The 1,086,974-nt window shown below is 41.9% G+C and overlaps 19 protein-coding genes, 3 long non-coding RNA genes and 3 other non-coding genes across 59 annotated transcripts; 11 read left to right on the top strand and 14 right to left on the bottom strand.

Annotated features, from left to right (window-relative positions):
- Positions 1-3,315: 3,315 nt before the first annotated feature.
- lyn (LYN proto-oncogene, Src family tyrosine kinase) lies at positions 3,316-21,503 on the bottom strand. Its single transcript, XM_061839753.1, has 13 exons — positions 21,370-21,503; positions 18,469-18,542; positions 18,360-18,402; positions 16,793-16,898; positions 16,588-16,686; positions 11,552-11,655; positions 11,249-11,398; positions 10,633-10,785; positions 8,978-9,160; positions 7,425-7,501; positions 7,046-7,199; positions 6,640-6,771; positions 3,316-6,237 (listed from the first exon to the last, which is right to left on the bottom strand). The coding sequence occupies exons 2-13, from the start codon at positions 18,538-18,540 to the stop codon at positions 6,035-6,037; spliced, it is 1,476 nt and encodes a 491-aa protein (XP_061695737.1). The 5' UTR covers positions 18,541-18,542; positions 21,370-21,503; the 3' UTR covers positions 3,316-6,034.
- Positions 21,504-28,236: 6,733 nt separating this feature from the next.
- pkia (cAMP-dependent protein kinase inhibitor alpha) lies at positions 28,237-34,304 on the bottom strand. Its single transcript, XM_061839539.1, has 3 exons — positions 34,017-34,304; positions 31,955-32,145; positions 28,237-29,493 (listed from the first exon to the last, which is right to left on the bottom strand). The coding sequence occupies exons 2-3, from the start codon at positions 32,115-32,117 to the stop codon at positions 29,420-29,422; spliced, it is 237 nt and encodes a 78-aa protein (XP_061695523.1). The 5' UTR covers positions 32,118-32,145; positions 34,017-34,304; the 3' UTR covers positions 28,237-29,419.
- A 2,921-nt stretch (positions 34,305-37,225) lies between these two features.
- On the bottom strand, positions 37,226-37,298 carry trnai-gau (transfer RNA isoleucine (anticodon GAU)). Its single transcript has one exon. It is a non-coding gene; the product is annotated as a tRNA-Ile (tRNA).
- Positions 37,299-91,693: 54,395 nt separating this feature from the next.
- ctnnd2b (catenin (cadherin-associated protein), delta 2b) lies at positions 91,694-249,171 on the top strand. 6 transcript variants are annotated; one of them, XM_061839245.1, is made up of 24 exons: positions 91,694-91,849; positions 109,015-109,127; positions 145,791-145,825; positions 149,415-149,531; positions 168,634-168,785; positions 168,871-169,044; positions 176,177-176,322; positions 176,788-177,032; positions 178,970-179,101; positions 184,931-185,171; positions 188,077-188,133; positions 201,872-202,004; positions 205,204-205,417; positions 216,640-216,826; positions 224,016-224,133; positions 225,332-225,514; positions 234,593-234,766; positions 235,644-235,794; positions 237,063-237,321; positions 239,027-239,120; positions 239,224-239,350; positions 244,638-244,766; positions 245,193-245,269; positions 245,948-249,171. In XM_061839245.1, exons 1-24 carry the CDS (start codon positions 91,694-91,696, stop codon positions 246,209-246,211), a joined length of 3,678 nt encoding a protein of 1,225 aa, XP_061695229.1. In that variant the 3' UTR covers positions 246,212-249,171. The 6 variants fall into 6 exon arrangements, with proteins under 6 accessions (XP_061695229.1, XP_061695233.1, XP_061695230.1 ...); XM_061839249.1 differs by having other exon boundaries at positions 239,036-239,120; XM_061839248.1 differs by lacking the exon at positions 91,694-91,849 and adding an exon at positions 105,572-105,819 and having other exon boundaries at positions 149,412-149,531.
- A 12,285-nt stretch (positions 249,172-261,456) lies between these two features.
- Positions 261,457-275,418, bottom strand: LOC133511049 (ankyrin repeat domain-containing protein 33B-like). The gene is made up of 5 exons (XM_061839636.1): positions 275,002-275,418; positions 270,949-271,078; positions 266,967-267,107; positions 266,703-266,866; positions 261,457-262,570 (listed from the first exon to the last, which is right to left on the bottom strand). The coding sequence occupies exons 1-5, from the start codon at positions 275,416-275,418 to the stop codon at positions 261,923-261,925; spliced, it is 1,500 nt and encodes a 499-aa protein (XP_061695620.1). The 3' UTR covers positions 261,457-261,922.
- Positions 275,419-290,621: 15,203 nt separating this feature from the next.
- atpsckmt (fATP synthase c subunit lysine N-methyltransferase) lies at positions 290,622-292,334 on the bottom strand. The gene is made up of 4 exons (XM_061839295.1): positions 291,838-292,334; positions 291,237-291,374; positions 291,049-291,099; positions 290,622-290,904 (listed from the first exon to the last, which is right to left on the bottom strand). Exons 1-4 carry the CDS (start codon positions 292,108-292,110, stop codon positions 290,683-290,685), a joined length of 684 nt encoding a protein of 227 aa, XP_061695279.1. The 5' UTR covers positions 292,111-292,334; the 3' UTR covers positions 290,622-290,682.
- A 334-nt stretch (positions 292,335-292,668) lies between these two features.
- On the bottom strand, positions 292,669-311,503 carry LOC133511050 (neuropilin and tolloid-like protein 1). Its single transcript, XM_061839638.1, has 8 exons — positions 311,359-311,503; positions 311,050-311,298; positions 298,038-298,079; positions 297,668-297,795; positions 294,730-294,958; positions 293,774-293,887; positions 293,534-293,678; positions 292,669-293,373 (listed from the first exon to the last, which is right to left on the bottom strand). The coding sequence occupies exons 1-8, from the start codon at positions 311,501-311,503 to the stop codon at positions 292,842-292,844; spliced, it is 1,584 nt and encodes a 527-aa protein (XP_061695622.1). The 3' UTR covers positions 292,669-292,841.
- A 1,793-nt stretch (positions 311,504-313,296) lies between these two features.
- LOC133511459 (cysteine-rich secretory protein LCCL domain-containing 1-like) lies at positions 313,297-365,222 on the top strand. The gene is made up of 15 exons (XM_061840396.1): positions 313,297-313,462; positions 315,062-315,375; positions 324,726-324,844; positions 338,465-338,597; positions 339,295-339,410; positions 339,904-340,004; positions 340,987-341,151; positions 341,249-341,309; positions 346,542-346,608; positions 346,728-346,858; positions 346,933-346,976; positions 347,054-347,126; positions 347,247-347,316; positions 357,368-357,501; positions 360,057-365,222. The coding sequence occupies exons 2-15, from the start codon at positions 315,109-315,111 to the stop codon at positions 360,106-360,108; spliced, it is 1,533 nt and encodes a 510-aa protein (XP_061696380.1). The 5' UTR covers positions 313,297-313,462; positions 315,062-315,108; the 3' UTR covers positions 360,109-365,222.
- On the top strand, positions 348,446-424,802 carry LOC133511458 (solute carrier family 12 member 7-like). Of its 2 annotated transcripts, XM_061840394.1 has the most exons (28): positions 348,446-348,827; positions 357,368-357,501; positions 381,926-382,090; positions 390,337-390,425; positions 391,707-391,832; positions 397,072-397,218; positions 402,651-402,705; positions 404,133-404,263; positions 404,348-404,484; positions 404,565-404,669; positions 406,659-406,870; positions 406,958-407,125; positions 407,201-407,299; positions 408,101-408,158; positions 408,304-408,478; positions 408,644-408,762; positions 410,959-411,057; positions 411,185-411,304; positions 411,605-411,709; positions 415,307-415,475; positions 417,038-417,233; positions 417,307-417,476; positions 419,301-419,432; positions 419,524-419,631; positions 419,735-419,904; positions 421,001-421,015; positions 422,020-422,153; positions 424,296-424,802. In XM_061840394.1, the coding sequence occupies exons 2-28, from the start codon at positions 357,483-357,485 to the stop codon at positions 424,385-424,387; spliced, it is 3,315 nt and encodes a 1,104-aa protein (XP_061696378.1). In that variant the 5' UTR covers positions 348,446-348,827; positions 357,368-357,482; the 3' UTR covers positions 424,388-424,802. The 2 variants fall into 2 exon arrangements, with proteins under 2 accessions (XP_061696378.1, XP_061696379.1); XM_061840395.1 differs by lacking the exons at positions 348,446-348,827; positions 357,368-357,501; positions 381,926-382,090; ... (1 more) ...; positions 391,707-391,832; positions 397,072-397,218 and adding an exon at positions 398,884-398,902.
- LOC133511460 (uncharacterized) lies at positions 378,509-398,286 on the bottom strand. Its single transcript, XR_009797911.1, has 4 exons — positions 397,883-398,286; positions 397,155-397,234; positions 381,860-382,003; positions 378,509-378,694 (listed from the first exon to the last, which is right to left on the bottom strand). It is a non-coding gene; the product is annotated as an uncharacterized LOC133511460 (long non-coding RNA).
- A 5,338-nt stretch (positions 424,803-430,140) lies between the features above and the next one.
- Positions 430,141-542,690, top strand: col15a1b (collagen, type XV, alpha 1b). Of its 8 annotated transcripts, XR_009797910.1 has the most exons (45): positions 436,760-436,935; positions 437,149-437,213; positions 464,169-464,356; positions 464,917-465,126; positions 465,522-465,593; positions 470,089-470,241; positions 478,577-478,651; positions 484,572-484,670; positions 487,748-487,850; positions 487,998-488,038; positions 488,110-488,274; positions 488,379-488,405; positions 488,485-488,547; positions 499,280-499,357; positions 499,531-499,593; positions 499,673-499,825; positions 504,168-504,221; positions 504,356-504,391; positions 504,524-504,661; positions 504,726-504,785; positions 504,861-504,896; positions 505,007-505,048; positions 505,233-505,295; positions 510,147-510,182; positions 510,295-510,378; positions 513,196-513,261; positions 513,384-513,419; positions 513,668-513,730; positions 513,881-513,970; positions 525,685-525,720; positions 525,924-525,977; positions 526,043-526,099; positions 526,192-526,242; positions 528,166-528,247; positions 528,361-528,386; positions 528,534-528,632; positions 529,506-529,650; positions 529,753-529,808; positions 529,887-530,018; positions 530,162-530,260; positions 530,472-530,546; positions 534,459-534,656; positions 534,775-534,890; positions 535,844-536,058; positions 536,137-536,411. XR_009797910.1 is itself a non-coding variant. In XM_061840375.1 (44 exons), exons 1-44 carry the CDS (start codon positions 436,925-436,927, stop codon positions 540,724-540,726), a joined length of 3,819 nt encoding a protein of 1,272 aa, XP_061696359.1. In that variant the 5' UTR covers positions 436,760-436,924; the 3' UTR covers positions 540,727-542,690. The 8 variants fall into 8 exon arrangements, 7 of the variants coding, with proteins under 7 accessions (XP_061696363.1, XP_061696359.1, XP_061696361.1 ...); XM_061840375.1 differs by lacking the exons at positions 535,844-536,058; positions 536,137-536,411 and adding an exon at positions 540,504-542,690; XM_061840377.1 differs by having other exon boundaries at positions 535,844-536,411.
- LOC133511452 (proline-rich protein 36-like) lies at positions 438,260-449,729 on the top strand. Of its 2 annotated transcripts, none has more exons than XM_061840384.1 (2): positions 438,260-446,595; positions 447,934-449,729. In XM_061840384.1, the coding sequence occupies exon 1, from the start codon at positions 441,942-441,944 to the stop codon at positions 444,222-444,224; it is 2,283 nt and encodes a 760-aa protein (XP_061696368.1). In that variant the 5' UTR covers positions 438,260-441,941; the 3' UTR covers positions 444,225-446,595; positions 447,934-449,729. The 2 variants fall into 2 exon arrangements, with proteins under 2 accessions (XP_061696368.1, XP_061696367.1); XM_061840383.1 differs by lacking the exon at positions 447,934-449,729 and adding an exon at positions 447,719-447,741 and having other exon boundaries at positions 438,260-446,879.
- Positions 542,691-542,802: 112 nt separating the features above from the next.
- Positions 542,803-553,275, bottom strand: dusp12 (dual specificity phosphatase 12). Of its 2 annotated transcripts, none has more exons than XM_061840388.1 (8): positions 553,117-553,275; positions 552,229-552,511; positions 550,431-550,544; positions 550,182-550,300; positions 549,975-550,062; positions 544,293-544,384; positions 543,990-544,066; positions 542,803-543,873 (listed from the first exon to the last, which is right to left on the bottom strand). In XM_061840388.1, the coding sequence occupies exons 2-8, from the start codon at positions 552,489-552,491 to the stop codon at positions 543,730-543,732; spliced, it is 897 nt and encodes a 298-aa protein (XP_061696372.1). In that variant the 5' UTR covers positions 552,492-552,511; positions 553,117-553,275; the 3' UTR covers positions 542,803-543,729. The 2 variants fall into 2 exon arrangements, with proteins under 2 accessions (XP_061696372.1, XP_061696371.1); XM_061840387.1 differs by having other exon boundaries at positions 542,805-543,873; positions 543,990-544,069.
- A 193-nt stretch (positions 553,276-553,468) lies between these two features.
- LOC133511453 (uncharacterized) lies at positions 553,469-559,597 on the top strand. Of its 2 annotated transcripts, XM_061840386.1 has the most exons (3): positions 553,469-553,678; positions 553,888-554,070; positions 557,573-559,597. In XM_061840386.1, exons 2-3 carry the CDS (start codon positions 553,905-553,907, stop codon positions 558,820-558,822), a joined length of 1,416 nt encoding a protein of 471 aa, XP_061696370.1. In that variant the 5' UTR covers positions 553,469-553,678; positions 553,888-553,904; the 3' UTR covers positions 558,823-559,597. The 2 variants fall into 2 exon arrangements, with proteins under 2 accessions (XP_061696370.1, XP_061696369.1); XM_061840385.1 differs by lacking the exons at positions 553,469-553,678; positions 553,888-554,070 and adding an exon at positions 556,149-556,508.
- Positions 559,598-560,668: 1,071 nt separating this feature from the next.
- Positions 560,669-649,032, bottom strand: LOC133510551 (nucleoprotein TPR-like). Its single transcript, XM_061838589.1, has 55 exons — positions 648,785-649,032; positions 648,265-648,369; positions 648,037-648,101; positions 647,869-647,959; positions 644,797-644,900; positions 644,270-644,434; positions 631,942-632,034; positions 630,736-630,816; positions 626,664-626,751; positions 625,821-625,958; positions 624,587-624,681; positions 623,181-623,378; positions 622,966-623,073; positions 622,607-622,824; positions 613,663-613,826; positions 613,212-613,330; positions 612,976-613,124; positions 612,701-612,863; positions 612,310-612,444; positions 604,937-605,077; positions 604,657-604,840; positions 602,993-603,180; positions 602,766-602,906; positions 599,468-599,584; positions 595,930-596,133; positions 595,655-595,830; positions 595,377-595,524; positions 588,634-588,771; positions 587,637-587,768; positions 586,580-586,710; positions 586,180-586,390; positions 585,980-586,111; positions 585,179-585,292; positions 584,830-584,913; positions 584,493-584,684; positions 584,320-584,358; positions 584,055-584,240; positions 582,767-582,878; positions 582,497-582,681; positions 579,826-579,896; positions 579,309-579,508; positions 578,984-579,178; positions 578,735-578,850; positions 574,412-574,483; positions 572,559-572,771; positions 572,295-572,478; positions 571,103-571,302; positions 568,716-568,787; positions 567,423-567,514; positions 567,163-567,275; positions 565,579-565,677; positions 565,356-565,494; positions 561,453-561,580; positions 561,101-561,214; positions 560,669-560,989 (listed from the first exon to the last, which is right to left on the bottom strand). The coding sequence occupies exons 1-55, from the start codon at positions 648,933-648,935 to the stop codon at positions 560,940-560,942; spliced, it is 7,443 nt and encodes a 2,480-aa protein (XP_061694573.1). The 5' UTR covers positions 648,936-649,032; the 3' UTR covers positions 560,669-560,939.
- Positions 649,033-649,236: 204 nt separating this feature from the next.
- On the top strand, positions 649,237-662,364 carry odr4 (odr-4 GPCR localization factor homolog). 3 transcript variants are annotated; one of them, XM_061840161.1, is made up of 14 exons: positions 649,237-649,345; positions 649,744-649,847; positions 650,184-650,300; positions 651,956-652,048; positions 653,771-653,877; positions 653,956-653,992; positions 654,532-654,675; positions 654,748-654,843; positions 655,450-655,497; positions 655,683-655,805; positions 655,883-655,997; positions 658,663-658,866; positions 661,994-662,047; positions 662,258-662,364. In XM_061840161.1, exons 1-14 carry the CDS (start codon positions 649,288-649,290, stop codon positions 662,326-662,328), a joined length of 1,371 nt encoding a protein of 456 aa, XP_061696145.1. In that variant the 5' UTR covers positions 649,237-649,287; the 3' UTR covers positions 662,329-662,364. The 3 variants fall into 3 exon arrangements, with proteins under 3 accessions (XP_061696145.1, XP_061696146.1, XP_061696147.1); XM_061840162.1 differs by having other exon boundaries at positions 653,962-653,992; XM_061840163.1 differs by lacking the exon at positions 649,237-649,345 and adding an exon at positions 649,352-649,517.
- Positions 662,365-665,641: 3,277 nt separating this feature from the next.
- dpydb (dihydropyrimidine dehydrogenase b) lies at positions 665,642-692,319 on the top strand. Of its 4 annotated transcripts, none has more exons than XM_061839346.1 (25): positions 665,642-665,775; positions 668,028-668,138; positions 669,171-669,253; positions 669,800-669,887; positions 673,830-673,991; positions 675,113-675,309; positions 675,708-675,789; positions 676,290-676,377; positions 677,326-677,433; positions 677,505-677,674; positions 677,759-677,969; positions 678,073-678,257; positions 680,549-680,764; positions 680,891-681,055; positions 681,156-681,224; positions 681,395-681,478; positions 684,539-684,659; positions 684,821-684,940; positions 685,315-685,457; positions 685,663-685,717; positions 685,795-685,916; positions 687,997-688,146; positions 688,313-688,375; positions 688,921-688,998; positions 691,670-692,319. In XM_061839346.1, the coding sequence occupies exons 1-25, from the start codon at positions 665,710-665,712 to the stop codon at positions 691,832-691,834; spliced, it is 3,102 nt and encodes a 1,033-aa protein (XP_061695330.1). In that variant the 5' UTR covers positions 665,642-665,709; the 3' UTR covers positions 691,835-692,319. The 4 variants fall into 4 exon arrangements, with proteins under 4 accessions (XP_061695330.1, XP_061695332.1, XP_061695333.1 ...); XM_061839348.1 differs by having other exon boundaries at positions 680,549-680,632; XM_061839347.1 differs by having other exon boundaries at positions 665,696-665,775; positions 668,083-668,138.
- A 2,764-nt stretch (positions 692,320-695,083) lies between these two features.
- On the top strand, positions 695,084-767,062 carry LOC133510611 (polypyrimidine tract-binding protein 2-like). Of its 3 annotated transcripts, none has more exons than XM_061838700.1 (17): positions 695,084-695,215; positions 695,844-695,865; positions 696,058-696,109; positions 696,290-696,453; positions 696,539-696,610; positions 696,723-696,794; positions 696,875-697,033; positions 702,716-702,826; positions 705,294-705,459; positions 707,137-707,208; positions 709,592-709,704; positions 720,567-720,600; positions 728,423-728,515; positions 735,566-735,682; positions 735,789-735,888; positions 759,255-759,332; positions 766,242-767,062. In XM_061838700.1, exons 1-17 carry the CDS (start codon positions 695,208-695,210, stop codon positions 766,369-766,371), a joined length of 1,563 nt encoding a protein of 520 aa, XP_061694684.1. In that variant the 5' UTR covers positions 695,084-695,207; the 3' UTR covers positions 766,372-767,062. The 3 variants fall into 3 exon arrangements, with proteins under 3 accessions (XP_061694684.1, XP_061694683.1, XP_061694685.1); XM_061838699.1 differs by having other exon boundaries at positions 695,085-695,215; positions 707,137-707,214; XM_061838701.1 differs by lacking the exon at positions 695,084-695,215 and adding an exon at positions 695,253-695,548 and having other exon boundaries at positions 707,137-707,214.
- On the bottom strand, positions 745,315-750,348 carry LOC133511143 (uncharacterized). The gene is made up of 4 exons (XR_009797805.1): positions 749,908-750,348; positions 749,483-749,617; positions 748,047-748,743; positions 745,315-745,591 (listed from the first exon to the last, which is right to left on the bottom strand). It is a non-coding gene; the product is annotated as an uncharacterized LOC133511143 (long non-coding RNA).
- Positions 767,063-804,942: 37,880 nt separating the features above from the next.
- On the bottom strand, positions 804,943-936,360 carry chd7 (chromodomain helicase DNA binding protein 7). 3 transcript variants are annotated; one of them, XM_061839886.1, is made up of 41 exons: positions 935,930-936,360; positions 893,139-894,661; positions 892,664-892,989; positions 873,088-873,548; positions 854,475-854,616; positions 853,844-853,975; positions 853,624-853,689; positions 851,149-851,207; positions 849,002-849,116; positions 848,305-848,388; positions 848,068-848,205; positions 845,285-845,406; positions 844,052-844,295; positions 839,950-840,126; positions 838,949-839,092; positions 837,400-837,498; positions 837,114-837,288; positions 836,823-837,036; positions 836,535-836,730; positions 836,222-836,389; positions 835,713-835,892; positions 835,518-835,628; positions 834,323-834,534; positions 833,145-833,344; positions 827,810-827,969; positions 826,536-826,625; positions 824,830-824,933; positions 821,138-821,267; positions 820,806-820,912; positions 819,449-819,866; positions 819,081-819,289; positions 817,993-818,946; positions 817,462-817,628; positions 816,944-817,198; positions 816,612-816,782; positions 816,290-816,523; positions 815,985-816,200; positions 815,773-815,913; positions 813,658-813,762; positions 810,596-810,776; positions 804,943-807,612 (listed from the first exon to the last, which is right to left on the bottom strand). In XM_061839886.1, exons 2-41 carry the CDS (start codon positions 894,559-894,561, stop codon positions 806,621-806,623), a joined length of 9,822 nt encoding a protein of 3,273 aa, XP_061695870.1. In that variant the 5' UTR covers positions 894,562-894,661; positions 935,930-936,360; the 3' UTR covers positions 804,943-806,620. The 3 variants fall into 3 exon arrangements, with proteins under 3 accessions (XP_061695870.1, XP_061695868.1, XP_061695869.1); XM_061839884.1 differs by having other exon boundaries at positions 854,475-854,619; XM_061839885.1 differs by lacking the exon at positions 935,930-936,360 and adding an exon at positions 934,714-935,441 and having other exon boundaries at positions 854,475-854,619.
- Positions 820,271-820,343, bottom strand: trnat-ggu (transfer RNA threonine (anticodon GGU)). The gene has a single exon. It is a non-coding gene; the product is annotated as a tRNA-Thr (tRNA).
- Positions 936,361-937,277: 917 nt separating the features above from the next.
- Positions 937,278-977,043, bottom strand: rab2a (RAB2A, member RAS oncogene family). The gene is made up of 8 exons (XM_061839887.1): positions 976,786-977,043; positions 958,257-958,328; positions 957,202-957,269; positions 955,473-955,555; positions 953,541-953,633; positions 952,533-952,644; positions 941,676-941,744; positions 937,278-939,486 (listed from the first exon to the last, which is right to left on the bottom strand). Exons 1-8 carry the CDS (start codon positions 976,829-976,831, stop codon positions 939,391-939,393), a joined length of 639 nt encoding a protein of 212 aa, XP_061695871.1. The 5' UTR covers positions 976,832-977,043; the 3' UTR covers positions 937,278-939,390.
- Positions 977,044-980,251: 3,208 nt separating this feature from the next.
- LOC133510712 (uncharacterized) lies at positions 980,252-984,256 on the top strand. The gene is made up of 3 exons (XR_009797692.1): positions 980,252-980,425; positions 980,618-980,698; positions 980,782-984,256. It is a non-coding gene; the product is annotated as an uncharacterized LOC133510712 (long non-coding RNA).
- A 2,345-nt stretch (positions 984,257-986,601) lies between these two features.
- On the top strand, positions 986,602-1,012,436 carry ca8 (carbonic anhydrase VIII). Of its 10 annotated transcripts, none has more exons than XM_061838961.1 (10): positions 986,602-989,256; positions 997,797-997,988; positions 998,082-998,206; positions 1,000,175-1,000,270; positions 1,003,307-1,003,369; positions 1,003,600-1,003,648; positions 1,005,044-1,005,114; positions 1,005,243-1,005,342; positions 1,005,836-1,005,948; positions 1,008,057-1,012,436. In XM_061838961.1, exons 1-10 carry the CDS (start codon positions 989,184-989,186, stop codon positions 1,008,189-1,008,191), a joined length of 1,017 nt encoding a protein of 338 aa, XP_061694945.1. In that variant the 5' UTR covers positions 986,602-989,183; the 3' UTR covers positions 1,008,192-1,012,436. The 10 variants fall into 10 exon arrangements, 9 of the variants coding, with proteins under 9 accessions (XP_061694945.1, XP_061694942.1, XP_061694943.1 ...); XM_061838958.1 differs by having other exon boundaries at positions 986,602-987,636; positions 989,162-989,256; positions 997,797-998,206; XM_061838959.1 differs by having other exon boundaries at positions 986,602-987,417; positions 987,531-987,636; positions 997,797-998,206.
- On the bottom strand, positions 992,668-992,740 carry trnas-gga (transfer RNA serine (anticodon GGA)). The gene has a single exon. It is a non-coding gene; the product is annotated as a tRNA-Ser (tRNA).
- Positions 1,012,437-1,086,974: the final 74,538 nt, after the last annotated feature.

Genomic DNA, 1,086,974 nt, shown 5'->3' on the forward strand with positions numbered 1-1,086,974 from the left:
CCAGTAAACAGAACCATCCACCCCATTTACATTTGTATTTTAAGCATTTAGTGCCCAAACAAAACCAAAAGTTACCGGTTTGCAGCTTTCAGTATAAAGTTTTGTGGTTTTGCTCGTGACATCTTGGGAAAATTGTTACTTAAATGGGGTTTGGAAGGGTATGGGTACTGACTGGTTATGGCATCTTTTTATCATGTAAAATTATATTTATTTTTTATTTAAGCAAGATATCACCAGCTATTGCTCTCAAATTAACGTGGCAAAATTTTAAACAGATTTTGTTCAATAAAATCCTTATTTGTAAAAATATACCAACTTAGACTGTGGACTACGTTATCATCTATTTTGTGTTTTGGTGCAATAATAAATGAGCCTTGTATACGCAAACTAGTGACGCACATCGTACTGCATATACATACAAACACAGGCAGATCCATCTCGCTGTACAATGAATGGACGGGTGGTTGTATACCTAGTCGGAACGTGACGTCAGACTGGTGACATCATGGCGGCCATTGGAATACATTGTAAGACCATAAATTTTCCGAAATTTCGAGCAATGAACACTATTTTGAAGGGTCCAATGAACACAGTGAAGATTATGAGCTTTATAAAGGCGTTAAAGGTTATCAATTTGAGGCAGTTAGACAGCATACACACACGTTTGAATGCAGACGAAATAGCTGGCCATGAAGAAGGTGGCCAGCATGCAGGGAGCAAGATATGCCTCGTGTTAGAAACAAAGACTGGTAAGCATTTGTGAAGTTCTTGTTTGGTTTAATTTGTCATGAACTGAGAAATTGTAAAGGCTTCGATATCCTGTGTGTAAATACGAAGTTTTTGGTCCTGTTTTAAAATCACGCAAACGCCGTATATTTAGTCTTTCCGCATCTTTTCCAGCAAATCCTGCTATGTGAGATCATTTTTTCCCGATAATCGAAAAATAACGGATTTCAGATTCGAATCCTGCATTAAAAAAACTGTATAACATTGGCAAAAAGGTGCATTGAGGACCTTCCATACCCTTTAATATTTCTTTATTCATGCATACTTAAGGCTCTGATGAGGTGCTTTGGAAAATTCAATTAAGTGATGGCACACTACGGGGTATCAAGTCGACTTCCTTTCATCATCAAGTGTTTCGCTGATAGGCACACACTACTCTTGAGAGGGTTAAGCAGTGAATCCCAGCATCCCAGGTTCACCCCTGAGGTGCCACCAGTTCTCTTGAAAGACCAAGTGAGGTCCTTTCTCTTTATCCACAGCCACTGGTTGGCCTTTTCCATCACCTTGGAGAGTGGACCTCCCCTCGAGCTCATTTCTCTCTGAGTAGCCTGGATGTTGAGAAAGCTATAAAACCTTGGCAGCCTACTTACACCACGTGTTCCTCTGGTCTCCAGCCTTGCTGTTGGACTGGGATCACAAGTCCTGCATATCTCAGCCTTTTCCGCTTGTACTGCTCCTCGACTTCCCATTCTCAGGACACTGTGAGCTTGATGATAATTGATTATTTTTCCCTCTGGCAATTAAGTCATTAAATTCTTGATCAGCAAACCTACTCTTTTTCTGCCTTGTTCCATGTTAGGAAACTCACTCACATCCTGGTGGTCCAAGCAGTATTAGTATTAGTAATATATCCATCCATCAATCCCTTTTCTTAGCCGGTTATCCTCACGAGGGTCGCGGGAGTGATGGAGCCGATCCCAGCTGTCAATGGGCAGGAGGCAGGATACACCCTGAATTGGTTGCCAACCAATCGCAGGGCACATTGAGACAAATAGCCACAGTCACCATCAAAGACATGTGCCACTAATCAGATGATTGAAACAGTGAGTCGGAAGTAGAAAAGCATAAAAGTGTGTTTATTCTTTTCTAATATCCTCCAATCGAGTGAATGTGAACCGCAGGGTGGCATCATCAACAGAATAAGGAAGCACTTAAATTATTTTATGAAAAGTAGTGAATGATTCTATAAATCTTTTTAAGGAACCGATTTGAGTGATTCATCCATCCATCCATTTTCTGAGCTGCTTATCCTCACAATGGTCGCGGGAGTACTGGACCCTATCGTAGCTCTTATTGGGCAGGAGGCAGAGTAAACCCTGAACTGGTTGCCAGCCAATCGCATGGAGCTGGACAACAGTCGCACTCACAATCTCACCTAGAGGCAATTTAGAGTGTCCAATTAATGCTACATGTTTATGGAATGTGGGAGGAAACCCACGCAGGCACGGGGAGAACATTCAAACTCCACATTGGCGGGTCTAGGATTGAACCTAGGACCTCAGAACTGTGAGGCCAACACTTCCCAGTTGCTCCAGCGTGCCGCCCTTAGTAATATACATATATGTATCCATCCATCCATCCATCCATCCATCCATCTTCTTTGCCGTTTATCCTCACGAGGGTCCCGGGGAGTGCTGGAGCCTATCCCAGCTGTCTACAGGTAGGAGGCAGGGTACACCTTGAACTGGTGCCAGCCAATCAGTGGGCACATCGAGACAAACAGCTGCACTCACAATCACATCTATCGGCAATTTAGAGTGTCCAATTAGTGTTGCATGTTCTGGGATGTGAGAGGAAACCGGAGTGGCCAGAGAAAACCCACGCAGGCACGGGAAGGACATGCAAACTCCACACAGGCAGGTTCCGGATTGAACCAGGGACCTCAGATATATATATATATATATATATATATATATATATATATATATATATATATATATATTTATTATTTTACATTTTGTAGACCGCACTATTCGTCACTTTAAACTGCCCCCTTTGCACAATTACATTACATTGGTCTATAACGGGACCTGCAAATGGGTAAAGGCACTCTGTAAAAGCTTAACACAATGTGGGATGTTAACACACTTATCTCTTATCTATTCTAAATGAAGAAGATTTTGTATCTTACGCGACTCCTATAAGGAATAATTCCTATAAACAGAAATGTCTTGTTCTTTGTTCTTGTTGCTTTGTTGTTTTTTGTCCTTTGTTTTTAATGTCCGACTGTCGGAGAAAAATTCCTTGTGTGTTTTTACACACATGTCCAATAAAGCTGATTCTGATGATGTAGACAAGCTTCAGAGAGGCAGACCAAAGCACATCTGGTCATAGGGTGGTAGCTTCAATCACAGCTGGAAAGTAGAGCTTCTTGTCCAGCTCTGCCAGCAGTTTCTATTCTTGTGCAATGCCCAGCTATACGGTGTCTGGTGGCTTGTTGATGTGGCTAGTTTGACTCTCCCCCTCCCGAACAAACAGCCTTGTTTGACAGTTGGCTGACAAGAGTGGAAGGGCATTCACCCTCATCTGCTGGTTCTCCAGAACAGCACCAAGACACTTCAGCACTTGGATGTGCCGCCAGGTGTAACGGCCTTCAGTAAGGCTGGTCTTGCATCCAACGAGGATGTGCTTCAGTGTTGAGGGACTTGGGTATTACAGACACTAGGGGTCTTCAGCACACCACTGGTTTAAGTTTATTGGAGAAGGTAAGATATCATATACAGCTCCGATGGTAAAGCTTGCCCTGAATGCCTCAATCTCCCACAATTCTTTCCAGGTGATCTTTGCCTCCACTCAGGTCAACCACTGCCCTTGCTTGGCCTGTGACACACCTTGGACACACCATACATTTATAATTTATTACAGCACAGTACCTCAAAAAAATTAACGAGCTTAATCAGAGATACTGGTCAGGCACAAAAATGCAAATTAACAAGTCTTTGTGAGGAATTAAAAACAGGAATGGACAACTGGACAATTATTCATACTTATGTCATTTTGCATTTTAATCATTTTTAATGGTATAATCCACCCACAAATGGAGTTTTGAGATTTTCCTTGCCCAGGTGGGGAATTTAGATCAGGGGATAAGCGCTGATTGAAAGTGCACAGATTGATTATCTAAATCATATTTATGAAATACAGAAAATATCACCATGATATATACAGTAAAGAAAATACGTATTTGAACACCCTGCTATATTGCAAGTTCTCCCACTTAGAAATCATGGAGGGGTCTGAAATTTTCATCATAGGTCCGTGTCCACTGTGAGAGATAATCTAAATAGAAAAATCCAGAAATCACAATGTATGATTTTTAAATGATTTATTTGTGTGATACAGCTGCAAATAAGTATTTGAACACCTGAGAAAACCAATGTTAATATTTGGTACAGTAGCCTTTGTTTGCAATTACAGAGGTCAAACGTTTCCTGTAGTTGTTCACCAGGTTTGCTCGGACTGCAGGAGGGATTTTGGCCCATTCCTCCACACAGATCTTCTCTAGATCTGACTGGTTTCTGGGCTGTCACTGAGAAACACAGACTTTCAGCTCCCTCCAAATATTTTCTATTGGGTTTAGGTCTGGAGACTGGGTAGGCCACACGAGAACCTTGATATGCTTCTTACGGAGCCTCTCCTTGGTTTTCCTGGCTGGTGAGCTTCGGGCCATTGTCATGTTGAAAGACCCAGCCATGACCCATCTTCAATTCTCTGACTGAGGGAAAGATGTTGTTCCCCAAAATCTCACAATACATGGCCGCGATCATCCTATCCTTAATGCAGTCCAGTCATCCTGTCCCATGTGCAGAAAAACACCCTCAAAGCATGATGCTACCACCCCCATGCTTCACAGTAGGGATGGTGTTCTTGGGATGGAACTCATCATTTGTCTTCCTCCAAACACGGTTAGTGGAATTATGAGCAAAAAGTTCCATTTTGGTCTCATCTGACAACAAAACTTTCTCCTATGACTCCTCTGTATCATCCAAATTGTCATTGGCAAACTTAAGACGGGCCTTGACATGTGCTGGTTTAAGCAGGGGAATCTTCCGTGCCATGCATAATTTCAAAGCATGACGTCTTTGTGCATTACCAACAGTCACCTCGGAAACGGTGACCTCAGCTCTTTGCAGGTCATTGACCAAGTCCTGTCGTGTAGTCCTTGGCTGATTCCTGACCTTTCTAAGAATCATTGAGACCCCACGAGGTGATATCTTCCATGGGGCTCCAATCCGATTGAGATTGACCGTCATATTGAGCTTCTTCCATTTTCTAATGATTGCTTTAACAGGGAACCTTTTTCACCAAGTTGCTTGGCAATTTCTCCGTAGCCCTTTCCAGCCGTGTGTAGCTGTACAGTTTTTTCTCTGGTGTCTTTGGACAGCTCTTTGGTCTTGGCCATGTTACAAGTTTGAGACGAACTGATTGTGTGGACAGGTGTCTTTATCCAGCTAACGACCTCCCACAGTTGCATCTGATTCAGGATAATACGTGGAGTGGAGCTGGACTTTTAAAGGTGGACTAACATGTCTTTGAGGGTCAGAATTCTATCTGATAGACAGTGTTCAAATACTTATTTGCACCTGTATCATACAAATAAATCGTTAAAAAAATGCTCCATTGTGACATCTTCATTTTTTCTTTTAGATTATCTCTCTCACAGTGGACATGCACCTACGATGAAAATTTCAGACCCCTCCATGATTTCTAAGTGGGAGAACTTGCAGTATAGCAGGGTGGTGAAATACACATTTTCTTCACTGTACATATTACATAATAGCAGAGGATATAAATAACCACACAAGAAATTATATACATATATATATTTTTTTCAACAGTTTTGGTGCCTCTTTTGGTGAAGTTTAGATTTAACTTTTAAGCTAAAGCATCTACACTTGGGTGAGAGTGATATTAGAGCAACAAGATTTTACCGGCTTAAAAAAAGGAAGTTCAAGTACTTCAATATGAAGCAGGTGCTACACTTGAATGGTCACTGACCTGAAAATCTGTTTTGAAGAAAATGTTGGCATTTGTATTGTCATGACTTTTGCAGGTTGAGATGCAGTCAGATTGTAGCTGTCAGATTTGCTCCTGACAGCTAGAGAAAATTAAATAATGGAGCAGTACAATGGTGTCAAAAAGCCATTTTCACGCGTAACTTTCATAAATACATCACCATGAGCAGCTCCATTCACAATGTAGAGCAAAAACAACTTCTGTGCTAAAAAGCCTCTCCAACAATCTGCCTCTATGGTTGTTGCTGATACTGTCCCTCGGTGGAAGTGTAATAGTCATCCAGGACACTCTGCATGTACTCAAAAGTGGGCCTATCATCAGGCGCACTATTCCAGCAGGACATCATGATGGTGTACAGTTCAGCAGGACAGTTGTCAGGGCAGGGCATCCGGTAGCCACGTTGCACCGAAGACATCACTTCAGCTTTTGTCATACCTTAACAACATACACAAGAGATGGGGTGTTGGTCGAGGTAAAGTGTAACTTCGTTTCAAGCGACATGGGTTTACTATATAAATAAACATTGCTAAAGGCGGACTACATCCTAAATTGTTCACCAGTCAGTCACAGGGCAGATATTGACACCATCACTGAGCGGGAATCGATCCCACGCTCGCTGGACCAAAGGCAGGTGTGTGTACCACTACACCATAAGTGACTCTTGCATTTGAGGTTAGACACTACATTTTGTTTGAGAATGCCAGTGGTAGTAAAGTACAAAGTACACTTGACCGTATAGTGCTTGCATATTGAAAAGGGCAAATTATTCTGTCTGATGTTGTCACAGGAGTTGAATGATCAGGTTTCCTGGTCTAATATACATTACTTAATGTTCACCTGGATAAGGCATTTTCCCAAGTGTAATAAGCTCATACAGCAGAACTCCAAAGGACCACATGTCCGACTTGATAGTGAAAGAGCTGTAGTTTATGGCCTCAGGTGCAGTCCACTTGATAGGAAACTTAGTTCCTGGGGAAGACAAACACAACACAATACATTCTTGTAGGCAAGATGAAAATAATTTTTTGTCGTAACGGAATTATTATCAGGATTTCATGTGGCAGTAATATCTGTTGTCTTTCTACTGTTAAATGCTATACAGCAAACACACCATTTAGGACTATACTAGGCACAATCAAAGAGCATCAGTACATCTGTCTTACTATGAAAAGTGTGTGTAAAAACCAAGCAAAGGTGAAACAATACTAAAGTCATACGCACGCGTGCGCGCGTCAACACACACCCTCTTTGGCAGTGTACTCATCATCACTTATGACTCTTGCCAGTCCAAAATCGGCAATTTTACAGAGCAGGCTCTCAGACACAAGAACATTTGCTGCTCTCAGGTCTCTGTGGATGTATTTCTTCCTCTCTATGTATGCCATGCCTTCCGCAATCTGCAATGGATTGAGGAGAAAAAACAAGTTTTACAGGCTTATGTACTGTCTGCATACAGGAAATGCATAATTTTAACATATATGAGGAAAGAAATGTTATTCAGAAACCCAGAAGTGAAATCAACACACTGTACATAATCCATAATTCAGGTGGAACTAAATGGAAATACAGCAAATGAGAGAATAGAGCAAATGATGAGGTACTCAGATTTATGTGAGGATTACCTGTGCTGCAAAATCCGTGAGTTTGGGCAATTGCAGTTTACAGCCTGCATCACTCTTGAGGAAGTCAAGTAGGCTCCCTAATGTCCAGAGAAGAGGAAAAAAACATTTGGAATTTCACATTCAGGGATAAATGTGTGACAATACTGAAAATGATGAGTCAAATTAAATATCGATCTATCAATTTTCTATTTGCTTTATCCTCTTTAGGATCCTGGGTGAGATGAAGACGATCTTTGCTGACCAACTGGTCACAAGTCCATCACAGGGCACATATGGTGTAGAGAAACAATCATTCTTACTCATATTCAGATCTATGGACAGTTTAGTCATCAATTAACTTAACAAGAATGATTTGAGAATGTAGGAACCCTTGCAAGGGGAGAACGAGGAGAACAAGCAAACACAGCAAAACCATGGTTGAAATTTAAACTGTACGATGGCATTGCTAATGCCTCATCCAATGCGCTGCCCAAATTGTATATTATGAAATACTCCCAATTTAAATTTGAGGGTTTCCAGACAGGTTACTAAGAGAGATAAAATTTAATTAATTGAAGTTGGAACATAGTGTAAAATATAACAACAAAAAAATACATACATCCATGGATATTCTGATCTTCTTATCCTCAATAGATTGCAAGTCAATTGTACTCAATTGACTAGACTACAGAGACAAGTTATCTAATGTTCAAACTGATAAAAGTTCTCGTTTTTTTGTGTGTGCAAATGTTTTTTCATTTTAAATTTGATAGCTCCAACACATTCGGTAAAAGACGGGACAGAGGCTAAAAAAAAAAGACTGGGGATGTTGAGGAATACTAAAATAAAACACCCATTTGGAACTTAAAACAGGTGAACCGGTTAACTGGAAACAAGCGTCATGATTGGGTAAAAGGAGCATCCCAGAAAGGCTGAGCTGTTCAATAGCAAATATGGGTGTGGTTCACCATACATGAGGAAATAGTCCAACAGTTTAAGAACTTTTCTCACCATGCAACTGCAAGGAATTTAAGGATCTCATCATTTACAGACCATAATACCATCAAAAACTTCTGAGAATCTGGAAAAATGTCGACACACAAGTGACAAGGCCAAAAACCAACATTGAATGTCCTTTTGCGCCTCAGGATATAGTTAGGAACACTAGAAAATCACTGTTAGTTCAATGCAGTTCGTTGCCACATTTACAAATGCAACCTTGAACCCTACCATGGAAAGCAGAAGCCATATATCAACAACGCTCACAAATGCCGCCAGTTTCTCTGAGCCTGAGCTCTACTTTGCCAGACTGAGCCAAAATGGGAAAGTGTACTATGGTATGATGAGTTGAAGAAAATGATCATCCGGATTGTTATGAGCGAAAAGTTTAAAAAGACAGCATTTATGAGGGTATAAAGGTCTAAGCTCAAGGCATGGGTAACTTACACATCTGTGAAGGCAGTATTAATGCTGAAAGGTACATAAACAAACACTAACATCCTTTATGCTGCCATCCAAGCAACATAAATATTGATAAATAAATAATGTTGACTTTCATTTGCAATGTATTTTACCATTTGCCATGAATTCCGTGATGATGTATATCGGCTGCGTCTTTGTCACAACGGCATAGAGACGTACAAGTCTTTCATGCTGTAGCGTTTTCATGATGTTTGCTTCTTCCAGGAAGGCTTCCACAGTCATGGTGCCTGGCTTCAGAGTCTTCACTGCTACTTTGGTTGTGTTGTTGTAGTATGCTAATGAAAAAGGCAGCCAAAAATGAGGAGGTTATGAAAAATGAAATGTTCAAAATGTTGTGTGAAGAGATGCAATGAGCAAAACCCCACAAATTCAGAGTTCCTTGCTATTTTTGATTTTTTTCAAGTCGTGGCATGAGGCAGGATCTACAACCCACAGAATTTGCTTACAGTAGGTATTGCAACGCCTCAAAGACAGTGAAAGACTCACGGCCTGATCGTTTGCTATATATATATCAGCATAGAGCTAAGAAGGTGAGAACCTACCAGTCTCAAAGGGACTAGAACAAAGAAAGAGGGGGAGACCGTAAGAAGGCAACAACACAATAGGACCCAATCTGCACCTTTTTTGCAAGAGAGACCAGGATGAAGATCTGGCAATAAAGTCTACAGAAATGTACAGATTTTTTTGTAGCATTGCGCTATGTCGTACAACTACTTGCTATCCTAATTGGTGCTCAAATATGACAAGTATGTTATCAGTGTTTAGATTTGTTCTACAGTAAATCCTAGATGAGAAAACAACAGCGGCCATTATTTCATAATTTTGTTTTTGTTGATTTTGGTATTGTTTTATTTCATGTTGTCGTGTTTTCCTGTGTCCCCTTTTCTTGTCTTCCCCATCTGCTTGCAGCTGTATCTGTCCCCACCTCTTTTCATCAGCCCTGCTCTTTGTGTCTACCAATCAGCTCCATCTAGCCTCGTGTGTCATGTCTAGTGTTGGTCATTCTCTCGCCAGCCACTTTTTATTTAGTTTAGTTTTCTTTCATTCTCAGTTCATAGTCCTTTCCTGTGTCATGCTGTCCTGTCCTCTGAGGTGGTGAGGCTCTTGAATGTCTTACATCTTGCTTCTTGGACTTGATTTATTATTTTTTTACCCCCTCCTGTCACTGTATGTTTGTTACAGATTTTTTGAATTTTTTGGGGGGTGATTTTGTACTTCTCCCTTTCCTTCTTTCCTGCACATGGGTTCACCTGTCTATTTGTATGTACTCTACCATAATGAATCCCTCCTCAAACGTTACTTATGCTAATTACTAATTGAAGGACGTTTAAATAGGACAGTTTCCTTCAATGGCACTTACGTCACTTTGTAAGGCTTAGACTTCTGTTTTGCAAATGATTAATCTGATATTTTAAGTTTATGAACAGGTTTCCTATATTCGGATATGAAACATGCTATAATGAAAAGTGCAAAATATCTTTAGCATAAAATTGTTATACGAGCAACCTTTTTGCCCTTTGGATGCAAGTCTTTTTTCCTGAAAATAAATAATCTTTATGATTTAAGTTCTATGACGTGCTTTTGTTTTTCTTCCAAATCCAAAATAGCAGAAGTGAAACTTTTTGCTTTTTTCAAGGCCCCAGAAAAGTACAGTATCTCTCAAAGGCAATAGATCTCCTTCTGTGGTATTTGCAGTCCAATTCGCCATTATTGTCATATCTTTGGTAGTTCCTCTCCTCATACACACCCATCCAGACTTCTCCAAACTGTCCCGCTCCGAGTTTCTTCACCATCGTAATGGACTCCTTGGAAATTTCCCAAGCATCTTTATCCCACGGCTTCTGAGCTTTAGGCTTTACACATGGACGGTCCAGTTTACGACAGAGACCATCTGCTTTGTCTGAAAAGTACACAGACATTTAAACAGAAATGCATTTACAGGTATTTTTAAACTCATATTCATGACAAACTATAAAACTGATTTTAGGTGGGAGCATCACACCCCCCAAAAATTTCACAATAAAAGAAAACAAAACAAAAATCAGTGGAAAACAGCAAGGGAAAGCACTTATGGTTTAAACTATGAGAGCACTGGAAATAAGGTGTGAAGTATTTGTACCTCACAGTCATTGCTTTTGTTCGGTGATGTAATGAAAAGATACTTCCAAAAGGATTTTGAGAAGACGGCTGGCTCATCATTGTATACTTCAGTACTGTCATTCAAAATCAATAGCTTTCTCGAGTTCATTCTTCTTCATGTGAAATGCAATTTTCATCAGCAATACAAATCAGACATTTATGCATGTGGTAAGATAACTAATAACAGGAAAGTGAGATTCTCCTTTTTTCAAAGTCTTACTCACTGTGGTAGTGTTTGATCATGGAGCTGATGTCAGGGAAGGAGATCTTCGGTGAGATGTAGAAACCACCATTATCCAACATTCTGATCTTATAGTGTTTGACTGATTCTGTTGCCTGGTTGTCAACATCTCGTATTGACAATGAAAAGCTACCTTGGGACAGAAAAAATGAATAGAGGTTTTCAGATGGGAGTGAAAAGTCAGAAACGGCAAATGGTCTCAGTGAAGGAGGAATGCTGGCAAGACACAGTGTGAAATTGCCAATAATTATGGAGGTGGCCTTCAGTCCCATTGTGATTTTCTGACCTTTTGAAGTTTCACTTTCCCTGATAAGGAAAGCCCCAGGTCTGTTTGCAGGCGCAAGTAGCTGCCTCTCTGCATCTTTTCTGGTAATGTCCATGAAAAACCACCTAAAAAAGATGATCATTAACTCTATTGTTGGGGTATGGAGTTTTTCGTGCTAAAGAATTTAATTAATAGGAATCTCAGCTCAGGTCCTCTTGTGTCAAGTTCTCTAATGGGTATTCTGGCAATTCCAGAATATTTAGAAAATGTTAATTGATTTATCACATTATCTATTCTTCTTCTTTTTCCTTTGGCTTGTCCTGTTAGGGGTCGCCACAGCGTGTCATCTTTTTCCATCCAAGCCTATCTCATGCATCCTCCTCTCTAACACACACTGTCCTCATGTCATCCCTAACAACATCCATCCGCCTTTTCTTTGGTCTTCCTGTCGCTCTTTTGCCTGGCAGCTCCATCCTCAGCACCCTTCTACCAATATACTTACTATCTCGCCTCTGAACATGTCCAAACCATCAAAGTTTGGTCTCTCTAACCTTGTCTCCAAAACATCTAATTTTGGCTGTCCCTCTAATTAACTCATTTCTAACCCTATCCAACTTGTTCACTCCAAGTGAGAACCTCAGCATTTTCATTTCTGCTACCTCCAGTTCTGCTTCCTGTTGTTTCTTCAGAGCCACTGTCTCTAATACGTACATCGTGGCTGGCCTCAACACTGTTTTATAAATTTAACCTTTCATCCTAGCGGATACTCTTCTGTCACATAGAACACCAGACACGTTCCGCCAACTGTTCCAACCCGCTTGGACCCGTTTCTTCACTTCCTTACCACACTCACCATTGCTCTGTATTGTTGACCCCAAGTATTTGAAGTCATCCACCCTCGCTATCTCTTCTCCCTGGAGCTTACTCTTGCTCCTCCACCCTTCTCATTCATGCACATATATTCTGTTTTACTTTGGCTAATCTTCATTCCTCTCCTTTCCAGTGCATACCTCCATCTTTGTAGTTGTTCCTCCACCTGTTCCTTGCCTTCACTGCAGATCACAATATTATCTGCGAACATCATGGTCCAAGGGGATTCCAGTCTAACTTCATTCGTCAGCCTATCTATTACTACCGTAAACAGGAAGGGGCTCAGCGTGGAACCCTGATGCAGTCCCACCGCCACCTTAAATTCTTCTGACACACCTCACCGCTGTTTTGCTGCCCTCATCCATGTCCTGAACTATTCTAACATATTTCTCCACCAGACTTGCGCATGCAGTACCACAGTTTCTCTCTTGGTACTCTGTCATAGGCTTTCTCTAGGTCTACAAAGGCACAACGTAGCTCGTTCTGACCTTCTTTGTACTTTTCCACAAGCATCCTCAAGGCAAATAATGCATCTGTGGTACTCTTTCTAGGCATGAAACCATACTGTTGCTTGCAGATACTTACTTCCGTCCTGAGTCTAGCCTCCACTACTCTTTCCCATAACTTCATTGTGTGGCTCATCATCGTTATTGTTCTGTAGTTTCCACAGGTCTGAACATTGCCTTTGTTCTTAAAAATGGGGACGATCACACTTTTCCTCCATTCTTCTGGCATCGTCTCTCCCGCTAGTATTCTATTGAATAAGTTGATCAAAAACTCCACGGCGACCTCACCAAATTGCTTCCATACCTCCACTGGTATGTCATCGGGACCAACTGTCTTTCTAGTTTTCATTCTGTTCAGTGCCTTTTTAACTTTCCCCTTACTAATCATAGCCACTTCCCAGTCATTCACGCTTGCCTCTTCTACGTTCACTCCCATTTTCTCCATTCATTAACTTGTCAAAGTACACTTTCCATCTACTTAGCACACTATTGGCACCAGTCAACATATTTCCATCGCTATCCTTAATCACCTTTACTTGCTGCACATCCTTCCCATCTCTATCCCTCTGTCTGGCCAACCTGTTGAGCTCCTTTTCTGCTTCTTTCATATCCAACCTGGAGTACATGTCATCATATGCCTCTTGTTTAGCCTTTGCCACCTCTACCTTTTCCCTACAAGGTGCTCAATGAATTCCTTATACCTCTCCTCAGTCCTCTCCGTGTCCGACTTCTTCTTCGCTCATCTCTTTCCTTGGAGGACTTCCTGAATTTTGGGGTTCCACCACCAAGTCTCCTTCTCCCCTTTCCTACCAGAAGACACCCCAAGTACTCTCTTGCCTGCCTCTCTGAATAACTTGGCAGTAGTATTCCACTCTTCTGGGACATCTTCCTGACCATACAGAGCCCGTCTCACCTCTTTTCAAAAGGCCACACAACATTCTTCCACCACCTGATTGTCTCCTCTACCTTTGTCTTCTTAAACTTCCTACCTGCTACCAGAGTCATCCTACACACCACCACCCTATGCTACCGAGCCACACTCTCCCCCACCACCACCTTACAGTCGGTAACCTCCTTCAGATTACATCATCTGGACAAAATATAATCCACCTGCGTGCCTCTACCTCCGTTCTTGTAGGTCACTCTATATTCCTGTCTCTTCTGGAAATAAGTGTTCACGACAACCAATTCCATCCTTTTTGCAAGGTCCACCACTATCTGCCCCTCAAAGTTCCTTTGCTGAATGGCGTACTTACCCGTCACTTCTTCATCACCCCTGTTTCCTTCACAAACGTGTCCATTGCAATATGCACCAATCACAACTCTTTCTCTGTCTGGGATGCTCAGGACTACTTCGTCTAGTTTCTTCCAGAATTTCTCTTTCACCTCGCGGTCACATCCTACCTGTGGGTCATAGCCTCTAACCACATTATACATAACACCCTCAATTTCAAGTTTCATCATCATCACTCGATCTGATACTCTTTTCACCTCCAGGACATTTGTAGCCTCCAGCTTTTCCTTTAAAATAACCCCTGCTCCATTTCTCTTCCCCTCTGCTCCATGATAAAATAATTTTAACCCTGCACCTAAACTTGTTGCCTTATTCCCTTTCCACTTGCTCTCTTGGATGCACAATACATCAACCTTTCTCATAATCATCCTGTCAACCAACTCCTGAGCTTCTCCTATCATGGTCCCAACATACAAGGTCCCTACACTCAGTTGTATGTTCTGTGCCTTTCGCTTTTTCTAACCATAACCCCAAGCCGCTTTCCTCCTCTTTCCTCCCCTAACCCTTGTCTTTGACCTACATTATCGGAATTTCTACCTATGCCTTGCAGATTAACATTTCCAGGTGTGGGTGTAGGAAGCCCGGGCCACAAGCTAACTGTTAAGGAATTCGTATGACGAACGCTCATATTTGCTTGGCACAGTTCTACACCGGATGCCCTTCCTGACGCAACCCTCTACATTTATCTCGGCTTGGGACTGGCCAACAGGTAGCACAATAGTATGCTTCCCCATGGGCTTCAGATAATCAAAAAGAAGAAGCAATCAAATAAACAAAGTCAGCACATGAGATACAAAATTCACATACTACCTAATCTATGTTAAAATTAAGGTCAAATGAAAATTATCACAATAAACAGTCAGCACATAATGTATACAAATGACATACTACCTGTGTTAAAAATATAACAGATATGGCGATTTAAAGGATATGTGGATGAAAGGAATTCAAACCATAATGGTCCTCGCTCTAGTAGTTGAAGGTTGAATCTATGATTGACGTTTGGACCTCGTTGTATACCCTACATAAGTAATGTTGTTAGCGCGCAAAGCTAACTTGGGGCGCACAGCTTTAACATGAACGATACGCCACCAATTTGGGTACTAATATGTCCTAAGGCAAGACCATGTTAAATTTCCTATAAGTTATGAAGTTACTCACGTTCAATGTTTCTTCAACATCCATTAACATTGTCCATGAATTCCCAATATTTTGGAAATCTCACCATATGACCTATTGAGATAACTAACCAAACTCTAATCATAACCCAGAGCTCTCATTATGATGCAGTATTGTTTTGTACCACTACAAAATAGAAACATATTGTAAATATACTGTATGTGAATGTCAATCAAAACTGTTAGGTTATCATCCCTGAGTTTGATGAATGAAAGTTCATGAAGTAGTTCATATTATGTGGGAACATTAACTGAATTTACATCATGTCTTCCTGATTAGAATAATTAGGAACATCTTCATTCTGGCGTCAAATAAAGGTTTTCGAACAAAAGTTCATATTTATTCAAGAGTGCCAGATTTAGTTAGGGACTTCCACACCCGTCTGAACACAGGACAAAGGAGCCTTCACATGTCGGCAGATGAGGGCTGTATTTGGCAAATGATTGAGTGTGGCCACAGCCACCATTTATGGCAGTCATGTCAGAGCGGTGTGAGAACGAGAGGTGCAGAAAGGGACACTTTTTAAATGGAAGTGAATGTGTTTTTTTGGTGGATCTTTTGTCAAACCGTTCAAATTATAAAAATGGATTATAAGGGAAATTATTTGTATCAGAATTCTTTTGTTAAAACTGTACAATCGTGCTATGGACTGTTTCATTTTGCAGTATAAGAAAACATACAATAAATATTTTAGTCAGCCAGAGATGCAAGGAATGTAGTTATCGATGTCCTTTCATTGCCGTTCCTGTCATACAGTGTTTTTTGTTTGCACATCAAGGACAAAAATTTATTTTTTGCTTTTAAGTCCTCATTTTAAAAAAGACATCTCAAGCAACTAATTTTTCCTCATGTTTTGTAGGGTGAAAACTGCAGCTGGCTATGAATGTAAATTGAATAGGTGGTGACAATGAGAAAAACAAACCCAAAATTGCAGTATGCTGGTACTAATTAATTTTTGGAATGGTGAGCTTAGTTCAAAATTGCAATTTATCAACCAAACTAGTTAGTTTTTTGATTGGTGGAATTAACTTTGAAAACCGCTCATTCCTTATAAAAATGTGTGAAAAGGGACTGGTATTGAGCCTCACAAAGGATCTTCTTACAGACTTGTAGAAATTCTTCTCACATGTATGGCTACTGTTAAGTTGTTGTAATGGAAGCAAAAACTCCACTTATGTACAGTATACAGTATATACAGACAGACTCACTGCTCTGTTTCCATGCTGTCTGCTTGGGCAACATAATTGGATGGGATGAAACCCTGTTTGTCAGATCTCAGCGATTTGGCTTTCCACCACTCACCATGCCTGTAAAGAGTGTTAAAGCACATTTGTTGTATATTTTCATCAATGAGTCATAATCATATGCTAAATATTGGAATTTTTTTCCTGTGCTTCTAGTTCAGACACTTACTCCTCAAGAATTGTCATCTTTTCTCCTTTTGTGAAACCAAGGTCGTCAGGATGTACAGCTTCATATGAGTAAAGGCCAACCACAACCTTGCCAACCTTGTGCTGGTCTGAAGAAAGATACAGTGTTAGTTAATTTTTACAATTTGTCCTAACTGAGTGAAAACATCCACTATCCATTGTCTTATTCAAGGTCAGCTTGTGGGCACATAAACTTTAGCAGGGAAGGACAAACTTCCCTCTCTCCAGCCATCTCCTCCAGCTCTTCCAAAGGGATCCCGAGGCTTTACTAGGCCAGCCGAGAGACATATTCTCTCTAACATACCCTGGGACTCCTCCTTGTGAAACATGCCTGGAACACCTCACCAGGGAGACTTCCAGGAGGCATCCTAAAAAGATACCTGAGCCCCCTTATCTGGATGTGGTCAATGTGGAGGAGAAGTGGCTCGACTCTGAGCCCCTCATGGATGACAAAGCTTCTCACCCTATCTCTAACAGAGAGCCCAGACACCCTGTGGAGGAAACTCATTTCGATCGCCTTTATCCAGGATTTTGTTCTGTGGGACATGGGCATGTTCAGGGAGGTCACATTCCACGTCCTTAGGGCCAGTTTCTATACCTAGAGATCTGATCACTAAGGCCTCCTCCTTCGGCCACCCCTCAGTTCAGATTACGTCCGACCCATATCATCCCTCCAACAAGTGGTGAGCTCATGGTAAGGAGTTCGCACTTCATCTTTTCAGGCTGTTCTGAACCAGGCTCCATGGTTGGAGCCCTGGCCACCAAGAGCTCGTCTTCAAGCAGCTCCTCTGGGCCTAGCTCCAGAGGGGTGCCTCCGGTGACCTGCATCCAGGGAAGGGGAACGTATATCCATTTGTTTAATTCGTCATTAGGGTTTTTGGAGCCATGCTCTGTCTGGTCCCTCACCTCAGACTTGTTTGGGATGGGTGAACCTGCCAGGGGTGTGAAGCCTTAGACAACATAGCTCTAGGGATCATTGAGATACACAACCCCCTCCACAATTGTAAGGTGATTGCTCAAGGAGAGATGAGTGAAAATATCTAATCTATCTCATCCGAATGTTCCGGTAGCTGGGATGGAACAGTGAGACGTGCGTCGCAGATCTGCCGTACAGTTAAAGGTAAATGGGTTCGAATCCCGCTCGCCGCTTTCTGTTAGGTCCTTTTCATGTTCTCCCTGTGCTTGTGTTGTTTTTATTCAATTAATCGGATTTCTCTCTCAATTCCAATAACATCATGATATGTTATTTGAAGACTGAATTGTCCATAGATGTTAATGTCAGTGGAAATGATTGCTCGTTTCTCTGCCTCATCATGTACTATGAAAGTTAGGACACAGTTTTTTTTTACAATAATTCTTTTTAATCTTCTGTAACAAATAATAATAATAAAAACAGCAGTTACTGTAAGTGCACATGGCAGAAAAACAACCCAAAAAAATGGGTCAGCCATATTTACTATTGGAATATGTTTTAACCAATATTTTCCCCAAAAATAAAAAAATAAAAAAAATTCACACAGATAAGGATAAAAAAACAAAACATGACATACCCTCCATCCTTTGAAATACCTGGCCAGGCAACATGACGTGATTCTGAAACAGCAGACAGACATGTTCAATTGTCTGTCTTCCTCAACTCATATTAAATTCAGGACATACTGTCTGCTGACTGATCTTGTCCTCGGTGTTCTCACGCAGCCTGGTGTTCAGTGTGGACTTGATACAGCCCATGTCTAAATGGAGAAGTGAAAAAAGAAAGGTTGACCAGATTGTTACCATGTTTTTTTTTTATGACAAAAACAATTACAAAAAGAAAAGAAAAAGTCCCTGTCTGAGCTCACAAGCTCGATTTTCAATGTAATACAATTTATTTTCTTCAACAGAGTAACTTTATTTTTTAAAGAAAGGTGAATATGGCAAAAAATGTGTTTGCCTCAAATTTCTCTCTATGTATTTGTACTTTAGTCTACCACAGACTGTGGATGTATCTTCCGCTTATACACAATATGAACTATGTGTGAAAAACCTGTCCATTTCACCTCAGATGCCAAACTTTAATTTTTGGTAAGATTGGGGGAGAAAGAAAAAAATATATATATACAGTGAATATATATATATATATATATATATATATATATATATATATATATATATATATATATATATATATGGTGGTGGCTGGCCCTCTTTGAAGTCCCCGTTTAGGAAAATATTCTTCAAAATTTCAGTTTGTGTTGACTGTGTTGACCTACCTTAATCGACGATGCTTTTTGCACTAGTGCTAACTAATTCTAGGAATGAAAAGGGAAATCTCCAAGAAAGCTCAAACACCATTGTCCAAAATGCAGAGAGGATGAAGATTTAAAAAGAAGGAGTAAAATTAAAAGGAATTGCTTGGTTTAATAACTGATTAATAACTTACTTACCTTAGCTTTAGGATAAATAAAGATGGATTCCTTGAATTGTAGAGATTTTGTAATTATCCCTTATCCGCCAATGGCTTATGAAATTAACTAGTCTATGAGTAATTGGAACCTGTAGCACTGATATTTTCTATCATGGAAAATATGGGTCAGAATGGAGTTCGAAGCAAAATGATTTGAAGTGATGAAACTGGAAGTCTTTGTGGAAGAAAAATAACATGATGGGACCAATAACTTGGAGGAAGCTAGCAAAAAAACCAAAAAGTCATGCTTTGTTTAGCAGAGTGGTTTTCAAACTTTTTTTCCAGTGCATTCCGTTTTTGGAGAAGAACTTTTTCTGCAACCCACCGCTTGAAAGTTTCTCCGAGGTGGGGGGGTGGATGTGAGCACTGAAAATTGTAAAAGCTGTGGCGGGTTATAGCCATGACAATTAGAAACTGGGGGCTGGGGGTGGAAGAAACATTAAGTGCCCCCTCTACCACCCGCCCACGAGTCATGACAGGCCCCCCAGTTTACCATTACTTGGGGGAAAATAAAAAGCATTTAAAACCTGGGACGGAATGCAGAGAGAGAAAACAAGCTCTAGGAAAGGTTTGCATCATACAGTTGTCACAGTGCACTAAAATGAGCTAGACGCATGCACTGTAGAAACGAGCTTTGTCATTGGTGATGTGGTATGACTCCAAAATATAATTTTTGACTAGACAATATGTCACAATAATTTTTTTTATGGTTTTTTATTTTTATAAAAGATTTATACAAACAGATTTCCTTGTTCCCTGGTGCTCGTCCTGGTTATCCTCATGAATGTGGTTTACATCTGCTCTTTAAATGCATCTGAAGACGCAAACTTAGCCTCAATGTTAAGGAATAAGAGTGTATTGTGTTGTGAATGCCATGTTTTTGTAAAAATTTTAAAGCAAATATTTGGCATGCCAATCACATTTGTCCCCCCCCCCCCTCAAATTCATCATAGTAGTACATTGATGCAACAGCGTGCACACTCTGTCATTGTCCAAATCCTGGCCCCTGTAATGTTTTAGTGTTGTAGGTCATTCCAGTGATACACAACATTGATGGTTGATTTCCTTGACAGTATTGCAGTGACAGACATCAATAAATACAACCTACACCGAACTCAGAGGCTGTTGTAGGAGATTTACTCAAGTACAAGGTTTTGAGTAAACGTTGCGATATTTTAGGTGTGGCTTGTGTGGGTGATTCGTTCCCATGTAAATGGTGCTCTGCTTTTACTGAGGTTGTAAATATTTTTTTTCATATGGCTTTAGGACATAAATGTTTATGCTACACGAATGTCACCTCACAAGGAACTTTAATCCTGTGACATGACATGGAAAAACAATTCCAAGCAATTCTGCATTGTTCCAACTGCTATCAAGCTAGGATAATGTTTATACTGTACTGTATATCTTCTAGTAATGTTTGTAAATTAAAGTGAGTGCGCTACATTTCTGTTTTTGGGACATTTTGAAGAAAAACACATAAAGTGACCAATTTAGTGTACCATTTCTTTGGTTTATCAAAGTTGTTGTTTCTCTGCTAAACATTTCAGATAAAATATCACAGGTTAACTACTGACTACAAAGTAGTCATTTGATCTACTGAGGAAGAAAGTATACATAAAAAGGGTGAAACAAGGCACTCCACAGCCCAATAATGGGTTGTGTTGTGCTTTGTTGGGTCACTGCCTCAGGTTGTATTTTTAACTTGACAGTCAGCAAACAGCCGGAAACCTAGGATCTAAACAGATAAAGAGGCTGTGCACATGCACACGACACACAAGACAATGAGCAACAACAAAAAACCTTCCTCCTTTAATAATGGATCATGTCAAAGCCCATATTGAAAATGAAAGGAAACAGGAAGAGTCTGGAACTTAAATATTATTACTAGTTTCATTTATAGAACAAGCTTCATCTAAAGAACATATCTCATAGGAAAAAAAATCTTTTAGGGACAAAGGTGAATTTAATTGAAAAGTAGCCCTCCAAAATAGGACAGAGATAACATCCTTACAATGCTTACAATACTTGCCCCCTAATAAGTCACACATGATAGCACCCAATGACTACACGCTGGGTTGTTTTTCCTCACGGGTCATCCATATTGTTCTTACCTCTTGAGGTGTGAGCAAACCGTTAATCCACTGTGAGCATGTGCCTTGGTCCTCAAATTCGCTGTGAGCTTTTCCACCTGGCTGGCCTGCTCACTCACTAAACTGCTGGTGTTGTTCTCGGCAGCCAGATCCGCCCCCAGAATGAGGAACTTCACAAAAACTCGTTGGTTTTTTTTCTTCCTCATTGAAACTTCCTGCTACAATTGTCCAATCATTATTTGCATAATCATCAACACACACATATAGATATACATGCACGGATACAGAGTACAGATGTTTTTTTTAGAAGCTTACTATACATCTTCTGGCCCCAACATTAAGAATGCTTTGTAAATGTATGGAATTTAAAGGTTTCTAATTGCCCATCATCCCTTCCAAAGGCTGCCATCTTGTGTGTCATACAGGTCAGAGAACATAGGTGATAGAGGAAGCGTGAAGTTTTTTTCTATCGTTAATGATTAATCTGATTGGTCTAAGAGTTATGATGTCGTAGAAAAAGGGAATCCTGGGACTGTGGTGACGTAATCAGAAACCTATCCATACATGCGTCAAAAATTGTGCCTTTGATAGGCACCATTATATATATATATATATATATATATATATCCATCCATCCATCCATTTTGTTTTGCCGCTTATCCTCTCGAGTGTTGTGGGGAGTGCTGGAGCCTATCCTAGGTGTCAGTGGGCAGGAGGCGGGGTACATCCTCAACTTTTTGCCTGCCAATCGCAGGGCACATGGAGACAAACAGCCGCACTCACAATCACACCTAGGGGCAATTTAGAGTGTCCAATTAATGTTGCATACTTTTAGGATGTGGGAAGAAACCGGAGTACCCGGAGGATACCCACGCAGGCACGGGGAGAACATGCAAACTCCACACGGGATTGAACTCGGGACCTCGGAACTGTGAGGCCGCCCAGTATATATATCGATCCATCCATTTTCTTCGCCGCTTATCCTAACAAGGGTCGCGGGGAGTGCTGGAGCCTATCCCAGCTGTCTTCTTCTTTTCCTTTCGGCTTGTCCCGTTAGGGGTCGCCACAGCGTGTCATCTCATATATATATATATACATATATACACTCGCATAATTTGCATATACTGGTAGTTGGCTAAATATGCCAAAGTCCTACTTCTTATTTATGAAAAATCTTCCCTTACTTCAACATAGTTCTTTGGCACAAAGATGGACTAGGCACTTCTCTTCATTTAAACAGGGATCTGGCGCCATCTTGTGAGATTGTAGGGTGTATTCAGAATGAGAACAAACAGCAGATAGGCGAGATTTTTGAAAACAAATAACTGATAGGTAAAAACTAAATCAGCAAATAAAAATGGGTAAATTTGTGGGCAACAAATTGCGGCTAGGCAGGGGGATACTATTTCACTGTTTTTCATGTGTGTTTTAGTTTATTTTCATCTTAAAAAGGTTTGGAATGACTGATATTAACTTTATAATATATAGTATCTCATGAACAGGCGATAAAATGAGAAAAAACACAAATAAAATTTAAAATTAATTCATGACAATTAATCACATTTACCTCTTTTTATTAACTTATTTGAGTAAAGAAGGCCATAAAAGGGACTGTCAGTAAAAGAAGATGAATAAATTTACACTTTTTGTAAAAGAAAATATTAGAAACCATTCACAGTATTATGCAGTCCAGGGGGAAAATGTTTGAGAGTTATTATATTAATCTTAGATATTGAATGTGACAGATTTACTTTGTGATTGTCATGATCCTGCCGTTCCAGCCCGGACTGTGCGGGTGCCCGCGCGGTTGCGCTGATTGGGAGGCGCACACCTGCGCCTCATGTAGGGCTGATTATCCTGTGCATTTATATGACCCCGATGACGACTGGCCCGCGCCAGATCGTTGAGCTTCATGCCCCGTTCGAGTACTTCCGTATCCCTGATCGTCATCCCGTGTGTACCGACCTCCGCCTGTTCTCCGACCGACCCTTTAATCCTGACTCCCTTGACACTTCTGCCTTCCTTGATCGATCTCCCGTGTACCGCCTCCTGCCTGCCCGCTCACCTGTTCTCTTCGCCCGACGTCCCATCTACCGCTGCTGCACCTGACTGGATGCCCGATCCTCGACCACGGAATAATAAATGTTTCTCCCCGAACTACCTTGCATCTTCCAAGCCTTGCATTTGGGTCCTACTCCCGTTCCAATGGGTCGTGACAGAATGATCTGGCCAAAACAGGACCCAGCAGGAAAGACCCGGCGTCGCCGGGACCAACGCAAGATAGACCGTCTGCCGGAGGACCAAGCCTGTCCGATCCGGGTAGGCTCCTTGACGTCCTCTGCTTCCATGTCTTATGCTCCACCAGCGAGCTATGAATACATCCCGACCACGACCCGTCCGGCTCCTCATATTCTTCTAGACTCTGACTTTTCGGAATATGAGGAGGACCTTGATTTGTATGACCGGCTGCCTGAGTACGACTCCGATGATTTTGATTATGAATCTCTTTGCCCGGTCTTTCATCCCAGTCAGTTTGTTTCACCTCTCCGCATTTCCAGCACCTGAGCGTCTTCGGCCGGTAGGTCCGAGTACACTAACCCATTTGTGGGAACCCGGTTGGCCATCTACCGGGGACCTCCGCATTGGCGGCCAGAGGAGACTCCCCGGCCGGGCGCTCCCTTGTGCCTCCCACTGCGCGCAGACTAAGACACCGTCCTCCCACTTCTCGCCGGCAACGGCGAAACCGGCAGACCCACAGCTGGTGGCGAAGCGGCCAGCCCAGAGGCAGGAGGAGCCGCCAAATCACAAGGTGTTCTGCCGCGAAATGCGGGCACAGATAGAGCGGCAGAGCGCCGAATTGGCGGCTGTCACGGCCCAGGTCCGGCAAGGACTGGCGAACAAGCCGAGCTACGCTGATGTGGCGACGAACTCGCTGCTGACGCAGATTCACGCTGCAGTGGGAACGGATCCGCCACCTCGCCAAGTGCACGTTGCAGTGGGAACAGACCCGCCACCTCGCCAAGCGCACGGAGCTCTGGAAACGGATCCGCCTCCTCGCCATTCCCACATCGAGGTTTTGGTTGTTCCGAGCAGAGCTCACGCGGCAGTTGGAACTCACCCGCTCCCGAGACACGCCCACGTGTCAGTTTCGACTGACTGGGGGGGCGTGCCCTCCTCCGGACCCCCCTTCCGCCCACCCCTGCCTGTGTTAATTGTCTGTTTCTTTCGTTTAGGCACGTCTGGGAGCCGTGCCTTTGAGCTGGGGTACTGTCATGGTCCTGCCACTCCAGCCCGGGCTGTGCGGGTGCCCACGCGGTTGCGCTGATTGGGAGGCGCACACCTGCGCCTCAGGCGGGCTGATTATCCTGTGTATTTATATGACCCCGATGGCGACTGGTCCACGCCAGATCATTGAGCTTCATGCCCCGTTCGAGTACTTCCGTATCCCTGATCGTCAACCCATGTGTACCGACCTCCGCCTGTTCGCTCACCTGTACTCTTCGCCCGACGTCCCATCTACCGCTGCTGCACCTGACTGCCTGCCCGATCCCCAACCAAGGAATAATAAACGTTTCTCCCCGAATTACCTTGCATCTTCCGAGCCTTGCATTTGGGTCCTACTTACGTTCCGATGGGTCGTAACAGTGATTACTGAATCCCAAATTCAATTCCCTGCAAATATGAAATGAGCATTCAACATCTCTGTTTTAGCATTAATATTTATTTTACCCCAGCCCAAGGGCTCACCACCTGTGGGAGGGGCCAAGGTGGTTGCGTGCTGTGTAAGTTAGGCGATCAGCTCTCTACCAGGGAAACAGCCCAAGATGGTGTGTGAGGTTAAGAAATTCCAACTGAGCATACTGTATTTGGGCTGACCTCTACATCCATTAGGGGCTCAAAAACCAATGTTCTCAAGAGGGGTTGGACTCTCTTCCATTCTGGAGTTGCCCACGGTGAGAGGTGTCGAAAGGTTGTGGGCATACTGATTACTTGCCCCTTGGTACAGGTAGCTTGGGGGTCACTGCTGTAGAAGAATAGGTAGCTTCCCTGCGTCTTTGTGGGACTCCAGAGGGAGTTGATGGGTGCAGGCTGGCAGAGTGAAATGCAGCTTTGGTGGTTACTGAAAGAAAAACCCCATTATGGAAGGAGTAGAATGAGCCCATAGAAAATGACATCTGGATGGCTTTGATGAAATTCTGGTGCACCATTCGGAGGGGGAAGCAGTGTACTATTAACATAGTGTGTAGTGGGGATGGGGCACTGGTGATCTCAACTTGGGACATTGTAAATCTGTGGGCCGAATAGTTCAAAGACCTTCTCAAAACACCTTCCCTGGAGGAAGCATAGTCTGGGGACTGAGTCCTGGGACCCTGAGGGCTCAAGGGTGGACTGGCTGCTCTCTCTGCAGCATCCATGAGGGTGCATGGAAGTTTAGAAAATAATAAGTCTACATGTGTTTTGTGGACTCTGAGGAGACGTTTGACCATATACCTCGGGAAATCCTGTGGAGGGAGGTTCGGAGGTAGAAGATTATGCGATCCAGATGGCTTCATCAAGCCACTATCTTCGCCTCTCACAATCATAGGTTGTACCCGGTCTTTCTTTGAGATAGGGCGAGAAGTTTGGTCAGCCAGGAGGCTCTAAGAATCGAGCCGCTGGTTTGCTGCATAAGGAGGAGCCAGATGAGGTGGCTCAGGCATTTGGTTAGGATGTGCCGTGGATGCCTCCCCGGTTAGGTGGTCTGGGTACACGCAACCAGGACGGGGCCTGGTTGGACTGGGAACGTCCCAGGAGCCCTCCGAAAGACGTGGACAAAGTGGCTGGGGAGAGGGAAGTCTGGGCTTCCCTGTTTTGGCTGCTGCCCCCGACCTGACCTCGGATAACTGGCAGTTAATGGATGGATCAATGGGGATGGGAATAAAGCAGCACTGCCAAATCTCACTGCCATTAGTCATTTATTTTACCTTGACCAACATAAGGTGTAGAAAATAGGTTACAACCAATATACAATTAAGACATTTATCAAACACATGCACCTCACATTCCGAAAAGGTGATTTATAAATAGCTGAGTTTACACAGTGTCGTCACAATGGTCACATGGTAGTCGTGTACAAATAACCTGATTGGAGGAGTGCCATACCAACCTATTACTATTCACATGACGAGGAAAGTATAGTTTGTAAAACTGGACAGTAAATACACTCACTCTTAAATGTATACATTTTCAAAACTACATGCACGATGCTTCTTTGTGGAAGTCAATTATTGGATGTATCCGTTACCACGCATTGTATCAGGAATATAATATAGTATGCCTTTGTGAAAGAACTAATAGACACTTTCACACAAACATGGCACACCTACTGGAAGCTCCACACAATATTGCATAATTATCTACGTTCAAGGAATGTGGTTCATGTTTTGAGGAATGCACTTCTTTCGTTTGCAAACATTACAAGAGTAAATTGGTACTGTTCTCAGTGGCAAATAACCAAGACGACAACAATTTGTTCAGCAAAAGGACAGTATTTAACTAAGCAGAATGGATGTATGGATGGAGAATGAAAATAGAGGAAACTGGAGCCCAGTTATGGCAAGAGCACAAACCTGTCATTATCTGTTAACTTCACTAATTCATACATGCATGATTGTAATTTTATGCAAAATGAATAAAAGTATTAAGTATAGCATGGGTCGTACAGTATAATAACTATTTCATGCCCCACAACTGCTCATTTTGTCTTGTATATGTTCGATGTGTAACACAAAAATAAATACACAGTATAAAAAACATCAAATCTTTGGTGAGACACGGTGTAAATTTGTACTTGACAAAGCTAAACTGCGTGTATATATAATTATTATAAATAACAATAAATGAGTTTGAGAGTTCCCATAGCTCAGTGGTTAGGCATTGGTTTGGTAAACCAAGGGGTCGTGGGTTCATATCTCACTGGGGCCTTTACTCCCCAAGAGGGGTTGCGTCAGGAAGGGCATCGGGCGTAAAAACTGTGCCATCTGAGATGTTACGATGAGGCGATCCCTAACGGGACAAGCCGAAAGAAACTCACCTAATAATAAACTAGTTGTTTGGTTGTTGGACTTAAATCCACATCACCCTGACAGACCTCTTTTAAGGTTGTGTGTACTAGCAGTGAAATCATCACATTGTCAGGCCAAGTGTGTAAGTTCAGTGGCATGTGATCCAACAAAGCATTAAGTGACGCTGAACCACCAAGATTTCAGTAATGATTAATACTGTACAGGAACTAAAAAAGCTAATGTCGTGCTGTTTTTAAGCTGCTCCCTCCCTGTGTTTACCTGACTGAGCACAATAACTGAATTTTTGTGGGGTTTTTTTCTTGAATGACAGACACTTATTTTGATTCCCATATGTCTTCATATAATGGCAAGGCGTGGATAGAAACTAAACTGCAGAAAATAAGGGTGTCAACAAGGCTAAGGCTTAAATTTGTATGAATGCATTCTTGTAATGTTATTTTTAATAGTCTTACGGTGGACAAGTGGTTAGCCTCACAGCTCTATTGTTGGGGGTTCAAATTCACACTCCAGCCATGTAGTTTAATAATAAGCTATCAAATGTAAAAGAATAGATAATTAATGATTGACTATAAAGACCTTGGGAGTGTATGTGAGTCCGAATAGTTTTTGTTAAAATGTTCCCTACGTTTGGCCTCCAATCAGTATGGAGTGAACCCCGCCTCTCAACCAAAGAGATAGGCTGGGATAGGCTCATCAGTGACACCAATGAGGATAAGCAGCACAGCCAATGGATGGATAAATGAGAAGTCTCATTTTCAATTGGTTTCTTTTCTTTCATTGCTGTTTGAACAATACCAAGCTTTCTCGATAGCATGTGCGTTGTCAAGGATGTGCCTACTTTGATAAAGTATAGGCTAGGTGCACCCAAACTAGTAAAGTATTCGAGGTTTAGTGCGTATTTGCCTAATGTTACAACCCCACTGGAAATAATTTCCACACAGGTACTTTTTGAATGAATTCAGGATACTTAATTTCGTACACTTGCTCACGAATCGAGTTGCCCAACGTCTTGGTAAATTGAATAATTAAGACTAAAATTGTATCCATGGTAACTCAGACGAGTGGGGGATAAATTGAAGTCAAAGTTGCATGATCGATCCGTAAAGCATTGTTCACAGTTTTGCTTGATCGTATTTGGATGTTGTGTTTGAAATGCTCAAAACAACAATGGCCTACAATTCTGAGTAAGTTATCATATTTTTCCATGTAATAATTGTAAATAATTCATTGTACACCGAGCAAAAAAAGAAATTAAACAAACGAGTCATTGTAACATTTTTATAAATGATAGCTTGGCTTTTGTTTTTGATGTGATATGTTTCACAAGTGATTATTTGTATTTTAAATGGTTTGGGTTTTAATTACATGATTTGAACTCGATCTATCACAAAAAAAAGAGTGTATGACAGTCCAATTTAGTCACAGAACAGTGGACAAGTTTGTATGTGTTTCCAGCCCTGCTTACATATGCTCCAATTTTCTGAACAGTATTGTCAATTTCAAGGAAGCACACGCCATTAACTAGCAATTTAATCCCTATCAGCATCACTACCTCTACACACATGCTAGCTCCACTGCGACCCATTACATTAACACATCTCAGTGGGCTCACAAATTGCTTGCACAACTACAAAAGCAACAGAGGCTCTCTTTTTCATTCACCCCAATCAGTATTTTAGCACTGCACTTTAATCCACTAAATGAAGAAAATTACAATGTCCTCTCATTTCACTTGAACTCTAAAGCACTTGCTGTAAAGTCTGTTGTTGTCGTGCACAGAAGGCGTGAGAGCAAAGTGCATATTCCAGTTTGTTGCCTCCACACTGGACTTTAGCTTTTAGAGAGACTTGCTACTAACTAGTCTCATCAGTAGTATTGATAATGCAAATGCTTCAATATTCCGTTAGCCTCCAGCGACCTGACAGGTGTGAAGAGAGGGTTTGGACCCAACAAGGCCAGGAATCAATGCACCAATGTTCTGTTCACCAGGGAGTGACTGTGGAAGGTTAGCTGTTCTTCTGCGCTGCCTCTCTTTGAGCCGAGGAGGATGAGCTTTGGGTGTCATCGGCGTCGTTTGCATCTGTGAGCAAGAAAAAGATATTCGATAACCATCACAGTCTAAATTGTGGCATCCTTTCAAAACAGCAGCAGTTTAGCTAGAATTGGAACAGCTGACGTATTTTTCCAGTTTTTAAAAATATGAGGACTGTATTGGCAATTCCAAAGCTCGACTGGGAACATATAACGTAGGGGTGTCCAAGATACAGCCCATGGTCCTGAACCAGTACATGGGGACAGAACAATATTAACTACAATTTTCAACAAAAGAAACTGTTGTTGCTAATTTTGTCGATCAGAGGGCATCCTGACGACCACTTAAATGACCACATACCACTCGAAAGGTGGGTGGGTTGAAATAAAAGGTCCTCTGTCCTGATATGTGTACACCATAAAATGAAAGCTGGAATTCTGAACTTTTTTCTGCTATTCATCTTTTGATTTGAAACCCAAATGTCTTCAGTGTAAAACAAAAACAAAGGAATTGAGTTTTGCCACTGGAATTCTTTTGGAGTCGCTTGTTCTGAATTTGGCTGCCACTAAGCATTTCATACCCGATAATGTTCTTGTGAGGGCTCAAAAACTCCAACCTTCAGGAGCAAAGGAAGCACATTTGATATCAAATGCTATACTAACTTAGCACTACATTTCTGGGAGAATAAATGCCTCCTGGAGAAGTACTTTTAAGACAGTGAAAATTGCAAAATATAATTCAACAGCTTTTATTCAAAAGAGGTTGGTTAGATGGAACTTTTCTATGATATAATTTAATAAAAAACAAAATTATATATTGCCTCCTGCCCATTGACAGCTGGGATAGGCTCCAACACTCCCCGCGACCCTCGTGAGGATAAGCGTCGAAGAAAATGGATGGATATATATATATATATATATATATATATTATCCGGGCACTCCGGTTTCCTCCAACATCCCAAAAACATGCAACATTAATTGGACACTCTAAATTGCCTCTAAGTGTGACTGTGAGTGTGAGTGGTTGTTCGTCTGTATGTGCCCTGCGATTGCGATTGGCTGGTGTACCCTGCCTCCTGCCCGTTGACAGCTGGGATAGCTCCAGCACTCCCCGCGACCCTCGTGAGGATAAGCGGCTAAGAAAATGGATGGATATATAAAAACACACACAGAGCCCTGAAAAAGTATTCGTCCCCTTCCTGACTTACTTTTTCACAGGGTGTCAGAAAGGTTTGGATTTTTTTTTTCTGCCATAAGAAATTGAACTGTCATTTGAAAACTGCATTTTGTATTTCCTTGGGTTGGTAGAATGATATGAAACCTTTGTATAGATATACAAAAAAAAAAAAAATGAAATCAGAAGTGGGGCAAATACTTTTTTACAGCACTGTATATCTGCATAAATATACACACACACATTTACAAGGTAGTGAGACAACTGCGGCACGCTCTTTTTGGAAAGTTCCCATTGTATCATTTGTTGAAATCTGGATTTTGTGTGTTTTATGAGCTGGAAGACCAAATTATGTTAACAAAACAAATAAATACTTTTAAATTAGTTAAATTGTGGGCCCTGACTAAATAATCTATGAAAGTTGAATTTTTTGGAATGGAATTATGAAAATAAGATTTTCTAAAATATTCATATTTTTAGAAAGGGTCTGCCGATCTACAGTACTATAATCTGTAAATTGCACATTAAATGAAAACACTGATTCGTAATATTGTTGAAATTGCTGATTTCTATTGAAATTCCCTTTGCTATTATTATTTGGGGCGGCACGGTGAAGCAATTGGAAACCATTGGGCTCACAGTTTCTGAGGTCCCGGGTACAATCCCGGGCCTGCCCATGTAGAGTTTGCATGTCCCTGTGCCTGTTTCCTCCCACACCTCAAAAACATGCAACACTAATTGGACACTCTAAATTGCCCCTAGGTGTGATTGTGACAAGATAGTACTCATTAAATGTGAATATTTTCCACATATCTACTCCCTCCACCCCAAAATTGTAACAGTCCCTTTTTCTATCTTATATTAGGGCACAAATGTGCTGGTCCGTCCAGCCCACTTGAGATTAAGAAGTGCGACATCCATAACATCATGTGGAAAATCATCTTACTGTGGAAGACTTCAGAAAATGTTACTCATAACATTAAAATAACCAATTTTGTGATGGTCCTAGAAGCAAATATTTCCAATTGATTACTGGGGGAAAAACAGTTTAAAAAGCTGCACAAATCAGAGGTCAACCAACATTCCACTGCGTAATTATGCTTGAGTTTTAAATATTTTTTGTTCATACAAATTATTAAAATTTAAATTTACTCTAAAGATACTCCTCAATTACTCATCACTTAAGTCCTTTTTTCACTTAATTAATTTAACTTATTATTTGGAGGATTACTTTTTACTTTGACTTAAGTAACACTACTCTTACTTGAATAGAATTTTGGGCTTCTTTCTACGCATCTTCAAATGCAAAAGATAATGCCAATTTGACAAGTTTACCTCCCCCTCCTGCATTGATGTGAAGTTGGGATAGGGACAGGGTAAGGGTAAGATCTTGGCCTTCAGGGCCCGTAGGACTCTGCAGGATGTCGTGAAGGGCATTCCTACGCCCTGTCCTGCCAGAAGCGATGAAGTCGGCGTACGTGATCTCAACATCAGACATCGCTTAATCATCGTTCAGACAGCAACACCTACAAGAAAAGCAGATGTGCATTTTTCCATACTTATAATCATTGGTAAATTTTACTGCTGCCAAACCAGAAGAAAGAAAGTTCAATATCATATGATAGTGTACTACACTTGATACATTTCATGAATACTGTATGTTCAGTATGATGTTACAACATGATAAAATTTCATGTTTTAATGTGATGAACTTCACTTTAAAACGTGATAAACGTCTCCTTCATATGTGCTAAGTTTCATGCTTTAATGTGATGAGTTATCAAGTTATAATGTGATACTTTTCACTTTGTTTTGTGAATTCCTGAAAAATGAAGCAATTCCTTCAGGCTTAATTCACTGGTGTTTCTTCTGAATCAGAATTACTAGTTGTGCACCTACCCTGCGCTACTACACTACTGTAACAATAATAAATAAATCAACAAGGTCAGGTGTTTAAAAACATTTAATAATGAAAAAGACAAACATAACTCCATAGTAACCTGAACTGAAAGAAAGTTGCTTCATTCTGATAAGCCGAATACCAAAGTCAATACTTAGGTTACACGCGTTAAAATGTGGAAATTTATAATCTTTAAATGTGAAATCTATCCTTCATCTGAGCCACTTATCCTCACAGGGGTCGGGAAGTGCTGGAGCCTATCTCAGATATCTTCGAGGTGGAGTCGGGGACTGAACCCTGCACTGGTTTAGAGCCAATTGCAGGGCACACAGAAACAAAGAAGCATTTGAACACACATACACACAAGTTAGCGTCTTCAATTAACCTACAATACATGTTTTGGGGATGTGAGAGGAAACTGGAGTACCTGTAGAAAAGCCACGCAGGCACAGGAAGAACATGCAAACTCCATGCAGGCAGGGCCAGGATTTGAACCCCAGTACTCAGAAATACGAAGATGTGCTAACCAGTCATTCACTGTGATTCTTTTATCACATTAAAATGTGAAATGTTTCACTTTACAACATGAAACTGAATTATACTTTTTTTTTCTCCTGGTGTTGGCAGCTCTATACTTCCGTAAAATTCACGAGATGCCTCAAATGATTTACCAGTATTGCACATTTAAAATGCAATGGCTTGTCGGTGTGACTTGTAGACTTCTTTAACATACATCTTCTTTTAAACAAATATAACATTAAAGATAACGTAAAACAGTGATTTCCAACCAAGGCGATTCAATTTTACAATTGAAAAATCCCACGGCACACCAACAAAAATAATTGTCACCAAAAATAGATCGGTTAATTACTGTATGTACTTCCTGCCATCTAATAGAAGAGGATTTTTTTTTTTTTTTGTTCTGTCTGTCATTCTGCCTCACTGGCATAAATAGATGAATAAAGATACATTATTTCTTGGAATACATTTTATTTTAGCAATTACATAAAATTGGATAACTTCCAATTTTGCTATACAAGTGTTGTATAGCACAACTATAGCATTGTATAGCATTAGTGTGGCGTTGCACACCTGAAAAGCGCTCACGGCACACTAATGTACCCCGGCACACTGTTTGGGAATCACTGCTTTAGAGTCCAATAATGGTTCCACTGTGTAGAATGAACTTTTAAAGAATGAACATGCACTTCAAACCGACGAGTCTTTGCTCCAAGTTGAGTTAATTAGCCACTGTTACCATGCCAAAATGCGAAAAACTAAGGGATTGGGTGGATGACAAAAAATGGGAAGCCACATTTTCATGAAATATAAGTTAATACAAAGTAAATCAACGATTGAAATGGTGAATGATCAGATTTTTATTATGCTCCGAAGAGTGAGTTCATTCCAGATTTTTTTTTTTTTTGGATTTCGCGATAATACTGCCCAATTCATAATGACGTCATCTTATTGTGTCCCATGGAAGCTCCCACTTACCGTCGGACTCGTAACAGCTCAGCTGCACGGTGAGAGGCTGAATTCAGCGGCTGCACAGCAAAACGGGCCCGACATCATATTCTACCGTCATTCAAGCACAAAATGGGCAAAACAAAAAACACAATATTCAAAGAACATTCAATGAAAAAAAATATGTAGCAGTAACTCTGACTATATTAACGCTATAACTAAAATAACGAAATAATAATGTCATTAGCCACAGAACAGATTGCCAGCAAAGTATCCAGTTCCCCGTCTTCACGTCTTCCTCCTTCCCAGCCAATGAGCTGTCAGTACGCCGAGACAGAGCGCTAATTGGATGAAAGGCACAAAGGATGAGAGGAAACTGGAAGCAGAGACTGATGCTGCATTCACAGTCACCTGGTGATTAAATTTTTTTAAAAAAACAAGGCAAGATTAATCATGAGAGAAACCAGAGATGACGGAGGTTTATATGCTTGCATGACAAAAGTAATAAATTGAAGACGAACAAATAAAAAAAATCATAATCTATGGGAATATTATACAATATGTTTCAAAACCACAAAATGAGTCTGTTGCAACCACAAATGATCATGACGACTAAAAAAACTGGAAATCATTTAAAAAAAAAATTGAAAGCTGAAACATCTTCCATCAATTCATTTTCAATATGGCTTCATGGTGGTGGGGTGCGAAGCCTGTACCAGCTGACTTCGGGGAAAAGGCGATCAACACCCTGAATTACTTGTTTGGAACATCTGGTACCAAAATCTCGTATTAGTGACATGACCAAGCTACTGAAGAGTAGATACAAGCTTCTCATTTAAGACTCAACAAGATAATTATGCACAGTAAAACTAGTATGCAAGTAAGTATTCGTTACTTTGATACTTTCGCGAAAAGCTGATATTAGTAATTAACCCATGTGCCCCCCCCAAAAAAAACAACAACAACAGAACAAAACATTTATCACTCAGTAAAATAACCTGCATGTCTTCACCATATGATCTAGTATGTGAAATATCGTTGACAAGCAATACCTTGGTAAATGCATGCAATTGTGTTTTCAGTAGATGAGCAATATACAACATAGTGGAGAAATGATCTGTTTTGATCTGTGAAACGCCATATTTACATCACCAACAACGAACAGAATGTGTATCTTAGCGTGTTGCGTGTTGTAATGTTGCTGTGGAAACGCCTAAAGAAAGAAAGAAAGAAAGAAAGAAAGAAAGAAAGAAAGAAGAAAGAAAGAAAGAAAGAAAGAAAGAAAGAAAGAAAGAAAGAAAGAAAGAAAGAAAATGTAATCTTTAGATGGCCGGCGTGTCCCTCAGCGGTCCCTCAGCGGTCAGACAGTGCTACACTCCCTAAGGCCTGTGCTGCATGTTTGCGATTGAAACACCCTTGAGTTCTGTGGAACGCCACGGGGAATCGCTGACAAGTCTCTCTGTCTCTCTCTCTCTCTGTCTCTCTCTCTCTCTCTCTCTCTCTCTCTCTCTCTCTCTCTCTCTCACACACACACACACACACACACACACCACACACACACACGCACACACACACACGCACATTCACAGCGACACACACTCCTCGAACATTTATTGTGAAAACTGAGTCTTGGCGTTCCTTGGAACTCTCCGTGGTCCTGCAAAACACTCCGCATGCATCAGATAGTTGTAATTCAATAGTCTTATACATCACAATCTTGTGATTCCAACAAAACCATTAAATCGATTGCTTTTAAAATGACTGTCAAGATTGACACAAAGTCACCGAGTCCAGGTAAAAACGGGGGAACTATCCCTATGGCAGCCGGCCGTAAAGGCTGACATCCCCTTTGTACTACGTACACCGTACCTTTGTTTGTAGCCTTCTCGTTCGACCAACTTGCCGAAGACTGGCTCAGTCCGGGCACCCCCCTTCTCCTACCACTTGGTGACCAGGACGCATTGGACCCGTACCTGGAGGCATCCGCCCAGTGTGCGGCTTGTGGTTGCCTGAGCTAAATCCATGGGGAAGAAAGCGGGGACCACACGTCCGCTCCAAACATATTCTAACAGCAACATATGGGCTCCAGCCATCCTGTCTGGGAGTTTTCATTTTTCCTGCTCTTGTTTTTTTCCCTTCTTCCTTTTCCAAGAAATCCACCAGTTCCCCCGTGTGGACCAGACCTGCCAATCATTCGGGAGCTCAACTGGCTTATTGCTGAAAGTCTGTTCCACACACATAAATCCAAGTAAAAAAAAAAATAATAAAAATACATCTTAGTGCATATTTGGGTTTAAATGAGTGAGAACAGGAACCCACATTCCCCCCTTATACCAGAAGTCAGTCTCCTTTGCCAATGTTCGCCATTCATTTGTTTTTGTTCTGTTTTTCTTGAATTATTTCCTTTATAGGTTTCAATGTTAAAACTTATAAAATTTTCTGTAAAAATTCACTACTTCATTCGGTAGTATGTTTGGATTTGAAAAATGATCTCTGTTATCAATAATTCTTATCTCATTCATGTAGGACCCTTCAAATAACAAGAAAGCAAAGTTTGTCGTCACGTTGTCCTGAAGTTTCATAGATCAAAAGAGATGTGGTGCCCCTTTACAAGACAAAATAGCTTGATTTATAACACTAAAACTTAAAATTGCGCTCAAGTAGTTGTGGTAATATTGGTCTGGTTACGCTATTTTCAATTATTTGGATGAATGATTTAGGTCACTGTGATGCTAAAAGATGGGATGACTTCATTTTCAGCCATTTTAACAAGTTATTGGTAGTTTTGTGTGGGGAAAAAAAGTTACTTCTGTTCCAGAGTAAGAAGTCCAAATTGGTAGCTGGAAAACAAATCCAGCCAGTCAATACTTCACTGTTGGTGTAGTGTTCTTCCAGTGATATGTGGTGTGGTTTCATTGACATAAATATGATAATGTCACTATGATTTCAGAGTAAAAAAAAAAAAATATATATATATATATAATATTGAAAATAAATAACTGATACGCTGAAAGAAATCTACTACGATGTATGACATTTATTACATTTGAATTGTACATGTACCTAGAAAAAACTAATTTTATCTCAAAATTTTTACCATGACTACCGACAATAGTAAGTTTCTTTCAGCTTGTCCCTTTCGGGGTCGCCACAGCGTGTCATCTCAGATGAACGCACATATGTTTGGCACAATTTTTACGCCGGATGCCCTTCCTGACGCAACCCTTCTCAGGGAGTGGAGGCCCCAGTGGGATACGAACCCACAACCCCTGGTTTATCAAACCAGTGCTCTAACCACTGAGCTACGGGGCCTCTTTTCTTTTCCATGACTACCGACAATACTTTTCAAAATTGCTATTTCATCCAACACCTCCATTCTGTATGGAGAATGAATGCAATAACCGTGCTTGTGTCAGCTATTTCCCCACGGTGTCCGAAAAGAGGTACTAAATATTAGAGAATCTAAATTTCCCAAGGGGCTGGATGTGAGTGTGAATATAAGTGCCTTATGATTGATAGACAACCAGTCCAGAGCGTATGCAGCCACAGGAGCCTTCCAGTGCTTGTGTCAGGAAGTGCATCCATTAGACAAAAAATGGGGCCAAACAAATCACACGAATGACTCGTTGTGATGGGAGAAGCCGGAAGCCACCGTATAAGAATAAATGCTTCCACTTGGCCACTTTTGTACACTGAAAGTGACATTTTAACAAGAGGGTATAGACTGTAAAACCATGTTCCTTTTGCATTGAGCGTGTTCAGCCACCTTTTTACATCATGTTAAACATATTAGCTATTACACCCTTCAAGCTGCTTCACAGGAAAACCTCATATCTTCCATACGGACTCTCCACTGCTCCACTGGTGCATGCGAGTGTCTTGCTTAAGGCGTCTTCAATTTTTAGATTAGCTGGGATGAAAGTTTAATGATCCCAGTGGAGATGTCAGGTCATTAGGCAGCAATGGATAGGCTGGTGAACAGAATACATCAAGAGGAGGCTTCAGTAAGTGTGTCACCATTCTCAGGCTGAGATAGTACATATTTGTCAGTGGTGGAAGAAATCATACAAAATATGAGTGAGATGACAACATTTTCTTTGGTGATATCAGCATGGTGATGGAGGTCCAGCAAAGCAAGAGCATACATAATCAGAACACCCAAAGAGGTTTTCTTGTTTACCGAAGCAAACAGCACACGTGAGAACAATGGATGCAAGATTTAGTTTGCCACTGAAGCCAATGACTGTGGCATTTGGAAATGGATTACACATGACTGAACAAAGAAATGTTAGACACAGATGAAAAAACTGAAAGGCAGACAAATATAGGGATAGAACAAAGTCTACATACAGAGCTGAACCAAGTTACTGACTTTTTCCAATTGTTTTTTGTCTTCTAAATCCATCTGATGAATATTTGTCCTCACTTGGCCAGGGCATTTATCTATTAACATTTGAACATTGTATGCCATTATAACAGGAAAACTGTTTGTGGAGATAATTACTACGACTACACGAGTACTAAGATGATGTTATGTTTGATATTTTTTAAGTTCAAATTAACCTTTGTGTATTTCAAGGAAATTCTCACCCAAAACAAATGACCGTCCCTTCTATGTTTTTAAGGTTTGACAAAGAAAATATATTGAATGTGCGCATTTATCCGGGGACACTGTGAGGAATATACAGCATATGACATTGAGCGATCAAATGGTTTTACGGTCAAATTATATATGTACATAAATAAATTAATTAATACATAAATAAATAGCAACAAGCAAGTTAAAAGTGTGGATTAGCAAATAGCTATATAATTTTGCAGCAGTTAGTCTCTATGTAATGAAAAAAAAAAAGAATTATTTCAGCAAAATAATATATACTTGACTGATGGTTTTGGAATAGGCTGGTGAGCTGATAAAGCCTTGGTAATAGAGATAGTTCAAATTTTACATGAGAAAATGTGGTCACATATTACCAAGTCATGCTTTGTCAATTTGACGGACTTCGACCCCAAAAAAAGGAACCAATTCTATATTCACACACTAAGAGTCTTCTGGATGTCTACTAGTTGCAGTACAATGCCCACCAGTGGTTTTACCTCACAAGTACCACGTAGTTGTCCGACTAGTCTGCCAACGTGGTCCTACTAATATGTAGAAATGTCACGTAGTAGTCAAAAAAGAAATTAAATAGTGAGACCCAGTCTTTCTACTTGTGCGCCATAGCTATTCTACTAGTGGGCTAAATTATTTAACTAATGAGATCAATGTGTGTCCTACAGGGACCTTGAACTGGATGAGACTATCCAGTCTAAGGCCCTTCAACGAGTATTTCTTTGTCCTCATTCATAAAATAAATACATTAAAAAATCAGCCATACTAATCCATAATTAGTCACAATTACAAGTTACCCTCCTGAAAAAGTGTAGGAATTAAACACTTTCAATTACGTTCCTAAAGTAATACAGTATAGCTAATCACTTTTGATTACCTTTTGATTACTTTTGTTCAGTTTAAATGAATATGTCGACCCATGGATATTTCCTCCAAAAAGTGGGTTTAAACCAAAGATGATTTTAGAATTAGTCACATGCAGTATTTGTTCTTCACACAAATGATAAACCATATACAAAACATGCTGAAATGTAAAATGTGTTTTTTGCATGGTATGTGTACAGTATTGACACCAGTGTACAGTATTTGGAAAAACACCATACCATACCGGATTGATGTAATAACAAACGTGCACAATATAGACAATATAATTTCATATGACAACCCAGATAAGTAAATGGTCCTTAAAAAGTCAAAAATTTATGATTCAACTGTTCAAAAGTCACTGGACCTCATTCACTAATCGTGCGCATGCTGAGATTTGTGCTTAAATTCTACATACAGATGTTCGAAACATCCTTTATTTTATCAAAATGTTCGAACTTGATTTTTGATGTTTGTACTCTGTGAACAAATTTAGAACACTCTGACCATCCATACACTCAAATAAAGCAGGCTGAACCTTTGAAAGAAAAAGTTGAATGCACACTTTTACCCAAGATGCACAAGGTATTGATACAGTCATTTATAGAAAACAATAATTTTTATGATACTTTTAAATTAGGAACTTGTTAATGAGTTGACTAACCTTCATTAGGACACTTCATCAAGTTTATCCTCATTCTGTTCAAGTGCTTGTATGTGCTTTATGTATCGATGTGTGTGTACACTTTTGGTTGTATGTTGGCAGTTGTCAGACAGCAAGCAGATTTTGCCCGGGTTCATGCTTTGAAGGTACACCGGAAAGTCCATCAAACTGCCACACTGATCCAAGGCGTCAGAGTTTTCATGTCGATCAAGTCGCCTACACATGCATGCTACACATCTTAATTATCTCCCGAACTTTAAAGTAGACTACTGACAGTCAAAAAGAACGTGACACGTTGCCACTGGCTTGCAAGATTTTCCATGAATTCTAATGCTAATTTAACGAAATTGAGCAAATAGAAATGCCTCTCTGTTGTGTTAGACACTATGTATTTGTTACTATGTAAGGTATGCACAATTCAGTTCCTATGGGAGGCATTATTAGGATTCCCACATAGTTTCTCAGTAGAACAGGGCTCAAAGCAAAATGATTGGGTCCTGTGTCTCGGGGAAGGCAGGCAGATGGAACAAGATGACCAGCCCAAACATGAGCTACATTTGTTCAAAATAAAAACCATGAAGTTTATTACTGAGGCTCAAGGGGGTTTAGGATGGGTTAATGTTAGGATTAGTGTTAAAGTTGGAAGCACAAAATGTCATACTGCCAAAAGTACTCATGCACTTGCCTTGACTCACATAAGAAATTAAGTGACATCCCATTCATAATCCATAGGATTCAATATGATGTTTGTCCACCCTTTGCAGCAATGACAACTTCAACTCTTCTGGGAAGGCTGTCCACAATGTTTAGGAGTGTGTTTATGGGGATTTCTTTTCTCGTTCTTCCAGAAGTGCATGCATTTCTGCGGGTCACACAGTGATGTTGGACAAGCAGGCCAGGCTTTCACTCTCCCCTGTAATTCATTCAAAAGATGGTCTTGTGGGTTGAGATCATGGCTTTGTGCAGGCTAGTCAAGTTCATCCACACCATACTCTGTCATCCACATCTTTATGGACCTTGCTTTGTGCACTGGTGCACAGTCATGTTGGAAGAGGAAGGGGCCACCTACAAATGGTTCGCACAAAGTTGGGAACATGGACTTCTCCAAAATCTCCCTTTCATTGGAATTAAGGGACCAAGCCCAATCCTAGGTAACCTCACACCTTAATTCCCGTCCAACAAGCTTGACATTCGGCACAATGCAGTCAGACGAGTGTTGTTCTCCTGCCAACTGCCAAACCTAGACTTGTCCGTCAGATTACCAGTTGGAGACACGTGATTCATCATTGCACAGAACACCTCTTTACTGTTCTAGAGTCCAGTGGGGCCATGCTTTACACCACTGTGTCCGACGCTTGGATGCACTGGTTGGCCATTGAAACAGGTTCCCTGAAGCTCCCTGTGCACTGTTCTTGAGTTAAACTGAAGGCCACATGAAGTTGGAGGCCTTGTAACGATTGACTCAGCAGAAAGTTGTGGACCTATGGAGCTGACCCCACTCTGTGAGTTTATGTAGTCTACCACGTCCTGGCTGAGCTGCTGTCTTCTAGTCTGATTCCAGTTGGAATACACAGCTTCATGTAAACCAGGCTTATGAGTCTAACCTTTTCAAAATGTCAGAAAAGATGCCGCTTTGAGGTCACATTTGGAAAAAAATGTTATGTTTGAGACTGCTGCTGAATGGTACATGACTAGGGGGAGACAATCACAAGAAGAAGATATACCAAAAATCTGAGCTTTTGGAGATATTTTTCAAGTCAAACAGAAGTTGTAATCATGGAAATTGCCAAAAGCAACTGTAAATTATTGACACATTTTATCCCAGTGAGAGAACTGATTTGTCTTCCTCGTGAAGCTGAAGAACGGATTCAGAATCTAGCACCCCTTAAGATGGAAATATACTCAAACCGCTTTGTAAATGAGCGTGTATCCACGAGTACCACCCAAAATAGCAGCTGCGCCTTGGCGTTGTTCACCAAGCAGACGCTACAGAATGTTCCTTTCATTCCCAGTGGGTGGCGCTGTTACCACTGCTACAGAAACTCCGTCAGTCTGTCTCGCTGGGATGAAGGGGCGCTGTTTTGTGAACCACACACAAGGAAAGAGAGAGAGAGAGAGAGGAGAGAGAGAGAGAGAGAAAGAGAGAAAGAGAGAGAGAGCGAGAGAGAGAGAGAGAGAGAAGCGGGTATCTCTCGCCTTCCCTCCTGTGCGCAGTGCCCCGGCCCGGCCGCTCCTTCCTTCCTTCCTTCCTCCCCACAGCTGGCTCGCTCCCTCTCGGATGCTGGGAGCCTTCATCTTTCGCACTTTGGCTGGACCCAAAATCCCTCTGAGGCTGGGACGACCCACAGCCCGTTTTGCATGGTGTGAATTTCGGATTCCCACGCCGGAAAGGAGGAAAGTCGGGAGGCGAGAAAGAGGCTCTCCATCCCCCGAGGGAATTGATCTTACAGTAAGGAAGCGCAATGTCATTCCAATTTTCTTGGCCCCCATTTCCTCATTTCACGAGTTCCACACGTGTAAAAAAAAAAAGGCTAAAAAACATAGATTGTGACTTGCAGATGTGAATGTGTGTATTTTGACGAAAAGTGTGCTTTTTCCTGGCCAGATGTTGTTCTTTGACCACAGTCGGACACAGTGGATTTAGGTCTTTTTACGCGTTTATGGGCTGCGGCGCGCTCGCATTGATCGTGGGCAGAAGACGGAACCCCCCTTTTCAGATGGACTCGCCATCCCTCCATCCATGCATCCGGGTCAAAGGATGGGCTTTCCAATGCGAAATCTATATTACTTTTAGATTGACCTCGATTTGAGCGCTAATGTAAGACTGTGACGCGTGCCAGTGGTTTATCGTGCCCATCCCCGCTGACGTCGCGTTGCCATTTGCCACCGCGATGGAAGTGTTGTTGTGTGCTTCATCCATGAGCCTTGCGAGGGGGATGCAAACGTAACTTGCAATCAGCTTGTAGCTCCAGCCGCGGCCTGCCTCCCTTCCTGTCCATGTGCAAAACACCACTGTGTGTTGATCATCACGACGGACTGTTTGTCTTCCCCACGATGGAGTAATTAATTGCATTCATGACTGGGTTACACAGGGAGCATTTTAGTGGTGCTCACGTTTTTGTAGTGGACTTGTGATGTGAGATCTGGCGGAAATGTGGGTCTGTAAGTTGCTGTTGAGAAACCTCTGTGATTTTGGATCTGTTTTTGTTCCCAATGTATTGGACTGTGGTGATTGTGCATTAAAGGCACAAGTGTCAAACTTGGGTTCCGGGGAACAAAGCCAGCCTGACACAACATTTTATGCTGTTGGTGAAAGCAAACCATGTCCGTCAATTTCCATGGTTTTGCTACAAATATGTGACTGCAGTGAATTGTATATTGACATATAGAGTATAATAAATAATGTTGAGCTATTGTAAGCTTTTTTGGGGTTGTTTCCAAACCCCTCCGTATAGCAAATTGGACAATATTGAAAATAATTTTCTTGACTTGTGATTTGAAATTTGGAAATTAATCAGTTTTTTTTGTATGTTTGATAAGAGGAAAATACTGTATCCATTCGTTTGGTTGCACAGCTAGAATCGCTGTCTTAGGGAAACCGTAACAAATATGGCATGCCATGTCCGAATCAAGTGGACATTGTCTTCCCCTAAAAACGTTGAGGTATTGTAAGGATGGCAGAACAAGAAATGGCTTATTACCACATCTGCCTCACAGTTCTGAGGACCTGGGTTCAAATCTGGCCTCGCTTCTGTGGAGTTTGCATGCTCTCCCCGTGCTGGTGTGGGTTTTTTCCAAGTGCTCTGTTTGCCTCCAACATCCCGAAAACACATGCACGTGGTTAATTGAAAAGTCTTTATCAACTGTGGGTGCAAATGTTTGCTTGTTCATATGTACACTGTGATTGGCTGGCAATAATTTCTGGCTGTACACCACCTCTCGGACAGAATCAGGTGGGACAGGGTCCAGCCAGCCTGTGACCCTGGTAGGTCAGGAAATGGATGGATATTTCAAGCAATTTCTATCTTACCAAATTCATTTCTTAAAATGAAAGGATGAAACAACAGATGATTTAGGATTTCAAAACTAGTTATCCATGAATTTGTTTTCTATATAATATTACAGGCAGCACGATGGAGCAGCTGTAAAGTGTTGGCCTCACGTTTCTGAGGACCCGGGTTCAATCTCGGCTCCGCCTGTGTGGAGTTTGCATGTTCTCCCCTTGCTTGTGTGGGTTTTCCCCGGTCAGTCCAGTTTCCTCCCACATCCCAAAAACATGCAACATTAATTGGAGACTCTAAATTGCCCCGAGGTGTGATCGTGAGTGTAATTAATGTCTGTCTCCATGTGCCCTGCGATTGCCTCGCAACCAGTTCAGGGTGTAGCCTGCCTCCTGCCTGTTGACAGCTGGGATAGGCTCCAGCACTCCTGCGGCCCTTGTGAGGATAAGCGGCTAACAAAATGGATGGATGGATGGATACAATATTACAATGAGGCGATTTTATGTTTAAATGGTCATCATGGCCCTCTGAGGGGGCCTATAATGTGGCTTGTGACAAAAAAGTTTGACATCACTACATTAAGGGAAACTTGGTACAGCAGATGGCATTGTGAGGAAAAAAAAAAGGTGGTTACCTTTCCTCAAAATGTAAAGTTATTATACAAATGTGTATAAATAATATCTTCTCATAATCCTTATGGTGGCTTCGTAGATATTACTGCAACTCTCTCCCTGTCCTCTCCATATTTCTCAGCTATGTTGGCCATAAGAGCATTCTGCCCCCGATTGCCTTGGAAAGCTCTGATTGAGTGTGGTTGGCAATGTTTCTGATTATTTTCTCTTGCCGGTTTTATTTTTGGGTAATGTTATGTTTGTGGGTTTGTTTAATGCTTTGTGATTGCAAGCTAGAAAGCAAAACCCGTTTTAATGGGTAATCTATTTTGCTAAGCAATTTAATTCCGGGACATTGTGGTAATATGATAATAAATGAGCATCTGTGGGCAAGCAAACTCCTATTTTCGAAGAATTTCATTTGTATGCTAAACTATGAACAGAAAACATTGAAAGTGTGTCCAGGCTGGTCCAACATTATAATATACTAACAAAGACATTCATTTTCATACAAGTCAGTGTATCATCAAAAACAATTTTAAAGCTGATATTAGCGCGACAAAATCACGTGAAATTGCATATTGCTTTAAATTATCAAGGTTTATAATGTTAAACCAGAAGAGTCACTGATGGTCTAGTGGTACACACGCCTGCCTTTGGTGCGGGCAGCGTGGGATTGATTCCTACTCAGTGATGCTGTCGATATCTGCCCTGTGACTGACTGGTGACTAGTTCAGGGTGTAGTTTGCCCGAAGCTACCTCGGATAGGGTCTGGCTCTCCCGTGACCCTTTGATCAAACCAAAGACAATGTTCTGCTTGTCTGAAGGAAATTTTTACAAAAGCACATTCGTAGCAAAGCTTTCTTTTATGCAGGGCCATAAATAAGACAATCTCTGTGTAAGCTCAACAAAGTCTTTATGCTTAAATAGTTAAGATCACAACTCATTGTGCTTTCTGACTGTTCAACGTGTCTCTCTGTAAAAAGTTTGGATTTTAATTCAACATTGATCATGCAAAGCTGTTTTCAAAGTAGTAACTTGTCACAGGTTGCATGTTATTGTTAGTCAGATATTAAGCAGTGCTTATAAAGTTGAGCACAATCTGCTGGTCAACCTAGGATTTGCTCAAAATAGTGATGATCTCTTTTAGGGATTGATTTTAATGTCCCTAGAGGGGTGAAGCCTAGTTCAGATAACAATCCTCAGATGTCCTGTCATTTGCAAACATGTTATGAAACCCCATGATTACAAACAGTTGTCATCATCAGTGTGGAAATGCAGCCTCCTGTCTCATGTTGGAGCCTTGACATGAAGAACTCCTCATCCAGAAAAGATTCATTTGGTCTAGAAGAAAGCACAGAACTGCTTTATTTTTAGTGATGGCTACTAGCAATCATGAGCAGATTCCCAACGTTCTTGACGTCCAAGTCACACAGGATCAACCGCTAGCCGCTGCTCTTATTCGACAAATGATCAGACACATTTTCACACAAAACATTGCTGCTGCTCTTCTGTAACACTGAGCAGCACTGCAGTGAGCCTCACTTCCAGAAAGAAAACTGTGGCCCCACCTCCTAGACCCTGCTTTTCCCATCAAAGCTTAATTGGAGGAGATTCATGGTAGATGGTGGTGTGAACATACGTACAGCCAAGTCCCTGGTGAAAAGCCGAGGAAGGTATACATAAGACCAGAGCTCAGAGTATTTTTAAAAGGATGTTATTGTGCTTTTTCATTCTCCATGGTTGAGCTGCTGCAGCCTCAACAGACTTCATAAAGTTTAAGATTTAGAAGATGATGATGTAAAATTCCCTTCAAGGCTTGGCCAAAAGTACTGTATGAACATAAATTGCTGACTTCTGTGTAAATGTCTCTCCATAGTAATGGTCACACAGCTTGCCATACCTTAGTTCTTAGTACAAGTCCACTGCAGGTTCTTGTCTTATTTTGCATGCTTTTGTTATGCTCATTAGGTTATTAAATACAAACGAACAATTGTGAAATCAAGATAAAAAAAGACTAAGGTGTATTTTAAGATGGATTGATCCTTGAATATGAGAAATGTATTTACAAACATGAATGATTATGAACTTCTCCATCAGTACAAGTTAAAGTAAAACACTTTAGATTTGTTTAATCAGCCTTCGACCTTTAGAGTACAAGAAAAGAGAAAGGGAAACTCCTATCAACCAGACAGAAAAAGTGTTGGACTGGTTGCTTGCACTCACTTTGTTTCACAGTCCAATACATCCAGTCGTCACGTCCAATGGAAGCATATGTTGTTATGGCAACGGCCTTGTGAGTGTAAGAGCTGAGGTCATGTGCGAACTGTTTAAATACGCTTGAAATGTGCCCACCTCTCGAACTCTCACTGGTAGAAAACTGCCAAACTTTGACACAAAAAGACAAGACTAAAAATAAGTCAGATTTACCACTCATCAAATTGCAAAGAGAAACTATTACATTTTGTTGACAGCGCTTGTTCAGGAAGTTCCTCTCAAAATCACGCAATATTTCTTGTGACGTTGCTTAACCAAGTTACGCACCCCTTGCGATAATGAGCATTGATGTCATGATGGTTTGAACCAATTTGTTCAAAGTTATCACAATGATAAAAACTCCAACTAAAGATTTGTTCAATTTATCCTCAATGGGAAGCAGGTATCCTACACAAATGTGTGATGCAACGTGCTGAAGCTTTTTTGCATGTCGTCGTTGTTTGATGACCATTTTGAGGTTTCGCCATGAAAAGCGGATGGGAGAGCTTATTCAGCATTGCTTCTATCTTTAATTTCTTTTATACTCTGAATGAAACACGCGGTCACAATTACCCCCTCATGCAATTCACCACCGGTGAGGGTTTATTGTGTTTTAGACAAATTGTAACTCACAACAAGAAACAAAGCCTTGCTTTATGTATTCTTGGGAACTAATGGCTTGGTAAAAAAAAAACAACAACAAAAAAAAAAACAGCAACTGAGGATTCAGATGTTTTCATTTTTCATATTGCAGGTGCTTTTGGGTGTTTCTCATATATTTGCTGTGATGTTGCACATATTTTTTCTCCACAATAGTTGCTGCCTGTTGACACGGACAGCCAAAATTGTCTTTTTTTCAGTCACATGGCCGGTATACTGCTTACTTGCTTATTTTAGTGACACAGGGTTGAACTAATTGGTATCCTAATGTGTGAACTCATGGGAGACAGAAGCCTCATTGTGATGGACGCCTTACCATGTTAATTGATAGGTCTGTGACCCCTGCTCTATTGGGTTGAGATGAGGTGATGGCTTGGTCATGGCAAACAATTTAATCTCTCTATCTTCTAAAGGTCTGGTTGCATATTCAGCATATTTGCAGTTATATTCAAGTGTTTCTTATCCATTTGCCTTGATACAAATATACGATATATCCATTCCCACATCAGAATGGATCTTATTACTTTCAGTGAGTCAGTAAATGTATTTAATTCCATCAGAGGTAGTTGTGATTACTTGATAGGGACTAGTGTTGAATTACAGACTGCAATTTCATGGATACTTGCAAAATATTGTCTACGGTAAGAATAACATTTTGACACTGCAAACTGCAAACCAGTTAGCATTTGTGGTACAGCTCGTGAAGAATTCATGTGGCTTTGTAACCAACGTACTGTAGATATGCTCTGAGGTACTACGATTATTTATTGAGTAGAGATTGAATTGAATCATGTAGAGACATTTCACTGATTACTTTGGATGAGCCATCCATTGTACTTGTGATCATTTCTGTTGATAACCTTGAGAGACAGGTGGAATAATGTTTTGCAACCATGTTGTTAAAGTCCAGTCATGACATCACCTCATTCTTACATCAGTGCCCATGATTCTGATAAGAGAAGATGGGAGTAGATACAATAGTTGACTGGGTCAAAATCTCAGTACCCCAAACTACTCAAAGATACAAGTACGAGATTCACATCCCAAAATAACCTAAAATTTACGGAAAAACATGGGAAGAAGACAGGGGGACAAATTTGACCATAGATATTTGGTAATTGGGACAGATGGGCACTTATCTGCTTGGTTGTATCATTTTGTATCTGGTTTGTTTCTTCGTCAACAATTAGGCAAACATTTTTCCAGGAAAGTTTGTGGAGGAGCGGCACATGTGAATCAAGAAACCATTATATTTTGGTAAAAATCAGGTTGAATGTTGGATATATATATAAAACACATCTAAAATCTCATTTGCCATGAGGCAGAAGGTGTCCTGTTGTAGGAAATCCATAGAGAAAAACGTTTTCCCACTTTCATTAAAAAGTAGACAAAATGTTTTTTCCTTTTTGAAATTTGAGTTACAACAAATCTTATTCAGCCAGTTCCAGTGCTGCTTGTATTTTTTCAAATGGTATAAATTATATTGTACCAAGAATAAACGGGCTTTTGGCAAGACAAAGATTCTGTCTCTGTCAGAGCCCATTTGCCATCTATATGGTAAAGAAAATTTGAGAACCACACGATTAATACACATCATACATAATACTTGAAGAGGTAAAAATTGTTGAAAGCTAATTTAAGAATAAAGTGAGGTTACCTACATGCTTTCATTATGATGTACTGTAGTGCTCTTAAAAATGTACAAAAAGTTTAAAGCTATATGCGCAGCATCCCATACTCAGTGAGCCTTAAGGTTTTTTTTTTAGACTATATGTTAGCATCCATGCAACTTGAAAATTAGGTACTTAGGGGACATATTTATCAACTGTATATAGTAACACATGCAATGATATGCAGGTGAGAGACTGACACCCATCATTTCCTCTCCATCCACTCACCACTCATGTGCCGGATGGGTGATGGAAAAATAACAGCTGCACTTTGCCTACTTGTTTGAAGCCCTGAGTGGTAATCTGTCCTCTCCTCATCCCTTAAAGGGGGCAAGAGCGAACGGGAACTATAAAGAGGTGATGTGATTCTTTGTCGCACGTCATTTCTTTCTCTTGCGATAGAGCATTCACTTCACAGAAAAAAAATTGTCCTTTGCTTTTGAAATTGCTTTGTACTTATGTTGTTTGGGTCTTTGTGTATCTGCAAACCATTTGGTTGTGGCAGGCATATAAATGATTGAATGTATTACTTATTTACCAAAAATACATGGAACAAACAATACAGCTTTGACGACAGGCTGGATTGTGATTATAGCAACAAATGATGAAGATGTTGCTCCATCTTTTATCCCATTGCCAAGCCAAGCACAGGCCAAGGTTAACATTATTGTTTCGGTGACTCATCCTTCTGGTGAGGGGCAAAGACCCTGGGTGAATCTGAACTCATTATTTGCAAGCTTCTCAGTCTTCATCCCCCCTCCTCCGTTTATGTGTTAGCTCCTCCCACTGGGGGATTCTGCTGAGGAATCAGCGAAATCACAGAAGGAGAGAGAGCAAAGGAGGGAAACATGTTTGGAGTAATGAGATGTTCTTTCCTCCGAGACACCAATCCAATGTGATGTGTGTCATAGATGAATTCTCTTTGCAGCTGTCCTATTACTAAAGCGGCAACATACAATGTGTCTTTTGTGATTTGTGTGAAATCACGTATGCATGCATAACACACTGTTACTTTTATGAATTATGTACAATATGTTGACAGTTAGAGCTGAGTGTCACTGGGCTTCCTCCCGAGATCAACTACTGGGTCACGGATGAGGATTCAAGGAAATAGGAGCGACCAGGATTTACAAATAAGACATCTCTTTACTCCCGTTAACCCATGTCTCACTAAATTGCTCAACCAATCAATCCCCTGTGGAGTTGCCAAGTTGTGGTTGATATGGCAACTGGGTGTTGTGATGTAAAACCAGGTGCGGTCCTGCAGTTTGGGCCAAAATTTAACAAGGAAAGCCTTTGTTAAGGATTTGTTATGTGCAAGACGCTGCTGTCATGACAAAGTTGTTCTTAAATACTGAGTAGATCTGAGGGGCATGCAGTGTATCGAGAAAGCGGGAGGGTGTAGGTAGGTGTAGAGCACCCACATTATTCCTGCATTGATTTATAATTTGTGGTTGTAATTTGACAAGCCCGGAGTAATAGGAAGATTCCGCTTTCCAATCCAAGCGAAGCAGTAGCTGTTATTAAGGGCATGTCTAGAACAAGATGGGTCCTTGCTTCATGATGGTACTGACATATGACATTTTGAGGTTATGAAGGCCCTGCAATGAGCTAGTTCACACAGGGGTGGAAAAATATGCCGTCGCACAACACAGGAAGACACACTCAGACTAGTTACTGCCATAGTTTTTTTTACTTGATTGTTGACATGGAAGTCTATTTTTATACAAATACTTACAATGACTGAATCTGTGTTGCACAGATTAACGATAGACGACTGCATGATCCAGTTTATGTACAAACTCAGTCCCATTGCCACAGTAAGAACGAAATGCTGCTAAGTGTGAGGACCCCCTCTAACGGGAAGACAAAGTCAAAGCAGGCTTTATTTAAGGATCATACGGCGCACTGACTGCCTGTGTCTAAATAATAGAGGCTGTTTTGGAGTGACCTTTTAAAGTTATGAAAATCTTCTTTGATCAAAAACAGCACAATTGCTCACAGTTCTCAAGACAGCAACAAGTCTTTTGTTGATTGTAAAAAAATAAAAATAAAAAAAAAGTGACTAAACCATCTTTGGTGTACATAGTTATGTCACCCATATCTTGGCTTTCGGTTCAGCACTTAGAAACCTACGTTGAGTGGTGTGTACTGAATGGTGGAAAATGTTATAAAGTCTGCAGTCAAGAGCCTAGTCGGATGATACGAACATAACAACATAATCTACAACAAAATAAACGTAGTAAGCAAAGGTGGTATTTGAAATGAGCAAGGCGGCATTCTGTGAGGGACGGCACTCCCCCTTCAGTTGACGGCCGGCCAAGGGTGCGCAACTGATACACAAGGTATCAGTCAGTCCAGGACCCCCTCTGGTAGTTGATGTAGTTGTAATGCGGTACAGTACTGACTTGGTGCATGTGACTTATGAGGCACTACAGGTTTAATGGCTTGGTGGTACAAACACTTGCCCTAGGGGATTGAAAACCTATGCTATTGTACGGGTCAGAGTATCAACATAACTTGTCATAAAACCTCATACAGATTATAATGGAGTATATCAACAAATTCTCAGAGACAGCTTCTTTTAACATTTTTTTCTTTTAACAGTTCTTTGATATCCAGTAGTATAAGATGTAAATAGAATAGAGTATCCACTACACTTAAAAGTGTTTGACTATTTTTGAAGATGGATGCAAGTGTCATCTTGATTGGGTGGGAATTGGAGGATTAGCTAGAGTCTAACAGCCTACTTTGTGGGCCTTGCATAATTTCATATGAGTCAGGGGCGTGGCCGGGCAGCAGCTCTTCGCCTGCACCTCATTGCTATTACTTATGTCAGGCTTTTAAGCCTCACGTGTTGTGTTACTAGTTGCCAGTATGTTGTATGTGTGTGAGTCTAGGGTGTGTTACATGCTTCTTGTGAGTATTTACATCGTTGCCACGTCCCAACATTCCTGTGATACCATAGCCAAGCATAGTTAATTCTTGTTATTGCCTAGTAGTTATCCAACCTCGTTTTCGTGTTTGTGGACCTTGCCATTAGCTACGTGTTTTTGGTGCCTTTGCCTTTTTTAGACTGCTTACCTGTGTATGACTGCTGCCTGGAACAAAACGACCCTCAAAATCATGTTTAGTCCATGACTCGGCAGTGCTTGACCCGCAGCCGCCTCATGCTTATGCCTCAAAGGTGCCTGACCCCCAATCTCCTCATGCTTATGCCTCAGCAGTGCTTAACCCATAGCCACCTCAAACCTATCCCTCAGCCACCTCTTGGTTATGCCTCGGCAGTCCCTGACCATGAGCCGCCTCTCTCTCATGTCATAGCGGTACATGACCTCGAGCCACCTCTTGCTCAGTCCTTGGCTGTGTCTGACCCACAGCAGCTATTTGCTCAGTTCTTGGCCCACAGTCAGCCTCGTGCTCAGGTCTTCGTGGTGCCTGACCTGCAGCAGCCTCTTGCTCAAGCCTTGGTGGTGCCTGACCCCGAGCTGCCTCTCGTCCACGTCTCGGTGGTGATTCACCCACATCTTCCACCTGTTCCTGTTTGGATCCTCCTTTGCCATTGGGACACTCCTCGTGGACGTCTGCCTGAGTGGACCCATGGGGACCTTGGTGCTTGGCGTCTGAGTTGACCTCCTGAACTGCTCAGCAAAGCTTCTCCCTTTGGGTGGCCTGAATGGTCACCCCAGTCTGTCGGGTTGGGGTCTGCATTTGGGTCCTACCCCTTGTTCCATTTTTGTGACAAAATGCTCTTGTCCACGTTTCTATGTAGTGAGAATAAGCAACATTGCACATTTAAACTTATGAATGTATTAAGGTTTTGTATTTATTTTGTGATGTTAGTGTTCATTCAAGAAGAACAATAATCCATTACATTTTTTATTCATAAATAGCATGTGTGCCATGCTTCAATCAAAATATCTCAAGAGTTAGTGAACAATGTGCACACCCTTGTCTTGCTAATTTTAGCTCATTTTGAGGTGATAGCCAAGACGAATTCAAATGTTACTACCATTCGCCCCATACACTGCTGTGCCAATGGCAAGTACTGATATCGGGCAACTTGGATGGGGTTAAGGGTTTGAACAGGACAATTGTTTCTACTTGCGGAAGTGGAGCCGAGATTTTGGAAAAAGGAAAAAGGACAATAAAAATATTTTCAGTTGTGGAGTCAGCACTTCATACATGCATCCTTATCCTCACAACATTCGTGGGAGTGCTAGAGCCTATCCCAACTGGCATCGGGTAAGAGGCAGGGTATATCCTGAACTGGTTAGCCAGCTAATCGCAGGGTACATGGAGACAGACCACAGTCGTACTCACAATCACACCTACAGGCAATTTAGAGTATCCAATAAATCCATGTTTTGGGGATCTGGGAGGAAACTGGAGTGCCTGAAAAAACCCACGCAGGCACGGGGAGAACATGCAATCCCCACACTGGTGGGGCGGGATTTGAAGCCCATTCCTCTGAACTGTGAGGCCAATGCTCCATAGCTGCTCCACCATCCCATACATTTACACCATACATTATCTCATTACAATTAATATACCAGTACTCATACCATACTTTTTGTGCAGATCGGTGTATGTGGTGCATGCGGCCAAACACAAATAAATATGACTTTGTTCACATTAGAGGATGATGACTGTAACAAAACATTTACTATGATGTTTAATATGAAACTTTACAGGTGGGCAGGCACTCCAGAGACACAAATAGTCAACCAGTTAATGTCATTATCCTCAATCCTTAAATTAAATAAATGACAAAGGTTGCATCAGGAAGGGCATCCGGCATAAAAATTGTGCCAAACATATATGTGCGTTCATCAGAGATGACACGCTGTGGCAACCCCGAAAGAGACAAGCCGAAAGAAACCAACCACTTGAGATGCAACAAGTGCTTCTTTCTTTGATTCCTCTCTGACTGTAATTATTTTCAAACTTTTAAAGCACATTTTTTTTAATCACAAGCCCTCATTCTTTTCTAACCCTTTGCATGTGTGGGCATGTGTGTACAATTGAGTATGTGCAGTGGAGGAAGTGGCTTTGGGCCAGTGTAGCACTGCATTGTCTGGGTTTTAAGCTTCTTCATTCACTATACTACCAATGAACCAGCCGCCTGACAGCTACTAATCTGCTCATTGTTTCAAAGGTTTGTTCAGCATTTTGGTGTCCCATTCAGCCGTGCAAGATATCGCTCTTGGCACTGTAGGTGCTTTGCTTTGTGCATTTGTTACTTTGCATTTTCAATGGGTGTAATAAAATTGATAATATTAATAAAAAAATCAAGTTTCACATTTTATAAATAATGAATTGGCAAAGAGGAGCATTGAATCCATGATTGGTAGGTTATCATTTTGTTGTGTAAGTGTACTAAATCTTTCAGGAACTGTGGTAAATATAGCCTGGGACTTGACACAGGTAAAAGTTTAGCAAGCAGGGGCAAGGTCAGGAGATACATAAATCAAGCCAATGAAGCCTAAAATTATTCATACTCTGGTTAAATCTGTATTCAAGGAGAACTCATTTTCAATATTGTAGTTTTAGCTGGAAATGACAAGGAAATATGGAACTTGGATGCATTTAATGTTTGAAATTGCACTTGATTGTAATGTTAAACATGGTGGTTCCAGTTCCTTTAAAATGGTGCATAGAATGGTTGTGTTTCCTCAAACTTTTGCCATACGAGCAGAGACCTTAACATATTTGAAAATGTAAACTAATGAACTGAAATTAAAATTTTAAAACACATTTTACGAACATAAGTTCCTACAGTGATTTCCCCCTTTCTTTTTCCATTTCAAGCGAGAAGATACCAATTTTAATTTTTTTTTTTTTTGGGGGGGGGGCAAACAAAATTTAGCTTATATAGTATTAGCTTACAGTATATGATTTAATACTATTTTACATAGTATTAAAATATTAACGTAAGAATGAGATAAAGAACCTCTATCATCAGGGTTGTCATCCAGCCTTGTAGTTGACAGTAAAATTAATGGTTGTCTTATGAGTCATGATAAAACTACTTATTGTATTAAGCCGATTCATTTGAACACAACACTTCTTGTAACTGGGTTGAATAAGCAACACATGATTTTCACGCTTCTGAGAGAAAATGTCATATTCTTAGGTTCTGAACACTGCTCAAAGGAAATATACTTTTTTATTAGAGCTTTTAACTTTGCTTAATAAGGATTTATCAGACTGAGCTGTTCCTGGGTTATGACTAAGCATTGTGTCTTCCTGAGAATTGCAGAAACTCTGCTCAACTCCATCACAGTGTTGGTCCAGGTTTTGGAATTCTTCACAATTGATATGGTAAAACAAAATCATAGCCCACCCCTACTCATTTTAGCCTTCAGGCTTGATTCATGTAATGGATTGATTTCACTCCTCACATTCAAGGTGATTGAAAAGATCCATCCCTCCTTTACTCTGCCTTGTCCCTAATACTTAATCAGATGTGCCTTCTGTTAAAAAATAGTGTTACCGACTTTTAAAATCTGAATGATGGAGTGACCATTTTCCTTCACTTGTGAGTATGTAAAGAATATTTCTGAACTAATAAAAAACTGTCTGATCAAAGCAAATATATGAACTCCTGTATGGCATGAAGCTCTAGTCCCCATTTTTAAGAACAAAGGCGATGTTCAGAACTGTGGAAACTACAGAGGAATAAAGATGATGAGCCACACAATGAAGTTTTGGGAAAGAGTAGTGGAAGCTAGACTCAAGACTGAAGTAAGTATCTGCAAGCAACAGTATGGTTTCATGCCTAGAAAGAGTACCACAGATTTGCACTATTTGCCTTGAATCCTCAATTGCTCGTGGAAAAGGAAGGTCAGAAGGAGCTACATTGTATCTTTGTAGACCTAGAGAAAGCCTATGACAGAGTACCAAGAGAGAAACTATTGTACTGTATGTGCAAGTCTGGTGTGGTGGAGAGATATGTTAGAATAGTACAGGACATGTATGAGGGTAGCAGAACAGCGGTGAGATGTGCCGTTTGTGTGTCAGAAGAATTTAAGGTAGTGGTGGGACTGCATCAGGGTTCCGCGCTGAGCCCCTTCCTGTTTGCGGTAGTATTGGATAGGCTCACAGACGAGGTTAGACTGTATTCCCCTTGGACCATGATGTTCGCAGATGATATTGTGATCTGCAGTGAAAGCAGGGAGCATGCAGAGGAACAATTAGAAAGATGGAGACATGCACTGGAAAGGAGAGGAATGAAGATTATCCGAAGTAAAACAGAATATATGTGCGCGAATGAGAAAAGTGGAGGGGGAAGAGTGAGGCTACAGGGAGAAGAGACAGCGAGGGTGGACGACTTCATATATTTAGGGTTAACAATCCAGAGCAATGGTGAGTGTGGTAAGGAAGTGAAGAAACGGGTCCAATCAGGGTGGAACCGTTTGCGGAAGGTGTTTGGTGTTCTATGTGACAGAAGAGTATCCGCCAGGATGAAGGGCAAAATTTATAAAACTGTGGTGAGGCTGGCCATGATGTACGGATTAGAGACGGTGGCTCTGAAGAAACAACAGGAAGCAGATCTTGAGGTAGCAGAAATAAAGATACTGAGGTTCCCGCTTGATATGAACAGGTTGGATAGGATTAGAAATGAGCTCATTAGAGGGACAGCCAAATTTGGATGTTTTGGTGATAAGGTGAGAGAGAGCAGACTTCGATGGTTTGGACATGTTCAGAGGTGAGAGAGTGAGTATATTTGTAGAAGGGTGCTGAGGATGGAGCTGCCAGGCAAAAGAGTGAGAGGAAGACCTAATGGAATGTGGAGGATTACACAACAGGAGATTGGCTCAAATATAACATACTCAAAACTACATTTAATACATCTATTTGACAGTATCTGAAAATCTAAGTGTTATAGACTTTGTAGTCATCATAAAAATCATAAAGCATCTAACTTGAATCTTGAGAAATCCAGTCAACTAAAACAAAGTCTGAAATCATATTTGTAGCTTGTGTGAGTGTATGGCCTGAAGGCCAGAGCTCGAAATACATTTATGTCCTAATTGCATTACAGGGTTATAAAACATGTTTTTTGGGGGGAGCGAGGGAACAAAATAAAAATAAACAAAATACTGCATTTCTTTCTGTGTACGAAACCTGATGTTGGCGGCACAGTGACACAGCTGTAAAGCATTGGCCTCACAGTTCTGAGGTCCAGGGATCAATCCCGGCCCCACCTGTGTGGAGCTTGCATATCCTCCCTGTGCCTGTGTGGGTTTTCTTTGGGGACTCCAGTTTTCTCCCACATCCCAGGAACATGCAACATTAATTGTACAGTCTAAATATCCCCTAGGTGTGATTGTGAGTGCGACTGTTGTCTGTCTCCATGTGCCCTGCAATTGGCAGGCAACCAATTCATGGTTTACCCCACCTCCTGCCCAATGACAGCTAGGGTAGGCTCCAGCACTCCCGTGATCCTTTGAGGATAAGTGGCAAAGAAAATGGATGGGTAAACCTGATGTTGTAATTTTACAGCGGTGGGTCTTACGAGTTAATTATTCAGGAAGAAGTGTTGGTTACACTATGTGGGGTTGCGCTCATTGTTACAATGTGTTTTTGTGCAAAATTGTAACGTTGAATGCAAGTTTTCTCATGAAGACTTAAAACAAGCCTCTTGCAAGGATAACAGAGGATTGAGTGGGAGAAGTATGGGGGGGAGAAACAGCACATTTAAAGGCACAGCATGCAAATGTACTGGAATGTGTGTATTTACACGCATTTGAGACTTTTGGGTTGATTACACTTCATCCATCCATCCATTTTCCAAGCAGCTTCATAAAACCTGTTTTTGCCTTGACAATCTCTTCTATCATGTTTTTCAGATTATATTTTGTGATATAACCAGTTCAGGGTGTACCTGCCCGATGACAGCTTGGGTAGGCTGCAGAACTCCCCGCGACCCTCGTTAGGATAAGCGCCAAAGAAAATTGATGGATGGATATTTTATATATTTTTATTTCTTAAAAATTGAAATTTTAAATATACCAGTACCCCTTTAAACATGTTTTGAAAACAAATCTCTGGACTGGAATTAACATTTATTCAAGAAATTGCAAATGACAAATTATTTTGGTTTCTCTGTGATTCCATTCCAGCTAAGTGAATAACTACATTTTCCAATTGCACTGAATGGGATATAAAATGAAAGTATGGATGACATCAACAGATTATTTTACTTGTGTGTGACTATTTGCTCATTACCAGCGAGTGTGGCTACAGGTTTCATCATGAAGTGATTTGCTTTTTTGTTTTGTTTTTGTTGCTACAATGAAATAAACAGATGCCTAAAGGCAAAAGTTACTCACCCACCAAACATAGATCATCCAGACAGACCTTCAGAGCAAGGTTTCATCAATTTATTCTGTCCATGTCAACAAACAGGTTAACATTTTGGCCTTGGGGCCTTTTTCAGTGAATGAGCCTTGTGGTCGGAAGGGTCGCCCTTCTTCAGCCAGAGTATTGGAATAGTAGCAAAATTATAATTTTAAATACAAAACACCATGTTGAAGAAATCTAGATTTGATACATCAGGGGATAGTCAGGGGAGACAACGCCTATATAAATACTGCACATCAGTTGTAGTGTTTTAAAGGGTATTATTTTGTATTGCTTTTACTCTTTAATCAGGTACACGCCAAAAAAATGTCCAGAATGAAAGGGAGAAGTATGAAAAAGAGAAGTATAAAAGTATGAAACAATTTATTCACAAGTTATTACATATAAAAACTACAGAACTTGGGGGAATCAATGAATAATTCGTGATAGTAAGCAATAACATTGTGCAAATACCGTCATTGAGGAGTTACTGCGGGGATGGATTCTGATATGGAGAGTATGAGCAGCCACCCAGGGTGAAATTTTATGTTTTCTGACCATCAGCAGGGTTGTGCCATTGACGTGCAATCGATGCACAGGAGGTATACATTTTGAACCGCTCTGTAATGGACCTTTCCGATGGCAATCTCAAACTCTGCCCACTTAGCCATGTCAGGTCAGTGATACACTAACAAAGTGAAAGTTGTTCTCCTGCAATGTATAAAGCACTGATAATAATTCAATCAAACTCAGAGAAGATACTTCTCCCTCACTTACCTTCGAGCATACAGCCTTGTGTTGATATTGTTCACATTTAGTTGTACGTGCGCTCTTCTGCAAGCCTTAATCCATCGTAGACACTTTGTCAACTGTGTTTTAGGCTTTAGAAAATGAATCAACCAGGCCCCTTGTAACCTAGCAGAAGATCTTTCATCAGAATTGCACGTTCCCCAAGCGCATCTGAGGACCATTTTCTTCGTAACATTAACTTTTCCAAGCGCACGTCACTGATAACTAGCATTGCTTGTGGGACATGCCGACAAGAGGGGCAGGTCATTGCAGGGGTTAAAACTTTGCGGCTATCGGATTGGCTATTATTGTATAATACTCTTACAAACACTTTCTATACCTTTAAAACATTACTGAAATATACAGCAATGTACAGTTGTATTGTGCACTCTGAAAATGTCAGTCCTTTTAATGCACTGAATCCGATCTAGGTGAATCTCTCTAGAAACAATTCTCTGTAGTATTTTCAGTGCTTGTGATGGTATACACAAATGGATTCAGGTTTCCCTTGCCTTCACGCGGGTTACTGGGGCCCCCCTCTGGAGCCAGGCCTGGAGGTGGGGCTCGAAGGCGAGCCCCAGGTTGCTGGGCCTGCATCTATGGGGCTTGGCACAGCCTGAAAGGGTAACATGGGTCCCGCTTTCCATGGGCTCACCACCTGTGAGAGGGGCCAAAGGGGTCAAGTGCAATGTGAGCTGGGCGGTAGCCGAAGGTGGGTACCTTGGCGATCCGATTCCCAGCTACATAAACTGGCTCCAGGGACATGGAATGTCAGCTCTCTGGTAGGAAAGAAACCCGAGCTGGTGAGTGAGGTCGCGAAGTTTCGACTAAATATAGTCTGACTCACCTCTACATATTGCTTGGACTCTGGTACCAGTCCACTTGAGAGGGGTTGGACTCTGGAGTTGCCCACGAGCAGGTGGGGGTATATTTATTTCACTCCGGCTCGACGACAGTATGTTGAGGATCAGCCTGGTGTATGAAAGGGTAGGCTCCCTCTGCCTATGGGTGAGGGGATGGGTCCTGATTCTGGTTTGCGCCTATGCACCAAAAAACAGTTTAGAGTACCCACCTTTTTTGGAGTCCTTAGAGGGAGTGCTGGAGAACACGTGCAAGTGAGAGTCGGCCAAGGCTGCCCTTCATCACTGATTTTGTTTAAAACTTTTATGGACAGAATCTCTAGGTGCAGCTGAGCCATACAAGGGGTCTGGTTTAGTGTGCCGTATTGCATCTCTGTTCTTTGCAGATTATGTCATTTTGTCTGCTTCATCAAGCCGTGATGTCGAATGTTCACTGAAGCGCTTTGGTGCCGAGTGTGAAGCAGTTGGGAAGAGGGAGCTAAGTCGAAAAAGGTAAGCTCTCAATTTACCAATCAATCTACATTTCTACCCTCACCTATGATCACAAGCTGTTGGTCATGACCGAAAGAAGTAGATCCTGGACACGAATGGCTGAAATTAGTTTTGTGTCTGGGTTCTCTCCCTTAGAGATAGGGTGAGAAGCTCGGTAATCCGGGAGGGGTTCAATGTCGAGCCGCTACTCCTCTGCATTGAATAAAACCAGATGAGGTAGCTGAGGCATCTGATTCGGATGCTTCTCGGACTCCTCCCTGGTGAGGTATTCTGGGGACGTCCCACCAGAAGAAAACCCTGGGGATGACCCAGGAGACGCTGGAGAGACTCCATCTCTCCGGTGGCCTGGGAAGGCCTTGGGATCCCTCCAGAAGAACTGGATGAAGTGGCTGGGGAAAGGGAAATCTGGGTATCCCTAATAAAGCTACTGCGCCTAAAGCAGTAGAGGATAGATGGATGGATGGATGGATAGATGTGCCACCAGTTGCGACATTTCTATATACAATTTCGAGTAGAAAATAGTTCTAAAAAATGGCAAAAAGATTTGATTTTTTTAATCATTTGGAGACAGCCTAAAGTCATCTTCCACTTGATACCATCTTTTTGAGCCTTTCCACTTGAAACATCGCCTTTAGGTATGGCTTTAAGGTTGCAACATCAAACGGAGAGAAGATCAGACGACAGAAAGCACAGTGAGGAAAGTGAATGCAGTAAACGCTCTTCAAGAGTCACTGACACATGAAATATGAGAGACAGCACCACTTTTCACTATATATAGCAAAAGGGACAGAAACAGAGTAGCCACATCATAAAACACTTCACATCGACTCATGGCATCATTTTTTCATTCGCTTAAGAGCAATCACAGCTACATTTAAAAATGTACATACTGTATGTAACAAAAGTGGCATGTGAAATTTGTGCCACTTCTACAGCAGATTCACCCCTAAATAAAGCTTTTTCAGTATCTTAATCATGAGTTTATTGTTTAACTGTGAAACAATAACTTAGGTTGGGTTTTGTTTCAAACCAACTTAAAGAACATTAATGACTAAACTGCTGAATTTATCATTATTATTATAATTATTGTACTATAATCTGTAAATTGCACATCTAAAAACTTAAAACACTGATTCGTCATATTGTTGAAATTGTTGATCTCTATTGAAATTCACTTTGCTATTATTACAGCGAAGAAAATAAGTATTTGAACACCCTGCTATATTGCAAGTTCTCCCACTCAGAAATCATGGAAGGGTCTGAAATTTTCATCGTAAGTGCATGCTCACTGTGAGAGAGATAATCTAAAAAGAGAAATCCAGAAATCACAATGTATGATTTTTCAACAATTTATTTGTGTGATACAGCTGGAAATAAGTATTTGAACACCTGTCTATCAGCTACAATTCTGACCGTCAAAGACCTGTTAGTCTGCCTTTAAAAGTCCACCTCCACTCCATGTATAATCCTGAATCAGATGCCACTGTGTGAGGTTGTGAGCTGCATAAAGACACCTGTCCACCCCATACATTCATTAAGACTCAAACTTGTAACATGGCCAAAGCCAAAGAGCTGTCCAAAGACACCAGAGACAACATTTCCACATGGCTGGAAAGGGCTATGGAGAAATTGCCTAGCAGCTTGGTGAAAAAAGGTCCACTGTTGGAGCAATCATTAGAAAATGGAAGAAGCTAAACATGACGGTCTATCTCAATAGGAGTGGAGCCCCATACAAGATATCACCTCGTGGGGTCTCAATGATCCTTAGAAAGGTGAGGAATCAGCCCAGAACTACACGACAGGACTTGATCAATGACCTGAAAAGAGCTGGGACCACCGTTTCCAAGGTGACTGTTGGTAATACACTAAGATGTCATGGTTTGAAATCATGCATGGCACTGAACATTCCCCTGCTTAAACCAGCACATGTCAATGACCATTTGGATGATACAGACGAGTCCTGGGAGAAGGTTTTGTGGTCAGATGAGACCAAAATGGAACTTTTTGGTCATAATTCCACTAACTGTGTTTGGAGGAAGACAAATGAGGAGTTCCATCCCAAGAACACCATCCCTACTGTGAAGCATGGGTGTGGCAGCATCATCCTTTGGTGGTGTTTTTCTGCACATGGGACAGGATGATGGCACTGTATTAGGATAGGATGACTGTGGCCATGTATTGTGATGTTTTGGGAAACAACCTCTTACCCTCAGTCAGAGCATTGAAGATGGGTCGTGACTGGGTCTTCAACATGTCAATGACCCGGAGCACATAGCCAGGAAAACCAAGGAGTGGCTCCACAAAAAGCATATCAAGGTTCTGGCGTGGCATTAGCCAGTCTCCAGACCGAAACCAAATAGAAGATCTTTGGAGGGAGCTGAAACTCTGTGTTTCTCAGTGACAGCCCAGAAAACTGTCTGATCTAGAGAAGATCTGTGTGGAGGACTAAGCCAAAATCGCTCCTGCAGTGTGTGCAAGCCTGGGGAACAACTACAGGAAACATTTGACCTCTGTAATTGCAAACAAAGGCTACTGTACTAAATATTAACATTGGTTTTCTTAGGTGTTCAAATACTTGTTTTGAGTTGTATCACACAAATAAATCGTTACAAAATCATACATTGTGATTTCTGGATTTTTCTTTTTTATATTATCTCTTTCACAGTGGACATGCACCTACGATGAAAATTTCAGACCCCTCCATGATCTGAGTGGGACAGTTTGTGATATAACAGGGTGTTCAAATACTTATTTTCTTCACTGTATTTGGGGCAACACAGTGGTTCAGCTGGACGCGTTGGTCTCACAGTTCTGAGGTGCCGGGTTCAATCCCAGACCCGCCTGTGTGGAGTTTGCATGTTCTCCCCATTCCTGCGTGGGTTTTCTCCGGGCACTCCGGTTTCCTCTCACATCCCAAAAACATGCAACATTAATTGGACACTCTAAATTGCCCCAGGTGTGATTATGAGTGTGGCTGTTTGTCTCTATGTGCCCTGCAATTGGCTGACAACCACTTCAGGGTGTACCCCGCCTCCTGCCCATTGAGAGCTGGGATAGGCTCCAGCACTTCCTGCAAGCCTTGTGAGGATAAGCGGCAAAGAAAATGGATTGATGGATTATTACTGTAGTACTCATTCTACACAAGAGGCCTTAGCACAGCTTTAAGCACTACCTTATCGTCAGGTCATTTCAGTGTTGATCATGTCTTAACTTGTCTCATCTTCAAGTCTGTGCCAGTCATCTCAGCTGGTTGATGCTGCTGTTCTCATGCTAAACTTGGACTTTTGGCATGGTCTGAAGCAAACGCAAAGGCTATTTGGCTGTCTTTGATGTTGCCTTCCCCAAGCAATTTCTTCCATGATGTCATTACTTCTGAGAAAAGCCCTTCAAAGCTGGCCCGATGTATTATGCATGGCACTCCTATGGCTAGCAACGGTGCTCGCAGAGCCCTCAGGTAGTAATGGTGATCCTCACAGTGAGGAGAATAGGAATGGGAAGGTTTTGAACTGAATACTTTATCTCAGATTTTATTAGTTGTATTTTTTCTTTTTTGGTCCACTTCTCACTGGATATTTTAAAACTTCTTCTTCTTTTCCATTCGGCTTGTCCTGTTAGGGGTCGCCACAGCGTGTCATCTTTTGCCATCTTAGCCTATCTCCTGCATCTTCCTCTCTAACCCCAACTGCCCTCATGTCTTCCCTCACCACATCCATAAACCTTCTCTTTGGTCTTCCTCTCGCTCTTTTGCCTGGGAGCTCCATCCTCAGCATCCTTCTACCAATATACTCACTCTCTCGCCTCTGGACATGTCCAAACCATCGAAGTCTGCTCTCTCGAATCTTGTCTCCAAAACATCCAGCTTTGGCTGTCCCTCTAATGAGCTCATTTCTAATCCTATCCAACCTGGTCACTCCAAGCGAGAACCTCAACATCTTCATTTCTGCCACCTCCAGTTCAGCTTCCTGTTGTTTCTTCAGTGCCACCGTCTCTAATCCGTACATCATGGCCGGCCTCACCACTGTTTTGTAAACTTTGCCCTTCATCCTAGCAGACACTCTTCTGTCACATAACACACCAGACACCTTTCGCCAGCTGTTCCAACCTGCTTGGACCCGTTTCTTCACTTCCTGACCACACTCTCCATTGCTCTGTATTGTTGACCCCAAGTATTTGAAGTCGTCCACCCTCGCTATCTCTTCTCCCTGTAGCCTCACTCTTCCCCCTCTACTTTTCTCATTCACGCACATATATTTTGTTTTACTTCGGCTAATCTTCATTCCTCTCCTTTCCAGTGCATGTCTCCATCTTTCCAATTGTTCCTCTGCATGCTCCCTGCTTTCACTGCATATGACAATATCATCTGCGAACATCATGGTCCAAGGGGATTCCAGTCTAACCTCATCTGTCAGCCTATCCATTACCACTGCAAACAGGAAGGGGCTCAGAGCTGATCCCTGATGCAGTCCCACCTCCACCTTAAATTCCTCTGTCACATCTAAGGCACACCTCACCATTGTTCTGCTGCCATCATACATGTCCTGTACTATTTTAACATACTTCTCTGCCACACCAGACTTACGCATGCAGTACCACAGTTCCTCTCTTGGTACTCTGTCATAGGCTTTCTCTAGATCCACAAAGACGCAATGTAGCTCCTTCTGACCTTCTCTGTACTTTTCCACGAGCATCCTCAAGGCAAATAATGCATCTGTGGATCTCTTTCTAGGCATGAAACCATACTGTTCCTCGCAGATACTTACTTCTGTCCTGAGTCTAGCCTCCACTACTCTTTCCCATAACTTCATTGTGTGGCTCATCAACTTTATTCCTCTATAGTTCCCACAGCTCTGAACATCCCCTTTGTTCTTAAAAATGGGAACTAGAACACTTTTCCTCCATTCTTCAGGCATCTTTTCGCCCGCTAGTATTCTGTTGAATAAGTTGGTCAAAAACTCCACAGCCATCTCTCCAAATTGCTTCCATACCTCTACCGGTATGTCATCAGGACCAACTGCCTTTCCAGTTTTCATCCTTTGTAGTGCCTTTCTGACTTCCCCCTTAGTAATCATTTCCACTTCCTGGTCCTTCACTCTTGCCTCTTCAACTCTTCCTTCTCTCTCATTTTCTTCATTCATCAACTTCTCAAAGTATTCTTTCCATCTATTTAGTACACTACCGGCACCAGTCAACACATTTCCATCTCTATCCTTAATCACCCTGACCTGCTGCACATCCTTCCCATCTCTATCCCTCTGTCTGGCCAACCTGTAGAGATCCTTTTCTCCTTCTTTCGTGTCCAACCTGGTGTACATGTCTTCATATGCCTCTTGTTTAGCCTTTGCCACCTCTACCTTTGCCCTACGTCGCATCTCGATGTACTCCTTTCGCCTCTCCTCAGTCCTCTCAGTATCCCACTTCTTCTTCGCTAATCTCTTTCCTTGTATGACTCCCTGTATTTTGGGGTTCCACCACCAAGTCTCCTTCTCCCCTTTCCTACCAGATGACACACCAAGTACTCTCCTGCCTGTCTCTCTGATCACCTTGGCTGTCGTCGTCCAGTCTTCCGGGAGCTTCGGTTGTCCATCGAGAGCCTGTCTCACCTCTTTCCAGAAGGCTGCACAACATTCTTCCTTTTTCAGCTTCCACCACATGGTTCTCTGCTCTACCTTTGTCTTCTTAATCTTCCTACCCACCACCAGAATCATCCTACATACTACAATCCTATGCTGTCGAGCTTCACTCTCCCCTACCACTACTTTACAGTCAGTAACCTCCTTCAGATTACATCGTCTGCACAAAATATAATCTACCTGCGTGGTTCTACCTCCGCTCTTGTAGGTCACTATATGTTCCTCCCTCTTCTGGAAATAAGTGTTCACTACAGCCATCTCCATCCTTTTTGCAAAGTCCACCACCATCTGCCCTTCAAAGTTCCTTTCCTGGATGGCGTACTTACCCATCACTTCTTCATCGACCCTGTTTCCTTTCCCAATATGTCCATTACAATCTGCACCAATCACAACTCTCTCGCTGTCTGGGATGCTCAGAACTACTTCATCTAGTTCCTTCCAGAATTTCTCTTTCAACTCTAGGTCACATCCTACCTGTGGTGCATAGCCGCTAACCACATTATACATAACACCCTCAATTTCAAATTTTAGTCTCATCACTCGATCTGATACTCTTTTCACCTCCAAGACATTCTTAGCCAGCTCTTCCTTTAAAATAACCCCTACTCCATTTCTCTTCCCATCTACTCCGTGGTAGAATAATTTAAACCCTGCTCCCAAACTTCTAGCCTTACTACCTTTCCACCTGCTCTCTTGGATGCACAGAATATCAACCTTTCTCCTAATCATCATGTCAACCAACTCCTGAGCTTTTCCTGTCATAGTCCCAACATTCAAAGTCCCTACACTCAGTTGTAGGCTCTGTGCATTCCTCTTTTTCTTCTGACGCTGGATCCGGTTTCCTCCTCTTCTTTGTCTTCGACCCACAGTAGCTGAATTTCCACCGACGCCCTGCAGGTTAGCAGTGCCGGGGGCGGGCGTTGTTAACCCGGGCCACGACCGATCCGGTATGGGATTCTTTAGATGAACGCTCATATTTGTTTGGCACAGTTTTTACGCCGGATGCCCTTCCTGACGCAACCCTCTGCATTTATCCGGGCTTGGGACCGGCCTACAGATTGCACTGGTTTGTGCCCCCATAGGGCTGCATTCACTGGATATTTTAAAACGTGTGGATGAAATTAAGTACAACATACTATTTACTGCGGCTACATGCCAGGACATTTTGTTGGGGCAGACCTATGCTGATGTTAAGCATGAATTATGAACTGGAACACAAACTGGGCCTGCCCCAATGATTCCAGAGGCAAGTAGCCACCGTCATCTACTTGACCCATGCATCACAGCTGTGGGAGACAAAATTAGACCGCTACTATAACTGTCACTAAAACATAATTAATGAAGTTGGAACCTTTGGACAAAACATTGCAGGAAAACAAAAACAGGGGATTTGTTTCTTATATTGCTGGGGCAGCTTGATCACCCATCCATTCTTTTGTGAATTGTCATAGTGGCAGTTTATTCATCCATCCATTTTCCAAGCCGCACATCCTCACGAGGGTCACAGGAGTGCTGGAGCCTATCCAAGTTATCCACAGGAAGGAGGCGGGGTACACCCTAAACTGGTTGCCAGCCAATTGGAGGGTGCATGTAGACAGACAACAGTCACACTCACAATCACACCTAGGGGGAAATTAGAGTCTGCAATTAATGAATTAATTAATGTTTTTGGGATGTGGGAGGAAGCCAGAGAAAATCCATGCAGGCATGGGGAAAACATGCAAACTCCACACAGGCGGGGCACGATTTGAACCCCAGTTCTTGGAACCAGTTGTTCCACCTTGCCGCCGTAGTGGCAGTTTTATAGGACTTTTATTGTCTCATGATTTGCTTCAAGAAAAAGTTAGGATGATGCAACCTGTTCTTCAAATATTATGAATTACAGTATGTTATGCCTTTGGATAGGTTAGTTTTGTCTTTGTGGTGGTCGTGCCATTTCCGTGCAGGTTGTTTTGGTTCAATTCCCACTCTGTGGTGATGCGAAAGGTTACCCGTCTTCATAAGTGCCCTATGATTGATTGGCGATCAATCCAGGGTCTTGTTTGCCTCTTCACGCAAAGGCAGAGCTATTGGCGAGACTCCAGCTTTCTGTGACTCTGAACTGTTTAAGCTGTATAGAAAATGAAAATGTGAATTGTTGGATTGTTTTGGTTAATAATAATTGTGATAGTGAGATGAAAAATACAAAGCGTTTCTGGAGTGGTTTATCTCAGCAATTGTACTTCTGGATTTATGAAACTAACAATGAAAGATTTTTTTTAAATCTATCGAATTAACACAGCTCAGGAAAGTGTACATTTACAAAGAATTAAGTCACACAGACTTCATAATGTTTAATACCTGAGATTTGCAAAGCCTCCGTACCTTAGTCTGGGCCTTTTGGGATTAGTATCAGTATCAAGATTTGTAATTAAATATGTTCATCCCACTTAAACTTGTTGTCTCCATGATTTTTCAGATACAGTCCCCTAAATCGAGCCGATGCTGGGATAGATTCCTCTTTGGAGACATGCGCAGCCTTGCATTACACTTATTAGTCGGCTTAGAGGTGACATTCCATCTGTCTGGCCAAATTTTCATCCTCTCTAAATCCAAAATACATTAGCTGGCTGGTAATGTATTACTGTCCCATGCTCACATGTGATAATGTGGAGTCATCAGTATAGAATTCCTGTAAAGTAGATTAGAATAGAAGTGAGAGAATTACTACATCAGGAAGGGCATCCGGTGTAAAAACTGTGCCAAACAAATAAGTGCGTTCATCTGAGATGTCACACTGTGGCAACCCCTAACCGGACAAGCCGAAAGAAACGTATTCACTTACAGTAAGTGTTAATAGCCTCATTTCGCACTGCCCACCAGGCCAAGCTTTTCCCTAAGTTTCTGCCCTGAGCGAGGGGTCAAATTTACTACTTTTTTCCTTTAGAAACAGAAAACCCCACCTGTGGGTAGAAGAATATTGGAATGTTGAGACCAGTGCCATTCAATTAGCTAGTGATGACACTATCTGCTTATAAGAAACCACATTAGCTGGACGATTGTGCACACAGACACACGAATGTCCTGCTTTGGTGGATTCTGGCTGAACATAAATTCCAAATCTACTGTTACACTGTGTCTGATGTGCCAATTTTGGCAGCAAGAAAGGGGATAATGAGGTGTAAATACTAGGCCCTGGGGTACACGTTGTTTGATTAAGTATTAGATGTCTTGGCAGAAAAGACAATGATTGGTCCATCAACTTCAGCTATTATGTCTGTTATGTACATTCCTAATTAAATCCATCCATCCATTTTCAGAGTTGCTTATAGAGCTCGTGCATATGACGTCACCATATTCATGGCGCCATTTGCCGGTCAAAAAGAGCTGCCTGACGGTGTGGGGGACATTGAACTGGAGCAGAATATTCACAATGCCTGAGACTTGTTGTGCTGTTGGTTGTTACAACAGACAAGACAGCTATTCAAAGAGATCGTTCTATGGAATACCAGCTGAAAAGAGAAGAAAAGATCAACCAAATACACACGACTGTAAAGCGATTACTTCAGGTTGGAATTATTCTTCTAAATCTGAAATTCCAAAGAAGTATTTCTAATGCCAAGTTGGCTCATTTGAGAACAATACGTATTGAAAAAAAAAAAAATCTCCAACATACACAGAAGTGTGTTGCGGCCAAACTCCCCCCAACAGATGTTTTTTTTTTTTTTTTATGCTTTGTTCTCAAAAGAGTCCAATGTGTATTTAAAAAAAGAAAATAAACCATTGGTCACACAGAGGTTTACGTGGGTTAACGTGTGGCCGCAACATGCTTTGTGTATGGAGGAGCTGACTCCGTCTTATTTTTTTTAATGCATTGTTTTCAAATGAGCCAACTTGGCATTATAAGTACTTGTTGGGAAACGCAATGGAGGAGCAGACTCCCTTGTCCTCTTTTTTTTTTCCCAATCATAGTTAATGAATGCGAGTTTGTGTAAAACCAGGAGTCATTCATTTCAATATTGGTATTTGTATTGAATACGAGCTTAAAAGATCGATGGATTTCGGCAAAGGTTAATGTGTAGCCGAACACCCTTCCACGTTCACGAGCCGTGTCCCTGTTGAGAACAGATCCAGCAACAAAGTATTTGTACGTGTCCAGACTTTTTTACGCTTTCAAACTCTTCCGTGTCAATCTCGGCGACTTACTCGTTACTTACCAAATACATGTGTAGATCCAGTAGTCCAAGACAAGCACAAGTGGGGTAATAATCCAATTTCTTATCGGCAAAAACATCGACTTCAGCATTAAATATGGGTCCTCTACACCAAGTGTCTCTCATTTTTCCACGTACCTTCTTTTTTTTATCACCTTCTAAATGTTTAACGGTATCGGACAAAACTCTGGGTGTCGTACCATAAGACATATTTTCGTTTCGTCTCCAATTGACTTAGCATTGAAGAATGCATTGCTTGACCGACACTTCCAGCCAGTGACGTGATTTGATGACGTAGATGCATGAGCTGTATACTCACAAGGGTCACAGGAGTGCTGGAGAGTATCCCAGGTGTCTTGTCTTTCAAAAGGTCTTTGTTAAAACTTTTACAAAGCTATATATGTCTCATTCACATACTAATGCTGGATATTTGAGCACTGAATATTTATTTCAGTTTAAGTTGTTCACATGTTTTATTGTGCTAAGATAATTACGAATATCATTTAGAATGATCAATTTAGTTGATGCAAACTCATGATGCCAAACATCATACAAATCAATCCCAATGACCTCATACGGTTTTCCCAATCACATACTTGCAGTCAATAATAAATTACTGTTTTCGACTTTATCATAACGATTGGAAATGCCATATACGTGCAAAAAAATAGTAGTACAATTTTTCAGTGACTTCCTGGCAGACGGTGTTCATCGCATTCTGCGTGATATGAATTTTAACAGAGACTTAAAGTTTACATGATGTAACTGACTGTTTTATTGTTTTGTGTTTGTGTTTCTTTATTTGCATATTGCCTTTGCATTTTACCAGCCCCCGCCTCTCTTGTTGCAATATTAGCCTTAGCATGGATAGACCTTGCCTCTTGCCCAAAGTCAACTGAAATAGGTTCTATCTTTGTGAAACCCTGCACAGGATGTGCTGTATAAATAATGGATAGTTGACTTAATACACTTCATTTCATTGGTTCAGGGTCTGTCACATTATCTAACCCGTGTTTTATAAATATACATTGTAATAAGTAATCTGAGAACGATGGGATGTTTAAAAGTTCCATTTTATTTAAATACTCTTCTGTAGGCGGTACGGTGGGACAGCTGTACGCATTAGCCTCACAGTTCTGAGGTCCAGGGTTCGATCCCAGCCCCACCTCTTTGGAGTTTGCATATTCTTCTCGTGCCTACATGGGTTTTCTCCGGGCACACACATGCAACATCAATTGGACACACAAAATTGCTTGTTGGTGTGATTGTGAATGGGGGGTTTTGTCTTGATGTGGCCAGCGATTGGCTGGCAACCAATTGAGGGTTTACCCTGATTCCTGCCCGTTGACAGCTGGGATAGGCTCCAGCACTCCCACGACCCTTGTGAGGATAAGCGGCTAAGAAAATGGATGCATACTCTTCTGTATACTCTGAGAGGCAAAGATAGAGAGAGAGAGTATTTAATATTTTTTAAAGTGTAATCTTTAAACAGTAGAGTAGTAGAGCATAGTAAGTATGAATGATTATTATTTACATGTCCCGGGTGACCACGCTTATCAGCCAAAATGAACCAAAATGGGCTAGTTAGCTGCAACCCAAATGAGTGGTGTAGAAAATGGATAGCTGGATGGATGTGTTGCCTGCTTTAAAAAAAAAAAAAAAAAAAAACTTTCTTCATTGTGTTGCTGCAGAAACTAAAATTTGTATGGGGGTTAGGGATATGTCATGAGCGATGAATCGTTCAGGGAAGGGCCAGCACATCATACATTGAACGTACTCATGAGTGATTTTCACCATGCATCCTCACAGGAATAGCCTTCACTCGCATCCGTTTCTGCAAGCTAACGGCTAATGTTTAGTCCGTCACGGAAAAAAAAATCAATACAAATTAATTATTTTATATATGAGATCTTATATTGTCCCCTCTGTGTCTGTAATGAGATTATTAAAGGTTTTTAATTTAATATTAATAATAACAATAACAGCACTTCTCAAGACACTCAAAGAGACTTTACACCAATTAGATGACAATAACAGTATGATGGGTGAGCGGGAAGCACGGATAGTGGTGTGAGCAATGCTGTCCACTGTGATGTAATGCAGACGAGTCTCACCAGCTGGCAGGAGCCTAACTGGATGTGAGAGGATGCAGAAGGATACGTTCAATAGCTGAGCTAGCCCAGTGCATCTTTCACGGGTCCCAAACGAATTTACTCACTCACTTGTTGAGAGAGACAGAGAGAAAGACAGGTCGGTGATAACTTCGTTTTCCATTTTTTTCTTTTTAATCTTTTACTATCTTGCAATCCGTGACAAGAACTATGCAAAGTCCTTCGGTAAACGCGATGAGAGAACGTGAACCTCAGGGATGAATCGGTCAGCCAATCAGTGAGGACATGACAGATTCTGTGATGAAGTTCTGAATGATTGCGTGAATAAATCTTTTGAACAAATCTTTTCAGTGACCTGATTTTAGTGATTAAGTAGATTCTAAAGAACTGCCGTGCTCATCACTATCACATTCTGAGTTACTCGAGACATCTTGACCAACACATCATTTCTTTGTGGAGCTTCAGTTGCTATATCCTGAGGATCACAAGCAGCTTTGTCACCCGTGTGTTTGTGACGTTAATGTGAGTTTTTAATTTGTTGCAGCGCAGTGGGTGTGACCGCTGCTGTAACCTCGGCAATTATAGCATGTGGCGAATATGCTTGTCAACATAGCCCACCTAGTGGATTTAAAGAAAATATGTATACATAATTCATAATGTTAATGTCATATTTTTAGCCACACAAGCCTGTTTGGGGGCTCACATCTAACATTAAACAAGAGCTATTTTGAAGTGAAGATGACAATTCTTTTTTCCTACTGCTGTCCATCCATCAATTTTCTTAGCCGCTTATCCTCACAAGGGTTGTGGGAGTGCTGGAGCCTGTCCCAGCAGTGATGAGGCAGGAAGGAGGGTAGACCCTGAATCGGTTGTCAGCCAATCGCAGGGCACATGGAGACAGACAACAGTCGCACTCACAATCATACTTATGAGAAATTTAGAGTGTCCAAATGATGCATGTTTTGGGGATGTGGGAAGAAACCAGAGTGCCTGGAGAAAACCCACACGGGCATGGGGAGAACGCAGGTGGAGCCGGGATTTGAACACCAGTCCTCAGAACTGTGAGGCCAACGCTTTACAGCTTCCCCACCGTGCTCTTACTGCTGTCCATTTGGGAGTTATTGCTAAATACTTTAGAGCTTTGGAGTGCCCCCACCCCCCTCATTTTCCAACATCTTGATTTAAAATAAACCTGATCAACAATGGGGTAAATGCTTCCTCTATATAGTTTTCACTTCATTCATCATTTAATCTTTCCACTCTAAATTGCCCCAAGGTGTGATTGTGAGTGCGGCTGTTTGCCCCTATGTGCCCTGTGATTGCCTGGCAATCAGTTCATTGTGTAGCCCGCCTCCTGCCCGATGACAGCTGGGATTGGGTCCACCACTCCCGTGACCCTTGTGAGGATAAGCGGCTAAGAAATGGATGGATGGATTTAATCTTTGAAATGGCATTGAAATGAATCAATGTTTTTTTTTTTTTTTTTGCAGTTATTCCAGTGAGTACTATTGCACTGCATGAAAATGTAATGTCTCAAGCTCAGAGTTTCCCAGTTCACTTGAGTGGCATAATTTAAATGGGAAACCTAGAAGGGTGCACTTTTCCTCGAAATTGGCTGGCTTCTTGGTTTTTGAGCCAGGAGAAGTGTATCTGTATAAAAGTGACTCATGAGTCTGGACTTGCACTGAACAGAACCTGCTTCTCTCTCTCTCTCTCTCTCTCTCTCTCTCTCTCTCTCTCTCTCTCTCTCTCTCTCTCTCTCGCTCTCTGTCTCATGCATTCACTTCAACATACGAGGCTCACGGGAGTGCTGGAGCCTATCCCAGCTGTCAATGGGGAGGAAGCGGGGTAGACCATGAACTGGTTGCCAGCCAATCGCAGGGCACATCGAGACAAACAGTTACACTCACAATCACACCTTGGGGCAATTAAGAGTTTCCAATTAATGTTGCATGTTTTTGGGATGTGGGAGGAAACTGTAGTACCTGGAGAAAACCCACGCAGACATGGGGAGAACATGCAAACTCCACACAGGCGGGTCCGGGATTGAACCCGGGACCTCAGAACTGTGAGGCCAATGGTTTCCAATTGCTTCATTGTGCCACAATTATTTATTAATCATAAATATATTTTTGTTCATATATCTATGTGTAGTCCGCTTTTCACTTCTTTTCAGGTCAGCTGGGATGGGCACTCCTGTGACCCTTGTGGGGACAAGCGGCTTGAAAAATGGATTGATGGCTATATATGTCAGTGATACATTGTGACAGGCAAAACCATTACATGTTCTTCCACTAGATGGCAGAAGCTACAGTAAACCGGTGTGTATCCAATTAATTCCACGCACACAAGACTAAGTCGAGTATATCTGTTTTGTGTTCAATTAAGACAGGCCAGGTTTTATAGTGAAAATTTATGAGTGAATTGACATGAGATAATTGTTATTTCAGTATTCATACTTTTTTGGAGATATTTTTGTTTGGTGGTGTGCCCTGAGAATTTCCCATCAATCATTTTTCTCATTCTTTTAACCCAAACATGGGTTGATGGACTTCTTGTCCTTTCATCTTATCTTGTGAGGGTCGCCACAGCATCACACCATTTTGCGTGTAAGCCTCTCTTTTGCAGGCTCCTCTTTAACACGAACTCCCCTCATGTCTTCCTTCAGAACATCCATCAACCTTCCCTTTGGTCTTCCTTTTAAATTCCTTTACTTGGCAGCTCCATCCTCATCATCCTTCTACCAATGTACTCACACTCTCTCCTCTGGTCATGATCAAACCATCGAACTTTCCGCTCTCTAACTTTGTCTCCAAAACAGCTATTATTGGCGTCCTAAAAAAAACCTGATGTGACATCTATACCCATACCAGAGTCAGGATAATGTTTGGAAAGGGGAAGAGGGAATAACCAAATCTGTGTAACATCTCTAAATATTCAAAATTCTGAATTCATTAATGAATCTTAAGCCTCCCCTGGAGAGGTCGTGTCTGTGTATGTGTGTATCAGTGTGGGTATGTACTGTATGTGTGCATGCGTGCGTACGTGTGTGTGCACATGTGTGTGTGTGTAACAAGGACAGAGAAAAAGATTAAGGGAAATGTGGGGGAAGAGCTGAAGCGGAAATTAACTTGAGGATTTATTTCTGCTTTAGTTCCATGTAGTTGAAGCAAATAATTGTTTGTGTTGCTTACAGAAAAATCTTTGTGCCTTAAAATAGCATCTCTGTCACAGGGAACAGACTATTTACTGTAAAGGTCTACTATTGAGCATTTTTCGAGATATGAGTGGACAACAAGCAAGAGCTGCAAAAAATCAGGTTGCAAAACTTGACTTTGCCATGTTTTAGCCATCAAAAAATTATATTCATACAAGGTGTTTGCATGCTTGACACCCAAAGTCTGGTTCAATTTGACCTGCTCCGATTTGAGCTGTACTACCCTGATCCCTTCACAGCTGGAAGCTGTGAGATTAGGAGCTCAACATAGACATGGTAAAATCAAAGTTATCGCTCCTTTAGCAAGTGTTTAATGCTAACCATCCTTTTTGTAACCCAAGCCCAAAGAACAGATGTAACTAAAAACAGACGTATCACATAGTTGATGGGATTAGTAGGGCCTACCCAATTTATTGGTCATCTGATTTTATCAACTGATATTCACCATTCTCAAAATAATCATAATCATCCGGAGTTTTGCAGATTAAAAAATGTGAATGCTGTACCTTGTTGGACTCACAGAGAATTGAGTCCTTGTCCTGTTTGTCCACTAGCTAGAGCTCTCACTCCATTCAGTCCAAGAAGCATCTTTCCCGAGACAATGTCCAAGGATGTAGTTTACCAGAAATCACATGGCCGTATATGAAGACAGCCAACACGTGCAGACTACTAGGATTTTTGCCCTGCAGAAGCTCCTGAGCATTATATTGCTTTTACAGCAAAATCTTCTACTTCTCAGTAACAAATTGATATGCTCTTAATCCACTGAAAATCCTGTAACAGGAGTAAGGTTTTGTTAAATTTCAGCATTTGTGTGATTGTAGACGGATTTTTTTCGTTAGAAACTTGTGTTGGCCTCACAGTTCTGAGGACCAGGGTCCAAATCCTCGCCCCTCCTGTGTGGAGTTTCCATGTTCTCCTCTGTGCCTGCCTGGGTTTTCTCCAGCACTCCGGTTTCCTCCCATATCCCCAAAACCCTGCATTAAGTGGAGACTCTAAATTACCCTTAGGTGTGATTGTGAGTGCGACTGTTGTTTGTCTCTATGTGCCCTGCCAATGGCTGGCAACCGATTGAGGGTGTACCCTGCCTCCTGCCCGTTAACAGCTGGGATAGGCTCCAGCCCTCCTGTGACCCTTGTGATGATAAGCGGCTCCAAAAATGAATGGATGGATATTTTGATCTCATCTTAATTGTTTTTTTCCCTGTTTTAAATCTTCTATTTCTTTGTATTCAAATGCTTTTTTTTTAATTCATGTAAAGCCCATTGAGTTACACTTCCCATAAATAAATTAGCTTTGCTTTGCTTGAATCCAAATGAGTGCAGCATAGTGTGAGCATGAGTCAGTGAGGATATACTGTACCTATCACTTGTTTAATACCAGACAGAAACCTGTCCCTGTTGGCCTGCACTCTCATTACGTTAGCTCATGTCATGATACAATGATGCCCTTCTCACCTTGTGGGTTATATTGAGTAATATTTGGGTACATTTCTCATACTCCATGCAAAATGTGAGTTAGTATTAACTGGTAGAGAGAAGAACAACATTCCTCATAAGTGCTGGAGCCAGGGAGGTCTACTATGTACATCACTAGTTAAACAAACCATGCATTAGGGACCAAAAGAGCTTCGGCATGCTGCGGTATGTCTAGCACTTTATTTGACAAAGCAGAACACAGTCTTCTGGAAACTATTTGGATATAGAGGGACATACTGTCAACCTTTCTTTTATAGGCTCTATTAGATTTAGCAATATTTGGATCTGTGGTGCGTGTGTATTTGTGTCTGTGTGTAGATATGCGTGTGTGTGTATGTACTGTATGTGCATGTGGGTGATTTTCCTGGCAACACTAATTAAAACAACAGAGAAGAACACAGTTAATTGAATCCCACCATTAGATATTTATTTTCATCTTTGCAAAGTTCAACTTTCAAACAATTAAACCAGGGATTTTCAACTGTGAAATGATGAAATTATATTACAGATTTCCCATGTACAACTGCTTAGCACGTTGAGTCGGTGAATTATGTTACATTCAAATTCTTTTCAGGGTTTCACATGCATATGAATCGTACATTAGAAAACATTAATTTATGAGAATTGTTAATGAATGAGGTCCATTTCCAGCACTTGCATCATGGTCACCAGAGGTGGTTAGACCATCCAAATATTGCACCCAAATAAGAGTACTGTGACTTTTGAACAATATGACCCAAGTAAAAGTAAAATGCTGTCCTCAAAATTATTACTTGCGTAACAGTAAGAAAGTACTCAGGTACTGACTAGCTGAGTATCTTCAGATTTATTTGTTTATCTATTCTAAATCAGAGCATGGACATCAAATGAAATAAAATAACTTTATAAAATAACAAATTATGGCAAATTTGTTTCTCAGAAATGGTTTCATATATTTTTTTTTCCCTTGTCAAAAAGCACAATAGGGTCACCAGCCAGATATTACAAAAACCTGAATAAGTCTGCAGTGGATACAAAAAGTTTGTGCACCCTTGCTCAAATGCGTGTTTGATCAAAATAAATCACTTTAAAACCCTTTCCACCATTAATTTGACCTAATATTTCTACCATTGGATTATTTTTTTAATCTTTTTGAGGGTGAAGGCAAAAATAAACAACTGAAATATTCTTGAATATGATTGATTTGGATTTGGAATAAAATTTGCTCTCTTCTTGCTTATTGGTCACCATTGCAAAAGAGATGTAATGTCTCAACTGGTCTTTTACCTGGTTGATTAAAATAAATAAAAATAAATCTGTTTGCACAAAGGTGCACTTAACCTTGTAGGAGTAATCAAACACATTAAAACTCATATTAAATGGGAGTCCACACACACCTACTACCATTTTCATTTTCAAGCCCCCCATGCAAAGGGCCTTACAGTAACATCATTTGCTTTACTAACTACAGGAGATTTGCTCAATGAAGAAGCTTTTTGTTGACCAGGTTTAAGGATAAAATTGGAGCTTTTTACTAGATGTGTTTTGTTGTACTTGTACATCAACTGCTGCGTGTGCATGTGTGAGAGAGTCAGCTCGGGAGAGCGAGCCTTAGAAAGCAACCCCGAGAAAGCAAGCGAGACATTATACCACGGCAAAGATGCATTATACAGTTCCTCATTAGTACTCTTCGCAAAAGTAGATGGAAAGTCACAAGAAAAATTATATATTTATCCATCCATCCATTTTCTTAGCCGCTTATCCTCACAAGGGTCACAGGAGTGCTGGAGCCTACCCCAGCTGTCAGGAGGCACGGTGCACCCTGAACTGGTTGCCAGCCAATCGCAGGGCACATAGAGACAAACAGCCACACTCACAATCACACCTAGGGGCAATTTAGAGTTTCCAATCAATGTCGCATATTTTTGTGATGTGGGAAGAAATGGGACCGCCTGGAGAAAACCTGCGCAGGCATGGGGAGAACATACAAACTCCACACAGGGAGGACTGGGATTGAACCAGGTCCTCAGAACTGTGAGGCCAACGCTTTCCAGCTGCTCCAACGTGCCACCCTGATATATTTATTTAATCTTGAATTTCAATTATCTGTTCATCATTAAATATTATTTTGAGTATTTTTTAAATTGAATAATAGATAATTCTAGGATCAGTCTAATCTTAATGGTTTGTCATCAGAAGTTGTCTCCTTAAATGTGTTCAAAGCGCCACTGTCATGAAATGCATAATTTTTAGTATGTTATTAATGAAAAAACGGCAGGCGACATGGACCCATGCATTTTTTCACCACAAAACATGATTTTGACGTATACGGGTTTTTGTAACTCCTGCCATGAAAATCCTCTCGGGGGATTTGTTTTCAGAAGAAGCAGAAAGTGACGTACTTGGCAGGACTGCCCTCAAGTGGACTCATTTGTTTCTATTTGTTTTGCCTCGGGGAAGGTAGCTCTTTGTTCCTTCGTGTTAGCCAAAATGCAGGCTTGTTGCGTTCCTGGACATTGCTTGAACACTCGGGAGGGTGGATTTACCTTTCATAAGTTTGCTAGAGACCTGGTTGTCGTGAAAAATTGATTGTACAGGTGCAATGAACGAGAGCTTCGTGGGTTCCAAATGACACGTAGGTGTGTATACAGCTTCCAAAAAAAATAATAGTCTGGGGCAGACCACGTAATCGGTCTCTCATAACCTAACAAAAGATCCGCGTACATATCACAGGCATACTAAATGTGTTGATGTGAGCATCGGACGGCGTCGGGCTCGTTGTGTCGCCTCGCCAGCGAAGGCTCCGCGTCGGGCTCACGGATGGCGGTGGCTATGAACAACGCCGCGAAGCGGCCCGGCTCAGCGCCATGATAAGCCACCTCGGCGCCGAAAATGAGCCAACCCGGTGTCTTGTCGCGGCGCCGGGCCACGATGGCTCATCTCGACTGCGGAAATGGATCGAACGGGGAGGCGGTTTGGCCGCATATCATCTGAACATGGCTCGAAACAATAGGGTAATATTGCCCCAGTAACTTCACTCGGTTGTGTGATGTTCTCTTCTTCAAAAAGAGCTTCCGTGTCAGAAGGGGCGTGTTCGTCTCCCATAGTAGGGTCCACCGCTTGTTTTCAATGACGATTGTCCGGGTGATGTCACGAACAGGGGATGCAGCCAATATGGCGACCACTTGGATGTTGTCGAATGACACTTCCGCAACTTTTCGCATGGATGACGCACTCTCCGCTCATATTTATTTTTTCGTATAGACATTGAACTGAATATTGTTATATTTATTTTTCATTACAATATCTATTTTAGAATGTTTATAGGGATGACACTTGACCTTTAAAAGGTTTGGCGTATCTCAATGCCTGTTAGCAACTAGCGCTTTACCAGGCAAAGGTTTGTTTACAAGATTCAGAGGGCATTTTTCATTCTTTACTTTACACCAAAAGATGACTACTGTCATATCTCACCATTTGAAACCTCATGCAGTTCACCCAATTTAATTTAATTTTCATGTTTGTGATGAGTATCATGAAGCGGCACAGTACTCGGCTGATTACACATCTGCTTAACCGTTCTGAAGACCCGGATTCAAATCCGGCCTCACCTGTTTGGAGTTTGTATGTTCATCACATGCCTGAACAGGTTTTCGCCGAGTACCTGGATTGCATTTTCCCCCCACGTTCCTAAAACATGCATTAACTACCAACTCTGAATTGCCAGTAGGTGTAAATGTGAGTGCAAATGGTTGTTTCAATGCTCCCTGTGATTGGCTGGTGACCAGTCCAGGGTGTACCCTGCCTCTTGTCCAAAGGTAGCAAGGAAGGCTGGAGCGTAGTCACAACCCTAGTGAAGATAAGCGGTACGTCAAATGGATGGATGGATGGATGGATAATGAGTCAATGAATCATTTATCCACTTTTTCTTATGTCTTCCCAAGCAATTTCCTGGAATTAGGTTATATTTGTGATTGCTACATATAATCTATTAATGTTATCAAATCACACAACATCTCAATACTGTGACAACTGTTTCTAAGAAAATCATTGCAGCATTTTTATATAACTAGTTGTCAAGCTAGACTAAGGTTCTGGATTTCAAGTTGTTGGATGGTTGACAGAGAATAGCCACTACACAGTATATTTCACTGGAGTGCAGTATCTCTGTGACTCTCGTTAGTTGTAAATAAATACTGAGCTACAAACAGCATTAATTATGTTATAAATATACCAAAATGTTAAATTGCTCTTAAGTTGAAAGCCGAGTGTTGTGTACAGGCAGTCGTGGAAGGGACAGATGACTGATGAAGCCAAAAGACACTGCAGCAGTTTTAATGAGGTAGCGGGGGAATCTGGGAGAAACACAAAAGAAACTCATCACAGAAGGAATGCACACATTCAGACATAGAAATGTGCTACGTATTCATGCATAGCAGAAGACACGCACTGCTGCAAGATAACATGCCCACTTGGATTTTTAGATGATTTGTTTATGGTCTGTGATGAATTCTGATTTTGCCAAAACAACCCTGTCTCAGACCGTGCTGATAAGCTTAAATGGTCAAAAGATTAAGCCCGGAATGCTTCATATCAGTCATGTCAATCCTTGCCTAGTCTGATGTTTTTACAATGTTGTAGCAGTACGGGAGATCACCCCTTTTAATGCAGTTTTAAATACCCCTATATTATGGGGCAGGAATAAAAAAAAATCTGCACACAACAAACACACACACATATGCGCGTACGCACACAGACAAGCTTATAGCACAATAAAATAAAGCCGTTAGGCATAATCCATATTCAAAGTCTTGTGTCTAGCTGGCATGTTGGCATCCATAACCTAGTTGTGATGGTTCTCATTGGGGAAAGCTGCTTTGAACTGGTCAATTGTAGAAAGGGTTTTTCTATGGTTGGGTGTGTTGACCTATATTCAGCTGCCTTCCCTGTCTCTGTGGTTAATATCCTAACCTCAATCGTTTTTTTTCCTCTAATGAAAACTGAACCGAATATTCAGACGCAACCTTGATTTTACTGCGATTTGATGAAATTATTCATCCATATCTGACACACATTTGTTATTGTTATTATTATTATCCATCCATACATCCATTTTCTGAGCCTACTTGGTAAAAGGAAAATTTAGGGATAATCATACTCATATGGACCTCCCCTTGGTTTGGTGCATTGGTATAAAATAAAGTGCACCCACAAGATGTGGAGTTCTTCGTCGCCTTTTCTACAGCAAAACTGCACTGGATTCACAAAATACAAACTGAGAGAAAAGTAAAAATGACAGAATAGAATGTACTTGAAGCAAAAGTGCTGTATTTTTATACAAATAAATTGGGTTTACGATAAGCAGTACAGTGTTGTTATGAAACACAAGTTTAATTTATTCCATCCCTATGCTCTTATCGCAAAAGACATATATTAAAACATATTACCACATTAAAATAATGGAAATGCAATTAATGCCTTCCCATCTTACAAGAAACACTTAAATTTATAAAAATGTTTTTAAAAAGTAACACTACAGTGTAAAATATAATCATAAAAACATAAAAGAAGACAATGTAAACATAGTAACTGTGATCAAGACAACACAAAAGTCTCACACATGCACTAAAGTTTCATTTGCTTGTTTGTGCCTTAAATCAGTGATTCTCAAACACCTCTTCAGATGTACGATGGGAAATTATCAAATTTTACTTAATTGCTCAAAGAATTATATATTTCCAAGAAATAATGTATCTTGATGCATCTATTTATGCTAGTGGGGCATAGTGACAAACAGAACAAATTAAGGCTCTGCTATTACAAGGCAGGAAGTACATACTGTGACTCATGTAGCTACATTTTTGACATTTTTGTTTTTGTATACTGGGGGATTTTTCATTTGTAAAATAAGCACATTGGCTGCATAAAGATTGGAACTCATTGCTTTATGTGCTCTCTTTTGCTCTCCCCCCCCCCCAACCTTGGGCACGGCAGTTCTTTTGAATCGACTGAAGCATTTGAATAAGTTCCTTAAAAAGATTTCTTCAAAAGATTATTTTACAGAAGCATTTGGTTGTTTTTCCATAAAATAATTTAAGTGCTTCCTCATTCCCTTAATGATTCATACCTGAGGTTCACGTTCACACAACGTTCACCGAAGCACTATATGCGTTGTAAAGTAGGAAACGGATCCATCCATTCATTTTCCTTGCCACTTATCCTCACAAGGGTCCCGGGAGTGCTGGAGCCAGTCATCAGCTGTCATCAGGCAGTGGGTAAGGTAAACCCTTAACTGGTTGGTAGCCAATTGCAGGACACATGGAGACAGACAACAGTTGCACTGACATTCACACTCAGGGGCAATTTAGAGTGTCAAATTAATGTTGCATTTTTTGGGGAGATGGGAGGTAACCAGAGTACCCGGAGAAAACCCATGCAGGCACGGGGGGAACATGCAAACTCCACACAGGCGTGGCCAGGATTGAACCTGGTCCTCAGAACTGTGAGGCCAAGGCTTTACAGCAGGAACGGCAGGGAGATTTAAAAAAAAATAATAATAATCTTTGCGTGCAGCGAGTTCGGCTCTCGCCAGCTGGTGTGACTTTTTTCCATTCCGCTGACGGCAGCATCTGCCAGTTGGGCTTCCTGCTCACTCACCTTACTTTTATTGTCATCTGATCAGTGGAAAGTGTCCAAGTGTTGAGAAACGCTAAAGTATTATTATTAATATTATTATTATTATTATTAGGAAATTAAAAAAGGCTCTAATATTCACATTAGGGGCAGAGGGAATAATATGTGTATGTATATTCATTTAATATTTATTTAAATTTTTTTTTAAACATGTGTACTTGCTTTCATGTGGCTCACCAATATCTGCCAATATCCAATATCTGTCTCACAGTTAGGTCTGGGGTTCAAATGCCAGCCCCGCTTGTGTGGAGATTACAATTTCTCCCCGGGCCTGGTTTCCTTCTCCATTTTGCAAACATCCATTAATTGAAGACTCTAAAGTGGTCGTAGGTGTGATTGTGAATGTGAATGATTGCTTGTTTCTGTTTCCTGTGATTGGCTGGTAACCAGTTCAGGGTGTTATCTGCCTCTTGCCCGAAGATAGTTGTGTAGCGCAACCTCTAGTATAAAATACTTCGATGAGGTAGCCACCTGAGTTCTATTCTTACTCCAAAGTACGAACTAATAAATTAACTCAATGTTAATTACTCTAAATGTCTATTACAATTTTACTCTTTACTTGTGCATTTAATTCTCTATCAAAAGTCTCTGAAATAATATTTCCCCTTATGAGTTAATATTATCCTAAATTAAATAATATATCTACCAAATAAACTCACCACTATTCTAACTGTCTTGCAGGTAGTCAAATAATAAACCTGCTTATGTTACAAAAAGTGGGAACATTTAATAACAAAATAAAGGATGGAAAATCAAACATGTATACACAACAGTCAAATAAACAAAGTCAATTTAACAGGTACACAATGCTCACATGCTAAGGGCCCAAACAAATATGAATATAGCTGGCAAGCAAACAAAATTCCAACCCCAATGTGACTGTGGTGCTTCCCAAGGCAGGAGTGAAGAAAGGTGAAGGTGGATTTTCCTCTGTCTGGCGTCCTCACGGTCCTCGTCCCTTTTTCTTCCTTGAAGTCCAAACACAGCCTCGCAAGCCGCGTTAGCTCGACGCTAGCCCCCTTGTCCTCTCCTTCGTGGTCCAACACACAGGCCTTGCTCGCTAGCGTTAGATTGTTGCTAGCGTGCAAGCCAAGTCCCATGCACACTCTTAGCCCCTGTGGTAGCGACTAACTCCATCACGTTATGGCGTGATCTGAGTAGTCCACTCAAACGACACACTATCCCAGTTGAACTTTCAACAATCCTTGTCGAACACGTCGATCAACTTTTGATAAATGTCCACCGTTCACTTTCTTTGTCCTTTCATTGCCCTCCAACAACCACTCGTCCCTTGCACTCCGTCTAGCCTCATTTCTCTCCTTCCCGTGTCTCTTCAGCACGTCACTTCCTGTCCTTCTTAAACAATGGTTTCAACAATAAAATGACAAAAGTATTTCTTTTTCACAAATGAATCAAACACATTTAAATACAAAACCTTCCAAAAGAAAAGAAAATCAGCACACACAGTTTAACAGATATTCCACCACATTGCATAAAGACAACCTATAACCTAATTGCTACTCTATTATACTGAAATTTTACCTGTACCAACTTTTAACCGGGTTACAGTTGGTATTGGCTTCATAACTCCAGCAACCCTTGTAAGGATAAGCGGATCAGAAAATGGATGGACAGATGTTTTCATGTCCTTGACTGACTCAAAATTAGTCATTTGCTTGAAGAAGCGGCTGCCAGTGAAAACCATCCCACGAGGATTAAAGACACTCATGAATACATTCACTGCGTAGTATGTCGTTCTTCTGGCGAATGAATCACTCATCATACTAGTATATCATGCCTTAGCAGATAGTGAATGAACAAATCACTCTTCAGTTCCTTAGCCCACTGGTTCAGTGAAAGAATCACTCAGTTCACTTAAATCACTTCCCTGCCTGCGTGACACTGTTTTATGCTGGCTGCTCATTGGTCATTAGCGCTGGTGAGTCAGAAATCAGTCCCACCCCCACAGGGATCTGAAAAACACTGAATGATTATGCGGAATTTCACAAGGGTAGACATACGGGGATTAAAATACATTGAAAAGCAAAACTTCCAAATACCGATCTTTTCATTTGCTGAGCTGCACTTGTTGGAAAAGGAGCAGGCTCGACAAACTCTGTGCTCGCCGACCTTTCGTCACCACAACGTGGTGGCGGCGGACTGGGTGCTGAGAGGTCTGTTACCACCATGGGCTACTGCTGCAGGACTGCTGTCCCGCTATAAGGTGTGGAGGTTTGAACCCAAGTGGGCATGTGTCTTTCTTGGCCAGGCCAGAAAGAGACGTGCGACTGTCTGGCAGGAGTGCTCTGATGATTGATAGTTTAGATTAGATAAAATTAGATTAGATGAGATTCTATTAGATAGAGAGAGAGAGAGAGAGAGAGAAGAGAGAGAGAGAGAGAGAGAGAGAGAGAGAGAGAGATAGAGAGAGAGAGAGAGAGAGCGAGAGAGAGAGAGAGATAGAGAGAGAGAGAGAGGAGAGAGAGAGATAGATAGATAGATAGATAGATAGATAGATAGATAGATAGATAGATAGATAGATAGATAGATATAGATAGATAGAAGATAGATAGATAGATAGATAGATAGATAGATATAGATAGATAGATAGATAGATAGATAGATAGATAGATAGATAGATGTGCCAGCAACTGGAATATTGTACTATGTTACCACTTTGGAACATATTATACCAATCCCCACTGCTATTTATTGGAGAATTAGATTTGCAGTGGGCATTTTTTGGAGGTTGGTAAGCATTTCACTGAAGCTGAACACATTTCTAGCAATAAAACAGGAGAAAAGAATTGAATAACCCTGTGCATAGATAGTAGGCGTAGCGGGTAAGGCAAGGAAAACCTAGCAGAAGGACTGGTGAAGAATACAAAACATGAAGTCATCATGCCCAGAAGTGAGCAGCCAAGCATTTATTTGAAGCAGAGGAAGAGTCTAGAAGGGCTCAGGTGCACTGTAGCGTTGCAGATTCAAATGTAACCTTCAACCTTTCAGGCCATCCTCCTTCTGTCACCGTCCACTGGACGCTATTAAATAAAGCAGAAATGCACTGAAAAGGCGAGGAGACAGTGAAAATAGGTCAAGTGTAGAGAAGCAGGCAAGAGAGATAGTGAGGGAAAGAAGAGAATGGATAGTGTTAGAAAGGCAGCACGGCGGAGGAAAAGGACACTATAGAGACAGAATACATGATGTGGAAAAGAGGGCAAGGCAGCAAGGTGGATGCTAATGAAATATGGAAATGTGAAGATAATAAATTGAAGACATGTCAACCATATTGAAACACTCTTTGACAAGAGATTGTTGATTTATAGCATACAAGATCAGTTTTGCCCTCTTCGTGTTTGCCTCCTTTGTGGATACCACTCTTCACCTTTCCACTTGTCCCCCTTTTACTGCTCTCGGTTGTCTTTCTTTTGTGGTTAGGCCTTAGGCTACCGCTGTCTCATGCCAACACCCAGCCATGCGTCTGCACAAATGTGTGTGTTTGCATGTGTGTTTGTGTGTGCATGTGTCAAGTCCTCATGACAAGTCTTTCATCAGCGTGAAAAGCTGGCTGATGCAGCCGTTACGCCACTTCCGTGCTGCATCGGGATTACAAGGTGCATATGATGTCTGTGTCCTCCCACCCATGGTCTAATACAGGATGGCACATGGCTTCCTTCTCTGTGTATGTATTTTTGCAAGACTCTCTGAGGCCATGCATTAAGTTTCTAATAGCTGGACAGACTGTATGGAAATAAAACTCCTTTGTTAATAGATTAGGATTATCTCATGACAGAGGGTGTGTTGCTAATCATGTTTATTCCACTCAAGCATTCCAGCTAAATATCTTGTCATTAGGTTAATGTGTCCAACCGGGCCTAATTTTCAAAGCTTTTTCTCCCCGCATGATTTTCAAATGATGCCTAAAATACTTACCACGTTACACAAACAATTTCAGCACCGATGGGCAGTTATGTGACACTCAAGTCTATCCATCCATCCATCCGTTTTCTGTACTGCTTATCCACACCAGGGTCATGGGCGAGCCAGCTATCTTTGGGCGAGTAGCGGGGTACACCCTGAACCCTAATGGCCTATTTAGAAACAACCAACCATTTGTACTTGCATTCAGATCTACAAGCAGTATAGAGTCTTCAGATAACCTACCACACATGTATTGGAGGTTTGGGAGGAAACCAGAGAAAACCACGCATTCAGGCACGGGGAAAACATGTAAAGTCCACACAGGTGGAGCTGAGATTTAAACCACAGTCCTCAGAACTGTGAGGCAGATATTCAAACGAGTCATCCACTGTGCTGCAACAGTCAAGTCAAAATTTATGTATTTTACAGCTCACTGATGTGCTAGTTTGGAGTCTTAGCCAGTGCGTTGTCTAACCATCTACTTTCATGGTCTCGATTATGGTTGCTAGTAAAGTAATGTATAATACACAAGGTGTGTGAGAAAAATTATAGGACAAGATCCTGCTGGGTTCATTCAGAGACGAGAGTTGTGGTAGGGCAACTTGTGAATTCACCATGACAATAAACCAGCTCACAATGCCCTGAGCACCCAAGAGTTCCTGGCTGACAAAAACAAGGTGGAGCAACCTCCCTACTCACCAAATCTGGCTTTCTGGGATTTTTTTCTGGGATCTTGCTCAAGTTCAAGTGGGTTGTGGAGGATCATACGGAGGGGCCCCGCTGGGTTAGGCCACTCTTCTGGCCGAAAAACAGCTGACCAGTAGCGATTGCTTAGAGGGTTCGATGATTGTTGGCCAGGCCGAGTTGGCCTGGGACAGTTCTGGCGCGTTGAGCTCTTCGTCCAGAGAACCGCCTCTTAAAATATCTTAAAGATATCTTTAATATATATATATATATATATATATATATATATCCTATATCTTTAAGATATATATATTTAAGATATTTAAGATATATAGAGATATAAGATATTTTAAGTATTTCATAAGTATTCCCAAGTAAATAGCAGTTAAAGGAGGACTTTGTCCAAAATTCATACGTTCAATCAACCCTCCAATCTGAAGTAATATTATTCCATCATCCCTTTTCTTTGCCGCTTATCCTCACGAGGGTCGAGGGAAGTGCTGGAGCCTATCCCAGCTGTCAACGGGGAGAAGGCGAGGTACACCCTGAACTGGTTGCCAGCCAATTGCAGGGCACATGGAGACAAACAGCCGCACTCAAGATCACACCTAGGGGCAATTTACACTATAATAATAATATTATTACATATATTTTGGACATTAATTAAAAAAAAAAGAAAATAAAGAACATTTATGAAACCCACATAGTATTTGGATATGTGCCAACTTTCACAGCCAGACCTGGAAGAAATGTCCTTGACTCTGCCCCGTGATGTTGCCGGTTCTTAGCATTACTAGCATTCGTTGTAGCTAGGCCAAGATGCCGACGTGTTGTGCACCAAACTGCAACAAAACTGAGAAAACGCACCAAAATTTGTCATTCTGGGGTCAACCTGACAGGATAAAGCTGTTGCTGTCACAGTTGAGGCTCATTCATCAGTCGGGGAAATTTGCTGGTTATTATCCGCCTAGCTATAGCCTCTCGTGCTGGTACTGTATAAGCAACAAGATACTATATGAGACGGCACCGTGGCGCAGCTACAAGACGTTGGCCTCACAGTGTTAAATCCTGAACCTCCCTGTGTGGAGTTTGCGTGTTCTCTGCATGGGTGTACCCTGCCACCTGCCTGTTGACAGCTGGGATAGGCTCCAGCACTCCCGCGACCCTCGTGTGGATAAGCGGCTAAGAAAATGGATGGACATATACATGTGTAATCACTTGAGGGAAGTCCCTTTTTTTTTTTTTTTGCATTTTATGTTCCAGATATAACTAAACCATTAGATAGCCCAACACCATACTCAGAAAATAAGCTGATAAAGATAAACTTTGGACATAGCCCATATCCTTCATATAGCTAACATAGCATTCACATAGGATTCCAAGACCGTTAAAAATGTGTACTCACCGATTTTCCAATTGATGTACAAGTGGTCCTTTCATCAAACTATCATGCAACATAAGTAGATTATGTAATACGTCTTCGTCCAGACATACAACTTTGTACAGTATCTATCGGAGGAACTTATGCAGACATGTTTATCGTGATCCAGGTTCATTCCGATACGCTCCATTTTTTGTTCGACCTTTTCAAACTCACAACATCCCTGGCATTCCACCACAGTTGGTATTAGGTCACAAGGCAACACAACATCAGTCTTTCGAAACGAGCCTGTCTGGAAGATCTCCAAGGTCCATATTATGTGATTGTTGTGCTCCTTTGTCAGCGTCATGCCCCCTCTCCAACACGTCAATTTCCGCCTGTGTGTATTCTGGCTCAAACGCATAGGCTTGAACATTGTACATTATGTTGTTTTTGTTTTGTTTGTTTGTAAAGATTTTTCCAAAAATAGGCCACAAAATGCCAGATCGTGGACGTTCTCTGTTCGGTGAAACGTATGCCTGAGCAATGGGGGCTCAGAACAGGAAACACTGCAGGCATGGCAAACGGTGATTGGCTGTCAGTTTTCCAGCTGGGGTTATTGGAATGTCTGAGTGAGAGGAATTTCGATAATACTTTTCCAATTTAAAGATGTTTCTAGGTTAAATTTCTGGATAATTTTGGCATGAAAACGAAACACTGAACCCTGATCTTCAAACTTTCAATGTGTGCTCTCATTCCTATTTTTTTTCAACAAAGTCCTCCTTTCACGGAACAGTATATACATTACAAATGATTGTGTGCTTAAACAAATCACATCTTTTTCTTCTGCTGTTAAATGGCTTAAAAGTGAACTATGCTTAAGGGCAAGCCTGGGACCTCATAAATGGAGTATTTCTTTAAAAGCAATAAATATTCATTCAAACATGTTATACGTATATATAAAAAAAGATTCAACGTAATCTGGAATAATGTAGTTATTTCAGGTGGCATTTTTGTTGGAATTAGAAACAGAATAAAACTGGATGGCACTTTTTTTTTAAATCTTGACCTCAAAACATGAATTAGCTCCATTACCATGAATCATTAAAAAAATCATAAATCATTTCCTTTCACTGATTATAAGGTAGAACGGTGCATGGCTGCCAAAGAACACTACTAAACGGGTAACTGATACTGCAGAGATAGATTTGATGTGCAATTTTCATGGAAAAATCTAGCAGGTAAAAACTTACTATACATAGTGAGTCACTCCGAGCTGATTTACTGACAGATTTATGCTAGAGATTGTGTCTTGCATACGTGGACAGTACATTGCCCATGCTCTACTTTACATTTCAACAAGAAGAGCTATTTTCAAAAATGTAGTATTTTAGGGTTGTATTTTCAAGCATCTTTCACTGAAATCCAACATTTGTGTTTGGAAACCATGTGCTGCACGTATCAAAGGGCTTTCCTGACACATTTATAATTTCTACCTTTAACATCCATCATTATTGACATCAGTGTCTAGATGTCTATGACTTTCAGATAGTGTGACTGTCCTTTAGACCATTCCATGGCATATTAGTTGTGAAATAATAGTCAAATAGTGGCATGTTCTCTTGTTTCCTAGGAGTGATGCCTGTGCCAGAGGTGTTGACTGACACTGCCAGCGCTGCCACCATGATGAGCCCCGTCCTCAATAACTCCAATGGTGATGGATCAGAGTCGGAAACCACCTCCGCCATCCTGGCCTCTGTCAAGGAACAGGTATGAACTGTGTGTCCGTGCAACATCAAAATAAGCTCAATTAAACAAACTACAGGCCTCAACATGCATGCATGCGGTTAGAAATGCGACTAATTGTTGATGACCCAGTCTCACAAATATCATGGAGTTTGAAGAAACCCTTGGCTTTCAGCCGAAAAATGCCATAATTTGGTTGGATTCATCATTTTTTTTCTATGCATAGAGCTCAAACTGGTGTTTTGTCTTTATTTTATTTCCAGTTTTGCATTTGGTTGTTTTATGTCACAGAATATAAAATAACATATGTGAAGCATTTGACCCCTCCTCGAGACGTCACCTTATCATGGCGGAGGGGTTTGTGTGTCCCGATGATCCTAGGAGCTAAGTTGTCCTGGGCTTCATGCCCCTGGTAAGGTCACCCATGGCAAAAAGGTCCTAGGTGAGGGACCAGACAAACCCAACTCCAAAATCCCTATGACAAGTAGAAAAATTGGATCTTGGTTTCCCTTGCCTGAATGCGGGTCACTGGGGCTCCCCTCTGGAGCCTTGCCTGGAGGTGGGGCTCGAACATGAGCGTTTGGTGGCCAGGCACTGCTTGAAAGGGTAACATGAGTCCCACTTCCCATGGGCTCCCCAGCTGTGACAGGGGCCATAGGGGTCGGGTGCGATGTGACCTGGGTAGTTGCCAAAGGTGGGGACCTTGGTGATTCGATCCCCGGCTACAGAAACTAGCTGTATTGGATATGGAATGTCACCTCTTTGGCAGGGAAGGAGGCCGTTGGTGCATGAGGTTGAGAAGTTCCGACTGGGTATAGTCGGACTCGCCTCTACTTACCGCTTGAACTCTGGCACCACTCCTCTTGAGAGGGTTTGGACTCTGTTCCGCTCTGGAGTTGCCCATAATGAGAGATGCCGAGCAGGTGTGGGTATACTTATTACCCCGACTCGAGGCCTGTACGTTAGATGAGAGGGTAGCCTCCCGGCGCCTTCATGTAGGAGGACAGGTCCTGATTGTTGTTTGTGCTTATACACTAAGCAGCAGGTCAGAGTGCCCACCCTTTTTGGAGTCCTTAGAGGGAGTGCTGAAGAGCGCCTCCTCTGGGGACGCCATCATTCTGCCGGGGGACTTCAATGCCCCGTGGGCAATGACAGTGAGACCTGCAAGGGCGTGATTGGGAAGAACCGCCCCCATGATCAAAACCTGAGTGGTGTTCTTTTACTGGACTTCTTTGGTCATCACGGATTGTCCTTAACGAACACCATGTTCAGGCATAAGGGTGTCCACATGAAGAGAGGGGGGGAGCTGTCAACTGATCACCACCTGATGGGGAGTTGGCTCCGATAGTGGGGGAAGATGCTGGACTGACGTGGCAGGCCCAAACGTACTGTGAGGGTCTGCTGGGGATGGCTGGCAGGTTCCCTGTCATAAGGAATTTCAACACCCACCTCCGAAAGAACTTTTCTCTTGTCTCAGAGTCCAAGTGGCCGTAAGGTGGTCGGTGCCTGTCGTGGCGGCAACCCGTGAACACGTTGGTGGACACCAACATTGAGGGATGCTGTCAAGCTGAAGAAGGAGTCATATTGGACATTTTTGGTCTGTGGGACTCCTGAGGCAGCTGATCGGTACTGGCTGGCCAAGCGGAATGCAGCTTTGGTGGTCAATGAGGCAAAAACCCGGGCTTGGGAGGAGTTCGATGAGGCCATGGGGAACGACTTCAAGGTGGCTTTGAGGAAATTCTGGTCCACCATCTGGCGTATCAGGAGGGGGAAGCAGTGCACCGTCCACACTGTGTATCGTGGGGATGGGGCAATGTTGACCTCAACTCGGGATGTTGTGAGTCGATGGGGAGAATACTTCGAAGACATCCTCAATTCCATCAACATGCCTTCCCATGAGTAAGCTGAGTCTGGGTGCTCTGAGGCGGGCTCTTCAATCTTTGGGGTTGAGGTCACTGAGGTGGTTTAAAAGCTCCTTGCTGACAGGGCCCCAGGGGCGGATGAGATTCGCCCTGAGTTCCTAAAGACTCTAGTTGTTCTGGGGCTCTCCTAGTTGAGACCCTTCTGCAACATTGCGTGGACATCGGGGACAGTGCCTCTTGATTGGGAGACTGGGATGGTGGTCCCCCTTTTTAAGAAGGGTGACCGGAGGTTGTGTTCCAACTATAGGGGGATCACATTCCTCAGCCTCCCTGGTAAGGTCTATTCAAGGGTACTGGAGAGGAAGGTCTGTCGGGAAGTTGAATCTCAGATTCAGGAGGACCAATGTGTTTTTCGTCCTGGCCGTGGAACTGTGGACCAGTTCTCCACCCTCAGCAGAATCCTCGAGGGTGCATGGGAGCTCGCCCAACCAGTCTACATGTGTTTTGTGGACTTGGAGAAGGATAGGCTTAGATGGAAAAAGATGACAAGCTGTGGCGACCCCTAACGGGACAAGCCAAAAGAAGAAAAAGGAGAAGGCATTTGACTGTGTCCCTTGGGGAGTCCTGTTGGGGGTTCTTCGGGAGTATGGGGTACCGACCCCCCTGATACGAGCTGTTCAGTCCCTCTACAACCATTGTCAGAGTTTGGTCCGGATTGCCGGCAATAAGTCAGACTCGTTTCGTTTCCGACTCCGCCAAGGCTGTCCTTTGTCACCAGTTTTGTTCACAACTTTTATGGACAGAATCTCTAAGTGCAACCGAGGCATAGAGTGTGTCCGGTTTGGTGGCCTCAGCCTCGCATCTCAGCTATATGTAGATGATGTGGTTCTGATGGCTTCATCAAGGCATGATCTCCAACTCTCACTAGAGAGGTTTGCATTTGAGTGTGAAGCACCTGAGATAAGCACCTCCAAATCTGAGACCATGGTGCTCATTGGGAATAGGGTGGCTTGCCCTTTCTGGGTTGGAGATGAGATCCTTCCCCAAGTGGAGAAGTTCAAGTATCTTGGGGTCAGATTGATTGGTGCAGCATCTGCAGTGATGCGGACTTTGTATCGGTCCATTGAGAGAAAGAGGGAACTAAGTCGTAAGGCAAAGCTCTCAATGTACCAGTCTACCTACGTTTCCTACCCTTACCTGTGGGCACGAGCTGTGGGTTGTGACCAAGAGAGCAAGATCCCGGATACAAGTGGCCGAAATGAGTTTCCTTCGCAGGGTGTCCAAGCTCTCCCTAAGAGATAGGGTGAGAAGCTTGGTCATCCGGGAGGGGCTCAGTCTCGAGCCGCTGTTCCTCCGTTTTGAGAGGAGCCACATGAGCATCTGATTCGGATGCCTCCCGGACTCCTCCCTGGTAATATGTCCAGGCATGTCCCACCGGTGCCCTGGTACCTGTTCCATAAGCACTTTCACTGTCAAGGTTACATAAAAACATGCTGAAACTAGCCATATCACATAATTTTGGAAGCATTTATGGAGAAGAATACATTCACTATAATTTTTAATGTATATTTTATCATACACTTTGTCCATTAATTTATTTGTTCATATATTTTAGGTAGTACATTGTCATTCCCAGGAGCCAAAACAGAATTCATTGCATCACACATGAAACTAAAGCTGCCTGTAATTACAAACAAGGCTGGCAGGGGGCACCATGTGTATATGAAGCTTAAAAAAATGAACCCTTTCTTGAACCAATTGGCTGAAACTTCTAAACTTCACGAGGCTTCATTTCACCATCACTACCGCTGAGTCTTCCAGTATGCAGTTTAAAGTGACTAGAAGTGCGATAGTCTGTGACAATGTCAATCTTGTAAATATTCTGGATGCTACTCCAGGCACATGAGTGGATAGTACTGGTCAACAGCAAATATGAAAATTGTGCAACGTGGCGAGATTAAAGTGAGTGCATGAGTAATGAGTGCATGCGTAATGTATAATTGGCCCGACAGAAACGTGACAACAAATTCAAGACAAAATATTTGGAGCATGTTGCAAATAAATTGTAAATTAATTGTTTAAGAGTTGGAATGTCTGTTTGTTTTAGTTTGTATTGGTCGGTACCGCCTACCTGAGGGAAGAAGCTAGAAGAGGTGGTGAACTGGATGTGGAGTTTCTAAGAGGATTTTGCATGCTCTTGTCTTAGTTTTGGCAGTTTGCAAATCCTCAAGGGTCCAGGAATTATATCCTCTGCTGGGCCTTTTTGAGGATGAAGTTGATGTTGATCTATCATTTCAGGTCCTTAGAGACTGTAATTACCAAGAACCTGAAGGTCTCGACAGTTCACACAGCGCCGTAGGACAGCGTGAGGGGCAGCTGTGGTAAAGGTTGCCTCCTGAAGTCCATAATCATCTCTACAGTCTGTTCATCTTCTGCTTGTGTCAGACGCAGTACAACTCCAGCTGATCGACTTCCCGTCAATACACAAACTCATCATTGTCTGATGAAGTAGATTACTGTGGTGTTGTCTGCAAACTTCAGGAATTTGAAATACAGCTGAGTTGAGGAGCAGTCATTTGTGCGGAGAGAAAGGAACAGCAGAGAGACGAGGCAACCCTGGAGTGCCCCAGTGCTGGTGGTGTGTGTGGAGGTGGTGGTGTCCCCAAGCCTCACCTCCTATGACCTGCCCATCAGAAAGTTGTAAATCCACTGGCAGATGGCATGGCTTAGCTGGAGCAGCTTGAATTAGACGAGTTTAATGGTGTTGAATGGAGAGCTGAAGTCCACGAACAGGATCTTCACATAGATCCATGTGCCCTTGAGATGTTTTAGGAAAAAGTACAGTCCCAAGTTAACTGCATCATCCACAGACCTGTTTGATCTGTAATCAAACTGTAAGAGGTCCAGCAGGAGATGTGTAACTTTCTTGAGGTGGTCCACCACGAGATGTTCAAAGGACTTTATGATCACAGATGTCAGGGCGACACGCTTGTAGTCATTCAGACCTGAGATTATATGTTTCATGGGGACTGGGATGATGGTGGAGCGTTTGAAACACGATGGCACTTCACACACCTCCAGAGACCTATTGAACAGAACAGTATAGTCTCGAGTTTTGAACAACTCGGTTGAAAAAAAAATTTTTTTCTATTTGACATTTTGAAGAACTTTGCCCTCAGTTCTCTCATTGTGTTTTGGTTCATGAACACTCACATTATCAATAAAGAACATTCAGTTAAGTTTTCTCTCACATCGTGTGAAATATTGTCTTGTTTTTCTTTGTTTCTGCTGCAAATTAGTTCAGAGTATACCTGCCTTTATGAAAAAGTAGAGCTATTTAAAATAATAACCATCCCCACTGCAATTTTTTTTTTCAATTACATGGTCATGCTGAGAGTAAAAACCCCATGGTGACAATGCAGTACTGATAAGAGTTAGCTTCAAAGACCAAGAGATGTTTATAACTGGCTCTAAGTCTGTCCTTCCCTGAAAGCTAAAAGCTTCCCCTTCAAGAGTCGAGAGAATTTAGTTGCTTCACCTCTACTCCATTAACAACCTGGCAATAGCCATCATTCTTCCAGGTGACAGGCTTTTACACTCACTTCGTTTCGTTGCACAAGCTACTGAGCACGTACATCAGTTACAGCTTGATTTTTCTTTTTTCTTTTTTCAAGGCAACTTACTGGAGTGCCCTCCATTTTGGCAGCCTGCACATTCCTCTCCTGTTAGCCATGCAACAGCTTGTCTTTCACTCTCAGCCAATATGACTTGCTGAAATAACGTCAAAGCACATTGGCACTAAATTCAAATGTGTATCTGCAATCTTAGAAACAAGCAGCCAGTTACATTGAGATGCTTTGTGCTGTTTTACTCCATTTCATTCAAAACGTGCATAATTTGTGATTCTATACAATACGTCTTACTTTTTTTTCGTTTCTGTCATGTTATCGTTCATCATTTTTATTCCAAAGCTATCTGTTATGAACGCAGTGCTGTGTGTAGTCTGCTGGCCTTGAGAGATGCGGCATTTTTATACATTTTCTTTTTGATGTCAGATAAAATGAAAACTCCCATGGGTGTTGATAGACTAATGTTCACTTGCTGTTTGTAAATCTTCATTTTAGGCTTTATATAGTGTATGTGTTGATAAAAAAATCACCAATGTGGTTTAAAGTATATAAACTATATCATGCATAAAATCCGCAGGGCATTGTGGAAATTGTTTCAGGTAGCAAAATCCATCCATACATTTTCTTAGCCGTTTATGCTCACAAGGGTCGCGGGAGTGCTGGAGGATATCCCAGGTGTCACTGGGCAGGAGGGTGGGTAAACCCTGAACTGGTTGCCAGGCAATCGCAGGGCACGTGGAGACAGACAAGATTCACACTCACAATCACACATCCGGGAAATGTAGAGTCTCCAAATAACATATGTTTTTGGGATGTGGGAGGAAACTGGAGTGCCCAGAAATAACCTACGCAGGTATTGGGATCACATACAAACTTCACACAGGTGGTGTCAGCATTGAACCCGGTTCTCAGAACTGTGAGGCCAACCCTTTACAGCTGTGCCACTGGGCCGCCGTCAAACTGTCATATTTCACTATGTATTTAATAAGCGAGTTATGTTTACTTGAGCACAAGTATGAATTTTCAACAATAGTTATTTTTCTTTGGCTTTGGTTGCTCCTATTGGTGATTTTCTCAAGGAGTTGGGAAAGGGTGACATGTTCACCATAAAGTAATGTACCAGTGTCATTTAAGCTTCTTTTTTTGCTGTGTAAAAACAGTGACCATTGAAGTCACAACTCATGAAAGTACGGTAAATTACAGTATTATTAGTGTGGCATTACCTATATTTAATCTCTAAGGGTGTCTGCCATCTACCATTTATGACCGAGTTACTTTGGGAATTTGTACCTAAGTGAAAATGTGTGTGTGCGTGATGTCTATCACTAAAACTAACACATAGCAGTAGTAGAGCCATCCATCCATCTTCTTAATCGCTTATCCTCACAAGGGTCACGGGGAGTGCTGGAGCCTATTCCAGCTGTCAATGGGCAGGAGGCGGAGTACACTCTGAACTGGTTGCCAGCCAATCACAGGGCACATCGAGACAAACAGCCGCACTCACAATCACACCTAGGGGCAATTTTGAGTGTCCAATTAATGTTACATGTTTTTGGGATGTGGGAGGAAACCGGAGTGCCCGGAGAAAACCCACGCAGGCACGGGGAGAACATGCAAACTCCACACAGGGAGGGCTGGGATTGAACCCTGTTCCTCAGAACTGTGAGGCCAACACTTTCCAGCTGCTCCACCGTTCCATAGTAGAGTCATGGCTGCGGAAACTGCGAAAACTGATTGTGCCATATGACGATTTATTCTGTGGTCAATGTCGTTTATGACCTCAAAATGTCAAATGTCGGGACCATAGTAAACCTATGATCCCTGTCCTAGCAAAATTCTGCTGTATCGCTGATACTTATCTAACTTAAAATGTAACCAAAAGCATGATGGGGTTGGAAAGTATAGTGCATATAAAAAAAAAACAACTGGCTTTTGTTGAAAAATAGAATGAATTAGAAACCTACAACCTGCAAAAGTCATTAAAAAAATTAAACAATCTTTTTACAAGCCAATACAGTAAAACACAATTAAAAATAATGTGTGCTTTACACAAGATAAAAAGCCTTGCAAAGGACTTCACACAAAGAAATTTTTACAATCTTAACAAAGAACTGCTGCAGGTTTATACTGCGTATTAAGTCAGAGGTGTTCAGAGTGGTACAACAGTATTATGGGCCATTTTGAAGTTATTTTGCTTTCAAATTATGCAACATACACTTTTGCTTTCATGTGATTATAACTGAAATGCTATTTTTCAGTAGAATGGGATTCTGACTGGTTAGTGTGTCTGCCTCACAATTCTGTGGACCATCTTTCCTTTTCAAAAATCTCTCCATCTCTGTCATCGTATAGCTTTGCTATCAACAATGCCACTGTCACCATCACCTGACGCATCACTAATCAAATTAATTAGCTATCTGTTACCACCTATTGATAGAGAAGCGTATTCCATGATTATGCTGATGATTACACATTGGACAGCACGAACAGTCAGCAACGGCACATTAGCTACGATTCATTTTCAGCAATTAGGTGAAATTGAATGATTTCTCACGACACACCAGACACTATGCGACGCCATAATAGAGTCCCGCAGCACAGTGGTTGAAAAACACTGTTCTATAATATAGGACCAGTTTTTTTTTTTCATTGGACGTCTGAGTAGCAATGCAGCAATGCAGATTTGTTACAATGAAGTGAGTAACTTGAAAATTTTCATCCACACGTTCTATTATTTCTGTTCTGGGGAAGTAAGTTAAGCTCATGGTATAATAATTGCATTATCCTCATGCTGAAAATTGAATCCAACACTCCAGGCTTGACTTCAAGAGTCAAGTGATTTGCAGTACACCAGACAGTTGACGCTGCAAAGAAAAAGATATCTTCCTTTATATTTCATGAGTCCTCGTCTAATGGAAGATGATGATTATTTCATTTGAGGCAATGAAGAAAGGGAATGATGCAGTAATACAGCCCTCAACCAGGATTCAAATATTATAACATTGCTTCCTCGGAATCATAACTATTTCATGAAACTATGTCTCAAGATGACTGAAATTTAAATGATGGATAAATTTGGATTTTTTAACTTTGTAATCTAGCACATCACACTTTGTTGTATTCATTGTCTTACAGCATATGTGAGAGAACCTATGTCTTTGGGGAGACTGGCTAATTCCAGGTTCACAAAGCCAATATTACCATGGATGATAGATTAGCCTCTCAATCTTTAATTGTAACCCAGTTCCAGATGACCGTTAAAGATAATTATATACCCTCACTGCATATTTTAGTTTTTACATTGTCGTTACAATCTTGACATGGTTGTACAAGTGTGTGTGTTTGTGGGGGGCGTTAAGGGGTCAATGGTAATACAGACTGTTAAAAAGAAGGAATGAAAACATTGCTTTACTAGCGCAGTCCTCTGAAAACAAGACAAATCTGCCTGGTTGGGATGAAAATTTAAGTAGCTCTGGGATCAACAGAACACTAAATCTCCTTGAATTTGTCCTTCCCCCTTGCTGCTCACAAGTTTTCCTCTGCTTATATTCAATGTCGGTCCAATATCACTCCCTGCGTGCGATCACGGCCCACCTTCTCCTGTTAGCTTGTTTCCTTTTGCCTTGGGGACAACTTTGTCATTGAGTCGATGTACCAAATAATTTTACAGCCCAAAACAGTGGCTTGAACAGCATCAATCTCAGCTACATACCCAGTGTGACATTTTTTTATTTATTTTTTTTTTCCCCCATCAAACCGACGCCCCCTCTTTCCTAAACAACTAAATGCTAGGCAGACACCACAGGGCACAATTACATTTTTATGTAAGCAGAGGGAGGGACAGATACAGCTTAGATGCACTTGAACAGCACCTTTCCTCTGCGTGCAGCCTCACCCGGTCGAACAGCCATTTCGTTTATTTTGCTAATTGCTGTAATGGTGGAGAGGCTGTTCCTGCAAGCTGGTGGCTGTAACTCTCCTTGTCTTCCTTCAATAATAAAGTCGGTCTGCAGCACCGTAATAAGTAATGCAGTCACTTGACAAGCTCTAGATTGTAGAACCTGTTCATTAACACATTTTAATGATGTCCCTGCTTTACTTGCTTAATTGCTTACCAGGCTGTGATCCCAATCAGATATGTACAGCAAAGCACTTACGATCTTACTGTTGAGTGACATGAAGATCATACTGTTAAACCTCTAGAATGGCTAAAACCCATCCATCCATGCATCCATCCTTCCATCCATTTTCTTAATCGCTTATCCTCACAAGGGTCACAGGGAGTGCTGGAGCCTATCCCAGTTGTCAAGGGGCAGGAGGCAGGGTACACCCTGAAGTAGTTGCCAGCCAATTGCAGGGCACATCGAGACAAACAGCCGCACTCACAATCACACCTCCTCAGAACTGTGAAGCCAACTCTTTCCAGCTCTACCGCCGTGCCACCTAACTAAAACGCATTCATCCATTTTCTGAGCCACTTATCCTCACAAGGGTTTCTTGGTGTGCTGGATCCTATCCCAGTTATCATTGGGCAGGAGGCGGGGTACAACCTAAAATGCCTGCCAGCCAATAACAGGGCACATATAGTCAGACAACAATCACAATCACACATGGGGCACAGGGAGAACATGCAAACTCCACAAAGCCACAGCAGGGATGTAAACCCCGGTTCCCAGAACTCAGAGCCAGATGCTCTAACCAGCTGCACCATGGTGCCTGACTCAAACCATAACCATTATGGTAGTGCAGAGAGTAGAATTTTTCCTCCAATGCGTACTACAATTTACATGATCACTGGTGAGTTTCTCAAAACAGGATCTGTTCTTGACTAACCAGGAATCAGAAATTCCTGCATCTATCACAAGTGAAGATCTATGTATTCACAGGGCTGCACTGGAATTCGGCATATACCAAAGTTGAATTCACATTCTTTGGATGCTTCGGCAAGTGATAAAGCTTTTCCTGAAGTGATTTAAGGCCGTTCAAAGGCTTCAAGTGGAATATGAAACGCAGCTGTCAGTAGCCTGAAAGGGTGAGGGATGGGTAATTTACAAACCTCGTCCACCCTAGCAACGGTCAAACAGAAGTGCAGGAACCTTCGGTTGTAGACAGATTGTTAGAAAAAAAAAACGGATAATTTAAGATTTACTTGCTTAATTTAATGCTACTTGTATCAATATTAAAGACAATTTTACGTAAAGTTTTCTGCAAATTAAATATACTGTACAAGATGGAAATGGTGGAAGACTGGTTTGAGCGTCTGCGCCACAGTTCTGAGGAACGGGGTTAAAATCCTGGCCCCACCTCTGTGGAGCTTGTATGTTCTCCCCGTGCCTGCGTGGATCTTCTCTGGGCACTCCAGTATAACCAAAACATGAATTATTTGGAGACTTTAAATTCCCCTTGGGTATGATTGTGAGTGTGACTGATTGTTTGTTTCTATGTGTCCTGCGATTAGCTGGCAAACAGCACTGCCGCGACCCTTGTGAGGATAAGTGGCACAGATAATGGATGGATGGATAGATGTACTACCAAGTCACCGTGCTGTGAAAATGCATGCTGTTTTATCTCTATCATCGTCATCTGATTAAAATTACATTTTGAGCTATATTTGATATTCTACAAAATAAACTGCATTTGTTAAACACAATCTGACATGTTGCAGTCCAATGCACTTGAGCTTGACCTCTTATTAGTAGAATAGTTAGTTAGTGTTTTTTTTCATATATCCAAACAGCACAAAAGCTGCCAAATACGAATTTGAATAAATGTATGAATACAGGCATGCCCACACTTTGCATGTGCCTCATGTATCTGCTGCTGAGAGATGATTGGTTGATTTGGTGTGGGTGAAGAGGTGAACAGGACACGTCACACAAACAAGCTCAAAAAGAAGCTAGTATTTTTAATCAGACTCAGTAGGAGATGCAGCAATCTTCTTAGAAGCAGCTGACCCCTGTTGGGCAGGCAATGGGTTCTAATTATCAGGCTTACTGCATCATGGTAAGGGATTTTTTTTTCGTTTTGTTTTGTAACCCTTTTACTTGAAGCTCAGTTTTCATTTTATTCACATTCCTCTTCATTACTTTGGCACGCATACTTTGAGCCTTCTTTTATTTTCATTTTGGGCAAAGAAAATATTTTGAACTCGCTGGTAAAATTGTTGCATGTAGAATTATCCACATGTTTTGGCTTCCCACCTGTAGCCAGTTAGGGCAGAGAGTCAACACAGGGTGCATCTTGCTTTGTGGAAAAAAAATACACGTACTGTAATATCATTTATTGGAGGAATCTAAACCCTTTCAACATTTAAAAATGAAGGACATGAGACAAGTGTTCAATCTCACTGCTACACTGAAGTGTTTTTTGCTTATGAAAAGCAGTTCTGCTCACACATGAGCTTTTTATTTAAAAGATAACTGCCAATTTCTGGCCTGGCATGTACAGTATATTATATCATCTCTGTAGATCAGTGTAAATCAAGAATCATTTTCACAGCATTGTCTTTTGTAGGACTGTTTTAACAACCCAGTCGTAGGTATGGTAAATCTTACAAAAATGCAAAGAAAAACTTGTTCCTCGTCCATTCCATACTTAAATGGAGACGATGCAGATTTCAAACTGCCAGCAAAATTTCAATGTAGCACTACCATCAACACCCCCACCCCGCCAACTTGCATCTCTGCAGAAAGAAATGTCCCCAGCACACTTAACTTGTTGCAAAAAAAAACCAGAAAGGTGCAGTGCGTCACTTTTATTAGGCTGCTTAAAATGCATCTGAGTTGATCACCAGTGTGTGACATTTTGCCAAACACAAAATATTACAATCAATTACAAATATGGAAAAGGTGATCAATCAACTTACCTTACAAACTGTTGAGAATGCTGACAATCTGTAGTTTTCCAAATCAATGCAGCCAAATAGCTGTCCGCATAAAGGATATACGACCATTTTATATTTTTATACCCTTAAATGTCTCAGAGATAGGTGTTAATGTCCTTTTTAAGTTTTGTTTCTCACCAGAGTTATACAGTAAAAGAAAGAAACTACAATAGTCTCCTTTGTGGGAGTCTGCAATGTCTCCTGACAAAGCTCCCCGTGTATCATCTTGAGTGCACGGTAAATGTGAGTGCTTTAGATTTCTAGCCAGAGGTCATGCCTCTTGTCTCTACTGTCTCTGATTGGCTATTCTTGTTACAATGTGCCCACTTGTAAAGCAATATTAATTATTAAATTAGAGGCATAAAAAGAGCCCAGAAAGGTGGATTTATTTTCATTTAATTTGAATAATATTCTATTGTCAGGACATGGCAACATTTTTCATACACTGTACAGTATATATATATATATTTTTTTTTTTTTTATTATTTTTTTTTTTTAACTGTACACTCTCCCTTAAAGTCAGAAAAATAAGACTGTGACTTGGACTTCTTGGTTGAATTTACAGTATACATTTTCAGAATAGTCTAGCTATTTTAGTTCATATCGTATCTGTTTTATCCATTTATCAATTTTCTGAACCGCTTAGCCTCACAAGGGTCGCGGGTGTGCTGGAGCATATCCCAGCTATCTTCAGGGCAGGAGGAGGGATACACCCTGAACTGTCCATCCATCCATCCATTCATCCATCCATCCAACTGGTTGCCAGTCAATCGCAGGGCACATTGCGACAGCCGCACTCACAATAACACTTCCAGGCAATTTAGAGTCTTCAATTAATGTTGCATGTTTTGGGGATATAGGAGGAAACCAGAGAGCCTGGAGAAAACCCACGCAGGCACTGGGAGAATATGCAACACTTATATGCAACACACATACGGGGCCGGGATTTTAACCCACGTCCTCAGAACTGCGAGGTAGATATTCTAACCAGTCATGTACGGTGCAGCATTATATTATTATGCCTTTTTTTTTTAGTAGAAAAAAAAAATTGAAAACGGCATTAGAATCTAGGGTGTGTAGTTTGCAGGTTCCATCTGGCTTCACCTTCTTCGTCAAGCCCCTCCTTACAGATCAGTGGAAGTGTAGTGTATGTGTTTGCTTGTGTGTTTGAGAGAGGGAGAGAGAGAGAGAAGTGACTGGTGAGCAGTGAGGTTTTTTTTGTAGGCTGGACTAGTGGGAGGGCCCATTGTGATGCAACGTTGCATGAATAATGCCACTGGCCTTCTAAATGCTCTGTTGCCATGGGGACCATTGTGCCTCGCTGAACACTGTGCATGCGTGTGTGTGTGTGTGTGTGTGTGTGTGTGTGTGTCCATGGCCCCCATGGAGGGAGTGATAAAGAGACATGTAGAAAGCCAAAAGAAGGCTCAAGTGACACTTGTAGTCTGTCTCTTTCCCTCTCTCTATCTCATTTTGGCTCTCTGCCTCCTTCTTTCTGGCTGTGTCTCGACCCAAGACAGATGAAGGTTTGGCGGTAGCAGAGGAAATGCTTTTGGCCAGAGGGTAGCAAAGAGAAAAGTGATTTTGAAACCTGCTCTGTGAAGTATGGTCCATGTGAAGGTATGTGGACTCATGTACTACCCTTCTGCCTCATGACTTTACTTTATAACTTTCCTTAATTTCCCCTTGAAATCTTCGTGATGTTCCTCAGCCTGCAGTAACAGGTGGCTGCATGTTGGGCCTATATTGGGAGGCAGAGATGATTGGAGAGGAAGGGAGGAAAGGAGGGTGCAAGTGCCTTTTGTTTGGGGTTTTCACAAAGCCTTCCAACAGGATTCTCACCATCCACGCAGTTTCTCATCTCGCTTGAACCTTTCGGTAGCCCGCTGCTCTGCACTGTAGCTGCACTAAACAAGCCAAAACCTTTCATCTTTTCCTTCATCAGCCATGGTGTTGTTTGAATGAAGTAGGTGCTTTTTTTGTTGTTTTTTTCCATCTCCTAATGAGGATGGTGATGAGTGTGAGATCACAGGGGAAGCTGTTTTCTTTCTTGCACTAGTTTGTAAGATGTAAATAGGGCACAAGATGGGGATTGTGAGCTTAAACCGCATGTGATGGAATGTCATATAATGTTCATGCAGATCTTGAATTTGTGGTGGTTTAATCTTTGCACTTGCTTAAAAGCTACTCTTTAACTCTGCCTTTTAGAAAAAAAACGTGATGATTACAGCATTACAATTGATTTTCTAAATTGGATGTCACCAGATTTTTATGCTTATCTCTTTTTTTTAATCAATACATATTTTGCAGGATGATTACGTTTTGCTGTTTTGTGTCGTCATGTTAAATTTATTAAAAGGGAAGAGGCTACTTGTTGCCCTTGCTGGTGAACAATGTTTGCGTCTGAGCACTCCAGCAGCATGTGTATGCACGTCTGTGTGTGTGTGTGTGTGTGTGTGCGCACGTGTGCATGGTAACTGTTTATATATGGTATGAATGCTAATGTGTCTTTTAAATGAGTATGTATGCTAACACGTGTAGTTGCTACTAAAAATAACAAGATGGACAATTACAGAAGAAGTGGGCCATGGATGTGTGGCATTATTTACGCCAGTGATATTGTATCAATATGGAAGAGAGTCTCAAGATCCCTCAGGTGTGTTAGCATCAATAGATTAAGATTCATCTCTCCCAACAACGTTCTCTGATGAAGGAGCAAAGTTATAATACCTGGCCAACGTGCACTATTTTGTTATTTTAGCCAAATCACATACAGTAGTGTTCAAAATAATATCAGTGCAATGTGACTTAACAGATTAATCCAGGTTGTCAGTGTATTTTCTATTGCTAAATGTCAAACATGTTCGTAATAGGTTGAGTACATTTTGAGAAAACCAAAAAGACCCAGCATTCATGATATACACGCTCTTTAGGCTATGCTAGTGGGCAATTTGTTGAAAGAAATGTGTCGTAAAAATAGCAGTCTGCCATTGATTTTACAAACTCAAAACTACTTTGTACAAACTGTGTTGTTTCTAGAATTTACCAATCTTTTGAATCACAAAACTACTATTTAGTTGTATAACCACAGTTTTCTTTTCATGACTTCACATCTGTGTGGCATGGAGTCAACCAACTTGTGGCATCTTTCAGCTGTTATTCCACTCCAAAATTCCTTAACAACATTCCACATTTCATTTACATTTCTTAGTTTTGCTTCGGAAACAGCATTTTATATCACCCCACAAGATCTCGATTGGTCCCCTATGCTTCACAGTGGGGATGGTGTTCTTGGGATGGAACTCATCATTCGTCTTCCTCCAAACACGGTTAGTGGAATTATGACCAAAAAGTTCCATTTTGGTCTCATCTGACCAAAAAACTTTCACCCATGACTTCTCTGTATCATCCAACTGGTCATTGGCAAACGTATGACTTGACATGTGCTGGTTTAAGCAGGGGAACCTTCCGTGCCATGCATGATTTCAAACTATGACGTCTTAGTGTATTATCAACACTCACCTTGGAAACTGTGGTCCCAGACCTTTTCAGGTTATTGACCAAGTCCCTTCGTGTAGTCCTGGGCTTATTCCTCACCTTTCTAAGGATCATTGAGACCCCACGAGATGATATCTTGCATGGGGCTCCACTCCGATTGAGATTGACTGTCATGTTTAGCTTCTTCCATTTTCTAATGATTGCTCCAACAGTGGACTTTTTTTCAACAGGCCCCTTGGCAATTTCTCCATAGCCCTTTCCAGCCGTGTGGAGTTGTACAATTTTGTCTCCGGTGTCTTTGGACAGCTCTTTGGTCATGGCCATGTTACAAGTTTGAGTCTTACTGAATGTATGGGGTGGACAGGTGTCTTTATACAGCTAACGACCTCACACAGGTGCATCTGATTCAGGATTATACATGGAGTGGAGGTGGACTTTTAAAGGCAGACTAACAGGTCTTTGAGGGTCAAAATTGTAGCTGATAGGTGTTAAAATACTTATTTGCAGCTGTATCACACAAATCGTTAAAAAAAAATCATACATTTCTGGATTTTTCTTTTTAGATTCTCTCTCTCACCTTGGACATGGACCTACGATGAAAATTTCAGAACTCTCCATGATTTCTAAGCGGGAGAACTTGCAATATGGCAGGGTGTTAAAATACCAGTACTTGTTTTCTTTACTGAAAATAGTACCAACACCATAGTAGGAGAAACTTGACCAACTCATGATGCATGCACCACCACACTTTACTGTGTTCACTGTGTACTGGGGCTGGAATTCAGAGCTTTGGGGTCATCTCACAAACTGGCTGTGGCCCCTGGACCCAAAAAGAACAATTTTACTCTCATCAGTCCACAAAATGTTCCTCCATTTCTCTTAAGGCAAGTTGATGTGCTCTTAAGAAAATTGTAGCCTCTTCTGCACATGCCTTTTTTTTCTTTTAAAAAGAGGGACTTTGTGGGGGTTATAAATTAGCTTCACACAGACGTCTTCTCACTATTACAGTACTTAGAGGTAACTCCAGACTGTCTTTAATCATTCTGGAGCTGATCATTGGCTGAATCTTTGCCATTTTGCTTACTCTGCGATCCATTTTGATTGTTGTCTTCCGTTCTCAGCCACGTGTCTCCACTTTTGCTCTCCATTTTAAGGCATTAAAGATTATTTTAGCTGAACCGCCCATCATTTTTTGCACCCCTCTGTAAGGTTTCCCATCTCCAATCAAACTTTTAATCAAAGTGCGCTGTTCTTCTGATATATTCATATACTATGGCACAATTTTGACTCTCTCCTCGTCTCTCTCTTTTACTTCAGGAGTTGCAGTTTGAACGTCTCACAAGGGAACTGGAAGCCGAACGACAGATTGTTGCAAGTCAGTTGGAGAGATGCAAGCTTGGCTCTGAGGCTGGAAGCATGACAAGCATCAGGTGAGTGCGCAGTGTGCTTGTGTATGTGTGTCAAATCCATCGGATTCTCTTTATGAACACGCTTGTGTATTAGCTGTCCTCCTGCAGGTGACAATCTCCTGCGGGTGACATTAAAGCAACCCTGTTTGATTCATGCGCAGAATTAATTTCTCTCTCTTGTCATGGTAATATGGTAGCAACTTTACAATTCGCCAAGTCACACATCACAAAGTTTGACATGAATAAATGCCAATGAAGAAACACGATGTTTGTGGCTTTTCCTGCGTTTCAAAAACTGATTTATGTATATTATATAGGCAACAAACAAGTTTTTTTTTTTTACCAGTTTTCCAATTGTGATTAATTTCCTGAATTTGAATTAGAGAGAAGACCACGTCACGTGGCAGCCTATTCTCATCTAGCTTTTCTGATTATTACTATATGAATTTAATGACAACATGCTCAGAAAATACTTAACCACTTTGAATGAATTTCAGAATATGTTTTTATATGTCACTGCTGGTGTCATTACTTGCCTGGCCTCAGTGCAGAAAGTGTCGATTCAGTTTCCACTCAGTGACATTGTGAAAGGTTGCCCATTTTGAAATGTGATGTTAGTTTTGGATTAGGCTGCAACTCACTTAAATTCGGAATATTTCATGTTGAAATGGATGGAAGCTTTTCTATGACAAAATTTGCGCTTATCTTTCCATGCAATTCTATTCTAAAATTATTTAATTTTAGATGTGGAATACTGCATCATGTTGTTTTAATTGTACCTTTTTCAAATGTTTTAATTTATATGTTTAAATGATTTTGATCATGTAAAGCGCATTGAGTTACCTTGTGTATAAAATGCGCTATACCAATAAATTTACTTTGCATCATCTATATTTTTTCTTGTCACAGATAAACAGATGGGGCCATTACACAGTAAATTATTTCAAGCCGGTAGTGTAAATGAAAGGAACCACTGTGCTGCAACTCTATCGCATAACTAACCTTTATTCTTTCTTTCTTTCTTTTTTTTTTAATGGTGGGCATAACTACGAAACCTTTAAAATCTTGTATTATCCCATAAGATATTTAAGTTTGAATAAATGAATCCGTCTGCCATGCATGCTCATCTTAATCGAAATTAATGATGATTACAATGATGTATTTTACTTAAAAGCTGCCGCTCAAAGTGCACATGGACACTGTTCCACCAAACAAATGATAAAATTAGATTGGAAAACTGTTTAAAAGTGCTAAAAACATAAACTGATCACACACACAACACAAGAAGATGTTGTTGATGGCAACGTAGTCAGCAGAAAGCTATGGGTACCCAAGATTTTTTGTGCTAATGTTTTAAACTACAGAACTGCTGTTGTATAAAATCATAGTCACTGTTGCTCATGCTGGATTTGTTCCTGGCGTTATTATGAGTGTGTACATTTAGGTATTTATCGGGCTAAGGTTGGTATTTGTAAATTCTTCCAGTTGTGTCATTCGTACCCTCAACCAATTGGGTTATTTGCCAAATACATGCATTACAAGTATTAAATAAGGTTTCCTTTTCTGCTAAGAACAAGAGCCCAACTGACCTTCTGTGAGTCATTGCTGCCACATTTAAATCATTTAGTCTATAAAGCAGACTATATCAGAGATGTGTGGGCGAGTAAATGCACTACACAGACCTTTGAAATATATATCTGTGATGCACTGGATGAAATGAACCACACATACACTGGGTTCTCCGGTTTTCTCCCACATCTCAACAATGTGCAACATTAATTGGACACCCTAAATTTCCCCGAGGTGTGATTCTGAGTGTGACTGTTGTCTATCTCCCTGTGCCCTGTGAGTGGCTGGCAACCAGTTAAAGGTGTACCCTGCCTCCTGTCTGATGACAGCTTGAATAGGATCCAGTGCTCCCGCGACCTTCGTCAGGTTAAGCGGTTTGGAAAATGGATGGACATGTGTCAGGGTGAGCGACTGGTTAGCACATCTGCCTAACAGATCTGAGGGTTTGCAAATAAGACCAAAGAAAGAATAAACCGCTTTGATCTAACCAGTAGCGGTGCTGTGGATTCAGTTTTGTGGAAGCGAGACACTGAACATCCACCGTTCCACCTCCAATCGAAATACTTGTCAAAAAAGTAAAGTTTGAAACTAAAATGTAAGTACCATGTTGGGTTTGTTCAATTGAATGGAGTCAGTGTGTCATGATCCTGCCGCTCCAGCCCGGGCTGTGCGGGTGCCCGCGCCGTTGCGCTGATTAGGAGGCGCACACCTGTGCCTCATGCGGGCTGATTATCCTGTGTATTACATGACCCCGATGACGACTGGCCAGATCGATGAGCTTCATGTCCCGTTCGAGTACTCCCGTATCCCTTATCGACAACCCATGTGTACCGACCTTCGCCTGTTCTCCGACCAACCCCGTAAGCCTGACTCCTTTGATACTTCTGCCTGCTTTGATCGTTCTCTTGTGTACGGACTCCTGCCTGCCCGCTCACCTGCTCTCTTCGCCCGACGTCCCAACTACCGCTGCTGCACCTGACTGCCTGCCCGATCCCCGACCACGGAATAATAAACGTTTCTCCCCAAACTACCTTGCATCGTCCAAGTCCTGCATTTGGGTCCTACTCCCGTTCCGATGGGCCGTGACACCTATAAATAAATAATCCACACACATTTTCTTTCTTAAATGCGCCACTCTCTTTAGCAATCTGCCTCTTCCTTGAATATTAATCTATTTTTTTTTTGGTAGAGAACGATGATAAAGTACATTATACACTCTATAGAGCACTGACTGCCTATATGAGTTATCTGTTCAGGGGATCCATACATCCAATTTCTTCATGTGGTGGATCGTGTCGGCAACTCTTGTTTTTGTTCAACGGACCCGTCCAATCCCTTGATCGTAACATGTGAAAAGTGAATGGTTTACCCAAATTATCACGGGATCTCGCAAAATAAGCATACATAATACAGAGATCTGTATTACTTTAAAACTGTTTTTTTTTGCTGGACTGACTGCTGCTACTAGTCTGTATTTAAGTGTAACCAAGCTATTTTTCATATGTAATTCTAAGTAATAACAATAATAATAATATCCTTGAAGTGCTTAAAAACATGCAAAGACAGAGAACATTATTGTACTGAATAGTTAAAATTTTCCATATTTTTTGGGCACAGGTGAAAACTGGGGCATATACCCCATATATAAAAACTGACACCTTTTTTTCCATGTAGTGGCCATTTGTTAGAATTGTGCTTCCTTGTTCATTAAAGGGGAAATCCAATGGTTTGCATTAACAATGTATCCAATAGGTCATGTAATATGTACTCTATCTTAACAATGTGATGTTAAATCCTGTCTTATTCAATAGTGTTTTGAGAAGATTTTTATCGACAATTACGAATTATCATGGGCGCTGCCATTTTCGCGAGTCACATGACCTACGTGAGCGTATGTGACGTGTTAGGTGCCATTCCAAATGCTCGATTACATGGGAAACCATTATGCCAGTGCTGATTTCTCGGATTTATCCTCGTCTGATGAAGAAATAGCAGTATCGGTTGATTGGGAAGACAAAGGAATAATTCCATACACATCCGTGAGTAGCACAGCCGTGAGCGGCTTTCCGCCGCTCCGTTGATTGGGAAGATGGAGGAATACTTTCATACAGATTTGAACCTGTGGCTGTACACACCGCCCGCCTGTGAGCTGAGCTCTGCTGAGCGATGAAGCCGTGACCTCACTCCCCCGTCCGGCTGTAAATAATGTTGAATATTCGGATGGCTCTTCAGGCGGAATGACATGGAGTCTGACGAGCTCACTCCGCCAAGCGGCAGAGCCGTGAGCTCGCTCCACAGCTGAGCAAGCTCCTGGCTTGGCTCATGGCTCCGCTGCTCAACGGAGTGAGCTCCCCGGCCGAGCAAACTCACAGCTCCGCTGCTCTGTATCGAAGTATTCCTCTATCTTCCCGATCAACCGATACTGCTATTTCTTCATCAGATGAGGATAAATCCAAGAAATCAGCGCTGGGCATAATGACGTCCCATGTAATCGAGCGTTTGGAACAGCACATAACACGTCACATATGCCCATGTAGATCATGTGACTCACAAAAATGGCAGCGCCCCTGAAAATTCGTACTTGTCGATAAAAATCTTCAACACACTATCAAATGAGAGAGGATTTAAGATCACATATTCAAGATGGAGTACATATTACATGACCGATTGGATTCATTGTTAATGCAAATCACTGGATTTCCCTTTTACTAACTTCACCCAGTACTACCAACATAGGGTGTAATTGGCGTGAAACTATGCAAAAACCTTGAAAAAAATACATCAGTCCTGAAGTGTAATGTGTTTTGTGTTTATTGAGCATTGTTTTGTTTATTTGTAATGTAATGACTTAAATTGCCAGAGGGGGAAAAAACTGTTCGAATGCCTCCTACTTTTGACTTTCATTGATCTGTAGCGGTTTCCCGACTGAAGAAGCTGGAAAAGCTGGTGGCCAGGATGTGGAGGATCCAAAAGGATCCTGCCTGCTCTGGACCAAGTTTGCGTTGCGTGCAAGTCCTCAATAGTAGGTAGCACTGTGCCAACAATCCGTTCAGCGGTTTTGATTGTCCGTTGCAGTCTCAGTTTGTCCTTTTTTGTGCCGTCCCCAAACCAGACTGTGATGGATGTGGACAGTACTGATTGGAATACTGGTGTGTAGAACTGTCTCAGCAGTTCTTGTGACAGGCCATGCTTCCTCAGAACCTGCAAGAAGTACATAATTTACTGGGCTTTTTTGAGGATGGAGTTGATGTGCATCCCCACTTCGGGTCCTCTGAGACCTGAGAACATGCAAACTCCACATTGCCGAGGGCGGATTTGAACCTGGGTCCTCAAAACTGTGAGAATGTGCTAACCAGGCGTTAGCGTTGTGGCTCCTTTATGTAACTACCTTTTCACAAATGATTTGTAGTGGATGAATTAACATCTGTTTAATGTTTTGCTTAGTCTACAATGGAAAAACGGTGCAGACAGAATCAAAACAATCACACTATTGCTATTCCTATACACATAATGTGACCACTTCGGGAGAAAATGTGTGAATGCTAGCAATGATACTAATTGAACATAAGAATATAGTCTACAAAGTCCATTACCGCCGCAATGAAGAGCTTTTACCTCCCCATTAGGCTTTCAGACAGCATGAGTTAATCAGCCTCTTTGCAGCTTTCACTAGAGATCATTGTGTTCATTCAAGGCTTTCTTGTTTTGATGAGGGCAGGTAAACTGTGCATGATGTGAAATGCTGTTTTATTACATGCTTTGGATCTGGACCTTCACTCCACAGGGAATATTCCGCAGATTCCAGGTGTTTCTGAGAATAGTCCTTAGCCTTCCTCTGAACACAATGTAAAAATTCTTTGGCATTGTCTCTTTCAATCGCAAACATATACTGCCTGAAATAAGTCTTTAACGATCATTTTTGTCATAAAAGGGGAGTCTGATTATTGAATGAACAGTGTATCAGATAGGTCATGTCATATTTACTGTACCTTGAAAATTTGAGGTTAATGTGATAACATTTAACGGTGTTTTGAGAAGATTATTGGCAATTACGAATTTTCATGGGCGCCGCCATTTTGGTGAGTCACTTGAACGACGTGCACGGATGTGACGTATTACATGCCCAAACAAAAGTTTGGTTACGCAGTGACACAAGAATGGCCAGCACTGATTTCTCGGGTTTATCCTCATCTGATAAAGAAATAGCAGTATCCGTTGATCGGGAAGAAGGGGGAATACTTCCAAATAAGTTGCTCAATACTGAAATATTTTATGCCTTCACCTATAATTTAGAGAGTAAATTTTATACAGCAAATTGTAGCCGGTTGAATTTCAGAAAGTGAATTGCAATCAGTTGAATCTCAGGAGACTGAAAATATTGCGTTTGAATTTTAAATGTTGAATTTTTTTAGATATATACAGTGAAGAAAATAAGTATTTGAGCACCCTGCTATATTGCAAGTTCTCACACTTAGAAATCATGGAGGCGTCTGAAATTTTCATCGTAGGTGCATGTCCACTGTGAGAGAGATAATCTAAAAAAAAAAAAAATCCAGAAATCACAATGTATGATTTTTTTAACAATTTATTTGTGTGATACAGCTGCAAATAAGAATTTGAACACCTGTCTATCAGCTAGAATTCTGTCCCTCAAAGAACTGTTAGTCTGTCTTTAAAAGTCCACCTCCACTCCCGGTATTATCCTGAGTCAGATGGACCTGTTTGAGGTTGTTAGCTGCATAAAGACACCTGTCCACCCCATACAATCAGTAAAACCCAAACTTGTAACATGACCAAGCTTGGTGAAAAAAAGTCCACTGTTGGAGCAGTAATTGGAAAATGGAAGCAGTTAAACATGACGGTCAATGTCAATCTGAGTGGAGCCCCATGCAACATATCACCTTGTGGAGTCTCATTGATCCTTAGAAAGGTGAGCAATCAGCCTAGGACTACATGAGAGGACTTGGTCAATGACCTAAAAAGAGCTGGGACCACCGTTTCCAAGGTGACTGTTGGTAATACACTAAGACGTCATGGTTTGAAATCATGCATGGCACGGAAGGTTCCCCCTGCTTAAACCAACACACATCAAGGCCTATCTTAAGTTTGCCAGTGACTATTTTGATGATACAGAGGAGTCATGGGAGAAGGTTTTGTGGTCCGATGAGACCAAAATGGAACATTTTGGTCATAATTCCACTAACCGTGTTTGGAGGAAGACAAATGTTGAGTTTCATCCCAAGAACACCATCCTTACTGTGAAGCATGGGGGTGGTAGCATCGCGCTTTGGGGGTGTTTTTCTGCACATGGGACAGGATGACTGCACTGTATTAAGGAGAGGATGACCGCGGCCATGTATTGTGAGATTTTGGGGAACCACCTCTTTCCCTCAGTCAGAGCATTGAATATGAGTCATGGCTGGGTCTTTCAACATGACAATGACCCGAAGCAAATAGCCAAGAAAACAAGGAATGCCTCCGTAAGAAGCATATCAAGGTTCTAGCATGGCCTAGCCAGTCTCCAAACCTTGACCCAATAGAAAATCTTTGGAGGGAGCTGAAACCCCATGTGTGCAAACCTGGTGAACAACTACAGGAAACGTTTGACCTCTGTAATTGCAAACAAAGGCTACTGTACCCAACATTAACATTGGTTGTCTCAGGTGTTCAAATACTTATTTGCGGCTGTATTACACAAATAAATTGTTAAAAAAAAATCCTGCATTGTGATTTCTGGATTTTTCTTTTTAGATTATCTCTCTCACAGTGGACATGCACCTACAATGAAAATTTAAAATTTCATATAGCAGGGTGTTCAAATACTAATTTTCTTCAAAGTACAACCTTTCCGACCTAACCGAGATGGGTTGCGTCAGGAAGGGCATGTGGCGTGACAAGAGTGCCAAACAAATTTGAGCGTTCATCTGAGATGACACTCTGTGGCCACCCCTCACGGGACAAGCCAAAAGAATGTATAAACTACCTTTCCACCGTATTAAAAGGCACATCCTCAGATGCTGGTGCAATTCCAGTGTTTAACACACGTACAAAGCGCACTGTATTATTAGGAGCAGGCAGGGTGGCGCTCGCGAGACAGTGAGGCACAATTGCACCATGAGTCAACACACCATCTTCACCCACAGTTTCACACCAAAACAAACTCTTTACACCACAGCAAACAGAACAGCACAACCAGCAGACAACAAAATGATGAGCGAAGAATTAATTGACACAAACCATGCACTTCAAAAATGTTATTTACATACATATTTAGCACCACAAAGGATATAGCTATATAGCAACATTAGCTTATAGCACACGGGAGCATCCATGCACGCTATTTAAAAGGGTACCGGATAGGAAACCAAGTTCAGTGGTACATACTTTAATGACATCGTTAACAGTGTAAATCGTGAGTTGAGTTGTACATAAAGTTTTAAACTATGTAGCTATACAATCTAGCTGTATAGAGATACTAGCCGAAACTATATGGTAGTGTGTATGCACACTTTTTAAATACTTCAATAAAGTACAACCAAATTCACTGTTTACAAGGTTAAATACTTCATTAAAGTACAACCGAACTCAAGTTTTCCTTCCGGGTGCCTTTTTAAATCGCGTGCATGCATGTACCGTATGCTTTAAGCTAGTATATACTAGTAGTAAATTCGTTAATAAAGTACAACCACGCACTGCATATATGGTATATCCTACGCCGCTCGCAACTTCACTTTGCTTACCCTGTTCATGTCAATATCCAGTGAATGTTGTTGTTTATCTTTCATGGCGATTGTTTGTTCTTTGTTAAGTAATCCATTGCTCGTGTTGTTCTTTCAACTTGGGCCACTTCATCTTGCTTCCACATAAATTCAGCTTGGTCTTCCCGACTTGGCAAAGCTTGTTTTCCTACTTCCTCAAGTGGAAGCAGACACGTTAGCCCAAGCATCCACAATCCTTTCAGAAATTATGGGGTAACTCACCCCTGGCTGTCTCTTAATAACGTGTTCACCATTTGTCATCCATCGCTCCCAACTTCACTTTTATTTTGTTCACGGCGATGCCCAGCGAATGAAGTTGCTTCGTTGATTTTTTTTTTTTTTTCATGGCGATCGTTTGTTCTTTGTTAATTAATCCATTGCGTTGTGTTGTTCTCCCAACCTGGGCCAACTCACCTTATAGGCTCCCCGTATAACAGCAAGCTCCGAGATCAATAGCTGCGCTTGTTTATTCACGGCCGTTGTTTGTTCTTTGTAAGCATATCTCTTTGTTGGTATCGTTTTTGCGGGACCTTAGCCAAAGCTATGTCGTTTAGCACAAAACACATACAGGCATTATGTACCTTCTGGGGGGCGTGCCTTTAGCATCCTCTGCATGCCCACACTTTCTCATCTTCCACATGCTGTCCTCTCACAGGTCAGTTTTTCCTTTATATAACTCGTGTGTCAGCAGGAAATGCTTCCAGTCCGTTACAAATTTTGGACAACGGATCACGTATAAGGCGGTCCACATTATAAGGCGCCCTGTCTGGTTTGGAGATAATTCAAGACGCTTAAGTGTGCCTTATAGCCGTGAAAATATGGTACCTTTCACTGATGGGTTCTACCAGAGTTGCCTTTTTCACATCCTTTGCAGATAACACACAGTTATATACATAGCTGTGTCTCCGGATGACTATAGTTCCATTGAGTCAGTTCAGTTCTGTCACTGTCAAAAGCAGATAAATAACTGGATGAACCAACGTTTCCTTCGATTAAACCACAACAAAAACAAGACAATTGTTTTTGGTAATAAAGAAAAAAAGGATTGCTGTTCGTAAATATCTGGAGTCCCTATCTTTAAAAAGCAAAGACCAGGTCCGAAACCTTGGTGACATAACCTTCAACAGTCATATCAAATGAATTACTAAAACTGCCTGATACCATCTAAAGAACATACTGTAACTAGATTGAATGTGCAACATGTCAAACAGACCAGGAGAAGCTCATCCATGCATTTATCTCAAGTAGACTTGACTATTGTAATTGTCTTCTGTCTGGGCTTCCCAAAATGAGCATTAAACAGCTGCAGCTCATTCAGAATGCTGCAGCTTGTGACCAGAACAATCATGTAAAGCAGATTGAGGTAGCTTGTGTATGGCTTTGCTATCCATGAGTGGGTACTCCATCTATTTCTGATTGAGAATCATCCCCTGAAATGTGGATCTACTGACTTTCATCTCAGGTGCTTCACGCTCAGCTGTGTATTGTTCCAGCAAGAGTTGAAGATCATGATGATGGCTGATGAAGCCAACAGAAGCACATCATCAGCAAAAGGAAGTGATAATATACAGTGCCTTGTGAAATTATTCAGCCCCCTTGAACTTTTCAACCTTTCACCACATTTCAGGCTTCAAACATAATGATATAAAATTAATTTCTTTTTGTCAAGAATCAACAAGTGGGACACAATCGTGAAGTGAATCGGAATTTATTGGATATTTTATACTTTTTTAACAAATTAAAACCTGAAAAGTGGGGCGTGTAATATTATTCAGCCCCTTTACTTTCAGTGCAGCAAAGTCACTCCAGAAGTTCAGTGAGGATCTCTGAATGATCCAATGTTTACTGATGATGATAAAAAGAAGCCACCTGTGTGTAATCAAGTCTCCGTATAAATGCACCTGCTCTGTGATAGTATCAGGGTTCTGTTTAAAGTGCACAGAGCATCATGAAGACCAAGGAACACACCAGGCAGGTCAGAGATGTTGTGGAGAAGTGTAAAGCCAGATTGGAAAGACTGATCAGAGATGTAGCCAAGAGGCCCATGGTCACTCTGGATGAACTGATGAGATCTACAGCTGAGGTGGAAGCGTCTGTCCATAGGACAACAATCAGTCATACACTGCACAAATCTGGTCTTTACGGAAGAATGGTAAGAAGAAAGCCATTTTTCAAAGATATCCATTAAAAGGTCTTGTTTAATGTTTGCCACAAGCCACCTGGGAGACACACCAAACATGGAAGAAGGTGCTCTGGTCAGATGAAACCAAAGTCGATCTTTTTGGCCACAATGCAAAATGATATGTTGGGCGTAAAAGCAACACAGCTCATCACCCTGAACACACCACCCCCACTGTCAAACATGGTGGTGGCAGCCTCATGGTTTGGGCCTGCTTTTCTTCAGCAGGGACAGGGAAGATGGTTAAAATGGATGGGAAGATGAATGGAGCCAAATACAGGACCATTCTGGAAGAAAACCTGTTGGAGTCTCCAAAAGACCCGAGACTAGGACAGAGATTTATCTTCCAACAGGACAATGATCCAAAACATAAAGCCAAATCTACAATGGAATGGTTCACAAATAAACGTATCCAGGTGTTAGAATGGCCAAGTCAAAGTCCAGATCTGAATCGAATTGAGGATCTGTGGGCATAACTGAAGACTGCTGTTCAGAAACACTCTCCATCCAACCTCACTGAGCTCAAGCTGTTTTGCAAGGAAGAATTGGCAAGAATTTCAGGCTCTTGATGTGCAAAACTGATAGAGACATAGCCCAAGTGACTTCCAGCTGTAATTGCAGCAATAGGTGGCGCTACAAAGTATTAATGCAATGGGGGTGAATAATATTGCACGGCCCACTTTTCAGGTTTTTATTTGTTAAAAAAAGTATAAAATATCCAATAAATGTTGTTCCACTTCACGATTGTGTCCTACTTGTTGATTCTTGAAAAAAAAAAAAGCATATTTTCTATCGTTATGTTTAAAGCCTGAAATGTGGCGAAAGGTTGAAAAATTCAACGTGGCCGAATACTTTCACAAGGCACTGTATATGTCACATACAGTGAAGAAAATAACTATTTGAACCTGCTATATTGCAAGTTCTCCCACTTAGAAATCATGGAGGGGTCTTAAATTTTCATCGTAGGTGCAAGTCCATTGTGAGAGAGATAGTCTAAAGAAAAATCCAGAAATTACAAAGTATAATTTTTTAACGATTTATTTGTGTGATACAGCTGCAAATAAATATTTGAACACCTACATTTACCAATGTTAATATTTGGTCCAGTAGCCTTTGTGTAAAATTATAGAGGTCAAATGTTTCCTGCAGCTGTTCACCAGATTTGCACACACTGCAGGAGGGATTCTGGCCCACCCCTCCACACAGATCATCTCTAGATCAGACAGGTTTCTGGGCTGTTGCTGAGAAACATGGAGTTTTAGCTACCTCCAAAGATTTTCTATTGGGTTTAGGTCTGGAGACTAGCTAGGCCACGCCAGAACCTTGATATGTTTCTTACGGAGCCACTCCTTGGTTTTCCTGGCTGTGTGCTTCGGGTCATTGTCATGTTGAAAGACCCAGCCACGACCGATCTTCAATGCTCTGACTGAGAGAAAGAGGTTATTCCCCAAAATCACACAATACATGGCCGCAGTCATCCTCTCCCTTAATACAGTGCAGTTGTCCTGTCCCATGTGCAGAAAAACACCCCCAAAGCATGATGCTACCACCCCCATCATCAGTAGGGATGGTGTTCTTGGAATGGAACTCATCATTCGTCTTCCTCCAAAAACAGTTAGTGGAATTATAACCAAAAAGTTCAGTTTTGGTCTCATCTGACCACAAAACCTTTTCTCATGGCTCCTGTGTATTATCCAAATGGTCATTGGCAAACTTAAGACGGGTCTTGACATGTGCTGGTTGAACTAGGGGAACCTTCTGTGCCATGCATGATTTCAAACCATGACGTCTTAGTATATTACCAACAGTCACCTTGGAAATGGTGGTCCCAGTTCTTTCCATGTCATTGACACTGTGCACATCCTTGTGCAAGATACGGAATCCTTTGTTGCTGTTTAATTAGTGTGTCAATTCCTAGCCATCAATAGTGAGTTTCTTTCAGCTTGTCCCGTTAGGGGGCGCCACAGCTTGACATCACAGATGAACGCTCACATTTGTTTGGCACAGTTTTTACGCTGGATGCCCTTCCTGATGCAACCCCTCTTGGGGAGTAGAAGCCCCAGTGAGGTACGAACTCACGACCCCTGGTTTATCAAACCAGTGCTCTAACCACTCAGCTATGGGGCCTCTTATCCATCAGTCATCCATCAATTTTCTGTACTACTGATCCTTAGGAGGCTCCCGGCTAACCCTGTGCTCGAGCCTATCCCAGGAATCTTGGCGCAAGAGTTCGGCTACACCCTGAAAAGCCAGTCAGAGTGTACATTCCTATCAGGAATACACTGTACAGTGCTCCGTCGGTACAATGCGGTTCAATTCATGTGGCCTCGGTAATTACACAGATTATGTTTTTTGTGTGTAATTTTTTGCAGTGCAGGAGACTTTTTTATAGCGTATGAACATGCATTCTGTTCTGTATCCTGACTCTTAAATTGTCCGTATTTGTGAATGAGTGAGTGTAAATGCTTCCATTTTAATCTGCATCCTAAGGCTGCCAAATGAATCTCTGTAGCACTCTCTCAAAAGCTGAATCTTAACTATTAGTAAATATGTATGACATGCAAAGCAAAATAAAACACCATATTCTTTTTCAGAAGCAATTCTCCCAAGAAGTTCCTCTTGTTTATTAATGCAAGCATGTGTGTTATATCATACTGAAATGGAAAAACTTGACTAAAGGCAATATCGCCAGGAAACTAAAGAGATGTGTCCATACGGTCCAGTCAAACTAAAAAAGTTGCCAACTGCCACCCACCTACTCATATATAAATGAATCAAAATAATCAATGTGAATGTCACGATACAGTACAGTAAAGCTGAGTGATTCTAGACACAGCGTGGTTTTTCCATGATCAGAAAGCCTCATCACATTAACTTAAAAATGTCATTAAAGCAGTTACTTTCTTTCTCAGGTTAGATTGGTTCATTAGGTAATATTATAAGATTTTTGTGGAGAGTGTTGTAATATCTGGCGGCACGGTGGCGCAGCTGGAAAGCGTTGGTCTCACAGTTCGGAGGTCCCGTTTTCAATCCCGGACGTGCCCGTTCTCCCCGTGCCACAGCGGTTTTTCTCCGGGCACTCCGGTTCCCTCCCACATCCCAAAAACATGCAACATTAATTGAACACTCTAGATTGCCCCTGGGTGTGATTGTGGGTGCGGCTGCTTGTCTCTATGTGGCCTGTGCTTAGCTGGTAACCAGTTTGGATTGTTCCCTCCCTCCTCCCCTTTGACAGCTGAGATAGGGTTCAGCACTCTCCACGACCCTTGTGAGGATAAGCGACTAAGAAAATGGATAGATGGATTGTAATATCAGTAATTATGTGTGTACCCCTTTAAGAGCAGAGGTGGACCTGTGTAAGTGAGACTTGGGGGAGTGGCAAAAAAGCTCGTTCTTGTCAGTGAGTGAGCTCTTGGTGTGTACTGCAGGATTTCCACAAATTAAAAACGCACTTAAAAAAAACCCAGTGGTAACTCCATTTACCTCATTCCCTTTCCTGAGGCCATTACAGGATAAAAAATAATTTTTTTTAAACAAAATTGTATAACAATCAGAAAAATAATCCTTCCATTTGAACTACCACTTTGAGACATGCATGGCTGTCATTAAAAAGTTTGGTCAATATTTTAGCTTCCAGTTTGACATAGATCATTTAGTTTGACATATTACCATTTCCAGAGGTGACAAATCCAATGGAATGAAAGGTAAAAAGATCAATAAGATAAAACGATAAACTTTCTTGAATGATCAGACATGACTATACCACGTAGTTCATATCTCTAAAGACTCAACATTCCTTATGAAAGAAATGCACTCTTTTAGACAATTAAGGAGTTTATCATTATCATGAGTGTCTTATCAAGTGTATACTGTGTCCCCTTATCCTTCTGACTCACACAGTTGCTCTGGAAAAGATCAGTGATTGATTACTTCTTTGCTCTGCAAGAAAAAATGAGCAAAATAACTCTTTTACAGTGATTGCAAAACATCTTCTCCGTGAGCTGTCACCTAATCATGGTGGAATTCAGCAGGACTGATATGCCAACTTTAAGGGAGCCGTTCAACCTTCTCAAATCACCACACCCCTGTCGTGTGATTGAATAACGTAGACGTGAGTCCAACTGTACAGGTGAGAGGACGGGCACTGTCTTCCGAAGTCTCCTTGCCATGAGAATTCTCCAAAGAGGTATTCCTGTAAGCGAGTAAGGCCAGATAGGGGTTGTCTGCTTTCTTCAAGAGACCTTTAACAGTCTGAACCGCACATTCAGCCTTAAACTCTCTGGTGGGATCATACATGGCCAGCACCGATGTGGACGTCAGTGCCTCCTTCAAGTCTTGAAAGGCGCGCACCTGGTCGATTCCCCTCACCCTACAATTCTTTTTTTTGACAGGAGGTCCTGCAGATGCTTGTACCTCTCAGCCAGTTGCAATACGAACCTCCCAAGTTGGTTCAGCATTCCAAGAAAACTCCACATTTTAGTTACAGTCGTCGGCTCCTTCATTTTCAAGATGGTTTCAGTCTTACATAGATTAGGATTTATCCCATTGGTGGAGACCACATGGCCCAGAAGGGTCACCTCCATCTTCAACAGGTTGCACTTGTCGACGTTTAGAGTGATGAATCGCTGAATCTTCTCCAGTGTTGCATGTAGGCGGGAGTCATGTTATTTCTGTGTCCAGCCCCACACCAGAACATCATCCATGCGGCAGACAACACCCTCCAGTCCGAAAGTCATCTCCGTCACTACGTGGTTCTCAAAGTGAACATCGCCCTTGTTCTTAAAAATGGGAACTAGCATACTTTTCCTCCATTCTTCTGACATCTTCTCGTCTGCTAGTATTCTATTGAATAAGTTGGTCAGAAACACCACAGCCACCTCTCCAAAGACCAATTCCACCTACCAGATCTATGTTGTGATTTGGAGCTTCTGGTATGGTATACATTTCATCTTGTGGTTGGTGAGCTTTCTATGAAGTTTCTGCTGTGGAGTTTGATTATATTTGATTTCTCCAGACCTGGTGAGTTGTGGGATCCTGGCACTAATCCCAGTCATCTGGGCCAAATGGGGCTCTTCTTGTTGAAGTAATTTGTGTTTCGTAGTGGCCTCCTTGTCTCTACTCGACCTGTTCAGAACCATTAGTCTGCCATACAAGTCACTGGTCTCCCTTATGTCCCCACTTTTCATTCTGAGTTTCATCTCCATTCAAGATCTGTTACTAGTCAGAGCTCGACTGTTTCCATGATTCATCACATTGTGAACTTTGTGACTTTGAGGAGAAAACTGAGTTTCATGTTTGAGTATGGGTGCCTTGATCTTGTTGATAATGTTGTAGTCTGCAAGGTCATGATGACTTCTTTGTTTTGTCACGTTGCAATTCAAATTCTCATCTGTGAGAATGATTGATAGCGCCCTTTTGACCAATCAGCGAGCGTTATTTTCTGAACGCCACCCATGCTGTCCACAGCTGGGTTCTTTTACTCACAAACAAAGAGAGCGTGTGGTCACTTTAAGGCACTGAATTGTGACTGGATACTCCTGCTTACATCCGATTTAGAAATATGATGCTTCACTCTGGCTGGGGAATGTGTAATGGAGACGAGCACTACAGAGAGATTACTGGGAGGATATATGGTGCGCTTTCCCACCCCAAAGCGTAAATTAGATAAATGCAAACAGTGGATTAAGGCTTGTGGCTGACCTCACGACCAGCTGCACTTTTCGAAGCACAAAGCTGTCTGTTCCAAGGTAAGTTATTCAATTAGTCAGTGTAACAGCTATAAAGTACAATGATGATGAACATCTCATGGAATGTGACAAGACGCTTGCACTACAAATTGACAAAGACCATCCCATTATTTTCACCATTATTCATTATTTTTTTCATTATTTTAACCTGTAGTTCATATCAGTCTGACAAAGTATCAGTTTTCTTTTCCTCTTTCTGTTGGTCGAGCTACACTACTTCACTCATCCGCACTGGTTTGATTTTGGATTGGTTTGGACTGGTTTTATTCCACTGCTGTGGCAGAGACGTGCAGGTTTGCTCACATGGCACGTGAGAAAAGTTCTGGAGTTTGAGCCTTTGTAGAGTTTTAATCAAACCAATGGAGCACACCAACACACACACACCAGCCAACACATTGCAGAAACCTTAGATGGCGTTCCCATTTGGAAAACCTTGACATTGTGAATATATCCCTGTTGAAAGTAATTCAGGCCTTCCTGAACACTCTGTGTCAATATTTCTGAAACCATGGGCAGAAAGGAAACAGGGAATTCCCTGTAATGAATCGCTCATAACATGCTTCGGCTGCACTGCGTCAGCCATTTTGATTGGTAGCTTGGGGTGCTTAACAACAGTATCAAAGTAGGCGTGGCTTAGCCGCCCTGCGCGGATCCATCCATTGTGCACCGCTGATGCAGTCTCTTCGCAGATATTCTGTATTGCGTGCAAAAAAATAATAAATAATTATAAAAAGTATAACATACAGCTACTCACTTTGTGGAATTTTCCAATGTGATTCAATGAGTGACGGATGACTGGTTGTTACATCCAATGGCACAATTCACATATCTATGGTAAGAAACTGAAAAGAAGAAGCCACTGGTTTCTTTTAGCCAGCACACGGAACTCCCTCTACTTTCGCTAACAACAACCTCTGCTCTGCCACACTCTTTTACGTAGTTTACTTTGAACCCCCCAGCTTTTAAAGACATACACCCATAATTACAAATGTTACAGTACTTATGCAGCCCATCAATGTGTTTTATTATGACTGCGTCCCCCACCGCTGCTTTTGTTAGCAACACAGTCTGGGCAACGTAGAGCAAAGAAAAGCTCGACATGCTGCTTATGTTTACTTTCGATATTAATGGAGAAAGTTAAAAGAGAAATGCTGTTGTTTTAAAGGTCAAGTGTCATCCCTGTAAACATTCTAAAACAGATATTGAAATGAAAAATACATATATCATTATTCACTTCAATGTCCATATGAAAAAATAAATATGAGCGGAGAGCGTGTCATCCATGTGCAAAGTTCCGAAAGTTTCATTCGACAGCTAAGTGGTCGCCATATTGGCTGCATCTCCTTCTCCTGCCGTGTTGGTCCCCACAATGTAGCAAAGACAAACACCCCCACACACACCCCCCCCCACACACACGCCCCCCCCCACACACACCCTCCTGTGGCAGTCTGCTTCTTTTGGCTGAGTATATATGTAACATTTGTCTAGTAATTGCTGGCACAGTGAGACTGCATGCTTGTCTGACTGCTGAGCGGCGTGTGTGCTTGCAAATGTGTTTGTGCAAGCAATGGCTGTAAATGCAGCATTCGTCTGGTGAGAACATGTGACCCATCTTGCGAGGCCATTACCCAGAAGGTGTCAGTGAACTGGACTTGCAGTTTACACTGAGCAATGTGGGTTTCCTTTTGAGTTTACTGGATACATATGTACAAAGAACAGTGTTGGACCCAAATTTACTACTCCAGTGCACAAAGGACAATTCCAAAATGGCAGTTTGATCAACAGGCTAGGTTGTTACACATGAGGGTAGTCATTGGAGGCAACTATATTCAAAAAGTGTGAGACAGAAGGAATGCCCAGTTAACAGCAACTGGATCAAGGATTAATGTGAGCCAGGAATGTGGAACTAGGAATGGTGTAACGTCACGACAAGGTATGACAAACTGGCAAACAGATAAAATGAGACATAAGGTTAAATTGGGTAATTAGGGTAAATGAGGTGGAGGTGTGGAAGAGGCCTGTCTGTCTGGTGGCCGCCCAAAGAGTGGACATCCTCGAAGAGGAACCCAAAGGCTTAGCAGGAACCCGACGGGAGCAGGTGATGGCTCCAGATGAAGACCTCCCAGGACGTGGTCGCGAGCCAGTGCCTGCCACGGGTCGGTTGATGCTGATACGTGAACCTGAGAAGCCGTAGATAGGTTGCCGCTGAGGCGTAATCGTCCAGCGACCGATCCTCGTCCGAGGCGCGGTCGTGGTCATCGGGCTCCCAAGGATCAGTCGCCGCTGAATTGTGGACATGGTCATAGAGCAGCTGAGCATGGGGCGCTGATGAGGCATGGACGTGGTCATCGGGCGGCTGAGGATCAGTCGCCACTGAGGCGTGGACGTGGTCATCAAGCGGCCGAGCATCGGTCTCCTATGAGGCTTGGACGTGGTCATCGGGTGGCCGAGAATCGGTCACTGTCGAGGCATGGACGTGGTCATTGGGCGGCTGAGGATCGGTCACCACTGAGGCGTGGATGTGGTCATCAAGCGGCCGAGTATCGTCTCCTATGAGGCTTGGACGTGGTCATCGGGTGGCCGAGAATCGGTCACTGTCGAGGCATAGACGTAGTCATTGGGCGGCTGAGGATCGGTCGCCACTGAGGCGTGGACGTGGTCATCAAGCGCCCGAGCATTGGTCTCCTATGAGGCTTGGACGTGGTCCTCGGGTGGCCAAGAATCGGTCACTGTCGAGGCATGGACGTGGTCATTGGGCGGCTGAGGATCGGTCGTCGTTGAGGCATGAATGGGGTCATTGGACGGCCGAGGATGGGCGTGGCTCGGCAGCCACCACGACGGGAGCGTGGCTCGACAACGGGTTGTTCTCCACCGAGGCGTGGACGTGGCTCGGCAGCGGGTCGGTTGCCACCGCGACATGGAAGTGTGTCGTCTGTGGCTTGGTCAAAGAGCAGCGGGATGTACAAGGGGGCATGCTACATCTGTGTTCCATCTAGCTGCTGCGGTGAGGACCTGGATAAATGACCCCAGAAAGGATTGGAGGACTTGAATGCATAGAGCGAAGGTCACAGGGGGAAGCATGGGGTGGCAAAACAAAATGACCGGGACTGATCACTGGGAGAGAAAAATCAAAGCCATTATCTGTGTCAAAATCAGGCAGCCGGTCATATAAATTCAGGTCTTCCTCGTATTCTAAAAAATCTGAGTCTAGCAAAATATGTGGTGGAGAGCGGGTCACAGTCGGAACATAATCAGGGCACAAGGGTGGTGCAGATGGCGCGATAAGCGAGGGCAACGAGATGGTACCCACCCGGAGAAGAGAGGCTTGGTCCTCGGGCTGGGAGCGGTGGGAGGCAGGCAAGCGGTGTGCCCGACGCCGTGGTCGGTGACGCCATATCTTCCCTGCTGGGTCCTGTTCTGGCTAGTTCATTCTGTCATAAACCAGCGGCACGGGGGTGGACCAAAATGCAAGACTTCCAACCAAAGTCATAATGTTCAGAGTGGTTTTATTCCAAAAACCAGTCAATACCAAAAGGCAGTCCAAAGCAAGGCAGAGGAACCAAAACGCTAGGCGAGGCAAGATCCAAAAAAACGTGAAACAAAGTCCGATGATTATGAGGCAAACCAAGAAGCATAACAAGACATGATGAAACTAAAATGGCACAGACTCACTGTGACAAAGGATTGCTCTACACTAACTTAAGCACAGTAGCGGAGTAACCCAGGATGTAGGGAAACATGCGCAACGAACTGGCAAATGTTGATGGCACATTTACCAGTTAAGTACTTAGTTCATTAGTGTCCCAAATTTGACACAGCTGTGACAGTTGTCTGAGGTGGCACTGTGGCATTGGCCAGACCATGCCGGTAACTTGACGTTAATGTTGGTCAGTGTCTTTTCTGTAGAGTTTTCCTATTTCAGTTTAAGTAAACAGAAGCAGACTAAAGTTGATTTGGAAGCTCTTTCTTCAAGTGGTATTGGGCAACATGATTATGCACAACAGGGTTCGCATAATAGCATTCCAACTTGACCATTAACCTACACAAGCAAAGCAATGAATGGCACTGTAGTTCATGTTAACCCAATTGAAGACGATTAGCGTAAACGCAGCCAAAATAAAAATAAAAGATATTTTCAGAGCCTGTTCATGTACTGTTTCTTGCTTTGTTATTGAAACCAAAAATACACAAAAATACTCTTTATCCTCCATATCTTTTCTGAAATAAGTTGACTGTTAAGGTCTGTCATTTCTCCCACAAAAGATCAAGAATATCTAATAAATTGAAGGTATAATTGGTGTGTGTGTGTTCATGTTGACTGTGTTCTTGTTGTTTAGAAAGAATAGAGATTCGTTGATAGATTATTCCCTCCACCTTCAGAACAAGGGTAAAATGATGCTTTTTAATTTTTTTTTATAAAATTAGTCATATTTGCCCAATATGTATTAGAATCTTTAAGTATGTAATGAGTGGATAAGTTTGTTATTAAGTTTGACTTTTCTTGACTGTTCCCATCTCTTCATGTGTTTGAAAGGGCAACGTCATCTGGAGTCACATCGCATCCTTCTCTTTAAATGCCATTGTTCTGAATGGATGTAACATTTGCTGTGTCTGGTCAACACAGATTTTGTTAAAAGGGCACAACCTCATTTGGTCCATAGAAATGTAATGCTGAATACTTTTCTAAAATCGAAATTGTCTTCTGAAAATGTTAATTAATGCCCTAAAAACAACATAAAAATTAACCTTTGCTTTGAACCTGACATTGGATATGAACAGCATTTTGTAGATTACTTAAAATTATGCTTGATTTGCTAAAGAGGAGGCTTGCAGGAGATATAATGGTGTCTTGAGGAAATTACTCTCGTAATTGGACTATGTGAACATTGTTTAAAAAAGAAAAAAGAATAAAAAACAATCCATGACTGTTCAAATTAGAACCATAAATTTTCGATAGATTGTCCATAATTGGAGCTGAAGATGGTCCCAGTTGAAGTATGAACACAAGGGAGGGTTCACCCTGGACGAACACAAGGGAGTGTACACCCTGGACTGGCCGCTAGACAATCACAGGGCACACATGTTGACAAGCAAACCTTTATCTACTCATACACCAATGTGGGTTTTGGGATGTGGTAGGCAGCCGAAGACATGAAGTAAAGTTGCACAGGCACGGGTCTACGCCATGTACCCTGGCTCCATTTCGGCACAGGCCCACCTGTGTGGGGTTTAACACAGGCCAAGATTCAACCCCAAACAACAATGTGCAGTGTCACAAAAATATCCATCCATTCTTGTCCGAACCACTTGTCCTCACAAGGGTCGCGGGCATGATAAAGCCTATCCCAGCTATCTCTGGCGGTGAAGCCAGATCCACCCTGAACTGGTCGCTGGCCAATCGCAGGCCACATGTAAACAAACAACCATTTGCACTTACTTTCACACCTACGGGGAAATGAAAATCTTCAATTGACTTACTGTGCATGTTTATGGGATTTGTGACAAAACCGTAGTACTCAGAGTCAATCCACACAGGCACAGGAGAACATGCAAACCCCACACAAGTGAGGCCGGATTTGAACCAACGATCTCCAAAATGTGAGGGCCAACCCCAAAGGCTGGGTAATGTCCAGGTGCGCGGGTTTGACCCTGTCCACGGAAACAATCTCAGGTCTACCGCCAATGTCCACGAGCAGGCTCTTATCCCTGCGCTCCACGACCCTGAACGGGCCGTCGTATGGGGGGCACAGGGGTCCACGGTGGGCATCATGTTGAATGAACACAAAATCCGCAGAGGGCAGGCAATGGGGCAGCCGGGCAGCTGGGGTGCCACGTTGCGACATGGGAACTGGCACGAACCCTTTGGTGGCCTCCAGCAGGGAGGACCGTTGCCTGGCTGCAGACCAAGGTGCAGTGGTCGGGGGACCCGGAGCGACTGGCCGTAAACGAGCTCAGCGGACGAGAACATCAGGTCCTCCTTGCGCACCTGAGGTCGAGCATGACCCACGGGAGCTCATGCTGGGGGTGATAGGCGGTAGTGCGGTGCAGCTTGACCCCCAAACTCTCAGCGACTGCGTTCCAGAGTTCAGAGGTAAACTGAGGGCCACGGTCAGAGGAACGGTCGGATGGGGTCCCGAAGCGTGCAACCCACGTGCCGATGAACGCCCGGGCCACGTCCGACGACATCGCCGAGGAGAGGCGAACGGCTTCGGGAGTAGTTCAAGTAGGTGAAACCGTGCGAGCGAGGAAGCGGACCCAGCAAGTCGACTTTGACGTGGTCGAACCCCCTCTCGGGGACAGCAAAGGGCTTAAGGGGGCTTTTGTGTGCCGATGCACCCTAGCACGGTGACAGGCCACGCACGAGTCGACCCATGCATGCACATCCTTCTTAAGCCCGCTGTAACACTTCCATGATTCCCCACGACATTTTAGGCAGAAAAAAACTTAATTGAGTAACGCTTAAGGTCTTCATTTTTGAAAGTGCTAATAAAACCCACATGCATCCATTTAAAGTCTGCCATGCATAAATCCAATGTGCTGTTTCCGAGTATCTACTTTATCTATACAATCAATTGCTTATCCTTTCAAACTATTTGTATATTTACATTAGGACCGCTAACTTGCCGAGCTGAGCTTGATCCTGTTGGATTGTTGGAATATATCTTGATATATCGCTAAAAATGAATGAATCGTTACACCTCTATTATTAAAATGATATACTGTAATAGTAGCCCATCAAAGATCACACTAAAATAAGAAAGATCTTCTCCATTGCATATTATACACAAGTACCTATCCAATTATTTATCGCCAAAATAAATTTCGAGTTCAAGTGACATTAGTGACTTTTTTATTTTATGTATTGTTGTCTTTAAAATGGAGATGGCACAATATAAGAATATCCTAAAAGAATAGGATGTCAAGCTGTATTCTAATTAATTCAGTCTTATTCCATTTAGTCATATTTTTGTAGCATATCGATCATAAGCTTTTTCACTCACAAACAAAAACAAAACTTTTACTATGCATTTTTAAGTGGCTTATTTTTTTGAAGTACAGCTCAGTGTTATTTAACATTGAAGCCTGATTAGCTTCTTTTTCTTCTTCTTCTTTTCCTTTCGGCTTGTCCTGTTAGGGGTCGCTACAGCATGTCATCTTTTTCCATCTTAGCCCATCTCCTGCATCTTCCTCTCTAACCCATGTCTTTCCTCACCACATCCATAAACCTTTTCTTTGGTCTTCCTCTCACTCTTTTGCCGAGCAGCTCCATCCTCAGCACCCTTTGACCAATATATTCACTCTCTCGCCTCTGGACATGTCCAAACCATCGAAGTCTGCTCTCGAACCTTGTCTCCAAAACATCCAATTTTGGCTGTTCCTCTAATGAGCTCATTTCTAAACCTATCCAACTTGTTCACACCAAGCGGGAACCTCACCATCTTAATTTCTGCTACCTCCAGTTCTGCTTCCTGTTGTTTCTTCAGAGCCGTCTCTAATCTGTACATCATGGCTGGCCTCATCAGTGTTTTGTAAAATTTGCCCTTCCAATAACAACAATACATTGCAAAAATAAATATTTCCCCTTTTTTTTTTATCAACATTACTGCATTACTGAATTTTAATGTTGGTCAGCATTGTGGTACTAGGACGGCAAAGTATTTTTAGGTGGTAATTTGTGTAAAAATTTTGGGAAGGACTGCTCTAGACTTTGCTATTATTTGCTATCAGAATTGTCTGATAACATCAGGTTTGGGAGTAATTGAAAAAATAACAAATTATGAAAAATGAAGAATAATTGTACTTTTGATGAATTAATTTTAAACAACTTCTTGTTTTCTATGGACACATTCTTGTGATGTTTCCAGCCGGAAGATACACATTGGACAAAGAATCAAAATGAAGTCAAAATTTAGACGACATAGAAATAATTTGGGCCAAGACATGACTGTTTTATGCATTCTTTTCTTTTGCCCATCTCCAGCTAGATCTTGAAGCAAACTTTTGGGCAATGATATAATTCCAATATTGGATGCCAACTCACTTGGATATCTGTTTCAGAGCAAATGAGAAAACCATGCACCACTCAAGTTGAATGTGAATAGGAAAATAATATGGCATTTAATTATGTTAATACTATTGTGCTCAATTGAAAGCTGGGCACACCTGTGTGTCAGCTGCAGCAAGCATTGACAGGTGGACATGTTGGCTCGAAAATTATGTTTTCTTTAATTTAGCTCTGGAAGTCTGCCATGTTTTTGGAACAGCTTGGCTGGACCCAATCAATAGCGATAAGGCGACCTGGCACGCGGCCCCGGTGTGTGGTGCAAAATGCGCAAGGATGTGGCATAAGCTTAAAGACCCTTATTGAGGTAGTCACAAATTCAATGTGAATGTTGAAATACCCGACCTGCAGAGTTTGACTCTTTCTTTGCAAAGAAAATTCTCCACGGGAAAACATTTGTAGATATTAAGTGTATGCCCGAACAAAACACAATCTTATAACCCCGAAATCATAGTACTCTTAGCAATGCAATACCTGTGAAAGTCATTTAAAGACACGAAATTTAATAACGATTCAGAACTAAATATTAAATAGGTCTATCGCAGCTGCAACTCTAGTGAGCATAAGCAGTACAGCAGTTAAAGAGATGGAAAATAAATTAACCGACAATAGGTTATTGAACATACAGGGGCAAGAAATGCTGTCTCTAAGTCCACCCAAGTATCTTCGGGTCACTAAATGTCTTTGGGCCATCCACTGAGTGGTTTTGTTTCCTGCAGAGAACCAAGATGTCCTCCTTGCATCTCATTTAACTTCTGGCTTCAAGTCAAAATGACTGCCTCCCACTGATCAATTTTGTGGGTCACAGGAGATTCCGCTTCTCTCTCTCCAAGTCTTTGTCTCATCCTCTGTGAGAACATTTGTTCTGATGATATAAGCGGGTTCACCACTTCTTCTCAAGATGTGGGAGGTTTCACAGCTTTTCAGCCCCAAAATATAAAATAATCAAATGAAAAACTTAAAAAGAAATCAATTCCTCACTTTGACTTCTCTGTGGTTCGCTTCCTCATTGGAAGAGGATCAAATGATGAGCAATGACATCCAGAATAATTACAATGCCACATGCACCGTGTTCATACAGTACGTTGAAACAAGCAATTCTAATAATATCCGTAGCTTGTGTCAATGGGATGTCGTGAAACTGAGCATCTCTGAAGGCTACAGTCACAAAGGAAAGCCTTTAATACATACTGTAACTACAGGCACTATATTCAAGAACAAAATGACAATTTCATCGATGGGCAATGGTTGCTCAGAAAATGGAGATTATACTGAAAAGTATTGTCGCTATCAAATCCCACATTTAATGCTTCATTTCTATGCATATCTTGACTTTCTTTAGCAATGAATAAAGTGAGGGGAAATATGAGCTCATTACTTTTTGACCGCCTCTTGTACATTTCTCAAACCACATTTACATGAAAATATATATTGCTGATATCAGGCCAAAATCTCCTATGTCCAAATTTGCTCAAGTTCACATTTTTTTCCACAAAATTGATACCACTGGTCACTCATTACATGATAATGCTATTTTTACAAATTATTCAGTGTTGAAAATGGCTTGCTCTCTTTGATGGTGTACTCTTACTGTTTAATGAAAATATTTTTTTAGGGGAGGTTATTGAATAATAATTTTAGAGATATGAAACTTCTGCCCGATGTCAGCAATATGTAAAAAAATGTATTCTTTGTATTGTAAGAAAGGTATTTTCATTGTGTAATTACACAGCAGCTACAGTAAACAAATGCTGCCATGGTCACGTTTTGCCTGCCAAATCTTTCTAATGAACCTCAAAGTGTGACTTGTCTCAATTTGAGACGACCTCAAATAAAATTCCACCAAGAATGAGAAATGAGCTCATCGACACTTTGCTCAATTTGCTCAATTGACTTTGCTCGGGCTAGCCCGAGAAGATCCTAGAAAGCATTTTTCCTCTTCCTATTCCCATTTGAGCAAGTTCAGCACTCTTCCAAGGATGTTGTCATTTTTCACCGATTTAATGATCTCATATTCAGTACACGGGATACACCAAGGCTACACATTTAGTGGCATCCACAGTTAGTTATTATTCCAACAGAATGGATAATTAGCTGAAGTTGAGGTGGGGGTAAAATAGAACTTAGAACTAGTACCTGGCATTCCAGCTTTGGGTGTTTAAAGATCGAATTAACTTCCTCCGCTTTTCTCTTGCTCTAGCATTAAACTACCCTCTTCAGACATTGTCTTTCTTACTTAGATGTACTGAGATCCTTGGGATGCCCACCACATGGAGTGGCATTATAGGTACTGTCATTTTAATTATCCTCTATGCCAGGGCTGCTACTACTGCTGACATTCCCATCTATCATGGATTCTTTACTACTCAGACTCTCTGCACTTAGTTGAGTTTTGTTCTTTATATACCGTGACGGGTCGCCATTCCCAAGCTCGCCAGAGTGAACATGATGTACTTCAGGGCCATGAAGTGGAAATGGGATGTGACAGAATTTTCACAGTTCACCCCATCTTACAGCATCTAAAGTGGTAGCAGGAGAGTTGTCGAGTGAGAGGCATTACCTCTGTCACCACAATTGCATAGCCTGAGTATGTGTCGCTATGGTCAGTTTGCAGCCTTTGTCGGCTTTAGACAGGGGATACTGTGTGGTGACAGGGAAGGATTACATTGCAGTGAAGTTTGCTGGTACTGACACATACTTGAATTACGTTATCATTGTCTAATGCATGAGAGCCTAAATTTGTTTTGAAACTATGGTTTAATCAACATAGTTTTCTTGACAAATAGGTTTTAATTTAAAATACTGTACTGCATTTTTAGTGCAGATTTTGTATGAGTATGTTAGAGTATCTCAACTGTCTTCAGGATACAACAAAAACTTGGAGGGGACTGTAAATACACCAACTTTGCGCAGGACCCTGCAATGTGACTAGTGCGCGCACAAACACTGTGATGATGACGCTCAAAAGATACTGCATGGTGTATTATGCATTTCTAGTACCATCAATCTTATTTGGAGGATTTAGGAATTTTTTTTTTTTTTTTTTGGTAATTTCGTGTGTTCTGAAAAATGTTACAAAAATAAAAAAGTTAATTTTCATGATGACACCATCCATTATCTGAGGCACTTATCCTCACAAGGGCCGCGGGAGTGCTGGAGCCTATCCCATCTATCTTCGGACAGGAGGCGGGTACACCCTGAACTGGTTCCCAGCCCATCACAGGTCTCATACTCTATACCACTCGCACTCACATTCACACCTAAGTATAATTTAAATTACCCAATGAATGCATGTTTTGAGAATGTGGAAGGAAACCAGAGTATCCAGATTAAACCAACGCAGGCACCGGGAGAACATGCAAACTCCACATAGGAAGAGCCACAATTTGGACCCCAGTCCTCAAATCCACACACCAGATACTCTTAACTACTGATGTTACCGGTGTCAGACAAATATGACCTCCCTGTGAATAGATGTAAATCAGTCTGCTTGACTCACCACTGTCAGTGGCAACAGTTCAATCTACATGCTTATTTTGCCACATGGGAAAAAGAAAAGTCCAACACAAGATCTTGAAAGCACACTGATTGTATAAGTGACATCTCTCGACAATAGGTGCGATAGCAATGCCACAGTGTTAACTGTTAATTATTTTGACAAATGACTTTTAACATTTAGATTAACATAACTAAATTTCAGTCACTGATGTTGTAGTGGTATACTCACCTGACTTTTGTGCGGGCAGTGTAGGTTGGTGTCTATATGTGCCTTGCAATGGACTGGTGACCAGTTCATGGTGTGGCCCATTTTTTGCTCAAAGTCAGCTAGGATAGTCTCCAGCGACACAATGATCCCAACTTGGATAAGCGGTATTTAAAATGGATGGGTAGAACAACATTATACCTTTTTAAAAGATCCTTCTGCAAAATGTGTGTGCTTTGAGACTCCACTCAAATTCATTCATCCAGTTTCTGTTCATCTTATATTCGCTTGGTGCTCGTGCATACTGGAGCCTATACCAGCTATCTTTGGGCAGTAGGTGTGGTACAACCACAATTGGTCACCAGCCAATCACAGGGCACAAAGAAACACAAAAAAAACAGTCACACTCACATTCATATTTAGGGGCAATTTAAAGTCTCTTTAAAATCTTGTCCAGTATTGTGTTGCTTAAATGCTTAAATGTTTGATCTTGGGTTCCTTTGTATGTATAAACCAGTAAATGAACCACAATGAGACAAATCCAAGTGGTGACATAGTCAATGGCAAAATTTTTGCTGATATCTTCTTAGATCAGTCTGGATCTTTTCTTTCCTTTCTGTTTGCTATCAGCTCAATTGGTGGCACCATAATCTCACCACTGTGTTGACCTGAGGAGTGGCCATTGTGGTCAGCACTGATAAGAAATACTATGTGGGCACAGTAATAAATGGATTATACACCACAGACTGCGTTCAGTCTGTGTATATTGGGTGGGTAAAATAACAGGATTTTTATTGCTATATCTGGCATTTGCTCATTTTAGCCTCATTGGATTTAGCAGGGTTGTCTTTGTTTCGCTGCATTTTCTCATTTTCTGTTAGCTGTTCCTCTTTCTTTTATGCTGCCTCGGTCCATCTCACTGTCGCCATCTTTTTTTTTTTTACTCAATATTTTTTTTTACTTCAAAGCCTTTTTAAATAGAATCTCTGACTAGATAATGGTATTTCACCCATTTCATCCTGTAATAATATCAAATAGCAATAAAAAAAAGACCGTGCACATTAAGATTTGTTTGTTATTCACCTTGTTAAATTCTTACTAATTGTAATTTTACCAAGGTGTTTTTGCTCCCCGCAAAGAAAAAAAAACTATGGCAATACATTTGTTAGTCTGGAAAATCATTATCCATAAATGACTGGCAAAACCTTCATATTGTCACGACCCATCGGAACGGGAGTAGGACCCAAATGCAAGGCTCGGAAGATGCAAGGTAGTTCGGGGAGAAACGTTTATTATTCCGTGGTCGGGGATCGGGCAAGCAGTCAAGTGCAGCAGCGGTAGTTGGGACGTCGAGCGAAGAGAGCGGGTGAGCGGGCAGGCAGGAGTCGGTACACAGGAGATCGATCAAGGAAGGCAGAAGTGTCAAGGGAGTCAGGCTTACAGGGTCGGTCGGAGAACAGGCGGAGGTCGGTACACACGGGATGACGATCAGGGATACGGAAGTACTCGAACGGGGCATGAAGCTCAACGATCTGGCGCAGACCAGTTGTCATCGGGGTCATGTAAATACACAGGATAATCAGCCCGCATGAGGCGCAGGTGTGCGCCTCCCAATCAGCGCAACCACGCGGGCACCTGCACAGCCCGGGCTGGAGCGGCAGGATCATGACAAATATTTCAATATCTGATCACACTTTTAGACATTTGTGTATATTCTACAGTTATTTACCACATACCTTATACTAAAATACTATGAAGTGATTTTACAGTGATTAACTACAGCATCCACTCCATCAGGGGGATTTTGGTTGATGTCACACAGATCATTACTGTAATTTGCATGCATCAGAATTGTGAATCTGTGTGCTCCCTGCATCCATTGCAACGTAAAATGTTGAATTTTTGCTTGTTTATGAAGACTAAGAATAAATGTAACATTGATCATGTGTGTTTAGGTTACGGATCCCTGATGGTGTAGTAGTACCCACGCCTGACTTTGGTGGAAGCAGTGTGGTGTCGATTCCCACTCAATGATGGTGTTGTAGCGATTACCAGACTAAATAAATTATAATTCATTTAGAATGGATAGACTCACTGGGAGCTACCCCTGTGTTAATTCTGGTTTGATGTAAATTTTAGATTATGCATTGTAAACCTCGTTTTTAAATTATGGGGCACTATGTCACTTGTTTTCGGTGCCTCACACTTAGGAAAAATGATGAGAAATCTTTTTCTTTGTTATTACTTGTTGATCAGTCTCCCTTGAATATGCACCAATCTGCACTTTTAGGACGCTACAACGTTGCACTTAGAATCGTTAACCAAGATCGAGGCAGGTGGGTCAAACTTTCGGGTTCAGCCCAAGGGAATAGATGCTCATAGGAGGTTCGGAGCAGGCACGGTGTGCCTGTTTCTGTCTTTAGGCAGGTATGCTCTTTGGCGTTTCTGGGTCACCTTGGTGAGGGTGAAACCATATAGCTCGATCAGGAACCTTGGGGCAGACCTGAAAATGCAGAGCACTGGCCAGGAAGAGCGTCAAGAGGTCCAAAAGAGTGAAGTGTGAGAGAGAGTGAGCCAAGCGTGGCTTTGGCCTTTTCTATCACTGGAGAAGGGACAATTGGGTGTTTTCATACCCGAGCTCGAACCGAGGGCAGCCAGACCATGCCTCGTCGATTCTTGTTTTTCATTTTAAGATTAATTTGATTTAAACCAGTGGATTTGTATAAAGTATCAATATCCAGATGAGAAGATTTTTTCTCGAGCGTTGAATTGTCCCACAGTCAAAAGTTCATATATTATAATGACTATGATAGATATTGTAGCGATTATCTCACTATTTTCAATAACATTCGTGTGTTTCTTTGCATTTCCTTTGTTGGCACAATGAACACAGATTCCACATCAGTCATTCAAGTTTACTGTCGTTACATCAGAGTGGCACAACAAATGTCCCGTCTCCTCATCCTTCCATTCCTGTGGCAACATGGGGCGGGTGCCCCAAACTGCAGGGTGTCATCTTCATCTCGTCAATATGTGCCCTGCGACTGACTGGTGACCAATTCAGGGTGTCATCTGCCTTTGTATTTTCCCTGAAGTTAGTTGGGATCGGCTCCAGCAGTCTCTTAACCCTTGTGAGGATAACTGGCTTGAAAAATAGATGGATATATGTTCATGTTACCTATGCTTTGTTGAATGTCTGGCTTATTTAACTCTCATATTACATGTTGTACTTTTTTCATGAAACACGATTAGAGTTGGGGATCGTTTGAATGTTAGCAATTCTGAATCCAGTTTCCCATTTTTGTTCTAGTTCAATTACACTTCTTTTAGGGGGTTGGGTCACAAAAGGTTGCGTGGTTTAAATAAAAGATGTCCAAATAATTTCCATTTCCTTTCAGCTAAAAGTTAAATATAGCTTTGATAAAATTGTAATGACGGCACGGTGGGGCAGCTAGTAAAGCGTTGGCCTAACAGTTCTGAGGTCCCGGGTTCAATCTGCGACCAACCTGTGTGGAGTTTGGATATTCTCCCTGTGCCTGTGTGGATTTTGTCCGGGCACTCAGGTTTCCTACCACATCCCAAAAACATGCAGCATTAATTGGACACTCTAAATTGCCCCTAGGTGTTATTGTGAGTGCGCCTGTTTGTCTGAATGTGCCCTGTGATTGGCTGGCAACCAGTTCAGGATGTACCCTGCTTCCCGACCATTGACAGCTGGAATAGGCTCCGGCACGGACCGCGACCCTTGTGAGGAGAAGCGGCTAAGTACATAAATGGATGTATAAAATTGTTATACTATACTTCCATCTTTCAAACAAAAAAGCCTTGTTGCTACCTTTTTCAGTTCTTTAATAATTAGTTTAAGAACATAGGTAGATTATACCAAAATTGTAAACTCTGTGATATGTGACTATGTGACAGTGGCACAGCTGTAAAGCGTTGGTCTCACGGTTCTGAGGACCTGGGTTCAATTCCAGCCCTCCCTGTGTGGAGTTTGCATGTTTTCCCCGTGCCTGCATGGGTTTTCTCCGGGCACTCTTATGTCCCCCCACATCCCAAAGACATACAACATTAATTGGACAATCTAAATTTGTCACAACCAAAACACGGGGTTGGACCCAAATGCACGGGCGGCGTAGAGGCAGTCCAGGAAACGTATTTATTCAGTCCAGTGTCAGGAATCAGGCAGACAGTCGACGGGAGCAGCAGCAACAAGTACGTCAGCCGTAGGAGGCAGGTCAGTGGGCAGGCTGGGGTCGGTACACGGGAGATCAGGAATGGGATTACGAGAGTGTGGGAATGAGGCATGAAGCAACGATCTGGCAAATGCCAGACCGTACATGTGGTTATATATAACTGGGATGTAATTACTAGAGATGAGGCGCAGGTGTGCGCCTCCGCTGATTTCGGCAGGTGCATGCCACATCGGGGACCGGTACGGTCAGGAAAGGGACCGGCAGGGCCATGACAAAATTGTCTGTGAGTGTGATTGTGAGTGCGACTAATTGTCTCTACGTGCCAAGCGATTAGCTGGAAACCAGTTCAGGGTGTACCCCGCCTCCTGCCCATTGACAGCTGCGATAGGCTCCAGCACCCCCACAATCCTTGTGAGGATAAGCGGCTATAAAATGTATGGATGGATGTGATGCACTTCAGCCATCTAGTGTACGTTTTTATGGGCATTAAAATCCAAAATCCTTTGGTGAGGAATGATGTCAGATCCCTCTGTAGCCTATGATGCAAAAAAAAAAAAAAAAGATGCAAAATTATATCTTTGGGATAGGTTGATCAATTTTCAAAAGACGTAAATCGTTTTTTTTTTAAATGAATGGAACCAAATGCTATAAAATGCGAATCATTGTCCCCACCTACCGATGAGGTACAAGGTTTGTCTTTGTGATAGTGTGAGACAATGTTTATGTTAATTTTGTTGCAATTTATTGTGATCTAAAGTTGCATCAGTGACCCTATAGCCCAATTTTAAATCGGTGCTTATGTTGGTTTGAACACTAAAATAAACACTAAAACCATCAGTGGAAAAGTGCAAACAACCCTGTAGCCTTGTTAGCATCTCATTGTAGGCATGAACGTATTTTACTGTTTCACACACCCAGTTGGCAGAGAGTTGACTTCACTCAAGTGTAAGATGAGGCATTTAGATGCAACACATCATAAAAGCCTTGTCTGCTGCATATAACCTAATTCGAAGTGTTGCACTGAGGCAACTGGTCATTCATTTTTACAAAGTTAAGACACACTTTTGTTCGTCCCAGCCACAGTTGGATACGAGCACATCGTCATGCGCTTTCTTCTTTTTTGGTTTAAGCTTCTTCATTGTTGTTCGCCATTTCTTTTTCAAAGCTGCAAGACAAGGCAATGAAACCTGGAATGGACATGTTTAATTTTTAACGATTCTGGGAGAACCTGAATGTTAGTCCTGGTTCCACTAAGTTCTCGATACCACAACCAAACCCTAACTGTGGGTTGTGTGCAATTGAGACACATTCTGATCTGCTCTACTGTGTCCAAGCTAAAGGCTAAAAGAGCTCCTGTTTATCTTGTATAACTCATTAGTACCATAATATGTCTAAATATTTATTTGATGCAGTTGTTGATAAGTTACACAAAGTAAACTTTCCCACATTTACTTGCAACAGCGTTGCCAATAAGTTACTGTAAAAACTCAAACAATGCACACCTTTGGCTTTTAATCAAAACATTTGATGACCCAACTATGGAACTTTTTGGTGAGCAATGATAGAGCAGTGAAATTAGCTTATAAAGAGACATAAAGATTTTTTTTTTTTTTAATGATGCTCGTTAACTTTTATTACTGCTATACTAATCCAAATAATTGTAGAATATGAGGTAACCTTTCAGTTTTAAGGTTATGGACAGTTTACGATTTATTTTCATCTTCATTAGGAAACAACAATTACATGCACTACTTTATTGTGCTTTTAATATCCACACCACTTGTAAAATCACCCACTATATCCAAAGTTGTTGCTTCTGTCAACTTCTTCTTCTCATGACCTGTGTCATTTTATAATAAGTACAATTTTGACAACACGCTCAGAATCTCATCTTTACTAACTGCTGCTTGATTCATGACCACTTCTTCTTCCAAAATTCTTGTGGTCATTTTTAGTAGCCCGGACAAAAACAATCTAGCATTACTCTTCAGCCAAAGCCTAGTAATAAACACTCCACTGTTCAAATAAAATAGAGAGCTGGATCACACAAGTAAATACAAATGGAATGGGCTGATGCTCTGCGCACTCTGAGCACATATACAGTACACAAAGCAATATACATTAAATATATTATTAGTGGTGTATGCAATGCTGCAGTGAATTTGATCAATGTATCAGTTATTTTTCTCCTAGCTTGGTAGATATAATGGGACGTAGCACTTGTTGTGTTCTGTTGGTTGATTGGTCAATTAAATGTTTCAGAATGATTTCACTATCCAGAAGAAGAAATATATTAATCCAGCTATCAATTTTCAAAACCACTTATCCTAAGGAGAAGACATAACTTTGGAGTCCTAGAAAGGACACACACACACACACACACACACACACCACACACACACACACACACACACAATGGAATATATTTTTAATGTAGAGTTTAGGCAGGAAATACCACCTCAGCAATGGAGGCATGGAACATTGCCCATTCGGACTTAATGTCCCCCGTCTCTCCCCGGAACTTGAACGAAGTTCTGCCGAGGGTGGAAGTCGAATCTCCTTCTGACAGATATTCTGCCAGCCATTCCCAGCAGACCCTCATAATATGTTTGGGCCTGCCATGTTGGAACACCATCTTCGTCCACCATCCGAGCCAACTCATCACCAGGTGGTAATCAGTTCACAGCTCCACCCACTCTTCACCAGAGTGTCCAAGACATGCGGCCACAAGTCCGATGACACGACCACAAAGTCTATTGTCAAACTCCGGCCCTTGGTGCCCTGGTGCCAAGTGCACACGTGGACACCCTAATGCTTGAACCTGGTGTTCGTTAAGGACAGTCCATGATTAGCATAGAAGTCCAATAGTAGAATACTGGTTGGGTTCTTATTGGGGGTGTCTTTCCTCCCAGTCACACCTTTCTAGGTTCACTGTCACTGCCAGTGTGAGCATTGAAGCCCCACCTCCAGGCCTGGCTCCAGAGTGAGGTCCCGGTGACCAGCAAGGAAACTTTAATCCATTTATATTACTCATCAGAGGGGTCTTTATTTTTGCCTTGTTTTGTCTGGTCCCTCACCTAGGACCTGTTTGTCATGGGTGACCCTAGCAGGGGCATGAAGCCCCTGACAACTTAGCTCCCATGATGATTGGGATTGACAAACCCCTCCACCACGATAAGGCTTTAAGTGGATAACGCTGAAGGAGTTCAGCTACATACACATACATGGATAAACAAGGCTGTTCACCATGGTTAATGTGTCCCTGTTCATTTTTGTACGTCTAAGATGTGAGATGCACATCAATCAATAAAAAACCTTTTTTTTTTCCCTTTAGATGTGTTCTGCACTAAGGAACCTTCCATCGGGCACCTTTCTCATAAAGAACCTCCCAGTGGATGGCCATAGTGATGGTTGACTTTCTGGGACAGTGGTTCCCAAAGTCAACCTGGGCCCGGACCCCCAGTGAGTCATTCAAAAAGCTCCCAGACCCCCAACCTCAACTTTCACCAATAATGTAGTCCTGGATACAGCTGTGCCATTCTGGTACAAAGAAAAACTCAATTTTAGTGGCTCACGTGCTCTTGCTTTTTATTTTTGCACAATAAATCAAAACGTGGTTCAACACTTTAAAGGGCAAGTCTCACATCATGATTAGCTTCCAGATGATTTCGTTTTTTCGTCTTCACATCACGGACCCCCTGGGGGTCCTTGGACCCCACTTTGGGAATCACTGTTCTAGAACCTTCGTCCATTTCACAACTGCTTCTCTGGAGCTCAGCTCAGTGATATTTGGGTTGTTTACCTCTCTTGCAAACTCTTTTCTCCACCAATTGCTCAGTTTGGCCAGATGGCCAGCTCTAGGAAGGGTTCTGGTAATCCCAAACATCTTCCATTTAAGGATTATGAAGGCCATTATTCTCTTAGGAACCTTAAGTGCAGTAGAATTTTTTTTGTAACCTTAGTAATAGAGTTCAGTTCATGAATAATTTGGTGGTGTAAAGTACCTTAGTTTGATTGGTACTTACTCCCTAAAATACATTTAGCCATTTGAGATGTTATGGTGTGAATGGTAGAGTCCAGCCTTGAATCAAAATGGCTGTTCTCATCCACTGTGAACCAAAAAGTATCATTGAATAGCAATAATGACTGGACATACATAAAAATACTCTTAAGTAGTTTCTAAAGTAATCACAGGTAAAAACAGCCTTTGTGTTTTATTGACAATTATTGGTTCCCGATGAAATAGAATCAAGATGGTCTCTCTCATTGTTTTAGCTGAATTGTAAACCATAACTCTAAGAACTAATTATTTACTATTTATGATATTTTATACAACATGGCGCTGGTGACTTTATTGTTCTAGTGTTTTGTAAACGAGGCCAGCAGAGACAACAACATGTATGTTGTTTATTTGATCTTCTATGCAAATGGTTCTAACCTTGTTTGGTTTCTGTCATTTGTCTCTTGCAGCTCAGCAGAGGAGAAATTTCGCTGGAACAACCAAGGTAGTAAATCCTTCCACTAAAATCTCATCATGAATTTAATCTAGTGGACTATTGTTTGAATTCTGCCACTGCTCTGTGCTGACTGTGCACACTGCATCGTGCATCCATCCATTGTTCAGATTCAATTCTTTTCAAGAAACATGATGGCTGCTGTAGAAAAGGACTCCTGGGCAAAGCAAATTCTGAGCATAGACAGAACAATAATTCATCTCACTAATAGTCTTGCATTTCTGACTAAATGTTGAGTAAAAACCACATAAACTACTTTCTCATCATTATCTTGTGACTCTAAGCTTGTATTTGTTTTCTTCCAAAAATTCAGTAGTTCATGCTTGCCGCACTTTATTTTTCAGTCTGATTTGACCTTTGACTAGTGATTAATATTTGTGCAAAGGTAATGACTTAAATGAGGGGTGTTTTTTTTTTTTCATTTTTTTTAACATTTTAATCTTGTCTTTTAAAGTTACAGCTTTGTCCTGTAGAGTAAAAAAAAAAATCAAAACAGTTGTCAGAAATGTTAGACACGCTTTGGCATGGAAAAAAGAAACAATTTCTCATTACACTTAGTCTTTTAGATCTTGTCATAACTCTTGTACCCTGAAGAACTCATAATCTCTGAAAAAAATTGGTTTAGAAATTATTATGAATTTTGGCCGGGGTCATCATAATAGTAAGACCAGCATGTAACCAGTGGAGACTTTCCTGGAATTGGTTTCTCCCAGTGTCATTTCTGTGCAATAGCATCAACTAAAATCAATAACACTGTCCTCCGAAATCCACTCACTAAAACCTTTACTATTACCATTTGTCGCCGTCTCACTCAGTAAGAGCAGCTGCTCATCGGACTCGCTTCGATGGATTTGTCCACGTGTCTGCCAAACCAAGCTTGGGACGTAGGGCTGCAGTATCGTAAACATTGTCACGTCAGTGCCACAAGATGTGTTGCAGGGTTATTAATTAGATTTACCTCTTAACTCAGGCTCCGCACCCAGGGTCTGATTTAAAAAGATCCCAAATAGTGGGTGCTAAATTATGTTTTCTCACTCAAAAACTGCACGTGCTATTTGTAGGTATGTTGTCATTTACAAAGATTGAAATCTTTTATTGCGATCCCAAATAGCCTGCACAAACTAATGCTAAAAACTAAATATTTTGCGGGTGAAGCATTTTTTAATTATCTGAGACGCTTATCCTCACAAGGGTCGCGGGAGTGCTGGAGCTTATCCCAGATATCTTTAGGCAGGATGCAGGGTACACCCTGAACTGGTTGCCAGTATATAGATAATAACAAGCATTCACACTCACATTCACACCTAAGTGCAATTTAAATTATGAATGAATGCATGTTTTTGGGATGTGGAAGGAAACCAGAGGGCCCAGAGAAAACCCACGCAGGCACAGGGAGAACATGCAAACTCTAAACAAGCGGAGACGGAATTTGAACCCCATTCGGCAGGACTTTGAGGCAAATGCTCTGACCAGTCATTCAACCATGCCGCCGTACAGGAAACAGTCATATTTAGTTTACGGTACAGTATTAAGCTTCATGTAGCGCTGATGGTTTTGACCATGGAACATTTGAGAGAGCACCAGTGGTGCAAGATGAAATTGAAATTCATGGCATTGGAAGTGTTGATGGAAGATAAACCAGACAAATAAAAATATTACTGTGACAGAAAAAAATAATCTGTGGCTATCATATGGTGGAGCCATGAACTGCATTAAAGCCATGTTTTGTTTGATTTCACTCATCCTGAGGGCTGTTCAGAGATAAGATTGCATTTAAAATTTGGTTTAAATACTGCTACAGGAGAGGCCACCAGCAGACAATTGTCAGACTGTGCTGGAATGAACCGGGCGCAAGCAAATGCGAGTTTCAACACTAATTATATCGCAGGACTCCTTGTGACTTTCTCTACGTCAGCCCTTTAGATCATTACAAAGCTCACAAAATCCATTTCTCAAAAAGGATGTACATAGAGCTGTGAACAAAAATAAAAATTGGCATTCACTTTAAACTCCATGCTGAATAGGTAGAGATACACACGCATGCAAATTCTATGGCTATGCATCAGGGAGAAATACACTAATTGCTCTTAAAAGTATTCGATAAATCTAAATAACAAGGTTAAATGCGACATGTCTATACTGTCCAACCCAAGTCCTTGCAGACTAAGGTATTTCCATCCACAGATTATGCAATTTTGGGCCATGCCTTGTGCACTATGGCACATTCATGCTTGGAAAGTATAGAGCCGTCCTTGAATATACATTCCACTGATTTGCATTAACAATGTATCCAATAGGTCATGTAATATGTACTCTATCTTGACAATGTGATGTTAAATCCTCTCTCATTTAATAGTGTTTTGAGATTTTTATCGACAATTACGAATTTTCAGGGGCACGGCCATTTTCACGGGTCACTTGACCTACGTGGACGGATGTGACGTGTTACGTGTTGTTCCAAACGCTCGATTACATGGGACACCGTTATGCCCAGTGCTGATTTCTCAGATTTATCCTCCTCTGATGAAGAAATAGCAGTATCGGTTGAGCAGGAAGACAGAGGAATACTTCCATACAGATTTTAACCTGTGGCTGTAAATAATGTTGAATATTCAGATGGTTTTCCGGACGGAAATGATGCAGAGTCTGACGAGCAAGCTCCGCCCCCAAAGCTTGGCTAATGGCCTCCGCCGCCGCTGCCGAAGCTCGGCTCGCGGCCCAGTGCTGGAGCTCGCTCGTGAGACTCTGCCTCATTCCCGTCCAAAGAAACATCTGTGGTTGCCAGCTGCCGGCCCGGAGCTACGGGGGCTTTTGATTACGCACTTATGTCCTGCGCGTAGGCCTCCGAATAGTCAGTCTCCGCGTCATTCCCATCTGAAGAACCATCCGTATATTCAACATCATTGACAGCCACAGGTTCAAATCGGAGTCGTGAGCTGAGTTTTGCTGAGCGGCGAAGCTGTGAGCTCGCTTCCCCCCGAGCAAGCTCTACCGCTCGGCTGTAAATAATGTTGAATAATCGGATGGTTCTTCGGGCGGAATGATGCAGAGTCTGGCGAGCTTCTTCCCTGGCAGAGCGAGCCCCGGGGGTTGGCGGGGAGAGACTTCACAGCTCCGCCACTCTCTGTGGAAGTATTCCTCCGTCTTCCTGATCAACCGATACTGCTATTTCTTCATCAGATGAGGATAAATCTGAGAAATCAGCGGTGGGCATAATGGTGTCCCATGTAATCGAGCATTTGGAACGGCACGTAACACGCCACATCCGCCCATGTAGGTCATGTGACTCGTAAAAATGGCAGCGACCCTGAAAATTCGTAATTCTGAATAAAAATCTTCTCAAAACACTATTAAATGAGAGAGGATTTAACATCACATTGTCAAGATAGAGTACATATTACATGACCTATTGGATACATTGTTAATGCAAACCAATTGAATTCCCCTTTAAGGAAGAGATTTGCCTTAATCAGCACTCCTTGTATAGTAAGATATTGCTGTACACATCAATGGACAACCTTGATATATGAGATAATGATGCAACGATGTAATGTGTTCTTTTTGGTTTTTTCACAAGCAGATGGACAGAAGGACATAGAGGAGGAGCTGACAACAGGCCTGGAGTTGGTGGACTCCTGTATAAGATCGCTACAGGAATCAGGCATTTTGGACTCACAGGACACTTCTACCGGAGATCGTAAGACCATTGTTATGATTATTATTGTATGACTTAATTAATAAAGACACAACTTTCTTCATTCTTTGCTGAAATTGGAAACATGACTTCTTGAAATATAATACCATGGGATCTTCCACATCAATAGGGAAGAGAATTAAAGTGTTAATATATTTCCCTTGATTTTTTTTTTAGAAGAAGCAATCTTAATTTGTCCTGCAAAGAAAAATTCCCTTTGTTTCCCCCCCCTCCGCAAAATATATGCATACAGTACACTACAAAAGTTTGAGCTCAAACAGATAATCTCAAGTTTTTCTCTAAAAACACCATTTGGTGGTAATTTACAGGACAAATGTCATATCTCCATCCATTCCTTTTTCCCGTTTATCCGAGGCCAGGTCGCGGAGGACTTAATTTTCGCAGGGAAGCTCAAACTTCTCTCTCCTCAGCTGCTTCATCTAGCTCTTCCTGGAGGATCCAGAGGCATTCCCAAGCCTGCCAAAAGACATAATCTGTCCATCGTGTCCTGCAGACACTGCACAAATCCGCTTGTCAATCTCATCTTCCATTCTTCCCTCCCTTGTAAATACGAAAGCATGATATATGAACTCCTCATTCCTCCTTTCCTTGGGGAAGGATCTCATCCCTGACCCGGAGAATGCAGTCCAACCTTTTCTGACTGAGTACCACGGTCTTAGATTTAGAGGTAGTGATTCTCATGCCAGCCACTTCACACTCTGGTGCGAACTGCTCCAGTGAGCATTGGAGATCACGGCTCAATGAAGCCAACAGAACCACATTATCTGAAGAAAGCAGAGATGCAATACTGAGGCCATCAAACCGGAATCTTTCTACACCTTGGCTGTGCCTAGAAATTCTGTCCATAAAAGTTATGAACGACATTAGTGACAACGGACAATTGTGGCAGAGACCAACCCTCACCAGAAAGGAATCCGACATACTCCCTGCAATGTGGACCAAACTCTGACCCCGGTCGTACAGGGAACCTTCTTAGGGGCTTTGGTACCACATACTCCGGAAGCACCCCTCCTGTCCCCAGGGGACACAGTAAAATGCTTTCTCCAAGTCCACAAAGAACATTTACACTTGTTGGGCTGAGCCACTGTTTCATGGTCAGAATGAAAATCACACTACTCCTCCTGAAGCTGAGATTCGATTTCCCGACGGACCCTCATCTCCAGTACACATGTGAATAAACCTTACCAGGGAGGCTGAGAAGTGCAATCCCCCTGTAATTGGAACACACCCTCTGATCCCCTTTTCAAAAAACGGACTACCCCCCACGCTGCTAATTCAGAGGTCCTATCACCAATGTCCACACAATGTTGCAGAACTGTGTCAACCACGACAGCTCCAAGAAATCCATGCATAGCTTTGTCGAACTCTGGACGAAACTATTCCACTCTCGGGGCCTTGCCACCAAGAACCCATCCTTCCACCCTGAAGCGTTTACCCTCTACTTACGAGCAACCACTATTGCTCCATGACTGTTCCTGCAACGTTTTCATGTTTCAAAAGAATGTAGTCTATATTAATTAGGTTGCAACTTAGCAACGGTAGAAAAATGTGGTTCTCTGGGTGACAGTAGTTGAGAACCACTGGTCTAGAACATGCCGGCTGGCCAATTTGGGTGGGACAACCATTTTTACAACCACATGCCCTCTGCATGCCAGTCTACATGTCATCCTTCTGATCAGCCTGAAATCAGGAAAGAAGTCAAATGTCTCTGCCTTTTCCCTGATCAAATAATCCACTGCTGAATGGGGGTACTAACATTCTGGACAGGATCATCTTCAGACTACAAAAATGATTAGTAAATTAGTAAAAAAGGATTAAAATTGTTCTAAAAAAATAAAGATCTCAGTATTTGGTATGCTATTCCTAGTGTTGAAGAAAGCTGTTAGATGTTGTGTTAGACTTTGTCCCCACTTTATTTGTAATTATGTCTTGTGGACCAGACGAGCACAACGGCATATTAGCACGCCAATGAAATACCCGGTTCTTTATGCTGACCATCCACTGGCTATTACTTCTGGTCTTGCAAAGTAATGCGTACTGATAATAGCAGGAAAATCAAGTCCAAAAAAGTCTTTGCATATCATGTCACAGCTGTTTGTGGTTCTTTGCTTATCTCATTCTAAAGAATGAAAATACTGCAATTTCTCCATAATGAACGTCACAGGTAAGTGCTATCATAGATATGAAAAGATTTGGGACCAGTTCATTGTGTCATCACACGTTTGATTGTATATTATAATGTTTGTAAATTAATATGCTTTTTAAAAAAATATTGTCTGTTTCTTTATTCCATGGTGAAAAAATACAGAATGTGGCTTGCCTTTAATGCCCATGTTGGACCAGTCAAGGTCAATGTTTAATGTTTTTTTTGTGCACAGTTCTCTGGTTTACAAAATGCAATAGTGTACTTGCGTGGGCTTACCTGTGATATGAAGTCAACACAGATATTGGCACAATGTAGTATGGTGAGACATACTAGGTTGACGTTGAAAAATAATCTCATATAATGAAGAATTGTATGGGTGTCACAAAATGTATTCTGTTATGCTAAAGGTGCTGGTATTGGTATTAGTATTTTGGCTATTTCAACCTCCATAGAGTGACTCCCCAACACGAGCGCAGTATAAAAGTGTCAATTTAGTTAAAACAAAAACACCTTGGCTTTGTCGTACGAGTGTCAAGAAAAAGCCCTGCAGACATCTACTTATGTTTGACCCGCTTTTTCCGTATTTGGCTCAGACCGTTCCTTTTCCTCTGATAAGTTGCCTCCGTGTAGACCCACTGGTGAGACCACATGTGTTTGGGCCCGGAAGTGGAAAGTAAAACTAATATTTCACATTTACTATATACCATAGAGGCAACTTTGCATCCTAAGGAATAGAAAAAGTTGTTTGGGCAAAATGCAGGACCTTTAATTGCAAGACTAGTGATTCAAAGTATTGCATTTTTTGATAATATTACATTTTGATGGTTATCCATTTTGGATTCATCAATTTACAGAATGGTTTGCTGTTGCAGGTGTTATGGATCAGCCTTTTTGTTTGTCTCTTTTGTGCGTGTGTGTGTATGAGTGTGTCTTTATTTTTTTTTTAAATAAAATACACTATATTCATTCATAATGGCTATTCAGTCCGTGTACAACTGACGTCAGAGTTTAATCTGCATTGCTGTCTGTAAATTGGACTTGTTTCCGCCGAGGGTTGGACTCCACCAAGGATGCATAATGTCACCTATTCTGTTCATTACTTTTACGGATAGAATTTCTAGGTGCAGTCGAGGTGTAGAGGGGGTCCAGATTGGTGACCTCAATACTCCATCTCTGCTTTTTGAAGATGATGTGGTTCTGCTGGTTTCCCAACAGACCTTATCTGCAACGCTCACTTGAGCAGTTCTCAACTGAGTCTGAGGCGGTTTAGATGAGAATCAGCACCTCCAAATTTGAGACAATGGTCCTCAGTCGGAAAAGGATGGCACGCTGGAGCATATCTTAGCTATCTCTGAGCAGGAGGCAGGACACACCCTGATCTGGTTGCCAGCCACTCAGAGGGCACATAGAAACAACCAATCGTACACACAATTACACCTACAGGTTATTTAAAGACCCCAATTAATGCATGTTTTTGTAATGTGGGAGGAAACTAGAGGGCTCGGAGTGACATGCCAACTCCAGTTGGAGCTGGGATTTGAACCCCGCTCCTCAGAATTGTGAGGCAGATCCTCTCACCAGTCAGTTAGCGTGATTTCTTATTTTCATTTATGTATATTATAATATATGGGAGCACTGGGACCAGAGTACATGAGAGATGTGGTTCAAAAGATTCATCATCAAAACAATGACCAAAAATGTGCCAGAATGAAGTGGTGGGCTGACTTTGTAATTTTTGTATTTGCTGGATGTTAGGGGCTTGACTGAGGGTGCTGCGCTGACACTGCTTCTCAAACTCAAGCTGCTCATAGATTTCGTTTGATCCAGCCTGGAATAGTCAACATATTGTATGATGGACTTCTTGTGTTCCATGTCTCCAAAATTACTCAGTGTTGTCCTTCCATTTAGCTGAGAATCTGAAAACCATGTCTATTGGGCCACATAGGAGAAAAGTAGATTGCTCATTGCTTTTCTAGCTATCCCTAGGACACCTTAGCTATCCTTCCACAAGGCATTTCATAAGATTGGAAGAAACCACTTTAAATCTTTCCAAATCACATCTGAATCAGTTGTCTCAATGGTATTCCAAAGTCTATAGAAACATTGAAAGTTGCATCATTGTAATCCCGCTCCCTGTGAGATCCAGAGGAACTCCCGATCGCCTCTGTGCTCCACTCTACACTCCTCTACCTCCCCTTCAGTCACAGATATCTTACCCATATCTTGGCTCATGGGACTGAGGTGGCTGTGGGGAGACACGCCGAGTTGTTCCAAGAGTTTGATATGCTAATCCTTCCTTGCTGAAGTGTCAGATGGCCTGCTGGTCACAGTACACAGAGGTACATGTGCATTGACTCACAAACATATGCACATGCACAAACACACACATGATTTTCAGTGAGTATACAGCTATACATAGATAGCGCAAACTGCTTATATGGCTACACACACACATACACCGCTACATACAGTGCAAGTAGAACTTAGGTACACATTTCCTGCAAAATGAGAGATTGTATATTGTATTCCAAGGACAAAAAAATTGTAATAACCATGAAATTGAGAGATAAATGAAATAAGAGACAGCTGTGAGGTTGTTGGGAGAGGTTCAAAGTTGTCTAATGCAATAGTGCATCAACTAAACACATTGTAAAATAATGTAGAATTGCACACCACGGACCTTGTTATGTGCCAAAAATATCATTTTTCGCTCTACTAATATGCCATCGATGCTGTCAGATTTGAACAATATTTGTGTTTGTATTTCTTCTATTCACTCCCACATTTTGGGAGAAATGAGGAAAAACAGAAGGATTTTGTATTATCTAAGAGCTCTTTTTTATTAATCCCAAAAGAGTTTGAAGACATTGCTTTTTTGGGGGGGCTTCCTATCCACACTACAAGTCATGACATATGACCATCATGAGCCGTCATACTCTAGGTAGAATCATCATGGATCATACCATTTATAATCAATGGCTTTTATACGGGGTGGCACGGTGGATCAGCTGGTAAAGCGTTGGCCTCACAGTTCTGAGGTCCCAGGTTCAATCCCCGACCTGCCTGTGTGGAGTTTGCATGTTCTCCACGTGCCTGCGTGGGTTTCCTCCAAGAGCATTCTTCATTGCAGGCAGAGACAGTAACTGAATTGGAGCAGAGCAAAGCATTTCTTCATTGCAGGCAGAAACAGTAACTGAATTGGAGCAGAGCAAGGCATTTCTTCATTTCAGGCAGAGCAGTAACTGAATTGGAGCAGAGCAAAGTATTTCTTCATTGCAGTCAGAAGCAGTTACTTAATACTATTTAGAATGATTTCTGCATTAACCTCCTGTTTATCCTACATTTGCTCAAATCCTTAAATCATCTAATTGATCACCCTTTCGGCTTATTACTCGGAGGAAAATATAGCACTAATTACTTGTAATCTTCTGGATCGGAGAACAGGTCTGGAAGAGAAGTCATAACATCATCATCGTGGTCAACAATATCACTGTCATTACCCAGTTATGCCAATGGTGGATATATTTCTGCCAATTTTGAATTTGTCGGGGCAATAGCAGTGGTTATAAGTTGGTTAAGTGATGCCTTTATGCAGGGAATACAACAACATCCACACAATGCAAGAATAGCTCCAAACAGCAATAGAAACTAGGACAGAGAACACCAACTTTTTAGATTTGCCAAACTTTTTTTTTTTTTTTTTCCCCAACCACTCAGACCTGGGTGATGTGTTTACACCAGAGTGCTCCATCATCTTGTGGTTCAGGGTGCGGAGGCCTTGAATGGCCCTTGTGCGTGACCCATCAAGTGCTGTGATATTTTGAATAAACAACACTGGTCACCGAACATTGAGCAGTCGCCACCCTTCTCGGCCGGGAGCATGTCGACCGCTATGCGGTTCTGGAATGTCATGAGTGAGGTTGCAACTGGTTGTTCCCTTATGGCAATAAATCCTGCTTCCGTATAATTACCTAGTTTCTGTACATTGCAATGTATGTAGTTGATTCTGTCAACTTTTTTATTCAGAGTTATCCATAACAAGATGGATTCTCATCCTGCAGCAATCTCGTTAACCAATTTATACTCATCTGGTATGCAGTTGGGATGCCATTTGCATCAATGTATGTCAGATCTCCATCTTTCCTAGATGACCTTCGCCTTCGGGAAAACCCAAGAGGAGGTCCAAAGATGGATGCGGCCAATTGTATATCCTCTGCTTCGGATGGAAACACAGTCACAGATAAGAGCAGTGATACCAGTGTACACGTTCCTGCTGCATTTATCAGTACGTCATACAACTTTTGACCAACACACCACCACAACAAATCGCTGCATGGGAGCAGTTTGTAGATGGATATCATGACACCATGTTTTGTTGAAACTTCCCACCTTAAAATCTGTCCCTGTAAAGCTAACACAGGAGAAATTAGACAATGCAACATTAGTAGAAAATACCAGTTTATCATTTACTGCCTTAGTTGTTGGATAAACACTTTTCCATTTCGGACAAGTGGTGTTAGGAGTTGTTTTAGTCATTACCTCCAGGGTACATTGTATTGGGATTTCTGTTGTAATGACACGCATTAGTGGCCTAGGGCCCATGCATGTGATGTAACTAAAGTTTACCTTGTTAGCTGCATTCTACATTAATAACAACTAGTTTTGTTTCCTATTTGTAAAAAAAAAAAGATAATAACAATAATGAAAAAATGTTCCTCGGGCTTTTTCGGTTAAAATACTCCCTCCATAGTATACGTACTCTTTTGTATGGCATTCGGGTTTAAGGTAGCATTAAATTGGCAAATGGTGAGAAGAAAGTGGGGGTTTCATTTAGCTTAAGCCCAAAGATGGAATCCCGAGCAATTAGACTCTGCCAAGGAATTGAAAAAGTGCTGAACTGATTCAGTGGGAGGCACACATGGAGTCCTCCTCTCATGCCTCATGCCTCCCGCATAGTTGTTTACCAAAGTTATTTGAAATGAGGTTGCGCCTCTTTATCTTATGTGTGGTAGGCATAGTTGACTGAGTATAATTATTGGTTCTGTTGTTATGTATTTTTGTCAGCTTTACAGGTGTCCAAAAGTAGCATATGAACAAAAATATCATTACGGCTGTCAATGATGCAGCCCAACATACTATCATATTATTTAGCCATTTTGAAGTCATGTCGACCAAGTCACCCCTAAATGAGTCAAGTGTCTTTTAAATCTTCACCAGCCATCAGGTATTTTCAGATACTATAAATTTGCACCCACCGTATGCTGGTCTTTGTTCACCTTTCCCCTTGGCTGACTCAGCTGAGATGACCTTTTGCAGTGTGTAAGGTGTATCCACGTGTTTCTTTCTGCTATTTTGTCCATGTCATTCAGCTCTTGCTCAGTCTATGCCAGTGTTCGGATAAAACTGCATGTACAGTAGATGTTAATTCATAAACAGACATGGGATGAATAAACAAATGCCAGTAAGAAGGTTATTAAAGCACAGTAACTTGTTACATTTTTTTTTTTTTTTTTAGTAGTGCAGGGATGTCAAACTCATTTCTCTTGCAGGCCACGTTGTAGTTCGGGTTTGCTTCAGAGGGACATTTCGAGTGAAGGCAGCGTGGGATCGATTCCCGCTCAGTGATGGTGTCGACATCTGCACTGCGACTGGCTGGTGACCAGTTCGGCGTGTAGTCTGCCGCTGCCCGAAGTTAGCTGGGATTGGCTCCAGCTCTCTCTCCGAATAAATGCAGAAGTGTTGCGTCAGGAAAGGCATCTGGCATAAAAAAAAAAAAAAATCAAAAAGACAGTTACTGCCGCACCACCATGACAGTGGCACAAAAATGGCTTCACACATCAATGCTGATAAAATTCCCAATTTGTTTTTAATCCTATCAAATTGATGCATGTGAAATTTCCTAGTGACACCCCATTGGAAAACAATGTTTTTTTAGTTTTTCAGAAGAAGTTAATGGATACACAGAATCCCCCAATTTTTTTTTTTTTTGCATTCGTTATCAATTAATAGCATTGGTATTATCTCTGGATCTGTGCAAACACTACAATCTTTTGGACATGTTTTTTGTATGTAGTTATCCAATTTGTTTTGTTTTTATTTTATTTTAATTTTTGGGGGTGTGACCTTGAGTGGTTCCCACAGGTACCACTCGAACAGAAAAATGAAAATAACGAATAGCGTTTTCATCCAAATTAGTTTTGTTTGTGTTAACAATGGTTTCAAAGGCAATAACTTTCCTACAATCAACAAATGAATTCAAGTACACCTTTTTGCAATTTTTTTAAGATGTTTGGGGTTCTTAATAACTCCTGAAAGGGACCCACTTGTGTGTGTTTTTTTTTTCCTTCATCATTCGTCTATCTCTCATTGTGTGGAAATTATTGGTAATTTGTATGGTCTCCCAAACAGTGTTTTGAATGGAATGAGACCCTTACATGCTTGTAATGTATGTATAGTTAGACTAAATCTATCATTGTGTCCAAATTGCCCCTACGTGTGATTGTGAGTGCGGCTGTTTGTCTCCATGTGACCTGCAATTGGCTGGCAACAAGGTCAGGGTGTACCTTGCCTCCTGCCCGTTGACAGCTGGGATAGGCTCCAGCCCTCCACACGACCCTTGTGAGGATAAGCGGCTAAGAAAATGGATGGAGGGATGAATGGATGTGTAGCTTGAAGAAACTGACCACATTTTGTATACACATTCCCTTGTGGATTATGTCGCACGCAGATTAAACAAACCCTACAAAAAAAACTTTTTTGCATAAATCCATGGATCATGTAATGCCTTTGTACCAGGGCTACCATTCCCCCTGTTGAGACCTGAGACTTCCCGTGGCTCAAGATTGCCGCCCACTTAAAAAATGTTTTTGGTAGAATTGTTTTGTATCTGTGCAGACATAATTCCCATTTTGTCATGTAGTACTTTATTTTTTCCACATTTTTAGTTCTGCTGGTAAGCTTTGTTGTTGCATTTTGTTTAACACATTATCTCAAAGTATGTCTTCATTTGTTACATGGTCAGCTAATCCTATAAAGGTTTTGCTGCTTCTTTTGCTGTTTTATCTCTAAATCCATTTCCTAATGATTCTTTGTCTGTATTCGATGTGTGTACTGCACATTTACATATGGCTATTTCTTTTGGTAATTGAACTACTATGAGCAAATTTTGTAGTAGCTCTGCATGTGTCACTGTGTTCGCCGTAGTTGTCACTATTCCTCTATTTTTGCAGTATTGTCTGTGTAGATTGTGATACCACCGTGAATACAGCAGCATCTGGTCTCAGATTGTGTAAGACTGTCCAATAATATATTGTCTGTACAGTTCAGTCGTCCCAATCCAAATCTGGTTCTTTTTCTGTCCAATCAGGAACATTTCGTACTACCAAAACAAATTGTCCCAAACTCTCCCACTCCTGTTGTAATGACGTGTGTAGTGGTGTCCATTCCTTGTGTAGTGCATTTAGTTTGTCAGTCAGTCTTGTTCCTGTCACCATGACTGATATACCATCTGAGTACAGATAATCATGATTTTGTCTGGTGTGGGCTGTTATAAGTTTATCTTATACTACAATGTAACATGCAATGAGTTACTTCCTACGTCATTTTGTGGTTGTTCAATCACAACTTGAGCTGTTTGCAGCAAGAAATCTCCTGTTCTTGTGGGAGGTTTGTTTGGAATATGTAAGGTGTAATAATAGAGCGCTGGATTCCTATTTTGTAAGATATTTAACTGTCCCCACAGTAATTCCTTTTTTTTTCTTTTCCCTGTCAGAGAGGGAATTAAGTGCAGTCCTAGTTTCAGCAAGCCATCTCTTCCCAAAAAACGTATGGGACAAATTAAAAAGTTGGATTTTGGGAGCATTAGTTGTGACATTTTTGATGGGGAGATGGCTGCTCTCTTCCTCATCTGCGGCCACAATTATTAAATGTTTCGCATAAAGCTCAATTTTTTTAAAACCCACAATGATATCCCCGTCTGTTTTTCTTGATGTAAAACTCTATTATTGGTTGCAGAATATCTTTCGCAATGCATGTTGAAAGCTGAAAGGTGCTCCCAAACAGTTTTAAGGTTAATATTATGTTGGCTCCTATATTTCAAATACAGAATTAGCATTTTGTGCACTGTATCGTCTGTGCTTTCATCCTCATTCAGGCTGTGCCAAGGTGGAATTTTAACATTATACACCAACTCATCCTGTACTTTCTACTTTGACTTCAGACCAGACCATTTTTACTCAAAAAGAGAAAATCTCATCCAATTTCATCACTTTTTCTTCTATTGTTCACATACCCCGGTGTTTGTAATTATGAGTGTACCCCTTTAAAATGGAGGGGAGCAGTGTCAGGTGGCCAAGCAGCAGCTTTTTGTGAGAGGCAATCTGCTGCGTGTTTAAAAAAAAAAAAAAACACGTCAGGCTGTAGCTGACTGTGCTGGATCTGTTTTCCTCTGCACTGAGAGTGTGCGACGTGCGCAAATGCGCAGTTGCGCATATTAGAGGGAACATTGATCATGGGTAAAGATTAACATCCCTCATAGCCAATGGAATGCCAAGAAGATTCTACGGCGATAGCCAATGGGAGAGCAACTCTATAGCCCCACACAAATCAAAATACAGGATGTTTATGTTTGGTGGAATTTGGGGGCTTCGAATTCAGCGCCTATATTTTCTTTTTGTATCCTGAATTTTCCTTCGAAAATAGAGTCAGTGGTTTTTCTGAGGAGGCCTTTTGTAACCTGAATTTTTTGTTACTATTATTGGCAGCGGTGCCCCATAGCCCAGTGGTTAGAGCATTGGTTTGGTAAACCAGGGGTCGTGAGTTCGTATCTCACTGGGGCCTCCACTCCCACTGAGGGGTTGTGTCAGGAAGGCCATCCAGCATAAAAACTGTGCCAAACAAATATGAGTATTTAATCTGAGATGTCATGCTGTGGCAACCCCTAATCGGGCAAGCCAAAAGAAACTTACTTACTTATTGGCAGCATGGTGGCGCAGCCATAGAGTATTGATCTCACATTTCTGAGGACTTTGGTTCAAATCTTGCCCCCGCCTATGTGGAATTTGCATGTTCTTCCCATGCCTGTGTTTTCTCCAGGCACTCCAGTTTCCTCCCACATCCCAAAAATGTGTCTTTATTGGAGACTCTAAATTGCTGATAGGTGTGATTGTGAGTGTGTCTGTTGTTTGACCCTACGTGCCCTGCGATTGGTTGACAACCAGTTCAGGGTGTACCCTGCCTCCTGCACCATGATAGCTGGGAAAGGCTCTAGCTCTCCCGCTACCCTTGTCAGGATGAGTAGCTCAGAAAATTAATGGATGGACTCAAATTATTTTCTTGCGTTTTACTTAGTCCTATTTAAAGATTTAAGAGATCTATTTGTGTAATCCTATTTAATGTTGGTTCAGGTAGACTGTGGCTTCTCTGTTAGATTGTATGGCTCGGCAAACAGCAGGAGGCATATTGTTCTCTTTCGAGTAATGATTTAAAAACTAACATTTTTTTGTGATTTTTTTTTCCAACTACTGTTTTCTGAATGTCTGTCTTCAGTTCATCCTTTCTGTTTTCATGACATATTAGTCTTGTTTCTATGTGCTGTGCCATTGGCTGGGACCGTTTCAGGGCCTACCAAACCTCCGATCTGAAGATAGCTGGGATAGGCCCCAGCCTTCCTGAGACCCTTGTGAGGATAAGAGGCTCAGATAATGGATGGATGGATGACATATTTGAACAAAGGCCAATAAAGACACTTCTTCTTTGTTTTTTTTAAATATACACACATCCCGTTCAACCCATACAGTAAGAAATGACAGTGAAAGCAGAACTCTACTCTGAAATTCTGGCTGTTAAAGTGCAGCAACACAGCAGAGTAAACTTGGTCTTCATGCTTTATGCTCACTCTGCAGTGTGCATGCTAATTTGTGTGAGTTGGTCCTATATAGGGTTTTTTGTGCCTTAGCATGCAGTGGTGTCTGCATGTTTTTGTCTGTTTGCTCTTGAATGCATGTTCCTCTAAAGGTTTTCTGAAAATAGACAATTTATGAAATATTAAAATGTGCCAATAGAGAATGTTTGCCATGATGTGAAAGGAAAGACACTTTGCTTTTGTTTGTGTATACGTGCTCCGATTAAAAAAAGGGAAGAAGAAATCAGTGCTGTCCACACCCACGCTTGCAGATGTACTGTGTGTCCAGGTTAATGATCAGCGTTCTTGGAAGGAGTAGCTGAAGTGGGTATTTGTGGTTCCATCCAAATCTTAAAATGTACAATAACTATTTTATTACACTTTTTGAAGAGCCCCACTAAAATGTCTTTTTCCAAAAACTCTCCTGGTTCTTACAATTTCTCCCACTCACGTAATGTGAATTCAGTAGAGCCTTCAGTGTTTTCCATCTCAGCGATAATATATTTATGAGACTCCCTGAAGGATTCACTACCATATGAAATACACCCAAAGTGGCATACAAAAAGATTCCCTGGCTCTGTACACGGTAATCCGGTTTGAGTTCACGTGTGTGTATGAATTCAGCAGCGGCACCAAGTCTTTCATTGCATGAATTTCATTAGTGGCTGTTGAGCCAATATGAATCTATATATTGGACAGGAAGGCCTTGACCTAGTAAACTCAGCCAGCTCCCTTTGCTTAATACTTTGTTTTAAATAATGGATCACCACTCACTCGTACAGGAGCCTTTCACTGTATTTATCGTGACTTTTCAGTTAGCCGAAGCTGGACGTCGCCAAAATACATTTCAAGAGTGACTCCATTTACGTTAGCTTCTAGTGATGTCCCATAAAATTAGCCCTTTCTTTCATGTATCCCTTCCAGGATGCTAGTTGATTTTCAAAATGTTTGGATTTACAGGTCCAGTACATTGTCTTGGTATTTTGTAATTGACAATGGTTTGCGCTCTAGATTTTGTTTCAACTTTGAGGCTTTAGCACACCGAGCAACGTGGGTGAAGATGACTGAGTTGTCTTTTATGAATGACTAATCAGTCAACCACTGGTTTTTCCTCGATTCAAAATATGAAGTACCACTGCACGCTGTGGTGACATTGCAGATTTCAGTCACTAAAAATGCACATAAGCTTCCACACATGCTCAAAGTACATTTCTGGGTTTTAAGCGAACTACTGAAAGAACAACCACTGTGCGGCCCCTAAGCCATACAAATACATTTAAGTTCAAGTGTCATCCTAATAAACATTCTAAAATAGATATTGAAATGAAAAATACATATAACATTATTCACTTAAATGTCTATACGAAAAAATAAATAAAGCGTGTCATCCTTGCATCGACATCCAAGTGGTCACCATATTGGCTGTATTGACTGTCCGTGACATCACCATGGACATTCGCCATTAAAAACACTCTGTGGCATGGAATATTTAGATGATAGGCAGATTACGACCAAACCACCTCCCCGCCCGATCCACTTCCACAGTGGAGATGAGCCACCGCAGCCCAGCACCATGACAAGCCACCCTGGCCGACAAGGCTGGCAGCCAGCTCAGCCTTGTCGACAAGGCCGGTGGCAGTTCACAAGGCCTGCGGAGGCCGTCCTTCAGCGGCTGCTGCACGGAAGCCTTCCAATGTGCACATCGACACATTTAGCACCCCTGATTTACGGATTATCCCCTCCCCCCAACGATTGTTTTTTTTTTAGTTGCTGTATACACACCTACCTGCCATTTGGAACCCACGAAGCTCTCGTCCTTTGCACCTGTGCAATCCATTTTTCATGACGAACCGGATCTTTTGGATAAGTATGAAGAGCGAATCCATCCTCCCGAATGTTCGAGCAATATCCAGCAATGCAAAGAGTCGGCATTTTGGCTAACACGAAGGAACAACAAGCTATCTTCCCGCAGGTAAAACTAATAGAAAAAAACGAGGCCGTTTGAGCGCGCAACTGCCTCCAACGGCACTTCTTGCTTCTTGTCGAAAACAAATCCCTCAAGAGGTTTTTCATGACGGGAGTTACAACAAGCCAAATACGTCAAAAATCATGATTTTAAGTGAAAAAACGCATGGGTCCTTACTGGTTGCTGTTTTTTCATTAATAACATACTGAAAGTCATCCATTTCATGACACTTGACCTTTAAATACAAGTTCCAAATATTGTGTTCTATAACAACAGTATACCTAATTGGAATTGGCAGTGGTGAACACTTATTTCCAGAAGAAAATGATTCATAGAGTGACCTACAAGAGAAGAGGTAGAAGTGCGCAGGTGGATTATATTTTGAGCAGACGGTGTAATCTGAAGGAGGTTACCGACTGTAAAGTTATGGTGGGGGAAAGTGTAGCTCGACAGGATAGGATGGTGGTGTGTAAGATGACTCTGGTAGTGGGTAGGAAGACTAAGGAGACCAAGGTAGAGCAGAGAATCAGGTGGTGGAAGTTGAGAAAGGAAGAATATTGTGTGGCCTTCCGGAAAGAGGTGAGACAGGTTCTAGATGGACAGGAAGAGCTCCCAGAAGACTGGAATACTACTGCTAAGGTGTTCAGAGAGGCTGGTAGGAAAGGGGAGAAGGAAACCTGGTGGTGGAACCCCAAAATACAAGAAGTCATCCAAGGTAAAAGATTAGCGAAGAAGAAGTGGGACACGGAGAGGACTGAGGAGAGGCGTAAGGAATACATTTAGATGCGTTGTAGGGCAAAGGTAGAGGTGGCAAAGGCTAAACAAGAGGCATATGACGACATGGACTCCAGGTTGGATATGAAAGAAGGAGAAAAGGAGCTCTACAGGTTGGCCAGACAGAGGGATAGAGATGGGAAGGATGTGCAGCAAGTAAAGGTGATTAAGGATACCGATGGAAATATGTTGACTGGTGCCAGTAATGTGCTAAGTAGATGGGAAGACTACTTTGAGAAGTTAATGAATGAAGAAAATGAGAGAGAAAGTAAAGTAGAAGAGGCAAGCGTGAATGACCGGGAAGTGGCTTTGGTTTGTAAGGGAGAAGTTAGAAAGGCACTGAACAGAATGAAAAATGGAAAGACAGTTGGTCCTGATGACATACCTTTGGAGGTATGGAAGCAATTTGGAGAGGCGGCTGTGGAGTTTTTGACCAACTTATTCAATAGAATACTAGTGGGAGAGAAGATCCCAGAAGAATGGAGGAAAAGTGTGATAGTCCCCATTTTTAAGAACAAAAACAATGTTCAGTGCTATGGAAACTATAGCGGAATAAAGATGATGAGCCACACAATGAAGTTATGGGAAGGAGTAGTGGAGCCTAGACTCAGGACAGAAGTAAGTATCTGCGAGCAACTGTATGGTTTCATGCCGAGAAAAAGTACCACAGATGCACTATTTGCCTTGAGGATGCTCGTGGAAAAGTACAGAGAAGGTCAGAAGGAGGTACATTGTATCTTTGTAGACCTAGAGAAAGCCTATGACAGAGCACCAAGAGAGGAACTGTGGTACTGCATGAGCAAGTCTGGTGTGGTGAAGAAATATGTTAAAATAGTACAGAACATTTATGAGTTTCAGCAGAACAGCGGTGAGATGTGCCGTTGGTTTGCCAGAAGAATTTAAGGTGGAGGTGGGACTGCATCAGTGATCAGCACTGAGTCCCTTCCTGTTTGCGGTAGTAATGGATAGTAAAGGATAGGCTGACAGACGAGGTTAGACTGGATTCCCCTTGGACCATGATGTTTGTAGATGATATTGTGATCTGCAGTGAGAGCAGAGAACAGGCGGCGGAACAATTAGAAAGATGGAGGTATGCACTGGAAAGGAGAGGAATGAAGATTAGCGGAAGTAAAACAGAATATATGTGCGTGAATGAGAGGGGAGGAGGAGGAAGAGTGAAGCTCCAGGGAGAAGAGATAAAGAAGGTGGACAACTTCAAATACTTGCGGTCAACAATACAGAGCAATGGAAAGTGTGGTAAGGAAGTGAAGAAACGGGTCCAAGCGGGGTGGAACAGTTGGCGCAAGGTGTCTGGTGTTCTATGTTATTGAAGAGTATCCGCCAGGATGAAGTGGCGAAGTTCATAAAACAGTGGTGAGGCCGGCCATGATGTACAGATTAGAGATGGTGGCCCTGAAGAAACAACAGGAAGGAGAACTTGAGGTAGCTGAAATGAAGATGCTGAGGTTCTCGCTTGGTGTGAACAGTTTGGATAGGTTTAGAAATGAGCTAATTAGACGGACAGCCAAAGTTAGATATTTTGGAGACAAGGTTGAAGAGAGCAGACTTCGATGGTTTGGACATGTTCAGAGGCAAAAGAGTGACTATGTTGTTAAAAGGGTGCTGAGGATGGAGCTGCCAAGCAAAAGAGCGAGAGGAGACCAAAGAAGAGGTTGATGGATGTTGTGAGGGAGGACATGAGGACAGTGGGTGTTAGAGAGGAGGATGCACGAGATAGGCTAAGATGGAAGAAGCTCACACCCTGTGGCGACCCCTACCGGGACAAGCCGAAAGAAAAAGAAGATAAAAACAGTATACCTAACTATATTCATAATTTACAAGGTAGGTGTGGATGAAAATATGAGCTCAGGCTATAAACTACGTGAGTAATATGTAACACGCCGGTTACATACAAGTGAATAAGAGTGAGTGGGCAGGTTTTTCTTCTTGACCACATCGTCTTTCTGTAGCAACCCGCTTTTCCTTAAGTCTTTTTATGGTTTGAGTTTGATAAAGTACAATATACTGTATCTAGGATCACGGTGCAGGGTGCATATATCTCGTCCCTTAATGTGCCGGTGTAAGTTGCCAACTGTTTTTTGTGCGATAGTAATTAGTGTCATCTTTATCAGGTTTTACCACATCACGCAGTGTGCAGCGATCTTAAAAGCCTGTGTTTCCCAAAATTTGGGGCAAGTCCAAATTGTGCTAAGTCTTTGGCTTTTCCTGCTGCAGATTTTATGTCCGCTGTGTCTATTATAATGTGGCAGTGGGGTCGAAAAAAGAGGGTTTTGATTCTCATCCATGATTTCAAAAGATGATAAAGTAAACATTCTTTACATTTTATTGTGGTGGATTATATTATTAGAATGAGACATACAGATCTCATAGTACATGCTTTGTAAATTTCTTTTTACAACACTGTGCAGTATGTTAAAAAAAGAGTAACATGTCTATAATTAAAACCCCTTGATGGGTAACATCAGTACTATCACCCCTGTAAGTGAATTAATCAAGAAAACGTGAACATTTTAACAGCTAATAAGAGTAATGGGAGAGCTTCAGCTCTTGCACAACCTGCACCTTTTCTGATCTGATGATTCATTTGAGTTAATTTTAAATTTTATAATGCATTTAAGGAAATATATCCTTTACATCCAGAAGAACTGTATACAAGTTTTATTTTATGGTTTACTAAAGCTTTGTTTTTTTGGTAGTCTTTTATCCATCGAAAGAATGAATGAGGCTATGCATAAAAAAGAAACCCTTTGAGGCAGCTTGTCACTGTACTTTGCCGGTGTGAATGTGTGCACGCTGCACAAGGGACGTACAGTGTATAAAATGTCAGGGGATTCATGAACGTTTGCGAGTGTAATGAGAAACCATCAAGAACATAACATAAATTAAATCCACCCGACTTGTACAGAAGAGGTTAATGCAATAGCACTGAGACATGCTTAAAGGGAATCTGATAGTTGTAGAAAATAATAGTTCATTTAACTTTTCAGAGGGGCATATAAATTGATTGCAAATGATACTGATGCTTCCTTGGAGATGTTTGAATTTCATTCTTTATTATGATAGTGAAATCTGTGCTTGTTTGGTTGAACGCAATATTATCCTGTTGTTTGGATGGCGACTGGGGGATATACAGTTCTATAGTAACTTCTGTCATTTAAAGGAAGCGCATTTAATTGTTCTGCCTGTCACTGTACATCAGTGATATAGCTAGATGAACAAAAATATATTTGGAATCAATAAAGAATATTTGTCACTCACAATGGTAACTCACCAGACAATTCAACAAAGAAAACCAATAACATAAATGTCTTGAAATACACTCTGTCTGCATTTTTAAAACAGTACTTTGGTTTTCCTTAGTGTCTCCAAAAAGGTTGCTTCTTAGTGCTCAAATGGTAATATGAACTTAATAGTGAAACATAAACTGAAGTTATTATAATGCTCATGTAAACAGAGAGAATTCAGCATGTTAATAATTGTTGGGAGCCAGATGATATTGCATCGCATTTACCGGTATTACCACAATTTTAATGAAATGCAAAGTAAAAAATAACATTTCACAAAATGTTATACTATTCTCATACATTAATACATGTTAAAATGCATACCTGGTTCATTGGAATTCGCAGTGATTTGGAGCAGAAAGAACCAAGAGTAGGCAAGAGCATGCGGGGCACATTCAACTAAGGCAGATGCGGAGAGTGAAAAGTGAAACTAGAAAAAGAATGTTTTCAAAGGAGATCGGGAACCTTTTAGGGTCGGGGAATATTAAGAGCCAAGAATAACACAGTAGATAAAAGGCAAATGGCTGCCTGAAGAAAAAAGTGGATGCCTAATTGTTTTATTTCATACTGGCTTTCAATCTTTTGCTTGTTACAAACCGTTGCTATTGCATCTGCTATAGTCACTCTTTTACTATTTCAAAAGAAATTCATTGGAATGATACGTGGGACATAAACTGGGTTGCAAAACACCTTGAAGGCCATGAACAATAAATCTTTGCTCTCAGTTTTGAAATTTTAAAAAAAAGCCTGGAACACATGAAATGCATAAAAGCAACATGCCAGGAAATAGACTCCACTTAAGTGGATATTTACAATGATTAAAAGTTTCTTTCAACTCATCACTCTTTAGGTATGAAATCACATAAAATCTGTCTCACTCAACTGTCCCTTTTCTCTGACTAGACATAACTTTAATATCTAGTCATGATGTTTTTATTCAAAGATACTGTCCTGATGTTATTCACCTTTATCTTTTGTCTTTCCCCCTTCAGGACAAGGACTTCTCTCACATAGCGCTCTGCAGCTCAACAACCAGGATGCCTATGCAGCTGCCGGTTACCATAGTAACCAAGCCATGGCGCTTGGTGAAGTGGTCACGGGTCGCAGCGGACATGTCGGTGGGGCTGTTCACAGCTACAACCAGGTACATAAAACACTACAATCCCTTTTTCCCCCATCTCCCCTTTATTACCCAAGCTAGAGTCAAGTCACGTTTCTCCACACTCCAGGTGACTTCCAGCCGGGCAGCTGCCCAATTGATGGGGACAGACTCTCCCTCCCAATCCCATAGAGATTCATTTGCCCAGCAGGCCATTGGAAGCGCTTTCCACATGCCAAGTGAGGGTGGACCTGCGCCTTCTGGACCATCCATGTATTACTCCTGTGCCACCTTGCCTGCACAGGTACAGAAATCTCTCCATCAATGCTTTACTTGATACATTTGTTTTTCACAACCCCTCACCATAACACAATCCATAAAGACCATGTAGTGAGCTCCTTCAGTACAACTGGTTCAATAAAAACACCAAGAGTCTTTGTACACTCACCACTATTGGCTTTTCCAACCATCCATCCATCTATCCATCCATCCATCAATCCATCCATTTTGTGTAGAGCTTCTACTCACTCGGATGATGGCAGCGCACAGACAAAACAGCATGTGGCTCTCCCTATAGTGCTGCTTTTCGTAGTTTTATTTTGGGCACTTTGCCTATGTACGCCTCACCACAACACTGCTACACCGTCCCGGAAATTTGGAACCTCAGAGACTGGCACAAAATAGCAGTCTCGAGCGAGTTTCACCACAAACAGTACATTGCAGAAGAGCTACTGAGACCGCTGAGCTTGTTGTGGATTGTTGTCTGGCTAGCGAAACGGCACAGACCGAAGAGGGAGAGGAAGCAGAAGCTGGGCTGTCGGTCTGGCTGCCTGCTCAAGCTAAAGAACTACCCACACAGACGACCTCTTCCAAGCCTGTACCTCACCATTGCCAGATCCATTGCCAACAAAATGGATAAGGTGGAATTAAAACTTGAAGATAACTGCAGTTTTCATGGCTTTACCCAAACATTCCTTATGCTAGTGTGTAGGCCCCACCCTGCACCACTGGGATCCGACTGAAAGCTCCAGCAAAACCAGAGCTAGGGGGCTCTGTGTGTACGTACTCTCACACCTGTCATCATGACGTGCTTTAAGAGGCTGGATCTCAAGCACACCAAGACCGTCTCCCCCCCGAACCTCAACTCCCATCAGTTCTCATAACAGGCAAATAGATCAACAGAGGTTATCATCGCCATAGGTCTACACGCTGTATTAAGCCACGTGGAATAACCGCAGACCTATGCTAGGATGCTCTTTGAGGATTGCAGCCAAGCATTTAACATGATTATACCAGACATTCTGATGAGTACATGAGACATCCTGGACCTTTTCCTCTCATATACTCCTGGATCAAAGACTTTTTGACCAACCGACCCCAGACTGTGAAATTCAGCTCCCACCTTTCCTCTACCCACAAACTGAGCACAGGCTCTCCACAGAGCTGATTGCTGAGCCCTCGCCTAATTGTCTGTCTGTAGATCTTTGAGTGCAGCTCAGTCTATAACAATACTATCATCATCAAGTTCACTCACGACACAATAGTAGTTGGGCTGATCTCGAAGGGAGACAAGGCAGCATACAGAGAGGAGGTCCAGAAGCTCACAACCTCTTACATAGACAATAATCTGACACTGAACTGTAAAAAAAAAAAACATAAAAACAAAAGAGATCATTGTGGACTTTAGGAGGAAGAGAACTGAACCGGCTCCACTCTTTGTTAACAGCAAGTATGTGGAGAGAGTCCGCACATTCAGGTTTCCTTGGTGTCCTGATCTCTGAGGACCTTCTTGAGAGTCCTCAGGAAAAACAACCAGCAGCCAGCCCTCTAACTCTCACCCATTCAGAGCTTGAGTCTGGTGCGGGAGCTGCACAGAGACAGACAGAGCAAGGCTTCAGAGGACAATCAAACCAGCATAGAAGATCATTGGGTGCCCTCTCCCCTTCATTGCAGACATTTACTCCTCTCATTGCCTCAGCGGAGCTTGAAATATTAAGGACAATACAGTACACACCCTGGTTTTCAACTGTTTGAGCTCCTGCTATCTAGATGATGGTACAGATGCGCAAAGACCACCAGAGTGACGTATGGTTTCTTTCCAAGAGACATGATTTCTCATTTTTAGCTGCGCTATTAATGTGGAGGCACGCTGATTTCAATATCTTGTGCAATCAATTTTATGCATTGTTTTACGCATTTTAATTTATTTTTATTTATTTTATTGGTCACTGATGGTGTCGCGGTACACACACCTGCCTTTGGTACGGGCAGCGTGGGTTTGATTCCCGCTCAGTGATGGTGTCGATATTTACCCTGCAACCAACTGGTGATTAGTTCACGGCGGAGTCCGCCTTTCGCCCGAAGCGAAATGGGATGGGCTCCAGCTTTCCCTTGACCCTTGTGACGATAAGCGGCTTGGATAATGACATGACACTTATTTTATTGTTATTTTTTTATTTCTTTTTATCTTGCTTTTGTGTGAGAAGTTCTCCTTTCTCATTGTACAGTGATATAATGGTAAATAAATGGCATACAAAAATAAAGAATAGGGTCGCAAGGACATTGGCGCCTATCCCAGCTAATTCCAGCCGAGAGGAGGAGTACACCCTTAATTGGTCGCCAGCCGATTTCAGGGCACATATAAAGAAATAACCATTCACACTCACATTCACACCTGTGGGCAATTTTGCCTTCACTTAGCATACAATGTATGGTCTTGGGATATGGAAGGAAATTAGAGTACTTGGAAAAAAAAAACACGCAGGCATGGGGATGATATGCAAACTCCACACAGGCAAGGCTTGGATTTGAGAGCCAGTTCCCAGAACTGTGTGGTAGATGTGCTAACCAGTGCCATCCTTTCACAGCCAGTGGGTGTTAAAGTGAATTTCTCTCTCATATGTGGCTCTGCAATTGCATTCATTCTTTTTCTGTCGCACATAAGAAGCTGGACTCCATCTCATCTGATTTTTTTGACAAGAGGTGAGTCAGTCAGTCATACAGCTGCCACACAGAGACAAAAATCACAAAAAAGGGCAGTACATACTTTAATTATAGACTGTGGGAGGAAGCAATGGTGACTTTATGCTCACAGATTTGTACCGTGCTTCAACATGAATACTCCTTTCCTGGACCCAACTGGCCCACACTCACAGTCACAGTGTCTGTACATCACTTCTGTATATCACATCATGATGCAAAACCGCATTGCTGCAATTTTCCTTTTCATCATGAAAGGCAGGAGATATGATTAATAATTGATCAAATTCTAATTGATCTCACAGCACATTAACATTAGGTCTCCAACTTCGTCATGGTGAAGGATCGCATTTATTGCGGGGTTGGCAAAACGCTGCTACAAGTCTAAAAACAATTTTAAGCATCAAGTGTGGTCACTATGAATTTCTAGCGTGACTTTTCCCCGAGAACCACATGACAATGGTTCTTTTACTTTGTTTTGTCTGGCAACGAAACCTGTGTTTTCCTTCATCATCAAGCCTCTAGGATCACATATTGCTCACACAAGGTGACTGGGAGGCAGTGAACTGAAGCAATGTTTGATAATTCTCATAGTAGCGTGAGAGCGTTAGTCAATATTTGATGAGCCAGGCATTACTCTGTTTTCCTAATCTAAACCAAGATTCAAAATCATGATTAGCTGTGACTTGACTCTAGCTGTGTTTTTATGTCATGATTGAATATGTTCCAAATTACCATATGACCATATATGAACAATCACAAACTAACTCATGAACAAGGGCAAAAATGTCCTCTCCAAACACCAAAGGTGTGCTACGGAGCTCGTGCACCTACGTCATAAAATCACGTGACTTTAGCTTATGTTGCCATATTGCCGGTCTAACAAAGTATTGTTCAATGCTAAATCCGTTGAGACAAAACGAAAATATGTCTTATAGCACGATGCCCAGAGTTTTGTCCAATACCGTTAAACATTTAGAAGGTGATAATAAACGAAGGTACTTGGAAAAATGAGAGACACTTGGCATAGAGGACTCATATTTAATGCCATAGTCGATGTTTTCGGCGATAAGAAATCGGACTGTTGATTCACTTCTGCTTGTCTTGGACAACTGGATATACACATGTATCTGATGAGTAAGTCGTCGAAAATTTACACAAAAAAGTTTTAAACCGTAATAAAAGTCTGGACGCATACAAATACTTCGTTGGAACAAATCGGACATAGTGATGGGTTGACGGCTTGTGAATGTGGAAGCGTGTTCGTCTTGTTGCAGGTTTCCTGGAAGTAGGTGTGTGTTTTTTGTGGGTGAGACAGACTGTGCATGCATTTTTGGTCGGAAGAGAGTCTGAGAGGAAAAAGAAAGTTGATTCACGGCGACCGGGAACTGTTGTGTTCAAAAAGAAAATAAAGCAAGTATAACAGCAAGTTGATGCTCCGTGATTTTACTATTCCCGCCATTGAGCTTCGGAGTTGCGACGCGAGAAGGGAGTTAACCCCGAGGAGGGGAACCTCGGCCCCGGAGAAGACGTCAACTCCTGCGTCTTCCGACCACGGTCAGGCCACCGGAGCAAGAACTGTTAACACTGGCGACCACGAAGGGACTTTCTCATGTTGTCTAAAGAGTGGTGAGCATCATCTCTTTTCACCAAAATTGGTAAAGTACTTGCTTTATTCACCGGAGTTAAGCTAACAAGTGATGGCTTCTGCAACAGGCTACCCTTTTAACCTTTGCCAGAACCCATCAATATTTTCAGCTAGTATTCAATACAAATACTAATATTTAAATAAATGACCCCTGGTTTTACAAAAGCCACATACATTAACTCTGATTGGGAAAAAAAAGGAAGGGGAGTCGGCCCCTCCACACGGAAGTGTATTGCGGCCACACAGACACACACACACACACCTCTAAACCTTTATGCGACAGACGTTTGTCTTTTTTTTAAATACGCATCGTTCTCAAATGAGTCAATTTGTCATTATAAATACTTCGTAATTTGAGATTAAGAATTATTCCTACCAGAAATTAAGTGATCGCTACAATAGCCATGTGTATTTGGTTGGGCACCAGCCATCACGTTTAATTGCCGAAATCCATCGATCTTTTCTGGTCTTTTCAGCTGGTATTCCATAGAATGATCTCTTTGAATAGCTGTCTCATCTGTTTGACAACCAACAGTACAACAAGTCTTGGGTATTGTAAATATTCTCCTCCGGTTCAATGTCTTCCACAGTGTCAAGCAGCTCTGTTTGACTGGCAGTATGGCGCCATGAAAACGGTGACATCACGTGCACGAGCTCTATACAAACTTCATGTTACAATAAAGTTAGATTTTGAAATCCATTTCAGTATATAGTAGGTTAAAACGGCATTCATTTTTCATTTATGTTTTACACAATGTCCCAATTTTTTTAGAATGTGAGGTTTGTATAACGTACCAGTTCAGTTAACCACTCATCAATCAAACAGCATTGCATATTTTAAACTGCTTAACTTGTTTAATTTTCTTGCTGTATGCTTATCTAGATTGTGACTCCTACCCAACCTATTTGATGCCAAAAAAGAAAATCACTGAACCCAAACAGAAAAACGTAAACTGGTGTCGGGTGTAAAAGGTTATAGAAAATAATATGGTGTGCATGGTGTGAGTCTGAGTTAATTGCCATTAGAGGTGAAGATGTGAGGTCGGTGCTGAGTATTTGGAGAAGGGGATGCAGCTGCTCTGACTGAAGCACATACAGCTGCAGTCCCTCTCTCTCTCTTGCACACACATGCACACACACACACGCACACACACCCAAAAAAAAAAAAAAACGCACACACACAGACAGAAAGTGAGATGATGTCATGATATCAATGTAATCTAAATTTGTTCATAACATGATTGCACACAATTCTTGGATAGATCTTATCGAGGTTAACATCTGCCCTCATGGTCAACTGGGCCACTTGGATAGCTACAGTGCAGCTAACCTGTCAAAGACAATATACAAGTGGAACATCTACTCCATAGATGGCAAACTCAAGGTCCAGGAGCCACATCCGGCCCCACTAAAGCAAATCATGTAATTCCTTTTTCTTGCGCTTTTATATAATGTTGTGTAATGTTGAGATATTACGAGCACTTTTTGTTGCTGATGTTATTTTCAGAATGAAATAAAATATATTAAAATATGTTGTATACAGTGGACTCGCACCATTTGCGAAGGATGAGGCCTGGGCCTGACTGAAAACCCCACACAAATGAGCACGGGATTAGGTTAAAAAAAAATGCGGGATTGGTAAAAAATACAGCAACTATGCTGGTATCTGCTAATAACTTGGCATAGGTTGCCCAAAATGATTCAGCGGATGGATGAATTTGCATATGCCAATCCATAATTTTGCGGGGTCTACTACAGTGTAATGTAATAATATGATGAGGCATTTGAACATTTATATGGTTTTTAGAGTCATATGCCTCTCTGAAGTATAACCATAAATTGCCCTACAAACACATTGAATTTTTTCTGATCTTCAATTTTAAAGATTGTAACATTCATACAAATGTGAAAAGAAATTAATAGTAAAATGTGTAGACAAAGTTTATCCTCACCTGAGACTTTAATGCTTAGGCCTGTGATAATAATTTTTGTAAGATGATATATTGTCCCAAAACTCTCACTATAAAGGATCATATTTTTGTTTTAATGCCTATGAAAGGATTAAAAAGTAAGTCCTACCTTCATAATGCTTACTTCATTTTATTTTTTCTCTTAAATCAGTAGTTCTTACTATTCTTATTATTTTTATTATCATTCATCCATCCTTTTTATGAGCCACTTATCCTAACAAGTAAAATGTGCTGATTTTTCGAAAATGGGAGGAAAACAGAAACATCACAAACCACGCAAGCACAAGGAGAACATTGAACTCAATGCAGGACGGTCCAAGCCGAGATTCAAACCCAGAACCATTCAGTCAAATCAACCGCATAACTTTTTCTCAGTTTCTTTAAATTCCCGTAGACCACAGATTCCAGTTTAATACTGTGGTTGTTTCTTGTGCTGTCCTTGGTGCATTTCAGCAATTCAGTATGTGGAGCGACATACATAACTGACGACATCTTGACTTTCCACACACTCAAATCAGAGGGATTTTTTTCTAACCACTTTTTGTTTAATTTATTTTAAACACTTTAATTCAAATTAAGCTCTACACCATTCATTCTTGGAAAATTTCCTGAAACCTTTGTAGCATAAAACGTTGTCTCACTCATTCTATACAATCATATGTAAGTCCATTTTTTCTGAGAGCTCATTCATAAAGCCTCAATGGCACATGGCTCAATGCACCTCCACTTGTCAGTCCCCAGCACAGCTCATCACTGTGAATATAATGACTACACGGTTTAGATTAATATTTAAACTGACTGACATTCCCTCTGAATTAAGTACAACCTCTCTGTTTCAGCGTGTAAGCTCCCCGCTGCAGGTGATGGGTTCTCCTACCAAGTTGCAGCGCTTGGGTTCAGCCTCGTCTGACATGCCCAGCTACGCCACACTACAGCGGGTGTCATCACCCAAACAGTCCCCAAGTCGACTTGCCAAGTCATACAGGTTGCTTCACGTTCATTCTTCCAAGCTAATTTCAATAAACTGCACAGAATGAAGCACTGTACACACCCCATTGCGCAATAAAAGCATTACACTGCTACATTACACTACAACAATAGATGTGCCTGTTCATTGTAACGAGCCAGAAATAATAATGTTAGTTATTGGACACAGCATAATAACTAAATGGACTAACCAAAACATGACCAACACCTGTGATGCATGATGCAGTGCCGAGTAGTTCAATGAATACTTCTCTGACAATATCAAGCTGGTTTAATTATGACCATATTATCTTCATATAGGCAACATATGAATATGAGTCAGACAAAACGGAATTTTTAATGCAGCTCCTGTATTGGAACTCATCCGATCATGTAGTGTTATCTCAAAACCTTTGTCACAATCGCTGAACGAATCAATTTTGACTACTTGCTCAAAATGTTTCTAAACGTACATTCCTTGCAGCACCTCATCACCCATCAACATGGTGCCACCGGGTGCCGGTGTCCCCTCTTCCCCACTTTCCATGGCAGCCCCGTCAGGAGGAAATCACAACTCGTCGCCTATCCACCAACTTGGCTCAGTAGTGGGCAGCTACGCCACCTTGTCACCCACAAAGCGCATGCTGCATCACATCGGAGGAGAAACATATAAGATTTCCCATGAGCTGTACGCAAATGCAACCCTGAAAAGGCCTGGGAGTCTGGCAGGTAGAGATCCAGAAGATTTTCACTACCTTTCTCATATTTCTGTGTGAAGTGTTGCCATGACACACTGTATTATTTGGGAATGAGAAACGCTGGGACAACAGCTACTGTAGTTTCATTTGAGGAGTATTAGAATTGCACTGAAAAAAAGAAAGTTTTGCAAAGTGTGACTTAAATATGGAGAAATGTGTAATTTGAGTATTGATATACAGTATTTCAACTGTTGAATCTACTGCAGTCAGAAAAAAATGCCGGCATATCTGCTCATCCACATCATTTCTAGAGCTATCCAGCATGCCGACCCACTTCCCAGCAGCAGATACACGAAGTTGCTTTTTCAGTAAAAAAACAACATGTTGGTTTGCTACACAAACAAATAAAATCAATAGACATTCAGAAATTAGATTTTTGAAATATAAAATATAAAGATTGCTTTATCACATAACATCAACCACATCATAATTTCACCGATAACATGAATAAATAATTATTTACTTGCATTACTACTCAAAAAACAAAAACGTTCCAGTGGTTGAATGTAGTGCTCGTGTAATGCTCGATTATTTTTCACTTCTCAGAGAATCCTTTTTCAGTTAACTCAAATTTTGGTCTAAAAATGTAAATTGAGTGCGTTCCGCTCGCTATTCATGATTCCTGTTCGAAATGGTAAAACGTTGAGAGCTCACTGAAAGGGAAGATGAGCACTCGCTTGAGGGCCTCTTTTTTCTGACAGGTGGTTTATAACACGTGTTAAGCACAATATATTTCATTTGTACCCTGAATAATGTGTGACAGCAGCACTATAAAATGTTTAAACCTGCCTATGTCTAACTCAAAATCGACTTGGCACTTCCATTGGACCCATCAAATTTCAGTTTGTGGAGGCAAAGTCCTTACTATTATCACTTTAATTTGTGAGATGCTGATTACTTTTTCCACAGTGATTGCTTCTAAGTGCTTACATAGGAATGGAGTAATCTATGCAAAATACACACATGAATTTAAGGAATATACAGTCATATATCTACCATGTACGTTTAGGACAATCACAATTGTAGAATAGATTAAAAGAGATAGTCTATATTTTCGGCAGACCGATGCCACGACTAATTCAAGTGTTAGCCTAATTTAGTTTAATTTAATTTAGTTCTGAGGACCGGGGTTCAAATCCCGGCCTCGCCTGTGTGGAGTTTGCATGTTCTCCCGTGTCTATGTGGGTTTTCTCCGGACACTCCGGTTTCCTCCGACATTCCAAAAACATCCCTTAATTGAAGACTCTGAATTGCCCTTAGTTGTGATTGTGAGTGTGAATGCTTGTTTGTTTCCATGTGCTCTCCGATTGGCTAGCAACCACGTACCCACCTTCTGCCCATTTACAGCTAGGATTGGCTACAGCACTCCCATGACCCTCTTAAGGAGAAATGGGTCAGAAAATGGCTGGATGGATGGCTGAATGGATGGATGGATGAGTGCTATATTTTGTAGTTACTTTTCAACCGGATGTTTTTTTCAAAATCTTGTATAGTGCAGTTTTACACGGTGAAATAAATTGTATCAGAAATATGAAAAAAAAAATCATTTGCCCAACACGGTGTGAATAGCCTCACACTTGTAAACAGTGACAAGACATGTACACCCTCTTTGAAAATGTTATTTTGCAAAAATAACCTTTTGTATATAGCATAAGCACCAATGTGTTTTTTCATGGTTATTATTTTCAAACAACAACAGAGTATTTAGGGACCCAGAAGAAAAAATATTGATTGTTTCCTTATGCTAGTGCACATGATAAACACACATGAAAAAAAATAAATCAAATGGGTGTACCACAATTTTACCTGCATCTTGTTGTCCCATTGGTCAATTTTACCTTAATGTCCTCAGTTCATGTGAATCGTTCTGATTTTGATTGTAACCTTCCTCCTTGCTTTGTGCCACAGGCTCCAGAGGTTCCTACAGCAGCCAGCACAGCCACCTGGGCTCCGAGTTGCGAGCACTGCAGTCTCCTGAGCACCACATCGATCCCATCTACGAAGACAGAGTCTACACCAAACCCAACCTAAGAGGACAAGGTGAGCTAAAATGAGGGGTTGGTGGATGTGAAATGCACGCACAAAGTACGCAGAGAATATTTATTCAACATGTTGAGTAAATATTTACAAACGCATTCTAAAGAATTGTGAAGCAGAGGAAATAGCGATCACAAAATAAACAGATGAAGGCCAGATGACACCTTTTGTCTGAAGTCTGAATCCAACTAGAGTAGCGGTACTCGAGGAAAGGTGGCACATACTGGAAATGATCCCTTTCATTAAACATCAGTTTTCAACTATAACAAAACAGTATGTTGTAGCAGTAAAACCGTTTCTAAAGTTGAGTTATAAGACAGTCGAAGTGAACAGAGAAAACAAATGGGGCCATCAAAATATCTAATAAGACACATAAGAAAGATTTAAATAACCCAGAGCTATAAATAGCTACATCAGGCTGGGAACCTTCTAAATTTAGAAAGTATTGAGATAAAGACATGACATGACACGATATTGAGTGGAGAATGAAAGAAACAGAATACAGAGGGATGCAGCATGCCCCCATTCACTGAGTTTTGGGGTTTTATTAATAAGAATGATTGAGTGAAGAAATATTCACAAATTCATCTGATTGCATCGTACTATTTACCAGATCAGATAGGCAAATCTAATTGGGTTCTTAATGGCAATTTTCCCAAAGTCACAGTGTGGTAGATAATTAGTTATAAGGCTGACAATTAATCAGAATTAATCCTCTTGGTGAATTGGCTTGGGTGTTTTGTAAAAGTAAATCACCCTTGTCCTAAAATGTTTGCAATGAAGTGTTGGCTAGGTCCCGCTAGAGGAGTCACCCAACTATTTATTGCAGCAAATAGAGAATGACCATACAGCTATCCATCCATTTTCTGAACTGCTTATCCTCATGAGAGTCACGGGAGTGTTGGAGCCTATCCCAGCTATCTTCGGGCAGGAACCGGGGTGAAACCCTGAACTGGTTACCATCCAATCACAGGGCACATGGAGACAGACAACAGTCGCACTAACTGTCACACTTTGAGGCAATTTAGAGTCTCCCATTAATGCAAGTTTTTGGGATATGGGAGGAAAAAGGAGTGCACATGCCAATGCAGCCACAGGGAGAACATGCAAACTGCACACAGGTGGGGCCAGGATTTGAACCCTAGTCGACAGGTCTTTGAAGCCAAAGCTGTACAGCTGCTCCACTGTTCCGCCTTTCCAGAATGACCAATTGTAAGATGTTATAATATTATTTAGAGGAACACCGGCTTGTTGCTCACTCACACATAGACTCATCTTACCCAACAACACATTTGGGTCACTTTTTTATCATATTTCAAGCTGCGGCAAACCTGGAAGTTTTTATGTCCCTCAGAAATGGGAAAGGTTTATATCAATGGGTTTTACACCCATCTGACACTCCCTATTATAACCTCGCTCATTCTAGAGCTGTATCTGGAAAGCTGTTAGTGAGATAATAATTCTCACTTTTGATTCATATCATCCAAAGGATATGAATTTAATTAGTGGATTTTTATTGTATGGGTGTAAAAAAATAATTATTTGGAGTGAATTGCTGCACCAGAGGTTTTCCAGTACTCTGGTTGAAACTCACTCCATCAAAACAGTTGTTAATGATGTAGAATTAATCTATTAAGTAAAATTGCTAAGTGTATATCAGACATGAAACCAAAATGTATTGTGCATGCAACCACTCTTAATAGTACAACATAAAAACTATGAATAAAAGGTAAAGCTTATATTTCAAGAATTATAGAAATAATAATAATGGTTTCTAAGGTTTTCTCCCACATCCAAAAAACATGTAGGGTAGTTTAATTGAATACTCGAAAGGTGTGAATGTGACTGCGAATGCTTGTTTGTATCTATGTGACGTGCGACTGGCTGGGAACCAATTCATGGTCTACCCTGCCTCCTCCCCGAAGATAACAGGGATAGGTTACAGAACTTCTGCAACCCTTGTGAGAATAAACGATTCAGATAACGAATGGATAATAATAATCTTCTTCTTTTCCTTTTAGTTTGTCCTGTTAGGGGTCGTCACAGCGCATCATTTCCTACATCTTCCCCCTCACAACATCCATCAACCTTTTCTTTGGTCTTCCTCTCGGTCTTTTCCCTGACAGCTCTATTATCAGCACCCTTCTACCAATATATTTATTATCTCGCCTCTGGACATGTCCAAATTATCAAAGTCTGTTCTCTTAAACCTTGCCTCCAAAACATCTGACTTTGGCTGTCCCTCGCTCATTTGTAATCCTATCCATCCTGCTCACTCCTCGTGAGAACCTCGGCATCTTCATTTCTACTACCTCCAGTTCTGCTTCCTGTTGTTTCTTCAGTGCCACCGTCTCTAATCCGTACATCCTGGCCGGCCTCACCACTGTTTTATAAACATTCATCCTAGCAGAGACTCTTCTGTCAGATAACACACCAGACACCTTCCACCAGCTGTTCCAACCTGCTTGGACCCATTTCTTCACTTTATTACCACACTCACCATTGCTCTGGATTTTTTAACCCAAGTATGTGAAGTCATCCACCGTCGACATCTCTTGTCTCTGGAGTCTCACTCTTCCACCTCCACCCGTCTCATTCATGCACATTTTTTTTGTTTTTTTCTTTGGCTAATCTTAATTCCTCTCCTTTACTGTGGACATATCCACCGTTATAACTGTTCCTCCACTTGCTCCCTGCTTATACTCCAGATGTTATCCCCAAACATCCTGGTCCAAGGGGATTCCGGTCTAACCTCATCTGTCACCGTTTCCATTACCGCTGCAAACAGGAAGGGGCTCAGAACCCAACCGTGATGCAGTCCCACCTCCACCTTAAATTCTTCAGTCACACCTATGACATACCTCCCCACTGTTCTGCTGCCCTCAAATATGTCCTGTACTATTATACAACACTTCTCTGCCACACCAGACTTAGCCATGCAGTTCCACAGTTGCTCTCTTGGTACTCCGTCATAGGCTTTCTCTAGATCCACAAAGACACAACGTTGCATCTTCTGACCTTCTCTGTACTTTTCTATTTGCATCCTCAAGGCAAATAATGCATCTGTGGTACTCTTTCTAGGTATGAAACCATACTGTTACTCGCAAATACTTTTGTCCCGAGTCTAGCCTCCACAACTCTTTACCATAACTTCATTGTGTGGCTCATCGACTTGATTCCTCTATAGTTCCCACAGCTCTGTAGATCACCTTAGTTCTTAAAAACAGGAACTAGTACACTTTTCATCTTTTCGCCTGCTAGTATTCTTTTGAATAAGTTGGTCAAAAACTCCACAGCCATCTCTCCAAATTGCTTCCATACCTCGACAGGTATGCCATCAAGACCAACTGCTTTTTCATTTTTCATCCTTTGTAGTGGCTTTCTAACTTCCCCCTTACTTATCATTGCCACTTCCTGGTCCTTCACACTTGCCTCTTCTTCTCTTCCTTCACTCTCATTTTCTTCATTCATCAACTTCTCAAAGTATTCTTTTCATCAATTTAGCACACTACTGGCACCAGCCAACACATTTCCATATTGATCCTTAATCACCCTAACCTGCTACACCCTTTCCCATCTGTATAAGCTTTGTCTGGCCAACCTGGAGATATGCTCTTCTCCTTCTTTGGTATCCAACCTGGTGTATATATCCTCATATGCCCATTGTTTAGTCTTTCCTATCTCTACCTTTGCCCTATGTCACATCTCAATGTATTCTTTCTCCTCTCCTCTTACCGTATTCCTTTCTCTTCTCTTCAGTCCTCTCAGTATCCAACTTCTTCTCGTCTAACCTCTTTGTATGACTTCCTGTACTCTGAGGTTCCACCACCAAGTCTCCTTCTCCCCTTTCCTACCAGAAGATACACCAAGTACTGTCCTGCCTGTTTCTCACCTTGGCTGCATTAGTCCAATCTTCCAGGAGCTACTCCTGTCCACAGAGGGGCTGTCTCAACTCCTTCCAAAAGGCTGCACAACACTCTTCCCTTCCCAGCTTCCATCACAAGGTTCTCTGATCCACCTTTTTCTTCTTAATATCCCGCCTTTACCAGAGTCATCACAGAGTCAAACCATCATGCTACGCTGTCGAGCCACGTTCTCCTAACACTACCTTAAAGTCAGTAACCTCCTTCAAATTACGTTGTCTGAACAAAGTGCTTCTACTTCGGCTCTTGTAGGTCACCCTCTGTTCCTGCCTGTTCTGAAAGAAATGTTCACTGCTACCATTTCCATCCTTTTTGCAAAGTCTACCACCATCTGTCCTTCAAAGTTCCTTTTTTGGATGCTGTACTTACCCATTACTTCTTCATCACCCCTCTTTCATTCAACAACATCTGCATCTTCACCATTACAATCTGCACCAAACACCTCTCTCTGTCTGTCTGGGATGCTCAGAACTTCTTCATCTAGTTCCTCACATAATTTTTCTTTCACCTCCAAGTCACATTCTACCTGTGGGGCACAGCCACTAATCACATTATATATAACACCCTCAATTTCAGTTTCAAGTTTCAGCTTCATCACTCGATCTGATCCTCTTTTCACCGCCAAGACATTGTTAGCTAACTCTTCCTTTAAAATAACCCTATTCCATTTGTCTTCCCATCTACTCCATGGTAAAATAATTTAAACCCTATCCCTACACTTCTTTCCTTACTGCCTTTCCATCTGCTCTCTTGGCTGCACAATATATCAACCATTCTCCTAATCATTATGTCAACCAACTCCTGAGCTTTTCCTGTCATAGTCCCAAAATTCAAAGTCCTCACACTCAGTTGTAGGCTCTGTGCGTTCCTCTTCTCTTTCAGGTGAACAATAACATTAATAATAATATCAATAATAATAACAACACCAATAATCACAATAATAATAATAAGTATAATTATTACTATCGTTGTTGTTATTATTACTATTGTTGTTGCTATTGTTATTATGCTATAATAACAGTTAGAATAGTAATGTTGTGAAATAGTTAAAACGGGGATACGAATGTCAAGGAAAACACAAAAACTTTAAAATAAGGACCTGATAGTTTCAATCAGTGTTGTGTCACACTGAGCCAGTTTTATTGCATGCGATTAGAGCAAGATCCCGCCACCACCCCTATTCCCCTGATGACTCACACTCGCACTTCTCTGCAACAGTTTTTGTTTCAGCACATACGTACAATGTGCCATCACTTTGTAATATATATATATTACAATGACTTTATTCTCTTACTATTGGAATATTGTTCAGAATTAATAATTATTTATTGTATGCCTTTACTCATGTTTATTACTATGTTTAATTTTTACCATTATGTCTTGGTTACAAAGGAGCACTTGCATGTGCTTGTGCATGTGTGACTGTAATTTTCCATTTATTTTTAAATTACTTTTATTATGCAAGGTGCCCATGGTGTAGTTTTCAGTTTTGAAAGAGTTTTGCCACATGGTTTTGGCAGAAATGAAGAGCATGTTTGTCTCATTTGTAAGATCTTGTCTGGTTTATGTTTTCTGATATTCTTCTGTAATTATAGCTTTTGTTTAAATCAAAACTTTGGTGAGTTAGCATTCAATCTGAAGCCATCCATCTGTTCATAACATTCACCTCCCTCATTTACATATGGTGTTTTTACAACTGCTCTTTTATTTTTTGCTTCTTCCCTTTCCACATATTTTCTTCTGTGCTGTTTCTACCATTTGTCCTGGTGATGTTGCATGTGTGTACAACCTGGTTTTGACACTTCGGTACACCTTCCTCTTCTTCCACTCTTTTCCTCTTAAACTACATTAGTGGTGAACCAACTGTACCAAGAGGTCCTCAACTATCTGCTCTGTCCCTATACCCTAGCCCCACATTCCCCCAGTGTCGACCCAATCCCCTTGCAGCGAACGGGAAGCCAGAGTGCCGCCTCCACTTTCCAAAGAGGAAGCTTCGCTACAGGAGGTGGACCTGACTACAGCAATCCGTACCGCACGTTGCAGTTTTGCCCGTCCACCGAGTCGCCTTACAGCAAGTCAGGCCCGGCCCTCCCTCCCGAAGTGACCCTGGGTCGCTCTCCATCTGTGGACAGTATCCAGAAGGACCCAAGGTGAAGTATTTTCACTTTGAATCAACTCTGGCTTATTGGCCAAACACTTTGTTCTATTCCCTTACCAATCTCACTCACTTAACCTACTGAGGTCCAGATTCACCAAATTAAAAGCATCAATACCAGTGTCCTTGAAAATATGAAACTATTTTTACATCGCACCTTTTGGTCTACTTCTATCAAACACTCATTCGTTTCCCCCCTTGTTGCATTTCGTGTGGTCAGGTGTGAGTACAGTACTGGAACTGCCATATCGAAGTGGTGCTGCCTCTCAAACAAAGTCTTTGCAGTTCTTCTGTTTTGATCCAAACTTGATCTACTCCCAGAGTTGGCACTCAGTTATGAAACTTCTTAGTCAATGTGGCTGAACAGTATAAAACTGTAGCCACTATTGTGTCTAGTTAGCCACAATAACACGTGTGTTGATGTGGCTAGACGTGTACTCACACTTCACTAGTCCTTGTCACAGGGAAGCTGTAAGATTTTTATGATGTGGGCCCAATTGAAATGACCGAGGTATCAATCAGGACTGGGAAACTACTCTATTTGTGAGTTTGCATGTGATTTTTCCTGGGAAAATGTATCGTCAGCATTATTCACTAAACACGAGAATAACATTTTTCAATAGTATGAGCAACACAACACTGGATACTGCCAAGAAATTAACAACACTTTTCTGTAGACTAGCTCTAAGTCTCATGATGACTTGGTATAAATAACAAATCTTTATTTTACTATTGAATTGTAAAAAGAAAGCTTCCTTCACAGTAAAGTATTGACCAATTGATATAACTTCATACCCTGTAAAAATGTAATACTACATAATGATGGGCTTGTCAGGAGCTGTAGCACTCCTGTCAGTATCAGCACAGTATTGAAATAGAGGGTGACAAACAAGCAACACTTTTCATCACTATGATCTCAGTGTGACAACACTTGAAATGGTAAACTATTTAAAATGCTAATTAAGGTTCTTATCAATTACAGTAGTTTCTTTCGGCTTGTCCCTTTCGGGGTCACCACAGTGTGTCATCTCAGATGAACGCACATATATGTTTGGCACAATTTTTAAGTAAAACTTGAAATTATGAATTTTAAGGTTCTTATCAATTAGAGTAAAAGTCGAGATTATCAATTTATTTAATAATCCTTAGAATAGATTTTAAGGACTTTATCAAGCTCAGAAAATGAGAATTTTCTCAAATTGGAACTTTTTTGTCAAACATTCATAGTGTATTCTTTGGAGGTAAACATTCGTTGGCATTGGATCTTGTCTTCCCTGATGCGCCTCTCTGCAGCCGAGAAAGCTCCAAAGCCTGGCTGCTTAGCCAGATAGGCTGGACGACAGACTGAAGCATTTTGTGAAGCAGGGGAAAAAATAAACCACTAACACCAATCATACGCGGAAGAATGAGCACACTCCCTTTAACTTCTATACTGAAGAGCTTTTGACACAGGCTCAAATCCTAACTCCAAATGACAAGCAAATCAATCGGGTTTGACCCTAAATGACAAGATGTAACAGTAACCCCAACTGATTTTGACCTTGACAATCAATCAATCAATCAATCAATCAATCAATCAATCAATCAATCAATCAATCAATCAATCAATCAAAAGCCTTTAATGTAATTGTATGCTGTGCATACAACAAAATGACGAGTGCTTCTCCACAACGTGCATACGTGAATAAAATAGAACAAATTAGTTTGTGACATTGTGCCTTGAGAGTACTTCAAGATACATTTTCGAAGCACCTCAACAATTAATTGTCAGAATTTTGGGGTTGAATGTAATCGAATCAGGCCTTTAGTATGATGCACACATCACACCACTCACTGTCCTTTCCAGTTTGTTTCACATTACGGATCACCTGCACACACAAGAATTTCCAATTTAAAAGTTTAATCACTGACTATACTGGATGCATGAGGAAGACAGTTAATGAGGAAAGAGCATCGGGGATTGGTTTTAGACATTGAGAGTGTGAAACTAAGCCAAGGCAAGAGGAGATAATTCATGCAGAAACAAGTCCAAGACAAAGATTTAGTTTGTGGGCTTCTTATCTTCTTCCTTCAACTAATGACTGTGCAAATAAGCTGTCAAATGGAGACACAAGCCAATGAAGTTGTTTCTCTTTGTGCAATGTTAGCCAAGGTCCCACAGCTATTTTTTATTTTTTTTTTTTGTACCATTGTACTCATTCTAATAAGAGGTTATCTCTCGAAGGGTGTTCATGTTTTTGCCATTGCTCTTTCCTCCTGCCATCATTGTTTCTCTGGACTCTCCTGCACATTGCACCCACATTGTCTGTTGGATCACTCTTGTTAAACTTCAGCATCGTTGTTGTGCCACGTCTGGCAACCACTTGTTTGCACTGATGTGACACATTTCAAGTACAGACTTTGGTGCACGCTGTATTTTCATAACATTGAACAGTCATCATCAGCCATATGCAATTGCCCAAGCTGTGGTAACAACATAGTCAGACCTGATTGAATTAAAACAGGAACATACTCACAACATAACGTACACATTTAATGAAATGAAACTGACCCATTATTGGTGTAGTGTCTGAAATGTTAATAATTAAACAATTTACAATTAATAAAATTCCTTCAGGCAATATGCAAGTTCATAACTGTAATTAAATGCATTGGTAGTACTTAGATGTACAATATCATTCAAGTGTTGATGTGGAGACAAAATATATTGTGTCATCCTCTACCATCTGCTCTGTGTGCATGTACTCCACCTCCTCCACCACTGCCTGATAACCAAATGCTGAGGAAAAAGTCAAGTCGAGTCGCTTTACTAATCATCACTATTCTGACAGTTACTGATCACAGTTTTCTTGCCAGACAGCCAACATATACCTCTCTCTTGTTTCTCTCTACCTCGATAGGTACGACCCTGAATTCCTTGTGTGGAATCAAAATCAAGCCGAGCAAAGAATGACAAAGTAATCCAACTATTTATTTCTATATTTTTATATCTACATTCTGTTCATCAACCTTACCTTTGTCTCATTCACTGAATCTGTCCATCTTCGTCTTATGACACAAACAAAGGTGTTAATGGTATATTTCATTTGTATTATCACTCATCTACATTTTGCTTAGCAGTATATCAAAGAGGAATCACCTCCAATGAGCCCAGATTCCGGTTCATGAACAGATGCTGTCTTTTTAGAGTTCTCGGCACTAAATTGTGGCAGTACATAACACTGGGATAATTTCTTCAGCCTAAAGTTACTCATCATTAAGACTGGATTTTTAGTAAACCTAAAATCAAAAACCTCCAATTACCATAAATTATGGGATTAGATAAATACTGTAATTAACTAGACCATATGAAAGTCTGAAAAACATTTGACAGAGCAGAAGCTCTGTTGAGATAAATATTCATCAGTCTCTCGTTTGGCTGTCCTGCGAGCCCCAATCCTTTCATCCATGTGTTTTTAGTTTATTGATTTACTCAAACATTTTTTTACCATCGTATGTTCTGGTCATTTAAGTATAATTTGTGATTGATACATGGGGACACAGCTGTAGAGTGTTGGTCTTACAGTTCTGAGGACCCGGGTTCAAATCGTGGCCTCACCCGTGTGGAGTTTGCATGTTCTACCCATGCCTGCATGGGTTTTCTCCGGGCACTCTGGTTTCGTCCCACACCCCAAAAACATGAATTGGAGACTCTAAATTGCCCCTAGTTGTGACCGTGAGTGCGACTGTTATCTGTCTTCATGTGGCCTGAGATTAGCTGGCAACCAGTTCGAGGTGTACACTGCTTCCTGTCCGATAACAGCTGTGACTGGCTCCAACAATCCCATGAACCTTGTGAGGATAAGCTGCTCAGAAAATGGATGGATGGATAGATATTCACATTATCTTGTTGAATAACCATTTTAGCTTCTGGATTAAAGTTTACATCAAAGCAAAATTGATTGTGTGCTGTTGAAGTTTGTCTTGTGTATATTATCTTGTCATAGTTACTATTTATTGCATAAATGACAATTATTGCTTTTATACATTTTAGTGGATGATAGGAGGCTGGATCATGAGTGTGTGGATAGGTGGGTTGGTCTGCTGATTGATTGATTGATTGATTGATTGATTGATTGATTGATTGATTGTTCTGGCAACGCCCTTTGGTGCTACAATAGCATCTGACTCGCTATAAATGCATTGTTGCTTAATATAATGAAAGATTTGTTGTTGGACTTGACCTTACCTAAGACAAAGGTTCTCTTGTCTTTCGTGCAAATATGTTTCTATTTATTTGTGTGATTGTTAAAATCTGCGGAAAAATCTGCATTTTTAAGCTTCAGTGTGTCTTGATGTCCCTGCATGTCAGTCAAGCATGCTGTTATTCAGTATACCTAGCACACATTTGTTCTTCTCATTTCCTAGTTTGACACAAACATGTGACACTATATTATTGTTTCAAGTTGGATCGTTCCCAAAAAAATATTCTGTGAACATATGCTGGATACCAAACATACTGTGAAATGAGCAAAGGATGATGCTTAAAAGCAATGAATCTTGATTAAGTCAAACTCTACATAGCGATTGGAACTTTGACTTTTTTTTTTTAAAACTTTTGAATACATTACAGAGTCACTGATGGTGTAGTGGTACACACGCCTACCTTTGCCGCAGGCAGCGTAGGATCGTTTCTCGCTCAGTGATGGTGTCGATATCTGCCCTGTGACTGAATGGCGACCAGTTCAAGGGTGTGGTCCGCCTTTCACCCAAAGCTAGCTAGGATAGGCTCCAGCTTTCCTGCAACCCTTGTGAGGATAAGCGGCTTGGATAATGACGTGACATGAATACATTACTTCAAAGAACTAAACAAAACTAAAACAGGAATGATCCTTATTTATTCCTTGTACGAGCTGGACCAGCAGCAGTGCACCTAGACTTGACATTGAAATGATAAAAAATATCTAAGCCATACAGTATGCAATATTATAGTGTATAAAAACAGTTGATGTTAAGGTTAAAACACAATCAAATCAGACCTCTCAAAGAACAGGTGCCCAAGGTTCAAAGAAGGAACTGTGTGTATAGCTACAATATGAGCTCTTCATTGCTAAAAGTAGGAAGGGTTCCATCCTGATCCATACTGTACCTGAGGGAACAAATTTTGGTGAGGGCTTACATTTGATCTGTGCGTCCAAAACAGTAGGAATGGGATGTCCCATATTAAATTGAAATTTGCCTGCAAATTCAATCTGAATCAGGTCCAGTCAGAATTTGGTTTGAAATTAAAGTTTATTGCCCTGTATAATATAAGTAAATGTTTAAATTCCCACCACTGTAGAGAAAAATGTTGTAAAATATTCAAAATTAATTCTGTCTCTCTCTCTCTCTCTCTCTCTCTCCCCCCTCTCTCAACCCCCCTCTCTATACGGTGGTCAACTGGTTTGCATATCTGCCTCACAATTCTGCATGTTCTCCCTGTCTCTCTTTAGGTTTTCTCCTCCCAGATCCCAAAACAGGGTACACCCTGAATTGGTTGCCAGCCAATTGCAGGGCACATTGAGACAAACAGTGGGACTCACTACGGGCAATTTTTGAGTGTCCAGTTAATGGCACATGTTTTTGGAATGTGGGAGGGAACCGGAGTGCCCAGAGAAAACTCACGCAGGCACGGGGAGAACATGCATACTCCACACAGGGAGGGCTGGAATTGAACCTGGATCCTCAGAACTGTGAGGCCAATGCTCTACGGCTGTGTGTGTGTGTGTACGTGTGTGTGTGCGTGTGTGTGTGCGTGTGTATATTTACACACATATATATATATATATATATATATATAATATATATATATATATACTTATTTATTTATTTATATATGTGTGTGTGTGTGTGTGTGTGTGGTGTGTGTGTGTGTGTGTGTACAATGTATTGAAAAACGTAAACACTTGAACATAGTAGGTACATAAGTATTCACAGCCTTTGCTATGACGCTCAAACTTAAGCTTAGGTGCATCTCATTTCCACTGATCGTCCTTGAAATGCTTCTCTATTTTGAATGGAGTGCACATCTGATAATTCAGTCAATTGAACATCATTTGGAATGGGACGCAACAGTTTATATCAGGTCTCATAGTTGGCAGTGCATATCATAGCAGAAACCAAGCAATGAAGTCTAATAAAATGTCTGCAGACCTCTGAGATCGAATTGTGTGAAGGCACAAATATGGGAAAAAACACGAAAAAAATTTCAGCAGCATTGAAGGACCTGAAAGGAGTCTCTATTATTCAGAAATGGAAGAAGTTTGGATCCACCAGCACCGTTCCTGGATGTGGCCATCAGACCAACCTGACTAACTGGGGAAGAAGAGAGCTTCAGTAAGAGAGGTTAACAAGAACCTAATGGTCAATATGGCTCCGCTCCATTGTTCCCTTGCGGAGATCGAACTATCAAAATGGTCAACCATTGCCAACGCACTCCACCAATCAGGCCTTTATGGTAGAGTGGCCTGATGGAAGCCACTTCTCATTAAACGCATCTGGCAGCCTGCTTGGAGTTTGCCAAAAGGCCCCTTAAGGATTTTCAGAACTGCAGAAACATAATTCTTTGGTCTAATGAAACAAAAATAGTACTTTTTGACATGGATTGCAAACACCATATTCAGAGAAGAAGAGGCACTCTTCATCAGCTGGTTAACACCATCCCTACTGTGAAGCGTAGTGGTGGCAGCATTCTGCTGTGAAAGCTGCCAAATACAGACAAATTCTTCAAGAGAACCTGTCACAGTGCTCTGGAACTTAGAGCATCCGTGAATCTATGTAGTGACCCAAATCACACAGCCAAGATAAGTGACTTCTAGACCAGTCTGTGAGTGTCCTTGAGTGGCTCAGCTGGAGCCCGGACTTGAATCCAAATGAATATCTCTGGAATGACGTAAAAATGGCTGTCCAATCCAACCTGACTGAGGAGGGGAGGATCTGCAGAGAAGAATGGGAGAAAATGCCCCCAAGACAGGTGGGCCAAACTTATAGAGAAATACCCAAAAAGACTTGAGGCTGTAATTGATGCCAAAGGTGCTTCAACAAAATATTAAGCCGAGGCTGTAAGTATTTATGTACATATTATGCTTAAATGTTTGCATTTTGAATAAATTTGAACAACTGTCTGAAAATTTGTTTTTACTTTCTCTTTATGGGACATTTTCCATTGAGTTTTTTAACAAGATGACTAAACTCCCATAAGCAACCTGTACTATTCCAAAATGTGGAAAAAGTAAAGTGGTGTTTATATGTGTTGGTGGCACTGTATTTACATTGTACTACCATTTAACTCCCCATCCTGGGTCTGTCAAAAACCCATCCGTTTTTAATCCAAAGATCCACCCATGCATTTTCTGTACCCCGTTTCTTCACTGGTGTCGCTGGCATGCTGGAGCCTATCCCAGCTACTGTGTCCTTGGGCGAGAGCTGGGGTCGATAATGCAGGGGTCATGTCTAGTACTTCCCACCCCACCTCCACCCCAAAGGCCTCAGTGACAGACACACACATAAATGCTCACACATCACAGTGTGCTTACATGCCTCCCTACTGTAACTTTCCCTTTTTCCACTAAGTGTCTAACCCTGATTTGGGTGTCCTGCATTCTGATATAGTGCACTGTGGTGTAAACACACAAACACACACATCCACGCACGCAGACAAACAAACCCAGTTGAGAAAGATAACCCACCTGGTTGCTTGGAAAAAAAAACATTAATTGACAATCGGTCACTGCTTTGTCCCAGCCCACTAAATTGTCAAATGAAATATTACATTCTCTTTGGTGAAACACACAGGCGCGCGCACACAGACACACACAGACACACACACACACACACACTCATTAATTATGTACATATTTTTCCAAGAGGTAAACACTGAAACTGTGTTAGTGTATTCCACTTTTCTTTTTCCAGACCTCCTCTCCTTCATCTCAACTGTATTCTGCTCATCCCTCCAACTTGTTAAGATTAAAGAAATAGACAGGCAAGGCGGTAGGGGTGTGGTTCAGCGAAAACAGTCTTATTTATAGTACACACTATTTAGTAGTAGGTGATAATTATTTCATTGTTATTTTTGATAGTTGTTGTTATAATTGCTATTTGTTAATAGTAGTTGATAGAAAAGGAAAGATAAGAACAAACCAAAACAGATCACTTGGCGATTTGCTTGATATCCCTTGAAGAGAAAACATTGGGGATGAGGTCATTAATATTGCCATCAAAGCTTCAAAAGTTATGTGCAGTCATTTGAGCAGATTTATTCTGTTTAATTTCTAAAAAAAAAAAAAAAAAAAAAAAAAAAGTAACACTGTCAGAGCGATCTGCTTCACCATAAGTGAAGTATTTAATCAGGTGGCTGTAAAATTTGGAAATAAATTCAGAGGCCTGCCATGCATGGACAATATATTTAATTTCGTTTGGTGAAGATCGCTGGGCCTATGCAGCCTGATCTCAAGCGACTACCTATCATAAATTAATAAACGTACATTTATTTTTGTCCTTTTGTCCATTGTTCTACATGTATTTTATTTGAATTTACAGTGCCATTAAAGTTACCGTATCTGCCCCCTAATTCTTTGGCCTAGTTTCCAACCTTGAATGTTTAAGAGAATCCAATAAATCTAAAAAGCAGACAAAGATAAAATACAAGAGATTTTCATTATAAAGGAAAAAAAATATTTTACTTGGCCCTTTCTGGAAAGTTTTTGGCAAAAACGGGTGACAATTACTTTTTCACACAGTATTGTGTTTAGTTGGACAAGGACAATAGAATGCTTACTCACTGTAGCCCAATAGTATCAAATAAAATAAGAATAAACGAAGCAACGAATAAATACACAACAATAAATGCAGTCATAAAAATAGTACCAAAAGTAATGCAGGTCCTGCAGAACGGAGAAGAGCTGATGTGGTGGGAGATTGATGTTTCTGATAATGCAGTTGGCCTTTTTTCGACACCTTGTGGGTCTCCACTATGGTTGTCAGTGTGGACCCTCGGATTTTACTGCTGTTGTTACGATCCTCTGAAAGGCCTTTTTGTCCTTTGCAGGGTGTTGCCATACCACTAAGAGATACTGTTCGTCAGTTCACGCTACAGTGCCTTGCTAGAAGTCCATGAACATTCGTGTGCTTTGTCTCATGACCTGGGGCACTGTACAGTATAGGTGTCAAATTGAAGGCCCGCCCTGGGGCCATACCTCGCCAACCACATCATTTTATGTAGCTGATGAAAGGCAATCTCGTGCACATCTTCGACGATTCCTGCTAAAAGTGTGTCCCAAAAAATTCAACGATGCAACAAATCAGTAATGTAATGAATGTTCAACTGTTGTAACATTTTCCTTAAAAATCCTCTTTTGTCCAGTAAACAAACAACCAATTCAACTCGACTTGTGATTTCAAAATTGGGCATCCATTAATTTCTTGTGTAAATGCAATGATATGAATGGACTGACCATTTACAGTGTGCCCTCACTACAAAGCAGTTAAATTTACGTGCTCTAGCTATTTCTTGGCCTCTTTTGAGTGTAATTTTTTTACTGTGTAGCAGGCTTCTTTTTTTTTTTTTTTTACAACATATGAATGCAGATTGTGTTCTATATCCTGATTCGCTGAGGAAAAACTTGCATCATGATCTGTGTCTTGATTGGCTAAATGATTGTAGACCATTGTCAGTCTCCCCCATGCCAAGTGTCCCCTTTAGTAGTGCAGTATGCATTCAGGTTGTCATAATTGTTCGATCCTAGCAATGTGACTATTTAGTCCTGAAGAGGAAGAAGTGGACACACGTGTTGAGAAAGACGAGGAGGATGGACTCACACTTGATTACTTCCCCACCATGGCCAATAAAGCTCAGTGAACTTGGACATAATCGAAGGTGACATGAATGTTTATAAGAATATTCTTGCCCAGAAGAAAAAAGAGCGGCAACAAAGACCAATAGCTATGTTTTTCTCTCTCAAAAAGACATCTGCATCAAGGTGCTTCTGCAGAAAAAGCTGCTATAGCAGAGTTGCGCCAGGAGGAAGAGCCACAGCCAAAGCAACTGTAAAATACGCTCGAGTCACTAGTTGTAATTTCTTGTGTGTCCAACGTAATGATCACGAAAATTAACTTTATTTCTAAAAACTATAATATTGTTCTTTTTATAGGAAAACAATTATACCCAGTTCTCGAGAAAGAAGAAGAAAATGGATGGAGGGTTTTGCTCTTTCGTTTGATTCTAGAGTATAGTAGTGTACTTCTTTTTGTTTTAATCTACAAAGGTCCGGGGTTTTTAGGCTTAAAATATATATAAGAAATTAAGAAAAAAAAACAAATGAAAGAAATCAATTTCTTCTTCACGCATTTCACTTAACATGGGTATTTTTTGGAATGTAACCCCCACATTAAATGAGAGAACACTATATTGTATATGGTTCACAGTTACAATGGGCCCTGATTGAAATCATTAATACAACTTGGCCCGCGTCAAAATTGAGTTTGATATCACCGCTGGCGTTGAGGAGTCCCATAGAGGCACTGGTGGGTCTGCTTGAGCTTGGCCTCTATGTTGTGGGACTAGCTCAGGTTGTCTGTGATCCGTAGACCCCAAAAAAATGGAAACATTTAATGAGTTCCACTAATGTCCCATCCAGACTGATGGGGAAGTGGTTGGTTCTTTGTTTCCTAAAGTCCATGATGAGCTCTTTAGTCTATAGTATCGTGGTCAGTGCAAGGCTCTTGCACCAAGGCATCACCTGACTATTTCATCTTTGCACTATCTCATCGTTATTACTAATTAGTTGAATGATTGTGGTGTCGTCAACAAACTTGATAATGAGGCCATTGGTATGAGTGGCTGTAGAATCATGTGTGAACAGAAAGTACAGTGGGTGGCTAAGGCCACATCCTTGGGGTACACCGCAGTTACATGTGTTTGATGATTTTAAACATTCAAGATGCACTATGCGCTCAAATAAGAATTTGAAAAGGGAGCACATACATTTTTAAGACACTGTAAGCTAACATTTTTACTAACAAACACTCAGCACTTAACTCCACAAATTTGGGTGGAAATTTGTTGAGTCGAATCCTGCTATCTTGCCTTCATGCTTCAAGTTCTGTAAAAGTCATGGATGTGCTCATACGTTTTCTAGCCTAATTTATGACCAGAGTTTTGGCGAATTATGATGTTCTACCTACTAAAAAAGCAACCCAAAATTCTCACAGTGAACTTCCTGTTGCTCGATGTTCACAGATGGCTTCGTTGTATTTGCTTACCCTTCTGTGATATTGCTATTGAGTGTTTCGGGCTGGGAGCATATCCCCGAGTGTTGTCTTTTCTCTGGAACACACGTTCTCTGCAAGAGAGACAGAGCAGTAATACAGCTCCAGGCTGACATTCATAGAGAATGAATGAAGCAGTTATTATAGGCAGGACATAAGGACGAAAAGAAAAAAAAACTCTTTAGATTCACTCTTGAATCTAATTTCACTAACTTCTGGTAATTTGGTCCTAGAATTGCAACAATGTGCCATATATTTGTGTGTCCAACATATATGTTGTATGTGTGTCTGTCTGAAAAAAGATCATCGCCTTAGGATTTTGGGCTTTGAGTTTGAACCACTGTGACATGCCACTTTTCACTGGGGTGTTTGCTGTTCCAGGCTATGGTTCTGTCATTTTGCTTCACATGTTTTTTGCATTTTGTTTACTCACCAAATACTCACGCTCTTTTTGGCCCATAACATGTGCACAGTGTTTTCTCCTGGTCTTGTTTTCTCAGAAAAACGTTACGTGACTTAGTGGGAAGTTTGTGAGGGAATCACATTGTCTGTTTGCACTGTGCTAACTCGATCAGTGTCCCTTTATTTACTGTAAGTGTTTGCTGCACACTCCCTGTCATGCATGAAGCACTATTGTTATCGTTTGCTTTGTTGACAGTCCCAACCACAGAGACAACATGAAGGAAATATTGCAGTGGTTTGAAGCGTAATGGATTGAGACACCTTTTTGACACAACCCAATATTGTGAGTACTTTTGAGCTCATGCAGAAAAGAAAACACAGTATGAAATGCAATAAAAGAGACCAGAGCTTGTATGGACAGTGCAGGGGGCAGTGGATCATCATATTTGGGTTGGTCTGCCCATGAGTTAGTTAACAGGCTTCCTCCTGGTTGATACATATTGTATGTATGGACTGTTCTAGTCATGGCATAGCCACCCTACCCCCCAAAAAAGGCATGTGCCATGCTCCAGCTTTTAGCCATTTTGGAAATGAGAATTGTGGAATGCCTATCAGAAGCGGAGCACTGTGATTAAATCTCTTGCTTTGGAAGAGGTACAACAATGAAGAATCTTCAAAAGGATGCAATATGTGTATTGGGAACCTGCAATAGGTTACAGCTCAGTTGAAAGTGGGTGTCCAGGACAAAAAGCGACAAACAAGAGCCTGTTTTCAGTGACCTCTGTGACCAGTAAAGGATTTTATGAAGTCTTTATTTCTTTGGACTACATAACCCTAACCTATTCTCCTTTCTCACCCAGTCTGGCACCAGTACCTTTAAGGACCGTTAAAAGAGGGAGTTAGGGGTCAGCACTTCTCTCATGTTAATCAAGTTAGGCAAGCTCTTAAAAATCATAAAATAAAATAAAAGAAATGGTTAATAGTGCAATTTACTTAATTGAGGCCAATGTTTGTCAATGGATAGTCGATCATTTTCAGTTAAAAACAAAAAGTGGCCTTGAAATCTTCACATTTAGCACTTTTCAATCAATGATTTTCTATTGCAATGAATAAAGCAAGAGAAAAATTGGCTTTTTACATTTTGAATGGCACTTGTAATCATGTTCAAAAATATATTTTTATTACTTATATTACTTAGAATGTGGACTTGTTAGAAGGCATTTAACATCTCGCCATACAATGTTTTTTTCAGTCCCGACAGATGGCGGAAAGGGTGAAGCTCTTTCCCAGTTGGTCCTTCAACTCGAAAGTGACAAAAGCAGTTAATGGTCATTAGAACCACCTAAGATCCTTTGTTAAGGCCGAATGAATATCAACAAGTCAGATGAATTTTTAAGGGCAATCCCTTACAGCAGTAGATGGGAGCTTGAACAGAATTCTACCTTTTGTTATGATCATTATGCATCCACATTAATTGCTGCATTGCTCACATTTTAAATTTTTTTCATGCTTTCTATTTTGTTCATTGCAAATAAAATCACCATATTACATTTGTTAAATTAAATTGAGCATTTACTGATTGATAGTCCCATCCTTCATCCAGAAGTCTTTGATGCTACTGCATGTTCCGCTTTCTACTGAAATGAACACAAACAAACATGCCTCCTCATTGCTTAGCTTGAACACTTGAAAACTTATTGGACAATTAACCCACAAGGTGACCTGCACTTGGATATATCAGCTCTGATTATATTGACTGAAGTCCAAGCCACTGCAGCGTTTACACCGTGTTAATGTTATGGCTGTCCACTTGTGTATTTTTATTTAATGATCCTGAAGTAAAGTGGGGGAAGTATAAACATCCATCCATCCCTTTTCTGAGGTGCCTATCCTCACGAGGGTCACGGAAGTGCTAGAGCCTATCCCAAATATGATCGGTCAGGAGATGGAGTACACCCTGAACTGGTTGCCAGCCAATCACAGGGCACATGGAGACAGACAAACAGCCAGACTCACAATCATGGCTAAGTGTAATTTAGAGTCTCTAATGCATGTTTTGGGGATGTGGGAGGGAACCGGAGTGCCCGGAGAAAACCCACGCAGGCACGGGGAAACATACATCCTCAGAACTGTGAGACCAATGCCCTACAACTTTTCCACCGTGTCGCGAAATGTAAACAAAAACAAACCAAAATTTAAAAAAAAGAGCCACAATTGCGTTGCATTGGCTGGTCTGCATTACAGAGTATATGTTCATATTTTCCAATCTGAGCATGTCCATTGGGATTTCTCTGATGCCGCATTCAGAATAAAATGCAAGCAAAATGGTATTTAAACTGACGAATAAAAATTTATTTTCTTTATATCTGCAACCAAAACGTTAAAACTCTCAGTAACATTTAACTCAGACTGTTGAAGTAACTCAAACTCCTACAATGTGGATTATTAAAAGTTAAACTATGACAAGTGGAGAGAAAATCATAACAAAATCATTCTTCTTACAAGCCTTCTGGTGTGCAATTTACAATGCGAAATCACATTGACTTGAACATAAAAGAAACGAGTCAGTGTCAGTTGGTCCCAAGAAACAGGACGCTTTTATCTATTTAGATTATTGATAAGACTCCCGAAAGAAGGAAGCTTGTCAATATCTGATAAGCCTAGTTCGCCTTCTTCAACTCCACTCTCTGATCTCTTTATTCTCTCTTGTCACATCATGCTCACATTAATTATTTGTTTTTCTTTCATCACACACCCTTTTCCATATTTATAGGGTTAGTGCACTTGCCTATGGGTGCACGTGTATAAGTGTGTGTGCGTGTGTGAGTGAGTGTGTATGCATCGTAATTGTGCCCGTGAGCAAGTGCAAAAAATAAGCCTTTGGTAGACTAAAAGCAAAGTAAATGTGGCTGATGGAGGAAAAGTCCCATTTACACCTGAAAGGGCCTGTTAATGTGGAAATGTGGAATTCTGGTTTGTGGAATTTGTTTTTGGGTTTGCAGAATTGACGAGCCACGTGACCAGTGATTGACTTGCAACCAGTCCAAAGTGTACCTTGTTTGCCCAAAGTCAGCTGGGATAGGTTCCAGCTCACCTGCGACTGATGTAGACATGCAGTATACTGTATATCAGTGTGCCAGGGTACATTAGTGTGCGGTGAGCACTCTTCAGGTGTGCCGTGGGAAGTTATCGAATTTTATGTAATTGCTAAAAAAAAAATTTATTCCAAGAAATAATGTATCTTTATTCATTTATTTATGCCAGTGAGGCACAATGAGAGACAGAACAAAAAAAAATCATCTTCTATTAGATGCCAGGAAGTACATACAGTAATTAATCGATCCATTTTTGGTGACGTTTACTTTTGTTGGTGCGCTGTGCGATTTTTCAATTGCAAATTATGTGCCTTGGCTCTATAAAGGTTGGAAATTACTGCTGTATACAGTCACATGGATGGATGGATGGACAACCTACATGTATAAAATCTGTCATGAAAATATGTCATGTACACGTCAGTGTGAAAAAAAAAGACTACTAGACATAATGTTGGTATTAGGAACGGTTTGAGGATGGCCATTTTCTGTTGCAGCAAGGACGGCTTAAAGGCATGTTTGAATGAGTTTGGTGTAGATAACTGGGAGCCATGCATTCCAGCCCATTCAACAGCTGATGAACTAGAACAGTGATGGCAACACTTGTTCGTGCTCCAGCCGCACAGTCACAATATGCTGGATCCAATTATTGGCTCGTGCCTTTCTGCCTCGCATTTGTATGTTCTTTTTGATTTTTGTTTTTTCTTCATGCACGGACAGTTATTTGAAGATTTAGAAAATTTGAATTCTAGAATGTTTAAAGGAAGGTACTGATGTTGGAGTATCGAACGCCAAATGTCTACTTGTCTAAATGTACTATTCTACGTGTCCATAGGTTGGCAGGTTTGTGTAAGATAAACATTTTTTCCAACTTGTGTGAATTTCCTAAAGTTGGCTAAGAAGTAACATTGTATTCAGAGAAAATCTGACAATATGTAAATACAGAAGAAACCTATTTGATTGACCCCTGATTTCAGGACCAAACTCACCGTTGTGCTTATTTCTTATGAGCAACCTCTGCGAGACATGGTGACCTACTGGTTAGAAGAAATGCCTCACAGTTCTGAGGACCCGGGTATAAATCCAGCCATGCCTATGTTCTTCCTGTGTCTGCATGGGTTTTTGCCGGGCATTTCAGTTTCCTCACACATCTCAAAAACATGCACGATAAGTTAATTGTAGACCCAATAGCTCGTAGGTGTGAATGTGAGTGTGATTGGTTATTTACTTATATGTGCCCTGCGATAGGCTGGCGACCAATTGAGGGTGTACCCCACCTCTCGCCTGAAGATACCAAACACCTGCAACCCTAGTGAGGCCAGCGAGCTTTGGAGTTAACCCTGAAATGATCGCCAGCCAATCACATGGCACATATAAGTAAACCATTCACAGTCACATTCACACCTATGGGAAGGTTTGAGTCTTCAATCAACCTACCATACATGTTTTTTACCATGTGGAAGGAAACCGGAGTACCCAGAGAAAACCCACCCAGGCATGGGGAGGACATGCAAACTCCACACAGGCAATGTACCCCTTGCTCCCTTCAAGAATAATTCCTTTTTTTTAAATTTCTTACATTGAACGCCTTTGGAATAAATCTTACTATTACGAGGGGGGACATGAGGACAGTGGATGTTAGAGAGGAGGATGCACGAGATGGGCATAGATGGAAAAAGATGACACGCTGTGGCGACCCCTAACGGGACAAGCCGAAAGAAAAAGAAGAAGACACGTGTACTGTACACGACTGTTTCCTTCATTTGACTCATCCTTCACCAATCCTGCATGCATGCCTGAACATTTCAAGTCAGGGGCAAGATCCTTTGGAACAGATTTAACACACTCACACTCTCAAAAACGGAGAAAAATGCCCACACATGTAGTGCAATCTTTTCTTTTTGCCTCCCTGCAGAGAGTTTGGTTGGAGGGATCCAGAGCTGCCTGAGGTGATCCAAATGTTACAGCATCAGTTCCCATCAGTCCAGTCTAACGCTGCCGCCTACCTCCAACACCTTTGCTTTGGAGACAACAAGATCAAGTGTGAGGTAATGACTCACAGGACGGAAACTTGTCATCCGCTCTAGGAGTTATACAGTCGGTTTGGCATAACTTGTCTTTTTGCAGGATTTTACGAGTAGTTAACCATTCAGTATTCCTCCAAAAAAAAACAACCACACAGCAGAGTTCCTGTGTATTACACTGTATGTAGAGAGGATTGATCCATGCACGCACGCCAGCTGCAAATGCTTAATCACACAGGGATGCCGGCGTGCATGCAAGATTGAGGATTTGGGAATGACTCCATTCGACAGGCTTTACTCATGATGAGCCCTTTGTGCCTTTGGGTCGCAATGTATGTCTAAATGGCGTCTCCATAATCTCAAAATGTCAAACCAGAAACCAGACTCATACACACACACACACACACACACACACACACACGGTAGAGCATGCCCTTTGCAAAAGCTGATTTGTCAGCAATTTCGCTTTTCCAATGCAGAAAAAAAAGATTTCACTGATAACTTGAGATTTTGTACTGTAATCCTCTAATCTAGTTTTAAAATACACCAGACCTTAAGTTTAGTAGAGCATGTCAAGGAGAAAATGACAGACTGTCATGTGACATCAGGTTGCTTTAAACACTGACAATAAAAATAAACAGAAAGTAATGTGCAATTAATGAAAGTTGGATTTGCTATACTTGGTCCTAAACATGTTAGAAACGTGTTCATCTATTCTATCAATTCATTTGTATTCATCTCCCTGTAGTCCACAGCAGGAAATTACAGAAATTAATCTTTCATCAAGCAGAGTAATGTCACTTAGATGCAAAGGGATGTCATTTATATTTAATGGAACAATTAGTCCTTAAATAAACCTTACATTACACCATATATGACATCACAGGAGTCAAGCCTGAAGTGACGAAAAACATACAGGTCAGCTGCACAGAGCGAGGTCCAAGATATGAGATGCCTTTCCAAATGTGCAATTGTCAGAGCTCTCATAAAGCGTATCATGTTGGATGCCATCAGTGTCTCATTACACCCTCTTAACACAACTCTGAATGTAGTGCTGCTCCTCCTATTTGATCTTGTCCTTAAGAGCTCTCGTCAGTCATGATTCCTTCAAAAGCATCTGTCTCTAATGCCGACTCATTCAGCTTTATTTAGCATTATCAACCCTGCCCATGAATATAAGGGATTGATTTGGGACAAGCATTGTGCTTCAAACAGCAAACCGCCAGCATGCGTGAAATAATGAAGTGAGAAGGCCAAGGACTCGCTGGTGCTGAGATTTTGTTCTGTGTATTCCTCGCTCTCGAAACCGAGCTGTGTTTTGTTGACGGATTTCCGTGCTCATCACGGATCGTCCGTAATGGACATTAAAGCCCCACTGTCATGCCTACAAACATTCTAAAATAGATATTGTAATGAAAAATACATATAACATTATTCACTTCAATGTCTATACGAAAAAATAAATATGAGTGGAGAGCGTGTCATCCATGCGCAAAGTTGCGGAAATCTCATTCGACATCCAAGTGGTAGCCATATTCCCTGCAATGTCATCAGCAGATGTTACACCGGGACATTCACCATTGAAAACACGTAGTGCCACTTGCCATAGGACACGGATGCTCTTTTCGAAGAAGAGAACATCTCACAATCGAGTGAAGTGACTGGGGCAATATTACCCCATCGTTTTGAGCCATATTTAGATGTGTGGATCACTTCTAACTAACAACAGACTCCCAGACAGTAAGTATAAGCCACTCGGGCAGCGCCGTAACTCAGGGGTGCTAAATGTGTCAATGGGTACATCGACACATTTAGCACTCCTGACTTACGTACACGGATCTTTTGTCACGTTCTGAGAGGATTACGTCCCGCCTTGCCACAACTATTGTTTTTTTTATATGTATACACACCTACCTGTCATTTGGAACTCACGAAGCTCTCATCCATTGCACCTGTGCAATCCATTTTTCATGACGAACCGGGTCTTTTTGAAAACTATGAAGAGTAAATTCATCCTCCCAAGTGTTCGAACAATATCCAGGAACACAACGAGCTGGGATTTTGGCTCACATGATAGAACAAAGAGCTACCTTCCAGCAAGTAAAACTAGTATAAACACACAAGCCCGCCTGAGTGCGCTGCTGCTGTTAATGTCACTTCCGGCTTCTTCTCCAAAACAAATCCCTCAAAAGGATTTTCATGGCGGGAGTTACATAAAGCCAGATATGTTAAAATCATGTCTGCCTTTTTTTAAAATTAAAGACATACTAAAAATCATGCATTTCATGACAGTGGGGCTTTAAGGTCACGGATACATACACTCGGCCAAGGTCGAAATGAACATATGACCAAGTTTGACACCTATGCGATATGTTAATTGAATGCTGGGGAAGTCCAGAACATAGAAACAGATTATAACATAATAAAAAGCCTAAAATGGAATGAATTTGCTCTTTTTACAGCATAGTACACCCATATTGTAAACGCTGAGCAATAACATAATAGAACTCCTCAACCTATAACATAATGAATTTTGACCAGAAGCCTAATAACTTATAACATTATTGGCTGGTTATTGCATTGTTGGCCTGGTATATTAAAATTATTTTCAAATATAGTAACTGAGTCCACAATGTAATAACATCCTGTCATGTAATAAAGTTGCCGTGTTTGAAATGTAATCAGGCCATCATGTAATAACTGGCCAATAATAAAAGTAATGAAAAATCTGAGACCATAACCTTATAAATTTTGTCCAATAACATAATTGATTACGTTATTGGATGGTTCTTCCATTATGGCATATTACTTTTTTAACCAGGGCAAACGTATTACATTATGGGATGTTCCTAGCTTATGGACACACATGTTACATTTGCAAATAATTTTTGTTTATCAGCCCAAAAAATATAATTTCCTTCCTTCATTCCTTCCTTCCTTCCTTCCTGTATTTAAAATTTAACACTTATTTTATATTCTGAAGAACAAGACGCTGTGTTCTTTATCTACAGTACAGCTGCTTCGGAACAATGTGTCTTTTGTTTTTAATGAGAAAATGTACACTAGACAAAAAGGCAAGGATGCACACATGCATTAAACGCATTACTGAGTTGCCACCAAGTGGAAGTTAGTTATGTCTGGATATTGTTTGACATATTCCCACTAGAGATTCAAGAAAGCAAGACATTTTTCAAAAACATACGGCCACTTTCCTGTACCTCAGATCCGGAGACAGGGGGGCATTCAGCTTCTGGTAGATTTGCTGGACCACCGAATGACCGATGTGCACCGCAGCGCCTGTGGAGCTCTTCGGAACCTGGTCTACGGGAAGGCTAATGACGACAACAAGATTGCACTAAAAAACTGTGGAGGAATACCAGCTCTGGTCCGACTTCTCCGGAAGACCACAGACGTAGAGATCCGAGAGCTCCTTACAGGTAAAGCACATGTGTTTTACAAGGAATTAGTAATATTGCAACTAACATGGCCACTGTCTGACAATGTTTCCATCACAGTGAATAAAGCCTCTTTTTATGGCTTAACCTTTATAATCAAAATAGGTCATACATACCAATAAAATAAGTCCTAAATCGCCACTGATGATTGTGGCTTCCATCCAGAATATTTAAAAAAGTTGGTACAGAATTGGATAAAATGTAGAATATAATTTAAAGATCCATTAAAGTGCATGTGTCACTTAATACATAACAGGATTCTCTTTTCATGTTTGTCTTATGTCTGAGATGCACAAAATGAGTAGGGACGGATCAGACAAAATCAGTATGGATCCGTGGAGGTAATGCTAGTAATTTGTATTCAGGCATGATACTGGAAAACCATTGTTCTAAGTTTTTGACAAGACTAGATTCTAGCTAAAAAAGACTATGGACAACTGTACTCCCAGCCATTTGATGAAGAAAAAAAGACACTCATCTAGCCTCAATATGACAAAACCATTTAAAAAAAAACTTTCTATCCAATTTCTTCATCTTGGAAAAAAAAACACAGTTGGACATTTTCCATTTCCTGTTAGCATGCAATTACTAAACCGTTTGCCCAAACAATGCAAATACTAGCATGACAGCATGTATGGTGGATGGCTGCTCAGATTATATACAGTAAAGCGTTATTGTGAGAGTGAGATGTAGCCGTTGAACAAAAAATTATTTATTGTTGTTGTATATTGTAAAGTCAATCTTCAATATATTATCTGAGTTAATTGTTGTTAAAAGGATTCCCTTAAATTATCATATTTTTAATATAATTATCAGTGGCATGAAAACATCGATGATATATCATCCTTAAAAAACAAGAATAAAAAAACTAAACATGATATATTGAGAGAGCGCAACGGACAACATAAAAATCTTATACAAACAGTATAAAAAATTGAGTAACAATTGTAATAAAAATCTGCACTATAGCAGGACAGCAAAGCAATAACTGTGCTTTCATGTAGCATTTCTGTATCTTTATTCTGTGATGGTAAGTGGCCGGGGCTCATTGTTTCCAGATATGTGAATCCTAGGACTCACATAGCTTCAAGTGTGAAAGGAATTATGCATTGTACACATTTGAAGATACAGTAACTGCTGAAAATGTGCAAAAACTGAAAATTATGGAGTACTCTGTTGGAGATATAGAGTTCAACTGTTTTTCTCCATCACATTTTAGACCTTGCTAAAATGGTGTCATTCAAAACACTACTGTATGTAGTTATCTGTCGGCATAAGAACGATGCTAGACAAAGTAGCATCCATTTTTGCAAGACTAGTAGTGGTATTAGATTGACAGTTGACAGTTGACTGGGATCTGTCATTAGGTGAACATGCCCACAGGCGAACAGAGTGGATTTTTCATGACTTAAAGCCTTTGTTTGCATGCATACTATGTAGTTCTTTTTGTCATTCAAATTGGGCAGGGCTGATAATAATCATAATCATACAAATATTAATATATTACAAATATATAGTGTAGGATAGACAAAAACACTTTACAATTACACGCGTGTTGCCCTTGGGCAGTCTGACAGAAACAAGGCTGCCATTCTGCCTCCACCACACCTCCGATCACCACTAAAAATCCAATCGTATTCATTCATGGCCAATGTGTATTAAGTGTCTAGACCAGGGATATTGTGATGACCAGTGCTGGGGAAGTTCATTTTGTACATAAACTTAGAGTTCAGTTCGTCATTAGAAAAAGGAACTAGTTCATGGTTCTTTTTTGTACCAATATGTTGCTGATGGGCTGTATAGTTGAACGACTGGTTAGAGCCCCTAGCTCACAGTTCTGAGGACCAGGGTTGAAATCCCAACCCTGCCTGTGTGGAGTTTGCATGTTTTCCAGTGGGTTTTTTCTCCAGGCACTCCGGTTTTCTCCCACATCCCGCATTTATTGAAATTGCCTGTAGATGTGTTTGTGAATGGGCATGGTTGGTTATATCTGTGTGCCCTGCAATTGGCTAGCAAAAATTTCATGGTGTAAACCTTACCTCCTGGCCGAAGTTAGGTGGGATGGGCTCCAGCACCCCTGCAGCCCTTTTAAGGATAAGCGGCTCAGAAAATGCATGAATGGATGTTGCTGATGGGCTATTTCCCTCAAAATAAAACATTTAATTTCCTCACTGTTGCCACCCATTCACACTGTTGCTTCAGTACTGGGTACAGTACAGGGTGGTGGGGAGGGGGGCGGGGTGTTGCGGGTGCATGGGGAGATGAGGAAATAAAACACAACCAGAACATAGTGCGCGACAAAAACGCAAACAAAAAAGCGATAGTGTGACAGGAATGATGGTGAGGTCTGACTGACTATATTGAGAAAATATTTTATCTTTGTTTATATCTATATATTCTTGTAATTTAAAAATACCGATTAAATATCATGACAGTAGGAACATACTGTTTTTTAGTTAATTTAACTGCTAATAGTTGGAATCATTTTCCTGGTAATCAAATCAAGTTGAATAGAATTATGTACCAAAGAACACATTTGTTCCCATTTCTTCCGTGTCCCTGATTGAAATGGAAAAATGAATGGCAGCCACAGACTGACCAAATGATGCTCAATACTTACTAAATGCATTGTTTTCCCCTGACATATGAAAGCTCGTATGCTGTACAATGTATTCAGTTGGACTTTGACCTGAAAAGCCTGAACCTCAGTTCGAAAACTGTTCTCAATAATGTTCATCAGACATAAATGAACTAAGTTCACATTTCCCCAAAATTTAACTAGCTCATGAACATTCATTCAATGACTTCGTTAGGATGAAGGGCAAAGTCAATAAAACAGTGGTGAGGCCGCCATGATGTACGGATTAGAGACGATGTCACTGAAGAAACAACAGGAAGAAGAACTTGAGGTAGCAGAAATGAAGATCTTGAGGTTCTCGCTTGGAGACAGCAGGTTGGATAGGATTAGAAATGAGCTCATTAGATGGACAGCCAAAGTTCGATGTTTTGGCGACAAGGTTAGGGAGAGCAGACTTCAATGGTTTGGACATGTCCAGAGGCAAGAGAGTGAGTATATTGGTAGAAGGGTGCTGAGGATGGAGCTGCCAGGCAAAAGAGGAAGACCAAAAAAAAGGTTGATGGATTTTGTGAGGGAGGACATGAAGACTGGGTGTTAGAGAGGAAGATGCAAGAGATATCTTAGATGAAAAAAGATGACATGCTGTGGCGACCCCTTACAGGAAAGCCGAAAGGAAAAGAAGTACTCTCTTTCAGTGCTGCTTCACCCACAATGGGCTTCAGCACTCATGTTTCAGGTCAACCCGCAATATTTAAGTTGTCAATCTAAATCTGCTGCGATCTCGACTGATCCAGAACTGCAAAATTATTAAATGATTGTCAGCAGTGTTTCCAGTTCTCGCTATTCCCAGAACCCGTTAACATAAAAAAGATTAATCACAAGGACCTTGATACAAAGACAGTGATGCTGTAAATAATTTACAACTTTTGACTGAACCACATCCAGAAATCTTTGGGGTTTATTCCAATCTAGGAATGAAATAGAAAAAAAAATATATTACACTGAGATCGCAAATGTCATATAAGGAGAGTATATTTTGCAGGCTTTGTGTTTCTCAACCCAGTCTTGTTTCAAGCAGCATATATCTATACTTGCTTCATCAGGTTTACTAGTTATTTTTGATTTACGACAAATGACTCAATGATCATCTGGAGGCCACACTGGAAATACTGTATGTTCAGTTTTAACCTGATCAACTGAATACTAGTCTGAATCAATCAATAGTCCTCATACTAATGGAAGATTAGCAAAAAAAAAAAAATCATAACAGTGAAGAAAATAAGTATTTGAACACCTTGCTATATTGCAAGTTCTCACACTTAGATATCATGGAGTGGTCTGCAATTTTGGGTGCATGTCCACTGTGAGAGAGATAATCTGAAAAGAAACATCCAGAAATCACAATGTATATGATTTTTTTTAACGATTTACTTGTGCGATATAGCTGCAAATAAGTGTTTGAACACCTCAGAAAATCAATGCTATTATTTGGTATAGTAGACTTTGTTTGCAATTACAGAGGTCAAACGTCTCCTGTATTTGTTCACCAGGCTTGCACACACTGCAGGAGGGATTTTGGCCCACTACTCCACACAGATCTTCACTAGATCAGACAGGTTTCTGGGCTGTTGCTGAGAAACACGAAGTTTCAGCTCCCTCCAAAGATTTTCTATTGGGTTTAGGTCTGGAGACTGGCCAGAACCTTGATATGCTTCTTACGGAGCCACTCCTTGGTTTTCATGGCTGTGTGCTTTGGGTCATTGTTATGTTGAAAGACCCAGCAACAACCCATCTTCAATGCTCTGACTGAGGGAAAGAGGTTGTTCCCCAAAATCTCCCAATACATGGGCGCAGTCATCCTCTCCTTAATACAGTGCATTCATCCTGTCTCATATGGGGAAATACACCCCCAAGGCATGATGCTACCATCCCCATGCTTCACAGTAGGGATGGTGTTCTTGGGATGGAACTCATCATTCGTCTTCCTCCAAGCACTGTTAGTGGAATTATGACCAAAAAGTTCCCTTTTGGTCTCATTTGACCACAAAACTTTCTCCCATGACTCCTCTGTATCATCAAAATGGTCAGCGGCAAACTTAAGACTTGCCTTGACGTGCTGGTTTGAGCAGGGGATCCTTCTGTGCCAATGCATAATTTCAAACCATGACGTCTTAGTGTATTACCAACAGTCACCTTCGAAACGGTGGTCCCAGCTCTATTCAGGTCATTGACCAAGTCCTGTCGTGTAGTCCTGGGCTGATTCCTCACTTTTCTAAGGTTCATTGAGACCCCATGGGGTGATATCCTGCATGAGGCTCCACTTCGATTGAGATTAACTGTCATGTTTAGCTTCTTCCATTTTCTAATGATTGCTCCAACAGTGGACCTTTTTTCACCAAACTGGTTGGCAGTTTCTCCGTAGCCCTTTCCAGCTGTGTGGAGTTATACAATTTTGTCTCTGGTGTCTTTGGACAGCTCTTTGGTCATGGCCATGTTATTGGTTTGAGTCATGTATGGGGTGGACAGGTGTCTTTATGCAGCTTATGACCTCACACAGGTCCATCTGATTCAGGATAATACATGGAGCGGAGGTGGACTTTCAAAGGCGGACTAACAGGTCTTTGAGGGTCAGAATTCTAGCTGATAGACAAGTGTACAAATACTTATTTGCAGCTGTATCACACAAATAAATCGTTAAAAAATCATACATTGTGATTTCTGGATTATTTCTGTCGCAGTGGACATGCACCTACGATGAAAATTTCAGACCCCTCCATGATTTCTAAGTGGGAGAACTTGCAACATAGTGGGATGTTCAAATACTTATTTTCTTCAATGTAGTATTGTTGAGAATAAAATTAAAAAAACACCCTCAAAAATATGAATGTTTAGTTCCTTTCATGTTTAAGTATCAAGTATGAAGTAATAAAGCACATAAAGTATCAAGTCATATCCAGTTCTAGTAATAATTAATTGTCATTATCCCCAAGTGGCATTTTGGGTCACCATAATTGCAGTTCATTTTTGGCATCTTCTTTACAGCAAAAGAAGACCCCAACTAAATTGATCTGATGCGATTATCCTAACATTTTCCTCTGTATTTGCGGTTCTGCGCAAATGCCATAATTTATATTAAACATTGAATAGGTCAACAGAATGATTTAATTGCTGAAATACATTATCTGGCAAAGGTTACACATTTCAATATTATCAACTCAGTGACTTGTACTGCAATTGTAAATTCGACTTCTTATCTGGAATTGCAAATGTCTGCGGCAAGATCTCCAATTTAAGGAGACAACAGAATTACCACCAATTCATTTCGATAACTTCCTTGTTTTTCCTAATAGATCTTGACAAGGAAAGACAAGAAAATGATTGACTTTGTGTCGTGAAGCTGCAGCAGAATACTAAGAATATCAGACTTTGGTGAGAAAAGTCATTCTTGGTACTCTCCCAAAACATAATCTATTAATTTAAACATATACTTGGACAACCTTCACCTGGAACCCACTCGCTGTCATGGATAAGGAGCAGATATAACCAGTCAGATGAAATCGTGGGTAATCCTGTCTCCTTTCTCTGTATGCAAGACAAATCCTTATTGTACTACTTAAAACAATATTTTATGACCTTCATGTTTGATGAATAACCTTCAACAGTATGTATATACTTTGCCGTGACCCTTTCACTCTGCACACGACTTTTCCATGCCACTAGACGAGATGATGATGATGATAAGATTACTGTATAAATTAGAGCAGCAATTCAAATCATAGAGCACAAAAATCTAACATGTAGTAAATTAATCCGATCAACAACTGAGAATACAGAAGATCCAACTCCTCCTGTCCTTTCTCCTCTTGTCTCCAGACGCTAACACCTCCTTCAAAGGTTAATTTAAAAAAAAAAAATTTAATTGCCCTGAACCTTCTCATCCTGTGTATCGTGTATCTACCTTTCTTCAGTATCATCTCCTCCTCATGTGGGCATTTTGAAAGAGGATGACAGTGGGTAGGAAAACTGCCTGACTTATACAAACTGTACACATCTGAGATAAAAAAAAAAAAAAATAAACCCACATACACACACACACATATAAGGCCATTGGAGGGGAGGGGACTGTCCAACTGGGAAAATGATCTTTGCTTGCCAATCTCTTGTCCACCACTGCAGCTGTGTTCCCTGTTCTAAATGTAATGTGATTTTTTTTTTTTTTTTTTTTTGGATGGGGTGGTTAAAGACAGTTGAAAATCTCTCTTCCCAGCGGATTATTTGCTGCATACAGCAGGGTGTGTAGAATATTTATGGGTGTTCTTGGGAAACACGCAACGACGTTGGAGTGAAAAAAAAGACAATTTCTTCCAATCCCACAGTGGGTAAATTTAACTGATGACACAGCACTGGGATCCCATGGGGACTCTGTAATTTCCAAAAGAATATTTGAGCTGGTCATGGGATTAAAATGCATAACTCAATGTTGTACATAAAGATCTGTGATATGTTTTTGAGAGTGCTCATTTATAGAATTTTACCTGTGATATACAGTTTAAGGAAGGTAATCAATAATAATACTATAGCTACTCAGCCTTTGTGCTTGGTAAAGGAGATGTGTGGCTCTTCTTCACAATGCCACATTCAATTACAGTTCTCTGACTGTTGGACTTCCATCAATTCATCAAAATTTCATCAAGCCAGCCTTAGTGAATAATTACTTTGGTATTCTACCACCATCAAAGAAATGTCAAACTGAAATGTAAGAATGTCAACAGCACCACACGGATGATGAATGCACAGCAAAAAAAGCTTTCTTTGAGGAAGAAAAATACATGTTAGCCTTTACAATAAAGCCCTTATTTCCCTCTTATAAATATATTTATTCGTTATCTCACCCAGAATTTGAATTGTATGACAAAGAATCTTTTCTATTCCAGGATGACTTTACACTAGTGCACAAAGCAAGGTCCATCGAGGCATGCTTGAATGGGTTTAGTGTGGAAGAGCGACCTCAGGGCCTTGACCTCAAGCCCATCAAGTACATTTTTTGATAAAATAGAGCAAAGACAGTGGGAAATCCAGCAGCTTGTCATGTTCAACACCAGTGATCAATGTTTTGGATAAATGGACCCCCCCCCCCCAAAAAAAAAAGAAAAAAAAGTGAAGTGACAGCTTGTTTATTGTGTTGGCTCAATAACCACATCTGCAGCAGATGGGAATGAGGATGAGATGGGGATATGATGAGGTAAGACTCATCTTCCCAGTGGTAGTTGTTAGTCGTGAGTCAGAATAGGAAAATAATGATAGCGATGATTAGTCTGCCCCACAGTTCTGAAATTTTGGGTTTTGGTCTCAGCTCTGGACTTCATGCAATGAGTTTGCATGTTCTCCCTGTGCTTTCATGGGTTTTCTCCTCTAATATGACAAGCACTATAAAATATGAATGGATTGATTGTGAGCTACACTCATAAATGCATTTGCATAGCTACAGGACCATGCTGGCATTGCATAGCTCTAAAACCACACTGGTGCATATTTTGATTCTCATATGAGAATATATATTTTTTTTACCATGTTGTCATGGGTATACGATGTTTGGAGCCTCATGAGGTAAACACATGCCACATAGCACAACTTGAAATGGCCAAATCTACAATTGATTGAATGTGCACACTATGTGATGAGTTGAATCTTGGCTTCGACCGAGTGAATTTCAGGCTCTAAATGCACCATCATTGTAATGACAGCGAGAGGCAGACAATTTTAACATAGTGAGTTGCAACTCTGAGCTCTACTTTCATCATCTGTGGCGCATGACAAATACTTGCTTTGCCTGTGGTTTGCCTTTTTGGCAGAGCACCCTGTGCCAACCTGCGAGAGTGTGGCCTTGGAAATGCGCCTGGCGGAGTGACAATTTGGTGGCATAGAGTGGGTCTAAACTTACACCTCGTCAACCAAGTCTAACTGCTGTCACAGCTAGTCTGATCTAATTTTGTTGAATTTGACCTGAGCAGAAGCAGACAGACATACTGCATGTAAGTCACCAGCCCTCATCACCAGTTCCTTCTGTATTTGACAGCGGTACCTGTTCACATTGTCTTTTGTCCAGAGCAGTGACAATGCGCTACTCAGGCTCCAATAACATCATCCTCTTCCACAGACAGATATCTCAGTTGAGATTGTCACTGCACTAAATTTAAAGGGAAAGAGAAGAGCCGCTTTGACTGGCAGCAAATCATGTCAGCTATAAACACATCCACAGTGGCGCAGCCCCTTTACTGTTCAGGTCACCAGGCTGCAACCCCGGTCTAACCCTTCCCATGTTGCCCGCTACTTCGGATTTAGACCAGTCACAAAAATAAGGCCTTGTATCTTCTTAAGCTTTCCGTTTTTGTAGGTACAGTGATCCTGTGGCCAAACACTCATGTCTATATAGTGCATTTGGTAAACATAAGGATACCACACAAGCAGTATAGAAAACACACAGAATAATGTGAATATCTGGGTCAAAATGACAAATGATGGTACCAAATGTCCGAAATACAAAATGTGTGCCAAGAAAATTTAAATATCAATAAGCAGATAAAGACATGCAACGCAGTGATGCAGGAGGGGGAAATTAGATAGTGGAATGAATGACAGCCTAAATGAGAGCTGCGGTATATGGCATCAGAGACAAAGAAAGCCAGCCAACATGTTCATTTCCCCTCTCTCAATACAACAATGAATTTCTAACCTCCTGCAGTCACTCATGATGTAAGGCTGAGGCAATTAACCTCCTTCATCTTTCTGTGTGTGAGTGTGTGTGCGTGAGTTTATGGGTGCCAATGTGTTAGATCAAAGATAAAGACCCACTCTGCCTTTCTCCTCAGACGGATGATGTCATACTGCACAGTTGAAAAGAAGCTGGCAAACAGATTTTACTCTGAACAATATTTAAGTCTCTATAATACACCCATACAAGTATGATTGTCACAAGGGTGCTTAACATTTGACAAACTGAATGTAGGGTCAGATGAAAAAGTGTCGAAGAGTTCTAAAAATGCAAATTAAGAAAAATAACTGTGTGCAGGAACCTGTTTTCAACAAAGGGCAATTATTTTCGGATATATTTATTATTTATTGTCCAAGCAAAAACTTTCTTAATAATTGTGCGCTTGTGATCGACAAATAAAAGAACAGAGCAATCTTATGTTTTGTTGTCATGCAGGTATGAAAGCAATTTGTTTCATGTACAAGTACTTCATACATTCTAGAGTATCTTTTTTTGTAGTTTAAAAAATAACATAATTTTAACGTGCAAGAAATTCTCAAAGATATTGATAAATTGAATGTGGGGAGCCATGAGTGATTGCAATTGTTATTAATGTCCAGCAATGGACTAAAAAATAAATAAAACAAAAATAAATTTAAATTTTCAAATTTATTAGAGCCCCTGCCATACAATTTGGCGACCGTCCAGCATCAAGTTGTTCTTTAATGTAAACTATTTTAATGTTAGTGAGCTCTTCACATTAACTACTATAACATGTTTTATTCTACATAGGAATGCAATTGAATAACTTTAATTTGACATTTTCATAAAAAAATAATGAGCTTTACTATATTTTCAGGTTTTTTGTACACTTCAACACCTATGAGTGGACATTATACCAATAATTTTGCATTCAAATTGAATTTGAATGTCAATATATACATACAGTACAGGTACCCACTGCAGAAACAAAATAGTTAATGCACTTAATTTAAGGTTTTGCCATGAACCTTATATTAAGGGGTGGTCTTATACAGCACATTTGTTCAACATTGTGTTTTGTTGGCATGACTAGATAAAATACGTTTACTTTGAATCAAATAAGCAGCACACTTAATCACTTACTATCCTCCTGGAGAACAGACATTGACCAAAGCCTTTGAAAGCAAACAAACTGTTATTTTTGTTGAGTAGCATTCCGCCTCTTTGGCCTTCTTAAGCTGGAGATGAGGTGAGAGCAAGAGAAGATGTGACGGTCCCATTTAATTGATGTTATGGAGAAGAGAGCGAGTCATTTACAACTTCCTTCTGACCACACACCCACCGGTCTCTTACATTGATCTTTGAGAGTTGTAATTACAGCCATGGAGAAGGATAGATTGATGCAGATGTGAGCAGGGATAGACACATTCAAGCATCCAATTATACGGGCCGATATTTAACAAAGTGAAGGTCAACAAGAGTTACTACAGTAGATGTTATTAGAATCAGCAGCATAAATGAAATGACAATAATAACGGAATGTTCATTGACCCAAGGAGAAGCCCCTGAAGGATATGGCTAGTCTTTTTTTTTTCATGAAGAATGGATGAATGTGATTTAGAGCTAATGACAAAACGTGTACATCAACAGTAAAATGGATTGTATTAAATTTCACCCACAGTTCGAATGTTTAATACATGATGTGATGCAATATGGCTTCCGGCCTTCTCATACCTTATTGAAACAACTGGAATATGCGCTCAAAAAAAAGTCACAATGATCAAACACATCCCTCCTGGCCACGGTAGTGATTGTAAGTCTTGTGTCAGGCTGTGTTGTAAGCTCAAGTATTGTGCATGCGGTAAAAACCTACTTTGTTTCCTTCTTCTGTAGGTGTCTTATGGAACCTCTCATCATGTGACGCTCTGAAAATGCCTATCATCCAGGATGCCCTTGCTGTTCTTACCAATGCTGTGATCATCCCTCACTCGGGCTGGGACACCTCCCCTCACACGCAAGAAGACCGCAAATTGCATCTCCACTCCTCCCAGGTTCTCCGCAATGCCACCGGCTGCCTCCGGTCAGTATCTCTCAGGACAGTCTCTTTGGTGTGCGACTTGTGTTTTGCTGTGACAAAACATCATAAGTATTCAAATTTAACTTTATCTTCCACACCATTGTTTTGTTTTTGTGTGTGTGTGTGTGTGTGTGTGTGTGTGTGTTTTCAGGGCAAACCCATGTCTCATATAGAATTAGTATTCCTTTGGTATTTACCTTCATTTAGAAAGGCCATAACCTTGTCAAATAGAAAAGAAGTGCTATGTAATCTTGTGGTATCTATCAGCAATTTACGTTTACTTTCGGGTGGGTGTCGATTACCAATTGCAACTTTGTTCTTCACAAATAGCGAGGATAATCTGTATTTCAAAGGCAGTTAACAAGGTCTCCGTACTGGGCTCCGTAGAACTGCAAGGAGGATCCGGCGCGCGAGTCATCAATATGTACCTATTATCCCCACCTCCGACTGACCACAAAGAATTAAAAAAAAATAATATTAAATTCTTTCCAACAAAATAAAGTATGTGTAATGTGCAGAGGAATTTCTTTTGACATAAAGGCAAACGTACCTAATTCCTCAACTTTTTTGTCCCTCAGAACCATCTAGGTTGTCCATCTTTCTTCTTAATAGTCACTAATAAGATGATTAAGTATATGGTGTGCTGTGTTGGGCCATCCCCAACGCCTCAGACTTTAAGAACAGTAAAAACATTTATTTTTGTAATGTGTGTGTGGGCTTACATTTTTAAAATTGGTCAAGATTAAAAAAAAAAAGTACATAGCATAATTCAGCCTAACCACTCTGCACTGCCGATGTAATCCATTTTTGTTTTTACACTGTTAAATAAAAGATATCTGTTAGGTGAAAAAATATCAATATCCTTGAAAAATAAAATCTGAAATTCCAGCAAATTTGGAGACAGATCACTGAAATCCAAATCCAGCATACTAAACACTACACGTGAATTATAGAATGCAGTGAAACACCGGGGCACTTTCTCATACAGGACATCCTCGGTTTACGACGGAGATGGAGATCGGAACACGTGGTCTCTATCGCGAACCTGCAGTCAGATCAACCTTTGAATTTATGAGAGCAGCCCGTCATTGAGGAAGGCTCGGTTGGAGAAGGGATTATGCATATTTATCCTCTGAGTTGCCTGTTTCCCGTCACAGTCACGGCTAAACACATCTACTCAAATTCAAAGCAAGCTGCACTGCATGTGTGAGGCTATATTTAGAAAAATGATGGACTTAGTAGCTACTATCAAGATGACTCACTATTTGGCTTTAGTGTTGGTGTTTGTTTACTCATTTGGAACTCACCATTTGGAATTACAGCATCACAGATACGAAGTGTGGTTTTGGATCTGCACTCATCGCATTTAAATACTACATTTTTAATTTGTCTCTATAAAAAGATGATCAATGCAAAACATTTCCATACAACTTTATGTGGTTAACTTAAGGTCTTTATATAGGGTTTGGGTTACGGCTGGTAAATTGTGACATTGTCTGCCACTGCAAAATGGTGTACACCATTTCTGTTAGCTGGGTGGATATTATATCTAACCCTAATGCATAATTGCCTAATTTTGTGTGAGTTATTAATTTCAAAAGTGCTGCATCCTCTCAAAAAAGCTACAGGTAGGGTTTTCTTGCCAAGGCTTCACTTGTAATGTATTGGATTTGAGCCCGGTGGTCTGTCTGCGTTAGTGTGTTGTGTTGTAGAGCAAGGCTTAGCGTGGATCAGCTGCCTAAATGCGAGCTCCCAATTCATCTTTCTCATGCCTCGTTAGGGAATGCTGGGACTCTGATTAAAGATGGAAAATTTCATGGCAGGTTTGGTATATCACTGGCCACCTGCTTCCCGTTCTTCTCCCTCTTTTATGGTTTTCACTTTCTGCTTTTCTTCCCTTTTGTTCTCATCTAGTCTTTCCATTCGGCGCGTACTGTTTCAGTCAGCCTGTTAACAATTGTTCCTTGCCCTCCCTCAGGTTCACTGTGTCTTTCTTTGGGGAAAAAAAATCATATCACATGCCATAAAAGCCTTCCTGTCAACTAATAGCTGTGGTGCCTGCAAGCAAAATATTGAAAAAAAATCTGTAGAAAAGGATGGAAGGAGAAAAAAAACCTTCCTTTTAATTTTACTTTTATTTTTACCCAGATGATCACTATTTTTACAAATCAGTTTTCTATCATATTAAGTGTAATCCAAGGAGACGTTTTACCCTTTTTGAGCTGATTCTCTTTTTATTCTTCAGTGAATGGGTAGGTATGTGTCATTTAGATAACACATACATACATACATATTAATGATCATGATAAAGTATGCAATTTTAAGCAATATCATATCAGCTGGGCGGGGCCAGGCAATCAGCACTCACACACCTGCGCCTCATGATCCCTAATGACACTCAGTGTATATATAGGACCCGAGGGACGACTAGTCCTCCACCAGATCGTTGCCTTTGATCCCTCATTCCCGCACTCCCGTTTGCCTGACTTCTGCCTTCTGTGTACCGACCCTCGCCTGTCCCCTGACTACCATTGTAAGCCTGTCACTACTAGTACTTCTGTTCGTTTGGACTGACTTGCTGGTAACTGACCTAGGAACAAATAAAGACCTCCTTTGTACTGCCTGCCTGCCTCTTGAGTCGTGCATTTGTGTCCGCTCATGAGCCTCGTTCGTGACAGAATGATCTGGCCACAATATGGACCCAGTCGACTCAAAAGCCATCTGCCATTCACTACAAGTCCAAGGCAGACTCCTGGTTGAGCAGGAGGCTGCTCTCCAGGTAACCAATCAGAAGCTGCATGAGATCTGTGCCCAGCTGGATCCGTGGTTAGCCTCCCAGGCTAGTGCGGCTGCCACGCCGGCGGTGGCCACTCCAGCTGTAGAATCAGCTCCACCCGTACCACTCGCCACGGAGCTTCCCCGTGCCTGTATAACCCCGCTCTCCCGACCGGAACAATTCTCAGGCCACTCAGGGAACGTCAAGCCTTTCTTCGCCCAGTGCGACCTCCATTTCGAGTTGCAGGCGTCCACCTTCTCCACGGACCGCTCCAGAATCGCCTTCGTCATTTCCCACATGACGGGAAGGGCTGAGGCATGGGCCACGGCGGAATGGAGTTGCAACTCAGAGACCTGCCGTTCCTGGACGTCATTCGTCTGCGCACTCACCCAGGTGTTCCAGTATGCGGCGGCAGAAGGTAGGGCGGCGGCTTCACCCATGACGCTACGCCAGGGTCGTCGTCGCGTCTCAGAATACGCCATCAAGTTCCGGATCCACGCCGCCAAGAGTCGTTGAAACGAGGAGGCCCTGCACGACGCCTTTCTCTCTCCGCAGATCCGCGGTCTTCTCATCGCCGTGGATCTCCCTCCTTCGCTGAACGCTCTCATAGCGTTGGCCCTCAAGTTTGACCAGCGATTGGTCATGCATGGGCAAATAGACGCTATGCCCGAGGGGGAGACAGAGGTGTCCAGTCCGGTTGCTGCCCGGCCGTCCACGCTGCCTTCCACGGTCGAACCCATGCAGGTGGAGGTTCTCGGGGGACCAGCGGAGGAGCGCCTGCGCCGTCGACAGGAGGGGTGCTGTTTCTGCTGCGGTCATCTGGGACACTTGATTGCACTCTGCCTGGTTTGTCCAAAGCACTCCGACATCAAGATCTCCACTCCCGTGAGTGTGCGGTATACCGCGGCAGAGTCAGGACGGTCGCTTCTGTACCTCACCTTGAGAACGGACTCTCGTTCATGTACTGTGACTGTGTTCGTCGACTCCGGGTCAGATGCTAACCTGATAAATCCCCGTGTGGTCAAGGCGTTGGCTGCAGCGACCTTACCTACCCAGCAGCTTTGTAACGCCTACGCCGCTAATGGCAAGTTCCTCTGCCGGGTAACGCACTGCACTCAGACTTTTCGTATGGTCTTTCCGGACGCTCACGCAAAGCACATTAGCTTCCACATTATCGACTCACGTAGCAGCGATGTTATTTTGGGGAGCTCGTGGGACAAGGAGCACAATCCACACATAGATTGGGCCATGGGTCAGATCAAGGCATGGGGCGAGGACTGTTGTAAACTGCTGTTTGCTGTTCAGGAAGACGGGGGAGTTCAAGTCGCGCCGGTACAACTTGAGGAATCGAGTACCACTTCGGCGCTAACCGCGGTGCCCACCTGCTATCACGACCTAAAGGAGGTGTTTTCAGTGACTAAAGCGAAATGTCTGCCTACGCATCGGCCGTATGACTGTGCCATTGAACTCCTACCCAGCACCTCACCTCCTCGAGGGAAATTATTTTCCTTAATAGGACCAGAGCACCAGGCCATGAGGGAATACGTGGAGGAGTCGCTGGCCGCCGGCTCATCCATCCGTCGTCCTCACCAGCCGGTACAGGGTTTTTCTTCGTGAAGAAGAAGGACACTACGCTACGACCCTGCATCGACTACCGAGGACTCAACGAGGTAACAGTAAAGAACAGGTATCCTTGCCGCTGATCGCCACGGCCTTTGAACATCTCCAGGAAGCCCGGATCTTCACCAAGTTGGACCTGCGCAGTCCCTACCACCTGGTGCGGATCTGGGAGGAGGACGAATGGAAGACGGCGTTCAACACCCTGATGGGACACTATGAATACTTGGTGATGCCGTTCGGGCTGACAAATGCCCCGGCAGTTTTTCAGAACTTCATTAACGATATTCTCCGGGAATTTCTGAATAAGAATGTTTTTGTGTATTTGGATGACATTCTGATTTTCTCGTCAGACCCAGCCTCCCACGTCTGACAGGTCAGAGTGGTGCTCCAGCGCTTGTTACAACATCAACTGTTTTTAAAAATGGAGAAATGTGAATTTCACCGAGCATCCGTGTCCTTCCTGGGCTTCATTGTGGCGGAGGAGGAGATATGTATGGACCCCGGGAAGGTCGATCCAGTGCTGCGGTGGCCCACTCCCACCTGTAGGAAGGACGTGCAGAGGTTCAGCAGCTTTGCAAACTTTTACTGGAAGTTTATACGAAACTTTAGTTCCATTGCCGCCCCTCTGCACACTCTTACGTCCCCGCACAGCACCTTTGAGTGGTCCAGGACCTGCCAGGAGGCTTTAGACAGACTCAAGTCTAGTTTCACCACCGCACCCATCCTCATCGTGCTGGACCCAGAGTGCCAGTTCGTGGTGGAGGTCGACGCGTCAGACTCGGGGATTGGAGCCATCCTTTCACAGAGGAGTCCCAAGGATGGAAGGATCCACCCGTGCGCCTTCTTGTCAAAGAAGTTGTCTCCAGCCGAACGAAACTACGACATTGGAGACCAAGAGGTGTTGGCGGTCAAGATGGCAATGGAGGAGTGCCATCACTGGCTGGAGGGCTCGCAAGTCCTGTACGTGGTCCTCACCTACCACAAGAACCTTGAGTACCTGACCGCCCGCCTGGCCAGGTGGGCCTTATTCTTCACCCGCTTCCATATCACTCTGTCCTTCCACCCAGGCTCCAAGAACGGAAAGCCGGACGCCCTCTCACGGATCCACGAGGGGGAGCACGCAGAATCGGCAGCTGCCTCTATCCTACCAGAGACGTGCTTCGTGTCCGGCTGCACCTGGGCGGTCGAGTCGTGGGTGAAGGAGGCCCTGAGGTAGACGCCTTTCTCCCGCGGGTTGTCCGTCTGACCGTCTCTTCATCGCACCGTTGCTGCGGTGGGACGTCATCACCTGAGCCCATACCAACAAGACGGTCTGCCACCCGGGCATGGCAAAGACTCGTTCGGTAGTGGAACAGAGATTCTGGTGGCCCAACCTTAGTAAGGACGTGAGGGAATTCATCAACGCCTGCCCGATGTGTGCGGCCAATAAGACGTCTCGCCTATAGCCGGTTGGAGAGTTGCGGCCTCTGTCCATCCCGTCCCGCCTGTGGTCGCACATAGCACTGGACTTCGTCACCGGCCTACCACCCTCACAAGGGAACACTGTTGTGCTGTCTATAGTGGATCGGTTCTCTAAGATGGTCCACTTCGTGCCAGTCCCGAACATCCCTTCGGCCAAGCAGACAGCCCAACTGTTATTAGACGAGGTGGTTCGCTACCACGGGTTCCTCCAGGACATCGTCTCGGACAGAGGTCCTCAATTCGTTGCCCGTTTTTGGAACTAATTCTGCACCCTCATTGGCGCCTCGTCAAGTCTAACATCGGGCCATCACCCGGAGTCCAACGGCCAGATGGAGAGGGTCAATCAAGACTTGGAAACCGGACTTCGATGCTTGGCATCCAGGGACCAGAGCACGTGGAGCCAGCACCTCAAATGGGTACACCCACAATTCTCTACCCTCCGCTTCGACAGGTATGGCTCCACTCCACATCGAACACGAATACCCTCACTCTCTGTTCCCTTCATTGGCCATGGACTCCGCGGTGCCGTCGGCCCTGGTGGTGGTACGATGCTGCAAACGAATCTGGGAGGCAGCTCGGAGGACGCTGCTGCGCATGGGCAGCGTCTACAAGTCCACAGCGGACCGCAAGAGGAGTGTTGTACCAGAACTCAAGGTGCGACAGCGGGTGTGGCTCTCCACCAAGGACCTGCCACTGCGGATGGAATCGCGCAAACTCGCTCCCAGGATCGTTGGCCCGTTTCCGATCACCAAGATTATGAATTTTGTTGCCGTGTCGCTCAAATTACCTAGGTTGATGAGGGTGCACCCGACTTTCCACATCAGCAGACTGCGTCCAACCCGTCCATCTCCACTGGTTCCTCCAGCCAAGCCCCCCCCCCCCCCCCCCCCACATGGTGGACGGTGGCCCGATGTATACGATGTGCCGGTTGCTGTCCTCTCGCCGTAGAGGAAGGGGGGTCCAGTATCTAGTGGACTGGGAGGGATATGGACCGGAGGAGCGCTCCTGGATCCCCTCTCGTTTCATCATGGACCCCTCTCTCAACATGGACTTTCACACAGCCCACAAAACACAGCATCCGGTAGCAAGAAGCTTAATAATAATAAAACAAAAAAACTATGGTTAGTGAATAATGACAGTGTAATAAATTTACATTTAAAAAAAAGCATAATACATAGCAGCTCCTCACAAATCACAGAGTTCTTAATTAATTTATGCTTAATTGTTTTACATTTGAAGTCCCCACTCTTGTTATTGGTGTTATTGTGTTGTAAGTAAATGTATTCAGATTTTAACACTGGTGTGTGTGTGTATGTGTGTGTGTGTGGGTGTCAGCAATGTGAGTTCTGCAGGTGAGGAAGCCCGCAGGAGGATGAGAGAGTGTGAGGGTCTGACAGATGCTTTGCTGTATGTCATCCAGACTGCACTGGGGAGCAGTGAGATTGACAGCAAGGTAGCACACACTGCACACGCTCACACAGCACAAAAACACACACACACACACATTAAACATGCAAGCATACCGGGAGTGTACAGCAGTGTTGTGTTTCTGCCAAACATACCTCTTGAAATTATGGCCAGAAGAACCATTCTTGGTTTCCTGGGAGCATAACACATTTTCCTACATGCATTTTGAAGAAATCAACTGTGTTTTTGCAAAATGTAGTTTGTTGGGCTTCTTTGCCGTTCCTTTGTATGCTAAGATTTCCTTCCAGCTTCCCACCCTAATCCACTGCCCTATAATATGTAGAAAATGTCACACGTACAAACCTGCCGGTACGGTACATGCCAGAAATTCCTGCAGCTCCTTTTGATATTGCTACCTCCCTCACGAGTTTTCATCTTGTCTTCATCAATTTTGGAGGGACAACCAGTTATTGTTAGTGTCATGGTTGTGCCATATTATTTCCACTTGATGAAGTCTTCACCATGTTCCACAGTATATTTAAATCCTTGTAAGTTCGTTTGTACTATTCTGCTGACTGATACCATTGAACAATGAGATCTGCCTGATAGATACTGTGGAAACTCTTGGATGCGCATGCTCTGATGTAAAAATGTCAGGAAAAGCTTTCTAGAACATGTAAACTCTAAGCACTTTAAATGGTTTCCATGTGTGTGCTGATTCCGATTTAACTTAGGTTTGAATGTACTAATTAGGTCATTCTGAACACAGCCACATCCCCAGTTGTACTGTAAGAGGGTGTGAATACTTGTGCAACCATATTATCTCTTTTTTTTTCATTTTCCCTGATAATAGTGGAAAAAGATTTTAAACTATTTCCTAAATCACAAAAATCCTGAATCAGGAGATGTGTGTAGATTTTGTATCAATTGTGTGTGCTGTACTGTACATACTAAAGTAGGTTCTGCACTCAAGTCTGCATGCATTCATTTTTGGTTGTACTGCATGTACAAAAGGTTTGTGTAAGACAGTTTAATGGGTCTTCATCAACTTTCTTAGCTGGTAAGCGTAATTGAAGCTCGGATAATTTTGGCGCGAGTTTCGTAAATCTGAAAAAAAATGCCTATGCCTCGTTTTGAAAACAAACCCTTCCATTGTACCTGATTACTATTGGTCTTCCTACTTTGTGTTACACTTCTCTTTCAATAATCACCTCTCTCTTCTCATCTCGTCTATTCCATGTCAGACCGTTGAGAACTGTGTGTGCATCCTGAGGAACTTGTCGTACCGTCTGGCTGCAGAGACATCTCACAATCAACAAGGGGGTTCTGAGGAGCTTGACGGTCTGTTATGTGACACTGGTGGGAAAGACGCAGAGAGTTCGGGATGCTGGGGCAAGAAGAAGAAGAAAAAGAAGGGACATGACCAGGTCAGGAATAAGATTCTGGTTTTGGGGTTCTTGTGGTCCAAAAACAATAAAACCATAATGATAATAATAATATATGCACATTGCTGCAACACTGCTATGAGTACATATCGAGAATCTGCTGACGGTTGACTTGTGCGTCCAGTGTTACATTCCTATTCCTAGTCCAAATGCAGGACTCCGGAGACGCAGAGGCATTTTGGGAAAAGTGTTTATTCGTTCCAAGGTCGGGGATCAGGTAGACAGTCAAGTGCAGCAGCGGTAGTCAGGACGTCGGGCGTATACAGCAGGTCTGCTGGGAGGCAGGAGTCGGTACACGGGAGATCGATCAAAGAAGGCAGAGTGTCAAATGAGTCAGGCTTACGGGGTCGGTCGGAGAACAGACGGAGGTCGGTACACACGGGTTTACGATCAGAAATGCGGGAGTGCAGGAAGAGGGCATGAGTTGCGACGATCAGGACAAGCCAGACCGTCCACTGGGTTCTATCTATACACCGGGGTAATCACTCAGCATGAGGCGCAGGTGTGCGCCTCCCAATCAGCCTCCCAACCCGCACAGCCAGGGCTGGACCGGCAGGACCATGACATACCATGCATTGATCAGAATCAGTGGTGACCGCAACGTGCACTTACTTGCAGTGGAGCTGTTGGCGCCGCGACATGGGAATGGCGTTGCGGTGGGTCCCTTGCCACAGCGACGTGAACCTTGCTCGGTAGCGGGTCCATTGCCACTGCAGCGTGAACGAGAGTACGCAGAGAGTCAGTTGAAACCGCAACGTGGGCGTGTCTCGGGAGCGGGTAAGTTGCAGCCGCCACGTGAGCGTGAGTCAGCAACGAGTCAGTTGAAACCGCGACATGGGCGTGTCTCGGGAGCGGGTTCGTTGCAACCGCGACGTCCGCGTAGCTTGGCTGAGACTCTAATCCCTGTCGAACCTGGGCTGTGAGGACCGCCAGTTTGTCGCTCTGCCGATCTATCTCACCCATATTTCGCAGCAGAACCCCTCGTGATTTGGCGACCCCTCCTCCCTCTGGGCTGGAAGCTTTGCCACCGGCTGTGGGTCTGCTTGTTTGACCGTTGCCGGTGAGGAGTGGGTGGACGAGGACGGTGTCTTTGTTGCCACACAGCGGAAGGCACAAGGGTGTCTCCTCTGGCCGCCACGCGGGGGAATCGGGTAGATGCCCAAGCGGGTTCCCCAAAAAGAATTGGAGGACAAGCACTTGGACCTACCGGGCGAAGACACTCAGGAGCAGGAAACGCGGGGAGGTGAAACAAACTAACTGGGCTCAAAGATAGGGAGAGAAAATTCATAGTCAAAATCCGAATCGTAGTCAGGCAGCAGGTCATATAAATCAAGATCCTCCTCATAGTCTGAAAAATCAGAGTCCAAAAGAATATGAGGTGCTGAGGGGGTCGTGGTTGGGACGTATTCATGGCACGCACGCGGTCTGTGTGACACGGAAGAAGGGGACAACATCATGGAGCCGACCCAGATAGGACAGGCTTGGTCCTTCGGCAGTCGGTCTACCTCGCATCGGTTCCTGCTGGGTCCTGTGTTGGCCAGATCGTTCTGTCACGACCCATCGAGACGGAGGACGACCCAAATGCAGGACTCCGGAGACACAGAGGCATTTTGGCAAAAGTGTTTATTTGTTCTAAGGTCGGGGATCAGGTAGACAGTCAAATGCAGCAGCGATAGTCAGGACGTCAGGCGTAGACAGCAGGTCTGCGGGCAGGCAGGATTCGGTACACGGGAGATCGATCAAAGAAGGCAGGAGTGTCAAAGGAGTCAGGGCTTAAGGGGTCGGTCGGAGAACAGGCAGAGGTCGGTACACACGGGTTTACAATCACAGATACGGGAGTGCAGGAACGGAGCATGAGTTGCGACGATCATGCCAAGCCAGACCGTCCACTGGGTTCTATATATACACCGGGGTAATCACTCAGCATGAGGCACAGGTGTGCGCTTCCCAATCAGCGCGGCCGCGCGGGAACCCACACAGCCAGGGCTGGACCGGCAGGACCATGACATACCATGCATTTTTGGGATGTTGGAAGAAACCAGAGTACCAGAAGAAAACAGGCGAGGCCAGATTTAAACCAAAGTCTCCAGAACTGTGAGGCAGTTGTGCTAACCGAGGGTGTCAAACACATTCTTGTTGCAAGCCACATTGTAGTTACGGTTTGCCTCAGAAATGTTTATAGGCTAATGATATTACCTATACATGGATAACTACTTTTTTAATTGAGATGTCAAGGATATTGGCACAGATTTTATCAATCATCAAAAAGGTTGATGAACATGATTTGCTTTTGAGGGCCACATAAATCAAAATCAGAATATGAATACAAGTCCGTATGTTGATACATGCCCTGCAACTGACCAGCGATCAGTTCAGAGTGTAGTTCGCTCAAAGTTGGCCAGGATAGGCTCCAGCACTCTCCTGAACTTTGTGAGGATTTGCGGCTTTGAAAATGGATGGATGGATGTTGTTCAAAAGTATTATTTAAGAATACTCCTACAAGATTTCTTTCAGCAAAATCATTGGAGTTATGTAGCACATTAAAGAAACCTAAATTATATGCTCCTTATTATGTCTTTGACACAAGTTTTAAATATATGCTAATTAGTTTTTGTTTACACATACCAAGAGAATCTCACAATATGAGGCTTTGCCACCTCAAAACATCATCTTATCTTTAATAGTTTTACAAATCTCACATTGTTGGTACCTGTTCTTATTCATCAAACTGTTCATTTAATATTCTTTTTTTTCCCTTAACTATTACCTTATCTATTGGCATCAAGGCACACTATCAACCCCATTTGGTATAAAATAGAGCTATTTTTTTTAATTCCATCACAACTTGACATGCTTATAATGGGCAATCACATGCACATTCTGATTGAGTGCCAGACATCTTTTACATTTGGAGAAGATTTGGAATGGAGAGCCCAACATATCCGGTGTGTGAATCACCAATTAGTCGTGATTTTCTCGAAGCGAAGACAGAATAAGATTTTGAAATGGTAATATTGAGGCAGCCATTTTAACCTCCATTTGTCAAGTTGTAACGTGTTTTTTTTTTTTTTTCCCAAGTAAAGGGTTAAGAAATCTTACACACTTTGATCAGATTCAAAAGGATGAATAGAATGTCATTGCTTAAATAATGGATAACATCCCTTCTATCTTCTATGTGTGTGTCGCCACTCCATTGCAGCTGTACCCGATTACCATGACGTAGCAAATAGAGCTCTTGTTGGAGGGATCCTTTCCTTCTTTCCAATTAACTGAGGGTAATTACAAAAACATAAAAGGACAGGAGAGAAATCACTCAGATGCAATATATTAGAGGACGTTCAGGAGATGATCATCCATACATTTTGTAGACCACATGTTTTTGTCACAGTCACAGGATGGTGTTCATTCTGGACATCATCCATCCATCCACCCATCCGTCCATTTTCTGAGACACTTATCCTCAAAAGGTTCGCGGGAGTGCTAGAGTCTGTCCCAAATATGATCGGTCAGGCGGTGGGGTACACCCTGAACTGGTTGCCAGCCAATCGCAGGGCACAGGACAGACAACAGTCGCACTCACAATCACACGTAAAGCCAATTTAGAGTCTACATTTATGTTGGATGTTTTTGGCGATGTGGGAGGAAACCGGAGTGCCCGGAGACAACCCATGCCGACAAGGGGAGAATATGCAAACTCCACACAGAGGGGGCTGGGATTTGAACCCCAGTCCTCAGAACTGTGAGGCCAATGCTTTAACCATTTGCTTCACTGGGGCACCCACTCTGGACATTATTAAAATAATAATGGCGGCCCACAACAATGTTGAGCAGTTAGTTTTGCAAATGCTTCTGCAACAAAAAGTATTTTAAATAGATATCCAGTAGAGTCACATTACAATTAAATATCAAAGATTACACTCACATTTTCACCGACATACAAGCGCAATTCACAAACATCAGCATGCAGATTGAATCTGAGAGCCACTTTTGGCTGTAAGATGCTAGCATTTTATGAATAATGTGGATCGTTTTCGCACGCAAAACTTCTGAACCAGAAAAAGTTGCCGATTGTACTCCACAGATGTTGTGTTAATCCATTCATAGTCAAACATTCACATAAACCACAGCATCCAATATTTGGTAGGTATCGGGATCCTAATATTTAAAGGCACCTTTTATAACCTTTATAATTAATTATCAAGATAGTCAACTTTTATAATGAATAGCTGGCTAACTGGAAGTGAGAGCACCTCCTGTCATGATCCTGCCGCTCCAGCACGAGCTGTGCGGGTGCCCGCGCAGGTGCACTGATTGGGAGGTGCACACCTGCGCCTCATGCAGCCTGATTATGCTGTGGATTTATATGACCGCGATGACAACTGGCCGGCGCCAGTTTGTTGATTTTCCTGTCCCGTTCGTGTGCTCCGGTATCCCTGATCGAACCTGTGTGTACCGACCTTCGCCCGTTCTCCGACCACCCTTGTAAGCCTGACTCCTTTGATACTTCTGCCAGCGTTGATTGTTCTCCTGTGTACCGACTCCTGCCTGCCCGCTCACCTGCTCTCTTCGCCCGACGTCCCAACTACTGCTGCTGCACCGGACCGCCTGCTCGATCCCCTACCTCTGCATATAATAAACGTTTCTCCTTGAACTACCTTGTATCTTCCGAGTCCTGCATTTGGGTCCTACTCTCGTTCCAATGGGACGTGACAGAACGAACTCGCCAACACAGGACCCAGCAGGAAAGACCCGGCGTCGCCGGGACCGACGCAAGGTAGACCGGCTGCCGGAGGACCAAGTCTGTCCGATCTGGGTAGGCTCCCTGATGTCCTCCGCTTCCGTGTCCTACGCTCCGCCAGCGAGGTATGAATATGTCCCGAACACGACCCGTCCGGCTCCTCATATTCTTCTGGACTCTGACTTTTCGGAATATGAGGAGGACCGTGATTTGTATGACCGGCTGGCAGAGTACGACTCCGATTATTCTGATTATGAATCTGCTCGTCCGATCTTTCATCCCAGTCAGTTTGTTTCTCCTCCCCGCGTTTCCAGCACCTGAGCGTCTTCGCCCGGTAGGTTTAAGTACACCAATCCGTATGAGGGAACACGCTTGGCCATCTACCCGGGACCTCCGCGTGGCAGCCAGAGGTGACGCCCCGGCCGGGCGCTCCCCGGTGCCTCCCGCTGCGCGGCAACTAAGACATCGTCCTCCCACTCCTCGCCGGCAACGGCTAAACCGGCAGACACGCAGCTGGTGGCGAAGCTTCCAGCCCAGAGGGAGGAGGAGCCGCCAAATCACGAGGCATTCTGCCGCGAAATGCGGGTGCAGATAGAGCGGCAGAGCGCCGAATTGGCGGCTCTCACGGCCCAGGTCCGGCAAGGATTGGGGAACCAGCCGAGCTACGCTGACGTCACAACTGCGACGGACTCGCTGCTGATGCAGGTTCACGTGGCAGTTGGAACTGACCCGCTCCCGAGACACGCCCACGTGTCAGTTTCGACTGACTCTCTGCCTACTCTCGTTCACGTGGCCGTGGAAACCGACCCGCCCCCTCGCCAAGGGCACGCCGCAGTGGGAACGGACTCGCCACCTCGCCAAGTGCACACCGCAGTGGGAACGGACTCGCCACCTCGCCAAGTGCACGTCGCAGTGGGTATGGACTTGCCACCTCGCCAAGTGCACGTTGCAGTGGGTACGGACTCGCCACCTCGCCAAGTGCACGTCGCAGTGGGTACGGACTCTCCACCTCGCCAAGCGCACGTAGCTGTGGAAACTGACCCGCCTCCTCGCCATTCCCACGTCGAGGTTTTGGCTGTTCCGAGCAGAGTTCACGCGGCAGTTGGAACTGACCCGCTCCCGAGACACGCCCACGTGTCAGTTTCGACTGACTCTCTGCCAACTCTCGTTCACGTTGCCCTGGAAACGGATTCGCCACCACGCCACGCCCACGTTGCTGTTTCAACGGATGCACTGCAAGCTCACGTGGCAGTGGGGACGGACCCGATGCCACCTCACGTTGCTGTCCAGGAGGTGGTGATGTCTCCTCAGCCGCTTCTCGTCCGTGCTCTGGAGTACCAGTGGCGATCGGCCCGCGGACGCTCCACACTCCTGCTTTGTCGGCGACCGGCCCGCGGTCGCTCCCCGTTCCTGCTCTGTCGGCGACCGGCCAGCGGTCGCTCCCCGTTCCTGCTCTGTCGGCGACGGGCACGCCCATACGTTCCCGTCCAAGAGGTGGGGGAGGATGACACTGACGCTGCCTTCTCAGGTTCCTGTCCAGGAGGCGGTGACGGTTCCCCAGCCGCCTCACGTTCCCGCCCAGGAGGAGATGGAGTTGGTGATGCTGCCTCCGCCTTCACACGTTCCTGTCCAGGAGGTGGCGACAGTTCCCCAGCCGCCTCACGCTCCCGTCCAGGAGGAGGTGGTGTTGGTGATGCTGCCTCCGCCTTCTCACGTTCCTGTCCAGGAGGTGGCGATGGTGTCGCCGCCTTCTCACGTTCCTGTCCAGGAGTACCAGCGGCGACTGGTCCGCGGCTGTCTCACGCCCTTGTCTCGACGCCGACAAGAGCTGGGGAGTTCTGATGAGCCACCCCGGAGCTGGAGAGACTACTGACCAAGCCTCGGTGGCGACCGATCCCTGGTCGTCTGGCAACTATGGCGTGGGAGGTTCTCGTCAGGAGCAGTGGCCTGCCTCGTTCTGGTGGCTGCTTCGCCGTTTGGTTCCTCACAGAGGTCGTCCGCCTGAATTGCTCCGTGGGGACCCTGGTGCTTGGCGTCCGGGTCGTCCTCCTGACCTGTCCACCCGGACACCTTGCGTTTGGTGGCCTGGATGGCCACCAGACTGGGGTTCAGGGGGGGGGGGGGGATGCCCTCCTCCGGACTTCCTTCTGCCCACCCCTGCCTGTGTTAATTATTGTCTGTTTTTTCGTTTAGGCACGTCTGGGAGCCGTGCCTTTGAGGGGGGGGGGTACTCTCATGATCCTGCTGCTCCAGCACGAGCTGTGCGGGTGCCCGCGCAGGTGCGCTGATTGGGAGGTGCACACCTGCGCCTCATGCAGCCCGATTATGCTGTGGATTTATATGACTGCGATGACAACTGGCCGGCGCCAGTTCGTTGATCTTCCTGTCCCGTTCGTGTGCTTTGGTATTCCTGATCGAACCTGTGTGTACCGACCTTCGCCCGTTCTCCGACCACCCTTGTAAGCCTGACTCCTTTGATACTTCTGCCAGCTTTGATTGTTCTCCTGTGTACCGACTCCTGCCTGCCCGCTCACCTGCTGTCTTCGCCCGACGTCCCAACTACCGCTGCTGCACCGGACTGCCTGCTCGATACCCTACCTCTGCATATAATAAACGTTTCTCCTTGAACTACCTTGCATCTTCCGAGTCCTGCATTTGGGTCCTACTCTCGTTCCGATGGGACGTGACACCTCCTTTGAAGTTTTTTCACTGATATTTCACGATATACCTGAATTTCTGCATAAATTGTTCATAATGTGATCTGGTCTTTGTCTATCGTAAGTCATAATAAAAAACAGTTTTCTGAAACTCATGCCACACAAACATATTTTATGAAATAAGAACATGTTAACTTCTCCGGTTGGTATTTTCCAAGCTCTTTTGTGCATGATATGGCCAATTTCATCACAGTGATTTGACTCTCGGTTGTCTGATTCTTTACACAGATGAGCTCTTTGAGAAGTTAACACCCTGCAGTCTCTTATTCTTTTTTTTTACCCAGCACTGTGAATGTTTACATGGTTTATCCATCCATCCATTATCTGAGCCCCTTATCCTCACAAGTGTCCCAGCTGTCAACGGGCAGGAGGCAGGGTCCACCCTGAACTTGTTGCCAGCCAATCACAGGGCACATAAAGACAAACAACCAGTCACACTCACAATCACACCTAAGGGTAATTTAGAATTTTCATTTAATGTATGTTTTGGGGATATGGAAGGAAACCGGAGTGGCGATAGGAAACTTACACAGGCATTGGGGGAACCTGCAAACCCCACACAGGTGGGTCTGAGATTTGAATCCTGGTCCTCAGAACTCTGAGGCAGACACTCTAATCTTAAACTAATCTTCACCGTGCCGCAAACATGGTTTATAAGGTATTACCTTAAGCAGACGTTTGTCTATTGTTATGACTTGAGCAGGATCAGACCACATTTAATAAACAATTTATGCTGAAATACATTTAATTCCAAAGGTTTCGTACAGTTTTATACCAAACCTGTAGAAATAGGGAGGGTAGTAGTCAGGAAGGGGATCTGTCAGTAATGCCTGAATAAAAATGATCCTCAAAGTAACTGAGGAAAAAAGTACAGTATACCCTTGCCCATTTTGGTGTTCACTGTTTACAACCCTACATATTTGAAGATTTTGCTCTTGAATTTATTTTTCCCCCATAATGTACCATATTTTCATAACAATAACTTGCACTTAAAAGTCTTACTTTTCCTCTCAAAGAGACCGGGCACCTAATAACGTGTGTCTTGTGTCCACACCAAGTTCCAAATCCTGTAAATGTTTTAAATGTTGACTACTCCAATGAAGTACAACCCAACAAATGGACATCACACTGTTAGCATGCATCCTAGCATATGTTTTGGCATGGATTAGGCAGTGAGGAACAATTGCAATTTTCCTTTTTTTTAACAAAAGAAGCTTACATTCCCTCACACACTGACAGTGTAAACAAGTCATTTGTCAAGATGTTGTTCACATCCAAACAAAAATTATCACACCACAGCAAACAGAATAGCAACAGTGTGACCACTGTAACTGGTACTTTACTTATTCATACTGATCCAATGTTAATTTTGTTAGTCTTCTCTTTGTCTTTTTCTTAAACTTCCATCACTGAGGTGTGTATTATTCAATGCCTTTGTCTTTCGGCAAAAACAATCATCTTTATGAAAAAATTGCAGAAAACAGCCAATGCTTTCCACTGAAGTCCTACTAATTATTGCCTTGTCAATATAAACCAGAACATTAGATTAACAATTGAAAGTCCACTGGGGATTGTCTCTTTTTAACTATATTTCATTTTTTACAGTGGGATGGTGTAGGTCCATTTCCAGACTTGGCAGAACCCCCAAAAGGCATTCAAATGTTATGGCATCCCAGTATTGTCAAGCCCTACCTTACCTTGCTGTCTGAATGCTCCAACCCAGACACCCTGGAGGGAGCAGCTGGTGCTCTGCAAAACCTTGCTGCTGGGAGCTGGAAGGTATAATCTCAAAAAACTGTGTATCGAAATCCACAGAGAGCCAGAAAGATCAGTTGAAGAGCACACTCGTGCGCTGGGGAGAATACTGTTCTAGAAACTCTGTATGATACAAAAATCTTTTTTTTTCTCTGCAAAAAACACTCACATGCTACCATTAAGTGCATGAATCAGGCCTTTTTTTTAGATTCTGTCCATCTATCCTTCAGTGTTACAATGGGATTAGAAGCAAATTGGTGATATAGGCTGGGTAAACCCTGAATGGATTGCGTAAATCACAAGAAAGAATACAATTCATCCAAGCCGGTGATTGTCACACTTTAATTCGCTTTTTTTTTTTTTAATCATTATTGGACAGAAAACTTGAGCAATCACAGTCTCACAGTACCCCAATGAAATTCATTTTGAGTAGCGAAAAAAAAATTATGATTCTGTAATTTTCTTTCAGTAATTGATTGGCAACGGGTAATTTTCTAATAGTAGGCATCTAACCATTCTTAGAAGTACTCATCAAAAGTATTAGAAATGTCTAATGAAATGCATCCTCTGACCTTTAAAGTACAGTCATACTTTCTCTACTTGACAACAACCATTAACTGAATTACAAAATCATTTTTCAAAGCAACGGAATGATACTATGAGCTAAGCAAGGCCAACAATGTTCAGTCTGACCTTGTCTTGTTAATGTAAGAATGGATTAGAACTGAGGTTCAGTGTTCTTCAGCATTTTGTACATTTACAATATTGACAATAAGATTAGATTTTGAAGACAACAGAAAAATAGTTATTGATGCATTATGAAGAAGGCAGTAGTGTATCATGTAAATTAAATCGCTGTGTACACATTTGACCGTCTTCCTCTCTTTGTGTCAATGTCCAGTGGTCAGTCTATATCCGGGCTGCAGTGCGTAAAGAGAAAGGCCTTCCTATCCTTGTGGAGTTACTGAGAATAGACAATGACAGAGTGGTCTGTGCCATTGCCACTGCATTGAGGAACATGGCTCTGGACATTAGAAACAAGGAGCTTATCGGTAAGTAACTGGCCAAAACGATTTAAAAAGTGTTCTCAGTGACAGCTTCACTTGTAAGAAGGATGATGCAGGTTGGGGATGCCTTGGTGGAAGCAATCATTCAAGAAAAATGCACAGATCAGCCTTTCACAGTTCCACTCCTTACCCTGTTGGGGCGACAGGCAAACCGCAGCCGAATCCAGCTGCCATGTGGGTGACGGCGACGTTCACCCAAGAATGGTCACCAATCTATTAGTGCAAAACAGCCATTCACACTCCCATTCACACCTTCACAGTCGGTCCCCAAGAGAACATCCAAACGCCTCACAACATCCCACAACCTTTCACTGTGAGGCAGACGTGCTAGCCAAGTAGGCACCCTGAAACCAATAATAACCGGCGATGATGAGTTTTCATGTGTTTTTCTCAATATTCTTTGCATTTGTCAGCTGAAGGGAGGTTTCCAATTCTTGAAGATGGCTTTATAATGTAGCACAGTCTTCTTCTTCTTATTCTTCTTCTGCCACTGTCTCTAATCCGTACATTATGGGCGGCCTCACCACTGTTTTATAAAGTTAGCCCTTCATACCTAGCAGAAACTCTTCTGCCACATAATACACCAGATACCCTCCGCCAGCTGTTCCAACGTGGCTGGATCATTTCTTCACTTCCTTACCACACTCACCATTGCTCTGGATTGTTGACCCTAAATATTTGAAATCGTCCACCCTTGCTATCTCTTCTCCCTGGAGCCTTACTCTTCCCCCTTCACCCCTCTCATTCATGCACATATATTCTGTTTTACTTCGGCTAATCTTCATTTCTCTCCTTTCCAGTGCATGTCTCCATCTTTCTAATTGTTCCTCTGCATGCTCCCTGCTTTCACTGCATATCACAATATCATCTGCGAACATCATGGTCCAAGGGGATTCCAGTCTAACCTCATCTGTCAGCCTATTCATTACCACTGCAAACAGGAAGGGGCTCAGAGCTGATCCCTGATGCAGTCCCACCTCCACCTTAAATTCCTCTGTCACACCTAAGACACACCTCACCATTGTTCTGCTGCCATCATACATGTCCTGTACTATTTTAACATACTTCTCTGCCACACCAGACTTACGCATGCAGTACCACAGTTCCTCTCTTGGTACTCTGTCATAGGCTTTCTCTAGCTCCACAAAGACACAATGTAGTTCCTTCTGACATTCTCTGTACTTTATAATGTTGTTCAGTTCTGTATGTAAATTCAGTTATGTGGTTTCTAAATTGACCCACTGTAACACCAGGTAAATATGCCATGAGGGACCTGGTGCACCGATTACCTGGTGGCAGTACCAACAACAACAGCAGTAGTGGTGGAGGAAGTGGCAGTGGGGGTACCAACAGTTGTGCTCTAGTGGGAAAGACCATGTCGGACGACACGATCACAGCTATCTGCTGTGCTCTACATGAGGTCATCACAAAAAATATGGAGAACACCAAAGCCCTGAGGGATGCCGGGGGCATAGAGAAGCTCATTGGTGTCGCCAGAAGCAAAGGAGACAAGTAAGTGGAATGTTATTTACAAGACATAGCGCAAGTATTTTATTTAAATGGCAGAAAGAGAAGAGTCAATAGCTCCTTGTTGATTATCACATTGTCACACATTTTATCCGATTTGTATACACTCTATAGGAATGAGGGTAGGATACAAGTACAAGTGCACAGCCAATAAAATGCTCTTTGCATGGAGCCTGAGGTGCCAACATGGGCTTATGCATGTGTACATTATTGGAAAATACATCATGATGTTTACTGGTGATAAGTGGCAATGTGTCATCAATACATGTACAGCTGGTTGTAAATGTGCATTTTTTGTCATAAACCTGCAACCTAACAAACAAAAAACATCTAAAAAATTAGCTAAAAAATACAATAAACAACAAATCAACACCTCAATAATCTCCCGGTGCATTACTCTTTAACAACCCCTATATACACATGGCTACTGCATTTGACTTTTGCTTAAAAATACCATACTATATATTTTACTTTTACTTTATATATTTTACTTCTGTGTTTGTCATGCAAGTTTTGATATGAAGAAAATACAAGTATAATATAATGTGTTTTGTTAATTTGAAAACGAGAAAATAGACTAGCATGTACAATGTGCTCTTACCCATTGACGGTTCACTGTTTGCGGCCCTGCATATTCACGGATTCTACTGTCCAAGTTTTTTTTTTTTTTTTTTTTTTATAGCATATTTTCACGATTGTATGTCACGACCAGAACTCAAATGCACGACTCTGGAGATGTAGAGGCAGTTCGGGAAACGTATTTATTCAGTCCACTGTCGGGGATCGGGCAGGCAGTCAACGGGAGCAGCAGTAACAAGAGCGTCAGGCGTAGGAAGCAGGTCAGTGGGCTAGCAGGCAGGAGTCGGTAAACGGGAGATCAGGAACGGGACTACGAGAGTGCGGGAACGAGGTATGAAGCAACGATATGGCAAAGGCCAGACCGTACCTATGGTTCTATATAACTGGGACATAATTACTAGAGATGAGGCACAGGTGCGCCTTTGCCGATTGCTGCAGGTGCGTGCCGCTTCGGGGACCGGGGACCTCGAGGACCGGTACGGCCAGGACAGGGACCGGCAGGGCCACGACCTCATAGAGGTCTTAAATTCTCGTCTAAATAGACATTAGACATCGTGCCTTACAATGCGGTGCACCTCATATGCACACAGGGTTCCAACATTTCCAAATGTGTGACTTGACCGACAAAGTACACTTAACCCTCTGTTGACATCTGTTGCATTTTTGCACATGCTACATTTGGGCCCCTTTTCCAGTTTACCGACTTGGCTGAAAAAAGATGGTCATAATTTCAGATAACCTGGAACCCTGCTCGGTTAACAGAGGATTAAACGCACACCGATCACACTTTTAGCGTCACAAAAGTGCAGCTGTAGAGCGGTGGCCTTACATTCCTGAGGTCTGGGGTTCAGTCCCAGCCATCCCTGTGTGGAGTTTGCATGTTCTCCCCGTGCCTGCATGGGTTTTCTTCGGCCACTCTTGTTTCCTCCCACATCCCAAAAACATACATTCATTGGAGACTCTAAATTGCTTTATTGGTGTAATTTCTTAATGAGGCGAGGAAGGCTAACTGGATGAACAGTGTGAATAAGAATTTCACAAGAATAACCCCTTTTGCTCATAACAGAAGGCATACTGGCTTTATTCTTTTTTCTCGTTCTCCTGTTTATTGAATTCCCAGACATAGTCCGAAAGTAGTGAAAGCTGCTTCTCAAGTTCTGAACAGCATGTGGCAATACCGTGACCTGCGCAGCCTTTACAAAAAGGTATATACACTAGTCAACTTTTCTGAATACACTCTGGATGCACAAGAACTACAGAACTTTCAGTCATTATCTGCTAATTTCCTTGTCTCATCCTTCTTTCCAGGACGGCTATTCTCAATACCACTTTATCGGCTCCTCTTCCACAATAGAAAGGGACAGGCAGCGGCCTTATTCCTCTTCTCGTACGCCGTCTATCTCTCCTGTAAGGACCTCGCCAAACAATCGATCAGGTGACTGTGGATTCTTTTTGTCTTTGTAACGACATTTTGTTTGCATTCAATGTAGCCAAGAGTTTTTTTTTTTTTTTTTTTTTTTACATTCAATTACTTCATAAAACAATTCTGCTGTCAAACTGTGACATTGCACAGTACATTTTTCGCTAAATCATATACCGTGCAGAGAGAGTCTACCCTTGAATAGCTCAAAGCATCTTAGGAGCATCGGGCAGAATTACATTTTTAATATCTGACTAAGGAATTTTTCAGTTACTCGGTTTGGATTTGATTAGATTGTTAAAACTTTTACCATTTTTTCATCTTTTGTCAGCCATCAAACATCCAGTGAGGAAAAGAAATATTTGAACACCCTGGAATTTTGCAAATTTTCCCACTTTGAAATCATTGAGGGATCTGAAATTTTTATCTTGGGTGCATGTCCACTGTGAGAAATGCTCTAAAAAATAAAAATAATTTATTTGTATGTTATTGCTGCAAATAATTATTTGAACATGTGAAAATCAATGTCAATATTTGTTACACTACCCTCTGTTTGCAATTACTGAGGTCACTGGATTCGCATGCACTGAAGCAGGGATTTTGGCCCTTTCCTCCACATAGATCTTCTTTAGATTTGAGGTCCCTCTAAAGATTTTTCATTGGGATGGAGACTGGGGAGCCCGCACCAGAACCTTAATATGCTTTTTATGGAGCTTTTTCTTGGTTACCTTGGCTGTGCACTTTGAGTCACTGTCATGTTGGAAGACCAAGGCACGACCCATCTTCAATCTTCTAACTGAGGGGAGGAGCTTGTTCCCCAAAATCTCACAATACGTGGCCCCTGTCATCCTCTCCTTAACAGAATCATTCTGTTCCATGTGCAGAAAAACACCCCCAAAGCATGATGCTGCCACCACTATGTTTCAATGTAGGGATAGCATTCCTCATTCTTCTTCTTTTCCTTTCGGCTTGTCCCGTTAGGGGTCGCCACAGCGTGTCATCTTTTGCCATCTTAGCCTATCTCCTGCATCTTCCTCTCTAACCCCAACTGCCCTCATGTCTTCCCTCACCACATCCATAAACCTTCTCTTTGGTCTTCCTCACGCTCTTTTGCCTGGCAGCTCCATCCTCAGCATCCTTCTACCAATATACTCACTTTCTCGCCTCTGAACATGTCCAAACCATCGAAGTCTGCTCTCTCGAATCTTGTCTCCAAAACATACAGCTTTGGCTGTCCCTCTAATGAGCTCATTTCTAATCCTATCCAACCTGGTCACTCCGAGCGAGAACCTCAACATCTTCATTTCTGCCACCTCCAGTTCAGCTTCCTGTTGTTTCTTCAGTGCCACCGTCTCTAATCCGTACATCATGGCCGGCCTCACCACTGTTTTATAAACTTTGCCCTTCATCCTAGCAGACACTCTTCTGTCACATAACACACAAGACACCTTTCGCCAGCTGTTCCAACCTGCTTCGACCCGTTTCTTCACTTCCTGACCACATTCTTCATTGCTCTGTATTGTTGACCCCAAGTATTTGAAGTCGTCCACCCTCGCTATCTCTTCTCCCTGTAGCCTCACTCTTCCCCCTCTACTTTTCTCATTCACGCACATATATTTTGTTTTACTTCGGCTAATCTTCATTCCTCTCCTTTCCAGTGCATGTCTCCATCTTTCCAATTTTTCCTCTGCATGCTCCCTGCTTTCACTGCATATGACAATATCATCTGCGAACATCATGGTCCAAGGGGATTCCAGTCTAACCTCATCTGTCAGCCTATCCATTACCACTGCAAACAGGAAGGGGCTCAAAGCTGATCCCTGATGCAGTCCCACCTCCACCTTAAATTCCTCCGTCACACCTAAGGCACACCTCACCATTGTTCTGCTGCCATCATATATGTCCTGTACTATTTTAACATACTTCTCTGCCACACCAGACTTACGCATGCAGTACCACAGTTCCTCTCTTGGTACTCTGTCATAGGCTTTCTCTAGATCCACAAAGACACAATGTAGCTCCTTCTGACCTTCTCTGTACTTTTCCACGAGCATCCTGAAGGCAAATAATGCATCTGTGGTACTCTTTCTAGGCATGAAACCATACTGTTGCTCGCAGATACTTACTTCTGTCCTGAGTCTAGCCTCCACTACTCTTTCCCATAACTTCATTGTGTGGCTCATCAACTTTATTCCTCTATAGTTCCCACAGCTCTGAACATCCCCTTTGTTCTTAAAAATGGGAACTAGAACACTTTTCCTCCATTCTTCAGGCATTTTTTCGCCCACTAGTATTCTGTTGAATAAGTTGGTCAAAAACTCCACAGCCATCTCTCCAAATTGCTTCCATACCTCTACCGGTATGTCATCAGGACCAACTGCCTTTCCATTTTTCATCCTTTGTAGTGCCTTTCTGACTTCCCCCTTAGTAATCATTTCCACTTCCTGGTCCTTCACTCTTGCCTCTTCAACTCTTCCTTCTCTCTCATTTTCTTCATTCATCAACTTCTCAAAGTATTCTTTCCATCTATTTAGTACACTACCGGCACCAGTCAACACATTTCCATCTCTATCCTTAATCACCCTGACCTGCTGCACATCCTTCCCATCTCTATCCCTCTGTCTGGCCAACCTGTAGAGATCCTTTTCTCCTTCTTTCGTGTCCAACCTGGTGTACATGTCTTCATATGCCTCTTGTTTAGCCTTTGCCACCTCTACCTTTGCCCTACGTCGCATCTCGATGTACTCCTTTCGCCTTTCCTCAGTCCTCTCAGTATCCCACTTCTTCTTCGCTAATCTTTTACCTTGGATGACTTCTTGTATTTTGGGGTTCCACCACCAGGTTTCCTTCTCCCCTTTCCTGCCTGCCTCTTTGAATACCTTGGCAGTAGTATTCCAGTCTTCTGGGAGCTCTTCCTGACCATCTAGAGCCTGTCTCACCTCTTTCCGGAAGGCCGCACAACATTCTTCCTTTCTCAGCTTCCACCACATGGTTCTCTGCTCTACCTTTGTCTTCTTAATCTTCCTACCCACCACCAGAATCATCCTACATACTACCATCCTATGCTGTCGAGCTACACTCTCCCCTACCACTACTTTACAGTCAGTAACCTCCTTCAGATTACATCGTCTGCACAAAATATAATCTACCTGCGTGGTTCTACCTCCGCTCTTGTAGGTCACTATATGTTCCTCCCTCTTCTGGAAATAAGTGTTCACTACAGCCATCTCCATCCTTTTTGCAAAGTCCACCACCATCTGCCCTTCAAAGTTCCTTTCCTGGATGCCGTACTTACCCATCGCTTCTTCATCGCCCCTGTTTCCTTTACCAATATGTCCATTACAATCTGCACCAATCACAACTCTCTCGCTGTCTGGGATGCTCAGAACTACTTCATCTAGTTCCTTCCAGAATTTCTCTTTCAACTCTAGGTCACATCCTACCTGTGGTGCATAGCCGCTAACCACATTATACATAACACCCTCAATTTCAAATTTTAGTCTCATCACTCGATCTGATACTCTTTTCACCTCCAAGACATTCTTAGCCAGCTCTTCCTTTAAAATAACCCCTACTCCATTTCTCTTCCCATCTACTCCATGGTACAATAATTTAAACCCTGCTCCCAAACTTCTAGCCTTACTACCTTTCCACCTGCTCTCTTGGATGCACAGAATATCAACCTTTCTCCTAATCATCATGTCAACCAACTCCTGTGCTTTTCCTGTCATAGTCCCAACATTCAAAGTCCCTACACTCAGTTGTAGGCTCTGTGCATTCCTCTTTTTCTTCTGACGCTGGATCCGGTTTCCTCCTCTTCTTTGTCTTCGACCCACAGTAGCTGAATTTCCACCGAGGCCCTGCAGGTTAGCAGTGCCGGGGGCGGGCGTTGTTAACCCGGGCCACGACCGATCCGGTATGGGATTCTTTAGATGAACGCTCATATTTGTTTGGCACAGTTTTTACGCCGGATGCCCTTCCTGACGCAACCCTCTGCATTTATCCGGGCTTGGGACCGGCCTACAGATTGCACTGGTTTGTGCCCCCATAGGGCTGCATTATAGCATTCCTCATTCTCCCACCCCCAAACACGGCGTGTGGATTAAGACCAAAAAGTTCAATTTTGGTCTCATCTGACTAGATAACTCTCTCCCATAAGTCTTCTGGATCATCCAAACGGTCATGGGCAAATTTAAGACGGGTCTGGACGTGTACTGATCCAAACTGGGGAACCTCAAAATGCATGATTTTAAACCATGACCTCTAAGTCTATTACCCACAGTAACATTGGAAAGCAGTGGTGCCAAGTCATTGACCAGCTCCTTCCATGTAATTCTGGGGTGACTGCTCACATTTCTCAGGATCAATGATACGCCACGAGGGTTGATCTTGCTTGGAGTTGTTTAGCTTCTTCCATTTTCTAATAATTACTCCAACTGTTGATCTGTTTTCACCAAAGCAAATGGCAATTGTCTTGTTTCCCTTTCCAAGCCTTGTGGAGCTCCAAAATTTTGTCTCTAGTGTTTTTGGACACCTCTTTGGTCTGAGGCATGCTAATTGTTGAAGTCTTACTGATTTTTCTGGGGTTGTCAGGTGTCTTTATGTAGCTAACGATCTCAAACAGGCGTTTCTAATATGGTTTTATTAACAACGAGATACAATTCAAATTCATTGGATATGTACATTAATATCATAATAATGTTAGACTCAATCTCATATTAATATAATGAGTATATTTTATTAAAGTTAAATAGTACCATTTTGAGATTGTCACAAACAAAACGTTTTTTTAATGTACTTAAAAATGAAGAAAAATGTAAAAATGTGAAATCTATTTTGAAGAGCATCCTCGTAAGGAAGACATTGAATCAATTCAACGTTCCCAGATGGGAAGTGAAAGCATTCAAATAGGATGGTGTGCGCTTTATGGAGAGGGCCTTGTCATCACCTCCTCCATTTAGCAGATTTCCCATGTTCTCCTGCAGTCTCTGCGGGTTCTCTCCTCCTGCTCCGGCCTCCTCCCACAAGCCACAGATTCTCGGTAGCATGCGAGTGTGAATGTGAGTGTGAACGGTTGTGTCTCTATGTGGAAACCCTCTGATTGCTTACGACAAGTGTTAGATGAGCCTCAGTACATTAGGGCTTCTTGGCAAAGTTTTGTGTGATTGTTAAAGAGAAAATAAAACTGACCCATTAAAGGCACCGAATGTTAGTAGTTCTCCTATGAAGAACATGACCCTCAAACAAAGAATCATTGGTAGAATGATGTTAAACATATTCCTTCTGTGTAACTTTTTTACAGCAAGTGCGCCAGCATCACCGAGGGATATGTTGGCGTTGAAGGAGAGGAAGGCCGACTACGAATTGAGCGGCAACGCCACCTACCGCGGCAACAAGGGTGAACACACATCTCGCAAGGATGCCACGATGGGTAGGGAAAATTATGCTCTCACAATCGTATATATTTTCAATTTCTGTGGTAACTGTTGGATTTCCCCCAGAGATTTCAATCCCAATGGGGAAAAAATGGTCCCTTCCTGTCAAGCTCACGATGCTATTTTATACTGTCCACTGACTGTCAGTCATTAGTACATGGGCACGTGAATTCCCCCAGTAGTCAGTGTGTTTTCATTTGTGTCACACAATACGTAAACAAAATTGCTGTGCGATCATCTGTGATAAGGATGTTTTTGTACTTGGCAACTTTTGCTCTGATGCTAAAATCTCAGTGTCAAATGAACTATAACAAAATAAGCGATACAAAACAAATTATTTGGTCTGAGATTTTAGAAAATATAAACAAATAAATGCATAACAATGTGTCACACCTTTTACACTTTTATTTCGATCTCCACAGGTCAACACTCCAGCGGGTCTTCAACTCTCCACAGAGGAGCGTATGTGTCACCAACTGAAGACCTGAAGTATAATCAGGTGAAAAACCCTATTAGTGGGAGAACCAATTTGATTTCCACGAAAATACACATCCTCCATATTCAGTATTGTCTAAAAGTCTGAGCCATCAATTGTTTTATTTTTTTGCAAAGCTGAAAAACTAATTCAAAAGAGCCCAGATCCAAAAATAAATAGCTTCGTTGGTGAGTGCTTCTCTGTAGGCTTTACAGCTATTAAGAGTTAAAAACCCAATCACTTTGCATCTTGTGTGAAAGTAAACTTTCTGTCACAATAAACATGAGCTAAAAAGTCGACAGACACTGGCTCAAATGCCAGGTTTTGTGATGTTAAAAAAAATGAGATCAAGATAAATCATTTCAAAACACTTTCCACCATTAATGTGGCCTGAAACCTGCACAATATATTGTTTTAGAAATCTTTTTGAGAGGGGAAGTAAAAATAAACAAACGAATCAAAAATATGGTTGCACGTGCACACGCACTAATAACTGGAATGTGGCTGTGTTCACAATTAACAAATGACATTAAAATAAATCAGTCTCTTTTAGTTGAGATTTTTTAAATAATTAAGTAAAATTATGTTAGTGATGTGATTGCTCCCCTGTGCACCAAATTCGTTCTACTCCCTTGGCAAATGAGGTTGCTGTGCTTTTTTAATCTGTTCTATTAAGATATCTTTCATTTCTTCTATCTCCAGGTCTCATCTCAAGGATTGCCTTCAGAGCCCTACCCGCCTTTCCAAAATCCTCCCCCAAATGACAGCAGTAACTACGAGGACCAGGCCTTCTACGAGAGCCAGGTTCACGCAGGGGGACGGCCCCCGCAAGGTGAACTCAACATGCACTTGCAGGGCCTGAAGTCCACCGGAAACTATGTAGACTTCTACTCTGCCTCTCGGCCCTATAGCGAGCTCAACTATGAGACGAGCCACTATCCAGCCTCACCAGACTCCTGGGTCTGAGGGGAGCGGAGATGAGTGGGGAGCAGACAAGGAGGTTGACTAGTTTAAAACATAAAGTAGGAATGATAACCTACCTCCCTGTTCTTTAGTTCCTAAGTAGCATCATAGGTAGCAGGACATCCACTTGCAAGTTGGTGACCAAGAGAGGATGAAGAAAACTGAACGGACACAAAACTCCTTCAAGAGACTTTAAGGGGAGGAGGATCAGGAGGAGGCAAAGAAGGATCAGAGGGGGGCAGAAAAGAGGCCTTGCATGTGCATGCACACCACCAACAAAACTGACAGACATTTCTTTCTGTGTTTAGTTTGTGACCAAACCACAAGAAAGCCTGGCGGATTGAAAGCTAAAGACGTGCTGCACTTGAAGGCAACACGTGGATACAGAATGTGCGGGGTGAAGACCTGAATATTCACAATTCATTCACAAGAACAATCGGTGGAAAACATATTGAGGGGGAATTTGAATGAGGAAAGAGGGAAAGATTCCTGAAAGCATATGGAAGGTGTCACGGGTACCTGAAGAAATGTTTGTAAATATGTAATATACTGTAGTAACATGGCTTTTGGTAATGTGAAGCACAAGGGGCAAAGCTGTAGGACATGTGGGACATCTGATACACAAACTTTGTTTCTCTCTGTGACTTCAGCGTGATGGTGTATCCTCCTCCGGGAAAAGATTGCTTTTGGACGTTGTCATTTGTAACAGTATCTTTTTTTTCCCTCTTTTTTTTTGATGTGTGTTTCTACTTTATAAATTCTTGGTTGTATAGTATTTGATGTACACTGTACATTTCCTGGCGATGCATTGTGTATTTGTACATTGCACTACTACCTGTGTCAGGCCTGCACCACTTGGGCCCAGCTCACCTCTTCACTAACTATCCTGTCACTATACCCTACACACACACACACACACGAGATACGGACACAGTATCAATTGTACAAGACACAGTAAAAATGCCTATCAAAGCATAAATTACAGTGGGTCGCAGTGCTCCACTTACTGCCTTACATGTATATCCAGTACCGGTGGATCTACTCAACATGCATACATTCATATGGTGGTTTGTTTTTTTCAGGTAAATAAAATATTACTGCGACATATTGTTAACTGTACAAAAATAGCTCAGCCAGATACTGGATTAAAGTGAAAGGACTAAGGTTTTCATGTTAATACGATTGACTTTTTACATTCATTTAAGTGCTTTTCTGGATTGTTATAAAGTTGAACACGATTACTCGCAATTGTCATATTTTTCATTGTTAGATTTTGTTACTTTCTTGTGTCATTTCATGATAACAGGTTCAACAAATTCAACATTTCCACAGTCCATTCACTTTAACTCAAAATATGGCCAGGCTACGAATAATAAAGGACTGAACTGTATGTCATCAAGATAGAGACATGCTATAGTTGTCAATGTCAAATCTACCATGGAATTCATATTTTAGCTGCTGCCAATTCGTTTTGTCTTTAAATGATAACATTAATGTAGCTTTAATAAAGCCTCACCAAGAGTTACTGATAACATGCAAGTAAATCATAATTATTATATATAGATTTAGATGCATTATGTAAGCCATATTCAATTATGATGACAAACATTTTATGATGAGTTTGCAAAACGGTGCAATGTTAGATGCAAAACTAGATACTCTTTATAAATATACTACTGATTCCATGAGGGTAATTAAGGAACACGTCAAACTGGATAACTTAACAAAACAACCAAGCTGGGCATGCAAAAAAAAAAAAAAATCTCAATTGTAAGCAGATCTAAGAATCCCATCAAAGCATAGCAGCCTCGTGTTTGTATAGTTTTTATTTTATTTTCAAAAAATATTCATCAACAGCACAACACCCCTTTTAGAGCCAGTGAGCTCTTTCGTCATTTTCGAGCTCAGTGTGTACATAATAGTGCCAAACAAGGTTTCTGCCACCCCACCCCCAACTCCGGAGGGCAGGGAACACATTGGATTCTTTAGTTGGGACATCTTTGTGGTTTTAACTTTACCAGTTTATAATAGTTTAGTTTTTCTGTTTCCATTTTTTAAAAAGTACTGCTTACGGTACTTACTGCAAGTACTGTACTATTGACATGAAAGTTGTGTAACTGCACTGGGACCAGAGGGAATTACATTAAAAAAAATAAAAATAAAATTAAATGAAACGATTGTATTAAAGCAAAGAAAAGAGAATTGTACAAAAATTGTTTATTTCTGTGTTATAAAATAATCACTTGTTTGAAGTACAACAAACCTTTTATGAGAAATGTGTTACAATGACTTCCTGGTAGACTATTACTAATAGAGTATGAATATATATTATATAAATATATAGTTGTGGATGTCACAGCAGCAACATTCTGAAAAAACGACTATGTAGGATGTTCACTTTTTACTTGCCTGGTCAACACACTGAATTTTGTCGACTTTTCTGTGGTAACGTTGCTATGTGGAGTAGATTAGCTCAAGGCTTGCGGATCCAAACAAAAATCATTCCAAAAGTTCTTGAAACTGGAACATCAGACGTGAGCCTACACAAATGAAATCATTACAAATTTGAATTTGTTCCCTCCCTCAAAACACAATCTGGTTGATCGGTGGCATTAACCTAAACTGAGTGCATGGAAATTTCGTCTCAAATGAAGCTGAAACCAAATTGTGATGTTCATTTCTTTTTATCTGGGACAATTATACAATGTGACAAAGCTCGGTTTCTCCTTGTTAGCTGTTTTTGGAACGCCGATAGCCCTGGGAAAAGTTGCATTGTATTTGTTGACAGATTCTTGATAACGTTGTGTATGTTATTGTGACCCTGTGGAAGTAAAACCAACAGTAAGGACTTTGTAGAGATATGACATTGGTGGTTTCCAAAACAAATATGTTTTAAAATGAGAATTGTGAATCTTTATATGCCTCAAACTGATTGCAACTGCTCCAAAATACAAATGGTCCATTGAAGAGGAAATTGGGAGTTGTTTGTTTTATTTCCAATTCTGATTTCAGTGTTGCGCTTCGAAATGACAAATTTAGGACTATTGTACATATATATATATATATATATATATATATATATATATATATATATATATATGGAAGAAAAAGGAAAACCTTTTGCAGTTAGAATCACATTTGCCACGCACAAGAAACTTGTCTCCACTAGATGACGCTGTTCTAGTATGACAACAATTTAGTTACTATTCCTTCACCATTAAGAACTATAGTGTACAAATACAATACAAACTACCACATCTACTTTTAGAGCATGCAGTTGAAAATTAGTAAAGCATACCTGAAACAAAATCTAACAATTTTCAGATCAGAGCATTGTAAGGGGTTGGTGGGGATGGTTTGTCTCCCCAATGTAGATATTACATTACACATTGTTACTCTGTAGTCCAACAACTTCAAAGTAGATCTAATTCATGTTTTTAACCTTTGTAGATAACCCTACTTAACTGTTTTCAACTGGCACTAAGGTTGTACATTTAGAATGCAGTTAAATAATAAGTCCATATAGTATATATTAAGTACAAAAGTACATTGTTTGAGACATATTTAGGGGCAGCATAGGGACCGAGAAATTCGCAGGTCTACGTTATATGTCTAAGGTTTGGGATTGGAACCTGGGTTCTGGTGTGGAGTTTGTATGTTCTTCTTATGCTTGCATGGGTTTGCTCCAAGTACTTCATGAATGAAAATGGAAACATGTTCGTGTATAGTGAATGTAAGTGATTGGTTGTTTGTGATTGGCTGACGGCCAGTCTAAAGTGCAGCCCAACTGCGTGGACACCCTTGTCAGATGTCTTGACCACTAGATGGCAATGTCCCATCATGGACATCCCAGACTTGACCTAAATACATACTTTTCTTAAACATGTTACGTCATGAGTTGCTCTTGACCCACTGGGACAAGTCAGAAAGATTCACTGTGCCAATGGAAGAGGAGTTAATCCTGGCACAATGGTATCCTAAATCTCTCCTGCCTCGCTGCCCTCCGGTAAATTGATAACTTGATTTTGTCTTGTCACTTTATAGTGCAGCATGGTGAAAGAGTAGTTACCACATCGGCCTCACAGTTGTGAGGTTGGGGGTTCAAATGTGGTTAGCCCCTTCTGCTTTGGTGTATGTTTTCTTCAGGATTCCCAAAACGTTCACATTAGGTGAATTGAAGACATAGGTGTGAATGTGCATGGTTGTTTGCCTATATGGTGGATATAAAAAATCTTCACCCTGCTTTTAAATGATTTATTTTCTGATATAAAAAAACTGAGACCAATATAAATAATGCACACATTGTGTAAATATGTTATGACAAACGAATTCCTTGAATCCTTGAAAATTTGCTAATGAAAAAATGGGAAAAATATTTTTTTTTACCAAGTGAGACATATGACCTTTACATCCATCTGTCCATTTTCTGAGCCACTTATCCTCACGAGGGTCACGGGAGTGCTGGAATCAATCCCAACTATCAATGGAGAGGAGGTGGGATACACCCTGAACCGGTTGCCAGCCAATCGCAGGGCACATGGAGACAGACAACAGTCTCACTCAGAATTTCATCTAGGGGTTATTTAGTCTTTGGTGAGGAAACCGGAGTGCCCAGAGAAAACCCACACAGGCATGGGGATGAACATCCAAACTCCATACAGGTCAGGCTGGGATTTGAATCTCAGTCCTCAAAACTGTGAGGCCAATTCTCTACGGGTGCACCACCGTGCTGCTGAATCAACTAATCACATTGAAATTCATTTAAAATTGGAGTCACCAAACATCTGCCACCATGTAAAATGCATCTTATCAGATATTCCAGTAAATTATTTTTCGTCATTTCTAGCAGAAGCCTGAAGGTGTTTGGGATAAGAGAGCTTTTTGGAACTGTTCTTAATTCAGGCATCTGAAAAAAGCACCCCAATAGCACGCCGCTGCCATTGGCATGGTTCACTGGAAGTGTGGTGTTCTTTTAGTGATGGTCAGTATTCAATTTGGACCAAATATAGAGCTCGTGCACCTACGACATAAAATCACGTGACTTTTGTTTACATCGCCATATTGCCGGTCGGTCTAACAAAGCATTGTTCATTGCTCAGTCGGATGGAGACGACACGAAAATATCTCTTATAGCATGGCGCCCAGAGTTTTGTCCGATACTGTTAAACATTTAGTAGGTGTTAAACGAAGGTACGTGGGAAAATGAGAGACACTTGGCATAGAGGACCCATATTTAATGCCGAAGTCGATGTTTTCACCAATAAGAAATTGGACTATTGATTCGCTTGCGCTTGTCTTGGACAACTGGATATACACATGTATCTGATGAGTAAGTCGTCGAGATTTACACAGAAAAGTTTGAAAGCATATAAAAGTCTGTACGCATACAAATACTTGGTTGGAATAAATCTGACATAGTGACAGGTTGACAGGTAGTGAACACAGAAGCGTATTCGGCTTGTTGCGGGTTTCATGTTGGTGGGTGTGTGTGTTGTTTGGGTGAGAAGGACTGAGCATGCATTTTTGGTCAGATGTAAGTGTGAGAGGAAAAGAAAAGTTGATTCACGGCGACCGGGAACCGTTGTGTGCAAAAAGAAAATAAAGCGAGTATAACAGCAAGTCAATGTTCCGTGATTTTACTATTCCCGCCATTGAGCTTCGGAGTTACGACGCGAGAAGGGAGTTAACCCTAAGGAGAGCAACCTCGGCCTCTGAGAAGACGTCAACCCGTGTCTCCCGACCACGGTCAGGCCACCAGAGCAGGAACAGTTAACACTGTCGACCACAAAGGGACTTTCTCACGTTGTCTAAAGAGTGGTGAGGATCATCTCTTTTCACCAAAATTGGTAAAGTACTTGCTTTATTCACCGGAGTTAAGCTAACAAGTGATGGCTTCTGCAACAGGCTACCCTTTTAACCTTTGCCGGAACCCATCAATATTTTCAGCTAGTCTTCAATACAAATACCAATATTTAAATAAATGACCCCTGGTTTTACAAAAGCCGCATACATTAACTCTGATTGGGAAAAAAAAGAGGAAGGGGAGTCGGCCCCTCCACACGGAAGTGTATTGTGGCCACACAGACACACACACACACCTCTAAACCTTTATGCGACAGACGTTTTTCTTTTTTTTAAATACGCATTGCTCTCAAATGAGTCAATTTGGCATTATAAATACTTCTTAATTTGAGATTAAGAATAATTCCTACCTGAAATGAAGTGATCGCTACATACCCATGTGTATTTGGTTGGGCACCAGCCATCACGTTTAACTGCCGAATTCCATCGATCTTTTCTAGTCTTTTCAGCTGATATTCCATAGAATGATCTCTTTCAATATCTGTCTCAACTGTTGTGACAACCTATAGCACAACAGGTCTCGGGTTTTGTAAATATTCCCCTCCAGTTGAATGTATCCCAAAATGTCAAGCAGCTCTGTTTGACTGCCAATATGGCGCCGTAAAAACGGTGATGTCACATGCACGAGCTCTATACATCCACCCATTTTCAAAACCACTTATCCTAACTGGGGTCACAGGCATGCTGGAACCTATTTCAGCTATTTTTGGGCAAGTGGTGGGCTACACGTACAGTGGCGCATCTGTAAAGCATTGGTCTCACAGTTCTGATAACCAGGGTTCAATCCCGGCCCCGCCTGTGTGGAGTTCACATGTTCTCCCCATACCTCCGGGCACTTCGGTTTCCTCCCACATCCCCAAAACATGCGGCATTAATTTGACTCTCTAAATTGCCCCTAGATGTGATTGTGAGTATGGCTGTTTGTCTCTATGTTCCCTGTGATTGGCTGGCAACCAGTTTGGGTCCAGTACTCCCACGACCATAGTGAGGATAAGCAGCTCTGAAAATGGATGAATGGATGGATGCTCCAGGTCACTTGTGGCCACATATGAGGACAATAGATTTTCAGTTGTCTAGGCCACAATCCTATAGTTTGCTCAACAAGGGCCTAATATCCACTTATGAGGATATTAAACTTCTACTTAGCAGAGGACGAAGGGTATAGCACATTCAAGGTTGGATTCAAGATTGTTGACAACGTACCTGAAACTTGTAGCGCACATTCCCGATCCAAAAGTCGACCAAGCAAGAAATTCCATTAAATTTTATGGCTGATTCTTTTTCAAATATGCATGTGTTCATTGTTCATTAGTGCAGTTGAATTTTACAATGGTTAATAGCAAACGATTTATTATGTCGTTGTAGATAATGTACACATTTATGGGCAAGAAGGACTTATTTCTGTTGAACATTGTCTACTATTGTGGACAATGGGAGTTAGTCCCCCCAGGGTGCTATTCTGTAATAGATCCAGGAGTTGCTGGGGGTAGTTGGTGCTGACAAACCAGAGATGATTATGGAAGATGGAAGATTAGTGATGGATATGAAGGATATAAGGATCATCGTGTTGATGATGCACTCCCAGATGTCCCAAATCATGCACTCCCAGATGTCACTCTCGGCCAATGAAGCTGAAGTCTCAAGCCTCCCCCGAAAGAGTGTAATGACAAAATATAGCCGATATTCTTTATTGAATTATCCCATAGTTTACTTAAATCGTTCTTTGTTCTTGTGTGACTTTCTAATTTATCTAGTAACTTAATTGTCTTTTCCTCCCTTCTCAGTGGCTCTACTTGCCTCTCTTTTCTCTTGAGGACAAGATAAATGTGTGAATAGGTCTTTTCTTCTTTCCTCATTCCATTTTACTTTAACTGTGTATTTGTTCTGTGTTCCGGCAGTGAGGCAAAGCCACTGTAACCTCTCATCACTTATCCTCACAAGGGTCACAGGAGGGCTCGAGCCTATCCCAGCTATCAATGGGCAGGAGGCAAGGTACACCCCTAACTGGTTGCCAGCCAATCACAGGGCACAAAAAAACAACCATTCACACTCACATTCATACCTATGGGCAATTTAGAGTCTCCAATGAATGCATGTTTTTGGGATGTGGGAGGAAACCGGAGTGCCCAGTGAAAACCCACGCAGGCACGGGGCGAACGTGCAAACTCCAGACATGTGGGGCCGGGAGTTGAATCTTGGTCTTCAGAACTGTGAAGCCAACGCTCTGAACTTTGGGTTTTTTATTTTTTTTAATTAAGGTGCACATGCACTTCATGAGCAGGTTGAAGAACTAGGGAATCTGAGTTTGGGAGACTTGGCTTGTCTGTCTCAAAACTTGTGTCCTAATACAAAAGAGTATCATGATCTTTTTTTCACATCCATTCAAAGTGTGCAACACATGAAGAAAAAAGTGTACTTAACTCATACAGTTATGAAGAATCGGGTGGCTGCAGCAGTGCCGACGTTACTCACTGACAAAAAAAATTAAAAGCAGACAGAAGTGGTACGTCACCACAAGTTACCAGTGAGGATGGAAACATTTGCATGGTGAAGTTGTATTAATATCAACCGGTATTGATGATGTCTGCTGTTCATGCTACAGAGCCAGAAGACCTGCCAGAGATGAAATGATAAGTGACCATCTTATGACCAAGTATTATCCATGAATACAACTCCACGATTGGTGGATTGACCTTGTCAATCGAATGATGAGTTACTATCACATGAAAGGCCGTACAAAGAAACTGTAATTCCTTGAATTTCAAATGGAAGTGGCCATGACCGTCTTGGGTCAATATGACAATGAGATCTCTGACTTTTTAGAGCAGGCAAATGAATCAGATGTTTCGGTCAGTGACACCAATGCCTCGTGTTTTTCCCCATAGGACGGTGAATGCACACCTTTCACAGAGGGTGAACTTGAAAATGTAGTGTGTTGCAGAGCAGTGTATTACAAGCAATGTGTTCCCCTGCTTACAGGCAGATCGTAATGGTGACATTGCTTTTCACACATAGGTGTAAAGATATTTTCCACGGGGAAAAAAAGTTTGAAATCAGAGGCTAGGAGTGTAAGTGCAATGTTTTGTTTTGTGACATGTTCAGAACAATGCTGTTGTGTTCGGACAGCAAAAAATGTTGCACATGAATGTGGGAAGCCTTTTTCACGTAAACTTTACAATGTAAAAAGACCTTTCTTTGTTTTTAACTTATCGGGCCCCAACCAGTCCAAATAGCCAAAAGAAATGAAAAATGCATTCCATGCGAGAGTTGTGGTTTTAGGTTAAGAGGCACAGAAAAAAAGGGGGCCTCACTATCTCGCCAGTCACAGTATTCTTCCAAAACATAATGTGATGGAAGCAAATTAGAAACTCACCAGGTGGGTTGTTGACTTTTTTCCAAGATATAACATTGACATTGTTTTGTTAGTTGCTCTGCCAAATTAGGTGCTGTATTAATTTTGGAAAAGATGAAGGTTCAGGTTTAGCCTCAGAGACACAGGAAGCTGGCAGCAGTCCCGGGTGAAAGAGGCCGCGTTAACGCTGGGTCACCTTTGGGGGATTTATGGGCTCCAGTAAACTTGGATGTTCCGGTCTGTGAAGAGATTTAATTTCAGGACACTCTTGCTGTGAATATTTTGCAGGTATTTTGATGAAACATAAAACCTTAACATAAAATCCTTCAGTGTCACCAGTTAAGTTTACCACTCATGATTATAGAATATTGATCAAGCTTTAGATCATACTGTATCATAGTACTGAGATAGCAACAGTAAAGGTGGCTTGTGATTGATGGGGATCAAATTTTATTGTTGTAAACTCATGTACCCTTTAGTTTCTCTGGATTTTACCCATCAGTTGTTGTTGTGGACAAAGCAAACATGTACTATTAGTAGCACACTGTGTTAGAAATTGATGTTTTATACTTATCAAATATTAGTCTACCTTCAACTTTCACATGCTTTATTTCTGTTTCTTGCTCTGTTCTTCACACTTGTCCCTTGACAACCTTCAGATGCTTTATTGTTATGTTGTTATGGTGTTCTACTGGCTCCATATGCGTAATAGTTGTTACAGCTGGACGAAGATAATTGTTTTGTTTTGTCTTTGTCTCGCTCACTTGAATATAACAAAGGGAGTTTTAGTCTGAACTTCAGCAAGGGATAACAACTCGAAAGGCTTGTACCTGTTCCTCTCTTTGCAGACTATCCTTTATTTTTTTTCAATAAGGGTGGAGGGGAGAGGGGCTGCCAGGGCTCTGGATGTCAGCTACCACCTCAGGATCAAAAATTCTTCATTACGGTAATGAAAATTTGAATTTCTTGAAAATCAGAGATTTTCATATGTTGTGTTGCATTTGAAACAATCTTGCCCTTGTATTAAGTGGCACTGCCATTGTCTCTCCCCACATTCTATTGGTAATGTTTAAGTCGTTACTTGAGGTTCCAGGTTCGAGTCTGGAAATTAGGCGTTGGAGTCCCCATTATAAAGAGTGCAAGCTTGAAGACGCCCAACAGCACAATGCCGTTCTGTGACCACAGTACGGCCCTCCACATGATGGGCTGCTGCGGTCCCCCATCTTTTCACTACAACTGCTGCAGTGACATGAGAACTGTCGCCTCCCCCCTCCAGGCAGTGCCATATCATGGACAACAAAGCACCGCTGAGCTAAATTTGAGTTTGAGCTACTAACCTCCGAGGCTGAATAACTACCTCTTAGACAACAGATTCATTTTAAGCATCCATTTTTTGCCACAATTGGTGCTGGCAACTGATTGCAAGTTCACTGGTCACAGAAGAGCAGAAATAGGTCAAAAAGGCCGAGTACCGACGGGTCATCTGACTGAACTGCCATGCACATACACACACATGGACGCCCTTGTGTTAACTCGCCGGAAGAAAAAGCAACAACGCTGACATCTTCCGGGGATTTCCTTGATGGTTTGCCATTAATTGCCATGATTGTTCTAACTGAACTGTGCATTGATCCTCCAACTTGGCCCGATTCTGTACTAGATGACACTTGACAATCATGAGCTTTTTGGGTTACATCGATTTTCCTCTACTTCTTCTTTTCCTTTTGGCTTGTCCCGTTAGGGGTCGCCACAGCGTGTCATCTTTTGATCAAATCCTGGCCTGGCTGCATGGAGTTTGCATGTTCTCCCCGTGCCTGTATGATGTTTCTCCGGGCACTCCAGTTTTCTCCTACATCCCAAAAACATGCAACATTCATTGGACACTCTAAATTGCCCTTAAGTGTGATTGTGAATGCGACTGTTGTCTGTCTCTATGTGCACTGCGATTGGCTGGCAACCAGTTCAGGATGCCAACCTACCCCTGCAAACTCACATGTTGTACCTTCTCCACAACCTAATGCGTCATCACTTCCTCATATCTTGGCTTCTTTTGTTAGTCCATTTCCATTTTGTAAGCGCATATTTTTCTTTTCGAAGAACTCCCACGGCCGGAGCTTATTCCCGGTAAATTCAGGCGAAGTTAATCAGATAACACTCAGAACTGGTCGGCAGTCACTCGCAGGGAACATAGCGACACTATCACTGAACGGGAATCGATCCCACGCTGCCCGCATCAAAGTCAGGCGAGTCTATTAAAGTCAGGCGAGTCTAGCACTACAACATCTGTGACCTTTTGTTCATCCAATATACCTTAATCAAAAAGTGTTTGCTGAAACAGGTTCTCTTCTCTACATCAATGTGAGAAAAAAAATATGGTTTTAAACCCACCAGTGATTCAGGGTGTCTTTATTTGGCCCAATTTACATTTGTCCCGGAGTCAAATGTTGCTGTTTTGCTATGGACAAACTCTTATTTTGCCAGCGTTTGTATGTTGGGAAGTTACCAAAATCTATCTATCCTAATCAATCTATATCTGCACAATGCACAATCCTTGTCTCTAATTCCTCCTTCCTTTCTGACACTGCCCCTCTTCCCAAAACTGTATGTCAGCACCTGACATGTTGGGCGCATGGCCTTTTGAGAGTGTCTACTGATAAAGTGTCCACTTGAGACTCGTTCACGATTGGTCAGGTCAGTGCGCTCCTATTGCTCTGACAGAATACTCATGCATAAGCTCTGCCAAATCTAGTTTCCGTTGTCATAGACGGGCCCAGTTTAAGGAACACAACCCATCTTGGGGCACAGATGTGACCATTGATCTCAAGGTTTGGAGTACAGGTACCAAGGTATTATGGTAAATAGGTATTATGCTCATTAGTTCATCAAATTGAGGTGGAAGTTTTGATATTATGTTATGAAACTAAGTTATAATTTTTCTGGCTTTCTTGGCACTACCCTAACCATCTTGATGCTCCATGAGTGGAAATTCATGCTGGTTTGTTTTCTGTCTCTCACTTAAATAGAACAAAAGGACTTTTCAATCTGAACTTCAGTATGAGGTGACAACTCGTAACACTTGTACATTTTCCTCTTTGCAAAGATTTGTCTTTCTTTTTTTGTAATAGAAACCCACAAAGACAAGACCTCAATTCATCTTAAAGTTAGTTATAGCATTTATGTACCTTTTTTTTTTCTCTCATCCCCATTTTTGTAGTGTGCCAGTTTATCCTTCTGTCTTACGCTGTGGTAAGCAATACACTTGATAATGAAATGTTCTGTACCTCCAATATTACTCAGATTGTCAAACCTCCAACCTGTTTTGCCATTGACATACATATAATGAACAGGTTTGTTGACACATCAACTGTTTATATAAAAATCTGTCCATTCACATGTACAATCACATTAAAAAGTGAAAACTTTTTGTTGGCTGATTCTGATTGACACACACATGCACACACCTCCCCCCGCCCCACACACACACACACACATAGACCATTTGCTTGCTTAATACATGTGGCATTTCCCTGTTCATCTGCTCATTCAAATATGATGTGACCAGAGTTGTCTACAACAAATATATAGTTTCCTGGTATAAAAAAAAAGCAAAAAAAAAAAAAAAACTAAGCCGTCTTATGAAAGCCCCTCTCTTTATTCAGTCAACATGCTATTATTTTAGAAGCATGGTATCAAAATGATGGATGTACCGTTAATATCGTCCAGGTTAGGAAGCCTCATTTCTTGGCATCATTATCATGTGGTAACACTTGTTGAGAACTCCTGAGAAGGGTGTCAATAGGCTGTGTGCAGGACCCGCTGCTGTACCAGTAAGCCATGATTCTCATTTGCAGTCAGGTCAATATATACATTTTTCATCCAAACTCTTAAAGTCCAAATACAGATTCATATTATGTCCATAGCACAGCATTGAACGCATTGTAATACTTGATGTCATGAAATATTCATTTTTTAATGTGGGAGGTGGGTAGATGCAACATTGGGGTTTTTTTTTTGTTTACTTTTCTCCATTTACGTTTAAGTTTGCCTCATATTCTTTCAAAATCTCAAAGTGGTCCAGCATGAAAGAGTGGATATTTTCCAACTGTTTCTCAGTTTCATTCAAAGCCACTCCCTGCTTATCGCACACCTTCCCACCAATCATTTCATAGAGGCTGAGAATGGACATCTTAATCTGTGCCAGCAGGTTCAATTTCCGTGATGCAGTTTCTTCGATGCGTTTCCATTCTTTGAACCAGAATTCCACCTTGATTTTGGATTCAAACAATTCGGGCATGAGCTGTGTTAGCTCCATATCAAGCTCTTGTCGTTCCAGCTCGTACTGTTTTTGCAAAGCTATCTGTGTTTTCCTCTGCTGGTTGGTCTGTTCATAAGCTTCACCCTCCCTCTGAGAGAGCTGGTCTTCAACGTTGTGAAGACTCTCAATGTGATCTGTTAGAGCCTCCTCATCTTCAAATGAAGTCATGCCGACCAGTTTCTGCATGAACTGCTGATATATAATGTGTTCGTGCATGACGTTCAACCGTTCCTGTTTCGTCTCCCTCAGCTCCGCACATTCTATTGTCAAATTCTTGATCTCAGTCTCCTTTTCGAGGGCCTCTTTTTCTTCATTATCTGCTTTGGCTGAGGCTTGATCAACAATTTCGTCTGCAAGAAAAGGATCCCTGCTTAAGAATAGCTCCTCCACTTCACTTATTTCCTGGAGTAACTCTTTTTCACGAGTTTTCAAACTCTCCAAGTTCTCTTGGAGTTGCTCAGACTGCGCCTCAAGATCTTTCTCCTCCCGCCGTATCAGTATCTCAGTGTAAATATTATCCCACTCGTTTGAGCTTTTACTCTTTGGCGTCTGCGTAATCTGTTGATTATTTGCCAGAGAGGGCTGCGCTTTCACCTTGGAGCTCTTTTGAGACATACTGAGTATTCCACAATATATACCAGTAGGGGATATTATTTTTGTATACGCTAGAATAGTATATCATTATACTGTATAATACTATGTGAATTAAGAGATATGAGATACATACCAATACTACATCATCCTTTTTTCCCCCCCACTGCTGATGTTTTCGCACAGGATTTGGCACTCCCCTGAATAATCACACCTTATTACACCATAATGATGACTCAAAGATGTGACGTCAAAACTGTTTGTAGGATGAGTGACATCATAGGCAGTTATGAAGTTTACTCCAGCATTCACACAAGACACACAGTCAAGTAAACGGGAGACATGCTAGTACATTAAAAAGCATATTGCCAGCTGCCACTATCTTAGTGAGAGGTACCTCAAAGACTGTCATATTTATGGGGGGGGGAAAAAGCAATTACATTGGTATTTATTTAATGTTCACCATTATATGCAGACAGATCAAATTCTTATTTTTTTAAATCAAAGCACAACATAACAACCTTGCTATTAAAGTGAAGTACTTGTTTAAGTGATGGAAATATCTTTTCGGGTCAAATTGAAGCAAAGTTAATTTTTAAATGAAAATAATCAGTGAATAATTATTATTTCATTGTTATGGCTGATTGTTGTCTTGATTCGTTTATTAACAATGGTAAAGTTTAATCAAATCAGGTTACATGTAAAAAAAAAAAAAATCTTACGCTTGGTGAAAACAGTTTTCAACTCATAATATACTGGAAATTACCATGATCCTGGTAAATACATTTCCAAAAGTGAAAAAAAGAGGAAAATATAATTTGTGTATCCACATATCACCCATACTTTGTCTTTTGCCACCTTTCAGGTTAAAACAAAAAAAAGAAAAAAATCAATAAAAAACTCAAAATTGGGCATGAATAATTTGGGTTTCATGTCTGCAATTTACTAAGTCAGCATAGTATATAAGATGGAGTAAGAAGCATTTTATTTCCATTAAGTGCACAATGGCCACATTCAATATCAGACCACAGTAACCTGTGAAATATCATTCAGCAATCAAGAACATGGTGTTTGGAGTTTAATACATATGTATGTCCTGATTCATCACAGTAAGTGAGGCAGAAAAAGTATTGTGAATATGTTGAGTGAACAAAATAAGTAGAAACAAGGCAATGAATCCAACAGTGTCGGCCATCCGAGGAAGCAGAAGAGAAATACTCACTTAGACATGTCAACTGTCTAGTTTTCCCACAGTGTTAGGACTTCAAATGTGTTTATAGTACTTGTGGTTGGGATTCCATTCATCCATCTATTTTACAAACCAGTTTTCTTGTTTGGGTTAGGGGTTGAGCTGGAGCCTATTGCAACTGACTTTGGGGAAAGGCAGACTACATCCTTGACCGGTACACAGTCAGTCTCAGTGCACATGTAGTACATAAACAACCATTCCTCCTCAGGTTCACCCTCCCTTTTAGTAGAAATTCAACCCAAGCTACTGCACAAAGGTGAAGCGAATGAACCACACCCCCATCAATGTTTGTGGCTATTTGTAATTTGCACCAAGTGATATCAGATAATGAGATTTACCGCTGTCTCATATTCGCCTTGTCGGTAGTAACAGCCTTTCCTCTTTTTTTCTCTCCACCCTCTTCATCTTGTAATCCCACTTCGGGATTTGGAGCTGATCATAATTGTTACTCCATCTGAGTTTTTCTGGTTTGAAACTAGGATCTGGGGCCTTGCACAGCCTCACTTTTGGTATCACAATGCCTGGTCGGACACTGCTCCTCCTCAGCAAATGAAGCGGGAGAAGACTCGCTCGCCTTATGGCCACCGTGGATGCTACAGCCATGTCATTCAGGAGCTGAGGCTGGAGGCTGGCTCGCCGATCTCTTGCCTTGGGGATGAGGAGGACCCGTGAGTTCTGGAAAAATCTCTTGTAGTGATTCAGCCTGTCCGGGCCAAGGTGCTTTAGCTCAGCCAACCGTTGTCTCCTGAGAATTTCCTGCACTGCGTAGCGTCGTTTCCCAATGCATGGTGGGCTTCCTGGGCACACAGTTCGACAGGCTGTAGCAATAAATGGACTGCTCAGACTAGTAGTGATCCGGACCATGTGCTCCAAAACACCGTCATCCACTGGGTTCACCTTATTATTAAGGTAAAATCTGTAAGGGCAACAGGACAGGAGGTCGATCATACGCTTCCAGCAGGACTTGGGCTCTTCAGCCTGGGCAACCAGATCCTAAAGGTGATGAAGAATGCAAAAAAATAGATATTGTTTACAGGAAGAACTACTTTTTTTTTCATCCTTACACAAATGTCCTCTTGGGAGATAAAAAGAAATTAGGTCATCCTGATATAACATACTTTTATTGAACGAGAACATTTTTTAGGTTTAAATTCCACGAAGTTAAGATACTACTTGTATATGAATCTGGAAAACTTCGGAAAATGCTCGGCTCCGTCGTTCGTGTGTAAGGTTTGCATGTTTTCCCATCTGTCCCCTCTTGTGTGGGATTTGTCTCAGTGCTGCGGCTTCCTCACACATTTAAAAAAATATATCCGGTTTCGGTTAAGGGAAGACTAAATTGTCCTATAAATGTGAATGTAAACAAATGTTTGTCTGCATGTGCCTGATGACTGACTGGCAACCAATCCAGGATGTACATCTCTCACCAAAAGTCGATTGGGTTACGCCAGTGGTTTTCAAACTGGGGGTGCACCCACTAAGGGGAGCATGGCGTTATGACGGGGGTGCTGCGGGGATACCATGAACACTTTTCATTATTAAATCACAACCAGCAGATGGACCTAATTCCACAACCGAGTACACAAGCCCAGACCAGCCACTGAAATGACTGGAGGAAATGAGAATGTTAAATTTTAGCAGATATTTGTTAATTTTTGGTGGCTTGATAAACTCGGTAGTGTAATTTTCAACTTTAAAAGTGAACACTGCACTCATTATTGAGTATTGTAAACAAAGCCTATGCATATTTATCGAAAAAAATGTGTGTGTGTGTGTGTGTGTGTGTGTGTGTGTGTGTGTGTGAGTGCATGTGCGTGTGGGTGTGTGCGTGCGTGCGTGTGCGTGTGTGTGTGTGTTTCCAAAAAGGGAGCATTGCAAAAAAAGTTTGGGACCTACTAGGTTAGGCTCAGTTGACCTGTGACCTCACTGAGTATGAGCGGCATGCAAAACAGACGTATGACTCCACACATTTCAAGTTAAGTACGGACAGACTTAGCAAAATTAAAATTAAAAAGTTTCATATTGGGTTCACTCCACAAATGAACTGCATTTGCTGTGTCTACAATTGCTCAACAATCCAGAAAAATATCATCCCTTTCATGGGCCTTTGTGTTTGTACATTTCATTTTATTTTTGATAGCCTCTATGTGAAATAATAAAGCAATAATGGATACTTGATACAATACAATTTTATAATGATTACTAATGAATTTTATAAATTTGAATGATGAAAAAAATCCCAACTATATAAGAGGAGAACTCAAAATCAGAACAGTTTGAAACTTTTTGGCCCTGGCCACTGAACGTGCATAAATACGGAAAAGCATTCAGACAATTAAATTTTTCATTGTTAAGTTGCAACCATTGCTAAACTCATTTAAAAATGAAAATAAAAATAATTTAAGTTCACTATTAAATGTTTATAAATTTTTGACCTTAAAGAAAATAATATAACATTTTCTAATAAATGGCGGCACAGAGTATCAGCTGGTAAAGCGTTGGCCTCACAATCCTGAGGTCCCGGGTTCAATCCCGGACCCGCCTGTGTGGAGTTTATATATTCTCCCTGTGCCTGCTTGGGTTTCCTCTGGGCACTCCGGTTTCCTTCCACATTCCACAAACATGCAACATTAATTGAACACTCTAAATTGCCCCGAGGTGTGATTGTGAGTGTAGCTGTTTGTCTCGATGTGCCCTGCAATTGGCTGGCAACCAGTTCAGGATGTACCCTGCCTCCCGACCGTTGACAGCTGGAATAGGCTCCGGCACTCCCCGCGACCCTCGTAAGGATAAGCGGCAAAGAAAAAGGATGGATGGATTTTATACTTTTTTAACAAATAAAAAACTAAAAAGTGGGGCGTCAAATATTATTCGACCCCTTTACTTCCAGTGCAGCACTCCAGAAGTTCAGTGAGGATCTCTCAATGATCCAATGTTGACTGATGATGATAAATAGAATCCGCCTGTGTGTAATGAAGTCTCCATATAAATGCACCTGCTCTGTGATAATGTCAGGGTTTGGTTTAAAGTGCAGAGAGCAACATGAAGACCAAGGAACACACCAGGCAGGTGCGAGATACTGTTGTGGAGAGGTTTAAAGCTGAATTTGGATACAAAAGTATTTCCCAAGCTTTAAACAACTCAAGGAGCACTGTGCAATCAAATCAATTCTAATGGAAGCAGTATGAGACGACTGCAAATCTACCAAGACCCGGCCATTCCTCTAAACTTTAACCACATACAAGGAGAAGACTGATCAGAGATGGAGCCAAGAGGCCCATGATCACTCTGGATGAACTGCAGAGATCTACAGCTGAGGTGGAAGAGTCTGTCCATAGGACAACAGTCATACACAGCACAAATCGGGCTTTTATGGAAGAGTGGAAAGAAGAAAGGCATTTCATAAAAAGTCTCGTTTAAAGTTTGCCATAAGCCACCTGGGAGACACACCAAACACGTGGAAGAAGGTGCTCTAGTCAGATGAAACCAAAATCAAACTTTTTGGCCACAATGCAAAATGAGATATTGGTGTAAAAGCAACACAGTTCATCACCCTGAACACACCATCCCCACTGTCAAACATGGTGGTGGCAGCCTCATGGTTTGGGTCTGCTTTTCTTCAGCAGGGACAGGGAAGATGGTTAAAATGGATGGGAAGATGAATGGAGCCAAATACAGGACCATTCTGGAAGAAAACCTGTTGGAGTCTGCAAAAGACCTGAGACTAGGATGGAGATTTATCTTCCAACAGGACAATGATCCAAAACATGAAGCCAAATCTACAATGGAATGGTTCACAAATAAACGTATCCAGGTGTTAGAATGGCCAAGTCAAAGTCCAGACCTGAATCCAATCGAGAATTAGTCGGCAGAGCTGAAGACGGCTGTTCACGCTCTCCATCCAAACTCACTGAGTTCGAGCTATTTTGTAAGGAAGAATGGGGAAGAATTTCAGTCTCTCGATGTGCAAAACTGGCAGAGACATAACCCAAGCTACTTGCACCTGTAATTGCAGCAAAAGGTGGCACTACAAAGTATTAATGCAAGGGGAGCATATATTATTGCACGCCTCAGTTTTCAGGTTATTTATTAAAAAGGTTTAAAATATCAAATCAATTTCATTCCACTTCACAATTGTGTCCCACTTATTGTTGATTCTTGACAAAAAAATAGATCTTTATGTTTGAAGCCTGAACTGTGGCAAAAGTTGAAAGTTCAAGGGGGCCGAATACTTTCACAAGGCACTGTACATAAATCTCCCAATCCCAGCTGTCATCAGGCAAGGTACAGGCTACACCATGAACTGTTTGCCAGCCAATCACAGGACACACGGAGACAGACGATAGTGGCACTCACAACTACACCTAAGAGCACTTTAGAGTCCCCAACTAATAAATGTTTTTTAGATGTAGGTGGAACTGAACTGGAACTGGAGGTAGCATAAATGAAGATGCTGAGGTTCTCGCATGGTGTGAACAGGTTGGATAGAATTAGAAATGAGGTCATCAGGGAGGGACAGCCAAAGTTGGATGTTTTGGAGACAAGGTTAGAGAGAGCAGACTTCAACGGTCTGGACATGTTCAGAGGCGAGAGCGTGGGTATATAGTTAGAAGGGTGCTGAGGATGGAGCCGCCTGGCAAAAGAGCGAGAGGAAGACCACAGAAAAGGTTTATGGATGTAGTGAGGGAGGACATGAGGACAGTGGGTGTTACAGAGGAGGATGCACGAGATGGGCTTAGATGGAAAAAGACGCCACGCTGTGGTGACCCCTAATTGCGACAAGCCAAAAGAAAAAGATGAAGAGGAAGAAGGAAGAAACCATAATGCTTGTGAAAAAAACACAGGGGCAGCCACACAGGCGGGTACCGCGAACCGCGGTCCCCAGAAATGTGTTGCCACATACACATATACATACATAAACAGTTAACATGAATAAACACAAAATATTGGGGCAATCGTTCTGATATTTTCCGAGGTCGAAGTGGACATTGAGTTTTTTGACTGTAGTGAGCATTCAGTGGAGTCCGATGTCCAATGAAATCCACCCATTCAGTAATGGGCCTCGCCTGACTGAAACTGTGATATATATTGTATCTGGACCTAAAACCAAAAAAACAATACACACCTCAAGCAAGGGCCACTCTGGATTGAAGGAGTCACAGAACTGCTCAGCACAGGGCTTCAACATTACTTGATGCATCAGGTAAGCAGTCTCATAGCGACCAGTGAAGAGAGCCCACTCCCGTGGGGTCATCCTGCGACCATTGTCCCTGGCTTGCACGTCACCTCCTGGAAATATGACGGATGAAATTGCATATTGCCTGCATTGATTCTGCATGCATCTTAAAAAGAGGCATGTTTTTACATTGTAGTAGTACTTGTAGTTTACCAGCCAGCATGAGTGCTCTACAAGTGTCGGCTCGACCCTGCATTGCAGCCTTCATTAAAGCTGTGAAACCGTGACAGTTCCGCCTTTCAAGATCCAGCCCAGGGAAGTAGTTTAGCAGGTAGTGAGAGATGAACACGTGACCTGCACACAAGAGAAAAACACTATTCGTTAGAGGGACAGAAATATTACAAGTACAGTTGTATGTGTTAATAACTCCCACTATAATCACCATCGTTGCCTTGTGACAGAGATGCTATATTAATGCAATTTATGTTTCCTCTTACCCCTTCCTCTCTTTCAATTCACAAGTAATTAATTGACAGTAGTAGTTAATTGACAATCTGAACTGTGCTAAAATAAATGATTTAGTTCTAAACCTGTGTGGAGACATTTCACCATCAGTGATGAGTAACAAAGTATTCTTTTTTTTTTTTTTTTTACTCAACTCACCTATGGCCTTGCTTTTTTTCATGAATGGGAATCAATAACTGTTTTAATGAAGCAGAAAATAAGTAAGTCGCAGAGCACAGCAAGTCATTCATCACTGCGAGCAGATGAGAGGCCAAGGTAGAAGGTTTGATGTGCAGACTGCATCATTATGGAATCTCTTGCTTTGGTAAATATGATTATTGAAATGCAAGCACTACACAACACATCATGTCACATTCTTAAAACTGGGCATATTTAAAAGCCTCAGTAAAGTGCTCCACTATAAATAATGCATGAGCAAAGGAAGGAAAATAATCATCTCAGAGATGAATGCACATGGAGTAATACCTTCCTGGATTGAGAATGCTGAGACGATCCCTGATGACATTTTTAAATTCTAAAAGTCCTTTTAAAATTTGTATCATGTATTCTAATGATAAATTACTCTTTCAAAAGATATGATTGATAATCCTCACAAAAGCCATTTTGGAATATCAAATGGGAATTACACTATGCCTAATAGTCCCCTAAAAAGTACTGTACACTGTATAACGCATACATAGAATATACTGTACTGCATACTCTTCAGACACCAACAGCACTCTTTCTCTAAATGGTCTGAAGGATGTTTGTAAAGAATATTGTTTTCATCTCAGAATTAAAATAAAAACCACTAGTGGTCAACTATGAAGTGTAATTTAAAAAAATTGAGTAAATTAGGGGAGGTTCGAGCAGCACGTGCGCCTACGTCAGACAAACAATGAGCAAAAAGGGCGGCGCAGCAAAAAAAGAATAGAGCAAAACTGTCCGATTTACCGGCTGATTTCTCACTCGCATTCTTAGGTAACAGTGAAATATCGTTGAAAAGCAGACAGCAGCCCTTCAAGTATTTCAGCGAGGGGTATTTCAATGGTATTTATTGCTTACATGCATATCGACAGAGAAACCATTGATATCAGCGCGATATCTTTCCAGAGTCAGAGGAAGACCGAGAAGCCACATAATATAATATATTATAACCCAAAGATGAATTCGTCATTGACAGTTTCCTATTTTCGTGTTACATATCACACTTGTGTGCAGAATCTGTATATGTATCTGTATAGCCGTTTGTGAACCGCCGTATGAAGAAAAAGAAGAGGCTTGATTTACAAGTTGTTTCTCTCGTTTTCTTCGTGTAACGTCACGGGCTCCCCTCAATAATTATTCTTGAATTAGTGCCGAACCTACGTAAGTCCCGACCGAGTACGACAATCACTACTTTAGTGTCCTCAAACATCCTTCCTTCAGTCTTCGTGTCTAGGTGCACGTCGAAGGCTTTTAGGACTGCTAGTCCGGTTTAGCTTAGCTAATTAGCCGCAATCAAAGGGACACGTTTGTGCAGTCAGATCATCGCAAAATATCGCTCAACACAGATCAAGTGTGTCAATCATTCACACTTAGCTATGTTATGCAAGCGAAGAACTGCTAATTCATTTATATGAGACATGTATTGAAAATCAAATATACGGCATACCTTCGTGCAAACACAGTCCGGTTTACCGTAGCCGCATAACCGCGAACAAAGGGACACGCTTGTGCTGTCAGATCATCGCAAAATATCGCTCAACACAGATCAAGTGTGTCAATCATTCACACTTAGCTATGTTATGCAAGCGAAGAACTGCTAATTCATTTATATGAGACATCTATTGAAAATCAAATTTAGGGCTTACCTTCGTGCAAACATATCTGTTCCGGTTGATGGATTCAGTTGATCATGCGGTCTTCCACAAAATTTTATCCATCAAAGACATTTTTCGTACTCGGTCTTCTGTTCCGGTTGATTTTAGATGGATTCAGTTGATGATGCGGACTTCCACAAAGTTTGATCCATCAAAGACATTTTTCGTACTGGGTCTTCGGTTTTGGAAAGGGTACGAATTGAACTCCACCAACTAGCTTTTCAGGATACCTGTCGTCACTATTATAAAGTCCGTGACTACACCTCTTAACCATATCTATTGTTAAAGAACCCAAATACGCGATAAAACGCCAACAGAAGCTATACTGGACCATCCAGCCAGCGTTGTCTGAGATTTGAGTCCGAGATTATGCAGATCTCTGGCCTCTGATTAGTCAGTGACGCAGATTGCGCAACATCCACGGAGGGGTCAACTACCTCATTATCTATGGTGTATATCAGCCTACCTGTTCCCTGAAATGCTCGCTGAAGTATTGCAGACCCTCCTAGCGGTAGCAAGGCCACATATTCTGTAAAACACTCAACTCCTCATTCCCTTGGTAATGTCTTCTTTACTCCAAGTTCTCTCCTGTGTTTTGGATCCATGAAATATCTGCCACCAAGCTATCCACCTGTTCAGTTCTCTGTCTGCCAACTATCGGTATCCTAAGATATCCAGGAATCCCGTCATTACCTTTTACATCTCACATCTGCCTCAGTTTTCTCTTGGGTCCAGCATCACAGCCAACGGGATGCCAGGAACACCCAACGGCAATAGCCATTGGGAGAGCTCTATCACGCCACCCAAACCAAAATACATTATATTTATGTTTGGCAGAATTTGGGGAATCCAGCGTCATTTTTTCCTTTTCGTATCCTGAATTTCCTTTGGAATTAGAGACAATGTTTTTCCAAGGAGACATTTCATAACCCTGAATTTTTCATGACTAGAGATGTTCGTAAGTAGAGGTACCATTGTATAAAACCGGGCAGTTAAACTGTTCATTCAGTGTCACTAAAACTAATTTGTTGTCTGAATAGTGGTAAAGACATCTATCTCACACTTTAAAACTCAAAATTCAAATCTCTGCATCATGTTTGCAGTTTGCATGTTCTCTCAGTGTTTACCTGACTTTTATCCTAGTACTCTACCTTCCACATTCCAAAAAAAATTTTCATCAACAAAATGTGATGAAATGCCCTCCTGGGTGGCACAGTGGATCAGATGAAAAGCGTTGGCCTCACAGTTCTGAGATCACAGGTTCAATCCCAGACCTGCCTCTGTGGAGTGTACATGTTCTCCCCGTGCCTACGTGCGTTATCTCCGGGCACTCCGGCTTCCTCCCACATCCCCAAAACATGCAACATTAATTGGACACTCTAAATTGCCCCTAGGTGTGACTGTTTGTCTCGATGATCCCTGCGATTGGCTGGTAACCAATTCAGGGAGTACCCGGCCTCCTGCCTGTTGACAGCTGGAATAGGCTCCAGCACTCCCGCGGCCCTCGTGAGGATAAGTATCTAAGAAAATTGCTGGATGGATGCCATCCTCCCTCTGGACTCTACCATTTGCAATGTGTCTGTGACAACATTTCCTCTCTGATTGTAATGACAAAGAGGAAAATTAATACCTTTATCCATATTTTCATGCTGATTTGTACCCTAGAATTAAGGGGTTTTGCTTAGCATGTTTCACTCATACACTAAGTTTCCTGGAAATCCCATGTGTAGTTTGTGTATACTCTGATCAATCTTTCCTGATTCATTAATGATCATAGTCTTATCTTATTTTTCAATTCTTTTTTGGTGATTTTGAAGAGCTCTATTTACCTGCTTGTGCTGCAGTAATAAGAGCGGTGTTTCCCTCATTATCCTGCCAGTTGACATCAATATAAGGACATTGAGCTAGGGCGATGACCACATCCACATAGCCATAGTAACACGCCACAATTAGTCCAGACTGAAAAAGAAAGATGAGTTAACAACATTGCAACATTTGCAAGTAAATGTTGAGCATTCTGCAGCCACGATTGGGGGGGGGGGGGTTTAAGGACAATAAACACCTTATAAAGACATTTGAAAAGTTTCAAAAGCAACTCATACTAAAATAATCTAGAAAGGAGTTTGTGACAAATGACATTTTTAGATTACAAACAGTGCATAAGAATTAGCTTGCGCAAAAGCGTAAGAATACATAGTTTACACAGTGCGATCACTTAATGTCATACTCACTGTTTTATATTCATGGCTTTAAAATGTTTTCATACGAATATTGACTGTAATTTCGAAATCACGACTTCATTGTGGTTGATGAGGGATTATGTATTCCATGGAATTAAAATTATATTGCTTCCTGCAGGGTCAGAATCAAAACACAACTCAATGTATCAGGCAATAGGATTTGTTACTGTGGTGCTGATAATTGTAAATCATTGAGAATGCAATTTGCATTGTAAGTGCACACTTTCTCATGCTACTAGAAGAAATGGACTGTTAGTGTTTACTATTTTTTTAAAAAAGCATAATTGATCTTTGTTAACTGGTCAGAGAGGACCGTACTTAGCTACTATTACACTGATGATCGATAAGAAGGCCTGGGAGTCACAGTCAACTCAAAATCACCCCAAAAGTGTTGTGTCACGTAGTGGGGTAGGCCTCTGTGCAAACCAATCAAGTTCAGCCATACCAAATTCCCTCATCAATGTCTTTGTGGATCTTGCTTTGTAGACTGGTGCCCAGACATGTTAGAACAGGAAAGTGTAAGACAAACTGTTTGACTGTCCAAAATCTATTGGTATGCTGAAGCATTAAGAATTCCTTTACTTTAGCTCAAGGACAATTGTTTCCAACTTTGTGGAAACGGTTTGGAGATGACCCCATCCTGTTCCAACATGAGTGTGCAGCAGTGCACATCAAGGTTCCTAAATAGATTTATGAGAGAGTTTGATGTGGTTGAACTTGACTGGCCTGACAATCCCGACATTAACCTAATAAAACGTTCTTGGATGAATCAGAGTGAAGACTGAGAGCCGGCCTTATGATCCAACATCAGTGTGTAACCTCACAAATATGCTTCTGGAAAAATTGTTATAAATCTCCAATAATACACTCCTGAACCTTGTGGAAAAGCTTCTGCGAAGAGTTTGTTATAACTACAGAGAATGGAATGATGTCGTATTCACCACTATGGATTAAGAATGGTATGCCACTTAAATTGATATCCGAGTTGAGGCAGGTGAGCGAATACTTTTGGTAACATAGTGTATTTAGCTTACTCTTCTTCCCGAGGCCTCCTCACCTGTGGTAGGGACCCTAGTAGTCAGGTGTAGTGTGAGCCGGGCGGTGGCCGAAGATGACTTTGGCAATCCAAATCCTGGCTATAGAAACTGGCTCTAGGGATGTTGAGTGTCACCTCTCTGGCAGAGAAGGAGCATGAGCTGGTGCATGAGGTTGAGAAATTCCAACTAGATATTGTCAGGTGGGCAGCACGGTGGAGCAGCTGGTAAAGTGTTGGCCTCACAGTTCTGAGAACCCGGGTTCGATCCTGGCCCCACCTGTGTGGAGTTTGCATGTTCTCCCTGTGCCTGCGTGGGTTTTCTATGGGCACTCCGGTTTCCTCCCACATCCTATAAACATGCAACATTAATTGGACATTCGAAATTGCCCGTATGTGTGATTTTGAGTGCGACTGTTTATCTCTATGTGCCCTGCGATTGGCTGGCAACCAGTTCAGGGTGTACCCTGCCTCCTGCTCGTTGACAGCTAGGATAGGCTCCAACACTCCCAGCGACCCTCGTAAGGATAAGGGGCAAAGAAAATGGATGGGTGGATGGATATTGTAAGGTCCACCTCCTCATGTGGCTTGGGTACTGGTAACAGTCCTCTTTAGAGGAAGGTTGGATTCCCTTTCACTCAGGAGTTTCCCTCGGTGAGAGGTGCTGAGCAGTTGTGGGTAGATTTATAGCTCCTTGGCTCTATGCCTGTACATTAGGGTTCACCCCAGAGGGAAAGAGGGTATCTTACCTCCGAATATGGATGGAGGGATGAGTCCTGACTGTTCCTATGCACCAAACAGCAGTTCAGAGTACCCACTCTTTTTATAGTCCTGGAGGAGGTGCTGAGGACTCTTTCATTTTCCTGGAGGACTTCAATGCTCACATGGGCAATAAAAGTGACACCTGAAGGGAGGGATTGGGAGGAATGCCCCTCCCAATCAGAATCCAAGTGGTGTTTTGTTATTGGACTTCTGTGATCACCACAAAATCCCTAAGGAACACCACATTTAAGTATAAGGGTCCTCACAAACGTACTTGGCACATGGATACGCTAGGTTCCAGTTCAATGATCGACTTTGTGGTCATGTCATTGGACTTGTGGTTGCATGTGATGGACATTCGGATGAAGAGAGGAGGGGCACTGCTGACCTCACCACCCCACCTTTAAATATCTTTAGGTCATGTTCATGAGTGAGGGAAAAATGCAACGGGAGCTCGAGAGGCTGATCGGTGTAGTGAGGCTGACTTTGTATCCATTGTGGTAAAGGAGCTAAGTCGAAAGGCGAAGCTCTCTATTTGACAGTCAATCTACGTTCCTATTCCCTCTTATGGTAACAAGCTGTGGGTTGGTCCAGAGAGAACAAGATCCCGGATCCGCAATTTATCCAGGTTCTCACTTAGAGATAGTGTGAGAAACTGTCATCTGGGATGGGCTCAGAATAGAGCTGCTGCTTCTCTGCTTTGAAAAGTGCAAGACGAGGTGGCTCAAGATGTATTTAGGATGCGCCCTGTATCCCTCCCTGGTGAGTTGTTCTGGACACTTTAAACTGGGAGGAGACCCTGGGGATGATCTATGACACACTGGAAATACAATGGTAGATTTGGGATCCCCTTAAAAGAGCTGGAGGAATTGGTTAGGGAGTTAGAATTCTGGGCTTCCCTGTTACAGCTAATGTCCCCACGACCCGACGGGACACTTTAAACTGGGAGGAGACCCTGGGGATGACCCACAACACACTGGAGAAACAATGGGAGATTCGGGATCCCCTTAAAAGAGCTGGAGGAATTGGTTGGGGAGTTAGAATTCTGGGCTTCCCTGCTACAGCTACTCTCCCCACGACCCGACTGGAGCGGAAGCTGAAGAGAATGGATGGATGGATGGATAAACAGATGGCTTTCAACTAAATATTGGGTTTACATACACTATGAAAGATGGGCTATATTAGATTTGGTTAAGGTCTGAAAAGCACAAATGTCAATCTTGAGAAATCTTTCAAGACTGTAAATGTGAAGAAAGAATGTAAAGATGACATGAAGATAAGACCTCGGCATTTTACTATCCAACATGAGAATTGACTGTTTTATAAATATTTATTAACCTATTGTTTACATTTGTGTAATTGTTAAATTACCTTGAACAGTTATTGAACAGGAGTTAGTTCGACTCTGAATCATGGCATTGTTTTCCATTACGTCTGATGGGAAAAAAAGTCCATCCTAAAGTTGATTATGGTCGACCTTAGAAGTTCTACTCAACTTTGGAATAATTAATAAAACTACATTTACTAATGATGCCACCTGTCAATTTCAATTATACAAATGATACTATTTTTTTTATAAATCCTTCCATTTTTTATTTTGTTATTATAGGCCAGAGATCTCACCACTATATCAGTATGTTACCTTAACTCAGGGATCAGATCAATGACTTAGCAAGCCTTTTAAAAGCTGACTCCAATGCCAATCTGCTGTTTGTGTGTCAGTTCGCAGTGGACACTCCCCATCTGTTACTTGGGGGATTAACCTAATGCCATGACACACATTTCAATTAGATATTTCCATTTTGGAATGTCTCAACATCCAAACACAATACGCAGGCCACTCTTACTCTTCGGTTCCGGTCTGTCTCTTGCACTTCCTCCTCAGTCACTCCTTGTCTGATCATGATCTTGACGATGATGGTGTTGTTATTGCAGCAGGCTTTAAAGAAGGATATTGGCTCTGGGCTCCCACGACATGGCGGGTGTAGACCACCAGATTCCTCTGAAGTGTCAAGCGGGTAGAAAGAATCATCAGATGCAATGCTCCTTGTGTCCAAGTTATCAGACAAAGCCTCAAAATCCAGTTCCTCAAACTCCTGGTAGATATCATCCTCATCCTCCCAGTAATTTCGTGTGTAGTCAGCCTCGTCATATTGTTCTGATTCCTTATCATCTTCACTGTCCTTGTCGACCTCAGTGAAGGACATGACAGGTGTGTCCAAAGCTGTTTTGTTTGGCTCAAGCTCAAATTTGGCTGGTCCCATTCTTCTAGCAAGTCCATTCTCCTTCATCTTCTTTACCCGTTATTAAAACCATTTAATCCCACACTACACCCCACTCACTTGTTTGAATTACACTGGGATGCCGGGACATATCCAAGAGCACTTACAGTTTGTGTTTGTTAGCCTTAACACAGAATCAAGTCAAAAACATCATGATGTGAGGCCACTGCACTTGCGAGCGATATACTGTCAATGTCTTAAATGTCTCCAAGTTGCAATGGAGGTTGTAACACTTGCATAAGGTTGCTGCACTCCACACTTTTAAACATCAGCATAGTTAAAAATTCCCAAAAATTAGTTCCTAAAAGTTGAAAGGTTGCCATCAATGTCTACTTTGGAAAAACACAAACCGTTCTGTCACTGCATCAGTTAACGTCCATGTAAACTCCCAGTCTTGTCAAGAAGTAAGAAAAGATGATGCCGTCTTTTTGTAAATGGAGGGTCCAATCATCTCGGTAAGATAAATTCTAATTGGCCAACAACAGCTCTTATTTAGTCCTTCCTTATGGAGAAACACTGGTCTTATTTTGAGTTGTCAGTAGCAGGAAGAGAGATGCCCTCCCCAACTGACGCACCATAATCTCTTTAGTTGCTCTATCACTTTAGCCTTTCACCCAGTCAGTTGGGGTTCTTTGCATAAGTACAATTCAACCATCTGAAATGAGTGGTGTGATATTTGCCAAAAAAATATTTCAATGCTGGATATTATTTCCCCCCCTTAAAGTAACAGTGCGGACACTGCCCCACCTTCCCCAAATTCTTGTAAGAGAAGCTGTACCTAACACTGGCATTAAATTGGATTTTCCAACCCTGTGACTTATTTGTATGTTGGTAACAGGAGAAGGAATGGGATCACACTTGTTTGTGTGGTGGGTCAAGACGGTATGGCGGTCAAGACTGTATGGCAGCTTCTCCTGAAATGCACTCTTTTAGCTGTATTGATATTTCATCATGGTTACACATACATCCACACGCACACACACACACAGATATATATACAGTGAAGAAAATAAGTATTTGAACACCCTGCTATATTCCAAGTTCTCCCACTTAGAAATCATGGAGGGGTCTGAAATTTGCATTGTAAGTGCATGTCCACTGTGAGAGAGATAATCCAAAAAGAAAAATCCAGAAATCACAATTTAACGATTTAATGATTTATTTGTGTGATACAGCTGAAAATAAGTATTTGATCACCTTCTGGGTACAATTCTGACCCTCAAAGACCTGTTAGTCCATCTTTAAAAGTCCACCTCCACTGCATGTATTATCCTGAATCAGATGCACCTGTGTAATGCAGCCCTATGGGGGCACAAACCAGTGCAATCTGTAGGCCGGTCCCAAGCCCGGATAAATGCAGAGGGTTGCGTCAGGAAGGGCATCCGGCGTAAAAACTGTGCCAAACAAATATGAGCGTTCATCTAAAGAATCCCATACCGGATCGGTCGTGGCCCGGGTTAACAACGCCCGCCCCCGGCACTGCTAACCTGCAGGGCGTCGGTGGAAATTCAGCTACTGTGGGTCGAAGACAAAGAAGAGGAGGAAACCGGATCCAGCGTCAGAAGAAAAAGAGGAATGCACAGAGCCTACAACTGAGTGTAGGGACTTTGAATGTTGGGACTATGACAGGAAAAGCACAGGAGTTGGTTGACATGATGATTAGGAGAAAGGTTGATATTCTGTGCATCCAAGAGAGCAGGTGGAAAGGTAGTAAGGCTAGAAGTTTGGGAGCAGGGTTTAAATTATTCTACCACGGAGTAGATGGGAAGAGAAATGGAGTAGGGGTTATTTTAAAGGAAGAGCTGGCTAAGAATGTCTTGGAGGTGAAAAGAGTATCAGATCGAGTGATGAGACTAAAATTTGAAATTGAGGGTGTTATGTATAATGTGGTTAGCGGCTATGCACCACAGGTAGGATGTGACCAAGAGTTGAAAGAGAAATTCTGGAAGGAACTAGATGAAGTAGTTCTGAGCATCCCAGACAGCGAGAGAGTTGTGATTGGTGCAGATTGTAATGGACATATTGGTAAAGGAAACAGGGGCGATGAAGAAGTGATGGGTAAGTACGGCATCCAGGAAAGGAACTTTGAAGGGCAGATGGTGGTGGACTTTGCAAAAAGGATGGAGATGGCTGTAGTGAACACTTATTTCCAGAAGAGGGAGGAACATATAGTGACCTACAAGAGCGGAGGTAGAACCACGCAGGTAGATTATATTTTGTGCAGACGATGTAATCTGAAGGAGGTTACTGACTGTAAAGTAGTGGTAGGGGAGAGTGTAGCTCGACAGCATAGGATGGTAGTATGTAGGATGATTCTGGTGGTGGGTAGGAAGATTAAGAAGACAAAGGTAGAGCAGAGAACCATGTGGTGGAAGCTGAAAAAGGAAGAATGTTGTGCAGCCTTCCGGAAAGAGGTGAGACAGGCTCTCGATGGACAACCGAAGCTCCCGGAAGACTGGACGACGACAGCCAAGGTGATCAGAGAGACAGGCAGGAGAGTACTTGGTGTGTCATCTGGTAGGAAAGGGGAGAAGGAGACTTGGTGGTGGAACCCCAAAATACAGGGAGTCATACAAGGAAAGAGATTAGCGAAGAAGAAGTGGGATACTGAGAGGACTGAGGAGAGGCGAAAGGAGTACATCGAGATGCGACGTAGGGCAAAGGTAGAGGTGGCAAAGGCTAAACAAGAGGCATATGAAGACATGTACACCAGGTTGGACATGAAAGAAGGAGAAAAGGATCTCTACAGGTTGGCCAGACAGAGGGATAGAGATGGGAAGGATGTGCAGCAGGTCAGGGTGATTAAGGATAGAGATGGAAATGTGTTGACTGGTGCCGGTAGTGTACTAAATAGATGGAAAGAATACTTTGAGAAGTTGATGAATGAAGAAAATGAGAGAGAAGGAAGAGTTGAAGAGGCAAGAGTGAAGGACCGGGAAGTGGAAATGATTACTAAGGGGGAAGTCAGAAAGGCACTACAAAGGATGAAAACTGGAAAGGCAGTTGGTCCTGATGACATACCGGTAGAGGTATGGAAGCAATTTGGAGAGATGGCTGTGGAGTTTTTGACCAACTTATTCAACAGAATACTCGCGGGCGAAAAGATGCCTGAAGAATGGAGGAAAAGTGTTCTAGTTGCCATTTTTAAGAACAAAGGGGATGTTCAGAGCTGTGGGAACTATAGAGGAATAAAGTTGATGAGCCACACAATGAAGTTATGGGAAAGAGTAGTGGAGGCTAGACTCAGGACAGAAGTAAGTATCTGCGAGCAACAGTATGGTTTCATGCCTAGAAAGAGTACCACAGATGCATTATTTGCCTTGAGGATGCTCGTGGAAAAGTACAGAGAAGGTCAGCAGGAACTACATTGTGTCTTTGTGGATCTAGAGAAAGCCTATGACAGAGTACCAAGAGAGGAACTGTGGTACTGCATGCGTAAGTCTGGTGTGGCAGAGAAGTATGTTAAAATAGTACAGGACATGTATGATGGCAGCAGAACAATGGTGAGGTGTGCCTTAGGTGTGACAGAGGAATTTAAGATGGAGGTGGGACTGCATCAGGGATCAGCTCTGAGCCCCTTCCTGTTTGCAGTGGTAATGGATAGGCTGACAGATGAGGTTAGACTGGAATCCCCTTGGACCATGATGTTCGCAGATGATATTGTCATATGCAGTGAAAGCAGGGAGCACGCAGAGGAACAATTGGAAAGATGGAGACATGCACTGGAAAGGAGAGGAATGAAGATTAGCCGAAGTAAAACAGAATATATGTGCGTGAATGAGAAAAGTGGAGGGGGAAGAGTGAGACTACAGGGAGAAGAGATAGCGAGGGTCGACGACTTCAAATACTTGGGGTCAACAATACAGAGCAATGGAAGTGAAGAAACGGGTCCAACCAGGTTGGAACAGCTGGCGAAAGGTGTCTGGTGTGTTATGTGACAGAAGAGTGTCTGCTAGGATGAAGGGCAAAGTTTACAAAACAGTGGTGAGGCCGGCCATGATGTACGGATTAGAGACAGTGGCACTGAAGAAACAACAGGAATCTGAACTGGAGGTGGCAGAAATGAAGATGTTGAGGTTCTCGCTCGGAGTGACCAGGTTGGATAGGATTAGAAATGAGCTCATTAGAGGGACAGCCAAAGCTGGATGTTTTGGAGACAAGATTCGAGAGAGCAGACTTCGATGGTTTGGACATGTTCAGAGGCGAGAGAGTGAGTATATTGGTAGAAGGATGCTGAGGATGGAGCTCCCAGGCAAAAGAGCGAGAGGAAGACCAAAGAGAAGGTTTATGGATGTGGTGAGGGAAGACATGAGGGCAGTTGGGGTTAGAGAGGAAGATGCAGGAGATAGGCTAAGATGGCAAAAGATGACACGCTGTGGCGACCCCTAACGGGACAAGCCGAAAGGAAAAGAAGAAGAAGAAGATGCACCTGTGTGAGGTTGTTAGCTGCATAAAGACCCCATACAATGAGTACGACTCAAACTTGTAACATGGCCAAGACCAAAGAGCTGTCCAAAGACACCAGAGACAAAATTATACAACTCCACATGGCTGGAAATGGCTCCAGAGAAATTGACAAGCATCTTGGTGAAAAAGTTGGAGCAATCATTAGAAAATGGAAGAAGCTAAACATGACGGTCAATCTCAATCGGAGTGGAGCCCCATGCAAGATATCACCTCGTAGGGTCTCAATGATCCTTAGAAAGATGAGGAATCAGCCCAGGACTACACGACATGACTTCATCAATGACCTGAAAAGAGTTGGGACCACCGTTTCCAAGGTGACTGTTGGTAATACACTAAGACGTGATGATTTGAAATCATGCATGGCACGGAAGGTTCCCCTGCTTAAACCAGCACATGTCAAGGCCTGTCTTAAATTTTCCAATGACCATTTGGATTATACAGAGGAGTCATGGGTGAAAGTTTTGTGGTCAGATGAGACCAAAATTGAAATTTTTGGTCATAATTCCACAAACCGTGTTTGGAGGAAAACGAATGATGAGTTCCATCCCAAGAACACCATTACTACTGTGAAGCATGCGGGTGGTAGCATCATGCTTTGGGGGTGTTTATCTGCACATGGGACAGGCCGACTGCATTTTATTAAAGAGAGGATGACTGCGACCTTGTATTGTGAGATTTTGAGGAACAACCTCTTTCCCTCAGTCAAAGCATTGAAGATGGGTTGTGGCTGAGTCCTTCTACATGACAATGCCTCGAAGCACACAGCCAGGAAAACCAAGGAGTGGCTCCGTAAGAAACATATCAAGGTTCTGGCGTGGCCTAGCCAGTCTACAGATTTAAATCCAATAGAAAATCTTTTGAGGGAGCTGAACTTCCATGTTTCTCAGCGACAGCACAGAAACCTGTCAGTGGAGGATTGGGGCAAAATCCCTCCTGCAGTGTGTGCAAACCTGGTGAACATCTACAGGAAACATTTGACCTCTGTAATTGCAAACAAAGGTTACTGTACCAAATATTAAAATTGGTTTTCTCAGGTGTTCCAATACTTATTTGCAGCTTTATCACACAAATAAATCGTTAAAAAATATTACATTGTGATGTCTGCATTTTTCTTTTTAGAATATCTCTCTCGCAGTGGAGATGCACCTACGATGACAATTTCAGACCCCTCCATGATTTCTAAGTGGGAGAACGTGCAATATTGTAGGGTGTTCAAATACTTATTTTCTTCACTTTATATATATATAGACAGCATGGTGGCACAGCTGGAGAGTGTTGGTCTTCCAGTTCTGAGGACTGGGCTTCAAATCCCGGCGCCGCCTGTGGAGTTTGCATGTTCTACCTGTGCCTGCGTGGGTTTTCTCTATGCACTGCAGTTTCCCCCACATCCCAAAAACATGCAACATTAATTGGACACTCTAAATTGTCCCCATATGTGAATGTGAGTGGGACTGTTGTCTGTCTCCATGTGGCCTGCGATTACCTGGCAACTAGTTCAGGGTGTACCCTTCATCCTGCCCGATGACAGCTGGGATTGGGGCTAGCACTCCCGTGACTCTTGTGAGGCTAAACAGCTAAGAAAATGGATGGATTAAATTAATTAAAAATTAAGTAAAAAAGGTATTAGCCCAAAGTGGAAAAATGGCCCCATTCACAATGCGGGTTTCCCAGGGCAAGGTTTTTTTGTTCTGTTTTTTTTTTTTTTTTTTTGACGTGACGTGGAAAAGCATCACACATGTCACTGACAATGATGCTCAGTACAGTAGTGGTAATGGTAAATAGATTATAATGTTCACCAGAGTGGGCTGTGAGAAAGCTCCAGCATAACTGCTTGCTTTGGATCTGTCTATCTGTTTGATGTCCAAGCTATTTTTTCCACACACAGGTCCAAAAAAAATAATAAATTTAAAGAAGAAGAGGATTCACTTCACCTTGTTTTATAAAACATGAAAAAAAATTAAATATGCTTTGGTCAGGGAACATACTCCAAGCAGTTTAAAACTCCATTCCATTCCATTTTCCATTATGCTTATCCTCACAAGTGTTGGAGCCTATTCACGGTAACATCAGAAATAATTTCATACTTCATTTTTCTAACTAAATATATTCCCAAATCTGTATTAGAGATTAAAAATTCAACAGATGTTGGGAACAACCCAAATAATCCATACATACAAAGAAAGTTGAACAAATGAGATCAGAAATTAAGGTGTGTAATAATGCGTACAATACATGAAGAAAGGTAGTTGCAAAAATGCATGGAAGGACAAGACAACACCTAAAATCTATCAACAAACACCAATCAATCAATCCCCTTCTACGTACAAATGAATAACAGATAGTAAAATACTAATTGATGGCCTACAAAAAGGTCTCCTTGCCAAGGTGTGACTCAAGACACATCTCATGATGGGTAATAGCAAAGAGATGTCTGAAGACCATTGCTGCAGACTACTCATTGTAACATAATGATGGCTTTGGTTACTGTTGCAGATTAAGCTTCTGAACGTTCCAGTAAAGATGGTTGGAGCCATGATAGCTAAGAGGAAAGCCAATCACCATAAATTTACCTCAGTCGGGTAGTCCTCGCAAGTTATCTGACAGAAGAGTGCAAAGAAAATTCAGAAGATTTGTATAAGAGCCATAAAACACCTGCGGATAGCTTCAAAAAGACCTGGAATAGCAGCTATTGTTGTCACAATGAAAACAGTAAAGAATGCACTCCGCCACTATGACTTGTATGCAAGCTCAACACATAAGACCGCATTCCTGGAAAAAAAATAGCATGTCAAAGGTTTAAAATTTGCTAAAAAATATTGGACAAGCCAGCTAAATACTGGGAAAATATAGTCTCAAATACTTTTAGAATATAGTCTGGTCTGATGAGAGCAAATTTGAACTGTTTAGATGACATAATTCAGACCACATTTGGAGGAAAAATGGCACTGCACATCAAGCTGAAAACACCATACCAAGAGGATGGTTCAGAGGTGGTAACATGGATGGTGTGGGGGTGCTTCACAGCAAATGGTGGTGGTAAACTTTATATTGTTGCCTATCCCAGCTATCTTTGGGAGGGAGGCGGGGTACACCCTGAACTGGTCTGCACCAAATGCAGTGTTGTTTTTGTTAACATGATAATTTTAGAGTTGTGTTGCACTATCGACAGTATGAGGGGTTTTGATAAGATTGGTCCAAAGAGCTCTCACCACATACCAAAGAAACCTGAAGCTCATCGAAAGTTTTGAATCGTAGCAATTAAGCTTAACAAGTGGAACTGACTGACAACAACCATGTTAAGAATTGAGACTTTATATACCGGAAGACAAATAACTTTTGTTTTGCAATTTACTATGATATTAGACATATTGGTCTTAATGCAGTTCTAGGGGGGCACAAGCCAGTGCAATCTGTAGGCCTCATCCAAACCCGGATAAATGCAGAGGGTTGCATCAGGAAGGGCATCTGGCATAAAGCTGTGCCAAACAAATATGAACATTCATACCCATATCGGATCGGTCATGGCCTGGGTTAACAACGCCCGCCCCGGCACCGCTAACCTGCGGGCCGTCAGTAGAAATTCAGCTACTGTGGGTTGAAGACAAAGAAGAGGAGGAAATCGGATTGGGACTATGACAGGAAAACTCAGGAGTTGGTTAATTTTAATACTAACATTATCTTTGTCTATGTGGAGGGTGACTAGCAAATTAAGAATTTCATTGTTTTCACTATGGAGATGACATCTTGAATCTTTAAGATTTTTCACACTAGACACACACAGTGATGGCAAAAGCAGTCTTGACTCCACTACATATGGAAATATGCATTTATTGATCCATATTCTGTATCACTTATACTCACCAGGGTCGCAGACACACACATATATATATATATATATATATATATAGAGAGAGAGAGAGAGAGAGAGAGAGTTGTTATTTGTATTATTTTTTCGCATTTTATCTCTTTGTAGTCAAATCCTTTTAATCGTGTAAAGAACACTGAATTACCTTGTGTATGAAATGCGCTATACAAATAAATTTGCTTTGCTTATATGTGGTGAAATGGCGGACAATTGGTTAAGACAGCTGATGCACAGTTCTAAGGACTTGGGTTCAAATCCTCCACTGAGTGGAGTTTGCATGTTGTCATTTTGCTTGTGTGGATTTCCTTGAGGAACTCGGGTTTCCTCCCACATCCCAAAAAACGTGCACGGTAGGTTTACTGAATAGTTAAGCGTGCGTCAACGCCCCACATTGTCATGAGCATGCGGCACGAGTGGGGACCCAAATGCAGGACTCGGAGGCAAGGGCATGATCTTAAGAGTGATTTTATTCCAGAAGGAGGTCAAACACAAAAAGGCAGTCCAAAACAAGTGGAAGCACAAAAACGTTGGGCAACCATGCAAGATCCAAAAACGTTGACAATGTCCAGTGGACAGTGGACAGGCCATGCCCCTGACAGACAATTCGACTCTGGCTTGGCTGTCAGCAAGGCACGTGCGACAGTCTGCAGAGGCTCGGTCGCCGAGTGGTGATGCTTTAGGTGGGTGCTCACAGACACCGCAGTTCTGAGCAACACAGTCGAGGCGCCTTAGCCGGCCGGTGTAGCTGAGTTTCGGAGCTGTGGTATATCAGGAGGAGGTGGAGCCGAGCTATGCTGCTTTTAGGGGTATGTTCAAAGTCGCCGCAGTACGCAATGAACACTATCGAGACAAGGCTGAGTGAGACATTGTTGGCTGGGCGACGCGCACATCGACAGATTTCATACACGGATCTTTTGTTACGTTATGAGAGAGATCGATTATGTGGTCCGCCCCAAACTATTATTTTTTTTAGTTGCTGTATGCGCACATCAACACATTTCATACGCGGATCTTTTGCTACTTTATGAGAGTGAACGATTACGTGGTTCGCCCCAAACTATTTTTTTTTTTAGTAGATGTATACACACCTACCTGTAATTTGGAACCCACGAAGCGGTCATCCTCTGCACCCGTGCAATCCATTTTTCCACAACAAACAGGGTCTCTTTCAAACTTATGAAGGGTAATTCCATTCTCCCGAGTGTTGAAGCAATGTCAAGCAATGCAATTTTTCTGTTTATGGTATTAAAGCATAATACTCCTTTTCCTATCCTTTTCTTGATAATTAACTTTTAATTCTATAGAATATTGGACATTGACATTGATTTTGGAAAATAAATATCTGAGATAACTTAAAAATGTGAATAAAATGCGCAAAAATTGCACTTAAAATAAATACCAGCATTTGGCACAGAAGAGCATTAACCCATTCAAAAGAGGCCAAAAAATTTATTATAAATTTTAAAAACCACAAATGTATATTAATTCATTCAACTGCCATTAACAGACTTAGAAAAACTTCTAAATTTGAATGAATTGGAAAGAAAAAAAATCACCATGTATGTAAAATAATGCTCTGAAATTATGATATATGAATACCACCCACCCTCGAGCTGCCGGACTGTGTAGGCATATTCGCTGACGGTGCTGGAGATGAGCATCTCACCTGTAAATCAAAAGCCTTCACTGTAGTCAACTAATGGCTGAAAAACAGGTTCTGCTTTCTACTGCAATTACAGTTAACTGTTTTGTAGGCGCGCGTGTGTGGGTGTGTGTACGCGTGCATGTATCTGTCATGTGTGGGGACTTAAACAACAACTGCAAACACCTGCTGAGGTTTTAAACAACCTCACTGCAGTTAAGCTACCTGTTTACCTCCTGAGCTCGCAAGCTGGTGGAAGAACAACAATAATCACCAATTAATGTTGAATGTGTCTGTTGTGTGGCTCTTTGCGCGGCACATGGAACAAAGCTGTGGCGTATATGACATAGTTAACACTGGTTGGTTGATGATCCACTAGCCTACTAGAGGCTAATATGTATAAGCCTCGCTGCTTATAGCGGGCCGCTTGGTCGTGGAGGCGTTCAACTCGCCGTCGGATGCTGTCACCCCAACAATTACAATTTATTCAGTTAGGAAAACACTATCATGTCCATTTTAAGTGGAGAAGCCACAAATTTCTTCTCTTCAGCAATTCCGTCCCAAGCCAACCGGGAGACAGTGTGTCCTGGGTTTTCCCTGGTGCTTCCTCCCATTGGGACGTGCCTAGACCTCCTCACCAGGGAGGTGTAAAGTGGGCACTCTTACACAGATGCCCGAGACATCTAATCTGGCTCCTCTCATGGGAGCAGCAGCTTGACACTGAAGCCCTCGCGGGTGACTGAGCTTTTCACCCTATCTCTTAAGGGAGAGCCAAGACACCCCACAGAGGAAACTAATTTCGGCCTCTAGTCGCCACAATCTTGTTCTTCTGGTCACAATCCACAGTTCGTTACCATGGATGACTAGTAATGTGGTTTGACTAGTACATAAAGAGTTTTGCATTTTTATGGACGATGGACCGATACAGGGTTCACATTACTGCAGACCCTGCATCAATGCGCCGGTCGATCTTCTACTCCATTCTTCCCTCACTCATGAACAAGACCACGAGATACACTATATTGCCAAGGGTGTTCACCCACCTGCCCTGACTCGTATCTGATCCGAAGTGACATCCTCTTCCTCATTAGTTTAATGTGACATCGGTCCAACCTTTACTACTCTAACAGATTTAATTCTTTTGAAACGGCTTACAAGTGTGTGTACTTTTGAACATTTCTTTCTGTCAGGAAGACAGGACCAGAAATAATTGCCTGGTGACCATTTCAGGGTGTTCCCCCGTCTGTCGCCCAGAGGTATTTGAGATGGGTTCCAGCACCTTTGCAACCCTATTGAGGATAAGCTGCACGCAAACTGGATGGATAGCTCAGGCCACATAATAGCATTATGTTATTATGCTTGCTCTAACATTCATATGTAAACAAAAAGTTGTCATTTATATGTCATATTACACAGGAGATTCCTGTAAAAATCAAACAAATCCCCGGCCCTGCCCGTGTGAAGTTTGGATGTTTCCCCCTTGCCTCCGTGGGTTTTCTTCAGACTCTCCGGTTTCTCCCCACATCCCAAAAACATCCAACATTAATTGGACACTCTAAATTGTCCCTAGGTGTGATTGTGAGAGCGACTGTTGTCTGTCTCTATGTGAATTTTTGGCTGCATTTGCATTCTGCATTTGGCTGGCAATCAGTTCGGGGTGTACCCTGGCTCCTGTCTGATGACACCAGGGATTGGCTACAGCACTCTCGTGACCCTTGTGAGGATAAGCAGATCAGAAAATAGATGAATGGATAAAACATTTATGGCATTTCAGCCTACTAGAAATAAATGTGTTGAAAGTTTAATTTTGTTTTAGTCTATTTGCTTCAATTCTAGATAAAGATCCCACTTCCCATATTGATTCAACCATTTGATCCATCCATCCATCTTCTAGCACTTTTTCAGTCAAACTAGCTTCAGCAGGGATGCCCAGACTTCGCTGTAGAGCACTGGCCTCACAGTTCAGAGGACTGGGGTTCAAATCCTGGCCCTTCCTTTGTGGAGTTTGCACATTCTCTCCAAGCACGCCGCTTTCCTCCCACATCTGAAAAACATGCAATAATTCGGGTCTCTAAATTTGACTGTGAGTGCAACTGTTTTCTGTTTCCATGTGGCCTGCGATTGGCTGACAACCAGTTCAGGGTGTATCCCGCCCCTTGTCCGATGACACCTGGTCGTGCGACCCTCATAAGGATAAGCGGCTCAGAAAATGAAAATGATGGATGGATGGATGGACAGCAAGTGGCACTCTGAGCAGTATAAATGCTACTTTTTAACATCATAGCTATTAGTGGTTTGCACACTGGCTATTGGCTTATCACATGGCCATTTAGTTCTAACAGCTACATTCCTCTGTGGTGTCAATCTTGACTGCGTGTTTGTTCCACGCCTTCAGTCTGTCACCAATAACTACTTACTTATCTGACCACCAACATTTGACGGTGTCGCTTAGTTGGAACGTATTTTGACTCGGGGTGACGAAAGCTTTAGATTTTACAACACAGCAGGCAACATTTTTACATGTTAAACCCGCCAGCGGCGAGGACGTACTCCAATGCAGCAAATGACTACTCCGTCTTGTCACCACTAGATGGTAGCACAGTGTAGTTAATTCGCTGTGTAGTTAGTTGGATGGCCAATTCCAAGTCCTTCAAGGCCAATCAAGTCACGCATATGGAATACCGTTTGAGAATGTATTCAGTAAAGTTTATGCACTAGTAAACTTTTTGTTCTCCCTAGTAAGACCACCCTAATCTGTAGAAGAGCCACAAGTGTACGAATAAAACGACTGTCTCACTGCTCAAGAGTTTATCACCACTAATGCCAATTTTGAGTGGTAATGGATAGGCTGACAGATGAGGTTAGACTGGTATCCCCTTGGACCATGATGTTCGCAGATGATAGTGATATGTAGTGAAAGCAGGGAGCATGCAGAGGAACAATTAGAAAGATGGCAACATGCACTGGAAAGGAGAGGAATGAAGATTAGTCGAAGTAAAACAGAATATATGTGCATGAATGAGAGAGGTGGAGCAGGAGGAGTGAGGCTACAGGGAGAAGAGATAGCGAGAGTGGAGGACTTCAAATATTTAGGGTCAACAATCCAGCGCAATGGTGAGTGTGGTAAGGAAGTGAAGAAACGGCTCCAATCAGGGTGGAACAGTTTGCGGAAGGTGTTTGGTGTTCTATGTGACAGAAGAGTATCTGCCAGGATGAAGGGCAAAATTCATAAAACAGTGGTGAGGCTGGCCATGATGTACGGATTAGACGGTGGCACTGAAGAAACAACAGGAAGCAGAACTGGAGGTAGCAGAAATGAAGATGTTGAGGTTCTCACTCGGAGTGAGCAGGTTGGATAGAATTAGAAATGAGCTCATACAAGGGACAGCCAAAGTTGGATGTTTTGGAGATAAGATTCGAGAGAGCAGACTTCGATGGTTTGGACATGTTCTGAGGTGAGAGAGTGAGTATATTGGTGGAAGGGTTCTGAGGATGGAGCTTCCAGGCAAAAGAGCGAGAGGAAGACCAAAAAGAAGGTTTATGGATGTGGTGAGGGAAGACATCAGTGCAGTTGGGGTTAGAGAGGAAGATGCAGAAGATAGGCTAAGATGAAGATGGAAAAAGATGACACAATGTGGCAACCCCTAACGGGACAAGCCGAAAGGAAAAGAAGTAGAAGTACCACCTTAAGATGGGTATCCAGTCCGTGTAGGTACAGTACTACTTACTGCCCATTACTAGTGGGGCAAACACAGTTGCACTATTTGGCAGATGTATGCCACTAGTACAGCTAGTGACAAAATTCTAAGTTAACATCTAATGCTTCACAAACAGTATGAGCATGCATGTCAACGACTTAAGTTTTGACTCACAAGTGACAGGAAGTTGTCTAATGTACACAAATGTCAGTGTGTATAGTGAAATGTTAACAGTAAGAGAGCCATTCCACTTGTATGCTAGATTTTCTGAATGCATGAACTTGAACACTTTTTTTTTTTTCCTTTCGGCTTTTCCCTTTCGGGGTTTCCACAGTGTGTTATCTCAGATGAAACGCACATATATGTTTGGCATCATTTTTACGCCGGATGCCCTTCCTGACGCAACCCTTCTCAGGGAGTGGAGGCCCCAGGGGGATACGAACCCACAACCCCTGGTTTACCAAACCAGTGCTCTAACCACTGAGTTACAGGGCCTCTCACTTGAACACACAATGCAGCTGTAAATTCTCGTCATCCATTTTCTTAGCTACTTGTCATCACAAGGGTCGTGGGAGTGGTGGAGCCTATCCCATCTGTCAACGGACAGGAGTCAGGGTACACCTTGAACTGGATGTCAGCCAATCGCAGGACACAGAGACAAAGTCGCACTCACAACACACCTAGGGGCAATTTAAAGTGTATAATTAATGTTGCGGGTTTTGGGAAGTGGAAACCAGAGTGCCCGGAGAAAACCCACACAGGGAGAACATACAAACTTCACACAGGTGGGTCCGAGATTGAACCCAGATACTCAGAACTGTGAGTCCAACACTTTCCAGCTGCTCCACCATGCCGCCCTCTAAATTACATATTCATAAAAATAAACTATGCACTTTCCCAAAAATAAATTCTTTAGTATGATTATTACTACTTATCCTCATGATGGGGCGAGAGACGTGTACACTAGGCTGGTTGTCTGAGGGTAAATATGAACAAATAACCATTCACAATTACAGACAATTTAGTTTTATAACGTGAATTATTTTGAAATGTTTTACTTCTCCAACAAGGAAACAGATTTCACAAAAAGGATTATTTCATGTGGACGGACGTTGCCCTAGTGATTAGCATGTCTGCCTCAGTTTTGAGATTTGAATCATGATGGATTGTTGTAGTTTCCACGTTTTTCCTATCTTTGCATTGTTTTTTTTTCTGGTGACCTGGCTTCCCCCAAAACCATGCAGGCTAGGTTAACTGAAAACTCTGAAATGTCCAAAAGTCCCATTCAATTGACTGGCAGCCTGTGACTTGTGATTTGATGATGTCAAGCACTTTTAAAGCGACTCACCCAGCATATTCAACAATTTCAAGCACCTGTGGAAAACAGCATGTCAATGGCAAGTCAAATGTTAAAAACTGAGCACTCGTTTTTTTTTTGGACTTTCAAATACCATACTCCCACTCCAGTGAAATAATAAAAAATAAAAAATTATAAAATTATGATTTATCCCAATACAAGAGTGTAGGTGTGTTTTATTTTTCAATAGTTGCTGACCAGGTCCCAGCATTTCCTTTCAAGTATGTGATTCTACAATGTCACTGTGATCTGATGTTGTCTTCTCCGCCATGCTAGGGTCCATGAGTGATTTAAATGATTCAGCGTTGTACACCCACACAGTGTCAACGCCCTCTCCAGTGGTATGTTCAGGAACCCAGTTGGGAAAAGGGAATCTGCACGCGACCACCTTAGCAGAGCTTGACAACTCGTTTGCCAGCTTCAGCTCCAATTGGGACATCTGCAACCATAACCGTATTTGGGTGATTTGGGCATTTAAAATGAAATAAAATGAATTTTGTGCAATGGTGCTCATATTTTAGTGGTATGTTTCTTATGTTACATTTTACATTAAAAACAGTATGTACACTAAATCAGAACTTACCATTTGAGGGACACCAAAAATGACAACATTGTTGTATTGTGCAAAGCTGACCTAGAAAATAATAAATAAATTAAAAAAAATCTTGTCACCAAGTTCTTCTGACTGGAAAGAATATTCTAATTAACAATTACAGATGTTTACATCTTTAGAATGTAGACTTCCTCCACAACTTCAGATGACACACTGACCTTCCATAAATCGGAGATGTGGAAGGAGGCGGAGCGGTGGAGTCCCTCTTTCCATGCTTTGTAGCGGGAATACCACACCAGCCATGGGTTCAGCTCAAAGCCTGATGCCAGAAATCCTTGCCTTGCTGCAGCTATCACCTACACAAGAAGTCTATACAATGCATTCAAGTATTCCACATAAACTGTCCAAAAACGTAATTAATTGTTAATTTGGTACATACTTTAAGTGAAATTATAAATGACGTAATCATGTCTTAATTAGGCAAAAAAATGGAGGGCAATACTTAGAGAAACTGTGAATTTAGTATCAACTATGCCAGTTAATGGCTACGTTCACCCAGGGGCAAATCTTTGCTGCACGAGCTCAGAACATTCAGAAAGATTGTCTTCCATTCGATTCAAAATCGTTAAATCATTCATATATCTGTTTGTGTATAGAGTCACTCAAGTCATTTTGTCAGGTGAGGCTCAATCATTGGATAAAACTGTATGTCTTGTTAGTATGACATTCAAACTACACTTTTGCAATAGATTACAAGTGACAGCGTGTGCATCAGTGCATTTGCTACTGTTTAAATACACAACACAATGCAATACTTACTATTCTCCCATCTCCACTTCCAATGTCCACCAGGGTCCCGGATCTGGCTCGCAGTACAGTGAAGACGTTCTCCACCTGTGTGGTGGTTGCGGGGACAAACGGGAGGCAGATTTTCCTCAACGCGGGGGCCACAAACGGCGTAGCCACAGCGTAGAGGGCAACAAGCGAGCCTCCAACCAAACCCGTTACGACGAGACCAAGCCGGCTTCTGCTTTTACTCTCATTTGTGATCGATTGTCCCACCGACTTCGTAAAAAACTCCTCTTTAGACATCACGGGTGTTCGATCAATGCATGACAGCGAATCAAAATGCAATACATAAACCACTGTAAGAAACTGTTAAAATACACGGAATATAGTAATTCTCGTTCCAACATAGATATTAAATTATCGGAAAGTAAGTATAACTTCATTAGGATATCAGGAATAATATACAGCACGTTGACGTTTGCAGCGCTATAAAAAGTCCGACTGGATAGTCCGTCTTGCCTGCTGAAGGTTCCACCATGTACTTTTCGCATTGGAACACACTTGACAAAACATACTCTACAGATACACGTGCTCATAAATATGTACCTATGTATGTATGTATTATTTATTGGTATGAAATACATAGAGGATGAACATCGTTCAAAGAAAAAGGATGCACTGTTGAACAAATGGTACTAGTCACAAGCATAAATTACAATAATAAATACTTGAATTCACAGGAGTGGAGTTGATTCACACAAAAGACTTGAATATTATAAACATCAATATTTTGTTTTTAACTCCAGCATTAAAATATTAACATTTTGTGTCATTAAACACGGTGTTTCTTATGTCTTATTAACAACTTACTCATAAATAATTAATGTGAGGACGGTATTTCAAAATGTGAAACAAAATCCATCATTATATAATCAAACCTAAACTAGTTTGGGAAAAATGTCTATTGAAGCATCATTACAAGTTGGGGTTTTACTCTCTGCAGTATTCATTTCGTTTGACGTCGTTCTGGCATATTAGAAGTCATTTGACAATGTACGGTGAACAGCATGGTCCAACCCTGGAATGCCATGATGGGTCTGATGGTGGTGAATGTGGTGCCTGCTGGTAGTTGGACCATCATCTATCATCAAATCATCATCCTCTCTGTACCCAGCTCCCCCATCTTGAGAATAGCTGTGTTTCATCACTAAAATGTTCCTATGACCGCCCAGACTTGTGTGGTGGGAGAGCCGTGGTGACTGCTGACTCACCATCCCTGGATGGAGGTGTGGCACAAGTGCCCCACCATCAGGATCAACCATAGTCTCTCTCATGCTCAGGTTGCTCCGGCTACCTTGGACACTGCCGTGCACGCTTCCTTGTTGTGATCCACAGTGGTGGTCACGAATGCATTTGGATGAGGATCGATGCAGCTTGTGGGACTTCTCAAATTCCTCGCCCATTGCGGCATCAGTCAGGTCACCTGAGGGAACGTGTCGTAAAGTGCAGAGCTCATAGTGAGGGGGCTCAAGCCCTGGATGGAGGAGAGCAGGGTCAAAGTCATCTCTGTGGATGCAACAAACAAACAAAGAAGAGATTTCCATCAAGAACAAAACTCTGAACAAAAATGAATGCCATACTTGGTTCCAGTGTTTTATGTATCGTGTTTTTCAAAATAATATGATAGCCCATATGTCATTATAAGATCATGGAGAAATTAATTAACCTGCGGATGATGTACTTCTTACGAGGCTGTTTGACCTGGATGATGACAGAGATGATGAGCAAAATAACAACCAGGCCACACGTCACAGCAATAATAGTGATGTTTGTGTTGTCCAGAGAGTCCAAAATGCTGGGTTTCCTTTTCTCTAGTGTGACAGGAAACACGGGAGTATACCGGTAGTTCTCTTGTCTCAGTCACACACATGCAGTGAAAATACAGAGGCTGGTAATGGTTCACTACCTTGACAGTGATTCTCATCCCACGGATACACGCAGTTTTGAATGCCATTGCAAACCAGGGTGTGATTGATGCACATGTTGCTATGGCAAAAGAAAGTGTCTCCTTCACATGGAGCTGGAAACAAAAGGTCACATGCACAAAAGGTTACATTACTGTTGATGTCATCAATCTCACAATCTGTCTGTCCCTCACATGTCAAGAAGACCCACAGGAGACGTAATGCTCTCTACATGAGACTGGACGTTACTGTGAACCACGGTCATAGTTTGATGATGACGTCAAGACCACCTAATCTGCAAATTGCAGAAATGAGATCCAAAGGCCACCAAAGTGGACACCTTCCATTCTTTGGCTACACCTAGCAATTCTGTCCACAATGATGGTGAACAGAACCGGTGATTAAGTGCAGCTTTGGCCCCGTGATATTTGAAAGTTAAGCCAGATATATAATAGTGCATGGTTTATCTCGGTGTGCACAGTGGAAGAGTACATTCTCAGCGGACTGTTATGTTTCTCAAGTCCTGTTGTGACTGGTTCATTGCCCTGAGAATGAAATGACCTGGATGAATGACAATATTGACGGGCGTCTAAGTGAGCAAGCACTAAAAGTAGGAGGGATTCTACATTCAGATTTTAGTTATCACTGTCAACTTTAAATGTTTTACCTCTGCTTATGTTGTTGGTCCTCAGTCTAAAAACGTATGATGGGTCATTTTGTGATAACATGCAGTCTCTATCAGCTCTCACAATACAGAGAGTACCTTCCATCTCACCCTAATTGAGCTTGTGGACATCTCCTCCTTGACCATTATCAACAAACCACAAGATTAGGACTGCTCGACATCGCCTTATACAGAATACACATTATACAGTAGTATATGTACTGTATTTCATTTGTATTTTGAACATGGCTCACCAAATGTCAGACACATTGCAACAGAGGTGCAGTCACTCACGGTCAAGAAAGGTTGTAAAGAGGATCTTGAATTTGCTTTTCCTGCTTCCCTCATCTGCCCACAGCCGTACTACACCCAAAGAGGATGTTAGCATGACGTCGTTGGCAACTGTGGAGCAGAACTTGTTTTTCAGGTGCTCAACTGAACTGCTGCCATCATAAATGGCAACAAAATTACGCTTGCACTCATTGGAATTGTGCATCTCATACTCCAGAAAGCGCAGGTAGATCTGTGAATGGGAGAATGAGATTATGAGCTCACCCTTGATCTATTTAATATTGCGACATACAAACCCAATTCCAATGAGATTGGGAATTTGTGTTAGGCATAAATAAAACCGAATACAATGATTTACAAATTATCTTCAACCTAGAATTAATTGAATACACTACAAAGACAAGATATTTAATGTTCGAACTGATGAATTTTATTGTCTTTAACAAAAAAATCATCCATCGATCCATTTTCTGAGTCGCTTATCCTCAGAGGGTCGCGGGCGTGCTGGAACCAATCCTAAATGTCATCGGGCGGGATGCAGGGTGCACCCTGAACTGGTTGAGTCTTCAATTAATGCATGTTTTTGGGATTTGGGAGGAAACCGAGCACCCAGAGAAAACCCATGTAGGCACAGGTTAGAACATACAAACTCCACACAGGCGGGACCAGGATTTGAACCTCGGTGCTCAGAACTGTGAGGCCAATGCTCAAGAGCTGGGTGTGATTCGGAAGAACGGCCCCCCTGATCAGAACCCGAGTGGTGTTCTGTTACTGGACTTCTGTGCTCATCACTGGTTGTCCATAACAAACACTGTGTTCAGGCAAAAGGGTGTCCACATGTGGGCTTGGCACCAGGACACCCGAGGTCGCAGTTTGATGATGATGATGATTTGTGGTAGTGTCATTGGATTTACAGCCGCATGTTCTGGACACTCGAGTGAAGAAAGGGCCGGGGCTGTCAACTGATCACCACTTGGTGGTGAGTTGGCTCCAATGGCAGGGGAATATGCCAGTCCATCGTGGCAGGACCAAACATATTGTGAGGGTCTACTGGGAACGGCTGGAAGATTTCCATCAGAAGGAATTTCGACTCCTATCTCCGAATGAACTTTGCTCATATTCCAGGGGAGGCAGGGGACTTTTAGTCAGAGTGGACGATCTTTCATGCTTCCATTGCTGAGGTGGCCGAGCGGAGCTGTGGCCATAAGGTGGTCAGAACATGTCGTGGCGGCAACCCCGAACACATTGATGGACACCAACAGTGGGGGAATTAGTGCACCATCAACACCATGTATAGTGAGGATGGAGCACTGCTGATCTCAACTCGGGAGATTGTGAGTCAGTGGGGAGAATACTTAGAAGACCACCTCAATTCCACCGACACGACTTCCCATGAGGAAGCAGAGTCTGGGTTCTCTGAGGCAGGCTCTTTTATCTATGGGGTTGAGGTCACTGAGGTGGTTAAAACAACTCCTCAGTGGCAAAGCCACGAGGGTGGATGACATTCGCACAGAATTCTTAAAGGCTTTGGATATCGTGGGGCTGTGCTGGTTGACCCACCTCTGCAACATCATGTGGACATCAGGGACAGTGACTCTGAATTGGCAGACTGAGGTGGTTGTCCCCCTTTTTAAGAAGGAGGATGTTTCAACATCAGGGGGTTCACACTCCTCAGCCTCCCTGCCAATGTCTATTCAGGTTTGCTGGAGAGGAGGGTTAAGGAGGAGCAATGTGGTTTTCGTCCTGGCCGTGGAACAGTGGACCAGCTCTGAATCCTCAGCAGGATCCTCGAAGTTCCATGGGAGTTTGCCCAACCAGTCTAAATGTGTTTAGTGGACTTGAGGAAAGCGTTCGACCCTGTACCTCAGGGAGTCCTGTGGGGGGTTCTTCAGGAGTCTGAAGTACCAAAGTACCATACAGGCTGTTTGGTCCCTGCATGCTTGGTGTCAGAGTTTGGTCTCCATTGCCAGCAATAAGTCGGACTCGTTTCTGGTGAGAGTTCGACTCGCCAAGGCTGCCATTAGTCACCGATTTTGCTCATAACTTCTATTGACAGAATTTCTAGGGACAGCCGAGACGCAGAGGGTGTCTGGTTTGGTGGCCTCATCATTGCATCCCTGCTCTTTCCAGAGGATGTGGTTCTGTTGACCTACAACACTTACTGCAGCGGTTTGCAGCTGAGTGTGAAGTGGCTGGGATGAGAATAAGATCCTCCAAATATGAGACTATGGTCCTCAATCGGAAAAGGGTGGGGTCCCCTCACCGGGTTGGGATGGGATCCTGCCCCAAGTGGAGGAAGCTCGGTCATCCAGGAGGGGCTCAGTGTTGACCTGCTGCTCCTCTGCATTGAGAGGAGCCAGATTAGGTGGTTAGGGGATATTATCCAGATGCCTCCCCGAGGAGGTATTCCAGGTACGTCCTACCAGAAAGAGACCCTGGGGACAACACAGGACATGCTGGAAAGACTATCTCCCGACTGGGCTTGGAACGCTTCGATATCCTTTCGGAAGTGCTGGATGAAGTGGCTGGGGAAAGGGAAGTTTTTGTATCCCTGTTAAAGCTACTGCCCCTGCGACCTGGAAAAGCGGTAGAAGATGGATAGGTTCAGCAAGGAATTATAACAAGGGAGAATAGCTGAACCGATGGACAAGAGTAAATAAATAATGAAATATACATCCTTCCATTTTTTTCGTGTTTATTCTCACTAGGGTCACGGCCATGTATTTGGTAGAATTGTTGCACATATAGAATATATATACGGATTTCACACAATGAAAGTGACCCAGTGTGGCAACCCCATGACGGGGCATGTCAAAACTTGCAACAACAACAAGAACATAGAAGTTTTGGTTTCCTGTAACTCTTGCCATCCTCCCACAAAAATAGGAGCATCACAGTAATCATCTTAACCAAAACCAGCCAGATTATAACATATACAGACCTTAGCTTTCGGTGGGGCCCGGACAAACCACCTGCAGTCCACAGCTTCTGTCGACAGTGCTCGCTTCTCCCTGGTTATCTGAGTAGATTCCACAAAGCCTTCTGGACCAGTCAGCTCGAACTCACAAACTGCAGTGAGTAGAATTTGTTTTGTTGTTGTTTCCAAATAATGTCGAGACAATAAAATCCACTGACTTAGGTATTGGAGGCAGGTCATATTTCTCCTCATTACTAGAGTTTTGACCAATGCTGTTTAACTAATGGACACATTTAAAGAATTCTTGGGTAATGCATGCTCAAAGAAGTGCACACAGCATTTTATTGCCAATTTTTGGGGAAAAAAGTTATTCCCAATTTAGTGTAATACCCACATGGTAATGCTGGCAATTCACCCAGACCTTTGAACTCAGGATCTAAAAGCAGTAAGAAAAAAACACGGAAAATATGTTACACATTTAGAAGATGAAACTCAGTCACATGAATATTAAATCACTTCCCTATAAAGCTTTGCTAGTGAATGAGCTAATTTGAGAAGAACATCTTAATAGGTGTGTTTTTTGCAAGACTTGGTTGAAATATCAAGTTTCTATATCATGAGGTGTCTCCCCAAAACCTTGAGTTCACATGCTATGAATCCATTTAATAAGGATGTGTGGATTGCCCTTATCTTAGAACGCAATAACAGCCAATGCCCAGTTGCTCACCCTTCTCATGTGATGGCTTCGTGCATTTCTTGACTAAAAAAGTTTGGAGGAGCTCATTATGAATGTGATTAAGGACACGTTGCCTCAAGCCTTGCTGAATTATTCAATCAGTGAGATTAATATATCCACTAAGGCTGTCTGACTACCCTCCTTTATTTTGAAGAAGTATCCTTTGACAGATTCCCAAAACTCACTGTTTTTAATATTAGGACCTCCCATTTTTTATATTGCAATTCATCTCTCTCCTCTGAAACTGTACCTTGTGGCTTCCAAGAAAGCCAGTCTTCCTTCCACAAAAGACTCACTCTCGAACCTGAGAGTGTTTGCAAATACAGGCCTATCTCAAATCCTTGATATTTTTCAAAAATTGTTGAAAAACTTGTAGCGCAACATTTTTCTAATCACAATTAGCGATCTACTAGAACTTTTTCAGTAAAGATTCAGGGCACAGACCACCCTACTGAAACGGACTTTGCAAAACTGACAAATTATCTTTCATTAGCTATGGATTGTGGCACCTCATCAATACAATTATTACTCAACTTCAGTGCTGCCTTTAATACCTTCGCTCACAATATACTACTAGATCACCTCGAAGTGTGTAGCAGTATTACAGGTTCAGCACTTTCTTGTTTTCGCTCAGAGAGGAAGGACCGTGCAATGCTTGGTAATCTGACCTCTTATGTATGGTAATGTTACTTGCAGAGCCTGGAGGGGATCATTTTGTCTGGTACTTGCCCCTTTTTGTTCAGTATTTACAGGACCCTCCACAAGTATTGGGACAGCAAGGACAATTCCTTTGGTTTTGGTGTACACTGAAGACATTTGGGTTTGAGATCAAAAGATGAATATGAAGCAGAAGTTCAAAATTACATCTTTTATTTAATGGTATTTATATCTACTGTAGTTAAAAAAAAAAAACCCAGGACAGAGCATATTTTGTTTGAAGTCACCTATTTTTTGAGTTAGGGAAAAGTAATGGAATATGTGACAGATGGGTTAACCCAAGTTGCTCAGATGTTGGGTTTTAGATTGAATGGTTAAACATTATATCGTGGTTGTTCTGGAGGAATCTCGTCCCACTCTTTTTTTGGAGAATTGTTTCAACTCCCCCATATTGGACGCTTTTCAAACATGAACAACCCGTTAAAGATCATACTACATGATCTCAATTGGATTTAAATCCCGACTTTGACCTGACCACTCCAAAACCTTAATTTATGTTTTTTTTAAATCATTCATGGGTGGACTTTCTGGTGTGTTTCGGATTTTTGTCCTGCTGCATGATCCAAGAGTGCTTGAGTTTGCGGACACAAACTGATGGGCGGACGTTCTCCTTCAGGATTTTCTGGTACACAGCAGAATTCATTGTTCCATCAATCACATTTAATTGTCCTTGTCCTGAGTTAGCAAAGCAGCCCCAGACCATCAAACTGCCACAATCATGCTTTAATGTTGGCAGCATGTTCTTTTTATCAAAGCAGTGCCATTTTCATGCCAGATGTAATGGGCCATATACACCTTCCAAAAAGTTAATTATCTTCAACACTGAACTTAACAGAGGCCTGCAAGTTTTTAGATGTTGTTCGAGGTTCTTTTGTGATCTCTTTGATGAATCGTTGTTGCACTCTTGGTGTAATTTCACTCTTGGGAAGGTTTGCCACTGTTTCTAGCTCTGACAGTGGTTCGCTGGAGGGCCAAAGCCTTGGAAATATTTTTGTAACCTTTTCCAGACTGAAGGAGTTCAATCGCTTTTTCCTCATTTCTTCTTGAATTTCTTTGGATCATGGCATGATGCATTGGTTCTTGAGCTCTCATAGCCGCCTGCACGTTCTCTGACAGATTCGATTTAACTGATTTCTTGATTCAACAAGTATGGTGGTAATAAGGTTTGTGTGTACCTTGTGAAATTGAACTCACCTTTTCCAAATTTGTGGTTAGGGTTTCCTCCCACATCCCAAAAACATGCAACATTAATTGGGTGTGAATGTGAGTGTGACTGTTTGTCTCGATGTGCTCTGCAATTGGCTGGCAACCAGTGCAGGCTGCACCCCAGCTCTTGCCCGATGACACCTCAGATTGGCTCCAGCACTCCCCGTGACGCATGTGAGGTTAAGCGGCTCAAAAACTGGATGGACGGACTTGAAAATTTGTGTGTGATAGATATGCAAAAATAAAAACATCAGGAGTGAGCCAATGCTTTTTCATGGCACTGCATCTTTAGCAGTTGAACACTGAAACGCTGTGATTGCAACATCACTGACAACTTCCACAGGGCAGGGGGGGAAGTATCACAATCCACCATTTGAAGAACACTTCTAGAGAAGAAATATAAAGGTCATACCACAAGACGCAAACCACTCATCAGCTAAAACAATTGGAAGGCCAAATTGGATTTTGCAAAGTAGCAGCGAGATGAGCCCCAAAAAATTGGAACAAAGAGTTACGAACTTATGAGAGCACGAGCAACCTCTACTAAAGTGATGGAAAGGCCAAAGTTTGGAAAAAGGAAGGATCCACTTGTCATCTAAAACATGTAATCTGATCCGTGAAGCATCGTGGAGGTAATGCCATGGATTGGGTTTGCATGACTAATTCTTGAACAGCCTTACTTATCTTTATTGATGACATAAATTATGATAGTAGCAGCAAAATTAATTCTTAAGTCAATAAAACCATTTCATCTGTCAATTTACTGAAAAATACATCCAAAGTAATTACGAGAAGCTTCGTCATGCATCAAGACAATAGGCCAAAACATTGCCAAGATATCAAAGGACTTCATTAGTGGAAGGTCTTAGACTGACCAAGTCAGTAACCTGACCTTAAACTTACAGAGCATGCCTTTTACCCCCTGAAGTGGAGACTAAGGGAGAGACCCCCAGAAACAAACAAGAACTGAAAGAGACTCGAGTGAAGGCCTGGAAAAGCATTTCGTGTGAAGAATGCAGCAGTCTGATGAAATTAATGTGTTGCAGGCTTGATGCAGATATTGCAAGTAAGCCACCAAGTATTAAAAACCACTATTCACTTTAAGCTAATTTAATAATGTCTGTTCCAATACTTTAACTCACTTGAAAAGTGGGGGTCTTAAAAAAGGTGCTCTGCTTGGAGTTGTTTGAAATATCCAGATGTAAAAATACCAAGAAATAAAAGCTGGAATTCAGAATTTTTGTCATCTTTTGCTCTAAAACTCAAATGTCATCAGTTTGTAACAAAATAAAGCAATTGACTTTGCCATTTAAATTAATTGCTCGGTACTATATAAACAGTCACTTGGCAATAACATACACAACCATAAGATTAGCTTTCACTCTTATCCTGACAATAACCAACTATGTTGTACATGTCACAAAGACAAACTAACACATGTGAATGATGTAATTTAGAAGCAAGTGTCATTGGCATTAGACACTCATTGTCCTTTTTGATTCTTAACCCTGAGAAAACTCATCGGTTGATTATTGGGGCTGCTAAATATGCTCACTTTTTTAAAGACACCATTCTGAGGTTTGGCAAATTAGCCAATGTGATTTAGAAAAAAAATATTGGCATTTGATTCAACTCTCTCCTTTTCAAGTTCAATTACCAAAACAGCTTTTTTTCATCACCACAATATTTCTAAAATACAGCCCATTTTATCTGGTAGGGATGCAGAACTCAAGTCCATGCACTTGTTACGGCTCACCTCAAATATTGTAAAATGCTTGTTTCTGAACTTCCCGTGTCTGACATTAAAACCCTGACGTTAGTACAAAATGTTGCAAGAATTTTGAAGAGAATGAGAAAAATTGATTACATGACTCACACACTGACCAATTTGCATTGGCTCCCAGTCCAATTTAGGTGCAATTTTTAATGTTTTGTTACTTACTCTTAAAATATTACGTGTCTTTAAACCCTTTGATCTCGCTGGCTTAGTGATACCATATGTTCCTTCCGAAACCCTGCATTCACGACACACGGATATTTTCGTGCCTCTGAGAGCCAGAAAGATGTCCTGAGGCTTTTGACCATTTCTATTCAGGCTCCAGTACTCTAGAATGCCCTACTCACTAATATTGGAGTTGGTACCTCGGTCGAAATGTTTAAATTCTTAAATGAGTTATTTTCACATTTTGACATTAATTTTATGTACATTTATGTCTGTTTTATTGATGCTTTGTGGTCCGTTCTCAAGGTTTCTATAGATCAGGAAATGTTGTCAATCTTTGTCAACTGTGTTCCTGTGAACCCCTTTGAGACTCTTGTAATTGAGGGCTATACAAATAAAATTGACTAGAAAAATGATCACTTGCTGTTTATCAACCAAAAGGCCTGCAGAACCTTTGATTTCAACTTACCACATCACCCCTACTGTCATAAAAACTGACCTCACACTACCTCTAAATCTCCAGAGTCTTGTTTTACCACAGTTTTAGGAATGGGTCCACTTTCCGCAGAACAACAACGTTAAGGTGAATATTGCGTGAACAGGTTGACTAGGTTTTGCACTCCATCGCAATGTCACTGAGTGGAACCCAAAATCCTCTCACTTCCTCTTTGTGCACTGGCTTTTGGCACTTTCACTTAAAAAAAAAAAAAGGGGGGGACTCTTATGTTACGTACCTACTGGAAGCATTTTGGGCGTCTCATGTGGCATGATTACATAGAAAGTCAATACATTTCCCACGGCGCCAATGAAGTGGCGGGGATAACGCAGGCACATGCAAATTTGCCTCCTTTGCCCGAATGCTCAAAGCTGGGATGAGCCGAACTTGTTCGGGAAGCAATGTTGCCAGCGCCTCGAAGAGGGGAAAACTCTTGTCAAGTTTACAGCACACGCACTTTCAATTTTGTCCAAATTTGTCACGCGAGTAAACTCAAGCGAAGGTCGCAAGGCGAAGCGATCTTTCGCATCCGGTGGGCACGCATTATGTAGCATTATCCAGCATTATGCAGGGTACGTAGCATTCCTTACTGTCCATACATGCCACACAATAAATATACGCTTTTGCAAGGCCCTTGACAGTCTTGGGTCTGTCTTTTCTTATGTGGAATTAGCTTCTTTTTATGGCAACATCCCAATCTTAATTTGTCCATATAGTCCTAAAAGAACCAGCGATCATGTGATCAATCACCAGTTGACTATCTTGTGGCACATCTCCACTACTTGTCCTGCTGCAAATTGTGTAATCCGTTTTAAAGCCACAGTCAATGAATTGCATACCTACATTATCCAATTATTGTAATAAATGTTTTAAAATGGGGTGCCACCATTATTCATTTTTTTCCTACTAGCAATTCAATGCATGCAATGTAGTTGCGAGACACACATGACAACAGCTCATCATCTGAGACATACTTAAACGGACTTAAAATGTAGAATCATAAACACAGCGAGGTATATGCAGACCGTATAACATAACAAAACTATCATAACCTCAGGATGCCCTCATTTAAAGTTTCCTGAAATCCTGACAACACATGCCCATGTATTGTTTCCTAAACCCTTGTGTAGATGAATCTACTTGCTAGGTGGATTATAAATCGTGATTTAACATCTTAGTTCTTATTAATCCTCTTGTGTTTCTTACCCATTTCTGTTACATGCTTGGACAGATTATTGTATTCACATTCATTCTAATCTATGGAAGTGTGTGTGTGTGTGTGTGTGTGTGTGTGTGTGTGTGTGTGTGTGTGTGTGTGTGTGTGTGTGTGTGTGTGTGTGTGTGTGGAGGGGGGTCAGAACAACATTGCCTTCCCAGTGGTTTGCATCCAATATAAAGATTACACACGCAGTCTATGTATCTAAAGCTTGGCCTTCTGTTTTTCAAACTGAAAGTATTTCAAATATACAAGGTTTTTCAAATGATACAATACTGAAGGTGAACCACCAAAAGAGTCTACCTTGCAGTGCCATTTCTCTTTAAATGGACTCTTAAAGGTCAAGTGCTGTCAAATGGATTATTTTTTATATATTATTAATGAAAAACCCACAGCCAATATGGTTCCATGTGTTTTTTCACCACAAAACATGATTTTTACGTATACAGACTTTTGTAACTCCCGCCATGAAAATACTCTCAGGGATTTGTTTTCGAGAAGAAGCAGGAAGTGACGTAAAGGACAAAGGCGCCCCCTCGTGGACTCGTTTGTTTCCATTAGTTTTACCTCCGGGAAGGTAGCTCGTTGTTCCTTCGTGTTAGCCAAAATGCCGGCTCATTGCATTGCTGGACATTGCTTGAACACTCGGGAGAATGGAATTACCCTTCATAAGTTTGAAAGAGACCCTGTTTGTTGTGGAAAAATGGATTGCACGGGTGCAGAGGATGAGAGCTTCGTGGGTTCCAAATAACAGGTAGGTGTGTATACAGCTCCAAAAAAAAAATAATAGTTTGGGGCGGACCACTAATCAGTCTCTCTCATTACGTAGCAAAAGATCTGCACATGAAATGTGTTGATGTGCGCATACAGCTACTAAAAAAAATAATAGTTTGGGGCGGACCACGTAATCGGTCTCTCTCATAACGTAATAAAACATCTGCTTATGAAATGTGTCGATGTGTGCGTCGCCCAGCTAACAATGTCTTGATGATGTTTATCGTGTACTGCGGCGACTTTGAACATACCCCTAAAAGCAACATAGCTTGGGTCCACCTCCTCCTTATATGCCATCATGGGCTCCGAAATTCAGCCACACCGGCTGAGGCACCGCGTTCAGCGGTCACAGCTTCTGCAAAAGATGTGCCTCGGGCTTTGCGACGGGGCGGCTCTGAAGAACCCAGCTGAGAATGCGTTACTCAGTCGCGTGCGCGAATAAAGTGCCCCGGCTCAACTCCGAGCACGCCCCTAAAGCAGCACCGCTCAGCTTTGTCATAGCCACACCGGCCGGCTGCTCATTGCAGCCACGGGAGTGGATCGGACGGGATGCAGTTTGGCCGTGATCGGATAACATCTGAATATGGCTCGAAACAATCGTGTAATATTGCCCTGAGGGCTCGAAACAATAGTGTAATATTGCCCCGGTAACTTCACTCGGTTGTGTGGTGTTGTCCTTTTCGAAAAGAGCTTCGGTGTCAGAAGGGCCTTTGGAAAAATGCGAATATCTCAGATTTTTCGGCTTCCATAGTAGCAGGCACTGCGCGGCGGAAGTGACGATGACGTCAAGCACAGAGGACGTGACTAATATGGCGACCACTTGGATGTCGAGGGACACTCAATTGCGCAACTTTGTGCATGGATGACGCGCTCTCCACTCACTTTTTTTTTCATATAGACATTGAAGTGAATACTGTTATATGTATTTTTCATTACAATATCTATTTTAGAATGTTTATTGGGATGTCATTCCCACTTTAATGATGGTTGTACAGCACCTTTCCATTATAATTAACAATATACTGCACCAGACTATGTGATAAATGTTGTCCACTCGATATCCATTGCAGCTTGGTCAATCCTAGAAAAAGAACCTCCACCCCAGCCCCCGTGGTCCCTTCTCAAGGTTTCTTTTTTTACCTAAATGGGTTTTTTAGTTTTTCCTCTCACGATTTGTGAGGGTGGAGTTATATTGGGAGATGTCATTTTTCATTTCCAACTCAGGGATTTTTGTGATTAAGAGCTGTACAAATAAAGTTGACTTGACTTGTTCATCAGAGCCAGAGAACATTTTTGAGTCTGTCACTGGACATGTCACTATGGATTTCGGAGAAGTAGCAAAAAAGACTCAAACATTTATGGAAAATTCTTCAAAAGAAAGAAGTAAGCTCAAGTATATGTTCACTCCCATCCAAAATGCTTTGAAACAGTTTTAAGTCAAAATATGTATGTATGTTGAGCAAAGAAATCAACAGATCAGTTTTTATTCCTAGATATGTATGTCTTAACTGGAGAAGACAGCATTACTTGTAATTAAAGACTTACTTTAGTTCCAACTCCTTTGCGTGCATAAACCATATTCGCTGTGACTAAGAAAATGTGTCCATTAATTTCCTTTCCCTTTATTCTGATACAAGTTGACCTTGGTTTGATATGCGCAAAGAATCAGATTTCCATACAGTGGTTGTAGGCAGTTTTACTATTATTATTATCGTTGTATAAAAAAGTATTCCAAAAGTATTTTAATTTTCACTTTCTGCTTATTTTCTACATAATTCTATGAAACCGATTGAACGTGACTTCAAAGTGTAGATACCAGTAGATATGCCCCTAAATACTGCATACTGCAACTCAATACACGCATTCATCTATTTTCTGTGCCATTTGTCCTTACTCGTGATACAGGTACCATATTTTCCGCACTATAAGGCGCACTGCATTTTAAGGCGCACCTTCAAGCAATGGCCTGTTTTTTAATTTTTTTCCTATATAAGGCGCACCGCATAATAAGGTAGATAGAATAGACGCTAGAGTCGAGGCGGGAGTAGCCATCTCGTTTTGTTCCCTCAGAAACCCTGTTTAGTCTTCTTTACATGGCGCAGATCATCTTGTTGCTTCCTCCACTTCCGCACCATTGATTCGTTAATGTTAAATTCTCTCGCTGCTGGTCTATTCCCGTGCTGTACTGCGTGACTGATTGCCTTGAGTTTAAACTCTGCATCGTAAGCGTGTCTCTTAATAGGAGTCACTTTGGGCCTTTACACAAAGACACAAATGGAAATGAAAGAGCTCGCTTTACGCAGTCATCTATCCCAGCATTCACCGTGTACTATTTCTTCTACACGGGAAAATGGAGTCGACGGCTGCTTAACCTAATTGCGAGACCTGTTGTGGCTCAATATTGATCCATATATTAAAGCGCACCAGATTATAAGACGCACTTTTGGCTTTTGAGAAAATTAAAGGCTCTTAGGTGCACCTTATTTTGCGTGAAATATGGTAATTGAGTACATACTACCTGGCGATAGGTAGGGTACACCCGAGACTGGTTCACAGGGAACCAAAGACAAGCCAATGAAATTAAATATTTCAAGGCCAATTCAGTGGGCTGATATCAACAAATAGCACATGAATTTGGCAACTATAGACAAAACTAGGCGGTACGGTGGAGAAACCGGTTAGAGCATTGGCCTTACTGTTCTGAGGACCGTGATTCATATCCCGGCCCTGCCTGTGTGTAGTTTGCATGTTCTCCCAGTGCCTGCGCGGGGTTTCTCCAGGCACTCCGGTTTCCTCCCACAACCCCAAAACATGCATTAATTAGTGCCACTAAATAGTCCCGAGGTGTGGTTGTGAGTGTAACTGTTGTCTGTCTCCATGTACCCTGTGATTGGCTGGCAACCAGTTCAGGGTTTACCCTGCTTCCTGCCCGATGACAGCTGACTCCCACGACTCTTGTGAGGATAAGCAGCTCAGAAAATGGAGGGATAGAACTAAACATAGCTCATTGATAATCAAAGTTAAACTTTAAATATCATCATACACCAGAATAGTCACATGGATTTACACATTCTCTCTAGGATTTGCTGCAGGGAAAAAAACAATATTTACAGTAATCATAAATGCACATCATGCGATTTGGATAGTAGTAAATTAGAAACAGCATGTGTTGCCTTCATTGTAAGTTTTTTTTTTTTTAAAGGCTTTTAACTATTTTGTCCCAGATAGAATGGCTTTTTGTTTTTTGTTTTTTTCTCCAATATAGCCACATTGGAGAAAAAAACAAAAAACATTTTGGGTTGGCGACCCCTGTTCTCAACATATCTCAACTTCAAAGTTGCGTGGACAGTTAAATATAAAATATAAGATTATCATTTCATCTAAGGTTATATATAAATACAAAAGAGGTTCTAAAACCTGTTTTTTTGCCATTTGGGGACAAATTCATTATCTCCTTTCTCCAATGAGTAGTACAAGACTGATAAGCATTTGGCGTGCAAGATGTGTTACATTTCTCCAAACAGATGGGATACCAAATCTCCTTATCTGTCAATAAGGACAAGTATCTTCTTAAAGGGGAAGTTTCTCCTTAAGTCTATTGCAGCTTGAGGTTTTTAAGTGCATGGTTCACTGATTGCAATGCAAAATCTTCAAACAAGGTAGGGTTACTTTCAACAGAAACACAAAAAAGTCGGACAAACAGAAGGAAGCAGATTAATGCTTGATTGTCGTCATTGTTGGTGGCCTATAAAATCTGCTATTAATAAAGCTTCAGCCTCTGTCCGGTTTAAGCTGCTGCTTCGGCTCAGTGGTGACAAGCTGTATTCCCCTGAAGACAAGCTTTCATTAACTACTGTGGTTCTGTGTGTGTGTGTGTGTGTGTGTGTGGTGTGTGTGTGTGTGTGTGTGTGTGTGTGTGTGTGTGTGTGTGTGTGTGTGTGTGTGCTAGTTGGTGCATGTGTGAGCGTGGATGTGTGTGCATTCGTGTGTCCCACATCATTATCATTTCCTGCAACATGCGATGTTTAAAGGGGATTCTTAATGATTGCAGGAAACTGAAAAAAAAACCCTCACTCACATCCTTTTACATTTTTGCCATTATTTGAAAGTACTGAGAATTACTGAAATGCCATTAAAAAAAAAATCACAGGCCAAAAATGCACTAACTAAATCATAGGTGGCAAAAACTGCAAGGAGGGAGTGGCATTGAGGGGTATGTGCTCACCCACTTTTTACCCCTGCGATGTGCCAATTTTCAGGATTGGAACATTTCAGTCAGTACCCTCATCAACGATCGGTTTTCAATGGTAAAAAAGTGAAATCTAATGTACTGACACACCCTCTCCTTTTTTAATATAACAAATATGGCAGGGATCATTTTATCACATCAATTATGACTATATTTTTAGGGAGTATTTTTACATAAATGTCATTGTAAACAACATTTTTAACAACCGTACGTTGCTGTCAATGACAATTTCAGGTCTGGAATATGTAGACTTCCTCCATTGACATGCTCTGCAAAGTGTGCCTACTTTTAGTTTTGCTTTCCTTTCATTAAGTGAAATGCAATGTCTGTTAGGGTAAGACACCTCTTAATTAAGTCCTTTTAAGTTCCAAAGAAAGGTATGTTTTCGATTCGAAGGTTCCACTTAAAAGCTTATTTATAAAATGGAGGGGGGGGATTGCAAAAATTAATGTCTCCTGTACATTTTTACACATTACATGATACTGTAAAAATGAAATGATTCATTTGTTGAGTCACCTGGAACAACCGCAGAGCTACACTACGATGCTTTTTGTGGATTATTGCTCAGCCTTTAACACAATCATTCCGTACATTCTGATGATTAAAGTGGACACTGTGGGACCTCCCTCCTCTCACATACACCTGGATTAAGAACTTCTTGACCAACAGATCGACTTCCACCTTTTGTCCACCTGTACCGTCTCTACACCTTCGACTGCAGCCCAATCCACAAAAATAACATCATCGTCATATTCACTGATGACACAACCGTGATCAGTCTGATCTCAAAGGGAGAAGAAGCACCCTATAGAGAGGAGTTCCAGAAGCTCACAAACTGGTGCATGGACAACAATCTGGCTCTGAACACTATAAAAAGAGAGTCTGCACATTCAGGTTCCTGGGAGTCCTGATTTCTGAGGACCTTTCCTGGACAGACAGCATCTCAGCAGTCATCAAGAAGGTTCACCAGTGTCTCCACTTCCTGAGAATTCCCAGGAAAAAGAACCTGGACACAAAGTTGCTGCGCTTATCCATCAAGAGCCTACATACAGTGTCTCCATCTGGTACAGGAGCTTCACAGAGACAGACAGAGCAAGACTTCAGAGGACAAAGTAGCACAAAAGATCATTGGCTGCTCTCTCCCCTCCATGGCAGACATCTATGCCTCTCGGTGCCTCAGCAAAGCTCGGAACATTATTAAGGACACTACACATCCCAGTTATAAACTGTTTGAGCTGCTGCTATCTGGAAGGTGGTACAGATGCAAAGAAGTAAGGACCAAAGGACGAAGGAACATTTTTTTTTCCCCGAGAACCGTCAACACCCAAAACCCTCATCTTTCCTCTAGCCGTGCTATTGATGCAAAGGCATGCTGATTTCAATATCTTGAGCATTACTTTTTATGCTTTCCATTTTACACATGTATTTTGTTCATTTGTATTTATTTTTATGCTGTATTTATTTTACTTTTATGTATGTACTGACGCAGTAGAGAATTTCATTGTATAGTTTCGTATGATGACAATAAATGTCATTCATTCATTCATTTATAACGTCAATGATTGAGTGAATTCAAAATGTGGTGGGAAACTAAAAGCTTTCTCCTTGATTGGATGTACAGTATGTATGGAGAAATCTGAAGCTGTTCTCATGTGTAACTACTGTTTATACACAGTACCTAACCTCCAACTGAAATTCTTTCCAAATGATTAAATTGAGCGGCATGGTGGAGCAACTGTTTAAACTGTTAGCCTCACAGTTCTGAAGACCGGGGTTCACATCCCAGCTCTGGCTGTCTGAGTTTGCATCATCTCCCCATGACCATGTGGGTTTTCTCAGGGCACTCCAGTTTTCTCCAACATCCCAAAACATGTATTCATTGGAGACTCTAAATTGCCCTGAGCTGTGATTGTGAGCGTGACTGTTGTCTGTCTCCATGTGCCCTGTGATTGGCTCGCAACCAGTTCAGGGTTGACGGCTGGGATAGGCTCCAACACTCCTGTGACCCTCGTGAGGATAAGCATCTCAGAAAATGGATGGATGGATGGACGATTAAATTGAATCTGTTACCTTGTGTGAAGTTGTACCGGGCAGAGAAACCAATGGCCTCAAGCTCTCCATCAGCCACAAACTTGATGTACAAGTACCTCCCACTGGAGCGAACATACATGGGACTTTCCTGACCGCAGTAGCGTCCGATGATGGGTGAGAAACCAAACGGTCCATCACGCACCTCGATATGGTCAAACTTACACTCCCACGATGGTTCGATGGAATACTTTTCATCAAAAAACAAGTCAATGCACTGGCGGGGAGAAGCTGGAGGAGAACGAGAAATTTACCAACAACTCATTAAAGAATGTATTGATAAAGCCTCACCTTCTATAATGTACACACATTCCCTCTCGGGTGGGTATTTCTCTGGGTAGTTGGGTGAGGTAAAATAACCTCCCTCGGGCTCCTTTACCCAGGCCCCACACTGCCCAGATGGTGTCACACCTGAGTTGTTGGTCACTGGTAACATCACAATGGTGCACAGTGTTAACGCTACCAACAATTTCAGTTTACTGTATAGAGAAGTCCCATTTCATCATTGCCATTACATGTTGTATTTAGCAACATTCAAGTACACTTAAACTACATAAACTCATACTGCATCCACATATGACAGTAATGTACATGCAATTTCCAAGTTTGTCAATTGTACTTTGTTCATTATCGAACTGACTGATTAATGGTGAAAATATTATGATTAATTATATCGTTTTGGGATTTAAAAAAACACCTTTGGCTGAATAATCAGTTTCTGCAACCTGACATTTTGTGAAATTTTTCATGATTTTATTTAACTACTGAAACTACAAAACAACATTTCCAAAAGTGATGTAGCAAATGAAAATATGGAAATTATCTTTGAGCAATACTTTGATTGTGATGAAAAGTAGCTCCAGAAAAGACATACCTTGCGTTTTAGTTTTGGTAGCTGTTGCACCTGACAACTCAGGTGCAATCAGATTTGTTGCAAATGCTGAGGGAAAATAGAGGCTTTACTGAAACGATAACTGTACTGTATTTTTAAGAGGTGAGAAATTAATTATTTTTGCTGAATTAAAAAAAAACTGTATAAGAGATGGAACAGAAAATAGGACACAGTAAGTATACAACAACATTGTAAAAAGAATATACATAATTTAAGTCAGTGCATTGGAACATGTAAAAGATACTCACCAACGTACAGCAGAAGTTGGAACATTTTCTTTCCCCTGGACTTTGAACTTTCGTTGAGTATATCCAACAAATGTCATATCATGTTATAAAACATACTCCCCTGAAGTCGCTGTAAATTGTTATTCAAATGGGCAAAATCCAACTACAATATAGCTTACCATTTCCATCAGTGGTCCCAGAGCTCAAGGATTAAACCCTCGGCAATTACTGACCTTCCTATGTTTTTGCTCCACCGTTATATTATAAATCCTCTTAGAGGGAAGTGCCATTGACGGAACTGGGAATCTATCTATCTATCTATCTATCTATCTATCTATCTATCTATCTATCTATCTATCTATCTATCTATCTATCTATCTATCTATCTATCTATCTATCTATCTATCTATCTATCTATCTATCTATCTATCTATCTATCTATCTATCTATCTATCTATCTATCTATCTATCTATCTAATCTATCTATCTATCTATCTATCTATCTATCTATCTATCTATCAATTGACTAACCTCTACTGCCACATGCAAAAGAACTTTTTATTTTACCCCCCCCCCCATGCTAACCATGACATCTGAACCAGTTCAAGATCATTGGGAAAAAAAAAAATGTTGAGAACAACCCAATTTTGAAATTGTCATCCAGTAATGTCAAGCGCAGATAGTCAGAATGTCCTGAAGGTGGCGCCAAAGGATGTGCGCAACATGTGAGTGAATGACTTAGAAATGTGTTCAAGTTTCACTTGTTTCAGGATAATTCATGGTAATTTTGAAAGCAAGTACTAAATTTCCATGTAGAAATCTTGGAAGTTTTTTTTTCATAAAAATCGAATATGTCAAAGTTATGACCTTAGTTACAAGACGACACCACGTTGTGATTTATGTACATGTTCAGATTAGGTCTCCCTAACCCTGAGGGTATGTGCGAGAGTTGTGGGTGGTCACGCGCGCTGGGCTCGAGGCCAAGGGAGTTTTTTGGGGGGGAGTGGCCCACTGTGATGAGCATTGCAAAGGGCAAACTTGGTATGTAAGTGCAAAATGAGCAGTGGTCTCGTGCAGCCTGCTGTATACTGTGCGGCCTGAGGAATTCAACAGGTACCTATAGATATTTCTGAATCTCCAAGACTGGAGGTGGCGTGCAATGTGAAAAACACAACCGGCTCTTTTGAGATGGATCATTCACTGGATTGCCGAACATAGTCCATCAGCATTTGGAAGCTGTGAGGTATTGGAAATTGACCTTTGACTGATTTGAAAGGTAAACATGCACTTCAATTTGTACCTATGCATTATTGATAAGGTCTTCGCCTTTGTGTCATTTACTGGGGAGGATGGTGGTACCTGTGTAATTAGTTATAGTTTCAAATTGATTTTTTCCAAAAGTCTGTGGATGTCAACTGTGTGCCCATGCAATACAGTAAGTTGTTCATATTTAATAGAACGTGTGAGTACTTACAGTGGTCCTACTGTGAGTAGTGATGCTGTGACCTGTTGATGCACTCAAAGCCCTTCAGAGCTGTAATAGCCTCACAGTTTGAAGTGAACTTTGCTGTAATTACTGGGATACTAGCTACCTGAGGAAAAAAATTCAAGGTGAGCAGATACTACTGGCAAACCTGGCAATTGTAAGTGATATTTTTAAACAACAATGGAAACGCATGGGGCAAATGCCACTTCCTCAATAGTCTTTGCACAAGTGAACCCATCAACCTTTGCACTCTAGTGAGATCCAGTTCAAAACCGGAATTAGTTCTTCCTCAAGAAAGATGATAACTTTTGATTGGTACTGTAAGATGCATGGTGTGAAAAAGGTAAATTCCCTTTGACAATTTTTTTTACAATTGTTGCAGCTGTTGAATTGGATGCCGTAAACTTAAGGTGCTTCATTTTTAGCCGATATTTGCAGCACAAAGACATATTTTTTTAAGATCCTGTGTTAGATCTCACTCGATGATGCATGAGTCACTGGTGGTGTAGCGGTTCACTTCCCTGACTTTGGCATGAGCAGTGTGGGTTGAATTCCCACTCATGTGATGGTGTAAATTATTGTCTATTTCTACGTGCCCTGCGATTCAGTGGCAACAACTCTAGGATGTGGTCTTAATTTTTAGCAAAGTCATTTGGGACAGGGTCCAGCTCCCAACAAATGGGAGCAGGCAAAGTGTATGTACGGATGGATTCTGCATGTGTATCGAACGTTTGGCATCTCAGTCTATGAAAAATCTGTATAAAAATGTCATGTGCACAAGTCTGATTGCCTACAAGCCACCCGTCCACACATCCATGTTCTACATTGTTTGTAATTTTAGTTTGAGAGCGTGGGTACAACATTAATAGTCACATCGTTTGGCAATGTCATGTCTTCAATTCGCCTAAAAGGACAAGGAGGAATCCACTAATAAATAATTTTATTTCCCTAGAAATATTCAGGGTTTGGAGTTTAAATGCTCTGAAGCCTCTCCTCTTCCTTTATGGAAATTACTTAATTGCTGGAGGCCCATCACAAGCAGAACTTCAAATTGAATTTCTTGCTTTTCAAGGGTAATCACTTCAAAATATTTTTAAAAGGTAGCATAATGTGTATGAAGTACTGTAGCTGTAAAAGATTATAACTGTCAAAACGTAGGGGTTGAGGATCCATCATCGATGGATAGTTGGTTTTGAAGAAAATTGAGATTTTATTGAAAATTTGTGAGATAATCCTTGCGTTTTTGGCTTCAGTGTATATTGCTTTTCAATTTCAACTAATAGAGATAGAGGAAAATTGGGCTCATTACTTTTGACTGCGCCTCATACCTTTTTGCATTGCCTCATGTCACAATTCCCTCTTAATCCATTCTCTATTCTCTTTTTACAGACAATCAAGAGTACTGTACTTCATTCAGCACCAGTATTTTCTGCAACATGAAGCAGATTTTTCCTTTTCCAAGCTGGTTTAGGGCAACAAGTCTGTGCTTATGTTTGGCCCATACTGTCACAGCTGCGGTCCTGAGCAACTCCACAGGACTGGAGGCCATCCTGGACAAGTACAGTGACAAAGATAAAGTGTGGTGGAAGGGCAGAGCAAGAGGGAAGAGGGCCATCAGCGAGGGAGACATGCACCTCATCCTGGATCTACACAACAAGTTGCGTGGCCAGGTCCACCCTCCAGCCTCCAACATGGAGTACATGGTAGGTAGTCTTTATGACGTAAATTACTTCCAATTACTATGTGAGATGGGGCATGTTCCGTCAAACAAATGCCGTGCCCCCTCAAATCAATCTGTGCACTCTGTCCACTCCGCTTGACGCAGTGCCAACTGTCTCTTTGGTCAGCCATTTGCAGTGAGACTGTTGAAACTGCCACAATTTTAATATACAAGAAAATACTGCATGTTAATCTTTATAAAATGAACATGTATTCATTAGGTATGCAGTTGAATAATGTTGTTTGAGGAATATAATTAATGTGATTTGCCTTAAGTGGGCTCAGTCTATTACCTGGAAATGGTGTGATTTTGAATTTCACAATGCGAGCGAACCTGAAGTGCCACATTGGTTACTTCAATGTTGCTGGCTTAACATCGTCCAGATATAATGTGCTGTATTTACTTTGCAAATAACTTACAAGTAAAAATATCTTCTTCTTTCTTCTCTGGTCTACTCATAGATCCCATGTTATGTGACTTTTTCTAGTTGTACGTGTACTCTGTCATGGGCATGGTCTGGCCACTGCCGTGGGGGGCGCTTCCTGTGAAGGGGCGGCCAAGCCACTGCTCTGGGCAGCGCTACCTCAGACAGCTGTCACAGCTGTACAGAGCTCGTGCACGTGACGTCACGATTTTCACGGCACCATAATGCCAGTCAAAAAGAGCTGCTCGGCAGTGTGGGGGACATTTAACCAGAGCAGAATATTCACAATGCCCGAGACTTGTTGTGCTGTTGTTTGTTACAACAGACGAGACAGATATTCAAAGAGGTCATTCTATAGAATACCAACTGAAAAGACCAGAAAAGATCGATGGATTTCAGCAATTTAACGTGATGAATGGTCCTCAACCAAATACACACGACTGTGTAGCGATCACTTCATTTCAGGTAGGAATTATACTTTTCTCAATCTCAAATTTCCAAGAAGTATTTATGTCAAATTGGCTCATTTGAGAACAATGCATAAAAAAAAAAAAGACAGAGTCGTCTCCAACATACACAGAAGCATGTTGTGGCCACACGTTAAACTTCAGTAAACTTCTCCCAGACAGATGTTTTTTTTTTTTTTAATAATATGCATTGTTCTCAAATGAGTCCAATGCTTATTTTAAAAAAGAAAACAAACCATCTGTCGCAAGAGGTTTACATAGGTTAATGTGTGGCCGCAACATGCTTCCGTGTATGTTGTACGGGGCCGAAGCCTATCCTAGCGGTTTATTTTCTTTTTTTGAATACGCATTGGACTCATTTGTGAACAATGCATATTTTAAAAAAAAACGTCTGTCAAGGAAATGTTTACCGAAGTTTAATGTGTGGCCACAACACGCTTCCGTGCACGGAGGAGCAGACTCTCTCTCCTCTTTTTTTTTTCCCCCAAATCATAGTTAATGAATGCGAGTTTGTGTAAAACTAGGGGTCATTTATTTAAATATTGGTACATTATTTGTAAAAAAAATGAGATGAAAAGATGAATGAGATGAAAAGATCGATGGATTTCGGCAAAGGTTAATGTGTAGACGAATATGCATCTGCGTTCACAAGCCGTCTCCCCTTTGAGAACAGATGAAGCAGCGAAGTATTTGTATGCATCCAGACTTTTATACACTTTCAAACTCTTCCGTGTCAATCTCGGCGACTTACTCGTTACTTACCAAATACATGTGTATATCCAGTTGTCCAAGACAAGCGGAAGCAAATTAACAGTTCAATTTCTTATGGGCGAAAACATCGACTTCAGCATTAAATATGGGTCCTCTATGCCAAGTGTCATTCATTTTTCCACGTACCTTCGTTTATTATCACCTTCTGTTTAACGGTATCAGACAAAACTCTGGACGTCATGTTGTAAGACATATTTTCGTTTCGTCTTAATGAACTTAGCATTGAACAATGCTTTGTTTGACCGGCAGTATGGCCGGTCACGTGATTTCAGTGACGTAGGTGCATGAGCTCTATACGTAGCTGTACTGTTTGAGTATCGAAAGTCTGTTGCTATGCTGAAGCATTCAGAGTTCCTTTCGCTTGAGGTCAGGAGATAATAATGTGGACATTTTCAACTTTGTGGGAGCACTTTGGACAGATTGTATAATAATGTATAATATATTGTATAATTAAGCGGCACGGTGGATCGGCTGGTAAAGTGTTGACCTCAATGTTCTGAGATCCCGGGTTCGATCGTGGAATTTGCATGTTCTTCCCGTGCCTGCGTGGGTTTTCTCCGGGCACTCTGGTTTCCTCCCACACCCCAAAAACATGAAACATTAACTGGACACCCTCAATTTCCCCAGGTGTGATTGTGAGTGCGACTGTTGGTCTCCATGTGCCCTGCGATTGGCTGGCAACCACTTCAGGGTGTACCCTGGCTCCTGCCCAATGACAGTTGAGATAGGCTCCAGCACTGCCCGCAACCCTTGTGAGGATAAGCAGCTAAGAAAATCCATGGATGGATTGTATAATTAATAATTTGATTACTATAAGTTGTATTCGTAGAATAGTGGTTTTGGGCATCAGAGAAGGCTCTGAAGGCCCCCAAGGTGCACCACTGATGAACAGTATTGTGACTGATTGTACAGAAATTTTTTTGCATAATATTGTCCCTTCTTTCACTTCCTCTCTACAGTCACTGACCTTTTCTCTTTTCCCTGCATTGTGCTTTTTGATCTGAAGCTCCCAAGTGTTCTTCTATCAGTCTATCCTCCACCATCATCGACTTTCACACTCGTCACCCCTGTCTCCATCCACCCCAGCCCACTCTGAAGCCTTCGAGGCCAATGTTATCTTTCATTTGATCCCCCATGCATCTCATTTGGGGTACCGCAGCGGTGATTCCATTTCAAGTCGGTCAGACCTGGTCGTTTGAAATGCAGGCAATGTTAATGTAAATGTATGTTATGTACACTCATCCAGTGTTTGTTTAGTGCGGGATACTATTTCAGATGATAATGATGCGGTTGGGAAAGTAACTGATGAGGTGCAATTCTGGGTTTTCATGCTGCAGGATTTTGAGACTAAAGAACTCTTAATAAACATCATCAATACTGTATGTCTAAAGCAGCTATGCACATGCCCTTAAGGCACTGTTTCAGCCACTTTAAAGAAAATAGCTTTTTTAAAAATGTTTCCTCTAATCCCACCCTTTCTTCTCTATAAATTACTATAATATTGGCACGGGACTCTCCATACACTTGGTCTTGTTTTCTTCAACATTATTCTTTACAAAGCCACCTCAATAGTACTAAATCGTCTTCTTAAACAGCCTTGATAGCAGTTGCAGTCCTGGGTGGGGTGTAGAAATACACTTATCTATTGAAAATTTTAAAAAATATGGAATCTATCCCTCCATTCACTTTCTATACCCTGTCCTCAAAATGTTATCTTCACCAAAACCCAGCAGTGCACAACCTGGTTGGTTCCCAGTCAATCACGGGGCTGCGTTTTTGATTGCAAAAGAATATTGGTGGTTGTTGTCATCTTTCCCTTTGTGCATCTTTTGGATGATGTGGTTACCTCTATAATTACAAAAGCAGAATTTGTTGCAGTTTGTTCCTTAGTAAAAAACTGCAAATTTCTTTCAAAGTATTAAATTATTCATAAATATATATAAATTGAATACAAACTTACAAAGAGACAGATAAGCAAAAAAAAAATGCAGCCCATGTTTTTCACTTCGGTCAGATGAATTTGCTTCCAGTTTTACCGTCTGAGTCACAATGGAATTACATCACCCTCTGCGAAGTATTGTTAATTAGATGCCCAAATAAGAAACAGGAGAAAACCCACCCAGTAGAGGGTGGGATTTGAACTGTGAGCCACATGTACTAACCAGTCGTCGTGCATGCTGCCCCCACCAAACATATGGAACAGATTTGCAGCTTTAAATCCAGGCACTATCCAGTTAGTTTAGCCATGTGATAGCTGAAACGCAACCACATACTGTGCTCAACACGGAATACTACACCTGTTTACTCAGATGCCTGTAAATTGCATTCACCTGAACCACAACGGCTCAATTTCTCAGGAGCATATACAGGGGAAGGTTTGCCTCCTTCAAAGTAAAAGTAAGTGAATACATTTCGGGTATTTTGACTCAAGTTAAATTTGATTTTGTCAGGGTCGGGGCTATAATAGTTTTACATTGCATAACATTCTAAGTTTTTTTGTTGTTTCTTTTGTTTTCTTTCTCAACTTGATTTAATTTTAATTTGTTTTTGGAGCAGGTCATTTTTAATACTTTTTTATAATCATTTTAAATTAGTTTTCAGGAGTTTCAGTCTTCGATATTTTGATTCTAGGTGTATGTTAAGTGCAAAATATTATATATATATATATATATATATATATATATATATATATATAGAGAGAGAGAGAGAGAGGAGAGAGAGAGAGAGGAGAGAGAGAGAGAGAGAAGAGAGAGAGAGAGAGAGAGAGAGAGAGAGGAGAGAGAGAGAGAGAGTCTTAGGCAGCACGGTGATTCAGCTTTAAAGGCCTCACAGTTCTGAGGTCCCGGGTTCAATCCCGAACCCGTCCGTCTGTGTGGAGTTTGTATGTTCTCCCCGTGCCTGTGTGGGTTTCCTCCGGGTATTCCAGTTTCCTTCCAGATCCCAAAAACATGCAACATTAATTGGACACTCTAAATTGCCCCTAGGTGTGATTGTGAGTGCGACTGTTCTCAGTCTCCATGTGTCCTGCGATTGGCTGGCAACCAATTCAAGGTGTACCCTGCCTCCTGCCCGTTGACCGCTGGAAGAGGGTCCAGCACTCCAGCGACCCTCATGAGGATAAGCGGGTACGAAAATGGATGGATGGATAAGGTATTATGCAACAAAACCTGAGCAAAAAATAGAATTTAAAAAGGTATTTACTTTCTAAGAGGTGAACAACTATCCACAAATCAAATAGAGGTACAGTATAACATTCCCCAGAATTTGCAGTGCAATATGTGCAGAGCATAGTACATCAAAACATTCAGTAAAACCATTCATGAGACACATTGTATTATGGTCATTAAATTTATTTATTACATAATATATAATTAGTTTAACTTACAAAAACCTGTTGCTCAAGTGGACTGTCAGATTTGTGACTGTTTAGGAAAATGGGGCGGCATGGTGTATTAGCTGTAAAAAGTGTTGGCCTCACAGTTCTGATCCCGAGTTCATTCAAAGACCCGCCTATGTGGAGTTTGCATGTTCTCCCTGTGCCTGCGTGGGTTTTCTCCGGGCACTCCGGTTTCCTCCCACATTCCAAAAACATGCAACATTAAATGGAAACTCTAAATTGCCCCTAGGTGTGATTGTGAGTGCGGCTGTTTGTCTCCATGTGCCCTGCAATTGGCTGGCAACCAGTTCAGGGTGTATGCTGCCTCCTGCCCGTTGACAACTGGGATAGGCTCCAGCACTTCCCATGACCCTCATGATTAGCGGCAAAGAAAATGGATGGATAGAAAAATGGGTTATTGTGACAAAGCTTTTCAAGCTTTCTGGCTGTTGTTGAAGTAATCATATAAAATGTCTTGTTGTTGCACTAGGTTAGGAGGTCAATGGCCTTTTGTGTCAGTGAGACACCTCCTTGTCTGCTTTCTTTGGTTGATGGGAAATAGCGCCATTTTGAGACTCTCAGAACTCTTCTGTTTCTCAGAGTTTTTTGGCCAAAATAGTTACAAACGACATGACAGTTCCATGAAAGCGCTAACTAGTGAGTAGCCGTCTTGGCTGTGTCCTAGGAGAGCCATTAGCGGACAGTAGGGGTGGCCCTTGAGACCCCCCAGTGGCGTCCTCCGCAGTGGCAGTCAGGACGCTCCTCTGGGCGCCGGTGTCGCAAAGGAATTTGCTCCTGGAAAGGGTGTCCTTGACGAACAGCAGCCGGCTCTTGACGCCCACACTCACGACCGCTGCGGAGCGCGGGCTTTGGCGTTTCCCGACGGATCGTAGTTGCAAGGGGCGTGGCACCTCTTCGCTTTCGCGCCGAAACGGGCGTGGAAGTAGCACAAGCCTGTGCCAGCGCGGCCGTCTGTGGCGATGGGGCCCTTGCTGGATGCCACTCCCGCGCCCAGGGGCGAGTAACTGCGCGCCGGGGCCAGCATCTCAGGGGAGAAGCGCTGGGTGGCCAGGAAGAAACGGTCGGCATCCTCGGCCAGGGCCCGGGGCTCAGTGATTGTACTGTTAGCGAGCGCCGTCTGAACATGCGGTGGCATGTGCCTGAGAAACAGTTCCATGAAAATGAAATTGAGCTCCTCTGTGCCCATATTTATATCGGGCCGGAGGAGATGTGATGCAATTGACCCCTCCATAGAAATTGCACAATCCGCGTCAGTGACCAATCAGAGGCCAGAGATTTGCATAAACCACGCCCGTTTTTTGGACCCGCAGTTTTCTCAGACAACGCTGCATGGTCCAATATAGCTTCTGTTGGCGTTTTATCGCGTATTTGGGTTCTTTAACAATAGATATGGTTAAGAGGTGTAGTCACTGACTTTATAATAGTGATGACAGGTATCCTGAAAGGCTAGTTGGTGGAGTTCAATTCGTACCCTTTCCAAAACCAAAGACCCAGTACGAAAAATGTCTTCGATGGATCAAACTTTGTGGAAGACCGCATCATCAACTGAATCCATCTAAAATCAACCGGAACAGAAGACCGAGTACGAAAAATGTCTTCGATGGATCAAACTTTGTGTAAAACCGCATGATCAACTGAATTCATCAACCGGAACAGATATGTTTGCACGAAGGTAAGCCCTATATTTCATTTTCAATACATGTCTCATATAAATGAATTAGCAGTTCTTCGCTTGCATAACATAGCTAAGTGTGAATGATTGACACACTTGATCTGTGTTGAGCGATATTTTGCGATGATCTGACTGCACAAACGTGTCCCTTTGTTCGCGGCTACGGTAAACCAGACTGTGTTTGCACGAAGGTATGCCATATATTTGATTTTCAATACATGTCTCATATAAATAAATTAGCAGTTCTTCTCTTGCATAACATAGCTAAGTGTGAATGATTGACACACTTGATCTGTGTTGAGCGATATTTTGCGATGATCTGACTGCACAAACGTGTCCCTTTGATTGCGGCTAATTAGCTAAGCTAAACCGGACTAGCAGTCCTAAAAGCCTTCGACGTGCACCTAGACACGAAGACTGAAGGAAGGATGTTTGAGGACACTAAAGTAGTGATTGTCGTACTCGGTCGGGACTTACGTAGGTTTGGCACTAATTCAAGAATAATTATTGAGGGAGCGCGTGATGTTACACGAAGAAAACGAGAGAAACAACTCGTAAATCAAGCCTCGCCTTCTTTTCCTTCATACGGCGGTTCACAAACGGCTATACAGATACATATACAGATTCTGCACACAAGTGCGATATGTAACACGAAAATAGGAAACTGTCAATGACGAATTCATCTTTGGGTTATTATATATTATATTATGTGGCTTCTCGGTCTTCCTCTGACTCTGGAAAGATCTCGAGCTAATATCAATGGTTTCTCCTTCGATATGCATGTAAATACCATTGAAATACCCCTCGCTGCAATACTTGAAGCCCTGCTGTCTGCTTTTCAACGATATTTCACTGTTGCCTAAGAATGCGAGTGAGAAATCAGCCGGTAAATCGGACAGTTTTGCTCTATTCTTTTTTTGGTGCGCCACCCTTTTTGCTCATTGTTTGTCTGACATAGGCGCATGTGGCGTGACGTCACTTCAGGAGGCGTGGTTAAGTGCCCTGTACGGAGGGGTCAATTCACTGCTCTGGCCGCCGTTGAGCTCCCGAGGTCTGGGACAACGTGGTAATAACGCACGGAATCATCCGAGATCCCGCGGAGGGGGAACTGAGCCTCCCTCTGCGCGAACCACGCAGCCGCGGACGTCTCCCAAAACTCCGTCAATTTGAGGATGGCGGTTGCCATCTTCGGTTCAGTCTCGAAAATGCCGGTACTGACATCGGGGTCACCAGTGTAGCGCCGGAGAAAAGGAGTCGGAGGCGGAGTGTCGAACACAGGAACAAACTTTGTTTTATTCACAGACATCAACCGACTTCTCGCATAACGTCGGGAACTCGCTGACCTCCCTCCCTGGAAGAGCAACAACAAAAACAGTTCGTGCGGAACCCCCGCAACTCAACTCGAGGTCCCGGGAGTGATTATGTAAACACCACAGTAGTAACAAAAACAGCTTGGACGTGAAAGTTAGCTTCAAGGCAAAACTTCCAATTGGGTTAGCAACAATGACGGAATAAAAACTGGACTGCGCCCTCTGCATCCATCATTGATTCCGCCATGGTCAACAGGCTCTGGATGGCAAACATACAGACATTGTTATGGAAAACGATGAGAAAAATACATAATAATTAATTAGAAGGTTAAGCTAGGTTAATTATTAAGGTTAAGCTTATTTCTTTGCAACCGCCTGCATGGTTTTGACAGCCACCAGCGCAACAAAAAAGGTAAACCTAATCTATTTCAGTTAAATTCGATGTTTTTATGTTTCACAATGTACATTTGTAAGGATGTCAAAGGACGTCAACTTTCACATGAAATAGTACCCAAAGCAATGTTTTGCATTGACCGAGAGTTGACAACGTGAAAGGGGCCTGTGCACAGTCCAGTTTTTATTTTACATCATTGATTACCGCACTGTCAATACGTCTGTCTGATAATGTCACTTCTAGGCAACACAGTAAGTGAACTACAATTCCCCAAGGGTTGTTCAACATTCCGTCCATGTCCATACTTCATGTATGCATTTATCTGGAATAAATACATTGAAAATCAATGCCGAAAACTCATATAGGAAATGAATTTGTCAAGACAAAAATGATTTTCACTACAATTGTAATAGGTTTTAGCCAAGTATTCAAATTTAAAATGTTGTTGTCGCTAGTTAACATTTATTAAACATTGGTTTTTATCTGTTCATTTTTAAAAATGCTCTTTGTATTTTTCACTTTAAGTGATTTGATTCATATTCATTCAACAATGACCAAGCTCAGAATTCAGCGCAACAGATTACAGATAGAATCTAAAACCAAGACTACCTTATTCCACATTTCTCCTAATTTCTTCCATTTCTGACAAAAAACTTAAATTATATCTTTGAATGCAAACTGATGAATTTGGGACACTTCTGTACCTTTCCTTATAAAATAACTTCAGTTGGAATTTTCATTTCACAGATTGATGTAGTAGTAGTCTTTTAGTTCTTTGAGCATGTATTGCTGCTTAACAGGTCTGACTTACTGACTGAATCTAGCCTTCGCCTTAAACTGTTTGGTATATCTACCATTGCATTCACACTAATATGTCTTTGGTGTTTGTGTTCACCAGGTGTGGGATTACGAGTTAGAGAGAAGCGCTGAGCAATGGGCTCATACCTGCCGGTGGGAACATGGACCAAGCTACATGTTGACTCAAATAGGCCAGAACCTTGGTGCCCACTGGGGGAGGTGTGTATGTAAGAGAGGATGAGAGCACTCCATCCCCCATTTTTTTAAAATATAGATATGAGTAGGAGAGTCGGAGTGCAGGCAAAATGCAACATATTAGAAAATATTTGATTAGGTACTTTAACTTTTCTTGAAAGGTCCTAACTTTTAGAGGAAAGAATGGTTAGGTTTAAGAGAGCCAGACAGTGGCAGTTTTAGAACAACATCATATTTGTCCCCTACCTCCCCCCTTCCATACCTCAAGGACCACCTCATCCAAAGGTAAGAGTGGCGCAAAGACTTGTTATACCAAAATTTAAAGGGCCACTGTCATGAAATACATGACTTATAGTATGTTATTAATGAAAAAAGGGCAGCCGACATGGACCCATGCCTTTTTTCACCACAAAACGTGATTTTGACGTATACAGCTTTTTGTAACTCCCGCCATGGAAATCCTCTCAAGGGATTTGTTTTCGAGAATAAGCAGGAAGTGACGTACATGGCAGGACCACCCTCAAGTGGACTTGGATTGCTGGACATTGCTTGAACACTCGGAAGAATGGATTTACCCTTCAAAAATTTGCAAGAGGCCCAGTTCATTGTGAAAAATGGATTGGACGGGTGCAAAGGACGAGAGCTTCGTGTGTTCCAAATGACAGGTAGGTGTGTATATGGCTACTAAAAAAAAAATAATAGTTTGGGGCAGACCACGTGATCGGTCTCTCATAACATAAAAAATCTGCGTACGTATGACAGGGAATGTATCAATGTGCGCGTCAGACAGCGTCGGGCTCGCCGGCAAAGGCTGCTGCGTCGCCTCGCCAGCAAAGGAAGAACGCTGCCGACAATGCTGCACTCAGCCGCGTGCGACGACAATGCCATAAAGCACCCGGGCTCGACTGTGTTGTTCATCGCATACTGTGGCGGCTAAGAACAACGCCCTTAAAGCAGCCCGGCTCTGCTCCGTGATAAGCCACCTCGGCGCCGAAAATGAGCCACACCGGCCAGCTGCGATCAGCCGCAATGGCTCATCTCTGCCGCGGAAGTGGATCGGACGGGGAGGCGGTTTGGCCTTGATCGCAAATCATCTGAATACTGCCCCGGTAACTTCACTCGGTTGTTTGATCTTCTCTTCTTCAAAAAGAGCTTCCGTGTCAGAAGGGGCGTGTTCATCTCCCATAGTAGCGTCCACCGCATGTTTTCATTGGAGAATGTCCGGGGTGATGTCATGGACAGGGGATCCAGCCAGTATGACGACCACTTGGATGTCGTAGAATGACACTTCTGCAACTATGCGCATGGATGATGTGCTCTCCGCTCATATTTATTTTTTCATATAGACATTGAAGTGAATAATGTTATATGTATTTTTCATTACAATATCTATTTTAGAATGTTTAAAGGGATGACACTTGACCTTTAAGTGAACCTCTGATTGGTATCAAGGATGGTCATTGCACTAACCACATTTGGCAACAACAATAACAGCCCCCATTGTTGATCACCCCAAGGGAACATACCCTCTGAGGAATAAATGGGAGGGATCCACACCAAATATTTACCACATACTTGAAGAACGGTGAAATGTTTTCAACAAACAAGAACAGTAAAGCTGATGCGATTAATTTTTTGCGGACATGAAATATTGTACTGAATTAAAACAAACACGGATAATGTAATAAATACAATAAATAAATAGCATGAATAAATGAAGTGAAGGGACTGAAAAGATTGTACAGTGCACCTGCATATTTGCTGCTCTGCACCTGCTGATTTTCCCCCTCATTTTTTTTCTAAATCTTTTTTAGATATTTTCTTACTTTTTTTTCTTTTTTGTTTGTTTCTTTGTTTGGTGGGTGGGAACCAACAATGAAAACACTTATTGGCGGTATCTTCTTCTTTTCCTTTCGGCTTGTCCCATTAAGGCTCCTTTTCTATGCCAGCCTATCTCCTGCATCCTCCTCTCTCATACCAACTACCCTGGAGAGGAGTTCTAGGATGATGGTGTTGAATGCAGAGCTGGAGTCCATGAATATGATCCTCACACAGGTCTCTGTGGTGTCAAGGTGGTCAGGGATGAAGTGCAGTACCAGTTCAGTCCCAGATCCGCAGCACATAGCTGAAGCATCCACACAGATACAGTGCCATGAAAAAGTATTTGGCCCCCCTCCTGATTTCTGTTTATTTTTGTGTGTATCTATCCCACACAAAAGTTTGAAATCATCAAACCAATTTTAATATCACCCAGAGACAACCCAAGGATGTCATGGTCCTGCCAGTCCCAGCCCTGGCCGTGAAGGTCCCCTACACACCTGCATTGATTAGGAGGCATACACCTGCACCTCATCTGTGAAAATGAACCCCAGTACTTATAGGACCCAGCGGGTGGTCTGGCTTTGCCAGATCATTGCCATCCATCCCTCGTTCCAGCACCTCTTTGTATCTGATCCTGAATCCCTGTGTATCGACCTTTGCCTGTCCTCCAACCAACCCAGTAAGCTTAACGTCCTTGATACTGCTGCTCTCGCTGACTGACCTGCCGGCTTACGACCTTGGAACAAATAAAGACTTTCTTTTAACTGCCTTCCTGATTACCGAATCATGCATTTGGGTCCACACTAGAGTTCTGGTTATGACAGAACGATCTGACCACAACATGGACTCAGCCGACTCAGCAGGTATCCACCACTCTCTATAGATCCTAGGGCAGACGCGTGGCCGAGCAGCTCTGCTCTTCATGTTACCAACCAAAGACCTCTCGAGATCTGTGCCTGATTAGAGCCATGGCTAGCATCTCAGGCTAGCGCCGCTAACACCACTTTGACAGCGCCCGCCACCGTTGCTACCCCAGTCCCGGTTGCTCCTGCCACCCCACCGGTCATGGAGTTTCAGCAGTTCGGGTACACCCCTCTCTCCAAGCCCCAACGCTTCTCCGGTGACACTAGGAACGTCAATCCCCTTCCTCGCACACGGTGACCTTCACTTCATCCGCCTTCCCAACGGACCGCGCACAGATTGCCTTCATCATATCCCACCTGACGGGGAGAGCGGAGTCGTGGGTTACAGCAGATTGGAGTGGAGCAGAGTGGACCTCCTTCGTATGTGCCAAGTCTTCCAGTATGCCTCACCGGAACGCGAGGCAACAGATATGTTGATCACTCTTCGACAGGGGCAACGTTGTGTGGCAGATTATGGCATCGAGTTTCACATCAGAGCAGCTGAGAGTCAATGGAACGAAGAAGCACTTCTCGACGCCTTTTTCCAAGGATTTTCATCGCAGATCCATAGTTACCTCATTGCGGTGGAATTGCCTACCTACCTGGATTCGCTCATCACCCTATCTCTCAGGATTGACCAGAGGCTAGCGATCCAGGGACAGGTGGACCCACTACTAGAGGGAGAGCAAGGCGCTTCCGCACCACCGGTCTCTCTTTTCCTGATGCCCATAACAGTGACGGACCCTATGCAGGTTGAGGGGCTCGATGGCCCATCAGAGGAATGACTGCGACGCCGGCGAGAGGGCCAATGCTTTTACTGTAGAAGGCCGAGGCACCTAATGTCCCAGTGTCCGGTCAGGCCCAAGCGTCCCGCCAACTCCGGTGAGTGTGAATTACACTACAGCACTATCAAATCGAGCACTACTTCATGTCACCTTGAGCACAGCAGGTCGTACCTATTCAGCTACAGCCTTTATTGACTCGGGATTGGACGTAAATCCATGGGTAGTCGAGTTTTTGAGTGCAGAGGTTTTCCAGACGCAACAGTTCTGTTACACATACGCGGCCAATGGCAAATTCTTCTGCCGAATAACTCACCGTACGCAATCTCTGAGGATGACATTTCCAGATGCACACACCGAGCCAATAAGCTTCCACGTATTTAACTCCCGGAACAGTGATGTCACCCTGGGCAGCCCCTGGTTTAAGAAACACAACCGGCACATTGACTGGACCACCGGGCAAATCAGGGCATGGGGTGCCTAATGCAGCAAGACATGTCTTGGGGCTTTAAAAGAGTGGAACCTGCAGATCACCCTTAGGAATGTGTTATCGAGTTGTTGCCCGGTACCTCACCCCCTCGAGGCAGGCTCTTTTCATTGATTATCAGGGACTAAATGACATCACCATCAAGAACAGGTACCCTCTTCCCCTAATCTCCACCGCATTCAAGTTGCTACAGGGTGCCCAGATCTTCACCAAGTTGGATCTACAAAATGCGTACCATCTGGTATGCATCAGAGAGGGGGACGTGTGGAAGACTGCCTTTAATACACCAACAGGCCACTCCGAGTACCTGGTGATGCCGTTTGGTCTGACTAATGTGCCAGCGATTTTTCAGAATTTTATTAATGATGTGCTACGGGAGAGACTTAACAAGAATGTGTTCGTCTACCTTGACGACAGTTTGATCTTTTCTTCAGACGAGGCTTCCTACATCGAGTACGTCAGGGAGGTGCTGCAACAGCTACTACGACACAACCTGTATATCAAGATGGAGACGTGCGAGTTTCACCAGTCTTCCGTCACGTTCCTGGGCTTCATCTTGCCCAAGGGAGAGATTTGCATGGATCCCAGTAAGATCGACTCCATTCTTCAATGGCCTACCCCCACCAATCGCAGGGAGGTTCAAAGGTTCATTGGTTTCGCTAATTTCTACCGCAAGTTCATCGGGAACTTCAGCTCCATAGCCGCCCCCTTGCACGCCCTCACTTCACCCCCCAAGTCATTTGAGTGGGATGAGACCTGCCAGAAGGTCTTCAACAGACTTAGGTCGAGTTTCACCACAGGTCCAGTCCTCATGCCAGATCCAGTCCTCATGCCAGATCCAGAGACACAGTTTGTGTTGGAAGTGGATGCATCGAACTCAGGAATGGGAGCAGTACTCTCCCAGAGGTGTGCAAGGGATGGGAGACTTCACCCGTGTGCCTTCCTATCTAAGAGACTGGCTCCGGCTGAACACAACTATGACGTGGGGAATCGTGAATTATTGGCAGATAAGACGGCGCTGGAAGAGTGGAGGCACTGGCTGGAGGGATCGCAAGTGCCGTTCCTGGTCCTTATTGGTTACAAGAACTTGGAGTACCTGAGGAAGACCAAGAGATTGAATGCTCATCAGGCCAGGTGGTCACTCTTCTTGGACGCACTATCCCGGATCCATGAAGGGGAGCGAATGGAAGCCATGAGTGTCCCCATACTTCCGGAGGTCTGCTTCGTGTCCGGGTTCACTTGGGAGACCGAGACACGGGTAAAGAGTGCCCTAAGGGTCTCCCCCGGCCCAGTCGAATGTCCTTCTGGTCGTCTGTTCGTGGTACCCTCACTGCAGGGAGACGTCATCGATTGGGCCCACATGAACACGACTGTCTGATATCCCGGCATGGTAAAGACCTGCTCAGTAATCGAACAACAGTTTTGGTGGCCAAACCTGGGAAGGGACATGAAGGAGTATGTTAACGTGTGCCCGATCTGCATGGTTAATAAGTACTCTCACCTGTGACCAATGGGTGAGCTGTGCCAATTCCCTCTCGCCCCTGGTCACACATCTCTCTAGACTTCATTCCAGGTCTACCCTGTTCCCAGAGGAACACAGTGGTACTCTCAGTTATCGCTCGGTTTTCCAAGATGGTTCACTTCGTACCAGTTCAAGATTCCGTCTGCCAAGCAGACTGTTAACTGCTGCTCGATAAATTTATTCGCTATCATGGTCTGCCAATGGACGTAGTGTCGGACATAGGACCACAATTCGTGTCTCGGAAGGAGTTCTGCACCCTCATCGGGGCAAAAGTAAGCCTTACGTGAGGCCGTGTTTTTCCCCTGTTGGAGTCAGTGGTTCACCTAGGGTGACGATACTGACTTCCCCCTGAACAGGGTGACAATTACGTTCTGTTTGAGGTAATTCTGAAGCTTCTACCACAAGTGGCGGAGAATTCTTACCTCTGCATCCTCAAACAGTTGTCACTCAATTTCCTGTTCAAATGAGGTAGCCAACCTCCACTCACACTTTTACACATGCACACGTTTCACGGAGCTCACGTACAGGACACACCTTGCCCTTTTCTCAGTTTTATAGACTAATTAGTCTACTCGATAGGGACTAGTATTCTCGAGGTTTGGTTCTGTCGGAGTCACCCAGACGCGCATTCACTCATTCCTCATGAGTGTGGGAGTTTCCTACTCACCAGAGATGCCTTTACTTCCTTCGGCTTCTCGTCAACCCTCAGCCTCCAGATGCAAAGTCGAAGCCCAGTCCCGGAAAGGGTCTCAAGTGCCATGGCCACGGTCTTTGCCTGGATGTCAACTCAGCCCCTGGAAACCTCAGGTATCTTGAGATCCGGCTCGAAGGACCAAGTAAATGTCCAGTGGTCAGTCCAATGGTCAACCTGAAAGAATAAATCAGGATCTGGAGACCAGTCTACGCTGTCTGGCATCACATGATCACAGCACTTGGAGCCAGCACCTCGGATGGGTGGAATATGAACGCAACTCACTAAGTTCCACATCGTTCATGGGTATCCCCCCTCTCTGTTTCTATCTGTAGCTGCCGACTCCTCTGTGCCATCCGCGTTGGCAGTCCTAAGACACTGCAAGCGGACCTGGGAACTAGCCAGGAAGTCGCTGCTATGCACGGGCAGCTCCTACAAGTCTGCGGCAGATCTTAAGAGAAGAAGGGCATCAACGTTCAAAGTGGGACAACGTGTATGGTTGTCCACAAAGGATCTTCCGCTGTGGACGGAGTAACGCAAGCTAGCTCCCAGGTTCATGGGTCCTTTTCCTATCACCAAGATCATTAACCCTGACACTATATCCTTAAAGCTTCCCAGATTGATGAGGGTTCATCCCACGTTCCATGTGAGCCGGCTCCGTCCAACCCGTCCATCGCCATTAGTCCCTCCAGCCAAGCCCCCCCACATGATTGATGGAGGTCCAGTGTACTCGGTACGTCGGCTTCTGTCATCCCGCCGTAGAGGGAGGGGGGTCCAATACCTGGTGGACTGGGAGGCCCTGGAGAACGTTCGTTGATCCCTTCCCATTTTATTGTGGACCCCAGACTTACAGAAACTTCCACGCATCCCATCCTGGGGCTCCTGTGCCGTCTGGAGCCAGCCGTTGAGGGGCGGGTACTGTCATAGTCCTGCCGGTCCCAGCCCTGGCGGTGCAGGTCCCCTACACCCCTGCATTGATTAGGAGGCACACATCTGCGATAATAAACCCCAGTACTTATAGGACCCAGCGCACGGTCTGGCTTTGCCAGATCACTGCCATCCATGCCTCGTTCCAGCACTTCCTTTTTTCTGATCCTGAATCCCGGTGTATCGACCTCTGCCTGACCTCCGACCAACCCAGTAAGCTTAACGTCCTTGACACTGGTGCTCTCTCTGCTGACCTCCCGGCTTACGACCTTGGAACGAATAAAGACCTTCTTTTAACTGCCTCCCTGCTTACCGAGTCGAGCATTTGGGTCCACACTAGATTTCTGGTTATGACAAAGGAATCACAAAATCCAGTTTTCAAAGGACAATTAAATTTATTAAGGCATAAAAAAACGCAATCCCACCCCCTTTCCCACCACCCCACCGCCCACCTCCTTGTTCGATCTCAAAGTCACGATGACTAACCATAAATTTGGGAAAGGTGACTTCAATTTCACAAGCGACACACAAATCTGATTACCACCATACTTGTTAAATCAATAAATCACTTAAATACAATCTGTCAGAGAAAGTGAAGTAGGCTATAATATCTCAAGAAACAATGCATCATGCCATGATCCAAAGAAATTCAAGAAGAAAGGAAAAAAAGTCGTTAAACTCCTTCAGTCTGGAAAGGGTTAGAGGATAAAGGTTAAGTTAGGTCAGAAGTAGTATCAGTAGTAGCAGTATCTGCTAGGATGAAAGGCAAAGATTATAAAACAGTGATGAGGAGGGCCATGATGTATGGATTAGAGACAGTGGCACTGAAGAAACAACAGGAAGCAGAACTTGAGGTAGCAGAAATGAAGATGCTGAGGTTCTCGCTTGGAGTGAACAGGTTGGATAGGATTAGAAATTAGCTCATTAGAGGGACAGCCAAAATTGGATGTTTTGGAGACGAGGTTAGAGAGAGCAGACTTAGGTGGTTTGGACATGTTCAAAGACGAGAGAGTGAGTATCTTGGTACAAGGGTGCTGAGGATGGACCTGCCAGGCAAAAGAGTGAGAGGAAAACCAAAGAAAAGGTTGATGGATGTTGTGAGGGAGGACATGAGGACAGTGGGTGTTAAAGAAGAAGATGCACGAGATAGGCTTAGATGGAAAAAGATGACACCCTGTGGTGACCCCTAACGGGACCAGCCGAAAGGAAAATAGAAGATAGAAGAAGTCTGGAAAAGGTTACAAAGCAATTTCCAAGGCTTTGGGGCTCCAGTGAATTACTGTCAGAGCCATTCTCTCCCTATTGAGAAAACTAGAAACAGTGGCAACTCTTCCCAAGATTGGACGGCCAGCTAAAATTACTCCAAGAGTGCGACAACGAATCATTAAAGAGGTCACAAAAGAACCTTAAACAACATCTAAAAATCAGGCTTTGCTGGCCTCAGTTAAGGTCAGTGTTCAAGATAATTAACTTTTTGGAACGTGTATGGCCCATTACATCTGGCATGATAATGGCACTGTATTTGATAAAAGAACATTATGACAACATTGCTGCCTCAGAACCAGGACAACTTGCTGTGATTGATAGAACAATGCATTCTGCTCTGCACCGGAAAGTCCTAAAGGAGAACATCCACCCATAAATTTGTGCCCTCAATGTCACAACCCATTCAGACAGAGGTAGGACCCAAATGCAGGAGTACACAGGAGACTCAGAGGTAATTCGGGAAAAACGTTTATTGTTCCAAGGTCGGGGATCGGGCAGGCAGTCAGGTGGAGCAGCAGTAGTGAGGACATTGGGCGTAGAGAGCAGGTCTGCGGGCAGGCAGGAGTCGCTACACGGGAGCTCGATCAAGGAAGGCAGAAGTGTCAAAGGAGTCAGTCTTACGGGGTCGGTCGGAGAACAGGCAGAGGTCGGTACACACAGGAATACGATCAGCGATACAGGGGTGCTGGAACGGGGCATGAACCTCAACGATCTGGCGCCAGACCAGTCGTCCCCCTGGACCTATATACACCGGGACCAATCAGCCCGCATGAGGTGCAGGTGTGTGCCTCCCAATTAGCCCAACCGCGGGGGCACCCGCACAGCCCGGGCTGGAGCGGCAGGATCATTACAGTACACCCCCCACAAGGCACGACTCCCAGACGTGCCTAAAGGAAAGAAACACACAAACTAGAATTAACACATCCAGGGGTGGGCGGAAGGTGGTCCAGACTCCAGGCCACCAAACGCGAGGCGTCCGGGTGGACAGGTCAGAAGGGCGACCCAGACGCCAAGCACCAGGATCCCCACAGGGCGATTCGGGTGGACGACCTCAGTGAGGAACCAAACGGCGAAGCAGGAATCAAACCAAGGCATGCCACTGCTCCGGACGAGGACCTCCCTCGACATGGTTGCGAGACGACCAGGGATTAGTCGCCACCGAGTCTTGGTCAGGAAGCAGCCGTGGATTGGTCACCAACGAGGCCAGGTCATAAAGCGGCTGGGTGTCATCAGGAGCGAAGAGGATGATGGAGAGAAGGACCAGAGCCTTGACCGCCACAATCATCGTCACAACCATCCCGAGGACACCTTCGGGGGGGCTCATCAGAACTCCCCAGCTCCTGTCGCTGTCGAGACAGGGGCGTGGGACGGCCGCGGACCGGTCGGCGCCGGTACTCCTGGACAGGAACCTGAGGCGGCTGGGGAACCGTCACCACCTCCTGGACAGCAGCATGAGGTGGCTGGGGTACCGTTGCCACCTCCTGGACAGCAACGTAAGGCGGCTGGGGAATTGGCGCCACCTCCTCCAGAGTTGAAACCTGTGGCAACCCCTCATGGGTTAAGCCAAAAAAAAAGAATAAGACTCCGGTTTCCTCACACATCCCCAAAACATGCATTAATTGGACTCTAAATTGCCCGAAGGTGTGACTGTGAGTGTGACTGTTGTCTATATGCCTTACGAATGGATGGCAGCCTATTTAAGCTGTACCTCGCATTCTGCCTGATGATAGCTGGGATAGGCTCTGGAACTCCCGTAACCTTTGTGAGGATAAGTGGCTCAGAAAATGGATGGATGTTCCTGTTACAGGTTTGATTGGTTTCATGTAATTGTAAGGTTACTGAACATTTGTGTTTCATTAGAAGCATGCTATCACTTCAAGGAGATATGGGGGAGCAGACGCAGTCTTTCAGGAGCACTAGTTACCCAACCTCCCCAGAGCTGGCACTGGGGCCTGTCTCACATTATTCATTTTAATTTCTACCAAAGTATTTTGATGGCGTTGCGATGAGGTCTCTCAAGTTCTTCCACACCAGTTCTACCAATTTTACTCCCAAATTAACCTTACTTTACCACAGTCTACAGGCCATTACTCAAATGGGCAAAAAGGCCTGCGACGGGAATTTGTGAAAGGTCAACATGAATCTCTGTAGTATATTGGAAGGGATCATAGGCACCATTACAAAGAAGCTGGAAAATATGGGTGAGCTCATCTGTACGTATGAGGCGGACTAATTTGGAGTGGTTGAAGGCAAACAGGCTGCGCTAGTTATTTCCAAAAAGAGGAGCCATCTGAAGAAGCTGGGGAGGAAGGCCATAGAGGAGGAGAAGGATGGCATAAACCTGTTTGAGGGAAAAAATCCAGAATGGGCTTGCAGCTCTGAGGAGAGCTGCAAACCTTTGGAAAATAGCAGAAGGAAGGAGCATACAAGATCACATTTCGATAAAGATCCCTTCAGATTTCTGAAGAGTCTCTTTGCAAATGAGAAGAGCAGAAGTCTCTCGGTGACGAAGACCAACCTTGAAGAACACCTGAAAAATTCCTGCACACATGAACCATATCATGAAGAAGTTACATCCCACACTGATAAGCCACCAATCGATTCGCCAAATCAATTGGGATGAGGTAATCCATATTTTGCGGAGAGCAAGGGCTGCATCAGCACCTGGTCCCAAAAGGCTTCCATACAGGCTATACAAAAACACACCGGATATCCTGCAATTCCTCTGGAAACTGATGAGTGTTGTGTAGCAGACGAGGGAGATACCAACTGCCTGATGTAGTGCTGGAGGAATTTTTATCCCCAAGGATAAGGACTCATCAGAGATTGGGCAGTTTCAACATATCAACCTTCTAAATGTTGAGGGGAAGATTTTCTTCAGCATGTTTGTTTAAAAACTTCTAGAATATCTGCCAGGTAACAACCTGATTGACACGTCAATCCAGAAAGCAGAAATCTCTGGCTTCTTCGGATGCATAGAACACGCAAGCATCATCTGGCATCAGATCCAGGTTGCCAAAAAGGAGGGAAGATACCCTTATGTGGTGTTTCCTGGACCTAGCATACTCCTTTGACTCAGTCCCTCAAAATCTGTGGACAGCGCTCGACTATTTCAAGGTCCCAGCGGCGTTCACAAAACGGGTCAGAGCCTCCTTCAAGAATGTCCAGCTCTGTGTTACAACAGCAGGGAACACCGCTGCATGGCAGCACCTAGAAGTGGGAATCATGGCTAGGTGTACAATCTCCTCACTGCTATTCACCCTGGGTGGTTGGTGGGCAGCGAATAAGACCTGGGATGAGGCTGCCTCCAGTCAGAGCCTACATGGATGACCTCACCATGCATACCACAACCAAGGCCTGCACTGCACGATTGTTAAAAAAGCTCGAAACATTGACCTGTCTCGCATGAAGATCAGCATCTCCATCATCAATGGAAACTTGTCAACCCACCACTTTCAGAATGGGGAGGAACTAATTCCAACGGTCTTCAAGAAGCCTGTGAAGAGCTTAGGGCCAGTGGTACAATGCCTCTCTTAAGGATGAAAAGAAAGTAGAGCAACTCAGAATGGAGGTGGCCAGTGGCGTGGGAAGCATCAACAGAACCCTGCTTCTTGGGAAGTTGAAGCTCTGGTGCTTTCAGTATTTGTTATTTCCTTAACAACTTTGTCTACTAACCCTGGATGTGATCCCGCTCTCAAAGGTGGAAAAGCTGGAGAGACTGGTCAGCTCATTTGTGAAGTGCCTTGGCCTTCCCAGGTGCCTCAGCAGCATTGGGCTCTATGGCAAAGGGATGTTACACTTGCCCTTTTCCAGCTTTGCAGAGGAGTACAAGTGTGCCAAAGTCAGACTGGAAATGATGCTACTGGATTCCAGTGATTCGCTTGTAGCCAAGACTGCCCCCATCCTGGCCAATGGGACGAAGTGAACTCCACTGGCTGCAACTGAACAGGCAAAGACAGCACTCAGGCACGAGGATGTAGTTGGCCGAGTGTAGGAGGGGTGGAGTGACATTGGGGTTAGGTCGGGCAGACTTGTATGGAGCAAAGCCAGTGTTGCTGAGAGGCGCAACTTGGTGGTTCTGGAAGTACGTCAGGAAGTGGAAGCAAAAAGGTGTGCCCAAGTTGTGTCACAGACCAAGCAAGGGCAGTGGTTGGCTTGGGAAGCAGTGGAGGCATGGAAGATCACCTGGAAAGAGCTGTGGGGGATGGAGGCATTCAGATCAAGCTTTACCATCGGAGCTGTATATGATATCTTGACTTCTCCCCCAAACATAAACCAGTGTTATCCCGAACACCTCAAGTGCCTGTTATGCCCAAGTCCTGCAACAGTGAAGTACATTCTGGTTGGACGCAAGACCAGCCTTACTCAAGGCCCTTAAATTTGACGGCAAAACCAAGTGTCTCACTGGTGTTCTGGAGAACCAGCGGATGAGGGTGAAAGCCCTTACACCCTTGTCACCCAACTAGCAACCAAGGCTGTTTGTACGGGAGGAGGAAGAGTCAAAACAGCCACACCAATGAGCCACCAGACAGCGGAGAGCTGGGCAGTGAATGAGACTGTTAGCTGCTGGCAGACCTGGACAAGAAGCTTTGCTTTCCAGTTCCGATTGCAGCAACCACCCTGACCAGATCTTGTGCTTTGGTCTGTGTCTCTCAAAATTGTCTCTTGAGCTCATGGTGCCCTGGGAGGGGGCAGTCAAAGAGGCTGAGGTATGCAGGAGTTCCGACCAAAGTCCAACAGCAAGGCTGGAAAGCAGAGGTGCACCTGGTGGATCTCTCCAAGGTGGCGGAAAAGGCCAGCCAGTGGCTGTGGATATAGAAAAAAGACCCCACTTGGGCCTTCGAGAGAATTGATGTCACCTAGGGGTTGAAACTGGGACGCTGTGATTTATTGCTGAACCCTTTAAGAGTGTCATGGGCCTATCAGTTGAAACACTTGATGACGGAAGAAAACCCACTTGATAACCCGTTGGGGTGGCATCACTTAATTGAACATTCCACACAGCCGCATCAGAGCCTAAAGCCCGAAATTCAATATATTATTTAAAATTGAGTAACTCTGTTGCCATAGTTTAATTTTCATTCAGTCATCACAAGAAAAAAAAAGGCAAACCCAAATGCCTTTGGCACAATTTAAGTTTCTCCTCTCTCACTGTAAATGTGCAACTGATTTCCATTTACACTATATTTTATGTGATGTACAGGTATAGGCCTAATGCAAAAATGAGACTCTCTCCATCTCCTCAGGGATCGCCCTCCCACCTACCACGTGCAGGCCTGGTATGATGAAGTGAGGTACTACAGCTATCCTTACTCCCAGGAATGTAACCCAGACTGCCCTTTCAGATGTTCAGGACCTGTTTGCACTCACTACACTCAGGTAACAGCTGTCACATTTACATGTCACACTAAATCATGTCCTCACCACAATCCTTTTGGAATAATGTGTACGGTTTTGGGATTCAATCTAGTTTGAAAACTGGTCATACCGGGTGTGGGTGACTCCTGTGGTTTTTGTTTCACACTATGAATCCCAACATGACACAAATGCTAAATTAAATTAATAAATATATCGAAAACATTTACAATCATTATTCATTTAAGCTAGCTTTGGCTGGGTTTGTGTGAGGTCTTGTGTGCTTGCTTCCATTTTTCTCTGTTCTCAAATTCCCCAGCCTCCTCTTGACCAGTGATTGTGTGTGTGTGTGGGGGGGGGGGTGAGATAAAAAAAAGGGAAGCGGTTGGATTCACTGCGTAGCTACTCTAGGGCTTTTATTTATTTTGGCTGACTAAACGTCTTTTCAGTTTCAATGCTGGTGGAGCTACACCGGGAGTCGAAACAAAACAGGAGACTGTGCCACTTTAATGTTCCAGAAATGCTGGATATGACATTTTCCGAAATTAGACCCATATGTGATGAAATCCACGTGATGTACTTGTGTTGTATATCTGATCAGTATCCCAAGAGTAACATCAGACAATTTAACAATATCATTGGATAATTGATACAAGGCTTCATTCACTGAAGCTAAACACTACATGTAGGCATTTACTTTATATATGTTTACATTTTCTAGTTGGTGTGGGCCACAAGCAATCGTATTGGGTGTGCCATCAACGTGTGTTACAACATGAACGTGTGGGGAATGATCTGGGCTAAAGCTGTCTATCTGGTCTGCAATTACTCACCACCGTAGGTTTTTTTTTTCTTCTGAAGAAAAGATTTTTGTGAAATTAATTCTTAGTAGTGTCACAGTGGCTCAGCAGTGTTGGCCTCACAGTTCTGAGGACCAGGGTTCAATCCCGGCCCCGAGTGTGTGGAGTTTGCATGTTCTCCCCGTGCCTGCGTGGGTTTTCTCCGGGCACTCCGGTTTCCTCCCACATCCCAAAAACATCCAACATTAATTGGACTTTCTAATTTGCCCCCAAGTGTGATTGTGAGTGCGGCTGTTGTCTGTCTCCATGTGCCCTGCAATTGACTGGCAACCAGTTCAGGGTGTACCCTGCCTCCTGCCCGTTGACAGCTGGGATAGGCTCCAGCACTCACGCGGCCCTCGTGAGGATACGCGACAAAGAAAATGGATGGATGGATGGATAATTCTTAGTGATTATTATACATACTTTTATTTGTATATTTACAAAAAAAATGTAACACTAATTTTTTTGTCTATGTTTGATTTTTTCAGGGGAAACTGGTGGGGTCATGCTCCATACAAGTATGGTGCGCCATGCTCTGCTTGTCCAGCTAGTTATGCTGGAGGATGCAGGGACAATCTATGTTACAAAGGTGGGCTGCAAGGGGTTTGAATTTTCCAATAGAACCCTATGCGTTCCATGAGGACTTTTAAAATTATAGTTTGCATCTTTTCCCCATGCCAGCAGGTTTCCTCCCCCATCTCATGACTCCAAATTGTCCGTAGCTGTGAATATAACCATGAATGGTTGTTTGTTTATATGTGCCCAGTGATTGGCTATTAATTAGTTCAGGGCGTACCCTGGCTCTCCCCTGAAGTTGGGATAAAGTAAAGCATGCCTCCAACCCCAGTTTGGATGAAGGGTACAGATAACACATGGATGGATATTACATGGCACCAAAAATGTGAATGAGGGAGGGAAAACTGGAGCAGTAAAATCAGGTAAAATTATCAATCTGGTTGTTGTTGTGGTGATAAGGCAAAATGTTTTTTTAACCACATTTTTTACCAATGTAATAATTTATGCTGGAATTTTGAACATTTATAGTTCATTAAAATTGACTTATCCATTCCCGTGTGTACTTAACCCTGATGATCTAGACGTTTCCTAATTTGATAATGGGAGTTTACACCATGCCTCACATTTCTGAGGACCTGGGTTTGAATCTCGGCCCAGCCTGTTTGACGTTTGCATGCCCTCCCCGTCCCTCTGTGGATTTTCTCCAGGCTCTCTCATTTCCTCCCACATCCCCAAAAACATGCATTAATTGGACACTCTAAATTGCCCTTAGGTGTGATTGCGAGTATGACTGTTGTCTGTCTCTACGTGCCCTGCAATTGGCTGCCAAGCAGTCCAGGATGTAACCCGTCTCCTGCCAGAAGATAGTCAGGATAAGCTCCAGCACTCCCCCTGACCCTTGTGAGGATAAATGGTTCAGATAACGGACGGATGAATTTTACACCACTTATACTTAAAGTCAACTGGGTGGCTGTACTTTATGATTTACCAAGTAATATACTAAGACTATAATAATATATCCATACACAAGTTCCACATAAAATACACATTTTCAGATGGGGGTACTGACATGCGTCTGGTTCCTGAGACCGAGGAGATCAACTACATTGAACCCGAATCGGATGCAGTGAGAGAACCCCAACCCAGAGCCCAAACACCAAACACCTCACAACGTTCTGAGAACATAGACCAAAACCAGGTCATAAGCACCGAGCAGATGTGTAAGCAATAATTCATGTGACTGAAAAACAAAGTTACAAAATTATTCCAGCAGGTGTTACAGTATAATTGTAACACACAGCCAACTCATTCTTACAGGTCAACAGATGTACTGTGACACAAAGCTGAGAGATCGATGCAAAGGAACAACATGCAACAGGTAAGGGCATATCAATCTGCAATTAATTCTGTGTGGGGCCTTTAAGGACATACTGTCATTCAGGATTACCTCTCACACACCACTCACTGCAAACAACTGCAATGGTCTCACACAACTGAAACCAATGAAACCATCTCATACTGACTACTTAAACACTCAATGCTACTGAAACAACACACTATTAAAACGCTCTCACAATCACTACTGAAATGCTCTCATACAAACTATTGGAACACTCTCATACACAACATTGAAATGTTCTTATAGACAATTGTAATGCATATTTCAGTATATTTTATGTGTACAAGTGCAATTCCAATGAAGTTGGGACGTTGTGTTAAAACAAATAAAAACAGAATACAAACAAAACAAAAAATCAATATTTAGATGACTACACTACAAGTACAATATCTTGTCAATGTGACTATGTGTAATGTCTAAAATTAGAATGTTTATTGTTTTTAACAAATAATCATGAACTTGGAATTGTATTTGCTACAATAAGTACAGTACCAAATAAGATGGGACAGGGTGCTCTTTACCACTGTGTTATATCACCTTTTCTTTTAACTTAATTCAATAAATATTTGGGAAGTGAGGACACGAATTGTTAAAGACGTGAAGGCGGGATTATTTCCCATTCTTGGTTGATGTACACTGTATAATGCAGCCCTATGGGGGCACAAACCAGTGCGATCTGTAGGCCGGTCCCAAGCCCGGATAAATGCAGAGGGTTGCATCACGAAAAGCATTCGGCGTAAAAACTGTGCCAAACAAATATGAGCGTTCATCTAAAGAATCCCATACCGGATCGGTCGTGGCCCGGGTTAACAACGCCCGCCCCCGGCACTGCTAACCTGCAGGGCGTCGGTGGAAATTCAGCTACTGTGGGTCGAAGACAAAGAAGAGGAGGAAACCGGATCCATCGTCAGAAGAAAAAGAGGAATGCACAGAGCCTACAACTGAGTGTAGGGACTTTGAATGTTGGGACTATGACAGGAAAAGCTCAGGAGTTGGTTGACATGATGATTAGGAGAAAGGTTGATATTCTGTGCATCCAAGAGAGCAGGTGGAAAGGAAGTAAGGGTAGAAGTTTAGGTGCAGGGTTTAAATTATTCTACAACGGAGTAGATGGGAAGAGAAATGGAGTAGGGGTTATTTTAAAGGAAGAGCTGGCTAAGAATGTCTTGGAGGTGAAAAGAGTATCAGATCGAGTGATGAGACTAAAATTTGAAATTGAGGGTGTTATGTATAATGTGGTTAGCGGCTATGCCCCACAGGTAGGATGTGACCTAGAGTTGAAAGAGAAATTCTGGAAGGAACTAGATTAAGTAGTTCTGAGCATCCCAGACAGCGAGAGAGTTGTGATTGGTGCAGATTGTAATGGACATATTGGTAAAGGAAACAGGGGCGATGAAGAAGTGATGGGTAAGTACGGCATCCAGGAAAGGAACTTTGGGGGACAGATGGTGGTGGACTCTGCAAAAAGGATGGAGATGGCTATAGTGAACACTTATTTCCAGAAGAGGGAGGAACATATAGTGACCTACAAGAGCGGAGGTAGAAGCACGCAGGTGGATTACATTTTGTGCAGACGATGTAATCTGAAGGAGGTTACTGACTGTAAAATAGTGGTAGGGGAGAGTGTAGCTCGACAGCATAGGATGGTAGTGTGTAGGATGACTCTGGTGGTGGGTAGGAAGATTAAGAAGACAAAGGTAGAGCAAAGAACCATGTGGTGGAAGCTGAGAAAGGAAGAATGTTGTGCGGCCTTTCGGAAAGAGGTAAGACAGGCTCTCGATGGAAAGCAGAAGCTCCCGGAAGACTGGACAACGACAGCCAAGGTAATCAGAGAGACAGGCAGGAGAGTACTTGGTGTGTCTTTTGGTAGGAAAGGGGAGAAGGAGACTTGGTGGTGGAACCCCAAAATACAAGGAGTCATACAAGGAAAGAGATTGGCGAAGAAGAAGTGGGATACTGAGAGAACTGAGGAAAGGCGAAAGGAGTACATCGAGATGTGACATAGGGCAAAGGTAGAGGTGGCAAAGGCTAAACAAGAGGCATATGAAGACATGTACACCAGGTTGGACACGAAAGAAGGAGAAAAGGATCTCTACAGGTTGGCCAGACAGAGGGATAGAGATGGGAAGGATGTGCAGCAGGTAAGGGTGATTAAGGATAGAGATGGAAATGTGTTGACTGGTGGCGGTAGTGTGCTAAATAGATGGAAAGAATACTTTGAGAAGTTGATGAATGAAGAAAATGAGAGAGAAGGAAGAGTTGAAGAGGCAAGAGTGATGGACCAGGAAGTGGCAATGATTACCAAGGGGGAAGTCAGAAAGGCACTACAAAGGATGAAAAATGGAAAGGCAGTTGGTCCTGATGACATACCGGTAGAGGTATGGAAGCAATTTGGAGAGATGGCTGTGGAGTTTTTGACCAACTTATTCAACAGAATACTAGCAGACGAAAAGATGCCTGAAGAATGGAGGAAATGTGTTCTAGTTCCCATTTTTAAGAACAAAGGGGATGTTCAGAGTTGTGGGAACTATCGAGGAATAAAGTTGATGACCCACACAATGAAGTTATGGGAAAGAGTAGTGGAGGCTAGACTCAGGACAGAAGTAAGTATCTGCGAGCAACAGTATGGTTTCATGCCTAGAAAGAGTACCACAGATGCATTATTTGCCTTGAGGATGCTAGTGGAAAAGTACAGAGGTCAGAAGGAGCTACATTGTGTCTTTGTGGATCTAGAGAAGGCCTATGACAGAGTACCAAGAGAGGAACTGTGGTACTGCATGCGTAAGTCTGGTGTGGCAGAGAAGTATGCTAAAATAGTACAGGACATGTATGATGGCAGCAGAACAATGGTGAGGTGTGCCTTAGGTGTGACAGAGGAATTTAAGGTGGAGGTGGGACTGCATCAGGGATCAGCTCTGAGCCCCTTCCTGTTTGCAGTGGTAATGGATAGGCTGACAGATGAGGTTAGACTGGAATCCCCTTGGACCATGATGTTCGCAGATGATATTGTGATATGCAGTGAAAGCAGGGAGCATGCAGAGGAATAATTAGAAAGATGGAGACATGCACTGGAAAGGAGAGGAATGAAGATTAGCCGAAGTAAAACAGAATATATGTGCGTGAATGAGAAAAGTGGAGGGGGAAGAGTGAGGCTACAGGGAGAAGAGATAGCGAGGGTGGACGACTTCAAATATCTAGGGTCAACAATCCAGAGCAATGGTGAGTGTGCTAAGGAAGTGAAGAAATGGGTCCAAGCAGGTTGGAACAGCTGGCGAAAGGTGTCTGGTGTGTTATGTGACAGAAGAGTCTCTGCTAGGATGAAGGGCAAAGTTTACAAAACAGTGGTGAGGGCGGCCATGATGTACGGATTAGAGACCGTGGCACTGAAGAAACAACAGGAAGCAGAACTGGAGGTGGCAGAAATGAAGATGCTGAGGTTCACGCTCGGAGTGACCAGGTTGGATAGGATTAGAAATGAGCTCATTAGAGGGACAGCCAAAGTTGGATGTTTTGGAGACAAGATTCGAGAGAGCAGACTTCAATGGTTTGGACATGTTCAGAGGCGAGTGAGTGAGTATATTGGCAGAAGGATGCTGAGGATGGAGCTGTCAGGCAAAAGAGCGAGAGGAAGACCAAAGAGAAGGTTTATGGATGTGGTGAGGGAAGGCATGAGGGCAGTTGGGGTTAGAGAGGAAGATGCAGGAGATAGGCTAAGATGGCAAAAGATGACACGCTGTGGCTACCCCTAACGGGACAAGCCGAAAGGAAAAGAAGAAGAGGTTGATGTACACTGTACATTGTACAGCTTCAGGTGTTCAACAATTCCAGGTATCCGTTGTCCTATTTTACACTTCATAATGCGCCATACATTTTCAATGGGAGACAGGTCTTGACTGTCAACAAAGGGTGAAATCAATTTAGAATGGTTGGAATCACGTGGACTCCAACATCAAGCAAAGTTACAGATCTACACCCCTCCCCCATACTGGTGTGTCAGACTACATCTCTCTGCTACTCATCCCTTCATACATACCCTGCAAACGCAAATCCAGGCCCACCACAAAGACTGCACTCTGTGAACTTCAGAACTGCTTCCAACACACAAATTGGGACTGGTTTGAACACCAGGACCTGGACAGATACAGAGGGGCTCTACTGGACTCTATGAAGCTCTGTATGTAAACTGTGTATATGAAGAAAAGCATCAGGGTTTTTCCAAATCAGAAACCCTGGATGACAAGCCAGGTCCACTTCACTCCTCAGGACCTGTGACACTGCCTTCAGGACAGGTGACAGAGCTCTTTACGGCACTGATCGACGTGAACTGAAAAAAATGTATCAAAAACGCCAGAAAGAAGTAAAAGAGGAGGGTAGAGTCTCGTCTTGCCAGCAAGAGACCTTGGGAGGTGTGGTAAAGGCTAAAAAAACATCAAATGCTGTGATGTGACACCAGGAGACACAAGCGAGTCTTTGGCAAAGGATCTCAACAGCTTCTTCGCTCTCCTTGATTCACCCCAGTGACAATCATCAGCTTCTCCAGTACTCCCCCCTCACCCCCACCAGGCTCCAGTAACTCTCCACTTCCTGTACAGGAGTACCATGTGAGTGGTGTGCTTCTGGCTGTGAAGACGAGAAAGGTTGCTGGCCCGGACGGAGTTCCAGGCAAAGTGCTCGGAGCATGTGCCCACCAGCTGTCCCATGTCATCTTTCAGTCAGTTCTCTATCAGTTTGAACATTAAATATCTTGTGTTTGTAGTATATTTAATCAAATACAGGATGAACATGATTTGCAAATCCTTGTATTGTGTTTTTATTTATGTTTATCACCAAGTCCCAACTTCATTGGACTTGGGATAGTTTTTCAGTATGATGTGTGAGACCATTTCAATATCCACGTGGTAGTTGTGCGCCTCTGATAATGTTTCAGTAGTGTACAGTGTAGGAGCGGAAAAATGCGTCAGTAGTACATATGAGAGCATTTCGATAGTGTATGAAAGTGTTTTGTTTGGTAATTTGAGAGAATTTCAGTTGTGTTTCAGTGTTTCAGTCATCAATGTAACTGAAAAAAAGTCAATAATATATGTGAGAGCTTTTTAGTAGTGTGCATGAATGTAATCCATAATTATGTTCCAGAGGGTCCCTTACATAAATCACCATTGTTTACAATCACCAGTAGAAAATATTATTGATACTGTTTGTTGCTACCCACAGATACGAGTGTCCACCCGGTTGCTTTGACAGACACGGAAAAGTAGTCGGGACTGCCTCTTATGACATGGTAAATCATCATCACCGATGGCGTAATAAATGTATGGAAAACGTGCCATGTGCTTTTGTGGTGTGAAGTCATTGATAATGTATCGGTGTTTGTTGCTTGTTTTTTTGTAAACAACCCAGCAATCCAGTGTGTGTGGAGCTGCATTGCACGCTGGCGTTATTGACAATGATGGAGGATGGTTAGATGTGACTAGACTGGGTCGAAAACAACAATTCAGCAAATCATACAAGAATGGCATTCAATCGATAGGGTATGCTTTGGAATTACTCATTAAAACAAATGTGACAGTCCATTCCTTCCTTGACATTTTCTTTAATGTCGCAGGAAGAACAAAAGTGCAAATTCCTTTAAAGTACAGTCTGTGCCAGGTAGGAACCACTTAATCACGTCTTGTAGACAAGACTGTTTCTAAAGCAATTTGTGCCTTACATTTGTTTTCTCCCAGTCAAGGCAGTAGCATGTGACACTACTGTGGCGCTGTTCTGTCCCTATAAGAAACCTGTTCGACACTGTCCGAGGTAACCAACTTATTCTTCTGTTTACTTTGTAGTTTTCACAATGAAAATGATGGTCTATTCTAATTATGCCTATTCTAAAAAGCTGGTATTTTATATTAATTACTGTCCTTTTTTTTTTAGGTTGTATTGTCCCAAGAACTGTCTGCGTGAGAGTCAGGCCAGAGTCATTGGCAGTAAATATTACGCTGATGTAAGTTTTTTTTCATGGTATTGGCTGGGGCTATATTTTAAAAGTCACCTGTGCACTGGAACATCCAAGGTCAAACGCAATCTGATGCTGGTCAAGGTTTTACTTGTTTAAATTTCAAAATCTTGTTTTCCCAACAGAATGGAAATGGAAATAATGCATTGTGTAGTCAGACTGTGAGAAAACTCACAAGCATGGGGAGCACTGAGTAAACCATGCAGGCACCTCTGTATCATCAGTTTGGTTACTCTTCCTGTTTCTGTGGGATTTCAAAGGTACAATTATATAAAACAGTATGGTGAAAAAAAAAAGTATTTAGTAGTAGATCTGAATATATTTTAGGAGGCATGGTGATGCACCTGGTTGGAACATTGGCCTCACAGTTCTGAGAACTGGGGTTCAAATCCCAGCCCCGCCTGTGTGGAGTTTGCACGTTCTCCCCGTGCCTGTGTGGGTTTTCTCTAGGGACTTCGGTTTCCTCCCACATCCCAAAAACATGCATTCATTGGAGACTCTAAATTCCCTGTAAGTGTTATTGGTTATTGTGATTGTTGTCTGTCTCTATGTGGCCTGCGATTGGCTGGCAACCAGTTCAGGGTGTACCCTCCCTCCTGCTTGTTGACAGCTGGGATTGACTATAGCACTCCCGCGACCCTTATGCGGCTAAATAGATCAAAAAATGGATGGATTTTGTGTAGGCTATAGTACTGTTTTGGCACTGGGAAAGGTGCAAACATTTACCTTGAAGTCCAGTAATTAGTCCATTGAGTGCATTTGTGTTGACTGTACCCAGCAGCTACAGTAGCTGCAGTCAACCCGTTATTTCTGACAAGCAGGACCTGTGGCCAAACAAGCACAGTGGCCAAACAAGCACAGTCTATAAATATCTGAAATACGTACATAACTCATAATAAATGTGTGCCATATGTAACCCAGTTGAAAAATTGCTAGAGTTAAAAGTTAAAATAAATATATTTGTTAAAGTGTGTGCTGAATTTATTTTTATCTTTTGGAGGGATTTGTATTTAAATGTGTTTTTTTTTTTATTTTTTAAAAGAAATTATTTTGTTTGTCATTTTATTATTGTAACCTCTGTTTGAGTAAGTGACGTGTTGAGGAGAGCGTGAAAGAAAGAAGCAGGGAGAAGGACTGGTTTGAAGAAGACAAAAGTTAAGGGCAGACATTTGTCAACATTGATCAACGTGTTTGACAATGACTGTTGACAGTTCAGTTGTGATATTGTGGTGTTTGAGTGGACTACTCAAATCACATCGTAACGTGGTGGAGTTAGCCGGTAATACAGAGGATAAGTGGATGCATAGAACTTTGCTAGGACGCTAACGACAAGCTAATCCAAGCTAGCGAGGCCTGTGTTGGACCACAAGGAAGAAGAAGACAACGAGGACGAAAGATTTGCAATGGATTGGACTGTGAGGACTTGGATGAGGCTGGACAAGTGGACACAACCCCGACTTTCTTCACTCCTGCCATTTGAAACACTGCAGGGACATTGGGTTAGAATTTCTTTTGTTTTGCTGGCTATATTCATATTTGTTTTGGCACTTAGCTTAGGTTTACCTAGCTTAGGTCATGTGTACCTGTTATGTGGACTTTATTTATTGGAATGAGTGTTTGTTTTGTATACATATTTGATTTTCCAACCTTTATTTTGTTATTAAATGTTCACACTTTTTTTACATAACCAGGTCTATTATTAGACTATCTCCAAAACAGTTAAAAAAGTGGGGAGTTTATATGGTAGCTTGGTTGTTTAAATTAGGATAACCTTAACTCATAAGGGGAAATATTGTTTTAGAGACCTTTTGGGGGAGAATAAGTGCACAAGTAAAGAATAAAGCTGTAATAGAAGTTTAGAGCAATTACCATTAAGTTAATTGAGTAGTTTGTAATTTTGATTGAAGAAAGAACTCAGGTTAGTCACCTCTCATCAAAGTGTTATACACCAGAAAGGTGCTACATAAATTGGAGGCACTGCTAGGATTCTTGCGAAATGTATTTGTGCATTTATTTTGTTACATTTTCTGACGGTAAATTTTGATAGGTTTAGTTCTAAAATGGATACACAGACTGAGTTGTTAAAACAATTAAAAGAATGGTGCCAACGGGAGTATTTAGATCAGGCTCATGCTGTCTTGATGCTCATGCATGAAGCGGTAAGTCCTGATGCCATACAAGAGACGACGGAAACAATGAAGAGTCTTGGACTTTTGCGTGTCAGAAGGTGAACTTCCAGTCCGCAGCAGAACCAGTACCTCATCTTGTGAATATAAATGTAATGAATGGTTCCCTTTGATGTGTACCCCATTGATGGTGGTGGACTGTGGTCTGATGTCACAGTAGATAGAGGCCTGGAGACCAGTGCAGCAAGTTAGAGGTTATCTGGACAACAGCAAGCGAATGGCACATACAGAAATGAGACACCTGCATCATCTTCACCGGAAGAGGATGTGACCAAATCTGCAGCAGCCCTACTACACGTAGTAAGGACATTACTCAGCAAGACCAAACCTTTTAGTGATAACGGAAGCTACCGCCGATTGAGAATATTTTCTGGATTGCTGCGCACTCCACCTGCAGAGGAACCTTTTGATCACTGGTTAGGTCAATCTCGGATCATGGTGGAAGAGTGTGAATGCTCTCCAAAAGAGAAAAGGCGTCGATTGATGGAGAGTTTAAGAGGACCAGCACTTGATATTGTGCAAGCAGCCTGATCCAGCGATCCTTCTGTCAGACCAGAAGTTTTCTTAGAAGCACTTGAGCATGCTTTTGGGACAGCTGAATCAGAAGAGGAGTTGTATTTTGCATTTCGTTTGTTGCAACAACAGACAGCAGAGAAGCTCTCTGACTTCCTCAGGGGTGTAAAACAGTTGTCGAATAAGGTGGTTCAGAGAGGTGGTATTCCTGTTGAGTTGGCTGACAAAGTAAGCTTAGAGCAGCTCTTGAGTGGTGCTCTTGGGTCTGACATGATGCTAGTTAATCTTCCTCTTAAAGAGCGCAAAGAAAACCCACCTACGTTCCTCCAGCTGTTAAAGAAGATAAGCAGCGGAGAAGAATATGAATCGTCGAGACAAAAGATGGATGCTGTCGTACAAAGTGCATATGTTCAACAAGAAATGGAAGCATAACGGTCAGAATTCCAACATTTAAAGTCTGAGATAAAGGAGTTGAAGTCCTTGGTAGCCACTGTGGTGTCTATCCCCGCTACAGATGCTTCGCACGATACTGTGAAAATTCCCCTCAGTGCAGAATCTCATGACAGCAGTTCTGATCGAGAAATAGCTCTTTTGAAGAAAGAGTTAAAACGAGTGCAACAGAAACTCATGCATAAAGTGGCTGAACCACAAGCTGCAGTGTCGGCCATTAAGATGGCAAAGTCAGTCAAAAGACTGATTCAAGCCCTGAAGCAGGCAAAGTGCAATCAATCATCAGGGATGTCTCATGAAGCGAAGTTAACTGCTCAGTCAAAAGGAGTGTAGTTGATGTGCGAGAGACTACAGGCTTTCCTTAATGGACTTAATGGGTCACAAGTGACAATAATATTTGAGCCCTGGTATAAAGAGTACTCATCTGATATTCCAATTCATTCCATATCTGGTCTATCTCTCTGAGGAATAAGTGAAAGAGTGGTTAGTTACCCTTAGCTTGCGTATGCAGTAGTTGACCGTGAATATCCCGCTGAGTTGCTGGGGGAGAACATACATGAGAATGTATGATAAGACTTCTATCATTGTGGGCACAAATGCTAGCCATATCCGACGGTTGTTGAACCAGTGTAGGGACAAAGCAGAGGTCGGGAATGCAATCAGTCTGAGAGTTAATGGGAGAGAAGATCAGATTAGGGCCGAAAATATTGATTCCCCAGTTGAGAAAGACGATGACTCTGGTCGTGTCTGATGGATGTGACCAGGTCTCTTGTTCTTAGCAGCAGAGGGTGCCACACAGGTAATGTGCAAAGTTGACTTAAAACATCCAGTTGAGCAAGAAATTTTGAGGATGGAGTACTCAACAGCAGTCACCTTACCTGCTGATGTTTATTCATCCAATGGTTGTGCCTAGTGGGGCATTGGAAATCAACAGTTTCCGAGTACTGGTCAAAAATGAATCCAATAGGGAGGTTTCCCTGCCAGTGGGAACAGTGACTGGAAGCATCTTTCATATTTATTCAGTTGCTACCATCCCACCCAAAGAGAAAACCTCCTCTGGCTTTGATGCCATTATCATCAACTTTGGCGATTCCCCAATATCTGCACAGTGGAAGAACCAATTACGACAGAAACTAGCCCAAAAGTCTCGTGTCTTCTCCTTGAATGAGTGGGATGTGGGATTGGCAAAGGGGATGGCGCACAGGATTCGTCTGTCAGACGGTAGGCCTTTCAGGCAACGGTCATGTCAGTTGCCTCCTGCAGACATTGAAGATGTGATGGCCCCGTCACACCATGATGTTCTGGTCAACGTTCTCTGAACATTTCAATCATTCTATTTTTCAGCATTCTAAAATGAGGATGACACATCTGGCGTGTGATTAACTAACGCATGACGAAAGCGTGTCTAACGCACGAGAAGCGTGTAACAGCGACCAAATAAGATACCCCTAAAAACTATTAGCGTGTACTAACGTGTCACTGGCGCGCGACGAACGATTTGTCAACGTTAGACGAGCGTGTTGAGCATGTGACTAAACGGGTGAATAACCACAGAATAGCGTTTTGCTGGCGTGTAATTTTTAAAGTGGAACGGGAACGAAAACGTTGGAAATTTCATACTCACTTCAGTTGTTCTCGTGAGTTTGAACAGTCAGCATCATGCCGCCTAGACGAAAAAAAGGTGGGGTGCGGACTTCACCAACTAGCACTGCAAGTAAGAATGCAAAGCATCGGTTTATAAACCCATATGCATGGACGTTCGGGAAACGCTCGAATGACGCTCAATGGACACCAAAGGACGTTCGTTTGACATTAGTTACACGGTGTGTGCGCTAGGGGATTGTTCAGTGGTCGTTGACAGGTCGACAGTGAGTCGTTCACTGCAAAGCAAACGATTAAGTAAAAACCAATTAACGCTAGAGTAATGACTGACTAACGATACCCAAACGCGTGCAACGCTTGACGAACGTTAGTAAAACGTTCCACGAACGTTCTTGAACCTTCTGCAGCGTTTCAAATTAAACGTTGATGAACGCTGGTCTCGGTGAGAACTTGTGTGCATGTTCAAAACATTTTTTCCGGACCGACGTTCTCTGCCGATTCCCAGCGATCATTGACGTTCACTAGCGTTCAAACAACACTCTTCTGGCGCTATCCCGGCGACCATGGGCGACTTCCAACGTTTCCTCAAACAGTATAGAACGCTGACAAGAACATCATGGTGTGACGGGGCCAGACAAGAACTGCTACCAGCCAGAATAATCATAGATTCACATAGCTCATATGCTTCACCTTCAGTCATCGTCAGGAAGATGTAGAGGGCTGTGAGGATGTGCATAGAATACCGAATATTGAACAGCCGAACAATATCTAATCAGTTTTCAACACTGTGCATTGACAATGCTCTGAATGCTCCGAGTGGGAGTTAGTGGTTCTCTGTGCTTAATCTGCGTTCAGGTTACAATCAGATTACTATGCATGAAGAGGACAAGTAGAAAATGGCATTCCTTTGCCCATTGGGATTCTTCCAATTTGAGAGGATGCTACAGGGCATTACAGGCGCTCCAGCCACCTTTCAGAGATTAATGGAAAAGGCTGTTAGAGACATGAACCTTCGACAATTGCTAGTGTACCTTGACGACATCATTGTGTTTGGAAAAACCCTTGAAGAACACAAAGAAAGGCTACTCAAAGTCCTAGGTTGTCATGGAGAGGTTGGATTCAAACCTTTGATGGATAAATGTCAGATCTGTCTCCCGAGGGTCAAATACCTGGGGCACATAGTATCAGTAGATTGTGTCACCCCAGACCCAGACAAAATAAAAGCTGTCAACACCTGGCCAATGCCCACAAATTTGAAAATGCTGCAGTCATTTTGAGATTTTTGTGGTTATTACAGAGGTTCATCCAGAACTATTCCGCAATAGTAAGGCCATTGAAAGGGCTTACCAAGGGCTATACTCCCACTTCAAAGAAGAAGAAGCCAAGCCTAGATGCCAACGAACGTCTCTATGAAAGAGTCAGAGCCATATGGAGAAAGATTGGACATGTCCTGCACCGATGCGTTCCACAAGATTAAGTATTGCCTGACTCATACGCCCGTGTTGGTTTTTGCCAATTCACAAAAGCTATATATCCTGTATGTTGACGTAAGCTTGAAGGGGCTAGGGGCAGTACTGTACCAAGAGCACCCTGAAGGTATGCGCCCAGTTGCCTTTGCAAGCAGTAAGTTAAGTACAGCTGAAAGAAATTACCCTTTACATCAGTTGGAGTTTTTGTCTCTCAAGTGGGCTGTGGTGGACAAATTCCATGACTATTTGTTTGGAGCCAGATTCACAGCGCGTACAGATAACAACCTTTTGATGTATGTGTTATTGCTGCCAAACCCAATGCGGTGGGCATCGTTGGCTCTTTCCCCCGTATGAATTTGACATACAGTACAGACCAGGTCGACACAACATCGATGCTGACCTGTTGTCTAGACAATTGACTAATGTTGAGGATGAAGGCTTGGTCACCATGCCACAGTCTGGGGTCAAGACGACCTGCCAGCGGGTCTGCATTCCAAAATGTGCTTATACCACAGTGGTATATATCACTTAATTAGGTGCTTCCTCAGAGTGCATTCCAGACCTGTATGTGCACCTCACACATGTTGAGTTCAAGTCACTTGAACGGATGTCCAAACAAAGTCTTGGAAGAGTTCAAGTGAACGACGAAGCAATTGGACCAGCTGTCAAGGCCTTAACACATGGACACTGGCGCGAAGCACCGAATAATGCAGAATTAGTAAGATTAAAAAGAGATGTAGGACAGTTGACCATGAAAAATATACTGTTATACAACGTCAGTAAAAAGCCCTCCAAGAGAGGTCGTTAGTCAGCTCATCCTTCCCAAGGAGTTCTGTCAGATAGTCATCCAGGCAGTGCATGATGATCTTTGATACTTTGGACAGAAAAGCACTGTCAACATGCTCCAGACCAGATTTTTTTGGCCCAAAATGTCATTGGAAGTGGAAGAATACATCTGAAACTGTGGTGTGTGCGCCACTCACAAGACTCCTGCACAGAGGGTTGCTCCATTGCACCAGATTGTGAGCCATGGACCCATGTACCTAGTGTGCATGGACTTCCTTTGCATGGAACAAGACTCAAAGGGAATTAGCAATGTCTTAATGGTCACAGATCATTTTACAAGATATGCACAGGCTTTTCCCACCAAAAGCCAAAAGGCTCGAGTTGTGGCAAAGGTCCTCATGGAAAAATATTTTGTACATTATGGACTTCGTGCAAGAATTCATTCAGACCAAGGAAGAGATTTCGAGAGCCAACTGATCAAAGAAATGTTGAACTTTATGGGGATATATGGGGATACGAAAGTTGCGAACCACCCCGTATCATCCACAAGGGGACCCACAGCCAGAGAGGTTCAACAGAACTCTAATCTCCATGCTCAGAACGGTGAGCCAAGAAAAGAAGCGTAACTCAAGTCAACATGTGCCATATCTAGTTCACGCATACAACAGCACAAAGTGCGATTCCACTGGATACTCTCCATACCATCTAATATTCAGTAGGGAGGCAAGACTTCCTGTTGATCTGGGTTTTGGAAAATTGCCCCATGGGATAGAAGATGCATGTGACACTCGCTATGTGTCCAAACTTAAAGCAGATTTGAAACAATCATACAAATTAGCCTGTGATGCTGCTGACAAAAGGCACCAGAGAAACAAACACGTATATGATCGAAGAGTATTTTTTCAGTCTGTAGAGGTGGGCGACAGAGTTCTTCTTCGGAACTTGGGCCTGAGAGGAAAGCACAAGTTAGAAAGCAAGTGGGGTCCTGAACCCTATGTTGTCATTGGTAGACTGCCAAACCTGCCTGTGTTTAAACTCAAATGGGAAGATGTTATAGCAGGGATAAAGACAATCCACAGGGTTCATATTTAGCTGATTGGACAGTTTGTCAGAATGCCACCAGTTAGCCGGAGCCAAGATCCACCTGTCAGACCTAAGACCCGAGCAGACGTCTGTAAGAAACAGAAAAACCTAAATTCAGAGCTCCAGGAGCTCTCTGATTGATCCTTGGATATGGAGTATTTTATCACTCATAGAGCTACCTCGTCACCATCTGCTCAGAGAGTGTTGAATGCTGCTAGGCCAATGGAAAATCATCGGGAATGGCCCTGAATTAGCCAGTGTTCATGCACTTGACCCAGAAATTGTGGAAGTACTTGAGTCAGACGTTGTTAGCAACAATGAAGGAAATACAGATGCTCATCTACCAGAGAATAGACCCTGTCTTTAGATCAGTGGACGAGAATAAAGTGGAATGTGAAGAGGACGCTGAAGTTTCCGATGAGGTAGAAGAATCTAGTTCTGAAGGCTGGGAAGACAGTATGAACACCAGAGCTGAACCTCAACCTAAACGAGCCATTAAGCCAATCATTAAACTCTCATGTGATGAGCCTCGTAGGTCCAGTGACAGACCTTTAACTAAAGTGCATAGGGGTATCGTCATCGAAATCAGAAAACAAAACTCTAGATTTATGCCTTAGAACCATTATGTTAGTGCCACAGACATAGACAATTTAGAGGGGAGGGTGTAACCCGGTTAAAAAATTGCCACAGTCAAAAGTTCAAATAAATAGAGTAGCAATTAAATTATTGATTTTCTTTATATAAGGTCGGGGAATATTTGTTAAAGTGAGTGCTGAATTTGTTTTCTTTTGGAGGGATTTGGATTTAAATGTGTTTTGGTAATTTGGAAAAAGAAATACATTTGTTTGTCATTTTATTGTTTTAACCTGTTTAAGAAGGACAGAAAGTGACATTTTGAGGAGGGGTTGAAGAGACAGCAAAAGAAAGAAGCGGGGAGGAGTGCGAAGGACGACTGGCTAGTTTGAAGAAGAGAAATGTTATCATTTATCAACATTGATCAACGTGTTCTACAAGGACTGTTGACAGTTCAATTGTGATGTGTCGTTTGAGTGGACTACTCAAATCACGTCATAACGTGGTGGAGTTAGCCGCTAATACACAGGCTAAGTGGATGCATAGACTTTGCTAGAACGCTAGCAACAAGCTAACACAATCTAGTGAGGCCTGTGTTGGACCACGAGGAAGACGACAACAACGAGGACGAAAGCTTCGCAATGGATCGGACTGTGAGGGTTTGGATGAGGCTGGACAAATGGACACAACCCTCGACTTTCTTCACTCCTGCCGTTTGAAACACTGCAGGGACATTGGGGTTTGAATTTCTTTTGTTTTGCCGCCTATATTCACATTTGTTTGGGCCCTGAGGTTAGCCGAGCTTAGGTCATGTGTGCATTGTGTACCTACCTGTTATGTGGACTTTGTTTACTTGAATGAGTGTTTGTTTTGTGTACATGTTTGATTTTCCAACCTTTATTTTGTCATTGAATGTTTACATTTTATGTTACATAACCAGGTATTTTTTGACTATCTGCAAGACAGTTATAAAAGTGGGGAGTTTATATGGTAGCTTGTTTTTTTTTAATTAGGATAACGTTAACTCATAAGGGGAAATATTATTTTTGAGAACTTTTGAGCGAAAATAAGTGCACAAGTCAAGAGTAAAGTTGAAATCGAACCTTAGAGTAATTAGCATTAAGTTACTTGATTAGTTTGTAATTTTGTTTGAGGAAAGAACTCAGGTATGTATCCTCCAATCAAAGTATTATACACGAGAGAGGCGCTACACATATACAATGTGGAGCTCTGAGTTGGATGGAACAAAACTTGAAATCAAAAATATTTTATCCAATAAATGAAGATTTTGAAATATATATTTTTGCTAATCACACTGCATAAGGGCCATAAGGGATAAGATCAAATAGCCTTTGTTTTAAACACATTTCTCTTTAGAAATCAAGTATCTGTCGAGCAGCCCTTCATGCTGGAGTAATCCAGAATGAATCTGGAGGTTACCTTGATGTAATGCCAATGGACCGCAGGAAGCAGTACAGAGGCAGTTACCAAAATGGCATCAATTCAGAAAGGTATGAACTGAAGTACCCAACTAAACAGAACTGTACTGTTTTTCTTTCTATATAAAGTGTATTTTATATTCAGTAGAGATCAGTGATTTCATTGCAGAGTAACTATCGATAATTGTTAATTGAATTGATAATTCACTTTTGTGTGAGTCTCTCTGACATTGTTTTCCTGGGCACTGGCAGCCAAATGGAACAGAATTTTTTTCATTACAGTATGGAGTAGTGAGGATAAGTGAAAGAATTTCATAACAATAGATGATATTTATGTTTGGCAACAAAATGATAATAATATCTAAAATATACACTGTGTAATTAAAGGAGGAAAAACCTCTTGTATATATGTTCAGTATGTTCATTTGATAAAAAGAAGCCCTTTTTCTCATTATATTTACATGTTTACATTTTTATGTAAAAATATATATATTGTAGATGTGGAACAATTAATCAATCATTTCAAAAGTGATAAATTAATTGACAACTATTTTGATAATCTATAAATACTTTCAGTGATATCAGTCATCTGCCTCACAGTTCTGAGAATTGGGGTTCAAATTCCGGCTCCGCCAGCATGGGTTTTCTCCGGACACTGCGGATTCTTCCCACATCCCCAAAATATGCACCAATTGGAGACTCTAAATTGCCCCTGGGAATGATTCTGAGTGTGGCTGTTGTCTGTCTCCATGTGCCCTGCGATTGGCTGGCAACCAGTTCAGGGTGTACCCTCGGCTCCTGCCTAATGGCAGCTAGGGTTCGCTCCAGCACTCTTGCGACCTTATGTGGATAAGCAACCTAGAAAATGGATGGATGGTTGGTTTTTAAAGAAAGCGTATGCATGTTTTTGAAACATTAGCAATATTTGAATCCAGCCTAATTTCTGCACCTGCACGTCTGCACAAAAAAACAGCCCCACCTCACTCAACAAAAAGGATGCACTGTGAGCGTACAGGGCAAGATAGGCACCCGTTTTTTTTTTAATATGAGATTTTTTTTTTTTCCCACCTCATGTGCGACCACGGAGATCAAACATTTTTCAAGCATTAATTTGAAATATATTCAACTGCTGGGTCATAGAGACAGTTTTAGTATATGCTCCATGATATATATAAAAAAAAAAAAAATATATATATATATATATATATATATATAATATATATATATATATATATATTTTTTTTTTTTTTTAATGCCGTACTCCTGCTTTAAGTTTACAACAAACTCAAATTGATTTGTCTATGATACTTGTAACTTATGTATACTATACTGTAAAGCTCCAGTATTTTGGGTATTGAGACCTCCATAGAGTAACTCCCTAAAATGAGCTTGGTATAAAACACTGATTTAATTTAAAAAAAAAAAAAAAAACATGTTTTTGTCTTATGAGTGTCTACAAAAAGCCCCTTTGACAGATATTTGTTTAACAGTGTTGTTAATGGTTTCTCTGTATTTGGCTAAGACCACACATTTTCCTCTGATTGGTTGCCTTGTGATTGGTTGCCTCTGTGTGGGGGACCCATTTGTGAAAGCACGTGTTTGTTATTTTGACAACGCAGGTTTGGGAGGGGAGAGGGACTTGAAGATCCTTGCTGGTGATGTAGATAAGCTCAGGAATTTTTAGTGACCTGATTTCAGGCTTCTCGGCAGGAAAACATCCGGAATGCAGGGACTATTTTTATTCATATTTAACATGTTTGCTCATGCACCACAGAGCGAATATTACAGGTATGTTCAAATACTAGAATTTTTTTTTTCTAAAATGTGGCACCTTTTAGTCGTAGTACATCCATCCATCCAATTTCTGTACTGCTTATCCTCACTAGAGTCATGGATGTGCTGGAAGCTATCCCAGCTACAGTGCTGTTCAAAATAATAGCGGTCCAATGTGACTAACCAGATCAATCCACATTTTCAGATTTTTTTTTTTATTGTTACATGTCAAACAAGTTACCAGTAGGTGCTGTAGATTCTCAGAAAACCAACAAGACCCAGCATTCATAATCTACACACTCTTAAGGCTTTGGAATTGGGCAATTTGTTTAAAAGGGGGGTGTTCAAAAAATAGCAGTCTGCCCTTGACTTTACCAACTCAAAACAATTTTGTACCAATTTTTTTGTTTCTAGGAACCATACCTTTGAATCACTAAACTGATATTCAGTTGTATTTTTTTTAATAACAGCTTCACATTTGTGTGGCATGGAGTCAACAAACTTGTGACAACTTTCAGCTGTTACTCTACTCTAAGACTCCTTAACGACATTCCATAATTAATTTACAATTCTTGGTTTTGCTTCACAAACACCATTTTTTAAATAAGTAAATAAATAATAATAATAATAAATATTTATAAATTAAAAATCTATAAATTAAATTATTATTATTACTTACATGTAATTAGTTACTACACTGGTATTTACCCACTATTATTTGTCAGTTAAAATTTTCAATGTCCTCCCATTATGCTCAAATTGATTTGAAAACGGTTAAATATACAATGTCAGGTACAATATTGGGTTTCAAAACACAGTTGTCTAATTTCTATGGTTTTTGCATGCTTTTACAGCTTGCTTAACCCCACGGGAGGAAAAGCCTTCAGAGTGTTTGCTGTCATCTGAAATACAACCGTCAAAAGTATCGAAGGACAACCTCATCACTCAACCTATCCAGCTTTATCTATCATTAACACCTTGGCATAAGATGTTCATGAATGACTGTGAATACTTAGGAGAGGACAAGCAAAACATACTAACACAACACAGAAACCCACCGCTAGGTTTGCATCCAGAAACTTCATGATGTGAGCTAACAGCACAGAATACTGCCTCACTATGTTGCCAGCACAGTTCTTTAAAATGTAATTTATTCACAAAAGGCTAAAAGTGACTACACACATTTTAACTTTGTTCAAAATCCACCATTTCAAAGACCTGCTGTATTTCTAGCTACAATGAAAGTTAATTGTGATTGGAAAATTTATTGAAAGGAGGAAAACCTCCCAATAAGGCGTACTGTATTAGAGACAGAGCTTTTTAAACTATACGGTACATCTGAATTAATTAAGTTTGTCAAACCAGCTTTTTATATTTATTGCACATCAAGTTAAATTGTATATTGAGGATGTCCTCAAAAACACACCAATTCAAAACAAATAAGAGGTATAACTTTACTGGAATATTTTTCACACCTTGTAGAGGTGTGACCAAACAAACGATCTAGTATGTGAATTCAAGCTTCAAAATGGTCAAGAATTGAAATATTCTTTTATCTTTAAGACATTGCGGGAGTGTCACTAAATTCTCTTCAAATTCAGTTTCCCCTGAACTTTCACTAGTCAATTAGATAATTGCCAACTCAAATTAGGGAGAGAATTCAAACGGCCCACATTATGCTGGCTCAAACTGGCTACAGAGATGGAATCTTTCAACTGGCATAACAACCAGTAACCCAGCTCCTTTGAAATCCAGCAGGTCAACGCGCTTCTGTGGCTGCTTAAGATTGCGCCATAACAGGCCGCAGCCGTGTGACAGGGACAGGTCTACCATGATGATTTTTTTTTCCTACGCGGCCAGCATCTGTGAGGCTGACTGCTCTCATGCTATTGGGCTGGAACTCAGGTGAGTACTCTCACCGCTGTCAACCTGGCAAGGGGCCGTGGGGCGGCAAATCTCATCCAGTTCACCGCTGGCTCGCAACGGAGACTGGAGCGAGATTGTGACCCAAATAGCACAAAACACATTAGGGAATATGTACTTCTTCCAGTTGTGACCATAGTTCAATGGCCATTTGCGAGCAGCACAGGTTGCAATGCAATCAGGTTTAAAGGAAGGAAGAATGGGCAATTCCGTGTGTATATACTGTTCTGTTATGTTTATAAAGAAGGGGAGGGGCTCCTTCAACAAAGTCTTCACGCCAGTCTGCTAGTTTTTCAGCCACCCCTTAACTCAGGCCAACTGATATCTTTATTGTTTTTAAGGGAGGGGTCTTCAATGAGTCCATTACGACCAGTTGATTAAGACGGTAGTGTTGGTCTATCGCATGATCGTTTGATAAAAACAGAATAAATAAAATTAATAAATGATTTGACCCTATCATCCATCCCGTGGCTTGATTCAAGTGTGTCCAATACGTCGATTACATCGCACCGATTGACTTACAGTCGATTTGACCTATCCTGACCTTTTGTGACATCATTACATGTGCTCGTAATGGCAGGCTCTAGTGAGCTAGTGAGTTGGCCTCCAACTTATATGTCTTCTAAACTTAAGGGAATAAAAATAAGTATGGGAGCTGGACCAAGTAAAGAGACCAAAACGTACTAAATGAGCTATCAAGAACTAGCGTTAGATGACCCAGTGAAGCTGTCATGCTAGATTTGACAAAGCAACTTTGAAAGGACATCAAGGACTGCAAGTGCTCGTCACTGCAGCTGGATGAGTATCCAGACGGGTGTGAAACTGCCCAGTTGTGTATTTTTATTGAATTCTGATCTCTGTCCTTGAAAACGATAAATAATATCCCGTTTCGGTAGATCAGATCTTAGGGCAAAGGAAAAAAATTGGGGACCCCTGTTTTAAGCTATTTCTCAACAGTTCGGTCCTTAATTATTCACAGTCTTTCCAGCATTTACCTTTACACATGTTTAATGTACTCAGAAAAATACAAAACATTGAGTTTAGTTCAATTTTAAATACAGCTTAGATTGGTACAGCACAGTGATTCTTCTTTGCAGCAGATTTCTCAGCTTATCCAGGTTTGCAGGAAGAGCAGGTACATACTGTATAGCTTGCTCTGTATGAAGTCACAAGTAGTTAGGGGTAGTGACCTTGCAGTTCATTGAATACTGATCGTTTGATCCAGCACGGCCAATCAATCTGGTTAGCAAGTGCTCATTGAGAAATTTCCTGAGAGCGCAAATGTGCGCTAACTTGCTGAATAATCCATCAGCAAGGTAAGTGTATTATATTAAGGTATGAAAAGCCAGAAAAATGAAAAGAAAATAGTGTGGGTAGAAATCTATTGACTCCATCTTCTTAAATATACCTGTATATGTGTATCTGAATTGGTTGATTTTATATCAGGTCTTTAAATAAGGGTGTGTTTTTGTGGAAATTCTGGATATAAATACTGCATGTGTCAATAAACTATTAGCTATTGAAGGGAAGAGACAATACATTCATTTGAATCATTCATTTCTGTTGACAATATCCCAGTTACAAAACCTTAAGTATTAAATATCTGTATACGTTTGTACGTAATGCATTGTTTACTGCATCAAAATATTGTAAATAGTAATGATACATTAACCCAATGGGGTATGAGTGATTGCTTTTGCATTCATCATTCGTTCTTTTAAAATGTTGCCATTTAGATACAGTAACCATTACATTTGGAGAAAACCATACATACACATGGAATGAGTACTTCTGTTTTTGGCTTCATAATATACATTGTTGATACCTTCTTTGCATAGTAACTATATTTGTATTGCTTTTTATAGCTTTTATTTCACACACACACACACTGTGATTTTGCAAATTCTCCCACTTTGAAATCATGGAGGGGTCTGAGATTTTAATTTTGGGTGAATGTCCACTGTGGGACATAATTTAAAAAAAAAAATCTGGAAATCAGTTTTTAAATAATTTATTTGTATGCTACTGATGCAAATATGTATTTGAATAGTGGAGCAGCTGTAAAGTGTTCCGAGGTCCTGGGTTCAATCCCGGACCAGTCTGTATGGAGTTTGCATGTTCTCCCCGTGCCTGCTTGGGTTTTCTCCAGGCACTCCAGTTTCCTCCCACATCCTAAAAACATGCAACATTAATTGGACACTCTAAATTGCCTATAGGTGTGATTGTGAGTCTGGCTGTTTGTCTTTATGTACCCTGTGATTGGCTGGCAACCAGTTGATGGTGTACCCTGGCTCCTGCCCGTTGACAGCTGGGATAGGCTCCAGCACTCCCTGTGACCCTTGTGAGGACAAGCGGCTAAGAAAATGGATGGATGGATGGATGGATGGATGAAAATCAATGTTAATGGTACAGTCTTTGTTTGAAATTCTCTCTTATTATGTGACGTCACATGACTAAGAAAGCGTAACCGCAATTGGCTCGGTGTTTGTTTCTGACCTGAAGTAACCCTGCCTGGTGGCACGGACAGTGAATTTTAGACAGCAAATTGTAGCCAGTTGAATTTCAGACAGCGAATTGTAGGCGCTTAGCAACTGCCCTGTTGCCCTTTCCAAGCCTTGTGGAATGCTATAATTTTGTCTCTTGTGTCTTTGGACAGCTCTTTGGTCTGAGCAATCCTCAAAATGTTGAAGACTGACTGATTTTCTGTGGTTGTCAGGTGTCTTTATGCAGCTAACGATCTCAAACAGGTGCATCTAATTTAGAATCATAAGTGGAGTACAGCTTCACTAATTGCAGGCAGACTAACGAATTTTTGCTGATTGGCAGGTGTTCAAATACTCATTTGCAGCAGTAACATCCAAATATATATTTTTTAAATTATACATTCTGATTTCCGTATTTGTTTTTTTTTAGATTGTTTCTCACTGTCAACATGCACCTAAGGTGAAAATTTCATCACCCTCCATGATTTCAAAGTGGGAGAACTTGCAAAATCGCACAGTGTTCAATTACTTGCATGATAGAACTGCAGTAAAATAAAATTAAAAACTAAAAGCTGGTGTTTTTCCTCTGCAGCAAAGTTGTTCAGATGTGGTTCTGTGGACCTCAACCCAGGTCATATGTTTATGTTTGTTTGTGGGGGAAATTGTAGAAGACAAACAATTTTTTTAATAATAATAATTAACAAATGTAAATGGTACAAATGTAAATATATTCATTGTACTAAGTGTATACACACCTGTGGAAATAGAGTGGATTGCAAAATGATCAGTTTCTGAGATTTCAGATGTTTGTGTAAAATCAATATTTTTGATTTCTCTAAACCACTGACAACATGACTCCCAAATTCTAAATACAAACCTTTTCATTTCAGGCAGGGGTGTCAAACATCAAGCCCTCGGGTAAAAACTGGCCTGTCGGGTGGTAAAATCTAGGCAGTATCAATTTGAGTGAAAAAAACAAGATATTGTGGTGGTGGGGTCGAAGATTAATTTGTAGAATTTTTATGCTCATTTAGAAAATGCAGTGGTAATGCTTCACAGGTCTTCAGAAATTGATTTCATTTTAAAATGCAAGATTGTGGTTTTCAGATTCAAATACCTTTGATCTAGTTTTGTGTTTTAAAATATCATTGCATCTCAACATTTTGTAAAAACTCTTAAAACGTTTAATTAACTCCTGAAAAGATTATATTTATTAGATTGTATCCATACAAACCATGCCCTGACAAAGGTTCTGTATTGTTTGGAACGCAAAATGTGACTAAAAATATTTTTGAAGTAATTTATTTATTTGTGATGAACTAATTGTAATTAATAAATTATATAATAGTATGATCCCAAATATATACATCAGGGAATTTTCACCGACAATGTTAACACTGGAAAAAAATTGAAATTGGAAATGACCCTTTACCTAAATGTTCCATAACATAAGCAATCCTGGAATTTAGGTGATACCAAGAGGGCTTGGGCCAGCTCTCCTGCAGAAGAATGGCAAGCATTGCAGTGTCAAAATTCACAGGGGTATGTTGCAAAGGTGGTCATTGGTACAAGACTCCTGAAAACAGCTCTGCTCGTTTCTGGGCAACAGCCAGCCTTTCAGACATGAAACAGTCAGTCAGAAATGAACATGCAGCTATTGAGAGAGACCTGGTTTATCTATTCATTTTTCAGATTTGTATTTTCTGACTATTCTGTAATGGAGGGAAAGCTTGTAAACTGAAAGCCCCTAATTTATATTACAATAAACAACTTCAAAGTTCACACCGCTGTCCTGGATGATATTAAGAGAGACATGAAGATATTGCCTGCGATTGGCTGGCAACCAGTTGAGGGTCTATGCTGGCTCCTGCCCGAAGAAAGCTAGGATAGGGTACGGCATTCCCGCGACCCTTGTGAGGATAAGTGCAAAGGACGATGAAAATATTGCATGTGGCTCGACAAATCAAGTAGGACATCAATTATGCAAAAAAGTATAAAATATGTACATTAGTTGTTTTTTATAGTGTTGTTTTTGGTAAATAATTTCAAATGATGTAATTCTGCCGGCACGGTGGAGAAATTGTTGAGAGATGTTGGCCTCACAGTTGTGAGGACCAGGGTTCAAATCCCAGCCCCACCTGTGTTGTGTTTTCACGTTCTGCCTGTGCCTGTGTGGGTTTTTGTCCAGGGACTCCGGTTTCCTCCCACATCCCAAAAACATGCATTCATTAGAGACACTAAATTGAGTCAGAAATATATTGTTTATGATGAAGGGAGGGTTTTTTGTATAGGCTTAAACAGAAATGTGATACATTTCATCTTGTGGTCAACTTAAACATGTTGACCAGCACATACACTGAAATAGTTGTTTGTAACCTATTGATTGAAAATGCCAAACAACGTCTGCAGGAATATATTTTCAGGAACCTAGGTCCCCTGCTTGGATTTCTGGGAATCTTGACAAAGAACTCAACTCCTTGACCTTCATTTATTTGAACTTAAAACAACATAACCTGACATATTTGAAGGGGCCCCAAATGAGTTTGTGAGCCACACTACTCGGCAACCCACTACATGATTTGACTACGTCAGTAAATCTATGTCAGGACTAAAGCCTTCAAATACTTGACCTCAAACCAAAAGTAACTATATTTTATAATCATAGCCTAACCTGTCAACTCACGATCTCTTAAACATTGGTTGTTACAGGCCTGGAGCACTCAACCCACAAGATAAAAATGCATTGAAATCTAAGGCGTCTTTTCATAGCCTTTGCGTGTATAGTCCTGCCTGTTATTTTTTGTGAGTTTAACAACATACTCCTGTGTTTCCAGTTATAGCTTTAAAACTTTTTTGATTGTGTGTGTGTGTGTGGTGTGTGTGTGTGTGTGTGTGTGTGTGTGTGTGTGTCAAAGCAAAATAGCAATTACAGTTGTGTGGGGATATGTTTGAAATTTGAGCACAGCTGGACATGCCTGACACACACCAAAAGGGTGTGTGTGTGTGTGGGTGCACTTTATTGTGGACAAATGTGTAGTTCTGAATGTGTCTGGTATGTGTAACTTTGAGGCACTGTCTAAATATGAATTGTACAATCCTTCTCACACTTCATAACTGGGTCCAAAAGTGGTTAACTCCTGGGTGGACACACACCATGCATGTGAATTTTCTGTGGAGGAGTATTTTTTGTGTCTGTATCTGTTTACACACACATATCCATTCATCTAGTTGAGCATGTGGTTAAACAACCTCTCCTCAGGCTTACACCACTCAGAGATTTAGACAAGGTTTTTTGTTGTTGTTTTTTTTTTTTTTTTTACATAGTTAGCAGCTGTGTTTTGGTTGTGAAACATGGTAATCATTCCCCACTGCTGGGTTTTCTATGAGAGGAAATCTATTCTTAACCATTTCAGTTTGCTTTCTGATGGCATGAATAAGTGCAACCCCACTAACCCTACTCAAATGTCATAAAATGCTCTTCAAACTCTCCAAGGTCCATTTGACTGCTTTCTTTACCACGTTAGACTGTTGGTTTTTTTCAGTTTACGACAGAGTTGTGTTTCTGTTGTGCATGTCAGGGCAGTCAAAAACTGAGGACCTGTATCCTAAATAATACAATGTTCTTCAAAGTTTCATTCAAGAATCTTTTAATCATCCATCCATTATCTACAAGGTTTATCTTCACTAGGGTCACAGGCATACTAGAGCCTATCTCAGTTAACTGCGGGCGAGAGGCAGAAGAAACCCTGAATTGATTCGCAGGTCACATATAAACCAACCATTCATACTCCCATTCGCACCTAATGGCAATTTAGTCTTCAATTAACTGCACATTATTGTTTTGCAGTGTGGGAGACAACTGGAGAACCAAGCGATAACCCACAGGGGCACAGGGAGAACATAAAATGCCACACTGGAAAGGTTGAAATTCAACCCAGATCTGCAGAACTTCGAGGCAGATGTCTTAACCTGTTGCAGACTGTACTGCCATCTTTTAATAAAAACTACTGAACTAATAGATTAGTGCAATAGCAATTTAAATCATATTTTAAAAGCAGCGATCAATAACATACCGCTGCTATAACTCAAATGGGATGGACTGGAAGATGTTTCCTTTCATTCATTCTAAAGCCCTCAAAAGCCAGAAAAACTTTGATTTGCTTTGTCCTCACTTTCCATTTCCTTCTACTTAGCAGTGGCAGATAAGATTAGAAATAATCTTTCCTCTAACAATATACATGAATGTTTTTAACTCAAAGGTGTTTTGAATACACCGTCTTTTGAAGCTTCATCAAAACTTTATAACTCCTGTGTTTTAAAGACACACTAACACTGATCCAAACTTCAAGTCATGGGCTTGGCAAGTCTGGCGTAATCCTGTTTTGTTGGTAACAACATACAGAACACCGGTGCCAGGAGAGTGTGGGAGAGGATAACTACAACCCACAGACTCACAAAATTCACAAACTGTCCTTACCCTCCCACAGTCTCCCTGTCCTCTTGTCCTACTCATTACAGATTTGCCATCAAAATTTTCCACATTTTCTAAAAATAGTAACCAGACAACTGGCCAAGCAGCCCTGGTGTACTTCTCCCGCTTACAGTACACTAAATATAGACACCAATTAGGGGACTATTTTTCATATTAATGTCAGTACACTGTAGAAAACGGTATGATTTTGTGTATTAATTCATTGATTGATTAACCCTGTAATGTATTTTTGTAGAAAGGAGAGAAAGATTTGACAGAAAAATAAATTCACCAGAAAAACATCATACATATCATATAAAATTAAGATTGATTAAGGATAGAGATGGAAATGTGTTGACTGGTGCCGGTAGTGTACTAAATAGATGGAAAGAATACTTTGAGAAGTTGATGAATGAAGAAAATGAGAGAGAAGGAAGAGTTGAAGAGGCAAGAGTGAAGGACCAGGAAGTGGAAATGATTACTAAGGGGGAAGTCAGAAAGGCACTACAAAGGATGAAAAATGGGAAGGCAGTTGGTCCTGATGACATACCGGCAGAGGTATGGAAGCAATTTGGAGAGATGGCTGTGGAGTTTTTGACCAACTTATTCAACAGAATACTAGCGGGCGAAAAGATGCCTGAAGAATGGAGGAAAAGTGTTCTAGTTCCCATTTTTAAGAACAAAGGGGATGTTCAGAGCTGTGGGAACTATAGAGGAATAAAGTTGATGAGCCACACAATGAAGTTATGGGAAAGAGTAGTGGAGGCTAGACTCAAGACAGAAGTAAGTATCTGCGAGCAACAGTATGGTTTCATGCCTAGAAAGAGTACCACAGATGCATTATTTGCCTCGAGGATGCTCGTGGAAAAGTACAGAGAAGGTCAGAAGGAGATACATTCTGTCTTTGTGGATCTAGAGAAAGCCTATGACAGAGTATCAAGAGAGGAACTGTGGTACTGCATGCGTAAGTCTGGTGTGGCAGAGAAGTATGTTAAAATAGTACAGGACATGTATGATGGCAGCAGAACAATGGTGAGGTGTGCCTTAGGTGTGACAGAGGAATTTAAGGTGGAGGTGGGACTGCATCAGGGATCAGCTCTGAGCCCCTTCCTGTTTGCAGTGGTAATGGATAGGCTGACAGATGAGGTTAGACTGGAATCCCCTTGGACCATGATGTTCGCAGATGATATTGTGATATGCAGTGAAAGCAGGGAGCATGCAGAGGAACAATTAGAAAGATGGAGACATGCACTGGAAAGGAGAGGAATGAAGATTAGCCGAAGTAAAACAGAATATATGTGCGTGAATGAGAGAAGTGGAGGGGGAAGAGTGAGGCTACAGGGAGAAGAGATAGCGAGGGTGGACGACTTCAAATACTTGGGGTCAACAATCCAGAGCAATGGAGAGTGTGGTCAGGAAGTGAAGAAACGGGTCCAAGCAGGTTGGAACAGCTGGCGAAAGGTGTCTGGTGTGTTATGTGACAGAAGAGTGTCTGCTAGGATGAAGGGCAAAGTTTACAAAACAGTGGTGAGGCCGGCCATGATGTACGGATTAGAGACGGTGGCACTGAAGAAACAACAGGAAGCAGAACTGGAGGTGGCAGAAATGAAGATGTTGAGGTTCTCGCTCGGAGTGACCAGGTTGGATAGGATTAGAAATGAGCTCATTAGAGGGACAGCCAAAGCTGGATGTTTTGGAGACAAGATTCGAGAGAGCAGACTTCGATGGTTTGGACATGTTCAGAGGCGAGAGAGTGAGTATATTGGTAGAAGGATGCTGAGGATGGAGCTCCCAGGCAAAAGAGCGAGAGGAAGACCAAAGAGAAGGTTTATGGATGTGGTGAGGGAAGACATGAGGGCAGTTGGGGTTAGAGAGGAAGATGCAGGAGATAGGCTAAGATGGCAAAAGATGACACGCTGTGGAGACCCCTAACGGGACAAGCCGAAAGGAAAAGAAGAAGAAGAAGATCATATAAAAAAAATCATTAAGTGATTGATTTAATCTAATAAACTTTATCAACTGACTTGTTGTGTGACATTTGTTTTGATGGTTTGTACTTTCTTCCCATGGGCTCACCCCCTGTGGGATGATCCAAGAGGGTCGGCTATAGTCTAAACTGGGAGGTAGCCGAAGTCGGGAAATTTGGCAGTCCAATCCCCAGCTACATAAGATTGCTTTTGGGATTTGAAATGTCACTTCTTTGGGAGGGAAAGAGCCTGGACTGATGTGCAAGGTCTAGAAATTCCAACTGGTCATAGTTGGACTTGCCTCGACAGACAGCCTGGGCTCTGGTACCAGTCTTCTCCGGTTGCACTAATTTCCACTCTGGAGTGGGCCACGGTGAAAGGCACTGAAAAAGTGTGGCTGTGATTGGTCCAAGTCTTGTTGCTTGTACATTGGGGTTCCCCCTAGTAGAGAGGTGAGTAGAATCCTTTACCTTCAATTGGTGGGACGTCTAACTGTTGGCTGCACCGCTGCACCAAACAGCAGCTTAGTGTACCGACCCTTCTTGGAGTTCTTGGAGGGATTACTGGAGATCGTGCCTGGTGAGGACTCCCTTGTTCTGCTGGGGTACTTCAACACTCAATTGGGCAATAACAGATAAAACATGAAATGGGGTGATTGCGAAGAACAGTTCCCCCCTCCCCCAGTCAGAACCCAAGTGGTGTTCTGTTATTGGAATTCTGTGATCATCACGCATTGTCCAGATCAGACTTAAAGGTTATGTATGTGTACTTGGACCTAGGAGACCCTAGGATGCAGCACAATGATCAACTTTGTGGTCGTGTCATCGGACTTGTGGCCATCTTGGACAGTCTGGTTAAAAGATGGGTGGAGCTCTCAACCAATCACCACCTGGTGATGAGTTTGCTACAATCGTGAGAGAAGATGCCAATCCAATCTAGCAGATCCACACATTATGAGGGTTTGCAAGGAACGTCCGGCAGAGTCCCCTGTCAGAGGGAATTTCAGCTCCCACCTCCTGCAGAACTTCACCCACATTCAAGTACTATTTTCCAACCCTCTGGTCTACTGGTGAGCAATGAAAACTGTAGCAGTAAAGTTGTTGGTGCCTGTCATTGCGGCTATCCCCAAACCTGTTGGTGGACACCAATGGTAAGGGATGCTGTGAAGCCAAAAAAGGAGTCCGATCAGGATCTTTTGGCCCGGGGGATACTAGAGGCACGTAATGGGTGACAGTTAGACAAGCAAAATATTTCTTTTGTGGTCGCTGAAGTATAAACCCAGGAATGGGAGCTTTTCAGTGAGGCCATGGGAAACTACTTCCAGGTTTCAAGGAAATTCTGGTCCACCATCTTGCATCTCAGGAGGGGTAAGCAGTGTACCATAAACAATGAGTACAGGATGGGGTGTTGCTGCCCGAGCTTGGGATGTTGTGAGTCGGTGGGCCGAATACTTGAAAGACTTCAATTGCTTACACACCTTCCAAAGAGGCACCAGAGTCTGGGGACTGTGAAGCAGGCTCCCCGGGTTTGAGGTCACCAATGTAGCAGTAGCAGAGTCCGTGGGGTGGATGAGGTCCGCCTGGAATTTTTCAAAAAAGGTTGTGGGGCTCTCCTGGCTGTCACGCCTCTACGAACATCACATGGAGATCAAAGACACTGACTCTAGCTTGGCTGACAAGGGTGGTGTTCCCCCCATTTAAGAACGAGTAACAGAGGGTGTGGTGCAGCTACAGAGGGATCAGCCTCCCCATTTCAGATTCAGGAGGAGCAGTGAAGTTTACATCCTGGCTGTTGAACAGTTGAACAACCTCAAATGTGTTTGGGAGTGCAAGGCTCTGATGGCTTAAATCAAGCCAAGTGAAGGCCCAGGTTAGGTAGCTCAGGGATCTGGTTAGAATGTCACCCAGACACCTCCCTGGTGAGGTGTTCCGGGCACGTCCCACAGGTAGAAGAGAGACTACATCTTTCAGCTGGCCTGGGAATGCCCCGGCCTCCCCCAAGAAGAACTGGACCAAGTGACAGGGGAGAGGGACATCTGAGCTTCCCTGCTTAAGCTACTGCCCAAGCTACCCAATCTTGGAGAAGCAGACGTAAATCCATGGATGGATGAATGGATACTGTTCCCATTGCAAATAATTAATTGCAGAACTAACCCATCCATCATTTCCATTTATTAGGGTCAGAGTTTTTCCCAAGGTACAGTGAAGAAAGTAAGTATTTCAACACCCTGCTAAATTGCAAGTTCTCCCACTTAGAAATCATGGAGGTGTCTGAAATTTTCATCGTAGGTGCATGTCCACTGTGAGAGAGATAAAAAGAAAAATCCAGAAATCACAACATGTGATTTTTTAAAAATTTATTTGTGTGATACGGCTGCAAATAAGTATTTGAACACCTGTCTATCAGCTAGAATTCTGACCATCAAAGACCTGTTAGCCCGCCTTTAAAAGTCCACCTCTACTCCATGTATTATCCTGAATTAGATGCACCTGTGTGAGGTTGTTAGCGCCATAAAGAGACTTGTCCACCCCATACAATCAGAAAGACTAAAACTTGTGACATTGCCAAGACCAAAGAGCTGTCCAAAGACACCAGAGACAAAATTGTACAACTCCACACGACTGGAAAGGGCTACGGAGAAATTACCGAGCAGCTTGGTGAAAAAAGGTCCACAAAAATCATTAGAAAATGGAAGAAGCTAAACATGACCGTCATTCTCAACCGGAGTGGAGCCCCATGCAAGATATCACCTCGTGGGGTCTCAATGATCCTTAGAAAGATGAGAAATCAGCCCAAGACTACACGACAGGGCTTGGTCAATGACCTGGAAAGAGCTGGGACCACCGTCTTCAAGGTGACTGTTGGTAGTACACTAAGACGTGATGGTTTGAAATCATGCATGGCACAGAAGGTTCCCCTACTTAAACCAGAACATGTCAAAGCCCATCTTAAGTTTGCCAATGACCATTTGGATGATACAGAGGAGTCATGGGAGAAGGTTTTGTGGTCAGATGAGACAAAAAGGGAACTTTTTGGTCATAATTCCACGAACAGTATTTGGAGGAAGACGAATGATGAGTTCCATCCCAAGAACACCATCCCTAATGTGAAGGATGGGGGTGGTAGCGTCATGCTTTGGGGGTGTTTTTCTGCACATTGGACAGGACGACTGGACTGTATTAAAGAGATGACCACAGCCATGTATTGTGAGATTTTGGGGAACAACCTCTTTCCCTCAGTCAGAGCATTGAAGGTCGGTCGTGGCTGGGTCTTTCAACATGACAATGACCCGAAGCACACAGCCAGGAAAGCCAAGGAGTGGGTCCACAAGAAGCATATCAAGATTCTGGCATGGCCTAGCCAGTCTCCAGACCTAAACCCAATAGAAAATATTTGGCAGGAGCTGAAACTCCGTGTTTCTCAGTGACAACCCAGAAACCTGTCTGATCTAGAGAAGATCTGCGTGGAGGAGTGGACCAAAATCCCTCCTACAGTGTGTGCAAACCTAGTGCACACAACTATAGGGAATGTTTGACCTCTGTAATTGCAAACAAAGGCGACTGTACCAAATATTGTTTTTCTCAGGTGTTTAAATGCTTATTTGCAGCTGTATCGCACAAATCATTTAAAAAAAAATAAATAAATCATACCTTGTGATTTCTGGAATTTTCATTTTAGATTATTTCTCACACTGGACATGCATCTACGATGGAAATTTCAGACCCCTCCATGATTTCTAAGTGGGAGAAGTTGTAATATAGCAGGGTGTTCAAATGCTTATTTTCTTCACTGTAACTTTGAGCAAGAGATGAGGTAAATACACCCTAAACTGGTTGCCAGTCAATTGTAGGGCACATATCCAAATCACCATTCACACTCACATATACACGTATTGGCCATTTATAGTCTTCAGTTAAATTAAGATGATTGTTTTTGTAATGCGGGAGAACACGCAAACTCCACATGGGAAAGTCTGAGCTGCGATCTGAGCAACCAACCTCAGAGCAGTGAGGCAGATATGCTAAACTCTATTATGCTGCCTTAAACATAACCTTATCAATGTAGTAGTTAGTACTACGACCACGAAATGGCAAGTGTCAAAGGTGAACCTATGACATATAAAAATGTAGATGTAAATGCTATGTATGAAACCTTGTAAAATATTTGATTTTTAATTGCGGTTTACCTTGTTTATTTCAAATGAAAACATATTTGGGACATATCAAGAGAGAACCCTGCGACACCAGGACAAATCCCTTTTTCCAATAATTACAAACATATCACTCATTCACTCCACTGACAGACGTGAACGTGCCCCCAACTTGACATAATATTGTGGTGGCACAGCACCGTGCAAGCAGTTGTAATTTATCCTGTTTGATGACACAAGAGGTTGGCCAAACCGAACCCCACAGTGTGTTTGCGCAGCTACCTGGTTTGGGAGAGGAGTCTGTAAACGGCTAAGAAGTCTACAAATAGAATTCGGCTTCTAAACAAGATGGTCTAGAGGGAAGGCAATCTGTTCCCAGCGTGCGTCAGCACTGACCTTTCTTATGTTTGCTGAAGGGATTTTCATTTTACCTTCTTCTAATTTTCTCTTCCGATGCTTGAGTGACACTGTCTTTGTAGCTCTATTCATAGATTAATTCCAAATGTTTTTATTGCAACGTTTTTATACTATGGTCAAGTACAACAAACGGGCATGCAGACTTGTTCAGTCTGTAACCCTCTGAATTCAGTTGACAGTAATCCCATTGGTTGACACTTCTACCAGATCTGATACAGTATTATTTGAAACATTATTGACTTGGAATTGTTATTACTGTCCAAAACCTTCCCCCTTTCATTCAAATAACCTTTCTTCCTGTGTGTGAGCGCACGGATGCATCAGTTTTCATTCATGTCACATCCCTGACGCACCAACAGCACCATCTACTGACAGTGCATAGGAGGAATGAAGTATATTTTAATCATATCCAGTACCAATAATTAAATATTTAATCGAGTCTAAAATCTAAAGAGGAATTAAATCTGAAACAGTTTTAACAAATGTAATTTTTCCAAAAAGTAGTTCCTTTTTATGCTACATTCCAACCAAAGCTGAGTAAACGCATTTCCATTTTCTGAGCCGCTTATCCTCACAAGGGTCTCTCCCTTAGAAATAGGGTGAGAAGCTCAGTCATCCAATGGTGGAGTTGCTGCTTGTCTGCATTGAGGTGGCTCAGACATCTGATTAGGATCCCCTTCAGGATGCTTCCCTGGTTAGGTGCTCTGGGCACGTCCACCCAGGATGAGACTCCAGGAGACAACCCAGGACCTGCTCCTTAGATGGCTTGAGAATGCCTTTAAATGTCCCGCCTGTGTGGAGTTTGCATGTTCTCCCCTGTGCCTCTGTGAGTTTTCTCCGGACACTCCAGTTTCCTTCCACATCTCAAACCATGCATTAATTGGGGACTCTAAATTGTCCCCATGTGTGATTATTAGTCTGACAGTTGTCTGTCTCCATATGCCCTGCGATTGGCTGGCAACCAGTTCAGGGTGTATCTGGGCTCCTGCCTGTTGATAGGTGAAATAGGCTCCACCACTCCCATGACCGTCGTAAGGATAAACGGCTCGGAAGATGGATGGATGGTTTTCTGAAGGGTTCCTGAGCCCAAGCGGTGATATGCTCTCCACATTGATGTTGGTTTTTGATGCACTGCCACCTGATAGATCACAGGTCATGGGCATTCAATGTTTGTTTTCGGCTTTGCTGCTTACACACTGAATACTCGAGATTCTCTGAACCTTTTGATTATATTATGGACCACAGATGATGAAATCCCTAAATTCCTTGTAATTGTACATTGAGGAATATTGTCCTGAAACAGTTTGACTATTTTCTTATGCACTTGTTAATAAACAGGTAAACTTCGCCCCATCTTTGTATGTGAATGACAGCAATTGAAAGAAACTACTTTTATACCCAATCATGGCACCCACCTGTTCCCAATTTGGGTATTCCCCTGTGGAATGTTCCAAACAGGTGTAAGATGAGCATTCCTCAACTTTCTTTCTTTTTTTTCCACCTGTCCCAGCTATTTGTGAACGCGTTATTGTCACGAGCAGGGGACAAGGGGGAGAACCCAAATGCAGGACTCCGAAACATGGACATGGTTTATGAGGGTGGTTTAATTCCGGGCAGAGGTCATACACAGGTTAGCAGTCCACACAAGCGACAGCACAAAGAAACGTGGCAAAAAGGCAAAGTCCAAAAATCATGAAACAAGTTCAGATAGCTACAGGGCAACAACTTGGAACATTAACAAAACAAGACTTGACTATGGTGGCACAGGAACGCTGGGACGCGGTAACAAGAAAAATCACTCACAAGAAGCTCGTAGATACACGGAACAAACTGGCAACTAATAACATGAAATATGAGGCCTAAATACATGACATTATTAAAAGTGAGGCGCAGGTGAGGGGCTGCAGCCAGGAGCAGCCGCACACAAGGCAGTAGCATGGCCACGCCTATGACAGTTATAGGCATACAATTCAATTTTTTTTTTTTGCTAAAACAAACTTTATCAATCTAAACATTAAATATCGTGTCTTTGTAGTGTCTTCAATTAAATATTGGTTGAACATGATTTGCAAATCAACTCTATTCTGTATTCATTTGTTTAACACAGCATTGGAATTAGGTTAGCCAAATTGAGTCAAAGTGTTAAAAAAATAAAATAAAAACATTTTGGGAGGACACGTGCAAAGAGTTGTGTAAACAGTTGATCTTTTACAGTATGTACTGTACTCAACCCCCATGAACAAAAGTTGCTGTAAACCTCATGATGATCTGTGAATCTGTAACAGATGCCAATGAAGTTTTGCAGCACCCCAAAAAAAAAGTACAAAGTTCTGCACTTTCTACCACCATCCCAACACTTTTCATCAACCAAAAATAGTAGGGTTTTTTTTTTTTTTTTTTTGGTACTGTTAAGCAGTTAGGTCTACTAGATTGGATGATCTGTATTCCTTTTATGTCGGAACAGGTTTACTGTGGTCACATTAGAAGTTTTAGGATGCTGCTCTGGTTTCTTAGTATTATATTGGATATTAATTGAAAGTCAGTTGATCAGGGAAACAGACCAAAGTTTTCTGGAGGGGAGTGAGAAAAGAAGACAACAAAAGACAAAGCACGAACTGTATACAAGATGAGAAAAGCAAAGTAAGTCCTTAAATGTCTAGAACGACAAATTAGATATATCTAACATTGATTCGATATAAACATTTATAGGACCAGAGTGTGAGTGAGGGGATACCCAAGCTAATCACATATTCCTCTTGATTTGATTCATTTGCCACATTATGTTACCCAATAAGTCATAATAAGTGAGTAGCCCAACACCGAGTGAAAAAGTCCCAGGTCTGTGTGCCTGCGGACACACACAAGTGAATTGACACTGTTTTGCATGCACAATGACTGGCAGAAATGGCCTGTACTTACTGTGCCTGCACTGCAATGGCTGAGGACCCCACCCAGTCAATAGATCAGGCCCAAGAGTTCACCCGAGATTGGAGAGCACTTGGAGACAGACAACAGCCACACTCACAGTCACACCTAGGGACAATTTAGGGTCTCCAATGAATGCATGTTTTGGGGATCTATTAGGAAACCGGAGTGCCCAGAGAAAACCCACGCAGGCACAAGAAGAACATGCAAACTCCCCACATGGGGGGCTGGAATTTGAACCCCGGGCCCCAAAACTGTGACGGCAACACTCTACAGGTGTTCCACCATTCCCCCAACAAATAAAAAAAAGTTTTTACTATATTTCAACATCATTGAAAGTGAAGTCAATTTGCAATTTTGGCATTTCAGGAAGAAGTATGAATTCAGAGACCTTGTGGCACCTCCAGAAATTGTTTGGTGGGGTGGGCGAAGCAAAACTTTGACATTGGTTGGAGAAGTTGGAACCAATCTGTTGACAGGGGGTGTTGGGGTTTGCTCTTTGAAACACTCCGAGGGACACTTTTCTAAAATGCCACCTGTATAACAAACATTGCCAATTTCAGCTCACGATTATGCCACGACAACTCCAATTAGCACAACCTTCACACATTGTTTGGTCATTGGGCTATTCATGAAGCTTTAGCTGACTTGAAAAGAGAAAAATCAAGAGGAAACCTGATAATACTGATGAAGAGGAAATGGATAGGAAAGTAATTTTTGATGAACAAAGTTAGATGTGAAAGGCCCCAGCGCTCCTGTGACCATTGTGAGGAGAAGCGGCTTTGAAAATGGATGGATGGCGGTCTCTTGTGGTCGGTAAAAGAAACCTCTGTTGGTTTTTGAGGCTATTGAAATCCTGAGTAGCTGGTAAATCTGGGAAATCACTAGTTACAATGTGTGATGACCAAAAAAAAATTGTTAGGGTTTGTGATGCAAGGGAGGACCAAATAGCAGAGGCAAGAACAACAAGTAAATGTATTCAGCATTTATTTACAAGCAACAGGCAGAAAAGGAAAGGACGTGTCAACCAGGTAGAGGTAGTTGAATCGTGGGTGCAGAGACTTTGCTCAACAAGGGAATCCATGGGCATATAGATATGAAGGCAAGGAAACAGGTGGCGAGGCCTTCAGCAGGCGAGGAAGCAGGTGGAGAGATTCTGGAAAGTAAAGGAAAGTGCTAATCAGGCTCTTTCTGTTTTGTTTGAAGGACTACACAAACTACATGCCTTCACTGCTAAGGCAGCCGACCAGAGACCTGTGGCTGTAAGGTTGTCGCTGCCTGTCGTGGCGGCAATCCCTTAACCCTTTGGTGCACACTAGCGTTGAGGGATGCCGTCAAGCTGAAGAAGGAATCCTATGAGGCCTTTCTGACCTATGGGATTCCTGAGGCAGCTCATGACTACCGACCGGAAGATATGTTTATTGGTCGCAGAGACAAAACTCTCGACATGGGAGGAGTTTGGCGAATGGCTTTGAGGAAATACTTGTTAAACCGTCTGGCATCTCTGGAAGAGCAAAGTAGTGCACCGTCAACATTATGTATAGTGGCGATGTGGTGTTGGTGACCTCGAGGAGATGTTGTGAGTCGTTGGTGTGAATACTTTGAAGACCTCTTAAATTCCACCAAGACGCTTTCCCCAAGGGGAAGCAGAGTCTGGGGTCTCTGGGGTTCAGGTCTCCGACGTGGTTCAAGAGCTCCTTGGTAACATAGATGAAGTGGATGAGATGCACCCGGAGTCCCTAAAAGCTCTGGATGTTGTAGGGCTGTCTGGGTTGAAAGGCTTCTATAACATTGTGTGGACATCGAGGAAATTGCCTCTGGATTGGCAGACTGGGGGTGTTGGATGGAGGGTGTGTATCAACTACAGATGGACTACACTCTGCATCCTCCCTCGTAAAGTCTATTCAGGGGAACTGCAGAAGAGGATCCATTGGGAAGTCAAATCTTAGATTCAAAAGTTACAGTTGGGTTTTGTCCTGGGCATGGATGAGTGGAACAGCTTTTCATCCTCAGCAGGGTCCTCGAGGGTGCATGTGAACTTTGAGAAGGTGTTCAACTATGTGCTTCAGGAAATTCTGTGGAACTTGGGGAGTATGGCGTACCAAACCCCTTGATGTGGGCTGTTGAGTCCCTGTACGACTGGTGTCAGAGTTTGCTCCACATTGCCAGCAATAAATCAGACTTCTTTCGCGTGAGGGTTGGACTCCCCCATGCTGACCTTTGTCACCATCATTTTCTGAGCCGCTTATCCTGATGAGGTTCGTGGGAGTGCTGGAGCCAATCCCAGCTGTCATCGTGCAAGAGGCAGGGTACACCCTGAACTGGTCACCAGTCAATCGAAGGGCACATAACGACAGACAACAGTCATACTTACAATCACACATGGGGGCAATTAAGAGTGTTCAATTAATTTATGAGATTGATAGGCAGATCGGTGTAGTGTCTGCAGCGATGCTTACTTTTTATCAGTCTATTTTGGTGAAGAAGGAACTAAGCCGAAAGGCAAATCTTTTCATTTTGGTTGATCTATGTTCCTTCCCTCACAGACCGTCACGAGCTGTGGGTTGTGTCTGAAAGAACAAGATCCCGGATACAAGCGGCGGAAATGAGTTTCTTCCACAAGGTGTACCGGGCTCTCCCTAAGAGATTGGCTGAGAACCACAGTCATTCGGGAGAGGTTTATCTGCATTAAAAAGAGCCACTAAGATGGCTCAGGCATTTGTTTAGTGCGCCTCCTGGACATATCCTTGGTGAGGTTTTCCAGGGAAGAGACCGTTGGGATGACCCAGGACACCCAGGAGAGACTATGTCTTTTTGCTTGCCTGTGAATGCCTAGGGATTCTCTTGAAAGAACTGGAGGAACTGGCTGGAGAAAGGGAAGTCTGAGCTTCCCTGCTTAAGCTACCATACCCGTGACCCGACTCTGCAAAAGTTAGCAGATAAGCGGAAGAAAATGGATAGATGAATCGGCGACCCACGATTGGTACCATGCCTTCTGCCAGTTGGAATACGCCTGAGCTCATCTGAATAAAAAGACATGCAATATAGAAAATGGAAGGCTAGACAATTTTCTTTCCTTGAAAACATGCACCACACACAACAATGTGTCATTAAGAGTGATCAGGTCATTTGATATTATATTGTGTAACATTTCAATCGAAAGGTGGAGCTTGTATAACTGATCTCACTGACAGGAAGCAATAGAAGTAGGAAAAAAGACTATTATGGTTAATATAAAATGATCTATTTTTAACCAGTGTACTTCCACAAGCAGTCCGTAACCTCTCATAACATTGAAAGCAACACAAAATCATACAACTTGAATAACCTCAAGTCACTAACATGTTGAAAAGTAATGACTGTTCTTTCCACATTGCTATTCAGCCCAGATATCCTCTTTGAAAGGATTGTTTAAAAAAGAATAATTGATTCCTACTGCGATTGCTTCTTCCTCTTTGGCTGCCTTTTGTATTCTGAATTCATTGTTTAAAGTCCAAGGTTTTTATTAAGTCTATTAAATGTATCCTGTCAAAGTGCAAGTGTTATACCACTATACACTGAACTTCAACACCTCAGCTCTACCCATAATGCACTGTGGGAAAGGTAACACCCATTTTGTTGACAAGTAGGAAATCCAAGGCAGACACTCCCAGCCTGAAGAGAAGTGGAAGCATAACCCAAAGCCACAAGAAAAGATTTTACTTTGGGATTATATTTTCATCCATTTATGCGAGTCCTATTTGAGTTATTATGGTCTTCAAAATGGAACTTTCCTTGGCTGTGTTTTACATGTGAATTTTTTCTCTACCTTTTGGAATTCCAACCAAGGTGAGAGAGCGAGAAATATGACAGAGGGTGGGGGTGGAGCTGCATGTTGGCACTCAATTCTGTTCATATGTTAAACAGAGTGTCACATGTGGCAATTGGAGGGAAAACAACAAGAGGGGAGAGAGAGAGAGAGAGAGAGAGAGAGAGAGAGAGAGAGACGAGGAAGCAATTGGGGGGAGAGAGAGACGGAGGAAGCGAGTGGGGGGGGGAGAGCGAGAGAGAGAGAGAGAGAGAGAGAGAGAGAGGAGAGAGAGAGAGAGAGAGAGAGAGAGAGGAGAGAGAGAGAGAGAGAGAGAGAGGAGAGAGAGAGAGAAGAGAGAGAGAGAGAGAGAGAGAGAGAGAGAGAGAGAAGAGAGAGAGAGAGAGAGAGAGAGAGAGACGTAGAAAGTAAGGGGGGGGCGAGAAAGACAAAGAGAAAAAATACACTGGCCTTTCTCACGTGCAGGAAGACATTCACCCATACAAGCATAGACAAAAGATCATACTCAACAACCTCTCTGGATGTGTGGACTCTCTTATTCCTTCAGGTTTCCATAACGAAAATCCACACATTCCACAGGCAGCTCTGGGGTCAAGATGCCCACCAACTTCACTGTGGTCCCAGTGAATGATGCAGATGGCAACAGGAACAATACAACTGCAAATGGAAGTGACAAACCTCTTGGTCTCAACAACATTTTTAGGGATGAAGATAAAGAAGATAACTCAGATGGATCACAATCAGGTACGAACTGTGAGAGAATATTAATGGCTGGAAATCTTGGCTTGTAGATACACGATCATGTGCTCACAGACACAGGCTCTCATTTCTGTTTTTTTCCATCAACATAGGAGAGGTTGGAGAAAGTTGGATTAAAGATCAGTACATATTTTGAATATGGAAAAGTCAGGGTTAAGGGTTAGGGTTAGGTTAACAAACAACCAACACATGCTGTAGCAGGCAAGCTAGAGACTTGCATGTGTCATTGTTCAACTTGCTTGAACCTGCTAGCCATTAAATATACTAAAATGATTCTCAACTTGTGGGTTGAAGTGCCATTTTGGGTTGTTTGCAGAAAAGTAACAAAAGTTTAACAGCTTGATTCGGAAAGTTAAAATGTCACACTTGCTTTGTCTGGAACCTTCATTTCCTTAAAAGATGACAAACTATGTTGCACTTTCCTCAAATGAAGAGATCCGTACCAAGATATAAAATATTGTACTTGGAATTAGGTTCATCCTCAGTTTCTAAATAAGGTGCACATTAAGGAATTGCATTACTTACTATTGTGATAGCTGTAGCCATTGAACATGTTTACAAAGACTGCACACTTTTGAAAAGTACCGTATTTTTCACACTGTAAGGCGCACGTAAAAGCCTTTAATTTTCTCAAAAGCCGACGGTGCGCCTTATAATCCGGTGTGCTTATATACAGCTCAATATTGAGCCTTTAGTGCAGCTCCATCTAATGGATGCCTAACATAACCCCAGCCTCTACTGTAGCGTCTATTCTATGTATCTTATAATCCGGTGCGCCTTATATATGATTTTTTTTTTTTTTTTTTTATAAATAGGACATTCAATGAACGTGCGCCTTATAAATGCGGTGGGCCTTAGAGTGCACAAAATACGGTAGTACAAATGTCAAATCAAAACAGGTTGCTTGTATCAACATATTGTAGCCCCTGCGGCAATCGCCCACCGTAAGTTTCGGGGGCACCACGCACAAAAGGGCGTGGCTTCAGTTCTCAGTCATAAGTTAGCATGTCTTCTGATAAGAATATTCTCGCCCAGAAGAAGGTGGATCAGAATTTCCTTAAACCCATCATGAAGTCATTTTCCATGGCCTCACTGAATTCCTCTCATGCCTGGGATTTTGCCTCAGCGACTACCAAACCTGCATTCGACCTGGCCAGCCGGTACCCATCCACCGCTTTGGAAGTCCCAGTGGTCAAAAAGGTCAGAGAGGACTCCTTCATCTTGATGGCCTCCCTCACTGTTGGTGTTCACAATGTGTTTGGGGGTTGCCACCACGACAGGCACCAACCACCTTACAGCCACAGCTATAGATTGCTGCCTAAGCAATGGAGGTGCAAAAGATCGTCCACTTGGAGTTAATATCCCTTGCCTTCCCCAGAACATGAGCAAAGTTCTTTTGAAACTCCTGACAGGGAAATCTTGTAGCCGTTCGCAACAGACACCCACAATATGTTTGGGCCTGCCACGTCGGACTGGCATCTTGCCCTACCATCGAAGCCAACTCACCACTAGGTGGTGGTCAGTTGACAGTTCCGCCGCTCTCTTCACTGGAGTCTCCAAGAAATCTGGCCACGACTCCGATGACATGACCACAAAGTCTATCATCGCACTGCAACCTTGGATGTCCTGGTGTCAAGTCCATGTGGACACCCTTATGCCTGAACATGGTGTTCGTTATGGACAGAAGTTCTGGAAAAGAATATCACTCGGGTTCTGATTTTGGTGCCATGCTTCCCAATCACGCCTTTCCAGGTTGCACTATCATTGACCACGTGACCATTTAAGTCCCACAGAAGAACAATGAAGTCCTCAGAAGGAACGCTCTCCAGCACTCCCTCCAAGGACTTCAAAAAGGGTGGGTACTCTGAACTGCTGTTTAATGCATAGGCACAAACAACAGTCAGGACCTGTTTCCCCACCCAAGGTGGAGGGAGGTTATTCTCTCATCCACAGGGGTGAACCCCAACGTATAGGCACTGAGCCGGGGAGCAATAAGTATACCTAAACCTGCTCTGCGGCTCTCACCATGGGCAACTCAGAGTGGAACGGAGTCCAATCCCACTCAAGAGGACTGATGCCAGAGCCCAAGCGGTGTGTAGATGTGAGTCAGACTATATCTAGTCAGAACTTCTCGACCTCACACACCAGCTTGGACTCTGGCATTTCCATGTCCCAAGAGCCAGTTTTTATATACAGTATATAGTAGTCGATGACTGGAATATGGTTACTGTGCACAACCCATTTAGAGTAAATATCTAATCACATTCATAGTGCTTATGAGATAGTTTTGTTTCTCTTTCCTTTTGTTTAAATACTCTGTACAAAAATAAACTAGAAGTTTGATGTACTGTATATTAAAATCTACCTATGGGGGAGCTCTTACATCCATCTATTTTATGAGCTGCTTATCCTCAAGAGCGTCACAGCTTACAGGAGTGCTCTAGTGCATATTCTAGCTATCATCACATGAAAGGCAGACTACACCCTGAACTGGTCGCCAGTCAGTCCCAGGGCAGATAAACACCATCACTGAGCAGGAATCAGTTCCACGCTGCCTGCATCAAAGTCGGGGTTGTGCACCACTACACCACCACTAAGTCTCGCTATCTTACACGTTTTATTTAGACCTTAAAAAGCAGCAAATATATTGGCTAGAAGCTAGATAAGATGAGCTATTCATCCATTTATCTTGGATAGTGCTTATCTTCATTCGGGTCGCAGGGTTGCTGGAGCCTTTCCCAGCTATCTCTTGGTGAGCTGATTTGGTCACCAGCCAATCACAGAGCACATTATAACAAAGAACCACTCACATTCACACCTAGAGGCAATTTAAAGTCTTCAAATAACCTACCATGCATAATTATTTGAATGGTAGGAAGAAACCGGATGTACCCGGAGAAAGCCCAAATTTGAACCTGGGTCCTCAGAACTATGAACTTGAATAAATATTGAGATTGAATTGAGTTGTGATATTCTAATTATATGTGTTTTGGGCTTATGTTTTTTTTTTCCCTTAACCAACATGTGGTCAGATTTCCTTGCATCATTTGATTTGATGCAAGGCTGCTTAATTGATGTAAATCACCACAATCATGAGTGCCATTGTGTCAAAAATATAGTACGATACACATTTAAAACCAAAACAACCCAAACTGTCAGATGAATGCTGACAGGTGCATTAGTCACCTGTAGCCCTCATGACCTTATGATAAGCACATTTAGCACAACAGTGAACAGAAGAACTGAAACTCATAATGCTGATTAGACAGGATGTCATAACTATGTATAAACAACAATATATCTGCATTTTCTAGTAGTTTTTCCAGCTTCTTGCAAGGTTATTCCATTCCATTACATTACAATGTACATGCAGCACTTTGCAATAGTCTTAGACTGCCTCAAGCTTAGATTTTTTTTTTCCTTCTTCTTTTTTTAATTTTAATAAACCTGTCCTGTTCAGCTACATGGCCTTACAGAATGATATACAGTATCTGTATGCCATGTGCTGGAACAGTTTTGGTGTGCAGCAGGAAAGTTTGGAATCCTCCCACAGTCCATTTATTTATAAATTTATTACGATGTTATTGAAAATGCAGCCGGACAGAAAACAGTTACAAAGGAGGAGAGAGAGAGTGAGAGAGAGCGAGAGAGAGAGAGAGAAAACAAGGGCACTAGGGGTGAGAACTCACAGCAAGACAAGAGTGAGATCGTCAACATATGTGAACAGAATATGACAACATTCTTTTGTAGATGGGGGAGGCACACGGTGAGGATATGCAGTAACTAACCAAGCGAACAAGATAAGAGATGACAAAAAAAAGGGTAGGACAGGATTTGGGAAAATGAGCAAGGCATTTTTATTGATGAGTAATGTGTTGCAGTGGGATTTTTTTCACCCAAACACCTGTAAGAACCTGTTGGTTATGCTGGAATAACGTGTAGTATTAATTGTGATCTCAGCACAAATAATTAAAGTCTATAGTGTCTGCCTCTTATTTGTGAATGAACAGAATATCACATTCATGTTAGTCGAGCCATGCATGGATTTTCTAAGCCTTTTTTAATTTCATTGTTTTAAATAATTTCTTTGTCATTTTAATGGTTCTTTTCACAGCAGTCATTGTGGCACAATAAAAATGTAAATAGTTGAACATGCAAAAGTTACAAAACTGACATCTGGAAACTTTGTAAGCAATTGGAAAACAAAAGGCGTAAGCTTTTGATACAATTGACCTTTCATTGGTAAAGGAAATTCAATTACAGTGTATTCCATTCTACAATAGAACCTGCCCTGATTAAATCATTATGAAATATAGTTTAAGAAACATTTTAACACTCTTAGCTGTCATACAAATGTAAGACAAAAAAAAGCTAACTACTGTATGAAATGAGTAAAAGAAAAATAAAACTAGGATTAAAATTACTCTGTGAATATGAAGTTGAATATTTTCCACCACTCAACAATGGTCAAAAAACAACATTATACCAAAGAACTTTTAGACATCTCACACCAGCTTGGGCTCCTTCCCTGCCAGAGAGGTGACATTCCACATCCCTAGACCTAGCTTCTGTAACCGCGGATCGGATCGCCAAGGCCCCTGCCTTTGGCCACCATCCAGCTTGCACTCAACCCAAACCCTATGGCACCTCCCACAGGTGGTATTCATTAGTATTCAAAGTATTCACAAAAATCAATGTATGTTACTGTCTTTTAGATGTTGTCCATTGTACTGAATTTCGTATCAAAGTCCCCAAAATGAGTCCAAACACCTTTTTTTGGTTTTGTTTTGTTTTTTACTCCCTGGTTTGCTCCTGAAAAAAGTGTTTACTGGTAATGTGTATGTAGAGTGCTGGTGTATCAATAATGAGCTCTCTTAACACAGAAATGAATTGGGTTTTGTTTCTTTTAAAAATCAAATCCATTCTTCTTTTACTCTAGCTCAACATTTAAATAACCCTTAAACAGATGTTCCTAAATCATGTTGTGCTTCTCATTCAGAGAAATTGTGCTGAAATGGACAAAAGAGTTGGATACGTCTTTCGGTCGTCACATAGCTCAGTACCCCTAAATCTCCCATTGTAGAATTGCGGCTTTTGTACACAATTCATAACCTTGAAAGGATCATACGTCAAGGACCCCTGACCCGTTGTACCAGTCAAATGTTTGGACACACCTTCTCCTTCAATGCAGTACCACGAAAACATGTCCAAATACTGACTGGCGCTGTTTGTCCCGTTGGGAATGTTGACGTAACCCTACAGGGTCATGGATGACACCAGAGAAGTCTGAGTGTATGGCTCCAACAAATACTGTCATAAGGAAACAAATATTAAGTACTCTTAAAATAATCACATTTAATACCACACTTTGTGATTAAAAAACACAAATATACATACAGTGTGTGTGTGTGTGTGTGTGAGTGTATATATCCATCCATCCATTTCCTTAGCCGCTTCTCCTCACAAGGGTCGCGGGGAGTGCTGGAGCCTATCCCAGCTGTCAACGGGCTGGAGGCGAGGTACACCCTGAACTGGTTGCCAGCCAATCGCAGGGCACATGGAGACAAACAGCCACACTCACAATCACACCGAGAGGCAATTTAGAGTGTCCAAATAATGTTGCATGTTTTTGGGATGTGGAAGGAAACCGGAGTGCCCGGAGAAAACGCAGGCACGGGGAGGACATGCAGACTCCACACAGGTGGGTCTGGGTTTGAATCCGGGACCTCAGAACTGTGAGGCCAACCTGCCACTGTATGTATGCGTGTATATTTATATATATATATATATATATAAATTTAAAAAAAATTGTCAAGGATCAACAACAAGTGGGAAGGGGACAAAATTTATAGGATATTTATATATTATTTTTTAACAAATAAAAACCTGCAAAGTGGGGCGTGCAATATTCTTCAGCCCCCTTACATTATTATTTTGTATCGGCACCTTTTGCTGCAATTACAGCTGCAAGTCATTTGGGGTGTGTCTCTATCATTTTTGCACATCGAGAGACTGAAATTCTTGCCCATTCATCCTTCCAAAACAGCTCAAGCTCAGTGAGGTTAGATGCAGCGCATTTGTGAACTGCAGTCTTCAGCTCTGGCCACATATTCTCGATTGGATTCAGGTCTGGACTTTGACTTGGCCATTCTAACACTGGATCATTGACTTGTTGGAAGATATATCTCCGTCACAGTCTCAGGTCTTTTGCAGACTCCAAGAGGTTTTCTTTCAGAATGGTCCTGTATTTCTCTCCATTCATCTTCCCATCAATTTTAACCATCTTCCCAGTCCCTGCTGAAGAAAAGCAGGCCCAAATCATGAGGCTGCCACCACCATGTTGGACAGTGGGGTTGGTGTGTTCAAGGCAATGAGCTGTGTTGCTTTTATGCCAAGCATATCGTTTTGCATTGTGGGTTTGGCTTCATCTGACTAGAGCACCTTCTTCCACATGTTTGGTGTGTCTCCCAGGTGGCTTATGGCAAACTTTAAACAAGACTTTTTATGAAATGCCTTTCTTCTTGCCACTCTTCCATAAAAGCCAGATTTGTGCAGTGTGCGACTGATTTTTGTCCTATGGACTGACTCTCCCACCTCACCTCTAGATCTCTGCAGTTCATGCAGAGTGATCATGGGCCCCTTGGCTGAATCTCTGATCAGTTTTCTCCTTGCTCGAGATGAAAGTTTAGACGGACAGCCAGGTCTTGGTAGATTTGCAGTGGTCTGATACTCCTTCTGATTCCATGTGATTGCTTGCACAGTGGTCCTTCAGATGTTTAAAGCTTGGGAAATCATTATGTATAAAAATCCGCTTTAAAGTTTTCCATCACAGTATCTTAGAACTGCCTGGTGTGTTCATTGGTCTTCATGATGCTTTTTGCACTTTAATCGGATCCCTGAGACTATCACACTGCAGGCGCATTTATACGGAGACTTGATTACACACAGGTCGATTCTATTTATCATCAGTCAACATACGATCATTCAAAGATCCTCACTGAACTTCTAGAGTGAATTTGCTGTACTGAAAGTAAAGGGGCCGAATAATATTGGACACCCCACTTTTCAGGTTTTTATTTGTTAAAAAAAAGTTTAAAATATCCAAATCAATTTTGTTTCACTACACAATTGTCTCCCACTTGTTGTTGATTCTTGACAAAAATGTTTTATTTCATATCTTTATGTTTGAAGCCTGAAATGTGGCAAAAGGCTGAGAAGTTCAAGGGAGCCGCTTTCACAAGGCATTGTATATATATATATAGACACACACACACAAATTATTGTTTTTGTAAATACACACAATTGAGAAAAGTGAACTCTGACAATGGAATGGCCCAAAACAATATCCAATGCAAGAGTTGTACCATAAATTGTGGCATCACAAAAAGATTTGACTTTGAAGTGATACTACCAAAGAGGTATTACTGGTCTCAGGGGCATGGTTTTGCCACTGCTGTGTGCGTGCCTGGTAATGGCTCTTCACCTGCGCTTCATTGATACTAAATATGCCATGTATTTAAGCCTCATGTGTGGCGTGAACTCATTGCCAGTTTGTTGTATGAGTCTTGCATGAGTATACAAGCTTCTTGTCGGCGTGTTTATCTTGATACCACGTTTTGGTGTTCCTGTGCCACCACAGCCAAGTGTAATCAAGTCTTGTTTTTCTGTTTTCACCTTGCTTTTTCGGTTATCTATTTTAGGAGCAAGAGTCAAAATGTGTACTAAACTACATAAAGAATACAGTAATGCTTCATTCATTTGCTACTTTTCAAGTACACTACTTCCTTGAGATACAAGAGTTGTCACTCAGCCAATTTTTTGTCTTGAGATATGAGCAAAAATTTGAGTTATGAATATGCTTCAGACCCCCAAATTTAGACGGTGGCGGCCAGCCTCTTCAAATCAGGCCACCATCAAGTCACATTGGATTCAGTGCAGTGTAAGTACAATGGCAGTAACACACCCCCATTAAGATGGTTTGTCAAACTCCAGTAGAACCCACAGTAAAAGAGCAAGGAAGAATTATGGTATTGGATGTTTAATGCTCACATTGACCATTATTACTGTCTTTTTATACAAACTAATACAGTACTCTTATAACAAGAATGGTCATGGAACAAATCCAATTTAGATCTGAAGGCACCACTGTATTTTTTTTTATCTGTTCATACTGTAGTGTCAGTAATTTGCGTCTGTGGTGTAACACGAGTGTTGCTTATGAATACTTCTAGGAGATGACGTTCAAAGGGAGTCACATCCATTCATTGGCTCAGACCATGACATAGAACAGTATGATGGCAAGAATATGGCCTTGTTTGAGGTAAGACAAACTTGTTCTCTCATTTTGTCAGTCAAATAAGTGTTGCAAATTCTTACATGACTTCTGGCAAAAGATGACTTTGTAAATCTTGTGTTGTAAGTTAAACCACAGGCATGCACAAGAATTCAGAGCTGTAAAGAATAAATGTCCAGTGTTTTTTTGTAGAGATGGCGGTCTGCTTCCTGCTTCGATCAAGGTCTGCGCTTAGGGCCACTGACACGCTAACCCATAGCTGAAGGTGCACCGTTTGTGCACCCCATCATCTAGATATCACTTGCACTGTTTGTCTGATACACCGGTCGAATTAAGCATTTAACACATCATTTTCTCACTAGATGTAGTTCCAATGTGCTATTGACGAGAAAATTTCACCAGATGTTGGGCACAACCTAAATAATCCATCCATACAAATAAATTACAACAAATAAGATCACAAAATAGATTGTGTGTAATAATGTGAAATGAAACAGGGAAAAGTATTGAACACGTCAACTAGTATTTTTTCAATACTGCACTTTGTAGAAAAGTCTCTGTTTACAATGAGGAGACACATTCCGTCAGGAGAAATTAGTCACATGATTTTGGCTCATTTCTCCGCACTAGCATGCCATGGCTTGTATTATGGACCTTGAGTTTCATTTCTTTCCATCTACCTTTTTTCTTTGAAACTAATTGAGAGTTTCCTTGGCAGTATGTTTTGGATCATTATTCTACAGATATGCCTACCCTTGTTTCATTTTCATCATCCTCATAGATGGTTGCAGATTTTTGTCGAGAAAGTCTTAGTAAATTTGTCTATTCATCCTTCCTTCAATAATTTGGAGTTCATCAGTACCAATTGCTTGAAAGCAGCCCCACACCATCATCTTCCTACATCCAAACTTCACTGTTGGATGGTGTTTTCATCATAATGCGCAGTGCCATTTCTCCTCCAAACGTGTTGTGCGTTATGGTTTCCAAGCATTCTTCATTTAGAGCAGTTAGAATGCGTCAACCACCCACATTATGTTAAGCTTACACAGAGTGCCCTTACCCATTCGTGGTTGCTGTTATAGACCAGTGCAATGGCAATTGTGCAAATTTAGACACAAATCACAAAAATTAATTTTCAGGTTCTTTTAGGGGTCATATTCAATACAACACAATAAAACAATTAATGGTAATGATAGTGTTATTATGCTTCCACCAAGTCTGATGTAGGTTCCATGTATATGAAACAAAGAAGGGAAAGAACAGGAAAATGGGTTCTAATATGTTTTTTTATTCTACTGTCCTTTAAAGGAAGAAATGGACAGCCACCCTATGGTGTCGTCTCTTCTAAACAAGCTAGCAAACTACACTAACCTGACCCAAGGCGTTCGGGAACACGAGGAGGCTGAAGATGGCGTCAGAAGGATTGCCATCACGGTATGGGCTTTTAATACAAACACTTCATTTGGTAAATGTTACCTCTTGAGTTGGGTTTGACAGTTTAATGAACGGATAATGGAAATTAAAAAACAACCACCGGGCCTGTTACTCAAAACACCTTTTAGTTTCTGTACGTTTTTTTTCCTCTGTAAATTGGGTTTGTCACTCTACATAACATTCAAAAACTTGCTTTGAAGATTTTATCTGTCAGTTACAGCCCTTGTTTGTATTTGATAGTATCATGTCTGTCTCCGAAGCGGCGTGCACCTGCGTCTCCGATGTGGCGCGCACCTCCGTCTCGTCGTAGTGATTACAGTCCATGTATACATTGCCACCCGTGCAGTCTGATCCTTGCCAGATCGTTGTACTACTATGTCACCTTCTCAACCCTTTGTCTATGTCCTTGCTACTCTGTGTACCGAACCCTGCCTTGTTAACGACCTTGCCTTCTCGCCTGCTTATTTTGGTACTTCTGCGTCTTTGGACTGCCTGCCTGTGTTTCGACCTTGGACGGAATAGAGACGCTTCCCGAACTGTACCTGCTCTTGTGAGTTGTGCATTTTGGGTTCAGCCTCATTGCTAGCAATCAAGACAGCCATGTCGGATTGGAGACATTGGGTAGGGGGTACGCAGATCCCGTTCTTGGTATTAACAAACCACAAAAATTTTGAAATATACTAGGTCAGTCAAAAAGCTTAACGCCAGGCAAGCCAGGTTGGCACTCTTTACACGGTTTCGCTTTGTGATGACTTATCGGCCGGGGACAAAGAACGGGAAACCTGATGCGCCTTCCGAACATACTCCTGCCCTCCCCGACGCTTGTTTCATCTCATTCTTCACCTGGGAAATTGAAACCCAAGTCAAAGACAAACTGAAGGACTCTCTCAGTCCTGAAGGTTGCCCCAATGATAGGCTATATGTTGTTCCCCCGCTAAGGGGGAAGAGGAATTGAATGGGCCCACACCAATCACACTGTCTGGGTGGCGCACTGTCACCCGGGCATGGCCAAAACACAGCCTGTAATGGAGCAACAATTCTGGTGGCCAAATATTAAAAAAAATAATAATAATCAAAAAAAAAAAAAAAAAACACATCAGGGAGTAAGTCAACGCGTGTCCAGTTTGCGCAGCAAACAAACCCTCCTGGCAACGCCCCTGAGGGGAGTTACGCTCTCTGCCCGTTCCTCAACATCCATGGTCACTCATCTCTCTGGACTTCATGACCGGGCTTCTGCCTTCGCGAGGTCACACCGCTGTCCTTTCAGTGGTGGACCGCTTCTCCAAAATGCTTAATTTCATTCCAGTACCTAAAGTCCCCTCTGCAAAGCAGACAGCCGAGCTAATGCTGAGCAACATATTCAGGTTTCATGGCTTGCCCACCAACGTGGTGTCCAACAGGGGCCCCCAATTCGTCTCCCGTTTCTGAATGTAATTTTATTCACTCATAGGGACCACCATGAGTCTTTCCTCAGGGCATCATCCAGAATCCAATGGCCAGACAGAAGATGTAAACCAGGACTTAGAAATATGGCTCCAATGCCTGGCTTCTCACGACCCAAGCTCATGAAGTCAACAGTTAAGTTAGGTCGAATACTCTCATAACTCCCATCCCTCTGCATCCACCATGACATGGACGGCTTCCCACCCTCTCTTTTCCCATCTGTAGACTCCGACTCATCTGTGCCAACAGCTTTTGCCGTGATGAGACCCTGTAGACGGACCTGAGAGTGAGCCTGTAAGATGCTTCTGTGGAAGGGACTCTCCTATAAGGCCACTGTAAGAGGGTGATGGTACCGGATTACAAAGTGGATCAGCGTGTCTGGCTGTCAGCGAAGGGCCTCCCATTCCGGGTGGAATCACGGAAGCTTGTTCCCAGGTTCGTTGGCCCGTTCCCAATTGCGAAGGTGATCAACCCGGTCTCCATGAAATTAAAACTCCCGAAATTGATGCATATCCATCCGGCTTTTCACGTCAGCCTGCTCAAAGCAGCTTGAGTCCCCTCCTCCCTCCCGCATTGTAAACGGGGGTCCTGTCTACGCTGTACGTAGACTCCTGTCGTTATGCCGTCAGGGGAGGGGAGTGCAGTACCTGGTGGTCTGGGAAGGCTCGTCGTGGATCCCTTCCCGGTTCGTGGTCAAACCCTCCCTCATTAGCGACCTCCATGCATCGCATCCTGAGGCTCCTGGGCTGTCCAGGGCTGGCTGTTTGGGGGGGTGGGGGTACTGTCATGGGTGTGTCTGTCCCCGATATGGCCCGCACCTGCATCTCATCGTAGTGATTACAGTCCATGTATATATTGCCACACATGTGGTCTGGTTCTTGCGAGATCATTGTACTACTATGTCACGTTCCCGCAACCCTTTGTCTATGTCCTTGCGACTCTGTGTACTGAACCCTCTCTTGTTAACGACCCTGCCTTCTTGCCTACTGATTTTGGTAGTGCTGCTTCTTTGGACTTCTCGCCTGTGTTTCGACCTTGGACTGAATAAAGATGCTTCCCGAACTGTACTTGGTCTCGTGAGTTGTGGATTTTGGATTCAGCTTCGTGTTCTGGTCATGACAACTTTGTCAGAAAAGAACAGCGCCACATATTGTACATTATTTTAAAAAGAAAAGGTCCAAAAAGTTTTGGGAGCAGGGTGGAGACACTCGAAAATTAGATATTTTTCAGTGAACTTCAACAAATTACTTTGCACAGGAAAATTCTCTTTTCCTTTTTAATCTAACAGCGCCACTTTATTCAGTTTCATATCTTTTTATTCAGTAAACTATATGTACCATGACTAAGTGCAGGTTGAGGGTCATAGAGGATTAGTGGAAATCAACCTTTGTGTTGTGTAGATGACTGTCCAATACCAGTCTCATCTTTAGCTCATAAAATCACCTATTAGGAAATGTATCCTTCCAATGGAAGGTATAACATAAGAGTGTGACGTGTTTAATTACATTTTCATGAACAACCTCTGTGACGATTATATGAAGTGGCTGAAAAAAAAAAAAAAAAAAGACCATAGAACTATGAAGAGCTGCTTTGTTAAGCGGCCTAGCTGATGTCTTCCTAAATCCCGCCTCCCAAATGATAGCATTGCTCTTTTTTTGGTAGTCTTGAGAACTTGGGCTTGATAATCAAAAACAAGACAGTGCAATGCAGTGCAGCGCAAGCTGACCCAAGGGAAGGACGTAAACAAAGAGATCAACCACAAAACAGGAGATGTGGGACATTTGGATGTCTACATCAAGGCCCTTTCAGCATGTTGACAAGCAACTGAAAGCCATGGAGAAAGTGCAGAACAGCATTATGACTACTCAAAAAATGGTATGTACATATCGGTTTTGGCTTGGCTTTATACTGAGTTACACAATGCTTCTGCAGGGTCAGGTAAAGGGACATTTTTGTAGAGCAATTTAAAAAAAATGGGCAGTTTTAAAAAGCTTACCCCAATGTCCCTCCATTTATTTGAGTTGTATCATGTTGCAATGTAAAAATTGGAAATGACTGAGAATACATTTCATAAATACCAATATATGATGATTGTCGTTATACAAAAAAATTGCACTGTCATTGCTAGATTCCTAGTAACCTTTTATTGCTCAGTAATTGTTCTCGCAATGTCTGTGTGTCAAATGTTTTCTCAGTCAATTGAGTCATCATACTAGAGCAGCTTTAACTATTGGAGACAAATTCCTTCTGCGTAGTTGACATATTTGGCAAAACAAAGATGATGCTGATCATATTCATTAATGATCAGAGATTAGTTTTAGTGGTTCAATGCTTGTCAGAATGAAAAAAAAAAAAGTAGAGTTCAGTTTGCTTTTAATAGGGTAAAACAAATGAGTAAACTGAAAATGGGTCAACAATAATGTAGATCTTTATCATTTGTTAATTTTCTTGCTGCCATCATGATGCAGCAATGAACACCAGTGAGATGAAGTCATGACCTAATCTCCCTTGTGTTTCACAGTTGAAGCTCTATTCTATCCACCAATTTTCAAAGATTATTTGGCTCATCAGTTCATAAATCATGTCCCAAATCATTTTGGGTTCACCTTTGTGCAAAGTCGATCTTGGTTTTTATCTTTTATCGTTGCATTGTTTGTTTTTTTTTTTTTTTTTTTTAATTTTCAGTACATGACCTTCATTAAGACCTCCGGGGGTGGTTGTTAATTCACTTGCACAAGTTTTTTTTTTTCCTTTTCCCCTTTCAAAGCATTTGTGATTTCGGGGTTGCTGTTTTGCCCCATGCGCATTCAATGACAGTCACGAAGTACAGATTTCTTTCTTATTCCTAACATTCCAAATAATTGTGTTGGATATGCCCAATGCTTATGCAAGTCGCTAATTTAATTAAATCCATTTTCTCTCAGCTTCACAACTGCTTGATTTTGCCCAGAGTTTGTTCTTGCTGTTGTATACAACTAACTAGAATAAAGTTCTCTTCATGGGAAGAACACAAATCTAAAACTGAAAGTAGAGATTCAGTGTTGTTCATAGTTTGAATAATCAATTTCATGGAGAGCACCTGAGCAACAAGATACTCTATCAGTCACATTTTCTAATAGATTTGTTCACATGACAAATAGGTGACTTCAAGCAAAGTATCTTCTTGTTTGTACAAGCCCACAGTTTGCAAAGAAGGATGGCATCCCCTAATCAAAACCTTCCTGTCGGGATAAATTCAAAACCCTATTTGGGGAAAACAAACCTTGAGAAGGGACCCCAAATAAGAATTCTTCCCATATGTCATGTCATTGTCCAAGCCGCTTATCCTCACAATGGTTGTGGGAAAGCAGGAGCCTATCCCAGCTAGCATCTGGCAAAAGGCGTACTACACCCTGAACTGGTTCTTCCAATATGTTCTGATAAAATAGAGACAATAATTCCTCAGAGGGGTTAGGTTCTGGAGCACCCCCTGAAAAAGGTGAAAGCTATGAAGTCCCTCACATATTTCTGGGAGATTATTCATACGCGTTTTAAGATGTATGACCCCTCCCACACGGTTGTGTTCACTGCTACCATACTCTTATAAACACATTTTAAACTCTTCAACCTATTGTAATGCACGGTAGTATTACACATTATGTACATTTTATTCCTTGTAATGTGTTTTTTCTCCCCCCCCCCCACGCTTTGTATATAGTATAGGACATTCATCATATGGCGAATATGGAACAAAAATGTGGAGTTCATAAAACTGCAAAATAAACAATATTTACCAGTTTGTCTCTTGTTTCTCAAGGTCCCCCAAATGGGAACATTTATTGGGGTGTATCTACCCTGCCTGCAAAACATTCTGGGAGTCATCCTTTTTTTGCGTCTCACCTGGATTGTCGGAACAGCAGGAATCCTCGGATCCTTCGCCATTGTGTCCATGTGCTGCATTTGTGTGAGTAATTGAAAACCTCAAACAGATGAAAGTATTTAATTGGTAGAAAAAGTGTTTAGAAATAAAATGATACAATACTTTCACTGATTTCCAATCTCTGAGCCTGAGCTTTGAGGGGGGGGGATAAAAACAAAAATTTACTTCAGTAAGTATGTCACTAGCAAATTCGACAGAGGGATAATTGTTTCCCCACCACTCATGTGATGTGGACAATCTGCACTCCACAAACCACACACCAGCGATTATCTACTCAGATGCTTTTAGCCATACGATGGGATAAAAAAAACACGTCAATGCATTGCTTTGAATTTATTGGTATGGATCTTTGAGTCAGCTGTTACATCCTTTTTTTTTTATGTAAACAAAGCCCACTACAGAATCAAATCATTCTAAAATGTGGTGATAATGAAAGGATAGCTGTTTTGACCTGCTTTGAAGAGCTTCTCTGAGGAAGAAGTAATCAAAAGATTTGTAGTCCACCTTGTCAAAAGAGTCACACTCCCATCACAACAAATGGTATTATTGTTCACTGGATTATGCATAAATGATCAAACTAACAAGTATAAGTGCAAGACATTTCAATACTTCAGGAACTACAGCTCTGCCGCCATTTTTTTTTATGTGCATACTTTTGCAGTACAACCATATGAAACAAAAATAGTACCTTGGACAAATAAAATAACTGCATCTGGATGGTACAGCAGCTGAATGGTTTCCACATCTGCCTCTAAGGTCCATCCATTCATCCATTGAACAGCTTTATCCTGGTTAGGTTCACGGCTCCCTGGAGCCTATCCTCGCTGATTGAAGCAAAAGGCAGACGACATTTTATGGTCGCGGTTAGTGAAGGGCAAGGAAGGCATGGTAAGATTTGGAGGACCCAAATGCAGGGAAGCAAGCTAGCGGTACAAAAAGCTTTAGGTCCAATAACAACTTAAAGTATATACCAAAAATACTCAGTGACAAAGTATGACTCAAACCTATACTAGAAACTTGACATGACTTTCAAAAACACAATGAACACCCAATCACCCAGGAAAAAGGAAAGTAGACCAACAAGAACTGAAAGAAAATGAGTTACATACACAAAGACCAACGAGACAACGGAAAACACCTGGACAGGAGAGGAGTGGCTGGAGGGAGCTAGTTGGTCAACACAAGGGAGGAGGGCAAACACCAACAGGTGGACACCACCGACAAAATCAGCACACAAGACATGCAACTCAGGAAGAACAAAATCAACCCAACCAAATCTGAGACCATGACACTCCGTCCTGAACTGGCCATCAGTCCGTCTCAGGGCACATAGAAATGCAAACAACCATTCAGACTCACATTCACGCCGTCACTGAGTGGGAACTGAACCCACCTTCCCTGGACCAAATTCAAGCGGGTTTACCAATACACCATCAGTGACCACATCGGAGGTCCTGGCTTGAAATCCTGGAGTTTGCATCTTCTCTCCCAATCAGTGTGGTAACTCCAGTTTCTTCCCCCATTCCCAAAGCATGCTTTGCAGGTTGATATAAGACTTAATTGTCCGTAGGCAGAAGTGAGTGTGACTGGTTGATTATCACTATGTCCCTGCGACTTGGTGGGGACCAGTTCAGTGTTCAGTGTATGCTGCCTTTCACCCGAAGTTAGCTGAGATTGGCAGGAGTACGCCTGATACACACCAGAAAATGTATGTATGATAAATCCTTCTGTGCCTTACTGACTGGCAACCCGTCCAGGATGTTGTCCCTTTTCCCCCGTTAGTCAGGTGGGATAGGTTCCAGCTCCCCATGACCCTCTTCCGGAATAGTGGAATAAAAGATGAACACATGGATAAATTCATTTAATAAATCTCCCCTCTTCTGCATCCTTAGCAGTAGCATATAATTTAAAAAGAAATAACGCCCTAAATATACTGTATATTGAAAAAAAAAGTGATATTGGGAGTAATAATTTTATACTTTTCAAACATTCCAACAACAAAGCATCAATCAAATGCAGTACTTTTTTGGGGGGTCACTGATGCCATATTTTCTCTTCGTGGCAGAATATAAAACTAACGGATCCAAATCGTAACATGAAAATAATTTTAGAACCACTGCGCTATGGTGTAAAATTTCCACGAAAATGAAAAAGAAAAAAATAGGCGGCATGGTGGATCAACTGGAAAGCGTTGGCCTCACATTTCTGAGGTCCCGGGTTAAATGCCGGACCCGCCTGTGTGGAGTCTGCATGTTCTCCCCGTAGCTCCGTGGGTTTTTTCCGGGCACTCCAGTTTCCTTCCACATCCTAAAAGCATGCAACATTAATCGGACACTCTAAATTGCCGCTAGGTGTGATTATGAGTGTGGATGTTTGTCTCCATGTGCCCTGCAATTGGGTGGCAACCGGTTCAGGGTATACCCTGCCTCCTGCCCGTTGACAGCTGGGATATGCTCCAGCACTCCCTCAACCCTCTTGAGGATAAGCGGCTAAGAAAATGGATGGATGAAAAACTATATCAAATAAACAGTTAATCATATCTGGTGCTGACACATTCTCTGCTGCACAGTTTTGACTGTGACGTTTGTAACACCCACCCTTCTTGTTTTTGTGTGGTTTCACTTGTTCTCATATGAGGGTGATGACATTTTTCGCCATGTTTGTTGTATTTCCACCGACAAACCCTTGTACTTTTGTCCTCGATTCACTTGCCACTGTGGTCATACCTAATATAAAAACTAAAATCATTCCAAAAGCCAGACCTAAAGCATGATGGAGGAGCTTTGATTTCAGCTTTATTTAAAGTGGGACTGACATCCCTATAAACATTCTAAAATAGATATTGTCATGAAAAATACATATAACAGTATTCACTTCAATGTCTATACGAAAAAAAAAGTGAGCGGAGAGCGCGTAATCCATGCACAAAGTTGCGCAATTGAGTGTCCCTCGACATCCAAGTGGTCGCCATATTAGTCGCGTCCTCTTTCCTTGACGTCATCGTCACTTCCGCCGTTGAAAACGCACAGTCCCTGCTGCTATGGAAGCCAAACAGAGATATTTCACGACGCCCCTTCTGACACCGAAGCTCTATTCGAAAAGGACAACACCACACAACCGAGTGAAGTTACCGGGGCAATATTACACTATTGTTTCGAGCCCTAGGGGCAATATTACACTATTGTTTCGAGCCATATTCAGATGATAACCGAACACGGTCAAACCGCATCCCGTCCGATCCACTCCCGCGGCGGAGATGAGCCATCACGGCTCATCGCAGCCGGCCGGTGTGGCTTATGACAGAGCCGAGCGGTGGTGCTTTAGTCACAGTCGAGCCGGGGTGCTTTATCCGCACATGCAAATGAGTAACACATTCTCGGCTGGGTTCTTCAGAGCCGCCTCCGTCGCAAAGCCCGACGCGCAGCCTTTGCAGAAGCTGTGACCGCTGAACGTGGTGCCTCAGCAGGTGTGGCTGAGTTTCGGAGCCAATGATGGCATATAAGGAGGAGGTGGAGCCGAGCTATGTTGCTTTTAGGGGTATGTTCAAAGTCACCATCGATGAACACTATCGAGACATTGTTGGCTGGGCTACGCGCACATCAACAAATTTCATACGCGGATGTTTTGTTACGTTATGAGAGAGACCGATTACGTGGTCCGCCCCAAACTATTATTTTTTTTTAGTAGCTGTATGCGCACATCAACACATTTCATACGCGGATCTTTTACTACGTTATGAGAGAGGCCGATTACATGGTCCGCCCCAAACTATTTTTTTTTTTGAGCTGTATACACACCTACCTGTTATGTGGAACCCATGAAGCTCTCGTCCTCTGCACCCGTGCAATCCTTTTTTCCACAACAAACAGGGTCTCTTTCAAACTTATGAAGGGTAATTCCATTCTCCCGAGTGTTCAAGCAATGTCGAGCAACGCAATGAGCTGGCATTTTGGCTAACACGAAGGAACAACGAGCTACCTTCCTGGAGGTAAAACTAATGGAAACAAATGACTCCACTAGGGGGTTTTCTGTTACAGACAATTGTCTGTTTATAAAAGCACTTCTTTTTGTTGTTTATACAGGCATATTACTGTACAGCACAAAATTAGTCTTGTGTTTTTTTCATTGCCTAAAATGCCCATCCATTTTCTGGGCCGCTTATCTTTTCAAAGGTCACAAGAGTGCTGGAGCCTATCCCAGCTATCTTCGGGTGGGAGGCAGGGTACACCCTGAACTGGTTGCCACCCAATCGCAGGGCACATAATGACAAACAACAGTTGCACTCACAATCACACCTTAGGGCAATTTAGAGTATTCAGTTAATGCATGGTTTTGGGATGTGGGAGGAAACCGGAATGCCCGGAAAAACCCAAGCAGGCACAGTAGAACATGCAAACCCGACACAGGCAGAGTCGGGTTTTGAACCCCGGCTCTCAGAACTGTGAGGCCAATGCTCAAAATCAGTTACCCCACATGCCACCCAAAAATGCACAATACACTATAAAGCTATTGTAAATAAAAATAGAAAAGCTTGAAAATGATGGAAAGATTTTACATTTCATCTAAATTTACCAAGCATCTGTGCTTGACATTGATATTTGGGTTGGTCACATTTTTGACATCTTCGTAGACGAGGCAAGCCAGCTCACTTTCATGAGCCATGAAGAATTAATGTGCTTCCTATTTCCAGAGCCATTGCTATGGACAAACAGTTTGACTAACAAAATGTTACTGTACCAAATATAGCATGTTCCGGACTATTGATTAGGGGTGCCCAATGTGACACTTGCAATCCACCACTCGATTTCTGAGGCAGTTAATTGCAATTGTGTTTCACTTTATTTTTCCATCAGTATTAATAATTGATTATTTAAATGGACTGTATTCTTTGTTTCAGAGTTGTTTCAATATGTATTTCCATGCATCCATCCATTTTCTGAAACCCTTGGCTTGACTAAGGTCACAAGCGTGGTTAATCTATCCCAGCTGCCGTTGGCCGAGAGGCTTGGTACACGCTGAAGTGGGCCCTGCCAATCACCAGGCACATATAAGCAAGAAACCATTGTCACTCACATTGACAGCCTTCAGTTAACTTACCATACATGTTTTGAAGAACAACCAGAATTTCTGCTGTATACGACTTATGCTTTGTTCTGGTAAAAAATACAAAAACACGCTAAAGCAAATTTTTAATACAGTGTAATATCAAAGATTGAATGTACTCTATTTATCCATCCATCAACCTCAGTTTATTATTTTTTTTTTCAGATTCAAAACAGCCATCTAGATAGGACATAGAAATTATCCGTTCCAGAAGCACATACTTTTGCTCCCTTCTACCTGGGGCTTACTGGAACTGGGGGGCCTGGGATGTATAGTGGATCACATAGCTGACTTTTATGCAGCTAGCATAGGAATGATTCTCAGTCACTGTAACCTTTTTTTTTTCCTTGCAGACATTGCTCACAGCCATATCGATGAGCGCCATAGCAACAAATGGAGTTGTCCCAGGTACTAATGGTATTTTTTCCCCCAGTTATTACAGAAACCTACTTAAAATCCAGTAACACAGCGAAAATGGTTGCAGTTTTTCCTTATATAATATCAACTAAATGACAATACATACTGTCTTGATCTAAATGTATGCTGATAATATAGTAAAGTAGATAACAGAAGTGGGTTTTTTTTAACACATTTCCTCAAATCGAAGCATCCTTTCCTATGAACGCTCAGCCTTATATATGTCAAGTTTCAACTTAAAACATCTAATAACTGACTCTCTGCTAAATATAAACTTTGTTTTTTTATTTTATTTTTTTCTTAACTCTAAGGGCTCTGTTTTGTGACTGGTAGAAATCCGGCAAAGAAATCACTACAGGCATAATTTTACAGATGCGTGCAACCTGGCATATGTAAAAAAAAAAAAAAAAAGGATGGTCTGTGTCATTGTAGGGATGAACGCAGCCTACTTAATTCACCGGCAATTAAATCAGCTCCTCTCATTCCCTTCAAATCTGGTGTAGTAGTCGAGCACAGAAATGTCTCCATGCAGAAGAGGATACAGCAATCTGTGCGTGATTGGAGCATTGCTACTGTTCTTAGTCCGTGTGGCAACAGACAACTTGAGCGGGTACCCTATCAGTAATGGAATTTCTTTGTCTGAAAAAAGAGGAGTGAGTTTTATTTCTGCCATTTGAGATCTGATTAATCTGATTTATTCAACTTGCTTTTTGTTCTTGGTGTTGTCACGAGGATTAAAGACAGAATGAACAAAAACCAAATGATCTGGTCTGTTAAAAACTACCTGGAAAATAATCCATACATCCATCCATTTTCTGTACCACTTATCTTCACAAGGGTCGCGGGTGTGCTGGAGTCTTCCCAGCTATCTTCATGTGAGAGGTGGTGTCTGATTTAGACCAGACTTCGATATGGTCTGAGCAGGTATACATTAGGACACACATTTAACCACCAAATTGTGACATGCACCTGGTGCATGTCAGAGGACAGATCCTCATTGTGCCTCTACGCCCAGATTGTCTCAGATCATTTTGCCAAATTGGCAAACACATGCAGCAAGCCTTGTTCTTGCATCAAAACCAAGATAAGCCAGTTTTTGAGGTTCACCCCATATCCAACAAAAATAGTGTCCTAAGAGTCCATTTAACATTTTTGGTAACTTCTTTGGGAACTCAAACAGCTGCATGTGCCATAACACACGAACTGTATCGCAAATGAAAGAAAAGGAGACAGACAACAGTCGCACTCACAATCACACCTAGGGCCAATTTAGATTTCAAAAAACACCCTCAACATCTGTTTGAGGAAATGTTGTATGTACTAACACTCAAGTCCTTCCCATAAGCGTGAAGTACTTAATAGCATCTCTTATACAATAATTCATCTACAATAAGAATTTATTTACTGTTTCTCTAAAGCGGGCGGTTCCTACTACATGATCTCCAGATCACTCGGACCAGAGTTTGGTGGAGCAGTTGGTCTCTGTTTCTACCTGGGAACCACCTTTGCTGGATCCTTGTATATACTGGGCACCATTGAGATCCTGCTGGTATGTGGCCACAGTGACAGTTGACAAACAAGATTTGGACTGTTTAACTCAAACGCTCTCCTCCTGCTTTCTCTCCATTGGCAGACATACATAGTCCCAACAGCAACTGTGTTTGAGGCTAAAAGTATAGAAGGTGAAGGAACGGCCGCCCTCAACAATATGCGTGTCTACGGAACATGTTGCCTGCTTCTGATGGCACTTATTGTCTTTGTTGGGGTAAAGTATGTATCCACAGTAACACGTGCATACACTAACACACATCAACATATTCCAATCATGTATTTTGCCCCCTTATGAGCAGATATGTGAACAAGCTGGCCTTAGTGTTTCTGGCCTGTGTCATGCTTTCCATCATGGCCACCTATGCAGGAGTCATCAAGACGGTCATTGAACCACCAGAATTTACGTGAGTAATCTCCCAAATAATCTTGCCTCGTTCCATATTCATCAACACAGTTTCTTATACAGTGTTGCCTTAACATACATGTAACATGGCTGACGGGTTTCTTCAGATGCCAGCTGTCAAGGCAGATTTTTTTTTTCCTTTGACCTGCAAGAAAATAATTGGGATACATTTGCAGTAAACTCCACTCACTTCACAACATGCACTAGCTTGGGAGATAGTGAACAAATCTTCAAAAAGAGGCTTAAAGCTGTTTTTAAGTGCACCTAGTTGAAGTTTAATGTGGAACTCAACACAAAACAAAGAATTGGACATTTAAAACACCTCCACAACTTTAATACAAACTTAGTTTGCAAGCCTATACATGGGAAATACCACTGACATGCTAGCAGATAGAATCAGCATCACTGTATAATTTGCATATTTGAACAATAACGGCGCCGCAACACATCTAGACAGATAAAATAATGATACTCACAGACGTATTTTTTATACTCTGCAAAGAACAACTAAATTGCACACTGCACATTGTGGTCCAACCTAATTGGACCAGACTATTGCAAAAAAATTATAGTTGCCAATTCACCCCTCGCCCATTGAGCAATTGGATTTATGATTCCCTGAACAGCGAGCCTGTATATGCTTTTGATGGTGCACATACATTATAGTGCACTTTATCACATTTGTTCAACAGAAAAGAAATGAGATTAATAATATTTTTAACAAAATGCTGCTAAAGAAAGAAGATGTGGGTGAGCATTAAAGCAAGAGTGTGGATATTTTAAAAGCGTCTCACTCACTCCCATTTGCTACAATGCAACCAGTGGGGTCGAGGACTGCTGGTGCACATTTTATTCCATAGGAAGATAAGAAAATATAAATATAGTTAAGCATTGTCGCTCAATATTTGATACAGTATGTGCTGTGTTAGGATTATATGGGCGCAGCGGGGCAGACATTCTTTTTCCCGCTGTCTTAAAACCCGCAAATGTATTTTTGCATATTTTATCTTATGTGCATTTTGATTGCTGCAATCTAAAAAAAATTTAATTGTGGCAAAACCAGTTGCCAACTAATAAACCTCTCGTGAAAATAGCTGTGGAACACTGCACACTATGAGTGAATGCTCAGTCTGGTTTGCATCACTCATTGTGCAATAGCCTTAATATAACCGCATCTTACCGGGGGAGCTGAGACATGGTCAATATACAATTTATCCTTATGACGGTACTATACTGCCTCCCGGTAGCCAAGGCATGCACAACACAAACACAACACATCCATCCATTTTCTGAGCTGCTTATCCAAATGAGGGTCCCAGGAGGGCTGGAGGCAATCCCAGATGTCATCAGGCAGGAAATGGGGCAAAGCCTGAACTGGTCGTCAGCAAATCACAGACAAAAGTTACACTCAAAATCACACCTACATGCAAAGTATGCATCAAAGTCTGCATCACTGTAAACACTGCACTGTCGATCTCCTGCTCCACTCTTCCCGCATTGAACAAAATCCCAAGATAATGAACTGCTCCACTTGGGGCAGGATCTCATCCCCGACCCGGAGAGGGCATGCCACCCTTTTCCGACTGAGGACCACGGTCTCAGATTTGGAGTTGCTGATTCTCAACCCAGCCGCTTCACACTCAGCTGCGAATTAAACATACTATATATCATTTATTCAATCACAGAAAATCAAATAGTTGCTTAGGCTGATTAAATTGAAATAATAAAAATAATGCTTTCTCTAATTAAAAACTGCCAGTGTAGTTTTGCCAGAATGTGCAAGTCAGCATCAAGAAATAACCATGGTTGAATTATTCAATTTTTTATGTCAGATTATTAATGTGCATCTACATTTTTGGAACAAATTAAACTTTTGAATAGTATGATAAAAACCGCTATGATTAGCAGAACTCATGTATGTTGTTTATTGTGTGAATCTACCTCTCAGTGTCAATGTCCAATGTCTAACTAGTAGGTGGTGTTTTAATAGTGTGTGTCTTCTGGGCAACCGTTCTCTGAAGAATGACAAGTTTCAAGTCTGCGCAAAGACTGAGACAGTCAATAACCAAACTTTGACCACGGATCTATGGAAACTTTTCTGTACCAGTGAACATCTCAACGCCACCTGTGATGACTATTTCAATCTAAATAATGTGACAGAGATACCGGCCATCCCGGGGCTCCTCAGTGGAGTTCTGAAAGGTGAGAATTATGGAATTTAAAATGGTAAATTCACAATGGATTTCCACTAATGGTCAATTGTTATGTTCTTGTCTTATTGTGAATCAGACAATTTATGGGGTGACTATGGTCCAGCTCATACAATAATAGAAAAGAAAAATCAGGATTCAGTACCAGCTCAAGATACATCCGGTGATATTTATAAACCGTACGTCTTCAATGACATCGCCACCTATTTCACGCTGCTGGTGGGAATATATTTCCCCTCAGTTACAGGTGAAACCCTTTACATAGAATATGTACCTTTGATTTTATAACTGAACCTTGGTATTTTGGTTTTGTTAAGTACAGGTATCATGGCTGGCTCAAACAGGTCTGGCGATCTAAGAGATGCCCAGAGGTCAATCCCAATTGGAACTATAATGGCTATTCTCACCACATCTTTCTTCTGTATCTTCCATGGACTTGTCACTCAATTTAACACGGGAAAAGTCATCATTTCAACTCTAGACATTGATTGAAGTAGCTATTTTCTTAGTGTGTCATTATAATCAATCAATATTATATATATATATATATATATATATATATATATATATATATATTTTTTTTAGAGAGAGAGAGAGAGAGAGAGAGAGAGATCTATTTTTTTAGATATTTAGAGAGTGAGAGAGGCTTACGGCCATGCTACCCTGAGAACGGCCGATCTCGTCAGATCTCGGGAGACCACCTGGGAATACCGGGTGCTATAAGCTTCTCTCCCCGGCTAAAATACAGAGGGGTTGCATCAGGAAGGGCATCCGGTGTAAAACTGTGCCAAACAAATGTGCGTTATCTGTGATGACACGCTGTGGCGACCCCTAACGGGACAAGCCGAAAGGAAAAAAAGAAGAAAGCTAGATAGAGAGAGAGAGAGAGAGAGAGAGAGAGAGAGAGAGAGAGAGAGAGAGAGAGAGAGAGAAGAGAGAGAGAGAGAGAGAGAGAGGAGAGAGAGAGAGAGCAGCAGCACGGTCGCTTAGCTGGAAAGCGTTGGCCTCATAGTTCTGAGGTCCCGGGTTCAATCCTGGGCCCGCCTGTGTGGAGTTTCCATGTTCTCCCCAGGTTGGTAAGGCAAGAGACCAAAAGACTAACATGAGTTTTCCATTTTTCATTTCATATTTTTATGTCACAGTTGTGTCCTTCTGAACAGGATCAACATTATATGTACTATACATAGTATTGCAAGGAATTTCATCTTAATTGCAATATCAGACATCTCCTGTGTGCTATTGTTTGGAGCATGTATAGAGGGAGTGGTGCTACGAGACAAGTAAGTGATTCCTTATGATTTTTTTCAACAGTCGGGCAGAGAAAATGTATGTTTGAAACTATAAGTACATAGATTGTAAATGATCTGGATTAATATTTGTGCTTTGTGAACAAATTAAGCATAACCTTAGTTGTGGTTTTTCCAGATTTGGGGACTCCGTCATGAAAAACCCAGTAATTGGTATTCTGGCCTGGCCATCACCTTGGGTTATTGTGATTGGATCGTTCTTTTCCTGTTGTGGGGCCGGGCTTCAAAGCCTGACTGGCGCCCCCCGGCTACTACAGGCCATCGCTCGTGATGGGATCATTCCATTCCTTCAGGTCAGTGCATATGCAGAACACAAAATTGAAACAGCTCCCTGTAATGCACACTTTTGTGAGTTTTGAAAAAAAACTCAGTATGTGATTTGATTCATCTGAGTGATTCTTCTTTTATGGAGATGTGTATCTAATGAACATTCTCTCTCCTTTGCTTGTCTTTGTTAGATTTTTGGCCATGGCAAAGCCAATGGCGAGCCCACCTGGGCTCTTTTGCTGACAGTTGGTATCTGTGAAATAGGAATACTCATTGCTTCTTTGGATGCCGTAGCTCCCATTCTCTCCATGTAAGTACTGTATGACCACTTGTATCATCGAATAAATTCCAAATACATGAACTGTATCAAATATTTATCAACATAATCATGCTAAAGTGCTAAATAAATACCTCAGATAGTGTCAATCAAAATCAAGCCTTATTACAGTTAATTGATCAAAGAAGTGATTCAAGTTGAAACTTATAGCTTCAATTTGAGAGGTTCTGCAAACATCTTAATTTAAGATTTACAGACAGGCCACTGACAGTTGTTCACTTGATTGACTGCCGACTCTTGCAGGGTGTAGTCTGCCTTTCACCTTCAGTCAAGTCGTACAGTATAAAAAATGAATGCATGGATTCTACTTCTTTTCTCCCTTTCTGCTTGTTCTGGGATCTTACTGCTTTCACATCAATCATCAGTAATTGCAGAGCATAGTCTTCAATAATACAGTATGTCTGTGAAGCATACTGTGTAGTATTACCTTTAATGAGACCAGCTTAACACGTTTCAGTCTTCTGTCAACTGTCATCTCTAAACACCAGTGACCCGGTTGAATAACATGACACATGATCTATTATCCTTTGGATCATATATATTCCTTCTCCATAATTTTCTCTTTCCATTATTGTGATATAAATAGACCTTTATTTTGATTCTATGCGTGTATCCTCTACAGCAGGGGTGCTCAGTGCGTCAATGGCAAGGCAGTCTTGGTGGATCGCAGGACGGTGTGCCAAAAAAAAAAAAAAAAAAACGTCAGCCAATGTTCCCTCTAAACTGCGCGTGTGCGCAATTGTGCACCACTGATGCAGTCTATTCACAAATATTCTGCACTGCGCGCCAAAAAAAAACTATCCAGCTATTCAGTTTGTGGCATTTTGTAATGTGATTCAATGAGTGAGGGATGACTCGTTCCATCCAATGGCACAATTCACATAAGTACTGTAATAAATGAAAAGAAGAAGCAACTAGTTTCTTTTAGGCAGCACATGGAACTTTTCCTAGTTTACATTACACTCGCCCCCCACCCCACCCTCCCCTGCGCTCTTAAAGACGTACACACTTAATTACAAATGTTACAGTACTTACGCAGCCCATCAATGTGCTTTATAATGACACCGTCCACAGTCTGGGCAACGTAGAGCAAAGACGAGCTAGACATACTGCTTATGTTTACTTTCAATATTAATGGAGAGAGTTAAAAATGAAATGCTGTTCTTTTAAGATGCAATGACTGTCGGAGTATGTGAATAATCGAAGAAAAAGTGGTTAAACTGGATGAGATTTTCTCTTTTCCGCATGGGAAAGGTCTGGTCTGAAGCCAAATTAGAAGGTGCATAGATGAGATGGTGTGTAATTTTAAAAGTCCACCTTGGCACAGCCTGATCCTGGATGAAAGCACAGACAATACAGTGCACAAAAAGCTATGCTGTATTTTAAATATAGGAGGCAACGTAACATTAACCTTAAAACGGGTTGGGAGCATCATCCCCACCCCACGCCCCCACGGTAGCTCGCGAGAGGCTGGCTGCTTGAAAAGTAGATCTTGGGATAAAAAAGTCTGGGCACCCCTGCTCTACAGTATTATTGACTTTTTCCATCCATCCATTTTCTGAGCTGCTTACAGAAGTGTTGGAGCCAATCCCAGCTGTCATCAAGCAGGAGGCAGGGTACACCCTTAACTGATTGCCAGCCAATCGCAGGGCACATGGAGACAGACAACAGTCGCAATCACACCAAAGGCAATTTAGCGTGTCCAATTAATGTTTCATGTTTTTAGCCGGCAGCACCGTGCTGTCCTTATTGACTTACAAAAAATAAAAAACATTTCACCAACCAAACCAAAGCATTCTGCCGTTAACCACTTGTCGTACTGTGCGTTATTGCACAATTCAAATCGAATCAAGACTGAAGGCAATAATAATGTGTATTTTTTTGTGTTATATATCATGTGTTACGAAGACATTGTTTTAAATGTGAAGAAATTGGTTAAATGAAGTTCCTTTAAATTAAGGCAGAGCATTTATCCTTCGAGTGCATGTTGATAGTTTTATGGTAAATCTCTCGGGGTGGTTTGGGGCAAACTCATGAGAAAGACATTTAGACTGAACTGTACTGGATTGAACAAACTGTATTGTATATTTGGTATGGGTACATACTGTAGCTCAAACAAAACAATAAATGTCAGTGAGCCATTGCTAATGTGTCACTCCATATTCACAGGTTTTTTCTCATGTGCTACCTGTTTGTAAATCTGGCCTGTGCTGTCCAGACTTTGCTTCGAACTCCCAATTGGAGACCTCGCTTTAAATTCTATCACTGGTGAGGAGATTTTTTTGCTTCTCATGTGCATCCTTACGATTCCCAAAACGTAAGAATATAGCTTTACAATCTTTGAATATGTTTTTTAAAATGCATAATTAGCTTTGGTTTTTCTTTTGCCTCCTAGGACTCTGTCTTTCTTAGGGATGAGTCTGTGTTTGTCTCTCATGTTTATCTCCTCCTGGTACTATGCCCTGGTTGCCATGGTGATAGCTGGCTGTATCTACAAGTACATTGAATACAGAGGGTGAGTTCAAGAGCTTTGGTCGAATTGACCCTTGTTTTAAAGTTAGTGCATTTTTTTGTCACAAGTGAACCTCCTGCCATACAAATATGAAGCTATTTCTTTGAAGCAACAGGCATTTATGCAACATTTTAAAGGCCACCAAAATAGATTATAAATAAATTGGTATACAATACAAGAAAAATGATGTAACTGTATTTAAAGACTTCAACTCACCCGAAAACTACATTTTCCCACAGTGGAGGAACCAACATCTTGAGTCAGTAGGAAACAAAGTCTCGAAATTGAACAATTTGTGCACAGGGCAGAGAAGGAGTGGGGAGATGGTCTCCGCGGTCTGTCTTTAAATGCAGCACGTTACGCTTTAATCCGTCTTGAAGAAGCACCACCACACACCAAAAACTGGAGGTAAGTTTTTGCTACTCAGTGCTAACCATGCATTTGGACCGTCAGTACTAGACACTTAGCCCATTTTATCAACTCTCATCATCGTTGTAGAAACCATCATATACTGTACATACATAAATGCAACTGGCCACCTCGTCTGTGGTATCTGTGTCTCGGGAGACATTGGGTTTGCACGCTAGAGTTGAAGACATCGTCTGGTGTGGCTGGTCAGGCCGCTACAAGAATGACATTTTCTCCCAGACCCAGGACAGATGAGTGGAGTTGCTCTACTGTCTGCCTGGGTTGAAGCCTTTCTTCCTTATCTTTTTCCAGTCGAGCAAGGATCCCCTCAAAGTTTTACAGCACTTCTTTCACTGCTCATCTCCATACCACTCCGTCAGAGTCAGTAGCCTCCTGGGTGTCCACATTAATCTGAAGGGCTTTCATGTCCCTCTTGTAGACACTCTTAAAACGGAGTTTGGGTCTGCCTATGGGACAGGTTCCTTGTTGTTGTCCTCAGTTCTCCATTTGGAATCCTTCCATCCTCCATGCGCATTACATGGCCAAGCCAGCGCAGAGGCCTGTGCTTAAGCAAACACATGCTGGGAACCAGGGGTCTGTCCATAATGTTGGTGTTTGTCACCTTATCCTCCCAGTTGAGAACCAGGATCTGGCGTAGACAGCGCATGTGGAAGGCACTAAGCTTGTGCTCCTGTTTGGCTCTCATTGGCCATGCCTCACTTCCATAGAGGAGATTGGTTACAACACTGGCCATACACACTTGGACTTTCGTGTGCTATTCAACTTGACGTTTGTCCAAACTCTCTTGTTGTGTGTACCCAGTGTAGTAGTGGCATTGTCAATGCATCTGTGTAGCTCTGTGTCTAAAGAGAGAGCGTCATCGATGGTAGACCCCAGGTACTCAAAGTCGTGAACAACTTCCAGTGCTTAGTCAGAGAGTCTGATGTTGGGTGGCGAGCCTGTATCCTGCCCCATTACTTGTGTTTTCTTATGGCTGTTTATCAACGCAAAGGTCTCGCATGTCTGGCTGAGGCAGTCCATGAGCAATTGAAGCTCCTCTGCTGTATGGGTCGTGATTTCTGCGTTGTCCAGGAAAAGGAGACACAGCCCTGTTTCCCACCACTCTTGATCTTGAAACTCTCTGAGATTGAGCCATCGAAGAGGATGGTGCCGGTAATGCTGTTGTGGAAGGATGTGATGATGTTCAGCAGCCTGGGCAGGTGCCCTATTTTTGGCAGGATCTTGAAGAGGCCATCCCTGATCACTGTATCGAAGGCTTTCGTCAGATCTATGAAGGCTACAAAGAACAGCAGTCTTTACTTTCTGCATTTCTCCTGCACCTGTCTGAGGGATAAGACCATGTCAATGATGGTCTTGTTGGCATGGAAGCCACACTGAATTCGGAGTAAATTCTCTCTGCAAGCACCTGGAGTCACTTCAGTGCAACTTTAACAGCTTCCCAACAATGCTCAAGAGAGAGATGCCCCGGTAGTTATTACAGTCATACCTGTCACCTTTGTTCATGTATAAGGTGACGATGTTGGCATCCTTCGTGTCTTGTGGTACTTCACCGTTCCTCCAGCACCAGCAGAGGGTATGGTAGAGCTCTTCAGCCAGAACATTTTTTCATCACTTCAGGACCTTCGCCAGGATTGCTGGTATTTATGGGGTGTCTGCCAGCTTTCTTTAAGTGACAAAATTCTGGTCTGGAATTTCACCTTGCTACACACCCGCTAGTGTGCCGTATCGCAATCAGCGCCATGGTAGCTGCGGGAGAACTTGACACATAGTAAGCTGTGACAGCTGATGAGAACCAGATCAAGTTGGTGCCAGTGCTTGGAACTGGGGTGTATCCAGGACACTCGGTTTTGCAGCTTGGTGTTGAAAAAGGTGTTCATGATGCAGAGGTCATGAAGGAAGCAGAGTTGGAGCAGTCGCTGTCCGTTTTCATTCATGCGTCCAACACCAAAGTGACCAAGACAGGAGGGCCAAGTCATTAGGTTGCCGCCCACTCCGGTGTTGAAATCTCCAAGGATGAATAGTGAGTGAGTGTATGTCGGGAACGTTTCTGATGGCAAAGCTGAGGTTGTCATAGCATTTGTCTCTTCCATCTGTGAAGGAAGTGAGGGTTAGGACATAAGCACTCGTTACAGGTATTAGTCCGGCTGCTTTATGGACCTGTAGGAACAGGATTCTCTTTGTTCCCTTTGTCAGTAGGACGATGGATCCCAGCAGGCTGTTTGATCACAGTAAAGCCAACACCATGTTCCCTGATTAGGACTGGTCAGGACTGGTGACTTGCCAGGGAGTCTGGTTTCTTGGAGCGCAACAATGTCCATCTGCAGTCTGCTTAGCTCCCAGTCAAAGACAGCTGTTTTGCGGGTGTCACTAATTTATTGGAGATTGTCTGAGAAAGCTGCTGTCATTGTTCGAATGTTTCATGTTCCCAGTTTCAGGGCCGCAAACTTCTTTCCCTAAACTCCATGCACCCAGTGAGATTAACGGACGTGGCAAGGCAGCACTTTACTGACTGGGGGCTGTCAAGCTTGAGGCAGGCGGTAGCTACCCAATGATGCGTGATGGCCTCTCCTATCGTCAGAAGCAGTCCCTGGCATTCAAAACTACGCCAATCGAGAAGAGAACTTATAACCGGTAGACTGCTTCTTCCAATGTTTGGTCAATGCTATACAATGAAGCTGGAGTGTCCTCTCCAGTGTGCAATTGTCTTGGTAAAAGTGTATGAAGAACAGATTGTTACCCACTCAATAGGTCTCCCCTCTCCAGGTCGCCAAACTGATCGATTGGAAAGGCAGATCCCAGTATACATGGTTCCTGCAACGTTGCAGGAGTTGCTGGAACAAGCTGCGTACAGCGTCGAACAGTCTTAAGGACTCTGACTCTGGATTTTCTGTCAGGGTTTACTCCCTTAACCTTCCTCTCTCCTGAGATTCCTGCAGGCAATAGCGCTATTTGGCCATAGCTGGGTGTTTGGATCGTGAGGCACCAGGGCGTATCTACATGCCGGTAGACCCCGCATGCAACACGTTTGGGGCCAAACCTCATCCAAGTCCCTCCCAGTTCTGAATGAATCCGCGAGGTACTCAGTTTCCCAGGTGACAGTGCGGTGGAGCCACTGAAGCATAGGTCTTGTGGTGGAGAGGTTATTTACTGGCAGAGGAAAACTTACTCACTCGGCTCCCCTTTTCACATAAATGCTAGCCAGCGGTGTTAGTTGGAAGTGAGCAGTGATGAGCACTACTCTACAACAACCACACTAGGCACATCACACCACCTTTACCAACCCGCCTGGCCACCTACACCCACTCGTTTGCTCATTGTGCTCCATGAACCTAGAAGTAGCCTGCATAAAATATATGGACAAACAAACATGAATACTGCATACACATTTTGATGGTCATTGAAGAAATTTTTTCGTAGTAGCCTTATGTAAAGAATGAAACACTATACTGTACACAAAACCATCATCTGTGCTCTGACAAACACTGTCCACAGTGTACTATTAAAATATGCAGAAAATGGTAGCATTAATTTGTTGTGTATAAACTCAAACTCACTCGGGTTTTTTCATGCCCTCAGACCCCAGTTATTAGTATTATGTAAGCTGGACTCCGAGCTGGCGGTGAAACATCCACGACTACTGTCCTTCACTACACAGCTAAAAGCAGGAAAGGGGCTGACCATCGTCTGTTCTGTACTGGAGGGAACCTACATGACACAAGGGGCTGATGCCAAGATCGGAGAGCAGGTTTGGCTATTTCAGCTTTCACCTCACTTAAAAGTCCTTTTGAAAGGCTACAGTACAGAAAATGGTAGACATTGTTACTTAATTCACAGATGTGCAGTGATACACATCTTAAATCAATGAGCCCATGTAGACAAAACATAAAAGATGGTTCTGGTTCACTTGTACCCGTCATTCTGACTCATATTCAGTCTGTCTACTGTTGGCGTCTACCTGCTGCCATCTATCTCAAAAGTGAATTTGAGCAAATCTAGAGGCCTTGTGTGTTATCATATTTAACCTGTTTTTTTTGGGGGGGGGCATGGTGGAAGAGCTGGAAAGCGTTGGTCTCACAGTTCTAAGGACCGGGGTTCAATCCCAGCCCTCCCTGGGTGGAGTTTGCATGTTCTCCCCGTGCCTGCGTGAGTTTTTTCCGGGCATTCTGGTTTCCTCCTCCATCCTAAAAACATGCAACATTAATTGGACACTCTAAATTTTCCCTAACTGTGATTGTTAGTGTGGCTGTTTGTCTCTATGTGCCCTAATTGGCTGGCAACCATTTCAGGGTGTACCCCGCCTCCTGCCTGTTGACAGCTAGGATAGGCCCCAGCACTCCCGTGACAGCTGTGAGGATAAGCGGCTAAGAAAATTGATAGATAGATAGATAGATAGATAGATAGATAGATAGATAGATAGATAGATAGATAGATAGATATAGATAGATAGATAGATAGATAGATAGATAGATAGATAGATAGATAGATAGATAGATAGATAGATAGATAGATAGATAGATAGATAGATAGATAGATAGATAGATAGATGATTTGAGGGCATCGTCCAGACATATGAATAATGTACAAGTTTAAAATTTACAATTGTTTGAATATTCCATTGTTTTGAACCCAGTACCATTGCCACAAGGTACAACAGATTAAAATGAACAAAGTAATTCTTCCTCCTCATAAAACAATTTCTATGGGTTTAGAACGAGCACTGGAGGAACAAGAAACACCGTGGGATGTTTTGAAAAAGGAGAGCAGCATTGTGAGCCCTTATATTTTAGTGGCCTTGAATGTTCAAGTGACATGACATTAGTACTGATTTTAGTAGGGCAATCAAAATTACATAAAGTCTCTTTCATAAATATGAAATTTATTAATACTAAATAAACTAATTGAGTAATTACAGTGTAGTGCATGCATGTAGGAAACACACCAATACAAATGATCAAAAGAAAGTTGTGATTAAAATGCATTAATATTATTTGGAACAGTAACACATTACAGTAAAAGTATGGTACCGTTGTTTCTTTGTGGGTTTCAATTTGAAATCTTGCAAGAATAAATATGTTTGCATGTTGGTAGCCATATTTGTCCACTCATGACAAGACTATTAAAAATTTGAAAATATCATTTTGTCATACATTTAGAACAAATACATTATGTGCAGCTCCTCTCAGATTACTCATAAATTAACTGTGGAAATTGGATCGATCGATCGATCTTGATTTTAAAAAATGTAATTGATTGACATTCCAATTTTTTCTTTGCCACATCTCCCTTTGGATAACATGGGACCTACAGAACTTGAAAGCAGCGATGGCCGCAGAACGGACCAAAGGTTTCTCTCATGTAGTCGTGTCCTCCAACCTGCGAGATGGTTTCTCTCTACTCATCCAGTCAGCAGGACTGGGAGGGATGAAGCACAATGCAGTCTTGATAGCTTGGCCAGCAGGCTGGAAACAGGCCAGAGAACCCTCCCCAAGGAGGAATTTTATAGGTACATTTAACAGGATCATATGGTAAAATATCTGCTCATTCTTTTAAACTCAAATATCTCTCTTTACCTTCAGAGACCGTGAGGGAGACAACAGAGGCCCACCAGGCTCTGCTGGTTGCTAAGAACATCGACCACTTTCCAAGAAATCAGGAGCGGCTAAAGGAAGGCACCATCGATGTGTGGTGGATTGTCCATGATGGCGGATTGCTGATGCTGCTGCCATTTTTAATCAGTCAACACAAGGTTTGCATAATTTATTCGTATTTTAAGTTTCTCTTTTTTGTGTCTTTAGACTTCTTTTGAAAGCTAAAAAGAGATGGTCATGACACTTGTGGGGAATAAGCTGAGAAAAAATTGATGGATATATGGTTTATTCATTTCAACTATAGCAACCACAAACCAATTTTTCTGGAATAATAGTAGAGAAGTACAATAGTACAGTTGTAGTATAGTACTACCCCCTACCCCCCACCCCCCACTACCGTTTTCAGTCTACTGAGGACTGGGGGTTAATGACCCACCCACCACCCCCACTTTTGGCTACCCCTTCCTGTCCCCTCTCTTGGCACCCTCGCCCAACCTTCCTCATGACGTGTGCTTGACGTTCTCTGGGGGAGGTGGAGGCGGTGGCAGTGGGGTGGGGGGCCCTTTGGAAATGGTTGGGGTGCCTCGGTCTATTTCTTAGGGTCAGTGGTATCCCTCTGGTTGTTTCCTCTACTGCACAGGTTCGCTGACTCGCCCCCTCCATCACCCACAACTCTTCTTTGATTTGCCGGCTCAGCAAATGCATATGCCAGTTGCTGTTCATTCACTAACAGGTTCTTACAGGTGCACCCTGTTGGATATTATTTTTAGATCAATACAAAAGTCCGTTAATCATCTGACTCCAAATTGTGACCTTACCCGACCACCACTCATCCAACAATTTGCGCGCTCGTTCTGCAAAGAAAGGACCAGGAAGCTGGCGTTTTTACACTCGAGTGGATTTATTCCTTCAACAAACACCTGGGTCTTGAGTCCCTCTCAATACAACCCTGTACGTCTCTGTTCCCTCCAGCCGACGTACTCCACATCCGAGTTGCCCAGGACAATTTAAAAGTACAATCTACTAATTTACTATTGGTTATGTGTCTCCTGCAGTTATCCTTGGCGCTCTCTCATTGGTCTTCTTTGGTCCGCAGGATGGTGGCCCTACTCCTCCCGCCTGCGGTTGTTGACGTTTTGTTGCTCCCGTCTCCCTCTAGGTCAAGCGTCGTCGCCTGGGTCAAGCGTCGCGTCGCGTCACACCTGCTGATTGTGGTCATCACCACCCAACCGTCGAGAACATTCCATTCTAGCACGCTATCTGCTGTAATCACTTTCTTGCCACATTCTCACACTGCAACTTTTCATCCACAGACTTTTACACATTAAGCAGTATTGCAAATACATCGCCTTGTTGATTAACTTTTATACATTTCATTTCCTTTAACCTTAAAAATGAATCCCTCCGCCACATGGCAACAGCACTGCCTTGCTTATTTTCCGAAATCCTGTCCTGCCCTTTTCTGTTCTGTTCTCTTGGTTAGTTATTGCGTGCCCCCCCCCCCTCCCCTTTTTCCATTTACAAGTGGGTTATACAGTTACTTGTGTTCAAATATCTAAACAGTTTTGGGTATTGATCTATTTTTCTGCTGGATAAAACTCACTTTCGGATTCATTACATATTCTTCTGTGAGTAGTCTCCAATTCACATTCTAATTTTTGTTCTTGTTTTTTTCCTGTAGGATGAGTAAGCCCTGACCAATTCTAAATGTTTCTTCCTTGGGTTGTGTCTCCAAGCTCTTTTGCATTTTGTAGAATTGATAGATCCATGTTGATTTATACTGATGTCACATAAATTAGTTACTTTGAAGTACTGTACTTTACTACTGAAGCATCACACAAACAAGGTTGTAATCATTTGCACATTTAAAATTGTGTTATAGGGCAATGGACTCAATATTTTTTCTGTTCATTTAAAAAAAAAAACAATGCTAGTACAATGCATAGTGAAATGTGAAATTAACCACAATGTCTCTTGTGAAGGTATGGAGGAAGTGTAAAATGCGTATCTTCACGGTGGCACAGATGGATGACAATTCCATCCAGATGAAGAAAGATCTCCAGATGTTTCTGTACCATTTGCGTCTGGACGCAGTAGTGGAGGTGGTTGAGATGGTGAATGATTTTTTTTTTTCCCATTTTGAACAAATGATGTGATATTAATTTATATAGAGATTCCGCAATAAAAATAAATGTATCGCCCCAGCATGATAGTGACATCTCAGCTTTCACCTATGAGAAGACACTGGTGATGGAGCAGAGATCACAAATGCTCAAACAAATGCAATTATCCCGCACAGAACGGGAGAGAGAGGTACAATGACCCAATTGAACATAAAATAAAATAATAATAAAATAAAAATAAAAGGCAGATAACGGCATAATTGCTACATGTGCACTTGTGTCTTTTTTTCTAGGCGCAACTGATCCATGATCGAAATACAGCGTCTCATTCCACAAAGGAGGACAACGCTTCAGCGGACAAACCTGAACGTGTCCACATGACCTGGACCAAAGACAAACTCATCAATGAGAGAAATAAACACAAGGAAGGAATGGGTGTAAAAGACTTGTTTAACATGAAGCCGTGAGTACAATGTCATTACATATTGAACTACTATGTTAATATTTAGCAATATGGAAATTACTGTTCACATTTAACATTTTGATTAGATTGTTTTCTTCATTATTATCATTCAGAAATGATGGAATAATGGAGGCATGTATTTTACACTGTACAAGTAAAACCCCTTGCTCAATAGTGAAAAGTTAATCCAAAACATGTATTGATTTTTCATCCATATGAAGAAGTGGGATTCCTTTGTTATTCAGTATAATTATTTCACAAATGTGTGACTGTAGGCTAAGACATCTAAACCTCAAAGAAAGCAGCTCACTATCTTCTTGTTCTTCTTTTCCTTTCGGCTTGTCCCGTTAGGGGTCGCCACAGCGTGTCATCTTTTGCCATCTTAGCCTATCTCCTGCAGCTTCCTCTCTAACCCCAACTGCCCTCATGTCTTCCCTCACCACATCCATAAACCTTCTCTTTGGTCTTCCTCTCGCTCTTTTGCCTGGGAGCTCCATCCTCAGCATCCTTCTACCAATATACTCACTCTCTCGCCTCTGAACATGTCCAAACCATCGAAGTCTGCTCTCTCAAATCTTGTCTCCAAAACATCCAGCTTTGGCTGTCCCTCTAATGAGCTCATTTCTAATCCTATCCAACCTGGTCACTCCGAGCGAGAACCTCAACATCTTCATTTCTGCCACCTCCAGTTCAGATTCCTGTTGTTTCTTCAGTGCCACTGTCTCTAATCCGTACATCATGGCCGGCCTCACCACTGTTTTGTAAACTTTGCCCTTCATCCTAGCAGACACTCTTCTGTCACATAACACACCAGACACCTTTCGCCAGCTGTTCCAACCTGCTTGGACCCGTTTCTTCACTTCCTGACCACACTCTCCATTGCTCTGTATTGTTGACCCCAAGTATTTGAAGTCATCCACCCTCGCTATCTCTTCTCCCTGTAGCCTCACTCTTCCCCCTCTACTTTTCTCATTCACGCACATATATTCTGTTTTACTTCGGCTAAAGAAAGCAGCTCACTATCTGATAGTTAAAAGGAACCAAATTATTGCATTACTCCATTAATGTTGTTCTTTTTTCTCCCCCCCCCCTTTAGTGAGTGGGAGAATCTGTAAGTGGTTTTGGATTTCACTTTGCTTCTCTTACATGAGCATGATCTCTGTATGCATGTGCATGATAATCAATGATAAAGAAATTTTGAGATATGTGCTGAATACACTCAATGGCCACTGCATAAAGTACATATCTGTGGTTTAAGTAAGATCAAATACAACATCCACATCACAAAAGTATACTTTAAAAATGAGGACAATAAAAAAAAAGAACTCAAATGTAGTGCGTCCAATGAAAGCACATTATTAGGCATATCATTCGCTCAAGCTCACCTGGAACCACAATGACTGAAGAAATTCATATTGTATAAGAATACAGCAGTATTTTGTTAAATGTCAGTGTGAGAGAGGTATTCATTTTAAAATATTCTTATCGTTGTAGTTGTAGTTTTTCTGACAGCTGTATCTATATTTTGCTTCCCTTTTTGCATGACAGGTGCAAATATGAGCATTTGTGTTGTAGGCACATTAATAAACATCTGTATGACAAAAAAGTCAACACACCTGGGTTGGAAAAAAAGTGGTACTTCACTTGAGTTAAAAAAAACACAAAAAAAAACAAATGAGAAACTTGTAGTCTTTGCTTACAGCAACAGGTGTTTAACCCTACACTATACACTACAAGTGTTTAACACTTCTCACTCAGAGTCAGCTCGGATAGGCTCCAGCACAAGGGTGACCCTGGTGAGAATAAGTGCTAGAAAATGAGTGAATTAATGAAAACATTTAAAAATGTCAAAATAGATGAAAAAAAGATAATAAAAATAAGTTTGACAACATTACATAAAAATATGACATTGAAAACTGGACCCACATTGTTGCTAGCCCCCTTATACTATTCATGGAACGTCATTTTATTGAGATAATTTGCATGAAGCTAATTGTGTCTCCAGTGATGGGACCTGACTTATGTCTAGATATAAAATAAGGTTCCACGGATATTATCACATGTACCAATGGCAATGTATACTCTTCTGATATTTTTCACGCTCATTTGTTGTAGCAACCAGTCCAACGTGAGAAGAATGCATACAGCTGTCAAACTGAATGAGGTGGTGGTCAAGAAGTCCCAGAATTCACAGCTGGTGTTGCTCAACATGCCAGGCCCACCCAAGAACAAAGAAGGGGATGAGAACTGTATCCTTTTCCATCATGTTCATGTTTTATTTTTAATTACACAGTATTGTAAGTTATAAGGGAAACATCATACAAGGAAAGAGATTAGTGAAGAAGAAGTGGGACACTAAGAGGACTGAGGAGAGGCGAAAGGAATACATTGAGATGCAACGCAGGGCAAAGGTAAAGGTGGCAAAGGCTAAATAAGAGGCATATGACGACATGTACACCAGGTTAGACACGAAAGAAGGAGAAAAGGATCTCTACAGGTTGACCAGACAGATGGGAAGGATGTGCAGCAGGAAAGAATTATTAAGGATGGAGATGGAAATCTGTTGACTGGTGCTCGTAATGTGCTAAATAGATGTAAAGAATACTTTGAGAAGTTGATGAATGAAGAAAATGAGAGACAAGTGTGAAGAACCAGGAAGTGGCAGTGATTCGTAAAGGGGACGTTATAGAGGCACTAAAGAGGATGAAAAATGGAAAGGCAGCTGGTCCTGATGACATTGGAAGCAATTTGGAGAGGTGGCTGGGGAGTTTTTGACCAACTTATCCAACAGAATACTAGCGGGCGAGAAGATGCCTGAAGAATGAAGGAAAAGTCTGCTAGTTCCCATTTTTAAGGACAAAGACGACTTGCAGAGCTGTGGCAACTATAGAGGAATAAAGTTGATGAGCCACACAATGAAGTTATGGGAAAGAGTAGTGGAGGCTAGACTCAGGACAGAAGTAAGTATCTGCGAGCAACAGTATGGTTTCATGCCTAGAAGAACTACCACAGATGCATTACTTGCCTTGAGGATGCTAGTGGAAAAGTACATCTAAAGTCAGAAGGAGCTACATTGTGTCTTTGTGGATCTAGAGAAAGCCTATGACATGGTATCAAGGGAGGAACTGTGGGACTGCATGTGTAAGTCTGGTGTGGCGGAGAAATATGTTAGAATACTACTGGAAAAGAAGATAGTAAGTTATCAGGGAAAAAGAAAAAAAATAGCAGATCAAAACACACTCATTCTTTGTACTTTTACAAATATTACTCAATTGTTATCAGATGTACTGTATCATGATCGATTATAACTATTTACAGTTGATTTCATGTGCCTCAAAAAATTATGCCTTACACAGCTAAATTGGCAAATTAAATAAATATATTAAAATACATTGATGTAGTATTTTACATCCTTGTAAATTACAACCAACCAAACCCAACCCTCCAAGTGGCGCATAGACTTTCACCTTTGACGAAAAGTACAAAAAAGTAAGATATAAGATATAGATAGAAGCATACATGAAGATATTTTATTATTGATAGTTGGTTATTTCACCCCAATACTGTAGATGGCGCCAATGTCCATTATAAATCTAACTAACTGAAGTTTGTTTTCGTTTTTTGTTTTTTCACACGTCTCTGTCTGGATGTGATGTGTTATTGCCCAACTTGCAAACAGACTGTAATTGTGGGAATTGAAAATGAATGTTGGTTAGGAAAATTAAGTTTTCCACTATTATTTGAAAAGATTATTGTACTTTTGTGCCATCCAAGACTGAGAATTTATTTGATAACAGTCTTTGTACTGAACCTCATTACACTGGGCACATTGAACTAATGATGTGATCCATATCATAATTTGTGCTTGCAGTCTGAGGCAAATAAGTGAAATCCTTGCTTATCTCCTATTAATGTACTGTATAGCCAATATAATCAAATAATTAAGCTTCAATAACATGCTTTAATGTTGACAGCGTAGTTCAGGGGTCACCAACACTGTACCCATGTCCGCATGCTTGCCCGCGCAGAGCACTTAAAGCGCCTGTGAGGCAAGCTCTAAAAATAGCACAGGTCACAAATTGTTATTTATTTATGCTTTAAATTTTGAATCTGACTTGCTTACATTCATGATTTTTTAAAATAATGTATAATGTAAAGTATTGGTGTATTTGTAAAGTGTAAAGAGTTTGCTGCTTTGTAAGTTTGCTGCAAACAGGTCATGTAGCCCTTCATATGATCGGTGGTCATAAAGTAACCCTCAGTCTCAAAAAGCTTGACCCCTGATGTAATTTTTCAGGGCTTCAGGGTCATACGTTCCCCCATACTAAAGAATATTTTGGATTGTGCATCATTATATATACTGTTGGATTCCTTAAGAGATTGTCCAAAAGATATGGAATTTCTCGAGGTTCTAATGGAAGGACTCGACCGCGTCTTGTTGGTTCGTGGAGGAGGTCGGGAGGTCGTCACCATCTACTCTTAGTGCGAAGTGGTTCCTAATGTTGAGAGCATTGGAACGAAAACCACGGTGAACAATGTACCCTGTTGTTTGACTTCACAAGTCTTATAAACATCAGAGACTGAAAAATGAGACATCTGACAAAGTGAGGTCAATGCATCATCTTGATGCAAATGATGTAAATGCAAGTATACTGTAGACCACCCAGTGATTCCCAACCAGGTGTCGTGGCACATTAGTGTGTCGTGAGTGCTTTTCAGGTGTGCCATGGAAAATTATTAATGACTTAATTGCTCAAAAAATATTTATTGAAAAAAGAATGTATATTTGTTAATCTATTTATCCCAGCTAGGCATCATGACAGGCGGAACAAATGAATGCCCTTCTAGTAGATTGCAAGAAGTACATATAGTCATTAAAACATCCACTTTTTGTGATATTTTTGTTTGTTGGTGTCCTGTGACATTTGTGTGTGCATGTGTCTTTGTGTGTGTAAAATATGGGCCTTGGGGTGGCACAGTGGAGCAACATGTTAGATCGTTGGCCTCACAGTTCAGAGGATTGTGGTTCAAATCTTAGTCCCACCTGTGTGGAGTTTGTATGTCCTCCCCGTGCCGGTATGGGTTTTCTCCAGGCACTCCGGTTTCCTCCCACGTCCTAAAAACATGGGTTAATTAGGGACTCCGAATACCCCTTAGGTGTGATTGTGTGTATGACTGTTGTTTGTCTCTATGTGTCCTGAGATTGACTGGTAACCATTTCAAGGTGTCCCCGCCTCCTGCCCGATGATACCTGGGAAAGGCTACGGCACTCCCACGACACTGATGAGGATAAGCAGCTCAGAAAATGGATGGATGTGCCTTGGCTCCATGAAGTTTGGAAATCACTGTTTTTAATGCTCTTTACCAATCATGTCATGTATCCATGTTCAAAATACATTGACATTTTCACTTTTCAAGTGACAAAATCTTTTGTTTTCATTTGAAATGGACTGGTCGTAGCAGCTATCTCTCACGAGTGATTGGCTTTGGTCTGTGGTCATGGTATGACAATATTGTAAATTGAGACTATGATTGAATGTCTTTATTGTATGTATGTGTTGAGAAATATCTACTAAGGGAAATATGTGCTGTGTAACGTTGGTTCACAAGACTTGAGCTTAGTAAATGTGTGATTATTAATTTTTTATTACTATTAGTTGGGATGGAAGCGGCATTGTGGACGACTGGTGAGCACATCTGCCTCACAGTTCCGAGCACCCGGCTGCATATCTGGTACTGCCTCTGTTATCACCATCCCTGCGTGGGTTTTCCCTGGGTACTCCACTTTCCTCTCACACCACAAACGCATGCATGGTAGGTTAATTGAAGACTGTAAATTGCCCGTGGGTGTGAATGGGAGTGTAAATGGTTCTTTGTCCATGTGTGTGCTGCGATTCTCGGTGTCCCCCCCTCCCACGCCACCCCCTCATCCCGAGTCATTTCGGAAAGGCTTGATGGCTGAACGGATCTTGTGTTGCATGTTGAATTTGTAATAGACTTCAAATGGCTGTGCAGTTTGCGTGGCTTTCAAACTCTCCATATGCGTTATTGTATGTTATCTGTTTGCGGATTGATGAAATATCACTCATAAATAGTCAGGAATTGATCTATATTGTTTAAAAATAGCATGTTTTGAATAATTTATGGCAAGTAGACCCTTTTTATTATTTTTATTATAATGAGGCTTGGCAATATTTCTTACAAATAAGTTCGGGGCATATGTAGCAACAACTTCATTTCACTTTGTCTTGTACTTGTGACACAAGAAAAGTGCCTTCACCATCATAAACTTCAAAAATTAATGGAAAGCTTAAAACACATATCTTTACATAAATGTCAGTGAATTAAATATTGCAGTTAAAATGTTTGATTACATCATGTAATTTGTTGAGAATAAAATAGCGTAAGAACAATAAATGGAACCCCAACTGAGGAATTGAATGAGAGTTGTTCTCAAAGGAAATAACATTATGCACTGCCTACAAATAAAATTTAATATTGTTTGAAATTTATGCACTAGAAGATTTTTTTTCATGCTTGGGGATTTTGCAAGCAGCAGAACATCTTCTACTGCTTCTCTGACCCTCTCATTTCTGTCATATTTGGTCAATTTGTATATTTAATTTCATTACATATGAGGAAGAGGAGACATATTTAGATAAAAACATTAAATATAAATGAAAAGGAGCAGAGGGAAGAAAAATCTTGGATTTGACTAATGCCGGCAGAGCTCAAAGAATGAATCATTTCATAAACAAATTCAGTTCAGCACATTTAGTGAAAAGATGGGTTCTTTTGAATGACTTTTGCTTCCGGTCCCCTAACTGGTACCAGCTTAAACAGGAGGCTCTGGCAAGCCCGATCGTAATTCAATAAATCCTGCTGAATTTGGACTGAATGTTGTGAATACTCGACGTGGGACGCCCCTGGTGACGACTACAGTGGACTAAATTCATCATCTGTGCAATCTTAGTACCCAAATTGGAGCCGTATCATTTGCGTTGAAGCCTAAATTAGCCTAGCCTAGATCGCTAACACCAAGCAGGTCTGCATTCTAATATTTACTGAGGAGGAAAACAACAAACGTTAGTACCTACACGTCTTGCAAAACCTATGTATCGTATACATAGACGTGAGTACTCAGAAGAAGTTGGGCAAGTGGAAACGTCAATTTAAAGTTGCTTGTCGGCTTAGTAATCATTAGTTTAGCTTGCTAACAACGAGACGCGTTTGTGATCAAATCTTTGATGTTGAAGAAACATCGAATGTAGACTCAACCTTCAACTACAAGAGGGAGAGCCATTGTGGTCTGAATCTCTTCCTTCTCCATATTCTTTAAATCGCCATATCCTGATTTGTGTACCTTATGTGCTGACTGTGTTTATGTGGTTGCTTTCATTTGATCTTAAAGCCCAAGTGTCATCCCTATAAACATTCTAAAATAGATATTGTCATGAAAAATACATATAACATTATTCACTAGAGATTTCTAAACGAACAAAATAAATGTGAGCGGAGGGCGCGTCATCCATGCGCAAAGTTGCAGAAGTGTCATTCTACGATATCCAAGTGGTCGCCATATTAGCTGCGTCCTCCGTCCCTGACGTCACCCGGACATTCGCCAATGAAAACATGCAGTGCACCCTAACTATGAGAGACAAACACGCCCCTTCCGACACAGAAGCTATTTTCGAAAAGGAGAACACCACACAACGGAGTGACGTTACCGGGGCAATATTACACTATTGTTTCGAGCCCTCGGGGCAATATTACACTATTGTTTCGAGCCCTCGGGGCAATATTACACTATTGTTTCGAGCCATATTCAGATGATATGCGATCACAGCCAAACCGCATCCCCGTCCGATCCACTTCACGGAGATGAGCTATCGTGGATGAGCCGGCCGGTGTGGCTTATGACAGAGCCAAGCCGTCCTGCTTTAGGGGGTGTTCACAGACGCCGCAGTACTGAGCAACACAGTCGAGCCTGGGTGCTTTATGCGCGCACGTGGCTGAGTGATGCATTCTCGGCTGGGTTCTTCAGAGCCGCCTCCGTCGCCAAAGCCCGACGTGCAGCCTTCGCAGAAGCAGTGACCGCCGAATGCGGCGCCTCAGCCGGTGTGGCTGATTTTCTGCGCTGTGGTGGCATATAATGGAGCCGAGCCGTGCTGCTTTTAGGATATGTTCAAAGCCGCCGCAGTAGTTGTTGAACACCGTACAATAGTAGGATAGAGATGGGAAGGATGTGCAGCAAGTAAAAGTGATTAAGGATAGCAATGGAATATGTTGACTGGTGCCAGTAGTAGATGGAAAGAGTACTTTAAGGAGTTAATGAATGAAGAAAATGGGACAGAAGGTAGAGTAGAAGAGGTAAGCGTGAATGACCAGGAAGTGCCAATGATTAGTAAGGGGGAAGTTAAAAATGCACTGAACAGAATTAAAAATGGAAAGGCAGTTGGTCCTGATGACATACCTTTGGAGGTATGGAAGCAAGTTGGAGAGGTGGCTGTGGAGTTTTTGACCAACTTATTCAACAGAATACTAGCGGGCGAGAATGGAGGAAAAGTGTACTAATCCCCATTTTTAAGAACAAAGGCGATGTTTAGAACTGTGTAAACTACAGAGGTACTGCATGCGCAGGTCCGGTGGAGAAATATGTTAGAATAGTACAGGACATGTATGAGGGCAGCAGAACAGCGGTGAGATGTGCTGTAGGTGTGTCAGAAGAATTTAAGGTGGAGGTGGGACTGCATCAGGGATCCACGCTGAGCCCCTTCCTGTTTACGGTAGTAATAGATAGGCTGACGGATGAAGTTAGACTGGAATCCCCTTGGACCATGATGTACGCAGATATTGTGAACTGCAGTGAAAGCAGGGAGCAGGCGGAGGAACACTTAGAAAGATGGAGGTATGCACTGGAAAGGAGAGGAATGAAGATTAGCCGAAGTAAAAAAGAATATATGTACATGAATGTGAGGGGTGGAGGGGGAAGTGTGAGGCTACAGGGAAGAGAGATAGCGAGCGTGGATGACTTCAAATACTTGGGGTCAACAATAAAGAGCAATGGAGAGTGTGGTAAGGAAGTGAAGAAATAGGTCCAAGCGGGATGGAACAGTTCGCGGAAGGTGTCTGGTGTTCTTTGTGACAGAGTCTCTAGCAGGTGAGAAGATGTCTCAAGAATGGAGTAAAGTGGTGCTAGTGCCCATTTTTAGGAATAATGGCAATTGTGCAGATTGTGAGATTCTGATCATGCATTTAAGAGACAGCAGGAAGCACAACTGGAGGGAGATGAAATGAAGATGCTGAGGTTTTCGCTTGGTGTGAACAGGTTGGATAGGATTAGAAATGAGCTCATAAGACGAATAGGCAAAGTTGGATGTTTTGGAAATAAGATTCGAGAGAGCAGACTTCGATGGTTTGGACATCTTCTGAGGTGAGAGAGTGAGTATATTGGTGGAAGGGTTCTGAGGATGGAGCTTCCAGGCAAAAGAGCGAGAGGAAAACCAAAGAAAAAGTTGATGGATGTTGTGAGGGAGGACATGAGGACAGTGGGTGTTAGAAAGGAGGATGCATGAGATAGGCTTAAATGGAAAAAGGTGACACGCTGTGGCGACCCCGAACAGGACAAGCCAAAAGAAAAAGAATAAGATTAGTTCTTTTGAACAAAATGTTCGCAAACGAAACAACACAATATCAGGAGTCCAACTTAAATTTTGGTTTATTGCAAGTTATCTCGGACGCACCAAGTCCGGTCCAATATAGTCGTAAGTTTCTGCTCCCGGTCCCATCTGTGTGGAGTTTGCCTCTTCTCCATGTGCCTGCGTGGGTTTCCTCCCACATCCCAAAAACATGCAACGTTAATTGGTGGGATCGTGAGTGCGGCAGTTGTCTGTCTCCATGTGCCCTGCGATTGACTGGCAACCAATTCAGGGTGTCCCCTGCCTGTTGACAGCTGGGATAGGCTCCAGCACTCCCCACAACCCTTGTGAGGATAGTGTCCAATTAACGTTGCATGTTTTTGGAATGTGGGAGGAAACCGTAGTGCCCGGGGGAAATCCACGCAGGCATGGGGAGAACATGAAAACTCCACACAGGCGGGTCTGCGCGGGTCAGAACTGTGAGGCCAACGCTTTACCAGCTGAGCCACCATGCAGCCTGTGTGTGTGTGTGTGTGGTGTGTGTGTGTGTGTGTGTGTGTGTGTGTGTGTGTGTGGTGTGTGTGTGTGTGTGTGTGTGTGTGTGTGTGTGTGTGTATTGGACTTGCCTGTGAGCATATTCCCCATTTAACGCACTCGCGCCACCCTCATGATGTCTTTTTCTGACAATTTCGCCAGAGGTATGTGCGCGGATGAACTGCTGGAAGTACAATTTTTTACAGGCTCTGGTAGTGCTGCTCTTCTTTCCCAAAGAGAAGGATTACTGTCATGCTGCTGGGTCGTTTCCCTCTAATGGTCCCCAGCATCTCTCTTCTACTGGCCTGACCTCTGAAGATTCTCTCCTCGGAGACATTTTGGAGCAAAGCTATTACAGTATTAGTAGATAATGGAATGAAAATCTGCACTACCTGCAGATATGCCTTATCCTACCACTAATGGGTGGAAAATTTAAAAAGTTGCCAAGTGTCAGACAAGAAGGATGAGGTGAGGCCATAGAACGCCATGGAAGTTACGGTAATTATAAACCTTCCTACACCCGCTGCAAAACGTATTAACGTCCCATCATAAAATACTCATTAAGTCGGGCTTGTTCAAAACCACCAAATGCTGGTGAATTTCAGCAGTGGCGGACAACACCAATAATTGATCGGGGAAGAGTTTTGTTAAATCAAAAGTCCTGCCTGCATAACAAAATATTGGGGATGGATCTAAAATTAATATTTCCTTGTTAAATAACTTTGTGGATGCCCCAGTCAAATCCTTGACTGAGTAAAGCATCCGCGACACAGGAATGTTGCATGAATGACTTTGTGGTGTTACTGTGACACCAGCAAAGCATGTACTACTTTCATAGGATATTGTAATACTTGGAAGGCCAAAGTTTCCAAAATTAAATGTTTTGAATGAGTTATTTTTCTATGTATTACATGTTGCACTTTTGACAATGGAAACATCAAAATTGTAAACCACGCCATTTTTGACCGCCCAGTCACATAAACTGACTGAACTACACACTGATTATCATTTGACAAACCTAACATACATACATAAAATTGTGAGGACTAAATAGCCCTTTTACAATTTAAATCTCATCATATTGTATGTGGCAAATTGACAGCAATCAAGTTTTGTGACACTGCGAATAAACTTGAACAACAGCTGCACTACGTTCCCTTTATTTTTCTAAAATTGTTAATAGTGATTTTGCACCACTGGATTTAAAACTGTAATTTGAAAGTGAAGGTCTTCCAACTTTCATTCACTGTTATCAACCTTAAATAAGTTTGAAAAATAAACAAGGATTTAGTTGGTAAAGCGTTGGCTACAAATGCATTCTTTTTAAGTTGTGTTTCAAATCAGACCATGATCTTTACACTATTGAGGCTCAAGGAAGCACTAAGTTGGGAGCATGTTACAAGTACTTCGTTAACTTTGTCATGGTTTGGATTTTTCCTCCCATCGATCCATCCATCCATCCATCATCTTAGCCGCTTATCCTCACATGGATCGCGGGAGTGATGGAGCCTATCCTAGCTGTCATCGGGCTGGAGGCGGCGTACACCCTGAACTGGTTGCCACCCAATCGCAGGGCACATGGAGACAGACAACAGTCACACTCACAATCACACCCTGCTCTACAGTATTATTGACTTTTTCCATCCATCCATTTTCTGAGCTGCTTACAGAAGTGTTGGAGCCAATCCCAGCTGTCATCAAGCAGGAGGCAGGGTACACCCTTAACTGTTTGCAAGCCAATCGCAGGGCACATGGAGACAGATAACAGTTGCAATCACACATAGGGGCAATTTAGAGTCCCCCAAAAAATGCATGTTTTTGGGATGTGTGAGGAAACCAGAGTGCCTGGAAAAAACCCACACAGACAACATAAAAACTCCACACAGGCAGGGCTGGGATTTCAACCCTAGTCATCACAACTGTGAGGCCAATACTCCACAGCTGTGCCACCGTGCGGTCTCATGTTATGTAGTGTGAAAGTAATAATAGCTCCTGACACAATTATCTTCTGAGCCAAGGGTTTATATTCATTATAAAATCCAAAATTGTTTTTTAAATGCTTAATGTTTCATCTAAGTAACTTTCCTTCAATTTTTGATTGTGCATGGATTGAGAATGAGACATTGAAACAAAAGGCAGGAAAAGGACAAACAGGAAGTGTGTACTCAAAGGAATGGATCTAAATAATGATTGGACATTGTAAGGGCAACAAGTTGTTTGTTTTTTCAACATTGATTCCCCTTCCCGTTTCTTTGATGCACAATGGTTTGTATTGAATAATTGATGAGCTTCTTGATAGTTCTACCTTTCTAATATTCTCTGACAATCATTTTCATTTCTTACCCTAGAGACCAATGCAAATATTGTTTCCCCAAATCAATTATTCCCCAAAATCCTTCCTGTCAGTGCAGGGAAATTTGGCTGTCTATGAATGGCTTCTTGTTAGTGACACTCATTGGTTTGCTGGGTCAGCATGCATAGATGGGGGGCAATGTCACAGTCATCGTGTGTCGCAGAATTATGAGCTATTTTGTCCTCATCTCCACCTGTCCTTTTTTCTCTCTCTCTCTCTCTCTCTCTCTCTTACTTTAAATTGTTTAAATTGATCTTTTGGGGGATTCAGCTTGTGGCTTTGAACCACATCAAACTGAACATTTACAGATCCATATATATGCAAGGTTGCAGTCTGTTTTTAACCTACATTTTCTTGCTCATTTGTCAGAATCAAAGTGTATCTTAATGTATAGTATATAATTAACACGCAGAGTTTTGTGTTTTTAATACAGGCAGGGGTACATTTACGAGTCCAAACATTTATCTAAAAGACACAAAATTACAGATGGATACAAACACACTCGACCTCTGCCTACAAAACAGGAGTTCAAATGGTCGAAACATAGCGATACAAATGAACAACTGCCACATTTTGACTCCAAAGTATCAGTTTGGCTCAGCCCAGGTCTACTCAGTTCCTCTTGACTTGGCTTAGGGTGGTCATGCTTCCACTTCAAAATAGCACCAAGGGAATCTGGGAAAAACAAGAAAATCAGTTAAAACGAGACTTGCTAACAATAATGACAGTGAAAAAGACGTATTTGAGGTACTCATATGAGAGATGACTGGTGTCAATAAGACAATGGACCACTGCAACAATGTAGAAATGTAACATCAAGAGAAAGGTACAGAACCCAGTTTTGCTGACATTAGTGTGTGTTTTTTAAGCCCAAGAAAGCCATGCATATTGAAAAGTTGCACTGACACAGCAATGACGATTCTGCTTATTCAATGAGTTACCAGCAGTGGTTAACATCATCCTTGTCTATCAGTTGGCATATTTTCATGTAATAGAAAAAGTACTACTATGGCAGTAATATGTCAGTTAGCTTTCCTGCCCTATTCATTTGGTGTCCGTTTTGCAATCCAGCTCAGTTTCCAAAAGCATCCATAATGTTGATGTACAGTTAGGTTCATGAGTGTCAAAATAGTGACCAAGTTGAGAGAGAGAAGCAAATATTGAAATACTTTGGAGACGCTGACAACGTACACATCCAACTCACAATGTCTGTAACTGCTGAATTGCAAATGCCTCACTTTTGTGAAACATTTCAAATTCATTGTGGTGGCATATGATCATAACATTTTTCAGTGGTTCCCTCTTGTCAGAATTATATAATGTTGTACTTTTTGGATATCATTATTGACGGTCTTAAGTTTACTATTTTGTTGTCCAGTTAATGCGCTCAGGGAAAGGGAAATAATTCCCCAGCATACCAAGATGGAGGGGGTTTCTTTGTCTTGATTGTTTTCTACTTTTGGCTAAGTACCATTTTCCTTGAGGGAGATTGTTTATCTGACAGCTCCATCTTGGAGAAGAGCTCGAGAGGTCAAAGAAAAGTAGCCTGCCTGAAGAGGGAATCTTTTCCACAAAGAGGAAGAGAGCCAGAGGATGAGGAAATGGAGGGCATATTTTAGTTTCTCCAGGGCCATTATCATTCCTGCTTCTGCTAATAATGGGGTGTTAACGTCACAATTTGGGGCTTTCTCCGAGCGACACCCTCTGAATGTGTTGGGTGCTTTGGCTTTGTCTGACACTATTTGGCCAATTAATCAAGAAGTGGACAGGTTTTTAAGATCACATACAATTTTCTTGCATTTGTTAGTCTGGTAGCCATTATTTTATGTTTTTATGATATATAATGACAATTTTTTTTTTAAATATTAGATTTTCTTAAAGTCTGATTCTATAATACTTCATGAAGACTTAGTTTATCTAAACTTAGATACCAAAAACATAAAACTGCAAAAAATGTGTACTTTGAAAACAAAAATTATTCTACTTTGAGGGGAAACTCAATTTGTACTCTGTTACATACTTTTGATGCACACTGCACGGAGACCCAGAGAACACATATGCAGGTATGCAAGAAGTGATAGGTGATTTTCAGGTGGCTATGGAGCCTTGCTCAAGGGCACCTTGAAAGCAGTCAGGAATCTGGAGAAAACAATCACTCCAAAAACTTGGTGTTTGAAGTACCTTCGTGCATTATCTTGTGTGAGATAATGCCAAAGCAATAGGACTCCCACCAATGTCAACGATCAATATTAGGGCTGTTGTAACATTTCATAATGGATGCCTTCTTTTATATTTGTGTCACAATTAAGCACATTAGCATTTTAATTCCTTATTGAAACTAAAACGTGAGCATTTAATATTTTGGTACTTTACCAATAGCAGTTGTTAATTCTCAAGACTTTCATGACAGTTACAATTATTGAATTCTTTTTTTAAAATTACCTGTCCCTATAGTTAAATGTTTTGTAAAGGTTATGTTAAAATCAGATTATTTCTCTTCATTTTGTTTTTAATAATATAAGAAATTGTTTCATAATCCAGTCAAACCCAAGGTTATCATCATTCCTGAATGAAGTGTCTCTGATCTTTTTATTTCAGATTATCTTGTACTTTCCATATCACTTTATTGTGGCAGCCATTATGTCTTTAAGTATGTGTCATAACTATCGAAGTGCAGCAGAGATGATATGTACTCGTATGCATATGTATGATATCACGCTTTCTTTTAGAGTTGATGTTTAGCACACTCAAAAAGGTTGGGTCAAAAACAATCCAAAATGGGTTATTTTGGTAACCCAATGAGTGCCTAAAGTCCCACCAAGCAGGTGGTTATTTTAGACCAGTAGGTCTGGTTTAGGGTGTTCGACCCTGTGTGTTGGGCTGAGGCTGATAATTCGAAGGCGACCTTGCAGTTGGGTCACACACGACAGTGTCGTTGTTTCGAAAGTGAACTTTCCATTGGACTGGTCAAAGGTGAAACAAAAAGTAATCTGAAAATAAAATAATAAATCATTGTTTTTGGCTCGATGTTGATGTTGCTTCATTATACAGAACCTGCTCAAACTGTTTCTTTTAGAGAAATATGTTCTAGTTAGCTTTACTGACCTCCAACCATCTAGCCATCCACCCTCTGAACCGTTGATTCTCACTGTTTCAGGTATGCTGGAGCGTACCTCAAATGAGTTTGAGGAAGAGAAGGACTGCACCCTGAATTGGTAGCCAGTCATTTGCATTGAGCTTCTCCACAAATAATAAATATACACACACTATTGTCTAAGATTATTGTAAAGGCTGGAGTAACTATACTCTTGTACTTACTATTCCCCTTCGCCTTAAAGGAAGCAGTCAACAGGTGGCTCCAACTCGAAGCTGAATGACATAAATGCAATCAAACAAAAATAGTGACTTCGAAAAGACAGGTATTCTTCAACCAATAGCGGTGTACCTGTAATCCAATGTAGTGGATCATCTTGCACTAATTGCTGTGTTGTGAGACCAATGATATTTCTTTTGTGTTGTGGACAGGGCATCTTTTACCCAACAGCTCCAATTTTATTAATGGTTAATGGTAACTATTATTGTAATGTATGTAATGTAATAGAAATGGTAATGGCTGGTTCAAATTCAGCAAACCTCTGACCAAACCAGAAGTTGAGTTACAAGTTTCACCCAGCATTTTTTAGTGTTTACATGATTCAGTTAGTTTGAAGGATTGGCTAGATTACTACAATGGTCATCTTTCAACCCCTTAACTGATGTTTTTTTTTCCTCTCTGTTGCATTGTAACCATTCAGGTTGAAAGGCTAACAAAGTTGCTTAATGTGCCTTTATTATTGCTGTTCTTGTTGCAATATTAACATAGTATAGCTTAGAATGTCAACTACCGTTTGTATGTTAAAAGTAGTCAACAATTTGGAGTCCACTGTAAATATCCAGGAAAAATACAGACCAAAATTGTAGTAGCACAAAATCCTAAGGTTGGACATTTCTTATTTTGTAAGGTTCTGAAGTTCAGATGGAAGCCCTCTCAGTTTAACTGGTTATCTGGATCATAACTATTCTCATATTTGTACGTAGATGTATCGACCATTGAATCATACATTGTCATTAGCTTCACTTAAGTTATAACATTGCTCAAATGGAACCGGGATAAATGTAACGGATTCAAGTTAAAGGTGAGAAGTTTGTTTTACAAAGACATCATACTAAAAAATCAATAAAATCAAACTGACTCAAGCATTAACCTAGTGAGGGGTGGGAGGGCTTGGGCGGGGGGGGGTCAATTGAGTGGGTTCAGGGTGGGGTTTCTCACCGAGGGAATCACATTTCCCAGCTCTGTGGGGCTGAAGACTCAGCTCAGAACTGAGAGAGCTTTTGTACTGCAGAGAGGGCGAGAGTGAGCTGTGAGACAGGGGGACCACAAATTCTGCCAGAATTTCATCGCACACATGAGCTTGGATTTGTCTTGTGGATTTGTAAATCCTTTCCTCCCAAAATGCTGAAAGGGTAAGACATTTGCAGCTTTGATTCCATGGAGTCAGATTTCTTCCCAAAGGCAATCAGTCATACATCAGTGTACTTTTAGGAATCTCTAAATTAAAAAAAAAAAACTTTCTCACAATTCGGAGCTACTTATTGAACAAATGTAATGCTTTTCATTTCAAACTAAAATCTTAACGTAAAACAAAATAGAGGTATTGGCTGATTGTGTCTCCTCAGGTGGCCTCTTGTTCTGCATTTCATCCTCCTGTGCTGTCGTACTGCTGCTTCACAGGTTCTGGAAGGTAACATTCATGCTGCTTCTGATGCTGTCAATTCATGTAGCTCTTGACAATGTGATTATTTTAGTCCATATTTATCCAGACAGGTAGCGCCTTACAAATTTAAATCTATTGTGTGCTTGCCCACAGGCACTGTACATTATCCTATGACTTTCATTTTCTGTAAAAGCAGCAAATGTTCAGAATTCAAATTTTAAGTCCAACTGCAAAAAGACATCCTACACACTCTTACGACAGAGAAGTTGTTGTAATTCATTGATCAGAAGTTGGGCTGGAAACATTGTTTCCCCCCTTTATCCTAATTCTTCCTTTGTCCAAAACATTTAGGGAAATACACATTTTTGACTTTGCAGAAACAATTTGAGGAAGACCTGTAACTCTTCCAGCGTGACTGTGTCCCAGCCCACAAGATAAATACAGCATGAGTTTTGTGTGGAAAAATTTACGTCCTCTGAGCTCAAGCAGAAAAACTACAAGAGAGATTGTGAGCCATCAGGTCATCTCTGATGAGCAACCTCAGTGACCTCTTACCTCACAAATGTCATCTGGGTGAAGGGACAGAAATTCACCCAGACCCTAATATATTGGGGAAAATCTAGAGTGGAGGGTTTATAACAACATGTGGATTGGCTAAATATATTTTATTCCATTTTGAATTTCTCATTTGCTGAGTATCCAAATACTGTACCTACTCACTTATTTACTCCAGTCTGCAGCTACACTTGGAAGATTTTTTTGTTTTTGTTTTCGTCACACTCTTGAGTAATTTTATTTGGTCGTCCATTCCTGGGAACGTTTGCCACTGTTCCCAGTTTTCTTTATTTGTGGGTAATGGCCTGCCAGTGGTTCGCTGGAGCCCCAAAGCCTTGGAAATGGCTTTGTAATCTTTTCCAGACCCACATTTCCCAAATTTGTGGTGAGTCACAGTGACTTTATGATTTCAAAAGTGGGGGCAATTACGTTTTCACAGAGGGTCAGAAATGCTTGGATTTTTTTTTTTTTTTTGTGCCTTAATAAAATGAAATGTCATTTGAAAACTACATTTTGTATTTCCGTGGGTTGTTGATGGTGCATGCAGATTTCTCAAGCGTGTAGTGACCAGTAGTAATCAGCAATAGATAAATATGCAGAAAGCATAGTAGTCAATACAGTAATAATGTTGTAGTGTCCTAATTGAAATGTGGAAAATTGACAGCATATCACAATGGCATTCTACAGTGTTTCAACTGTTGAAGTTATTGGAAATAGGGAAGAAGCTTTCAGAATTTCTGCTTGTGTTAGTTTGCATTTTTTGAGAGCACCGACCTGAGGGAAGAAGCTGGAAAAGGATTGACCAGGTGGTGAGCATTTTACCTGCCTTTGTATTTGTTTTAGCATTGTGTAAGTTCTCAAGAGTGGGAAGGGGATACTTTTTTTTTTTGTCTGTTGCAGGGTGAACGGGGATGCTGGTTCATATCACTATCCAAGTGTATATAGTTGTTGTGTTTGCCACGCTTCTATAAGACTGCCCCAGGCTAGCCATGGCTACACTAGTAGCTTACCACCACCAGGGTGTGACTGTGAAGTGAATGAATAATGCATGCTATTATAAAGCATCTTTGAGTATCATGAAAAGTGCGATATAAATGTAATTTCACAGTCAGGGCTTGAGAACGGGAGGAAGGCAAAACAAAAACATGGAGGACCGAAGTACAGGGAAGCAGGGAGACAAGGCAGGATTCCAGAAATCTCCAAAACGATATTTAATTAAAAAACAGCAGAGTCCAACAACCAATCATGAAAGTAATAAAGAAAACATTAAATAAACTGAAACTGTAAACCTGATAAGAAGTGGCACAGAGATGATCGCATGGGCAGGGACTAACATGATATCCACAAACAACACAATGGACCAACAAGAACTGAAAGAAACCAGAGAGTTAACTACACAGTTTGGTGGAGACAATGAGAAACACCTAGACAAGACATGAGTGGCTGGAGAGAGCTGATTTGTCAGCACAAGGGAAGAGATTAAACGCAAAGAAATGGACACAGCTAACAAAGTGAGCACACGAGGCATGGAAAACATGAAACGAAACCAAGCCAACCAAAACTTAGACCATGACACTATACACACACACGCACATGCACACACACACACACACGCATACACACTCGCAAGAGTACACACACACACACACACACACACCCTTTCAAGGAACGGAGTCCAGACATACCAAAACAAAACAAGTCACCAAACCAGGGCAGGTCGAACGGAGGAAGGCACAGAGTCATCTATCAGGGTCAGGCTGGTGGCCACACAAGCCCCCCCAAAAAGGTGCTTGGCTGGGCAGTTCAGGAGGTTAGCCAGGATACCAAGAACCGGGGTCCTTATGGGGCCATTGAGGTGGACATCATTGATGACAAACCTATTGGCAAAGCAGGAGTCAGGCAACGGGGACAGGTGGCAGCCACTGGTCAATACATGGGATAGGCTTCTGCACTCCTGTGACCCTTGTTAGGATAAGCGGCGCAGAAAATGGATGGATGGTCATTTCAATTCATAACAATAAAAACATAAATTACCCCTCCTGGAAGCCGTCACCTTTCTGTGGTGGAGGGGTTCATGTGTCCCAGTGATCCTAGGAGTTAAGTTGTCTGGGGCTTTAGGCACCCATGCCAAACAGATCCTATGTGAGTGACCAGACAAGCATGGTGGAAAGACCCTATGATGAAAAATTTGAATGGATTGATGTCTTTCTTGCCCGGATGCGGTGACCTGGGTCCCCCTCTTGGGCCAGGCCTAGAGGTTAGGCTTGAGGCCGGCACCCTATGTGGGCCGAAAGGGTAATGTGGATCCCCCATCCCATGGGCTCACTACCTGTGGGAGTGACCCTAGGGATCAGGTGCCGTGTGAGCTGGGCAGTGGCTGAAGGGAAGGACCTATGCAATCCAATCCTCAGCTACAGAAGGGTAGGTGGAGGACATTGTGTCTTAGACCAGTGATTCCCAACCAGTGTGCCTTGGAACATTATTGTGCCGTTTTTCTGGTGTGCGACAGGAATTTATCAAATTTCACTTAATTGGTCCAAATATTATTTATTTACAACAAATAATGTATCTTTCTTCATCAATCTATAAAGACTTTATTTATAAAGACAGACAGAACACATAAATGTTCTTCTATTAGATGTCAGAAAATGTATAATTGACTTGTGTATCTACTTTTTCTGACATTTTTGTTTGATGGTGTGCCTTGAGATTTTTCAAATGTAAGATATGTGACTTAGCGCAATGAAGGTTGGGAATCAGTCTTAGACGACCATGTTCCTGCCTCCCTAGTTGAGGTGGCTGACCACTTTTATGAAAATAATTTTTAACCATAGCCAAGGTTTCAAGGGGTTCCGGTTTGGTGTCCTTGGTATGATATATTTTCTTTTTGCTGGTGATGTGGTTTGGTTAGCGTCATCAAACCGTGATGTCCAACTTTCACTGGAGTGGTTGACAGCCGAGTCTGAAGCACCTCGGATGAAAATCAGCGCCTCCAAATCTGACACCATGGTCCTAAGTCGGAAAAGGGTGGTGTGTCTTCTCCCTGTTGGGGATGTGAAGGAATTTAAGTACCTTGTGGACTTGTTCACGAATAACGGAAGAATGGAACGAGAGCTTGACAGGCAGATAAGCGTAGTGTATTTCAGTGATGTGGAATTTGTATCAGTTCATTGCGGATGGAGCTAAGTTGAAAGGCAAAGCTCTTAATTTATATTTTGAGAGACTATGTCTCTTGGCTGGCCTGGGAATGCCTCGGGATACCCCAGGAAAAGCTGGATGAATTGGCTAGGTAAAGCAAAGTCTGGGCATCCCTTTGAAATGTACTGCCCCCGCGACCCAATCTCGAATAAGTGGTGGAAAATGGACGAATGAATGAAATATTAATTATTATTTCATTGTTAAATTGACTAATTTTCATTTTTTTAACTATACTTGGGTGGCATGGTGACACAGCTGGAAAGCGTTGACCTCACAGTTCTGAGGTCAATCCCAACCCTCCTTGTGTGGAGTTTGCATGTTCTCCTCGTGCCTGCATGGGTTTACTTGGGTTTCCTTCCACATCCTTCCACATCCCAAAAACATGCAAAATAAATTGGACACTCTAAATTGCCCCTAGGTGTGATTGTGAGTGCGGCTGTTTGTTTCGTTGTGCCATGTGATGGGCTGGCAACTGGTTCAGGGTGTACCCCGCCTCCTGCCCGTTGACAGCTGGGATAGGTTCCAGCTCTCCCACGACCCTTGGAAGATATGTGTCATGATCCTGCCGCTTCAGCACGAGCTGTGCGGGTGTCCGCGCAGGTGCGATGATTAGAAGGTGCACACCTGCGCCTCATGCAGCCTGATTGTGCTATGGATTTATATGACCGCGATGACAACTGGCCGGCTCCAGTTCGAATGATCTTCATGTCCCATTCGTGTGCTCCGGTGTCCCTGATTGAACCTGTGTGTACCGACCTTCGTCCGTTCTCCGACCAACCCCGTAAGCCTGACTCCTTCGATACTTCTGCCTGCGTTGATTGTTCTCCCGTGTACCGACTCCTGCCTGTCCGCTCATCTGCTCTCTTCGCCCGACGTCCGAACTACCGCTGCTGCACCGGACTGCCTGCTCGATCCCCTCCCTCTGCATACAATAAACGTGTCTCTTCTTGAACTACCTTGCGTCCTCCGAGTTCCTGCATTTGGGTCCTACTCTCGTTTCCGATGGGACGTGACAGAACGAACTGGCCAATACAGGACCCAGCAGGAAAGACCCGGCGTCGCCGGGACCGACGCAAGGTAGACCGTCTGCCGGAGGACCAAGCCTCTCCAATCCGGGTAGGCTCCCTGACGTCCTCAGCTCCCGTGTCTTACGCTCCGCCAGCGAGGTATGAATACGGCCCGAACACGACCCGTCCGGCTCCTCATATTCTTCTGGACTCTGACTTTTCGGAATATGAGGAGGACCGTGATTTGTATGACCGGCTGCCTGAGTACGACTCCGATGATTTTGATTTCGAATCTCTTTGCCCGGCTTTGCATCCCAGTCAGTTTGTTTTACCTCCCCGCGTTTCCAGCACCCGAGCGACTTCGCCCTGTAGGTCCAAGTACACCAATCTGTACGAGGGAACCCGCTTGGCCATCTACCTGGGACCTCCGCGTGGCGGCCAGAGGAGACGCCCCGGCCGGGCGCTCCCTTGTGCCTCCCGCTGCGCGGCAACTAAGACACAGTCCACCCACTCCTCGCCGGCGAAACCCGCAGACCCGCAGCTGGTGGCGAAGCTTCCAGCCCAGAGGGAGGAGGAGTCGCCAAATCACGAGGCGTTCCACCGCGAAATGCGGGCGGAGATAGAGCGGCAGAGCGCAGAATTGGCGGCTCTCACGGCCCAGGTCCGGCAAGGATTGGCGAACCAGCCGAGCTACGCTGACGTCGCAACGGCGACGGACTCGCTGCTGACGCAGGTTCACGTGGCAGTTGAAACTGACCCGCTCCCGAGACACGCCCACGTGTCAGTTTCGACTGACTCTCCGCCTACTCAGGTTCACGTTGCCGTGGAAACCGACCCGCCCTCTTGCCAAGTGCACGCCGCAGTGGGAACAGACTCGCCACCTCGCCAAGTGCACGTAGCTGTGGAGACTGACCCGCCTCCTCGCCATTCCCACGTCGAGGTTTTGGCGGTTCCGAGCAGAGCTCACGCGGCAGTTGGAACTGACCCGCTCCCGAGACACGCCCACGTGTCAGTTTCGACTGACTCCCCGCCTACTCAGGTTCACGTTGCCCTGGAAACGGATTCGCCACCGCGCCACGCCCACATTGCTGTTTCAACGGATGCACTGCAAGCTCACGTGGCAGTGGGGACCGACCCGATGCCGCCTCACGTTGCTGTCCAGGAGGTGGCGACGTCTCCACAGCCGCTTCTCGTCCGTGCTCTGGAGTGGCAGTGGCGACCGGCCCGCGGACGCTCCACACTCCTGCTCTGTCGGCGACCGGCCCGCGGTCGCTCCCCGTTCCTGCTCTGTCGGCGACGGGCTCGCCCGTACGTTCCTGTCCAGGAGGTGGCAACGGTGACACTGACGCTGCCTTCTCACGTTCCTGTCCAGGAGGTGGCGACAGTTCCCCAGCCGCCTCACGCTCGCGTTCAGGAGGAGGTGGAGGTGGAGTTGGTGATGCTGCCTCCGCCTTCTCACGTTCCTGTCCAGGAGGTGGCGACAGTTCCCCAGCCGCCTCACGCTCCTGTCCAGGAGGTGGCGATGACGATGGGGTCGCCGCCTTCTCACATTGCTGTCCAGGAGGGGGCGGTACTGGCGCCGCCTTCTCACGTTGCTGTCCAGGAGGGGGCGGTACTGGCGCCGCCGCCTTCTCACGTTGCTGTCCAGGAGGGGGCGATGGCGTCGCCGCCTTCTCACGTTGCTGTCCAGGAGGGGGCGATGGCGTCGCCGCCTTCTCACGTTGCTGTCCAGGAGGGGGCGGTACTGGCGCCGCCGCCTTCTCACGTTCCTGTCCAGGAGGTAGCGATGGGGTCGCCGCCTTCTCACGTTCCTGTCCAGGAGGGGGCGAAGGGGTCGCCGCCTTCTCACGTTCCTGTCCAGGAGGAGCTGGGGAGTTCTGTGGAGCCATCCTGGAGCTGGAGAGACTACGGGATGGTGGTGGTCATTGCTCTGGTCCTTCTCTCCATCATCCTATTCGCTCCAGATGGCTCCCAGCCGCTTAATGACCTGGCCTCGTTGGCCACCAATCCCTGGTCGTCTTGCAACGACGGCGTGGGAGGTTCTTGTCCGGAGCAGTGGCCTGCCTCGTTCTGGTTCCTGCTTCGCCGTTTGGTTCCTCACAGAGGTCGTCCGCCCGAATCGCCCCATGGGGACCCTGGTGCTTGGCGTCCGGGTCGTACTCCTGACCGGTCCACCCAGACGCCTCGTGTTTGGTGGCCTGGATGGCAACCAGTCTGGGGTTCAGGGGGGGGTGTACCCTCCTCCGGACCCCCTTCCGCCCACCCCTGCCTGTGTTAATTGTCTGTTTTTTCGTTTAGGCACGTCTGGGAGCCGTGCCTTTGAGGGGGGGGGCACTGTCATGATCCTGCCGCTTCAGCACGAGCTGTGCGGGTGTCCGCGCAGGTGCGCTGATTGGAAGGTGCACACCTGCACCTAATGCAGCCTGATTGTGCTATGGATTTATATGACCGCGATGACATTTGGCCGGCTCCAGTTCGAATGATCTTCATGTCCCATTCGTGTGCTCCGGTGTCCCTGATTGAACCTGTGTGTACCGACCTTCGTCCGTTCTCCAACCAACCCCGTAAGCCTGACTCCTTCAATACTTCTGCCTGCGTTGATTGTTCTCCCGTGTACCGACTCCTGCCTGTCCGCTCATCTGCTCTCTTCGCCCGTCGTCTGAACTACCGCTGCTGCACCGGACCGCCTGCTCGATCCCCTACCTCTGCATATCATAAACGTGTCTCTTCTTGAACTACCTTGCGTCTTCCGAGTTCCTGCATTTGGGTCCTACTCTCGTTCCGATGGGACGTGACAATATGTGGCTAAGAAAATTTATGTATGGATGGATGGTTATCCAAAATAAATCCAGTAAACAATGTCGTCATGACAATAAAGTAAATAATGTACTACAGTGAAGAAAATAAGTATTTGAACACCGTGCTATATTGCAAGTTATTTCAGCAACTGCCAAGGAACAGGAATATCACTTATCCACATGTTATAAGATGATGTCATCAATATGAATCAATAACTTAAACACCTACATTTTCTACCTCCTGTCTGGTAAGCATGGTAATTAGTAGTTGGTGGTTCGAATCTCAGCTCTGACCTTCTGTGTGGGTATTTTCCAGGTACAATTTCCTCACAAAAGGTGTTTTTGGGGTTATTGTCAATAGGTGTGAATCAAAGTGTGAATGGTTGTTTATCTTTATTTCCCCTCCGATTGGAAGGTCAGGAACCTAAATGAGAACAAGCCGCATCGAAAATGGATGGATAGGTAGATGGTGTCATGATCCTGCCGCTCCAGCCCGGGCTGTGCAGGTGCCTGCGCCGTTGCGCTGACTGGGAGGCGCATACCTGCGCCTCATGCAGGCTGATTATCCTGGTTATTTATATGACCCCGATGACGACTGGTCCGGGCCAGTTCGTTGAGCTTCATGTCCCGTTTCAGCACTCTCGTATCCCTGATCGTCAACCTGTGTGTACCGACCTTCGCCTGTTCTCCGGCCAACCCCGTAAGACTGACTCCTTTGATACTTCTGCCTGCTTTGATCGTTCTCCTGTGTACCGACTCCTGCCTGCCCGCTCCCCTGCTCTCTTCGCCCGACGTCCCAACTACCGCTGCTGCACCTGACTGCCTGCCCGATCCCCGACCACGGAATAATAAACGTTTCTCCCCGAACTACCTTGCATCGTCCGAGTCCTGTATTTGGGTCCTACTCCCGTTCCGATGGGCCGTGACAGATGGGTATTTTCTACTCACTGGCTCATTCACCTCCTTCCACAATTAGCTCCTATTTTTACCCCATCCACATCCTTAGTTTATTACAGTTACTGCTGCAGTTGAATTTAAAACCAAATTCATATTTGGTTATTACAGTACAGCCACTTGAAATTTGAATCCTAATTCATGTTCTCTTTGGGAAAAATGCATAACGTTTTTATATGTGTGTTCTCTACCTTGATTAAGTCTTTCACAGTGCACCCGTAGTCTGCTTTTTCAAGCAGTTTCCACCCATGACATAATTTGTTGCCAGCTTCGTTAAGCATTTAGTGAGACAGAGACCTGATGTGTGAACATGGCACTGTCACGTATGAGATGAGAGAGGCTCCTCCTAAATGTCGTTTGTCAGTTTATTAGGATTGGACAGACTTGGCAGTGTGTGGAATGTGTTCATTGTGCAAAATTGACTTTGATTGGAAAATGGTTTGGCACAAAGGAACTACTGTAAAGGGTAATGGTGTAACAGTCAACGCTTTGGGGTGTTATGGGAATGAATATCATGAACTGGAAACTTTAATGCGTAAAGATTGGACTGAAAAAAAATTTTTTCCACAATGGGATGTGACAAAATGGAGCCATAGTTCCCACCAATGTGTTCAGAATAATAAGGAGTGGGGGAAAAAATTTCAAATATTACATTCAAAAGGTTTTAGCCTCTTTTGTTTTTAGATTTTGTTGATGAATGTTGTTCATTCAGTCTACTGTACAAAAGTGAGTGGCAGCTGATGTTTGTATCTTCATTTCCATGGTTACTTTTGAAAGGTTAACCATGAATCGTCATCATTGTGTATGTTACACAAGCTATGCTTTGGGCCACAAAGACTACAAAGAGTGTCTGTCTACTAATTGAAGGACTCCATGTAACCTCATATAGAAACAAGGGTTTGTTTTTGCGTCCCTGTAATTTTTACATTACCATCACCATGATATGTATGTATTGTATGACTGCTTAATACAGTATATGTATCTAGAATAATACTGAAGGTGTTGACTTGTTGGCAAATCAAATCCAAACACTTAAAATATTGATCTGTTGTGATTAGCACCTTGAGCTCTGTTTTGTAGATCATCTGCTCCAGTGCGCAAATGTCAGCGGATTGAGATTTAGATCGAAGCACAAAGTTTGCTGTGCGTTTGCCAATTTGGGCGACGGGCCATCGCAGTGAGTGAGTGTTTGCAGAAAATCGGTCTAAACTCATGGCTGCCCAGACCATGTCTCAATCTTGGCGCAAGGTCGGCTGCTGGTCTCACACAATTTGGGTAAATATGATCAGGGCACAGGCAAACAGATACTGAGTTCCAGGGACATATTTTCAGTAAGCCACAAGCAGTTGTCCCTACTTGATTCTGTATTTAATAAGGCACCTGCTCACATAGTCTGTTGCCACAGGCCAAGAGCAGTGACAACGCTCCACTCACGCATGGATCACTGCTACTACGCATCATTAGTTTCTGCAATGCCCTCTGGGAGAGATGTCTCCGTCGAAACTGTCATTGCGCGACATTTAAAGGCTTTGATTGGCAGCGAGTGAAGCCAGCTGTTAACATACCTGGATCTGCAGCACTGGTCTAAGAAATTATCAACACCAGTCTGATCTGCCCCTGGCACACAGTTCCCCTGCCCACCATGCTAGATTTCAAGTAGTCTTGAAAATAGGACCTATGCATGTTAGCATAAAACTTATACATTCCATCAAATCATGTTTTGTCCTCTAAAATAAGTTGTGTTTTTATACACAATGAGACCTAAAACTCATAAGAAGTTACAGTTAGTAAGAAGCTGAATTAGACCCAACAGAACATTAGGGCAAGTGACGATAAGTGTTATATGGAATTCATTTCTGATAGCAAATAACGTTATCATTGTGATTAAACATCATACTCAAGTTGGAGCAAACACATTAGCTGGAAAAAACATAGCCAAACAAATCGTTTGTTTACCATTGTGCTTTAAAGTATGAGGGGTTTCATTTGCCACAATGGATCAGGTACCCTCTCGTAACAGTGACTAACCTGCCAGGATATGAAAGCTGCTCTGAAGTTGGTTGTCTCTGAAGGATTTACGGAGGGACTGTTGGCTGTTACCTTTTCTGTCACTAAGCAATAAGTATTGTCAAGTCAGGAAACTTCTGCCAGCAACAGCGTGCAGCAAATATGAGATAATATTTTCCTGGTCATTTTTTTTCTGAAGGTTGAAGATTTCGCCAATTTCTTTTGAAGGTGTCATGATCCTGCCGCTCCAGCACGAGCTTGTGCGGGTGCCCGCGCAGGTGCGCTGATTGGGAGGTGCACACCTGCGGCTCATGCAGCCTGATTATGCTGTGGATTTATATGACCGCAATGACAACTGGCCGGCGCCAGTTCGCTGATCTTCATGTCCCGTTCGTGTGCTCCGGTATCCCTGATTGAACCTGTGTGTACCAACCTTCGTCCGTTCTCCGACCAACCTTGTAAGCCTGACTCCTTCTTTGATTGTTCTCCTGTGTACCGACTCCTGCCTGTCCGCTCACCTGCTCTCTTCGCCCGACGTCCCAACTACCGGTGCTGCACCAGACTGCCTGCTCGATCCCCTACCTCTGCATATAATAAACGTGTCTCCTTGAACTACCTTGCATCTTCCGAGTCCTGCATTTGGGTCCTACTCTCGTTCCGATGGGACGTGACAGAAGGCACATCGCCGGATGACTTCTTTGTGCGCTTTAGGGGGTGAAATTCGGGTGAGAGGTCGGATGATCGGAGATTTGGGAAGTGGGATGGGGTAAGTCAGACACACTTAGTGTCATGGGAAAAAGCCCACTGCAGATGTTCACCTCTGATCTCAAACGCCCAAACAATGCATTTCTTTATCTGAAGCTTGCTGTAGGCCTTACAATGTGGTGTTGAGAAATCAAATGTCATCCAAGTTCATCTTAACCATCTTAATAACCTGTCGCTCTCGATGTGTATCATCTGCTTCCATCTATGGTTTTATTTTTCAAGATTCGGTTGGTATTGTGGGTTCTAAATGCACATATACAAATGATGAGTTACTGGATACCTTGAAAATTTGCAAATCTAATGATGAAGTGAAATCGATTGTCGATTATGTCTTGTCTAGTGAAGCACTTGAGGATAAATTACGGACAAAAGCACAAAGCTAACTTGAGACCAGATAATCAGATCAGATCATTCTTAAAACAACTTTTTGTTAAAACAAAAAAAAAAACAGTTATTGAAACAGTGAATGAGGAAAACCTGCCCTTGCCTGAAGATAGCTGAGATAGGCTCCAACACACCCACAACCCTTGTGAGGATAAGGGGAGCAGAAGATGAATGAATGAATGAAATAGTTAATTGGTTAATTAATTAATTAATTCGTTCATTAGTTAATTAATTAATTAATTGGTTCGTTTATTAATTAATTAAAACACGTGTCGTTTAGACTAATATTTGAAAAATAGTTAATTTGTTGTTAATTTTCCACATGGCAAATCAAAGAAAGTTTGCATCATACCTATCTCTTTACATGTACGAAAGTATTATTTTCCTTTCAAATTAATCCATCCATTTTCCAAGCTGCTTATCTTCACAAGGGCCACAGGAGTGGTGGAGCCTATCCCAGCCAACTTCAGGCAATAGGCAGACTACACCCTGAACTGGTTGCCAGCCAATCGCAGGGCACATTGAGACACAATCACACCTAGGGGCAATTTAGACTGTCCAATGAATGCATGTTTTTGGAATGTGGGAGGAAACCGGAATGCCCGGAAGAAACCCACTCAGGCACTGGGAGAACAGGTAAACCCCACATAGTTCCGGGATTGAACTCAGGACCTCAGAACTGTGAGGCCAACGCTTTACCAGCTGATCCAACTGTGCCGCCCAAAATATACATATAGACAAATATAACAACCTTATCTGAAAGCAAATGAGCATAAAATGATTCAGTAATAAATAAAGTTATATTCTGCAAATAATAAAGCCTTTAAAAATGTGCAAAGCAAATTTATTTGCAATGAATTGTACAAAGAACATAAATAAACAACGGTAAACAGTAATTCATTGTGTGGCCTCCTATGTTATTTTGTTTGTATTTTCATCGATTTACTCAAGATTATCTTACATAAATGAAAAAAAAACATTTGTTGGACTTTGCTACCATCTGCATTGGGCAGCCTGCTGGGTGGGGTATGCCACCAAGCATTCTCGTGTTAACCAGTCTCCTGCCACCATGTCAGCTCTCTTGTACCCTCCCACCTATGAACAGAAAATAAATTGCAGGACACGTACACATTGTTGCCTTAAAGTTTTGGGGATTTAGCTCCCCTTGAATGTCGAACCCTGCTTACTTGTATGTGTTTTGAAGCCAACGACGACGTGATTCAACATCATTCAACACCAAGCAATCGAAATCCTGTTCATATATCTATGCTCATGCGGCTCAGGATGAACTCAACCTGCACTCAAATATGTGGCAATGTTGGCGGAAGGGGAATTGTAAGGTTAAAAGAAAAGGCACTGGATCAGCCCTCAGCATTGTATGCAGGGTCAAATGTTTGGGTTAATCCTCCCTTCAGAGCAGCCGCTTCCTCTGACAACCTCCTTGACTCCCACTGGTCTCCTAATTTTGCCTTTCATGTTATTTTTGTCTCTCTTTGTGCCCTGCTTTAAAGATCTGGTATATTGTCACACTGATTTCCCACAATTTAAACTGATTTTAAAAAATACTTTAGAACCTCCAAGTACTAAAAATCTTAAAATCCACCCATTTCTCAAGCCTCACAGGGAGAACCAGTACAACAAGTGGCTCATTTCATTGTACCCACGAGATGTTCAAGTCTTTGTTTATGAATTTAGTTTATCATAATTATCTGTGTACTTTTTAGTTTTGAGTATTACTCCTTATATTTACAAAAATGTCACTCTTGGGTATGTATTTATTATGGTTACATTGTCTTGCGTTTTTGTACACCTTTCCTATTCCTAAAGTTTAGTTGGTGATCCCTGCTGACATCAGACAAAAGGCTGACTAGTCTGAAGTGGTCGCCAGTCAATTTCAGGCCACATGGAGACAACCATTCGCAATCACATTCGCACTGTCAATCAATTCCAATTGAACCCACACCACCTGCACTTTCCGAAATTAAAGTTTTTTCAAATAATTTTGTTGTGTGAAAGGTCACCTTAAGATAGCAGAGCGTCAGGGAGGCTTTCCAGAAGCATTTGAATTCATTCAACAAAGCCGAAAAAAACATTTACGTAGTCTTTATTTTCTCTTGGGTTCATATTAAGAGCGTCATGCCAGTTTTAGTTATTCCTGTTCAATTCTTTCCATGCACATATTTTCTTCTAACTCCTGACTCTCTGCACTGGACCTTCCAAAAAGAGCTGTTCTTTTTAAGTGCACATAGTCTAGATATATGAAATGAAAACACATCGGAGGAGGTGGAGTGGAAGAGTGAGAGGAAACTGGGGGAAGTGCATGAGAAAAGCAGTTTCAACACTCGGGTCATTGATTTGTGGCTACAGTGTGTTTCGGGGGTGCGTGTGTAAGTCTAAGTCTAAAAGTGAGGGGGGGTGTATACCATAACCTGGGAACAAGTCTTCTCTGTTTGACCTTTGTACCCTTCCTCCCTATTTCTGGTATATACTATAGTTGAGCTGTTTTTATTGGATGCATTTTTATTCTTTTCAGTATTTCAGTTAGCATGTGCCTCACAGTTCATACGTCTGGGGTTTGAATCTCAGTTCCAACCTTCCTCTGTAGAGTTTCCATGCTTCCTGCCACATGTCGACAACACACGTTACATGACATAAGGCACATTGAATTGTCCATTGGTCAGTTGGTTAAGTGATACAGAAAATTGATATATTAATGCTCTCCTGATACAGAGCTGTCTTAGGATGTTCTTGAGCTTTATTTTACTTTATTTTTAAAGTATGATCTAGTATGCCATGAATACCATCTTACAGTCATAGACTCGTAATAATGTCAGTGTCAGTCAGTGTCAGTCAAATTTGTCAAACTGTTTACGTCCTAACAAAATGTACCCGCTCTTCAAACAGAACATTTGAGGCAATTTGACAAACATCACACAATAATGTAACCTTAACAAACAAAGCAACAAACATAAAACAACCATATCAACATACATGAAAGACAAAACTGCGCATGAATGTATACACGTAGTGGCGTACGATATTTTCTGAACACAGTACCAATATACTACTGAATACTCTCACGTTGAATTTTTGCTTGCATTGTGTTTGATGACCACTAGAGGGTAACACAACAACAAGGTATGTTCTCTCGGCAACACTTCTAGCAGTAGTGCAGTGTATTTGTCATGCCATAGAAAAACAAAAGCCATAACACTCTTACAGTTCTAACAATTTAGATTAAGATCTCAAATCTTGTCTGAATACACCATTGGTTATACTTTTCACTTGTGCCAATGGTACTCTCAGCCTTTAAAGGCAATCTTTGGGCCTCAAAGATGTTTGTAGTTATTAATACATTTATAGTGACGACTGTGATTGGTTGTGACAGTAAACCAATTAGAGTTTATTGTCAGGACTGTTGGATAGAGCGGAAAGTGAGAGGGAGATGAAGGGGTTACTTTCCCTGGAATTCGGAGGCCCTAAATGGGGTCACATGCATAGACAGTGGGGATGGGTCAACATGTAAATACCGTTACCTGAGAACAGTACATGTTCATGATGAACCTCCAACTGCAACTCCAAAAGATGTGTGATTTGAATATTATCTCTTCTGTGTAGATGAATAAATAATGGTAAGGGTTCATAGATGACACGTTTTTCAGAATGAACCAGAAAAATAGGCCTCCGCACTATACCTCATTGCACTACAAATCCCTGATGTGACCATTAGAGCCTACCAGACCACCCCAGACCTTTCTACCCCTCCTCTCAAACTAATCCACAAGGATTCAAGATAAAGGCCAGTTTTCTCAGTCACACTAGGCCCTCATCTGCTTTATTAGAGGTATCAAACCATTCTTCCCATCATCAACAGTGAAGAAAATAAGTATTTGAACACCCTGCTATGTTGCAAGTTCTCCCACTTAGAAATCATGGAGGGGTATGAAATTTTAATCCTAGGTGCATGTCCACTGTGAGAGAGATGTTTCTAAAAAGAAAAATCAAGAAATCACAATGTGTGATTTTTTTTTAACTATTTATTTGTGTGATACAGCTCCAAATTGGTATTTGAACACTTGAGAAAACCATTCTTATGATTTGGTACAGTAGCCTTTGTTTGCAATTACAGAGGTCAAACCTTTCCTGTAGTTGTTCATCGGGTTTGCACACACTGCAGGAGGGATTTTGCCCCAATCCTCGACACTGATCTCTAGATCAGACAGGTTTCTGGGCTGTGGCTGAGAAACACGGAGTTTCAGATCCCTCCGAAGATTTTCTTTTGGGTTTAGGTCTGGAGACTGACATGGCCACGCCAGAACCTTGATATGCTTCTTACGGAGCCACTAACTTGGTTTTCATGGTTGTGTGCTTTGGGTCATTGTCATGTTGAAAGACTCAGCCACGACCCATCTTCAATGATCTGACTGAGGGAAAGAGGTTGTTCCCCAAAATCTCACATTACATGGCCACGGTCATCGTCTCCTTAATACAGTGCAGTCGTCCTGTCCCATGTGCAGAAAAACACCCCAGAGCACGATGCTACTACCCCCATGCTTCATAGGAGGGATGGTGTTCTTGGGAAGGAACTCATCATTTGTCATCTTCCAACACGGTTAGTGGAATTATGACCAAAAAGTTCCATTTTGATCTCATCTGACCACAAAACTTTCTCCCACGACTCCTCTGCATCATCCAAATGGTCATTGGCAAACTTAAGACCGGCCTTGACATGTGCCGGTTTAAGCAGGGGAATCTTCCGTACCATGCATGAATTCAAACCATGACGTCTTATTGTGTTACCAACAGTCACCTTGGAAACGGTGGTCCCAGCTCTTTTCAGATCATTGACCAAGTCCTGTCGTGTAATCCTGGCCTGATTCCTCAGCTTTCTAAGGATCATTAAGACCCCACGAGGTGATATCTTACATGGGGCTACACTCGATTGAGATTGACCGTCATGTTTAGCTTCTTCCATTTTCTAATGATTGATCCAACAGTGAACCTTTTTCACCAAGCTGCTTGGCAATTTCTCCATAGCCCTTTCCAGCTGTGTGGCGTTGTACAATTTTATCTCTGGTGTCTTTGGACAGCTCTTTGGTCTGGCCATGTTACAAGTTCGAGTCTTACTCATTGTATGGGGTGGACAGGTGACTTTATGCAGCTAATGACCTCACACAGGTGCATCTGATTCAGGATAAGACATGGAGCAGAGGTAGACTTTCAAAGGCGGACTAACAGGTCTTTGAGGGTCAGAATTCTAGCTGATAGACAGGTGTTAAGATACTTATTTACAGCTGTAATACACAAATAAATTGTTAAAAAATTATACATTGTGATTTCTGAATTTTTCTTTTTACATTATCTCTCACAGTGGACATGCACCTATGATGAAAATTTCAGACCCCTCCATGATATTTAAGTGGGAGAACTTGCAATATAGCAGGGTGTTCAAATACTTATTTTCTTCATTGTATTTGTGTACTCCAACAGCAACGGCGCCCTGGTTTCACCTTTCAGACAATTATTTTGAATATTCTAGAAAGTGATACTGCACCTTACATATTGAAAACTACACTCAAGATTGTATCACAGTAACTTGAACACACACCATTTTCCACACAGCATAGTAGACTAATGGTTAGCACATCTGCCTCACACTTCCGAGGTTCGGGGTTCACACATGGATATTTTTTTAATCTCCCCTGGGACTGGCTGAGAACCAGTTCAGGGTGCACCTTCTTGTCCAAAGTCAGCTGCTATAGCCCCCACCGACCTATTCTTTATGAGGAAGCAGTTTAGAAAATCAGTGGGTAGAGGTTGTTTTTCAGTATTGTATAAACGTTTCATTTGAGTATCACACGTTTCAGTCTGCTCAATTTTTGTTTTTTGTTTTTTTTTCAACCAAAAAAAATCACATTGTTTAGCAATTGTTGGTTTGTTGTTTAGCAATACAAACTGAAGAAGGAGTCCTATCGAGCATTTTTGGTCTGTGGGACTCCTTAGGCAGCTGATATGTACCGGCTGGCCCAGCTGAATGCTGCTTCGGTGGTCACTGAGGCAAAAACCTGGGCGTGGGAGGAGTTCAGTGAGGCCATGGAGAACAACTTCAAGATGGCTTCAAGGAAATTCTGGTCGACCGTCCCGCGTCTCAGGGGATAGAAGCAGTGCATCGTCAACAGTGTGTATAGTGGGGATGGGGCACTGGTAACCTCAACACGGGATATTGTGAGTCGGTGAGGAGAATACTTCAAAGATCTCCACTGACACGCCTTCCCATGAGGAAGCTGAGTCTGGGTTCTCTGAGGCGGGTTCTTCTATCTCTGGGGTTGAGGTCATTGAGGTGGTTAAAAAGCTTCAGGGCTTCAGGGGTGGATGAGATTCGCCCAGAGTTCCTAAAGGCTCTGGATGATGTGGGGCTGTCCTGGTTGACACGCCTCTGCAACATCCCATGGGCCAGTGTCGAGGTGCTGCTCTTCCGCTCTCTTCCTCTTGAGAGGAGACAGATGATATGGCTGGGACATATGATCCGGATGCCTCCCAGACGCCTCCCTGGTGAGGTGTTGTCCCACCAGAAAGAGCCCCTGGGGACGACCCAGGACACGCTGGAGAGACTATGTTACTTGGCTGGCCTAGGAACGTCTCGAGATCCCTCCTGAAGAGCTGGAAGAAGTGGCTGGGTAAAAGAAAGTCCGGGTGTTCCTGCTAAAGCTATTTGCCCCGCAACCCGACCCAGAGAACCAGAAGAAAATGAATGGATGGACGTTTAGCAATTGTGCAACCACCTTATCCAACGCAAGATTGCACAAACAAATCATGCTGGTGACTGTGTGTGGGGATAATTCAGATGGTACCCTGACAATTCTGGCACGTGGGGACTGCAGGCCTCCGCATACCAAGCGACGCAGAAGCAAGTGAGTGAAGTAGACCAGCACAAAAATTAAGTTTTGAGACACTTAGCCACCCACCAATTTATGGAGCCCTGCACATTGACTGATAGACTGCAACGAAAAAGCTACAACCCTCTATCTGGTGTTGAAGCTCCACGGGGAGAAGGAATAAACAACTGGCCACAAAGAAAAAGAAACAGATGAGAAATAAAAGATGAGATGTAGCTATTTTGAGAGGCTATTGGCAATGATCTGTCATCCCATTCATTAACTGCATTCGCCAACCGGGACTATGCACATTGCTTTCAAGCTGCAGGTACATATCCATCCATCCATCCAGTTTTGCAGAGGGAGAGTTATAGCTCAACTTGTATAGATAATTTTTCAGAGTGAGACAGCTGATGAAATGGAACGAGTAATGAGCATACTCTAAAATCTGCCTGTCAATGTAAGTGAAGGGACAAGGGAGAGAAAATCATCTCTGCTGTGTTGTCGAGGGCCAGAGAAGGGGGAGGCACTAATTACAGAGAGAGGCAGGGAGGGAGAGAGGCAATTGAGAGAGGGAGGTTAAAGAGCATAAGAAGGGATGGAGCAAGGCCAGTGAGAGGGAACAGAATTGTTCACTTTTCTTAATCTGTCGGATCACTTGTTATGAACTCTGATTATTGGTGTCGTACATCAACGCTACACTTCGCAGGATCCATCTTTTCTTCTTTCCACACATAGAGGAGAATGGGAATTATTTGCATCTCTCTTCCTCTTTTCCTGGTCTTGTGCATGCCTGTCCGAGCTCAGTGGTGGAGTTACATCTGGCCGAGGTCAAACAGCAGCCCTAACCCCTCTCCTCCATCCGTAACTTCACCAGGCCCTTCGTACATGCCAGGGACAACAGCATGCTTGAGACATGAGGACGAGACAACAGGGACGACCCTCACTAGTGTGATCCAAACTGGGATGTCTACTCTTAGCACAGCAGGGTACATGTCTTCCCATGGAACGCTACCTCAAGATGTTCCTCCAGTTGCGATGATCAGTAATGCCAGATCTCATTTCAAACCACTGAAACACTGGCAGAGGGGTGAGTGTACAAACTGGAGGGTATGAGACAGCAGTTTAACGCTTTTAATTATTGTTGATCATGATTATTGATGCATTATGAAAGGTGGTGTATGTGGAGTTTTAGCATGCTTTCGGTTTTGAACAAGGTTCCTGAATATCCTGGTTGTTTTGTTTTATTGTTTTGGTCATTATTGCGACTGTAACATTTTTCAGATGCATGGAATGGCGAACGACAGGTTAGGATATCTGCCTCATGGTTCTGTGGATCCGGGTTAAGGATTAGCTACCCATTTATCATATTAAATTCATGTCATAAAATGGCATTTGATAGTCTCCTGGACAAATGTAAATTGTTGAAGCAGGTTGTTGGCAGGATTCAGTACAGAGATATCACTTTCTTAAAGCCCTTGCTTTTGCTCCAGTAGCATGCTGGTATGTTAATTAGCCCTACCCTGATGTACATTGCACTAAATCTTTGGGGCCTGAGAAATGTCCGGGAGTGGGCCAAACAGCGGGATGCTTTTGTGTGTCACAACAGGGTCGAAGTGGATTTAAAAGGTTATGTGCGGCAATGGGGAGGGGCTGGGTTTTATAATTCTCGCCAAGCTGATCAAGCATTCATGTGGCCAACATAATGAGGATTATGTGGACTTTGAGAGACTTTGGGAAGTAATTGTGGCACAAAGTTAGCTTCATGGCTGACAGATTTACTGTATAAAAAGATGCCAGTTCTGATTGAAGTGGGATTTGTTGATGAATCAAGAGCCAACCACCAAATGACCAAGCGGTATCGTTGATGTGTGGTTTAACACTGAAAGGACAAGTTAAGTATCGATCCTTGGTCAGAAATAATGCATACTGAATTGGTAAATGGACATACACAGATCTTTATGAAAGTTTTGTAATACAATTTGTGACTTCTGACTAATTCAAAGATTAGTTTTAGGACTTTGCATTTCACTTTTGCATTGTATTATCCTCACAAGGGTCACGGGAGTGCTGGAGCCTATCCCAGCTGTCAACGGGCAGGTTGCCACCCGATCGCAGGTCAAACGTTGCACTCAGAATCACACCTAGGGGCAATTTAGGGCCTCCAATTAATGTTGCATGTTTTGGGGATGTGGGAGGAAAGCACAGTGCCCGGTGAAAACCCACGCAAGCACAGGGAGAACATGGAAACTCCACACAGGTGGGGCTGGGATTGACCCCTTGACCTCAAAAGTGCGAGAACCGTGCCACTTGCATATGTAGTGTTAAATTGAACTATTTACTGAAGGACAGAGTTTAGTTTCAGATTCTTTCAGATGAGGCATCAAATCACTTTGAGCACTGTGATGGTGAGTGTAAGGGGTTAATGTTCAGATTTGGATTCAGAATTTTGTAGTTTTGGTAGTTGAGGTTGTGGGGGGGAATCGTAGCTGATGAGTATGACTTTTGGAGCCAGGCGACTACGGTTCCGGTCTGGAAAAATTTTAAACTTTTAAATTTTCAAATTTTAAACTGGAGATTAGTTGTTGGAAAGATGCTAGTCTGCTCCCCAGACATCGATGGAAATGCCTTCATAAATCAAGTTTGACTGATTGATATGAAATGGAATTTAAAAGGTAAGGTAAAAAGATTTTTGCTTTTCATGGTTGAGCGTAGTAAAAAAATGGACAATTGGACCAAAGTGCTCCAAGCAACAGCCAAGTCAGAGTCAGACATCGATTGTACTTTCACTGGTCGATGCAGCATTTCCTAACCATGAATTACATCTGTTAAGTAGTGTTGTGGATGTATGCATGTGATAGATAAAGAGGACACATTGTGAAACTGCATCTGTGGTTGAAATTGCTGGATTTTCACACAGCCTAGCCAACAAGTCATGGGCGAAGACTCTCAGTGTAGGAGTGATGTTATGTATAGAAGACACACAGGGACAGGAGGAGAAATTGTTTAAAGTGATACCAGGCTCATTTTCTCATTTTGTTGCTTAAACATTACATTTTAATTATTGAGATATGGCTTAAAATTCTCTTTTGACCTCCTGATTTCACATAGGCAGCACGGTGGAAGAGCTGAGAAGCGTTGGCCTGGCTCACAGTTCTGAGAACAGGAGTTCAAATCCCGTCCTCACCTGTGTAGTGTTTTCATGTTCTCCCCTTGCCTCCGTGGGTTTTCACTGGGCACTCCGGTTTCCTCCCACATCCCAAAAACATGCAACATTAATCGGATAGTCTAAATTGCCCAGAGGTGTGATTGTGACTGTTGTCTCTCTCTATGTGGCCTGTGATTGGCTGGCAACCAATTCAGGGTGTACCCTGCCACCTGCCCAATGACAGCTGGAATAGGCTCGAGCACTCCCGTGACCCTTGTGAGGATAAGAAGCTAAGACAATGGTTGGATGGATGAATTTGTCACTTAGTCCACCCATCCATCCATCCATCCATCCATCCATCCATCCATCCATATTCTACCGCTTTTCTGGGTCCAGTCGCGGGGGAAATAGCTTCAGTAGGGATACCCAGACTTCCCTTTCCCGAGCCACTTCTGCCAGCTCTTCTGGAGGGATCCCAAGGCGTTCCCAAGCCACCCGAGAGACATACTCTTTCCAGCGTGTCCTGGGTTGTCCTCAAGGTCTCTTTCCGGTGGGACATGCCCGGAACACTTCACCAGGGAGGCGTCCAGGTAGCATCCGAATCAAATGCCCCAGCCACCTCATCTGGCTCCTCTCAATGCGGAGGAGTAGCGTCTTGACACTGAGCTCTTCTTAGATGACCGAGCTTCTCACCCTATCTCTTAAGGGAGAGCCCGGACACCCTGAGGAGGAAACTCATTTCGGCCACTTGTATCCGGGATCTTATTCTTTTGGTCACGACCCACAGCTCGTGCCCATAGGTGAGGGTAGGAGTGTAGATCGACTGGTAAACTGAGAGCTTTGCCTTTTGACTTAGCTCCCTCTTTACCACAACGGACCGATACAAAGTCCGCATCATTGCAGACGCTGCACTGATCCGTCTGCCGCATCATTCTTCCCTCACTCGTGAACAAGACCCCAAGATACTTGAACTCCTCCAACCGGGGAAGGATCTCATCCCCGACCTGGAGAGGGCAGGCCATCCTTTTTTGACTGAGGGCCATAGTCTCAGATTTGGAGGTGCTGATTCTCATCCCAGCCGCTTCACACTTGGCTGCGAAACGCTCCAGTGAGAGCTGTAGATCATGGCTTGATGAAGTCAACAGAACCACATCATCTGCAAAGAGCAGAGATTTGATGCTGAGGCCAATAAACCGGACACCCTCTACACTGCGGCTGCGCCTACAAATTCTGTCCATAAACGTTATGAACAAAATCGTGACAAAGGGCAGCCTTGGCAAAGTCCAACTCTCACCGGAAACGAGTCCGACTCATTGCCGGTAATGCGGACTAAATTCTGACAGCGGTCATACAGAGAGCGAACATTTAATATCAGGGGGTTCAGTACCCCATACTCCCAAAGAACCTCTCACAGGACTCCCCAAGGGACACGGTTAAATGCCTTCTCCAAGTCTAAAAAACACATGTATACTGATTGGGCGAACTCCCATGCCCCCTCGAACATCCTGCCGAGGGTGTAGAGCTGGTCCACTGTTCCACAGCCAGGACGAAAACCACATTGCTCCTCCTGAATCAGAGACTCGACTTCCGACGGACCCTCCTCTCTAGTACACCTGAGTAGACCTTACCAGGGAGGCTGAGGAGTGTGATCCCTCTGTAGTTGACACACCCTCTGGTGCCCAAGGAGCTTTTTAACCACCTCAGTGACTTCAACCCCAGAGATGGAAGAGCCTGCCTCAGAGCACCCAGACTCAGCTTCCTCGTGGGAAGGCGTATTGGTGGAATTGAGGAGGTCTTCAAAGTATAATCCCCACCATCTCACAACATCGCAAGCTGATGTTAGAGGCACCCAGTCCCCACGATACACAGTTTTGACGGTGCACTGCTTCCCATTCCTGAGACGGTGGACCAGAATTTCCTCAAAGCCATCTTGAAGTCGTTCTCCATAGCCTCACCGAACTCCTCCCACGCCCCGGTTTTTGCCTCAGCAACTACTGAAGCTGCATTCCGCTTGGCCAGCCGGTACCTATCAGCTGCCTCGGGAGTCCCACAGGCCAGAAATGCCCGATAGGACACCTTCTTCAGCTTGACAGCATCCCTCACTGTTGGTAAACACCCCTATGCCTGAACGTTGTTTGTTGTAGACAAACCGTGATGAGCACACAAGTCCAGTAATAGAACACCACTCGAATTCTGATTCTTCCCAATCACGCTCTTCCAGGCCTCACTGTCATTGCCCACATGGGTATTGAAGTCCCCCAGCAGAACGATGGAGTCGTCAGAGGGTTCACTCTCCAGCACTCCCTCTAAGGACTCCAAAAAGGGTGGGTACTCTGCACTGCTGTTTGCTGCAAAAGCACAAACAACAGCACGCGGAGGGAGGTTACCCTCTCATCCACCGGGGTAAACCCCAACGTATAGACCCTGAGTCGGGGGGCAATGAGTATACCCACACCTGCTCTGTGTCTCTCCCTGTGGGCAACTCCAGAGTGGAACAGAGTCCAACCCCTTTCAAGAGGTGCATAAAATGAGTCTGCCTATATCTAGTTGAAACTTCTTGACCTCCTTCCCTGCCAAAGAGGTGACATTCCATGTCCCTAGAGATCGGATCGCCAAGGTCCCTGCCTTTGGCCACCGCCCAACTCACATTGCACCCGACCCCGATGGCCCCTCTCACATGTGGTGAGCCCATGAGAAGGGGGACCCATGTTACCCTTTCGGGCTGTGCCCGGCCGAGCCCCATGGGTCCAGGCCTGGCCACCAGGTGCTCGCTCAAGAGCCTCACCTCCAGGTGTCACGACCCATTGGTACGGAGGGAGGACCCAAATGCAGGACTCCGGAGACGCAAAGGTAGTTCAGGAAAAGTGTTTATTCGTTTCCAAGTCGGGGAGCAGGCAGACAGTCAAGTGGAGCAGCGGTAGTTAGGATGTTGGGCGTAGAGAGCAGGTCCACGGGTTAGGTCCAACCCTAGTCTCTCTGGTGGCCATCGATACAGGGGCGTGGGACGGCCGCGGATTGGTCTCCGTCGGAGCAGAAGCGTGGGGCGGCCGCGGGCCTGTCGCCACTGAGACAGGGGCGAGGGATGGCCGCGGACCGGTCGCCGACGAAGCAGGAGCGTGGGGCGATAAAAATGTTTATGCCCGATTTTTATGTAGTTTGAGTATGTCATTTTTAAACATATTTGCGGAGAACCACACATCTTCAAAACGTTCTTCGACACAATCGACAAGTGAACACCTCTAACAGAGACACATCTTGCTTTCCCTTCATTCTTGTTCTGTATTTTTTAAACACCTGTTCTCTCTTCAAATCACGACTGGTTCTGATTTCAAACATCTTTTGAGTACTGTGGCAAAGTAAGTTATTTTGTATTTCGTGCATCATTTGTACACTTTTAAAATTCAAGTCCCCGATTGTAAGCATATTTAAATTCCTAAAAAGCACATTACCTGATTTTATGTACTTTTATTGATAACTCATTCTTATAAATAATCAAAAACAGTATAAATATGATAGTAAACGTAATCATATAATTAAGAATGAATATACATCTATCTACGGAGCCCCAGACATGCCCCGGGGGGATTGGTTCATCATTCTCTTTTCCCTACACGCACACACACACACACCACACACACACACACACACACACACACACAATGAAGCCTCTAATCACATATGTTTCCAGTTGGTCAGGCAATTAAATCAGAGAGCCCAGAATGTTTGGAGTGTCTGGCGTAATCTGTAGCTTTTGTTCATATAGGTGAAAAGTGTGTGTGGGCCCCTGTCTTGCACCGTGACTTGAAATGACTTAAATGAGTTTGGGTTAACATTGGCCTCATTGCGATTGTTCATTTGTGATGCTCAAGTTTCAGGGGAAAGATTAGGAGATATTTTGTGTCAATAGTCCACGTCCTGACTTGGAGAGCAGCACAAGAAAGTGTGTGCCTGATGATGGGTAGGAATATTGTAGCGGTGGAAATGTTGGCTGGAATGCTGAGGTGACAGTTGGTCACTATTGGGAGACAGGTTCAATAGCAGAGATAAAATAAATATAAATAACAATAATGAAAATAAAAGGAATACAATAGATGCATTGGGCCATGTATACATACACAAATGCACAAAGTAGTATAATTGCCAAAAACATTGGGAAGTAGTGTTTCGGAGGATTATGGCCTTGCGAAGCAAAGCAGCGAAGCGTTAATGGTGTCCGGATCAAATCAGGTCAAATAAAAATCAGGATGATTCACAACAAGCACTTCTTGTCATGTCACTAATCTGCTCAATGAACCTGCAGAAACAGTCGTAGTAGACTTGAAGATTACAATGTTCATTCAGACGTCTGCTAGAACAAGCATACTTTGACAAGGCAGGAAAATATTAATGGTTCACACCATGTTGTTATCGTAACAGATTAATTCATGCTCTATAGCAGTGATTTTCAACCTTTATTGGGCCAAGGCACATATATATTATATTATATTCCATACATATATTTTACAAATCTGACGGCACACCTACAATCTAAAATGCTACAAAAAGGGATACATCTGTCAATTATGTATTTTTTGCCATTTAATAGAAGAACATTTATTTATTCTGTCCGTCTGTCTGTCTACCTCAGTGGTATGGATAGATGAACAAAAATCCATCACGTTTCATAAATGAGAATTTTCTAACCTGAAGGGAATTTTGATAATTTCCCACAGCACACCTGAAGCAAAGAGTTTGGAATCACTGCTCTACAGTAATTACATTGATAAACGTTATATATGTGTAGTGGTGGCACGGTGGTACAGCTGGAATGCGTTGGCCTTACAGTTCTGAGGTCCGGGTTCAATCCTGGACCAGCCTGTGTGGAGTTTTCATGTTCTCCTCGTGCCTGCGTGGCTTTTCCCGGGTCAGTCTGGTTTACTCCCACATCCCAAAAACATGCATCATTAACTGGACACTCTAAATTGCCCCCCTAGGCCTGATTGTGAGTGCGGTTGTTTGTCTCGATGTGCCCTGGATTGCCTGGCAACCAGTTCAGGGTGTACCCCACCTCCTGCCTGTTGACAGCTGGGATAGGCTCCAGCGGCTAAAAAAATGGATGGATGGATGGATGGATGGATGGATGGATGGATGGATACGTGTAGTTGAACTGAATGCTTAAAGGGAGGCATTGTATGCTTGGCACAAATCTGTACCACCTCTTTGTGTGCATTTCATGAAAGACAATCTAAAATGTATTTTTTATGCATCTATCCTCCCCATTTCTAAAGTTTTCCATTATCTGTCTCTGTCAGAGCAAAGCTCCAGAGGTCATCTGGATTTGAGAGAGATAATTGGCGTCCCACTCCCTCCTTCTGTCTCCTTCATTCCTGGCTTTGAGGGCTTTCCAGCGTACAACTTTGGGCCTGACGCCAACATAGGCCGCCTCACCAAGACCTTTGTGCCAGGCTCATTTTTCATCGACTTTGCCATTATTGTCACGGTAACGCTTTAAACACATGCGTTTGGGGGGAAAAAAACAACAGCATAAGTATGTATGACATTTAAGATTTTCACTATCAACTTCAATTTCAAGAACACAGAAATTATGCCCCTAACCATAGACTCCCTCTTTCATTTTGCACATTTCTTGTTAGTTTGTGTCTTTATTATCTTCAATTTTGGTTTTCCCAGCTTGGCTCCAGTTTACTTTGGCCAAAGGTTTGATTGGTTAGATACAGGTACAGGAAGCTCATAGAAATTAATGACCATTCTCATTCAAGTTCAAATAACTTTATTGTCAGATGTGTTATCGATACGTGACATACAACATACTTGAAATAGCACTCTTCTCAGACCTGTGGTGCGATAATAGACTAAAGAGTTCAAAGGAAATGAGTAAATACAAATGAACTGGTCTGTCTATTGATCCTTGCAACGTGCAATATGACAATTAACACTTTGGATTTGTAGCATAATAACGTATGCGGCTTCTATCAATACTTGCAACTTCTATTTTATAGTAACTGGCTTAAGTTGGATTTTATGTTTCATTATCCTCAGATCCGCCCAGCTAGCCAGAGAGGAGGCATGCTCTTCGCCATCACAGATGCCCGTCAAAAGGTGGTGGAGTTGGGCTTGGCCCTCACTCCGGTCCATGGCGGTTTCCAGAATATCTTATTATACTACACTGACAGCGAGAAGGCATCCCATAGCCAGAAAGCTGCTGCCTTCAGTGTTCCAGAGATGACAGACCAGTGGACACGCTTCACTGTGAGTTGTACAATCTGCTATTCTTTGAGAAATTATATTGTAGTATATCTCGCATGTAATGTACCTATACACTCATTTTTATTTTGACAACTACATGCAAACTAATGTTTCACAGATATATTACTATGGCTATCCTTAAGATGATCTAAATGAGTACTGGATCAACAAAACAAAATGTTATTTGATTATTATCCATACATCCATTTTCTTCATCCCTTATCCTCACGAGGGTTGTGGGAAGTCCTGGATCCTATCCCAGCTGTCAACGGGCAGGAGGCGGGGTACACCCTGAAATGGTTGCCAGCCAATCGCAGGGCTCATAGAGACAAACATTCACACTCAGAATCACAGCTAGGGAAAATTTACTGTGTCCAATTAATGTTGCATGTTTTTAGGATGTGGGAGGAAACCGAAGTGCCCGGAGGAAACCCAGGCAGGCACGAGGAGAACATGCAAACTCCACACAGGTGGATTGAACCCGGGACCTCAGAACTGTGAGGCCAACGCTTTAACAGCTGATTAACCGTGCTACCATTTGATTATTATATTGTTTTTATATACATAAATATAAATACAATACAATACAACTCATAAAGTATTGAGTATTTATTGGGTATCATTTATCGTGATTAGAGGTTTGGTTTATTTGGTTGAAAATGAAAAGTATGATCACTGCAGTTGTTTCAATATTTTCATCAGAGAATTCCAAAGTGCAGCGCAAATTTCAGCATTTGTCATGGTCCTACCGGTCTGGCCCTGGCTGTGGAGGTCCCATGCACACCTGCGCTAATTAGGAAGCACACACCTGCGCCTCATCAGCTATAATGAACCCTAGTATATATAGGACCCAGCGGACGGTCTGGCTTAGCCAGATGGTTGCCATGCATGCCTCTTTCCCGCACTTCCGCATTCCTGATTCTGAATCCCTCTGTACCGACCTCCGCCTGTCCTCCGACCAACCCCATGAGCTTGACGCTCCTGATACTACTGCTTGCTCTGACTGACTCTCCGGCATTCGACCTTGGAACAAATAATGATCTACCTTTAACTGCCTTCCTGTCTACCAAGTCGTGGATTTGGGTCCGCCCTAGCGTTCTGGTTATGACAGAATGATCTGGCCATGACATGGACCCAGCCGACTCAGAAGCCATCCGCCACTCATTGCAAATCCAAGGCAGACGCTTTTCAGGTGACTAACCAGAGACTTGACAAGATGCGTGCCCGATTAGAGCCATGGCTAGCTTCCCAGGCTAGAACCGCTAACACCACACCGACGGCGGCCGCCACGGTTCCTACCTCAGTCCAGGTCGCTCCGACTACCCCGCCAGTCGCGGAGTTTCAGCGGTTCGGAGGCACACCTCTCTCCCGGCCCGAATGCTTTTCCGGCGACTCAGGGAACGTCAAACCCTTTCTCGCCCAGTGCGATCTTCACTTTGAGCTACAGGCCTCCGCCTTCCCGATGGACTGCGCTCGAATTGCCTTTGTCATATCCCACATGACGGGAAGAGCAGAGACGTGGGCCACGGCAGAGTGGAGTCGTAACTCCGTAACATGTCACTCCTGGACATTCTTTATTATGCAGGTATTCCAGTATGCCTCGCCGGAACGCGAAGCAGCAGTGACATTGATCATGTTACGACAGGAACAGCGTCACATGGCTGATTATGCTATTGAGTTTTGAATCAGAGCAGCCGAAAGTCAATGGAATTAGCATGTGCTTCTCGATGCCTTCTTCCAAGGGCTCTCACCGCAAATCCGCAGCCACCTCATTGCCGTGGACCTGCCTACTTCCCTGGATTCACTCATCACCCTCGCTCTCAAGATCGAGAAGAGGCTAGCAATCCAGGGACAAGTGGACGCGCTACTTGAAGGAGAACAGGGTGCCTCCGCCCCGCCGGTTTCCCTGCTGCCAACCCCCATACCCGCAACAGAGCCGATGCAGGTTGAGGGACTCGATGGTCCAGCAGAGGAACGACTGCGACGTCGGCGAGAGGGCCGATGCTTCTACACTGGACGCCTGGGCCACTTAGTAGCCCACTGCCCGGTCAGGCCCAAGCGCTACGCCCTCAAGATCACGACTCCGGTGAGCGTGAATTACACTGCGGCGGGATCAAGTCGAGCACTGCTTTGAGTCACCTTGACCACGTAGGGGTCGTACTTATTCCGCCACAGCCTTTTTTGACTCGGAATCAGACACGAACCCGATTAATCCATGGGTAGTCGAGGCCTTAGGCGCTGTGACTTTTAAGACCCAGCTTGTCGCAACGCGTTTATGGCCAATGGTAAATTCCTTTGCCGAGTAACTCAACGTACGCAATCTCTAAGGATGATATATCCGGACTCTCACACCGAGAAAATATGTTTCCATATTTTCAACTCGCGGAGCAGCGATGTCATCTTAGGCAGTCCCTGGCTTAAAAGACACAACCCACACATCGACTGGACCACCGGTCAAATCAGGACATGGGGCGAAGAATGTAGTAAGGTGTGTTTTGGGACTCTAAAAGAGAGGAATTTACAGGTCGCGCCCATCGACTTACAGGAATTGAGGTCCGTACCGGAGTTACCAGCAGTGCCGTCCTGTTATCGGGACCTCAAGGAAGTTTTCTCAGAGGCAAAGGCCAAATCCCTTCCGCCGCACCGCCCATACGAATGTGCTATCGAGTTGTTGCCCGGCACCTCAGCCCCTCGAGGGAGGCTCTTTTCATTAACAGGACCAGAACACCAAGCCATGAAGAAGTACGTGGAGAAGTCACTAGCGGCAGGACTCATCCGACCATCATCATCACCGGCTGGAGCAGGATTCTTCTTTATCAAGAAGAAGGACACCTCGTTACGGCCCTGTATTGATTACAGAGGACTCAATTACATCACCATCAAGAACAAGTACCCTTTCCCCTAATTGCTAACGCATTCGAACTGCTTCAAGGGGCCTGGATCTTCACCACACTGGATTTACAAAATGTGTACCATCTGGTTCGAATCAGAGAGGGGACGAGTGGAAGACAGCCTTTAATACACCAACAGGCCTCTACGAGTACCTAGTGATGCCATTTGGCCTGACGAACGCGCCAGCGGTGTTTCAGAATTTTATCAATGATGTGCTACGGGAGAGACTGAACAAGAATGTGTTCGTCTACCTCGACGAAATTCTGATCTTTTCCACGGACGAAGCTTCCCACATCGTGCACGTCAGGGCGGTGCTGCAGCACTGCTACGACATAATCAATATGTCAAGTTGGAAAAGTGCGAGTTCCACCGACAGATTCGCATGGATCCCAGTAAGGTCGACTCTGTTCTCCAATGGCCCACTCCCACCAATCGCAGGGAGGTGCAGAGGTTCATCGGATTCGCCAACTTCGACCGCAAGTTCATCAGGAACTTCAGTTCCATTGCTGCCCCATTGCACGCCCTCACTTCACCCCGCAACTCATTCGAGTGGCATGGGACCTACCAGGAGGCCTTTGATAGACTTAGGTCGAGTTTCACCACAGCTCCTATCCTCATCATGCCAGATCCAGAGAGGCAGTTTGTGGTGGAGCTGGATGCATCGGACTCAGGAATGGGAGCAGTACTCGCTCAGAGGTGCGCAAAAGATGGAAGAATTCAGCCGTGCGCCTTCCTGTCCAAAAGACTGACTCCGGCAGAGCGGAATTATGATGTGGGCGTTTGTGAATTACTGGCGGTCAAAACAGCGCTGGAGGAATGGGGACACTGGCTGGAGGAATAACAAGTGCCATTTCTGGTTCTTACGGACCATAAGAACTTGGAGTACCTGAGGACCCCCAAGAGACTGAATGCTCGCCAGGCCAGGTGGGCACTCTTTTTGGCTCGCTTTTGGTTCACTCTGTCCTTTCGTCCAGGCTCAAAGAATGGCAAACCAGACACACTATCTTGGATCCATGAAGGGAAGCGAACGGAGCCCATGAGTGTTCCGATACTTCCAGAGGGCTGCTTCGTGTCCGGGTTCACCTGGGAGATCGAGATACTGGTAAAGGAGGCTTTGAGGAACTCTCAGGACCCAGCCAAATGTCCTCCTGGGCATCTGTTCGTGGTTCCTTCACTACGAGGAGACTTCATTGATTGGGCCCACACAAACAAGACCATCTGTCACCCTGGCATCATCGATGGTCCATTTTGTGCCAGCTCCTAAGATTCCGACCGCCAAGCAGACGGCGCATCTACTACTAGAGATTTCAGGCCTTCACCCGAAGTCCAATGGCCAAACAGAAAGAATAAATCAGGATCTGGAGACCGGTCTACGCTGTCTGGTAGCGCATGATCACAGCACTTGGGGCCAGCACCTCGGTTGGGTGGAGTATGCCCACAATTCTCTGCCTTCCACCTCCACTGTTATGGCTCCATTCCACATCGTTCATGGTTACTCTCCCTCTCTGTTTCCATCTGTAGCCACCGACTCTGCGGTGCCATCCGCATTGGCAGTGGTGAGACACTGCAAGCGGACCTGGGATATACCCCAAAAGACACTAATACACATGGGCAGCTCCTACAAATCCACCTCAAGAGAAGAAGGGCACCGTCGTTCAAGGTGGGACACGCGTATGGTTGTCCACAAAGGATCTTACACTGTGGACGGAGTCACACAAGCTCGCTCCCAGGTTCGTCGGTCCCTTTCCTATCACTAAGATCATTAACCCTGGGGCTGTCTGTTTGAAACTCCCCAGATCGACGAAAGTTCACCCCACGTTCCATCTAAGCTGGGTTCCACTAACTCGTCCATCACCATGAGTCCCCCCAGTCAACTACTGCTATTGCTACTACTGCTCGCTCTGACTGACTCTCTGGCATTCGACCTTGGAACAAATAAAGATCTTCCTTTAACTGCCTTCCTGTCTACCGAGTCGTCCATTTGGATCCGCCCTAGCGTTCTGGTTATGATAGTATTTCATGTCAACATTATTGCTCTTTTTAAATCATGAATACATCTCTGTGACATGATAGGTTGTGGTGGAACACAATGAGGTGCGGCTCTACATGGATTGCGGCGAAGCCGAGAGGACGACTTTCCACCGGAGGCCAGAAAGGCTCACTTTCTCACACAATTCTGGCATTTTTGTTGCGAATGCAGGAAGCACAGGCCTGGAGAAGTTTGTGGTAAGTGGAAAATGTAATGGACACATTTAATGCACTATTATCAGTGTGTGTGTGTGTGTGTGTGTGTGTGTGTGTGTGTGTGTGGTGTGTGTGTGTGTGTGTGTGTGTGTGCGCGTGTGTGTGCGTGTGTTGGGGGGGTGGGTTGTGGATGTAGGCCAGTGACGTAGAATAAACACTAGACTGCACACTTTTCATCCATTATGGACGCCGCGATGATCAATAGGGTCTGACTTCCAGTCAGGGTGAAAAGCATGGTAAATATACACACACTTTTTTGGAAAATGATAAATCTAAATACTTGGAATGTTTTGGATCCCATGAGACATGAATATAATCTAAACATTTGCAGCGTGCCCAGGAAGGTTTAGAAGATACATTGACACATACATACTGTATTTAATGGGAGGTACAGATCTTCATAATATTCCTCATGCCAAACATGTCAACTGCCACGCCCACCTCTCATCTTAGTGTAGCAGGCATTTCAATTGATATATTCCACAAATTACAAAGAATCTTCAGACACTTTTTGAACAAGAGGATCAACAATCTCGGAAACTTCCCACACATAAACACACTGTTAAGTGTTCCTGCTCCGGTCGCCTGACCGTGGTTGCGAGATGCAGGGGAGACGTCTTCTCCTGGGCCGAGGTTGTCTTCCTCAGGGTTAACTCCCTTCTCGCTTCACACCTCCGAAGGTCAATGGGGGGAATAGTAATAAGACAGAGCATCGATTTGCTGTGAGAGCCACTTTATTGGCTCTTACCACACAACCCGCATGAGCAGTCCATCTCACATACGCATCAATACACATCCCCACCAGCACCGAGTCCACCGTCCCAACATATATATTCATATTCAGTTGATACCCTTTAGTAGAGATTATTCTCTATGAACTTGAAATGTAACCTTTAGTGTAGACTTCTACTCTTCTACATCATTTCTATTCAACATTATACAACCTGCGATACATAATAATTGTGATAAACTGTGATTCTGAAATATGTATCAGTGACTGTGATATACAAAAATGGTTAGCAGGCTGTGATATACAGTGAAGAAAATGAGTATTTGAACACACTGCTATATTGCAAGTTCTCCCACTTAAATATCATGGAGGAGTCTGAAATTTTCGTCATAGGTGCATGTCCACTGTGAGAGAGAGAGAAAGGTTGATATATTGTGCATCCAAGAGAGTAGGTTGAAAGGCAGTGAGTCTAGACGTTTAGGAGCAGGATTTAAATTATTTTACCACCTCTCCTCCACCTGGCTCACCACAGGGCTGCATGCTATGTACCCGCCTCTAATGTCTCTCCATCTTTGACTGCAGCCCAGGCCACATAAATAATATCTTCTTCAAATGACCTGACGACACAATAGTGGTTGGGGTCATCTCAAAAGGAGATAAGTCACCCGACAGAGAGAATGTCCAGAAGCTCACAACCTGGTGGACAGATAACAATCTGGCACTGAACACTATAAAAATGAATTCCATTGTGGACTTTAGGAGAAACACAACTGAACTGGCTCCGCTCTTCATCAACGGAGAGTGTGTGGAGAGAGTCCGCATATTCAGTTTCCTGAGAGTCCGGATTTCTGAGGACCTCTCTTAGACAGGCAGCATCTCAGCAGGACCAGAATTTCCTTGAAGCCATCTTGAAGTTGTTCTCCATGGCCTCACTGAACTCCTCCCACGCCCAGGTTTTTGCCTCAGTGACCACCGAAGCAGCATTCAGCTGGGCCAGCCGGTACATATCAGCCGTCTTAGGAGTCCCACAGACCAAAAATGCTCGATAGGACTCCTTCTTCAGTTTGTATTGCTAAACAACAAACCAACAATTGCTATACAATGTGATTTTTTTTGGTTGAAAAAAAACAAAAAACAAAAATTGAGCAGACTGAAACGTGTGATACTCAAATGAAACGTTTATACAATACTGAAAAACAACCTCTACCCACTGATTTTCTAAACTGCTTCCTCATAAAGAATAGGTCGGTGGGGGCTATAGCAGCTGACTTTGGACAAGAAGGTGCACCCTGAACTGGTTCTCAGCCAGTCCCAGGGGAGATTAAAAAAATATCCATGTGTGAACCCCGAACCTCAGAAGTGTGAGGCAGATGTGCTAACCATTAGTCTACTATGCTATGTGGAAAATGGTGTGTGTTCAAGTTACTGTGATACAATCTTGAGTGTAGTTTTCAATATGTAAGGTGCAGTATCACTTTCTAGAATATTCAAAATAATTGTCTGAAAGGTGAAACCAGGGCGCCGTTGCTGTTGGAGTACACAAATACAATGAAGAAAATGAGTATTTGAACACCCTGCTATATTGCAAGTTCTCCCACTTAAATATCATGGAGGGTTCTGAAAGTTTCATCATAGGTTCATGTCCACTGTGAGAGATAATGTAAAAAGAAAAATCCAGAAATCACAATGTATAATTTTTTAACAATTTATTTGTGTATTACAGCTGTAAATAAGTATCTTAACACCTGTCTATCAGCTAGAATTTTGACCCTCAATGACCTGTTAATCCGCCTTTGAAAGTCTACCTCTGCTCCATGTCTTATCCTGAATCAGATGCACCTGTGTGAGGTCATTAGCTGCATAAAGTCACCTGTCCACTCCAAACAATCAGTAAGACTCGAACTTGCAATATGGCCAAGACCAAAGAGCTGTCCAAAGACACCAGAGACAAAATTCTACAACTCCACACGGCTGGAAAGGGCTACCGAGAAATTGCCAAGCAACTTGGTGAAAAAGGTTCACTGTTGGAGCAATCATTAGAAAATGGAAGAAGCTAAACATGACGGTCAATCTCAATTGAGTGTAGCCCCATGTAAGATATCACCTCGTGGGGTCTCAATGATCCTTAGAAAGCTGAGGAATCATCCTAGGACTACACGACAGGGCTTGGTCAATGACCTGAAAAGAGCTGGGACCACCGTTTCCAAGGTGACTGATGGTAACACACTAAGACGTCATGGTTTGAATTCATGCACGGCATGGAGGATTCCCGTGCTTAAACCAGCACATGTCAAGGCCCGTCTTAAGTTTGCCAATGGCTATTTGGATGATATAGAGGAGTCATAGGAGTACGTTTTGTGGTCAGATGAGACCAAAATTGAAATTTTTGGTCATAATTTCAATAACCATGTTTGGAGGAAGACAAATGATGAGTTCCATCCCAAGAACACCATCCCTACTGTGAAGCAAGGGGGTGGTAGCATTATGCTTTGGGGGTGTTTTTCCACACATGGACAGGACGACTGCACTGTATTAAGAAGAGGATGACCGCGGGCATGTATTGTGAGATTTTGGGGAACGTCGTCTTTCCCTCAGTCAGAGCATTGATCATGGGTCATGGCTGGGTCTTTCAACATGACAATGACCCAAAGCACACAGCCAGGAAAACCAAGTTAGTGACTCCATAAGAAGCATATTAATGTTCCGGCATGGCCTAACCAGTCTCCAGACCTAAACCCAATAGAAAATCTTTGGAGGGAGCTGAAACTCGGTGTTTCTCAGCAACATCCCAGAAACTTCTCTGTTCTAGAGAAAATCTGTGTGGAGGAGTCGGCCAAAATCCCTCCTGCAGTGTGTGCAAACCTGGTGAACAACTACAGGAAACGTTTGACCTCTGTAATTGACCCCTCCGTAGAAATTGCGCAATCCGCGTCACTGACCAATCAGAGCCCAGAATCTGCATAAACCACGCCCCTTTTATGGACCCGCAGTTCCCTCAGACAACGTTGCATGGTCCAGTATAACTTTTGTTAGTGTTTTATCGCGTATTTGTGTTCTTTAACAATAAATATGGTTAAGAGGTGTAGTCACGGACTTTATAATAGTGACGACAGGTATCCTGAAAGGCTAGTTGGTGGAGTTCAATTCGTACCCTTTCCAAAACCGAAGACCCAGTACGAAAAATGTCTTCGATGGATCAAACTTTGTGGAAGACCGCATCATCAACTGAATCCATCAACCGGAACAGATATGTTTGCACGAAGGTAAGCCGTATATTTAATTTTCAATACATGTCTCATATAAATGAATTAGCAGTTCTTCGCTTCCATAACTTAGCTAAGTGTGAATGATTGACACACTTGATCTGTGTTGAGCGATATTTTGCGATGATCTGACTGCACAAACGTGTCCCTTTGTTCGCGGCTACACTAAACCGGACTGTTGGCACGAAGGTATGCTGTATATTTGATTTTCAATACATGTCTCATATAAATGAATTAGCAGTTCTTCGCTTGCATAACATAGCTAAGTGTGAATGATTGACACACTTTATCTATGTTGAGCGATATTTTGCGATGATTTGACTGCACAAAAGTGTCCCTTTGTTCGCGGCTAATTAGCTAAGCTAAACCAGACTAGCAGTCCTAAAAGCCTTCGAAGTGCACTAAGACACCAAGACTGAAGGAAGGATGTTAGAGGACACTAAAGTAGTGATTGTCGTACTCGGTTGGGACTTACGTAGGTTCGGCACTAATTCAAGAATAATTATTGAGGGGAGCGCGTGACGTTACACAAAGAAAACGAGAGAAACAACTCGTAAATCAAGCCTCGCCTTCTTTTCCTTCATCGGGCAGTTCACAGACAGCTATGCAGATACACACACAGATTCTGCACACAAGTGTGATATGTAACACGAAAATAGGAAACTGTCAATGTCGAATTTGTCTTTGGGTTATAATATATTATATTAAGTGGCTTCTCAGTCTTTCTCTGACTCTTGAAAGATCTCGAGCTAATATCAATGGTTTCTCCGTCGATATGCATGTAAATACCATTGGAATATCCCTCGCTGAAATACTTGAAGCCCTGCTGTCTGCTTTTCAACGATATTTCACTGTTAGCTAAGAATGCGAGTGAGAAATCAGCCGGTAAATCGGACAGTTTCGCTCTACTCTTTTCTTGATGCGCCGCCCTTTTTGCTAATTGTTTGTCTGACGTAGGCACACGTAGCGTGACGTCACTTCGGAAGGCATGGTTAAGTGCCCTGTAGGAGGGGTCAATTGCAAACAAAGGCTACCAAATTTTTTCTATGATGATGATGATTTCTAAGTGGGAGAACTTGCAATATAGCAGGGTGTTCAAGAACTTATTTTCTTCATTCTATCAGTGACTGTGTTACAAAATAATTGTGATGAAACTGTGATATACGCCTGTGATATTGAAAGTGATATTGATAGTGATAGAAGTCTCTTGTACACCTAGATGTGATACTCGAAACACATTAATCTCCACTGTAATGATATATTTTACAAATTCATAATTATAATAATTAAATATGAAGCCTAAACTGAAACACACATACCGATGAAAAGTTACTTCTTTGTGACTGCCTGCACGGTTTTGACAGCCAACAGCGCAAGAAGAATTAACCATATTGACACCACAAAAGCTAAACCTAACGTATTCCAATTAATTTCGATCTTATTATGTTTCACAACGTACAATTATAAAGATGTCAAAGGATGTCAACTTTCACGTGAAATAGTACCCAAAGCATATTTTTGCCCTGACCGGAAGTTGAACGCGAATTACCACTGTGCGTAGTCTAGTTTTTAGTACTACGTCATTGATGTAGGCATATGCACACATAGCTACTAGCATGTTCCCTATTGTCCGGAAACCAAAACAGTTCCCTTTTTGCTGCAGACATTTTTTCATTCATCAATGTAAAAAAAAAAAAGAAAAAATCTGAACATTAATACAAAACAACACAATCTATCACCAATTTAAGCCAAAGTGTTTTGAAATTTGACAGGCCTTTCATTTGAACAAGGGTATGTTGACTTTTATGTCCAACAATCTTTTTTAGTAGTTGCATTATTGAGTGTGTTGATTGTGTTTACAGAAAAAAATAGACAACTAAAATACACGTGTTTATTTTTAATCGTATGAATAATTTTCCCAGTAAGGAGCTTGTTTTGACACAAAGTACCTGTCCCCAAAAAAGTCTGTGTATCTGCATGCATGCGTGTGTTTATGATTTTGACATACAGTATTGGGTCGTGGATGTTGGCGAGAGAGGCAAATATGGAAAACATGAGCTGGCATGGGCGGGAAACAATGAAATACTGTTTGTAATAATAATAGTAATAATAATTACAATAGGGCGGCACGGTGGTACAGCTGGAAAGCATTGGCCTCACAGTTCTGAGGACCTGGGTTCAATCCCGAACCCGTCTCTGTGGAGTTTGTGTGTTCTCCCTGTGCCTGCGTGGGTTTTCTCTGGGCACTCTGGTTTCCTCCCACATCCCAAAAACATGCATCATTAATCGGACACTCTAAATTGCCCTTAGTTGTGATTGTGAGTGCGACTGCTGTCTGTCTGTCGGGTCCTGCGATTAGTTGGCAACCAGTTCAGGGTGTACCCAGCCTCCTGCCCGTTGACAGCTGACCCTTATGAGGATAAGGATGGATGGATGAATGGATGATAATAATGCACAAAATAAAGTCCCACCACATTGGACAAAATCAGATAAACTCAATACATGTGGTGTATACTTGTAAACAAGTGAGCATGACATAGAAGGGAGGATCTTATTGGGTGGGAAATAAGGGAGCATGTCAGATGAGGAAAATCTAACAAACAACACTAATAACGACACAGGCCACAGAGACACAAAGGGACATTAAAAGTCTTACAGTCCAAGAGAAGGACAGAAACAACAAATCAAAGCAATCCGAACACGTTGAGATCCTTCCTAATGTTTGGACATGTGTAGCCAAGCACCTTATTAATATATACATAAACCAAAGTAGTTCTGAGCAACAGGTCGGTAGTTAAGGTCAAATGTTCAAGACGAACTAAAAGTTCTTGAGAGTGCTTATCAGTTGGATAGGATATTCAACAAATGTCTATTGAAGCTCTGGACCAAAAACATGTCATGACCACCGAGGAGCATCAGGAATGCAAATGTCTACTGCGTAGATTTGTTTATCTTTTCGAGCCTCAAACAGAGAGCGGATGTAAGGGGGAGTAGATTGTGTTCGGATGTGGAAACGGGGAGCGAATGGGGGAGGAGGATGTTAGCGAATAAGGAAGTCTGACAGGCAATTAGGACTTATTTTCAGTCAGACCAAAGGCATGGCTTGTGCTGTGTATCGCCATTCCAAATTTGTATACATACGCACAAAAGTTGAAGGCACTTTGCGCTTCCAGCATGATTGTGGCCCAAATGCAGGATGAAAGGTCTATAAAGATATGTTTGGATGAATTATCCATCCAACCTTATCCTCACAAGGGTCGCACGAGTGCTGAAGCCAATCCCAGCTGTCAACGTGCAGGAAAGGGTACACCCTGAACTAGTTGCCAGCCAATCGCAGGGCACATGGAGACAGACAACAGTTGCACTCACAATCACACCTAGGGTCAATTTAGAGTCTCCAATTGATGCATGTTTTGGGGATGTGGAAGGAAACCGGATTGCCCAGAGAAAACCCACGCAGGCACAGGAAGAAAATGCAAACTCCACAAGGGGGAGGACAGGATTTGAACCAAATGTTGGCCATCCCCTTCTGTGCAATAGTTATATGTTTATGATGGTGAAAGGTCAACACCTGAAGCAAAATGTTTCCCATACTGCTTTACTTTTAAAATCTTAAAAGTTTGAATGTTTACGAGCCTCCAGGAATGGATTCTACTGGTTAATTTTCAAATTATAATTATATCAATATTATATTTATCATTAAATATATCAATTTATTATTATATCAATTATAATTATATTATATCAAACAATTATATCAAATATAGATACTGTTACACTTTTCCAATGTTTGAAGAAATAAACATTTATGTATGAGGTCTTGCAGAGTTCATCCAAATTTCTGTGACTCTCAAGTTTAACACCATACTAAACACAAACAGTAATACATGTTTAGAACGCACTCGTTTAAATGACATCCTCTATTCAACATCAATTTCTGATTGCATCAGATGCTTCATACTTACAGCACTCCAAAACAATCGGGAGCAGCAACACGCCTAAAAAAATATATAGAGTACCACATTGCGTAGTGCGAGCTGGTATCCTCTGAATACACAAGCTTGTGACCCAGTCCATAAGCCCATTAAAGACCGTTGAAGTCAGTTTTGGATGTCGGTCTTCTAATCACCTGGATACATTCAGTACCTGCACCTACGCCAACTGCAACATTTGATTGAGTGCTGCGAAGCTGCTGCTCCTTGTGATCATTGTTGCTTAACAAGTGAGAAAATGTATTGTTATAGAATCCTTTAGAACTGTCTGTTGAGCAATTTTCTTCTTTTATACTGTAAGCAATGTTACAGTTAATGTTGTTTTTCTATAGGGGACCATTCAACAGCTGGTTATCAAAGATGATCCCAGGGCAGCTGAGGAGCAGTGTGAAGACGACGATCCCGACGTGAGAAACCTATGCTGGAAAATACATATTTATATGCAGTCGTTCTGGAAAAAAATATTATGTATAAATATACATTGACTCCTAAGAAAAATAGGAACATATTTTAAATAGTGATATCATACCATTCCGGATCGATCGTGGTCCGAGTTAACAAGGTCCGCCCCAAGCACGGTTAACCTGCGGGCATCAGTGGAAATTCAGCTACTGTGAGTTGAAGATGAAGGAGAGGTGGAAACTGGGTTCTTGGGCAGAAAGAGAAGAGGAATGCACCAGCCTACAACTGAGTGTGAGGACTTTGAATGTTGGAGTGATGGCAGGAAAATCTTGGGATTTGGTTGACATGATGATTAGGAGAAAGGTTGATATATTGTGCTTCCAAGAGAGTAGGTTGAAAGGCAATAAGTCTAGACGTTTAGGAGCAGGATTTAAATTATTTTACCATGGTTTCGATGGAATAAGAACTGTAATAGGGGTTATTTTAAAGGAAGAAATAGCTCATAATATCTTGGAGGTAAAAGAGTATCAGATCGAGTGATGAGGCTGAAACATGAAATTGAGAGTGTTATGCATCCCAGACACAGAGAGTGCTGTGATTGGTGCAGATTGTAATAGACATGTTGGTGAAGGAAACAGCAGTGATGAAGAAGTGATGGTTAAGTACGGCATCCAGGAAAGGAACTTTGAGGGACAGATGGTGGGCAATTTGCAAAAAAGATGGAAATGGCAGTAGTGAACACTTTCTTCCAGAAGAGGCAGGAACCTAGGGTGACCTATAAGAGCGGCAGTAGAAGATGCCTCCCCTCCAACTTCGACTCCCACCAGTTCAGATACCGGGCAAATATACCAACAGAGGACACCATCGGCACAGGTCTGCATGCTATGTTAGGTCAGTTGGAACAACCACAGAGCGACACTAGGATGCTCTTTGTGATTTATAGCTCGGCCTTTAACACTATCATGCTGGATATTCGGATGACTAAATTAGACATCCAGTACATCCTTCCTTTCACATGCACCTGGATCAAGGACTTCTTGACCAACAGAATCTGGACTATGAGAATCAGATCCCACCTCTCTTCCACCTGGCTCACCACTGTCATGATCCTGCCGCTCCAGCACGAGCTGTGCGGTTGCCTGCGCGGGTGCGCTGATTGAGACGCACACCTGCGTCTCATGCGGGCTGATTAGTCTGAGTATTTATATCACCCCAATGACAATTGGTCCCCGCCAGTTCATTGAGCTTCATGTCCCGTTCCAGCACACTCGTATCCCTGATCGACAACCTGTGTGTACCGACCTTCACCTGTTCTCCGACCACCCTTGTAAGCCTGACTCCTTCGTTACTTCTGCCAGCGTTGATTGTTCTCCTGTGTACCGACTCCTGCCTGCCCGCTCACCTGCTCTCTTCGCCCGACGTCCCAACTACCGCTGCTGCACCGGACTGCCTGCTCGATCCCCGACCTCGGCATATAATAAATGTTTCTCCTTAAACTACCTTGCATCTTCCGAGTCCTGCATTTGGGTCCTACTCCCGATCCGATGGGACGTGACAGAACGAACTGGCCAACACAGGACCCAGCACCGCTAAGAGTAGTCCACCAGTCTTCAAAGCACTGCAAGGTTTCTTTTCTTTCATTTCCTTTGTGACTCATCAGCACCCCAATAAATCAAAACGGGACGGACGGAAGGTAGACCGTCTGTCGGAGGACCAAGCCTGTCCAATCCGGGTAGGCTCCCTGACGTCCCCCGCTTCCGTGTCTTACGCTCCGCCAGCGAGGTATGAATACGTCCCGAACACGACCCGTCCGGCTCCTCATATTCTTCTGGACTCTGACTTTTCGGAATATGAGGAGGACCGTGATTTGTATGACCGGCTCCCTGAGTACGACTCCGATGACTTTGATTTTGAATCTCTTTGCCCCGGCTTTTCATCTCCACCTCCCCGCGTTCCCAGCACTCGAACGCGTGGCGGCCAGAGACGCCCCAGCCGGGCGCTCCCTGGTGTCTCCCGCTGCGCGGAAACGAAGACACCTCCCACTCTTCGCCGGCAACGGTGAGACCGGCAGATCCGCAGCTGGTGGCGAAGCTTCCAGTCCCGATGGAGGAGGAGCCGCCAAATCGCGATGCGTTCTACCGTGAAATGCGGCCGGAGATAGAACGGCAGAGCGCCGAATTGGCGGCTCTCGCGGCCCAGGTCCGGCAAGGATTGGCGAACCAGCCGAGCTACGCTGACGTCACAACTGCGACGGACTCGCTACTGACGTGGGTTCACGTGGCAGTTGGAACTGACCCGCTCCCGAGACACGCCCACGTGTCAGTTTCGACTGACTCTCTGCCTACTCTCGTTCACGTTGCCGTGGAAACCGACCCGCCCCCTCGCCAAGCGCACGCTGCAGTGCCAACGGACTCGCCACCTGGCCAAGTGCACGTCGCAGTGGGAACGGACTCGCCACCTCGCCAAGTGCACGTCGCAGTGGGAACGGACTCGCCACCTCGCCAAGCGCACGTAGCTGTGGAAACTGACCCGCCTCCTCGCCATTCCCACGTCAAGGTTTTGGCTGTTCCAAGCAGAGTTCACGCGGCAGTTGGAACTGACCCGCTCCCGAGACACACCCACGTGTCAGTTTCGACTGACTCTCTGCCGACTCTCGCTGGAAACGGATTCGCCACCGCGCCACGGCCACGTTGCTGTTTCAACGGATGCACTGCAAGCTCATGTGGCAGTGGGGACCGACCCGATGCCGCCTCACATTGCTGTCCAGGAGCCGCTTCTCGTCCGTGCTCTGGAGTACCAGTGGCGACCGGCCCGCGGTCGCTCCCCGTTCCTGCTCTGTCGGCAACCGGCCCGCGGTCGCTCCCCGTTCCTGCTCTGTCGGCGACGGGCACGCCCATACGTTCCCGTCCAGGAGGTGGCGACGGTGACACTGACGCTGCCTTCTCACGTTCCTGTCCAGGAGGTGGCGACAGTTCCCCAGCCGCCTCACGTTCCCGTCCAGGAGGAGGTGGAGTTGGTGATGCTGCCTCCGCCTTCTCACGTTCCTGTCCAGGAGGACGTGGCACTGGCGCCGCCTTCTGACGTTGCTGTCCAGGAGGTGGCGATGGCGATGGTGTTGCCGCCTTCTCACGTTTCTGTCCAGGAGGTGGCGATGGTGATGGTGTCGCCGCCTTCTCACGTTGCTGTCCAGGAGGTGGCGATGGTGTCGCCGCCTTCTCACGTTCCTGTCCAGGAGGAGCTGGGGAGTTCTGTGGAGCCACCCTGGAGCTGGAGAGACGTCGGGGTGATGGTGGCGGTCATGGCTCTGGTCCTGCACTCCATCATCCTCTTCGCTCCTGAGGGCGCCCAGCCGCTTCAGGACCTGGCCTCGTTGGTGACCAATCCACGGCTGCCTCCTGACCAAGCCTTGGTGGCGACCAATCCCTGGTCATCTCGCAATCACGGCGTGGGAGGTTCTCATCCAGAGCAGTGGCCTGCCTTGGCCTGGTTCCTGCTTCGTTGTTTGGTTCCTCACAGAGGTCGTCTGCCCGAATCGCTCCGTGGGGACCCTGGTGCTTGGCGTCCGGGTCGTCCTCCTGACCTGTCCACCTGGATGCCTTGCGTTTGGTGGCCTGGATGGCCACCAGACTGGGGTTGGGGGTGGGGTTCCCACCTCCGGACCCCCCTTCCGCCCACCCCTGCCTGTGTTAATTATTGTCTGTTTTTTCGTTTAGGCACGCCTGAGAGCCGTGCCTTTGAGGGGGGGTACTGTCATGATCCTGCCGCTCCAGCACGAGCTTTGCGGGTGCCTGCGCGGGTGCGCTGATTGAGGCGCACACCTGCATCTCATCCGGGCTGATTAGTCTGACAACCACAGGGCTGCGTGCTATTTACCCGCCTCTCCTGTCTCTCCATCTTTGACTGCAGCCCAGGCCACATAAATAATGAGCCACATAAATTCAAATGAGCTGATGACACAATGGTGGTTGGGGTCATCTCAAAAGGAGATAAGTCACCCGGCAGAGAGTATGTCCAGAAGCTCACAACCTGGTGCACAGACAACAATCTGGCACTGAACAATATAAAAATGAATTTCATTGTGGACTTCAGGAGAAACACAACTGAACTGGCTCCGCTCTTCCATCAACGGAGAGCGTGTGGAGAGAGTCCGCATATTCAGTTTCCTGAGAGTCCTGATTTCTGAGGACCTCTCCTGGACAGGCAGCATCTCAGCAGTCATCAAGAACGTTCACCAGCATGTCCAGTTCCCAAGAGTCCTCAAGAAAATCAACCTGGAGACAATGTTGTGGCTAGCCTTCTCCTGTTCATCTTTCAGAAGCTTGGTGACATAGTGTGTCTCCATCTGGTACGGGAGCTCCACAGGGGTAGGCAGAGCAAAGTTTCAGAGTACAATCAAACCAGCACAGAAGATCATTGACTGCCCTGTCCCCTCTGTGGCAGACAATTACACCTCTGGGAACCTCCGCAAAGCTCGGAACATTATTAAGGACACTACACCATGGGTATCAACTGTTTGAGGTTCTGCCATAGAGGTGGCGGTACAGATGAGCAAAACCAAGGACTAACAGACAGAGGAACTGTTTTTTTCCAAGAGACTTTACAACCCTGAACTGTCATCTTTCCTCTAGCCGTGCTATTATTGCAAAGTCACGCTGATCTTCTTGTGCAATGCTTTTTATGTATTCCATTTTACACGTATTTGGCTCTCCAATTTCATTGTACAATTTAGTATGATGACAATAAATGGTATTCATTAATTCATTCAACCAATCAATCAATCATAAGGTCATAGAAAAATGGATTACTCCAGCCGAGAATATCAGAGAGATAGGTAGGAGAGTACTTGGTGTATGTCCTGGTAGGAAAGGGTAGAAAGGGTCTTGGTGGTGGAACGTAAAAATACAGGAAGTCATGCATGGAAAGACATTAGCGAAGAAAGAATAGGACACCAAGAGGACCGAGGAGAGGAAAAGGGAATACATTGAGATACAACATACGGAAAAGGTAGAGGTGGCGAAGGCTAAACAAAACACATCTGAGGACATGTACGTCAGGCTGAGTACGAAACGAGAAAAGGATCCCCAGAAGTAAAAATGGTAAGACAGTCGGTCCCCATGACATACTTGTGGGAGGTATGGAAGCATTTTGTAGGGGTGGCTGCAGAGTTTTTGACTAACTTGTTCAACAAAATTCTACTGGGTGAGAAGTCTCAAGAATGGAGGAAAGTGGTGCTAATGCCAATTTTTAAAAATAATGGCGATTGTGCAGATTGTGAGATTGTGATCACGCATTTAAGAGACAACAGGAAGCAGAGCTGGAGGTGGTGGAAATGAAGATGTTGAGGTTCTCTCTAGGAGTGGGTAGGTTGAATAGGATTAGAAATTAGCTCATTATAGGGACAGCCAAAGTTGAATGACGTGGAGACAAGGTTCAAGAGAGCAGACTTCGATGGTTTGGACATGTACAAAGGTGAGAGAGTGAGTGTATTGGCAGAAGGGTGCTGAGGATGGAGCTGCCAGGCAAAAGAGTGAGAGGAAGACCAAAGACTGGCTGTTATGTGGGAAGACATGAGGGGCAGTGGGTGTTAGAGAGCAAGATTCAGGAATTGGGTTTACATGGAAAAATATATCGCAACCATGTACACAGACTACTTTTGAACTACACATTGAATGTTTCAATACTTTTGTTCAATTCCACAAGGCCTTAATTGACTCCTTTGTAAAGAGTTTTATGTTAATGTTATCACTCCATAACACTGTGTGAGGTTCCATAAGGCCTTCATACCATTCTTAATTTTTGTTCTGGTTTTCTTCAATAACTGTTTCCTTCCTACTTACTGTACTGCACTAATTTCACTGGATCTGAATCATTTGCTTGTGTTTTCTTTCCCCACGTATGAACTGTAATTCCTTTACACTGTTGAAGGCTTCCGGATATGCTAGTGGTGGTGATGGTCTGGACGACAGAGAAACAGAAGAAGAAAAGAGCAAGAAAATAGAAGGAAGGAAACATGGGGCGACACAGGTATTTGAAAAAAAATTGTATTGTGAAAGAAACTGGAAGATACTAACATTTACCTAAAACTACAAAGTTGGACATTTCATACAGTTTTCAGTGCAACTAATTGACGACACTTTTGTCAGTAACTACAAAGTAGAATTTATAGTTCCTCACTGGAGTAAGGCGACACTCTGCAAAATCAGCAATTGGCTCCTCCCACTTGACGTCCACAATGAACATCTTCCATTGAAAACTGCTACAATTAATCCCACATGTATATAATAGAAGCATGCCAAAAGCAGAATGCTTTTGTGCGACAGTGTCACATTGGTAGTGTTCAGTATTTCTTCACAGTAGATTTTCATGATCATTCTTTTTCTTGTGTTCTCATATTTTATGGCACGTCTCATTATATAGCATTTTATTTGCGCTGAAATGCTGTAACACTGTGGAGTCATGAATATTACATTGCATGTTGGGAAGTTACATTCTAATGAACTCAAATTTTGCTATAAATTGTACACTGCTGCAAAAAAGTATTTCCACCCCTCCTGATTTCATTTTTTTTATATTTATCACACACCAATGTTTCAAATCATCAAACCAATTTTAATATCAACCAGAGACAAACCAAGGAATTACAAACGCAGTTTTCAAATGACAATTCAATTTATTAAGGCCCCAAAAACATTCTTACCCTCTGTGAAAAGGTAATTGCACCTACATGTTAAATCACAGTTACTGTGACTAACCATAAATTGGCACTGTAGATGCATTATTTACCACATGCCATGCAATACAATACTGTTAAGAGATTATACAGCGATTGAATAGTGTCCACTACATCGTAGGATTTTGCTTGATGTCACACCCCATTAACACAGGGTTACTGTATGTTATCTTTAAATCAAAGTTTTGATTTATTGGGGTGCTGATGAGTCACAAAGGAAAATAGGTGGTCTTTTGGCTTGCAAAATACAGAGACTTGAGTAACTGAGTAACCTCAAGCCAATTCACACTTGTCTCCAATGCAGTTGATAAATCCCCAGCTAACAGTTATTTTAGCTTCACTGAATCTGCGGCTGAATTACTAGGGTCTCACTCTAACACACATAATGCACAGTCGGGATTTCATGAAAAAAGTGCAATATGAATGTAAAGAGTGAGTTAAATAACACACACTTGCTATGAACTAGAGGTAACAGGTACAGATTTTTCATATTACAACGATCCTGTGAACACTGAGGATTAACTTCTTTATTACGGCAACAGTTCAACATTTCGTGGTGCAGTTCATGCTGGGACCTACTTCGCTTCTGTTACAAATACAAGTAACTTCAACCAAAATCCCATGATGCAGTGGAAATTTTAGTTAATTACTGTATAATCACTTTAAAGTATTTTATTGAATGGAATGTGGTAAATATGTGTAGAAATTACAGTAATGTCCAACAGTGTATCTTGTCCACAAATTTGTGGACCAGGTTCATTTGTTTGAATGTAGTCCTTTCCATTATTCCTCATTACTACAGTGTGCCCACAGCACATTTTTAAAACGTAAATTTAACACCCTTGGCGTGTTAACTACGAAGTGTAAAATATTCACATCATATAGGATGAGTTTTTATTAAGGCTGTGAAAGTGTTATTTAACAACGCTTGTAGTATATAATATTGACACCATAAGGAAAAGTCTACCAGTGACTAATACTATGAAAGCATATACATATCCATCCATCCATTTTTTTATACCAGGGTCACAGGATGGTGGAGCCTAGCAGACTACACCCTGAACTGGTCACCACTCACTTGAAGGGCACATACAGAATTAATAAATTATTATTTTTACAGATTAGAGAAAGCCTTTGACAGAGTACCAAGAGAGGAACTGTGGTACTGCATGCGCAAATCCGGTCTGGCAGAGAAATAGTACAGGACATGTATGAGGGCAGTGGTGAGATGTGCTGTAGATGTGTCAGAAGAATTTAAGGTGGAGTGAGCAAATTAGAGGGACAGCCAAAGTTGGATGTTTTGGAGACAAGGTTCGAGAGGGCGGACTTCGATGGTTTGGACATGTCCAGAGGTGAGAGAGTGAGTATGTTGGTAGAAGTGTACTGAGGATGGAACTGCCAGGCAAAAGAGCGAGAGGAAGACCAAAGAAAAGGTAGATGGATGTTGTGAGGAAGGACATGAAGACTGTGGGTGTTAGTAAGGAAGATGCACGAGATAGGCTTAGATGGAAAAAGATGACACGCTGTGGCGACCCCTGATCGTGACGAGCCGAAAGGAAAAGAAGAAGAATAGAATTTCCATTTCATTCAGTGGGGAAAAATTATTTTTGATACAAGTGACTTGAGTTACGAGTGTGGTCACAGAAAAGATTCAAGTTATATCTCAAGGCCCCAGTGTATCATTCATTTTCAGACCATGATATGTAATATTTTCTTCATTCTGTAAAAATGGGTGGAATGGAGTGTGGCTGGGTTGAAGAAACTTATCCTGAGTCAATCACATGTTTTGTTTGCTTAGAGTGATTTAGTCTTTTAAGAAACATCAGTACTAATCAAAAAGTTTAGTGCAGGGGTTGGCAACCTGCAGCTCCACAGCTGCATGTGGCTCTTTCATCCTTAGGTTGAGGCTGTGTATGGCTTGGGAAAATAAATTACAAGTGTCCAATTGAAGTGTATGGTATTTGTCTCAAAAACGTCTATCGTTTCTTCTTATTAAGTCAAAGTTTTTAACTTTTTGCTTCTAACCTAGTGCAGTTTCCGTGATCACCATTCAGCTTCTTCAGAGACATTGTGTCAGCAGACAGATTTGACACCTGGCATGGGCAGAAAGCCCAGCGACATCAAAACTGCAAAATATCGGACCAAAGTATTTTATTTATGTTTGTTCGTTTGTTTAATAACTTGTAAGATTATTGTCATCTTGAAACATTAAAATAAAATTATAGTATAGTAATATACAGTATTATTTTTCATCACTCATCACACAAATATGCATCACACTCTCCGAGACACCGCCACGCCTCACAGATGGCATCTTACAGTCCTGCAAAGAGAAGTATTTTTATGTGAAACTGTTAATCTTTGATTTTAGGAAAATTCTGTTCCAATTAAAAAGCCACCCACAGAGGCACCAAAGTTGGAGAGTGACAGACATTCAAGTCACCAGACTGCGATGGAAGAAGTCTTGCTGAGAGGTCAAATAAATGAATGTCACATCTTGGACTTTTTGTTTTTGTTGTTCCGAATACAAGTGTTTCCTTTAAGGAATCTTATTTGTCACAACTTTTATTGGAATAAGTTTGACTTATTGTCATCATCATTTTGTAAATTGTTGTTTTTAGGGCCTCAGCAGACGGATGGGCCAGGGGACGCATCGGAAAATGTAAGATCTTTAAATTTAAATTTTATTGTGTCTTTATCGGGATGAAAAATATGTAAACACTATAATTCTAGGCTGTTGTCAAGCACACTTTAAAAGGAGAGCCAGGGGATCCTGGACCACCAGGCTCACCAGGCTCCCCAGGGCCCACTCTTCTACCGAACCAAACTCACCCTGGGCCAAGAGGTCCACAAGGACCACCAGGAATCCCTGGGAAGCCAGGGAGAGATGGACAGCAGGTTTGTGTATTAGAGACAGTGTTTGGAGATCTTCCGTCGCATGAATAAATCCCCTACAGATGTGTTCATGTACATTTCACTAACTTCTTGCAACTATTTTACAGGGAATGAAGGGGGATATCGGTGATCCAGTACGATTTCTATTGCTTCTTTTTATCATTGACATGCTTTACGATGTAATTCGGAATGAAACCGTGACTGTACTTCTAGGGTCAGAGAGGACCTCAAGGATTTCCAGGTTTGGATGGAGATCCTGGACTCAAAGGAGATAAGGTATAGCTAATTGATCATCATTTATCTATTTTCCATACCACATCTCATCACTGGGATCACAGACATGTTGAAACCTTTCCCAGTTGACTCTGAACGCTAGTCAGTGTCCACCCTGAAAAGGTTGCCAGACAATCGCAGCGCACATATAAACAAACCATTTGCACTCATATTCATACCTATCGGCAATTTAGAGTCTTCAATTAACCTATCATGCATGTTTTTTAAATCTGTGAGGAAACCGACGTACCTGGAGAAAACCCACATGGGCACGGGGAGAACATGCAAACTCCACACAGGCGAGGCCTGGATTTGAACCTCGGTCCTCAGAACTCTGAGGCTCCAACCATTCGCCCACAATTCTGAAAGATTCAAATTATTTAAAGGAAATGTTATAATGCTTCAAATCATTTTTGAAGCAATCCACAGTCTGGAAAAAAGGGAACCGTTGTTTATGGTCAGCGTTACATTCCATAAAACTCCGCAGTCAATGAAAACCACCAAGTAGCAACACATTTAATATATGAATATGCAAAAGTTTCATATTTGCATTCAAATTCCAATTTGCAAAACTGTGCAGGTGCAGCTCCTCTATTAGTCCATTGGAGGTCACCAACCACTCACCCACCAAAGCACATGCTTGATAGCATGCCCTGCTTGTGTGACGTCATCAGCCCATGCAGGCATGGTATGAGCAGGTGATTTTCTGAGTTAATCATTATACACCATTTACCACACACCAGAGGTAGGAGTAAATAAACTCACAGGCAAGTCTCAAGTCATAACCTTAAAGCTCAACCGACGTGCATTTACATATACATTACATGCATATACATTTTAAAATCAATATGGTTATGAAAATTACATATAATATTATTTACTTCAATGTCTATTTGAAAAAATAAATATGAGCGGCGAGCGTGTCATTCATGCGCAATGTTGAGGAAGTCTCACTTGACAGCCAAGTGGTAGCCATATTGCCTGCTACGTCATTTACAGCTGTCACACTGGGACAGTTGCCATTGCTGTGCCACCTGCTATGGGAGGCAAACAAGAGAGATTTTTTCCGACGCCCCTTCTGACACAAAAACTCTTTTTGAAGAAGAGAACATCTCCCAATCAAGTGAAGTGACCGGTGCAATATTACCCTATCATTTCAAGCCATATTTTGATCATATGCGGATCACTTCTAACTAACAACAGACTCCCCGGGTCAACGCCGTGGCCGAGTTATTGATAATAGTTGGTGGGGGGCGTAATCTTTCTTTCAGCGAGCAACTGCATCATCCCCCTCAACTATTTTTTTTAATAGCTCTATACACACCTACCTGTGATTTGGAACCCACAAAGCTCTCGTCCTTTGCACCTGTGCAATCCATTTTTCACAACGAACCAAGTCTTTTGGAAAAGTCTGAAGAGTAAATCAATCCACCTGAGCGTTCGAGCAATATCCAGCAATACAACGAGACAGCATTTTGGCTAACAGGCAGGAAAAACAGTTACTTTCACGCTGGTAAAACAGGTATAAACACACAAAACTGCCAGTGTGGGCTTCTTGAAAAAAAGTCACTTCCTGGTTCATCTCCATCACAAATGCCTCGAGAGGATTTTCATGGCAGGCGATACAAAAATCTATATACGACAACATCATAGCGTGTGGTGAAAAAATGAATGGATCCATTCCGGCTGCCCTTTTTCATTAAAAACGTACTAAAAAATCATCCTTTAGGTGTCAGTAGCCCTTTAAAGTTTCAAGCAACTCGGCAATCACAGTGGGAAAAATCAAGCAAGTCAAGTCGAGTCGCCACTAAATTTCATGTAAGTCGAGTCAAATCATTACTTGGTTTAAGCAAGGCGCAAATCAAGCCATAAAATCTTGCTCTGGTCAAAGCATTTATGTTTTTTTTTTTTCATAGTAAATGATATCACTCAAAAAAGTATTCACACCCTCTAAAAGTTTAATAAACAACTGAGATTATGAATTGTTTTGAAGTTCTATTCAAACTCAGTTGAACTGAACTTTATTTCTCAACAAACTGTGCTGTGTACTTTGTGATGACAGCCTTGTAACTTCTAGGGTTCTTAAGAGAACCCAGTTGTAATATATTTGGCCACCGTTACTAATGAGGAATATGCACAAAATCTGCCTTCCTTCTATGTCCTCTTCTTTAATTAAATCACACAGTTGGATTTGTTTATTTTTTTAGAAGCTCTGACTCTAAAACCATTGACAACTGTCATTAAATTAAAAGTTGTTTCATATGATGTGGTCTCAATTTAAAAAACATAGCGCAGACACCTTGATCAAAGAGCCAACACAACAGATGGCATTTTAAGAATGACACGTCATAAAAAGTCTTCTGGAAATTATATTCACGCATAGCTACTCAGAATTTGTACTGTACTTAGTAGTAGTAGTAGTAGTAATAGCAGTAGTAGTCGTAGTTAAAGTCAAAATCAGGTCAAGTCTCTTGGCTACTTAGTCAAAGTCAAGTCTTTCTGCAGTGAGGGCAAGCAAGTTTTGATTGTCCGTTGTAGTTGGAGTTTGTACTTTTTTTCTAGCAACACCAAACCAGACTATTCTGAAGGGGCATAGCACTGATTTGATGACCGCTGTGTAGAACTGTCTCAGCAGCTCTCATGGCAGGCCGTGCTTCCTCAGAAGCCGCAAGTACAAGTACATCCTCTGCTAAGCTTTCTTTAGAATGGAGTTGATGTTAGTCTCCCACTTCAGGTCCTGAGAAACTGTAATTCCCAGGAACTTGAAAGTCTAGAGTCGGTTGACAGTAGTGTCATCTGCGAACTTCAGGAGTTTGACTCTCAGATGCATTGAGGTGCAATCTTGGGAGAGAGCAGGGAGAAGACACAATCATGGGGTTTATTTGCTGTGTGTCCCTATGCCTCACTGTCATAAATAGAGGAACAAAGAAATTATTTATTGTAAATAAATTTTAAAAAGTATTCTAATTTTTCACCTGAAAAGCACTCACGGTCCCTTGTGTCTGGGTAGCAGGTGGAGGAAGCAACCTCGGAGACTGAAGTTTGGGCTCATTTTTTATTAAGAGATGTCACAGCTACAAGCTACAGGTCTGATCATGCGTTGTGTTCGAGAGACAGAAAAAAGATCCCCCCTCAACCTTTGCGTAAAATCCTCCTGCTCCCTTGGGTGTGGAAGGAGGTCAACCTCTCATGTTTCTCCCACGGGGACCCTCCCTTATCCCCTCACCGATGGAACGTACCCCCTTTCTGGCTCCAGGTAGTCTGTGGGCATTGAACACTCTGGTGCAATGAACCATTAAATGCAGATTTGTTACAAGGACCCCTTCGAATAACCTCAGGTGGTCACCCGAGAGGTGGCGAACTGTAAAAGGCCTTAATGCCCACAGTATTCCTCTGAAGTAGACCTTAGAGTTCCTTGAAAGTAGAACTACCCAGTGAGTAATCTAACTTACTTTCTAACTTAAACCTTAATTCATATCCCTCGGGTGCTATCTAATGCAATGCTATGCTAAAATACACATTTTCTTCTTCTTTTTGGCTTGTCCCGTTAAGGGTCGCCAGAGCTTGTCATCTTTTTCCATCTAAGCCTATCTCCTGCATCTTCCTCTCTCACACCAACTGCTCTCATGTCTTCCCTCACAACATCCATCAACTTTTTCTTTGGTCTTCCTCTCACTCTTTTGAGTGCCAGCTCCATTTTCAGCACACTTCTACCAATATACTGATTCCCTTGCCTCTGGACATGTCCAAAACCACCAGTCTGCTCTCTATAACATCGTCTCCAAAACGTCTAACTTTGGCTGTCCCTCTAATGAGCTCATTTCTAATTCCTATGCCAACCTGCTCACTCCTAGGAAGAACCTTAAAATCTTAATTTCTGCCACCTACAGGTCTTCTTCCCGTTGTCTCCTCAGTGCCACCGTCTCCAATCCGTACACCATGACTGGCCTCACCACTGTTTTACAAACTTTGCTCTTCATGCTAGCAGAAACTGTTCTGTTACATAACACACCAGACACATTCTGCCAGCTGCTTCAACCTGCTTGAACCTGTTTCTTTACTTCCTTACCACACTCAGCATTGGTCTGGATTGTTGACCCCAAGTATTTGAAGTCGTCCACCCTCGCTATCTCTTTTCCCTGGAGCTCTTTCCCCTCCAACCATCTCATTCACACATATATTCTGTTTTATTTCAGCTAATCTTCATTCCTTTCCAGTGGATGCCTTCGTCTTTCTAATTGTTCCTCTACCTGCTTCCTGCTTTCACTGCAGATCACAATGTCATCTACAAGCATCATGTTCGAAGGGGATTCCAATCTAACCTCATCTGTCAGCCTATCCATTACCACTGCAAACAGGAAGGGGCTCAGAGCTGATCCCTGATGCAGTCCCACCACCTTAAATTCTTCTGTCACACTTATGGCACATCTCACCACTGTTCTACTGCCCTTGTTCATGTCCGGTACTATTCTAACATATTTCTCTGCCACACCAGACATATGCATACTATACCGCAGTCTTTCTCTAGATCCACAAAGACACAATGTGGCTCCTTATGACCTTCTCTGTACTTTTCCACTCGCATCCCTAAAGCAAATAATGCATCTGTGGTACTCTTTCTAGGCGTGAAACCATATTATTGCTCATAGATACCTACTTCTGTCCTGAGTCTAGCCTCCACTACTCTTTCCCATAACTTCATTGTGTGGCTCATCAACTTTATTCCTCTATAATACCCACAGCTCTGCAAATCGCCTTTGTTCTTAAAAATTGGAACTAGCACACTTTTCCTCCATTCTTCAGGCATCTTCTCGCCTGCTAGTATTCTGTTCAATAAATTGGTCAAAAACTCCACAGCCACATCTCCAAATTGCTTCCATACCTCCATGTCATCAGAACCAACTGTCTTTCCATCTTTCATTGACTTTCTTGTCTTTCTAACTTCCCCCTTACCAAATCATCGCCTTTTCCTGGTCCATCACACTTGCCTCTTCTACTCTTCCTTCTCTCTCATTTTCTTCATCAACATCTCAAAGTATTCTTTCCATTTATTTAGCACAGTACTAACAGCAGTGAACACATTTCCATCACTATCTTAATCACCCTTACCTGCTGTACATCCTTCCCATCTCTATCCCTCTGTCCGGCCAATCTGTACCACTCCTTTTCTGCTTCGTTTGTGTCCAAGCTGGTGTACATGTCATCATATGCTTCTTGTTTAGCTTTCGCCTCTCCTCAGTCCTCTAAGTGTGACACTTTTTCTTCACTAATCTCTTTCCTTGTATGACTTCCTGTATATTGGAGTTCACCACCAAGTCTCCTTCTCCCCTTTCCCACCAGAAGACACACCAAGTACTCTGCTGCCCGTCTCTCCGATCACCTTGGTTGTAGTAGTCCAGTCTTCCAGGAGTTGCTCCTGTCCATCGAGAGCCTGTCTCACCTCTTTCCAAAAGGCCGCACAACATTCTTCCTTTCTCAAATTCCACCAGATGGTGCTCTGCTCGACTTGTGTCTTCTTGATCTTGCTCCCCACCACCAGTCATCCCACACGCCACCATCCTATGCTGTCAATCTACGCTCTCCACTACCACTACCTTACAGTCAATAAACTGCTTCAGTTTACATCGTCTGCACAAAATGTAATCCACCTGCGTGCTTCTTCTCCACTCTTGTAGGTCACCCTATGTTTCTGCCTCTTCTGGGAAAAAAAGTCAAAAGTACAGGCATTTCCATCCTTTTTTGCAAAGTCCACCATCATCTGTCCCTCAAAGTTCCTTTCCCAGATTCCGTACTTACCCATCACTTCTTCATTGCCCCTGTTGCCTTCACCAATATGTCCATTATAATCTGCACCAATCACAACTCTCTATCTGGGATGTTCAGAACTACTTCATCTAGTTCCTTCCAGAATTCAACTGTGGGTCACTTCCTACCTGCGGGGCATAGCCGCAAATGACATTATACATAACACTCTCAATTTCAACTTTCATCCTCATCAGTTGATTTGATACTCTTTTCACCTCCAGGACATTCTTAGCCAGATTTTCCCTTAAAATAACCTTACTCCATTTCTCTTCCCGAGTCACTAATGGTGTAGTGGTACACACGCCTACCTTTTGGTGCAGGCAGCGCGGGATTGATTCCCGCTCAGTGATGGTGTCGATATCCTCCCTGTGACTGACTGGCAACCATAGCTAGCTGGGATAGGCGCCAGCTTTCCCACAACCCTTCTGATAAGTGGCTTGGATAATGACATGACGTGACATTTCTCTTCCCATGTACTCCATGTTAAAATAATTTAGACCCTGCCCCTAAACTTCTAGCCTTACTACCTTTTCCAATGTTCTCTTGAATGCATAATACATCAACCTTTCTCTTAATCATCATGTCAACCAACCACTGAGCTTTTCCCGTCATAGTCCCAACATTCAAAGTACCTACACTCAGTTGTAGGCTCTGTGCATTCCTCTTCTTAACCCGGTCCACAACCGATCCAGTATGGGATTCATTAGATGAACACTTGTGTTTTTTTGACAAAGTTTTAAGACGGATGCCATTCTTAATGCAACTATCTGCATTTATCTGGCCTTGGGACCGGCCTCCAGATTGCACTGGATTGTACCCCTATTGGGCTGGATTTTTTTAAACTATTCAGGAAAAAAAAATCCCTTCTCATAAAGATCAACAATAGTATTAAGTACAAACCCAATTGACCTCTCCGTACAGGGCACTTAACCACGCCTCCAGATGTGATGTCACGCCACGCGCGCTAACGTCAGACAAACAATTAGCAAAAAGGGCGAAACTGTCCGATTTACCGGTTGATTTCTCACTCGCATTCTTAGCTAACAGTGAAATATCGGTGAAAAGCAGACAGCAGGGCTTCAAGTATTTCAGCGAGGGGTATTTCAATGGTATTTACATACATATCGGCGGAGAAACCATTGATATTAGCGCGAGATCTTTCCGGAGTCAGAGGAAGACCGAGAAGCCACATAATATAATATATTATAACCCAAAGACGAATTCGTCATTGACAGTTTCCTATTTTCGTGTTACCTATCACACTTGTGTGCAGAATCTGTATGTGTATCTGAATAGCTGTTTGTGAACCGCCGTATGAAGGAAAAGAAGGCGAGGTTTGATATACGAGTTGTTTCTCTCGTTTTCTTTGTGTAACGTCACGCGCTCCCCTCAATAATTATTCTTGAATTAGTGCCGAACCTACGTAAGTCCCGACTGAGTACGACAATCACTACTTTAGTGTCCTCTAACATCCTTCCTTCAGTCTTGGTGTCTCAGTGCACGTCGAAAGCTTTTAGGACTGCTAGTCCGGTTTAGCTTAGCTCATTAGCCGCGAACAAAGGGACACATTTGTGCAGTCAGATCATCGCAAAATATCGCTCAACACGGATCAAGTCTGTCAATCTTTCACAGGTAGCTATGTTATGCAAGCGAAGAACTGCTAATTCATTTATATGAGACATGTATTGAAAATCAAATATAGGGCATACCTTCGTGCAAACAAACAAAGTCTGGTTTAGCTTAGCTCTTAGCCGCGAACAAAGGGACACGTTTGTGCAGTCAGATCATCGCAAAATATCGGTCAACACAGATCAAGTGTGTCAATCATTCACACTTAGCTATGTTATGCAAGCGAAGAACTGCTAATTCATTTATATGAGACATGTATTGAAAATCAAATATAGGGCTTACCTTCGTTCAAGCATATCTTTTCCGGTTGATGGATTCAGTTGATCATGCGGTCTTCCACAAAGTTTGATCCATCGAAGACATTTTTCGTACTCGGTCTTCTGTTCCGGTTGATATTAGATGGATTCAGTTGATGATGCGGTCTTCCACAAAGTTTGATCCATCGAAGACATTTTTCGTACTGGGTCTTCGGTTTTGGAAAGGGTACGAATTGAACTCCACCAACTAGCCTTTCAGGATACCTGTCGTCACTATTATAAAGTCCGTGACTACACCTCTTAACCATATTTATTGTTAAAGAACACAAATACGTGATAAAAAGCTAACAAAAGCTATACTGGACCATGCAACGTTGTCTGAGGGAACTGCGGGTCCATAAAAGGGGCGTGGTTTATGCAGATCTCTGGCCTCTGATTGGTCAGTGACGTGGATGACGCAATTTCTACGGAGGGGTCAATTCCAATGAAGTTGGGACATTTTGTTATTCAAATAAGAACAGAATACAGTAATCCCTCTCTACTTCGCGGCTCACCTATCGCGGATTCAGTGCATTATGGATTTTCTGAGACCCACCCCCGCCCCCATCCAAAAAAAATGCTGAATCGGTACATACCATCCCCAGCACGACAACAAGGACCAATGAAGCAAAAACTGAATAAATAAAAAAAGTAAATTAAAAAAAATGCCAGCATACATTAGTACAGTGCTGCAGTGGGAAGCCGCATTGTTAGAGTATAATGCGGCATCCCCGGCAAGATGATATGGACTAATGAAGCAAAAAAAAAAACAGCATACATTAGTACAGTACTGTACTGTATATTACGGGTGAAGGCAATGCGCCACCCCCCCCACCCCCCCAAAAAAAAAAAAAGATCCACTACTTTGCAGTTTTTCACTTTTCACAGGTGGGTCTGGTACCAAATAACCACGAAAAATGAGGGATTACTGTATAATGATTTGAAAATCCTCTTCAAACTGTATTTAATTAAAAAGACTACAAAGACAAGAAGCACAATGGCACTAGTTAGAGCGTGTGCCTCACAGTTCCTTTCAGTTCAAATCTCAGCTCCACCTGTGTGGAATTTGCATAATCTCCCCGTGCCTGTTTGGGTTTTCTTTGGGCACTCAGGTTTCCTCCCACATCCCAAAAACATACAGTAATTCCGGGAATCTAAATTGCCCTTAGGTGTGATTGTGAGTGTGAACGGTTGTTTCTTTGTGCCCTGTGACTGAGCTGGCAACAAGTTCAGGGTGTACCTCACCTCCTGCCTGAAGTTAGCTGGGATAGGCCCCAGCACTGCCGCGACCTATGTGAGGATGAGCGGCTCAGAAAATAGATTGATGAACAAAGATAAAATATTTAATTTTCAAACTGATGCACATTGTTTTTAGCAAATTAATCATTAACTTGGAGTTTTATGGGACAACACTTCCCTAAAAAGCTGGGAAATGGTCATGTTTACGATTGTGTTACGTCACAACAACATTCAATAAAGAAACTAAGGAATGTAATTGTTGAAGGTAGAATTATTTCCCGTTTTTTCTTGATGTCCAGCTTTAGCTGTTCAACAGTCCGTGTCACATTCCAGCGGTGTGGAAGCTGACCTAAATGCAGGACTCCCAGGCAAAGGCATAATGTTCAGTGGGTTTTATTCTTAACTAAAGAGATGCACAATTACACAGTCGAAGACAGCAGGATCCAAACAACGCGAAACAAGGTTTGATGACTATGAAGGAGGAGGAACCCAGAGGCGAACCAGGAACCACACCGGGGAGGCGACGGCTTCGGATGTAGACCTTTCAGGACATAGTTGTGAGGCGGCCGGAGATCGGTCGCCACCGAGGCTTGGTCGTGAGGTGGCGGTGGATCAGTCGCCATCGGAGCAGGAGCGGAAGGCGGCTGCCGTCGGGACAGGTGTATGAGGAGGCTGCGCGGGTGGGGGGGGGGGTGGTCGGCATTGAGACGGAGGCGTGAGGCGGCCGCAGACGCTTCATGTGAATCTGCTCAAGCCCGTGCGGTCATCCCTGTTGGTCCCTCCGGCTGAACCCCCTCCACCCCCCTAGATGGTTGATGGAGGCCTAGTTTACTCGGGGCACTGGCTCCTGTCACCATGCCACCGGGGGAGGGGTATCCAGTGTCTGGTGGACTTGGGGGGTTATGGTCCTGAGGAACGTTCATGTAACCCGTCCCGGTTCGTGGTCGATCCCAACCTCATCAGGGACTTTCACGCCTCCCACCCTGAGGTGCCTGGGACATCTGGGGCCGGCTGTTTTACTGTCATGGTCCTGCCGGTCCCTGTCCTAGCTGTGTCGGGGACCGGCACAGCTGCAGCAATGAGTGAGGCGCACACCTGCACCTCGATCCCTGTAATTAGGACAGATACAAATAGGACTCCTCGTACGGTCTGGCCTTTGCCAGATCATTGTCTCATGCCTTGTTCCCGCACTCTTGTGGTTCCGTTCCTGATCTCCCGTGTACCAACCCCAGCCTGCCCACTGACTTGCCTCCTACGCCTGACGTCCTTGTTACTGCTGCTACCACTGACTGCCTGCCTGATCCCTGACACTGGACTGAATAAATTTGTTTCCCGAACTGTCTCTACGTCTCCCGAGTTGTGCATTTGGGTCCAGCCCCATGTTTTGGTCGTGACAGTCCGAGGCCATTGTCATATTTTAATATTCTGGAAACCACGCAGGCCAGTCTAATACCAACACTGCTAATATGACACCACACTGTTGTAACACAGGGAGGATTTAGTTTTGCATTATCTTGCTGAAATAAGCAAGGACTTCCATGAAGTAGGCGTTGCTTGGATAGCATTTTGAAATATATTACATGTTTCAAAGTTGAACATTTGGCTTTTAGTGCTTGGGCTCAGAAAGGAGAGATAAATTTAATCTCTGTTGAGCCAACTCAGTTATTGAGTTTTTTTGAGAGGATGCTTACCATCACACCTTGAAAGCACCTGTTCCAAAAGATTGCTCACTTTTTTAATTTTCTTCTTCACATGACTATCTTCAGGGAGATCCTGGAGTTGGTTTGCCCGGCCCACAGGGCCTTCCTGGGCCCCCTGGACCACCCAGATCACACAGTGTATCTGTAAGTATTATTGACAGGTTTATAAGGTAGTAACGTAATCAAATCGGATTTTGTGCTCAACGTGTTTTGGATGCAACCCTTGGAAAATTGATGTATGATGAAACAACAAACAACTGGCCACTGTATCTGTCTGTGTGCATGTGTGTGTTCTTTATTTGTCTCTTTTTCTCTAGTATGGAGAAGATGCCCTCGGGTCTGGCTTTGTGGACTTGGACACTGATACTGAGCTCATTAGGGTAAAGGTAGCGCTGTAAAATACAGTGCACATGGTTGATCACCAACAAAATTAAAGATATATCCAACTGTGTTCTTCAGGGTCCTCCTGGACCACCTGGGCCACCAGGACCACCCGGTCCCCCTGGGACTAACCCTTCATCATCTGACATTGTTAAGGGGCACACTTACACATATGCTGGACCACATGGTGCCCCTGGTAAAGATGGACTCCAAGGTCAACCAGGAATCCCAGTAAGTCTCCTAATATACTGTGTATGTGTGTGTGTGTGTGTGTGTGTGGTGTGTGTGTGTGTGTGGTGTGTGTGTGTGTGTGTGTGGTGTGTGTGTGTGTGTGTGTGTGTGTGTGAGTTTGGGTGTGTGCTGTATTTATTTTAAAAAAAGACCACACAAATATTGTCGTATATCATCTTTTCTACCACAATTTATTTAGTATTTTATGTTTTTTTTTTTTAAGAACCCATTTTGAAACTATCATCCGATTAATTAGCTGGATAATTCAGTAAATATTAAAGTGTAATAAAGAACTGCAGTAGTGGGTCATGTCTCCCCAAATTGCTATGGAAGATGTAGCTTCCACCTTAGGACAACATGAAAACATCAATTAAAAGCTCTGTTAATACTTTCTAGCAATGCTTTAATCGTTTTACAGTTAAATTGCTCACTAGTCCTTTCTTCATTTCCCACCACCAATATTTCCCCTCTTCATTCTCATTGTCCACATTCTATATCAAACAATTGCTCATCCTCTCCACTCTGTTGCAGATTTTAAAGGATTGGTTGAGGGGTTCTGGGTCTGGTGGTTCAGGTTTGAGCACAAGGTTGTATTCTGACCTCGGCTCTGGTTTCAGTTCTGATTCTGAGTCCAGTTTTGCCTCTGGAACTGGACTTGACTTCGGCTCTGCTTGGGTATCGGGCGAGGTATATATTTCTTAGTTTGTTTGGTAAACCAGCAAACCACAATGCAGTTGGGCAGTCAAAAGCCAGTACACTGAGTCACCTTTTTTTTTTTTTTAATGCATGCTAGTTTGAAACAGTAAAGGTGACCATTTTGTTCATGAATAAATATTGGCATGAGGAATAAAGCAGTCCTTGTATCAGTACTGTGGCTAATGGCTGTGCCTACAATGGCATACTGTATTGAGTGTTTGGCCTGAAGTGGTCTGCACCCACGCAGATGTGTGGAAACCACCATCACTTCCCTTCACTGTGATGATCAGACTGGTTTGACATTATCTGCTTCATGACTTCCATCACTTAATATGGAGCTGAACACAAACGAGCATGCTATCACAGCTTGAGGTTGTTTGTCTTATTTAACATTTACACATGTCTTTTTTTTATGTTTTCACTGAACACATTGTTCTAAGGCATACTGAAAAGAAAACAATACTACCTAATTAAATATTTAAGTGTGCCTTGGAATGCAGTGTTTCTGGAAACAGAGGAATGAGAGGAATCATTATTGATGACTTGTCAGCTTTCCACTAAGGATGAAAAAATGATGCACTGCTTCATGTTACAGTTCATCTGTCAAGACAGCAGAGAGGGTATGTGGTCTGGATTTTAAATGCTTAGACACAAGGATTAAGCTCGTCATAAAATCTATGATGACCAATAATACAAATACAACACTGGCTATGCTCTCAATCATTTCAAACTGTTTCCAATTCCTCCCAAATATTGTTTAATTTTTTTTTTCTAAATCTATGTTAGTGAGCACATCACCTTTGTTAGGATACAGCCAGCCAACCACATCAAAGATGTGGCATATCATGATGCTGGCCTCCCCAAATGACCATTTTAAAATGTGTAGTTGTATCACAGAGTAAAATGCCACAGCCATCAGAAGTTTTGACTGAGTGTGCAATTGACATGTTGACTGCAGGAACGTCTGACACATCTTTTGTCCAGTAATTGAAAGTTCATTTCTCTACCATAAACCATCCCCAATGGTGTTACAGAGAATTAAACACTATATCCAATCCGGAGGTGGCATGGTGACGCAGCTGTAGAGCTTTGGCCTCACAGTTCTGAGGACCGGCATGGATCGCCCCGCATGTGTGTTTTTTGCATGTTCTCCGTGTCTCTCTCTGTGTGGGTTTTCCCCGGGCACTCAAATTTCCTCCCACATCCCAAAAACATGCATTAATTGGAGACTCTAAATTGGCCATCAGGTGTGATCGTGAGCACAACTGTTGTCTGTCTCCATGTGCCCTGTGATTGTCTGGCAATCGATTCAGGGTATACCCTGCCTCCTGCCCAATGACAGCTGGGATTGGCTCCAGCACTCCCCCGACCCTCGTGAGTAAAGCAGCTCAGAAAATGGATGGATGGATGGAGGATGGATGGATGGTGGATGGATGGATGGATGGATGGAGGATGGATGGATGGATGGATGGATGGATGGATGGATGGATGGATGGATGGATGGATGGATGGATGGATGGATGGATGGATGGATGGATGGAGTCTGCAACCTCAGACCATGAGTAACCACGCCAACCCATCTTAAGTATCTTCAACTCCATGATCGTCCAGACAAGCCACCCACACAGGTTATGCGACAATCGTTCAGTACAACTAAAGAGTTTCTGCCTAAAGTGTCGGTAAAGATCTCAGGGAAGCTCTTCTTCATGACACACTTTAGGGTCTTGACCGTCAAATGACAGTTTATCATTGTAAATGACTTGAGTGGCTAAAGTTCACATTTGATGGCATCTGGCACTTAGGAGAGGTATTCTCTTTGTGGATGAATCCTGGTATTCACTGTACAGGGCCGATGGAAGACTGAATTTATCCGATCGTTTGGGTGAGCGAAAAAATAAAACTGTAGATTTCTAAGTCTAAACTCAAGCACAACTCTTTGGTAATCATGCTGTGAAATCTGGATCTCGGTATGCTGATTTGAGATATAATAATAATAATATAGGGTATGATGTGGATCGATTATCTTGGGAAAAGACAAATAATCAACTGAACAATATTTGAGAGAAATGGGCATTTGTGTACATAGATAAAGGCTGAGATCTTAGAGTTCATCTTGTGAAAAATAGGAGAAAAAATGCATTCCAGTTACATTTTTGTTCAATGTGATAACTAACCATAGTTTCTCGTGTAAAATGCACATTTTCTTCCCCCAACAAAATTTTCAAGTCAATAGTGAGCCTTATACATACCATAACAGTGAAATGAAGTTTATGAGTAAAAATTCATTTTAAATCATTTATGAATTTAAAAGATATTTAGATTCACATTTAAAATGCCATTGTGATTATGTCAACAATGATGTCATAGTAAAAACATCAACTCGTAATCACAAGATTTCCCAGTGTGCCTAGCACCATTGTGTGGTTGTTAAAATGCTGTTTTAAAAGGCAGTTAGTCTTATATACATAAATATTTTAATAATGTGGAAGTTAATAGAGCTTGTGTATGTTTATCCGCTTTCTGTTTTTTTTTTTTGTTGTTATGTCTTAACTATTTTTTTATGATCTGGCACAAGGAGTAAACATCTTATCTGGTCACATGACTGCCCTAGCTTTCCAAGGTGGTGGGCAAGCTGGTGCTGATGGCCGCGTGAGTGGTGGAAAATAGCTCAGTAAAGCCATAGTGTTAAAACATTTGGATGTGCCACAGCAAAACATACATCACTAAAGAACAAGGAAACCTTAGCGTTACAAATAAAACCAATCAGACTAAATTTGAAAAACAAATAAGGAGAGGGTAATACTGCTAACAACTCTTGCCTATATTACATCTCAAACTCAATTTGCCTCTGGGCCCCCAGAGGCAGAACCTGGCTGCCCTGGGCCACAGGTGGACGTGCACGTGCGCACAGTTTAAATTGGAATTTTTTTGAAAATCTAATCTTCTCAAATGTATTTCTTTTTTTTTTTTTTAAATAAGATAAGCAAGGATGATGGTGTAATCAGGTTGTGTGCAAAAGTACTAATAAAACTTTCCATGGTAGCGCTGCAGTAAATTTCCTCAATGAAAAATGTTTCGCTGCTTGTTTCGAAGTCACAACCCTGAGAGCCATGATGGTTATGTTCGTCAGCTCCGCACACAACACTGTGGAAGTGCCATTCATAAAAAAAACTCAAGGGCCGCACAAACATTCAACTTTCCTGTTAAGGTGGGGGTCATGAAATATCATCTCAAATGGCCCCCAGGATGCTAATTTGAGTCCCCAGGCATATAAATATATAATATGATTGAAATATAGAAATCATGGTTGTGCATTAAACATAGGAAGAAGGGTTTTCCTAATTTGAGTCAATTTTGGGGGTGTGGGTAGACTCGAGAGTGTAGTATACAGCATTACTGTATGACGATAAACTCCACTGTCTTTGTTCAAGTGTTTCATGAAACAGCTCGTTTCTGGTGGGCAATGTTGATAAGCATCATGTCATCCCCGGGAAGCTGAGTATTCCTTTAAACAGTCACGTTTGGATTTGGCCCCATATGCGAATGGCAAACAGGGTTTGCTAAACTGCTTAATAGCATGTCACGCTCTTTCTAATTTCATTTTGTCTTTTTTGCTGCCCATTTCAGTCTGTGTTTGTTTGATTAGGGTCTAGCAGGAAAAGATGGGGCCCCGGGACTCCCTGGAGCTGTGGGAGAAAAGGTACAAAAAAAAAATTCGTAGTTCGTAAACTGCCTTAATAAAGCCCCCAGCCACCCAGTATGCATTTCTGATAGTTTTGGGACATTTATGCAACTACTGTATACTTTTTTTGCCCTTTTCCATTAAATCTATAGGGTGACAGAGGTTTACCTGGGTCACCTGGACCAAAGGTAATCATGCTTATTCCATGTACCGTAGTAAAGCTGTAGACCATTTTTGAGTTTAAATTTCAGTTTAAAAAGTGACAAGTTATTGTTAAGTTGGCAGGTAAAGCATGTTTGCATTCTTCTTTAACTCCACAGGGTGAATGTGGATCTACAGGCAATGCAGGGTCTCAGGGACCTCAAGGCCCTAGTGGTCCACCAGGAAAAAGAGGCCCACCGGGTCCACCAGGACCCCCTGGTCCCCCCAGTCCTGCAGGAACCAAATTCTTTGTTGAGGTGATGACCTCCCTTTTTTTTTTTCAATTTCACTGTGTTACAAAACATCTGACTTTATTTTCAGTATATGGAGGGATCTGGCAAGAGTGACGTGCTCAGTGGCACGAGAGTCCCAGGCCCACCGGTCAGTGTCATTTTCTAGTCTAGTCTAGTAAAGTTTGTGCTGTGTTTTGTTATGAATGTCCATTCCATTGTTTAGGGTGCACCTGGTCTTCCTGGTCCAGAAGGCCCCAAGGTTGTATGATTCACATACAGTATTACTGTATTATGTATTTGCAGGTGTCAAGCAGTTATGAGCTGGCATCGTGGTATAAATATTTCTGTTCTCTGTAACGTCTTTTCTAGGGTGATGATGGAGCCCCAGGTCCACCGGGGCTCTCCATCAAGGTACAATTCTTTCCTCACAATCCCTCACATTATGACTGTTTTTCTTATTTCCCAAATTAGTAATAAGAACATATTTATATATTTGTTTTACCAATATTCATGCTGGTATATTGAACTGAAGGTAGTGATAGCCTTTTTTATGATTACAGTTATTCATTCGGTTCCCTCCATTATTTTATTGTAGGGTGAAAGAGGTGACCCAGGAACAGTCGGTTTGCAGGGCCCCGCTGGACGACCGGGTCCCAGGGTAATTATATAGGAGACAACAATTAAAATCATCTGTTAGTACAATGGAACCTCCAAAGTCAAACTATGTTTATTGTTGTTTGTATTTAAGATAGATTGAATAATAATAGCCTTCATTCCACAATCAAAGACAAGATACACATTAAAGGAAGACTCTCCCGAAAATTAACATGTACAATAAACCCTCCAATGTGAAGTGATATTATTATTACATATATTTTGTATATTAATTGAAAAAAAATTGAAACTAAAGAGCATTTTTGAAATCCAAGCAAAATCTGGCTTTGTGCCAGCTTTCACAGCCAAACACGGAAGACACATCTTTGACCTTGCCCCTTGACATTGCCGGTGGTTAGCATTACAGACCATTCGTTGTAGCTAAGCCAAGATGGCGATGTGTTGTGCAACAAAACTGAGAAAACACACCCAAATTCCTCCTTCTGTAACCTCCCGTGGGGTTAACCTGACAGGATAAAGCTGTGGCTGTCACAGTTGAGGCTCGTTCTTCTGCCAGGTAAATTTGCACGCATCTAACAATTGACCCCGCCGTAGAAATTGCGTCATACGCGTCACTGACCAATCAGAGGCAAGTGATCTGCATAAACCACGCCCCTTTTTGCACCCGCCATTCCCTCAGACAACGTTGCATGGTTCAGTATAGCTTTTGTAGCGTTTTATCGCGTATTTGGGTTCTTTAACAATAGATATGTTTAAGAGGTGTAGTCACGGACTTTGTAATAGTGACGACAGGTATCCTGAAAGGCTAGTTGGTGGAGTTCAATTCGTACCCTTTCCAAAATCGAAGACCCAGTACGAAAAATGTCTGGATCAAACTTTGTGGAAGACCGCATCATCAACTGAATCCATCTAATATCAACCGGAACAGAAGACCGAGTACGAAAAATGTCTTTGATGGATCAAACTTCGTGGAAGATCGTATGATCAACTGAATCCATCTAAAATCAACCGGAACAGATATGTTTGCACAAAGGTATGCCGTATATTTGATTTTCAATACATGTCTCATATAAATGAATTAGCAGTTCTTCGCTTCCATAACAGAGCTACGTGTGAATGATTGACAGACACTTGATCTGTGTTGAGCGATATTTTGCGATGATCTGACTGCACAAACGTGTCTCTGTTCGGCGGCTCCCGAGCTAAGCTAAACCGGACTAGCGAGTCTTAAAAGCCTTCGACGTGCACCGAGACACCAAGACTGAAGGAAGGATGTTTGAGGACACTATAAAATAGTGATTGTCGTACTCGGTCGGGACTTACGTAGGTTCGGCACTAATTCAAGAATAATTATTGAGGGGAGCGCGTGACGTTACACAAAGAAAACGAGAGAAACAACTCGTAAATCAAGCCTCGCCTTCTTTTCCTTCATACGGCGGTTCACAAACGGCTATACAGATACACATACAGATTCTGCACACAAGTGTGATATGTAACACGAAAATAGGAAACTGTCAATGACGAATTCGTCTTTGGGTTATAATATATTATATTATGTGGCTTCTCGGTCTTCCTCTGTCTCCGGAAAGATCTCGTGCTAATATCAATGGTTTCTCCGCCGATATATCGATATGCATGTAAATACCATTGAAATACCCCTCGCTGAAATACTTGAAGCCCTGCTGTCTGCTTTTCAACGATATTTCACTGTTAGCTAAGAATGGGAGTGAGAAATCAGGTGGTAAATCGGACAGTTTCGCTCTAGTCTTTTCTTGCTGCGTCGCCATTTTTGCTCGTTTGTCTGAAGTTAGCAGACGTGGGGTGACGTAACTTCAGGAGGCGTGGTTAAGTGCCCTGTACGGAGGGGTCAATTACTGGCTCTTAGCCCCTTAGCTATAGCCTCTCGTGCAGGTAAATTTGCACGCATCTAACAATTACTGGCTATAGCCTCTTGTGCCGGTACTGTATAAGCAACAACATACTTTATGAGGCGGCACGGTGGCGCAGCTGTTCAATCCCAGATCTCCCTGTCTGGAGTTTGCAAGTTCTCCCCGTGTCTGCGTGTGTGTAAACGTGGCTCCTTCCCGTCGAGAGCTGGGATTGGCTGCAGCATTCCTGCAACCACCATGCGGCTAAGAAAATGGATGGATGGATATATATGTGTAAGCACACAACACTTCCTGGTTACTATTTACGGCAATGCGTGCATACAACGCTGATTGGCTGTCAGTTTTCCAGCCCGGCTCATATGAATGTCTGAGTGAGAGAGGAATTTCGATAATACTTTTCCAATTTAGAGATGTTTCTGTTCGTGCTCCCATTCCTATTAGTTTCGACAAAGTCTTCCTTTAAGAATGCAGGCAATCATTTATGCAACATTTGTTAAGAACTCATATATACAAGTGTAAAAGGTAGTATAAAGAAACTGAAAACAAGAAGCTGTTTCACTCTTGACACAGTGGATATAAAAAGTGTACACACCCCTGTTCAAATGCCAGCATTTTGTGATGTATAATAATGTAAATAATTTTTTTTCTCTCATAATGTAATATGTATCCTGAACAAGTCACTGGAAGAAAATCTTATAAAGCAGCCAAAATAAACAAATAAATAGATAAATAAAAGTAAATATCCACACCCTTCACTAATACTTTGTTGTAGCACCGATGGCTTACACTACTACGCGATTCAGTTAGTCTGGGACATCTGTATCTCTGTATGTATCATGTTCCATGGAATATACAATACTTACTTGTATATGAAGTTTTGTTTTTGTACCCTTCCCTGACTGACAGTTTTAAACAACAAGATCTCTCTAATGCAGTGGTCGGGAACCTATGGCCCGCGAGCCACACCTGGCTCTTTTGGTGCTTGCATATGGCTCGGAGAGTCCTCATAACAACATACTGTACATGTGATTTCTGTCGTGCAGAGAAGGTTTGTCCTAGTAGGGTTGCCATAGTTTGGGGTGGCAGGCAACGCAAATGAAGCAAAGACAGTTTTTCCTAGTGGGGTTGCCATAGTTTAGTGTGGCCGTCGATGTCCATAGGTTTCGGGTCGAACGCCGATCGTGTCCGAACAACTACGTAATTATGGAAATGCTTTTGACAAAGGTCGCTCAAAGAAAAAATTATGAGTACCACCGAAGTTTTCAAGAGGACAGCCTTTGTGGAGAGGGAGGGTTCTGCTGTGTGTCTACATTCACAGATGGGGAGAATGCCAAAGCTTGATGTTGCCAATAAACATTTTGCAAACTTCGCATGAAAACAAGATAATCAAACAAATAAACTACATGCCTTTGTCGGCAAGAACCGTTCACCATTGTACCATCATGACGGCAAATCACATTGAATTATGTTCACGATAAGCGGATGGAAGTCTCAACGTATGCATGAAGCTTAATCTCACGACATATGAAGCACCACAAGTCGCACTAATTATCAGTACTTTTGTCATCATTGGTTAGCTGCATCATCATATCATAATGTTATTTAAAAGAATTCAGAGACTTATTGTACTCTAAAAGTGTTAGTCTTACATAAATGCCAAATTCTCCTGTACATAGTTTTTAAAATACTGTATGGCTTTTTCAAAATTACATTTTAAAATATTTGGCCTTTATGGCTCTCTCAGTCTAAAAGGTTCCCGATGCCAGCTCTAATACCACTCGCACTCACAATCAGGTTACCAACCAGTTCAGGGTGTACCCTGCCTGAAGATAGCTGGGATAGGCTGCAGCACGCCCGTGACCTTTGTGAGGATATATATAGGTGGCACGTTGGTGCAGCTGTAGGGCGTTGGCCTCACAGTTCTGAGAACAGGGTTCAAATCCGGGCCCACCTGTGTGGAGTTTGCATGTTCTCCCAGTGCCTGCGTGGGTTTTCTTCGGGCACTCCGGTTTCCTCCCACATCCCAAAAACATGCATTCAATGAAGACTCTCAATTGCCCGTAGGTGTGATTGTGAGTCTGGTTGGGATTGGCTCGACCACTCCCGCGACCCTTGTGGGATAAGTGGTTCAGAAAATGGATGGATAGATGGATTTTGGATGGAAAAAAAAAAAATTCTTGCTTATGAAGGGATAAACTGCCAATCTGTATTTTTGGGGTTGCCCCCCCCCCCCCAAAAAAAAAAAAAGTTTAATCAAAAACAAAAGAAAAAAAAAATCAAAACAAATTTGGAAAACAACTTAGGGTGGACAAAAATGCATAGATGGGTGAATCCACGAGTGTGCATAAGTCCACTGTATTGAGAGTTAGTCGTATGTGATATCATGCATGGAAATTCAACATTTAAAGTTTTATCTGACTTTAGATGCATACTGTACATATTCTAGAGGTTCCACTATATTGTGACTACATGTACTGTAATTAAATCTATCTTGGAAGTATTTGGTAACTGGTAAATGGACTGCACTTCCAGTATCTAGTACTTTATTCACACCATCACAGGGTCCAAAGCACTTGACAAAACCTCACAATGACCCATTCATGCAAAAATGAGCAACTGCTCCCATGCAAGTCAATGCCAGGACCACTGGTCGCAAATTAGGGTTCAGTCTCTTGCCCAAGGACACTTCGACATGCAGGTAGTCGTAGCCGGGATTTGAAAGGTCAGTGGACAACCCACTCTACCTATTGAGCCACAGCTTGCTCAAAACTTGTTGTTTGTCAATTAGGTTTGTCAAAGCTGACAATAGCTCACATTAATGAAGACTTCACCACTCCTTTGACATGATTCTTATAATGGCAATTATCAGTTGCTCTTTTTCACTTTGGATTCATGGTATTGATCTCAGTTAGCTAACCTAGCCATGTTCATCTAAATACGCAATTTATTCTACCACAATTGTTCATTCTGGAACAAGTTGTACTAACTCTTTTCTTTTTACACAGGGGGTGAAAGGAGAAAAGGGTAGACCAGGAGAAAAGGTATGATTCATCACTTGGGTGCCTTATTTCCGACTACAAAATTGCATTTCATTTTTTTCTGACCTAACCAGTCTATACACCTAAATAAACAGTAGTCTCTGCGTCCTGCAAGGGTGATCGTGGTGCTGATGGTCTTCACATCGCAGGACCACCTGGGCCTCCCGGACCTCCTGGACCCGTCATTAATCTCACAGATGTATGCACATGTTTCTCCATCCATATTCTTTTTATTCCACCTATCGTAGATGAGGAAAGAGACTGTATATCGTAGAGGGATCACAAATAAGAGGTAGGACCCATAAAGGCAGAGAAGCATGCTCAGGCAATTCAGAATCTTCTACAGTATTAATCAGACACATGTTTTTCAACTACGGGAGGAAGCTGGAGTATTACTATGAGGCCGATTCACATCCTCTCATTTGCTAGTACAATTCATTGCTCAATTCAAATACTGTATCCGATATTTTATTGACCACCTAAGAACAGTGTTCCCTGTCAGAAGATGACATACTTGTAATTTGAAACACCAACATATGAATAACTACATATTTGAGCCAAACTAAATGGCTTCTGTTGAAAAATAAAACATTTGTTTATCAAAATTGATCACCTACTTTTCAGTCCAGTGACCAATGACCATGTCTGGGCCAATCTGCATCCAATTAAATGGAATTAAATAACTTTTCTTCTTCTTCTTTTTCGTTTCCTGTCAGCTTGTCCCGTTAGGGGTCATCACAGCATGTCATCTTTTTCCATCAAAACCTATCTCGTGCATCTTCCTCTCTAACACCCACTGTTCTCATGTCCTCTCTCATCCATCAACCTTTTCTTTGGTCTTCCTCTTGCTCTTTTGCCTGGCAGATCCATCCTTAGAGGATGGACCTCAACACCCTTCTACCAATATACTCACTCTTTCGCCTCTGAACACACTCCATCTAGAGCCTGTCTCACCTCTTTCCGAAAGGCCACACAACAGTCTTCCTTTCTCAACTTCCACCACCTGATTCTCTGTCTACCTTTGTCTTGTTAATTTTTCTGGCCGCTACCTGAGTCATCCTACACACTAACATCCTATGTTGTCGAGCTACACTCTACTCCACCAGTACCTTACAATCAGTTACCTCCTTCAGATGACATCGTCTGCAGAAAATGTAATCCACCTACGTGCTTCTACCTCCATTCTTGTAGGTCACGCTTTGGTTCTGCCTCTTCTTGAAAAAAAGTGTTCACTACAGCTTTTCCATCCTTTTTGCAAAGTCCACCACCATTTGACCCTCAAAGTTTCTTGGCTGAATGCCGTACTTACCTATATCACTTCTTCATCGCCCCAGTTTCCTTCGTCAACATGTCCATTGAAATCTGCACCAATCACAACTCTCTCTGTGTCTGGGATGCTCAGGACAACTTCATCTAGTTCCTTCCAGAATTTCTCTTTAAACTCGAGGTCATATCCTACCTGTGGGGCATAGCCGCTAATCACATTATACACAACACCCTCAATTTCAAGTTTCAGCCTCATCACTCGATCTGATACTCTTTTCACCGCCAAGACATTCTTAGCTAACTCTTCCTTTAAAATAACCCCTACTCCATTTCTCTTCACATCTACTTCATGGTAAAATAATTTAAACCCTGCTCCTAAGCTTCTAGCCTTACTCCCTTTCCACTTGCTCTCTTGGATGCACAATATATCAACCTTTCTCCTAATCATCATTGTCAACTAACTGCTGAAATTTTCCTGTCAAAGTCCCAACATTCAAAGTCTCTACACACAAGTGTAGGTTCTGTGCATACCTCTTCTTCTTCTGCTGACCAAGTAGCTTTCCACCTTTTTTTTGCCTTTGATCTACATTATCTTAATTTCTACCTACGCCTTGCAGATTAAGAGGCAGACGTAGTTAGCCTGGGCCACGGCCTATCCCTTATGGAGTTTGTTTGATGAGCACTCATATATGTTTGGCACAGTTTTACGCCGGATGCCCTTCCTGCCGCAACCCTCTGCATTTATCTGCGCTTGGGACCGGCCTGCAGGACGCACAGTAATTGTGCCCCCCTTCAAGCTGCAGATAGTTAAAACAAGCAATCAAATAAACAAAGTCAGCACATAACATACATAATTCACATACTACCTAATCTATATTAAAGTTAAAGTTGGATAAAAGCAATCAAATAAACACAGTCAGCACATCAGGTACACAAATCACATACTATCTGTGAAAAATATAAAGGATATGGCAATTTAAAGGATATGTGGATGGAAGAAATTCAAACCACAATGGCCCTAACTCTAGTAGTTGAAGGTTGAGTCCACATTCAATGTTTGGTCCTTGTTGTATACTCTACATAGGTAATGTTGTTATCGCGCTAGGTTAACTTTGGCCGAGCACCTTCAATGGGAACGATACGGCAGGAATTTGGATACTAAGATGTACTAAGATAAGACTTGTTAAATTTCCTATAAATCCTCACGGTCCTCGTCGTACAAGTTATGAAGTTACTCACGTTCGATGTTTCTTCAACAGCACGGTTTGATTGCAAATATGTCTCGTTGTTAGCCAGCTAAGCTAAGATGGTCTGGGCCTATAAGTAAGTTTACGTTGACGTTTCCACTTGCCCAACCTCCTACTAAGTACTCACGGTCCCGGTTGTAAACGAAACATAGGTTTTGCCGGGCGTGTAAGTACTAACGTTTGATGTTAAATATTAGTTCAGCTCAGTTAAATATTAGAATACAGACGCGTTTTGTTTTTAGCGACATGGGCTAATCTAATTTAGGCCGAGCGACTTCAATGCAAACGATACGACTCCAATTTGGGTACTAAGATTACACGGATGATTTTAGTCCACTGAAGTCGTCCCCAGGATTGTCCCACGTCGAGTATTCACAACATTCAGTCAAAATTCAGCAGGATTTATTGAATTACAATCAGGCTGGCCAGAGCCTTCTGTTTAAGTTGCTTTGGGGACCTGAAGCAAAATAACTTTTCTTGTGTGTACTATATTCTGTCTGCAGTTGCTCCTCAATGTCACAGAGAATATATTCAATTTCACAGAGATCAGAGGACCACCAGGGCCCATGGTAAGTTGTAAATACATGCAATATATAAATGCAAAGGGAATACATTTCTTGTTTCATGCTTACTTCTCCAAACTGATGCATGCAATTGTGGTTGTTTGTGTGTGTTATATTGCATGCAACAGGGACCCGAGGGCTTGCCTGGTAAAGCTGGATTTCCTGTAAGATATTTTTCAGAGACATGTTCACTTTATTGTAGGAAGAAAAATGTGCATCATATTTATGGATTGCTACAGTATATTATATAAAAAAAAAAAAACAATTGTTTGTGCTGTCATTGACCTTCTAGAACAGGTCAAATTCACCAATAGCTGTGAATATTATCTTCGTCTCTGCTTCATAGCTGTAGGATATTATCCTAATACTTTGAAACAATGAAAGATTACTTCTTCTCAAATTTCATCTCCAGGGCCCCAGAGGACCAAAAGGAGATGTGGGCCCTCCAGGAATCCAGGGTCCATCAGGGCTCAAGGTGAGAGAACAGACTGTGTATTGCAATAACAAAATATATTGCTACATGCAAAATGAATAAATACATAAAATACTTCAAAGGTGTGTAATCGTATTGACAACGAGAATTTAAGAATGGGACAAATATGGTGTCTATTTTCTCTCTTAACAGGGAGCAAAGGGAGAGCCAGGTGTGACTATTGCTGCAGATGGATCACATTTAGCTGCACCAAGAGGCCCCCATGGGCCCAGAGGCGTCAAGGTTGTCCTTCAACCCTTTACAGTATATATACATATATATATATATATATATATATATATATGTGTGGGTGTGGGTGTTTTCACAAAATCTGGATATTGAACAGTTTTGTGTATACTTTTTATATGTATTGAAGCCTTGTACCTGTTTTTAGTAATCTGCTTGGTTAGTTTACAGCATTGTGCTGTTTAACAAGTAGAAACAATATATCCATCCAGCCACGATCTGAGCTGCTTATCCTCACAAGAGTCGTGGGAGTGCTGGAGCCTATCCCAGCTAACTTTGCGCAGGAGGCGGGGTCCACCATGAACTGGTTGCCATCAATAGCACTCGGAACAATATAGAACAGGAGGGTCATTTCTTGGAGCTGAATTTGCCTTAATTTGTTATTTTACAAAGATTTTATTTTATGATTTGTATTCAGTTTTAATTAAGAGATATTGTTCACCAATACTCTGATTTAAAAAAAAAAAGGGGGGGGGGCCATAGCTCAGTGGTTAGAGCATTGGTTTTGTAAACCATGGGTTGTGAGTTCATTTCTCACTGGGGCCTCCACTCTCCAAGTGGGATTGCATCAGGAAGAGCATCTGGTGTAAAAACTGTGCCAAACTAAAATGAGCGTTCATCTGAGATGACACGCTGTGGCAACCCCTAACGGGACAAGCCAAAAGCAAGTACAACACTCTGATTTAAAAAAAAAAATCAGAAGTAACTCACGAGTTACTCAGTGCTTGAGTACTTTTTTCACTGGATTCTTTCTTACTCTTATTCAAGTAATTAGAGGCTGAGGGAAGAGATCCTTATTAGATCTTGCTAACATATCATGATACATTTGGACTAACGAAAACCAAAATGTTTCGGTAGCACTTCACACTGTACACGTTGCCGCAAAGGTGAGACGGCTGGCCTCTATTTCTTTGTTGATCATGTTGCAGTGGCGGCTGGTCAATAGAGGGCACTAGGGCACCAACCCACTGCTGCCGAGCCATTTCAAAAAAGGAGAAAAGTGACATGATGAAAATGAGAATAAAATATCATTATACAAATATTCTAAAATACATGTACAGCAGCTGTATCAGCCAATCATACGACCATAAATTTTCCATGACCAGGTGCTCCTCGCAAAATTTCTGACAGAGGGTAACGAATGATTACAACAGTTGTCCAAGAGCCATTGAGCACCTATGGAGATCTTAAAAATACTGCTCAAAAAAGCATATAAAAGCTCGTTTAAAGTTTGCTGAACTTCATTTGGACAAGCTAGTTAAATATTGGAATAATATAGTCTGATTAGATGAAAGCAAAATTTAACTATTTGGATGCCATTATGCACTCCACATTTGGATGGCACGACACGTCACCTCACCCTAAAAACACCATACCAACAGTTCGGAGGTGGGAATATGACGGTGTGGGACTGCTTTACAGCAAATGGTAAGCAAGGCAAAGCAAATTCTTTTGCACTGTATAGCACATTTCATAGAAAAGGTAACTCAATGTCCTTTACATGATTAAAAGCATTGGAATACAAAGAAATAAAACATTTAAAACAGAAATGAAAAATAAAACAATTAAAAACAGCAAAACTGCAATACCACCTCCTTTTTTCCCGATTCAACACTTGTTCATAAAATAAAAATGTACTGGTGTTGCCTCATATAAAATTTCATTTAATAATAAATCCACATCGTAGGTAGCAATGATGTCATTAATCAACTTTGATTTGTTACCCAGTGACCTGATATTAAAAAGAGCTAGCCTCGCAGAGATAGCTGAAGACAATAATTTGGAAGATTCACATTTTATCCTCGCTAACTTTGTAGTTCTACTGTTTTTTTGTGCCATATCTCTGACAAACTTTCTGTCCCATATAATTCCAGGGTTGAAAATGCCTGATCATCACAGGGGTCTGAATTATTTTGGTAAAGACTCAGCAGATATCAGTCAGATTTGCAGATGAGATTTTTCAAGGGTGTAGGAGGGGCCATTCGCATTTTAGTGGACGGTGGTTTCAGCCGAGGGGGGATGGGAGGAAGATCTTGGTACGGTATGGGCTGGACTGCAACATTGACAATAGTCTTCACCCTATCCCTCAGACCTATCATTGCATTCAGGCTAGTAGAGATTGGGTTTTGTGTTGGGCTTGGCTCCAATGTGGCAGGGAGAGGTGTGGGAGATTGAAAGTGATGGCTCATCTCATTTGTCATTGCTCCTCCGATTGTTTTGATGACCCAAATGAGTCTATCTGGACTTTGTGTTGCCTTATCTCTTGTTCCTCCGATTGTTTGGGAACAACTGCATCCTTTTGTCCTTGAGTTTTGTTAGCCTTTCCACTATTTTCTTTTTGGGCTGGTGAATGACACACACAGTTAAAAATGTTGGCAGTCAATAACTTAACCCCTTGTCTATACAGACGGAAACAGTCTACCTTGTAAAGTTGCACGCGCTCCCAAAAAAGGCAGTAATTGTCAATGAAACTGACTGATACTGAAGTACGCACTTGGCTTTACCAATCATTAAATTGACGGAGCCTTGAGAAACATTCATCTCCAAATGATACAAGTGGGAGAGGTCCGCTGATACAGTGAAGAAAATAAGTACTTGAACACTCTGCTATATTGCAAGTACTCTCACTTAGAAATCATGGAGGCGTCTGAAATTTTCATCGTAGGTGCATGTCCACTGTGAGAGTCTTCTTTTCCTTTCGGCTTGTCCCGTTAGGGGTCGCCACAGCGTGTCATCTTTTGCCATCTTAGCCTATCTCCTGCATCTTCCTCTCTAACCCCAACTGCCCTCATGTCTTCCCTAAACCACATCCATAAACCTTCTCTTTGGTCTTCCTCTCGCTCTTTTGCCTGGCAGCTCCATCCGCAACACCCTTCCACCAATATACTCACTCTCTCGCCTCTGAACATGTCCAAACCATCGAAGTCTGCTCTCTCGAACCTTGTCAGCAAAACATCCAACTTTGGCTGTCCGTCTAATGAGCTCATTTCTAATCCTATCCACCCTGCTCACTCCGAGCGAGAACCTCAACATCTTCATTTCTGCTACCTCCAGTTCTGCTTCCTGTTGTTGCTTCAGTGCCACCGTCTCTAATCCGTACATCATGGCCGGCCTCACCACTGTTTTGTAAACTTTGCCCTTCATCCTAGCAGACACTCTTCTGTCACATAACACACCAGACACCTTTCGCCAGCTGTTCCAACCTGCTTGGACCCGTTTCTTCACTTCCTGACCACACTCTCCATTGCTCTGTATTGTTGACCCCAAGTATTTGAAGTCGTCCACCCTCGCTATCTCTTCTCCCTGTAGCCTCACTCTTCCCCCTCCACTTTTCTCATTCACGCACATATATTGTGTTTTACTTCGGCTAATCTTCATTCCTCTCCTTTCCAGTGCATGTCTCCATCTTTCTAATTGTTCCTCTGCATGCTCCCTGCTTTCACTGCATATCACAATATCATCTGCGAACATCATGGTCCAAGGGGATTCCAGTCTAACCTCATCTGTCAGCCTATCCATTACCACTGCAAACAGGAAGGGGCTCAGAGCTGATCCCTGATGCAGTCCCACCTCCACCTTAAATTCCTCTGTCACACCTAAGGCACACCTCACCATTGTTCTGCTACCATCATACATGTCCTGTACTATTTTAACATACTTCTCTGCCACACCAGACTTACGCATGCAGTACCACAGTTCCTCTCTTGGTACTCTGTCATAGGCTTTCTCTAGATCCACAAAGACACAATATAGCTCCTTCTGACCTTCTCTGTACTTTTCCACGAGCATCCTCAAGGCAAATAATGCATCTGTGGTACTCTTTCTAGGCATGAAACCATACTGTTGCTCGCAGATACTTACTTCTGTCCTGAGTCTAGCCTCCACTACTCTTTCCCATAACTTCATTGTGTGGCTCATCAACTTTATTCCTCTATAGTTCCCACAGCTCTGAACATCCCCTTTGTTCTTAAAAATGGGAACTAGAACACTTTTCCTCCATTCTTCAGGCATCTTTTCGCCCGCTAGTATTCTGTTGAATAAGTTGGTCAAAAACTCCACAGCCATCTCTCCAAATTGCTTCCATACCTCTATCGGTATGTCATCAGGACCAACTGCTTTTCCATTTTTCATCCTTAGTAGTGCCTTTCTGACTTCCCCCTTAGTAATCATTTCCACTTCCTGGTCCATCACTCTTGCCTCTTCAACTCTTCCTTCTCTCTCATTTTCTTCATTCATCAACTTCTCAAAGTATTCTTTCCATCTATTTAGCACACTACCGGCACCAGTCAACACATTTCCATCTCTATCCTTAATCACCCTAACCTTCTGCACATCCTTCCCATCTCTATCCCTCTGTCTGGCCAACCTGAAGAGATCCTTTTCTCCTTCTTTTGTGTCCAACCTGGTGTACATGTCTTCATATGCCTCTTGTTTAGCCTTTGCCACCTCTACCTTTGCCCTACGTCGCATCTCGATGTACTCCTTTCGCCTCTCCTCAGTCCTCTCAGTATCCCACTTCTTCTTCGCTAATCTCTTTCCTTGTATGACTCCCTGTATTATGGGGTTCCACCACCAAGTCTCCTTCTCCCCTTTCCTACCAGATGACACACCAAGTACTCTCCTGCCTGTCTCTCTGATCACCTTGGCTGTCGTCGTCCAGTCTTCCGGGAGCTTCGGTTGTCCATCGAGAGCCTGTCTCACCTCTTTCCGGAAGGCCGCACAACATTCTTCCTTTCTCAGCTTCCACCACATGGTTCTCTGCTCTACCTTTGTCTTCTTAATCTTCCTACCCACCACCAGAATCATCCTACATACTACCATCCTATGCTGTTGAGCTACACTCTCCCCTACCACTACTTTACAGTCAGTAACCTCCTTCAGATTACATCGTCTGCCACAAAATATAATCTACCTGCGTGGTTCTACCTCCGCTCTTGTAGGTCACTATATGTTCCTCCCTCTTCTGGAAATAAGTGTTCACTACAGCCATCTCCATCCTTTTTGCAAAGTCCACCACCATCTGCCCTTCAAAGTTCCTTTCCTGGATGCCGTACTTACCCATCACTTCTTCATCGCCCCTGTTTCCTTTACCAATATGTCCATTACAATCTGCACCAATCACAACTCTCTCGCCGTCTGGGATGCTCAGAACTACTTCATCTAGTTCCTTCCAGAATTTCTTTTTCAACTCTAGGTCACATCCTACCTGTGGTGCATAGCCGCTAACCACATTATACATAACACCCTCAATTTCAAATTTTAGTCTCATCACTCGATCTGATACTCTTTTCACCTCCAAGACATTCTTAGCCAGCTCTTCCTTTAAAATAACCCCTACTCCATTTCTCTTCCCATCTACTCCGTGGTAGAATAACTTAAACCCTGCTCCCAAACTTCTAGTCTTACTACCTTTCCACCTGCTCTCTTGGATGCACAGAATATCAACCTTTCTCCTAATCATCATGTCAACCAACTCCTGAGCTTTTCCTGTCATAGTCCCAACATTCAAAGTCCCTACACTCAGTTGTAGGCTCTGTGGATTCCTCTTTTTATTCTGACGCTGGATCCGGTTTCCTCCTCTTCTTTGTCTTCGACCCATGTCCACTGTGAGAGTGATAATCTAAAAAGAAAAATCCAGAAATCACAATGTATGATTTTTTAAATGATTTATTTGTGTGATACAGCTGCAAATAAGTATTTGAACACCTGTCGATCAGCTAGAATTCTGACCCTCAAAGACCTGTTAGTCCGCCTTTAAACGTCCACCTCCACTCCATGTATTATCCTGAATCAGATGCACCTGTGTGAGGTCGTTAGCTACATGAAGATACCTGTCCACCCCATACAATCAGTAAGACTCAAACTTGTAACATTGCCAGACCAAAGAGCTGTCCAAAGACACCAGAGACAAAATTCTACAACTCCACACGGCTGGAAAGGGCTACCGAGAAATTGCCAAGCAACTTGGTGAAAAAAGGTCCACTGTTGGAGCAATCATTAGAAAATGGAAGAAGCTCAACATGACGGTCAATCTCAATCAGAGTGGAGCCTCATGTAAGATATCATCTCACGGGGTCTCAATGATCCTTAGAAAGGTGAGGAATCAGCCTAGGACTACATGACAGGACTTGATCAATGACCTGAAAAGAGCTGGGACCACCGTTTCCAAGGTGACTGTTGGTAATGCACTAAAACGTCATGGTTTGAAATCATGCATAGCACGGAAGGTTCCCCTGCTTAAACCAGCACATGACAAGGCCCTTCTTAAATTTGCCAATGACCATTTGGATGATACAGAGGAGTCATGGGAGAAGGTTTTGTGGTCAGATGAGACAAAAAGGGAACTTTTTGGTCATAATTCCACGAACAGTATTTGGAGGAAGACGAATGCTGAGTTCCATCCCAAGAACACCATCCCTAATGTGAAGGATGGGGGTGGTAACGTCATGCTTTGGGGGTGTTTTTTCGCATTATGGGACAGGATGACTGCGGCCATATATTGTGAGATTTTGGGGAACAACCTCTTTCCCTCAGTCAGAGCATTGAAGATGAGTCGTGGCTGGGTCTTTCAACATGACAATGACCTGAAGCACACAGCCAAGAAAACCAAGGAGTGGCTCTGTAAGAAGCATATCAAGGTTCTGGCGTGGCCTAGCCAGTCTCCAGACCTAAACTCAATAGAAAATCGTTGGAGGGAGGTGAAACTCCATGTGAAACTCCAGCCCAGAAATCTGTCTGATCTATAGAGGATCTGTGTGGAGGATTGGGCCAAAATCCCTCCTGCGGTATGTGCAAACCTGGTGAAAAACTACAGGAAACGTTTGACCTCTGTAATTGCAAATTTGCAAATTTGTTCAATTGCCTATTTGCAGCTGTATCACGCAAATAAATTGTTAAAAAAAATTACATTGTGATTTTTGGATTTTTCTTTTTAGATTATCTCTCTCACAGTGAGCATGCACTTACGATGAAAATTTCAGACCCCTTCATGATTTTAAAGTAGGAAAACTTGCAACATAGCAGGGTGTTCAAACGTTTGTTTTCTTCACTGTAGAAACTTCAGAATCCAAACATTGCACTTTTGTTAGGAGATTAATGAAAGCTCGCTTCAGTACCTCTGATTGATGCTTGAGAACATCCAGGGCCCATGTGTGTATATTGACAAATTTTACAGTTAGGTGCTGATTAGTTATCTCCACAATTTTTTGAACGATATCAGACACCATGTCATTAATAAAACACAGTATTTGGGTGTTCTACTCACTGTAAAAGCGTTTCACAGCCTTGATGGCTCCATCACCAACTATCATTATTTGGGGTCTCAATTTTTTCATACCTTTCAGTGATAGTGGGGATGAACATTCTTGGCCAGGGTCTCGTAAAAGTGGCTCAAATCAATTTTTAAGTCTGATGTTAATGCTTTGCATTGACTCACATTCTTTTTTCTTGCTCTTTGCTGTGATGACCCTCCATGGCCGCTCACTCAGGGTTGAGGCAGCCCACAATGCAGCCCAGCCGCATTCCATGATAATCTCCTGGTGTTGCATCCTCCTTTTTAAATGTCTCAAATCTTTGGGTTTTCCTCCCAGTAAATTTCAGGAATAGTGCTGGATGATCCATTACTGTTTCCACAGTCCACATCTGTCCTCATTGTTGAGCTAAGTGCCTATCTCTTTGCCCACTTCTGATTAACATTTTGAGACATCCGTAGATTTGTTTCATCCCCCGACTGTCCATTAACATCCACATACAACTCAAGACGGTGGATTTTCATTTGCAGTATTGATATCCTAGGCAGTAGTCCGCGATGGTCATCAGTGGAAAAGGAAGGCATCTCAACAGCTGGTCTCCTTCCTAACACCAGGCAATGTGCTTATTAGCAGGCCATGCTCACATAGGATGAGAGGGAATCCGAAAATATTGGAATATGGCAACAAGTTATCTTCAAAAAAGGGGAAAAAAGTACAGTCCCACGGGTTTAAAAAGTATTCAGCAGTAGGTGCTTCTAATTTTTTTTAGAAGAAATAAAACTAGGTTATCAGCAAGAAAAAGAAATAAAACGAGCTTATCATCAAGAAAAACATCAAGATGGAGGCAAAGCAAGAAAAAAAGCGTCCGCAATCTACACGAGTGAGAGGTAGACTGGTACTGTTAAAGTACTTTATTAAGGAGGGGCAGAGACATTTTTGAGAACAATTTCCTGCCATCTAGTGGGATGATGATGAATGAAATGATGGTGGACATTTCAGCAGGATAATGATCCAAAATATACTGCCAAGGAAATTCTCAATTGGTTTCAAAGAAAAAAATAAAGCTGCTAGAATGGCTCATCCAATTGAATCCAATTCCAAATATATGGAAAGATGAAACTTCTTTTTTTTTTCAGCTTGTCCCGTGTCATCTTTTTCCATCTAAGCTTATCTCGTGCTTCCTCCTCTCTAAAACCCACCCAGGTCCTCCCTCACAATATCCATCAACCTTTTCTTTGGTCTTCCTTTCGTTCTTTTGCCTGGCAGCTCCGGCATCGAAGTCTGCTCTCTCTAACATTGTCTACAAAACATCCAACTTTGGCTGTCCCTCTAATGAGCTAATTTCTAATCCTATCCATCCTGTTCACACCAAGCGAGAACCTCAGCATCTTCATTTCTGCTACCTCCAGTTCTGCTTCCTGTTGTTTTTTCAGTGTCACTGTCTCTAATCCGTATCTCATGGCCGGCCTCACCACTGTCTTATAAACTTTGGCCTTCATTCTAGCAGAGACTCTTCTGTCACATAGAACACCAGACACCTTCCGCCAACTGTTCCATCCCGCTTGGACCCGTTTCTTCACTTCCTTACCATACTCAACATTGCTCTCTATTGTTGACCCCAAGTATTTGAAGTCATCCACCTTTGCTATCTCTTCTCCCTGGAGCTTCACTCTTCCCTCACCACCCCTTTCATTCACGCACATATTCTGTTTTACTTCGGCTAATCTTCATTCCTCTCCTTTCCAATGCGTACCTCCACTTTTCTAATTGTTGCTCTGCCTAGTCCCTGGTTTCACTGCAGATCACAATATCATCTGCGAACATCATGGTCCAAGGGGATTCCAGTCTAACCTCATCTGTCAGCCTATCCATTATGACTGCAAACAGGAAGGGGCTCAGCGCGGCTCCCTGATGCAGTCCCACCTCCACCTTAATTTCTTCTGACACATCTACGGCACATCTCACCGCTGTTCTGCTGCCCTCATACATATCCTGTACTATTCTAACATATTTCTCTGCCACACCAGACTTGCGCATGCAGTACCACAGTTTCTCTCTCGGTAGTCTGTCATAGGTTTTCTCTAGGTCCACAAAGACACAATGTAGCTCCTTCTGACCTTCTCTGTACCTTTCCACGAGCATCCTCAAGGCAAATAATGCATCTGTGGTACTCTTTCGAGGCATCAAACCATAATGTTGGTCAGAGATACGTACTTCTGTCCTGAGTCTAACCTCCACTACTCTTTCACATAACTTCATTGTGTGGATCATCATCTTTATTCCGCTATCGTTTCCATAGCACTGAACATTGTTTTTGTTCTTAAAAATGGGGACTATCACACGTCTCCTCCATTCTTCTGGGATCTTCTCTCCCACTAGTATTCTATTGAATAAGTTGGTCAAAAACTCCACAGCCACCTCTCCAAATTGCTTCCATACCTACAAAGGTATGTCATCAGGACCAAATGTCTTTCCATTTTTCATTCTGTTCAATGCCTTTCTAACTTCCCCCTTACTAATCATTGCCATTTCCCGGTCATTCACGCTTGCCTCTTCAACTCTACCTTCTTTCCCATTCTCTTTATTCATTAACTTCTCAAAGTACTCTTTCCATCTATTTAGCACATTACTGGCACCAGTCAGCATATTTCCATCGCTATCCTTAATCACCTTTACTTGCTGTACATCCTTCCCATCACTATTTCTCTGTCTTGCCAACCTGTAGAGATCCTTTTTTCCCTCTTTCGTATCCAACCTGGTGTACATGTCGTCATATGCCTCTTGTTTAGCCTTTGCCACCTCTACCTTTGCCCTACGTCGCATCTCGATGTACTCCTTTCGCCTCTCCTCAGTCCTCTCAGTATCCCACTTCTTCTTCGCTAATCTCTTTCCTTGTATGACTCCCTGTATTATGGGGTTCCACCACCAAGTCTCCTTCTCCCCTTTCCTACCAGATGACACACCAAGTACTCTCCTGCCTGTCTCTCTGATCACCTTGGCTGTCGTCGTCCAGTCTTCCGGGAGCTTCGGTTGTCCATCGAGAGCCTGTCTCACCTCTTTCCGGAAGGCCGCACAATATTCTTCCTTTCTCAACTTCCACCATATCATTCTGTGCTCTACCTTTGTCTTCTTAATCTTCCTACTCGCTACCAGAGTCATCCTACGCACCACCATCCTATGCTGTCGAGCTACACTCGCCCACCACTCCCTTCCAGTCAGTAACCTCCTTCAGATTACATTGTCTGCATAAAATATAATCCACCTGCAAGCTTCTACCTCCGCTCTTGTAGGTCACTCTATGTTCCTGTCTCTTCTGGAAATAAGTGTTCACCACTGCTAATTCCATCCTTTTTGCAAAGTCCACCACCATCTGCCCATCAAAGTTCCTTTGCTGAATGCCGAATGGAAAGATGAAACTCCAGGTCGATAAACCCCACGGAACCTTAAAGATATCAAAACTTGTGTGGAGGAAAGGGCCAAAATCACATCAAAGCTGTGCGTATGACTAGTTACGCCACATATGAGTTGCCTTATTAGTTTCTCAGCTTTTTTGTTGTACTGTCTTTGCCTGTACTCTATGTATGGAATACATCAACATCTGTTGAAATTTTCACGTCAATGGCAGCATCAAAGCTTACAGACACGTTTTGGAGACATGGCAATCACAGAATCTTTAGCGTAAAGATGTTCAGCCAATTTGCAAGTAAGAGATCGGTGATGGTGTAAACCTAATTTTCTGCTTAGTGTTTATTTTAGTTTTACATAAATCTTTAATTATTAATTCTTGATTAATCCTTATAACTAATTTCCAAACACTTTTCCTCTCTGCACCATTTTTTTTATATCGTTGTCCTCAAAGGAATAGCCTTTCTTTATAAGATGTAAACAAAATTGCTGACTCAGGCCCCCAAGAGCGACCCTCTGATGTTTTTTATTCTTATGTATTTGTGTACCTGTCGCTTGGTCTTGCTCCTCCAAAGGTCCTCTGTGCTGCCTAAAAACATTGCTTACGTTGCTTCTAAGGATTTTGTGCTCAACAACCAAGATCCATCCATCCATGAGCCAAACTGCTCATCCTCACAAGCATCAAGGGAAAGCTGGAGCCTATCCCAGCTAGCTTCATGCAAAACACCCTGAACTGGTCCCCAGTCAGTCATCGACACCATCACTGAGCAGGAATGGAGCCCACGCTGCTCGCACCCAAGTCAGGCGTGTGTACCACTACACCATCAGTGACTTATCAACCAAGAGACCATTTGCCTCATGACCTCAATAAAAGAGAGAGCAGATACTGTACTCATGGAATATATTATCATTTAGTGTTACACGGCCCCACTCAGTAAAGTGACCCCTCTCTTTAATTGTAAAAGGATGTATGTATTGATCTCACAAATAATGAAAGAATGTGAGAGCCAAATAAATGTGTTTTTTCCACAATATAGTATATTTTCTTTTTGATAGGGTGCTCGTGGATTGCCTGGACCTGCAGGACCCATTGTAAGTTAATCATAATTGACACAATTAGTATTAAATTAAAAAAAAATTGTCATCTTGGAAATTTGGGCCCATATGCTCGACAGTATGCATTTATTTTGTTTCAAGACACCACGAAAACCTCTTGATTGGATCGGTCGATTTCTCAAGAGAAGATACAAAGACATCTCCTGTTCGTTTAGTGTTTCTCCATTTGTTTTTTTTAGGGCCCGCACGGACCCCCTGGACAAAAAGGAGAATATGGATTCCCTGGACGTTCTGTAAGTTATCTATGCCTAATGTGTGTTGAATTTTGAAACCCAAAAACATTTTGCTCCTCTGACAGGGACGACCTGGAATGCCTGGTAGGAAAGGGGAAAGAGGAGATTCTGTTGGCCGACCAGTAAGATTAAAAAAAAAAAGTTTTTATGTTCATCGTTACAAAATATTAGTTGTATAAAAGTTCAAATGAATGTGCCAATGTCATATTCTCAGGGACCACCTGGTCCACCTGGTCCTCCAGGAAGAATTCTTGGATTGAATGTAGTAAGTGTTGATTTTGAAATTGTTCTTTATTGTCCTTGACTGGACTGTAAAGATAAAAAGGCAAGACATTTTGAAACCAGTGTTAACCTAGTCATTTACAGTTATTTCATGAACAGTGTGACCAGTTCAATGGGGGGGGCAGACTCAAAGCACAGAATCTTTTTAACGTTTCACACTTAATGCTCATGATTGAATTGGTGACTATTCACAACTATTTACTGCTCAATACGAGTTAAGTGTTCTTGGGTAATAATACGAATTAATTATTTATTTAATATTAATGATTTATTATTAATCATTAATACCTATCTGAATTGTAACCATATCTATTCTGAACACTGCAAACCCTCTCCCAATGAAGTCCCTATATTGACAAATATTTACCGTAGAACTGCTGGTCTTGAGCCCAGTCTGTTCTATCCATTTACTTCACAGCTTTGAGCAAATTGAAAATGTTCTTTTTTTTATCTTTACATCTTAATGAATTGTGACCTTTATCAACTCTCACTGATCCACCTTCATTATGTGATTATAGTTGATCCTTTCCACTTGAATTTTTCGTGGAACCATGTCAAGCGATGATTCCATTTTCAAAGCTGATAACGTGCTCTTTTTTTAAAGACAGTGTTCCAAGTGCGCCCCAGACCGCACTGCAAAAAGGGAAGAGTAAGTCTGAGTCAGACCATCGGATTGGTCCATTTCGGTTTGAAATAGGTGACCATCCGATCGGTCTGTTGGGGAGTGGATAGAGCAGCATGGCAGCTCTTTGGCCTCCCCATGTTGTCACCCCCACCTCCGTCCTTTCTTTACCTCATCTTCCTTATTGCATTTATGAGACTCCTTTTTATTGTGGTGTTGGGTGTGTGGGAAAGATTCCCCTAACTATTCTCTGTGGTCCTGATTAAAAATAATAATCTTTGGTGAATTCCAATCAACTAAATTGGATTATTAGGAAGAGTTTGTTAAAATATTCTGGAAAATTTCTGATTGGTATTCAACCTTTATTGACTTTGCTGTCTGGGGTTTGGTGCAAGGTCTCCTCTTCATATGTATCTAACCTTTTATTACCATGATGACGTGTGGCGGAGGTACTCTAGAGTATGTGATGAAGCAAGACAGCTCATTTTTTGGCAACGTGGTGACTTTGTCTGCCCCTGTCGTCCAAGTCAGAATAGTGCTAATACTGCAGCTGTGCTTACATTTTATCTTCTCCATGATAATGCCTCTGTGGAGTCTGACATAGGACTCACTTGATGACTTCACAAAGGGTGACGAAACCTTGATGCCCAATCATGGACAGAGAATTCTGACGGTAACAGTGGGGCCAAAGTGAAGAGTAGCTCTCTCACAGACACATTTTAGGAAATGGTCACATACCAAAATACAAAAAAAAAACAACAATTCAACTCAATAATATGTAAAATCCATTGGTTAATCAGAACATCTGCTCATTGTGTCAGATAGATCACAGAATCTTCCCAAAACAATAATGAAAGAGTAAAATCGCCGTTGTACCCAGTGATTATATGGAAAAAATACTGCAGGTTGCTTTAAGGACAGACATTTATTGGCCAACTGTAGTACATTTATGCATATGCCACCACATGCTACAGCCTTCAGCCAAAATTGGTAACTGCCGAACAACAAAAAAGCTTTAATTAAACTTTTATACCAAAGTCATACTAAATCGCCACCCAAAATACACACTGTGACTTGATAAGACCCGTGATAACAAAGCGGTGTCCTCACCTTTTGTATGCAATTGATGTGTGAAACAGGAGAAACAATGTTTATAGTGTGCAATGTTTAACAATACAGGGTGCTCCATTTATGTGTGCGTATGTGTGTGTGTGCATGTATGCACGTAAACATGGTCACAATTACTGTATTTGAATGCTGATGATTGTTTAACATTTTTTGTAGGATTCAAATAATGGGGTCAATATTGTTAAAGCTAAAGGAGAAAAGGGAGAGGTTGGAATACCTGGAGAGCCAGGGACACCTGGTAAGATTTAATACGTCTCTAATGAGACATTTTTCAATTTTTTATGAATGATATTTTATTTTATTTGTGCAATGATGTCAACTTTTCATCTATGTAATGTTTTCATTGGTCAGCCCCTGGGTTTCCAAATAGAATTGTGGTGAGTATACATCAATCTGAAAATTAATGTAGGCAACAGAAGAAAGAGTTTGAAATGCCCAAAGCTTTTTGGCTAGGCTGTTAGGCATATCTCTGTTTTTGTTTAATAATGTTGTTTGTCTGCGTCTTTTCTTTGTGAATCACTCAGGGTGCCAAAGGTGAGCAGGGATCCAAAGGTCAGAAAGGAGAAAAGGGTGTCTCAGGTGCTCCTGGTCCTCCAGGATTACCAGGACGGGCAGGACCTGTGGTGAGTTCTTATGAAGAACCACACTATTATCCATCCATTTTTTGTACCGCTTATCCTCACTCGGGTCACAGGCAAGCTGGAGCCTGTCCCAGCTGATTCTGGGCAAGAAGGTGTACCCTACACCTTGAACTGCTCGCCAGCCAATCACACAACCATACTATTATTTTCTTCTTTCTTGTGAGCTTCCCGAGTGATATCAAAGTTTCCTGTCACATCTGATTGCATTGTGGATGACAGCCTGGCCTACCTCTCCTCCAAACCCAACACTTAACTTATTACCTCCTGGTTATCAGAACTATACCTTCTCATATATACCTTACACAGTATATGAAAAGGGATTTGAAATTTACCTTCAAATCCTGGCCCTGTCTGTGTGGAGTTTGCGTGTTCTCCCCGTGCCTACGTGGGTTTTCTCCGGGCACTCTGGTTTCCTCCCATAACCCAAAAACATGCATTCATTAGAGACTCTAAATTGCCCCTAGGTGTGATTGTGAGTGGAACTGTTGTCTGTCTCCATGTGTCCAGTGATTGGCTGGCAACCAGTTCGGGGTCTACCCGCTTCCTGCCTGAAGATAGCTGAAATAGGCTCCAGCACTCCTGTGACCCTTGAGAGGATATGGATGGATGGATGGATGGATGGATGGATGTTATTACACTATGATTAGTACAATACAACACAGTGCACTGGCGTATTGGAGAGTACTATTTTGCCTTATTAAAAACTTTTTTAATTTGGGTGAGGCTGGAACTGATGAATGCCATTTTCATTCATTTCAATGGAGAAAGATGACTTGAATATTTTCAGTTATGACTGTGGTCACGGAACGAATAAAACCCAGATCGAAAGGAACCATTGTATTTATCTTCATTCAGGGTCCTAAAGGCGATTCAGTCATTGGCCCTCCAGGGTCTCCCGGTTCTCCGGGGCAACGTGGATCACCTGGGTTTGGGCGTCCAGGTCCCAGAGGGCCACCTGGCCCTGCGGGACCCCCGGGGCCACTTCCTGCTTTTGGAGCAGGTATGTCGAGGCATAGAGGAAAAAATAAAAGTTCAAAATATAATAAAAAGCAAGTGAAGGTTTGTGTTAATGTTGTCTTATGAGTGCATATATTGTCAATAGGTGTCAGTGTCCCAGGCCCTCCCGGTCCTCCTGGCCCTCCAGGAATTTCAAACCTGGTAAGAAACATGGCAAGAATTTTCCATATAAATGTGTACAATTCCTCTCACACTGATGTGTGTCATGTGTGTGCTCAGGTGACCACCTACAAGACAATTCCTGCTCTGACCGAAGAGACCCACCGCGCTCCTGAAGGGACGCTGGCGTATGTGTCTGAGAGCGGCGGAGAGCTTTATATCAGATCCCTCAGCGGATGGCGCAAAGTTCAAGTGTGTATTTTACCCATGTGTGAATGGTTTGGTAGATCCCCCTGACAGCCCTAAACGTCTAACAAACCCTACTTTCTCCCTGGATGCTGCACTAATGTGTAAAATGTTTACAACAGTAAATGTGTGTGCGTGTGTCCTTACAGCTTGGAGATTTGATCCCATCTGAACCGTTATCCTCTTCAGCACCACAGGCCCACATTAAATCTGGAGAATGGAGCCGACCACACAGGAGCCACAGCCAGGTACACATATAAATACACGATAAATAACGCTTTTGAATAGAAAAAAATATATAAGATTAGCAGGGAACCAGTTCAGTGTTACCCTCCCTCTCACCCAGAGTCAGCTGTGATAGGCCTCACAGAACTACAACCCTAGTGAGGATAAGCAATATGGAAAAAGGTTGGATGGATGGATATAAGAAAGAAATACCATGTTGTGTTTGTCCAACAGGAGCTGCATGAAGGCATTAGGGCATATCAGCCCAGTTTTAACAAATTGCCACAGACCTTCAGCGCTGTCGCTGGGGTGAGTGTTAATTTTTACAGACCAATATGACATTGTGCAATTTTATTTCTTAGTTGTTGGGAATCACAATGTAGGTGAACACTTTCTGGACAACAAAGCACACAAGTTATGATTAAACACAGCTATATTAATGCTGTGTTCATGTGCAATTAATTTTCAAACAAGGATCTTCTTCTTTGTTTCCTTTTGGCTTGTCCCGTTAGGGGTCGCCACAACGTGTTATTTTAGATGAACGCATATTTGTTTGGCATAGTCTTTACGCTGGATGCCCTTCCTAACGCAAGCCAGCTCAACTGACATTTATATATGCATTTTAAAATAGATATTGTTATGAAAACTACATACAATATTACTCACTTCAATGTCTATATGGAAAAAAATTAACGGAAAGCGTGTCATTCATGCGCAAAGTAACAGAAGTCTCACTTAACATGCCAGTGGCGGCCATTTTGATTGGAACGTCATTTGCAGATGTCACACTAGGACAGTGGCCATTGAGAAGACACTGTTCCACCTGCTATGGGAGACGAACAACAGATTTTCAGATTTTTCAGGCGCCCCTTCTGACACGGAAGCTCTTTTCGAAGAAGAGAACATCTAACAATGGAGAGAAGTGACCGGGACCATATTACCCTATTGTATTAAAGCCATAAGATGATATGCGGATCACTTCTAACTAACAACAGACTCCCCAACAGAGCTACGAGGAACCTGATGAAATATTCAAAATGACGGGCCTATAATTGTTCGATTTCCTAACTCTTTTACAAGTCTGTTGTACATAGCGTACACAGGAGGACCCATGTGGAGTGAAGTAACTACTTCAGGGGTGCTCAGACACCGGTGGCCGGTGAGTGGGGGAACTCCTTTCTTCTCCCCGGCCGATCCACCTCCACGTCAAGGATAATGCCACGGGCGCCGGCGAGCAACAACAACGGCGCAGACCGGCAAACAACAACAATGCCGCGCACATCGACACATTTAGCACCCATGACTTACATACTTTATGAAGTTATTATGACGCAGATCTTTTGTTACAATCTGAAAGAAGGACTACGTCGTCTGACCCCTTTTTATTATTGCTGCTTTTGAAGAAGTTGTTCGAGTTTGGTGACGATATGTCTAGTTAGCGAGTTAGCTCGTGTTACACGCTACTAAACTGACTTTGTACTTCTATTTTATTGTTTGTGTTGTATTTTATTTGTGTGATCAAATTGTCTTAAACACAATAGAAGTGCTTTGTTATATGTTGCTGGTTTGACCAAGGGGATTTATTCTAAATTCACACATAACATCTGCTATAAACTGTGAGACAAATTAGTCCCCCACAACTATTATTATAGTTATAATAATATCCAGCAATACGACAAGCCGGCATTTTGGCTAACATGATGAAAAAAACAAGTAATTTTTTGCCGGTACAATAGGTATAAACCGATATAAACACTTGACCCCGCTACTGTAAAAAAACGTCACTTCCTGGTTCTTCTCCAAACAAATGCCTCGAGAGAATTTTCATGACGGGAGATGGAAAAATCCATATACGACAACATCCTGACGTGGGGATAGGTCCATTCTGGCTGCCTTTTTTTTTTTTAATTAATTAAAAACATACTAAAAATCGTGCTTTTATGTGTCAGTAGACCTTTAATCATCCCTAAATAGTAAGTTTCATAAGAGTGATTACAAATACGCTTTTTGTTGATTCAATAGCAAGTCTAAATAATTATAGTTTGGTGGATGACCATTTAGGGTGTACCCCGCCTCCCACCCAGAGTTCGCTTTCAACAAGATAAACATGAAATACCACACCCGCACTTGTGACCCCAGTGAGGATAAAGCATATGGAAAATGGATGGATGGACAATTTTGTGATGCATACCACAAAGGGAACCAAACCCCCCCAATTGGTTTTGGAAGGCATTAAAATGTCTTAGGAGCAACTAAAACTACCTTAGAAGGACAGGTAGACCGGGGATGGGCACCATAAATCATGGTGAGGGCCACAATTTATTGTCTGCTCTACCAGGGGGCCAGAAGGGACCGCAATTTTATTGGTTAAATTTTCTCTGACAGCAACTTTTCACCATTGCACCATTGCGCTCTTCATACTGATTTTCATCACACTGTCACCACCACTTTTTTTTTTGTGATGTTGAAGATCTTGCATTATAATAAGCAATGTCTGCTAATTTAAAACTGCTCTGTTACAGTCGAGGAGGTCACTGATGGCGTAGTTGTTCACATGCCTGCCTTTGGTGCAGGCAGCATGGGATCGATTCCCGTCCAGTGATGGCGTCGATATCTGCCTTGCGATTGGCCAGTTCGGGGTGTGGTCTGCCTTCGCCCGAAGTTAGCTGGGATAGGCTCCAGCTCTCTCCCTAGATAAATGCAGAAGAAGTTGTGTCAGGAAGGGCATCCGGCGTAAAAACTGTGCCAAACAAATATGAGTGTTCATCTGAGATGACACGTTGTGACGACCCCTAACAGGACAATGAGAAAGAAATACATACATACTGTTACAGTAGAGGAAACAGTTATAAATTTTTAAAACTTATCTACTGGCCACTCCATTATTGGTCTAACACATATTTAAGATGTCTAAAAAACAAAAGAAAATAATGTTTTTTTTTCATTTCTAAAATTAACTGAGGGGCCATTCCAAGCACATGGCTCCCAGATCACCAGTTGCCCAACCATCCATCCATCCATCCACCCATTTTCTTTGCCGCTAATCCTCACAAGAGTTGCAGGGCGTGCTGTAGCCTATCCCAGCTGTCAATGGGCAATACACCCTGGACTGATTGTCAGCCAATTGCATGGCACATGGAGACAAACAGCCGCACTCACAATCACACCTCGGGGCAATTTAGAGTGTCCAATTAATGTTGGATGTGGGAGGAAACCGGAGTGCTCAGATGAAACCCACACAGGCACGGGGAGAACATGCAAACTCCACAAAGGCGGGTCCAGGATTGAACCCAGGACCTCAGAACTGTGACGCCAACGCTTTCCAGCTGAGGCACCGTGGCGCCCAGTTGCCTATCGATTAGAATATAAGTCATTCTGCCACCCCAGAGCATGAATACGTATTTTCTTTTTTATGGCAGAAAAAAGAGAATTTTCAAAACAGCCTTTACATTAGATCTTAGTGGTTGTCATAAGAATGGGAAATTCAAATGATGAGGGGGCCACAATTTTTCATCAGTGCTTCCAACGGGCCACACTTCCAATCCAGTTGCAAGAGAAAATTGGTGTTCTGGCTATGGTCAAAATATTTCCAGATGACTATTTGTTATTGAACCAATGTACATCATTGTATCCTGTATCTTAATTAACTGGTGGTTTATGTTTACGTTGCACTGTTTGCATGAAATCCTGACTGTGAATTGTGTGTGATAGACGACTCTTACAACCTTCCGTTCCAAGCATAGCGAAGCTGACCTGAGCATTACAGGGCTTTTTAACAAATATAGATGGAAGTATGCTTTTCTTGGTAATACATGACAAAGCCTCCTTCACTGAGGTAAAAGAGCCTCTTTTTGTTTGTGATGACTCATCAGTGGCACATAATCATGGCTGACGATGTTACTAGGCAATGTAGGTAACATTGGATTGCTTTTAAATGTTATATATATATATTACAACTGATCAGGTAGTGTACCTAAACATTGTATATATAATAGATTATTTCAAAAGCTTTATTCGTAGAGCACATTTCAGACATGGATTTATTAATGTGTATGAAATGGTGCACATTTTTATAAAAAGAAGTGCAAACCAGCACAACAGAAATGAAGAATTGCATTGAGAATGGATAGATGGAGAGAAAGTAGAGCAGATAGCACAAAGTTCATTTATGGATGAAAATTAGACAAAAATATATTCTAACAGTATTTTGTCTCTGTTTAGCTCCATCTAGTGGCTCTAAACACCCCATTGAAAGGGGATACGCGAGGGATCCGTGGGGCTGACTTCCAGTGCTACCAGCAGGCGCGGGCCATGGGGCTGACGACCACATACAGGGCCTTCCTGTCCTCACACCTCCAAGATCTGCCCACCATTGTGAGGAAGGCAGACCGGGGTGGCATGCCTGTAGTTAATCTCAGGGTGGGCAAGACTATACATGTTTCATATTTTCACTTCACAAAATATGTTAGTTAACAGGAAAACTTGGGAATGAATCACAAAATGCCGTTATTTGTTTTTGGTTGTCTAATCCTTTCAGGGTCAGATGCTGTTCAAGAACTGGCTGTCAATCTTCTCTGGAAATGGTGGCACATTTGACCCCTCAATCCCCATTTACTCCTTCGATGGACGCAATGTAATGACCGACTCGGGATGGTTAGTGACTGTGACTGAAAGTGGGGATGAATGATTTGGCAAATGCATCTTCAGCTTTATTCCAGAAGACTACATAGTCATGATCATGAGAGGATGGATAATCAACATTTCCATTTTTTTTTCATCTTGTTAAAGCACCCATACCTTAGCCAATCATCATTGCTGAGGCGATTATCTCACCCTCCCCTCCTTTGTCACTCTGCAACACTCACGCACACACAACAAGACACACACTTGCGCCTGAGTCCTGTGCCTGTATAGATGTTGTCGGGCTGTCCTGGTTGACACGCCACTGCAACATTGCGTGGACATTGGGGACAGTGCCTCTGGATTTAGAGACCAGGTTGGTGAACCCCTTTTTAAGAAGGGCGACAGGAGGGTGTGTTTCAACTACAGGGGTATTACACTCCTCAGCCTCCCTGGTAAAGTCTCTTCAGGGGTGGTCGAGAAGAAGGTCTGTAGGGATGTCAAATCTCAGATTCACAGGAGCAGCATTGTGGTTTTTGTCCTGGCCGTGTAACAGTGGACCAGCTCTACACCGTAGGCAAGGTCCTCGAAGGTGTTCGCCCAAACAGTCTGCATGTGTTTTGTGGACTTGGAGAAGGCATTTTACCATGTCCCTTTGGGAGTCCTGTTGCTGTTGCTTGGGGAGGATGGGGTACCGAACCTCCTGTTGTGGACTGTTTGGTCCCTGTATAACCAGCCTCAGAATTTGGTTCACATTGCCAGCAGAAATTCAGACTCATTTTTGGTGAGAGTTGGACTCCGACAAGGCTGCCCTTTGTCACCTGTTCATAATGTTTATAGACATAATTTCTTGGTCCAGCTGGGGCATTGAGGGAGTCCGGTTTGATATCCTCATTATTGCATCTGTATCTTTTTCAGATGATGTGGTTCTGTTGGCTTTATCAAGCTGTGATGTCGAACTCTGACTGCAGCGATTTGCATTCCAGTGTGAAGCGGCCAGCTGGGATGAGAATCAGTGACTCCAAATCAGTCAGAAAAGGGTGGCATGCCCTCTCCAGGTCACGGATGAGATCCTGGACCAAGAGAAGGAGTTCGGTATCTTGGGGTCTTGTTCCCGAATGAGGGAAGAATGGCGTGGGAGATCGACAGGCGAATCGGTCCAGCATCTGCAGTCATGTGGACTTTGTATTTGGTCGTTGTGGTAAGGAAGGAGCTAAGTCGAAATGCGAAGTGGTCAATTTACTTTTCGATCTTGTCATGTCCCTGGTATCCTCCCCAGGCTGGACGTGGTCAGCCAATTAGTCGGTACACACCTGCACCCCTTTTCGGCTGCTTACACCCAGTACTTATAGGACACAGGGGACAACTAGTCCTCCGCCAGATCGTTGATTCCCATGCCTCGTTCCCGCAATCCTGTATACCTGACCTACCGTGTACTGACCCTCGCCTGTTCCCTGACCATCCTAGTAAGCCTGCCTCTTCTGATACTGCTGCTTTTCCTGACTGACTCACTGATCATTGACCACGGACCGAATAAAGGCTTTCTGTACACTACCTGCTTGACTCTGGAGTCGTGCATTTTGGTCCGCCCTCGAGCCTTGTTCGTGACAGATCTACGTTCCTACCTTCACCTATGGTCACAAGCTATGGGTCATAACCAAAAAACAAGATCCTGGATACAAGTGGCTGAAATTGGTTTCCACAGGGTGTCTGGGCTCTCCCTTGTCGATAAGGTGAGAAGCTCGGTCATCCGGCTAAGAGTCCAGCCCCTGTTCCTCTGAATTGAGAAGAGCCAGATGAGGTGGCTAGGGGATCGGATGCCTCCCGGATGCCTCCCTGGCGAAGTGTTCCAAGCACATCCCACAAAAATGAAAACCCAGGTACGACCCAGGTCACGATGGAGAGACTACGTCTCTCAGCTGGCCAGGGAACGCCTTGGGATCTCCCAGAATAGCTGAAGTGGTTGGGTAACGGGAAGTCTGAGCACCACTGTTGAAGCTACTGCCCCCACGAGCTGACACGGATGAATGAATGAATGAATGAATGAATGGTTAAGGGTTTAGTTGGCTGTAGCATACATCTGTGATTCACTTTCTAGGACACCTCATCAGTGATATACCTGGGGTTAGGGGTTTTCGGGTCTTTCAACTTCAGACCACCATATCTAGACGATCAGTTATTGGCCAGTGTCCAATCAGCATTTGCCCATGGTTTGTCCTTCCTTATTCATAGCCAATGTGGGGCTTCCTCACCAGCCTCTGGAGCTACGTTGATGACTTCCCTCTTGCATGACCATGTTATTCCCAGAAGGGCAAAGCCTTTGGAGAATGACTTCCCTGAAGAGGCACTTCCTCCTACTTCCATCGGAAAGCACTGTGCATACTGTTGGAGGACGCTTTTTCCTCCGCGTGTTCATTTAATTTCAGGTAGTGAGAATGTTGGTTATCCAAATACAGGCTGGAGATGATGAACAGTTTCTTTGAAGCTTTTACGTACAGAATATTCCGGGCAAAAATGAGTGACAGACAATGGCTGTAGCAGATCACAAGTGCAAAGATACAGAGGACTTGCAGCATTCTTATACTATCAGAAGGATCCGCATCACAAAAGTATGATGGGAAAATAAAGAGCATCACAAAATATCTGCATTATAATGACTAAACCAAATCTATCTGGTAATAACAGGCACATTCCTACGTCCTGGTCTCTAGTAAACATTACAGCAAGGTTCACTTAAGGTTAAGTGATGAGTTGGCATGCTTCAAACATGAGTACACACTCATAACTAAATATAAGCAGAAGACACACTTCAATACACTCGGTCATAGCTCCGGCGATAGCAACTACTGCGGATATGCTCCAGGAATCCTCTTCCATTGCACAGGGTACAGCTGTAGTTTAAAATTTCCTCTAGTAAAAGAGCTTGGCTGGACTAACTAGGGTGTCACATATGACTGGGAAACTTGATATGGTGCAGTTCAGGTCCGGACAGCTCTGCCCATAAGATCTTCCTCGCCATGGTATCTTCCCGTCTGACCCATGCATCCTGTTACCTCGTTCCGAACATCTGGAACACAGATGATGATCCTCAACCCTCACCCTCACTTCTTTTTGGATCAGGTCGCACCTCTCTTGGCCTTCAGTCTGCTGTAATGGGCAGTTGGAATGTTTCAAATCTATCTTCAGCACCAGTTCCAGTGAAGTAAAAAATGAAATTTTGCCTGGTCAACTGCCTCAGGTGACCTCAATTCGAGATACCTCTAGGTCCTTGGACTCCATATAATGAAGCACCCCACCCCACCACCCACGGCTCTGGTGACCACGAACTGCTCATGGATGCTGTGGAACGGTAACATGAGCTTGTTCTTATTGCCGAAGAGGTTGATGCTGCTCAGACTTCTCAGGAAGCCTAACCGCCAACAAAGATAAATGGTAACCCTTTTGTCAAGTCCTCCCAGGGGCCACAGAATCTGGGGTAGCCTGTCATGTTGATATCACGAGGCTTTGAATTTAGTTAGAAGGTCCATTAGGGCAATAGTCCAGCAATGACCATCATGCAAAGGGTGTCAAGACTGAAGGAATTTATGCAGTTTAAAGTGACTAGGTGTGCGATAATGTGGGCCAACATCTATTATGCAAATGTAGATACTCCTCAGTCAATTGTGCAAGTGGTGCAGATGCCACTCAGGTATGAGAGGTTAGTATTGGTTGATAATAGATGTGGTGGTGTGGCATAGTGAAAAACACAGGGTGACAGATTGTCAGTTTTTACCGGTCTTAAGTAGAAGATGAAGGTCGTCTATTTTGTTGGGAAGGGAACGAAGATTTGTGAAGTGAATTGATGGGAGCACTAATTTCTGTCCTGTCTTGCGTAGTCTTCCTTGAACTTTGCCATGCTTCTCCCTGTGCTGTTGCCTCCATGCTCTGTAGACCGCAGTCGCTGCTCCACTGAGTAACTCGAGTACAAAACTCAGTGAATTCATGAGAGTTATTAAAAGAAATTCCAAGGAAGACTCGCTATTGGCTAGTAAGTATTCCCTTGTGTACATGAGTCCAGAGACAACCAAAAAACACAAACGCTTAGACAATACTAGCAAGCACCATACTGAGGTGACCACTCAGGTACGTGCAAATGCTCTTCACAGGCTTCTCTGTGACTGATGGAACTGGTGTTGTTCAAAGGGAAAAATGGAACTAGTCCATTACCATTATGGGTCTCTTCAGGGACTTGGATTTTTTTTTCTAGCCCAGCTGATTGCTTTCTACAAGTGCTGGAAGATCCATCTGCAACCTGAGACTAGGACTGTTTTTACTGTTAGATCATCCTTGAACAGTGTGATGGGTGGTTGATGGATTCCAGATGTGATTTTGGGGGCTGTCCACACTGGGTCCAAAGATTTGACCAGCATTTCCATGGCCAGAAAAAACAGGATCACTGAATTGGTACATACTGGAATGATCACTTTATCCAGAAGGTGTCAGTCAAATGCAAATTTGCCTGATGTGAACCTCAGGTTAAATATTTTTTTAAGTGTTCATGAACAGGGTCTTGATCCTGCTTGAGACATGATGTCTCCACTAGTTTGTGGGGAAGGGAGCCGTACACATTGGCAAAGTCCAGCCGCAGTGCAACATTTGTGAGCTTCTCTAATCAACTGTCACCAGCCTACAGTGTTCAAAGCACTTTAGTACTGCTGAGATCCCTCCCTTTTCCACAGAGAGGTCAATGCACCGGTAGTGCAGGAGGAAGCTTGACAACCGTTGGGAAAGTACAGTAAACTTTCTTTCGGCTTGTCCCGTTAGGGGTCACCACAACGTGTCATCTCAGATGAACGCTCATATTTGTTTTGCACAGTTTTTATGCCTTCCTGACGCAACCCTTCTTGGGCAGTGGAGGCACCAGTGAGAAGCGAACTCACGACCTCTGGTTTACCAAACCAATGCTGTACCACTGACCTATGGAGCCTCCATTGGGAAAGTACAGTACACTGAAAAATGTAAAAGATTGTCCTAAACTGATAGTGGTTAAACTCTAAGGTGGGCAGTCTTCTCTTCCTTATAGTTCTTGGAGTACTGGTTTTTCACTTCTCTGCTAAGCCAAACCTTTTGGTGCAGATTCTGAGGATTATTGTTGTCATTGTTAGCAGTTTCCTCTTTACCCCTCCTCCACCAAATGAATACTTTTTGTGGGGGGAATTTAATTTCTGTAGAGAATTTTAAAACCCAGAACTATAAAATACTGTAAGTGCCAATGTTTGGAGCATTAGAGCGGACTTTTTATGATAAATGTGATGTTTCAGATGTATTCTTCTTTTTAAAATATAGTGAAATGTGAAAATAAAAACACAAAACAACACTTGGTGCTCCAATTGCTTGAATGGTTTCTTCTGACATTCTTCATGTCTCCCAAAAAAAGAAAAGAAAAATGTGAAGAATTGCAGTGTTAAGACATAACACTCATGATTTGACTTTAGGGGTCAAGGGGAGTATAGAGCCTTTCATTTGTGATTTGCACAACTTCATCTTCTCACTGATGTTGTGGTTCCTTCCCCTGACCGGCGACATGGGACCAATTCCCACTCACTAACAAACTGGCACTCACCTCAAGGTGCAGTTTGCTGACTCCTCTCTTTCCATCCTTTCCAGGCCAGATAAGCTGATTTGGCATGGTTCTAGCACTGTGGGAATCCGCACAACGATGAACTACTGCGAAGCATGGAGGACTGCAGATATGGCAGTGACAGGTCAGGCTGCATTGCTTCAGACAGGACGCCTGTTAGGACAGCAGACCCGCTCGTGCGCCAACAACTACATCGTGCTGTGCGTAGAAAACACATATGTCGGAACCAACCATCAACGGAGGACCTGAAGACAGCGCAGAAGCTGGCACGATTCAAATGTGTAGCGTAGAACAGGTTAAATAGTATGTTTGAACAGCAACAACATTCTGGTCCTCATCCACTATTTTCACATTTTAATTGGCATCCAGGCTGGATTTGGCTACAACTACATAGATTGAAGGTTGCATCCAAGTGTAGTTCAGATTATTTATTCTTCACTTATCTAGCTACATCACAGAGAAAATGAACATCAAGTGTATTAGTTGCAAAAGAAGCTTTTAGAGATAACACAACAAAAATGAAAATGTTTCTATTTGGGTTATTGTCTTTACCCTTTAGTAGAGAAAAAAATTATTTTATGCCTCTTTTCATTACTATTCCTGTTGCATGATAGAAGTGTGCAAGACAGTTTGACTGTTTTAAAAAAATAATAATAATAAATTCAAACTACACTTGAATAGAAAATGTACATGTATAGACATTGAGGGAAAATCTATTGTGATTAGAGTAAAAATTTACATGATGTAAAGAACACCCATGCTTTGTAAGTGAATACCACTATACAAAAATGTCAATTGCAGAGATAGAATATAAATCGGACATGCATGGTAACATGACATGCCAAAGTTACAAACATTGACAAAAAACTCAAGACTGTAAACTTTCACACAAATGTTCCCCTACTTGAGGTTTTTTTACATGACAAATTGTTCCTATAAATCAAATGTATTACAGGAGGTTAAGTGTCCATCAACAGATCAACCTCAACATGTCTACTTTTTGTTTTAGCTTTCACATTAAGATGCTGTTGGGATTTGTAATAATTTATACTGTACCAACATATACAATGGAAATTTAGTGTGATCACTTATACATTTTGATGAAAAAAAATTATAGATATGTGCGTTTATCTTCCTGTATGTGTACATATTTTTTTAATACTCAGTAGTCATTTTTGTTTGTGCACTAGGCGATTGATTCTTTTTCTCCTACTGAGTAGTAGTGGTGTACTTTAAGTATCTCTGTACCATGGTAGGCTCACACTAACAAAGAAAATTTGCTACATCTGAAAATTTTGTCCATCATGCCTGATTTTGCTGTTCAAACAAGACTTGAGCCTCTGAGGTCATGAGAGCATTTGTACTGACTGATAGATTGTCACTGAATAAATATCTAATTATAGTTGTTGTTTAATTTATTAAACCTTCATTTAACTAGGTAAGGCCATTGAGAACAGATTCTCAATCACAATAACTACCTGGCTGCAGACAGCAGGGTACAATACAAAATAGAAACAGACATCTACTGTAGACCAAATTCTACAATGTGATGGACACACTGTACAAAACATAAAACTTACAAAAAACACAACGCATACACACGAAAGACTGATACACCATAGCCACCTTCATCAAAGGCTTAACTCTTAATGTTTGAGAGGGATTAATCAATCTCCTTTGACCAGTGGGAAGGCTCTGGGATCAAAGATTTTCTTTTCTCCAAGTATGACTGTAAAAACTCGGATTTTTTGTGTGTGACCATCACTTTGAGTTAAAGAAGCAAATAATGGAACAGGACAAAAAAGCATTTCTGCCAGCTGCTCATCTCAGACATACAAAGCAATAGAGGTAATGCAGATGTCCAGGTTGACAGTTGTGGTAACCATTATTGGCACCCCTTTATTTTTTGCATAATCTGTATATCTTCAGAAATAAATGGAAATTTAAAAGATATATAGTGTTGGGATCTTTTTATTGGAGGTACAAAGTAAAGACATTTTTTTCAACTTAGATTTTGTAATTTCTGAGAAAAAAAATAGCATGTGCTGCAATACTGGTACCCTTTTTTAATATTTGGCTAGACACCCTTTGGCAGTGATGACAGTCTCCAAACTTCTCTTTTATCAATCTCTGTCTTTTATTTCTCAGATGGTATTTTCACCCTCTGTTCCTTTACTCTTTGCTCAAACACTTGAACATTTCCAGGGGAATTTCTATTCCCCACAAAGATTCTTGGGAGATTGTACTTTGGAAAATTTTACATATATATATATATATATATATATATATATATATATATATCCATCCATTTTGTGGACCGTTTATCCTCAGAGCCAACACACCAGCAGGTGATCAGTTGACAGCTCCGTTCCTCTCTTCACTCGAGTGTCCAAAAGATGCAGCCGCAAGTCCAAAGACAGGACCACAAACTCCATCACCGAACTGCACCCTAAGGTGTGCTGATCCATGTGCACGTTAACACCCTTAAGCTTGAACATGGTCTTCGTTATGGACGATCCGTGATGAGCACAGAAGTCCAACAACAGAAGATCACTCAGGGACTGATTCCTCCCAAACACCCCTTTTCAGGTCTCACTGTCATTGCATTGAAGTCCCTCAGAAGAACAATGGAGACCCCACTGGGAGCATTCTCCAGCACTCCTTCTAAGGACTCCACATAGGGTGGGTATTCTGAACTGGTGTTTTGGTGCATACACCCGCACCTACCCTCTGCCTCTCACTGTGAGAACTCCAGAGTGGATTGAAAGTCCAACCCCTCTCAAGAGGACTGGTACCAGAGCCCAAGAAGTGTATGGAAGTGAGCCTGACTATATCTGGTCAGAAGTTCTCAACCTCTCACACCAGCTCAGGTTACTTTCTCTGCCAGAAAGGTGACATTTCACGTTGCTAGAGTGAGCTTCTGTAGCTGGGGAGTGGATCGCCAATGTTCCTGCTTTCGGCTACAGCCTAGATCACACTGCACCCAGGTGGTGAGCCCAAGGAAAGGGGGACCATTGTTATCCTTTTGGGGTGAAGCCTACCAGTACATTTTGTACAATTTGAACATTTCATTCTGTGATTCCTTCACATTCGAGCACATGTGAGCCTGCGTAGAGGTATTAATATGACATTTTGCAGATAGTATATGGGTATACGAGGTCGCGAGAGGTAGAGAGAGAATACCGTTTTGACAAGACTACTTTTTATTCAAAGGGATTATTATATTAATTACATTGCGTAGACCGTCGTCCATTATCTCTGTATGTTAATGAGCCGGATCTCATCCACTCTGTTTCGGTGCAGCTGAAAGGAAGGCGTGATCCAGCGGCCGCACGAACACTGATCTCCACACCAACTGAAGGAGCCCAGCTTGGATTGGCATTTAGGACACAGTAGCTGCAAACAAAAGGGAAAATAAGTGAGATGGCTAACAGCCACACCTAAAAACACCATGTACAGTTGACGAAGTTTTAAAGAACAGGTGTGCATATGTGTGTCAGTGTATGCCGTACCTGTCCTTCCATTACACCAAGCAAAGCTTGTTCCATCCACTGCACTGGTTCAATGAAGTATGATGTACACTGGACTACTTCTATACAAAGAAGATATTGAATTTCTACTCGTGGCGCAGCAGCTTCACATTAGCGAGGCCATGTTAATGGCAGACTCCGATTAAATGTTGTGATCATCGCTCAAGAAAATATCAAGTAAATTTAAATTATACACATTGACAGCTATATGGTCTGTGACAGAAGGCCTACGGTTTGTTTTGGTTGACCGTTCATAGTTGTGATGAAGTAACTGTGCCCTCTTACCTGTCAGGTTGGTGTTTTTTTTGTGGTCGAATGCTGTCGCTCCTTCTCCCACTGGGTGACTGAGAAGACTGGAACTCCGGAACAGAGTTCTTCTGCAAGAAAGAGGAAAAGGTGGAGCTTGGTTAAGTACCCAATTCTGATTGAATGCATAGCCAATTGTTTTTTTTAAATTTCCATGTTCATTTCAAGTGAGGCATATTTAATATGGATGTGTTTACACTGACAGAAAACCTGATATGATGCAGATGCCAGGTAAATTACCTCCATTTAGCTGGCTTGAATTGAATGAGATTAAACCCCGCGTAGTCTTCAACTGCTATCTCCAATTTTTTGGCTTGTTTAGTTATAACATTTTGGGAAAAAATTTCTTTGCATTTATAAAAAATTATTTAGTCTTTTCTGTTACTTAAAACATAAAATAAATTCTGCTGTAATGTGAGGATAAGAAAAATCACCTTGTCCCTGTGTTTTCCTCTCATTTGGATATGTAGTATCACAATGCTGAGACGAAGCAAGATGACTGGGGTTTTGGGGGCAGGGACACTAGTTGCAGCAAGGCAGAAGATGTCTGTAATTCGCGACCCTCGTGAGGATAAGCAGCTAAGAAAATGGATGGTTGGATGCGTATCTCATTTTAAAGTGTTTGTCATGTCTATTAAGGCTTCGCAGTTTTCCCGTGACATCAACCCATCTCTAATGTGCCACATTTGTCTACACTTTTGCTGTAGTTAAGCTTCAAAGCATTTTAAGAGCATGTTTATGTAAATGTGAGTGTGTATACATCATTAGGGTATATCCAATCTGCCTGCTGCACTCACATTAGGAGATGTGCAATAGAATAGAAAGATTTCAGACCGCGATAAGTGTTAGGTGTGTTAACATGTCCTGAAAGATTGTAGATGTTATAGCTGAACCCTTTCCGGGCAGGGGTTGCAAATTTGCAACAGGTTTAATATAATCGAAAACTTTTAAGTCCCGAGTATCATTTTCTGAAAGTATCAGATTTTTCTCTCTGCAAAAAAATTCATTTGTTCCACAAATCAGTCTTTTTTTGGTCAGCTAAATTATTTACAGTGAAAAAAATAAGTATTTGAACACCCTGCTATATTACAAGTTCTCCCGCTTAGAAATCATGGAGGGGTCTGAAATTTTTATCGTAAATGCATGTCCACTGTGAGAGAGATAATCTTAAAAGAAAAAAATCCAGAAATCACAATGTATAATTTTTTTTTTTAAACAATTTATTTGTGTGATAGAGCTGCAAAAAGGTATTTGAACACCTGTCTATCCGCTAGAATTCTGACAGGGTTCATACTCAGTCTGACCAAAAAAATTTAAGGGCTTTTTAGGGCCATTCTTAGGGGCTGACACGAAAAATTTAGGGCGATCGTGGGAAATCAAGGGTAAGGAAAAAAGACTCACCCAATGCTGCCATCAACCGTTCTTGGTTCATCAAATGTTCCAGTATCTCAGTAACTGTGACAGTGATCACCTGTCGTGCCTTGTGGTATTTGTCATTGATATGACCATTGTCAACGTCTTCACATAACAGTATACAGAAAAACAGATTCTAACTACAATTGCAACTATATACACAAATGTCTTCTACTGATGTCTGTTTCAGCACCCCTACTCTAGCTCCTTGAGCCTATCCAGTGCCTCCTCTATTTGTTGCTGCAGAGGTGCCAAAGTGGCTCTCTTGTCCTTTGCTCTGCCTCTGAGTGCATTGGCCTCCGTGATAAACCTCAGATTCCTCTTTTCTTCTTCCTCCTCACACAGCCTGTCAGCCTTCTCAATAAGCGTTGATATGTCAGTCTCTATTCTGGCTTTTTTGGCTTTGAGGCAGTAGAGATGAAAAGTGGGCAGCGATGCCAAATGTAGCCAGGTACGAACTCTTCCTTTCCCCACAGTGGTAGTTTTTAGCAATGTCACTGTCTGGGAACATGACTGCAAACACTTTCGAATTATTTTCACAAGATTTGTAACTGTAATGGCTGCAGATAACTTTTAAAGTCCACACGATCTCTGCTTTTAACGAGTCCGTCTTCGTGTATTGAACTACGTTCATAAAGCCTGACTTCTGGCTGGTTGAAGTCGATGGCTCGACAACTGTCAGTGCACATTAGGGATCGCAACCGGTTACAAATAACCGGTTATAACCGGTTTTCGGGTTTTTAAAACCGAAACCGGACTTTCGAAATCGGTTAAAATTTCCAATCATTTCTTCCGGTTCTGGTACTCCACATTGCGCTATTTTTTCAACATCGTTTCCACTTTTTTCATGTTTCGCTGTTAGAGTAAAGTTGGACTCAAAAGAACATTCAGTTAAATCAAGGAAACAAACATGGCATCGAGGAATCGCTCGGTATACTTTCATGCCCTTTCTGAAAGTCCGAAAGAAGAATGTCAACATTAAAACATTTAAAAAAAATAAATAAAAATTTAACTTACACGAGTGCCTTGTTGAAAGCCACATTCAACAAGCTTGTTTGTCAATATTGTATACAAACTACCCCATTACTGCGGAGTAAATTAATGATCGATGGTGTAGCGCCGGAGAAAAGGAGTCGGAGGCGGAGTGTCGGACACAGGAACAAAACTTGTTTTATTGGCAGACATCAAAACACTACTCGCATAATGGAGGGAACTCTGTGAACTCGTCACTCCGGAAGAGCAACAACAAAAACAGTCCGTGCGGAATACTGCACCCCAACTCGAGGTCCCGCGGGTGAATTATGTAAACACCACTATGGTACTGGTTTTAAAACCGGTTAATCATTTTTTTTGCTACAACTGTTCGGTTAAAACAGGTTATGAAAGTAAGCATTTTTTTGCGATCCCTAGTGCGCATGCACTGCTAGTACCACTGCCTGAAGTTGATGCTTCACTATCTTGATATTTTAGAAACAGATTCATACCAACGGAAGATGAGAGAATCTTCGCCAAATCAGCGTGTCTCCTGTTTTTCCGGTGCTTCGACGCCCATCTTTTCAAGCTGTTAACTCTGCTTCCACAGATGGCAGTAAAACGTGCCGATCTTTTGGATCTCGACGAACCCAGCTCCCAAACTCCTTACTTTCAACCCAAGCTTCTTGAAAAATGCACTTCCCCGTGATACAAGTTGGATCAATGAAAGAACTACGCTACGTCGTAACGAAGACGAAGTGAAATGCCTACTCACGGAAACAAACAATGGAATATCGACAAGATGGCGACTAGTTGTCAACACGGTGACTTCCGTTGACAATTTCCGGCTGATTTGGATGCCAGATGGATCGCTATTTTTTTATATAAAAGATTAATTAATTTTTTAGGGAGAATTTTGGCGGTAGAGGTTCTCTCTTTGATATTTTTTTAATTTAAGTACTTTTTAGGGGCTTGACCGGTTTTCGCGGATTTTCAGGACTTTTAGGAGCCCCTAAATGCACCTTTGAAAATTTAGGGATTTTTAGGGACTTTTAGGGCCGCGTGCGAACCCTGTCTGACCCTCAAAGACCTGTTAGTCCGCCTTTAAAAGTCCACTTCCACTCCATGTATTATCCTAAATCAGATGGACCTGTGTGAGGTTGTTAGCTGCATAAAGACACCTGTCCACCCCATAAAATCAGTAAAACTCAAACTTGTAACATGGCCAGAGCAAAGAGCTGTCCAAAGACACCAGAGACAAAATTGTACAACTCCACACTGCTGGAAAGGGGTACGGAGAAGTTGCCAAGCAGGTTGGTGAAAAAAAGTCCACTGTTGGAGCAATCGTTAGAAAATGGAAGAAGCTAAACATGACAATCTCAATCGGAGTGGAGCCCCATGCAAGATATCACCACATGGGGTCTCAATGAACCTTAGAAAAGTGAGGAATCAGCCCAGGACTACACGACAGGACTTGGTCAATGACCTGAAAAGAGCTGACCACCATTTCCAAGGTGACTGTTGGTAATGCACTAAGACATCATGGTTTGAAATCATGCATGCCACGGAAGGTTCCCTTGCTTAAACCAGCACATGTCATCCCCGTCTTAAGTTTGCCAATGACCATTTGGATGATACAGAGGAGTCATGGGAGAAGGTTTTGTGGTCAGATGAGACTAAAATTAAACTTTTTGGTCATAATTCCACTAACCGTGTTTGGAGGAAGACCAATGATGAGTTCCATCCCAAGAACACCATTCCTGCTGTGAAGCATCGGGGTGGTAGCATTATGCCTTGGGGGTGTTTTTCCCGCACACGGGACAGGATGACAGCACTGTATTAAGGGGAGGATGACTGCGGCCATGTATTGTGAAATTTTGGGAAACAACCCCTTTCCCTCAGTCAGAGCATTGGAGATTGGTCGTGGCTGGGTCTTCCAACATGACAATGACCCGAAGCACACAGCCAGGAAAGCCAAGGAGTGGCTCCGGAAGAAGCATGTCAAGATTCTGGCGAAGATTCTAAACCCAATAGAAAACCTTTGGAGGGAGGTGAAACCCCATGTTTCTCAGCGACAGCCCAGAAACCTGTCTGATCTAGAGAAGATCTGTGTGGAGGAGTGAGCCAAAATCCCTCTTGTAGTGTGTACAAACCTGGTGAACAACTACAGGAAACATTTGACTTCTGTAAATGCAAAACAAAGGCTACGAAATATTAACATTGGTTTTCTCAGGCGTTCAAATACTCATTTGCAGCTGTATCACACAAATAAATCGTTAAAAAAAAAATCATACATTGTCTGGTCCCTCACCTAGGACCTGTTTGCTATGAGTGACCCTACCAAGGGCAGGAAGCACCACACAATTTAGCACTTAGGATTACACACAAACCCCTCCACCATGATAACGTGACATCGACGAGAGGGGGTCATTTCAAGCACACAGTATTTCCACTGTACGTGAACATGCAACATTAATTGGACACGCTGAATTGCCCCTAACTGTGATTGTGAGTGCGGCTGCTTGTCTCGATGTGCCCAGCGATTGGCTGGCAACCAGTTCAGGGTGTACCCTGCCGCCTGCCCGTTGACAGCTGGGATAGGAGCCAGCACTCCCTGCGACCTTTGTGAGGATAAGCAGCTAAGAAAATGGAAGGATTGATGTTCAAAAATAGCCACAAGGTTGTGCTGAAGCACTTCTTCTTTTCCTTTATTCAATATTCTTCACCAATATTTAAAAATTAATATCAACGCTGTCATCAATTCTATCAAAAGTGTTTTGAAATCTGATGCCTTCCCCTTGTCCCCTCATTCTCCTTCCCAAAATCTGTCTTTGGAACAGTGTTGTGGTGACTTTTTATTTTTACTGCAACTGTCCTTTAGCTTCTTTGTTAATAGTCTTATTGATTGTGTTAACAAAAAATAAATACACCTGTTAAATAGACAACTGATGCTTCTTAATTGCATGAATCATCTTAGCTGTGGGTGCTCAATTTTGGGCTACAACACCTGTCCCCCAAAATGTACATGTGCTTAAATAAGGTACATACTAAGATTTACCTGGAGGCCCTTAACTCAGTGGTTAGAGCACGGGTTTGGTAAACCAGGGGTTGTGGGTTCGTATCCCACTGGGGCCTCCACTCCCTGAGAAGGGTTGCGTCAGGAAGGGCATCCGGTGTAAAAATTGTGCCAAACATATATATGCATTCATCTGAGATGATACGCTGTGGCGACCCCGAAAGGGACAAGCCGAAAGGAAAACAACAACTAAGATTTACCTGCACTTCCTGCAACGATAGGAGGCTTCAGATGATTTGTACTGAGCAGGGTCAGCTGCAAACACTTCCCTGGGAACCTGCGGCAACTCTGGTCACGCACGCACGCACGCACGCACGCACAAAGAACATCATGTATGAATAAATAAAATGAGGAATTAAAAAAAGAATAAGATGACTCATCCTGTAAGCACTTGTGTGGGTGCTTACCAGGGTATTTCTGAGTAATCTTGGTCAGTCTGTATTGCTTATACAGAGGGTTGCTGGTATCCACTTGACACTGCAAAGCCTCATACAGACACAATTGCTCCTCAAAACCAGTGTTGACCCTGAAATACACAACCAACTCACCCATCACATACTCTGTCTTGCCCAAAAACAGCAGACAATGGCAAAATGAAAAATTACAGTCCTCAAAACTTACTCAGACTTGGCATCAGGCAGTGATGGGACACTTACTCTACATCCTGCTTGACACTCTTCAGTCTATGATAAGCCTCAGCGAAGCCCAGCTTGTATCGCTTCATGAGAAACGCAGTCACAACAGTGGCGCTCCGACTACGTCCGGCCTGACTGCAGCACACACACACATTACTGTCTCACTTATCTTTCCCTTTCTGTTCCCATTAGTGTGCCTGTTATATTATTGTAACCAAATAGTTTGATTCTTTTTTGCATTGTTGATTACGGTTTCCAAAATTACTAGAGCACAACTTATAGTTTGAATTAGTGAAAGGTAAAAATGTAAGAATTATTGATTGTATTTGTGGACAATTCATTTAAAAGAAAGTGATATACATCTTTTTTTAAATCTAAGTCATACATATATAATATTTTGTATAAAATATATAATTGTTGTGAAATCCCATGAATTCATTAATTATACTTCGCGTTCTTATTAGGTTCATCGATGAGATGCAGTCTATCCCACCTTGCATTTGGAAATGAGACAACCCTTGAGTGGTCACCAGGCAATTCCAGGCCACATGTAAATAAGCAAGCATGCACACTTTACATTTACACATACAGCTGTGATAATTTTTTACATGGAATGTGGGAGGAATCCCTGAGTACCGCATAACTGTGAGGCAGATGTCTTCACCATTAGTCAACATGATTTCCATATATCATTCACCCACCCATTTTCACCACCGCTTATCCTGGTTAGTGTCACAGGGCACTGGAGCCTATCCCATCTTCGGGCGAAAAGCGGATTACACCCTGAACTGGTTGCCAGCCAATCACAGGGGACACATAGATATACACAACCGTATACACTTAAATTCTCACAGTCACTGAGAGGGATCTGAACCCACATTACTTGGACCAACATCAGGCGCGTGTACCACTACAGTGGAGTGTAATTTTGTCGTGGGCCACATTGTCTTTCAGGTTTCTCTCAGAGGGCCTAAATGACTATGAAACCCTGAAAATCTTTCACCACATCATATTTACACATTAAATTTAGGAACTAGTTTTGGAATCAGAAATGAAGGATGATGGTTTTTCAACTATTGTTCATGCTTGATAACACAAAAATGCTTGCAATATCTCGTTATCATTTACAATGTGACAATGAAATCTTGGACAGATTTTAACAAAAATCATGGAAGCTGTGGCGACCCCTAATGGGACAAGCCGAAAGAAACTTACTTATGGAAGTTGATACACATGATTTGCCATTGCGGGCCACATAAAATAATGCGGCAGGCCGGATCTGACCCCCAGACCTTGAGTGTGACATATGTGCACCACACCATTAATGTCCATCCATAAATCATATACTGTATTACTAAATTTAAAATTTCACATCCCAGGACATTTTTGCTCATTGCTTGGTAGGGAAATTTTAAAGGTTTTCTGCGGAAACTATGTGAATGACCTATTAATACTGAGCAATATACAACATACACACAGTATCATATTCACTCGGGATGGACGAGTACTAATGGATAGGTTTCCAATTACGCCATCTTGTGTGTCACAGAGGTCAGAGAACAAAGGTGATAGGTGAAGCGTGAAGTTTTTTTTCTATCGTTAATTTATCCAATTGGTCTCAGGGAATCCTGGGACTGTGGTGATTTCTTTGGAAACCTATCCATATCAAGTATGGGGCCCATATTGGCCTTATTTCAACGTATCGGGTACTAAAGAAAGCTGCTGATAGTTAGTCACACGGAACACTATTTTGACATTATCAATTTAGATTTCATTACTCATTTTTTTTTTCTGTAATATCAATTACCTTCACCCTTACCAGTGGACAAGCGCCATGCCGCCTCCATCCACAGCCTCCTGAATAAACTGGTAGCAGTCGTCGAAGTGGCTCAAGAGATCGGCTGTCACCTCATCCAGGACATTGATCCATTTCTTGCAATAGCTAGCGTTCATAGGAACTAGAAACCCCGGGTCAACAGAGTCCACAGATACTATATGAGTTATGGAGGCTTCTGCCAACCCCTCATTATCATTAAGGTCGGCTGCAGTTCCAATGAACACACCAGCATCCACCAGGAGCATGACTCTCACACAGATGGAATCTAGAGATGGCAATACAAAAGAGTCCCCTTACAAATTTACAGATGTTACAAAATGCTTCTTCCACAATTTTCTGTTCTCTAATAAGTACTTAACGGTCAAAGTCCCAATAAAGACTCATTCACGTCTATCTCTTTCTCTCACTGCATTTTTTTTTAGCTGGTGACATTCAAAATTCGGTGTCCATTTCACCCTGAGATCACCCTGAAGCCTCCAATGGCAAGCTAGGTACTGGACAACTGTTAGGAGTAGTCTTGTCCATGATGCCTAAATGTCGACAGTATGACGATAAGGACTAGTTTTCAACTTTAATCAAACCAGAAAAATAATTAATAAAATTAATTGTTAAAGCGATTTATGGATTATAAACCTGTTGTGAATTTTGCCGTTCAGCTCCTTGTTCGAGAAGAGCACGTTGTGTAAATAATGAAACAAACCTTTGGAGATATGCTCGAAAAATCTTAAAAGAAAAATAAATTCATGTCATCTAGAAATTATACTTAAAGGCCTAATGCTGAACTTTTGGTTGCAAAGTTATATGAAATTTTGTTAGGACGTCACATACATTTGAAATAAATTGAGAAAATAAACGCTCAAATGAACTCACTTTGCACGTTGAACTTTCTTAGGCGTCATTTACTTGTCATGTTACGACTGTCATCCGATAGTAAGCTTATTCATACCAATTATTATACGAAGGAAGAGCGGAAACAGCATGCAGTTGTTGAGTCCGTCCTTAACAGATATCCGGGTAAAACATACACGCTATATTTTTCCGACTGCGAAATTTTCTCATAAAATGCGGACATCTCGAGAGAGATTTCACGTGACTCGCGAACCCGGAAGTCGGACATGACGGGTGAATAGTTTTTGTAAACAATTAGCATTTCTTCACGAAAAATCTGCCTTTAGTTAATATTTCATCGTATTACGACAATTTTCCGGCCGGAAAATGGTAAAGGTTTCTCAAGTGATAGAATGTACCAACAAGCAGAGCGTTAATAGCGACCTGCAGTTCTACAGACTGCCGAAAATCATCAAAAATCAAGGCGATAAAATAAAAAAAAACTGTCTGAAGAACGACGTAGGCTTTGGCTTGCCAACCTAAGCCAGGATCTCACGGGGAAAATGAGACAACGTACGGATTTGCTCATCACATTTCCTATCGGGTAAGCACCAACTCAGCTGTTACTGTAGAGATCTTCAAAGTAGATAAATCCATTGAAATTTTAAAACTTAAAATTTCTGGTGTGTTTTTACATTTCAACTTCATTCTCAACGTTGAGTGAATATCAATAGTATTGCCATGATTTGACTCAGATCTTCAAGATTGGATCAATGCTTAAACTATAATATAACTTCATCTTTTTTGTTTCAGGGAAGAAAGCTGACCTGATGGACTGTAATGAACTTGTTTGTGCACCCACCAACAACATGGTTCCCAAGACCAAGACAGCAGAAAAGACACAGAAAGCTGCTAAATTGTATGAAGGATACCAGAGAAGAACAGTTGAGAGGACAGCATTTTTGGAAGAAGCATCCTCTTCTCATGCAGATGAAGGTAGTTTTCAGGTGGACTTTGGAGCGAGGAATATGTGTTGTGCTGAAACACAAACAAAGCTGACATTTGCAGCGATTTGTGCAATGGAAACTGAGGTACAAAATTTGAGGACAGATATTGAACTTCAAGGACAGTCGAAATCCTTGTCTCTTTACACTGAGAGTAGTTTTGAGGCGCAAGATGACAAGGCTTTGTTTTTCACTGGTTTGCCTACCTTCACTGTTCTGATGACATTATTTGACTACTTTCTTCCCCACCTTCCATCACGCAAATCTTTGTCAAAATTTCAAATGTTCATTATGACATTGACTTGGCTCCAAATGAATGTTTTCTCAGCTTTTTGGGCATGCACATTTGGGGCATTATCTGCCACTTCTTCTTCTTCTTCTTTCGGCTTGTCGCCACAGCGTGTCATCTCAGATGAACGCACATATATGTTTGGCACAATTTTTACGCCACTGCTTCACGCATATTCACAGATTACATCAAGATAATGCCTGTTCGTCTGAGTCCCTTGATTGTTTGACCAGATAGGGAGGTACGACAAAAAACAACGCCAATGCAGTTTCGAAGGAAATTTGGGGAAAAAATGTGCAGTGATAACATGCTGTTTTGAAGTTTTCATCGAAACGCCCTTCAAACCTTACTGCCCGTGCTGAGACCTGTTCTTCCTACAAACACCACAATACTGTAAAATTTCAAATTGGAATAACTCCCCAGGGTTCTGTACCATTCATTTCTAATGCCTAGTGAGGTTGAGTTAGTGATAAACAACTAACTGAAAATTGGTTTTTTTTTTTTTTTTTTTTTTTAAATAACATCCTACTAGGGGATATTGTGTTGACTGACCGAGGTTTTGATATTAATGCAACCCTTGGTGGGATGATGGCCTATGTTGGGATACCAGCTTTCACTAAAGGTAAATGTCAGCTATCTCCGCTAGACAGAGACTACCAGGAAAATTGCCAGTGTCAGAATCCATGTGGAAAGAGTGATAGGCTGCGTAAGACAGAAATACTTAATTCTTGGGTCACTCTTCTAGTTGATTTTTTTTTTTCTAATTTCTAAGGACAACAATGGTCTTTGTACTATTGACAAGATTGTAAAAGATGTGCCCTTGTTAATCTCTGTCCACCTGTTGGAATTGACTGATTGATTGTCAAGACCTGTAAATTATATCTGCTTATGGAAAGCTTAATTTTGTTTTATTGTTAATCTGACATGACTGATTAAAAACTCAAAATGTGTTTTGCTTACTTCTAAATAACTATTATGGGACATGTGACGTGGCTGAATTAAATGAACAATATAACATTTCAACTCCTCTGCAGTGTAGCCCAGTGATTCCCAAACAGTGTGCCGGGGTACTTTAGTGTGTCGTGAGTGCACTTCAGGTGTGCCGTGGGAAGTTATCCAATTTTATGTAATTGCTTGAAAAAACATTTATTCCAAGAAATAATGTATCTTTAGTCATCCATCTATGCCATTGAGGCACAATGACAGACAGAACAAAAAAATCCTGTTCTATTAGATGGCAGTACATACAGTAATTCATTGATCCATTTTTGGTGACATTTACTTTTGTTGGTGTGCCGTGGGATTTTTCAATTGTAAAATATGTGCCTCGGCTCCATAAAGGTCGGAAATCACTGGTGTAGCCACTTGATGTAAACACCAAATAATTAACTATATCTGGATATTGAAAGGCTGGAAGAAGGTTAGGATCATTGATCAAGCCACCGACATCGAGACCACCAATTAGATCCAAATTTTCACGATATTTGTTGTCTTGTTATCTTATGTAATAAATAGACGAGACATATTTCAAGGATTCCAACATTTGCTCACAAATTGGCGACCATGTATAGTTAAGGGGGTAACGGCCACTTCCGTATCCTCTGTATACTCTATATTCGGCTACTGAGCATGTTGGGTAATGTAGTTATTCTATCTAAACTATCAAACCACATTGGCGTCTCTCAACATCACCCAAAGCCTTATAAATTTTTCACTGTAACTAAGCACTTTTTAACTCCACTGGAAGCTTTCTTTGTCGCTTAAAGCGGAAAAAAAAATCACAACTTTAAAGAGAAAATGACAAAGGCGGCGTTCCCCCGTCATTGCCGACTTCCGCGTTACAATGACTTCCCTGAAATCCCTCATAGAGATCGTGCGCGGAACGCCACCGTTTCCACAGCGCCATAATGTCGGTCAAACAAAGGCGCTCGGCACCGCGGGACTCGTTGAAACGGACTAGACAATGCCGGAGACCTGTTGTGCTGTTGGTTGCCACAATAGACGAAACAGTTCTTCAAAGATATCGTTCTATAGAATACCAGCTGAAAAGAACAGAAAAGATCGATGGATTTCAGCAATTAAACGGGATGGATGGTGCCCATCGAAATACACACGCCTATGTAGCGATCATTTCATTTCAGGTAGGAATTATTCTTCTCAATCTCAATCATCAAGAAGTATTTTTAACGCCAAATTGACTCATTTGAGAACAAAGCCACAGTTAATGGATGCGAGTTTGTGTAAAACCAGGGGTCATTTATTTAAATATTGGTATTTGTATTGAACGAATCTGAGTGGGTCCATCACAATGTGGAATTTATTCCTGATTGAGAACAGATCAACGGAGATTGTATATTTTGATTGGGACTGTATCTAGCCTCTGGGCAGAGTGATCATTCAGCCAATTCCAGTTTCTATTGATTATATTGAATGACTCCAATTACGATGCTATTGTATCTATGTGGATCTATGGAGTTTTCATCTGACGTCACATAACTTCCGGTTTACAAAACGGTCGCCATTTTGGATGGATCAATTCAAGTTCTCGCTAAGTCCCACGCACCATTACTTGGCTAACTAACAAGTTACACTGCGATTTCTGAGGACCGAGAACATGTACATGTCAATGGTGAAACTCGATTAACCACAAATTAATTAGCAAATTAGAACTGCATATGATAGTCGTGCTTGTGCTAGCACTAAGCTGAACTTGCAGCTCACCACCGAGAGGCAGGTGCACGATACCCTACCCCTGAAATTTTCTCAACGGATTTGCGCTTATCTCGAGAATGGTCATTTTGGTCTGGAAAAAGTCGGAAATCCGCTGATCGGCGGAAAATCTCATCCCTGACCATTCGAAATTCTTGCTCCATTTGTGTATGTTCGAGGCATATGGGTCGATATTATCGATGAAAGCACATTTCTTGTCGTAATGATTTCTTGAAACAACATCTAAAGAGCCCCAATACCTTTCCGGACTCTTTTTAGCCATCATGCGTCACTTTTACCAGTCGTACGAACATTTGTGTAACTCAGGTCTGTATGCAAAAGCGATAGAGTAAACCCATCCAACATTTCGGCGATTGTAAGCAGTCCCCGGATGAGGTCACGAGACGAAAACTGTCTATATGTGTATGGATCATTTGTATATTTTGATAAAATTACATTGTTTTCAAACTGAAGTCCGATTCTTTTCATTTTGCAGGGTCGAAAAGTGATGACCCCTTGTCACCTGACTTCATACCAAGTGTTTTCAAACACACAAAAAGTCCTCGGAAAAGAAAAGCTATATCAGCCGTAGAAACTTTCCAGAGGAGGAATAATACAAAGGAGAGGCATGCAAGGGAGAGATCAAGGCAAGAGGCAGCTGTTTCGCTTCTAAATCTGAATGCCAGTGTTTCCTCCGAGAACAATCCATTCAATTTTCCTGATGACGAAGAAACGGGAACTGAGACACAGACTGATTTAACCTCTCATTCTATTGATGCAATGATCACAGAATGTCAACAACTCCGATCTGAGAACATGAAGCTAAAATCTGCTCAACAGAAGTATTTATTTGACATTGCATCTTTGCAAGGTAGTGATAAAAAAGTCAAGCAATATACAGGAATAGCTTCTTACACAGTCTTAATGGAGGTATTCCAAATAACAGAACCTTTTTTAAAAGACAAAAGTTTATCAAAGTCTCAACAATTCATGATGACTCTATTGAGGTTGCGATTCAATTTGAGCTATGTTCTTTTGAGCTATATCTATGGACCGGATGCATTGACTCTCTCCATAATTTTCCTGGATGTAATTAATGTGATGAACTGTAAGTTAGTTCCAGCACTAGTTTTCTGGCCAGACAAAGATCAGGTTCATCTTTCTATGCCAATGTGTTTTAGACTGGCCAATTACTCAAAGTGTATTTCAATAATTGATTGGTTCGAGATATGCCTTGAAAGACCCAGTGACCTGAAAGCAAGAGCCCAGAGCCCCTACTCCAATTCTAAATCTCATAATACAGTGAAATATTTGATAAGCATCACCGCACAAGGGTTCATCTCATTTGTCAGTAAGGGCTGGGGTGGTAGAACATCAGATAAATATGTAACAGAACAAAGTGGGTTTCTTAATTTTCTCCTCCCAGGAGATGTTGTCCTTGCAGACAGGGGCTTTGATATAAAGGATTCATTGGCTGCCCATGGTGCTACGCTTGATATTCCAGCTTTCACAAAAGGCAAAACCCAGCTTGACCCCTCAGAACTAGGAAAAAATAGGGAAATTGACAATGTGCGAATACACGTCGAGCGTGTCATTGGGATGCTGAAACAGAAATATTCCATTTTGGAATCTACCATACCCATAGAATATATGAAAAAATTTGGATGTCACACAACACTGGATAGGATAGTTAGAGTAGCGAGTGCTCTTTGTAATGTTTCGACACCCATTGTACCATCAGACTGAGATTTTGCTGTAAGCAGGAGTCAATAAAGTGCTATGAACGTAATTACCAGCAACATTTTCTCACTGATCTGACTGCTTTCTTTGAATAAGTATGAATCATGATGATATAATATATAAGTTATGGCATTTGGGGTGAGGAATACCTGCAGTATGAAAATCTATTTTTCCACACAATCACAGTAAGGTGAACGAATACAAAACAGAAAAGAACTCAATCTTAGTTATACAGCACTAACTGATATATTGGCAAATATTTACATCATTTAGAATGATTTAGATACTAAAAAATTTAAAATCACTTACAAAAACATTTTCTCTCTTTGTGTCATTGTTGTTCTGTTGGGATAACCTCTCATAGAAAGATTCACCACTGTTCCATGTTTTCTCCATGTGAGGATAATGGCGCTCCCAATGGTTTGCTGGAATGTTAACTTTTAGAAATGGCCTTTGTAACTCTTTCAAGACTCATGTCAATTATTTCTCAACTGTACGGGAACTTTTTTGGTATAGTGTCATTTTGTTGTAGTTGATTTAGCTCTTCTGTCTGACATGTCTTTGTCGGAACAAATCACATTTAAGTGATTTGTAGATTGAATTAATTAATTAATGATTTAACCAGGGAGGTAGTTACTTTTCACTCACAGGGCCACAACCTTATTTCCCTTAATGAATTAAATCATATAAAAGCAGAATTTAACTTAATTTCGGTTACATTTATCTATTTATGTACATTTGTTTGATAATCTTAAAAGTGGAGTCATGCAAAAATATAATTCAAAAAGGGTCAAATACTTTTTCACAGAACTGTATGTAGACCTAAGTAGCTGGTGTCCAACTTCACAGGTCCCTCATGATCCTTTTGTCCTGTCAAAGAGAAAATGCAGTGGTTCACATGCCCGCCATCACTCTTATATACAGGCAGCATGAAACCCAGATTTCATGGCCAGGCTGGTAATATACATCTAGCTGGTGTTAGAAAAGTAACATTTGTTGTTTTAAAGGAGGATAATATTATGGAGTAATTCTATGTACAGTAAAAAAATCTGGCAAAATATTTTTTTTTTTATTTACTAGAGGAACTTCCCACCCCAGTCACATCAGCTCTGCGAGTTGGCACAAGCGCTACATCTTTTCTGAGTCTAAAATCATTCCACAGTCCATTAAGTTTATTGCTGAAAAAAAAAAAAAAAAAAAAATCAATAAAATCCTATAGCATTCTTTTCTCTTGATCCTTAAATTATTGACATCTGTATGTATACATCAGGCGGCACAGTGGATCAGCTGGAATGCGTTGGCCTCACAGTTCTGAGGACCCTGGTTCATTCCCAGCCCTCCCTGTGTGGAGTTTGCATGCTCTCCCCATGTCTGTGTGGGTTTTCTCTGGGCACTGCGGTTTCCTCCCACATCCCAAAAACATGCAACATTAATTGGACACTCTAAATTGCCCCTAAGTGTGATTGTGAGTGTGACTAGTGTCTGTCTCTCTGTGCCCTGGGATTGGCTGGCAACCAGTTCAGGATGTACCCTGCCTCCTGCCCATTGACACCTGGGATAGGCTCCAGCACACCCTGTGACCCTCGTGAGGATAAGCGGCTAAGAAAATGGATGGATGTATCATGCAGAGTCCAGATCTGTTTTTTTTTCCAGGTGCTGTCTCCTGCTCGTGGACCATCAGCCCCTTCACTGGGTCATCAGCAAGTAAACTCGAACAATTTGGTTGAGATATTCTGAGTAAATATCCAGAAGAGACTGCACTGGAGAGAACTGCTTCCTAACCAAGATGGCTTTAATAACGCCCCTTATCTGTACCTTAAAAGCGAAACATGACTCAGTTCAAAAACAGTGCTTCTTGTTATAAATTTTATTAGGAGATCATGGTATTTTTTTATAAAATAGGACTAATAAAATTATAACAACTGCAAAGCATTAAACAATGCACACAAAAAAAACACTGGCTCTGATGCCAAAATCACAAGACCACTGAATATACAATAAAGATCACATATGATCTCACAAATTTGTCAATAGCGTGACAAACTCAAGAATACATTGATCCTCATAATGTATTTGTCTTGATTCTTCATTGGATGGCAGGTGTGGTTTGAGTGAACTGATATTTAGTTGGCACTCCCTCTCCCTGATCCTCCTCTTGAGCGACCAATTGTCCCTGACACAAAGACAACAAACAAAGGTTTTAAAGCATTCAAGCAATATAAGATTATTAGTAAGGTTTAGCCCATCTCTAAAGTTGCCCACTTCACTTCATTCAGTTTCTTACCTCTGCGGCTGATCAGCATGCGTCCTTCGCCCCTTCCTCTGGATCCTCTGCTGAGTGGGGTGCTCATCACAGGTTGACTGGTCACTGTGCGCCTCTGAGTGACACCACTAGTGTCTGCAAATAGCAGATGGGGAGACAGGAAGACAATGACAACACTTTCCTAATGTCACAGTCACTGGGTTGCAGACTTCCTGTGATGTTGATGTATGTCATACTAGGGTGGTACCCATTACGGAGGATAAATTTCTTGTGTGTTCTTACATATTTGGCCAATGGGACTGATTCTTAACTTGTAAGGAGTGCTTTCAGTAATGAGAACGTTTTTCAAATTGCGTCTTGTCAAACATCTTACTGCTCAATGTGTTGAAAATTGTGGAGGAATCTGGGTCTTGACTGGTGGATGGAAGTGATGCATCTTCACTCTGCTGTCCTCCTGTTTCCATGTCAGCGTGGCTGTCTAAAGAAACTTCAGCAGTAGGACTACGAGACAAAAATGAAGCTATAAAGCATTGATGTATGACATTTTTTATAAAATTTCATCAATACATAAAACACAAAACACGCAAAAAAACAATGTGTTTTTTTTTTGTTTTTTTTTTTTTAAAGGTTGGTGCCCGTCCTGGTTTTATATGGGTATTGATGATTTAAAATGTTAGTAATTCAGCGTGAGAGGCATCTGTTACTGACAGAGCAAATTGTTGTATCCCCCTGAAATACTTGTTATAACCGTAAGGACAAAAGTGCATTACACTAAAGACAAAGCTACATAAAAATCTCGTAAATTACAATCATTACTCAGTAAACCCATTACACGCTCCTCTTTGTACAGTCATAAGAGTAAAAGTGTGCAATAGATATGACATTTTCACAAATTCATTCATAGGTCAGAAACAACCATACGTATATTTTGGTGTCTGCTGTTGTGTGAATGCAAAATGGGTACTTCATCCTTGCACTTAAAGGTCAAGTGTCATCCCTATAAACATTCTAAAATAGATATTGTAATGAAAAATAAATAACATTATTCACTTCCATGTCTATACGAAAAAATAAATGTGAGCTGTCATTGTACGACATCCAAGTGGTCGCTATATTGGCTGCATCCTCTGTCCGTGACGTCACCCGTACATTCGCCAATGAAAATGCGGTGCACCCTACTATGGGAGTCAAACACGCCCCTTCTGACACGAAGCTCTTTTCGAAAAGAACACCACACAACCGAGTGAAGTTACAGGAGGAATATTACACTATTGTTTCGAGCCATATTCAGATGATATGCGATCACGGCCAAACCGCATCGCCGCCCGATCCACTTCCACGGCGGAGATGAGCCCTCGCAGCTCATCGCAGCTGGCCAGTGTGGCTCATTTTCAGCGCCGAAGTGGCTTATCACAGAGCCGAGCCGGGCTGCTCTAGGGGGTTGTTCACAGCCGCCGCAGTCTGCAGTGAACAATACTGTCGTGCCGGGGCGCTTTACTGCGTTGTCATCTCATGCGGCTGAGTGCTGCATTGTGGCGGCGTTCGTCAGAGCCGCCGCCATCTGTGAGCGCGACGCGCAGCCTTCGCTGGCGAACCGATGCAGCAGCCTGATGCTGTCCGATACACACATCGACACATTTTGTACACGGATCTTTTGTTATGTTATGAGAAACCGATTACATGGTCCGCCTCAAACTATTTTTTTAAAGTAGCTGTATACAAACCTACCTGTCATTTGGAACCTATGAAGCTCTCTTCCTCTGCACCAGTGCAATCCATTTTTCATGACGAGCCGGGTCTCTTGCAAACTTATGAAGGGTAAATCCATTCTCCCGAGTGTTCAAGCAATGTCCAGCAATGCAACAAGGCGGCATTTTGGCTAACACGAAGGAACAACGAGCTACCTTCCTGGAGGTAAAACTAATGGAAACAAACAAGTCGACTTGGGGGCGCTTTTGTCCTTTACATGACTTTCTGCTTCTTCTCGAAAACAAATCCTTCAAGAGGATTTTCATGGCGGGAGTTACAAAAAGCTGTATACGTCAAAATCATGTTTTGTGGTGAAAAAACATGTGGGCCCATATTGGCTGCAGTTTTTCATTAATAACATACTAAAAATCATCCATTTCATGACAGTGGCCCTTAAGTGCACATATCACTGGTGTATTGCAAAATTATAAGGCTGTCTCCAGTGAAGTAAGAGAAAATCCATATCGTAAAACTTCATTTCACACACTTTTCACACTGCACTTAGCTCTGTGAGGAAGCCTCCTGTGTCAAAGCACGACAACGACAGAAATGGGGAGCGGCCATCCCGTATTTGGAAATGGTAAACCAACAACCTTGAATGAAGTCTGGAGGATTTGCCCAGTGTGGACTGCAACTTTGTAATATTTATTTACTATTGTTGGAAACCGGATGACCGAGCTTCTCACCCTATGTCTAAGGGAGAACCCAGACAACCTGCTGAGGAAACTCATTTCGGTCGCTTGTATCCGGGATCTTGTCCTTTCGGTCACAACCCACAGCTCGTGCCCATAGGTGAGGATAGGAACGTAGATAGACTGATAAATTGAGAGGTTTGCCTTTCGACTTAGCTCTCGCTTTACCACAATGGACTAATAGAAAGTCCGCATCAGTGCAGATGCTGCACCAATCTGTCTGTCGATCTCTTGGTCCATTCTTCCCTCACTTGGGAACAAGACACCACTTGAACTCCTCCACTTGGGGAAGGATCTCATCCCCAACCCGGAGAGGGCACCCCACCCTTTTCCGACAAAGGACCATGGTCTCAGATTTGGAGGTACTGTTTCTCATCCCAGCCGCTTCACACTCTGCTGTGAACCGCTCCAGTGAGCTTTGGAGATTACGGCTTGATGAGGCCAACAGAACCACATCATCTGCAAAGGGCAGAGATGCGATACTGAGGCCACCAAATCGGGCACACACCTCTGCTTCACCTAGAGATTCTGTCCATAAAATCTATTAACAAAATTGGTGACAAAGGGCAGCCTTAGCGGAGTCTAACTCTCACTTGAAACAAGTCCAACTTATTGCCGGCAATGCAAACCAAACTCTGACAGCAGTCGTACAGGGACCAAACAGCCCGTATCAGGGGGTTCAGTGCCCCATACTCCTGAAGAACCCCCCACAAACAAGACTCCCAAAGGGACACGGTCGAACGCCTTCTCCATGTCCACAAAACACATGTAGACTGGACGAACTCCCATGCACCCTTGATGATCTTGCCAAGGGTGTAGAGCTGGTCCACTGTTCCACGGCCAGCACGAAAACAACATTGCTTCTCCTGAATCAGAGATTCGACTTCCCGACGGCGCCTCCTCTCCAGCACCCCTGAATAGGTATTACCAGGGAGGCTCAGGAGTGTGATCCCCCTTTAGTTGAAACACACCCTCCGCTCCCCCTTCTTAAAAAGTTCAAGGGGGCTGAATACTTTCACAAGGCACCACAGCTCCCAGCTGCAGAGATGTCCCAGTATATTATTTTTCTTTTGGCAAAAGTTCAGAATGGTGGAACACCACAATTAGAAGAAAATCATGGTTATTTTAAGAAGTATGCATGGATGCACAAAAATTATTTTTCTCTGCATTTTATCCAGCATAGTAAACACACACTTTTTTTTTAACTCACTACAGAAAGGAGCAGCTGAAGCACCCCTAGAGCAATTGAGGGTATTAGTATTTTGCTCAAGGACACCACAGCCTTGATTACCAGGGATAGTCACCGAGGTGCCCCACGGTGGTGGGCGATGATGTTAAACCTTAACCATAAAGTACAAATCTGCCAAAATTGTACTCAGAAATCACTCCACCATGCCTTTTTGACATAACGACGTCTAAGCTCCACAATACCGCACAATACCGGGCTTCAGACGCCCCCTACTTCAAGTGTAAATGCGCTGACACCCCCCTCAGCACATATACAACAAAAGAGAAATTCAAGGCCGTCAGACGCCTTGCCAAGTGCAAGTGTGAAAATCCCTTAATTGGAAAGACATTTTGGCATTTGAAGTTTGAAAATATTACTTCTGACTATTTTTTGCAAACATTTTTGATGTTTTGATGGGCAATAACTGCCAATAATTGGAATACTTATATACAGTTACAATACTGGAACTTAAAAAGGAAATTCAGTAGGGCATGTCTTTCCCATTATTGATCTAATTTTATGAAAATGACCAATACAGTACATAGATATGAAGCACAATCGCAGGGGGAGTAAGTCATCATCAATACACTTTCCAAAAGTAGCTCACCCTTCTTCTTGTTCAATGAAGACCTCATCAACATCCTCACCAGGCGCAGACATCCCCGTCGAGGCAGTTACCATGGGAACAGATTGGGATGCCATGTTGTCCACGCTGTCTGAGGGCAGAGACTCTGTAAAGACGGTCACTGCCATATAAAGTGAAGGTACACAGTCAATGATTCTTCTTTGATACATACTGGTGTGTGTTTGTGTACATGCGTGTCACTCACCAGGTGCAGCCACCTGCAAAGGTGTTGTGGGGACACTTCTTCCTCCTCCATCCTCCTCATGAGCAGCAAGGAACAGTGGAGACTCATACATGCCCAGACCTAAACACACAATGGAAGGTGAGACCTTGTGAACACTGATAACTTTGTTTTCTCTGCCACTAAGCGAGCTCCCACAAACCAGCCAGCCAGTTGGCCTGCTAGTGAGCTAACTTGCTCGCTGAGTGGCAGCAGTGCCGAGCAATTTGTCACGACCCCACTTCGTATGCTGCACATGGGTTCACACATCAGAGACACTTCAAAGAAAGTTAACTATTTATTAAACACAGGGGCACACATTATTCAGCCTGTGGATCAAGCAACAGATACTGTATGAGCCACAGGAACGTATATGACAAAGAGGTGAAGAGAAGGCACATTTTCAGGACATTCAACACACAAGCCTACATCATCCGAGAGCTCTAGAGCTCGAGCTATTTTTCAGAATTTTGGAACCTCATTTTATACTTCTTTTCCTTTCGGGTTGTCCCATTAGGGGTCGACATAGCGTGTCATCTTTTTCCATCCAAGTCTATCTCGTGCATCTTCTTCTCGAACACCCATTGTCCTCATGTCCTCCCTTACAACATCCATCAACCTTTTCTTTGGTCTTCCTCTCGCGCTTTTGCCTGGCAGCTTCATCCTCAGCAACCTTCTACCAATATACCCACTCTCTTGTCTCTGAACATGTCCAAACCATCCAAGTCTGCTCTCTCTAACGTTGTCTCCAAAACATCCAACTTTGACTGTCCCTCTAATGACCTAATTTCTAATCCAATCCAACCTGTTCACTCCAAGTGAGAACCTTAGCATCTTCATTTCTGCCCCCTCCAGTTCTCCTTCCTGTTGTTTGTTTAGTGCCACAGTCTCTAATCATTACATCATGGCCGGCCTCCTTTTATATAATTAACCCATTTTTACATAATTAACCATTTTTTGGATGCAAGCTTTCCATAGAGAATATCTTTCAATATTCTTCTATCTACCATCTGATAGACGTATCCCATCAGGCAGAGACAACACTCACAGAGAAGGGTGAATAGGCTTGGTAAATTTGCGCAGGAGAGTACCTCATTCTTTCTGATACAGTCACTCCATGCGGAGATGAAAGGCGTTGAGCCATTGCTCTTGTGAGGCATATAGACACCACGTCTCACTGTCGTATAGCAAGGTAGTGAGGATGCGTGTCTTGTATACAGCGATCTTCGTGTGTCTTGATAGTTTTTGGTTTAACCATAACTTCTGTGATCATTTTCCAAAGGTCGCTGCAGCAAAATCGATTCTTCTTAAGAGGTTGTCAGATGACATTCAAACAGTACATATGCTGAATGCAATCTGAGTCAACAGGCTCATGTGTTTGCTACTTGTTACATCACTACCAGTATGTTGTTTAAGGTGAAACCTGATGGGTTCATTTGCCAGTTGGCTCGGATAACTTTCTCAGAGTTGATTTACTCCACTCCAAAGTTACATTACTGTTTTCAGACAAGATCAAATCAACTGACAGGTGCCAAATTGTATTAAACTGTAATTTGTTGTGCATCACACCTCCTTGAGAGGCCAGTTGTCCCAGGTCTGAGTGTGATGCTGAGGTCTGAGGCAGCAGATCTTCAGGAGGTCCAAATCTAAACCTTGTGGACAGACCTGCAACCTGAGGAGAGCTGAGGTGACAAGAGAGACATGGGCGGTGAAATTTGGCTCTAGGAGGATAAATTCAGTAAAACTTAATAAATAAAATCTATGCCCTGGTATAAAACTGTTACTGCGGTCAGAAATACTATGTAGAAATATTGCTGAGTTCTCATTACTGTATAGCTTCAGCAAAGCCATCAGTACGGTGAGGGACAACCAAGGTAGGAGTGCTTGGAACCATCCTGTCATCATCGTCAAAGAAATGTTGCTGCAAAACAAAAACAAAAAAAATGCACTTTTAGGTATTGTTGCTAATAGTACTACATAATATTTAAGAATTCAGTAACAATTTAAGTACTGTAGTTATTATTTCCAACAACAACAAACTCTTTACATCTTCTTTTACTTTCGGCTATTCCGTTACGGGTTGCCATTGTGTGTCATCTTTTTCCATCTAAATCCATCTCCTGCATCTTCCTCTCTAACACCAAGTGCCCTCATGTCTTCCCTCACATCTATCAACCTTCTCTTTGGTCTTCCTCTCGCTCTTTTGGCTGGCAGCTCCATCCTCAGCACCCTTCTACAAATATACTCACTCTCTGGTCTTTGGACATATCCAAACCATCGAAGTCTGCTCTCTCAAACTTTGTCTCCAAAAAATCTAACTTTGGCTGTCCCTCTAATGAACTAATTTCTAATCCTATCCAACCTACTCACTTCTGAGAGAACCTTGAAATCTTCATTTCTGCCACCTCCAGTTCTGTTTCCTGTCATCTCTTCAGCGCCACCATCTCTAATCCAAATATCAAGACTGGTCTCACCACCGTTTAATAAACTTTGTCCTTCATCCAAGCAGAGACTCTTCTGTCATTCACCCTCGCTATCTCTTCTCCTTGGAGCTTCACTCTTCCTCCTCTGCCTCTCTCATTCATGCACATATATTCTGTTTTACTTTGGCTAATCTTCATTCCTCTCCTTTCCAGTGCGTACCTCCATCTTTCTAATTGTTCCTCCACCAGCTCCCTGCTTTCAATGCAGAGACAATATCATCTGCGAACATCATGGTCTAAGGGGATTCCAGTCTAACCTCGTCTGTCAGCCTATCCATTACTACCGCAAACAGGAAGGGGCTCAGCGTGGAACCCTGATGCAGTCCCACCTCAACTTTAAATTCTTCTGACACAACAACGGCACATCTCACTGCTGTTCTGCTGGCAGAAAAACATGTCCTGTACTATTCTAACATATTCCTCTTCAGTTCCCACAGCTCTGCAAATTGCTTTTGTTCTTAAAAATGGGAACTAGCACACTTTTCCTCCTTTTCAGGCATCTTAATATTTGTTAAATTCATCACATATACAGTATGCTGGAAGCTGAGTAACATAGTACATTACATCATACATTACAAAGAATACAGACATCACCTCAAAAAGGTTCTACACTGGACTGCAACAACGGCAAAACCTTACCATACTGCCTATTCCGGGAGTCAGCTGTGGTCCTCGGCCAACTGATTGTCGTCGAAGTTGAGATGACTGTCTCTGAATGACACAAAGAGACGCAAAATAAATTCACAATTTTATCGAAGAAACATAATGGACAGTACGTGGAACCATATATGAATGCTATGTGCCCAAAAGACCAAAGCCGGATGCAATCGAGACAATGTGCAAACATTTTAGATTCAAGCCAGATCAACATGGCCATCCCACTATATAATATAAACAAGCTGAAATGTCAAATTTGTATGAACTCGCAACAAAGAAAACAGTATCCATTTGAAACACAATCCTCCCGTACAATTTCTTCATGTGAAATTCTGGGAAACATGGTGGGATATTTAGTTTTCCATCAACTTGCAATTATGAAACCCTTTTCCCAACAAAGTAAATAGAAACATAGCCTATAGACCTCGTGCACGTGACGTCATTGTTTACGATGCCATATTGCCAGTCAAACAAAGCTGCTCAGCAGTGGGTGAACAATAAAATTTATAGTCGCTGAACCTAACCATATTTTTCACAATGCCTGAGACCAGTTGTGCAAATCATTGTAAAAAGGGTATATCTTGTAACATTAATCTGGGGTCAAGTTTTAACACAAAATGGGATATGGATGATTATATTATTTCAAAAACACCAACATCAATCTAAGAATACTTTGTTCGTTACAGATGTAATAAAGTCTGATCTTAAGACACTCCAGTTAGATTTGTTGTCACTTTTAAAAAATCTTAAGGCCTTCTATATCGGCAATAACTTAGTCCAAAGTCATAGCTAGATCAAATGCCATGGTTTATGCAAGTTATGCATTACAAGATCTAGTATTGCAAGTTTCAACTTACCTTTGCCATCACAAGATAATAATTACTTTGTTCAATTCTACAGGACACGACAGATCTGACCCATCCAGCAACGAAGTATTTGTATGCGTCTTGACTTTTATACGCTTTTAAACTCTTCTGTGTAAATCTCGACAACTTATTCACCAGATACCAGTTGTCCAAGACAGGGAAGCGAATTAATCGTCAAATTTCTTATTGGCGAAAAGAAGCAGAGAAGGGAAAATATGCACAATCAGTCAATTTTCAAGTATGACCTGTGACTTTGTCCCAATTCTTAATTCTGGCTCACCATGAATTTCAGTTGGATACCTCTGCATTAGGCAATACAAAAAATAAACTTTTGATGTTGCTCAGTGCTGTGGGATGGCTCCGGGTGACACGGAGTCATTCTTATCTATTCTTATTATCTAATTTCTTATTAGTGAAAACATCGAGTTTGGCATTAAATATGGGTCCAGTATGCCAAGTGCCTCTAATTTTTCCACCTAACTTCATTTATTATCACCTTCTAAATATTTAATACTATCGGACAAAACTCCGGGTGTTGTGCTATCAGAAATTTTCATTTTGTCTCAACAGAAATAACTTTCAACAATGCTTTATTTGACCGACAGTATGGCGGCGTAAATAAAAATGACGTGAAATGTATGACTCTCCTTTAGCAAAAGGGTGAGAAGCACGGTCATTTTGGAGGATCTCAATGTAGAGGCCATATGAGGCGGCTGGTGCATCTGATTCAGATGCCTCCTGGAAGTCTCTCTGATGAGGTGATCCGGGTATGTCCCACCAGGGTGAGACTCCAAGGACAACCCAGGACACACTGGAGGGGATTCTCTCGGATGGCCTGGGAACGCATCTCCAGAACAGCTGGATGAAGTGGCTGTGGACTGGCAAGTTTGTGCACCCCTGCCAAACCTACACCCCACGTGACCCGATTTACAAATAAGTGGTAGCAAAAGGATGGATGGATTTTGGGTGTGCATTATACCAGAGTGCATAATACACAAGAAATTACAGTATTATTCATGGCCTAGAAATGTTTTCCTTACAAATATTTACTCGAAATACATGACAACTATGTTCTGTACAGAACTCAATATCCTCGTAAATAATTTTCTCTTGGCAAAGATTGCCCTACCCATGACTGCACTCATTTATTTAGCAATGGAGATGTTTTAAGTACAGCACACCCTGTCCTGTATATAAATTCTGACTTTGCGGTTGGCTGAATTTCGCATGATACCCGGAAACATTTGTTTTTGTTGCAAAAACATTTAATACAATATGGTATTTCTGATGGACTGTTAGGTCGTTGACCTGCAATTCGAATTTTGGAATGGAATAAAACTTGTGGCTGACCGTCAGCCACTCATGAAAACTAGTTGCAGAACTCCGCGTGCCAGTTTTGAGGTATTCGGTCTCATCAACAGGCCTGCATATTGCCATTTCCTATGATCATCAGGATGTTACATGTTATTTCTGCTTTACATCCACCTAAAGGGATATATTTACCTGCATGTGGGGGGGTCCTAGCTCTGAAGATGGGGGTTGGATGTACAGTCGCGGTGGAAGAGAGTGTGGGGGCCTTCGAGGTTGGGGTAGGCGAAGTGTGAGAGAAGAAGAGGAAGGGCAAGGTGTTGAAGGGGAAGGGGTCGGGGGGATGTGGACAGCTTCTCTTTGGGATTCCGACTCGGCGTTGCTGCTCACTTCACCTGGACGAGATGACAGATTCATTTAGACATATAGTATATGTCAAACTCAGAATCGTGGGCAGAGACCATATCAGATGTGTATGTGTATTAGAACCGGCCTGCCAGTATAGAGATCGTGCACGTAACGTCACCATTTTTACGGCGCCGTATTGCCGGTCAAACAAAGCTGCCCGGCAGTACAGAAGTCATTGAACCGGAGCAGATTTTTCACAATGCCCGAGACCTGTTGTGCTGCTGGTTGTCACAGTAGACGAGACAGTTCTTCAAATAGATCATTCTATAGAATACCAGCGAAAAGACCAGAAAAGATCGATGGATTTCGGTAATTAAACGCGATAGATGGTGCCCAACGAAATACACACGCCTATCATTTAATTGCAGGTAGGAATTATCAAGAAGCATTTATAATGCCAAGTTTACTCATTCCAGAACAATGCCTATTTAAAAAAAAATAAGAAACCATCTGTCAAGAGAGGTTTAGGGAGGTAAGCGTGTGGGAGCAATGCGCTTCAGTGTAAAGAGGAGACAACTCCCTGTCCTAATTTTTTTTTCCCCAATCATAGTCGATGAATACAAGTTTGTGTAAAACCAGGGGTCATTTATTTTAATATTGGTATTTGTATTGAAAAAAAATCTGAATGGGTCCATCACTATGTGGGATTTATTCCTGATTGAGAACAGATCCAGCAACGAGGTATTTGTATGGATCCAGACTTTTATACGCTTTCAAACTCTTCTGTGTAAATATCGACAATTTATTCACCAGAAACATGTATATCCACGTGTCCAAGATAGGGTAGCGAATTAATAGTAAATTTTTTTATTGGCGAAAAGAAGGACAGAAGGGAAAATATGCACAGTCAGTCATTTTTCAATAAATATCGCAAATGACCTGTGACTTTGTCCCAATTCTTAATTCTGGCTCACCATGAATTTCAGTTGGACACCTCTGCATTAGGAGATACAAAAAATTAACTTTTGATGTTGCTCACTGCTGTGGGATGGTTCAGGGGGACACTGGGAGTCATTCTCCTCAGCAATGGTGGGAACTGATGGCTCTTGTCCTTCTGCAACCCCATCTTCCTCATTGCTTTCCTCTCCTTCCTTCAAAGCAAGGTTACTTGCATCTTCCTCCTCCTCATCGTCGTCATCTTCCTCTGCCTCGTCCAGTTTATTCTAAGAGTAAAGTAGTACTTTAAGAAAAGACCGTCCATTGGACACGGAGATATGATGGCAGTAAGAAAACAGGGGTGCACCTCTCCCTCTTCTTCACCCTCTTCTTCCTCTTCACCTGTGGTTTCTGGTTTCTCACCCGTGTTCTCAGGGCTTTCGCTGTCAGTTTTAATAACTTCACGGGTTAGACCCGAGTCGTGAGGGGATGCCCGATCTGAAGGGACTGACTGGGACATGTCTTCCTCTTGTACGTCGTCATCTTCAGGGATAACAGGAAAACTATCTTCTGGAAGCTCCTATACATAAAATAAGATGATGTATTGTAAACATTGTAGTTCCCCAGCGTCACATTAAACCAGCAAATTAAAGGAAAATTCCGGTGGTTTGGATTAACAATGTATCCAATAGGTCATATGTACTGTACTTTGACAATGTGATGTTAATCCTCTCTCATTTAACATCTTTTTTTGTAGATTTTTAACGGCAATTACGAATTTTTATGGGCGCCGCGATTTTGGCGGGTCACATGACCTACGTGCGCGGATGTGATATAATAGGCGTGGCACCAAAGGCTCGCTTACGTTGGGAAACAATTGTGGCCAGCTCTAATTTCTCGGATTTATCCTTATCTGATGCCGAAATAGCAGTATCGGTTGATCAGGAAGACGGAGGAATACTTCCATATGGATTTAAACCTGTGGCTGTAAATGTAGAATTTTCGGATGGTTCTCCAGATGGGAAGAACACGAAGTCTAAGTAGTTGGCCGACGCTCGGGACATTAAGTGCTCGCTTACATTCCTACACAATCATGGACAGCGCTTATTTCTTTGATTTATCCTCATATGATGAAGAACGCGCGTCCACCGATGGGATTTTGGAGTGCGTTTAGGCCAGCCAGCGAAGGACTGCAATGAGGACAGCACTCGTGGCCATGAAGGATGGTAGAACCCATCAGTGAAAGGCAGGCCTTATATTGTGGGAAAGGTCGTTTTCACCAAAAGGATGGCCGGGGGCCCAAGTGATAATGAAATTATCTTTGGCTTGGTGGAAGTTAATACTGCCTCCACCATGGCGGCATGGTAGCTCAGTTGGTAAAGCGTTGGCCTGACAGTTCTGAGGACCTGTTTTTTTTTTTTTTTTTTTTTTTTTTTTTTTTTTTGGGTGGAGTTTTGTGCCTGTGCGTGTGTGGAGAATTGTGGCGTTTGCATGTTCTCCCCATGCCTGTGTAGGTTTTCTCCAGCCAGTCCTGTTACCAGTCCTTAAATTATTTTTCTTCTTACTGGGCAGAATAAGCCACCGAGCATTTTGCGGATTATTTCTAACCGAATTATGGCAAAGTTTTGCGGTACAGTAAAGCATTTTACCGTGTCTGATCGTGGTGATAACGCATGTGAAGACGCTCCAAACAGCGAGGACTTTTGTTGCGCGCCTATTACGTCACATCCGCACATGTAGGTCATGTGACTTGCCAAAATGGCCCATGAAAACTCGTAGTTGCCGATAAAAATCTTCTCACAACACCATTAAATAGGAGAGGATTAACATCACATTGTCAAGGTACTATACATATGACATGACCTATTGGATACACTGTTAATCCAAACTACCGTAATTTCCCTTTAAATAATTCACAAATATTGTATTTAAACAAGAAAACATCGTTTGGGCAAAGGCATCTATATATTGTATGTGTAAGGGGGCGGAAGCAGGGAATGACCAAAAGTACAGTTAATAAGACAATTTCAGGGTAGAAATTTTTGACTGTTACTGCAACAGAATGTCATTCCGATAGAGCAGCCAACAAAGGTAGGAACAATAATTAGAAATGTGTTGATTCACAAAGTTTCTACATACATTAGGGAACTCGATCTCCCAAGGAATGCTCGCAGCTTGCACATAATCACAGATTTTTAATTGAAAAACCTATATACTGACCTGACTATTATCAGGCGAATCTTGCATTTCACCTTCATCCCTTAGATCTTCTATCTCCTCATCATCTTCCATCTGTAACACAATTTCTGTTACAGTGCATAATGTAAAATGATGTAAAATGCAAATCATGTGTGCATCTGCAACAGTCCTAGTTTGACTCTTATTTTTAGTTCCTTCAAGTTCTCAAAGTAGTGTCAGATTTGTACCGCATTCATTGTCAAATTTATATCAACATATTATACACCCGTAACTATTTATAGGCTATACTACAGTGAAAAAACAAGTATTTTAATACCCTGCTATATTGCAAGTTCTCCTTGTTATAAATCATGGAGGGGTCTGAAATTTTCATCGAAGGCGCAAGTCCACAGTGAGAGAGAAAATCTAAAAAGAAAAAAAAAAAATAAATTGTGATTTCTGGATTTAATTATTTATTTGTGTGATACAGTTACAAATAAATATTTGAACACCCGAGAAACCCAAGCCTTTGTTTGCAATTACAGAGATCAAACGTTTCCTGTAGTTGTTCACAAGGTTTGCACACACTGCAGGAGGGATTTTGGCACAGTACTCCACACAGATGTTCTCTGGATCAGACAGGTTTCTGGGCTGTCGTTGAGAAACACGGAGTTTCAGTTCCCTCCAAGGATTTTCTATTCTGGTCTGGAGACTGGCTAGGCCACGCCAGAACCTAGAGATGCTTCTTACCAAGCCATTCCTTGGTTTTCCTGGCTGTGTGCTTTGGGTCATTGTCATGTTGAAAGACCCAGCGACAACCCATCATCAGGGATGGTGTTCTAGGGATGGAATTCCTCATTTGTCGTCCTCCAAACACGATTAGTGGAATTATGACCAAATGTTCCATTTTTCCTCTTATCTGACCACAAAACTTTCTCCTCTGAATCATCCAAATGGTCATTGGCAAACTTAAAACAGGCCTTGATGTGCTGCTTTAAGCAGGTGAACCTTCCGTGCCATGCATGATTTCAAACCATGACGTCTTAGTGTACTACCAACAGTCACCTTGGAAACGGTGGTCCCAGCTCTTTTCAGGTAATTGACCAAGTCCTGTCATGTAGTCCTGAGCTGATTCCTCACAAGGATCATTGAGACCCCATGAGGTGATATCTTGCATGAGGCTCCACTATGATTGAGATTGACAGTCATGTTTAGCTTCTTCCATTTTCTAATGATTGCTCCAAAAGTGGACCTTTTTTCACCAGTGTGGAGTTGCACAATTTTGTCTCTGGTGTCTTTGGACAGCTCTTTGGTCTTGGCCATGTTACAAGTTTGAGTCTTACTGATTGTATAGGGTGGACAGGTGTCCTTATGCTGCTAATGACCTCACACAGGTGCATTTGATTGAAACATAGAGAGAGGTGGACTTTTAAAAGCGGACTAACAGGTCTTTGAGGGTCAGAATTGTACCTGATAGACAGGTGTTCAAATACTTATTTGCAGGTGTATCACACAAATAAATTGTTACAAAAAAAAAAAAAAAAAAAAAAATCATACATTGAGATTTCTGGATTTTTATTTTTAGATTCTCTCATGCACCTACAATGAAAATTTCAGACCCCTCCATAATTTCTAAGTGGGAGAACTTGCAATATAGCAGGGTGTTCAAATACTTATTTTCTTCATTGTAAAAGATGAAGCTGACCAAAAAAAGACTGATTTAATTTTGTGCTATAATATCTACAGTCTATCAGGACATGTTAACACACCTCTAACACTTATCCCGGTTTGAAACCATGTTTTTGTTTTTTCACCTGAAACATATTAGGAATGTTTGGTTTCAAAGTTTGTTTTTTTAGTGTTTGGTGCTCAAAAGACACTTTTTACATGCATCAATTAAATGTGAGGAACAATGTAATTTAATGTTTTCAAATTTCTAAAACAATTCAATGTTTGTGGAAGACAAACTAAGGCAATGCAAAACTAGGGCTCCTCCAGCTTAAAGAAAGTGAAATTTAAGAAATTTGACTTAACACTTTGGAATTAGATTTAAGAAAAAAAAAATCACAATAAACAACTTCAAGAAAACAGTCATGTGAGCAATGCTGCGGAAAATGGGATAGCTGACTGGCTGTGAATGCAATGCTAATGAGGATAACAAGGGTTGATATTACGTGACTGAAACTGAACTTGCAAGAATTTACTGGTAGTTCTGTTTATATATATATTTTTACAACTCATATACAGTGGAAAACTATTCATAATTCCTTAAATTTGTTACTATTATATTGCAGCCATTTGCTAAAGTCACTTAAGTTCATTTTTTTCTGCTGAATGTAAACACAATACCCCATATTGACGGAAATAAAAAAAAAAAAAACTGTTGAAATTCTGTAAAAGAAAACTGAAATATACAGCCATAAGTATTCATAACCTTTGCTCAGTATTTAGTATAAACACTCTTTTGAACGAATACAGCCATTAGTCGTTTGGGGAATGATGCAACAAGTTTTTCACACTTAGATTTGGGGATCCTCTGCCTTTCTTCCTTGCAGATCTTGTCAGTTTGGATGGTGAACATTGATGGACAGCAATTTTCAGGTCTCTCCATAGATGCTCAATTCACTTTAAGTCAGGGTTCTGGCTGGACCAATCAAGAGCAGTCACAGAGGTGTTCTGAAGCCACTCCTTCGTCATTTTAGGTGTGCGCTTCGGGATCATTGTCTTGTTGGAAGGTGAACCTTCAGCCATGTCTAATGTCGTGAGCACTCTGGAGATGTTTTTTGTCCAGCATATCACTGTATTTTACCGCAATCATCTTGCCTTCGATTGCAACCAGCAGTCCTGTCCCTGAAGCTGAAAAAAAAACCGTACAGCAAGATGTGCCTGCACCATGCTTCACTTTGTGACTGAATTGGACAGGTGATGAGCAGTGCCTGATTTTTGGCATACATCGCTTAGAATTAAAGTCAAAAAGTTCTATCATGGTTTCATCACACTAGTGAATCTTATTTCTCACCCTCTTGTGCATCAGTTTTTTTTTTTTAAGCAAAATCCATGTGAGCTTTCATTGGTTTTGCACTGAAGAGAGGCTTCTGTCGGGCCATTCTGTCATAACATCCTGACTGTTGGAAGGCTGCAGTGATGGTTGTCTTTGTAGAACTTTGTCCCATCTTCAAAAAGGATTCCTGGAACTCAGCCACTGTGATCTTTGGGTTTTTCTCTCTCCCTCACCAAAGCTCTTCTACCAGAATTTTGAAGTTTGGATGATCAGCTCTAGGAATGATTGTGGTTGTCCAAATGCCTTCCATTTAAGGATTATGGAGGCCACTGTGTTCTTAGGAACCCAGCAGCAGAGATTTTCTTGTAACCTTGTCCAGATACGAGCCTTGCCACAATTCTGTCTCTGAGCTCTTCAGGAAGTTTCTTTGACCTCATGCCTCTCATTTGCTCTGAGATGCACTGTGAGCTGTAAGGTCTTATATAGAGAGGTGTTTGGCTTTCTTAATCAAGGTGAAGATGGCAAATCATCACAAGGATGATCAAAAGAAATTGACAATACCTGAGTTAAACATAGTCAGTCAGAGAAGGGTCTGATTACCTTTGGCCTTATGATATTTCATCTTATCTTTTTTAGTAAATCTGAAAAAAATTCCACAGCCACAGTATTCAGAGACCACAGTACCCCTGCTTTCAGAGTGTAGGCATTCATCAAAACATTGCCTGGAGACGCAGTGCTATGGTCCTGGGTGTTAGCAGGAGTGGAGGTATGATGGAGATGAGAGTATCATAAAACTTGGAATTGTGCATTTGGTGCCATCTTGATTTTGAGGATTTGTGTTTCGTGCTGTACATGTGACTCCACTGTCTTGACTCCCATTATGACGAGTTTGAAACATTACTTGCACAAACACATTGTGGCTCATACAGCTTTCAGCCATTTAGAAAAAAATAGCTTGGACAGCCAATTTTTGCTGATTACACACATTCTTATGTTACCAGTTTCTACATGACGCATATCTGCTCTTCACGTGACAAGATCACTTTTTTGTTCTACAATCACGATTACATTGTTACAAAGAGTCATTTGGTTGTTAATTTTTTTTTTTCTTTTTTGAGATGACACTATTGACAATCATGAAATTGTAATTATGTGGAAATATTTTAAAGACTATCCACATTTAAATACAAATTAAGGCCAAATTTTTATAGTCATGAATGCCTTTGATGAGTTTTATTTATGACTGGATCCACAGGAACTCTGTAAACTTTGTGTTACATTGTATTTTCTGACTTTTGGAGAGCAAATAATTTCATAGGAACTAAACAAGGAGATTCTAAGCCATTGTTTTTTCTTGCATTTACCGGCAGTGTCACAGTTTGTCTCACTCTCAGCTTTTTTGCAGTTGTCGAGGTGAAGGAACTCTCTGGTCTGATATCCTCTTCCTCCACATCATCCTCTCTACTTCTCTTTGAACTTGCTGAAGTAAAAACAGACAAATACACATTTATACAATTGCTGTGCTTTAATGCGATGGTGCAACAGCATGATGCTTTGCAGATGCAGAGGTTTCATGACAAGGTAATGCTCAAAGACAGCACATTGCTGCTCACATGCTCCAACCACGGAGGCGGATGTAGATGGCCGCTCTGTGTCTATACTGCTGCCTACATCCTGAGAAGAGGCCTGCTGCTGCTGAGTGGGCTGGACAAATGCTGTAGTCTGTGTGCTGTTTGGTTGCGTGACAGATGAGGGTGTGTTAAGACTGGTGATGACAGTAGGACCAGTCGCTCCTGCAGGCATCAACACTACAAAGACAACCATTTATTAGCTGACAACTCTTTGTTCCATCTGCCCCTCAGTGTATGTTGTCTTTAAATCAGCTGTTACAGGTTAAAAAAATGGGTCCTGCTAATAGTAGTATCTTGTTTTTTTTACCCTCTTGGCTCTCAGTCTGTGTGGTTGGCATTACAGTGGCAGTGGGTGTTGGGATGGGGACAGTTGGTGGGGTGACCATAGGTCGGATGCTGGCACGGGGTGTTGACTTGCTCCCAGGGGATGGGGTTGGTTTGTTGCTAGTAGACTGAGTACTTGGAGTGGGGCGGATATTGGCAGTGGGCGTTTCAGACAAGCTAGAGCTGTTGGGATAAATTTTGAAATGTTGTTCAAATGTATAAGAACAAGTTTTTCTTTTAATTATAAAGTGATAAGTAGTAGTACTAACACAAATTAGTAATACATTCATTGCTAACTTTGGGCATGTGAAGCCCTTTGAGACTCTTGAAGAGTGATTAAAGGGAAATTCCGGTGGTTTCGATTAACAATGTATCCAATAGGTCATGTAATATGTACTCTATATTGATAATGTGATAAACCATTATATAAGTGCAGTCCATTTACTAAAATGAAACAAATTACTAGTTTCTATTGTGGCATGAATCAGTGAGTCACCTACCTGCTCCTGTCCTGGGCTGCACTCTTCAGAGAGATCTGTCTTTGGTCTACAGACCTGTTCTGATCACCCACCTTAGTACATAATCAGGTTAAATAATGGAAAATGAATCAAAAGTAGATCAAGCAAATGTGATTATGGGTAATTTTTTCCATTTAAGGACACATCCATGTATTTCATACTTCTCAGTGGGATTACAACACTGAACACAAAATTTGAACATGTACTGTTCATCGGCTACAAATGAAATTTGTGAAAGTAACATTATTTATTGATTGTTGAGAAAGTCGAGAAACCTAAAGGAGTTTACCACATTGTCCAACTGAAAAATAAGTACCGTAATTTCTCAAGTGTAATGTGCACCCCCAAAGTTGACCTTTAAAAAAAAAAAAAAAAAAAAAAAAATCAGGAAAACCCTTCTACCATTGTACGATGCGCACCGCCAATTTGCTGCTTTCCATAAACTCAAAATATTAGGAATTATCTGTATTTCTATTTTACTAGGTTTGTACTTTTATTGTTTATATTTCTATTGTTTTTCAAAAAAACCCTGTACAACAATCATGAATAATAATCTTTGTGCACATACTAATGCAGCGGTAATAATCTCGGGACAGGACACGCTTCTCCTGGTCCCTGCAATTGTCAGAACAGAATCCCTCAACCAACTCAAATAAATGCTAAACGCTGGCATAACATTTTATCAATACTGTTGACACATATTGCAGTCTTAAATAAACTAACACTGTTTAACTTGTTTTTTTTTAATTAAATTTATGCATAAACGTTTGTGCTTAGTGCAGTTTATCCACTACATTCCACAACCTTCGCCAAGACTTGAAAATAATCTCACTCATCCCCATTCTGAAAAATATCCATTGTAGCTACCTTTGCTGCATCACTGTCAAACTCATCATTGATGAATTGGTTCAGTTCGGGTGCCTCCTGGATTCATCAGACGTGATATGACTGAATGAAAAAAAGACTGAAAAATAGCCAGGGGTCTGGGGGCTGCAAGCATGATCAAAGGATGATCACCAATTTTACGTGCATGTTTTATGAATGAAATATCTAGATGTACTAGATATATGTACTAGATATAAATAAATGCTACACAATACAAATTCAACTAAATAAACTACTAAATTTAATTCAGATTTGCATCATGGTTTGCAAGGCTGCCTTCATAGCGGGTATATCGTATCTATTCAAAACGTTTTAATTTCTTGTTTTTGTAAATGACTATAACGCATGAATTTGACAACAGTTATTAACGTCATGTTTCGTTATCAGTAAACAGACATTTTTAGGAGTAATTGCTTCTGAACTCTCACCTCGTAATTGATTATCCTGTCTGCAACTGGGGTTGGTTGTTGGCCTTGGGTTGACATCCGAATGTACCAGCTATGGACAAGTTTGTTTTTGTTGCTTGCAGTTGTTAGACGTGTTTTTGTCATGTCGCGTGAACTTCCAATGCCTTGAAACCTCTTGATCCATAGTTAATAGTATGCTGACCCCATGTGCACAATACTTTACCAGGTCGATTGATTTTGCAAATGAAGTCGCTTAACAGAGTGGCAACTTCCTTCTTTCCAACTGTATCGACGATTTCTCGGTCCATCCAACGCCATCGGAACTTATTTTTGACATCAATTTCTTGACATCCTCTTGAGCAGTGCCCTCGTGTTGACTTGAAAATGGCCCCATGAACCGTCTCGTATAAAACAAGCGTTTTCATTGGTCAGAAGGAACACTTTTGACCAATCAACTAACGCGTAGCTAATCTTCAACCTCACTTTCAAAAGTCGGCCCCGTAAAATTAATGAGTGTGGATTGTGGCACAGGTTACGGTGGGAAAATTGCAGAAAAACTGAGAATATGTATATTTTATCAACGCAATTTAAAAAGACGGAATTCCGCCTATAAACGGAAAAATCACTGGTCCATGAACAGTGATCCCATCTTGCTCCCAAAGCATGTCATCCTCTGTGCCAGCCATGGAGTTTGTGAGGAAAAATTTTTTTGAATCCCAAGAGTCTTGGCTCCCTTTATTTCTCATTGTCAGCACTTTGAGGGGAAGGTCCACCGTGGTAATAGCGCAGCCTCTTTACCCCGTTCGGCTACAATCTGTAGCAGCTCTTATAACGTCAGGTCGCGATCAAAACGAAAGCTCAAACTATATAGAAATGAGCATAATGGGCACTTTTAAAAGAAGCGAGCATTTACATTGTGTGCGCTATCCCCACCTTTTTTTTAATGATCGTAGTAGTTTCAGTTCACGTTGTTTTTCTTCCGGTTTGGCTGTGTCATTGGCCGGAGTGGTGAAACATTTCTTTAAAAAGTGGCTGCACAACTAGCCCTTGTAGTCGACATTTTTGTCTTCGTTTAAGTTAAAACAAACTCAGGGGCAGTCGTTTCTGATATTACCGTAATATATATAAACCTGTGACATGAGACATTGAATATCATATCGAAATTTATATGTATACCTTTTTTTACCACTCTATGTACCTATGTACGATTATATATTGTGATTGTATTTTTTATTTTTCATCCGTACCTAAATATAATGCACTCTATTGACTTTTTCAAAATATTTTGGGAAAAAATTGCGCATTATTTTTGAGAAATTACGTTACTTCTTTTATACAATTGCTAAGACTATCAGACTCACCTTAGATCCACTTTGGTCCTGGGTTTCGTCTCTGCACTCAGTGTGAGTTTGAGTCTCCCTCAGTTCCCGATCAAGGCGAAGAAGTCTTCCTTCATACTGGGACTTTAGGGCGTTCATTCTTACCTCTAGTTCCTCCTTACTCTGTTTGAGGTGTTCCACCTCCTTGCTCAGATTCTCTTTTGCAGCTGAATTAAAAACCCCATCAATTTAAAAAAAATCTGTAAATTATATCGCATTATGTTTGTGTGTACAGTCACATATGAAACCTACAATTAAGCTGGTTTATTTTGGTCTTGGCTCCAACAAAGGCCTTCTTAGTCTTCTCTTCTTTATCAGCTATCTGCTGTTTGAGCTGTTCCTCCTTGTGCTTGCTCTCAGACAGCTGGAAGAAAGCATTACAATTACATTAAAGGGGAAATCCAATGCTTTGCATGAACAATGTACCAATATTTCATGTAATATGTACTGTTTTGACAATGTGATGTTAAATCCTCTCTCATTTAATAGTGTTTTGAGAAGGATTTTTTTTTTCGACAATTACGAATTTTCAGGGGCGCCACCATTTTTGTGAGGCACATGACTTAACTGCGCGGATGTGACGTGTAAGGTGCCGTATCAAAGGCTTGATTACATTGTGCCAGTGCCGATTTCTTGGATTTATCCTCATCTGATGAAGAAATAGCAGTATCGGTTGATCGAGAAGACTGAGGAATACTTCCATAAATATTTGAATCTTTGGCTGTAAATAATGTTGACTATTCGGATGGCGGAATGATGCCGGGGTCTGACCGCTCGGGACGTAAGTGCGTAAACAACGGCCCCCGGCACTCCGGGCCGGCAGCCGCGGCTGGTTCTTCGAACGGGAATGACGCGGAGTGTGACGAGCGAGCGCCGGCGGCCTCCACAGAACGCCGAAGCTCGGCTCGCTCGTCAGACTCCGCGTCATACCCAGCCGAAGAACCATCCGCGGCTGCCGGCCCGGAGCTCCGGGACCTTTGTTTACGCACTTACGTCTCGCGCGTGGGCCTCCAAGTAGTCAGACTCTGGCGTCATTCCGCTCAAACAACCATCTGAATATTCAACATTGACAGCCACAGGTTCAAATATGTATGGAAGTATTCCTCAGTCTTCTCGATCAACCGATACTGCTATTTCTTCATCAGATGAGGATAAATTAGCGCTGGGCATAACGGTGTCCCATGCAATCGAGCCTTTGGTGCGGCACATTACACGTCACATCCGTGCACATAAGTCATGTGACTCGCAAAAATGGCAGCGCCCCTGAAAATTCGTAATTGTCGATAAAACTCTTCTCAAAACACTATTAAATGAGAGCGGATTTAACATCACCGTCAAAAGAGAGTACATATTACATGACCTATTGCATACATTGTTCATGCAAAGCACTGGATTTCTCCTTTAAATAATCCAAAATAAAATGGATATTTTCTAATTTTTAGCACATCAAAAACATACAAGTCATTGGTCTCAACGATTTAATGACATTTCTCTGGTAAAGATTGAGTCAACAGCTCTCAAATACCTTAAAAAAATTTACCTCCTCTCTGAGTTTTGTAAGCTCCTCTTGTAAGGACAGATTTGTATCAGTTGTAGTATTGTCATTACTGGCCTGGATAGACAGGTTCTGGTTTGTCTGTGCAACTCTGAGAGTTTCATTGGCTTGTTTTACTTCTTTTAGCTGTTCTTGAAGGTGTTTATTTTCTGTTTCTTGACCAGAAATCATCTGGAAAAAAACAATTGTTTTTTTCTTTTTATAATTTCCCTATTCTATGCAGTACACATTTACTTAAAATATTTCGTACTTTATGCAGCGTGTCCACCTGGCCCTGGAGCTCAGACACCTATGACGCACCATTCGGACAGAAAATGTATTTAGTTTTCAAAACAATGCACAAAAGATTTTATTTACTTGCAGTTTGTTTATTCTATTAAAGTGCTACTGAATGATAACAACCACAAGCACCTAGTAACTCACCTGACTCTCTGCTTGGCTCAAAGACATTTTAAGATTGTTAAGGTCCTCTTGGTGGGTTTCTTGCAGTTTTTTATGAGTGGTCAGGTTTTGCTGGTGGGAATCTTTAGCCTGCTGGAGCTCTTTCTGCATCCGTTGAATCTGGTTTTGACGGGCCTGAGCCTGACACTGAGATGATCTCAGTTGGTTTTGTATCTGTAATGTAGACAGACAGTTCAGGATGATGACTGTACATTTATTCTAAGTGTTGGGACAGGTTCGGGGAAAAAGGCGTGTTAACTTTTAAAACTACCATTTTCAAGGAAATATGCAAACCAATATAACAGCAAACACTGTTTACCTGCTGTGTGTGAGTCTTGGCTTGTTGGAGCTCTTTCTGACTCTGTTGCAACTGTGCCTGTGTCTGGGCCAATTGCGATTGAACCTACAGAAACAAACGTAAACATGGTAAAAGTGAATAATAGAGAAAAAGAAAAAGGTACATGCCAGGAGGTTGGGGACTTGTTTGGATTGGTCCCATTTTGACAGAACAATGTTTGTTTGGTTTACCTGACAAACGTGTTTAATTTTATGTTAGAAATAAACACACCCTAAAAATGTGTTAAAACAACATTCAATCACTGCATTTTTCTGAAACACAGGGAATGCACCTGCTGCTCAGAAAAAAAATACGGTTGTGATAACAATACCTGTGTAAGATGAATTTGGTTCTGTGTTAATTGGTTTTGGATTTCCTGAAACTTTTCCTTGGTCTGCTGGTTTTCCTCCTGTGCATTCTGAAGCTCCTGCTGAGAGTTTCTGGCCTGTAGAAAGTAAACCCATATTACTCCCACCTCCACACACTAGCTTCATCAGTATATTAAATGACCAGTTGTAAAAGATGCTTTATGTCCCTTACAGGAACCCCTACCATTTTCTAGGGAAATGGACTGAACCCAACTAATTGAGGGCCCCCCTAAAAATATTCACAATTTAGGAATCTTGTTTGAAGTACATTCCACATCTGGAACGGATTAGGCTATTTACATGTAAAATGCGTTTCTTCTTACTAAAGTTTCACATTAAAAAATGACTTCCAGAGCGGATTAATTTCTTAAGGAGAGCCACAACTGTATTCTATAAATTTCTTGCATTAATTGCACAGTTGCCTTCATATCAGTATCACCCCACCAGTGGTACACTTTCCTTGCTCAATGACTCTCCACACTTGTGTTAATTATTTTCCAAGTGTATATTGCTTCGTATGGCTGTCGGTACACTAGAGTGTTCCCAATTACTGGAGAGAAATTCCTTGTGCGTCTTGTAACTTACTTGGCTAATTAAAAACTCATTCAGATGTATTAAACTTTGTATTTTATTAATATATATTCTATACTTTGACTTTTTGCTGTGTACTGTGCATATGTAGTACGTTGTTATTTAGAAGTCCTATATATTAGTTCAGAGTTTCCTGGTGCTCTATGTTTATAAGGGTTAAAAATTCTGCTTACTTCCTGCATGGCCTCCTTTAAAGCATTGAGCTCCGCTTTGACCTTGTTTAGCTCCTCTTGGCTTTTCATGACATCCTGCTGCTCTACCTGACTTGCTTCACCTTGATTTTTAGCTGTAGTTTCTTCCAAAAGCTGGAAAACAGAAGAGCTTAGCAAGGCGGTTTATAACATGAGAACCAATCCTACAACTGCAGACCCACCTTATCATGCAGGGCTTTAAGCTCTTCATACTGGGTCTTGTACCGGCGTCCTATCTTCTTCACCTGTGTGATGGTCTTATTCTTCTCTAAAATATCACTGTTTTTTGTTCCGATTTCTTTTTTCAGTGTCTCTTTCTCTGCTGTTAAGCGGGTCAAAGATTCTCTGAGGCTTTTCACCTGAGACTGGGCTGAGTTTGTGGTGGTGCTGGATCTGGGATGATTTAGGACATGTAAATGATTTTTTTTTTTTCTTATATCAAACTAAGCTGCACATCACAAAAATAATTTACAGGTAAATTCAACCTGGTTCACCTAATCTTGTGGCACATAGTAAATGTTCACAGCATTATACTTATATGGATTATGGGGTTCAGCATTTTTATATTTATTTTATTTTTACCTGGCTAGCTCAGTCTTCAGCTTGGCTGTCTCTTCAACAAGCTGGGAGATTCGCCTCTGCTGTGCCTCCCTCTCGGAAGTGAGTTTTTGTTTTTCCTCAACATCACCATCTTTCTGCAGACTAATAAGTTGCTGTGGGGATGTGTTGGGGGGAGAGGGTAAATGCAGATTTACACACGCTGTTCTGTGCAACATCAAAAACACTTTCATTCAACAGCTATGAATAGCAGTAGAGCTTTAGTGGAGCAAGAATGATCCATCCATCCATTTTCTCATCCGCTTATCCTCACAAGGGTCGCGGGGGTCCCGGAGCCTACTCCAGCTAACTTTGGCCAGGAGGTGGGGTACACCCTGAACTGGTTGCCAGCCAATAACAGGGCACATATAAACACAAAAAAAAATATCATATCACTCACATTCACGCCTATTGGCAATATAAAGCCTTCAATTAACCTAACATGCATGTTTTTGTGAGGTTCAGGGGTGTGTGCCTGTGGACAGATGCAAGTGAATCGACACTGTTTAGCAGCCACAAAGATTGACAGACGTGTCCTGTAATTGCTGTAGAGGGAACCGCAAACCGCTGCAGAAGGAACTGCAAACATTGTGACAAATATACAGTGCGTAGGCAAGTATTCAGACCCCATTCATTGCATTGCTCATTGCAGCCATTTGTAAACTCATTTGAGTTTATTTTTAGTCAATGACAGCACCCCATACTGAAGGAAAAAAATTAGTTGAATATATGAGTGTCACAGCAAAGGGTCGAAATACTCATGCCTGTGTGATGTTCCATTTTTTTTTAATTTGCAAAAACTTGAATAATGGTATTAATTAATTAATTGTATAATAATGGTATACCCACTGTAATTATTGGGTGCTATCACTTTCTTCTGATAATCTGCCAGTGATTGAGTTTTATGTGACAAAAACAATGAGTAAATGTAAGAGGTATCTTAAAGAGGTTCAAGGTGAGGACATTTAGTTTACACTACAGGATAAAGCACATCGTTCACTGAAACAGCCAAAGCCAAATACAAACTGGACAAAAGACCTACCTGTATTTTGGCTTTCAAGTGTTTGATATCTTCTTCTAACAACCTTTTATCAGCTTGCAGAGAGCCATTTCGGTCAGAAAGCTGAGACAATGACTCATGCAGTGGGCTGATGTTGGATTCCAGTTTCTTTATCTGATTGAAAGAAAAATAAAGGGCCAACATGACTTAAATCTACTGTACAGTGAGTCAGAATGCAAATGAATTGAAGACTGCAATGCTTAACACTAAAATTATCGACTGAAAAGTGTTTGTCCTTGCATGAAACTCCTAGTAAACTACAGCTTCTATTTGCAATAACCAAATAATTGCCCGATTTATTATCTTCATGTCCTATAAAATTAATGTTTTCCACTCCATACAGTGATTAACCAATTAATTACAGCATCTGCTCTAAAAACAATATCCAGCATAATGTAGTGCTTTAATGTGGAATCAATTTTACAGATCGACATTTTACAGTTTTGAGGTGAAATGAGACCCGAATACAGTTTTTCATACACAAGTTTGAGTCAGCTCAATGCCATTCTCAGAGACGTCAAAATTGAATAAAGGCTAACATTTAACCACAAAAACTAAGTTTTCATTTAAGAAATACAGTAGTTAACTTAACTTTTAGGATGCTTTGCTTTTTAACACCAAATTAAAAAAATTAATGGATACCAATGATAACATTTCAGAACAATGGATAAAAATATTGTACAAACAGTATGAAAAAAGAACTACATATATATATAGACACATACACACAGACCTACACGCGCACACACTTGCACGCACTCATTCACATCCCCCTCCCCATCAACACACACAGTAATACTGTATAAAAGTTGGTTTAGGACTACTACCTTACTGGTGTAATGTCAATGACAGAAATATAAAATATGCTCATTAATAAGCAATTCTGTTCAGTAAAAGTAAAATTGGCACAAACCTTACACTGGGTTTTAGTCTAATCTATTTGCTAAGCAACGTATACATTACAAAATAATAATCTTACCTTTGCCTGTGCTTGTTGTAACTCCTGTTCCAGTTTGTCCCTCTCCATTTTCAGCATCTTGTTGGTCTCTTGGATAGTGCTGATATTTCCCATGTTTTTCAGCTGCGCCTCTTTATGACCAAGGGTCTTCAATGTGGTCTGAGAGCGAGACGTAATATCTGTGCTTCTGTCTTTTATTTTTTTTAAAGATTTGAAGTATTGTAATGTACCGTAATAGCCGGCCTACTGAGCGCACCTGGTTATAAGACTCACCCAGTACACTGAGAAAGGAAATACCATTCGCTACATACCGTAATTTCTCAAAAATAATGCGCAATTTTTTCCAAAAATATTTTCAAGAAGTCAATAGAGCGCATTATATTTAGGTATGGATGAAAAATAAAAATATAATCACATTCTATAGCCGTATATAGGTATATAGCGGGGTAAAAAAGGTATACATAGAAATTTTGATATCATATTCGATGTCTCATTTGACATATTTATTACAGAAAATCTGCGCCACCAACCTGAACTCTGACCTCCTCGGGTGGGGGGAGGAGCTTTGCATTTAACGATCGTTAGCGTACCATATATGTTGCAACTGTACCAAACATCAGAAACGACTGTCCGTGAGTTTGTTTTAACTTAATCGAAGACAAAAAAAATGTCAACTACAAGGTCTAGTTGTGAAGACATTTTTAAAATAAATGTTTCATCACTCCAGCCGATGATGCGGGCAAACCGGAAGCAAAACAATGTGAGCTAAAACAAAGTAGTACGATTGTACGATGATTTCAAAAAAAGGAATAGCGCACAATTGAAATGCTTGCTTTTTTAAAAGTGCCCATTACGCTCATTTCTACGTAGTTTGAGCTTTCGTTTTGATCGCGATCTGGTGCTATGAAGAGCTGCGACAAAATTCAGCCGAACGGGGGAAATAGGCTCCGCTGTTAGCACGGTGGACCTTCACATCAACGTGCTGACAATAATGAGAAATAAAGGGAACCAAGACTCTTGGGATTCAAAAAAATGTTTCCTCTCAAACGCAGTTAGTGGAAGGTGTCTGGTGTTCTACGTGACAGAAGAGTCTCCGCTAGGATGAAGGGCAACGTTTATAACACAATTGTGAGGCCGACCATGATGTACAGATTAGACTCTGTGGCTCTGAGGAAACAGGCAGCAGAACTAGAGGTAGCAGAAATGAAGATGTTGAGGTTCTAGCTCGGAGTGAGCAGATTGGATAGGATTAGAAATGAGCTCATGAGAGGGACAGCCAAAGTTGGATGTTTGGAGACAAGGTTAGAGAGACCAGACTTACAGTGAACCATTGACAGTGAAGAAAATAAGTATTTCAACACCCTGCTATAATGCAAGCTATCCTACTTATAAATCATGGAGGAGTCTGAAATTTTCATCGTAGGTGCATGAGAGATAATCTACGAAGAAAAATCCAGAAATCACAATGTATGATTTTTTAACGATTTATTTGTGTGATACAGCTGCACACCTGAGAAAACCAATGTTAATATTTGGTACAGTAGCCTTTGCTTGCGATTACAGAGGTCAAACGTTTCCTATAGTTGTTCACCAGGTTTGCACACACTGCAGGAGGGATTTTGGCCCACTCCTCCACACAGATCTTCAGGAGATCAGACAGGTTTCCAAGCTGTCGCTGAGAAACAATGAGTTTAAGCTCCATCCAAAGATTTTCTATTGCGTTTAGGTCTGGAGACTGGCTAGGCCACGCCAGAACTTTGATATGCTTCTAACAGAGCAACTCCTTGGTTTTCCTGGCTGTGTGCTTTGGGTCATTCTCATGTTGGAAGAGACAGCCATGACACATCTCCAATGCTCTGACTGAGGGAAAGAGGTTGTTCCCCAAAATCACACAATACATGGCCGCGGTCATCGTCTCCTTGATACAGTGCAGTTGTACCATCCCATGTAAAGAAAAACACCCCCAAAGCATGATGCTACCACCCCCATGCTTCACAGTAGGGATGGTGTTCTTGGGATGGAACTCATCATTCGTCTTCCTCCAAACACGGTTAGTGGAATTATGACCAAAAAGTTCAATTTTGGTCTCAATTTGATCACAAAACTTTCTCCCATGACCCTGTGTATCATCCAAATGGTCATTGGCAAACTTAAGACGCGCCTTGACGTGCTGTTTTAAGCAGGGTAACCTTCTGTGCCATGCATGACTTCAAACCATGATGTCCTACGGTGGTCCCAGCTCTTTTCAGGTCATTGACCAAGTCCTGTAATGTATTCCTGGGCTGATTCCTCACCTTTCTAAGGATCATTGAGACCCCACGAGGTGATATCTTGAATGGGGCTCCACTCCAATTGAGATTGGCCGTCATGTTTAGCTTTTCCATTTTCTAATGATTGCTCCAACAGTGGACCTTTTTTTCCCCCACCAAGCTGCTTGGCAATTTCTCCGTAGCCCTTTCCAGCCTTGTGGAGTTGTCCAATTTTGTCTCTGTTGTCTTCGGACAGCTCTTTGGTCTTGGCCATGTTGCAAGTTTCAGTCTTACTGATTGCATGGGGTGGACAGGTGTCTTTATGCAGCTGACGACCTCACACAGGTGCATCTGATTCAGCATAATACATGGAGCGCAGGTGGACTTTTAAAGGCTGATTAACGGGTCTTTGAGGGTCAGAATTCTCGTTGATAGGTGTTCAGATACTTATATGCAGCTCTATTACACATATAAATCATTGAAAAAAAAAAAAAATCATACATTGTGATTTTGGGATTTTTCTTTTTAGATTATCTCTCTCACAGTGGACAGACACCTACGATGAAAATTTCAGACCCCTCCATGATTTTCAAGTTGGAGAACTTGCAATATAGCAGGGTGTTCAAATACTTAATTTCTTCACTGTCAATGGTTTGGACATGTTCAAAGGCGAGAGAGAGTATATTGGTAGAAGGGTGATGAGGACAGAACTGCCAGGCAAAAGAGTGAGAGGAAGACCAAAAGAAAGGTTGATGGATGTTGTGAGGGAGGACATTAGGACAGTGGGCGTTAGAGAAGAGAATGCACGAGATAGGCTTGGATGGAAAAAGATCACACGCTGTGGCGACCCCAAACTGGACAAGCTGAAAGAAAAAGAAGGTTGAGGGATTCTGTTCTGACAATTGCAGGGACGTGATCAAGCGTGTCCTGTGCCCTGTCCCAAAATATATAGTACCACTGCATCAGTACATGCGCAAAAATTATTATTATTAACGATTTTTTGAAAACCAATACAAGGACAAATAATAAAAGTATAAACCTCGCAAAATACAAATACAGATAATTGCTAATATTTTGAGCATATGGATGGAATGCAGCCCTATGGGGGCACAAACCAGTGCAATCTGTAGGCCGGTCCCAAGCCCGGATAAATGCAGAGGGTTGTGTCAGGAAGGGCATCCGGCGTAAAAACTGTGCTAAACAAATATGAGCGTTCATCTAAAGAATCCCATACCAGATCGGCCGTGGCCCGGGTTAACAACACCCGCCCCTCAGCACTGCTAACCTGCAGGGCGTCGGTGGAAATTCAGCTACTGTGGGTCGAAGACAAAGAAGAGGAGGAAACCGGATCTGTCGTCATAAGAAAAAGAGGAATGCACAGAGCCTACAACTGAGTGGAGGGACTTTGAATGTTGGGACGATGACAGGAAAAGCTCAGGAGTTGGTTGACATGATGATTAGGAGAAAGGTTGATACACTGTGCATCCAAGAGAGCAGGTGCAAAGGTAGTAAGGCTAGAAATTTAGTAGCAGGGTTTAAATTATTCTGCCACGGAGTCGATGGGAAGAGAAATGGAGTAGGGGTTATTTTAAAGGAAGAGCTGGCTAAGAATGTCTTGGAGGTGAAAAGAATATCAGATCGAGTGATGAGACTAAAATTTGAAATGGAGGGTGTTATGTATAAAGCGGTTAGCGGCTATGCCCCACAGGTAGGATGTGACCTAGAGTTGAAAGAGAAATTCTGGAAGGAACCAGATGAAGTAGTTCTGAGCATCCCAGACAGCGAGAGAGTTGTGATTGGTGCAGATTGTAATGGACATATTGGTAAAGGAAACAGGGGCGATTAAGAATTTTTGGTTAAGTACGAAAACAAAGGTAGAGCAGAGAACTGTGTGGTGGAAGCTGGGGAAAGGAAGAATGTTGTGCGGCCTTTCGGAAATAGGTAAGACTGGCTCTCAATGGACAGTAGAAGCTCCCGGAAGACTGGACTACGACAGCCAAGGTAATCAGAGAGACAGGCAGGAGAGTACTTGGTGTGTCTTCTGGTAGGAAAGGGGAGAAGGAGACTTGGTGGTGGAACCCCAAAATACAGGGAGTCATACATGGAAAGAGATTAGCGAAGAAGAAGTGGGACACAGAGGACTGAGGAGAGGCGAAAGGAGTACATCGAGATGCGACATAGGGCAAAGGTAGAGGTGGCAAAGACTAAACAAGAGGCATATGAAGACATGTACACCAGGTTGGACACGAAAGAAGGAGAAAATGATCTCTACAGGTTGGCCAGACAGAGGGATAGAGATGGGAAGGATATGCAGCAGGTAAGGGTGATTAAGGATAGAGATGGAAATGTGTTGACTGGTGCCAGTAGTGTGCTAAATAGATGGAAAGAGTACTTTGAGAAGTTAATGAATGAAGAAAATGAAAGAAGGAAGAGCTGAAGAGGCAAGTGTGAAGGACCAAGAAGTGGCAATGATTACTAAGGGGGAAGTTAGAAAGGCACCGCAAAAGATAAAAAAATGGAAAGGCAGTTGGTCCTGATTACATTCCGGTGGAGGTATGGAAGCAATTTTGAGAGATGGCTGTGGAGTTTTTGACCAACTTATTCAACAGAATACTAGCAGGCGAAAATATGCCTGAAGAATGGAGGAAAAGTGTTCTAGTTCCCATTTTTTAGAACAAAGGCAATGTTCAGATCTGTGGGAATTATAGAGGAATAAAGTTGATGAGCCACACAACGGATGTTATGGGAAAGAGTAGTGGAGGCGAGACTCAGGATAGAAGTAAGTATCTGCGAGCAACAGTATGATTTCATGCCTAGAAAGAGTACCACAGATGCATTATTTGCCTTGAGGATGCTCGAGAAAAGTACAGAGAGGGTCAGAAGGAGCTACATTGTGTCTTTGTAGATCTAGAGAAAGCCTATGACAGAGTACAGAGAGGAACTGTGGTACTGCATGCGTACGTCTGGTGTGGCAGAGAAGTATGTTAAAATAGTACAGGACATGTATGATGGCAGAAGAACAATGGTGAGGTGTGCCTTAGGTGTGACAGAAGAATTTAAGGTGGATGTGGGACTGCATCAGGGATCAGCTCTGAGCCCCTTCCGGTTTGCAGTGGTAATGGATAGGCTGACAGATGAGGTTAGACTGGAATCCCCTTGGACCATGATGTTCACAGATAGTGATATGCAGTGAAAGTAGGGAGCATGCAGAGGAACAATTAGAAAGATGGAGACATGCACTGGAAAGGAGAGGAATGAAGATTAGCCGAAGTAAAACAGAATATATGTGCGAGAATGAGAAAGGTGGAGGGGGAAGAGTGAGGCTACAGGGAGAAGAGATAGCGAGGGTGGAGGACTTCAACTATTTAGGGTCAACAATCCAGAGCAATGGTGAGTGTGGTAAGGAAATGAAGAAACGGGTCCAAGCAGGTTGGAACAGCTGGTGGAAGGTGTCTGGTGTGTTATGTGACAGAAGAGTCTCTGCTAGGACGAAGGGCAAAGTTTACAAAACAGTGGGGAGGCCGGCCATGATGTACGGATTAGAGACGGTGGCACTGAAGAAACAACAGGAAGCAGAACTGGAGGTAGCAGAAATGAAGATGTTGAGGTTCTTGCTCGGAGTGAGGAGGTTGGATAGGATTAGAAATGACCTCATTAGAGGGATAGCCAAAGTTGGATGTTTTGGAGACAGGGTTAGAGAGAGCAGACTTAGATGGTTTGGACATGTTCAGAGGCGAGAGAGTGAGTATATTGGTGGAAGGGTGTTGCGGATGGAGCTGCCAGCCAAAAGAGTGAGAGGAAGACCAAAGAGGTTTTTGGATGTGGTGAGGGAAGACATGAGGGCAGTTGGGGTTAGAGAGGAAGATGCAGGAGATACGCTAAAATGGAAAAAGATGACACGCTGTGGCGACCCCTAACGGGACAAGCCAAAGAAAAAGATTTTGAGCATAAGGATGCTGCGGATTATACTAAAGTAAGCTACAGAGGCCGCAGCTGTGTAAAAGCAGCAAGTGGCCACATTGAAACAAGATATTTACAAAGAAAGACGGTAGACAGAGTTTAACATTTGTCCTGTCCACGCAAAAGCTAGTGCCGCGCGCGTGCTAACGCCGTCTCGCTAACGCTGGCACCGCCGCGCTAACAGAACCAGTTAAAAAAAAAAAAAACACACTGGTAAAAATCACTGAAAAACGGCAGTAACATGCTCGCGCAGCGCTAACAGGGCTGGACCGGTAAAAGTCACTTCCTCGGCACATATCACACACTCTTACCTTTTCCGCTCAAGTGCCCCCTTGCGGCCGTGAGAAAAAAAACGCACAAATTAGCCGCATCCCTGCATAAACCGCAGTGTTGAAAGCATGTGAAAAAAGTTGCGGTTTATAGGCCGTAAATAATGGTGTTTGCCTTCTCTACTACGTTCAGTTTTCTATAAATACCTCAAATTAACTGGATGCTTTGATCACAGACTGGATGTTCGGAAAAGTGTGTTCATCTCTCAAATTATTCATTTCCTACCTGCAGCTTCTCTCTCTCAGCATTAAGAGATTCCTGAAGCTCTTTAAGTTCCTGGTTTTGATGTTCTATTCGCTGTTTGCAGCGGATAGCTTCTCCTTCAGAGGCCTCACATCTGGCGACAGCAATCTCCTTCTCTTTCCGCACAAACCTTCATTATTATTTTTCAAATTCAGTTAGTTGCTACAGGAAAAAAAATTACATTTGATTTACACATGAAAACCGGTCAATTTCAATCCCTCTTTTGCCTATCTTTTGCCAGGTCGGTTAGGCTAATATACCTGAGTATTTCTTGTATCTGCTCAAGCGTCTTCCCTTCCTCAGTTAATGAGAGGTCAAACTCCTGCTGTGGTTGCTGTTGACGAGTCCTTGCCGCCATTTCATCCATCTGTTGGTGCAGCAGAGTGTTCTGAATCCCCAGCTCTTCATAGCGATGATTCTGACAAGCCAATTGATCCTTAAAGAGTCAAAGTACATGCAAATCAGCATTTTCAACATTTCCATTAAATAAATTCAGTGGTAGTTTGTGTAAAAGGGTTCGACCCTTTCCTCCCACCTTCAGTTGCTTCTCCAAAATGGTCCAGCTTTCAGTTTTCTCTTGTAACAGTGAGTTGACCTTGTTGAGTTGCTCCTCCCTCTCTCTCTTCAGTGTTGTCTCTTGTTGCAATGTTTTCTTTAACTCCTTGAGGACTTCCACATCTGCAGCATGAAGCATCAGCTCTCGCTCGTATTTAGCTTGAGCCTCCACAGCTTGCTTAGTCTAAGACAGAAAAGAACTATTTTTTTTAATTGCTAAAACTAGCACATCAACAAGTAAAACTCCAATTTGTTAAGAATAGGTGAGCATTTTATCCTCCCTAGGCTGTCACCTTATTGTGGTAGAGGGGTTTGTGTGTCCCAGTGATCCTAGCAACTAAATTGCCTGGGGCTTCAGCTCTGCCCACAGATTCTCGATTGGATTCAGGTCTGGACTTTGACTTGGCCATTCTAACACCTGGATATGTTTATTTGTGAACCATTCCATTGTAGATTTGGCTTTATGTTTTGGATCGGTGTCCTGTTGGAAGATAAATCGCCAGCCCAGTCTCAGGTCTTTTGCAGACTAATGGGTTTTCTTCCAGAATGGTCCTGTATTTTGCTCCTTTCATCTTCCCATCAATTGTAACCATCGTCCCTGTCCCTGCTGAAGAAAAGCAGGCCCAAACCATGAGGCTGCCACCACCATGTTGGACAGTGGGGTTGGTGTGTTCAAGGCAATGAGCTGTGTTGCTTTTATGCCAAGAATATCGTTTTGCATTTTGGCCAAAAATTTCGATTTTGGTTTCATCTGACCAGAGCACCTTGTACACCCCCAGGTGGCTTGTGGCAAACTTTGAAAGAGACTTTCTATGGATATCTTTGAGAAATGGCTTTCTTCTTCTTTCTTCACTCTTCCATAAAGGCCAGATTTGTGCAGTGTACGACTGATTGTTGTCCTATGGACAGACTCTCCCGCCTCAGTTGGAGATCTCTGCAGTTCATCCGGAGCGATCATGGGCCTCTTAGCTGAATCTCTGATCAGTCTTCTCCTTGTTTGAGGTGAAAGTTTAGAGGGACGGTGGGTCTTGGTAGATTTGCAGTGGTCTGATACTCCTTCCATTTCAATATGATTGCTTGCACAGTGATCATTGAGATGTTTAAAGCTTGGGAAATCTTTCTGTATCGAAATCCATCTTTAAACCTCTCCACAACAGTATCTTGGATCTGCCTGGTGTGTTCCTTGGTCTTCATGATGCTCTCTGCACTTTAAACAGAACCCTGAGACTATCACAGAGCAGGTACATTTATACGGAGACTTGATTACACAAAGGTGGATTCTATTTATCAGCATCAGCCAACATCGGATCCTCACTGAATTTCTGGAGTGAGTTTGCTGCACTGAAAGTAAAGGGCCCGAATAATATTACACGCCCCACTTTTCAGGTTTTTATTTGTTAAAACAAGTATAAAATATCTAATAAAATTCATTTCACTTCATGATTGTGTACCACTTGTTGATTTTGACAAAAAAAGTAATATTACATCTTTATGTTTGAAGCCTGAAATGTGGGGAAAAGTTGAAAAGTTCGAGGGGGCCGAATACTTTCACAAGGCACTGTATATAACTAGTCTATAGGAAAAATGCTCTCGTTTTGAGAAACCCCAAAATTTCTACTTTATGTAAATTCATTGTTTTAGATCGGTGCCACGGTGGCACAGCAATAGAGCATAGGCCTCACAGTTCTGATGACCGGGGTTCAATCCCGACCCTGTCTGTGTGGAGTTTGCATGTTCTCCCCGTGCCTACGTAGGTTTTCTCCGGGCATTCTCTGCAAAGAGTGGTCAACAGCGCCCAGAAGATCACTGGCTGCTCTCCGCCCTCCCTAGAGGACACTGCCAACTCCTGCTATCACTGCAGAGCAACTAACATTGTAAGACTCTTGATATCCTGGTAATCACCTGTTTAACCTGTTGACCTCTGGCCGGCGGTACAGGTCCCACAAAACATAGACAACTAGATTCAAGGACAGCTTTTTCCCCAGAGCCATCAACTCCTTGAACTCAAACCACTGACCATAACAATGTAATGTAATATTTTGCAACTGCACTTCTGTGCATTTATTTTAGCCAACAACTGTGACTTGATGTTAAATCTATTATTTTTTACCTAAGATGTTCTTCATTTTTTGTCTGCTATTTTATTGCACCTTGTGGAAGCACTCATTTCATTGAATGCACACCATGTAATGACAATAAAGGCTTTTGATTGATTTGATGTTGTGTGGCTGTCCTGCTTGACATGCCTTTGTACCATCACATGGACATTAGGCACAGTGCCTCTGGATTGGCAGATTGGGGTGGTGGTTCCCTTTTTTTTGTTTGCTCCAACTACAGGGGGACACTCTTCAGCCTCCCTGGTAAGGTCTATTCAGGAGTGCTGGAGAGGAGTGTCTGTTCGGTAAGTCGAATCTCAGATTCAGGAGGAGCAATGTGGTTTTCACCCTGGCTGTGGAACAGCAGACCCGCTCAACAACCTTGAGGGTGCATGGGAGTTCACCCAACCAGTCTATATGTGTTTTGTGGACTTGGAGAAGGTATTCCACAGTGTCTCTTGGGAGTATGGGGTACTGAACTCTATGATACGGGCTACTCTGTCCCTGTACAACCGGTTTGGGCCACATTGCCGGCAGTAAATTCGACCCATTTCCAGTCCAAGTTGGACTCTGTCAAGGCTGCCCTTCTTCACCGATTCGTTTCATAACTTTTATGGACAGAATTTCTCAGCACAGTCGAGGCATAGACGAAGTCTATTTTGCTGGCCTCAGCATTGCATCTCTGTTTTTTGCAGATGATATGGTTCTGTTGGCTTCATCAAGCAGTGACCTTAAACAGTCACTGGAGCGGCTCACTGCAGAGTGTGAAGTGGCCCGGATGGAAATTATAAACTCCAAATCAGAGATCATGGTCCTCAGTTGGAAAAGGGTGACGTGCCCTCTCCGGGTCAGGGATGAGATCCTGCCTCAAGTGGAGGAGTTCAAGTATATTGGGGTCTTGTTAACGAGTGAGGGGGAAAAAGGGAACACGAACGACAGGTGGATTGGTGCAGCGTCTGCAGTGATGTGGACTTAGTATTGGTTTGTTGTGTTAAAAAAGGGATCCCCCCCTGGAAGAGCTAGATGAAGTGGATGTGGAAAAGGAAGTCTGGGTGTCCCTGCTAAAGCTACTGCTCTTACGACCTTACCTGGGATAAGCAGTAAAGATGGATGGATGAGCATTTTTTAAGTTAAACTGTAACTACCACCGAATACAAAGATATGCAAAGGAACTAATCTTTGTTCAATTTTGTGCTAAGGTGCGATATTGAAAATGACAACACAAAACATTAGAAACATTATCTGTAAAAGAGAATTCTGCATGTTGACAATCACTATTGAGCAGTCCTATCACACCATTCTTCAGTATGATTGCCCCTCCTCGCCCGATGCTGGGAGCAGGGAAATTATGTAGAGTGCATGAGACCTCAGGGTAAATTGAAATTAAATCCTTAACTGAGTGTATGCATGTATACTAATGACCTGCAGCAGGCTCTCTTGTATGGCCTTCTGCTCAAGAGTGACAGCTTTCGTAGCTCTTGCCAGTGCCTCCTGCTGCTCAGCTTGACTGGCTTTCAGACTACGTTGCAGGTCACTCACCTGGAACAGATGAGAGAAGAAAGGAGAGCTTTATACTACATTTCTACTTCACCATACCTGTGCCTAAAGAGGCCTTGCACATCGGATCAGGTCATCACAAAACAGTGCTGTGAAAAAGTAGTAGTAGTAGTAATGATTTTTTTTTTTTTTTTGCACATCTATCACACACACAAGTTTCAAATCATCAAACAATTTCACATCATTTTACAATTTCACTCTGACAACTCAAGGAAACACGAAATACAGTTTTTAAATGATAAATTTATTAGGGCACAAAACCACCCCCAAACCATATGACCCTCTGTGAAAAAGTAATTAACTCTTGAAACTCATGATGGGTTGTACTAACCTTGGCAGCAACAACTGAAATCAAGCATTCGCGATAACTGGTGGTGAGTCTTTCAGATGCTCTGGAGGAATTTGGTCCCACTGTTCTTTGCGTAATTGTTTCAACTCTGCCATTTGAGGTTTTAGAGCATGAACTCGCCGGTTATGGTCACACCACAGCATCTCAATTTGATTTAAATCAGGAGTATGACTTAGCCACTCTAAAAACTTTTTTTTTTTTAAATTTTTAAACCATTCAGAAGTGGATTGATGGTGTGTTTCGGATCGTTGCCCAGCTGCATGATCTAAGAGGGCTTGAGTTTGAGGGCACGAACTGACAGCTGGACATTCTTAAGGATTTTCTGGTACACAGCAAAATTCTTGTTCCGTCAATTACAGCAAGTTGTCCTGTACCTGAGACAGCAAAGCAGCCCCAGACTATCACACTACTTCTACTGGTCTATAAATCTGGAAATGGTTTAAGTCCTGAATACATGAAAAAATGCTTATGGAATACACAGTTGGCATAATGTTCTTTTTGTCAAATGCTATGCCATTTTTTAATGCAGCTTTAACAGGCTGCACACGTTTCAAAAACTTCAATGTCAACTTCAACTTTAATGTTTCTCCAAAAGTCTTAAGGATCATCAGGATGTTTTTGGGCAAATGTGAGATGAGCCATTGTGTTCTTTGCTGACAACAGGAGTTTTTGTCTGGGAACCCTCCCATGGATGCCATTTTTGACCAGTGTCTTATGGTAGAGTCAAGAACACTGACCTTAACTGAGGCCATCAAGGGCTGCAGGTCTTTAGATAATGTTCGAGGTTCTTTTGTGACCTCCTGGATGAGTCGTCATCACACGCTTGAGTAATTTTAGTTGGTCGTCCACTCCTGGGAAGGTTTGCCAGTATTCCCAGTTTTCTCAATTTGTGGATAATAGCTCCGACAGTGGTTCGCTGGAGCTCCAAAGCCTTAAAAATGGCCTGTAAACTTCTCCAGACTGAAAGATTTCAATCAATTTTTTTTTCCCTCATTTCTTCGGATTGTGGCATTGGCATTAATTCTTCAGATCTTGAAGCCTACCTCACATTCTCTGACAGATTCTATTTAAGGGATTTCTTGATTCAACAAGTATGGTGGTAATCAGGTTTGGGTGCGGCTTGTGAAATTGAACTCACCTTTCCCAAATTTGTGGTTAGTTGTGACTTTGTGATTGAAGAAGGGGGGTGCAAGAGAAAAGTAATATTCTTGGGATTCATTTTAATTTACTGGAATGTTTGGGTGCGAGCTGAATAAAGTACATGGAACACAGGTTGATCAAGATTAATATTGATGGTAAAATTAAGACTAACCAATAGCAACATAACTGACTGGGATGCAGTAGTTGTGGTTCATTGAATGTTCAAATCAGTTGGTAAAATTATTACAGGCACACCCAAACTCCGTCCCACAGACCGCAGTTTTTGATTGCCCGCAGCAAATTTTGAATATATAACTGAATATGGCCCCCACAAGAAGCTTGAAATGAACTCTGTTGCACCTATTAGTTTCAACACCAACATTTCCTTAGGCTGTCAATGACCCTCAGTAAATATGATACACGTAGTTCCTGATGCATTGAATGATCTCAAGTAAAAACGTTTCCTCCCAGTCAGCAGAAATGGCAGCAACAAAGAAACACGAGGTGGCATGTGAATGTAAATTGTTTCAAACAAGTTGTGAACATGAATATTTCTTCAAAGAAGTCAACAGAATGTGTATCTGATTTACAATGAAGATGTTGTGGTGAATATAATGTACCTCGGCACTAGGAGACCAAACATCAGACCTACACATTGTACACTGGCGCCAAAAGAACACAAAGTCAAGAAAATGCCAGCTAGCCTGTAAGTTCAACAGCAGTTTTTTTGTGCTAACAAATCACAGGAAAATGGCACAACACCAAGCTATGAAGTGGCTAAACATATCACAACACAGCAAAATCAGACGGCGGTTTCATAGAGCGATGCCTCATTAAAATCACAGAAATAATGTGCCAGGAAAAATTTCGGGATTTAAATAATGTGAGCTTATCCAGCAATACAGTGGTGAGAAGATTGGAGGACCTTGATGCTAACTTGACCCTTCACCTGAGAGACAAAGCTTGTGCTTTTGATTTTTACTACATAGCCTGTGATGAGAGCACAGACACTACACAGCTTTTAATTTTTTTGCGGGGAGTGGATCATTTTTGCTGTATGGAGGAGGTGCTTGACATGACAAGCCTAAAAGGCACAATGAATGAGAGAGGTATTTTTGCAGCGGTGTCAGAGGAAGATGAAATAATGGGGCTTAAATGGGACAAACTCTGTGGACGAAGCCCCAGCTGTGATGGGTGAGCGCAAAGCAATGACATTTATGGTGCGCGCTAACGTAAATGAGAGTCCCAACCGCCAAACTTTCTCCTGACATGTCAGTGATCCTTCAAATCAAAGATCACCACTGCCCCCATGGAGTGCAATGTCACATTATAGGAGAGTTAGAAATACACAGTAACAAAGCGCCAGTAATGACACACAATGTCTGGTGGATATCCTTTGGTGCTGTTTGCTTATTTAAGTGTGTTACATCACTTGTCATGTAAGTTCATATTTGTACAGTGTCCCGTCAACATGAGCCACAACGTTCAGAGCAGCACCTCAGGCAGAGCACATTTATGATGCACAGCAGAAATTCTTTGTTTACATTTTGGCCTTCTTTGAAGTTTAGGGTTTGGTGAAAATAATTTATGTGGTTTAAATACATTGATTCATCCATTCATTAACTGAGCTGCTTATCCTCACAAGGGTAATGAAAAATACAAGTTTAGACCTACTTGTTTCTCAACTGTGTCCAAAGCCTTCTTCCTCTCCTCTTGCGCTTGCTGATTCTTTTTCTCCACCTCCAATATTCTATTTTCCAGCTGCTTCTGGATGTCTTCTGACTCCTTGAGTCGCATTTCAAGGGGAGAGCGTTGCTGAGGGAGGACATGTAAAAAAAAATAATAATGAAAAAAAAAAGGCGCATGTGTGTGTTTATCAAAAGATATTTCATCAACTCTACCTCTCTCTCATTCTTCAGACTGTCCTCCAAAGTCAGAACCACAGCTCTGTACTGCTCAACATTTGCATTAGCATTTTTTAGCTGCTCCGCTAGTTTGTGTTTCTGTTCCTCTGCAGCATTTAGATTAGCTTTGACTTCAGCCAGTTCGGTCAGGCCAGGATGCTGAGTACTTTGAACTGGAGAGCGCACTGAGAATAGAAAAATGTTTAACAGACGTATACAGTAGGTATGAAAACTATTCAACCCTCCTGAAATGTATTGTTATATTATATTGCAGCCATTTGCAAAAATCATTGACGTCCAATTTTTCCTCAATGTACTCACAGCACCCCATGTTGACAAAAAAAAATGTTGAAATTAAGATTGATTAAAAAAGAAAAACTGAAATATCATACAGCCACAAATATTCTGAACACTTGATCTGGAGACACCTGAAAATGGCTGTCAAACAATGTTCACCATCCAAACTGACAGTAAAATGCAAATCAAAGCGAGTTTACTGGGAGAGTGCATTTCATAAAGAAGGTAACTTAAGGTGCTTTACATGATTAAAAGCATTTCAATACAAAAATAAAATTCAAAATGAGAAAAAAGGTACAATTAAAATAGCGTACAGTACAAGAAATATAATTGAAAAGTGCATGGGAAAAACAAGTTTTTATCCTCCATTTGAAAACATTCACACTTGGGGTTGACGTCACCTGTTGGCAATTTATTCCCTTTGTGTGCAGCTAATAGCTAAATGCTGCTTTCACCCTTTTTGCTTTGGACTCTGCATCACAATTTGACCGGTGTCTGTCGATCTCAGAGCCCTACTGGGTTTCTATTCCATAAAGCTTTCTTTCATGTATTCAGGACCGAAACCATTAAGTGTTTTATAGACCAGTAGGAGTACTTTAAAATCTATCTTAAAGCTGACTCAAAGCCAATGTAAAGACTTTAAAATTGGAGTTATATGCTCTGACCTCTTTGTTCTGGTCCCAACCCGAGCTGCAGTATTCTGAATGAGCTGGGGCTGTTTACTGCTCTTTATGGGGAGTCCAGTCAAAAGACCATTACAATAGTATTATTATATAGTATTCCTATACAGAATATAGAGGCCCTGTAGCTCAGTGGTTTAGAGCACTGGTTTGGTAAACCAGGGGTTGTGGGTTCGTATCCCACTGGGGCCTCCATTCCCTGAGAAGGGTTGCGTCAGGAAGGGCATCCGGCGTAAAAATTGTGCCAAACATATATATGCGTTCATCTGAGATGACACGCTGTGGCGACCCCGAAAGGGACAAGCCGAAAGAAACTTGCTATTCCTATACAGAATATACCCATGTATAGCATTTGTATTAGTGTAGACAACTGTATTATAGTATTATTTAGAATTATTCCTAAAAAAAACTTGTGGCTGTAATAGCACAAAAGGGTGCTTCTACTAAATACTAAGCAAAGAGCCTGAATACTTATATTTCAGTCTCCTTTTTTAATAAAAGCAAAAATTACAACAACCCATTTTTTCTGTTAATATGGGCTTCTCTATGTACATTAATGAAGAAAAAAGCGAAAAATTATCTCAGCAAATAGCTGCAGTTCGAGCGAAACCTTTAAGGGTTCTGAATACTTTAACACTACCCAATTCTCACTGTAGCATAAACTACGATGCAAAAAATTGTTACCTCTGACAGGTGTTCTTAGAGTTGCCGCTCTGGTTGCTGGAGTGCTCACACCCTCAGATGAGACAGAAGCCAGTTGAGCCTTCAGCGCAGTCACTTGCTGTTCAGAGTTCTTCAATAAATCTCTAGTCTTCTGCTGCAACGTGTTCTGTGTCTCAAGTTGTTTTTTAGCTTCAACCAACTGAGCCTAGATGAGGAAAGTGAAATGGATGCAGACAAAATTATTGTACCACCCACAATCCTAGTTCAACTATATATACTAAAATGCATATAGGTTACATACATCCATATTACGTCCAAGGGTATGCCTCTGAGCTACTTCCTGCTCCAGCCGAGTCTTCATTGAGGCCAATTCTGTTTCCAAATTCTCAATTTTACTGTTTAGTTGTTGACGAATGTCTGTGTCTGTACGCTCCATAGTTAACTGAACAATTAGAAAAAAGGTCAAAACAGGGTTACTATAACTGAAGGCAAGTCAAATTTATGAATTCAAGACTTTTTCTTTTTCTTTTTACATACAATTTCAAACACTGCTACATGCTGAAGTGACCAATGCTAAAAATGAGATTGATGACTTCCTGTGAATGCTAAACAAACAAGCATAACGAGGATTGTTGACATGATTATTTGAAGCTGAACTTATTCCAGCTATTCTTTTTATGGTGGTGTTTTCAAAACAAAAGTTAAATATATGAATATAATTTCCTGATAGAAATATACAGTGGCTTGTGCAAGTATTAGGGCCCCTTGAACTTTTCAACCTTTCGCCACATTTCATGCTTCAAACAAAGATATAAAATTAAATTTTTTTGTGAAGGATCAACAACAAGTGGGACACAATCGTGAAGTGGAATGAAATCTACTGGATGTTTTATACTTTTTTAACAAGTAAAAAACTTAAAAGTGGGGCGTGCAAAATTATTCGGCCCTTTTACTTTCAGTGCAGCAGACTCACTCAAGAAGTTCAGGAGGATCTCTGAATGATCCAATGCTGACTGACGATGATAAATAGTATCCGCCTGTGTGTACTAAAGTCTCTGTCCAAATGCACCTGCTCTGTGATAGTGTCAGGATTCTGTTTCAAGTGCAGAGAGGATCATGAAGACCAAGGAACACACCAGGCAGGTCCGAGATACTGCTGTGGAGAAGTTTAAAGCCAGATTTGGAGACAAAAAGATATCCCGAGCTTTAAACGTCTCAAGGAGCACTGTCCAAGAAATTATATTGAAATGGAAGGAGTACCAGACAACTGCAAATCTACCAAGACGCGGCCGTCCCTATAAACTTTCACATCGAGCAAGGAGAAGACTGATCAGAGATTCAGCCAAGAGGCACATGATCACTCTCGTCTAGATGGACTGCAGAGATGCACAGCTGAGGTGTGAGAGTTTGTCCAGAGGACAACAATCAGTCGTACACTGCACAAATCTGGCCTTTATGGAAGAGTGGCAAAAGAAAGCCATTTCCCAAAGATATCCATAAAAAGTCTCTTTCAAAGTTTGCCACAAGGCACCTGAGACACACACCAAACTTGGGGAAGAAGGTCCTCTGGTCAAATGAAACCAAAATCTAACTTTCTGGCCACAATGCAAAACAATATGTTTGGCGTAAAAGCAACACAGCTCATCACCCTGAACACACCATCCCCACTGTCAAACATGGTGGTGGCAGCCTTACAGTTTGGGCCGTCTTTTTTTCCAGCAGGGACAAGGAAGATGGTTAAAATTGATGGGAAGATGAATGGACCCAAATACAGGACCTGTTGGAGTCTGCAAAAGACCTGAGACTGGGACAGACATTCATTTTCCAACAGGACAATGATCCACAATATGAAACCAAATCTACAATCCAATGGTTCACAAATAAACATATCCAGGTGCTAGAATGGCCAAGTCAGAGTCCAGACCTGAATCCAATGGAGAATCTGTGGACAGAGCTGAAGACTGCTGTTCACAAAAGTTCCTCATCCAACCGAACTGAGTTCGAGCTGTTTTGCAAGGACGAATGGGCAAGAATTTCAGTCTCGCGATGTGCAAAACTGATACATAACCCAAGCAACTTGCAAGGTGTAATTGCAGCATCAGGTGGCACTACAAAATATTAATGCAACAGGGCCAAATAATACTTTTTAGGTTTTTATTTGTGAAAAAAAGATTAAAATATACAATAAATTTCATTCCACTTCACGATTGTGTCTCTCTTGTTGTTGATTATTGACAAAAAATATATATATATTATGTTTGAAGCCTGAAATGTGGCTAAAGGTTGAAAAGTTCAAGGGGGCACGAATACTTTCACAAGGCACTGTGTGTAATATACAGTGCTGCTTGAAAGTTGTGAACTCTCCTCCTACAAATAAATAAATAAACCTTAACCATATATCCAAAAGCCGTTTTATATAACATATCTTCCAAATAGCAGACAAACGAGAAATATTTTCATTATTTGATCCAACAAAATTTTGTTTCACACAAACTTGATATTTGTACATTGAGGAGGTTTTCAAAGTACTCTCCCCACCAACTCACAACGTCCCGAACCGTGGTCAACAGCGCCCCATCACACGAAACAGACTGTTGACGATGCACTGCTTCCCCCTTCTGAGACCCCGGATGATAGACCAAATTTTCCTCGAAGCCGTCCAGACGTTTTTCCTCAGTGGCCTCACTGAACTCCTCCTATCGCAGAGTTTTTCCTTCAGCTAAGCTGCATTCCACTTCCGCCTCAGGAGTCTCAGAGGCCAAAAAGGCCCGCTAGGACTATTCCTTCAGCTTGACAGAATCCCTCACCGTTGGTGCCCAACAACAGGTTCGGGGATTGCCGCCATGAAGGGCACTCATCAATTTACGGCCACAACTCCAGTCGGTCAACTCAACAAAGGAGGCGCAGAACATCCTCTTCTTCTTTTCCTTTTGGCTTGTCCCATCAGGGGTTCCCACAGAGGATCATATTTTTCCATCTTAGCCTATCACCTGCATCTTCCTCTCTAACACCAAGTGCCTCACGTCTTCCCTCACAACATCCATCATCCTTCTCTTTGGTCTTCTTCTCACTCTCTTCCCTGGCAGCTCCATTCTGAGCACCCTTCTACTATTATACTCACTCTCTCGCCTCTGAACATGTCCAAACCATCTAAGTCTGCTCTCTCTAACCTTGTCTCCAAAACATCCAACTTTGGCTGTTCCTCTAATGAGCTCATTTCTAATCCTATCCAACCTGCTCACTCCGAGAAAGAACCTCAACATCTTCATTTCTGCCACGTCCAGTTCTGCTTCCTGTTGTTTCTTCAGTGCCACAATCTATAATCCATACATCATGGCCGGCCTCACCTCTGTTTTATAAACTTTTCCCTTCATCCTAGCAGAGACTCTTCTGTCACATAACACACCAGACACTTTCCCCCAACTGTTCTAACGTGCATGGACTCATTTCTTCACCTCTTTACCACACTCACCATTGGTCTGGATTGTTGACCCCAGGTGTTTGAAATCATCCACCTTCGCTATCTCTTCTACTTGGAGCCTCACTCTTCCCCCTCCATCCCTCTCATTCACGCACATATATTCTGTTTTACTTTGACTCATCTTCATTCCTCTCCTTTCCAGTGCATGCCTCCATTATTCTACTTGTTCCTCCACCTGCTCCTTACTTTCACGATATGATCTGCGAACATCATAGTCCAAGGGGATTCCATTCTAACATCATCCGTCACCTATCCATTACCAAAGCAAACAGGAAGGGGCTGATCCCTGATGCAGTACCACCTCCACCTTAAATTCTTCTGCCACATCCACAGCACACCTCACCACTGTTCTGCAGCCCTAATAAACGTCCTGTACTATTATAATATTTTTCCACCACACCAGACTTACGTATGCAGTACCGCAGTTCCTCCCTTGGTATTCTGTCATAGGGTTTCTTTAGATCCACAAAGACACAATGTAGCTCCTTCTGACCATATCTGTACTTTTTTTACTAGCATCCTCAAGGCAAATAATGCTTCAGTGGTATTCTTTCTAGGCAAGAAACCATAAAGTTGGTCGTAGACACTTCTGTCCTGAGACTAGCCTTCACTACTCTTTCCCATAACTTTATTTTGTGGTCCATCAACTTTATTCCTCCATAGTTCCCACAGCTCTGCACATCGCCTTTGTTCTTAAAAATGGGAACTAGCACACTTATCCTCCATTCTTCAGCCATCAGCCATCTTCAGCTAGTCTTCTGTTAAACAAGTTGGTCAAACACTCCACAGCCACCTTTCCAAATTTTTCCATACCTCTACAGGTATGTTATCAGGACCAACTGACTTTCCATGTCCTCTTTCATGCCTTTATAACTTCCCACTGACTAATCACTGCCACTTCCTGGTCCTTCACATTTGCCTCTTCTACTCTTCCTTTTCTCTCATTTTCTTCATTCATCAACTTCTCAAAGTATTCTTTCCATCTATTTAGCACACTACTAGCACCAGTCAACACATTTTCATCTCTATCCTTAATCACCCTGACCTGCTGCACATCCGTCCCATCTCTATACCTCTGTCTGGCCAACCTGTAGAGATCCTTTTCTCCTTCTTTTGTGTCTAACCTGGTGTACACGTCATCATATGCCTCTTATTTAGTCTTCGTCAGCTTTATCTTTGCCCTACGCCGCATCTCAATGTATTCCTTTCGCCTCTCCTCAGTCCTCTCAGTGTCCCACTTCTTCTTCGCTAATCTCTTTCTTTGTATGACTTCCTGTATTTTGGGGTTCCACCACCAGGTCTCCTTCCCCCCTTTCCTACCAGAAGTCACACCAAGTATTCTCCTGCCTGTCTCTCTGATAACCTTGGCTGTAGTTGTCCAGTCTTCCGGGAGCTCCTCCTGTCCATTGAAAGCCTGTCTCATCTCTTTCTGAAAGGACGCACAATATTCTTTCTTTCTCAGCTTCCACCACATGGTTCTCTGCTCTACCTTTGTTTTCTTATTCTTTCTCCCCACCACCAGAGTCATCCTACACACCACCATCCTATGCTGTTGAGCTACACTCTCCTCTACCACTACCTTACAGTCAGTAACCTCCTTCAGATTGCATCGTCTGCACAAAATATAATCCACCTGCGTGCTTCTACCTCCGCTCTTGTAGGTCACTCTATGTTCCACTCTCTTCTGGAAATAAGTGTTCTCCACTGCCAATTCCATCTTTTTTGCGAAGTCCACCACCATCTGACCTTCAAAGTTCCTTTGCTGAATGCCGTACTTACCCATCACTTCTTCATCGCCCCTGTTTCCTTCGCCAACATGTCCATTGAAATCTGCACCAATCACAACTCTCTCTCCCTCTCTCGGGGATGCTCAGGACTACTTCGTCTAGTTCCTTCAAGAATTTCTCTTTCAACTCAAGGACATATCCTACCTGTGGGCATAGTCGCTTATCACATTATACATAACACCCTCAATTTCAAATTTCAGGATCATTACTCTATTTGATACTCTTCACCTCCAAGACATTCTTAGTCAGCTCTTCCTTTAAAGTAACGCCTACCCCATTTCTCTTCCAACCTACCCGATGGTAAAATAATTTAATCCCTGCTCCTAAACTTCTAGCCTTACTACCTTTCCAAGAGCTCTCTTGGTTGCGTAATATATCAACCTTTATCCTAATCATCATGTCAACCAACTCGGCTGTAGAGGTATGGAAGCAATTTGGAGCGGTGGCTGTGGAGTGTTCAACCAACTTGTTTAACAGAATACTAGTGGGTGAGAAGATCCCTGAAGAATGGAGGATAAGTGTGATAGTTCCCTTTTTTAAGGTTGAAAGTGATTTGCAGACCTGTGGGAACTATAGAGTAATAAATTTAATGCACTACACAATTATGTTAGGGGAAAGAATAGTGGAGGTTAGACTCAAGATAGAAGCATATATCTGTATGCAACTATATGATTTCACGCCTAGAAATAGTACCAAAGATGCATTATTTACCTTGATGATGCGAGTGGAAAAGTACAGACTGAAAGGAGGAGATACATTGTGTCTTCGTGGATTTAGAGAAAGCTGTTGACACAGTGCCAAGAGAGGAACAGTGGTACTACATGCCTATGCTTGGTGTGGCAGAGAAATCCCTTAGAATAGTATAGGACATGTATGATGGCAGCAGAATAGTGATGAAGTGTGAGAAGAATTTAAGGTGGAGGTGGGACTGCATCAGGGATCACCTTTGAGCCCCTTCCAGTTTGCAGTGGTAATGAATAGGCTGACAGATGAGGTTAGACTGGAATCCATTTGGACCCTGATCTTTGCACATGACGTGATCTGCAGTGAAAGCAGGGAGTAGGTGTAGGAACAATGAGAAAAATGGAGGCATGTACTGGGAAGGAGAAGAATGAAGAAAAGCTAAAGTAAAACAAGAAAAAATGTGCATGAATGAGAGGGGTGGGGGCTAAGAGTGAGGCTCCGGGGAAAAGCTATAGCGAGGGTTGACTACTTCAAATCCTTGGGGTCAACAGTCTCGAGCAATGGTGAGTGTGGTAAGGAATTGAAGAGACTGGTCCAAGCAGGTTGGAACAGCTGCCGGAGGCCCTCTTCTGTGTTTTGTGACAGAAGAGGAAAGTTTATATAATAGTGGTGAGGCCAGCGGTGGCACTTAAGAGCCAACAGGAAGCAGAGCTGGAGGTGGCAGAAATGAAGATGTTGAGGTTCTCGGACTGAGCTGGTTGGATTATAAATGAGCTCATTAGAGGCACAGCCAACATTAGATGTTTTAGAGATAAGGTAAGAGAGAGCAGACGTTGATGGTTTGCACATGTCATGAGGTGAAAGAGTGAGTATATTGGTAGAAGGGTGTTGAGGATGGATTTGCCATGCTAAAGAATGAGAGGAAGGCTTAAGAGAAGGTTGATTGATGTTGTGAGGGAAGACACGAGGGCAACTGGTGTTAGAGAAAGATGCAGGAGATACGCTTACATGGAAAAAGATGACGCTCCGTGGCGACCCCTAACGGGACAAGCCGAAAAGAAAAAAATCAGCGCCAACTCACCATGAAGTGGTGATCAGTTACAGTTCTGCCCCTCTTGACACAAGTATCAAAGACATGTAGCCGCAAGTCTGATGACACGACCACAAAGTCTATGATTGATCTGCGACCTAGGATGTCCTGGTGCCAAGTGCACATGTGACACCCTTCTGCTTAAACATGGTGTTTGTTATGGGCAATCTGTGATGAGCACAGAAGTCCAACAACAGAAAACTTCTCAGCCTCTGATTGGGGACAGGGGGGCAGTTCCTCTCAATCATGCCATTCCAGGTGTCACTGGCATTGCCCATTTGAGCACTGAAGTCCCACAGCAGAATAATGGAGTTCCCAGTGGGACCCCTCACTTGCACCTCCTCTAAAGAATTAAAAAAAGGTGGGTACTCTGAACTGATGTTTGTTGCATGCACACAAACAACAATCAGGATAGAGATGGATGAAGGATACACTCTCGTCCACTGGGGTGAACCCCACCTTACAGGCGCCAACCCAGGAGGGAACAAGTATACCCACCCACACCTGCTCAGCACCTCTCACCGTGAGCAACTCCAGAGTTGAAGAAGTTCCAACCCCTCTCGAGAGGACTGGTACTTTCATCCACAAACAAATGGAAATATGATGTCATGAGAACAGAAAGATCATACTACCTGTATGGTCTTGAGATTGGTGAGTAGTAGGTTTTGGTTACGTTGCTCTGCCAGCATGGCCTCTTTCTCTCGATTAAATCGACTCTCTGCTTGTTTTAACATGTCTCTCTCTTTAGTCAAGTTCTCAACGCGTACCTACAGACAAAGATACATTTATAAGTACAATACCAGTTGAGAGGTGGACATAAACTAGGTAAATAAGTACAGCGCTCTCATTGTGGAATACATCTGAGCAAATTGTTTGTAGAATGTTCAATGACTAAAAGTTGCGAAAAAAGGAGTGAGCAACTGTATGAAAAAAAACACCACTGTTTTTTTATTAATTAGTGTCATATTTCATTTTGTTGTTTTTAAGGGCTCAAAATAGTAGGTCCAGAATGTCCTTCCTCACCTCCTCAAGTGCCAGTTTTTCATTAGCTTGCCGCAGATCCTGGCTCATAGAGTGGATGATGTGCTCATGCCTTTGCACCATCGCAGCCATTTTTTGGTTCCTGTCCTGGAGGGCTGACGTCTCTCTTCGAAATGCTGTGACAGTCTCCTGGAGCATCTCATACCTAACAATAACATAAATACAGCACAAAATTAAATTTGTGAAAGCCCAACAAAAAACATGTTTCCTATATTTCTAATGAGGTACATTTATCACCACCGTCATTTTGCCCTCACCTCTTGTTGCTAAACTCCAATTGGGAAATCAATTTTGCATTTGTGGAGCGAACCTCAGTCAGCTGCCTCTCCAGTCTATCATGAGAGTCATTCAACATTCTGTCGTTCTCTGCCTTTTCTTTCTTATACAGGGTGAAGGCGTCATTTAGCTGGAAAAGCACAGACCCACACAGTGTTAACTAGGGGCATAATTTAAATTCCTCTAATCAGAGCATCCCAGAGGATTCACAAAGTACCTGTTTTAATGCAGTTTTAGCCTGAACAGTTTGCACAGCTTCAGCAGCACCAGCTGCTCTTTGAGGCGAAGAGCGAGTTACTGGGAGTGATGGCCGAACAGGTGGCGGATAGGAAAAATCTGGACCAACGGAAAAACGTTAAAAACAAAAATATTTAATCCCTTTTGGAGCTAGGGATTTTTCCTAAAGGTTATTTGTCATTGATTCATTCTCTGATTTGTTTTCTAGTGCGTGGATGATGACAAGTAACAATATCACCCGGTGGGTGTTGCATTCAAAGTGCAAGTCAATTGTACTTGGGCATTTAGAAAAAAAATATTCACATTAAGACCTGTAATGTGTTATTCAATGAATCCCATGAGTAGCAGCATTCCCTTACCTACTACATGTTATAAGATGCATGAACTACAACTTATTAATTTAATGTCTAAAATGGGGTTCAAGCTGTCACCTTGAGATAGCAGATTGAAGCCAGTGCTCTGGGTTAACAGGGCTTTGTACATGTCTCTTTGTCTAGCATTGGAGTCAGCAAGTTGCTTTTGTTGGTTCCTCTGCTCTCTCAGCTGCTCCACCTCCTTCTGAAGTTTATCTACACTGGTCTCCAACTCTGACACACTGCAAGGAAAAACATTTAATGAGTATTTCATTTTGGTTAAAACTTATTGGATATTAGCCAGAGATCATTCAAACATTAAGCAAGTTTCTTTCGGCTTGTCCCTTTCGGGGTCGCCACAGCGTGTCATCTCAGATGAACGCATATATATGTTTGGCACTCTTTTATAAAATGATTATGGGGCTTCACCGTCTTTGATGTATGGAGTACAGTTTATATTCAATTGCCGCGCCGCCACCCTCCAAAAAAAAGTGAGAAAGAAAAATACAACAGCTTTTGATGACTCAACTAAAAAAAAATAATACCAAGCAAGAATGGGAAAGGGTTTTTTAATTTCAAAAACCTTAAGGTGAACGTAACATTTGATGTGTCCATGAGACTCAAGAGCATAATAATCTTTTCAAAGCCTGAATTTTTAATACAGCTGATTGAAATAAATCTCAGATTGACAAACTGTTCTTAGTATTGAGACTAACTAGTTGAACACTTAAAATGTTGTTCAGACAAGTATATGCTGTCACAGTTTTTTGATGTTCACTAGAATTAATCTGAACGATTATGCAGTGGCTACGGAAAGTATTCAGACTCCCTTAAATTTTTCATTCTTTCAGGGTTCGTAAAGGGTTCGGAAGCTTTGTTTGTTTCATCGAGCTCAGGTGCGCACTACCTACATGCTTGGATGAACTGAACAAAATTACATCACTTTGAGAAATTTCGAGAAACCGGAAATGCGCGGTCTTTGCTTGACAGGTTTATTGTTTTAAATAAAACACATGATAAACAATATTTTGAGCTGCAACAACAAAATCCCATGACATTCCCTGACCCAAGCCAAATATTTTTTATTTACCGGACGTTCCAAGACCTGGAAAAGGCAGTGTTTCATCCAATGACAATCCAGAAATTCCCTGACCTGTACGAACCCTGCCCTTTGTTATATTGCCCCCATTGACTTAAACCATTTAAGTTAATTTTCCCCTCTCATTAATGCACATACAACACCCCAATTTGGCCAAAGAAAGCTGAATTGTAGAAATCTTTGCAGACTAATTAAAAAATGTAGTATTTAATAGGAAACACTCTTTTGAGCAGCCATGAGTTTTTTTGGTAATGATGCAACAAGTTTTTTTTTCACACCTAGATCTAGGGATCCTCAGCCATTCCTCCTTGCAGATCCTCTCCAAAAAAAAAAAAAAATATATATATATATATATATATATATTTTTTTTTTTTTTTAATATATATATATATTTTTTTTTTCCTGTCACTATTATAGTGTTGTGTGTACATTCATAACGAAAAACAATGCTAAATATTTTTAGCAAATGGCTGGAAAATAAGGTGAAACATTTAAAGCCCAAGTGTCATACCTATAAACATTCTAAAATAGAATTGTAGAATTGTAATGAAAACTACATTTAACATTATTCACTTCAATGTCTATACAAAAAAATAAGTGAGCGGAGAGCGCGTCATCCATGCGCAAAGTTGCGGAAGTCTCATTTGATATTCAAGCGGAAGCCATATTGGCTGCATCTTCTGTCCGTGACGTCACACTGAGACATTCGCAATTGAAAACATGCTGTACCACCTACTATGGGAGACGAACACACCCCTTCTGACACGGAAGCTCTTTTCGAAGAAGAGAACATCTCACGGCCGAGTGAAGAGACCGAGGCAATATTACCCTATCGTTTCGAGCCATATTTAGATGATATGCGGATCACGGCCCAACCACATGCGGTCAAACCACCTCCCCTCCGCAACGGCAATGAACAATGGCACCTGCGGCCGCAATCAATGACGACGTCGTGGTCAAACCACCTTCCCATCTGATCCACCTTTATGGTGGAGATGAGCCACCGCAGCCCAGCGCCACGACAAGCTACCCAGGCCGAAGCAGTGTTCAAAAGGCCGGTGGCGATCCACAAGGCCGACTCGGCCTTGTCTACAAGGCCAATGGTGATCCACAAGGCCTGCGGAGGCCATCCTTCAGCGGCTGCTGTACCGAAGCCTTCCAATGCCCACATCGACACATTTAGCACCCCTGATTTACGGATTACGACGTTTTTTTTTTTTTTAGTAGCTGTATACACACCTACCTGTCATTTGGAACCCACGAAGCTCTCGTCTTTTGCACCTGTGCAATCCATTTTTCACGATGGTCTTTTGGAAAAGTATGAAGACTGAATCCATCCTCCCGAGTGTTCAAGCAATATCCGGCATTTTGGTTAACAAGAAGGAACAACAAGCTACCTTCCAGCAGGTACTGATTGACTGATGATGATAAAGAGAATCCACCTGTGTGTAATCAAGTCTCCGTATAAATGCACATTCTCTGTGATAGTCTCTGGGTTCTGTTTAAAATGCAGAGAGCATCATGAATACCAAGGAACACACCGGGCAGGTCCGAGATACTGTTGTGGAGAAGTTTAAAGCCGTATTTGGATACAAAAGGATTTCCCGAGCTTTAAACATCTTAAGGAGCACTTTCCAAGCAATCGTATTGAAATGGAAGGAGTATCAGACCACTGCAAATCGACAAAGATCCAGCCATCTCTCTAAACTTTCACCTCGAACAAGGAGAAGACTGATTAGAGATGCAGCCAAAAGGCACATGATCACTCTGGATGAACTGCACAGATCTACAGCTGAGGTGGAAGAGTAAGTCCATAGGACAACACTCAGTCATACACTGTACAAATCTGGCCTTTACGAAAGAGTGGCAAGAAGAAAGCCATTTCTCAAAGATATCCATAAAAAGTCTTGTTTAAAGTTCGCCACAAGCCACCTGGGAGACACACCAAACATCTGGAAGAAGGTGATCTGGTCAGATGAAACCAAAATCAAACTTTTAAGCCACAATGCAAAAAGATATGTTTGGCCTAAAAGCAACACAGCTCATCACCCTGAATACACCAACCGCACTGTCAAACGTGGTGGCAACCTCATGGTTTGGGCCTGCTTTTTTTTTTTTTTTTTTTCAGCATGGACGGGGAAGATGGTTAAAATTGATGGGAAGATGAATGGAGCGAAATACAGGACAATTCTGGAAGAAACATGTTTTGAGTCTGCAGAACACCTGAGACTGGGACGGAGAGTTATCTTAAAACAGGACAGTGATCCAAAGCATAAAGCCAAATTTACAATGGAATGGTTCAGAAATAAACATATCCAGGTGCTAGAATGGCCAAGTCAGAGTCCAGACCTAAATCCAATTGAGAATTTGTGGGCAGAGCTGAAGACTGCTGTTCACAAAAGTTCTCCATTCAAACTAACTGAGCTCGAGCTGTTTTGCAAGAAAGAACTGGGCAAGAATTTCAGTCTCTCGATGTGCAAAACTGATACATATCCCAAGCGACTTACAGCTGTAATTGCAGCAAAAGGTGCCGCTACAAAGTATTAATGCAAGGAAGCTGAATAATATTGCACGGCCCACTCTTCAGGTTTTTATTTGTTAAAAAAAAGTTCAAATCAAATTTTGTTCCACTTCAGGATTGTGTACCACTTGTTGATTATTGACAAAAAAACAATAATTATATGTATGTTGTATATAATTGTATATTTGTTTGAAGCCTCAAATGTGGTGAAAGGTTGAAAAGTTGACAAGGCACTATACAACTATGACAACTGCAATAATTGTGAATACGTCTCGGTTTTGTAAATTATAGTTGTAGGTGCAGTTCTCAATTTAGAAAGCTGAATGCTTTTGTGTTATACCCGACATTCTACCCATCCACATGTTTTACTTTAGTCTTCTACCATGGACATTTCAGAAATCATCAGTCGCTCCATTTTGTTTTAGTAAAAGGTTGCCGCCTGCCCTGGTCCCCCTGATTACAAAGATTCTCAACTCATCTCTTCCTAGAGTATTCAAAACTACAGACATAAGCCCTACACTGAAAAAAAGGAAAAAAAACCTCAAGATCCAAATAATTTCACTAACTTTCATACCATATTCTTTCCATTTCTCTCAAAAATCATCACTCCCCAGCTCCACTCTCACCTCACTTCCAATAATCTCTACGAACAACTCTCGCCCCCTCCACTAAACTGAAACAAGGACCATCCTCACAACGTATAAGGCCATAGAAAGATCAATCCTGAACTACGCGGCGCCCGTCTGGACTCCCAACCTGAAGCCAACTCACTGGGACTCCCTCTAGGCAGCTCAACAACAACACTGGCCTTCGAACCGTCACGGGCTGCCACAAAATGGCTTCAATCGATCACCTACACGCAGAGTCAAAACTCCTTCCGGTACGCGATCACAAAGTGATGCTCATGAAACGATACGCGCCTCGCCGAACATCCTAATCACGAGATGACAAGGCAAGAACCGTGCCCCAGAGTGTTGCGCAAAACCATCCGAGATATCGAGCCATTGATTGAGCAGTACATTAATCGGTCGTCCGTCGATGCAGAGGACTACAGACGCGGCCACTCGGCAATCCATCGAACCGCCGTAACAGACGGGAATCGCCGGCTACAAACCCAACATTGTGTTGGGTGTCTACCCCACTCCAGTAGCCGAATCCGAAAGACAACTCCCGCGGCCTGTGGTATTCACCCTATCGCAACTCCGTTCGGGCTGGTGTCTCAACAACTATTAGCATTGACTCAACAAAAACATTGTGGATAAATGCACTTTGTGTGAGGTCGTCCCCCACGATACGCATCATCTCTTCAACTGTGCTCAAAAACTGACCATGCTGATGGTGGAATACCCGTGCAGCGCCCCGGCCGATGTGGCTCACTTTCTGGACCTTGATATGGAATAACGACCATCGTACTTTGCTACAACAACAACAACTACACTGAAACAACACAAACTCAGCAGCAACCTCCTCTTTGTTTCTGACTTTGGACTGCTCACCATCTTCATTGATTTTGATCTGAATTCCTACACCTTCTCTTTCAACAGACGAATACATTGGCATGACAAACACAAGCACTCAGTGGTTCAGTTCATACCTCTCATGTTACACCCAGTTTGCTCTTATGAAATCAAATCATTCCTATCTGTCCTAAGTTAATTCGTGGTGTCCCCTGGGGTTTGCCACCTCCCCTTTAACACCTAAATTCCAGCTCTTGGCAATATTTTGTGTAAATCCAACTGGGACTTCCACTGTTACACAGATGATTTCTCCCTTACTGACTGCTTCTCTGACAGGGTTCATACTCAGTCTGACCAAAAAAATTTAAGGGCTTTTTAGGGGCATTCTTAGGGGCTGACACGAAAAATTTAGGGCAGACACGGAAAAAATTTAGGGCCGACACGAAAAATTTAGGGCCATCATGGGAAATCAAGAGTAAGGAAAAAAGACTCACCAATGGTGCCATCAACCATTCTTGGTTCATCAAATGTTCCAGTATCTCAGTACCTGTGACAGTGATCACCTGTCGCCCCTTGTGGTAGTTCTCATTGATATGACCATTGTCAACGTCTTTACATGACAGTATACAGAAAAACAGATTCTAACTACAATTGGAACTATATACACAAATGTCTTCTACTGATGTCTGTTTCAGCACCCCTACTGTAGCTCCTTGAGCCTACCCAGTGCCTTCTCTATTTGTTACTGCAGAGGTGCCAAAGTGGCTCTCTTGTCCTTTGCTCTGCCTCTGAGTGCATTGGCCTCAGTGATAAACCTCAGATTCCTCTTTTCTTCTGCCTCCTCACACAGCCTGTCAGCCTTCTCAATAAGCGTAGTTATGTCAGTCTCTATTCTGGCTTTTTTGGCTTTGAGGCAGTAAAGATGAAAAGTGGGCAGCGATGCCAAACGTAGCCAGGTACGAAGTCTTCCTTTCCCCACAGTGGTAGTTTTTAGCAATGTCACTGTCTGGAAACATGACTGCAAACATTTTAGAATTATTTTCACAAGATTTGTAACTGTAATAGCTGCAGATCACTTTTAAAGTCCACATGATCTCTGCCTTTAACGAGTCTGTCTTCGTGTATTGAACTACGTTCATAAAGCCTGACTTCTGGGTGGACAACTGTAGGTCCGCATTAGAGATCGCAACCGGTTACAAATAACCGGTTATAACCTGTTTTCGTTGGGTTTTTTTTCAAGCTGAAACCGTAATCGGACTTTCGAAATCGGTTATCCGGTACTCCACATTGCGCTATTTTTTCAACATAATTTCCACTTTTTTCAAGTTTCGCTGTTAGTGTAAAGTTGGACTCAAAAGAACATTCAGTTAATTCAAAGAAACATCAAACATGGCATAGAGGAAACGCTCGGTATACTTTCGTGCCCTTTCTGAAAGTCCGAAAGAAGAATGTCAACAAAACATTTTTCAAAAAAAAAAAAAAAAAATTAACTTATACAAGTGCGTTGTTGAAAGCGACATTCAACAAGCTTGTTTGTCAATATTGTATACAAACTACCCCATTACCGCGGAGTAAATTAACGATCGATGGTGTCGCGCCGGAGTGTCGGACACAGGAACAAAACTTGTTTTATTGGCAGAAATCAAAACACTACTCGCATAACGGGGTAACTCTGTGAACTCGTCACTCCGGAAGAGCAACAACAAAAACAGTCTGTGCGGAACCCCGCACCCTAACTCGAGGTCCCACAGGTGAATTATGTAAACACCACTATGGTACCGGTTTTAAAACCGGTTAATCGTTTTTTTTTGCTACAGCTGTTCGGTTAAAACCGGTTATGAAAGTAAAGGTTTTTTTTTGCGATCACTAGTGCGCATGCACTGCTAGTACCACTGCCTGAAGTTGATGCTTCACTATCTTGATATTTTAGAAACAGATTCATACCAACGGAAGATGAGAGAGTCTTCGCCAAATCACCGTGTCTCCTGTTTTTCCCGGTGTGACTCCAGCGCTTTGACGCCCATCTTTTCAAGCTGGTAACTCTGCTTGCACAGATGGCAATAAAACATGTGCCGACCTTTTGGATCTCGACGAACCCAGCTCCCAAACTCCTTACTTCCAACCCAAGCTTCTTGAAAAATGCACTTCCCGTGATACAAGTTGGATCGATGAAAGAACTACGCTACGTCGTAACGAAGACAAAGTGAAATGCCTACTCACGGAAACAAACAATGGAATATCGACAAGATGGCTACTAGTTGTCAACACGGTGACTTCCGTTGACAATTTCCAGCTGATTTGGACGGATCGCTATTTTTTTTTTTTTTTAAATAAAAGATTAATTTATTTTTTTTTTAGGGAGAATTTTGGGGGTAGAGGTCCTCCCCTTGATTTTTTTTTTTTTTTTTTTTTATTTAAGGCCTTTTTAGGGGCTTGACCGGTTTTCACGGATTTTAAGGACTTTTAGGAGCCCCTAAATGCACCTTCGAAAATTTTTGGGTTTTTAGGGACTTTTAGGGCCGCGTGCGAACCCTGTCTGAACTCAAAACACTGATTCTCATCCAACTTTATACAAGAGTGAAATAATTGAAATGGTAATCTTGGGTACCAAAGTCCATGCTAGCCAAAAGTGACAGTTTTTCCATACTATTGATAATTCCCAATGTTTCTCCTTCCCCTCAGGTTAAGCATTTGGATGTTGTCTTCGACAGCACATAACGTCATCTGGTCTGGATACTTTCACTTACGAAACAACCGCTTCCATCCATTCATCATTAGCCACACTGTTGCTGTCCCAGTTCATAGCATAGTCACTTCCCACTTGGATTATTGCAAATCTCTGCTGTTTCGTCAGTCCAGAAACTACAGCTTCTCCAGAACTCAGCAGCCAGTATTATCACAAGAACTCCCTTTTTTTACCACATCACTCCAGACTTGTAACTACCGCAATTCCGAGCCTACAGAGCGCACCTGGTTACAAGCCTCACCGAGTACCTTTGTAAAGGAAGTACTATTTGGTACATACATATCCCGCAGCTGTGTAAAAGCCGCAAGTGCCTACATTGAAACACGACATATTTACAAAGGCGGTTCACAGAAAGAGTTTAACGCTAGCGCTAACAGGGCCGGTTAAAATAAAACCTAGTGGTAAATATCACTGAGACACGCCAGGAACACAGCAGCAATAGACTAGCACAGCGCCAACAGGGCCGGTAAAAGTCACTTCTTCGGCACATACATTCCACTAGTCTCATTCTTACCTTTTCCGCTCGAGTGTCCCCCTTGCGGCCGTTAGAAAAAATGCACAAATGAGCCCCATCACCGCATAAATCGGAGGTTGAAAGCATGTGAAAAAAGTCGCAGCTTGATGGCCGGAAATTACGGTACTCCAATGGCTACATGTACAGTACAGCATTCACTCTAAAATACTGATCTGCACCTTCAAAGCCATCAATAACCTGATCTTGCAATATCTTGCTGACCTTTCTCAAATTTCCATACCCGCCCGCTGTCAGAGCTTCATCCTGCATCTACCTCACAGCCCCGTCTGTCCACTGTGCAGAACAGAGCCACCGTTGCTCTGTCTCCCATATTTAGACCTCAGTACCACCTGACCTCCAAAATACTGACTCATTAACCCTCTTAAAATCCAAACGCAAGAAACATCTATTCCAGACTACCAACTTAATGACATTTGTCACATCATTCGCCATTTTAATTGAGGCTTTATGTTCTGTTATTTGTATTGTATTCTTTGAATTATTTTAGATGCTTGTACAGTGTCCATTTGTAGCCTGAAAGGTGCCTTTAAATAAAATAATCATTATCATCGTCAGTATTAACCCTGTCTTAAAACTTGGTCCAGTGAAATTTAGACTGTTTACACACTACTATCCATCCGTAATGGCATTTCAAGCTCTGCATCAAGAGTGAAAAAAAAATTACCGTTCTGATGTTGTATGGGTTTGCTGCCTTGTGTTCTCTTCTTCTTGTTTCCTCAGCCTTTCCAGCAGGTTTCTGTTTTGTGTCTGGAGCTCCTCTACACTACTGAAGGAAATCTGGTACGGCCTGACAACCTGGCCTGGTGTATTAGAGGAACCGCCATAGTCTTTGCTCACTTGATGACCACGCGCTTCCTCGAGTTCTACCAGCAATGCACACACCTAGAATGAATTAAAAGTAATACCACAGTAAGGAAATGGTTTTACCAAAGCAAATGGTGGAAAATGTTGCTTATTACAATACTTGTCTCTTTTAAAAAACTATTGCCTGTATGTGGCAATGGTATGTGGTATGTGAAGTACTTGTGTAGAGGTATCATCCAACAGTCCCTCTGTCCTCAACTTGTCCTTTTCCAAGCCGTCACATTGTTGCCTGGCCTCTTCTTTCTCTTTCTGTAAAGTGTATATATCCTAATAATGACACAAAGGTTGTATGTAAGAAAACATGGAAAGTGATTCACCATTATTTTCATATGTAATGAAATTATGGACGTATAGAAAATCAACGTGTCTCAGACCGCTTGAGCGTGCTCCAGTTTGTTCCATAGGGAGGCCACTGAACTCTGCATGGTCTCATACTCCTCCCTCTGACGTCTGAGAATAGGTGCTTTGGACTCCACCTCTTGGATAACCTCATTCAACACTTTGCTCACCCTTCTGGTCTCCTGCTTCTCAAGCTGCAGCTGAGTCTGACACTCAGAATATGCATTATAAAGCTGACAACACAAAGACAAAAGAAAGGACATCAATCAAGGCAATGTGGTTACTTTGTAGGGAAAAAACAACATCTAAAGCAGTGCTTTTCAAACTGGGGTTATGAGGGGAGGATGGGGGCTACCATGAACACTTCATGATTAAGTTCCAACCAGGTGTCTCTCATTTTTGTTGATTCCCAAGGAATAATATGAGTGAAGGGGGAATGGGGGGGTGAATGACAGTACAATAGAATTTGTTGGTCAAACCGACATCCTAAAACAGTTACAGCGCAAAACCATAACTAAGAATATTATAAGGTCTATGTCAAACAAGAATTCAGACTCCACATAATGGTGGGATGACTGTGTATCACTAAAGGTATCGATCAAAAGAGAATGTTGACAAACCAATTTATTGAATTTAGGTTTTATTCCAATCAGCAGTTACTTGTATAATGCTAGAATGGCACTATAGGGAGTCCTTGGGTTAAGACTGTCTCGACCTAAGACGTTTTGATTTTACAACGCCCGTCTCCCGTTCGCCATTTTGTCTGGCTAATGCTTGTCCATGTTTTCTGCACAGGGAGTATCTTCACATTTTTCGCCCTCCTTTTTAGACTATCACCCCAAAGATGAAAGCTGTGTCTTTTAGCAATGCTTCTGCAGCCAAAAGAAAATCCATTATCATGGAAACGAAGCTCTAGATCATAAAAAGATTGGAGAAAGGAGAGACACCAACACCACCAAGGGTTCAGTCGATCGACCATGGTGACAATTATTAATTACTTATTCAAACAAGGTTCTTTGATACTTGTCGAGATGGAGAGGATTGAGGACCGGGTTCCTTCACAATAGCTCAGGACAGACCCCCCTTGTTCTTTTCCATCCCCCTCTCAGCAGTAATGCTAAGTACATAAGTACATCAATTTATTTCAATGTATTTGTTTTTTTTATATTCAAAATATTTTGATGTAAATTCTGAATTTAATGGTGGAATCCAACTCCCTGTGGGTGTGTGTTTATATATATATATATATATATATATCAAAATATTTAAACCCTAAACCCTAAAACATATTACAGTACTGTAATTTCCCTCCAATTATTGTCAATAATTACCAGCAGTAATTTATGAATTAATTCAACCATAACACAAGTGATCTAAATGTAGGTTCTTAATATATTATAATGAAACGGCAGTCAGTACAGGTTTGTATTGTGCAACTCACATCGAAGAACTTCATGCCAGGCTTGACAATTCCAGAAATGGCGGCTGCAGACGGACACATCGATTCCAGTTGCTCCTCAGTCAGTGAGAGTGCACCTGAAGAAAAACATTCAACACATTTTGTAACAATTATTCAGAGTACACTGACTGGACGTGTTCATGAAATAATAGTGCATAATTTTCCCAATGAATACTTTAATCTTGATCTAGCTCTGGCTAAATTATAACCGGATAAAAGGTCACCAAAGTAACAAAGATTTTAAATAAATATGCAGTAGTGTTCAAAATAATAGCAGTCCAATGTGACTAATCAGATTCATTCACATTTTCAGTATATTTTTGAATGCTGTATCAAATTACGAGTAGGTGCAGTATATTCTCAGAAAAACAACAAGACCTCAACATCCATGATATTCACACTCTTAAGGCTGTGCAATTGGATAATTTGTTGAAAGACGTCTGTTCAAAAAATAGACTACAAATTCAAAACTATTTTGTATAAACTTTTTTGTTTTGAGGATTTACCAATGCTTTTAATCACTAAACAATTAGTTGTATGACCACAGTTTCTTATAACTGCTTCACATCTGTGTGGCATGGAGTGAACCAAGTTGTGGCACCTTCCAGCTGTTATTCCTCTCCAATATTCCTTAACGACGTTCCACAATTCATTTACATATCTTGGTATTGCTTCAGAAATAGCATTTTTGATGTCACCCCAACAAGTTCTCGGTTGGATTAAGGTCCGGGGATTGGGCTGGCCACTCCATGACATTAACTTTTGTTTGTTTTGAACCAAGACTTTCCATGTTTACCAGTGTGTTTGGGGTCATTGCCTTGTTGAAACACGCATTTCAAGGACTTGGCCTCTTCCGCATAAGGCAACATGACTTAAATTATTTTGACATATGCAAACCGAACCATGCGATCTGGTATGCAATAAATGGTCCCAAGAACACGGGAAGAGAAACATGCCCATAACATGATGCTTGCACCACCAAGCTTCACTGTCTTCACTGTGTATTGTGGCTTGAATTCAGAGTTTGGTGGTCATCTCACAAGCTGTCTGCAGCTTCTGGACCCAAAAAGAACAATTCTACTCTGATTCGTCCAGATCATTTTTAGCATTAGTTTTTCTTTTTAACAAGATCTAAAGAAAAAAAACATGGGATCTTTTTCAGACAAACAAATCTTTACACAGAACACTAAAATATAAGAGGTCATTCTTATCTTACAGCAATATTTTCCAGATGCCTTCATCTGAGAGTTTTCCAGCTCCTTCTCCATTTTCTTGATCTTTTCTCCAAGTTCTGCCTCTAACTGTTTTTTCTGCTCCTCTGCATCAGCCAGCTTCTTTTCCAGCATGTTGTTAGCTACCAGTGCAAAATTAAGACATGACAGAGGGATTTGGAGACAAACATACAAGTCTGGCTGCACAATTCTGTTTACATTTTTCCTACTATGTATTGTATTGCCAAAAAACATTCGCCCAAATTTACAGTCTCCGTGGACACATCCCCATACCCTCACGCAGCTGTCCGTGATTACCTACAGCCGTGACATTCAGAAGAGCAAAATAAGAAATACAGCAGCTATGCTTTGTATTTTTGCCTACTCTTTTATCACACAAGGATAAGTATAAAACACACTGCGTTACTCTGTTGTTTAAAAGGTTACATTTGATTGTAAACATGCGTGCTTAGCTTAATACCATGTCTACACAGGTCTCTCTGCTGGTCACTTTTAATATTACAGTTGATGCACTGTATATTACTGCAACATCTAACATCGCAGCAGACCCCTGCAATGTGACTACTGCGCACAGATCCTGATGATGATGCCTGAGCAATATATTGTGCAGCCCTACATACGAGCTTTTTATATTGTAAAGCTGCTGATGTACAAATGTCTTAAAGTGGACATGATCATTTAATCTCGGAACAGACAAAAGGTTTAGAAAACGGTTGTTTAGCAATCACAGCCATATATATACTGACCAGATCTGTGATTAAGATCCGATAGGTTTATGGATTTGAAACTGGAACGAATAATCAGAATCCAAAACAATTAACTCAAACCTTCTGCAGTGTTTTTAACCAATTTGCTCAGTTCCTCCACTGCTCTGTTCAGTTCTTGATTGTTAGTTTCCATGTCTGCCGCTACTCCCTGCAAATTGATAGATAAAAAAAACTGTTACATATTAAGATAAAAACTACAATGAAGGATAATCCCTGATACATTTTGAACCAGCATCAAATGTAATCAAATTAGGAAACTTGACCTTGTTTTGAAAAGCAAAGAGCACACCCCTATTTTCATGGACCTTGTTACTCAGCAAAATACTCCCCGGCTAAATGCAATTCTTTCTTTATATAGTTCTGACTTCTTCTTTTCCTTTCGGCTTGTCCCGTTAGGGGTCGCCACAGCGAGTCATCTTTTTCCATCGAAGCCTATCTCGTGCATCTTCTTTAACACCCACTATCCTCATGTCCTCCCTCACAACATCCATCAACCTTTTCTTTGGTCTTCCTCTCGCTCTTTTGCCTGGCAGCTCCATCCTCAGCACCCTTCTACCAATATACTCACTCATCTATGAACATGTCCAAACCATCTAAGTCTGCTCTCTTTAACCTTGTCTCCAAAATATCCAACTTTGGCTGTCCCTCTAATGAGCTCGTTTCTAATCCTAGCCAACCTGTTCACTCCAAGTGAGAACCTCACCATCTACATTTATGCTACCTCAAATTCTGTTTCCTGTCGTTTCTTCAGTGCCACCGTCTCTAATCCGTACATCATGGCCGCCCTCACAACAGTTATATAAACTTTGCCCTTCATCCTAGCGGAGACTCTTCTGTGGCATAGAACACCAGACACCTTCAGCCAACACTTCTTTACCACACTCCCCATTGCTCTATATTGTTGACCCCAAGTATTTGAAGTCATTCACCCTTGCTCTCTCTTCTCCCTGAATCTTCACTCCTCCTGCTCCACCTCTCACATTCATAAACATATATTCTGTTTTACTTTGGCTAATCTTCATTCCTCTCCTTTCCAGTGCGCGTCTCCATCTTTCTAATTGTTCCTATGCCTTCTCCCTGCTTTCACTGCAGATCACAATGTCCTCTGCGAACATCATAGTCCAAGGGGATTCCAGTCTAACCTCATCTCTCACCCTATCCATTAACATTGCAAACAGGAAGGGGCTCAAAGCTGAACCCTGATGCAGTCCGCACCTCACCATTGTTCTGCTGTCATCATACATGCTCTGTAATATTCCAATTTACTTTTCCGCCACACCAGACTTACGCATGAATTACCACATTACAACAGCTCTTGGTGCTATGTCATAGGCTTTCTCTAGATCGACAAAGACACAATGGAGCTCCTTCTGACCTTCTCTGTACTTTTCCACAAGCATCCTCAAGGCAAATAATGCAATAGCGGTACTCTTCCTCAGCATGAAACCATACTGTTGCTCGCAGATACTTACTTCTGTCCTGAGTCTAGCCTCCACTACTCTTTGCCATAACTTCATTGTGTGGCTCATCATCTTTATTCCTCTATAGTTTCCACAGCTCTGAACATCACCCTTGTTCTTAAAAATGGGAAATAGAACACCTTTCTGCCATTCTTCTGGCGTCTACTCTCCTGCTAGTATTCTATTGAATAAGTTGGTCAAAAACTCCACAGCCACCTCTCCAAATTGCTTCCATACCTCCACTGGTATGCCATCAAGACCAACTGTCTTTCCGTTTTTCATTCTGTTCAGTGCCTTTCTAACTTCCCCCTTACTAATCATTGCCACTTCCTGGTCATTCACACTTGCCTCTTCGATTCTACCTTCTCTCTCATTCTCTTCATTCAATAACTTCCCAAACTACTCTTTCCATCTACTTAGCACATTACTGGCACGAGTCAGCATATTTCCATCGCTATCCTTAATCACCTTTACTTGCTGTACATCCTTCCCATCTCTATTTCTCTCTCTGGCCAACCTGTAGAGATCCTTTTTTCCCTCTTTCGTATCCAACATGGTGTACATGTCGTCATATGCCTCTTGTTTAGCCTTCGCCACCCCTACTTTTGCCCTACATCGCATCTCTATGTATTCCTTCCGCCTCTCCTCCGTCCTCTCCATGTCCCACTTTTTTTTTTTTTTTTCGCTAATCTCTTTCCTTGGATGACTTCTTGTATTTTGGGGTTCCACCACCAAGTCTCCCCTTTCCTACCAGAAGGCACCAAAAAGTACTTTCCTGCCTGCCTCTCCGAGTACCTTGGCAGTAGTATTCCAGTCTTCCGGGAACTCTTGTCCATCTTGAGCCGGTCTCACCTCTTTCCGAAAGGCCGCACAGCATTCTTCCTTCCTCAACTTCCACCACCTGATTCTCTGCTTCACCTTTGTCTTCTTAATCTTTCTACCCACTACCAGTCATCCTACACGCCACCATCCTATGCTGTCGAGCTAGACTCTCTCCCACCACAACCTTGCAATCAGTAACGTCCTTCAGATTACATCATCTGCACAAAATATAATCCACCTGCATGCTCCTACCTCTGCTCTTGTAGGTCACTCGATGTTCCTGTCTCTAATAAGTGTTCACCACTGCCAATTCCATCCTTTTTGCAAATTCCACCACCATCTGACCTTTAAAGTTCATTTGCTTAATGCCGTACTTACCCATCACTTCTTCATCGCCCCCGTTTCCTTCGCCAACATGCCCATTGCAATCTGCAATCACAACTTTCTCTCTTTCTCTCTGGGATGCTCAGGACCACTTCATCTAGTTCCTTCCAGAATTTGTCTTTCAACTCAAGGTCACATCCTACTTGTGGGGCATAGCCGCTAATCACATTATACACAATACCCTCTATTTCAAATTTCAGCCGCAACATTCGATCTGATACGTTTTTCACCTCCAAGATATTCTTAGCCAGCTCTTCTTTTAAAACAACCCCTACTACATTTTTCTTCCCATCTACTCCATGGTAAAAGAATTTAAACCCTCCTCCTAAGCTTCTAGCCTTACTCCCTTTCCACTTGCTCTCTTGGTGCACAATACATCAACCTTTCTCCTAATCATCATGTCAACTAACTCGTGAGCTTTTCCTGTCATCGTCCCAACATTCAAAGTCCCAACACACAGTTGTAGGGACTGTGCATGCCTCTTCTTCTTCTGCCAACCAAGTCGCTTTCCTTCTCTTTTTTGTCTTCGACCTACATTACCTGAATTTCTACCAACGCCTTGCAAATTAGCAGTGCCAAGGGCAGGCATAGTTAGCCTGGGCCACGATCTATCAGTTATGGAAGTCATTTGATGAACGCTCATATATGTTTGGCAGTTTTACGTTGGATGCCCGTCCTGCCGCAACCCTCTGCATTTATCCGATCTATTCTAAATATAGTTCTGACACATTTTACAAATTGGTTTTGAGTATCAGCTGCCCAATTGGAATAATGTTATGTGTGTGTGTGTGTGGGGGGGGCTCATGCATGCACTTCCTGAGCAATAAAACCAAGCAGACTCTAAATAATAACAAAATACATATTGGCCTTGGGCGGCAAAGTGGGCTCACAGTTCTGGGGTCCAGGGTTCAATCCCGGCACTCCCTCTGTGGAGTTTGCATGTTCTCCCAGTGTCTACGTGGGTTTTCCCCAGGCATTCCAGTTTCCTCCCACATCCCAAAAACATGCAACATTAATTGGACACTAAATTGCCCAGAGGTGTTATTGTGAGTGCGACTTGTCAGTCTCTATGTGCCCTGGCAACAAGTTCCGCCTGTTGACAGCTGGGATAGGCTCCAGGACTCCCGTGACCCTTGTGAGGAAAAGAGGCGAAGAAAATGGATCAATGAATGGATATCGGCCTTGTTTGTGACAGTTTGCAAATTTGAATCTCCCAAAGGACATGGGAGTATGCATATTCTTTCGGTGCTTGCTTGGATTTCTCCTGGGTACTTCAGTTTTCTCCCACATTTCAAAAACAGCTAAATTAGGTCAACTGAAGACTCTGCAACCAGTCCAGGGTATACTCCGCCTCTCACCACAAGCCTGCTGGGTGGGCTCTAACCCCCCCATGAAACCAATGAGGATAATCCTATTGAAAATGGATGTGCAAATCGTAGATATTTGTTGATTTTACAAAGTCTCACCTTGTAGAGAGAAGACAACTTGACATGAGCATTAAGCTCATTCTGGTATTTCTCATCCATGGTACTCAGTTCATCTTTAGCCTAATAGAATTAAACAGAGAATTAAAAGAAAAAAAGGTTACACTCTATATCCTAATATTTTTTAAATTTATAAAGTACTGAGCACTTCATTTTTTCCACATTTTATTATCATATTCCAAAATGGAATTAATTAAGGTAGTAATGTCCAAGCATTTTGGCTGGAAACCTGCTTCTGATCACCTCTAACCTCAGGTTCAAGCAACAGTTCATGTTGAAGAGAATGATCCCAAGTACCCATCCAGGATATCAAAGTAGCTTGCTTCAGGACAACTATGTAAATATCCTTGTGTGGGCTCGTTAAAGTCAAGATTTGAATCGGATTTAATATCCCTGGAGAGATCTGAAAATGGCTGCATTAGCGCTCCACAAACAACAGATGCCACTGAAGTATTGCAAAATGGAAATGATATACAATGTGCCCTACCCATTCACAGTTTACCGGTCGCACCCTGCATATTTGGTATTTTGGTTTCCAAGTTCTTGTTTTTTTTTAATTAACCGTATTTTCATGTATTTTAATGATCATTAGAGGTCTTAAATTCTCTTCCAAATAGACAAGACGCCACATTAGACATAGCACCTTACAATGTGGTGCACCTTATATGCTCTGTTTAAATGTTCCCAGCATGCTTTGCAGCATTAAGGACCTCCTTAGTGCTGCAAAGCATGCCCCTGTCAGCCAGAACTTCCGTTGTAAAAAATTAAAAGATGAACTTGCTCCTTGCTTGCATTTGTTCCTGTCAATATAATGAATGTGTGCATTAGCTATTAATCAACCTGAGGCTGGTATTAATGAATTTATTTAAATTTGAGAGCAAAGAACATTTGCCCATTTGACAATTATCTATTATTATTATTATATTATTATTTGAAAATTATCTGGGATCCACAATAAATGAACCGTGATAAAGCAAGGCATTACTGTATATCAAAGGAGATCAGATGTCATGATTTTGTGTTGATCCTTTCCTATTGAAGGAATTGCAAAATCAAATTCTAAGGGTGTGATAACAACAGTGAATGGTCAAAGCTTTCCCCACAGCCCTTTCATACAAACAGTAACAACCCAGAGTACAGTATACTTTACAGAGTTCAAGGACAACGCTGATGTATTCTTTTATCTACCCGTTTCAGTTTGTTGTTGAGGTCTTCAGCTCGTTTATGCTGGTTTTCACTGGACTGCTTCAAACAACTGAGTTGACTTTCGAGTTGGTTCACCTGTTAAAAAAGAAAAAAAGATCAATAGTATAAATACAGGACCATGTTTCGAAATCTCTTTTTATTAAACAAAATTTTTAAATGACATTTTTAGAGACATTTGCAACAAGAATTTAAGGGTTAAAAAAAAAATTAGGACACTAAAAGATGTGGATGTTTTGATTTAAATAAAATAAGAAATCCAAGAGATTTACTAAGAAAGAAGATTATGTCACAATTCACAAAATATTTTAACATTGAGGGCTACTATAAACTACCACTAATCATCTGGAAAACTACTTGACATAAGCTTTAATAATTATACCAAGGTTCAAAATGGTTTTTTTCCCCTTTGAAAACTACATTTCTTAATTTCTTTAGTTGCAACATTCAAATTTTGAGAAGCAATATTTTGCAGGTTTGTTGGACAGGGACCAGATGCAGAGTTTTATTAAACAATTAAAACTTGACCGTATAATGGGGAAATTTAATGTAGGGATACACCTATCTAATATTATAGTGCTTGAGTAACCACATAAATCTTCTAATGCACTTAACCCACCATTCCTCTGAATAGATTTGCCATGTTTTTCCACATACATGACTAAGAGTGTACCCACTTGCAGATAAGATGATCATATGGCCTGATGTCATGCAGTCACGACACTGAGCAAAACTCATTAAGCACCCAGCGTGTCAGAGGCAGGTGGTGCATTTGGGACATTTAAATGCCCAATCCAGCCCTGAATACCTTATACATTGTAATAATATTAGGAAATCGTGATATTTAACTTAAATTAAAAAATAAAAAAAACATTTAATTTGCAACATAACCATTTTTTAACTTAAACATAAGCATATTAAACAATTGAATATATTATGTAAAAATTAATTTTGAAAAAACGTGACAAAAAAATAAAAATCTCAAATCAAAAACACAAATCATACTTTTAAAGTGCAAAAAAACAAATTGAAGTTCAATTCTTTATGAGTATATGGTGGGAAACATCATTTGCTTTACCCACATGTGTTGCAACACACTAACTCCTTTATGCAACTCATGTTCATTTTATTGAAAATTAGCTGTTACTGCTGTGCACACCTTGGCCTCCGAGGTACAGTATGATACACAATGAGGTATACTTGAAATAAAAAAAAAATAGATTGTCACAATTAAATTTTATTGTCACTCACATTTCAAAGATTGGATATATTCCAGAGTATTGCTATATATTGCCTGTTTGTTCCTATATTAATTATTTTGAGAGCTATAAGTATCACAAGTTCAATGCTAATTTTTGTTAGTTCATCAACTGTTTATAATTAACTGTGTATGAGCTTTGAGACATTTTTTTGTGGAAAAAAGGAGAAAGAAACAAAGGCTGTGATGCATTTCAACATTCAATAACTGTATTTTCCGGATGACGACGCAACTTTTTTCCAGGCGCCTTGAACCTTGTGGTCTTTTTTCTGATGCGGTTACAACATTGGGTTTTTTTCTGCTCATGGCTATGAGTTTAAGAGTACAAAAAAAAACTTACCCAAATTCAATGGTTTAAACATGCCCTAACCAGACAATGCACTCGGGTTTGGGCATGCGGAGAGGCTTGAAATGTGTAGAAACAAAGCTAAGAAAATGTATTTATATCACAAATTTCATACACACGGTAACTCAATGTGCTTTACATGTTTAAAAGCATTTGAATACAAATAAAACATTTAAAATCGAAAAAAAATAAAAATAAAGAAAACAGTACAATTAAAAAGCGTACAGTGTAAAAAAAAATTAATTAAAAAGGGGAAATACTATAAAAAAAACTAAACCTAAAAAAGCAGTTTTCAACCTGGATTTAAAAACATTCACACTTAGGGATGACGTTCCCTCTGTTGCTAACTTAAAGGGCTACTGTCATGAAATGGATGATTTTTAGTATGTTATTGATGAAAAAAACGTCAGCCAATACGGGCCCATGTGTTTTTTTAAACCACAAAACATGATTTTGACGTATACAGCTTTTTATAACTCCTGCCATGAAAATCCTCTCGAGGGATTTGTTTAAGAAAAAGCAGGAAGTGACGTAAAGGACAGTGGCGCCCCCAAGTGGACTCGTTTGTTTCCATTAGTTTTACCTCCGGGAAGGTAGCTTGTTGTTCCTTCGTGTTAGCAAAAATGCCAGCTCATTGCATTGCTGAACATTGCTTGAACACTCAGGAGAATGGATTTACCCTTTATAAGTTTGCAAGAGACCCGGTTCGTTGTGAAAAATGGATTGCACGGGTGCAGAGGACGACAGCTTCGTGGGTTCCAAATAACAGGTAGGTGTGTATACAGCTGGGGCGGACCACGTAATCGGTCTCTCTTAACATAATAAAAGATCCACCAAAGAAATGTGTGTGATGTGCGCGTCGGACGGCGTCGGGCTGCTGCGCAGATGGCGGCGAATCTGAAGAAACTAGTCAAGAATGCCTCACTCAGTCGCGAGCGCGCAGTAATGCGCCGCGCTCGACGGTGTTCATCGAGTACTGAGGCGGCTATGAACATTCCCCTAAAAGCAGCACAGCTTGGCTCCATTATATGCCACCACGGCACCGAAATTCAGCCACACTGGCTGAGGCGCCGCGTTTGCCGGTCACAGCTTACAGCTGCGAAGGCTGCGTGTCAGGCTTTGCGGACGGGTCGGCTCTGAAGAACCCAGCCGAGAATGCCTCACTCACCCTCGTGCGCGCAGTAAAGTGCTCCAGCTCGATTGTGTTGCTCACCGTGTACTGCGGCGTCTGTGAACAACCCCCTAAAGCAGCACGCCTCGGCTTCGTCATAAGCCACACCAGCCGGCTGCGATGGGCCGCAATCGCTCATCTCCGCCGCGGAAGTGGATCGGACAAAGATGCGGTTTGGCCTGGATCGCATATCATCTGAATAAGGCTTGAAACAATAGTGTAATGTTGCCCCGAGCGCTCGAAACAATAGTGGAATATTGCCCCGGTAACTTGACTTGGCTGTGTGGTGTTCTCCTTTTCAAAAAGAGCTTCCGTGTCAGAAGGGGCGCGTTTGTCTCCCATAGTTAGGGTGCACCGCATGTTTTCATTGGCGAATGTCCAGGTGACGTCACGGACGGAGGATGCAGCCAATATGATATCGTAGAATGACACTTTTGCAAATTTGCGCATGGATGACGCGCTCTCCGCTCACATTTATTTTTTCGTATAGACATTGAAGTGAATAATGTTATATGTATTTTTCATTACAATATCTATTTTAGAATGTTTATAGGGATGGCACTTGGGTTTTGATCCATTTGTGGGCACTATAATAGTGAAATGCTGCTTCACCATGTATGCTTTGGACACTGGTCTCCACTATTTGACTTGAATCAGTCGATCTCAGAGCTCGACTGGTTTTGCTTTCCGTAAGTATTTCTTTCATGTATTCAGGATCTACACCATTTCGTGACTTATAGACCAGTAGCAGAACTTTAAAATCTATTCTAAAGGTGACTGGAAGCCAGTGTAGGAACTTTAGAATTGGAGTTATATGCTCGGACCTCTTTGTTTTGGTCAGAACCCGAGCTGCAGCTGTTCAATGCTCTTTTTGGGTAGTCCAGTCAGAAGACCATTTCAATACGCCAGTCTACTTGAGATAAAAGCATTAATGACCTTTTTCTGGTCTGCTTGACACATACAAGCCTTCTTTGTGGATATGTTCTTCAGACGGTAAAAAGGTAGTTTCTGTGATTGATTTGATATGACTGTTGAAATTCAGGTCAGAAACTATCAAACACTAAGGTTTGGACTTGGTCTTTGTTTTTTTTAAATATAGAGAGTCCAGATATTTAGTAACAGCAACTCCCTTTTCTTTATTTGCAGAAATAATTGTCTCAGTTTTGTTGTGGTTTAGTTGAAGAACATTTGGGCTCAATGAGTGAATCTGCTTTAGACAGTGGATTGATGCCTCAATTGAACTGTAGTCATCGGAGGACACTGCTAAATACAGTGAAGGAAATAAGTATTTGAACACCCTGCTATAATGCAAGTTCTCCCACTTAGAAATCATGGAGGGGTCTGAAATTTTCATCATAGGTGATGTCCACTGTGAAAGAGATCCAGAAATCACAATTAATTATTTTTTAACGATTTATTTGCGTTATATAGCCGCAAATAAGTATTTGAACACCTGAGCAAACCAACGTTAATATTTGGTGCAGTAGCCTATGTTTCCAATTACAGAGGTCAAACATTCCCTATAGTTGTGTGCACCAGGTTTGCACACACTGTAGGAGGGATTTTGGCCCACTCCTCCACACAGATCTTCTCCAGAACAGACAGGTTTCTTGGCTTTCGCTGAGAAACAGAGAGTTTCAGCTCCCTCCAAAGATTTTCGATTAGATTAAGTCTGGAGACTGGCTAGGCCACGCCAGAAACTTAATATGCTTCTTACGGAGCCACTCCTTGGTTTTCCTGGCTGTGTGGATCTGTCATGTTGAAAGACTCCGCCACAACCCATGTTCAATGCTCTGACTGAAGGAAAGAGGTTGTGCCCCTAAATCTCACAATACATGTCCATGGTCATGCACTCCTGAATACAGAGCAGTCGTCCTGTCCCATGTGCAGAAAAACACCCCCAAAAGCACGATGCTACCATCTTCATGCTTCACAGAAGGGATGGTGTTCTTGGGATGGAACTCATCATTCGTCTTCCTCCAAACATGGTTAGTGGAATTATGACCAAAAAGTTCCATTTTGGTCTCAATTTGACCACAAAACTTTCTCCCATGACTCCTGTGTATCATCCAAATGGTCATTGGCAAACTTAAGACAGGCCTTGACATGTATGTACTGGTTTAAGCAGGGGAACCTTCCGTGCCATGCATGACTTCAAACCATGATGTCTTAGTGTATTACCAACAGTAACCTTGGAAACAGTGGTCCCAGCTCTTTTCAGGTCATTGACCAAGTCCTGTCATGTAGTCCTGGGTTGATTCCTCATCTTTCTAAGGATCATTGAGACCCCACGAGGTGATACTGTATCTTGCATGGGGCTCCACTCCGATTGAGATTGACCGTCATGTTTAGCTTCTTCCATTTTCTAATGATTGCTCCAACAGTGGACTTTTTTTCCCCACCAAGTTACTTGGCAATTTCTCTATAGCACTTTCTAGCCATGTGGGGTTGTACAATTTTGTCTCTGGTGTCTTTGGACAGCTTTTTGGTCTTGGCCATGTTACAAGTTTGAGTCTTACTGGTTGTAATATCCCTGCTTCTGTCTTTTATTTTTTTTAAAGATTTGAAGTATTGTCATGTGCCGTAATTGCCGGCCTACTGAGCGCACCTGGTTATAAGACTCACCCAGTACATTTGTAAAGGAAATACCATTTGCTACATACCATAATTTCTCAAAAATAATGCGCAATTTTTTCCAAAAATATTTTCAAAAAGTCAGTAGAACGCATTATATTTAAGTATGGATGAAAAAATAAAAAACACGATCACATTCTATAGTCGAATAAAGGTATGTAGAGTGGTAAAAAAGGTGTACATATAAATTTTGATATCATATTCGATGTCTCATTTGACATTTACTACAGTAATGCGCGCTACCAACCTGAAATCTGATCTCCTCGGTGGGGCGGGGTGGGGGAAGCTTTGCATTTAATGATCGTTAACGTAGCATATTTGTTTCTACTGTACCAAACATCAGAAACAACTGTCCGTGAGTTTGTTTTAACTTAATCGAAGGCAAAAAATGTCAACTACAAGGGCTAGTTGTGCAGACGCTTTTAAAATAAATGTTTCATCACTCCAGGCGATGACGCGGGCAAACTGGAAGCAAAACAATGTGAGCTGAAACAACGTAGTACGATCGTACGATTAAAAAAAAGGAGTAGCACACACAATTGAAATGCTTGCTTTTTTAAAAGTTCCCATTATGCTCAGTTCTACGTAGTTTTAGCTTTCGTTTTGATCGCGAACTGGTGCTATGAAGAGCTGCAACAAATTGCAGCCGAACGGTGGACCTTCACATCAAAGTGCTGAGAATAATGAGAAATAAAGAGAACCCAGACTCTTGGGATTCAAAAAATCTTTCCTCACAAACGCCATGGATGGCATAGAGGATGACAAGATGGGATCACTGTTCATGAATGCAAGCAGCATCAGAACTAGACCAATTCATCAATGATGAGTTTGAGAGTGATGCATCAAAGGTAGCTACGATGGATATTTTTCAGATTGGAGATGAGTCCGATGCTTCTTTTGAAGTCTTGGCCAAGGACATGTAATTTGGTGAATAAACTGCACTATGCACAAATATTTTACCCACAAATATTTAATGCAAAAATATTTAAGTTAAGCAGTGTTAAATAGTTTAGTTAAGACCCTAATATGTGTTATCAATAGTATTAATAAAATGCTATGCCATTATTGAGCATTTACTCTCGTTGGTTGAGGGATTCTGTCTTATTCAGAGAGGCATTAGAGTAATTGGGGTGTCCTCTGGTTGGGAAGAGGAGAAGGAGACTTGGTGGTGGAACCTCAAAATAAAGGAAGACATCCAAGGAAAGAGATTAGTGAAGAAGTAGTGGTACACGGAGAGGGCTGAGGAGAGGCGAAAGGAATACGTTGAGATGCGTCGTAGGGCAAAGGTAGATGTGGCAAAAGTTAAACAAGAGGCATATGACGACATGTATACCAGGTTAGATACAAAAGATGGAGAAAAGGATCTCTACAGGTTGGCCAGACAGAGGGATAGAGATGCAAAGGATGTGCAGCAAGTAAAGGTGATAAAGGGTAGCGATGGAAATATGTTGACTGTTGTCAGTAGCATGGTAAAAGTAGATGGAAAGAGTAGTTTGAGAAGTTATTGAACAAAGAGAATGGGAGCGAAGGTAGAGTCGAAGAGGCAAGGGTGAATGACCAGGAAGTGGCAATAATTAGTAAGGGGGAAGTTAGAAAGGCACTGAACAGAATGAAAAATGGAAAGACAGTTGGTCCTGATGACATATCAGTGGATGTATGGAAGTAATTTAGAGAGGTGGCTGTGGAGTTTTTGACCAACACTAGCAGGAGAGAAGATGCCAGAAGAATGGAGGAAAAGTGTGCTTGTTACCATTTTTAAAAACAAAGGTTATATTCAGAACTGCAGAAACTACAGAGGAATAGAAATGAGCCACACAATGACGTTAAGGGAAAGAGTAGTGGAGGCTAGACTCAGGACAGAAGTAAGTATCTGCGAGCAACAGTATGGTTTCATGCCTAGAAAGAGTACCACAGATGCATTATTTGCCTTGAGGAGGCTTATGGAAAAGTACAGAGAAGGTCAGAAGGAGCTCCATTGTGTCTTTGTGGATCTAGAGAAAGCCTATGACAGAGCACCAAGAGAGGAACTGTGGTACTGCATGCGCAAGTCTGGTGTGGCGGAGAAATGTGTTAGAATAGTACAGGACATATATGAGGGGAGCAGAACAGCGGTGAGATGTGCCGTAGATGTGTCAGAAGAATTTAAGGTGGAGGTGGGACTGCATCAGGGATCCGCCCTGAGCCCCTTCCTGTTTGTGATAGAAATGGATAGGCTCACAGATGAGGTTAGACTGGAATCCCCTTGGACCATGATGTTCGCAGAGGATATTATGATCTGCAGTGAAAGCAGGGAGCAGGTGGAGGAACAATTAGAAAGATGGAGGAATGCACTGGAATGAAAGGAATGAGGATTAGCTGAAGTAATACAGAATATATGTGCGTGAATGAGAGGGGCGGAGAAGGAAGAGTGAAGCTCCAGGGAGAAGAGAGAGCGAGGGTGGATGACTTCAAATACTTGGGGTCAACAATACAGAGCAATGGGGAGTGTGGGAAGGAAGAAGAAACGGGTACAAGCGGGATGGAACAGTTAGTGGAATGTGTCTGGTGTTCTACGTGATAGAAGAGTCTCCGCTAGGATGAAGGGCAAAGTTTATAACAATCGTGAGGCCTACCATGATGTATGGATGAGAGACTGTGGCTCTGAAGAAACAGGCAGCAGAACTAGAGGTAGCAGAAATGAAGATGTTGAGGTTATCGCTCGGATTGAGCAGGTTGGATAGCATTAGAAATGAGCTCATTAGAGGAACAGCCAAAGTTGGATGTTTGGAGACGAGGTTGGAGAGAGCAGGTTTACAGTGAATAAAATAAGTATTTGAACACCCTGCTATAATGCAAGTTATCCTACTTAGAAATCATGGAGGGGTTTTAAATTTTCATCGTCAGACCATGAGAGATAATCTAAGAAGGAAAATCCAGAAATCACAATGTATGATTTTTATTTGTGCGATACAGCTACACACCTGAGAAAACCAAAGTTAAGATTTGGTACAGTAGCCTTTGTTTGCGATTACAGAGGTCAAACGTTTCCTGTAGTTGTTCACCACGTTTTCACACATTGCAAGAAGGATTTTGACCCACTCCTCCGCACAGATCTCTAGATCAGACAGGTTTCCGGGGTGTCGCTGAGGAACAGGGAGTTTCAGCTCTCTCCAAAGATTTTCTATTGGGTTTAGGTCTGGAGACTGGCGAGGCCCCGCCAGAATCTTAATATTCTTCTAACAGAGCAATTCCTTGATTTTCCTGCCTGTGTGCTTCGGGTCATTGTCATGTTGAAAGACCCAGCCACAACCCATCTTCAATGCTCTGACTGAGAGAAAGAGGTTGTTCCTCAAAATCTCACAATACATGGCCGCAGTCATTATCTCCTTAATACACTGCGGTTGTCCTGTCCCATGTACAGAAAAACAACCCCAAAGCATGATGCTACCACCCTCCATGCTTCACAGTAGGGATGGTGTTCTTGGGATGGAACTCATCATTCGTCTTCCTCCAAACAGGGTTAGCGGAATTATAACCAAAAGTTCCATTTTGGTCTCAATTTGACCACAAAACTTTCCCCCATGACTCCTGTGTATCATCTAAATGGTTATTGGCAAACTTAAGACGGGTCTTGACATGTACTGGTTTAAGCAGGGGAACCTTCCCTGCCATGCATGATTTCAGACCATGACGTCTTAGTGTATTAGGCTGATTCCTCACCTTTCTAAGGATCATTGAGACCCCACGAGGTGATAGCTTGCATGGGGCTCCACTCCGATTGAGATTGACCATCATGTTTAGCTTCTTCAATTTTCTAATGATTGTTCCAACCGTGGACCTTTTTTCACCAAGGCGCTTGTCAATTTCTCCGTAGCCCTTTCCAGCTGTGTATAGTTGTACAATTTTGTCACTGGTGTCTTTGGACAGCTCTTTGGTCTTGGCCACGTTACAAGTTTGAGTCTTACCGATTGTCTAGGGTGAACAGGTGTCTTTATGCACCTAACGACCTCACACAGGTGCATCTGATCCAGGATAATAAATGGAGTGGAGGTGGACTTTTAAAGGCGGACTCACAGGTCTTTTAGGGTCAGAATTTTAGCTGATAAGACAGGTGTACAAATACTTGTTTTCAGCTGTGTCACAAAAAAAAAAAAAAAAAAAAAAAAAATCATACATTGTGATTTCTGGATTTTTGTTTTTGGATTCTCTCTCTCTCTCTCTCTCTCTCTCACAGTGGACATGCACCTACGATGAAAATTTCAGACCCCTCCATGATTTCCAAGTGGGAGAACTTGAAATATAGGGTCTTCAAATACTTATTTTTTATGTATAACACTGTATATCATCTGCATAGCTATGAGAGTCAAACGTTTTGAAAAATTTGACACAAGGGTAGCATATAGAGGCTACACAGAAGGGGTCTAAGAACTAACCATTGAGGGACCCCATACGTCATTGCCATTTGTTGAGATTAAGCCCTTCCATTCGTTATAAAAGTTTTTTTTTTTTTCCTTCAGATAGGACCTAAACCATTTTAGGACTGTTCCATTAATTTCTACCCACGTTTCCAACCTGTTCAGCAGTATATTATTATCTACCGTATCAAAAGCCGCAGTGATGTCCAACAAGACCAAAATCGACACCTTTCTTGAGACGGTATTTAACCTTATATCAATTAGCCCTTCGATTAGAGCAAATTCGGTACTGTGAAGTCCACAAACCTGGTTGATTTGTTGAAAATATCATTTAAATTCAGGAAATTGCTGAGTGGATTAAAAATAACTTTCAACAATCTTGGCTATGAAAGGGAGATTTGCGATGGAAGGGGGGGGGTGTCGATAGTAGGAGTGTCAAACGTACGGCTTGTGTGCAGAATCCGGCCCGCAAAGCGGTTTAATCCAGCCCGCAAGATGATTTTTGTAAAGTATAAAATGATGAAATGGATACAAAATGAGCAGAATCTTTCAATAAAGGCAACAGCTATTCTGATTACATCCACTGGATGGTGCAATAACAATCGTGTCCAGTAAGCAAACCGTTTATACTAGGGCAGAGTAACTGGATCAAACGTGCAGTCTGGATAAGCTGTTATGTGCACTGACTGTGCTATTTATTACATCTTTTATGGTATGGTACTTTTAATGTGTGCTTTGGCACCCTTGTTGCATCAATATGTCTGTCAAAAAATAGAAAACTGGATTCAGAGTGGAACATGTTCCAAGAAAATATATGCATAAGTTAGTGCGAATCGAAGAAAAAGCAGAGAAACTGGAAAAGATTTTATCTTTTTCGAACGAGAACCATCTTGTTACAGGTATTGCGACAATAAGCTCAGTGTGTGTGGACGTGTGCATCATATGTGGCTGGGATGGGACTGCCTAGGGGTGTGCAGCGAAAAAAGTGGGAAGGGGAAAACAAGTGCATGCAGTTGCAAGTGAGTAGAGTAAAAGTTTTGTGACTGCACCCAGGGAAGAGTCGTATTCAAAAGGAGCGAATAAAGCCTATCGAGCAGCAAACCGATGCTTTGTGCAATTATTGTTCCCGCCACCGAGTTTCAACTGTGCAACAAGAAAAGTTGGAGAACGTCAAAGACAGAGAGAAAAGGAATGAGCTGACACTGGTTAACAAATGAAACCCAGAGCAATTTCAAATTCTCAGACAATATTCTTCTTGCCATCAACAGAAATCCATCTATGCTGTCAGTTCAACAGATTCACAATCACATGGCAAAGTTCCTGAGTCTACCAGAAAGGTGACGTACCAAAAGTTATGCCTTTTAATTTCTTTTAATTCAATCGAACAAATGGTGCAGGATGAGCTGGTGTGTAATGTTAAAAGACAAAATTGGCAAACCCTCATCAAGGATAAAAGCACAGACAATACAGAAGATACAAAAGCTAGTAATTAATAACATTCACCGTAAAACTGTTTGGGAGCATCCTTTAGCTGTCACCATGTCAATGCTAAAATCTGATGCATTTTACGTGCGCACTGATTCCAACTTTTGAAAATGTTGTGTGACTTGTCCAACAAAGTACACTTAAACACAGTGGTTACACTGTAAGCATGCATGCCAGCACGTGCATTAGTGCATATGTAAGATACCATATGCTGGCACTCAAAAGGGAGAGAGGAACAATTGCATTTCACATGTGTAACCAGGTTACATTGTCCCGCACATTGCCAGTGTAGGCACGTCATTAACTGACGATGTTGTACACACTCACCATGTCACATCGAAACTAAAATTATCACACCACAGCATACACAAGAGCATAACTAGCAAATAATAAAACAAATGAATGACTCACGATATAATTGACTCTAAACATGCACTTTAAACGCTATTTACATACTATCAGCATGCTTTGTCATTATTCACTGGGTTATAAGGAACGTAACCCCAGGGAATAACGGAGGAACACTGTACCTTGTTTGAGTGCCATAGAATCACGGTACTTGTTTGGGCAGCAAACTCCCCTGACTTGAACCCATAAAAAATTATGGGGTATTGTCAAAAGGAAGAAGGGGTAACAGAAAGCCCAATATGCAGAAGATCTGAAGCTCAATATCAAAGCAACATGGGCTACACTAACACCTGACCTGTGCCAAAAGCGGATCACCTCCGTGCTAAGCCGCTTTGATAATTGAATACAAAAGGACACCCAACAAAGTACTGTGGACATATTACTTTAATGGACTTTCCAGAAAGCAAATATTTTTTTCTTTCGGATCTTTTTTGAGGGTCAGATGAAGTATTATATTTTTTACATGCAAATACAAATTTGAAAATGTTCACTGTGTGTCTGGTAAACTAATATGAAATGCGTTTCACTTTTAGAAACAATTTATTGAAAGGGTCTTTTTGCCAATATCCGTAAGCTCAGTTTCACCATTTAAATTCATTTTTCTTCTAATACATTACCTGCTCGGTCTTGCTTTTCACATTACCCTGGAGCTCCAGAATCTTTTTGCCTGTTTCTCTGTTAGTGCTCAGCAGCTCCTCAGTTTTGCTCTTGAGTTCCGCAGATAACCACTCGTTTTTTTTATCCAGCAGCTCCTTTTCCTGCTGTATACGCTTCTCTCGGTGCTACAAGAACATGTGCAACCATGAAATATTTTAGTAATAGGACAGTATGCTTAGCTGGGATAAAAAACAGATAATGTGTGGTGAGTTTCCACTCTTACTATTATATGGCTATTATAGTTAAATGATACATAAATTGGACAGAAAGGGATGACTGACTGTAAATGATTTAGTGCTGTGCACCCGAGGATATGCAATAAAGACAGTTTGTGATCATTGCCAGTCATCTTTTAGTCTTATTCCTGTCTTTTCCACATATTCAAGAGGGCTTTCGTAGGCAGTTATGGTGACCAGAGTAAGAGTATCATAAAGCAGTTCATTCTACATTTACTTCCACTCAGACCAATCATTGTTTCATTGTATACCTGCAAAGAGGTCTCAGAGGACTGGACCTCATCCAGTTTAAACTGCAAGTCCACTTTGGCTTTGTTTGTCTCCATCAGTTTTTCATTCAGCCGCTTTGTATCTTCTAAAATGCACAAAGTTAAAAAGAAAAAAAAAATTCTGAATTATAATTATTTGCCAAGTATGTATGAACTTGTCTGCAGGGTTCATACTCAGTCTGACCAAAAAATTTTAAGGGCTTTTTAGGGGCATTCTTAGGGGCTGAAACGAAAAATTTTGGGCTGACACGGAAAAAATTTAGGGCCGACACGAAAAATTTTGGGCCATCGTGGGAAATCAAGAGTAAGGAAAAAAGACTCACCCAATGGTGCCATCAACCGTTCTTGGTTAATCAAATGTTCCAGTATCTCAGTACCTGTGACAGTGATCACCTGTCGCCCCTTGTGGTAGTTCTCATTGATATGACCATTGTCAACGTCTTCACATAACAGTATACAGAAAAACAGATTCTAACTACAATTGCAACTATATACACAAATGTCTTCTACTGATGTCTGTTTCAGCACCCCTACTCTAGCTCCTTGAGCCTATCCAGTGCCTCCTCTATTTGTTGCTGCAGAGGTGCCAAAGTGGCTCTCTTGTCCTTTGCTCTGCCTTTGAGTGCATTGGCCTCCGTGATAAACCTCAGGTTCCTCTTTTCTTCTGCCTCCTAACACAGCCTGTCAGCCTTCTCAATAAGCGTAGTTATGTCAGTCTCTATTCTGGCTTTGAGGCAAGAGAGATGAAAAGTGGGCAGCGATGCCAAATGTAGCCAGGTACGAAGTCTTCCTTTCCCCACAGTGGTAGTTTTTAGCAATGTCATTGTCTGGGAACATGACTGCAAACACTTTCAAATTATTTTCACAAGATTTGTAACTGTAATGGCTGCAAATCACTTTTAAAGTCCACACGATCTCTGCCTTTAACGAGTCCGTCTTCGTGTATTGAACTACGTTCATAAAGCCTGACTTCTGGCTGGTTGAAGTCGATGGCTCGACAACTGTCGGTGCGCATTAGGGATCGCAACCGGTTACAAATAACCGGTTATAACCGGTTTTCGGGTTTTTAAAACCGAAACCGTAATCGGACTTTCGAAATCGGTTAAAATTTCCAATCATTTCTTCCGGTTCTGGTACTCCACATTGCGCTATTTTTTTCAACATCGTTTCTACTTTTTTCATGTTTCGCTGTTAGAGTAAAGTTGGACTCAAAAGAACATTCAGTTAATTCAAAGAAACATCAAACATGGCATCGAGGAATCGCTCGGTATACTTTCATGCCCTTTCTGAATGTCCGAAAGAAGAATGTCAACATTAAAACATTTTTACAAAAAAAATGAAAATTTAACTTACACGAGTGCGTTGTTGAAAGCCACATTCAACAAGCTTGTTTGCCAATATTGTATACAAACTACCCCATTACCGCGGAGTAAACTAACGATCGATGGTGTAGCGCCGGAGAAAAGGACTCGGAGGCGGAGTGTCAGACACAGGAACAAAACTTGTTTTATTGGCAGACATCAAAACACTACTCGCATAACGGGGGGAACTCTGTGAACTCGTCACTCCGGAAGAGCAACAACAAAAACAGTCCGTGCGGAACCCCGCACCCCAACTCGAGGTCTGGCGGGTAAATTATGTAAACACCACCATGGTACCGGTTTTAAAACCGGTTAGTCGTTTTTTTGCTCCAACTGTTTGGTTAAAACCAGTTATGAAAGTAAGCGTTTTTTTGCGATGCCTAGTGCGCATGCACTGCTAGTACCACTGCGTGAAGTTGATGCTTCACTATCTTGATATTTTAGAAACAGATTCATACCAACGGAAGATGAGAGAGTCTTCGCCAAATCAGCGTGTCTCCTGTTTTTCCCGGTGTGACTCTAGCGCTTTGACGCCCATCTTTTCAAGCTGGTAACTCTGCTTGCACAGATGGCAGTAAAACATGTGCTGATCTTTCAGATCTCGACGAACCCAGCTCCCAAAATCCTTACTTTCAACCCAAGCTTCTTGAAAAATGCACTTCCCCGTGATACAAGTTGGATCGATGAAAGAACTTCGCTACGTCGTAACGAAGACGAAGTGAAATGCCTACTCACGGAAACAAACAATGGAATATCGACAAGATGGAGACTAGTTGTCAACACGGTGACTTCCGTTGACAATTTCCGGCTGATTTGGACGCCAGACGGATCGCTATTTTTTTTTTTTACATCAAAGATTCATTTATATTTTAGGGAGAATTTTGGCAGTAGAGGTCCTCCCTTTGATATTTTTTTTAATTTAAGGCCTTTTTTGGGGCTTGACCGGCTTTCGCGGATTTTAAGGAGTTTTAGGAGCTCCTAAATGCACCTTTGAAAATTTAGGTTTTTTTTTTTTTTTTTTTTAGGGACTTTTAGGGCCGCGTGCGAACCCTGGTCTGTGGTTCTTGGAGCTGCTCTTGTACGACAACAGATAATTGACAGAGGATGCATTTGAGATATAAAAACAAAAACACCTTCATTCATTTTCCAAGCCACTTCTCCTCTCAAGGGTCACGGGAATGCTGGAGCCTATCCCAACTATCAACGGGCAGGGGGTGGGCTACACCCTGAACAAGTTGCCGGCCAATTGCAGGGTAAATACAGAGAGACAACAGTTGCACTCAAAATTACACCTAAGGGCAATTTAGAGTCTCCAATTAAAGCATGTTTTTTGGGATGTCGGAGGAAACCAGAGGCCGCCCGGAGAAAACCCATCCAGTCAAAGGGAGAAAACGCAAACTCGACACAGGTGGGGCTGGGATTTAAACCCCGGATCACAAAACTTTGAGGCCAGTGTTATAACCATGCAGGCCATAAAAAGACAGTCACTGGGGAAAAACCTTACCAAGGTTGTGATAATGCTGATACATGATTATTATATATGTTTAGACAAATCTTCAAAATGATGCACATTCTTCCAATTTAGATGTTTGAAATGACTAATACAACAAGTCTCATGCACTGACCATTGACTTCAATATATTTATACTGTTTACCCATACAGTGAATAAGTTTATTATGTTTGCAATCATACCAGTCAAGTTCTCCACCTCTTGAGTTCTTTTCTCCAGCAGCCGTGCCAGTTCTCTTTTTTCTGCCTCAAGCTCATACTTGGATTTGGGCTGCTGCATTTCAGGAGACAATTTTTGTTACTGCTCCACAATTTAAACAATACATTAAGAAACCTAGAGGTAATACAAACCTGTTGCTGGGTTTTATCTTCAGGAATGTCCCCTTCAATTCCCTTTAGAGCATTCAGCTCTTCATCTATATGATAACAAAGGCACAACAAGATTTCAACAAAATTTACAAAATGTAGACAACATTTAGAGTCTTGTTGTGATCAGGGACACAAAAGACAGAGTTGACAAAACTATGACTGTTGAACAAACAAAAAAAAACACGTTAAGGAGCATGAATGCAAACTCACTTAGCTTTTTATTTTCCTCCTTAATTGTCTGCAGCTCTCTAGTGACAGACAGGATCTGTTCCTGACTTTCCCCAAATTTTTTCTCAATGTCAAAGTACTGCTGTTCTGTAGGCGAGAAGACGTTGAACAGGAAATCAAAAGTATAACACAAATATCAGTGGCACAAAATATTCGTTTACGTATATTTCTTAACATGGCAAACACTTTTTTCGAAAAGTTGTAGTTATACTATTTGTTGTCATATACGCAAGGTTAACACAATGCTGTCCCGAATTGTACCATCAAACAAAGCTATCCTCTACCAAAGTTAGCAGAGTAGCTATACCGTCCAATAACGCTTTCCTCCGCTAAAGTTAGCAGCGGAGCTATGTTAGCCGGTGATCGTAGCGTGTTCAACAGAATACAATTTCAAATTCAACATAAGACATTTGGAATACTGTACACAGTTAGTTTTATTTAATGTTTCCACAGTGATTTACATACTTAAAGAAATCTATTTGAACTCGATGTAGCTACGCACCACTGTCTGTTTTGAATCGCTCCTGTTGAGTTAGGAGCGCCTCGTTAGCGTTCTGTAGCTCCGTTACAAACTTCTCCAACTTGTTTTGGACACCCTTGGGGAGTTTGTTCAACTCCGCCCGCTCCAGAGCCTGCAACAGGACGGCCGCCATCTCCAGCTATCTTTCCAAAATGTTAATATCTACGTGAGTTCGGATTAAGTAGCATGCCGTATCTATTCTTGAAAAGCACGGTCAAGTTTACCAGTTTAGTTTTCTAACATAGAACACTGGAAGTAAATTTTACACTTCAAAATAAATGCAATGCCAGCTTCCGAGAATCGAAGGCAACCTGTATTGTTTTGTTTGTATATTTGCTGTCTATAACATAATATATATAATTTGTAAGTATCTTTACCTTATTATTTTTGTATACGGTGGGAAATATGGGAAATATTTTACGTGTGATGGTATCTTTTATTATGAAGACTCAACGACAATTGAACGATTACAGTAGGACAACTTGATGAAAAACTGTTACGACAGAGATATGCGACGGAAATCTCACCTGGGAAAGCATTGTGGTAAATGAGGTTTTTATTCCTGTGGTGGTCCACCTACACTGTCAAAAATTGAGTCAGAGCCTTACTTTTGAATTGATATTTCTGCGACTGTTTTGCTTCTTCCAAATAACTTCCACATGCTACGCTGATAATTATTGAATATTTACGTCAGTGCGATAACCGCTAACTTCAGGTGACAACTAATCGTTAGCTAATATTACTTTATTTTTATCTACTTGCTAATGTTAGAAATACAGTAGCATAACATTTTTAATGTATGTATGTATGCATGCATTTTGTGCCTCGACCCATTCAAGTGTTTTAAAGTTTGTTTTCTATGCCACGTCTACGTTACCCGTTCCATGCCTGCCTCTCAACTAAAATAACAATACTGTATCGATATATTTGTTATTATTCAGGAAAGATGGGCCGTGGTTACATAGTAGACGATACAGTGGAGGTATATCTGTCCAAACTATGTGAGCAGCAATCTGATAATGTCACAGGCCTTGTCATTGGACAGGTACGTTAACATCTATTATGGAGTTGCTTTGTGAAACTGCAGTTGTTTGTGTCAGACCGCCAATAAACAACAGTATAAGTAAAAGGCTGGCACCTCTGCATTAACCCTAACTCTAGAGAAGAAATGCCTAGCTCAGATATTAAAACTTTCTAAAAAGACTGACAAGGTAGAAAACAGATAATGTATCTATAATGTAGTATGTATTGGGTTTGTCCTGATTTTATGGACTGCACCAGGATGTTTTACAAAATAAGATGAGAAGAGTCCGTGTAAATGTTTATATTGTGTTAGCACCATTGTCAAACCAAGAGTGATGTCATTTACTCCACATTTCAGAGCTCAACTCAGAGAGATATTGTAGTTATGGTATGTCGAACACCCCCAAGAGATGAGCCCCTTGTTGGTACAGGAAAGTGTCTGGACAAGGAATGGATCAGTGAGCATGCTCGACAGGTAGGAATCATAAAATAACAATGTTGTCTGGCTAGCTTTAGATCAGGTGTGTCCAAACCTTTTGCTGCGTGGGTACTTTCAGGAAAATCGAAGGATAAAAGGGTCACTTTGAAGTTCTTCCACTTTTAATTGATTAAACGGGCTAAAACAACATTATTCAACTTACTTAAATACAGGACTGCTGAAGACTTAAAACATGGGCTTTAGTTTTAATCAGAACTTAAAAGAAAACATTTCCTGAATATATAATTGACAAACCATCCATCGATTTTCTGTATCGCTTATCCTCACAAACCCTCCTTCAAAAATATCTAGATGATTAATGTGTGTAAAATTGATATGATAATCTGTATTGTATTGTGTTCTACGCTACCAAATGTGATGTAAATGGGGTCAACTGGCAAAGTTATTTTTTAATCCATGGTCCACCAGGTCCCTTGTGATGGTACTCTATCTCGCCATGATGGATCATATTTTCCAGCACTTCCAACACTAATTTGGTAAATTTAATTAACTTCAAATGGCTCATTACTTAATATTTATTCCTTCCTGTGTGTTTTATAAAATAATATGGAGTGTTTGTTCAGTCTCACCTCCTAATTAGTTTTTTCTTTGCATGTTTGTGTCCCAAATTAAACCACACATTACCTGACCGCCATCTGCAAACTGAGTTTGGCTCGTGAAACTTTCTTTGTAAACTTGGGCCTTTAGCTTTCTGTAGTTAATAAAACTTCATTATATTTAACAATTATATTTAACATGTTTTCCAATGATGCCATCTTTTTGAGAATATTATTCGATATATATAATATTTAAAAGTTAGATTTAGCAAAAAAAAAAAAAAAAGGGCCGTGTTCAATGTTATTTTTAGTATATGCCATGGGCTACCAAAATATAGACAGCAGGTGCCAAATGGTCCTTGGGGTGTAGTTAATAAAATGAGTTGGACATTAAACTATAGAAAATTTCCATGTGTAGAAGTAACAAATGGTGTAGTGCAGGGGTGCTCAATCCGTCGGTCGCGATCGATCACTCGATCACCAAGGCAGTTTTTGTCGATCATGAGATCGCATGACAAAAAAAACAAAAGAAAAGATGTAATCTTATTATCCATCTTGTCACTTGATTCAGGTGTGCGCAATACTCAATTGACTAACAGTCCATTTGACCAATCCTGACCGCTTCTGACATGTCTAGCAAACTGGCCTCTCGCAGTTGTGGTGATGCCCCCCCCCCCTTCCCCAAATGTGACAGGATTACTCTCTGCTCCCCAACCCCCCAGTCAGTAGATGGTGAGAGGTTGATTGGTTGGTTGGTTGGATGGTTGGTTGAAAAGTAGATCCTGGAACAAAACAAGTGTGGGCACCCCTGGTGTAGTGATCCATTCATCTGAATTTGGCGCAGGCAGCGGGGATTTAGTTCCCACTCAGTGACAGTGTGAATGTGAGTGCAAATGATTTTCGCTCTCTATACATGTCCTGCAGCTGACTGGTGTCCAGTTCAGGGTGTAGTCCATCTTTTGGCTAAAGTCAGCTGGGATGTGGTCCAGCATCTCGTGATGGTGAACAGGATAAGCAGTTCTGAGAATAGATGGAAGGATGTCAGTGTGTAGCGCTACGTTTTCACCAGTGTATATTCTGTATTCCTTTGTGCAGGTTTCCAGAATGTTACCCGGTGGGTTGTTTGTGCTTGGAGTTTTTGTCATCATTGATGCTGATAATAAGGACACACTTGCCTCACTTCGTCAGGTGATGTTCATTTATGCACTCAAATATGCAGAGCCTAGATTTGACAACAAACACCCTTGTACTGGATGAATCAACAACATAAAATCATGTAATCTGACAAATGTAGATGTATATTTAAAAAAATGCACATCTGCTGTATTACATTTTTTTTTAGTCAAACCCCAAGTTCAATGTGTCAATGTCATGTGAAAATCAATATTTTCCGTAGTATGTACAGTATTTTACTGTTTAGTGAAGTGTGTAGTACATTATACTAATACCACGTTATGTAGAGGCATCATGGTAAAAATCATATAATTTAAATTAAAATGTCTTTCTACAGCATACATAGCATGAGTTCTAACTGTACCAGTACAGTACTCACATTATTAGTACATCATTTAAATGGGTTAATCGTGTCAAACCACTCTCATATAAAAGATACTTAAGTAAAGCAATTGTATTTATATAGTGCATTACATTCTAAAGTTAACTGCGCATTACATTATTAAAAGCTTTAAAAACAAAGAAAAAACAGCATATACATTTTCCAACTGAAGGGAAAAAACTACAAAATATCCTTTTTAAAAGTGGATATGCTCCAAAAAACATTAGAAGAGAGAAGAGTTTTTTACTTGGACATAAAAACATTTACACTTGGGGCTAATGTCACTTCTGTTGGCAATTTATTCAATTTGTGTGGAGCATAACATTTAAGAAGAATTCCACATGTGAAGACTTGTGTGCGTTCTCGTGTAACACATTTGATTGGGAAATTAAGATAATAGATGTTGTAACATAATCTCTCCAGCGTGTCCTGGGTCGTCCCTGGGGTCTCTTTCCTGTGGGACATGCCCAGAACACCTCACCAGGGAGGCGTCCGTGGGGCATCCGAATCAGATGTTCCAGCCACCTGATCTGGGTCCTCTCAATGTGGAGGAGCAGTGGCTCGACACTGAGCCCCTCCCAGATGACCAAGCTTCTTACTCTATCTCTAAGGGAGAGCCCGGTAATCCCTGTGGAGGAAACTCACTTCGGCCGTCTGTATCCGGGATCTTGTTCTTTCAGTCACGACCCACAGCTCATGCCCATAGGTGAGGGTATTAACTCCCTCTTTACCACAACGGACCGATACAAAGTCGGCATCATTGCAAACGCTTCACCAATCAGTCTGTCGATCTCCTGCTCCATTCTTCCCTCACTCGTGAACAAGACCCCAAGATACTTGGGGCAGGATCTCATCCCTGACCCGGAGTGGGCACGTCACCCTTTTCCGACTGAGTACCATGGTCTCAGATTTGGAGGTGCTGATTCTCATGCCAGCCGCTTCACACTCAGCTGTGAACCGCTCCAGCGGGATTCGGAGATCACGGCTCAATCAACCCAACACAAGCACATCATCTGCAAAGAGCAAAGATGCAATGCTGAGGCCACCAAACCAGACACACTCTACGCCTCGGCTGCGCCTAGAAATTCTGTCCATAAAAATTATGAACAAAATTGGTGACAAATGGCAGCCTTGGCGGAGTCGAACTCTCTCTTATCGGAAACGAGTCTGACTTATTGCCGGCAATAACCTGTAAGATTCAATTAATATAATCAAAATTCTATGTAGATTTATCTGTTTTACCTGAAATTCTTCAATGGTCCTCTTTAATTTGCACTACCTCATCTTTAAATGATTATTTATTCAATGATGTTTAATTCAAACCCAAATTCTTGTGTCTGTGTGTTTGTATGAAGCTTGCATTTGCAGTGCAGTGTCTGATAGTTTCTGAACGTTTGTGGAACTCTGAAGATGATGAAGTCATAGACTGGCTCACATTACACATCAACCCCAAATCCAGAAAGTATCCTTTGACACACGTCTTCACTGTTTTGTGCTAAATGGTTGAGGAACTTGTTGAATCTTTAATCCTTCACATCAGACTTAGCTGCAGAACATTTAATATAAAAGATCCCAAGGTGAGTCCTTAGCCACGCTTTCCCTATGCAACTTTTAAAAGCCTTTAGTAAGTTTAGGCTATACAGTGGAGGGAAGAATTAACACTTGAGAGTTGCTCTCCATTGTTTCCCTTTTTTTATTGTGGCATAGTCATCATGAAATTGAAGTAATTGTTAAACCCACCTCATGCATGTCATTTGCATGATGGTTGCGAACCATGAGAACCATTTTACCCTCTGATGTGCCTTTATTGGATAATTTATCTAACAAGAATTTACTTAATCACAGTGGCAATAATTTGTTGGCTAAATATGTCATAGGGAACTTTAGAAATGAAATTAACAGTTGCAGCAGTGTAGACCAGCAGAATTGCTTGGATTTTTAGTCGTGTTCTTGTTGCAACGCGAAATGTGTCATCTACCCTTCATGTAGAGTTGCCATAGTTTTGGTACCTAATTATGGCATCCAGCTTATATATTCTGTCAAATGAAAATGTGTCTTAAATGTCATGCAGAGTATCGTTCAATGGCACTTGAGGATTTTTGTGAACCTTTTCCAGAGTTTGGCCAAGCCTGCTGATTGGAAGTATCAGTCAGGGGTATGTTCCTCCTGGTCTACGATAACGTGCAGTTTAAATGTGGACTTACTGGTTGCGTTACGAGACAACAGAGCCTGTTCAAAGACCATGGAAAACTGTTTGAAGGTATGTATACCGACACTAAATCAATCTTCACAAACATTGATGGGCTTTTTCATAGTCCTTCCTATGTTTCAGGAAGGACTGAAAGTGTGGGCACGGCAGATTGAGAATGCAGTCTGTCTTATTGAAGGCATACCGCTGCCAGATGATGCAGAACTCACAGCAGGACAGGTTGTATAAACATCAACAGAAATTGTATAACTTGTAACAACAGTAATGTTACACTACTATATTCAAAAATATGTTCGGTGGAATATTTCTTAATCTACATAGAATTAGTCATTAAGGAAGTTCTAAACTGCTTTCAAATGCCATTGCTGAAAAATCGGCATATGCACGGTGTAACAGTAGAGCTAGCATTTATTTTGCTGCTCCTTTCAAACAGAAAAGTTTAAAAAGTGAGACTGCGTGTACAACGGTTGTTGCCTCCCACATTAAGATACAGAGAAAGCGACAAAGTTAACCCTTGCACCCTGCATACAGGAAAATGAGTCAGTAAAAATGATCGGTCGGATGGCTGCTGTGTAAGTGGTCATCCTTTCTCAATAGATTTGGCAAAAAAACATAAGATCATTTTGTCTGAAACTGTCCCGAGATCCTCAGTTCACATAAAGGATGTCTTCTATTTTGTGAAGTTATTCAGATACATCTTTTGGGTCTCAGTGCTTTATGCAATATTATTTATCTCTATGTCAAGACACATGTACTGCAGTGTATAATGCTAGGACTGTTATCAAACCCTGAGTTCTAATATATTGTTTGATACAAATTTTGCAGAAAAGGAATATGAGACAGATGCTTACTGCTCAGCTGCTAGTTGCTCCGGTAAGATACAATTATGATTAACTTTTACACATTATGCAATGACTAAGACATGAGTAAAACGTTATTTTGTCCCCTACTTGGTCTTAATAACGATGTGACATACTGTATGACAGCTATGAAAGTGTAATGTGCTCCTCCACAGTTTGGTAGACTAAATATAAAGAGATGATGTTTCTGTATGGCAGGAACAACAGCACCGATTAAGAGATGTGGTCCAGCAGTGTGGAGGCAGCTTGTCTGTCAGAGGATCCATCCACAGCCGAGCTTACCTACACAACAACAAACCAAAGGCCAAACTGGCTGAGAGGGTAGGGTTCAATACAGTAGCCATTTTCCAACACAAAAATCCCTTCATTTTGTCATGAAACAATCAATATTTATGCAGTTGCTTAAGAGGGATGTGATCTCTACGATGGTCACAAGAGTTCAGATGCTGCTTGATGAGTTTCTGCCTGTCGAAAATGAGGGCAAAGGGGTCAGAAAAAAGAAACAAGGAACAGGTATTTCTGCACACCTTTAGTATGATTAGCTTTGTATGATGTTTGATCATCAACCAGAACTGTTTTTAATATTGGGGATAACGTTGTATATTAGCTAATGAATGTTAGACAGGTCTCTTGAAAGAGCTGGAATCTCACCGAATCAGGCTGGCACTGTCACAAACTATCACGAGCTAATGCACATTACAAAAGCACAACTTTTTTGCTCGTGTTTTTTGCAAGTTTGTTCATCTTTCTTCACCATAGGCCCCAAGAAACATTAGTTGAATTAAGTTGTGTGCATACGTTCGTATGTATATTTTCTCTCGGCTGTCAAAGTTTGCCACAACCTCTGTCTCCCACAATGCCTTTTGCTTGTCACTTACCGTTCTCTTCACATAGTCGCCCAACACCAAAAATAAATGAACACAACATTTTTTTTTAGTATTCTTTACATTATGTACTTTGAATGCTTATTTTTGGCAGTGTGTGTGAAGCAGGTTAGACTATTTACATGTAAAATGCGCTTATACTTAAAAAAACTCACATTACGAAACGACTTCGGGAACGGATTAATTTCGTAAGTAGAGGTACCACTGTGTACTGATTGGCTGGGAACCAGGCGTACCCTGCCTCCTGCTTAAAGATAGCTGGGATAGGCTCCAGCGGAACCTCTGTGATGATAAGCGGCTCAGTAAATGTATAGATATTATTGTGTACTATTGTGTTGATTGTTGAAAGGGTCTATTGATTGTTTGATGTTTTATTATTCTTTATCATTTTTTTTCCATCAGTGTTTCTGGTGGGTCGGTACAGTGGCGCAGCTGTAAAGCGTTAGCGTCACAGTTCTGAGGACCAGAGTTCAATCCTGGGCCTGCCTGTGTGGAGTTTGCATGTTCTCCCAATGCCTGCGTGGGTTTTCTCCGGGAACTCCTGTTTCCTCCCACATCCCAAAAACTTGCATTCATTGGAGACTCTAAATTGCCCCAAGGTGTGATTGTGAGTGCGTCTGTTGTCTGTCTCTCAGAGTCCTACGATTAGCTGGCAACCAGTTCAAGGTGTACCCTGCCTCCTGCCCATTGACAGCTGGAATAGGTGTCATGGTCCTGGCGGTCCAGCCCTTGCTGGGCGGGTCCCAGCACACTGGCTCTGATTAGGAGGCGCACACCTGCGCCTCATCGGCAGTGATTACCCCGGTGTATATATAGAACCCATTGGACGGTCTGGCTTGGGCAGATTGTCGCAACTCATGCCCCGTTCCTGCACCTCCGTACTCTTGATCGTCAACCCTAGTGTACCGACCTCCCCCTGTCCTCCGACCGACCCTGTAAGCTTGACATCTTTGATACTCCTGCCTTCTCTGATCGATCTTCCGTGTACCGACCCCTGCCTGCCCGCAGACCTGCTCTCTACGCCCGACGTCCTGACTGCCGCTGCTCCACTTGACTGTCTGCCTGATCCCCAACTTTGAACGAATAAACACTTTTTCCCGAATTACCTTTGCATCTCCGGAATCCTGCATTTGGGTCCTCCCTCCATACTGATGGGTCGTGACAATAGGCTCCAGCACTCCTGCAACCCTTGTGAGGATAAGTGACTAAAAAAATGGATGGATGGATGGATGGAGGATGGATGGATGGATGGATGGATGGATGGATGGAGGTTTGTGGTGGTACATTACATGATATATTATTTTAAGATTGCATCCAACCAAGGAAACATATCTGATCTTTAGACCAGATTTCCTCAGTTAACTGTGACAGTGGTTAAATTTGTTGACAAAATATATAAAGTTAACCAATTTACTCACTTTGACTTCTGTTTGCTACAGTCATTATCACATTACATTACAATTTAACATCATAGTTAGACCATTATTTAACACATTAAAAGAAAGTGCTATACGCAGATAATGTTTTGCAAGCTGACATTTAATTCATAGAGCGCTTGGGATTTAAGTAATGTATGGCATGTATGGTGTATGTAAATTGTTAATGCACTAACATCAGTGTTCTATCATTTGGCAATTATATTTCTCGTCTATACCTTATTTTATCCATCCATCCATTTTCTTATCCTCACGAGGGTCATGGAAGTGCTGGAGTCTATCCCAGCTGTCAACGGGCAGGAGGTGGGGTACACCCTGAACTGGTTGCCAGCCAATCACAAGGCACATCGAGACATACAACGCTCGCATTCACAATTACACCTAGGGGCAAATTGGAGTGTCCAATTAATGTTGCATGTTTTTGGGATGTGGGAGGAAACCGGAGTGCCTGGAGAAAACCCACGCAGGCACGGGGGAGAACATACATACTCCACACAAGCAGGTCCGGGATTGAACCCGGGACCTCTGAAGTATGAGGCCAACACTTTCCAGCTGATCGATCCACGCCGCCTACTTTTTTTAAATTGTTGTTAACCTCTTGTAAATGTTGTTCCTTTGACTCAGCAGGATCTTCCATCTCTGTTGTGTCAAGGACATGTTCTTTGCTTACACAAAACTGCTCAGCAGTTTTAAGTAAATAACATTTAAAATTTTCAACTAAACCTGTTTTCTTTACACAAATCTGACATTTTATGCCAGGACTTAGATATTGAAAGCTCGTTTTACACACTAAAATTCACGAGAACCATTCCAGGCCACCATTTATTCTGATTAATCATAATTAATAATGTCTTTCAGAGCAATTCTGCCTCCCTCACCGTGTCTTTTGTCCTGCAAAAGTGAGTGGGACTCTATGTGTGTGTGACCACCAGTTCAATGACGAGGATCCATCGGAAGTAATTGACAGGCTGAAAGAAATGCTAGACATCGATACAGAGGATCAAGACTTGGATACCAAGCAGGAGATTGTTGCTGAGATCATAGGAAGTGGACAACCACCAGGTGGGAACTGATTCTTTATTGCCATGTTGCTATGATTTTAGATGGAGAAATGCAAAGAATTGTCTTCGTTGGCCTGTTTATAGGCCTGCCAAGTCTGAATGACATCTATGTGGTTTGTCAATTGAATGCAGAAGACAATAAATGACATATGGCTTGTAAAAACAACCGGAACAGGTTTCCCTTTAACAGTGACGTAGATAAGTTACTGATTTATTGAAGGACCTGCCCACTTCATGTTCTGTACTCTTACTATCTCGGTCGTCAGAATCTGATTCAGCTTTATTGGCTAAGTGTGTAAAAACACACACTCCGGCAGTCGGTGCTGCCTTGGTATGACATAAAGAACAAAGAACAACAAAGCAACAAGTCCAAAGAACAAGAGACATTTCTATTTATGGGAACTATTCCTTGTAAGAGTCGTGCAAGATGTAAAATCTTCCTTTAGAACAGTTAAGAGATCAGGATGTCAACGTCCCAGATTGTGTAAAGCTTGTACACAGTCCCTTTACCCGTTCGCGGTTCCCGTTGTAGACCAGTGCAATGACAATTGTGCAAAGGGAGCAGGTTAAATTAACGAATTGTGCGGTAGTCAACAAAATATATTACTAATACTAATATCGATTAGACCAGCAGGATGTGAGTGAGTCTAATAATGCCTGGGACAAACAGCCTGCATCTTGTGGAAAGCTTAAACTTTACATTGCCTGCATAGTTCAGAGGAGTTGAAGAGTAAATGGTTTTAATTTATTCTTGGATAAATTCCTGTGCATTTCGGAATCGCAGTTGTACTTTAATTGTTTAGCCACATTTCATGGAGGAAAACGTCATAAACATGTGCTTTCATGCAGGCTAAAAACACACTTTCTGACTTGAAAGATACCAAGCCCTGCCAGCTGCATTCAAGCTATATAAATACAGCATACAAAAAATAGTATACATGTATTAACAACAGTACCATATATCATCTAATCGTGGATAAAATAGTAAGGCTTGCTGTCATTGTCGCCAAAGTGTGTGACCAAACATGTCTAGTGCCTATTACATTCAAGTGAATGAGAGCGAGGAAAAGCCTAACTTCAAAATAAGCCCTCTTTTTATTTTCACCAACCTCCCTTGTAATAATCCGCTACTTCCTTGATTTTTCATCTATCACTCGCTATCTTTATAATGCAGTCCTATGGGGGCACAAGCCAGTGCAATTTGTAGGCTGGTCCCAAGCCCAGATAAATGCAGAGGGGTGCGTCATGGCCCGGGTTAACAATGCCCGCCCTAGGCACCGTTAACCTGTAGGGCGTCGGTGGAAATTCAGCTACTGTGGGTCGAAGACAAAGAAGAGGAGGAGACCGGATTTGTTAGCAGAAGAAGAAGAGGAATGTACGGAGCCTACAACTGAGTGTAGGGACTTTGAATGTCGTGACTATGACAGGAAAAGCTAAGGAGTTGGTTGACATGATGACGAGGAGAAAGGTTGAAATATTGTGCATCAAAGAGAGCAGGTGGAAAAGGAGTAAGGCTAGAAGTTTAAGAGCAGGGTTTAGATTATTTTACCATGGATTAGATGGGAAGAGAAATGGAGCAGGGGTTATTTTAAAGGAAGAGCTGCCTTAGAATGTCTTGGAGGTGAAAAGAGTATCAGATCATGTGATCAGGCTGAAATTTGAAATGGAGTGTTATATATAATGTGATTAGCGGCTATGCCCCACAGGTAGGATGTGACCTAGAGTTGAAAGAGAAAATTTGAAAGGAACTAGATGAAGTAATACTGAGCATCCCAGACAGAGAGAGATTTATGATTGGTGCAAATTGTAATGGACATGTCCGTGAAGGAAACAGGGACAACAAAGTAGTGATGGGTAAGTACGGCACCCAGGAAAGGAACTTTGAGGGAGAGATGGTGGACAGCTTTGGAGACAAGGTTCGAGAGAGCAGACTTCGATGGTTTGGAGATGTCCAGAGGCGATAGAGTGAGTATATTGGTAGAAGTGTGCTGAAGATGGAGCTCTCAGGCAAAAGCGCAAAAGGAAGACCAAAGAAAAGGTTGATCGATGTTGTGAGGGAAGACATCAGGGCAGTTGGTGTTAGAGAGGAAGATGCAGGAGATAGGCTTACATGGGAAAAGATGACACGCTGTGGTGACCCCTAACGGGACAAGCCAAAAGGAAAAGAAGAACATCAAACAGTGTGAGTGGATTCACATTGTGTGCACTACCTTATTACAGATGATTGTAATAAAGGAAGAAAAGGAAAAGAAGACTCGCTATCTTTATGGTTTAGTCAACTGATAAAGTACAACACTGTATCGTGTATGTGCAACCTCTAAAGCACAGGTGTCAAACTGGTGACCTAGGGACCAGATCAGACCCACCACATTATTTTCTGTTGACATGCTTCTTTTCTCACAAAATAACAAAATTGGTAGTTATTTTGCATTGTAATAAGTTACAACGTTCAGATATTGGAAGTATTTGATATTGCCAGTCCCCTTTTGAAAAGAAGTGTTATAGTTGAAAAAAAGTTTTTACAGACTTCTGATTTCAGAATTAGTTATCCATCAAATTCTTGTGTTCCACTACAACATGCTTCCAGTTTGACTTGTTGTCATTCTCTGCTGGGCCAATCAGTATTACTGTGGTATTAAAGTATATACGATATACCATCACATGACTCCTCACTTTTAACTGGATATACTCCTTGAACCTTGACACCCTTTGCAGAATCGTCATTGCACTGGACTATCGCTTTGATGAGCACTTTAACTGCTCTAAATGCTCGAAGACTGCATCCTTGCACAACTTGGAACAACTGTGAGTTCTTAGAAGGAAAAAAAAGTTCCTTGTCAATTGATTGTCTACTATCCGTTCTCAGCGATATTGTACTGCGGCAGGACCAACTACCAGAGACAAATTCTTTGTGTTGTGACATACTTGAGCAGTAAAGCTGATTTGGATTCTGATTTTGGTAGATTTTTTAGGTAAAAATGTTGTTTGGGGAAGCAAGTTACAGCAGTCAAATTTAGCAGTTGAACGGTATTTTGTAAATGTTATTGTTTCATTTGACCACATTGCACTAGGATGGCATTAAAGTTACAGTATGGTAAACAGTGTTTTAACGAATGTCATTTTTCCAGAGGCCACTGCAGAAAATGTTGAAGAGCAAAAACCCAAGAGAAGCAACTATATAGGTAAAACACAGCTTCCATCTGTGTTTGTTGTCAAAGATGCTCTTGCATTAACTATTCGCTGTGTCTTGGAGAATTTTCTCTTTTTTGTCACAATATCAACTGAGGAACAGTCATTCCATGACATGTTCTGCTTTTTACTGTCACCCATTCTTCAGGAATATGATATTAGTTAACACATGCTCTGTTCTGATTCTTCTTTTTTGTGTCCAGGTGTTGCCATGGGCACTGCCGCTGCCCTACTTGCTACCGCTGTTTCAATGTTTTATCTCAATGACATTTGACACGTCCACACCAAAATAAAACATTTGAAATTCTGACTAAGTTATTCAAATCAGTTCTGTATTGTACCATTGCGGGGGGAAAAAAAAACTTTACTTTTCAACACACACCCAAACTAATGGATAAAAATTACACTCCTCCACATCTTTTATCTTTAAAAATTGTGTAATTGGGTCCTCATTAAAGGTCAAGTGTCAGGCCTATAAACATTCTAAAATACATATTGTAATGAGAAATCCACATAACATTATTCACTTCAATGTCTATACGAAAAAAGAAATATGATCGAAGACCGCGTCATCCATGCGCAAAGTTGCGGAAGTCTCATTCGACATTCAAGTGGTCGCCATATGCATCATCTGTCACAGTGGGACATTCGCTATTGAAAACACGGTGTGCTATCTACTATGGGAGACGAACAACAGAGATATTCTGATTTTTGCGACGCCCCTTCTGACACGGAAGTTCTTTTGAAAGAAGCGAACATCTCACAACAGAGTTAAGTGACGGGGGCAATATTACCCTATCACTTTGAGCCATATTTAAATGAAATGCGGATCACGGCCAAACTGGATGCAGCCAAACCACCTCTCCGCCCGATTCACCTCTGCGGTGGTGCTAAACAACGCCACCCACAAGCGACGACGATGCCGCGACCAAACTGCCTCACCGTCCGATCCACTTCCGCGCCGGTGATAACGCTGGCCCGCGAGCGACGACGATGGTGCAGACAAACCGCCTCCCTGTCCAATCCATCTCCACGGCGGAGATGAGCCACCGCAGTCCGGCGCCGCACACAGAAGCCTTTCAATGCCCACATCGACACATTTAGCACTCCTGACTTACGGATTGCATCCACCCCCAACTATTATTTCTTTTAGTAGCTGTATACACACCTACCTGTCATTTGGAACCCACGAAGCTATCATACATTGCACCTGTGCAATCCATTTTTCACGGCGAACCGGGTATTTTGGAAAAGTATGAAGAGCGAATCCATCCTACCAAGTGTTCAAGCAATATCCAGAAATACAACAAGCCGGCATTTTGACTAACACTGTCATGGCCCTGCCAGTCCCTGTCCTGGCCGTACCGGTCCCCAAGGCAGCACGCACCTGCTGCAATCGGAGGTGTCGCACACCTGCGCCTCATCGCTAGTAATTACATCCCAGTGATATATAACCACACACATTTGCGAGATCGTTGCTTCATGCTCATTCCCGCACTCTCGTAATCCCGTTCCTGGTCTCCCGTGTACCGACTCCTACCTGCCCACTGACCTGCCTCCTATGCCTGACGTTCTTGTTACTGCTGCTCCCGTTGACTGCCTGCCTGATCCCCCGACACTGGACTGAATAAACACTTTTCCCGAACTGCCTCTATGTCTCCTGAGTCGTGCATTTGGGTCCAACCCCGTGTTCTGGTCATGACAAACACGAAGGAACAAAGAGCTACCTTCCCACAAGTAAAACGAATAGAAACATACAAGCAAGCATTTCACACACCTGCATGATACCACTGTTCATTTAGATTAGACCTGTGAGTTATAGCACACAGGCTTTCTCCAGCCCCTTCACAATCAATTAAATTATGAAATAAAAAAAAAAAAAAGTAGAGTGTGTGCAGCACTTTTATGCTGAAGGTGTCCACAGGGTCATGCGAGGGTTGTTTTGTATGTTTGCATATGTGCATGCAAGCAAGAGCAGTGTGTCCATCTGAAAGAAATTACCTGTATCCCCATGTTTGCAAAGATTCAGATTCTCATTTCTTGCACAGTGGAAGGAAAAGGGGAATTTACTGTGATAAGGATTAGATTTAGTCAGTGTTGATTAAATAGTGATATAATGTTAATATGTATGTATACTATTTTGCAATTTTAATATGATGTCTTGTATACTTAATTCTGTTTTTATGTTATTGTAATAATATACACATAGGAAGCCTTGTGAACACTATTTAAAAAGTCTACACTGATTTCTGAAATGGCATGGTTTTGTAGTATAAAAATAGAGAAGTTCAATCATTTCTATGATTAGTGGCGTAGAAAACTCGGGCAACTCAACTAAAAAAAAGAAGGCTACATGCATGTGTTGCAATGTGCACTCCCTCTTATAATTTGAAAGTGGCTGTTTATAGAATTAACTAACCACATTTAAACTTGTTAAATGGGGGTCAGCACACAGCTGCTACCATTCATTCATCTTCCATAAGCTCACGAGGGTTGTGGGCATGCTTGAGCCTATCCCAGATGACGACGAGATATGGGGTACACCTTTCAGTGGTCACCAGCCAATCGCCGGGCACAGATGAACAAGCAACCATTCGCACTCACATTCGTAACTGTGGGCAATCTATGAGTCTTCAACAAACCTACCAGGCCCCTTTTTGGGATACGGGAGGATTTGAACCGGGTCCTCTGAACTGCAAGGTGGATGTTCTCACCGTTCCTCTAAAGCTGTCACTATTCATTCATTCATCTTCCATCCCCCTTATCCTCATTAGGATACATACACTACTCTGCTCAACATTTAGTATATGGACAGGTCTCAATACGTATGGCTGTGTGATATTTCAGTATTTCTTTTTTAATAAATCTGCCAAAAAATTAATTCAACTTTATATATTTCAAGAAGAACTTAATTAAAATAAATTGTTGCAATATTACACAGAGTAAGATTTTATTTCCCATACCCATTCAATGGGAATTTCGCAGAGGTCCACCACCAATATTGCGTTTTGTCATTGTTCCATGTACAGTAATAATTGTTCTTCTCAGACTGTGTTTTTGGGAAATCCCTTTACTGCCTTGTTTTTTAAATTGTTCAATTCAGTGCTGCTCCTGTTCCAATGTCATATTTTCAACTAATAAAACTAGCATCTGAGGAATTTCTACCAATGAGTCAAGGTTTCACTCACAACTTTCATAAAGATTTACAATGATTTCTGGGCAGAAATGTTTGGCAAGTTTTCAGTATAAAAAAATTTCATCAATCTTTTCTAATTCCTACAAACTGGTATTCGTCTATTTTGATTTAAAATGAAAAAAGCTATACTGTGTTATTCTGTTTAATTTGTTGTTTCTTATGTTTAAGAGTCAGGAAAAAATATAGATCTCAATGGAGGTGGAGTTTGTAACTGGCACTCTTCTATGGTTATTGTTTAATCTATGCAGACCACTGGTGCACTGCACATTTTAATCTGACCACTGGTCAGTACAGCTAAACTTTGAGCCTTGGTGAGTCCAATAAGCTCCACCCTGTAGTTCACTTTGCCAACTTTAGTAGCGAAAAGACATCAAATGGCTGTTGTATAATAGGTGGCTGATAAGGTTGAGGAGCGCTCCAATTTACAAAATCTTCAGGAGAGGTTTGAAAGTACAAGAAATGTTTGGTGCTGCTGAAACAGAGAAAGGAGGTGTCATGCTAAGTAAAGAGCTTCCAGATATTGAGGTAACTTCTCGAGTTTTCTCTTTCTCTGCTATGCTGACTTTAATAAACCACTATCCATAGCCTGGTACAATTAACATTGTACTCGAACTACTAAAATGTGTGAATTCAATTTTCTCATGCAGATGGGAAATCAATTTCATAGAAACATAACTGCCCATAATCTACTGAGGTGATGTGAGGTGGTCAACAGATTCTTAATACTTATATGTTATAAGTTTAAAAAACTTGAACAATGTAGTACAGTATATTCATACTGTATATGGTGGATATTTTAGGGGACCACATGTTTTTTTTTTAAATTCATGTTAAATTGCAGTCATACTTTAAATATGAACACGTCACATCACATTACCAGCAACTGTTGTATGAAACCTAATGATGAGAATTGCACTGGGTATATTAGTTTGATAAACAGTATATCTTTCCCTGACCCTTCTTGAAGTTGCAACCACATTCTCTTTGATTAAAACAAAGTGCACGTGTGCGGATAATCTATCCATCCATTTTCCGAGCCATTTATCCTCACAAGGGTCACAGGAGTACTGGAGCCTTTCCCAGCTATCTTCGGGCAGAAGGCGGGGTACACCCTGAACTGGTTGACAGCCAATCGCAGGGCACAGTCATCCACTGTGGAGCCTGTGCACATAATATACTCAGCAATTATTAATTGAAAGACCCGTTTCTTTCCAGAACTGTTTTAAATGATTGATAAAAAATACAGAAAACACAACCCCAAATGGAAAATGATTAAACTATATTTTATATTATTATTAATTATTATATTAATATTTTAAATATTTTGTGTTTATTTAAGTTGACACAACGTTAATTGTTGTCCAAAATTAGAAAACAATAATGTCTGCAAAATGTATGACAAATTGCAGAATAATTTATAGGTGCAGATCCTAAATTGATGGGAAGCCCAGCAAATGTAAGTTTAAATTGGTAATTTTTGTTTATTCTACTCAATTTATTTAACTTTTTTTATTTATTTAACCACATCAAAGGGATTCATTTTCTTGCAGGCAATTGTGGTGTACAAATGAATACTTTTGTGTGTATGTGTGTGTAACAGCAGTTCACACAACGTCAGTGCAGTGACCTGACAGCTCTTCAATATCTTATCTAATCGACCCCAGCCATTCAAACAAGCAAACGTCTCAGAATGTTCCATAATAGCAGTGCTTTGCCATAAAGTAAGATAACATAGATGGTAGTGGAAGATGTAATACAGCAATAAAATGTTACATTTTTAAAAACACCAGGTGGAATGGGGGAAAGTGTACGTTTGTGTATGCGTTTGTGACCAACAACATATACGTCTCATATTTTTTATTTTTTTAACCTTTATTTATCCATGTAAGGCAACTGAGAAAAAAATCTCATTTGTAATCCCGACCTGGGTGCAGAAACCATGTTAAAACAAAGAAATAAAAAAACAAAGGAAAATTATGTGTTGGAATATGCTCAAACCTAATCAAATAAAGAGTGCAGCATGCATTTTCAAGTAAATGTAAAAGAATATACTAACCACAATTCAAATTTGGACATGGCACACCAAAAAAAAAAAAAATCACACCAAACCTGTCTGTGTAGGGCTGTAGCCTTTGGTGGAAGCTGGACTATCACCTTAACGTGTCATATCACAGACGTGCGCATATTGGTCGTGTGTGACTCCGTGAAATTGATTATGAAAATGTATATTACTTGAATATATTTGATGGAAAAAAAATTTCATTTTCCAACATTAAGCCTGTTTAAGTACATTTTCCTTGGACATGGAGTTACTCAGATCGAAACCAACAAAAAAAAAAAAAAAAAGAAAAAATTTAAATGCTTGGATTTTGACATCAGGAAGAGCAGAAAACAGGATGATCTACCAAGGCAGTGGTTCCCAAAAATTTTTGCAGCATCCTCCATTTGGAGATGATTTTTTTTTTTTTTGGGGTATATTTATGTGCTAAATAAATATGTGCTTTACTTTGCTTTGCTCTAAATCCATCTGTGTGAGCAGATCATATCCAAACTGCAGCACACATAGCACAAGAATATTAGGTGTGCCTGATGTGGACATCGTGAACTAACGATTTTGGAGTTACCCCACCTTTTATCATCTTTCCGTGTCAAAATGTTTGCAATACAGTATGTTCTTAGTCTTTGAGCTATATTGTACTGCAATTGCGTCAATGTATGTACATTTGTCTTGAGATGAATGATTGTTTGCTTTTTACTGATTGACATGTATTTCTTAGAGCATCTTGACTCTGAATCCAAGGGTCAAGACTCATGCTCAGATCATGTCCACAGCATACAAGAAGATGGAAAAGCAACATTGGAAGCGAAATCCTGACAGGAGTTGTGATGTATGTATATCTCTGATTGACTTTTTGGGCACCGTTTTTCTGGACTCCACAAGCTGCTAAAATGGTCATATCTTGATTTCATGCAAGCACAACGCATGCTGACTGTTGTCGAATTTGGCAGGCCATTCTGCATTAAGTTGGTCTAAAACTCCAATGAGGGTGTTTTCTTTGACATGTGCCCGGCATGTGACAAGATGGTCCTTGAAAGTCAGTCTGAACTTGCGCCTGCTCGGACGCCTAAGTCCGATACAGGAGGAAGACCACTGGTGCAGTGGGTAGACCACTAATCCAATGCAATTTTGTGGCATTTTATCGGGGCATAGGCAAACAGATAAGTGACCTCTGCTGATGTGGAGTGGATGACAGATTGTGTATTTCATTACGAAATACCGTATATTAACAGCATCCTCTGAAACATTGTAGAAATTAATTAATTGAGGGAATTCTTGTTAATATATTTTTTTAAATTACCACACGGGCTGGCACGCAGCTATGTGAAGAAGGGCACACAAACAATTGAGGTTGTAGTACATACATAAGTACTGTGGACATACAGTAAGTCAACAGGTGTTGTCACCATCTCACACTGCTCATGTTGTCTGTTGCTAGACTGGCCAAGACCAATGACAATGCTCCAGTTATAGATAGAACACTGTTTCTACGGAGATACTGTATCTCCATGCAAGACTATCATTGTGTAACTTTTAAAGTGAATGAAAGAAGCTGCTTCCATTGGTGGTGGTGAATTAAGGCAGTTTCGTTAACTTCGACAAGGGCGCAGACTGCCCTTTTTAAATATGCTGACTTGTGCATGGCATGTCTGAAATGATGAAAACCCGATTTAACCCACCTCCATGCAAGTTTACGTCACCTGCTGCGGTGGATTTACACCAGTCATGAAAACAGTGCCCGATGTAATGCTGCTACAATGATGAATCAGCTGTGAATATATTAACCTACATTTGAAACGGCTTTGATCATGTGTCAGGTTATCTTTATTTCCCTTGTGTAATTTTAGCTTTTTTTTTCTAGTCTTGTGTAAAGTTAGAGAACAACTTTGATGATATCAAGCACACAACCTTGAGTGAGCGCGGAGCCCTTCGAGAAGCTCTGAGGTGAGAATAAAATGAGTTCTAACATCGACAGTGAAATAAAAATAAGATGGAATAATCAGCATGGGTGTCAAACTCATTTTCATTCGTGGGCCACATTGTGGTTTTGGTTTCTCTCAAAGGGCCGTAATGACTGCGAAACCATAAAAATATTTCATCACCTCATCATATTACACATGAAATTCATGAACTAGTTTTGGAATCAGAAATCAAGGACAGTGGGTTTTTCAACCATTGTTCATTTTTGGTAACACAAAAATGATAGTTTTCAATTTTTGTCCAGATTTTCACAAGAATCATGGTATTTGACAAATAATTTGCCTTAGCAGGCTTTATAAAATCATGTGGTGAATTGGACCTTGAATTTGACACCCGTGAAAATACGTAACCAATAACAGTTCACTGCCTATCTCTTCCTTTCATCCAATATGGAAAGTGCTGCAGTGAAAACACATTTGACTAATTCAATACTTTAATGGGCCCTACTATACAATATGATAAGCACCAACTGACTATGCTGAGTGTCCACTGTGTCAATTCTGTGATTAGGTGTCTCAAATGTGTGGATGCTCCCTGCCAGAAGAGCTGTCCCACTAACTTGGACATCAAATCATTTATTACAAGCATCTCTAATAAGGTACTCCACACACTTAATGTGACTCTACTCACACTGTTTGATCTTCTTCTTTTCCTTTCGGCTTGTCCTGTTAGGGGTCACCACAGCATTATTTTCCATCTGAGCCTATCGCCTGCATCTTCCTCTCTAACCCCAACTACCCTCATGTCTTCCCTCACAACATCCATCAAACTTCTCTTTGGTCTTCCTCTCGGTCTTTTGCGTGACAGCTCCATCCTCGGCACCCTTCTACCAATATACTCACTCTCTTACCTCTGAAAATGTCCAAACCATCGAAGTCTGCACTCTCGAACCTTGTCTCCAAAACATCCAACCTTGGGTTGTCTCTCTAACGAGCTAATTTCTAATACGATCCATTCAGCTCACTCATAGAAAGAACCTCAACATCTTCATTTCTGCCACCTCCAGTTCTGCTTCCTGTTGTCTTTTCAGTGCCATCGTCTGTAATCCGTACATCGTGGCTGGCCTCACCTCTGTTTTATAAAATTTTCCCTTCATCCTAGAAGAGACTCTTCTGTTACATAACACACCAGACACCTTCCACCAGCTGTTCCAACCTGCTTGAACCCGTTTCTTCTTCCTTACCAAAGTCACCATTGTTCTGGATTGTACCCCAAGTATTTTAAGTCGTCCATCCTCGCTATCTTTTCTCTCTTATTTTCACTAGAACTATTTCCATCCTTTTTGCAGAGTCCACCACCATCTGTCCCTCAAAGTTCCTTTCCTGGATGCCGTACTTACCCATCACTTCTTCGTCGCCCCTGTTTCCTTCACTAACATGTCCATTACAATCTGCACCAATCACAACTCTCTCTTTGTTTGGGATGCTCAGAACTAATTTATCTAGTTCCTTCTGAAATTTCTCTTTTAACTCTAGGTCGCATCCTACCTGTGGGGCATAGCCGCTAATCACATTATATATAACACCCTCAATTTCAAATTTCAGCCTGATCACTCGATCTGATACTCTTTTCACCTCCTCTGGATTGTTGACCCTAAGTATTTGAAGTCCTCCATCTTCGCTATCTCTTCTCCCTGGAGCCTAACACTTCCCCCTCCACCCCTCTCATTCATGCACATATATTCTGTTTTACTTCGGCTAATCTTCATTCCTCTCCTTTCCAGTGCATACGTCCATCTTTCTAATTATTCCTCTGCCTGCTTCCTCCTTTCACTGCAGCTCACAATATCATCTGCGAACATCATAGTCCAAGGGGATTCCAGTCTAACCTCATCTGTCAGCTTATCCATTACCACGGCAAACAGGAAGGGGTTCAGAGCTGATCCCTGATGCAGTCCCACCTCCATCATAAATTCTTCTGTCACATGTATGGCACACCGCACCATTGTTCTGCTGCCATCATGGATGTCCTGTACTACTCTAACATATTTCTCTGCCACACCAGTCTTACGCGTGCAGTACCACAGTTCCTCTCTTGGCACTCTGTCATAGGCTTTAGATCCACAAAGACACAATGTAGCTCCTTCTGACCTCTGTACTTTTCCACTAGCATCCTCAAGGCAAATAATGCATCTGTGGTACTCTTTCTAGGCATGAAACCATACTGTTGCTAGCAGATACTTCTGTCCTGAGTCTAGCCCCCACTACTCTTCAACTTTATTCATCTATAGTTCCCACAGCTCTGAACATCGCCTTTGTTCTTAAAAATGGGAACGAGCACACTTTTCCTCCATTCTTCAGGCACCTTCTCGCCTGCTAGAATACTGTTCAATAAATTGGCCGAAAACTCCACAGCCGCCTCTTCAAATTGCTTCCATACCTCCACAGCTATGTCATCAAGACATGCATTTCCCCTTTTCCCCCCTAACTAATCATTGCCACATCCTGGTCCATCACACTTGCCTCTTCTACGAGCATCCTCAAGTCAAATAATGCATCTGTGGTACTCTTTCTAGGCATGAACACATACTATTGCTCGCAGATACTTACTTCTGTCCTGAGTCTCTCCTCCACTACTCTTTCCCATTACATCCGTTGTGTGGCTCATCAACTTTATTCCTCTATAATTCCCACAGATCTGAACATTGCCTTTGTTCTAAAAAATTGGAACTACAACACTTTTCCTCCATTCTTCAGGCATCTTTTCGCCCGCTAGTATTCTGTTGAATAAGTTGGTCAAAAACTCCACAGCCATCTCTCCAAATTGCTTCCATACCTCCACCGGAATGTAATCAGGACCAACTACCTTTCCATTTTTTCTCCTTTGTAGTGCCTTTCTAACTTCCCCCTTAGTAATCATTGCCACTTCTTGGTCCTTCACACTTGCCTCTTCAACTCTTCCTTCTTTCATTTTCTTCATTCATCAACTTCTCAAAGTATTCTTTCCATCTATTTAGCACACTGCTGGCACCAGTCAACACATTAGCATCTCTATCCTTAATCACCGTTACCTGCTGCACATCCTTCCCATCTCTATCCCTGTCCAAACTGGTGTACATGTCGTCATATGCCTCTTGTTTTGCCTTCACCACCTCTACCTTTTCCCAACGTCGCATCTCAATGCGATCAATGTTGCCTCTCCTCAGTCCTCTCAGTGTCCCACTTCTTCTTTGCTAATCCCCTTCCTTGTATGAGTTCCTGTATTTTGGGGTTCCACCATCAAGTCTGCTTCTCCCCTTTTCTACCAGAAGGCACACCAAGTACTCTCCTGCCTGTCTCTCTGATCACCTTGGCTGTAGTAGTCCAGTCTTCCAGGAGCTCCTCCTGCCCATCGAGAGCCTGCCTCAACTCTTTCCGGAAGGCCGTATCATATTCTTCCTTTCTCAGCTTCCACCACATGGTTCTTTGGTCTACCTTTGTCTTCTTAATCTACCTCCCCATCACCAGAGTCATCCTACACACCACCATCCTATGCTGTCGAGCTCCACTCTCCCCAACAATTTACAGTCAGTAGCCTCCATCAGATTACATCGTCTTTACAAAATATAATCCACCTGAGTGTTTCTACTTCCATTCTTGTAGGTCCCTCTGTGGTTCTGCCTCTTCTTAAAAAAAAAATGTTCACTACAGCCATTTCCATCCTTTTTGCAAAGTCCAACACCATCTGTCCCTCAGAGTTTCTGTCCAGGACGCTGTACTTACCAATTGCTTCTTCATCACCCCTGTTTCCTTCACCAACATGTCTACTACAATCTGCACCAATCACAACTCACTCTGTGTCTGGGATGCTCCAAACTACTTCCTCTAGTTCCTTTCAGAATTTTTCTTTCACCTCTAGGTTACATCCTACCTGTGAGACATAGCCACTAAGGACATGATACATAACACCCTCAATTTCAAATTTCAGCCTCATCACTCGATCTGATCCTCTTTTCACCTCCAAGACATTCTTAGCCAGCTCTTCCTTTAAAATAACCCCTACTCCATTTCTCTTCCCATCTACTCAATGGTAAAATAATTTAAACCCTGCTCCTAAACTTCTAGCCTTACTGCCTTTCCAACTGCTCTCTTCTGCCAACGAATCCGGTTGTCCGAAATGTAGCCAGTTGAATCTCAGGAGACTGAAAATATTTAGTTTGAATTTTAAAGGTTGAATTTTTTTTTATGGTGAATTTGTTAACATTGAAAAGTTCAACTGAAATACAGCTCATGAAAATGTGATCACTTTGAAATAACAATGTGAATTTACAACATGAAATTTTCATTGGCATTTTTAATTCAAATCCTGGTGGCCCATATTTACTTCCATACTTGTTATGCAAAATACATTTCTAGTTGGTAATTTGTATTTACTTTGTAAGGACTTTTACTGATAAAGACTTCCTTCCTTTTACAAACACAAGTGTATGTGATTAGGGTTTGGTTTTTTTAGAAATTTTTGTCAGTGGTCAAACTTGGAATATCCCCAAACTAGAAACAAGACTCGGACATCTGTGACAGATGTATCACAATATAGCTATTTATGTGTTTCATTTTGTCAGAACTACTATGGAGCAGCACGTGCCATCCTGTCTGACAACCCTCTTGGTCTGACCTGTGGAATGGTGTGTCCTACATCAGAGCTGTGTGTTGGGGGGTGCAATCTATATGCCTCTGAGGAGGGTCCCATTAACATTGGAGGGTTGCAGCAATTTGCTACTGAGGTACAACCAACCCAAAGCTGTAAAGAATACAAAACCATCTCCAGTCAAGAGAGCTAGAATATACGAAATTCTCTGTTTCTGGTTTATTTACAGTAGCAACAAGTGTGCAATATGGTTTTAATGACTTTGAAACAATATAAAAAAATGTGAATTATTCCTCACTGGCAGGCGGCACGGTGGCCCACCTGGTAAAGCATTGGCCTCAAAGTTTTGAGGTCCCAGGTTCAATCCCACACCCGCCTGCGTTGGTTTCCTCCAGGCACTCCGGTTTCCTCCCACATCCCAAAAACATGCAACAATAATTGGACATTCTGTATTGCATCTAGGTGTGATTGTGAGTGTGGCTGTTTGTCTCTATGTGCCCTGCGATTGGATGGCAACCAGTTCAGGGTGTACCCCGCCTCCTGCCTGTTGACAGCTGGGATAGGCTCCAGCACTCCCCGCGACCCTCGTGGGGATAAGCGGCAAAGAAAATGGATGGATGGATGGATGGATGGATGCTCACTGACATTGGATCTTTCTCCCATTAAACAGCTGCAGCTCATTCAAAATGCTGCAGCTCAGGTTCTGACCAGAACAAAGAGGTCAGAGCATATCCCTCCAGTTGTAAAGTCTGATTTGATTTATTGATATCCAAGGAGACCACCACAATTTATCCAAGATTATTCTCCAACAATGGCATAAAAACAAGAGTTCAGAATATTTTGAGATTAAAATTTATCAAAGACTGGTTTAATTTCCCCAGGGACAGAGGAATTTAGTTCAATACACCCATCCATTTTCCATACAGGTTATCCTAACTAGGGTCTGTCTCCGATGACTCTGGGCAAGATGTAGGGTCGACTTTGAACTGGGTGCCATTCACAGGGAATTAAATGATAATCATTAATGATCCATCCAAATTAACACATTTTACACACAGTTGTTTTTTTTATCCAGACATTGGTTGAAGTTAAGTGTCTCAGTTTAGGATTTATTGAGTTGTTTTAAGTGATCTGTTTCTCCTACACCTCAAAATATTTATCAAAGTTTTTTTTTTTTTTTACTTGCTGTTGTGTATTGAGAATTTCAATGGAGATTTGAGATTTGAAATGAGATGTACTTTATGTGTATCTTCCCAGGTGTTTAGTAAGATGGGCATCCCTCAGATCCGAAATCCTGAGCTACCACCACCTGATGAGATGCCACAGTCTTACCATGCACCTATTGCTCTGATTGGCTGTGGCCCTGCTTCCATTAGCTGCGCCTCTTTTCTTGGTCGCCTTGGATATGATAACATTACCATATTTGAGAAACAGAAATATACTGGAGGATTAAGGTATCATCATTCATTTTGTAGAGATCCTCTCTTTTACGATGTAATGTTGTATCCTGCTATTGAACAATGAACAGTAAGGTGGTGTGAGATGTATTGCACTCAGAGTATTTACAGAGGGAGCATATAGTACACACTATGGTACCGGCTCTTCAAGAGCAAGTCATGCACCTTAAATACTGGAGAAAACAACAGTATCTCAATTAAATTTCCTCTAAAGATTTCGTTTTTCTATTCAGGCTGCTTTTCATATTTCCATGAATATGAAGAATACTTGTCAAAACAAAGCACAGGTTTTCAAGAAAACATCCTTATCTTATGTATTTGCCCAATTAGATTACAGGAAACATAGTGGATCAACAATGTCATGGAAAATAATCACGTTTTGTGCTTTCATGCAGTACAGCAGAAATCCCCCAGTTCCGCCTTCCTTTTGAAGTTGTCCAGTTTGAAATAGACTTGATGAAGGACCTAGGAGTCAAGGTATGAGGGCTACTATTGTATGTACTCAGGTCATGAGCATTTTCGGTAAAGACCTTTTAGATTAATGCACCCCTCCACCACACCAAAACTTGATACTGCAAAATTAAATTACATCTTGGATAAAAAAAACAAAAATAATCAAGATCTTGTTTTAGATCAAGTACCTTATTAAGCATGTGTACATGCTAAATGAGATTTTACATCTTAAATCAAATCGCTATTGTTAAAACGACATGTTGAGTAATGTTCAGTGACTATGTTAAGGGTTTTTTTTGAGTACACAAATGGCATATAGTATCATTTTTGATGGAAACACACAAAAGAGAAACAGTAAATAAGTTATAAGGCTTAAAATTTACTGTATATAAACTACCGTTTTTCTCATAGTACCTTTAAATTTTGACTTTTTCTGTCTTTTCCACTCACTATAAAAATGAGCTTTCATTTCTAAAGAAATTGTGCTTTTGCTGTATTTGTATACTGTATGTGCACTATATCAGGTGGTGTGTGAGAAGGGGCTTGGAATGGACGGAATGACTCTGAATTCTCTGAGAGAAGACGGATTCAAGGCTATCTTCATTGGAATTGGTCAGTATGCTTTAATTCAAATAAAGATTTTCTCCATAAAAAAAAGAAGAGCCAGGTCTTCAAGCAACCTGAAATTATGGCGAGAAATTAAGTTGAATTACTTTAAGGCAGCCTTCATAATACAGAGCATGGTCAGAATCAGAATAATCTTTATTTGCTAAGTAAGGCAGAAACATACAAGGAATTTGTCTCCAGGAGTTGAAGCCGCTCATACACGATGAAGCTGAGATATATAATATAATGTAATTTCAATTTGAAATAAACGGGGGGGAATTAAGAGAGATTACTGTAAATCAATTAAAAGAAAAGTTCTGTCAAGCATATTATTCTGGTTCATGTACTTATCAAAATTCAGAAAATAATTATAAAGATGGACAGCATGGTGGAGCAGCTGTAGAGCATTGGCCTCACAGTTCTGTGGACCGGGGTTCAAATCCCGGCCTCGCCTGTGTGGAGTTTGCATGTTCTCCTCGTGTCTGTGTGGGTTTTCTCCAGGCACTCCAGTTTCCTCCCGCATCCCCAAAACATGCATTAATTGGACACTCTAAATTGCTCATAGGTGTGATTGTGAGTGTGACTGTTGTCTGTCTCCATGTGTCCTGAGGTTGTCTGGCGTTTAGGGTGTACCCCCATGACTGAGCGTTGATAGCTGGGAATGGCTCCAGCACTCCCCACGACCCTCGTGATGATAAGCGGCTCAGAAAATGGATGGATGGATCGAATTTTAGTGCAGTGCATGTAGACGGCTAACCAGTCACACTCACATTCACACTCACATTCACACCGTCACTGAGTGACAACTTAAGGCACACCACCCACACCAAAATCACGCAAGTGTACCTTTGCACCATCAGTAATGGTGAGATTAGTGAGATTAGTAACATGCCGTATCTTTTTTATACTACCTTAATCATTTGTAAAATAAATAATTTTGCTGTGTAACTTCAGGTCTCCCCCAGGCAAACAGAGCAGAAATCTTCAACGGTTTATCTATGGATCAAGGCTTTTTTACTTCCAAAGATTTTCTGCCCATGGTGGCCACAGCCAGCAAGAAAGGTTTTGCACTACACACTCGTGTACATACCCACTGTGCCCAGTGTTCCATCGTCCCACTTCCCTCCCTCCAGGGATGTGCCAGTGTCGCTCCTCCCTCCCTCAATTACGAGGAGTGGTGATTGTCCTGGGTGCTGGCGACACTGCCTTCGACTGTGCAACGTCTGCCCTCCGTTGTGGAGCCAAGAAAGTGTTTGTCTGCTTCAGGAAGGGATTCACCAACATTAGAGCTGTCCCTGAGGAGGTACGGATGTCCACCCAGGAATGGACATGTAGATAGGGAGAGAGACACAGAGATAGATGGATTCTCTTTTTTTGTTTTGGTCAGATGGAGTTGGCAAAGGAAGAGCAGTGTGAGTTCCTCCCCTTCCTTTCTCCCCGAGAGGTCATCATGAAGAATGGGCGCATCGCCGGATTACAGTTTTGTCGCACTGAGCAGACAGAGGAAGGACATTGGTTGGAAGATGAGGACCAAGTTGTAAGGTTGAAGGCAGACTACATTATCAGCGCTTTTGGTTCCATGCTCCGTGAGCCAACCGGTAATCAAACTCTCATGCCTTCTCAACGGTATTTTGCTAATTCTACATATTTTTTGTTTATGTACACTTACTTGTATTTGATGCATGTTTATCCTGCATACAGTGAGGCAAGCAATGTATCCAGTCAAGCTGAGCCGTTGGGGCACTCCTGAGGTCAACACAGAAACCATGCAGACCAGTGAGCCTTGGGTGTTTGCAGGTGGAGACGTTGCTGGGCTGGCAAACACTACGGTGGAATCAGTGAATGACGGCAAACAGGCCTCATGGCATATTCATAGATACATACAGGTACTGGTCATGTGAACCATTACTACATTACATCTTTTTTACACGAGAGAAATCATTGAATAATGACTGAACAAAAAGGACATTTTTTGTAGCCCTATCACGTAACACTTTCACTGAAATATAGCTAACTCATAGGACTTGCGTATTTTACCGAATGTTACAATATAATATGAACTGCTTTTGAAAGGCCTGCAAGAATACCTTAGATTTGGAATTACACATATGTACTATTCCTTGTAATTGGACCACATTTAGGGTCTACAATAGTGATAACAACTGTAGCGTATAATTGTTTGGTATGAAAATGTAATTAATTTTGAAAAGAATACAACAAAAAGCAAATGCCTGCGTTCACTTCTTTTTTAGCTCAACGTACCTTCAATGTCACAATCAAATTATCTTTGTTCTGTAAAGGGGTAGCATGTCTCTTTTTTATGTGTGTAAACTTTAGGAAAAATGACCAAAAAAACCCTCTGTTAATTTATGTTAACGAGACGGGGAATACATTTATGAAATGAGAATTCTCGATTACAGTGTTTTTCTGTTTATACGAAAACACAACAGGAAGTGAAATTTAATTTTAATTAAGTCTAAAAGGGAAACCTACAGGAAACCAATGCAGATGTATTTTACTTGAAATAAAGTAACAAAAATGAAAACAGAAAAATATTGGCTTACATAGAGGAAAATAGGACATTGTGGGTGGCTGAAGGTGAAGTGAGCGTGACTAGGTCACAGTGTGTTGAGCTAGTGCAAAGTTGAAAGAGTGTGCGGCTGCTAATTTACTCAATATTATCTGTCACTAATTCTGTACATTCTGATAATGATTGTCATTTTCCATCCAAGAAGAATTGAGAAAATATTAATGAAAATCCTTCAGTCTCGAAAACGTTACAAAGCCATTTCTAAGGCTTTGGTGCTTCAGTGAACCACTGTCACAGCCATTATACACAATTGGAAAAAAATGGAAGTAGTGACAAACCAGGAGTGGACGACGAACTAAAATTACTCCAAGAGTGCGATGACGACTCATTCAGGAGGTCACAAAAGAATGTCAAACAACATCTAAAGACCTCCAGGGCTTGCTGCCCTCAATTGAGGTCATGACTCTACCATAAGAAAAACACAACCAAAAAATGGGATCCATGGGAGAGTTCCCTGGTGAAAACCCCTGCTGTCAGCATAGAATACAAAGTCTTAGCTAAAATTTGGAAAAAAAACATTTTGATAATCCTCAAAACTTTTGCAGAAACTTTCTCTGGACTGACGAAAACAAAAATTTTACATTTTGGAATCTGTGAGGCCCATTGCATCTGGGGTAAAAATTGCGCAGCATTTGATAAAAAGAACATTATGGCAACAGTGAAACATGGTGTTGGCAGTGTGATAGTCTGGGGCTGCTTTGATGCCTCAGGACCTAGGCATCTTGCTGTGATTGATGGAACAATGAATTCTGGAATTCTGCACTTCGGCCATCAGTTCGTACCCTCAAACACAAGCTCTCTTGGATCCTGCAGCAAGACAGTAATCAGAAACACACCAGCAAGTCCAACTCTGAATGGCTAAAAAAAAAAAAAAAGATGCTTCGGAGTGGCCTAAAGTGTGGGTTTAAATCCAATTGAGATGCTGTAGTGTGACCTAACCATGCTAGAAAACTCTCCAATATAGAGGAGTTGAAACAATCATACAAAGAAGAGTAGGACAATTTCTCACCAAGACTCATCATGAATTATTACAAATGCTTGATTTCATTATTACTGCCAATAGTGGCACAACAGTCCAGTCCAAGTCCAGTCAGAAGACCATTATAATGCTTCTCCTGGTCTGCTTGGCACATAAAATCATTCACTCTGGATAAGTTCTTCAGATGGTAGAAGGTAGTTTTAGTCATTGATTTGATATATATTATATCATCATATTCCGTTGTTCAACAGTAATTAATCACTCCCCTTCAACCATACTGTGCCAGTCATGATATTTATATCATATCATATTTGCAACCAGTTTTATAACATCAGATGATACAAATCAGGTTTCCCGAGTCTCCTGAGAACAATCTGGCAGGTTGAGGTTCAGGAAGAAGGAATGCAGCAGTTTATCAGTTCTTGGGGTTTTTCCTGGCGCTCTGCTAGCCAGTCATCCCCCGTGCTGCCAGTTTGAAGTCATAGTTATACGAAAATTTCAACCCCCGGGGAAAAATAATTCAAAGAGCAAGTCAAAAGCCATGGGTAAATGTAACAAGATACTTTTAAATGTTTTTTTAAAAGATCCAATTTCTTTTCATTCTACAGTCCCTCCATGGCCAAACATTGGATACTGTTCCAAAGATGCCACTGTTCTACAGTGCTATTGATCAAGTGGACATCAGTGTTGAGGTTTGTGGAATAAAGTTTCCCAACCCATTTGGCCTGGCCTCTGCCCCTCCCACCACCAGTGCAGCTATGATCCGAAGAGCCTTCGAACAAGGATGGGGTTTTGCGTTGACCAAAACATTTGGACTGGATAAAGTAATTACATACTTGCTTCCCAATGATGAATTATGACAGCAGTATATTTATTGTGCAGAATAATCCTGTGGTGAGCTGTGTATGTACTGTAACCAAAATAACCAGATTCTTTTCCTGTCTCTGCAGGACCTGGTTACTAATGTGTCTCCTCGCATTGTGCGTGGTACCACCTCTGGTCATGTGTATGGACCAGGTCAGGGATCATTCCTCAACATTGAGCTGATCAGTGAAAAGAGAGCATCCTACTGGTGTCAGTCAGTTGCTGAACTTAAGAAAGACTTTCCCAGCAATGTAAGTTTTTATTACTGATCATTACATTCCAGTTTTAAGCTCTCTGGTATTCTCTTGTGACAGATTTTTTTAAAACATGTTTTATTTGTCTGCCAATCAGGTTGTGATCTCCAGCATCATGTGCGGTTACAGCAAGGAAGACTGGACACAATTGGCTCATATGGCTGTGGTAAGCTAACCCAAGTGTGTTCACCTGATATACAGTACAGTACAGTACATGCTACAGATATGTTACAGATACAATGCAGATTTAAAATTACCCTATTGTGGGAATAATAAAGGTTATATTAGCATGTGTTCTTTTTGGTTGTGAAATTGATGCACTGTTTGTCTCATTAGGAATCAGGTGCTGATGCTTTGGAGCTGAATCTTTCCTGTCCTCATGGGATGGGAGAGAGAGGCATGGGCCTGGCCTGTGGTCAGGTACACTCATAACTTGACTCAGACCACGGTCAGGTGACCGTAGCAAGAAAACTTAACACACAATTTGCGCAAAACTGGCAGGCATATTGAATGAAAATAGCTCAAAGTTTCCCATTTGAATAATGATCTTTGGAGAAAATAATTTGTTAATTTTCGATCTCAAAATGGCTGGAAAAAATGCACAGTTCAATGAAAATATGTGGATGTTTTTACCAGAGCAGGAGAGCTCATATTTTTTTGTTGAGCGCAACAGCAAGCCACTCTGCCTTTTGTGTCAGATGTCTAGCTCGCATTTCACAGCTTCAAATCCTCACTTCAACTCACTCCACACTAGCATTGACTTAGAATTTCAAAAAGGCACTGAAATTTGTAGTCAGACGTTTGTGACTTTGAAAAATCACACAAAAAGCAGATGCATTTTATAAAATGAAAAATTGAATCATCCAGAGACGAATGCTTGCATTGTGTCAACTGGCTTGGAACATTTTAAGGGGCAAAATGCTATATAATGAATGAATATGTGCCGTAGCACAGTAAAAAATATAGCTCTTGATCTCTGACTGGTTGGCCACCCCTGGAACATTAACTGAATGCAAAGGGTATATGAGAAGCTAGTTGATTGACAAAACTAAAGATGTTTGGTTCCTATTCAGATATTTTTCCTTGGGTTCAAGTTATTCCACACTCATAGCCAAAGATTTATTTGAGTTTAATAAACAGAAAAATGGAAACTTGTTTGCCATGATTGACTAGCATTTTAGTCCTCAGGGACATTTCTAGTTGTATTAACATAGGGCAGCACGGTGATCAGCTGTAAAGTGTTGGCTTCACAGTTCTGAGGTCCAGGGTTTGATCCCTCACCCCCCTGTGTGGAGTTTGCACATTCTCCCCGTACCTGCGTGGGTTTTCTCCAGGGACGCTGGTTTCTTCCCACATCAACATCAACAATATGCAGCATTAATTGGACACTCTAAATTACCCCTGGATGTGATTGTGAGTGCGGCTGTTTGTCTCCATGTGCCCTGCAATAGGCTGGCAACCAGTTCAGCATGTACCCTGGCTCCTGCCTGTTGACAGCTAGGATACGCCCCAGCACTCCCACAACCCTCGTGAGGATAAGCGGCTCAGAAAATGGATGAATGGATGCATTACATAGAACCTTAAAAGACACATAATTGCCATGCGAACTTTTCTAAAATGGGGGACATTGAACCAGAGCACAATATTCACACTGCCCGAGACTTGTTGTGCTGTCGGTTGTTACAACAGACAATACTGATATTCAAAGAGGTCATTCTATAGAATACCAACTGAAAAGACCAGAAAAGATCAATGGATTTCGGCAATTAAACGTGATGGATTGTGTTCAACCAAATACACACGAGTGTGTAGCGATCATTTCAGGTGGAATTATTCTTCTCAATCTCAAATTCCCAAGAAGTAATTATAATGCCAGTTTGGCTCATTTGAGAACAATGCATTAAAAAAAAAAATGACACGGAGTCGTCTCCAACGTACACGGAACCGTGTTGCGGCCACATGTTAAACTTCGGTAAACCTCTCCCTGACAGACCTTTTTTTTTTAAATATGCATTGTTCTCAAATGAGTCCAATGCGTATTTAAAAAGAAAATAAACCGTCGGTCACACAGAGGTTTATATAGGTGAACGTGTGGCCGCGACACGCTTCCGTGTACAGAGGCTGAAGCCTATCCCAGCGGTTTATTTTCTGTTTTTAAATACGCATTGGACTAATTTGAGAACAATGCATATTTAAAAAAAAAAAAAGTCTGTCACAGAGAGGTTGACCGAAGTTTAACGTGTGGCCGCAACATGCTTCCGTGTATGGAGGAGCCGGCTCACTGTCTTTTTTTTTTTTCCAATCATAGTTGATGAATGTGAGTTTGTGTAAAACCAGGGGTCATTTATTTAAATATTATATTGAAAACATCTGAGTGGCTCCATCACAATGTGGGATGTATTCTTGATTGAGAACAAATGTAGCAACAGAGTATTTGTATGTGTCCAGATTTTCTATGCTTTCAAACTCTTCCGTGTAATTCTTGGCGACTAACTCATTAGATACATGTGTAGATCCAGTTGTCCAAGACAAGCAGAAGTTAGTTAATAGTCCAATTTTTTGTTGGCAAAAACATCCACTTCGGCATTAAATATGGGTCCTCTATGCCAAGTGTCTCTCATTTTTCCACGTACCTTCGTTTATTATCACCTTCTAAATGTTTAACAGTATTGGACAAAACTCTCGGAGACGTATTTTCGTGTCGTCCCAACCGAATTAGCATTGAACAATGCTTTGTTTGACCGATAATATGGCCAGTCACTGATTTCGGTGACGTAGGTGCACAAGCTCCATTGGCTTGGTGATGCCCTGCGAAAGGTGAAATATGATTTAAAAGCATACATATTCTGAGTTCCAAATGTTTTTTTTTCTGACGAAAGTCCTGAAATCAAATAATTCAAATTCATCATGCTTACTGTATCTACGTCACTAAAAAAAGAGGTCTGCTTTCCCTTTCCCCTCCCGACTCAACCCATTGATGTCAACATAGCAAATACCTGAGCTCCACTAGTGAGTCATCTATACGTAGGCAACTAATCAGAGGAAAACCCGGCGGTCTTAGCCAAATACACTGTAATGGATACAAAACTGGGTCAAACAGAAGTAGATGTCAGTGGGACTTTTTCTGGACAAAATCAATGTGTTTGTTAAAAATGGAATTGATACGTTTATACTAAATCTATTTTAGAGAGTCATTCCATGGAGGTCTAAATAGCCAAAATATGGGAGCTTCAGTTAAATGTAATGGGTATATTATAAGCTAGTTTGTTAACCTAACTTAAGATGTTAAGTTCACGTTTTTCCCCTTTTGGCTAAATTTTTATCTTACTTATAGAAATTCTCTCTTTCTCTCTCTCTCTCTCTCTCCCTCTATCTCTTGCTCCCCTCTCACACACACACAAACAAATGTAGACATATAACTTATAAGTTAAGAGTCACTTTTTGGGAAGGTTGGTCATTTCAGTGTGTTTTTAACATTAGGACCCCGTGCTCGTCCGTAACATCTGTCGCTGGGTCCGAGCTGCTTCTTCCATCCCATTCTTTGCCAAATTGACACCAAATGTTACCAACATTGTCGATATTGCCAAGGCTGCTTATGAAGGTGAACACATATTTTCATATTCATGTATTCTAATGTTATATTGATAAGAATAATCATTGTTATATACTTCTTTGGCGACCACTATATACTACATTGAAGCATTATTTTATACTCCACAACAAATATACTATTTTGCATGTATACAAAAAAATGTATTACAGGTGGAGCAGATGGGGTTACAGCCACAAACACAGTTTCGGGTATGATGGGACTGAAGGCGGATGGCTCACCTTGGCCAGGTGTCGGCGCTGGCAAGCGCACCACATATGGGGGGGTCTCAGGTAAAGACTCACAGTATACAAATCAACCAACTGGTCAATTGTTTTAGTTTCCAATTGCTGTTTCAGGCAACTGACATTTTTAAAAATACAATACCCATTTTCAATACATGAACCAAGCTAAAGTTGTAACAGCAGATATCCTTTGAGAATTAAAATTTATTAAAGTTTACAAAAATGGTTGTTGGAAATTAGGGATGAGCTTCCAAATTCGAGCTCCATCTCATAATTGAAACCAAATTCTTTATTGGGCTATGATGATGCCGAACACCAACTTTTGAATATTTTCTTAATTTTGGGGGATGTTGCAGACTATCAAACACAACTAGAAATAACTATATTATTGCCACATCTTTTGTTGTCAAATATTTGTGCAGGTAATGCCATCAGACCAATCTCTCTCAGAGCTGTATCTGCAATTGCCAGAGCACTTCCTGGGTTCCCAATTTTGGCCACTGGGGGAATTGACTCAGCAGAAACCGGTTTACAGTTTCTTCATGCTGGTGCCTCAGTGCTGCAGGTGACAATGTCACTGAAACAATGTTTGTGCTAATGTACTTTTCTTTCATGGAATTGAACTTTTCCAGTATTATCATGCAAATACTTGTGCTGGAATAAGTCAGGTGGTTTTATTGCCTGTAAGGCATATTTTGTGCATTTGAATTTGAAAAGCAGCTATATGGTGTATACTGGTCCCAATGCGTGTCTGTGTCTCATAACAAAAGGTGTGCAGCGCTGTTCAGAACCAAGACTTCACATTGATTGAGGACTACTGTGTTGGTATGTAACTATGCACTGCTTTAACATGTTTTGTAAGATTTGAAATCCTTCTTAGTGTTTGACCTGTGTATCTATAGGTTTGAAGACCTTGCTGTACTTAAAGAGCCTTGACATGAAGGACTGGGATGGGCAGTCTCCTCCAACAGAAAGACATCAGAAGGGAAAACCCATTCCAAGATTGGAAGAACTGGTTGGACAGGTATATTGAAATATGGTAATGATAATCAACTGTAAAACCCCTATTACTGTATATCCTAAAATAGTGACCTATAGACCAATTCTTAATTAATAGTCTGTCCTCAAATTGACCCCTCCCCTCAGAAAAAAATAATGCAGGTTCTACAAGAGCTGTAATCTCCTTTCTTATGCCACGACACCCTGATTTGTGATTGTTTAAGCCGGCTGCAGATACAGAAGGTCCAAAAACAGGGTGACAACCGCATGGGACTTTCCAGTGAATTCAACAGAGATAAAATGCAATGCGGAGAGTGCTGTATGGAGTTTGGATGTTCTCCCTATGCTTGCGTGGGTTTTCAACGGATATTGCGTTTTCCTCCTACAGGCCAAACACACGCATGGTAGGTTGATTGAAGATTTTAAATCAGGGGTGCTCAATGCATCGATCGCCATCGACTGGTCGATCATGAGGCAGTCTTGGTCGATCGCGGGAGAGCGTGCCGAAAAAAAAAGACGTCAGCCAATGTTCCCTCAAAACTGCACGTGTGCGCAATTTTGCAGCGCTGATGCAGTCTCGTCGCAGATATTCTGCGTTGCGCGCAAAAAAAAAATAATCTAATGCAAATTGAAAGTATAACATACAGCTATTCAGTTTGTGGTATTTTGCAATGTGATTCAATGAGTGAGGGATGACTGGTTGTTACATCCAATGGCACAATTCACATATGTAGTGTAAAAAAAGAAGCCACTGGTTTCTTTTAGGCAGCACACAGAACTTTCTCTAACAATGACCGCTGCTCCGCCACACTCTCTTTTCCTTGTTCACCTTACCCCCCTAAAGACGTACACTCATAATTACAAATGTTACAGTACTTACACAGGCCATCAATTTGTTTTATAATGACAGCGTCCACAGTCTGGGCATCGTAGAACAAAGACGAGCTAGACATGCTGCTTATGTTTACTTTCAATATTAATGGAGAATGTTAAAAAATAAATGCTGTTGTTTTAAGATGCAATAACTGTCGGAGTATGTGAATAATCAAAGAAAATGTGGTTAAACTGGACGAGATTTTCTCTTTTCCAAGTGGGAAAGGTCTGGTCTGAAGCCAAAGTAGAAAGTGCTGGATGAGATGATGTTTAATTTTAAAATTCCCCCTTGGCACAGCCTGATCCAGGATGAAATCACACACAATACAGTGCACAAAAAAGCAAATTCTGTATTTTAAATATCGGAGGCAACATAAAATAACCCCCCCCACCCCACGGCCCCACCATCCATCGGTAGCTGGCGAGACGGTGGCTGCTTGAAAAGTAGATCTTGGGGTAAACAAGACTGAGCACCACTGCTCTAAATTGTCCCTTTGTGTGAGTGCGAATGGTTGTTTAAATGTGCTCTGTGGGTGACTTGTAACCAGTTCAGTTCAGTGTGTACCCTGCCTCCTGCCCGAAAATAAATGGCTTAGCCTCCAGCACTCTCACACCCCTTGTGAGGATAATCGGCACAGAAAATGGATGGGGTGATGAATAAATTGTAGGATAAATAAAATACACATTTGCATGGCATTACAGGCATGCCACGAGTATTACGTTAAAGAGAACAACTTTTCTTAATGTAACATGAAAATACATGTGATGAGAATACATCATAATGTAATAATACATCTAAAAATAATTCATAATGCTTGATACATTAAGACACACTTCATATATTCTTATCTATTAACAAAAATATTCTCTGTACACTATGGAATATTAGATACTTACAGAATTGGTGTAAGATGTTTGAATTGTTTAATGTCATACTTAATTTCTGACTTCAGAGGCCAGTGAGCCTAAAATTTGGGTATTAAAAGATGAATTCTGTTAAAAATTCCTCATTGCCATTGTAAATTTTTAAATGTCAAAGGCTCAATATAATGAAAAAATAGTCATGCTGTGAATGGTATCTTACCATTTTTATGACAGGTGGTCAAATAAAACTTTTCAGCACTGAGTGTGTGTGTGTGTGTGCGCGTGTGTGTGTGTGTGTGTTGTGTGTGTGTGTGTGTGTGTGTGTGTGTGGTGTGTGTGTGTGTGTGTGTGTGTGTGTGTGTGTATAGAGTCTCCCGAGTTTTGGACCATACCTCCAGAAGAGGACAGAGGCCATTGCACGCTATAAGAAACAGCTCAAAGATGGTGGTGGTGTAGATGTGACGGAAGCCAATGTTACTGAAATGAACACACCTAAAAAAACAGTTCCTGCTGTCAAGGTATGGTGCACGCATTCACACACACACACACACCACACACACACACACAATAGACAAGCTGTTGTCTGTTTTGTTCTTTTACAAATATGAATCAAAATAAAGCATGATGTACGCTTGTATAAATTAACAGTTTTGTATGTGTGTATACTTGTGATCGTGTTTGCAGGATGTGATAGCAAGAGCGTTGCACCACATTGGCGCCTACAACGAACTTAACAATATGGAACAGGTATTAAATGATTCATGATTGTCTTCCCGAGTATATGAAAGTAATGCGAGTGGAATATAAACCCAGAAGGGTTCTGAGATTGACAGACTCAGGTCAAGAGGTGATGCACAAAGTCCAAAGCAAACATGGTGAAGCAGTACTTAGCTATTATGCTGCTCACAAATCAAATAAGTGGCTAACAGAAGTGAAATCAGTCCCAAGTGTGAACGTTATTAAGTCCAGGTTAAAAAAACCTTTTCTTGTTTTTTTGTCATGCTTTTTAGAACAATTCAACTTTTAAATTATGTTTTTTTCCACTTTACACAGTTTTAATTGTACTTTTCTCCCCATTTTGTTTTAAATATTTATAAGCACTTTTTTCTTTGTTTTTAAATGCTTTACATCATGTAAGCACATTGAATTACCTTATGTATGAAATGCACTATATAAGTATATTTGGTTTACTTTGCTAAATGTAGTAAGAGTTAGTTTGAAATGTAAAGGAAAAATTAATGCATTTTCTTTATAATTTTAGTCCATGATATTTGATTTCTCCTACCTGTCAGGTTCAGGCTCTGATTGATGAGGAGATGTGTATCAACTGTGGGAAATGTTACATGACATGCAACGACTCAGGCTATCAGGTATATCAGAGCTTTTACTGTACTTTAATGCTTGCATTGTCATTCAAGGTCAACTACTGTTTATACCATATCTTTAGTACTTGTTTACCTACAGATTTTCTGAATCAAATTTTTGAATTAGAAGAGCTGTAGAAGAGTGATTAGCATATGTGCCTTACAGCTCTTGGGTTAAGGGTTTGAGTCTCAGCTTTTGCTTTCAGCTCCCGTGTGCCATTTCTATGGTTCTCTCTTTGCTTGCGTAGGTTTTCTTCAGACACTCCGGCATCCTCTGACATTCCAAAAACGTGCTTCTTTGGTCAATTGAAGATTTTAAATTGTTCATATGTTTGAATGACCATGTGAGAGTCTGTTTATCTATATGTTTGTTGTGATTGAGTGATGACCAGTCCACGCTTTTCCCCCAAAATCAGCTGAGATAGGCTGTAGATCAAGTTCAACATTGGTGAGGATAAGTACTATAGAAAATGGATAGATTTAATTTTATATATATATATATATATATATATATATATATATATTATATATATATATATATATATATATATATTTCTGCTTGGGCGGTACGGTGGATCAACTGGTTAGATTAGAACATTGGCCTCACAGTTCTGTGGACTGGAGTTCAAATCCCAGCCCCGCATGTGTGGAGTTTGCATCTTCTCCCCATGCCATGACCCATGTGAGAATAATCCGCTCAGAAAATGGATGGAGGATTTTTCTGCTTTCCCTTGAATTTCCCCATAGCCCAGGGGTTACCAACCTTTTTGAAACTGTTATCAGTTCATCCACACTTCTGAAATAACAAATGTGGTCAAATTGCCTTAAATTTTTCATCCATCCATTTCCTACCTCTTTTCTTGGCCAGGTCGCGGGGCAGATTTAAAAACAAAAAAAAACAAAAAACATTTATTTTGTTTATTATTTTTTTCTGAAGTAACAGTGGTAACTTAATGTCCTCTGGCAGCATTGAAAATTGGCTGTCTACAGACTTATCACAACTGCAAAATGGAGTATGACTCTTACAGTGAAGAAAATAAGTATTTGAACACCCTCCTATATTGCAAGTTCTTCCACTTAGAAATCATGGAGGGGTCTGAAATTTTCATCGTAGGTGCATATCCACTGTGAGAGAGATAATCTAAAAAGAAAAATCCAGAAATCACAATGATTTTTTAAATTATTTATTTGTGTGATACAGATGCAAATAAGTATTTGAACACCTGAGAAAAGCAATGTTAATATTTAGTACAATAGCCTTTCTTTGCAATTACAGAGGTCAAACGTTTCCTATAGTTGTTCACCTGGTTTGCACACACTTCAGGAAGGATTTTGACCCACTCTTCCACACAGAAAGATCAGACAGGTTTCTGGGCTGTCTCTGAGAAACAGAGTTTCAGCTCCCTCCAATGATTTTCTACTGAGTTTAGGTTTTGAGACTGGTTAGGCCCTTGATATACTTCTTACGGAGCCACTCCTTGGTTTTCCTGACCGGGTCATTGTCATGTTGAAAGACCCAATGCGCAATGATCTGACTGAGTCAAAGAGGTTGTTCCCCAAAATCTCACAATACATGGCCGCAGTCATACTTTTCTTAATATAGTGCAGTTGTCCTGTCCCATGTGCAGGAAAACACCCCCAAAGCATGATGCTACCACCCCCATGGTTCACAGTAGGGATGGTGTTCTTGTGATGGAACTCATCATTCGTCTTCCTCCAAACACGGTCGGTGGAATTATGACCAAAAAGTTCCATTTTTGTCTCATCTGACCACAAAACCTTCTCCCAGGACTCCTCTGTATCATCCAAATGGTCATTGACATGTGCTGGTTTAAGCAGGGGAATGTTCAGTGCCATGCATGATTTCAAACCATGACATCTTAGTGTATTACCAACAGTCACCTTGGAAACGGTGGTCCCGGCTCTTTTCAGGTCATAGATCAAGTCCTGTCGTGTAGTTCTGGGGTGATTCCTCACCTTTCTAAGGATCATTGAGACCCCACGAGGTGATATCTTGCATGGGGCTCCACTCCGATTGAGATTGACCGTCATGTTTAGTTTCTTCCATTTTCTAATGATTGCTCCAACAGTGGACCTTTTTTCACCAAACCGCATGGCAATTTCACAGTAGCCCCTTCCAGCCGTGTGGATTTGTACAATTTTGTCTCTGGTTGTCTTTGGACAGCTCTTTGGGCTTGGCCATGTTACAGGTTTGAGTCTTACTGATTGTTTGGGATGGACAGGTGTCTTTATGCAGCTAACGACCTCACACAAGTGCATCAGATTTAGGATATTACATGGAGTGGAGGTGGACTTTTAATGATGGACAAACAGACCTTTGAGGGTCAGAATTGTAGCTGATAGACAGGTGTTCAAATACTTATTTGCAGCTGTATCACACAAATACCTCGTTAAAAAAATCATACATTGTGATTTCTGAATTTTTCTTTTTATATTATCTCTCTCACAGTGGACATGCACCTATGATGAAAATTTCAGACCCTTCCATGATTTCTAAGTGTGAGAACTTGCAATATAGCAGAGTGTTCAAATACTTATCTTATTCACTGTAGTATGTTGATTCTTAGTGTCACCGTCCTGTTATCGTGTGTATTTTCACAAATCACATTTAAGATACACTCTTTGTCTCAAAGGAAGTGGCTAATTGTCTTTACAGGCTATAACGTTCGACCCGGAGACCCATCTTCCATTTGTTACTGACAGCTGTACTGGATGTACGCTATGCCTGAGCGTCTGTCCAATAATTGACTGCATCAAGATGATTAACAGGACAACACCTTATCAACCCAAGAGGGGTGTGCCACTTAAACCAATCTGCTGAAGTAAAAGTCAACTAAAACCTCCCATTGTCTGACCTTTAACACATGGATACAGTCATATCACTGATATAGGCTGACATAACATTGGCAGAGTGCTTTTATTCAGGAGAGCAATTTTGTTACCTTTTGGCCGTTTGATTCGAACACAGCAATATTTTGGGATTTAGGAGAGTGGACACCTTTATGGTAGCACGGAACAGTATACACTTCTTTTGTTGGATTCATGTGTTTGACATGTTTTCCATTTGTATTTTATACCAAGTACTGGTAATATCCTGGAATATAATTTTATTGTGTCTGCAATACTATTATCTATGGTGAGCATGGTCTCGTTACATACACATATTTACTATAGTGGAGCTTGGATTTTTCAACCTAAATGGAGTTTGAGAAGCCACATTATATAATACCACTGAACAAAGTCATCCGATTGTCTGACTTTTGAGGAATTTACATGCATTATAACTGTTGTGATCAGCATTTTGTGACCCCACATATCATTTGTATAATTATCAATATTTTTTTATGACTATAGTTTCCGATTCACAATCTGTCTGGGAAAGCTGTTGATGAAAAGAGATTGGTATTTGATTTTGAAATGAGAATGCATTAATTGTCAAGGTTTTAAATAGACAAGATGCAAGTGAAAGAATTTCCTTCTGGAGAAATAAAGTACCTACTTTTTGTAGTTGGCTGTGTTATTCCACCAATAACTAAGCAATGTAACAAAGTGTATTAAAATCAGGCATATTTTAGACACACCTTTGATTTTAATCAGAGACCAAAAAGACAACTTCAAATTAGAGTTGGCTATCAAAGTACAGTAAATGGATAAGGTGTGCACTGATGACCACTTACAATCTTTTGGATTTGTTTTAAAGTAAGAACTAACACTTGTAAAGGGCATTGCACAAATGCAATGGTGGGAAGTAATAAAATACATATACTTTGTAACTGTACTTACATAGATTTTTCAGCTATCTGTACTGTGTTCTTTCTCTGAATATTTTTACTCCGTACAGTTGATAATGGATCGTTATGCTTTCTACCCCTTCTTTTTTCAAATACACTCAATCATTTCTTTTTTCAACCTCTGCAAATGATGATATGGTGTAAAAAAGAGACATAGAGAAAGGTAAAGTCACAGTGGAGATTCTGATTGTTTGGGATCTTGTGCTGTTATAAAGTACAAAAAACTGAGACAGCAGCTCCATGGAGGAAAGTGAAATGGGGAGCAATATGGGTGACAGAGGAGAAGCAATTATCCTTGATGGGGAATACCTTGCATGTCCTATGATGTGCTCTCCAAGGCCCTAAGAGGATTGTTGTCAGCCAAGAATGATTCATGGAAAATGCGTTGTCTTGTGCCATCCTCAAAAGAAAAAAAAAAGCCTCTGGTATTAAAAAATATTCAGCATCCGATTCAGTTTAAAAGGTTTGGTGGAAGGGGTTTGTGTTTTTTTAATCCGCTGCCAAAATTTGAATAATTTTATGTACACATTTATATGGCAAGTGGATAACGGCATCCTGTTTCTGAACAGTTGCCACTTTAGTTTGTATGGGGTGATCACTTAAGGTTTGAAGACTATTTTACTTTTATTGCAATTTCATTATTTGCTTAAATATGACCTAATACATTTAATCAACAGATAAGATGTTGCCCATTTGCTAATATGACAAGGATATTGTTGTGGAGCCGGCGGTTGTCCTTGATGTTTGTATGCAGAAAACCGGCTGGTGGCATCCTCCTCTCCCAGGAATTGCCGTGGAGACGAACGACATCAGATGAGGTGCGGAAAGTTACCATCCCGTTCCAGAACCAGACTGCGGGGTGGGGGGGCAGCCACTTTTACCATGGACCCATACATATAAAAACCTTGTGTCACTGGGCAGCTCTTGTCTTCTTCTTTGGCTATCCTGCCAGAAGACACACATCTCGTGTGCGGCAGATACCTAGATAAGACCCAGACGTCTGTATTGCACATTACTTTGTAATAAATCCCTTTGCTGTTAACTTTTTCTAATCATTGGTCATATTTTCCTCAACTCGTGAACACACGTAGGGTCCAAACTTGCAAATCCCTACAGGTTGTTGGTTTACCAGATGGATGGAGAAATGTTTGCAAACTTAAAATGATTTATTGAGATTAAAAGTTATTTCATAAACAGTACACTGTTAAAATTATGTACATTTCTCATTTTGTTCACTAAACCATAGTGTATCCAATCCTGTGAAGGGATGCATTTGGATGACAAATTTTTTCATATCACTGTCCTGTTGAAAGTGTTTTTGTCAATGAATTTTAGATTCCCCAGACTTTGCAACAAAATAATTCTTCCATGAAATTAATCCATCCATTTTCTGTACTAGATGGATGTGCTGGAGCATACCTAATGACGTAGAATAAAACCTAGACCGCGCACAGGCCCCTTTCCCGTAACATTGCTTTACGATTTCACTATAGAGTTGACATCCTTGCAATTGTGCATCTTGAGGTAGAGACCAGGGTTAAAACAAAGCTGTAACAAGCAGCAGATACCGCATTGATACCATCTGCTGTGTTAGGTCTGTCTCAGAGATCAAAACAATGTTGTCTTCTACTCTGATCAAAACAGTGTGCTCCTAGTGGATAATCAATAAATGGCATCTTATTGAAAATATGTATTCCGTGTATTTTATGCATTTTTTCACTTTTAGATTATCCTGTGGGCCTAATCAAACCTCCTTGCAGGCCGCTTCCTGCCCGCGGGCCGCATGTTTGATATCTTTGTTCTAAACCTTCCTGAGCATACTGCAAATGTTTAGATTATATTCATGTCTCTAGTAATCCAAAACATCCCAAGTATTTAGATTTATCGCATCGTTTTCCATAACAATGTGTGTATGTTTACCATGGCTTTTGCCCTGACCGGAAGTCAGAGCTCGTTGATCATGGCTGAACCATTGCTGGAGGCAGTGCGCAGGTTCGTTTTTATTCTACGTCATTGATTCTACGTGATTGGGTACACCCTGAACTGGTCGCCAACCAATCGCAAGTCACATACAGTACAAACATACAGTATTACTCGCGCTCAAATTTACACCACTAGTTAGAATTATTTGCAGTATTAAAATGTGAACAATTGGGGTCAGTTATACTTTATTTCTTATGAAACCACGAATACACTGTCCAGCCCACTTGAGAACAAACTAGAGAGAACGTGACCACCGAACTCAAATTAGTTTGATACCCCTGGAAAGATGTCGTCATCCAAAGCAAAAGGTGGCGGTAGTGAGCTCCCTGTCCTGTTGGTAAGAAGGTGCCCATTTTGCTCGCGCTGTTTGTTGCGTTCAGCTTGAAGTAATTTCACGGCAGGAGAACACAAAGAGCTGCAATGGACGGGTAAAAATCCCCTAAATGTTGATGTATGCGTTTGAACGCTCGCCTCGCACTCCTGCATGTGATGCAGTTTCGCGTTCTCTCTTTAAGATATGCAAACTGTTTATTGAGCTGTAAAACTGAATACTGTTGCAGGAGCTGGTGCCAGCGAGCTAACGCTTTCGGCCAACCATCGACTTTAACATAGAACTATCGCTTGTATTTGTGATTGTAATTGACAGAACGACATTATGCGAAAGTATAATTGGCGAAATATATTCCTTTAAAACGTTGGTTGGTGTTATTAGCAGGTCTCAATTCATTCCAGTGTTAGCAACATTAGTCGCAGGCTAACAGGTATATTCTTGTGTAACAAAAGAAACTGTTTTAATTAGAAGAAATTTGAGTTGTGCTATTTCACTGTTAAGACACTGTAGCTACCATGAAATTAATACATAAAATGATACAATGTAACGTGATAATTGTCAAGTCAAGAAAACGTAAGGCTAAGGTCGCAAAGAGACCAGTATTGTAATTGTGTTTTTTTGTTGTTGTTGTTGTTTTTGTATTGTTTCATGAACATGTATATTTTGTGAGTCATATTTATTTATCTGCTCCCTTTTCCATTTCCATGGGTTCTATACATTGGCAGTGATGTTGCGGTTGGTGTAAAGGCAAGCATTCTATTTACGATTTCACCTCTTTGACTGTTACAAATATACTGTACTGTAGTAACTGAGCAATGAAAGTGTGACTGAGCAATTTGGGTTTTGGTTTTCAGATACAAATCGATCATCAGTTATTTATGATAGCCTTCCAGGTCGCTTCATTTGTTTTTGTTTGTTTGTTTTTTTTTTTTTTCTCAGAGAGGCTCAGATGAGCTCAGTATGTATGGAAGCAGCCCTAGCTCACTGACTGGTAAGAAAACTTTTCTGTTTTCTTTGTAAATTTAAAGCTAACATATGATTAAAAGACTTAAAGATTTACGATTGATTTTTAAGAAAATAATATAACAAAATGTTTTGTTATGGAGCAAGCTGATTTAATTGGACTCTTCAGTGTTAATACTTTTTAAAGAGCTTGCATGTGTGTATGTAGCAAATGGCAGTGACACTAAGAAACAACGTCTGGATGAGTCACCTCCTTCAAGAGTTCTTCACATTAGAAAGCTTCCCAATGAAGTATCAGAGACAGAAGTCATTGCACTGGGGCTTCCCTTTGGAAAAGTTACTAATATACTGATGCTGAAGGGTAAAAACCAGGTATAAACATTAACATAGTTTTATACTGTTACTGTGAAGTAAAATGAATTGATTTGGATAATGATTCTCTTATTTTTCCTCCAAGGCATTTCTGGAGCTCAGTACAGCAGAAGCTGCTATTACTATGGTGAACTACTATGCAGCTGTTACACCACAGGTTTGAAGTGCATCCATGTGAATTTGTCTCAGACATGGTGACACAATGCATGTATTCTATTTTGCTGACCAATACTGAATGCCTTATGTAATCTGTGGTGTCTTCTCTTTAGGTCAGAAATAGTCCCGTCTTTATCCAGTACTCAAACCATAAGGAACTGAAAACAGACTCTGCGCTAAATCAGGTATTGACTTGTTTGACCAAACCCTCACTCTCACAATAACCTGGCTTTATCTGATGTTGGATTTTCTTCTCTTCTCCCAGAGAGCCCAAGCAGTGCTTCAGGCAGTCTCAGCCGTTCAGGATGGAAGTTCTCCATCATCTGATCATGGGGTTCTGGACCTTGCTCCACCTCCCAGTCCTGTCCTACGTATTATAATAGACAACATGTTTTATCCCGTGACTCTCGATGTTCTGCAACAGGTATTGGCTCTCACACCCAAGTTTTGACGTGTTTGATATGACAAGAGCAGAACAGAGACCAAAAGACATCCTCAATCATAGACGACATACATTTTCCAGTCACTCACATTTGAAAAGTGTACGGATGTGGTCAGTCTTGCATGCAGATATAAAGTTACGGGTGTTGTCCACCAGTCATGCTCGTAGATATAAAGTTGCCAGGGTGATTAGGGATGGAATCTCAAGACCTTAAAATAACTTACTGAGTTGTTATACCAGAGTATGTAGTTGTTACCTAATACCATAATCATAATTTATTGACACTGCACAGACTGAGACAGACATTTTTAAAGAGGTCAATAGACATTCAACTTCAAAACTAAATATTATTCTAATCAAATCATTTTATTTCATCATGATGTACTGTTATAATCGCGTGTAATTTACAGTGGTATCTATTGTCAGTCCATTGATGAAAGCTCGCAGTAGATGATTTATAGCTTCCTAAAGCATGTAGAGGAGAAAAGTTTTCAACTTGATATATAGATAATGCGCTGCTCGGGGGAGGGGGGGAAATGACCGTTTGCATTTCGATATGGACAGACTAGTCTAACAGAACTTAGATCAAGTGAAAGTAAATCACAATCTCACACTTATGGTTAGATACTGAAACGTTACCTTTGTTATATCCCAGAAATGTTTTCAATGAAACTCAGGGGTGCCCAGATTTTTTTCCCCCCAAGATCTACTTTTCAAGCAGCCAGCCTGTGTTAGGGGTGTGTGGTGGGGTGTAAGGGTGGCGGTGGCGGGGAAGGGGTGCACGTGCGCATCGCCGCGACTGCCGTAAATAGGAGGCCGGCTTGGTAGAACGTGCTTTTACGTGCATGCGCTCGACGTATTGGCCACATCTGAATCAAGCGACGAGGTGGATGATAGTCTAATGTCTTTTTTTTTTGGAGGGGGGGGGGGGGCATGCTGTCACACGATTAACCAAAACTGCCTCGCGATCAACGCATTGAGCGCCCCTGGTGTAATTGAATTTCCTTTGACATGGCTCATTATATTGATGACTTTCGACGTAAATGCGCTTGCAGTACTTGAAGCAGCTCGGAACATATGCTTTTGGCATCACTTCTGAATAGGCTCAGTAAAGTTAACTTGCATTTCCTGTTTCCGGGTGCATACTGATTGTTTAGGATCAGACTTGTTTTGTTACCAACGTTTATGAAATAAACACGGAAATTTATGTCAAGACTACACAAAATAAGGGACGTCTTTTAAGATCTATTTTTTTCTACTGGTAACAAATTTTACGTACATGATTTTTCGTGCTCGACGGTGCAGATTTGCAAGTGCGATGGCGCGCGAGCGTGATCGCGCCCGTCAAATGTGAGTGAGTGTTTTCTCTTTGTCTATTGAAAACCTAAAAAAAACTCAAATTCACAGTGGGCCAAAATTTTAAATTGAACAAATAAGTAATTAAAGTATATTCTCAGTGGTTAGAGCACTGGTTTGGTAAACCAGGGGTTGTGGGTTCGTATCCCACTGGGGCCTCCACTCCCTGAGAAGGGTTGCGTCAGGAAGGGCATCCGGCGTAAAAATTGTGCGAAACATATATATGCATTCATCTGAGATGATGCGCTGTGGCGACCCCGAAAGGGACAAGCCGAAAGAAACACACACACATAAAGAAGTAAATAAATTCAACAAATAAGTAATAACTAATAATAAGTTGAACAAATTAACCTTTTATGGAACCAAACAAGTGCGTAAAATATTAATTTGAAATTGGTTCACTGGCCAAATATAATTACAAGGCCCGTGGGCCAGAGTTTGACACCTATGACATAGGGTGTAGAAATGGATTGAGTTGTCACATACATTTTTCCATAGGAAATAATACAAATATTAACGCAATAAAATCTGCTCCAGTAAGACTTATGAGCTGAACATGTATTTAAAAATAAAATGAACATTTTAATAACAAAAGTTGCAACTTGATGCGTGTTGGTATAATGGGTATGTAGGGTTGGGAGAACCAATTGAAACCAGGCCTAACGGTTTTGGAACCATTCAAATTTTAACATTTCAGTTTTTCTGCCCAGTCATCCATCCATGAAGAAAAAGTGGGGAAAATCAGCAAAGAAGCAGCGTAAGCTAATGAAGAAGAACACAGACAATGAGGTGCTTGCAGCCAATGGCTGCGGCAGTGAACTAAAGTGTGTCTTAACTTTGTTAAAATAAATGACCACTGCAACTCTTAGACTAAGATCCTATTGTGCAAATTCAGTTTTCATACTGTGTAACATCTGACACACTCCGAGCCTCAGCCTAAACCGCTTTACACTTCAGTAAAGTCAGCTCTCAATCAACTGGGTGAGTGAAACAATAAAATGTTTATGCCAACATTGAGAGAGCAAACAAGGTAAACTGTTTACACTTTTGCACAGATGGTTTTTAGGGTTTACTTTAGTTTTCAAACTCCAATGTGAGCGGCAATGACAAAAAAAAGCTCAACATTGGGCTAGAACTTCACCATTGTAATTTTACAGCACAATGGACCTTTCCGATGGCGACCTTAAGCTCCGCCCCCTTAGCCATGTCCCACAAGTTTACAAAATGCCGATTGAACAGAACATGTTTGAAGTCGATTCTCTATTACGTATTCCAGGTAATATTGGGGTATGTTTTTTGCCAAATGCATCAGACTTGTCAAAGCGAGTCCTACAGAGAGGTCTCAACTATTTTATGCAAGGATATGTACACGGAATGAAGATTTTGGACGGAGCAGGGTGCAATGTCAGAGTTACAGCGAAATGTTTCTGATCAATGCAAAAAGTTTGACGCCTTACAAACTTCATATTGAAATCCAACAGGATAAAATAGTGGAATCATACTGCGCATGTAAAGCAGGGTGTGTACTTTTTACTTGGAAAGATCACGAGTAATATCATCGTAATCTTTATAAGTGGAGCGGGTGTATTCATTTGACTTGGCTCGTAATCGAAACCAGTGTTCTGTCTTAAAAGTCTGATGTGATACAAATAGGTAAATAGACATTTCTCTTGAATGACATCGCACATTAACGTATCACTAACCTAACTCTTCGGCATAAAACATTACACGCTTAATTCAGCAGGTCAGAGATACAGTAACAAAGTGAACGTTGTTCTCCTGCAATGTAAAAAGCACAGATAATAATGAAGTCAAACTCCGAGAAGATATTTCTCCCTCACTTACCTTCGAACATACAGGCTTGTGTTTGTTGATATTGTCCACATGCAGTTGTACATGCGGTCTTCTGCGAGCCTTAATCCTATCATAGACACTTGGTCAACTGTGTTTTAGGCTTTGGAAAATGAATCGACCGGGCCCCTTGTAACCGAGCAGGATATCTTTCATCAGAATTGCACATTCCCCAAGCGCATCTGAGGACCATTTTCTTCGTAACATTAACTTTTCCAAGCGCACGCTACTGACAACCAGCATTGCTTGTGGGACATTATAGCAAGAGGGGCGTAACAAGCCATGTTTTAAGACAATGCGGCTATCTGATTGGCTATTATTGTATGAGTGATTGACAGGTCAAAAAGGTCCATTGATTGGAACAAGATTCAGAAATGTCACAGTATCTCAAACACTAACCTTGTGCCTCATAGGTGTGGAGGCAAAGGAATAAGCATTTTATAGTATTTGGTTATATCCATTGAAAAAAAAATCGATGGTGCTGTGTGAAGTACTTTTCTTCCCAAAATGCTTACCGTGTGTGGTCTTAAAATGAAAGGGTACAAGCTGAAAACAAGACGTCAAGTTAAAACTTAGACATAAACCATTTGATGTGATAAAACAGAATACTGGGGTAGCTGTACAGCATTGTTAACTATTTTAACAATGCTTTAACTTTTATATCAAACATTAAGTATTTTTTAGTCAATTGAGTTGGTTTCACACACTGGCTATTAGTTCATAGGTTTGATATTGATGCTGGTTCTAAAGAGCCTTGACTCAAATGTTAATTTCATTCTATGATGCAGACTGCTAAGAAAATGTATGTTAATAATTTGAGACCCTTTATTTAAACCATGTAAATGTTTTTAACCCAGCCCCTTATTGGAATTGGAATCAGGAATCGTTTCGAACCGGAGTCGCTCAAATTGAGATGATGCCCAACCCTATCAATGGGTCATGTCATATAATGTATGCATTTCTTTTTTAAAAATGCTTCATTAGTGGCATGCAAGTTTCCGTAATTTCTCGAAAATAATGCACAATTTTTTCCGAAAAATATTTTCAAAAAGTTAATAGAGCGCATTATAATTAGGTATGGATGAAAAATAAAAAAATACAATCACATTGTGTAGTTGTATACAAGTACAGGTTTACATATGCATTTCGATATGATATTCAATTTCTTATGTTACACAATTATATTTATTACGGTAATGTGCGCCCCCAACCTGAACTCTATGACCTCCTTGGGGAGCTTCGCATTTTACGATCATTAGCGTAGGGTGTTTGTTGCTACTGCACCAATGATCAGAAACGACTGCCCATGAGTTTGTTTCAACTTAAACTAAGACAAAAACCGTCTACTACAACGACTAGTTGTGCAGCCGCTTTTAAAAGAAATGTATCATCGCTGATGCGAGCAACCCGGAAGCAGCTCGGCAGTCAAATTATCGTGAGCTCCAACAATGTATTAAGGGTTTAATGAATACATGAAAACAACGGGAGACCGAACACACTTGAAATGCGCTCTTTATTAAATGTGCCCATTACACTCGTTTCTACATACGTAGTTTGAGCTCACTTTGTTTTGATAGCCACCTGACACCATAGTGAAAGATGCTACAGATTGTAGTTTAATGGAGGGCGAGAAGTGGGCCAAGTCTTCAATGATGAGTTCAACAGTAAAGTGCGCCAAGTCTTCAATGGTGAGTTTAACAGTGATGCACCAAAGGCAGCTACGATGGATATTTTTCAGATTCGAGATGAGTCAGATGCTTCTTTGTAAGTCTTGGCCAACGATGTGTAATGTAGAGGATAAACTGCACGATGCACAAACGTTTTATGCACAAATATTTAATGCAAAAAAAAAAAAAATATAGTTAAACAGTGTTAAATAGTTTATTTAAGACTGTTATATGCCTTGTCAACAGTGTTATTAATATGTTATGCCATCATTGAGCATTTATTTTAACTGGTTGAGGGATTCTGTTCGGACAATTACAGGATAAACGTGTCCTGTGGCCTATCCCGAGTTATCTATTACTGCTACATCAGCACATGCACAATGATTATTATTAATGATTGTTGTATAGACAGTTTTTGAAAAACTAAACGAGTACAAACCTAACAAAATATAAATACAGATAATTCCTAATATTTTGAGCATATGGGTTTGCAGCAAATTGGTGGTGTGCATTGTATATTGGTAGAAGGGTTTTCCTGATTTTTTTTTTTTTTTCAAAGTTTGTTGGGCGTACGTATCATACTTCAGGGTGCATTATGCTCGAGAAATTATGATAACCTCTGGTAATCGTATAAAATGAAACAAAGCATTTAATAATTTGGTTGTATTATCACATTTTTTTTAATCTGTAGTGGTTCTATTGTTCCACATTTGATGACTAGACATTAGATTTTAACTACTATTGTTAATAAATACAGCATTGGTTATGTTGTTTTAAACATATTTTTCAGATATTCAGTAAATTTGGGACTGTGATGAAGATAATTACTTTCACCAAGAACAACCAGTTTCAAGCACTCCTGCAGTTCAGTGATCCTGTCAATGCCCAACAGGCTAAACTGGTAGGATCTTGAATTTAATTTGATTGTCATTCATTCATCCATCCATTTTCCGAGCCACCTATACTCACACGGGTCTCGGGAATGCTGGAACCTATTCCAGCTAACTTTGGGCAAAAGGCGGACTACACCCTTAACTGGTGCCAGTCGTTCATACCTTGCTTTATAGACATTTGAATTCCTAGATCCTTGACTAAAGGATAGTTTCTAAATATAGAGTGTTTAACACATTCACTGTCATTCACGACTTTAGAAGACTTTAGCCATGCTGACTGGGAAGGCTGGAAGTGAATTATTCATAGTCCTCACAATACATAATATCCAGTTACACAGTATTTTCACTGTTCTACATGTTACACTTGTCAATCACATTACAGAGACTTCACTGTTTTTTTGATAGTGTTCTTGTGAAACATTGGCAGTGTTCTGACACCCAAAATTAAGTTGTCAAAACTAAGATTTACAATAGGTAAATACAAGTGAAGTCAGTGTCAGTCAAAACTGAGCATTATTATTGTTTGAACAAGCTGCTGAGGCTAGCCTGGAGCAAGATAAAAACCAAGTTTTCATAAAAAGAGTGAAGAAATGTCTTGTTTGTTATTTTGTTTTAAATTTAACCTGGCTGATAAAACCACCATTATGACAGCATCCATGCTAATCTTTTCAAAGGCTTTTTACTTCAGCATATTAGTCCTGCTCAATGGAGTTTAATGATCTTCAAAATGTTTTTTTTTTTTTAACAAGAACTTCAAAAAATTCAGATCTTTGCGAGTTAAGACTTTTGACTGAAGCCATTAAATGCAGAGAAACCTTGGTCCAAGAATTTGTTGTGAGACTCTATTCGCAAATTGAAATGTTAGTAACATTTCCCCATTAAGTTGAATAAAAATAAAAAGGAATAAGTTCCAGCTTCAGGCCACCTTTGCGTCCGGTTGGCGCAGACACCCATCGAACGAGCAGACAGCGCGGTGTCTGGCTGACATGAGAGGCCAAGGCAAAAGCGTTCCAGCGCACCTCCATCTGCACCACAGTTCTGGCCAATGGTGGCGGCCAGTGAAATCTCATCGAAAGCATGTAACTTCCAGGGTTTTCTAATAGCACAATCATGTGCACTTTTCACGTTATTTGGCATTTTTGCTGATCTGCCTTTCGGTTTTGATGCAATAATTTGCCAATTTTTGAGCGGCTCCGAGAAATGCATTTACACCGCGTCGCCATCATGCACTGTATATCTGAATCCAAAAGCATTTTTTTTTATATAGTCGTATTTGCGTCAGGAAGGGCATCCGGCGTAAAAACTGTGTCAAACAAATATGAGCGTTCATCTGAGATGTTACGCTGTGGTGATCCCTTACGGGACAAGCCGAAAGAAACTTACTTACTATTTACACATATTTTTGGGGCTATATTATGACCTAGTACTGTGTATATCTGACATCCAATGAAGTTATTTTTAAAAAAACGATGTACAGTAATCCCTCATTTTTGATGGTTAATGGTGACCAGAAAAGAACCCCCCGTGAAATGTGAAAAACTGCAAAGTAGGAGCCCCCACCCCACACATATATCTCGGGAATTTTCATTGATGTGTATCTGGGTACCGTAATGATTAAAATAGATAAACATCCATCCATTTTCTTGGCCGCTTATCCTCACGAGGGTCGCGGGGAGTGCTGGAGCCTAATAGATGAGCAGTATTTATAATTTACATATTTGAGACTAAGATTACAACAGTACGCATATTTACTTAAATCTTTCATTATAAAGCCTTTGTTAATCTTTCATGCAACAGTCTGCTGACCATAGTTGGGAAACGCAGGGGCGATGCCTTCGAATGTTTGTGGCAATGCTCAAAATTATGTGGTTTTCCCAGGACAAGAGTGTTAGAAGGCCTCATTATAAGAACTGGGCCCTCTGAATAAATGATCAAATAAAAGTAAAGTCTTTGTTTTCATTATTAAATGTAATTGACCTGTTTTGCTGACAACTTGTTGTTGCGGACAAACGTCTTGTTTACAGTAATATATTTTATAAATCTCAGTGTTTATGAGAATCTATGGTATGCTATTGTCATGCTCTCCTGCCTCAAAAAATGGTGTGATCAAATCATGTGATAGTACGACCGACTGAAAAATGTGGTTGCAACAGTGCTACTAGTCCTTTAGTGGAGAGCCCTGTACTGAATGTTCTACTTGAATGTTGTGTCAATTCACAAATGGGAGCATAGTTAATGGACCAAAGCATTATTGGTCCAAAATGTTTGTATGCAAGCCAAATAGTTCATGAACCTAGTTTTCATTGTACTGTAAAATATGCTCCAATGTTATTGAGAGGAATATAGAGAAATATGTGTGTGGTTCTTTTTTTGGTTCATAGTGGACAATGGAAATATAATATTTGAGCAGTTTAATTATTATTTGCAATGACTTTCACTATAGACTAACTTCTGTCTTTTGCCTTTCTTTCACAGTCTCTTGATGGACAGAACATCTATAATTCATGCTGTACTTTGAGGATAGATTTCAGTAAACTGGTCAACCTTAACGTCAAATACAACAATGATAAGAGTCGGGATTACACTCGACCAGACCTGCCCACTGGCGATGGCGATTCAAGCAAGGATCATTCTTTATTGGGTAATTACAACATATACGACAGGATATGAAATACTCGAACATTTTTGCATTGGCTTTATTGCTATACATATTTTTGTGCCTCAATTGTTACAACTTTTCAAAACGCTGCTTTGACCACAAATTAGAATACGGCGTACACCAAGCCGTCACCAGTAATACCAGGAAAGCTGTTAGTTTGGGCGCTAATATTGATGCACTGTTTTAAAAAAAAAAAATTATTAGTGTTGTTTATTTCAACGTAAAAAAATCTATACTTTGTGTTACAGCTGCATCAATTGAGTCTGGAGATGATTCGGCATTTATTGATTTCCCCCCCTTGTCTTGTCCTGTTCAGTTTTCTGGTCAAGCAGCAAACCTCCAACTGCTACCTCCTGCCAGCATGCTTTGCGGCACGGCTGACATTAAGACTGCCGCAAAGCATGCTGGGAGGAGTGTAAATAGCGTTTGAAGTGAATGTTTTGCGTCTAATTATTTCATGAGTCATTCTTTTGCTTTATTATGTGCGAGTTATGACATTCTTTTATCTGTGGTGTGATAATTTTAATTTTGATGTGACACCCGTGAGTGTGACCAACTGTGTCAGTAATGACATGCCTACTTACACAGGTATGGGGCAATGTAAGCTTCTTTTGCTTACAGATATGAAATACAATTAATCTTGACTGCCTCGTGAGTGCCATCATATGGTAGTTTACATAAATGCCACAAGACATGCTGATATGCATATTGCAGTGTAACCAATGTGTTCAAATGTTCTTCATTGGACAACTCACACAATTGTGCAGGTATACTTTCCATTTTGGAGAAAATTTAAGACTAGTGCATCCTATGTTTGCAAAAATATGGTACATATCATGAAGAGGTATGTTAATACTGTGTCTATTATTCATGGTTTTAATTATTCTTGTGGGAGTAAGAAACATAACCCCCATAAATAACGTGGGAATACTGTAGTTTTGAAATCAGAAGACAAGGATAATAGTTTATTCAAGTACCATCCTGTTTAAGTTACTGTAGAAAAAGGGTTTGGTAACAGTAAAATGCAGTATTTCAACATAATTTTTATGACGATATGGAATTTGGGTAGAGATTTTAGTAAAAATGAGAGAAGTTGACAAACATGATTTGGTTTTGGGGGCCACATAAAATATGGCGGGCTGCATCTTGCCTGAGGGCCTTGAGTTTGACGCCATGCTCTCATGCAGAAGTAAAGACACAAACAAATTCTTGCTGCAGACAACCCAGATGAGTTGTTGTTATAAGTACATTACAGTATTTTCTTGAAACAGTATATCATCCCAAAAGGGATTATCAGTGTCATCACATATTATTTGTAGTCAGTGAAAACTGATATTCACAGGGCATAGAGTGTTTAACACGTTCACTGTCATTCACGACTTTAGCGTAGGGATCTTGTCGGACCGTAATTGTAAAATTCCATAGATAATTGTCGGGCATTCTAATTGCATTGAAACTAAATTATAAGTTATTTTAGACCCCCAAAAATATTGAATAAGCGGCGGTCAACTGTAAAGTGGTTTCAGGGTTGGTTCCCTTAAAAAATAAAGAAATAAATTGGAAAATTGTTGAGAAAAAAAAAAATCAGAAAATGGGTGAGTGCGGGTGCCGAACCACCAACATGCCGTCCACTAATTCTAAATTTGTGCTTTCTTATAGGTACCCCATCTGGAGCGCTAGCTTCATACTCAAGTGGGGCAGGTTATTCATCCTCTCTCTCCCTCTCACAGGGTACAGGTACTTCCAGGATGTTTTTGTTTTCAGAATACATCTTCATATTTAAGATTTTTTTAAATGTATTTCTTAGATAAAAGCCATTATTAAGACTATGGTATTTTCCATACTGATGCAAATTATGTTCAGTTTCATTCTGTTATTAGCAATTGTAGCTTACAATGGGTACGGAAAGTATTCAGACATCATAATCAGACAAAACACAAGGAATTTGTCTCTCGGACCCAGTGGCCCCCTGGTACAACATTCATGTTGAGTATTGAGAAGAAGAGCTAACTATTCCTTATAAGAGACATTGTCATATTCCACCCATTTGCTAAAATCATTTTTCCTTTTTGTTCTCAACATACACACAGCATCCCATATTGACAAAAAACAAACAGGATTGATGAAATTTGATTTATTAAATAATTTAAAAAATAAAGTATTCAGACCCTTTGCTGTGACACTCATATATTTAATTTGGGTGTTGTCCATTTCTTATGATCATCCTTGAGATGGTTCTACACTTTGATTGGCTGTGTTTGATTATACTGATTGTGCTTGATTAGGAACACCAGACACTTATCTAAAGGCCTCTTTATACTCCCGCTGTCATGGGCGACCCCAACTGCACTGCATTATGTGACCGATGCATTGGGGGTCAATTAACGCGCACATGACAAATTGTTGTGTGTAGAATGCCGTGGATATTCTCTCTCGCGGTTGGTCTGTTTTAGTCACATGGTGTAATGACATACTCAAGCGTTCCTCATACCACCAATGTCTCTGCCTTCTCAATTTACTTTGTAGCATAATTAAACCCATAATATGGTCACCTAAGTCCATTTGTTCAAGCAGACACTGTTTCATTGTCACTATTGTTGTTGCTTTGTTACGGAGAACAAAAAAAACGGCTACCGAAAATGGAGAAACTATGGAAAGAAAACAACTGTGTTTTTCTAGACAATACCATCAACCGTCTTGGAGGGGAACTACGCTATTTTTACAACCGTGCGCATGGAATGTGCTCGAGTATAACAGCAATCTGTGAGGGGGATAGCCACACTGTCGTCAGCAGTGTGACCATCTGCATGAGTATCAAGAAGCCATAAGACCTTACCGCTCACAGTTCATATCAGAGCAAATGAGAATCCCAAGGTGAAAGGAACTGGGTGAGGGGCTTCAAGACAAAATTGTGGCAAATCACTGACTGCATACAACAAGATAAGGAACAAGCCACAGAATTGGCAAACTTGTTTAGCTTCTTCCATTTTCTAATGATTGCTCCAACAGTGGACCTTTTTTCACCAAGCTGCTTGGCAGTTTACAACCATGTGGAGTTGTACAATTTTGTCGGTGGTGTCTTTGGACAGTTCTTTGGTCTTGGCCATGTTATAAGTTTGAGTCTTACTGATTGTATGGGGTGGACAGGTGTCTTTATGCAGCTAACGACCCCACACAGATGCATCTGATTCAGGATAATATATGGAGTGGAGGTGGACTTTTAAAGGCGTACTAACAGGTCTTTGAGGGTCAGAATTCTAGCTGATAGACAGGTGTTCAAATACTTATTTGCAGCTGTATCCCGCAAATAAATCGTTAGAAAGTCATGCATTGTGATTTTTCTTTTTAGATTAGCTCTCACAGTGGACATGCAGCTACGATGACAATTTCAGACCACTCCATGATTTCTCAGTGGGAGAACTTGCAATATAGCAGTGTGTTCAAATACTTATTTTCTTCACTGTAACAAGGAATGGCTTCAGAACAACTCTGTGACAATTCTTGAAAGGCCCATCCAGAGCTCTGACCTAAAACGAATTTAGCATCTCTGGAGAGACCGAAATCACTATCCACCGATGTTCACCAGCCCGCTGACAAAACTGGAGAATATCTCCAAGGAGGAATGGTATAGCGTTCCTAATTCCAGATGTGAAAAATTTGTTGCATCATTTCCAAAATTACTCATTGATGTAGTTTGAAAGGGTGCTTCTCTAAATACTGAGCAAAAAGTATGAATATTTATGGCTGTCATTTTTTTTCTTTTTAAGTTACCTTTAATCTGCAAAAATTTCAACAATTCAGTTTTTTTTCTGTCAATATGGGGTGCAGTGTTTACATTAACGAGAAAGAAAATAACTTCATGGTTTTTGCAAATGGCTGCAATATAAAAGTGTTGAAAATTTAAAGGGGGTCTGAATACTCTCCATACTCACTGTATGTAAAATATTGTTTGTTGGTGAATATTGTGTATGACTACATACAAGAAAACGTTACCTTAATGTGTTGGTTTCTTATTTTTTTTTAATTACTTTAAAATACAATATGCTGTAACATGTTACCATAGCCTTAAACATATCCCATTCTTGTTGTATGATATCTTTCTACTTTCTAACAGGAGCTGTTAGCCCTCTGAGTGCTGCTGCCGCTGCAGCAGCTGCTGCGGGACGTGTTGCTCTGTCAGGGTCTGGAGTTTCTGGAGTCCTTTTAGCATCTAACCTGAATGAAGAGGTACACTAAGCATACACACTACGTATGTTTGCTAGTGTTAATGTGGCATATGTATCTGGTTTAGTAGCAACTAGTAAGCCTTCTTGCATTTATACAAAACTGACACAAATTAACATCATGTACAAGACGTACTGTACTTTTTCTGACAACTAACATACATGTACTTTGTACTTAGATTTCTATTAACTGTCAATTTTCTTCTGTTTTTCTACATTTATTGTAAATACATCATAGTTATAGCTGTAACAACCATCTCTTCTTTTAATGACTTATGTCATTATTTCTCTACTGTTTCAACCCATCTTTGATCATTTCCCTTTTTAGAGCACATTTACAGTGGAGTGGTGGTTTTCACGTTTCTTTCCCCATATGGAACTTTTGTGCAACGGCTATGTTCATTGCCGCCGAATGATGGAACGGTACCATCACTTGCTTTTGTACTGGAACCTCTGAGGTCGAATGCAATCTGTTGTGGGATGATTGTCAACCACGGTAGAAAGTTTCTCCAATGTAAAATTGTCCTCAGAGTCAAAGATTTGTCAAGTGTTCGGCCAGTCTTTAAAGGTACAATTCAACATTTACAATTGTAAGGAACAGTAAAAATTTAACCAGTCAAAAGTAAAATTTAAAAATGTTGATGGTAAAAATCAAGTAGATGAGTCACATTTCAGACACACCTAATTGCATATGACTTAAAGTGTAAATGCGTTAAACGGTAAATATCAACCTGTTAACTCCTAGCAATGATGACGTACAGTATATGGCTGGGTGATTATCAAAATTCAATAGTGATATTGATTTTGGCTTTTCACAATCATAACACAATCGAAGAAAAATGATTGTGCCGAAAGTTTCTGTGCACAGTGCCACCAGAATGTATCCACACCCCTTCACTTTTTACACATTTTGCTGTTATAGACTTATTCTAATGCTGTTGTGATTAAAGGTTGGGAGTCAAATGTTGGATGGGCAGCATCAGTGGGCAGCCATTTGTAGGTCTTTCCAGAGATGTTCCAGAGATAGGATTCAAACCCAGGGTTTGGCTGGGCCACTGAAGGACATTCATAAACTGCTCCTGGAGCTCCTTCTTTTATGTTGGCTGTGTGTTGGCAGCTAACGGCCTCCCCGGATGTCGAAGCTCGGCTCACGGCCAGAGCCCGCTGCCCACCTTGGGTGGCGGCGGAGGCCTTTAGCCTAGCTACAACGTCCGGGGCTAACGGCCTCCGCCGCCTGGAAGCTCGGCTCGTGGCCCACCGCTGGAGTTCGCTTGTCAGACTTCGCGTCATTCCCGTTCGAAGAACCATCCGCGGCTCCCCGCCCGGAGCTCCCGGGGGCCTTTGTTTACGCACTTATGTCGCACGTAGGCCTCAGAGTAGTCAGACTCCGCGTCATTCCGCCCGAAGAACCATCCAAATAGTCAATATTAATTATAGCCACAGGTTCAAATCTGTATGGAAGTATTCCTCGGTCTTCCCGATCAACCGATACTGCTATTTCTTCATCAGATGAGGATAAATACGAGAAATTGGCGCTGGGCATAAATGGTGTTCCATGTAATCGAGCCTTTGTTGTGGCACGGTACACGTCACATCCGCGTCGTAGGTCTTGTGACTCGCGAAAATGGCAGCGCCCCCGAAAATTCATAATTGCCAATAAAAATCTTTTCAAAACACTATTAAATGAGAGAGGATTTAACAACACATTGTCAAAACGGGGTACATATTACATGACCTATTGGATACACTGTTTATGCAAAGCACTGGATTTCCCCTTTAAATACAAGACAACATTGGCATCTTAAACCTAGGACTCAAGAGAAAACCCTATTGAACGGATTGCAAAAATTTGCATTAGAAATCACCGGATGGATTTACCAATGAACATTCAAATAAACACTACAGTAGAACATATAGAGGGCTAATATACCCATGCTCACAGGCAGATTTTGTTCCTATTCTGTGAAAAATAAGGGATATAAATTAAGTTCTCAACTTTCTTCTGTTCATAATGCAAATGAAGTTTGCCAGCACCACACTGCGCCCAATAGGCCAAGGTATACAGAGCAAGAATAGCAGCTATTTGTACGCCATGTTTTTATTATTATTTTAATATAGTATTGTTACAATTCATTTTCTGACTGATCTTTTAAAATACACTTAACATTGCATCTTAAGTGGTTGAACAAATAATGTTTAAATCAGTGAATCATGTTTATTGATTGTGAGTTCAATATAAAAAATCTAAATCTCGTGCTGATTTGTTACATAATTGTCCAGACGGAAAGTAATTTCTCACTTCCTTCCTTCCTGTTGAAGCTGTACTTTGAATTGCCAATTGTACAACCACAAGGGCATTCCATTTCAGAGGTTCTACAGGCCCTACACCATTTAAGTATTTTAATCTGTGTATTGTTACCATTCGTCAAGGGCATTTGTCTTCAGTTGGATTATTTTTCCGCTATCAAAGGCCCATATTAACATCGTGGTCATTATCAAAGCGATTTTAAATAAATCTTAACAACAAAGCAATTGTACCCAATGACGGTGCTATGAGACATATTTCCGTTTCGTCTCAACGGACTGAGCATTGAACAATGCTTTGTTTGACCGGCAATATGGCCGGTCACATAATTTCAGTGACTTATGTGCACGAGCTCTATAGAAGATGGATTGATGGATGAAAAATTCACTGTGGGTGAGGCCATCATTCCTAGGTAGATGTGGTGAAAGCCAGAGTCTTGTTTTGATTGAGATGTAAGAGTGCATTTCTTGGCAAGCTTAAGTGCAACACCAGTCATGTGATTTTTAGCTAAGAGTATTTGGAAAATATATACAGTGCCTTGTGAAAGTATTTGGTCCCCTTGAACTTTTCAACCTTTTGCCACATTTCAGGCTTCAAATAAAGATATATAATTAAAATTTTGTTTTAAAAAAACAAGTGGGACACAATCGTGAAGTGGAACGAAATTTATTGGATATTTTAAACTTTTTTTTTTAAGAAATAAAAACCTGAAAAGTGGGGCGTGCAATATTATTCGGCCCCCTTGCATTAATATTTTGTAGCGCCACCTTTTGCTAATTGAGAGACTGAAATTCTTGCCCATTCTTCCTTGCAAAACAGGTCGAGCTCACTGAGGTTGGATGGAGAGCGTTTGTAAACAGCAGTCTCGAGCTCTGCCCACAGATTCTCGATTGGATTCAGGTCTGGCCATTCTAACACCTGGATGCGTTTATTTGTGAACCATTCCATTGAAGATTTGGCTTTATGTTTTGAATCATTGTCCTGTTGGAAGATAAATCTACATCCCAGTCTTAGGTCTTTGGCAGACTCCAAAAGGTTTTCTTCCAGAATGGTCCTGTATTTGGGTCTTGGCAGTTTTAACCATCGTCCGTGTCCCTACTGAAGAAAAGCAGGCCCATACTATGAGGCTGGCACCACGATGTTTGACAGTGGGGATGGGTGTGTTCATGGTGATGGGCTGTGGTGCTTTTATGCCAAACATATAGTTTTGCATTGTGGGCAAAAAGTTTGAATTTCGTTTCATCTGACCAGAGCACCTTCTTCCAGATGTTTGGTGTGTCTCCCAGGTGGACTGTGGGAAACTTTAAATTAGACTTTTTATGGATATCTTTGAAAAATGGCTTTTGTCTTGCCACTCTTCCATAAACGGCAAATTTGTGAAGCGTATGACTGGTTGTGTTGTCCTATGGAGAGACTCTCCCACCTCAGCTGTAGATCTCTGCAGTTCATCCAGAGTGATCATGGGCCTCTTGGCTGCATCTCTGATCAGTCTTCTCGTTTTTCAAGGTAAAAGTTTAGAGGGACGACCGGGTCTTGGTAGATTTGCAGTGGTCTGATACTCCTTCCATTTCAATATGATTGCTTACATGGTGCTCTTTGAGATGTTTAAAGCTTGGGAAATCTTTGTGTATCCAAATCCAGCTTTAAACATCTCTGCAACAGTATCTCGGATCTGCCTGGTGTGTTCCTTGGTCTTCATGATGCTCTCTGCACTTTAAACAGAACCCTGAGACTATCACAGAGGAGGTGCATTTACATGTAGATTACACACAGGTGGGTTCTATTTATCATCATCAGTCAACGTTGAATCATTCAGAGATCCTCACTGAACGTCTGGAATGAGTTCGCTGCACTGAAAGTAAAGGGGCCAAATAATTTTGCCTGCCCCACTTTTAAGTTTTTATTTGTTAAAAAAGTATCAAATAGCCAGTAAATTTCGTTCCACTTCACAATTGTGTCCCATTTCTTGGTTCTTTAACAAAAAAACTTTGTATCTTTGTTTGAAGCCTGAAATGTGGCGAAAGGTTGAAAAGTTCAAGGGGGCCGAATACTTTGATAAGGCACTGTACCTGTGTTTTATAAGTTGTATTATTATGTATGTATTTTTGTTGTTTGTTTGTCACGTTTCAGTCAAATGTTATCAAACAGTGGAACCTCGATAGAATGGACTGATTTTTAAAAAAATTTTCTTGGGTGGGGGGAAAAATGCACCTGTAATACTGTACAGTACAAAACTGTTTTGTTGTTTGTTTTTTTGGCCCCAAATGCCCAATGCAGCACCAAGTTATTGAAAATAAATATTTTTTAAAAAATACTTAAATTTGTGAAACCACGCTGGTGTGATTGGTCACTGTGACATTGTTACATCCAGTATTCATCATAGGCGAGCCGCCTTCATGAGCCCAAAGGCTAACAGCTTTACTAAAAGAAAGTTACTGTACCAAAAATACCATTTCAGACTCCAAAGATTTGTTTTTTTTTACTCCTCAGAGTTAACGCTGCAGCCAAGCCGCTCTCACTTTCTGCTCTACAGTATTTATAACAGACAATAGATATCACTAGCCACCACGTAATTCTCACATTCCACATGCCTGCCACGTAGACACGGGAGACGTGTTTTTGGAATTGGTTCTAGTAATATTGTTTATCTGTGACCCACGAACTGACTTTATAAACGAAATTTTAAGTGACAAATGGAAAAGATCTTTGGACACATTTTACAGTCCCAACGCTCCATTTTATCCAATATCTGTTAAATCCGGGTCTATTTTATCCAAGTTCCACTGTAATGACTTCCAGTTATGTATTGCTTCCCCCTGGTTTCATCTATTCAAGCCTTCTTTCATGTGTTTCCTGCTTTGTTCATTTCCATTTTCTTTTCATTAACTGATTCATCCAGCAGTCTGTTTGCATGCCTGGGGTTTTTCCATCATGTATTAGTGATAGACCGATATGTTTTTCCATGGCGGATGCTGATTATTAGTTGTCAAGGATGTTGATAACCAATGAATGGAGCCAATATTAATTTTACAATTAAAAAGAAAATATATAAATCTAAATTTGAAATGCCAACCCTAACTTCATTAAAATGCCTTTAAGCACAATCATAAAACAGCTTTTCAAATTTGCAACATATTTTTGTTAAAGCTTAGAAAATGAGCATCTTTTAAAATTCTTAACACTAAGTACAGAAATACATGAAAACTTTTAACAATTGGATCCGGAAAGTAAATAAACAGCAAATTTAATGAAATACTTCTCCAAAGTTTTATGACATAAATAAAACAGTGTTGTCAAGTCCACCACCGAGGTGGGGTCAACTTTCTACCCAAAGCTCATCCTGAACGCAGTTAATGCCTGGTAGGTCAGGAGAGAGCTGTACGTCTCGGCAGCACAGCTGCGGAGGGATGCACGTTCACTCTGTTACCTATTATGGCTCTTTCTGTTATTGTCATGTGTTTCATGCTCCTTTTAGCAGCAAAAAAAAAAAAAAACAGCCATTATTCCCCTACATTTACACATAAATGGTTTGCCGTCATGCGTGTACAAGAGGATTCAAATCATCAAACCAATTTTATTAGTCAGAGACAAGCCAAGGACATGCAAAATGCAGTTTTCAAATGACAATTCAATTTATTCAGACACAAAAAAATATCTAAACTTTTCAGACCCTCTGTGAAAAGGTAGACTTTAAAATAAACCTACTCCATTTCTCTTCCCATCTACTCCATGGTAAAATAATTTAAACCCTGCCTCTAAACTTCTACCCTTACTACTTTCCCACTCGCTCTCTTGGATAGACAATATATCAACCTTTCTCATCATCATCATCATGTCAACCAACCCCTGAGCCTTTCCTTTCATAGTCCCAACATTCAAAGTCCCTACATTCAGTTGTAGGCTATGTGCATTCCTCTTATTCTTCTGCCGACGAATCCGCTTTCCTGCTCTTCTTGGTCTTCGACCCACAGACACCCGCAGGTTAACGTTGCCGGGGGCGGACATTGTTAACCCAGGGCCACGACCAATCCGATATAGGATTCTTTAGATGAACGCTCATATTTGTCTCGCAAAGTTTCAAGACTGAAACCCTTCCTGACGCAACCCTCTGCATGTATTGGGGCTTGGGACCGGCCTACAGATTCGCACTGGCTTGTGCACCCCATAGGGCTGCATTAGGAATTGTACGCAGATGTAAGATGGGAATCGGGATCAGTACTTTGTTGGGAGAGCGCACCAAAGACGGAGAGAAAAGGAACAAAGTGACACTGTTTAACAAATCAAACCCAGAGGAAGTTCAAATTTGCATCGACAATATTCTCCTGGCCATCAAGAGGAATGCATCTCTGCTGTTAGTTCAACAAATTCACAATAACATGGCAAAGTACCCGAGTATACCAAAAAGGTGATGGAGCAAAAGTTATGCCTTTGAATTTTTTAATTCAATCAATCAAATAGTGCAGGATGAGACGCTGAGTAATGTTAAAATTCCACCTTGGCACACACCCTCAAGGATGAAAGCACAGACAATACAGTGCACAAAAAGCTCATCCTGTATTTTAAATACAGGGAATAAAACAACTTTCAACACGAAACTGGGGGCATTATTTAACTGTCAGCATGCAGTGCAAAAGATATTCTGGAAGCAATAATTCAGTTTTATACCAAGAAATACAGACGGGGATATCCTTGTGGATTAAAAAAATTAATAAATTTGGAAGCAGACTTTAAATTTTTTTGTGTGTTTAGTTAAAAGAACACATTTGTTGCCATTTTCTTTGTAAGTTTGCAAAAGAAAATGTTTCTTAAAAGTGTTCTAATGGGAATACAAATGCTATAATCGGATTCTTTTAATAAGCCTTGCAACTTCAATGGATGACTCACTTGTGTTGCTCACAGTGGTCAAATGGGCCACTCGGGGTCATTGTGTTTGATTTAGAGGGAACATTGTTTGACATTGTTCCTAATTTTCTCCATCTGTGGGTAATGACTCTGGCAGTGGTTTGCTGAAGCTGCAGTGCCTTTGTAACCTTTTTCAGACTTGTGGATTTCAATCCCTTTTTTCCTCATTTTTTCTTAAATTTCTTTGGACCATGGCTTAATGCAGTGGTTCTTGAGATCTTCTAGTCTACATTACATTCTCTGAAAGATTGTTTTTTTTTTTTTTTTTTTTTTTTTTTTTTTTTTTTATTCAACAAGTATGGTGGTAATCAAGTTAGATGTGGCTTGTGAAATTGAACTCACCTTTCCCAAATTTTATTTCGTTTTTAGTCACAGTGACATTGTGATTTAACAACGGGGGCAGGTGAATATTCACAGAGGGTCAGAAAGGTTTGGATTTTTTTTTGTGTGCCTTAATCACTTGAATTGTCAGTTGAACATTTAATTTAATTTCTTTGGGTTGTCTCTGAGTGCTACTAAAATTGGTTTGATGATTTGAAACATTTGTGTCTGTTTGTATACACACATACACCCACACACACAATCCAATTCCAATGAATCATGGATGTTGTGTTAAATAAAAACCGAATACAGTGATTTGCAAATCATGTTCAACCTATTTATATATTGATTACACTACAAAGATGGGCAATATTTAATGTTCAAACGGATACTTTGTTTTTGGCAAATCATTAACTTTGAATTTTATGGCTGCAACATATTCCAATAAAGCTTGGACAGGGTCATGTTTTCCACTGAAAAATCTTTTTTCTTTTACCGTTCTCTTTTAGCAGCATTTAACATTTGCTTGGAAAATGACCACTAATTGTTTAAAGTTTGTATGTGCAATTCTTTACCGTTGTTGCTTGATGTACAGGTTCAGCTGTTCAACATTCCAGGGTCTCCGTTGTCGTATTTTTCGCTTCATAACACGTCACAGATTTGCAATAGGAGACGAGTATTGATTGCAGGTAGGCCAGGCTAGTACCTGCACTCTTTTACTATGAAGCCACGCTGCTGTAACACGTGCAGAATGTGGTTTGGAATTGTCTTGCTGGAATTAGGAGTATCCTTGAATAAGACGTTCCTAGATTGGAAGCACATGTTTCTCCAAAACCAGTATGTACCTTTCATCATTAATAGTGCCATCACAGATGTGTTACTTATGCCACTGTCACTAACACAGCCCTTTACATACCATCACAGATGCTGACTTTTTAACTTTGTATTCATAACATTCCACATGTTTCTTTTCCTCCTCGGCCCGGAGGACATGACGTCCACAATTTCCATGACCAGTGTGGACTTGTCGGCTTATAGAACACTTTTCAACTTTGCATCAGTCCATCTTAAATGAGCTTGGACCTAACTCAGTTTCTGGGTATTGTTGATAAATGGCTTTTGCTTTGCATAATAGAGTTTTAAGTAGCACTGAGAGATGTAGCGCTGGATTGGATTTACTGACATTGGTTGTCTGAAGTGTTACTGAGTCCATGTGGTGATATCCTTTACACATTGTCGGTTTTTCATGCAGTGGCTCCTGAGGGATCGAAGGTCACGTGCACTCAGTATGTCAATTCAATTACTGTAATATCCGGCTGATAGAGCGCAGCTGATTATAAGCCTCACCAGGTACATTTGTAAAGGAAATACCATTTGGTACATACATAAGACGCACCTGTGTAAAAGCCGCAAGTGCCCACATTGAAACCCAGATTGAAACAAGAGATATTTACAAAGAAAGTCGGTACACAGAAAGAGTTTTCAAAGTTACAAGTAGTTTCAAATACCTTAGCTTATCTTAACATAGCAACAACACTGTAGCACAAACAGGCCTGGTGGGGCGGAAAAAAACATATTGGTTAAAAAAAAAAAAAAAAAAAAAACAGTCACGGCAGCTACACAGTAGCAGCACGGTAGCACAGCACTAGCAGGGTCAGTTGGAAAAAAAACATACCTAAATTACTGAGTCACGGCAGTAACCCAGCAGCAACACGCTAGCGCGGCGCTATCAGGGCCGATTTTTAAAAAAAAAAATATATATATATATATATATATATATATATATATATATATATATATATAAATAAATCCCGTTAAAAATCACTAACACATGGCAGTAACACAGCAACAACCTGCTAGCACAGTGATAATGGTAGCACAGTGCTAACCTGTTAAAAAAAAAAACATACCTGTAAAAGTCACTTCCTCGACACATATATTCCACCGGTTTCAATTTTCTGCTCGAGTGCCCTCTTGCAGCCGTTAGAAAAAAATGCACAAATTAGCCCCATCACCGCATAAACCGCAGGGTTGAAAGCATGTGGAAAAAAGTTGCAACTTATAGGCCGGAAATTACGGTACATTCTGTGATTTCTCTAGATTCCCTGAACCTTTTGATGATATCCCTAAATTCCTTGCAATTGTACGTCGAGGAACATTGTCCTTAAACTATTCAACCAGTTTCGCATGCAGTTGTTCACAAAGAGGTGAACATCGCCCCATCTTTGCTTATGAATTACTGATCAATTCAGGTAAGCTCCTTTTTTACCCAATCATGGCACCCACCTATTCCCAATAAGCCTGGTCACCTGTGGGATGTTTCAAGCAGGGGTTTGATGGGCATTCCTCAATTTCCTGGCTTTTTGCCACCTCTTCTATCTTTTTTTGGAATACGTTGCAGAGATAAAACTGGTTGTCAGCCGTTTGCAAGTCACACATAGACAGACAACGGTCGCACTCAAAATCACACCTAGGGGCAATTTTAGTGTCCAATTAGTGTTGCATGTTTTGGGGCTGTGGGAGGAAACCGAAGTGCCTGGCGAAAACCAACGCTGGCACGGAGAGAACATGCAAACTCCACACAGGTGGAACCATGATTCAACCCTGGACCTCAGAACTGTGAGGCCAATGCTTTACAGCTGCTCACCGTGCTGCCAGTGTGTGTGTGTGTGTGTGTGTGTGTGTGTGTGTGTGTGTGTGTGTGTGTGGTGTGTGTGTGTGTGTGTGTGTGTGTGTGTGTGTGTGTGTGTGTGTGTGTGTGTGTGTGTGTGTGTGTGTGTGTGTGTGTGTGTGTGTGTGTGTGTGTGTGCGTATCACACACACAGTGATCCCTTGTCCATTCGCAGCCAAGCATTTTCTCTCCATTTTTTTTTCTTTTAAATGTACCATATTTCCACGATGATAGATGTTTCTTGGGAATCAACCCAGCACTCATTCACTCCGTTGTTGTTCCACTGATACTGTTTACTGACCTCTGCTGTGGTTTTTGTCATCTCCTTCTTTCTCCTTTACTTGCCTCCTTTCTTTCCTTCTGTGTGCCTCCCCTTCAACCAAATTATCTTTTTTTTTGTCCCTCCGAATTACCCTGCACCATTTAATTATTGTATGTTTACCCCAATTTTTTCATTGATTTCCTTCCTTTTTATAATCCGGCCTCACCCAACTTTTGACATTGTTGACCTCTCCCCAAATAATCTTTGCTCCAATCCTCATCATGGAAATCATTATCTCCTCCTCGTCCAATGCTGGTTGATCTGATCTCTACCTTCGTCTCTCCTCTTCTTCCTCCTCTGCTCCTCCTCTTCCTGTCCTCTACTGTGCGGTCTCTCTCTGTAAAGATGGTCACGCCTCAAAGTCTCTTTACCCTCTTCGGTATGTTCAATCTCTACTTTTCAGTCTGTTTATCTCTCTGTTTATCCAGTTTGCTCTACTTTTTCTTCAAAGATATGGACATTCTTGTTGCAAGTAAATTCTCAATAGTGACTATTCCTTTCTTGTAATATCTACTTTCAACATTAGAAGATTAGCGAGTCTCGAGGTGGTCTGGTGGTCTTGTCTATTATCTGATGAGAACAAAAGTCTAAATCAGATATATATATGGCGCTTTTATGGACTCAATTTATATTGGAGCTGTCTTGTATACAATTGTTTGTGTACAACGTCACAGGTAAATGTTGATCTATAGTATGTTTGTGTTTATGTGAAGCCTTTGGCTTGTATTTCTGTATCGTAACGCTATACATTGTCGGTGTTCAAACAAAGAACAAAGCCGTCACCTAGAGTGAAGAAAATAAGTATTTGAACACCCTGCTATATTGGAAGTTTTCCCACAGAAATTTTCATCGTAGGTGCATGCCCACTGTGAGAGAGAATATCTAAAAAGAAAAATCCAGAAATCACAATGTATGATTTTTTTTTTTTTTTTCCAACGATTTGTGTGATACAGCTGCAAATAAGTATTTGAACACCTGCTAATATTTGGAGCAGTAGCCTTTGTTTGCAATTACAGAGCTCAAACGTTTCCTGTAGTTGTTCACCAGATTTGGACACACTGCAGGAGGAATTTTGGCCCACTCCTCCACGCAGATCTCTAGATTAGACAGGCTTCTGGGCTGTCGCTGAGAAACACGGAGTTTCAGCTCCCTCCAAAGATTTTCTATTGGGTTTAGGTCTGGAGACTGGCTAGGCCACGCCTGAACCTTTATGCTTCTTACGGAGCCACTCCTTGGTTTTCCTGACTCTGTGCTTCGGGTCATTATTATATTGAAAGACCCAGCCATGACCCATCTTCAATGTTGTGACTGAGGGAAAGAGGTTGTTCCCCAAAATCTCACAATACATAGCTGCGGTCATCCTCTCCTTAATACAGTGCAGTTGTCCTGTCCCATGTGCAGATAAACACCGCCAAGGCATGATGCTTGCACCCCCATGCTTCACAGTAGAAATGGTGTTCTTGGGATGGAACTCATCATTCGTCTTCCTCCAAACACGGTTAGTGGAATTATGACCAAAAAGTTCCATTTTGGTCTCATCTGACCACAAAACATTCTCCCATGACTCCTCTGTATCATCCAAATGGTCATTGGCAAACTTAAGACGGGCCTTAACATGTATGTACTGGTTTAAGTAGGGGAACCTTCCGTGACATGCATGATTTCAATCCATGACGTCTAAGTGTATTACCAACAGTCACCTTGGAAACGGTGGTCCCGGCTCTTTTCAAGTCATTGACCAATTCCTGTTGTGTAGTTCTGGGCTGATTCCTCACATTTCTAAGGATCATTGAGACCTCACTAGGTGATATCTTGCATGGTGCTCCACTCCGATTGAGATTGACCATCATGTTTAGCTTCTTCCATTTTCTAATGATTGCGCCAACAGTGGACCTTTTTTCACCAAGCTGCATGGCAATTTCTCCGTAGCCCTTTCTACCTGTGTGGAGTTGTACAATTTTGTCTCTGGTGTCTTTGGACAGCTCTTTGGTCTTGGCCATGTTACAAATTTAAGTCTTACTGATTGTATGGGGTGGACAGGTGTCTTTATGCAGCTAACAACCTCACACAGGTGCATCTGATTCAGGATAATACATGGAGTGGAGGTGGACTTTTAAAGGCGGAATAACACATCTTTGAGGGTCAGAATTCTAGCTGATAGAGAGGTGTTCAAATACTTATTTGCAGCTGTATCACACGAATAAATCCTTAAAAAAAAATCATACACTGTGATTTCTGAATTTTCTTTTCAGATTATCTCTCTCACAGTGGACATGCACCTACTATGAAAATTTCAGACCCCTCCGTGAGTGGGAGAACTTGCAATATAGCAGGGTGTTCAAATACTTATTTTCTTCACTGTACGTAACAATGTACCAACTTTTTCCATGCCTGGTTGTGCAGTTTTACCCAACCAGCATACCGGATTTCCTCAAATAGTGGCTTCTGCTTTACTTTTCGCACCAGTTAACCTTGATTTATACTGCATAATTCAAGTGAGAATTTTTTTTCTCCTCTCACGTGGCACAATTCCAATTTGCAAAATGGCAGTGTAAATTGAAAAAAATCCACATCTTTAAATCGCAGTTGGACCTCTTCTAATTGTGGATAAAATTGTGATCCATACTGAATTACTTCCAATGACAGTGTAGTCTAAGATAAAATACCACTTATCGAAATAACCATTTAATGAGGAAAATATCGTATACTGCTGTCTGCCTAAACAACACATTAAAAATACCCCCTCTAAATCTAAACTCGAAGGAAAGGATAGACAAATTTAAGTATTCTGCATTTCCGGTCTATTGATTATAAAATTAGCAACTAAGTATCGATGCAGCCACTGGAGTTAAGTAGAGGTTCCACTCATTTACGGGTAAGTCAATGGGCCGAAGAAATCTTAGGCTAACTAAGTGATGTGTAATTTTCAAAAAAAATATTTTTATGTATTGTGTTTTACTTCTACATTGTCAGTGTAAGGTTTGAGGATTTATTTATGTGCAGTTTGGGATTGTATGTGTGCGGGTTGTTTCATGTGTTCTGCGATTGTAAACGTCGCCATATCAGATACAGCATCTGAAATATGTATTTAACGTGTCACCATTTTTGTCACTATATACATTTCCAAAGTTGCTATTGACATGAACATTTCATCAGATACCCTAGCCCATTTGTGGTTCACCGTTTGCGGTCCTGCAAACCCAGAGATTTTGCTCCATTTATTTTTCCATACTGTATTTGAATTTGTGGAAGTCTCTCAGTCGCTCCATTTCATTTTAATCTTGAGTTACCGCTGAAATTGTGCTGTTCTCCTCACATTGCATTCCAACCTTTTAATTCCTTAATGATAGTAAATTCTTTCACGCTCCATGCGTTTAAGATCCACCGGAAGAGCTTTGAATGCAGCTACTTTTTGTGAAAGATTTTAAAATTATGAAATGTAAAATATATATTCTGCGTTTGTGAGTGTCGTGTATTATCCTTCATTCATGGCACCGAAAACTAGCACCCTCTTCTTCTACGCCCAATTGAGGTAGATTTGTGTTCTACAGCATCCCATCCATTTTCTGAACTGCTTATCCTCACGAGGGGCGCGGAAGTGCTGGAGCCCATCCCAGCTGTCAACGGGCAGGAGGCAGGGTACACCCTGAACTCTTTGCCAGCCAATTGCAGGGCACATGGAGACAGACAACAGTCTCACTCACAATCACACCGAGGAGAAATTTAGAGTGCCCAATTTATACAGTCAATATATTATATATACAGCGTAAATAGTATCATACGTAGGCGTTTTACAACAGCATCATTAACTTGCGGATATTCGTGATTTGCGGGTGGGGGCCCCGCATAAATCCCACGAATTATAAGGGTCCTTTGTATCGGGGACAACCCAAGTAATTCACACATTCAAAGAAAGTCTTCAGGGCTTGAAGGTTCTGTGTGCTGTATTGTTTTGGACTGTTGTTTAGCTAACTGTAAATGAGGTTTGACATCCTTTTTTTTTTCCTAGCTATGGGGTCTTGTGTGATGAGCGTAGATAGAGGTCATGGCAGCAGAGTGCATTACTCAGTGCTTTCCTTGTGACAACCCTACCTGTTAATTCCAGGCCTTTTTGAAACTGCAAAGGTTTGGCTCTTGGACAACTCTTCTCATGATTCTTTGCCCTCCTCTGTCGGAAATCTTGTGAGGAGCATCTGATTGAGGAAAACTTATGGTGGTATGATTGGCTTTACACTTACACATTAAGGCCCCAACGGTGCTCACTAGAACGTTCAGGATCTTAGATATGCCCTTGTAACCAATGGCATCGGTTTGCAACAATTAGTTTGTGATTTGTCTTGAGGCATCACTTTGGTCTTGCCCATCATGAGGTATGTCTTGACTCACAATTTGGCAATGAGACCTTTTTGTAGGCTATCAATTAGGACTGAACCACCTGATAGCCATTTGTATGAAAAAGGCTCCTGTTTGATTATTGTTACATTTTAGGTATTAACCTGGCTTTCTGTCTTTTTTTCCTCCTCCTTCATGTTTTCAATACTTTTTTTTCCCTAGTGTCATTTTACATACTAACTTTATTTCAGATCTTATTTGTTCTGCATTCTTTGTACGTATGAGAGATTGTTCGCAACATCAGGAGAAAATTTCATGCCAAAAGGACCTTTGGAAATACATTTACTGATAAAAATGGTGACTTGTTAAATACTTATTTCAGCCATTGTGTGTGTTACTTGAAATGTACAATCCCCAAAAATGAGATTTTGGCATTTTATCTTTTTTGGGCAGTTGGACCTGCAGTGTAAATACAGCCCTAATTGCAGACTGCAATGTCTACTGAAGCACTGGACCTTTCCGAATGGCGATATTAAGCTCCGCCCCCTTAGCTACATTTGCCATGTCCCACAACCTTCCAAAATGGTGACTGAACAGAACAAGTTTGAAGTTGATTCCCTATAGCTTATTCCAGATAATATTGTGGTATGTTTTTGCCAAATGCGTCAGACTTGTCCAAGAGAGTTCTACAGAGAGGTCACAAAAATTTCACGCAAGGATATGTACACGGAATTAAGATTTTGGACGGAGCAGGACGCAATGTCAGAGTTACAGCAAAATGGCCTCACAAACTTCATTTATACAGGATGAAATAGTGGAATCATACTGCACATGTAAAGCAGGGTGAGTACTTTTTACTTGTAAAGATCATGAGTAATATCATTGTAGTCTTTATAAGTGAGTTAGGTTCGATTTTCTACAAGTGCATTTAAACAATGGTGATTAACTCAGTCAGTACCGTAGTCACCAGATGAAAAAGTGTGACTCGGCTCGTAATCAAACCCAGTGCTCTGTCTTAAAAGTCTGATGTGATACAAAAAGGCAAATAGTCATTTCTCTTGCATGACATCACACATTTACGTATCACTAACCTGACTCTTCGGCATAACACATTATACACTTCAATCAGCAGGTCAGTAATAAACTAACAAAGCGAAAGTTGTTCTCCTGTAATGTATAAAGCACTGATAATAATTAAATCAAACTCATAGAAGATACTTCTCCCTCACTTACCTTCGAACAGATACCCTTGTGTTTGTTATTATTCACATTTAGTTGTACGTGCGTTTTTCTGCGAGCCTTAATCCATCGTAGACACTTTGTCAACTGTGATTTAGGCATTGGAAAATTAATAAACCAGGCTCCTTGTAACCTAGCAGGATATCTTTCATCAGAATTGCACGTTCCCCAAGCGCATCTGAGGACCATTTTCTTCCCATTAACTTTTCCAAGCGCACGGTACTGACAACCAGTATTGCTTGTGGGACAACATGGCAGCAGGGGTATGTCAAGCCAGGGGTTAAGACAATGCGGCTATCTGATTGGCAATTATTGTACGAGTGATTGACAGGTTGGAAAGGTCCATTACACATGGCATCTTCTATGGACAGTACAGCAGATGTGACATTTGTAAAGTTCAAGTTTCCTATAGATTTTAGATAGTGATGCTTTAATTCCCAGTTTCAAATCAGTCTTGTTAATATACAGATATAGTGGTACCTTTACTTTAGAACATCTCTAGTAATGAAAAATACATGTTGCGAAATGCCTCCTGGGGAAAATATTGTCTCTAGTTATGAAAGAAAATTCAGGATACGAAAGGTAAAAATAGAAGCTGGATTCGCACCCCCAAATTCCACCGAACGTAAACATCCTGTACCTTGTTTTGTGTGGTGTGATAGAATTGCTCTCCCATTGGCTATTGCCCTAGCATCCTTCTGGCATCCCATTCGCTAGGAAGGATGTCAACCTTTAACTTTGATCATTTTCGTTTGCACACTCAATTGTCACCGAATTATGCCAGCGCACATATGTAAAGTACAACTTTTTCATGAGTTTTTCCAAACTTTTCTTTTTTGCAAGATTATTCATCTCTATTCTAAAATTCAGTTGTGTGTGCGCACATTCGTACTTATGTTTTCTCTCCGCTGCCAAACATTTACCTCCTCCTCCGTCCCCCACGATGCCTTTTGGTTGTCACTCACCGTTCTCTTCGCATTGTATATAATTTTTATTATAGCTTACATTATGCATGTTGAATGCTTATTTTTGACGGGGGGATGTCTGGGGGCTTGGAACAGATTAAGCTAGTTACACTTAAAAAGCGCTTCTATTTACGAAAAATTCACAGTACAAAACGATTTCTGGAATGAATTAATTTCTTAAGTGCAGGTACCACTGTACTACCTATTTATAACAAACTGTTTCAAGCAACTGAAACAAGCTAATCAAGTGAACCCCTACACAATTACAATGGCCTCAATGAAAAATTCCCCTTTTTCCTAGAAAGAAACCCTGAAGAAAAGCAAGGCTGGTGCAGCTGTTTGCTTTAACTAGCTGAGTTTAGACATACAGACAGAAACAGAGGATAGAGGTAATAAAAATAATGTTAATTGAGGGACAATATTACAGTGGAAAAAAATGAGGAAAGCAAAGGAAATACATTGAATGATTGACAGTTTTATATCATATTCCAATACAATATAGCCCAGCATTTCACAGGGAATAGGAACTGTGCCAGACCCTAAATAGTGAAAATCCAGAGATAATTGACTCCAGTTATAATAGCATTGAGGGAAGAAATGTAGATATATTGTTTTCACTCCTCCATTTTTTAATAAGTTGGGATAAATCACCACTAAGCATTTTCAGGATTGGTTGCACACCAAAAAAATTTAAAAAAATAAAAAAGGAAAATGTAAAAAAAAATCTGTGAAAGGTGAAACTGTGGTTGGTGAACTAAGTGCACGCAGAGGTCCACTCTATTTGTAAATTTTTGTGTATATAACTACTTAGTAAAAACTTATATTACATTGCAGTACTCATGGCATTTGGCGAGCAAGACGTACGTTTCAATCTATAGTCATACCCAATTGTCACATCAGATGATTTCTTTGTTCTCATCACAATAATCGATGCATTGATCACACAGGCCACCATTTTCACTAAGACTTACCGCTAACTCTTTTCCTGAGTTTTGAAGTTTCACTCGAGAGTGTATGAAAGAAGTGCATTCACATTTTTTATTTTCATCTCCATTCAAACAGTGAAACTGTGCAGTTGGATGATCTTCTACTCTAAACTGAATGCTTTTACAATATTAAAGACTGTCAACCAGCCACTTTAACATTTTTGTCCTTAAATTTTTGCTTGCACGTGTGTCATCCTGCATTCACTACAAAGTTGCTCTGCAGCTTTTTCTGCCTTAATTCAGTGAACATTTAAAAGGACACTTTCTTCTTTCACCCTTCATTACGTTGTTTTCAATGCAACTCTGTTTTACACACAGATGATAAACAGGTCATGGTTGACAGTCCTAATTGAAAATTGTTATCCAAACGTATTGTATTCAAGTGACGGTCAAATGGGAAGATCCTGTCCTTTCTGATCCTTTGTCTCTCTAGCACTAACTGAATTCCTTCCATCCTTCACACTTCTCCTTTTTATCTACGTCGGCTCCTCCTCTCCTGCTCTGTCTTTTCTGTCCTCATGCTCTTCTCCATCTTGTACTCTCTCTCTCTCTCTCTCTCTCTCTCTCTCTCTTCTCTCTCTCTCTCTCTCTCTCTCTCTCTCTCTCTCTCTCTCTCTCTCCTCTCTCTCTCTCTCCCCCGTCTTTGTCCACCTCTCTCTTTGTCTTCCCATACGTTTAGGTGTCTATGGTGACGTGCAGCGGGTGAAGATCCTCTACAATAAGAAAGACAGTGCTCTGATCCAGTTATCAGATAGTAACCAGGCTCAGCTGGGTGAGTTTTTGTGCTTCTGGCAATCTCGTTTTCATTTGTCATATATTTATGCACATCCATCCATCTTCTATATTGATATGAACACAAAAAACAGTTTTTTGTATTTTTGTTTTATAATGTTTGAACTTTGTAATTGTTGCAAATCAGCAACAGTAGACTCTCTCTCATTCGTGCAGACACGTATTTTTCTTGCTTTGCCTCTGTTTATATTTTTCTTGCTGAGCTTGTCTTTCTTCTGGAAAAATTAAAGCAGCGACCCCTGGATATTTTAAAATCCAATGCACGTGCGGATCACCGTAAATAGTAACCAGGAAGTGTTGTGTGCTCAGAGCCAACAAAGCGAGTGCAACAGCGAGTCGATGTTCCATGCTATTACTACTCCCGCCATTGAGCAGACAAAACAAAAATAACAGTAGACAATGTTCAAGCGTTTGAGCCAGAATGCACACAGGCGGAAGTCAATGTGTCGGGAGAAGCGTGGTGTTGACAACAACAATAACAGTCCCATTATATGGACTGCGGAGATTTGATGCTTTTGTGAGCAGTTGGTTTCAGTGTAGAGATTATACAAGCAGGCGTGACCAGACTTTTTTTTCCTTCCCCAAATTGTACTTTTCAAGCACTCCGTTTCTCGCATTCGACCGGGGCGGGGGGACGTTTGCATGCGCGCATCGCCGTATATAGTAACTGGGAATTGTTGTGTGCTTACACGTATCTATCCGTCCATCCATCCATTTTCTTAGCCGCACGATAGTCGCAGGGTTGTTGATAATGCTCATGGGAACCGGTTTTTACATGTACTTCGGAATAAAGCCTTAGCCATATCACAAAGTTTCCTGTTGTGTTTGCAATCTTTCTTTTTTGGTTAGCTGCATGTACATGCAACTGCCAAGTGCAGATTGAGCACAAAACTTTATAGATTATTATAGTATTTTTTTTTTCGTTGCCTTGCCTGATAAAACCTTCTAAGGTTGGATTTGTTGAACTTGCTGTTGCGGGATTAGACACACCACTCGTACTTTGACCACTTTGACTGCATTTGCTTTCAGTTTCATTCGTTTCTCCACAAAACTTTTTTTTTTGCCCAGTCATGGAGTGAGCCGCTCTTCACGTGTTTATCCGCATTACCTCGGTGTACATAAGACGCCCCGTCAATATAGTTGAGAATTGACTGTAGCAGCGGTCCCGATATGCGTCGCCACTTCGCTTCTTTCCGTTCCGTATTGCTGCATGGTGTTCTGAACATATTCTGCACCTCAGCTTTATCACCTCACCTTCATTGGTTTCGGCAATAAATTCTTCAGATATAGTCCACTTTTGGAACGTCTTTAGGGACACAGTCTCTGGTCTTTTACGCTTAGCAACCAACATGCTTGACTAGCGTTTGAGTGACCCGGATATGAATAACTCGACCTTGCGCATGCGTAGCACAGAAGCGGAAACCGGTGCTGTTTGTAAACCACACTGACAAAGCTGGGCGTTTTATTCATTAAAAATAAAGGGGTTGATGTAGGTTCATTTTATACAGATTGTTGTATTTCGTTGAGAACTTGTTTTGCATTCCACACATGGGCGAATTTTATTAAAAGTAAGCCCTGATGTCTGGGAAACGGACTTTCGGTTCTGTGTTTTCTCAGGCTGGGTAACGACACTGTAACGGAACTATCGTTTCCGTGAAATGCTCTTGCCTGATTAAATGCGTGCAAATTTCCCCGCTGATGAATGAGCCTCAACTGTGACAGCCACAGCTTTATCCTGTCAGGTTGACCCCACGGAAGGTTAAAGAGGGACTAATTTGGGTACGTTTTCTCAGTTTTGGTGCAGAACAAGTCGGCATCTTGGCTTAGCGAGAACAAATGGTCTGTAATGCTAAGCACCGGAGACGTCAGGGGCGGAGTCAAGGATGTTTCTTCCGCATTTGGCTCAGAAAGCTGGCACATATCCAGATTTTGCTTGGATTTAAAATATGTTCTTTATATTCAATTTTTATTTTCAATTAATGTCGAAAATATATGTAATAATAATATTTCTACACATTGGAGGGTTACTGTACATGTGAATTTTGGGGAGAATCTTCATTTAATAGCCAGTCGGAGGATGAAACCACTCTACCGATGTCACAAAATGGTGAGCAGAAGTGTGCTGACAGTGACCTAACTCAACAACGAGGACAGATGTGGACTGTTGAAACAATAAAAAATTCTCCAGCAGTCCTCCCTGGAATTTTACCAGGACCATAAAACAAAGATGTATCTAAATGGTAGGACACAACACCAGCAGATTACCGAGTAATCCGGCTGCCTCATCGCAGAGTGAGCGGCCATGGATGGCCGTTACAGTTTAGAGCAAGAAAAAAAAAAAAGGAAATAGTCAATGCAAAACATTGACATCAGACTTATACAGTGAAGAAAATAAGTACTTGAACACCCTGCTATATTGCAAGTTCTCCCACTTAGAAATCATGGAGGGTTCTGAATTTTTTATCGTAGGTGCATGTCCACTGTGAGAGAGATAATCTAAAAAGAAAAATCCAGAAATCACATTGTATGATTTATTTATTTATTTATTTTACAATTTTGTGTGATACAGCTGCAAAAAACTATCTGAACACCTGAGAAAACCAATGTTAATATTTGCTACAGTAGTCTTTGTTTGCAATTACAAAAGGTCAAACGTTTCCAGTAGTTGTTCACCAGGTTTGCACACCCTGCAGGAGGGATTTTGGCCCACTCCTCCACACAGATCTTCTCTAGATCAGACAGGCTTCTTGGCTGTCGCTGAGAAACACGGAGTTTCAGCTCCCTGCAAAAATTTTCTACTGGGTTTAGGTCTGGAGACTGGCTAGGCCACGCCAGAACCTTGATACGCTTCTTACAGAGCCACTCTTTGGTTTTCCTGGCTGTGTGCTTCAGGTCATTGTCATGTTGAAAGACCCAGCCACGATCCATCTTCAATGCTCTGACTGAGGGAAAGAGGTTGTTCCCCACAATACATGGCCGTGGTCATCCTCTCCTTAATACAGTGCAGTCGTCCTGTCCCATGTGCAGAAAAACACCCCCAAAGCATGGTGCTACGACCCCCATACTTCACAGTAGGTATGGTGTTCTTGTGATGGAACTCATCATTCGTCTTCCTCCAAACACGGTTAGTGGAATTATGGCCAAAAAGTTCAATTTTGGTCTCATCTGACCACAAAACATTCTCCCATGACTCCTCTGTATCATCCAAATGGTCATTGGCAAACTTAAGACGGGCCTTGACGTTTGGTGGTTTAAACAGGGGAACCTTCCGTGTCATGTATGATTTCAAACCATGACGTCTTACCAATAGTCACCTTGGAAACGGTTGTCCCAGCTCTTTTCAGGTCATTCACCAAGACCTGTCGTGTTCTCCTGGGCTGATTCCTCACCTTTCTAAGGATCAGTGAGACCCCGCAAGGTGATATCTTGCATGGGGCTCCGCTCCGATTGAAATGGACCGCCATGTTTAGCTTCTTTCATTTTGTAATGATTGCTCTAACAGTGGACCTTTTTTCACCAAGCTACATGGCAATTTCTCGGTAGCCCTTTCCAGCCATGTGCAGTTGTACAATTTTCTCTGGTGTCTTTGGATACCAAACTTGGCCATGTTACAAGTTTGAGTCTTACTGATTGTATGGGCTGGACAGGTCTCCAAGCAGCTATCGACATCATACAGGTGCATCCGATTCAGGATAATACATGGAGTGGAGGTGGACTTTTAAAGGCGGACTAACAGGTCTTTGAGGTTCAGAATTCTACCTGATAGACAGGTGTTCAAATATTTATTTGCAGGTGTATCACACAAATAAATTGTTAAAAAAAAAATCATACATTGTGATTTCTGGATTTTTCTTTTTAGATTCTCTCTCTCACAGTGAACATGCACCTATGATGAAAATGTCAGACCCCTCCATGATTTTTAAGTGGGAGAACTTGCAGTATAGCAGGGTGTTCAAATACTCATTTTCTTCACTTTAAATAGATATGAGTCACTTTTACAAGACCCTGGCCAAGAATGCTCATCTCCCACCACCACTGAAAGGTATAAAATAAAACCGTACAAGAACAAAATCGGGACCCCAAAAGTTCATAGTTACTGATGGAGCTGTCAAGGATGGGAAATGCTTTTGCAGTGAGAAGAATATCAAAGTATTGTTTTACTAATTAACCTATTTCTCAAAAAAATCTTCATCATTAATCAGCACCCAACTGTCAACTTTGTCATTATACACACAAGGGCCCTGGATGTTCTCAACCAACAATCAGAGGTACTGAAGGAAGATTTAATTGATCCCCTAACAAGAGTGCAATATTTCGGTGCTCAGGTTTTTATATGTGGACCTCTCCCACTTGTACGATGTGGAGAGCAACGTTTCTCAAGGCTCTGTCGATTAAAAATGAGTGATATAAAGGAGGAGGAAAACAATATAAGGACGACAGCAACAATACATTTTAAAGCCATCATTGTGAAAGGGCAATGTAAGTATGAAAAGGTTTTTAAAATGAATTAAATCAGGCTTATTTTTTAAACGAACGGCTTCTAACACCTTTATAATGCAGGATGAAGCCAAACCCACAGATGGAAGGCCCACAAAGATTGTGTGACTCTGGTAATGTCTGGTAATACTGCGGGCTTTATGATAAAACCTGAGCTTATTTATAGGTTTAAAAAAAGAGAGAGAGAGAGAGAATGCCCATTTATTTGATGCACAATGCAAAGGCTTGGAGTTCAAACACTGTTTCATCCTGAAGGTCAAGCCTTATTTGTGAGCACTGGACTTCAAAGTGCTGCTGATCAAAGACATTGCCGGAGGCCATGCTGATAATTTGTCATATGATTGTGTGTAAATCTAATTTCTGCCGCCAAAAACTACATTGCTGATTCAGCCCATGAACCAGGGTGTGATCCCCGTTGTCAAGGCCCTCTATGTACAACACCATGCACTATTTTGTTGAGACTATGGACTTGGATCAAGATTCTGTACTGAAGCTCCAGTGTTAATACACCATTGCATCATGTCCTAAAAAAATTATATGAAGGTTTCAATTCAAATTCAGTGGGGGCCATTGAAAAGATTAAAATTGAAACTTGGAATGGCTGCTGGAAAGAACTTTGGCCAGATGCAGTGCACACTCATAGTGGATGCTCTCCTGATGAGCTGCATCACTCTGCAGTAGATCCATCTGTGAATTTGTCGAAGCAGCTTGTGGGAGATGGCTTTAAAAGATATGACATTAATGCCGCAATACCCACTCACAGCCGCTGACTGATGAAGACCTCGCAGAGATGACAAAGCCAGCAAGCAAGGAAGAGAGACAAAAGGAAGAAATGGACAAGTTCTGAGAAAGATGAGGACGATAGACTTAAACTTGAAAAACATGGAGAGAATAGCCAATGAACTTGGGCGAGCGACCCAAGAATGGGACCCATTGAGGTTTCGTTCATTAAAGTTCTTAAATATAATCAAAGGTGACATCTCCATTTATAAGAATATTCTCACCCAGAAGAAAAGTACAAACAGCAACCAATAAGTATCTTCTTCATTCGCAAAAAGACACCAGCACCAGTGGAAAAAGACACTACAGCAAAGTCTTAGCAGGAGAAAAACGCACGGCCAGAGAAATGATAAAAGTCGCCATTTTAATTAGGATTTCTTGGGTTCAACCCATCATATTTTCCTTTTCGTAGGAAATCATTTATACCAGAGGTCTCAAACTGGTGGCCCCCAGGCCATTTGCTGCCCATGAGACGATATTTTGTGGCCACCACCTTAATTTCAAAGTATAATCGTACTGCGGCCCAGTTTTATATGGATGGTACTTTTACAGTGTTGTGTGCAGAGCTGACGAGCCGACCAATCACTTTGGGGTAGATGACTATCTGGGGTGTGACATCGACTGGGCTTGAAGCAAGCAGAGAAACTATTTTCAATGAAAGAAAGTTACAGCAGCGTTGGCAAGGAGAGGGTTTTTTTTGTTTGGTTTTTTTTTTTAAGAAGTTTTGGACACAGGTTGTAAACACCGGCATCCTTCTTCATCTTTTGTGTTTTAAAAATAGATATTTGAGAAGATAGGATTGTTTTTAATTCCAAATTTAAATTCCACATGTGCACCGAGGCTGCAGCCCAGCCTCAGCCAGACTCCGCCTCAAGCGGCCCCAAGGTAAATTGAGTTTGAGACCCCTGAATTATACCCAGTCCTGGGTAAGACCAAAGAAGTTGGATGGACGGACGTTTATATTATTTTTTAATCTCTAGAATAAATGTTTTGGGCTAAAACAGGTTTTGAGCTTTGGTTTCATTCTATAATACAGTACTGTATACAAAGGCTTGAACTTTGACACTGTTTAAACAAGAGAAACGTGAGAAAATGTCAAAGCCTATCTGACAAAATTTTATAAAGTGTGTGGTTAGGGGTTTATCAGCCTTAAAACATAAGAAGTCAAACAACATTCTGTAAATGGAAAAAACAGTACCGTGAGTGTAAAAAAAAAAAAAAAAAAAAAACTAAATGGAAAAAACAACCAGTCAACAAAAAACATGCACTGTAAATGGAAAAAAATAGCCTGTAAATGGGAAAAAAAAGTCAATTTTGTAAATGGAAAAAAAACATGAGAATACAAAGAATGAAAATACACGGATTTTACATAACTTGGATGTATTTGGGAACGTAACCCCCGACCCTCACATGGTAACTCTAGGGAACACTACACAATTGCTGGGGTTCCAGAAAAATGCTTCACGTTTATTCAAGTTGCAATTTATTATCCCTGTTGTCCAATTTGTTCATACATTATCACCAAAAGAGGAAACCACACGTTCCATTGCGTTCTGGTGTAATTTGACAAAAAGAATGGGTGCTATGGCGGCAACCAAAACCACTGCGCTGCCCAATGAGGTCTGTTCTAGGCTCATACTAGTGCATTTTCTTTAGAATTTTATCTCCACTTAGTGAAATATACAGTAGCTAAGATGCATGTGTGTGTGCATGTGTACACCCACTCACTTTTTTCTTTTCTTGTCCTTTGTAGCAATGAGCCACCTGAATGGACAGAAGGTATTTGGTAAAGTGATGAGGGTGACACTCTCCAAACATCAAACTGTGGCTCTGCCCAGGGAAGGACTAGATGATCAGCTCTTAACTAAAGGTGACTGCACAGTCTTGGAACACACATGAAGAAACAGCAACTTCATACATCTTTCACTGATCCCAGAATCTGTAAAGTTAGACTTTTAATGAAAAATTTTCCCCAGATTTTTCTGGCTCTCCTCTACATCGGTTCAAGAAACCAGGATCCAAAAACTTCCAGAACATCTTTCCTCCCTCTGCAACACTTCATCTCTCCAATATCCGGTAGAGCTTACATCATACAGCATTTACCAAGTTTTCACGACCATAAGGCACATTGTATTAAAAAGCACAGTCTCTTTTGCCAGTGCAATTTCTGCGTTTACATAAGCTGGATGGTATTATTGGATACAGGCATGGGGCAATGAGGAAAAATTGCACCTTCATTTTTGTAAGCAGAAGAACAAGCTTACCCCTTTCCCCCCCTACAATGACCCTTGCAAGCAAGTCACCAGTCAACACGCCATTCATACTCATGGTGTCTGACCATACCAAAATTATTACACCACAGTAAAAAGAACAGCACAACTAGCAGACAACAAAACGATGAAGTTGACACAAAACATCATGCACTTCAGGCGGTTTTTCGTAAGTTTACCACTGCAAAGCATGCTGGGAGCCCCTCCAGCCTCCAAGTGACTTGACAATACGCTTGTTTAAAACATTTAAAAATTCAGCAGGAGCAAAATTTAGTTCTTTGTACTTTATTGAAGTATTTAACAGTGTACACCAGCCATGTCAAACTCAGATTGGCTCTGGGGCCGGATCCAGACTTTCTTTTCTCAGGTAGGCCGGAACAGTAAAAGAATGTCAACTCCAAATATTTCGCTTTGTTTTCGGTACTATGCTTTATCATTCAGCCTGCATTTGTAGCCTACCCTACATATTATAATCACAGGTGACAAGGGATCTTTTCTAAGCACAACACATTTATTCACAAACAATGGGGGAAAAAATGATTTTCATTTTTGGCGGTGAATGTGTTAACTGGTTTATTTTAACAGTTGAGTCAATGCAGTTTTACCCCTGAACCAACTCCCCACACTAAACCAACTCAAGTGGGAGCTATGAAAAAATATTTTCGCCTTAATTGTCATACTGCTTTGAAATAAATAAAAAAACTAAATACTAAATAAATAAATAGAAAGCAGTGCATGGGGAATAAGATTAGACTACATCAGATCAAACTATTATGATGGGCCTACTGAAGCTGAGAATATACTGCACAATATTTATTATCTTTCATATGAAACCAGATCAATCTTATGTTTAATGATCTGTATTCATGAGTGCAAACAAATTTTGTATCATCACACTTTTTCTCTCTCTCTCACTGCAGTCCTGCAGTCTACTTACTGCCGCTGGCTCCTGAAATTTGGCATCTTTTTGCCTATATAAATGCATCAACAGGTGTAAAATCCTGACTAGCAACACATTTATTTAGATGAACGCTCATATTTGCTTGTTTGTAATTTGGATTAAAAATGAGCAAATTAGAGGGACAGCCAAAGTTAGATGTTTTTGGGGACAAGGTTTGAGAAAGCAGACTTCGATGGTTTGGACATGTTAAGAGGCGAGAGAATGAATATATTGGTAGAAGGGTGTTGAGGATGGAGAAGGTTTATGGATGTTGTGAGGGAAGACATGTAGGAAGTTGGGGTTAGAGAGGGAAGATGCAGGAGATAGGCTTAGAAGGAAAAAGATGACACGCTGTGGCGACCCCTAACGGGAGAAGCCGAAATGAAAAGAAGAAGATTCAAGTGTTTGTTAACATTGAGCGCTGCTTTTTTTATTATTGTTCACAAAGATAAGTAGCCCCAAACATGGATATAGCCTTTGCAAACATGGCTGTTAATTTGGGGTAAGGTGGCACGAGTCCCATGGAACCAAATTCGTCCTTCATAGCGGAATCGCACTGCAAGTCAATAAGCTTCAGTTGAATGTCAGCTGGCATATCAGAAGGTTTCACTGTAAACGGTGATCGAAAAAAGCCAAATTTCTTCTCAAGTTCACTGAATACCTAAAACCTCTGCTCAAACTCTCGCAGCAAATCTGTTGTGTTGTCTTTATATTTATCCACCGTTGTCACCGTTGGATAGCTGCGACTCCCACGGTGACAGTTTCATCTTGAACACACTTATGACGTCTTCATATTGAGTAACAACTCTGTTACGGCACTGGAATGTGGTGTGGCGCCGACCACTGCAAGTTGCTGTTTACATACTAAGCACACTGGTATTGCATTTACTTCTGTGAATAAATACTTCTCAGTCCATTTTTCCTGGAGAACTCTGCACTCACTGTCTACTTTTTTTTTTGACAGTGCCACTTTGGGAAGGTTGTGTTGACTAATAACTTGAGTAGTGGTGAATGGTGAAGCAAGATTGTTTTTTTTTTTGTTTTTTTTTTTGTTACTTGAACACATCACTTTGCAAATGTTTATTTCCTGTGACTAACTGCGGGCAGTGCCAGACGTGAGCGCTTTTACACATTTACTGCCCTATAGCAGCCGTAGGTAGCATTTTTTTTTTTTTTTTTTTTTTTAAAATCACAACATTGGATAGAAATGAGCTAGAGACTTGCATATTTTTTTGACATACTCAGAAATTTATGCCAACAGGCCTGGCCCGGCCTGCATGTGTGACATGCCTGGTGTAAACAGTGAGTTTGGATGTACTTTATTGAAGTAATTAATAATGTATGTACTCACCTTATTTTTTGATCAAACCTGATCCATTATAAGATACCGCATCCATTTTGAAAAAAATTTAAGACGCCGTATGGTCGTGAAAATACTGTATTTTATATTCATTTGATCCAACTGCGTAATCAAAGGGCACACTATCCACCCATCCATTTTCCGTACTGGTTATCCTCACCAGTGTCGCAGGCACTTTGGAGCCTAACTCACCTATCTCCGGAGGAAAGGCATGATAGACCCTGAACTGGTCCGCAGTCATCGCAGGGCACATATAAACAACCATTTGCGCTCACATTCACACCAACGGGAAATTTTAATTAACTAACCTACCATGCATGTTTTGGTGATGTTGGGTGGGGACACTCGAGTGGCACAGAGGGAGACTTAGATCTAAATCGTCCGGAGGAGTGAATGTGAGTACGAATGGTTGTTTTTGTGTGCCCTGTGATTGGCTTATGACTGGTTCAGGGTGTACCCGCCTCTCACCTGAAGATGGCTGGGCTCCAACATGCCCGTGACCCAAGAGAGGATTAGCAATACGGAAAATGCATGGATGGATGCCTGTACAAATATTTAGTCCCTTCCAAATGTATTGGAACAGTAATTCCTTTTTGTTGTATACTCAAGGCATTTGGGTTTCAGATCAAAGATTTAATTTCAGACAGAACTTCAGAATTCCATCTTTTATTCTATGGTAATTACATTTAGATGTCTTAACTCAAGGCAGAGAACCTTTTGTTTGAAGCCACCCACTTTTCAAGTGAGCAGAAGCATTGGAACAGATGTTAGTAAAATCAGGGTTCGTACGGGTCAGAATTTCTGGAATATCATGGAAAGAAACGGTGCCTTTTCCAGGTCATGGAAAGTCCGGTAAATATAAAATATTTGGCTAGGCTCAGGGAATGTCATAGAATTTTCAGTCACTGTGACTTGACTGGCACGATTGCACTCTCAAATCTGCACAATCGAGCACGAAAAATCACACGCGTAAAATTTGTTACGAGTAGAAATACATAGACATTCTCCGCGGAGATGAAAACCAATCCAGCAGTGAACCACAGCCTGACTCCCCCCCCCCCCCCCCCCCGCCCACACACACACAGAAGCACACAGACTCCTGATAGTTCACCTGACTCCACCCACCTTCGGCTCTGAAAGGGGTACACTCATAATTACAAATACCTTACACCCACACAGTCTGGGCAGCTTAGAGCAAAGAGTTGGACTTGCTGCTTGTGCTTACGCTCAATAAAAATGGTAAAAGTAAAAAAAAAAAAACGTGGTGTTGCTTTAATGAATGTCGGGTTATGTGAATAATAAAAGAAAAAGTGGTGCAACTGGACGAGATTTTCTCTTTTTTTAAGTAAAAGAGGTCTAGTCTGAAGCCAAAGTAGAAGGTACAGGATGGTGTATAATGTTAAAATTCCACCTTGGCACATCCTGATCCAGGATGAAAGCACACACAATAAAGTGCATAAACAGCTACTTCTGTATTTTAAATATAGTCAACATAACATTAACCTTAGATGAAAATATATGTTCAATATGTAATTATAGTTTATATTTTTAACAATACACTTCACAGTCATTATGATGTGCCTACTACACTTATAAGATTTGGCACTTATTATTTAAGTGAAAACACATCATATAGCTGACAAATTGCCGTCTACCACAATCAGTCAATCCAATATTAGTCATGGAATTTTGTATTTAATACGTGGTAAGTCATGGAAAATTCATCGAATTTTGATTCTCTGGAAGTGTATGAACCCTGTTAAATGAACTTACCGTGAATAAATTAATATTTAGTGGCATAACAAGCCTGCGACCCATTGGCTTCACCAGACGGTCTCCGTCTTCATTGAAAGGCTTTTCTAAGCCTTTACTACAGCTTCTTTCACTTCTTATTTCTGTTGGTTTCTCCGTTCAGTCTTCTCTTGAGGTGGTAAAATGTATGACCTATTGCTCCTTTTTGTTACAGGGTACATTGTAGTTTCCCTCAGAAGGCTGTTATGGCTGTGAAACCATAAAAATCTTTATTCGCCTCATCATTTACACACACTTTATGAACTAGTTTTGAAATTAAGGTTAAAAAGGTTTTCAAATATTGTTTATGTTTGGTAACACAAAAATGCTTGTAATATTTCAACATTATCACTTATGACATGATGATTTGAAATTTTGGTAGATTTTCAAAAGAATTAAAAGATTAACAAAGTGTCGGGCCAAGACCTTGTGTCCTCATCCTGCCTCAAAGTCTGCTCAGACCAACTTGCTCCTGTCTTCACAAAGATCAAAGTCTCAGGTCATAATGACTACAGACTTATTGCCTTGACATCTGTGGTCATGAAGTCCTTTGAACGCCTTGTATTGGACCACCTGAAGAGTGTCACAGGTCCCCAGCTCGACCCACTGCTGTTTGCCTATCGAGGTAACAGGTCTGCAGATGATGCCGTCAACATGGGTCTGGCACTTCATCCTTGAACATCTCGACAGTGAGGGAACCTATGCTGGGATCCTGTTCATGGACTTCAGCTCTGCGTTTAACACCATAGTCCCTGTACTGCTCCAAGCTTCTCCAGGTCAGCGTCTCGCCTGCCAATGGATCTACATCTTCCTGACGGGCAGGACACAGCAGGATAGGCTGGGGGACACCATTTCATCCATGCTGCTATCAGCAATGGGGAACCCCAAGGTTGTGTGCTCTTCCCTCTGCTCTACACAAACGACTTCACCTCAAGGCACCCAGCTGTCAAAGTTGATTATTGAACTGTGACCTAGGGTTTCCTGGTGCCAAGGGAAACTCCTCAAGATCTGATCAGGAGGTGTTTCTGTCAATAACACCTTTCCAGGTCTTTCTGTCTTTGCACACGTGAGCATTGAAGCCCCCCAGTCGAAGGATAGAGTCCCCAGTGAGAGTCCTTTCTAACACCCCCTCCAAGGACTTCAAAAAGGGTGGTTACTCTGGACTGTTTGGTGTATAGGAACAAACTCCAGTCAGGACCCGCCCCCTTACCCCGGGCAGAGGTAGGCTACCCTCTCATCCACTGGGCTGAACCCCAATGTACAGGCACCGAACCGGAGGCAATATGTATACCCATACCTGCTTGGTGCCTTTCAACATAGGCGATTGGGACTGATACCAGAGCCCAAGCTGTGTGTGGAGGCCAGCCTGACTGTACCTAGTTGAAACCTCTCGACCTCACATACCAGTTCGGCTACTTCCCTGCCAGAGAGTTGACATTCCATCTCCCGAAAGACAGCTTCTGTTGCTGAGGATCAGACCAGCAGGGTCCTTGCCTTCAGCCACTACAACAATAAAATGACTACATCCAGGATAGTGTGTTAATGTGTATACAGACCCTTTCAAAAAATTGGATTATCTTGGAAAAGTTTTCTTCTATACTTCCATTGAAAAAGTTAAACTTTCATAGATTATAAATTCAGGGTCCACAATTTAAACAATTGTGTTTGTTTTTATATAATTTGGGCTTCTATCTTATAAAACACACAAAATAAGAGATTAAAAAATTTTGAATACTTTGAAGAAATCAGGCCAGACATCCTTAAATGTTTTAAATCCGGGGTATCTAAACTTTTTTCCTCCCAAAATCTACTTTTCAAACAGCCAACCTCCCACAATCCACCTTTATTTGCCAGGTGTGTCGCATCCATATCTCTGATTTGAAAGCGCATGGATCTACCTGTGATGTAAAATTATAGGCCGCCGACACAGCTCAGCACATATGTACCGTAATTTCTCGTGTATAATACGTCCTGAAGTATAATGCGCACCACGAAAGTTGATCTAAAAAATATATCTAAAAATAAAAACCAGAAAACCCTTATCAATGTAAAATGCGTACCACCAATATGCTGTTACATATACACACACACACACATACATACATGTGTGTGTGTGTGTGTGTGTGTGTGTGTGTGTGTGTGTGTATATATAAGGAATTATCTGTATTTATATTAGATTTTGTTAGGTTTGTACTTGTATTGTTTTTCAAAAAAACTGTCCGTTCAACAAACATTAACAATAATCGTTGTGCATGTTCTGATGTAGCGGTAATATAATCTCGGGAAAGGCCACAGAACACACTTGTCCTGATCCCTGTAATTGTCAGAACAGAATCCCTCAACCAACTAAAATAAATTCTCAATGATGGCTTGGCATTGTTTTAATAGTGTTTATGGCATACAGTGAGTAAATGTAAAATGAAAATGAGTATTTGAACACCCTACTATATTGCAAGTTCTCCCACTTAGAAATCATGGAGGAGTCTGAAATTTTCATCATAGGTGCATGTCCACTGTGAGAGAGATAATCGAAAAAGAAAAATCCAGAAATTACAATGTATGGGTTTTTTTTTTTTCAACAATTTATTTGTGGTATACAGCTGCAAATAAGTATTTAAACACCTGTCTATCAACTAGAATTCAGACCCTCAACGACCTGTGAGTCCGCCTTTAAAAGTCCACCTCCACTCCATGTATTATCCTGAATCAGATGCACCCGTGTGAGGTCGTTAACTGCATAAAGACACCTGTCCATCCCATACAATCCGTGAGACTCAAACTTGTAACAATGTTCAAGACCAAAGAGCTGTCCAAAGACAAAATTGTACAACTCCACACAGTTGAAAAGTGCTAGCATCATGCTTTGGTGGTGTTTTTCTGCACATGGGACAGGACGACTGAACTGTATTAAGGAGAGGATGACCACGGCCATCTACTGTGAGACTTTGGGGACCAACCTCTTTCCCTCAGTCAGAGCATTGAAGATGGATCATGGATGGGACCTTCAACACAGGGTTCACACGCGGCCCTAAAAGTCCCTAAAAACCCCTAAATTTTTGAAGATGCATTTAAGGGCTCCTAAAAGTCCTTAAAATCAGCGAAAACCGGTCAAGTCCCTAAAAAGGCCTTAAATTGTAAAAAAAAAAAGAAGATTGAAAAAAAATTGATCCGTCTGGCGTCTAAAACAGCCGGAAATTGTCAACGGAAGTCACAGTGTTGACAACTAGTCGCCATCTTGTCGTCAATATTCCATTGTTCGTTTCCGTGAGTAGGCATTTCACTTCGTCTTCCATCGATCCAACTCGTATCATGGGGAAGTGCATTTTTCAAGATGCTTGGGTTGAAAGTAAGGAGTTTGGAAGCTGGGTTCGTCGAGATCCAAAAGATCGGCACATGTTTTACTGCCATCTGTGCAAGCAGAGTTACCAGCTTGGAAAGATGGGCATCAAAGCGCTGGAGTCGCACCGGGAAAAACAGGAGACACGCTGATTTGGCGAAGACTCTCATCTTCCGTTGGTATGAATCTGTATCTAAAATATAAAGATAGTGAAGCATCAACTTCAGGCAGTGGTACTAGCAGTGCATGCGCACCTACAGATCTCCAGCCATTGACTTCAACCAGCCAGAAGTCAGGCTTCATGAACGTAGTTCAATACACGAAGGCGGACTCGTTAAAGGCAGAGATCGTGTGGACTTTAAAAGTGATCTGCAGCCATTACAGTTACATATCTTGCAAAAATAATTCGAAAGTGTTTGCAGTCATGTTCCCAGACAGTGACATTGCTAAAAACTACCACTGTGGGGAAAGGAAGACTTCATACCTGGCTACATTTGGCATCTCTGCCCACTTTTCATCTCTACTGAGGCAGAAAGTGAAGGCTGAATCAGAGTATGTCTTCCTCTTTGATGAGTCTCTAAATCATGAGATGCAAGAGAAGCAACTCTACATTCATGTGCGATTGTGGATTGATGACCGGGGTCCTCACTTGCTCCCTCACCTCTGAATTCCTGGGACATTCAGCAGCAACTGATCTTCAGGACCGTCTGGACCCTATCGTGTGTGACTTCGGTCACCAAAAGCTGTTCCAGCTCTCGATGGATGGCCCCAATGTTAATTGGAAGCTGTACAAATCAACTCAAGAACAAATAGAAAAGATGACCACCCGCCGTATGCTGCAGACTGGAAGCTGTGGTCTACACATCATCCATAACGCATTTCGAATCGGTTGCCAGGCAGCTGGATGGGAGGTGGAAGATTTTCTGTCCAGCCTCTACAACTTGTTTCGCGATGCACCTGCCAGGCACGAGGACTTTAAACAAGTCACTGGATCCGACACTCTCCCTCTCATATTCTGCAAGCACAGATGGCTTGAAAACATTAATGTGGCAGAGAGAGCCATCACCCTGATGCCACACGTGTGAGATTATTGCGAGGCAGCAAGGACGAAGAAGGTGACCTGCCCAACCAACAGCTCCTTCACTGTTGTTCACAAAGCAGCACAGGACCCCATCTTTGTTGCCAAGCTTCACTTCTTTCTCATGTGCGCCAGGCTGGTGGAACCATTCCTGAAATTGTACCAGACTGACAAGCCTATGCTTCCCTTCATCGCAAAGGACATGGGCACCCTCATCAAGACTCTGATGGAAAAGTTCATCAAGCCTGAAGTCCTTAAAGAAAAGGCAGCCTCTCTCATCAGTCTTGTCAAGATTAATGTGGGTGACAAGTCACAATGGGTGGATTTATCGAAAGTAGGCATAGGCTTTGCTGCTGAGAGACTGCTTCTGAAATCGGGCATTGCAACCGACCGTGTAAAGCATTTACATTTTAGCAGAATTTAGAATGAGCTGCTAAACTTTCCTGGTAAAAATGATAGAAAAGTTGCTGGAGAAGGCCCCCATCATATACAGTTTAGTCTGCCTACTGAGCTGGATGGACCCCCGGCACATTGCCATGAAAGATGAAAAGGAGAACAACAATAAAAAACCTTAAACATCATGGTGGATCACAGAAGGGTGGAGGATAGCAATTGCAAAGGGATTCTGTTCCAGTATTCCAGACTGAGTGAAAAGATCCAAGAAGATGAAGGGATTAGGGTTGCTTTCTCTGACTTCAACATCTCTAAGGACAGGCTGGACACGCTCTTCCACTCCACTCTGCATCAGCAGGAAAGCCAGCAGTTCCAGGAGCTATGGGGCGTCATAAAGCAGCTGCTGCTCCTGTCCCATGGACAGGCATCTGTGGAAAGAGGCTTCTCCACAAACAAGGAGGTCACCGAGGACTACCTAAGTAAGGAGTCACTGATTGCTCGGAGGCAAATAGTGGAGGTGGTCCAGCAATATGGAGGGCCTGACATTGTGCCTATCACAAGGGAGCTGTTGGTCGCTGCGTCTTCTGCCAGAAGTATTTACGTCCAGCATCTAGAGGAGGAAAAGAAGGATGCATCAAAACAGGCAGAGAAGAGGAAGGCAGCTAAGTCAGAGATAGACAGCCTCAAAGCCAAAAAAGCCAGACTAGAGACTGACATAGCTATGCTTATTGAGAAGGCTGACAGGCTGTGTGAGGAGGTAGAAGAAAAGAGGAAGCTGAGGTTTATCACCGAGGCCAATGCACTCAGAGGCAGCGCAAAGGACAAGAGAGCCACTTTGGCACCTCTGCAGCAACAAATAGAGGAGGCACTGGCTAGACTCAAGTAGCTAGAGTAGGGGTGCTGAGACAGACATCAGTAGAAGACATTTGTGTATATAGTTGCAATTGTAGTTAGAATCTGTTTTTCTGTATACTGTTATGTGAAGACGTTGACAATAGTTATATCAATGAGAACTACCACAAGGGGCGACAGGTGATCACTGTCACAGGTACTGAGGTACTGGAACCTTTGATGAACCAAGAACAGCCGATGGCACCATTGGGTGAGTCTTTTTTCCTTCCTCTTGATTTCCCACGATGGCCCTAAATTTTTTCTGTGTCAGCCCTAAATTTTTTGTGTCAGCCCCTAAGAAGCCCTTAAATTTTTTGGGTCTGACTGAGTATGAACCCTGCAACAAAACAATGACCCAAAGCACACAGCCAGGAAAACCTCGGAGTGGCTCCGTAAGAAGCATATCAAGGTTCTGGCGTGGCCTCGCCAGTCTCCAGACCTAAACGCAATTTTTGGAAGAAGCTGAAACTCCGTGTTTCTCAGCGACAGCCCAGAAACCTGTCTGATCTAGAGAAGATCTGTGTGGAGGAGTGGGCCAAAATCCCTCCTGCAGGGTGTGCAAACCTGGTGAACAACTACAGGAAACATTTGACCTCTGTAATTGCAAACAAAGGCTTCTGTTCCAAATATTAACATTGGTTTTCTCAGGTGTCCAAATACTTATTTGCAGCTGTATCACACAAATAAATTGTATTAAAAACTCCTACATTGGGATTTCTATTTTTAGATTATCTCTCAGTGGACATGCACCTACAATGAAAATTTCAGACCCCTCCATGATTTCTAAGTGGGAGAACTTGCAATATAGCAGGCTATTCAAATACTTATTTTCTTCACTGTTTTACAGTCTTAAATAAATAAACTATTTAACACTGTTTAACTTTAACATTTTTGCATTAAATATTTATGCATAAAACAAAATAATGCATAATAATAAATGCATAGTGCAGTTTATCCTCTACATTACACATATTTGGCCAAGACTTCAAAAGAAACATCTGACTCATCTCCAACCTGAAAAATATCCATTGTAGCTTTGGTGCATCATTGTCGAACTCATTGATGATGACTTAGTACAGTTCCGGTGCTTCCTCTGTTGAATCATGAACAGTGATCCTATTTTGCTCCAACAGCATGTCATCCTTTGTGCCATCCATGACATTTGTGAGGGAAACCTATTGAATCCCAAGGGTTTTGGTTCCACAAAGCAGCCTCTTGCCCTCCATTTGGCTACAATCTGTAGCAGCTTTCATATGGCATCAGGTGGCTATCAAAACAAGCTCAAACTACATAGAAACTACATAGAAACGAGCGTAAAGGCCACATTAAAAAAAAAAAAAAAAACAGTTCAATTGTGTGCGTTTTTTTTTTTTTATGTGCCCATGATGCGCGTATTACGTAGTTTGAGCTCATGCTGTTTTGATACCCACTTGAAGCCATTGAGGTGAGCTATCGTTGTTTCGGACTGTTGCGCTACCTCCGGGTTGGTGGCGTCATCAGCACAAGTCATGACACATTTCTTTTAAAAGCAGCTGCACAACTAGCTGTTGCAGTCGACATTTTTTGTCTTAGTTTAAAAGGAATTCTCCGGTCATTCACTGAACAATGAAAAGCCTTAATCCGATAGGTCATGTCATATGTAATGTACCTTAAAAATTTGAGGTTAATCCGATAATTTAATGGTGTTTTGAGAAGATTCTTATTGGCAATTTTGAATTTTCATGGGCGCCGCCATTTTGGCAAGTCACATGACCTACTTGCACGGATGTGACGTATTCTATGCGTAAACAACGAAAGAAGATTTGTAGTACCACCATCTGACGTGAAAATGCCCTACTGTATCACGAAATTTTGCCATAATTCAGATAAAAATAATCCGAGGAAGGCTCAGCGGCATATTCTGCCCAGTAAGAAAAAGAAACATTTGAGGACCCCGTGGCTAGCAAAGTGTGTGGTCACCCTGAGCTGTATGACAAAGAGGCCAGGGTATGCAGTGAACATTTTGTACACTGTTACGTGTAAAATTAGACTGTCCCCTTTGCTCAAACCAGCAAAATTCGACAAGCCAGTGGTATTACGTTTAAGAAAATTTAATCACACAACACAAACGCGATTAAATAATGAAAATAGAAGTTGAAAGACAGAGTAGTCGAGTCAAAAGGGTGAATACTCACCAACGTTGAACAAATGTTCACAAACAGGCAAATGTTCTTTCCAGTGAATATTCCAAGTTAGCAAATGTTCCAGAAATGTCCAAATGTTCAAAGACGAAAGGCAGCAGGCATCCGTGTAGTTTGTTCCAACCAGTGTACTTTGTCCCAAAGCAGCGGTGCAGTGTGAATAAGACCCGTTGACGGTCTTTCTTGTCTTTACATAGGCACTCCTCAGAACATTCGATAATTCCGCATCACAAAGGACCCGCGTCATAATTTAAGAGTATTGATCAATTTGCTGAGCAGGGACACAACAGCCACTACTGCCGGAAAGCACACTAGTCAGCAATGCCAGTTCTGCATGTAACAGTAGTAGTTCAAGTACAAAGTGGCGCAAGGCAAGCTGTGCAGCTAGAAGTGGTTTAACATGTCACACATAAATAAATTGCTCAATACTGAAATTTTTTATGCCTTTACCATCATCATGCCAACACTCCCGACTTCCACCAAGCCAAAGATCACTTGGCTGGAACACCCACAGGTTCAAATCTGGATGGACGTATTCTTCAGTCTTCCCGATCAACCACTAATGCCATTTCTTCATCAGATGAGGATAAATCCGAGAAATCAGTGCTGTGATTGTGTAGGAATTAATCTGTAACCAAGCCTTTGTTCATGCATATTTTCCATCACGTCCTGTTTTTAAGTCATGCGATCTCTGAAAAATAGTCAAAATGGCGCCGACCATACAAAAATGGGATTACTTGGATAAAAGAGCACATTAAAAGCTATTTGCAATTTTTTACCAGAATTTTTCTGGATACGCTTATATGTATAATGGATTAACGAGATAATCGGCATTTCATCGAGGTAAGCAATGAGCGGAGCATTTCTTTTAAGTTAAAACAAACTTATTGGCAATCATTTCTGATCTTTGGTGCAGTCGCAAAAAACCTGGTACCCTAACAATCGTAAAATGTAAGCTCTCAGAGAGCTTAGGTTGCGGGTGCACGTTACCGTGATATATATATGTGTGTGTATATATATATATATATATATATATATATATATAAATGTGTAACATAAGACATCGAATATCATATCGAAATGTATATGTATACCTTTTTTAACACTGGATTTGTATATGACTATACAATGTGATTGTATTTTATATTTTTCATCCATACCTAAATATAATGCACTATTAATTTTGAGAAAAATTTGCGCATTATTTGAGAAATTACGGTATATAAATGTGTAACATAAGACTTTGAATATTATTCAAATGTATATGGATACTTTTTTTTTTTTAAACCACTCTATCTACCTGTATAGGACTATACAATGTGATTGTATTTTTCATCCATACCTAAATATAATGCACTCTATTGGCTTTTTAAAAATATTTTGGGGAAAATTTGTGCATTATATACGAGAAATTAAATATGTTGATGTACCTTGCATAACTGCATGAGCCAATCTTGCACAACACAACATCCATCCATTTTCTTAGCCACGTATCCTCACAAGGGCCGCAAGAGTGCTGTAGCCTATCCAGCTGTCATTGGGCAGGAGGCAGGGTACAGCCTGAACTGGTTGCCAGCCAATCACAGGGCCCAAGGAGACAGAAAACAGTCTCACTCACAATCAGACCTAGAGGCAATTTAGAGTCTCCAATTAATGTTGCATGTTTTTGGGATGTGGTCGTAAACCAGAGTGCCCGGAGAAAACCCACAGTGACACGGGGAGAACATGCAAACTCCACACAGGCAGGGGCGGGATTTGAACCACAGTCCTCAGAACTGTCAGGCCAACGCTTTACAGCTTATCCACCGTGCCGCCCACAACACAACATAAGTAATGTAATTTTAGTTGTCATTACCAGAGCTTACTTTGATGACTTGCACTGAAGTGAATCAGCCAGGGGTGCAAGGCTAGGAGATCCCAAGTGCAGGGAAGCAGGGGTTGAGGAATTTAAAAAATATTGAATAATTAATGACAACTAAAAAAAGTAACAACCAAGATACTCAACATAACGAAGTATGACTTCATTAACCTAAACGAGACATTTGACATGACTTTGAAAAAAATGCAATAAGCAAGAAACCAACAAGCAACCCGCAACATGGACAATGGACTGACAAGAAAAAGAAAATGGGCAGTTAAATATACAGAGCTTGACAAGACAACAAGAAACACCTGGACAAGACACGAGTGGGTGGAGGAAGCTTATTGGTCAACACAAGGGAAGAGGGTAAACACGAACAGGCGGACACAACCGACAAAATGAGCACACAAAACATGAAACACAAGAAAAAACAAAACCAACCCAACTAAAACTTAGAACACGACAAGACAAAGTCTTGAAATAATTTGTAAAATTTTGACAGACAATTGTCTATCTGACAATTGCCTCACTGTCACTGTGCACAGGACTTCCTTGCATCTCCAGTTATAATGCAAGGTTCTAGAAGTTTGGCAAATCACTGTGCCGACGCTTTGATGGATGTTGCATTTTTCGTTTGAAAGTATTAACTGAGCTTATCATATTGATCACAGTTTTGTCTTTTCCTTGCAGCTCTCAATTAAGGTCATTCAACATGTTCTTCAGATATGTTAAAAATGCCAAGTCTAGCAGCTGCTCGCATTGGTTAAATTCTTCATTTCTTGCTTCATGGAAATATACCTTAATTTCTGGATAGTGATCTCAAAATATTTGCAGGAATTTCCCTCAACTAAGACATCTGACATCAGTGTGCAAAAATTATTCAGAGTGGTCACTGTCAGCATTATTCATACGTGCGTAGTGTTGGCGTCTTTGAAGGGATCTGGCACGAATAGAACAAGCGATCTTTGTTGCCACATCCATTTTTTCTTTCATGTTGAGCATTTTTGCCCGTAACGCTTGCATACTATAACTTTTATGCAGTGGTGATTAGCAAAGTCTGGGAAAGATTCATTCTACCTGCACTTTGCAATAAACCCATTCGAGGTTAGACAGACCTTCAAACAACAAAAGAACAACAAAGCGCCGGGCCTAGACCTTGTGTCCCCATCCTGCCTAAAAGTCTGCGCAAACCAACTTGCTCTTGTCTTCACAAAGATCTTCAACAGGTCTTTACAACTGTGTGAAGTACCAACCTGCTTCAAACACTCCACCATTATACTGGTCCCCAAAAAAGCAGCAGTCTCAGGTCTTAATGACTACAGCCCTGTTGCCTGACATCTGTGGTCATGAAGTCCTTTGAGCGCCTTGTGCTGGACCACCTCAAGACCGTCACAGGTCCCCTAATGGACCCACTGCAGTTTGCCTTTCGAGCTAACAGGTCTGCGGAGGATTCCGTCAACGTGGCTGAATATTTGGATGGATTTTTGGACGGGAATGACGCGGAGTCTGACTCTCTAACTGATCACAGGAGCAGAACGGTCAAACGCCGATTGTGTGGAACAGTAATTATGGAAACTTTTGACAAAGGTCGCTCAAAGAAAAAAACATGAGGTGTACCAAAGTTTTCAACAAGAATGGAAAGGCCTTTGTGGAGAGGGAGGGTTCTGCTGTTTGTTTAAATTCACAGATGGGGAGTATGTCAAAGCATTCATGCTCGACGTTGCCAATCAACATTTTGCCAACTTTGCATAAAGACAAGATAATCCAACAAAATAAAAGACATGCCTTTATCGGCAAGAACTGTTCACCATCGTACCTTCATGATGGCAAATAAAATTGAATTACGTTCACAATTAACAGATGGAAGTCTCAACGCCTGCATGTCGTATGAAACCACAAGAAGTCGCATTAATGGTAAGAAGTACTTTTGTCATCATTAGTTAGCAACATCATAACAATGTTATTTAAAAGAATTTTGAGATTTATTGTACTCTAAAAGTGTTGGTCTTAAATAAATGCTCAAATACACCTGTACATATGTCGTACGGCTTAGGGTGACTACACTTCGATAGCCACTGGGTTCTTAATTTTTTTTTTTTTTTCTTACTGGGCAAAATATGCCACTGAGCCTTTCTCGGATTATTTCTATCCGAATTATGGCAAAATTTCGCGATACAGTAGGGCATTTTCAGGCCAAGATCTATTTTTCATACATCCAACCTCTCGCAAGCTAGCGACGACGGGGGGTTGAGGGGTGGAGGTGGCGGGGGGGATGACGATCCAAAACCGTTTTAAGATTGATGTAATCTTGCCTCCTACATTTAAAGTACAGAATTTGCTTTTTATGTTTACTATATTGCCTGTGCTTTCATCCTGGATCAGGCTGTGCCAAGGTGGAATTTTAAAATTACACACCATCTCATCCTGGACTTTCTACTTTGACTTCAGACCACACCTTTCCAACTTGGAAAAGAGAAAATCTCGTCCGGTTTGACCACTTTTTCCTCGATTATTCACATACTCATACAGATACATACAGTCATTGCATCTTAAAACAACAGCATTTCTTTTTTTAACTTTCTCCATTAATATCGAAACTAAACATAAGCAGCATGTCGAGCTCATCTTTGCTCTACGGTGCCCAGACCATGTTGCTAACTAAAGCCGCGGTGGTGGATGCTGTCATTATAAAACACATTGATGGGCTGTGTAAGTACTGTAACATTTGCCATTATGAGTATTTGCCATCTTTTAGAGTGCTGGGGGCGGGGTGCAAGGTAAAATAGGAAAATAGAGGGTGGCGGAGCAGCAGTCATTGTTAGAGAAAGTTCCACGTGCTGCCTAAATGAAACCAGTGGCTTCTTTTAATTTTTTACAGTACCTATGTGAATTGTACCAATAGATGTTACAACCAGTCATCCCTCACTCATTGAATCACATTGCAAAATGCCACAAACTCAATGACTGTATGTTATACTTTCAATTTGCATTGGATTTTTTTTTTTTTTTTTTTTTTTTTTTTGCGCGCAGCGCAGAATATCGGCGAAACCCTATGGGGGCACAAGCCAGTGCAATCTATAGGCCGGTCCCAAGCCCACATAAATGCAGAGGGTTGCGTCAAGAAGGGCATCTGGTGTAAAAACTGTGCATAAAATATGAGCGTTCTTCTAAAGAATCCCATACAGGATCGGTCGTGGCCCGGGTGAACAACGCTCGCCCCCGACACCGCAAACCTGCAGGGCGTCGGTGGAAATTCAGCAACTGTGGGTCAAAGACAAAGAAGAGGAGGAAACCGGATCCAGCGTCAGAAGAAAAAGAGGAATGCACAGAGCCTACAACTGAGTGTAGGGACTTGTAATGTTGGTACTATGACAGGAAAAGCTTAGGAGTTGGGTGACATGATGATAAGGAGAAAGGTTGATATATTGTGCATCCAAAAGAGCACGTGGAAAGGCAGTAAGGCTAGAAGTTTAAGAGCAGAGTTTAAACTATCCTCCCACAGAGTAGATGGGAAGAGAAATGGAGTAGGGGGTATTTTAAAGGAAGAGTTGGCTAAGAATGTCTTGGAGGTGAAAAGAGTATCAGATTAGGTGATGAGACTGAAATTTTAAATTGAGGGTGTTATGTATAATGTGGTTAACGGCTATGCCCCACCGGTAGGATGTGACCTAGAGATGAATGAAATTCTGGAAGGAACTAGATGAAGTAGCTCTGAGCATCCCAGACTGAGAGAGAGTTATGATTGGTGCAGATTGTAATGGAAAAAAAGTGACCTACAAGAGCGGAGGTAGGAGCACTCAGGTGGATTATATTTTGTGCAGACAATGTCATCTGAAGGAGGTTACTGACTGTAAGGTCGTGGTAGAGGAGAGTGTAGCTCAACAGCATAGGATGGTGGTGTGTAGGATGACTCTGGTGGTGGGGAGAAAGAATAAGAAAACAAAGGTAGAGCAGAGAACCATGTGGTGGAAGCTGAGAAAGTAAGACTGTTGTGCGGCTTTTCGGAAAGAGGTGAGACAGGCTCTCGATGGACCAGAGCAGCTACTGGAAGACTGGACTACTACAGCCAAGATGATCAGAGAGACAGGCAGTAGAGGACTTGGTGTGTCTTCTGGTAGGAAAGTGGAGAAGGAGAGTTGGGTGGTTGAATCCCAAAATAGAGGAAGTCATACAAGGAACAAGATTAGCGAACAAGAAGTGGGACATTGAGAGGACTGAGGAGAGGCGAAAGGAGTACATTGAGATGCGACGTAGGGCAAAGGCTAAACAAGAGGCATATGACGACATGTACACCAGGTTGGACACAAAAGAAGGAGAAAAGGATAAAGATTGGCCAGGCAGAGGTATAGCGGAGGGAAGGATGTGCAGCAGGTAAGGGTGATTAAGGATAGAGATGGAAATATGTTGACTGGTGCCAGTAGTGTGCTTATAGATGGAAAGAATACTTCGAGAAGTTAATGAATGAAGAAAATAAGAGAGAAGGAAGAGTAGAAAAGGCAAATGGGAAGGACCAGGAAGTGGCAATGATTAGTTAGGGGGAAGTTAGAAAGGCACTACGAAGGATGAAAAATGGAAAGGCAGTTGGTCCTGATGACATACCGGTGGAGGTATGGAAGACATTTGAAGAGATGGCTGTTGAGTTTTTGACCAACTTATTCAACAGAATACTAGCGTATGAAAACATGCCTGAAAAATGGAGAAAAAATGTACGAGTTCCCGTTTTTAAGAACAAAGGTGATGTTCAGAGCTGTGGGATTTATAGAGGAATAAAGTTGATTAGCCACAGAATGAAGTTATCGGAAAGAGTAGTCAAGGCAAGACTCAGGACAAAAGTAAGCATTTGTGAGGAACAGTATAGTTTTATGCCTTGAAAGAGTACCATAGATACATTATTTGCCTTGTGGATGCTAGTGGAAAAGTACATAGAAGGTCAGAGGGAGCTACATTGTGTCTTTGTGGATCTAGAGAAAGCCTATGACAGAGTACTAAGAGAGGAACTGTCGTACTGCATGCGTAAGTCTGGTGTGGCGGAGAAGTATGTTAAAAGAGTACAGGACATGTATGATGGCAGCAGAACAATGGTGAGTTGTGCCGTAGGTGTGACAGAAGAATTTAAGGTGGAGGTGGGACTGCATCAGGGATCAGCTCTGAGCCCCTACCTGTTTGCAGTGGTAATGGATAGGCAGACAGATGAGGTTAGACTGGTATCCCCTTGGACCATGATGTTCGCAGATGATATTGTGAAATCCAATGAAAGCAGGGAGCAGGTGGGGGAACAATTAGAAAGATGAAAGTAAAACAGAATGTGTGAATGAGAGGTGTGGAGGGGGAAGAGTGAGGCTACAGGGAGAAGAGATAGCAAGGGTGGATGACTTCAAATATTTAGGGTCAACAATCCAGAGCAACAGTGATTGTGGTAAGGAAGTGAAGAAACGGGTCCAAGCAGGTTGGAACAGCTGGCGCAGAGTGTGTGACAGAAGAGTCTCTGCTAGGAGGAAGGGGAAAGTTTATAAAACAGTGGTGAGGCCGGCCATGATGTACGGATTGGAGACAGTGGCACTGAAGAGACAACAGGAAGCAGAATTGGAGGTGGCATAAATGAAGATGTTTAGGTTGTCGCTGGTAGTGAGCAGGTTGGATAGGATTAGAAATGAGCTCATTAGAGGGACAGCCAAAGTTGGATGTTTTGGAGATGAGGTTAGAGAGAGCAGACTTCGATGGTTTGGACATGTCCAGAGGCAAGAGAGTGAGTAAATTTGTAGAAGGCTTCTGAGGGATAGAGCTGCCAGGCAAAAGAGCGAGAAGAAGACGAAAAAGAAGGTTGATGGATGTTGTGAGGGAAGACATGAGGGCAGTTGGGATTAGCGAGGAAGATGCAGGAGATAGGTTAAAATGGAAAAAGATGACATGCTGTGGCGACCCATAACAGGACAAGCCGAAAGGAGAAGAAGAAGAAGCAGAATATCTGCGAAGAGACTGCATCAGCTGTGCACAGTTTAGAGCAGGGGTCGGGAACCTATGGCTTGTGAGCCATACCTGGCTCTTTTGGTAGTTGCATATGGCTCGCCGAGCCCTCATAATGACACGCTGCCTATGTGATTTTTATAATATATAATATATTTTTATAATGTTATTTAAAAGAATTCAGAGACTGTATGTACTCTAAAAGTGTTGTTTCGACATAAATGCACAAGTACACCTGTATTTAGTTTTTTAAATATTGCATGGTTCTTTTGAGATTACGTTTTAAAATATTTGGCATTTATGGCTCTCTCAGTCAAAAAGTTTCCCGACCCCTGGTTTAGAGGGAACATCTTTTTATTATTTTATTTTTATTTTTTTGGGCACGCCATCTTAACCTAACCTCAAGGTACAGTGCATTTGACATGACCTGTCGGATTAAGGGTTTTCATTGTTCACCGGGCTATTCATGTAATGTGGGCGACACAGTGGACGACTGGTGTGGACATCTGCCTCACAGTTTTGAGAACTTACATTCAAATTTGGCCTCATCTGAAGACGATTTGCCGGTTCTCTCCAAACCTCAAAACACTTAATTGTCCATGGTTGTATAGGTATGTGCAAATAGTTGTTTTCCTTTTCTCACTCCCTTCGTCAGTTGGGATAGGCTCCAGCCTGCTCACGACTGTACTGAGGGTAAGCGGGACGGAAAATGGATGTGCGAGTGTATTTTTAAAGTAAATTCATTCTCAGAAGAAAGTCAGTATCAGTGTTTGAGTCATTGTGTTCTGTATGTGAAAATTCTGATACCAGATTCACCCAAACCTCCCACCAACACTCGTGAGACCACGCATTTGTTTTAATGAAGAATGTTATTCGAGTGCAGATGTACCTAAATTTGTGGCTTGTGGCTGTTTGGTTATGTTGTTTTTTTGTACACCCCTGGCAAAAATATTGAACTCACTGCCTCCAGATGATGGTCATTTCAATGCTTAATGATGGATAAAATAGGCAAATCAAGGATGTTCCTCAAACACACAATTTTTATTCACAATAAAAGAGGGTGGGGAAAAAAGCAAATGGGAAAAGTATCAGTTTCTTTTCAAGAGAAAGCACAGTGGGGAAAAAATTGCTCCATTATGAAGAATTATGGAATGAGCTTGTAATATTCAATTCTAAAAGAAACACCAACACCAGGTTGAATGTTATAATTGGGATTTAATTAAGAGCACTCACACCTTGAGAGCATTTGCACAAAGTGCATAGATCATTTTACCCTTGAGACTATGTGAATCAGTACTGGGATTTGCATGTCATTAAAGCAGCAACTCCCTGCCCTGTAGCAATAATTCCCTGCAATTTATCTTGTAAAACCGATACAGTAATTCTGCGCCACATTATGGACGTTGTTTTGGCGGTCCCGCTATATTTCAGATTTTTCTGTGTTGTTACTCTAGCTTTCATGCAATATTTTTGTTTTCCATTGGTCTTGCTCTCTATCAATGCGTTTCATCCTGTTACGATAGCAAATTCTTTTGAACCATATATTTTCCCAAAAACTCACAATAAATGATAGTATCATTGAACTGTTTTTTTTTTGGGGGGGGGGATTAATTATCATTTGCCCACTGATATAATGATATTAAAGGATAATTAAGAATTGAACACTGCTTACAAATTTTACACTGGTAATCAAACATATGAACACAACTGTGTAGGGTTCTCTCATTTCCTAAATAAAAGTAGGGCTGCATTTCGTAAAAATTACAAGTCAACAAAAAAGAAAGTTATACATGTACAAATAACATGCTTAACTTAAAAATTGTTTGTTTCCCCTTTGTTGTCATCTTGACACAACAGTGAATTCTCAAATTGAAAAAAATGAACAAATCTTAAAAACTGAACCCTTTTGGAGGTTGTTTTCTCAAACTTTTTTTTTTTAATTTGGTCCACGCATGGAAATTAATTCCCTTCATTCATTCCACACATCCTCCAGTTAGTGACTTCTGTATGTAGCAACTATTAAGCGAGCCAGAGAAACCAGTTTAATTCCTTAGCTTGCTAACCAGTAGAGCTGATGGTGGCTTTAATAAAATCGTTAACTTTTCCTATTGTCCCAGGTGTGTGGATCAATGGAGCAAAACTCCTTCCGCCAAAAGTTCACTACTTCGAGAGCGGTGTGTCCAATGTTACAACAATGAAAATTTATCAATTCCGGAAGAAAGGATCACATTGATTGTATTTATGGAACGTTACCATACCCTAGTCTGCCTCTGACTGATTAGCACCAAGACAGGACTTGTAATTTTTGTGGATAATGATTCTGACACACTTTAGCAAGCACACATACTGTACCATACATGGATAAGCAATGGTGTGCATCTTTGGATACAGATTCACCATGCTCATTTTTGTGCATCTCAAATGCGGGACACACCTAAAACGACATCTCTTCAGGGCGATTGACATGATTCATGGCTCCAACACAACAGATATCAGTTCAATTAAAGGAGAGAATTATTAAGATGATTTAAGAAGGGAAAACATAATGAAATGTTGCAAAGATGTGAGTTGTTCCTAATCAGCGGTGTCGAAAATCTGGACCAAGTACAAATAGAATTAGACAGTTGTGAAAGGAAACAGTCCTGGTTGACAAAGTAAGACCACAAAGTATTAAGATAAAAACATTAAGCAATAAGTCTTGAAACTACAAATGCACAATAAATGAGGTACAAATTGCCAGAAACTGCAGTCAACAACTATAACAAAACTGTTAGAAACTGCCTAAAGGAAATGAGATTTAGATACAGAAAAGCCAAATGAAAACCATCTTTAGCTTTACAGTGGAATGAAGAAAAGCAATCATGAACTGTGGATGAAACAATGAAAGCGATGAGTCACAAATCTGCATTAGGGAAGGTGATGATCCTGGAATTTTTGTTTGGTGGCATTCCAATAAGATTCATGAAAATAGCTGCGTGAAGAAAGCATGCATATTTCCACTGTCATTTATTTCGGCAGCGTGTCAGGTAAAGGCACTGGGGAGATGCCAGTCATTACAGTTTCAATAAGTTGACATTGAGATTTTGGATGCTTTTCATCCTCGATTGAAAAAGGATGTTTGGCGATGACATTTTTCAAAATAATGCATCTTCCCATAGAGCCTTTTTTTTTTAAATATGGGTGATGGAAATAGTTTATGGAAGATCTTAGTGTCCTCCACCCAACCACCCCCCCCCGCCCCCACCCCCCTAAAATGAACCAACTAAATGATCAACGTTAAGGAGCAATGATTCCATAATTTTAAATAATTGTGTGTGGCAGTGTTGGTGTCTACTCAGTTTTATGCCGACAAAAACACTTTGTGTGTCTTTGTCCAGGGATGGCATCGGAGAAGACGACCTGCGTCTCCTGTTCTCCAATGGCGGGGGAGCAGTCAAGGCCTTTAAATTCTTCCAGTAAGACTTATTTGAATTTAAATCTTTGAAACTTTAATCCATTTTCTATCGCTTATCCTGTTCAGCACCAGAGATAAAATGTAGCCTGATGGCTTTCGGGAGAGTGCTGTATAGCCTGAACTGGTCACCAATCAATGACAGGACACATACACACGTTGACAAAATTGTTGGCATCCCTCTGTTAATGAAAGAAAACTCACAATGGTCACAGAAATAACTTGAATTTGGAAAAACTACTACAGTAATGAATTTTTAAAAATGTGAAACTTAACCAATTAAAATAAGACATTGCATTTGAATTGTGGTAAAACAATTACTTTTAAAAAATAAACCCATGAAACAGGCTTGGACAAAAGTGACAGTACCCCTAGAAAAGATTGAAAATAATTTGACCATGTGGACATGCTCAAATATGTCCTGATGTACGGTGAAGAAAATAAGTATTTGAACACCTTGCTATATTGCGACTTCTCCCACTTAGAAATCATGGAGGGGTCTGAAATTTTCATCGTATGTGCATGTCCACTGTGAGACAGAGAGTATAAAAAGAAAAATCCAGAAATCACAATGTATGATTTTTTTAAATATTTATTTGTGATATACAGCTGCAAATAAATATTTGAACACTTGAGAGAACCAATGTTGGGTACAGTAGCCTTTGTTTGCAATTACAGAGGCCCTGTAATTGTTCACCAGGTTTGCACACAATGCAGGAGGGATTTTGGCCCACTCCTCCACACAGATCTTCTCTAGATCAGACAGGTTTCTGGGCTGTCGCTGAGAAACACGGAGTTTCAGCTCCCTCCACAGATTTTCTATTGGGTTTAGGTCTGGACACTGGCAAGGCCATGCCAGAACTTTGATACGCTTCTTACGGAGCCACTCCTTGGTTTTCCTGGCTGTGTGCTTCGGGTCATTGTCATGTTGAAAGACCCAGCCACAGCCCAGCTTCAATGGACTGACTGAGGGAAAGAGGTTGTTCCCCAAAATCTCACAGCACATGGCCGCGGTCATCCTTTCCTTAATACAGTGCAGTCCTCCTGTCCATGTGCAGAAAAATACTGCCAAAGCATGATTCGACCACCCCCATGCCTCACAGTAGGGATGGTGTTCTTGGAATGAAACTCATCATTCGTCTTCCTCCAAACACGGTTAGTTGAATTCTGACCAAAAAGTTCCATTTTGGTCTCATCTGACCACAAAACATTCTCCCAGGCCTCCGCAGGACTTATGAATTGCCAGGCTGATTCCTCACCTTTCTAAGGATCATTGAGACCCCACAAGGTCATATCTTGCGTGTCATCTCCACTCCGATTTAGATTGACCGTCATGTCGAACTTCTTCCATTTTCTAATGATTGCGCCAACAGTGGACCTTTTTTCACCAAGCTGCCTGGCAATTTCTCCGTAGCCATTTCCTGCCGTGTGCTGGTGTACAATTTTGTCTCTGGTGTCTTTGGACAGCTCTTTGGTCTTGGCCATGTTACAAGTTTGAGTCTTACTGATTTTATGGGGTGACCAGGTTTCTTTATGCAGCTAACGACCTCACAGGTGCATCTGATTCAGGATAATAGAGGAGTGGAAGTGGACTTTTGAAGGCGAACTAACAGGTCTTTGAGGGTCAGAATTATAGCTGATAGGTGTTCAAATACTTATTTGCAGCTGTATCACACAAATAAATTGTTAAAAAATCATTCATTGTGATTTCTAGATTTTTCTTTTTAGATTATCTCTCTCACAGTGGACATGCATCTACGATGAAAATTTCAGACCCCTCTCCATGATTTCTCAGTGGAGAACTTGCAAAATAGCAGGGTGTTCAAATACTTATTTTCTTCACTGTACCTCCTGCTGATTTTGAAACCAATCATTGATGAGTGAGTCTGACAATCACTGCCAATACCGTTCATTTGGATTATCTGTATTTTTCATTTGATTGATGGTGACTGATATTGGAGTTTGGGTTTGCTTGGCAGGTATTGTGCGGCGCCTGTGCAGATTGAAAGGGAACATTAGGGCTGAGTGATTATGGGAGTGGGATGATTTTTAAATCATGAAAAAAAAAAACTGTTTATTTTACAACTTTGGAGTGATTGAACAATAAAAACGAAACTAACTATAACTGAAAAGAATCAGAACATACATTTAGAACAAGTAAAATATATTAAAATAGAAGTTACAAAAAGAAAAGTAGTCAGGACTAAAAACACATGTTTTTAAACATGACTTTGTCAACCCAAATAAATAAATAAATATTCTGGCGTCCAATAAATTGAAACTACTTTTCAGTTTGTCCCATTATGGGACACCACACCGTGTCATTCTTTTTAATGTCAGCCTCTTTCCTGCATCGAAAACTGACTGCTCTCATGTCTTCCTTCACGACATCCATCATCATTCTCTTTGGTCTTCCTCTAGCTCTTATGCCTGGCATCTCCTCAGCACCTTTCTACGAATAGACTCACTCTCTCGCCTCTGGGCATGTCCAAACCATCGAAGTCTGCTCTCTCGAACCTTGTCGCCAAAACATCCAGCTTTGGCTGTTCCTTCGATGAGCTCATTTTGAATCCATCCAGCTCACTCATAGAGAGAACCTCAACATCTTCTTCCTGTTGTCTTTTCTGTGCCATGGTCTCTAATCCGTACATCATGGCTGGCCTCACCACTGTTTTATAAACTTTGCCCTTCATCCTAGCAGAAACTCTTCTGTCACATAATACACCTACACCACCTATTCCAACCTGCTTGGACCAGTTTCTTCACTTCATTACCACACTCACCATTGCTCTGGATTGTTGACCTTAAGTATTTCAAGTCATCTCCCCTTGCTATCTCTTCTCCCTAGTGCCTCACTTTTCCCCCTCCTCCCCTCTCATTCACGCAGATATATTCAGTTTTACTTTGGCTAATCTTCATTCCTCTACTTTCTAGTGCATGCCTCCTTCTTTCCAATTGTTCCTCCACCTGCTCCCTGCTTTCACTGCATGTCACAATATCATCTGCGAATATCATGGTCCAAAGGGATTCCAGTCTAACTTCATCTGTCAGCCTATCCATTACCACAGCAAACAGGAAGGGGTTCAGATCTGATCCCTGATGCAATCCCACCTTCACCTTAAATTCTTCTGTTACGCCTACGGCACACCTCAGCACTGTTCAGTGCCCTCATACATGTCCTGTACCATTCTGACATATTGCTCCGCCACACCAGATTTACGCATGCAGTACTACAGTTCCTTTCTTGGTACTTTGTCATAGGTTTTCTCTAAATCCACAAAGACACAATGTAGCTCCTTCTGACCTTCACCCAACTTTTCCACTAGCATCCTCAAGGCAAATAATGCATCTGTGGTACTCTTTCTAGGCATAAAACCATACTGTTGCTCACAAATGCTTACTTTTGTCTTGAGTTTTGCCTCCACTTCTTTTTCCCATAACTTCACTTTGTGACTTATAAAACTTCTTTCCTCTTTCATTCCCACAGCTCCACAAATCGCCTTTGTTCTTAAAAATAGGAACTGCCACAAACTTCCTCCATTCTTCAGGCATCTTCTCTCCCGCCAGTATTCTGTTGAATAGGTTGGTCAAAAAATCCACAGCCACATCTCCTCTTCCTTCTCACATTGTCTTCATTCATCAACTTCTCAAAGTATTATTTACATCTATTTTCCACATTACTAGCACCAGTCAACAGATTTCCATCTCTATCCTTAATCACCCTTACCTGCTGCATATCCTTCCCATCTCTATCCCTCTGTCTGCCCAACCTGTAGAGCTCTTTTTCCTCATTCTTTTGTGTTCAACATGGTGTACATGTCATCATATGGCCACCTCTATCTTTGACCTACATTTTATCTCAATGTATTCCTTTCGCCTCTCCTCAGTCCTCTCAGTGTCCCTCTTCGCTAATCTCTTTCCTTGTATGACTCCCTGTATTTTGGGGTTCCACCGCCAAGTCTCCTTCTCCCCTTTCCCACCAAAAGGCACACCAAGTACTCTCCTGCTTGTCTCGCTGATCATCTTGGCTGTAGTAGTCCAGTCTTCTAGGAGCTCCTCCTGTCCATTGAGAGCCTGTCTCACCTCTTTCCGAAAGGGCGCACGACATTCTTCCTTTCTCAGTCATCCTACAGACCACCACCCTAAGCTGTCAAGCTTAGAATCAGAATCAGCTTTATTGGCTAAGTCTGTAAAAACACACAAGGCATTTGCTGCCCTGGTACAACATTCAGAACAAAGAACAATACATTTCTGTTTATAGGAACTATTCCTTATAAGAGTCTTGCAAGGTTTAAAATGCTCTTTATTTAGAATAGGTAAGAGATAAGTGTGTTAACGTCCCACATTGTGTTAAACTTGTACAGAGTGTCTTTACCTGTTTGTGGTCCCTGTTATAGACCAGTGCAATGACAATTGTGCAAAGCGAGCAGTTTAAAGTGACGAATCATGCGATAGTCTACAAAATATATTACTAATACTAATACTGATTGGACCAGCAGGATGTGAGTGACTGTCCTAACATGGCACAAGGCAGAAAGTAGTAGGTTCGCTGATCAAGAATTTCATGACTTAATTGACAGAGAGAAAAAAAGTGTTCGAATGCCTGCTAGTTTTGACTTTTATTTACGTCAGTAACCTCCTTTAGGTGACATCGTCGGCACAAAATGTAATCCACTTGTGTGCTTCTAACTCTGCTTTTATTAATCGTCCTATGTTTCTGCCTCTTCTGGAAAAAAGTGTTCACTCCTGCCATTTGTGTCCTTTTTGCAAAGTCCACCACCATCTGTCCCTCAAAGTTCCTTTCCTGGATGCCGTACTTACCCATCACTTCTTCATCGACCCTGTTTCCTTTACCAACATGTCCATTACAATCTGCACCAATCACAACTCTTTCTGTGTCTGGGATGCTCAAAACTACTTCACCTAGTTCCTTCCAGAATTTCTCTTTCTACTCTAGGTCACGTCTTACCTGTGGGGCATAGCAACTGCTTACATTATACATAATACACTCAATTTCAAATTTCAGCCTGATCACTCAGTCTGATACTCTTTTCACCTCCAAGATGTTCTTAGTCTTCCTTTAAAATGACCCCTACTCAATTTTTCTTCCCATCTACTCCATGGTAAAATACTTTAAACCCTGCTCCTAAACTTCAAGCCTTACTAGCTTTCCACCTGCTCTCTTGGATGCACAATACATCAACCTTTATGCTCATCATCATGTCAACCAATCCCTGAGTTTTTCCTTTCATAGTCCCAACATTCGAAGTCCCTATACTCAGTTGTACGCTCTGTGCATTCCTCTTCTTCTGTCAACGAATCCACTTTCCTGCTCTTTGTCTTCAACACACAGTAGCTGAATTTACACCGACGTCCTGCAGGTTAACTGTGCCAGGGGTGGACTTTGTTAATCCGGGCTACAACCGTTCCGGTATGGGATTCTATAGATGAACGCTCATATTTGTTTGGCACAGTTTTACGCCGGAAGCCCTTTCCTAACACATCTGCATTTATCTGGGCTTTGGACCGGCCTTCAGATAGCACTGGCTTGTGCCCCCATAATAGGGCTGGATTGATTCAAAGCATTGGTAAATCCTAGAAACAAAAACATTTGTACAGTCAACAGCAGAAATTTTTTTTAACACACCCCTTTCAAGAAATGAACCTACTGCATAGCCTTAAGAGTGTGTATATCATGAATGCTCATTGGTTTTCTGAGACTCTACTGCACCTACAGGTAACTTGTTTGACATGTAGCAATAAAAAATATACAGAAAACGTGGATTAATCTGCTTTGTCACATTGGAATGCTATTATTTTTTAACACTACTGTATATAGCGGCACTCTCTTAAAACATAGAATTACATGCATGCTATTTAAAAAGTCACCCAGAGCAAAACTAACATCGGTTGTACTTTATAGAAGTATTTAACAATGTAAACAGTGAGTTTAATTGTAATTTATTGAAGTATTTAACAGTGTACATTTTCTCACACATCACATTTTCTTTATTAATGCTCATCCACAAATCCATCAAAGCTCTCATCTTCTGTATCTGAAATGAACATCTGGGCAAATCCTCCATCAAACACACCAGGTTCCCTCTCATCATTGTCAGTCTCGTTGCGTTGTGGCTGCTAACATATGATGCCGACTTTTTGAACAACAGTGGAAGCAGACACGTTAGCCTAAGTATCCACTATCCATTCACAAATAGTGGCGTATCTTGCCCGGCGCTGCCTCTCAGTCTGAATAAAGCTGTGTACACCATTTGTCATCCATCGCTCCTATGCCACTCGCAACTTCACTTTGTACAGTGTTTATGCTGATGTCCAGCGGTTGAAGTTGCTTCGTCAAGCCTCCTGGAATAATAGCAAGCTCCGAGTTCATTTGCTGCGCTTGTTTTTTCACGGCAGTTGATTTCTTCTTTGATTATTAATTCATTTCTCAAGTTGCCCTTCCAACTCGAGCCACATTGCCTTGTTTCCACGGAAACTCAGTTTCATCTTATTGTTCTTAACTAAACACCGGTGGTGGGCAGCGCAAAAGGACGCTATTATTGTCAAGTCTGTATGTGTCTTATGCCATTAGATGTTATTTCCAGTCACCCCTTATTCATTGAATCACACTGCAAAATGCACAAACTGAATAGATGTTATACTTTCAATTCGGGTTGGATTTTTATTTTTTTGTGCGCTGAATGTCTGTGCACAGAAACCACATTAGCAGTGCGCAAATGTCCATGCACGCAGCTTGGAGGCAACATTGGTAGTGGGTGTGAAAGGCAGCAATTGTGACAAAATGAATGGCTACGTGGTAGGAGGTGTCTAGTTTGTGGAATTGAACTTGTAAATCCAACCTCTTAAGTTTAATCATTTTATGACATTTTTCTCTGTGCTGTTCCTCCCCCAGGGACCGTAAGATGGCCTTGATCCAGATGTCATCAGTAGAAGAGGCCATCCAGGCACTCATGGATCTTCATAATTATGACATGGGCGGGAATCACCATCTCAAAGTTTCTTTCTCCAAGTCCACCATCTAAACTTGGTAGCTGATGTGAAGTGCTGCACTGAGCGAGGTGGTCGCTGTCGTACACTATAGTAAAAAAAAAAAAGAAAGTCAAATTCATGGTTCCTTCAATTTCTTGACCAGTAGAAAGCCAAAAGGTTGTTAATGTAATTAAAGCTCAATCCTTAAAAGAGCTAGTGATCTGGTGTGCTGCTCCTTCCTACAGTGTGATCCAGTGTCACATCACAACTGTTTGAGCCATGCCTTCTGTCCCTCTCTTTCTGGGCTTTATCAACAAATGATCTGATATGTACAAGTATGTCATGTTGCAACTTGAAAAAACTCCCTGCCCCAAAAGTATTCTTTCAACACAGATCAAGCTAAACATGATCTTTAAAAGTAGCCCATTCAAGGAAAGAACTAAAAAGGGGAATACAGTAAGCATTGACTTATGCATATGACATGGAATAAATTTGGCGCAAAGTCACATGTCATTTTGTTCAAGTCTTTTGGTTGAACTGCTCTGAAAAAGGTTTCAACACGTTTCTAGTCTTGGTCTCTGGATTTAGAAGAGACTGGTCAGTACATGTGCAAAGTACATGTGCCTTTAGATATTTTACTTGATTCTTAGCAGTTTGGAGAGGTTAGTTTCTCATTCTATTGCTTGGTCTCATTTTGTAAATTCATTAGTTTTTGGGTTTTTTAAATAAACATTTGTCATTTAAGCTGAGGTTCTCTGTCAGTTTTTGTCACTCATCTACTTCCGATGCGTGGATCCAAGTTTCATTTTCGGGGATTGTACCATTTTATACTTTAGTCTGTGAAAAGAGCTCCTTTTACCACAAAATTAAAAAAGTAAAAAATTATGTATGCAGACCATGATGTCTATCTTTCTTTTCTTGGTTGTCAATAAAAAGTCTGTGCTCTCTCTTTCTCTTTTCACGAATCTGCTGACTGTCCTGCTTTGTACTTTGGAAGACATATTTGATATATGCCAGTATGATAAAATTAAGATAAGGGCAATCCTCTCAAATCTGCTTTAATTTGGCTGTTCATTGGTAAAACAGTACAGGATTGTAAAGCCCAAGTCATTTTGTTGTCTTTTGAATAAAAACAAAATGTAAAAACAGAGAATCAGAATCTTCTTGTCAAGTAGGTCAAAAAATACACTAGAAATTTGTCTCCAGTAATTGGAGCAACTCTAGTATGACAACAGACAGCCATTTTGATGATAAAAACTTTTGAGGCCTAAAAACACTAGCAATTTACTGGCAAGAGGGAAGAAACGTCCAATGTCTGCTGCTTTTAGTTTGCCTTGTGTGGTGAGATGGCACGGTGGACGACTTGCAGCCTTACAGTTCTAAGTCCTGCCTGTGTGGAGTTTGCAGGTTCTTCCTGTGTATTGGTGGATTTACATATGTGCGTTCATCTGAGATGACACGCTGTGGCGACCCCGAAAGGGACAAGCCGAAAGAAACTTACTTACTCCTGTTTCCCCCCACGTTCCAAAAGCTTGCATGGTAGTTTAAATGAAGTTTCTAAATTACCCAGAGGTGCGAATGTCATCTTGGATGGTTGTTTGTATGTGCCCTGCAATTGGCTGGCAACCAGTTCAGGGTGTACTCCACCTCTCACCCACAGCAGTGATAGGCTCCAGCACACCCAATACCCGTGTGAGGAAAAGCGGAATGGAAGATGAATAAAGTTTGTCGTGCCTAACTCAGGAAGGAGCTGAAGAGATGTGACCAGAATGTGGTGGCTCCAAGGGGACTGCATAGATCATTTCCTTATTCATTTGTGTTCAGTTGAGTTCCGTAAAATACAATGGTGTCTTTTTACAGACATCATTGATTGTATCATTTATAAATTGCATTAAATAGTAGTGAGATAAGGTTCTTTGATGTGCCATTTCTGATATACTAAATCCAGTGCCTTCAGGAATAGAGTTTCAAAAAACAGCATGTCGTACTGTTTGAAGGACTTGGATGTGTGTTTCTTTGAACCAGAGTAAAAGGGAGGTGATGCTCTCTGCTCTGCTACCTAAGTGACCCCCTTTTTAGTAGTGAACCACCTAAGACCCACTGACCTTTGTGGGAAAAAAATAGGTGTTCCTATTGTGTAAATCTTGTTTGGCATGAAAGTGCACATCCTTGATGAGCCACGAGAGGTCAGCCTGAGTGTAATCGCTGCTTCAGATCAAGCGCCATTTCTAGGCTGTAACCCTAAAGAACAAAAGCAAATGACATGGGAGGAAATCGCAGATAGATAACAAGACAAGTGGGTTTATAGCAGGGGTGCTCAATGCGTCGATAGCGATCGAGGCAGTCTTTGTCGATCGGGGTGCCAAAAATAAAAAAACGTCAGCCAATGGTCCATCTAAATTGGGCAAGTGCACGATAGTGACCGCTCATGCAGTCTCGCATATATTCTGCGTTGCGCGCAAAAAAAAAATATCCAGTGCAGATTGAAAGTATAACATACAGCTATTCAGTTTGTGGCATTTTGCAATATGATTCAATGAGTGAGGGATGACTGGTTGTTACATCCAATGACACAATTCACAAACATACTGTAAAAAAATCAAAAGAAGCCACTAGTTTCTTTTAAGCGGCACACGGAACTTTCTCTAACAACCACCGCTGCACCACCACACTCTCTTTTCCTAGTTTACCTTACACCCGCCCCCTGACCTCATGCTCTTAAAGACGTACACTCATAATTAGAAATGTTACAGTACTTATGCAGCACATCAATGTGCTTTATAATGGACGAGATTTTCTCTTTTCCGAGTGGGAAATGTCTGGTCTGAAGCCAAAGTACAAAGTGCAGGATGAGATGGTGTGTAATTGAAAAATTCCACCTTGGCACAGCCTGATCCTGGATGAAACCACAGACAATACAGCGAATGAAAACCTAATTCTGTATTTTAAATATAGGAGGCAACATAACATTAACTTCAAAACGGTTTGGGAGCTTCATCACCCCCACCATCCCCCAGTCATCGGTAGCTCGTGAGAGGCTGGCTGCTTGAAAAGTAGATCTTGGGGTAAAAACGTTTGGGTACCCCTGGTTTATAGTTTCCATACAGGTCTCTGCATCAGTCTCAGTCTTCTTTGGGGGTGTTTATGGATAACATCCAATACCACTTCACTCACAAATGTTCTGAATGAAGGAGGATCCAATTTCCCCAAGAGCAACTGGAGCTGCAATGAGGTCATTAGACAAGTGTGGTCTCATGCACATCAGATGGTCATTGGAGCTGTCTTTCTGCCAGCAGTCAACCCTAACCCTTCTGTCAAACTCACTGGATGCAAATATCATTCCATCCGGGTAGTTGTCTATCTTCTGTATCTATCTGAGACACATATTGTTTTGTTGAAATTGTACAGATTGTATGGGTGGGTGGGGGTGTGGTGGGGGGCTGATTGGGGAATGGGGCAATGGAGCATTGGGGCACCAACCACTAAATATAATTCCTCTTTATATTATTGCTAGGTTACTCGTTGCTTGGCTTACTTTAGAGCCCACACACACAAGTGCCCCAAGGGTTGATTTAAAAAAAAAAAAAAAAACATATTACAGTCATGTTCCCTCGTGTGACTGCAATGCTCCACTGTAAAGAGTCAGCAGTATCAAATTCAGACACACACACCAGGCACTGGACTTTGTTCCCCTAATAGACCCAATCTCATGTCTTGCATGGAGACTATAGTTGGTGACCTGATGGCTACTCGAGTCTGCTGGTTGCCTTGACATCTATGTGACATCTGAAATCTCCTGGAGACTGGCCGGCTCACCGAGAAGTTGTGATAAAATCAACCTGACTTCGTCTACTTCTGAATATTGCCACTATCTCATCACAATTACAGAAACAATCATTACCAAAGGCGTTTCCAGCACAATTTGGGGTCTTCTTCCACTGACGTTTCAGGTGGTCAGCGACAGCAGAATTTGAATTGGAATGAGCGAAGCTACTTGTTGTGTCATGTGCATCTGTTAATATGAAAACCAGATCAGAATTAATATTTACTGTACCTAATTCTTTCAGCTTGTCCCTTTAGGGGTCGCCACAGCGTGTCATCTCAGATGAACGCACATATGTTTGGCACAATTTTTACGCCGGATACCCTTCCTGACGCAACCCTTCCCAGGGAGTGGAGGCCCCAGTGGGATATGAAACCACAACCCCTGGTTTACCAAACCAGTGCTCTAACCACTAAGCTACGGGGCCTCCACAGGGTTAACCCTAACACTAATCCCATATATATCCATCAATTTTCTTGGCCGCTTATCTTCAATTCAATTTAGAGGTGGTTTTCTTCAGAACCTCCATGAAAAGGAAGTGAGCTTTGATTGGTTTGGTTATGCAGGTGAGAGCCTGTGTGATGTGGATGAACATGAATTTGAAGTGGGCCCTTTATGTAGATGAGTGTCAGCATTCCTCCTGAAGTCCATGTTGACCTCCTGCGACTTTTTGACTTCTTTTTGAGTAGCTCTTCAATATCTTTACTGTTTCATCTTCTTCCTGGTGGAACAAAATATTCATCCATGCGGTGTTCTGTTTTCCAGGAACTCAGCCAGTTGGTAGGTACCGGCGAAATGCAGCTTCGGTGGTCACTGAGGCAAAACCCGGTCGTGGAAGGAGTTTGGTGAGGCCATGGAGAATGACTTCAAGATGGCTTTGAGGAAATTCTGGTCCACCGTCTGGCATCTCAGGAGAGGGAAGCAGTGCACCGTAAACACTGTGTATAGTGAGGATGGCGCACTGCTGACCTCAACTCGGGACATTGTGGGTAGAATATTCGAAGACCTCCTGAATTCCATCAACAGAACGTCCCATGAGGTAGCAGAGCGTAGGTTCTCTGAGCCGGGCTCTTCTATCTCTCAGGTTGAGATCCCTGAGATGGGTAAAAAGCTCCTCGGGTGGCAGGGGCCCAGGGGTGGATGAGATTCGCATGAAGTTCCTAAAGACTGGATGTTGTGGAGCTGCCCTTGTGACACGCCTCTGCAACATCATGTGGACATCGGGGACAGTGTCGCTAAATTGGCAGACTGGGGTGGTGGTACCCTTTTTAAGAAGGGGGACTGAAGGGTGTGTTCCAACTAAAGGGGAATCACACTCCTCAGCCTCCCTGGTAAGGTCTATTCAGAGGTGCTGGAGAGGAGAGTCCGTCGAACTTGTATCTCAGATTCAGGAGGAGCAATATAGTTATCGTCCTGCCCATGAAACAGTGGACCAGCTCTACACCCTCGGCAGGATGTTCGAGGGTGCATGGGAGTTCGGCCAACAAGTCTACATGTGTTTTGTGGTCTTGGAGAAGGTGTTCGACCGTATCCCTCGGGGAGTCTTGTGGGGGATTCTTCGGGAGTAAGGGGTATCAAACCCCCTGATACAGGCTGCTCAGTCCCTGTACGACCGCTGTCAGGGTGTGTTCTGCATTGCCAGCAATAAGTACGACTAGTTTCCGGTGAGAGTTGGACTCCGCCAAGGCTGTCTTTTGTCACTGATTTTGTTCCCAACTTTGATGGACAGAATCTCTAGGTGCAGTCGATACGCATAGGGTGTCCGGTCTGGTGGCCTCAGCATTGAATCTCTGCTCTTTGCAGATTATGTGGTTCTGTTGGCTTCATCAACCTGTGATCTCCAACGCTCACTGCAGCGGTTCGTAGCTGAGTGTGAAGCGGCGAGGATGAGAATCTCCACCTCCAAATCTGAGACCATGGTTCTCACTCGGAAAAGGATGGCATGCCCTCTCCATGTAGGGGATGAGATCCTGCCCCAAGTGAAGGAGTTCAAGTATCTTGGGGTCTTGTTCACAAGTGAGGGAAGAATGGAGTGGGAGATTCACAGGCGGATTGGTGCAGCATCTGCAGTGATACAGACTTTGTATTGGTACTTTGTGGTAAAGAGGGAGTTAAATCGAAAGGCGACGGTCTCAATTTATCAGTCGATCTACATTCCTAGCCTCACCTATGGTCACAAGCTATGGGTCATAACCAAAAAACAAGATCCCGGGTGCAACCAGCCGAAATGAGTATCCTCCGCAGCGTGCCCAGGCTCTCCCATAGAGATAGGTTGAGCAGCTCGGTCATCCAGGAGGGGTTCAGTGTCGAGCCACCGCTCCTCCGAATTGAGAGGAGCCAGATGATATGTTCCGGCACATCCCAGAAAAGAGACCACGGGGACGACCCAGGACACTATGGAGAAACTATGTATCTCAGCTGGCCTGTGAATGCCTCGCAATCCCGCCGGAAGAGCTGGAAGGAGTGGCTGAGGAAAGGGAAGTCTGGATATCCCTGCTAAAGCTACTGCCACCACGACCCGGCCCAGAAAATCGAATAAATGGATGTATGGATAGATGTTTTGAGATTATCGGAGCACAAACACACAACTAAAACTGTTAAATGTCTTTGTTTATGTTGTGTGGGGTCTAGAACAGAATACCATTCCTTACATCTTTGCATATTCAGGTTTCATCCTCACAGGTTTGGATAATCAAATTCTGTCTTGCAATGTTACACAAAAACAAAGAGTGGGAAATTACTAAGATTGGCTGGTGATCAGTCCTTAGTTTACCTTGCTTCTAGCACCCCCCCCCCAAAAAAAAAAAAAATAATTCACCCGCAACTTTGATAAGGACATGAATGACAGCGAATGGATGGACATATTCCCCTAACTCAGGTCTGTGACACATTACCATGGTAACAACTAGTCTCCAGCTGTTACTCTGTCCTATTTGGGTGGCTGTAGTTCATCTTCAACGACCTGAGCATTGGAACAGGAGGGTGACAGTTCGAGTCCAGTTATTGACAAAAAATAGCAACTACTAGTATACAGCTACTTTCTGACTACTTTCAGATGCCCTTGAACAAGACGCAACACCCCCACCACTCCCTTCGAACCTAAAATCGAGAAGATAGTGCATGTGTGTGATCCGGTTCCTTGTGTGGTGTACAGCATAAATACTGTATGGTAAAAGATAAATTTCCCGTTGAGTGATTTCAATCAGGATGATATTTAATTTACAGTGAATTAAAATACACCTGCTGACGTTGTTCCCCACCCCCTCACCTTAAAGGGTTAAGACCAGTGGCCTGCTGACTCGATGATGACCTCATAGCCTCGCCCTATTCATGTGTGTGTGTGTGTGTGTGTGTGTGTGTGTATTCAGTCATGCAGATCATCCACTGATCTGTGGTTGATGCGGTCCTCCCCTCCCCCCTTTTGCAAGTCTCCATTTTCCTCCTAGTTCCTCCCAGTTTGTGGTGACAGGGAGGAGGGGAAAGGAAGGAGGGCAGGGGTGTGTGTCATCAAGAAACTAGGTGAAAAGAAGAGCAGGGAACACACACCCAAAGGTTTATGGCTGCAAGTTGTACTCCCATTGACATCAGTGTTTTGGATGGCGTCATGGAACACACAAGCCTGGGAATAAAAATCAAATCAAAATTCCTAAAATAATTTTGCTTTCTTTGCACAAAACAACAATAGAATTCTGGCTTTGTTTCTGAAAGTGGATTTGGAATCAATAGGAGAGTGTCATGTTGCAACAGTGACATCACAAGTAGCTGTGAATGGAGTCAAGGATACACAAAGCAAAGCAAAAAACACGCACATGCACACACACACGCGCACACATCATTTTATTTAACATTACAGTACTCCCCATCTGAAAGGAAGATGCGTTATTATTCACAGTTGTGCCACTGACTTTTTGAGTGTTTTGTTGTTTTTTTAGCTCAAGACTTGATCTGTTGATCCAAGGCTACATGTGCACTATTTATCGAACAGTGGAAGGTCTAGTTGATAAGCTCTACTCTCTTGAATAGTAAGTAAGTTTCTTTCAGCTTGTCCCGTTAGGGGTTCCCCCCTGCAATAGTGACCATGGATAGGTGGCTGGTGTGCCTGTGCTGAAGCAGAACCAGTAGGTGGTGCCATTTTTTCCCCAATGTCTATCAATCCATCCATTTTCTGTGCTGCTTATCGTCACTATTGTCGCTGGCATGCTGTGGCCTATCCCAGCCATCTTTGGGTGGGAGGCGGGCTACAGCCTGAATTGACCCCTCCGTGGATATTGCGCAATCCGCGTCACTGACCAATCAGAGGCCAGAGATCTGCATAAACCAAAGCCCGTTTTTGCTCCCGCCATTTTCTCAGACAACTTTGCATGGTCCAGTATAGGTTTTGTTAGCGTTTTATCGCGTATTTGGGTTATTTAACAAAAAATATGGTTAAGAGGTGTAGTCACGGACTTTGTAATAGTGACGACAGGTTTCCTGAAAGGCTAGTTGGTGGAGTTCGATTCGTACCCTTTCCAAAACCGAAGACCCAGTACGAAAAATGCCTCCGATGGATCAAACTTTGTGGAAGACCGCATCATCAACTAAATCCATCTAATATCAACCGGAACACATATGTTTGCACGAAGGTATGCCCTATATTTGATTTTCAATACATGTCTCGTATAAATGAATGAGACGTTCTCCGCTAGCATAACATCGCTACGTGTGAACGATTGGCACACTTATTCTTTGTTGAGAGATATTTAGCGATGATCGGACTGCACAAACGTATTGATTTCTTGCTGGCTCGCGGCCGAAGCTTAACCAGACTGTGTTTGCACGAAGATTTGCCCTGAATTTGATTTTTAATCCACGTCTCGTATAAATGAATGAGACGTTCTCCGCTAGCATAACACAGCTACGTGTGAACGAGTGACACACTTATTCTTTGTTGAGCGATATTTAGCGATGATCGGACTGCACAAGCGTATTGATTTCTTGCTGGCTCGCGGCCAGAATCTTAACCAGACTGTGTTTGCACGAAGATATGCCCTAAATTTGATTTTTAATACATGTCTCGTATAAATGAATGAGACGTTCTCCGCTAGCATAGCACAGCTACGTGTGAACGATTGACACACTTATTCTTTGTTGAGCGATATTTAGCGATGATCGAACTGCACAAACGTATCGATTTCTTGCTGGCTCGCGGCCGAAGCTTAACCAGACTGTGTTTGCACGAAGATATGCCGTAAATTTGATTTTTAATACACGTCTCGTATAAATGAATGAGACGTTCTCCGCTAGCATAACATTGCTACGTGTGAATGATTGAATGAAATCAGAAGCATGGCGTCTCTCTCAGTTCAGAATGTATTGTATTTAGAATCTATAATATATCGTTGATTTGAATGAAATCAGAAGCATGGAGTCTGTCTCAGTTCAGAATGTATTGTATTGTATTTGCCATTTTTACTGTTTGTCTTACGTCAGCGCGTAATTCAGGAGGGGTCCGTACAGGGCACTTAACCACGCCTCCTGAAGTGACGTCACGGCACGTGCGCTGACGTAAGACAAACAATTCGTAAAAAATGGCTAATACAATACAATACAATACATTGTTAGACGTACAGACGCCATGCTTCTGATTTCATTCAAATCAACGATATATTATAGATTCTAAATACAATACATTCTGAACTGAGAGAGACGCCATGCTTCTTATTTCATTCAATCATTCACACGTAGCAATGTTATGCTAGCGAAGAATGTCTCATTCATTTATACGAGACTTGTATTAAAAATCAAATTTAGGGCATATCTTCGTGCAAACACTGGTTAAGCTTCGGCCGCGAGCCAGCAAGAAACTGACACGTTTGTGCAGTCCGATCATCGCTAAATATCGCTCAACAAAGAATAAGTGTGTCAATCGTTCACACGTAGCGATGTTATGCTAGCGGAGAACGTCTCATTCATTTATACGAGACGTGTATTAAAAATCAAATTTAGGGCATATCTTCGTGCAAACACAGTCTGGTTAAGCTTCGGCCGCGAGCCAGCAAGAAACTGACACGTTTGTGCAGTCCAATCATCGCTAAATATCTCTCAACAAAGAATAAGTGTGCCAATCGTTCACACGTAGCGATGTTATGCTAGCGGAGAACGTCTCATTCATTTATACGAGACATGTATTGAAAATCAAATATAGGGCATACCTTCGTGCAAACATATCTGTTCCGGTTGATATTAGATGAATTTAGTTGATGATGCGGTCTTCCACAAAGTTTGATCCATCGAAGGCATTTTTCGTACTGGGTCTTCGGTTTTGGAAAGGGTACGAATCGAACTCCACCAGCTAGCCTTTCAGGATACCTGTCGTCACTATTACAAAGTCCGTGACTACACTTCTTAACCATATTTTTTGTTAAATAACCCAAATACGCGATAAAACGCTAACAAAACCTATACTGGACCATGCAATGTTGTCTGAGAAAATGGCGGGAGCAAAAACGGGCTTTGGTTTATGCAGATCTCTGGCCGCTGATTGGTCAGTGACGCGGATTGCGCAATATCCACGGAGGGGTCAATTGCTTGTCATGTGTACATTCTATTTCATGCTGTTGTCAAATGAATGAGACAACCTATCTAATAATCCCTAAAAGTGCTGTTTTTAAAGTAGTTTCATTGGTTAGTGACGATTACTGTCAACAGAAACCAGGGAAAATTACAATAGATGGTTTTCAATTTATGATGAGAATGTTGAATACATTGTAATTTACAAGAGATCGGGCTATGAGTTATACGGGGTTATTGGCCTATGTGCTAAATGTGTAAGCAACAGTCACACAATGGAAATTTTTAACAACTTTAACTTCACCTTCCTGAGAATTACAGTAGCTCTTTGTGGTCCACCATTAGAGCCAATGCAGACCAAAAAGCTCCTTGGTTTAACCACTTTGTAGCGAACACATAAACATCATGGTTTCGTGGTTATAAGCCCCATTTCCACCAAGCAGCACAGTTTGGTTCAATTTGTGACACAGAATGTATTAATTCAGTGTTTCCACAATCAGCTACTGTCTCATTTTCTTGAAAGAGGGTCTTTGTTGTCCTTTGACACGAAAACATCTTAAGGCTGCAGGGGAGTTTATGTTACACTACTATGGTTCATTCATATAGTGGATGAATTATATTAATATTTGTCCATTGATTTGTCTGTCAGGGACAAAGCAAAGCTTGTTCCTTGGTGCACAGGAAACAACACACAATAGACTCATACTGTTCCGATCTTAAAACATTTATTGACTGTCTATGCATGGTTTTAGTAACATTGTATATATAGCACTTCCATACATGTATAAAAAGTGATGGACAGTCAAAGCAGTCAGCAGCTCCTTCAGTGACATACTTGTGACTCAATTCACCCCAAATTTGAAGCGAGGTACATGCCACACGCACTGTGGTTGTATGACTTTACAAACAACATATAGTAACCCTTTAAACGTAATTTTATTTATCAATTTGGAACTTTATAGTTTTTTGCTGCACTGGTAATAGCTAATATTACTGGTTTTAATCTTTAGCTACTGCTTTCGTATTAATCTGTGTACATCCTGAAGACTATTTTACTTTTAATGCACTTTCATTATTTGCTTAAATATGACCTTATACTTTTAATCAACCGATAAAGTGTTGTCCACTTGCTAATCAGACAAGGATGTGTTGTGGAGTCGGTGGTTATCCTTAATCTTTGTACGCAGAAAACCGGCTGGCGCCATCCTCCTCTCCCAGGCATTGCCGTGGAGACGAACGACACCAGATAAGGAGCGGAAAGTTACTATCCTGGCCCAGGACCAGACTGCGGGGGGGCAGCCACTTTTACCATGGACCCATACATATAAAAACCTTGTGTTACCGGGCAGCTTTTGTCTTCTTCTTTGACTATCCTGCCAGAAGACACGTCTCGTGTGCGGCAGATACCTAGATAAGACCCAGAAATCTGTATTGCACATTCCTTTGTAATAAATCCATTTGCTGTTAACTTTTTCTAATAATTGGTCATATCTTCCTCAACTCATGAACGCGGGTAGGGTCCAAACTCACAAATCCCGACAATCCGCACAAAATTGTTGTGTTAGATGAAAACCCATGATGGTAAATGAAAAAAAAAAAGAAGCAATAAAGTGGAACCTTGGAGTTCGAACGAATCGAGGGTCGTACAAATCGGACATAGATCCCCCACTAACCCCACTAAATAAACCAACCCAATTTTTGGGGTTCAGACACTCGAGCAAAGCTGAACTCATGTTGAAAGTGAAGCCTAGTCGATGATGAATGCACATGGGGTGGTGCTTAAACAAGTCATAGTGTGAGCGCGCACAAACCCTCCCCCCCTCGCTCCCCCAGTATTTTCTTTGCCATTGGCCCAAAAACACACAGCAGTGCTACAAGCAGCGAAGGAAAAAGGAAAGTTGTACAAACCACAGCGGATTTAAGGAAGGAAATAAACGCCAAGTACGAAAATGGGGTGTGTGTTCATCACGGCTCTTGCTAACTAGCATCGTATGGCTAAATCAACTATTTCGACTATCCTAAAGAATCAAAATGTAACAAGAGGCAGCTATTGTTGGTAAAGGAGTGATTGGAATTACAAAGTAAAGTCCACAAATAATTGTAAAAATAGAGAAGCTACTGGAGACTTAAGCAGTCAAATCATGGAGGGTGACTTTGGCGTAACACTTTCTCATTGCCTCTCGAGTCCCTCCAATACCATTGCACCACCACCAAAAGGGTAAATGATGCACATTTAACTTGCTTCAGGTTTATCCATTTTTATTTTATAAATGGAGGGTGTACATGTTTACACATAAATAGGAATTAAAATGGGAATGTACTATTATGAGGTTGGGAATGAATTAAGCTAATTTAGATTATTTCTTTAGAAAAGTTTCAGAGGTTGAACAAATCAGACTTCGAACACTTCACAAGAACAATTATGTTCTAACTCTGGAGTTCTACTGTACTAGATTTTAATAAACACTGAAATATGCAAACCACTTGTTTTAGCTCCTCCCATATATGCTCAAGAAGATTTGGCTCTGTAGTTTAATAGTTTCTTCATAAGTGTTTTGAAGGTTTTGGGTAGTTACTTTATCCTGTTGGGTGACCTGTGTCTGAGAGCAAGCTTCCTGACACTGGGCAGCACATTTGACTGCAGAATGCCTCGAAGTCTTCAGAATCAGAGTCAGATTTAATGGCCAAGTGTATAAAAACACACAAGGAATTTTTCTCCAGCAGTCGGTGCTGGCCTGTTGCAACATCCAGAACAAGGAACAACATTGCAACAAGAACAAAGAACAAGAGACATTGCTTAAGATTGTATTGACCACAGATTCATGAAGCAAAGCAGCTCCCGAATCCTTCCCTTTAATTATTATTTGATTATCGTGTAATTTTCTTTGTGTGCTTCATTTTTGCATCTGTAAACAAGCTCCAGTTTTGTCCCAACTGTCCAAATGACATCAATATCAGTGTATTCGTGTTATGGGAGAGCTGGAGGGTTCCCTAGGAGACTTAGGGAGGGAGGTGAAGTAGACCCTGGACTGGTCGCCAGCCAATCCCAGGACAAATTGTATGTAAACAAACAACAAATCACATTCACATCAAAGGACATTTTAGAGTCTTCATTGAAAATGCATGTTTTGGGACTATGGGAGAAAGCTAGAAAACCGGAGAGCCAGAGATCCCACATGACCAACTCACACAGGAGAGCCTTGGGCCGCGATTCAAACCCAGATGTGCTTATCGCTAATACAAATGCTGCCCCAAATTGGACACTAATGTCTATAAAGGAAGCCTTGAAATGACTGCTTGAAATTGACAGATCTGCTTCTTTTATGGCGTCGTTATACACAAGGACCATAACATAGTAATGAGATTACCTTCCTCCTCAGATGTCCAGCTGTCTGTCTGGCTGCTCATCCATCCAGCATGCCTCTTACAGTCAGCCAATCAATAGTTCATGTCAGGATGAGGTAAGTGATGAGTTCAGAGTCATAAAGCCACATGATAGGCTGACAGCACCATCAGAAACTGTTGTTGGAAATTGATGGAGCACAGAATTTGGGATCATATTTCACTGGTTTCTACCTCCCTCTTTCCCTCACAAACACACATACACGCACACACATGCACAAAGTGAGGATCCCCTATCTCCTGCAACAGAAATTGATTTTTCCCCAGCAGACCACACAGGGTGGATTCATATCGCTATTGATTTAGATGTGGAGATGAACTGAAAGGAACGAAATGAGATCAGTCTGAAAACTAAATTGCAAATTAATCAAATTAATCGATTGAAGATATAGAAATAGAAAAGGCTACAAATACACGAGATATTGAGCTGCACCACTGAGCGGCAATGGAACTCGAGTTTTCAAACCACAGCAAGATGAAGGTCATCAGGAAACACACAAACTCCTAAATGGGTTATCGTTAAAGATTATTTTGGCTGCGATTGGCTGGTAAGTGCTTCAGGGTGTAACCCGCCTCCTGCCTGAAAATAGCTGGGATTGGCTCCAGCACTCCCATCACACGTGAGGATAAGTGGCTCGGGAAATTGATGGATGGATCCCATATTTTGGCTATTTAGACCTCCATGCTGACTCTCAAACATAGTATAAAAGTGTCAATTTCGTTTAAAAAAAAAAAAAAAGACATTAGTTTTGTCATTCGAGTGTCCAGACAAGGTCCCTCTGATAGCTACTTCTATTTGACCCAGTTTTCTATTAGCTTTGTCCATATTGGCTAAGACGGCCCCCTTTTCTATGATTGGTTGCCCCCGTATGGATGACCCACTTGGGATAGCACACGTGTTTGTGGTAGTCACAGTGCTGGCTAGGGAGAGGAAAAGGAGGTGGAGATTTTTTCTGGTGATTTAGATAAACTCGTGAATGTAGATTGATTTCAGGCTTCCCGGCATAAAAATGTCTGGAAGTCAAGAATTTGTGACTTTTTCTATTCATTTTTTACATTTACTCAGGTACCATAGAGACAATATTACATCACAAACACTGCCATGGTCCTGCCAATCCAGCCCTGGCTGTGCGGGTTCCCGCGCGGCCACGCTGATTGGGAGGCGCACACCTCTGCCTCATGCTGGCTGATTGGCCCGGTGTATATAGGACCATGGGGATGGCGCCAGATCGTTGCTGTTCATGCCCCGTTCCTGCACTCCCGTATCTCTGATCGACAACCCGTGTGTACCGACCTCCACCTGTTCTCCGACCAACCCCGGAAGCCTGACTCCTTTAATACTCCTGCCTGCTTTGATCGATCTCCCGTGTATCGACTCCTGCCTGCTTGCGGACCTGCTCTCTACGCCCGACGTCCTGACTACCACTCCTGCACCTGACTGCATGCCCGATCCCCGACCGTGGAACAATAAACGATTTTCCCGAATTACCTCTGTGTCTCCCGACTCCTGCAGTTTGGTCCTACCTCCGTATCGATGGGTCATGACAAACACTAGAAAAAAGTTGGTAAAATATGTCCCATAAAAACTTTCATGACCAGGTACTTTTTGTTTTCCAACATAAAAGACAACGATACAAACAATATTACAAATGATAAAAATCTTAATGGGCAGCACGGTGGTGTGCCAGGCATCAGCCTCACAGTTCTGAGGACAGCAGTTCAAATTCTAGCCTTGCTTGTGTGGAGTTTTCCTGTTCTGCCCGTGCCCGTGTGGATTTTTTCCAGGCACTCCTACACTCTTTGTAGGTCCCAAAATGTCAGACATTTGTGGGGTAAAGAAGACTTCTGGTCATTGTGGAACCCCACATACAGAGTTATTGGTAACCATAATGTGCCAGAGGCATACACCCAAGAAAAATATGTCTTAATAGTTGCACAAAAACTTTGGAGTTGGAACTGTGGCAGCATAGTTAGAGAACTGGAATTCTATGTGGTCAAGGCCAGGCTGAATTTCCGTTGGGTTCTTGACCACTGATTAGTTCTCTGTGCCAGAATCTTGTCATTCAGGTAACAGCTTTGCTCGAGTGTCTGAACCCCAAAAATTGGGTTGGTTTATTTAGTGGGGTTAGTGAGGCCCTGTAGCTCAGTGGTTAGAGCACTGGTTTGGTAAACCAGGGGTTGTGGGTTCGTATCCCACTGGGGCCTCCACTCCCTGAGAAGGGTTGCGTCAGGAAGGGCATCCGGCGTAAAAATTGTGCCAAATATATATGTGCGTTCATCTGAGATGACACACTGTGGCGACCCCGAAAGGGACAAGCCGAAAGAAACTTACTTATTTAGTGGGGTTAGTGGGGGATCTATGTCCGATTTGTACGACCCCCGATTTGTTCGAACTCCAAGGTTTGTTTGTGCACTGGCTGCTTGATTCATCTTGCAATTGCGTATTGAGAATTTCATATTGCACCACAGAGCGGCTGAACCAGATACAATTATGTTTCACAGCTTATGTCACCCTTTTCCTGCTGTTGTCATGACCCATCGAAACGGAAGTAGGACCCAAACGCAGGAGTTGGGAGACGCAAGGTAGTTCGGGAAAAACATTTATTGTTCCACGGTCAGGGATCGGGCAAGCAGTCAGGTGCAGCAGCGGTAGTTGGGACGTCGGGCGTAGAGAGCAGGTCAGCGGGCAGGCAGGAGTCGGTACACATGAGATCGATCAAGGAAGGCAGAAGTGTCAAAGGAGTCAGGCTTACGGGGTCAATCGGAGAACAGGCGGAGGTCGGTACAAACAGGAATACGATCAGAGATATGGTGGTGCTGGAACGGGGCATGAACCTCAACGATCTGGCGCCGGACAAGTCGTCCCCCTGGACCTATATACACCGGGGCCAATCAGCCCACATGAGGCGCAGGTGTGTGCCTCCCAATCAGCGCGACCGCTCGGGCACCCACACAGCCCGGGGTGGACCGGCAGGATCATGACAGTACCCCCCCCCCAAGGCACGGCTCCCAGACGTGCCTAAATGAAAAAAACACAGAGACAAGAATTAACACATCCAGGGGCAGGTGGAAGGGGGTCCGGAGGAGGGCACCCCCCCAACCCCAGTCTGGTGGCCATCCAGGCCACGAAACGCAAGGCGTCCGGGTGGACAGGTCAGGAGGATGACCCGCACGCCAAGCACCAGGATCCCCACGGGGCAATTCGGGTGGACAACCTCTGTGAGGAACCCAACGGCGAAGCAGGAACCAGAGCAAGGCAGGCAACTGCTCCGGTCGAGGACCTCCCACGCTGTGGTTGCGAGACGACCAGGGATTGGTCGCTGCCGAGGCTTGGCCAGGAGGCAGCCGTGGATCGGTCGCCGCCGAATCTTGGTCACGAGGCAGCCAAAGATCAGTCGCCGCCGAAGTCCGGTCACGAAGCGGTCGGGAATCATCCGGAGTGAGGAGGACGGCGGAGAGAAGAACCAAAGCCATGACCACAACAATCACCGTGATAGCCATCCCGAGGACCCTCCAGCTCTAGGGTGGCTCATCAGAATCCCCCAGCTCCTGTTGCCGTCAAGACAGGGGTGTGGGACAGCCGCGGACCGGTCGCCGCCGGTACTCCTGGACAGGAACGTGAGGCAGCTGGGGAACCATCGCCACCTCCTCCTCCTCCTGGACAGCAATGTGAGGCGGTTTGGGCATCCCCACCTCCTCCTGGACAGCAACGTGAGGCGGCGGCAGCATCACCACCTCCTCCTCCTCCTGCTCCTCCTGGACGGCAACGTAAGGTGGCGGCATCGTCACCTCCTCCTAGACGGCAACGTGAGAAGGTGGCAGTGTCCTCACCAACTCCTCCTGGACGGGAACGTGAGAAGGCGGCGACGCCATCGCCACCTCCTCCTTGACAGGAATTTGAGAAGGCGGCGGTGCCATCGCCACCTCCACCTCCTCCTGGACGGGAACGTGAGAAAGCGGCGGCGCCATTGCCACCTCCTCCTGGACGGGAACGTATGGGTGTGCCATTCGCCGTCGGAGCAGGAACGGGGGGCGACCGCGAACCGGTTGCCGACGAAGCAGGAGCGTGGAGCGGCCGCGGACCGGTCGCCCCCGGTATTCCTGGGCACGGACGAGAAGCGGCTGCAGAGATGTCGCCACCTCCCGGACAGCAACATTAGGCGGCAGCGGATCGGTCTCCACTGCCACGTGAGCTCTGCTCGGAACAGCCAAAACTGCAACGTGCGCTTGGCTTGGTAGCGGATCAGTTGCCACTGCCGCGTGAGCAAAACTCCGCAACGAGTCCGTGGAAACTGCAATGTGGGCGTAGCTCGGCTGGTTCTCTAATCCTTGCCGGACCTGGGCCGTGAGAGCCGCCAGTTCGGCGCTCTGGCGCTCTATCTCCACCCGCATTTCGCAGTAGAACACCTTGTAATTTGGCGGATCCTCCCTCTCGGCTGGAAGCTTCGCCACCAGCTGCGGGTCTGCTGGTTTCACCGTTGCCGGCAAGGAATGGGTGGACGAGGACGTCGTCTTTGTTGCGCAGCGGGAGGCACAAGAGAGCGACCGGCCTGGGCGTCTCCTCTGGCCGCCACATGGAGGTGCCGGGTAGATGGCCAAGCGGGTTCCCACAAACGGATTGGGGAACTCGGACCTACCAGGCAAAGACACTCGGGAGCTGGAGACGTGGGGAGGTGAAACAAAGTGGCTGGGATTAACGATCGGGCGAAGAGATTCGTAATCAAAATAATATGAGTCATAGTCTGGCAGACGGTCATATAAGTCAAGGTCCTCCTCATAGTCCGAAAAATCAGAGTCCAAAAGAATATGCGGTGCTGGACGGGTCATGGTCGGGACGTATTCATAGCTCACCGGCGGAGCGTATAACACGGAAGCGGAGGACATCATGGAGCCTACCCGGATTGGACAGGTTTGGTCCTACGGCAGTCGGTCTACCTTGCGTCGGTCCCGGGGATGCTGGGTCTTTCCTGCTGGGTCCTGTTTTGGCCAGATCGTTCTGTCACGACCCATCCAGACGGAGGTAGGACCCAAATGCAGGAGTACACGGGAGACTCAGAGGTAATTCGGGAAAAACGTTTATTGTTCCATGGTCGGGGATCGGGCAGGCAGTCAGGTGCAGCAGCGGTAGTTGGGACGTCGGGCGTAGAGAGCAGGTCAGCAGATAGGCAGGAGTCGGTACACGTTAGATCGATCAAGGAAGGCAGATGTGTCAAAGGAGTCAGGCTTATGGGGTCAATCGGAAAACAGGAGGAGGTCGGTACAATGGAATGGGGCATGAAGCTCAACGATCTGGCGCTGGACCGGTCGTCCCTGGACCTATATACACCGGGGCCAATCTGCCCGCATGAGGCGCAGGTGTGTGTCTCCCCTTTAGCGCGACTGCGCGGGCACCCGCACAGCCTGGGCTGGACCGGCAGGATCATGACAGCTGTCGTGGTATTTCCTCCTGTTTATTTAAATATATGCAAATGAATGTGACCAACTGGCAATAGATGCGGCAGTGTTCTTTCTTCGTTCCCTTATGCATATAATGTATGTCAGTGGTCCTATTTCTTTGCTATCTACGTTTATAGTGGTGTCGCTTCTTCCACTGGTGTGTTAATGCACATTACTTAATTTAGCACTATCAATGGACATGGTAGAGTGCAGTTCTTTTTCTTTCTGTCCCATACGCACAGATAGGACCCGAATTTGTCTGGTGGAACATGTGTAGCATTTTGTGACACCTACAGGTATACTACGAGAGCACCAACAAGCACAGGAACAATTGCTGTTTCATTTTTGCGAAGTCCATGACCAGTTTGAGCATCATGCGTTTTTATGGCAGGCTAATACCACTGTTTGAGCCTGTTTATTGAGTACTGGCTTATATATTTTAAAAAGAAAAAGTCAGAGTGCTGCGTAGTTATTTTTTTATCGGTTTTTGAGTCTCATTTTTAGTCCATGTTGGTGTATTGATTTGTTTTTCCATGTGTTTGCTTTCAGCGGAAACCCCATTCCCCACCCAACTGCGCCACTGACCATCATAAAACCTCTGACTTCTGCAATGACCATTGACAAAGTGGATGTGAGATGTATTTTTAAACAACAAAGAATGAACAAAGCAGCTGCCCCATTCCTTGTGTCCAGAGCTTGTCTCAAAGACCACGCGGACTAGCTTGCGCCAGTCTTCACAGTGATCTTCAATAGAACTTTGGAACTATGTGAAGTACCATCTTGTTTCTAATACTCCACCATCATCCCAGTCCCAAAGAAACTTGCAATCTCGGTTCTGACTGACAACAAGCCGGCCGCCCTGACATCTGTGGTCATGAAGTCCTTTGAACACCTTGTGCTGGAACACCTCAAGAGCATCGCAGGCCCCCAGCTGGATCCCCTGGATCGTCGCCGCGGTACATGTCCGCTGCGGAAGTGGGGCTTTATCACAGCTGCACGGAGGTGGACAGGGTGTGGAGGTGGTTTGGCCATGATCCACGTCATCAAATATGGCTCAAAACAATAGGGTAATATTGCCCCGGACACTTCACTTGGTTGTGAGATGTTTTCTTCGAAAAGAGCTTCCGTGTCTGAAGGGGTGTGTCCTACAGTAGGGGCCACAGCGTGTTTTCAATGGCGATTGTCCAGGGTGACGTCCGGACAGTAAATGCAGCCAATATGGTGACCACTTGTATGTCAAATGAGACTTCCGCAACTTTGTGCATGGATGACGCGCTCTCCACTCGTATTTATTTTTTTCGTGTAGACATTGAAGTAAATAATCTTATATGTATTTTTCATTTCAATATCTATTTTAGAATGTTTATAGGGATGACACTAGACCTTTAAATTTTCTGACAACATCAATCAGTCATCGGCCTCAAAGACAGTGACGAGTCTGCATATCAACAGGAAGTGGTTTGCTCCTGGCACTCTGGTTTCCTCCCACATTCCAAAAAACATGCATTCATTGGAGACTCTAAATTGCCACAAGGTGTGATTGTGTGTGCGACTGCTGTCTGCCTCCATGTGCCTTGCGATTGGCTGGTTACCAGTTCAGGATGTACCCAGTCTCCTACCCGATGACAGCTGGGATTGGCTTCAGCACTATTGCGACCCCCGTGAGGATAAGCGGCTCAGAAAATGGATGGATGGATATGGGTAAGGAAAATTACATTATCACTGACATGAACAAACAATGGATTGACAAAAACTGAAAGAAACCAGGGAGCTAAATACAAATGCACACCTCGACAAGGCACCATCGGCTGGAGGGAGCTGATTAGTCCACACAAGGTTCTCGAGAATAATTGGACACAGCTAACAGAGTGAGCACACAAGATCTGGAAAACATGGAATACAGGAAAATAAAACCAAGCAAACCAAAACAGACTATGACAGGGCCAGTTATACATTATTCATGCATTCACTGTAGTAGTCCTGCTACTTAACATAGTTGTTTTTAACCAATTCTGGCTTCTCATGCTTGAGAAGTAGTTGCACCATTTGCACAATTGACACGCTTCCAGATTATTGCTTTATTAGTCATTTCAAACTTCTGTAATTTGCTTGAGGCCTCTGCATCATATGCATCATGGGTGCCACGATTTTGGCGAGTCACATGACCTATGTGGGCGGATGTGACGTAATACGTGCACAAACAAAGGCTCGGTTACTTTGTAACAAAATTATGCCCAGCGCTGATTTCTCTGATTTATCCTCATCTGGTAAAGAAATAGCAGTATCGGTTGATTGGGAAGACGGAGGAATATTTCCATACAGATTTGAACCTGTGGCTGTAAATAATGTTGAATATTCGGATGGTTCTTTGGACGCGAATGACGCTGACTATTCGGAGGCCGACGTGCGGGACACACCATTCATTCATCCTATCGATTTTGGAGTGTGTTTAGGCCAGGCAGCGGATCAATGGTGCACATTTGACCGATGTATAGCCATAGACAATCCTCTGATGAATCTTTGTTGTCAGGAACTTGAGGAACTGGAAGGAAAGATATTTGGCTGAGGACCTGGATTGCATTTCCCTCTGTAGTGAGTTTCATGGCATTGTCCTCTGGAAGCCTGCACTAAGGACAGGATGAAGGATGTGAAAAAGGCAACTCTGGAAGAACCCATCAGTGAAAGGTAGGCCTAATAATGTGGGAAAGGTTGTTTATACTTTCTTTCAGCTCCCATTAGGGGTATCATCTCAGATGAACGCTCATATTTGTTTGGCACTCTTTTTCCCCGGATGCCCTTCCTGACGCAACCCCTCTTGGGGAGGAGGGAAAGGTTGTATATATCTAAAAAAAAATTTAAAAAAATGCAACATTTAAAATTCAATCATTCAATATTTTCAGTTTGTTGAGATTCTACTGGCTACAATTCGTTTTTTGAAATTTAACCAGCTAAAATTTTCTGTATAAAATTCACCGTCTAAATTCTAGGTGAAGGCATAAAAGAGTCCTAACCTAACCTGCTGCACATCCTTCCCATCTCTATCCCTCTGTCTGGCCAATCTTTAGAGATCCCTTTCTCCTTCTTTTATGTTCACCTTGGTGTACATGTCGTCATATGGCTCTTGTTTAGCCTTCGCCACCTCTGCCTTTTCCTGATGTTGTATATCTCAATGTATTCCTTTCGAATCTTCTCAGTCCTCTCACTGTCCCACTTCGTCTTCCCTAACCTCTTTCGGTGTATGACTTCCTCTATTTTGGGGTTCCACCACCAAGTCTCCTCCCCTTTCCTACCAGAAGACACACCAAGTATTCTCCTGCCTGTCTCTCTGATCACCTTGGCTGTAGTAGTCCAGTCATCCGGGAGCTCCTCGTGTCCATTGAGAGCATGTTTCACCTCTTTCCGAAAGGTTGCACAACATTCTTCCTTTTTCAGCTTCCGCCACATGGTCCTCTGCTCTACCTTTGTCTTCTTAATCATCCTCCCCACCACCAGAGTCATCCTACACACCACTAACCTATGCTGTTGAGCTATACGCTCCCCCACCACTACCTTACAGTCAGTAAACTTCAGATTTCATTGTCTGCTCGGAATGTAATCCACCTGCGTGCATCTACCTCCACTTTTGTAGGTCACCCTGTGTTCCTGCCTCTTCTGTAAAAAAAAAAAAAAGTGTTCACTATTGCCATTTCCATCCTTTTTGCAAAGTCCACCACCATCTGTCCCTCAAAGTTCCTTTCCTGGATGCCGTACTTACCCATCACTTCTTCATCGCCAGTTTCCTTTGCCAACACGTCCATTACGATCTGGCCCAGTCACAACTCTCTGCCTGGGAAGCTCAGAACTAATTCATCTAGTTCTATCCAGAATTTGTCTTTCAACTCTAGGTCACATCCCATCTGTGAGGCATAGCTGCTTATCTCATTATACATAACACCCTCAATTTCAAGTTTCAGCCTGATCACTCAATCTGATACTCTTTTTGCCTTCAAGACATTCTTAGCTAGCTCTTCCTTTAAAATAACCCCTACTCCAATTGTCTTCCCATTTACTCCTTGGAAAAGTAATTTAAACCCTGCCCCTAAACTTCTCGCCTTTCCACATGCTATCAACCTTTCTTCGAGTCATCATGTCAACTAACCCCTGAGCTTTGTCCTAATCCCAAAATTCAAAATACCTTCAGTCAGTTGTAGGCTCTGTGCATTCCTCTTCTTCTGCCGATAAATCAGCTTTCCTGCTCTTCTTTGTCTTCGACCCATAGTCGCTGAATTTCCACTGACGGCCTGCAGGTTAACGGTGCCAGGAGCGGGCGTTGTTAACTCGGGCCACGACCGATCCGGTATGGGATTCTTTAGATATTCCTCTTCTTTTCCTTTCGGCTTGTCCCGTTAGGGGTTGCCACAGCATGTCATCTTTTTCCATCTTAGCCTATCTCCTGCATCTTCCTCTCTAACCCCAACTGCCCTCATGTCTTCCCTCATAACATCCATCAACTTTTTCTTTGGTCTTTCTATTGCTCTTTTGCCTGGCAGCTCCATACTTAGTACCCTTCTACCAATATACCCACTCTCTCGCCTCTGGAAATGCCCAAACCATTGAAGTCTGCTCTCTTTAACCTTGTCTAAAACATCCAACTTTGGTTGTCCCTCTAAAAAGATCATTTCTAATCGTATCCAACCAGCTCACTCATAGAGAGAACCTCAACATCTTAATTTCTGCTACCTCCAGTTCTGCTTCTTGTTGTGTCTTCAGTGCCACAGTCTCTAACCCATACATTATGGCGGCCTCACCACTGTTTTATAAACTTTGCCCTTCATCGTAGCAGAGACTCTTCTGTCACACAACACACCAGACACCTTCCTCCAGCTGTTCCAACTTGTTTGGACCTATTTCTTCACTTCCTTACCACCCTCACCATTGCTCTGGATTGTTGACCCTAAGTATTTGAAGTGGTCCACCCTTGCTATCTCTTCTCCCTGGGGCCTCACTCTTCTCCCTCCACTCCTTTCATTCATGCACATACAGTATATTCAGTTTTACTTCAGCTAATCTTCATTTCTTGCCTTTTCAGTGCACGTCTCCATCTTTCTAATTGTTCCTCCACCTGCTCCATGCTTTCACTGCATATCACAATATAATTTGCGAACATCATGGTCCAAGAGGATTCCAGTCTAACCTCATCTGTCAGCCTATCCATTAAAATTTCAAACAGGAAGGGGCTCAGAGCTGAACCCTGATGCAGTCCACACCTCACCATTGTTCTGCTGTCATCATACATGCTCTGAACTATTCTAATTTACTTTTCCGCCACACCAGACTTACGCATGCTTGGTACTAGGTCATAGGCTTTCTCTAGATCCACAAAGACACAATGTAGCTCCTTCTGACCTTCTCTGTACTTTTCCAGTAGCATCCTCAAGGCAAATAATGCACCTGTGGTACTCTTTATAGGCATGGAACCATACTGTTGCTCGCAGATACTGAAATCTGTCCTGAGTCTAGCCTCCACTACTCTTTCCCATAACTTCATTGTTGATTATAATTCCCACAGCTCTGAACATCGCCTTTGTTCTTGTAAATGGGAACTAGTACACTTTTCCTCTATTCTTCAGGCATCTTTTCGCCCACTAGTATTCTGTTGAATAAGTTGGTCAAAAACTCTACAGACATCTCTCCAAATTGCTTCCATACTTCCACCGGTATGTCATCAGGACCAACTGCCTTTCCATTTTTCATCCTTTGTAGTACCTCTCAAACTTCCCCCTTTCTAGATCAACGGTCATATTTGTTTGGCACAGTTTTACGCCGGATGTCCTTCCTGACGCAACACTCTGCCTCAGACAACATCAGAAACTATCTATTAAAACTATACAGGCTTGGGACCGGCCTACAGATTACAAAGGTTTGTGGCCCCATAGGGCTGCATTGTGACAGGACATTAATAACAGCATTTCTTACAGCTCTGGCCTGGAGAATAAAATTAATACAAAATGTTATCTTTCCTTGCAATAAAGAAATCAATTCCTTATGATGATAGAATGATTGTATAGTGTTTTAAATAAAGCATTCTGATACAAAAAAAATCCTAGTAGTCAATGTTTACAATCATGTTCTACAAAACAGTCACTTCTATTTATGCAGTTTCCCGTGAATGCACGTTGGACACTTGCGCAAACATGAATGGCAGCTGCATCCGCTCTGAATTGGCTACCAAATACGACGTTTTTACCCTGGCATATGAAGACTCATGTAAAGTGTGTTTAACAGGGTCTTATCCTAAAAATCCCTAAACAAAACACTTTTGAATGAAAATGAACTTTCATTCAAAAGCCTTATATGCCCTTGTGAGTGCATTCTCAAAAACATTCATCAGGCAGAAATGAACTAAGATCGGTTCATGTTTGCCCAAATTATGGACTAGTTTGTTTACTTTCTTTCACTGAACTTGTACAGGTACCTGATGGATGCTTTTCCCACTTGATCTATTGTGGGGGCAAAATGTCAACGCATTCCATGTTGGTGGATTGCACGAAAACCAAAATAAGGATGCAATCCAGGTTAAGAACCATTGCTCTAGCTAGTGAAGTTTTTTATTATACATATAAATGTGTATCTAGCCAGAGTGAGCTCAGCTCTGCTGATTCAAGAAAGCCACAAGCGTTGTCTTTTCCAGAACAAATGTGGAGTTTCTCAACTGATTCCAAATTGTCACCCATAAACAGTGTTATTACATATTGTCCGTCCCACCTTTATTGTTGTGATCAAATACCCGCACCATAATTCACCATTTTTGACATTTGCAATCAACAAATGAAATTCTATATGGAAACAAAGAGTTCAGAACGGCAACATGGCGGCAACAGGCGTTTCCAGAAGTGCTTGGCCTCACCAGGAAACTATCTAGAAAGAACTACATTTGGAAATGACCTCTTTTGTTTGTTTTTGTTCAATCATCAGCCAAGTGATTAATAAATATTAAACAATAATTACCGAATGAAAAAGTGACATGTTCTATGTGACATAGAAACTTATTCTATTTACCTGTTCAAATGATTATAATATTCATATTATATTGAGTGATATATATTATTGATATTATTTACTTGATTTAGTTTCCTACCAACACTATATTTAAGTATAAATATAGATACTTGTGATGGGGAGGGCTGAGGGGTAGATGAAGTAAAATAGTACCCCACTCTCATGTTTTTAAGAAATCCACATAAGTCGACACAAGGTAAGTGGATTGTTCTTGTTTGTTGAGAATGAGTTACCTTTAATCCAAAAGGCTTCTTCAATTCTAAGGATCGGGTGTCGAGTTGTTGTATTTATGTCTTTGTGGGTGCATTCCCTGGTGTGTTCAAAAATAAGATGTTGTTTTTACCAATCTGTTTCATCAAACAACCGTCCCATATCGTTCACTTGTCTTAAAGAGCTTATTAGGGCCACTCTTCGTATCGAAAGAGGCAGTTTTTGTCGTCTCTTCATCTTGTCATACAAATGAACTGCTGGTTCTGGATGTGAAGAAGCTGTTGATGCCGCGTCATTCGGTGCATAGGCTGCTAAGGCTCTCCAATGTGGAGGTCATTGTACCTGGCGCCGCTTCGATGTTCATCCCACCACCCTGATTTTCCACCTGAGAAGGCCAATCAAAAAGCCAAATACCATAACCTTTTGTTTCCAATCTTTTTTTACTTCGTGTTGTCATCACCAAAGGATGACAAAAGTAAACTTATTTTTCTTGACAAACTAAGGGGGTAGAAATAATTGATCTCTATGTTCAAAGGTCATCAGCCACCACTTCAAAATCATTGAAAAACTGCTGTGTGGCCCTAATATTACTTCATAGCTATGTCCTTCTGATTTTATTTGAGCGTCATCAGCAATGTTTCAAACGATGAGATCATTCTGTCATTGTGGGGAAAAAAAACATCCTCCATTCGAGCAGAGGCAGAAGCAAGGTTGAATGAATGTCATCGTGTTGTGTAGGGGCATGAAGGAGGTGGGAGGGGGGAGCCACTGGCTCACATTTCTTCCATGTCTCCCCCCAGGTAACAGAGGGAGAGATAGTCACGAGGACATCTGGACCTTTTCCTTTCCTTCCCCCACACTCCTCCTCCCGTACTTCCTTTGTCAGGCTCTCTCTCTCTCCAAATTGTCTCTATCTTCCTTCCTCCGCTTTCATTCCTCTCCTCTCCCTCCATGTTTTTTTTTCTTCCAGTCTCCTCACTGTGTAACTCTCTGGGGGCTATCAATCATGGAGGCTGTGACAGCAGCCAGGCTGTAGGTGGTCACGCCAAAGGCAGATGGCTCTTTATCGCTCGATCCCCAGCCTCGCCATGACAACCACACAGACCAGGAAGTGACATATCCAGCTGAATGGAGAGATTCATGTTGACAGGACACACAAACGCACACACAAATTATCTATCTATCTATCTATCTATCTATCTATCATGAAACTGCCGATCCATTTGTTGTCCGTCCATCCCCCCAGGGGAAAAGATTAAGAACCTAAATTACTAAAATCCCAAAGAGTGGGTGCTAAATTGCCTGTTCACTCACAGATAGCAAAGCAAATTTATTTTTAAAGTGCATTTAATACACAAAGTTGCTCAATGTGCTTTACATGATTAAATGAATTAAAATACATAAAACATTTGAAAAAGTACCGTTACCATTAAAGAGAAAGAAATGTCACAGAAAACTGGAAGTACTCTAAAACACATGAGGAAAAAAAAGGTTTTAATCTGCATTTGAAAACACTCACACTTAGGGCTGACCTCACCTCTGTTGGCAACTTCTTCCATTTGTGTGCAGCATAATAGCCAAAAGCTGCTTCACCGAGTTTGCATTGGACTCTCCACTCCATTATTAGACTTGAGTCAATCAATCTCAGAACCCTACTGGGTGTGTATTTCATGATTAGCATTTCTTTCATGTATTCAGGACCTAAACAATTTACAGTGAAGAAAATAAGCATTTGAAAACCCTGCTATATTATATTGCAAGTTTTCCCACTTAGAAATCACGGAGGGGTCTGAAATGTTCATCATAGGTGCATGTCCACTGTGAGAGAGATAATCTAAAAAGAAATATCCAGAAATTACAATGTATGATTTTTTAACGATTTATTTGTGTGATACAGCTGCAAATAAGTATTTGAACACCTATCAGCTATAATTCTGACCCTAAAAGACCTGTTAGTTCGCCTTCAAAAGTCCACTTCCACTCCTCTATTATCCTGAATCAGATGCAACTGTGTGAGGTCGTTAGCTGCATAAAGACACCTGTCCATCCCATACAATCAGTAAGACTCAAACTTGTAACTTGGCCAAGCCCAAAGAGCTGTCCAAAGACACCAGAGACAAAATTGTACAACTCCACACGGCTGGAAAGGGCTATGGAGAAATTGCCAAACAGCTTGGAGAAAAAAGGTCCACTGTTGGAGCAATCATTAGAAAATGGAAGAAGCTAAACATGACGGCCAATCTCAATCGGAGTGGAGCCCCATCCAAGATATCACCTCGTGGGGTCTCAATGATCCTTAGAAAGGTGAGGAATCAGCCTGGCAATTGACCCCTCCGTACAGGGGACTTAACCACGCCTCCTGAAGTGACGTCACGCCACGTGCGCTGACGTAAGACAAACAGTAAAAATGGCAAATACAATACAATACATTCTGAACTGAGACAGACTCCATGCTTCTGATTTCATTCAAATCAACGATATATTATAGATTCTAAATACAATACATTCTTAACTGAGAGAGACGCCATGCTTCTGATTTCATTCAACCATTCACACGTAGCAATGTTATGCTAGCGGAAAACGTCTCATTCATTTATAAGAGACGTGTATTAAAAATCAAATTTACGGCATATCTTTGTGCAAACACAGTCTTGGTTAAGCTTCGGCCGCGAGCCAGCAAGAAAGCGATACGTTTGTGCAGTCCGATCATCGCTAAATATCGCTCAACAAAGAATAAGTGTGTCAATCGTTCACACGTAGCAGTGTTATGCTAGAGGAGAACGTCTCATTCATTTATACGAGACGTATATTAAAAATCAAATTTAGGGCATATCTTCGTGCAAACACAGTCTGGTTAAGCTTCGGCCGCGAGCCAGCAAGAAAGCGACATGTTTGTGCAGTCCGATCATTGCTAAATATCGCTCAACAAAGAATAAGTGTGTCAATCGTTCACACGCAGCAGTGTTATGCTAGCGAAGAACTTCAAATTCATTTATACGAGACATGTATTGAAAATCAAATATAGGGCATACCTTTGTGCAAACATATCTGTTCCTGTTGATTTTAGATGGAGTCAGTTGATGATGCAGTCTTCCACAAAGTTTGATCCATCGAAGGCATTTTTCGTACTGGGTCTTCGGTTTTGGAAAGGGTACGAATCGAACTCCACCAACTAGCCTTTCAGGATACCTGTCGTCACTATTACAAAGTCCGTGACTACACCTCTTAACCATAATTTTTGTTAAACAACCCATATACGCGATAAAACGCTAACTAAATCTATACTGGACCATGCAATGTTGTCTGAGAAAATGGCGGGAGCAAAAACGGGCTTTGGTCTATGCAGATCTCTGGCCTCTGATTGGTCAGTGACGCGGATTGCGCAATATCCACGGAGGGGTCAATTCACACGACCTGCAGAGGCTGACCTTCAGTGGCTACTGCACAGAAGCCTTCCAATGCGCACAACAGCACATTTTTTTTAGTAGCTGTATACACACCTACCTGTCATTTGGAACCCACAAAGATCTCATTCTTTGCACCAGTGCTAACCATTTTTCACCACGAACCGGATCTTTAGGAAAAGTATGAAGACCGAATCCATCCTCACTAGTGTTCGACCAATATCCAGCAATGCAAGCATCCGGTATTTTGTCTAACACGAAGGAACAATGAGCTATCCTCCCGCAGGTAAAACTAATAGAAAAACGAGTCCGCTTCAGCGCGCTACTGCCTCCAACGTCACTTCTTCCTTCTTGTCGAAAACAAATCCCTCGATAGGATTTTCATGGGTGGATTTACAAAAAGCCATATATGTCAAAATTATGTTTTGTGGTGAAAAAACATACCGTTTTTTTCATTAATAACGTACTAAAATCATCCATTTCATGACACTTGACCTTTAAGTTTTCCCTCAGAGGGCCGTTATGACTGTGAAACTATAAGGTGCACTTAAAAGTCTTAAATTTTCTCCAAAAAGCACAGGGCGCCTTGTCGTGCGGGGCGCCTTATATGTGAACCAGTGTCCAATATTTCCAACTGACTGGGAGCATTTCCTACTGACACGCTACCTATATAGAAGAAAAGCGGACATTTGAGAAAACAGCATCTGTACGTTCCAAGGGGAAGTGTGGGCGTGGGAGAAGATGGTAAAGGCCCCACCCCCGGTATGCATGTTGTGCTAAACAACACCGTTTTGGCCAACGAAGAGACATGCTTATGAAGCAGGGTTTAAACTGCTAGCTATCAGTTACGCGGAGAAACATGGGAATCGAGTAGTCGCCAGAGAATTCAAGATCAATCGTGATCATGGTACTAAAGTTGAGGAAGTTCACCAAGTTAAGAAGACGAAGTTGAGTTTCCGCGGAAACCAGGCCAGGGGGCCCGAGTTTAAGAGTAACTCGAGCAATGGATTAATGATCAACGAAAAACAACTGCCATGAAAAGATAAGCGCAGCAAATTAACACATTAAATTATTACAAGAGGCCTGACGAAGCAATTTCAAACCCAGTGCAGCTTTGAGATCGTCAGACTCGGGTCTAATAGTGGAGAGCGCAGAGTCCAGAGCAAACATGGTAAAACAGCATTTAGCGATTATGATGCACAAAATTGGAATAAGTAGCCAACAGAGGTGTTGTCAACCCAAAATATTAGTTTTTAAATCCAGGTTTAAAACTTTGTTTTCCCCTCTCAGACTTTACAGATTATTTCCATCTTTAAATGATAATTTTTTTCACTGTACACTGTTTTAATTGTACTTTTTTCTCAGTTTGAAATGCTTTTACTCATGTAAAGCAAATTACTAGAGCTGACAATTTGTTGTTGATTGAGAGGAAGACACTAGCTTGCGTTTCTGCGGCACCGAGAAGATCTGTCGAGGTACACAAATCGGTGTTCTTCATCCTCATTTGCCGCCCAGGTGGGATTCTCCATACAAGACAGGTTGACTTAGCTGTCACTGAGAATCTCAAATGTCGCTGTAGTGTCTGTTCAGGTTTGTGGGGCACTGGAGTCTGACCCAGTTGACTTCGGGCAGTAGGCAGAGTACATCCTCAACTCTTTTCCCTTTGACCTGTCTCGTTAGGGGTCATCACAGCATGGTATACTTTTCCAGTCGCCGATTCAGTTGTAAGGCATTCACGGTCACACTCAGAACACCTCTGAGTTGGAACTGAACCTGTGTTGCCTGCACTGAATTCATGTGAACGTATCGCTTCACTATCAGTGACTTATGACAATTACTATCCATCTGTCATTTTCTGCTCCACTTATCCTCAATTGGGTCACAGAAGCGGTGTGAATTATGTACATCATGCACAGTGAGCAAAATATGTATTTCAACACCCTGCAATTTTACAAGTTCTTTGAAATCATGGAGGGATCTGAAATTTTCACCTCAGGTGCATGTCCACTCTGTGAAACAAACTACAACAAAAATCCAGAAATTATAATATATGATTTATGAATGTGTGATTTACTGCTTCCAAGAAGTATTTGAACACTCAAAATTCAATGCTAATATTTGGTACAGTGGCCTTCATTTGAAATTACTGAGGTCAAATATTTTCTGTTGTTTTTCACCAGGTTTGCACACACTGCAACAGGGATTTTGGATCTCTAGATCAGCCAGGTTTCTGGGAAACTGAGAAACACGGAGTTTGAGCTCCTGCCAAAGATTTTCTTTTGGTTTAACTCTGGAGACTGGTTAGGGCACTCCAGAAGGTTTCAGTTCTGTAGAGTAGAACACATCGGTTCTGACTCAACAATATGTTAAGACTTGAAACTCTACTTGCATTTGAACAGCAGTGATTATTGACTTAACTTGGAATTGAACCTATTCATTTAGGAAAAAAAACTTGCTACTTTGACCAAGCAATGAAAAATTGCGTAAATTGACAATGACAATTTCAGAAAAATACTGTTGATTATCAAAAAGAGGAAACAAATAGGTCATCCAACATTAAGTGAATGTCCCATTTTTTCGTCTATTCACAACTGCTCTTTAACCAGGCACAATACATGTTATCCTAAAACACAGTTATTCAAATAGAAGAGAAAGTAGAATAATTGGATACTAACTGCAGTGCTACTGGACACAAATTCTTACTTGTGACAGGTCTGGTGAATGTCACTTCAGAAATAAAGTGATAAAAAATCATGGCAAAGCATTGGTATAGAATAACTGAAAATCTAACATCAACTGGTTTTGCAAAGGTTATAAACTAAGCCCCCCCATATACAGTATTTTTTTATATATAAATTGATCAACTACTCACAGTAATATATATACATGCAGTACATAATATATGCATATTAAACCAATATTGTATACATTAAAATATTTTATTTTGTGTGTAAAATTACCGTACTTTCCACACTATAAGGTGCACCACATTATAAGGCCCACCTTCAATGAATGGCCTATTTTAAAACTGTTTTCATATATAAGGCGCACCGCATTATAAGGCACATAGAATAGACACTACAGTAGAGACTGGGGTCACGTTATGCGTCCATTAGATGGAGCTGCAGAAAAGGCTCAATATTGATGAATTATATAAGGTGCACCATCAGCTTTTGAGAAAATTAAAGGCTTTTAGGTGCACCTTATAGTGTGGAAAATACGGTACTCAAAACTCAGTGAGGGACTTGCGACTTGACTGAGGAAGTGCTCGTCTTGACTCGAGGCTTGCAACAACACAATGTCTTCTTCCCACATCTCCCTACACTAAGTCCACAAACCCTCACCATTGTGCCAGGTGATAGTGCAGCACTCCAATCCAGTAGGTGGCAGCGATGCAATGTGATAAGCAGCCGCCGTGCATCCTGCCACGGCATCAGCTTGCCAACGATGCAAGTGGACTGTAACTAATGTTGCCTCCCCGGATTCGTGCTTTGCCGACGTGAGCAACCAGAAAATAAAAATAAAATGGAAGGTGTATATGCAGGAGGTGAAACATTTGATTCTATTCTGAGAAATACCTTTGACTGCTTACAAATTTGGATCACAAACTTGTACTGACAAAGAGATGAAAAGAGATAAGAGTGCTGAAAAGGTTGAAGAATTCCTAAGAGGAGAAACCAGGCTACACACTGTTGGCTTGCTCCAAGTGTGTGTGTGCGTCTAGGGCGGCTGGTGGATTTCACGTTCCACTTCCTCCAGCAAGGCGATTAGGCCACACGTCTGTCACACACATACACTCATGCATGCACACACGGATAGCAATGAAGCACACACACATTTCGCCTCTACCCACTGTCTGCTGGCCTAAACACACATGGTGCACACGTTTGCAAAATAGACAACAATGAGTGTGATTTTAAGAGTGGCAAGGAGGCTCCACATCAGGAAAACAACAGCTGCACTCTCTCTCTCTTTCACTACTACTGGAATGCACTAAATCCTGAAGTGAATTATGTTGGCCTTCTATCTTTTGACTTTATTGGGCGTTGTCAGTGGCCTTAAAGTGCATTAAACTGTAACACTGTGACATTTCTAGACTTATCACCACTGTGCACGATCCATGTTACAGTACCATTACCAGAAATCAACTTCATGGACTCCTGTTCGCTCATTAAATAGTTGACTTAAAGGAACCATACTTTGGCTTATTAGACCTCCATAGAATGACTCTGTAACAGTCATTTTTGTTTGTCATACAAGTGTCCAGAAAGGACTGTCAGCTTCTTCTATTTGACCCACATTTTGTACCTGGTTTGTCCTTATTTGGGTAAAACCACCCCCTTTTCTCTGATTGGCTGCCTCTCTGGAGAAGCCCCAATTGTAAAAGCACACATTTTTTTATGCTGATGGTGCTTGGTCAGGAGCGAAGAGCTAAGTGGAGATTTCCACTGGTGATATGGAGAAGCTCAAGAAATTTGAATGACCTCATTTCAGGCCTGTTGACAGAAAAACATCTGGAACTCAGGAATGTCTGGACAAAATTTAATTCATATTTCACATTTACTTAATACATACAAAATATTAGAAAAGTAGCTTTGGTAACAACATGGCAAATTTAAAAGAGACATGAACAAGACATGAAGCCAGTGGTTTTGAAATTGGGGCGCATAGAATTACACCCAGCGGAGGGAGATAATTTTACTACAGAGCACCAGCCCCCACCAGCCATTGAAATAACAAATGAAAAGATGTGAAACTTAAGTTAAAAAAAGCTTTGATTTTTATTCTTGGTGGCTTGATAAACTCGACAGTGTAATTTTTCAACTGTAAAAGGGAACACTGCAGTGATTATTGGAACCAAAGCCTATGCGTATTTATTGAAATACTGTTTGTATGAGGCATGAAAATTTCATTTCCAAAAGGAGTGCGGTGCAAAAAAAAAACAACCCAAAAACAAAAAATTTTGCCAACCACCGCATTAAGGATATTTTGAAGCGACATAGCATACACTTCCAGCATTTGCTTGAAAATCGGGAAAAATAACCAAATCACCCCTTTGATCACGGACCCCTCCCGAACACACACATGCACAATCAGACACGTGGGGTACACACACACACACAGTCTAGCTGTCAATTCCTATTTTGTAAGGAGCTCCTGTGTGAGGGAGGCCATTTCTGACCACTGGCTGAAACACACGCAGCTCAGCTCTTCTTGACCAGTGAGTCACTGACACCAACGTCTAACAGTCATTTAGAAAAAGAGCAACTACTGTACTGCATTTATATATAAAACACACATTTGAGGAAAAGAAGATGTATTTCCTTCTGACCTGACCAGACTTCATGTAATTGTTTTCCTCTTTCCTCAAGCCAACGACATTGAAATGGTTGTGGTAATGAAGCTGCCGAGAATCCCGGAAGAATCCTTCCTGGGTGTGCGTGAAGGCGCGGCAGAGAAAGGTAGAAAAGGGTGTGACTGTACTTTGAAGGGAGAGCAGAAATTGGATGTGGAATCTTTTGTGACCCCAGAGTCATGAAAAGGTGACAAACCTTATGAAACATGATGTAGACTTTGTACATTGAGGATGACCCAGTGCAAGAGATGGATTTAAAAAAAAAAAAAAAAAAAAAAAAAAAAAAAAAACCTTGCCTTTACAAAGATAATGCTCAGATTTTTGTAGTCTTGTACATGTGATGTCTGTCTCAAGTGAAAGCAAGTCGAATTTTTGCAAAAATGCACAAACCTCATTTGAATGAGTAAATCATAACTTAATTTTCATTAAAATGCCTTTGTTTTTGCTAGCACTCATGTATTTGATCTGCTGTACCCAATGAAGTGTTCAGTGAGTCATGGGGCATGTGCTGCGTGTGGCTCATAGGCAGAATATGTGGACCTGTGAAATATCCAAGGGTTGAAGTTTGGATAGTATGCCATTAATTACAAACTTGCTTTTTGCAGATGGCACCACAGTCATCAGCCTTATCAAAGAAGGTGACGAGTCTGCGTACAAGTGGCGGGACTGGAGCTTTGGTGTGGCCAAGACAACCTGGCGTTGAACACTCTCAACTTCAGACATTATTGAAACCGTATACTGTATAGTATTTTTGGTCTCAGTGATGGTCTTCTGGCCAGTTGTCAAGGATCCAGAGATCCAGAATGTGTGGAATGAGGCGGGAGTTACAGCTTTAAAAACCACCACAATTAGAGACATCCGGGAGATGGGCTACAACTGTTACGTTCCTCGGGGACTCAAGCCGCTTCTGAGCCTTCCAACGTATGAAGTGTCTCAACTGGGCCAGGAGGAGGAAGACAAGAGTGTTGGCCAGGCCAGTGTTCCAAGGTCCTCTTTACTAATGAAAGTAAAGTGTGGTTTCCATTCAGGAATCAAGGTCCAATGTGAAAAACAGACCCCGAGCTGCTTGAAGTTCAGTGTGAAATGTCCACAGTCAGTTATGGTTTGAGGTGCAATGTCCAGCGCAGGTGTTGGTAAAATGCTCTCTTAAATCCAGGACATGGCCCCTGCCCATACCACCAGAAGCACCAAAACCTGGTTTGATGCCCATTCCATAACAGTGCTTGACGGGCCAGGCAACTTACCGGATCTAAACCCCACTGAGAATATAAGGACAGTCACTCACATTTGAAAAATGTACGGGTGTGGACAGTGATGCCCATAGATATAAAGTTTGGGGATGGAATCTCAAGACCTTAAAATAATTTACTGAGTTGTTATACCAGAGTATGGAGTTGTTACCTAATACCATAATCATAATTTATTGATACTGCACAGACATTTTTAAAGAGGTCAATAGACATTCAATTTCAAAACTAAATATTCATATAATAAATTCATTTTATTTCATCATGATGTATTGTTATAATCTCGCGTAATTTACAGCAGTATCTATTGTCAATCCATTGATGAAAACTAGCAGTAGATCTATATCTTCCTAAAGCATGTAGAGGACAAAGGTTTTCAACTTGATATATAGATAATGCGCTACTCGGGGGAGGGGGGGAAATGACCGTTCGCATTTCGATATGGACAGACTAGTCTAACATTAGAACTTAGATCAAGTGAAAGTAAATGACAATCTCATACTTATTATAGTTAGATACTAAAACATTACCTGTGTTATATCCCAGAAATGATTTCAGTGTATCTGGATTTCCTTTGACATGGGTCATGATGTTGATGACACTCGACGTAAATGCGCTCGCAGTACGTGAAGAAGCTCGGAACATGTGCTTTTGGCATAACTTCCGAACATGCTCAGTACAGTTAACTTGCATTTCCTGTTTCCGGGTGAATACTGATTGTTTAGGATCAGACTCGTTTTTTTGTTACCAACGTTTATGAAATAAACCCGTAAATTAATGTCAAGACCAACGTTCCCTCAAATTTTTTACATGTCTGAGCAAACACACTAAGCTCGTGATTGCACCCTTTGACTACCGTGAGTAAGATCAGATGTATGCACGGCGGACAGGTCAGTGTCATGCATTGAAGTGACATGGCTCATTCAAAGATTCAGATTACAGCATTCCCATCAGAACATTTTTAAGAAAGAAATTGTTTTTGCAAACTTACAATGAAAATGTCAAGAAACAAAAAAATACATTGCTAAATAAACCAAGCCCACTATGAACTATAAACTTGAAAGGTCGCTTGCAACTGTGTTTCTTTTTTTTTTTTTTTTTTTACCCACAATGATACCCCTGTCTGTTTTTCTTGGAGTAAAACTGAATTATTGCTTGCAGAATATCTTTAGCAATGCATGTTGAAAGCTGAATGACGCTCCCAAACAGTTTTAAGGATAATGTTATGTTGCCTCCAATATTTGAAATACAGAATTAGCTATTTATGCACTGTATTGTCTGTAATTTCATCCTCGATCAGGCTGTGCCAAGGTGGAATTTTAACATTATATGCCATCTCATCCTGTGCTTTCTACTTTGGCTTCAGACCAGAACTTTTTTACTCAAAAAAAGAGAAACTCTCGTCCTATTTCACCACTTTTTCTTCGATTATTCACATACTCCAACCTTCCTTAAAGCAACAACACTTCTTCTTTTTTTTTTTTTTTACTTTTACCATTATTATCAAGAGTAAACACAAGCAGCATGTCTAACTCTCTTTGCTCTACGTTCTCCAGATTGCGTTGCTAACTGAAGCGGTATAATTATGAGTGTACCCCTTTAAGAGCTGGAGGGGGGTCGAATCAGGTAAACTATCAGGAGAGTGTGCTTCAGTGTTGAAAAAAAAAACAAAAGTCAGGCTGTGGTTCACTGTTGGATCGGTTTTCATGTGCGCTGAGAATGTGCGACAACTGCGCAATTGCATTGGTCAAGACTACACAAAATTAGCGACATCTTTCAATAGCTAAGTATTTGTAATCGTAACAAATTTTACGCACGTGATTTTTTGTGCTTGACTGTGCACATTTGAGAGTGCAACGGTGCGTGAGCGCAATCGCGCTCGTCAAGTCAGAGTGACCGTAAGGGGTATTATCAAGAGGAAAATGAGGGGCATGTTTAAATTGTGGGCTCTGAAGATATAGTCAATGAAAGTACCTTTTTGAATAGAATTAATGAAATATTTTTTTTACAATATTCAAATTGATTCAAAAGGGTCTATTTTCTTGTCCTAAAACAATTTCAGAATTTCACTTAAGAGTGGGCTCAGTCCGAGACCAATCCCAAATCTGGATAAGGAAGTAGGCTGAGACAAGCTGAGGTTTGGTTTCCTAGGCGAATATCAATATTCACTTTTATTAAAAGCATCATAGCTACAAGTCATCAATACATGATGTCAAAAAAAGACACCCAAAAAAGAAAAAAAAAAAAACCAAGAAAAAAAACATTTACATAGTAAGTCTGTAAACTTCAAGGCTAGATAAGAATTTTGAGGTAATGCTCTTCAGCTTGCTGGCTAAAAGTAACAAGTCCATTTTTTTCAAGAAAAGTAGCTAAGTAATAAAGGTACCTGATTACGTTAACTCTTTAACACCAGTGCATCAACAGGAACAGAGAGAAAATTGATTGCAGTACATGTCATCAGTTACAGTTACTTTTTTTACTTCTTCTATTAATAGAACACTTGTGGTTAATTCATCGAGTGTGTTGGGTGAGTAATGTTGGAACATTCAAAAGCTGCCATAGTTATTGCTGTCTCAGCATCACAGAGATGTGACAAGGTGTGTATACATGTGTGTGCTGGGCTGGCTGTGATAGTGAATGTTATTGAGATCAAATCTTTCAGTACTGGCAAATATTTGAAGCATATGTGTGATGCTTGATTTATTTCGAGCAACATTTTTCGAAAAAAATCAAGAATCACTGTTGCTTTTCAAGTATTTAAAAAAAAAAAAAAAAAAAAAGTCAGCTCAAAACCCAGAGTTGACCTTCAAATTGTTAGAACATGTTTCAGTCCTGTTCTGGCCAGGTCTGGTGTCAGTGTGTGTGACTAGAGCAACAGTCTTAATTAAGCTGGGGGAGGGGAGGGGGGTAAGCAGGTGGTTGCAAACTCGCAAGGTGGTACAGGACAAACAACCACCTCAAAGAAACCCAAAACATTCCCGTGTGGCTCCAAATTCATTCAGAGGAGCCCTCAGTGGTGTGGCTAGTGTCCCCCACACCCCCCCCAACCACCCCTGAGCTCAACAGGCGGCAGACCCAGCCTGTCTGCCTTTGATCCGCTACAAACTAGCTCCCTTCCGAGTGAGAAGACAGGATTTGGAGACTGGCAGTGGAAAGACTCAGAACTTGTAATCAAACAGTGTGGGACAGGGGGTCAACAGTATAAGGTCAGCCTGTGTGGAGACTCATACAGACGCACACACGGCGAAAAGGACTATTTGGGGCTACAGTGGGTGCAGTGGCAGGCTTGTAGGATGTGGGTGTGGTAGTAGTCAGGTTGGTCTTGCTTATCTTCAAGAGTGCAATGTGGGAAAACTACAATAATAAGATACATAATTCCATGACCCACAATTCCTCTTGCAGAAGCTTCAGCTGACATTTCTTTATAGATGAGAGGCTTCCCACAAACAAGTAGTCCATAAAAGCATGAGAAGTTGAACTAAAACAAGTTTCAAAAGCTGAAAGCAGCAGCAATAATAATAATAATAATAATAATTAGAGCTGCGAGCAGCTATGAAGAGGTCCTCGCAAACCCTGGCCATAATAATAATAGAAATAGTAGCACTAGTGGAACTTTGTGACGACCAAAAGGCGAAGAAAACTGGCCATTAGTCTTTGAACATGAGGTGAGCTGTGACTACACTATCAGATTTTAACACAGGCTTTGTGCAGAGGAAATACAAACCCAGGGGAAAAAAAAATGTTGGTGGATGCGTGTAAAGGTGGCGGGGAGGGGTAAGATGTGAAGAAATGTCCACTGCCGTTGTCAGTTTTAGGATTATTTCAGTCTATCAATCACTAATCCTCCTTCTCATCTATCATCCCTCCATCCTCCACAAGCAATTCCTCAGCTTCACTTCTGTTCCCCTTTGCAGCTGCGGTCTCCTCAGCCAAGTCACTCTCACCCCTTCGTGCCTCCTCTTCTTGATCTTCATTCGTGTTCTCCTCGTCCACCGCTTTCAGCACCTCTGCTTTGTCATCACTTGAAGGCTTTGCGGGCGCGCTGTTGCCCCCCAGCGCACCCACAGCACTCTGAAGCTCAGCCAAGTTGGAGGTGGTGGAGAAGCCGGGCAGGCTGAGTCCCCCAAGGCCTGGAGGTAGGAACATGGAGGGGTAGAGGAGGCCGGGGGCCATGGTGGAGAGGAGGAAAGGGTTGAAAGCCAGAGAATTGGCTGACATGCCAGCAGCAGCTAGCAGAGCGGCAGCTTCACTGTTGATGGAGGAGTCGGCTTGAGAACACGGACCTGGCATTTGAGGGGCCGAACTCCTATTGCTTTGGGATTTCTCTGTCTTCTCTCCACTTTCCTCATCCTCTTTGTCAATTTTCATCTTTTTTGCAATATTTTCCCCATCATCACCACCGGCTTCCTCATCATCCTCTTTTTCTCCCCCCTCATCTCCATCTCCCCAATCTTTGTCCTCTTCCTTTCGCTTCCTTTTTGCTGCCTCGCCTTTCCCCCCGTCTACATCCACGCTGCCATTAATGTTCCTCGACGCAGAAGCTGCTGTAGCGTTAGATGCAGCAGTAGCTGTTGCCAGGTTTCCACCAAAAAGCCCGCCTAGGCTGAACATGTTTGGTATAGTGGCAGCCATGTTGGGCAAGCCTCCCATGCCTGGCAGCATGAGGGGCAGCATGGAGGCAGCGGCGGCAGTCGCCGCTGCCTGCTTGGGGTCAGTGGTGGTAGGGAAAGCCATGAGACCAGCAGCCAACTGGAGAGACTGGAGGCTCTGCAGGGAGGAAAGATCCATCCCTCCAAACAGACTGTTAAGCAGCAGAGGGTTGATGCCGCCTGGAAAATACACAGTCACAATGTCACATTTCTACCAAAAAGACAAAAAAAACAACTTTCATTCATATAGAATGTGCAGGGAGCTTTCAAACAAGCTGGTCTTCCACCTTAAAATGTCATTTGATAAAACTGATAAGAAAATTGAAAAGATGGAATCGGAGGAAAAGCACATCATGGGCTATTGACCATCTTGTAAACAAAATGTGTGCAAGTAAACGATGTCAAACCACATCTCATGCTGGTAACAGAATTCCCCAGGGATCAATTTTTCACCCTATATTATTATTTTTTTGTCAATGAATGATATCTGTAAAGTATAAAAGTTCCACAAATGTGTACTTTTTGCTGATGAAAGCTCTCTGCTCTGCTTTGTGAAAGAATTGAGCTGCTGAACGCAGCCCGAGAGGAAGTAACCACTTTAAAACAACGGTTTGATATTAATAAGTTATAAGTTAAATGTATAAAACTAAACTTATATGGGTACTGTATGACCAGCAATTGGAAAATATCAATTTTGAAAGTATATGGGAACATTTTGTTTTAACTGTTAGTAGTGATCATAAACAGATAGAAGCCGCATGTAAGTCAAAATTATCTAAAGTCTTGTGAATGTTATTTTAAGGACACCTTCAAACTAAATTCTTTAAATTTGTTGTAGAGTTGTTTCCTACTTCCATCCATGGAGGTCTAGGGGGATACAATAAGACAGAAAAGGGCAATGAGAATCAGAAACAATGCAGATGATGCAACAACCTATAATTCGTTCATAAAGTCATATTCTCAAACTATTTTGAAAGCACTCAGTTTATGTTTAAAGCAAATTATGTGCATCCTGACTGCATTCAGAGACCCTTCCAACAGAGACGGTCCTTAGTCCTATGAACAGGAAAACAAAAACCAGAACAAATGTGAAACAGATACACATAAAGCTTTGTGAATACGTCCACTGAGAACATTGCAAAACGGTCTTGCATTGTATTTTCTTGCATTGTGCGCATCAACAAAATAGTGAAAAGCAAAACCGGAAAGTAGGTTTAGCACGGTGACGATCACTAAGACGGAAGATAGCAGTGGCGTCTAGGACAACGCGCTTACATCTGGATGCGTAGACGCCGAAGGAGCTTTCGACTGAGAAGTGACAAAACAGCAGTTGCAAAATGTGACGCCAAACTGAAGAGACAGGAAAAAAAGAAACGGCGAAAGTGTGGTCCTATTTCATAGTGAAATGCTCGACGAACGGCTGTTCGTTGTAACATGGACCTTCCTCGGCGCGTTGTAGGGCCAGAGAGACGAGGTGAAGCGGAAATCCGTTACTTTGTTAGTCTATTAACATCATGTTAGCGCTGCTGACTATGGAGTGAATCTTAATTATGATTTTTGTTGAATGGCTGTCATATTTTTTTTAAACCGCGACAAGGACAGTACTATGCCAGCAGAATGTTACAGAGTGTGCTTTTTGGTCAGTGTGGTCACTGTGTGACATAAAGCCAATCTGATGATCCGTTAGCGGCAAAACTGAGTCAAGTAGTTGAAAAGCATGGGAAATGTGCCCACAGAGGAAAAAGCGTAAAATGACTCATGTAACCAAACAGACGGTTTTGGTGAAGGGATACACAGGAAGTACGTTTCGCTCAAGGTTTCTTCATTTTAGTGTAAACAATTTGAACACTTCCAAAACGTGTAGTAGTGCAAAGAATATTTGTCCTATTGCTAGTCAGCTGGTCTAACTTCCTCAATGCACAGCCATGAACCTGACGTGCGACACAAACTGCCAAAATGCTATCTGTTCAAGCAAAGATGCACAAGTTAAGGGGGATATTCCCACTGGGAGGGAGCTCTTATTACAAGTGCATATACTATGTGAAAAGCCATTATGAACCAAAATGAAAGTTTTGAACAGACAATTTCGAAAACAGTTCAGTTAAGATTTGTTCATCTAAACTGTTTGTAAGTAAAATTCCTCGAGACTTCACTGTTGTCTCAAGATGCCAAACAGAAGAGGGGAAACTATATTTGTTCTGGACTTTATTTGAACATGTGTAACTATTTGCTTGCTTTTATTGTGAAATGTAGATCTACTTTCATTCAGTAAATGAGAGAACATTACAATTAAACACTTGTGCTCATATATCTGATGAGCAGGCAGAATTTATGCATACAAGTTATGTTGTAATATATCATTGGCATAAAAAACTGATACTAACATTTCTGTTGTGATATCAGCCCCAAGTGTGAGTGCTTTCAAATCCAGATTAAAAACTTCCCCATGAGAGTACTTCCACTTTTCAGAGATATTTCTTACACGAAAACCAGTTTTCATTGTACTTGTACCACAAAATGTTATTTATTTATGCATTTGAATGCTTTTAATCATGTAAAGCCCATTGAGTTACCTTGTGTAGGAAATCCGCTATACAGATAAATTTGCTTTGCTAACTGTGAGGGAGTTTTGGGAAAGATATTGTTCTAAAAAATGTTTCTATTGTGGCAGACCCAAACAATGTATTGATATAGAAGAGCAATGGAGCACATACACATACTGTACAAAAAGCGTAAAAGATTAATGAGCAAGTGTAATAAAAATCTACAATATAGCAGAACCGTAAAGAACCACAACGAGCCGGATCATTACAATACAAGAGATGTGCATATGCAATAGTTTGGTGCTTGTGAGGATGAATGTCTGTATGCAGATGTAGATAATTGCTAAATCTATGATATGACCAGGTCAATTTGAACAATAGATTTTGTAGTTTGTTCTCTTGTCCTCTCATGTTTTTTTTTTTCCACACTATTTGTGGTTCTCTGAACAAATGTTGAAAGGCTAGACAGTATAAGTCTTTCCTTCAGTCGTCACCTTTATTTCATTTGTGTGTAAAATTTTGCATCGTGCTGATTTGTGGAATATTATATGACCAAATAACCCAAAGTAAACATTCAATGAAGAAAGTATGTTTAGTGTTTCAAGTCCATGGTTTCTTACCAGTTGACGAAGCAGCACTGGCCAGCGAGGCCTGGGCAGCCTGAGTTGCCGCAGCTGCCTGGGCAGCAGCTGCTGCCTTGGCTATCTCAGATTTGGGCCGTCGTCCCCGACGACGGACACCCTCTTCCCTAACTACAGGACCTGTCAACAGCCGGTCAAACATGGCTTCTGGGAGAAAACCCTGTGGACATTTGTGTGCTGATGAGAAAACTATTGTTACCAATTCGACTGTAATATTAAAATAAACAGTGGTACCTTGTCTTGCAAGTTGAATTTGTTCCATGATTCATATCTGAACCTACTTGTACAGTTTACCCAAAATTACAAGTGCCAATTTGTTCCAACCCCTCCCAAAAGCCACAATTTTGGTTACATAATTTTAATAAGGAAAAATAGCGCTGTATTGTAAAATCATTTTTTTCTATCAATTTCACAGTGGATAAATAATGAGTGGCGTCAAACATACAGCCTGGGGGCCAAAACCAATGTGATAGGGGCTCCATCATCCAGCCTGCAGGATGAATTAGAAAGAATGAAATTGAAACGAAATTGAATGAATTGAAAAATTACATACACTGCGGTGGTGGAGACCAAGGATTATTTTGAAATTTATAATGCTATTGTGGAAAATGGAATGTTAATAATTCCAAAGTTTTCGCCAATTCATTGATTCGATGACTGAAGTAAAAGGCACGACTACATTGTTCCATTTTCCAATACCTGTGATGCATTGTTTTGTAGCTTAAAATACAACCAGGACAGTCTGTCTGTCCAGTATCTTTAGCAGGTAAGCACAGACTTCCCTTTCTCCAGTCAATTCGTCCAGCTCTTTCGGGCGGATCCCAAGGCGTTCCTAGGCCAGCCAAGAGACGTAGTCTCTCCAGCGTGTAGGGGTTCATCCCCGGGGTCTCTATCCGGTAGGACGTGGCCAGAACACCTCACCAAGGAGGCATCGAAATCAGATGCCCCAGCCACCTCATCGGGCTCCTCTAAATGCAGAGGAGCAGTGGCTCGACTCTGAGCCAGTCTCGAATGACACTCATTTCGGTTGCTTGTATCCGGGATCTTGTTCTTTCGGTCATGACCCACAGCTCATGACCACAGGTGAGGGTAGGACCGTGGATCAACTGGTAAATTGCACAAGTTAAGGATGTCAAAGCTCTCTCTTTACCACAACGCATCGATCAGTTTGTCGATCTCCGGCTCCATTCTTCCTTCATTCGTGAGAAAAAGACCCCAAGATACTTGAACTCCTCAACTTGGGGCAGGAGCTCATCCCGGACACGGAGAGGGCATGGCACTCTTTTCCGACATAGGACCATGGTCTCAGATTTGGAGGTTCTGATTCTAATCCCAGCCACTTCACACGCTCTAGTGACAGTTGGAGATCATGGCTTGATGAAACCAACATTAGAATGATTAGGTGAACTCCCATGCAACCTCGAGGACCCTCCTGAAAGTGTAGCGCTGGTCCACTGTTCCAAAGACAGAACGAAAACAACATAGCTACTCCTGAATCTGGGATTCAACTTCCTGATAGACCCTCCTTCTCCTGCACCTCTGAATAAACCTTACCAGAGGAGCGTGACCCGCCTGCAGTTCAAACACACACTCCGATCTTAAAAAAGGGGACCACCACACCAGTTTTCCCAATCGAGAGGCACTGTGCCCAATGTCCATGTGATGCTGCAAAGGAGTGTCAACCAGGACAGCCCCACAACATACAGACCCTTTAGGAACTCTGGGAGAATCTCAACTACCCCCAGGCCTTGCCACCGAGGAGCTTTTTAACCACTTGGTGACCTGAACCCTAGAGATAGAAGAGCCTGCCTCAGAGAACCCAGAATCTGAATCCTCATGGGACGGCGTGTCAGTGGAATTGGGAGATCTTTGAGGTGTTCTTCCCACTGACTTACAACATCCTGGGTTGAGGTCAGCAGCGCCCCATTCTCAATATACACAGTGTTGAAGGTGCACTGCTTCCCCCTCCTGAGATGCTGGATGATGGACCAGAATTTCCTTGAAGCAAAAGAGGCGCGGACCATGGCCCACTCGGACTCAATGTCCCTCGCATCCTCCGGAACATGAGCAAAGTTCTTTCGAGGGTGGGAGTTGAAACGCTTTCTGACAGGGCATTCTGTGACACATTCCCAGTGGAACCTCAGATTTGTTTGGACCCATCAGGTCTTACTAGCATCTTCCCCCACCATGATAGCCAAATCACCTCCAAGAAGTGATCAGTTGTTAGCTCAGCCACACTCCTCAGCCAAATGTCCGAGACATGCGGTCACAAGTCCAATGACACAGCCACAAAGATAATTAGCGAAATGTGACTTAGAGTGTCCTCGTGCCAAGTGCACATGTGGACACCTTTACACTTGAATATGGTGTTCGTTATGGAGAACCCATGATGAGCACAGAAGTCCAGTAGCAGAACACCTCTCGTATTCTGATCGGGGTGGGGGGAGCATTCTTCCAGGTCTTACTGTCATTGCCCATGTGAGCATTGCAGTCCCCCAGCAGAACAATGGAGTAAATCCTCAGCGAGCACACTCTCCAGCACTCTCTCTAAGAACTCCAAACAACAGTCAGGACCTGTCCTTCGACTTGAAGATGGAGGGAGGCTACCCCCTTGTCCACCAGGCTGAACCCCAATGTACAGGCACCGCCATTGGCGCACACAAAAAAACCCTCCACCATGATAAGGTGATGGCTCAAGGAGGGGAGACACACACACACGCGCACACACACATTTCCACATACATACATACATACGTACATATATATACACGTACACACATCTCTAGTATATCATCCTGTATACGTTATTTCTCAAATTAGGTTTATATTAGTCCCATTACTGGTTTTGGAATGGACCTCAAAAATCCCATATCAGTTGGGGTCGAATAGCAATTAAAGAATGAAATATTACAAAGAAAAAAAACCTGACGTCAAATAATTCAAATTCTTTTTTAAGTTAGGGCACATTTGTAAGTCAAGGGTACCACTGGTGAATATTTACAAATTATTTGTAGTTGAATGAAATGCAAAAGGCTACTAACCGACTGTTTGACGATATCTGTCCAATCAGGTGCAACTGAAAATTCGGGATTTTCCAATAACCATCTGGGAAGTTCCTTCATTGGGGGAGCCATAGCCCCACCCATCTGAAGAAGGGAAGACTGAGTTAGGTTCATAAAGATAATAACCCAGTGACAAAAAGGTTTTAAAAGGCTCAAAAGTTACCAGACTGAAGTCATAAAAACATATACAGTGTTCCCTGGTTTAACGCAATGGTTATATTCCCCAAAATATCAAAGTTTAATGAAAACCATGTCTAAGTTGATTTTTTTCCCCTCTTTATGAATTTTTCTTGTATTTTTTCGTCATTTATAGGATGTTTGTTCACTTAAAGGATTTTCGTTTTCCATTTACAGTGCTCAGGGATGTGATTTGACTGAATGAAAAAAGACAAAAAATAGCCGGAGGTCTGGGGTCTGCAAGCATGATCAAAGGGTGATCAAAGAATGATCACCAGTTTTAACGTGCAAGTTTTATAAATAGTATTATGAATGAAATATATCAAGTATATCTATAAATAAATGTTATTCTGTTTTCAAAATGTACAATGAACAATATTTCATTATTTAGGTGCATACCTTTACCCCCAAAATTACAAAATCCAAAACAACTAAGAAAACTACGAGAAGTGAAACTAAATTGAATTCAGATTTGCATCATGTATATCATATCCTTTCAAAAACATTTTAATTTCTGTTTTTTGTAAATGAGTGAAACGCCTGAATTTGACAACAATTATTAATGTCATGTTTTGTTATCGGCAAATAATAGACATTTTTCCAAAAGTCGGATCGGAAATTGAACGAGTGTGGATTCTGGCACGGGTTACGGTTGGAATACTGCAGCAAAACGTTTTTTTTTTTTTAATGCAATTACAAAAAAAATAATTCCGCCTATAAACGGAAAAATCACATCTGAGTGCTATTTTTTCATTTACATTTTTTTTTTTGGTTTCTTATATACGTTTTAAGGCTGTTAAACCCCTAAACACACAAACTTTTCTCAGACAGACATTAACATTTTCTAAAATTTCTCTTTTTCAAACGTTTGTAGATTTAAAAAATATGAATGAATGAAAGCAAAGATCAAAACTTGGTTAAGGTCAAAACAATTCTTTGAGAAAAAAATATACAGTATATAAATGTCCTTCCATCCGTTTTCTTCCACTTTATCGAGTGTTTTCTTATAAAAGGTAAAATTAAATGTTTTTAGAAATAAATAAAATTTTAGTGAGCAACCTATGAGGTTGGGTACAAGAACTTATTAATACCAACTGAGCCATATTTTACAGTCATTCTGGCTGGTTGACGCAGCTCTGCTTTCACGTCCTTGGTGCAGGTGTATTTTTGTGAGTGGAAAAAAAAAAAATCCATGGGTTGTTGTAGGAGCCAGATGAGGTGGCTGGTTCATCTGATCCGGACACCTCCATGGTGAGGTGTTCCGGACACGTCCCACTGGAAAGAGACCCCGGGGACAACCCAGGACACACTTGAGATACTATGTCTCTTGGCTGGCGAGGGAATGCCTCAGGATCCCTCTGGAAGTGCCGGATTAAGTGGCTGGGGAACGGGAAGTTTGGGCATCCCTGGTAATGCTACTGCCCCCATGATCCGACCCGGAAAAGCAGTAAAAGATGGATGAATGGATGGAGTGCGGGTACTAGGAAGGCATGTCTGCAGTCCAGACTTCTCCGCTCTGGCGCATTATGAAGCATAAAATATGACAACGAAAACCCCCAACTGTTGAACAGCTAAATGCTAAAGTTAATGATTATTTGCGAAAAACAAAGTTTATCAGTTTGACCATTAAATGTCTTTGTAGTGTGTAGGTTGAACATGCTTTGCAAATAAGTTTTTATTTAACACAATGTCCCAACTTAATTGGAAGTGGGTTTGTACTTAAAGGAGTGCATTAGGCTGCAGCAGAGAAAACTGAAAGTGCAGTGGACTCTAAAGTGATTCTTATTATAAAGAGCAAGACGTAGTTAGTTTTTTATGAAACCAGTCCTAAAACCATTCTGATAACTTGTTAGATCAAAGGGACATTGTTTATTTACACATTGGAACATAAGGTTGAATGGACACTTCTATTCTCACCTTGCGTCCATTACGTCGATTGACGACAGGCACTCGCTCGTCTCCCGTCAATGTGTTAATGTCTATCTTGTTGGGGTTTCGACACCGATGACGCTTTTGCTTGGGTTTTGAGAACTGTGATAGTAGTAACTCTTCATTCTTCTACAGTATCAACAGGGAAAAAACACGTTTTTAAAAAATGCTTAAAAAATTAATGAAAATAACAGACGTACTGGTGTAAATCCAGACATGTCCATAGTGTACGTTGGGTGCTGTCTCAGCCATTCCCCCAGTTCTTTATTGGAAACTGTTGCATCTTCCTCCTCCATACTACCAGATGCAAGAGATCTTCCACTAGGACTCTGCTCTGAGGCTGTGAGAGGTCTGTGGGCACGGGTAGAATCCTGACCGCTTTCTCCACTTAAAACCTTGGTGGCATCACCATCATCCTGAAAATGGACAGAATGTCATTTTTCCATACTATAAACAGAATGTACAATTTAGTTTTATATTTTTAAGACCCAGCCATCAAACATACCCCTCCAGCTCTATTATTTCCCATAAATATCAACTCCATGCCCTCTACATTTTTCCTGCGTCCCCGCCTCCTCCTCATCATCGGCAGGTCAGCTTCCAGCGCACCATTGGCTCTGTGTCCGGAAGGCGGGGCTTGCTGCAGAAGCTCCATTTGGGCTTTTGGGGAGGGGTTTGACACCAAAGCACTGGAGAAGCCAGCCAAAGGAGGAGAGCTCTTGTGTTGATGGTGCATACTCTGGCCAGCAAGAGCAACCAGTGTTAGTTCATGATATTTTTTATGTATATCCTCGTGCAGCAAGAGAGCTTTTTGTAAAGAAGTGTACCTTGGTGAGATCTATAGCTTGACTCTGTGACTCTAGGGTAGCATGGCTCTCTCTCAGTTGAGCAACCATCTCCATCAGGTTGCGCCTCTTGGCTGCTCTTTCTGCCTCAATCTCAATCTTCCTCCTCCTTCTTCGCCTCTGTCGAGGCAACGTTATGCCCAGAGGATCGTCCTGCAGCACAAATCACATATGACCACTGATAATAAAAGGAGTGCACTTCAATAACATCATGTTACACTTCTGTATTTGCCTGAGAAATAATTATTTAACATCTAAAACAATTATGAGTAAAGGTCAGATTTATGAGTGAAGGTCAGATTAGAAGAACTCACATAAACCTGTGGTGAAAGAGTTTTATCTTCAATCCCGCCGTAAGGAGTGTGGATCCCGGCCATTGTTAGCTCACCCAAACTTCGCCTTTGTAATGAGCTCTCTTTTGCTGTGGCTACTGCTGCTGTGGTTATTGTGGAGCCATGACCTGGCAACAGGTTGCTAGGAAAGTCAAAGATGTGGCGTCTGTTGACTGGCCACTTGCCCTTCAGGACAGCCTCACAGATGTTGTCCATCCTGTTAATCATCACTCGATCCTGAGATGTGGAGAAAAGAAGAGTTAGAAGTTGGCATCATGCAAGCAAAGTGCTATTTAGAGCATCTGTCTTAATTCACAGATAACTGCAGCTGTTTATATGAACTTCAACACTAGTAATAATACAGCACAGGTCACAGTAAAAAAAACAGAAACATCACCTCTGCGTTTTTGTGCCTCAAAGGATATTATTTAAATTAAAAAAAAAAAACGTGTTCAATGATCGTGAGTCTCATACAAAATGATGGACTTCATAAGACTAACCTTTGGCCAGTGTGTGAAGGCATAGGTTCTGTCCTGAAAGGCCTGCAAGGCAGAAGTTTCTGGCAGATCATCAGGGCAAAAGCCATCTCTGGTTTCATCTCGAGCAGATGTACTCAAAGATGCAATGCTCTCTTCATCAAAGTTCTTCTGCTCAGACACAGCACTCGCTTTGCAAAGATAGGGAAAGTTACATTTAATGCTTAATTAACGAGGGCTTCAAAATTGTCATCAAGGGATTCAAGCTCATTTTATTATCTTGCCCCTTGCACTCAGAACCCATTTAAACTCTGTCAAGTCTCTAGGGGAAAACCTGAAATAGGCCTTTGACCAAGGGACGTGAAATGATAGGGGCAGGGATCCAGGGCAAATGAATTCAAATTATATTCTGCAGTTAATTTACAAATACATTTACATAGTATTAGACAAATTATACAGACCACGATATAGTGCACCTGAAAGACAATCCACAAAATTGACTCATTCTAACAATGTGCTTTCGTTCACAGTAGAGAAATAAAAGAAAAAGCTAACCTTCAGCTTGTGAGGATTTCTCTGATTTGTCATCTTCCTCCATTCGTTCCTCCTCATCTTCTTCTGGGCTTTTCTCAGCGTCAAGTGACTTTGGAGATTTCGGAGACTTGCAGGCCTCTCGCTCCACTTGGTTCTCCTCCTCTATAGCACTGTGGATTGTTTGTGCTTCAGGACCTTCTGGGCCCTCTGATGTAATCTCTTCCCTCACATTATCAACAGAAGCCTCACTTGTCTGATTTTCAATTATTTCGTCTTGTTCCGTATGTATGGAAACATTCTTAGTGTTGTCTTTCATTTCCGCACTTGAATCTTTTTCTGCTGTTGGTTCAGTCTCATCTTTAACCTCTGACACTGGTGAAGCTGTTGCCGCTTTGTCATCTTTGATATCTTGCTCAATTTCTTGAAGAGTTTCAGTCTTTATACACATGATGACAGTGGGATCCTCTTCCTCAGTCTCCATTTTAACTTCAGTCTTTGAATCTTTTTCCTCAGTTTTTACCTGGGTTCCCTCTCCGTCCTCTTTAACAGCATTAATGGTAATTTCAGCAGAAGCTGCAACACTAGCCAGGTCTGCAGGCGTGAAGAGAGGTAAAAGGCTGGTCTCTGCTAGTCCTGTCCCACTTTTGCAGATTTCTCCAATGCTGACATTCTTTCGCTGGCCATGAATGCGCTGGTGGGTCTCCAGAAAGGACAAGGTAGGATCATTTTGTATGTGATAATCTGTTCGACTTACACCATGCTTTGAGGCCCCAATGAGAAGGTCCCTGTCATGGCAGCCACACTCCCACCACTCAGGGAGGTCTTGTGAGGGCTGACAGAGTTTGAGGCGTTCAGAGAGTAGTGGATGAGGGAGAACCTGCTCTCTGATGCGTCGAAGCAATTCAATCCGATACAAGGTACGGGAAGCACGTTCCTCTGTAATGGGGTCGATGATCAGTGCTGGGTCAGGGAGTTCTGCAAAAGAAGGATAAATGCTTGTAACATGTTAGAGGTGGGAATGTCAAAGCCATATGTATGTGACAGTACAATGAGATTTTTAAAGGAATGACAAAAGTCGGCTCTACGTTAAAATGTATGTCATTCCTCACCAGTGTCACTTTTGACCTGCATCCGACAGACACGTTTGCACATTGCAATGAAGGAATAGTAATATTTCTCCAGGCTTTCGTCTGTCTTTTTGTCCAATCGGGCAAAGGCTCTAAATTGTGTCCAGTCAAATTTCTGAGATTGGGTGTCATAGACTACACCAAACGTGGACACAACACGGTAAAAGTCAGCCTCCTCACGACGAGTCCACCTAAGATTAAAAAAAAAAGAAAAAAACGTTTTGAGTAACTTCAGTACAGAGTGATTAAATAAGATTAAGTTAATAGTATAAGATAAGAGACTTTCATGTAAATTATGTATTGTGACAGGACAAAAACAAGAATACAAACTTTTGAAAACTTTGCCTTACCTTTGTCTTCTTTCCTTATAGTACATGGCTCCATCACTCATAAGGGCAGTTGTGGTCAACATTGATGACTCATCTGTTATAAATTGCCCACCTTTTGCAAAATAAGCACTTCCTTTAGCCAGGTACGGGGTTCCTTCAGACATGAACACTGTTGTTGGATCTTGGATATAGGCTGCTCCTGCTCCCTCTGTAACCATTGCAATGGTAGGCAGGAAGTCTCGACGCCGTCTTCTGCGCCCATCAGGTCTGTTGAGAGCCTCCTGGCGAAGTTGCTCTCTGCGATTAGAACGCTGATAGGCAGTGATGAGACGGCGCAGACGAGCAGTCAGGGCTGAGGCAGCCGGCCAGTAGAGTCGCTCGTTGGAGCCTTCAGGGCCACCAATGGAAGGCACACAGTGACCATTTTCATCAGACTTACCTTCATGAGTGGAAATACAAAAACCATCATTAATGATATATATCAAATAGTAATGGTGGTGGTGGTGGGGGGGAGAAATACAGTGGTACCTCTACTTACGAACGTCTCTAGTATCAAAAAATTCAGGTTACGAAACGCCTCCTTGGTAAAATATTTTCTCTAGTTATAAACAAAATTCTGGATACGAAAGGAAAAAAAATGGGGCTGGATTCTGCAAATTCCAGCAAACGTAAACATTCTATATTTTGGTTTGTGTGGCGCGATAGATGTGTGTTTCTTTCGGCTTGTCCCTTTCGGGGTAGCCACAGCGTATCATCTCAGATGAACGCATATATATGTTTGGCACAATTTTTACGCCGGATGTCCTTCCTGACAACCCTTCTCAGGGAGTGGAGGCCCCAAAGAGGCCCCAGTGGGATACGAACCCACAACCCCTGGTTTACCAAACCAGTGCTCTAACCACTGAGCTATGGGGCCTCCTTTTGTGTGGTGCGATAGAGGTGCTCAAATTTCAACAAATTTCCCTATTTACATGTAAAATACATTTCTACTTGCGAAAAAATTCAGGTTACAAAATGACTTCCGGATTGCATTAATTTCCTATGAAGAGGTATAACTATACATACTGTGCACTTGCTGAACTTTAAGATAAAATGTTTAATGTTGATATTGATAGATATGAGCTATAAGAACAGCTAAGGAGTAAAGTTAATCAAATCTTTTTTTTTTTTTTAACAGAAAACACCAACAATTGCAATGTGGCTGTGAGTGATAGCTCAACAGTAATCAGAAATGTTGATTATTTGGGGAAAAAGGGAAATTATGACAATTATACTCACAGATTCACATTTTTCGTTCAGAATAGTTTTTAAAGACTAGTTGTCCTATTGGTAAACATGTTCTCATCTTTAGAAAAATAATTAATGTAAATAATAATACCCTCGGCTTCTCCTTCCCCAGTGTCATCAAGAGGAGAGTTGGTAAAATCATCCATTTCATCCTTAAAAGACATCCGAAGTGGCTTGTATTCTGGATCCTCATCCTCACTGTTGAGAGTTGAAGGGGCTTGTAAGGGGTTTAAATTATGTATAAACAAATACAGGATAGGGGCAATTAATTTTAAATCTTGCCAATTAATAAGATAAAAAAAACATTCCTTTTGCTTTAAACAAAAACATTTGACGAATTTGTAAAACATAGTACATGACAGATACTAAAAAGGAGAAAAACTGTACAAAGAGGGAGGGTGAGCAAAGAAGACTGTCTCTTACCCTTCGGCGCCATCTGCCATCATATCGTTACCCCTCTGCTCAGCAGCGATAGCCTTGGCGTCAGGCATACCCACTCGCTCCAAAAAACACAGGGTGGGGTCAGCTCGCATGGAGTTATACTTTTCATAGCCTGAGGAGGAAATGAAAAAGCTGAATTGTTAAAAGCAGTGCACATACAGATTGTAGATGATATCATAACCAAAAATACTTAAGCCACCCTTCCCAATTCACATTTTTTACGAGTGATAAACCAAATGACTTTTTTCACCAAAATAAAAATTCCAAAGTAACACGTCACATACATAAGATGACACATTGAACACAATAACAGTACCATGCAAGTGTCCACACCTTAGAGTAAAGAATCATTTATTATGAAACAACAATGACCTTTTGACCTTTACTGACTATCCAGTTAATTTGACAGGGAGGTCATTTTACTACACATACACTACACAAACTGTTTGATCATGACATCATGCCATCAATCAATAATGGTGAAATTGAACTTCTGTAACAAATCAAGATGAAAGTCTTTTTGACTGTGATAATTCAAATTTGCATGCTGTAATGAATTATGGGAACTGGTTGACTTTTCCGCTTTCATGCTAGCAGCTACTTGACCAAAAGGAGCATTCGAATTGTTGCCCTACATCTGCTGTTTGAAGATACACTTGTTACATGCTATTTCATGACAACCAAGCTAGTTATGGGGACCAGCTAATGTGGCTAAATATGATGCTGAGCTTCAGAAGCAAATGTCCGCCTCGTATCTGTTGTCAGTATTGCATAGGTTACTAATCATTGCCTCCATGGCAGCAAATGAACTACATTTTATACAAATGTCATAATCACGATTCATGAAGGATGGGTGGAAGATAAGACGAGACAGACAAGAAGACCATGCTAATCACTAAGCTATCACAGGTGGGTAAGAAGGCACAATAAAAGAATGTACTTAGAATCCTCAGGAAGAACATCAGGCAGAGACTGCGCCTTTTTAACTGCTCCACCATGGAGAGCATTGTCACCTACTGCCTGTCCTGTGCATGTATTTTCCCAGTTGGCACTCGAGAGGGTCACCAAAATGGCCGAGAAGGTCATTGCCCACATTGGAGGACCTTCACAGTTCTTACTGGCTCAGGATAGCTAGTGCTAGGACCACCACCCGGGCCACTCCCTTTTTTGTGCTACTGCCATCAGGCAGACGGTGCAGGACCATTAAATCCAGGACAAACAGACGGAAAAACAGCTTCTTTCCAACTGCTGTTAGAGCGCTAAACAATCACTCTCAGTAATATGTGAAATATACCAAGGCAATGACTCCAGTATTCAAAATATACAGTATCTATCCTGCAGTAACTCACAATGTGCAATATTCAATTTCACGTGCACCTTATGTAAATATTTGCTCAATCTGTGTTTCTGTAATGTGACCATTTATTTCACTTTTAATTTTTCACCTTGAGCCATTTTTTTTACTTTATTATTTGCATTTTATACCTTATCTTTGTACTGCTCTGCACATTATTTTTTTTCATTGCACTTGTTACAATGACAATAAATCTTGGAATCTGAAGCTATCGCTTGGAGTCCCCAAAAGTGTCATTGGGTGGTACAGTACACCGTTCACATTGGTCTGGCTGGAACCATGTTATAATGGTGTTTAGATCTTTGAAGAGCAAAATAGAAGGTAAATTAGTATACGTTTAGATGAAAATACTATAATAGCAAGATAGTCGAACAGGGACTGGAAACAAATTAGCACATCTGCTAAATCACTTGAGAAAATTAACCTATAATTTAAAAAGGATGTTAACATAACAAATCCTCAGATATTTATTAGTACCACAACTGGGAAATTTGCAATATCTCAGCAACAATAATGGATATAGAAAATGCAAAAAGAACAAAATGACATTTTGAAGTTAATGGGTCTGGCATTGCAAGGCTCATGTCATAACTGCATTAAAGTAAAGTTTGAAGCCATACTTTATAAACCATTAAACTATGTTGTGAAAGCGAACAATATTCAGAACTTTTATCATATTACATAATATACCGCAATAACCATGCCCCATGGTAATATTTTTCACATTTTACATATAAGGAAATGAAGACAAATTGTTCTGAAAGTGAATTTCTACAGCACCTCTGCCTATAATTGTACTAATAATTGTCAATTTTATAATTAATTGGAAGATTTTATCTATTTTCATCTTTTATTCAAAGTGTTTTTATGTCCAAGTTTGAATGTTACATAATTCCCCGTGTTTTGGCTTTGGGCCTTGAAGTCCTCAGTTTCTGTCAAGAATTTTCATTTTGGTGCATCACTAGTGTGCCAACTCACATTTAAACGTATGCAATCTGCATCAATGTAAAAAAAGGTCCGGACAAAAACAGCAGAAGGGCTGACCAGAGGAACCAGCTGCTGACAAGCCAGACAGTGTCTGTCTTGTGTGTCCGAGTGAGTGTGCGCGCGCCCCGCGCGTGTGTGTGTGTGTGAGAGTGTGTGAGTGTGTGCACGGGCTACTCGTTCACCCGTGTCTCCATGTGAGTCTGCAGGTGCTCTGTTCTGTCAAACAAAAAGGGGAGGAGAACAAGAGGAGGAAGAAAATGTGTCATGGTGTCTGAAAGTGAGGGGGGATTACGAACAGTATGTGTGTTTGGCCGTTAGGGGCATTCAGGCTGAACAGATTAGATGTGCAGATCCAACTGAGCTACATCAAGAAGGAAATAATGGGAAAATAATATAGGAAAAAAATTGTGAGTAGGAAAAAAAGAGCAAAGGGAAATGCATGGAAAGAACCATTTAGAGGACAAACAAAGTACCAGGACTTTTTTAGCCTCTTATTCAGTTTTTTCATCAGTCACTTTTCAATAAGGAAAGATGAGACTCATTTTTTCTAAACGTCTCTGTTACACACAGTCAAACGTTAATCATCGGGGGATTCACAGGTCATCACTGTTCAGTGTGCAGTGTGCGTTAGTGTGTGTGCGCGCGTGTGCAGAGTGCTTTGTGTGTATCTGTGTTTCTCTGCATACACAGTACACTGTGACTGTATCAGTCCTACCCAAGGGCCTCCTTGTGAATAGGGATTATGATTTGGGTGAGCCTCTTGTATTCCTCCATTTGTGTTTGAGTCTGTCAGTCCTAATTAAACGGTAGATGGTGGCCATGATTGAAAAATCACAACTATTACACCAAAGTAATATGGGTGAGGCTCTCCATGCAAAACAATTCAAAATTATGATAAATTACATCTGAGGGGTGAGACAGTCAAGTTAGTGACCAAATGTGATTTACTGGTTTACCTACACTATGTACTCCAAAAATTTCCAATCAATCAACAAGAAAAGCAATTAGCTCATGTTAAATGTATGTATTTGCCACATTAACTTCTTCACAGGAACAGGAAAGGAAGACACACATCCCCAGTGTTAATCATTAGCCATCAATTGCACACCACAGCACATTGAGGCTGACAGCTGTGGGCTGCTGTCACCATAGAAACACAAATCAACTGGCAACTAGCCAAGTGGGATATGTAGATAGATACGACTTACTGTGTGTGTGCGCGTGTGTATGTGTGCGTGCGCATTAGTTTTTAAAAAGGTGTCTGAAAGATCTGGAATGTTCAATACACATAAACACTAGTTTGTGATAGTGTAGGGCCAAGAATGCTTCTTACCATGTTTGAAGACACCAACAAGCAGGGATTTGTCTGCCTCACTGTCCCACCAGTCTGTGGGGACTTCCACATGGAATGGCTGGGGAATCCAAAGATCTAACTCACTGTAAAGCAGACAGAGGACATTGTGTAATTAATTGTCAATCAAAATTAAACTCTTGAGTAAAGCAATCCAATATTTTGTATTTACAACTAATGAGCAAGTTTAATTTTTCCAACAGAAGCACCAAAAGGTTTTTATTAGCGATTCATCCTCACAGGCAAAATATGCTAACAATTATACACCATAAAACTTTGATGGAAACTTACTGGAAGGAAAAGGGTCATCATCAGTTGAGTATGATTAAGAGTGATTTGCTATGGCTGGTACGAAAGACCGTTCCAAATGTCCGGATTTTCATCTTTGCCTGTTAATCACCTGCATATGTACTTACTAGTGCTTCCACTGACATCACTGTAAGTCATTTAAATGGGTTGGCAATGACCAAATACACAAATTGGATCTGATGACGGCCTCATCAACCATTAAATAATACAAGAATATTTTCCAAGCAACCTGCTCCTGATATCTTCTGCATTGTGGCACCAAAACTCAAAATTCTTCTTTATGGAAAGAGACCCCAATGCACAATGTTGACAATGGAAGTGGAGAAAAACAGGGTGACAGGAGAAGAATACGACACGAGAAATTTATCCCTTATCTCGGAGAACAGCAGCATGCCAAGCCTTTGGCAACACACAAACGAAAGTGTGCCAAGACTGACGTGCTAAATCCCCCTGGCATATGTTGGCACGATGGCATTCCGTATGCTTGCTCTTGCTCACTCTCTCACTTGAACACACGCATTGATAGGGCAAGTGGCATAATGTGGGTGGAAGTGGGGTGTTGGTGATCAACAAAAAGTACATGTGCTAGCCATTATATATACGTTCACATCTGGGTGAAAGGATAATAAGAGGGGGCTGGAAGGCGATGAGATCAGAGCATTCTGCAGAGAGGACAAATGGACAGAAGGTAAAAGTAGATGACAAAAGAGAGAGAAGGATTCAGTAAAGGTGTCATAATGAAAGAAGCGCAAAAGCAAAAGCATAAGTGTAGATGCTAAAGGACCAGTGGCTCATCAAAACCGAAATGGGTCAGAAAAGCAAAACCATCTACTTTCCCACGATAATTTTACAGAGACCTTGTGTTAGGAATAGAAGCTGCCAAAGAGGCCACTTGAAGAGACGAAAATATACTCACGCAATAATTCATGGCACAGTAATAAATAACCTTTTCGCAGCTCACTGTCAAGATCTCTCTCATAGCCATTTGTGTTATAAGCAGACACTGTAACCTGAGTGTATTTGGGCAAATCATTTCCATTTTCTGATCAACTACTGTACAGTATGTTACTACTGCAAGAATTGGACTTCATTCACTACTAGTTATTACTATTTGCTGTTGTATTGTATCTCCTATTACAGCTATTTGATGGCCTTTTGCTTGTTCCATCAACTGCTGTAACATTTGGTGGTTAACCCTATGATATTTCCTTGGAATAATTGGCCAATTACTGTATAGCACCTAAATGAAATGGAATTAAGATGGATTACTGCAAAAAAAAAAAAAAAGATATGAAGCTTTTCTATGAAGGCCAATTAGCTGTAGAAACGTGGGAAAGAGGGAAAATGTGGGTGAATTAATGGTGTTAAAATACACAAACCTGAAGTCAGCTCCATCCAGGATGCGTTCAGCCTGATCTCCAATGACTTCCTGTCTCAAATAATACAGCATTCTCACCCTCAGCAACACCCTAACAAGAACATGAAAAATTACATATACAAAAGGCCACAAAGATTGGTGGGACTGCATGTAACCCTTGCAAAACTAAACTTAAGGACAGTCACGTTTACTTACTAGCCTCTGGTGCCTCTAAAGGCTACACTGCAACTTTCGGTGGCTAAATCTAGGATTTTTGGAGCTTATACCACTCCTCCTGAGATAAAGAACTGTGTTATGTTTTAATGACAGTCTGTTTAAAGGGGTCATGGGATTAATTTGCTCCACTTTACCGTTATTGAGCAGGTGAAGATTAGTTTTATGTAGTACCTGTAATAGTTCACCTGTCATGATAAATTAAAGTGAGAACTGGAATCTGCTAACTGTGTGGGCACAGTTATCGATTGTTTCATATCTTGTGATACTATTCAGAATGGAGAAGTGACAAAGATGGGAAATGCAGAGGGGCCTTGCCCATGAATAGCTAACAAAAAGTGGCAGGAATGAGGGGGAAGGGCATAAAGGAAGTAACTTGGTACTAATTCTGCAGTGTGCACAAGCGCGTGTGTGCATGTGCAGTAATGGCATCGCAAGAACCAATGTGTGTGCGTGTATTTTCTGGCAGCCTCTCTATGCTCATCCATCAATGTGCCATGCCTGATTAGCCACACAACACTGTGCTCAGGCCTAGCAGATGGCACCATATAATCACCCCCAAGTGTGTGTATGTGTGTAAGTGTATGCGTGTGTGTGTCTGTACACTTTTCACCTACTTCCAACAGGTCTGCCTGCCTTTCCTGGCAAAGAGTCAGGTGGGTACACGTATACTAACAAAATGCACATGCAAACAAACCTCTTTCATCAACCAGATAACGTATGTAAAAAGCACTTTTTACAAGAAACAGACATGAAATAAGTCTATAAAATTAACCTGATATCCAGCTGCTTTACAAGTCGTTACAAATAGTTTAACATGGGAAAAATGCCTTGCAGTTTGCATGAATATATATAGCATTGTTGCATTCCCAAACTGCTTTAGAGGTTCCATGTTTTCCTGTTAGGTGGACAACTGGACACTAGGGACACCAGACCCTGTCTAATGCCCTGTCCTGTTGTAATATCTAATGACACAACCTACATTTTCACAAGGTCATGCAGTTGGGCCTCTAACCATCACTACCAAATTTTGGGGGCAGCGGGTTGTTGAGTATACTATACTTGTTACAGTGATGCTTCAAGTGTCTCTTGTAGCTATCCTCTTGCAGTAGATGGTCAGGATTACAGCTGGCAAGCCAATCCGCTCTTGGTGTCTGTGGGGGTGGGGCAGTGGGTTTCCCTTTTTTGCCCTTTCTGCCTCGAGGTACTGGTGTTGACAGACCTGAAGAAAGAGGGGAATTGTGTGGAAGGACATACTTAAGTTTCTGTATAATTTCATCAGCTTTATCTTTGAAAGAAACAAGGGACCATTAAATGTAGTATTTAACTGAAAAATTACTATGTGCTCAGATTGTTGAATAGTCATCAGTGTTTAAATTCCATCAGTGAGTGTTGACATATTTAATAAATTCAAGATATTTTTGAACAATTGTGATGCAACTGAGTCGATTACTGTTTTCACCTAGAAAATTATCTTATTGGAGGTTATCATAATGCATGAAAAAGAAGAAACACATAAATAGCCATATTGAGAAAGGTCTGTCACAGATATCTGAGTCTTGTTTGGGGATATTCCAAGTTTGACCACTGACAAAAATTTCTGAAAAAAAAAAAAAACCTGAATCACATCCACTTGTGTTTGTAAAAGGAAGGAAGTCTTAGTCAGAAAAAGTCCTTACAAAGTAAATACAAATTACCAACTAGAAATGTATTTTGCGTAACAAGACTGGAAGTAAATATGTGCCACCAGGATTTTAATTAAAAATGCCACAGAAAATTTTATGTTGTAAAATTCATAATGTTATTTCAAAGTGATCACATTTTCAATAGGCGTATTTCAGTGTAACTTTTCAATGTTAACAAATTCGCAATAAAAACAAAATTCAACCTTTAAAATTCAAACAATATTTTCAGTCTCCTGAGATTCAACTGGCTACAATTCTCTGTCTGAAATTCACCTGGCTACAATTTACTGTCTGAAATCTTCTTCTTTTCCTTTCGGCTTGTCCCGTTAGGGGTCGCCACAGCGTGTCATCTTTTGCCATCTTAGCCTATCTCCTGCATCTTCCTCTCTAACCCCAACTGCCCTCATGTCTTCCCTCACCACATCCATAAACCTTCTCTTTGGTCTTCCTCTCGCTCTTTTGCCTGGCAGCTCCATCCGCAACACCCTTCCACCAATATACTCACTCTCTCGCCTCTGAACATGTCCAAACCATCGAAGTCTGCTCTCTCGAATCTTGTCTCCAAAACATCCAGCTTTGGCTGTCCCTCGAATGAGCTCATTTCTAATCCTATCCAACCTGGTCACTCCGAGCGAGAACCTCAACATCTTCATTTCTGCCACCTCCAGTTCAGATTCCTGTTGTTTCTTCACTGCCACCGTCTCTAATCCGTACATCATGGCCGGCCTCACCACTGTTTTGTAAACTTTGCCATTCATCCTAGCAGACACTCTTCCCCTCACATAACACACCAGACACCTTTCGCCAGCTGTTCCAACCTGCTTGGACCCGTTTCTTCACTTCCTGACCACACTCTCCATTGCTCTGTATTGTTGACCCCAAGTATTTGAAGTCGTCCACCCTCGCTATCTCTTCTCCCTGTAGCCTCACTCTTCCCCCTCTACTTTTCTCATTCACGCACATATATTCTGTTTTACTTCGGCTAATCTTCATTCCTCTCCTTTCCAGTGCATGTCTCCATCTTTCCAATTGTTCCTCTGCATGCTCCCTGCTTTCACTGCATATGACAATATCATCTGCGAACATCATGGTCCAAGGGGATTCCAGTCTAACCTCATCTGTCAACCTATCCATTACCACTGCAAACAGGAAGGGGCTCAGAGCTGATCCCTGATGCAGTCCCACCTCCACCTTAAATTCCTCTGTCACACCTAAGGCACACCTCACCATTGTTCTGCTGCCATCATACATGTCCTGTACTATTTTAACATACTTCTCTGCCACATCAGACTTACGCATGCAGTACCATAGTTCCTCTCTTGGTACTCTGTCATAGGCTTTCTCTAGATCCACAAAGACACAATATAGCTCCTTCTGACCTTCTCTGTACTTTTCCACGAGCATCCTCAAGGCAAATAATGCATCTGTGGTACTCTTTCTAGGCATGAAACCATACTGTTGCTCGCAGATACTTACTTCTGTCCTGAGTCTAGCCTCCACTACTCTTTCCCATAACTTCATTGTGTGGCTCATCAACTTTATTCCTCTATAGTTCCCACAGCTCTGAACATCCCCTTTGTTCTTAAAAATGGGAACTAGAACACTTTTCCTCCATTCTTCAGGCATCTTTTCGCCCGCTAGTATTCTGTTGAATAAGTTGGTCAAAAACTCCACAGCCATCTCTCCAAATTGCTTCCATAGCTCTACCGGTATGTCATCAGGACCAACTGCCTTCCCATTTTTCATCCTTTGTAATGCCTTTCTGACTTCCCCCTTAGTAATCATTTCCACTTCCTGGTCCTTCACTCTTGCCTCTTCAACTCTTCCTTCTCTCTCATTTTCTTCATTCATCAACTTCTCAAAGTATTCTTTCCATCTATTTAGCACACTACCGGCACCAGTCAACACATTTCCATCTCTATCCTTAATCACCCTAACATTCTGCACATCCTTCCCATCTCTATCCCTCTGTCTGGCCAACCTGTAGAGACCCTTTTCTCCTTCTTTCGTGTCCAACCTGGTGTACATGTCTTCATATGCCTCTTGTTTAGCCTTTGCCACCTCTACCTTTGCCCTATGTCGCATCTCGATGTACTCCTTTCGCCTCTCCTCAGTCCTCTCAGTATCCCACTTCTTCTTCGCTAATCTCTTTCCTTGTATGACTCCCTGTATTATGGGGTTCCACCACCAAGTCTCCTCCCCTTTCCTACCAGATGACACACCAAGTACTCTCCTGCCTGTCTCTCTGATCACCTTGGCTGTCGTCGTCCAGTCTTCCGGGAGCTTCGGTTGTCCATCGAGAGCCTGTCTCACCTCTTTCCGGAAGGCCGCACAACATTCTTCCTTTCTCAGCTTCCACCACATGGTTCTCTGCTCTACCTTTGTCTTCTTAATCTTCCTACCCACCACCAGAATCATCCTACATACTACCATCCTATGCTGTCGAGCTACACTCTCCCCTACCACTACTTTACAGTCAGTAACCTCCTTCAGATTACATCGTCTGCACAAAATATAATCTACCTGCGTGGTTCTACCGCCGCTCTTGTAGGTCACTATATGTTCCTCCCTCTTTTGGAAATAAGTGTTCACTACAGCCATCTCCATCCTTTTTGCAAAGTCCACCACCATCTGCCCTTCAAAGTTCCTTTCCTGGATGCCGTACTTACCCATCACTTCTTCATCGCCCCTGTTTCCTTTACCAATATGTCCATTACAATCTGCACCAATCACAAATCTCTCGCTGTCTGGGATGCTCAGAACTACTTCATCTAGTTCCTTCCAGAATTTCTCTTTCAACTCTAGGTCACATCCTACCTGTGGTGCATAGCCGCTAACCACATTATACATAACACCCTCAATTTCAAATTTTAGTCTCATCACTCGATCTGATACTCTTTTCACCTCCAAGACATTCTTAGCCAGCTCTTCCTTTAAAATAACCCCTACTCCATTTCTCTTCCCATCTACTCCGTGGTAGAATAATTTAAACCCTGCTCCCAAACTTCTAGCCTTACTACCTTTCCACCTGCTCTCTTGGATGCACAGAATATCAACCTTTCTCCTAATCATCATGTCAACCAACTCCTGAGCTTTTCCTGTCATAGTCCCAACATTCAAAGTCCCTACACTCAGTTGTAGGCTCTGTGCATTCCTTTTTTTTCTTCTGACGCTGGATCCGGTTTCCTCCTCTTCTTTGTCTTCGACCTACAGTAGCTGAATTTCCACCGACGCCCTGCAGGTTAGCAGTGCCGGGGGCGGGCGTTGTTAACCCGGGCCACGACCGATCCGGTATGGGATTCTTTAGATGAACGCTCATATTTGTTTGGCACAGTTTTTACGCCGGATGCCCTTCCTGACGCAACCCTCTGCATTTATCCGGGCTTGGGACCGGCCTACAGATTGCACTGGTTTGTGCCCCCATAGGGCTGCAATTTACTGTCTGAAATGCACCATCCAAATTCAGTGTTAAGAAGGCAGGGTTACTTCAGGTCAAAACCCATCACCCAGCCAATCCAGTTACGCTTTCTTAGTATGTGACGTCACGTGACGAAGGAAGCGCAACTGGATTGGATGGGGCTTATATATTTCAGAAATACTTAAAAAGACGCAAAAACAAACCTCCTTGAACAGGTTTTTTTTTTTTTTTAAGCGGCCGTCTGTTGGCAGAAGAATGTGTTGGCAAAAAGGTAAAACATGCAAGAGAATAGACACGAAGATAATTAAGCAAACCTCAAAAATTGTACAGTAGCAATTAAACTCATTCATTAAGTGTACAGTAGCATTAAGAGTGTAGCTAAATGAAATGATAGAAAGGTCAACAAAAGTGAAAGAAATAAAAATTTTTGCAATTAAGTTAAAGAGATAAAGTGTAAAGAAGAGAGTAAGTGACCGAAAGTGAGAAACTGTCGTACACACAAACATCCTCCATCTGCCTTCTCCGCCAGTTTCTTGTTACCAAAAGTTGTAACCGTAATCCTGTTGTAATCTCAAAGGTAAACACACTGTTCGTTTCTTTCCATTCTCTCTTATGTTGTTATGCAATATTTATTATTAATAAAAACACTTTCCTAATTTAAAGACATCAAAAATAAAAAAATGGGGTGGCCTTTTTGGGGCTGAAACGGACTAATGGCATTTAGATTAATGTCAATGGGTAAATTCGTTTTTTGACAGGAGAAACTTGAGACAAGAACTCAGTCACAGGACAAAAACTCGTATGTCAAGGCACCACTGTACTAAAAAAATTATTTTATCGGAAAGCTTTAGTTAGAATTCTGTACGATCCCATGTCATGATGTGGATTATTTTGTTTTGTAACATAAGAAGAGATTTTTAAAAAAATGTTAATATAGTCAGCCAAGAGCAGCAAGGAATGAAAAATTTATGTCCTTTCACCACCTGTCAATAACATGTTGCGTGTTTTTCTTTGCACAAAAAGGACAACACTAACTTTCTGTTTTTATTTCCCCATTTAAAAAAAAAATAGAGATTGAGATAGTTAAAGCTGCAGATGGCTATTAGTGTGGACTGAATGGGTGGCAACAACGGGAAAATCAAATGCCAGTATTTTAAGGAGAAGAACCTGTCATCAGCGTAGTGAGAAAAAAACTATGAACCAGTTCATTTTTGTAAAGGTGAAATTAGTTCAAAATTAGTATGAACTATGAAGGGAATTAGTTCATTTTTGAAGCGGTGTACTGTATAGTCACCTGAGTGGTTGCTCAATCTTTTGGTTGTTCCATCTTCGGTCGGGGTGATCAGGTCCCATATAAAACTTTTGATGTTCTCATCTCCACGGTAATGCAACAGGCAGTATGCTAGAAGCGCTCTGCAGATGGTCTCCACATCAGTCTCCTTTAAGGGGCGCTTGAAGCGGCCATGAGCCAGAATGTCACTCCATCTACCCCAACTTTAGAACAGAAAAAACAGATTTGTGTGTGTACATATGGTATCTTATAATACTTTGGCATATTTACCACTAAACATTGACTAAAAATGTGGGGAAATCCCAGTTCATTGTAAAACAGCAAAAAAATTTAAGTATACTGTATACAACTATACAGAAAAAAATAATGGCAAAATAACCAATGTAACATTGGAATCATTCAGAGGCTTGCAATTAAAAAAAAAAAAAAAAAAAAAAAAAAAGCTATGTTGATGGCTAACATGACCAACATGACCTGAACCTTTTATGAACCTCTACATCCCGGCGTCCAACAGCTCAACCACATGGCAGTTGACTCCACTTTAACTGGCAAATCACACAGCACAATCAATATTAAGTGTGCAGTTCAGGTTGCCTCCAAACAGCAACTAAAACTAAAGATTAGTAATGGGGAATAGTGTTTAGTTATGAGGAGAGGGGGGAAAAAGTTCTCCACTGTTGTTTTTTTAGTGATCACTGAACCGTGTGAGCTGACCTTACTCTTATTCAAGAATGGTTAAATTGGTGGACAAGTGAGTGGGACTGACATGAACGACAGAGAGACTATAAGATTCCATGAGCAAGAACAGACCCAATAAAGACTGTGTTTTTGTGTCCTACAGCCGCAGGCTATAAGGCTAGACTGCAACAATAACAATGCCTGCATCTCACGAGGATCACTGTTCTTCCTTGCACACAGTCACGCTAAGCCAGTCATGAAAATCGACATGCTCACTGTAGAATGACCAATGACTGCAAGTGTGTCAATTTACTCATATGCGCTTTACAGAATTGTGCTACCACAGAACATAGTCTAGTTATATCATGCTATGAACAATTTCAGTACAGTACTAGTTATTTGATGAGCTGCTTCTGGAAACAATTTTTTTCAACACTAAAATCTTAATGGTAAATTTTGTTTATTTCAAGATTTATAAGTGCACATTTAATTGTAAAACAAACCCGTAGACAAGAAGGTTCTTCTCGACTCTGAAGCACTCAGATCGAGGGTAGCCCTGGACTTTGTCCTGGGGCCGTCGTTGTTTGGACACTGGCCTGCTGGGTTCATCCTCTTCACTTTCCAGCTCTGAGAACTCCATCATCTCGTCCTCTTTCACACTGCTATAGTGACGCGTCTGCTTTCTCACTCTTGGTGTGTCGATCACCAGTGTGTTCTGTGTCAACAAAAACAAGAAAGGATTTAGTGTGTAATTCTAGGGGATAATCCTTTGAAATTTTATATCAAGTAGGAACCCATCTTTAATTCCAGATTGTCCGAAGGCTACCCTGTGCTAAGTCTCTTTGTCTTCATTCACAGTCAGTGTTAAATTTAGGATTTCTGACTTCTAAGATGCACCCTATTAAACATGGCCTCTTCTCTACCAAATTAGAATACTGAAATTGGATATTCTTCCCTGTGTTGTCTTCGTGATAGGGAAAAAATTGCTTGTCAGCTAACATAAACTGCAAATAATTATGTTATCTAATGAACTACATTTTCTTTAATTAATTTAAATGCCTCCTGCTTACAATTACAAATGTGCGCAAGCTGGGCAGTGGTTAGTGCAACCATTATTACAGAGGGCTAGAGTCATTTCCATTTTAACATCGCACAATAAGAAACCCCAGGGGAGCACCTCAATTGAAGCACATTCACACTGTTGGAGCTGGATTAAGTATTCCAATGGAGGGTTCTATAAAATATAAACTAGGAGGTACAAATACACAATTAATGGAACGTAATTTAATGGCATGAAGAGGGAATGATAGCAACATCATTGAATAGTCAGTTATTATGTGTGCATTTATAAATGTGAATGATTGAATTTATTTCTGTGAGAAAAACCTTGAGGGATATCTATCTGTGAACCCTCTAGGCATCTGCATTTTATTTAATGGCACTAAGCAGCTTACTATCGCATTCTCATACACACAAGGACACACACTGACGTATCCACAACAGGAACATGGGAAACAGGTAATTAAAGAGTATGAGAGCCCAATACGAATTAATCTCCCCCCATCATTCATTGCCTTATTTTGTACTAGCATCTGGTTATTTGTGACACCACTGTTGTATAAAATATGGAATGCATTTTTGCCTGAAGTTGCATTTCAGATCATTTCCCATGTACTTAGCTCTGTCGATGTTTCGTACCCGTCCTTTGATGGCATCCAGGTCTAGTTCCGCCTTCTTGGCCCATTTCTGCCAAAAATCAGGATCCTCCAGAGAAATGTCTGTTCTGTTACCTGGTGCAACAAAGCTGGCCTATTGAGAGAAAACACAAGTTAACTAGGGACAATCATGAAGCAAACATTTACAGTAGTATAATAACTTTAATCTAGTCTTCACCTTGGCGAAGGTCGAACCTTTCCCCTCAGACTCTATGGTTATAGTGTGGGTACGCCTCTGAAGGATCTGGTCAATGTCTTCCTCACAGAATTTGGAGCCTTCATCCTCTTCATCCATGAGAGCACCATATGCTCCTTTTCTCAGTAGGTCTTCAATCTCTTTCTTGGACAATTGCTGAACCTTCACAAGAATTTTTTTTTACATGTGTGTATATATATATATATATATATATATATATATATATATATATATATATATATAATATATATATATATATATATTAGATGTATTTATTTTTATTTAACTGTTACAGTTTTTATCTGACAATGGCACTGTACATTTTGAGAGTCATCTCAACCAATGAGGGTACAAAAACGATTGGAACGGATTAGGCTATTTACATGTAAAAATTGCTTCTTCTTACGAAAAATTCATATTACAAAACGACTTCCAGGAGAAATTAATTTCGTAAGTAGAAGTACCACTGTATTACTGTTTTTGTATCTTACCCCACTGTTGGCATTGTCACGGCCACTCATGCTCTGTAGGACAGCCTTGTCAAGACCCAGCTTCAGACTGGCCTTATCGAACATCTCCCTCTCATAACTGTTCCTGGTGATTAGCCGGTAGATTTTTACAGCTTTGGATTGGCCGATACGATGACATCTTGCCTGGGCCTAGAAAAGAAAAATTCTCAGAAGCATGTCACAATATGTTAAAATTTATGACTGTAATTGTAATGCTAGACAACTAATGAACTAATGAAGAAAAAAAGCAAGTTGTTCCTTTGAAGTTGGTAGGGTCTCTCAATTTAATTTATACCTGCAGGTCATTTTGAGGGTTCCAGTCAGAATCAAAGATAATGCAAGTATCAGCTGCAGTCAGGTTAATGCCGAGTCCACCGGCCCTTGTACACAGCAGGAAGACAAATCGGTCAGAATCTGGTCTGGAGAACCGGTCAATGGCAGCCTGCCGCAGATTACCACGAACTCTGCCATCAATACGCTCGTAGGGATAGCTGAGCAAAAAACAAGACATGACTTAGTAATAATGCCTGTACCAACTTATAGTACTAGAGAGCTGTCAAACCCTGAGACAATATCTCCTCACCGTTTCTGGATGAGATAATCCTCCAAAATGTCCAGGCAGCGGACCATCTGACTGAAGACTAAGACTCTGTGACCGCCGGCCTTCAGTTTAGGCAGTAGCTTGTCAATGAGCACAAGCTTTCCGGCAGCATGGACCATTGCTTGAAGGGGCATATCTGGCATGTCTGTTCCACTGTGAGAGTCACGAAACTCCTCAATGATCTTCTCTTCCGCCCCTGCATTAAATGACAATACAAAACTGACGAACCAGAACATCAACTTTGTTGAGTCATATTCATCTTTAAATCTATACCATTAATGAGATAGGGGTGGTTACAGCATTTCCTTAGCTCCATCATGGTGTTGAGGAGGTTAGGGACACCCCCACCCCCTCCCCCCCCTCCTCCTGCACCACTTTTCGACAAGAAGGAGAAGTTCTTCTCCAGAATGGCTCGATAGTATTTTTTCTGGATGTTGGTGAGCTCCACCTAGGAGAAAGGTGAAAAGGTTAGTTTCCAAGTTTTACTGATGTTCTGAAACATTCCACCAGGATAAACAAAATACAGATTTTATAACCACTGATAAAGCCTGAGTCTCACCTCAATGATAGTCTCCTCCTTAGGTGCCAGGTTCTTTTCGACATCCTCCTTTAATCTTCGCAACATCATGGGTTTCAGAATGCCCTGGAGATTCTGAACCTGTGATGAAGACAGTGTGAAGACTTAATTCTAAGATGGAACTCAAAATTGGAAGTTTTCAAAAAAGTGTTCAATGCATCATACAACTGTCGGTGGGGGAGGGTATGGTTAGGCTGGGGAGGACTATTGACCAGGTGTCCTGACACTCCGGCCTGCTCTCTGGCTCCCAGGGATTTTTAATGCACTACATACATTCGCATATCCTTGGGGTTCTGGTTGCCCTGGGTGGTTGTGATGGTTGAGGGTCCGTATTGCCCTGTGACCGTCTTGGCTCACCCCGACAAATTTCTTTAATTTTAATGCACGACACCCCACCACACACAATCACAGTACAGGGACAACGGCTGCCAGTTAGGCCCCTGGTAACCATATTAATAGGGCGGTTGGTGGGGTTTCACATTTCTCTTGGCTTGACTCCTGAATCTCCTTCCACCCTCATTACAACAGGTGCGTAACATGGGCTTGCTTTGCTGAGCTATGACCGTTTCTGGGTGGCTCCAGGCTCCACATTGGCCCCTGTTGGCAGATGCCCCCCTCCCCCCCATGCTCTCTGGGAGTGAACTCGCTGGATGAGAAGGAGGGTGGGGTGGTGTTGGGTAAGGGGAGCGTTTGTTGCAGTGCTTGTGCCTCTCCCTTTGGTACTGATCAGGACGTTTCGCAATGCTCTTGACTTCCCTGGATCCCAGGGGAGCAGGAGGGGTGGAGTGGGGTGGCTTGCCCTTGGTTGGGTCTCTAGTTGGAAGGGTACGCTGCCCCCTCTCCTGCGTCTTCCTCTCATCCTCAATGTGCCGCCTCAGCAAATGTCTACATCAGTTGACTAACATCCATGTGATATAGCGTTCAATCAGAAATAAGTTTAATAGACACTATAGGCTTTAATTACTTGCGCTGGAATCACGAACAAGAACACAGGTTATGCTAACATAATCAACTCAAGTTCTTAAAGGTGTTTGGACAAAAACAAAGATTTCACTGCACGACTCGTCAATAGTACTCCCTTGGTCATTTTCCTGTCCTGCACTTTTCTGTCCTCTTATCTTGTTCTCTTGGTTAGTTATTGCATGTCCTCATCGGCTATTACCCTACCTCCCCACACAATCTAAAAATGAATGTCTCAATGTTACTTATGTTCAAATATCTATACTTTCTCAATATAGTTCAACTGTGGTTCTCACCCCTAATCCTCTTGTCCACGTTATCACTGATGTCTGTCCCCTAAAATTGTTTGTCAGGATGAATTTTCAACCAAAAAATAAAATTAAAATAAAATGTTTAAAAAATACAACATTTTTTTTTTTTAAAATAAGCAGAGGGAGTATTTCAACCTCCCCAGATGCAGAGGAAAACAGTTCCATTACAAAAGCATACAGATCCATCATTCTGCAAGGCCATTCAGCTGAACAGGAAAAGTTAAAAAAAAAAAAAGTGCACAACCCTCAAATTGCCTTACCTGTTCTTCAGTCTTAAGGTCTCCAAATTCAGTCATGAATGTTTGTTCAGACGGGAAACGTTCTGGCTCCAGAAAGTTGAGTAAGCTAAAAAGCTCCTCTACGGTGTTTTGAAGCGGAGTCCCTGTCAACAGAACTTTGTGTTCCTGGATGAAAAAGGTAGCAAGTGACAAGAAATTTATCAAGAGCAGAAAAAAATACAAAAATTAAATTCCATAAAAATGGAACACAGGGTGGACATTAATAAACAAATAGACTGATTGAAAATACAGATTAAGTGATTTATAACGCACAAGAAAAATATTTGGTCTGCTACTTGAATGGAAATCAATAATAATAATTAAAGAAAATAAACTGATCACTACAGTGTTGAGAAAATGTATTGGTGAACTTCTTTTAGATTTTTGCATCCTGTAATGTTCAAGATGATCCCAGGTCAAATGACAAAAATAAGGGCGAGTTTTCAGTCAACCTCAATGCTGTTTTTAAATGATAACCCTAATGAAAAAAACAAACTTAAGTTACATGGTCATCTCTACAAAAGTAATTACCCCCCCTTGTTAAACCATAGGGCTAATCACAAAATATGGTTAATTTTCAATGATAACACAGAAGCATGACTACCTCTAGACCTGTTAAATCAAGAAATCACTTAAACACAATATGTCCCCACAAAATCAAAACTGACAAAAGATCTAAAACAAACAAAAAAAAAAGCTGCAACAAATTACATGATGTAAAGAAATTCCAGAACAGTTGAGAAAAAGGTATTGAAATATATTTAGATATATTTCTACACAGGGCCAGCTAATTTTGAATATTTTTTTTCTTAATAAATCACATCTAAAATGAAAATAAGAAAAACAGCATTTTAATTTCAGAGGTTACATTTGTTTGATGTACGCATATAAGAATTTGAAGGGGAGGTAAAATTTTTATGGCACTGTTCATATTTTTCAGCAGAGCCAGCCAAATCTAGATCAAAAAAGACATTCATGCACACCATGTCCATCATCTTGAGTCCTTCTAGTAGTTTGCAGTTTCGATTTTTCAGTCGGTGAGCTTCATCTATTACCACACACCGCCACGGGATGCTGCGAAGCTCTGGACAGTCGGCCAAAATCATCTCAAAGGTGGTTATCACAGCGTCGAACCGATACGCTCCCTTAATTATTTTACCCTTGGGAAAGCACAAGGAAAATGCAACAAAGATAGATTAATAAAATATTCCTCTCAATGCAGGACCTTTCATGTTTAACAAGAACTAAACAGGGGAAAAATAAATTTGATTCAACTTTGTGGACTTAGGTTTAATATTGTACTGTCAACTGAGGATTTGTAAGTTTTTAAAACTTGAAAAAAACTGCCCTGCTTTTCATTTGTAGTGAATGAGTCGGCGCAAATAAAACAATTACATGTACTCTGACCTTGAGGATTATCACAACTTTGAGTAGGAAAAAGCAGCACACAAGCAGCAGTGAAAGATTAGTTTCTTCTTCGGCTCAATGCGGACATACTGTTTGTTACACAATGCTACAGTCGAATTCTGCAATGATTACACAAATCTACTCTTTGTAATCTGTGTATAAGATTCTGAAGAGTTTACACTTTAGGAAACTAAAACCCTTCTTCCATCAGAATAGGCCCCATTGCATGAAATTTGGAATTAACCACCATTTTTCAACTGAACATAGTTGAACCCCAGGTCAAACTCAAGGTTTTTGGAATTTCACCTTATGTTTTAAATGAGAAACAAAAAATATTGGACAACGGTAGGAGGTCAAAGCATTCAACTGAAATTCTAGTCTTTACAGTGGCTCTCAGTCATGTTTAGAATTGATTTTAAAGTTCCGCTACTGCTCTATAAATTACTAAATAGTTCAGGTCCTGAATACATGAAAGAAACCCTCATGGACTACAAACCCATTAGGGCTCTACGACAGACTCAGGTCAAATAGTGGCCCGCAGAGTCCAGTGCAAACACGGGGAAGCAGCGTTTAGCTGTGATATTGCACACAAACAACATGGGTGACACTAGCTCCAAGTGTGAATGTTTTAAAATTCAGGTTAACTTTTTTTCTCATGCGTTTTACAGTATTTTCACTTTTCAATGATATTTCTTGGTCTTTTAATTCTACTTCTATTCTCATTTTATTATATTTTTTTCTCTCCCTGTTTTATATGTTTCATTTATTTTATTTTTAATCATATAAAGCAGTGCTTCTCAAATAGTGGGGGGCACAGTGCTATGCGGGGGGGTGACCCTGGGGAACATGCTTTTTTTTTTTTTTTTTGCCGTACGAGAATAAAGGGTAATTATACATCCACTACATTAGTTGGCAGTAGTGCTCTCATTGTCGCAGTTTGCTGTGTTTTTTTTTTTTTTTTTTTTTTTTTTTTTTAAATTGGACCGAACAAGTGATCTGAAGTACAGTAAATGAACCCATAAGAGACAACATGAAAATATATCTATGAAAAGAAAGGCAGAAAGAGACAAACACAATGAAACAAAAGAAAGTTACCCGAAAGCTAAGACGAGGAAATATCAAGAAGTGTTGGGTTCACCGTGACTACAGTGGGAGACGAGGAAAGATGGCTGTGTTTACTGTCTCTAAAAATGTTGGCAGCGGACAGCATGAAGCCAAACAAATTAATGCGCCACTACATGCGACTTTACACTCCAGTCATGCTGATAAGACGATGGATTTTTTTCAGCGAAAACCTGCCGAATAGTGCCAGAAATCATCTCGCTTTGTGAAAGCTACTTCAGTAAACCAGCTAGGCACTGTTACCATCATGTAAGGTAGCGTACTAAATTTCTCACTGCAAAAAAAAAAAACAAAAAAAAAAACCCCACACCATAGATTTATTGGTTTTAGTTTTGCAAGTTAGTGTTTTATAAACTGTGCTACTGAGTTAATGTTGTTGAACTGAATTTGAAGTTATTTATTGATTTGATTTAATTTTCAAATAGTGCAATAAGTCGGTAAAAAATGTTTAGTTTAAACAAGGTTTTTTAATTTCAGGCAAATTGATGCACTTAAAATCTTTTCCGTTACAGACTAAAAAACAATGTAAAGAAAGTTCTTCTGTTTTTATTTGACCTATATTTCCAATTTATTTTTTGTTTTCTTTGTTAATAAGGATACAATATTATGCAGAGCTGTACATACAGGATGTCCCCCAAAAATGTATACACACTCTAAAGATAGTTTTAAATTATTTTACATGTTAAAAATTATTCAAGTTATAACAAACAAGATTACAATTATTTAAATTGTGTATAGATTTTTTGGGACACCCACGATAATTTTATAGACAATATTTATCGTCACGATTGAAAGTGTGTGTGTGTGTGTGAATTGTTTTTTTCTCGCTGGGAGGGCGTCATGGAAAATAATAAAGCACTGATGTAAAGCAAGAGTGTCATACTCATTTTTATCGAGGGCCACATTGTCTTTATGGTTTCCCACAGAGGGCCGTGATGACTGTGAAACCATAAAAAATCTTGAAGTTGATGCACTTTATTTGCCTTCGCAGGCCACATAAGGCAGAGGGCAAGAGTTGGCCCCCGGGCCTTAAGTTTGACACCTGTGATGTAGAGTCCATTGAGTTACTTTGCGTAAAAATGTGCTATACAAATAAATCGGATTTGCTTAGTGTTGTGTTTAGTAGTGCTTAGATATTGGTGGAAGTGCTTAGATATTTTACCAACAATTATAATTTATTCTGTTCTCTGAATCTGTCCCATTCACTGTTCATTAGCCATAAAAAAAATGCTTCCGGTTCCGATTTCATGACTAACCCTAAAAACCCATCCTAACATTTTTATACCACTGAATAAATATGTCAGGGGCATGGTTATCCATAGCCCAGTGCACTGCTGTGGAAGCACAAAGTTAGCCTAGTGTTTGACAGCAGCCGCAGCGGGCGCATGCGTGGCACTTCCTTGTGCGTGCTCCTGTACGTCGTTATGCCCTGATTACATTGTGTAAGTCTTGTTTTTCATGCCATTTGTCGCGAGATTGTTGTATGTCTAATCATGCGCTCACGAGTATCAGCTCGCGTAATTGCCTCATCCCATGGCAGAGCATTACTGAGCCATATCAGATCAAGTTACGTTTTCATGTTTTGCCATGTCCGATTTTTGACATTGTTTCATGTTTTATGGACCATGCCTTTTGCCTTGTGATTTTTGTACTGTCGCCCTGATGAACTGACCTCCCATGAATAACCTATGCCTGGCAATTAACGTACCTAAAATCCATGCTTACGTCTCAGCTTCCTGCATCTAGGTCTTACCCTCCGCCTTGTTTGTGACAAAATCAAGTTTATTCATCCTCTCTACTAATATCCCGGTGTTTCGCAATGTGAGACGCCATCATGAATTTTGACGAGTATTAACGAATTAACGAGGACTGACAAGAAAATGGCGGCCCTATGCGCTAGAGACAAAGTAAAAATATTTACGTTAAAAAAAAAAAAAAAACTCCCGACCCTTAGTTCTGAAATGTAGGAAATCGGAACCACATTTTTTTTTTTTGCCTTATAGATAATGGGACAATGTCAGTAACCTGAATTAGGTCAATTCATGCATTTCTGTGCAGTGCTCCTATTTCTGTTAATTCTCACACAAAAAATGCATGTACATTGTCATAATCTACAGGGTGTCCAATAACTCTCCATACATAGGAGACATAAAACATTCCATACAAATATGGTCCTCATGTATTTATTTATATTTCAGATAACCCAAAGAATGCATTTGAATAAAGAACAATAAATTGAAATCATCCCGATGGCTGGTTCAGGAAGCAGTCGCATGGTTCCAAGTACATTTAACAGAAAATATGGGACAAGTATCACACACACCACTGTGTAAAAAGATTGTCAAGTAGAAAAAAAAAAAAAGTTTTTGATCAAGCAAGATGTGGTCGAAGATGTACAGTCAGCATATTGCAGAAGGAATTGAGCATATAATATAAACAAAAGTTTTATGTCAAGAAATCTTTATTTTTCCTATTTATGGAGACTTGGGGGACACCCTGTACATTGCTTGGGAGGAATAACCAAAGCATTCTAAAGACATGCCAAACTTCCATTACCTGTGTATCTCTGAAGTACATCTCATAGGCCTGGATGGTTCTGCGGCTCGCCTGGCTGCCATGGTAGACCACAGCATTGAGCTCAGTCCAAGTCCTGAATTCTCTCTCCCAGTTGGGAATTGTCGAGAGTGGGGCAATAACCAAGAATGGCCCCTGAATGCCCTTCATGTAAATTTCGTAGAGGAATGTAATGGACTGGATAGTTTTTCCAAGACCCATCTCATCAGCCAAAATACAGTTACGCCTGTGAAAGACAGGGGAGGGACTTGGTCAATGTCATTACATGAATTGAAAAGACTTTTCCATCTAGATTTATTCATACTTTCAGCTTTTCCCAAGAGGCTAAACGCAGCTCCAAGCCAGTTGTTTAACGCTAAAAAGCACAGATAAGTGACAAATATATTTTCTGTATTACAGGGCATTTGTTGTCTGAACGACAATTCAAATAATTGTTCTAATCAACAATAACGTCATTTTGCTGGTGCTCCTTTTTTCACGACAACAGGATCGTGATGAGCAAAACATGGGTCTTTGACAACAAAATCATAAAACGTGCGCGCTTTTTGGTTGACGTGATGAGATTGGTAAAAAAATGTTAGTGGGTGTTTTGCCAGACGTTCAAAATGCAAGCTTACCCTATGCCAATTGGTAAAATGGGACCTGGCAAAAAGTGAGAGAGCTGTGCGACAAGGAGGTTGTAAATTGTGTGGCGCATTTGGCTTTATGACCCAAAAACGGACTGGATTGTTGGAAGATATGTGTTCTCTACTCGAGTTGTGCTTCAATATGAGAGGTAAGTGGACATCGCCAGTTGTAGGGTACACTTTTGTATTTATGATGCACCACTATTTCAGCTATCGAAATGTTTTCCCGTAGAGTCCAAAAGTGCATTTTTGGTTTCAGACCGAAAACCTTGTCACTGCCAAAACAGGATAATGCTATGATGCAAGCAAAGGCTGCAGGCATAGCATGGTCATATACTCTATACAATATTGTAATACTCTCTCTCTTTAAAATATATTTTTTAAACCGTGCATCCCCAAACAACAGTTGCTCCACCTCATTGCTTTCTATTGTTAAGGTACAGGTATTTTTTGGGTTTGATTTCTTTCTTTTGAAATGCTTTTAATCATCTAAAGCATAATGAGTTTCCTTGTGTATGATGTAGCCAATACAAATACATTTGCTTTGCATCAGTTAAAATCTTCGGGGGTGGGGAGAGTTATTACTTACGAGTTGTACCAATTGAAGGTTAGCCAGTTAAGGCCTTCTAGTTGGTATTCCCTGAGTGCGTTGCCATTCCTGTATTCCCTTGACTCTTCTAATTTTGTCCATTCAGCAGCCAAGGGCCGATCCTAAACATTGGAATCAATAGAGACAGCTCCAAAGTTACTTTTTGACATTGCAACCATCTGTATCCAAGAGTTTAAAAAATCCGTTAAAATAGTCAGTAGTTGAGTTGAAATTCCAAGATTGTCTCAATCCCTCAGTCAATCAGTTAAGCAACTGGTTTCAGCTCAACTGTGTGGTACAATTGCTTTGTTAAATGTGCAATACAGTCTTTACTATTGTTGATGTATGTTAGTTCCTTTAGTTTCATGATTCATTTTACACTTGGGTCTGTGAGTCCCATCTTACGCACGCCTGGAAAGAATGAATCTCTGTCCTGGAACAATTAGTCCCTGCAATTTATCAAACAGTAGAGATAAAGTAGCCCTCTGCTATATGACAGTTGTTTCTTGGTGGTCCTGCTGCCAGATTTTTATTTTCTCATTTGTACAGCATTTTAGTGTTATTCATTGTGCATGATCTCCCTAAATATATTTGTTTCGGGCTGCCAGGGTAGTTTATATCTTAAAGTGATATATTTTCCCTAAATCACAATAAACTACTAGTGATTTTCCCCTTGATGCCATTGATACATTGTACCGCATATTTCAAGAACATCCTTTTCTAATACAATTAATTGTAAACCATGGTACAACATTTAACTTTTAATTGTAAAGAACATTGAACATTGGGATTAAACGTGGAATAAATATCTTAGATAAAGAAGGCTCTGAACCTAAAAAAAAAAAAAAAACAATGGCAAAGTCTGACAGGTTTTAATGAATTAAATAAAATATGTACAATGGGTACAGAAAGTAATCAAACTCCCTTGGATTTTTCACTTTTGATATTGCAGCCATTTGTTCAAAAACTTTAAAGGGGGGGGGACATATTTGCAGATTTATTAAAGAAGAAAAACATGACACAGCTAAAAGTATTCAGACACGTTGCTCGGTATTCAGTCGATGCATGCTGTTGAGGTAATACAGCCATGATTCTTTTTAGGAAAGATGCAACAACTTTTTCACACCTGGATTTCGCCCTCCTCTGCCATTCCACTTTGCAGATCCTCTCCAATTTTTGTCAGGTTGGATAGTCAACATTGGTGGACAGCCATTTTCAAGTCTCCCCAGAGATGGTCAATTGGGTTTAAGTCAGAACTCTGACTGGGCAATTCACGAACAGTCAGAGTTGTTCTTAACCCACTCCTTTTTTTGTAACCTGATCTGTGTCATGCCACAATTCCGTCTGAGTTCTTCAGGCAGTTCTTCACGATTCTCAATTTACTCAGACATGCATAGTGAGCTGTAACGTCTTGTTTAAACAGGTGTATGACTCTCATTATCAAGTCTAATCAGTTTAATCAAACACAGCTGGACTCCAATGAATGTGTAGAACCATCTTAAGGATGAGCAGAAGAAATGGACAGCACCCAAGTAAAATATATGTGTCACATCAAAGGGTCTTAATACTTTTGGCTGTGTGATGATATAGTTTCTCTTTTAATAATCAGCAAAAATTTCAACAATTCCATTTTTCATTCAATATGGGGTGCTGCGTATACATTAATGGGGATAAAAATACATGATTTTAACAAATGGCTGCAATATAACAAGTGAAAAATTTAAGGGGGTCTGAAAACTTTCGCTACCCACTGTACGTGGAGGGGCTAGGGTCTTAAAACCTTAAGTCTACGAATGAAGAATGAAGCTATATGTGTGCCTGCTAATTTTCATGTATCACAGAGGGACATCAAATGAGTTTCACCCTGAGTTTGCTAGATTGTAGGAATTGGTGATTAAATAATTTTCTAACAAATATTGTGTGGCTGCAGACATCTACCAAATACAGTCCTCAAACTTCTGTGATTCAATTTTGTTTAACAGGATCACTGACTAATCCTAGAACCAAACTTCCGACGGTTGACACAAAGTATTCCAACTTCATTCAGCAACACTGTAAAAACTGTACTTCTGAATGAAGAAGCAGTAGGAGGTAGTTAAAAGGGATGGACATGTTGAGGAATAAGTGATAGAAAGACCACAACTAGACAGCTGCTTCTGTTCAGCATTAAACACACTGTTAGTGGTTTGGCCTGCCCACAAGAGCGGGGCGTGTATGTGTGTGCGCACAAGACCACAAGAATGTGGCCCCATGGAGACTAGTTATGGGGGCTATAAATCTGTAGGAAGGAAGGAGCAGGCACCAGGCCAACCCACACAAGACTGGGATCATCCTGGGAGGAGCCTTGGTGACTTCATGTTGTGGGTTAAGCCTGCAGCAGACTTCACATCTTCCCGTCAAGTTAATGACCAGTACAATGAAATACAGTGAAGCATTAAGCCTCAACTACAATTAAAGGAAATATTTGATAGTGCCTACTTGGCTCCTTAGGGTCAAATATTTATCCACGATGGTCAGACGTCATTGTTGCTTGAGCTTAAAGGTCTAATTTGAAAAAAAGTAAACACAAAATATCCGTCCTCTACCTGATCCGCTAAACCTCACAAGCATTACAGGAATGCTGGAGCATTAAAAAGTAAATTCTCAGCATCATGAGCAGGAACGCTTCAAGTTACAAACTGCCTTTGCACATTCCAAGCTTAAAAAAAAATACATCCGTTATACAGACAAATATCCACCGTGATTTCATCTGACGATTACCCAGTTAAGAGAGGGATACGTACCACTTTGTTAGTGTTGGGTGTGCGTACAGCAATACGTTCATATTCTTCTATCTTTGATTGGTCAATATCTGCCTTGAGTTCCCAGGTAGAATCTTCGTAGGGTAGACTGCACCATTTCACCAAATATAAGGTCACCACCTGAAGACATGCACACAATATGGGAGAGAGGGTGCTCTGGTGAGTGTGTGTGAGAGAGCTTAAAAACATGTTTAAGATCTCAAGAGGAAATCAAAGAACCTCTCCATTTTCATCTGTGGTCTCTGAATAGTCCAGGACACGGTCTACCTCCACATAGTCTGGGTTGAAAGGCTCATCATCCATCTGGAGAGAAACCAAGCATGAGTTTGGCCTTAGAAATTGTGACGTTTTTTATGTATAGTATGTTGCTCTATCATGAATAACTAAGGGGTCCATTTACAGCACATATAACAAATAGACTTCTACAGCTTGCCACTTAATGAAAGCGGTTACTACCTTTAATGGGAAGGGGACAAACTTAAACTGGACAGTAAATGTGTATACGGGTATACAAAACTTTTGCTGTCAGTAAATTACAATTGTACTTCACAGAATCTGAATTTACACTGTATGGTTCTAGTGACAATTCAGGTATGCGTACTGGGAGATGAAAAACAAAAAAAAGCACATTGAATCGGATATATCAAGTATGTGAATGCAACATATGCTTAACTTGTTTTACAATTTGTATTAATTGTTTACTCCAATGTTGTCGCTGCCTGTTGCTGATGTTTTTACTTGTGTCCAATTTGGTTTGTTTTACATGTTTCATGAAAGTCATTTAAAATGTAGAGGCAAATAGAGAAAGTATATGGGCAATAAATTTGAAATGGGCCTCTTGGAACTGCAATGTAAATTCAGCCTGAGAAGAGTGGACTTGAGGAGGGCTGATTGATCAATAAGATTCAAAGCTTACCTCGGTGATAAAGCTGTTGAGTAGTTGCTTGGCCTTGAACCTTTTGACCTTCTGCTGAATTCTCTTGTCTTTCTCCAGTTCTTGTAACTCTGCCCATCGACAGTGGAGGTAAGAGCTGAAAAAATAGGGAAATATTTTGAAGTGTTCCTGACAAAGACAAATAACGCTTAAAATTTGTCAAACATTCTGTATAGGGGATGAACGTCTGAGGTGGATTCCAAATGCAGGCGATTGCTGGCAATCTAGTTACGAATTTTATATTGTATTAGTTATATTATTTGCTAGTTATGCCATTCTGTTTGCTGTGGTGATAACTTTAGTTTTGATGTGACACCGTGAGTGTCAACAACATCTTGAGTAATGGCTACGCTACACTGTCAGTGTGTGGGAATATGTAAGCTTCTGCTTTCAAATGTAAAATTGGAATTGTTCCACACTGCCTTGTGATCGCCATCATATGGTAGCTTACCTCGGCTCAGTGCTGGGCCCTACCCTGTTCACACTCTACATGCTCCCCCTAGTGAGTGTATTTCAACCCCTACTTCTTCTGTGGCCCTGCCAACATCCACTCTGACCACCTGCCTGGAGGATATAGAGGCGCGGAAGAAGCTCAATTTCCTTTATGCCTGCATCAAACTACAAGACAAATTTGGTCTTTCATGATTGATAACGTACACGCTAAAACACATGCTAGCATCCATGCTAACAACGTAACCAGTGAGGTCAGGTGTACGTCTTTGGTCAAGTCACACAACACTTACAGATTTTAGAACTCGTTGTGCACTTAAGGTATGCTGTCCATTTTGGAGAAAATTTAAGACTCAAGTGTGTCTTATGGTCACGAAAATATGGTACATATTGTACATAAGTATTTTAATACTGCATTCATTCTTCACAGATTTTCGTTATTTGCCGGGGGGTTTGCCGTGCGAAACCCCGTGAATAACGAGGGAACACTGTATATGACTCGAAGAGCAGTGCATTGGCAAAGCAAAATCCCACACCCACCAGTGGCGTCAACCTAGGCTAAGTGCTGGGCCCTACTCTGTTCACGCACTATGTGCTCCCCCTACTGAGTGTATTGCAACCCCTGACCAGCTGCCTGGAGGACACAGAAGTGTGGAAGAAGCTCAATTTCCTTTATGCCCGGAATACACGACAAGACAAATCTGGTCTTTCTTTATTGCCATACAGTCTTGGCATATCTCAGTAAGATAGTGGCAACACTGCACAACGTATCTTGATACCACCATATCAGTTCTTCTGCGATCACCGGGCTTTATCTTTTCAAACACTGTTGGAGAGGTACAACCAGAGAAGGTGTCACTGGTCAACGTGACACATTCGAGACCATGGTGTATTGCATTGGGGGGAAAGAAAAAAATGAAATAAGTGTGGAGAGGATGTTCATTCATTGAATGCTTGAAGTCTGTTCCTGTATTTTTAATGCAATACGGGTCTTAAGCAGGCAAAAAAACACGTTATGTAGTCACCCAAGCTAGTGCTAGCACTTACAGTTGTATGTAAACCTGCTGGCGTTCTGTCAAATCATGCTTTAAAGCTTCACTAAATATTAGTTCACATGTGTGAATAAATGATGGCAATGGTGACCTAGTATGCTTACAACGGCAAGCATGAACGCGATGTCCCGGTCACAGTACGCAATCCGAGTGGTTGAAGTCAGCCAGAAACACCCTCCAAGCCCCCAGAGGCAAGCTTTGCACAAAAGCTTATAGAGCTTTCTCCTCTGCAACTTGAAGTTACACCATCTGAGGGCCCCATAATACACAAATGGTTTAAAATGTTTTTAAAGAAAGCATTGTGCTATATGTGTTTTTAAATTTAATAACAGTTTTTGATTTGAGAACTGTAATCAACTTGATTTATCTATTAAAGAAAACCTGTCCTCTCTGGACCACTTTGAAATCTATGGATGTAAAGTGCAATACAAATAATAAATATTCTTAGTAGTTTCTTTCGGGGTCGCCACAGCGTGTCATCTCAGATGAACGCACATGTATGGTTGGCACAATTTTACACCCGATGCCCTTCCTGACGCAACCCTTCTCAGGGAGTGGAGGCCCCAGTAGTGATAGGTGAGAAAAGTAGGTCTCAATAGAAGAAGAAAAATGCCAAGGGTCACTCACAAGCCCTTGAACTTGACATAGAACTCCTCAACCAGTGCTTCTTCATCCCGTGACTCCAGCTAAAAGACAAGGGGGAAAAAATAATTACACAAGTACCACAATATTAATGAATAGGTGTAGAAGATTTTAGGAAACTGTGACAAAATTAAGAGAAGGATAATATAATTCTCCTTGACAAACAAACTGGCTCAAGTTTTGACTTTGTGTCAATTTAGTACATTACTTCAAAAACTGTTTTTATATTGCCACTAGGTTCAGAGAAGTCTTTGATTTCATAATCATCCACATAAAATCCACAAAAAAAGGTATTTTAAGTACGAGTTAAAATAAAAGATTTCCATTTGTAGTTGGTGTGTGTGAAAGAACAAAAATACTTGGAAGAAACTGCTGTTCCATTAATCATTACTGATTCAATACAAACAAGGACACACTCCACCATGCTTCTGCTCCTACTACTACTATAATGCCATGAATCATCAATCACACACACATACAGCCTGAGGAAATGCTAGCTTCGTGTCTGGCGTTGCTCTCGTGTTGTGGTTTTGGCTGTTTGCCAAGCCTAGGGTCAAATTTGAATAGTGTATGGTGGAGTGAGAGAAAGTGTATTGGCAAGACAACTGGCAAAAGGAAACTTGGTTGCTTACCATATGTGCATGTAAGTGATGGACTTTGTTTGGAATAATTTGTATCAAATAATGCTAGGTGTACACTAGGGCTGGAAGATTAATCAATAAAAATTGGCGTGGTGAGGTAATTGATTAAAACTGGAAAGCAGAACTTTGTGGGAAGAGAAAAGTTGGATTTGAGTAGACTTCACACCAATCTAACTGCCCTTATCACTGATTTTCGACAAACCACTTTATTTTTGTAATTAGATTGGCTCCCAGGGTGGCACGGTGGAGCAGCTGGTAAAGCGTTGGCCTCACAATTCGGAGGTCCCGGGTTCGATCCCGGCTCCGCCTGTGTGAAGTTTGCATTTTCTACCCTTGCCTGCGTGGGTTTTCTCCAGACATTCCGGTTTCCTCCCACATCCCCAAAACATGCAACATTAATTGGACACTAAATTGCCCCTAGATGTGATTATGAGTGTGGCTGTTTGTCTCTATGAGCCCTGTGATTGGCTGGTAACCAGCTCAGGGTGTACTCTGCCTCCTGCCCATTCACGGCTGGGATAGGCTCCAGCAGTCCCTGCGACCCTTGTGAGGATAAGCGGCAAAGAAAATGGATGGATGGATGGCTCCCTGAACATGTATGAAACTTGCGGGGTTCTGTACCTACAACAGAGTGAAGAGTGCTCCAGTCAAAAAGATAAAGCCAGCCGCCACAACAACGAGTGTTCATACTATGCATTACCGTAACATGCCTCCAACATGGTGTGGGGCCAACCTCAAAATAAAAGCCTAACATAATACAATGGCCATCAATGACATTTTAGGCTTTTATTGTGAAGGAGACGTGAACAGATAAGTTGTGATACCTTGCAGGGCAGACAACTGTGCCACTATCTTTACATACTTGTATGACTTCTTGTTTAACGTCAAATGCAGTGAATCAAAACATGTCCTGAAAATGGATGTTATGATTTTGAGTCACTAGGTCCTCACAATGATGTTCCTCACCTCCTAATTTTTAGTGGACTTGGTTCTCTAAACATGACTCACTCTTGTAATTCCAAGAGTGACTTAGGCTCCCAGTGCAGAGTGTGCTGGGTGCCGCTCCCTTGTTGATTTAGGTAACTTAATGAAGTCTTAATCATTTGTTCGCCCCCTGGTGGTTTGGCTGACTAGGTTGAGAAAGTTCTACAGAGGCAACAGTGCCTGCACCTTAAATATCAAAAATCTCTACAGGTCACGATTATTTGTGGCAGCCAAATTTGTGATCACAATGAAAATGATTAATTGTGGAGCCTCAACTCACAGAGCCGATAAGATGGATAGACATGCCTGCACATCCCGAATAGAAAAAAACAAAAAAACTGTCACTGCTTAGCAAGTGATAAAATGGTGGCTGATCTGCATGTGTGTATCATTGTTTAGACCAGTTACGGAGTGGCTTACATAGAGAATACTATACTTCAGCCAGTATTTTCTGTATAATGCATGCATCAGGCGGTACAGACTACTAACAGTTCTGAGGATCCTTGTTCAAATCCGGCCACGCCAGTGCAGATTTTGGTTTTCCCGTGCCTGCAGGGTATTTTTCTGGTTACTCCAATTTCCTCCCACATCCCAAAAACATGCATATGCATGGTAGGTTATTTGAAGCCTAAATTGCTTGTAGATGTGAAGGTCCGTTTGTTTATGTGCCCTGCGATTGGCCGGTGACCAGTTTGGGGTGTACCCTCACCTGGAGTTAGCTGGAATAGGCTCCAACACGCGAACGACCACAGTGAGGACAAGCAGTACAGAAAATGGGTGGATGTATGCATCATGAATGGATGTATGTGGTGGCGTGTGCATGTGTCTAACTGACCTGTTTCTTGGTAGTACGCACACCCATGATCTTCTCCACAACAGGCCCATCAGCTTCAGCTACGTCCTACAACCCAAAAATAATACTTGGTTTCTTAATGAAGCCTGGTACATTTTACATACAATTTAGAGGCAGATGAGTCTGACAAAGTTAGATAGCATTCAATATTAAATTATTGCAGTTGGCCACAAATTTGTTAGAGACCCAGCTACACCCAGACCTGTAGCTGGGTTGATGACGACGGGGACTTTGGTGCTGGTGAATCGTTTCCACTGTCATCATCTTCTGAGATTCGGAACTCCAGGTCTTCTGTATACCGCTTCCTTTTCACTTGACGGCTGGAACGTCGCTTCTGATGTGCAGAAGAGGAGAGGTGTGAGGCGTTTGCTTACTAATGTTGTTAGCTATCTTAACCCCTTGAATTTCAGAAGATCTAGTCAGCAATTGTGATGTGAACATGAGTATACTGTACAACCTGGGGTACATACATCTTAAATCAGAAAGGAACAGAGTCAGAGCTTCTCATTTACCCGACACAACAAACAAGATACTTGTTTTTAACTATTCATAATCCTGTTACATAAAGCCCAGTATGTATTGAACTAAAAGTATTGAAGTGAGAGAAACTTCTCCATTCCAAAGGCAAAGAGGGAATTTGAACTGTTTATAAACCAACTTCTATTTAAATGCTTTTTGAATTAGTGTTTGCATTTTCACGCATACAACAGGGCAAGTTTGAAAAGGGATGAAATACAGGCACATGTGAATTTCACACTAAGGACTATTAAACAAGGTTTGTCTGATTTGTCCTGTATGAACACTACTCTAAATCTTATCAAAGCGTTGTGTACCTGCACACCATCTTCATCCTCCTCTTCCATAGGTGAGTGAGGCGGGGACTTCACCTCCATATCTTCACTGAAAGATGACTGTCGCTTCTTCTTCCCATCCTTCTTGGCAACAATGGCGCCATCTTCAGACTCTGCCTTCTTACTGCTAGAGCGATAGTGGGGGTGGGGGTCATAGAAAAAAACATTACACATTTCTTGGGAAAAATTGTAAACAAGACAAATTACTGTTGATCTTTTGTCAGTCTATGGCCCTTAACACAAAAGACCTGTATGCGCGTGTGTGTGTGTGTGTATGTGTCTCCCAGCGCAGTCACTATGTTTGATTTACCCATTTAGAAATCATTAGTGTGCCTTAGGCTCTGGAACATAGGGGGTTAATATGATGAAAGACTGTAAAGGGGTGGAGGGAGAAAGATGGAGAGATGCAAGCAGAGAGGAAGCACACAAGGGTCCAGAAAAAGCAAAAGGGAGGGGTGAGGTTGAGAGGCTCCCATGCTTCCTCTAATCTCTGGCATGGAAAGAAAGAGGAGCTGGTAGTGTGTGTCGTGTACACAGACTCTATAGGAAGTCCAGAGGACACTTGTGTACCATGTATATTAGCACTTCCACGTCCAGCACTACACACATTAAAAAAAGAGGGATCATTCCTGAGGAAAAAAAAAAAAAAAAAATTAAGATAAGCCAAAAGCTAATTTGCCTAGGTGCACGTTTTTAACTTTTCCTAAAGATGATTAGGTAGGGCAAAACAAACCTGACATTTTGTCACTGACAAGTATATTGCTATCATTATATAAGTTGGTCATGTAATCAACTAAATGGTGCCATTCGGTTGAAGAAATAAGGCATCCTTCAATTGTGAAATGAAAACACTCACTTTTCACTCATGAGGTGAACTACATCTAAAATAGTTACTTTTAACTGATGTTAAGGGACGTAAAATCTATGAAAAAAAAAAACATGTAATTGCATCATTTTTGGCCCAAGTTGAGCTCAGAGGTACAGCTACAGTCAAAAGCAGAACTCGATGCTGAGAGACCTTTGTCCACTGAACTTCATCTTCTATTTGCCTAGCCACTTATCCTCACAAAGGTCACGGGAGTGCTGGAGCCTAAATCAGTTAACTTTGAGCGAAAGGCAGACTACACCCTGAACAGGTTGCCAGTCAGTCACAGGGTACATACCAACAGCATCACTGAGCGGGAATCGATACCACATTGCCCGCACCAAAGTCAGGCATGTGTACAACTACATGACCAGTGGGTCTATCTGAATTTCATCATCCAATAAACAATTTAAATGACATTCTGTATCTCCCACCCTGCCCTTCTGCATCACAGCATGGATTTGCAAGTCTCTCTCCTGCTCTGTGCCACTCCAATAGTCCCTCCTGCTCGCTCACTCCCTTGCTGTCCCTGGGGCCCTTCTCCTTTCATCCTCACGCCAAGAGCAATAACCATCTCCGTGGTAACGGCTGGTCATGTGACCTGCACCTGTTCCTCTGGCTGGTCGCCACACGCTGGAGCCATCTGGCCAAACACCACATGCGAGCGCACAAACACACACATGCAAACACTTCTCTACTTGGCTACTTTGCTTCCCTCCTTCATTGTCTTCCTTCCCAACTTCTTCATTCAGTCAATCAGACTGCACAGTTTACCTCCACACAATCCATCTCATGCTAAATTGTGTTTTGCTCCCACTTAGATGAACAAAGTGTATCCCACCAGGCATCCTACAGTACAGTGTGCCCTTGCCCAATTATCAGTTCACTGTTCCCAGGCCCGCATATTCAAGGATATTGTTCCCCAAGTTTTTTTTTTTTTTTAATTTACCGTATTTTCTTATTTGCAAATGTTGTACGACCTGTCCAAGAAAGTACACCTAAACACACTGGTTACACTGTTAGCATGCGTGCCAGCAAGAGTTTTAGCGTGTATATCAGCTACCATATGATGACGTTCACAAGGCAGTGAGGAACAATTGCATTTCACATCTGTAAGTAGGTTTCATTGCACTACACAGCAAACAGTAGCATAACTAGCAAATACAGAAAAAACAACTGACTCACAAAACGACACTAAACATGCACTTTTAAATGCTATTTACCTCCTTCCAACATGCTCTACGGCACTAAGAGTAATGTAAGCTTCTTCACTATTCACGAACGTTTCTTGCAATGAAAAATTCAGGTTACAAAAAGCCTCCTTGGAAAAATGTCTAGTTACGAAAGAAAATTCAGGATTTGCAGCCCCCAAATTCCACCGAATGTAAACATCCCGTATCTTGGTTTTAAAGGGGCGCGATAGACCCACTCTCCTATTGCTATTGAGTGTACGTCTTTATTCAACTTTCTTCACCATGGGCCTCAAAAAACTTTAATGGAATTAAGTTAATTTCTCTTTCTCTCACAAAAAGTGAGAATTGGATGATTTTTCCCCCCCATTGTATTTAACTGATTGAATTCCTGATTTTGTGAGTTTTGAGCTGGATGGCCAAATTATGTAAAAATAAACATACTTGAAATTTTAAAAATTGTGGGCCCTGAATCTATAACCTATGAACATTATGAATGAAACTATGGAAGTAAACAATTTGTTTAACCCAAATTCAGTTAAGTTGGTTTTCCTATAAGAAAGTTTAACTACATATCTAGAGAAAAGGGAAAACACGCACAGTCAATGTTCAACAAGTAGACTGTTGACTGACTTCATCCCAATTTTTATTTTGGCCTACTGTGAATTTGAGTTTGACACCCAGGCAGCAATGTCTTGCAATTTACTAAATCCAAAGAAAATATTTGCATTGGTTGTTTGGATACATGATAAAACAATAGATAAAAACAGATTTACATCACACTAAAACTGCAACTCATCAGGTATGCAAGGTCATACACTGTAGATAGATGCTGGCCAGTGAGTTTTGAAGATCAATAATGTCAGGAGTTGGAACAGCAAGTCATCGTGTCAAGATCAAGTTCCAGGTAAAACTTTATAAATCACTGCAATGACACCATCAAACAATGGTGGTTGGGGGTCTGTACTTCTGTTAAAAGTAATAATGTCACATTCATTAACTCAAACGAGGTCTAAATACAGCTTCCACCCCACCACTATATCTCAACCACATGTATACCCATGGTCTTACAGCATTCACAAATATTACCCATCTAAAGAGTTCAGTGTAGTTTTTCTTTTAAATGAGGGAAGAGGAATGAGGGACAGACTGGAATTGCAGTAAAATGTGGGACTGGAAAGAAACTTTCAGGAAAAAAAAAAAAATTAATGGGCACCTGATTTAATAAGCCATACTACTGACCTAAATACTGTACTTTCAATCCCTGGCAAAGGAAAATGAGAACAATAGTGACAGCACACCATCAGTGTAAAAAGTGTGCTATTTGCATTCAAGCACATATGCACACCAAAGCATACAAACACAAAAATGGACACACACGGCAAGGTGCCAGAATGTATGTCTGGGTTAGGTACTGTAAACAAATTTGCCACCCTCTACAGACATTCACGGACGCATGCACCCACACAAGGAAGGGCGTGGCAGCTAAGAGCTGTTATTTATAGATGTACTGTACTTCCTGAGACAAGTAGAGGCGGTGCAAGAGAACAGGACAAAGATAAGGTCAATGGAGAAAATTGAGCTGACTTGGCGAAGTAAACCACCTTATTCTCTTAGTTGGCAACAGTATAGTGTAAGCACACACTTGAATCTTCTAGGGTAATATTAATGGGTTTATTAGTCAGAATTATGATATTGAGTCATATCTATTACAACGAAACACTCTACAAACAAAGCGTAACTAACTAGTAATCCCCATTAGGGTGCTACAGCAACCTAGTGAGTCATGAAAGATTAAGGGGTGGGACAGGAAATTGTAAAATTTCACTTACATTGATCCAAAAACATTGATTAATTACAAATATACCTATCTTCATTTATCTATGCTGCAAATATATAGTAAAAGGCAGAACAATTAAATGTCATTTCATTAACATGGCAAAAGGTACAATAAACTAAGGTTCTGAATGTTCCAAAATAAACTAGAGTTGCAAAAGGCTCTGGATGTTGTGGTGTTATTCTGGTTGATACGCATCGGTAATATTGTGAGGACATGGGGGATAGTGTCTGTGGACTGGCAGACTGGGGTAGAGGTCCAACTTTTTAAGAAGGACCAGAGGGTGTGTTGGAATTAGAGGGGGATAACACCCCTCTAGCTCCTCAATACAGTCAATTAAAGTATTCTGGAGAAGAGGGTCTGTCTGGAAATGGATTGTCAAATTCAGGAGAAGTGTGGTTTTCATTCTGACTGCGGAACACTGGATCAGCTCTACACCATCAAAAGTGTCCTCAAGGATACATAGGAGTTCACCCAACCAGATGTGTTTTGTGGACTTGGAGAAGACGTTCGACTATGTCCCTCAGGGAATAATGTGGAGGGCACTCCGGGCATCATGGGTTACCAGAAGTCCCTGTATGACAGGTGTAATAGTTGCTTTGATGGCTATAAGTCAAATGTTTTCATTGAAAGTGGGACTCCAACAAGGCTGCCCTTTTTCACCACTTCTGTTCGTTATCGTTACGGACAGAATTTCTAGGTGTAGATTAAGTGTTAATGGGGTCTGGTTTTGTGGCGTCAGAACTGCTCATCTGGTTCTCTTTAACAAGCTGTGACTTTCAACTCTCGCTGGAGCACTTCGTAACAGTGTTTTCCTTTGTTTTGCGAGCCAGGACTTGACGTACGAACAACTGCCAGTAGATGTCGCCGCGATCGTCGAAATGCTGAAACGCAAACGTTCCACGCAGCTTTCCATTTGTGCACCTCAGCTCAGTACCATCTGTGTGTGTGTGTGTGTGTTTCTTTCGGCTTGTCCCTTTCGGGGTCGCCACATCTCAGATGAACGCATATATATGTCTGGCACAATTTTTACGCCGGATGCCCTTCCTGACGCAACCCTTCTCAGGGAGTGGAGGCCCCAGTGGGATACGAACCCACAACCCCTGGTTTACCAAACCAGTGCTCTAACCACTGAGCTACGGGGCCTCTTCGGTACCATCTCTGTGTAGCTATGCTTATTTGGTATTTAGTACAGGTGAATTTTCAGCCATGTGGCCCAAAAAAACAACTGCTAAGGAAAGTGGTGAGAAGAAGAAGAGAATGTCGATGGATGCGAAATAATAGAAAAACACGAACAGGGTGTATGAGTGAGTGACTTGGCAAAGAGTTATGACAATTCTAAGTCAATGAATGTCCTTGGTAAAGGTCAAAGAAGAAAAGGAGTCACCACTGGGTTTTAAGTCACTACTTATTCAACCCTTCGGCAGCACACACCAAACACTCTAACACAGGGGTGTTCAATGAGTCAATCACGATCAGTCTTGGATGATTGTGCCAACAAAAAAAAAATCCAATGCAAAAGTATAACATACAGCTATTCAGTTTGTACCATTTTGCAATGTGATTCAATGAGTGAGGGATGACTGGTTTCTTTACGCATGACACGGAACCTTCTCTAACAATGACAGGTCCTCCTCCACACTTTTTTCCTAGTTTACCTTACACCCACCCCAGACCCCCGCTTCCTGCTCTTAAAGACGTACACTCATAATTACAGACGTTACAGTACTTACGCAGCCCATCAATGTGTTTTATAATGACAGTGTCCACAACCGCTGCTTTAGTTCGCGACACAGTCTGGGCAATGTAGAGCAAAGATGAGCTAGACATGCTGCTTATGTTTACTTTCGATATTAATGGAGAAAGTTAATGAAGAAATGTTGTATTATGATGCAATGACTGTCGGAGTATGTGAATAATCGAAAAAAAAAGGGGGTAAACTGGATAAGATTTTCTCTTTTCTGAGTGAGAAAGGAAGCCAAAGTACAAAGTACAGGATGAGATCGTGTGTAATAGAATTCCACGTTGGCACAGCCTGATTCAGGATGAAAGCACAGACAATACAGTGCACAAAAAGCAAATTCTGTATTTTAAATATACTGTAGGAGGCAATATAAAATAAACCTTAAAATGGTTTGGGAGCATCATCATCATCATCATCATCATCATCATCATCACCACCATACCCCCCTCAGTCATCGGTAGCTCGCGAGAGGCTGGCTGCTTGAAAAGTAGATTTTGAGGTGATAAAGTCTGGGCTTTATGCCAGCCCTTTCACCGCTCTTAAAGGGGTACATGCATAATTACAGCTTCTGTATTGTACTGTATGTATGTACGATTCTCAAACAGAATGAATCCATCAAGGTCGACAATGCCAGCCAAGGGCGTGAAAATTATTTTGAAGCTACGGAGCTGAGGAGGAGGTGATGATGATGGAGGAATTAAAGGCACAACAGGTGCAGCAGCATAAGAGGTGCGGAGTGAGAGTTCTCACGAGGAGACAGAGGAGGAGGTTATTCTCTTTTACTGAGATAAAGGAAGTGATCAAAATGTGGGAGAAAGTTTTGGACTTTGTGGTGAAGAAACATCCAGAAAATGTTGCAACAGGTCGTGATTTGGTGCTTTGTAATGACACGTGCCTTACACATTTCTGAAATAGTCGAAAAGAGTGTGTATGTGAGTGTGTGTATTCGGTGTAAAGTAACAAAGATAAATGCTAAGTAGCAAAGTGAAATGATACAAAAGTTCAGCAAAAGTGAATGAAAACCAAACATTGCAATTAAGTTCAGAGATAGAGTGTTAGAGAAAGAAAGTGATAGAGAAGAGACTGAGCAAAAGTGACTGAGAAACCACCTCTTCCACAAACATCTTTCAGCCTCCTACAACCTGCACCTCAGACAGTATCTTCTGTGACCAAAAGTCATCTCATCTCCAAGGTAAGTATACTTTATAAAAGCCGTTCCTTTCTTTCTATTAAGTTTTAATGCAATGCAATACAATACAATATTTGTTCTTCAAAAATACACTTTTCTTGTTTAAAGATGTGGAAAAAAATGGGGGGGGGCATTTTGGGGGTTGGAATGCCAAATTAATGGCATTTAAATCAATTTCAATGGGGAAATCCGCTTTGATTTGAGGTAAGAGCTCAGTCACGAGACGAATTAAACTTGTATCTCAAGGTACCACAAGTGAGGCATAGTGTTAGCTCTGTGACTACACTAACGTAGTGTCTGATTTGTAGGTTTTGTCAAGTTTACCAAGTAGATGACTCTCCAGGCATGATTGACTAATTTACACAGAATCAGAAAAAAAGCAACAGCTACATTAAAAGTATGTTGATTAGTCATGACTAGAAGAGTGGGGATGACATGCTATAGAGGCAACTTATGTGACCCTGTTTACAGATGTACTGTACATCTGTGTAGTGTGCATGCACTCCAAGAATACCAGTTTGAGAGATTGTGTGTCAGACACCCTACACTTACATTGAAAAAAACAATGACAGTAAACGTAACTGTAACAACATTATGACTACTCGCAAATACTTGTTTATGGTACAGCTCAAAAAGCATGGATGTAAACAACATGCCAGACGCTGACAGCTTATCAGGGAACTAAGGGAATATGTAGTCAGAATAAGATGACAAAGTTGTGTGCCTAAAACTCAACATCTGAAACATGAAACATTGTTTATAAGCACCTTCACTGGTTAAATTGTGGGTACTGTAATTTCTTGAAAATGTGTAATTTTTTCCCCCAAAATATTTTCAAAAAGTTAATATAGTGCATTATATTTAGGTATGGATGAAAAAGAAAAAAAATACAAATCACATTGTATAGTCGTATGCAGGTACACAGAGTGGTAAAAAAGGTATACATATAAATTTCGATATATTCGATGTCTCATGTTACACATTTATTACGGTAATCTGCGCCACCAACCTGAACTCTGACCTCCTCAGGCGGGGGGAGGAGCTTTGCATTTAACGATCGTTAGCGTGGCATATATGTTGCTACTGTACCAAACATCAGAAACGACTGCCCGTGAGTTTGTTTTAACTTAAATGAAGACAAAAAATGTCAACAACAAGGGTGAGTTGTGCAGCAGCTTTTAAAAGAAATGTTTCTCCACTCCGGCTGATGACGTGGCCAAACCTGAAGCAAAACAACATGACCTGACCTGACATAGTACAATCGTACGGTCATTAAAAAAAAAAAGGGGATAGCGCACACAATTGAAATGCTTGCTTTTTTTTTTTTTTTTAAAGTGCCCATTACGCTAATTTCTACGTAGTTTGAGCTTTCATTTTGATCGCGACCTGATGCTATGAAGAGCTACTACAAATTGTAGCCTAACGGGGGCAGGAGGGAGTGCTTTAGCACGGTGGACCTTCCCCTCAAAGTGCTGACAATAATGACAAATAATGGGAACCAAGACTCTTTGGATTCAAAAAATGTTTCCTCACAAACATCATGGATGGCATAGAGGATGACAACATGGGATCACTGTTCATCAATCCATTAAGCACCAGAACTAGACCAAAAAGCAATGATGAGTTTGACAGTGCACCGATGGATATTTTTCAGATTGGAGATGAGTCAGATGCTTCTTTTGAAGTCTTGGCCAAGGATGTGTAATGTAATGAATAAACTGCCCAATGCACAATACGTTTTATGCACAAATATTTAATGCAAAAAATGTTTAAGTTAAACAGTGTTTATTTAAGACTGTAATATGTGTTATCAATATTGTTAATAAAATGTTATGCTATCGTTGAGCATTTATTTTAGTTCGTTGACGGACTCTATTCTGACAATTGCAGGGACCAGGACAATTGTGTACTGTGGCCTGTCCTGAGATACAGTGAAGAAAAAAGGTATTTGAACACCCTGCTGTATTGCGAGTTCTGCCACTTAGAAATTATGGAGGGTTGTGAAATTTTCATCATAGGTGCACTGTAAGAGAGAGAATCTAAAAAGAAAAATCCAGAAATAATAAAAAAATCACAATGTATGATTTTTTTAACGATTTGTGTGATATAGCTGCAAATAAGTATTTGAACACCTGAGAAAACCAATGTTAATATTTGGTACAGTAGCCTTTGTTTGTAATGACAGAGATCAAATGTTCCCTGTAGTTGTTCACCAGGTTTGCACACACTGCAGGAGGGATTTTGGCCCACTCCTCCACACAGATCTTGAGATCAGAGTTTCAGCTACCTCCAAAGATTTTCTATTGGGTTTAGGTCTGGAGACTGGCTTGGCCACGCCAGAACCTTAATATGCGTTTTATGGAGCCACTCCTTGGTTTTCCTGGCTGTGTGCTTCGGGTCATTGTCATGTTGAAAGAGCCAGCCACAACCCATCTTCAATGCTTTGACTGAGGAGCGGTTGTTCCCAAAAATCTCACAATACATGGCCGCGGTCATCCTCTCCTTAATACAGTGCACTTATCCTGTCCCATATGCAGAAAAACACCCCCAAATCATGATGCAAGCACCCCCATGCTACACAGTAGGGATGGCGTTCTTGGGGTGGAACTCATCATTCGTCTTCCTCCAAACACGGTTAGTGGGATTATGTAAAAAAAGTTCCATTTTGGTCTCATCTGACAACAAGCTTTCTCCCATGACTCCTCTGTATCATCCAAATGGTCATTGGCAAACTTAAGATGGCCCTTGACATGTGCTGGTTTAAGCAAGGGAACCTTCCGTGCCATGCATGACTTCAAACCATGAAGTCTTAAGTGTATTACCAACAGTCACCTTGGAAACGGTGGTCCCAGCTCTTTTCAGGTCATTGACCACGTCCTCTCATGTAGTCCTGGGCTGATTCCTTACCTTTCTAAGGATCATTGAGACCCCACGAGGTGATATCTTGCATGGGGCTCCACTCCGATTGAGATTGACCGTCATTGTATAGCTTCTTCCATTTTCTATTGAATGCTCCAACAGTGGACCTTTTTTCACCTGCTTGGGAATTTCTCAGTATTCCTTTCCAGCCGTGTGGAGTTGTACAATTTTGTCTCTGGTGACTTTGGACAGCTCTTTTGTCTTGGCCTTGTTACAAGTTTGAGTCTTACTGACTGTACGGGGTGGACAGATGTCTTTATGCAGCTAACGACCTCACAAAAGGTGCATCTGATTCAGGATAATACACAGAGTGGAGGTGGACCTTTTTAAGGCGGATTAACAGGTCTTTGAGGGTCAGAATTCTCGCTGATAGACGTGTTCAAATACTTATTTGCAGCGGTATCACACAAATAAATCGTTAAAAAAAAATCATTGTGATTTCTGGATTTTTCTTTTTAGATAATCTCTCTCACAGTGGACATGCACCTACAATGAAAATTTCAGACCCCTCCATGATTTCTAACTGGGAGAACTTGCAATATAGCAAGGTGTTCAAATACTTATTTTCTTCACTGTATATATTACTGCTGCATCAGTACATGCACAAAGATTATTATTATTATTATTATTATAAATGATTGTTGTACAGGTGATTTTTTTTTTTTTAGAACCAATACAAGTAAAAACAAGTACAAACCTATCAAAATAGAAATACAGATAATTTCCAATATTTTGAGCATATGCATAGCAGCAAATTGGTGGAGCGCATTGTACACTGGTAGAATGGTAGTTTCCTGATTTTTTTAGGTCAACTTTGAGGCTGCGCATTATACTTCAGGACGCATTAAACCCGAAAAATTACGGTATAGTTGAATGTGCCTCAGAACAATTTCTCTGTATTTTGTCCAATTTTTTTCAGTTTTTGCATAACCATATATTTAGATATTACTGGATTAGATTTGGATATTTGTCTTTTAATTTATTTTTCATTCTCCTCCTTTTGTTTCCAGTATAAAATGTGCTATAGAAATAAATGATGAGAAAATTGCCATTCATTTCATGTAATTTTAAGGAAAATACCAGGGGTGTTTTTAGCACTTTTAATGATAAAGATTTATGTACTTGATAAAGATTTCTAGTTCATGTGGCAGGGCATCAGTTTTTTTTTTCCTGGCGCAGCAGAGTGGACCAGTCTAAGAAGCAAACCACATCTCCCTGCGCAGAGAGGGAGAGTGTGTCCCATTTTCTGTAAATTTACAAATGACCATGTTGGTCGTTGCCAAGGATGTCAGTGCATCTGCCATATTGAATGCATCAGTTCTGCCTGTAAACGTCTTGTCCTGCCTGACAGTCTGACGCTGTCTCCACAGTCAGAAAAGCGGGAGTGCACAAAAGCACTCCCAGAGTGTGGCACTTTGAAAACCCGAATGCTCCTTTATTTTAGACCGACAGTATAACTGTAAAGTCAACTTTTTAAACTTTCAATGCAATAATGGGACTACATAATGATCAGAAAATACTAGATAGTAACAAGGATAAAGGAGAATTCAAGGTGGGAGTGGAATTGAATGGAACAAAAAGAATAAAGGGATGAGGGCTGGGTGATGTTGAGCCACCATTTTGGAGTAGCAGTAAATGGCCGGCAGCCATTATTATGCTAAATTAACCTGGGAGTTGCAGGCCGCCACTCAAGATGGAGGAAAGCCTGAAAACAGATAACAGCTAGTTTACCAGCACACACATTCATATAATTTCCCCACCCCCACATTTCCTCTGCCCACACTGAGCTCTGGAGTGGTCAGCAGCATGGCCTTCATTATCATAGGACGCCATTTTCTGCCACAAAGAAAAAAATCCCTCCCCCAATACATATACAAAAACGCCTGTCCCCTCATTGCCTTGCCTGCAACCCACCCCACCCGTACGCTGCCTTCCCTCTCTCTTTGCCAGCGGCCAATGCATTGAAACACATAAACCAACCTCCCCCGGCGTTGACCCTAGCCTGCAGCTTAGGCCCTCCCTCTTCCTCAGGATAAAATGGTCCACAAGGAATGAAAAACAGGAGGAAAGGGGCTGAGACAGAAGGCTGAGAATGAGAGAAAAATGGGGGCAGTCCTGACACATTCCCTTCCACAGGCCCTTAAAGATAAGAGACTCAGAAAATGTGCGGATGGATGCATATTATTACATATACACAACAAATTGATTCATAAAGAGTAGTTTTGAAAATCAGTTTTTTAAAAAAAATTCAATTTCTACTCTATTTTAAAGAGAAATCTGGCAAAAAAAATGCTTATAATCTTTTTAAAAGTGGAGATGATTAGCAATTTTGTCTTTTTTGCAAAAAACAGACAATACACGCGATTTGCTTTCAAGGACCACAAATTGATGTGGCGGGCCAGATTTGGCTCCTGGGCCTTGAGTTTGACGCATGGGTGTTGGGTTAACACTTTTGATCAGACTGACAGATACAGAATACGAGAACAAATCTGACTCGGGAGTTGTCATTTTGTCCTCATCCAATAATTATTTTTTTTTCCTTGACTGACAGGATTCCCTAAAAAAAGAAAACCTGTCAAAACTCTTGGTCTGATTAGAATGGCTACTTCAACCAGAATGCTACAAGAGAGAGAAATTTAGTATGTTGTGTTAGAGAAGGGTGGCATGGTGGGGCGGCTATAAAGCATTGCCCTCACAATTCTGAGGACCAGGGTTCAATCCCGTCTTGGGACTTGGAAAAATTGTGGGTACTCTGAACTGCTGTTTGGTGTATAGGCACAAACAGTTGTCAGGATCCGCACCCCCACTCCCACCCAAAGGCGGAGGGAGGCTAACCTCTCATCCACCAAGGTGAACGACAACGTACAGGCACCGAGCTGAGTATGGTCCTCTATCGGTCCTCTTTAAGTCAGGGATGAGATTCTACCCCAAGTGGAGGAGTTCATGTATCTTGGGGTCTTGTTCATGAGTGAGGGAAAAATGGAACGAGAGATCTACAGGCAGATCGATGCAGTGTCTTCAGCGATGCAGATTTTGTATTGGTCCACTGTGCAGGCACGTGATTTGACTGAATGAAAAAAGACTGCAAAATAGCCGTGGGTCTGGGAGATGCAAGCATGATCAAAAGATTATCAATTTTAACATGCAACATGCAAGTTTTATAAATGGTATTATGAATTAAATATACATCGACCACGAGATCTATAAATAAATGCTATTTTTTTTTCAAAATGTAGATATGATCGTTCATTATTTAGGTGCATACCTTTACCCCAAAAAATTGCAAATTCAAATACAAATTCAACTAAGTAAACTACTAGAAGTGAAACTAAATTTAATTCAGATTTGTGTCATGGCATGCAAGCGTGCTTTCATAGTGTGTATATCGTATCCACTCAAAAAAATTTTAATTCTTGTTTTTGTTAATGATTGGAGAAAAAGAAAGTAAGTGTTTTTCGGCTTGTCCCGTCAGGTGTCGCCACAGCATGACATCACAGATGAACATTGTTTGGCACAGTTTTTACGCTTGATGCCCTGCCTGACGCAACCCTTCTTGGGGAGTGGGGACCCCAATGAGGAACGAACTCCCGCTCCTGGTTTATCAAACCAATGCTCTCACCACTGAGCTATGGGACCCCGTTTTTGTAAATACTTCAAACGCATGAATTTGACAACAATTATTAACGGAATGTTTCGTTATAAGTAAGTAATAAGTAATTGCTTCTTAAGTCTCACCTCGTGTCTGAGCAAACACGCTATGCCCGTGAGCGCGTTCCCTTTGACCACTGTGAGCAACATCAGATGTATGCACAGTGGTCAGATCAGTGTCATCCATTGAAGCTACAAGGCTCATTCAAATATTCAGATGACAGCTTTTACCTTCCCATCATAACATTTTAAAGAACAATTTTGTGTTTTTGCAAATCTATAATGAAAATGTCAACAAACAAACAAAAATACATTGCTAACCAAACCAAGCCAAATATGAACTATAAATTTGAAAGGTCGCTTCCAACTTTGTTTCAATAATTTTTTTTTACCCACAATGATATTCCTGTCTGTTTTGTTGGTGTAAACGGAATTAGTGCTTGCAGAATATCTTCAGCTATGCATGGTGAAAGCTGAATGATGCTCCCAAACATTTTTAAGGTTAATGTTATGTTGCCTCCTATATTTAAAATACAGAATTAGCTTTTTGTGCACTGTATTGTATGTGCTTTCATCCTCGATCAGGCTGAGCCAAGGTGGAATTTTAACACTATACACCATCTCATCCTGTACTTTGGCTTCATACCAGACCTTTTTTTTTTAACTCAAAAAAGAGAAAATCTCTTCCATTTTCATTGTTTTTTTCTTCTATTATTCAGATACCCCGACATTCATTAACGCAACACCACATTTTTTTTTTTACTTTTACCATTATTATCAAGAGTAAACACAAGCAGCACGTCTAACTCTCTTTGCTCTACATTGCCCAGACTGTCTTCCAAACAAAAGCACTGGTGGTGTTTGTAATTATGAGTGTACCGCTTTAAGAGCCTGAGGGGGGCGGAGTCAGGTAAACTAGCGGGACCAAAAAAAAAAAAAAAAAAAGTCAGGCTGTGGTGTACTATTGGATTGGATTTCATGTGCGCTGAGAATGTGCGACAAGTGCGCAGTTAGTTGCATTGGTCTGGATTTTTTTTTTTCATCCATGCAATTTAAAAAGACAATTCTGCCTATAAACGGAAATATCACATGTCTGACTGTGGTAAAGAAGGGAGCTAAGTCGAAAGGCGAAGCTCTCAATTTCCCGGTCGATCTACGTTTCTAACCTCACGATTGGTCACGAGCTGTGGGACATGACCGAAAGAACAAGATCCCGGATACAAGCGGCCGAAATGAGTTTCCTCCATTCGGGCTCTCCCTTAAAGATAGGGTGAGAAACTCTGTCAACTGCAAGGAGCTCAGAGTAGAGCCGCTGCTCCTCCACATTGAGAGTAGCCAAATGAGGTGGGTGGGGATATCAGATTCAGAAGAAGGACATGCTTGAGAAACTATGTCTCTCGGCTGGCCTGGAATTGCGTCTGAATCCCCCCGGAAGAGCTGGTTGAAGTGGCTGGGCATCCCTGCTGAAGCTTCTGCCCTGGCAGCCCAACCTCGGATAAGCGGTAAACGATGGATGGATACATAGGCAATCAGGTTCCACATTTGGCAAAAAACAAGAAAGCACTTCCATCAAAAATGTAAATTGATATATTCTTAGACATAACTATTGTTTGTATTCAGTGGTTGGACTCACCCTAAAACCTCAATCGCTACCCGTATTGACAGTAACGAAAGACTACAGAAACACAATCCAGTCAACTTTCTGGCTAAAATATTAAATCACTTTACACACATTTCTATAATATGGCATTATAAAATATACAATCTAAAAAATAACTGTGTAACTGATCACAACACTTAAAAAAATTTTCCCCACAATGTTAAATATTTTTGTTTTTTGGGCTTGTGCAGAACCAACCCTGAAAAGGGTTATGAGTGGTTAATCTCTCCATATTTAAGATTGAGAAGTTTTAAACAAAATTATTTTGGGATGGAGTAAGAACATTTCAGAAGGGCTAAACCCCCCTTACAAAAGGCGTACCCATGCTACTGGCTTTCACACGGTCTATAAAGTCTGGCTGTTGTTCCTGGCACAGTCCTTGTGCCACAGCCTTATAACCTCAGTGAGAGAATACCAGATTCCAAAAGTACAGTGAAGAGAATAAGTATTTGAACACCCTGCTATACTGCAAGTTCTCCCACTTAGAAATCATGGAGGGGTCTGAAATTTTCATCATAGGTGCTTGTCCAGTGTGTGAGAGAGAATCTAAAAACAAAAATCCAGAAATCACAATGAATGATTTTTTAACAATTTATTTGTGTGATACAGCTGCAAATAAGTATTTGAACACCTGAGATAACCAATGTTAATATTTGGTACAGTAGCCTTAGTTTGCAATTGACCCCTCCGTGGATATTGCGCAATCCGCGTCACTGACCAATCAGAGGCCAGAGATCTGCATAAACCAAAGCACGTTTTTGCTCCTGCCATTTTCTCAGACAACATTGCATGGTCCAGTATAGGTTTTGTTAGCGTTTTATCGCGTATTTGGGTTATTTAACAAAAAATATGGTTAAGAGGTGTAGTCACGGACTTTGTAATAGTGACGACAGGTATCCTGAAAGGCTAGTTGGTGGAGTTCGATTCGTACCCTTTCCAAAACCGAAGACCCAGTACGAAAAATGCCTTCGATGGATCAAACTTTGTGGAAGACCGCATCATCAACTAAATCCATCTAATATCAACCGGAACACATATGTTTGCACGAAGATATGCCCTATATTTGATTTTCAATACATGTCTCGTATAAATGAATTCGAAGTTCTTCGCTAGCATAACACTGCTGTGTGTGAACGATTGACACGTGTATTCTTTGTCGAGCGATATTTAGCGATGATTGGACTGCACAAACGTATTGATTTCTTGCTGGCTCGCGGCCGAAAGTTAACCAGACTGTGTTTGCACGAAGATATGCCCTAAATTTGATTTTTAATACACATCTCGTATAAATGAATGAGACGTTCTCCGCTAGCATAACACTGCTGCGTGTGAATGATTGAATGAAATCAGAAGCATGGCGTCTCTCTCAGTTAAGAATGTATTGTATTTAGAATGTATATCGTTGATTTGAATGAAATCAGAAGCATGGAGTCTGTCTCAGTTCAGAATGTATTGTATTGTATTTGCCAATTTTACTGTTTGTCTTACGTCAGCGCACGTGGCGTGACGTCACTTCAGGAGGCGTGGTTAAGTGCCCTGTACAGAGGGTTCAATTACAGAGGTCAAACGTTTCCTGTAGTTGTTCACCAGGTTCCCACACACTGCAGGAGGGATTTTGGCCTACTCCTCCAGACAGATCTTCTCTTGATCAGACATTTTTAGGTCTGGAAACTGGCTAGCCCACGCCAGAACCTTGATATGCTCCTTGGTTTTCCTGGCTGTGTGCTTCAGGTCATTGTCATGTTGAAAGACCCAGCCACGACCCATCTTCAATGCTCTGAAAGAGGGAAAGATTTTGATCCCCAAAAACTATCAATACATGGCCACGATCATCCTCTCCTTAATACAATGCAGTCGTCCTGTCCTATGTGCAGAAAAACACCCCCAAATCATGATGCAAGGACCTGCTTCACAGTAGGGATGCTGTTCTTGGGATGGAACTCATCATTCGTCTTCCTCCAAACACGGTTCGTGGAATTATGACCAAAAAACTTTCTCCCATGACTCCTGTGTATGATCAAAATGATCATCGGCAAACTTAAGACGGGCCTTGACATATGTTGGTTTAAGCGGTGGAAATGTCCGTGCCATGCATGATTTCAAACCGTGACGTTTTCGTGTATTACCAACAGTCACCTTGGAAACGGTGGTCCCAGCTCTTTTCAAGTCCTGTCGTGTAGTCCTGGGCTGATTCCTTACCTTTCTAAGGATCATTGAGACCCCACGAGGTGATATCTTGCATGTAGCTCCACTCCGATTGAGATTGACCGTCATTGTATAGCTTCTTCCGTTTTCTATTGGTTGCTCCAACAGTGGACCTTTTTTCACCAATCTGCTTGGGAATTTCTCCGTATTCCTTTCCAGCCATGTGGAGTTGTACACTTTTCTCTCTGGTGACTTTGGACAGCTCTTTTGTCTTGGCCTTGTTACAAGTTTGAGTCTTACTGACTGTAAGGGGTGGACAGGTGCCTTTATGCAGCTAACGACCTCACAAAAGGTGCATCTGATTCAGGATAATACACAGAGTGGAGGTGGACTTTTAAAAGGCGGACTAACAGGTCTTTGAGGGTCAGAATTCTAGCTGATACACGTGTTCAAATACTTATTTGCAGCTCTATCACACAAATAAATCGTTTAAAAAAAATCATACACTGTGATTTCTGGATTTTTCTCTCCTTTATCTCTCTCACAGTGGACATGCACCTACGATGAAAATTTGAGATCCTTCCATGATTTCTAAGTGGGAGAACTTACAATATATCAGGGTACTTATTTTCTTCACTGTATGTGTGGGCTCACTCATTTTCGCCAATTTAAATATGGATACATTGGCTAGGGTCTACTCCCATTTTCCACCGGATGAGTGTTAAAATCGGAATATGTCGATTTGTTATGCCTTGTACTAGTCCAAAATATTGGTCTAATAAATTAATCAAATTTGATTACATGTATGACGGGACGGCGGAACAGCTGTAAAGTGTTGGTCTCACAGTTCTCAGGTCCAGGGTTCAATCCTCGATCTATTTACCTTATATTGCAAAATAAAATTACACCAATATCATTGTTTGGCTCATTACAACCTGTCACCACTTTCTTAGTTCCATCTCTTTAATCTGCCAACTTTTAGGTAAGCAAATGTGCCAACGTTCCTATGATCTGTTCCATGCTTTAAACAACATGCGCACCACTTATGCATCCCCCTGCTTGTAAAATATGTTTAACAATACTAATATTTTGCCTATTGGCTGTAAAAATAGTTATTATACAATGAACCACGACAAGAAAAGGGAAATCTGATAATGTTTTAATCTTTTTCATCATCTGTCAAGACAAGATCAGATTAACTAAGGATTTAAATGTCTGAGTGTTAAACTGAAATATAGATTATGAATCAAATGCATCTGTTGTTCTAAAATGAACTTCTTGGGATGCTTCACAAGGAAAATGAGAGTCAAAGAATGTCCATTGATTATGGGACAAACTTTTCCTGTCCTTCGGCTTACACATTTCCGAATATCCAATGTTCGGTGATGCTGTTCTTACCTGGACTTCTTGGGCATCTTGGCCTTGGGTGCAGAGTTCTTGACTTTCTTCTCCTTGGGTTCTTTGGGAGTCTTGGGAGTCTTGGGTGTTTTTGGCATCTTAGGGGTCTTGAGGTCTTTGGCCTCAATGCCCTCTGCCTTATCCTTTGGTTTCTTTTTCCGTTTTTTCTTGTCCTCAACAGGTGGGAAATTTCCATCTCCAATTACTGTGCCAGTACCCTGCTCACACCCTGTAAAAGGAAATTCTAACTTGACATGTTCCTCTCTACCTTTTGTCATGCACTTCTTTCCTTCCTGTCCTCCATCTTCTAGTTTTGTTTTCTTTTTCTTCTTCTTTTTTGGCTTAGTCTCCTGGCCACTGGGCTGCTCTGTGCAGACAGGTTGACTAGCATCACCAGTGCCACCAGTCAGTCCATCAGGAACCATCAGTGAGGCATCGCCTGATGGGTCCAACTGGGAATGCTGAAAGGCCAAGAAAAAAAAAAAAAAAAAAGAGAATCAATGCCAAGCAAGTCCCATAAGTGAACATAAAACTATTGTTTTCCTAAAATAAAAAGGACACACAGAACCTCAGATACAACATGCCACGATACAATGCATGTAACTTAACACACGCGTAACACCAGAAAAAGCAAATCAATTTGATGAAACAGGATACCAGCATGCCATTAGCCTAGTATCAATGCATCCATCCATTTTCCGTGCCACTTATCCTCATGAGGGTCGCAGGAGTGCCGGAGCCTATCCCAGCTGTCATCAGGCAGGAGGCAGGATACACCCTGAACTGGTTGCTAGCCAATTGCAGGGCACATGAAGACAGACAACAGTCACACTCACAATCACACCTAGGGGGAATTTAGAATTTCCAAATAATGCCTGTTTTTAGGATGTGTGAGGAAACCGTAGAGCCGGATAAAACCCATGCAGGGACGGGAAGAATATGCAAACTCCACACAGGAAGGTCCGGGATTTGAACCCTGGTCCTCAGAACTGTGAGCCCAACGCTGTGTCACCGTGACGCCTCAGCCAAGTATCTAAACATTAAAAAAATGTTTTGGTTCACTTTTTTGTTGTAACAATGCTTCATGCTGGTTGTCAAAGTATTTACCATTGGAAAGACTATATATTTCATAGTATGACATTTATGATAAATGCACAAACTGCTGTTCTGGTTGGACAGACCACTTGTTCTATGGCTTTGAGAGTCAACAATGTAGTTGTCAAGTATCATATTGATGGAATACTTGGGGTTCAAATTAACATACCAGTAGCATAAAATCCAATTAAATTTGATCAATTCTTTGGTGGAACAATGCTTTGTGTATTTGTGGGATGAGCACCAGCACTAACCTGTGGGTTGCACATATGAAAAATTTGCCAAATCTTTTGAAAAATGCCAAACACCTTGGTTTGTTTCTGCAAATGACTATTACTGAAGCTTTAAAATTAGCTTTTGTAACCCTTTCAAGACTGACATACCCTAAATTTATTTATTTATTTCATTTAATTTATTGCCCAAGCTACCCCCCATGAGCATAGTGTTTCGCAAGGTTTGGAGTAAGTCCTAGTATCATTTCAAAACTGAAGGTCAAGTTCCATACAATGGGGATGTTAGGAAAACTCCATATCGCCACAGTCTTGGACCAAATTCTATTCTCCAAGATGACGCTTTCCCCCACAGAGTGGGGATGATCAGCGACAATTCCAGAATTTGGGTGTAAAGTGAATGGAAGCGGTTGCCAGGAGTCCTGAACTAACCCCCATTGAACACTTGCGGGATCATTTTGGATATGCTGTTTGTGCCAGAGAGACTTCCTTAGAAACGTGGGACCATTTAAAAGGGAAATATGATTTGGTTTCCAACATTATATTTATTGCCAAGAAACATTTTTACAATAATCTTCCTAGCACAAATTTCATTACTTTTTGTGTGAAATGTATTTGAACATACAGTGGTACCTCTACTTAGGAAAGTCTCTGAGAAGGAAACATTAAGGTTACAAAGCCTTTCCGGAATATTTTTGTCTCTAGTTATGAAAGAAATTCAGGATAGGAAAGGAAAAAAATGGTGCTAAATTCCACAGAGCATCAACATCCTGTACTGTATCTTGGTTTGAAACCGGTGTGGTAGAGCTGTTCTCCATTTGGCTGGCGCCGGAGAATCTTCCTGGCATCACATGATGCACTTCCGGTCTCTTGGTTTGTGTGGCTAGTTCGAGCTGCTAACCCAGTTGGCAAGTACGTTGCATCGTCCTGGGATCACATCTCTCCAAGGGCTCGAAGGGACGCAAATTATTTATTAATTTATTTTTGGTGGTGGTGGTGGTGGTGGGGGGGTGGTGGCCAATCTTTATTTATGACGCACTTCCTGTCTATTCTTCATCGAATCCATTGTTATACGCTAGTGCACACTCGCACTGTACAATTTGTGGATTTATTCAACTTTTTTTCACTGTGGGCCCCAAGAAATTAATGGCCTGTGCCAATGAGGAGACGATGACAGTTGTTTTGCCCATCAAAGAAAACAAAAAATCATTGAGAAATATGAAAGAAGACGTGCGTGACTTTAGCATACTGCTGCTGTTCCTCCTCCACGTACATTTGAGAGGTTCAAAGTAGAGGTTGAACCTGAAGTTGAGGAAATTGTTTCGCTGGGAAAGGCTGAGGACATCGACAAATTGGTTCAGGAGCACCACAAAGATCTTTCAACGAAGAATCAAAAGGCTGTAGGCGATGCAACACGACAATGCAGGAGCAGTTTGTGGCGGAGAGGAAGATGCATCCTGTATTCCGTCAAACAGAATAAAAAAAGTGAAATTCCGTGACATTTACGAATTTATTCAAAAGAATCATCTGGAAAATCTTGTCGGGTGATCTCTCACTTCGATGACTATTTGCCTTGCACATTTCCGCATGATTATTAAAAGCAGTCAAAGGCAAACATCCTTGGATTGGTACTTCAGGAAACATTGAAAGTTAATGTTTGCTAAAAATTCATAGTTTGTGGAATTTAGTAATTTTATTGGAATTGAGTTGCGTTTATGCCTCCGCCTCTCATGACGCCATGATCCCTTTTTTCCCCCCTTGCCACACACTCAATGCCAAAGGTAAATAAACAGCATTGTTTGTTATTCTTTACATCATGTAGACTTTGAATGCTTATTTTTGGTCAGGGGGCTTGGAACAGATTAGGCTATTTACATGTAAAATCAGTTTCTACTTACATAAATTTCACGTCACGAAACAACTTCCAGAACGGATTAATTTCGTAAATCAAGGCTTAACTGTACATCCAAAATATCCTATCAGAAGATTTGACAACTTGAGTATGTTGACCCTCACATAAAAAAATGGTCATTTGACAGTGAGGCACCAGAACATTAATTACTGTATTTAATGTTCTCCTAAATGTTGTCATATGGACCGATTTGTGTTGGTAGATGTCTGCTAGTAGTACTAGTAATAATACTAGTTATACCAAACTGGAACTCAATTTTTTCCTGCAGTGTGGTTGTTGAACTAGCTAGTACAGAAGTGATCTGTCTATCCAGTCACATGGAATTATATCGTGCTGCTTACTCGCAAGCACTATATTACCCCCCTTATTTCAGCACCAACATTCTAACCTTTAGTAAACAATCTGGTTGACACTTTTTTTTTTAAAAACCTGCAATTTCAATTCTATTTCCTTTGCACAACACGTTCTCCTTATTGGTCCAATATATGCTTTCTGCAAAAGGAAACTGGTTACCAGCTGTTGAGAGCTATTCCAGATGTCTCTCTATCACTTTCTCTTCCAGTGCTCCCTCCTCGTTTCTCTCTTCCTCCAGCTGCTCAGGGTCCCAGTAGCAGATGGGGAAATCAGGCATCATGACACGAATAAATTATCTCCACACTTCAAAAAGTCAGTGAGGAAGACTGTATGTATGCCATTCCAGCAGGAGAGATTATGCCTGTGGTGTATGTATGTATCTATATGTGTATATAAGAGTAAGAGAGAGAGTTTTTTTTTTTTTTTAATGTTCCATGTGATAGGGTGTACGCCACCTCTAGCCTGAAGATAGCTGGGTTAGGCCAACGACCCTACGAAAGGATAAGCGGAACAACAAAATTGATGGATTATCTTTCCTTCTGCTTGTCCTGTTAGGTGTCACGACAGTGTGTGATCGTTTTCCCATGTAAGCCTCTCTACAGCATCCTCCTCTCTAACACCAACTGCTCTTATGTCTTTCCTCACTACAATGGCAAGCTATTTGGTCTTCCTCTAGCTCTCTCGCCTGGTAGCTCCATCCTCAATAGAGCTCACACATGTGATGTCACAGTTTGCACAGCGCTACATTGACGGTCAAACCTAGCTGCTCTTCACTGCGGGAGCCGTTGAACCAGAGCACATTTTTCAAATTGCCCGAGACCTGTTGGTTGTCACAACATATGGGACAGATATTCAAAGAGATCATTCCATGGAATATCACCTGAAAAGACCAGAAAATATCGATGGATTTTGGCAATTAAACATGATGGATGGTGCCCGACCAAAATACACACAGCTGTGTAGCGATCGCTTCATTTCAGGTAGGAATTATTCTTCTCAATCTCAAATTACCAAGAAGTATTTATAATCCCAAATTGGCTCATTTGAGAACAATGTGTATTTAAAAAAAGAAAATAAACCATCTGTCGCACCAGTGATGTTAACGTGTGGCCGCAATCAGTTCTGTGTATTTTCCGTAGAGACGACTCGGTCCATTTTTCCCCCGCCAATCATAGTTAATGAATGAGAGTTTGTGTAAAACCAGGAGTCATTTATTGAAATATTGGTATTTGCATTGAAAACTAGCTGAAAAGATTGATGGATTCTGGCAAAGGTTAACGTGTGGCCGAATACGCTGCTGCCTTCATGAGCCATCTCCCCGTCACGTCAGACTTATTCCTGATTGAAAACAGTTCCAGCAACAAAGTATTTGTATGTGTCCAGACTTTTATACGCTTTCAAACTTTTCTGTGTAAATCTTGACTTACTCAGATACATGTGTGTATCCAGTTGTCCAAGACAAGTGGAAGCGAATTAACAGTCCAATTCCTTATCGGCGAAAACATCGACTTCGGCATTAAATATGGATCCTCCATGTCAAGTGTCTCTCATTTTTCCACGTACCTTCGTTTATTATCACCTTCTAATTGTTTTATGGTATCACACAAAACTCTGGGTGTCGTGCTATAAGACATATTTTCGTTTTGTCTCAACAGAATGAACTTGCAACAATGCTTTTTTTTGACCGGCAATCTGGCGAGTCACATTATTTTATGACGTAGATGCAAAAGCTCTATATCCTCTATACCCCAGTACACAACTGGCACCAGTCAACACATTTCCATCTCCATCTTTAATCACCCTAACCTGCTACACATCCTTCCTATATCTATGCTGTCTGGGCAACTTGTATAGATCTTTTTCTCCTTCTTTTGTGCAGAAACCTGGCAACATATAATCATATATATCATTTGGCCTTTGCCACATCTAATTTGCTCTATGGTGCATCTCAATGTATTCCTTTCTTCTCTCCTTGGTCCGCTCAGTTTCCCACTTGTTTGCTAACCTCGGTCCTTGTATGATTTCCTATACTTTTAAGTTCTTGCACCAATCTCCTCTCATTTCCTGCCAGAAGATACACCAAGTACTCTCCTACCTGTCTCTCTGATCACCTTGGCTGTACTATTCCAGTCTTCTGGAAGCACCATCTGTACACGAAGAGTCTGTCTCAGTTCTTCCCGAAAAGCAGCATAAGACACTTCTTTTCTTAACTTCCACTCAAAAAGTGTTCACTAAAGCCATTTCCATCCTTTTGTCAAAGTCTACCACCATTTCTCCCTCCAAGTTTCTTCCGTGGATGACTAAATGACTCAGTATGTATATGTATATCTCAGTAAATGACGCCTCCTACCTTTTGGACATAGCTGCTCATCACGTTACACAATTTAAAGTTTCAGCTTCCTCGCCCAATCAGATACTCTTTTCACCTCGAATACATTCTTAGCACTCTACTCTTCCCATTTACAACAACAACTTTCTTTCGGCTTTTCCCGTTAAGGGTCACGACAGCGTGTCATCTCAGATGAATGCTCATATTTGTTTGGCTCAGTTTTTACGCCGGATGCTCTCCCTGATTCAACCCCTCTTTGGGGAGTGGAGGACCCAGTGAGAAACGAACTCATGACCCCTGGTTTTCCAAACCAATGCTCTAAGCACTGAGCTATAGGGCCTCCACTCTTCCCATTTACACCAAGGTAAAATAATCTCAATCATGTCCCTAAACTTCGAGACTGACTGCATTTCCACATGGTCTCCTGAAGACAAACTATATCAAGCTTTCTCCTAATCATGTCAACCAACGTCCGAGCTTTTCCTGTTACAATGCCAACACATTCAAAGTCCCCACATTCAATTCTAGACTCTGGGCTTTCCTCTTCTCTTTCTTCCCAAGAATCCGCTTTGAACTACAGTTCATGCTGATGTGATTAGCCTGATCAGAAGTGCCCGATAATTAGCATTATGTGCTGATCGGCTTCAATCTTATAATTTGCCTTTCAAATCAATGACTGCATCTGTGGTACTCTTTCGAGGGAAGAAACTATACTGTTACTCACAAGTATTCACTTCGTCCTGAGTGGAGTCTCTACTACTCTTTCCAATAACTTCAGTGTAGCTAATCAATTTTATTTTTCCGTACAGTGTGCCTTTGCCCAACCACGCTTCACCATTACCAGCCTCGCATATTCGTGGATTTCCCTCTTAAAGTTCTTTTCCCCATTATGTACTGTATTTTCACGACAATAAGGTGCTCTTAGAAGACTTAAATTCTCTTCTCAATAAATGGGGCACCTTATGTGCACAGTGAGTTCCAAAATCTGCACATTTTGTCCTGTGACTAGTCCAACGAAGTACAAGTGACACACTAGATACATTGTTAGCACACATGCTAACATGGTCTAGCATTAGAGATGAAAGTGGACTTTCGTGAAAAGTCCTGAAAATACAAATGCGAGTATTAGGGGGATCCGGGGCATGCTTTTTGGAAAAAATTGATGGCTGAGGTGCATTTTGGAAATATCTGTGGACAAATTTCACACAAAAATTGAAAGTCAAATTTCTAAGTCCTGACCAAAAAAAAAAAAAAAAAAAAAAAGGGGGCAGAAGTTCCCCAAGGGCCAAGCCCAGATTTTTTTTGCCCCTCATTCCCCTATCACTAGATAGCAAAAAATCACATTTGTCATCATAATATGCTTAAAATATGCCATCTTATCTCAAGACAAATGAATTCAGTGAACTATTCAGTAAAAAGACATTTGAAATAGTCCTTTTCCCCACATTATACATATTATAGTATAGTTATAGAATATACACAAAAATATATCCTAGAATTTCTACACCGTACAGCAAAACATGTTAAAGAAGTTGATTGGTAGTAATTATTATTAACGTTTAAGTCTCAAACTTCTTACGTCGCGTTGATGCACTCGACCACATTGCTCACTATGTTATAGATATAGTAATACTAATAGTATAATGAGTTGCCTTTAATATTTTTATATACATACACAGTATATACACACAGTCAGTCACATTTGGAAAATGTACAGGTGTGGTCAGTCATGCTCGCAGATAAAGATGCGGGTGTGATTAGGGATGGCCTTAAAATAATTTACTGGATTAATATAATATAACTGTAAATTAAAAATAAAATAAGCAAATATATCACAAAATTTAAAATTTTTCATCAATAAAAATTCTTGATCTGAGAAACTTTATCTCAAGAAAAGTTAAATGCAGTGGCCTGTCAAGGAATAAACACGAACGGTCTATACTAGCAATGTGTTGAAGGTGCTGAAAGTTTAGTTCAACATAATCTGCGTTCGTGGCAACTAGCTAGGGATATATTGTAACAAAAATTCCTGTCGCCAATCGTGGTGTGTTGTTGTGGGGAGCACCGCGGGACTGCTGTAAATAGGAGGCTGGCTTGCTAGAACGCGCCTTTATGTGCATGCGCTCAAGGTATTGGCCACACTTCAATCAAGCGACGAGGTGGATGATAGTCTGTTTTTTTTTTTTTTTTTAACGCCGTCACACTGCCTCGCGATCGACGCAATGAGCACCCCTGGTGTAACTGAATTTCCTCTGACATGGCTCATGATGTTGATGACTTTCGACGTAAATGCGCTTGCATGACGTGAAGCAGTTGTGAAGATGCGCTTTCGTACATGCTCCGTACATACATGCTCAGTCCGGTTAACTTGCATTTTCTGATTCCGGGTGAATACCGGTTGTTTTGGAGGAGGCATGTTTAGTTAACGTTTATGAAATAAACACAAAAATTAATGTCAAGACCAAACAAAATAAGCGACATCCTGAGAGAATGCAAGGGGAGGGGCGTTACTGTTACTAGTGTTAGTGCCTCAACATGGCTACGCTCGTGAAAGCAAAACAACGAACTCAAATGCATGTTCGTCCAATGTTGTCAACTAATATCTGGATTAATTTTAGGCAATTTTTCCTCAAATTTCCAGAGCAATTTTCATGAAAATTAAAAAAAATCAGGGATTCCGGGAAAATCCGGAGGACTTTCATCACTGTAGCATGCAAGCAATGTAAGCTACCATTTTGTGGTGCACACGAGACTGTGAGAAACATTGCAATTTTACATTTGTAAGCAGAAGCTTATACTGCCCCACAAACTACCAGTGCACGCAAGTCATTACTCAAGATGTTCACACTCACGCTGTCACATCGAAACTAAAATTAACCACAGCAAATAGAATAACATAACTAGCAAATAATAAAACATATAACAACTGAAGAAATAATTGACAAAACATGCACTTTAAACTATTTTACATGCTCCCAGCATGCTGAGAAGGGGCAAACCAAAGTGAATAAATAATTGACACAAAACATGCAATTTAAACGCTATTTACATTCTCCTGGAATGCTGGGAGCGCCAGAGAGAGTGGTGGGAGCATACAAAGTGTTTAAAGTGCACATTCTGTCAATTATTTCTTCAGTCATTGTTTGTTTTATTAGTTGTGAATTATACTTTTCTGTTGTTCACAACAGGCATGAGTCAACATGTCCATCTCTATCCTTATCACCCTAACCCGTGGGACATCATTCGAGATATACATACATACATACACACACATATACATATACATATATATATATATATATATATATATATTATATATATATATATATACATATACATATATATATATATTATATATATATATACATATATACATATACATATACATATATATATATACATATACATATATATATATACATATACATATATATATATATATAGATATATATATATATATTATATATATATATACATATACATAGTCCACTTATATCAGTCAAATACTCATGCACAGATGTGTCACACCAGGGCACTGCAAGGTCACACATCATGCTAAACACTGCACAAAAACACCTGCCGACACACATAAATAGAGTCACCTGGACAAAATGGAGGCGAGTGGGTTAAGCAACGAAAAAATTTAAGACGAGGACTAAGATGTTTGTTTTCAACACTGCTACAATGCTTTGTGTTAAAAAAGAAAAAAAAACATTTCAAAATAGGTTGTGACAATCGTACTATTTGGATTCATTTCATTAAAAATCATCTTGAAAAACAAATTAATCTCCCACACAACTAGGAGAATCTTAACACAAATATGGGTATTAGGGTCAACTTTCACTGAGGCAAAGTGGCAAGATTGTGAGGAGAAAGAAGAGGGGTCAATTGAGGGAGGGACAGCATCTCGATCAGCTTTTTAGTCTTAAGAAGCTGTTACCTTACCGTGGTGGAGGGTTTTTTATGTCCCAATGATCCTAGGAGCTAAGTTTTCTGGGGCTTCATACCCCTAGTAGTCAGGTCCAAGGTGAGAGAACAGAGAAAGAATGGCAAAAATACCCCATGACTACAAATATAAATGGATTAAAGTGTCTCTTGCCTAGATGTGGGTAACAGGGATGCACCTCTGGCGCCAGGCCTCAAGGTGGGACTCGAATGTGAGTGACTCGTGGCCTTGGTTGCACCCACGGGGTCTGGCCTGGCACAGTCCGAAAAGGTAACGTGGTCCCTTGACATAGACTCACTACCTGTGGGAAGGGGCATAAGGGTCGGGTGCAGCGTGAGCTGGGCAGTGGCCAAAGTCAGGGACCTCGGTGAGTCGATCCCTGGCTATAGTAGCCGTCACTAGGGACATGAAAGTTCACCTCTTTGGTAGGGAAGGACCCCGAGCTGGTGTGTGAGGTCAAGAATTACCAATTAGATACAGTCAGGCTCACTACCACACTGCTTGTGCTCCGGTACCAGTCCTATTGAGAAGTGTTGGACTCTCTTCCACTCTGGAGTTGCCCACAGTGAGAGAGAGGGAGCAGGTGTGGGTATACCTATTTGCAGACTGTATGTCTGTTGTCGTACTACAGCGACTCCAGCTACCGGAGACAAATTACTCGTGTTTTTTACATCCTTGCCAAAATAAAGATGATTCTGATTTGGATGTGCTAGCCCCGACAGTGAGGGAAGATGCTCCTCCGACTTGGCAGGCACAACATATTGTGAGGGTCTTCTGGGAAAGTCTGGCAGAATCCCTTGTTAGAAGGAGTTTCGACTCCCATCTAGGACAAAACTTTGCTCATGTTCCGAGGAAGCCAGGGGACATAGAGTCTGAGTGGACCATATTCCATGCCTCCATTGCTGAGGTGGCTGACTGGAGCTGTGACCGTAAGGTGGTCTGTGCCTGTTGTGGCGGCAATCCCTGAACCTGTTAGAGGACACCAAATGTGAAGGATGCAGTCAAGCTGAAGAAGGAATTCTATCATGCCTTTTGGCCTGTGGGACTCCTGAGACAACTGATGGGTAATGGCTGGCCAACTGGAATACAGCTTTGGTGGTCATTGAAGAAAAAACCCAGGCATAGGAGGAGTTTGGTGAGACCATGGAGAAACACTTCCCAAGTTTGGCAGGTTGGTGCAGAGTCTGCAGGGATGCTGACTTTGAATCAAGCCATTGTGGAAAAGAAGGAGCTAAGCCGAAAAGGGAATCTTTCAATTTACTAGTGAATCTACAGTCCTACCCTCACCTCTGGTCACGAGCTGTGGGTTAAATCAACAAGATCTCAGATACAAGTGGCTGAAAGGAGTTTCCTATGCAGGGTGACCAGGGTGTCCTTTAAGGGAGGGCGCTTAGAGAGACGGTGAGAAGCTCTGTCATCTGAGAGGAGCTAAGAGTAAATAAAACCACTGCTCCTCTACATTGAGAGGAGCCAGATGAGGTGGCCAGGGCATCTTATTAGGACACCTGTCTGATGAGGTTTTCCGCGCATGTCCCAACAGAAGGAGACCCAAGGGACGACACGAACACTGGAAAGACTCGGTCTCTCGGCTGGCATGGGAACACCTCTGAATTCACCCAGAAGAGATGGATATAAGGGTTGGGGAGAAGGAAGTTTGCGCATCCCTGCAAAAGCTACTACCCTCGCAACCCGACCTCCGATAAACCCCACTTTATACTCTCGTGGTTGACAAAGCCCGCAATGCATCACGTAAGCTGCGCATTGCACATCGCAGCACCTCAGCGTAGTTTTTCTGCGCACACGTCAAAACGCAGAGCTCATCTCTCGTGATTGTTCCATTTTAATCAACTGCTGTGATGAGGTACTCATCGCTAGTCCTGGCTTCACATACTACTTACGCGGTGGACCTCTCTGTCGGTTTTACAGCATAATTAACGCAGTGGAGATACAATCTGCAACGTGATGAATCGCGGTTCTCCATCTGACAATCGGATAGGACACTGAGTTTGGTGGTTGCTAGGATAATTGTGCTTGTCTAACTGCATTGTGTCAAAAGTTCATTTTGATGGGAGGAGGATTATACTTTGGGGTTGTATTTCAGGAGCTGGGCTTGGCCCCTTAGTTCCAGAGAAAGGAACCCCCTAATACTTCAGCATCCCAAGATATTTTGGACACTTCCATGCTCCCAACTTTGTGGGAACTGTTTGGAGGTGGCCCCTTCCTCTTCCAACATAAGGTCAAAAAAGAAATAGATGACAGAGTCTAGTATGGATTAGCTTTCTCTCAACCTAAATGATTCAGAACCGAGAGTCAGAGCCAGGCCTGCTCGTATAACATCAGTGTGTGAATTTATAAAGAGTTTCTGGAAGACGGGTAAAAAAAATTTCCATAAACTGACCTCCACTCATGGACGTTTATTTGAGTCAGAATTTTGTCCAGAGTCCAATTCTGAATGACCATCTTTCCTCTTCAAAAGCCCCTCCATTACTGTCATCGTGTAGCTCCGCCAGGAACAATGCCAGTCACCACCACCTGACACTTCATGGATCAAAGTCCTGTAATTAGCTACCTATATTCCCACCTATTGATTTAGAAGCGTAATACATGATTACTCTGCCCATCATTAGACAGCACGGACAGTTAGCGACTGCACATTATTTGCAGAGTCATTTTGCCAATTAGTTGTGAAATTGGATGATTTCCCACAGCACACCAGACACTACGGCATGGCACACAGTGATCAAAAATCACTGCTTTTGGAAACATAAACTGAAATGAGCAATTGATTATTTGGAGGAACGAAAATAACAGATTTTGCAATAGCTTTTGGGGAAAAAAAAAAAAAAAAAAAAGATTGTATTGACTTTGAAGGTTTCAGCTGCTGAACCGTCAAACTGTTGAAAATTCTGACATGGAAATAGAGTGTTTCCTTGGTGGCTTCAGATATATAATTTTACCATTTTGCTGATTTGTTCTGATATTTAATCTGATGGAATGTATAGCTCTTTACCATCTTTGAGCTCCTCCACGGTGTTCCAGGTCGCCTCAAGATTGTCTTAGTTTTAATAGGAGTGACAGCATTCATAACATCTAAAATTTTCTGGTGAAATTGTCCAAAAGGTCATCGACTGTCTCGGCACTCAGTTTGTGGCACATTTATGGTCTCCATACACTTAGTGGCAGTTTTCCCATTTATGTACCTTTTCTTAACAGTGATTGTCAAATTTTTGAACAATTTGTAATTCAAAGACTACGTAAAATTGGTCTGAAAGGGTCATATCCCGATTTGATATAATTTAAACATCCTTTGAGATGAACAGGTCTAAGGTGTAACCTTAAGTGTGGGTTCAACTCTTAATATGTTAAAAAAGGTCAAATGTATCTAGTATAGCAGAGTTCTGGTTGGGTGAACTTTCATGCACCCCCGAGGATCCTGCCGAGGGTGTAGAGCTGGTCCAACGTTCCATGGACAGGACGAAATCCATATTGCTCTGCCTGAATGGAGGGACGGAACATCGTCCACTCGGACTCAATGTGCCCAGTCTCCTCTGGGACGTGAGCAAAGTTATTTCGGAGGTGGGGGTTGAAATTCCTTCTGACAGGGGAATCTGCCAGCCGTTCCCAGCAGACCCTCACAATACATTTGGGTCTGCCACGTCGGACCGGCATCATTCCCCACTATCAGACCCAACTCACCACCAGGTGGTGATCAGTTGACAGCTCCGCCCCTCTCTTCACCAGAGTCTCCACGACATCCGGTCACAAGTCCGATGACATGACCACAAAGTCGATCACCGAACTGTGACCTAGGGCGTCCTGGTGCCAAGTAGACATATAAACACCTTTATGCCTGAACATTGTGTTTGTTATGGACAATCTGTGATGAGCACAGAAGTCCAGTAACAGAAACCACTCGAATTCTGATTGGGGGGGCTGTTCTTCCCAATCACGCCCTTCCAGGTTTCACTGTCATGCCCACGTGGGCACTGAAGTCCCCCAACAGAATGATGGAGTCACCAGAGGGGGCGCTCTCCAGCACTCCCTCTAAGGACTCCAAAAAGGGTGGGTACTCTGCACTGCTGCTTGGTGCATAAACACAAACAACAGTTAGGACCCGCCCCCCTACCTGCGGCGGAGGGAGGCTACCCTCTATCCACCGGGATAAACCCCAGCGCATAGGCCGCAAGCAGGGGGGGCAATCAGTACGCCCACATCTGCTTGGCGTCTCTCGCCGTGGGCAACTCCAGAGTGGAACAGAGTCCAACCCCTCTCAAGAGGAGTGGTGCCAAAGCCCAAGCAATGCATAGAGGCGACTGACTATATCTAGTCTGAACTTCTTGACCTCACGTACCAACTCAGGCTCCTTCCATACCAAAGAGGTGACATTCCACGTCCTGAGAGCTATTTTCTGTAGCTGAGGATCAGATCACCAAGGTCCCCGTCTTTGGCCATGGCCCAGCTCACATCGCACCCAACCCCTATGGCCCCTTTTACAGGTGGTGAGCCAATGGGAAGGTGGACCCATGTTACCCTTTCGGGCTGTGCCCAGCCGAGCCCCATGGGTGCAGGTCCGGCCAGCAGGCGCTCGCCTTCAAGCCGGGCTTCCAGGCCTGGCTCCAGAGGGGGGCCCCGGTGACCCGCATCCGGGCAAAGCAAACCAAGATCCAATTCTTGCACTCGTCATAGAGGTTTTGGAGTCGTACTTTAGTTCCTAGGATCATTGGTACACACAAACCCCTCCACCACAATAAGGTAATCGTGAAAGACCTAAATTGCCTTAGAGTCTGATCCAGGCATTGCATGTTGTCTGTCTCAAGACATGTCTATCCGAAGACATGTCTATCCCACACCATGATTTTCTTTTTTTAAATAACTATTGGCGGTCAAATATTTACATTTTAATGTCAAAAGACACGACAAGGCTAAAATTTAATTAGTTTTTGGACTCAAATATATTGCAGACGATGGATACACAGAGTAAATGTGTTTTCCGGGTACCCCACCAACGACTTCATTGATCGGATCAGCTAATTATGACAAGGCCTATCAGCATTAAATACTAATTATCGGCCAGTAGATCTAATAGAGCCAGTAGAACAGATCGAAATAAAGTCTTCAGGGAACCCCAACGCAATGCCCGCAGGCGCTTGGTTACCCTCGAGGCATGTTCTAGAAATAGCACAAGTTGCAAATTGTTACTTTTATTTGTGCTTTAAATTTTGAAGCTTAAATACTTATGTTTATGATTTTTTTAAATAATATAATTAGATTATCACGTATTTATATATTTGTAAAGTATAAGGAGTTTTGTTATTTTGGAAATTTGCCACAAACAGGTCATGTAACCTTTCATACGATCAGTGCTCATGAATTAGCCCTCAGCCTCAAAAATATTGTTGACCCCTGGTCTAATTTATTGACAGATACCCCCTCCGTTCTACCTATCGAACAGTGGAAATGCAAGCCTGATTAGGGCAAGTCCAAACTGTACTGTGCCAAACCAATACGGGCTGGACACTGTGGAGAGGTTATTGGGATGGTGAATTTTTAAAACAAGATTATGGCCAAATGTATTTATTTCTCTGCTCTGGGTTAAGTGAAACAATGTCTGTCCACGGTGCTCATCAGAAAAATAAGTGACATGGGAAAATAAGATACACCTATTGAATTGTTATGGTGCATTTGCCTGACTTCACTAACTACTTGATTTGTTTTTATCATCATATTTGCTCATTCAGCCAAAATTTTTTCCTATTTTTGGGTTTAAACAACATACAAAAAAGGACAGAGCCAGAGCCGGTTCCTAGAAGCTGCAGAGACAGGACGAGTTAGATGGTGTAGCAAGCTTCCTGGTGACATTCATAAGTGGGGGAGGGGTTAGATAGTCGTGTTATATGTCAAGTAGAGGGCCACATGCAACAGCGCATGCTCGCGATGTAGAATAAAGGTCAAAGCACAGTACTCTGCCAGAGCTGTGACCTTGAGCTGTTTACAAAAGCAAATGTGCATGTTCATGTGCGCGCGGATCTGCATATAAAAGCGTATGTGTAATAACCACGCTTAGTGAACAGATGGCGCTTAGACTACTAGACATTCTATAATCACAACTGAATGACCATGTGTGCTCTATGTGGAAATAAGTGTGGCTTTAAAACAAGTGCATCAAAAGAATCACTAAGAGCTATGTAGACCTATAGAAATCATGCACCTATGTCATAAAATCACGTGATTTTTTGTTTATGTCGCCATATTGCCGGTCAAACAAAGCATTGTTGAAAGTTAATTCCATTAAGACGAAACGAAAATATGTCGTATAGCATGACACCCAGAGTTTTGTCCGACACCGTTAAAATATTGAGAAGGTGATAATAAACGAAGGTACGTGGAAAAATTAGAGACACTTGCCATATATGATCCATATTTAATGCCCAAGTTGATGTTTTCTCCGATAAGAAATTTTACTTTTAATTTGCTTCCCTGTCTTGGACAACTGGGAGATACAGATGTATCTGGTGAATAAGTCATTGAGATTTACACAGAAGAGTTTGAACAGTAAAAAAGTCTGGACGCATACAAATACTTTGTTGCTGGATCTGTTCTCATTCAGGAATAAATCCCACATAGTTATGGACCCACTCAGATTTTTTCAGTACGTCTTCTTTTCCTTTCAGCTTGTCCCGTTAGGGGTCGCCACAGTATGTCATCTTTTTCCATCTTTTTCGGCCTATCTCATGCATCTTCCTCTCTAACTCCCAGTGTCCTCATGTTCCCACACAACATCCATCAACCTTTTGTCTGGTCTTCCTCTCGCTCGTTTCCCTGGCAGCTCCATCCTCAGCACCCTTCTACCAATATACTCACTCTCTCGCCTCATGTCCAAACAATTGAAGTCTCCACTCTCGAACCTTGTCTTAAAAACATCCAACTTTGGCTGTCCCTCTAATGAGCTCATTTCTAATCCTATCCATCCTGTTCACACCAAGCGAGAACCTCAACATCTTCATTTCTGCTACCTCCAGTTCTGCTTCCTGTTGTTTTTTCAGTGTCACTGTCTCTAATCCGTATCTCATGGCCGGCCTCACCACTGTCTTATAAACTTTGGTCTTCATCCTAGCAGATACTCTTCTGTCACATAACACACTAGACACCTTACGCCAGCTCTTCCAACCTGCTTTGATACATTTCTTCACTTCCTTACCACACTCACCATTACTCTGGATTGTTGACCCTAAGTATTTGAAGTCGTCCACCCTCGCTATCTCTTCTCCCTGTAGCCTCACTCTTCCCCATCCACCCCTCTCATTCATGCTCATATATTCTGTTTTATTCAACTAATCTTCATTCCACTTCCTTTCCGGTGCATGCCTCCACCGTTCTAATTGTTCCTCTGCCTGCTCCCTGCTTTCACTGCATATCACAATATCATCTGCGAATATCATGCCCCAAGGAGATTTCAATCTGACCTCATCTGTCAGCCTATCTATTACCACAGCGAACAGGAAGGGGCTCAGAGCAGATCCCTGATGCAATCCCACCTTCACCTTAAATTCTTCTGTTACGCCTAGGACACAACTAACCACTGTTCTGCTGCCCTCATACATGTCCTGTAATATTCTAACATATTCTCCACCACAACAGACTTCCACATGCAGTACCACAGTTCTTCTCTTGGTACTCTGTCATAGGCTTTCTCTAGATCTACAAAGACACAATGTAGCTCCTTCTGACCTTCCCTGTACTTTTCCACGAGAATCCTCAAGGCAAATAATGCATCTGTGGTACTCTTTGTAGGCATGAAACCATACTGTTGCTCGCAGATACTTACTTCTGTCCTGAGTCTAGCCTCCACTACTCTTTCCCATAACTTCAATGTGTGGCTCATCAACTTTATTCCTCTATAGTTGCTACAGCTCTGCAAGTCCGCTTTGTTCTTAAAAATGGGAACTAGTACACTTTTCCTCCATTCTTCAGGCATTTTCTTCAGTACAAATATTTAAATAAATGACCTCTGGTTTCACACAAACTTCCATTAATTAACTATGATTGGGAAAAAAACATTTTAGGACAGGGAGTCGTCTCCTCCATACACTGAAGCGTATTGCTGTCACACGCTTACCTCTGTAAACCTCTCTGTGACAGACTTTTTTTTTTTTTTTTAAATACACATTTTTCTAAAAAGAGTCAATTTGCCATTAGGATCTTCTTGATACTTTGAGATTGAGAAGAATAATTCCTACCCAAAATGAAATGATTGCTACACGGAAGTATGTATTTTGCTGGGCACCATCCATTCCGTTTAATTGCCGAAATCCATTGAGATCTTTTCTGGTCTTTTCAACTGGTATTCTATAGAATGATATCTTTGAAGAACTGTCTTGTCTATTGTGACAACCAACAACACAACAGGTGTCGGACAATTTGAAAAATCTGCTCCGGTTCAATGACTGAGCAGCTTTGTTTGACCGGCAATATGGCGCCGTAAAAACGGTGATATTACGTGCACGATCACTATACAGCACCAGACAAACAGTTACAGGATTCCATCACAAAGGCTACATCCTAAACCCCCAGGTACATTTGCCATCTCAATCCAAACCTACACAGTTTGTGCGAATGTCTGAGTGACTGTTGATGGGAGGCTGTGGGGCCTGTAGGCAACTAGACATGCGAATGCGCAAGCATTACGCCCAGCAAGAAGCAGTGTTCCCCAGTCAAACTGGCATCTAGGTTCAGGAGACCTGGATAAATAGAGTGTGACGACTTAAATGTCAAAAATAAAACAGGTTACAAAGGCGAGAGGTTGGGTGGGTAATGGTAAGCAGTCAAAATAAGTGTGAAAGACAATGCAGAGGAAAGTGGACTGAATGTGGGAACATGAGACCACAGGTCTGCCATTGTGTGTGAATGGGTCAGTAGAGAACAACTGAACAAGCTAATAGAAGCAGAGGTTAATACTACCGGCAGGAATGGTGCAAAAATACCAACAGAAACATGGATATAACCACTGAAGACTACAACCATATGGCCACCAGGCCCTGTCATAGTCAGTTGTCTCATAAGGTAGAGGTTAGGTGGCATCTCCAGAGGTCCTTGTCCTATTTTTCCATACTCTTCCTCTTAAGAAAAGACCCACATTGGCTCCTTTTCTTCTACTCACTCTCACTCTAAAAAAATCTCTCTGAACATCTGGCTGATGAAAAGAAATAAGATTGAAAGAGAAACCTGCAGAGAGAGCGGAAAAAGAGGAGACAGGGAGGAGGCAGAGACAGGAAGGGAAGTTTCTTCTAAAGAGGCAGGGGTAAAGTGGGAGCAAGGAAGAGGAGAGATTATGCTGGTGGCGCCTCTATGCATGTGTGGTACATTGTGAGTTTGCGTGTGCAAGTTGCAAAACTTTATTTCCTCACACACAGACATGCAAGCACAACCACGCATGGCCAAGAACAGACAAAAGATCATAAACACATACCAATACAAAGAAATACATACAGGGCCCCACTGAACAGTGGCCAATGTACTGCTACATTCTCAACTGTCATGTACACACAGATAAAGCAAAGTTCCCTTACACAGCAAACACACAAATTACTCCACCCACATGAAAAATAAACATTCACATATAGTAAATTTAAATGTGGCAAAAAAAAATCCAGTGCTTAACTTTCTGCCACAAAGAAATGTAATTACAGAGCATTTGCTTGATTGAGACTCACCTGTATATTAGGCACTTTCTGTGGAGTGGTAGGGGGTGAGGGGAGCGCGTGGGAGGCAGAAGGTGGCGGTGCCCAATGGTGGGAAGCCTGGTTGGGGACAGGGGGCATGCTCTGTAGAGGGTGGGGCGACAGATGAGTGTGCTGGGTCTGAATGGTTTGAGTAGGTGGCAATAAACCATGGTTCATAGTCAGGACTCCATGTTGATTGACAGGTGGCACCTGAAAACCAACAGGACAAGGCTGCATGGGCTGGCCACTCCTCGAGGCTTGTTGCTGGGAATGGAGATGTTGATCTCCCCCTTGGCTTACTGGTGCTTCATGAGGCCCTGAAAAATGGCAGAACAATCACTTACAAAGCGTTTAGCTGTTGGGAGAAATAACCACATAGCTTCAGAGAATTAAAAAAAAAAATACAATAATTTAATGGTTTTAGAGTACAAGTAATAAAGTAAATAAGAGTAAATGACCACTTTACCTTGTGAATGGTGGGGGGGCCGATTTGGGCCAATTTGGGGACCACGATGTGGTCCCAAGCCAGAATAAATCTGACCAGCGTTGGGAGGTATGCTGTGGGTCTGCTGGTGTTGATGTGGAGCAGACAGTGACGTTTGGGGAGGTCTCTGAGGATGTGCAATAGAATTAGGTGTAGACTGCAGGGCTTTGTAGCCCGTAACCTCTGTGGGAACAACTAGTCCTGCACTCGGGGGCCTGACCTGCTGGGGTGGCGGGGTTGGGGTTCCCAAAACCCGCATAGGGGACAGTGATGAGGGAGAGGGGTAGGATCCCTGAGCTGGGGGGGCAAGGTGCGACTGGGGTTGACTTGGGTTTTGGGAGTGGCTAAGGGAGTGCATAGGCTGGCCCTGTTGCCCTGTTGGCTGTGGCTGCATTTGAACAGAATGTGTTTGATGGGATGGTCCAGAGGGGTATCGCTGTCCTGGTTGCCCAGAAGCTGGGCCAGATCCTTGATTAAACCTTTGGCCAACCTGCCCAGGTCCCATAGCAGGGCTGGCATTGCTACTGACAGAAGCGTTGCCACCCTGGCTGATCCCAGAACCCATGGCACCATACTGGGCTTGATAGCTTGGGTACTGGCCACCCCCAAACCCACCCAAACCTTGCTGATGTTGATGAGGATGTGGAGGCTGTCGTGAGGGGGAATGTGGGAATCTCGGTGTGTGGCTTATATTAGGGTAACCTTGGCTTTGTGGCTGTGGGTGCCTGATTTGACTACCCACCATTCCAACATGTCCCATGTAGTGTGACGGGTCTTGAGTAGCTTGATGAGCCATGCCCTGCGGTGGATAATGTTGGCTGATGCGAGGTGCATTGGATGTGGGTTGACCTTGGATCCCGCCATAGTTGCCTTGAGACATTTGGAACGCTCCGATCTGGTTGGGGCCACTCCCTGGTTGGGCTGCTGCCTGATGATATGGTGATCTACTTTGATGCTGCTGGCACCAAACACCTGCTCCAGTTCCTCCACCCCCAGTATCACTTGGGTAACCATGATGGGTATTACTTGAGTTAGCAGGGTTATTATGGTAATGGGATGCCATGCCATTCATTGTTGCATTGACATTTGGTGGCCCCTGGCTAGGACCATTCTGAGAAATCATTCTCCCCCCAGGCGCGGCAGCCTGTTCATAACCTGTGTAAGTGGTGTGGTCGTATATTTGGCCTAATTTAGGTTGTGCTGGTCCAGTACCAAGGAGCATCCCCTGATGGTAACCTCTGTTTCCCTGATGTTCATGGTTTAGAGGGGGATTAGTCTGCCGGGGTAGAGTGGTGGACTGGCCTGGGGTAGGCTGTTGAGGAAAACAGTCTCCTAAACCATCTAATCCATCTGAAAACAGCCCTGAATCGTCCCCAAATAAACTCATCATCCCTGGGTCTGCCATGGCTGGGTGGGGGCCCAAAAGATGGGAGATGTCTTGTGCAGGAAAGACCTACGCAGCCAGCTGCTACCTTGCTACTCCATGGTCCTCTTTAAAAAGGTTCCTGACGAGAGACAGGGGGGCAAGAGCACGGTTTTTTAAAAGCAGGGTACACGAGCCAGCACTGTTGCAGTATATACAAACACAGAACAAGGTTTGCTGATTGGTTAAGCCACAGATACAGAGAATGTTGAGGTAATTGAAATACAATTATTTGACTATACAGTGGTGGAACGTGGATGGGTGGTAGGCAAATCTCCCTCACAGTTCTGAGGACCAGGGCTCAAATTAAGGCCCTACCTGTGTGGAGTTTGAGTCCTCACATTGTGCCTGCGTGGGTTTTCCTCGGGTACTCCAGTTTCTTCCCACATTCCAAAAACATGCAGGGTAGTTTGAATGTGAGTGCGAATGTTTTTTTTGGTTATACGTTTCCTGCAATAGGCTTGTGACCAGTTTAGGGTATACATTTCTTCTTGCCCAGAGATAGATGAGATAGGCTCTAGCGCACCTCAGACCCTAGTGAGGATTCACGGAATGGAAGATGAATGACTGAATGACTGACTACAGTATGAAATGTTCACTGAATGTTAATGTGAAGTTGCCATTTTTTATTTTTTAAGCACCAACTAATAAAAAAAGAAATGCAGTGGTACTTCTACTTAAGTGATGTGAATTTTATAATCATGATAATATAAGTTAGGCATCAAGTGTTGAAGGTGCCTTAGATAAACTCTTTAATGCATCGTAACTAAAATGACTTGTTTTTAAGCATTGCTACAAGTATATTATGAAAAGTAATGAGTCACAAGAGCTACTCATGAACTAAAAACTGTTTGGCACTGTGACCAGTGTTTTTTCCCCAACACCTTCACTCCCTCTTTAGTAGATCAGCCAAGCAAAATACAAGCCTTAGAGAACATCTTGTGCTACTTCCTTCAGTCCACATTGGCACACTCCATTTCCTGTCTGGCAATATTCATACCAACACGTGCACAGTTTAGCATTGAAGCCCAGCTGTCACTGTAAAGGGAATTAGGGGAATGGTCAGTGTGCCGCATTAGATGCCAAATCTCATCAAAGGATGAGGCCTTCAGTAGACAGCACTCCTAACAGGCAGAAAACCATCATGACATGTTTGGAGGAGTCAAGAGTAGTCTGGTGCTGTACTGACCAATTGGGCTTTACTTTTTATATGGATTCAGATAAGATCAATGATTGGTAAAGCAGGGCTGTGACATTTTTCTTCCCTAAGGATTTGAGAAGGCCCATTGTAAGGCCACAGGTATTGCAACTAGCTTCTGGCTGTGCAACATTTTTCTTGTGCAAACCTATTATTCTTTCTTTCTATCAATCTATTCTTATTTTCTCTGGGCACTGACTGTTGATCACCACAGACCTAATTCTCGCTTTTCTAGATCTTAAGGAGCCCTAAACTAAAAAGGAGTGACGCTAGACCTTTTAGTTAAAATGTTGGTAAAGTTCATCATTCGATGTCCTAATGCCTAGGCTTAAATGAGTGCCGGTTAGGAAGCTCAATGAAGCAGGCCAGTATATGATTTCTTCCTTTGTCTGTGGTCCATTGGCTAGCTCAAAGCTGAACAGTGTGCAAATATGTTTCTAAGCTCGATTTTGAATTAGCCAACTCATTTTAGGCTGTGTTGTGTGGTTGGGGGAAGAGGAATCAAAAGTTCAAGTGTATTTTCATGTCTTTCATATATCTGAAATTTGATTAACATTGCCTTTTTCTTTTTTTTGCAGAAACTACTCTATGGACACGGCCTTAATGAAAACTACTGGACATCAGTGATGCAACCACTGTAACATTGTCACTTAAATCATAAGGCAGCTTTTTATTATAGACTGTTTAATAGTCTTAAGTGAAATGGAATGTATTAGCATTTTTTTCATTGTGTATTTCAAGTTTAATGAAAAATAATCTTTCCAAATATCAAGAGGACTTTCAGGTTGGTTAAAGCTGATTGACAAATTTTAAGTCAATTTTGAGTACAGTGACCTATTCAGTGAACTGAATGGAAAAGACATTGATAGGACTTACTTAATTTAAAATATGCAGTATACACAAGACTTTCAGGCCTTGAGGTTTTCTCAAAGCAAATCTATGGTACCTTTAAAGGTGTGGCAATATAACATTCCCATCAACCAATGTTAGAGCTTCAAATACCCGTAGGAAATGCAGTTTCTACATGAAATCAACACTTCATTTGAATTCTACTACCTTCAAAAATTTTACAAGATTGATATTGATTTGTTATGCTAACTAACCTGTTGCAATTAGATAGTTAATGTATGCACTGACTTTCTAAAGGAAGAGTGATTACCAAACAATAGCTTATTGCAGGAGTGTCTTTGCAGTTACTACTATGGCAACTAAACTGCATGCGGCCTCCAGGCAGTACGACAGGAAATCTCTGCCATGTCAACAACATCATGTTTCCTCTGAGACAGGAACACACAAACAAAACAAAGCGCAAGAGACTAGACAATGCCTCATACATAAAACTTTACTAGACAAAGTCATGACTGATCTCTCCCTTCCTCTTGTGAAAATATGTGTAAGCACCCACCAATCTCCCATTCGCACTTAGGTCTCAGCAACTTTAATTTGTACCTTTGTTCCCAAAAGGAGAACATCATGCAGGAGTTGGCTACCTGTATGTGTAATATTGCTCAAGTGAGGGGATTCTGGCCTGTATGCTTAAGGCTGGGATTTAAGACCCAGAAGGAAGGAAGATGAGGAGGCAGGGATTGCGCGCGTGTGTGTGCATGTGTGTGAAAGGAAGCAGGAGAAGAGAGAAGTTGAGGAAAATGTGGTTATTTTACACACGGCCACCTCGTTAATGAACAGTATGTGTGCACTGCTGTGTGTGCGCATTAGGTGGCGGTTGGGGGTGGGGTACCAGGAAAGGGCTGTTTCCTAACTATGAGATAGGAAAAAAACACTTGCTAACGCAGCCTGATCCTAGAGGTTGACATGGATGCATGTGTGCAATGAAGTAGGTCAAGCACAGTAAACCCTTCATACGTGTGCATATATGTGGTATAATTATCATAACTAAACTATTAATCTCAGATTTGACAACATTTGAGACTCTTACTGTTGACACAAGTGCCACAGACATTCATTGGCTAATTTGTTTTTTAAATAATGAATGCATTTTCATATTAGGTAGATTTTTCAAATTTAAATTTGTGGTCATGAGGTTACACCAGGGTTGGGCAAACTTTGGCCTAGGGGCCCCATCTTGCCTGTTAACTATTTCAATCTGGCCCACCAAAGCTTGGTAGAGAATTTCCCAAATCGTGACGATATTCATTGGACCTTGAATGATTCCACCAGATTGTGCTGTAATGCCCATTTGTTCCACCAGGCGGCATGTGCCATGAGTCATTGGGTTGACCTAGGCCAAGGGTTGTCAACACGCAGCTAAGGAACCGCAAGCGGTTCTTTCATTCTTATGTTGTGGCTCTGCGTGGTTTAGGAAAATGTGTACGTTTGAAGTGTATGTTTTTTGTCTAAAAAATGTGTATGATGACTTCTTATGAAAGCAAAGTTTTTAACTTCTTTCTTCAAACCTTCTGAAATATCGGTGATCACCATATATGTGTCACACTCACAGACAGCTGCTCTGTAAAGATTAAAGTGACTTTCTACAGTCTAGATATTTAGACTTTGTACATGGAGGTTCAGGAGGAGGTAAAATAAATATTGAGGGAGTTGTTGTGAAAATATTTATTTTCATTGTTCAGTGAAATAATGCACTTTTTTTTTTTCACCGTTGTATTGTATTACCCTCAGCAATGGGCAATGAGAAACATGAGCCACCGCTGGGTTTGTTAGTTGCTCTCTTAAATTAACACTCCGACAGTAGACTGAAACTCTCAAACAACAACTAGCTGCTCGGTTGTACTCACTCTTCCCCTTGACTACCTTACCCCTTGCGTTCTTAAAGGGGTGGACTCATAATTACAGCCCTTACAGTATTTTTAAATTCATGTCGAGGCGCTGCTTCACGCTATGAAAGCCCAATGGATGATGGCTTGATGCTAAATCAAAAATTTAAGTTCAGCCTTTTAATTCATTTGAAAGAGACTGACTTTTTCTTACAATTTTACAAATTTGTACACACACACACACACACACACACGTTCTTTAGAGGGTGTATGGACACAAAAAAATATAGAAGCTAACATTTTAATTTCAGATGTCAAGAAGTGTTTGCGGCTCCATGTTGTCTTTTCAGGGAGTGTTAACTGTTATCGACCCCTGACTGGCTGTTCTGTTTCTACTTTGCTTCCGCTCTGAACACTTCAACCACCGGTGGTGGACCAAAGAGAAATATTGTCAGTGAATGCAGAGCAGTGATTCTGCCATTTTAAGAAACAAGTACAGTAATTCATTTATTTCCCTGACAGAATAACCAGATTGTTTTTCGGTTAAAGGCCCCGTCACACCATGACGTTCTGGTCAGCGTTCTATAGCGTTTAAAATTAAACGTTGATGAACGCTGGTCTCGGTGAGAACTTTTGTGCATATTCAAAACTTTTTTTCCGGACCGGCGTCCTGCGCCGATTCCCAGCGATCATTGACGTTCACTAGCGTTCAAACAACGCTCTTCCGGCGCTATCCCGGCGACCATGGGAGACTACCAATGTTTCCTCAAACGCTATAGAACGCTGACCAGAACATCATGGTGTGACGGGGCCTTAAGCAAGGTTATAAGATGCTGAAACAAAGATTAATTCCCACAACATTCACAAACCTTTACAAAAATCAGAAAACTTATGTGTTGAGGAAAAAAGGGATTGGGAGGTGATTGTTGAATCTACCTTTTCATTTTCTTTTGAAAAAAGTAAATTTTGTTGTTACTTTTTTAATTTGCACATTAACAGTTTTAACTGGTGTGTAAAGTGCACAATGCATTGTGGATCATCCCGACGTGCGGGTTCATGGAGGTTAAGGACTGTCTCACTGAAGGATTTACAACGAAAAGTGAGCACTTGCAACTTCTTTGGACTCCAGTCTGTGAGCTGGTTCAACGCGCTGCACTGCTCACGTCATGTAAGTAGATGCTTCTCCCTGCCTTCAATAACCCACTGCTTCGAAAGTTAAACAGTTGTGTAATCTTTTCACCCTTTTTGTCAAAATTACGGTGCTGGGAGGAATGGCGCGTGTATATGTTTGTATGCACATGTATCTACCCATCAAGATGCCGGTATCTTAACAGTCTTTACAGAACTGTACTGGGAATAGTGTACTGTTCTGTTGTCATGTCAATTACCCACTAAGTAGCTGATTTAACACTATCTACTAACTACTTAGATACTACAGGTATTACTTCATGTTGATGTAACTTGAGTGGTGTACATGACCAAGTAAAGGGGCAGAGTTAAGCAAATGCTTTTTCTTTAAAGTGGATAAGTAAAATCCCTGCCAGTTGGCACCTGCTGTTTTGAGAATAGCCACAACAAAACACCAGATTTTGATGCACTGGTAAAAAAAAAAAAAAAAAAAAAAAGTGATCAACAAAACAACAATGGCCCCATTAAAAGTAAATCTTAGTGTTAACAGAACAATCCCTTTTTTGTTATTTATTTTTTATATGTAAGAATCTGCTTGTGACCTGGCCTTTCTGTCAAATTTTAAAAGTTAACGTGGCCCCTGAGCCAAAACCTTTGCGTACCCATGGGTGAGACTGTATACACCAGGGGTGCTCAATTAGTCAATCGCAAAGGAAATTTTGGTCAATCATGTGACAAAAAATAAATAGACAAAATAAAATAGAATAAAATTGACTAGTCCCGGGCTTTTTTTTTTTTTTTGTGCACGTACACACAAAGGCAGATTCGAGTATTCTGGTGAGCTCCTATTTATGTCTTGGCTTTTTTTCACAGCGATTGTGGAAATGATACACTCTTCCGCATGCGCCCTGCCCCACCCCACGCCTCCTGGGTAGCTCACGGGACTTTGGTTGCTTGAAAAGTACGTCTTGGAGCAAAAACGTTTGAGCACCCCTGGTATACACAATCATTTCAGGTGACCCAATAGGAGTTTACATAAAAAAACGATGTGAATAGGAAAATTATTTTTGTTTTAAAAGATGAACGCATCGTACATGGACTAATGAAGCTGTCTAATCGCTTGAACTGGCCGATGGCCTAATCTTGAGACATATCGCCGTTAACGTCAGATAACACTGTGCTGAGAATGTGAGAGGGAAATAGGAATAGGAGAGTTTAAAAGTTTCACAATGCTTGGAGCAAGTTTAAAGTCCAAAATGTGTTAGAAATTCAAATTTCATCTATGAATAAAATGATAGTGAATATAAGCTTTGCCGATGCAGCGTTAATACGAAAAATCAGAGTCTGTGAGACTACATGAGGAAACAGGTGAGGAGGGGGCAGCACAGGTAGCAAAAGACAAGCTTTGCTCCAGCCAAAACTCACCAACAACTCAGCAAGAACAAAGACAATAATGGCCTTAATCACCCACTTTATTCTTAAAGACTTGTGGGACTATGAAGCCATAATAAAAAGAGTGCTAGTTATGCTATTTTGTTTTCTGTGGTGTGATCATTTTAGTTTCGATGTAAGACCGTACGTACAAACTCTTCAGTAATGACCTGCCTACACAGGCAGTGTGTGGGGCAATGTAAGCTTCTTCTGCTTACCGATGTGAAATGCAATTGCTCCTCACTGCCTCGTGAGCACCATCATATGCCACGAGGCCATCATATGGTAGCTTACATACACGCTAAAACACTTGCTGACATGCTTGCCAACAGTGTAACCAGTGTGTTTAGACGTACTTTGTTGGACAAGTCACACAACAACATTAGCAAATGTTGGAATTCAATGTGAAAATAAGATGAACCGCATTGTAAGGCGCCATGTGTAATGTGGCGTCTCGTCTATTTAGAAGAGAATTTCAGACCTTTAGGAGTGTCAAGATCAGGTACATTTAGGAAAAAAACGGACCAAAATTATGCGAATATGCGGGGCTGGATATTGTATAGAGGAAAAGTGGACATGTGAGAGGACATTAATGGGGGAAGTGTGGGAGAGGATGCTAAAGGCACATGCACCAGAAGGTATAAAATGCCAGTATGCGTTTTGTTCAAAACAGTTTTGGCTAAGGACCCCCCCAAAATTGCACCAACGAAGAACAAAGCACAGTTTAAACAGAAAGCCATCAGTTATGCGGAGAAACAGCCGCGAGAGTGCTCAAGAGTAACGAATCCATGGTGCTAAAGTGAAGGAAAGCAGGAAAACGAGCTCCGCCAAGTCAAGACGAATCAGAGTTTCTGAGGAAACAAGGAAAGGTAGCTCCAATTGGAAGAACAACTTGAGTAATGGATTAATGATCAAAGAACAAACAACCACCGTGAAAAAAAAAGCATAGGAAATGAACATATTAAATTATTCCAGGAGGCTTGAATAAGCAATTGCAACCGCTGGACATCGGTGTAAATTGTTACAAAGTGAAGTTGGGAGCAGCGTGGGAGCGATGGAAGACAACTGAAGAACACAGTTTTATTAAGACTGGGAGGTAGAACTGGGCAAGTTACACCGCAATTTGGGAATGGATTGTGGGTGCTTGGGGTAACATGTCTCCTTCCACTGTTGTTCGAGGAGCCGGCATCATATCTGAAGAGCCGCACGGCAACGAGACAAATAGGAGCACATTCCTCCCGTTGGGTCCCTAAAAAGATTTAAGTGCCTGTGGAGTTATCACTTCTTTGGTGCTGCGGAGGAAGCTTTTGCAGGGGCACAACGCTGAGGTGGTAATGTAACTACATAATCAAAAAATTTGTAATCACTTAAACATATTCACAACGCAAAGATACAGTACATATGAGAGACGGTTAAGAGCGTGGATGAGACAACAGCCAAAACAAGGAAACGTGTGGGACAAGGGGATTTGATGTGTGAGGCTTCGATGATGTACAACCAATCGGTTCACGGGAGAAAGCCACTCATGGTCTCATTGGCTGAAGTGGCGCCGGGAACCAATCACACGCCTTGTAACAGAATCAGAATCAGCTTTATTGACCTAGTGTGTAAAAACACAAGGAATTTTTCTCTGGCAATCGGTGCTGCCCTGGTACGACATTCAGAACAAAGAACAACTATTCCTTATAAGAGTCGCAAATGTGCAAGATCTTAATTTAGAGCAGTTAAGAGTGCGTCAACGCCCCACATTGTGTACGCTTGTACAAAGTGCCTTTACCCATTGGCGGTTTCTGTTATAGACCACTCCAATGACAATTGTCCAAAAGGAGATGTTTAAAGTGACGAATCGTGCGATAGTCTATATATTATGACTAATACTGATTGGACCAGCAGGATGTCAGTCTGTGTCCCAACAATGGTACAAGGCAGAAAATAGTGGGTTCGCTGATCAAGAGTTTAATGACTTAATTGCAAGAGGGAAAAAAACTGTTGGAATGCCTGCTAGTTTTGACTTGCATTGATTTGTAGCGCTTTGTGGATGGAAGGATCTGGAATATTAATCTGTCTTTCTTCAATGTGCCAATCGGGCTGTATTTTTCTTGTTTTTTTTTAATTAATAGAAACCTGTGAAGCACCGAAGCCACAGAAAATGAAGCGCGAAGTAGTGAGCGAACACTGTAATATGCCATTTTCCAGACTGATTTCAATCACCTTTTTTTTCCTAATTTTTCCTTGAATTTCTTCAAGAGGGACCTCAAAAGTCATTGCCAGTCGATGAGATTAAACAATTCCAGTGGTTACAAAATAACTCCTTTCCTCCAGGTAGGACCTGAACCATTTAAGAACTGTTCAATTCGGTCCTACCCACGTTCCCAAAATGTTCACCAGTAAATTGATCTACCGTATAAAAAGCCGCACTGAGGTCCAACAAGACTAGAACAGACACTTTCCCCAAGTCGGTATTCAACCTTATATCATTTAACACTGATAAGAACAGATTTTGCATTGTAATGGCTTTAGACACTGGATTGAAACCTTTATCAAAAAGTCCATTTAAATTCAAGAAATTCCTGAGTTGATTAAAAATAACCTCCGATATGAAATTGACATTTGAGATGGGTCTGTACCTTGCTAACATTGAAGTGTACAGCATTCTAATTTTTTATAAGAGGCTTAATGGTCAAGTGTCACAAAATGGATGATTTTTAGTATGTTATTAATGACAAAACGGCAGCTGGACCCGTCGATCTTGGATGTCATAGAATGACACTCCCGCAACTTTGCGCATGGATGACGCACTTCCCGCTCATATTTATTTTTTCGTATAGACATTTAAGTGAATAATGTGATATGTATTTTTTATTACAATATCTATTTTAGAATGCTTATAGGGATGACACTTGACCTTTAATAACCGATATTTCAAGAGTTTTACAAAAGGGAACAAGATTATTTGTTGCAAAGTATCGACTACAAAATAGCTTTGAAAAAGTCAGATGTTATTGCGTAAAGGGAGCCCATTGATGGTTTCAGTTGCTGCACCATTTTCTCTACAGTTTATTTATCAACGATCAAATTCAGACATGAGAATAGTTTTTTCTGGGTGGTTTCAGATGTAGTATAATTTTATCATTTATGCTGATACTTATTGATTTTGTTAGGGTAAACAGTCCAGAGCAATGGTGAGTGTGGTAAGGTGAGTAAGTGAAGAAACAGGTCCAAACAAGTTAGAACAGGAAGAGGAAGTTATCAGGTGTCTTATGTTTCCAGAGTTCCTGCTAGGATAAAGTGTAAACTGTATGAGACAGTGGTGAGGCCAGAGATGATGTAGGAATTAGAGACAGTGGCGCTGAAGACAACAGATGCTGCAGATGTTGAGGTTTTCTCTAGGTGTAACCAGGTTGGGGAAAAAAATATATAAAAGAGCGCAGAGGGACAGTCAAGGTTAGATGTTTTGGAGAGTTAGTTAGAAGGAACAGATTTTGATGGTTTGGACCCAACAAGAGGAGAGATATTGTGTTGATAAAATAATAAGGATGAAGCTCCCAAGCAAGAGAGCTAGATGAAGATCAAAGAATGTTGACAGATGTAGAGTGAAGACATGAGCGCAGTTGGTGTTAGAGAGGAAGATGCAGGAGATAGGCTTCCATGGGAAATGATTATGTCCTTTAGTGACCAGTAATGGGACAAGCCAAAAATGAAAGAAGAGTGACAGAATTGAAGTTCAGAATGACAATAGAAGAAACATTTAATTTTGTGATATTTCAAGCAAGTTACTTGAAATTTCTCAATTCAAGACAACCATGATGCTCCAATGAAAATAAAATGTGGGATCTCTCATACATTCAGCCTGGGTCATTTTACTGGAAGCACCCAGAAGACCCCCACCCCCCAAGTCTACCCAACCCTGACGTACGAAATAAAGTATGTGAGAATGGAAAATAAAGAGAAGAATAAAGAATGAATAACTACAATAACAATATAAACACAAACATAACCCATAGCTCTACATTAATTTTGACAACATCCATGATATTTACTTTGTCCGGCATGGGTCGTCCTGAGTACGCTACATACACAGGACTTGTAAAAGGGTTAGGAAAACAAACAATTATGGGCCAGTCATTTTGAACATTTCATCGGGTTACTTGTCCTCTTTGTCTCCCCACTGGTCTGTGTCTGTAAGGGAGTCTCGTTTCAGTGGACGCATATCGTCTGAATGTGGCTCAAAATTATATGGTAAAATGGCCCCAGTCGCTTCACTTGCTTCTGAGATGTTTTCTTTCTCAAAAATAGCTTCAGTCTCAGAAGAGGAGTCAGAAAAATCAGAAAATGGCCCTCGTTCATCTGCCATAGCATTTGGCACAGGGTGTTTTCAATGCCAGGAATCCAGTGTGCCTGCACATGATGTCACAGACAAATATGGCCGCCACTGCAATGCGCATTGTGTCGAATGAGACTTGCGCAACTTTGCGCTTTTATAAAACACTCCCTGCTCACTTTTTTCTGACTGGTATTATAATCGAAGGGATTAATATTATCTGTAGTTTTGATAATACCCATTTTAAAATGTGATTTTTGTATCAGTGGCACTTTAACCCATTTGACCATGAGGGTACGCCACAAGAAACACACGCATTGGCTCACTGGCCCATGGGGCTGAAAGGCTGCTATGGAAGGAACACAGAAAGGTTGCAACCTGCTACGGCATACCAAGCCTGTCAAAAGAGTTGCTTCAGTTGAGAGGGGATAGAGCCTCCTAGCTCATGGCGGCTCCCATAGGAAAGCCCAGTAAGTCAACACTCATGTTCTGCCAACCCCTCCTCGGTCTCCCCAAAGACGCGTTTGGCCGATCTAAGCATATTGTACCAGTATAATTCTTGAGTGGTGTTCTAGTGAGTGTTGATCTCAAATTGAAAGTCATTGGTAATAGAACATAAAATCGAGAATAAGAAGCTACCGTTAAAACATATACAGTACCTCCACCAAACATTCCATTCTCAAAAATGAAGCACCGTATTTTCTGGACGACAAGCCGCTACTTTTTTCGGGTGCTGTGAACCCTTGGGCCTGTTTTCAAATTACTCCCCCCCCCCCCCTCTCTCTTTTATGTGTCCTGTACAGCTGTTAGATCAAGCAGAATGGAGAATCTGCATGCCCTTTATGTAGTAACTGTTATACTGCGTCACAGTGGAATTATTGAGCTTCCTTTGTGTGTTACAAAAGTCTTTACTAATGAACGTTTCAGGTCACGAAAAACCCCTCCCTGAAAAGTTCTGCCTCTAGTTACAAAAGAAATCCAGGATATGAAAGGAAAAAAAATGGCGCCGGATTGCAACGAACGTAAACATTCTGTACTGTATCTAGGTTTGAAAGAGGCGCGATAGAGCTGCTCTCCCATTGGCCACCACTGGAGCACTTTTCTGGGATCGCATTGGTTAGATCTGAATTTTTAGCCATGACGCACATTCTGTCTCTTTGTATGCGTGGCACAATGAGAGCAGCTCCCCCTTTTGGCTAGCAGGTAGCATCTTCCTGGCATCACATCCCTGCATTGGGTCGGAGTGTTGTCAATCTTTTTTTTTTTTTTTTTTTTGGCACATCAATTTTTACCCGCACTTCCGTATATTTGTCACCAAATCAATTGTCATACGTTGTCAATCTTTACCCATGACGCACTTCCGTATATTTGTCACCAAATCAATTGTCATACGTTAGCGCACACTCTTACTATACGTCTTTGCGGATTTATTCATCTTTTTTGATCATGGCCCCCAAAAAATTGATGGTCAGTACTAGTGCGGAGAAGAAGAGAGTTTTGTCCATAAAAACAAAACCAAAAAATCATCGAAAAATATGAAAAAGATGCATGAATGTGGGTTTCTGCTGCTGCTGCTTGACTTGAGAGGTTTGAAGTGGAGGCTGAACCATGAAGTTGACGAAATTGTTTCGCTGGGAAATGCTGACGAGGATATCGACGAGTTGGATCACCACAAAGATCTTTTGATGGCGAGGCCAAAGGCTTGAGGTGATGCAACACACGACAAGGCAAAGATTATGTACTTCATGAAACATTGAATGTTAATGTTTGCTTTTAATTCATAGTTTGTGGAATTCTGTAATTTTAGTGGAAAATTGTGTGTGCGCCTCCACCTCTGAAGACACCACAATGCCTTTTTTCTTACCACACACTCAACAGCAACGGAAAATTAACAATTTATTATTTATTAATTTATTAATACATTAATTAATTTATTATTCTTTACATTATGAACACTTAGAATACTTATTTTTTAAGGTAAATGAACATAATTTTGTATTATTCTCTTAAAAAAACATTGAAGAGAAAAAAAATATTCTGCAGATCTAAAAGGTTAAAATAAACCTCTGCTTTCTATAGGGCTTGAAACAAATGACTGTCGATATTGCAAGAATTTGATATACTAGTATATATCTATAGTGGTATCGGTACGTACAAACGTCTCAAGTAACGGGAGGCGCTTGTGATGATGCTCCCAAACCATTTTAAAGTGGCACTGTCATGAAATGGATGATTTTTAGTATTTTATTAATGAAAAAACTGCAACCAATATGGGCCCATGCATTCCACCCCCCCCACCACAAAACATGATTTTGACGTATACAGCTTTTTGTAACTCCCCCCATGAAAATCCTCTCAAGGGATTTGTTTTCGAGAAGAAGCAGGAAGTTACGTAAAGGACAGAAGTGCCCCCAAGAGGACTCGTTTGTTTCCATTAGTTTTACCTCCGGGAAGGTAGTTCGTTGTTCCTTCGTTTTAGCCAAAATGCCGGCTCGTTGCATTGCTGGACATTGCTTGAACACTCTGGAGCAAAGCAGCACGGCTCAGCTCCATTATAAGCCACCACGGCGCCGAAAATGAGCCACACCGGCTAAGGCGCCGCCTTCGCCTATCACAGCTTCAGCGAAGGCTGCGCATCAGGCTTGCGGACGGCAGCGGCTCTGAAGAACGCAGCCGACAACGCCTCACTCAGCCGCGTGAGACGACAACGCAGTAAAGCGCTCCGGCTCGATGGTGTTGCTCATCGCGTACTGTGGCGGCTATGAAAAACCCCCTAAAGCGGCACGACTCGTCTCTGTGATAAGCAACCTCGGCGCTGAAAATGAGCCACACCGGCCGGCTGCGATGAGCCGCGATGGCTTATCTCCGCTGCGGAAGTGGATCCGACGGGGAGGCACTTTGGCCGTGATTGCATATCATCTGAATATGGCTCGAAACAATAGTGTAATATTGCCCCGGTAACTTCACTCGGTTGTGTGGTGTTCTCCTTTTCAAAAAGAGCTTCCGTGCCAGAAGGGAAATGTTCGTCTCCCATAGTAGGTTCCACCGTGTGTTTTCATTGGCGAATGTCCGGGTGACGTCACAGACAGAGGATGCAGCCAATATGGCGACCACTTGGATGTTGTAGAATGACACTTCGGCAAATTTGCGCATGGATGACGCGCTCTCCGCTCACATTTATTTATTCATATAGACATTGAAATGAATAATGTTGTATGTATTTTTCATTACAATATCTATTTTAGAATGTTTCTTAAAACAACAACATATGTTTTTTTAACTTTCGCCATTAATATCGAAAGTAAACATAAGCAGCATGTCTACCTCGTCTTTGATCTACGATGCCCAGAATGTGTATACTGTCATTATAAAACGCATTGATGGGCTGCATAAGTACTGTAACATTTGTAATTATGTGTACGTCTTTATAGCTCAAGTGTCGTCAAACGGATGATTTTTGGTACATTATTAATGAAAAACCCACAGCCAATATGGTCCCATGTGTTTTTTTCAACACAAAACATGATTTTGACGTATACAGCTTTTTGTAACTCCCGCCATGAAAATCCTCTCGATGGATTTGATTTTGAGAAGAAGCAGGAAGTGACGTAAAGGACAGTGGCGCCCCCACGTGGACTCGTTTGTTTCCATTAGTTTTACCTTTGGGAAGGTAGCTCGTTGTTCCTTCATGTTAGCCAAAATGCCGGCTCATTGCATTGCTGGACATTGCTTGAACACTCAGGAGAATGGAATTACCCTTCATAAGTTTGAAAGAGACCCTGTTTGTTGTGAAAAATGGATTGCACGGGTGCAGAGGACGAGAGTTTCGTGGGTTCCAAATAACAGGTAAGTGTGTATACAGCTCAAAAAAAAAAAAAAAAAAAAAAAAAAAAAAAGTTTCGGGCGGACCACGTAATCAGGCTCTCTCATAACGTAACAAAAGATCAGCGTATGAAATGTGTCGATGGCCCAGCCAACAATGTCTCACTCAGTCTGCAACATAGCTCGGCTACACCCCCTCCTTATATAGCACGCCGGGCCGAAACTCAGCAACGCCGGCTGAGGCGCCACATTCGGTGGTCACAACTTCCGCGAAGGCTGCGCGTCGGGCTTTGCGACGGGGGCGGCTCTGAAGAACCCAGCCGAGAATACGTTACTCAGCCGGCTCGACTTTGACTAAAGCAGTACCGCTCAGCTCAGTCATAAGCCACAGCGGGCAGCTGCAATGAGCCGCGATGGCTCATCTCCGCTGTGGGAGTGGATCGGACGGGATGTGGTTTGGCCGTGATCGGATATCATCTCAATATGGCTCGAAACAAGTGTAATACTGCCCTGAGTGCTCGAAACAATAGTGTAATATTGCCCCGGTAGCTTCACTCGGTTGTGTGGTGTTGTCCTTTTCGAAAAGAGCTTCCGTGTCAGAAGGGGTGTTGGAAAAATCAGATTAAAAATAAAAAAATAGACTAATACGGCAACCACTTGGATATCGAGGGACACTCAATTGCAAAATGGATGATGCACTCTCCGCTCACTTTTTTTTTTTTTTTCCCGCGTATCGACAAAGTGATTCATTACAATATCTATTTTAGAATGTTTATAGGGATGTCACCCGCACTTTAAGGAGGGGGCGGCGGGAGTAAGGTAAACTAAGAAAAGAGAGCAGCGGTCGTTGTTCGAGAAAGTTACGTGTGCTGCCTAAAAGAAACCAGTGGCTTCTTTTTTACAGTACGTATGTGAATGGTGCCATTGCATGTAACAACCTCTCACCCCTTACTCATTGAATCACATTGCAAAATACCACAAACTGAACAGGTGTATGTTATACTTTCAATTTGCAAACGCAGAATATCTGCAAAGAGACTGCATCAGCAGTGCACAGTTGCGCACGCTGTCCCGCGATCGACTAAGACTGGCTTGCAATCGACCCATTGAGCAACCCTGCTGTAGTGTAATTTTGTTGGAAAGCAGTGGCATAAATCTGTTCTCCCATTGGTTACCGATAGAGCACTTCCCTGGCATCACATTGGCTAAGAGATGTCAATCTTTAGCCATGACGCGCATCATGTCTCTTGGTTTGTGTGGCGCAATAGAGCAGCTCTCTTTAACTGGCTAGCGCGTAGCATTGTCCTGGCATCACATTCCTCCATGGGCTAGAAGCCACATCAATCCTTTTTTTTTTTTTTTTTTGGGGGGGGGGTCAATCTTTATCTGTGATATACTTCCTGTATCTTTGCCACCAAATCCATTGTCATAAGGTCACGCACACTCGTGCTGTACAACTTCTTTGAAAATTTATTCATCTTTTTTCACCATGGCCCCCAAGAAATTGATGGCCAGTGAAGAGAAGACAAGAGTTGTGTTGCCCATCAAAACAAAACAAGAAATCTTCAAGAAATATGAAAGACATGCAGGCATATGGCTAAATGCTTCTGCTCCCGCGCAGACATTTGAGAGGTTTGAATTGAAGGTTGAACCTGAAGTTGTGGAAATTGTTTGGCGGGGAAAGGCTGAGGAGGATATCGACGAGTTCGTTCAGGAGCACCACGAGGCTCTTTCTACGGAGGAGCTAAAGGAGCTGGAGGCGACGCAACACATGACAATGCAGGAGCAGTTTGCAGCGTTGAGGAGGAGGCATCCACTATTCCGTCAGCCAGGATAAAAAAAACAGACAAAATTCCATGACATTTCCAAATTTAATCAAAACAATAATTCACAAAATGTGTTAAGTAGTCAAGTGATTGCTCACTTCGATAACGTTCGTCCTGCACATTTACGCATGATTATAAAAAGCAGTCAAAGGCAAACATCATTGGATTGGTACTTCACAAAACATTGAAAGTTAGTTTGTTCTGAATTCAAAGTTTGAGGAATGTATTAATTTTCGTGGATTGGGTTTGGGGCATGGAACGGGTTAGGCTATTTATATGTAAAATGTGCTTCTACTTACGAAAGTTTCACATTACAAAACGACTTCCGGAACGGATTAATTTAGTAAATCAAGTCACTGTATTTTGATTGGTGTGTTATTGAGGTCCTCAGAACCCAAATCCAGGGGGGCAAGTTGAGCTAAGCGGCAGGGCGCGCAGAACACGAAAAAGCACAAACACGTTGGAACCCGGTCCAATAGGGTTAAAACGTTTTTTTCACTATTGGCTATAAGTCTAAAAGCACAAGAAAAACTTGTTTGAAAGAAATGGTTCAAACATGGCCATTCTTTACTATGCACTCAGGCTTGGACACATGCAGAGGTTTCAAATGCATAGGAGACTTTACTTTCAACAGGCGTAAAAGAAGACTACCTCAATTGGCGATGGAAGAAGAATCTACTTGAACTAGCCGTAGAAGAAGACAGCGCTAGTTTTTAGTGCCTTGAAAGCAGGATGATGCACGACACCCACGTAAAATATACATTTTTTATTTAATTGAACAATTCTTCACAAAAGTGGCTGCATGCGAAGCTCTTCTGGTGGATTTTAAATGCGTGGAGCAGCGTGAAAGAATCTACTATTACAAGGGGATTAAAAAGATGGACTGCTACGTGAGGAAAACAGGACAAATTCAGCGGTAACTCAAGATGAAATTGACTGAGCGCGAGAGACTGAAATGATATGTGAGACTTTGAGTATATTCAACCCCGATACTTTAGTGATTTCAGTCAAAAGGAGGATGAAAAAAACCCTGTCTTTTCTCTTGTGTTTGAGCAGTTTTACTTCTGTGTGACAGTCACTGTTTGGAAACAAGGTATGTAAATAAATATTTACTAAGTCTTTCTGTGTGAATATTTTTTACAACGTACCAGTTGTAGAGTATACAGTATATCCTCAGCAGGTGGTCCGGTGCAACTTGTGTATGGAAAAAAACAAAAACGCTACACAGAGTGGCCGCAGCCTATTAAACGGCGCACACTGTCCTCTAGAAAATATGGCAAGTCCACTCTGTACAAAGATATGGATGCAAAAATGTATAAGACTCGTGGTGTGATGAAAAAGGTTGACCCTGTCAGCAGCTCCCTCCCAACTACGAAGAAAAAGTTGCTAACTTCTATAAATTTAGTGAAATAAAAATAGAAAATTTCATCACGCCAGATGAAAAATCAGTCAGAAAAACTGGCTATGTGTGAAGAGCATCCTTTTCAAGGGTCTGCAAGTGGATCCTGACAGCGTGGAGAAGTGCGAAAGATTCCACAGTCACCAACGGGTTTTGAAAAGATGGACTACTGCGTGACAGCACAACTTCAGAAGTAACTTTTTCTGGAGATGAAAGTGACAGAGCGTCACTGATGTTTTGGGGCTGTTCTGACGATTACGTCAGTGGTTTGAGTGCACAGGAGGAGGAAGAATAAGGCCTTAAATGACTTTTATATATCAAAGTCATTTATTTGATTGTTGCGGTACAGGCACTGTTTTTGGAAACAATAACTTCAGGTATGTATCGTATTTTCCGGATGACAAGCCGCTACTTTTTTCCAGTGCTGTAAACACTGCATCTTATTTAACGATGGGGCTAAAATATAATTTATTTGGGTGCTATTTAAATGTAAAACAAAAACATGTTTGAAGGTAATGGTTAAAACATGGCCATTCCCGATAATGCACTCAGGTTTGGGCATGCGCAAATGCCTGCAATGTGTAGAAAAAGAAGACGTGACCTCAATTGGGCGTGGAAGAAGAGTACCTCAACTGCGCGTGAAAGACGAAGCTACCTCGACCATGCGTAGAAAAACAGTTGTAGTTGTTTTTGATGTGGTAATGGCAAAATGCAACATAACACGCTTATTTCCATCTATCCAACCATTTTCTTAGCCACTTATCCTCACAAGGGTCGTGGGAGTGCTGGAGTCTATCCCAGCTATCAACAGGCAGAAGGTGAGGTACATTTTGAACTCGTTGCCAGCCAATCATAGGGCACATAGAGACAAACAGCCACACTCACAATCACATCTATGGGCGATATAGAGTGTCCAATTAATGTGGCATGTTTTTGTGATAAGTTAATTTAAAATCTTTCACAGAACCTGGCCGTCTGTGAATGTCTTCCTTTTTGGAGGTCTGCGAATGGCTCTTAAAAGTGTGGAGTAGTGTAAAAGAATCAACCATCACAAACGGATTAAAAGGTAGAACAGCACAATTTCAGTAGTAACTGGAGTTGAAAATTACATTGTGACAGAGAGTGAAACGCTGTGTGACTTTCTTGGGCTTCTGCACTGATACTGAAGATGATTTTTGTGGTTTGAGTGAACAGAAGGAGGGGGAATCAAAACAATGACTTTTCTGTTATGTTTGAGCCATTTTACAACCGTGTTACAGCCACTGTTTGGAAACGGGGTATGTAAAACTTTTACAAAGTGTGTGAATATCTAATTTCACAACGTACCGATACGTACGGCAGTCACCCACATTTGAAAAATGTACAGGTGTGGTCCACCAGTCATGCCCGCAGATATAAAGTTGCGGGTGTGTTTTCTGTTTGTAATTATGAGTGTACCCCTTTATGAGCGGAGGGGATCGATGTCAGGTAAACTAAAAAGTAGATGTAGGTTGAGCACCAGCTTGTTCCATGTTTAAAAAAAAAAAGGAAAAAAAAGGACGTCAGGCTGTGGTTCACTGAGAGGGCTCAGCTTAGAGGGAACATTGGTCAGGAATACACAAAATAAGCAACACCTTTCAATATCTATGTATTTCTACTTGTAACAAATTTTAGGCATGTTATTTTTCGTTCTTGACTATGCAGATTTGCAAGTCCGATGGCGGGCGCATGCGCAGCCATCCAATCACAGTGGATCCATATGGTATATATCAGGGGCGTATGGTCCAGTATGGCTTATGTATGTAAAAAAAATTAAAACCGTTGAGTTGACATTGGCTATTAACCGGTGCGCGTTCTCGTCCAGGAAATATGGCAAATAAAAATTTACAAAATCTGTGTCAATATCTCACTTCACAATGTGGTTGTAGTTTACCAAAGTCATACTAAAGCATTTTAACAGATTTTTGAGCTCCATGTACCATATAAAATCAGTTTGAGGTCAGTAAACACAACCTGAATTCATATATAAGGCGCACCAGATTTTAAGATGCACAATTGATTGATAAAATTTAAGGATTTGAAGTGCAGTTATTGTCCAAAAAACATGGTGAACCTATTGAGAATGATTCACCCAGCAACAAAAAGGTTTTCACTTGTCTTGTTTCTGCCTCTTCGTCCCACCTGAACAGTGACCCTGATTACAATACCGTGAGCTTTTCCACGCACACACAGTAGTTAGTTGAGTATTATACTTTATCTAGACATTAATTTAGCTACTAATTTACTGTTCATTGGTGGTTACACTACAATGTAATGCAGTTCCAGTCAAACTTCTGTTAAAAGTATATTGTTTAACGCAAGCACTCATTCTGATGTTTCACAACATTTCACAATGGCTAAGTGGTTAAGCATGGCTTTAACATCCATGAAAGGGACGTGAGGCAGATCTTCAAACAACAAAAGATTAACAAAGCGCCGGGTCGAGACCTTGTGTCCCAATCCTACCTCAAAGTCTGTGCAGACCAACCTGCTCCTGTCTTCACAGAGAACTTCAACAGGTCTCTAGAACTGTGTGAAGTACCAACCCGCTACAAACGCTCCACCATCATAACAGTCCCGACAAAAGCAGCAGTCTCAGGTCTTAATGACTACAGGCCTGTTGCCTTGACATCTATGGTCAAGAAGTCCTTTGAACGCCTTTTGTGCTGGACCACCTCAGGCGCATCATAGGTCCCTAGCTGCACCCACTGCATTTTGCCTATCGAGGTAACAGTTCTGAAGATAATGCCGTCAATATGGGTCTGCACTTCATACAAACAAAGTAAAAATAGCATAAGGTACAATGTCCAAGCCTGTGCGTTTGAGCCAGAATACACACAGGCAGAACTTGAGGTGGTGGAGAGGGGGCGTGGCACTCACGACGAACAATAATCCCATTATATGGACCGCAGAGATTTATTTGATGCTTTTCTGAGGAGTTGGTTTCGATATAGAGAATATACACCAGGCGTGGCCAGACTTTTTTTTTGACCCAATGCTGAACTGCTGTAGGCGTTTTTTACCCCAAGATCTACTTTTCAAGCAGCCAGCCTCTCGCGATCGACCGGCGGCAGGTGAGAGGGGTGTGGGTCCACCCATCGGCGTAAATAGATCAGACCGTCACACTGGGAAGTGTTGTGTGCTAAGAGCCAATAAAGAGAGTATGGGTTGGTTCCACTAACACTTTTTTTTGCTGAATTACCCATACACCACTGCGCGCCGCCATTTAACCTCCCTACCTAACGCCTACCAGTGTTGCTCTCAGTCACTGTTTGTGTTTGTGTTTCACGGGCGTCTCGGGACACAAGAGACGAATTGCTAACCATCAGAGAGCCTTCTTTTGACCTTTCTTCTGACTTTTTTTTCGACAACTCTCGCCAATTCGCTGTAGCTTTTCCCCCAGAGTTGCTAGTTGGCGTTAGTCGAAGAGGGTCGCGATCCGGGATACAAGTCCACCTTCGAAAGCGACGACATCGTCTAACGCTTCCGACGAAAGATTTTGCCATTTCTGCGGCTCTGTGCTTCACGGAGACTTGGCTTTGTGGACGAGTGCCTGACACTATCACGCTGCCCGGCTTCAAGATCGATCGTGCTGATCGTGTCGCCAAGCAAACAAGATTAATTGATACTCTTTTCAGGAGGCCAACATTACAGTTAAGATTATTTTTTGTTAGTCAATTGAAAGATTCGAGAATTTTGTGAAATATTGGATTTGTTTATTTTTTTGTCTTTCTGCCATTGCCATCAAATGTTAAACAAATAAACATTTAACTTTACTTGTGGTGAACTAATATACAGGTTTTTAATTTTTGAAAAAAAAAAAAAAAAAAAAAAAACACGAATAAATGGAGTTTCCCTTGATATTTAAAAAATAATATTCCACCGCTTTTCGTTTCTGTGTTAGCATACAGTTAAGTCCCCATATATTTTTTTTTTATATGGGCACTGACCTGTATGCTAACACAGAAAACAAAAGGCAGTGGAATATGCTTTTATATCAACGAGGAATGGTGAACGGACGTTACAGAGCTCAGCATACACTGCAGTCCGCTTTTAGAGTCGGTGTTTTTGAACTCTAAGCAGTTTTATTCGCCACGTGAGTTCACATCTTTTATCCTAGTCGGTGTTTATGTTCCGTCTCAAGCTAATCAAGCTAGCATGACTGCAGCGCTGATAAAGCTTGTCGAGCAGATAAACGAGATTGAAAAAAAAACCCCACGCAGATTTGCCGCTCATAATTCTAGGAGATATTAACACAGCTAAACTTAACCCCGAACTCCCTAAATATGGGTTGTTTCTACATGACGTCACCGGACGTGCTGCCTCGGGCAAATAGTTCATGAAATATCATCAAGACCCCAATTTTCGTTTGCTATAACAACCTAACTATATAAAATAAGACTGAACTAACCATTTACGAAGTGTCTTGAGCAGACAAGTGTCCACTCTCTCTACTCCTTGTCTGTCACATAGAGGAAAAGATCAAAGGCAGAACACTGCGCCTTTGTGACGCAGTCCTGAGTCTCATGATATGTGTAAGCTAATTAGCCTAGTAATCAGTCTGGGCTTGATATGTTGTTGGCCACGTCTTCAATAAATGCAGTACAAACATAATGTTGTCCACCTTGCGTATGTATGAATAACGAGCTCAGGGATATAAAATGGCCGCCGTCCGAGGCAGCACAATGGGTGACGTCACGAGAAAACAACACATAACAGCGAGGCGATGCTCTGTGTGGCTACTACTCCCGCCATTGAGCAAACAAAACAAAAATAACAATGTAGAATATTCAAGCGTTTGAGCCAGAATACACACAGGCGTGACGCTGACGGAGGGGCATAAAATGGACCTCAGAGATGACCCCCAATCATGGCTCCAAAGAGCAGGTGTCTCTGGACTCAAGTACAGAACAGAGGACTTGCTAACAATCAGAGAGCCTCCTTCTGACTTTTGTTCGACACCTCTCACCAATTTGCTGTAGCTTTTTCCAGAACAATAATCCCATTATATGGACTGCGGAGTTTTGGTTGATGCTTTTCTGAGGAGTTGGTTTAGATCTACAGAATATACAGCAGGGGTGGCCAGATGTTTCTTACCCCACTGTGCCTCTAATTCGATTAGGCATAAGAAAAAAGGGGCACTCTAAATTGCCCATAGATGTGTTTGTGAGTGTGGCTGTTGTCTGTCTCCAAGTGCCCCTGGAACTGCTGGTGCTGAAAAAACGAAAGTGGTGCATAAAACTGTTAACTTCAAGAAGGATTTGATAACCGAATACGAATCTGATGTGCATGTTTCTGAGCTATCGAAGAATAATGGTATGGAGAAATCAATGATCAGCACCATTCTGAAACACAAGGATGCCCTCAAAGCAAGTGATGTTGCTAAAGAAGCAACCATGTTGACCAACCAGAGGCCACAGATCTTGGAGGAAGTCCCTACACACAGTCGTAGGGTCTGTGCATGCCTCTTCTTCTTCTGCCGACTAAGCCGCTTTCCTCCTCTTTTTTGTCTTTGACCTACATTATCTGAATTTCTACCTACGCCTTGCAGATTAAGAGTGCCGGGGACGGCCGTAGTTAGCCCAGGCCACGACCTATCCGTTATGGGATTCGTTTCATATATATTTGGCAGTTTTACAGCGGATGCCCTTCCTGCCGTAACCCTCTGCATTTATCCTGGCTTGGGACCCCCTCTGGGCTGCAGATAGTCAAAACAAGCAATCAAATAAACAAAGTCAGCACATAAGATACACGAATCACATACTACCTGTGTGAAAATGTAAAGGATATGGCGATTTATAGATATGTGGATGGAAGGGATTCAAACCACAATGGCCCTCCCTCTAGTAGTTCAAGGTTGAGTCCATGTTCGATGTTTGGTCCTCATCGCAATCTCTAAGTAGGTAAGGTTGTTAGTGCTTTTAATCGATTTAATGTGAGACGAATTTCTTTGGGGGGTTTTCTACAAAAACTGAGAAGAAATGCGTGATTTCTTCTATTCAAAATTTCGCAGGCTGAATGCCTCAATGCAACGGTGCATCAAGGCAGTGATTCCCAACCAAGTACAGGGAGTCCTCAGTCTACGAACGATATCCGTTCCTACGCTGGCAACATAACCCGAATTTCCGCATAAGTCGGATTTCACCATTAAAATCAAAATTCACAATGACAGTTGGGCTAGGCTCCAGCATTCCCGCGACCCTCGTGAGGATAAGTGCCTCAGAAAATGGGTGGGCGTGGGTACTTCGTAGACAAAATCTAATACATTATAATAAAAAAAATAAATAAAAGATGCTGTACTTACCATTACTGCAAGAGGTGGATGGCGAAGAATGAGGGCAGGTTGTGCTTAGCTATTGTTAAGGAAGCATGTGTAAGTAGCCCTTGCTAGGGGTAAATTCCTGAACGTCCTTGCCTTTCTGCTCTTTCCAAGTTAGGAAAATATGCAGTGCCTTTTCTCTTAATGAACATCAGGCTTGTATTAAGCCCACGTTGATTCTGATCCTTGATTCATAACATAGGTAATCTTTTCACCTCGGCAATGATTGAAGAACGTTGCTTTGTTCTTTTTTTCTTCATGAAAAAAGTTGCTTTGTGACCCCTCTATCCATTATAGGGGCGAAAACCTTCATGTGCTTCATGTAAAATACGGGCTTTGTCCTTAATAATTGCTAAGGTCGACCGACTGAAGCCCAAGTCCAAGTCTTTCTTTGATCTTTTCATGATGTTAACTTTCATTTCCATGGTAATTGCTATTCTTTCGGCTGGACCAGCATTGCTAAAAAAAAAAAAAACCCAGCTTTCTACTTCAGGGCCATAATATGTAAAAAGGTGGGTGAAAAAAGGTTACTATACTGCCAGCGGACAAACACAGATAAGCAATATGCATTAGCTAAGCAGAACCACTGTAGTGCTGGGGACACGGGCACCGCTAAGTCAAAATGTCGTAGGTGGAAGATGTTGTAACCCTAGGACTCCCCGTAGTGATTTACATAATTTCTAAATGTGTGTGTCTATATATATGCCACACCTTCACAGGTGGTCCATGAGGGGAAAAAAATGCCTCCTCTCGGTCCACAGTGCAAAAAGGTTGGGGGACACTAAAATAAACTACTAAAATATTTTAACTATTCTCAGCAGGGCCACTCCCTATCCACAGTGAATAGCAGGAGTTCACTGTTGGTTAAAATAATGAGAATTCCAAACAGGAGCAATTTGTTAGTACAAAAATATTTATTGCAGTGCTAATTTCCCTGTGGACAGTGAAATTAAAAAATAAATGTGACTTGTTTAAATCATAGTCCCCTAAATTTAGTTTAGACCATTTTTGAGTAGAACCTGATAGGTAGTACTTTCCTGGTTTACATATTTTAGTATATTGGATTAATTTGGCAGCGAAATAGATGTCCTTGACCCCGCCCCTGATGTCGCCGGTGCTTAGCATTACAGATCATTTGTTGTAGCTCAGCCAAGATGCCAACATGTGCATCAGACTGCAACAAAACTGAGAAAACACACCCAAATTTGTCCTTCTTTAACCTCCCGTGGGGTCAACCTGACAGGATAAAGATGTGGCTGTCACAGTTGAGGCTCGTTCATCAGCGGGGAAATTTGTATTCATCTAACCATTACTGGTTATTAGCTGCTTAGGTGTAGCCTCTCAGGCCGGTACTGTATAAGCAACAGCATACTTAATGAGGTGGCACGATGGCGTGGCTTTAAAGTGTTGGCCTCACAGTTCTGAGGACCCGGGTTCAATCCCGGCTCCGCCTGTGTGGCGGTCATATAATGCCCAGATAATGTACAGTTTGGGCTCTTACTACTGTATTTTATTTGTGTAATGTGATGATTGAAAGGTAAGGGGGGAGGAGGAAAAACAGGATGAGAGAAATAACTGGAAGATGCTTAGGTTACATTAAAAAGACATGGGTACGGTCAGCCATAAACAAGTAGAACACACGCACACGTGAAAGTTCTCAATGACAGCGTCATTTCTAGGCTTAGCACACAGAGCAGAAGGTCCTCCCTGCAAGAGAAGGATGGTAATTGTGGGGGATGGGGATGGAGGGAGAGATAACAGAGACAGCAATGACACTCAATTCTGAATGTCACTGTGGTGCTGAAGACAACCACTAACCTTTTGGTTGGAAATGAGAAGATGGAGAGGCCAGACACGAGCAAAATGCAGATATGATAATCATCAAAATAAGGAGAGGAAAAAACAAATAGATCACATTGGTCGTGACAGAAGGACTGTGTGGGTGAGTGGATGTGGAGCGATCAATGACAGGATGGAAGTAATGGAGGAAAACAGCCATGATTTTCATCTCTGCAAACCAGGCACTCAATCACAACAAACAAAATGCCCCCCCCCCCCCCAAAAAAAAAACTATTGCATTTACCGCAACTAAACAGTTAAGGAGACTACATTGCAATCAATTCTCACCCCCCCCCCCAAAAAAAAAGTGTACGTTGATGCTGTAGTGCTTATCACACTTACTGTTCATGGTCTACTGCTACACAGTCTTATGTACAATAATAATTATAAAAAGCGTATTGCACTTGCGCATATGCAGCCAATCATGTGGCTCACATATCCATACTCTTTTCTGCAGAGCAAAACACCAGATAGCCTTGAGGAGATACATGCAGTCATTCACATTTGACGAGCGCGATCGCGCTTGCACGCCTCCATGCTCACAAATCCGCAAAGGTGAGCACGAAAAAAAAATCACACACGTAAAATTTGTTACGAGTAGAAAAAATAGACGTCGCTTATTTTGTGTAGTCTTGACATTAATTTACATGTTTATTTAGTAAATGTTAACTAAACAAGCCTGCTCCAAAACAACCAGTATTCACCCGGAAACAGGAAATACAAGTTAACCGTACTGAGCATGTACAGAAGTTAGCCCGAAAGTGCATGTTCAGAGCTGCTTCACATACTGCAAGCGCATTTACGTCGAAAGTCATCAACATAATGAGCCATGACAAAGGAAATTCAGTTACAAGAGGGGTGCGCATTGCGTCCATCGCGAGGCAGTGTGACGGCGTGCCCCCCCCCAAAAAAAGACGTTTGCTGGTTGCTTGATTCAGGTGTGGCAAATACTTCGAGCGCATGCACATAAATGCACATTCAGGCAAGCAGGCATCCTATTAACACCTGTCCCACGATGCGTGCTCGCCCACCACCTCTAACAATACATCACTATTGCTGACAGGAATATTTGTTGCAGTGTATCGCTAGCTTTCAGCATCTTCAAAACATTGCGGGTATAGACCGTTCATGTTTATTCCTTGATAGGCCAGTGCATTTAACTTTTCTTCAGATAAAGTTTGTCAGATCAAGAATTTTTATTGATGAAAAATTTTAAATACCATTTCAGAGTTTGAAATTTTTTTCTGTTTTAGTTATGTATTTATTTTATTCGCAATTTACAGTTATGTTATATTACTCCAGTTAGTTATTTTAAGGTCTTGAGATTCCATCCCTAATCACATCCCCAACTTTATTTGCAAGCATGACTGACCACACCCGTACGTTTTTCCAAATGTGAGTGACTGTACATGCATGTTCATGGCAGACGACGACCATGGTTGGATTATTTCAACAAACCATGGCAGATGATTGACGAGAGCAAGCCAGCTACCACTAACTAGCAGCTAAGATAACTAGCTAATTTAGTAGAAGTAGATGTCGTTACCCGGCATGGATTTACGCATTTTACGGCACAGAGACTGGCGTGAAAAAGACCATGGCCAAAATGCAGCTTGCTTACAACAAACCATTTTATAAAAGAAAAGAAAAAAGAAGCATTTGGTAACAGATTATTCCAGAAGGAAAAGAGGTTACTAAAATTCGCCAGCCAAAATGTGGTACACAAGATTCACGGTATACCATGAAAAGAACACTCAAAGTCAAAAGGGGTCATAAATACAATTTAAAGGCCAAGTGTCATCCCTATGAACATTCTAAAATAGATATTGTAATAAAAAATACATAACATTATTCACTTCAATGGCTACACGAAAAAATGAATGTGAGCGGAGTTGCAGAAGAGTCATTCTACGACATCCAAGTGGTTACTATATTGGCTGCATCCTCTGTACGTGACGTCACCCAGACATTCACCAATGAAAACACGCGGTGTAACCTAACTATGGAAGACGAACACCCAAAAAAAAAAAAAAATTGATTGATGTGGCTTCTAGCCCATGGAGGAATGTGATGCCAGGATGATGCTACGCGCTAGCCAGTTAAAGGGAGCTGCTCTATTGCGCCACACAAACCAAGAGACATGATGTGGGTCATGGCTAAAGATTGACATCTCTTAGCCAATGTGATGCCAAGGAAGTGCTCTATCAGTGGCCAATGGGAGAGCAGATTCATGCCGCCGCTTTCCAACAAAGTTACACTACAGCAGGGGTGCTCAATGGGTCGATTGCAAGCTAGTCTTGGTCGACTGCGGGACGGCGTGCCGAAAAAAAAAAAAAGTCAGACAATGTTACCTCTAAATTTTGCACTGCTGATGCAGTCTCTTTGCAGATATACTGCATTTGCAAATTGAAAGTATAACATACAGCTATTCAGTTTGTGGTATTTTGCAATGTGATTCAATAAATAAGGGGTGAGAGGTTGTTACATGCAATGGCACAATTGATCCCTCCGGACAGGGCACTTAACCATGCTTCCCGAAGTGACGTCACGCCACGTGCGCTGACGTAAGACAAACAATTAGTAAAAAATGGCAGATACAATACAATACATAGTTAACTGAGACAGACGCCATGCTTCTGATTTCATTCAATCATTCACACGTAGCAATGCTATGCTAGCGAAGAACGTCTCATTAATTTATATGAGATGTGTATTAAAAATCAAATTTAGGGCATATCTTCGTGCAAACACAGTCTGGTTAAGCTTCGGCCGCGAGCCAGCAAGAAAGCGATACGTTTGTGCAGTCTGATCATCGCTAAATATCGCTCAACAAAGAATAAGTGTGTCAATCGTTCACACGCAGCAGTGTTATGCTAGCGGAGAACGTCTCATTCATTTATACGAGACGTATATTAAAAATCAAATTTAGGGCATATCTTCGTGCAAACACAGTCTGGTTAACTTTCGGCCGCGAGCCAGCAAGAAATCAATATGTTTGTGCAGTCCGATCATCGCTAAATATCGCTCAACAAAGCATAAGTGTGTCAATCGTTCACACGCAGCAGTGTTATGCTAGCGGAGAACGTCTCATTCATTTATACGAGACGTATATTAAAAATCAAATTTAGGGCATATCTTCGTGCAAACACAGTCTGGTTAAGCTTCGAACGTGAGCGAGCAAGAAAGCGACACGTTTGTGCAGTCCTGTCATCGCTAAATATCTCTCAACAAAGAATAAGTGTGCCAATCGTTCACACGTAGCGATGTTATGCTAGCGGAGAACGTCTCATTCATTTATACGAGACATGTATTGAAAATCAAATATAGGGCATACCTTCGTGCAAACATATCTGTTCCGGTTGATATTAGATGGATTTAGTTGATGATGCGGTTTTCCACAAAGTTTGATCCATCGAAGGCATTTTTCGTACTGGGTCTTCGGTTTTGGAAAGGGTACGAATCGAACTCCACCAACTTGCCTTTCAGGATACCTGTCGTCACTATTACAAAGTCCGTGACTACACCTCTTAACCATATTTTTTGTTAAATAACCCAAATACGCGATAAAACGCTAACAAAACCTATACTGGACCATGCAATGTTGTCTGAGAAAATGGCGGGAGCAAAAACGAGCTTTGGTTTATGCAGATCTCTGGCCTCTGATTAATCAGTGATGCAAATTGCGCAATATCCACGGAGGGGTCAATTCAGATATGTAGTGTAAAAAAAAGAAGCCACTGGTTTCTTTTAGGCAGCACACTTAACTTTCTCTAACAACGACCACTGCTCCGCCACACTCTTTTCCTAGTTTACCTTACTCCCCCCCCCCCTCCTTAAAGACATACACTCATAATTACAAATGTTACAGTACTTATACAGCCCATCAATGCGTTTTATAATGACAGCATACACAGTCTGGGCATCGTAGATCAAAGACGAGCTAGACATGCTGCTTATGTTTATTTTTGATAATAATGAAGAAAGTTAAAAAAGATATATTGATGTTTTAAGAAACATTCTAAAATAGATATAATGAAAAATAAATAACATTATTCATTTCAATGTCTATACGAAAAAAATAAAGGTGAGCGGAGAGGGCGTCATCCATGCACAAAGTTGCTGAAGTGTCATTCTACAACATCCAAGTGGTTGCCATATTGGCTGTATCCTGTCTGTGACGTCACCCAGACATTCGCGAATGAAAACACGCGGTGGAACCTACTATGGGAGATTAACACGCCCCTTCTGACACGGAAGCTCTTTTCGAAAAGGAGAACACCACACAACCGAGTGAAGTTACCGGGGCAATATTACACTATTGTTTCGAGCCATATTCAGATGATATGCGATCACAGCCAAACCGCCTCCCGTCTGATCCACTTCCGCGGCGGAGATGATCCATCGCAGCAAGCCGGTGTAGCTCATTTTCGTCGCCGAGGTGGCTTATCACGGAGCTGAGCCGTGCTGCTTTTGGGGGTTGTTCACAGTCACTGTATGCAATGAACAACACCGTCGAGCCGGGGTGCTTTACTGCGGGTTCGTCTCACGCGGCTGAGTGCTAAATTGTGGCAGCGTTCTTCAGAGCCCGTGTGCTTCCCTGGTGAAGCGACGCAGCAGCCCGATGCCATCTGCCGCGCACATTGACACATTTTGTACGCGGATCTTTTGTTACGTTATGAGAGACGGATTACGTGGTCCGTCCCAAACTGTTATTATTTTTAGTAGCTGTATACACACATACCTGTCATTTGGAACCCACGAAGCTCTCGTCCTCTGCACCCGTGGAATCCATTTTTCACAACGAACCGGGTCTCTTGCAAACTTATCAAGGGTAAATCCATCATACTGAGTGTTCAAGCAATGTCCAGCAATGCAACGAGGCGGCATTTTGGCTAACACGAAGGAGCAACGAGATACCTTCCTGGAGGTAATACTAATGTAAACAAACGAGTCCACTTGAGAGCGGGTCTGTCCTTTACGTCACTTCCTGCTTCTTCTTGAAAACAAATCCCTCAAGAGGATTTTCATGGCGGGAGTTACAAAAAGCTGTATGTCAAAATCATGTTATGTGGTGAAAAAACGCATGGCTCCATGACAGCTACCGTTTTTTTCCATTAATAACATACTAAAAATAAAGGTGGGTATGAAGTTTTGGGGAAAAAAAAAAGTCACGTTCAAACTGTTTGATCTAACAGATTATTAAAATGGTCTTTTCAAAAAAAGCTCTTGTCCTTTGCACCTGTGCAATCCATTTTTCACGACTAACCGGGTGTTTTGGAAAAGTGTGGAGAGTGAATCCATCCTCCCAAGTGTTCGAGCAATATCCAGCAATACAACGAGACGGTATTTTGGCCAACACACAAGAAAAAACAGCTTTTTTTCCAGCCGGTAAAGCTGCTATCAACACACGAAGCTGCCTGTGTGGGCGTCTGGAAAACACGTCACTTCCTGATTCTTCTCCAAAACGAATGCCTCCAGAGGATTTTCTTGGCAGGAGATACAAAAATTCATATACGACGACATTGTGATGTGTGGTGAAAAAAAAATATGGATGGGTCCATTCCGGCTGCCTTTTTTTTCCATTAAAAACATACTAAAGATCATGCTTTACGTGCCAGTTAACCTTTAAAAGATTATTTCTATGTAGAATTGACCCTCCAATCTGAAGTAATATTATTATGACATATTTTGGAGATTTGAAAAAAAAAAAAAAAAAAAAAAAGAAAATAAAGAATATTTTTGAAGTCCACGCAATATCTGGATATGTGCCAGCTTTCACAGCCAGACCCAGAAGAACGTCCGGTGACATCACCCGGGCTGAGCATTCCAGACCAGACCATTCTTTCCAGCTAGAACAAGATACTGAAATGTTCCCAAAACTGAAACAACAATGAGGAAAACGCACCCAGATTTGTCGCTCTTAAACCTCCTGTGGGGTAATTTAACTATTATTATTATAAATATTAAATGTTATTTTTGTTTTGTTTGTAATTATTTTTCACAAAAAAAAAAAAAGCCACAAAATGCCAGATAGTAGAAGTTCTCTGGTCGATGAAAGCGTAACCACAAGCAATGGGGTCAGAACAGGAAGCAGTGTAGACGTAGCAAACGCTGATTGGCTGTCAGTTTTACAGCTGGGGCCATTGGAATGTCCGAGAGAAGAATTCGATAATAGTTTCCAATTTAGAGATGTGTCTTGGTGAAATCTGTCGACAATTTTGGCATTAAAAGAAACACTGAACCTCATCTACTAACTTTTAATGTGTGCTCCCATTCCTATTTTTTTTTACCAAAATCCTCCTTTAATAAATAGACTCTTATGGCATACTAATGAAAATTGTACAGCATTTTGCCATCATAGTGAACATTGTACAGCACTCGACTGATTATTATCCACTGCATATCAATTGCAGTCTGAAAATTCTAGAAGGGGGATTCCCCCAATTTCCGTCCCGTCAACCTTTATTTTTGCACCAAATGGCATTTTGAGTTTTTCCTTACCTGATTCGAGATTTAAATTAGGCGGCGGCAGTCATTGCTAACTGTTGGCCTATGAAGCTCTTTGAGATCACACCCCCAACAGACTCATAAGTGTATTCACTATAGTATTGACCAATACCGCGAGTACTTCTGATATCGTTTCAATTAACACAATGACAAAGAATTAAAGATTTTTCTCCCTTTATGACTCGTTTATGAGTCAAACCACTGCAGGGTGACGCCAACTACTTCCCGTCAGATTATTATTTTTTTTTTAGTGGCTCGTAACTGCAGCCATCACTAGTGTCCAATACATTAAGATAAGGCCGGTATTGTTACTTGCCCATCCCTAACTACATAAAAAGTTGAAAAAAAATATTAAGGATTTTAGACATTGCAATGGCATTTTACTAGACTTCATTGGTACGTGGTTCATCAAACAAACTTGGAATAGTTTTTTTTTGGGTTCCCGTTTACAAGGAAAGTGCAGCCTAAGCGAGTAGTCTTAAAAAGGGTAGTGGAGATTGGAATCTCCAGCATTTTCAAATATTTAAGCAGCCCCTTACTGCCTGTAAAAGATGTTTTTTGCGTCACTGCTTTGTGTACAGTAACAGTCACCAGGGATCGAATTCAATGGAAGGGATGACATCTAACCATCCAGCATGCTGGATGAACACAGCGTTTTGTGTCAATTATTTCTTCAGTCATTCTATTTGTTTTATGATCTGCTAGTTAGGCTATTTTGCTTTCTGTGGGGTGAAGATTTCAGTTTTGATATGACAAATTGTTGGTGTGTAGGGCAATGTAAGCTTCTTCTACTTACAGATCTAAAATTCAATTGTTCCTCACTACCTAGAGAGCGCCATCATATGGTAGCTTACATAGATGATAAAACGTGCTAGCAGTCAATCTAATCACGTAACCGGTGTGTTCGAGTGTTTTTCATTGAACAAGTAACAACATTTACAGATGTTGGAACTCAGCGTGCACATAAGGCACATGACATGGTATAGAGCACTGTCTATTTAGGAGAGAATTTAAGATTTCTAAGTGCACCTTGCGGAGGTGAAAATACAGCGGTAACTTCTCTTCTTCCTTTCCTTTCGGCTTGTCCCGATTAAGGGTCGCCACAGCGTGGCATCGTTAACCATCTAAGCCTATCTCGTGCATCCTCCTCACTAACACCCACTGTCCTCATGTCCTCCCTCACAACATCCATCAACATTTTCTTTGGTCTTCCTCTTGCTCTTTTGCCTGGCAGCTCCATCCTCAGCACCCTCCTACCATGTCCAAACCACTCTACTTACAAAATTTATTCAGTCGTTCCGTGTGGTGAATTTTTCGTAAGTAGAACCCCTTTTTCAATGTAAATGACTACTCTGTTCCAAGCCCTCACCCCAAATAAGCATTCAAAGTACATCATGTAAATAATAATTTTGTATTGGGTGACTATGCGAAGAAAAGGTGAGACGCAAAAGAAAATCGAATGTGAGATTGTGGCGGTAGACAGAAAATAATCCATCAAAAAGCACATGGAAGAGTTTTGGGATGTGGGAGAGTTGTGCAGTTCCCAGAGATGAAAGAGCTGCAACAGATTTTAGCCGAACGGAGGGCAAGAGCCTGCACTATTAACACTGTGAAGGTTCACCTCAAAGCTGACAATAATGAGGAATAAAGGCAACCATGACTCAAAAAATGTTTCCTCACAAATGCCATGGATGGCACAGAGGATACCATGATGTGGGAGGAAGATGAGATCACTGTACATGATGCAATGCAGGAAGCACCGGAACTGAACCATGTCATCAATGATGAGTTCCAGAGCCATCCACCAAAAGGTAGCTACTGTGGATCTTTTTTCAGATTGGAGATGAGTCAGATGCTTCTTTTGAAAGCTTGGCCAAGGGTGTGTAATGTAGTGGATAAACTGCACTATGCACAAACGTTTAAAGCTGTAATATTTAGTGCAAAAAAAATTTTTGCACATCGTTAGTTAACCAGTGCTAAATGATTTAAGACCGTAATACTTATTGACAATATTAATATCATGTTATACCATCATTGAGCATTTATTTTAGTTTATTGAGACATTACCGCTACATCAGCACATGCACAAAGATTATGAATGATTGCTGTCCAGACAATTTTTTGAAAAACAATATGAGTTCAAACTAAAGTATAAACCAAGCAAAAAAGAAATACAATATTTTGAGCATACGCCTAACAGAAAATTGGTGGTGTGCATTGTACATTAGTAGAAGGGTTTTCCTGACTTTTTTCGGTCAAGTTTGTTGGTGTGCGTTATACTCAGGATGCATTCTGCACAAGAAATTACAGTATGACAATTTCACGCAAAGGTTTATATACACTTGACTTTTTCAGGTTATACAGAACTGTCATGTTTTCTACTTCTGCACTACACAACGTACAAAAACAAATTGTGCACAAAAAAAGATGTTTAATTGCTCAAAAACTGCCATACAACATTTGTTCACATGGGCATGAAAATACAAACACTCTAAATGCTTTAATTGCATATTTCTACTTCTTGCTGAAGCGACAAATCATTTAAATGAAATTTAAACTAATCAATTCAGTCTAAAGAATCAGAATCGAAAGGTGAGGTTCTTACCTCTCAGCCATACTGTCTTTTAGTATAGGTTCCCACAAAACAGTTTTATTTTTCTTTATTAAAAACATACAGTTTGGAGGCTTTTTAGGGGCCGAAATGTATTTGTACTGATTTTAATGGGCAAAATTGATTTGATATCAACTGCAGCTAGTTTCCACAAAAAAAAAAAACAACAGTAAGCAATCACTTGAAACATTTTTTACCAATAAAAATAGCACTCTACAGACAATGATAAAAGGGGGCAATAAGAAACATAGAGTTTTAATTAAGTAAGCCACCATATTTTTTTTAAAAGGATAATGATTACATTCCAGTGACTACAGTTATATCCGTCAACATCTGTTGCTGCATTGTGTGTTAAAATACCCAATTGTTAATGGTTTATAACTCCCGGAACATTGATGCCATCAAGAGCATTTTGCATTATGCAAGGGACTTACATGAGTTATGGGTTTGATTAATCTTCAACTGGAACTGATAAAAGATAAAACTGCTTGAAACAACTACTTAGCTTCCTTTTGAAGAAGTGTTCATTTCCTGCTTGAGAAGTTCAATGCCAAAATTTTCCACTCGTAGTTAAGATTTTTGCTCACATCTTAAAAAAATAATAATTAAAAACTGCGGTGATTTCAAACATTGAAAAATAAGTCAAGGTACCATTTTGCAAGTAAATTGATTTGCGAATCATGAAACAACATAACACTTGGGAGCAAAGAAAAAAGTCTGCATTATCGCACTTGCACCTTGTAGTATGTATGCAGGTTTGAATACTTATATTTTCTAGGTTACAGGACTTTTCCCACTTAACCCCTATTAAGCAAAGCAAATTTATTTGTAAAGCGCATTTCATACACAAGGTAACTCAATGCACTTTACATGGTTAAAAGCATTCAAACAAAAAATTTGATTTTAAATTTTTTTAGGCTTTTAGTCCAAGAAATATCACTGAAAATTAAAAGACACGTGAGAAAAAAAAAACTTTTTAACCTGGATTTAAAAAAATTCACACTTGAGGCCGACGTCACCTCAGTTGGCAACTTATTCTATTTTTTTGCGGTATAACAGCTACATGCTGCTTCACCATGTTTGTTTTGGACTCTGCACTCCATTATTAGACACGAGTCAGTTAATCTCAGAGCCCTACTGGATTTGTATTCCATTACCATTTCTTTCATGTATTCAGGTACCAAAACCATTTAGTGATTTATAGGCCAGTGGTAGAACTTTAATATCTGTTCTAAAACTGACTGGCAGCCAGTGTAAAGACGTTTGAATAGGGAGCTATAAGCTCTGACCGCTTTGTTCTGGTCACAACCCGTGCTGCAGCTATTAGGCTTTATACGATCAGGATTTTTCTAGACAATCACCAATCTTAAAAAAAAAAAAAAACAACCAATCCGAGCACAAACTACTGTAGAGCAATGCATCTAGAGTATTCAAATGACCCGTTCATTTACTGTATATACTTGTTTATTTCATTGCTCAAAAATTTATACTTGCAATAAATAAGTCTTTGTTCATCCATCAATGCCAGTCAGGTATAGTGACTGACAGATCAAATGAATGGTCTTCTATGATATGGAAGACACCTTTTGTGACATTTTTGTTTGTTGATGTGCAGTGAGATTTTTTTTAAATTGTAAATATGTTCCTTGGCCCTATAAAAGTTTGGAAATCACTGATTTCAGTTAGGTCATGTATTTATATAAGAAATAATGGATGCTAAAATACTGTAATTCAATTACTTCACCCACACCAAAACTATAGCACATATAGAAGTATGTGAACATACCACAAGCAGGCCTTAAACAAAGCACCAGTGACCACCAACATACGTTTTTCCACATTTTGTTCTTATAATACAGTCAAAGCGATCTATTTGTCATCGCTATGGTAGCCAGTGTTTGACGCATTTAAGTTGACAAGATAAAGATGATGATCAATACCAATGATCGTTAAAAAAAAAAATGGTGCAACAGTTCTCTGTCTTTTTGCGCCTTGCGATTGACTGGCAACCAGTTCAGGGTGTACTCTAACTCCTGCACGTTGACAGCTGGCATAGGCTCCAGCACTACCACAACCATCATGAGGATAACCGGCTCAGAAAATGGATGAAAGGACATTTTATTGGCTGTTGGATATTTACAGTATTATGTCAAAAGATAGCAACAAGCCTAAAAATAAACCGGATATTGGATTTAAATATATTGTGCACGATGGTGATGCAGAGTAAATGTCTTTTGCGGAGCAGATCATAGATGTCATTGACTGGATCGTTGAATTGTGAAAAAGGCAATCAGCATAAAACGCGAAATATCGTCCAATTACATTAAGATCGGTGTAAAGTCCAACCCCTACAGAGTATCTAAATAGGTAGGTGGTGTTGTAGGTGTTAGTTATAGAGCTCCTGCACGTGACGTCACTATTTTCACAGCGCCATATTGCCGGTCAAACGGAGCTGCTCGACACTGTACCAGAGGAGAATATTTACAATACCAGAGACCTGTTGTGCTGTTGGTTGTCACAACAGACGAGATAGATATTCAAAGAGAGCATTCTATGGAATACCAGCTAAAAAGACCACAAAATATCGATGGATTTCAGCAATTAATCAAGCAAACAAAGACACACGACTGTGTAGCGATCACTTCTTTTCAGGTAGGAATTATTCTTCTCAATCTCAAATTCCCAAGTAGTATTTATAATGCCAAGTTGGCTCATTCAAGAACGTGTATTTAAAAAAAAAAAAAAAAAAAAAAGTGTTGCAGAGGTTTACAGAGGTTAAAAGCGGCCACAATCGCTTGTGTGTATGTTCGTGGAGACGACTTCGTCTCCCCCCCCATCATAGTTAATGAAAGAGTTTGTGTAAAACCAGGGGTAATCTATTTAAATATTGGTATTTGTATTGAATACTAGCTGGGGAAAACCCCCCAAAAAAACAATGGATTCCGGTAAAGGTTAACATGTAACCGAACATTTCCGCATTCACGAGCTGTCAGCCCGTCACTATGTGGGATTTATTAGTACGCATTATTTGTATGCATCCAGACTTTTATACGCTTTCAAATCTTTCCGTGTAAATCTCGACAACATACTCACCAGATACATGTGTATATCGAGTAGACAAACACAGGCGGAAGCGAATTAACAGTCAAATTTCTTATCAGCGAAAACATCGACTTCGGAATTACATACGGGTCCTCTATGCCGAGTTTATCTAAATCTTTCCAGGTACCTTCATTTATTTTCACCTTCAAAATGTCCAACGGTATTGGACAGGACTCTGGGCCTCGCATTATAAGACTGTTGCGTCGTCTTCAACCGATTTAGCATTGAGCAATGCTTAACTTGACTTGCAATATGGCAAGGTAAACAAAAGTCACGTGATTTTATGATGTAGGTGCACAAGCTCTATACGGGCAGCTGGGTTTCCAGGCAGGCTATAGTGATTTACTACTGCTGCTGGTTCATTTTTTGCACCGATTCATCACCACCTCATCTTGGTGGCAGTCTGAATCCATCTTGAAAGTGCATAAATGTAGTCACATTTGCAGTGTTTTCAAATGAGACACTATACTTGTTCATTTTTAACAGTTAAGCTTTTCAAATATTAGAACTCAGTTTGGGTCTTCAACTTTTAAACACTAAAATATATAGTTCCACAACAGAGTTTTAAGTTTGATAAAGACAGCATGTATCTCCTCTGTTTTTGCTTGTCAACGAGTCTTAAGCAAACTTGTGTTGTAGTTGGGGTCCAGCGGGTTTTACAGGTTCATACATATTCACACTAGTCACATCAGAGCGGTTTAATCACTACACGAGAAGCAGTCCACTTTTGTTAGGAGGGAAATAAACCACCCGAAACAGACAAGTACAAGTAGGGGGCATGGACCAAATAGACGGAGGGGCAAGTACATCTGGGCACCGTGGACCAAATAGACGATACAGTGCAGACAAAATTGAGACAATATACACAATTGCTCATCTTGGAAAAAGGCTAAGACATAACATTGACATGACAAAAACAAATATCTTTTTATAAGAAGCACAAAAAAATGTAAATTAACTACTGTTGCAATTGCACCTAGGTATTCTCATACTGGATTGGGACGATTTTTAAATTGCAACTTTTTCAGTGTGCTGAAATCTGACGAACTCTGAACCAGACTCACCAGCACAACTGACGAGTAGTCATAAGATGCAAATAACACTGGAGAGGGTAAAGTTACTTTTGAGCTCAGCCCAACAACCCCCCAAACAAACCAAAGTAGTTTTAGTTTGAAAGGGTCTCCATTGAAACCACAAGAAAAGAAATGGAGGAAAGAGCCATAGCAGTGAACATCTGTTATGTGCCTGTGTGTGTGGTCGGGGCCTCTTATCTCTCTCTCTCTCTCTCTCTCTCTGTGGCCGGCTGAACATGACTAGCTGCCATCTTGGCTCACATACACAAGGTAGTAAGTGGGGGGAGCGGCCCCAAGCTCGACGGCAGACAGGAGGCGGAAAAACAACCATGCTGCACATTTGGACACTGTTTTCAACCAATCGACACATTATTTGTGCTTGAAACTTTAAAACACCAGACTTTGTTTTGTGGAAAGTTTATTTTAAAAAAATAAATTAATTTTAAAAAGCCCATACCATGTTCTGCCAGCGGTATGGTGAGCATGACGCAAGTTGAAGGATGACAGAACATAAGAGTACCGATAGCACAAGCGGCACTCGGGAAAAAAACGCTCCGGTAAAATGCTGAACAAAATGTGCTTAAGTCAATGTAGTTTAAGGAATTAGTGCAAAAGAAGTGGAGCACATGGGTTTCGGCAGGTGTTTTGAGCCGCAAAATTCTCCCGTTCCTGTTGAGTAACAAGTGTAACTCAAGTGATAGCCAAAGTTGGGCGACGGGCGGAATTTGACACCGCAAAAATGTTCTCCGCCGAAGAAAACCAAAAGAAATATGAATATCTACAGGCAGACTTTGTGCGTTTCACTCACCTAAAGTAAATGCGAAGACAAAGTAAACTTAAGTTCCCCGAGAGCGAAGCATCCTCTGATAAGCGCCCCAAGCAGGTTAGTAACTAGCTCGGGGGCTAATAAGTCCACAATGGAGATGCGGGCTGGCTAAAAAACAGGCTTGCTCAACTTGGACGTATGTGACCTAGCACTGGGCTAACCTCCAACGGCTAGCGAGGCTAATTAGCCTATCAGTGGGGTTTCGCACGTCGTTCCCAACAGAGTAACTAGCACCGTTTGATCATATGTTTAAGTGCTAAAACTGCTTACTCCCCACACCGACTGAATAAAAAATAACTTGCTTAGACTTCCCGTGTGTTGTTAACCACGTTCAAATTGGTAAAATGTGAGAAAAAAACAGGGCGAACGACGCTGTTAATATAGATGACCGCCTGGCCTCACTCACAATTCCCCCCTCCTCTCCTGTCCCTTCCGTCCAATAAAACTAGCGACTACTACGGGTATTTCACGATGTTCCTATCAAATGTGGACCCGTATTCCATCAAAATTTGACTTTTAACCAAACTGTAGGTGAATGTGGTCATAAACGACATCTTGGGGTATGTTTTGGGTATTTTCTCCGCTGGGAAGCTCCCGAAGAGATTTTATCATTGAGTCGGCCAGTGACTCACCTCTAGGCTCACTCGAGCCACCTCGTGTCTCCTGAACGCTCCGACACAATTAGCTAACCATGCTAACAGACGCACTTCGCCACTCAGTCAAGTCAATGCTTCACAAAGGTAAAACGGGACAAACAGACACTAAACAAGAAAGAGACAGGTTCGCCAGGCCGTCCTGGGTAAACGAAAAAAATCTTCACACTTTCCGAATAACTATTGGAAAGTGGGTTGTGTGTGTGCGTGTGTGTGTGTGAGATTAGCGGGTGGCCAAGCTAAACTGGCTTTTGTTAGCATGGCTCCTACACAATCTTCAATGACTTTATACTTGCATGACGAATACAATTTGGCGAGAAGACACTCATCGACGGGATGATACGATTTGCCGCAAATTATCTCTGAATCAGAAGCCAATCTCCCTCACGCTCCGCGAGTGCGTTCAAAAGTATTGAAAACTTGCCATTCACCCAAAGGAAAGGCTTCTAATTCATAGATACGAGTTGCACATTAACTGCTAAACTCAAGTACCATTGATCCTCGAAACATTTTCATTAAAAATGTGAATTTAAAAATCATCTTACCCTGCAAGATCGGTCACTTCAAGATTTTTTTTTTCAAGAAAATCAGATCCTCGTTAGTGGTTTCAGTATCTCCGTTTGCTCGGGGGGTAAAAAAAAAAAATCACCGTGGTCCTTACTGGCTTTAAATAAACAGGAGGGGTGGGGGGAAAAAAGTAGTTTTTGAATATTTATCTTGAAATATATCTCCGGTGGGTCTTGCAAGTGCGACCTCGGCGACGAGTGCACGTTGCGCTTGTCTCCTTTGTTAATTTCACTCCAATCGAGTTTAATCCGATCGATCTGTCGGCTGGTCGCTGGCGTTCCCGAGTCCTCCCCTCCAGACACTCGCTCACCTTCCTCGGCCAGGGGGTGCGCGCTCCCGAGGACCTCTCACACAGAGCAGGCGGCGTGCGCGGTCACTGACCCTGTCGTGCCCGTGTGACGCTCGCTGCTGCGATGTCAATTTATTTGGATTTTAACCGAAAATCGTGTTGAACAAGTCCCTTTTCGAGTTAACAATAAGCAAATAAGTAAACTGTATGTTTAAAGGCTCTGAAGTCCGTCTAAATACACCGGTTGAATGAGAATATGAATGCTTGCAGAAAGCTTTAGAAACAGCAAAATTGTTTGCCCCAAAAGATTTTTTAAACTATCTTCACTGTATAATTTAAATGAGCTTGATTTTTCAAAACGACATTAATACTTGTCAAATTACGTGACCTTTTTTTGCAATCAAGTTGATTAAACTTTCATCACGTTTTATTTCAAATTCACGCAGGAATAGCTTTCCAGAATAAGTCAAAGATGAATAATGGTTTACTCACCTGCCTTCCATGTCGGCAACGAGCGTCCGACGGGGTGGGGGGTTACAGTATTTGCTTGAATAGCCCCCCTGCAACTTTCATGGCACTGGAACACTGTCATTGGAGGTTTCATTTACTGGTACTTGATAAATTATTGCAGCATCCCACAACTTTTGATAAGTTACAAGATACTGCTAAATTGGGGATAACAATGGGGTTATCATACAAATACAACTCAAGTGAATGACCACAGCTTTGATAATTTTTATGCTGTCTGGACACCTATTTCAAAGAACACCATTTTGTATCACAAGTGTTTACTATTTTCTCTTGAACATTGCTTGATAAAACACGGTTGGCTGTTTTCAAATAGTCCACGATTAACCAAAAGCTTCAGATCAGATCACAGCAAAGACCAAGTAATCATGTTACCAAGCTGCCAAAATAAGCCATAAAGTCAACTTCCCGCAACTTGTTCAATGCTGCGAAGCAAATGGCAACAAAATAATCTGTGACAATAGTAACAACATACAGTAAAAACTGCATAAAAAAATTCCATCTTTACATAAAGTGACATGTTGAGTTTAGACTGTTTTATTTGCTTGTGATAGCACTTTTTATTTTTTTATTTTCTTTCAAAGAACAAACAAAAAAAAATAGAGGGTGGGGGCAGGAAAATTAATACAGAGGGGCTAGGAAAAGGGACACATAGATAAGGATAAGATAGATCAATATATAGATAAATAGATGCCTCAAGTTTGGGTTGATCCTTCCCCTGTAACCACTGCGGGCCTGTCTGGCCACACATGCACACACGTTACTTTACAAAGGATAATCCTCAACCGACGATTAACATCTGTCTGACATATATCTAAAATGACAACAAAAAAAAAAAGCTTCCCAACATCTATAGTTAAAATACTGGATAGACAGAATATAAGTATTCATTATATATTGTACTTTGGGCACGTGTGTGCGTACAGGGAATGGGTAGGAAAGTAATTTATGAGAATTTAAATGAAATGCCCCCCACACTCCACAAAATGTGTCTCTAATGTAATACATGAGTATAAAGCAAGTTTGTGGTAAAGCCTGTTTGCAGCTAGTTCATTTTAGCAACTGTCCAAATCTCTCCAGCGGGTAGCGTTAAGGCAGACAGCTGATCCTGATGTCAGATCATAATGGAGTGATTTTCCCCGTCCACTTTATTGAACGAAACACAGGTAAACATGCTGTTTTGGCAATAAAACACAACTGTTACCACACAGTCAGAGAAAGAGTGGTGAGCAGTCGGGATGCTTGGAGAGAGGAACAGAATAAGTAAACAATGATTAAAACAGTAAAATGCAGTTGCATTGCAAAGCAAAGAAACATTTCAGCAGTCAATCAAGCTCTAAACAAAACGTTATGCATCTTCCAACTATTTCATGGTGGGAGCCACGGCTTGCTTAAAAGGGAGCCGTGACGTTTGAGTTGATTCTCCACCAGGGACTCTACAAGTTGTTGTTAACAGCCTGTTGTCATTCTCGTGTCATTTACAGGAAAAGAGCACCACCAAAACCTTGCGACAGGGTTGGTGAGACCTTGGTTTTAAATGAGAATTGTTTAAAAGCTGCTTGAAGGTCCAAAAAGGTATCACTGTCTCTGCCAATCTTGCTCACATTTTTGTAAAGCCACGGTGAAAACCACAGCTTTCATTGTTTATCAGCCAAATAAGCTACAGAAATCTGGTGATCCATATATACAAAGAATAGCGCCTGATAAATAGTTAACAAAACATTTCCAATCATTTTTTTTTTGTTTTTGTTTATTTCTAAACTTCATGTTGACAGCCACTTCTCAATATCCCCCTTGAATTTTAACATTTTTTTTTACCATTCCAAAAGGTTTAATTCTGACACTCAACAGTTTGGTCTTTTATTCTCTCCCCAGGACAATTTAAAACAGACATTTGGTTAGTGTTCAATAACTACAGTTCACCTGCAATTTGACATGAATACAAAGAGTGGGTGAGGATAACAAGGGGTGGGGGGCTTTATGAGCAGTGGTTTGTGACGTAAAAGACTGACTTCATTGGAATGCCTATAGCCTCCCTATACACGCAGGCACTACATGTACAAACATGCCTTTCTACCAATGTGCTGCCTTATTTTCTTCAAAAACATGGTGATGTGTTTGTATAGGCAACACACGGTTTATTATTTACTACAGTATGCTAGTGTCAGATTGGTTCCCCCCCACCCTACCTACAGGTCTGTCTATATGGCTGGATAAATTCACTACCACCATCCCCAATAGAGGCTCTTCTTATCATCATTATCCCGTTGGTGTCAAATTTAAAACTAATACATTTAAAACCAATACATCTTCTCAAGGAAAATGTGAACTTCAGAATTTAGTGAGGTAAAGCTGACACCCTTCTTAAAAGGGTTGAGCTCCTTGGATGCTGCCACGAGACCCTCAGATGTGATTTAGCAAAAAAAAAAAAAACAGAGAGAGAGAGAAACACACTGGTCAGAGAGACAATGAAGACATGAGATGGATGGATGACAGGATGGAGAGAGAGTGGTGAAACTGATACCGAGCCTGCACAGTTCTGCAGAAACGCAAAGGTTGGGGAAGGTTTGGAGAGGGCTCAGGGGTTAAAGTAGGAGGATGAAGAGGTCTGTTTTGGGGCCTTCAGCAGCAGCCACCGCCAGCCTGTTGGCCTCCCTGGCTACCGGGCAGTGTTGAGTTGGTGGTAGGGTGCTGAGGTCCAATCTTTATACCATTAGCCTGAATGGAGACAGGAATAAAAGTAAGATCACTGTAAAAGCTCACAACAACAAATGACCCTGAAGAAAAAAAAAAACTTTGAAGCAGAACTCAGTCAGAGCGCATCTATTCCTTTTGACGTCACAATTTACAGTGTGATGAAATGAAATAATCATCTTTCCCCATATGTGAAGATTTTTGGTCCTAAATATTGAACATGTTCAATAATTAAGTTTGTCTGTCCCAATCAGTTTCAGGCCCGATAATCATGACAAACTCAGACCTCAGTATATTCTCATAAGACATGAAATAGCGTGGCATTGAACAACCCAAAATGGGAAGAGGCAAAATCTGGACAAAAAGACCCAAATTGTCTATGCGTGTACCGGACATGAACTGCAATATCCACCCATCGGCAGCTTATTCTCACAAGGGTCGCAGGAGTACTGGAGGCTGTCCCAGGTGACTCTGGGTACACCCTGAACTTGTGAACTGAACTTGTTGCCAGCCAATTGCAGGGCACATATAGACAAACAATCATCAGGTTTAAAATATAACAATGCATGAATGAAAATAACGCCATCTCCTCTGGTACTTCCACTGCTGCCCCGAATAATGAAATTCTACCAGCTAATTGGCTTTTTTTGGTCACAAAAATGCTTCCATGTGCACAAAGTTAAACAAAAACACTGCTATAAGCAAAGCATCTTCAAATAAAAAGGGGGGAAAAATACTAAGCTTGTCAATTGAGTGCGTCATTGCTTCTTTGGTGAGATTAACACTCCACAGTGACTGCAGTATACTCTTAGATCACAGTATGAAAGGAGCAACAGGTGCTGCAGAGGAAATAAGCTCTCAAGGATACTATGAGAAATGAATGCCACTAATAAAAAGACAACCTTAGAGTGCAAGAGCGAGGCAGGTGTGTGGATGCCTGAGATACAAAGCTTTCATCTCTCTCTGTTTCTCATCTGTTCAATTGAACCCCCCCCTCCACCTATCATGATAGTGCCGACCTTCCCTCTTTGTGTGGCTGGCTCTCCCCTTCTGTATACATTTATCTCCCTCCTTTTTAGCGTAAAACACGGTATGCCTTTAAATCACATGTATTGAGCTAAGGCCATGTGTTTTCTCATAGACGCTGCCAACATTTTCTCTCTCTCTCTCTCTCTCTGATGCAATATTGTTCTTTGCACATTAATAACCATGTTCACATGTATTTTTGGAAAGTGCAGTAGAGGCCACTGAGTCAAACGCCAAAGAATAATTGTCATTATGTGACTATAAGGACACAATGAGCCATCAATCGGACATTGCTCAAACCATAAAACGGTATGCATTCACACACACTGTTGAAGCCAGAAGTTTACATATACTGCAAAAAAAAAAAAAATCATTTCTCACTGTCTGAATCCAAGTTAGACTGAACCTCTTATATTTCAAGTCAGTCAGGATCATCAAAATTATTTTTGTGAAATGCCCCAAAAATGAGAGAGAATTTTTGGGAGAATTTTACATTATTTTCTTTGAGGTCAAAAGTTTACATACATTTCCTTTGTATTGAGTAGCATTTCATTTGAACTGCTCGTCCTAGTTGGTTAATCATAATAGCAGTGGTTAAACCATTTAGTTCTTTTAACCTTCTTTAGGTCCCATTCAACTATTGTATGAATTGGAAAATGACGAGAGAAATGTGTTACACAACTAATAAAATGCAATAGCAGTGATTACACTGAGAACATTGAACATTGTTTTATCGTATATTCTCTTGTAAAGAACATGAAAAGTCTTGCCTGGGTGTTTTTGCATACAGTTTTCAGATTTCCTGGATTACACATACCAACATTCCTGTCTGGACAACTGTTCCACAACAAAGATAACCATCTGTTTGACTAGATGATGGCAAACTGTCTTTCTGGCAGGCTTGATGAGTGTTTGTTTTCTTGTGAATGAAAGACCTTGTTGGATGGGAGGAATTTATGAGGTGGCAAACTGGTGAGAAAGAACGTGAAATCTCAAGAATTGAGCAATTAAAATCGGAAAGTGTAACAGGAGAGAGGCGGAACAGTTTTGTTTGGCACATTCTCAAGAAAGAAAAGGAGAAGTTCCTTCCAGGTACTGAAATTTAGCAGTGGAAAACCTCAATGGGGGAAAAAATAGAACTCCTTGTAAGGAAAGGAAGATGGGGAAAAAAGTTAACTGTGTTTCACCTCATTGTTGATATCAAAAACACCTTCTTGGATCTTCTCATAAATCTCCTTGGCTGTGTTGATGAAAGCCTGAAATGGAAACAGAAGACGAGATTCACTAAAGAGCTCGACGACTTCAACTAGGGGCCAGGAGCAATATCGAAAAAAAACAAACAATGACCAGCCCTGTTAAGTTATTTCCCAATAATGCAACCAACCATTTGACGACCTTGCTTCATGCCAAGAGCACTCAGAAAAAGATAATGGCAGTCTCCGAACCCACTACACCATGGAAATAATGAAAAAAATCAGGTGTCTTGCTAAAATGAAGAATTAATTTAGTAGGAACAAAGTATTATGAAATTAAGTGGTGTAACGTGAGTGCTGCCCTGATAATGCACCACTCAACATTGGGTTGTTAAACACTTACCCAAAAGGCAATAAAATAACCATTTGTCATACCATCTTACAACTGTGTGAAAATGTCACTGCTCTGAATGAATTAGTAACATAGTTACACTTGGTAACACGAGGGTGTGAAATAATTTGTAACAATCCTCAATAAAAGGTGTGTCAACTGCTGATGATATATTGTGACATGTGACACGTGACACTTGGCATCATTTTACTGCATTCACAAGATGTGACATACTTAACCATACACGCCTTAGTGAACTTGACAACCGTTTGGTGGCTTTTGTCATTTGTGGGATGATGAAACTCCCTACATATTTGAACCGTGCTTGCGTCATTGGTAGCATCAATGCAGATGCAATTGATTTAAAAACTATGAATACAGCTGCACAGGTTGATAAAAAGTATTAAAATGTCAAAATGTATTATCTTCATTGTTCGAGCTTGAAAGGCTTGTACAGTGCCGTGAAAAAGCATTGGCACCTTTCTAAATCTTTGCACATTTTCCACACTTAAGGTCAAACAAATGTAAATGAACCATAAATAATAATTAGTACATGCAGGCATGAGGATTTCGGCAAATATGGTAACCGATCTTTCGGTTCCGTTGATTTTTGTCCTGGGAAACTGTGGGAAACGATTTTTCGGTTCCCATTGATAATGCTCATGGGAACTGGTTTTTACATGTACTTCAAAATAAAGCCTTAGCAGGCATGATCATTTTGTCTTTTACGCTTAGCAACCGACATGTTTGACTAACGTTTGAGTGACCCGGATATGAATAACTCGACCTTGCGCATGCGTAGCGCAGAAGCGGAAACTGGTGCTGTTTGTAAACCACACTGACAAAGCTGGGCGTTTTAATCGTTTTATACAGATTGTTGTATTTCGTTGAGAACTTGTTTTACATTCCACACATGGGCGAATTTTATTAAAAGTAAGCTCAGAGATCTGGGAAACGGACTTTCGGTTCAGTGTTTTCTCAGGCTGTGTAACGGCACGGTAATGGAATGATCGTTTCTGTGAAATGCTCATGCCTGTACATGTGAGCATAAAATGCAGGTTTGAAATTGTGACTGTTTATTAAAAGGAAAAAAATAATCAGCGCTACCTGACCATATGATGACAAAAATAATGCCCCTCTCCCGATTAATTCAATTAACTGTGGCTAACCACATTTTTGGGGTCATTTTCACTAACAACACACAAGCCTAAATACCTTTGGATATGCTCATTCATGAAACCACTTAAATATAACCTGTTTGACAAAATGAAGTCAGCCAAAAGATCCCAAAAATTGCAACAAAATGACACAATCCAAGGAAATTCAAGAACAGATGAGTATTTGTATTTGACGATCAGCCTAGAGTTAGAAAACCATTTCCAAAGCTTTAGGATTCCAATGAACCACATTGACATTGTGCGCAAATGGAGAAAACATGGAACTATGGTCAACCCTCCCAGGAGTGGCCCTAAGAGCATGGGAACAACATCCAGGAGGTCACAAAAGAACCCAGAACAACATCTAAAGAACTGCAGTCCCCCTTATTTCAGTCAAGGTTAGTCTTCATGAATCAACAATAAGGACAAGACGGCGCAGAAAGGGTAGGCATGGCAGAGTTCCAAGGTTAAAACCACTCCTGACTCAAAAAAAAATTAAAAAAAAAAATATATATATATATATATATATATATATATATATTTATATATATATATATATATATATATATATATATATATTTTTTTTTTTTAAGAAATACGGCAAATTTACTTTTGTAACAAAAAAAAAAACATCTGAATGATTCCCAATATTTTTGGGACAGTAAATTAACAGTCAAACATGATTGTCTTGATAGGGTGATGGCCAGGGGTTACTTTCTACATCCAAATCCGGGCGACATCCAGGGATTGCTTGAACCATGAATTTACAGTGCCTTGTGAAAGTATTCGGGCCCCTTGAACTTTTCAGCCTTTCGCCACATTTCAGGCTTCAAACATTCACATAAAATATTTTTTTTTCCTCAGCCAGCAATTTGCGACTTCAAGCTGAAGCGCAGTTGGGTTCCGCAGCAGTGTAATGATCCAAAACACAGTGGCAAAAAAAACCAAATGTTTTTAGTGGCCTAGTCAAACTCCGGACTTGAATCAGATTGAATTGCTGTGGCATGACCTTAAAAAGGCCGTTCATGCTTGAAAACCCTCCATTGTTACTGAATTGAAAGTTCTCAGAGGAAGATCAGGCCACATCTCCACATAGATGTGAAAGACTCATTGGCAGTAATAGATGTTTAATTTTGGTTTTTACTGTTCTCACTTGGAGTGAGCAGGTTGGATAGGATTAGAAATGAGCTCATTAAAGGAACAGCCAAAGTTGGATGCTTTGAAGACAAGGATCGAGAGCAGACTTAGATGGTTTGGACATGTTCAGAGACAAGAGTGAGTATATTGGTAGAAGGGTGCTGAGGATGAAGCTGCCAGGTAAAAGAGCGACAGGAAGACCAAAGGAAAGGTTGATGGATGTTGTGAGGGAGGACATGAGGACAGTCGGTGTTAAGAGAGGAGGATGCACAAGATAGCCTTAAATAGAAAAAGATGACACACTGTGGCAACCCCTAACGGGACAAGCCGGAAGGAAAAGAAGAAGACTGCTGAGGGTGGCCCAACCAGCTAAGAAGTTGAGAAGGGGCCAAATACTTTTTCATGGAACTGCAAGGGCATCTTTTAAGGTTGACAATTTTTTTAGCTTGTCCATGTTGATTTATTGAAGCCAGTTTTTCCCTTTTGGTTTAAGTTGAGAATTTAATGTGGGGCATACACATACTAAAAATTTTGAGCATTTTTTCCCCCTCTTCAGATCAGGCAAGGGCTAAATGTTCAGTCTCAACTATTATTTTATTAGTACAAGAACTCAATGAATAGAATCAGAATCCATTCTTATTAGCAAGGTTTGTTTGCTATATGGAGTGCTGATTTTTAATTTTGAGGTTTGAGATCTGTTTAATCTGACTGAATAGACTTGCTTTCTTTACTATGGTTTAAAACATCTGATCAAGGCTAATTATCAATAGACATTTCTCACAAATGTGTGCTCTTACAAGAGGGACTTCAACATGGCAACCAATCATAAGAAAGGGGGAAGTCTCAAACACGGACAAAGCATATACCAAACGGGGTCATACAGAAGTAGCTAGTTGTGTGACAAAACCAAAGTTGTTTTTTTTGTTAATGAAACTGACACTTTAATACTAAGGCCATGTCAGAGAGTCAGTCGATGGCGGTCTAAATAGCAAAAATATCGGTCCTTTAAACAGTGAACTCACAATTTCATAGATCCTGCCAATTTGCACATCTATGTCATGACACTTCTACATTATTTGTATACTACTTTATCATGCTGCAGTTGTTAATTACTACTGGTCACTTGTGTTTGAGAACTTGCTGCAATGTTTGTACAATTGTCATTGGACCAAATCATTACACTATTAGTCACGTTAAATTGCTCTGAATTTGGTTGAGGACTACATCATTCGCACAATTGCCATTATATCAATATCAACACACAGTGATACACTTTTATTGTTCAATGACTCAACACCCTCTACGTCCTTAATGTCTTGTGTCATAGTGGATTTTTTTTTTTTTTTTTTTAAATAAGATAGAGTGGCTCCAACTACCAGAGACAGATCCGTCTTGGCCGTGACGCTTATGCAGACCAGGACTAGAACAGAGAATTTAAAGGAACATTAACCCCAAAAAAAGTTATGAACATATTTTAATATTTTTTTAAAATTTAATCTTATTAGTTCCATTAAATGTCAAATACAAATGTGAAGCTAGATTAGATAGGCATAATACAGTCCAGATATGAGTCAGCTACGCAAATAATCCATCACACCAACCTTTTTGTATTAATTTAAACAATAAGATCAAATATGAACACTGTTTGGGCTAATTGATTCAAACTTCACTCTTCAAAATGGACAAAGATGAGAAAATTCTTCTGAAATTTCTCTCCCTCAAAGGGTCCATTCGATCAACCCAGTGTCCACCCACAGAGTCTGATGACAAACCTGCCAAATTGATTGGCTGTCTGGTGTAGGATATAAGAGGTGGAGTAAAGGGTATGAATATGTATAAACTTTAACTGGCTGCTATACTGCTGCTGACGAAAGGAGGTGATGGCAACAAGGGTGGAAGGGGGAAGAGGAGAGGGGTTGAAGGAGACCAAGAGATGAATTGAGGGGTGGACAGAGGCAGAGCGGGGAGGATGAGATTGCTTGATGACTGAGAAGAAAAAAAAAAGGGTAGTTTGAGGAAGTAAGGGGGAGGGGGATAAAGTGGAAATGATGGACGTCAGGGGATAAGGAGGGACAGAGCGAGTGCAGATGAAGGGAGCCGAGAAGAGGAGCGGTATCAGGAGGATTCATGGGACACTAATGAGACAAATTAATCATACCACACACATAAGCACACATGCGGACGCTCCTCCTCATTTTAACCCCTGAGAGAGATCTACTCCACGGTGTGCGTGTTTGATATGGGGAAAGATTCGGGTTAATACTTAATGCTTTTTAGAATATATCCAGTTTTTGATTATATTACTTGGACTGTATCAATTTTGATTGTCTTTTTAAAAAAATATTTTGTCATTTTTAAATTTATGCCGTTTTATATGTTTCTTTGTTTTTAAATGCCTTTAATCATGTAAAGCACATTGAGGTACCTCGTGTATGAAATGCGCTATACAAATAAATTTGCTTTGCTTTGCGAAAAGGGGGGAAAAAAATCAATGTAAACAGACACAAAAAAAAATCCCATGGCTAGCATGCTATAGAGTGTGGGATGGGATTATTTATGTGATTGGATAAGTGAGAAACAGGTCCCAAAAAAAAACCCACAGCATGCATTCATCAGACAACACTAAGGGTGTAGACATAGGAAGAGCAGACTGCTAACTGTCCGCCATCATGCTCTTGTGACGCTGAAGATAACCACTCATTCACAATATTAAAAGAAAACCTAAATAGTTTTGAATTCTAAGGGATGGTTGTGACAAATTAGGTATAATAGATATTTTTGCCATTAATGAAGAGGTCACATTTAACTGACCAATCAAGAATGTATCCAACAGAATTTCCAGCATCATAGGAGGGATACTAATGCATGTGGCAGGACAGAAAGGTGTTGCAGTGAATCAAAGACAAACAAAAAAGAAATTGAGAAAAGATAAGGACCATAAAATAATTGAATCCTTGATCTCTGCTACTGCAGTCATCTTGAACTGCTATGTTATACAGTATGCTTTTAGACTGGAATACATCTTTGACATGGAAAAACAGGTCCTTACGGTTTGCTGAAAACCACGCACAAAAGAGTGCTGACAAAACACAGTAAACTTTTTTCCCAATGGTGTAAGAAAAATTGGGATTGGAAAACAGGACCGTTTATTGTGATTTCATTGAACTCGTAGTTTAGAGTTGTTGCTATTTCTGCATTCTCTATTAATCTGTAATTAACATTTTCAAATTAAGAAGTCATGTTTTTAAATTAAGTGGTCATTTACAGTCCCTTTCCAAAAAAATGTACATATCATCTATCCATCTTCTAACACTTTTCCGGGTCAGGTCACAGGGGATGTAGCTTTAGAAGGGATGCCCAGACTTCCCCGTCTCTAGCCACTTCATCCAGCTCTTCCGGGGGGTTCCAGAGGCGTTCCCAGGACAGCCGAGAGACCGAGTCTCTCCAGCGTGTTGCGGGTCGTCCCCGGGGTCACCTTCCACTGGGATGTGCCCAGAACACCTCACCAGGGAGGTATCCGGGAGGCATCCGAATCAGATGCCCAAGCCACCTCATCTGGCTCCTCTCAATGAGGAGGAGCAGCGGCTCCACACTGAGCCCCACACGGATGGCTGAGCTTCTCACCCTATCTCTCAGGGAGAGCGCAGACACCCTGCGGAGGAAAATTATTTCAGCTGCTTGTACACGGAATCTTGTCCTATCGGTCTTGACCCACAGCTCGTGAATATAAGTCAGGGTAAGAGCACAGATAGACTAGTAAATCAAAGAGATTCGCCTTTCGACTTAGCTCCCTCTTTACCATAATAGATCAATACAAATGCAATGCAGGCACTGCACCTATCTGCCGCTCCATTTGTCTCTCACCCGCGAACAACACTCCAAGATACTCCGTCCACTCTGACTCAATGTCCTGCACCTCCCCCGGAACATGAGCAAAGTTCTTTAGGATCTGGGAGTTGAAACTCCTTCTGACAGGGGAATTTGCCAGAAGTTACCAGCAGCCCCTCATAATACATTTGAGCCTGCCAGGTCGGACCGGCATCTTTCCCCGCCATCGGAGCCAACTCACCAGCAGGTGGTGATCAGTTGACAGCTCCGCTCCTCTCTTCACCTGACTGTCCAAGATGTGCAGCCGCAAGTCCGAAGACACAACCTCAAAGTTCCTGCTGGAATATGAAATCTGCATCTCCATACAGATCCGCAGCAGATCAAGAATTCCTCTAAAAAGGGTATTCAATGCTTCAATCGAGATCGAGTGATATTATTGGTAGGTAGCATGACGTCGAGTGACATCATCCATCCCGTTGCTTCATGAATATACATAATGACATCTGAATTTTTCTGACACTTGCATGTCATGCACATGGGCAAACAACAGTGCTAAAAGATATGCTATATAAAAGATGCGCAAACAACAGCACCAGTAGTTACCCCTAATTTGTTTTTTAATCAGTTTTCTCTTAAATTTAAAGGGTAAAAAAAAAAAAAAGTGGGGGAGCTGGACCAAGTAAGATAAGGACAAATGACTACTTTCATATAGAATGGGAGGAGGAGAATTTTCACGATGACATTTACGAAATGTGTACGTCTCATCTGCCAGTCTAACATCGCGTTTCCCTTCTCGGCATTTCAGGGCTTTACATGGAAGAGACTTCCCGGCAAAAATCAAGCTAAGAAAGAGAAAGGTAAAGGAACTAAAATCAGAGTTGTCTGGACAGCAGTTATTTTTCACAAAACATACTTCAAAATCAAAAGCTGCCACCGAAGCATCGTACCGGGTGAGTCCGTCATCGTTAAAACAAAGTACTTCCAAGAAGAAAATATGGTAAAAGAGGCATTTGTTCAGGCAGTTTAAAAATAAGCCAGTAATATTGTTGTCGATCAAAGCTCTCCAGTTGTTAAAAAGTACAGTTACATGGCGCCGAAAAGTCATGGCTAAGGATTTAACTCAGCAAATGTGGAAAGACATTGGAGATTGTGAGTTTCTCACTACAGTTTTGGAACTTACAGAACTTAAGTACCCCAACATCTGCAACTTTTTTGACTGCATTATATGGCTCCACATATTTATGTAAGTCAGCCTTTCGCCCATTTGAAGATCATTAAATCCAAGTACCATTCAACCCTACTAGATGAATATTTCGAAGTGTGCTTGAGGCAGTCTGTCAGCAGAGATTGTCTGGACTATGCATCCCTGGATGATTCACGTCAATGCAAGTCATTGGAGTAAACTCGGGTAATGCCAAAAAAACCCAAATTTATTTATGTTGTGTTATGCAAGATTGGCCATTTTGATGATGCAAGATACATCAATATATATTGGTGCTGAGCTGTGTCGCCATCCCAGAATTTTAGCTCACTGGTAGCTCTATGCGCTCTCAAACAGGAGATATGGTCACAATCCCCACCCCAAAAAGGGTAGATCACGGGAGATTGGCAGCTTGAAAAGTAGATCTTGGGGCAAAAACGTTTGGGCATTGTGGTAGACAGTTGTGGTGACCTTGGATTTAAGAAAGCAGAATTTACCATCACTTCCACTGGGCATTGTACATATTTTACACTGGACCTAAAACCGCTTGTGTTCTGTTCTTCACTAGACTTCCTCCAAACCCCTGGACCATGATTCCCGAATGAAAGGGACACTTTATTTCATCGGAAAAGAGGAGCTTGGACCACTGGCCAACAATCCAGTCCTTCTCCTTGCGCCAGTTAAGACAATTCCTACATTGACTCAGGCTCGGAAGCTGCTTGACCCAAGGAACCCATCAGTTGTCCATCTCCTGGATGCAGGTGAATGTGGTGTTTGTTTTTTTGAAGCTGCGACTCCCAGGTCATTGCATTCTTTCTGGATCTCTGCTAGATTCTTGAATCTTCTCTGTTTGATAATTTGTTGAAGCCCAGTCGTTTTTTTTTTTTACTGCTGCATCATCTTCTGCCACATTTCATCCTTCCACTAGACTGTCCAATGATATGCTAGGACACAGCACTTTGTGAAGAGCTATCATCGTTGTGTATGAACCTCTGTGGCTTCCCCATCCCATGGACGCTATCAAAGAAGGTCTTCTGGCCAGTCGTCAAGTAAGCAGTCTTTGCCATATTGAACATAACTGACTGAAAGTTAGTTAATGACATCTTGGGGAACCCGTTTCGGCACTTTTTGTTTAGAAGATTGTTTGTGACACGCTGTATAAAATATTGATGGCCTGCAAAATTTGAGGTGATTTATTCAGTGTTCACATTTTTTTAATTCCTGATTTTTTGGGGTTTAATGAGCTGGAAGGCCAATTTTCTAAAAATAAAACTTGAAAGTTGAAATTTTGGGCCCAGAATTTATAATCTATGAAATGTACCTTTTTGAATGAAATTATGGAAATAAAATGTTCCATATTCCTGTTTTTGGAAAAGGTCTGTATATAGCACCCTTTTCAGGTGAAACTGGCTACAAAAGTGTCTTTTTAGTACTCAGTTTCTACAGAAATTGCATTTTGGAAACTGAACCAAACATTTGAAAACAGGTCTGAAAGTGAATGTTACTGAAAACAACAGGGATGGTGTTCTTGGGATGGAACTCATCATTCGTCTTTCTCCAAACACAGTTTGTGGAATTATGACCAAAAAGTTCCATTTTGGTCTCATCTGACCACAAAACTTTCTCCCATGAGTCCTCTTTATCATCCAAATGGTCAATGGCAAACTTAAGACGGGCCTCTCGACATGTGCTGGTTTAAGCAGGGGAAACGTCCGTGCCATGAATGATTTCAAACCATGACGTCTTAGTGTATTACCAACAGTCACCTCGGAAACGGTGGTCCCAGTTCTTTTCAGGTCATTGACAAAGTCCTGTCGTGTAGTCCTGGGCTGATTCCTCACCTTTCTAAGGATCATTGAGATCCATGAGGTGATGTCTTACATGGGGCTCCACTCCGATTGAGATTGACTGTCATGTTTGGCTTCTTCCATTTTCTAATGATTCCTCCAACAGAGACCTTTTTTCTCCATGCTGTTTGGCAATTTCTCCGTAGCCCTTTCCAGCCGTGTGGAGTTGTACACTTTTGTCTCTGGTGACTTTGGACAGCTCTTTTGTCTTGGCCATGTTACAAGTTTGAGTCTTACTGACTATAAGGGGTGGACATGTGTCTTTATGCAGCTAACGACCTCACAAAAGGTGCATCTGATTCAGGATAATACACAGAGTGGAGGTGGACTTTTAAAAGGCGGACTAACAGGTCTTTGAGGGTCAGAATTCTAGCTGATACACGTGTTCAAATACTTATTTGCAGCTGTATCACACAAATAAATCGTTAAAAAAAATCATATATTGTGATTTCTGGATTTTTCTCTCCTTTATCGCTCTCACAGTGGACATGCACATATGATGAAAATTTCCGAGCCCTCCATGATTTCGATGTGGGAGAACTTGCACTATAGCAGGGTGTTCAAATACTTATTTTCTTCACTGTATTATTGATTGTTGTACAGACAATTTTTTGAAAAACAATATAAGTACAAACAATGAAAGTACAAACCTAGCAACATAGAAATACAGATAACTAATATTTTGGGCATATAGATAGCAGCAAATTGGTGGTGTGCATTGTACATTGGTACAAGTGTTTTCGTGATTTTTTTGAGGTCATCTTTGGGGGTGTGCATTATACTTCAGGATGCATTATAGAAGACAAATTACAGTAATGAATTCAAGCCCCCCAAATGACTTCGGTCTCAAAATACCGTAAAAAATTTTAAGGAAATAGAGTTTTTGCGAGAGACGCTCACAAAGTTTGAGTGATTGTCAGTATTGCCAATTTGGTATTGGAAGTGAGGGTTTTCTGTGACAATTATCACCCGTTATATTTCATCTATACTTCCATGATGTTTTAGATAACCCATGTTATATTGAATTTTATATCAAAAACCACATGGTGAAAAGTTGTCCTTGTGTATTACATCCTTATTACCTCTGTGAGGGTCTTTTTGTTGGAAATAGAAATGACTAATTTCAACATCAGAGCTTACACAGCGAGACCAAGCTCTGTAAAATACCATATCATGTCACTGTGATTTTTATGAATGTCCGTAGCGGTAAATGCCTCTATTTCCCAAGGCAGAGGAGTAAAAACTGTGATCACATATTAAATTATGACGTTTTCGTGCATTTATTATTACCTCCTCAACATTCGAGGCAGTCTTAGCCGAGGTCTCCATAAATATGAGGCCATGTTCTCTGGCAAAAGCTTCTCCTTCCTCTTTCTTTACCTCTCTCCGTGCCTCCAGGTCACTGAAACGTAAAAACACGCAATCATGTAAAAATTCATTTAAAATGAGGAAGTAGCCACTCAGTCAACTGTTAAAACTATCATTACACATCTTTTTAATTGGGGTGCACAATGTCTTTTTCTATCCCTCCCAAGGTAAATTAAGTTTCCCTTGAGCTTTAGTCCATCAAGCAACAACTAGTAGACATTGATTTTCCCGTTGAGCTACATATGCTGGTATATATAAATCCAGTATTTAGTTAGGAACAAACTGAGGTCTGTTGCAACTTCTGCATTTTAATGTAACAAAAACACAGAGCAAAGAACAATAGTACCAACTGTCTGCAATCACATTGACAAGCTCTGTTTTGACATGCATCCATTTTACACAACAGCACATTACTTCACTTTTGGTACAAAGTGAGTCAATAGCGTTGTGAAACAAATTTAATTTGAATAGATTTTTTTTTGTAATCTTAAAATGTCAGCAAAATTTTGACCAAGAGATAGGGTCATCATCTGGACCAGGGGTCACCAACATTTTTAAGGCTGAGGGCTATTTTGTGAGTACCTATCATAGGAAGAGTTACATGACCTGTTTGCAGCCAATTTCAGTCAGAGTTTATTATAGATAAAATATTTATTTAATTTTTTAATACTATGTATTTTAAACATTTAATTAATGTAAGCAAGTCATCTTAATTTAAAGTACAAATAACTTGTGACCTGTGCTATTCTAAGAACATGTCTCATGGGCGCCTGAAGTGGTCTTCGCGGGCAACCATTTGCCCGCGGGCAACGTGTTGGTGACTCAGGTCTAGATGATGCTAATTTCCAATCAACCACTGTGATCCTGTTACCATTGCTTTCATGGCTTAATCTTTCCATCCATCCATCATTTAACAGGACAAAAACAAACCTCTTATTGCCAATGAGCATAATGACCATATTGGAGTTGGAATGTTGGCGAGCATCCTCCAACCAGGTCGTCAAGTGGTTAAAGGTGTCCCTCCTATATATGAGAGGGGGATGGGGCGGAGGGGAGGGGTTTTACTTATCCAGAACATGACACAATCATAGAGTACTCAATATAAACGAGTGAATGATCAAGGCATTTGTTGGAAAATTTCCTTCCAGAATCCATAGGACATTAGTCGCAAAAAATTCAGGCCAATGGTTGCAATTGAGATCTGTCATACAAATAATTTAATGCTGCAAACATTTGCATGCTGCATTTAAAGTAAGAAAGCTAGATTTTAGATCGAGGTAACATTAATTCACAAGAATTTCAACCATAGAATTTTCAAAATTTTCCTTTTTTGGTCAGTAAAATAAAATGGATAGAAAGCTTGGTTTCCAAACATGATATACTCAATTACTACTCATGTTGAGAACTGTATGTTTTCTAAAAAAAAAAACAGTATTACAGGGCGATCCCGTATATTAATGGTTGGCCATTCACAAATTCACCAATTTGCAGACTGGAAAAAAGGCAAGATTATTTTTTTTCTATTTTCGTGGTAAAATAGTGTGAACAGTAAGTATGATATACTTATTGCATTTATGAGACAACAAATTGTTACGAGTGCCTGTTAACGTGCCCAAAAATAAACTCTCTGCATGCCACAGCAGAAGGCTGTGGTATGTCTAGGCTGAATGTCCTCCTCGATAAGATTGACATGGCAAAAAAAAAAAAAAAATAAAAATAAAAAAATACATTTAAACATTAATAGTTGTTCCATTTTACTTCAAACACCGGCAAATAAAGGAACAATTTGGGACAGATTGGTGCCTTGACATACGAGGGACTCAATTAAGGAGTCTAGCCCCCCCCCCCAAAATCGGCCGTTGTTTTGCTGTGACTTGTGATCAAATTTGAGATTAGAGTGCTCTATGGTGTTAGGTGACTCGACTCACTTCTTATCAAGTAGAGTTTGGCAAGTATAATTGGTAAATAAATGTGGTGGCTTCATGCTCTTTCTTGACACTCTGAGCTACAAGTTACTGTCGACTACACTGTATTTGAAACCCCTCAGCTAGCATACAATGGGAAACACCATAGACACACAGGCCAATAAATAATTGTGACTGTATTGTTATTGTAACCCTTTAAACAACGGCTATCTGAAGAAAAACAGTGCCGCAACAGACAATACTCACAGGCCTATTTATTATCCTCTATGAAGAAGGACTAGTATTACTGTTGTACTGAGAAGAGAATACAGTACATCTGTTAAGTCTGTCTTATACTGCATCGCCCCCTCCCCCCTAGTAGCCAAAGCGCGCACACCAGAACGAGCAGCATTATGTGCATTGGAGAAGTGTGATATTGAACATTATTGAGCTATTTTAAAAAAAACAAGCTTTTTTTTTCCTGAGGCTGGAATAGATAAAGGCTATTTCAAATGTGCAAAAAATATTTGAGAAGTGTTTTGAGTTCCAGGTATGGTCAAGGGACAAACTGAACTCGTACCTCAAGGTACCACTAGCTCAAAGTAAAACACCATGTTTGTATGGAATATTTTCCCTGGTTTAAGACAGCAAATTCCAGTCAAGAGGACACTTTGACCCAATGCAGAGGTCCTCAATGCATAAACAAACTTGTAGAAAATCTGAAGATCAGGAACATAGTAACAATAACACAGGACTGGGACATATTGAAAAGTGGTTCATTGTAAAGCAGTTGTTAGGTCAAGTGAAGACATCTTATCCTTCCCAACCACTTACTGACGCTGTTAATTGGCAACCCTGATGGCTTTATATTGATACTCTCTGAAAAGACAAAGACGTCCACAACAAGTATCTACCTTAATAGTGCGTGAAGCTATGAGTGTGTGATTGGATCTTTTACCTCGTGATGTCATAGACAAGCAATGCTCCGGCTGCTCCTCTGTAGTAAGACCTAGTGATGGACCGGAATGACTCTTGACCAGCCTAGAGAGAAACATACATATATTCATAAGGATAAATTGAATTGTGAATAATTAAACTGGGTGTAGACAATAGTTGATCTTGTGTTCTTCTAAATGTACTGACACAGCCAAAGGCTGATCAATCTAATCTACAATACACCAGTATTTGTTGATTCAGGAGATTCCTTTCAGACAGCTACAGTTTCCAGTCCTGATTCCTCAACTACACTCCAGTGGCAAGATATCAGATGGTTGTGGAGACTCCAGTGCCAGGATTTTAGACAGTTGTTGAGAAGACAGGACAGAGCAGTAACTGTATACAACGTGGAGTCCTCTCTTAAATTCTCCATCTAGCTTTCACAATTCATTTTTGTCTCCAAGGATGCGTCAAACCTCCAGTTTCCCATTACATAAATGATAAGGAAATTCTCAATACCTTGTATTGATGGAATATTTGTCATAAAGGATCACCCACATGGTATTCATGTTCATTTACAGCTCCTTTCTATGATTCGTATTTTCATTGTCTCACCTTCACCATCTGTCCCTTACATCACTCATCATCATTTCATTTAATTCTCTCAAACAACCCCACCCCCACCCCCAATCGTTACACTCCACCACCACAAAGCGTTCTTACCACCCCACTGCACCCCCAAGCCATGTCTATTCACGCCCTGTCTCCATCCAATGTACAGTCACAATGTTGCCTATGTCTCATCTGGGCCACAGACAAACAAAATCCACTCTGTGCCAGCAGCTGCAGCTCGGCACTACGTGGAACTCGGCTGTTAAATCAAATAGGCAGGCAGTCGATGAATCACTAAACCAATCAGCAAATTTTTTCAGTCTGGTGGTGGATGAAGACATCGGTCACTGAGTCAGATAACTTATGAGACAACCAAAGCAAAAAGCCAGTTGTCCAGGGAACAATCAGTAAGTTGGTGCTGCTGCAAAACGCTGGTAAATTAGAGGCATTGTATGATGTCGAGATACAGAAACCTGAAGCCTGTTTACTATATTTTTAGGCATGTAGAACACATGAACTGCAGGTCACATGCTCTAACTAGTCTTAAGGTAGGCCTGCAGGAGGCCAAGATGTGTCATCAGTACAGCCCTATTGCTTGTTTTCCTTATCAACAAAACTCCAGTTTTTTACAGCGTGAAACATTTGCAATAGAGTTCTGGCACACCATGCTGGTCAGATGGGGCACTGCAAGTTACAGAAATCATTCCATCCATCCATTTTCTGAGCCGCCTATCATCACAAGGGTCGGATACACAGATAGCCAACTGAATTTTAGCCACACCTAAATAAAAATGAATCATGACATTCAAGAGTTATATAAAGGTATCTGAATTTACAAGAATAAAGTTTTCATACTGTAAGTAATTTAGTTTGTAACACTTTTTCCACCTGAGCAGCTACCTGTACATAAATTAATACTGCACCACTGTAAACTATAGCAATTTCTTAATTAAAACTGTGGAGCTTTCTGCATAAATTTGTATGTTCAATTACTCGTATGCCCTGAAAACTCAACAATCATGAATATCCTCTTAAAATAAATACCTCAATAAATGCCATTTTAAATGTGCAAACAAATTAAACATTTTATTATAGCAGATTTGAATCCAGACAATGGAATTAAAAACTCTATACTTTACCGTATCCCAGATCTGCAGTTTGATCTGTTTGCCATCTATGGTGATCATCCTCGCTCCAAACTCTACCCCTGAATTTAGAAAAGAAAGAAATGAGCTTGCGCAAAATAAATTTGTACATCAGTTTGTCTCCACCAACCAACTCGTCATACCCAAGGGGTATAATGATCAAAAGCGGAAGCTATATACTAACTTAATTATCAGTAGATCAGAGCTGCACAGCCAGAAACTGTTGGATGAAAGACAATTCGAGCCTTTTGAAAGTTCTGTTATCAACAACAAACTGACCGTGTTGACAAGTTGTTACTAAAAAGGTCAAGCATCAGCACACCCAAGAGGGGAAAATTGGGACTGCAACTATTGATGCAAAGCTTCTATTTAAGGGTTGGTTCTCTTATATTGCAGATAACAGAATGTGAAGAGGTGGCATGGTGCATGACTGGTTAGCACATGTGCTTCAAACTTTTGAGGAAGGCCATGGCTGTGTGGCATTTGCATGTTTTACCAAAAACATCCATGGTAGTTTGATTGAAGACTCTAAATTGCCCATAGATGTGAAGGGGAGCGTGAATGTTTTTTTTTTGCCTGCGATTGGCTCACGACCACATCAGGGTGTACCCCACTTTCGCATGAAAATTGTAGAGATAGGCTTGAGTATGTCCATGACGCTTGTAAGGATAAGCAGTACAGAAAATGGATGGATGGAAACATTTTTCAGTTGTTGATCCTGAAGTTCGCCAGTAGGTTTCGGGAAAAATACGTTTTTCTGCAGGAACAGGTAGCTTTGAATATTTTTCCCCCCATTAGTCAATAAAGTTCACCATTTCAATGCATTTTATGTTGACTTAGGTTGTTGTTGTCTATTTATATTGATGACATTACACAAAGTGGTTCAACTATACAAAAAAAAAAAAAAGGGGGAGTCCAGCATTTTTTTTATCCTATTGAATCATGTTAATATATTTTAAGTCAGTGTTTACCTCCATCCATCCATATTCTATACAGTTTCTTTACTGAGAAAAATCTGTTTAAAAAAAAAAAAAAGCATACATTCTTACCAATGGTGAGGTCATGAACAGGCTGAAACCTCTTGTCTGTGAACTGTAATAATAGACATGACTTTCCAACTCCTGAAAAAGTGCACAGAGATAATCATTAGCAAAAATACATTTAGATCATTTCATTTTTAGATATTTTAAAGGAGCACTAAAAAAATGAATTGTCCCACGTCACAACCGAAAGGGACAATATGAGAAGTAGAAAATTGAGAATCATAAAAGCTGCAAAAACATAAAGGTAGTTTACAGCAGAATTGAAGAGGTTAATAAATTTCCCATCCTTGCAAGACATTTTGACATAGGGAACAGAAAGTATTCAGACCCACTTAAATATTTCACTTTGCTGTATTCCAGCCATTTGCTAATCATTTTAGTTCATTTTGTTCCTTATGTGCACACATCACCCCAGATTGACAAATAAATTGTTGGAAAGTTCGCAGATTTATCAATTAAAAAACAAAATACTGGTATATCACAGCCATAATTATTCAGACCCTTTGCTCAGTATTTAGTAGAAGCAGCCTTTTGAGTAAATACAGCCATGACTATTTTGGGGAATGATGCAACAGATTTTGACAAGGATTTGGCGATTCTCTGCGATTGCTCCTTGCAGAGGCTCTTCAGTTCTGTAAGGTTGGATGGTGAATGTTAGTGGGCAGCCATTTTTAGGTCTCGCCAGAGGCGCTCAATTGGGTTTATCAGGGCTCTGGCTGGACCATTCAAGAACAGTAACGGAGTTCTTCTGAAGCTACACTTTCATTCTTTTAGCCGTGCGCTTAGGCTGTTGTTGGAAGGTGACATTTGAGAACCTGAGCACTCTGTACAAGGTTTTTGTCCAGGATATCCCTGCATCCAGCCGTGTTAATTTTTTTCTTTCATTAAAGCTAATCGCCTTTTTCCCTGCAACTGATGGTGACGGTGTTTAATACTTTGTACAACCCCCTTTTGCCAACAAAACAGCACTTAATCTTCTCCTATGTTTCACAAGATGGGAAAATACAGAAAGAGGGATCTTCAGCCATTCCTCTTTGCAGAATCTCTCTAAATCATCCAGAGACCTGGGTCCTTTCCTCTGTACTCTCCTCTTCAGCTCACCCCACAGGTTTTCAATGGGGTTGAGGTCTGGGGACTGAGATGGCCATGGGAGGAGCTTGAATTTGTGTCTGGTGAACCATTTCTGTGTAGATTTGGCCATATGTTTAGGGTCATTGTCTTGCTGAAACACCCAGTGACGACCCATCTTCAGGTTTTGGGCAGAGGGCAACAGATTTTGATTTAAAATGTCTTGGTATTTCAAAGCATTCATGATGCCATGCACCCTAACAATGTTCCCAAGGCCCTTGGAAGCGAAACAGCCCCACAGCATCACTGACCCACCCCCATACTTCACAGTGGGTATGAGGTGCTTTTCAGCATGCGCATCTTTCGTGGCACGCCAGACCCACTTAAGAGTGTTTGTTGCCAAAAAGCTCAATCTTGGTCTCATCTGACCAAAGCACACGGTCCCAGTTGAAGCCCAAATATTGCTTGGCGAACTCCAGACATTTGCGTTTATGATTGTGAGTGAGGAAAGGCTCTCCGTGCATGCCTCCCAAACAGCTTGTTGGCGTATAGACAGCGCCTGATGGTTGATTTGGAGACTTTGTTACCCCAGGATGCTACCATTTGTCGTAATTCTGTAACAGTGAACTTTGGAGATATTTTGATTTCTCTTACCATCCTCCTCACTCTGCGTGGTGGCAAAAAAAAGTTGGGTCCTCGTCCATGCTTGTTTACCACTATTCCAGTTGTTTTGAACTTCTTAATTATTCCTCTCACAGTGGATATGTGCAGCTGCAGTTGAGTGGCAATCTTCTTGTAGCCTCTGCCTGACCTGTGAAGGTCGACGCACATCTGCCTTACTTGTATGCTGTGTTCCTTTGTCTTTCCCATGATGAAGAGTGGATAAGAGAAATGGCCTTTGTGTCATGTCATATTTATGCCCCAGGGAAAGAGGAAGTGATGAATTACTAATTAAATGTTACTATATACTCTGGTAAACTTTGTAAACTACTGTAGAAATGACAGAAATGCTTCAATTATATTTATTTCCTGGGAATTGTTAAGGGTGCCAATAATTGTGGAACAGGTGATTTAATGAAAAATAATTATTTTTTAGTCAGGGATTTTTTTTATTTTCTTACAATTCATTTGAGTTGAAGGGTACATTTTCCTAAAATTTTGAGTGAGACAGTATTCTTCTGCAATAAACACTGAATTTATTTTAAGGCTTTTAAAACATCTTAACCGGGGGTGCCAACAATTATGGAGAGCACTGTGTGTGTGTGTGTGTGTGTGTGTGTGTGTATATATATATATATATATATATATATATAATATATATATATATATATATATATACACACACACACTCAAAATGTACAGGTGTGGTCAGTCATGTTCGCAGGTAAAGTTGCGGGTGCGATTAGGCATGGCCTTAAAATAACTTACTGGATGAATAAAACTGTAAATTAAAAATAAAATAAATACAGAACTAAAATAGAAAACTAATTTAAAAAACTCAGAAATGATCATTTCCAATTTCAACTGATATTAGTAGAACATGATATGAAACGGTATTTAAACATTTTCATCAATAAAAATTCTTGATCTGACAAACTTGATCTGAAGAAAAGTTAAATGCACTACCCTGTCAAGGTATAAACACGGGCTATACCCGGAATGTTTTGAAAATGCCGAAAGTTTAAACATAATCAGCGTTAGTGGCAACAAGCTAGCGATACATTGTAACAAACATTCCTGTCGTCAAATCTTTGGTTGTTGCGGTGTGTGTGGGGGGGGGGGGTGATGCACCACGGAACTGCCGTAAATAGGAGGCCGGCTTGCGAGAACGTGCCTTTATATGCATCCGCTCGACTTATTGGCCGCACCTGAATCAAGCGACTAGGTGGATGATAGTCTTTTTTTTTTTGTTTTGTTTGTTTGTGTTTTTTTACGCCATCACACTGCCTCGGGATCAACGCAATGAGCACCCCTGGTGTAACTGAATTTCCTTTGACATGGCTCACAATGTTGACTTTCGACGCAAATGCGCTCGCATTACGTGAAGCAGTTCTGGACATGCGCTTTCATACATGCTCCGTACATGCTCAGTACGGTTAACTTGCATTTCCTGTTTCCGGGTGAATACTGGTTGTTTTGGAGTAGACTTGTTTAGTTAACAACATTTATGAAATAAACACGTAAATTGATGTCAAGACCACACAAAATAAGCGACGTCTTGAGAGAATCCGAGGGCAGGGGCGTTACTGTTACTAGTGCTAGTGCCTCAATATGGCTACGCTTGTGAAAGAAAAACAACGAACTCAAACGCATGTTCGTTCAATGTTGTCAACTAGTATCCGGATTAATTTTAGCCAATTTTTCCAAATTTTTTCGGAGCAATTTTCATGAAAATTTAAAAATCCAGAATTTAATCACTGATATGTAAAGTTAAAAAGTCTAGACTCCTTTAGTGAAAATTGTATCAGAAAACAAATATAGCAGGAGTAATGATTTGTCCATGCTGGTTTGTGTCCCCTTTGAGTTGGGAAAAAAAATGAAATAAAGTTTCACTATATCTAAAGCCTATATTTTTGTGTGTGTGTGTGTGGAGGGGGGTTAACAGACCCATTTTGTCTGCCATTGTTTGTTGCATACAAACGTTTCCTTGTGTCACAGTAAAATATTTTGCAAATATAGAAGTGAGACGGCAGTCACTCACATTTGAAAAATAAACTAGTGTGGTCAGTCATGCCCGCAGATATAAAGTTACGGGTGTGGTCCACGAGTAATGCCCGCAGATATAGTTGCGGTTGTGATTAGGGATGGCATCTCAAGACCTTAAAATAACTTAAGAGTTGTTATACCCGAGTATGTACTTGTTACCTAACACCATAATCATAATTTATTGACACAGCATAGACAGACATTTTTATAGAGGTCAATAGACATTCAATTACAAAACTAAATAAAACTAAATATTCATATAATCATATCATTTTATTTCAACATGATGTATTGTTATAATCTAATGTAATTTACGGTGGTACCTATTGTCAATCCATTGATGAAAGTTAGCAGTAGATGATCCATATCTTCCTAAAGCATGTAGAGGGGAAAAGTTTTCAACTTCCAAGAAACACGGTACCACGGGAGAAAATGACTGTTTGCATTTTGATATAATGGACAGACAAGTCTAATGTTAGAACTTAGATCAAGGCAAAATCACAATGTCATATTTATTATAGTTAGATTCTGAAACATTACCTGTGTTATATTCCTGAAATGTTTTCAGTGTAATTGAATTTTCTTTGATATGGCTCATGATGTTGATGACTTTCGACGCAAATGCGCTAGCAGTATATGAAGCAGCTCAGAACATGTGCTTTTGGCATCACGTCCAAACAGGAGTTTGCATGTTCATCCCGTGGCCGCGAGGGTTTTCTCCAGGCACTCTAGTTTCCTCCCATGTTCCAAAAACATGGAACATTAATACATTAATTGGACACTCTAAATTGCCCTGAGGTGTTACTGTGAGTGCAACTGTTTGTCTCCATGTGACCTGTGATTGGCTGCCAACCAGTTCAGGCAGTATCCTGCCTCCTGCCCGTTGACAGCTGTGATAGGCTCCAGGATGGATGCTTGCAGACTATCTTTAGCAATGTATATTGAAAGCTGAATGATGCTCCCAAATAGTTTTAAAGGTTATACACCATCTCATCCTGTACTTTCTACTTTGGCTGCAGATCAGACCTTTTTTACTTAAAAAAAAAAAAAAACTCATCTAGTTTCACCACTTTTTCTTCTATTATTCAAAAATCCAGACATTCACTTGTTTTTTGTTTTTTACTTTCATCATTATCGAGCGTAAACAAGCAGCATGTCTAACTCTCTTTGCCCTACGTTGCCCAGACTGTTGCTAACTGGTGGAGTTTGTAATTATGAGTATACCCCTTTAAAGCCAGAGGGGGGGCGGAGTCAGGTAAACTAACAGGAGACCGTGTGCTTCAGTGTTGGAAAAACAAGTCAGGCTGTAGTTCACTGTTGGATCAGTTTTCATGTGCGCTGAGAATGTGTGATAAGTGTGCCATTGCATTGGTGAAGACTACACAAAATTAGCGACGTCTTTCACGATGTATTTCTACTCGTAACAAATTTTACACACGTGATTTTTCGTGCTTAACTGTGCAGATTTGCGAGTGCGAGGGTGCGTAAGCGTATTAGAACAAAACCCTATGATAAAACAAACAATCATTTGTCTTTGTTTTATTTCTTTGTCTTAGGATTCAGTTTTACAGTAGATTCAATTGAGAGTTGTCATGTAGCGCGTAAACTTTCATCTTTCATATCTGCTTCAAGTGGTGCCACCTGACTCCTGCTGTACTGTAAAATTACAGTGGATATTTTACTCTAGTGATAAATAGATTTTACATTGATTTTATTGGCTTCATCGGAATTTGCCAATTAATTTTTTTTGCTGATCAGCTTAAATGTCATAATTTCCAGATCCAATTAATGATGTCATTGATCACCTTCACACAAGACATTTACTCCACGTTGCCATGGTATGCGGTGTATCTGAACCCAAAAGCTAGTTTATTTTATGTTGTAGTATGTCTTTTTTTTTTTTTTTTTTTTTTTACTTTTGACAGGAAATGTAAATCTTGTGATCGTATCGTGATTTTTTTTTTTTAACTTCCAGATTGGTGATTGGCCCCCAAAATCCTGATTGTGTAAAACATATTAATAAACTGCTTATAGCCATCATTTACTTTGCCTCTATTTTGGATAACTTCACTAAAAGCCAAACTTCTCAAAAGCACCCAGAAAAAAGGTGGTATCATATTAATGATAGAGAGATATTGATGTAGTTTTCTAATACCAAAACACTGTGCAGCACCCCAGGTACTGATGCTAAGGTCACTTCTGCTATAAATACAGTGAAGAAAACAAGTACTTGAACACTCTGCTATATTGCAAGTTCTCCCACTTAGAAATCATGAAGGTGTCTGAAATTTTCATCGTCGGTGCATGTCCACTGTTAGAGAGATCATCTAAAAAGAAACATCCAGAAATCACAATGTATGATTTATTTTTTTAACAATTTATTTGTGCGATTCAGCTCCAAATAAGTATTTGAACACCCATCTATCAGCTAAAATTCTGACCCTCAAGATCATTAGCTGCATAAAGATACCTGTCCACACCATACAATCAGTAAGACTCAAACTTGTTACATGGCCAAGACCAAAGAGCTGTCCAAAGTCACCAGAGACAAAATTGTACAACTCCACATGGCTGGAAAGGGCTATGGAGAAATTTCGAAGCAGCTTGGTGAAAAAAGGTCTACTGTTGGAGCGATCGTTAGAAAATGGAAGAAGCTAAACATGATGGTAATTCTCAGAGTGGAGCCCCATGCAAGATATCACCTTGTGGGGTCTCAATGATCCTTAGAAAGGTGAGGAATCAGCCCAGGACTACACGACAGGACTTGGTCATTGACCCTTAAAAGAGCTGGGACCACCGTTTCCAAGGTGACTGTTGGTAATACACTAAGACATCATGGTTTGAAATCATGCATGGCACGGAAGGTTCCCGTGCTTAAACCAGCACATGTCAAGGGCCATCTTAAGTTTGCCAATGACCATTTGGATTTTACAGAGGAGTCATGGGAGAAAGCTTGTGGTCAGATGAGACCAAAATGGAACTTTTTATACATAATCCCACTAACCGTGTTTGGAGGAAGATGAATGATGATTTACATCCCAAGAACACCATCCCTACTGTGAAGCATGGGGGTGGTAGTGTCACGCTTTGAGAGTCTTTTTTTGCACATGGGACAGGACGACTGCACTGTGTTAAGGTGAAGACAACCGCGGCCATGTATTGTGAGATTTTGGGGAACAACCTCTTTCCCTCAGTCAAAGCATTGAAGATGGGTCGTGGCTGGGTTTTTCAACATGACAATGACCCAAAGCACACAGCCAGAAAAACCAAGGTGTGGTTCCGTAAAAAGCATATCAAAATTCTGGCATGGCCTAGCCAGTCTCCAGACCTAAACCCAATAGAAAATCTTTGGAGGGAGCTGAAACTCCATGTTTCTCAGCAACAGTTCAGAAACCTGTCTAATCTAGAGAAGATCTATGTGGAGGAATGGGCCAAAATCCCTCCTGCAGTGTGCAAACCTGGTGAAACCCTACAGGAAACGTTTGACCTCTTTAATTACAAACAAAGGCTACTGTACCAAATATTAACATTGGTTTTCTCAGGTGTTCAAATACTTATTTGCAGCTGTATCACAGGGATAAATCGTTAAAATAAATAATCATACATTGTCATTTCTGGATTTTTCTTTTTAGATCATCTCTCTCACACAGTGGGCATGCACCTACAAAGAAAATTTCAAACACCTCCATGATTTCCAAGTGGGAGAACTTGCAATTAACAGAAGGGTGTTCAAATACTTGTTTTCTTCACTGTAGAAGAAACATATGGTATTCCAAACAGCTCGAAAGCATTCGTCCAACTATTCTTTTTAGAGACGTCATATTGAATTGTTGTGAATGAAAACCAACTGCGTTTTTCACTTCACTAGCACAGCTTGCTTATCCAGTCTGTTTAGCCAAAGGGAAAACTCTTTTTTAAACAGAGTGCAAAGATTTAATGTCAAATCTTTTCAAAGCTACAATTATCCATAGTTCAGTGGAGTATAGTACTATATTCAGTGTTCACTCATTGACACTGTTCTAAATTAAGGGTTGACAAAACAATTGAAAATCTAGCAGTCCTTGACTTACACAGTTGACAGGATCAACGAACAGATCCGAGACAGTCACAATGTGTTCGGTTATGTTATATTTGTGTCACACAAAAGTGCGCAATTAAAAAAAAAGTGGGCTCAAATTAATTAACCCTAAAAACATTACTTTTTTTTTTTTTTTTTTATAAATCTAAAATGTGGAAGGAACCCAGAGCGCCTGCAGAAAACCCAGGGAGACATGGGGAGAACACGCAAACTCCTCCCAGGCGGGGGCAGGACTTAAACCCTGGTCTTTAAAACTGTGAGGAAGATGCTCTAACCCTTGGGCGGCCAATGTCGATCGTGATCGATCAGTTGAGTTTTGATCAATTGCGTGACCGCATGCCCCCTTCAAAAAAAGGAGTCAGCCCATCCATTTCGTCGCTTGATTGAGGTGTGGCCAATACGTCGATTCCAGCTGTTGACTGACAGTCGGTTTGACCAATCCTGAGCACTTCTGACTTGTGTCACTGCTCATCTGCACATGAAGGCATGTTCTAGCAAGCTGGCCTCCTATTTACTGTCTCTTGCTCCCCCCGTGTTAGGGCAACTTTGTTATCCTCAAGCCATTTTCAGCATTTTGGCAGTACGTCCATTTGGAAGACCAATTTGGGCTTCCTGGCTGATGTGTTGAGAGGTTTCCTTAATATCTCCAAGTAATGTTCTTTCTTCATGTCGTCTATTTTATGAAGACCTCCGGTTTCAGCTGTAGCAAAACAGCCCCACAACATGATGCTGGCATCTCCATGCTTTTCACAGTTAGGTACGGTGATCTCAGTTCAAGATTCACCCTTTTTTTTTTGCCCTAGATGGTCATATATGGCCAAACAGCGCCACTTTAGTTTAATCAGAGCACAGGACATGTCTCCAGATGTTAAGATCTTTGTCTAAGTGTCTTTTTGCAAACTGGAATGTGACTTTTTATATGTTTCTTAAGGAGTAATGGCTTTATTCCTGGTGCGTGGCCTTTTAGCCCATTTCGCTGCAGTACAAGTTTCACTGTGGATAATCACACTTTCTTACCAACTTCATCCAATCTTCACATGCTTTTGTTCTGGGGTTGATTCACACATTTAGGACCAATACACGCTCATCTCTGGGACACAGAGCCTTTCTCCTTCCTGAGCGGTTAGATGGCTGGACATTTCCAATGATGTTTATACTTGCGTATAATTGTTTGAACAAATTAACAAGGCACCTTCAAGTATCTGGAAATTGCATTGCAAGGATTAGCCAAACTTTTAGATGATTCTTTTTCTGATTTCCTGGCCGATTTCTTTTCATTCTCACATGATTTCAAACAAGGATGTAGACTGTTTGAGGTGTGATGTTAAATAAATCACCGTGTGCCGTCAATTAACTCACGTTGTCAGTTCACCGATCGGGAAAGTCCCAAGCCTTGACCTCATCATCTGGGCTTCCCCCGTGTTCTTTAAAGTGGGACTGTCATCCCTATAAACATTCTAAAATAGATATTGTAATGAAAAATACATAACAGTATTCACTTCAATGACTACACGAAAAAAAAAAAAAAAGTGAGCAGAGAGTGCGTCATTCATGCACAAAGTTGCGCAATTGAGTGTTCCTCGACATCCAAGTGGTCGCCATATTAGTCGCGTCATCTGTCCTTGACGTCATCGTCACTTCCGCTGTTGAAAACGCGCAGTGCCTGCTACTATTGAAGCCAAACAACAGAGATATTCGGATTTTTCCGACGCCCCTTCTGAAACCGAAGCTCTTTTCGAAAAGGACAACACCACACAACCGAGTGAAGTTACCGGGGCAATATGATACTATTGTTTTGAGCCTTCAGGGCAATATTACACTATTGTTTCGAGCCATATTCAGATGATGTACATCACTGCCAAACCGTATCCCCGTCCGATCCACTTCCGCGTTGGAGATGAGCCATCGCAGCTCATCACAGCCGGCCGGTGTGGCTTATGACAGAGCCGAGCGGTGCTGCTTTAGGGGGGTGCTCACAGATGCCACAGTACTGAGTAACACAGTCAAGCCGGGGCACTTTGTGCGCGTACGCGACTGAGTAACGCATTCTCGGCTGGGTTCTTCAGAGCCGCCCCCGTCGCAAAGCCCGACGCACAGCCTTCGCAGAAGCTGTGACCGCCGAACGCGGCCCCTCAGCCGGTGTGGCTGAGTTTCAGCACCGTGGTATATAAGGAGGAGGTGGAGCCGAGCCCTTCTGCTTTTAGGGGTATGTTCAAAGCCACCGCAGTGCGCGATGAACACTATCGAGATGAGGCTGAGTGAGACATTGTTGGCTGGGCGATGCGCACATCGACACATTTCATACGCAGATCTTTTGTTACGTTATGAGAGAGAACGATTACGTGGTCCGCCCCAAACTATTATTTTTTTTAGTAGCTGTATACACACACTACCTTTTATTTGGAGCCCAAGAAGCTCTCGTCCTCTGCACCCGTGCAATCCATTTTTCACAATGAACAGGGTTTCTTTCAAACTTATGAAGGGTAATTCCATTCTCCCGAGTGTTCAATGTCCAGTAATGCAATGAACCGGCATTTTGGCAAACACGAAGGAACAACGAGCTACCTTCCCGGAGGTAAAACTAATGTTAACAAATGAGTCCACGAGGGGGCGCCTCTGTCCTGTACGTCACTTCCTGCTTCTTCTCGAAAACAAATCCCTGAGAGGATTTTCATGGCGGGAGTTACAAAAAGCTGTATACGTCAATCATGTTTTGTGGGGAAAAAACACATGGGACCATATTGGCTGTGGGTTTTTCATTAATAATATACCAAAAATCATCCATTTCATGACAGGCCCACTTTTCTTCCAAATTAAAAAGCTTGCCATTTTACAAACCACATGAATAACGATGACACAATTGAAAGATTGGTTGGTTGCTTTGGTGTGATGGCCTCACTGCTAGTTGTGGCTACATACTAATGCTACTTGCGCTGCAGCAGTGAGTGAGAGGCTGGACTGACTACGCTCAAATTTGTATTCTTTCCACATAATCATTTGAGAAATGCTACTTCATCAAATAAATAAATTGTCTTGCTTGTTTTTGAGGACACCTATAAACATTCTAAAATAGGTATTGTAATGAAAAATACATATAACAGTCATTGTGATTTGACGAACGTGCTTGCGCGTCATCACGCTCGCAAATCTGCGCAGTCGAGCACGAAAAATTGTGCGCGTAAAATTTGTTACGGGTAGAAAAAAATTTATATTGATAGACGTTGCTTATTTTGTGTAGTCTTGACATTAATTTACACGTTTATTTAATAATCGTTAACTTAACAAGCCTGCACCTAAACAATCAGCAATCCCCCGGAAACAGGAAATGCAATTTAAGCTTACTTAGCATGTTCTAAAGTTACAGGGCACTCGCTACCCACTCGCCAATTCACCATATGTGAGCACATACTAAGTCTGGCGAGTAAAGTTTTAAAATGGCGAAAAAAAATGGCGAACGTGTAAATTGGCTGTTAATCCTCGCATACGATTCTGTACTATTGTAGACTTTTATGTATATTGCAAGAATTCGTATTTGATTCCTGGCTTTAGCGTGATGAAAGTTTCGTCAGAAGCTATACCGTAAATTGAGTGAATAATTGTTTCCATCGGAGACAACTGGTTGGTTACGCGTCAAATTTAGGCTCTCTTTATATCGATTCATGCTGTGGAAAATTTATAAGCCTTTGGGATTATTTTCCAAAAAACGAAGGATGACAGTGGTATAATTGCAGCTTGTCAGCTGCCAACTTTGACAGATGCCCATTACAGGGGAAAGACGCAACACAACTTTGTCTGCTGTCGGAAAATCTACTCCTCGCAAAAGATTCGCCAGAAATGGTTTTCTAAATTCAAGTGGCTCAAATTGAGGGACTCCAATTTTTTCTGCAACTGCAAAGACGTAGTTGACGTAGAATGTGGCTTCAGCAGGCTTATAATATTGTAAAGACGTCCTTAAGGAACTGTCTCAAAACAGAAAGTGTAAATGAACTGTTAATCGGTAAAATTGAAGGCCCTGAAGAAGAATTGTTTGATTTTGACAAAAGTTTCTGTAAATAGGTCAGCAGTAAAAAGAGGAGAATCTTTATGGCAGGAATCAGGCAAAAACTTAGAAGAACAGTGATGTTATTTTCTACAGTCATGAGTCTAGAAGAGGATTGAGAAACCTTTTATTTTTATGACACATCTCTGTCATTCTTAATGTTCATCAGATTCAGTTACCAATAAAAATATTATTCCTTGTATGACATTAACGTCTTAAAGTTATTTGCATGCATGTAACCTGAAGAACAAGAAACAGTATTAGTCATGTTAGTAGACTGGAGTTTGACCGGCATGTGATTGGCTATTTTTTGGCTATGATTATAGAAAAGGGCTATGGCTAAAAAAAAAAAATGGCCAGTGACGAAAAAAGGCTAGCCAGGGCCCTGAATTATGCCAAAAGCGCATGTTCAGAGCTTTTTCACATACGGCAAGCACATTTACGTTGAAAGTCATCAACATCATGAGCCATGTCAAAATAAATTCAGTTACACTGAAAACATTTCTGGGATACAACATGAGTAATGATTCACTAACTATAATAAGTATGAGATTGTGATTTATTTTGCCTTGATCTAAGTTCTAACATTAGACTAGTCTTTCCATATATCTAAATGCGAACGGTCATTTTCCCTGTGGTACGCGTTATCTTGAAATTGAAAACTTTACCACTCTGCATGCCTTAGGAAGATATGGATCATCGACTGCTAGCTTTCATTAATGGATTGACAATAGATACCGCCACAAATTACGCTAGATTATAACAATACATTACAACTGCCGACAGGAATCTTTGAATGTATCGCTAGTTTGTTGCCACTAACGCCGATTATGTTGAAATAAACTTTTTACATTTTCAAAACACTGCGGGTATAGCCCGTGTTTATTCCTTGACAGGCCAGTGCATTTAACTTTTCTTCAGATAAAGTTTGTCAGATGAAGAATTTTTATTAATGAAAATTTTTAAATACCATTTTATATCATGTTCTACTAATATCAGTTGAAATTGAAAATTATCATTTCTGAGTTCGAAATTTTTGTTTTCTATTTTAGTTAGTATTTGTTTATTTTATTTTTAATTTACAGTTATGTTATAGTAATCCAGTAAGTTATTTTAAGGTTTTGAGATTCCATCCCTAATCACACCCACAACTTTATCTGCGGGCATGACTGGTGGACCACATACGTAACTATATCTGCGAGCACGACTGACCACACCCGTACATTTTTCCAAACGTGACTGTAACATTATTCACTTCAAGGTCTATACAAAAAAATTTATATGAGCAGAGAGCGTGTCATCCATGCGCAAAGTTGCAGAAGTCTCATCGAAATCCAAGTGGTCGCCATATTGCCTGCAACGTCATCAACAAATGTTACACAGAGACATTCGCCATTGAAAACTTGTAGTGGCAACTTGCTATGGAACATGAAAGGTCTTTCAAAGAAGAGAACATCTCCTAATCGAGTGAAATGACCTGGGCAATATTACCTTATCATTTAGAGCCACATTTTGATGATACGTGGATCACTTCTAAACTAACAACAGACTCCCCGACAGTAGGCGAGCGAGCAGACGCGCAAAGTGGGGTGCCCAGACACCGGTGGCCGGTGGGTGGAGTGCCCGGCCAAACCACCTCCCTATTGGGGCTAAAGCCGGGCCCGGCCGCGCAGCAATCCAAAAGGCCGGCTTGGCCTTGTCGATAAGGCTGGCAGCGATCCACAAGGCGCTGCGGAGGCAGCCCTTCCGTAGCTGCTGTGCGGAAGCCATCCGACACATTTAGCTCCCGACTTACGTACGCGGATCTTTTGTTACGTTATGAGAGTATTACGTCCCCCCCCCCCAACCCCCCTTATTGTTTTTTAGTAGCTCTATACACACCTACCTGTCATTTGGAACCCACGAAGCTCTTGTCCTTTGCACCTGTGCAATCCATTTTTCATGACGAACCAGGTCTCTTTTTAAAAGTATGAAGAGTAAATCCATCCTCCTGATTGTTCTAACAATATCCAGCAATACAACAAGCCGGCATTTTGGCTAACACGAAGGAACAATGAGCTCCCTTCCAGCAGGTAAAAGTATTAGAAACAGATGAGCCAGTCTCAGTGCGCTGCTGCTGATAACGTCACTTCCTACTTCTTCTCAAAAACAAATCCCTTGAGAGGTTTTTCATGGCGGGAGTTACAAAAACCCATATGTCAAAATCACGTTTTGTGGTTAAAAAAAAAAAAAACGGATGGGTCCATATCGGCTGCCTTTTTTTCATTAATAACATACTAAAATCATGCATTTCTTGACAGCGGACCTTTAATTAATTATGTATTTCATTTTGATTAAAAAAAATTTTTATCTTTTCCAACATTCTCTGAAAAAGCATTTGTTCCATGAACCGAACAATGGGTTGTGTCACCCCTATAGCAGCAATAACTAAAATAAAGTATTTGTGATAATTGGTGATGAGGCTTACACAATGGCCATCTATCCATTTTCTTTGCCACTTATCCTCACAAGGGTCGGCGGAGTACTAGAGCCTATCCCAGCTGTCAATGGGCAGGAGACAGGGTTCACCCTGAACTCATTGCCAGCCAATCGCAGGGCACATGGAGAGACAACAGTCGCACTCACAATCACACCTAGGGGCAATTTAGAGAGTCCAATTAATGTTGCATGTTTTTTTGGATATGGGAGGAAAGCGGAGTCCCCGGAGAAAACCCACGCAGGCACGGGGAGAACATGCAAACTCCACACAGGGAGAGCCGGGATTGGTCCTCAGAACTGTCAGGCCAACACTTTCCAGCTGCCCCACCGTGCTGCCTCTTTTGCAGAATTGTTTCAACTCCACCATATTGGAGGGTTTTCTAGCATGAACTGCCCTTTTGAGGTCACACCACAGCATCTCAATTGGATTTAAATCCAGACTTTGACTTGGCCACTCCAAAACTTTTTTTTTTTTTTTTAAAAGCCTTTCAGGGGCAGACTTCCTGGTGTTTTTCAGATCATTGTCCTGCTGCATGATCCAAAACCACTTGAGTTGGGCCCACAAACTGATGGCCAGATGCTCTCCTTCATGACATTCTGGTACACAGCAGAATTCATTGTTCCAATCAATCACAGCATTTTGTCCAGGTCCGGAGGCAGCAAAGCAGCCCACACCATCACAGTTCCACCACCATGCTTCATCTGTTGGCAATTTGGCATTTTTGGCCTGTCTCTTTCTTATGGTAGTTATGAACACTGACTGACCTTAACTGAGGCTAGCTAGGCCTGCAGGTCTTTGGCTGTTCTTCGGGGTTCTTTGAAGGTCTCGATGTGTGCCCTGAAACTGACTGGCGACCACTTAAAGGTGTAATACACCTTTTCCCCAATGTTAGAATAGGCTCCGGCAAGCCCTCGGCCCTTGTGAGGATAAGCAGCTTGGACAATGGACCCGACCTTCCAGACACACTTATGAAAACCACATTCATGGAAGTAGTTGGGGAAAAAAAGTGACATTCTGGAACTTGTGTAACTTGACAAATAGAACATGTACTGTAATAGTAAACAGAACTCAGATGAACTCTGTATTCCGTTTTGATAAGCTAAAAAATAGATTGTAGTTTATCAACTGTTGTAATCACCATTAAAGTGGATAGGTATCAGTATATGGATAAATGACTTTTTGCAACATAACTGGACACCACGTGTCTGTCATGTTCAGTGAGCATTGTACATTTCTTAGCTGATGTTTTACCTTCCAGGTTGTGCAGAGAGCAACATTTACTGCAGTGTTGGTCTCAAATGTTGAAATCATGTGGTCGTGCTGCTTGCTTTTGGTTTTAACAGCCCTGAAACGTACTTTGCAGAGAACTGCAAATTACTTATATTAGTTATTTTTTAATCCTGCCATATTTTCACGACTATAAGGCGCACTCAAGTCTTAATTTTTCTCCAAAATGGATGGGCTCCTTATAATGCGGAGCGCCTTGTGTCCACAGACGTCCAAAATCTATAATTAACCGGGAGCATTTCCTGCCGGCACACTATTTATATAGTGTAAACTGGATGTGTGAGAGGACAGCATGCGGACGTTACAGGGGGAAGTATGGGCGTAGGAGAGGACACTGAATGTACACCACCCCAGAAGGTATATAATGCTGGTATGTGTTTTGAGCTAAACATCATTTTGGCTAAGGACCCTGAAAAATGGCACCAATGAAGAGACACCCTTACGAAGCACAGTTTAAACTCCAACTATCAGTTATGCATAGAAACATGGGAATCAAGCAGCCATGAGAGAATTCAAGATCGACGAATCCATGGTGCTAAAGTTGAAAAACGACCTTCACCAAGTCAAGACGGCGAAACTGAGTTTCTGTGAAAATAAGACGAGGTGGCCCGAGTTGGAAGAGAAACAGATTAATAATCAAAGAACAAACAACCACTGTGAAAAAACAAGCGGCGCAAATGAACTCGAAGATTGCCATTATTCTGGGAGACTTGATGAAACAACTTCGACCGCTGGACATTGGTGGAAACACGATGTGCAAAGTGAAGTTGTGAGCGGTGGATGAAAAATGAAGAACACAGCTTTAGGTGTAGATTTAAAAAAAAAAAAAAAAAAAAAAAAAAAAAAAAAAAGCTTGTGGTTCCATTTTCCTGACCATCCCTAAAAATTCCCACCGACCCTAACATTTTTACACAACATAATAAATATGTTAGGGGGATGATTCTCCACGGCCACATGTGCGCATTCACGGTGCCCCAAGACAACGCATCGCGCCCAACAATGAATTTTGATTTCGTTATGCACGAGAGGGCCTGAATTAAAGAGAACTGACGAGAAAACGGCGGCACCATGTGATGGAGATGGAGTACAAATATTTTGTCAAAAAAAAAAAAAAGACCTACCGACCCGAATTCTGAAATGTAGGAAATCGGCACCACAACATTTTTTAGGCCATATAAAGACAGAGAGGCAGCGGGGCGAGTTACGCTACAATTTGTCAACGGATTGTGGATGCTTGGGCTGATGTCTCTGCTTCCACTGTTGTTCGAAAAGCCGGCATCATATCTGAGGAGGCGCATGGCAACGAGACTGACAATGACGAGAGGAAACCTGGCTGTTCATTTTGGATACAAAAGATAAGGACTTTCATGGATTTGTGGATGAGGATTAACAAACAAAAAAAATTTGAGTATATACAATGTTAAATAGATGAATAAAGTACGACCAAACTCTGTTTTGCTCCACGTGCCTTCTTTAAATATCGTGCATGCATGCTACAGTATGTTTTAAGTGTCGCTATATGCTTTGCTGTGCTAAACTTATGTAAATAGCATATGAAATGCATGTTTTGTGTCAAATATTTCTTCACTCATTGCTTTTGGTTGTTTTGTTGTCTGCTGTTGTTTGTTTTGGTGTAACGATTTTGGTTTAGTGTGACACCGTGCATGAGGATAGCGTGTTGTTGGTGACTTACATGCGCCTGTCGATTGTGCCTCATTGTCTCGTTAGCGCCACCATACCTGTGCCCAATAATACGCTGCATCCTTTATGTATATATTGAATACGGATATTGAGCTCACAACTGTGACGGTGCCTTATGGTCGCAAAAATACAGTAGTTAAGCTTACCAATAGCTGGACACTACTCAACCTAAAAAGCAAATTGCAAATTTGCCGAAAGCGGGTTGTTAAACATGCTGTTAATACAACCACACACACACACACACACACACACACACACACACACACACACACACACACACACACACAAAATCTCCACCTATTAAAAAGTCCTGCCTAAATTATGTTAAAATTTAAAAGAATATATTTCACTATCTTAAAATCTAAATGAAATACGTTGTCTGATTCTGAAACCTGGCTGACATGTTTGATATTTATGTCCTCTAATTAGTATTCCACTAATAAGCAACCAGTTTTATATTATTTTGGGGTCTCTAAATATTGAACCGGTACAACTACATCTGCTGAAACAATCCAAGTGACTTGTCTTGTCCCTCGTGTGTACAACCAACTATCCAGGTTAAACAGAACCACTCACAGCTGTCGAAGATATCGCTCGAAATAAAATACAGCGGACGGAAAAGCCAGCACTCACTCTCCATATAAATAACGAAAGAACAAGCGATCTACGCCATTTCAGGGAATATTTGAGCTTCGGCTTTCCGAACTGGCCTACTCCTCCTCAGCGCATTCATTTATTGGAACCGTGTCTACGACGTTGAAGATTCAATGATAGTATATGTCACACGTGGTTGTTTACTGATGTACTCCTCACTTGCGTAATATTTGGTGAAACTCCAAACGCTGGCGATGCAGTTCAAGGAGCTAACTGGCTGCGGCTAACACCCCCACCCTGAAAACAACTGAACCGGAGGCCCGTGATGTTTCGGCGAATGTAAACAGCCGCATTTTTTCATCCACTTAGTTTTACATGAAACGTGTACATTTACTGAAAATGGCTTTAAAAAAAAATAATAATGTGCTGATGCGTTCACGGCATAGACCTGGAAGTGTCATCCCACTTCTCCGTGTGTGCTTTTACCACGTCATTGGACGTCCAACACTGCGGAAATGCACGGCTAAAAAGATGCTAACCGCTAGGTGCATGCTAACCGCCAGTCGAGTTTGTCGCAGCCTACCTGTGTCTCCAATGATGATGTATTTGAAGAGGTAAGCGTATGCCATGGCCCTCGTTTTACGCAGTAAGCTGGTCAGACTACCACACCGTTGTAAACTGCGTGCGAAAGCTGCTTCTCAGCGCGTTCGCCTGTTTTGGTGTGTCGGCGCCGAAGAAGGAACAATAAACAGCCAGAGCCTTGGTTCTACGTCACGAGGCCCGCCCTCGCCACGCGACACAATGTGTGCTTCAGCGTCCTCGGAAACTGCAGACGCGCTGTGCGTTCCAACATAATCACAATGGACAGGTTTCTAAAGACGACACCACCACCCTTAGACCAATTGGATAAATTAATGATGGAAAAAACTTCACGCTTCACCTATCACCTGTGTTCGTTGACCTCCATGAAACACAAGATGGCGTAATTGGAAACCTGTTCATACTGTGTACACAATAGTGTCCTGAAACGTATGACAGCAGCTCTTGGCACATTGATTATGTTGGACAGCAACATCTTCATCAGTCTCGTTTTGATACACGGTACATCAGTTGAGGCAACCAGCTCAATCAGTTTAATGGCCAAGAATGTAACCAACACACAAATAATTTGTCTCCAGCAGTCGGTGCCGTCCTGGTACGACAGTCATGAGCACTGAGAAGAACAAACTAACAAGAACGAAGAACAATAGACATTCAATCAACAGGAAACTATTTCTTATAAGAGTCGCAGTTGTCCAAAGATGAAGAATCTTCAAGCATTTAGAGCAGTTTAGAGAGCGTCAACGCCCCACATTATGTTAAGCATAGTGCACCTTAATTAACCGTTCATGGTTTTACCGTTATAGACTAATGTAATGACAATTGTGCAAATGGAGCAGTTTAAAGTGACAAATCATGTGATAGTCTCCATTATACATTACTAATACGGTACTAATACTAATTGGATCAGCAGGATATGAGGGTGTGTCTCAACAATGGAGCAAGGCCAAAAATAGTAGGTTCTCTGATTAAGAATTTAATGACTTAATAGCAAGAGGGAAACTGTTTGAATGGCTGCTGGTTTTGATTTGCATTGATCGGTCGCGCCTACCCGACGCAAGGAGCTGGAAAACCTAGTGGCCGGGATGTGGAGGTTTAGAACGGATCCTTCTTGCTCTTGTCCGAGTTCAAATGACGGGGAAGTCTTCAAGGGTGGGTAGGGTGGTGCCGACAATCTGACATTGCCACTCACCAAAATGACAGATTTCATGCTAGACTGTAAAGGCACACAAGGTAAAGTGAATTCAGATATTTGTTTTGAAATACAACATATGTTTGAAGATAATTCCTGAAACCATCTCCATAAATGATGTTTAACACCTACACTTGGCTTGGCTGAATCACATCCCTCACCCAGAGAGGGTACTCTACCCTTTTCCAATTGAGGACCAGGGTCTCAAATTTGGAGGTGGTGATTCTAATCCTAACTGCTTCATACTGTGCGGTGATCCTGTGCTGTGAAGATACATTCCTGACAGAGTTAACACAACCACTATATCTGCAAAATAAACAGAGCCGTAATAGTGAGGCCTCCAAACTGGACCCCCTCACTGCGTCGGCTGCATCTACAAATACTGCCTATAAAGGTTATGAATTGAATCTGTGACAAAAAAGCAAAATCCAACTTGCAGATGAACCAAATTCAAGCACAGCAAAACTTCTAAAAAATTTGACCATGTCTGTTCAAATTACATTGGAAATTTAAACAAGCACCCTTCTTTTCCCATTTATTATCAGTACTTTGACGAACAAAAACTAAAAACAAAATGGACTTACATGAGCTCTAGAGTTGAAGTGTAGTGACTAATCATTTCCTGTAGAGAGGAGTAAAATCTCATGTTTTGGAAGTGGAAAATAATTGCATTCTTCAAGGAAATCTATAGAAACCATTTTCTTTTCCTTTTGGCTTGTCCTGTTAGGGGTCTCTAAAGCACATCATCTTTTTCCATGTACAGTGAAGAAAATAAGTATTTGAACACCCTGCTATATTGCAAGTTCTCCCATTTAGAAATCATGGAGGGGTCTGAAATTTTCTTCATAGGTGCATGTCCACTGTGAGAGTGAGAATCTAAAAAGAAAAAACAGAAATCACAATGTATGATTTTTTTGAACATTTTATTTGTACGATACAGCTGCAAATAAGTATTTGAAGACCTGTCTATCAGCTAAAATTCTGACCCTCAAAGACCTGTTAGTCCGCCTTTAAAAGTCCACCTCCAGTCCATGTATTATCCTGAATCAGATGCACCTGTGTGAGGTTATTAGTTGCGTAAAGACACCTGTCCACCCCATACAATCAGTAAGACTCAAACTTGTAACATGGCCAAGACCAAAGAGCTTTCCAAAGACACCAGAGACAAAATTGTACAACTCCACACGGCTGGGAAGGGCTACGGAGAAATTGCCAAGCAGCTTGGTGAAAAAAGATCCACCGTTGGAGCAATCATTAGAAAATGGAAGAAGCTAAACATGACAGTCAATATCAATCGGAGTGGCATGACAGGACCCAAAGTACACAGCCAGGAAAATCAAGGAGTGGCTCCATAAGAACCATATGAAGGTTCTGGCGTAGCCTACCCAGTCTCCAGACCTAAACCCAATGGAGAATCTTTGGAGGGAGCTGAAACTCCGTGTTTCTCAGTCATAGCCCAGAAACCTGTCTGATCTAGAGAAGATCTCTGTGGAGGAGTGGGCCAAAATCCCTCCCGCAGTGTGCGCAAACCTGGTAAACAACTACCGGAAATGTTTGACCTCTGTAATTGCAAACAAAGGCTACCGTACCAAATATTAACATTTTTTTCTCAGGTGTTCAAATACTTATTTACAGCTGTATCACACAAATAAATCGTTAAGGGGTTGCAGCCAATATGGCGACCACTTGGATGTTGTTGAATGACACCTCCGCAACTTTGTGCATGGATGACGCGCTCTCCACTCATATAGACAGTGCATTGAATTATGTTATATGTATTATTCATTACAATATATTTTTTAGAATGTTTATAGGGATGACACTTGACCTTTAAACTGCATACATTTTTTTAAAGTCTCAGCGCCCTTTGGACAATAGTCATTGCACTGGACTATTAGGCAGTTAAACTCATCTTTTTTTCACCATGGTCACGAAGATGTGTCCCATCATTGCCAGATGACTAACGAACCTTTATTGCTGTGTTCAAAAGTATAGTTTAAAAGTATTTTCTGTCAATTGATTCTCTATCGTACTTGGGCGGCTCCAACTACTATTAAAACAAATTACTTGTTTTTTTGTTTTTGTAATTGTTATTGTTATTTTTAAATTTACAAAATTAAAGCCGAAAGGAAAAGAATAAGAAGAAGAAGAGTGTGGTTAGGGGGCATATCTGAGCCACACCACAACAAACCAGCAGATGGCGGTAATAAACCTTAACGTTCTCTGTCACCCGTCATTAAACACGAAGAGACGACGAAGACGAAGAAGCAAAGCGGAGCCCGCGGAGTCCGAGTACGAAGAGACGGAAGATGTTTTTCTTATGTTTTAATGAAAAACAAAAAGTACGCAAGCGGCTACACGTTTGGATTTTGATGTTGAGTCCATTCATGACAGCGCCAGCACAAGCAGGCTGTGAGTCGGCGGTGCTCAAGTTAGTAGAACGCATGTTTACCTTCTTTAGCTAAATTTACGCTTCATCACTGGATAAGACAAGATGCATGAAAATGTGAATTAAATTTATGAAATGCAAATATGTAATAATATGCAGCCTTTAAAATGCCAGAAGAAGGTGTTTTCATTTAATCGTGACTGCTCCGTTCTGAGTTGTTCCCTGTTCCAACAGGACTCCAAATGCTACTGAATATAAAACACATTCCTTTGAATCATACAGAAAATGAAAACAATTCGAGATTTTCTGTCAAAGGTGAGTTTCAACTTTCAACGCTGAGCGTCCCAATTGTGGCTTCATTGATTGGTAACAACACTCCTATGTTTACTTTGTTACAGCAAAGGAGCGTACAGCCTGAAGTACAGAGTCACTATGAATACTAGATACTCTTCCAAGTTGAAAACTGCTTCAAAGAAGAAGCTTGATAAAAGTCCCAACACAAGTGAAGCTCCTATCCTACGCCGGATTCTGCCCAAGAGGAGGAGAGGGACGGAATTTGATGATAGCAACATTAATAAGGAAGACAATAGCATCCATAACACAGTTAATATCAACAGTCATGTTGAGGAGGAGCCTTAAACTGGTCATATTGCACAGGTAGTTGACAGAGGCTTGGATTATTTAGAAGGGTGTTGCTGGTCAACTGCTCCTTCCCGTCCAAAAGTCGCAGCCCCCAACAAAAAACTAAGACCACTAGCTGGCCTGTGCCCATCTTGTCGGAAGTTCTATCAGAGGCCCAAGAGATTGAAGACTCCCATCAAAAATAAACTCTTGGATAATGGTAAGTGTACCTGGGTTTGTTTATTGTGGGGGGACACGTTCAAGACCCACTCGCAATAGACTGTTTTCGGCCATGTGACTACATCCGGGGCACCTGTTGGATGGGTTCACTATACTGACGCGCTGTTCACTCTAATGCTTTTGCATATAGACCGGAGTTACACAAAAGTTCGTACGACTGTTAAAATGATGGCTAAAAAGACTTTGGAAAGTTATCGGTGCTCATTAGATGTGATTTCAAGAAACCGTTACGACAAGAAGTGTGCTTTGATCTACAATATCGACCCATATGCCGTGGAGAGACACAAATGGAGCACACAACTCAGGGCATCGGTAACCTATCCAGACATCGTCCACTATCTCCTCTTCTCGACAAGCGCTTATACCGTGGACCAACTAAAGAATTACAAAGGTCTGGAGGACTACAACCAATTCATCAATGGCTGGGTTCATCATGCGGGAGTATCCATTGTAAGCAACCTGTTTCCCCACACTGCTAAGGTTAGTTTACCACACAATGCAATTTAAATATGTATTGCGTGATTACAGTCAGCGTTGTGTTAAATTATGTCGATTATACCAACGAAAGTGGTGTAGATTATTATTTTCATTTTTGTTACCGAGAGAGAGAGAGAGAGGAAACTCCGTATTTCTCAGCGACAACCCAGAAACCTGCCTGATCTCGAGAAGTTCTGTGTGGAGGAGTGGGCAAAAATCCCTCCTGCAGTGTGTGCAAACCTGGTGAAAAACTGCAGTAAACATTTGATCTCTGTAATTGCAAACAAACGCTACTGTACCAATATTAACATTCGTTTTCTCAGGTGTTCAAATACCTTTTTGCAGTTTTATCACACAAATAAATTGTTAAAAAATCATACATTGTGATTTCTGGATTTTTCTTTTTAGATTCTCTCTCTCTCTCACAGTGGACATGCACCTACGATGAAATTTCAGATCCCTCCATGATTTCTAAGTGGGGGAACTTACGATATAGCAGGGTGTTCAAATCTTTATTTTCTTCACTGTAACCCTATCTCCTGCATCTTCCTTTCTAACACCAACTGCCCTCATGTCTTCCCTCACAACATACATCACCCTTCTCTTTGGTATTGTTCTCGCTCTCTTCCCTGGCAGCTCCTACATCAGCACCCTCCTTAAAATACGTCCACTCAACTCTCTGCTCTGGACATGTCCAAACCATCGAAGTCTGCTCTCCCGAAGCTTGTCTCCAAAACAACTAACTTTGGCTGCCCCTCTAATGAGCTCATTTCTAATCCTATCCAACCTGCTCACTCCTAGTGAGAACCTCAACATCTATATTTCTGCCACCTACAGTTCTGCTTCCTGTCTCTTCAGTGCCACCGTCTCTAATCTGTACATCATGGCTGACCTCACCACTGTTTTATAAACTTTGCCCTTTATTCTAGCAAGGGCTCTTATCACATAAGACACCAGATACCTTCCACCAGCTGTTGCAATCTGTTTGGACCAATTTCTTAACTTCATTACCACACTCATCGTTGCCCTGGATTGTTGACGCCAAGTATTTGAAGTCCACCCTCGCTATCTCTTCTCCTTAGTCTTTCCCCTCCACCCCACTCATACATGCACATATATTCTGTTTTAGTTCGGTTCATCTTCATTCCTCTCCTTTCCAATGCCTGCCTCCATCTTTCTAATTATTCCTCTACCTGCTCCCTTCTTTCACTGCAAATCACAATGTTATCTGCGAATATCATGCCCCAAGGAGATTCCAGTCTAACCTCATCTGTCAGTTTATCCATTACCACAGCAAGGAGGAAGGGGCTCAGAGCTGATCCCTGATGCAGTCCCACTTACACCTTAAATTCTTCTTTCACACCTACGGCGCACCTCGCCACTCTCCTGCTGCCCTCATACATGTCCTGTACTATTTTAACATATTTCTCTGCCACACAAGACTTACACATGCAGTACCACAGTTCCTCTCGTAGTACTCTGTGATGGGCTTTCTCTTGACCCACTGACACAATGTAGCTCCCTCTGACCTTCTCTGGACTTCTCCACGAGCATCCTCAAAGCAAATCATGCATCTGTGGTACTCTTTCTAAGCATGAAACCATACTGTTGCTCGCAGATGCTAACTTCTGTCCTGAGTCTAGCCTCCACTACTCTTTCCCATAACTTCATTGTGTGGCTCATCAACTTTATTCCTCTATAGTTCCCACAGCTTTGCAAATCGCTGTTGTTCTGAAAAATGGGAGCACACTTTTCCTCAATTCTGCAGGCATCTTCGCACCCGCGAGTATTCTGTTGAAGAAGTTGGCTGAAAACTCCACAGCCACCTCTCCAAATTGCTTTTATACCTCCAAGGGTATGTCATCAGGACATGTCTTTCCACTTTTCATCCTCTTTAGTGCCTTTGTAACTTCTCCCTTAGTAATCCTTGCCACATCCTGGTATATCACACTTGCCTCTTCTACTCTTCCTTCTTTCTCATTTTCTTCATTCATCAACTTCTCAAAGTATTATTTCCATGTATTTAGCACACTACTGGCACCAGTCAACACATTTTCTTCTCTATCCTTAATCACCCTTCCTTGCTGCACATCCCTCCCATCTGGCCAACCTATAGACATCATTTTCTTCTTTTTCCATGTCCAACCTGGCTTAAATGTCATCATATGCTTCTTGTTTAGACTTCACCATCTCAGCCTTTGCATACGTCGCATCTCAATGTATTCCTTTCGCGTCTCCGAAGTCCTCTCAGTGTCCCACTTTTTCTTCGCAAACCTCTTCCCTTGTATGACTTCCTGTATCTTGGGGTACCACCACCACGTCCACTTTCCTATACAAGACCCTGTCATGCATTTGCCCTTCCCTGTTTTACTCATAATTCTGCTACTGTTGCGTTCTTGGACCGTTTTCCTGTGTACCAACATTGAACCAAATAAATCTGCTCAAACTGTACCTGGTCTCCAGAGTCAAGCATTTTTGGTCCAACCCCGTGTTCTGCTCTTGGTAGAATGTGAGTGCGAATGGTTGTTTGTTTGTGCCCTGCCATTGGCAGGCAACTAGGTCGTCATAAGCCTCTTGTTTAGCCTTTGCCACTTCTACCTTTGCCCTACGTTGCATCTCAATGTATTCCTTTCGCCTCTTCTCAGTCCTCTCAGTGTCCTACAGCTTCTTCCTGTATTTTGGGGTTCCACCACCAAGTCTCTTTGTCCCCTTTTCTCCCAGAAGACACACCAAGTACTCTCCTGCCTGTCTCTCTGATCAACTTGGCTGTACTAGTCCAGTCTTCAGGGTGCTCCTCCTGTCCAATGAGAGCCTGTCTGAACTCTTTCTGAAAGGCTGCACAACATTCTTCCTTTCTCAGCTTCCACTACATGGTCCTCTGCTCTACCTTTGCCTTCTTAATCATCCTCCCCACCACCAGAGTCATCCTACACACCACCATTCTATGCTGTCGAGCTACACTCTCCCCTACCACTACCTTACAGTCAGTAACCTTCAGATTACATTGTCTGCTCAAAATGTAACCCACTTACGTGCTTCTACCTCCGCTCTTGTAGGTCAACCTATGTTCCTGCCTCTTCTGGGAAAAAAAAACGTTTTTGCAAAGTCCACCGCCATCTGTCCGTCAAAGTTCCTTTGCTGAATGCCGTACTTACCCATCACTTCTTCATCACCCCCGTTTCCTTCATTAACATGTCCATAACAATCTGGACCAATCACAACTCTCTGTGTCTGAGATGCTCAGAACTACTTCCTCTAGTTCCTTCCAGAATTCAATTCTCAGTCACATCTTATCTGTGAGGTATAGCCGCAAATCACATGATACATACACCCTCAATTTCAAGTTTCAGCCTCATCACTCCATCTGATACTCTTTTTACCTCCAATACATTCTTAGGCAGCTCTTCCTTTAAAATAACCCCATCTCCATTTCTCTTTTCCTGTCATAGACCCAACATTCAAATTCCCTACACTCAGTTGTAGGCTCTGTGCATTCCTCTTCTTCCACCGAAGAATCCGCTTTCCTCCACTTCTTTGTCTTTGACCCACATTCGCTGAACTTCCACCGATGCCCTGCAGATTAGTTGGGATCGCCTCCACTGCTCTCACAACCCTCATGAGGATAAGCGGTTCAGAAGATGGATGAACAGAACCTGGGTCTCTCGTGGATGAAACAGCTCCCTATTTTCTCTCATTTGCACCTGCAGCATCTGCAGTGTTTACATGACCAAGTATTTCACTCTGTACTTCTTGGATGGATATGTTTTTCAATTCCCATTGTATATTTGTGGTCTTATTTGGAATAGAATAAAAATAAGTCAGAAACCAATGACAATAGAATCTTAATAAATAAAATGGTACTGTATACAAATAAGTAACTAATAATAATCCAATTGAAGAATAGCAAAATATGATCCTCTTTATCATCATAATGACGATCCTACCTACTCCTTCAGATCCTCCAAATTCACCTCTTCAATTTAGCCTACCCCAGCTATAATCTCCACCCTCCCTAACCACTCCCCCACCCTATCTTGTACCCCTCCTTGTTCTTCTCCCTTCTTCACCTATCACAGCTATGGACATTTTAGATACATTATTATTATTATTATTATTACTACTAATCTGCCTCTCACTCAAAATCACCTGAGATAGGCTCAAGCTCACACATCTCCCTGATGAGGACTGGTTGGATGGGTGGTTTCTAAAATTTGTAACGCTCTCAGTGGCTTTTGTACGATCAAATGTGTATCACAGAGAAAATAGACTCACTATTCTGCTTTTACATCCCGAAGTAGGAAACAAGGGATGTCGCCTGCATTCCAAAGACAATTTTTTTATAAGGAATCTAGGGCATTTAACATCAGTGTCCTGGAGGATATGGAGTAAGAAAAGAAGAAAATATGGGATTGAAAGAACATTGACAAGGGCAACTTTCCAGCTGTCAACGGGGAGGAGGCTTGGTATACCCCGAACTGGTTGCCAGCCAATCGCAGGGCACATAGAGGCAAACAGCCGCACTCACAATCACACCGAGGGGAAATTCAGTGTTCAATTAATGTTGCATGTTTTTGGAATGTGGGAGCAAATTGGAGTGCCCGGACAGGGGTCGCACGCCTCCCTAAAAGTCCCGAAAAACCCCTAAATTTTCGAAGGTGCATTTAGGGGCTCCTAAAAGTCCTTAAAATCCGCGAAAACCTGTCAAGCCCCTAAAAAGGCCTTAAATGATAAAAAAATCAAAGGGAGGACCTCTACCGGCAAAATTCTCCCCCCCAAAAAAATCTTTTATTTAAAAAAAAAATAGCAATCCGTCTGGCGTCTAAAACAGCCGGAAATTGTCAACGGAAGTCACCATGTTGACTATGAGTCGCCATCTTGTCGTCAATATTCCATTGTTCGTTTCCGTGAGTCGGGATTTCACTTCGTCTTCGTTACGTCTTTCATCGATCCAACTTGTATCATGGGGAAGTGCATTTTTCAAGATGCTTGGGTTGAAAGTAAGGAGTTTGGAAGCTGGGTTCGTTGAGATGCAAAAGATCGGCACATGTTTTACTGCCATCTGTGCAAGCAGAGCTACCAGCTAGGAAAGCTGGGCGTCAAAGCGCTGGAGTCGCACCGGAAAAAAAGGAGACACGCTGATTTGACGAGGACTCTCTCATCTTCCGTTGGTATGAATCTGTATCTAAAATATAAAGATAGTGAAGCATCAACTTCAGGCAGTGGTACGAGCAGTGCATGCGCACCAACAGTTGTCCAACCATCGACTTCAACCAGCCAGAACTCAGGCTCTATGAACGTAGTTCAATACACGAAGGCAGACTCGTTAAAGGCAGAGATCGTGTGGACTTAAAAAGTGATCTGCATCCATTAGAGTTACAAATCTTGTGAAAATAATTCGAAAGTGTTTGCAGTCATGTTCCCAGACAGTGACATTGCTAAAAACTACCACTGTGGGGAAAGGAAGACTTCATACCTGGCTACATTTGGCATCGCTGCCACTTTTCGTCTCAACTGCCTCAAAGCCAGAATAGAGACTGACATATCTACGCTTATTGAGAAGGCTGACTGGCTGTGTGAGGAGGCAGAAGAAAAGAGGAATCTGAGGTTTGTCACCGAGGCCAATGCACTCAGATGCAGAGCAAAGGACAAGAGAGCCTCTTTGGCACCTCTGCAGCAGCAAATAGAGGAGGCACTGGGTAGGCTCAAGGAGCTAGAGTAGGGGTGCTGAGACAGACATCAGTAGAAGACATTTGTGTATATAGTTGCAATTGTAGTTAGAATCCGTTTTTCTGTTTCCTGTTATGTAAAGACGTTGACAATGGTCATATCAATGAGAACTAACACAAGGGGCGACAGGTGATCACTGTCACAGGTACTGAGGTACTGGAACCAAGAACAGCCGATGGCACCATTGGGTGAGTCTTTTTTCCTTACTCTTGATTTCCCACGATGGCCCTAAATTTTTCATGTCAGCCCTAAATTTTTCCTGTCGGCCCCCTAAGAATGGCCCTAAAAAGCCCTTAAATTTTTTGGGTCCGACTGAGTATGAACCCTGCCATGGCTTTGAGGCTCCAGCTAAAAACTGTCCGAGCCATTATCCATAAATTGAGAAAACTGGGAACAGTGGCAAACCTTCCCAGGACTGTACACCTGACTAAAATTACTCCCAAGAGTGTGACAACAGTGTGAGAACGACTCATCCAGTCCCTTGAACAACATCTAAAGACCTGGAAGCCTCGCTGGCCTCAGTTAAGGTCAGTGTTCATGACTCATGAAAGACACTGGCCAAAAACAGCAACCATGGGAGAGTCCTAGGTGAAAACCCCTGCTGTCAGCAAAGAATACAAAGGCTCGTCTCACATTTACCAAACAACATCTTGATGATCCTCAAGACTTTTGGAGAAACAATCTGTGGACTGATAAATTGAAGACTGAACTTTATGGAAAAAGTGCAGCCCGTTACATCTGGGGTACAGGACAGTGATCGGAAATAAATCAGAAAGTCCAAACTCAGAATGACAGAATGGGAAAAAAAAAAAAGGTTTGGAACCTTGGAACCAAGTCAAAGTGTGGATTTAAATTCTATTGAGATGCTGTGGTGTGACCTTAAATGGGCAGTTCATGCGAGAAAACCCTCCAATATGGTGGTGTTCAAACAATTTTGCAAAGAAGAGCGGGACAAAATTCCTCCAGCGTAACGTAAAACACTCACGACCAATTATTGCAAATGCTTGATTTCAGTTATTGCTGGCAAGGGTGGCACAACCAGTTATTAGGATCAAGGGGCAATTACTTTTTCAAAGAGAGTCAGAAAGGTTTGGATTTTTTGTGCCTTAATAAATTGAATTGTCATTTGAACATTGGGTTGCCTTTGAGTGATATTATAATTGGTTTGATGATTTTAAACCTTTGTGTGTGATAGATATAGATATAACCTATAATCAGGAGAGGACAAATATTTCTCACATCACTGTCGTCAGTGAAGTGCATTTTTATTCTTATAGTTAACAATTCCACACAGAAGCCTCAAGTTGTGAAGGCAATGAATTACAGTATCTGTTGGAGGGAAGCCATCGTTAGTGTGTGCACATTCAGAGAAAGACAGAAAGTAGGAAGGGACAGTGGGATGACATTACTGCAAGAGAGAGAGAGCGAGAGAGAGAGAGAGAGAGAGAAGAGAGGGGGAAGGAGGAGGAGCATACAGAGTAAATAAAAATGCAGAGAGGACAGTTCTACTTACATTAGAAAGTTTGTTTAAGTGCAGCAACGAAGCGTATACGGCCTTAAAAAAAGACAAAACAATTACAATTACGATCAAGACAGAGTAGCCTGTGACAGGGTGATCTGACAATTTATGTAGTGGACTACAGACTTAACTTTCTCTCCAAGTGGACAGTGTGACAGGGAGTGAACTCGAAGTTCAGACTTGTTTCCATTCAGAGAGAACAGACTGCCAAACAGCATGGCTGACAAACTGAACGAGGAATCGAAAAGTAATCCAGGGAAAGATGAGCTGGACTGGGGTTATGAGGAAGGTAGGCTGCTCTTCATCATATATATATATATTACCTTTTAAAAGTTTCATTTGTGTTATTTGAGTTTATTTATTCATCCCAATCTTGTACAATGTCATGTATTTTTTTTTATCAGACAAGATGCGTGAATGTTTTTATTTGTCTCACTTTCTCCTTTTTTACTTGCAACCTTTACTGAGGATTATGCTCTGGGGTTTATCTGTAAAACTCTTGACTGTAAGTATAATTATTTTATTATTTATTTAATAATTGTATTTAGTAATTATTAAGATATGAGGCTACATCCATGTATTGTAGATATTAATATGCTGAACAGCATTTTAAAACTAAAAATGTGTATGGATGTGTAAGTATTACAAGTTGAACCAGCTTTCATTTTTAAATGATTTCCCATTTGTTACTAATATCATTTAAATTTATAAGATGATTTTGTAGTATGCTATCAGAAATCCCCATTTAATGAATACATTTTCATTTATATTATTCGCCAGTCCCTTTAACAGATATTACATTTGTTTCTGCTGGGTTTGTACATCCCCTCTAACAAACAGTGAGATTTAAAAGCAAGCAAAACATATGCTTCAAGGAGCTAACCAGGGAGATACAGTCGATTTAAAAAGTTAACATGCCTCTGTTCAGATGGCAGGTTTTTGTTATAAAACAAAATGTGTCCAAGATGAATCACTTCAAAACTAGTTCCACCATTACTGTGACCTTTGTCCTGCGATTGGCTGGCGACCAGTTAAGGTGCTCTTGCCCAGCATCAACTGGGATGGGCTCCAGCATTTCCTGTCCCATATGAGGATAAGCGGTATGGAAAATGAAAGTGAGTTAATGAATGAATAATGTCATCTATGTCTACATCCCAATTTTATAAAAATATTTTTTTGATTATTTTTTTAAACCACATAGTATTTAAGGTGCATCTCATTCACTCGAAGTGAAGTGCACCTCTTCCAGTATGCTTTTCCTGAAGATTTTTTTTTTTTAAAACTAACTGCTCTTTCGAATTGTTTAAGGCTCCATGACAGATAAAGAAAGCAGAAGTTTGAATAGAATTATCGCAGTTGGTCAATTCTGAACACATCCATATCCTAATTATAAGAGGGTGTGCACTCTTGTACAACCACATTATCTGTTGTTTGGTTTTTACTTCCTTTTCGAAAGGTTTAGATGAAAGAACTTATTTGAGTAATGCGTAGAGCTCATTTTAATGGTGGATAAAGTTTTGAAATATTGGTCTTTTTTTTTACATCACAAAAACCAATACTGAAAAGGGGTGTCAAGACCTTTCCTATCCACGATAAAGCCATTAAAGTTAAACCTTGCAAGTTCCAATATTCATTAAAAGAATAACAGCAATAGAAAAAACAACATTTTAACCCTCTCTGGACCAAATAAAATTTTGCAGAGAGAAAAATCTGATACTTTCAGAAAATGATACTTTGGACTTAAAATTTTCGATTATATTAAACCCATTGCAAATTTACCCTTTTATCTTTTTTTTAACTTAAAATTTTAGCTTTTTTTTTTTTAGCTTTTTTTTTTTACCCTTTTAGCTATAAGCCTTAACTCTAATGACAAAGGTATACTCAAAAAATGAAAAAAATATTGACTTTTTCAGCAAATGATGGTCCCGTTGTACAATAACATAACTGCTAAGAAGCCACAAATAAAACAAAAACACAAAGACACCCCCGGAATAAAAGCTTGTTAATGCATGCACTGCTGAGGTCTAAAAGTGATATTGTGCGTAATGTCTTGCATGATATAATTAATAGTGCTTTGTTTGACCTTAAGGACATCCATCCATCCATTTTCTGAGCCGCTTATTCTTACAAGGGTTGTGGGAACTTTCAAGACATATTTTCCAAATGTAATTAGTTTTAATTATTTTCAATATTACATTCAAATGAAAAAAGTCAATTCAACTATATTCCTTTATTGTAATATTATTGTTTTTCAATTTTTGTGTTCTATTTTAATTTCTATACAGCACTTCTTTTTTTTACAGCTGTGTCTTATTATTCTTTTTTTGCGTTCTATAAATATTCAGTTCAGCTCCAAATAATATTTTGTTAAATTCTGAGATGATCAGAGTTATAGGATTTCAACTTGGGAGTTTCCCTACTTTTAATAAATTACCTCTTGTTCTATAGAGACTCAACTGATTGCAAAAATTCAATACAATGTATGTGAGGATGATTTTATTTACTGTATGTCAAAAACAGAAAAAATATAAACCATTTCATATCCAGTAACTTGTCATGAATTCATCAAAACAACAAAATAACCACATTAAAAACGAAAGGAGGTTGGTATTGTATGTTACCCCAGTATGAGACTAATTGACCAAACAGTTGCTGTGCTTTCCCAAGAAAAGCCCCACAGACACAAATAAAACATTGTGTAGCCTTTTAAACACCTATATAAGAACTGTTCAAGCGTTGAATAATTTGTCGTCAAGAGCTCAGTTGCCGAGGAAAGTGGGAATGTGAAGGCCCTCCCACTCGTCACATTCACTCACTGTGTCTGCTTCTGCTGTGGTTGCAAGAAAAACGTATACGGTGGGACTTTCATGCTTTTGCAAAACTTGGAAAATCTGGACCCTTACAAAGTCTTCAAATGTTTTTAGTGTACTTAGATTGACACCATTTCAATGTTTCTTGTTTGCAGTACAGAACATCTATCTAAAAAAATGATCTCCATATACTTTTTGAAAAACAAAGCCTAGAATTTTTATTTACTACAGTGGTTGCCACAAAAATGTAATGTCTCAAGTCTTTATAAATTGGAAATAGCAGAATTATAGGTGAAAGACCAATTTGGTATAAAAAAATCTGTTGATTCTTGTAATTTCAAACTTAAGGTGCAATTTCTAAACTCTTCCAAACTGGCTTGTGTAACTGCCGTCTTTTGCAGCTTCTGCCTCCACTTGATATTTTTTAGTCCAAACGTATGGAGAAGACTTCAGCACAGCCCAATACAGCCCGTGTATTTTGGGTGTTAAATTTGAAGTTGAATAATAACTTTCTTGACTTGCACCTGAAATTATTTCATCATAGCCCCACATGGTCGGTTATATAGAATGATGAAGCAGATAGTGTCTTGTCATATTTTTTTTGTTGCATTATAACTTCTCAAGATAAAATCCAGACTTTCATGTTAAAATTGTTCTAGTTTTACTAATTGAACCAGTTTCCTCCCACATCCCAAAAACCCTGCATTCATCGGGGACTCTAAATTGCCCTGAGGTGTGATTGTGAGTATGACTGTTTCTCTCTATGTTTGTTTCTTTCGGCTTGTCCCTTTCGGGGTCTCCACAGCGTGTCATCTCAGATGAACGCACATATGTTTGGCACAATTTTTACGCCGGATGCCCTTCCTGACGCAACCCTTCTTAGGGAGTGGAGGCCCCAGTGGGATATGAACCCACAACCCCTGGTTTTCCAAACCAGCGCCCTAACCACTGAGCTACGGGGCCTGTGTTGTTTCTCTCTATGTGCGCTGCGATTGGCTGGTAACCAGTTCAGGGTGTACCTTGCCTCCAGCCTGTTTACAGCTGGGATAGGCTCCAGTACTCCCGTGACCCTTGTGAGGAAAAGGGGTTTGGAAAATGAATGAATTCATTTACTAAGTATGTGCAGGTCACTGATTGCGTAGTGTTACACTCACCTGAGTTTGGTATGAGCAGCATGGATTCAGTTCCTACTCAGTGACAGTGTGAATGAGAGTGTGAATGGTTGTCTGTCTCTACGATGTGCCCTGTGACTGAGTGACATCATCACACTCAATTTTTCTCCATTTGTGGTTTGCTGGAGCCCGAAGCCATCAAATGACTTTGTAAACTTTTCCTGACTCACCTTTGCCAAATTTGTGCTTAGTCTTGGTGAATGTCTGATTTAAAAATGGGGGCAATTACCTTTTCACAGAGGGTCAGAAAGATTTGGATTTTTTTTCTGCCTTAATAAATTGAATAGTCATTGAAAACTGCACATTGTATTTCTTTTGGTTGTCTCTGAGTGTTAATAAAATTGGTTTGATGATTTGAAACCTTCAGGAAGAGGAGTCAGGAGAGGGGGTTAATACTTTTTCACTTGTTCACGGCAGTGTAACTCCACCCAAAAGTCCATAAAGTCCTCAGACCTCCACATAAACAATAAGCAGCTTAAATAATAAACTTTCCCTGCAACAGTGGTATCACGTTAACAGCACCAAATGTAGACCCCGCGCTAAAGCGGCACAACGCCATCAGGATCAAAGATGATGTCGAGATCCAGTTCAAGATTGTAGGGCGCCACGTTCCCCAGTACTAGCTCCAGTCAGACCTTAGATTTTTCCTCCTTTGAATCGGCGAGGAGCGCCTACCTCCACTCCATCTGGTATGGGGATGAGGGAGGTTTCTTTAGGCCACTGCTCACTAAATGCATCTGATGATTATCGGCCTGATGAAGACAATAGAACAACCAATTAGTATATTTACAGTATATATATTTGGATCTGAAAATGGACACAGACCTCCATCAAATATAGTTGCTGGCTTGCATATAGTGTTGCCCCAATTTATTTCTCATTTGTAGTGGCAACCATTTTGTGCTTCACCTCTTCATCGTATCCATTTTGTCACAGTACAAGCACACGCACACACACACACACACACACAATCACACACACGCGCGCGCACACACACATACACAAATCTGTTTTTAGGGCTATGGAACAGACCCCACTATTATGACCTATGTTGTTCACTATCTCACAAATCCGGAACTTTAAACTGCAAAGACCGAATTAGTTATTTTAATCATTTAGGGACTTCAATCAATTTGTGCTGTTTTTTTAGAGAATTACTAAATTATATAATAAAAGCCTGACTTGAAACCATTTACGCTGCTTTCAAAACTCGTGCAATTCGCCGCGTATATTTTATTGTGTGAGCTAGGCTAATTGTGAAAACGAGAATAAAAAAATCAGTCAAATTTTGTAGAATTTTGTCAAAAACTGGAATACTGCTGTGGATGGAGTTCGAATCAACAAATGTCGCTTTTTATCCACGAATGGGTTCACCAAAAAAATCCATTTTGTGCATGGGTTTTCCAACCCTAAACCATCAACATTAATCTTCTCACCTCACAGATCCTTTGGGATATTATATCCCTCCATATATTTTAAAACTACCATCGCTGTGGAGTTTGGGAATCTCAACATTTTAGAGTTTGCCACTTTGGGTCCAAAAGGCACTTAAACCTGTTATTAAGATTTGTACACTGGCTGAAGCCAGGGCCTTGAAACCTGTTTAGACGGGACAGAACCTGTCAAGGACTCTAACCCGAGGTGTTAGCGTGTTTTTCAAATATACACAAACAAAAACCAAACATTTTCCATTGTTGTCAATTCTTAAAAAAACATACGTCTCTTTAAAGATGAGGTCACTTAGATTCAAACAACACTGAAAGACTGAAACAAAGATAAAACATCTTTTTACATACCTTTATTTGCTGAGGTTTTCAGATATCTTGGGTTGCTTTCCTTGTATTGTCACCTCCTCATAACCTAGGTGTCTACGGCACCATTTGCTGTATTGTATAATTTTCCATCAAATTTATCAGGGGCATTTAAATTGAGATTTCACAATGTATAATAATAAACAATGGAAACACAGCAAGATATGTATATTGACTGACTTCCCCATAGAAACTTTATTTGCATTGCACGCATGGTAAATAGGCTATTGAAACCAGTTCATGCATTATAAGCTAACTATTTCGAATTGCTATTAATGGATGCCAAAATGACAGTATGCATGATAATGCTTGCTGTACTTGGTGAACAATTTGTGACTTAAACAGCATACAAGATATAATGAGATGTGTTTTGGGTAGCTTCTTTATTTAACAATTTCATCAATAAACCTTACTATTGGAAAATCTGTTTATCCAATCAAAAAACAAATGGTGACCCATTCGTAAGGAACATGTTTTTGGGGGTTTGTACACCAGAAGTGAGTATGATGGTTACACTCGTGGAGAAATTCACTAGATCTTTTCTACCATTACCAAAAATCTAATTTTCCTCTTTCCAATAACTCTTGTTTGGTTTTAGGTGTATTTGATGATTTAGGTAAAAAGAAACAGGAAAATTGGCAATTTAATAATTTATCACTTGAACAATCAGAAGCAAGGGGTAGGGGTACACATGCCTGACTTTGGTGCGGGCAACGCGGGATCGATTCCCGCTCATTAATGGTGTCAATAATGCGACTGACTGGCAAGCAATTCAGGGTGTAGCCCGCCTTTCGCCTAAAGTTAGCACTCCCCAACCATTTGAGGATAAGCAGCTCGGAAAATGACAAGGGGCAATCAGAAGCCTCAGTAGCGTATGGAGGAACTGTACACATCCACAACTGCCTGCCACCTCCTCATCCTGGTCACCAGCCATGTCACACACTACTGTGACATGGTTGTCTTGGTCAATCCAGTACCACCAGCATGCCCAATATGATCCCAAAAGTGTTCAATAAAGATGAACATTCCATCCTCTTTACTCCCAAATTCTGGAATTTGTCACTGATAAACCTTGCACTTTTGGGGAAAGCGTTCCGATCTTGGAAGACAAAAGTTTGTCCCAGGATGTGGAGTTGTGAGATTGCCACTGTTCCCAGTATCTCATCGAGATACCTCTATGTGTGGCGAGAATCCCTTCAATGATGACAAGCCTCATTTTCCAGTGATGGTGATGCTACCTTGCACCATCACACTGCCACCACCAAGAGATGTTACTCTCCAGTGAAGCAATCAGCATCGTGTTCTCTGTGTCATCTCCACACTCTGATCCTAGGATTACACCACCTAAGGGAGAATCTGGAATCCTTGAGTTCAGGTTTCACTGCACATGTTAGCAGCTCAGATCACAGATGGATAGATGGTAAAGCAAAGGAAATTATAATAATTATTATTATTACACTGGAGATTGGCTGTGTGCAGTCTGTTCCGGATTGTCTGCAGAGAGAGCCATAACCCATATTATGCCACACACCCTCATTGCATCTGTAGAAGAGATTCTATTGGACACATATGCTGACTGACATGGGCGTGGTCATCCCTCTGCCTCATGTGTCCCTGGTCCTGGGAGCAGCCTCCACATCTGTGCCTTATCTTCGCTAATTCGACCATGCATATACAGTGAAGAACATAAGTATTCGAACACCCTGCTATAGTGCAAGTTCTCCCACATGGAGGGGTCTGAAATTTTCATTTTAGGTGCATGTCCACTGTGAGAGAGATAATCTAACAAGAAAAATCCAGAAATCACAATGTATGATTTTTTTTTTTTATTATTTTTTTTGTGTGATACAGCTGCAAATAAGTATTTGAACACCTGAAAAAAACAATGTTAATATTTGGTACAGTGGCCTTTGTTTCCAATTACAGAGGTCAAATGCTTCCTGTAGTTGTTCACCAGGTTTGCACACACTGCAGGAGGGATTTTGGCCCACTCCTCCACACAGATCTTCTCCAGATCACACAGGTTTCTGGGCTGTCACTGAGAAACACGGAGTTTCAGCTCCCGCCAAAGATTTTCTATGGGTTTAGGTCTGGAGACTGGCTAGGACACGCCAGAACCTTGATATGCTTCTCACTCCTTGGTTTTCCTGGCTGTATCATGTTGAAAGACCCAGCCACGACCCATCTTCAATGCTCTGACTGAGGGAAAGAGGTTCTTCCCCAAAATCCCACAATAGATGGCTGCGGTCATCCTCTCCCTAATACATTGCAGTCATCCTGTCCTATGTGCAGGAAAAACACCCCCAAAGCATGATGCGACCACCCCCATGCGTCACAGTAGGGATGGTGTTCTGGGATGGAACTCATCATTCGTCTTCCTCCAAACACAGTTAGTGGAATTATGACCAAAGAGTTCAATTTTGGTCTCATCTGACCACAAAACCTTCTCCCATGACTCCTCTGTATCATCCAAATGGTCATTGGCAAACTTAAGACGGGCCTTGACAATGTGCTGGTTTAAGCAGGGGAACCTTCCGTGCCATGCACGATTTCAAACCGTGACGTTTTAGTGTATTACCAACACTCATTTTGGAAAGAGTGGTCCCAGCTCTTTTCAGGTCATTGACAAAGTCTTGTCGTGCAGTCCTGGGCTGATTCCTCACCTTTCTCAGGATCATTGAGACCCCACGAGGTGATATCTTGCATGGGGCTCCACTCCGATTGAGATTGGGTCATGTTTAGCTTCTTCCATTTTCTAATGATTGCTCCAACAGTTTATTTTATTTTTTTTTTACCAAATATGACACCATTTAAAAAGGAAATCAATTTGAAAAGTATAGTATTTCTGTCATTATTACAACAATAAAATGTGTTTTTTCATTATGGTGACACCATCATGATTTGACCATCACTGATGCTATGTAATGGTACAGTCAATGACACAGTTGCTGGTCACTATTGTTACTCCCAAAATTACACATCATGGTGAATGAAGTAATGATGCACGTGTTTTATGAATGTATTCACTCCACATAGGTGTAGAATGGGGACTCCATTACCCAGCGGCCAATGGTGAGTACCAGTCTCCCATTAACTTGAACTCTAGGGAGGCTCAGTATGACCCAGCCCTCCTGGATATCCGCCTGTCACCAAATTACGTGGTGTGTCGTGACTGTGAAGTCATCAATGATGGACACACTGTACGCATCCTTCTCAAGTCAAAGTCAGGTACATACACAGCCCCCACAAACAAGCAGCGAATTGAACTTCCTTTTTCTTCCTCAGTGTGTATTTTCTCACAATTTACTGTGCGGTGTTCAGTGGTCAGTGGAGGTCCATTGCCTAGCGATCATGAATATGAACTTCATGAGGTTCGATTTCACTGGGGGAAAGAGAACCAGAGGGGATCAGAGCACACGGTCAACTTTAAGGCTTTCCCTATGGAGGTATATACACACACATACACAAATACATACGTATGAATGCACGACTATCATGAAACCAGTAGTACTGGTTAGTTACCACTTAGTTATAGTATATGTATACCAAATGGATCTTTCCGACCTGTCAATCACTCGTACAATAATAGCCAATCAGATAGCCACATTGTCTTAACCCCTAGCTTGACATGCCGCTGCCACTATGTTGTCCCACAAGCAATACTGATTGTCAGTAGCGTGCGCTTGGAAAAGTGAATGTTATGAAGAAAATGCTCCTCAGATGCGCTTGGGGAAATGCAATTCTGCTGCAAGAGATCCTGCTAGGTTACAAGGGGCCTGGTTGATTAATTTTCCAAAGCCTAAAACACAGGTGATGAAGTGTCTACGATGAATTAAGGCTTGCAAAAGACCGCACGTACAACTAAATGTGAACAATATCAACAAACACAAGGTTGTAGGTTCAAAGGTAAGTGAGGGAGAAGTATCTTCTCTGAGTTTTATTTTTCATTATTTTCAGTGCTTTATACATTGCAGGAGAACAACTTTCACTTTGTTCGTGTATCACTGACCTGCTGAATGAAGTTTGTAATGTTTTATGCCAAAGAGTCAGGTTAGTGATACGTAAATGCGCAATGTCATGCAAGAGAAATATCTATTTGCCTATTTGTATCACATTAGACTTTTAAGACAGAGCACTAAGTTGCTAAATCAAACTTTTTCATCTGGTACTGACTGAGTTGATCACAATTGTTTCAATGCACTGGTAGAAAATCAAACTCACTTATAAAGACCACAATGATATTACTCATGATCTTTCCAAATAAAAAGTACTCACCCTGCTTTACATGTGCAGTACGATTCAACTATTTTATCCTGTTGGATTTCAATATGACGTTGCATCGATCGCCAACATTTCGCTGTAACTCTGACAGTGCATCCTGCTCCATCCAAAATCTTAATTCCCTGTACATATCTTTGCGTGAAATAGTTGAGACCTCTCTTGGAGAAGTCTGACACATTTGGCAAAAAACATCCCGCAATATTATACGCGATAGAGAATCAAATTCAAACCTGTTCTGTTCAGTTCCCATTTTGGAAGCTTGTGGGACATGGCAACTGTAGCTAAGGGGGCGGAGCTTAAAATCGCCAGTCGGAAAGGTCCATTAGTCCTTCAGACAACACCAAGATTTTTAAAGTCTTTGAACTTTTCAGCTGGTCACTGATAGAAAGACTGCAAAGACTAAGTTTCATACTGAGAACACTGTGGGAGGGTAAAAAGGAAAAACTCACTGGTCTATTCACTAGAGGAGAGCAATTAGTGCAAGTTTCAACTGTTATGTCTTAGTATTAAAGGACTGGTCTCTGAAAGGCCTTTTGTTACTATTGTGAAGTGTCAGATCTTGCTTTAGATGGTTTTAGTTTGAGCTGTTCCATTCTATCCTGTCCAAAGTTGAAAGTTTGTACTATGTAAGCCAAAAATATAGAAATAAAGTACGCTATTTCTTTGGAAGGAAAGTATACAGTAGCTGGAGTCATACAGGTGTAGTACAATCCTGCAACTTTTGAGCCGATGTTAGACATGCTTGTGTCAACCAGGTGAACCATGGCCAAATGATGCAAAACACACTGAATACAGTCCAGTACCTTTTTATTTGTGCTTGTGTTCCAAACAAAACCTGCACCCTGCAGCTGTACAGCGTTCTGTTCAATCTATTGTTATCTGATGCAACATCTACATTATGTGCAGTACATTGATCCATTGATTTGATATATGTAACATTTAAAATATTACCAACAGCCCAGCCTTGGTTGGTATGGCACGACAAGGTTTTTCACTCCTTTTCTTTGTTGATAAGAGCCTTCAGTCATCGCCAGCTGATAACTTCCCACTCATTCAATCACTGCTGTTTTGCACACCTGCTGGCAACAATGACCTTTCAAATTCAGCTTTTATTCGATTGTTTCCCTTTGTAGCTCCATTTGATTCACTGGAACAGCACTTTGTTCAACTCTTTGGACGATGCTCTGGGGAAGAAGAATGGTGTTCTCATCATCGCTCTTTTTGTGCAGGTGAGCAAAACATGAATGTTATTTACACCAGATTTCATTCCAGAACACTTGTCTACCACCTATTTCTTCATTCCAAGATTTTCTTCCATAGAGATGAATGAAAAGCGAATCCATCTGTGAGTGGGTTGGGTGGTTAGCATGATTGCCTCACGTTTTAAGTTTCAGCGTTTGAATCTCTGCTCTAGCTTCCATGCGCTTTTGTCAGCTTTCTGTGATTGCTCTGGATTTTTCCCACTGTTGCAAAATTAGTTAAAAAGGCATATTGTAATCATAGATATATCCTACATTATTATAAATCAGTAATGAATTACTCTTGGTAACATATTTCCAACAAGATTATTTTTAAAATAATCAGCAAAGAAATATCCATCCAACCATTTTCTGTACTGCTTATTGTCACTGGGGTCATGGGCGTGCTTGACCCTATCCCACCTATCTTTGGGCAAGAGGTGGGGCACACCTTGAAGTGGTCTCCAGCGAATATATACACATGCAAACAAAGAACCATTCACACCAATGGGGAATTTTAGAGTCTTCAATTAACCCTGCATGTTTTTGGGATGGGTGAGGAAACCAGAGTACCTGGTGAAAACCTACACAGGCATGGAGAGAACACATAAACGTTACAAAGCCGAGACCAGATTTGAACCGGGGTCCTCAGAAATGTGGTGCAGTTATGATATCACCATGACACCAAAAAAAACATATTCAAGGCAGCAAAAATTGACAAAATCATTAAAATTTCTCCGACAAGATCCCATGCCACCATTGTCAGGCCTTCAAGTTAACATGACGAAACATAAAACCGAGTATAACATGTCTGTGGAACGGTGGGGCAGCTGTAAAGCGTTGGTCTCACAGTTCTGAGGACGTGGGTTAAATCCCAGCCCTCCCTGTGTGGAGTTTGCATGTTCTCCCCATGCCTGCGTGGGTTTTCTCCGAGCACTCCGGTTTCTTCCTACATCCTAAAAACATGCAACATTAATTGGACACTCTAAATAGCCCCCACGTGTGATTGTGAGTGCGGGTGTTTGTTTCAATGCCCCCTGCGATTGGCTGGCAACCAGTTCAGGGTGTACCCTGCCTCCTTCCTGTTGACAGCTGGGATAGACTCCAGACTCCCTTGTGAGGATAAGCGGCTCAGTGCTGGAGCCTACCCTCAGCTACTTTCAGGCAGGAGGGGAGTACACCCTGAACTGGTTGCCAGTCGATCGCAGGGCATATATAAACAAATAACCATTTGCACTCATATTCACACCCATGGGCAATTTAGTCTCTCCATGTTTTTGGGACGTGGACGAAAACCCACGCAGCCACGAACATGCATACTCCACACAGGCGGATTGAACCCAACCCGGGTTCAGAACTGTGAAGCCAACGCTCTACAGTTGCACCACCATGCAGCCCAACTAACATTTTCATCATATACTATATACGTATATATGAGCTCCCCGTGCCTGCGTGGGTTTGAAGGGCATCAGATCCCAAAACAAAGGAAAATAGCAAGTATCACAAAAATCTTGGTTTCCATAACTCCCATGCCCCAATGCAACAGTGAATAACGACAGTGATTCAAGCAAAAGGATTCTAACCAAGTATTGAAGATGAACGTATCGTTTTGAAAGTACCATATTTTAATCGATTTAATGGGAGTCCATTTTTGCGAATAGGTCTGTATGTGTCACGACCCATCGGTACGTAGGGAGGACCCAAATGCAGGACTCCGGAGACGCAAAGGTAGTTCGGAGAAGTGTTTAGTCGGTCCAAAGTCAGGGATCAGGCAGACAGTTAAGTGGGGCAGCGGTCATCAGGACGTCGGACACATAGAGCAGGTCCGCGGGCAGGCAGGTGACGGTACAGGAACGATCGATCACAGAAGGCATGAGTATCAAAGACGTCAGGCTTATGGGGTCGGTCAGAGGACAGGCGGAGGTCGGTACACCAGGGTTGACGATCAAGAGTACGGGAGTGCAGGAACGGGGCATGAGTTGCAACGATCTGGCGAAGACCAGTCGTCCCCTGGGTCCTATAAATACAGATCAGCGCCGGTGCACTGGGACCCACCCGGCCAGGGCTGAACCGGCAGGACCATGACAGTATCTGCATATAATAAATCAGCCTGTAACCTGGAGCAAGTCACGAATGTAAGCTAACAACCAGTGTTAGCAAACCTAGCTTCAAAATTGCATCTGTACAATGAGATATAAAACTTGAAATATATACACTGTATTTCCAACAGACGGATGGATGGATGGAAGCGTGAGCTATGATGTGCTCGATCCAGACGTTACCACACTATGTGGCAGTGGTGCGTACTGTCGTGCATGACCTTTGTCCTATCGCTTGCATTGAATTGCTTGCAATGAAGGGCCTACTTCACATTTTTTTTCTTTTTACCAAGAGTCAATGGGGAACAATATCTATGCCCCAGAGGGGATATTGAATCACTAAAACTGACAATAGCAGTTAATGAAACTAATTTTGTCATCATTACTTGAATACTTTTTTTTCCCTGCTCATCTAAAAGTGATCTACATTCAAAACATTTTTATTTTACCTTTATTATCTTTCATATACATTAACCTGAGTATAATTACATTAAAAAACGAAGTTTTTCAATGACTAATAATGAGAGATGTATGGTGTAATCTTAGGAAGTACAGTAAAGTGAGGAAAGAAGATTGGTGAAGGCGAGTAAACTTCATGCACCACAAATATCGTCAATACATTCTGCTACTCTTAATTAATAATTATTGCTGTGTTTTTGTTCCCTTTTGTCCTACAATATCTATGAACTGTTTTTTTTTGTTTTAAAACTATATCAATACGAAACATGTATCACCAGCTGTGCCCCCCCTTTTTTTTTACGTAGTTGGTATTTTATAATGTCGTGTTTTTCCTTCCTTCAATTGTATGAGTTTTGTTATCTGAGGAAGGGAACGTGTTTTCACATGATTAGCTGGAATCCTTTACAATCGTCTACCAAAGATACAGTGTTCCTTTGTTTGACCTCTCAAATCTGCAATGTATCAACAGATTGGTAAAGAGCATCTGGGTCTGAAAGCCATCACAGAGGTTCTACAGGATCTGCAGTACAAGGTGAGACTGACACAGTACAGGTCAGCACGGGTTAAATGCCATGTTGTACCGGATGAAGACACAATCAAGAGCTCTTTTCCAAAACTATTACATTTACTTATACACGCTCACACATTTTATGAATGCTAACCCTATCCGGTTTTGAAAAGAGCCTTTCAAATAGAAAAGTTATTGTGTGACGATAGTTTAGGATACATTGTTCGTTTGTTTGTTTTTGTTTTTTTCATTAGGGGAAGAGCAAGATAATTCCCTGTTTCAATCCGAACACTTTGCTGCCTGGTGAGCAAAACAACAGTCAGTAATATTAAAATGTGCAAATGGATGGAATAATTGTCTCAAATAAAAAAAAAAAGCTCATAATAATGTGATGTTCAGTAATATACACTGCATTGCAATAATTTATTATATTTTGCCATTAGACCGTGTGCAGGATTATTGGGCAAGTTAGTATTTTGACCATATCTTGACTGTAGGCATATTTCTTTCACTCGTAGCTGGATTGACTGGCATACTTAAGGGCTTTAAGCATAAAGGCTACGTCACACCATGACGTTCTGGTCAACGTTCTCTGAACATTTCAATCGTTCTATTTTTCAGCATTCTCAAATGAGGATGACACATCTGCCGTGTGATTAACGTGTGTGTAATGCATGACTAACGTGTGTCTAATGCACGAGAAGCGTGTAACAGCGACCAAATAAGATACCCCTAAAAACCATTAGCGTGTGCTAACGTGTCACTGGTGCGCGACGAGCGATTTGTCAACGTTAGACGAGTGTGTTGTGTGACTAACAGGTGAATAACGAAAGATTAGCATTTTGCTGGCGTGTAATTTTTACAGTGGAGCGAGAACGAAAACGTTGGAAATTTCATAGTCACTTCAGTTGTTCTCGTGAGTTTGAACAGTCACCATCATGCCGCCTAGATGAAAAAAAGGTGGTGTGCCGACTTCAGCAACTAGCACTGCAAGTAATAATGCAAAGCCTCTTTCACTAGCAATGTCTTTGGAGGAAAAAGAACACCAGGAGGAAGAGCACGTCCGAGAAGTAACGCACCACGTGACACCCCCTGGAGACCCTAAACACCATGAAAACCCCAGTGATGACGGTCCGACGGTAACAAACGATAAGTAACAACCAAGTAACGCTAGAGTAACGACTGACTAACGATAGCCAAACTCGTGCAACGCTCGGCGAACGTTAGTAAAACTTTCCACGAACGTTCTTGAATGTTCTGCAACGTTTAAAATTAAACGTTGATGAATGCTGGTCTTGGTGAGAACTTTTGTGCATCTTCAAAACTTTTTTTCCAGACCGGCGTTCTCCGCCGATTCCCAGCGATCATTGACGTTTACTCGCGTTCAAACAATGCCTTTCTAGCGCTATCCCGGCGACCATGGGCGACTACCAACGTTTCCTCAAACGCTATAGAACGTTGACCAGAACGTCATGGTGTGACGGGGCCTTAACAGGTGCTTTATATTTGTGTAATGAGTGTGGGTGTGGCCTCAGGAGATCAACATGCCACCCGGTCTGTAGAAAGGTTTGAAAAATTATTAGGTAGCTTCTTCTATTTCAGCAAACTAGCCAAAGAAGACATTGAGTTGACGCTGAAAGGTCAAACATGATCTAAAGAGATATGCAGCACTTTGAAAAATTTCACATTTCTCGACAGACCAAATGACTGCGGCTGCATCATTAACGGGCACAGAGCTCCACTTCTACTCAGACGCCAGCAATGTGGAGGTGGGATACTGTTATGTACTGGTATTATTAAAGATGGACTCGAAATCAGTTTCTGGTTCATGATTCTCACTTAAACAAACAAAAATAGAAAATTGAGGTGTGAAAATGCGTAATTAATCTGCATGCAGCGCGGTGACCAACTCGCATATGGGCCTTGCAGTCCTGAGGACCCGGGTTCAAATCTGTGTGGAGTTTGCATGTTCTCCCCATGCTTGCGTGGGTTTCTGGGTACAGTACTTTGATTTTCTCCTACATCCTAAAAACATGCATGATTGGTTAATCATCCATAGATATGAATGTGAGTGTAAATGGTTGTTTCTATGTGCCCTGCGATTGGGTGGCGACCAGTACAGGGTGTCCCCCATCTCCTGCTCACAGTTAGCTGGAATAGGCTGCATCTTACCCTAATGAGGGTAACCGGTGAAGAAAATGAACAATCCTGAGCACCAGTAGTTCCCTAATTATTGTTCACATTTTGATATTCTCCAAAGAAAGCCAAAACCTCTTGTACTTTTTTTAGGCTTAGTAGTATTTTGGGTGAAACTAAAGGACTGTGTCTGTGAGTAATCCTCAAAAAAAGAAACTTGCTTAATAATTTTGCACACGCTGTCAAGTCAAGTCCACTCAAAATTGTGATGACCTCACTCTAATACCCTAGAATTGTTCTTGCCACTTAGAACGACTTATTATGACTTGTATTCACAGCTTCATTTTCCCTCAGATCCATTATTGAGAGATTACTGGGTGTACAAAGGATCTCTGACAACACCGCCTTGTAATGAGAATGTGACCTGGATCCTCTACCGCTACCCTCTCACTATATCACAATTACAGGTATATACTTGTGTAGTACATTCATCCATTTGTCATGCCAATTGTCATTATTTGATCATGAGAGTAGGGTGTTTCTAATATCAAATGAGTCAGATATAATAAGAAACTGATTGGGATCAGATTATATATACTGTACAGTCAACATGGATATAGATTCAAATTAAAAATTCTTCTTCTTTTCCCATTGGCTTGTCCTGTTCGGGGTCGGCACAGCATGTCATCTTTTTCCATCTAAGCCAAGCCTCCCGCATCTTCCTTTCTAACACCAACTGCCCTCATGTCTTCACTCACAACATCCATCAACCTTCTCTTTGGTCTTCCTCTTGCTCTTTTGGCTGGCAGCTCCATCCTCAGCCCCCCTCGACTAATATACTCACTCTCGCCTCTATACATGTCAAAACCATCGAAGTCTGTTCCCCCGAACCGCGTTTCCAAAACATCCATCTTTGACTGTCCCTCTAATTAGCTCATTTTTAATCCTAATTTCTGTCACTTACAGCTCTGCTTCCTGTTGTCTCTTAAGTGCCACTGTCTCTAATCTCTACATCAAGGCTGGCTCACCACTGTTTTATAAACTTTGCCCTTCATCTTAGCAGAGACTCTTCTGTCACATACCACACCAGACACCTTCCGCCAGCTGTTCCAAGCTGCTTGGACCTGTTTCTTCACTTCCTTACCACACTCACCATTGCTCAAGATTGTTGACCCCGAGTATTTTAAGTAGTCAACCCTCGCTATCTCTTTTCCCCTGAGCCTCACTCTTTCTCCTCCACCCCTCTCATTCATGGACGTATATTCTGTTTTTCTTCAACTAATCTTCATTCCTCTCCTTTCCAGTGCACGCCTCCATCTTTCTAATTGTTCCTCCACCTGCTCCCTGCTTTCACTGCAGATCACAATGTCATCTGTGAACATCATGGTCCAAGGGGATTCCAGTCTAACATCATCCCTAAACCTATCTGTTACAACAGCAAACAGAGGGGCTCAGATCTGATCCCTAATGTAGTCCCACCTGAAATTCTTCTGTCGCACCTAGGGCACACCTCACCACTGTTCTGCCACCCTCATATATGTCCTGTACTATTCTAACATATTTCTCTGTCACACCAAACTTACACATGCAGTACCACAGTTCCTCTCTTGGTACTCTGTCATAGCCTTTCTCTATAACCACAAAGACACAATGTAGCTCCTTCTGACCTTATCTGTACTTTTCTACGAGCATCCTCAAGGTAAATAACGCTTCAGTGGTACTTTTAGGCAAGAAACCATACTGTTGCTCTGAGACATTTCTGTCCCGAGACGAGCCTCCACTCCTCTTTCCCATAACTTCATTCATCAACTTTATTCCTGTATAGTTCCCACAGCTCTGCACATCGCCTTTGTTAGAAATGGGGACTAGCACACTATTTTTTGGGGCCAGTGAGTGTTTATGCATGAGCTTTTAGCATCTTCTGCTTCACATTTAATTAGTTGCTCAGCTGACTTTATTCAAGAAATTACTTCCAGATGGAACAGTTATGTTGTGTTTAGCTTCAATTTCTGCAGGTAGGGTCTGTCTTCAGGTGATCACATTACATTCTCATCTTATTACTATGTCAACGTACACTGTATCCTGTCTGTAGTGGTCCTCTTATTTTCTCACAGCTTCTCTTACTTTGTACATAAACACGAAGCGCTGACAATAGCCTAAGGAGCTCCTAAGTGTACTGCAAATATTTGGAGTACGGAAGCTCATATTCCGCTTTGTGAAGTCAAATAAACATGATCTCCTTACATAGGCCAAAATGTTAACACCTTCTTTTGTGAAGTAGTGATAATTCTTCAATTCAATACGTACTTTATATTTATGTAATGCTGTAGCTGTCCTTAAAGTACAAAATTAACGTGTATGAATAATGGGTTTTTTGTTTTGTTTTTTTTTTTTACATTCACGGGCAATACATCATCAGTCCCTGGTTTTCTATTCAAACAGCAGTGTGGGCATGTGTTTAGTATTCTACATTTTGAAATGTCTTACTGACCAAACCTTCCATGCCTTGATGTTGGGACTTACCACCTGCAATTCATTTTCCCCACATGTATTTTTTCCCTTTTTATCTTTGCAGATTGAGGAGTTTCGGAGGTTACGTTCACATATAAAAGGCGCTGAGCTACCAGAGGGAAATGATGGGATGTTGGGAGATAATTTCCGCCCCACTCAACCACTGAGCGATCGGACAGTTAGGGCGGCTTTCCAATAATTCTCACTTTTGACTGCCAACTTGAAAAATAACCCCTCAAGAAAGAAACATTGAAGGTAACAAGTATTTGAGCCCATCCAATGTTTTTTCAAAATGTCACATTCTTTTTCTTTAAAATACAGAATAATAACGGTTGGGATCTTGTCCCTGAGCAGTTCAGTCCTCTGGAACCACTTTATAATGGATCAAGTCCCAGAAGATCTAGCCCAGTTCACTTACTAATCTGGCACCAGCCTATATACAGTTTTTTTTAGTACAAAAGGATTCTGAATGTACAGCACTGCTGAAGCACTGTGACAGAAAGCAAAGGGAGGACATTTCAATCTTAGAGGAAAGAAGACTAAAACTGCTTGTTTAGTGCTAATGCAAGCTCATAAACATTAAAAATACAGAACTATGCTCTATCATTGTCAATATACCTCTAATCTTCAGAACGACCTGGACTAAAGAGTTTAGTGAGAAGAGAGGGAGAGGAGATTTAAGATGAAAGCTAGCAGGCTTCTGTAGTGTAAAAGAAATATGGAATGAGTGGAAACAGTGTGAGGTAAGGTGAGCAAAACAGACGACTGTTGTTTATAATGGAAGTTGATACTGATCTGGTTGCACCAGGACAAATGCAACTGTGAAGAACAGTTTTTTTTTTTAAGTGTACAAGTTGGTGAGGAGGGATGGGATAGCAGGGAGGTGAGATCGACAAGTTGCCTTAGAAAATGTGACTTTGTTTTGTTATGCTGACCCAATTAGACTGGCTGTAAAGAATGCAAAAAATACTTTGCCCATTACAAATATGTGACAGAAATCTTATTTTCAAAAAGACCACACAGGTTAGATTGTATACTATTCATTGTGTACTACACGGTCTTTCCTCAAAGAGGTTATCCCACTTCTGACTTTGCAAATGTTCAGTACATAAATATTCATTACCCCGTATTCATAACCAGCCTTGAGTTGACATACACTGTATTAAATGGAGCAGCAAATTTTTTTTCAACCAATATCTTGGTCCACTTATGCAAGCACCAATTAACTTGAAATTGCATGATACGATCATACTGAAGCGTCTCTTCTCATTAGATAATTCTGCGAAATTTCCAATACATCTTAAACACCAGAGAAAGTCTCTGAAAAATATATTTTAAGTTTGACACACATCTGACAACAATATTATTAACAAGCCAAACACATCTGGGGGGGAAAAAAATCACGTGTGGACTCAGACTTCAAAATGATCAAGAAGTGCAATGTTGCCAATGCTGTGGGCGTGCGACCAAATGCTCTGAAAACTCCAACCCTTGGAACTTTCACATCTTAAATATATGCCTACACTCCCAGATCTGAAGCTCAAACAGGAGAATTCCAAGTGATGCACATTACATTTTCTCATGGGCTGTAGTTCGGTGCAAAATCAGTGCAAAAACATCAGTCACAACCCATCCCCCTATTCGAAGGTGGAGGGAGGCTTGTGTACAGGGGTATCCAGAGTAACGGTACCAAGCCTGGGCAATAAGTATGCTCAAACATGCTTGGGGCTTCTCACCAGGGGCAACGAAAAAGTCAGGTTGAGCTGTGTATTGAGGTTAGCCTGAATACATCCCGACTAGAGCCTCCAAAACAAATATACAGTATGAGTGGTGGTATACACCCTGGGTTGGTTGTCATTCAATTGCAAAACATGCACACACAAGCACAATTGCCTCATAGTTGTGGAAGCCAAGATTTCCTGGAGGCTTGCTGTGAGTTCTTTGTTTTTGCATCTGGTTTCCCACATTTTTTTCAGTTTACCAGCACCTGCATTGATCATTGCACCCCAAATCAAGTCTGAATATTTCACACTGAACCTCAAGCAATTTGGGTTTTGTTCTTCACTGGTCTCCCTCCAAACCCTTGGACCTTGATTTCTGAATGCAAGGCATACTTTACTTTCATGGGAAAGTAGGCCCTTGGTCCACTGGCCAACAGACCAGCCCTTCTCCTTGGCCCGGTTGAGACGCTTCCTATACTAGCTCGGTCTCAGAAGCGGCTTGACTTGAAAACCCGACTCTTGTAGCCCATCCCCTGGATTCGTCTGAATGTGGTGGTTTTGAATGTGTGACTCCCACATTATTCCACTCTTTCTGGACCTCTGATAAATTCTTGAATCTTCTCTGTTTGATAATCTACTGAAACCAATGTCATCTCTTTTACTGGCGTATCTTCTCCTGACAGATTTTGTCCTTCCACTAGCTTTTCCATTGTTATACTTTGACACAACACTCTGTGAACAGCCACCCTCCATAGATATGAACTTTTATGGTTTACCCATCCCATTGAAGGCATCAATGATTGCCTTCTGGCCAATTGTCAACTCTGCAGCCTTTCCTATATTGAGCCCAACTGAGACAATTGAAGCGAACTGAAGCAATTTAAAGACACCTGGGGAAACCTGTGCAGGTACTTTAAGTTGAGTAGATGATTGTGTGAAAACATATATTATATGTTTAAAACATTTATGGCCTGCAAAAGTTAGCCTGATTTCTTCATGCATCCATTTTGTTAGCCGTTTATCCTCACAAGGGTTGTGGGAGTGCTGGAGGCTATCCCAGCTGTCAACAACAAGGAGGGCAGTGTACACCCTGAACTGGTTGCCAGCCAATCGCAGGACACATAGAGACAGGCAACAGTCACACAATCACACCTAGGGGCAATTTAGAGTGTCCAATTAATGTTGCAAACCAACGCAGGCATGGGACGAACATGGAAAGTCCACACAGGGAGGGCTGGGATTTAACCCGGGTCCTCAGAACTGTGAGCCCAGCGCTTTCCAGCTGCTCCACCGTGCCACATTGATTTCTTCACACTATTCCAATATATTATAAATTATTTACGTTGTGGGCCCTGAATCTATAATCTATAATCTTTGAAAGTTAAACTTTTTGCATGGAATTGTGGAAATGAACTTTTCCATGATATTCAAATTTTTGGGGAAATGGTCTGTATATATGTATATACTGTGTGTATGTGTGTGTATGTATGTATACATAAATCAAACAAGGAACAGGGAAACACACAGGGAAAACGCATGAGCTGAGGGCCGAAGGGACTGGGTGAGGCAGATGTGGCAACCAAAAACTTCAATGTGTTTTCCATGAGCAGCCTTGCATGGGAATAGTATTGCTACTATTAGCAGTAATAATCATCATCATAATTAACCCTAGAGAACCCATGGGGTCACATATGACCCAGTGTAATAAAGGGGCCACTGCATTGACACAACACAGTTACTCTTTTTACCCTTAAAGCCCAACGTCTCACGTGTCTACATTAAATGCATTGCTTTTTCGGTAGTTAAGGCCCACTGGGTCATATGTGACCCATTATCTAAACCGGAAGTAAATAAGTACAGTTTTCCAAATGTGATATTTTTGTGTTCCTTTGATGCGTAGTGATTACTATAGTTAGTACAGAAAATTTTAAAAGAGGATTTGGATGTCTTGGGTTCTATAGGGCTAATAGTTACTTCATATAGAATGAATATGCTGTACAGTAACATACAAATCTGAAAATAATTCTTGTCCCTGTCTAATTCTTTGTCTACAGTACTAAAATGATGGATGCTTGAACACGTCTCTAAGAATTTTTATTTTTGTCCCCATAAACGTTTTTGAACTCTTTGCCATATGGTTACCTTTTAAAATACTGAAGTAACTTTTAATGCTCCATTTCCCATTATTCAAACTGAAATATCAGAACTGTATGAGCAATAAATGTTTGCCGTACTCCCTTTGTGTCTCTCTGCCCACCGGTTTTCCTCCCCTTTTAAGCCTGAGCTCACATCTGATTTGACTTTCAGCTTTCCTTAAAGTCTGATGCATATTTTCTTTTCCTGACAACAGGGAAGAAAGAGGTGATTGAAAGATGAGCATGAAAAGAGGGAAGAAAAGAGCTGTAATGTCTCTCTCTCTTGAATATGTGGCTACCTTTTTTTTATCATCACAAATGCAGTTAAATTGAAGAGCAATGATTAAAGAAACAAAGCAGCTCTCTTGCATATGACCCATATTATATTGAATGTAGTTTTAGACATAATATCTATGTGAGCTGCAGTAAATAGATTGAGTAAGATTCATGTGTTGCTATTCAAAAGTCTCATGTTATATATGAACAAGTAACAAACACCCTTGTCTTCTTGAAGGGGAGATGTACATGTACAATTTACTTGTTGGTTTAATTGTCTATGGACTGCTTCCCCACCCATTAAGTGTGAAATTAAACAACTAAGTACAATAAGTCTTTTGTTGTTGTTTATTTGTATGTGTCTGCAAATGAGTTCACTGGATGCAGAGCCGAAGCCACTTTTTAACGGTCAGAGTCCAGCCACTGGACTACAGTACATTGTTTTAAACACGATTATGCAGAGGCCATTATGAACTAGAAGCACCTACATCCCTACCAGGGGCGACACGTCAAAAACCAAAAGATGGATTTTGGTTTCTATGAATACTCAGATTGAAATTTTCAACAGCTTAGTACACCAAATGTGAAGTAAGGCAAAGACATATAAAAAAAGATCATTGGAGCAGTAAACTGATTTACACACGATGTCCTGCCAAACCAAAACCCAAGGGTCCTCAAGTCCATACAAAGAGCAGTTGTGACTGAAAGTAATGATACATACAGGACAGTGATTCCCAAACAGTGTGCCATGCGCGCTCTTCTGATGTCCTGTGGGAAATTTTCAAATTTCTCTTAATTGGTTAAAATATTATTTACAAACAAAAGATTTTCCATCTATGGCAGCAGTGTATAATGACAGAGATAACAAATAATTGCTTTTTTATTAGATGGCAGAAAGTCTATAACTAACTTGTTCATCCACTTTTTTTTGGCAGCATGGTAGTGCAACTCGTTAGAGCAGGGGTGTCAAACTCAAATTCACAGAGGGCCAAAATTATAAATTGAACAAAGCTGCGGGCCAAGGTTGAACAAATGAACCTTTTAATATGGAACCAGACAAGTGTGTAATGCTTGTAATACCGGCAGGCCAGCTCTAATATTAATTTTAAATTGCCTCGCGGGCCAAATATAATTACAGAGTTTGACACCTGTGGGTTAGTGTGTTGGCCTCACTGTTCTGTGGACTGCGGTTCAAATCCCGACGCTGCCTGTGTGGAGTTTGCATGTTCTCCTCGTGTCTGTGTGGGTTTTCTCCGGGCGTTCCTGTTTCTTTCCGTCTGTCTCTATGTGCACTGCAATTGGCTGGCAACCAGTTCAGGGTGTACTCAACCTCCTGCCCTTTGATAGATGGGATAGGCTCCAGCACTTCCACGGCCCTCATGTGGCTAATCATCTCAGAAAATAAACGAATGAATCCACTATTTTTTTTACATTTTTAAAATGTAAGATATGTGCCTTGGCTCAGTCAAGGTTAGGAATCACTGATGCGGGACACACTCTGGCCTCAACCAACACTAAAAATTAATTGTTGATGAATTGACCTGAGATCATACAGATTATGTTAACTAGGGGTGTAAAGTGCTCCACCAGGAATCAACAGGGGCTGGACAGTTTATCCTGCACACCCAGGCTACTTGAGCTTCCAGGATGCAGAGAGCAAGCGATCGAAGCCCAGGAATCTCCTCCATACCAGAAAATCATCCGGAAATGTCTGCAATGTCAGTTCTGTATAGATTGAACATGATTTGCAAATCATTATATTCAATTTTTTTAAAACTACATTTTACACAGTCTTAACTTCATTAGAATTGGGGTTTGTAAAATTATTGGTGGTTATTCATGATTTATTATAAATTTGTCATGATAGTGTCTGACAGAAAGCTATCTTATCCTTCATTTTTTTGGTTTGGTCCTACATTTTTACATTTACACCTATACCTATATTATAAAGCATCTTCAGTCATTTGGCAGTCCCACAAAACTAGACACACAGTAGTATTTTTACGATGCTGCCACCTGCTGTTAAAAGGAAACATCACAACTTGCGTCTTTCTGCACGTTTAACGTACAATCAGCCAAGACATATGAAGTAACGATTTTAGAGTGCTTTGATAAACTAAAATTCAAAACCTATACATATTAATTGTAAACTCTATGTTAAAATATTTTACTTTTCTGTGGAGCTTAGGCCCATCTGCAAAATTTTAATTGACAAAAAACAAATTGAAGTAACTTTATAGTCAGATTTGTGACATCCATTCATTCATATTTTGAGCCGCTTATCCTCACAACGGTCGCGGGACTGCTGAAGCCTATTCCAGCTGTCAACGGCAGGGGGCAGGGTACACTCTGAACTGGTTGCCAGCCAATCACAGGGTACATGGAGACAAACAACAGTTGCACTCACGATCACACCTCGCACCTTTAATCCAGTGGGTTCCATCCATCCATTTTCTTTCCCGCTTATCCTCACGAGGGTTCCAGGGAGTGCTGGAGCCTATCCCAGTTGTCAACGTGCAGGGGGCGAGGTACACCCTGAACCGGTTGCAAGCCAATCGCAGTGCACATCGAGACAAACAGCCACACTCAGAATCACAGAGATGTGGGAGGAAACCGGAGTGCCCGGAGAAAACCCATGCAGGCAGAGGCAGAACCTGCAAACTCCACACAGGCGGGGCCGGGATTGAATCCGGGTCCTTAGAACTGTGAGGCCAACACCTTACCAGCTGATCCACTGTGCCGCCATCCAGTAGGTTTTTCAGTGCTAAAATTTTAAGTGGGGAGTCCCTAATTTTAGTCTTGTTGTGTGCCACCTGGGTATGGTCAGAACAGTGTTGTTGTTGTTGCTGCGGTTGTTGTGGCTGCCAGGGTTTACTTAACTGCATAACCAACAAGGGGTTCATCTGCCTGGTGGCAAAGCAGCTTGTTTATGGCAACACTTCTTTTGGTATGAAACAATCTTTGGGCAAGAGATGTAAGGCCGTTGTTATAAGCAGACGATGGTGATGCCACTACCCCCCTCTATCAAGAGGGGACTTTTGTAGTTTGACATGAATGGCTTCTTTCACAGCTATTTCAAGCCAGTTGTTCTCCCTATCCAGAATTTTGAAATCATTCTTATCAAAGGAATGGCGTCCCTCGGCCGACACCACCAAAACACCACCAAAAGCAATGTTCAACCACCGACCTCATCTTGGCCATGACCGGATGACACATGATGCGGTTTGTGTGGGCCCAGTCAATCACCTTCCCCCTCAGAGGAGGCACGACATACAGTCTGTTGGCAGGGCAACCTGCCGGACTGGAGGAGTCTTAAGTGCTTCTTTCACTTGGACCTCGATCTCCCAAGTGAAGGTCGACACGAAGCTGGTGTCCCGAAGAATCAGGGCATGACCGGGTTTGTGCCTCTCCCCCTCGTATATGCGTGACAGCGCATCCGGTTTCACATTTTTGGACCCCGGCCGGTAGGACATAGTGAAGCTGAACCTAGTGAAAAAGAGGGACCACATAGCTTGCCGGGCGTTCAGTCTCTTGGCGGTTTTTAGATATTCAAGGTTTTTATGGTCTGTCAGCACTAGGAAAGGGACCTGAGTCCCCTCCAACCACTGTCTCCACTCCGGCATGGCCGTCTTGATGGTGAGCAACTCCCGGTCTCTGATATCATACCTCTACTCCACCGGAGTCAGCCTCTTGGAGAGGAAAGCACAGGGGTGTAGTCTCCCATGCCTGGAACTCTTCTGAGAGCGGACCACCCCTATTCCGGAATCTGATGCGTCCACCTCGACAACAAACTGCCTATCAGGGTCAGGCAGGATGAGGACCGGGGCTGACGTGAAGCCGGCCTTGAGCTTGCTGAAAGCCGCCTGGCAGGTCGGATCCCTGTCGAAGGCACTGCGGAGAGAGATAAGTGCATACAAGGGGGCAGCTATGGTGCTAAAATTCCGAATAAACTTTCGATAAAAGTTGGCAAACACAATGAATCTGTGTACCTCTTTGCGATTCGTGGGACTGGGCTATTGAAGGATGGCCTCGACCTTGCGGGATCCATGCGGATTTCCCCCTCCGCCAGGATAAAACCCAGGAATGAGACGGAGGATAGGTGGAATTTGCACTTCTCTGCCTTCACGTACAGATCATGCCGCAATAGCTGCTGCAGCACGGATCGGACATCCCTGATATGAGAATCTTCGTCCGGGGAAAAAATCAGTACATCGTCAAGATGCCCGAAAAGATGCCTACTTAGCATCTTGCGCAGGAAGTCATTGACGAAGTTCTGGAACAGTGCAGGTGCATTCGTCGATCCAAAAGGCATCACCAGGTACTCATAATGCCCCGTGGGTTTGTTGAAGCAAGTTTTCCATTCGTCTCCCTCCCTAATGCGCACCAACTGGTACGCATTCCTCAGGTCCAGCTCAGTAAATATCCTGCTCCCTTCAGCAGCTCGAAGGCCGTTATACTTTTTCTTACTGTCTGTCGGCTGCGCTGGACATGGACGCAAACCACGCCTCCAGCTGAGCACACATCTCCCGTAACTGGAGATTAGTTACCTGGAGTTACCTTCCTTTTTCTACTTCCTGCTCAGCGATCCATTTGGCCTGGAGCTTCAGGGACTGGCGGAATCCAGCTAAGTCGGCTGGGTCCATGTTTTGGGCCAGATCATTCTGTCAAGACCAGAATACAGGGTTGGACCCAAATGCACGACTCGGGAGACACAGAGGCAGTTCGGGAAAAGTGTTTATTCAGTCCAGTGTCGAGGATCAGCCAGGCAGTCAACGGGAGCAGCAGTAACAAGAACGTCAGGCGTCGGAGGCATGTCAGTGGGCAGGCAAGAGTCGGTCCATGGGAGATCAGGAACAGGATTACGACAGTGCAAGAACGAAGCATGAAGCAACGATCTGCCCAAGGCCAGACCATACGTGTGGTTCTATATAACTGGCACGTAATTACTAGAGACGAGGCGCAGGTGTGCGCCTCTGTTGACTGCAGCAGGTGCATGCCGCCTCAGGCCAGGACAGGGACTGGCAGGCCCATGACAATTATCAGGTAATAGAACTGATATTATATGTGGACCCGTGCAAACAACACAATCTTTTGAACAAGTTTTTGCTGCTTGCTTTACTATTAGGAGGCAATTAATATTTTATCTGGAAATGCCTGTTGTGATTTGAAACCATTTTTCTACATCTAATTTAGTGTTCAAGTAAGCAGTCACTCCTTTTAATCTCAAAACTGTTTCAAAGGCAAGTTTTTGTAGTTTGTCACCTGCACAAGTCACCACAGGGAATTTAGGATTTTTGGAAGATACCTAGTTCTATTCGCAGGTACACATATTGTAACACTTGCAACTCTCATGGCCTGATTATAGTCACAAGAATGTGATTTTACATTTGTAGAGCTACCGTGTCATTTTAATGAATTCAAATTCAGTTTTTTTGTATGTAGTTATCCAATTTTTTTTTCTGGGACCTTGGGTGGTTCCCGCAGGTACCACTCGAACAGAAAAATTAAAACAACCGATAGCGTTTTCATCCAACACCCAACAGCAAAATTTATCTGTTTAGTCGCCATTGTGACACCAGTCTCACTCCCCTAAATGCCTCGGTCGGGTAGTTTTCTTCACCAGGTTGAGACGGATGTTTTCTAAATACCATTACCCCGTGTGTAACTGGACTGCAGCGACCTGACAAGTGGCCCCCAAAAAATAAATAATTTTTTAGCGTTAACAATTGTTTCAAAATCAATAACCCTCTTAAAATCGACAAATGAAGTCAGGTATCCCATTTTGCTATTTTTAAAGCTGTTTGGGGTTGTTAATAACTCCTGAAAGGGACCTTCCCACTTGTGAGGTTTTTTTATCTTCATCATTCGTCTATTGCTCATTGTGTGGAAAATGTGGTCATTTTGTGGTTGTTCAATCATGTCTCGAGCTGTTTGCAGCAAGAGGTCTCCTGTTCTTGTGGGAGGTTTTAGAATATTTAAAGTGTAATAATAGAGTGCTGGGTTTCTATTTTGTAAGACATTCAACTGTCCTCCCAGTAATTCCTTTTTTTCTTTATACGTCTATATTTCCTGTCGGAGAGGGAACTAAGCCTAGTCCTAGTTTCAGCAAGCCATCTTTTCTCGACAAACGTATGGGGCAAATTAAAAAGTTGCGTTTTGGGAGCATTAGTTGTGACATATTTGATGGGAAGAGTCTGCTCTAGTTATGCGGTGGTGGGTGTTTTGTTTTAGGGCAGTCATGTGAAATGTGACCTTTTTCACCAACAAATAATTTCTATTTGATCAAATTTGCATCCCCTCCCCATTACTCTTCCCCTGCCTCTTCCTCATCTGCCGCCATGATTATTCAATGTTTCGCATAAAGCTCCAGAAATTTCTCCCTCCTCCGTCAGAAAGGTGTCAACTTTCTTTTCCTTATTTTGTCGCACTCTTTCTGCGTGTAGCGCTTGGTTAACGTATTGTTCCAGGCTGCCAGTCGGTTTGTCAACCCAATGTTTTTCAATCCATTGTTTTGTATGATTATTTAAATTTGCATGAAGTGCATTTTTTAAATTGCTCTTGATACACACTCCCTGGAGTATGATCTTCAGGAATGCCACAGTTTGGTTTAAAACATGCAGTCAATCCGATTCTATATTCTTCAAATGGTTCATTGTTTTATTTTGCTCTTACAACGGCAGAAAAATTTGCTTTTTGTCTAAAACTAGCAGAAGTGCACTATATTAACCCTCGAACTCCCTTCTGGTCCCTGCTGCTGTGAGGAAGTACTTTTCTCTCATCCAAATTTGTTGTACTTCCACACCATTTAAGTGGTAAGATTTTCTCATGTCTTTCATTCCCTGGACAAATTATGTTACATCAACTTTATGAGATGTGATACCTTTGTATGGCCATTTTCACATCATCTTGAGTCCATTTTTTTTTTCGTGTGTGTGTTTCTTATTTTATCCTGCAGGTTAACTATTTATATGTTTGTGTGTGTTGAGCTGGCCAGAAAAAGACAGTTTATTTTTAGATTTAGATGTTTTATTTTAGAGCATTGTTTGGGTAAACCAGGGGTTGTGGGTTCGTATCCCACTGGGGTCTCCAAACCCTGAGAAGGTTTGCATCAGGAAGGGCATCCGGCGTAAAAATTGTGCCAGACGATGTGCGTTCATCTCAGATGACACGCTGTGGCGACCCTGAAAGGGACAAGCTGAAAGAAACTTACTATTTGAGTAGGACATTGGCTTTCCACAAACTTCTAACCCTTACTCATACATTTTTTTCCCAGATGTTCTATATCAACTATTTTGCTATTTATCAACTAATTTGCTTTTCGTTTTTCCCCTGTTGGAGTCAGTGGTTCACCTAGAGTGACTACACTGACGTCCCCCTGAACATGGTGATAATTATTTTCTGTTTGAGGTAATTCTCAAGCTTCTATCACAAGTGGCGCAGAATTCTTACCTCTGCATCTTCAAACAGTTGTCACTCAATTTCCTGTTCAAATGAGGTAACGAACTTCCACTCACACTTTTACACATGCACACGTTTCATGGAGCTCAAGTACGTACAGGACACTCGTTGACCTTTTCTCAGTTTTATAGACTAATTTGTCGACTCAATAGGGACTAGTATTCTCGAGGTTTGGTTCTGCCGCAGTCACACAGATGCACATTCACTCATTCCTCTTTAGTGTGTGAGAGTTACTACTCACCAGAGATGTATTTACTTCCTTTAGCTTCTCGTCAACCCTCAGCCTCCAGACGCAAAGTCGAGGCCCAGTCCCGGAAAGGGTCTCAAGTGCCGTGGCAACGGACTTTGCCTGGATGTCAACTCAACCACTGGAAACCTCAGGTATTTTGTGATCCGGCTCGAAGGACCAAGTAAGTGTCAGGTTTACCAATTAGACATTCATTAAACTAGACAAAAAGGAAGCAAAGACACAAGCTCTAGGTCTCGCGAGGAAAGAGGAGAGGAACTGTTTCATACACCACTGCACACTCTGTTTATCCTCTCCTCAGCGCCTCTATTTAATTAATTTCAAAACGCTCCTTATTTACATGGATGTTATAAAAACGAGACGAGCGAGCAAAACATAGTTGGAAACAAAGTGTACTTGTTTGTTCGTGTGTGTGTCTGTGTGCATGTGAAGATTGCTGAGTACATGTGTGGTCATCATTTCTTTAACAGACAACAGGAGCACCTAGTTCTAACAGTTCTGATCATTAGATGTTTTTGTTCTTGTGGTATCTCCTGCTAGACGGTTGGCACGTTATCTATAGCAGAGCAAAGCATTTTTTTTATTTGAAGCAGATGTATGATAATTACAGTATATTCACAATTATTCCTACACCTATATTATGCCATGCGTTTGTATGGAGGTTGATTGGTCCCTCCAATAAAGAGGTTGTTCCATTCTTCACTGTAATGCATTGCCTAAATAACTTTGGTGAGTTTGCTTCTCCGGCAAACCACCCATGACCACTTTTAGTGTATCAAAGAAACTAGTTGTCACGACGAGGCTCGAGGGGGGACCCAAATGCACGACTCCAGATGCAAGCAGGTAGAGTACAAAAGCCTTTATTCGGTCCGAGGTCTATGATCAGCAAGTCAGTCCGTAAGAGCAGCAGTAGCAGAAGAGGGAGGCTTACTTGGATGGTCCGGGAACAGGCGAGGGTCGGTACACGGCAGGTCAGGTATACAGGAGAACGTTCAAAGCAGGCAGAAGTGTCAAGGGAGTCAGGCTTACGGGGTGAGTCGGAGAACAGGCGAAGGTCGGTACACACAGGTTGTCGATCAGGGATACGAGAGTGCTGGAACGGGACATTAAGCTCAACAATCTGGCGGCGGACTAGTTTCCCCCGTGTCCTATAAGTACCGGGTGTACTCAGCCAAACCAGGGTGCAGGTGTGTGCCGACTAATTGGCTGACCACACCCAGCCTGGGGAGGATGCCAGGAGCATGACACTAATAATGCATTTCAAATCCAGCAAACCCTCACAAAATCTGGTTCAACCACACCAAAAAATTCAGAAATGCAAACTCAGGATCAGAATCAGATTTATTCGCCAAGTGTGTAAAAACATAGAAGGACTTTGTCTCCGCCAGTCAGTGCCACCCTGGTACGACATTCAGAACAAAGAAAAACAAAGTAACAAGAACAAAGAACAAGTCAAATTCTGTTCATAGGAACTATTCCTTATAAGAATCAGACATGTGCAAGAAGCAGAGTCTACACATTCATGGTTCCCGTTACAGACCTGTGTAATGAGAATTTTGTAAAGGGTGCAGTTTAAAGTGATGAATCGTGCGATAGTTTACAGTATGTATTACTAATATTATTACTGATTCGACCAGCACAATGGGGGTTTGTCCCAACAGCACCAGGCAGATAATAGTAGGTTCGCTGAACGAGAATTGAATGACTTAATTGCCAGAGGGAAAAAACAGTTAGAATGCCTACTAGTTTTGACTTGCATTGATCCGTAGTGCTTACCCAACGGAAGGAGCTGCTAGAGCATGTGGCCGGGATATCAAGGGTCCGAAAGGATCCTGGCTGCTCTGGACCTAGTTTGAGTGGCGTGTAAGTCCTCAATAGTGGGTTGAGTGGTGCCGATAATCTGTTCAGCAATTTAGATTTTCCATTGCAGCCAGAGTTTGTCCTTTTTTGTGGCAGCCCCAAACCAGACTGTGATGGCGGTACACAGTGCCGATTGGATGACCACTGTGTAGAACTTTCTCAGTAGCTCTTGTGACAGGCCGTCATTCCTCAGAAGCTGGAACAAGTATATCCTTTACTAGGCATTTTTGAGGATGGGTTGGTGTTTGTCTCCCTCTTCAGGTCCTGTGAGACTCATGAATGTGGTTTATGTAGCACAGTGAGGAGTGCAATGGCTTATACTTTGGAGGGACAAAACAATTAAAAATAAATCCATAACACAACATAGGAGAGCAGTTTCGTCTGATCAAGAGTCAGTCCCTCATTTGCCAGAGATAAAAAGAGACACTCCATATTTGATTTGAAAGTGTTGTGAAAGAAGACAATTAAAAAGAGGAGATTTGCGCCTATCTTATGCTTCCAACGTCTATCTGTCCATCAAACATTGGCTTATCCCACAGGAAGAGTACACAAACCCATTGTTTTGCCACCGGAGGGGTATTCTAGCAAGCAGGTTCTTCTTCTTCTTTTCCTTTCGGCTTGTCCCCTTCGGGGTCGCCAGAGTGTGTCATCTTTTTCCATCTAATCCTATCTCATGCATCTTCTCTACCACCCACTGTCCTCATGTCCTCCCTCACAACATCCATCAACCTTTTTTTTGGTCTTCCTCTCGCTCTTTTGCCTGGCAGCGCCATCCTCAGCACCCTTCTACCAATATACTCACTCTCTCGCATCTGGACATGTCCAAACCATGGAAGTCTGCTCTCTCGAACCTTGTCTCCAAAACATCCAGCTTTGGCTGTCCCTCTATTGAGCTCATTTCTCATCCAACCTGCTCACTCCCAGCGAGAACCTCAACATCTTAATTTCTGCCACCTCGAGCTCTGCTTCCTGTTGTCTTGACAGTGCCACTGTCTCTAATCTGTACATCATGGCCAGCCTCACCACTGTTTTATTAACTTATAAACTAAGCAGAGACTCTTTTGTCACATAGTACACCAGACACCTTCCGCTCCAACCTGCTTTGACACGTTTCTTCACTTCCTTACCACACTCACTTTTGCTCTGGATTGTTGACCCTCGCCATCTCTTCTCCCCAGAGCCTCACTTTCCCCACTCCACTGCTCTCATTCACGCACATACAGTATATTCTGTTTTACTTCAGCTAATCTTCATTCCTCTTTTCCAGTGCATGCCTCCATCTTTCCAATTGTTCCTCCACCTGCTCCCTGCTTTCACCGCATATCACAATATCATCTGCAAACATGATGGTCCAAGGGGATTCCAGTCTAACCTCATCGGTCAGCCTATCCATTACCAGAGCAAATAGGAAGGGGCTCAGTGCTGATCCCTAATGCAATCCCACCTTCACCTTAAATTCTTCTGTTATGCCTACGGTACACCTCACCACTGTTCTGCTGTCCTCATACATGTCCTGTACTATTCTAACATATTACTCCACCACACCGGACTTATGCATGCAGTACCACAGTTCCTCTCTTGGTACTCTGTCATCGGCTTTCTCTAGATCCACAAAGACACAATGTAGCTCACCCTGACCTTCTCTGTGTGTTTCTTTCGGCTTGTCCCTTTTGGGGTCGCCACAGCGTGTCATCTCAGATGAACGCATATATATGTTTGGCACAATTTTTACACCGGATGCCCTTCCTAACGCAACCCTTCTCAGGGAGTGGGGAGGCCCCAGTGGGATACAAACCCACAACCCCGGGCCTCCCACTCTGTCCTTCTCTGTACTTTTCAATTAGCATCCTCAAGGCAAATAATGCATCTCTGTTACCCTTTCTAGGCATGAAACCATACTGTTGCTCGCAGATGCTTACTTTTGTCCTGAGTCTACCCTCCGCTACTCTTTTCCCATAACTGCATTGTGTGGCTCATCAACTTTATTCCTCTATAGTTTCCACAGCTCTGAAAGTCCCCTTTTGTCATGATCCTGCCGCTCCAGGCCGGGCTGTGCGGGTGCCTGTGCGCTCGCGCTAATTTGGAGGCACACACCTGCGCCTCATGCGGGCTGATTATCCCCTGTATATATAGGACCCCGATGACGACTGGTCCTCCGCCAGATCGTTGAGGTTCATGTCCCGTTCCAGCACTCTCGTATCCCTGATCGTCAACCCGTGTGTACCGACCTTCGCCTTTTCTCCGACCGACCCCGCAAGCCTGACTCCTTTGTCACTTCTGCCTGCCTTGATTGATCTCCCGTGTACCGACTCCTGCCTGCCCGCTCACCTGCTCTCTTCGCCCGACGTCCCAACTACCGCTGCTGCACCTGACTGCCTGCCCGATCCCTGACCATTTAATAATACAAGTTTTTCTCCGAATTACCTTGCATCTGACGAATCCTGCATTTGGGTCGTACCTTCGTTCCAATGGGTCGTGACACCTTTGTTCTTAAAAATGGGAACTAGCAAACCTTTCCTCCATTCTTCAGGCATCTTTTTGCCCGCTAGTATTCTGTTGAATAAGTTGGTCAGAACTCCACAGCCACCTCTCCAAATTGCTTCCATACCTCCACTGGTATGTCATTAGGACCAACTGTCTTTCCATTTTTGATTCTGTTCATTGCCTTTCTAACTTCCCCTTTGCTAATCATTGCCACTTCCCGGTCCTTCACAATTGCCTCTTCTAATTTTCCGTCTCTCTCATTTTCTTCATTCAACTTCTCAAAGTATTCTTTCCATCTATTCAGCACACGACGAGCACCAGTCAACACATTTCCATCTCTATCCTTAATCACCCTTACCTGCTGCAGAGCCTTCCCATCTCCATCCCTCTGTCTGGCCAATCTGTAGAGATCTTTTTCTCCTTCTATCGTGTCCAACCTGGTGACATGTTGTCATATGCCTCTTGTTTAGCCTTCGCTACCTCCACCTTTGTCCTACGTCGCATCTCAATGTATTCCTTTCGCCTCTCCTGAGTCCTCTCCATGTCCCACTTCTTCTTCGCTAATCTCTTTCCTTGGATGACTTCCTGTATTTTGGGGTTTCACCACCAGGTCTCGTTCTCCCCTTTCCTACCAGAAGACACACCAAGTACTCTCCTGCCTTTCTCTCTGATCACTTGGCTGTAGTAGTCCAGTCTTCCGGGAGCTCCTCCTGTCCATCTAGAGCTTGTGTCACCTGGTTCAAAATGCTCTCAATCTAAACCTGAGTTCTGATTTGACCTCCCTTGAACACAAAAACTGGGATCTTGAAGGTCCATAACAGCTGATCTGAATTAGTTCAATGAAGTCCAAATAAAGCTAAGCTCGTTCACGGCCAAAGCCAAAAGACATCATCATTGGCAGCGTGAAATGTCAATTCACCTTTGAAACCAATTGACCCCTCCGTACAGGGCACTTAACCACGCCTCCTGGAGTGACCTCACGCCACGTGCGCTGACGTAAGACAAACACTTAGTAAAAATGGCAAATACAATACAATACAATACATTCTTAACTGAGACAGACGCCATGCTTCTGATTTCATTCAAATCAACGATATATTATAGATTCTAAATACAATACATTCTTAACTGAGAGTGACGCCATGCTTCTGATTTCATTCAATCATTCACACGTAGCAATGTTATGCTAGCGAAGAACGTCTCATTCATTTATAGCTTAGCTAATTAGCCGCGAACAATGGGATACGTTTGTGCAGTCAGATCATCGCAAAATATCGCTCAACACAGATCAAGTGTGTCAATCATTCACACTTAGCTTTGTTATGCAAGTGAAGAACTGCTAATTCATTTATATGAGACATGTATTGAAAATCAAATTTAGGGTTTACCTTCGTGCAAACATATCTGTTCCGGTTGATGAATTCAGTTGATCATGCGGTTTTACACAAAGTTTGATCCATCGAAGACATTTTTCGTACTCGGTCTTCTGTTCCGGTTGATTTTAGATGGATTCAGTTGATGATGCGGTCTTACACAAAGTTTGATCCATCAAAGACATTTTTCGTACTGGGTCTTCGGTTTTGGAAAGGGTACGAATTGAACTCCACCAACTAGCCTTTCAGGATACCTGTCGTCACTATTATAAAGTCAGTGACTACACCTCTTAACCATATCTATTGTTAAAGAACCCAAATACGCGATAAAACGGCAAAAGTAGCTATACTGGACTATCCAGCCAGCGTTGTCTGAGATTTGAGTCCGAGATTATGCAGATCTCTGGCCTCTGATTGGTCAGTGACGCGGATTGCGCAACATCCACGGAGGGGTCAATTATGTAAACACCACAATGGTACTGGTTTTAAAACCGGTTAATCTTTTTTTTTGCTACAGCTGTTCGGTTAAAACCGGTTATGAAAGTAAGTGTTTTTTTGCGATCCCTAGTTCTGAGGACCTGGGTTCATATGCTGGCTCTGCCTGTGTGCAGTTTGCATGTTTTTCCTGTGCCTGTGTGAGTTTTCTCTTGGTACTCCAGTTTCCTCCCATGCCCCCCCCCCCAAAAAAAAAAAAAAACAAACAAACAAAAAACATGGGTGGTAGGATGATTGAAGACTCAAATCACTGGTCGGTGTGAATGCGAGTGTGAATAATTTTGTGTTACTATGTGCCCTGGGATTGGTAGACAACCAGTTCAGGGTCTACCTTGTTCATCAATCACTTGCTCTCCTGTGTTTGGCAACCAGTTCATGGTCTACCTGGTACATAAAGCACTTGCAATGCTGTGGAACTATTTTTCTTACACCAAAATGTCCATTTCACTCCGACATTGACTTACTTTTCTCACAATCATTGTACATTTGCATCAGTACCAATCTCCCTTGATGGAGCATACGAAAAGAAATACTTTTTTTAGATCAGGAATTATAGTCTGCGAATACTTGTATCTTGGGGAGGTAAGGTGGACGTCATCTTCCTCACAGTTCTGAGGACTTGAGTTCAAATCCAGCCTCATCTGTGTGGAGTTTATATCTTACAATAGGTAACCTGTAAAAAGCAAACGTTGTTGTCAATAAGTTCCACTTGTTCAGATTCATTGTTACGACTCAAAGCTTTGCTTGCTTATATCTATCCATCCATCCATTTTCTTAGCCACCTATCCCCACAATGGTCGCCGGAGTGCTGCAGCCTATCCCAGCTGTCAACGGGTAGGAGGCAGGGTATACCCTGAACTGGTTGCCAGCCAATCACAGGGCACATGGAGACAGACAACAGTCGCACTCACCATCACACCTCGGGACAATTTAGAGTGCCCAATTAATTCCTGTTTTTGGGATGTGAGAGGACACGCGCACATATTATTTCTGATCAGTGTTCTTGCAGAAACTCACTGATTGTATAGAGGTCCATCTACTTGACTTCAACATGAATGCATGTGAGAAGGCCTGACTGTCTCTCCATGTGGCCGGTGACTATTTGGGAACCAGTCCAGGATGAAGTTTGCCTTCTTGATGAATTCCCTTCAACCATGATAAGGAGTACTGTATAGAAAATGGATCTCTCGAAGGCTGGCTCTTGCAGAAGGAAGGACAGTATCTCTGACGGCCAGCAGAGAGCTCTCTGATGACGTCAAAGAAAGAATAATTGAATGCTCTGCTGTGGAGGGAGAGAGAGAAGAGAGAGAGAGAAGAGAGAGAGAGAGAGAGAGAGGAGAGAGAGAGAGAGAGAGAGAGAGAGAGAGAGAGAGAGAGAGAGAGAGAGAGAGAGAGAGAGAGAGAGAGAGAGAGAGAGAGAGAGAGAGAAGAGAGAGAGGAGAGAGAGAGAAGAGTCAACTCATAACCACAATGCAGGAAATATCCTTGCCTTGGTTTCTTGTGTTTGCTCCTTTGGTGAGCATATTAAAGTTGAACTGGAAATTGAAATAGATATCCACTCTCAGCCATATTGCAGCTGCTTGGTAGATTAACACTTAACAAACTAAGGACATAGAAAAACATGTTAGTTTAAAAGCTGCTGGAAAAAACATAGTCATTCCAGACAATGTGACATTAAAAATTGATTCACATTGTACCAATGTGATTAACTGGTGATCGATTCAGTGTGTAGCCTTTCATCCATCCTCAGTCTGCTGAGCTTGACTATAAATTTAGGCTATTATACAGTAGTTATTGTTATGTAACATAGTTTTTGTGCTTTTAGTGTACAATATTACAATTTGCTCCTTTGTCTTTTAGCCATGTCTTTGCAAATGTCATGATCCTGCCGCTCCAGCACGAGCTGTGCGGGTGCCCGCGCGGGTGCGCTGATTGGGAGGTGCACACCTGCGCCTCATGCAGCCTGATTATGCTGTGGATTTATATGACCGCAATGACAACTGGCCGGCGACAGTTCGCTGATCTTCATGTCCCGTTCGTGTGCTCCGGTATCCCTGATCGAACCTGTGTGTACCGACCTTCGCCTGTTCTCCGACCAACCTTGTAAGCCTGACTTCTTCGTTACTTCTGCCTGCTTTGATTGTTCTCCTGTGTACCGACTCCTGCCTGTCCGCTCACCTGCTCTCTTCACCTGACGTCCCAACTACCGCTGGTCCACCGGACTGCCTGCTCGATCCCCTACCTCTGCATATAATAATTTCTCCTTGAACTACCTGGCATCTTCCGAGTCCTGCATTTGGGTACTACCCCCGATCCGATGGGACGTGACAGCAAATATTATCTGCAATCAGGTTCTATTAAAAGAGTGAGAGGCGAAGCAAAAACAGTTGTTTCATTCTGCAGGTAATGCTGATCCGGTTCCAATTTGTCAAAATTTCAATACAAACATGCATCCATGCATTTGTGCATAGACAGTTCGTCTGTTTTTGACATTCATTTGTTATAACAGCGATTACTTTCCCAATCAACAGAATTTGAATAATGTTTGAACACAGATAATAAGGCAGCACGGTGTCATAGCTGTAAAGCGTTGCTTCACAGTTCTGAGGTCCAGGATTAAAGCTTGCATGTTCTCCCCGTGCCTGTGTGGGTTTTCTCCGGGCACTCTGGTTTCCTCCCACATCCCAAAAACATGAACATTAATTGGACACTCTAAATTGCCCCTAGGTGTGATTGTGAGTGCGACTCTTGTCTGTCTCCATGTGCCCTGTGATTGGCTGGCAACCAGTTCAGGGTGTAACCTTCCTCCTGCCTGATGACAGCAGGGATAGGCTCCAGCACACAATTCTCCCAAGGACTCAAATAAATACCCATTAAATATCAACACTTGAGATGGAATTGATGACAGACAGAGGAAGAGGTTACGGAGAGGTTTTTTTTGTATTGATGAATGAAAAAAATACAAAGGGTTGCAGTAAAACAGGCACTTTCTTCATCCGCAACAAAAGGGCAGGTGTTTGATCTCCACCTATGGTCTAGATGTGCATGTGCCTGCCTCTCAAATTACTTGTGCCTACTGTTAAGCTAAAGTTAAAGGTAAATGGATAACCTGTGTTTACTGAATATGTTTTTACGATGACATCAATGAATTTTCACATTTGGCATTCATATTTCATGTTTTGTTACATGTCAATTTAATAGGCTGTGGGCCTGCTGTTGGACACTAACATGCTTTTGAAATTGTATGCCCCAAATATCTTGAAATAGTGAAGGATGAGAAAGAAAGGGGAGGAGGAGAAGAATGAAATGTGAGGAAGTGATTAAATACATTAAACACAAGGGTGTGATTACAAGCCTTCAGGAGTAGTGGTGGAGTTTTGGCTTCATGATAAAGTATTGAGATTCTCCACAACTGAATACGTACTTTGTATCTTTATAAGTAATTATAGCTTCTTTAGGGTCCCAGATTCAGTTCTGCCTTTAGAAAATATGAGGGACTCAGTTTGAAATAAACTAAAAACTCTGGTCCTATAATGACTAATGCAATGACAACAAATGTGTTTTGATCATAGAAAAATAATTACATTGATTCTCAAACTGATCAAGGTGGAGCCATATAGGGAGAAGGTGTCAACATGATTTAATATAAAGTGTCACATTTTGGAATCCGTGGAAGTAGCCAACATATCACATGGCATGTTCCCAGTCCACCCTTCTCCAAGAAACAAAATGTTAATTTACCAGGCAGAAGCTGAATACGTTACAGTCAGTTTATGTACACTCATATGATCTTGACCTTTTGGGTAATAACAGAAAGACTAAAGTGCCCCCCCCCCCACACATACACACGCACACACAACGTGGCTGATCTGTAACGTTGCAGGGCTTGTATTGTATTACCTTAACTCCACAATGACTCAAAAACTACCTCTTGAAGAACAAAAAACAATATGAGACAAGATCAGCTCACTGGTTCAGTCCCAGAATTGACTCATTCAGCCAGAAATTGTACATGAGAACGCAGTGATGTCGTACAAATGGAGTGATCGTAAAATAGAAATTGTTTGTGCTGCATACTTTATGTGTTTTTCATTGACTATCAATTTAAAGCACATTTGAACTTAAGAATTACGAGGGACCATTGGCGCACCATCACTTATGATGACTCCTCTACAGTATAAAAATACTGTCATCACTTCAGACTGTGATACTTGTTATGTTTTGTTTTGTAAATCAATGTCTAATAACAATGCAATCCCATTAAATGCTGTCACTTCAGGCACCTTGTCTTGCCTTCTATGTTTTAAAAAACATTGTATTCATTTGAATAAAACCATGACTTCAATTTTAACACCCCAATTTTTACTTTTCCAGTTCAGATCATAAAGATTTCTTTCTTAGTTACCTTAACCTGGATCGGAGATTATAGTACACTGCATTCGTCATTTATTACATTCATGGCTCAACACAAAATGTAGCTCCGACTGTGCCACGCACACGTCTGTACGTGTTTGTGCGCATGTGTGTGTTTATGTGCATCCATCCATTCCTGGGGTGCAGTGGAGCATCCAGCGAGCTGATAGGAGCTGAAGTGTAATTGTGTCAGAGCAAAGACCCAGAAAATACAGAGAGACAGACAGATAGATAGAGACAGGAAGAGAAAGAGGGGCAGAGTTCCACACATCACCCTGAACTTCGCTAAATGTCATCCATAAAGATATTTTATTATTTGGTGCTTCAGTCTGGCTCACATCGAACATTTCTGTTTGAGTCACCAGCCTCCCACCTGCTTCACATGGTCCATCATCGAAGCTGCAGCTGCTTGTGACTAATACTAATACGAATACTATCACCCTTTTCCCCCAACATCCACATGAAGTGTTTTTGATCTGGTTAATACAAATAGCAGTTATCTTTGAGAATTTTGGAGCTAAAATACCTGGCTTTCTGAATTTTGCAGTTAAGATCTATCTATCTATGTGCATGAGTTATAGTTGCATTTCAGCTTTATCTCTATATCTGTGTTTCGATCCATCTGTCCATCAACATCACAGGTGTCAAACTCAAGGCCCGATGGCCAGTTCCGGCCCGCCACGTGATTTTATGTGGTCTGCAAAAGCAAATCTAGTGTGTCAGCCTCCAGATTCTTGTCAAAATCTGTACCATAATTTCACATCAAATGTCATATGCCATAAATGATAACATTGCGATATTAAAAGCAAAGCAAAGCAAATTTATTTGTATAGCGCATTTCATACACAAGGTAACTCAATGTGCTTTACATGATTAAAGGCATTTGAAAACAAAGAGATAAAACATTTAAAACGGCATAAAAACAATAAAAATGACAAACAAAATATTTTAAAAAGACAATTAAAACCGCATACAGTGCAAGTAATATGATCAAAAAGTGGATATATTCTAAAAAGCATGAGAAAAAAGAAGAGTTTTCATCCTGCATTTAAAAACATTCACACTTGGGGCTGACCTCACCTCTTTTGGCAACTTATTCCATTTGTGTGCAGCATAATAGCTAAATGCTGCTTCACCATGTTTGCTCTGGACTCTGCGCTCCACTATTTGACCTGAGTCAGTTGATCTCAGAGCTCTACTGGGTTTGTATTCTGTAAGCATTTCTTTCATGTATTCAGGACCTAAATCATTTAGTGATTTATAGAGCAGTAGCAGAACTTTAAAATCTATAATAAAGATAACTGGAACCAGTGCAAGGACTTTAGGATTGGCCGCTTTGTTTTCGTCAGAACGCGAGCTGCAGCATTCAGAATGAGCTGCAGCTGTTTAATACTGTTTTTTTTTTTTTTTTACAGTAGTCAAGTCTCCTTGAGATAAAAGCATGGTGAGCTTTTCTTGGTCTGCTTGACACATACAAGATTTTACTCTAGATATGTTCATCAGAATGTGGAAAGCAGTTTTTGTGATTGATTTGATTTGATTGTTGAAAGTCAGGTCGGAATCAGTCAGAACACTAAGGTTTCAGATTTTTTTTCTTTGATTTTTAAGATAGAGGGTCCAGGTGTTTACTAACAGCAAGTCTCTTTTCTTTACTGCCAAAAACAATTGTCTCAGTTTTGTTGTGATTTATTGATCCGATTTAGACAGTGGCACAATACCTCAATTGGACTGTAGTTATCTGAAGACACTGCTAAATATAACTGTGTGTCATCTGCATAGCTCTGGTAAACAAAATTAAAGTTTTGAAGAATTTAACCCAAAGGTAGCATATACAGGCTGAACAGGAAAGGTCCAAGAACTGACCCGTAGGGCCATTTGCTGAGTCCGAGCACCTCCAATAGTCACAAACTAGCTCCTTTCCTCCAGGTAGGACCGTTCCATTTAGTCCTACCCACGTTTCCAACCGGTTTAGCAGTATATTGTGATATACCGTATCAAAAGCCGCGCTGAGATCCAACAAGACCAAAATTGACACCTTTCCTGAGTCACTATTCAACCTTATATCATTTAGCACTTTGATAAGGTACAGAATCTGTTCCATGATGAGTTCGGAAACTTGATTGAAATTTGTCAAAAAGTCCATTGAAAGTCAAGAAACTGCTGAGGTGCTTAAAAATAACTTTCTCAAGAATCTTAGCAATGAACAGGAGATTTGAGATGGGTCTATAGCTTGCTAACATGGAATTGTCCAGTGTTCTGTTTTTTTGAAAAGGCTTAACAGCAGCTACTTTAAGAGCTTTGGGAAAAACTCACCAGAAAAAGCATTTTTATGTTACAAAAGATGAACAATAGTTGAAAACCCCATTACATTAATTTTTGATTACAAAAGTAGTTCATAACTTGATGTAAAAATGATGACGTGATTAAACATTTTTATGGTTTCAATGTCATAATGGCCATCTGGGGGAAACCATGACTACAATCTGGCCTGAGACAACAATTTGTTTGACATCCCTGATCTAGATCATAGATGTCAAACTGAAGGCCCCGGGGCAAGATCTAGCCCGCCACATTATTTCATGAGGCCCATGAAAACAAATCATCATCGACTTCATGTTTCTGACTGAAACACCAAAACGGCAAATTGCCTTTATCAAAAGTATCCTTTTTACTGATTTCAATTTCAAATAATACACTTCGTTGTCTGACATTCAACACTAAATTCAGTGTTAAGAAGGCAGGGTTACTTCAGGTCAGAACCCAACACCCAGCCAATCCAGTTAACGCTTTTTTAGTCACGAGACATCACATACAGCAAATGTAGCCAGTTGAATTTCAGGAGACTGAAAATATTTTGTTTGAATTTTAAAAGATTTATTTTTTTACATGGTGAATTTGTTAACACTGAAAAGTTAAGCTGAAATACAGGTATTGAAAATGTGGTCACTTTGAAATAACAATGTGAATTTTATAACATTAAATTTTCAGTGGAATTTTTCATTCAAATCCTGGTGGCACATATTTACTTTGATACTGAGTGATATTAAAATTGGTTTGATTATTTGAAACCTTTGTGTGTCATAGCTATACAATCCCCGAACCCCCCCCCACCCCCCCCCCAAAAAAAAAAGAAATCTGGAAGGAGGCAATACTATTTCAGTGCAGTGTATACATCAATATGGATTCATAATCATTTTGGCCCTCTGAAGGAAACCATAACTACAATGTGGCCATGACAATATTGAGTTTGACATCCCTGATCTAGATGGTTTGAGTCTCTCTGCGGACAAAATTTATTGGCATGAGTTACAGGGAAGATTCTAGTTTGCATTCTGATAACTATCAGTGTGCCTTTGAGAAAGGTTATAAACCTCACCAAAACTCAGTTCAGGCGTACCCCATCCAGTAAATATGGAGTCAGTGCTTTATTGTTTTCATCTTTTACTAGTGGCAGTGATTCATTTCTTACATTTCACAATTAGGAACATTATAACGGGAGATCTTTGGGGTCCATGCAATCACATGCCAGCCTTTGTCATTAAAGTTAAGACAACAAGCTGTACGGCATGAATTCTCCATGGGATAAAGCGCAACTCTGTCTCAGAGGGGGTTAGGGGGGTATTTTCGTAGTTGAGCGAAGATAGATATGAGCTAGGGCGGGCTGCACCAGTGTGGGTGTGTTTACAGTCAACTACAGTAGCTGTCAATCAAAATGGCCTCTGTCATTCCCTTGAAATGTGTTCTAATTAAAGTCTTGGGGAAATTTCTTGCCTCATCATCTTACAATCAGTGTGTGAGTGGAGGATTGGCAGCAGACAATGTGAGGGTACCCTTATTAAATATAGAATGAGCTGGTGATAACAGCTGGTGGCTTGAATATGTCAGTGAACCTATCTCTGCCTCTGCCCTATGAAATTCACCAAAATTGCATTAAACGAGCAGTTTACCTTGTGCCAGGACTTAGATGTTGTCTGAACAGTTGTAACATTACACTGACTTTTTGTCACTCCGCATCTCTTTGGGCACACTCTCGTTACACCGGAACACACAAATTTGCAAACACCCACAGAGACCCTTGCACAAAAATGAGAATCTCCTGGTATTTGCACTCCACCTCAGAAGCCCTGTCTAGGAAAATGGAGCCCAAAGTCATAAATGAAGTTAAAACCGGGTTTTATTGTTTTTAAATTTTTATTATTGCTGTGGTTAACTTATTTCATAAAACAGTGTTTTATGATGAAACAGTTATGCTCCATTATATCTATTTCCATATTTTTATATGTGAAAAAAACACGTTAAAACAAAGTGAAATTTGAGCAGCAATCCTGATCGAATTTAACCCTTTAAGATTTCATCATAATTGTATGATTTTAGAAATGAAATCTGATGCTTTTGAGATGATGATCAACATACTGTATATCAGTGTTAGAACTCACAAATGGGGTTCGAAGGCAAGGGTCTAAATGTTAAGTGCAAATAATAAAAATGGAAAAATAGAAGCTGATGATTTCTAGTCTCTTTGTAAATGCACCTGCTGGGGCTTCATATGTAGTTCTCATTCACAGTCATTCCACCATCTGTTATCACCAGAATAATAATAAAAAAAGGAACAGTAGCTTTAGTAGCTGTGAGAGAACAGTAACCTTGTTACAGTACTATACTCCTACAACTGATACGTTTCTCAAACACCCTATTTATGACGACCACAACATAGCGAGGATTTAGAGAATCTCTGACATCTGGCATATGAACTTAATAGAATGAAATGACTAATGCTATTGCTATATGCTTTTGTACTATTTTACTACTATGTGCTTTAATGTTGCCCTTGTTTCTTTGTTACTCATAATATTCTAAACTCTCAGAATTTCTGTTCTTCTGTGCCAACCATGGCATTTAAGAGCATTTGAATTGATTTCCGAAAGATAACCAGAGAACTATAGCAGGGGAGAGGAGATGAACGGGGGATGGGATGTTGTTGCCATGCCAACTGCCATAATAATCATCCTAATGATTGATGTGCTGCGCTCCATTTCTTCTCGTTTGGACTTTCTGTCTGTCTCTTTTTTTTCTGAGTCTGTCTGTATATCGTTCTGATACTTGCTTTTCTGTCTCTATCGGTCTGTTTAAAGTCATCATGCCCTAATTTAATCTGGTGTTGGTGCCAGGAATTCAGCACACAAACAAACAGGCAAAAGAATAGCTGTTAATAGAAATTCTGGTAGAAAGACAAACGGTCATTTTACACATGGTTTCTTTAATCTCCATACTAATACTCTCTTAAGAACCATGAAGTTGGATTTGTGTGTGTGTGTGTTTGTATATCTATCCATCAATCAATTTTCAACCTCTTTTCCAAGGTCGGGTCACGAAAGCAGTAGCTTTAGCAGGGACGCCTAGACTTCCCACTCCCCAACCTATTCATCCAGTGCTTTTGGGGGGATCCCGAGAAATTCCCAGGCCAGCTGGGAGATGTAGCCCCTCCAGCGTGTCCTGGGTCATTCCGGGGTCTCTCCCGGTGGGATGTGGCCAGAACACCTCACGAGGGGAGGTGTCCGGGAGGCATCCTAATCAGATGCCTCAGCCACCTCATCTGGGTCCTCTCAACGCAGAGAGGTTGTGGTCCCCCCCAGATGATTGAGCTTCTCACTCTTTCTGTAAAGGAGACCCTGTGGAGGAAACTCATTTTGGCTGAATGTGTCAAGGATCTTGTTCTTTCGTTGACGTCCGACAGCTCGTGATCATATGTCAGGTTAGAAACATAGAGCGACCGGTATATTAAGAGCTTCCTTTTCGGATTTGGACCAATTCAAAGTCTGCATCACTGCAAATGCTGCATCGATCTTTCTGTTGATCTCTCGTTGCATTCTTCCCTCACCCGTGAACAAGACATCAAGATACTTAAAGTCCTCTACCTGGGCAATCTCATTTCTGACATGGTGTGGGCACACCACCATTCTCTGTCCTGGGGACCATGGTCTTAGATTTGGAGGTGTTCATTTTCATCCCGTCTGCTTCACAATCTGCTGTAAACTGCTCCAGCGAGAGTTGGAGATCACAGATTGAAGAACCCAACAAAAAAACATCATCCATAAAAAGGAGGGATGCAATACTGAGGACACCAAACTGGACACCCTATACACCTCGGCTGAACCTAGAAATTTTTACCATAAAAGTTATGAACAGAAATGGTGACAAAGGGCAATCTTGGCATCCTCCAAGACTCACTGAAAATTAGTCCGATATACTACCAAAAATGTGGACCAAGGTCTAACACTGCTGGTACAGGGACTCAACAGCCAGTATCAAGATGTTTAGTTCCCCAAACATCCAAAGCTCCCTCCACAGGACTCCCTGATGCAAAACAGTCAAATTCCTTCTTCAAGACCACAAAACATGTAGACTGGTTGGGTGAACTCCAAAGCACTCTTGATGACACTGTCAAGGTTATAGAGATGGGCCACTGTTCAACAGCCAGGCCGAAAACCACACTGCTCCTCCTGAATCTGAGTTTCAACTTCCCTATTGACCCTCCCCTCCAGCACCCCTGAAAAGACCGTACCAAGGTGGGTGAAGAGTGTGATCCCCCTGTAGTTGGAACACATCCCCTTTATTAAAAAGGGAGACCACCACCCAAGTCTGCGAATCCAGAGGTACTGTCCGCGATGTCCATGTGACGTTGCATTGGTGCGTAAACCAGGACACCCCCACAACATCTAAAGCCTTTGTAACTCTGAGCAAATCTTATCCACTGAGGGGCCTTGCCACTGAGGAGATTTTTAAGCACTTTGGTTAGCTCAACCGCAGAGATAGAAGAGCCTGCCTCAGAGACCCCAGATTCTGCTTCCTCATGGGAAGGTGTTTTGGTGGATTTGATGATCTCTCCAAAGTATTCTCCCCACTGATTCATAACGTCCCTAGTCGAGGTCAGCAGCGCCCCATCCCCGCTACACACAGTGATGATGGTGCAGTACTTCCCCCTCCTGAGATGCTGGATGGTGGGCCATAATTCCCTTGAAGCTCTCCAGAGGTCTCACCAAACTCCTCCCATGCCTGATGTTTTGCTTCAGAAATCACTGAAGCTGCATTCTGCTTGACCATTTTCTACCAACAGGTGCCTCAGGAGTCAAGACATGATAGGATTCCTTCTCCATCTTGACGGCATCCATCACCATTGATGTCCACCAATGGGTTTGGGGCTTGCCGCCACGACAGGCACCAGGCACCTTATGGCCACAGTTCTGGTTGGCCACCTTAGCAATGGAGGCATGGAACATAGTCCACTCGGACTCAGTGTTCTCAAAGTTCTCTCGGAGCTGGGAGTTGAAACTCCATCCAACAAAGGATTCTGCGAGTTGTTCCCAGCAGACTATCACAGTATGTTTGGGCCTGGCATGTCGGACCTTCTCCCACCATTGGACCACACCCTGTTATCAAACTCCAGACGTTTGGAGACAACGCCGCAGTCATCGGCTTCATCTGCATATTGACAGGAATTAGAATGGCTGGAGCTAAGGTGCGGTCAACATAACCTGCAGCTTAATATGATCATTGTAGAGATGACCGTGGACTTCAGGAGGCATCATTTGCCGCTGCTGCACCACATGCTGTCCAACTGACCTGTGTCAACCGTCATTACCTTCAACTTCCTGTGAATCACAGTCTCTTTGGACCTGAAATGGGAGACCAACATCAAGTCCTCCCTCAAAAGGACCGGCAGAGGATATACTTCCTGCAGCATCTGAGGAAGTACGGCCTCCCACTGGAACTATTGAGAGAGTTTGACACGGAAATCATTGAATTCGTCCTGTTCATCAGGCAGCACAATCTCCGACTGTAAGGGAAAAGTAAAACTGCTGAAAATATTGTCAGTACCCCCCTACCTACCCTTGAGAACTTGCACGCTGCCAGAACTAAGTCAAAGCATGCAAAATCCTCTTGGACCCTCCACATCCTGGTCACCATCTCTTTCAGCTCCTGCCCTGTGGTAGGCGCAATCAAACAATGCAAACTAAAACAAGCAGAGATTCCAACATCTTCTTTCCTCTTGCCATCAACTTCTTAAACAGTTAACATACAATTCCATTGTCACATGCTGCCAATTTGTCTTGAGATTGTAGTTGCATCTCTGTTGACCTAATTATACTTTATTTATGCATTCACTGTAGTAGCCTCACCACTCTACACTACTTGCATATCTCCTGTTGACTGATGCAGGCTCATGTGCCCGAGAAGTATCTGTACCATTTGCATAATGGACATTGTTGCAGACTACTGCACTACGAGTCACTTTGAAATGCATACATTCTTTGGCGTCTCTGTGCCATTTGAATAATGGACACTGCACCAGACTATGGTTTTATACATTATTTCAAAGTGCTTTATATTGCCAGAGAACTCTGCTTCATTTGCAAAATTAAAAAAAGAAGACTGACTTTCCTGCTGGAGTGAATAGAGGTGTGAATGGTTGTGGAATGGTTGCATCCATCCATTTTCTCAACCACTTGTTGTCACAACTGTTACAGAGTGCTGGAGCCTATCCTTCCTATCTTCGAGCAGGAGGTAGGGTACACGCTGAATTGCTTGCCAGCCAATCGCAGGGCACATACAACCAAACAACAATTCACACTTTCACACCTAAAGGCAATTTAGAGTCTTCGCTTAACCTTCCCTGCATATTTTGGGGATGTGGGACGAAACCAGAGTGCCTGGAGAAAAACCCACAGAGGCACGGAGAGAACATCCAAACTTGACCCAGGGGGCGCCGGGATTTAAACCCAGGTTCTCTGAAACTGTGAGACAGACACTCTAACCAGTTTCCAAAGTTATGCCAAGGTAACAACTTAACCCTCTGGTACATTAGAGCCCCTTTTCCAGTTTACCAACTTGGCATTTGCCGTTATTGACCAGTGTTGTACAATTTCAGATAACGTGGAACCCTGCTTGATTAACAGAGGGTTAATTTATGAAGTACTAAGAAAGATGACCAATGTACATTCTTCTGTTTGAATGAAAGTATAAAGGCAGGCTGACCCACCATCAATGTACTAGCAACCTCCTGTACACTGACACATCATTGTGCATGAACGCCCAATGTGTGCACAACGACTCCAGATGTCAGATTCATTGAAGTCTAGTAAATCATGGAAAATAAGTCTTCCTGAGACGCGTGAATGCCACAGATATCCATGTAGAAAATATTTTACACTTTAAATGTGAAATTAACTTCTGTAGTAGATAAGGAAATTAATTGCCGCCAGGAGACGTGTGCTCTGCCAATATGCTCAACACTCCAACACTGTTTGTAGAAATGTGTTTTTTTTTTATCCTACATGAAATAAAGCCAATCAAAGTAATTTAATCAGAATATTATGCTTCTGACTGATGCATGTTTGGCGACTCATTAATAAAACAAGGGGTGTCCTGCCATTCAATTGATGAGCATCGGTAGACTAACCTTCGTTGTGTTACAGACCAGGTAAATCTTTACTAACTTTTTCTCTTTTCTTTTTCTCTTAACTCTTTCTGTTTGACGACCGACATAGAAACAAATAAAAGCATACGATTAAATATATAATTTCCCATTACACCATTAGGATGATATGTGGAGCTAGACATACAACAGGCTCTGGAGTGCAAAAAGACAATAATGCTTCTTTACAGCAAATACATTTTGAGCGTTTCGTGCGGCCTGATTACATAGAAAGTCAATGCAGTTCACGTGGATAGATGATAGGATAGGAAAGGGACGCACGAACCTGGGAGCTAGCTTGCATGACTCCGTCCGTGGGGGAAGATCCTTTGTGGACAGCCATACGCGTTGTCCCGCCTTGAACGCTGGTGCCCTTCTTCTGTTGAGGTCTGCCACGGATTTGTAGGAGCTGTCCATGCGCAGTAGCGTCTTTCGGGCTACTTTCCAGGTCCGCTTGCAGCGTCTCACCACTGGCAATGCGGATGGCACCGCGGAGTTGGTGGCCACAGATGGAAACAGAGAGGGAGGGTAACCATGAACGATGTGAAATTGAGCTATACCTGTGGAAATGGAAGGCAGAGCATTGTGGGCATATTCCACCCATCCGAGGTGCTGGCTCCAAGTGCTGTGATCATGCGATGCCAGACAGTGTAGTCCGATCTCCAGATCATGATTTATTCTTTCTGTTTGGCCATTGGACTCCGGGTGATGGCCTGAAGTGAGGCATACTTTTGCCCGGATGAGGGTGCAGAACTCCTTCCAGAATCGACACACGAATTGTGGTCCTCTGTCTGACACTAAATCCACTGGCAGGCCATGATAGAGGACGACTTTGTCTAGCAGTAGCTGCGCAGTCTGCTTGCCGGACGGAATCTTAGGAGCTGGTAAGAAGTGGACCATCTTAGAAAACTGATCGATGACTGAGAGTACCACTGTGTTCCCCTGGGAGAAGGGTAGACCTGTAATGAAGTCTAGAGAAATGTGTGACCAGGGGAGAGAGGGAATTGGTAGTGGCTGTAGCTCACCCATAGGTCACACGCGAGAAATCTCCTTGGCCATACAGATTGGGCACACGTTGACATACTCCCTCACGTCCTTTCCCAAGTTTGGCCACCAAAACCGTTGTTCAACAACTGAGTGGGTCTTCACCATGCCGGGGTGACAGACGGTCTTGTTCTTGTGGGCCCAATTGATGACATCTCCTCGTAGCGAGGGTCAAACGAACAGACGACTGGAAGGACATTCAGCTGGGCCCGGAGAGTCCCTTAGAGCCTCCTTTACCCGTGTCTCGATCTCCCAGGTGAACCCAAACACGAAGCAGGCCTCCGGAAGTATAGGAACACTCACAGACTCTGTTCGCTCCCCTTCATGGATCCGGGATAGTGGGTCAGGTTTGCCATTCTTTGAGCCTGGACAAAAGGACAGAGTGAACCGGAAATGAGGGAAAAAGAGTGCCCACCTAGCTTGGCGAGCATTCAATCTCTTGGTGGTCCTCAGGTACTCCAAGTTCTTATGATCCGTAAGGACCAGAAATCCCACTTGTGATCCCTCCAGCCAGTGCCTCCATTCCTCTAGCGCCACTTTGACTGCCAATAATTCTTGATCACCCACATGATAATTTAGCTCTGCCGGAGTCAGTCTCTTGGACAAGAAGGCGCACGGGTGAAGTCTTCCATCCCTTGCACACATCCTGGAGAGTACTGCTCCGATTCCCGAGTCTGATGCATCCACCTCCACCACAAACTGCCTCTCTGGATCTGGCATGATGAAGACTGGAGCTGTGGTGAAACTCGACCTAAGTCTATCAAAGGCCTCCTGGCAGGTCACATCCCATTCGAATGAATTGCGGGGTGAAGTGAGGACGTGCAAGGGGGGAGCTGTGGACCTGACGTTCCTGATGAACTTGCGGTATAAGTTGGCAAATCCGATGAATCTCTGCACCTCTCTGCGATTGGTGGGAGTGGGCCATTTGAGAACAGAGTTGACCTTACTGGGATCCACTGGAATCTGTCCCTCGGCCAAGATGAATCCCAGGAATGTGACAGAAGGTCGGTGAAACTCGCACTTTTCCATCTTGACATATAGGTTATGTCGTAGTAGCTGCTGCAGCACCTCCCTGACGTGCTTGATTAGGGAAGCTTCATCCGGAGAAAAGATTTGAATGTCGTCGAGGTAGTTCAGTCTCTCCCGTAGCACATCATTAATAAAATTCTGAAACACCGCTGGCGCGTTACTCAGGCCAAACGGCATCACCAGGTACTCGTAGTGGCCTGTTGGTGTATTAAAGGCAGTCTTCCACTCGTCCCCTTCTCTGATGCGTACCAGATGGTACGCATTTCGTAAATCCAACTTGGTGAAGATCCGGGCCCCTTGTAGCAGCTCGAATGCGGTAGCAATTAGGGTAAGAGGGTACCTGTTCTTGATAGTCATTAAGTCCCCGGTAATCAATACAGGGCCGTAACGAGGTTCCTTATTTTTGATGAAGAAGAATCCTGCTCCAGCCGGTGACGATGATGGTCGGATGAGTCCTGCCGCTAGCAACTCCTCCACGTACTTTTTCATGGCTTGGTGTTCCGGTCCTGTAAATAAAAAGAGCCTCCCTCGAGGGGGTGAGGTGCCGGGCAACAACTCGGGCACAATCGTACGGGCGGTGCGGCAGAAGGGATTTGGCCTTTGCCTCTGAAAATACTTCCTTAAGGTCCCGATAACAGGACAGCACTGCTGATAGTTCCGGCACGGACTTCAATTCCTGTAAGTTGACTGGCGCGATCTGTAAATTCCTCTGTTTCAGAGCCCCGAGACACATCTTACTGCATTCATCGCCCCATGCCCTGATTTAACCGGTGGTCCAGTCAATGTGTGGGTTGTGTCTTTTAAGCCAGGAGCTGCCCAAGATGAGATCGCTGCTCCGCTAGTTAAATACATGGAAACTTATCTTCTCGGTGTGAGCGTCCGGAAATGTCATCGTGAGAGATTGTGTACGGTGAGTTACTCGGGATAGGAATTTACCATTGCCCGCAAATCCGTTGCGGAACCATTGCATCTGAAAGGTCACTGCGCTCAAGGCCTAGACTACCCAAGGATTAACCAGGTTAGCGTCTGATCCCGAGTCAATAAAGGCTGTAGCAGAATAAGTTGGAGTGACCTGGACTGAGGTAGGAACTGTGGTGGGCGCGGTCGACGTGGCATTAGCGGCGCTAACCTGAGAAGCTAGCCATAGCTCTAATTGGGCACAGATCTCGAGAGGTCTCTGGTTGGTCACCTGAAGTGCAGTCTCTTGCTCGGCAAGGCGTCTGCCCTGGATCTGCAGAGAGCGGCGGATGGCTTCTGAGTCGGCTGGGTCCATGTCATGGCTAGCTCATTCTGTCATAACCACAACGCTAGGGTGGACCCAAATGCACGTTTTGACGCGTGGAGAGGATCTTGCGCATCCAGTGGGTATGTACCTGATCCCACCAGGTGAAGGAAGTGAATTTCCACATTATTCGTACGTAGCATAAGACCATAAAGTAAACCAAACCAAATTTATTTATATAGCGTATTTCACACACAAGGTAACTCAATGTGCTTTACAAGAATACAAAGTGATAAAACATTTAAAACGGAGGGGCAATAAAATGATCACAAAATATATATACAGGGAGTACTCGATTCGATTTCAATTTAAAATGTTTCGACTTTACAACCGCTGGGCTTCGTCCACCATTTTGTCTATCTAATGTGGATAGTGCTTGTCCATGTCCGGGAGTATCTTTGCATTTTTTTGCCCTCCTTTTTAACACATTATGGCCACAAAGAAGAAAAATCTGTCTTTTAGCAATGCTTCTGCAGCCAAAGGAAAATCCATTCCCACGTCAATGAAGCTCAAGATCATAAAAAGGTCGCGGAAAGGAGAGACACAGACGGACATCAGTAAAGAGCTAGGCTTCATTTGGTTGACCATGGTGACCGTTATGAAAGACAAAGCCCGTATTTTAGCGCATGTGAAGGGTCCCGTTCCTATGCAGGATACAGTGATCACACAAAAACATTCTTTGATACTTGAGATGGAGAGGTGACTTACGTTATGTATTGAAGACCACATTATTTTGCAATAGCTAAGCGCAGCCTTCTGTACACCTCTCAGCTGAAATTGTAAGTACAGCATCTTATTTGTTTATTTCAAAGTACAGAGAGTCCTCAGTCTACGACTGAGATCCTTTCCTATAGCGACTTAACTCGAATTTCGACTGAAGTCGAATTCCACCATTAAAGTCAGAATTTAAATCAAAATACTTTGTATAAAAAACAAATACATTGAAATAAACAAGATGATGTACTGAGCATTACTGCTGAGACGTGGATGGAGAAGAAGAAGGCTGTCCTTAGCTCTTGTGAAGGAACCTGGTCCTCAATCCTCTCCATCTCGACAAGTACCAAAGAACCTTGTTTTGTGATCATTGTGTCCGATATAGGAACGGAACCCTTCACAAGCACTAAGATACAGGCTTTGTCTTTAATAATTGTCGACCGACTGAAGCCTTGTGTTGGTGTCGCTCCTTTCTCTAATCTTTTTAATGATCTTGAGCCATGGTAATGGATTTTCTTTTGGCTCCAGAAGCATTGCTAATAGACACAGCTTTCTTCTTTGGGGTGGTAATATTGAAAAAAGAGTCAGAAAAATGCGAAGATACTCTCGCCGCACAAGCATAGACAAGCATTAGCCAGACAAAATGGAGGATGCGGGATGGGTGTGTAAAGTCGAAACGTCTTAGGCCGAGACCGTCTTAACCCGAGGACTCTCTGTATTTATTTTTCTATACAAAGTATTTTGATGAAAATTTTGACTTAAATGGTGAAATCGGGACTTAGACAATGAAATTAGGAACAAAGGAACAGAACTCGTTAGTAACCTGAAGATTCCCTGTATTAAAAAAAGAAAAAGAAAAGTACAATTGAAAACGGCATCTTCTTTTCTTTCGGCTCGTCCCGTTAACAGTTTCCACAGCCTGTCACCTTTTTCCATCTAAGCCTATCTCCTGCAGCTTCCTCTCTAAAACCAACTGCGTAACACATGTACAAGGCAAGGGCATGATGTTGTGAGTGGTTTTATTGCAAACAAATGTAATACAGGGCTAAGCAGTCCGAGAAGGCAGAGGCACAAAAAACGCAAGGCGAAATGCAAGGTCCAAAAAACATGAAATAAGGTCTGATGACTATGAGGCAAAACTTAGAAACGTGAACAAGACGTAACAAGACTATAGGGGCACAGGAATGCTGTGACCAAGGGAAACACTACACAATGCTTTTGTACTCACGCACGATAGTGAAGTATCCAATACACAGTAACACAATGGACTAGCAAATGCAGATGACACAATCAAGTGTTAAATGCCTGGTCTAATTAGTATCCATGTGGTCCAGGTGTAGGACTGCTGCCAGAGGCAGCACTGCCCAGGGCCGTGGCTTGGCCATGCCCCTGACACTGTCCTCATGTCTTCCCTCACAACATCGATCAACCTTTTCTTTGGTCTTTCTCTCACTCTTTTGCCTGGCAGCTCCATCCTCAGCACCCTTCTACCAATATACTCACTCTCTTGCCTCAGAACATGTCCAAACCATCTATGTCTGCTCTCTCGAACCTTGTCTCCAAAACATCCAACTTTGGCTGTCCCTCTAATGAGCTCATTTCTAATTGTAGATAACCTGCTCACTCTTAGAGAGAACCTCAACATCTTTATTCATGCCACCTCCAGTTCGGCTTCTTGTTGTCTCTTCAGTCTCTAATCCGCACATAATGGCCAGGCACACCACTGTTTAAAAACTTTGCCCTTCATCCTAGCAGAGACTCTTCTGTCACATAACACACCACACCTTCCGCCAGCTGTTCCAACCCGTTTCTTCACTTCCTTACCACACTCATACTTGCTCTGGATTGTTAAAGTTTCTTTCGGCTTGTCCTGTTAGGGGTGGCCACAGTGTGACATCTCAGATGAATGCTCATATTTGTTTGGCACAGTTTTTATGCCAGATGCCCTTCCTGACACAACCCCTCTTGGGGAGTAGAGGCGCCAGTGAGATACGAACTCACGACCCCTGGTTGTCAACCTGGATTTAAAAACTCACACTCGGGGCTGATGTCACCTCTGTTGGCAACTTATAACTTATTCCATTTGTGTGTAGCATTATCACTAATATCTGAATCTGCGCTCCACTATTTGACCTGAGTCAGTGGATCTCAGAGCGCTACTGCTTTTGTATTCCGTAATTATGTATTTTATGTATTCAGGACCTAAACCATTTAGTGATTTATACACCAGTCGCAGAACTTTAAAATCTGTTCTCAAGCTGACTGAAAACCAGTGTAATGACTTTTGAAATTGAGTTATATGCTCTGACCTCTTTGTTTTGGTTGGAACCTGAGGTGCAGCATTCTGTATGAGCTGCAGCTGTTTCATACTCTTTTTGAGGAGTCCTGTCAGAAGACCATTACAGTTGTCAAGTTTACTTGAGATAAAAGCATGAATGAGCTTTTCCTGGTCTGCTTGACACATACAAGACTTGACTCTAGATATGTTCTTCAGATGGTAAAAAGGAGTTTTTGCGATTGATTTGATATGACAGTCACGCCAGAATCAATCAGAACACCAAAATTTTGGATTTGGACTTTGGTTTTTAAGGATAAAGAGTCCATGTATTTATGAACAGTAATTGTCTATTCTTTTCTGAAAAAAAAAAAAAAACAATTATCACACTTGTTGTTTAGTTGAAGGAAATTTTGGGTCATCCAGTTATTTATCTGCTTTAGATAGTGGCACAACACCTCAATTGAACTATATCTGGAGGTACTACTACATCTGTGTGTCTGTACTGTACTGTGTGTCATCTGCAGTGCTATGATAGTCAAAACTAATGTTCTGGAATATTTGACCCAGGTGTAGCATATACAGGCTGAATCAGAATCTGCTTTATTTGGCCAAGTGTGTAAAAAACACCCAAGGAATTCTTCTCGGGCAGACGGTGCTGCCCTGGTACGACATACAGAACAAAGAACAACAAAGCAGCAAGAACAAAGAACAAGAGACATTTCTATTTATATTGAGATTTGAGTCTGAGATTATGCAGATCTCTGGCCTGTGATTGGTCAGTGACGCGGATTGCGCAACATCCACGGAGGGCTCAATTGACGGAGCCGTGATTGGTTGCGTAGCGTATTTGCATCGTATTGTATGATTGGCTGGACAGCTGTCACTCACCAAATTACACAGCAAAATGACACAGGAAAAAATATTATATATCAAATTCATTTGCAGTGCGTTCACTGCACCGGATAGGTTTTGTTGTGCACTGAGAGTGTCTGAGAAGTGCGCAATTGCGCAGGTGCGCAGCTTCGAAGGAACATTTACGACCTTGTTGCTAACACCAGGCTTTTGCTAATTAGCAGGCTACGCTCACATAATGATGAAACAACTGGTTATCCACAAAAAAAAAAGAAAAATAAAGTCCCACATGTTTAAAAGTATCCAGGAGTCCCTGCTTAAATTTTTTTTAAGAAAAACAAGTTATCAACAAGAAAAAAACTGTCAACAGAGGCAAAGCAAGCGAGCAACGAAAAAAGCCCAAGTGGTGTAAGAGAAGCGAGAGAGAAGAATTGTCAAGAAAGTAACCATAGGAGAATCTACCAGATCCAGATTTAAAAGAGAAAGCCCACATTTTGGGTTCTTCCACCCAGAGTGCGTACCAAGCATGAGTTTGTGTAAATGACAGGCTTGACTTGACAAGAGAATGCCCGCATCTAGAGAACTGCATTGCTGTGCCTTTTCCTTTAGATGGAAGGGAGAATATGGCACTGACACTTTAATTAAAATGTTATATGAAGCTTTCATCCCACAGATTATGATGATTGAATGAACACAGCTAACCAATTAAGGACTTTGTGTACGGGTTGTGCATGGCTCAAGGAAAAAAACATTGTGGAAGGAAGTAGAATATATTTTTTTAATCATCAAGGTAAAATCGGATTGACAAAGGCTTATTACTAGTTTAGAGTTTATGGAGTTAGAGTTATAGAGTTTACATACGTGTTCTTTTTCTAGTGCACTGTAGTTTTGTAACTGATGCTACTAAATAAAACACCTTTTTGTGTTCACCTTCTGCAGCAGAACTGAGATTTACTGAGGCTATTTCCGCAATTTGACTCCCACACTCCCTTTCACAAAGCTAAGTGACAGCTCCAATTTGCTATGGGTAAACATAAACCATGTGAATGATTGATTCTTGAGAAATGCTGGTCAAATTTACAGATGAAATACACTTTTTTGCACAATACAGATGCAGTTTTTTTTTAAACCCTCAGCATATCTTTTGGTATATTTTCTCATTCTTTTTAATTTATATAACTTTTTATTTTTTAATACACCATATGCTGGATGAGATGTACAATGTTCATTATATCAGGTTGTGTTGAATTGTCCCAGAATAGCTCTCAAATAAAATAATGGGTGGGGGAGGGGGCAGTCATCATGTATGTTATGTTGTGTTATTGGTAAGACTGGAGATGCACAATTCCAATCATGCAGGAAGTGGTCATAAACACTGCAGAACATTCTGAAATACACGTGAATGACTGTGTACCTTTTTATTGCATTCAGGTCCCTCTGCTTCAAGCTCAAATGCATCCTGAATGTCAGTTTGGAAGATAACCCCGGCTCAATGAATGCTGTGCCATCATCTAAGTACAAGGTCAAGCGAGAATACAAAAGCTGTAGCCGAAATACATTCTGCCTTGAAAAGGATAGGAATGCTCAGTTTCATGCTCTGCACAGTTTCCTGACAGTGTCAATCAACAGTATTAAAAACAGCTTTTGTGTTGGATAACATCAGATTGTGTATGTGGTCAAAATGTTATACCCATCATTTGAAAATGGTGATTCAATTTGATTAGATGCTGAAGTTTGAAAGAAAAGATCCCGTATTTTGGCTTTTTAGCCCTCCATAAAGTGTCTCTCTAACATGGACTTAGTATAAAGTGCCAAATTCATTTTATAAAACACCTTGGTTTGTAACCAGCCTTCAGGCTCCGTCACACCATGACGTTCTGGTCAGCGTTCTATAGCGTTTAAAATTAAACGTTAATGAACGCTGGTGTCGGTGAGAACTTTTGTGCATGTTCAAAACTTTTTTTCCGGACCGGCGTCCCCCGCCGATTCCCAGCGATCATTGACGTTCACTAGCGTTCAAACAACGCTCTTCTGGCGCTATCCCGGGGACCATGGGCAACTACCAATGTTTCCTCAAACGCTATAGAACGCTGACCAGAACGTCATGGTGTGACAGGGCCTTTAGACCTATGGGTACTCTGGACCTGCAGCAGCGGTTCTATCGACTACAAGGCACTACATAACCACTCAATACATATGAAAAGTCTGTGGATTAATACAGAGAGGACACTAAGTTAATCATGCATGATCTTGATCTTTAGATCTGACAAGTTACTTTCAATTCAATTAATAATGTTGACTCAATGAAATGAAATACAGTGTAGTAAAGATCATCCATCCATCCATCCATCCATTTTCTTAGTCCTTATCCTCACGAGGGTCGGGGGAGTGCTGGAACCTATCCCAGCTGTCAATGGGCGGTAGGGGGGGTACACCCTGAACTGGTTGCCAGCCGATCCCAGGGCACATAGAGACCGACAACAGTTACGCTCACAATCACACATAGGGGCAATTTAGAGTCTCCAATGAATGCATGTTTTTGAAATGTGGGAAGAAACCGGAGTGCCCAGAGGAAACCCACGCAGGCATGGGGGGAACAGGCAAATTCCACACAGGTGGGGCTGGGATTGAACCTTGGACCTCCGAACTGTGAGCCCAACATTTTTCAGCTGCGCCACCATTCCGCCGAGACTGATTCTATTTTTCTTATTTAAAAAAATATATATATTACAGCTGAATCCAAGGTTTGAAATCACTTAATTGTGGTCTTAAATTGAATGATTCTTCTTCCTTTTTTCTTCCAGCTTGTCCTGTTAGGGGTCGCTACAGCATGTCATCTTTTTCCATCTAAGCCTATCTCATGCATCCTCCTCTTTAACACCCACTGTCCCTGTGTCCTGCCTCACAACATCCATCAACATTTTCTTTGGTCTTCCTCTTGCTCTTTTGCCTGGCAGCTCCATCCTCAGCACCCTTCTACCAATATACTCACTCTCTTGGCTCTGAACATGTCCAAAGCATCAAAGTCTGCTCTCTCTAACCTTGTCTCCAAAACATCCAACATTGGCTGTCTCTCTCATGAGCTTATATCTAATCCTATCCAACCTGTTCACACCAAGCGAGAACCTCAGCATCTTTATTTCTGCTAACTCCTAACTCTGTTGACCCCAAGTATTTGAAGTCGTCCACCCTCGCTATCTCTTCTCCCTGGAGCTTCACTCTTTCTCCTCTGCCCCTCTCATTCATGCACATATAGTCTGTTTTACTTCGGCTAATGTTGATCTCGCTCCTTTCCAGTGCGTACCATCCATCCATCTTTCTAATTGTTCCTCCGCCTGCTCCCTGCTTTCACTGCAGATCACAATATCATCTGCGAATATCATGGTCCAAGGGGATTCCAGTCTAACCTCATCTGTCAGCTTATCCCTTACGACCGCAAACAGGAAGGGACTTGGTGCAGATCCCTGATGCAGTCCCACCACACCTTAAATTCTTCGGACACACCAACAGCAGACCTCACCGCTGTTCTGCTGCTCTCATACATGTCCTGTACTATTCTGAGCTATTTCTCCACCACACCAGACTTGCACATGGAGTACCACAGTTCCTCTCTTGATACTTGAAGTATGTCTTGTGCCCATATTTAGCCATGACTACATAATTTCCTCATGTCCTCAGCTCTCGCCAGATGTGTCCTTGACCACATCTCTGCACGTAGGCTAACCTTGATGAACTGCATACTGGACACTTTGTAATAATCCATTGCCAGCTAGGACCGGTTGAGACAGAAACCCTTTGTCTAAGTGGAAAGCCCCGATCTCACGCCACAGGTTTGATACCACCCATAGTCTGCCCTTCTGACAGGATAAAGGATGTGTTTTCTCTGTATCTTCGCACTTGCGATCTTCTCTCTACAGCCATTGTCTGTAACTCATAAGTCCCCGGAATATTCTGTCAGTAAATTCTTCGAAGAAACTGTTCATCATCTCCATCCTTTATTTGGATAACCAACATTCTCACTACCCGAAATTAAACGAACATGCGGAGGAAAAAAGCGTCCTCCAACAATTGGTGACCCCGACGTGATTTCGGACTGAGGTGTTGGTTGACAGACAGAACATCGGCTGGCCAACAATTGATAAGGTAAGAGGACATTTATCCTCCAAAAATGATCTTCTATCTGTTAAGTGGGGTTGAGGTCCGTGTCACATTTGAATTTGTGACATTGTGAAATTAGTCTCTGGCTTGTTGAACAGTAGGGGAAACTTTGGGTGGTATAGTCCAATAAGTAGAGGTTGAAAAGCCTTAGAGTGTGTGGGCGTACCACTCTAGCAAGGGTTTAGACAAACTCTTTGTTCAGATTGTTATGCCGACACAAAAAGTTTGTAAATCCCGTGACTGCCAGACACACCAGTAGGTTGAGGGCCAGTCCAAAACTTTCTGAACCGGGAGGTTGTCTCGTTCTTTTCGGAGAATCCTAAAGACTAGAATTCCTCATTTGAAATCAAAGGACTGTAATATAAAGAGGCTCGAGCATTTTTAAAATAAATAAATAGATAAATATAATAATAATAATAATAATAATCCATCTGAGAGATGACATAAATTGTAGAAATTTAAGTGACCTTAATAAAATGGCCTAAGGGTATGACGATACCCAGTGGTAGTTAAAAGAAAAAAAAGGGGGTGAGCGTCCTTTGGCATCTGATGGCTCGTGGGTGAGTGTCTTGCGCGCACGCACACACGATTGTAGCATGGTGAGGCAAGTGTGTGTGTGTGTGTATGTGTGTGTGTGTGTGTGTGTGTGTGTGAGTGCGAGATCAACGGAGGTGAGACTACTTGTACGTTTGCGGTTCTCATTCGTGTTTTTTTTTTTATATATTTGCAATTTTAAGGCTGAGTTCTTTGAGTTGTTGGCTGCGTGACTGTGCAAGGAGGCCCACTCTCTCCGTTATTGTTGGTTTGTCCCTTATCTGCCTCTCTGTTCCAAGTAGAAAGACCTGTTGACTACAAAAAAAAGAGAGCGAGAGAGGGGGGATTCGATTTAAAACAAAATGGAGGGACAGTTTGATAGGGAACGTGAATGGTTCAATTTGCAAGTACCAAACCATTTTGAACAAGTGTTGCTAACTGAACAAGTGAAAAATGCATGTGATATGTGTGTGTGTTGGATGGAGCACGTGGCTACAATCGAGGAGGTTATAACCAACCCCAAGAGAGTCAAACCAACAGTTACAGACTCTTTTGCCTTCTTTTGTGTTGGCACCTAACTGTCCAGTCAATCTTTTGGGCAGAGATCTCTTCATTGCCACAGGTCCTCTCATCAAATGGAGCCTTGTTGGACTCATCCTGGAATTTCCAGATGGTAATACCTACTGCTGCTCTGCCTCCGGTGCCACCTCCCAGTGCCCACTTGTTGAACAACGCCACTGCCGACATCTACTCGGCAAGAGTGGATCTTCACTCCAGTGGTTGGCTCGAAGCTGAACACTTTTGGACTTTCTGGTCACCTTGGGTTTGCAACCTCAAATCTTATGATATGGTAACTGATTGAATGCATTGCACTCTGTACTATGACAGATCAGGCAATGCGATGTATAGTGAGGCATTTCAGGAAATTGAAAACAACATATGGAATTTGAACATAGGTGTTTTGTTTGCAGGCAAACCAGGTGTCGCCTTTTAGGTGTTCCTGACTCTTAAACAACTCAAATGGTACATGATGGCGGATCCCCCGGATCCTTCTATGCCTCCTTGTCACCCACATGACTCCTTGATGGTCTTGCCTCAACACACAGCAAAGGATCTCGGTCCGTTTGTCCTGGCATGCACACCGACTCTAACGCCGTGCGTGCAGGAGGACGGGAGCTTCTTAAATCGGTATCGAGATGAATTCACCTAGGTGTACTAACTGCCTTTAGTTTTGCAGAGCCAATCCAGTCTGCCCTCACTTATCAGCCATTGTCGAGTAACCTTTCAGAGTAACAAGGTGACAAAGTGATCGCTCCACTTTTACAGCAGCTTCATCTCTTATGAATCCATTGGAAATTTAACAATCCTTGTTAGGGTCATACGGATTTGTTTTATTTTAAACCGGAGATTATCAATGAGTGACTGATTAAAATAGAATTTTACGACTAAATGATGTTAATGTGGTTGACGCTCAATCTTTAATGAGGTAGAATGGTAATAATGAGACAACTCACTATAACAATGACAGAGATAGATGAAGATGGAAGTTTTAAGTATTTAATAAAATGATAAAAATTGTTCAGATAACATTAATTACTCGACAGTCATTCCCGGCAGACGTGGGGTATGGTTGCGATGTTAAAGCAAAATTCGATGTTAATTGAACAAAAATCAATAAAAGGAAAAGTGATTAATAATACTGATGGTAAGTAGGATGAGATAAATGATAAAAATAGTAAAAAGCAATATAAATGAAGTGAGATTCAAAGCATTCAAAAGCATCAGAAATTAGGGAAAACAGACATTTTAGAGTGAGCCTGTTAGGGGTGATCAAGTCCTACATAGCTCAAAGCCTAATTTAGTAATAAGGATTTTCGGGATTAAGGATAAATTGTCGAGCCAACTTGTCCGTCATAGGTAACTACGTAATATCGCTGGTATTATCCTGCCATTACCTTATTATAGTAGTTGTTTTACTCGCGCCCAATCTTAAAATAAGCATTCCAAGTTGCTAGAAGACTTTTCCCCGCCAGCTTGCCACACGTCTATTACACCTATAAAAAGACCATGTCTCTTTGTCAGCGAGAACCGGACAAAGCGCCCGGGACTTCCGTATGCAAGGGTTTGTTTTTTTTATAGCTTTTAGGTGGAACATTCTGGATAATGTTGGCTGAATCCATGCCCAATGGGAAGGGCTCACTTGTTTTATCCTATTGGGCCCCTTTCGCCATCCCTGGCTTAACTTGTCATGCCCTTCTTAGCTTCACTCAATTTTGTCATTTTTCCTTTAATCAATAAGTGCATCTTTAAAAATGTAACCACAAACTCGCGTTCAGTTTCACCCTAGTTTTTGAGCAAAAGCATAAATGTATTAACATTCTTGTGAATACAATTCTCTCACGCATTCTCAGGCATGTTTTAGTTGGTTGCTCATCATGTGTTACCTTGTCTGAGAGAGACAGTCATACATAGGTTATATTCTTTTCACAAAGCCATTTCAAAGCATCATATTTTCTGCTAAAGGTTTAATGGAAAAATAGTTTAAATCAATTTCTGCTTGCAGACATCCTGTGTTGTGATTCGAGTGTGACGGGCTTCCTGTTCAGTAACTCACCGATGCTGCAAACGTCTTGAAAAACCGTTGGGTGTGAACTGGCACCTGCATCCTGTTGATGTCTTCATGTCAAAAACAAGATGTGAATACAAAGATATGACAATAATTGAGTTCTTAAGGTTGCTAACCCCGATATATGTATGTAATACAAAGATATGAAAAATAATCAGGTTTATATAAGGTTGCTGACTTTGGTATACGTATGCAATGGTTAGATGCTAAGTGGGAAGGCTACGTTTTTTTTTAGAGAGATCTTTGCCGTGCTGGTGACCCAATCAAGTGTAATTCTGTTTGGCGACATCTGGTGTTCAATTTGAGAGTTGGTGCTAGGGCTCAGCTCAACACATGAACCCAAGCCATACAAGCCAATTGCTATCAATTCACTCCATTGCTATTTGTGGCATGGCAACCTACTTGACACTCTCTCCTTGAGCTGAGACCGTGTCCAACTCATGAACTATGCCCCGGTCTCAGGGACGAGGTGACCGAATTAACAATTACAGCCCAAACATGAACTTGAGAATCGTTAGCCATAGCATTCATCAGGAGGCTTAACACGTCAGGCACCCCATACCCAGCTAAAGGCACCCCAGCTAGACGTGGGGGAGGTGATTCAGGCGGATTCGCGTGGGGGTGGCGACTCAAGAGAGTCTTGAATGGGGGGTCCACTCAAGATGGATGGGGATTAGTCATGCGAGACCAATGGAATTCGGCCATTATGGACTCCAAGGTGACTTCCCCCTCCTCCTTGTTCCCTTCCTATCCCTCCTCCTCAACCGATATCATCACCAGGGATTCTGAACGTTGTACTGGAATGACAGCACCCACTGCCGGCAACTGTCGGGCGGTACTGTGTTCTGTGATTCCAGCACATAGAACCCAGTCCAGGCAGTTGTCGGGGTGTGGCCGAGCTCCTCCGGATGTGAGATGGGACTAACTGCAATGCAAACGCCGCAATTCATATTGAAAGTTCAGCGGTAAGTACCGTCATCCATTCGCCAGATCATGCAAAGCAATGGATGAATCATACCTCTACAACGACCATCTGGCCAAAATATTTTAGTGGTTAAGGATAACGGCGCCTGAATTTTACGTACTAGGTCACTTGTTTTTGCCAGTGCAGCAAAGCTCTCCCACTGCCATTCTTCAGAGAAGAAGTTGCCCTCGGCATGGGCTGCAATGTCCAGATAGAGTCCTTCCGGTACAATCCAGATTTCTTTCCTCTGGGTGACGGGCGAAGAGAAGCAGCAGTGTCCTAAAAAGGACGTTCCGATAACCCATGCAGAGTGGATCAAAGTAGGATAAGGATACATCGAGGGGTAATTGCATTCTGTAAATATACACAAAGTCAGAGCATTATCAATTATATATCTGTAGGACCCTGGGTTTTACCCTGGCCCTGAGCAAAGGTTACTCGCCCCTCCGATTGGTAGATGGCAACATTAATTCTATCCAGGGAGCGTGTGTGCCTACCAAGCGGGTGTGGCCGAGGTGTAGGTGATTTCCGAGGTGGGAGGGTGAAGAAAGCCGAGTACGTAAAGAACCAGGCAATTAAAACCGTTTGATCAACAATGCGCAGCCAAAGGAGTACTGAAATAATACCCCAAATTATTCCCCAAATTATTAATTTAACCATCCGCCAGATCCATACTTTTGGACCTTGCTTGGTTTCTGCTGTATTTTGTTGAAGGCGGATAACTAAGTTCATTATGTATAAGGCCAGGCTTATAGCAACGATACCTTCTAATATTATGGCCCTGTAAATCATCTCAAAGACTATGAGCGAGATTAAATCCAAAACTATCCACCCTATCAACAAAAATGTTTTTGCAATATCTTCGGGTCTCCTATATTCGATAATCATTCGGCCATGCATAAACACGACAAACAAGCCAAGTCCCAAGGTATAGGTACAATACATAAATCTCAAAACAAAAACTTTTGCCACCGATACTAGCAAAATAATGGGTCGGGTGAGCTGATGAAGGTCCCATCGACCAGTACAGCAATAAATTACCCATATTGCTAGAATTAACCAATATTGAATTTGATTACTCACGTCTTGTAAGGCGCCCGGTCTGTCGTAACTATCAATGGTAGATGAAGAGCATGGCATGGTTCGTCTAAGTCTTTACCCTCCCACCACGGTGTTTGAAGTGTAAATGGAAGAGAGGCGCTGCGCGTCGGTCTTTAAAGCCGCGCTGGCCCCGCCCCCTCCTTGATTTGTTCTCTGGTGGGTAGCGTCTTCTCTTCTAACGCCTCCCACTTCCTCATCAGCTTCATGTGCATGTTACCATGGTTTCTTCTCTCTAGAGGCTTCAACTTCCGGTATTGCCACGGCAAGAATTGTCCCTTCATTTTTCTCTCGATAGGTTCTACAGCTATTACTGCGGCTATTACCAGTCCTAATCCTAAGAGGATCCATACTCCTACACTCTTGAACAAATCATATAGCCAAGAACCAATATCTAAGATTTGTTCTAAAACTTCGACTGCGGTGGTAGCAATTCCTTTTCCGATGGCCTTCACAGTAGCTCCCACATCTATGCCGATTTTCTCGTACCAAAAACATTAATGTAAATTGACTCCGTGGCCACACATCATCCTATGTTCGTATGGTGTAAAACAGGTTCCTGGGCCATAAATTCTATTATGCCCTACCCAATCAAAGACTAAGTTTTCATTTCCCTCACATAAGCTTTTACAAAATGCCTGTCCTTCAAGAACTTGTATAATGGGATCGGGTTGGTATGGAAGGTGTTTTCTTCCAACAGTCTTTATTAGACTACAATCCTTTTGCCATCTCGAGCAGTACACTCTATTTTGAATAAGTCCCCTTATCCACTGTTGTCCCTGTTTTACCCATGTGGCCCCTTCAATACCAGCGTAATCTTACACTATCACACAATTTTCTTGCTAATTTTACTATACAGTAACTTTTCTTTTTATCGCAAGCCATTGTCCAAGGTCTGGGGTTAGCGAAGGCATCAACTCCTCCACCAGCAATTCTTGAGTAGTCAGGCCATAGTTCTTGTTCTTTGGAGTATACTGTTGCTATAAACTGGTACTTAACCCAGTAATTCTGCGTGGTGTCTGAGCAGGGCATTACAAACTGCATCATCTCATTTTTGTTAAATCCCCACCAAGTTTTGGTTTCATCTCTTCGGTGGTATTCTTGCCATGCTTGTAGAACTCCTTGGGCTGTGTCATTCTTTTTTAGGCTCGTACAGTTATGAGTCCATCGGGGAAGAATTGTTCCTTGAATCTCTTCCAAAGGACATCGTGGTGAGGTACCTTGCGTCCAATCTTTTCCATGAAGTTGATCATATATTTTTGAGACTACACATTGATCCAATTTGTTGAAGTCACCATTCGGTACTGAGAATAATTTGTTTGGAGTGGGGATAAGTTGGATGAATGTGCGCATATGCTGCTCTTCCAACGTATATGACGACCACCTTTCTCCGACGATCCATCTTAGCATGTGCTTTTTCCAGGGTAGTGATGCATTCAGCCAGGCTTCGTACTGCACCTTAGTCCCCAAGTAAGTCAGGCCAGTACTTCTCCCATAGAAAGTGCCGTTCATCCATATAAGCATTCCTTCATAGCTCAATACATGGTAGGGGGTACTTGTACATGGGCGACTTCTAATGTTGCAGTAACAAGTATTGAGTTTTATTGATAAAATCTTTTGGTATTCTTTGAAGTTATCTGCTTTTTTAACTGCTCGTCGTTTGCGTGTAAGAGGTACTGGCTTTCTAGTTTCCGTTTCTGTTGTGTAGGTTGGCAGTACCTTTTTTGGCGGTACAAAAGTCCTGGGTCTTTGGTCGTCATTAACTTCAGTCAGCGGTTTAATATAGGTAAGGTTCAAGCAATTCCAACATGGTTACCATTTTGGCCGTATTGTTGTACAGTTATAATCCGAGGGTGCTGCAGCAGAAACGATGTCAATGGATGACGATGCCACCCAGTATCCTCCTGATTCTTCTGGCAGACTTGAACAATGTTCATTGGAGTACCATTGTGGTACTTGGTCGTCAATTTTGAGCCAGTTTTTCCCAACTATTCTTGATTCTCTTTTTACCAAGCATAGTATGATCAAGTCAACCCTATAATCTTCGGGCTGCCACCGGACCTGCTGTACTACTGGTGCCGCAGATTTCTCTTTTGATTCTGCAGGAAAGGTAGTACAGTCCATTAACCAGGTGGTTTCTTTGTTTCCTTGTTTGATCGAAAGCCTCATCCATCCTCCTGGGGTTTTTGTGCAATTGCTCCTTTTGTTGGGGCACTCATTAGGTGTCTTCCACCGCTCTGTTGCCCAAACTGTGCATATTTTCCAGCAAGACTGGTTGGTTATCTTGGTTGTTCCATGTTGAATGATAGTTAATCCCACTGAATCAATTTTCTTGTTGTTGCAAGTGTTGAGTTTAATCAGTGACATTATCAGGACTTTCAGAGCAATGAAGCCACGGAGGATGATCATGGATCGGCATAACGGTTTCCTATGCTTGTTAAAAGACGCCCGTATGGTCCCATAACGGGGAATGTTATCCGAGTGGTATGATTCATAATCCTCTTCTTGGTTTGGCCGTTCATAAAGTTTGTATTAATCCTATGTTGTCATATACATGAAGTTTTCGGCCTACCTTCCGAGGTCCTGATACCGGGGCGCCTGAAGTGCTTGGTCGAGGAGTCTTGTAGTGCCCTGGTCCTGGAACTTCATGTCGCGGGGGTTCAAAAGTTTGCGAGTCCCACCAATCCATATCCTTTTTAATTCCGATTTCCTCTGGCTTGTAGGTTTTTGTTGGTTTGAATCCCATTCTTCCATCGATCCAGCCATGCTTGCTCTCGGTTAGAAGGTTTGAATTCTTTTAATTCTTCAACTTTTTTTATCCTTTTCGAAAAAAATCGTCACGTTTTCTTGAATAGCCTGAAGGACATTATCCGAAGTTTTTTCACATTCTTCCATCTCCTTGGTAAATTTTATGTAACTTTTCTCTAACGTTTCGTGATCTTCCCTTGTAACCTTTGCCATAATAAACATGAGCCTCAATCCTTGAGATAAGTTTTTCTCTACTTCCTCTGGTTCATCTAGGCAGGCTTTCAATTCATCGTTTGAAGTCATCTTTTCTATCTCTTTTATAATTCCGTTACGGCGGGTAAGACAGTATCGTTATGACCTCTCTTCAAATCAAATCTATTTACTTATGCTCCGCCCTCCTAAAGGTTCGCAGGGGGTGTGACTGCTATTTCGATTACTCATATTGTCTAAAAGTCCCACCTGTCAGGTTTAGTCAAAAAGGGTTGTCATTTTTCTTCAAGGCTTTATTTCTCATCCTGAGAGGATAGGGGTCCGGAGTCCTTTGATAGTGCCTCCATCCTTTCAACAGTCGCCTCCGACATTACTTCCACTCTCTGTATCACACTTGTTAATTTTTCTTATGTGGTTTCCATGAATTTATCTGTCTCGGTAAGAAAAGGGATGTCTTGTCGACGTATAGAACGCCATGTCAAAATATGAGATTTCAGCCACAAATGATCATCTTGGAACATCTGTAGCGTTATCAATGTTTTGTTTAATACTTCTAACTTGGACGCTGCCTGGGTTTCCAAGGTGGTTATTCGGTCCCTTAAGAGCCGAATTTGGTTTCCATGCCTCTTTTTAACTCCATCCCAAGTTTAACTCTACGGTACAAATTTTGGATTCGTTCCTCCATTGTTTTATTCAAATCTTCGTTTTTGCAGTACGTGAGTTTCACTTTTGCTCAGCCCGTTGAGGCTCCGAATATCACCAATAATCAGTCCATTTGTCTTCTGGGATTTCTTTTCCAATAGTCGCTTAACTGAGTGATTCTTTTATTCCTTTTTATTAGGGTTTGAAGATTTGTATTCCTTGGATCTGGGATATGATCCTTCATGAACTGTTGTCCATATTTCTTGTGACTTTTGGTCAAGATCTTTCAATTGTTCCAGTACATTCTCTGCAAATTCTGGAAGTCCGTCCACTATTGGGCTTGCTTGTCAGGTAAAGTTTTGAAGTGCTATAACAAGTCTTGCTACTTGTACATAGTCTTCTTTTAATGTTTGCGACTGCTAATAGTAGTCCAACTACTTGGGTTAGGGCTTGCGTCAGTCTTTCCACTCTATCCAGCCGATCATTTAATTCTCTGTCTTGTTCAGCCATTCGTTCTATGTTTTCGGCTTTAAATCTGTGTTGAGGAGGATGTTGATGCACTACTTGGTCTATTCCACAGGCGAGACAGCTATTCTTTGATGTCTTCTTGTTGTTTCTCTGCTTTCCGTCCTTCAGTCTCTCTCTTGATTGCAAGCTGTTGGTTTCATCAAGTGCATGTTGCTCCTCCTTTTGGGAGAGGCTTTTCCCTCCCGTGACTTGTTGTTTTCAAGGCCATCGAGACTTTTTGGGTTCCCAACTTTTGTCCCCTGCCGCTTTTCTCCTTTTTTCTATTTGTTCTCCTAGTTTTCTCCATTTAAGGCTTTCATCATCATTCGGTTCTTTTCTATTATAATTAGGCCACCCCCCTAATGACCTTTGCCTTGCTTTGTTCATTTGTATGTGCCCAATACCATCACAATGAGGATACGGACAGCCTTTTTTCCCTTTGATTTTGAGTTGTTCCTCTAAATCATCATTATTCTCACATGCACTGAAGTGATTTCTATTACTTCTTCTTGTGCTTCTGACTCCTTTACCATTACATCTGCCAGAGTTACCAAATTTGCGTGGTCGTCCGGGATTCCTATGGGGTCGTAGGCTTGACAATATTGCTCATCTTCTTCGACTGTACTCATTGTCAATTCCACCCCTATGGAGTATAATCCCTCCCATGGTATCATAGCCATCAGAACTTTGAATTTCACCCATTGTTTCGTTTCTGTGGCTTCCGGGAAGGTGAGACGGCGTCTTCCAGGGCGTCTTTTTGTGGCTGTTTGGCGTTTATTTCTGGGTTTGTTTAGTTCTTCTGAATCTCGTAATGTCAATAAGTTGTATGGTCCCATGATCCAAACAATTCCTTTCCAGACTCCAACTGGCATTTCTGTAGTTGATCCATCTGCTACTTTCCCTTTTAGGTGTCCGATTCTCTTCAAGACTTTACGGGTCATCGACACCTCAGCCTTGGTGTCTACCAAATAGGGTACTCCCTCCAGTTTCGCGTAGAGCTCGCCCCCCATTCGATAGACTCCCTCCAGGGTGACCCGAGCCTTTGTTTCCATTACTTTTTGGGCCCTCCTGAAGTCACAGCTTTGCGAGCCTCAAGATGGGCCTTTCTTTCTTCTGGTGTTATGTTAAGAAATTCTTCTTTTGGTATATATGCTCCAGGTTCCATCTTTTTCGTTGCTTGTTGTTGCCTCGGCTGAGACGGCTGCCTCTGACTTTCAGTTGTTCTTGTTGGAGGCTGTGTTTGTTGTTGGACCGACTGTTGATTACTTCCACGAGGACGGTTGTCAGTTGATGCTGCCTTCCTCTTCTCACTGCAGTATTTCATTAGTCAGCCATATTGCTTGATGGAGGCCTCGATTTTTTGCGCTGTACTATCAGGTGCCTTCACAAAAGTGACTTTGTTTGCCATTTCTTTTACAATCATTTGTAGCGCTTTAACGTATCTGCTTGGAGCTATGACTTGTCTTGTTTTATGCCACAGATTTAGTAATGTGACTCCTTGCTTGAGTCGCTCCCTAGCTCTTGCTATGTGGGCCTCTTCGTCCTCATCTTCGCCATCCACCCATCTTTCGTAGACCTGTTGTGGTGTTTCGTTGGATCCAATGGCGTTGGCAATGATATATTGCAGCCATAACTTTTTGCCGATTTCTCCTCGCGGAACATCTTTGACCATAGGCCATATTTCAATTAAATAGTCTTTAGCTGTTTCTTTTTGAGTCTTCGGCCAAACTTGCTCCTTTAAAGATTTAAAATCTTGCATATCTTTTTCTGTGCTGCTTGGCTGCTACAAGGAGTTGGGCCCAAACGTTGTTATTCCCAGTTGGTTTCTATATTGAGTGGGCTGGTTTCCAGGGCCCGCTGTTGCTCCAGCGTTCATATCCAAGTCTTCTTCGGCCCTCAATTCAATTTGTGCTCTGAAAATTTTTTTTTTGCAAGGCTTGTTTGACCTGTGCTCGACATAATCCACAAGGGAATGTGCGTCCAAAACGTGGTCAGTTTCCTCAGGCTACATATCCATTTCAGAGAATACACATGGATTTCATTGAACTAAACAAAAGTGAGGGAAAACAATACTGTTTAGTCATCATTGGTGCTTTTTCAAAATGGGTAGAAGTATTCCCGGCTAAACAATCTGATGTGCTAACAGTAGCAAAAGCATTTTGCAAAGACATCACACCACGATATGGTATCCCAGAGAACATATATAGTGATAATGGAACACACTTTGTAAACAAAGTGCTCGACAAAATAGGACACATGTTCCACATTAACTTGAAACACCACTGTTCTCATCATCCACAAAGTGCAGGGTTGGTAGAAAGAATGAACGGCACAATTAAGAATAGACTGAAGAAATGCATGGAAGAAACACACAGACCATGGACGCAATGTATAGATCTAGTCAAACTATACATCAACATAACAAGCATAGCAGGTCTCACTCCATTTGAAACACTGTTTGGGAGACCATACAAATTACCGATATTTTCCACACAATGAGAGATAGATGACGAGGGAAATTTTGCAGACTACATGAGAAAAACATTAGAAAAAGGAAGTGAACTTAAATTACCAGAATGTGATATTACTTCCCAACAGTATCAACAACTGGTGGTGCAAGGCGACTGGGTGCTGACACGCAGCATAAAGAAGAAGCACTGGCATGATCCAAAGTGGGAAGGCCCGTTTCAAGTATTGCTGACTACACGACAGCAGTGAAAATAGCAGAAAGAAACACATGAATACATCTTACACACTGTAAAAAGGTCATCTCAGCTGAGTCACCCGAAGGGAAAGGTGAGCAAAGACCAGCATACGGTGGGTGCAGATTTATAATATCTGAAAATACCTGAAGGCTGGTGAAGATTTAAAAGACACCTGACTCATTTAGGGGTGACTTGGTCGACATGACTTCAAGATGGCAAAGTGAAATCATATCACGTTGGGCTGCAACTGCGACATTAATTATGATATTTTTGTTCATATGGTACCTTTGGACACCTGCACAGCTGACAAAAACACAGAACATAACCAATAATTATACTCAGTCAACTATGCCTACCACACATAAGCTAAAGAGTCGCAACCTCATTTCAAATAAAATTGATAAACAACTATGCGGCAGTCACCTAGGCATGAGGGCAGGACTCCATATGTGCCTCCCAATGAATCAGCTAAGCACTATTTTAATTCCCTGGCCGAGTCTAACTGAAAACTCAAATAAAGGGACCCTGCAAGGAATAAATAAAGTAAATAAAGAAAAATAAGGTATAGATCAAATAAATGGTATCTGACAAATAATGTAAGAGTCTCCAGGTGGAACACCCTGGTGGCGGACGAAGGTAACAGATGGACCCCCTCCTGGGGAACATCATCATACTCTCGACATCACAAACGCCTAATGACCTTGCTTAAGACAGAAACAGGCCTTACAATACAAGTAAATTTAACTAAAGGTTCAATTATTCCACCAGCCTTTAAGCCTTCTACCACACCTTGCTGGGGATTCCATCTATGGGCTTATGTCAAAGGAAACCCCCGTTTCCTTCTCACCATTTGCCAATTTAACGCCACCCTGAACCCAAACGCCAGACAAAAGAGTCCGTATACTATGGAGGGGGTTGAAATATTTCAACCAAAAAAACAGGATGGACATTTTTTGGCAGTGACCGGTATTTCACAAGTACAAAATAATTTGTTATTGTTAATGGAGAATGCAGCTAGCATGGTAAACTATAGTTGCATCACCTGCATGGGCCCCAGTCCACTACTACGTGTCATTCCAGCAGCAATCCGACCACAGTGCACCCTGGAAGTAATGACAAAAATAACTCTTAACACCACTTGTCAGAAATGGAATAGTGTTTATCCAACAACTAAAGCAGTAAATGACAGACCGATATTTTCTACTAATGTTGCATTAGCTAATTTCTCCTGTGTTAACTTTACAGGGACAGGTGTTAAAGTGGGAAGTCTCAACAAAACATTGTGTCATGTTATCCATCGGCAAAATGCCCCTCTGCTCCCACGCGGCAATGTGTGGTGGTGATGCGGTGGCCAAAAATTGTATGACACACTGATAAATGCATCAGGAACGTGTGGACTGGTATCACTGCTCCTACCTGTGACTGTGTTTCCATCCACAGAAGAGGATATACAATTGGCTGCATCCATCTTTGGACCTTAACTCGTTTTTTCTTGAAGGCGAAGGTCCTCTTGGAAAGATGGCGATCCGACATACATTGATGCAATCGGCATCCCGTGAGGCGTACCAGATGAGTATAAGTTGGTTAACCAGATTGCTGCAGGATGGGAATCCATCTTGTTATGGATAACCCCGAATAAAAATGTTGACAGAATCAACTACATAGATTACAATGTACAGAAACTAAGTAACTATACGGAAGCAGGCTTTATTGCCATAAAAGAGCAACTAGCTGCAACCTCACTCATGGCGTTCCAGAACCGCATAGCGGTCGACATGCTCCTGGCCAAGAAGGGTGGCGTCTGCGCAATGTTTGGTGACCAGTGTTGTACGTTTATTCCAAATAACCCAGCACCTGATGGGTCACTCACAAGGGCCATTCAAGGCCTCCGCACCCTGAACCACAAGATGAAGGAGCACTCTGGCGTGAACACATCAGCCTGGTCTGAGTGGTGGGAAAAAATGTTGGCAAATATAAAAACTTGGTGTTCTCTGTCCGAGTTTCTTTAGCTGTGTTTGCAGCTATTCTTACATTGTGTAGATGCTGTTGTATTCCCTGCATAAGGGCATTACTTAACCGACTTATAACCACTGCTATTGCCCCGACAAATGCAAAATTGGCAGAAATATATCCACTATTGGCACAACAGTGATGTTGTTGACCACGATGATGATGTTATGACTTCCCTTACAGACCTGTTCTCTGATTCAAAAGATTACAAGTAATTAGTACTATATTTTCCTCCGAGTGTACCTATGTTTGTTTTCATAAATACGACTGTAGAATAAAGCCGAAAGGATGATCTATTAGATGATGTGAGGATTTGAGCACATGTAGGTTAAACAGGGGGATAATGTAAAAGTAATTGTAAATATAATTCAGTTACTGTCTCTTATTGCAATGAAGAAATGCTTTGCTCTGCTCCAATTCAGTGACTGTTTCTGCCTGCAATGAAGAAATGCTTTGCTCTGCTCCAATTCAGTTACTGTTTCTGCCTGCAATGAAGAAATGCTTTGCTCTGCTCCAATTCAGTGACTGTTTCTGCCTGCAATGAAGAAATGCTTTGCTCTGCTCCAATTCAATTACTGTCTCTGCCTGCAATGAAGAATGTTTTGCTCTGCTCTACAAAATGTGGTAGCAAATGTAGGATAAACAGGGGGGAAATGTAGGAATAATTGTGATCATAATTATCATACATTTGCTTCCAATAAAGAAATGCTTTGCTCTGCCCTAGATAACGTGGCAGCCTCCTAGCAGGAGATAGCAAGAACAAAAACATCTAATCATCAGAACTGTTAGAATTGCTGCCTGTTTAAGAAATGATGACCACACATGTATTCAGCAATCTTCCACACATGCACACGCACAGTAACAAACATGTACACCTTGTTTCAAACTGTTTTGCTTGTCGTCTCCTTTTTGTAACATCCATGTAAATAAGGGGCGTCTTAAAACTAAATAAATAGAAGTGCTGAGGAGAGGATAATCAGAGAGTGCAGTGGTGAATTGTACGAGACAGTTCCTCTCCGCTCTCCTCGCGAGACTTGAACTGGTGTCTTTGCTTCCTTTTTTGTCCTGTTTAATGAATGTCTGATTGGTGAACCTGACAGATACACTGCCTGTTACAGTTTTCTGAATAAAACGTTGTACATTACTGTCACGAAGCCTTCTCTGAAGTTCTTTGTAAAGTCTTTATGCCCCACTAGTGTGTGGTATGTGGGGATTTGCAAGATATTTACTGCTTCTCGATAGGTGGCTTTCACATCCAAGGTTATATCATCCTCTAGTTTCTCCAACCAGGAAAACGGGTAGGAATAGACCTTCTGCCCTGCTTCTGGTATGAAAGTTTTTCTTCCATCTTGAGTTTGAAGATATCCCAGTTGTATATCCCTGGCTATTCTTTCTGAGGCTTTGTAGATGCTGAGTACTGGTTGAGGGTCTGTTCTTCCTCTGTTTGTTGGCCTCGTAACGACTTTGGGAGGTCGGTCTTCAGGGTCTTTCGGGACTGCCTCCGAGGTCACTGAGTCTAAATCCTCGTCTCTCGCGTCAGCCTCCTGTTCGGTCTGTAGTGGTAGGCACACCCAGTCTCCTTCCTCTTGCCCGCTTTCGTTTCCACTTGCAACTTTGGGTGCTGATGGGTATCCCTTGCTTCACTAGCTGATCCTCTCGAGTCTCCCTTCGTTTCAAGTATTGGGGTTGGTGGAGGTAACCCTCGATAGGATCCGCACACCGATCTGGGAGTAGATTTGGAAGGGCTGAAGGTTACCGTCCCTCTTCCAGGGCTTCTTGCTCCTCTCCTCCGTCCACTAGGTCTGGCTTGTTCCCCGTTCTCCATTTCCATTCCGACGGTTTGAGGTTCTACTCCCTGTTCCATCTCTTCTCTCATTCTCCTGGGCAATGGCCTAGGGTAGGTCTCTGGCTGTTGGGTTGGCTGTGGTAACGCCCTGGGTTCAGCCTTGGGTTGTTGTTGAAGTTGCAGTTCAGAGCGGGACACACGCAGCAATTGAGTATGTAGCTCTTCTTTTGCTGTACCTACTCTTTCTTCTCTTTGTTAGTTAGATATTATGACCAGGAATTCAACTCCTGAGGCTAAAGTTACTGGGGTTAACATTCTTAGTCTAAAGGCCCCGACCACTGCTGTTTCCGCCACTTTCCACGACATTTTTTCTGATTTTATCCCGTTTACATCCATCACAACTCTGGCTTCTCCGCCTTCTCGAGCTTTGTCTATGCACTTTCTAATATTTCTGTCATTTCTTCCAAATATTGTGTTTGATCCACTTCTTCAGTCCACCTCTCCCCCGGGACATGTACTACTGTATCATGTAGTCGGGCGTACCTCCCCCGCTGGTTGTCGTAACCGTTACCGAGTCTGGTCCTCTTTCTTGCAGTACTAATTCTTTTTCTGATACATATTCTCCTCCTGCCACATGGTTCAGTTCAGCTCGGAATGCTTTGCTATAGGGCCAGAGTTTTCTGTCAGTGAAAATCATCAGGGCGTCCTCACATATGTCCCATGGGCTTCCCACATAGTGACATAATGTTATCCCATTTTCCAGCTTTACATTTTTTGGTTTCTTTGGGCATGGATGGTAAGGATCCCGTTCGTACGAGGGGAATCGTTTGCCATGTCAGTTTGACCTTTTTCTTTGGTTCTCCTGGCTCGTCTTGCGATGGTGGGCTGAATAAACCTTCTATCTCTATGTCAGATATATCTTCACTTAAGAATTCAGGGCTTGGCGTTTGTTTTCTCCCAGCTCGGAATTTTATTCTCTGTCAGAAATCTTGGTGTTCTTGATTTCTGGGTACTGCCCTTGACCGTTCACTATCCACCAGTTTACATTTTATGTCAGCTTCCTTGGCCGGCATTTTCACTATTGTGTCCCACACAACGCCAGTACTAATTAGTTAGACTATATGGTATCTTTCCATCATCTTGATCCACCACTCGAGCCATAGGGGAGCTTCTTTTCGATTGTAATCTCCTCCAGGGTGATCCACTGTTATCGTCATCACGCCAGTTCCTTTGGATTTCTCTGCCCTAAACTGTCCTTCGCCCTTCACGGCTCTTTCCACCTTTGTTGAAAGCTCCACGGGTCGAATGGATGGATTCTCTGTTTCCACCATTCTTCTTACTTCGGCCGGCCATTCTTCTAGGCCTCCATTAAATACCACGAGTCTTATTGGTATTTCATGTTGTCCTAGAGGTCGGGTCTCTGACACTGCCGTCGCCGCTCCTTCTTCCGAGGGGCCCGGGGGGCTTGTCTTCTTCCTTCTTCGTAAACATTTTCCTAATGTTCACTAGTGTATTTCTAAAGCCCGCTTTACTTATATTGACGTATTACTGAAGCCCGTCTAGCTTTTCTTAGTGTATTACCATGGCCGTACCCCGCTTTTGTTGGAGGAGTGGAGCTGCCTAATTCTGAAACCCCCCGTAGCGCATAGGGTCAGAGCCTCATACTACAGCTCCTGGTTACTCAACGTCGCTTTTCTTGCGTCGCCTCTACCTCTTCAAATTACCAGCTGCGAATGCGTCGCCTGTTCTACTGGCTGATTTTTCTACTAAACGGTGGGATGGTTTCTTACTGTAGTCCGGAATGGTCCCCGTTTGATTCAGTCAAGGTCCAGTCTCATTTGAAGAAAAGTAAAATCAAAATTAATCCTTTTTCTGGATTTTTCTGGATTTTTCTGGTTCCTCAGGTTTGGGAGAAATGCAAAGTTCCTGACTTCGGGTTGGATGCCAACCTTCTACTCCCAATGGGAGTGGACATACCCTGGGTGTTTATACTCACGACCCTCTAGTCAGTCTCTGGTCTCCCTAAACTTTAGACATTCACTCAAAAGAACTTTAAAATTAAACAAAACAAAAACTTTAAAAATCAAATTAATTGTCCAAAGAAAAGGGGAAAATCCCACAAAGTCCTTTTTTTCGAAAAAAAAAACAATTAGTCCATTGAAAAAGGGAAAAAACTCAAAAATTTGTTCACAAAGATTAAAAGAAAAGACATTGGGGATGTGGACATGGGGAAGTCCAACTCAGCAACTGAAGTTAGGGTATCTGCTATCAAAGAGAAAGGTTGATAAACTTCAAGGGGCACGCCGTAGCAAGACAATAGGGAGTATGGTAAATTAGCTAAAAATGGAAACTTAATATCACCTATAATGATAACTGATATTCGTACCCAACTTGGGAAGCCTAAATAGCTTAACACATAGTTTATCATTACTCGGCTTTTGTAAGACTGTCACTGAATCTAATGAGTGTTCTGACTATAGCCTCTATTTTTCTGTTCTTGATGTTCAGTTAGTCGTTCTGTCTCTCTAATGGTTTGACTCAAAGCCCTGCTGTTTCCTAGCCAGGTACTTTGCCCTTCCCTCGACTCAGCCCCTCCCTCTACTGCGCACCTCGCAGCTCGCTGCAACAAGCTCATTATCAGTAGCTCCGCAGTTGACCAGAGCACCAGGTCGACTATCAAGCCCATTTACTTACATGGGCTCTCACACTCACTCTAGAGTGTGAGATTTTAGAGGGGGAGTTTTGTCGCCATTTCTTAGACACGAAATAGTACTATCTCCTTCACTACAGATACTCCTTACCTGTAACTAAGAGTTCTTTTTCAAGAAATACTATTCTTCAGAGAGACTTATTTCGCGCCTGCTCAGGGTCGTCTGAATTGACAATTTATCAGCGAGTACCGCTTCCTGAGCCCTGTGCCCAATACTTAGAAAAGCGCCTACTCTCGTACCCACGTTGGGCACCACATGTCAGATTTCGCTCATCCGCAGGACTAATCGTGAGAAATGTCCTGACCGACTCTCCAGTTAAAGGGTTAAGCTACCCCTTTACCCCAGCCGACTCTAACGCCGCGCGTGAAAGATGACGGGAGCTTCTTAAGTCGGTGTTGAGATGAATTCACCAAGGTGTACTAACTGCCTTTAGTTTTGCAGAGCCAATCCGGTCTGCCGTCACTTATCAGCCCTTGTCACAGTAACCTTTCAGAGTAACAAGGTGACAAAGGGATCGCTCCGCTTTTACAGCAGCTTCATCTCTTTTGAATCGATTGCACTTGTCATTGACCTAGTAAATTTAACAATCCTTGTTAGGATCATACGGATTTGTTTTATATTAAACCGGAGATTATCAATGAGTGACTGATTAAAATAGAATTTTACGACTAAATGACGTTAATGTCGTTGACGCTCGATCTTTAATGAGGTAGAATCGTAATAATGAGACAACTCAATATAAGAATGACAAAGATAGATGAAGATGGAAGTTTTAAGTATTTAATAAAATGATAAAAAATTTTTCAGATAACATTTATTACTTGACAGTCATTCCCGCCAGACACAGGGTATGGTTGCAATGTTAAGGCAAAATTCAATGTTAATTGAACATAAATAAAAAAAAAGGAAAAATGATTAAAATGATAATACTGATGGTAAGTAGGATGAGATAAATGATAAAAATAGTAAAAACAATATAAATGAAGTGAGATTCAAAGCATTCAAAAGCATCAGAAATGAGGGAAAACAGACATTTTAGAGTGAGCCTGTTAGGGGTGATCAAGTCCTACACAGCTCGAAGCCTAATTTAGTAATCGGGATTTTTGGGATTGAGGATAAATTGTCAAGCCAACTTGTCCTTCATAGGTAACTACGTAATATCGCTGGTATTATCCTGCCATTACCTTATTATAGTAGTTGTTTTACTTGCGCCCAATCTTAAATTGAGTCATAAAAAATAAGCATTCCAAGTTGCTAGAAGACTTCTCCCCGCCAGCTTGCCACAAGACTATTACACCTATAAAAAGACCTTGTGTCCTTGTCAGCGAGAACCGAACAAAAAGCCACCGGACTTCCGTATCCAAGGATTTTTTATATATTTTTGGTGGAACACTGTGGAGAATGTTGGCTGAATCCACGCCCAGTGGGAAGGGCTCACTTGTTTTATCCTATTAGGCCCCTTTCGCCATCCCTGGCTTGACTTGTCACGGCCTTCTTAGCTTCACTCAATTTTGACATTTTCCCTTTAATCAATAAGTGCATCTTTAAAAATGTAACCACAAACTCGCGTTCAGTTTCACCCGAGTTTTTGAGCAGTAGCATAAATGTATCAACATTCTTGTGAATACAATTCTCTCATGCATTCTCAGGCTTGTTTTAGTTGGTTGCTCATCATGTGTTGCCTTGTCTGAGAGAGACAGTCATACACAGGTAATATTCTTTTTACAAAGCCGTTTCAAAGCATCATATTTTCTGCTAAAGGTTTAATGGAAAAATAGTTTAAATCAATTTTTGCTTGCAGACATCCTGTGTGGTGATTTGAGTGTGACGGGCTTCTTGTTCAGTAACTCACCAACGCTGCAAACATCTTGAAAAACCATTGGGTGTGAAGTGGCAGCTGCATCCTGTTGATGTCTTCATGTCAAAAACAAGATATGAATACAAAGATACGACAATAATTGGGTTCTTAAGGTTGCTAACCCCGAAATATGTATGTAATACAAAGATATGAAAAATAATCAGGTTTATATAAGGTTACTGACTTTGGTATACGTATGCAATGCAGTGAGATGCTAAGTGGGAAGGCTATCTTTTTCAGAGAGATCTTTGCCGTGCTGGTGACCCAATCAAGTATAATTTTTTAAGTTTTGCGACATCTGGTGTTCAATTTGAGAGTTGATGCTAGGGCTCAGCTCAACACATGAACCCAAGCCATACAAGCCAATTGCTATCAATTCGCTACATTGCTATTTGTGGCATGGCAACCTACTTGACAGCGTGAAACAACCGACAGCGATTTTGCTGGTCAACTTCATGGTTCCCTTCCCACATCGCTGTGGTCCATGGATCCTACTGACGTTGGTCTCTGCAATGTATCATCTGTTGTGTTTCAGATGAAACCTGGACAAATATATGTTCCCCAATATTCTGTAAAAGAGGTTGGGATGATTGGCATTTCGGAAACAATTGACGGCTCGCTCAAAGCAGGGGTGCTTTGTGAAATTCCTGGCTCTGATTTTAACACCCCCATCTTGCCTGTTGAAAAGAAAAACACTGGAAAGTTTCACATGGTCCATGACCTGTGAGCACTTAATGCGGCTGTGTTAACCCTCACTTTGCCCATCCCGAACCTGCACTCGGCACTGTCCTAAATTACATCGGCCCACACTCATTTCACTTGCATTGAATTGGCTAATGCTTTCTTTTGCATTCCGCTTTAGCCTTCCATAAAGAAATGTTTTGCTTTCACTTGGAATGGTGTTTGCTATTCCTACAATCACCTGCCTCAAGGCTTTTTCCTTTCACCTGGACTCTTCAATGACTGTCTTCGTCAGTTGCTGACTGCGCCCCAACTGGACTCATCCCAGGGGAAAAGGCCCCTTGCCCAATGCACCACCCACTCCGGATGATAACGACCTTGGCACCTTTCTTTAATTTTGTTCATTTCAAGTGTCAGACTGTTTCGAGTCCGAAAGGGGGATTGAAGTATGTCTTGTGCCCATATTTAGCCATGACTACATAATTTCCTCATGTCCTCAGCTCTAGCCAGATGTGGCCTTGAGCACATCTCTGCACGTAGGCTAATCTTGATGAATTGCATTCTGGACACTTTGTAATAATCCATTGCCAGCTAGAACCGGTTGAGACAGAAACCCTTTGTCTAAGTGGAAAGCCCCGATCTCACGCCACTGGTTTGATACCACACATAGTCCGCCCATCTGACAGGATGAAGGATGTGTGTTTTCTCTGTATCTTCACACTTGCGATCTTCTCTCTACAGCCATTGTCTGTAACTCATAAGTGCCCGGAATATTCTGTCAGTAAATTCTTCAAAGAAACTGTTCATCATCTGCAGCGTTTATTTGGATAACCAACATTCTCACTACCCGAAATTAAACGAACACGCGGAGGAAAAAAGCGTCCTCCAACGTACTCTGTACTCTAAGGCTACAAAGACACAATGTAGCTCCCTCTGACCTTCTCAGTACTTTTCAATTAGCATCCTCAAGCCAAATAATGCATCTGTGGTACTCTTTCTAGGCTTGAAACCATACTGTTGCTTGCGGATACTTATTTCTGTCCTGAGTCTAGCCTTCACTACTCTTTCCCATAACTTCATTGTGTGGCTCGTCATCTTTTTTCTCTATAGTTTCCACAGCTCTGAACATCGCCTTTGTTCTTAAAAATGGGGACTAGGACACTTATCCTCCATTCTTCTGGCCTCTTCTCTCCCCGTAGTATTCTATTGAATAAGTTGGTCAAAAAAACTCCACAGCCACCTCTCCAAATTGCTTCCATACCTCCACTGGTATGTCATCAAGAATGCAGCCCTATGGGGGCACAAACCAGTGCAATCTGTAGGCCGGTCCCAAGCCCGGATAAATGCAGAGGGTTGCGTCAGGAAGGGCATCCGGCGTAAAAACTGTGCCAAACAAATATGAGCGTTCATCTAAAGAATCCCATACCGGATCGGTCGTGGCCCGGGTTAACAACGCCCGCCCCCGGCACTGCTAACCTGCAGGGCGTCGGTGGAAATTCAGCTACTGTGGGTCGAAGACAAAGAAGAGGAGGAAACCGGATCCAGCGTCAGAAGAAAAAGAGGAATGCACAGAGCCTACAACTGAGTGTAGGGACTTTGAATGTTGGGACTATGACAGGAAAAGCACAGGAGTTGGTTGACATGATGATTAGGAGAAAGGTTGATATTCTGTGCATCCAAGAGAGCAGGTGGAAAGGTAGTAAGGCTAGAAGTTTGGGAGCAGGGTTTAAATTATTCTACCACGGAGTAGATGGGAAGAGAAATGGAGTAGGGGTTATTTTAAAGGAAGAGCTGGCTAAGAATGTCTTGGAGGTGAAAAGAGTATCAGATCGAGTGATGAGACTAAAATTTGAAATTGAGGGTGTTATGTATAATGTGGTTAGCGGCTATGCACCACAGGTAGGATGTGACCTAGAGTTGAAAGAGAAATTCTGGAAGGAACTAGATGAAGTAGTTCTGAGCATCCCAGACAGCGAGAGAGTTGTGATTGGTGCAGATTGTAATGGACATATTGGTAAAGGAAACAGGGGCGATGAAGAAGTGATGGGTAAGTACGGCATCCAGGAAAGGAACTTTGAAGGGCAGATGGTGGTGGACTTTGCAAAAAGGATGGAGATGGCTGTAGTGAACACTTATTTCCAGAAGAGGGAGGAACACATAGTGACCTACAAGAGCGGAGGTAGAACCACGCAGGTAGATTATATTTTGTGCAGACGATGTAATCTGAAGGAGGTTACTGACTGTAAAGTAGTGATAGGGGAGAGTGTAGCTCGACAGCATAGGATGGTAGTGTGTAGGATGACTCTGGTGGTGGGTAGGAAGATTAAGAAGACAAAGGTAGAGCAGAGAACCATGTGGTGGAAGCTGAGAAAGGAAGAATGTTGTGCGGCCTTCCGGAAAGAGGTGAGACAGGCTCTCGATGGACAACCGAAGCTCCCGGAAGACTGGACGACGACAGCCAAGGTGATCAGAGAGACAGGCAGGAGAGTACTTGGTGTGTCATCTGGTAGGAAAGGGGAGAAGGAGACTTGGTGGTGGAACCCCAAAATACAGGGAGTAATACAAGGAAAGAGATTAGCGAAGAAGAAGTGGGATACTGAGAGGACTGAGGAGAGGCGAAAGGAGTACATCGAGATGCGACGTAGGGCAAAGGTAGAGGTGGCAAAGGCTAAACAAGAGGCATATGAAGACATGTACACCAGGTTGGACACGAAAGAAGGAGAAAAGGATCTCTACAGGTTGGCCAGACAGAGGGATAGAGATGGGAAGGATGTGCAGCAGGTCAGGGTGATTAAGGATAGAGATGGAAATGTGTTGACTGGTGCCGGTAGTGTACTAAATAGATGGAATGAATACTTTGAGAAGTTGATGAATGAAGAAAATGAGAGAGAAGGAAGAGTTGAAGAGGCAAGAGTGAAGGACCAGGAAGTGGAAATGATTACTAAGGGGGAAGTCAGAAAGGCACTACAAAGGATGAAAACTGGAAAGGCAGTTGGTCCTGATGACATACCGGTAGAGGTATGGAAGCAATTTGGAGAGATGGCTGTGGAGTTTTTGACCAACTTATTCAACAGAATACTAGCGGGCGAAAGGATGCCTGAAGAATGGAGGAAAAGTGTTCTAGTTCCCATTTTTAAGAACAAAGGGGATGTTCAGAGCTGTGGGAACTATAGAGGAATAAAGTTGATGAGCCACACAATGAAGTTATGGGAAAGAGTAGTGGAGGCTAGACTCAGGACAGAAGTAAGTATCTGCGAGCAACAGTATGGTTTCATGCCTAGAAAGAGTACCACAGATGCATTATTTGCCTTGAGGATGCTCGTGGAAAAGTACAGAGAAGGTCAGAAGGAGCTACATTGCGTCTTTGTGGACCTAGAGAAAGCCTATGACAGAGTACCAAGAGAGGAACTGTGGTACTGCATGCGTAAGTCTGGTGTGGCAGAGAAGTATGTTAAAATAGTACAGGACATGTATGATGGCAGCAGAACAATGGTGAGGTGTGCCTTAGGTGTGACAGAGGAATTTAAGGTGGAGGTGGGACTGCATCAGGGATCAGCTCTGAGCCCCTTCCTGTTTGCAGTGGTAATGGATAGGCTGACAGATGAGGTTAGACTGGAATCCCCTTGGACCATGATGTTCGCAGATGATATTGTGATATGCAGTGAAAGCAGGGAGCATGCAGAGGAACAATTAGAAAGATGGAGACATGCACTGGAAAGGAGAGGAATGAAGATTAGCCGAAGTAAAACAGAATATATGTGCGTGAATGAGAAAAGTGGAGGGGGAAGAGTGAGGCTACAGGGAGAAGAGATAGCGAGGGTGGACGACTTCAAATACTTGGGGTCAACAATCCAGAGCAATGGAGAGTGTGGTCAGGAAGTGAAGAAACGGGTCCAAGCAGGTTGGAACAGCTGGCGAAAGGTGTCTGTTGTGTTATGTGACAGAAGAGTGTCTGCTAGGATGAAGGGCAAAGTTTACAAAACAGTGGTGAGGCCGGCCATGATGTACGGATTAGAGACGGTGGCACTGAAGAAACACAGGAAGCTGAACTGGAGGTGGCAGAAATGAAGATGTTGAGGTTCTCGCTCGGAGTGACCAGGATGGATAGGATTAGAAATGAGCTCGTTAGAGGGACAGCCAAAACTGGATGTTTTGGAGACAAGATCCGAGAGAGCAGACTTCGATGGTTTGGACATGTTCAGAGGCGAGAGAGTGAGTGTATTGGTAGAAGGGTGCTGAGGATGGAGCTGCCAGGCAAAAGAGCGAGAGGAAGACCAAAGAGAAGGTTTATGGATGTGGTGAGGGAAGACATGAGGGCAGTTGGGGTTAGAGAGGAAGATGCAGGAGATAGGCAAAGATGGCAAAAGATGACACGCTGTGGCGACCCCTAACGGGACAAGCCGAAAGGAAAAGAAGAAGAAGAAGAAGACTGGTATGTCATCAAGAGCAACTGTCTTTCCATTTTTCATTCTTTTCAGTGCCTTTCTAATTTCTCTATTACTAATCATTACCACTTCCTGGTCGTTCACGCTTGCCTCTTCTACTCTAACGTCTCTCTCATTTTCTTCATTAACTTCTCAAAGTACTCTTTACATCTACTTAGCACACTACTGGCACCAGTCAACATATTTCCATCGCTATCTTTAATCACCTTTACTTGCTGCACATCTTTCCCATCTCTATCCCTCAGTCTGGCCAACCTGTAAAGATCCTTTTCTCCTCCTTTCATATCTAACCTGGTGTACATGTCGTCATACGCCTCTTGTTTAGCCTTCACCACCTCTAACTTTGCCCTACGATGCCTTCTTCATCTTCCTATCCACTACCAGAGTCATCCGACACACCACCATCCTATGCTGTCGAGCTACACTCTCGCACACCACTACCTTTCGGGAAGTAACTTCCAGATTACATCATCTGCACAAAATATAATCCTGCATGCTTCTACCTCCGCTCTTGTAGGTCACTCTATGTTCCAGTCTCTTCTGGAAATAAGAGTTCACCACTGCTAATTCCATCCTTTTTGCGAAGTCCACCATCATCTGCCTGCTGTACACGCTGGAGAGACTATGTCCCCGGGCTGGCTTGGGAACATTTTGGGATCCCTCCGGAAGTGCTGAAAGAAGTGGCTGGGGAAAGGGAAGTCCGGGTATCCCTGCTAGACCTACTTCCCCCCCGACCCAAACCGGAAAAGTGGTAGATAATGGATGGATCGATGGATGCTTGCACAGTGCTCCTTAAGATGTTTAAAGCTTGGGAAATAAAAAATAAACTTCTCCACAACAGTATCTCGGACCTGCCTGGTGTGTTCCTTGGTCTTCATGATGCTCTCTGTACTTTAAACAGAACCCTGAGACTATCGCAGAGCAGATGCATTTATACGGCGACTTGATTATACACAGGTGGATTCTCTTTATCATCATCATTGGATCATTGGAATGGTAACATTGGATCATTCAGAGATCCTCGCTGAACTTCTGGAGTGAGTTTGCTGTACTGACAGTAAAGGGGCCGAATAATATTGCGCACCCCACTTTTTAGGTTTTTATCCATTAAAAAAGTATAAAATATCCAATAAATGTCGTTCCACTTCATGCTTGTGTCCCACTTGTTGATTCTCGACAAAAAAAAAAAAAAGAAAATGTTATATCTTTATGTTTGAAGCCTGAAATGTGGCAAAAGGTTGAAAAGTTCAAGGAGGCCAAATACTTTCACAAGGCACCGTAAATATAGGTTGAACATGATTTGCAAATCATTGTATTCTGTTTTTATTTTGGTTTGACATGTCACAACTTCATTGGAATTGGGTTGGTACACTGTTGGTCACACTTTTATGAGCTTACAACCAAATTCAATTACAAAGTCTTAAGAGTTTGCCATCTCATAAAAAGTGTGTGCTCCCCGTCGAGCAAGAATTAACAAATTGGTGAGAGGTTGCCGTAAAGAGGAATATAATTGGAATACCACATTTTTCTTGAAACACTAACTCATCCTCTTCACAATAACATGTTTAGTCCTGTTAACCAAGTTTTATGTTTGGTCAAATCATAGAACAAAAACTATATTCCCAAGTGGTTATTTTTCTTTAAAGTCCAACTGACACCAAAAGGATTATTTTTAGTATGTTTAAAAAAAAAAAAGGCAGCTGGGATGGACCCATCCGTATTTTTCACCACACAACATGATTTTGACGCATAAGACTTTTTGTAACTCCCGGCATCAAAATTGGCTCGACGGATTTGTTTTGGAGAAGAAGTAGGAAGTGACGTTATTAGGAGACGACCACTCAGGCGGGTTCATGTGTTTACACGAGTTTTACCTAAGGGAAAGTAGCTCTTTGGTCCTCCGTGTTAGCCAAAATGCCGGCTTGTTGTATTGCTGGATATTCCTCAAACACTCAGGAGGATGGATTCACTCTCCATACTTTTCCTAAAGACCTGGTTCATCATGAAAAATGGATTTCACAGGTGCAAAGGACGAGAGCTTCGTGGGTTCCAAATGCCAGGTAGGTGTGTATGGAGCTATTAAAAAAATAGTTTGGGAGGGACGACGTAATCCTTCTTTCGGCGAGCGTCGACAATGCTCGTGGCACCACAGGTCACGGTGGCTCGAAACAATAGGGTAATATTGCCCCGGTCACTTCACTCGATTGTGAAATGTTTTCTTCTTCAAAAAGAGCTTCCGTATCAGAAGGGGCGTTGGAAAAATCCCAAAATGTCTGTTGTTCCTCTCCCATAGTACGTGCCACTATGTGTTTTCAGTGGCAACAGACCCAGTGTGACATCTGCATATGACATTGCAGGCAATATGGCTACCGCTTGGATGTCGAGTGAGACTTACGCGACCTTGCACATGGATGACACGCTCTCCGTTCATATTTATTTTTTCATGCAGACATTGAAGTGAATAATGTTTTATGTATTTTTCATTACAATATCTATTTTCGAATGTTTATAGACATGTCAGTTGGACTTTAATTTCGCAAACACGTGTTACATAATTTTTTTCCCCCAGATACATTTAAAAAAAATCAAGTCAGTTATTCATACTTTAACCCATATTACAGCATTATACAACAAAAACAATTAACATTCAATGAATTGTTCTCAAAGCACAGCATTACATTTTGCTCACCTGTGGATCAATCTAGAGAGGACACAAATTTAGGGTGTTACTCGTGTGAACTCGTTTAATCTGAACGTGTGCAGACCTGTCATGCTTGTCCCTAGTGGCTCCACAGTTGTACTACAGCACTACTGATTGCCAAAAACCTTTACCTGAATGTTTTAAACACAGTATTGGGAAAATCCAATTATAACCCAAAAAGAAAATTAGAATGGGGGTTGTTTACATAAAACTCTATGTTTAGCCTTTTCAACCTCCTACAGTTTTGTCATACAAGTGTCCAGAAATGGCTCCTCTGACAACTACTTTTGTTTGAGCCAATTCTGTATCCGCTTCATTCATATTTGGCTAAGAGGCAGCGAGCCCTTCCAATGGGGGATCCAACCAGGGGAACGCTATCCGCTCCCCAGGACCAAGGGCGGTCTCCATCCCGAATGAAGCTCCTTGACCGGTCAAAAAGGGAGAGGCACAGACACATTTCTATCACTAGAAGAGCTCATTGCCTCAGTTGTCACCTTAACAAGTAATTGACCCCTCCGTACAGGGCACTTAACCACGCCTCCTGAAGTCACGTCACCCCACTGTTGCTAACCTCAGACAAACATTAGACAAAATGGCGTCGCAGGAAGAAAAGTCGAGAGCGAAATTGTCGGATTTACCAGCTGATTTTTCACTCGCATTCTTACCAAATAGTGAAATATCGTTGAAGAGCAGACAGCAATGCTTCAAGTATTTCAGCGAGGGGTATTTCAATGGTATTTCCACGCATATCGAAGGAGAAACCATCGATATTAGCGCGAGATCTTTCCGGAGTCAGAGGAAGAGCGAGAAGTCACATAATATAATATATTATAACCCAAAGACAAATTCGTCATTGACAGTTTCCTATTTTCGTGTTACATATCACACTTGTGTGCAGAATCTGTATGTGTATCTGTATAGTCGTTTGTGAACCGCCTTATGAAGGAAAAGGCGAGGCTTGATTTACGAGTTGTTTCTCTCGTTTTCTTTGTGTAACGTCACGCGCTCCCCTCAATAATTATTCTTGAATTAGTACCGAACCTACGTAAGTCCCGACCGAGAACGACAATCACTACTTTAGTGTCCTCAAACATCCTTCCTTCAATCTTGGTGTCTCGGTGCACGTCGAAGGCTTTTAGGACTCGCTAGTCCGGTTTAGCTTAGCTCGCTAGCCGCCAACAAAGACACACGTTTGTGCAGTCAGGTCCTCGCAAAGTATTGCTCAACACAGATCAAGTGTGTCAATTATTCACATGTAGCTATGTTATGCAAGCGAAGAACTGCTAATTCATTTATATGAGACATGTATTGAAAATCAAATATAGGGCTTACCTTCGTGCAAACATATATGTTCTGGTTGATGGATTCAGTTGATCATGCGGTCTTCCACAAAGTTTGATCCATCGAAGACATTTTTCGTACTCGGTCTTCTGTTCCGGTTGATTTTAGATGGATTCAGTTGATCATGCGGTCTTCCACAAAGTTTGATCCATCTAAGACATTTTTCGTACTGGGTCTTTGGTTTTGGAAAGGGTACAAATTGAACTCCACCAACTAGCCTATCAGGATGCCTGTCGTCACTATTACAAAGGCCGTGACTACACCTCTTAACCATATCTATTGTTAAGGATCCCTAAGACGTGATAAAACGCAAACAAAAGCTCTACTGAACCATGCGACTTTGTCTGAGGTTATGGCGGACGACAACAAGGGGCGTGGTTTAGGCACATCTCTGGCCTCTGATTGGTTAGCGACGCGGCCCGCGCAATTTTTACGGCGGGGTCAATTACACTTGCTTACCTATTACAGGGATTGTCTCTAACCAAAGAAACGCTTAACTTGTCTTAATGCAGATATTGGGGTCAACGGTTGGAGTCCTGAGGACATCTAAGTCAGTTCAAACAGTGAAGTGACTTTGCATGCATGTGTGTGGAGCAAAAACAGTGTAGAGTTTATTGTCACACTGTAGTCAATGCAAACTGACAGGCTGTCAGCAACGCTATCTCTTCTTTGTCTGTTTCCATCACGAATACGTGCGCATGCACAACACATACACACAGATAAAATTTTGAAAACATTCATTTCCAGTGACTGTGACCCACAAGTCAAGGAAGAATTAATTTGGGCGACCAAATAAATTTGCAGCCAAGAAGCAAATGGACATTTGAACATTTTAGTTTGCTCATCCATTCATCCATCCATATGAATTATTGCCTATCTTTATTCCTCCCCATTAGAGTTGTGGGTCATCTGGAGCCTAACTCAACTGGCTTTGGCTGACAGGCAGGGTACATTAGTGCACTGGTTACTGCTTAGTCGCAGGGTTCATATAGACAAATTGACATTCAGAATGGTGCTTCTGTTTGGAAAGTGGGGGAGAAAAACAAAGAGGCTGAGGGAGATGTAAATAATAATGCAGTGAGATACTTATATCTCTATCCATATTTCCCCTTTGAAATTAATTGGAATGCCATTAATATATTTTAATGCTATTTTAAAAACCAACATTTTATAAAAACCGAGTAATTACAATAACATATAATATAACGAATGAGACAAAGCATGGCCAAAAGACCCTAATGATGGGATACAGAAATGGATTCAGGTTTCCCTTGCCCAGACGCGGGTCACTGGGGCCCCCCTCTGGAGCCAGGCCTGGAGGGGGGGCTCAAAGGTGAGAAACTGGTGGCTGGGCCTGCACCCATGGGGCTCAGCTGAGCACAACCCGCCTCTACACACCACTTGAGCTCTGGTACCAGTTCTCGTGTGAGGGGTTGGACTCTGTTTCACTCTGGAGTTGTCCAAGGTGAGAGGCCCCAAGCAGGTGTGGGAATAGTTATTGAACCCCGGCTTGGCACCTGTACGTTGGGGTTCACCCCGGTGGATGAGAGGGTTGCCGCCCTCCGCCTTCGGGTGGGGGGACGGGTCTTGACTTGACTTGTGCCTATGCCCCAAACAACAGTTAAGAGTACCCACACTTTTTGGGGTCCTTCGAGGGAGTGTTAGAGAGTGCGCCCTCTGGGGACTCCATTGTTCTGCTGGGCAACTTCAATGCCCACATAGGCAATAACAATGAGACCTGAGGCGTGATTGGGAAGAACGGCCCACCCAATCAAAATCTAAGTGGTGTTTTGTTGCTGGACTTCTGTGCACATCATGGATTGTCCAGAACGAATACCATGTTCAGCAATAAGGGTGTCCACATGTGCACTTGGCACCAGGACACCCTAGGTCGTAGTTTGATGATCTACTTTGTGGTCGTGTCATCAGGATCCTCAAGGGTGCAGTTCACCCAACCAGTCTAAATGTGTTTTGTGTTAGTCTGTATTGCCAGCAGCAAATCAGACTTGATTCCAGTGAGAGTTAGACACCACCAAGGCTGCACTTTGTCACCGATTTTGTTGATAACTTCTATGGACAGAATTTGTAGGTGCAGCCGAGGCGTAGATGGGGTCCGGTTTGGTGGCCTCAGCATTGCATCTCTGCTATTTGCAGATGATGTGGTTCTGTTGTCTTCATCAAGCCGTGATCCCCAATGCTCGGAACGGTTCGTCGCTGAGTGCAAAGTGGGTGGGGTGAGAATCAGTGCCTCCAAATTTGAGACCGTGGTCTTCAATCAGAACAGGGTGGCATGCCCTCTCCGGGTTGGGGATGAGATCCTGCCCTAAGTAGAGGAGTTCAAGTATCTTGGGGTCTTGTTCACTAGTGATGGAAGAATGCAGCGGGAGATCAACAGGCGGATCGGTGCAGTGTCTGCAGTAATGCGGACTTTGCATCGGTTTGTAGTGGTAAAGAGGGGGCAAAGTCGAAAGGATAAGCTCTCAATTTACCTGTCAATCTACGTTCCTAGCTTCACCTATGGTCATGAGGTGTGGGTGATGATCAATAGAACAAGATCCCAGATATAAGCAGCCGATATGAGTGTCCTCCCCAGGGTATCAGAGCTCTCCTTTAGAGATAGAGTGAGAAGCTCAGTCATCCGGGAGGAGCTCAGTGTCAAGCCGCTGTTCCTCCACATCGATAAGAGCCAAATTAGGTGGCTGGGGCATCTGATCTGGATGCCTCCCAGACACCTCGCAGGTGAGGTGTTCTGGGCATGTTTCACCAGAAGGAGAGCCATGGGACGAGACAAGACACACTGGAGAGACTATGTCTCTTGGCTGGCTTGGGAAGCCTTGGGATACCTCCGGAAGAGCTGGATGAAGTGGTTGGGAAAGGGAAGCCTGGCCATCTCTGCTAAAGCTACTCTTCCTGCGAAAAGAGGTAGAAGATGGATGGATGAATGGATGGATAGATAGATGATTGGATGGATGGATGGATGGATGGATGGATGGTAATTTATTTAACAGTTTTTGCATTATGACTATGCAAATTCGTGGTACTGGTCCCTCCATTGTACCTGCCTTGGCCACCACAAGACAGAAGCCTTATAGTTATGTGGACACAAACAACAGAATAGTACTGGTTCTTATACCACCTTATGACAGTAAATTTCTGTAATGTAAATATTTTTTTTTTTTGCAGAGGATGAATCACCTGTCTCAAAACATGTGTTGCACCACTGTTTGTGTTCAGACTGTACTCTGGTTTTGTGAAGGTAGTATGGAACAGGTCCAGCTCCCTGCAACTCTAAACAGGATAAGTGGCATAGAAAATGGGTGGAAAAAAATAGAGGGGAGTATTTGCTATCAACTGTTTGGGGCAAAGGTCCTTTGATTAGCATTATTAACTCCCAACATGGAATTTGGCTTGAATATTGGTTTAAACGTCTGACCTTTTCTGTGTGCAGTTTTCTTGTTCCTTGTTTGAAAGGGCTTCCTCCTACAATCAACTTAATTTTATTTAGGTTAACCAATTTTAAGACAATGGAAACTGCTGTCACATGTAGGACATAGCCAGTACAGAAAGTCCTGCAGCTAGTTTGATGCTCCCGTAACGATCTTTGCAACCTCTCTGACCAATTATCTTCTTGTCTTTTCTTTAATTGGGTGGGGGTGGGGGGGTGGGGGGGGGTGATGTGTCATATTTACTTTATCTTCTGCCAAAGCTTTGAGACTTCTTTTGTACCCTACTGTAATAAGAAGACTTCTTCGATTATTTGGAAACTATTTGCAGACCATGGCTTCTAAGATGTAACTCAAAGGAAATGTCAGGAAAATCCGACTGGAAGAGTTAAATTTAGGTGCTCATGAGACTAACTTTAAATGATGGCGGGTGTGTATTGACTAACGTATTTAATATGACTGAATGTGCCTGGTCACTTCTGTACACAGTCATATACCCAATTTTCAGGGTGTGTGTGCTAAACATTATTTTATTTAAACTTTTTTTTTATCCTCTACCCCAAAAAGATAAATGCTTTGCAGTTGTATTGATCATTTTGAATTAATTTAATTCAAATCATTGGTCTTGGTTGCACATTTTTCATCGCAACAAAAATTGTGCTAAATATTTACTGGCAAATGAATCTAGCCTTAATAAGCATTACACAGGCATTTTCCCCAGTACAGTTTGTATACATATGGATGTGAGAGGGTGTCAGATGCTTTCCATCATCGTGATCGAACAAAAACGATGGCATACTTGACCACTGATGTTATTACTGCATTATTGGTTTGTCAATTCAGTTTTTCCTTTAGTCTTTCTGCAGATTGACCACCAATGATATAAAAGCAAGACGACAGCTGCATTGATTTTCTTTTTTTTTTCCAAGAAAAGACTTAGCATTTTATATGTGCATATGTGTGCTGGTCTGTATGCATCAGAGTAGCATAATAAATAGCCCTGTATGAAATAATGATGAGACTGGGTGTAAAACTATGACAGCAGGGAAAAATAGCCCTGAATGATGCATCAACCCTCAGCTAAAAATGTGCAAATGAATTCAATGGTATTGCCTTTCATTGAATATGAGACTGTCATATCAGAGAACAGTTTGTGTGTGTGTGCGTGCATGCACGCCCTTTATTTTTCAGACATAAATGTGAGGCATATTAACGATTTCATATGCTATATGACTACACATGACTAAACAGGAGGCTCTGACCAGCCCGATGGTAATTCAATAAATCCATCTGAATTTGGACTGAATGTTGTGAATACTCGATGTGGGACGCTCCTGGCAACAACTTCACTGGACTAAAATCACCATCTGTGCAATCTTACTACCCAAATTAGATTTGCGTCGAAGCTGCTCGGCCCAAGTTAGCCTAGCTTAGACTGCTAACAACAAAACGCATGTGTTGTAATATTTACTGAGGCGGAAAACATCAAACACTAGTATCTACACGTCCTGCAAAATGTACGTATCGAATACAACGAGGATAGTGAGTACTCATAAGAAGTTGGGCGAGTGGAAACGTCAATTTAAACTTGCCAACTACAGATTATCTTAGCTTGCTAACAACGAGACGAACTTGTGATTAATTCGTGGATGTTGAAGTAACATCGAATGTGAGTAACTTCATAACTTGTACGACGAGGGCCGTGAGGACTTATTGGAAATTTAACAAGTCTTATCTTAGTACATGGTACTGTATTGTTCGCGCTGAAGCTGCTCGGCCTAAGTTAGCGTCGCGCACCAACAACACTACCTACGTAGAGTACACAACGAGGACCAAACATCGAACGTGCACTCAATCTACAACTAATAGAGTGAGGGCCATTGTGGTTGGAATCCCTTCCATCCACATATCATTTAAATCGCCATATCCTTTATATTTTCACACAGGTAGTATGTTATTTCCGTACCTCATGTGATGACTGTGTTGATGTGATTGCTTTCATTTAACCTTAACTTTAACATAGATTAGGTAGTATGTGAATTGCGTATCGTATGTGCTAACTTTGTTTATTTGATTGCTTCTTCTTTTTGACAATCTGCAACCCGTTCGGAATAACAATATTGTGCTACCTGTCGGTTGATCCCAAGCCCGGATAAATGCAGAGGGTTGCGTCAGGAAGGGCATCCAATGTAAAACTGTGCCAAAGATATACAAGCTTTCATCATACGAATTCCATAACGGTTAGGTTGTGGCCTGGGCTTCCTACACCTGCACCCATAAATGTTAATCTGCAAGGCGTAGGTAGATATTCAGATAATGTAGGTCAAAGACAAAAAAGAGGAGGAAAGCGGGTTAGTCGGCAGAAGAAGAAAAGAAATGCACAGACCATACACCTGTATGTAGGGACTTTGAATGTTGGGACCATGATAGGAGAAGCTCAGGAGTTAGTTGACAGGATGATTAGGAGAAAGGTTGATATATTGTGCATCCAAGAGAGCAAGTGGAAAGGGAGTAAGGCTAGAAGCTTAGGAGCAGGGTTTAAATTATTTTACCATGAAGTAGATGTGAAGAGAAATGGAGTAGGGGTTATTTTAAAGGAAGAGTTAGCTAAGAATGTCTTGGCGGTGAAAAGAGTATCAGATCGAGTGATGAGGCTGAAACTTGAAATTGAGGGTGTTCTG

Source organism: Syngnathoides biaculeatus, chromosome 13 (genome assembly GCF_019802595.1).
Source record: "Syngnathoides biaculeatus isolate LvHL_M chromosome 13, ASM1980259v1, whole genome shotgun sequence".
Taxonomy (NCBI): domain Eukaryota; kingdom Metazoa; phylum Chordata; class Actinopteri; order Syngnathiformes; family Syngnathidae; genus Syngnathoides; species Syngnathoides biaculeatus.

Bases quoted from the DNA above. Each gene is read 5' to 3' on its own strand.
- ca8 (XM_061838957.1), top strand. From the start codon at position 989,184: ATGGCTGACAAACTGAACGAGGAATCGAAAAGTAATCCAGGGAAAGAT. The intron at 1,005,343-1,005,835 runs GTACAGTACTTT...ATTTTCCCTCAG, and splicing joins ATGCTTGCGTGGGTTTCTGG to ATCCATTATTGAGAGATTAC. The intron at 1,005,949-1,008,056 runs GTATATACTTGT...TTATCTTTGCAG, and splicing joins TCACTATATCACAATTACAG to ATTGAGGAGTTTCGGAGGTT.
- LOC133511458 (XM_061840394.1), top strand. The intron at 382,091-390,336 runs GTACGAACTGTG...GAATACTTCTAG, and splicing joins CTCAGATGGATCACAATCAG to GAGATGACGTTCAAAGGGAG. The intron at 397,219-402,650 runs GTGAGTAATTGA...TTTTCCTTGCAG, and splicing joins TGTCCATGTGCTGCATTTGT to ACATTGCTCACAGCCATATC.
- chd7 (XM_061839884.1), bottom strand. From the start codon at position 894,561: ATGGCAGACCCAGGGATGATGAGTTTATTTGGGGACGATTCAGGGCTG. The intron at 854,620-873,087 runs GTAAGAACAGCA...CTATCGCTCTAG, and splicing joins AAGATGCCCAAGAAGTCCAG to CAGTAAGAAGGCAGAGTCTG. The intron at 840,127-844,051 runs GTAATGGAAGTT...TGCTTTCCCAAG, and splicing joins TGTACTTCAGAGATACACAG to GGTAAAATAATTAAGGGAGC.
- dpydb (XM_061839346.1), top strand. From the start codon at position 665,710: ATGTTTGGTGCTGCTGAAACAGAGAAAGGAGGTGTCATGCTAAGTAAA. The intron at 675,310-675,707 runs GTATCATCATTC...GCTTTCATGCAG, and splicing joins AAATATACTGGAGGATTAAG to TACAGCAGAAATCCCCCAGT. The intron at 684,941-685,314 runs GTAAAGACTCAC...ATATTTGTGCAG, and splicing joins CACATATGGGGGGGTCTCAG to GTAATGCCATCAGACCAATC.
- atpsckmt (XM_061839295.1), bottom strand. From the start codon at position 292,110: ATGTCTAAAGAGGAGTTTTTTACGAAGTCGGTGGGACAATCGATCACA. The intron at 291,375-291,837 runs GTAAGTATTGCA...CTTCTTGTGTAG, and splicing joins GAAGTGGAGATGGGAGAATA to GTGATAGCTGCAGCAAGGCA. The intron at 290,905-291,048 runs GTAAGTTCTGAT...TTATGGTTGCAG, and splicing joins TTTTTGGTGTCCCTCAAATG to ATGTCCCAATTGGAGCTGAA.
- pkia (XM_061839539.1), bottom strand. From the start codon at position 32,117: ATGTCTGATGTTGAGATCACGTACGCCGACTTCATCGCTTCTGGCAGG. The intron at 29,494-31,954 runs GTAAACTTGTCA...TCTTGCTCACAG, and splicing joins CATCAATGCAGGAGGGGGAG to ATGCAAACGACGCCGATGAC.
- lyn (XM_061839753.1), bottom strand. From the start codon at position 18,540: ATGGGCTGTATCAAGTCCACACTGAACACCAGGCTGCGTGAGAACACC. The intron at 7,502-8,977 runs GTAAAATACATT...TCTGGACATTAG, and splicing joins CACGGAATTCATGGCAAATG to GGAGCCTACTTGACTTCCTC. The intron at 6,772-7,045 runs GTGTGTGTTGAC...TGTCTTCCCCAG, and splicing joins TGAGTACACTGCCAAAGAGG to GAACTAAGTTTCCTATCAAG.
- LOC133511459 (XM_061840396.1), top strand. From the start codon at position 315,109: ATGAAGCAGATTTTTCCTTTTCCAAGCTGGTTTAGGGCAACAAGTCTG. The intron at 341,152-341,248 runs GTAAGCAATAAT...TCATTCTTACAG, and splicing joins CATAAGCACCGAGCAGATGT to GTCAACAGATGTACTGTGAC. The intron at 346,859-346,932 runs GTATGCTTTGGA...TTAATGTCGCAG, and splicing joins AATGGCATTCAATCGATAGG to GAAGAACAAAAGTGCAAATT.
- dusp12 (XM_061840387.1), bottom strand. From the start codon at position 552,491: ATGCTCCTGGTGGATGCTGGTGTGTTCATTGGAACTGCAGCCGACCTT. The intron at 550,301-550,430 runs GTAAGTGTCCCA...TGTGTATTTCAG, and splicing joins AGTGTCAAGCAGGATGTAGA to GGTCAACACTGGTTTTGAGG. The intron at 543,874-543,989 runs GTACGGCATACA...TTTTGTTTGCAG, and splicing joins TTGGTGTAATGGAAGGACAG to CTACTGTGTCCTAAATGCCA.
- odr4 (XM_061840161.1), top strand. From the start codon at position 649,288: ATGAAAAACTGTTACGACAGAGATATGCGACGGAAATCTCACCTGGGA. The intron at 649,848-650,183 runs GTACGTTAACAT...TCCACATTTCAG, and splicing joins CAGGCCTTGTCATTGGACAG to AGCTCAACTCAGAGAGATAT. The intron at 658,867-661,993 runs GTGGGAACTGAT...TCATTTTTCCAG, and splicing joins AGGAAGTGGACAACCACCAG to AGGCCACTGCAGAAAATGTT.
- LOC133511453 (XM_061840385.1), top strand. From the start codon at position 556,331: ATGCCGGAGACCTGTTGTGCTGTTGGTTGCCACAATAGACGAAACAGT. The intron at 556,509-557,572 runs GTAGGAATTATT...TTCATTTTGCAG, and splicing joins TAGCGATCATTTCATTTCAG to GGTCGAAAAGTGATGACCCC.
- col15a1b (XM_061840375.1), top strand. The intron at 499,594-499,672 runs GTAAAGGTAGCG...TGTGTTCTTCAG, and splicing joins CTGATACTGAGCTCATTAGG to GGTCCTCCTGGACCACCTGG. The intron at 504,897-505,006 runs GTTGTATGATTC...CGTCTTTTCTAG, and splicing joins CTGGTCCAGAAGGCCCCAAG to GGTGATGATGGAGCCCCAGG.
- rab2a (XM_061839887.1), bottom strand. From the start codon at position 976,831: ATGGCATACGCTTACCTCTTCAAATACATCATCATTGGAGACACAG. The intron at 958,329-976,785 runs GTAGGCTGCGAC...GCACTTTTTCAG, and splicing joins CATCATCATTGGAGACACAG to GAGTTGGAAAGTCATGTCTA. The intron at 939,487-941,675 runs GTGAAACACAGT...GTCTCCATTCAG, and splicing joins TTTTTGATATCAACAATGAG to GCTAATGGTATAAAGATTGG.
- ctnnd2b (XM_061839245.1), top strand. From the start codon at position 91,694: ATGTTCTCTTGTTTCCTAGGAGTGATGCCTGTGCCAGAGGTGTTGACT. The intron at 202,005-205,203 runs GTAATGACTCAC...CCTGTACCTCAG, and splicing joins ACAACAAGATCAAGTGTGAG to ATCCGGAGACAGGGGGGCAT. The intron at 235,795-237,062 runs GTAAGTAACTGG...CTGTAACACCAG, and splicing joins TAGAAACAAGGAGCTTATCG to GTAAATATGCCATGAGGGAC.
- LOC133511452 (XM_061840384.1), top strand. From the start codon at position 441,942: ATGGGACGTGACAGAACGAACTGGCCAATACAGGACCCAGCAGGAAAG.
- LOC133510551 (XM_061838589.1), bottom strand. From the start codon at position 648,935: ATGGCGGCCGTCCTGTTGCAGGCTCTGGAGCGGGCGGAGTTGAACAAA. The intron at 648,370-648,784 runs GTGCGTAGCTAC...TCTCGCCTACAG, and splicing joins GCGATTCAAAACAGACAGTG to AACAGCAGTACTTTGACATT. The intron at 630,817-631,941 runs GTAGATAAAAGA...TAATTCTATTAG, and splicing joins TCAACAACAAACTGAAACGG to GCTAAAGATGAACTGAGTAC.
- LOC133511050 (XM_061839638.1), bottom strand. From the start codon at position 311,503: ATGTTACCAGTGACCAACAACTCAGGTGTGACACCATCTGGGCAGTGT. The intron at 293,888-294,729 runs GTGAGTGACTGC...TTTTGTTTCCAG, and splicing joins CTTTACAACCTTTCTTGACC to CTCCATGTGAAGGAGACACT. The intron at 293,679-293,773 runs GTAGTGAACCAT...CTGTCACACTAG, and splicing joins GGATGAGAATCACTGTCAAG to AGAAAAGGAAACCCAGCATT.
- LOC133511049 (XM_061839636.1), bottom strand. From the start codon at position 275,418: ATGGGACCAGCCAAATTTGAGCTTGAGCCAAACAAAACAGCTTTGGAC. The intron at 271,079-275,001 runs GTAAGAGTGGCC...TTTCTTTTTCAG, and splicing joins AGACAGACCGGAACCGAAGA to TCTGGACTAATTGTGGCGTG. The intron at 267,108-270,948 runs GTAAATAGAGCT...TCTTGTGTGCAG, and splicing joins TATTACTGCAGCACAAGCAG to GTCACGTGTTCATCTCTCAC.
- LOC133510611 (XM_061838699.1), top strand. The intron at 696,110-696,289 runs GTAAGAAAACTT...GTGTGTATGTAG, and splicing joins CAGCCCTAGCTCACTGACTG to CAAATGGCAGTGACACTAAG. The intron at 702,827-705,293 runs GTAGGATCTTGA...TTTCTTTCACAG, and splicing joins ATGCCCAACAGGCTAAACTG to TCTCTTGATGGACAGAACAT.